This window comes from Caloenas nicobarica, chromosome Z (assembly GCF_036013445.1).
Source record: "Caloenas nicobarica isolate bCalNic1 chromosome Z, bCalNic1.hap1, whole genome shotgun sequence".
Classification (NCBI taxonomy): domain Eukaryota; kingdom Metazoa; phylum Chordata; class Aves; order Columbiformes; family Columbidae; genus Caloenas; species Caloenas nicobarica.
This window is the reverse complement of record NC_088284.1, coordinates 7,432,874-8,586,306: the sequence shown is the minus strand read 5'-3', so window position 1 is coordinate 8,586,306 and position 1,153,433 is coordinate 7,432,874. Positions and strand designations below refer to the sequence as shown.

General features: G+C 41.7%; 6 protein-coding genes across 57 annotated transcripts; 4 read left to right on the top strand and 2 right to left on the bottom strand.

The window, feature by feature from the left end:
* The first annotated feature begins 27,236 nt into the window (after positions 1–27,236).
* LOC136001876 (aquaporin-3) lies at positions 27,237–43,212 on the top strand. Its single transcript, XM_065656582.1, has 6 exons — positions 27,237–27,396; positions 37,909–38,035; positions 38,206–38,343; positions 39,875–39,993; positions 40,721–40,938; positions 41,648–43,212. The coding sequence occupies exons 1-6, from the start codon at positions 27,289–27,291 to the stop codon at positions 41,814–41,816; spliced, it is 879 nt and encodes a 292-aa protein (XP_065512654.1). The 5' UTR covers positions 27,237–27,288; the 3' UTR covers positions 41,817–43,212.
* A 32,626-nt stretch (positions 43,213–75,838) lies between these two features.
* LOC136002381 (phospholipase A2 inhibitor gamma subunit B-like) lies at positions 75,839–80,720 on the top strand. Its single transcript, XM_065657344.1, has 5 exons — positions 75,839–75,972; positions 77,202–77,318; positions 78,483–78,632; positions 78,774–78,914; positions 80,355–80,720. The coding sequence occupies exons 1-5, from the start codon at positions 75,924–75,926 to the stop codon at positions 80,576–80,578; spliced, it is 681 nt and encodes a 226-aa protein (XP_065513416.1). The 5' UTR covers positions 75,839–75,923; the 3' UTR covers positions 80,579–80,720.
* Positions 80,721–106,486: 25,766 nt separating this feature from the next.
* Positions 106,487–120,842, top strand: LOC136002041 (aquaporin-7-like). 2 transcript variants are annotated; one of them, XM_065656864.1, is made up of 7 exons: positions 106,487–106,593; positions 110,989–111,115; positions 114,272–114,398; positions 116,671–116,808; positions 117,978–118,096; positions 119,435–119,652; positions 120,683–120,842. In XM_065656864.1, the coding sequence occupies exons 1-7, from the start codon at positions 106,487–106,489 to the stop codon at positions 120,840–120,842; spliced, it is 996 nt and encodes a 331-aa protein (XP_065512936.1). The 2 variants fall into 2 exon arrangements, with proteins under 2 accessions (XP_065512936.1, XP_065512937.1); XM_065656865.1 differs by lacking the exon at positions 106,487–106,593 and adding an exon at positions 107,350–107,445 and having other exon boundaries at positions 111,007–111,115.
* A 1,726-nt stretch (positions 120,843–122,568) lies between these two features.
* On the bottom strand, positions 122,569–146,364 carry TPGS2 (tubulin polyglutamylase complex subunit 2). 5 transcript variants are annotated; one of them, XR_010607855.1, is made up of 9 exons: positions 146,189–146,364; positions 137,855–137,934; positions 130,895–130,982; positions 129,054–129,185; positions 127,330–127,443; positions 125,648–125,808; positions 123,097–124,086; positions 122,924–122,985; positions 122,569–122,822 (listed from the first exon to the last, which is right to left on the bottom strand). XR_010607855.1 is itself a non-coding variant. In XM_065656560.1 (7 exons), the coding sequence occupies exons 1-7, from the start codon at positions 146,259–146,261 to the stop codon at positions 123,859–123,861; spliced, it is 876 nt and encodes a 291-aa protein (XP_065512632.1). In that variant the 5' UTR covers positions 146,262–146,364; the 3' UTR covers positions 122,569–123,858. The 5 variants fall into 5 exon arrangements, 1 of the variants encoding a protein (XP_065512632.1); XR_010607854.1 differs by having other exon boundaries at positions 122,912–124,086; XR_010607853.1 differs by having other exon boundaries at positions 122,924–124,086.
* Positions 146,365–146,429: 65 nt separating this feature from the next.
* Positions 146,430–326,687, top strand: KIAA1328 (KIAA1328 ortholog). Its single transcript, XM_065656410.1, has 11 exons — positions 146,430–146,712; positions 150,325–150,360; positions 152,027–152,166; positions 156,266–156,360; positions 164,896–165,011; positions 216,145–216,272; positions 263,996–264,681; positions 267,492–267,587; positions 285,863–286,047; positions 295,672–295,780; positions 323,463–326,687. The coding sequence occupies exons 1-11, from the start codon at positions 146,430–146,432 to the stop codon at positions 323,674–323,676; spliced, it is 2,088 nt and encodes a 695-aa protein (XP_065512482.1). The 3' UTR covers positions 323,677–326,687.
* A 72,847-nt stretch (positions 326,688–399,534) lies between these two features.
* Positions 399,535–1,091,096, bottom strand: CELF4 (CUGBP Elav-like family member 4). Of its 47 annotated transcripts, none has more exons than XM_065657475.1 (15): positions 1,089,168–1,089,447; positions 997,631–997,713; positions 685,674–685,725; positions 587,671–587,682; positions 531,518–531,532; positions 478,721–478,846; positions 473,859–473,938; positions 457,671–457,814; positions 446,517–446,664; positions 441,192–441,341; positions 428,862–428,924; positions 428,582–428,587; positions 427,137–427,217; positions 421,047–421,130; positions 399,535–399,662 (listed from the first exon to the last, which is right to left on the bottom strand). In XM_065657475.1, exons 1-15 carry the CDS (start codon positions 1,089,445–1,089,447, stop codon positions 399,535–399,537), a joined length of 1,452 nt encoding a protein of 483 aa, XP_065513547.1. The 47 variants fall into 47 exon arrangements, with proteins under 47 accessions (XP_065513547.1, XP_065513552.1, XP_065513538.1 ...); XM_065657480.1 differs by having other exon boundaries at positions 457,674–457,814; XM_065657466.1 differs by lacking the exon at positions 428,582–428,587 and having other exon boundaries at positions 420,987–421,130; positions 428,859–428,924.
* Positions 1,091,097–1,153,433: the final 62,337 nt, after the last annotated feature.

Below are 1,153,433 nucleotides of genomic sequence, written 5' to 3'. Positions count from 1 at the left end.
ATTTAGGCTCCTACACTGACGTGAGACACAGCAAAACACTGCTGCTGCACAGAGAAGGCTGAAAGAGGCCCAGTGCCAATTTTCAAATGCGTGAAAAAATAATATTGAAGGAAGAAGCCGTTCCCTCAGTTGGAGGGGCAGGAAGTTAGTAGAGTGTGTTGTAGCAACGGTGATGGAGGGATTGAAATCTCACAGACAGCAGGATTGCCAGGTGCTGGAATGTGTCATCTGAAGAGGCCTGAGACTCCTGGCAGGTAATCTCAAAGAACAGGCTAGATAAACATCTCTCTGTAATCACAAGAGTGGGACTGACCCCTTCTTGGCTCTCTCAAGGTCACTTTGCATCCCAATATGCTACGATTGTGTAACCGACTAGTGCTAACTCATGGTCACTGTTATTTAATATATTTATAAACACAGTTGAGAAGGGAGGGAGCAATGAACCACTTGTCACCTAATGGCTCACTTCCCTTTCTGGATTAGTAGAAGTATATTGAGCAATACTAAGCCACCAATCCAGCTGCAGGAATCAATGAATTGCTAGGCAAACCTCCCCCAGTCTATTTTTCTATTATTTTTCTACATCATAAGACTGGCATGTTGATTCTGGGAGGTAAATGCAGTGACCTCAGGTAGACTTTCTTTACAGCATCTGATTTGATCCTAACTTTTCAAAGTGCTGATGAACAAACCTTCCTGAACATTATCCACTTCCCCCATAATCAGCACTGTCTTGAATTTTACCTGGTAGCAGTGAGACAAAATTTGATTCCAGGAACAGCAGTCAGAAACTTTGGCTGTGATGCTACTGCTGTTGCTTGACAAGGATCCAGTTCTTCTGAAAACGCTTGCTGTGGCTTGAAAGCCAGAGCTGCAGGCATTCACCACAATACCTCTATTTGCTTCAGAGAAGAGAGGTTTGAAGCCAGTCAGAGCTGTGTTGTATATATAGCTTTTTTACAGAGGCAGAGTGTCTTGCAGAGGACCTCACTAAGAGGTGGCAGGAAGAGTGGAAGAGCTGATGGACTTGCAAAGTGGTCTGAGGACAGGGTATTTAATGAGGATGAGCCACTTGCATTCCACCTGGGCAGATTCAGGACCTCTGTAATTGCAGTGCAAGGGCAGGTGCCTGCTCTTTTTCTTTCTTCTTTTTCTTTTTATCTTCTTTTTTTTTTTTTTTTTGTTTTGTTTTTAGTTTTTTGTTTTATTTTTATTTTTCTTCCCCTTCTTCTTCTCCTTTCCTTTTTTTTTCCCCTTTTCCCCCTTTTCCCTCTTCCCCTTCCTCTTCTCCTTTCTCTTTCCCTTTCACTTTCTTTTTTTCTATTTTGATTCTATTCCAGTTACATTCACTGCAGTTTATTTACAGTGTTAAAAGATTCTTGTCTCTCACATCCTTGACTGACATGTCTAAAAGGCTTTGGTAAATTGAGGCACATTTTATAAGTGGGGCAGTCATTATGTCTCTAGCATGCAATAACTCATTGCCCCACATTAGCTTCATGGCTTTGATGAAAATGCATCTCACCTCACTGCAGACAACACTCAGGGCACTTACATGTGCCATCTGATTATTCTTAATAGATTATATTTTAATCCTGGTTCGTGGAGAGGAGTTTTCCACTCGGGAGGATTTCCTGGGTGTCTTTGCCCAGGACTTACAAGACAGCAGAAGCAAAGGCAAAGTTATTTCATAGGGCGATTTGTTGCTAAAGTAAGCAGAGAGCAAACAGTGTTTCAAGCTAGCTGCAACCCCTTTGCAGAAAGGCCTCGCAGGGATTACAGATCTAAGCGAGCTCACCCTTTTGCCCAAATTAGTAGAAGAGCTGCTGCAAGTGTCATCAGTAGCTAAGAGGCTTCACAGGCAGCAGTACCATTTCCTTGTCAGAAAATACTTACGGGCATGTCAAGAATAAACTCTAAGGTTGAAAGGACAAACACAAGTGCTATTAATAAGTCCTATAAAATCAAAGAAATCCTCTAAGCCTATTACTCAGAAGTCATCTAAAGACTTGTCTTGAGATAGCAAATTCCAGTAACTAGCCAAAGCTCACTCAAATCCTACTGATTTTCTTTCCCATTGAAATTTTGTTTGTGTTTCACCTCCAGGAAAACCTGTTCCAATCATAAGATTAACAAGGATATACTGAATTAACCAGAATGTTTAAAAAGATCCATTAACATCTATAAAGGTGTTGGTCTGATTCACGGGCAGTGGTTTAAATGCTTTGCCCCACCCAGAGCACAGAAGTTTCTGATATGTCAATTTGCTGAAACTTTGCTAAGTCTGACAATTGTGCTATGTGATTGGTAAACTCTTTTATTTCTGTTGTTGCTCTTGCTGAGTTTGTTTGCAGAGAGGGTGTGATGGGTGCTGAGAGATGAGGATAGAGGACACATTTACATGTTCATTTCAGAGGCTTTTTTTCATGATCACTTCTTTCCAAAGGCCCAAAGAAGAAAAAAAACACAAATCTTTTATACTTGTCCGGATTTGAAGCAAGATGTTGTGTTACCTCCATGTCCTTGTGATTAGTCACTGTCCTCTTGGGGTTAACTTGTTGAAATTTTCAGCTTATGGCTTTGTGGTCTCTTTCATTCTTACAGAAAATATTTTTGTTTCTTTCTTTTCTTGAGTAGAAAAATTATCTGAATGGATTTCAGTTTGGTGAGATGCCATTCTAGGGTCTTACAGGAGTGGAGATTTTGTTCCAGATAAACTAGGCAAACTTTACTATTTGTATGAAAGTCTTCCAGCATGCAAGTTGTGTTTTTAATTCTATTAATTCTTGAAGAAATTCTCGACACTAAATTTCTTTTTAAAAATCCCACCATCTTTTCTTCTTTACATCCTTCAGATCTTTCTGAATATTCTAAGGAATATGTCTCTGTGCTGCCAGACAAATAATTTCCTGATTCTTATAGGTACTCTGTATTTTGGTGGTGATCATGCAAAAAAATTTTTTTAGGGAGTTTACCACATGCAATATAAAGCCTTTCAGATTTACATAAAAAAGCAATGAAGGGCTAATTACACAAAGGTTTGTATAAGGTGGAAAAAAATTCAAACTAAACTTCTTCAAAGAGCTTTTTCATTACAATCAGTTAAGGAATAACCAAGGCTAGTTAGAGTCTTAAATTGGAAAGATAGCCAACACCTGTAGAAACTTTCCCAGCTAATTATTGGTTTGAGATATCTAGGGGATAGGAACTGCCTCTACAAGAACATACTTTTCATAGAAAATCTTCAGTCCCTTTTGCCCATACTTAAACTAGTACTTTCTCAAAGTAGCATCTTTCTCAAGCAGAATGTAGGCTTGTGTTTTTCTGACATAGCTAATGGCTGTAATGGCTCTAACAACACCCTCCTACATATTTGCTCCCAGCCAACTTGCTAGATAATATTTCTTGCACAATAATGCCTCATTAAAAAACATAACTTACAAAGCTTGCTTTCCTCATGTATATGTTGGGTCTACACTAAACCTGGTGTCTTGTATGTGTAGGAGTTGTCTTCCCATAAGAAGACATTATTTCTTCACCTTTCAGACCAAAGGATCCCTGTTTTTATAACCTGCTATGAAAAGCAGGGTCTTAAGTTGCATGTAAAGGCTTTTTTCTGGCTTGTGATCGAGTTCAGGTGAACATCTTGATCTGCTGTTTTGCATCTAAATACTATGCACGCCAGCACCACATTTCAGCTGGGAGGTGGCAATTAACTCAGAGCTTCCTAAACCACATCTCAAGCTCCCTGTAGTTGTCTGGGTTTCCTTGTCTACCCTGGTACAAAGTAGCATGAATTCCTTATGATTTCCAAAATAGCCCACCAACATGAGAGCACTGGGTTTTTAACCCTCTCCCAGCAGTGCCCCAGTTAGTATATATCTCTGAGCTGGGACAAAGGCTGGTCTCAAGAGGTTCAGCAAGGGCAGGTCTTAGCACTGGAGACCCAGGGAGTGCCTTGTCCTGGTGGGCCCAATGCTGCAGAGGTGAGAGGTCTTGAGGAACCTCATGGAGCCGTGCATGGTTGGATGGAGCTGGAGATGAGGCTCTGTGGTTGCCCTGGGAAGCATGAGCAATGGAGGAGTCTCTCTGCAACAGGAATAGATTTGGGAGGCATTTTCTTTAAGCAGCTTTCTAGAGACTTTGGGGCTGGCGGTGCTAATTCCTCCCCCTGCATGGGATGGGGAGAGATATGTTGGATTGAACATGGGGAACATGAAAAATGTTGGAGGTAGGCCTGATTAGCTTGTCACTGAAAGAAATGTCAGCAGCCATGCTAGCTGGGTGGTTAGGGATGAATTGTCTCTTCTGCGTTAATGACAAAAACTCTACTTTTAGACAACGTGAGGAGGAAAGGTACAAACTCAGGAGCAGTTAGCTGTGGAGCAAATGGTGAAGGGTGTCTCACATGCCTGCAAATTAGGGGAAGTCTGGGAAATAATCTGGATTAGGTTGTAATTCCTTCCATCTCATAAGCAGAGGCTCAGCAAACCATCTATCTTTGTGCTGAGTAGCCTGTGGTGGCTGAGGGTTTTTTCTGAAAGACAGACCCATCTCTGAAGGACTCTGCTCCAGCAATGAGGTGCATGGGAGGGCGGCTTGGGTGCAGGCTATGTAAAGTAAATGGAGAAGTGAGGGGTGGCTCAGGTTGGGGGCAAATGACACGAGGCTTGGCCCTAAATGTTGGTATGAACCTATTCCTTGAGTGCATGCCCACCATTTGGGTAGGTCTCCTTCCTTTCCTTTTTGGGTTGTGAAGCACTGGAACAAGCTGCCCCGGGAACTGGTGGAGTCACCATCCCTGGAGGTGTTTAAAAGACGTGTAGATGAGGCTCTCAGGGACATGGTTTAGTGCTAGATTTGGGCTATGTTTGGAGTCGATGATCTTAAAGGTCTCTTCCAATCAAAATGATTTTATGAACCCCTTTAATCTATGATTCTATGAACCCCTTTAGTCTATTGCAGCAACAGCCTGATGTGACTGGTGAGCATCCCTAGCCTAGGAAAACATCTTTCGGCCCCACAAAGATGGGAATCTTTGCTTGACGGTCTTGGCTTATCCTACTCAATGCCAGCTGTGGAGGCAGTCCCTAGGGGAGGGAATGGCATAAAAAATTTAAAATCACTGTGAAAGTAAAACACAACTTCCCTTTCTCCCATCTGCCAATGAATAACTCTGTTGCATCATGAGTTGGCCGGGTCCCTTCAGTGCAGGTTGTCTGAGGACAGCTGAGGCAGCACTGTGCTGGGGAGGGGATGGGTGTGTGGAGGCAGCCTGGTCCTGGGCGTCCTGTGTCTCAGCCCAGCTGGGGCTGGCAGAAGAACCGGGGGTGGCAAGGGAGACAGGGACCTCGTGGGGAGCTCAGCCAGAGGTGTGTTGACTCTGTCCCTCCTCGCTGAATCACCTGCATCGTGTCAGCTGGAGACATTAGCCAGGGAACTGGACTGATGGGGTGACAGCGACTCCTTGCTTCTTCCCTTCACCCTGCTTGCCTTGCTCTTATGGGCTTTCCATCAGCCCCTGTTATTAATAGATGCCTGCTGCTCAACACGTGCATCCCTCTGGTTCCCAGCCAAGGCCTCACATCCTCGGGTTTATTCTGGTCAAGCACTGGGAGAAAGATCTGTGCTATAAATGGGTGATTACTGGAAACAAAGAAGCCCATGTCTATGTGAGCAAAAGCGATATCTCTCCCATGCAAAGCCCTTGCATGCTCAGTGCTGTTTCGCCCTAAACTCAGCAGCAACTTGCAAAGCCTCTGGGGAATGGAGCTACTCTGGCACGAAACCTTGGGGAGGTCTTGTGAAAGGGGGTCAGTGGTATCAGCACATGGAGGCCACAAATACTGGCACCAGCACCCTGGTTATGCCTGCAGGACCCTCATTATCCCCCGCTCTAGTGGGTGCCCCAAGCCTGCCATGTGCAATGCTTGTGGTCCTCATGGTGGGCTTCTGGCAGCTGGGAGCTGTGCTCCAGGCAGCTTGCAACTCACACCAAACCTCTCCATTTGAAACCTACAACCCTTCTCGCTGATCTGTCCTGACTACCTCTGGCTTGTCTGTGCTGTTTCAGAGGTGCAGTGCCTGTAGTTGGACACTGGACTCCAGCTCCGGCTCCATCAGCACTGGAAAAAGCAAAATAATTACTTCCCATCCCCCAGTTCTGGCTCTCCTGTTCTTACCACCCACACAATAGCCACCCTTTTTTGCCCTGGGCACTACAGCCTTTTAGTTTGGTTTATTAAAGTAATTTATACTCTACCTGAGTCAGTTTTCCAAAGCCCTCCCAGACCCACTTGTAAGTGTTCCCTTTTTCTGTCTGGGACCCAATAAAAACACAGAATAAAAGTATGCACAAGGCTGGCCTCTCTGAGCATCCTTTTGAGATGTTCCCAGATTTGAGAGCATGCTTTGCACAAAAAAGTGTGTGAGCGCAGACTATTTTCAACCAGAACTGCAGCCACTCTCTGTTGATTTTGTATTAGGATTTAATGCAGGACAGTGCCAACAGTGCTATCTCATCTCCTGATTCCTCCCAGACCCCGAAGTAATCTGCCAGGAAACAGGTTTGCTTTGACGTGGTTTCTTCTCAACAAACCCATCTTGGCTGCACCTCATTACGTTCCCAGCACTTACAACTGGACCAGTTAATAGGGCAGGTGGGGATTTTCCGGGTACAGAAGGTGGCTTGACAGAGCTGTGATTCCCGCCGTCTTCCTGGGCCTGCTTTTTAAAGGTAGATATTGTGTTTACCCTGCACCAGTCCTATGGGAACACCAAGAGATCTCGCAGATAATTACTAATGGGTCCGAAGTGTCTCTAGCTGCTTCCTTAAGAACCCCTGGTTTATTAGACTCTGCCCACTGGGCTTCAACCTGTGTTTTTCCTATTCTGAACTTCTCTCGCACCTCTTTTTAACACTTTCCATTGTTGGTACCTCGTCCCAGTTAACCTTTTCCTACTTTTGAAGCATGACACAGGACATACCAGTGTTCACTTACTCGCTATTTGTTTTATTTTCCTGTAAATAGCAGCTCTGCATTTCTTCATCTTCCGCTTCCAATGTAATTCAAGAACCTTTTCTACAGGGCCCTCTATATATTTTCTTAGCTTCTAGTCCTTTTGAGGTTCTTCAGCCTGAGTTTATCCTTGCCTTTCCATCCTGCTCATCATTACTTGTATGACAGTATTTGCATTTGTTGTACAATTCCTTTCTGATTCCCAGGTCACAAGCCAGCGCTTGATGCTGTCACTGTCATCTCTTGCTGTGCTTCCTCTCTCCCCTGCACATCAAGACAGTTTGCTTCTGTGTGCCTAATTAAGGGCATGTTCATGTAACTGCAAGAGAATTAAGTCAACACATCATAAGAAATTATTACCTGTCAGATGAAACATAGTAACTGACTCTCTCCTTCTGTTTGAGCCTGTCCTGGTTGTGAAATTAAATGGGTTAGTTTAAACACCTTCATGGATGGATTAAGCAAACCCTTTTTATCGCATTTGCAATGGACTAGTCTTTTGTATACGGTCAATTATCACATCAGTTAATTGGCAGTAATACCTTCCGATGCACTAATTGATCTCCTATAATGAGTAAACACATCCAGAGTCTCTTTTTGTAGCACACAGGCTTTCTTTCACGTGTGTTATTATTTTAGATTTTTTTTTCCTGATGTCAATTCCCCAAGTTTGATGACGACTCCCTTTTTTGAAACCCATTATCCACATTTGAAACTCCCTCTTTTGGACCCACTGTCCTTATTCTGCTATTGCCACAGAAGATCCAATAATACAAGTGCTGTGGGAAGGCTGGTGGAGGACAGTTCAGTTTGAACTGAGGTATGTATAGGGAACAAAAAGCCCACCTTGTCTTTTCTTCTATGGCCTCCACCAACCTGCAGAACACAGGGGAGAGTTCCTACCTGACACCATGAGGGCAACAGTCAGTCCTGTCCCTTTTGACACAAAGGCATCTTCCAATGTGAAGTCGTTTGTCAGATCCAGTAGAAATCTCATAGAGGAGGAAGTCGTGAGATCTCATAGATGGCAGAAGATGGGGATTAAGTGGCCTCACCTTTACAAGGCCTCTTGTGTTTCCTTTCTTCTCCTTTCTTCATCTTGGTGCACATTCACCTTACAACTTTCCCTGGGGCAGGGAACTCAGAGGAGAAATTCATGTCATGAGTAGTTCAGACATTTGAACAATCTCAACTTATCCAAGGGTCTAGGGCAATTTGCAGATGTTATTTGATAAAATGTGACTACCTCTGGTCCTCCCTCATAAGCAGATCTGTGTTGGGGAACACAGGAACACTAAAAGTAAGTCTACTATTAGGACTGAATCTGTAGCACTGATGAGTCCTTGTTTCTGATGAGGTTCCCTTGCAAGGGTGATTAGGGGGCGTAGCTTCTCTGCAATGAAGTGAGGCCAGCCATTCAGCAAATGTAGAAATGGGGAAGGAGATACAATGCTGTAGGGGGGTGTGATGTAGTATAAAAGTAGTGAGCTAAGACAAACAATACAATAGATGCAGATGAGGTGGAGTTGCTCAGATGGAAATCTACCTCCTCTTAGCTACAGAAGCATAAACAGGAAGATGCTGTGACTCATCATTTATTTGTTTTTGTTTCTCGTTGGACAGTAAGAGACAGATTGTCTGTCTGCAATTTATTTTTTTGATTTTGCATTCATTGGGGTACCAGAAAAGGTCCCTCTGTAATGATCCCTGCCGTAATCCCAAGTTCTCCACCCTGGAGATAGTAATGTTTATAGCCACTGCTATGTCTCTTCTCAGGACCTCCAAACAGAAGAACAGAAAAGAATCAGATTCCAGACTAGAGTGGGGCACAAACTCTACCTTTTAATAAATTTATTTCTGTTTAGCACAGTTTAGTCTGATTTATACAGAAGCCATTAGATCTGTTGGTTTAGGTTTTATGATTGAGTTAGTGTTATAATGTGGACATGACCCAGATTTATTCATGGCTACAAAACAGATCTTGCAAGAGGCTGTAAGAATAAATTCTGCTTGTTAAGACCTAGATTTTCAGTCAAAACTGGTAAAAGCACTCAACATGAAGGTATGCCGCTTGTTTTTGTAAGAAGGCAACCAAAAAAAAGTGGGTTCCTTTGGAAATCTGGGCCCAGACATGATTGGCAAGGCTTTAAATGTTGGTTCTTTGAGATGTTTTGGAAATATGTGGTTCCAGGATCTTGAGAGATGTGAACAAAAAGGGTTGTAGCTGTATAAAATAATACCCCTGAAAAATCAGTCCATACTCTGAATGGTTAAGCTCATCCCAAATGCACAATGGGATCCTGACGGTTCAAAGGACTCAATAGAATCTCAACGGATGATGGAAAGTAATAAGGAATAATATTACTCCTGAAAGCGATGTTGCAACCAAGAGAAAACAGTGTTCCTGAAAACACCACAGCCACCAGCAAAACACATCGCCGAACTTCTGTGATGTTCAGGCTGCACAAACTGACTCCACCATAGCCAGGAGTCACTGGGGAGCAATTTATGAAGAGGAGAATGGACATGATAGACACATGAGGTGTCAGTGTGGTGGTTCAGGTGTAAGACAAAGGCATTTTAGTACCTGACTCTTTGAATAGCTTTGGGCAAATATTCTGACTCTGAACTTTCATCTGCAATATAAGAAGGAGACTTTTCCATTAGACTGGGGCCTTCCAGACTGATCATATCTCAGAGACACCCTGAAGCTTAAGTGTATTTCCTTGGGCTAGACCTCTTTGTTAGAGATGGGGATAGAAACAGGAGCTATATCCCAACAACAGGATCTTAGAGGAGACATCAGCATGTCTCTGTGTCTCAGAGAACAGCAATGATTTTCTGACGGAAGATGCTTGTTTGCTGTACATCTCTCCTGGGGAGTTAGGCGGAAGTCATGAAGCAGGAGAAAAAAAATAGTATTTGATGGTTGCTTTGACATTGGTTGTCTATCATGGTGAATGGCAATAAGAGTCATGCACTGAGAGCTGCATCACCATTTTCAGGCCACAATATATGGGCTCTAGGGAGTCCTCTGGCTTTGTTCTGTAGTGTGTGGAGGACATAATATCACTGCACGTTTTAGATTAGGCCTGGTTGTTTTGGGGCTCTGGGTGGAAGAGACGAAACCGCTTGAGCTCCCCATGGGCCCCCAGCCATAAGCCAGCTTGGATCCTGCTGATACTTTTCCTCATGAAGAGAGTTGTTGGCTGTTGCTGTTGACTTGAGCACATTCTTGCTCTGCATCTGGTTTCATGGCACATCAGCTGCCCCATTCATGTTACTGAGTAGAATCAACACGCATGACTCCCTTGAACTAGTATGTTATAGTCACTAAAGACCCCTGAAAGCAAATAGATTGGACTTGTGGATCCTGCTTTTGTAGGTCAGAACCATTCCTGTTCTCCTGAAGACCTACTTAGGGGAGTTCATCCAGCTTCCCTGTGTGTATTTCCCTGGGTGTGTGCATAGAAGAGCTGCTCAGGCTGCTGACAGTATTTGTACCTGGCTCTGAACCGACCTGCAGAGAACATCACCATGGCTTAGAGGCACCTGGTGCTCTGCAAGCAGCCAAGCAGGAGACACAGCCAGAGCCTTCCAGGTCACTCCTTCAAGCCCTCATAGGGAAGATAATTTTATATGTCAGTGTAAATGTTAGAGTGCAATTTGAAGTGTTTAAGGATGCTAGAATGCCTAGGGGATTTGGTAGGTCCTCTGAGGTCAGGTGGTAATTTGGAGACACCTGTAAATGCCTGAAAACCTTTGTAATGTAAAGCTCCTCATCATCCATGGCATAGATTTCCCAAACCCAGCCTCTGCTTTCCTTCATGAATCTGTAAGACACAGTCCACCCTTTTCCCATACCTCCTATGTTCCTCTGTGTTTTCTCCTCCTCCCTTCCCTGGTGCTCCTTGAAAAGCAGAACTCCTCTTGATCCAGCAGTGTGAGCCCTGCACCCCTCAACAGGCCTCAACAAGCTGCAACAAGCTCAGTATCCCTCATCTCTCTTCAGGGTGTTTCCTAAACCTGTCTACCAGAGTTTTCCTAGAATCGTCCCTTTTCCAGTAGAGTCAGTCTCTCTTGCTCCATCAACATGGTCAGCCTTAAACATCTATTAATCAGAGGGTGTCACCTATGTGGTCCTTGTTTTTGGAATACCCACTCTACTCCAGTCCTCTGATCCACAGCTGGCTTGAAGTAGAACCCAAAACTAATTGCTATTATCCTGCAAGAATCTGACAAAATACTAAGGTCAGTTTCTTCTCCATCTGTCTGTTAAGTTCTCCATTCCCAGATGTTGTTCTCCCTGTTTCTTTCTCTCCCACCTGTCACGTATGGTCTGTTATCTTTGACAATGAGGTTTTCAAACACACTCTGAGAATAGTCTGTTATAGCTTTGTAGTTATTCACAGTAATTTATTACAGCTTCTACTATTCGAATTCTCTGTGGCACATGAACATGATTTTCAAACATGTAAATCATCGTTAGATATCCGTTTTCCCAACTAGATCTTTGGCAAGATGAGTTTTTTCTCATCGCCATAGACTTTCAATTTGCATGGCTTTGACATGAGTAGGGACTAATTTGGCCTTGCTGTGTTGGGTGCCTTTGCACATGCACACACACACATACACGTGTGTCACTGTACAGGATTAACTGGACTCAACACCTCTGTCTTTATCAGTCATCATCCTTATTCTGTGTCACGGCTGAGGAAGATGAGCACATGGTTTTGCTATTGACTTCATGATAATAAGTAAACAGTAATTAATATTTTGCAATGCTATAACTCCTTGAATTGGATGATCTGAAAGCACTTACTTAACATTAATTAGTCATCATTGCATAGCCCACATGAGGTAGATAAGGTCTCATTGTGCAGAATGGGAAACTGAGGCAGAGAGGAATACCAGGATCAGGCAGGTCAAACTTCTGTCAGAAGGGTTTGCAGTGCCTTGATGCTTCTCAAAACCTGCTGTAGCCCCATTTTGAAGACACCAAATGCAAAGTTGGGGCTAAAACCCAGAGGGCAAAATCCTACCTCCTTGATGTTCAGAACAGAGCCCCATGGAATTATTGAGACCTTGATTCCTGCCAGGTTGTGCCTGTTCTCTGCCTCGGATCTTCCTACTTCTGCTGCTGTTCGATACTTTGTGAATCACTGAGACCCCAGTGCAACAGGTCAGATGGGCATCTAACAGAGCCAAAACAGTGAGGTGGGTCTAGACCTTGGCTGGATCTGGCCTGATATCTTAGAGATATCTTTTCAGTTGCCCAGAGATAACATTTGCCAAACCATCCGAATAACTTAGGAATCAAGGTCCTTGCAAAAGTGCATAACGGCCAGCAGAAGGACCAGATATAGATCAAAGTATTTGGGTAAAGGAATATGTGTCTAGACATCATGTAGAGTTTACAAACTCACACCAATGTCTCACATCTGGGCCTTGATTCAGTTGCCTAAATGTAGATGTTCAGCGCTCTTTGAGATGACCTGATGTCTTTCCTGACCTCCAGCTGCTCTTTGGAAGGACAAGACTCTCCTGAAGGTCTTATGTCAGATCTGGTAATCGGTTTAGGTACCCCAGGGCCCCTCAGAGACAGCTAGTTTTGGATAACTGAATTGTGTCCTGGATGTCCAGCTTAATGGCATATGTTGTTAGTGCACATCCAGCACGTGTTTCACAATATCGAAGTCTGTTTCTCTAGGGACATAACCCTACCTCAGACACTGGACAGGGTGATGTGAACACTCTGAAAAGTCTTTGAATTTCTCTGGGTGAGAAGCCTAAAGACTTTGTTGGACCCAGTTCCTCCCACTTCTGGACCCAAGTCATTTAGGAGATTTGGAGAAGATCTCTATCTGCCTGCTGATGCTACACCTGTGCAGTAGGAACAAGGTCACTGCAGGACCTACTGTTCCTCTCAGAGCCCTCAGACCCCCTGTTATTATCATAAGGCTTATAACACACACGGTGTCTTCCCTCCAGTATCCTTCTCACTCTAATGTTTGCTCTATTGAAATCAGTATCACCAGGAGGATTTAACACCAACAAGTTGGATTTAACAACCTCAAGACTGTCATTTGTGGTCCTGGTTTCCTTTAATGCCAACTGACTTCACTACTTGCTTGTGTATATGCCTTGCCCAGTTAGAGGAGGTCTGCAGGACAGTGTTAACCTTGCTCACCAGTGACTTCAGTGATTGACCTCCTCCAAGAGGGTTGAATTGACAACTCTTTATCTTGATGGTCTCACTGAGAGTGTACAAGGCTGGATGGCAATGTGAGCTGGGCTGGAATGTACATCACTGGGTGCTCTCACACAATGGACCTGGGGAGCACCAAATGTGGGACCTACAAGATTTTATTCTGTGTCTAGCTGAAGAAGGGATAATGCCTCCCTCCATGCTCCCATCCCAAGGAGTGAAGGGATCTAAATGAACTGCTCCAGCTGGAGAGTAGTGAATGACCCAAGAAAACTGGGGTCATGATGGCCCTTTGGAGCAGAGTTAAGCAGTCTAAAGGCAAATGAAGAGCAGCAAGAGCAAAACAGAAGATGCACGTTCCCCTCATCAGTTGAGCACTGATTGTTGCACACCCCAAAGGAAGGAAACATAGAATCATAGAATGTCCTGAGCTGGAAGGGACCCACAAGGATCATCGAGTCCAACTCCTGTCCCTGCACAGGACAACCCCACAGTTCACACCATGTGTCTGAGGGTGTTGTCCAGTCTCTTCTTGAACACTGTCAGGCTTGGGGCCGTGACATCTCCCTGGGGAGCCTGTTCCAGTGTCCAGCACCCTCTGGGGGAAGAACCTTCTCCTAACGTCCAACCTGAACCAGCCCTGGCACATCTTCCTGCCATTCCCTTGGGTTCTGCCATTGGTCACTAAAGAGGAGAGTTCGGCACCTGCCCTTCCTCCTCCCCTTGTGAGGAAGCTGTAGACCACGGTGAGGTCTCCTCTATCGTGGACTATATCTTCATGTGTAAACTCAAAGGGTATTTTTTAAACCAAGACTGTGTGGGTGAACTTCAGGCTGGCGGTTCTTAGCAGAGGGCTGGACTTTAAAGCCTTAACAACCTTCTTTTAATGCATGCATCTGGAGCAGTTCTCTGTGGTCAAAAATACCCACCCAGCTGATCAAAACCCAGGTCTTACTCAGTCCTCCTGACTCATTACACCCCCTGCCCTTCCACTGGCATGGAGAGAGCCCAGGACAACCGGTTGTTGGGAGGCCCTGGTCTCTTTCTGAAGTGGGGGGTTGAAACATACTTTGCCTGAAGGTTTTTGCCTGAGTATTTGCTGACAGCAGAGGACAGGGTGAGACTCATGGCTCTCTTGAGGCTCAGCAGCAGAGCGTGTTGCGGTTGATACATACTCGTTTCCCTGGATTAATTCCTTTTTGATATCTCCTCCTGGCTGATTCAGTCTTTTTGCCCTCCTCCACATCGCTTTACCCAGTTGAAGGCTCTCAGCCCCTCAAGCCCTAAATTAGTGCCTATTCCTTTCTTTGTCTCTCTGTGAAGACACTTTCCACTCTCCCTTTCTTAACCTCAGACCCTTTATCTGCCAAGTCTCAACTCCCAGTTTAAGCTAATGGTTTAAAATACCTCTGTGCACATTGTGCTGCTTCCAGACCCTCTGCTGTGTCTCCTGAGCCCCTTATCAGCTGCACACATGCCTCCTCCCTGCCCTGTGTCACAAATGCTGCATCTCCAATGCCAGGTCTCCTCAGAGCCATCCCACCCACCTCACATCCCTTCCTATGACCTCCACAGCCTGTCAGTCCCTGTCACCTGGTCCAGCCGGCCCTGGGTCCCGCTGCTTCCTCATTTGCCTAGGTTTCTCTCTGAGGAAGCATGAGGTGGCCTCTCCAAGAAAGCTCTTACCTGGCATCGCATCACAATCCCCATCTCAATGCTCATGCATTCTCTTTCCATCTCCTTGCCTTGTCACCCTCTCTAAGTACCAGACATTCTCTCCACCTTTCCGGTCCTGTTGTCACTAGTGTTCATTTCACAGTGTACTTGCCCCTCTGCCCCAACATAGGGCCTCAGATAAAGTCTCTCAGATAAACTTCCTTCCTTGGAGACACCATCTCATGTAGAAAAGCACGGTCAGGGAAGGTTATCATTCCCTGGTTTTCATCCTTGCTGCCCACCTTCTGCCCTAGAGCCCACAGGAGCTGCCAGATTCATTTTCTTTTTGGGGACAGTGTGGTGAGTGCTCTTGTCCTCCCTAGGAGCTGCAGAAATTTTCAGAAAAGAGGTGGATGAATGCCAAAATTTCAGAGGAGTCTTGTCAGCAAAAACCTGCCAAGTCCTTGCTGAGGCCACCTGAGCTGCGCCTGACCACACTGGGGTGGATTTTCACCAGTGGGCAAAAGCACTTACCTGCATCTCTGCCTCCTAATCACATCTCAAGTCCCAGATCCAAGACAAGGTCACCAAGGCTTTTACAAATATTATTTTAAGACGGGCAAAAGCATAGCTTTGTTACTAACCTACTTTTGGAAAGTGCTTGAGATTGCCTCTAGCACAAAAAGGTTTATATATACATGCTTGAGGCAAACAAACAAGGTAGAAAACATTCAGCCCCCAGCAGTGCCTGTTTGGCAACGCTACAGGCAAGCTTGGGAGCAGAGCAACAGGCTGTGCTGGCAGCCGTGCCAATAAGGCACAGCAGAAGCGCTTGCGTGGGCAGATCTCTGGGCCTCACAGGCAAAAGCACCCCCATCTCCTTTACCCAGAAGTTCTTGCTCTGCGGCAGGTGCCTCCAGTGCCCGTGCCATCCAGGCTGCCCCCCACGGCACACGAGCACCCCGCGCATCCCACTCCCACCCTGAGGATGCAGGCACAGTTCGGCTCCCACCGCCACGGGCAGGACACCCACCTGCCCCTGCCCTGCCCTGGGCATCACTCCTGTCCCACTCCTGCCCGATTTGGGCAGGGGGACAAGTGGCCCTGCGATGTGTGTGCCCAGCCGGTGAAGGAGGAGGGCAGCGCCCGGTGCAGTGCGTGCACCCGGTGCGTGGATGCGACACTGGGCACCGGCTGTGCCCTGGGAACCGTGGGGACGTGTTTGCCCGTCTGCATCCTCCTGATGTGGATAGTCCGGCCGTGTCTGATGGCACACAGCGTGGCATGAAGGGGGGATGAGTGGAAAATGACTGTAGGAGGCTGCAATGGAGGGTATAAGGAGAGAAATCAGCTAGACCTGTTGGGTTGGTTGAAGTTCTGGTTTTGGGTTTGGATGGGGTGTTTAAGCACATTTCTCATTCCCTTGTGGGAGCAGAGAAGTGTCTCTTCTCTCGAGACATGGCCCTGCAAATGCATCCCATCCTTCATGCAGGGGAACTGGGGGGCATCCGTGCCCCGTGCTGGGGCAGTGCCTGTCCCCTGGCTCGGGAGGCTGCTCCATTCTGTGCAGATCCACAGTCGGCAAGAGATGACTGGCCCCCAGGCACTGCCATTATATAAGAGAGGGGAGGCAGGTTTCCCAGTCATAAAAGTGTTGCACAATTAATTATTCTGGCTCAGCTCCAGATCCCTGGAGCTCAAGGATGCCACACAACGTGACTAGAGCAGCACAGGCTCAGCCCGGCTGAGCCTCAGGCTAGCAAATAGCTTCTGTTTGCGTCTCTCTCTCTTTCCACTGAGGTGTACGCTCCTTTCGAAGGGGGACACGATGGAGCATGCTCTGGAGCAGCAGCACCCACGGTCAATGAGCAGCTGGAAGAATCTTCCAGCTGTTTACACTGGCGACTTCTCTCTCCCTCAAGAGTCCCCCCACTGATGAACCCACCAGTCCACTTGCACCAGGATGGCCAGCAAGGCACTGGGAAGTGAGAATCTCCATGCCTGGGCTTCTCATTTGTATTTGTCTGGCTCAAGGCTGAAAGCCATTTGGCCTGACATGCCTTTGTCCTGGAAATTAAAGACCTTGTATTTTTCTCCCCACAGTGGTATTTATACCCTGTAATCAAACTGCCTCTCCTTCTTCTCTCTGAAAGGTTAAACATACTGAACTCTCAGCTTTTCTCTGCAATGGGTATTTGCTTTAGCCCTCAGGTGAATTTCCTGGTGCTGTCTTCACTGTCTTTAACTTTTTAACATCTTTCAAAAAGACAAAACCACCTGAAACCTCACAGCCCTGCACTTGTCAAGGCTGGATGCAGATACTCCCACCTTGTTGATCTGCTGTCATGCGAGGTTTCCTTCCCCTTCCCTCTACACTCTCCAGCTATCCTCCAACTTGTGGATATCTACTACATAAGCAATTAAATTTCGTGGCCAGCGAAACTCAGCTTTGGTACACAGATCGTGTCTCTGCTTTCCTCCACCTTCTTTCCCATGAAAGGAGGCAATAGCTGAAGCATAATCCCCGGCAGTGACCAGGGCTCTTACACATGCTAGGGCAGAGCTCAAACATGTCTTAAACCACCTGTAGTGTGCTCACAGGCCAACGGTGGAGAGCACAAACAGGGGAGCATCCCGGGCCCCAGGGCAACTAAGTTTTAGGGGCCAAAATCTCTGCTGCTGAAAGCCAAAGACGCTCTGGTTTACACACACAGAGGATTTAGCCCAGCATTTCTTGTTATATAAGTTAACAATAACCTTAAGGTGTTGGTTTGGAGCACATCCATTGCATGATGCATTGTCCCAGAAACAAGGATGGAAAGTTACCTGTTTACCAAGCCGCAAAAACAATACTGATGAAAGACAGAGCAGCGACCCAAGTTCAACAGCTCCAGCGGCTGGAGGTAATAATGACAGATGCGATCATTTACCATCCAAGTCCATGAGCTTGCTTAGGGTTTCATGGCCCAGAGTCATCCTCAGGGCACTGCAGATTGCAGAAGTGTCTTCAAAGCACCTTACGGTAAATGGCAATGAGCAGAAAACAATCAGGGCTGGTGTCAAGGGAGCCCTCCACGGCCTCTGATGAAACTCCATTTCAGTGAGTAAAAATTAGTTTATTTCTAGATATGGAGCCTTGGGAAGAGTTACCAGCAATGGGTTCCTGGCTCACTTTCAGCAGGGTTTGCTGTGGTCCAACTTGAAGTAACCCGCCAGGCTGTTTACACTGAGAGCATGTCTGCAGCTCCCTCCTGGGACACCACTCGAGTACAGGCATGGCGCCTCCTCCAGGACATGGGTCTTTACCCCCCATTTGATGTCCTCTGAAAGGTACATCTCAGCTGAGGGGTACCTCGCCTCTCCATCATGGGTGGCATGGGTTGTACATGGGTACAGACTGCTGCAGACTTCTTGTCTCTCGACTGAAGCTAACAATGAGTCTTGGCCCATTTCCGAAGGAGCCAGGACAGGCTGTTGCTGCCACTCCTGGGGACAATACAAGACACAGAAGCAAAGGGCTGCAGTCCCAGAAGCAGGTCCCACCACCACCATCAAGGCAAATCCTTCTGCTGCAGCTTCTCCGTCCTGCATGCCCTGGGTCTGGATGCTTGTGGGCTGCTCAGAGCCCACTACCCTTGGCTGAAATCCCAGCAGTGTTTGCTGGGTCTCTGCATGAGCTGACTCCAGACAACTTGTGCTCAGAGGCCTGCTGAGCTCAGCCACCACCCTTACGCCAGGCTGCTGTGTCCACAGGGCATCAGGGATGGCCGCTGGCAGAGCTGCAGGGTGCTCTGCTCCATGCTGCAAAGCTGTGCAGCGGTGGCCTTGTGGGTGTCACATATCCGGCCTCTCAGGTGTCTCAGACATGCTGGGATGGAAAACCCCACCTGAGGAAGACTTCCACCTCTCCTCCCCCTCACACCCACCTTTGCTCTTCTAGAGGAGAAGCAAGGCAAGAAGTTTCCTATATAGGTTAATAATAGCCTTGAGCTCAGGTTTCTCGTGATTTCTTTGGCAGCTGCTGGGACCAAATCTTCCTGGCACATCCTTTAGGGAAAACTCCCACAAAACACAAACATATCTTATTTATCCCCAGTGGTCCACACTGGGGTGTCCCACCACGTTTTCTCTGACTCTCCACCCTTCTCTTGTCATTGTCGACTCAGTGTGCCAGGTGGAGGGATGAATGAATGGCGTGATGGCCGTGCCAAGCCCCACATCCTCCTTCCGTGCATCGTCATTTCTGCCAGCTGAGTGTGTTCATTGTGGGAGGGGTGGGAGAGCAGGTGTGGAGCCAGGGCTGATGCCTCTTCACAAGGGGTTTTGCAAGGCGGAGCGGATGCCCCAGGTGGGTGCCTGCAATAGATACTCCCCCAGCCACAAGCGGGATGAGTGTAAATGATCTTATCTCACCGTTCAGTAATAGGTATCCAATTTGCTGACTCCAGTTGCCAAACTCAACTCTGATTCAGGACTCTGTGGGCTTCCTGCAGGATGTGGCGGCAGGAAGGGTGGGTTCAATGTCTGAGTGGTGGGCTCAGGAAACGGGTGCGCATCAAAGACCCATCACCTGTGCCTCCCAGGAGGGGCTGAGGGGTTTGACATTCCCAGCCTGGAGCTGGGAATGGGTACATTGGCCTGTAGGTTAACAGGCAAAGCAAAAGAGATCCTGCCTGTCCCCAGAGGATGGAGAGCTCCTGCAGGGATAGCCCCAGCCACTCACAACAGACTTTCATTGACAAATTTTACTGGGAAATGGTTTTCCAAGCAGGGTGTGTGGCAAGAGATGTTGCTACAGGGTGGGAATTTTGGTACCTTGGCAGTATTGCCTTGTTCCTTCCACCGCACAAAACACACGGTGCGGCAAAGTGTCTGTGATGGGGAGACCTGGAGCTGCTGCCCGCCTGGGGAGGGGTAACCTCTCTTCTTCTCTGTTTTTTGAGGTCCCTGGACCACTGCTGCTATTGTCACCTTCCCATTGCTCCTTCTCCATCCTGGAATTGAACAGGAGCTGTGGTGGGGATGGGATTCCACTATTGAGATTTGCTGGGAGGGCTGGAGCTGGGAGATGTGAGGCTGCAAAGATGGTGGGATCCATCCCCTCGGCATCCGAAGGGGAGGGAGATGCAAGGGTTCTCTGTGTGTGGAAGGAGTGGATCGCTTGTTCATCCCTTAGGTACGCTCCATGCTTTCCTCTACCTGGTCCTGCTTTCAGGTCTCATCCTGCCCTCCCCAAGTGCTGGCAGCCAGCAGAGCTGGGGGTTTCCTTGCCCAAGGGAAAATGGATGTCCAGCTCCAGGAGGACACGATTGGAGCCGGGAGCTGCTGCTAGTGCTGGCTATGAATGCCCTGGTAACTAACCACAAAGTGCCTGCTCCTGTCTGCCAATTTGTGATCCCCAGACCCATGGTCCTGTGCCAGGGCAGGCAACTCCTGTGGCTTCTGGGCTGTCTGTTCTCAACATCCAGCCCTGCCCTCAAATGTAAGGGGTATGGGGAGATCAGGCATGTCTGAGGAGGGATTCCCCTGCCATGTCCTCTCTTCTGCTTCCATAAACCATTTTGATTTGACAGTGGATTTCTTACAATAAAATCCATTCATGCCTTGGGTCATGAAGCAAACTAGGACTTGTACTTCTGGGCATAGTATTAGCCCTGTTTCACTGTTCCTAGTTTAGGACTGAAATTCTGAATATCTCCTACATCCTATTTTGTTATCTACTTGGGCTGACTTTCCTTAGGGCTTTCAGTGTGTGAATTCCCACTTTTCTTTCTCCTGGGCAGGCCAAGAAGAAAAGGTCAGGGCATTTTTCTACGCAAATTTTGGCTTTTTACTCTTGCGACATTCCAGGTAAGCCATAGGATCAGTCAACCAACATGACTCCACCCAAGGGGAAGGAGGGGAAGATAGTGGCTCTCATCACAACAGCGTTCAAGTTCTTTGCTCTTCCCTACCCACGAGATCAAGCCTTCATTGAAGCCTCCAGATCCAGTTTAAAAGCCAAGGCCCCAAACCAGCTCATGTCCCTTGCCTGCTGGTGTGTATCTGTGCAGGATCTTTCAGGGAAAGGACATTTTCCCTCTCTTTGGGAGAGGGATTCTCCGGGTGGATTGTGGGGTGGGTGCTTATACCTCTTCAGACTTTGGGTGTTGCATCCACTGAACTGCCCAGCCCTTCTGTTTACAGCCCTGTTATCTGCACAGCCGCAGGCCCTCGTCTCAGGTGGCTTGTCCATGCCAAATCCTGTTGCATTATGGAATCTCAGAAATGCCCATTACAATGCAGTTCCTTAATGCCTGTTTGCTTAAGTCTGATGTTTAATACATAAACTACCGGGGGGAAAAAAAAAAAAGCCGCCAGTATGGAAATCCCCCTGGGATTCAGGCTGATTTAAAACTAGCTGAGGGAATGGATGTCCCAAAGAGGACAGCAGACTTTGTTCTCACTTGCACCAAGAGCAAGCAAGCTCACTTTACATTTATAGAGCGTCCAAGTGAACTGGTAGTTAAAATCCTTTGATGGCCCTGAAGCCCTAAGAGACAGAGAGTGTAGTTTGCTCCAAAGATGTTTTTACAGTTCAGGAGCCCAATTCTCTCCTCTGAGGGTGCAGGTTAGCAGCAATTCCCTTGCAGAGACTATATGAGGGTAAGCAAGACTTGGGATGTAGAGTTGGGCCAGAGTACAGAAATCAGGGAAAAAGAGTTAATTACTTCAGGGAACCCCATGGATCCTTCAAGATTTAACCATCTTGTACTTTCTATCCTTGCATCTCCTGGGAAAGGAAAATATCGTCCTGGAAATAGAAAATATCTACAGAACATCCATGCTCTTATGTTTCATCTCTCTAGCCTAAAATTATCCATGTCTGGTTCATCCCTAGTTGCACTTGTGCCAACACAAACAGTTCTTTTGCCTCCTCATGTACTTACTGACTGTGGTATGTCCCAACTTGGCCTTGGCTTTGGCCCATTAACTTATTTGAGCACTTTTGGCCCATACTGGAATGGAGAGCCTCCATTCACCTGCTTGTCCTTCTGATATTTCTTTGCAGTTCTTCCACTTTCAGTTTGTCTTTCTTGAGCATGGGTGATGTGAAATTCATGTGGTAATGCAGAGAGAGCCCCTGCTGTGAATTGTATTCAGACTTCCCTGCTCCTACTGCAAATACCTCACCTCATCTATGGTACAAATACCCTTGCATTTCGCAGGTCCGTACTTCCTTAGAGACTGAGGATGGGTTACACTGACTATGTGTAGCTGTTCCCATCTGGGATAGTTGTTTCAGGATTCCTTTATAGCCGATAAAGAGATGCTTCTTAAATGATCCCATGGTATAGACACCTAAAATGACATCTAGGTGTTTTTTCTCTTAAAGGGATTGTTTCTGTGCCCAGGGACATCTGTGCTGGGAGTACCTGTGTTTAGGTTGGAGAGTGGGCTCACTCTCCATTCCTGGACATGTCCTCACCTGGTAGGGAAAGTTCTTGTCATTTCTCTTGACTCACACTTTGGGCTGGTGGAGTTTCACCCCATTTATGTGTCTGTACCTTCAGGGTCTTCTAACTCTCCTGTTGCGGTGCGTAACAGCAGCAGTGTCTCCAAGTCAGGACTGGCTCTGCAACTTTCAGAAGAACGACTGTCTACACAGAGCAGTTTATGGGAGAAGCTCCTGCCAAAACTATATTTCAGGAGAGCTGTTTGTAATAGCTTTCCTTTCAGATGTGTTATTAAAAGGCTTTCTTCTGGAGCAATTGGTGCTTTTCCACTGTACAATAGTTATTCTGGTATGCAACTGCTTATACTGGAATATGGCTTCTTTGCAGGAATGGCATGTGATGAATGCTGTTTATTCCTGTAAATTGGGACCAGCTTTAAGATTGAGGAGGAAATAACGCATGACAAGGAACCGCCAGTGGGAACAGGCTTTGGGGCCATGCTCCAACACAACTTTGGGGGATACATCCCTATGGGACATTTCTGAACAAGAGTTATAGACTCAACGCAGGGTCACCTTATGCTCCACTTTGTCCTAAGCAGTGGACTTAATGAAGAGCTGTTTTCAGGGATTTGAAGTATTATTTCAATTACTAAATTGCAATGCAAAGTCTAAAACCAGTTTGCCAACTTCTGGGCCTCTTTTAGATGTCTGAGGAGTCTGAATTAGGATCGCAGCTTCACCTTAGAGTTTTTCCAGGCACAGATGCCATCAACAATGCTCAGCTGTGCAGACTACCCCTTTCCCTGGAGAAATTTCTCCAGTTTTCTAACTCAAGGTGGAGGGCTAAGCAGACCCAGACATGAAACGAGCACCTGACTCTGCAAATCTGGAGATTTGAGGCGGGATGTTGAAATCACTGCACTCGCCCTGCAGCTAAAATCATTTAGAAGGCTTATAAACTTCCTACCCACTCACTTCCTACTCTACCTTGCTAGGCAAGCTATAATTTTGATTTTTAATGAAATCTTTTGAACATGTCACCATATTGCTCTGTCAAGTAGATCATGGGAAGGACATGATCAGAGGTATCTTCCAAAGGGAGATTTCACAAGGATGAATCCTATCATGCTTTCACCCAGTGACCTCTCAGCATAACGGCTTCTGCACCAGGTGACCCAGCAATGAGTGTGTCATTACAGATTTGCGTGATTCACACCTTTCTCTTTATTGTATTGCACCATCCATCCCAGATGAGTGAATCAGTTTGGCTTGGACAAGATATGGAACCCATCAGTCCAGATTTATCTATTCAGCTGCTTAAGGAAAAGTCTGGTTACTTTGTTAAACTTGTTTTTTAATAGGAAAAATTACATTGCTGGAGGCTGATTCAGCATTCTGCAGAAGCCAAGGAGTTCATGAGCCTGGGCTTATTTTGTGTCACTTGAGCCAGTAGGAAAACAGCTGAAGGGGAGCAGCCAAGGATCGGTTCTTCCTCTGAAATTTCACCTGTGTCTTTGCCCTGGAGTGGAGTGTTGAGGGAGGGAGCCAAGCTGCAAGGCTGAAATGCAAACAGCAAACTTGGAACCTGGGTGTTGGTTTTGGATCATGTCTAGAAATAACAGCCTGAGCATAGCGAGTTTCTTGTGGCGTGTTGCACAGTTCTGCAGGAGAGAAAGGAAAGGAATAAGAAAGTCACAAAAATTAACAGACAAGTGCTCTGTTGGACCAGGCTCAGAGGGCATAGGTTCAAATCTTGGTTTATCCCCAGCTATTCCCGTATTTGTGGGTCCAGGAGATACTGGAAGAAAAGAGTGAGATTTGTGGAAGGAGCAGATCAGAACAGTGTTGTCTCTGATTTCCCTTTTGAGCTGAGCTTCCTTTTTCTCTCTGAGTATTCCTCTGGGCAATCAGCAGTTTCTATATATTAAAGTTTTACTTTTCCCCCTCCTTGCTTCCTTGCCTTGATTTTTTGGCACTGTACAGATTGATAGGGGTAGTTCACTCTAGGCACTTTAACACCCGATGTTTGAATCAGGACATGATGGACAACAGAAGTTCCTTGACTGCGTTTCCATAGCTTTGGCACAACCACCAGGATGTCAGGCATGATTTTTTGTGATAGAAGTTTGGAAATTTCCTTTTTTTCAATCTTTTGTGCTGTGAAATAGCATCTTTGAATGTCCACACAAGGCAATACTAAAGGCATGAACATCTTACTGTGTCCACACAACACCAGGAAAGCCCAGCATCTCTCAGGTCCTACCTTGAGGTCCTACCTTGCTAGTCTTGCTGCTAAATCCTTCCTTGTTTACTTCTACTGATCTGGGGCCTTCTTCTAACAATCAGGATGGGCACTAGTACCCTACAGACCAGTTACTGCAGGAGATGGGCTTGTTTGGAAACCTATTGCTGCTGACACATGTCTTTAACTATTTTGTGCTTAGATCATGTGTCCCTGGAGTCCAGCTGAATGGTGTGGCAGGGCAATTCCTACCTTGGCACAAAGAAGCTCCAGAAGTGGGGTCTTTCAGCCCTTACCCAGACTTTGATTGATTATTGCTTCTGAAAAGATCTTCTGCTTCTTCCAGCATTGCATCACTGTCCCTTCCCCAAGATCCTTCCTAGATAATAACACGGCTGTCTGTCAGGAAAGCAATTGCATAAGTCCCTGTTGCTCATTTTAAGTCATAGGATCTCAAGCTTCAGTGATTCACCCTCACAACACCTCGGGAAGGGAATTCGATGCCACTCTCTCTAACACACTGATGGAGAAGCTGAGGTGTGGAAAGGTGAAGAATTTCCTCAGGGTCAGGTAGTGAGTCAGCAGCAGAGATGGTGTCAGTGTGCCCACCCCACCCCGGCTCCTTGGGCTTGCGTCTGTCTAGACTTTTCCAAGCACCAGCTTTGATGCAGGTGTTACCACCATCTTCTATCATCAACCTGGGAGCCTAGACATCTCCCCTCACTTTACCAGCCATGAGGAAATTTCTGTATCCTCAACTCATAGCCAGAAGGGCTCCGGTGCTGCAATCAGGAGACATGTGCTTAGCTACCTGGAGAACATCACACCTCCCCATGCCTCTTGCTCCTCACCTGTCTCTCTCTGGTTTTTTAGTGCTGTTCCCATCACCAGGGAAGGAATAGGACCCAGGACCTTGTCTAAACACACCTCAATAAACCTACACTACAGAACACCGTATCTGCACATTGGTGGTTCAACAAATCATAGAATAGTTTGGGTTGGAAGGGACCTTCAAAGGTCGTCTAGTCCAACCCCCCTGCCATGAGCAGGGACATCTTCAACCAGATCAAGTTGCTCAGAGCCCCGTCCAGCCTGGCCTTGAATGTCTCCAGGGATGGGGCATTTACCACCTCTCTGGGCAACCTGGGCCAGTGTTCCACCACACTCATTGTAAAAAATTTCTTTCTCATATCTAGGCAAAACAGCCCACAAGCCTTAGCTTAGGAACTACCAAAAGGGAAAAAAACCCAACACACATCTTGATTTCTGACTGTGACCACTTTGATGCAGAGTCAGGATGAAAAGGGCAGAGTGGAGTAGGAAGGAGAAGGTAGTGCAGGAGGAAGAGGAGCAGTGATACCAGACCAGGTCTGAGCACAAAGTAATGAGGAAATTTTCCTGCCCCTGTAATTAAGTTAGGACCCGAGTGTTTCCCTGCATTTGATTCCTCACACATTGTTGCTTTCTTAACCAGATTCCTGACTCTGCTCCTCAGGCTGGCTGCCCTTTCTGTACAAAATAAAGGCCCATTCACCACTGCATTGAAAAGCTCTGCTTTTCCAACAGGGAGGTTGATGGTTAAATAAGGGGAAGAGTAAAGCCGGGCATCTGTGGCTTTGCAGAGGAGGCGGGGGAACAAATCCAGGAAAGGGGTCCCTTTCAGTCCTGCAAATTCGGCTCTGCTGCTCTGCGTCAAGCCCCAGTGAGTCAAAGAGCCCGGGGAATTTTTACTGCTCACTTAACAGAAACCAGATGCCACTAGTGGCAAGCGTCCTGCTAGCAGCCCTTACCCCAGATGGTACGGACTTGGACAGCTTTTGTTCTGGCTTTCCCGTAGAACCAGCCAGAGTGACATGGGATGTTACTGAAGACAAAAAGACAGCAAAGGTTGGTTCCTGTAAAGCTCAGTGAGTCAGTGGTCCCCTTGTCAAGGTCCTATGACAGGGGACTGGTCCTGCACTGAGGATCTCTCCTGGATTTTCTTTACAGCTTTCAGGGAAGTGGGGTGCAAAAGCTCTCCCAAAGCCCTGGGATGGTGAGACAAGCTGTAACGATACACAAGAGTTTGGACGCAAATGCAGATTTTCATGCAGAGAGGTCTGGACTTGCTTCTTGATACCAGCTTCAGCTGGGTAATTGCTGGAGTCAGGAGGTGCCTTGTCCTCAGCCCGCAGCTCAGGTGTGGGGGATCAAGCCCTCCTGCCCCACAATTTTGCTGCAAAAGCACCGGAGTGCTCACCACTTTGCCATCCTGCAGGAGCTTAAAAGGGAAAGAAAGAAGAAAGCAGGCTACTGTAGTCACATAAATGCCTTAAGACACTGTTCGGTTCGTACATTTAACTCTTAGGACCTTAGATGAAGTTGGAGAGGAGCAGATATGGTCGCATGTTTTAGATAATAAGTGATGAAAACAGCAGGGGTTTGAGCAGGACATATTTGCCACATTTAATTCCTCCTTTTTATGAAACTCCTGAATCTTTTGCTCACAGATGCAAGCAATAAAGAAAATGAAGAAAACCACCCACTCTGTCTTACGCTGAAAAGGAAGAAAAAAAAAAGCTGAGTTTGAAGTGAGGGTGGAAGGGGTGTGGTTATCCAGGAGGTGTGTCAGGCATCGCTAAACTTATTTATAAGCAAAGGCAGCTCTGCTGGGCAAGAAACCTTGCTGAAGCTTTGTCAGCTGCTGCTTTTTCCCTGACACTGCTTGAAGGGCTCCTCGACTGCGATGGGGAGGCAGAAGGATGTTCTTGCTACTATTGAAGAGCACCTGAGGATCAGGAACAAATTAGTGCGGCAAGCGCTGGCCGAGTGCCTGGGGACACTGATCCTGGTGGTGAGTCTGTGGTGTGAGGATGTTCTCTAACTCCTGGGTGAAGGGGGAGATTGTCCTGGTGAAGGGGCTGTGCTGCTGCCAGGGTTTGCATGGGCATGAGCCTAGCTCCAGTGCAACCTGCCCTGCGAGGACTAGAGAAGTCCTTATCCACAGGGAAAAATGAAAGCAAGTTGTCATAGGATGAGATTTGGTACTGCTGGCAAAGGGTGAGCTCTGCAGAGCTCAGTGGGTGTTTGGGGGCTTTTATGTGTCTACATAGTGCAGGGAGCAAGAGACCCTCTGTTGAAGCAACAAATATTTTGATAGAGATCCTGTGAAACTTCCTTTCTGTCTGCCCTGGAATATTTTCTTGGCACTGAAATACTTCAAGTGTTATCACCCAGGGAAACAAAAGCTTTTTCCTCACCTCACTTTGTTTTCTTTATGTTTCCTATGGAGAAGAATTAGCTAGAATTTAAACTGCTCTCCATGATCTTTGCCAAGTCTTGGGAAACGGGAGAGGTGCCTGAGGGCTGGAGGAAAGCAAATGTCACTCTAGTCTTCAAAAAGGGCAAGAAGGAGGACCCGGGTAACTATAGACCGGTCAGCCTCACCTCCATCCCTGGGAAAGTGATGGAACACCTTATCCTTGGTGCCATCTTAAGGCATATCAAGGATAAGAGGGTCATTAGGGGCAGTCAATGTGGCTTCATCAAGGGGAAGTCGTGCTTGACCAACCTCATAGCCTTCTATGAGGACATAACCAGGTGGATAGATGATGGCAGAGCAGTGGACGTGGTCTACCTTGACTTCAGTAAAGCATTTGACACAGTGTCCCACAGCATCCTCACGGCAAAACTGAGGAAGTGTGGACTGGACGATCGGGTAGTGAGGTGGACTGTGAACTGGCTGAAGGAAAGAAGCCAGAGAGTCGTGGTCAATGGGACAGAGTCTGGTTGGAGGCCTGTATCTAGTGGAGTGCCTCAAGGGTCAGTTCTGGGACCAATACTGTTCAATATATTCATCAATGACTTGGATGAGGGAATTGAGTGTACTATCAGCAAGTTTGCTGCTGACACCAAACTGGGAGGAGTGGCTGACATGCCAGAAGGCTGTGCTGCCATCCAGCGAGATCTGGACAGGCTGGAGAGTTGGGCAGGGAAAAAAATAATGAAATATAATAAGGGAAAATGTAGAGTCTTGCATCTGGGCAGGAACAACCCCAGGTTCCAGTATAGGGTGGGGAATGACCTATTAGAGAGCAGTGTAGGGGAAAGGGACCTGGGGGTCCTGGTGGACAGCAGGATGACCATGAGCCAGCACTGTGCCCTTGTGGCCAGGAAGGCCAATGGCATCCTGGGGTGTATTAGAAGGGGGGTGGTTAGTAGGTCGAGAGAGGTTCTCCTTCCCCTCTACTCTGCCCTGGTGAGACCTCATCTGGAATATTGTGTCCAGTTCTGGGCCACTCAGTTCCAGAAGGACAGGGAACTGCTGGAGAGAGTCCAGCGCAAGGCAACAAAGATGCTGAAGGGAGGAGCATCTCCCTTATGAGGAAAGGCTGAGGGAGCTGGGGCTCTTTAGCTTGGAGAAGAGGAGACTGAGGGGTGACCTCATCAATGTTTATAAATATATAAAGGGTGGGTGTCACGAGGATGGAGTCAGGCTCTTCTTGGTGACAACCAATGGTAGGACAAGGGGTAATGGGTTCAAGCTGGAACACAGGAGGTTCCACTTAAATTTGAGAAGAAACTTCTTTGCAGTGAGGGTGACAGACACTGGAACAGGCTGCCCAGGGAGGTTGTGGAGTCTCCTTCTCTGGAGACATTCAAACTCGCCTGGACGCCTTCCTGTGTAACCTCATCTGGGTGTTCCTGCTCTGGCAGGGGGATTGGACTGGATGATCTTTCGAGGTCCCTTCCAATCACTAGCATTCTGTGATTCTGTGATTTTTTTTTTTTTTTGCTGTTGGTTGCTGTTCCCCAGGGTCTTATCAGCGGGGCTGCACGACACCGCGGTGGCCCATGCCAGGAGCTGATGGGGAGCTTGCGCTCACCATGTGTGTGATAGTGCTGCATTGTCAGCTGACATGTTTTTAAGTGGTGAATGGCAAAAATCCCCTCTCCTGCCTCTTTTAGTGCTCATTTTCCAAAGGGATGGGATAGAAGGAATGAAGTGGGGTGGATATCTGCATAAGTGACTTAGTTTGAAGATGCTTTGAGCAGCCCTGGCTTGCTTTGAAGTCAAAGGCAGATGCAAGCAGCTCAGACAGTTGTGTATGATGAGTGGGGAATAAATACTGGTATAGCAAAACTGGCACAGCGATATCTGGCTTTGGGAATCTGCATCCACAAACGCAGGACTGTCCAGCAGGCCATGGGTCTGGTGCTTTGATATTGCAGAAGAAAGGAGTTGATGTTCACCCAGTGAGTATCTGCAGGTGAAAGTCCCTCTGAAGTGGTGTAAATCCAGAGAAATCCTGTAGGTTTCAGTGGAGTCACTACAGGTTTATGTCTCTCTGTAACTGATGGCAGGACTCTTCGGGGAGAAATCTAACAGTTGAAGGAGCTGAAAGCAAAGGAAGGCTAGATGAAGACGCATGTGGTCTTGGGGACAACACAAAGGGATCAACACATTGTCTTACACTTTAAAAAATAAGATCATTTACAAATGAAGAAAAAGGAGGTACTGGGTTTTTTGTGGGAGGACAGGGGGATCAGCTGAGTTCCCATAAAATGCTACCACTCTTAAAAGAAAGCAGCTTCGCACAGTGCAATGGCTTTATCTTCAGGGTGACCCAGCTTTGGTGAGTTGCAAACAAGTCCTGTTGATTTTTCAGGGAAGGGTTATTTGGGATTAAGGCGGGTGGAGGCCGATAGGAAAGTGTTTAACAGGTAGAAAGTTCTTGCCTATGAATAACTGACCTTGCTGCAGTCAGTTTCAGGATAGAAACAAGGTAAGACTTGTAAGGAGGAATAATGTCTCCCGCTAGCAAACTTAGTATTACTGGAGAATCAAGTCAAGCCTTTAGCCATGTTGATCTGAGCTTTCAGAAGGGCTCATGATCCAAAAAACATTATCTCTTTTTCCAATTATAGTAGCCATTACAACAGAGATTACTTTTCCCTACAACCTTGCCTTTCCGGGGCAGAGAAGACCTGGGCTGGGCTCAGAAACTGAGGAAGCATTTGGGCCAAAAGCATAACCACCCTCCAAAATGAGCGTGGTAATAAGCGCCCATCAACCAGGCTGGCTGCTGCACTGGTGAAAGTGGTGACCCTTGGGAGCACAACACCTGCTGTATTTTAAACTGTGTGTAAGTGTGCAAGCAGATCCCTCACCTTGTTCAGGATGTCCTGAGCTAGCGTCTAGGGGCAAAGAATATGCTGGGTTTAGTGGCACACTCAACTCCATCTCATAGGTCTTGTAAAATTCACCTCGGATCTCCCGCAGCAATTCTGCAGGGGATGGAGGGCTGTGGGTGCTCTGTGTCCATGTGGGAGAAGATGGGGTGGGCTGGTGGGAGAAACAGGAAAGTCCCAAACATGATTAATTCTCCTGGGTTATCAGCAGAGAAAACCAGAATACACAGAGAGGAAAATGAGTTCCAGAGTAGGAAGCCTGAATATGGCTTTGCTGGGCGTCAGTCCCTTGGAGCTGCCCCAGTCTATTCTTCTGTTAATGAAGTGGTGCTTACAGACTTCATTTTGCTAAAAAAAAAAAATTTTCTTTGCTCCCTACCACGCGGATTCCTTTGCATTTTTGATTATATGGTCTCCCTGAAACACAGCTTAGAAGTCAACTTTCTAGCCCTTTCAGATGATCTGGGTAGTAGTCCGAACTGGAGAATCCCAGGAGAGATTCTATACCTTGCAAAAGTCCCTGCTGCTCACCCTGCCAGCAGGCTGAACTGGGTGTGAATGCATTTAGCTGCCTTCGAGCCTGGTAAATAGCTGTCATGGGCTTCAGGCAACAAAATACTTGAGGAAAGACCTAGAATCCATAAAACTGTCTTCATGGGAGATGGGGTTTACTGAACACAAATACGTCTAGAAGAGGACAATATTAGGGATGGATTTAAGGTTTGATATCATTCACACTGAAATCAATTTCCTGAGCCGAAGGGAGTGAGACTGTTTAAAGTTTGCAGCTTACTTTACATTTCACTGTGTAATGTAAAACTTGTCCCACTGTGGATATTGGCACAGTTTCAGCTTCTTCCCTCCTCCCTTTCACTTGCATAATGACTGCAGCTCTCTCAAACTCTTCTTGAGCAGGCTGTTTCAGACCCCTGCGAAGTGTCTTTGCCTGTAAGAATTAACCTAATGCTTGATTTTATTTTTTTGTGTGTTTTTTTCTTTTTTTTTTTTTAAAGGCGGTCATAAATGTAGCAGAATGTTAAACAAAACAGTGCCTCTTTTAAGATAAGATAAGAAAAATAATCCAACTAAGGGAGCTAAGCTCTGAATAGCGCAAAGGCGAGGTGCTCTCTGCTTGCAAACTGCGTTCGCTGCAACCAGCACCTCATACAATGTGCTTTTAGTCCGTGGGTAATGTCCTTACTGTTAAAAGAACAGTAATGCTGATTCTACCTTTGCTCTGATAATTAAGATGACTTTCTTTTTTTTTTTTTTTCCTTTCAAAATGCGCTTTCTGAGTGGTACTTTAGGTTTCAACTTTATACCTATGTCGGAGGCACCACTTGCTGGCAATAGTTAAGCAACGCAGACGCTGAAGGCATTTTCCAAGTCACTTGCTGTTTGTGTTATTACTGTAGCAACTCTCTAAAGCCAGTTTTCAGCAGCCTCTGTGCCTCCCTTAAAGGCTTGATCTGTTTGCCTTCCTCTACTGGCTGTAAATACCAAAGCTGGGCTCTGTTTGGTTTTTACATTCGCAGGAGAAGTAACTTACTGTTTATAGTTGATTTCCAAGTTGGACTAACTGTGATTCACTGCTCTTGAGGCACAAAGAAGGAACAAAACAATTCCTAATTGCTTTTCAATCAGGGCTGCCTTGACTTTGTGGCCAGGTGGGAGCTTTTTGGTGTACAAGTGTGCTGCAGACCACAGAAACCAAAACAGCGAAGTGGTTGGTATGATCAAAGAGCTTCATTTAACTGTTGGCAGTGCAGAACTTGCAGTTGTCACTCATCCCACAGCCATCCAGGGTGGCACAGCAGTTCCCACAGTTGCTGTTTGATTTTTTTGCTGATTTTCTTGAACCCAGCTGGTTGCATTTGAAAAATGTGATTTGTTTTTTCCCCAATTGTTTTAACTTTTTTTCTTTGTTAATGCTTTGCTAGGATTTAAAAGGGGCTGGAAATCTTTGCTGTAAGCATATTGAGTGCTGTTCATCCTTCTCTGCCACGGCTCTTGTGCTGCTGGGTGTGGAGGTGTGGGCAATAGCACTGCTGCTACTTTCCCTTGGTTCGTCCATCAGAAGAGCTCGAAGCTCCTCATTAACTGTTCAGAACTGTTTCTCCTTGTTGCCCCTGTGCAGGAGCAAGGAGGTTTCCCCTTTCTACAAACATGACAGTTCAGGCACCAAGACTTGCCCTCAGGGGGAAGGCAGCTTTTCCTCAGCAGTGCCCAATCCTGTGACCAAAACCCCACCAGAAGCACAGGTCTTTCTAAGAGCTAGACTCCTCATCTGAGGGATACCAGGGGTATGAGAACAAGCATTTTCGCTTCTGTGTGTGGGAACAAGCTAAAATAGTGAATTTCCTCTCTATGCCCAGCTCCTCTGCTGATGGTTACTCAGGTTTCTTGCACTGCATGCCACTTGTCTCTCCAGCTTTGCACAGCGCTGTTGTAGCACGTGGTGTTTGTGCGACAGAACTTTCCTCAGACCCTCTTATGTCTTGTGTCCTGCAGCCCTGCCTGGCTCTGGGGCAGTGTGTGATGCAGAAAGAGCCATAACATGACAGGCCATCTGCTGCTGCCCTTCCCCATAGGTCTGCTTCTGTCTAGGCTGGTTCCAGCCATGCTGGACAAGAAACCTGCCTCTAGGTTCTAGTGCTTCTCCTTACTTTGCAAATTGTAAATGATTACCAGCCTGCTTGTTCGAGACATGCTTTGAGGAAAGGCAAAAATGATGGCGCTCCTTGCCCTGCTTTTGTGGCTGGCGGAGGCTGTCTTGGCCACACGGGCCATGGAGTTGAGGAAGATCTCCACATGCTGCTTGAGCAGAAACAGGAATGGGGATGGGTCTGTCTTCAGGTCTACCCAGCTGGGTTCCACTCCTTAGGGAGGGCAGAAAGAGACCATGGGGGAGACGTGCAGTGCCGCTAACCACTCCTTGCTCTGAGCAACAGAGGGGTTGGGAGGTTGTTTTGAACTGCCTGTAAAGCGATAGTTCTCTGTTCCCTCCCTTCAGCCTTCCTCCTTGAAGGGCCTGTAGGATAGTCCTAAGTTCCACTCTGATATGAAAAGAGGTGTCCCTTTGTGTGTTTAATGCTTAAAACCTTCCATTAGTCTCTCAGGGTCTCTTCCTCCAGAGTAGACCCCTGGTTTGACTGCCCTTCTGGCATCTTCCCCACTAAGCAGAGGGCAGCGAGGGCTGAGCAGCCTTTCCCATCCACCGAGGTGATTAGGGTAGGTTTACAGCAGGCTCCTTGCCTAATCCCTGCTTTATTTGCTGGTTGAGCAGGAAAGTTGTAACTCAGGTAATAACACTCCTGGGCTATGCCAGCAAAACTTTCCCATCTTGATTTAGAGATCAGTCTGCCTGAAGTCCAAGAGCAAATGCATCCAGGCCTTTTGTGTTGCACCTGAAGGTGTGGAAAAGCGCTGGCAAAGAAAAGTGGAGGCAAGCGAGGGAGGAAACCTGGCTGTTGTGCAGGGGAGCGCTGAGCAATGCCTTCCTCCAAGGTTCATGTGCGGAGCTGCTCTTCACTACATGTGCCTAAAACCTTAGGTAGCCTAATTTCTTCATTAGGTTTTTCAACTTCTTTTATCCTCCAGGGCCCTTTCCTACCAGCCTTGACTAGCTCTGGAGCTTCTTGTCTCCAGACATTGAGACAGGGTGTTTTTACCTTGGGTGATAAAGCCACATGGCTGGTCTCCAAACACACCCTGGAGTTTAAGGTTTCCCTGAGTGTGAAGTTTCAGCCAGCAACTTGCTGCTTTTTCCTGGAGTGGCTGCTGCTTCTGGCTGTCCCCTTCCTTGTCCAGACTTCGGAGTTTGTCAACACCTCCACGCTTGAACCAGTTCAACTTATGGCTCCTGCAGAACATCGATTTTGTTATTTTTTTCCACCGGGCAAGGATTTGGATCAGCTTGTGAGGGAAGAGCAGTGAGAAGCCTCCTTGTTGGCAGGGAAAACCATTAGATCTGCTAGAGTCAGTAAGATGACATTAAGGAGCACGCTTCCATTAACCTGGTTAATGGGTGCCTTGACCTCAGTTCCTAGGAGAATAGCTTTAATGCATCAGAATAATGCTTTGCTGCAGTCACTTTGAGAGCACTTTAAAACTGCTTTTGGACTTGGCTAGTGGATCATGGGATTATAAAAACTGACTGCTGCACATGCTGCCGTGTGAGGTGCTAACCTGGCTTTCTGTTGGCTGGGATGTTCTTACAGTAATGTTTCTGTGTGTTGGAGTCAGGTTTCTAAAACTGAGAGTGAGTCCATTGCATGAACTTAAAAGCCACCGAGATAAATGCTGAATTGCTCTTCTTTGAACTTCCTTGCCTTTCAACTCAAAGATAGCTGCTCCTAAAAGCTTCTCTGTGAGCATTGGAAAAAAGAGACTCAAAAAAATGTATGCTGAGGGTCTCTTGTCTCATATGGCCTGGGAAAAGCAACTGGAAGGAAAACTAGCAAATAGCAGAAGTGGAAATGGTGTGATTAAAAACCGTAACAGCCACTACCACAACAAAACTGTATAACGTCAAGCCGCTTGCCACAAAACCATGGGTGAGCATGATTTGAACTGGTTCCTGCAGGTCAAATGCCATGGATGGATGTCATGCATAAGAATATCTGTTCATGCTTAGTGGACTTTACTGGTGCAGGATGGAATTGCACACATGCATATCAAAGTTCAAACCTGTCCCTAAATATCACGTTACTCTTTTTATCTGCTGCGAGTCAAATTTTCTACTGTTACGCTGAATTAAGCCAAGTAGTGCTCCGGGCTCATCTGATAAATAATTGTAATGGTGCTGTGGAGTGGCTCCAGGATGTTTTTGCATGGCCCATAGACTCTATTCTGAGGAAAAGCTGGAGAGGTATTGCTAGGTATAGGATGGGGGGAGAGGAGGATGGGGAACAACCTCTTGAGAAACGGCAGATCTGGCCTTCCTCCAGGTTAAGGGAAGACCTTTGTGGGTGGAGGGGGGAAGCTTTACTCTGTGGTTTCTGCAACCAAAAGGCATGTGGCTAGCAAGCCAACCACCATCCACTTGCAGAACTGCCAGTTCTTTCAGAGTGAATAACACAAATACCTTCATCAATTGGAGGAACCTGGGGCCAACCCTGTCAAACTCAGATGCCCATTGCAGCTTTTTGTGGGCTCACCCCCTCCCTGGTCAGACTGATGTGTGGTGTGGCATTAGAGAGGTGAACACCATGGCCAAGGACTCTCTACAGACCTCTGTTAGAGCATGTGGGGGCTCTTGTGGGGTAAGGGAAGGAACAGCTGTCACCCTGGTCTTTAGCCAGTATTTATTTGCTCAGCTGGAGCTACATTTCCCTCAGTGGTTTGGGTGTAGCTGGGAATGATGGCTCTGTCTATTGCACAATAAAGAAGACTCATCTTTTCTGCCTTTGCCTGATGGCTTCTCTGCCATGGTTTCCCAGCTAAGCAGCTCACGGTTAGGACATTGAAGGGACTCTTCTGACTGCACCTGGTAGAGACCTGTGCTGGACATCTCCTCTCATCAACTAACAAGTTCTGCAGGTTCCTTTGTTCTTTCTACACAAGGTCTTGTGTTGGGGACCTGGCTCCTTGTCAAGTGGCACCTGTGTACAGAGTGTCCACCTCATTAGTTAGCCTGCAGCCTACCTGGCTTCTTCTTTCCCAGCAGACTGAGTGCCATGTTTGCTTTATTAGTAATTCATCAGTTGTCAAGGGGATGGGAGGGGATGAGCTGGGTACATTTTGGCTTTGCCCCAATGTGGTTTGTGCTTTGTTCAATGGGCATGTCCAGCATCGGCAGGAGACGTGAAAAGAGCCACCCCTACTACCCTGGTGTCTACTTGATGGCAGTTGAGTAATTCTGGGATGATGGAGATCACAGAAGCAGAAAGTCTTGATGAGTGTGTAAATATAGGCTTGGGGTCAGGAGAAGCAAGGCAAGCCTTGATCCCTAGATTTGAGGATGTCAGGAGCAAACTGTAATCCCTGTCCTAGTTTAAGGATGGTCTCAGTACCTGCTCATGTGATAATCTCTGGTATACACAAAGAATCAATTCAGGTGGAGTCAGTGGAAGATAAAAACATACAGAAGACGAAGATTAGGGTTCCTTAAATTACATAGTGGGTAGTGGAGAGACTTGGCCAGGCAGAAAGTCTCCAATTGGATGAGTGATGAACTGAACTACCAGGGGAAACTGGTCTGAGCTGTTAAGGGTGAGCATAGGAAGGACGGCATTTGAATGTGGTTGGGAAGAGAAGAATCACCCGTTTGTAGCAAACAACTATGAGCAAGAGCACATGCCTCTCTTAGCTACTAGGAAACACCCCGTATCACCCATCAGAAACAACTTTCGTCCTGCAAAGTGCTCAGTGCACCCCTGATCCTGGACAGAAGGCCAAGCCTCTGGCTGTGCTGGTGGCAGGCTGTCTGTAGAGCACGGGCTTTTCAATTGATGGTGCCTGTGCGATGTCGGTGCTGCAGAAGCAGGACAGCTGTGTTGCTCTGATCCTTTCTCACATGATTTTGGCATAAGAGGGATATGGTTGGTTTGGGATGGTGTGGGCTGTGCTCACAGTGCCCACAGCAGGTGCTGTAGCTTGGGGCTGAGACAAATACACGTACCTTAGCCCAAGAGAGCAGCCCCAATCCCTTGCTGTCAGCCAGAGCCACCTGAAAGAGGACTCCATGAAAGTCAGGCTGTATACAACCTTCATGTCTGTATTTCCAGGCATTAGAAAAATTTTCCATGGCCAATCCATGTGTTAGTCTGTCAAACAATTAACCTTTTTAGCAACAAGGTACTCACATCCCTCATCTGAACAGTTTCACTGTAAATATCTCAGTCCAAGGTGCTGTCTGGCTGATTCTTCTCACCTACCACCTGAAAATTAGATGATTGGATAAAGACCTCCAGTGTCCTGGAGAAGTGAACTGTGGCCCTGGTTTTGTTTCCTCCTGCCAGGAGACAGGCTTGTCCTGTGTCCTTTCTCCTCCCTTGCTGACCCTGGAGACATCTAGATACTTCAACTGAAGGTTGAAGCTTTCAAGGCTTTGACTCATGGGTGGGCTCTGGTGGTGCACGCAAGTGTAAGTGGAGCAGTTGCAGGCCCTGGTCAGCAGCTGGCCATGATGTGAAGCAGAGAGGGTAATTTAAATCTCTTTTTCTCCTCCTAGCTGTTTGGCTGCGGCTCCGTTGCACAGATCGTGCTCAGCAGAGGGACTCATGGAGGTTTCCTGACTGTTAACCTGGCCTTTGGCTTCGCTGTGACGCTCGGCATTTTGATTGCGGGACAGGTATCAGGTATGTTGTGGCTCCATGTGGGCTGGATTTCGCTTGTGACAATGGTTGTGTAGGCTTAGATGGCTGCGCTTGTCCTGTGCGGCACTGGTATTGAAACTGGTGTTACTTGGCACATCCCTAGGACCACATCTCTGCCCATGAAAGTGCAATAACCATCAGCCTCTCTGCAGGTGGACATCTGAACCCAGCTGTCACTTTTGCCATGTGCTTCTTGGCCCGAGAGCCTTGGATCAAGCTACCAATTTATGCCCTGGCCCAAACCTTGGGGGCTTTCCTGGGAGCTGGCATAGTCTTTGGGTTGTACTATGGTAAGTGCAGAAACTTTCTGTGTTTTTTGGGGTGAGATGGATGCTCTTCATGACTCAGCACAGGGAGGCTGGTTCCTAAATCAGAAAGAAGCATTTTCTTGCAGAGCAGAGATGTGAGATATTTCCTTACTGTGTTCCTGGGAAGGCTTTCCTGTTCTTTCGATGGCAATGGGTTCAAGTCAATCTGAAGGCCAATCAGCATTATCTATGTGCGCAAGTTTTTGTCCTTGAGTAATGATCACTTTAAATGGACCACTGGATGGCCTCTCTTGTAGGTACTATTTGGATTAGAGCAGATCTTTCAGGAATGCTGATGAAACACTAGTAGTAATAGAGATTTTATATCAGTGTATTGTTCCAGATCTGTTTTATCTGCCTTGTCTTCTGCATTCTCTTGTGTTAGCTTCCAGACAACAGGAGTTCTATCAGCTTTTGCTGCCCTTATCAGAGTTATTCTGTACCGTGGAAAGCATCCTAGAAACCCAGTTCCTCATGCCTCTGTTCTTCCCGAGTGGTGTTTCCCATCATAGGGCAGTATTCAGTGGGCAAGAACTGACTCTTTGTGCTGGAAATTGCTCTTCCTCAAATATCAAGGGTGACATTTTGACTCGGAGTTTGCCTCCTGGTGTCCATTTTTGGCAATAAGAGCAATGTTCCCTGTAGCTGAGCAGAACATCTGAGTCACTGTAGCTTGCACCTGAAATGAAGAAACTGCCATCCTAAGCACTAGCACCAACTGCTTTTCACTTTAGAAAGAAGAAAGGGCACCTACCTTCATCTCTGTAAACATCAGGACTCCAGTTCAACACCTGTTACCTTTCTATTTGATGGGCTGAAGTCCCCTCTTCAGAAGAGTTAATCCCATCTTAGCTGTCTAAACCATGGAAGAGCTACCTTTGGAAAGTGTCTGTTTTTCTCACTAACCTAACTTCCCTCTTACTAACCATGGAGGGAATCTAGACAGCTCACCCATGTTAGTTATTCCACTTCTACACAGTGGTAGACAAGGGGCAGATTGCTCTACAAGGCAGCCTTGAGAGGTAAAGCTAATTGTGTATTGGCTTAGAGAGAACTGCAAGATCAGCCCAAATTGTGTTTGCTGCAGATCAGATCCATAGCAATATCTCATGTTTTGACACCAAGAGCGATACCACAGGCATTTGGGTACCTTTTGGGAGAGATTTGGAGTCAGCTTATTGTTTACTTTTTGGCTCTGACTTTTTCTTGGTGCCTGGCAAACAAGAAATGTTAGGAACAGGGATTTGGACCATCTGCATCTGAGCCTGACTGGTAAAACGCTGTGGTAGATCACACCCTAAGTTTTCCAAATGGGTGCTTTATAGCAGGTGGTTTTGCAACACATAGCAATGGCACGCTCAGGGAATTCTATCTCAATATTCATGGCTCTTTGGAGACTGCCTTTTAGACATCTTCCAAGCAGAGTTCTCTCTCTGCATGCTGGAAAATGACTGACCTCTCTACCTTTCTCATTTTCTTTTTCCTCTCCACCCCACCTCCCCCTCACCTCTAGATGCCATCTGGGCTTTTGGCAACAACCAGTTGTATGTAACAGGAGACAATGCCACTGCTGGTATCTTTGCCACCTACCCATCTCAACATCTGAACGTTGTGAACGGATTCTTTGACCAGGTAAGAGGGTGCTGGGAGGATGAAGGTGCCTTTGAAAAGGAATCTTTTGGGGTGGTTCTGGGCCACTCCTTTCATTAGAGAACGGATTAAAATTTAAAGAGAAGATATCCAGAGCTGACACAGGTATCTCACTAGCCCATAGGAAGAGCAAAGCCAGAGAGTACCCTTCAGCAAGAAGGCTTGTGTTAAGGGGGTTTACCAGCCTCACAAGACTGGCCAACAGTGAAAAGGACTCCACTTGGTCTCAGCCCCAAAGAGTGATAGCATGAGGAGGGACAATTCTTCCTCACGCCCACTCTACTACTGTGGCTGTGGCACAGCCCAGAGGTCAACTGGCTGTGGGGTGGTGTCGGTGTTGGAGGTGACTGTCTCCTCCTTAAAGTTCCCATCAACCACAAAGGCACAACAGCCACCCAGCTTTGGCGGGTTGGAAGCACATTCAGGAAGATGTCTTCAGCCCTTCTGGCTGCTGAAACAGTTATTCACAGCTCTCCTGTGGGTAGGGAAAAAGGTGTGGGCTTGATGTGTAAGGAGGAGCACGTTCCAGTCCTCTATTTCCATGGGTGCTCAGTCTGTTGTGGTCTGATAATGCCATAGGATGACTTTGTGCAGGTCTTTCAGTTCAGAGAAGGAGTCCTAAATGCACAGGACTTCAGAGGAGTTAAATAATTTGGTTCAAAGATTAATCTGGATTAAATTCTTCTTCTTCTTCTGTCTCTCTCCCCAGTTCATTGGCACAGCCTCCCTGATTGTTTGTGTCCTGGCTATTGTCGATCCGTACAACAACCCTGTCCCCACGGGGCTGGAGGCTTTCACAGTTGGCTTTGTTGTCCTCGTTATTGGAACCTCCATGGGCTTCAACTCTGGCTACGCTGTCAACCCCGCCAGGGACTTTGGGCCTCGTCTCTTCACAGCCATTGCTGGCTGGGGCACTGAAGTGTTCTCGTAAGTTCTTGCCAATGAAATCCTTGTGCATCAAGGGTAAAAAACATTACAAGTCCAAGTAGGTGGCATCTCTGGCATCATAAAGAGCCTTAGAACCCATATCTTGGCACTAAGGTATCTTTTAGATTTTATAAACGTTTTTAAAAGACACTGTTTGCTCTGATTTCTTAAAAATCATAGAAACTCCACAGTTTCCAGCAGTGAGATCAAATGACCTAACTTTGCTATCAGGGAGGAAATCTAGGAGCATCCATGAGAAGTTCAGGTGCACCTTAAACTTGAGTATATAGTAATTTTTTTTTAGCAGTAGAAAATGTGGGGCATTTGTCATATTCGGATTTTGGTTTTGCTGGAGAAAATTAAGAGAGCCATGAGCAGTACAGACTATGTGCTGTCAAGTGATGCTTTCATGCAAGCAATCGGAGGAATGTGAAAGTGCCTAGTCCAGGCACTCCAACTGCTTCTCTCCTTTGGAAGTCCTGGAACTACCTGTTCTGAATTGCTCATCACCAGAACTTGCAGTGTGGGGGGGGTAATATCCACCTTGGAAATTGCTGTGGACATGCGGGTACTGCTGTCTTTTGTAAGTGAATGGTGTAAGTGAATGGTTTGGAGATGACCAGATCTTGCATTATTCTAGATCTGAATATGAATATCCTAATGCATAGGCTGTAGTTCTTATCTTGTATCTTTTATTTTTGTTTTCCAGGACTGGTAGACAGTGGTGGTGGGTTCCAATCGTTGCTCCTTTCCTTGGGGCCATTGCGGGAGTAATAGTCTATCAGCTGATGATTGGATGCCATGATGAGCCTTCTCCACCTGCCTCTGAGCAGGAAACAGTCAAGCTGGCTAACGTGAAGCACAAGGAAAGGGTCTGAGGAAGCTGCCACCCAGATCTGGCAGACATTCATTGCTCAGGACTGCAGTTGGCAAAGAGGAGGAAGGAGTTAAGAAGAGCTTCAAGAAGAACAGGAAGAATTTTTTTTCCTGTCTTGAGATATCCTAGCTTTTTTAAATTTTTTTTTTAATGTATCCCTCATGCATTTGCTTTAGGCATTTTTCTGTGAGCTGCAGTATCATGTAATCTTTCCCTAGTAGAAGGAGGTTGAGGACTCTAGAAGTCAGAAGATAATTATGCGTTGCTGTCCAACACCTCCATCATGGGCCAGTTATTCAGGAATCTGGAAGCCTTTCGGGCTGTGTTGCTGGCCTTGCCTGTGACCTTGGCAAACTGTTTCCCTCCAAACCCGTGTCCCCATCCGCAGAGTGGGGATCATGCAAAACTTAAAATATTTTGCTAGCATGGAATGAATACTCCTACATCCCAGAAAAAAAAAAAAAAAGCCTGTGATTGTTCTATGGATCAAATTTATGCTTGGTGTTGCTCTAAAATCAATGACTTGGCACCAGGAATGAACTTGTCTAAAGGATTTTTATTGGCCAAACTTTTACATCTCCCATGAATTCCCAGAACACCATTTGAATCAGTTGATCCATAATGTCAGATAGAAAGTGAGAATGCACTGGATTTTAATCTAATATTAAGAAAAAAATGTTTACAAACCACTGTACCCTGGTGTTCTAATAACAATTTTTAATATTGCCAGCTCCTAGATGATAACACACAAGAAATCCTTGTGCTAGCCAGGGGCTAACCTAGAAAGAAATCTTGGCTCCCTGTAGCAGCCTTTCTAATTAATCAGCTTTGTATATAAACTGCAAGAAGCTAATAGCCAAGTTCCACTGGAAACATGGTGTTGCTAAAGTTGTGTGTGTTCATGTAAATTTCACAATAGTTTTTTTTTTTTTTTTTTTTTAGCGTAGGTTTATATATAAATATGTTCTTTAAAGCTGTTACTAAATGCCAGGGTTGGGATGAGTTAATTTAAAGATGTGTGGCAACTGACTAGTCTCTGACAGTTTTGAAGTACTGTTGGATTTTCCTGGGGTGGCCTTAGACTATGGCCTTGCGTTGTTGAAGCATCTCCTTTCCTACCTTGCAGAATTACTAGGATACCCCAGGTATTCATGGCACCTCCTGTACTAGCAGTGCTGCCATCACAGGGGATCTTTGGCTCGCCCAATACCATATTATCACAGAATATTTGAAATAAGCAGTATCGGTTGTGAAAGAATTTGTAGGTCCCATGCCACTGCATTAGACAAACTCTTTCAAAGCCTGTTTCTTTAATGTGTGAATGCCTTGAAATATGTTACTTTATATACATTTCCAGTCACTAAGATGATGTATGCTTTTTTTTTCTTTTTAAAAAATAAAATGTCAATACTCGCACTCTAAAATGCTAGTGTTCGTTGTATTTTTAAGCAGCTGTCGTAAACCTTGCTATGGAAAGGAAGTGATCCATAGCAATAGCATCCTCAAGATCTTTTCCTCTTCAGCCTGTAAAAGCAAAATGGAATTAACCTTTTCAGGCAATTCATCTACAAGGTCCGTTTGTGCTTTATTTCTCTCACTTTGGGGCTGGGCTTTTGGGGCAGGTGGGAGGAGATGGGGTTCCTGCGCTCAGTACAAAGGTCAGGGTATTGGCTATCAGGTGGGGGTGTCCTGCTGTCAGGCATCTTATTCTTCAGGAAAAAGGAACAAGAGGTGAGCATTTCTCCCTTGCTCTTCGTACCATTTAACTTCTCTTACTATTCTTTCAATTAATGTAGTTCTGAGTATGCAAACCTACTCCACATTCCGCATACTGCCCCGCATCGCCCAGCACGTTTCACTTGTCACTTTGTGTTATCCATAACATGCAACAAAAACTATCACAGACCTGAACCCAGTGCTCGCAGAATTACACAAACTTCTTTCTTTCAGTCTGTGTCCCCTGTAAATACAATTACTGTTGTTCTTTGGCTGATTTGTGTCCTGCTGTATTTTTCCTGTATTAATTGTACTGCCTTAAAATAACTCATAATTTCCCATATGGTGCCATACTGAACAATTCAGTGAAGTCTGGATGAATGTGGTTTCCTCCAATTCACCAACTAGGAATCAGATGTCTTTTAGCAAGATAGTTGCCAAATTTATTTGGTGTGCTCTATCTGCAGTCAGCATGCTGCTTTATTCCATGTCTGTACTGAATGCTTATGTCTCAAAATCTGTGTAGAAGTCTTGACCTCTTGTAGAGGCCAATTCTCATGTTCCTTCAGGACTGCTAGTCCTTTTTCTACTCTTCTACCACATGGTATGTTCAACTGACTTGGCTAAAGTATTAAAATTCCTACTACAGACCTTGTGACTTTTGATTCAAGGTGTGGTGGGGGTTTTTTGTTTGTTTTGTTTGTTTGTTGTGGGTTGGTTTGTTTGTTTGTTTTGCATTCCCTCCTGCTTCCACCTGGCATGTACCCTTGCCTTACTTGTGCCTCAGTGGTTATATGTTACTATCCTTATTGAAACTGCAACAAAATACCAGTTTCAGGTCAGAATTTTTGTCTTAACCATATCTCCACTGTGTAAAACTTCAGCCTTTCTGGCTTCTTTTGGAAAAGCACCAAGCACTGCTAACTATATCCATTACCATGAGGAAAGGAGCAGGCTCAGCCTGCAGTCAGGGGAGCAGGAGCAGTGGAGAACTTAGCATCACCTTCCAGAAGACTATGGCCCATATGAGACGTGATTAGGGCAGCTCTTTGCCAAATGTGTAAGGAGGGCAGTGCACAGGACAGTCTGATATGCCAGATTTCAAGAGCTCTAAAAGTGCTATTAAAGTGCGGGAAGGGAAAGATGGAGTTAACTGCAGATGGCATTTTCCCTGGCAGCAGGCACCCTTCAATTGCTGCAACTTGTGGTTCTGTTTGTTTTCAACATAGCTGCCTTGAGTGAGCTTCTGGGCGTTATTCATCTGGCAGGCCCATGCAAACTAAATATTTTTTTTACTTTTTCTTTTTTCTCCATACCTAAATTTCAAAGGCAATGAATCATCTCGTAGTTAATGCCTTGCTTTTGGAGTCACCAGAGAGGTAAGTCTCATCTGGCCAAATACAGTCATCCGGGTTTTAGGTCAGATGAACTCCAGCTGTCAAGTTATTTAAATAGACTTACTTTGTAGGAAGAAATAAATCTACAATTTAAGCTATTCATGCTTGACAGGGAGAGTAATTTGTTGCTGGAACAAAATGTTAAAAGATGTTGTGGATTCTCTATTGTGTGAGATTTTCAAATTAAGGCTTGCAAAAAGGTTTCTCATTTAAACTGCAACCCATTTTCTTAACTGCAAGTCCGGTTAGAGGAAGTTCCCAGACCTCTATATTACCGAATGTCAAGTTGACAGGAATTGTCCCTTCTGACTTCAAAACCTACAAAATTTATAAGGCAGGCTGAAAGTGGCCAAGTATTCAGTTCCTCTGGGTTCTCAGCTGGTCTAAGCTCTTCGCTGCAGGTGTCGTAACATGGTGGCACATTAGCTGGGACCTGAGGAAACCTGCTTTTGGTTCCCTGTTCTCCCAGTGCCTTGAGACGCATGCCTCAGGAGGCTTTTCCAGCTCTGTTTGCTTTGTCTGTCCATGCAGCGTCAGCAGTAGTACTGAGCTCCTCCAGATCCTGTTCTGCTTCTCCTTGTGGGAGCAAGGTGGCATCATGAATCAAAAGGCCGAGGCTGCTGGGCACTGCAGTGCAGATGGGAGAATAGTACAGCCTCCCTTTGTGCACTTCTATCACAAAGTGAGTTTCAGCTCTCTGTCTGCCAGTGGTGGGTGATGGGGCTGCAGGAGCAGGTTGGCACTTGCTTGACTGCCTCTAGCTGAGGACAGCTTCCTTGATCGCCCTCCTAGAAAGAGGATGAAGGACTAGACTCTCTTGAGGGACAACATTGGCATAGACCAGGCCATGAAGGCTGTTATATTCCCCGCTGTCTCCTGTAAGTCCTTGGTAGTTCTGCATGCTCAGGTTGTGCTTGAACTCCCAGCTCTTCTGTGCGGCCAAGGATTTTGCCCTTATCCTATATCTCAAGGCAGAAAGTCCTGGTGTCTGCAGGGCCTCTGGTTTGTGGGTATTCAAGTCTTTAGGAGCCTCGTTAATCTTGTAGGATCCTTGGATACATGTGTTTTGGACTCTATGATCTTAAAGTTCTTTTCCAACCTAAATGATTCTATGGTTCTAATTAAACTACCTCATTTATTATTTACTGTGTAAAGAGCAATAAAAATCCTTCCTGGTGCCACAAACTCCTTGTTGAGCAGGAGGTTCCTCTTCACTCTTCCCCATTCAAGCTCCAGTTCAGGAACCCACATGACGGTTTCTCTGGGTACAGAGTGTGCACGTGAGGAGGACATCAAGGAACTCCAGGCGAATGTGGCTGCTGTCATGTGGCTTGTCACTACTGCAAAGGATTAATTTGGCTGGAGAAGTGAGCACAACCATCTCACTCGAGGAGGCTGGAGAATGTTTATACAGCCAAATGAGCTTATCAGATAGAAAATATTTTCATATCTAGCCATGTATTAATAACAAAAAAGCCCCACTGAAAAAGAAAAGGTCAATGGCATAGTTGTGAAAGACACAGACAGACAGAAAGACTCAATCATTTTAAAGGGCAACACTTTTATTTACGAAGTAGCTGAAATATTCTGCCAGAAAAGTTTTGTGATGTGGCTTTTATTTATCATTATCAATTATAGTGTGGAGGTGAATTCAAACTTAAGTCAAGAAAGATTTCAAGTTTGTTTGTTTTGGTTTTGTTTTTTTCTTTTTTTTTTTTTACTCTCAAAACGGAGTTGACTAAGGTTTTTCTCCAGTCCTCTAATAGCAGTCTAAAGAGGGAATGAAAATGGGAATTCCCTTGTTAAACTGTGTAACAAGCTCAGGGCTAAACAGTTGGTTTTGATGTATTGTTCCTAAAATTTCTAAGGAACTTAAAAAAAATCAGTGTCTCGTCTCGGTAAACACATCTTGACATCCAACTGTCCTGGCTGCTTAAAGCAGCACATCTCCACTAGCATCAGAGCCCTCCCCCTGCAAGTAAGACTTCATGGGCTGCATGAACATCTCGAAGTCCACATTCACATTTGGATGGGTCTGTGCAGATACTCTACTGAAACACATCTAAGCCAAGAGCTGCTGCACCACTGAATGAAGCTCTTGATCTCATTTGCCGCAGTTTCAGGCAACCCTGCAGTACCTGTATCCCTTGGGTTTGGGGTATTTGTTTGTTTGTTTGAGTTCTTTTTAACGAATGGTAGGTGTACAGAGGTGTCTGATATTTTGGAAGTAAAACCAGCTGCACAGAGTGGTTATTGAGCAAGATATACAGATACCTGAGAAACTTTATGACATTGAATTAGGCAGGTTATGAAATCCAAAATAAACAGCACTTATTAAAAAGAAACATCAACATGAATGAGAAGACAGAGTCAATTTTGGATCCTTTCCCTTACCAGGAAAAGGTACGCAGTTGTACGTCAGCTATACCTATGGGGAAGCAAGTGGAAAATAACATGATTTCTGCACCTATGGAGCCCATGGGTATGTGGCCCTGTGCCTGTAGATGTGTTTGCAAATCCCACTGAGTGGGTACTTGCACTTGTGCGAAGTGCCTTGGTAAACCTGGGTGCAAATTACGTGAAAGTCTAAGTTGTTTTGGGGTTTCCTCTAATTCTGCCATCACTCATTAGTTGCACTGGGAATTTTGAGATGTCTTCTTAAAACAGTCCTTCTTTCAGGGGAGCCTGTCTTGGAGACCAGTCTCCTCCTCATCCCCATTCCTATGTGGGAGGATGCAGGTGCCCTTCACCTGCTGCAGGTTCTCTCATGCTCAGCTTTGCCCCTCAGTGCCTGAGCTGTCTGTCCCTGCTGCCTGCAGCTCTGGCTTGCCAACCTCCACATCACGGTCTGCGGGTTTGGAGGATGCTGCCGGGACACAACATCTCCCCCTCCAGCTCCTGCAGCCCGGTGCTGTGGTGGAAAAGCCTAAGACGTAGGACAAGTGTGTTGTGATGTCTCCTTGGGGTCTCTACATCTGGTGAACCGCATGTCAGACCCTTTCTTAGCAGGAGGTTGTGTCAAGAGTATGGAAATTAGTAGCCGCTCCTGAATACATTTGCCCTAAGGTCTTTTTTTGATCCATTCTTAATGTTGGCTCTGGGGACATCCTGTGGCAATGGGCATTAGCGTTTTGTAGGGGTTCACTACTTGAATTGCTCCTTTCAGTGAGAAGAGCCAGTCCTCTCTCCGTCCTACCAGTGCTCTCTTCCATACTTTCTCCAGACACTCAGTCCCTTCTCAGGCTGGGAAACTGCTAAATGCCCTGCGAGAGTGTCAGGGAAGGGCGATGGAGACTTCATCCTGTACAGCAACAAATTCTACTCTCTTATCTACTTTCTTAATTGCTGAGTGGCATTTATAGTCGACGAAGGAAAAACTTCCCTGACACCTGTGTTGGGGGACTGAGTGGTTGAGCTCTTGCCCTGCCAGCTGCAGCACCTCCCTCCTTTGCCCAGAGAGATAATAGGGAGTGGCAGAGGACATAAAAATAGTCTTGCAGCCTTTACATTGAACTGCTCCAGAAAATAAAGCTTAGTTAAGCCTGAGTTAGTTGTTCTTCGATGTCTATCTTCCGGCTGATCAGAGGAGAAACAGCTATTAACAAGGCATTTCCCCAGCGGAACCTGTCCAGCTGGGGCTGAGAATCTGGCAAAGGAGGTGAATGAAAGAGAACTAAATAAATGGGAGGAGGATAACAAGGAGAACAAGCTTGCAGGCTAAAGATTGCCAATTAGAATACACCTCTGAAAACATAACGAGAAATGTGCTACCTGAGATGGTGGTTTTAGTGGTTGCAGGATCACAAATTACCTTAACTCTTTGTAGGGAATTTGCACAGTTCCCACCTATGTCTTCTTCTACTCCCCCAGCCTGGGATATACTCTTACTTTCTTCTCATTTCTTCTGCTGGCATGCAACTGGCTGAAACATCTTCCTTGGGATCTGGGAAACATTCTCTAAAATGTCCCCCGCTCCCCTGACCTTTGATTGTCTCAAATTAAAGTGTCTTCGACTTCTTTTTCTTGCTGCATGAAATGTTTTAATTTAAGCGGTGAGACACAGCTCATCTGTGTCTAAGTCCAGGAGTTCAGCCCAGGCCAGCTGCCTCAGGGGACCTGTGTGGCTAAGTGACACCAGACTTCGTAGCTGGTGGCACATGAGGGAACAGGTGCCCTTTGAATGCAGCTAACCATCCTGACCCATCCTGAGCAGAGGAGGAGAGTTCTTGCCTGGAGACTGGGGTGCGACCTTCCTCTAGACGCCAGGGCAGATAAGGACACCTTACCCGCTGCCTCTGCTTGCCCATCAGTCAGTGCCATGGGTGCCCACATCAGTTAACTGGGTGTTGTGGGGTGACTCGGTGCCCCTCTTGTCTTATGCTGTTTGGTGGCTGCTGAAGAGCTGCAGTCCAGATATAAGACGTGAGACCCAAATGTAAGCCATGAGACTAAAGAACTTAGAGTGTGCTCCCACCTAACCACCTCCAGGAGGAAAAATGTGTCTCTGAGTGCTCTGGCCCTTGCTCTATGTAATGTGGTTGTAATGCACAAGAATGGAATGGGGTAGAGAGACAGCTGGGGGACAGGTCAGGTCTTGTTGTCCTAAAAACTCTTTTGCTCCAGGAAAAGTACTGGGTGCAGGTTAGGTATTTCTCTGTTGACAGGATTTACACTCTTTTAATGTGTCAGGTCTTGTCGTCCTAAAAACTATTTTGCTCCAGGAAAAGTACTGAGTGCAGGTTAGGTATTTCTCTGTTGACAGGACTTACATACTTTTAATGTGGGACATTCAGCATTTACCCACTTTTCAGTGCCTGGAACACCACTAACTCTTTAAATTAATTACTCTGTCACTGGTGAAAATGCAAGATAACTGAGTCTCCTCTATCTCTGAACAACAGGACACGAAGTGACATCTTGCCAAACCTGCCACTCGTGTTTGCTACCTCTTAGTCCAGATGCTCCAAGTACTGAGCAGACATCAGGCACTGCAGCCCAGCCCTGTGCCTACCCAGGTGAACAGCTGAGCTTGAAAAACACATTACGGTGACGAATGCTCCTGATACTGGGATGGTGTTTGTCCCTCCAGACAGGTGACGAAGACTCCAGGCGCAAAAGTGAAACACTGGGAAGACCTCTGTGCTGCCTCCAGGGAGTAGAGGGTGGAGGGACACGTGAGCAAGAGTGCAGGAAGACCTAGAATAGGGGATGTGTACAGGCGATGATCGTATCTGAGCTCTGTAGCCCATGACTGTGAGATAAGCATAGTGCAAGACGGATGAATAGCAGCTGAGGGAACTCTGGGAGCCCGTGACTTGGCTCAGTCTGGCAGGTGACAGCATGAACTTTCACTGAGTACATCTGCAAAGGGGAGCTGAACGGCTTAGCTGCCTACGCTGACTATGGGCTCAATTTAGATGCCTAAATGTAGGGGTCTGGAGACATTTAAGATGCCCTGAGGAGTATCTGGTGACATTTGAGATATCCTGGCTCCAGCTGGCAGTCCAGAAGGGCTCAGGTCTCCTGCAGGCCCTTTGGGTCTCCCGTGTGTGTGCAACCGGGTCAAGTTCTCGAGATTATCAAACTGGAGCTGAATTCCTTTCCAGGAAGCTATGGCCTGGACAGAGGCAGAAGCTCATCAAATTTCCGTATTTCTATTTCCTTTGTGGTAGGATGCCCGTTGCCATAGAGGCTTAAGAACTGCAGAGACAAGATGAAAGGTCTGTGTTCCTCTGCACCCTGTCTCCAACAACAGCAACTTGCACCTCCATGCCTTCTTTAGGAATGTTGCAACAGGAAGCAATGAAAACCACATGGATGAGGTGACTCCCAGAGCTCCCAGATATTCTTGTTTTGGTCTGAGTTGTGACAGACTTGGTTGAAACCAGCTTTCTCGAGGAGCCAGAGTAACACTGCATTTACATAGTAATTGGAAGGAGTTTGTTGGTTTATACTGGGAGGAACAAGCTTACTGTCCCAAAGAGAAACACTGATTTCTCATAATTAGCGCTTTTCCTTCTCTAGTTTTCTCATTGGGAGAGACCTTCTCTGCCAGACAGGCTTTGCTTGTCTGAGGGGATCTTCCCCTGTTCTAAGTTGTACTTGAGAGTACAGCAATGCCCTTCTGGACAACCTTGCAGGGAACTCCCCAGGTGCTCAGGTTTCTGGCTCCTGTTGCTGGGAAATGGCCCCAGGTGGTCCTTCCCTGCCTGATGCAGCAGGTAAGGCTCAGACAGGGCTGTTGGAGCTGAGAGAGATGTAGTTTGAGTCAAAGAGGCGGGATGGCTGGTGAGGGCTGTACCCGGCTTCCCATTCCTTCCCGAACAGACCACACTCAGGCATCAACCACATAAACATGTCATTTCAGATATTGGGCTCTTAATAGGACTATGCCCTGTCTCTGGCCAGGAGATGCAAACCCAGAGCATGGATTCGAATGGCTAAAAGCTAGTAACACTCACCTCTCAGGTATGAGTCATTGGCACAACTTGTAATAGTTGAATTTTGTGTCTTGGCTGGTGTCAGCTCAGTCCCTGAAACAATTACATTTTCACTTAAACCTCCTGGGCTCACTTGCAACCTCTGAACTCCACCCAGCACAGAAGTGCAGAGTTTCTGTTGCCCTTTAACTTTGCTTAAGCAGTCTCCAGCCAAATGGTTGCATGTCTCAGTCCTTTCCTCTCATTTACCTTGTGCCCACTCAGGAAATGTTTGCAGCTGTATTGGCCCTTCAGGAAGAAAGAAGCCGATGGGAGAGGAGAAGCCATGATGACAAAGCTCCACTAAGCCAGAGGAACCGAAGAACTAGACATGGGAGAGCCACAGCCAAATAAATCCCAGCTGAGCTGCTCCAGCACGTCTGGAGGATCCCGGTCCAGAAGAACCTGGCTCTTGTACCAGCCCTGCTGAGCTTCATAAGTTAAGTGGTCCTGTGAAGGGCTGCAGGATTCCCACTTGCCTCAAGTGCAAGGTGCTCGCCTGGGTGATGCAGTCTCCCACCTTCCCTTCTTTTGAACCTGGGCTTACTGGGAAGAAAACCCACGGGAAAGAGAGCATGAAAGCAAGGGAGACCCTGACCCTGAAGGGGTGAGAACAGCAATAGTTCTACTTGATTTTACTTCAATGACTTTAAAGTCTTGAATCGCACTCCCAGAAAGAATGGCTGAGTTTAAACAACAACAAAAAACAGGGCTCAGGGGGGTCTATGCTGAACTGTAGAACTGAGGAAAATATGTTACATTTTGTGTGTATAACCAAGAGGGGGTTAACACAGGACGGAAAGTCTTGGGAGATGGGAGCTGACTTTGGGAGGGGTGGCTCTGTCGCTGTATTTGTGCTATAGGGCACTGGTGTCTCTCCTGCAGTGTGCACGCCAGGTGCCTGGAAGTGTGGGGTGGTGATGCAGAGCTTTCCCACGCCAGAGACCCTTTGCTGGTCTGGGCACGAGCCTTTGTGTGTCTTTAAACCAGAGAGATCAACACCACCCTGCCCCTGGGCAGGAGGGGAAAACGTGTACTCCAAAGAGAGTTTCGAGTGTCGTGCACCGGTGGAGACAACCTGTACCCAACATTTGGTATTCAGTCATTTCGGTTAAGTGGCTCAGTGTTTTCCCTTCCCATGACCTCTTGTCCACTCAGCCCTTTTATACGCCTCTTCCTTGTTTCAGCATCGCTGAGATTAATTTGTCTTCCAGGTTTTGTCTTCCTCCTATCTTTCATTAAGGCACTCTTTCTCTTCTCCTCTTCAGTGTTTTTCCCTTTCCTTCCCACTTGATCCTAGCAGAGCCCCACAGCCCCATTGGTACTTGTGGGTCATGGATACAGGGAGAAGAGGACCGGCACCGATGAAGCAAGCCGGGAATCTGGGGGTGCAGGAGATCTGGGAGCTTTTGCTCCAGGCTAGCAGCCAGCCGCATTTCTCTGAGGAGCTCTTGTAAAATATTCCCAGCATTTTATCAAAGAGGTGATGCTGTCACAGGTTTGTTTATTATTTCCCCTCAGGGCTTGGTCTCTTCACAGCTTCTTCCTTTCATTTTTGAGGAGGAAATGTTTGCAGCTCTGTCAGCCCCTGGGAGGAAAGTCAGCTACAAAGGGAGCAGGGGTAATGAGAGCCTTTTCCTGAGCCAAGGTAACACAGCTTTATGGTCACTTATGCCCTAAAAATGTGGGAACTGAGCTCAGCTCTCAAGGACACTGAGCTGGAAGGTGGTCACTGGAGGAAAGAGCCATGGCAGAGGATCAGGGACACAGCTGTCCCGTGGACTCTTTGGGCTCTGTTCCTCCACTTGCTCCTCTCCATCCTTCCATCTCCTTCCAAGATCCCTGACCTTGACCAGGCTTCTCCTCCTACCATACCCAAACCTTCCCCACTGAGAGGGTCGTCACTGTCTCTTCACGTCCCACTCAGTGCAATTAGTTTCAGCTATTTTAGCTGATCTTTGAACTAATCCATCCAAATTCTTCCCTCCTCCTTCCTCTTCCTCTCCTGTTGAAGCCTACATCAATGTGGATTTCAGTGGCCAGGGGTGCACAAGAGACTTCTGTGTGGTGGAGGCAGATAAAGGGACAGGGGCAGGTGAGTTCCCATCCCCTGGTGTCTGCCTGTCCCTGCCTTTGCTCCACACGTGTACCATGCCATGGCCTTGCCTGGGGCACCACGTGAGCCTAAGACCATACCTCCTTCACCTGATGCCCTTGGGCTGTTTTTTCTCCACCCTTGGTGTGCAGCTCGGTCACTTTGCACTCTCCCAGTGTTTTTGAAGGAGCTTCTGCTTCTGTGTTAGTATCTCTATTTCCTAACACACTTCCCACATTCCCTCAGCCTCCAGGCCCCTTTCTGAATCATGTATTCCTGCTGAAGATCTGTCTCCCTGTCACCATGCCTGGAAGTATTGCACATGTATAAGAACAGCAGCAGGAGGCTCTCAGGGTCCTTTGAGAGGACTTGCAGTTTGGAAACTCTCTGCTATTTTCTCCTGTATCATCTTTTTTTCCTTCCTTGCCTTCTTTCCCTTGTGCAAATTTGTGAGCACCACGAAGCACATCGCTGAGAAACTCTGCTTCAAAGCCAGGAGAAAGCATGAACTAGGAAACGAATAAAAAGAGGATGAGGATCTTCTTTCACAGTGTGTGCTCTTGCTAGTAGCTTTGCTTTCCTATTTTGTTCCCTTCTATAATCACCGATGTCCCATTTCAAAGTGGGCAGGGAGGTGTCTCTGGGGGAAGGTTTGTGTTGCAGGTGAGCTCTTGGCTATACCTTGCAGTATCAGCTGTAGACTAGGTAGATAAGCAGGCAATTCTCAGTAATTTTTCCTATGAGATTTGGTTTAGCTTCTTCAAAGGAAGTCCAGGAAAATATTCTAGTGTGATACGTGTGCAAACAAGCTATCAGCTTCAAAACAAGCTTCATCTCTGCCTTGGATCCGAAGCTCACACAGTACTTTTCATCTCATGTTTTTAGCGTTTGGGCACTCCGCAGGCAGGGAAATCTACCCACACAAGGAGTGATCTCTCCTGCAGGGGATAATTTTACTCTTAAAGTTATACAATGAGGACATGATTACCTGCTACTGTCAGGCTTCCCTGGGAGACCAGGACTATGTGATCACACAGTCTGGATGTGTGAGCAGGTGAGTGTGTGTGTCTGCCTGTTCCCCTGACACCGCTGAACCACTTGGCCCATTGCAGGCAAACGTGGAAGAGTGGCAGACACAGCAGAAATGATGAATTCTACAAATTTCATAAAAGTCTCTGCCTGTATTAAGTATTGAAATGGTGTTATTGACCCCACTGAGGGGGATATTAGTAAGCATTTAAATTAATGGATGACAGAGACTATGTATGCATGCAAGCCATCAGAAAACACATCTCTGCCGTGCACAGAAAAGCTCATTTTCAGTCAGGGACACTGGATCTCCTCAAGTCATGGAGAACTGGTAAGACCAAGTAGTCACATCATGCTTGTGTAAGTCCCCATGGCTGGTACTGGGAGGCAGTCACCTGTGATAACAGGATCCTAGAGTCGTGAAAGATATATATATGTATATATATACACATATATATATATAGTTTTTGGAAACGATATTGTTTTTAAAAGTTTCTCCTGTTTAAAATGGAATTGGTGAAAATGGATGAAAAAATGGCTGGGCTTTTCAGAGGGGAAAACCTGCTTTCACTATGCAGGCTCCTGTGGCCCAGGGCTCTGATCTGGTTAGACATGTCTGGTTAGACACAATCCTCTCCATATTACACTGCTGACTGAAGAAGCTCAGTTCTTGCTTGTTTTCCCCTATGTGTAAATACACCTATTTAAAAAAAAAAAAAGAAAAAAAAGAGAAAAAAGAGGCAATAGCAAAGGTGGAAAAAAAAAATTATGGTAGCTTCTCAGTAGCTCTGCAAATTAAAAGTGCTGGCTGACTTCTATTCATTTTATTATTTAAGGACTTTATTTTACTTTTAGCTGCAAAAGCAATGTTCTGTGCTGATCAGCCTGCCCCTCTGCTCTGCACCAAATCCTTCCAGTCCCCAGACACTTTTGACTGTTTCAGGGTGTCATTTTACCCCTTGGGCAAACCAGGCCCAAACACCGAGCCTTGACTCACTGCTGTAAGTCAGCTCAGAAATATCTGTGATCCTGTGCTGTTACTCATCTCTGGGAAGGAGAAGACAATTACGTTGGTCTTTCTGGTTTCAAAGGAAAATGTGTGCTGTTCCAGGGAGTAGAGTTGGCTCGTGGAAGATGCTGCTGTAAGATTCAGGAACAGCATTGCGCCCGCCTGCCCGACACGCAGTGCTGTTAGCTGCCCAAGCCTGTATCCTTGGCACCTGGTGGCAATGGAGCAGGTTACTCCTCTTGCATGTTTGTCAGTCATCTTTGTTATTTTCTCTCTTGTGAGAAAACAAAAATGAGCAATGAAGACAAGGATCAAAGCTTCAAGGCCCTGGAGGAACCGTGGGTGAACCACACAGATCCTCTCCAGATCATGTCATCAGGGCGCTGCAGAGATCACGACAGTAAGGGGGCGACTCTCTGGGGAGGCCGAAGTTAAATGAAACTCTAGTGTGGGGAAGGAAAGTGACTTTCTTGCTGCTGCTTCCTCATCAAATCCCTGTTGTGATACTTGTCTGAGGAACGCGGAGCTGTGGACTTGATGGGTCACCCTAATGGACCCGTTGTCCAAGGTGTTTGAGTGCAGCTGGGTGATGCAAACCTTTAAATTACATGGCCTTTATGCTAAGGTATGGTTAGTGTTGGAGCACAGCAGTCTCCAAGGTATGAAAGTCATGAGTATAAACCACATCTATTTCTCAGCTAAATTTATAGCAGAAAAATAGTTTTGTTGGGGGGTGGTGTGTGGTTATTGCACATTTCCCATTACGGGATGCCTCGGTCCACGGCCTGCAGAGCTGCAGCTCCAGGGTGTTCAATCTTTCTGTCCAAGGTACAAAACCTGTGGCATCCTGCTCCAGGTGTTTGGGCAACACCCTCAGGTATGTCCCCCAGCTCTCAGCTCAAAGGGAGATTGGGCCAAAAGACCTTTTTAGATCTGTAACAAGACACATGTATGGTCTAGAAGTGGAAATACAGTGATGTCTACAGTTAGTTACTGGCCGACAGCTGTGGCCATGGTTCAGTGAGGATAGGGAGATCTGGTAACAGCTGTTCTTTTGTGCTCCCCTTCACCCTCTGTTTTTTATTTTCTTACCTGATCTCCCTTCTTATTCTTTGCCTTCGGGGCTGGACAGGCTTTCTATTGGAGCAGGTCTGTCTCTGGCTTTTGACTATCTTTTATCTATCAGCTGCTATGGTTCCAGTGTCTTGTAGAAAATGAATATGACGTATAGAGCCTGGAGCAGAGGCAGCTATGGGATGACTCACACTGTGTCTTCCAGCCTTGTCTGTGTCCAAGGCAGCACTTCTCCTCCCAGCAGGGCTTGGTAGGATGCTATATGGGCCAGACCTGCAAGCTAAGAGGAGCTGGTGGTTTACCTAACGTGACTGTTCTTGGGGAGCATCACCCCGGCTCCCTCTGCACTGAGATCCAGAGGTGTGGGTGTAGTTAATCTTTTTGCAGAACTTTCCCATTTCCTAAGAAAACCACATCTGGCTGAAAAATGATTTGGATAAAAACATCGACTGACTCAACTCTTAGATGTTGACTCTACAATCAGGGAGGCTTTGGGATTCTTCCAGAGTCCATTTCCCTAGATGATTGCTATAATGTTTGTGCATTCTTCCTCACCTCCTCCTCTCTGTTGCCACAATAGAGAAAAAGTGACCTAAATATGGACGTGGACTCCCCTGTGCCTTGCGGTGCTTAAGGACACATCTCTGTTTTATTGTGCTTGCAGCAAATACCAGAAAAGAACTGACAGATGGATGAAGACCCACAGGGCAGAAGAAACGAGTGGGACCCTAAGGATCAGAATGACAAACGGTGGTTTTAATACAGAGGGATGCCAGACGGTGAGGGGCAGGGGTTGTGAGGTTTCTCGAGATTGTATTGGAGGAAATCCCCCCAGGAATGAGGACTATACCATAAAAGATAACGGCATATGTTTGAAAACCAGCAGGTGATGGCACAGGCTGCCTGGACTACCCAGGGTAGGGAGCCAAAGCCCTGTGGTGACCACTGATGGCTTCCTACATGGGGTTTGACCAGCTGGAGGAAATGAACACACATCCTGGTAACTGCTATCACTTCCTGTCACCCCAATGTCTGATAGATCCTTCCAACTCTGTGCTCAGTTCTTGGCATGGTGCTTGTGAAGGTCCTTGAAAGTGCAGCCAGAATGGGTGCTACCATACAAAGGCTTTGGTGAGCTCATTCGTCACTGACTTTTGCTCTTCCAGCCTTGCTCTGACACTTATTCCTTGGAAATCTAGATTGGAAAAATATTTCTGGAGCAGTTATTCACACTGTATAGTGCAGCATTTGTTGTTGTTGTCTTATGCTTTTGGTCTTGTAGTGGACTTGAGATGTGATGAGAATTCAGATTTCCTGATTCTTTCTCCTTTCCCTTTTGGTACATCCTGGTCTACGGGCACGTGAACAGTAGCAACTAAGATACTGCAGCTTAATGAGTTATGGTGAGCTGGAATAACTGTCTGGCCCTGGTCTCTTCCATCTGTCATGACATCATTTGTCACCCTCTCTTTGGCTGTGAACTCATAACATCTACAAATGATCCACTATTCCTGGGCTAGGCAATGCTATTATTCAAAACGAGGGGAAAAGAAGAGCAGTTGGCTTAAACTGAGGAAGGATGTCAGACCAGAAACCCACATTTTGTACCTTGATGCTGTTCTAGATGAAGCCAGAACCACTGCAGGTCACAGGCACTATAAGACTCAAGTAAAGCCTCCCTGGGCCTCTCAGGGGCTCTCTCCACTGTCCTGATGAATTGAGAAAAACTTTCCCAGATAACATGTCTTTTCACATGCACTCTCCATTACCTATGCCTTATGTGGTCCATTCCGGTGGGTGAAGTACAGCCCATAACCCTTTAGTTTCCTGGATTACCATAATATCATGGGCAGGAGAGAGTGTTATCACACCCGTTGGTGTTGTCTTCTTGGAGTGGCAATTAATTTGACAAGAACTGCAATACCAGCTAAGCTAAAATAAACGAAGAATTTGTCTATGAAAGCAAAACACACAGAAGAGTTGAAATGCTGGAAGAAGGGATGAATGAGAGAAAACACTTTGTACTGGTCGTCCTAAGCCTGGCCTGCATGGCCTCTCTTGCTGTGCATCACACAGCTGGCCCAGGACACATTTCTCTACCTGTCCTGTTGCACTTTTCTTATGCAAACTCTGCAGCGTTCTGTTGCCCTTCATAGGACCAAACACACATTTCAATATTTATCTTCCTTTTATACCCAAACTCAATGTGAAGTTTTGTTCAGATTCAGCTCTTGCTCCCTCTCCCCGTAAATGACCTCTTTGATTACTGATGATTACGAGTCAGTCTTTTACCTGTGAAATAACTTATGCTGAATTGCTAATGTACGGTGAGACAGGACTCTTGTTCTCCCACACAGATCCACATACATGGCTCATTACAAGCACTGGATTGAGACTGACAAGCAGTAAGTCAAGGATGATTTGGCTGAGGGAGACTGATCTCTAAGCTAGGGTTTGAGGGCTGCAGCCTTTCATTTGTATTCTGCAAGGACATGAGACTGCCTCAGTTAGGAAGCCACAAAGCTTTGTTAAGCCCAAAAGATAAACCTCTCTGAGACAGATTGTGTCTTAGATTACTAGTGGTCCTGTATGTTTTGTTGGTAGTGGTGGCAACCTGGCCAACATCTGCCAGAGACCACTCATCTGTGTTCCTAGTCTGGTAAGGGAACTCTTATAATGGATCTGCCTGAAACAAATCATTCTTTTTTAACTAAAGCAGTTTTCTGACCCCTTGTGTGTCCCCACGGAAAGCTGGCAAAGCTGATGGGAGGACTCTACCATAGAAGCTTTGGTCCTGAGAGGTGTCTAGAGACCTGTCCTCCAACCTCCTGCTCTGACTAGCTGGGCTATCCCAAATACTTGATCAGATTGTCTGTGGCTTTGTTTACTTGTGTCTTGAAAAGCTCCAAGGATGGAGAAATCTCTGGTGACCTGGCCCAGGGCTGGTCTTCCCTCCCACCTATAAAGCTTTTCCTGATGTCCACCCTGAACTTCCCAAACTTCGCTTTGTTGCCCCTTGTTATGTCACCTGTGGGGGCCCAACAGTGGAGACAGTAACTCCTTTGGTCTGCTTGCCACAACTGTCCTAACGTCGACCAGTATGTGGTTTATGTAATTTGTGCTGAGAGCACATTGTTGGCTCATATTCAACCTGGCATTGACAATATTGTAAGATATCATGGTAAGGTCAGGGTAGGAGAGGAACGTCCTTCACCAGCACCTGCGCTGATGGTGGACCCTTCCCCACAGACTCAGCAGTGTGGTGACATGGGTGCTCAGTTTGCACACCAAACATGGATTATGCCAAAAGACTCTTTTCCAGCTGTGAAAAAAAAGCCACAGCAGCAACCTGCACTCAAAGAGATCTCAAAGAAAATCCTACTTGCTTTGTGAAGAGAGATGTGATTTAACTCTTCATTCAGACAGCACAGTGTCCCAAAAGAATTTTAAGGAGTAGTGTGGGAAGAACCATAATTTTAAATAATGCCTATGTTGCTTGTGGTCTGTAAAGATCTCATCAGATATTGCTGAGGATGTTAGCTCTGATACCCTGGGAAAGTTCCAGCACAGATAATTGCCTCCTGCCTAACTCAATTGACATTTAACAGAGTGGCAACATTCAAGTGAATGCCCCCAGGGTAGATGAGTGGTGGGAATCAAGAGTGCACAGAAAGAAGATTAAGAAATAGAGATGGAAATCCACTGAGAATCAATGTTTGGGGAAAATTCCTCCTCCCCTGCCCCAGGAAGTCCTGAGCCAATTTCCCGCTCCGAGCTTTGCCAGCCTGAATGTATGGAAAGAAACCTTGGGTTGTTCTTCTTCTAGAAGGGTGATGTAATGAAGGATTACATCCTGGACGGTGCCAGCAGGGATGCCACAATTCTTTCATCAAAACTCTTCTTCACAAACCTCATGAGATCTTGTTGTAGGTGTTATATGGACCATGGACTTTTGTTTCCATGTCCTTGCTGAACCTCCTAGGGAAAAAGGAAGGTGTGCAGCTTGCCACCATATGTGGGAGAGCAGCAATAATGTGAGCACACAGCACTTTTGTAATGTGGCTATGGGTGCTGGCTCTCTGCATTGCAGAACTGACACCATTTACATCCTGTGTCGATCTTAATATATTCAAACACGTTACCTGCAGAGGAAAAGCAGAAATACTGCTAGAATAGCTGGAGATAGGCATATCAGAGGGACATGGCTAAGCTGATAGTTGCTCCTGTGTTGCACATTCCTGTACAGTCCTTCCACCCCACACGTTAAGCAAACTGAGAGAGGTTGGTTTTACTAAAGATCTCCCCTGAAATGCAGAAGAAAAGGTCCCTGCCCTGGCAGAGGCTTGCTCTCTCGGCTCTGCATTCTTTGAGATTATATCTATTATGTTTATTATTTTTTCTCGGCAGCCTTGCCAGGCTCCAGATTCCTCAGGTGTTGCACATACATTTAGTGAAATATTTGTGAGAGATCCTACAGCCCCAGATAGGTCAAGGCAGGACAAGAGGACAGTGATAGCTGCTTCATACTGGCTTCCCATCTTTGCTTTTAGCTACTCTGGGTGCTAAATGGAGGCAGAGAGGGATGCAGGTTACTTTCCCTTATCTTTGGTGTGAAGAATTATACCACTGCAATTCCTGTCCTGAATGAAAAATCGGAGATCTCCTCAACTTTCTTGTTGCTGACATCATCCTGTTTTGTCCCCTGGGAGGTACCTGGCTCCCTGCTGGCAATCCCTTTCCCCAGTTGACAGGAACCCAGTCTCCTTTCCAAAAGCCATGTCTAAGCTGTACCTTGCGGTTATTCCCAACTTTACAGCTTACAGTTAAGTCTTAAAAGTCTAAGCGTCATCCCACTGCAAAACAGCACTTCAGAAAAGCCCACAAGCAGAAGAATTGCCTCTTTTCCATCCATCCAGCCAGCCCTGGGGTTCCCTCTCCCAGATTTAAGAGAACAGCTGCTTGTGAATCCCAAGTGGTGACCCTGAGCCAGTCAACCTCTGTGAAAGAGTTAGCCCAGAGTATTCAACTTGTCTCTGAGCCTGGAGAGCAGACCTGCTGTATCCTGTGCAGGTTCAGGAGGAGAAAACAGAGGGTAGGACCCAACTAGATTTTTCCATTTCAATCCAAATTGTATCAATTACTCATCCAACCATGCTTTCCTTGTTATGCACTTAAGGGATATTCTCACTTAAGTGATTTCTGAGCCAGAATCTTATTTAGAGGGTGTGTTATAATTCAGCTAGCATGCTGGGGCAGCTCTCCCTGGCAAGCTGGAGGTATTGAAAGGATCTTGGCTTCAACAGATGAAAATAATTGGAGATTGGAGGAAGGAGAAAGAAGAGAGGGGAGAGAGCTTGTTTTATCCAGTTATGCATACAGAATGTTATGTAATCACATAAGTTGGTAGCAATGAATCATCTTGGTGATGCCTTGGTAAAGTTCTGGGCTAGTTGAGTCTTGCACCCATGCTCTAGGCTGCAACGGGGACAAAAACATCTCTGGCTTTGAGGGCTTGTTAAATATTGCATAAAGGGACTCAGCTCCCTTTTCTAGTGGATGCAGAGGCTAACTCTGGAGGGGTTAGTGTGCCTGGGCCATGGCTCTTGACATGGCAGGAGCTGCCTGCTGGTGGTGGAAGGTGTCTCTGAAATGGGGAGAGGCACGTTCTCCTAGGCTGTGGAAACATGGGCCTTTGCCAGCAGGCTGCTCTTGGCAAAGTGTGCTCTTGCCAGCTGTAACCTTTGTAGACAGCACATATGAGCCAGGCACATGCCTTCCTTCTAGTGACATTAATTGGATGGCCATTTCCTTAGGGCCAAAGGAATTTTGAATCTGCAAGCGCTGGCCTATTGTCCAGAAGCCAATCCTAACCATTCTGTGATTACTATGTTTTAACCCTGGCTTTGGTTTTACACAGTTTTTCACCCTCCTTCATGGAAAGCAGTTCCTCTGTCTGCAGCCTGTAAGAGGAAAAAGCAGCTTTCTTTGGCCGTGACGCTATGGATACACAGTGGGGAGCAAAAGGAGAAGGAAAAGTCACCTCTTGGTGTGAATGTCAGCCCAGCCAGAACAGCACAGGAGGGGATCTCACGTTATATGCACATTTGTGCTACTGGTGATAAGCTTAAGTATCATCTTCTCAAGTTTTAATGTATAGAAGACCAAACCCTGGACAGTCTGGGTCACAGAAAAATCTAGGAAATCGGCATCACCAGTTCATTACTGGAATGGGGGTGTAATGAGAGGCTTATGACATATTTGAGTGACATATGTTGAGTGACCTCAGTTCAGCCCCATGTGATGAGGAATTCGTTTCTTAGCTTCCCTTGCAGGAGGGCCACTGAGTTGTTCTGTCCATGATGGAGGTGTGCTCACATCTCTAAAGATGAACCAAGAGGTCTCAGCAAAAATGCCAGGAACAGCGTAAACGATGGAAATGGGGGTTGTGCTTCTGTAACCCTCATTACCAGGTCTGTATGCTGCTGTGTCATGTCACAACATGGCTACAAACTAAAATAGGTTTGAATCCTGAATAAATATAAATTCAATTAGACAGGATGCATAGAATCACAGAATAGTTTGGGTTGGAAGGGACCTTCAAAGCTCATCTAGTCCAACCCCCTGCAGGGACACCTTCACCCAGATCAGGTTGCTTAGAGCCCCGTCCAGCCTGGCCTGGGATGTCTCCAGGGATGGGGCATCCACCACCTCTCTGGGCAACCTGGGCCAGTGTGTCACCAGCCCCATGGTAAAAAATTTCTTCCTTGTCTGAATCTTCCCTCTTTGAGTTTAAAACCGTCACCCCTTGTCCTATTGCTACAGGCCCTGCTAAAAAAATCTGTCCCCATCTTTCTTCTAAGACCCACTTAAGTATGGAAAGGCCACAATAAGGTCTCCCCAGAGCCTTCTCTTCCCCAGGCTGAGCAACCCCAACTCTCTCAGCCTGTCCTCACAGCAGAGCTGTTCCATCATTTTTGTGGCCTCCTCTGGACCCTCTCCAACAGGTCCGTGTCTTTCTATAATACAAACTTCAGTCAATGGGCATGTTTTTTGTAAATGCCTGACCCAGCACACACACTGTGTTGAGACAGAGTTAGTCTATGACTCCCTGTCAGTGTCAACCAAGCCAGACTTGGGCTCCTTCTACTTTGTCCTCTTGGTCCTCACCTGCTTGGGCATGTGGCCTGACCATATTGCCCTCTGCATTGCTGGGTGAGTGTCTGATGGATCTGCTCCCTGAACTGCCTTGCTGGGGCAGGATGACGCCACTGGCAGTGGTGCAAGAGCGAAGAAGGAGGAGGAAACAGAAGGAGGAGGAGGAGGACACACAGAGCAGACAGTGTGGGAGAAGGAAGTGGTGATCTTGGCTTAACTGCCATGGTGTGATACTATATGGGCCTAGTGCAGTCAGATGACATCTGATTTGCTCTAGAGACAGAGTAGTACAGACCATGCTGGGTCTGACCAAGAACAAGACCTGCCAGGTCAGACGTGATCCTCAGGATACATTTCTGCCAACAGTGTCAACTTCTGCTGCACTAGAACTTTGCTTCACATGAGTATGGCTTCTTTTTCTGGTACTAGGAACCCTCTTGAACCCTTGGATGCACAGAGAGGGCACAGGCTTTCTGCTTGCCCAGCTCCATCCTCAAGATCAACTCATCTCTGACAGGACAGTATCACAGGAAAAATCTATTCTTTGGCACAGACTAAAGGCAGGTCAAGACCTGTATTCCCACAGCTGTTTTCCACCTGGTTCATAAATAACAGGTCTTGATGGGTACAAACCCCTGAGAAACACAAAAGCTATTCCCTTAGCAACAGGTGGTATAACGAGAGACGTGTTTAGATCGGGGTAGCTGGAGCAACTCTAGTGTCTTGGCTCATCTATGCATTGCTTTCTGAGCAGGAGACTTCTTGCCACGGGAGGCTGTCACAGCAATGATGCTGTCATGGGGACTGAGAGATGTAAGTACAGGCAGCAGGGCCTTTGCAGCATCGCTTTTGGCAGAGCACTTGTGCTGTCTGCGAGACCATGAGCAAGTCACTCAGCTCTCTGTGTTCAGGTCTCTTCACTAAAGCGTTTAGAACCTGGTGTTGCCTCTTTCTATGCAAGCACACAGTGCTGGCCTAACTGGATCTTCTTGCAGTTATATTTCCCTAGGGACTGTATAAAGCAAAACACTATCAGAGCATCTTGTGAATCCATGGTTTTGACAACTTTGCGTCACTTAATGTGGGGAACATTGTAGAGCCTCCAGGCACAATGCAATACATAGGCTGCTCAGATGGGATTCAGCGTGCAGGACAAGACCGATGCATTTAGGTGCCATTTGAAATGCCCTGCAGTATCTGAAAAATCTTCTTGTCTCTACCAGAGCTGGCACAGGCACTACAGCAAACCAGTAACAGCTGCTTAGCATAGCGTCTTGAAGGGAGCGTGCAGCAGATTTGAGCCCTGACTAAACAACTCTGTTCGGGTTCCCATACTATCTCTGTGATGCTCCCAAACTGAGCACCTCTCTTGATCTTCAGCCACAAAACTGACAGAGAAGGCTGGATCCCATTGCTGGGGTGTGCAGAGTCTGTGCTTCATTTGTTTCTCCATTAGGTCTTGAGATGTCTGGTAGGCAGAGTGTGTGTAAGTCTTTCTCAAAGACCCAGCTTCATCTTTGCTTTCATGTTTGTTTGCATCCTCTTTTGCCTCTGCACATTGAGCTGCATGTGTGAATTTTTCACCACTGGTGGCACACTCTTTTCTCAGGATGTGACTGTATTCAGACAACTCCTTCAAAGTGCAGATGTGTCCATAACTGACAGATCACGAAGTGGTGGTGCTTCATGTCAGCATTTTCTGAGCTTTTTGCCCACCTATATTAAGCCGAACTCCCATGTCTGAGTCAGGCAGGCAAGTGGGAATGAGCGAAGCAGCATTTCTCAGTGTTCAGTCTGATCAGAAACAATTCCTCAGAAATTGGTCCTGATGACCTGAGCTGTGCCCTGCAACACAAGCTGAATTACTGAACTACCAGATCTGAGTATTGGGCCACTCACTGTCCTGTCTTTGGTTGGCTGGTCTTCTCCAATCCTATTCCTGATCTGGCTGGCAAGAGGATCATGATGATAATTTCCAACACTCTCTCCATGGCCACAGCTCCCTAAGTGCTGTCATCCCGTGAGACAGTGTGTGACTGTCCTGTTGAAGCTCATCTTTTCCTTCACTGGACATCTCCTTTTGCAAGAGAAAAGGGATAATGCACCAATCCCCTTTGCCCACCACATGTAATTACTTTCTCTTAATTGTCTGCTGGAGGAGACAGAAGTGGAACACCTTTCATTACGTTTTTCCTTGTTTGCCTTCACTCTACACAGTTCTAGGGTTTGGTTACATGTCACTCTGCCTTTCCACTGAGAGGGCCCAGAGGGCTTCTTCAGGAGCTACAGAAATCCAAATATATTCTGCTTTTCAGAGCACTTTCTCGGAGCTTGGTGCAGACTTTCCAGTACCTGAGTTGTCGTGGGCATCGGGTAAAAGTCCCAGGGGACAAATGTGTTTTACATTCATGAAGAAATGCAGAGCTGGTGTATGCTGGCATGGCATTGGACAGGACAGCTGAGAAGGTAATGGTTTGGAGACTATTTTAAGAAATAATTGTTTCACTTCACAATTGGCCAAAACTATAAAAAGGAGAAAGTGTAAAAATACTCTTTTGAAGTGAAACGGAATCTCTCTCTAGATCCAAAAGGCATTGCTTCCTACTTTCATCCGTTTGGTCGATGAAGTGGAAGAATAGAAAGAACAGTCTTTCCACTAGTTTCATTATTGGCTTGTTCTGATCCAGACACAGCTCAAGAGATGTCAGGTATCTGCATGTTGTCCGCAGGTCTTCCTTGGGATCATGACTTTAAGAAGGTCCTGTCATGGAGAGGAGGAATATTGCTCCCATGGTCTCACCAAGGTGCTTTCTGGCAATATGTCCCCTCTCGTAGACCACAGATCTGCCCTAGAGCCTTTCTGAGGAGGCAGCACTACCGTGCTATAGTTTTTGTTTTGTGTCACCCTCACACTAAGGTTTTCCATGTAATGAGCGAATATGATTTTGGCTTTTCTTAATCTGACATAAAAGGTGAGGATTCTGTTTGATATATCTTTATATAGATATTTTAAAGACCTCATTAAGACAGTGTAGAGACATGGGTCCCAGTTGTATTCCTCAATCTTTCACTCTGTGTTCATGCAAAAGTTGAAATATGAAGATGACAAAAACTTTCCTGAAAAATGTTATGTTTGGGAGAACTTTTTGCTCTAATAGAGAACTGCCTTAGTCTTTTAATGATTTTATAATCCCTGTTTTACATATCTGTCTTTCTTCTTTCACATTTGTTTTTATTTTCATTCTGTAGCCACCTAATTAAAATTACCATACATTTCATATCACTAGCGCTGGAATTTCCCATGTCTTATCTGTGTGGCATTATTTTTTATTTACTCATTATATTGCATGATTAAGTTGTTAAGCAAAATTCTTTTAATCTGTTCCCATAAAACCTAATGTCTCTGGGGCAGACTCATTAAAATCTTGTGGTTTCCCAGATGATTCCTTAAGGCCTAAAAGACACACAAACCCCAACCATTTATCAGTATATCACCCCTATCTGGTGTATTTGCAATATCCCATGTTTGAAGATGTGGGGTAGACCAATTAAAGACCAGATTTATGGGATGTTTTTTTGCACCCATATCACTGATATGTTAAGAAAATTTTTATTGGGGTATATTCTTGTTGTAAAACTTTGATTTCACATAAACAAACAGTTTGCAAAGGACCCCAAGACATCTTGCAGCTTAGTTGTCTGACTTGCTGAAACTAGTTGCTTTTTGGTTGGTGTAGCAGAGTGAGTGCCTGTATGTGAAAATGTATTTATTATCATATATTATACTGGAGAAAGCTCCTTGCCAGAATGTTTTTTATCCCCACAACCAGGGTGTTTGTTAGGGAGTGAGAAACTCTGGTTCACATTCTTTTGGGCTGAATAGGTAGGAGCAAGGCATCCATGGAAGAGTTTGATTGTCCCTTGCAAGGTCACTCATCCTTTTCTGCTCTTCGCTTCTGCCTGGCTCTTTCCTATCTGCCCAGCTGAGGGCAAACAATGACAAAGTCACTTGCCTTGTTTCGTGCACAGCTCTGTACACTGGCCACCGGCAGCTGCCACTGGTTGCTGACCCCCCCGTCAGTGAGGCTGCTGCATGAGCATCTCCATGGGGCACAGGGCAGCATGCTTTGCACCGGATCCTGGAGGTCAGCACGGCACCTCCACACCCAACCTGTTTGCAGGGCCTGAGATGATGTTCCCACGTGGTGCTGTGCCACAGGCTGTACCAGCTCCTGCTGAGCTACCACAGGTGTGTCCACACTGGGTACTGTGGAGGTTTGCTTGGATCTCTCACCCTGATATTCATTGTTTGCTGGTTTTGAGTATTCATCTGATGTTTGCTGTAATATTTGAACATCCCACAGTATTAGAACTTGTTGAGTGGTTGTTTTGCCTGGAGGGCCACCCTACCTTGTGTAATGGATGCATTTCCTCATGAATGTGTAAGAAAACACAAGAACAAAGAACATGTTTTATTTAGGTCTTAAAAACAACCAGGCAAACACAACAACAGCTTTTGCTTTCTGAAAGTGACTGTTGACTAGAAAATCTGCCCAGACCAATGCAGGTTTTGAGCAAATGTGTTCTTCTTAGTCCTGTGCGACAGGCTTGTCTGGGAATATCTTTATTTTATTATGCTTATCACACAATGAATAATGTTGAATTAGAAAGTGATGGGAAAGATGAAAATCATTCGGAAAGCTGGAAGCATGTCTCTCAGTGCTGCAGGGCATGGCTTTCCAGGCTCTTCCTTATGCAATGTGTCACGCTTCACAATAAGGGACTGGAAGGAGGAGGCAGAACCTGACACGACACCTGGAATAATTAGAAATGACATATGCTTTGTACACACAGGAAAAATCCCACAACAGAAATGAACAGCATTGATGAAATGAAGTCACGTCTCACAGATGGGATGCCAAAAATTGTAATGAGGGTTCAATCAGCTCCAGATCACTCTGGAGATTTAAGAAAAAGTGGTAAATGAGTTTGTCTGAATCTTCAGACTTCAAAGACCTCTGATATAAAGAAAGCCTCTGCATCTGTGTGATGGTTCGAAGAAATACCTGAATGCAAATATTTCCAACTGTGGAGAGAGTTTGTAGCCACAGCTTACCCTTTTGTCTTGAACCTATTGGTAACACATTTATTTTTCGTTTTTCTGAATTGGCTGCATCTGCCCATTTCTAATGCAGATCTTACTACTTCTTAATGCAGACTACTACTTTTCATGATAAGAGCTTATTTCTTGCTGGTGGGACTTACTTAGTAATTGAATGACTGGGAAGAGACGATGGGAAAGTAATAAAGTCACATTTTTAAGAATAAATGCAATTAAGGGCAAAAATTAATAGCTTTACTCATTACACATCTCCTGTTTCCAAATACCTTGTTCTAAGGAGGCTTCCCATGCCAGAGGTGCTCAAAAGGGAACAGTGGATAGCCAGAGGGAAGGAGTGGATGAATAAAGGTCTGAATGAATCTTTGTCCTCCAAAACCCCCAGACCAGCCTAGCATCTGCAGTCCATGAAAGCCTCATCTCCGGGTTGGCTTTAGCTGGATCCTTTTTTAGCCCACAAAATTAGGCTTTTAAGGGAAGTTTATAAATTCCCATTCTCTTTGTTGCTTCCTTCACAAATTCCAGCATGATGCAAAAGGTGGCTGCTCGTGCTTCCCTGGACTTGCTTGTGCTTCCCAGCTGCTGTTCTATTGATTTCTTGAAGATGACATTGCTGATCATTCATGCCAGAAAAGAAAGCTTGTTCAACATGCTAATGTGCATGCAAATATCTTCATTCCAGGATGCCTGAAAAGCAGCTGGATTTCCTTACAATTATTTAAATTGAAAATGTAATTGCTGGCCAGGCTACCAAAAATTCAGCAGTATTAATGCCACCGTTGCCATAACTGGTATAGATTCAAAGGTAAAATAAAATGTCCCTTGTACTCTTTTAAACGTCTTGAACTTTTGAAAAATGAAACTACATGATTTGATAATATTCAGTAATTTGAGTGTCTGTGTTTTCACTAACGTGTTGTTGAGCATATGCAATAACATGTTAAATATCATCTTTTTTAGCCATGAAAGAAAACATTTAAGCAGTCGTCTTAGATTTTTACATTCGTATTATTTCCAGCCTTCTACTTCCCTGATTCCCAAATCCTTTGCTGACAGGAACTCTCACCTTAAGGGACTGACCTTGGTGGAAACCTGAGGGTGTTTTCAGGTAGGGCAGGTCAGGTGCTGGCTGGATGAAGTCCACGGCTGAGGATGGGAGAAATGACAGGTCTCAGTGCAGCCACCTTGGAGCGGGTGGTGCCATGATGCTGTTGGAGAACACCTTCACCCTGGGGGGATCCCATTGCTGTCACAGCCCCCTGCAGTTCTCTGCCTGAGCTCCATTTTGGGGTGCATTCTCCCCTTGTCAGGTTGCTGGTGCTCCGTTAGTAACAGCAACATCACTTGCAAAGTGAATACATGGCTGTGCATGCAGGAGTCTTCATGGGAAATTAATGTGTGACGATTAGCACCCTACTACAGCCACACTGGTCTTCCAGCCATGGACTAACTCCCTCACCGACAAACCTTTTGGACTGTGAGGTCTCCTGTAGGCAGCAGGGATGGCTTTGCTCCTTGGAAGCATCTGGGTGCCACCAACCCTTCCTCCCCAGCTCCTGCTCCTGCTCCAAGCACTGAGCCCAGATCAACAATAGGTGGGGAGTGGCAGTAACTTCCCTCCTCCCTGGTCTGGGGTGAGGTGGTGATGCACTGCAGGGAAAAAACGGCTCAGGACTGGCAGTTAGATTTATACTGACCTCCCACCACCTGGCTCGTTTATTAATTTGTGCAATCACAGTTGAAGCGAACAACTGTCAAAAGCTTCTTTAGCCTGTAGCCAGTGAGCAAACAGTGAGATTCCTCCTGTTCTCATCCTTTGGGGCAGGCGCACTAATCCCTGTGTGTTGTGGTTAGGGTTGCTGCCTTGTGTTTCCTTGCCTGGTTAACCAGATTGGCAGGTTTTGACAATCTCTTATCTGGAAAACAAGGAATCAGCTCAGAAAATGGGTGGGTTTGATTCTTCCTCTACAGGTGTTTTATGGGCTGTAGATGACTTCACTGTTGAAATGTCCCAACATGTTGTGGCTCTGTCATCTTCACTATGGGTGAAGACAGGTAAGGGAAATATCTTTGTTCTATTGCTCCCACAGAAGCTACACCTTGGATTTTTGGACTTGTTCTCTCTTATTGGTAGTGTTAGAGCTGTTAGGGGTGTGCACGGTCCTGTGATCACTGGCAGCCCCGTGTCAGCACAGCAGAGATGTTAGCCTAGTGAGGCTTAAGAGTCAGGACTGCACTCTAACCGAAAAAGAGGCACATTGTAGTTAAAAATGGATATTATGGGCATGATAGCCCATCCAGCTGCTACTCAAGCTGTGTCCTGGTAATGTCAAGACACTGGGGACAGTAATGCTGTGGCTGTCACCAGCATGGGTGACCCTGTGGACCGAGCTGAGCATCCAGGCCATGCAAGGTCCTGTCTACAGGGCTTCAACTTGACATGGTGACATGCATCTGACCACATCATCCACGACCTGCAGCATGTGCCTGACCGTATTCTTCCTCAGGTCTCTGCTTTGATTTGAGCCTCACCTGCTCCTCGTCTCTGCTCAGCTACAAGCAGTGGCAGCAGGTGTGATGGGGGCTGCTCGGCTCCTCTGGAGTCACCCCAAACCTGTCCAGCTGCTGCTGCAGCTATTGAGTGGCTGACTCTTACCCAAGTGGTGCTCCTCCCTAGAGCTGGCTGCAGGATGCAGTACCTGTGGTCTGCTGGGGATAGAAACTTGAAAAAAAATGACAAACCAAAAAGCTATTGGACATAAGCAATGCCCTGAGGAAGAACAGAGCAAACATGCTAAAAGGCATTTAAACAAGGTTCTTAGGGACATGATTTAGTGCTAGAGCTAGGTTAGGTTATGGCTGAACTTGATGATCCTGAGGGTCTCTTCCAACTGTTATGGTTCTATGTATGTTACTCCTGTCTCTGCACTACTCTGCCAGCCTCAGCTACTTCAGCGTTGGGACTTCCTGAGCCAGATGTGGTTTCACAGAGTTAGTGATCCCCAGTGAACTTCAAATAAATACAGCCATTTCCCCAAAGGGTGTCTGCAGACCAGGGTATCTGCAAATGGGACACATCAGTTGGAGTTAGATTGCCAGTGCGAGCTGCATCTCCAAGCTCAGTAGTTGCCTTGCAAAAGCCTCTGCCCAGGTTCTTGTTTTTGTTTGCAGTTGCAGAAAGTGCTTTGCTGGCTTCCCAGTGGCTGGGAGGGGACCCTCTGACATGGTGCTGCTGTCCATTGGAGTGAGAGTGACTGCGAGGGAGCAGAGCTGGCAGCCGAGCATGCGTGCCTGGTCCCAGGGCTGTGTTGGCTTCACCCTCAACCCAGGAAAACGCTGTGCTTCTGGCTTGATCTCAACTGTTTCAACACAGGAACAGGGTGCCCCTCCTGGCGCCAGCTGATCCCGCCATTGGAGGGTTTATCCTTAGCTCTGATCTCATTTCTTCTTTCTTAAAGCCACCTCTGTCATTTTCCCTTGTCATCTTCTTCTGTTTCAACCTCACTTAGGTAGGTATAAGGCTTTTCTCTGGCATCTCCTACGCAAGCTGTACACCCTTAGCCCTTTCTATTTTCCTTTCTTTGTCACACCGTTGCCACTTCCCTTACTTTTCCCAGAGCTTTCTGACCTGGGTTCTTCAGCTGTGATGTAAACCTGATTCATTACTTCATGATTTGTTGACATATCTTTATGGCTGGGCTCTTAGGACAAGGAGAAAAGGCCTCAAGTTGTGCCAGGGAAGGTTTAGATTGGATATTAGGAAAAAATTATTTACGGAAAGTTTTGTCAGGCATTGGAACAGGCTGTCCATGGAAGTGGCTGAGTCACCATCCCTGGGGCTGTTTAAAAGATTTGTAGATATGGTGCTTAGGGACATGGTTTAGTGAGAGCCTTGGTAGTGGTAGTTTAAGGGTTGGACTTGATGACTTAAGGGTCTTTTCCAATCTAAATGATTCTATGACACCCACTGGTATTTTCTGCCACAAACCTGCATGAGAAATTCACGTACAACTTTTGTCCATGTTCTAGCCTAGATGGGTGTCTTTCTTCTGTTGAACATCTTTCTTTTGAACTTATCCCTTTCTTCTCACCTTCCTGCCAATGCTGTTTCCAGGTTTGGATTTCTAACTTTTCTCACCTCACAAATTTCTGTGACCTCCCCAGCCTCTGCATCACCTCCTCTTGGAGTGTGACTATGGTATTATCACCCTCCTCTGCTTTTGGAAACGTGGACGTGCTGCAGAAACCAGGTGCTTTGTGCACTCCCATGAAATTAAATAATAGCAACCAATTTAGAAAGAATCTTGAGAGAAGGCATCTAATCCACCTCTCAGCCCTGGAGCAGGATCCTATCAACTCAAATAATTCCCTAGTAAGTATTTGTCTAGCCTGTTTTTCTAAGCCACCCAGGATGGAGGATGCACACCTTCCTACGCAATCAACTTCACTATTGTCACTGTTAGAAAATTCCCCAATGCCTAATGTAAACATCCATGATAGTTTTTCCTATCCACCTCTTGTTTTTGCAGATATAAGTGATATGACTGTGTGTCCCCTGAGCACTTTAATTGTTTCCATCTTCTCTCATAAGTCTTATTTTCCAAGTCTCTTATTGCTGCAGATTGTGGCTCCTCCTTGTTACGCTTGTTTTCATCTCTAAAAAAGCACAAGAAAAGTCTGCAGCTTCACGCTCTCTCTCCATAAGAGGGTGGAAACAGGTAAGTACAATATAATTCACTGAGGCTAGTGCAGTCATGTCATTCGGGGAAAACCCCCCAGGCACTTCAGTAATCATCTCACATGAAAGGGCATGAAATTAAAATCACCAGAGACAGTCACATCCACCCATCTCCGTCCCTATCTGTATCTGCAGACCCACATGTAGTTAAATGGCAGGATCACCCTGATCTGAGTACCCCAGCCTGCCTGGGGACAGGTTTTCGTTCAGTCTGAGGTTTAACATCAATGAGGTATGAATATTAATCCTGGACTGGCTGCAGTCAGAAGTTTGACTTCATCATAACGTACCTACTGTGGCATGAGCTAAAAAAGAACCTACTTTCTGAGCTAAAAAAGAAGTTCAAGGTGGTGATATAAGCCCCATCCCCAGAAACATTCAAGGCCAGGCTGGACGGGGCTCTGAGCAACCTGATCTGGTTGAAGATGTCCCTGCTTATGGCAGGGGGGTTGCTCTAGATTGGCTTCCAACCCAAACTATTCTATGATTGTGTGATTCTGTGATACCATTCTCTCTTGTCTTCTTGTGATACCAGCTTTGTGGGCATTGGAGGATCTAGGCTTTTATGCATTGTAATTGTACTAATTTCTGTTCTCATACTGCTGTGGGCTTAGCTAAGAAGAGATCACACTGGACGACTCAAAGTATTTGGAAATGTCACAAGACCACTTTTCCTCTGAAGAGCTTAGTCACAAATTGGAAAAGCAGATAGTAAGATAGGAGAGAGAAACAGAAAAAGAAAGCAAAAGAGTGAGTGGAAACATCAGCAAGATCTGTGATTTTTCTCTGTGGATTTGCAGGAAGTTTTTGGTAGAGCCAAGAACAGCACTTAGCTTATTTGCACATCAGCAGGAAACCTCAGCAGTGAAACCTCAGCAGTGAAACCCTCTCTGTTTTTTCCCAAACACCCAGCCCTACCAGGTTCAAGGAGAAACTCCCTCCACATCATATTGGATTTCCCTGCTATAATACATGATACATCTCCACAGGCAGCCCCGGTCCTGTGCTAGAGGTGTCCCAGGCAGCAGGAAGGACTGGGTGAGCCTCAGAAGGTCTTTGCACCTCATATTTGTGATTCATTACCCCTCTGTATTTGTGGTCTGCATGCCCCTGCTGAGGAACACTCATTGTTTGTGTTGTCCTTGTGTCTGGAGGCCAGATGAGCCCAGCACCCCTGCTGTGCTACACAGCAAAAAGTCTACCTGGAGCAATGTCTCACCCAAGGAACTGAAACGGCAATTGAGAGGGGCCACAAGGGCATTTCAGTTCTTCTTGGCTGTTCATGCAAATAGTCCCAGAGGACCACAAACTAACTGTCTGTGTCTGATCTGGTGTAGGACAACAGTATAGAGGATATCTTCAGAGTGGGGAACAGTTTCAGTGAGGCAGCACATGCTGATAACACGTGCACAAGGGGCAGGGGACTTTTGGGCTGATGACAGGTTGGTCCATGCTGCTTAGCTTCAGCTCATCATGAGATCTCAGTGCATGGAAAACTTGCTGTAACATTACCTGAGCTGTGACCAGGCTGTCTCATAGCCAGGCTGATGCTTTCTCCCTGCTGTCTGGTTTGATTTAAAGCCCGGTGATAGAATAGAAGGCTTCCTTATCAACCTCCAAGTGTTTCGTATCAAAACCCGCACCCTGAAGGTCCTGTTTGCAGCTCTGACATATTCAACCCCAGGAGCCCTTGACTGAGCCTGCTCCAAGGTGTGCATTGGCAGTTGTTTCGCAAACAGGAGCTTCATGCCAGCTTGGAGAGGAAGCTCCCTGGTTTGCCGCTGTACTCAGGGTATGAGAGCTCCTGACTGTCTGATGTGAAGGGAGATGGGAAACCAGCCAGCAAAAACTCAGCCATGAGGAAAATTCCCAGCTGGCCCTTGCTACACTTCTCTTCTTTGGGCCTAATAGTGGGAGCACAACAGGGCTGTTCAAATGGTTTCTTCTCCATCATTCATATGTATGGTGGAGGCTGAAAGTTGTTCAAACAAAGTCTGCGCCGGAGACATACCTGATAGACCCCAGGCAAGCCAGTTTTGCCCCACAGGCTGCGTAGTCTAGACTAGGGAAAGGCAAACAGCATTCCTTGTGCAGAGGAAAAGGCAGAACTTGTGCTTTAAATGAAAAAAAACCAAACACTCGTGCTAGTGCTCTGCAGTATCTATATTCTTCAGAGCACTTCCCCAACCATCACTTCCCCAAAATACCCTGTTTCCCTCCAGTTTATAAAGCTCTTGTGGCACACAGTGCTGTGTTCAGCAAGACTTGGCAGCTCCCTGTGCTTACACCTTGTCGACATGAAAGTGTCCCTCGGCCTCAGCTTCTTCTTGGCTTTCCTGGACCCAGGTGAGTTTTCAGTGGGACCTGAGGGTCTGCGAGATGTGGATGTGTTCTGGGAATTGGTGCTCCGCATATGGGGATGTTCCTGCTGTCTGAGCCATAGGAGCCCTTCGTCCAGGGGGATTTATACTGCAAGGGGGGTGGCTGGTCGTGAAGGATCTTTGGTGCTATGAGCCAATGTGCAGATGAAGGTTTAGGCATTTACAATTTGAACCAACTGCCTAAGCTCCCACAGTGGTCACTGGTGATATATCTGGGACAGTCACAGGAGTGATTCAGGTTACTCTGAGGCAGACAGACCTTTGGTCAGCTGAATTGATCTCCAGCCACCATTTACCACAAACTTAGGGGCTCATTTATTTTGCTCATGCCCATGGCTGTGTGAGATTTTGGACATTATATGTCATCTTAGATGTCCTTCGGCTGTGCTCCAGAAGAGTACTGGTGCCTTGGAGGTCTTGTGTCATACCTGCCACCTTAGCAGATGTCCCAGCCACCACGAGGTGCCTTAGATAGCACCTGGGTTAGGGAACTAACACATGCCCTGGACCTCTTAATCTATATGCTGGACCCTAGGGTCCCCAAGATTGTGTGTCAAGGAGGAAATGCTGTTTGTGCTCTGTTGATAAATGCTTTATTATTTTCTAATGGTTTCCTGCTGACTACTTGATATTCTGGTCTGCTTGGGATGTTCCAGCAGGCAGTTGGTAAAGTGATTTCCCCTAATGCCTACAAAGAAATATACCATTCACCAGTTTGTACATAGCACAGTCAATACCCGCTGGCAGACTTTTCATCCCCAGATCTTGGTTGTCCCTGCTCACTGCAAAGAGAGAATTTGGGGCCTGGGAATCCAGGGACACCTGAATTCCTGCCAGGCCAAAGGGATTTGTGGGGACGCTTTCCTTAGCAACCTCAGGAAAACCAAGCAAACATCATCGTATAGGAGACGAGAGAAGCTGGGTGGGTATTGGTGGTTAAAATGTAAAATGCTATCCCAAAATCGCTTCTTCTCACTTGCCCAAATCCAAGTTCATACTAGAATAAATAATCATAGAAATAATAAGTAAAAAAAAAAAAACAAAACAGCTCACAGATTGAGCAACGAAAAAGGGAAAATAAAGGAAGAAGAATGTGAAAAGTGCTGATCAAATGCTGAATCAAAATATCGAGGAAAGGGGAAGTGAGATCCCTCATGACTGCTGCCCAGGAAAGTGTCCTCCTTCTTTCCCCAGGGACCTCCCTTCAGTGTGAGGTTTGTCACAGCATAGGAAAAAGCTGCTCTGGCCCCATGAAAACCTGTAGTGGTGGTGAAGATACCTGCGGCATCATTCTGCATGAGGTCATGATAGGTAAGTGAGACACCCACCATGGCTGTGTGCCAGCACATCTTTCGGAGTGGGGCCAGGGGATGGGTCTCTCTCTCCACACCTGTCACTGGTGTTAGGGAGGGTCCTTGGATAAGCTGTCCATTTTGCTTTTCATTGACTGAGCACTCAGAGATCAGGGTGTCCCAGGATGAGGAAAGCTCTCTATTCCTCTATCTTGAGGAGCAGTTTCCTACTTGGTTCTTAGTTGTGGAGGGGAGGACCTAGGCAGCAGGAGGAGACATTGGCTTTTAATTCTGGCTAAGGTGAGTAGATGGGTTGAGAGTCTGGACTGCGAGGGACACAAGGCTGCTGGCATCTAGCACTGAAGATGCACTGGCCACAGGTGGAGGAGAAACTGGCCTGCACCTGACATCCTTCTTCAGGCAGGGAAGGAGATACCAGGGGGCCTGGTGGCACCACCAAGGCTGAGCTTCTGCCCTGTCCCACAACTGATAAGCCAAAGATGAGTGCTCAGTCCTGACACAACTGCACGCTTTGTTGTGTTCGTGGCATGGCCTCAGTCATCGCCCACCTTCAGTAATGTGATCATTGGCTTTTAGGCTGGGGGTTATCTCATACCCTACCAGCTTTGGTGCTGGCAGCTCCAGTGCATGTCTTCCCTCCACTTGTGCAAAGCCACATTTCCTCCTCACAGCATTGGTGGGGCCTCAGTAGACTGCAATGTAACTGATCTGCCCATGTTACACATTTTGAGTTTGGTTCATGAGAAAGACTAGATTGTCCTGTATCAGGATGCTTGTGGCTGTGATAGACTCTGTGCCCTGAGGGTGGCATGAAGAAATGTGGGCTGTGGGTCACCTCATAAGCTCTGTGGCTGGGGGATTCTGGCCAAGGCGAATATCTGCAACAAGGCCAGCTGGCTGCGAGGAGTCGTGCTTTTCCCCTGCCTTTAAGCATAACGTAGAGAAGGAGAGATCCCTCACTGGTGTCTCAGATGTGATGGCACCCTTGCTCCTCTGAGAGGATTACCAGGGTCACCAGTGCTGTTCCCAGGGGAGTTCTGCTGTCCCCAGACCTCTCTCACGCCCCAGGACGGCTGCTTAGTAGCTGCAGTAGGACCTAGTGGGACGGGAAGTGGGTTACCTTGTGGTTAACGACTTGGTGCTGCCTTCCACTTTGTTACAGGAGGGATGACAATTCCTTCATCCATCAAGGCCTGCCTGTCATCCAACATTTGCCACCTTGGCCCTATCACCATGAATTATGGGAAGGTAAAAGCAAGGAGCCACTTGGCTTGCTGCACGGGTGACGACTGTCAAACAGTCTCTGTGTCTTGTAAGTGCCCTTTGTCCTTATACCACATCCCCTCTCTGTCTGCCCCGACCTGAGGTGAGGCTTTCTAGGCTAAGCCATCACCTGGCTTGTCCCTCTTCTTCCTTCCTTAAAACCAATTATGTCCTATCTCTTTCTTTCTAGTGCCACCAGAGGACAACGTGCCCAATGGATACCAGTGTCCTGCCTGCTACAGCGTAGACTCCTTCCAGTGTGGTAACGAAATTGTAAACTGCACTGGATCCGAAACCCAGTGTGTTGACCTTGCTGGGTTAATGAATTCTGGTAACTGCCTTTTGTTTGGGTCTATCTTTCATCTTTTTGGTTAAATGGGTGAAATCAGTCTAAGACGAAGCATCATGAAGAAATAAAAATGGGCAAACAGTGTGAAGGAAAAAAAGAGGAAGAGACAGGAAATGAAAGAGAACATGCTTGAAGCTGATAAAAGAGCAGGTGAAAAACTTCCAAGTTTCATGGCAGTCCCATCCTGTGCTCCAGCAGGCAGAAAAGATAAGGTGGAAATTAAGGGCAGTGGCACTTGCTGTAGCAGCAGACTGGAAAAAAAATACCTATGTATGGTTATGGATAAAGTTTTTCTGAGTTGATAATATTGCCAGGTGATGATGTGATGCCTGAAGGTCTTTCCTATACACTTCATAGTTGTGTTGACCAAACCCTGCATTAGAAGCTGTTTTGCAGAGTAAACATGAAGGAAAACAAGCATTTTCTTAATCACCACAATGGAAATAGAGTGGTGCAATTAATTCAATATACCACTGGAATAAAAAATGCTCCAAACTTATCTTGACTTGATTGATCACCCACTGCAAATAGAGGAGACCTGCGCAGCGTGATGAGCTGTGCAGAGGTAGCAGCAGTGTAGAGGAGCAAAGGAAGGTGAGGAACTAATGACGCACCCTTGTATGTTATTTGAATTTGAGACAAAAGCATGCAGCAGAATATTCTAGGCTCCATAGCCTATGCAGCAGAGAAACATGAGCAGTGTGAGCAAACGCAAGTTATGGGAGCAAGAATATCTGGAAGGGGATTTAGGCACCCAGCACCTTCTCAAGTTTCCTTCTTAGGCAGATGTTCCAACATTGGTAAAGGAGAAGCTCAGGTTTCAGGTTTTCCCTCAGTAGGCATTTGAGGGGGGTTTCTCTGTTGGTTTGGCTAGACCCATTAAGGCCTTAGATAATGGATGTACCTGAGTAAATGGCTTATCTGTAATGTCTTTGAGACTTCTCATCGTCATGTCAAATTTGGCTGGGAAAAAGTCATCCAGTTCACATGTCATGAGAAGGTCAGAGAGAGGAGATAATGAACAGCTGGAGTATTGCCACACAGCCCTGGTTTCTTTAGGAAGATGGGCAAAGTTTGAACAGAAGAATATTTAAATAAGAGAAAGAGAACCATTTAAAACCTTTACAATTTTAAAATTTGAAACGTTTAGATTTTTAAAAAAATCATCTTTATTCAGAAGAAAGAAAGAAAACACAAACCCTAGGCCCTTTTTATTTCAAGTTAACCAAAGTGACCTTACTGCTTTTTCAAATACATTCAGGGGATGGAAACAAACAGGACTGGGCTGGTGGGTTCGCAGCAAACTGGACATAAGGAATGGGCAGTTCTTGGAGTGGAGATGGGGACCTCATTGGCCAGGGAGGGAATAGATATGGAGACTGGCTCCCCTGATCCATGGCATCTACTTCTTCTCCTGTGTAGGTGGACTGTCTCTGAAAGCTGCCATGAAGGGTTGCACCACCATTTCTGAATGCAGTATTGTAGGAGATGGAAAAAACAATCTGGGGGTGATGGACATAAAGTTAAGACGGTTCCAATGCAGATCAGCTTCTGCTTTGACCAGAGTCTCTTCTGGGTCTGCCTCTCCAGACACCCTTTTCCTCCCTGTCCTGTCAGGATTCATCTTGGAGAAGATACTTTTCTAACTCTTTAGTACTGGGTTAAGCAAAGCCCACAACAAACTCCAGCACTGGTTTGCATGGAGTCTTGTTTGCTGTGGCTTCTCCTGTGTGGGGATCTTGTTTTCAGATTAGCTCTTCGTCTTTTATAATTTCACAGAATAAAAACAGTACTTGCACTTATTTTGTTTCCTCATTGATTTGATCTGATTTAAAGCTTCATCTGTTCACTGTGGTTGGTTTTGTGTTTCACTGAGTGCTTTGTCCACACTGGGGCCAGGGGAGACTGCAAGAGGTGCCTAGACACTGCATAGGCAGCAGGAGCTCTCAAGACAGCCTTAGAGTCTACATCCACCATGTCAGGACAAGTGATGAGTTTCAAAGACACTTTTCCAGGCTCTGAAAAGGACTGAAGGTGAGTTGCTGAGAGGTTCACTCTAATCAGAGAGGTAGCTTGCACCTTTTCCCCTCCCTTGTATCCTCTTTGTCCACGGCAGGAGGAGTCCCTGAGCTCAGCGGGCTTCTTGTGGCCTCTGGCAGCCCTGAAGTAGTCTCCATTTCAGAGAAGAGTCAGTAACACTTTGCTACAAGGAAAATGCTACTGGCAAGAGCCTTTCTCCTTATGGTTGTTCTTCTCGCCTTACCAGACCCTGTCCCATTCTATCTTTGGCTTCATGATTTTCTGGAATAAATGTTTACCTTAGGAAGGTTTAATTTAATAAAATAGGCAGTTTTCTATGGTGGCATATTGTTGGGACCCCAAGTAATGGAAAGCTGTAGCCCAATGCTTATTTCCCTTTGGTTGGCCCAATTATGTTCATAGCTGGTGTAGCCTCCCCTCTTCTACACTGACCACCACCTGGCTGTTCTGCTCCAGCCACTGGCTGCTGTGATGTGTCTCCTTGGATTGGTCCCACACAAAGACACTGAAGAAACCCAGCACATCAGGCAGCAGCACTGTACTTGGGAGGTAGTATGGGCTGTGGGCAAAAGGATAAAGCAATGGGAGCTCCAGGAGACGCTGGGGTGCACAGGAGGGGTGTTGGCAAGCATCAACAATTCACTATCCATCTGTCCCTGGATGAGAGGCCCATTTTTTGAGCAGACTACAGGATTACTAAGTCAAGTGCATGATTGTGTCTGTCCTTAATAGACCTGACTCACAATGCAAGAGTGCAGTGTTTTGGACATGAAATTACAGTGATCAAGCAATGTAATTTTATCTCCCAGTTCAATGCTGTGGCAGAAAGCACTACAGAAATCCTTGGCTGCTGAAACCAGACCTTAATGTGTGGCAGTAGTGAGATGACTATGCCTACGTATGTACACATGAATATATACGTGATTAGCTTTTAATTTGCAGCATGAGGACTGAATGTTCTTGTATTTTCTATCTCCCCGCAGACTGCCTCTTCTTCCCAAACAGGCTGAAACTTCTTTCTTCCTAATATTCCCACCAAATTATTAGGGAGGGAATTTCACATTATCTATTATCATACAGGGGTGTGGGTCTGACAGTGAAAATTAGTTTTTGGGGTGGGAAGTGAACTGATAATACAGCTTTAGTGCAGGGAAAAGAGTCTGTTTAGTCTCAGTTAATTATTTGCAGCAATCACAGTGTTGATGTCAGAGAAAGAATACAGCTCCCCCTTCACAGTGTAGCAATAGTCTGATACTGCATCGACGCACTCGTTCAGCATTTTTCCAGATCTGATAACACCCTGGAATTAAAAAAATTCTCTATCTATGCAAGTACATTATCCCTGAACACATCTCCTGCACGTTCATGCAGAACATTACATTACTGTCCGTGGCAACTCCATGGCAGATCTTGATCCACTTCGACAGCTCAACCCTTCACTTTCTGTTTGTTCCACTTCGACCTGTGATGTTATCAGGATGTAAAACCTAAACGGGTTTGTTCAGCCTGGTCAAGACTTCGGTGAGACATGTCCAGGGAACCACAGTGCTGGAGTGATATTTAGGGGAGAACAAGGAGAAGGAGAGCAGACAGCAGTGTTTCTGACAAAGGTTTGTGGTGCAGAGAGGAGAAGCAGCTCAGTTTTGACCTCCAACTTAATGCTGTGGTAAATAAAGCTGTTGCATTTGTGGCTGTATAAATGGGAAGGGACGAGTGGAAATAACCCTGCATCTTTATGACTTACGCACCAATGTTTTGCCCTGTTTCAGCACCCACATTTTTAAAGGCTGTTAAAAATGAAGCTCTGATATAAAATGCCTTACGGTGAAAGTCTTCAGGAGCAAAAACCTGTGATCTTACTGAAAAGAAGATAAACAGGTGGCTCATTTACAGGCTACAAGCACACATATGGAAATGATAAGATCTTAAAGGGCTCTTTTGTAGATGACAACAGAGCAGAAACCTGACAAATGCAAAGGAGAAAATGTCTCACCATCATTGTGCACAGACTGCGGCCCTTAGAGCAAAAGGGTCATCAACTTTTGATGTCTGCAAATCCAGGATGAAGGCCTTTCAGAAGTGGATGCTTTAGTTGCAGACGGGTTATAGGCAGTTTAGGCAGAGCTGGTAGAACTGTGTGAGACTGGGGTATGAAGGAACGCGATGAGATGATGAACCCGTCTGATCTGACTCCTGGGGAGGGACATGATGCTGGAGTGTGTTCAGATAAAAGCAACACAAAGGACATAAAAACCCCTGGTGGCACCAATTTACAAAACCAAAACAAACAATGGAGTCTTAGTATCTTGAGCAAGGAGTGATGAATGAGCAGCATTTGCCTCTAAGTATCTGCAGGCTGTGAACACCAGAAAAGGGGACTTCTCCAGATTTTCACTGTAAAAGAGCCACGGTAGTGAACATGGAAATTCCTCTTGCTGGCAGAGTTTAACTGAGAGTATGAAGCAGGGAGCAGCCCTGAGCTCACAGAGATGTTTGGGATGGGCAAGGAGAGATGCGGTGAAAACCCATCACGGTAAATGGAATTACTTCTGCTGATTTTAATGGGCTTTGAACCAGGTCTTAGACACCAGACTGGAATTGTTTCCATCTGCAGTTTCTCCTTATGATATACACAAACCCTACTCCCACACAGACGCACACATGCAGGTATGTAAATACCAGATCTTTCCTTAGATCTTGCAGACACTTCAGCTACTGGGCATGTGAGATATGGATGTTCACAGACCTGGATGGCTGGATGCTGCCTTCCTTACCTGTAATACTGACCATGTCAACAATATCTTTGATCTTTCCCTTTGCATAGAGGACTCAGGTCATTGTCTTCTCTCCCTGGCCAGTAGAAAAATAGCCATCTCCTGCCATTCCCGCTCTCTCCTCTGAAGTTTAAACTCTTTCCCAGAGAGCTGAACCATCCAGAAAGACTAGAGGCAGCCAGAAAAACAGTTGGTGACTGGAGATAGGGAGATGGATGTGCAAGAATTTTGCCCAACAGACTGGTGACTTTGTAGGGTGAGGGAAGGTGAGGATTTGAGCTGTGATTTGGTGGACACAGCCCTGAGCTCTGTGGGTGGACTGGCGAGGAGCAGGGCAGGAGAATATGGGGAGAAGGGGCTCTGTCTCTGTCCAGCCACACACCATGCAAAGCAGTTCTTATCAGATACTAAAACCCCTTGGCTCCTTCCCAGCATGTCTGGAGCTGGGAATGGTTTTCCTTCCACTTTTTGAGAAGCATTCCTGCCTCCAGCAATTTCACACCAGGAGCTTGGGACACCAAGGCACAGTTTATCTGGCCAGAGCGTGGCCTGGAGTTGTACTTACAAAGGAATGCAAAGTTGTTGCTGTGTTTCTTTTATATAATGACCAGACCTCTTATAAGGAAGTTTGTCCAGTGCTGTGGGCCAGCAGGTCCATTAGGTATTTTGCGGATTACACTTCTTCAAAGGCAAAATAAAGACAAACAGTGAGTGAACAAGCAATCTTTCTGGCAGACAGGAAGAACACGTGCCCTGTTGCATACCAGAAACTAAACGATTTAGGTCGAGAGAGGTTCTCCTTCCCCTCTACTCTGCCCTGGTGAGACCTCATCTGGAATATTGTGTCCAGTTCTGGGCCCCTCAGTTCAGGAAGGACAGGGAACTGCTGGAGAGAGTCCAGCGCAGCCACGAAGATGCTGAAGGGAGTGGAGCATCTCCCGTGTGAGGAAAGGCTGAGGAGCTGGGGCTCTTTGGCTTGGAGAAGAGGAGACTGAGGGGTGACCTCGTTAATGTTTATAAATATATAAAGGGTGGGTGTCATGAGGATGGAGCCAGGCTCTTCTCGGTGACTACAAATGGTAAGACAAGGAGTAATGGGTGCAAATTGGAACACAAGAGGTTCCACTTAAATTTGAGAAGAAACTTCTTCTCAGTGAGGGTGACAGACACTGGAACAGGCTGCCCAGGGAGGTTGTGGAGTCTCCTTCTCTGGACACATTCAAACCCGCCTGGACACCTTCCTGTGTAACCTCATCTGGGTGTTCCTGCTCCATCGGGGGATTGGACTGGATGATCTTTTGAGGTCTCTTCCAATCCTTAACATTCTGTGATTCTGTGATTTTTCCTGCCTCTTTCAAGAAAGGACAGAAGGACTAGGGCCATCTGACTAAATGTGGGTTCCTACAGTGGGTAGGTGTCTCCATCCGAGCATGTCATCAGAATCCTGGGGTTATTTGGAGATCAAGTTCTCCAGTTCTAACCACAGTGCAGGTTCCCATTTTTACTGAGAGGCCCAACACAGACAGAGATACCTCCATTGTAGACACACGAGTTTAGGTGAAGAAGATCCCATCCCCAGGGTCTGTCTTTTCCTTGGAGAACATATTTTACCTTAGAATCACAGAACTGTTTAGGCTGGAAAAGACCTTTAAGATCATCAAGTCCAGTCATAAACTAGCACTGCCAAGTCCACCTAACCATGTCTCTAAGCACCACAGTCTACACATCTTCTAAATACTTCCAGGGATGGTGTCTCCACCACTTCCCTGGGCAGCCTGTTCCAATGCCTGACAGCCCTTTCTGTTAAGAATTTTTTCCTCACATCCAATCTAAACCTCTCCTGGCACAACTTGAGGCCATTTCCTCTTGTCTTATCACTTGCTACTTGGGAAAAGAGACCAACCCCCTCCACGCTCCAACCTCCTTTCAGGCAGTTGCAGACAGCGATAAGGTCTCCCCTCAGCCTCCTGTTCTCCAGGCTGAACAGCCCCAGTTCCCTCAGCTGCTCCTCATCAGTCTTGTGCTCCAGGCCCTTCACCAGGTCTATCGCCCTTCTCTGAACTCTCTCCAGCACCTCAATGTCTTTCTTGTAGTGAGGGGCCCAAAACTGAACACAGGATTTGAGGTGCAGCCTCACCAGTGCCTAGTGCATGGGACGATCACTGCCCTGGTCCTGCTGGCCACACTATTCCTGATACGAGCCAGGATGCTGTTGGCCTTTTTGGCCACCCGGGCACACGCTGGCTCGTGTTCAGCCACTGTCACCAACACCCCCAGACCCTTTTCCCCCAGGCACTTTCCAGCCGCTCTTCCCCGAGCCTGTAGCACTGCCTGGGGTTGTTGTGACCCAAGTGCGGGACCCGGCACTTGGCCTTGTTGAACCTCATACAATTGGCCTCAGCCCAACAATCCATCTGGTCCAGATCCCTCTGTAGATCTTTCCTATCCTCAAACAGATCAACACTCCCACCCAACTTGGTGTCCTCTGCAAATTTACTGAGGGTGCACGTGATCCCCTCGTGCAGTTCATTGATAAAGAGATTAAACAGAACTGGTCCCAGAACTGAGGCCTGGGGAACACCACTCGTGACTTGTTGCCAGCTGGATTTGGCTCCGTTCACCAGAACTCTTTAGGCCCAGCCATCCAGACAGTTCTTTACCCAGCAAATAGTACGCCCATCCAAACCATGAGCTGCCAGCTTCTCCAGGAGAATGCTGTGGGAAACAGTGTCAAAGGCTTTACTGAAGTCCAGGTACACAACATCCACAGCCTTTCCCTCATCCACTAAGTGGGTCACCTTGTCATAGAAGGAGATCAGGCTAGTCAAGCCTTTCATAAACCCATACTGATTGGGCTTGATCACTTGGTTGTCCTGTACGTGCTGTTTGATGCCAGTCAGGATGATCTTCTCCATAACTTTCCCTGGCACTGAGGTCAGACTGACAGGCCTGTAATTCCCTTGGTTCTACTTCCAGACCTTCTTGTAGGTAGATGTCACATTTGCCAACTTCCAGTCAGCTGGGACCTCTCCGGTTAGCCAAGACTGCTGATAATTGACAGTGGCTTGGTGAGCACCTCTGTCAGCAATCTGAGAACCTTTGTGTGGATCCCATCTGGCCAGATAGACTTGTGTGTGTCTAAGTGGTGTAGCAGGTCACTAACCATTTCCCCTTGGATTATGGGGACTTCATTCTGCTCCCTACCTCTGTCTTCCAGCTCGGGGGTCCTTGGTACCACAAGAACAACTGGTCTTACCATTAAAGACTTAAAGCTGTGGAGCACAGAGAGCAAATGCTCCACAGCCCACTGCACAAACTAATAGCCTAATCTTTTGTCAAAAGCTTCATTTTTTCATCTTCTAACTCCTTGGAGACCTAAACTGGATGAAAACCTGCTGTTCCCAAACCTTCAGACATATTTGCTCTTCTCTGAACTGCATATTGTGAAGAACATTTCCTACACATCTCTATTTCTGTTATATAGAAGAAGCATTTTTCCCTCCCTATACATAGCTGAAGTGTGCTACACCATCTTGTTCAGACTCGCTGGAGCTGTTGTGCAGTTAAGTTAAAGAAAATAAATTTCACCTCTGCACCTATCTTGGAGTCACCTAACAAATCACTCCGAGCAATCATACCTCTAAGACTTACCAGTTACTAGGATGAGTGCTGATGTGAAAGTCAGTGCTGGGACTGGTCTGGTTGCTGCCACTGGAGACACAGTTGTTCTGGTTTAGGTTGTTGCAGATCATGTGAAGGGAAAGTTTCCTTCCACAGTTCATTGCCTCCCAGAGCCACATCTCATGTCTCATTTAATCTCCAGGGAACAAGCTCTTGGCCTCCTGCCTAGAAACCTGTGTAGTTGCAGCGACAAATTCAGATTTTCTGCTCCAGAAGAAACAGGTAGGGAATATCAGATCATAGTACACATTTTCCAAGCAGGTTTCTGCTGAAGACCTCCTGGGATGGTGTGGCTTGCCAGAGAAAAATTGAAAATTATTGGCAGCTGATTTCCAAAGGAGTAGCTGGGTGCAGGTTGAAGGGAGCTGTGAGGTTACAACTGTAGGAAACTACAAGCCCTGTTGCAGCCTCTAGATGGAGACCCATTTAGTAGAGTGTGTTGGATCCAAAGGGCTTGATGCAGCTTGGGAAGTATCTTGTCTCTACAAAATGTCTGGCTGGAAGACTGGATTCAGTGGAGGAGCTTGTTCAAGCTGTAGGAGCTGATTCCACTCTGGAGAGGTGGGAGCTTTACCAGGCAGTGTTGGAGGATGCTAATCTATAGCATCAGTGTAAGGCTCAGGCTTTTGATATGTGTCTGTAATGTGCCTTGCAATGTGTCTGTAAAATGATGGACTTTAGATGTTTTAATTAGCTGTTTCTCCCCTGCTTTTTCTTTGCTCTGTTACTGAGTCCATGGCCTTGTACTCACATATGGTGACAGTGGTTTGACACACAGCACTTCTGATCAGAAGTTTTTGAGAAGTGTGACTCATTCTCCTCAGTCTAAGACTGCAGCTGTGGCTTGATTTATCTGCCTTGTTGTCTCAAATCGTTATGGTTTACTTGGGAAATTTGCAGTCATAAGCATGGGAAAGTCTTTTTTCCTAAAATGGGAGCTGAGATCCTCAATTTTCACATGGTGGGAAAAGGGGTGCTGTAAGAAATTAGTTATAGAATTGCAAGATTCATCAGATTACAAGAATGGACCGTAATGCAAGTTATGCACCAGAGTTGCTATAAGCTGGAAAACTGCTAATAAGTACCATGTGCCATGAATGGCCCCAGACTGAAAGCACATGGTGCTTAGGACATGACTTGCACGAAATATAAAAGCAATGTACAGCAGAAATAGACCTGGTCATTAACAAATGGCATTGAAATGTCATTAACCAATGGCATTAACTGACGTCATTCCCCTTTCTAGCTTCTCTTCCCTCCAGTTTGGTGTAGAAACTCCTGCCTGTGGGCTCTGTTCACATCGCCTGGTGGGAGAGGTTAAAGAGTGAACCACGACAGATAGTTGTGGAAACTCCTGGTTACATCCAGATGGTTGGAGTTCAGTCCCTGCAGAAAACCAGCCAATCTGGACCAGACCCAAATTGTGTGTTTTGCATATGTCTTTCCCCTTCATCTTTCATGAAAAACTGTTCTTGCTCCTGGTGTTTCATGGCTGGTTAAGCAACAAGGATGATGACCCAGGGTACTCAGAAGGAGACTCGTGCGCTCTTCAGGATAGCCCTGAGCAGGAGAATGGGAATGACTGACGGGAATCAGAAGTTACTGGGCTCTGTGATGCACATTCCCAGTTACAGATCCATCCTCTCCCCAACCTCCACCCACCCTGACACCATGGTCATGACAGTTCCTCTCTCCGCAGCCCATCTGGGGCACATGAGGAACTGTTCAATGCTCCCTTTTCTGTCATTTACAGGAAGATGGTGTCTGCCTGTTGGGCTGCGGGTGGGTGTGGGGGCTGCTTGAACACCGCAGCTATTTCTGGTACAGGCTCTTCCTTCCCCTGCATCTAGAGATCCTGCTGTCCTGGTCCCAGCTCTGGAGCAAACCCTCTGTGGCTGAGCTGCACTGCCACAACACCTCAGCTCAGCATTTCAGCTCTCCGATGCCTCAACATGACCCACGGGAAAGAGTCGGAGTGAAAAGGGCAGGTTTAAAATCCAGACAGCTACGCTAGCGTAGAGTTTCAATCTGAAATGAGAGCTGACTGCCAGTTCAACATGGGGAAATAATGGACATGATAACTCCAAGAGAAACAAGGAAGAGAAAAATAGATTTTCTTTTTTTCCTGAAAAGATGCTTTTCTGTTATTATTGTTGGCAACTCCATGGGAGGTTTCATCCCTCTGTTTTTCGGCCTGTTTTGTGTCAGCACCTCCATACCCATGTGGTTTTTAGCTGACTGCAACAAGGAATTCAGCTTTCTCAAGGAGGATTCTTTAGGAGATGTAAGTTGGCACCAGATTCATCTCTTCCCTCTGCATTTTGACTTCGGGTTTCAATAACTGTTGGAGTCCTTCACTGAGACAGGAGGTCCATGAAGAAATGAAAAAACTGAAACTGAGATTTTGGTGCCATGAACTGGACTGTTCACATCCTATCTATTATGTAGACAGGTCTCGGTGACAGAAACGAAAATGAGTAAAATAACTGGAATAAAATTCATTAGCAGGGGCAAATATATGGCATAAATCTCAAAAAAAAAGTTCAAAATTTCAAGAAAAAAACCATCCCGACAGACAGAATATTGTCTGATGTGGACTAGGCAGTTGGCAGATCTTGATGCCATGTGCTAAGTGTGCTAAAGGTCCCTTCCCCATTCTTATTCTCCTTTTTCTTATTGTGCCCTGCATCAGAGCAGCAAAAGACTGTAACGGTAACTGCAGCAGATGTGGAGGGTGGAGCTTTCTAACATACTAGAGATGGAAGAACCTCAGGAATCATCAGAAATCACACCCTTTTTCAGTGCTACAGGTTGAAATTCCTCTGTATCCATTGTTTTTCTCTGGAGCTTCTTGAGAAAGTTGTCAGCCAGGGAAACCAGAGCTCCCAGGGGACCAGGTGGGCTCTCGAATGGGGTCACACTACATCTCCAGTGAGGCTGGAATCTCTTGGCCTCTCTTGGAGATAAATTCCCCAACTCAGTGCCCATTCCGTTACTCATGAGCAAGGGGATTTCCATTTCTCTCAGCCATGTATTTTTCCTGCTTAGGAATATACAAAATTAAGGAGCCAGTTAAAATCTGTCTTTCAGCATAGATTTCATTTTGCATTTCTTTTTTCCTTCTCATCTCTCTTTGGCCTTTCTGCTAATTACTCACACTTGCTTGAAATTAGCTTGCAAGGTACTTTAAATGGGCCCAGCAGATCTGTTACAGGTTGCAGCAAGCATGACCACACAGTTCCACTGTACCCCTAATGGATTTTTGTTGAAATCTGTAGGCTATACGGTGCTAAATTAGTGTATAAAGTTCATGGTAGTGCCATTTGTCAGTATTTTTATCCCAATTTCCTGGTGAAATGAAGCTTTATGTTCAGTCTTTCCCCTCTATTTTTTTCCCCTTCCCCCACTATGCCTCAATAAGTCTTTTGAAACCATAGTATATTTCCTGCCTTATTTGTCATCTCGTAATACATCTCCAAGTTTGGAATTTACTCAGTTTTGTGAAAACTGGCAGCTGGATAGAGCAGAAAGATCCACGTTATTGCTGCTCCCTGCCCCCTTCCCGCAGGCTGATGGCAGAGTTCAGCACAATATACACAAAATCTATACCCTGCGGTGCTGTCTTCTTTGGCTGGGGAGCACTGGTATCCAGGCTAACGAAGCAATGCAAGTATAGCTCCAAGCCGGCCAGCTGTAGCACAGGACCCAGATCTCCTGCCAAACTAGTAGCAGAATCTGAAAGGAGCTAGGAGTATTCCGGTGGAGGAGATTGGTGGGGGAACTATAAGAAAGCACACTTTATTAACTCCATTGGACACAGAACATTTTTTTAATAGTTTTGTTTGTTTGTTTGTTTGCTTGCTTGTTTTTCCCCAGAAGGCTCGAAAGAGTTTCCTTTTGTTCGGCCTTCTAGATATAACTACCATGGATACCATAACTACTCTGGATTCTTGGATGCTGCATTTGTTGCATGCAGCACAGTGCCAAAAGTGGTCACAGGTCACAGAGAAAAGTCATAAAAGTTGAGAAGCTGCTGCTTGGCGGGGGCTGTAATGAACTTCTAGGAGGAGTGGAGGCAGAGGAAGATGCTGGCTTCCACAGAGGTGCTGTAAACGGCCCCTTCACTTTTGGAGCTGATCTCCACACCTTTTGCTGTTGTTGTCTCTGACTCCTGTTGGAATCCCTGCGTACATACATGCACTTCAAACTGGGAGATGGGCAGAAAATCAGAGGATCAGGACAGTGGACATATTTAGAAAGACTAACATTGTGACCCTTCTTGGCATCAGATGCTGAGCTACTTCAAACATCTGGCTGCTTCTTTTGTGCCTGAGTGGCAATTGATCAGTTTGAGAAATCTGCTCCAGCTCTGCATACTGGGCAGCTAGGAAATTATTTTCCTCTATTTGCTTAATTTGGGCCTATCCAGATGTTGCTGCACACCCTTGAGATATTTCACCTCGTTCCTGTTGAGGGCAGGGTGCAGTGTTTCAGCAGAAGGCACGCAGCTGCGTTCCCTGTCTGGCAGCAGGTGAATTTTTTTCCTTGGGTCTGTTGGTCACTGTGGATCAGACTGGTGCAAGTCATGGCCAGGACATAAAGGTAAAAGGACAATGCTAGGAGAGCAATGTACATCCAGTGGAGAGGAGTCATTTTGCTCTCTGTTGTAGCAAGTAAAGCAGAAGATGAGTCATCTTTTCCTGCTGAAAGTCTTGCTGTCCTGCTTGCTGCTTTGCACAACCTTCAGCTTAAGCAAATAAAAAAGGTTTTGATGCAGCTGCTGACCAAAAGACACCCTTCCTCTGGGGCTGCTTGTTGGAATGTGCTATGGGGTTAAGGGAGTATTTCCAGAAAACATTCGGAGGCTTATCTCAAGTCGCAATGTACTATTGTGGCTGGGAGGGACTTTGGAAACTGCCAAAGCCAAATTGATTTGTTGGGGGCAGAGTATTTTTTGACCAAGTCTTAATGTTTTATTGCAAGTTTAGTTTTTTAAAAATCTGTTTTTTTTTTTTTTAGATCTCATTTGTGGAAATAGGTAGAAACATGTAAGCCTTTATGTCTTTCTTGACTTAAAATGGTTGCTTACTCCTACATCAAAGATGAGTGAAACCAGCAGGATGCCTCTATCTCCTTGCAGTCTATCTGTGCGGTCTGTGGGGGGCCTCTAACAATGACACCTCTCCTACTTTTCCTTCTCCATTTTCCCATTCCCCCTGTGCCTATTTTAGAAAGGAGAGGCTGGAATTGTTTTCTTTTTGTCCTTGGGAAGTGTGGAATATTCTTTGGAGGATGGGGTGAATAGAGTTAAAACCAGCTGGCAGGCAGTCGCAAGTGGTGCTCCCCGGGGCTCAGTATTGAGGCCAGTTCTGTTTAATCTTTTTATCAAGGATCTGGATGAGGGGATTGAATGCACCCTCAGTAAGTTTCCAGATGACACCAAATTGGGTGGGAGTGTTGATCTCTACCACTTCCCTGGGCAGCCTGTTCCAATGCCTGACAACCCTTTCCAGGAATAATGTTTCCTAATATCCAATCTAAACCTCCCCTGGTGCAACTTGAGGCAGTTTTCTCTCTTCCTATCTTGTTACCTGGGAGAAGACAGCAACCCCCTCCACGCTCCAACCTCCTTTCAGGCAGTTGCAGACAGCGATAAGGTCTCCCCTCAGCCTCCTGTTCTCCAGGCTGAACAGCCCCAGTTCCCTCAGCTGCTCCTCATCAGACTTGTGCTCCAGCCCCTCACCAGCTTCATTGCCCTTCTCTGAACTCTCTCCAGCACCTCAATGTCTTTCTTGTAGTAAGGGGCCAGGACCCATCACTTGGCCTTATTGAACCTTTGAAGAGCTTCACCTCTTACTGCCTGTGCTGAGTCCACCAAAATTTTGGCTCCTCATGCAAGAAGTACGTGGAGATGGGTAGCTGTTTTAAGAGTAAAATTAGTCCTATCCACCCTCAAACAGGTATACTGGGCAGGATAGACTTCGAGGGGAAGGATTTGTGTAGGGTTCACTCATGTTTTTGAAGTAACTGCATGGAGAGGCTCTCCCATCTCTGAAAGTGTCTGGCAATTAATATTGGGTTTCTGACAGTTTCTTTCATTCTATGCTTAAAGTATTATTATGGGCAAAGAGGAACATACTATATTAATGTACATTTGAGAGCTTAATTAAAGTATTAATCTACTCAAATCATAACAATTATTATTAGTCTGGTTGCAATAATACTAGCACTTGTAATCCAGATTAATACAGAAAAGCCTCATTAATAACAATACTCTTTAAACTGTTATAAAATAAAACTTACTACTATTGAATTCTGTTCTCCAATTCTGTCCTCATCTTCTGATGTCCCTCTGAGTCTTGTGGTTTGTGGCACTAGCATTCTTCAGCAGAGAAGTGGTGGGCTCTCTTTATGAGTCTTTGGTGCCCTGGGTTGTTCACTGGGAGAAGCACGATGTTCATGGTGGAGTTCCCATCCTCCTCAGTCTTGAAGTCTGCTTGGGGCTATTTTTATGTGTTTTTTCATCACATTCTTTCTCCTTCTCAGTGGTTTTCAAGTAAAGTTTGAAAGTTGCTCAACAGCTTCCCTAAACCTCAATTAACATAAAGGACTATTTCTTGTTATGCAGTGACTACTTATGTTCGTCAGACATTTTACCAGATATGGGATCACAGAGGTAAAGTTGGAACAGGTTATACAGAAGGTACTTGACCACTAGTTACTGTTAAAGTAAACTAACACCAGTCCTAGTCAAGTCTGGAGACATCCTGGTATGCCAAAGATTTTCTCTTTCACTAACAATTTCAAAAATTGTACATACTGGGTTACATCCGTACCTTCACAGATATAGACCTTCAAATATTGTTGTGTCTTATGTCTGCGAGGGGAGGTCCCCAAACATGAGAAGCTGTCATGCATAGGGACCACAGGACCCTGTCTGCTGAATCCATAGATCTGTGTTCATACTATTGCTCCTGCGCACCCATTCCAGCAGTGTAATGGAGTCACCAACCCTGTCACTCATGGCTTTCAAATCATTGCTAATTTTCTCAGCTGAAAGTCTCACCACTATGAGGTTGTACTGAGAAATGGTGGGATGTTTTTTGTCCCAGGACGCAAGGAGATTTTGTCTATTCCTCGTTCACTTAATTTGTTTTTTTCTCATCCCATGTTTGGCCTGTTGAGGTCGTATTGTCTTTGAGACAAGGATTATATTTGTTTCTCATTTCTTTTTTGACATATGCTTTCAACTTTGTCTTTTAGTCTCAGAGATGTCTGAAGAGAATCATTGCAGCAGATATTTCTGCAAAGGTGTTTGTAATGAGCAAACCTCTGCTGATGAGCAGAGACTCAAGGCTCTTTTCAATCCCAGAGGGAGTTTCCCCCCTCCCATTAACATGAAAAACTAAGCCAGATGCAAATAATTTTTTATTATTATTATTTTTAATACACCTTCCTTGTGCATTCTGCTATGCTTGACTACAGTGCTAGGCCCGCTGCAACAGGTGGGTCAGCTCAGAGATGCTGAGGGTGTCTGAGTGGGTCAGTGTACACTTGCTTTTCCCTGGCGTGCCATTGCTTCTCCCATTCCCAGGGCAAGAGAGGGTGTCAGTCCCACACAGGAGCAGTTTCCCAAAGGCAGGAGTGCTGCTGCCACCTCTTGGAGCGGGGAATAAGGGACGAGGCCAGCGTGGGAAGCATTGTCACAGCGCACTGGGAGAGGCCAGCCTGTGGGATGCTTGGGGTGATCACCTCTTCGTTTTGCTCATGCCTTTCCCCTGGCAAGCTGTGCTCTGGAAAAAGCCCAAGATCTGAAACAGGTGTGATTTGTACAGTCTCATCCAGACTCTCAGCCAGCACAGGATCCATACCAACATTTGATTTTCAAAGGGTATTTTTTCAAGTCAAGTTTTAAAGGGTGCATGGGACATAGCTCCCTCCAGTTTCCAGGGAAGGATGTACAGCAGTGCAATGAATGTCATGTTTCTGAAGCTTTTACTGCCTCTGAAATGCTATTTAAATGCTTCACTACCATATGTATTAGTGTAAATGCTCCAATAAATGGAGGGTTGTTTCAAAGTCACACTAAGATCTGACCTGGTCTCTGCGTAACTAAGATCAGTACTTCCCTTCCTCTTCGCTATCTCGGTTCTTAAGTGGTGCTTATCAGCATGATATCTGTGTGCTATCTAGGAATGCATTAGACAACAGCTGTTACATGTTTAGTTCCCATCCTGCTCATGGGGGGAAAATATGTGTAATTAAATTCTTTTGTTTGAAATCCTCACTGCACAGTCAGTCTCTCCCTTGCTTTTTCACAGAAATGCACACGTGGACACACCCGTAGAGCTCTCCTTTTACGCTTGTGGAGGTAGACCAGAAGGTAGAGAGGTTTATGATGGCTTTTAGCTCTGGGGAAATTTTGCTCCACAGCATGTGCCTCACCCCACACAGACTCTTCCTCCCACACAGAGGGACAAAGTTCATTACAGCTCGAAGGAGCCAAGGAGAGACACTGTCAAGAGCAGCCTTGATCCTGATGCCATAGGCTCTTTTAGACAGTTTTGGCTTCTGCTACCAAGACCTTTGAAAACAGGGAGCGAAGGTGATTTGCTGCTCTCTGGGAACATGGCGGCAGCTGGTGCTGTTGCCCTCTCCATGTCCATCTAAGCACTGAGTTATTTTGGGAGTAATGGGTCAGAGTGGTACATTTGAGGCAGAGACGAGAAGGCTCCTTGCCTCACTAGTACATTGTCTGCTCCAGGTAGAGAGCAGGAGCAAATGTTAGTGGCAGTTTCGGAATTGGGAAGAGCAAAATTCAGGTTTGGGGGCGCTTGGCTCAGAGTCTATCAGGAGTGTAGGTGACCTTCTTTCTGCTCAAGTCAATACTTGATTCTCTGTGATCTGTTCAGCAAGAGGAGGTGACAGTTCATTGCAATACGTAGCAGTAAGTGATAGGGTCTGACAACACTAGGACTGACAAAAACAGCAAACCACGCTGGAGAGCTCCTGAAGACACCTCAGAATTGGCAGGAACATGTTTGATAGGCAAGAGATCTCCAGAATCTCCTGCTCTCCTGGTTGTTAAAAGAAGCATCTGACGGACCCAGATGGGATTCAGGAGCTGGTTTCCAAACCTCTCTCCAGCACCTTCTGTACTGAGGGTGTCTCCTTGGCTGGCCAGAGGAGGCTGCTGATCTTTCCTGTTCAGGACAACACCGACTGTGAAGGTCAAGGATCCGTCCATGAGTTTGCTCATCCACTCTCTTCTGAACTATTTCCTCCCATTCCAACCAGATAAATCTCATAAACTCAGGAACACCTCATGAATCTCAGGAATGGCCTGAGAACATGCGCAGCTGGGAAACTTATTTGAGGGAAATGCTGCTGAATAAGGAGTAGAGGATCTGACTTTTGTTGGGACAGAACAGGACTGAAGTTGGGCAACATTGGGTCTCGCTCAGTTTGTGAGTCCTGTCTGTATGGCACTCAGTGGCGCTGGACAGATGGAGAAGGTCCTGGTACATCTGGGCCTCCAAGTGCTCCAAGGATTAAAGCATGGAGACTTAGTGACAAGGCAGAGAGTGCTGCAGGAGCCCAGCGTTGATTCGTTTCTTGAACAACCTCATGTGGCATGTAGGGCTGATCTGCCTTTCTTAATCATAAACAAAAGCTGGTGCAAACACAAAACAAGGCAAGTGGCACTCTTCACAGGCTGTGCAAGGCTTGGAGCTGGAGATGCACATGGCATGCTCAGACTCACAAGTGCCCAAAACTGGTGTGAGATTCGGTATTTCAGGAAGGCTCTTACAAGTTCAGTCTCTGACTATCATTATTCCTGGGGAGTGAGATTCACACCAGAAGCCCAGATTGCAGACACATATTGGCGGGGAGAAATAAACTGTACCCTGAAAGCATCTAACCACTGTGATTTTGACATCTGTTTTAGAACAATATTACTTTGACTCAAGTTTTTCCTGTCTGTATTGCCAAGACCTTCACTGATAATAAATGGACCCTATGGCTGCCCACCATAGGGGGCCACCAACACCTGGTCAGAAGAAGCCCATCCCAGGGTCCTGAAGACAAGACCAAGGAGTGTGTCCTCCCTTTCCACGCAACTCTTACAGATCGGACTTGCCTCTCAGATTACAAGCTCCTTGCTACTGTTGTTAGGGACTTGTCCACCAATTTTGTTGCAACAGAGAGTATCTTTCAAGAATCAGATAAAGAAACCTTTTTTATACCTAACAAATGTACTAAGAGTGGATGCAGACCCTGCAAGGAACCAGGTGCTTTCTGACATCCCAAAAGCCTGAACCTACATTTGGATGAGACAAGAGAGTTTTCCTTCAGAACAGGAGGGTGTTAATGAACTATTTTTCTTTTTTTAGGGAGAATAAAGCCTTACCAACTTCTCCTCCTCCAACTTCTTGAAGCACCTAGTGTGGAGCAAGAGCACAGAAGATTTACTTTTCACATAGCTAGTTTATTCTAAAAGCATGTCTGACTGTAAAAAGAAATAATATTAAAATCATTTAGTAACCATCATGTCCTGGCAGCAAGGGAGAGCTTTCCGTCTCTTAAAATGCTAGCATAGTAAAAAAATCAATATGGGCTCAGTGGGAGCTGGGCTGACACTTGGCTAGAGCCTGGAGACCACACTCGATGGGCATCACCTTATGGCATCACGCAGCAGCACTTTGAGTGGAAAATACATGACAGCAGAGAGAGCCCGTGGGGGTCTTCCTCCAGCAGCCAAAGCCACAACAGCAAAACATGTTTCCTGGAGTGTGTGGTGGCTCCTCCAGTGTGCTAACATGCATAGGTGATGGGGCGTATGCTCGCCTGTTTGTAATAGGTGCACAGATCTCTTTGTACATCCTCTTCACTACAATTCGTGTTGGCACAGATGGTTATTACAGCAATAACCCTAGCCTCTGCCTGGCTGTGCCAGACATACACAAATGAGAGCCGGTCCTTGTTCCAGAGAGCTTATTACAACCAATTTGAAAACAGTAATATAGAGATAGAAAGCAGATCCTCTGCCCAGATATGAGCTTTCCATCAACTGCCTTTATAGAAGGAGACAGAACGAAGGAAGTATTTATTATTCAGGCATGTAAAAGTATCACAGTCATAGAGTGATTGCTCCTTCACCGTACTGTGTTTGTGTGTGCAAACACATCTACATTGTGTATTTCTTGTTGTGATTTGGACTCAAACACAAAATATGCAGGAAATCTGTGCAAATAAAACCAAGGTACTTTCCAGTCAAACTTGTCTGAATGTTTCCTAGTGTCAGCAGATCGGTTCTGCCTCACAAAGGGCAACGTGTTCTTTGCAGCTGATTTGTATATGTGAAATACTCACCCCATCTTTTCTTCTGGATGTGGTCTGGTTTCCCAGTCAGTGTCAGACATACATGATGCTGGGAGGCTGCCATGGCACAAGGTGAACAAGATGTGATCTGGCCAGTGAAGCATGGATGGTCAGGGTGACTGAGTGAGTGGCCAAGTCCCCAAGGTACAAGGGTGTTTTAATTTCAGGGCTAGAGAAGTTGGCATTTAGATTGCCCACATCCACATTTGCACGGGAAAATGGCTGTCACACGGTCATTTAAAACCATCCAAGCAGATGCCTGGTAAATAAATAGATCGTGAAGGCACACTGACATCAAACACTCCTCCCTGGAGTCATGAGGAGGGTCCTGGAGCCAGGAGCTTGGCCAGGAGCTGGTCTTCCCTGCTACATTGGCCAGAAGACTCTGTGTGCTGATGGAGGAGTGCACCTCTAGTTTTTGAGATGTCGCTGCATGCAGCCTGGGAGAACAGACCTGCCCTTGCTGCCTCTCCCACAATGGGGTGCAGGTGTGGGGAAGGCTATCTAGCCCAGCACCTGTTGGAGGGCGGGCTCTGTCCTAGACCTCTCCAAACGCATGTTGTAAGTGGTGAAAGCCGTAATTCTGGGCTCTGAGGAGCAGCATAGCAGGCATCACCACACCTACACCACCCAAAGCCCAACAGTGGCAGGCAGCACCTCTCCCTGTTGATCCTCCCATGAGACTCAAAGCAAAAGCATCTGGTGTGACTCACTGCTCCCAGGGCAGAGCAGAGGGTCTGGGAGCCATCAAGTGTTGTCCTGTTGTTTTTGCCTCCCATTGCCCTGAGGAACAAGCCATATCACAGTGAGTCTGGGCACAGTGGCCTCCTGCTTCCCAGCCTTTCCCCCTTAGCTCCCCTTTTTTTGTCCTAGCTTCCTTTTTGTTTGTTGTGTGTGTGGGGGGGGGGGGTTTGTTTGTTTTTGGTTTTTTTGGTTGTTGTTTTGTTGGGGTTTTTTTTGTTTTGTTTGGGGTTTTTTGGGGTTTTTTACCCCTGCAAATTTGGAGTGGTTGAAATGGGAACTGAGCCAAAAGTTGCCCTGCTGTGAAGGTCCTTGCCTATCTGAGGCCAGCTCAGGGCAGAGCTCAGAGCAGGGACCCATCCTGCAGTCAAGACATGGGCAGCCAAGACCCATGTGCTGAGCTGTTGCACATGTAATGGATGATAGCAGTGCAGTGGGATCTCTGCAATCCAGCTCTTGGCTTCTAGAATGTCCTGAGTTGGAAGGGACCCACAAGGATCATCGAGTTCAACTCCTGTCCCTGCACATGACAACCCCACAGTTCACACCATGTGTCTGAGGGTGTTGTCCAAGTCTCTTCTTGAGCACTGTCAGGCTTGGGGCTGTGACATGTCCCTGGGGAGCCTGTTCCAGTGCTCCAGCACCCTCTGGGGGAAGAACCTTTTCCTAATGTCCAACCTAAACCTCCCCTGGCACATCTTCCTGCCATTCCCTTGGGTTCTGTCATTGGTTGCCAGAGACAGGAGATCAGCACCTGCCCCTCTTTATCCCCTTGTGAAGAAACTGTAGACTGCAATGAGGTCTCTTCTGAATCTTCTCCAGGCTGAACAAACCAAGTGACTTTAGCCACTCATCATACGACTTCTCCTCAAAACCCTTCTCCAACTTCGTAGCCTCTTCTGGACACTCTCCAGTAGCTTTATACCTTTCTTGTCCTGTGCTGCCCAGACCTGCACACAGTGCTCCAGGTGAGGCTGCACCAGTGCGGAGCAGAGCGGGACAATCACCTCCCTGCCCGGCTGGCCATGCTGTGCTTCATGCACCCAGGACACGTTTGCCCTCCTGGCTGCCAGGAAACACTGTTGGCTCATGTTCAACTTGCCATTGACCAGAATCCTCAGACCCCTCTCCACAGGGCTGCTTTCCAGCATCTCATTCCTCAGTCTGTAGGTACAGCCAGGATTGCCATGTCCCAGGTGCAAAATCCGGCACTTGCCCTTGTTGAACTTCATGCGGTTGATGATTGACCAGTTCTCCAATTTGTCCAGGTCCCTCTGTAGGGCCTCTCTGGTCTCGAGAGTGTTGACAGATCCCCTCAATTTTGTGTCATCAGCAGACTTGCTAAGCAACCCCTCAAGTCCTGAGTCTAAGTTATTTATAAAGACATTGAAGAGTGCTGGCCCTCAGCTAGGGTTGAAGGCACCACCTGTGATTTGAAAGTCTTCTGTGCCCCAGGACCTGTTGCTGGCAGCAGGACTCCTGTCCTTATCTGCAGCTCCCTAGCGTTTAATTGTGTGGGTCCTAAATGCTGAGATGCTGAGGTATTCTGCTTCAGCTCCTGGAGGAACGGGGCATTTCTAAACTTGCTGGATCAGTCACATTTGGTGTCCCTCCTCGGCATCAGGCTACCCTACAACAGTGCCAGAAGCTTAGTTGGAGGGCAGCTGTAGAAGGAATATGCAGAACAGTTTTCAAAGGGCCTTCATTTGCTCTCCAGTGATGATCTGAAAAAGATGTTTTATTAAAGCAAGTTTTATTAAAGGGGAGAAGGGTGTGAGTAGAGATCGGACTGGAACAGGCTATTGGGGCAGATAACTATAAGGCAAGAAAGTGGCCTGTGGTACATTTTAGTCACTCATTTATGGAAAACATGAACTGATACTGTTCAAGTGCTGGAGACAGAATACAACAGCCAATTTTGTGGCATTTTCTGTACACAGCCATTGACTGATGCTCCAGTGACTCATTCACATGGCATTTTTCCAGATCTGATAATATCCTGGACTCTGAGCAATTCTCCTAGCTATGCAGATCTTTTTTTATTTCTTCTCAAACATATTTCACGCACCTTTGTGCATAACATAACATTACTGTATGTGTAACTGCCTATTCTAGATCTCTATCCACTGTTTCTATCCTTTGCTTATGATTGCCTCAGCTTATGATCCTATCGGGTGCTGAAAGCTGAGCAGGACTGATCCAGCAGGACGGGTCAGTGCTTGAAAGGGAAACCTCTGATTAAAGCTGAGTGCTACAGCACATGGTGAGAGCATCTGGGGAGGAGTGTGCTCCTTGAGGACAGAGAGCTGGTTGGGTGGGACACTGGGCATGGGAGCAACATCTTTGTTCTATATATGACTTGTGGTCATCCAAGTCAAAGTCCAGCTGACGCTGTAGAACTCTTCCATGGAATCTGCAGTTTTCTTCCAGGTTGTGGGTTGTCAGCAGGCAAAGGGAAATACACAGGCATTGGGTCTGCCTTCTCCAAAGAGTATGCCTTCATTCCAAGAAACAGATGTGTATTGAGTTAGCTAATATCCTAGAATCATAGAATGGTTTGGGTTGGATGGGACCTTCAAATGTCATCTAGTCCAAGCCCCTTGCCATGAGCAGGAACATCTTAAATGAGATCAGGTTGCTCAGAGCCCCGTCCTGCCTGGCCTTGAATGTCTCCAGGGATGGGGCATCCACCACCTCTCTGGGCAACCTGGGCCAGTGTGACACCATCCTCATGGTAAAAAATTTCTTCCTTGTATGCAGTCTGAATCTCCCCTCTTTGAATTTAAAACCACCACCCCTTGTCCTATTGCTACAGGCCCTGCTAAAAAGTCTGTCCCCATCTTTCTTACACACCCCTTTTAAGTACTGAATAGCTGCAATAAGGTCTCCCCAGAGCCTTCTCTTCTCCAGGCTGAACGACCTCAACTCGCTCAGCCTGTCCTCATAGCAGAGCTGTTCCAGCCTTCTGATCATTTTTGTGGCCTCCTCTGGACCTCCTCCAACAGGTCCATATCTTCACTGTGCTAAAATAGACATGTAGACAGAATACTTTAGACTTTGACCCTGAATTACAGATTAGGGTCAGTCTGTTGAGTACTTAAAGATGATTACAACTTATTAACCTCTCTTTCTCTGTCTCGATCGATCTTGTTGCCCTGTTAGCCAGTGTGAATCAACAAATGCATATTCGGAACATGTTTTTTCCTTGGTGTCAACAACCTAGAACAAGACATGTTTTTGTCACTGCTAGCTCATATCTTGTTCTGCGCAGAAGCTGATCAGGGCAGGATATCTTCCATCAGGCTGTTGCCTATGGCTACAAAGCACTTGTGATGGATTATTTTGGCAATGCTTCCAAACAGGTCAAAGTCCAATGCAACAGATCTCCCCTTCCAAAGCTTTTGCTGTATCTAAAATGCCACTGAATTGCTGCACTGTTGTGGGCATCACAGTCAGTGCTCCAGTGAGCAGGTGGAACTGTTCCAATGGCTTGACCTGTTGTGCATGTGAAGGACACTGTTACCTGCTCTTCTGACCAATGCCCTCACCGGTGGTGAAGTGGAAGCTGAGACATGCATGTCCTTGGCTGTCCTGGGACAGGGAGAGGTCACTATCTGGATTGTACACAGGAGGAGAGAGCAACAAGGAAGTGGATGATTCAGGATGACCCAGGAGCTGATGGCACTTCCAGCACTAAGCTGCGGCTGGTGTTTTAGTAAGGATCACGCAGCATGCTGTGAGCAGTTCCAAATGTATCCTCTGCCCACCCCAAGCTGCTTCTGAATGGGGTGTCTTGGTCATCCCCTGTTGATGGGGAACTGGGCAGGGAGGAGAAGTGGATGATCAGGACTCGCAATGGTGAGCAGCAGAGCTAGGAATATATTTTGAGTATTCTCATGTCATCTCAGGACAAGAGAGAAATTCTACAACATGCTAGTGAAGGCTGCTAGTCTTCTGTTCATGTAACTGAAATGGTGGACAAACCTATTCCGCTGGATACCACAGCCAGCCAGGCAGTGGTCACCAAGAGGGGTTGGGCCCATGGAGAAGATCCTAGGTGTGATGGGAGAAGAGTGTGTGAACAGAACAAATGTATTTCCCCAGAGTTATTTTACAATCTCCAACAACTCACAGGTCAGGGATCACTTGTGATAGAGAGGTGTCCATGTTTAATGTGGTGGATTTTTACCTTCATGAATTTGTATAACTATCTTTAGATCCCTTTTTAGCACTGGCAGCATCCTGTGTCAAGGACTTCTAGAGATGCACTGCACAGCTCAGTGCATATAAAGCAGTTTGAGCTTATTGTGAGGCTGAGCAGTCAAAGCCATGTGAGCAAAGCAACGCATTTCTCGGTAGACTTTATGAACTGGATTGGCTGCTCCTGCAGGTGAGATCACCAGCCAGGCACTTGCTGTGCCTAATGCTGTAGTTTTACACATGTATAAACATTTCAGGTGCAAACATAAATAATCTGTAGCTTCACGGACCTGTTGTGATTTGTGTATATGTTGCTTTTGTGGCAGAGCCTTGAGGCTGTGTTGCAATCAGGGGCCTACTGTGTCAGGTCCTGTGCACATATCCCATGGGATAGTTCCAGAGAGCTCTGTTTAACATTGGGAGCAAGGAATAGATGCTCTGCTATTCTCATGAGATTATAAATTGATATATTGACCTCAAGGAGGTTCTTACGAAGTCAAAATTGAGAAGGTGGTATGCAACAGTTACTTCTACACTAGGAAATGGCTGATATGGATGTGTGCATTTTTCTGTCTATGTAAAAACATAGAGACAGTAAAGGCCAGTGACAATATTTAGTATTTGCCATGGCTTAGGAACACGTGCAGTGCCATTAATGATTGATATGTAGTTCCCTGTGCTTAAGGAAGTAGGCTGCATGTTGGTGCTCTGCTTAAAATGGGCCAATTTGTGAAGCTGCCACTTCTCTCATGCAGGACTTGTGCCAAGAAACCGCATGAGCAAAGAAAACTGAATCTTGTTCAGGTGGCACAAACTGTTGCATTTCCAGCTTCTACAGGTTTCTCTGGGTCAATGGCTTTTCACGTAGGAACTGATAAGATGGGAATGACCAAAGAGCCATCCAGATGCACCACACCTGGTCCCTCTTTCTCCCAAAACAGCATAAGAGGCCAATCACCATGAGGGTGTTGGGGTCTGGTTGATGCTGGAGCAAACTTTCACCACCACTTGAAATGCCTGTGGGGCTCCTTGGGGCCCCAAGAAAGGCTGGGTAGCCTCCAAGGGGATTTGCGCACTTGTCTGCAAGGAATCTGTGGCATCTTCTCCCCACCGTGATAGCGGGAGCTTATCGGGGGTTTCCTTTGGATGCCTTCACGTCCACACCAGAGGCAGCCCTCTGGGCTAGGGTGGGTTGTGTCTGAGAAAGCCAAGGCAGCTGCCTGCATCCTGGCCTTTCCCTCCCCTGTGGAGACAGCACGGACAAATCCCATGCAGCTGGCATTGCTCACCACCGGTATGAGTCATGCCAGCCCCTGGATGGCCTTTGGACACCCCGTGGCAGGTGAGATGTAGGAGAACACGATTGTGCGACTGACAGCTGGGGTTTGGGTAATTCACTGATTATACATATGGGCGCTGGTTGATTCCTCACCCCACAAAATATCCACGTCAGAGCTGGCAATGAAGGTGGTCTGCCTATTGGTTTAGCATTACCTTTTGAAGGGTTAACAGGTGTAGTTTATGTGAGTGGCACCCTCAAACATCGTGTGGTTGCGGAGGAGGACTGCAATGACTATTGGCTCAGCATAACTCCAGTGGCACAGAGGAAACAAGCACGGTTGTGTTCATGTCATTGTCCCCTGCTCTGGTTTTGCTCTTTGGGACTGTTAACACAGGCTCACGCTTTTTTATTGCTGCTTAGGGGGATGCTGGGCTGGCGGGTCCCACAGACTGTCCTGGACTGGAGCATCTGTAGGGGGTATGAGGCAGAGGCACCCTCTATACAAGTGAACTCATAGCCTGAGGTGAGGACATAGCCACACTGTGCTGTCTCTGGGGCATGGTCAGAGGAAGGGAAACATTCACATTAGTGTGTTGGCTGCATCAGACTCTGCAACTTCAGGGCTTCATCCAGCTCACCCAGTGTCTTCCCCTCAGCCTGCACTTTTTCCCCTTTAATCTCTCCTTTCAGAGTGCGGGTGTTCACAATCCTCCAGGATAAAGCCTGTCTCCTCTTATCACCAGGGTGACGATGTCCTTTGAGCCCTGTGGTTTTCCCCGCTTTCGCCTTATCTGTGGATTGAAAGCAGACCCAAGCAGGTGGCTCAAAGCTCGGTGGGGCTGTTTACATCCGCGGTACCCACATGGGGTCCTGGGGAGGGCAGGGGGATGCTCCCACACAGAGGGCTGTGGTGGGAACCCGGTCCCGAGCAGTTCAGGAGAATAAGATACTCAGGTGCCCATGAGCCAGGGATGGGGCAGGGAATGGGAGGATGACAGCAAGTGGGGAGCTGGCAGGACCTGAGTGGGAATCCCACAGGCACCCCAAGTCTCCTGTGAGACCTGAGGTGCCCTGTGTCTTGGTATCTCTCTAGTTAAATGCCCCATACCTGCACATGGAAGACACTTCCCAGGGCTCTGCCAGTGAGGTCCCTCAAAACCCATCATACTTTGCTGCATGTAAGACCAATCCAATTCTGGCTGGAAAGACAGAGAAGGGCAGGAGGGGAGGGTGGCCCAGCATGGGTTGGGTAGGTCGCTGGGCAGGGTAGACCAGGCACCTTCTGCTCTGTTGCCCAACAATGGGGCCAGCGTTGCCCCAGGTGACCCCTGCCTGGACAGGCCTGTTCTCCCCCTAATGACCAAGAGCCATGTAATTCCTCTCCTGCTGACACCACCGCCTCACGGATTACCTCCGGCTGAGCAAGATTTAGCAGTCTGGGGCAGGAAGGCACCATGTCCCTGGGGAGCAAAGTGGAGGGCTGTGGACCAGAGCAGGACCTCACCACTGTGCTGCCACAGTCCTGCGGCGCTCCTTCCTGCTCCCACTCCTGCCCAGCACGGTAAGAGCTAATAGCTTCAGGAGAAGGGATGATGGTGGGAAGGGTTGACCTGAAATGCTGTTGTGGATGGTGTCTTGTGAACAGAGAGTTGGGTAACAGTGTGGAGAGCAAAGCTGCCTGCTGACAGGGCTGTCCACGACGTGCTCAGTGCCTGCCATTTGTAAAGGAGAAGAGAAGGTAGCCCGTGAGCATTAGATGTGAGACCATGTGGTGTGGGTGCTCTAGGTATGTCAAGTGGGGTCTGTCCTAGACAGCTAAGGTCGTACCGGTGGTGTGCTGGTCTCTCTGACCTGGCCTTGCTTCCCCTGAAGGGGCCTGGGAATGTCTCCGTGCCATGTTCATTTGGTCTGATGGAGGAGCAAGCTGTTCTCATCCACGGTGAGGAGCTCCTCTGCTCATGCTCCTCTCAGCCTCGGGGGAGAAGTTAATGCTCCAACAGCAGGGCTGCAGCTAATGGAGTGGTGACATTGCAGCTGTTGATTAGTGCAATTAGGAGATAAATGAGCTCTTGGGTGCAGAGGAAACGTGTGCACTGTCCAGCTGAGTCAGAAGTGTGACTGTCCTGGAGTCCCTGGGCACTCATCCTTCCCAGGGCTGCTTTAGCAGGACCCAGGAGGGTTGTTCCCCCAGCTCTTCAGTGCCATGGGCATCAACACGAGCACAGTGAGCCTTGACTGTGCCAGAATTTTCCTCTTCAAACTGAGGCCTTTCTCACCAGTGCGGAAAGTGCACTTGCCTTAGGGAAGAGATGGGTTTGGTTTAGCAGGTGGTGTCTTAATGTGCAGTAGAAAATATGGTAAAATCATTGCAGAGTCAATGTTGAGTGAAGTTTCAACCTGTGAGCAAGTCAGGGTACACATCAGGAGGCAATGCAAAGCTAAATGTGAGAAGCTAATCCTCTAACAAAACTTAAAGTAAAACTTAATAGCACCTGTAAGAAATGAATTAACTCATGAATAAACAAACAGCTTTGAGAATGTGGCTGGAAATTAGAAGAAAGTCTCTAATCTACAGAGCAGCAAGTTCTGGTAACAGGCTTCCAGCAGGAGGAGTTGGGGCAAAAAGCACTTACCCCTGAATTGGAGAGAGGCCTGGTCACGAAAGGGATGTGGTTGGCTGCCTATGCCAGTAAGGGACTGTATTTGGTGACCCCGGGGATCTTCGTCAGCCCTACAGGTAAGTGAAACCATGCAAGTATGAACAGGTCACATTGGGCAACTGGCAGATCTTTGTGCTCCAGCCCTTGTCTGACTCACGTTGTTTGTGCTTGCTCGGGATCACCACATCTGGGTGCAAGGAGGAAGGGCAGCCCAGCTCACCTGGCGCAGGTACCTCCGCGTGGGTGTGCAGGATGGACCCGATCTCTCCCTGTCCTGCTGCAGACACTGGAGGAAACAGCATCCAGTGTGACTCACAGGTCCGGCCTCAGATGCTTATTTTAGGTCAGGATGAACCGCACTTTGGGGCTGCCTGGTTTTCTCTGCTGATTACAAAGCGGGGGGGTAACAGGCTCAGGCTCACACATTTCGGGTTTGTGTGCTGTCAGAGCAGTGGTGCTCTGCCCCATGGGACTTACAGAAATATGTTTTTAGTTGTTGTTACACTTCTTGAACGTTGGCAGATCAGCTTTCTTTAATGTATAAGAATGCCTGGAGGAACTCTGAAAGGAAAAGGTTCTCACATTTTCAGCAACCAAGAGAGGAACATATCTGAACACTTCTAAGCAGGAAACTGGTGTCTCAGTGCCATCTTGTGGAATGATCTGTGTGAAAATGATGAACAATGGCAAGAGGCATATGCAGTGATCCCTGATGCCATCCTGCAAGCATGCAGGAGTTTTAGGGAATTTGATGGTATCAGGGATTATTCTGCAAATATTATCACCAAATCAAGGATTTCTATTGCAAACTGGGATAGCCTTATTCCCAAGAAGATTGCAAGTCCATGGGAGACCAGTGTTCCCAGAAATTACGTTTTTCAGCCCAGATTAGAATATGAGGTGCTTATAGTTAATACTTGAACACAGGACTCAAAGTCTTTTGGAGACACAGCAGCTTTCTTGTTTGCCCACAGAGGAGGAATCAACTTGAAAGGCTCCCTGACATCTAGGAGTGAAAAACAAAGTTGTAGGTCCCGTTGTGGGGAATACTGACCCACTCGCACCTCATCCATCTGAGAAAGGCTGTGAGATCTCTAATATGCGCTGATGCCAGGACCTCAGCTTTACATGTCAGCTGGGAGCTACGACGTGTAGAAGAAACTTGAAGATCTTGTCAGCACCCCAACCTGGTGCTCTAGGACCCATGTTTTTGTACTCCATCAATAAACATTTGCACGGCAGAGAATGAAGTGACCTGGAAAAATTTATCGGTCACTTTTTCAGTGCCACAGCGTGGCTCGCAGACTCATAGGACAAAAATCCTTCCAACCTAGAAATATACTATTAGAACACCCTTGCCAGCAGCTTGGGTATCATACAGCATGGTGAGATGGTCCTTAGTATCAGAGACAAACTAGTAAATTATCGCATATTTAACCAGGTGTTCATTGAATGAAGTTGATAGTGAATCTGTTGCTGGAGGAGGGCTTAGCTGAGTCTGTAAAACCCTTCCCTGCCACAACACAGACATCCCTTGAGCAGAGAGAAGAATTGGCTTCCCAGGTTGTTCCATACAGCTGCTGAGTGTCCCATAGGTGAAAGAAAAGCTTGTGAACTTTTGCAACGCAGTAGTGCCAGAGGGATGCAACAGCAGGGCAGCGTGAGCAGAGTGTCACGTCCCCATTGGGGAGGCTGCTGGTGACACCCCCCAGGGCTGGGCACTGTGTCCCTCCCACAGTCATGCTGAGAAGCTGCAGCTGGCTGAGAGAAAGGTGAAGAAAACTAGCAAAGAATCAGACAAGGCTTGCAGAAAAAGGTCTTGAGTGTTCAGTAGGTTTAAGTTTTTTAGTGATTAAGCAAAAGTATTAAAACCTTTTCACATTGGAGAGGTAAGAAAAGCTGGTGATGAGGGAGATAAGCAGAGGCAATAGAATCATAGAAACATAGGATCATTTTGGTTGGAAGAGACCTTTAAGATAAAAGAGTCCAACCGTTAACCTAACACTGCCAGGTCCACCACTAAACCACGTCCCTAAGAACCTCATCTATGTGTCTTTTAAGCTTCTCCAGGGATGGTGACTCCACCACTTCCCTGGGCAGCCTGTTCCAATGCCTGTCAACCCTTTCTGTTAAGAAATTTTTCCTAATATTCAATCTAAACCTCCCCTGGCACAACTTGAGTTCTTCCTATCTCTTGTTAATTGGGAGAAGCCACCAACCCTCTCCACACTCCAACCTCCTTTCAGGCAGTTGCAGACAGCGATCAGGTCTCCCCTCAGCCTCCTTTTCTCCAGGCTGAACAGCCCCAGTTCCCTCAGCTGCTCCTCATCAGACTTGTGCTCCAGGCCCTTCACCAGCTCCGTTCCCTTCTCTGAACTCTCTCCAGCACCTCAATGTCTTTCTTGTAGTGAGGGACCCAAAACTGAACACAGGATTCGAGGTGCAGCCTCACCAGTGCCCAGTACAGGGGACGATCACTGCGCTGGTCCTGCTGGCCACACTATTCCTGATACAAGCCAGAATGTCGTTGGCTTTCTTGGCCACCTGGGCACACTGCTGGCTCATGTTCAGCTGAAATGAGCAGGTGAAGAAGGAATCAGGACAGTGAGGGCTCTGCTCTGGCAGTCAGATGAGATTGAAGGTCAATGGGAACTGTTGCCAAGAGTGGTCTTTCCTTGCCCCACAGGAGAGGACAGCCTGGGGGCTGGTGGGGGGGCTCTACACTCATGTAATGGAGCTCTGGGCACGGCTGGAGCAAATATTCAACCTGAAGCAATGCTCAAGGCGTTGTGCACTTCCCAGCTTCAGACAGCAGTGCACACCAGTTCCAGGCAGAGCATCCTCACCTCAAACTGGGCATCGAATAGTCCTGCAAAGCACAGGCAAGTGGTCCTAATCCCACCTGTTAAAAAACCAATGGCACCACACCACCAGCCAGTGGGTTACAATGCAGAGCACAGCCAAAACTCCTGTTCAGTGCCTCTGGAAAAGGTTATGTTGAACGACAGAGGCTTTAGGAGCACACCGAGACTATTTACAGCTGCACTGCCCTGGAGAAAGGCTGTTACTGGGCGAAGGCACAGAGTTCGCAATGCTGCAGTAGCAGACATATTGAATCCTCACCATACAATTTTAAAAGGATGGCATGTGTGTGTGGGAAGACTTCGAAGCTAGCTGCTACTTTATTGGTTTGTTCATCGTTAACCAAATGAATGAAGGTGTCTGGGGGTGAAGGGAGGGTGCCAAGTTTCAAAGGGTAACTTAGCTCAGCGCAATGAAGTGTGCTGTCACAACAGGAGCTCCTGTAGCTGCAGGCTGGAGCCGGAGAGCATAATGCTGGAGAAGATTCAGAAGGCGCTCACGATTCGTAGCGTCACCATCAGGCAGCTGCTGGCAGAAGCGCTGGGGATGTTCATCCTCATGGTAAGGAGGACATGGGCTTAGATGTGTGTGTGTGTGTGTGTGTGCGGGGCGAGTGAGAAGGTGTTTGCAGCAGCAGCCTGTAATGTCAGTGGTTTCTTAGCATGCACATCCTCGGGGTTGCTCTGGAGCTAGTTGCTACTGCTCACCCCTCTGCTCTGGTGGTGTGGCAGTTTCCCATCGGTAGACCATCTGTCAAAACCCTTCTGGAAGAAAAAAGCAATGTGGAGGGTGGGAGGAGGGCGCTAGGGGAGGGACCAGCAGGTGGGGCTGAGCCGCTGTTTCAGTTCTCTTCTAGGAGAAAGCCGAGGAAGAGTCTGGGAATGAAACTAAAGAGTGTTGTCTGGTCAGATGGGGTGACACAATGCTTGTGCCAACCCCCTGAGAGATCCTGTGCAGTGAATTGAGGCTTTTCTTCCCAACGTGCCAGAGGCGATGGTGCGGTTTGGGGTCCTACACAGTTTGGGGAGCAGACCCTGACTCCTCTACCACTGACAGTCTCTGTCACATGAGAACAGTATTCATCCATCTTCCGCTTGGGGTTGCCAGGGTAATGAACGCCAGTGAAACTCTCTGGAGCCACAACCCACCATTAGGAGACGTTATTACTGAGTGTAAAGTATGTCAAGATTTTACTTTTGTTTTTCTTATGCTGCCAAATGAATAGCGCTTATCCAAATCATACAGAAACCCACTCCTTTTCTGAGCATAAACAGATCATTTAATGCAGAAAAAGTGAGGTGATTTTGAGCTCTTGGGCTGCTTCATAAGTGTTTGGGGAGAGGGTGAGGAAATCTTTGCCGTCAGAATTGATGCCTGGTGGGGGTCAGGTGCCCACCAGGGCCAGAGCCTTCATATGTTGGATCAAAATAGCAAAAAGGTCCAGCAAGTGTCCGTGCCAACTTACTACACCAGGGCTTCGCTTGCAAGTGCTTCTGGGCTGAGGGAGACACTTTGGACTAGACAGAGGCTGGCACGGAAAGGCTGGGGATAATCCAAATAACTCGTACTTGGAGATATGCACAAAAGAAAGATTGTGTAAGGATGGGGACCTTTTGACACAGCTGTCGGTACAGAAAAATGTGCTTATTTACAAGGGCAATACCTGCATGTGTAAAGGATGCTTGTTTTTTATCACACCTGGTTGCACACCTAGGTCCTTGAATTTCACTCATACTACACAGTTTTGCACTGACTGGAAGTCAGAGTACATACAGCTGTGACTTCAGCAGGAGCTGAGCAAACCATTTTCCTTTTCCATTCCCTTTGCGTTTTGGTGGTGGAAGTTCCCAGATGATAAAGAACAAGTTCAGGGTTGTCCTGCCAGGGCTGTCTCTGGGATGCAGCATGGGGAGGAGACTTTTCTTTGTACTCTGACAATCTAAGGCAGATTTTGGAGCCTGCAGCTCATGTTGGCTCTTCCCTCACTGATCCCTGTGAAGGAATCGAGTAGGAGGAGGGACACTGGGCATGGACCCCCACCAAGGGCTGGCTACAAACAGCATCCAGCATCCAAATGTAGCATCCAGCTCTGCAGCAGCCCTATGGCCCTCAGTGCAACTGGGAATGTGCTGGATGCATCTCCAGGACACCTGGATGGTAGCGCTCAGCCAGGGCCTCTTGCTTTAGTGGGCAAGCAATGTTCATAAAGGCAGCAGGAGCAAACAGCAAAAGGAGCAGGGAGATAGGAAAAAACAACCAAACAACCAAACAACAAACACCACAACTATTTTAGGGCTCTGAGAATAGAGCAAAAGACCAGAGGTTTGGATCTGTGCTAAAAAATAGTCACTCTGGCCTGTTTTGGTTTTTTTTCAGGATAATGCTGTTCAGCTGTAACAGCCATGTCCCCTGACCTGCACCCCTCTGTGCTTGCTGCTGTTCTGCAAGACCTGTGCTTTATGTGTTTAGCTTCTCCTGGATGTGGCTTTGGAAAAGCTCAGAGATGAGTAGTCAGAGTTTCTTAAGAGCTTAGCAGATGCTGGGGGACATCCCAGACACCGGGTTTTGGGGCTTTTTCTGTGGCAGATGGACAGAAGGTTCCACACTGTGGAGGCTGTAGCTCCGGGCAGAGCACAGCGCGTGTTCTGTATATGTCAGAGATAAGAACAGTGTCTCTGGGCAACAGGGGATTTTGGTGATGTCTGAAAGGGAAGAGGGAGAGCAGACACGAGATAAAGTTGGATCCAGGCAGAGCAGCCAGTAAAGATCTGAGTCAAAACAGGACAGGCCAGAGCCTACTTAGTTGCTGGAGAACATACTGACTTTCTTGTCTTGGAGAGGCATGTCACTCTGGATAAACATCACCATAGTCCAAGGAGCAGGATCCACTCTCCAAGCCCTAAGCAGTTTGCAAGGCAGAGACCTCAAGAGAAGGTTTGTCCTTCTCCAGATTTCAGCGCAAGAGCTGTGCAAAGAACTGATTTTTCCACCCTCTGACCACATTAAAAGAGTGAAATAGAATTTACTTTCAGACCAGAGCAATTTCTTGGATATGTCTTTTCCTGATGGAGAATATTTACTTTCCTTTTTATCTTTTTTTCCCAGTTCCCCTTTAGTCACTAAAAAAATATTGACACTTTGGCTGTTTTCAAACTGAAAGTGTATGTTTTGAAAGGAAAAGTCAAACCAGAGTTTCCTTCCTTGTTTTTCACTGGAATAAGTTACCAAAATTAGAGTGCAGTTTGCCAAATAGCTGTGTGCTGCCCAAACTATGTTTTCAGTCGAAAAATTGTACACCAGGAAAGGAAAGATGGCAAGAATTTGCCCACTCTCCTTCTACGCAGCTCGGGCACCATCTCCAGAGGGTCTGTCGTGATGCTCCCCTGGCTCACGTCCCTGTCCCCAGACACAGACACTGTGGCTGTGTAAGTGATCCTAATCGAGCCTGGGACCTCAATGTGGGTGTCTGGGGTTTGTATCCTCATACTCAACCGTGAGTAGAGCACCTGGTTTGGTGTGATGGGCACCGAGGAGGAATAAACCAGGTACTGCTTCAGTTTTTGCAGGGGAGGGTGATTCTTTCTTCATCTCCTGACCATGGGAAACTGTCTTCAGGAGTTTATTATTATTGCATAAAAAGTGGCAAGGATGCTCCGTCCATCACAGCAATAACACTACTTTAACACTCCTTTCTCTCTTTCTTTTTCCATGCACTAGGTCTTTGGCTTGTCTTCTGTGGCACAAGTGGTATTAGGAAAAGGAAACTTTGGGCAGCAACTGAGCATCAATTTGGGATTTGGCATCGGTGTTACTCTGGGCATCCATGCGGCCGGAGGAATCTCCGGTGAGCAGGACACGCGAGCACAGGACATCTCTCTGTCACATAAAGGACACGTGTGTTGGGGGCAGCAGGAGTGGGTGGTGGAGGGGCAGGTGATAGGATGGCAAGGAATGGCAGTGCCCTCACTGGAAGAAGAGGCAGTCCTTGGGTCCTTGTGCAAGAAGAGCAGAGCAGATCTGGTGACTGTAACCAGGGGTCAGCCTTTTGACTCACTGATCACAGCCAAGTTTGTAGGGGGGAGACAGGTCTGAGGTCAAATCAAGGAGTTATGTTGGCACGGCAAGGTCAGGAGAAGCAGGGGACAAGTGAGGCACAGCGTACCTACAGTATGCTCACCCCCAAAGCATTTTCTGAGCTGGGAAAGGGGCAAGCAGGACAGGGAGAGTGGTGGAGGTTCATCCATGCCCTCTTGTTGCAGAGCCAGGTTTTAGCAGTGTCTCCGTTAGGTACTTGGCTTATGTCATCATGGCCCAAGGAGACAAGCAGCTCTGAAAACACACTGCCGAGATGACCCACAGGGAAGTAAATAATTTATTGTAAATGAGAGCTTACTGCTGATGTTGCAACAAGGAATGGTATGCAAATTTTCTCCTTATGATCCGCACCCATGTACACACGCCCCATGTGAACTCAGGAGGTGGCGTCTCAAGGCCATGGGGTGGTATCGCATGACAGAGCATTACCTTTGCCTTGTGCAATTTCTGCATTCATTTGCACCAGGAGACGAGATTAAGGGCTCTAGTGGGCAGAAAATTAAGGCAAGAGGTTGCTCTTGAGTTGTTGGAGCAAGGAGATGTCAAAGGCTGGCTTGCAAAGGAAAAATTCTCCATGCAAGCAGTCTGCTTTTGGTCTCCCTTTCCTTTTGGAGATGGTAGAGACAGCCAGAGGAAAGTGGGCTGAAGAAAGTCCTCAGTCCCTGCAGTCCCGGTTGACATTTGAGATGGAGCTGATCTGCTGAGGGCTGCGAGGTGGGAGGAAGGGTCTCAGCTCAGCCAGCCGCAGGCTGGCTCTGGAGCCAGCTTCAGGGCCTTTTGGCATTTTGATTTGGCCTAATTTGTGTCACAATATATTTCTTGTGATCTCTGAAATGGCTGGTCATGCCTGCAAAGGATCAAATGATTGAAGAAAAAAGCATCTTCCTCCATTTCAGTTGTGGTTATGGAACTGTAGCAGGCGGTACATGCACTTTGAGTTCACCCTGTGCTGTACTTCGATGAGGTGGTGTGTGCCTGGCTCTTACTCCTTTCTGAGTCTGGAGTAGGAGAAGTCCACTAAGGCTGGAGCATTTACCAGCTCCCCAAGTTTACACCTACTGGGCAGGAAAAAGCAAACTTTTCCCTTGTACTTGTGGGGAGATGAGGCTTGGAGAACAAACATAGTTTGCAACGAGGGCACCAAAACTGGATCCACTTAGTCTTTCTCCAAAAGCACCAACCTCCTCCACAGAAAGCGCCCCCTCAAAACAGGGAAAACTGGCCTTCCACTCTATGGAAGGCACATACTAAAAGATGTAAGGAAACAGTCTAAGATTACAAACTCTGCAAGGGAAGGACAGGGTCTGTTTCACACTAGTGGGAGCAACCATGTTCTGGGATGGATTGACCATCCCAGTAATGCCTTGTCAGCGCTGTGACATCAAAGAGCTAATCCGAGTCAGTGCTGACAGCCCTGTGTAGGATTTGCTTTGCAGACATGAAGATACGGGGCATTAGTGATTGATTTTGCAGTTTGTTTCCCCAGCATCTCCCTTCCAGGTGTACTAAGAGCCTACAGCTCCCACGAGCTGGGGCACTCAGCTGTGCCAGGATCAGGCCTACCTTCTCTATCATATGTTTTCAGAAGGCTTTGAGATTGTTTGGGATAAGATCTGCCTCATCTGCCTGTAGCCGTATGAAAGGTGGGTGATGAGTGTAAGTTCTGGGCTCCCTTTAAGCCGGGTAGAGAAAAGCTCCACAGAGGGACGCTCATGCTGTGCCAAGAGAGGTGTCTCAGACAGGCAAGATGACCCACTCTCTGGAGGCAGCCTGTGGTCCACAGAGACTAAAGCAGAGGTTGTGTAATTTTTGAAGGACTAAAGCTAGGAGCTCTCTGGCCTGCATTATTCAGCTGCCCAGGGAGAAGGGGTCAGCTTTGAGTCTGTACAGGAGGGAGACCCTGACCTGGGAGAGTCTTGATGTTCTGGAGCAAGGTCTGGCTGGTCACTGTGGGGCGTGGGGCATGCTTCAAAACAGCTGGATCCAGGCTGAGGCCACTTTCCTTTGCTGTGATTTTGCAGGAGCTCATCTGAATGCTGCCATCACCCTCACACACTGCATTTTAGGAAACCTCCCCTGGAGAAAGCTCCCAGCTTACCTGATCGGCCAGTTCCTGGGCTCCTTTGTGGCATCAGCCACTGTCTTTGCCATGTACTACGGTATGGTTGTGTCTTTATCATGGTCTTTGCTGTGGGCACCATTTCAGTCTTAACTTACAGTACTGCAGAAATGTTTCGTTTTACAGTATCCAGCATGATGTCTGGGTGAGGAGGGCGAGCTCCTGGTTTGTGGGACAGGCCTTCATAGCTCAAGGCCAGAGCAGGGCGCAGATATCTGTGGGAAGGAGGTGCAGTTCCTGGAAAACATACCTCCTTTGCTCAGGCCATTCCCACTGCCACAACCTGTCCTCAGCTCAAAGCCAGTGGCTGCGTTTTGTCAGCATTTTGCTTCCAGGGTCTGCAAGGGCTTGAGTAAGATGGACTACCATGTATTAGGTACAGCTGGAGCTCTGGAGGACTCTGCTGGTCCGTGGGAAGCAGGACAGCAGTTATTTTTTCAGCTGTGGTTTTGACTTGTGATCAGAGGACCCACCACCCGTTGGCTCCAGCACGTCTCAGCCCCTGAAGGGCAGAGGGGGGAGGCCTCCAGTGCACACAGTGCATCCAGCTTGCCCCCAGCAGGGACAGGGAGCTGGCAGGCACAAATAAGCAACTGCAGACCAAAGTCTGCAGGTAACAGATATCGGTGAGATCATGCCCTGTGAGGGGTGTGTCACCTCCCTCATATCTCCCGTTGCTTCTTTTCCCCTTGGAGTCCATGCTGGCTGCTATGGGTGGACTTGTGTACAGGCCATGTGGGATGAACTCTGTGCTAAGGGCAACGAAGCTGGTGAAGGGCCTGGAGCACGAGTCTGATGAAGAGTGGCTCAGGGGCTGTTGAGCCTGGAGAACAGGAGGCTGAGGGGAGACCTTATCGCTGTCTGCAACTGCCTGAAAGGAGGGTGTAGCATGGAGGGTGTTGGTCTCTTTTCCCAAGTAACAAGTGATTGGACAAAAGGAAATGGCCTCAAGCTGTACCAGAGGAGGTTTAGATTCGATATTAGGTAAAACTTCTTCATGGAGAGGGCTGTCAGGCATTGGAACAGGCTGCCCAGGGAAGTGGTGGAGTCACCATCCCTGGAGGTGTTTAAAACACCTCTACGTGGTGCTTAGGGACATAGTTTAGAAGTGGACTTGGCAGTGTTGGGTTAATGATTAGACTCAATAATCTTAAAGTTCTTTTCCCAACCAAAATGGTTCTGTGATCCTATAATTCCCATTTCTCCTAGATGCTCTGTATGACTATACCAAGGGGAACTTTACAGTGACAGGACCAACTGCCACGGCGTCGATCTTCTCCACTTACCCTGCTCCCTATATGTCCTTGCTTGGAGGCTTCTTCTCAGAGGTCAGTGGGGACATCTGTGGAGAAGGTGGGTGGTAACAGGCGCTGGTGCTGGTCTGCTGCAGGGCACTCAGCACTACATGTGCAGACAGAATCACAACCCCTCCTTCAAGGAGCCCACTGCCCAGGCAGGTGCCTGATAGGTAGGATCCAAGGCACCTTGGTGGCTGAGCAAGCCCAAAGGCTAACGCCTGCAGGCTGCTTCACAGCTCACTCCAAGTGCCCTCCAGGCACCTTCCCTTGCACACAGCTAACGCAGCAGGCAGTGAGAAGCTGAGCTATGTCATGAACCATCTCCTCTGGGTTCTGGACACTTCTCCGAGCTGTTATTCCCCTTTTTGGATCCTACACCCCCTCCACACTCCCAGGCAGCTCTGCTGGCTGCTCCTCACTGGCACAGAGGGCCTGCAAGTACCTTCACATGAACACAGCCTGTGTGGATTGAACCTCTGGGGTTTGAACGATTCAATTTAGACTGTGCACTGTTGATTCCCAAAATATAACAAATGTCCAGATGCCCAGAAATAGGAAAGGGATGCCTCAGGGGATGTGGAGCACTAGGACACTGGAGAAGGAGGGTTCACTGTCAATTCAAATCAGAGGAAGCCCATGCTTTTGTTTCCGACCTGACAAAACTCTTGCCTGGGCATGATGACTTGGCCTCCTGTGGAGCATGCAAAGACCTTGCTGCACAAGAAAGCAAATGACAATTACAGCACATTGCCAAGAGCCGCAGAGTTTCTGCTTTTGCTGCCACCTCTGCAAGCAGCTCAAGGCTCTACAGCTGCATTTTCTGAAGCAGAAAGAGACATTAGTCATCATCTTTGTTCAAACCGCTGTTCCTGATGTCGTGGGCATTGCCGATCTACAAACGCCAGCTACTTACTGTCACAGATTGGAGATGCAGCTTCCCAGATGAGCATCAGATATCTGCTTTGAGTCCTGAAAGGGCTTATGCAACGAAGGGCTATATAAAACATCACTCCCTCTAGGGAGGCTCAGATTTGTCTCCTTAGCAGTTTGTTACGGCTCTGCCTCTGTTAGACAAAATGTACTTAAAATAACCCATGTCCCCATCTTAAAGGTTCAGGGAAATGACAGTGCTGAGAAGTTCACATCAGTTCCAGAGCATTTTCAGTGATGAGGTGGAGAGATTTATGCTGGGAAATGAGTTAAGACTTTTCTTCAGTCCACCTGTGAGGAGGGAATAACATTGGGGTCCTCCCTGACTTGATCAGACTATAAATCTCACCTGCTTTCCCATTCTGGGAAGTGTCTTTCCTCTCTGCTGAGTGAGACCCTTCAGTCTCCTGACCTGTTCTCCCTTTCCTGCTCCTGCAGTTTGTGGCGACAGCGATGCTGCTCCTGGGCATTCTGGTCATCCATGATGAGAAGAACAACGAAGCCTTGAAAGGCACACAGGCCTTGCTCACGGGTCTCCTGGTCGTGGGCATTGGCTTGGGGATGGGGCTGAACACCGGCTACGCCATAAACCCCTCCCGGGACCTGCCCCCCAGGCTCTTCACGGCAATTTCTGGCTGGGGAATGGAAGTCTTCACGTGAGTGAGCTGTTTTGGTTTTACACTTCCATGCTCACAAGGATAGGCGATAAACCCAGGATAAAATGGTCATGAAGCCTTTTTCATTTGACCTAGTAATGCTATTGTCACAGAGCGCATTCTCCATTTTCATAGAGCAAGGGCTGTGCATTGAGGAGCCTCATGCACTGTGTAGTCATAATTTGGGGTGCACTAATTCTCCAGCATGGGATTTGGTCTTGACATTCTGATACCTCAATTTGGGCACCAAATTGGCTACCTGTTAGCTGGAGGTTATTGAGGTGACCAGAGCAATTCAGCTCAGCTGAAAGCAGGTACTTACAGCTGGATTGCTGAATAGCTCTCCTAAATTTGGATGTTTGAACCTGGAGGTGAAACCTACCCTCCCCTATCTGGTAAGATGGCCCCTGCTACAGGTTTTCCCATTGGATATTAGGAAAAAATTCTCTACGGAAAGGGTTGTCAGGCATTGGAACAGGCTGCCCAGGGAAGTGGTGGAGTCACCATCCCTGGAGGGGTTTAAAAGGCATTTAGATGAGGTTCTTAGGGACATGGTTTAGTGCTAGAGTTATATTACGGTTGGACTTGATGATCCTGAGGGTCACTTCCAACTGAAATGATTCTATGGTGAGTGCACTAACAGAGCCTCCTGTCCCAGCTGCTGATTTTAATTAAATTTCCAGAAAATACCTTTGAGCGCTTGATAAAGGAGGTGCAGACGTTATTGGAAATGGGGGGGGAAGAGAGGGGTGTGTGTGTGTCTGACACTCAGGCTCATCAGGATCGCACAATTTCTGTATAACATGAAACAAGCAGGCAGTGCTGAGCCGCTTCCCCAGGGCGATGGGGAAAGCAACCCTCCCTCCAGCAGTTATCCTGGTGGGTAGAGAATTTATCTAAGCCCAGTATTTGAAGCGGGACTAGACACCTCTGCTCACACAGATCACTCCTGCCCCAGTAGACTTGCCGTGTACCAGCAGGGCAGCGGTTCATCTGCCTCACCGGCTGCCTCTCTCATGTTTCATTTTAGGGCTGGACATCACTGGTGGTGGGTCCCAATCACAGCTCCGTTAATAGGAAGTCTCGCTGGTGTTTTCATCCACAAAATCTTCATTGATTTTCACAACCAACCTGTCCTGGAAAGTGGAAATGAGAAAGGACAGCAAGTCATGGAGTCTTCCACACTGTGACAGGCACGTGCTCCAAGGAAAAGGCCTGACAGCAAAGTCTACATGGACATATGGATTGACAGCCAAAGGGTACCCAAGGGGATAAGGACATGTGCAATGGTGGTGCTGGAGAACACTGTTTTTCCACCATGCAGGTGGAGAAATGAGAGACTTGTTTTCAATAAACCTGCTCTGCTTAACCAGACAAACCGGGTCTCGGAGACACTGGGCAGACCTGGGTAGGGCTACACCTCTCTGTGACCCAAAGAAATCATTCAATCTCCTTGTGTAAAAATCTACCAAAAAATATAGTCACTCTGGAGAAAAGCAAAGTACAGCTGCAGGACTCCAGATACCTGTCCATTCTTTGCAATCAAAATACAAGGTCCAATAGGGCTGAAATAAGACTTAGTCAGGAGAACATCAGTGAAAACCAGGGAACACTTACACAGAGGCAGAAATAATTAATGAAACAAATTTTGACCTGGAATATTGTTTGTTAAAAGGCAGGTATGACAGTGATGGAGGAGGGGCCTAGACTTGCTTCCATTTGCTAATCTGCTACCTTAACAAACACCCAGTTTGGCAGAGCACAGAGAAGAGTAAGGACAGTCTGAAATAGAAACCTGAACTTGATTTTTTGTGTGTCCCCTTGGTTTTGATTTTTTTTTTTTAATTTTTATTTTGCTCTGGACATCTGGGAAGCACCAGCAAATTACTAAACTGAATTACCAGGTCTCCTGAATCCTGGTACTGATGTGAAAGGATTCAGACAACTTCTATGGTGGGACCTACAAATACTTAAACAAAAACACCTGCACCCTTTTCTCCACTCTGAATGCACGAGAAACGTGGGAAGAGGCTTCCATGCTCCGCAGTAATCCTTCCACCTCCAGCTGAATGAGAAAGTGGGTCTGCAACAGATTTACAAGTTTGAGGCATCATCAAAGTAAAATAGTATCAGAAGCTGCCTGTCCCCAGGGTGGGTGACAAGAATCTTAACTCTCCTAGAAAGTGCTGAAGGAAGTACGGTGTGTATGTTAAGCACGTGATTGCAGTCCCAGGGGTGGGCACCATGAACACACAACACAGATCTTGAAGGGTAGGACATGACAGCACATCACTACTACACAAAATTCCAGAAAATGGCATTTATTTGCTTTAATGATCATTCATGTCTTCTATTAAAAGGATTACTAATGTATTACTGTGGCATGGGGCGGTGGGTACTGACATCTCTGCTTCCTCATGAGAGCTGACCTGAAATTAGTAGAGAAACTTCAGCAGATCTTCACATGGCACAAGACACACATCAGCTTAAGAGGGCCGAAGAGTATTAGAGGATTTTCTCTTGCTTGGGGTGGCAGAGGGCAGCTGCCAAGCAATGCTTGGCAGGGCTCCTGAGCAACTAGACTTGAATGTGGGCCCTGGCCAGTGCTAGAAAGCCAGCAAAGCATGGCAGAGCTGGGGCTGATGGCTGCAGAGGTTCTGAACAGTGTGCACGGGACAGAAGTGCAACAGTTGTCACACAGCTGAGTCTTTTCCTCTATGTAAACTAAACTGGGAACATCAGAGCAGCTCAAGATGGGACTAGCTGAAAGATACTGTAGCCCATCCCTTCTCAGTGAGAGATTCTCCACCGCATTAAAAAAATACCCCAAACAGTACAGCCCGCATCCTTCTCTCACCATATACCCTTGTGCCTCTGCTCCCAAAATCATCTTCAAATACTCAATCACTCTGGAGGAAAATATTAAAATCTTTATTAAAATACTATTAAACACTTACAGGGTGGCTTCATCTTCCTGAAGGCCATACAAACACTCATGAAAGCCTCACAACATCCCTGTGAGGTAGGTTTGTCTTATGTAATTATGTGACTGTTTCATAAATAAAAAGATTATGTTGTTTAAATAATCAATGCTTATTTGAAGATTGTGACTTTGACTTCCCTGCTCAGGCACAAAATGTATTGGTTGCTACCATGTGTTTCCAGCACACCTAAAAAGAGAGAATGACACAGAAAAGTAATGGAATCAATCAGTTGTAACTGAAAACCAGCAGTGAATGGGTTAAAGTGCAGTTCTAACCTGAAAACTTACAGTACAGAACAGCATCAGGGGCTTCTAAGGCTTCTGAGGATTCAGTGTCCCCCGGTCAGATCCTGCCCAATTGAAAAGTGACAAAGGCTGTTCGAATGGTAAACTTTGCAAATGAAAGTGTGACAAACCAAGGGGTCCTCCTGGCTTAGGGACTCTAAACATCACTGACCTACCTGCAGCTGCCCTGGCTTCACATTTCCCACAACAGGAGAAAGCAGAGGCAAATGAGGGATCTTGCAGCTTCTGGTTGGTTTCAGACTTATTGGGAAGGACATCAGACCAATGTCGCTATCCCATAAGATATGGCACAAAGGCCAAGGAGTTGTCTGGGCTGTAGAGCAAGCAGCTGGGCCAGCACAGAGACATGGAAGCCCCAGGTTCTGTTGTACTGTGAATCTCAGAGCAGAAGTTGGAAGGAGCACAGGGAAGTGAGAAGTTGGATTCTGTCTGAAGCGGAAGACATTTCTTTGTTCAGTGGGTTCCAGCCTGCTCCCACAGCATGCAAAGTCAGGACAGGTTTCTTTCAAAGGAGATGGCAAAAATATCTTTATACACTGTATTCCAGCATGGGTCTATTAAAGTAACAGCAACTTATATTTGCTTTCATTTCACTGCTGTAGTTGCACAGGAATAAAAGCTTCTTTATAGAGCAGTGACATCAAGGGCTTCCTCACGCCCTCTGAGACGTACATACTGCAAGTAGCAGAAGGGAATAAAATCAACGTCTGAAGCTTTTTTCTCAGAATCTCCAGGAATTACATCCCTCCCATGTCAAAGTACATCGTGGCTGTATTTCATGCAAATGCTGCGATGTGTTTTAGATGGGCAGTATCTATTCATGCAGAAGGAACTTGGTCTGAACCACTGAGACTCTGTGTCAGAGACCATCGAAGTGTGTTGCAAATGCTGTCCAGGGTCAGATCGTGGCAGGGGTCTCATTTCCTTGAAGAATTCCCAGCTAGTGAGGATGTCTTGGAGGAGGTCACGCTTGTGTGGCTTTTTTGGGAGCCTGCTGGCTGGGAAGATGGTTTCTTTTTGATCACTGGAGTTTTGTTCTTGCTTTTAAATACCTTATTGGGGTCCAGCTTGTTCACAAAGGAATCAGCTTCTTCAGAGAGGAGAGCTGTGTTGATGGTTATGGGTTTATACATGTTAAACCATTGCTGAAAATCAGGGTGTTGGAGAAAAAAGAGGTTAAACTCAAACTTCAATTAGACTTTTCCACACTGTTTCCCCTCACCCCTGAGACCTGACTTTAATCATACACCACTTTTTAGTCTGCAGCTTACAGGACTGTGCAGAAGGCCTTCTGATAAGGATATACAAGGCTCAGCTACAGCTACAGTCCTGGAACTGCCCCACATTCCAGACAGAAGAGGAGAACCAGACACAAACCTAACACTACCTTTCCTGCATGTAAGGAACAACTCCAGCCTTTTTAACTCTTTACACAAAGGATTTTGTGTTTGTTTCTCTTCAGCCAAATTTTACATCTAGAAGTGACCACAACAATTATTTTTGTTCCCAGATTCCACCATAATGTTATGCCCCGCAGTTCTCATCTCTTAGTGTTTTTTTTTCTATCAGTTTTCGATTGGTGAACTTTGGAGATAAAACTGCAGGGGTTATGCTATTACAAATCACACCGAAACCACCATCAGCAGTGTGGAACAAGACAAACAGAAGATCAATGCCAAAATGTAGCTGGCAATCTATTCATGTACTGCTTAACAGAAAATGGCTTTGATATACCACCCTTGAAGACCTTTAAAAATGATAATGGTTAACATACTAGGAGGATTTTAACTAACACAGGCTGCAAATGATTAGGGAATACATGATTTCACTAAGGTTTGTGAATATGCTGAACATAATAAAATATTCTAGCAGGAAAGCTACAGAAAGGCAGAGCACAGGCATATGCCAGAGTACCACGTACACAGCCTTGACTGATAAATAGAGCACAGTACAACAGGGAGGCATCCCTTCATGACTGTGGAGGATGCAAAGGAATTAATATTCTTGGTAAGGCTCAAGCTCGTCCTCCTCTGGGCTTCTGCTTCAAGTCTACCTGAACTTTCCTCTCCACGTAGAGAGCAGCAGCCTCTTGTTCGGCACCATAAAAGAAGGGTTAACACAATGTTAGTGAATTTTCTAACATAAACACGTGACTGTTAACACACTATGGTGTTAACACACTATATGAGGAGAGACAGAGAGAGCTGGGTCTGTTCAGCCTGGAGAAGAGAAGCTGAGAGGGGATCTCATCAATGTTTATAAACATCTCAAGGGTGGGTGTCAAGAGAATGGACCAGACTCCTTTCAGTGGTGCTCAATGATAGGATGAGGGGCAACGGGCACAGATTGAAGTACAGGAGGCTCCATCTGAATATGAGGAGAAACTTCTTTACTCTGAGGGTGACAGAGCCCTGGAACAGGCTGCCCAGAGAGGTTGTGGAGTCTCTTTCTCTGGAGACATTCAGACTCACCTGGACACATTGCTGTGTGATCTGCTCTGGTGAACCTGCTTTAGCAGGTGGGTTGGACTAGATGATCTCCAGAGGTCACTTCAAACCCCAACCATTCTGTGATTCTGTGACTCACAGCCCCTTCCATGGCTCTCACTAGGGAGGCCCACTTCAGCCTACAGACTGCTTGTCAAAAGGTGGGAAGAAGATGTTTTTCCAGTCTGTACTTATATGAAATACCAATGAGCTGTCCTACCTTGGCCTGGGGGCTGACCCCGTAGCTGGTGAAGGCATACTGCCACTGTGGGAGACCCAGGTGGGTGATCAGCAGGCGGTAGTAGGCTGTGAAGGTTTTGGTGAGGAAATGCCAATACAGAGCTCTGTCCAGGAACCATATCTCTGTCTCTGGGGAGACATCTAGAACAAAATAAACACAAATTACACTGCTGCTTTGCAGTGATAAGATCAACCCCTGGCCATTGTCAAGTGGGAGACAAAATACACTTATTGGAAAGGTTGCAGCTTCTAAAATGCAGCATCCCTGACTAACATAGATGATTATCCAGTGGCAATGAAGTTTAATGGCCAGATGACAGGGACTGAAAAGGACTTGGTTCTGCTCCCAGCCTTACTAAAAATACTCATGCAACAGCCATTATACTCACTTTCCCCACTGTACAATGGATGCAACACCACTCCTTCCCAACCTGGGACTGATGCGCTACGTGGAATATGCTTGGACTTGAGCAACTTTGTAGTCTAAGTTCAAAGTACAATTATGGCAAACATTTATCTACCCCACCAAGTAAAAAGCAACTAACTCAATTGTCAGTCATCTAGATTACTGAATAGAGTCCAGTCTGGAAGTCATGGGAGTGTGTGCTGCCAACAAAAACACGTTTTGCAAAATCTTTCCACGGTGATCAAATATTTGTCCGGTGGTGACATTCTTTAGAGCACAAAGAAAAGTGATTTTACCTGGGAAACTGAGATGCTGAACATTGTCAATTAAACACACTGCCTGCCCCCTGTGCTGACATCAACACCTGTAAACAATGCTCCCTCCCCTTGCCTAGGTTATCCACTGCATGTGCTGAAATCACCAACACTGGAAGGTAAGAGGACAAGTAAGAAGTTTCTGCCTTGGGAGTTGTAGTTACACACAATTAAAAAGATAATATCCAAAGGTTTTTCTTAAGAACAGATATATCAGAATCATACACCCCCACACAGCAAACATACACGTATACACATACACCTAGTGACCTGTGCACTGTGTTAGATATGTTATTAATAGATGACAACTACTTTTCAAATGACTCAGTTGTTTCACTAACCACTGACTGATAACAGTTTTCTGTGTAGCTGTCAGAAGAAACAGCTCAGTTCACATTCTCACTCTCCTGTTCAACTCTCCCTGCCAAATTTTCACCTAGTTACCATCTGGAGGCTCTGCATCCATGCACAAGGAGTAAGAACCAGTCTAAGTCTACCTCAATCAGCTAAGGACCTTTTTAAGCATCTACCTTTTGCTTCTAAGCAGTGTTACACTCTTTCTCATAAAAACGTAAGGTAATTGTTCTGAGACATGCAAGTAACCAGAGATATATTAGTGGGTGAACTCTAGCCTTCTGCTTTATTTCAGCATTATTGTCTGTAGGTCATATGTGAATGCTTTCCTGTTTCAGTATGCAAGTATGCTATGCATGCAGAAATCATAAGTTATAGCTCAGATTCAGACGTTAAAAGGAGAGAAAATATTATGTCCAATTAAGCCTCTGTAAGGCTTAGGCCCTGACTTCAGCAGAGACAGGACGTCCCAGTAAATATTCATCTACAATTGCAAAGAAGATCAGGAATGTATGATGATTCCATGCATGCCGCCTTCAGATACAATCCACAATAAAAGATGGCTAACTTTGCTCCTTTCAGTCTTACCTGGTTTAGCGTGCTTATAAACAAGACAAACTTTCCCATTCCCATTGCATGGGTCTAATTCAAAGATAAGACTACGGGAATCAAAGTGTGGCTTCTCTGGTTTGTCTCCGTTACCTGAAAGTAGAAAAAAATGTTCATGAAACATGTTTGGAAAATTGACTGTGACTCAGCTGCAAAGAGTCAATCTATTTGATACTTATTAATAAATAAGCTGAGGAAGAACTTAATCAAACTGTTTATACTTCTTGGAAAGGATTAAGTTCCTTGTGTTTAAAAAAAAAGTGAGAAAAATTTTAATCTCTGGTAGGAAAACAAACCAGAGTCAAAATCTGAAGGCTGAAAAGAGACATCAAACTGCCCTCTAGTCCTTCTCTGGCATAAAGCAACATAAAGCAACTTCAGCTTTGCAGCTGAGAGGTGTTTGTACAGTCTTTTCCTAACGTCTTCCAGTGTTGTAGGTGTCACAATCCCCAGGCAGTCAACCCAAATCCATTATTATCACTTAGAAGTTTCCCTCATGTGGATCCTAAATCTTCCTTGGTGCAATTAAAGCCCATTACTTCTGTTCTATCCATCTCTTTTTTTTTTCCCCTACTTTCTTTTTTATGCTAAGGAGGATAGGGAGAACAGTTTATTCTTTTTGTCTTTACAGAAGACTTTGATGAACTTGGAGACACACACAGTTCTTCATACATTCCAGTGTGGTATCAGTGTCCTTCTCAACAGCCACATGTTCTGACTCATACTGAACTTCTGACCCACAGTCACCACATAGCCTTCCTACAGGACCATTTTGGGATTGTGTAGCTGCAAGTTCTTGCAGAATAAAATTTTGAATTCTAATGCTGCTCAGGAAGAAGGAGGACACAAGAACTGTACTCTTCAGAAGACCTTTACATGAAAGTCAGGATGAGAACACTGATGAGGATGTAACTTTTTCTCAGTGTACATTATAAGTGCCTTGGTGGAGGTCTGAGTGGTCGAATAATCTGGCCCGTTTCATTATTGTGGCTAGAAGATCACTGGAATGTGGAAAAAGAAACTTTCAGCCACATTTAGAAGCTATAAGAGCTACAGAGATTCAGAGATAAACCTGAAATAAAATTGCAATTTTTAAGGAGTCAGCATGACACCTGGCTCTGTTCTTCTTACGTTTTCCAGCCTTGTTAGACTGTAAGAGCTCTGAGAAAAAGTGGGCTTTTTTTCTTCTTTTTCTTTACAAACTGCAGGGTGCCCAGGATTTTTAAGTAGTCTGGACACACATATTTTCCAGTGCCACCTCACACTCACAAGTATTTTTGCGAGTTATTTTTCCAATTCCAAAGAGCATATCCAGATGTATTTTCATTACCAAAACAAAAACTGTTATGTTTTGTTCACATAACATCATAAGCACACAAAGAGTCTAGAGGCTGAATCACTGGAGGTAGCCTCAGTTAAAAATTTAAGTAGGGAAAAGGCAGAACAGGAGGGTTGCCAGGCTGATAAAAAGAGTATGCAAATAATATTAGCAACCAGCACCATTAACAATCCCCATGAGATTCACAGCACACTGGTCCTCTCAAGGCTGTAGGGGACTAGTAGGACACCTAGTAGATGCAGCCTAGGAGACATTGAAAACCTCATCCACTTGGGGTAACCTTTTCTGTTGCTACATCCATGTGCTGTATCGTAACATTAACAGAGCAAAAGGGATGAGACAGAGCCTGTTAATAGGACCTTACCTTCCTCGTCTGTGTCATCTTCCAGGTCAGCGAGACCAGGTGCATTAGGCAGAGTGTACATAGAGGAACCCCCAAGCCGACACAGCTTCGAGACACCATTAATCACCATGGAGCCCAGAGGCATTGTGGTATCTGCAATAAGACTGATCATTAATCACATCCAGTGTCAGGAAAGCACAGGAGGTATTTCTTTTTCCTCCACACGTCAACTCAAACTCTTCCAAAACACAGAGTGGGGGAAGAGATGGGTATATGCAGTGGGCCTGGACACTTAACCAAGTCAGGCTCCACAGGAGCAAAAATTAGGCTTTTTGAAACACAGAATCACACCTACAGGTGATAAGACACCATCTCGGAGCTGTGCAGCATTAGAGAACTACACTGCTGACTAAGTCTGTGCTGCAGCTGTTAGCCAAGTCCCATGAAACTGGCTATTAAAAATCCTGGCTAGCTACAGACACCTCCTCAAAAGCATTTTATCTGCTGCTGTCCTTCCTACCAGAATAACCCCACCCATTCACAGCTTATTGGGTAGCTTGTCCTCTTCCAACCTATGTACCTGCTCAGGGTGCATCCTCTTGGTTCGCACTGCAACACTGAATTTTATCACTGTATCAGCATGTGGGCATCCCAGAATGAATGCTTGAGGATCTGTCATTTGTCTCTCCGAGGACTAGTACTGTTACCAGACATCAAGTCAATAAGCACTCTGTTCAGACATATGCCAGCATGAAGGGCCTCAGAGGGCACTACTGGGTGCTTGCTCAAACAACAGTTAACTGAGCTGCCTCAGGGCCTGTGCTCTTGTGTTCCCTGAATAAAATTTTGCAGAATAAACAAACAGTTTGCAGGTCACAACACACTAAGTGCCATTGAAACAATGGGACTCAGTGCAGGTGCTAGAGCCCTGATGTTTACCACCTCTGAAATGAAATTCCACTTCCTAAAGAAAACCCTGTATTGACACCCACCTCCAGAAGTGAGCAGCATCCACAGCTCAATTTGGAAACCTTGCCTGAAGGCAATGAAAGCCAGGATAACAGTTGCAAGGCTCCCACGCAGAGTGAATGGACCACCTGATTCTTGCCAAACAAGTATGGACAATAAAGCTCAGTCCTGTTCTCAGTTGCACCACTGACTCCAGAAATAACTGCAGTGAATGAACTTTAGGTGGTGGAAAGCAGAATCAGGTTCCGGCATGTACATATACTTTTTAATGATAAAGAGGCACTATCAGAGGGTGACTCTTCCTATTGCTTCATGACAGGATAACGTGCTAGAGCTGCCCCTCTCTCCATAAACTATAGAGGAAGTCTAGGTACAAGATTTAAACCACACATCCAAATGTGAGTGTCAACAGATGGCCAGTGTATTACAGAAAGGTATCTATGTCATGAAAACTTGTTTGGGTTCTAGCCAGTATTCAGCTTACACATCTTTTCTGTGGGAGTCCAGCACGTGCAAGCAATAAGCTTTACCCTGTTCCATCAGGAAGGGACGACTGACGTGCACTCACATTTTGTTCCTCATCAGGACATCTCTAAAAAAGTCTATGATCCCAGGCAGAAACCCACTCACTTATTAAATCAGACGTCAGTTTTCTGTAGTCACGGGTCAAACTGCCTAACAGAAACAAACTACTTTGTTTTTTCGTGAGTTAAGGAATGGTGCTATTCTTTCATTCAAAGTGACCTGGTGCACGTGGTTTTAGACTAATGCAGGATGCTGATAGATGTGTATTGACTGTGCAGAAAGTAAGTTTGAAGTTAAAGAGATTCTGCAAAGGAAGGACTGGCTGCAATGAAATGAGGGTATTGGTGGAAAGGAATACATGGACTCACCATCGGTCTTCACACTCCAGGTCATCTGGAAGCCATCAGTCATCAGATAGAAGTTCTTTAAATCCTCTGGTAATATGCAGGAGTTTTTCTGCAAATCACAATCACAAGTGTCATGGGAAAACGCAGAATGTCCCTTAAACACAAAGAACAACTGAATATTGGTACAGAAATATTTGCCACCAAATGTTTTGCTCAACTCCAAGATGACTCAAATCAGCTCAAATATCTCGTCCTAAAACCTTAAGAGAAAACTGCATATTTCTTGGGTCTGTGCTACTGTATTGACAAAGATCACTTGGGAAAATTTCACAATGAGCAGTCAGTCATCATAAGATTATTACAGGATTGTTCCTCAGCTGAGATGATGTATCATCCTTTGACACTTACAGCCACTCCAAGATCACATATGAAAGACCAATTAGCTTTTATATATATATATATATGGCTTACAAAAGCAGAGTTTGCTTTAAGTGAAATCAGACTAAACCTAACTGTTCCACTAAAGTATGGATATTAGCACAAGGACTGTCTTCTTCTGAGTGATTTCAGTTCCAAGCAGGTGAGAGAAGCAAAGACTCAATAGTTGCACATACTCAAGCAGGTTTGATGTTTCACTAAACAAACAGTATATCTGCAAATACGTATAGAGTCAGTCTCACGAACATGCTGGTCTGGCTTCATCCCACCAAAATTCAGCGCTTGGCTGGGGCTCCTAAGCCTCCTTCCTTCTGAGCCAACAGTAAAAGAAGCAACTCCAGTGAGCTGTTGAGACTGCATCTAAGAACCAGGACCCTTCTCCTACACCTATCTTGGTTGTGGAAGGGGCCTTTCTTTACTTAAGACTCTACAGCTAAGCAACAAACCTGAAGAAAGGAGGATAAAGTCTTAATCCTGAGAACGAGAAGCCCAAAGAGCTTTAGGCAACTGCAGGCCTGGTGACAGGACTGACCCTCCGTTCCTGTTGATGTGTCAAGCACACAAAACGAAACAGTACAGAAGCCTGTCAATTTTAAAAAGACAAGTGACATGTATGACTAAAGGAGTTATCTGTTGTTTTCTTTGTAACTGTTTTAGAGAAAAAAACGACTGAGAAAGACCGAAGTGAGTTTGCGTTTAAAATATTGTCAAATTCAAGACTCCAAAAGAATCAGACCCCAAAACTCAGGATAGTCTCTGATGGTGCAGGTTCCACAACCTCTGCATTGACTTGTCTCCCGGGGCCGTGCCACTCTCCTTGTGAAAGTTCTCCTAACTGCAGTCTCAATCTCCAAGTTGCAACTTGTGTCTATGGTACTGAAAAGGGAGAATGACCACAAATAAGCCCCTTGAGGGTCAAACTTTGTAATTAAATCAGGAGGATAGACAACTTCTTTAAAATGTTGATCGGAGACCTCTTTATAATCACATGACTCTGGGAGCTACATTTTACACAGGAAATGGACAAATAATGTGAGATTCGCAGTATAGCATGTCTGATCATTCAAGTACTTTTGTGACAAGATTTTCAGCCTTTTCTAAAAACATGCATTTCTTTCATTCAGCCAGTTTTAAAGACATGCTGTTGGACATGGTCTGCTCTTTGTGCAGTATGACACTCAGAGCAAGAAAAGACAGAATTGCAAAATTTAAGAACACTTATAGGTCAGTAGTGCTGTTCCTCACATAGGCTTACCCTGCTGCAGATCCAGATGTTTTTCCAGCCTGGCCTCAGAGGCCTGGGTGGGTTTTGGAGCAGTTACAGAATTGCTTTGGGGACAGAAGGGACGTAAGATGTTAATACCTTTCCAATATTGTGCCTCAGCTGGGAATACTTCCCTACAGCTACCAGAAAATGTAACATTCGAAGTCTCATAAAATAAAGGAAGAATATTCTGGTAGCCAGTAGCTAAGGAAAAGAAACATGCACATAGAGTTCATGTTGCTGTGCTTCTCTTGGGTCACAAATCTGTGACATCTCATGAGATGGTGAGCAGATTCATCCCCATGCCTGCAACTTGTGCGTACCCAGTTATCTGCCCTGACGTTGCCTCAATGCATCTATCGAGCAGGAGCTACCTGCCACCTGTGCATCCACCTGCAGCACTGGCCTCTGGACATCAGTGACTGGCACAAGCAAGAGAAGGTGCTGGCCCCCTCCTGTCCACGTCCTCTCCTTCCCCCAGGATCAGGGCAGCCCTTCACCTATTAAAGCCTTACTCACAGTCACTTTCTCTGAGCTGCTTCAGTCTCTGTTCTCTAAACCATGGTGTACACGCTGTGCAGGACACTCCAACCTACCCATAACCTTTGCTCCTGTGTGTGAACTCACTTTCTAAGCATAACCGTTCATATTGACAGACTGCTACTGACAAGTCCCAGATATTAATGGCTTTGCAGATTGTAGCAGGGCAGGTCCCTTTACTTGCCCCGTCAGCAGCCTAGTCGCTAGCACTGTGCTTTCCTAACCCAGGCAGGGAAAGTCTGCAAAGGCAACGGGTGTTAATCTGACAGGAGAATCTGATACTGTAGAAACTTTGTTTTGAGAAGAATTTATCATCCTTTGATAAGAGTACACTGATGGCTGAGGCCCTGGTAAGTTTCAGGGGACTACTAAACCACATGGACATATTTGAAGTTCTTCAAATGCCTTCAACAAACACACCTTCTTTTGCGGGTTCTTCTCAGTCCTAAATATTTATCATTTCATGCTGCACTGTCACCACTTCCAATTTCAAGCTGTAGCTGTAGGCATAGTGACGAGGTTTAAAACTATGAAGAAAGAGAATATGACAGACCTGCTACAAAGCCACAGAAGAGTACAAATGTTTACACAGCACTTTCGGCCCATTACAAACTCCTCAATTTCAAGTAATCTAGCCCAGTAGTAAAAATACATGGGCAAACAGCTCTCTTGACTTCAGTGGGTGTCCTCCTCTAAGCAGGAGAACAACATCCATTGGGATGACACAATCTAAGATTTTAAAACTTCCACCATAGTATCCAGTTAAATACTACTACGAACCAGGCGCAGCTCAATTTAACAAACATATCTGAATAAGACAAGGAAAACAAATCACATCAGGATAGGCCTTACGCTCTCAGTCCGCCTTTTCTGGATGGAAAGATTAACATGTACGTGTTTCCCCAAATAGCGCCAACAGCCCTCCCCACTGTGTTTTATGATTCTCCTAACCATGTCCCTTTGCGTGACTTTCCAAACGATGCTGCAGAACACACAGGTGAAAATGCTGCACCAGAGCAGATCTGGCGTCTACAGGAAAAGCCCTCTATATAGAAAGCTCCACTAACACCTATCTCTCCCACCTGACAGAAAGGATTGATTGATCTGACATACTATGCTCAGCCACATGACCCTATGATGTCAAAACAATAGTCTTCTGACATCGGAGTCAGAGAAACAAGCCACTACTATTAATATATATTAAAAATGGCTTCTCAAGCTCTGTACTCCTCTTGCTCAACTGGTAGTTCCCAGGGTTGTGATCTCCAGCCCCATAAAACACAATATTCCTAATAACATGCCAGAAGTGGCTTAACCACAGCCCTGGCAAGCAGCTGTTTTCACTCCAGTCATCTGGTTACACTCATCAGCTCATAAAACAAAATATCCCAAGGGCCCAATATGGTGTGTGAGGTCTACTTCTTTTGTTTATTGTCCATAATATCCCGAAATAGTCTCCCAAGAAAGCACAGTCTGTTGAGGATAGAGAAGAATATTAAAACCAGGGTAGTTTTGCTGCCAAGACCTGATCAGCTCTGAATCCAGAGCTAAAACACTGACATATGGCAATTCACTTAAAGCACTGTTGAAGCGATGCCTCCCAAGCAAATATCCTTAAGAAATGGACAGCAATCAAAACATAAAGCTCTAGAGAGACTTCTCGAGAAAACTGAATGAGTATAATCCAACTTCCAGGGAGAGAAGGATGGGATTTATGTCACTTCTCAGGCCTTCCAAGTAGCAAAGGACATCAAGCAGCCACCTTTCTCCCTAATGTCATGCTGTTTCACAACTGGTCTGCCCTAGCTGCCAGTGAACACAGATGTCAATTTATGTAACACACTGAGACCTTCTTGCTGTACCTTTTATAAATCTGACGGGCAAGGGGGCTCCCAGGAGCCCCATGATTTCCTGCCCTGAAAGGCACAGGGCTGGGGCAGACCTGATCCCCCGCTGCAGAGAACAGAATTTGGCAATTATCTTGAAGACAGTGTTGTGTAGCCAGTTTTTAAATCATAACATAAGGCTCCACAGAGGGGAACACTGTGTCAGAAACACTACCCACCTCCCAAAAGTCCTTCAGCCTCTTCCCCATTATGCAGCTTGAAGAAACAGACCTTTCCTCATGCCCTGGTTCTGCTGGATCCACCTCTCTGCGTCTCCCATGGTCAGGGCCACAAGACAGGTTCAAGATGGGCAGATCCTGTGCTCCTGGGGATCAGGGATGGCAGGCTTGCCTAACGCTGAGGGAGGACATTATGAGGAGGGTGGCAAAAAGGTCCCTTGTGGATGCGAATGCCTGCACTGTCTCCTGTCACGAACCTCACCTTCCCCTGCAAAGCCTCACAGCAGTTAATGACATTCAACAAGCTGACCTAAGATTTTAAAACTTCCATCGTAGTATCCAGTTAAATACTAGCACAAACAGAGCACAGACAAGTTTACCAAACACATCTGATGCTGTGCTGGAGACAAATAAATGGATGTTGCAAATATTACTAGAATATAATTTTAATAATTCATAATTTAAAAATATTGACTTTTTTTAAGAGTTTCTGAATACCATAGATTTTCTCTCAGGAGAAATACCTTTCCACTGCAAAACTTAAACAGAACTGGAAAAATTGCTTCTAGAAAAAAAGGTAAAGAAAACACTTAAGAATAGAGCTTTTATTTGCTGAGCCTCAATGAAAAGAGGTTTTCGGAAAAATAATGTAATTTTGGGAATAGCATGACCAGTTTTCTCTACACCACACAAAAAGCCCTGCAAATACTAAAGACTTAGAAGGGAGTTAAAAATACAGACTGTGACAAGATCTTGTTAAAATCTCAACGATGGAGAAATGGTTATGTGCATTAGTATTGCCACCTAGTGGCTACGAAAAAAACCACACAGTGATAAAAGTGAACATCACGTACACATAAACCTGTGCTCAAATTCAAGCAGGATGAGTTTGAGGAAAAGTGAGGTACAAGTTAATCCTGCAAGGGCCTTGTGCGGTGCTGAGTGCTTTGCACCTCATCATTGCTGCAGGACACGCTGCAGTTGTGTCGAATGTGTTAGATACCAGACCTCATCCCTAAAGCTCAGGAAAAAAAGGAAAAAAAAAACCAAACCACTTATCTTTTCACTTGAGAAGGGAGATTTCACATTTTGTTAATGCAACTGGAGCCAAAAGCAAAGAAATAGATACTGATGTCCTTCACAATTAGCAATCCAGCTCAATTGTATCTACTTAATTTTCAGCATTTACTTCCACAATTAGCTTAGTCCATCACTGGTGGGAGACCGTTGAGCTGAAGTTTTGATTCGACGTCTTTGGAGCAAAGCGCTTTGCCTACAGCACTGCGGAGTTTGGCTTTATGAGAACAGCTCAATTTTGAAACAAATGCAGTCTAGTTCGGAGGAATGGCAGCACCCGAAAATGAGAGCAATACCGTGTTCAGGAGAAACGGTCCTCTCCACTTAACAGAAGAACGAGTTAATGTCACTTTGCTGCTCCCAGACCTAAGCTGGCTGACAGTCAAGGTGCCTCAGACTTCTCAGCCCAGTTAATCTGACACCTGAACAACAGCTACAGGAAACCAAGAATCAGTTCACACAAACCAGAAAAACTGGACATTTCAGCCTGACCGCATTTGTTGGCTACTGTACAAGTTTCAGTAAATAATGCAGGTTTACATCACATACATTCTGTCCTGGATTTATAAATTCTTGATAAACATCACTAATTGGGATAGGGCGTTACCAAAACTAGCACAAGACTTTTCCCTGCTGCTCAGGAAAAACTGTAAATGGCAAGGTGCCATCAAAGGGGTAGTTATTTTCTGTAGTGGTAACAAGTTCCGTCTCTGGGAGCATGTGCAGTAGGGCATAGCCAGGGCTGGAGCAGGGGAGGATGATTCACTCAACTTTATCCTCTGCCGTGCCCCTTTCCAAAGGCCGGTCAGCTTCTACTATCCCTTTCCTACATGTGAGCGATACCTAGAAAGCAGTGATTCCCCCATGGCCATGGGACAGAAAACCACATGTATATTCAAGAAGGGAATCAAAAATGCCATCTCTGCCCATCAGCATCACACAACAGTATTCAGGAGCCCTCTGGTTACACACTCTGATGCAGCAAGGTCAGTGGAGTCGATATAGGACATGCCCTTCATAGTCTCCTACAACAGGCAATGGGACATACCTTGGCCAAAAGATTGAGTCGCTTAGGCAAAAAGAAGGTGGAAGGAGGGGTTATGAGAAATAGAAGTGAATAGCTGAGACTGAAGAGATAAATAGATAACCAGAACAAATTATGTGGCTCAGTGCTATTTTCTAGCTTGAGGTCTTTACCTTTAATGGCCATAAATTATAAAGAGTTGCTTCATTTTGTTTGAAAGGGAGTTGGAAAATGGTTTCCAAACTGAGTCACAACAATCTTTGTTCTCCACTGAGTCACCGCTGTTGCTGCCTACTACAGTTATGTGATTTCTTCTTAGAGTCCTCATTCTGAATATATCCACACTGATTAATTTTCCCTAACAGATCAGGTACATGTGATAGCCTAAAAGACAGAGTAACATCTGATTAAAAAGAAGAAAAAAAAAAAATCTGTTTAGGCTCCGCTGTGCATCAAACTTGGTAACGGGCTGTCTCGCAAACACACACAAGGCAGCCATTGCATTTGACATTCTCCACGAGCTGGGGCACATTCAGACTGACGGCACTGCAGTATTATCACAAAAATACTCACTTGCTCCCATGAAATGATGGCATGGCGTTCAGCTGGCTCCTTTTCCACAAATGTCACCTCAGCAACTCCTGGAGAAGTCTCTAAAAGGAAAAGAGGAGCATGTTTGCAGCTGGCACGGGAGACACCAACACTGTGAGCCAGACAATTATGCAAGTTAACCTGACTGACAACTGAGGAAAGGCATTAATGACCGCATGCATCGTGCTGGTAACTGAGCAGTTGCTTAGTTTTTTGTGTGTAACTACTCAGCATATCTTGGCATGAGGATGCCTAGCGCTGCACATGATGGCATCCTTTGATGGCTTTTATAGATATATACACACACACAGACATTTTTGTGTTCAAGATGTGATCTTTTGCAGATGATTCATGGAAAAAAAAAAATCAACCATGGGTTCCTTGGCAAACTCTAAAAGAGAGATGAATCTTTCTCTGTAAGCATGCACTGTGGTTTCAGTTAGGTAGGATATTCTCAGCTTGACACAAGCCACTGTGCAGTGTTGCTGTAAATTGCTAACAACTGTATTCCACTGAGAAGGGAACACTTCAGCTCCGGATTCAGTGGGTTTGACCAGCCGCAGAATCTGATCCTGCAGAAGAGACCTGCACGAGCAAATATCGGTTCCCTGGAATCCCGGCTGGACACATGCAAATCCGTTATGAGCAACGAGCTCATAATTTATAAAAATAATCAGAATATTTTATGGGAAAGAATGCTATATAAACACAAGATATTAATCTGCACAGTGCTATTCTTGCAGGTGTGTGATGGCAGAACAGTCTCACTTGCACTAATTATTTTATGATGTTTTACTTCATCTACAGCCAACTGAAATAGTTCCCACTGACTTTGTTCACTCTGGAATGTGTCCAGAAAAGCTACTAACTTCTTGTTGTGGGAACTGCAGGCCCAGCAGACAGGGCTGCGGAGTAGAACTGATCACTATGCAGGACTTCCAAGACCGGCTCTGCTGTGAAAGTATTGGCTCTCAAAGCAGTCATACACATTATAATTGCTTTCTGGGAAAACATACACAGTGCACTAGACAGGAAAGGCAGGCACCAGAGAGCTTTGGTTTGGTTTTTGTCTCCAGTGCCGGGCTTATAATTATAGCAATCGCATTGCCCTTTTCTGTCCTGCTGGTGGAAAAGCAGCACTCAGTTTCAGGAAGTGTAAACTTGACTTTAACTGGAAGCATTGATTGTTACATTGTCAGAAAATTTGAAACACAAAACGTAGCACCAGAAAACCAAACTCCAAGTTAAAGACAGAAAAAAATGAAAAAAAATCACAGTAGGTCACTTAGGTAATCTTTCTGACCCCAACATACAAAAGACACTGATGTTTTGCCAAGTCGCACTTCAAATAGGTGGGTGCAAGGCAGGAGGATTTGTCTCTTGCTCAAATATAAGCCGTCCACATGTATTCTTCTAAATAAGTGTGTGGAGTCAATGACCTAACCGGTCTTTTCCATCTAAGCTATGCTAGCCTTATGACAAGTTAAGAGAGTATAATAACAGAGTAATTGTTATTTCTGTGATCAAAGAAAACCTCAGGGATGTTTAATTCATCATGCACAACGGCTTGGCTGGGATGACGGAAGATTAAATATCATGTCAGTTAAAGAAGATGTCTAGGAACGAGAGAACTGCAGCTTCTGAAGAGGTCTGAAGCAAATCCAAGATCAAAAGAAAGAAAAATATCCTGCGGGTAAACTGAAGACCATGTTTAACAGATGTGCATAGGTATGGACAGGAGCCCCATTAAATATTAATGAGGAAAAGAAGTAGTCTGCTATGGGTTGCTTTTTCTTTTAGATGTAAGAAATAAAGTAGCCACCTAGGTTAGACAAAAGGTATAGGATAAAGCTTAACTAGTTCAGGAGGCTCCTCCCTATTAACTATTCTGTATCAAGATCACAGTAAACTCTGTCCTATTTTAGGACATTTCATCTGAAAGCTTCCAAAAGCACCACACAGCCACTCACTCATTCCTCCCTTGTGGGATGGGGCGGAGACTTGAAAAAAACCTAAAACTTGTGGGTTGAGATAAAAGACGGTTTAATAGAACAGTAATGGAATACTAAAATACTCCTCGTCCTCCTCCTACTACATAAAATGAGTGATGCACAGTGCAATTGCTGACCACCCATTGATGGATGCTCAGCTGTTGCAGATGAGTGATTTAGGGTCCTGCTTGCTGCAGAGCAATGTTTAGATCACTTAAAGACAAGCACAACTCATTTGATGGCAACGTTCCTTCTGTTACTTACTGCATGGAGGAAATATGCCAAATAGAATTGAGGGAGAATTGTTTTAGAGTGATTTCTATGAGGAAAGGAGATGCAAAAAGGTAGGGGGAGGCCCTCGCATTGAGTCAGGACGTTCTGAATGTACCCCCTTGCTTTCTAAACTTCTCAGAGAGGAGTCTTGGTGTGGCTGGTGTCGTCCAAGAGTGGTCAGCGGTTCACATCTAAGAAACATGCAGGGTAAGGGAAAACAGGTAAAGGATTGTATGTATTTATGGCCAAAGGATTATATGTGCACACCTGATTCTTTACATCGCTTGGCTAGGATTTCAAAGTTCTGTCATTCTGCATCTCAGCCTGCTTAGCTCCCCTCTAGGGGCCTGGTGTCAAGTTGCTCAGAAGCTGATGGGACCCTAAGTCTCTCCAAGTGAACTCTCAGATATCAAAGTTCACAGGAATAAATAAGTTAATGGAGTAGTACAAAAGCATGGTCGGCTCCAGCTGGGTGCCTTCGCAGAGGTCACACCCAAGCACAGAAATCCCTGGGTAATTACACCTTTACAATTTACCCACCCCCTCACACCATGATTCAGTCCAACAGCGATATCTGAGTCTGGGGTCTTCTTGCTTCTCATTGGATTCTTTCACTGACCTCAGGCAGGCCCTTGTTTTATTTAGCTGTGCATATTGTTTATAGCCCGTAGCTGCTTTATGCCAGCCTTAAAGGTCTTGTTTTATCTGAATGAATCCTGTTTGTTCAGCAAAGTGCAAAACAGGCCTTATCTCGCAGGTGTCCATTATGGTCTGTAGCTGCTTTTGTTTTCATTAAGTAGATACAAGTTTGGTGAATATGAGCAGAACTTTACAATATACAGCTTAAGATTCCAGCAAATTTAGTAATGTGAAGCAGACAGCATATTAAAAATCACATGACTGTATAATTCTAAGTGATTAATTCTATTTAATATGCATTTACTTAAGCTAAATGATTAATACAAAACTTAAACTGGGCTCATCCGACGATCTGTGAGTATTAAACGATCATTGCCGTACAGCCAGCTTGTTTAGGAGAGCTCGCTCAAAGTGGGCTCATCCAGGCATCATATTTATGGAATAAAGTGGCTGGCTCATAGTCGAATTTCATACAGTGGGAAAGGTCTGCATGAGACTCCTTGCACCCACAACTTATCAGTCTTCAGTGTGCCGTTCTGCTTCCTCATGGGTTTCCTAACAGGAGTTGTTGGCCCAGCTGCAGCTCAGGCTTTTACCTCCTTCGGAGCCTGTACCAAACTGCTGCTGGTTTGGCAGGAGGGTCGAGTGCATCTGTCACACCAGCCCACCCCTGAGCAGTGATCCCAGGCCCCCGGCCAACTCCTCCCAATTTATATATTGAGCATGATGTCATATGGTATGGAATACCCCTTTGGCCAGCTAGAATCAGCTGTCCTGGATGTGCCGCCTCCCAGGTGCTTGTGCACATCCTCACTGGCAGGGCATGGGAAGCTGAACAGTCCTTGACTTAGTGTAAGCACTACTTAGCAAAAACTAAAACATCAGTATGTAATAAACATTATTCTCATACTAAATCCAAACCACAGTGCTATACTATCTACTAGGAAGAAAATTAACTCTTTCCCAGCTGAAACCAGGACAAATGGTCTGACAAAAAGCTGAAGCAGGAAATCACAGCATTTTCAGTTCTTACGGTACTGCTAAAACTGCCTGCAAGTCAGAAAAATTCTCAGCATATTTTTAAAATGTCTGAATAGTTATATTCTTATCTAATAAAGACTGTAAATAGTGAAGTACGGTCCTGTTCTGGGAAGTCCAGAGTAGCTAATGCCTCCCATTCAGATTCACTTGTGAGCCATCAGCCTTTCTGGAATTTGCTACTAGTCATGTAACTAAATGAACTAAAATGAGCCATACTGGCAATGGGAAAGATGCCTCTCTTCTTTCCTCAAATTATAACCTTCATAATGCTGTGAGAAGTCTCCCAGCTTGTAGGGACTTCTACAGAGACTACAAGTTGGAAAAAAAACAAAACAACCCCCTCAACCCCCAACGTCATATATAGAATTTGTTTAAAGGAGGGTTTTCGAAATGGTGCGATGAACATTTAGAATCATAGAATCATTTTGGTTGGAAGAGACCCTAAAGATCATTGAGTCCAGCCACAACCTAACTCTAGCACTAAACCATGTCCCTAAGAGCCTCATCTACACATCTTTTAAACATCTGGAGGGCTGGTGATTCAACCACTTCCCTGGGCAGCCTGTTCCAATGCCTGACAACCCCTTCTGCAAAGAAATTTTTCCTAATATTCAATCTAAATCTCCCCGGCGCAACTTGAGGCCATTTCCTCTTGTCTTATCACTTGTTAATTGGGAGACCAACCCCCTCCATGCTACAATCTCCTTTCAGGTAGTTGTAGACAGCGGTAAGAACTCCCCTCAGCCTCCTTTTCTCCAGGCTGAACAGCTGCAGTTCCCTCAGCCGCTCCTCATCAGACTTGTGCTCCAGATCCCTCACCAGCTCCGTTGCCTTGTCTGAACTCTCTCCAGCACCTCAAGGTTTTTCCTGTAATGAGGGACCCAAAACTGAACATAGGATTTGTGGTGCAGCTTCACCAGTGCTCAGTACAGGGGGACGATCACTGCGCTGGTCCTGCTGGCCACACCATTTCTGATACAAGTCAGGATGCTGTTGGCCTTTTTGGCCACCTGGGCACACTTCATAAAGGTATTGGAAAATTTGGCCTCAAGCTCCCACACACTGTACATGCTGAATTTTCTTGCTTAAAAGGAGTATGTTGAGTGTTGAGTTTCATTACACAATCCTTTCTATATCCTGAAAAAAAAAATGCTTCACAAACGCAACAGAGTTAAAAATCTACTATAGCTTTAATGTCATGGCAGGCAGGAAAGTACCTACTCGTTTCACGAGACTTCCCAAAAGAAGATGTGAAATAAGATAGTTTATAGTGCTGCAAACTACCCAGTAAGGCGTCTTTCTGAATGAGATACCTTTTGTTATTTGAAAGAAACAAACACTGAGCAGATTGGTAATGGTTCCCAATTAGTTCAACAATTCTTATTAGTATGGTGGCACAATTTACATGCTTTGGATTACTTCACTGGGGAAAAAAAAAATGCATTAAATTCCCAGAAGGAGTGGAGAGACAGAGAAAAGAACCAGAGTAAAACATCACAGCAATGGACTGGGGTGTGCATTGCTATATTGCACAATATAAGTCATCAGAGATACATAGAGAAAAACGAAAAAACCCAAACACAAACCAGGAAACACCTTCCATGTGAAAGGGATGCTACAGGACTTTCAGAGCCAAGCCTGCACTGCTGTGTCTTGCTGGTGTAAATAACACACCCACCAAAACAGTTTATATGGCAACATTACTTTTGGACATAGTTACTGTCATGCAGATCTCATATATCTGACCCTGGGTGGTGAGAATGCTGGTAGGGCTAACAATTTTTTAAATAGAGCTACTTTAAAGAAGCATTTGCCATGATAGTTTATCATTAGTAGTTTCACCTTTTTTGTGCTCTTGCAGAGTAGAATGATGTTATCCTGAACTCACAACTGGAAAACCAAAAAAAACCAACAAAAAACCCCACAACCAACCCAAAAAACCTAAAAAAAAAAAAAAATCTGAAAAAACCTCCAAGAAGTCCAGTAAGAGAACACTCACTGAACAGAGATTGAAGATGAAGTTCTGTCCTCACTGAAGTCCCTAGCAAGAATTCTGGCCTGATCTTTTAATCTCATTTGTCTGAGCAGCTATCTGAAATGTGCAGCTAGGGATACACTTAGGTTACCAGATGAAACTCACTGTTCTGCAATACAGTGGCTGGGTGAGGTGATTACAGTGGTTACCTTGGGCTTTAAAAACTATAGGAAGAAGTTCTGAAACTGCAATTTGTAATGTTGTCATATGCAAGGCTTGTGACAGATATATTGCTTTCCAGCCATATAAATATGACAGTCCTGTGCCCCGAGCTGCTGACAGATGAAAGGTTTGATGCTAAAATCCTTTATATATGCAAATACTTTCACCAATTCTTGTGAATTTACTGCCACAAGTGAAGTTTTGTCTGAGGAGGCTTTTAAATGTTGAATGCCTTGCACTCCTGCTGAACTTCAAAGGGAACTGCAGGGATGCAGGAAAGCTCAAGAACTGAGCAAAAAAAATGGAGATGACAAGCAAGGCAGGTGGTGGAAGCGGTCACAAGGAGCGGAATAAGCTGCAGGGTGACTTCATGTGGAGCTGATCCTGAGCACATTCACAGATTAGTCCTCTGACAGAATACAGAACTTATAGAGTCATTCCAGTTGGAAGAGACCCTCAAGATCATCAAGTCCAACCATAACCTAACTCTAGCACTAAACCGTGTCCCTTAGAGCCTCATCTAAATGCCTTTTAAACCCCTCCAGAGATGGTGACTCCACCACGTCCCTGGGCAGCCCGTTCCAATGCCCAACAACCCTTTCTGTAGAGAATTTTTTCCTAATATCCAATCTAAACCTCCCCTGGCACAACTTGAGGCCATTTCCTCTTCTTCACAGAATCACAGAATGTCAGGGATTGGAAGGGACCTCAAAAGATCATCTAGTCCAATCCCCCTGCCAGGGCAGGAACACCTAGGTGAGGTAACACAGGAAGGCGTCCAGGCGGGTTTTGAATGTCTCCAGAGAAGGAGAATCCACAACCCCCCTGGGCAGCCTGTTCCAGTGTTCCGTCACCCTCACTGAGAAGAAGTTTCTTCTCAAATTTAAGTGGAACCTCCTGTGTTCCAGCTCAAACCCATTACCCCTTGTCTTACTGTTGGTTGTCATCGAGAAGAGCCTGGCTCCATCCTTGTGACACCCACCCTTTATATATTTATAAACATTGATGAGGTCACCCCTCAGTCTCCTCTTCTCCAAGCTAAAGAGACCCAGCTCCCTCAGCCTTTCCTCATAAGGGAGATGCTCCACTCCCTTCAGCATTTTTGTGGCCCTGCGCTGGACTCTCTCCAGCAGTTCCCTGTCCTTCTTGAACTGAGGGGCCCAGAACTGGACACAATATTCCAGATGAGGTCTCACCAGGGCAGAGTAGAGGGGGAGGAGAACCTCTCTCAACCTACTAACCACCCCCCTTCTAATACACCCCAGGATGCCATTGGCCTTCCTGGCCACAAGGGCACAGTGCTGGCTCATGGTCACCCTGCTGCCCACCAGGACCCCCAGGTCCCTTTCCTCTACACTGCTCTCTAATAGGTCATTCCCCAACCTGTACTGGAACCTGGGGTTGTTCCTGCCCAGATGCAAGACTCTACATTTTCCCTTGTTATATTTCATTAAATTTTTCCCTGCCCAACTCTCTAGCCTGTCCAGATCTCACTGGATGGCAGCACAGCCTTCTGGCGTGTCAGCCACTCCTCCCAGTTTGGTGTCAGCAGCAAACTTGCTGATAGTACACTCAATTCCCTCATCCAAGTCATTGATGAATATATTGAACAGTACTGGTCCCAGAACTGACCCTTGAGGCACTCCACTAGATACAGGCCTCCAACCAGACTCCGCCCCATTGACCACGACTTCTTTCCACTGGGTGTGCTACCTGCTGACCCTGTGTTACCGCAGGGGATAAAAATTTCATGTGGTTTTGAATAAAACACCGCCTTTTCTTTTCTTTTTTTTTGAACCGTTAGGGCTTTCTTAAGTCTAGAGATTCAGGGGTTTTGCTGTTGACTCAAACACTAGAGACAGGGGTGCTTGTGCGTGTGAGCAACCTGTAGTCCCAGAGGAGGGGCCTTGACAAAATTCGTTGCACAAACGCCGTGTGAGCCCAAGGCCGCAGGTGCCGGGGCGTCGCACCAGGCCCTGGGCCAAGGGCCCTGCCCCGCCCGGCCCGGCCGCAGCGCCTCGGGGAGGCCCCCTCGGGGAGGCCCACTCGGGGCCACGGCCCGGGCGGCCCCGGGACCCGAACCGTCAACGCAGGGAGAGGCGCTCCCTTCCCGCCCCCGGGCGGTTCCCATGGCAACCGCTCCCCCTACCCCAGGCTCCAGGGGCTGTTACTCACCCAGTATCCGTGTGACCCCCAGGGTGAGCTTGTCCAGGTAGGGCTTGATGCTGGCGGAGGGCTTCTCCTCCATCCTCCGCAGGGCCCTGCCCGGCTCCCCTCAGCGCCAACACCCCGCCGCACAGGCGAGAGCGCTGGGGGCGTGTGCGAGGCGGGGGGAGTGACCCGTATTGTCCTTCCTCCCACCCTGTAGCGGCGGCTGCGCCGACAGGTGCGCCGGGAGTAGTAGTTCCCCCGGCCGATGCCGCGGTCAGCCTATGGCGGGCGGGCAGCGCCAGGCGGCCTGACGGGAGTGGTAGTTCTGCCGGAGCGCAGTACTCTCGCCAGCCTGCATGGGGAGGACTACAACTCCCAGCATGCCCCGCTCTTCCGCGTGCCGGCGGCGGCAGGGAGATGCCGGCGCGGGCAGCCAATGGGCGGCGAGCGCTGGGGGGGCGGCGGGGGGCACTCTGGGAGTGGCGGTTGTTTCAAGATGGCGGAGATGGCCGCTGGGCCGGGCGGAGGTGTTTACTGGAGCCGGGACAGTATCCTTCTGCAGGGCGGGGGCAGCGCCGCCGGCGGGGTTTCCGCCCCAGGGCTGTGCCGTGGCGGGGGGCCGTAGGCGGGCAGCCCCTCGGCGGGGTGGCCGGGGCGGGGGTCGATGCCCGGGGGGCGGTGTGGGGCGCCCGGGAGGGCGCTGGCGGGGGAGGCTGCGAGCTGCGGGGAAACCGAGGCGGGAGCTTGGCCTGTCAGGGCAGGTGGCGGGGTCTCCTTCCTTGGGGTTTTGGTGTGGAGAAGGCTGGAGGCAGTGGGGGCCGTGGGGTGGGTGACGTTTTGTGGCCGTGGCACAGGAGGTTTGGCGGCTCCACTCGCGAGTGTGGGGGAGCTGGGCCTAGGGAGAGAGCCTGGGCATGTGCCAGTGTGCAGGGAGTGGAGAGGTACGTGGGATTTGAAAACGAAGTTGGCCTGCCGGAGGGGGAAGGGTTGGGTGTCCACCTTTGGTGTGACTTAACTATGAAGTCCTGTGGAAGGCAAATGTGTGGGAAATGAGGGAACGGGGTTCAGCTTATGTAAACTTGCAAAGGAATCAACAGAGTGAAACTGAGGCTAGAGTTTCAAGCAGCAAGAAAAAGATGTGTCCTTCCTAACTAGTGTCTAAGCTTGACTGCAACCGTAACATTTAGGGTGGGGCCGTGGGGGACCTGGAGGCTGGAGGACTCTATCCGTGAGGGACAGGTGGGAGGCTGTGGTGGCTCTGTCTGTTTCTGCAAGCTCCAGTTGTAGGCGACTGTGTGGGGCTGGATCTGTAGATGGATTAGGTGGTGATTGTGGTGCTGGGGATTCAGCCTGTAAAAGCTTGGCTAAAGAGACATGCACTTGCATGGTTCAGAGAACCAGAAGGAGTTGACATTGATGTCTGGGCTCACACAATTGTGTTAGAGGCTCAGCTGCTTGAAAACATTAGGGTGGAACTGGCGGTTTGGCCTGGCAGAAATTCAGGAGCTGACAATTTAGCTAGGATTCCAGCATCAGGTAGAAGTTACTGAAGAGTGTATGTGTATACTCTTGTTTTTATGTTTGATTGCACACTCAGTACAAAACAACGCACAAATGAAATGGGCCAGCCATCCAATGCCCTGCTCGGAAGGCACATTGCATTTACAATTACAGTACATTTTTATCAATTAACCACTGGAATGACAGGTTGTTTCCCATGGCTAAATATAGTCTCTGTCCCAGCAGCGGCCTCACGTGTCATGATATTCCAAGGAATGAGGGTCTTCCTGATAAGCATTTCCTTTTACATGTTTTTGCAAGTAGGTGGTGTTGCTTCTGATCTTGAAAAAGTTTAAATACCCTGGAAGTGCATGTGGCACAAAAGCAAATAATAGGGGATGTTTTACAAAAAAGGGGAATGGGAGATTTGGTAATGTTGCTTTAATAGCTTTGGAAAACAGCTTCTCTCTAATCGCTGGACAGATGCAGCATGGCGAGGCAGACTCCAACATGCTGCACTGTTGTGTATCTCTAGCTTGCTGTAGGGGAGCCATACGTCATCATAAGATGTTCAGTTTCTCTGATGCCTGTGATGACTCTCTCTGTTGTTGCCTTGAATGTCAGCTGTGGTGGTACAAGGTTTGTAATGTGTACTGTCACCACTTCAGGAATCTTGAGAGGCATATGGCAGTGGACTAATGTTAAATGGTTGATACTAGTTTTGTCCTCAGTCTTTGAGACTTTTAGACAAGGATGTTGGACTTGTTTATGAATCAGCTCCTGAGTCACTGCAATTTTCAGTCCAGCTGATTGAGGTAACCTGATCTGGCTTTCATTTATTCAAATACACTAAGCTGCAAACTTTCATGGGAGAGTGGCCCGAATAGCTGGGGGGAGAAGCAGCAACAGCTTTGACTGATTTTTTTCATCTTGATATTCAGTATCTATCCACAACAGTGCCAATGCTTGAGGCAAACTTGAAAAGCCAAATGTTGTTTAGGCAAATATTTTATTTCCTATAGCCGTGTGTTGACACACAGATTAACCACATGTCAGTTGTAAAGCAATCGCCTGTGCTGAAGTTTGTTGTTTCCTGTAGCAGTCTGAGTTGAAGATGCTGTCCTCCGTATCCTGCAGGTTGCTGTCATGGTTGTGCTGACACAGCTGTTTGGGCTGCGCTGTGATCCAGACTTGGACTTTTGATCTGCCTTGGTGCTTTTAGGAAAGAGGGGACATGGTGCTTTACAGTTCACTTTAGAGTTTATTCAGCTTCCTCACCTGATTTATAGCATGACCTAATGGTTGTGGCAGCTAGAGGTAGGAGGCTGCAGCTTACAGGTGAGAACAGAAGTGCTTTCAGCATTTGTAGAGATGACTTTGACAGCAGTACTGAGTGAACATATTCTCAGACTGGTGCAAGACCGGTGCGTGATAATCGCTTACAAGTGATAAAGTGGATCCACAAGATCACAAGCGAGCCCTTCCAAGTGTACCAGGTTCCATTTGTGTTATGGATAGTGCGTATTGATTGAGTTTGAAGTTGCTGTCCACAGGGGAAAGGTTTTAGGCTGTTACTAATTTTCTGAACTGTGTGGCAATTTGTTAAATTGAGTTTTTGAGATGGTATTATCAAAATAAAATTTTAGCAAAAAATATAATTTTGAGAAATAGTTTATACAGGTTGACGTATTTTCATAATTTGACTTTATTGTATGAAGACAACTGCAAAACCTGAAAGGCATTTATCTGTAAGCAGTACATAAATTAAGTAATCGAGTTAATTTGCCAGCCTTAGGAGGCGGAGGAAAATAAAGAGGTATGAACAAAAGATAGTGGAACAGAAATTTATGCCCTGTGCTTTTGTTTTTCACTTTAGTATAATGCTAGTTACTTACGTGGGAATAAAAATCAGCTAAATGAAACTGTTACTTTAAGGAAGACACTATAGTTTACACCTTTCCCTGGATTGAGTTTAGACATATTTTTAGTGACTTCTAACAGCACAAATAATATGGTGCTCATGCCTTTGTGATTTTTAAGTGTTTTCTGCAGTCAAGTAATTTAATAGTTAAAGCCCAAGGTTATTTGAAGGTTTATTTTTGGAACTGCTTCAGAACAAATCTTGACCTTCTTAAAGAAAATCAGTCCTCTGGCTTTCATCTGTTACTCATCATCTGATGATCAGATGAGAATGACCAACTTCCTTTGAAACCACATTTATGTTTCTTAGAATATAATGTATAAAATTTATTTCATTGCAGTTAGAATATACATTATTTCAGAATTTGTCTTTCCTACGTATCAAGGGATTCCTTATATAAAAATCTGCTCTAGTTTAAATAAATATTATTACTTCATTATCTTAGTAATTGCACTTGTAACTGGGGCTGGTCCCTGGGATCTTTTGTGGAGGTGACCTTTCAGATAATCTTTACAAGCTGAAAATTGATGCACAGTGAAGGATTAACACTTTTTGCTTTAGCAATCTGTGCTTTTTTTTTATAGTCAAGTTTTTTTTACTTTTGGTGCTCCCAAAGTGTTGGCAGTTTGTTTTCTTATCAACAGTCTTTTAAGAGCTAGAATACTTATTTGTATAATTCTGTTGAAAGGGCCAAGCACGTTTCTTTTTTGTTTATTACCTTTAACAAAGCCACATGTAGTTTCTGATGAAGAACAGCCCATGGTATCTGTTTCAGGTATGACCTTCTAATAGCTGTAGACAAAATTTTTCCTGTGAATGCTAAATCTTGCAATGTCTTTTCAGGTATGTGGTTTGTGTACTTAAGTGTTTAAGGTACAGAGTCATCACAAGTTGTAATGGGACATACAGGATTATAGCAGAGTATTTATGCTCTGCTGTTTAGATAAGCATATAGTATAAGGTGAACAGTTTCAGGGGAGTGGTTTCTATGGCAAGTATAGCAATAGAAATGTAGTTTTATCCAATCTGTGAGGTAAACTGTATTTTTAATGTGATCTCCAAAGAATGTTGAAGCATTAGGGATGTTCAGGTCTTTTGCAGATTTTGAAGAGAACAATTAAAATGAAGATTCATTGTGTAAAGAAAAAAAAATCATTAGTTCTCTTGACCTTGTTTTACTGAGTGTGTGCTTGTATTCTTACCTGGGGAAAAGATGGTTATTCTTACTCCCCCTTCAGAATGCTCTATTTTTTTTTTAAACACAACTTTTACAATGATACCAGGTCCTGAAAACGTATCTGGGTATGATTAACTCTAGTAAAATTATGCACATATCCAGAGCATGGCCAGCAGTTATTAATTTTGGGGAATCCTACTCTCTAGGTCTGGAATAGTATGGTTACCATTCAAAACTAATGGCCAAAAAGCTCTATTAAAAGTCTCCATGTGTGTTCTGTAGCTAGCATAGTTCAAGCCAAGTGATGTCAGATTGTTATACTTTGTGCTCCAGAAAGAAAGCATGATCCTAAGTGATGGAAATAGATTTACTCTGGGAAATATTTTTCCACTTCTTTGGAAAAGAATTTCAGAAACATTGTTTCCCTTGTGTATGAGCACAGAAATTTTAAGGCTTATAATGTAGTTCTTTAACTTGAATTGCTGGCATGCCTCTGAAATTCATTACCCAAATAAATTCAATCTGTCTGTTTTAGAAACTCAGTATTTTTTATTCAAAACTTCTTGCACTTCTGAACAGTCAAAACTCAAACCTTGAGGCAGTACTAAGAAGCTATTTACTTTCATCTGACCCTGGGACGTTTTAGTGTCAGTGTTGGCACTTTATAATTGCAGCACCAGGGCTTTCAGTGCTTTAATGTTACTGTTGGTAGGGATGAAATAATTCTAATTATGGCAGGAATCTTTTTACAGGTGGTCTATGGAGTGTGCACTGCAGTGTTGCCTCACTCAGAGGAACAAACAATTAGTCTGAGTAATCAGTAGGTTGGCTGTATAACATAAAAAAGTTATGTTTTGTCATGTGAGTGGTACTTCTAACAGCATTACTGCTGTGTGGTTCCTCATTGTCTTTGAGTGTCAAAGCAGAAGCTCAATTTTATGCTTTTGCATCTTAAACACAAGTTTTTTCATTGAACTTCAATCAGAAGACAACATGTGCATTTCAGAATTTAATCTGCTGTTCGTTGTGGCTGTGTGCACTTCAGTGCTGTGCACCTCTTTTTATGCTGATATGTTCATCTTAATAAAATTTTGTGTGGAGTGAGAGGCTGGGAGAACTGCAAACCATGTACCTGAAACGCTCATTATTTTCAAAAAGAGCTGCTAAGGCAACGATGCTTTTGTGGAAATCCTGTTGTGGGAAGCAGGAGAAAGGTGCCTTTTAACTTTATAATCTGTATGTTCTGCTTGTCTTTCATCTACAGGAGCATCTACAAAAGGAAATTTAAGAACAAGATATTTGCCAAAATATCAAAAAAATGAAACTGAGCTAAAAGCGCCTGTAGCCCTTGCTCCTGTTTCCGTGAATCCTGTTAGAAGCGTGGGAGATCTGACAGGGCAGCAGGTCAGTAAAAGCGAATTTTTCTTGCTCTTAAGAGTGCACATAGGAGAAAAATGGCAGAAAATCTTTTGATTGAAAACTTTTAAATGGTTTTAGAGTACTATTTTTTTTACAATCTCTTACACTTTCTGCCCACTTACATGGTGGCTTGCTGGCAAAAGTTACTTTTTCACTGAGATCACTGCCCACCTTAAGAAAATAAAGGCTGAATGTGCCAATGTGTGTAAGTGGTATGTAACTGGAGCTACGTAAAACAGCTTGTACGTGTTTCTGTGTGTGTGTGTGGGTACAGAGAGAGTGTGAGCGCAGCTTTGAGTAGTCCCTAACCTATATGTTACTAGCCAAACATAAAAGTAGTTGTTTCAGGCTATTCAGTTTCATTGCTTTAGTCATATCACTTAGGAACAAGACTTGTAAAATTCTATTTAGAGACCTTCTTGCTGTAGCTGCTTGTGTTAGTAGGGTAAAATCACTGTCTGTTTTTGATAGTAAGACTTAAAAATCTTAAAAATGTGTCTGAGTAGTAGGAGTAGCTTTGCCAGTTGACAATATCTTTGACTCTGCTTTGAATTGTCTGGTCTACTGCTGTGACAATAGGTGACACTTTTCTTACACTTTATTTCATTAGAAATTTCAAAGCAGGTGGGTTTCCTTTGGAAGGTTATTCTGTATTATGATAGGTATTGTGATATTCAGAAATCTGTTGAGAGATCACATTTTTCTGGCAGAATTTGTATACTACAGTGATTATGTAAGTAATTTGAGTACTGGTAAGTCTAGTAGTCATCTTGGGTGAGTCTGTAAGTCACTAGGGTTTGGTATCCTCCCACTTATACTTTAGACTGCTTCTGAATCACAGTTGTATTATCAAGCAGTTAAATCTTGTTCATCTGGACTAAGTTGTCCTTCTCTGTGTCTTCTGTGTGCTGAGTAAATGCTCTGTGCCTCACATGCACATTCAAAACTGATGTGAAGACAGATCAGGTAATTCTCATTGCTTTGACAGTTGTCATTGCCCTTCGAATCCTTCAGCATGACACTAAGTACTAGTATTCATTTTTAGGCCCTCTCCTGGACTTGTCCCTTTCCACTTCTCTGTTTATCAGTATTAGCTTTTAGGAAATGGGTCTGCACCTCCACTTTGCAAATGATGCTGTTAGGTGACATACAGAGAGGTTTCACTAATAACCCTGATTATGCAGAATCTTTGTGTAGAAGCATCTCTTCATAAGTGTCTACAAGCCTCCTATCTCATAGATGCCTTAGTATGTTGTGTTAAAATCTGTGTATCTGTGTGTTTTGTGGTTTTTGTGGTGGGTGGGTTTTTTTTTTTTTTGGTATTGTGTTTTGTTTGCATTACTTATTGTTTAGAGGATTTTTACTCCTTTTTCCCTGTGAGAGCTGCTGGGGTAGAAATGGTCTTCATTATTTTTATATAATGCCTAACACTCAAGATCTTAATTTGCGACTCAGATGTGCTTTTATAACATTGGCAATAAAATGTGTAGCTTTTTCTCTTTTCTGTCTTTTTTAACCTGTTTTTCTCTTACCTTGCCAAATCCTCATGCATACTTTGTACTCTTAACTTAGAAGAGAAGCTCTGTATTACTTGAAACAAATAGAACAAATACATTTACTTGTTAGGGAAGAGGAAGGTTTCACAAAGTCTTTTTGCCAGGAGTTTTCATCATCAACACAACTCATTTTCTTCAAGGTGTTGTATGCATGTCTAGGGAGAGCTGAGTGCTTTACTTTAACATACTTTACACTGTTGTCCTGGGGCGTAGCTTGCCATTACGGAATCCTCTTTTGAAGAGAATGGATTTAATTTTGCTCTAATATACATTTTGGTAGAACTGATTTACCTTATCTTTGTTCAGATAGGCTTGTGTACCCCAGAGGAGGATGAGGGTTTTGGAGAAGACTTCAAAAAGGTCTTGTTAGCTCTGGAGCTTTTCTAGTACTTTCAATAAATCAGTGGTTTGCTATACTGGTCTTGACCAAAATTTCCCATCTTCATACTTCCTGTTGGACGGAAGTCGTCTGCTTCTCTCATGCAAATTGTCATCTTCCAAGGTGTGGTTTATGGAGTGGTAGAATCTTCCATTTATGTAGTACATTTTATCCGGGAAATACTGAGTTACAAAACTGTTGTACCCTGAGCTATGTAGAAAGGACAGAAATCCAGAAAAAGGAGACAACACAGTCTTGGCCTCTGTCTCATTTGTCATCTTGTTTTGATGGTGGAGCTGTTGCTGCGCATAGTTCAACAGCTTCATTTTGACATGTTTTATGGTACAAGCCTGTCTTTTTGTGTGCCATCTATCCATACCTGTGGGTGATATAAAAAATCACAGACTAAATTTTCAGATTTTCCTCTTCATGCCACAAATATTTGTCTACCAGTATGTACATAGTTTTGGGTAATAGCTTGAGATACCTTCTGTTAAAATCTCCTTCACTAATGTGATCAAGCTTCTGCCTCTCTTTTGAGTGAAAAATGTCCTATAAGTTTTTATTTTTTTTAAAGAAGTTCCATTATCTAGCTGCTACAAAAAAAATCAGATTTTTTAGCATGGGAAATGGAAATCCTTCAACCATATGTTTAGTTGAAGTTAAATTCAGCTAATTTTAAGACATTCTCTCTTCATGTGCATGACTGTAAATAGCATATGTTTGCAAAGGAAACTGTGAAATGAAATGTCCCCTTAAGTAGCCCTGAATTCTGATTTGCCTTGTGAAACTCCTTTTTTCTTTTTTTTTTTTTTTTTCCCCCAAGGGAAATACATTAAAGTTAGAATAAGACTCTACTGAAGGGTCAGGTGGGCATAACCTGAGTCCTTATAAGTCCGAACCCGAGTCCGTATAAAATCATCACCTCTTTCAAAAGCAACATAGTCCTTTAATTGTTTCAAGCCACTGTTGAAGAAGCAATTAGCTAAGAATGGAAGGGGTCACTTTCTTTGTGTAGATCAGCTGCCATTTCTGCTAATGAGGGGAGAGAAGCCCAGTGTTTGCTTTCTGTGTGGAGAGGTTGTTCTGTGCTGTATTGCATTAACTTGGCCAAACTGCAAGGCATTTGGTAGCATTCTTGTCTTTAATGTTAAGCACTGTATGCACTCGTGGTCGTTTGTAATATTTGTAGGTTTGTAAGAGTCTAAACTGGAAATAAGTAAGTTGGATTTAGTGAAAGTATGCAAAGTTGCCGAAATCTTGGACAGAATAGTGTAGCTCTTATTGCTGCTTTCATCTTGGGATTCTTAGTTTGTGCTTGTTGCTAGCACTGGAGAACTGAGTCACCAATGAAAGAAGTTTTTGATAAATTAAAACAATATAAAACTTAGAACTATTTCCTATTTGGAAGCACCCGAAATAGGTAAAGCCATCAATAAGCAAGGGACTGTTGCAGCAATATGCCCTCTGGTGGACATTGATAAAAATACTGCAGTTCTCTTTGTGATAAAGGCTGCATTAAAGAGCTGAAGTACTGGAGTATGTTAAAGGTTTGTTTTCAGAAGGAATAGAAGTATAAAAGTAGCAAATAAGTGATTAAAACCAAGTGATAGTGATGTGTGAAAGGGTGTGTACTTTTCTGTGTATTAAAAAAAAAATCCTTTGAAATAAGGACTTACCATCTACTAACGATATATTGTATAATTTCTTGCTGTTTTGTATGCTTTGGTTATAAATCTGTTAAGGCGGATTTTTTTTTTCTTACTCTTTTGTTTTAGGATCCTAACGTAATAAAGTTTGAACTTGGGTTTGGATATCGCTGAACTAGATTTCTAAGTTGTGAGAACCTACTGCCCTTTATCTAGTATGAATCAATGAATAGTGTATGTCTTAAAACTTTACCCAACATGAGTAGTATTGAAACTAACAGCTTGCATTTGAATTGCAAGTCTCTTAAAATATTCTCTGCAATTTGGTAATTTGTTTCACTGAGCCGTACTTACATTTTAAAAAATACGTATTTTATTTCCAGTTGGAATTTGTCTGCTTTCAACTTATAATTATTAGGTCTTGAAATGCTATTAATAACTTATGAAATATTCGCTCTCCTTTAAAGAGTACATTCTAAAATGTTACTTTACATTTTCAGGTCAGTAATGAAGGAGGAATGAAGAGTGCTTCTTTAAAGGATTTGTGTCCTGAGGACAAGAGACGCATTGCAAACTTAATTAAAGAACTTGCCAGGTAAGAATAAGCATCAACTGAAAATGCATTATGTTTAAGGAGAATCATTGCTCTAATTAACATCAAGCAACCTAGAACTGCATTATGGAACTGAATATTTGCATAAGGTAATTTTTCTTGCTGGAAGAAGTATGAAAATGAAGCAGCCTGATAGGTTTTTCCCTGCTGCTTTTTCATCCAAAATCCCCTAAAAGTACTGAAAACAAGAGCCAGAGTTTTGTGACCTGAAGTAGTGCATCCATACAAACCTAGTCATAGGGCTGGGGTTTTGTCTCCTGCTTGTATTATGCTTTAAATACACGTTGTCTTTCAGGAACGAAACTTTATTGATATGAAACTTTGTGAAGCTTATTTGTCAGGGTTAAGCTTTTATATGGAATGCCACGTTAAAGTTCAATTGGTGATCTTGTTGCTGAAACATGTTAATCAATATTTGCCAATGTTTGGACACATCCAGCAATAAAGAGTCCAGTGTAAATTTAACTTATCTAGCCAAACTTTCTTTCGATTTGATTAATTTCTTCAAGTTGTCCCCATTCTTTGAAAGGAGAGACAGAAATAGTGCAGATTTCTCAGCTTTAGCAAAAGGTTTTCTCTAAGTTTCATTACGCTGCTAGTTGCATTGATGAAGACAAATGGAAAAAATACATTGAATCTGAGCGAGGAGATTTTTCTCCCCCTCTGTATCCCTAACACTTCAGAATCTCTGGGTGTGTGCTGTAAAATTGTGAAGGAGCACATGGGACTTTGGCAGGCTTTGTACAACATCAGAGGGGAAAGTCTCGTGAGGTCATCTGAGGTCCTTTGCACTAAAAGTTAGTATCCATACTAAGAATTTATAAAGGCAAAGTTTTTTTTAGAACAAAATGCAAGTTCTCAGGTATTAATGAAGTGCTTTTTGCCATAGATTTTATATGTCTGTGCAATAACTGGCAAGCATTACCATCCTTTTTCTTTTTATATAGGAAAGTTTGGGCAGAGAAATTAAGTTACTTGCTCAAGGTCATGCAATAAGTCTCTGGTGCAACTAGGAATATTTTCTTTCTGATTATCCTCATCCAGTGAACCATTTTGCCTGCTAATAATTTGTATCAATATAGGATTTCCTGCTATACAGTATTTCAGTAATTTCTGAAGTTCTTCATGCTTGCAACTGTATTTTATCCTAGCTCGTGTTAGAAAATGTCTAGTTAAGGCTGTCATAAAGGGTAGATTGCTAGGAAGCCTGGTTACAAATTGTCAGATGTTGGAGCTATTCGGACACTGTTGCCACTGTTGATATATAGTGGTATATTCTAATATTAAAAAAAGCCTTTTATTACATTGTTCCTCATAATACACTGCTCCCTCATGAATAGTAGTACACTAACTCATTTGAGCATGGGATTCTTCTTAAATCTCAGATGCTGTGATTTTTCCCTGAGGACAGTTTGATATTTCTGCCTGACATTTCTTTGAAGAAAAATAGAACGTGCAGCAACATTAATTTTGAAAAGTAAAATTAGTGGAACAGTATTATTTTATACTTAGTTCTCTTTTATTTTTAAACCTAATCATATTTTTATTGGATGTAATTAAAAGTCCTTTGCAGAGTAATAGGGAAGTTGAACTTTAATTCCGCTCACCTTGTCACTTTTTTAAAACTCTCCATAATTTTCATCCCTAGTTGTGTGATAATGGAGGGTTTTTACATGCAGTAGAACATCCTTTGCTATTTCAGAGGAGAAAAAGAACTGGCAGAAAGATGAAAGTTTTCCAGGAAGACTGTCCTGCAGTAAATAATTGGAATAGTGGAGATGTCACTTGACCAGAGCTGTACTTCACTGTTCTTTATTTTGCTCCTATTTATGAATGAAAATGATAATAGTTTGGGCTAATTCTTGTATATTTATTGCGGGATGGTGGACAGAAATAGATTGGTCAACAGCTATCTGCATGAAGACAGTTTTAAATTGGTTAAATTCTGTCTGTGTGGAAACCAGTATCAAGAGTATGATTTAACTCCTAGGGCTTGTATTTCAACCAAGTCTTGTGTGAGCAGTTCAGGATATTGGTCTTTCCCCTGACTTTTGCAACTGCTAAAGGAGAGGCACCGTACTTTTCTTTCTCTTCCTATTCTTAATTCTCTTCCTCCAACTCTCATTCCCAATGCCCTTTTGAACAATGGGAAGGTGCGTGCCTATGCATTAGCTAATATGCTGCAGGGAGAGACTTGGTGTGAGTAAATTCTAGCACTGGCGATATTATTTTCCTTTTCTTTGAGAAAATCTAACGCCCTGCTGCTGGGAATTCCAGTGACTGACATCATGTTAGCTGTTAGGGACTTTATGAAATTGAATTTTGTGACAGGGTCAAAAGAAAGCACTCAGCTGTATCCTTTCTAATCATTCTTTCTAGGCTAAATAATCTTAGCTTTTGCTTTACGCTGCTACCTGTAAATCCAGCGATTATTTTGTCTTTGAACATATCCCGTCTGTCTTCGACTTTGAGGTGAAAAGAGAGAGGTGAACTAGATCCGAAGTTTAAAAGACTTGAATATTATAAATTTGAACTTTTTTCTTGTGTCATCAGATTCTTTTCAAATTTTTCTTGTAGGGGAATTTTTGAGTAGAATGAGTCATGTCTCTGAATGCCAAAGCGCTTTGTAAGTAAATGGGAAATTCTGAAGTGTCATCAGCCGTTATTTTCAAAAGCAATCAACATGGCACCTCCGTGTTTTCAGCAAAGTGCTGCTGGCATGGTGGTGAAAGTGACAGGCACAGTAAGAGCAAATTTTAGCCCTCCCTACAAGTAGAGTCCTTTTACAAGGCAAAAAAGGCCTTTCTCTGAGCTTTCATTACTGCAGGCTGCTCCTGAAGGAGTGATCAGCTTATGTAGTGAAATGAGCAGTGACATGGTGAAGACACTGGAAGATGCTCGTGCTCTGTGCCAACATCAGGAGACATCAGCCTCTGCCAAGAGGGAGCAATGCAAGGTCCTCTGAGAACTACCCAGTTGACTGTTGAGTATTAATGATTGGCTGGACACCATACTGAGAATGGTTAAAAAGTATTCTGTAGTGAAATATTTTAAGTGATATGCAGATTTTGAAAGCTCTCTCTGTCTCAGCATTTGGCTAAATGGAGAGGGTCATAGCTTCCTTTGTAGAGACTGTGTGTGCTCGCAAGCATTCACCTCGCTCCTAACTAATGTATAGCTATAGTTCTGTAATTTTCTGTCTTCTACTAGGACATGTACATCATAAATACTTCTTCCCTGCCTGCACAGTTTGTCTATGCCTGTGTATCTCACATTCACAATTTGCTTTTGGATGAGCAGAGGCATTGACTAAGTGATGTAGCATGGTTCATGAAAGTTTAATTTTTGCTTTTAGTGGTGAGAATTGCTATTTAACTACTTCGTATTCTTTCTTTCTTCAGATAAGATAAACATGGAGAAAGCTGGCTCCCTGTTGTCTTTGCAAACAAATCTTCAAAAGCAATTTAGGTAGAAAGGTATCATAATGCCCTTATGCACCCAAGGGAGGGAGTGATCGCCCTTTTCGAATGAGATACAAGATGTTTTTTGCTATCAAATTAGTGTCTTTCTTGCAAGGACCACTGACATGCCAAAAATGACTTGTACCCAGCAGCCAGTAAAACAGCCTTGAGACAGCACTTTGTCCCTTGTTGGGAAAATGCTTCCTCCTTGCCAAGACCTTGGATTCCTAAACCCTTTGTAGGGTATTGACAGTCTGGGATGCTAGTCTTTTCCAGTGGCATTGCTTTATGTGGATTTTTTTGCCTGATGTGAAGGTGAAATTGACCAACTAAAATTGAAATTTTCCAACAAAAAGTGAAAATGGGAATCAAAACAGAAGGTTAATTTGGTTACAGAGCTGGAAACCATTACTAAGGAGGACAGTAAAACTATTGTAGCGTATATGTGCTGTTTAAGTGTTTTTTCTTCCAGCTCTTAGGATCTTTGAAGGACAACTTGCCTGTGGAAGCCCATATTACAAGTATGCAGTGTTTGGCCTCCTGGGTTGCCTTCTTTCCTGGGTTACTCTGCCTCATATTTAACCAAATTTTTACCTGGCTTTAACTTCAATGTCAAAATATTTTTTTTTTTTCTTTTTATGTGCTACTTTAGGAGCCAATATTGTGCTGCAGTTCTCTTAATTGGTCAGGCAATGAGACTGCAAATGAGAGATCCCTAAGCTTATCTGGAAATTACTTTTTGTTGATAGGTAAAGCATGCCTAGGATTATTGTATCACCAATCACACTTACCTTTTGTGCTTAAAAAGTCGTTTGTAGCTATGAATCCATGCTGTGAGATCTAGTTTTGTATTATTTTGCAAGTTGCATATCATAAAATTTATCCATTATGCAGCAATTTCAATTATGTTTTGGGATTGTTTGGGTTGTTTGTTATTTATTTTAATTTATACAAACTGCCCATGATACTTGAGTAAAATGTATCAGATTTGTGAGCAATGTCCTTAGACAAAAAATGCTGCCATTCTCTCTTCCTGCAGTGCCAGTATTAAAAGTCGTTTTGCAGCTCAGTTCTGGCAGAGGCATGTTGTGATCAACTCCGGCATGAAAACTTCTTCTTTCGTCTTTTTGGAGCGCATCTTCCCCTTGGAATACCTGATTTCATTCCGTGGATCATCTGTGTGCTGGGCTGTGCATGCTGCCCTTATTTTGGTCCTTGCTCCAATTTCCATCCCGCTGTGGTCTTGCCTGTTTCAGATGCCATTCTTTGCTTGGGATATAAAACTTGTGGTTTTCGGGAATGGACAGCAAAATGTTTTCATCTTTGCTAGCTAGTTGACAGACTAATATCAAGGGAGTGTTCCCTACAAGATAAATATTCCCTATGAGTATAGGACTGACCAATGAAGTTTCCAGTGTTTGCTTTTCGCTTATTTTATCTTCTGACTTAACTTGCTCAGCCACAGTTCTTAATGCATTCAGTTTTCTGTTGGTAAAACCTCAATTTTTCCTAACATTTAAAAAAAATAGGAAATACTATTTAAAATTTGCTTTTTGAGTTCTACTTTTAATTTCTGAAGACCGTAAGTGCTTTCGGTCAGGAAGAGTTACTTTTGAGCTTTGTCCCTAGTAGAGTGTTGATGTGTAATCACAGCTCTTTCTTGTGCATGCCAGTTTTTAATTTGACAAATAAAGCTTCAAGTGCCCTTGAACTGTGCAGTACTTCAAAAATTCCTCCTGGAGAGCATCAATCCTGCTTAGTCAGTGGAATAAGTCAGTGTCATCAGCAAACTTGTTGATCAATACCTTCTTCAGATCAGTCAGAACTATTATACTAGTATCAGCAGTGGACTTGGGAGCGTACCATAATCATTGGAACTGCTGAATTAGGAATTAATTTTAACCCTAAGGCTGATGTTCTAGGAGGGTTTTTTGTCAATATATCTACATTATGAATTTTTCTTTTCCTGTAGAGGCTCCTGTAAAATAACACTAAAATCTTTATTTAGATGCATATAGAATTACATCAGCTTTGAAGTGCTGAATTGAAAACAAATCTTGAACAAAGGTGGTATATATCCTATGGCACAAGATAGGTGAATTTAAATTGTATGCAAGGAAATGTTGCAGACGCTTAACAGCAGGAATAGTTCTACTGATTTGTCATATTCGCTCAGGGCTGTCAGTCCTCTCTTTGTTCCTGGAAACAATGGAAATGGAGCTGGACACCAGTGTGTTGCCCAATGGAGCAGCTGTGCCCTTTGTCATTGTGGTGCCTTTATTCTTTCACTACTCTTTTCTGACCATGAGCAGATGAAAAGCGGGTGAAAATCCTTTTAAGGAGCATTATGAGCCTTGTAATGTGTCTGTTTGGCATCAGTCCCTCCTAGTTCTGCTAAGAATAATCTGTTCTTTACTGCCATAAGGCAAAGAACTAAGTATATAAAAAAATCTTTCTGAGCTATATATAGGATGTGACATAAACTAGGCATAATCTGATGACATTCTTGTATTCCTGTACTCTAACTTCCTTTTACCACCTCCTGTGAGGAACTGTCTTCTATATCTCGCCTGCCCTTTATGGGCTGTCTCCTGCTTTGTGATACATAAACACATACTGCCACGTTTCTTCTAAGATCACTTACTGTTCTCAGTCATTTACTGCATAAGATGTGTGGCACAATATATTCATGTGTCTGGGGCTATGACAGCTTGCTGTGATCTGTGTTAAATACAAACACAGCATGTGAATGTGATGCAGACTGATACAAGCAGCAAATCACAGAATCTAGAGATGGGTAGAACCTCCTTGGTTTAGTCTCATTTCTCCAGTGCTCTGGTCTGTCTTACCCTGTCTTATTTTCTTATACAGTTATTTATTTTAATATTCTTAAGTGCCATCATGGGCCAGTGTTTCAGTTGTCCCGAAATTTTTTCTAATGCAGCATCACTCCTGCAGTTTGTAAACAAACTTCCTTCCTTATATAGTGCCCTGGAGATGATACTTGTCCTCCCTTTCCTTTATGATTTTTTTTTTTTCCCCTGTTCTTGTTTCCTTCTTGTCTTTCATCTACATGGTCACTGCTGTCTTCATTGTCTTTTTCTAACTGATGCTTTTGATTCTCTGTTCTTTTTTTTTTTTTTTATTTAAACCCTAAGAAACAGGATGCGTTTTTGCATCTTTCATTGATTACATGAAGCAAGGTCATACATGGCTTACGTGAAGGGAGGTTCATCTATGGTATAGTCACTTATCTGATTGCTCTTGATTCAAGGAAAAAAACCTGCTTGTGGTTAAATACCAAGGCCTGGTCTGCCACCTGTGGCATATGTACCATAGTTGTAACTGTGTTGGAAGCAAGGGTGTATGGTAGATGATTTTCAAAAGTTTGTTGCCTGCTTAACTAAGGAGTACGTAGATGTTGGGATGGATCCAGACTTAATTCAACTGGTTCCCTTTTCACTGTTTATTTTCTGATGTGTGCACACCCTTTCTGACTGCCTTTGAGTGGAGAAAAAGGTGCTCAGGAAGGAGCTGATGAACACTGCTGGGGACAGGACTGTAAATGAGACCATGGGCATATGAATAATAGAATGCTTTTACGCTAAATCTGTGTATTTTTTGTGTAATTTAGAAACTTTCCAGTTAATAGCTTGTTCCAAGCTTTCAAGCTGCTCCAATTTATAGACTTCGATTATATGCTATATGTTATTTTTCTCCCTCCAGATTTGTAGAGAAAAGGTGTGAGCTTCAGTATTATTAAGTATTTCCAACTTCATGCAGTCTGCTTGTGCTGCCATGGGAAGGGCTGTGAGTTGATCTTAAAATGGGGGATACTGCCTGTCTATAGTTCAACCCAGAGAGGTTACCCAGTTGTGATATTTATGATTTTTCTACTGGAATATCAAAACAAATCCTTGCTCTCTTAAGGGAAATGTCCTGATGTCAAATGGATGGCTCACTCCCTGAATGGTGGTCTTTATTAAGAATGTCAATGAGTCTGATGGGATGAGTGAAAGGCTTAGTTCAGTGCTGGGATATATGTTTTATATTTCCACCCCTCCCCTCCCTCTTCCTGTAGGATTGTTCCACTTGATGGAAGTTAAAATGGAAGTCTTCTGAAAGTTGTACTGCTTTGTTCTCCTCTCACCTGTGTTGTGGCAGCTGTTCATCATCATAAAAGACTGAACTTTAAGAGCCTTCAGCAACAGAAATTGCCTAAGTGCAGAGCAATGATATTTATTAGTCTAAGCTCATTCATTAAAATTTTTGTAGAGCTTTTATAGAACCATGATTTCTGAGCCATGTTTTTTAGCAGAGTTACAGGATCATCTGTGCATAATGGTCATCTTGTGTACGTGATACCAGAATAATTGTTTTTACAGCCTGTTCTTGAGGTGCAGAATAAATGATCACTGTAAACATTTCTTGCATTGTCATCTTTTAATCTTGATCCAGTTATTTACACTGAGCAGCAAGATACAGGCTGCCATGGCCCAGACAGACAGGAAGATTTACTTCTGCAGCTTGATATTTTAAAATCCCCAGAAGAGGACAAGCTGTTTTGTTTGGAGAAAACAAGAAAAATTATTCCTTTCCTGGACTTATATTTGACCAGTAAATGTGAAGGAAGGGTTGGTTTATAGATTAAGAAACAGAAAAGTTTTTTAATTTCCTGCCTGTCTCCGCAGCTAAACTCTCCCATTTGAGTTGTCTGTCTACATGCCCTGGGCTTGTAAGAATCCCGGTGTGTCTTCATTATGGCTGCAGGGGATCAGACTGCACAAATCTAATTGTGGGTTTAGGTCCTTACTCTGTTTTCCATGCCATCCATTAATATGCATGTACTCTAGTGAGACCAGTGTCTTTGAAAAAATAATGTATTGCATAAAGTCATATGCATCTTCCAGTGTAATATAATAAAATAAACATTATGAGGAACTAACCTGTTTTAAAGGTGGAGAGGGTGATATCCATTTAACTGGAAAATGGAGGAGTTGGAAGTCAGGCACTGTGGGTATGGATATCTGTCTTATTTTTCTCAAATTCTTTTCAGGGTAAGTGAAGAAAAGGAGGTGACAGAAGAACGTCTGAAAGCTGAACAGGAGTCATTTGAGAAGAAGATCAGACAGCTAGAGGAACAGAATGAACTTATCATCAAAGAAAGGGAAGATATCCTTTAAAAATACATGCAGGGGCTCACGGTCTGAAATAAAAAGTGAACTACAGAGAAATAATTGTTCTAATTTATGGCAGAGAATAAATCTGCATGTGCTGCCATTCAAAAACAATCAGAGAGATGACTTGTCAGCATGTGATGCTGGTTCATTTGAGCTTAAAACTGCCATCCAGCTGTTCTATGATGTTGTTTTGCTATGAAATAGATATTTGTCAACTAAAAACGACAATAAGGAATTTATGCATTAGAATATGGTTATAGTGCTTTTTGTTTGGTTTGGTTTGGGTTTTGTTTTTTGTGTGTTTTTTTTTTTTCTTAATCCTGTTAGGTTTTTATAATTGAGGTCTAAAACTTGCATGGTATTCCAGTGCTCTCTGTTTCCAGAGAAAGACAACTTACAGCGAAGGCATTTAAATGGTATCCATGTACTAGGAGGTTTAGCCCAGTTCAAACTTCTTTTGGTGTAGCCTTTGTTTCGTTTTATATGAAGTTAGCCATTTGTCTCTTTTTGCAGGCTGTGACTTTTATTTTTCTTAAGCTGTATATGCTTAGTCTCAGTCCTGGAATATTACCTGCAAAGTTGATGTCACAGGAATTACAATTTTCCTTCAGTGTGGTGTCACAGACCTTTACAAAATTCTCTTGTTCATTTCTCTTCCAAATTTTCGACGTTGATGCTTTCGTGTTTAATTCCTCAGAAGGCTAACGATTGACCACAGTGGGATATGGAACAACCAGTGCTGCAACTATGGCAAAAGCAAATAGTATGTGATTCATCAGGAGCTGTAGTTCAAGTAGGGAGAATACTAATACTATTTTTAAAAGCATTGATGAAACCTGTTGTGCAATACTATTTTCAGTCCTGGGTCATTCCTTGCTTGAGTAAAAAATTAAGTTAGAGGCAGATGTTGTGGAGAAGGTCTACTTAAAATTGGGGGCACGGAGAACTTATTTTCTGAGAAGAGACTAAAGTGTGTGTGCGTATGCTTACGAATAGTGACTGACCATATAGAAGCAGGTCAAGGTGATGGTGAATAGGGGGATAGACAAAGCTGAGACAAAAAGGGACTCTTCAAGCCATTGGCCAGTGTTGGAACAGAAATAAAAGAAGATAAACAGTTCACAAACTTAAGCATGAAGTGAAAGTAGGGTTCTTGAAAATTTGAGAAATCATATTTCACAGTTTAGCACTGGAAGACTTAACAAAAAAAAAAGCTTTTTATGATAGAGCTTGGTTGGCTTATGAAAGGAATTCGGTGATATGTTCGCTCTGTCAGCAAGGGATTGCCCTTGATGACCCAGAAGATCCCTTGTAGCACAGCAGCACTTACATTGACAGAAAGAATTTAGTATGTTTGTACTAAATAATATACACATCGACAAGCTTAGCCAGATGTGGAAAAGTTCCTGGAAAATATTAAATCTGATGTATTTAAGAGCCATTAGATGTGACTACAACTCTTTTACACTGATTTCACTGAAGTAATTTTTTTGTATATTACGTCTTGTGTATTCAGTCAGCTCATGAATGTGGATAGGATGTATGTTCCTGATTAATATTTTTCAATTTATGCACATAAAGCTTTCACTAATTCATCTGAGGTTTATTTGGCTACTGGGAAGCAGGCATGCTTGCTTGAGGTTTTTTTGGTGTTTCTTTTTTTGTTGTTTTTTGGAGGGGAGAGAGTGGTGTTGTGTTTGTGGTGTGTGTGTGGTTTATTTTTTTCTTTTTTTTCCCTTTACTAGAAACAGATTATACATGCATTAATACTTTTTCAGAAGTCTGGTAGACGTGGCAGAAGGGTTAATGCATGCAATTTTACACTTCATAAAACTCTGTAAAACCTAGAAATATAAAACAAGGTTATAATTTAAAACAATATAATTTTAACTACTGCAATACTTGCCTATCATACATGAATGATTCAATATCTTCAATGTATCCTCAGTTAATTTTTTATCTTAACGCTTGTTGCAGAGACAAGAAACGGTAGAAATGACTTGCCGAAGTTGAATACAGATTCTGGCTGTTTTAAAGTACAGCAACTTGAAATTATTCAATTCTTCTGAAATGTACAGAGTTCACTTGCAAATAAGATACCAGGGGTATAATAGCATAAGCAAACACCTTCAAGACTGATAAAATAAAATTTACTTACTCTTTCTTTTTTGTTCCCCAGAGCTAATTTATTCTCTATAAAATTACTTTATCTAGCCCAGTATTTAAAATTACCCTACAATAATATATCAATGCTTCTGATATAACTGCACCTATCTAGTGAAGTGTAATTTCAACTTGGTAAAAGTTTAATTTGGGTAGCAAGGGGAGTGTGTTGTGATGTGTGTGTTTTTTTTTTTCAGCAACGTGTCGTTGCTTGTGGTTTTTTGTTACTAAGACTCTTGCAGCAAAGATATGCTTTGTGTGCTTGAAATCCCTTCTGTAAAGGCAGATTTTCCTCATTTTGCTGTGGTTGCTTTTTTATCTTAATTTTTTTTTCTTTTGAGAAGCTATGGTGGACCCTTATGTTGCTTTGGGGGGTAAGGGAGTAGGTGATATGTAGTGATCTCACTGCAAAACTTTAGAGTAACTGACAAGTATTGAAAAAACAATATTTATCTGCAGCCCAAGCTTATATTTGCTTTGGAACTGGTCAGTGCTGTCTGGGTAGGGACCAACAACTAAACTTTCATGCAAACTTAAAAGTCAATTCTATCCTTCCACTGCAGTTGAAACTTTGACAGTTGAGTGGTTCTTACTAGGGCATGCAACTAATGGAGGACAACCCTGATGAGCACACTGTGAATCATAAACAAGCCAGCTTGTCGTCAGGGCTGCCAGATCTTATCACAGATTTAAGGAAAATTAGGGATTTCAGGTAGTCGTCCAGTCTACTGCTTTTCCCTAAAGCTGTATCATTAGACCTGTCTTATGTTATGATTTGGTCAAAAGTAGATATTTTGGCTTAGTTTTTCAAAGGCAATTCCTGCTTGAAGCCAAATTCTTTCAAAAGAAACTTGATCTGAAGTGTTTCAACCAGTTCCAAAACCAAAAGAGGATTCAAATCTTTATTTTATCCATAACAAACTCTTTTAGCCTTTTTTCTAAAAGGCTCTAGTGCTGCTGTTGTTTGGACATGTGCTGCTTGGTGGTGAAATGCATGCATGCTGTGATGACATCTTTTGCAGTTTTTACTAAAATCTACTGAGTTGGGCCAAACTGAAAAAATCTAGTAACATGTGCTCCCATTCTTTTATTGCCCTCCACAATGAAAGCATCTTATAGCTATGAGGATGGGAAAGTGGTGGAAAAAATTGGCCTTCTGAAAGGGAAGATAAAGCAGGAGGTGCAAAAGAAAGCGCAAGTGGAGACTGCAGTGGGGAAGTGAGAAGTAGAATGTGGCTGGCTGGAAGGAAGGACTTGGAGAATGGGCTGGGCATGGCTGATGTGAGAGAAGTAAAGCTTGTGACTAACAAGTTCGAAAGTGTTTGGGATAAGCAACTGAGGTTAAGGAAGAGTCAGGATGGAGGCAGTTGTGAGACAGCAGATGAAAGCAAGGATGTGTCTGTTTAGTGTAATCTAGCACCCTCCAAACTTTGAAACAGAATTTGGGACTAAGCTCATGTGAGAGTCTCATCATGTGTAATCTGCCTCTGTGTCTTCCTCAGCATCTGCTCTTAGAATTTGTCCTCTCTGTTTCTGTGTTCCCAGGTCATGACGGATACATACTGGGTGACTGAAGGGTGCTTCTGGCGGCAGTCTAAATTCTGGCATTGCCTTTGGAGTGTTTGGCTTGCAACTTCAATGTTTTGGTTTTGTTGTTTCATTTGCATTATCAGTGCACACCATGTTATGCTCTTAGGCTACTTGTGCTGCCCCTTGTTCCACTTCTGCTTGGAGCTGTTAAGAGAAAAGCTTCCAGCTTTCCTTTTTTTCCTGGCATATTTTCAAGCACCTGTTATTAATTGAGTTCCCAAATATATTTTCCTGTTTCATAAATTAAATCGTCTTTTGTAAGATGCCCCAGTACTGTCATGATAAATGTTTTAGGGAAAAAATGATAATAATGAGATTATTAAGAAACAAATACTACTGTTAGTTCAAAGCCCAAAGAACTTATGTTATGGTCTTTAGCTTTTCCTGTTATCATCATTAAGGATTTTTTTCATCTAAATTGGATGGTGTTGCATAAATGAAGAAGCAAAAACAGCCTTAACGTTTCTGAAGAGTTATTAATTGGGGAAGAGGAAACTTCTTAAAAGAAAAATTGGTTATTGATTTCTCAGCTATGCTGAAATTATAATTTTGGAGATAAAGAATAGGGAGGGAAAGGGAAAAAGATTGTTTATTACCAACTTATTTATTTCTTTTTGTAAAAGTAAAATCATCAGCCCTACTGAACTGCTGATTTTGTTTATGTTTAGAATGTACCTGGATTACTTAAACCTTTTGTTGGAATTATTTTCTGACTGCACATGATCTGTTGATTTGAAGACCCAGCCAAGTTCATACAACAAATCCCATATGATTTACTTGGCTAGTCTTAAAATGATCACAGACTCTGTTTACATATGTCCTTAATATTGTAACTTAGGACTACTTAATTAGTTGATTTTGCATGCAGTTAACATGAATATTAATTTAACTAAAACAGTTCATTTGCTGATATTGTTAGTGAGACACAGAATATTAATTTACTGGAAGAATAATGAGCTCTTTATAAGCATTATCTAGAGTCTTCAGTAAAATGCTTTTAGTTGTGCCATAGTACTGTTCATTACATTACTCTTGCATATTCTCATAAATGGGTGCTACTCACATATTTTGTCCTTTTCCTATCTTTCTGTGTTAATGCAGGATTAGTATGATTTTTCAGAAGAAAAATAGTTGCTGACTTGCATAATGCCAAAGAACCTAACAATAGAAAAGCAGGTATCAAGAGTACAGAATTTACTTGTTCATTCTGTCATGATTACTTCTCTCTATAGTGTTGAATTTGCGTTTCTGAAAATGGAGAGAGAAGTAGGCACTTCTGTTTCCTTTCCTTTTTTAATCCGATCCACCAAGTTGCCATCACAGGAGAAGAAACGAAACAAAAGGTCTCAACCAGAAAGCCTTTGGCAATGTACTTGGTTCAATGTGTGGTCCTTGTGTCCTGCTTAACAGACGTGTGTGCATGTTTACCTCCCCAGGGCTGCCCTTTGCAAAAGGACAGTCAGTCTGAACCCACAATGACAACAGTGTCATAGAGAAATGGGGTAGGGAAATCAACAGTACAGTTAAGTACCTATAAATGAAAGTTGAATCCCTGCCTTGTCGCCTGCCAACCCCTCCCTCCAATAATAAGATAAGAAGAAAATTTCTATATAGACAACGATTTGCTGTTTGCAGGAAACTTGTGCCTTGTGCTTTTGAAAGTCAGGCTGTTTATTTAAAACTCTAACAATTTTAGAGTTTAACTTCGACTAAGTCTTAACTTTGACTAAGTCTAAGGGTGAGTTTTACTTTTGTTAGAGTTTCTGTAGTACAGTTTCTGACAGTATAGTTTCTGATAAGTTATAAACTGAGGGATTGGAGTGACCATCATAGTTTTTCTTTTATTTATCAACTTGGCTCCCTCAACTTTTAGTTTTAAATTTTTTCCTTCCCATTTTTCATATGCGAATGCATACTATATTTCTTTTTGTGCATCATAATTTGCTTGAAGGCACATGAGGAAAATGAAAAAATTAGTATTTTCTTCCTTTCTTCTATTTTATCTAACTGCTTCCCTCTTCGAAGGTGTTTCCCTTACTGTTATTATAGGTCTCCTACTAGTAAATGTTTCTAAGCAACCATTATGGTCTATTGAATAAAAGCTGAAGTTATTAAAAAGTCCCTGTATATTTATATGCTATTCTGTAATGGCAGTATTGGCTAAATAATGTATGTATTTAAGAAGTTCTTAAATGTAGAAGAATCAGTCAAGGACTATTGGGTAAATAAGATATTTTGAATTTTTCATGAACTTCTAAACTAAAACAAGGTGAAACATATTGTAATGTTGAGTGTTCAAATGGATCAATGACTGGAGATTCATTTAAAGCTCAGCTTTGCATGTTTAATCCTTGCTAGTGCCTTAGAGCACAAGTTAGCCACGTTGTCCATGTTATGAAGTTATCCAGCATCAACAAGCAACATCTAAACAGTCAAAATCAGCCTCTGTAGAATATGAAGTAGACAGGCCTTTTGCCCTAAAACTTCACAGTCAGTGGTGCAGGATGGTTAGTGAAGTGGTGCTGCCAATACAGAAGCATAACTGTGGGATAACAGAAGCAGAGTTGCTGTGTAATTTACATGGTGAAGTGTGGGATGGCACTGTTCTGTGTGTGACTGCCTGAAGAGTAGAAGACTTTCCCACCCTGCAGCTCTGGCATAATGTTTTGGAAGCCCACTGGCGTGGATGTTAAGGGCTAGTAGCATTCTTGCGTCTCCTCTCTTTCGTGACATTTTTATACTGTAGTGGTCTGTTTCCAGTACTGGAGTCTTGATATTGCTGACCTGCAGTCTTACTGGCCAAAGAGCCAGAGTTTCCCCCTGCCAGGTTGTTGGTAGCCACTGGTAGGTATATGCTTCATAGATGACTTGTCTTCTAGCTTGAGAGGATGAGTGGTATCTTAAGCACAGTCATAATATTATCCCTACTATCTTGTGTGGATCTCAGAACTGGATATGATGATGAGGTGCCCCCGTCTGAAATTAATGGGAGAGACCTGTCAGTAGAAATGCAGCTTCAGACATGGCGATCTCATATATCGACGTCAGTTGCCATAATGAAAAAAACCTGTAGGCCAGGTGGAAAGTCTTTCTCTGTAGAAGTCAGGTTGGTGAGAAGGGCTCTGTCTCAGGTGAAAGGCAGATCTTTCTTTTTTCAGGCACTTAGACTGACCAGGGTACTTACCTGGCCAAATTTGCCCCCTGCTTTTGTGGCTATTGCTGAAACATTTGGTTTTAAGCATGTGAGCTTTAAACTGATGTTTTTTTGAGTTAAATTTTCCTTTATGACATTTGGCTCATTTGGAAACAAAGACTGAGATCCCTTAAAAGGAGGCACAAATGGGAAAATGAGATCATTAATTGTTGAAGCTGGTACTGTAACAAATTGACTAGAAATGTGGATTCGGAGAAATTGATGTACTTTATCCTTCCAAAGTAAATGAATTCTCCATCTGCTTCGGCTTCTCAACTATAATGAGAACGTTGGGCTGACTCTGCTATTGGTTCCTCTGTCTTCCTGAACTATTTTGGAAAGTTTAAACATTTCTTGCATGATTAAATACACTTTCAATAAATCAATCTCATAATAATTGTTGTTCAGGAGAGTTCATTATTCAGTTTAGTCTTTTAAATTACTGTTCTTCTTTAAAGGATTCTTCTGACGTAATGGCTTCTGCTAAATCTATTTGCCATGCTCTGGCTTGTAATTACTTTAGATTTGAAGAATAAAATGAATGGCTTTATTATTAATCAGTAGCAAATTTGTCTTACTGTTTTTAACCTTAGAGTGGCCTTCACTCATGAAATAGTTTTAATGGTCTAGATAGCAAAAGACTTCATACCTCTCTTTCAGCAGAGATTTAGTGAAAGCAATCAGATATTTTTGTATTTTTTTTCTTCCACCATCCCCTCATCAAATATTTGTCACATTGACTGTCATTGTGTGTGTGTTTACGGTTGTATGCCATCAGATGCTGGCCCTCTGAAAGGCTGGTTTTGCTACCTGCTTTTAGATCGTAAATCTTTCAGGCTGAGGTAGCCTTTATTTTTGCCCCATTCTGGTGCAGAGTCCATTGAACTTAAACAAAGGATTAGTTTGACACTGGCTATTATACTGGACATTGGCGTATATGAGCTTTTGTCACTGTTCATTTATGATGAAAACTTTTTTTTTCCTCCTCCTTTCTATTGTTATGGGGTTTCATAGCTCTTATTGACAATGCTTTGGTTGTAAGATGAATTGTGAGTCTTTCCCGTCACTTTTAGTAGCAGAATGCCATCTTGAACTGAAATGTTACAGCAGCTGAGACTGGACAGATAACTGTCCTCTGTGAATCTTCTCTGTTTGGCATTAGTTCTTTGTCCACAGTCCCTTGTAAGGTTGTTTGGACCCATCCTTAGTTTTAAACTGCCAGTCAATGCAAACTAATATAAAAGCATTTTCAGTCTTGCTGAACTTCTTAGGATCTAAGTTGATGTTACATAAATATCTCCTTTTCAGAGACTACTTAGAAAATGAAAGTGGGTTAGTTGTAGAGTTAGAAACATTCAATCAATCCCAGCTTTTATTTTCTGTGGGGATTCACTGCTATAACAATAGTCTGTTGGTTTTGTTCCCTCTGTCAATTGTGATGTTTAACCAGGGCTAAGGATTTTCAAGTATTACTGAGGAATTGGACAAAACATCCAAAGATGCATGAATAGTGTCCTTGAAGTCTTAATTCTGTGGCTCTATGAGGCCATTAAAAGTGTAAGTGTAAAACTGGATGGAATTTATCCAGATACAAGAACGTCATAGAAGACTTCCATCTGTATCTTTTATCCTTAATTCTATTTGCGTTATTCCTCCTTCCTCTAGTTTCAGGAATTGTAGGTTTCAGGAATTGTGGTTTTTCACTTCACATCTACAGTTTTCAGTTCTTGTACCAGTGTGTATCTGTTTATTTAAATGCATTTTAAAGTGTGAAAATGGTAAGATTTACTGATGGCAGAATGGTCACTTTCATTGTATACATGTCAAGAGTTTTAACATAAAGGTTAGCCCTGTCTCCGGACAAAGATACCCCAGGGTTATAACACAGGGAGTACTGTTGTAGTAATAAAGATTATGTTGCTGATAAGTTCCCCTCAAGGCCCCATGATGGTAATACCCCTATATTTTGTCTTTAAAGAAAACTGCTGAGAGGCAATAATTTTTTTTGTATGTGTCCCATTTTCATTAATGCATGGTAATTGATGGAGTTGCAGTGACTTGTAACAGTAATGAGTTCTAAACATAAGAATGCACTCCTTTCTAATAAGTGAGCACTGCTGGGGTTTAAAAGCGTACTAAATCAGTTGCTTTAGTATGAATTTATTAGTTTTTTTCAGCATTAGCTTTAATAGTAGTTATTTACATAAGCGTACATCCCATTAACCGCCATCAGGGCTGGAAAACATGCTGAACTGTTCATATTTTCATATAATTATTGAACATAATGGTTTCATTTGCATTTCTAAACAGTGATGTTTCTGTCAGGCTTGGAAATAGTGTCTTTACGCAGTCCCTATTTCACATCCACTTATTTGACATCGTTAAATTTTATGCTAATGTGCTTCCCTAGAATATCATCAGTAGGACAGATGCTTGTGCTTTAATATACAAATCAGAGATGCTTTTCCCTCCCCCCTCCCCTGAACTGCAAAAGAAATAAAAAAGCATATCTGCACTTTTTAGATATAGTTTGTTTCATTCTAAAGAATCTGTAAGAAATGAAACTTAGCTCTTCTAGTTACTTCCAAATGTTGTAACAGATACCTTCTTTATGAAGGGTGGGAGACTGTTCTCCGCATGAAGGAGGAAGAGTCTTCGAGGTAATGATGTGTTAAAATAAAGGTTGTAACCTTGAGATAGCCTCATGTGTGAGGCATGGAGCTGCACATAGCAAGTTGCCTAACTAGGCAATGGTCCGTGGACTGGCTTTCCTGGTAGCAGACCATCGTTGTAGAGAAGGTTCACGAAGGGAGAAGTTTCAGCTGCTGGACTTAGTGCTTCTCAGCAGAAGTGAATTTTGAGATTGTGCATTGTCAGGTTTTTAGTTTTACATTTAGAATAGATTTTGTTTTGTTTTGTAATTCTGCAGACAGGCAGAGGTCTATGAGCTCTCTTTAACTAAGTGAGGATGGTGGTTGATGTGTGATCAGTGTTGCTTTGATTCTTTATATGTATGTAGGAGGTTTGATACTTGTACCGAAGTTAACAGTGGAAGCAGAGCATCAAAAACCTAGGAGATAGTGCCAGTAATTGCAGATCTGAATGTGGAAATCTCAGAATAAAAATAAATAAATACATATATAAAATCAACACCACCATTGCATTACTTTTCTTCCATTAAAAAATGAAATTAATATATCATGTCTCGTTCTGTCTGAACTTTATCTTAGGATGTGTTGCTTACAGTTGTAAGTACAGTGCCAAAGGTAAAGTAGATGAGTGCAACCTGCAGTTTACAGTTGTGGTCACAGGAAAAAGTGAGGATCAAGATGTATAGTGTGTTGCTTACAAGCCAGACATGACACATATGAATGCGCGTGGCAACCCAGTGAACTTCCAGCTCAGTTCTGTGCTTTTACTGACTTACTGTATGTAGCATTCGGCAGCTCTGCTGTCTTCTACTTACCTATTTAAAAATTTGGGGTACTGCTTGCTGGCCTTCATGTGACATGAAGTGTTAAAAGTATGCACATTGCTTACAGAATCACAGAATGACTGGGGTTGGAAGGGATCTCTGGAGATCATCTAGTCCAACCCACCTGCTAAAGCAGGTTCACCAGAGCAGATCACACAGGAATGTGTCCAGGTGGGTTTGAATGTCTCCAGAGAAGGAGACTCCACAGCCTCTCTGGGCAGCCTGTTCCAGGGCTCTGGCACCCTCAGAGTAAAGAAGTTTCTCCTCATATTCAGATGGAGCCTCCTGTGTTTCAGTCTGTGCCCATTGCCCCTCATCCTATCGTTGGGCACCACTGAAAGGAGTCTGGTCCCATCCTCTTGACACCCACCCTTGAGATATTTATAAACATTGATGAGATCCCCTCTCAGCTTCTCTTCTCCAGGCTGAACAGACCCAGATCTCTGTCTTTCTTCATAGTTATGGCATTTCATGGACACCCTCAACCGTGAGCAATACAAATATTGTATTTCTCTGAAAATCTAAAACAAAACCAAAAATGATAGGGTCAAGGAAAAGACTGAGTGGAGCGTGTCACACAGATTTGTCACTTCCATTGTGTTTTATACATAAAAATGTTAAAAAATGCCTCTCTTCTTGGGCATGTCATAGAAGAATGTTTGAAGGAGGCACCCAAATGGAAAAGGGTACTGGGCTGAAATGAAAAGGCATATTTTATTCATAAAGGGCCATGTGAGCAAACTGGAGATGTACTCTGATGGGATCTGGTCTTAAGGTGTCTTTAATTATAGATGATTAACAATTTGCTAGTTGCTTTGCAGACAAGTATAGAGACAAAAATCCCTGCTGGGAAATGCTTGCAGTCTAAGACGTCATTCTAGTGGCCTGTGTAGAGCTATTTTTTAAGTCACAAGAAGTAGCAATATTAAAACAACAACAAAAAATTTGCTTTCATTATCTCGGAGAGAACCGCTGCCTTTTTGAAGTATTCCTGTTACAGTTTTGAGCTTGCAATAGTGCTTGCAACCAGCTTATAGGAAACAGTTTGGACCAAGGTGCTTTTTGGTAAACCTCAGGATTTGAAATAAAATTCAAAAAACTCAGGATTCAAACAGGACACACAAAAGTTGGGTAGCAATTGGTGAGATGTGTGAATTTCAGCTGTGAAATACTGGGAAATTTAAAGAGAGCAGCTCTGGCATGCAGAGCAGGCTTGTACTGCAGAGATTCTGAGCTGACCTCTGGTCAACTCCAAATTCGAATCCTGAGAAGAAAGCTCTAGGTAATTGGCAAGTATCCTTATTTTAATATGCGGCCATAAAAAGGTAAAGTATGATGATTTTTAACATCAGAAGATTAACATTTTACCTTTAAATAAAATATGATTAACTGGTACAGTATTAAAAGTAATAGAACTGAAATATTCAAACTATGACTCTGTGGTGTCAGATTATGCATCAAGTGTGACAGTTTAAGTGCTGAAGTGATTTAAAAATGATCCAGCTGAAGGATGTATATCCCAAGTATCAAGAATAAAACGGAAAAAACCAATCACGGCTATCAAAACTTCCTCAAACCTTCCTGGCTGAAGGCACCAGAAAATCAAAAAGTAGCATTGTTTACAGTGACCGTGTCTTGCCTGGTGCCAATGCAGGTGCAGCGAGGGAATAGTCAGCATGCTGTGATGGCATCCTAAACTATGATTTTAAGCTTGCCAGATAATGATTATGTTTAAATTTGATTGCCAGGCCAAGGCTATTGCTTCTGGCTTCATCTAGCCCCAGCAAGGTTCAAATGTGGTTGATCTAGCAATGTGTCTTTTCTTTCGGCAGTTTAGAGTCAGCCAGGCTTCTTATTATCCCTGTACAGTTTCATTTATGGTAGACTGACACGTGTTGATAAATGAAACCACATATTTACCATCTGAACTGCTTATTGTTTGGAAATCTGGAAATGCCATTGTGAAGGTTTGTTATTTGACTTCTGCATATTTTAAGTCCTTGTTAGTAAAAATAATTTTTTTTCCCCCATCTAGTAGTTCTGTAAACTCATGTTGAAATTTTACAGTAAAGTGGCACCTTGTTGTGTTCTGAAGTCCTGTAAATGAAGTTTTGGAGTGCAATTTGGGCATTTAGTAATCCTCTTGTAGACGTTGTTTTTCAGCAGGTTTGTTCACATTAAGCTATGACACCTTGAAATTGTTTATGAAGCATCAAGAGGAGGAGTGGAATATGGCTCACGTTCCAAAATGCAAAAGTAAAAGAAGTGGTAAAAAAAATGTACCATGGTCACAATAATTGGCAGATCTAATTTTGTTTACATCCAGGGAACAGGATACTGAAGTAAGAGGGTGTTGCTTTCATTTAGTTTCTTCAGAGAGTAGAACTTTAGCAATTATGTAAAAATGCGAGCAAAGCACTTAATAGCCTTCATAGTACATAAACTCTTCCAGTTACACTGCTCAGGTGCTTGCGTGGACTTCTTATTTCATTATCTTCAGGGAGAACTTTTTGATTGCTATAGATATGATTAGCCACATCGATGAAAGATCCTTAGATGCTTTTAAAGATGTTGCTCATCTTCTCTTAACAGTGAAGAGTAAGACTCAAGTTAGCATAGCTCTTAACATCCAGCTGTCACGTCAGGTAACTGGACAAGTCCTGCGAGGCTTTACTGCTCTGTTTCAGTGCAAATAACCACATTTAACTTGCCAATGTTCTTTGCTTTAACCTGCCAATAAATCTTCTGAATACATTTGTCCCATGAATAGAGGGAAATTAAAAATTAGAGTATGTTTCTAATTATCTGCCGAGAGAAGTCATGGGAACAAGTAATAATAAGCTTACCTTCAGGACAGTGTTTGATTGTGGAATGGATTGCATGGTATTATCTCTGGTAGTGTGAGACTTGATTTGGTTACCCTGAAAAGCCTCTTGGTTTCCCCAGGAAGCCATCATGGTGCACTGCCTCAGGTACATCAGCTGTGATGTCTGGGGACCCCTGTGCGGCCTGTGAATCCTAGCTGATTTTAATGAACTGTTTATAACAAACTCTTCTCACATTGGCAAGGTTCATGTTGTATATTACACTCCTCTTTCTGGAAACAGCCACAGGACAGTTTGAAGAATTTAACAACAATATAATTGCATTGTCCTGACTGAACAGTGAATGCATAGGAGATTCTCCTGACTCATCTATAGGAGACAGATGACCATCAGGAACTTTCTGGCTCTCCTGACAATCCTCATAAAGCCGTAAATATCTGCCTCGGTTCACTTGTTACTTCTATTCACTGTGCCAGTTTTTGAAGGATCAGTGTTTTAAAAATCTAATTTTTTTTTGACACTTCTAAATTTCCCAGCTAGACACAGTCACATCTAGCTTAAACATGCTTGTTCTTGTGCCAGTGTTTTGATTATATAGATATTCCTTCTATTTAATGTTTATGGAGAAGGGATTAGAGCAATGGACGTTCTCTGTCTCGAAGGGAGAAGAAAGGACAAGGTGAGAGAAGTTTCTTTCACTTGGATGCATGTTATATGGATGATGGGAACTGCTTTTACTTCTGGATTAGAACAGGCTAGAAATCTTGGTGAAATAGTACAAAGTTGAGAAGAATTATATGACTGTAAGGTCAGGGAGCTTAGCAAAGTCAGAACAATAATATGTACTAATTGGGATTTATTTGTTTTTTCTTGCATATGGAAGTTGTCTTGGTAAAGTTCATCTTTGCAGGGCCACATAGTGAAATGCTTGGTTAGTGTTATAGAAAGTCCCCAAAGGTCAAACTTAAATGCATATATATGCTACGATTAAAGGTTGATGCTTCTGGGTAACTGAGGTGACTGAGCAGACAAATTATGGTGTGTCTTTAAATGGAACTCTTGACTTCCACCATGGCAAAGGTGTCTTGTCAATTTTCGTTAGGAATCCTGTTCAGTCTTGCTTTATCATCAGCCAGGGAGCATGTGGGACACCACTTCAGGTGTTCTTTTGGGAGCTGTTGAAGGACATCAAGCTATTGTGAATGGTTTAAATTTAGAGAGAAAAAGCATCATGTAGCTGGATCTGCATCTTCATTAGCTGTGTAGCTACTGATGTCTCAAAACTGTTAATGGTGCTGCCCACAACAAAGTCTGGATTTACTCCCTAGCATCACAATTTTTTGCTTTTAAATGCCAATAATAATTTAGTCAGAAGTTTGGGATCTTGATGTACAACAGATTTGTAGTTCCTGTAATGCATCTAGTGAGTTATGTATTTACTTTTAATGTTGTGAGTTTTCTTCACTATGTATGAGGAAATAAACATGCATCTGAAGCATTCTGGAAGGAAATCTAGGAAACTGGCTATTTATTCAATGTTGCTAACTGCTGTCCTTGGGTATTTAGGTGGGCTAAGTCTTTGCCTGCAACTGTTCCTCTTGGGGATGATTTCCAGCCCTTTTCCATTGGCATGTCTGTTTCTCTTTGCAGACACTAAGATAGATTCTAAGCTAATATTTAATGAAAAGCATATTAAAAAAAAGTTCTGCAATTTACATTGTATTGAAAGAGTCACTATTTTCTGTTGCTGCTTGAAAATAGGTAAAGTATGGGTAATGCTTGCGTTGCAGGAACTTTGCTTTGTAGTTCACAGTTTTGGCATAAAATTATTGCAGGCATGCTGAATCAGTAGTATTTTGTCTCCAGTAAATCTTTTGGCCTCAAGAGCAACCCAAAATGTATTTGTGAACTGTAATAAAGGGTGGCTCATTCTCTTCATTTTATAATACTTCGTTGCTTAAGGTGTTCTTCTACTTTCTTTTTCTTTCAATATCAAGAATTTTATTTTAATAGGACTTGTGAAATCTGGAGACTTACGGAAGTTTAGTAAATCTGTCAGAAGTTTATATTTATAACACTCATGAAGAATATATGAGATTATACATGAACTTTTCTTTACTCTTTGAATCTGCTTGCAGGATGATGTGAAACTTCATTCTCTAGGAGAGGGGTTTTCTGTTCAGAAAGAAAGTATGGTAGGCATATTCTTTGAATTTTCCTGGGAGATAGTTAGTCTAACCATCTTTGAAGTGTGTTGCCTAATGTGGATCTATGTTTCAATGCTAGATGTTTGTTTGAAAGTGTTCTGTATTTGCTATAGGTTGATTCAGTAAGATGAATGTGCAAATGACTATATTTTTGTCATTTTCTATATTTTGTATATTTTGGAATTTGACATCTAGTTTATTAAAGTTGACTGCTTGTCATTGGAGTGAGGAGGGTTTTTAGTCAGCAGAAGTGTGAGTGTGGGAGGGGGCAAGAAGTTTTAAGAGACTTTTTTTTGAAATCACATAATGGTTTTACTTGTCATCTCTTTTAGTGAAGCCTAGGCGGGGAGTTGTGCACAAGACCTAGAGTTTGTTAGGGCAACTGCATGGATGAGGATAAACAGTCCTCCCCCTTGTGGACTGAAGATATGGTGTTATATCACATGAAGAGAACTCTTGGAGTTTCTGCTCCAGATATTCTGTGAACATCTTACCTCTGGACATATATCATGGAATGGTTTGGGTTGGAAGGGACCTTAAAGAGCATCTAGTTCCAACCCGCCTGCCATGGGCAGGGACACCTTCCTCTAGACCAGGTTGCTCAGAGCCCCATCCAGTCTGGCCTGGAACACTTCCAGGGGTGGGGCATCTACAGCTTCTCTGGGCAGCCTGTTTGAGTGCCTTACCATGTCTTTGGGGTTTTCTGATATCCCTGCTAATCATAAAGATAAGCCATGACCCATTTACTGTCTCTGCAGTTCAGCTCCAGCTGAACTCATTGGAGCTATGGATGGGCCTGCAGTCGATGTGTTCAGAGAATGCCTTCTGTGCTTATAATGTAGAGATGTCCAGAAGTAGTGCAGTAACCAGTGACAACGCAAATCATGAGTGGAGCCTATGGAATCATTCTTCTCTACTGAGGAGACTCACCTATAAATTTAAGTGAATACACAGAGTATTTGTTTTTTCCTGCTCATGTCCCCCTTTTTGTCAGTCAGGGAGTATGGAATACATGAAGAACTGAGAAACTATGAGTTAGTACTAGTCTACTAGTATTAGATATATTTCTCCTAGAATTTGTTGAAGTTTGTTATTCCCCTTTGAGATTTGGGCTCTTGGATCTCAATTTTATATCAAGCACAGTGAGGCTTCTAGAATTTGTCTGGATTTGTGGGTAATGGGCTGTAGTTCTTCCATGCTTGCAATCTTTAATATCAGAACTATCATCATCAAAACTCTTTTTTTTTTTTAAGGGCTATGAGCATAAGAGTTTCATGTTTACAAAGTGAATTTGAGAATTGATTGTAATATCAATCCTAGTGCCAAGATAAGTCTGTGATAACAGGACAGTAATTCACTCTAACACTTCCATACGTTAAGTTGCACTGGATGCACATTAATAAAACATACATAGAGGGGATGGTGTCATGCTGCAAAATGTTTGTCTGGTTGTTTTCATTGGCCTGACAGAACTCCAGTATGAAAGGCAGAGAGTGTGGATGGACTCGGTAATGCACTTGCATACCGAATCATCTGTCAGAACCCTCGTCAGCTGGGAACAGTCTAGCTGACAGACACGAGACTTCTAGTATGACCATGTGGTGCTTTATCTTTTATTTAAAACTCAGTTGACTCGTGTTCTTTAAATTTAATAGTGATGTAGTCTCCATTGACGCAATGTCAACTTTTCCATGGTTTTGTCATGCGGAGTGTTGAATGCCGTATGCCTCTCTCTGTCAAAAGGATGCATCAGGAGTCTTGGAAAACTCAGCAATGCTAGAAAACAAATTTTGATTGAGATTCATTTAAAAGGAGCTTCCTACAGTTTTTACAATGTTTTGGTGAAATAAACTATTACGTGCAAAAATTATAACAGAATTTATAGTGGTTTGACCATGTCCATGCAGTGCTATGAAGCTGTTGTTAATTGATCCTAACATCATATTATGATGTGTCTTGAGTAGAAAGGAAAACAACTTCTAATGTCTTATAGGTGGTATTCTTTGACTTTCAGTTATTCTGTAGATCAGGAATAGAAAACTTAAACATAAGCCTTTTTGCTTATGTAATATAACTTCTTGAGCAGCCAATGAAAACAAAGGTAAGCAACTACTATTTCATATAGAGCTGGTCAAAATTTTAAATTTCTATTCTGCACAGATTGTTAATACTTGGAAATTCAATTTTATTCCACTAAAATGTATTTTAAACAAAGTCAGACATTTTGTGAACGCCATGTTTTGGTTTTATGTTCTTTCATGACATAGTGAGAAATCCATGTTGTGATCCTGCAATTCTGATGATCGTGATCTGACAAAATGGAAGTGCTCTATTTATTTTTTTTTTAAAAAGCATGTCAGTCTTTCATTGCAACATACACGGTATGTCAATACTGAGTGTCAGTCATCCTTTTAGACTTTCAGCTACTGCCATATCATTATGACTTTTATAATGAGCAAAACATGACAATTTCATTATGTGATGATACAAAATCTCAGCAAGCAAGTGAACACCTGATGCAAAATTAAAATATCAGCTTTGAAATAGTGAGATTTTTCTTACGTTTCAGCAGTTTTTTTTCCCCTGGTGGAAAAGTGGTTTTGACAAGAAGTCAGTGTAATGTTAGAAGCGTATGTTAAAAAAAAGGCCTTAAAGAGATTTTTAGGCATCCTGTTCTTTCCCAACAAAGGATTCTAGTTCTTTGCCCAGATAACCTGAATTTGATGTTTAGATTTTCAGTCCAATGTAGATGCTTTGCCATAGCTGTAAGCCTTTCTGTAGGCTACAATTTTAATTGTTTCTCACTTAACAAATAAAGCTCTGCAGCGTCTACTGCTGATAAGCCTTCCAAGCTATCACAGGTTTGCTCGGTCCTCAGTTGTGCTTTGTGAAAGGCATTGCAGTCTGGGTACCCATCCCACTGATTTCTGTTAGCGTTGTCAGAAATGGTGAAATTGGGCAGATTTCAAAGGGCTAGGTAGGCTGTTTGATCAGCGTGAACTACAATGCCAGTAAACCTTTAACTTAGCTGGCATTAATACAGCCCGACTGAAATAGCATTTATAGTTAATGAAACTAGTTTAATGGTATCTGCAATGCTTTCTGTGTGTGAATGTGTGACATTTTACAAGTGCAGTGCAAAGCCTAAATTGATTCTTAGAAGAATACATTTCTCTGGTTCAGACAAGACCTAATAGATCTTTTTCTTAGATAGCAGACTTAACTTTTTCTTAATTTTCTCTCTTGATTAAAATCCTTAATGGTGTGAGATTTCTACTAAATGTCTACTCAAAACAAGCTCAGAGAAAATGGAATGTCAGCCTTAAAAATGTTACTTTAATATGGTTTGACATGATAAGGTCCTGAAAGTCTCCTAACGATATATGTGTGAGTATGGAGTATGTATGCTTGCTGTATTTGGAATCAGTGTGTGCAGGAACGTATATTCACAAAATATTGATGACACTACGCTGGGGAGTGTGCTTGGAATAAGGAGCACTGGCAAAGAAAAGGAGAACTGACTGGCAAACCCAAGATACTCAGGTGCATGAAAGGCAACTGAATATTCAATACAGGAGGTTAAAAAAAAAAAGTATCAGACTGCCAGGACAAAGAACTATATGCCCTATTAAAGGGGAAAAAATGGATTTCTTATAAACAATTTTCTTATTAATATTTAGATTTTATAAGGGAGATAGTGCAATTTTAAAAGATATTTATGCTTTTAGATGTGAAATGGAAACAATTTCCTTTGTGTCTCTGTGTTTGTGCACAAGCACTTACATTATTCTAACCTTTTTTCATAGTGCTGACTATGTATTTTGTACAGAAGATATTCTAGTTTTGCTAAGTTGATTTTTGTCTATCCATAAAATTCTGCTGACTTCTCTTTTGTGTCTAAATACTTGACTGATTATTGAATTCCATGCATTTATGAGCACATCAAAAGTCTTATTTAACAATTAGTGTCTGGAAAATCAGGGAAAGGCACATGTCATGCATGTGCCACATATTTAAATCACACTTTTAAAAAGCCATCTGTTCAACACTTTGTTTTTAGGATGTTCTTTATTCTACAGAGAAGTGTGCCCATTAATAAGGAGGGTTCGAAACCAATTCGTGTATCTATTAGGCATGGTGTTAATTTTATTTATATATATGTGTGTGTCTGTATATGTATTACTAGCTGCCTGAAATTTCAAAACACTAACAATTTAACATAAGCTCCTGAGAGTAACATTTTGCAGCTAGGAGGCGAACTAGAGTCTGGACAAAGACAGCAGACCTTCACAATGAGCTGTGGACAGTAGCCATTCATAAAACTTAAAATTTTTATCTGTGATTGTTTTTCTGCTCCTATATAATTTGAAATTGGGTACCAGTTCTTTGGAGTAACCTGTGACCTCCTACGTGTTTTAGTAGTATGGGTTTTTGCAATATTATCTTACAGGTTTTGATTTTTTTTTTTCTTTTGGTTCAGAGCAGGCACATTACAGTTATACTTTGCTTGTCGAAACGGTTATCTAAAACAAGATTATGGCAACCACTTATTCTGTGTTTAACATTGGTGAGCAAATTCCCCAGACCATCTAAACTTGTTTGATATCCCCTTGCATTGTTTGGACAATGGACTAATGTTATTAGAAACTATGAATCAAAGTTAAATTGAAGGTATAAATAGCGTTTAAGCCACAGAACAAATTCATGTTGATGTGGAAGCTCAAGTAAGTAAAGGAAACCACAGGATAAAATAATTGCAGATTCTTGGTTAAAGTAGGTACAGACTAGTGAAACCTTTCATGATGAAGGTGAGGCTTTCCCAGGTGATGCCTGCCATATGTTTCCTCACAGGTAAAGGTACCTCTTTTCTATGTGCTCTGCATTGACGTGGTGAAGCTTGGGCTCCATGACTCCGTATTCTCAATGCCTCTGATGGGCATCTTGACAGTCAGCTGAACCAGCTGTCCTCTGTTCTTGCTTCACATCTGAAAGAGAGGAAAAGATATTGGGAACAGTCAACATATTTGTACCAGCAGGTGAATTCTTGAGATGCAGTCTAGTGCTGTGGGCCCTTCTGCTGGTTTATGGTATCTCCTGACACACTTTTCCCACCAGAAGACACTTGAGAGGATGGTATGGGTACGTTCTAGGGTTCTGCAGGAGAAGCAGTCACTTCTGTTTATTAGATCAAGAGGCAAGAAAAGTTTAATGAAAATAAATGAATGCTACTAAGACTTCTGTGAATTTGGTCAGTGGAGCATAGGTTAAAAGAACTGAAATCATTCTTGCTCAAGGGTTAGAAATTTCCATGTTTTCTTTCCTTCCAAGGTAGTGTAGATAGTGTGGAAGCATTTCTGAATGAGCCCAAAGTTAGTTTTTCCTGAAACATGCTTTTTGTGTTTTCTGCAGCTGTGGAAGTTGGTTTTGTTTTCTCTTAGCTACTAATAAGTGATGTCTGAGTTCCTGTTTATACCAGACTCTGAGTCTTTATTTCTAGTGTTCCACCATCTTGTTTGAGACAGTGTTTAGGTAAGAGTTGGTTTGAGCCTAGCTAAACTTGAAAATGTGCACGTATTTGAATGTGCACAGGTTCCTATTCAAACACCTGGCTACCAGTCCCAGAGCAGTGGGATATATGTATCTCTGCATCCTCTTGGATATATCTATCTCTGCATCCAGTTATGGATGTCCAAAGTAGACGCATGTTGGTGTAATGAGGATTTTTCTGAACGGCACAAGTCAGGTCCAAAGTTACCAGTTTGTTGTATCTGACTGCCACTAAACAGTGTGGGAAATGTTTAATGCAAACGCATGAAAGTCTGCCTGGTAAAATATTAAATCCAAGAAGTGCAAGAGAGAGCAATGAGAAATTTAAGATAAGAAGGCTAAGTGTAATTCATAGCCAGACATCTCTTAAAACAATAAAATTTCCCTCACACAATCTATGTGTTATCAGATTTTGTGATTTCCAGTTGAACTCTTGTTGCATGTGTGCTGACCTCTATGCAGAATCTTTTCAGTAATACATATTGTTATCACTGCATTGATTTAAAAATCTTAACTCTCTGCACACTCTGAACAACTGGATGGTAAACAAGCCTTGTTACTTATCTTTACCTTAGACTTTATGTACAAACTTTAATACCTTATTCATATAAGGTCTGACCTTTTCTACAGTTGCAAACAAGCCACCAAATAAACCTTGAATTATTAATCTACCCTTTATGTGAATGTAATGCAGTTCTCATACTGTTTTATATTTCTCTAGCTTCCATTCCTGTTTTACAGAAATGCATCCAAATGGCAAATCTATCCTTCATAAGCAAAGTACCTTTATCTTTTCCTAATTAGGCAAAAATATTCAGTCTAAAGCTTTTGTTTGAACAGAACTGAGATCCTGTAATAAACATTATGGACATAGAAGAAACTTCCATTCGCTTGTTAATAGGCATCTAAGGATCTGTTTCATGTCATATTACAGGACTACCACTATAATAAAAATTGAGGATTGTCTTCTAAAATTATAACATCAATCTTGTGACAGAAGCTCATGTTCTAGTAACTCTGCTGTTTCTGTTTAATTGTGTGCATGTGCGAACAAAATATTGTCGGGTTGCAGCAGCGTGTGTATTTTTATTTGCATTATGTTAGAAATTCATGATAGTAAGGTAAAACCAACAATCATAGGCTGAGGATGTGTTATGCCAAGCATAACTTTGTCTTTCTTTAAAGACATCCGTTCTCTGGGCTGGTAGTCAGCCTCATGAATTCCCAAACTTGAATTGCTGCGGATCAGAAATGGGAGTTTGGGTTTTGCAGGGGGAAGGAGAGGAGCTGTCAAGATCAGTAAGTGGGAGCAAATGTGTGAGGATGGGCACACACATTCTCTCTCAAAAGGTAAACTTGCTGGAGTTTTTTTTAAAAAAACCTTTGGTTACGGAAAAAGAAAAGCCACGTTTCAACTTGTCATTTTAAGTTTTCCCTTAATTGCCAGTGTGAAGCATATTTGCAGCTGTTTCTGTTGAATAGTGCAAAGGTTTGATTTGTACCATTTTCAATGGCTTTCAAAAGATTTCTGTGCTCTCTGAAAGTGTGCTGTATTCACTTATGGTGATGGCATATGTACAGGAGTGGAAATGGCCTTGATTTATATACTACTTCACTGTGCTCATCTCCTTGCTTAAGTTGAGGTTCCAAATTTAAGAATTCAGCCAATCTCCTGAATACAAAGGCACGTAGGGCGGCAGAAAAATTGTGGTTAATGATTCCCAGGTTTTTCTTAGAGTCTACAGGAGTTGAGACGTTCAATTCCTTTTAAGGGAACTTTTGAAAGTTTGGGACAGGATACATGAAGTATGGAGATGTTAACTACAGCTAGTGACAGATGTGGGATTGAACCTGAGTAATTGGTTATTTAATATGCAGTAACATGAACCAAAATGCCCCAAGTGTGTGTGGGGGGTTTGTTAGTGGAATGATTCAAGGAATTTTACATCTGTTTCCAGTGAACTTTTTTTTGTTTGCAGTGCTAATACATTTATTGTATATTTTTGATTTGTTTCCTTTTTTCAGTTATACGTGAATTTATTTTATCGTTTATAGTGAACTGTATGTTGTAAAACATACAGAATATGCAGCATGATTGGAGTAATGTTTGTACTGAAATCCGAATTTTTGCATGCCTCACTGCTTGTTACTTTCTTATTGTGAACCTTAACGGTGGATTAAATTTTTTCCATTTATTTTGCTGTAGGTTTTGATGTATTTCAGTGAAGTTGACAACCCTTACGTTATTGCCATAAGAGCCACAGAAAAAGTATTCAATGTCTTGAAAGAGACCACTTTAGTGTATCTCACTGAAATGCTTGAGAATATACAAGAATTTATATTCTAAAACTATAATTCTAGGCTTGTCATTATTGCTTGTCTAGGCTATAATTCTAAGCTTGTCATCACAGAAAGGCACCTTCACACATCTTTAATTTCTGTAACTAGTTTTAATAATTTCCCTGGGAGCATCCTGAAAATAGACCTTTTCTCAGTTATATCCTGGTTATGCAGGTCAAATTGATTTATTTTTTGCTATCACTTTTTTTTGTGATCTGGATAAGCATACATAAACATGAAATTGTGGATATTAAACTGTACCTAGGATTTTATGTTCTTTCCCATGCTACTTTTTCTTTTTTCAGAGGACAAACTATAAAAACAACCTGATGCATAACCTTACTTTCTGGACATAGCACTATGCAATTTAGCTTGTGCGTATATAAACTTTGGTAACTCTAAGAATTGTTCAGCTTGTAGTGATGTTGTACAGAACAGGAAGAGGGATAGTATTGTCAAAGGAAAAGGGAAATCTTGTGGCTTTTTTGTATTTTGGAATAAATGAAAAAAGTATGAAACTTTGATTTGTATAGGTCATGGTTTTTCCCTTCAGATTATAAAATTAGAATGGTGATGTGTATGTGTGTCTCTATATAAATGTTTAATGCTTTATGAGAACATACAGGCTTACTGAATTAAAATAATGTAGTTGAAGCTTCACTGAATGGTCAGCTTCTTTTGAAATATAATTAGGAGATGTGGTAACTTTCATTTAGTGTGTGCAAACAGAAAATGTCTATATGGAGCCAACAGACATGTATCTGTACCAAACTCTATATACTGTCTTTACTCAACCTTTCGACTGTATTTGAATCATCTTTCTAATTTCTACTTTCTTGTAACTAATTTACATAATGGTGCTGCTCACTTAAAATCAGCTCATTCTAAGGACTGATATAATGTGTTGTGCTAATCTAGGTCCTTTTTTTCAAGGAGATCAGAGTGGTTTGCAAATGCTCATAATTCTGTCCTCATCCTGTGAGTTAAAATGTATTGCTGCCATCTCATCTTCATAAAAATTAAGAAAATGAAGTAGAAATTTAAGAATTTGTTCAACATATTAAAGAAAGACTATAGCAGAACTATGTTTAAAACTTGGATATCTTTATTCTGGCACTCGTGTCTTCCTTTGTTTTTTTTGTCTACTTTCTGAACTTTTGCAATAAGGACGCTCGGTGAAAACTGACTTTACTGAAGGCAAAAGGGCTAGGACTTCATTTAAAAACATTGGAAGATGAGTTTTATTGCCAATTATGGCAAGCTGCAGTAGCCTGTAAAAAATATATTTTTGCTCTCAGAAAGAGTGAACTTTACCCATTCTATATTTTTTCAAGTCCCTATGTTCCAAAGATGCTTTGGTTGTACTAAACCTGCTTGTGTCAAACAGTATATATTTGCAAGTTGCAAGAACCTATCTGACAATGGTTCTTGCAAGTTACTGCTGCTTTTGTCTTCCCGTATTTTCATTTCAGACTTGGCCTTAATCTCCTTGTGGAACACTTAGGCATTTTCTCTTTGTCTGCACCGGGACATTAATTCCTTAGACAGCTTTAGGGTTTCTACAAAATCAAATGGCGAAAATTGAAGCAGTGTCTTTTGCTATTTCCATGTTAAGTATCTGTTTGGATGTGTGGATGCTGATATTTTATCTTGTTTTTGAACAACTTGATATTGCAAACTTGATTTGTTGTCTAGCTGAGATGCAGTAAGTGCAATGTGGTATCTGTCACCTTTGGCAACATGGCCTTTCTGAATAGGTGTGGGAATTTACATCAGAGAAAACATCTTAATACCTGTATATGAAACTTTCCTTTTGCGGGAGGAAAGTAATTTTAAAGCACAGGGGAAGCTGAGGGACACATTTTCTTGTTTCTGCTTAGCAATCCTTGGTAACTTTCCTTAAATGAAGTTGCTTCAGAGTATCTAAGAACATGTGAGCAAGAGTCAGACTTCTTTTTGCTTTAATCATCACATTTTTTGTTCCCTCTTTTAAGCCTTTGTTGTTGTCATTGTTGATTGGTTGCGGTCTGTATGTTGAAGCTGCATACGAGCTGTGTCCAAAGACTTGTTTTGAACTGTATAGCTGTCCTTAAAATTTTGATCAACGAAGAAAAAAAACTAGTTTTCTCTTGCCTTTTTTTTAAGATGGAATTCTGACCTCAGTAGGAAAATTATCTATGTAGAATGGTTAACTTGCTGCTAATGATTATGGCTGCTCTGTTGAGTTGCCCCTCCACCTTCCATCTTCCAAATATTTGGAGTATGCTTTTCGAATTTTTCTTTGTATTCACAATTTTGTATTCCTGCAATGATGAAGCAGCATTGCCTTCCTTCCCTTCTGCCAAGAGAAGGGAAGAAAAGACTTGCTTACCAACAGAGGAGTTTATCACCCGGCCTGCTTGGTTGGTGGGAGGTGCACAGTTTTCTGTTTGAGCTGTAATTATGTAGTGGGAGAACTGACCAAGTGGATAATGCAAGGGCACTTTTCCTTACTTACCTCTCAGGGGGGAGTTGCTCTTAGCAGGCAGATTTGGGTGAGATCCAGGCCTAACAGAAGACCTAAATTGTAGGGATTCAATGAAGCACTTACAAAATGCAAAAGTCCCTGTTTGACAAATGCAGAGATGTAGTTGTTTGGGGGTATGTAGACAGTGAAAGGTATGAAAAATGTGAATTGTCTTTTAAAATTGGAAACAAGTTCTTAGCAGGATTTCTTTACAATAGCAAAACTTAAGAATGATAATGTTGGCCTGGCCCTCACACGAGCAGGCAGCCAGTTGTGGATAAAATGTGATCTAAACATAGTCCTCTTTCCTTGACGTCAGGGAAGGGCCGCCTTTTCTTGTGGTTGTTAAAGCTTGTTTGTATGGAGAATGCAAATGAATTCCTCTTTGTGTTCGCTTAAACACATGAGGATGGAATTTCTGGCACAGAATTGGAGCTTTTGGGGATATTTTAGAGTTTGAATTAAAATATGCCTGAATTCTTTTGTTAGCAGTTCATCTGTGCAAATGCTGGGGACAATGACATCCAACAGACTCCTTTCAAGTAATGGCATCCCTGTATTTTTAATGCCAAAGCTGTATCTAGCTGCTGAAGGGTTTGAAGTTGCTGAAGTTGCCACCAATCTTGTTTTGGAAGTGAGAGTGACGCCTGAATGTAGATATAGTGAAAATCGTGGGGATGAAAGGGTGTTCTATGGACAGTGAGAGATGCCGGAGACTAGATAGTCCCTGTGCCCTCAGCCTTTCGGTGTGAGACATTCTTATAGGAACTATAAAGCACCAGAAGTGAGAGATTGCTTAGGAAAAATGCTGCTCTTACCCTGGTTAAAAGTATAGTTCTTTCCTCAAGAGTACAATCTGCACTGGTTGAACAAGAATGCTGTATTGTATGCTAGAGGCAGGGTGTTCTGTTCAAAGGAGCTGCTTTTTTGTTTTGTTTAAAGTAGTCAGTTATGCTGAAGTAGTAGTTTTGATACGGGAAGATAGAAGCTGTCTTGTGGTAGATGCTGAGAATAAGCACCATCTGAGGGGTATCTTATCCCTCTTAAGAAAGACATTCTGTACTTTCCCACCTTGCCTTCCCTTTGCAGATGGCTGCTAAGAAAATAAGTGAAGATAGGATATTTGATACTTTTTCCTCCTATAATTTTCAAGACAGTTATTTACCAGAGAATGATCTTTATCCTTATTTGTCTCATCATTAAAGATGACAGTAATAGTTCAGGACCTTCTAGTAAACTCCAGCCTGTTATACTTTCATTTGCATCCGTCCTTACTTTGAACCAAATATCTATTATTTACTGAAGCCTAATTTCCCGTGTTGCATGTCCTGATATTTGAATGTTACAGATTCTTTTCTGAATGAACAACTTCCATGTTATCTCTTTTTTTCAAAAAGCAAAAAGAAAGCTCTGCTGTTCTTCCTGCCCCAAAGTTGGGTCCTGTGTGTACTTCACTCAAAGATACTGTCTTCAGATGGAGTTAAGCTCTCTCCTGCAGTAATCCCAACACAGATGTGTAAGGCTTTCTTTTGCAGGTGTCTCGTCAGCTACACTTAATTGAGATTATCCATGTCTTTCTACATCAAATAATACAAACATTACTTCCATGAAACATTACTTTTATGAAACGGAGTTCCTCTTTTAAGGACCAAGAGTACAGAAATAGTAGTATTAAATTTGGAAAAAAAGACACAGATTAATACAGTTGGGAAAATAATCTAAGTTGTACAGTAGGTATGCATTAGTGGTATCAAAGATGTTAGACACTTCAGACTGGCAATAACCCTGAAGGGTTTAGGATTTAAATAGATACTGGAGGTAAAATTCGGAGGCTGAAATGTGACAAAATACCTCAAACCTGGTAATGATGTTTATGATAGATCTTGTTAGTTCTGAGTTTGAATGAACACCTCTGGTGGTGCTTATCTTCCTGGCTAAGTTAAATGTCGCAGGACTCTCGGGGGAAAACTGTATTTTAGGAGTAACTTGAAACGGGATGACTGTGCTTTAAAAAAAGAGATGTGCTTAACAGAATGCATGAAGATACTCAGTTGAAATGGAGTGCAGCCTACAAAGAAGTCATACTGGAATACGTGGGATACATTAGTCATTAATCTTGATTATTGACTAAGCTGAGAGTGTGAAATGTGTTACTGCAGGAAAAAGCAGATTTTGGGGGCATCCAAAGAAGTACCCTGTTTGTGCAGTGAGAATGTGCTCTCTGCTCTGTGACAACATTTGGAAAAGGCTCTTCATTTTTATAGCCCTGGAGTTCACATTTGTGGTGAACAAACATAAAATAAACAAGCAGAAGAAAAGGGTAGAGAAGAGATGGCCTGACAAAAACAATAGGACAAGTAGGCGTTTTTATCCTGTCAGGATAGCAATTACAGCTCTATGGGCTGTTCTTGGTTTGCAATTTATTGTATGCATTGAAGGAGAAGAGAATTTCTGATCTTTATAATTTAGAATCATGATGGTGATTAGCCACAGAAGAAATCAATATGTTTCATGTTCAAATCGAGTTTACCAAGTTGATTATTACACCCCCTATTTGAGATTTATTTTGAAAGCCAATTGGAATATTCTGCTAGAGCACTGCTTGCTGCTTATTGTAGCAATGTGAGCTATATTGAGCATGGCACACTGGAGATCTCTGATCTACTGCCTTGTTTCATCCAGAATTTAATTCAAAGTATTGGTGTTTTACTTCTGCAGTCTTATATTTTCTGGTTCAGATGTGACTTGCTTGGAAGTATATTTCTGCTTTTGTGTTAATCATGTGTATTTACAGTGTTTAGCAAGTACATTTACTGCCCAAAGATCTTGCAGATCAAGATAATTAAAAATGGCAACTTAATAGATGAGATTGTAGGGTAGCCATTAGCGAAGAGGGCAAGCTGATGTTAATTCCTACACAAAACGTCTTTGAAAGCAGATGTAGGTTTTCTTTGAAGTCTAGAAAGCAATGGAAGTAAAGGCTGAAAACAGGATGGATAGCAAGGTAGAAAAGCAAAGTACTGAAGGGATAGCAAGAGGTGGAGAAGCCAAGATGTGACAGCTGAGATACAGACACAATCAAGACTGAGCATTAGATTGAACTAAGACAATGGATTCCTTTAAATGACTTAATACAGGGTAGGATTGGGGAGTCTTGTTCAGAGAAGATGCAGACTTCAGCAGTTGTCTTTATCATCCTGATGAGGAGAGAAACAAGGTGGAGAGCTTACTGCAAAGCTTCCGTTCAAGTGTAAATTATTTGGAGCAAGCACCATCTTCCCATTTTGTGTCTGAATTTCTAAGGCAGTAGGTACTTAGGCAGAGTGATACGGTCAGTGAACACTGATAGAAGTTTGCTTGAGTCTGACTAGTAAAAGAGTGGATAGGATGTTAGAAATCTGAGTTTAGTGATTGTGACGAAAAAAACCCCACAAACAGGGATGAACACAGTTGCATCAAACTGGCAAACCCTACGGAATAAAATGCTGAATAATAAGACCATAGCGGTACAGAGTCCCCAAGAGTTACGGAAATGGGAGAACAATGAGAGAACAAATGCTTGTCTTGTGGTTCCAATTAAAAACTTAGACATTGAAGAGGACATTACAGGTTTAAAACAGTGGAAAACACAGCAAGCTGAATGTGCTGTGGAGACCTGCTGAGAGAAGAGTGATTTGATTTTGATTGTCCTCCTGACTTGTGACATTTTTGGAAATGAAGGGGCACCAGAATGAGGATACAGGGATTGCGTGCTGTATTGAAGGATGCAGAGAATTCGTAAGGAAAAAGTGTTCTGTTTCACTTAACCAAAGGAATGATTTTAGTGACCAAGGTCAGCTTATTTTTGGAGAATTAGAAGAAGAAATAACTAAAATCTGCTCGATGATACTTCCTAGTCATAAGAAACAGAAATCGAAATTAGAAAGGCCTGTATTGTACCAGTATGGCCTTTCATATCTGCAGTATTTAAATGACTTAGAAAAATCTGCATATGCTTTACGAAGTCCTTCCCTCCTTACAGTTAAAAGAATAAGCCTGGGATAAATAATTTTATTTGTATTTTTTTGAAGCTGGAGCTAAATCATAGGATCTCAAATTTTATTATTTTTTTATTTATTTTTTTATTCAAAGTGCTTCAGGCTTGCCAGGGCCTTTTGCTTAAAATTGCAGTACAGAATAGTTGAAACTTAAAAGTGATAGTTGCTTGGAGCCAAGCTTCGAAGAGGATTTTGTGGCTTCAAAGCTTTGTCATTCCTGACAATCTTTGTGGCACCACTGCTGTAAAACTGACTACATCAGTAATTTTAAAAAATTTGATACTTCAGCTATGGTATAGTTCTTACTACTTTCTTCTGATTTTTGTTCTACAGTTTTACTCTCTGTTGGCCAAAAGGATTTTTAAACAACTTTCTTATGACTGTGTTGTATTTGACATGAAAAGGTGCTGTGCAGGAAGTGGGAAGCTGGATCTAAGCATCATCTAGAGAATAGGCCTGGGATGCTGCTTAGCTGCCTTTTAACTAAGTCCTTATTTCCTATCAAACCTGTAATACATTTTCCTAAAACTTTAACAAGCTGTGGGTTTTGTAAGGCTTTTGTTTCTCACTTGGGTGAACAGGAAGTGTACGGATGCTGTGAATCTGGGAAGGTTGCATGCCTGAATTGTGGGATCAGGATAAGTGCTCCAGGTTTTCAGAAACGCCTCTGCATGGAGAAGGGGATCCTGCTGGTGTCTGGGGAGATGTGGTGAGGAGCAAGTACGTTGGTTATTCAGGTTAGGAACACAAGAGCATGTGGTGGGAAAAGATGGTTCCTTTGGGAGGCTGATGAAATGCAGAATAGTGTGACATTCAGCGAGGTGTGATGCAGCTAAATAATACACCTCCGAACTCGTCCTTAAACTAAGACTCTTCCAAGTAGGAGCAGGGCTGTGGGGGTTACGAGTGGATAGAATGGCAGTGTATAGCCTTTCCTATAGGCAGCTTGAGAGCTGCTGTTCTTATGTTTGAAGATTAAAAGCTGGAACCTGGCTATCAACCTCTCTCCAGTCTGGTTCAGAAGTGGCATTCTGACATACACAGCTCTCTGTTCTTCATGTACAATTCTCCTTGGGTCCCCTCTGCCCTGTCCCCAAAGAAGTGTCTGTTTCCCCAGCTTATTTTACGCAGCAGAATTTGTTAAGATACGAAGGCCGTTCTGTTGATTCAAATGGTTGTTTCATCTTGCTAAATTTCATGTGACTCTGTAGGTGAGGCTTGTGTGTTCATGTATTTTCTCTTAAAATAGGTAGAAATTATACCTAAATTCCTTGGTACGTATTTGGTTAAGCTTCTCTTTGTTCAGTGGTATTACCTGTGACTTTGATGCACCTTCATTAATTAATTGTGAAACAAGCTCAGTGGCTTTACCTTGACTTAATTTTAAAATTGATTTTTATGTACTCCCTAAAAATCACATGTGCAGCATTTTATTCTGTTGTACTCTGGTACATCTCTGTGTAAGGATTGTGGAAAGCCATAAATATAAATTGAAAATGAACTGGAGAGGGGTTTTTTTGTTTTGTTTTTTCCAAATGGTGATCCAGGAGATACTAGTTGCGGAAGGGAACAGTCTGGATAATACTCCTGAAAATTGTTTTTTTACATCCAGAGCTGCATTGCCGTTCTGTCTAGACAGCAGATGGCAGCATTAGACAACGTATGCCTCGTCCAGGTAGCCAGAAATCAAATGGTTGCTTTTTGGGTTTCTTTTGTTCTCCCCCTTTCCCTTTTTTCTTTTATTTCTTTGTTATACAAAGTAACCAGGAGCTCCAAATCTAACAAACTACAGGTTTCATCCCTCTGTTAAAAAATTAATTTGTGGTAGGATCTGTGTTTGTGCATGGTGCGATGTGCTAAGAAATCATTCTCTGGAGTGAAAATGAAATTTCTTTGCAGGAGGGAGCAGAGTGAGGGGAGACACTGCTATTTCACTTGACTCAGGAGGTTCTGTCTTATCCCAAATCACATATATCTGTCCTTCCTCTACCTACTTACAGTACAAAATGTCATCAGGAAAAAAAAAAAATTAGTCATAATGTAGCGGCAAAACTGTTGCCTGGAGAGTGTGCCTGCTGAGAGCCAGACGCAATTTGGAAACAGTAATAAGTTTCCCTTGATATGATTATTTTCACTCTGCTTTAAGGGGGAGAGAGGATGGAGAAGTGTTTGTTCCTAATGGGAATGCCCTTGAAAGAACAAGTAGGCGCAATCAAGGGAAAAATATACATATTGTGCAGTTAAGATTGCAGTTCTTCTACAGACTAGAATAGATTCTAGTTAAATTAGAAAGGAGGTGGATTATGTGCCGAAGTTCAGTGCAGCAGTACTAGCCCTGCAGCAAATGTCAGCATCTCAGCTGTGGTGAGTGGTGTTTGTGGCATGAGATTATTTTAGCATGGTTAGTCAACATCTTTATTAATGTAGCAAGAAATGCAAGACGCTAGTACCAAATGTATGCTATACTTAATGCAAAGATTACATTAAGCACCTTTCTTTCACTACTGCTGCTTATGAGTAACGCCCCATGATTTTTATTGTTTTTTTCAGGAGCAAAAAGAAAAGCGCACGTGTGTAATATTACCTACATTGGATGGTGAAAGTCGTAGTTTGGTTTTGCTGTCTCCCCTGGCAGTGTCCCATCCATCCTGCCTTAAGGAAACTGAAGAAAATACTATTGTCCTCTGTGGCAGTCTAGAAATAAGGTTGCTGCAAAGTATGAGAAAATTCTTTTGATGTCCTAAATTGTGTAACTATATTTTTTTAGCATGTAAAGGGTAGGTGGGGTAGTTCCTTTTGTACTTTGGAAATATATCAGGACCAAAGTGGTAGGCTTTGAAAATGGTTTAGAAGCTGTGAAATATCAACTTCTCCTTTCAAAGAAAGTCCAGTTAGATTTGAAGGGGGGTAAAACTGCAGGTGTGGATTATCCTTCCCCAAGCCAGTGAAAGAAAACAAAAAAGTGGAGATAGATGATTGATTTTTTTTTTTAAATGTTTATTACTTGTTCACAGTGTAAATTCCCAATGCTGCAGCGATAACGCTGTCTATTATACTTGGCCTGGTGGTAATGAATATTGTAACATTTATCTTTGCTATTTTGTCACTTATTTTATACCTTTTTTTACTTTAAATAATTCCTGATGAAAGAATCTTTGGTAAATCAAGGTTTTGTATTCCCAGTTGCCTATTACATTAGTGTGAGTCTGTATTATTCAAGCAAATAGGTAGTAAAAGATTTAAGGCTTTGTTGGTTAGCTGTAATGACTTCTAGCCAGATTTGTACCTGTAGTTCACCCAATGACGTGCTGATCTGTTTTGTCCCTTCCTCTAATATATGAAAGGGTTTTCCTATGAAAATAAAACAAGAGCAATGTCTTCCCTGAGCTGTTGGGAAGGTGGAATCTGAGTGGGTTTGTACTGGTTATTATAGTCCAAAAGAAAAGCAAGTTGCGGTTTTCAGACTTCTTTGAAATTGTGGCATAAGGCGTTAGGTAGTCATGACTGATCCATTCTAGTCTTGATTAGCTGAGGTAGGTAAATCTGCTTCTGCTTTGGGTCCCTGCTGCAGAACTGCCAGGCTCCATGCGTTTTCTGTGGAGTCCCCCTGTCACTTTCCTGCCAAACACCAGATCAGGACGTGCTGTAAACAGCTGATTCTGATAAATCCCTGTTTGACACCGAGTTTCTGCCCTGAAAAACATTTACTTTATGTCTGCCATGAATTTTCTTTTAATTGTTAGTTTTCCCAACTCTTACTTGTTAGATGTGACCACTTCGAGTTCTGTCATTTCCTGTCTATGTTTCTGAGTGATTTTTAGCATTTGTACATTAAAAACAGTGCGAGAGCATATTACTCAATATCAGTGTAAGGCTGAACAAATTAGCACAGGTTAAATTGTCTATTGCCTGTATATACTGGACTTGTAAGAGTATGATTTTTTGTGACGTTTTCTTTCAATTTCAATACAGGCTACAAGAAACAAAGAATAAGTTTAAAAAATTTTTCAACTAAGGTCAATATTTGGTCAGTCAGGATGTTCTTTTATGGGTTTTTTTTCTGTGTTTATGGCTATATTGTTTGTGAATCTGTTATCTTGACTCTTGCTAGGAAAGAAAATATTATTGCTAGTTCTTCACTCCTGCTAGGAAAGAAAAGATTATTGCTAGTTCTGTGTTTGGACTCAGACTCTTCCAAAAATGTGATCATCTTTTTTTTGCAGGGGCAGGGGATTTATGAAGAAGTGTGAGGAGAATTTCATACTTCAGATAGCCAAAAAAAAAACCCTTTTCATTTGAATGAGAACATAAAAATCTGTTGGATTTGAGCATGGTTTGATGAATTTGGCTTCTGGGTTGTATGTTACATGAGAAAAGCTGCAAGGACTGACATACTATTGACATCAGAAAAGCTGGGCAAACTTATATTAAAAAAAAAAAAAGCCTAAAACCCCCCAAATACTAATACTTGCCTGGTGCAGCAGTATACAGACTTACCAGTGTCAATGAATATTGTTCTGCTAGTATATTTCTTATTTCATGCTTCATTTTCTCTTCTCCCAGAGCTAGAAGTGTCATAAAGTGTTTTGCATTATAAGTACTAGGGATATTGTGTAGAGACAGTATTTGCCATGTTCTAAGAAATAGGAGGTGCACAGTAAAATCTAAGAAATTGAATAGACGGTTCCACCTCTACCATTTCCAAAAGAAATATGCAAGAAGTAAATGTGTGGGTATTGGGAAGAAACTATGTCTGTATGTTGATGCCCTTTTTTTTTTATCCCTCCTTTTTTTTTTTTTTCTTTTTCCCCATGCAACAAAACTGATAGATGCATTTGCTATAGATAGGTCTGTACATAGGCTTTGTATATTAGTGTTTACAGCAGTTAATGTTCAGCGTAGCTATCAAGAGGCAGGGAATGGAAAAAACACAGTGAAGTAGTAGTGGCTCAGCTTCTCTCAAATGGGTTTTAATTGAGCTTTTTGTGATGAAAAGCTAATGCTGTTTCCTAGAGATGCCTAATTCTGTGTTCCAGTTGTAAACCAAGGAGATAGGACTGTAGTCAGAGAAGGCTTGTAGCAAAATATGGGAGCAGACGTTCGTTGACTAAATATTCTAAATACATTGGGTAATGCTGGGGGAGGAAAAAAGCTACCTGTTTTTGTTACAGGTTGTACACTTAAGAGTAACAAATAGGAACACTATAGCTGGCGCTAGACAAATATTTTTAACAGGGCTGTTTCCTGCTGTAGTTCTTGGAACAGGAAGAGAGGATTTGCTGTTACCACTGATAATTACAATGATTCTCTTCTATGAAAGCTACTTAACTCCAACAACATATTTAACTACATATTTTAACGTATTTGTATGGCATGCATACAAATAAGGTCTATTTTCAGTAGCATTCTATACCTCTTTTCTGCATTGATCAGCTGTAATACATTCTGAGTACTTCTGGATATCATTGAAATGAAAGATTTTACCACATCTTAAGAAAGAATGTTTATGCTTCCAGCTTCTTACATTTTTTTTCCAAAGTTTCTTTGATCTGTATATGGCAAAGTGGAGAAAAAGGATAGTCCCAGAGACCAATGGTGTTCAAAATAACCACTGTCTGAAAATGCTGCCTCAGATCGGTAAGCTTGTTCAAGCAGAACAAATGAGAACCAAAAATGCAGATTCTATCAATGTCTGCACTTCATGTCTCGCTGAAGCAGGAAACGTTAATGGATCTCCTCATGTTACTCTGTCTGATAAGCTATATCTGGAAAAAACGAGCCTTTTCTGCTGGTGAATTAGAGGAATGTGCTTTAACGGTCACAAAGGAAATGTAAAGAAGTTGGGCAGTGTTTTCTAACTATTTCTGTTTATGTTCTTATTTGAGTGCATTTAAAAAGGGTCATAATGTTTATTTGTGAATACCTTGTACTTAGGGCTGGTGAATTTCTCTTTGTGCAAGGGTTTCAGGGTAGGAAGTGGTAGTAGTATTGGCAATTGCTCAATTTGTTCTCATTCTCCAAGCTGGAATATGTTTACCTCCCACAGCACCACTTGTGTGTTTTCCCCTTTGCCCCGCCCCACAACTCCACTCCATTTTACAACCTTGGAAACTCTGGCAAAACGGTCACAAAAGAATGGATCTTACTCGGTGTGGTGTAAGTGGAAGCAACTCTGCTAGTGAAAAAGCAAAACACAAGAAAATCTTTGTATCAGTTCCTACATGGCTGAGTCTGTAGTGAGCTTCAAAGGTCTTGCATCTGAGGAAAGTGATGACACGAAGAAAGTATTCAGTGTGGAAGATCACGTAGAGATCAAGAGAATTGGAAACGAAGTCAGCAAAGTAATATTTCTAAAGAAAGCCTTGTGTAAGAGAGAAAGCAGGAGATAAGTTGGAAACTGTGTCTAATATTAAAGATTTTAGGAACAGAGGGCATGAAGGTGAGAGCTCAAGGAGGAACCAAAAGGAACAGTTAAGACCATAAATATGTGATGGTGACTGTAGCAGGATATGAAGTAAAAGAGAAGCTGGACTTTGTGAGACTGAGTGAAGAGCAGATCGTGAATTTCTGCATAAGGTACTGGGGAGAGAAGCATTACATTACTGACAAAGGCTACATCTAGCACTTACGTTACGAAATCCGAGGGCATGTATACTGAGGGCAGTTCTGCTGTTAGATTTAACACTTCTCTCAGCAGTGTGTGCGCAGGCTTTTTGATTTGGTGCCGATTTCAGTAGAGGCTGCTTTTCTAAGTGAAACTCAGCATCATCAGTCTTGCCATAAGAGCCATGCCTCACTAATAGATCTATTTCTAGCTCTTCTGGTTGTGAAGAAGGTGGCCCTTCCTCTCTCAATCAGTATGCTGCTGAGCTGCATGGCCTATGGCTATGCAGACTGAAAAAATATTGAAGAAGTCTCAACTTCAGCATTCATCTTTGTGAGGTGACTAAACTTCCTTGCCTCTGTCCATCTATTTCAGCACTAAAACTTCCACTGAAAACAAAAACTTGTCTTAAACATAATTCAGAGCCTCATAATAAAATGTGTCATATAGTTAACCTTTAATACAATGTAACATTTAAAGAATAGTTTGCATCTTTTGCTGGTAAATTACTACATAAATATTTAGATTAGGTGCAAGTAGGAATGTGGCATTATTTATGGATCCATATTTCTCTGGCATTTCAGATGCATGGTTGTTTTGCTGCCTAATAAATGCAGACATTAAAAGAACAAGCACACACAAACTGCTAATTTTAAAGCTTTGCAGCTCAGGGGAGAAAAATCTCCACATGTTTTGTTAGAACTGCTTGTCGTCTCCTGTTGCATGATAGAGAAAAATCATTTAAAACATTTGCAATTGCATTAAGCTCCTTTATTTCTGATACTTGTCATGGAATGACATGTCTCACCTGCTAGTGCAGATTGGTAGCAGAACAACCTGTCACATTTGGAGATGTTTTGGTGCTGTCTGTTCCTCTCACTTCAGAGGCAGATGTGTTATGGTACAGTTACTGCTTTAATTTTTGCCCCTATCTTGCTTCAGTTCTCTCTCACCTTATTCCTTGGAAGGGGGAGGCAAGAATATATAAAATGTTTTATTAGTGAAAACTGTCTAAAGGAGAGGAAAGCACAGGTTCCTTTTTTTTTTTCTTTTTTTCTGGTTTAGCTAGAGATCAGAATATTAGGGAGACTGACCAACACCAGTATAGGGCACAACAGATCAGAAAATGGTCCTGACATTAGTGCATTGCAAGCTGTTGTGGAAGCACTCTGACATCTAAACACGTGAAATTCTCTTGTGCTGCACAGATTTCTGTGAAGTTGTTTAAAACATGTACCTTCTCTGAAGCTCACCTTCCACTTCGTGAAATGTGTCCTTCCTTGTAGAGTGAACATACAAGGATAACGACAATAAGTGCATTGAAACCTATAAGCTGCTCAGATACTGCAGTGATCATGCTTCCTAGCTATTGGCACAGGAGCAAGTTTCCATTTGAGATGGAAAAGGAATCGGTATTACCTTGATCTGTTGAAATTAAGGAGAGATAGTGAGCAGCTCTGCTGCAGCATTGGCTTCTAAATTAATCCTGCACTTCCAAAGTTAATTCTTTGGGTGCTATCACTCCTCCATGGTCTCCACAGTGTTTATCAATGAGAACACCTCACTGAATGTTCATGCTTTTGTGCCTGGGGCTTGGCAGAAGTATCACTTGAGACCTGTAGGATCTTGTGTTCTGGTTCACTGAACAGTTTCCTGTCTTATGTTTCGAACTTCTGCAAGGCAAGTAGCTCTCTAGATGTATTCCTGTTCATTTTATGGACCTCTTTTTGAAAGCCAGTCACTTCTAATCTAGGGCCTGTGCAATGTGTTCACATTTACTAATATTCCTTTCCTACTTGTTAGCCAGAAACAGGCATTCCCATACAGCTTGGTGTGTAGGTTACATTGATGACCTCTTGGTCTGGAAAATACACGTAATTTCTCTGATTTGTATCCCCTATTGTATAAAATATTCTAGTGTTGAATATTTTTTCCCATTTCCTTATAATGTCTTTGGCTTGATGGCCCAGAAACTTCTTATAATCATGGGAATATATTTTACAAGAAGGCCTTTTCAGTACCCAACTTGACTAAGCTCTTCCAAGCATCTGTGGTGAGCCCCGCATTATCTGCAGACCCACTGGCTCACAGATTTTTCTGGTTTTGTTTTTATGGAGAGTGACTGTATGCATGGAGGCATCTGATTGTGATTCTGACTGTATTCCAATAAGTAAAGAATTTGCCAAAGAGCTATTTGCTTATTCAAACATTAATCATGTGAGAAGAGGATATCTGAAAGTATCGTTTTCTTGCTGCCAGTAACTGTCTTTATGCAAACGCTTTTCAGCTATTTTTTCTTCTGATGAGCACTTCTGAGTTTGTATTTCAGAACTCCTGTCTTCTGGAGTAACAGCCCTCCAGCACTGAAATCCTCAAGCCTAACACTTACCAGTCTTTCTCTAAAAGGAATGGGGAACTGTTATGGGGGTAAGAAAGTGCTAGCTATGGAGAAAAGGTTTTCTCTCTTCTTCACCAAAACATTAGATTTCTTTGGCTGACGTGTCCAGCTGGATATCTTGGCATGCTCCATCTAAGAAGCTGAGAAGACCTCCAGTATACCAGTTATTCTGCTGTGGTAATAAATGTGAGGCTGTAGGGATGAGCATTTTTTCTTCCAGAAGATTGTACTTCCAGAGTCTCATGGAACTTCTTTTTACCTGAAGTCATGTAAACTTCCAAAAAGACAACAGTAAATGTGAATGAATCAGTGTCACTCTGGGAACAGGCCTTTCCTGGCAAGACCCTTTTCCTAATACAAAACTAATCAGCCAGAGTGAGCATCTTGGTCTCTAAGAACAGTAGAAAATCCCAGAAGCTGTACATTTGACTTATGGAAGTTAAGTCTTTGCAATCAATACCCCCCCAGTTGAGTCATTCCAGGTGATTTGTTTCTTCCTCTTCAATAAATATTAACCATTTGATTTAGAAGCCTTTTTGTTGGATAGGGTAGCTGCAGAACATCAAGAGTGAGGGAATTTTGTTAACCTGTTTTCTGACAGTTCATGAATGGTAGCAATTCTCTTCAAATGGTTGTAAAAGGAGTATCTTCAATATACTTAGCAAGTTGTAATATATTTTACCTGTTAATTGTATTATGATTACAACATAAAACATCTGTACTGGGTCAAACCACCAAATTTAGGCTTTCAGCTCTGACAGTGGCCGTAACCATGTGGTGGAATATAAGGATAGGATAAGCAAGTAGCAATACTTGCAGCAGAGAGTCTCCCTGTGTCCACAAAACTGTGATTGAAAGATGGAGCCAGAATGTGTCTCTGTATTTGGTAGCACTGGGTGGACTTTTTCTTATTTTTATTTATTTGTTTAGCTGAGTCCCTGTAAACTTTAAACCTTCACAGCCTCCTGTAGAGGGCAGTTTCACAGCTTAGGAGAACTCGGAAAATCTCGTCCTTTTATTTGTCTGGAACTTGGTGGGTAGAAGTATGGAAAAGTTTGTAAACACCTGAATCCATTTGTTCAGTTGCTGGACAAATGCATATTCTTTGTCCTGAAATACTTCCAATATAAATTTTCTGTCTTGCCGAGTCCTGTGTTTATCTGGCTCATAACAGTTCTTCTGTTTGTACAAGAATAAGGGCCAACCTGGTCCCTTTGGTCTACTGAGAACGTAAAAATGTGTATTTTTCCTTATGTGATTTCGTCTCCTTCAAATAATATTAAGGTACATTGTTCTGGTCTGTCCTAGTGTATCTATAGACACAAATGTATGTAATCTGGGACAGTGTTGTACTATTTGTACATACAGCTTCCTTTTCTTCTTTGATGATCCAGATCTGAAGAATTTTTAAATGCCTGATAATTTGAGGAGCTGTGGTTCACTTTATTTACTTCTAAATCTCAAATTGTCAGTAGGAAAAATATAATTATTCACTAGGTTGGGAAGGTAGAAGTTTCCCTTTTTTATGATACGTAGATATGTTACCTTTTGGGCTGGATGTGAGGAACTGAAGTCAAAAAAATGAAATCTGGAGTGTTGGCAAAGTGAATGATTTTTACTTTTCGTTTCTTTCTGTTTTAAACAACTCTATTTACTTTACCTAGGCATGTCTTCCATTTTGAGCTGTAAGGCTTATTTTTGAGTACTGTTACTGCAAAAATAGCCCACCACCAGGAAGAGCAGCAGAACACACCCTGTTTCAGACAATACTATTTCAGACTTTAGTGCTGTAAATGATGTAGAAACGTGCATGTATTAATGAGGGGTATAATAGGTTTCAGTCAAAGTGGGAGATAAGATGTGTTAATCTTGTATATTAAATAGTCCTACAACAATGAACCTTATAATGAGGCTGTTATTAAATCTTTTCTTCAGTGACTTCAGTTTGGTGAAACCAGTGCTTTTTAGTTTGGCATGTTTAAGGCCATTTTTTTTTTTTTACAAGAAAGTACCAACTTTCTGAGGCCTTCGTCATTCTGAAATACTTATTTAATTAGAGATTTGTACAGCACGTGATGGAAAAGAAAGCCTTTGGAGCACTCTGACATGGAATACTTTCCTTTTTTGGGTGTGGGGACACCTCCTTTAAAATTAGTATTAGTGTGCTTGTATGGAGTTTGATTTGACCTCAGCTGCCTTTTTAGGAAAAGGAGTGTTGTGTTTCTCTCATCAACAGCATGCAAACAGATTGTGTACTCACAAGGTTAGAAAGACTGTCAAAATAGCAATAGTTTTAAAATAAAAAATGAAATTATCTAGAATGATCAGCAGTTTTTACATTCTGTGCTGCTCTAGCTATAACACTGAAGGCAGTTCCACAAGGAGGGAAGATTTCTTGGCTCACTGGTATATTTTTTTTTTTTTTTCTATTTCGGTCCAGCAACATTTACAGATTTTTCATCTCTCCACTTGCACCATTTGCAGATGGTCACATTAAAATCTACGTGTTCCTGAGTATGTTCCAGTTTAAAAGGTGGCGGGGAGGGAAAGGAAGTTGAAATACTCAAGCCTGATGCAAACTGATACAGAGAAGCAACCATGTGAGGAAGCAGCAAACAAAAGAATTCCCTGTAGCAGCCAGGTTTCCTTTCCTGTACAGACCCGAACGAGGAATCTCATTCGAGACTGGTGGGAGCTTGGCTGAAGGAGAGTCTGCTTTTCTCTGTCAGCGTTATTCCCATTTGAGGGCTGTAAGGAAAAGGTTCAGTGAGAGACATGGAGTATATAACATTAAGAGTGATGATTGATTGTTTCCTACGAGGAAGCAACAAGACAGACACCACTGTGTATTCTCAGGTGATCTCCATTCTGGTAGTAACGGAGACCAAACCTGATTAGCTTCATTATAAAATGAGCTGATGTTTTGTGATCTTACATCCTCATTCCCTGCAAAGCAGACACCTTTTTGATTTACTATGCGTGTTCTTTAATTGAGATGGAGGTGCTGTGGCTCTGCTCTCAGTAATTTCGGGTTTTACATTCCATTTCTCTTTTGCCTCTCTGTCCCATTTCCTCCATGCATCCAACTCTGAGCTCACATTTATCCTGCTAAATAAGTCCTCTTACTGTGTCCAAATGTAACAGGCTGAGCATCCTTTCTCAGATACCTCAATTCCCATATAGGCTAAAAGCACCTTATCTCTCTTCAGGCTTCTGCCAGGAGCTCCGTTGTCAAATTAGAGTAAAGAACATGGCTGTTTTAATATTGAGTAGTACTGATACGACAAATGGCTTTGTGTAAACATTTAATGGTGGCTACTGTGAAAGGTTTTTTAATTCTCACAAAGGCCTGCAAATAAAAACAGCAAGTATTTCCAGTGATGGGTGTTTTATGTAAAGCTGTGGCTGCCTCTGTGGATGGAGGGGAGTGTAATTTGAGGAAGAGGGGTAGCAGGCGCATTTTCATGTTTTAAAGTGATGTGTTGGATCCCTCTCTGTAACAGAATTAACCTCAAAATTTGACAAGCGCTCTGTGCAGTTAGAGGAGCGGTAATATCCAGCAAGGTCACTAGATGGAGCGGCAGGTCCATTTTTCTTGTCGCAGGGGCTGACCAGTGCTTTTGTCGTCTTTGCAGATGCACATATGGTAGAATATTATCATTTTATGGTTACAATTATGAGCAATTTGATAGAAAATGAAAGCTAAATTATGCAGTGTTCTTTTTATTTGTTTAATTTTGCACTCTAAATATGTAAAAGGAAAAAATAGCACTCTTTTTTGTGTGGTTGGTGATAGGTGCAATACCTTCTTTTGGCTTCATATTCTTACACAGTACAGATTGATATTATTTTCTGTTGTACATGATGAAATGTGTGGTGTTATTCTCAGATGCTGGGACTGTTTTGTACAGAAATTGTATACGGCTGAATCTCCAGGCTCCTTTTTTCCATAAAAAAGGATCATGCATTTACAGGCTGATAGACAAATACATAAGTAACGAGTTCCTTAACAGTTTCCAGTGGAAGAGGCTGAGTAGCTGTGCCGTCTAAGCAAATGCCAAAGGAAATCTTTAAATCCTGAAAGTCGCTATAGGTGTTGGCAGAGCTCCCCTGAAAGGAGTGAATATGTTCTGAACAAACTCTTTCCTGCCAGTGAAGGAAAATCTCAGGCCATCGCAGTTTTTAAGCCAAAATCGAAAAATGTTTATGGCCTATGCCAGGGCAAGTAGCTTGTTATGATGATCTATGGGAGCTGTATTATGTGTATTCATTTTCTTAATTTTTCTTTCATCAGATTCCTTATGTTTGTTATTATGAAAATCTGTGTTTTCACCAGTGTGTGTAGTGGCATAATTTGCCTTTTGTGTGTTGCATTCTTCCTTCCTTTTCACTAGATGAAAGTTGTTGTTAGCACAGCCAGGCAGTAGAATAAAGTGGTTTTTTTTTTTTTCTTTGCTTGTAAGTATCCTTTTGTTTGTATTAATGAAGATAAGGCTGGAGATGTGTTTTCCACTTGGAATGGAAAGTGCAAGCTCTGAGATGGTATTTGCATTTATTGATTCAGGCACATCTGCTGGCCTATGATGGCATGTGGTATTTTTGTCCTTACCCACCTTTGAACCAGAGAACATGGCAGATAAGCTGTCCAGTTTGATTGGCATATCCCATGGAAAGGATTTTCAATACATAGGATCAAATCTGGTACCCTAAACAGCTTTTGCATTTTGAAAGTGTGAGACTTCTCTGAGTTCATGTGCTGTCTTGGGAATTAGTTTTAGGTTTAAATGCTTTCCTTGCTCTCTTTAAATCATACTGGCCATCTTTTGGTTTGGCCAATTTTAGATGCACTGTATATATGTTGTACATTTCAATATTTTTCAGTATCTTTAAAGTGAACTTGGGGAATTTAATCATCTGGGTGGAAAAGAGGATCTTGGTAGATGATGTAAAGCTCAGGCTGTCTATAAAATAAATTTAAAAAATTACAAGTACTAGGAATAAATCACACTGGTAAATTAAACCAGGGTAGGAGATCTTGTATCTTTTATTGTTTTTTTTAGGTTCAATGTTAACAGTTGGCCTACAGGTGGCATGTGTGGAGATGGAAAGATTATCTTTTGAAAACAAATGAGTTGTTTAGGGAACTGTGGTTTTTATTTCTGTTCACACCTGACATCACTAAGTCCAGAGACTAGATTTGAATTTGATGTTTTGCATGTGCATCCTGAAAGCTCCGAGGGACTGCCATGGCTTTGTCCCTAACTTTGTTCTTAATTCTGTAGCTTTTCTTTAGGCAGGTAACCATAACTTGACTAATTTGTATGCACTATATGCAGCCCTGGCTCACTTCAAAGTGTAATCAAGTCATGAACTAATTACAATACCATATTCCCAAAGAATGTGAATTTAATTTCCCTTCAAACAGAATGGGAATGTATTAAGCAATTCCTTTATATAAGAGCTGTGGCATTCAACAACATAATGCTGATGCTTCAAACAGAAGTGAAGTTCTTAACTTTTGTGGACCTTCTGACCTTTTTCCCTATGCATCTTGTCTTTTTATTCTTGCATCTTGAGTTAATTTACTGAATGGATAACAACATTAAAATATTCAAGTGTAAATTAAAATGTAACTGTTGAGCTTTAGACTGGAGATCACTATCTTATTGTATGTGACTTGCTTCTGCATAGTGTTTTCAGAAATGTGCTTCCTGAGGGTTTTGGATCAGAAGAGATTGTGTTTTGAATTGAAGGCTCATAAGGTTCAGACCCACACCGGATGATTTCTTTAATACATTGAAAAGTGGATGTGCAGAAAGTTCCCTACAGGTTCCTAGCACCACTGTGCCAAGGTGTCCACATAAACTCAGTTATATAAGAACGAGCAAAGTGAAGTTGTTCATAAAACATTTTATTACCTTCAGTCTTTGCAGCATCTTCACAGTTTAGATAATAAACCTTCATAGAAGTTACTAGTCTTTATCCTTTCACAGAACAATGATTCACATAGGTTCAAGCCACTTATTTTATTTCTCTTAATTTTAAAGGTAGAAAAAATTTGTTAGGGTTGACTTTGATGTGTGCCTGGATAGTTTGATTTCCAAAATGCAGTCCTGTTGTTGCATTTCTGAGATGAGATTGTTGAAGTGCAGGACTGTATATGTATTAAACACAAGTTGTATTTTAAAATTAAATGTGGGTCAGCTTCCAATGAAGTATGTAATTGTTTATGATAAAGGAAAGAGCTTAGAATATCTTAGTTTATATTTTAAAGTGTTCCTTTTAGATGTTAATTCATTAATACCAGCAGTTTATTTTTATTCATATGACTTCTCATATGTAAGTAGTTGAAGCTGCATTATTTTAATTCTTTCTTTGGTTAGGAAGAAGAGAGCCTGCAGGTGGAAATCAGAACGACACACATATTGCTTCTTTCCCAAAAGGCATGATATCTTTCTCCTATTGATATGCAAAATATTAAAGGTAGAAAATAAGCCTCATTGCCTCTTGTGTCAAAATACTGAAAAATAAATGCTTGGGTGATGCATGGGAAAATATGGGTGCACTTCAAACTGAGCACACTTGTAGTGGAGTTTGCCACGAGGCTGTCGTGGGCCCTTGGGGCTCTGCAGACTCTGCAAATTCTGTTCCCTTGTATTATGAGCATTTAAATATATCCTGAGCCTTAGCTGTATTTACAGGTATAGCATTATTTGGAGACCAAGCTATGTTGGGTCTTAGCCTTTGCCAGAATTTGGTGAAATGCTTTCTTACTCTTGCCACAGCATTTTATGGCATTTTGGGGCTACTGAGTAACAGTGCAGTGGGATGCTGTAGTAGTACAAGGTGCCAAAGTTGTAGATGCAGAGCTGTGTCCATTAAACAGATGTGAGCTTATGTTGACATAGTTCCAGTTGCCAGACACAGTCCAGCCTCATTCTGGAAATGATGTAGTGTTGATGTTTCAGACAAAGTAAAACCAACCAAACAAAAAGCACAAACCAAAAAACCAACACAAAATCATCAAAGCAAGGTAAATCAGATCAGGCCTGAAGTGCTTGCTGCCATGTACTGTGGCTGTGCACAGCTCCTTGAATACATCTGGGTTACACACATCTAGTTGGAGACAGGCAGACAAGCTCAGGTCTGCTTGCAACTTATCCAAATGTATTTTTCCTTGGAGACTGAAGACCTCTCTTCCAGTGCTCAGCCTAGTTTTGGCAACCTGGTGTCAGTGGTGCTTCCTCAGCGTCTCCTCAGTCTAGTTTTTTCACAGCCTTTATCTTGAAGGGACTACCTGAGGCAGTGAAGAGAGTTCTTTCTTTGCTGAAACTGCAATATGATGATAACCAGTCAGCTTTCCAGATTCATGTCCTTAAGTAGGGATTAAAAAAAAAAAAAGTGTTTTGTGGCTACTAGATCATGATTGCAGATGTCAAAAAGCTTTCTTCATCACGTACTGAAATCATATCCCAGAAGGCTTCTTGTATCTCTGCTGCAAAGTTATTGCTGTCTTATTTAAAGTCAAATCTAACTCGTGCCTGTTTGACTTTTTCCTTTCTTTGCTTGTTTGTTTCTTCTTTGCATATATCTGTAGTAGCTCTGAGTCTCTAGGCAATATTCCATTGGATATAGGGGCTGATGGAACTGGATGATGGAGGTTTAGCTATTGTGTTCTCTTTTGGACATGGATCAAAGCATGCAGCCTTGAAAGAAGGAACGGTCCAAATCAGAGCTACAGTCTCTGGAATAGGAATCGGTTGTCCCTGGGCATCTTGTTTGATGCTTGGGAAGTCTGTCAGGGCTTTTCAGCATGGGTGAATGCAGGCAAACTTGCACGCTAAGCTGACCGGGTGCGAGATGAACCTGGTCTCTTAGTGCTGTACCTGAGCCGTGCTGACTTACCCTAGAGCTGCAAGACGAGTGTCCTGGGGATGGCCTGTGGAGTGTTGGGCTGCCCCTGTGTGCAGACGTTCCCAAAGACACCCTGTGACACAATTTTTCCATGTCTAAAAAGGAACACTAGAGCTCATGCCTGTCCCAGAAATGCTTGTGATAAGCCATTGAGGGAAGGAGTCACTAGGTGAGGAGTTCTCACAACACTGAAAATACAGAAGGGCCTTTTTATTAGATTGATTTGCCAAGAAGATCTCATTATTAGTGTTCTCTAACACTGCTGTTCATTAGTAGTTTTTCCAGCCTCAGATTCCTGTGATTGTAGACTGCCGTATTTTTTTTTTCTTTGAAATAAAGTGAGGTAAACCAAAATATTTCTTCTTGAATGATACAGCCTAAAACCCCCCTTTTTTTGTAAAGAGAAGGTCTGCTACCTTTTCTTTTTTCTTTTTTTCTTTCCCCTCTTACAGGAAGTCATTTAAGAAAGGCAGAACTTCAGCAAATAACCCTTGTGGACTATCCAGGTGTTGGCTTCATTTGAAAACCTTGACTGTAGATAAAGAGACCGGTGGGTGTTTGAGCTGCTGGAGCGTGAACATGGCTCACAGAAGGATGTGAGGTCTGATGTGTAGAATTCAGAAGCTTTCTAGGAAGTTGCTTAATGCTCTCGACCAAAACACGTCACATTTTAAGCTGGGACTCATTTATAGTCAGAGGCAGTGGAAAGATTGTATTAGGAACAGCATAGGAGGTCAGTGAATGTGATAGAGATTGGCACTTTTTCTCCAACCTCTTCCTTCCCTCTCCCCAGTTTCTGGAGAAGCAAGGAACTACAGCTGTCCATCCTACTTTGCCTTCTGAGAGCGCTAAAAGTATTTCACTCAGGAGCAACCTGAGAGCAGTTGATGTAGTCACAGAGCAGACTCAAAAGCCTGAGGTTTAAGAGAGGAACTGGAGAAAGAGGAAGGTTGAGACTTTGCAAGGCGGATGGGACCCTACCAGGCAGGTTGCTGCTGCTGGAAGAGGTGTCCCCCTCTCCCAGCTGTCTGTTCTCTCTGCTTGCTTTTGCCAGCTTTTGTGCTTGACGGACCCTTTGCTTTGCTGGGTGGGTTTGCTGAGCCCTTGGAGCCAGTGAAGGGTCTGGCAGGGCTGTAGAGCTGGTGTGGATGGAGGGAGTGAGACTCGAGGGGTGAGCGGGAGTGTGTCTGTGGCAGCCGTTCAACGTTAGGTTAGCTGTGCCTACTTGTGAAGCTTCACCCCTTCTCCCTGGAAATCTGTTCCTGGCCTCTGTAAATATGTCACCGCTGCATGCCATCAGTCCCTCTTCTCAAAGCCAACTCTGTTTCCACTGAGGTTATTATCTCTTAAGAGCCATAAATGACCTCTTAATTCTGTGACTTACATTCAGTGATGAAATCTACTAATTTATTCAATAAAATATATAGTACTTGCAGGATGACATGCAGATGTGGCTGTTGAAATCTTAAAACCGTTGCATTTCTGATTTTGATTGAAACCCCCTCGCCTCCCCACGATGTGCAACCTTAATACTTCACTAACAAACTGCATAAAATGTATCACTTGGATACATTCAAATGCATATTTCTTGGACATAAAACCGGTGTTCAGTGACATGCCAAGTACCATTTCTCTCAGGTAACTAACATCTTGTCAATGCTATATTTGTGCTTCTGAACACATGAAGAAATATCTGATGTGAGCATTTAGGCATATTACTTCTTCCGTGGAATGCAAATCTGTGGGATTTGTTATTCCATAGGTTTTTTTCACCCTTAAAACTTTTTTTTTAAAGCAGACTAATGAAAATGTTTATCATTACTTATGTATTTGTATAGAGACTGTATTGCCATAGTATATGTGTGCCCTTGTTATATCTGAATGGCTTAAATATTTTTGTGGCAGTGTTGTATATTGCCTGGGTAATTTATAGGGGAAAAAAAGATATAATCTTGCTGCTTTTAGCAAAAATTCAGTAGAATGGAAGAGTAAGACGTAATATTAAGGCATTTTTTTTCTTATTAACATATTCTGCAGTAAATGTACCAGCACATTATGGAGAATTATCATACTTAGAGCTTTTCTGCATGTGTCTTAAACAAATGAACATTTTTTTTTCCTATTTGAAGCTTTGTGTTTACTTTGTAAGCAAAACAGGACTTTGGACTCTTAGGCTATGGTGACTGTAACAATATGTTACTTAATGTAGAGTGATTGCATGAATGAAGAAGGTTTTAATCTTCTAATACAGTAAGTTTGAACAGTTGCAGTGCTGACCAAATCATAGGAAAATTTCAGGGATATCTCGGCTGCCATTCAAGCTCATGTTAGCTATCACCCTTCCCATTCATGATTGCATGACTGGCCCTTGGACAATCGGAATTTGCTTTCATGCTTTACTAATGTTAATTTTTCATGTCATGTTTTAAGCTGTATTTTAAATAAATTTGGCAGCTGCAAGCAAGAGGTGGTGGCATCACGGGCACAGCAGGGGCTCTGCAGTCTGTAAAGCACAATTCAGGCATCTGTTTTCTGGTGCACTTGCGCCGGGTACGTGCTAAGCTTGGGAGTGAGGGCATCTTGCTTAACTTTCCAGCAGGACTGATATTAATGCCGTGGCAAGAGCGAGGGTAGGTGCGTGGCCATCGGTCATGTGCCCCAGGGCCATTCAAGGTACTCATTCCTTGTGCCAGCTGGAGGGAGAAGAGGGTAAAATCTGTTTTGTGGGGAAGGGGTGGCTGGAAGCAAAGTGAATTAAGAGGGCTGTAAAAAAATTGGTAAAGATAGGACTGTCTGTTTTTATATTCCACCACATAACATGGGTTTAAATGAATTTCCCTATAATTTGTCTTCAAATACCAACATTTAACTCTTAGGCTGTATAAATGAACTGGCTTTTTCTAGAGTAAAATTCATGCCCTGCGTCCAGGCTAATATGTTCACCTACTATAAACATTACAGCTATGGTTACAACCGGAATAAAAAATTCCTTTTATATACATCATAGCTGGCAGAGACTCCTGAGACCACCACAAATCACTTCAGCCTTTTGGTGCTCTCTGACAAAATGAACTGAAATGTAAAACAGCTCAGGCTTTAGGCAGGCTGGCTCTGGAAAGCAATTAGCTTGTTTAGGCCATTGTTGTACCCTCCCATATTTCCACGTGCTGAGCAAAGGTGTTCTAGGAGCTCTCCCAATTGATTTAAACATTGGGGTTTAATAATCTCTCATTCCTTCCTAAAATGTTTTGCTTATTCTCTGTGTAGCCTTTTATTTAAAGGCAAGAAAAAACAAACAAACCAACCGCTGGCAAGGCCCCGCCTTCCCCAAAAGAGCAAGAAGAAGGAAAAAAAAAAAAACCACCTCAGGGTCGTAACAGGGAATAACAAAGCAGTGAGTTATTTATGCAGCCATGATTGGCAAAAATGATTGCAACATGAATTTGCCCAGAAGCAATGATTAGATCATAAAAATGTTAAGGAAATCTGTAACTCAACACCATTTTATAGATTGAAGAAGTTTTTGTTCCCTACCTTAATTGCAGTGACTTGTTATTAAAGTATTTATTCAGAGTAATCTCTTTGGACAGCGAGCCCTTATCCCATCTGCATGCATAATTAAAAGTGAGGGGGGAGAGAGGGGAGCATAAATGGTTTACCATGCTACATGAGCAAGGGAGGGAATTACACAATGACAGGTGAAGAGCAGATTTATCTCCTGTTGGAATTTCAATGCTGCAAGCAAGGCAGGACACTGTTGCTTGCTAATATCCTTGCAAACACTACACTTGCTGCTTCTCCAGATTACTGTCCAAAAATCATCGCTAGTCTCTGAAAGGCCTGTAATGCTGGCATCTGTGGCTGTGGGTTTTGGAGCTGTTGGTGCTCAAGCAAAGAGATTGGATTTGGGTGTATGGGCTTGTGAATCCACGTCTGTGCTTAAAAATGGACTATTTACTTACTTGGCTGGCTATTTATTTATTTATAAATAAACACTGGTAGTGTCTGGCTTTGCTGAATACAAATCAGAAGTTTGTAATTGTTCCAGCTGAAACAATGTCATCACCTGCCTCCTGCTGCTGTCCCTTTTCCAATGATAAAATAATTTGGTGCAATTCTTCTTTTTCCACTCCCTGAGTAGGAAGAAAGTTGTACTTGAACATTCATCTCTAGGCAGATTTATCATCATTAGGCAGTACTCAAACACACAGTATCTGTTTTTAAATTGAACTATTATGGATCTAAATCACACAGAATAAGTTGGTGTATATTTCACTCTAACTATTCGCTAAGGAGTACTTTTTTCCTTAACTTCTGATGTCTCACCTCTGCAGCAGCAGTACAGAGAATGCCAGGAACTTTTGAGCCTTTATCAGAAGTACCTCGCTGAGCAGCAGGAAAAACTATCGCTCTCCCTTTCTGAACTCAGTGCTGCCAAGGAAAAGGAGCACAAGGTAAGCTGTTTTTTCACATCTCATTCTTAATGACATCATCAAAATATCTTTTCTCTTTTACTAGAACTGCAAATTTAAGTGTGTTGTCTTGCATTATACAATGTTGAATGTTGCTTTGTGATTTGCTTCCCCATGAGTCCTTGCCTTAATACATGGATTGCAGGAAAACAATAAAATTCCCAAGTTTTGAATGAATAAAATGGGTGATGTTCATTGACCATATTGTAATGGAGCTTATGTCATAGGAATCATAGGAACCCATGCCTTTGCTAAGGAAAAAGTTAAGATGTTCTTCCCTTTTCTGTCCTGTTTCTTAAACAGCAAAATAATTGCAGTCACTATAGATACAACCTTTCAAATTTTCACTGTGGCTTTTGATGATTGAAAAGGACGTTACAGATGATGTACTTGGTCAATAAGTGCTTTTTCAAGTCTGTAAGGCAGCCCATCTGATTGGAGCTGTTTATAGAAGACCTATAATTACATACGCAGTTTAAAACCAGAAAATGTAGACTAGCGATACAATGTGTTAAATTAAGTGGTAAAATGTTTCTCAGATGCATGCGCCCAAAGACTTGAAAACATGGTTGCAGAGGATTTTTTTTCTGATAGCTAGGTACTTGATTTGCATCCCTGCTGATAGCAGATTATACCCTGGAAATGAAGGCTACTTAAGCAAGTGCTCTACCTGATGTTCTTACCTACTGTTCTCTTTCAGTAGCTTCCATGTGCAGATTTCCAGACTCTGTGGTGCTTTAGACTATGCCTTTTTTATATATGTTGGGCCCTTGATCCTTTCTTTTGCTGGAAGACTCTTAAAGCTTTATAATAGGGCTGGAAGTAAAGTCATCAGCACAGAGTATCCAGAAGGTGGCCTGGTTCTGGCTTCTCTCTGGTTCCCTACTAACAGAATTGCACAGTCAGATCCTGCTTCTCAGAAGCCTGTAAAGGAAGGGATGCATTTTTAATTCTGTTCAGGAAGCAGGTAGCAATACTTCTCTGACTTCATCGGCATCAGGTATCATTTTTTATCCTACTGATGTTTTTCTTTTGTGAAATATGTTGTCGGACATTGAGCTGTTTGTCAGGCTTTTGGCCTTTATAAACATTTCATTTCCATTCTTTTGTGTTTTTATCTGCCATCCATTTTGTGATGGCATTGAGTTCAGAACAAGAACCTTTTTCTCTGAAAATGGATGATGCCTGTGTTCTTGGCTGTGATATGCAACCTGCTGGGGATCTCTATGGAAGACAGTCCAGGGGAGCTCATGTAATCCAACAGCACCGTGGTAGCTGTGTTTGGGATGATGCCAATACTTCTCTCAGGTTTTGCTGTGTTTAACCATTTACATTTAGCCTTTCAATGTAAGATACACATATCTTGTGCTAGGTTAGCACCTAGTATAAAGGTATCCACTGTAATCACATCTAAAGTATAGAAGCAGATAATAGGAAATCTTCAGCCTATTAACTGTCAAATCAGCATCTGATGGTACAGCAATCTATGTCCATCTCTTGTTCTTCTGTCTTATCACTCTGTCGGTGTATAAACACAGAATTTTCTGAACTTGTTTTCTGATTTTATGTGCGAAGTCCTATCAAGCTTATATTTGATCTCATTCTTTTCTCTATACTTACAGGTACTTTTGTCCACAAATGCAAATTCAGGTATTATATTGAGGTTTGCCTTGACATTTCATTGATGGTTACCTAGTCTACAGCTCCAGCCTAGCAGGTCTGAAATTACCCAAGCCCTCTTGCCCTGTGCAAAGCTTTGCAGGCATAGATAAAACCTGTCAAAGCATGTTTCAACTGGTTTTTTTTATAGTTTGCAAAATATTTCTAATATTTATAGCCTTTCTCTTCAATTTTCTCTTCCTATGCAGCCCTGGTAGGCATAGAGCTGCTTATATCTTGAATGCATTTGGCTTCATTAATTGTTATGTTTTTTCAAACAAGCTCTTCATGATACATTTCACCTCGTGGCTCAGAAGCTGCAGAGATTTTTAGGACTGCCTCATTGCGTCGGTTCTTTCCCTAACACACTCCTTCATGCGATATCTATCGCAACTGAAGAAAAGTCATGGGGTTGCTTCTTCTTGGACTATCATGTTAATTATTACACACTTTTATTTTTGTTGCTTTTTGTCTTTTGTCTTAATACCTGAACTGCCAGCTCATTGGGTCACGATCGGGTCGCGATCGCTCTCTCTTTTTTTTTTGTTCTGTATGAGCATTTTCTTAGCACAGTAGTTCAGGCAGGCACAGGGCTGGCATTCTGCTGTCTGCCTCGACAGGGAATGCCACAGGGGACCACAGCAGTGAGAGATTTTGGGAGGTAAAAACTGGGAGGTGGACAGGCCCAAAAATCTTTCCTCCCGCTCTGACTGCTGCCCACACCAGCTCTCTCTGCCCTGCTGAAGCTCTTACGCTCTCCCTCTTTTTGTTTTAAGCTGGACTTTGAAAAAATGTCATCTTGCTTAAATATTAGGCTAAAAGAAGTCTTCCTGAGTTTTGTTTGAATCCTGATCCATTGGCAATCTTTGCCCTATTGTTTGTTTTTGACTGGGCTAAGGAAATCCTGGATACGTCTGGCTTTAAATCAATAGATACTAGCTTGCTACCTAGTTTTCAGTTCTTTGAACTGTCTGGGGGAGGTAACCAGCATCTCGTGTTTTGGGTGACTGCTGATGTTACTGGGGCGTCTGTGCTTCCATGTAAGATGCTCTTCTGATTTTCCTGTGTCTTGCAAAACATGGGATTGCACCGTTATACTCTGTACCAAAGCACTTCTTTGTTCTGCCTGTTACGAGCTGTTCGTTCTAGTTTCTGTTCAGTTTCCCCTTTTTCCTACTTGTTTGTTTTGGTTCGTTTCTAATGCTACACTTACATCTTTAGCATCACCTGTTTTGCCTGTCTGGCTCCCTCATTCTTACTGTACAAAATGCTGACCATGAGCTGTCACTTTCCCCTGGGCTTAGATAGGTATTTGAAAGCATCTCCTTTCAGTATTTAAATGCTGGGCGTTGTGTTAGAATGAGACAATTAAGAGGTCAACAGAATATCAGCTTTACCAAACTGTCTCTGGCATTATTGCATAAAGAGGTGGAGTTCTATGGGAGACAAACGGCTGCAGCTACTTTGGTATTAACTTTTATTTTTGTCTGTTTTAGCATCACATAATGGTAGCAATAATTCGGAAATCACTTTTTTCTCTTACTTACTATTGCTTCTTGGTAACGGAAGTCAGCCCTCAAAATTTAGAGAAGCGTTCTGGTAGTAGTGAAATAAAATTGCTGGGAAGATGGTGGTGAGATGATTTAAGGCAGAACTCTCTTGGAGTCAATAATCAGTAACTGGAACATGGAGCTTCCCTTTTTCGCGAGATAAAGTTAATTCCATTTGAAAAGATACTTAAGGTGACATGAATTGAATTATTCAAACTGGCCTTCTCAGCATTAACTCTAGGTTAATATCTCATGATGCCTCTGGTTTCATTATGGGAGTTTTAAGTACATAACTTTTTATAATAAATTCAATACCTAGAAGCTGAACTGAAATTGGTTTACCTTCTACCAACCCATAAAAAGAAGCATTAATTGTAAAGTGAATATTAAAGTGGTCACTAAAGTTGACTCAGACAGATTCAAAGAGATAGCTCTTGTGTAAAGTCAGTGCTGTACTGAACAATAGGCTTCTGCCCTGATTTTAATAGAAAATACCATCCATATTAAAATGTAGTTACACCTTTTCTATCAAAAAAGATTTTTGGATGTTCTTTCTGCAGCTCCCAAGTGTTCAGTCTTTGCCATTTTCAGAAGCTTTACACAGAAATGTAAAGAAAATTGCCCTTGTTCTAGGTAATTAGGTCTGACCTAGTTATATAGTTGCTGCTTCACTGCCATCTCAAACAGTGGCAAGAATCCAGTTTACTTTGGCAAGTCTCTGACTGATGAATCTGTTGATGTTCTGCAGTGTAGGGTAGGACTTAAGTCACAGAAGTTGGACAGGCAGCTGAATTTCTGCAGGACTGGGATTCTTGAAATACTTCACCTAAAACAAAGATAATACCTGTAGTCTCAGCATCACCTGTTAATGTTAATCTTTGAATTTACAAGTACAGCTGGCAGCTTCTGTTTTTTATTTGTGGAAGATTAACAACACATCTGCTAATTCCCTTGATTTACATAGATTCTTGTTGTGTATGTGTTTTAAGCTTCTGTTCTGCCCCACTTTGTAGAAATGGCACAGATATGGGGTGTGATTGTAGACAGAAAGGAGTACCAAGAATTTATTTTCAACTGGATATCTGTTCTCCCCTCTTCTTTTGTATTACATCGTCTGCCTCCTGTTTGGCATTAATATTTCAGTAATGCCATAGGTTCTCATCAGGAATGAGATACTGTTGTGTACTAAGCACTGTGCAAGCATACTGAAATACACGGTCTGCTTTGGGAAGACTGTAAGATCTTAAGAAGTTTAAATTTTGGGGGGAGGTTAATTTTTTTACCTTTTTTTTAATTATACCATTTGTCTTGAATGACTTGTTCATCTTAAAAATTGTTCAGACAGTTGTGGTGTCATTTCACAGTCAAGTCCAAAGGAAGCCTTTTCTTGCAAAGACTAGAAAGCCTTGCATTCTTTTCATGTCAGTGACTAAAATTCTTGTCCATATTATTGCCATTTTTTGCCTTAATAAGGGTGATTACATATACTAAAGCTTCAGACATCGGTTATTTGATTGAATATTGTTTTCCTTTGAAAAAGATACTGAAACAAGTCACACTTCAGAAGCCCTTCTTTTCTTGTTGTCTCCAAACTTCCCCATTCCTCTTTTTTAAAACACAAGTCACCTTTAAACACATTCTTAACTTGCTTAAAGGAAAAAAAAATCCCACATATGCAAAGGGTTTTGAATGCTATAAGGTAAATCTGCATGATAGAATTGACTTTGTCTGTTTACTCAGCTGTACAGGAACAATGGATGAGCCCATCTGAAAGATACTTGAGAACTGGGATAATAAATAAAGAACTAATTTGACTGTAGACCCAAGGGTATTGAAATCATTTTACGAGGCCAGACAGAGACAGAGTTTTAGCATGAATAAATATCGGGAATAGCCTTGCCTTACCTGTGTTACTTTCGGCAAATCCTCTGATCTCTTTCTGTGCCTCTCTTATCTGTAAAAGGGAGATGATATTTTTGTTCTCATTCTTTCTGTTTTCTACTGAGAATGTCAGGTTTTGGATGCTTCTTCATGTGTGTTCAAAGTGAATAGTGATTGTATTTCAAACTTAGTGTGGTCTGGAGTAGTAACAGGATGAAGAAAAATCCTGTTTTTTCCTTTCACCTCTAGGTTACTAAGTCATAGTTAATTTACCTGTCTTTTCTAAAAAATGCTAACAGCAAACAGCAGTGCAGATGGACATAAATATTTAAACGACAAGGAAACATCAGTATTGAAATATCTGCATATTGCTAACATTCACAACAGAACTCCACCTGCACTCAGTCCCCTGGAAATGTGTGCCATAGTGGAACCGTTTGGCTCACATGAAAGCCCTGTCTGCCTGCATGCTGTGAGTGATGCTGTATTCGTGGTGATAAGCACTTCCCTCTCAGCTCACTGCTTAAGCGAGGTCTGAGCATTTCATTGCTTAACTGAGATCTATGCCAGTTCACCGTCTCTTTGTTCTATTGTCTTTAATCAGCCTTGTCTCTACACTTTTTAGGGTCTTTTTATTTTCGTAGTTTTATTTATTTATTTATTTAAGACACTTCTTTAGGTTTCATCCACTTGACTTTAAAAACTGTCCCTCCTGTGGAAGTATTTTCCTTAGGTGGACACTCATCTCTGGTATGTATTTCTCTGCCAGTGGATAAATCTGAAAAGATGATGCCTTCCATTCCAGTGAAACATTCTTTTGGCCTTGTAGACTTCTGATTAGATTATTAGTGTTGTAAAATGATATCTCTGGGTTTTGAGAACTTGAGAAATTAGTAGCAGAACCACCTGTCCTTGAGAAGCACTTTACAACTCTTAGATCAAACACTGCAGTTTCTTCAGTGTAGCCCTCGTGGTGGCTCTTGGGAGACAGCATTGTGACCATACCAGCGTCTTCTCAATCCTCCCTTGAAGTGAGAGTAATGCTTCTTCAGTGAATGCAAAGCTTCATATGACTGCACTTACAGTCAAATATTTTATATTACACTACAGGCCTCGAGGAAGAAAACTTCGGTTTTACTCTTCACTTTGTGGAGTTACCTGTTTACCTGACAGCCATATGGAGGGCAAACATCCCAGCTCCCTACCCATATGCTGGCATTTTGGGATGTATAGTCCATTTGACCTATGCATATACCCTTTGGTTTTGCTGTCCGTGGCCTTTTTCAAAAGCTGAGACTCTTGAAAATCGACTTCATATGTATTTCCAACCACTGTGATTCACCAGTTCTTGTTAAAAGAACTGTTGGGTTCCTCTTAGGTGTTACAGGTCCTGTATGCTGTGATCAAGATTACATTCCTGAAGTTCCTCTTGAAAACCAGTGCTGGTGACTTCCAGACCGAATAAGCAACTTTTAACATAATCTTGAAGGTGGCCTTGTTTTGGTGAGGGTTGGACCAGATGACTAGCAGAGTTCTCTTCTAATGTGAATTCTTTTGTGACTTTATTCTGTATTATCTCTTCACTAACCATATTCAAGAAAGAGTTGATCATGTGAGAATCTGTTTCAGTAAAAAGCAAAAAAGCTTCTGGGCCAGGAGCGATAGTCCAACAACTGGACCCTTTCTTAAAGTGGAAGCGACTGAAGTTGCTATTTCTTGTTATTGAAATGAATAGAAGCTGTCGACTAATCTAGGACTTCATAAGATAAATACCTTTATTCATCAGTTTAAATTCCACATAGCATATTAGTGATTATTATATTGAAAGATATTAATAAATGGTTTACCATCTCTTGCCTGCAAAGCACACCCTTCTGTGTGTTGCTCAGGTTGTTTAATTAGAAGTGTCTTTATTTAATGAAAGACATGTGATTATCAGTTCAGGGCAGTATAGGTTGGTTTTTGTATGGAGAAAAGACTTTTCAGGAGAGTCAGGGCTGTAATTTTCTGTCAGCTAAGAAGGTGGGAATTCGTTATCTGTCTGTACCAGGATGATTGCCTGCAGAAATATCTCTTAGAGTTAGTTCTGAATACCCTAAGATTTAGCTTGAGTTTTTCATTTTGAGCTGTAAAAATTTCAAACTTGAAGCCTTCCTGATGCACAGTTTGCCATTTGAAGTTTATAAGGACTCTCCTCTGGGGATTTTAACCACCACAGGACAAATTTGTAAAGTTCTTGAGACAGCTGGACTCTTCCCTGTATAAGCAGAATACGTCTGGTCAGGTGGCATCAGCACAGACTATGCATCTGTGGCATTTATTGCAAGACTAGATACACATTGCATGTGATTATGGTTTAGAACAGCCTGGTTACCTGCCTCTGATCCAGTTTATGCATTAAATATCACTGCATAACAATTTTGGGTTGCCATCTATTTATGGGATATGTTAGAAAATGTCTGAAATGTCCCACTTTCAGATGGATAGCAATACACATCTCTCTTCATTTTGGAAATTCGCTCTTATAATTTCAGAGCTTGCGATGTGGGTAGAAACAGATCGTGCAGACATGCAGGACCGTCATGTGCTAGTGATGATTCATAGTGCCATCAACACAAACAGGGATACATGAGCTTCTCCTGTCTATGCAAGAAAACTGTCAGTCTGAAAGCAAAGTAGTCAAAACAAACTACACAGATACCTGGTTTCTCAGACTGGCTGAGCTGCTTCGTAAGATTCAGAGTAGGGAAAGCAAATGATGTCCTCAGACCTGTCTCAGAGGTCTAGGTTACCTGAGGTTGGTCTCTGCCTTGCCATAAAGTCCTTTCTAGTCAATCTGTAATAGGCATGTTTGATTCCATATTATGTCTTTCCCCATCTGTTCTCTGTAAGCAGCAGCAGCAACACCACCAAACAAATTTTCAGGATGTCTTCTGTTTTCTGGTGTCTAATTTAAAAAACTCCTCTTAGTCTGTAGATTTGAATAATGAACATCAGTACCTGAGTTGAAGACTGTCGGTTTACAGTGCATCTGATGAATGTCTCTGGTCTAAAACTTCAGGCAGAGGACCCTTCACAAAGTAAGGACCTTGATGCCTTCTATGGCTAGGTTGAGGACCCACTCTTGCAGGTTAATGTCACTTTTAAACCTCAGCAGAAAAACTTTTACCCACAGTCATATGGAGAACATCATTTGAGTTAGGAACCATTTATGTTCATGGTTACAGAAAATTAAAATGAGAATTTTAATAGAGAACTTTTCTCATTAAATGAGCTCATAAGACTGCAAAGGTAGAACAGCCTGTGAGCAACTGAGGTTGCTCTTCTGGATTTCAAGTGACAGCTGTGGAGACCACTTATTTTCCTGAGATCCATCCATTCATCACATAACGCACAACACTCCACTGCTAATGCAACTTCCTGGCACAATTCTTCCTTTCGGATACTCGTCCTTCAGTGCTCATTCAGTTAAGCACTGTGGAACTCCTGGCAATTTGTGGTTTTGGAGTATTTGTTAGTCCCTTGTGGTGAGTGTGTACATTTAGGCATGGGTTTGAACGGGACAGAACTGTTATTTTGATCTGTAACTTTTGCCCTGAGTGTGACTACACTGCCTTGGAGTCCCTAGAGGTTTTAAGGCTGAGAGGAACAGAGGACCTGCGATGCACGATATTGTTCAGGTAGCAGTATGTGTGTCCATGTGTGTGGGAAGGACTTGCTTCTGACCAGTGCTGCTAATGCCAAAATCCTCCTGTTCTGTGTGCCTGGGAGCATATGCAACCATCACGTGAAAGTATAGACAGACTGACTTGTAAGCAACTTCTTGTTTTTCAAACCAATATGTAGTACCTGGTGAACACACAAACCTATGGCTGAAACACCAGTACAAGTTCAGCATTCACACTTGAATTGATATACTTGTAAGCAAGCTTTGAATATAATTTTGTCTCTGGTTGTGAAACTGTAGTATTTTCTACTTTTTCTAAATCTTAACACAGAAAGAAGTGTCAGTTTGACACTTTTTTTCCAGTTTATTTATTTTTAACGTCAACATTCTGATTAATCAACAGATGTAAGCCTTTTGATAGATTTTTTTTTTTGGTATAGATTTGTATAGATTCTGAAGCTTAAGGTAAAATTAGAGCCAGTGGTATGTCTGGAGGAAGTCCTTTTTACTTGAGGAAATAAGAGTTCAGACACACACGCAGAAAGGTCTTTAAATATTTAGGCCTTTGTTTTTCATTTTACCTACGGGAATGTCATTAAAGGGACAGGTGAAGTTTTGATTAATATTTTTCATTACTTGTGCTGACTGTGAGAATTCAGAATACAAGCGTGCTACTGTGACTGCTGCTGTGGTCTACCAGGTAAGCGAGGGCTAGCAAGCAGATGCATTGGGATCTTAATCTTGTCTGTTACTGTCTTGCAATCCAGTTATTTAATTGCTTTCTGGCTTAGTTTCTTGCTCTTTAAATAGAAGGTGATGCCCCCTGTTTGTTAGAGCATGTAAGCTCAGTGAACTTAAAATGCTGCGTAAATGCAAAGATGAATTGTTGGTCTAGTTATGAGTTTAAGATACTATAAGAAGAGCTCAGTTAGAATCATAGAATCGTTTTGGTTGGAAGAGACCCTCAAGATCATTGAGTCCAAACACAACCTAACTCTAGCACTAAACCATGTCCCTAAGAACCTCATCTACATGTCTTTTAAACACCTTGAGGGATGGTGACTCCACCACTGCCCTGGGCAGCCTCTTCGAGTGCCTGACAACCCTTTCTGTGAAGAAACTCTTCCCAATATCCAATCTGCACTGCCCTGGGCGTGACTTGAGGCCGTTTCCTCTCATCCTGTTGCTTGTCACTTGGGAGAAGAGACCAACACTCTCCAGTTGGTCTGGGACTTCTGTGTACATAAATTAACTCTTGTAAAAACATGGTCTTTTTTCCTGTGCCGGGTTAGAAAAAAACAAGTACTCAATATGGGGAAAACTCCGCTGATGCTGTATGGTTCTTTTCACGGGTATGTTTATTCAATAGAGGTAAAAAGGATCACATAATCTGACATGAAGATTCTGCCCTTCTGTAAGTAAAACATGAGAAGAAAACACTTGAGTCATCTGTCAGCTAGACACACACTTATGCATTCTTATTATCTGTCTCTTTAAGTATTAATTCTATTATGATGGTTTACCCAAAGTACTGTATTGTAACAATATGCTTATTTATAGCTATATATATATGTATGTATAGCTATATATATACAGTACTACTGATTTTCATTTAAAAAAGTATTTCAAAACTTGTATTTTTTTTCTGTGCTTTGTCAGTGAGGCTCAGTGACTCAGTGAACACTAGCATATTAGAAAGTTACTCCCTGATTCCTTCTTCCTAATGTTGTGTGTGATTGGAGCCTCAGTCACTCTTGAGTTCCTCTGTATAAAGCAAGAGTGAAAGTACGAGGTATCTCCAGAAGGTGACTCAAATCTCAAATCTACTTCATAAGAATCTCGGCCTTTTTTTTTTTTTTTTTTTTTTTCTGAAATAGTCATCATTTTATCAAATATCAAGATATTCCTTTTAGTTTTTCATGAATGATTAGATGACATTATCACTAAGATGATCAACACTGAACACAAAATATACAATCTTAAATAGGTAAGGCCATGTTTTTATTGGTGTGGCTTGCTGATTTTCAGACATATCATTAAAGCCGTTTACATGTTGAACTAATCTCTTATGTTAAAATTAGTAAATATTGTAAGTATTCTTTTTAATTTCTTTAACCTTTTGGACTCATGAGTCTAAACTTCTGTATTGGAGTATATTCCAGGTAGCAGGCTGCCAAATGGACCTGGCAAAAATGGAAATGTTCATTATGCCATTTTAACTTTTTCCTAATAGGAGAAAGTTAATAGATTGAAATGAGATACGACTAGTTCTGTTATAATAAAATAGTAAGAGTTTAAGGATATGTTTTGAAGCATCAGAAAGACTGTAAAATGGGGAGACTATTGTTTTTTAAACAAACAAAAGCCCAGGAAAAATTTCTCCTTATCCAGTGAAGGTGCTGGCAAAATCACCAAGTTTTTCTTTCCTCTGTGTTAGTGAAGGAATCTTTCTGTATCACGGTTCAGTGGACAGGGTGACTTGAGGCACTTGAGTGTGAGCTGAAGTGAGACTTCTCAGCCACCATGGTAGATAAGCTATTTTGCAGTAGTAGGGTCAGAAAAAACTTGCATCCTACTGTCTTCTGGGAGCAAATGAGGTTCAGTTTTTTGGGTGGCCGATGCTGACTGGAGCAGGAAACATCTCACTGTCTGCGCTAGCAAATGTGAGCCAGTGTAAGACAAGAAATTTGCTGGAACATGGGGCCAGAGGCCACTGTCCTCTTGGTGCCTGCACAAAGCCTGGCACAGACCTGGGAGGTGCTGCCACCAGCACAACCATCACCGCTGTGGGACGAGAAAATTTCCTTTCTGCGATGGTGACATTCAAGCAATGAAGATTTAGACACCCCTAACAGAAAGCTGTTCCTCCCAGAAACTGGTCCTCACAGTTATGGTTTTTACATATATTTATCCCTTTTCACAAAGGGGCAATTAAACTCTCATAAGTCTGCCAAATTTATTACATTTTGTCTACCTAAATATTTCCTGTCATTTCACTGAATGTGGCATTTTCTGGTTCTTTTTATCTTGGCTCTGCTTAACTGTCACACATTCTCTCTGAGCTGGCTAAATGTCAAGGGTGGAATAAATTATTACTCACATACTGTTATTTGTACAACTGTAGTTTTTGGGTTGGGGAGCAATATCCTCTTGTACTTGGTAGGCATCTGAATCTGAATGATGGTCGCTGTTCCAAAGAAGTCACAATATCTATGTGTTGAAGCATTTTTTAAAAATCAGTTGGAGATGAAAGCTGCTTTAAAGATAAATGTAGGATGATTATATTGCTCATTACTTACTAATATATGTTTCTTGCATAAATTTGATTTTCTATTTACACTACTTCCTGAAAATGCCATTGTTAATAGAGTTCTGACATTTTATTTCCCTTATTGCTGTCTCAGTAGCATTTTATTTCTGATGCTTTAATAACTCAATGTAGACTGAAAGGATAAAACTGAGGGAATTGACTGAACTAATTAGACCCTGATTTGTCTGGCTGTCCAGTGCCTGACAAACATGTCTTTGACATAAACAGAATAAAACATTTTTGCCATTAGCCATTTACAAATAGCTATTTTGGCAGAGCTTTGAAACTATTCAATTCTCAGGGCATATTGTGCTGGGTAAGGCACCAATTCAGGGTTTTTCTTTTGGCATTGTGACTCCCCCTTCCTGTCTGTGTTGAAGTAGAGTCATATTTAGTAGCTTCACAAAAACTCAAAAGCAGTTAGTGTGGTTATCACCCTAACAAACTGAGTATTTCTGAGAAAGTGGAAATGTTCCCATTTCAATTTCTGGTTAATGACATACTTGAGTATGGGATCTGAAATGTCAGTCTTTGTATTTTCAAACCTGTAGAAACTTGAATAAAGCTTATACATAAGAGCAATCAACTCTGATAGCAGTAGGCTAAATATCAGTTTCTGAAAATAAATTTTATATGAATCTGTTCTCCAGACAATTTGACTTTTAAATGTTTTAAAATGTGACATCTTTATATAAGTGAATACGGATTGAGGCAGGAGTTATAAAAACTTGAAGTTTCCATGCATCACCTACTTTTCACTATCACCTGTTAAACAGCACAACTAGATACAATGCAGGCTTTACTACTTTCCATTGCAATAATTTATTGCCCTTCTGACCTATAAACAGATAACCGTTAGCGTGACTTGATACTGTTAGATGTTTGGATACTTTCTTGAAGGTAATTCACAGTTTTAAATATTGTATGTGTGAAAGGTTTTATAACCCAGCATTTGGAAAATGGCAGCATTACGTTTCCTTGAGCAGTGTTCTGGGAGTAATGATTTGTCACTGCAGCCCGGCTACAAGGCTTCCTGAGCAAGCGTCCTCTCCTCTCACCTCCTCCTGGAATGTTCTGTCCTTATGTAAGGACCACTGAAAAATTCATTAAGCACCTTCATTTTTGCTTTCCTAGAGGGTGACTTCACAGCAGTCTGCATGCAGAAAGTTTTCAGTGACCTCCATTATTGATTTACACTTAAAACTTCATTGCAGTAAGGGAGGAATGCTCCATTAGAGAATTTGGGAGTGAATATAAGTGGCTTCTTATCCCACATCTACTACTGAGTTTCTCTGTGACCTCTGGATAATTACTTCAGCTTTCTGTGCCTAAGCTTACTGTTTGTGCAGTGAGGTTAACAGTGCTTCCCACCAATGCTTATAAAGCTTTTCAAGTTCTGTGCATGAAAACCACAAGTACAAAGCATTGTCATGATCCATAATGGCATTACTCCTCTGCACCAAAGCCCTTATTGAAATAAGCACAGTTGTGCCGGAGTAAGAGTGGTGAATCAAGTCTGTTAATTTTTTTTTTCTACTTACGAGAGATAAAATAACCATAAGAAACCCTCATGCAAAATGGCAAACCATTTAAATGCCAATGGGGTCGTTAGTCTCCTGAGACTGCTGCTTTTGAATGCTGCTTTTCCTTTTGGTCAGAAATAAGCCCAAGAACCTCAGGTGAGAACCTGAGTTTTCACATATCAGCAAATTGATGGTGCAATAATGTGCCTGAATTGTGCATGTTCATGGAAACTGAAGTGTAAGCACCAGTTAGTGGTGCTGGCTGCGTGGTGAGCTAATGACCAGTGAGTGCTTGGGGAAGTAATCCTGAAGCATGCCAGCTGAAAGGGTATCTCCCTTAAAGAAGAGTGCATGGAAAAATCTTGAGTGACTTGCTAAATACTCATTATGTTAGTGAGACCTGATGAGCTTAAGCCTCACTTTTTTTATTAACTTATTTTTTTAAAGCTTGTTTTAGGACATAAGTGAGAAGAAGGCTAATAATAGTCAGTGAATCATTTGCTTGATAAGCCACTATAGACAGAGAATGATTGAAGATAAGCAGAAGACCTCTGACATTTACATAATGTTTACCTAGAGCACTCATTGTAACTTGTTTGTTACAGAAGTCATTATCTGGAGATTAACAGTAAATGAGGGAAATGGGAATATAAGACTAGAATGAAAAAAAGACAGAGGGTAGAAACAAGCAATGTGTTCAAGCAGAGGAATGGGGAGGTGATGTAGGCATGGTCTGTTGATGATGTTTATGGACTATGATAATACTATCCCAGTAGGAACTCCCGGGAGAAGAAGAATTCATCCAGGTTATTGTTTCATGAGAGGGTAATCTGTTCTTATAAGCATTGTGAAGATTATCTATAAGTGCATGTAATGTTTGGTAAGAGGGCTTTGCGGAGATCCAGAGTTGATATTTCTCTCAAACTTGGAAGAAACTGACAAGCACATGCCTTTCCTACACAGTGAGTGTCCTGAGTTTGCCAACCGAAGATAAGAGCATTTAATAAGAAAAAAAAAAAAAAAGTCTTTTATGCTTTTGTGGTAGGCTGTAAAGGGGATGTGGGTAGGGCATAAAATCATTGGAAGAACAGGTCAGGTCAGGTCAATGAGAGGTCCTTCATAACGGCAATAATTTTTGGGAACATTTTAAAAGACACTTTATCAGTATTTGGATTATAAAGATTTAATATCTGACAGGTGGAGATTTCGACATAGCTGTAATTAGAGAGCTTGTTTAGGCAGTGGAAGATCTCCGTTGGAGTAGTGAAGGTTGGGTTGGAGTTTGAGCATGGCCTGTTTTTATGTCTTTAAGATTTTGGAGACATGTTGTTATTTGAGGATGTGGTTATGCTGGATTACTGAGTTGAAATGAGTTTTTCTTACATCAGAAGCAACTGCTCCACACTCATAGTTTTACTGAAATATTAATAAAAAGAAGTCCCTTCATTCCTCAAACACTCTTAAAATGCTCTAAGAAGATAATAACTGTAACCTAAAAATTTTATATGCATAACCTTTTGTAGGCCATACAATGTCTGCAAGCAGAAATGGCAGGTTGTAAAAAGTTATTGTAGTTGTTTGTGTTGTCATAGCGCTTAGAAGCTCAAGCTCCATTCCTTCAGGTCTAACATGAATATTAAAGGAAGATGGAGACTTCTGGCCCACGCTGTGATTTTTTTCAGAATCACAGCTTGATGCTTGCACCAGCATATCAGGTCTGTACTAGGCAAGCAGGCAGTGACATCTTGCACTTTGGCAAAGGACCTGGTGATGTTCTTGCTGCTGAACATGGTGACATTCTGGGCAACAGGATCCTGAGCCTGGTAATAAGTACAACCTACTGAGAGAACTGCCAGGGTTTGTGAAATGCTGTAGTAAGCTAGAAACAAAATTCCGAGATTTTCTGGTTTATTTGTGTCACTGCAGAGGTGCTGGGAAATGAAGAGACCACGATCGTCAGTCTTGGGGTCACTTAGGCAGATGCTGCACATGTAAATAAAATACATTTCCTGTCCTGTAAAGCTTACAGTGGGGTGTACAGGCAACAGAGAAAGGAAAGAAAATATGCAGTGATGATCGCAGAGATTGAAAGACAGGCTGACCACAAAAGCATATTGCCATACGTACTTGCTGAGTGCACAGTGGTGCTCTGTGCCTGCCTCGCGGTTATCTTCTAGCAGTAGTAACCAGCAGTTGTTGTTAGCTCTAGCAGGGCTTGCTATTCTGATTACAATCTTGCTTTTTTTCCCTCAGCTTGGATTCCCATGTAATTTTAGCAGTATTGTTATGGAGAACTGTTAGAGCAAGATAGGAAGCAAATGTTTTATGGCAGCTGAAATCCGTGCTGGAAAATGGCTTAAAGCATTCTCTGTTAACCTGAGCACTTAGTATGATATTTGTGGCAATCAAAAACACAGGAAATGAGGATGCTTTTTTGCAGAGTTAATGAAGAAGATTTCGGTGTGTGCAAACCCTCGGTTGCAGTTATGCTAGCAATCAGACGGCGCTTATTTTCCTGTTTTTCAGTAAGCCCTTCCCTGCTCGTGCGCTTTGGCGAGAGTGTTTTCTGTATGTGGCAGATGAGGCGTGAGGAGGGGGCCTGTGGGTGGTCACATGCTGGGTCACTGCTGAAAAAACAGAGTCTGTCTTTGTTGTTTGATACCATAAATGAATAACTGAAGGGCATGCTTGTGCCCTGCTTTGGTCAGGTATCTGAGCCTGCTCCAAATGGGCTGATATGTTGTACCGCATAGTGGTATTAGCTCGGCTCCCAGAAGCAGTAGAGCTGCATTAGTAATTAGTTCTTCTCAGCAAGCTTAATTAGCAGGCTCAAGCAGATACTGCACTGACATGGATACTTAGCTCCTGGTTCCTGAGCCAGCCTAAGTATGCATGCAAGAGCCAAGCACTGTGCAGTGTGGACTTAAAGTTCTGCCATCTCTGCTTTATTTCATTTGCAAAACACAGCTTGAATCTGTTTTTAAACTTCTTTCCTCAAACTGTTCCTACAACCAGTGCCTTTAGAGGTCCCTTGTCCCTGTGAGAGTAAGTACTGCTTTAAACAAGGCCCAAACATATCTGATTAGAGAATGCTCTTTTTGATTAAAATCCATTGTTTAATTTTTCAAACGAGTTTTCATTGTTTTTATTACTTTTTTAAAAAAATCAAATCCCATTTCAGTCATCTTTTTAGGCAGGAGATGATTTATAGAAAATGGTCTTAGTGTTTATTTGAACATCCAAATGCAATAAATCTGCTCAGTATTTCAATAACATGCTTATTAATAGAACACATTATTCTGTTCAATATTGCATTGTCTTTAAAATTTAGCAGAGCATTAGTAGTAATGAAACTAGTTTAAATCAATATATCCCTGTTATGAAACCATCTACGTGAGGAAGAAAATTCAAAAATTTGCCCGTAGCACAATAGCTAGATGATAATTGCATAAAAAGATCTAAAAGGAAGACTTTCAGGGAAGTTTTAGTTTCTAATTTAGGATGTGTGCGGATCACAATGTATTAACATTAATTTTAATAGAAGTATTTTCAGGACTAAAAAAATTTATGAGAAAGTACTTTGATTGCTGAGCATGAAATTTTGGACTCACTGACAATAATGAAAAAGCTCCACTTCATTGGAGTAGGCTTTAAAACTACACAAAATACAAAGACTAAAATGAGTATTGTGAATACAGTCCAGAAAATACCAGAGATATTTTTTCTATTCATTTGCAGAAATTGTGTGAAAAAACAAGTACGCAAAGAAAAACTAAAATTAGATTCAACATTCTCAGCTTGGCAATCGCACGCTTCCATTAAACGTACGAGCCAGAATTTTTATACTTACGTGTCTAAAATTAACCCCCTGAATAAAAGACCTGATTGTAGAAAATGCTTAAGCACAATGTTTATGGAGAGATGCGTGTCCTAGTTCTGATAGTTTAATTTCAGTTTTCTTGGGTTACTGTCAGTTCGTTTAGTGAGTGTTGCCACAAGACATCTAATTCTCTTGACTTAAGCGTGTTGAGCGCTACTGAAGTGGGTGTGAGAACGTGCCCTGCGTGATGTGTCCTCCCAGCACGGCCAGCGAGGTTGGTGGGATCTACACGATGAGTGTGGACCTTGGTCTCACCACTGACTGTTTCGAAGTAAGGCAGCAGAGAAAGACCTTTTTGAAGTTAGACCACTAGCACCATCTGAAAAGCCCGTAAAATGTGAAGTAACCCAGTATTGCTCTGAAAGGTTGTGGGGAGGGCTGCCTGCTTTCCGCTCTTGAGAACCAGTCTGTGCTTGTACTCAACTCGGCTCTCCAGTTTCAGAAAGGCATCTCCAGTTTGCATCTTATTAGAGTGATTGCTAAGAATGCTCTCGTTGGAGACCCAGTGGCTTTTTAATGTGTGGGTTTTTTTTTTTAGGGTGTATTTATCACAATTTTCTGCACTGATTTCAGCTTGCTTAAAATCTGGAAAAATACTGACTCACCCTCTCAAAAAAACCAAATCAAAACATAAAACCCCACACCAAAAAACCCAACCCCAATCAAAACCTCCAAACCCCGTCTCCTGAAACTTCAAACAAACTGTGAAGCAGAGGAAGTAATTTGCTCCTTTGTTGTCTATCATCCTCCTGAAGCTCTTCAGAAAACATTGTCTCACAGTGCTTTCACGTGATGGGTAAGTAGTAAACTGTCGCAAATGGGTATCTTGAGTCATGGATAGGTTGAGTGATTTATTGTTGAGATACCAGTGGAAGAGACAGATGAGTGACAGCACTCCTGCTCTTGAACTTGCTAGCTCTTTCCCCTTCTTAAGATGTTGAAATGTAATGAAACTTAAACATTTTTAAACAACTTCTAGATTAAATTTTAATAGGAATGAAAAATGAAAAATATTCTTACAAGTAAGAAATGGTCTTCATTATTTTTTAAAGTCCGTATCATAAGGAACAGCACCATTAATAAGAGCCCTGAGTTTTTTTATATTATGTACACTGTTCAGATAGAAATTTAACAGAGAATTTTAATGAAATGATGGCAGAAATCACATTTTTATTACATCCCTTTGCAGAATATTTCCTGTGAGACCAAGATAGAGAGAGGCCAAAATTAATGGCTTTTCATAGGAACTGAGTGATAAGTTATGGAAAGCTTATAGAGATAATAATTTTAGGCTGCTGTTTGGATAGCTAAACAGCCGTATGGAGAATTGCTGCTTAATAGACATATCATGGGATTTAAAGACATTTGGATGTTAATTTGTATACATATTTTTGGTATAGGACCGTGAAGAGAAATTCATTTTACAGATACTTTGTTTGCTGCTCTGTGGAGGAAGGGAAAGTATTCACTTACTGGATAGTTCCTGTCATTCGACCACTTAAGAGAACATGGAGAGTTATCAGGGGGCTGCCTCTATTTTCCTTTTTTTCCCCCTCTTGTGGTTTTTAATCTGAACATAAGAGAGCACGATAAGATCTTACCATGGTTTTGTTCTCATTAAAAATTAAATAAATTGTTATTTTGGGAAATGAGAGTTATGTTTAGGGAAAATAAGCACCAAAAATATTTATGAAAATCTAAGCAATCTAGCATATTATGTTGACTTAGAGTTGAGCTTGTATTGCCCACTTGGCAAATATATTTTACCATATTGCCATACAACTATAATAATAAATGAACATATACTAAAGCCCCCTATCTACTATGGCAACTGGCATTTTAAAAGCACTTCACGTGCTTGGTTTCTTGTATTTTAAATGCAGATGTTCATCCAACTTTTAATACCAGTGGGAGGCCCTGTTCAAAACCTGCATTAGAGTGAAGCACAAGGTGGCAATAAACTTAATTCGGGCTTTTATCTTTCTTGGTTCCACCTCAAAGCTTTTAAATATTGCCGTTCTGAAGTGCGAATTTCTTTTGTGTTAGTCATTTCTGCGAACACCTGTGAGCGGCTGGGTTTAATTGGCCTACAGCTGGCACTGATTGTGTGTGCAGGGGCTGGGGGAGGCACTGCCTGATCGGCTGCCTTCGTGGCGGGCATCATTATCTCCTCTCCTTCCTTTTCAGCTCCTTTTTTTTTTTTTTTTTTTTTTTTTGTTATATGCAGGTTAGAAAGGTTTAGGGATTAGGGACTGAAAATAGAAGGGGCTCTGGTGAGATTTGATGCCTCTCAGATGGAGTAATTTCGGCAAATATATCTGCATGCATCAACACCTTATTGAACAAGTCAAGCGCAGGTTTGCTAATCTTGTTAGTCAATTTGCAATACTTCTGTAGCTTTCATAGAGGTGCCTGTGCCAAGACCCAGGGAGGCTGCAGCGCACAGCAGTGACACCAGCACAGAAGAAGAGAGTAAAGATTTTAAAAGTCTCCTCTCTGTGTCAACTGTTAGCAGTTTAATGGAAGGTGTCACCCTATGTATGGTCGAAATGAAATGAGTATGGGTTTGTGTATAGACATTTTTGATGGGATGACTTTGCTTTAGTAACTGATGGTCTCATTTGCATCCAGACCTGCTTGATCTCAATAACTCAGTTTAAATCAGCGGACTTTTTGTTTCCTTGAGTGCCTTGTGCACATCCTTCTATGTTGGAATAACTGTTGATTTTTTAAAGTTTATTCCTGATTTAGGTCATGGAACTACAGACCCTTATTTCCTACAAGAAACTACTGCAGACCACTTGTTTAAAAAATATGAATTTAACAGGAAATATATAGTTCTTTACCCTTTGTTGCTTTAGTACACTGTTTTCTACCTGTAGGCTTCCCTAGGCTTTGCAGGTGGAGATGAATTGTATAACCTTCAATTGAAAAGGAATGAGGGAAGGGAGAAATGCAGCCAACTCACTTGAGCTAAGCCAGAATGTCCTAAAGGTCATACTTTCTAGTACTAAGGAGAAGAAAATATTCTCTATATGGAATATTTTATTCACAACAGGAGTGAAACTGAAACTTTCTAAATCTAAATTGAAAGCTGTGAACAGCCTCAAGCCTATAAATATGTCTTTTCTATTATAATAGGCCTTTGTAGCCTTCGTGCATCCCTTACAAATGGATTGTAATTTGCAGAATTGTGTAATTTGTGAATCCAGTGAGTTTGCTGCATGCTCTGTTGCCAGGTATATTTCCATTAGGCATTCATTGTATGTGGCCTGGAGGGGCCCTTCATGCCACTGCATTGAGAATCCTTTGTGCTTTGGGGCTTCATGGTCTTCTGTCCGTGAGACTTAGCCTAAAACAAAGAGACTACTTAAGAGGTCATGAAAAGTAACGAAATGTGTTTTCATTTTCATATCAAAACAGCTCAGGTCTGACTCTAGCTAAATTTCTCCTTTTACATGGGCCACAGTCTGGTTGATGACTGACTTTGTTCCAGCAAGAAGTATGCAAGTCTTTATTTTGATTTCAATAAATAAATGCATGCTGGGTGCAAAGTGAATTCTGGAGAAGTAAGGTAATGTAATAACCTCTCCCAGCTTTAATCATTAATTTTTTTTCCCTTGCTAGTGTTTGTCTGGTATCTCATTCTACTGTTCATGTCAAGCTTGTTGCTTCCCTCTAAAATGCTTTTCTCTGCAGCTTTAGTAAAGTATCATGCTACAGAAAGCAGCATTACTAAACATAAAAATGATGTGCAATGGAAGAAATGCTAACTGCTTTGAGTCAGAGTCTGGGTACTCTGTTCGAATACCTGGTCAATGTTGGTGAGGTAACGTAGGTTGGGAGAGCTTAGTATGGATTTGAGTTTTAGTCTGACTTCTGTATAATGTCTTTCATTCTTCAAGTTTTCTGTCAAACACAGTCGATGTGACTGACTGCATTCCCAAGAAAGTGTAGCAGCAGCCCCCTAACTTCAGTACAACTCGTTCAAGTTTCCTATTTGTGTTACCCAATTTTGTTTAATTGGAATACATTAATATAGCAGACACCTTGCCTTCCTCTAACCAGATTTAGGGCTGAAAATGAGTAGAAAGGTCTTATCTTAATGAAAATGAATTTTCTTCTGTCTGAACAATAATGCAATAAAATGATCAACTTTTTTTTTTTTTTTTTTTTTTTTAGGCTGTTAATTGTCTGCGTGTGCAATGCTACCTAATAATGTTTCTTGCAGAGCTGTGCAGGGGCCCTGCTGTTGGTCAGAGATTTTCGGAGAGTGCCAGAAGATAACATTATTAGTAACAATTAAGACAAATGCTTCTTTTGTGGCTTGAAGAAGGCTCATTTAGCAAAAGCTCTCAAAGGCACAGCACTGAGCATTTACATTGTTTTACTTATTTTGTAGGAAAGTAAATAGTTTCAGAGAGAGGAGGAACTGGAGTGTACGTTAGACCGTGTATAGCAGGAGTCAGAGGCTTCCCAGTAATGGTACCAGTGCGGGCTGCAGTGCAGAGCACTGGGATCTGGGTGTAAAGGGTGAGAAGCAGCTACCTCAAATATTCTCCTTACAGTAACTGAAAGCTCCCGTTCCTGAATTAATTAATCAAAGGCCCTAGACTGCAATGTCGTTATGAATAGTCAGAACATTTTCAGCTTGGTGCTTGGCTCATCCGTCTGGCAGGCACTGAACTCTGTCAATCCCTATTGAAGTTGTGCCAGTCTTCTTAGATGAAGCTGATTGATGTGAGCCCTTTCCTCACCATTCATTTGGACAGCCAGACTGTGTGTGACTAAATTTTTGGCCATCGCGGACATTCACATGAATTCATTTTTATTAGTACTAGTTGGGACTTTGGGGAAACATGAAAACTGAATTGCTGTTCTTTTCCTCCCTCCCCCCATGTCCTTCTTAAGCTCTTCCCATGTCCGTCCACAATGCTTATGCTTCGCATACGTGCATGTGAATACACATGCAGACATTTCTGTTGCTAGGCATCAATCCATGGGTCCAGGCAGAGTTCAAGAGCTTTTTAATACTAATTGTCTTCTACCAAACTATTTCTTTACTACACAATATTGGAATATGGTGCTATTTTCTCAGTCGCAGCATTTTAGTGCTTGCTCTGTCTTCAGTGAGTTGCTTTGCTTTTTCTGCTATCTGGTACAAATTTAGTGTAAATTAAATGACCAGTTCATTTTTTGCGCTCCATAGGCTGCAGCAAGTAATAAACAGCTTATGTAATCTTCTAATCATGAACTCAGCCAAAAAATGTCATAAAACTCTGCAGTATACAGCACCTCGCAATGATTTCTGTAGCCTGCAGAAACTGTATATTATGAATATTGTTTGCTATGGTTTTTTTCATTTGAATCATCATCATCCCCCATTTGCAGGAAAGAGAAGGACTTTATTTTCTTATTAGACTTTTCCACTTTAAAACCCTATTTATTGCCTGTGTGGTTGTTAATTCTACTTGGAAATTTTTGCTTTCTTTCACTGAATTGGAGAAATAATATAAAAATCAGAAACATCAGAGACAAGGACTTCTCTACCCTTTTCCTTCTCTGCCCCCCTTCCCAATTTTCTGTGCTTCTCTCAAATTTCCAGTTTTATTTTTGGTAATTCATCTATTCCTTGCATTTTCAATCTATGTGTGTGACAACACTTTTTTTTTTTCCCTCTCCTTGCTCCCACTGCAGGATTTTTCTCCTCTCAGATCTCTTTTTAAATGTTTTAGTCCAGCCTAAATAGCACAAAAGTTGGCTTCCATTGCTTCCTATGAAAGACTTCTTTTGTGGTTTGCTATCACAAGGCATTTTTATAGCCCTCGTTTCCTGTTTCATCATATTACACCCATTTTTAGTATCCTGTGTAACTGTTGCCTATTATTTGGTGTTAAACTCTTAGTGCATACTATGATGTTTTGCTTCTTGTTTGTCTTTTAACTGGCTCACTAGTGTTGTAAATTACTGTCTATCATTAATACATCCTAATTTCTGTTTGAATGGTAGTACTTTGAAAGAGCATTATAGAACAGCATGTAGTGTTTCAGGCTCAGTGATATGAAATACAGTGTTGAGCAGCTTCTTCTCAAACCCTTTTAGAAGTAATTTTTCAGTTTTCATGGTGCTGTCATTGACGCCAGCCATACCTCAGCCAGTCTTCCTTAGTGCAATGCATTGAAGAGAATTGATTTTAACAGAATGATAGATAGTAGACTAAAAGTTACTTTGGGAAAACTTCTTAGTGTGATCTTACAGTATAAGAAGAGAGAAAGGTTTATGTGCCTTCATGTGTAAGGGGATGCTGGCTTGGGATCCTTCTGAAGGACTTCTTGGTTAGCCCTTGGAAGGGTGGTTTGCAACTCCCTTGCAGGTGATCCTCCGCCTTGGGAAACTGGACTTCTTAATTCTGTTTACTCATGTTGCTGTTTTCAGTTATATTTGTATGTTTAAAATACATATTCAGATAAAGTGATTTGTCATGGGCTTGAACTAATACTGCTGATGCTGAGTGTTCTGGACTCTTTGAAACTGGTGAAAGCTGAGAGCACCCAGCTCCTCAGCACCTTTCAGAAGTACTAAGTTTCTTTAATGTCAGACATCTATTTTATATGGCCTGCAGAAGCTGTCTCTTGGTGAGCCTTCTTTCTTTATAATTTTAGCCAAGCAATTAATTGCTCAGTGCCATTTGATCAAATTGTAGTGAATTATGATATTTTTAAGTGTCAACTGTATTTTCAGGCACAACCATTTCATGAAGAAAAACAAGCTTTTAAAATGAGCTGGTAGGAGTGTGAGATGCAGTACAAGATAGCTGGGATTCATCCAAGAGAAGTAATGCAACGTGCATTGAGAAGGAAGTGTAATAGGAGTAGTTTCTGAAAAGAAATTGCAAATTCCTGCATGTGAAAAGAGGGAGGAGAGAATCCTGGCCTCTCGTGGTGCTGATCCTGACAGAGAAATCCACGTGCCAGTTTCTGGATCATCATTTCCTATGGTGCTCTTGCTAAGTACCTCGATGGAACAGTGTTTTTAAAAGGATACAATTTTAAATGCTTTGGTAATCTAGAGAGAAAGACTGAAAAGGGGGAAAATGTGGGTGTTATTACCTACAGTTTTGGCACCTTGTCTACTTGTTTAATTGCCGTAACACATTTGACACAGTTGAAGACTTTTGAGTTGAAATCTTTGTGTGTATTTGATATGGAATGATGTCTTTTATATTTTCTCCTCTGGATTGATTAGTCACTTTTATTTAGGCTTGATTGCTGTAGTACAGCTGTTGGTTATTTTTCTTCTTAATGCTTAGCCCTTGCCCAAGGTGCTTTAAGGGGAGGAGGAATAGATCAAAATCATAATTTTTCTTCTCCTAACATTAAGATATGAGTTTTTAAATTACTCAAGCCAATTTATTGCAGGGTAGATTGATTGTGGATACACTCAAAATCTATCGGATTGATTCATGATGCTGTTCTATTGACATGTCTGTTCCAAAAGAGAATGTGGGATAATAGGTTGAAGATTTGATTAATACCATTTTATTTAGAGAAAATTATGTTTTGATGCATTTAGTGTATTTGTAATATAGGAAAGACTTTGAAAGTTACCTTCAAAAGATGACTGTAGGAAGGTTTCCATTGCTGAGATCAAGCCTTGTGGCAACTGAGGGTTTTGGCACCACTCGACATCCAGGGAGATTCCACTGCTGGAAAAATACAAGCAAAATGCATCTCTTTGGGTTTTGCAGTCTGAAGGTATTTAAAAAAACCCTCCAAACAATAACAAAAAAAACCCCTCAAAATGAAACAAACCCAAAACTTTAATTTTGGCTTGTATACAAGCTGTATGTGCTCCTTTCAAATGTAAGTGAATTAACGTCTTCTTTCTAAAAATGTTTATAATTTTTAGATCTCTCTTTTATAATCAGGCAGCCTGGCTCACTCGTTTCCGTTATGAAGTGGAAGGTGATACCTGTTTTCAAATTCTTCCAATTTATGTAGTTATTTTTGTTGCTTTTATTTAATAAGATATTTTAAAATTAGTGGAATTCCCAAAAATCAGGTGGTATAATTCCTAACAATGCATGCGTACTCCTAAAATTCACAGGAAAATAAACTAATAGATTCTCCTCATCACTGTTTTTTTAGATCAGTTCCTCTGTCTCTACTTGGAAGGAAAAAACCTTTTATGTTAAATAGCATGTTGAATCTTTTCAAATCAAATCACATTTGATCTTTTCCACATTAATTTTACTTTCTGAAGCATAACGGCCCCAAATTTAAATCTGAATTTCGAGCAGAGGAGTATTCTGAGTACAGCAAGTAAGACACGGAAGAAGGAAAACCTTAATTCCAGTTCTATGTCCTTTATGGTTAATGTGTGGCAAAAAACAAAATTAGGTTTATTTTAGAGGTGTTTGATTCATCTGTTTTTTGAGACAGCTTGCTGATTTTGGGATCAAGCCTTTCCGTCCCTGAGTCTTCTGTGGCCTGGCCTGGTTAAACTGGCTCTAGGCTCTCCCATCTGTACTGCAGTGGACTGTATGAGATATTTAAGGGAATGGGAGAGGAGCAGGAAACGACAGCTGTTTCAAAGCTCTTTCCTTGGCCTTCTGATGGGCCACTTCCACTGTAGCCTGAATTTTAGGGGATTCCGAAGCTGTGGCTCACTGCAACTTTCAGACCTCGGTGACTCAGTGGACTGGGGTGGGAAAGACAAAGCTACAGCAGCTGTGAGCTTATGTTAGCAAGCAGAGAGCAAAACTCTTGCCCTATTTCTTATGCAGCTTCAACAACTGTTCAGTAATAGCCACAGTTTTGAGTACAGTAAACTGACCAGATGAGACTAAGTGACTTGTGTAAGATCCCATGTGCAGTCTGTCATCTGGGCATGAAATGTTGCTAGTTCTCCAAAGTCCCAAGCCCCAGTGAGTTGGGGGTTTTCTATTTTTAATCTTCACAGAATCACAGAATGGTTGGGGTTGGAAGGGACCTCTGGAGATCATCTAGTCCAGCCCACCTGCTAAAGCAGGTTCACCAGAGCAGATTGCACAGGAATGTGTCCAGGTGGGTTTGAATGTCTCCAGAGAAGGAGACTCCACAACCTCTCTGGACAGCCTGTTCCAGGGCTCTGGCATCCTCAGAGTAGTTTCTCCTCATATTCAGATGGAGCCTCCTGTGTTTCAGTCTGTGCCCGTTGCCCCTCATCCTATCGTTGGGCACCACTGAAGAGAGTCTGGTCCCATCCTCTTGACACCCCCCCTTGAGATATTTATCAGCATTGATGAGATCCCCTCTCAGCTTCTCTTCTTCAGGCTGAACAGACCCAACTCTCAGCCTTTCCTCATAAGAAAGATGCTCCAGACCCCTAATCATCTTCACAGCCCGCCGCTGGACTCCCTCCAGTAATTCCTTGTCCTTCTTAAACTGGGGAGCCCAGAACTGCACACAGAACTCCAGATGTGGCTTCACGAGGGCAGAGTAGAGGGGGAGGACAACCTTCCTCGACCTGCTGGTCACTTTTCTTAATGCACCCCAGGTACCATTGGCCTTCTTGGCCACAAGAGCACATTGTTGACTCATGGTCAACCTGTTGTCAACCAGAACTCCAAAGTCCTTCTCTGCAGTGCTGCTTTCCAGCAGGTTCCCACCTAACCTGTACTGGTGCCTGGGGTTATTCCTCCCCAGGTGCAGGACCCTACACTTGCCCTTGTTGAACTTTATTAGGTTCAATTCTTCAATTATATAAACCAGATAGTATTTCCAAGGCCCCATGATTCATCCCAGCAGCACTCTTCTGGGGTTGCTGGCAGGTCATACAGGAACTGCAGGCAGTCCCCTGGGTGGTGGCATCTCTACACCAAGAGCAGTTCCTCCTCATTGTCATCGCTGGGACCACTGAGAGGCACCAGGCTGGAGATGAGCTGCTCAGCTTGGCTATGCTTTCTGTGACCTAGTACAGCAGTTTTATATTCCTGAACAAACAGGTTATCCTTGGCTTGTCCAAAGGTTCTTGTCACAAACAGCTACTGATCTGCACCTGTTTTGAAGGAATTGGTGACAGGTGTAGACCTTGTGATGTTAGATGTAGCGACTCCAGAGAAACTAATGTGTTTCAGAGGCTTTTAAAAAGGAAGAATAACGTTGAGTAATACTGGGTGATGTTGAAAGACTAATGAAAAAAAGACCTTTCTTTCAGCGAAGTCAGGCAGGATTAATTGTGAAATATAAACCAAAAGCCTAGAACAAATGTCATTTGAGAGGTAGAATAGCTCCAGACAACAGCAGGAATCTATGTGTAAAGATTAGGTAATCAATAGATGTGCATGTGCATCCCCGTAGGTAGCCAGATAGTAAATATGTAGCACTGTCTGTCAGAACATACACTGGATAAAACACAGGGCTAAATGCTGAAATCTAGTTGCTAAAATGGCCCTGTGTTTCAAGCTTAGATAAAACTTGCCTATTTTATGCTGTTTTGCTGTTCATCAGAGAAGGGGTAAAACTAACCGGAGGGATGATTCTGGTAGCAAGCTAAGGTAAGGCAAGAGCAATCAAGGGGCCTCAAAGGCAAACTTTGAAGGAAAAGCTCAATTCCAATGATCTGTTCTGTGTTCCCTCTTCAGGTGGCCTGAGAAAATTCTGCAAACCTCCTTAGTCTCCAGGAGAAAAGTGTTTCCATTCCATGTACATGGCAGAATGGAGATTTCGGGTTGAAATGGAGCTTTCCAAGAGAAAACAGCTTCAAAGCATTATTTAGCCCTTGCGCCTCCCTACTAGCAATTATCGTAACCTCATTTATTTTCCATCCAAGTCTGATATGGGGACTGTAGTTTTCTTTCTAAAAGAAATTATAACTATTACTTTGATTATTCTTCTTGGGTACTGCCATGAGTACAGTACACGCAGGTGCCGATTTTTTCAGGCAGACAATTGAATTCAGAGGTTGATATTGATGCAGTTGAACACATACAAATTTCGGTACAAAATACAAGACTCCTAGAGTTCTAGTTAGTTGCTTTTGATGAATTGAAATAAATTCATATTCTCTTATTAAAAGCCCAGAGAAGGAACTGAAATGCAACTCTTTATGCATGATTCTTTTTTAAAATGAAGGCTAAGAAAATCCCAATTGATACATATAAGGCATAGCTTTTTAATTTATTGCTCAAGCATATGCAAAAAAGGCATTAATTTTCAGTAATATAAAATTCTCGATGTGTAGTGCCTGGAGCTATGGTTTTGAACCCAAATTGCATGTATTTACTAAGCCATATAGCTCTGAAACGTGGAAAATGGAAGTGCATTTCAAATGGGTGCGGGGATTGCTATTACTAAAACCAGTTGTAATTTATAAGTGAGAAAAATAAAGTTTCAGATGGCAGATGAAGAGACACCTTTATTGACTCCATATGCTTGACTGCATGAGGTGCTTTCCTGAAAATGGGAAGCAAGTGCTGTATTTTAAGGAATTTCAGAAGTCAAGCATCAAGGGGTAATAGAGTTGACCTCTAATTTCAGAAATCACAGCTTAACATTTGAGAGCATTTCACTTCCAAACTTTATTTAAAGCTCTGCTTAGCAATCAGTTTTCTAATAGTAAGGGTTTTGGCTGGAAGACACATTGGTTATACTGTTACCTAGCAGACTTTTTCCCTTTAACAGCAGACACCAATGGCCTCGAGGAATGAAATGCTGATACTTCAGACTACGTACAGGTATGGTTGGACTGGCCTCCTGCCCTTGGTTTCACAAGTGTGTTTTTGCATCCTCTGTTCTTTTTATCTTGAGCAAAGGGCAGTGTAGGTGGTAGCTTATATTTCCAACAGGAGACTTTTTCATTCTTAAAGGTTTACTGTCTCCTTGGTGTTGAAATATTTTAACTGGCGTTTTTCTATCAGCCTCTTCCCAGAGTATCCATTATCCGTCGCTGCAGTATGTTATCTAGAGGCTGTGTCTTGGTATTCTCAGTGGGTAATTCTCAGCATGGGTGCTTCTCACCTTACAAAGGTGTTAAGGAAATACAGGCTTTGAATGTATATTTAGTGTAGAATTGATTCCACCCTGTGTTCCTTCCACCTGAAAGTAAAGATTCAATATGAACACAACGGTGCTTTTTCCAGAATGACAGAACTTTTGCTTTCAGTACAGATTTGTAAATTCTTAGAAAAGTGAAAGTTGAAAGTGTCAGTGTTTTCCCATTATATGAGAAGCTTCAGCACAGGTGAGTTAAAACTATGACTTCCACACTACTTGCTACCTGCTCTTAACTTGACCATGTTCTTGTATGCCTGTCGCTTTTGGTATGAACAGAAAAAGTTTTGTAAGTGTAATAACTGCCACCAATAAGACACATGGACGCAATTAAACATCATGTTGCACATTCAGAGTGGTTAATAGCATAACAAACTGCCTGTCATACTTCATAAGAAATGAAGGGAGGGATTTAAATATATTTTCTGTAAAGCAATTTTCTTTAGGTTATTCATAAATATCCATACCTGCTTTCTGAATATAGATTTTCAGCCTTATTAACACCTAATAAGTAAATTTGTACAAGAGCAAAGCGTTCCTTTACCGGCTGTACTCTGAAAGTGACAGGTTTAAAGAAGATGCTCAGAAACACATTGTGGATGAGTAAGGCTTCTATTTCAAAAAATACAGCATAGGTATAAAAGCAAATGCAGGACAAGATTTTTCTAGGCAGACATAATATCTTTAATTAAACTGGACTGGTATGCCTGGGAAAATTAATAAGGTCCTGGGCAGCCAAACCTTTTTTGAGGTCTGAAATGGAAACAGCAGATTTCAAAGCTAAATAGAACTTGAGAGCAATTACAGTTTGCTTAATATCTAGTTAGGATATTTAGGTGTTTGTCCATCAAGTGTAAAATCCTAGGTTAGCCTTGAGTTATTCAGCAACTCATTTACTTGAAGTCATGAATAAATGTCATATATAGTACTTAGGTTTTTTTCAGTTGTGTTGTACAGATATCCAGACTATTATGTGTTGTTAGCAGTCTGCTCTCATGCCTGTTAGTGTTTGAAAGCTAGAATGGTGTTTATAACTCTGCTTGTGTTTGTTTTAGGTTTGGAGGAAAGCGGGGTGGGGGCGTGGGGTTGCTTTCACAATACAAAGTGATTATTGGCAAAGCAAAGAAGTTTTTTCTACTGAATTAACTCCTTTGTTGAACGGCACATTTATTTACAGGGAGGCTGTTTGGACAATTCAAATGAACTTGAAATATTCCGGATACTTCAGCGTCATAAATAAGAGAAGGGAAAATAAGAGGACAGAAGGCACGGTTTTCATGCTAAAGTTCCTCCTCTGCTTTACTGCTGAGGAAATGAGCTGCCACATCTGCTGTGCTGTGACAGGATCTGGACAGGATATGTCCAGAAGACTGTATGGGAACTAGAATACAGACAGATGATGGAATTGTTTGAGCTGTAAGCTATCTATGCTGTCACATTTAATGGCATATGTTCAGCATTATCACAGGCAATAGTGAGGCAGAACACAAGTATGTGAGGCACCACGGTGTTTTAGTCTTTCAAGAGATTAATTTCTTATGTTTATTAATTATATTGGTGCAGAAACACCAGTTTTGCTGATGTGTGGGTACAGCATGGCAATTTAACCAGTTTACAATTTAGCACTGCTCACCCAAATCTGAATTAGAAAAGAGACTATAAATGGAACCAGAAGAATTTCTGGTAGGTGTTTTTTTGCAGCAACCTTATAATATGAGTGATATCAGTGTAGCTGTTTGGATTTCTCTTTACATATATTCTATTGTTTTGAGTCTGGATTGCAGTTTTGATTTTTTTTTTTAATTACTTTTTTTTTCAGTGACTGCATATTGGCATTCAGATTGATAACTAGAATCAATTTCAGACAGATTAATTTATGAATGATTTTTTAAAATATAAAAATTGTTCGTAATTCTCTTAACCCTTTGGAACTGCTAACCCAGAGCAGCCCTTCTCTAACAGCCTTCTGTAGCACTGTAACCCAGAGCTACGTGTTTTCTGTTCCTCCAAAATTTGGGCCACTTCAGCTTTGTATTTTTTAGTATCTATGTCTTGAGCAATCTGATTGTGACTAAGATTCAGAGAGGTCCTGTGTATTCCTTGACCTCATTGTCTTCATCTGTAGAACAAGGATAGCAGTGCTTAGTTGCTGCCAGGAATATTCAGGCATAATGTATATAAATACCTCTAAAGGTTACAAGTTCTTTCAGAGTACCTAGTATTTCTGCTGATTTCATATTAAGTAGAAAACTGTGTGTATGTGTGGTAGTGGTGGTGGGGGCGAGGGGGTTCAATCATCAGATGTCAAGTTTTGATTTATTTTTGTAATGATTTATGCAGTTGTTAATCAGCACTTGACTCCTCAGAGGAAACTTCAGGGAGATCATGTATTTAGAAACAATCTGGCTTCTAGTATTTTCTCTCCATTGTATTTTTCTTCCTTTGTTCTTTTGTTCTCTATTATGAAGGACATTTGCATGAAAACAAGATTCTTGTTTCTTAAGAGTTCATCTGCTCCTGCTGCTTATTCCCCACCTGGCCATAATCCTCTGTTTGTGACATCTCAATTGGTGGCTGTGCAAATGATTATGATGTCAAAGACAGGATTATGACTTCAGGTGAGAAACAAACAGCAGGAACTGGTGAACTCAGGAGAAATACACATCTAGATTTTTCTCTAACCATTTTTATGCTAAAAGCACAAGAGAAATGAAGACAATGCATTATGTATGCATATATAAAATAACTGATGTATAAGCAAATTGTATTGTACTAGTGAGTAACATGGCAAATCTATTCTTTAAATTGTTTTCAACTGTTCTTATTCTCTAGCTTCATCTACAGGAAATTACAATAGTAGGATAATATCCAATGACAGTGTGATTAGGACATAGTTATTTGGATTTTACCATGCTATAGCTCTTGTAAGAGACTTCTCGTGTATCCCTCTGCTGTAACACAATGTCTTCAGTTTGATTATAATAACGTTTGATTAAAAACAGACTCAGACCCAAACTGTGGACTGTTAATGAGTTAACTGGGGTCCCCAGAGAGAGCGTAGTTTTCGACCAGATCAAGCTGCTTTGTGATACAATGGGAGATTCTTGAAATCGCCCCAGTTCTCCTGCTTGGTTTTTGTTTTTTATTTGTGTTTTTTTTTTTTTTTTGGTTGTTTTTTTTAGTTTGTTTTTGTTTGTTTCTTTTTGTTGTTGTTTGTTTGTTTGTTTTTCTCCTATTTAATGTTGCACTTCCTTTTTGTTTCTGAGGAGCCCCATCCCCTACTGCCCCTGAAAACTCTTTCCCCAAAGGGTTTTTGCACAATATCTCCTTTTGAAATTTCTTGTCTGCAGCTGGAGTCCTATGGTAATAAATAGCTTGTATGGCTCTGCAGTCATTTGCTACTGTGAATTGAACAGTGGGAGAAAGATATTTGCTAAAAAAGTTTTACAGGTATGAGAATTATAATGGAAGGAGAGTGTGTATGTGTTATAACTCTAGCTGATGCAACCAACACCTGCGATTATTTCTTTAGTAAGTTGGTGGTGGGTTCTGAAGAGGTTGCTCAACAGAAACCAAATCCGGGGAAAGAGCTTGTAGGCTTCTGCTGTTGATGTTACAGTGGTGGTTTCCACTTCTAGCTAATCCTAAGGTCATTATGTTAAGAATTTTGGGTAGGGAAATATTTTTTCCCCTTCTGCATTATTTCGAGAATACCTACTTATAGATGCATTGTGGATTTCTTTTGAGGTATTAAACATTTCTTGGTGTAGTTTGTGAAATAAAATGGAAGAAATTGTATTATCCAATGTGCATATAATACTGTCCTGTGTCAGGATGACTAGGTGAAAATGGCAGAAAGGAGTTAATAATCACAGAATTAAAGACATTGAAAGCATCCAGTCCACAAGTCTGATATTTGAAGTACTCGGAGATTCAGAGAAACCATGGAGAATGGAGTTGTTTGTTTGTTTGTTTGTTTGTTTTTTAAATGGAATTGAAGTAGTTATCTTCAGGAATCCAGTAATTAAAATTAGAATGTTGGTAACATTTTTATTGCAGGCAATTCTAGTGGTGAGATTAACCCTAGATAATCTTATAATAAAATAACCAGGCACCCTACGAGGATCTGACACATGAGAGGCTGCACAGAGCTTCTGGTCCCCCAAGGACTGTGATTGTTTTATGGTTTTATCTAATAATAACTGTGCTTTGGTTTTGCCTTTTTTTAAGAGTTTTCATACAGTACACATTCCCCCTGCCCCCCGTAAATTTGTAATTTAACATCACTCTAGGAAATGGCAAATCAGCATGCACTATTAATCTTATCTTGTATCATGAAACAGACACTGATCCAAGAGATCTGATTACTTTGCTTCTGGTCATTATCCAGACTGAAAGCTGGGCATTTGTATCATCAACAGTTCTGTCATCAGAAAGCAAAAGACTTCAAAAACAAAGTGACATTCTACAATCAATCTTGTTTAACATTTCGTGCCAAAAATACGGTTAGGCACCAAACTCCTTTTACTGGTCACTTAGCGATCAGCTGCGGTATTAAAGCCCTCATTTCTGCCCTATGTCTACAGCTTCTTTTCCTAGGCATTTAAAGCATAATAAAAGACCTAAATGTCAGGCATGAGGGTTTTAAATAATCTGTAGTGATTTTAATGAGTTCAGTCACAATTGCCACAGGTTTGTCTTGCTTCATAAGTATTTCTGAGATGGAGCTTGCAGTCAGACTCTCTGCTGCCAAGTTGCTTTTCGGTCTTTTGAGAAGGATGGAAACTGGCTCCTGTTCAGTCCTGCAGAACTGAGTCTGTTTTAGCTTGAACTGCTCTGGAAATAGCCAGCTGCATCCCCTCCCCTCCAATGAATATATTGTGAACAAGAAACTCAGTTTTAATTTGTATTACAGTTCAGCTAATTAAAGAAAACCCATTTTAAATACCTGACTGAACCAATGTGATTTGACTTTCTTATTTTCTTTACTCTTGGCCCTTCTTCCTTTTTTTTTTTCATTGAGTTATTTGAATGTGGCACTTGAAAAGATGCAGTTATTTAATATGTAACTGTGAGGGAGGCTCGGTCTTGTTTTTTTGCTTCTCCAGTAGGATAGAGCTTTCTGCTCTACAACAATATGTGGAAATAATTTATATTTTTTCCCTACTATTTACAAATCCCAAGGGACTTCACAGATATGGAAACGTGGTAAGAATTTCTTCTGTGCTCAACTGGATGGTTCAAGTCTGTTCCTGGAGGAAGTGATTTTACTGTTGACCTAATTCTGCTCTGGCTAAAGTTGGCACCGGGTGGTTTTAGAGATTTTCAGCCTCAAAGCATTACTATTCTTTGTTGAATCCAGAGTTTAAGGAGAGCTGAAGTGCAGCTCTTTCAGATGGAATAAGGAAGGCTTAAGCCTGGTACTCAGAATACATTTATTAACTAACTCTATCCGAAGAAGTGGCCTGGCAACCCAGATAGAGGAACCTTCCACTCTGCATTAGAATTTTGTCAGAACTTCCAAAATTCATACCTTTTGGCATCGTGGGCGGTTTCTGCTTTCTGCATCATGGGCTGTTTCTGCTTTCTGCATTTGTGCATACTTATCATACAGATTGAGTTCACAAATTGGGGAATAATAACCAGAGCAAAGATTAAACAAAAAAATTGAAACTTCTACACTTTTCCATTGTAAAAACAAACAAACAAACAAAAACTTCCATTTAAAAATTGGTTGCCTACTTGAGAAAAATTAATATTGAATTTTGGATGTCATATATGTGTTACATTAACTATTATCAGGTGGGGAGCAGTTTTTTTTTTTTCAATGACAGCTGTTAGGTCACTGTTTAGAAAGACAGCAAAAGAAGTTTGTAAAGTTTGTTCATAGCTATATAGCCAGTGCTCTTAGATTGGCCCAGCACAGTAAAATGGTGGTTCTACACTGGAAGGAAGGTCCACATCTCCATTGTAACTTGGAGAGACTGTACTGTAGGGATTTATAGTTGGAAACTGTCCCTTCTCATCCCCTGTCCTTCAGCTTGTAAGCAGGGCACCGTGTTTTGCTAACTATTAATGTAAGACTGTAAACAAATATTTAATTTTTTTTGTACTTTTGTGTGCTTATGACAAAGGCCTGGCTTTGTGCAAGGATTTCCTTTCAGGTTATTGCAAATGCTGACACTCGTGAGCTTTTCTAAACTGAACTCTCTTTAATGAACCTGTGGGTGAGTTTTACTTGGTCTGTCTGTCCAGACTGCAGTGTCTCAGGGGAAGGCGATTGCCTCACAAGGTCACTGCTGCCCTGGAGTAGTGGAGGGCCTTTCAACTTATGCTTGGTCATGCCCTTTTAACTTAATGTTCTCCTTCACACAAGCTGGTAGTGATGGATGTCCATTCAGACAACCTAATGGCCTATGGTAACTATAGAAGAGCCTTTATATCAATATTCTGCAGCTGACACCCCTCAGGATGGACCGTCAAACTGCTCTACACCACATCTAGGACCATTTTATGCAAATAATGGCTGTGATACCATTGCTATACTTTATTGTGTCAAGCAGGGCTATAAAAGATCGTTTTTATGGGTCAAGAGGAAGTTGATCTTTGTAGCTTGATATATCAGAGGTCATTTGCCTCTCTCAGCTCTTGCTACCTTTAACAGTACTAAACTGCAGAATGACCTCAGCTCTTCAGGAATCTCAGCCATAGGCGAAAGGTCTGCTGGAACATCCTCAATGACATTTCAGGTACGGTGAGAGAATTCTGAAATCAGCATCTTCATGGTGAACTTCAAAAGGAAACAGCTGGTTTAACCCAGGGAATGAGAGATTGCTATTTGCTCCATGCCTTCTCCTATTCCTTGATTCAACTTCTCTTGCCATCTTTCATTAGTTAATTTTTGCACCTGTTTGAAATAGTGCAAGCCTGTGAAATAGAAAACTGAAATCACAGCCTGTTTGCCAAGAGGACCTTGGATTTTTATGTTCAGGGAGCCAAGTCTTCCAGACTCAAGTGAGATATTTTGCCTCTGTTGCTCAGAGGTCTTAGAGGACATCTGTACAATGTGGAGACTGTCAAATTAGGTAATGGATTATGAGATATCATACTGTAAATCTGCTTAGGTGGAACTTCTTCAGGGGTGATTGTATTTTGCACAAAGCTTCCGACTTCGTCAAAAATGTTCACATCTTTTCAATTTGCAGAGCGCCATTTGCACTTTCGTGGACTTCCTATGTAACTGCAAACTAAGATGTTGACTTCCGATAAAAAATGAAGGGCTTGCTAATGCAAGACAATGCCAAAAATCTCATTAAACAGATATATGAACTAAGTGTTGAAAGACAGAAGCAGGACCTGGAAGCAAAATATATTTTTAATATCTGCCTATGGTGGAGTTCTGCCACCATTCAGAGAATGCTCGGCCTTTCAAGCACCTTGGGAGCAACTCCAGTGCTGCCTACCAGTTCATCCGTCTATATGCTACATTGTACCCTTCAGTGCATTGGGAGTATACATGTTATTTCAGTATTACTGTAAAATAGAAATAGTCTGTGCTCCCATTTCTATGTACTTGAACAGGTTATTTTGCAGTTTCCTCACTGCCTTATTTAAAGAAGTTGTTCCTGGTAATTTAGTCACCTTGGCATGACAGCAAGTTTCAGTGTGTCAGCTGCTCTGGACTGGCCATTTTAGCTTCATTCCTAGTGACAGAGACATAAGCTACCCCCTCTATGCCATTTTGTATTTACTATAGGTTAGTGCAGGGTAAAAGCATGCAAGGTGTAATCTCAAAGCTGATGAGACTGTGAGCAGTCAATGTCTAAGCCTTTAGACAACAGCTTTCTAATAAATGACGTATATCGTTTTTTGAAATGTGGAGAGATCAAGTATCATTATTCTGACTTGTTTCTTCTAGAGGGTTTTCTAAATTTTCTGCTTCCAAGACTATTTAACACATAATCATGGGGCTGCGTGTTCTGCCTTGCACTAGCATTTTGCCAGTTGATGTAAAGCTATGTACCAGTCAGGCGTTGGTGTGTTAGTCTTGTTCCAGTCTTTGTTCTGAAGAACAGCATCTTTACAAAATAAAAGAGTCCTTCTAAAAAGCTTTTATTTCTTACGTGAAACTTCTGCTTTGACAAGATGAAGTGAGTCAGCCTGTCTTTAATGGGATTGCATTGAAACGTCTGCTTACATGCAACTCTTGTTGTCATTCCTTGGCATGATCGTTACTTGAGGGGCAGATTAGAGGTCAATCAGCCAGAGCCACGGGGGCACCCACAGCTAGCCTCAGGATACTCCCTACAAATGTAAGATCAAAAGGGCAGGCACATGAAAATTACTGTTTACTTTTTATGAATTATTTCCCAGAGATGGGATCATTAGCAGAATCTGAATGCCAGCTGGCTTTTATTGCAAGGACACTCCTGAGAGAACACACTCACTTGGGCATGCCTTTCCGCTCTTTTAAAGTCAAAAGATTCTCTGTTTTTTCTTTTGTGGGATTTCTGTATTATTTAAATGACTTTCTGCTTGTATATTTTTCTGCCCCTACTTCTGCACGTGATTTTAATTCTTAAATGTTGTCCATTTTATTTATTGGTTTGTGCAGCAAAGGTATTTCATACTCTACATCCATACGCCAGGGACTCTGCAGGAGACACCTTCTGAAGGGAGTAAAACTTTCTGGTAATTTTTCTGAGTGAACAGTGGCTGTTACTTAAAATTCATTGCTGGCCAATGGGTACTGCAGGTATCCCTACTGTAAATGCAGGGGAAAGGTGATATTGGCTGTCTTGGTGTGGTACATGTTGGCAAATGCTGATTCAGTGTCTACTCCTGCAGTAATCTTCACACATCAAACTCTACACGTTCTTATCCACATAAGTATCTGGCTTTTGTTTGATCACAGTACTCGGGGCTATTTAGAAGGGTCATGGTATATCTGCCCTTTTGTCTTGTGTCTGGAACTATGAAATCATGACTTTGGAGCAAATGTTGATTGAATTCTAAAGACAGTGGCAGTAGCTGGTAACGTGTGCAGCCCCTCATATGCTAAACTGGTGATCCCAAGTAGAGAACTGTTTGCTTTTTAAAATAACTTTGGAAAAGTTACCTTGAAGGACCAAATATGTGGTGGATATTACTCTTTAATGAAAACCAATATTAACTTCTCTCTTATCATCCAATATCTTACTACCTCTAATGTGAACTAATCAAATGCTGCCCAACATAGGAATGAAACTAAATCTGGCTGGTAACCAAAATAAAATCCCTTACAGCTATTTTTGTATGTTCTTAAAATGTGTGCTGTGAGATTAGGCAGTTGTCTTTTTTCACCCCTCAGGAAAAAAAAAAAAAAAGCTCTTTTGCAGCCCCCTCCTATGATAAGGTGGAGGGGCAGAAAATCCAAAGTTATGTTCGTTTATCTAAAATCCTGTTCTTCCTGATCTGGCTAGGCATTTTGGATAGATGTGTTTTTACTTATTTGGCATGATATTTTCTCAACATCACTGGTTTTTTGGCATTCATCTTGACAGCAGTAGCTAGAGAATTCTTGCTAGTTTTTTAAAAGGATAAACTGAACATGTCTGTTTCCATCTTTTCCTCTTGCTGTTGGACAGAGCTCAGGAAATTTTTGAATCCTTGCAAAGTGGTGAGAGTGCAAAGGAAATGTGGTGGTTTTGGGTCCTCCACGATAGGAATTTGCAAGTGACCATCAGCGTGAGTGGGCCTGGGGTTAGTAGAGCAACATTCAGAAATTCAGCATATTAGTTGGTGCTAGGCATGGTTTAAGCTTATACTGAATCACAGAATCACAGAATGGTTGGGGTTGGAAGGGACCTCTGGAGATCATCTAGTCCAACCCACCTGCTAAAGCAGGTTCACCAGAGCAGATCACACAGCAATGTGTCCAGGTGGGTTTGAATGTCTCCAGAGAAGGAGACTCTACAACCTCTCTGGACAGCCTGTTCCAGGGCTCTGGCACCCTCGAAGTAAAGAAGTTTCTCCTCATATTCAGATGGAGCCTCCTGTGTTTCAGTCTGTGCCTGTTGCCCCTCATCCTATCATTGGGCACCACTGAAAGGAGTCTGGTCCATTCTCTTGACACCCACCCTTGAGATGTTTATAAACATTGATGAGATCCCCTCTCAGCTTCTCTTCTCCAGGCTGAACAGACCCAGCTCTCTCAGTCTCTCCTCATAAGAAAGGTGCTCTAGGCCCCTAATCATCTTCACAGCCCGCCGCTGGACTCCCTCCAGTAATTCCTTGTCCTTCTTAAACTGGGGAGCCCAGAACTGCACACAGAACTCCAGATGCGGCCTCACGAGGGCAGAATAGAGGGGGAGGATAACCTCCCTCGACCTGCTGGCTGCACTCTTCTTAATGCACCCCAGGTACCATTGGCCTTCTTGGCCACAAGGGCACATTGTTGACTCATGGTCAACCTGTTGTCAACCAGAACTCCAAAGTCCTTCTCCGCAGTGCTGCTTTCCAGCAGGTCCACCTCCAACCTGTAGTCGTGCCTGGGGTTATTCCTCCCCAGGTGCAGGACCTTGCACTTGCCCTTGTTGAATTTCATTAGTTTCTTCTCTGCCTAGTCCTCCAGCCTGTCCAGATCCTGCTGGATGGCAGCACAGGCTTCTGGTGTGTCAGCCCTTCCCTTGTGCTATCATTAGCAAACTTGCTGAGGGTGCACTCTGTCCCTTCATCCAGGTCATTGATGAATAAATTGAACAAAACTGGACCCGGTACTGACTGCTGGGGAACCCCACTAAGTACAGGCCTCCAACCAGAATCCGCACTATTGATCACAACCCTCTGAGCTCTGCCATCCAGCCAGTTTTTGATCCATGTCACTGTGCATTTATCCAGCCCGCACTTCCTGAGCTTAACAATGAGAATGTTATGGGAGACAGTGTCAAAAGCCTTGCTGAAGTCAAGGTAGATAACATCCACTTCTCTGCTGTCATCTACCCAGTCAGTCATGCCATCATAGAAGGTTATCAGATTGGTCAAGCATAACTTCTCCTTGACGAATCCATGTTGACTACTCCTGGTGACCTTTTTCCTCCACATGCTTGGAGATGACGTCCAGAATGAGCTGTTCCACCACCTTTCCAGGGATGGAGGTGAGGCTGACTGGTGTGTAGTTTCCTGGGTCCTCCTTCTTGCCCTTTCTGAAAGCTTGAGTGACATTGGCTTTTCTCAGGTCCTCAAGCACCTCTTCTGTTTTCCATGACCTTTCAAAGATGATGGAGAGTGTCTTAGCAATAACATCTTCCAGGGCACGTGGATTTGTAGGTGTCTGGTTTGTATAAAAGATCTCTGACCCAATCCTCCTCAACCAAGAGAAGGTCTTCCTTTCTCCAGACTTCCTCTCTTACCTCCAGGGTCTGGGATTCCTGAGGACTGGCCTTAGCAGTGAAGACTGAAGCAGAGATGGCTTTCAGTAACTCCACATTCTCTGTATACTGCGTCACCTGCCCTGCACCTAGTCTCAAAATGTTTTCTACCATACTTCTTGGACTTCTTAGGCTAGATCAGCAGTAAACAGGGGTCTGTACGCCTGCCTTCAGTCACAAAGCCATGCTCATGGGTTCAGAAGGAGTCAGAAGGTAACTGATTTGGAGCCAAAGTGTGGAATGCTTGCTGTGTGTTTCTTGCATACTTTACATGGACACAGATATCTAATTGTGCTGTTCATCTCAGTTACCTTTTCTGCTGATATCTTCTTGTCTTTCTTGTAGTCATCATGGAAAACAATGGGTTTAAGATGTCTTTTATTGCATTTGTGCTTCACAGACTGTTACATTCCCGTCTTTTTCTTTTCATAATGTGCCACAGAGGTCCTTAAACCTCTCCTATGGAGTGGCACATTTTGAAGCTGATACCCAAATCTGGATGGGTTTCTAGAGCACTGGTCTCCCCGGTGCTCTTAGGATAGAATAATGATGGAGGACCCTTCTCCACCCAATCGCAAAGGAGTGTGAGGTACACCTTCCAACGGATAGCTGTTAAATTAACATTTCCATTTCCCTGTGCGTAGCCTTATCTTTACAGACAGGTGCATATGTGTTGGGAGAGGGGCTATTTTTGGCTGTACTGTAGGAGAGCCTGAAGGTAATGAGTTGTGCATAGTAAATCTTGCTTACTCCATAATTTCCACTACATTTCAAATTAAGGGCCTAAATTAGGGTTAGTGTCAGACTTGCTCTTTTGCTATGTCCTAATTTTGTTTTAAAAGCACATAGCTAAGGACTTTAATATGTTTTAGATTCAGTGCTTGTAAGTTATACTAAAATCCCTAAGGGAGCCAAAATAACTTATTAAAACCGTGCAAATGTTTTTGACTGCTGCATTCTATTATTTTCTATTCCAGTGGTAGCATACAGCCTCTGCTGCTGATGGGCGGAGGAACCCAAACCTCCAGGGCCCATTAGACTTAACTTGTTTACTGCATTGATATCTATATGTTAAATGACAAGAGAGTTCAGGTTATTGAATAATTTAAAATTCAGCTCTAATTGGTGTCATATGACCTGGAAAAGGCCATGGATGACGCCAGGAGCATGCTGTGAAATTCTTATAAATAATTCATAAATTAGATCATTCATTTGCCTGGATGTCTTGTTAAATGCAGAAGTTTGTAAGTAATAACTGATGATATAACACCTGTAAGTATTTAGTTCATATGCTGGAAGGTAATCTACCTTGATGATCTTCTAGCAAAACCTGCCAGAGTATGAGAGTTAATTGCACTAGGGAGAATGCACTACATTTATTTGGGATGGGCTTTGGCAAGGCGTACCGTGCAGATGTTGCATTACGCATTCTCTATCAGCTAGACAACTATTCTGTGTATGCCCATGTTAAAAATGCAGCTCATCACTCTCCTGCCCTTATTTCGCATGAACTCCAAATGCACTGGGAAATGGTAGTGACCTGCTCTGCTCACAAATAGTATAGTTTTGAAATATTTATCTAGGTCTTGAACTACTGATTCTTCAGTAAAATAAAGGGCAGAAGTAAAAAATTGAAGTCAGAAGATTGTGATTTTTCGTTTTTATAACGTTGGCAGCACATTGAATGTTAATAGTTAGACCTGGTGCTGTTAAGATTGGTATAGTGGTGTTTTTCTATAGTGCAAACAGGCCTGATACAGTTTTGTTTCGGAAAGCAAATATGTTTGCTTAATTTTAGTGGTCAGGTATTGCATTGCCATATGTAGGTACTGTTTGGACTTAATGGGCATTCTGCTCACAGTGACTTCCAAGACTCAACGTACAGGCGCCTCACTTAAGTTTTCTTGGAGTGCTGTATTATTAATGACTGCCTTATCAGCCAGCGTAAAACCCGTTTGCTGATCTGAAATGGAAGTATTTGTTAGAGATTATCTACAATATTTGTGTAGCTGGAGAAGAAGGGTGGCATGTTTTTGAATGCAAAATATGCACTTAAAGCTGAGTGCCAGCAAATGCTCATGTGCCACTTTGAATGCAGGTTTTTATGCACCTGGCATCCAAGCTCAAACCCTCTTAACAAAGAAGAGGAAAAAAATTGAAGGCGACACAAACATAGGAGGTGTTCCTCTGCTGTCAGCTACCAGATATAGATTCACTCTTTTGTGATGTGATCCTGTTTTGTTGTGGTTTTTTGTTTTGTTTTGTTTTTTTCTAGCTACACCTGTTCAGTATATTGAGTTCAGTAGATTTTACAGGAAAACACAGGCTTGTGACTGTCATTCACATAGTTTCTTTGATTTGAGACCACTTGTTTTATTCGGTGCAATATAGCAATCATAGCTATACATAATTACTACGCAAAATGGTGCTTTGTTTCTTGCTTGAAAAATAGTCAGCTTACCTTCTGAGTTATCTACTGTATTTATCTTAGATACTGACAGAGACAGTTGCTGAACTATTATCTGGGCACTTTGTAATGACTGAAATTAGTTTACTTATGGTACAGATTTTAATAAAGGATTATATGAGTTAAAGAAAAAAAATTATAACTTCAGTAGATCCTACTAATTTACTTCAAATCTTTACCTTTTTACATTCTCCTTGATAAATTCTTATAGACGCTTGGAACGAATAGCTCCTTAATCACTAGTAATGCACTTCAAATAGCTCTATCATTTGAAATAATTGTTCCTAAAACAGCATTTCTGTTGCCCCGTTATCCTACCTGAGCTTATTTATTATAATATATTCTCCTCATTCTACTGAAAAGAATGAGTGCTTGTACTGTTGATAGACCTGCAAACCCAAAGCCAAGCTTTGTTCAGCTGAGACCCATGTATCAACAACATGTAGTGGTGACTGCATTCAGGTTTAGGACATAAACCTTAGTGAGTGCATCATATGTGCCCTTGGTCTCTTTAAGGTCTTCTGTGTATGGTGGCCTCTCATTTGTCCATTTAGAAATTTTTGCATCATCTTTAAATATCTTTAAATCACTGCATTTCCCTTGTGATTCCTGCTCTGTTCATTCTTGGCTCCCTCCAGGGTCCTCTCTGTGTTACTCCCCCACACCAGAGCTGAAAATCCAGATTAGGGAAATCTTCTCTAGATAAAATTGAGAACAATTTTACTTCCTTTTCTCTTTTTCTATATTCAAATATGTTTCAGCTACAAACTACAGAGCCAGGTGCTATGGGTTAAACTCTGTTAGATCTACAGGAATTTTGCTGTTCACCGTAACAGCACTGTGTTTTGCCCACTGTATGAAGGACCCTAACTTTTGTCCTCAGCATGCAGGACTTATTGAGGCAATTATTTTGGGCCGTTTCTTAAATGTGTTTTGTACACACAGAGCAACCAGCAAAATCTGTCAGGACCTTGCCTGTGTTGAGATTGTAAAATCTGGTCTGTTTTAGTTAATCCCTTGCAGTACAAAGCCCAGTGTGCTGGAGTCAGTCTGTATGTGTCTCCTTTGCCAGCGCTGTGAATTAACACAGCAGAGCACACAACTTGCATTTAAGAAGAATTTGCAGAGATCATAATGCTGCATGCATAAAACTCATGCACTGTTTGTCTGTTTGTAGGAAGTTTTAAGGACTGGGTGTTTGTTTAAGCTCTGCTTGGAATCCCTGAGCAAAAATTATAGGGATTGCAGTAAAGATTTCATAGAGCTCCCCATGTCTTCCTCTTTAAACTCTTCTAAAGATTGTTTGAACTATTTTTTAACATCTCCTTGTTTCCGTGCAAGACTTTCACATCTGATCAAGTCTTATTAACTCCATATGTTTCAAGGAGCAGTCTGAGTTTGTTTGTTTGTTTAAGCCTCAGTTAAAGAAAGTTGTGTCTTTAAAAACCATACAGCAAGCCTGGAAGAGCTCCACAGAGGGGAAAGCACAGCTGTTCCATCATGGTCCGTCATGGTTTTCATGTGTCCCATAGGCAATATCTTTCTTAAACTCATCTTGTAAAATTACCAAATTCCTTATGCTTGCGAGTCGTTCGGCTCACAGTAGTAGGTGAGTCTGAAGGATTTTTTTTTTTTCAGTTCTCCTTTTCACCGGTCTGTATCTTACAGACCTGTCATGGCATGCTCTGGTCTCTTCTAACCAGATGAGTGTAAATGTCCATCCATTTTCTCTGTAGCCTCTACCATCCAGCTGTAGTTTTCAGTTAAAGAATTAAGAGAAAAACATGAGGTGCTAACAAAGTTCTTGACTGGCTTCTGAGTCCCAATAGTTAATTCTTCTTTGGGGTTAGACCCTGCAAGGTACTGAGTAGCTGTCAAAGGCATGTGAAATTGGAACTTCTGCCTAATGTGACCTCCTTCTTCTAAAGGAATAAAAAACCCCCTACTCACATTCAATGACATTAATGAGAATTTTCCCCCCTGCAAACATATTGTAACTGTGAAATAACATTAAAGTTTCTCTGCCTTGTTATGAAGTCTTTAAATGTCAATGCCATTTCTGAGACCATCAGGGCAGATTTAATGGCAGCCAAGGTCAACAAATGCTAACTGGTACCTCTCTTTTAGGGCCTTCAGGGACTCTTAATAGAGTCTCAGCCATGAAGTTAATTTGCAATGTGGGCCTTTATTCTTTAGCCTGGTCCTGATGATTATTTTGTACCATCTTCATTTGTGTGCTTAGATTTCTTAACATTTTCTTGTCTCTTCAGTCAATAAAACAAACTGCTAAAATAAAGAAATTCTCAGTCATTCCATCTTTTGGGTCTTCTTTTTTCTATTCCTTTTTAATTCTGTTTATGGGCTACAGAAGGGTAGGTGTATGCTTTCTGTAGACCATCCTAACTAACCTACCAGCTCTGATCCTCTAAGATCCTCTAGGATCCTCTAAGAATACCTCAGGTCTGCCACCATCTGCTGTCCCAGGGGGCTGGGAAACTGGCCACCTTTAAAGCTTCTTTCTGCTGATACCCTAGATGCTCTGCTAGCAGAAGCAGATGAGCTGGGAAAGAAGAGATAGCGTGTAACCACAGGATTCTCTACTTTCGCTTTTCTGTATTTGTTCCTGTTGCTGGTCATCCCTTTATGTATTGTCTAATTTAGATTAAAAGGGCTTTGTAGCCTTTATTTGTCTAGAAAATATTGCAGACAAGGGTGGCACACTACAAATAATAAATAACAAAACTCCATCTTTTTGGCAGCATGTTGCATTTCTGCTCAGTTGCCCTGCCAGCCCCTCTGACTTTAAAATATTTTAATGTCCTGCACTTTTCACCCAGTCCAAGCACCAGACTTTCCTCAGACATTTAGCACTGACATTAATGCAAATGCCTCCAACTCACTGGGCCCTTTGGGGCAAATCGTGACATCCTTGGCTTTCAATCACATGTCAGAGAGGATATATTTGTATCCACAAAAGTGGAAATAATAAAACATCAGTATTCAGGTGCTAATCCATGTTAATTTACATTCTGTGAAGTCTACAAGAAACTTGTAATTGGTTGTCTTGAAGGGCAGCAGAGTATATTTGGTATTTTGTTTATTTATAAAAAAGAATTTAAATTATACATATAAACATTGCATAGATTTGGATTATATCTTTCTTCTAATCATCACTAGACGCTTGCTTGCACTCCTAAATTCAAGTGTTTTCAGGCTTGCCGACTGTTTTGCACTCTATGTGGACAATACCCGTCTATTTTAAGCATTGCCAGAGTGCAAATAATACTTTTCTTTCTATCAGTGGATACCAAATTTCCCTGCCAGACCACTTTCACTGCAGTAGTTTCATTATCTTTAACAAACCTGGCTTCTGTAATTAAAAAAAATCAGGTCTTTGTGAAAGGTCCAAAAGGCTGGTCCAAAAGCTTAAATTCAGTATATTATTGAAATTAATGCACAGGTCTAGCAAAAGAAATGTGAGTGCCTGATTCACGGCTGTTCTGATGTGCATAAAAACTCAAATGCTTAACTGCCTAGATGAACCATAGTTCAAAGATACTCCAGGATGTAAGTAGGATTTTGATGTCTGTTACATAATATTCACAAGTATAACAAAACCACTAGAATTTACTTGCACTGGGCTGACAAACGTGAATTACAGTTGCTTTCTTTCTTTAGAGTTTTATCAGTGTATAATCACTTGCCCAGCTTAATTGAAAAATCGCTTAGGTTTATAGCTGATTTTAAACATGTTTTGTATTTAAATGACAGCTTTTGATGTACAACTATTTTTTACAGAAAGTAGTTGGGTTTTATCTGTGTTTCTGTAAAGATATTTCAAAAACTCTCATCAAATTTCCAGCGGTAAGTAATATCCCATTCAGTGCAAGGTGAAATGTTTTACATCAAGTCTCCTGCTGTGTAATGGCCAATCAAAGAGTATTTATAGTGGCTGAATGGATTTTTTGGCTCGGTATTCAAAATTAAACATTTTCAAACATTAACATTTAATGTTTTTTGCCACTCTTCAAGTTGATTTTATGTAACCCTAGATGCTCACAACTACTTGATACTCTGAAGCGACTCATTTTATGCTGAGGATCCTGCAGGCAGTAGTTTTACATTTATTACAGTTGTGTAGATGGAATGAAATGTAGATTTGATAGCAGATTTGTGTCTGTCTTCTGATAAACATTTTCTCGGGTTTGGCTGTATGTCCATCAGCATGATGCAGAAAGTCTATTTCTGAGAGAACACATTTACCAAGTGAAATTAATGAGCAAAGATGAATTTTGGTAATTCACAGGAAATTGTTTTTCTTATTGCAGGCATCCAGTAAGAAGAGCTCATGCCAGCAACCATCTTTGGAGCTAGACGGTTCCTACTTGTGTATTGGGGGACCACAAACTTTTTATAAGAACAGTAGAGCATCAAAAGCTGGAAGCCCAGCCCGTGTTGCATTGTCTCAGTCTTGCAGGAATAATCAGGATTACAGGACTGAAATCCATTGCAACCATCAGGAGTGTCTGAAGGAATATCCAGTAGAAAATGGCTTTCACAGAAAGTATAACAATATGATTTCCCCACCCAAGCAGAGCAGCCCTCACCGTGTAAAACCGGCTCAGGAGATGGACCAGAAAGCCAATGAATTTCAGAGCCTGTGCCCTCAGCAAGTGAGTCACAGTTGTGCCTGCAGGCATGCAGGGAGCTCAGGCAGCAGGCAGGAGAGCCACCATGTCAGCCAGGTACAGAGAAGACACTCTGGTCCTGTTCACAAAACCTGTGATTATTCCAGGCACTCTCAAGTTTCTGGGCTGAATGACAGCGCGGAATCAGGGCATAAAGAAACAGAGCAGGCTAAAAGGTTGTATGAAGAAAGAAGGCACAAGCTGCTTCTTCAGAAGATGGAGCTGGAAATTGAAAAGGAACGACTCCAACATTTGTTGGCTAAGCAAGAGGCAAACCTGCTCCTAAAACAAGAGCAACTACACCAATCCCGTATGGATTATAACAGGTGATTTTGAGACTTATAGTTTAAAAAAAAATCTAGAATTTCTAATGAAGACATGGGAAATAGTTAAAGCAGGAGAATGGAACTGATAAAATAAGATAGGCAATACCTGTGGCACAAATTCTCTCTGACAGTGATTTAGAGGAGAGGAGACTTTACTATATTAGTATATACTGTTGGGAAACAGCATGAGGAAAACAGCATGTGGTAGAAAGAAAGGCAAAGAAAAGCAGTGCTGAAAGACTAAGTAGGGAAAGAGGAGCAGTAGAAGAAAATGAGAGGTTGATCTTAGTGCAAGCACTTCAAGGAATTCAGACGTTTGGCAAGACAGCAGTGTGAGTGTGGATGACATTTGGCATTTACCCTTCTTTCCTTGGAGAGGTCAGTTTTGAAGTCTTGCACCTTACTGGGTAGCGACTGGAAAAAGTGTCTTTTACAGAAAAGATGGAGATCATTTTATATATATATGGAATATATATATTTTTTATATATATATATATATATGGAAAAATAAGGGAGCTCTGTGTACCAAGGACAATTTCCTTCCAGTGATGTTTGCGGAAGGGAGACTGGGACTCAATACATGCTTAAAACTAGAGGAAGAAAAAGGCAATAAGTATAGAAATGTGGGATGTGGCTTGAAAGGCCCGTGAGCTTGTTGCAGAAGGTAATACCTTCCTGAAAATCTAAATGGAGTCTCTGGGAAAGCGGGAGAAACTGGTTTATTGGTATCACGTTACTAGAGTGGAGAGGCACAGGGAAAGAGAGTGAGCTAAAGCAGGTTGAATTATCCAGTGTACATCACTTGAGTACTAGCATTTCATTATTTGGGAAGGGAAAGCAATGAGCAAAAATCTAGCAGTCTTTTAGAAGAAGCAATAAGAGGGTTTCACAAGGATGCTTATTTTGATACTGTTTTAATATGGCAACTGCTGACAGCATCCCATGAGAGTCTGCGTTATATGACCCACTTCCCACATTCACATATTATAACCACCATGAAGGAATAAATCACTTTCTCTTCTTAATCCCAGCCCCCTGGTTACTTTTCAAACTCCGAAAGAGTCTGCAATAATTTAGGTGGTCTGTTGTTTGTTGTCTTGGCTTGTGGCTTACACTGAAAATTACGTGTTTATATGACTTTATATGACTTTAAAAATGCCTGTCTTAAAGGCAATCACAATTGTGTGTCTTGAAAATGACTGAGGTCACAAACAAAGGATTATGACTTCAGGTGAGAATTAAGTAGGAACAGATGGATTCTTAATCATCAAATACTTTAATTCTATGCATGCATCTCTCTGATGAAAAACAAGTAGAATATGAAGGACATAACAGACTGAGTCTTTGGTGATTTTGTTTCTAATGGGTATTTTTCAGCGTTTGAGGCATCATAAGCCCAGAAAAAAATGAACCTTAAATAATGATGTGCTTGTTAATGCCATTAGGCCTACTTTAGCCGTTTTTTTTCTAGAAAAAAAAATGTCACGGTTCACAGAGCTCTCGTTATCTAAAAGAATTCTATGAAATAAAATCATGTATGATCAGTTTGAGCACCCAGTATTTTTGTGGTCTCTTTTCTGAGGTGGAGGTGAAAGCACATTTGCTATATTCTCTCTAAGAAAAGCAACTAGGATATAGTGTGCTTACTCTTAAAAAATATTCAGTCTCTTTAGAATTAAGTGTTTGATATTTACAGATAAATCTCTTAGGAATCATAGTTCTGTTTCATTTCTAGGTATGTAATTCACTTTTGCACTTGATAACAGGATGATTTTGTATACTACAAGCAATAAAAATTTGTTTAGCTAAGCTCAAATACCCCTTGCTTCATTGTCAGGAGGCTCTAACCTAGTTCGTCTCTTAACATCATGACAGTTTAAAAAAACCACAATACAACAAAAATCCATTTCCAGATAGTGTTTATTTTTGTCTGTCCTTCTGCATGAGTGGAGTGCTGGTTAAGGTCCATTCTGAGCTGCTGAAAGTATTGACATTGAATGACAAGTAAAAGGTCTGACCATTTGTAATTATTGGCTATTAACTCTTCTGCTCTTTTAGCGAAAGTATGAATTGATCCTTTTTTTTGTCCATACTGCATCATAACTGCATTTCAATTTCCCACGTTTCCCTATTTAGTGTTAAGTGAGCATAGTACTCTCAGTTTGCAGTTTTTCTCTGTGAAATAGTTGCTCAGCTGTCACAAATGCTGTGTGTGCAGGTAAAGGGACCAGTTCTGTGACTCCTCCTGGTGCCAGCCACACCAGGGCACACAAATATGGGTAAATCCTGGAAACAGGAATTTTATTCAAATAAAAAGGGAAAGTATCTCTATTATTGGCTTTTCTATCTTCATTAAAGAAGAAGGAGGAGTAATCTGTTAAAAATAGAGCATCATCTGTGGGTCTACAGTTTCAGGAGATGCAACCATCTCATGCAAATTCTATGTTTAATGCAGCTTATGGAGGACAATGCCTTAGAGCTCTGGTGCTGCTGGAGCTGTAACCTGAGTGCAACTGGCATGTTTGTCATTGGATACTGTGACCATTTTCTTAAGGGAGCAGGTCCTCGGAAATCAGTAAATTAAATTTTCTAATCTTTTAATAAATTGAAACCCTTAGAAGCAAAGGCACTGGACATAAGTCAGCCTTCCAATACAAAAGTGTATTTGAAAGTGTGAAAACAGTTGTGAAAGCTTCTGCATTTAACGTGATTAAGTGCCCTGTTTGTAGACACACAACTCACCTTTTTGTGGTAATTTCCTGATGTGATGTTTTGACCAGCTGCAAAACCAGCTAACTCTGCTTTTTCAGATTTAGAGGCCACGTGCCTGGTTCAGAAGATGTGCCCATTGATGAAGCACCTGGAGAAGTTGCTCTGATGATGAACGGCAACAGCATGGGGCTAAGGTAATTTCTCTCTTCACTTCTAAGTACTTCACAGTGTCAGTATATCTTCTTGACAGTGTGCTGTTGGCTGCTCAGTGTATTTGTTCATGTGTTTGTTTCAGATTAAGAGCTTTTTTTCTGCAGGAAAGCTAAATTCATTGGCTATTGCATTTTATGAGTCAACTCAATGGTTATGCTGACCTGTCAAGGTCTAGGGGTTGACTTTCTGTAGAGGTCTCAGGTTTTGTGTGTCATCTCTTAAGGACACTAACCTAGCCTAGTGCAAAATGGAGTTTTCACAAAATCTTTTTATTCTTTATTCTAGGTACTGCTTGTTATCTTTTCAATTAAGATCATCTCTTCAGTCTTGATTTGGACCTGATGTAAAAAATATGTTATCCTTTAAGTCCCAGATAGAAATGATCTTTTACAATTGGTGACAGTTACTTGTTTTTCAAGCAATGCTGTGTTGCACCCCTGCTTCAGTATGATCAGAACAAACTACCACTGAAATAACTGGAAGCAGAGTTAAGCCAGTATTTAGCTTTTTATCTCAATTTTGCATGCTATTTAAAACTTTAATCAATACGCTATTGTGTATTCTCTCTGTCCCGCCATGTCACATTTCCTGTTACCACTAGAAGAAGATTCAGGCTTATTAGAAAAGCAACAAATAAAAACTGTGGTTTACAGGGTTTTTCTCCCTTTCTCAAGATGTAACAACTTCTTGTTCTGTGCTTTAACTGTATGTATTCTTTTGACCCAAGTATCCCCTCTTTGGTGGACAAGACAAGCAGCTGCCCTTTGAATGGGCCCTTCTTAGTGGCAAGAGAAGACTTTAAAATAATAAGCTTTTCTCTCATTATGAGAATACTGGAAGAACTGTTAACTTGTTTATAAAGTAAGGGTCCAATACTTTCATTTATTTATTTTTCTTTAACCTCAAGTGATATGGATTTTATTTTATTTTTTTGAGATCTGTTTTCATTGAAAAGGGGTAAGAGTTCTTTCTCCAGAACAACAGAAGTTACTCATTTCTTTGGAATGCTTCATTGTTTAACCAGGTGTTTGGCTGCCGTGAGTTACTGGCATATCCTCATTGTATTCTGATGCTTTTTTGTTTCATTTTCACACAGACTGAAGTGATCAAAGTGTGATCATTGTAAGAAAATAGACAGTCATTTTATGTTTAAGAAGCAGTAGCACTAAGCCCCTTGGAGGAAAAATGCAACCTAGAACATCTGTAGGGCTGTTTGGCAACAGCTTACCAAAAACCTGCAAAAATCTACGTAGCCTAAGAGGGAAAATGAGGAAAACCTGTGCCATTAACAAAATGAGAGTTCCAGATTTCAAAAGGTTCCCTGCCCGCTCTTCATTCCCCTTGTTTAATTTACTGTAATTTTTCAAAGTTAGTGTGTGTTTGTGCAGTCTCAAGTTGCCATGCCAGCTGGTTCCGAAGTTTGGCAGCAAAACACTTGGAAGTTTTTCTTCCTATATGCCATCTTCCGTTTCGCAAAGGTTACCAGATGAATGGTCCCTAAATAATTTACTCTAATGTAGGGCTGAAAGAGGCTACGGAAGACAAGTCCATTTGTCTCTTTTATGCATTTGAATATGTAAGTGATGTTTTCTTCAGTATCGAGGGAGAGCGTGCAAGTGTGTGGCTAGAGCTTAGAAAGGAGGAAGAGCTGGTAGGAATATATCCTTTCTTTTAACAGTCTCTTTTTTCTTTTATTTTGGGGGGGAGGGTGCGTTCGTTGTGTTGTTATTTGCTTTTTAATTGACCTGCCAAACAGTTCGTGTTACAGCTGATACTACCAGAACCCTAATGGAAAACAAACCCACTTGGACTTCCAGTTCATACATGAGAGCTCCTCTAGCAAACCTCACAGCATGAAACTTGATTTTAGTCTTCAAATAAGCAAAACTCAGCTTAAAAACATCCTGCTATTTTAAAGGAAATCGTGGAAGTCCTTTAAAATACTAAATTTGCTGAAGTGAGATATTGGAGTTTAGAAGTAAAATAAATAATATAATCAAGAACTGAAAAACATAGGGTTTTTTATAATTAACAGCTCATTTTGAGTTAATTATCTACAATTACGAAAATCTAATTGCAATTTATTCTCCACTATCTGTGGGAAGAATCGTAGGCAAGGGAATGTGCATGACTGCCAGGCATAAGTGCTATAGGATGGGTACAAATAATAGAGGAGCCCTTAATGAAAAACAAAAAGCAAATAGGAGCGTGCAGCTGTGCCAGGCTATTGAAAGGTAATTGTAGTCAGAAATGAGATATGTACTTTAAAAGGCATCTTGTCATCTCCTGTAGGGATTAATTTTTTTCCCTTCTTGAAAAAGAAAAATAAGATTCCATGAGCAAATACAGTACAGAGTTTGATTTCTGAACCAGACATTGGTCGCAGTCTGTCTGTAAAAAGGCAAACTTTTGTCTCGGGAACTGCCACAAACTATAGCCAAATTTTCTAATAGATGCCTGTTTTGTTTCCTCTTCTAAATGCGCCATTATGGTTTTTTTCATTATCAAAGTCAGCAAGCATTGTCCATCTCAGCCTCTTTGGATGGTCATGGTGTGAATTTGCGGGGTTGAATTTGTCATTTCCCCATTGGATGTCTCGAGGAGCTGTTGGGAAGAAAAGTGTCTTGTCTCTTTGCCTGCTTGCAGCTGGGCTGTCGTGTGGGACCTGAAGAGTCTTCAGATGCAGGATCTCCAGTTCTCTAAGGTGCAGCAGTCAGAGCAGGTTTTATTGAGGATGGTTTCCAGTAGCTTGGAGTTCTCCTAAGTGAGCCCACAGCCAATTTTCAGCTATGGAGATAGTAACTTTACAATTAATGGCAAGTTGTCTGTATAATTTCAAGTCTGCCCCAGTGTGCAAGATGCTTTAAAATATTCAAAATAAAAACATAACCTGATGCATTTGTTTAGCATAAAACAGCCTTTTACAAAGCACTTTCCATCTCCCAGACGCAGATGCTTGGTACATGCTCAAGTACCCACTCCATGTGTATTCAGCAGGATCAATACACCAGCACCTGCTTTTGTGTGTGCTCCTGATGTCTGCATCTGGGAGAGGAATTTTAAAACAATCCACTCTTTGCTCTTTTATTTAATCTTAACTTTAGATCTGAATGTCATGGTAATGAGACCTATTTAATAGCACCAACTAGAGAAAGTAAGGTTTGCTACTTTGCAGGTACCCCTCCCCAGAGTTGTGCTGTGTGCCTAAATCTTAACATACAAGGTTCCCTGATTTTTCCGATTCCTAGATTTCCTGTATAGCTTCGCCAGTACAGCTTTCTACTGTCTTCTCTCTAACATGCGTCTTTTCCTCAGATTTCACACAATGCTGCCACTGCACCTCTGCACTGACCTGTGCAAAATGTTATGAATAGGAATTGTTGGGTACAGCAGCTATCAGATGGGTTTACAGTTATTTGCAGGCACCCTCTCAATGTATGCTGCCTGGTTAAAGGATTTCTCTACTGGAGTAGTAAAGATTTGCAGGTGGAATTTGCCACCTTTAATTTCGTTGAAGGCTTTTTATATTTGAGTGCTTCATTCTATGTTACCGGTGTGTATTTTTTCCAGTTTGTATTTTTAGTTAGTTGAAAATATCAAACACAGAATTCAGCAGTATTTTCCCCCTATTTGAATGCTCATTGCTATGGTGATAGTTCCAGGAGGGAATACTGTCAGGGGTCTTTTAAAAGATTTTTATGTTTATGGTGTAACTATTTTTATTGTCTTGTGAGAGGAGGTGACAATTATCTCTTGCTCCTTGTTTAACGCTTTGTTATGAACTCGATTTTTTTTGTGGCTTGTTAGACATGCGGGCATCCTTCTATGGTGATGTGCAAGCATACTTCTGTGGGTTTTGTCTAAATATTCAATGCAATTAACTAGATGTACAGAGGAACACAGACTCGCAGCTCCCCCTGCTGTCACAGGCATATTCAGGTTTGTTCGCACAGTTCCCCCATCCAAGTAATTTTAAAATAAAATAAAAAATACACGCAATCACATGGCTCTTCCACCTCTGACCTGACTTGCGCTGGCCTCATTATTCCTGTTTTTGGTAGAAACTGGTATTTAAAAACGGATGGCAGTAGTAGCACCCATTTTTTTTTTTTTTACCTATTTGGAGTTTTCTTGTCAGTTCTTTTTCATGTCAGTGTGTGTCACCTCTTGTTACTCTTGCCCTGAACCTCTGGAGGAGAAACCATCACCAGTGTTACAACTGGCTTGTTCTCCAAGACCTCCCGGGCTCCAGTTCATCTATGAGTTGTCCTTGGTCTCTTGAGGTGCATCTGTGTAGTACTTGGCCAACTGTTAGGAATGTATCCGATACAGTTTGTTGGGATTTTTTTTTCATCTATTTGCTGTTTTGGCAGACTGGCACATTAAATTGGGCTGAAATCAACTGTGCTTGCAAATGGCCCATAAAATCTGTGTGTCTGGAAGCTTCTTACACACTTTTCAGTGCTCCTTTTAACGCCCGTCTCATACTTTCTTGTTCCAGATAATTTTATATTGAAGTTTGTATCATTTTTAGATAGGATACTTGTGGATCGAGCACTTGTTTGGCCGGTAAAAAAAGTGCTTGCAGATCTGCCAGTAGTGCAGATGCTGAATTAGGTGCAGATATGAGTTTTTCTTTCTCTCGTGGCATTGTCTGGCTATATATAGGCACAGCATCCCTTCAACAGATGGCTGCTGGAGCCTGTTGTGACGTAACGGGGGAGTATAGTCAGAGTTACGTATACATTTTTGGTTCATTAATGTGCAGACTCTGAAGGTAGTCGGTTTTCATGTGCAGAGTGAAGGCTTTTGTTCTGGTGTTGTTGCTAAAAGCTTATTGCTGAATGGGGAGGAGCGGCAATATTTTACATACGCATGCATGTTTTAAATTTTTTTTTCTTTTAGAGTAGGCAGTGATCCTTATCGGACTGGGGAGCGAGTTCATTTCTGCTGACCTGATTGCTTAACTAATCTCATTTTCAGGTTTACTTTAAACTGCAGCAGGGTTTTGAAGCTGCCTGTCGTACATTTACCTGAATTATGCTGATTCTGGTCTCATGATCACGTATGCTGCACACAGCAGTATTGCATCATTTCCATTACAATCCCACGTAACCTTGAGCAGGAGGTTTACTGATAGACCTGAGGTGTTAGATGTAAATAGGAGATACCATAAGTAGTTTCTGTAGGTAGATGGAGCTAACCTGTAGGTGAGCTCTTCAAAAAGCACAGGAACTCTGGTATTAGAAACACCACTAAACATAGGATGGCAATCAGTGAAAATAGGCTTGCCATAACTCCAGTCCTTTGGTATTTTCACAAAACTTGCATTTCCTGCCAGTCATCTTCATGCGTATAGTTCTGTAATATCACATATCAGAACTGAAAATGCTCAGAGATTTTTTTTCTTTGGGATGAAATATTTAAAATTTATGCATCTCCTGAAGGAGTTTGTTCCTTGCCAACACTTGCAGACAGCGAGAGACATTTTCGCAAGTCATTTGCATATGCCTTCTTTACAGAAAAATGTAGACACTGTTAGTTTACTGCCTGAATTGAATTTCGAAAGCTGAATTCTATTTTTATAAATTGGAGTGGAATACTTTTTCAGACATATAATTTTGTTACTTTTTATTTTTGTATGTAGTCTTGTATGAAGAAAAAATGATGTTTAATCCAGATATTTGCGTGTCCCAGAAATCTGTGAGTTCGGAAACTTAAGAAAAAATCTTATAAAACAAAATGTTCTGGAAGGTGGTTTTAAATTAGGAGATTTTAAACCCACGCACACAACTTGCATGCCATTTAAAAGCTTATATCAGAACTGAAGGGGCAGGACTAAGAACAAAAGCTATTGGTATTACAAAGTTAAGCAAGAAATGCTCTGTACCCTGCTGTTCTGGCCATGATTACAGCTGCTCTAAGCTAAAACCCACTCTCCCACCCCTTTTGTGACCTTGGCTGCACTTCAGCACACAGAGAATTGAAGCAAAAGGCAAACTCCAGTAAATATTAGATTCTGCCACTTGCAGATATACAGGCTACATATAAAGATAACGGCACATGTGCTCTCTCTCGCTTCTCGGCTCTCACTTTCTGTGAAGTGGACTTTGTGTATTTGCCACTGAATTATTCTGACATAAAACTTTCCAGACCGCACTGGTGTGTTGAGCTGAACTCTGTGGCTTTGCATGGGTGCCGAGGCTTTGCAGAACTACCCATTACATTTATAACAGTGCTAATTTTTGAGAGCCACGCAGAGAAAATTTCAGATTCAGCCCAGCTGATTTGTTTCTCACACTGCTCCTGCCGTGAAGAGGATTGATTTTTGTGTTTCTTTTGATATTTGGCTCCCTTTCCTCTGGTACTCAGTGCTTCAGGCCTTAATCCTTTAACCTTGAATCTGAGCATCAAGGCTTCAGGAGAGATCAGGCCTTTTGATGGAGGGAGAACATCTTTTGTTGTACCAAATGGTTGGGAGTGGTATAAGGCAAGACAGCTCTCCAGACAGTATGTATTTCTCTGTTGTGTTAAAAGACTATAAACAGAGGGTGGGTTTAGTGGGGATTATAGATAATCTAGAGGAAGGTGGGGTGTCAGAAGCAATGGGAAAGAGTTAATGACTTTTTCTTTAACATTTCACCAGTAACCAGTCTATCATGACAGATGTGTACTGGATTGCCAAATGCTGTAGTCTGATTTGGGTAACGGTTCAAAGCTCAGCATGTCATGGAAATGGCAGTGTGGTCCCCGATGGAGCAGGGGAAAAAAGGCTTTTCAGCTTCTCAAAGGGCAGTATTTGTGGAAACAGATGCTTGCCTGCCCTACCCAGCATAAAGAACAGTTCTGCGGGCAGCCGGGAGAGTTCGTACTGCCGGATTTTTATAGGATCATTAATTATATGTTATAAGGCAGCTAAGCATGGCATTCCTAACTCGATGAATACCATTATGAATGGCCTTTTCATATTCTTCATCTCATTATATTAAATGCATGTGACCTGAAGTTTAGCTAAAGTTATTGTTCAGGTTAACTTTCATTTAGTGGTTGCCCTAATTTTAGAAACAGTATGATCTTTAGATTTTATGGAGAGACAGGTTTTTTTATGCATGTTTTTGCAGCACTATTTTAGATAATTTCTTCTGGAACTAGGTAGGAACCTCTGTGAGGTGGCAGGGAAGGGATTTAGTCAGTCCTTGATTTGCCTGGAGATTTCTATATCCACGTCCCTGGATGACAACATCCAGTTACACGGATTTGGCTATCATCTCTCTGCCAATAACTCTTAAACCCTCTGCTCTGTTCTGTCTAGTCTTGCATATCTGACTGCCTCCCTGACACATAAGCCTGGTTGTTTTGCCTTCAGATCATTCCTAATCTGGCCAAAACAGAACTCCTTACTTTTTCTTCTGAATCTCTCTTCACTTCTGATTTTGATAATGCCACATCCTCCCTGTCACTCAGACTCGTAACCTTGGGGTCACTCTCCTTCTCCACACACATCTGGGCTGCTGACAGCTATTGCAGCTTCCTTCTTGGCAGCAAAAACCTGCCTTCAGTGTGTCCACAGTTAAACACCACTCCTTGCTCTAGTCCTTCATTTTGCACCTGGACTGTAAAGTCTTCTTCGCTCAATATTCATTCCCCTCATTCAAAATAACTTTTGCAAATGGGTATCTTGGCTGCTTATTGAGATCTTGTCACTGTTGCTTCTCTGAAACGCTCCTTCAAAGACCAGTTGTCTACTGCATTAGTCTACAGGGCTCTGCAGAAATTCACAAAGATGCTTCTTTTTTATTTTATCTGCCACCTTCTCTTCCTTACTCCTTCATTTACATGAGACTTAATGTTGTTTTGGGTGTTGCGTGAACAACCAGCCACATGCTCCTACCATGTTCCTTAACTCTTTCTGACTTTTGCTACCACTAAATTACATCATGGTGACTCCTGCCTCCATCTGTCTGTTCTGACTACATCTTTCCTTTATCATGTCTTATGCCTTTGAGATGTTTTTAGCATTCAGCCTTTTTTCAGAGGTTTTTTACAGATTTTCAGAGTGCTTTTTTTCCTTCTCACCCCCAATCCTAATTTGATGAGTTTCAAACTAATCCATCTCATTCCACTGACCATTAGGATAGTCTCTGCCCAGTAAATCCACCTAAAATCTTAATCATACTCAAAACATATCACCAGTGACCTAGGGAGAGAAGTATTGTAACTCTCCTGTAGTGACAAATCATCAGCTCTTCGGTATAGAAAAGTTTACATATATCTTCTAGCACACACAAAAGTTTCAAACAAAACAGTATGCAAGTATAATGTCTTCAGTCTTCTGTCAATCGTGCCAGATTTCACCTCTTTGTGTAATACATGCCTTTCTGTCTGATCGATGTGTAGTTAATCCTTTTTCCTTTTTAACTTCGTACTGCTTTAATCTCCATCTACATCTTGCATCCTTTTTGACATGTCTCTGAGAGATGGGCTAAATTTATGTACTGGCTGTAGACTCAGTAGGACCGAGGTGGTTTCACAACACAAATAATGAAAACCCCTAAACCCACACACCGCCTCAGAGTGGCACTGCTGGCAACAGCTCTGGACAGACATTTCCAAACAGGCTATAACAAACTTGTGCAAAGGCAGGCTTCCAAGACCAAAGCTTGATAGCAGTAGCTGTAAGATGGCAAGAGATGCCCATATGAGGGCTAACAAAAGTACAGGGTGTATTTGTCATGTTCGGTTTCTAGAGGCAGGGAACCAGCAGCCCAGGGTCTGAGCAGAGCCCACGGTTTCACTGCATACAACCTTGTGCCAGGATCTCTTTTCCCTTCTTTCCTTCCCTGGTACTGGACATCAGAGCATGCCTCACTGATAATGTGCCTCTTTGTGAACCAATAGTTTGTGTCTGATTTCAGTTCTATTATGGCTCTTTATTTCCTGAATATAAGAGTACAAAAAATGTTACATCTGTTCCGTAAATATCCTGGTTGAGTCAATATTCACTAGTGCTGTCACATTCGCATAAAATCCATGCACTGAACAGAAATCTTCATTGTGGTGTTTTTGTGGGGCCCAGACTGTGGTTTTTAGAGTTGTATGTCATCAGTTAGGTATCTAAACCTGTATCGTACTCGCAATATATACCCTATTTTTCAGTCACTAGCCATCACTCTCTATGAAATGCTTAACTTCAGTAGATTCAAGACAACTGAAGTGGCCAGAAGTGGTATTTTAAACCTTTATGAATAGCTACCTTGTCAAATCTACATCTGTTGGGCATGGTAATCCAGTAATCTGAGTGAATTCCAAAGCCTAACTTCTCTATTTACTACTTTTTGGGCTATAGGATTTTTTTAAAGCGGATCAATAAACAATCTCAGTGTTTTCATTTTAGTAAGCAATATAATATAGATGAGTACTAGTGTAGTAGTAAATCATTAATATACTCCTTAATCATAGGGTGACCATGTCCAACAGATGTGATTTATTAATGGAAAAAAGGCAGATGTGGTGTAAAAATGCATCAGGAGGGGTGTTTCCAACAGAAGTGGTGTAGTATATGACACCATTTTAAAGACCTAGTATGAGAGCATTTGGGATGCCATGGATATTTATAGTTGCAGAACTGGCTATATTGTAACATGTCGGTTTTGATCACTCTACAAAATTCAGCATCAAAAACCACATCAGGTTTGTATCTGACATGGGAGGGCTGCTGTGGTGCTTGGAGACACGTCGGCATCACGTTAGAGCTGTACCTTGTACCTGGACTGATCCCATGCCAACACGCTGACCCTCTGATGGCTTTTTGGAATAAGGAAAGCATTACAGTCTCCAAATTCATCGGTCCCAAGATTTATAAGACTTTGACACTATAAGACTTCTATAACCCTAAAACTCAATAGTAATCTGTGCTGAAAATGCTTGATTTGGTCACCATGTGATACAGATAAAGATGATCAGAATAAGAGGGCAGAATTTTTGTGGAAAAAGATGCGTCCTGTAAGGTTGCTCCCATGTTGTTTTCAGTGGTAATGGTTACTAATCATTAGAGAAATCAGATTCAAGGACAGCAGCCTCAGAAGAACAAGAAAAACATCTAATCATGTCTATTATGGAATTTGATGCACTTATGAAAGGTTTTCTGTGCAATGTGTTCCCTGATACTAGGGGAGCTGTCGGTGACGTGGAAGGTCACTTCAGGATTCTTAGAAGTGTATTTGTCCAGTTTAGTGCTGATTGATTTTCATTGCTATCAGTGTGAGAAGTTTTTAACTTTGTTCCTTCATTTCCTCACTTAGAAACCAGGAACAATCATTTATCATGCCAGCATCCTGAGTATTGAAAGTTTTCATCTATCAAGTGCAAATTTGTCAATGAACAGAAGCAACTGTAGATGTTATGTCTTTTATAACTCCTCTGTCCACAAATAGGCACTACAGGATCCTCCAAAACTCTTATTTTCTGTGCATATGTAACTGTTCATAATAGGTGCACACAAGAGTGCAATCTTAAATATCTGTTGCTTTAATTAGGCATCCCTTCAAAATGTCTTGTTAGTAGGGCACACTGGAAAACCTATGAGTACCTACTTTCCAACTCTTATTGTGTCCCTCCTCTGCTATATCGTCACTTATCCTTAGCAAATAATTGTTCCGTGATGTGATCCATGATTAGAAAAAGGGCTTTTGCAGTTGCTGCTCATTTACTGAAAGCTCCTGTTACCAACACCTATCAACCTGTCTGGAAACTTCTACGGAGGAGTGGGCGCTTATGTACCAGTAGTCTTAGTGAAGGAAAACATAAGGACACTTGCACAAGCAGGTGGTTACGTGCACACCCAGACCCAACTCTGCAGCAAGAGCTCAGCCTCAGCCTGTTTTGTAAAGTCTTTATGCTGGGTGAGCCAAGTTGAGAGGGGATGATGCATTGTTCTTCTACGCCTTTATCACAACCACATTGCAATCTAATTTGGGGGATGTTTGTTCAGGAGATAGCTTGCATATGGCATTTCCATGGGCACCTTGTGAATGGGGCTGGCTCTCAGCCAGACAATAGCGCAGCTGGATAAGGCACTAAGACGGGCATTCACTTTGCTGAAGAGCATGTGATTCTCCTTCTGAAGGAGAGAGACGTGGCTTGATCTACTGCGGAAGTTTGGATTTAGTTCAAAAACTTTGTCCTAAACAGGCTTTTGCATCATTCCTTGTGGTACTTTCAATGGTGACAGCTAGGCAGGCTTTTCAGATATACAGATGCTGTTTTGAAGGATTGTTTTTATACCTATGACTTGACATTTACATGACTTTCTTTTGTGAAGGCTGACAGCACTGCTTGCTGGAACGACAGCTGCTCTGCTCTGCTCTGTAAGAAAGGCCAAACACACAATCACAGCATTTTGTCCTGCTAAAGCTTTGCCAATATGTTTTCTGTGGCCATTTCTCTGTGACTGTCTGAAAGCCTTTATGCTGGAATTTTCTTTGGATTCAGAAGAGAAGAGAGAAAAGTAATCAGAGCTCATTTTGCTGTTTATTAGGAAAACTAAGATATGTGGGAAAGGCTCTGTTAAGGAGTTGAAATATAGCTAACAAAGCAGAATGAGGACAGGGCTTCAAAGGGAAGGCATGAATATAATTTTAGGTGAAATTTAGCTCAGTACTTGCTACAAATGGACCTCTAACTGTGTATATTAAGTGAAGTCCTGACTTCATTGAAGATAAAGGCAGTATTCTGATTGATTCAATGAGGCCAGGCTTTCACCTATGGCTAGTATGATCTAATAGGTCATTGCTAATTAAGAGCCTATGTGGTATCAGTTCTTGCTGGTGGAATTAAATATCTGAGCACCAGTTACTGAGGGAATTGGGAACAAACTGGTCTTTGAAAGAGTGGTCTGGAGAAGCTGTGCTATGGATTAATGTACCCAGGTACAGCTTGATATATGGAAAAGTTTTTAGCATAGTTGCTGGTATAAATCCTCCAAAATGAGAGAAAATGAAACCAAATGCGGTAGATCCAGTGGAGTTGTTTCAACAGAAAAAACAAGAACAAAAAACCAAAACCAAACAAAACACACACACACAAACCCCAAACCAAACCAACCAACCAAACAAAAAACTAACACAAAACCAAACAAAACCCCCCAGAGAAACCTGATATAACCACAGGCATTACTGGATTCCACAGTGCTGAGACTGAAGAGGACTCTAAAAGGTGAAAGCTCTGCATCACTCCCCTGCACTGTACTCTGTGCATACTGTTTTCTGTGATGAAAAATCCTTCGATTACAAGCAATTTGACAATATAAAATGGCTGCCGAGGTGTTCCCCTACCTGTTCCTGCATTCCTGCCTTTTGCCTAGAAAAATATGTGAGAAGGGAGATGGACATGGCCCCAAAGATCATGGACCTGCTGGAACTGGTCCAGAGAGATGGAATGTTTCTCCCACGGGGACAGGCTGAGAGAGTTGGGGTTGTTCTGCCTGCAGAAGAGAAGGCTCCAGGGACACCTTATTGCGGCCTTTCAGTACTTAAAAGGGACATGTAAGAAAGATGGGGACAGACTTTTTAGCAGGGCCTGTAGTGATAGGACAAGGGATGATGATTTTAAACTAAAGGAGGGGAGATTCAGGCTGGACATGAGGAAGGAATTTTTTACACTGACGGTGGTGTCACACTGGCCCAGGTTGCCCAGAGAGGTGGTGGATGCCCCATCCCTGGAGACATCCCAGGCCAGGCTGGACGGGGCTCTGAGCAACCTGATCTGGTTGAAGATGTTCCTGCTCATGGCAGGGAGTTGGACTGGATGAGCTTTGAAGGTCCCTTCCAACCCAAACTGTTCTATGATTCTGTGATCTCAAAACTATAAATGAACATGGTCTCTAGAAAGAAAAGCAGCTGTTTCTTATTAACATGCACTGGATCCCAGCAGTGTCATTAACATGCTGATGCATCTAACATAAGCCTCAAACTGCCAGGTTTCATAATTGGGCCACAATATCTCACTTTAGGCTTTAATATGGCCTTCAAGGTCTGCAGTATTTAGAACAGGATGTTTTTCCTGCTTTTTAAAGGAGAGGAAAAATGTTAAGCTTAGATTTTTTTCAAGCACTCTGTGTTTCATATTATAGGCTTTAGATTTGCAACTGTGTGTTTTTAAGGTTGTTGATCTGCTGACATGAGCAGATTGGTTTTGTGGCAAGGAACACAAGGGTGTTCAGGGATGAGATAGCCCTGAAGTTCATGCTGTTGTTCTCCTCCTCACCTGCAACACTCTTACCCCTCTTCCAGCTCTTCTCAGCCATCCTGTGGTGTCGCGCACCCTACACAAAGCACTTTTCCATGTGCTGCTTCTCTGGTGGCTTGTTCATCTTGACACGTTTCTCCCAGCTCCATTGGAAAGAGGAGGCAGGATGTGTCCATTTAGAAGAGGACTCTACGTTGCAGATGGTGATGTACTAAGGAGGGATGTAAGCTCCGCCTCTGTCGTCAGGGTTTTCCTTGTGATTATCTCTAAGCAAACACCCATGGTATATGCACTAATTTCAGAGGTCTCCTTTTTTCGGTGAGTTGAGTGTTTGGGAGTTCGTTCCAGTTCTCTTCCACCTCTGTTGACCTGCTTGCTGTCCAGAGGCTAAGCTTCTTTACTGCATCAGTTTCTTATCTTCTTTGCCTTGTGGATTAGGGTAATCACACTGCCCTACCTGACATGTTGGGGGAAAAAAAAAAAATCTGAGCCACTTGGTAGTTGTGAAAGTAGAGACTTACAGAGATTAACACAGTACACTTGAGAAGACAGAAAAAATTGGGTTGTTCAGGAGTACAATGTTATTGCTTGTTAGATCCACTTGTCTGAAGTCTGCAGTCCTTTTCTTCCCACGAATGTGTGTTTATTTGCTATGGAGACAACCAACTTCCCAAGCTGTCCCACTTTGGAACTGGTGGTTTTCAAAGGTGTCGTTTGATAACTTGGTTTAAACTGCCCTAAATTCAGACCCCTGCTGAAAAGAAGGTCCTGTGGTGTATTGACAGCTTCATCATTGTGGTTCTGCTGCTTCAGAGCTGACTCTGGAAACTGCCATGACTAAAACTATACCAGCTGAAGGGTGGGGGAAAGCAATTTTCAGCCTGTTTGTCAAACTGCTTCTGAAATGGCAATACAGGTTCCAGCTACAAAAACGTATTGCTTGGGTTGTCTACTTATTACCAGTTTTGCATCATTAAGTGTTATGCATTCTTGGCCTGATATAATTGCAGCAGATTGCACACATGAACTGTTAATTATTTTATTTTTAAAACAGAAATTGCGGAACAGGAAAATAACATTCCAACATGTTTGCTTTTGGAGCTAACCTACCACGGCAATCTGTTACTTTGATAATGGTTAAACTCGCAAGCCCTTGCCTCAACAGGGTGCAGCAGGGTACCATTAAGGCAGCCATCTGTTGAACATATATACTGGAGGCATGAATTGCCTCGTATTTTGGGTTTCTGGCTAGTTATTGTGTAGTCGTGTTCCCTGGCTGCCACTGATCTGCGCTGAAAAATGCACGGAAAGATCAGAGTTCAGTGCAAGGTGAGTATCCCAATTTGGGATTGATGGCTGAGAACCCGTCAGATGAACTCTACATATTGAGCAGAGAAGAGATGGAAACCTCGTGGGTGTGCACATGCTGGTAGTAAACGCTACTCTGTGGCAAGAGTCTTTGCTGCTTGAGTTGCTTAGTGATTCAATAGATCTGTAAAACTCCATTTGCAGACCAAGGCTCCCATTATGTTGGATTGATTCATCAAGATGAGCAGCTAAACCAAGTTAAATTCTATCAGAGTTTTCCTGCATTAATTTAAAAATGAATTTAGTTGGCTCTAAATGGACATTTGTTTTAGTATCTTGAAGAACTGACTTTTCCCTATTAAAGCAGAATAATGTATCTATATGGTGCCCTAACTTGAGCAGTACATAAAGATTAGTAAATAAGACCCCATTAAAAATACTTATAATGTAAGTAACATGGTTCCCAATAGCCTTTCTAATGTCCATTAATGCTTATTCTGAGGATCAGAGCTCATTTTACTGAGCCATTTAGTCAAACCGTGTGATTATTTAGAAAGTTAATTCATGCATACTAAAATCTAGCTTAAGTAATGCAGAGGGTAGGAGGTAAAACTCTATGGAGACGATAGTCCTTTTTGTTATTTAATGATCAGCCATAATTAACTTGCAAATTTGAAATAATTAGAACAAATTAAAGGTATTTAACTTTGCCTCCCTAAAGAAAAATTCAAATTGCACCAAATGCAGCTTTAAATTATTCAAGTCTCAGAGGTCTGTGCTGGGTTTTTTTACAATGCCTTTTCTATGATGAGAATACCAATCTGCTTTTTGTCAGAAAGCATCCTATCAAGTAATTGTTCTTTATGTCTAATAAATGACAGCTATTCTTCTTTGTAAAAGTATTTCAGTCTCCGAAGACTACATCAGCATTTCCATGGCATTTTAATTCAATAAAACAAAAGGTTAATGTTTTTCTACTTTTTAAGGAATGCAAATACTAGCAGTATTCAATGGGTCCTGAATGACATTTAAAATTTGCCATTCACGCTCAGCAGGGATATCGCGATATGAGGCACAGACGAAATGGAAAAAAGGTGTGTTTTCTTTTGTTGGTGTTGTACTTGGATATTCATAAGGAGGCAGCAGTGCTGAGACTCACTTTTCTGGCAATGCTACTCTACAACTCCTGCCTTAATATGTAGGTTAGGTAGGTTAATAAGGTCTTTATTTAGACAGTCTTCTTCGTTGTGCAGTTTCAGGGAATAGCATGAAAATTCGTTGTATATTGCGGTGCCCTGCAGGAAGTTCTACTAACCATGCTGCATTTGAGTGATATGATGCATTGTGGGATTTGAAAAGAAGCAAGGACCTGATTTGTCACTTAATCTCTCTAGCTGTACATAACTCATCCATTTGGACCATATGTTAGTTTCGAATTTTCCAGGTTGCAATAGTCACCGCATTCATTTTACTAATTATTCTGTAGGTGAATGAGTAACTGTGTTCTGAAATATATATATATAATATGTTTATTTTTTTACTTATGATTCCTTTGTCTAATTTTAGTATGTTGTTAATTATTCCATTTTTGTATCTCTCTGCATTATCCTTTTCTCTCCTTGATGTGCACACCTCTTAGATTAAGTGTTTGTCATTTTAAGATTTGACTCTCCTTACTTGAGCAAAAGTTTAGTGTGAGCTTTCTTTTGTTAAATACCAAAGAACCAGGCTCTAATTAATTGTTTAGTGAGCTATAAATACAAATACGCTTGCTTTTGTTATTTCCTCATAAATTAGCTTCTGCAGCTTCTTCTTGGTGTATGTTTGTTTGAATTGCCTCTGCCATAGCATTATTTAAACTGGAACTTGGTATTCTAGAGGTTACTGCACCATGTGGAAGGGGTATTGCAGTGAACCAGCAGAGTGATCGTCTCCTTGTCTACAAGCCAAAGGTCACTGTCTTCACAGAAGATCTGTAGGTTGTAATTAAATGTACTTCAAAACCTCAGAAAGCATCCAAATAATGACAACTTCGATGTTTATAATTGCTCTTAATCATTCAAGTACAGGCAAATGGAATATCAAGTCCTGTATTATCAGTGAAATCTGGTCAAGTATCACACCTTTAAGCCTCTTTGAACAGCTATTAGGCCCTAAATCCACCTCTTGCTGTACTATGGGTTGCAAGAATTAGGAGGTTAAAAGTTTCATATAATTCAAATAAGATACTAGTTTAGTCCACCATACATTTTAATAACACTTTGAAATATTACTAGTGGCCATAGTTCGAAGCCCTAAAGTAAACAGAGGTTATTCAGAGAAGTTTTTTCCAACACTTCAGCCAGTTATTATAGGTCATAAGCCATTATATAATGTTCTGCATTAATAATACAGGAGTAATACTAATTGTCCAACAGACGCAGTGGGCCCTATTAAACAATGGCTTATACAGCACATTGATTTGAAACTTTTAATTTAGCTATCATTTGCTGATGGGAACATCAAATATCTGCTTTTTCCTCAGATGTACAGTAACTTCAGTAGTGTAAGCTTTTAGGTAAAAGATTCTTGTGAATCAGCCTCCACAAAGCTGTGTCCCAAATAATACAAACTCAGTGCTAGTCTTGGGGTTGCTCATGTAAAATGGTGCTTGTACAGGAAAACAAATTTTATAATCTTCTGTTAATTTGGGAAAGCTGTATGTCACTCCCATGCTTTCAAGTACAGCACTATAATCTTGGAATGCATTGTATTCCTTCATGTGGGTAATCCAAAGATTTTTTCATGCTTTCAATTACTTTTTTATAACGATGGTGGGGCTAATGGGAATCCTCATTTGAAGCAGTAGTTGTTGCCCAGAGAGCTGTATTTGCAAGAGGTGAGTTGTCTTTACTGAAAGAAAGATGAGTCTCCACAACCTCTTGTCTGCCCAAAATGTTTTGTGATTGCCTGTGTCTGCAGAGACCGAATTCATGCTTGCCCTACCTCACAAAATTCGCATCCTGGTGCTATTGATGCATTATTTCTGATCTTGTGCAGAAGTTCATCTTGAACCATACTAGTTCAGGTTAGCTTTCTTTTTTCTTACTCTAACCAAGCTGCTGCACTTACTGCACGAGATATTCTCCCACCAGTTTGCTCATACTTTCTCTCTCCTGCTTAGAAGTTACTTTGTTCATTCATCTCACCTCTTTTTGTCTCATTTCTTCCCATCCCTTTTCTTCTTGAGTCGATGTATCATCTGCTTCTCTTTTGCAAATGATGACTCCAGTTTTCTCCTCTTGTATTCTTCTCTGTTTCTGCTTTATCCTAGCAAAGTGAGTATTTTTTAAACTACTCTTCCAGCCTTGCTCCACTGTGCTGGGCAAAGTACTTTCTGTTTCTTCAGCCCACTTGTCCTTTCCTAACCACTCAGGAAATCCACGACCTTATGCTTGAGGGAATGTGCCAAATACTACAAAACTCCAAATATAATTGTCAGAGTGCTGCCAGCTGCAGATAACCAAAGACTCCTGCTAAAGTAGGTTAGTAACTCTTCGATCTTTAGGCATCCCGCTTTCAGACATTGCAAATGAATTCAGCAAGAACTCAACTGGCACCGTGACAGTTACGCTTCTGGAGGGTGAAAGCGGGAGAGAGGGCTGGGTGTGTGTTAAAAGGGCTGAATGCATCACATAATAGCATGATCTTTCTTTCCTCCCAGTGTACCCGTGTTGAAACGTGAAGATTATTTTCCGAGGACACCTCTAGTAAGCAAAACCTCCAGAACACCAGGGAGCAGTGGTGGCAGCAGTTCAGGGAAGAAAATGGCCGGTTTTGGTGCAAATGTGGAAGACAGGCGAAGCCTTCTGATGCAAACCAAGAGGGAAGGTACCAAATCAAGGAAAGGTAAGGGGGAGCATACTGTATTGCAGGGCCATGAGTGTGCTAATGGCATTTAGAAATTGTATATACGTGTTCAAGAGTGTATCAGTAAAATGCATCATTAGAAGGAGATGATTGCAAGTTATTTAAACTAAGAGAAAGTAGCTACATTTAAAGTGATAAAATCATAGAAAGCCTTGTAAATAAAAAGTGATCTTCTTGGCTAGTGTTCTTGATGGAAGGGAAAAAAATTAGACCTTTAATCTCAAAAAAGCTACTTCAACAATTATTTTTGCTTTCCCAGCAAGCAGAGAATAAGTGCAGTGGGGCTTGCTCTTTGTCGTGGTTTGATCGTGGGGAGACAATCAAAAACTGCAGCAGATGTATTTTCCTTAACCCTCTTCCTCGCTCCTGTTTTCCACCCCCCCTCTCCTCCCCCTTTTTCACTAAGGACAGGCAATTTTGAGAGGAAAGGAAAAGAAGAACAGAGAGAAGAAAGCTGGAAAATTTGGAAACGTTTTACTAACGCTACTAAATAAACATAGAGAAAAATAAAGCAGAACCAATATTATAGAACCAGTCTTGCAATTCCCAGCAGCTGCTTCAGCAGGATCCTTCAGCCAACCAGAGCTAGTTTCTTGGAATGGCGCCTGACAACTTCTTCGAAGTTGATGTCTTTAACTCACAAAGACTGGTCATGAGATGTACTAGATGTGTGATAAGTAAACTTAAATGAGTTTTTCCAAAGGATGGTCCATGGACTAAGAGAATGATGAGCGTTAGTAAAACGTTTTCAAATTTTCCAGCTTTCTTCTCTCTGTTCTTCTTTTCCTTTCCTCTCAAAATCGCCTGTCCTTAGTGAAAAAGGGGGAGGAGAGGGGGGGTGGAAAACGGGAGTAGGGAAGAGGGTTAAGGAAAATACATCTGCCGCGGTTTTTGATTGTCTCCCCACGATCAAACCATGACAGATAATTGGTGGAGAATGCAGGCAAAACTGGGGCTCAAGAAATAGTTAATATTTTGGCACTAAAAAGGGGTGGTACCGCCTGTGCCTGGCGCGTTTCTCTTTGTCTGGCGGCCACGTGTTTGTGCTCAGCGTTGCGCGGCGCGGCCACGAGGTTGCGCTGCCTGCCATTTCTTTGTGTGCGCCTCGTCTCCGCTCAGCCACGTGGTGCGGCTCAGCTCGACACAACCACGTGTTGGGGCTTGGCTTGGCGCGAAATTTGGAGATCTTTTGGCTCTTAAAAGTGGTCAGACGTACCTTTCAATTTTCTTGGCATGGTGCCAACTCACAGAGTTATAAAACTTGCGGGTCTGGGTGCTTAGGATATTATTTAGTGGTATTAAGGCAGAAGTGAATTACATTGGTTTGAAAATGCAGTGGTATAATTTGTATCAGTTATTTTCTGTTTTATGGACTGCAATACCCTATTTATGTTGGCTGTTTCTTGGGAATAGAATCTTACATTATATCACAACAAAGAACTGGACAATGCTTATGATTGTACGGTGTGGTTTGGCATTGGCTTACTTTATGATATTGCAACCGATAATGAGTTTCTATTCATTTCTGCTTTACTTTGAGAAACCTCTGAGAGAGATAAAATCCAGCTATGTGTTTGCTAAATGGGCTAGCGAATCTTTAGAAAGGTTGACTAACCATACTTTCGCCTTCTCGTTTGAGCAGATTACCAACATTTTTGAGTGCTTTGAATATCCGTGGAGTTTTGATAGAACTATAGCAGTGTTCTCTGCCATGATGAATGCGCTAGTATTAATACTAGTGTTAAGAGAAATTAGATTAAATAGGAGGTTTATGTCCCTTTTGAGCAAAGAGAGTTGCACGGTGTCTGTTGAAGCTGGAAGGGCAGCTGAAGCTGCAGCTGCAGCCACCGCACCCCCAGTCACAGACACCACGGCTACACAGGCTCAAGCTTCTTTCTCGACTGTGGATGATGTTGCTTGTCCAAAGGCTAACAGGGCCCCTCCTTCCTCAAGCACGGGGCATGGCTGCTGTTGCAACAATAACAACCCCTGTGATAATGGTGAGCCCATATCAGCATTAGTTGCCAGTTGTAAGAAAGTCACTAGAAAGGCTACTCGTGCTGCAGATGATGGCAACAGGCCAGACTCATCCCAAGGGGCATCATCATCAAGGGAGGAAGTGCCCACTACTCAGTCTTTTTCTCCAAGTGAGCTGAGAGATCTGCAAAAAGACTATAGTCGTCGTGATGGCAAGAATATTGTAACCTGGATGCTCCAGTGCTGGCATAATGGGGCTGAAACGATAGAACTGGAGGGCGGAGAAGCAAAACAGCTGGGATCTCTATCAAAGGATTCCACCCTTGATAGGGCAATTGCAAGTGAGCACAACTCCACTACCCTCTGGACCCGACTCCTGACAGCTATGAAAACAAGATTTCATCACAAGGACGATTATCAGTGCACATCAGGGAAATGGAATACTATGGAGAGAGGTATCGAGTTCCTGAGAGAATTAGCTGTGTGAGAGATCATCTATTTTGGGCCAAACAGCCAAGAGGGGATAGACCCAGATAGAATCAAGTGTACATGATCTATGTGGCGCAGATTAGTACAAAGTGCACCACCTTCATATGCTAAGTCATTGGGAGGAATGGTCTTGTCAACTGGTGGTAGACAAAGTGTTTCTGACATGATCGAGCAGCTCCGGGAATTTGAGGACAGCCTTGCTGGTTCTCTACAGGCTTGTGTCTCTGCTGTGGAGAAACTGTGTGAAAAATCTGATGACCGGTTTGAAAAGCTGTTGCAAGAAATCAAAGTACTCAGAGAAGACACACATGCTTCACGAACCAATGTTGCAGCTATTAGGAGAAGGCGTTTCCAATCTCCCCGCGATCAAACCACGACACTCTTGAAATGTAATCTTCTTCACATTCGTTTCCTCCCCAAGTAATGGCTCCACCATCGTAACCTGATATTTTGCCACACAGGGATGTCTGTACAGCTAGAATCTATCTTGCTCTTAGCTTAGTACCTCCATTTAAGGGGCAGAGAAGCAGTCTTTCTTAGGAAGAGAAAGGGTTGGGAACAAAAGCAGCTTGGATGTTTCACTGCTGAGCCTTGAACATAATCCTTGGTTCAATTATGAGCTTGCTTTTTTTTTTTTTATTTTAACTTGTCAGCCAGTTTGCCATATATGTCAGCATAAAAATAAAGAAAATGGCAAAATGAGAAGAAATGTGGTGCAGTTCTCAAAGGAACAAATAACTTATGTTATTGGTTAAGACCGTACCAACATTAAAAAGCAGTCCCTGTGAAGAAACTTTCAAAAGGGTATCATCAGCCTGGACCCAAACAGTGTCTGAGGTTAATCTCTTCCAAGGCACAGCTACAAAAGTTGGAAGCCTGTAAAGGGCTTGTGTCCAAAAAAATCAATTTCTAATTTGAAACAAAATCATTTTTGACTAACAGGGGTTCAGGACCCATTACTTTTGCTGTATAGTCTGCTGACATTTCACACTTTCTGTTGTGCACAATGAATCCTAATAGTCATTTTATAACATTGCTACACCAATCAATTTAAGCAAGAGAAAGCCGTTACAATTCTGCAAAGTTTCAGGGGCAATTTTCACTGATGGTTTTCTTTTATATTTTTTTCAGCTATCATTATTTTTTTCTTCTCTTTTCCTCTTCCTTCTCCCCCCTCTTTCTCAACACTGTAGTGATGAAATTGAGATTTTTCACAGTTGGATGATGGGTTTTGTTCCTTGGATAGGGATAGTCCTCAAAAAGTAATTTATTTTCCATAGATTCAGGGGGAAAAAAAATCAACCTAGCCTCTCCTTCATTCATTCATTTCATTTTTAGCACTTAGAAGTTACAAGCTGCACCTGGCTATTATACATAGCAACTGAGCTGCACCTATGCTGATTTAGTGATTGTAATGGTCAGCATAATCTCTGAAGATGGTGAGTATCTTTTGCAAATGTTTACCAGGATTGCTGGCTTTGAAGATGTAGAGCTGCATGGCAAAATTTAACTTATAAACATTGGCACTTGCTGTGATACCAGATAAAGTTCAGAGAAATGCTTTCAAGCTGTGGAACAACCTCAGGTCTATTACTGATTTGAATGGCTTGTTTATCACAAGGCAAATTACCTAGCACTAATCACTGAAGTTGAAGTCTTCTGTATTTAGTACCTTTTTAATTGGCTTCCCTCTGTTATATGTTTGGACTCCTTTAACAAGCATACACACATACTTGTGAAGTGGTTTTTTCCATCTTTGGGGATTACCAGGGCACAATGTCAAGTTTCTTAATTCTAGTTAGCCCTGGACTTAGCTTCGTCTGTCCTTGCTTCTGCTGGATCTTCCCATCCGTTGCTGACCTAGTGTTTCTGCCTCAGAATTTTTATTATTTTTTTTTTATAGGAAGCAATTATGTAGCATCTCACAAAAATAAAACGGTAGATGCTAACACTGTTTTCTGTGGTGAATTCTATAAAAATGTGGTATTTGCTTTACTGTGTCAGAGCGCTGCGCCGGCAAGCCTGGAGGTCTGTCTTCGACAGTGGCCCGTACCTGCTGTGTCAACAGAAAGTCATCCCTCTACTGCAGCACTTTTAGCTGAGCTCTAACTAAGCCACACTATGTGGGGAAGAGGAAATAAGTCAACATGGTGACATCTAGAGACATGAAATTTGATATTATTTAGCTGTGTACCTTAGGGTGGCCTTTTGGTCAGAAAACAGCAGTGCTGGATACTGTGTACAGAAACATGTCCACTAAAAACTTCTTGGCAGTCAGATATTAACGTATTGCTACAAATGTTTATTTTTCTCGTCCTTGATCTGTCTTGTGTGTTCAAATTGTAAACTCTTCAGGATGGAGATGTCTCCAGGCACACCTTATTGCAGTGCTAGTGCTGACATGGGCCTTTGGGTTCACTGTATAATCTCCTTGTACCACTGGGAATGGTGGGTGTATGTGAGGGACCGAGCAACTCATGACAGTGTCCCTCGAAGCAACAGGGGCATTTGCACCGGATTTTGGTGTTATCTTCAACTACCTTTGTTTTCTTAGATTTTTTTTTTTTGAGAAGATAAAATGTTTAATCAGGAAACTATTCCCGTGTTGGAAGGCTTTACTGCCCGCGGGACTGCTCACTTACTGTGAGTTCAGTGAGTTTGGAAAATGTGGTTTTTGTAATAAACCCACTTTCCCTTTCTCCCTGCAAATGTTTAGTAATGGGAAGAAGAGCATTGTTAACCTGGTCTTCTCACCTCGTGGAGTGAAAGGGGCATTTCTCTCTTTTCAGAGTAGAAGCTTACAAGATCAGCTTAAGCAATCAGCTTTTATTCTTTCTTTGATGCTATTTGTCTCCTATTTCTGTTTGCTCCTTAATTTTTATTCCTTTGCTTTAGCAGGTGTTTGTGTCTTGTAGACAAACTTTTTTAGTTTTACCAGCAAAACTTTAAGCAGACAAAGCAATCCTCAAGTCTTAGATCTTTTCAGCAGTAAATTGTTTTTATTGGTGTCACCAGCAGCTGTGTCTATTTGTACTAAAATCTAACAACTTGTCTAGTTAAAAAGCACTGGAGTAGTGTTTCTCATCCTTTCTGCCCTGGAAAAAAATTTGCTTTTGGGCTGGGAAACTAAACTATATTCTATCCATTACATTCTGCAATACTGGACACTTCTCTACATCTCTGTTTAAAGTCTTCCTCTTTACCACCTTCCTGATACAAAGAAAGAATTATTTTTCCCTCCGTATCAATTTGGGGGGAATAGCATCTGCATTATATTGTATAGTGTGCATAGCTTCCTTTCCATATATAAAAGAAAAAGCTAGAGAAGGAAAATTATTTTAGGTCATAGAATCTGTACTTTTCCAGGGGCTGATTTTTCTGTATAGTGTTTGTTTTTCAGTAGGTTTTCTAACGTAGCTGCTTAGGGATTCAGGATCTGGAACTTCTTCCCTTGAGGGAAGACTCTTCCCTACAATTGAATAGAGCAATTAGTTAATATTAGTGAAGCACTTTGAAGATATGAAGTACTATATAAATGTTAAGTATTATGAGTATTAGTATTATTCAATTCATAAAGATTTCTTTCATGATCATCAGCCTAGATTTTCCTTAGCTTACTTTCATCCCATTACTGCTTGAACCAGCCTCAACTGTATTTCTTCATTCTTAGTGTTTACACTTTCAAAACGTAGACTGATGTACTTCCCTGCTTTCTTCATGTTTTAGTTGTCTGTTTCTCAAGCAGAAATATACTGCTGTTTGAATTTTCTCAAATGAGACTTTAATCTACTTTAAACCATTCTTATGCCAAGCTAAACAAATTGAAAATGGTATTCTTAACATTACCATTTAGAAGACATCTGTAATTGCTTTTGGGTACCTTGCCTTGCGAGCTTACATCTAGTTTGTTTTTTTGCTATTCTTTGCTACTCCAGGTTCTCTTCATTGGTGTCAGAATTTAGATTATCACACCATATATGAGCTTTTTAAAAATTATTATTTCAAGGATGAATGTGTCTATTCTTTTTCCATGTTTCTTGCTTCTCTAGATCATCTGCAAGGTCTCCAGTCTCATACTGTCTTCCAACACCTGCAAATCTAATTAATTTGCTGTCATTTGTATCACCCCAGTTCTCTATGACTTTTCATAAATAATTACCAGTCCCTTCATAAATTCATTAACTAATTCCCTTTAGCCCTGAAACATATATCCTTCAGACTAAAGAATTTCCGTCTTTTTTTTTTCTTTCTCCCTGATAATTTCTTTTCATCAACTTTATATAGGCAGGTGTTATACATCAACATGGTCTTCGTTATCTCCTACTTGCCAATATTCCTTTTCTCTATTTTTTCTCATAGTATATTTTAAAATTATTAGTAGCTTAGCCATATTAGCATCATTATTTATTTAATCTTCTTTGTATATTCATAGAACCTGTTTGCTCTTTGGTGTTTCTTTTCCCCTCAATTGACTTCCATGCCTTTTTCAAGATGTATTTTGGAACATTTTTTTATTTAGATGTGCATTTATTCAGGATTTCTTGCTACCCCTGTTTTATGTCTGTGCAGCCTAACAGCATCAGTATATTCCTGCTTAGTTCCTTTTCTTGTTTTCCATTTCTAGCCCTGGTAATATTTTCAAACTTGGGTCTTTGAATAGTCCCCTTGAGGCTATATTGGCCACTTCCATGTCCATATATTTTCTTTTTCAGAGAAATACATCTACTTTGCTATGAATGTAGTATGTTGACAGTGTGCTAGTCTTTTCTTCTGTTAGGAATTGAATATATTCTCCCATGCTCACCAGGTTTTTATTACTTTGGTATTAGTTTCTTAAAATCTAGCTGCCTCATTCCACTGTCAAGTGAAATGATTTTTAAATATCTCTTATTCAATCATAAAGCCAAAAGTCTAAGCAAGAGGCTTCCAGTCTTTATATACATACCCACTATTTTCGTCATGGATTGGCAAACTATCAAGTTACCAGGGACACATAATCAACATATATCCCCCTGATATTTCTTCCTTCACTGATAATTAACTCTTTGTTAGGTGAGATTTTTTTCACTGCATGGTGCTGAAGCACAATGCATTATAGCAGGACAATAAGAACCCTTTTTTTTTTTGTTAGCCTCCCTAGCATACACGTTAAAACATGTGGTTTTACTATATTGTATATGTTTGTATACCCCTTAAATCAATGCAATATTTTAAATAATCTTAATCCCATGGATGTGTGTAAATTTTGCGCTGAAGTTGGAATTACAACCTTGTTGTGTGGCTTCATGTTCCAGCCTGGATGGTAGATACTATTGCTGTTCACAGAGCTGAGAAATTCTTACACATGACAGAATTACTTGAAGAGCTGAACACTGATTTGACTTAAATTTTTGCTGAGACCTGTAGTTTTCCCTCTACTTACTGTTTAGTTAAGAGATGTTGTTTGGGCAGAGCTAATTAGGCTAGATTTAAAAAAGCCCAAACCCTTAGGCTTTTGTGTAGTAGATCAGATTATTCCACTTACCTCTGACTGCCTGTGTGCAAGCTGTCTGACTAAATCCCATCTATAAAAACAAATTCTAAGGAGAGTGGGTAAAAGGTGGAAGATGGGTGGAAAATTGGCTGGACCAGTGGCCTCAAAGGGTTGTCATCAGTCCAGCTGACAGCCAGTTGCTAGTTGGCCAACAACAATCTGGCAGGATGCATGTTCTGCTAGTTTGCAGGCAACACCAGCTGGGGAAGTGGTCAGCATGCTGGTGGGTAGGGCCCAGTGATCAGGGGAACTTAACAGGCTGGGAAAGTGGTTTGACAGAAACCTGTTGAGGTTCAATGAAGGAAATGCCAGTTCTTTCAGCTGTGTTAGACTGATCTCATACAAGAAGACCGACTGGGTGCTGACGGACAGGCGTGTGGATGAGGTTCTTAGGGACATGGGTTAGTGCCAGTGTTGGGTTAACAGTTGGACTTGATGATCTTGAGAGTCTCTTCCAGCCAAAATGGTCTATGATTCTATGAACCTAGAAAGCAGTTTTGCCAGGAAAGAACTGAGTGTCCTGCTAAACAGCAAATTGAACACATGTCAGCAATGTGCCTGTGTGATGGAGTAACGAAACCTCATACTGGGCTATAACAGCAAAATTGTGGTCGCCACGTTGATGGAGTGACACTTCTGCTTCGATCAGCCCTGGTGAGGCTGTATCTGTAGAGTGCTGTGTCCAGTTTGGGGCTCCACAGTGCAAGGAGAATATTGGCAAACTGTAGGAAGACTAGCAGGGGCAACCAGGGCGGTCAGAGGGCTGGAGGAGATGCCATCCTGGGAGAAGCTGAGAAAGCTGGGTGTGTTCAGCCTTAAGAAGAGATGATTCAGCGCAGATCTTCCTGCTTTCTTCAGCTACTCAAGGAGAGGTTGTAGAGAAGAGGGAATGAAACTGTTCTTGGAAGTCATCAGCAACAGAGCTAGAGACAATGGGAAAAAATTACAATTCAGGAAATTCAGATTAGTTATACAGAAAACATTTTCACTCTGTGGGTGGTCAAACACCAGAGAAGTTTCCCAGAGAGGTTGGTTTTCTGTCAGTGGAGACATTAAAACCGAACTGGAAAAGTGCCTTAAACCTGATCTTGTTGTCCCCACTTTGAACGGAGGATTGAACTACATGACCTGTGGGCTTCACCTTTCAACCTAGATTATTTTGTGATTCAAGGGTTACTGGGAGAGAGGAAGAAGGAATGGACTAACACTTCTGTTTTATTGAAAGCAAAATACAATTATAGTGATATTTACACTCAGGAAACTAAGAACTTGTAGCATGTCATGAAAACTGCATCTGTGAAACAAGCTGAATCCTCTAGACCACTCTAAGAAATGATAACAGTGCAAGTCTGTCAAACTTTGGGTAGTAAGATGGACGCTGTAGTGTGTGACTTATTCTACAGATTTGATTCTACGTGATCCTGAAATGCATGCTGTGCACAGAACTGTCAGCTGATGAGTTCTTTGATTGCCATTTCACTGTATACATGGCACTCCAAAAATGTTGCGTTTTTCAGTCCCAATGTTCTGTAATAATGCAGAATCACAAAACATCTGTCCAAAACTTACAGGCTTCTGATGTCTGGCTTGTCTTCATTCCGCAGGGACGACTTCAGGCCCTAGGAATTATGCAGCCACATCCTCTGTGCTGATAGGCAGCAGCAAAGAGCTTGCAACCACAGCCACATCACCAATCCAGCATGACACTTTACGGTAAGCCGCTAGGTAATCTCTGGTTTAAGATTCTGCAAACACAACCTTCAAATTCTCTTAGGTGCAGGGAAGTGACTGAATTTCTATGATATTTCATGTTAGCATGAGCTGGAAAATATAAACCAAAAACTGCCATATCCTTTTGACATTTATAGTAAGTTTTAAATTGCTTGTTAGAATAAGAAAAGCAGTAATATGCCAAGTTCTAACATTTTAATTTTACTTAGATTTTGAACAGAAAGTTTTTATGTTCCAAGTCTTGACATATTAAATACATTTGTAAATAATTTGAATGAATTGTGTTAACCCCTGTTAGGTTTTAAATCCAGCAGAAGATTTGAATCCCCCTGTATTTGCCCTCTCCCTCCATATTTTATCAAATGGCATTTATTTTAAAATGTTTTGTACCAGAGTTATTTTATGTTTAATGACAAGCAACAAAATCACATTAAGTCAGCAATTCCTGATTATACTGTATATCTGCACTAAATGCACTGGAAAAGCAGCAATATCACTTCTGCTCCAATGAAGAAACAGAAAGCAGCATTGTTGTTACACTTAGAGTCTAAAAAAACTTGCTTTCTTTAGGCAGGATTACAATTCTTGTGGTAAGTGCCTTGAAAAACAGTATACAATCCTTCTATTTCTTTATCATATCCCACATTTTTTCATAAGAAAATAAAAAAAAATCTTTAGTTAAGCAACAAAGTAAATGCAGATTAAAGTATGAATTTGCTGTATTTTGCACCACTAGCTAGATGACTTTGTGCAGTTGGATGACAAGAATGTACAACCGTTCATAAGAAGAGTTAAATGTTTCTTGGAGGATGAGGGGGCTTGAATCAGATTTAATCCTTTATTGGCCCAGTGAACTAGGAAAATGTATGCTTGATATCATCCCTGTATTTTTGGCAGCAGCTGGCATTTTATTTCTATCTTCTAAGAGAACTTGCGATATATAATAGGTGAAAACCCACTATCAATATTGACAAATTTGCACTTACTTGCTATGGAAACACTTTTTTTTTTTTTTTTTCTTCTGAAGGAAGGGATGATAATTCTGGGAGGATTTAAGAACTGAGAGAAATTGGGCTCTGTTTCCCAGAAGTAACTGTTTGTTTAAACAAACAGAAACCACAAGATTGCCTAAGCATTTCTCTTAGAAGCAAGGGTTACTTTTACAAGCTAGTAATATCAGAGTGTGTAAAGATACTGCTTGATACTGTCTAATAGTGATAAGTTGAGATTCCGTTCAAGCACTGAGGAGTAGATATAATTATTCACATCATACAACAACTGCTCAGAAAAAGGAATTTTATTCAGGAGGATTGATGGTCCATTCTTTCACGCAGAGCGGAGTAAAATATTTGTTGAAATATGCTGTTAGAAATCATATCAGATAAAGTGATCAGTAAAAGGAATCTGATTAGCTGTCATCTTTAAAAGCTTATTTTACCAGTCGATGACAAATTGTGAAAAATCCTGTATTTCTGGGGTGCTCGCTCCCACGCTTCGTCACTTTCTTTCTCTGCGCTGGTGCTGTAAGTGTAATTGACCAGTTTAAGCAGCCATGTTGTGCTTTCCCTTACTCATGGCCTTCGCTAATTGAAAATGGTAAATGGACAAGTATTTCTGTGGAGACCTAAAGCTGATCCTATCCTTCATCAAAAAACCTGCTTGGGCAGCAGGTCAGTCTCAATTTATCACTGAATGGTTATAAGCTTAGACTGCAGGTTTAACTAACTAAATTAATCAATATTGAGAATTATTGCTGCTTTTGTGCCACTAAAGTTGGGGCTTGTCAGCATGTTTGTTATAATCTGTAATCGGAGAGGGGGTTAACAGCTTAACCACAACAGTTGGCACAGGCCCGAAACTTGCAGCACAAAGCCCTAGCCTAAGAGCAAGTTTATTTATTCGGCAGTACGCGCAAACCTAATTACTTTTGACTATTTAAATTTATAGGACTAGATTCAACTCGTGTTTGTGCCAGCTTCAACTAGCACAAACCCTGGCACCTGGCAGTCACAGCGATGGAAAGCCTGCCAAGGAGAAGGTGTTGGAAAGCGACAGAAGCTCCCTGCCAGCGCGAGGCATCGGGGTGCGGGCGCAGCTTTTGGGGAGGGCTGGCTGGATAAGCAGGCATGGCAGGTAGAGGATGCGTTGGCTCGATAGCCGGTCTTGGCAGGGCTCAGCTGGAGGCTTCAGAGCGCTACAGCTCTCTCTTGCTTGAGAAAGCATCGCTGCAGTCCTACTTTCTTCTCTCCCTTGGGACGAGTCACATCTGGGACAAGAAACAGCATCCCTAGAAGTTAGAGGTGTATGGTTTGAGAGCCTTAGAGCTGTGGAAGGTCCAGACTTGTAAGAATGAATGTGCACAAGGTGGTTTCAGTGATATATCTGAAAGAAAAATAGCATTTCTTTATTTGGCATCCCGAGTCGGGCTAATAGTGGATTTATTTGCCCATCATGCTTCCATGCATACCTGTCGCTGCTTTTCGTAATACAGCCAAGCGTTGCATGTTTGCTTACCAGTGTTCTTAAGCCAAGTGTCTACACCTGCATGAGCCCCTTGAAATTCTGTTCACAGCAGGTCTGGAACGCTTTTCTACTCCATGTACTTATTTATCTAGACCAAAGCGATATATTTGAAAAAAAAAAAAAAAAAAGGAAAAAAATCACAGGAAGGGTTGGGGCTGGGCAAATTTGGAAGAATAAGTTTGTTTCTTACCCCTAAAGCATAGTTCTTCTGGCTGTCTTAAAAATTACCTTTTTGGTGACCCGGGACATCTTTCTCATAACTGCTGTTTGCCTAAAAGAAAGACTCTGGGTTTCGGCTGTGAGCTGGAAGGGAGCTGGAAGGAGGAGGCAGTAGCACTGGTATGCTTCCCTTTAGTAATGAAGGACTTTTTACATAAACTAGATGTCACCTTAGGTATAATCAGGCACTGATTTCAGCAAAATAAGTGTTGTGTTGCAAAGCAGAAGTGAAACTGCTCTAAATCAAAGTATTAAGCTATTCTTTAAAAAAAAAAAAAAAAGTTTTAAATTGTGCCTTGTGAAAGACCATTTAATTTGATTACAGCCCTGGTGCAATTGTCAGGTTCTCCCCACGCAGAAACAGTTGTAGTGTTGAGTTTGGCACAGTAAGTCCTATAACACTGCGGATAATCAAGCACTTAAAAAGACACAGGCAAAGGTTGTTCTGCTCACCATGGAAACAGATAATTCTGCTGTAACATTTTTCATTTTGGGCACCTAAGAAGTGAATTTAAGAACAGTTAGGTAAATTAAGGGATTGAGTGATAGTCTGGGATTTCAGCATTAAGCCTATGTTTTCTTGCTGCAGTTTTAAATCAGAGCTTTAATGCTAGCTGAATGCATTGTCTTGGAGTGAAGTTTCTTGTAGCCATTAAAATAAGTGATTTAGAAGTTCCTGCACTATGAATACTGTATCTGAGCTATATTATTATCTGTTTGACTACAGTGGCCTGTTGGAGTTTTTATAAACAGATTGTATTGTATAAATTTGTGTTTAGGGACATTTTAAAAACAAAACTGTTTACCCAATTGCCCAGCACATCTCAGGTGAATGTGTATTCAGGGACTTTTAAGCAAATTAATATCCGATGTAAAATATAATGTGCAGAGTTGTATACTTAATAATGCACACTGGAATAGTCTAGAGTAGATCTGTTATGCTGAGTGTTAGGAAATACGACAGTGATGAGATTTAAGCTTTTGCCTTGTGCAATAGTTGCCTTTTAGATGTGTGCACGTTGGATGCTTAAATACGGTTCTGCTCTTAAGACAGTACTATGAAGTTCCTTCTACTGCAGAGTCTTGAGGAAACACTGCCAAAGAAATAGATTATTTTTTTCCCCTTTAGGATCAGACACCATTCAAGGTTCAAAAGGAGGATGAGGAGGAGAAAGCTTTCATTCCAGATCTAACTTAAGAACATTTAAAGGGATTAGAAGTGTGTTTGGAGTGGGGTGTTGAGTTAGGTGCTGAATGTGGTAGGAGACACAAGTTTTGCCTACTCCCGGAGAAAGCCAGCAGCACAAAAAAGTCCAATATAGTTCCATATGCAAGTGATAAAACCAGACGTTGGCAAATTAATCTCTCTTATTCACAGTGTAGGTTGTTAATTGTTCTCTCTGCTGGCTGTCGATATAATGTGAAATTTTCATTCCCCATTCAAGATGGAAAAAGTTGTGGCTGAAAATGTTAACATTTGCATTTTTATTTGTTGATTTATTTAAAGGACAGCCTCTCTTACAGCAATCCATCACTCAGTGACACCCCAAATATGAATAATGTATTGTAGACTTGCGGTTACAATGTGTAATAAGTGCCAGAGACAGTAGAAGAATGTTAACTATGTTGCAAATGTAATATTTATCGACTCGTAGTTTATTGCTTTCGAGGTTCAATAATACTGACCATAGGACATTAATATCACTTATCTTGATTTTAGTTGGGCACCTCTGTATGTAGAAATAACCCATCTATCTCATACTTGCAAAATAAATGTGAATAAATGTGAATTTTACAGTGCTTTGTAAGAAGTGCATTATAGGTTTCTTTGCTTAGCGCTCACAATTCTCCTTTTCTCCCTTCTCATTTACTTATATCTGACATTGATCCCACTCCAATTGCCTGACCCAGATGATGAGCACCTCAGCGCGCTTCTAGAGGCTTTATTCACGGGTTGCATTATGATCTTGTGCCTCTGATGGTGTCTGGACCAAGTCTCTCTTCGTGTTAAAGACCAGTATGAAAAGAGACTGTCAGATAGTTTTCTAGTGCTTCGGTCTGAAAAGACGATGGCTGAGAGGCTAAAACAAGAGTTCTCTTTTGGAAAGACATGCGTAGCAAATCTAAATCATCTCTCTTAGAGGATCGTGGCTATCAGAAATAGAAGCGTTTAATTAGGTCAGCAGTTGTTATGACTTGGCATTTATTTTACAGAGATTTTTAATCAATGAATAGAAATACATTTGAGCAATTTTTGGAGGTTAGGATTTAAAATTCAGTGTTTTTGAGAACCAACATTTTCTTGACACTCTGCGTAAGAAAAAAAGTTTGCAATAAGGCTACAGTATGGTAGGAAATCAGTCAGTAGTAATCATTCCCATCTTCAGTACTTGCTCCAGAGTTTTGCTTCAGAAACTGATACAGACTGGGCAAACACTACCCCTTATCTATGCTGTTTGGTTACGACCACTAAAAGCTTTGAAGTCTCAAGGGTGAAATGCAGATGTGAACCCAGGACTGGGATCAAAACCAAATTTAACAGTGGGAGATTTCAAGCTTCTGTTGAAATCAGATTTCACTTGTGAAGCCTGGCTCTTGGGAAACTTGGAATTGGGTTCAGCCATGAAAATGATAAGCCTTGATTATATTTCGTGTTGTCGACATCAAGCAAATTTTGGAATGACATTCTGTATTTACATCTGAGGTTATCAAATTTAACTCATCGGCAGCTTCCTTTTCTTTACTGTGTGTCACAGGAACACCTATTTGTGTCAAAGCAGCCTACCTAATAGCTGCTTTGCGATAACAGTTTTGGTGTGTCCGTTGCTGACAATGAAAATCATATTGGGAAATTCTGACTTGCAGTGCAAAAGGATTAATGTTAATTAGCAACTGTTGGCTGTAATTGTCACCCTCATTAAAATGCAGAATTATGTATTTCTTAGTTATAAATAACCTTCCTAATTGTACTTGATGTATGCCAGTTTAATCAAAAAGTACGCTTGCAAACAGGCAGATATTTGCATTAATCTAGCACTGGATCTTTGAGTCTTTTTTGATCGTCTTTTATTCCAAAGTTGACTAGTTGGGGGAGGTCTGTTACAGCTACATATCCTTTACACATTTTTTTATTCAGCTCTGTGGATCTGACAGGATTTTGTATTAAAATGAGGGGAAATGTCTTCTGGGAATGTTCAGTGCAACAGAAAACGTGTCAGTTTTGAAGTAGTTGGCAAGGTTTCCATCATTCAGTGGTATGACAATTTGAAAGTAATAATAAGCAAAGCAAAATAGCGTACAAATCACATTATGAAGCTGACTTAACTCTTTCAGTCTGCTTCTTACCATAATTTTCATTGTTATCTTAATTACCTTTTTTTTTACTTTTTTTTTTACCCACTGCTTTTGCACGTTCTTAAATACCACATTAAATCTTAAGTGAGTGTTGGTTCATTGGATGTTGTTCCCTTTTGCAGTTGTAATCACAGCAATAATATTTTTTTAAAAAATATATTTTTAGCTTCCTTCTGGTTGTTGCTTTACCTCTTTGTCAAAAAAACCTGATCTGACTGCCTTTTCTTCTTCCAGTGACTCTGTGCTCTGCATTGTAGCTTTTAAGCATTTTCTTGGAATTACTATGATGGCAATTTCTATAGAACTTGACAAATTACGACCAGTCTTGGTTCCTCTTGTCATGGTTCTTTAAGGGATTGTTTTGTGTGGTTATGTTCCCAGCACTGTAGTCACTTCTCTGCTACTTCTCCTTCAGAGGAGTCTCCTCTTGGGTTTTTCTTTTTAGAGATGGGAGGAATTGAGTAACAGTATATAGAGAATAATTACATCTCACTCTAAGAAGCCATTCTCCCAAAATATGGCTCTGTCATCGTTCCACCACATTGCTTATGTGTTGCTTTTTCTCTCTCCTTCACCTGCCTGGACTTTTCAGGCTGTAAACTCTTCTGGGCAGGATCCTGGCACAGTGAATCTCCGTGCTTGGTTGGTCCATGTAATAACGATGATTAATTGTGATGCTAGTATAGTTAGGGTGGAATTCATCTTGCTTATCTTGAGACAACTGAGCTAGTTACCCTCAGCTCCTTTTAGAGTCGATGACTTATTTTAGGACCAGCTAAATCACCTTTTGGTGATACCTGTCATCCCGTGGACTGTAAAATAAGCCCAGAGTAACGTGCGCTGACACCTTATCCCTCTTACAGCTGAATATGTGGAACTAAAAATAAGTTGTTTGTCATTTGTATTTTGTTTATGGATTGGAAGCAATTGCGGGGTTAACCTATGTGCTACATGGTCAGCGCCTTGGTTATTAACACAGTCTTAATGCTCGCATTATAAATCAAGGGGCTTATGTACGGAACACTCTGGGGGAGGGATTGGGTTTATATGATTGTGAACGTACAGCATCTTCTCGGTGGAATATGAGCTTGTGTTGTGGCAACCTGTTTTAATAAAACTGTGGTGATGGAAAGTCGGGAGTTGTCACTGCTTTGGAGAATCCTTTTTAGAAGTGACATGAAAGGGTAATGCCCTGTAACTCAAACACGAGTGACCAGGATACTGCGGTGTTTCTGAGGTCTGAGCAGGACTTTGCAACCCGTCCGTTCGTTCCCACCTCTGCTACTCAAACATAGTGTTTGTTGGGAGAGGGTCTCACCAGACCGGCACAGCTCTGTCTTCTCCTTTATATCTGGCTGATGCGTTGCCTACTTATAAAAGAAACTGTTGGCTTTCTGTCACTTCAGGACGTTAACCAGCACTTTATACTATTTGATTTGCCCTATTTCCAGTTATATATGTACTTTTTATTTCCTTTGTGATATTCTGGTTCTCTGTCTCAATAAAGCCATCCAGCTTTTGTTTTTACTACCAGGCATAGCATAGTATCATCAGTGAATGTCGTCTCATTATTTGTCCTCTCTCTAGGCCGCTTATGAATGCATTGAAGAGTTCAGGCCCTAACCGATTTCTATGAGGCTCAACCGATGACCTCCCTGGCCAGTTTGCAGCAGACCAATTTTAATGTTTTCTCTTTATTTCCTGTCTTTTAAACAGTTATCTATCCATTAATGGATTTTCCTTTTAGTTTATGGCAACTGTTAAGTCTTTGGTGATAGATTTTCTGGAAAGCTTTTGGAACTCCAGGTAGACTATATAAACTGTATTTTCCTTTTTTGGATGCATAATAATTCTACAAATCTAGTAGAGGTCCCCAGTGAATTATGACTTAATAAAAAGGCTCTTCATCAATATGTCAAGTTTATTGAATCTTTTTTGTAATTTCTATCAGTCTGCTTGTTCTAAACATCAGACCTCTTCATTTATAGAGTTTGGCATCGCTCTGGATCCCTTTTTTTTAAAAAAAAAAAGCTACATTTGCCAACTTTTAGTGCCCCAGAACTGAGGCAGTTTTAGGCAATTAGTTATGTGCTATAGTTAATAGTTCAGCTATTTCATACTTGAGCTCCCTCAGAAGTTTGAGAGAGTACCAGTTGATCCCAGCAATTTATTATTGTTCATTCTGTTGATTTGTTCTGTAATGTATTTATATGGCACTTCAACTTGAGACAGGTCTTCCACCATGTCCTCTGTGGCTTCAGAAACTTCCTAAGTTCCTGCATAGTGAATATCTGTCAGCTCATTGAGTTTTTCTGCTATGGCCTTATCAGAGTTAGGTGCTCCTTTTTAACTTTATCTCCTCTTGGCTTTCACAAATATTCAATCTTCCTGTTTTTTATATACTTACAGTGGGATTTGTTATTAGACCTTATGCTTTTAGCACAATGACCCTTAATCTTTGGCTGGGATTTCTTGTGTTGTTTTTGGTTTGTTTTGTTTTCTTGATCTATCGGTTTGCTGTTTTCTTTATTTAAACATGACGGGATGTAACTGTCCCCTTTACTGTTCCACTTAACTGGTCTGACTCTAATCTCTCAGAAGTCTTTCTCCATAGGTTGTGTCATTTTTGAAGCCGTGGTATAAATATTAGACAAATGTGTGCCATTTGCAAACATTTTACCCCTTTTAACTGCTCCTTTTCTTTTTAACAAACTTTCTCATTTTTATATTGTTTCCACTTCTGAAGTGAAGGACTGCTGTAGTGAATTTTGCTTCACAGACACGTTGAATCGAAGTATATAATGTATGTTGTTACTCTTTTGTGGTCACTTCCGAGCAATGCTGCCAGATGAGAGAGAGATTTTGTGGAACAAACAACCCAACAGACTTTTCAGCCTGGAAAAGAGGTGGCTGAGTTTAGGATACTATCAAAAGCTCATAAAATCAAAGGTGGCATGCAGAAAATGAATAGGGAGCAATTCTTTATTGTCTTGTCTACTGGCCATCAGGCAGAATTGTGAGATGGCACATTTCAAGTGTACAACATTTTGGGACGGCAGATCCAGTTACCTGGTAGCCTGACTTCTCGTCGTTATTGTGTTCTCATACTCCAAGACTGTAGGTGTAGGGTTTTTTCTAACTTATACAGCTTTTTAGATAAAGTCATCCATAATATATGGGTTATAATAATGGTTTTTGAGTAGCTACATGTTCATCTCTTAATGTCTTGGTCGAGATATTTCTGGTGTGGAAATACCCAATATCTGGGTTTAAGTCTCAATTTCATAATGTTACATATCTGGAATTAATTCAATAGGACATAATAACAGAAGATTCAGGCCCTGATTTTTTTGTGGGTAAGGTAATGAAATAACCAAGCTGTTTTCCACAGTGTTTCGGTGTAAAGAATATTGAATCGTTAAATACATTTTTGTTTTGTGGGCTTTCCAGAATTACTTTTGGGAACCCTGAGTCATGTAATATACTTTCCAGTTTTCTAATACAGATTTGAAGGAAATAAAGAGTCAATGGTGTAGTCCCTGCTTACAGATCGTTGTTCAAGCTGAGTGCACCAATTTGTACTGTAGATGTGACTTCTCTTCTTAGACCACATTTCCTTTTCAAAAACACATGCTATTGAACATTGTTAAGTTTGGCTCTGTGGTGGGCTGTGACTAGAGCACTGAAGTTATCTCCTCAACATTAGGATAATCTTAAAAGAAAACAGTATCTTGAGGGTTTTTTTGCCATTTATTTAGTTGTAGATACTGATTATATGTAGCATTTAAGTTTCTCAGTGGAGCATGCTTCGAGCTGCCAGGTCATTTGGGGTAATGTGTGATAATTTTCATCTATTCTGTGTTGTTTATGAGGTTGTACTTCATTTATGGAAGGAAGGAAGAAAGAAAGAAAAGAAAAAAGAAAGAAAGGAAGATTATTTCATTTAGTCTGAATGTGCTGGGAGGGAAATAATTTGAAAACTTGATGGAAAACTAAACCTCTTACTGAAAATAATATTGTGTCTTCGTTTTCTACCCCATATGAAGTTTACTCTGTTTGTTTTAATAGTGGTGCCTTAAGTGTTGTTTTTCTCCTTTGGTTCTTCCCACAGATAAGTTTTAAAGGATTTTGTTTTGATACATAAAGCTGGACAATATAGTAAAATTGAACTAGTTGAAAATGTCCCTGCTCATTGCAGGGGGTTGGATGAGATGACCTTAAAGGTCCCTTCCCAACCAAACTTGAACAAAATGAAAAAATGAAATGAAAAAACTACTTCTGAAGTTCTATTTTTTTCTGTAAAAAACAAACATAGACATTCTAGAGTAGTAATATATAATTTATGTATTTAAACTCTTTTAAAGGAGATTCGCAAAGCCTCTAATGCCATTGTACTTTTAACTTTCATTTTTGCTTCATCTGCATTGAATCATCTTTTACAACTTAAAACAGAAATTGGGTTTATTGAAACATTTCAGTTCTGATTATTTTTTAATAAAGATGAAGAAGCCTAACCTAATGAAATCACTGGAATGAAATGAGAAAAATTCAAAAAATTAATAAGCTGAAGACTTGAAGATTTTATTGAGTCACCTTTGGCTGTATATTCTCTGTGTGTACTGTCTTGGATCAGCAAGGTGAGAAACACGCCTCGTAAGGAACAACCTTTGCACTGTGAGACTGACTTTTTCTGTTATGTTTCCAGAAGTGTTACTAGAAACAAATTACCAATAGTTCTTGTGTGTGTAACTTCTGTGCCTCTAATCATGGAATTGGGGTTTGATATGAGCAGAAATACTGAATTCAGAGTTTCCCCCTCCCCGCATAGTTCAGACCTATAAATATATTTTGCAGAATGTGTGCATGTCTGTCAGTCTATCTGTGAAACATCATAATGCACAGGCAGCTTTATGATTTATGAGTTTGCGGGCTTTTCGTACTCTTAGAAATAAAATGCATCCTGATAATTCAGTGTTGCACTGCGTGGGTATATTTGCAGTATAAAGAGTGCAGTTTGTACCCAGCTGTGCAAGCCTTGAGTCTGAGGTGGCAGGTTCTTGTAATTGTGACTATTCCCCTGCATGTGGATCTGCCGGGAGTTTTTTGAGCTCTGTTTCTGTTCCGATGACCTTGTCCTTGCCTGTGTTGTTCCATGGCTGCCTTCCCTTTTCCCTGTAACAGGTGAAGCAATTCCTAGAAGGACTTTAACAGCGCTCCAGCTGCTGCTCATCCCAGCTTCTGCTTGACTCTGTTAATTGCTCTGTGCATCCCCATTCTTACCCATATGCTTGGAATTTGGAAACTGTATATCTACCCCTTCCGTAGGCAGCAAAACAACCTAGTAAGAGAGATGTCCTCTCCCTCCTCCTTCCTTGCCAAGTTCAAATCTCTTTCAATCTTCTTTTTCCTATCTCCTAATGACATCTCAGCTCCTAGATTTCTAGGCGTGAAAGAAAAGTGTGCTTTCTTAACTCAGCCTGCAGTGACAGCTGGCTACTACTGTGATGAGCATCTTAAAGAACATCTAGATCACTAGAATGTATAAGCTTATTGTAATTACCCGTACAATTTTCTCGCTTTCACTCCTCCTGTTATGAACTTTTTAGCAGCAGACCGTTTCTACCAGTTCACAAACCGTAACATCACATGACATTGACTTTACTCAAACCAGAAGATTTTTGTGCCAAGGTTGTAACATTGTATCATTACTTCATTGTATCTGTGTGAAAATTTTAATTTCACGCCCTGCGGACTTCACTGTCTCTGTGCACTCTGCTTGTGTTGTTGCATAGAAGGGTAAGTCCCTGGGTCACATTCATTTTGTAGTCTGGCTTTTTTGTGGGGTTTTTTTTGTGTGTGTTTTTTTTTAAATAAGACTTCTGTTTCCTTTTAGAGGTCTTGCTGTAAAGTTAACTGGGGATTTCTGCCAGAAAAATATTTGCAAGCTTAAACTTAGGATACTAAAAATGTTTTTACTAAGCTTCTTAAAGTGTGAGTATGACCTTATTCAAAAAGAAAAAGTGTGTGTGGGGTTGTGCGCTACACTATAATGTTTTTGTATGTGAACTGATGCCAGTGATCTGCTGAAGTATTTGTGGAAGCGAGAGAAAACCCTTGTTTAAGTATGTCATCAGGTTTCCCATACATCCAATCTGGTTTTAATGAGTCATAAACCATCCTGGGCAGAAGCCCTTGGTTAATATTTGGATTCATTTATGGGACTTCCTGGTTTGCAGGCACTGGTATTTTAAGTTTCCCTGGTTCCACCATGCTTGTACTGTATGAGTAAGTCAGTCAGGTCCTTGCTAGTCACTTCTTGCCTTTTGTCACATGCCATCGATGAAGTTTAATGTGTTTGTGAAGAAAAATACCTGACTACAACATCACAGAAGAGCTGAGCTTGAGAGCACTTCTGGACCTCATCTACTCCAAGCTCCTGCTTTGAGCAGGCTCAACTAGAGCAGGCTACTCAGGACTGCATCCATCAGGTTTTGAATATCTCCAAGGATGGAGACTTCACAACCTGTCTGGGCAACCTGTGCCAGTGTTCAACTGCCTACATGGTAAGGAAGCTTTTTTTCCTTCCATTTGAATGGGATTTCTTGTATTTCAATTTGTGCCCATTACCTCTTGTTCTTTCAGTGGGCACAACCAAGAAGAGCCTGACTTCATCTTCTTTCCTCCCCTAACCAAGTATCTGTACACATTGGTAAGATTGCCATGAGCTGCCCTTACTTACAGTCCCACCTCCCTCAGAAATTCCTTGTGTGTCAGATACTTTAGTTCCATAGTCATCTTCATCTCCCTTCACTGGACCTGCTCTAGTGTGTCCGTATCTCTCTTGTACTGGAGAGTCCAGCACTGGATGATGCAGCACTCCAGCTGTTTCCCACCCAGGCTGAGTTGAGAGGAAGAGCCACCTTCTTCGACCTGCTGACAGTGATGGCCTTTACTGGCTTATGTTCAGTTTTTTGTCTGTCAGGACAGCAAGTGTCCAGGTCCTTCTCTGCAAAGCTGCTTTTCACCCCGTCAAGCCTGGTGTGTACTGGTACCTGCGATTTTTCCTCCCGAAGTGTGGGATTTCACATCTCCTGTTGTTTGGTGGTGTGAAATTCTTGTTGGGACCATTTCTCCTGCCTGTTGAGGTCCCTCTCTGTACACTTTCTGTCCCCTCTCAGCCTAGAATATATGCAGAAGAATATGGGAGTGACATATCATCAGTCCCTTGAGCCATTAAATGTCCTGCCTTATTTTGTAGCGTATCAACGACCTTATGTAGTTTCTGACAGAAACGTGGACTATCTGCAGGTGTATGGTTATCGAAAAGTAATTCTGCAGAGCCCGAGATCGTCTTCGCTAGTTACTGCTGGGAATGAACAAACTAAAATTTCTCTTCCCTGCCCATCTGTTCAGCAATCGAAAGTAGGTAATTTATCTCAGTGGGACAGCTACCACCTGCGTAAAGTTTTTGAAAGAGGTTGTTAGTGTGTGATGACTACAGCCGAGGGACACCAGGCCTGAGCGCCTTGTACTCCGTGCTTTACTGCTGTTTTTTTTCCTGTGGATAGCCTTCTAACTTGGTACTTGCGCAGTGTCAAGCCTGTTCAGAGCCTGTGTCCCAGTGAAGCTCAGGATGTCACAACCCGCTTTGCCACACAACATGCTCCTGTGCCAGCTGCCTGCGCCTCCTGGCCAGCAGTTGCCCCTCTTTGACATGCTAAACCAGGCGCCGCCAGCACGCTGCATTTCTCACAGCTACTGTTTTATCTCAGTGGCTTCCTCTGAATTATGTATCCTCATCTTTGATGTATGAAATCTCAGCTGATTTAAAGATTACCCGGGAGAGTTCAGCACACCTGGAGATGAATGGAGCGGCAGAAAGTCCCAGCCCTTCCACGCCGAGCGCCGAATGGGAAGTTTTACAGAAATTGGGTGCTGGAATATGGTTTTTATGGTAGCGTTGTTTGGTCACGTATGGTCTGCACCCAAGCAATCAATAGCTTGGCATGCCAAGTATTTGAGCTCAGTTGCAACATTTGCTCTCAGGCAAAATGGAGGCAAAATTCAAATAAAGAGCTAGTGAACAGAGAGATGGTGGATGGTTCTCTTAAGGCTACACACCAAGGGTTTCACTAGATAATGTATCTGAAACTATGCATGCTTCTGTCTGGGAGGTGAGTAGAACAGAGCGAGTGGATGCAAATCTGGCTGAAAAGCAGTTGCTATCTGATGTGAGGCTTCTGAGTACATTTTGAAGGACAAAGAAGCAACTGAGCATAAACTACATATATAATGTTGGAAAGATACAGAATCACAAGGCATATAAAGCTTAAGCGCTCTAGCCTATGAAGCATACTTCAGTTTCTTCAGTGGGCATTGTGGTCACTGCTCCCTGCAGAAATTAAACTTTAGATGAATTGCAAGGTCTTATTCACCTCTCTTACGCTACCATAACTGGTGTAAAAGATGATGTCAGTTACTATGTCATTAGCATTAATGAAGTGATGCCAATTAGAAGCTAAGAGCAATAAGCAGAGCTCATCTTTGTGATGCAGTCTGGGCTTTTTGCAAGGCACAGTATGTCCACTCTGTCTTTTAACTATTACTATAGTTAAAATTTAAATTCCTCTGGATCTCTAGATATTTTCAACCCAAATAGCTCCCCACCACACCATACTGTGAGACATCCTTTTCTCTCCCATCTCTCCTGCTACACACCCAGCTCGTGAACGGAGAGCAGCAAGGCATTGTTTTTTTCTAATAAAAGTTGTTTTAAGGTCACTTGTGCCCTTTCTCTTTTCCTCCCTGTTCCCTGCCAAGGGACTGTGAGCACAGGCGCAGGGGCTATTGCCATGGCCTTGCTGTTCCAGGGATCAGGAGCGGGAAGATGTTTGCATTTACCTCTGGAGTGTAATTCTGACTGATGGGTTCTTATCAGGTTTGCCAAGTCCATCCATCCAATTGTCTATTTCTGTTTTGAAGACCAAGCAACCATAAAGTTGAAAACTGTGGTGTATTTTTGGAACCTGAATTTTCAGACAATGCGTTTATGAATTATTTATGGAGAATGTGTTTTCAGTAATGTGCGGCATAAAACGGAATGAATGCGTATCCATACTTGCCCTGAACTCTCCAAAGTGCATGCTAATAAACAGAATGATAACCTACCATCACTTTTGCCCTGTAAGATTTACAGTGCAAGCACTTTCTTGTGTGGTTCAATTCTAGTCAGTATGTCAACTTAAAGCTCTAGTGTTTTGTTTTAAAGTACAACTTGGTGAGTGATTTTCTATTACTTAAAGAAATCTTACTGCTTTTTCCCCCCTATTTCAACCGGAGTTAGTGTCTGTAAATTTTTCTAGTCATTTTGGCATAGAGCCACGACAAATTATGCTTTAATTTGCAATTAGAAGGAAGCGGCAACTGTGCAGAGCTGCAAACCTTTCATTTACAATGGCCGTTACACAAGATCATGATTCTACAGAATGATTAAGATATTGAAGAATAATTAAGATATCTTTAGGTTTTTGGCCATTTAGAAGTGCTGTGCTTATTTAATTTTTTCAAACCTCCCTGAAACAGCTTTTTCCGTAATGACAGTAATACAGGACTCTATATTATCACAACTTGGTGTTTACTGGTATCTGAATTGTCTAATGGTAACTTGTTTCCACTGATACAGCTGACAGGGCAGAGATAATTAAGAAACAGAAGAATCTGAGTGCTGGATTTTGCTATTAAACACTCCATGCCACAGCAGCAGAAATTAAGCTGACAAGCAGGAGAGAAAGGATCATCCAGTTCCACAGGAAGAGCTGGTGTTTAGGTGTAGCTATTGACTGTATGTAAAATATTTCACCAGAGTAGAAGGAAAGAAAAAGGTAAAATAAATAATTTCCAAGCATACACTGAGGCATCTCATTTCCAGGGTGTAATATAAGAGAGCTTGCAGTACCTATTCACCCTGACAAAACAAATGGCAACAGGCAGGGAAGAAACCCAGCCCCAGTGAGCCGGTGGCAGAACTTCCATTGGCTTCCGTAGGGTCACGATTCTATCCCAATATATACTTAAAACTACTGCAGTCCGATTTTGCTCCTCTGCTTGATGAGGTTTTAAATCTTGCACAGCTAGTAGCAGTTCTTGCCACAATGGTTAGAAAGTCAATGAAAGCTCACAGTTCAGTAACTAAATGGCAAGGTACAAAACTTTAGAATCATAAAATGGTTATAAGTGCTTGACCTAAAACTATGCAGATCTCCCAGTGACTCCACAACTGAAGCGAAAAGTTGATTTATTATCAGGCAGGCTGGGAATTTGGACTGAGGTTGTGAAAAAAGACAGATTGCTGATCTATGTAAATGAGGATGGACTTTGCAAGCTGTATGTGGTGTTTTTTTTTCTCCTCTAAGCCATGCCCCTTAAAATTGTTTTGAAATTATTTAGTACCCACAAAGTTCTAGGCAGCATACAGGATGTAAGATAGTCCCAGCTTTGCCTGAACTACAGTTGGAAAAATGGAGATGAAATGTGAAAAAGAAATAAAACTAAGGGGCAGCACTGAGACTGGCAGAGAGGAGGTGCAGAATTGCACTGTGATTTACATATGCAACCCATTGTCAGAGGCTTTAGTACATTATAAAAGCACAATTTTAAAGATGATTTACTGAATTAGAATTTGCTTTGAGGGGAAAGATGCTTGGGGACAAACTTGTAAAAACAAAAAAATGAGAAGCTGTTAAGGCAGGAGAAGTAGGGGGATGAGGTATGGCAGAAAAGATGATGACAGCTTAGTTTTGGTCCAGAACAATAAAGGGTGAAGATTTTGCTGAAGATATGCTGTGATAACAGAGTGCTTAAAGGGAAAAAAAGCTAAGCATGCTCAGAAGTGCGAAGTTATTATGTAATATCACAGCAGAATCAGGGCCTCAGGTGCTGTACATATACTGAGGTTCATTTTCTGATCTGAAGAGCTTTCAGACTTGATGAGACAAAAACGGGTGCGTGAAAGGGGAGAGAAGGACAATACAAACAGAGTGATTGCAGAGGTGGTTATTAAACTCCACGGTAGTTCCGTGGTTCTGTAATTTCTTTCTTTTTGTACTAAAACTTCATTCTAAATTATTCTTCTGTCAATGGCAGATCTGATTTAAAAGGTTTCTTTACTTCCCAGCACCCATGTCTTTGTTCACCCGCCCCCTTCCAGAATTATTACAACCTCAGTTATGCCAATTCAGCTGCCTGCAGCCATGCCTTACAAGAAACAATCTGCGGTTTTTTGTTGTTATTTTTTTAGCTACTAAAAGCACATGGAGATAAAAACAATAAAGAAGCCCTTTCAGTTGCATTTGACAGGTTGGTAACGTGGCAGCAGGGGCTGAGCAAAAGTCCAATGAGGAAATAATAGAAAAGGCTGAGTTACCAGAAGCAAAGGGGTCAGGTAACTGAGCATTAGGAGCATTGAGACGGGTGTGCGAAAAGGTGAGGAAAGCAGGTGTTGGTCTCTGACTACTGGGCAAGTGAAAATGTCCTGTTTGTGTAGCAAGGAGGAATAAAAGCAGCAGTAACTCTTATTTCAGTTATGACAGATGGTTGGATACTATTGTAGGTGAAGCTAGGGTGAAAAATGGGGAAGAATAATCTCTTATCAGCCCTGCCTTAGGGCACAAGCTTTTTGAGATGCTGTTGCTGGATTGGGTGTCCTTTAGTGCACTGGTACTGCCTGCTATGCAAAAGGCTGGAGGTAAACCAGCAGTGTTCAGTCCCTTTCAAGACCAAGTCCTCTTTGCTCTATACTGCCTTTTATCCCACCGGGGAGGGAGGGTTGTCCCGTAACACTGCCAAGCACAGCTCATTTTGGTTAGCAAAGGTGTGATGATGTTACTCAATTCGGCCGCTTCTCCTCAGATTCTCCTGTGCAAAGGCTGTAATCTCTGATTCCATTTTCAGCAAGATTTGGTGGTAGTTGTTAGCAACCCTACAAGAGGAGGCATTGTGTTCGTTGGCACTGCAGGTCGTGCTGCAGACAGGTGTGTGTTGCAGTGCGGTGTATCGATACATACGCACAAGAGAGGGACCTGTGGAGCAAGGAAGCAGCAGACAAAATTACCTGAGTCCACACAGACAAGTGTTGTGTGAGTGCTGAAGGGAGCTGATCTCCCCTCTGTTTCTGTGCAGCCCAACCAGGGGAATATGGTGCTAATTTTGGGGTGATCACTTGCTAGAAAGTTATTGTCAAAGAGCGGAGGGAAAGTGGCAAAATCTGTTGCTGTGCTAGAGGTATTGATTTATGAGAGAAGATTAAAATACGTGTGGCTCAGATAAATGTTCGCTGAGACTGGAGCAGAAGCAAGAAATGTAATATAGTTCCAATACTTAAGGAACATTTGCACTAAAAAAGGAGATGGATTTCTCAGTACTGTGCCAGATCTTTAGCTATAACTAATAGTGTGAAGCTGTGAGGAAGAAAATCCTCTTTGTTTATCTCTACCTGACTATCAGGAACATGTTTTTGTTTGCAACACATACATTTTCCTCCTACCAAACTTGGAAGCAAAAAATTCATGGAACAGTGGCACTTTCCATGCTGTTCTGATCTTGTGCATTATACCTTTACCCCTGGACTCTGACTTGTCTATTTAGACCATGTGTTCTTTTGAAGAAAGGATCGCCTTTACAAGTGGTTGTAGAGCGGGTCCCCCGATCCTGATCAAGGCCTTTAGGCTATACCATAGTCTATAAATAAGTAATAATGGTAATGATAGCGTGAGATGTATTTGGAAGTGGAATGACTTCCAAAGGAGGATAGCGAGAGGCTGATTGTAAGCAACAAATGTGAGGAAGCACACTGTAGGGCTTGGTTCTCTGTCAGCAGGGAGATGGCTGGATGATCTAATAAGTCTTTTCCTTCTCTAGGTTATGTTTCTGTGAATACTGCCTTGGAGAGTTCTCTAAAAGTCTCTGATACTGTAAGCTCTCTATTATGTGGGTGTGGGTTTTACAGCACTCCGGGAGGCTCTTGCTGAGGACACTGTGTAAATATATTCTGTTTTACATTGTATGATGTATTTTAAATAAAAGGCTCAGATCTTTTTTTAATTACCTTGAAATATTCTGCAGTCTGATCTTTTTCTTTAAGAATTAAGAAACTTTGAGATGCCTTTGGAAAATACAGACCTGTTACAGGCAAGAAATACATCCCAACCCGGAGTGTTGAACTTGCCTCCTCCTGTATCCCACAGTGAAATGTCTGCTCTGAGTCCCAACCTGCATGAAAGTAAAATGTGAATCTCAGGCTAACTGGCACAGTCTATTTGTCTCTGATTCTTGATTTAATCTTGTTCATTCTCTTGATGTTTCAGCCTCAAGAATTGCACTTATCTGCTGTCTTTTCTTGGTTTCGGCATCTTCAGAGTTAGTACATGGGAATATTCCTGGAGGGTGGTTTTTGGTCACTGAAGTCACAGTACACATGTGAAAGGCAAGGTCCCCTATCCCAACTCGTGGCCTTTCAGGGAATGGCTGCAAAGTCAGCTTCTCTTTCTCAGCTTTCATTTTCTATCCAACTGGTCTCTAGTGTTCATTGACACGTTCATCTCAGGCTTGCTGGGCATAATAGCATGCTGGTTAAAACCTGGCATATACTCATAGAGCTGGGAAGGAGAAAAGAAAGAATCTGAAACATCATCTCAGACTTATGGATCCTGAAGCCAGAAATCTGGTGACACAAAGGATCCAGTGGACATAATGCATTTGGATTTTCAAAAGGCTTTTGCCAAGATTCCACACCAAATGTTGATAAAGAAATCAAGTTTCTGCAGGACTGGAGGAAAAGTCCTTCTGTGAATTTACTGCTGATTAAATGATGGCGGACAAAGGGATTTAATAGTTGTTTTTCACAAGTGTTTACTTTTCACAATGTTCTTTTGAGAAGAATCATCATTGAGGTCTTCTAGGAACCCACTGGGCTGGTTCTTCATCAGTGACCTGGAGCTAGAAGTGAACAGCAAAATCTCCTGGGTGACCTAATAAGTTTGTGGATGTTACTAAGTTCTTTCAGATAATCAAATGCCATGTCAATAGCAAGAAACTCCAAAAAGGCATAAAAATGAGTGGACAAAAAGGTAATTTATGTAGGGAAGATTCATCAACACCATGCCTACATGATACTGAACTCAGAGAAGGTGGTGACAATTTGTGAAGTCAAAAGCCCCCCAGGTCTTCACAAAAGCTTATAGATGCACAAGCCTTGGTGTACTCACATTTTGATTCCTATGTCTACTTTTGGTCTCAACCCCTCAAGAGAGACATAGTGGAAGCTTGAAAAGATGCACAGGACAATTAAAATGATCAAGGAGATTACGCAGCAGCCATAGAACAAGACGAGAAAAAGCTATGACTTTGGATAGGAAAAGGCTAAATGAGAAATTGAACAGGATTTGCAAAGTTGTGAAGGTGGTAGATAAGTTGAGAATGGACCTGTTGTTTGCTAGATCCCACCACGTGAGACAGACTAACTGCAGTCAATCCTTAAAAAGCACTTGGTGACACTAGCAGAATTTCAGATTAAAACAGATAGAAATATGTTTTTCAATAGCAATGAACTTCTGAGCTCGCTGTCACCGGATATTGTGGAAGCAGCAGGTTGAAAAAATAAATTAGGCAAGTTTGTGGACAATGGATTGGTACATGGATCTTGACAGGACATGCCAGGCACACACCTGTAGCATCCCTAATGCAACAATTGTGAATGCAGGAATAAAGATGGCAAAAAAGTGACTAGGACTCTTTAATTTGGGTATAGTTCTGCCCTTCATCTATAGAGCCTGGGTTAACTTGGGGGTGGATGATCAGTTGTCACAGCCAGTTTTTCCAGGTAACCTCCAGGTGTATCACTACTGTGGTGTCTTCAAGTTTGAGGCAGTTTGACTGCTTAGTCCACTTCTTATCTGTATCTGTTTTTTCCTCTGCTTCCGTTTGCCCTGTTTGTTCTACTCAAATAGGGATTTGGTATTTGCTTTATAATAATAATAAGCTCAGTTTCCTTTTCTGTAAAACGGGTCTATTCCTTACCTCTTGAATGTGTTTTTAGCCGTATTTAGCATTTGTAAAGTGCTTGAAGGCAAGCGGTGTTTTATGAATACAAAGTAGTGTTAGGCTTTGTACTTAGGCACAATACTGTACCGTAATTCAAAGGCAATTCATGTAACATTAGTAAATCACTTTGAACTTTATGTTGAAAATATAAGCAGTAGTATAAAAATAAACCTTTTTATTTCCTCTGGTATATACAGTTAAATAAAGTAAGCCTATACAGCTACTAATCTCCAAATCCATATTGTGAGTATGCTTTGTTGAAATGCCATCACCTTGCAGAAGAGACATTCTATGTGTTTTGTACACATTTATGGTTGAAGAATAAATTTTCAGAGACTGTAAATGAAAAGATATCTCTGAACATACTGATCAAATAATATCTGACACTGCTGTTTTAAATAAATATACATATATCTTACTGCCAGAGTATTTATGACTCTAATAAGTTTAGTTATTTTGCCTTATGGGGAAATTCCTGTTCCTCCAAATATCAAACTTGTTTGGAGTTGCGCTGTTTTTTCAGGAAGGAACAAATGATATTATTACTTAAATGGGACTGCACAATATGAAAATACAATAGTGTAGTTTAAAAATGGAACAGCTTGTAAGAAATATTTTACCAGCAAAGGGAAATAGATGAACACTAAAAATTCAGTGACATATCCCAAATGTCTAAATAAATAAGTAAACAAACATCACTCTTCAGCCAGTTGATGCAAGGATGCTCTGTGGTTACCTTCAAGAGCACCGATCAGTAATGAATTCTGCATCACTTTGGCATAATCTGACCATTTCTTAGGTACTATACATTGTGGGGCTGTCTGAACTCTGATTGCCCAGCAGGTTTTGTTAGACAGAATACCAAGTGGTTTCAGGTGATTTCTCAGCAACCATCCTGGGGATAAGTGGTCTTATGGTTCCCAGAGCAACAGCCACATTTCTGTGTTTGTCATAAAAATGCAAGAACCTGCCTTCTCATTCAATTTGGAAACACAGTGCAAAGTAAGATGCCCCTGTAGATGTTCAGAGAGTTATGTTCCTGCTGCATGGGCAGTGAAGCAGAAATACAAGTGGAAGGGAGGATTTGGCTCTGTGCCAACCTATGTTTATTTTTGTGCTGTTTTCTTCTTTAAAATGTGAACATTTAATGAGCTGTTCTGAATCGTAATGCTTTATGATGTTTTCTGTTACCTTAGTGATGGACTGCAAAACTCTTCTACATGAAGAGTTTATAAACTCTACTAGATACTTATTTAGTTAGGAGCCAGCACTGAAAGTTTCTAACGAAATTTCCAAAATCACTAGTGGCTGAGGAGCCAAATTTCCAGCAACTTGTGGTAATTGTACGGAGGAGACTGAAGGAGTGCAGCAGTCACAGCACTGTGCAGTGCCTGACCAGGATGGATTTCAGAATCATAGAATTGTTTCAGTTGGAAGAGACCCTCAGGATCACCAAGTCCAACCATAAGCTAACCTAACTCTAGCACTAAACCATGTCCCTGCGAACCTCATCTAAACACCTTTTAAACACGTCCAGGGATGGTGACTCTACCACTGCCCTGGGCAGCCTGTTCCAGTGCCTGACAACCCTTTCTGTGAAGAAATGTTTCTTAATATCACCTCCCCTGGTACATCTTGAGGCCATTTCCTCTTGTTCTATCACTTGTTACTTGGGAGAAGAGACCAACCCCCTCCACGCTCCAACCTCCTTTCAGGCAGTTGCAGACAGCGATAAGGTCTCCCCTCAGCCTCCTTTTCTCCAGGCTGAACAGCCCCAGTTCCCTCAGCTGCTCCTCATCAGACTTGTGCTCCAGACCCTTCATCAGCTTCATCGCCCTTCTCTGAACTCTCTCCAGCACCTCAATGTCCTTCTTATGATGAGGGGCCCAAAACTGAACACAGGATTCAAGGCGGTGCCTCACCAGTGGTGAATACAGGGGGACGATCACCGCCCTGGTCCTGCTGGCCACACTATTCCTGACACAAGCCAGGACGCTGTTGGCCTTTTTGGCCACCCGGGCACACGCTGGCTCATGTTCAGCCGCTGTCACCAACACCCCCAGACCCTTTTCCCCCAGGCACTTTCCAGCCACTCTTCCCCGAGCCTGTAGCGCTGCCTGGGGTTGTTGTGACCCAAGTGCGGGACCCGGCACTTGGCCTTGTTGAACCTCATACAATTGGCCTCAGCCCAGCAATCCATCTAGTCCAGATCCCTCTGTATGGCCTCCCTATCCTTCAGAAGATCATCACTACCACCCAATTTGATGTCATCTGCAAACTTACTAAGGGTGCACTCGATCCCCTCATCCAGATCATTGATGAAGAGACTAAACAGATTTAGCCACCCAGGCCACAGTTCTGCACTGACCCAGCTGCACTGGTTTGATCCCTCTGGTACCTGCCTCTCAGACAGTTTAGGCACCTCCATGCTACTCTCTGAGCCATATTTGGAGTTTTACCTTTTACATTAAAAGCAAAGGCAAAATTTCTTTATCGAAAGAAGAGCTTCCAAGCTTACCTTGGTCTGTTTTCTCTGCTCCCATCTCTGTCCTCTTGTGCACGGCGCTGCGTTCCTCAGGCTTTGCACACTAATTCTCTGTGTTCCCTCTTCTGATGGAAGTTTTGGAGATTTTACGATAAGATTACTCTCGCCAAACTTTAGCCATCTAAATGGCTAGACTTCTAATCCAAACTTGCAGACTTTACAGATTTTCTTCTCCCATGATGAAACATGGAGACTTTCAGACTTATGACATTTAGGTGAAAAAATATACATGGGAAAAGTGTCAAAACCAGGCTTAGAAAAGTGATTGTTTTCCAGTCTGTTGCGGAGGTGCTCATTGACTTTTCAGCACACTGGGAAATGTACCAAAAAGGTGAAGATGGACTGAACTACCACCATCCTTAAAGGGACAGTTGCCCACCTCATTTTCCTTCTGTTGAGAGGGCAAAACCCATCCAAGAAAATTTGTGCAAGAATCTAGTACTGATGGAACGTTTGGTTGCTTGGTTGAACACCTATATGTGAGGAATTTCTGTATGTGGCTTAATGTACAGTGCTAGTACTTCTACAGAATGTTTGGGAATTTTTTTCTCCTTGGGAAGCATGAACAATACGAGGGTACTCCTGTCTGTTAATTTGCATTAAAAGAGCATTCAGTATTCACAAGCAGCATTTGCAGGATCAGTTTTCCTATTTGAAATATTCTGACTCTTGGGTGCCAGATCCTGCAGCTTGAACTTCACTTTAACTTAAGTGGCATATTATTATTATTATTATTGTTGTTATTATTATTATTATGATTAGTACTACTACTACTACTAATAATAATAATAATGAAGCCTGTTTTTACTTATGCATTTATTCAGACCATGCAAGGAATTGGTATTCTGGTTTCAGATAAAGTTACATTTCAGGATCTGAGCATTCTGACTGTGTCTCTTTAAATATTTGGGTATAAATAAATGGTGAGAAAATTGTCTGTGTGAGCTTCAAACCATTCTAAGTCTACTCTGTTGCCTCCAGCTAGATGCTGTCTGATGTTGCCTAGACACACCAGGGCAAACTATTATCATGGGATTAAACACTAAATACCTGCAAGGAACATTCTCTTTATCAGATAGCGTTCTGTTAGCAGAGTTCATTCAATTTATTGCATATATAACTGTGGTGTCAAATAGACTGATGTACAACACCTGGTCTTTTACATAATCTTTGCTATTTGCTGCGCTTGTAATCTGCCAAATCATTTAGCCTTCCTGATAGCAGAAATGCTGTATAACTTAGATAAACTTGCAGAAGAAATGAACTCGAAGGTACTGCTGAAATCTAGGGCCTGCACGTTTGCTATAAATGCACTGGCTGGTTTGGTTTCCCCCCACCTAATCTGTGATTGAATGTGGCTGCTGGAGAAATTGAAATTTTATGATAGCACTACAGTCAGAGGAGATAAGCATTTGTATGCTAGAGTAGATTAATCTAAAGAGAAATTTTAGGTGTGGCTAATGAAACCTGTGTATGTGTGAACTGAGTTTCTTTGGGGTTCAAAGCATCTGTGTATATCTATATGGAGTCTAGTCCAAAACTTTCTCTAAATGAAAAGTCTAATATAGCTATGTCCTAGTTCTCACTGTCAGCAGCTTATTCAGTTTTACATTGGAGATATCTTTAAGGAGCCTCAGGTTTTGGAGGGTACTTTCTCAATGCTAATATAAACAACAGACCCCTTTAAAACGCTCTTGTTTGCCTACCCAAAACCCCCATGTCCTTGTGAAATTTTGGTTGGGATAAAGGTACCACATTTCAGTAGGTTTAGCCACTTATATGGTCCAATTGAGACAACGCTGAAGCTGTATTTTTTTCATTTTGAGTCTGTCATTTCTGGCTATTAGGGGTGATTTAAACAGACAGATAGTAGAAAGATATGTAGGCAAGTCTAAAATGTGAAAAAGAAATTTTAAAAATGGGTTTCTGATTGGGTGGAAATGCAAGCTAGACATTGAAAGGAAAATAAAACAATCTGTAGATAGTCAAAAAGAAGAGAGAGCTCTGTGAGGCATTAATGTCAAGTCGGACTGTGTTAGAAACTATGGGAACTGTCAGATTGGAAGAAACAATAAAAATTGCAGGAAATAGTAGAGCAGATGTTTCCAAGCAATCATAGCGTAACTCCAGTGGTTGCCATTAACATCAGTATTAACCTGTCAGTACCACAGTTAACTCCTTAGAGCTGAGGAGGTATTTCTGTATCTCATCCGTAACTACAAGTTACTTTGTCGTGGTCGGTTTTCTGGTGATGGCTGGAACATAACACTCACTCGTACAGTTAATGAGGGATACTTTGCATGGCTTTGCTAGTTAAGGGAAGGAAATTGCTTCACCTGGTGCTGCTTGCTGCTGCATGATGCTGTTGGGCGGCACAAGTGGCAGTCTGCCTCTGGGATGCATTGGCTGCTGCTAATCTTTCACACCAATAAAGTGTTGTGAATATTTGTACTTAAGAATTGTTTTCTCTATTTGAGTTGAGGAACCTACTCCAGCTGTCTGGCTTAGTTGCTTAGTCTTCCTAGTCTCCCACTGTCCTGAAAAATAGAAGCTTTTCTCAAAGCAGGAAACAGCCTGAGATGTTTTCACACTATGGATGAGCTCTCTCTGCTTTTAAGATAGGGACCCTATGGAAACCAACCAGCTACGCTTTGATTGGATGCTTTGAATAATGTTCTGTGCATGTAAGTCATGAAATACGTGAAGTATTTCAGCAATGGGGACAGACTTTTTAGCAGGGCCTGTTGTGATGGGACAAGAGATAATGATTTTAAATTAAAAGAGGGGAGATTGAGGCTAGACATGAGGAAAAATTGTTTTGCAGATCATAGTGACACACTGGCCCAGGTTGCCCAGAGAGGTGGTTGATGCCCCATTGCTGGAAACATTCAGGGCCAGGCTGGACAGGGCTCTGAGCAACCTGATCTGGGTGAAGATGTCCCTGCTCATGGCAGGGGTGGGACTGGGTGAGCTTTGAAGGTCCCTTCCAACCCAAACTATTCTATGATTCTGTGACCAGGAACATTCCTGCTAAAACCAAAATGGAACAAAGGGGATTTTTACCTAAAACTTTTGAGTGATAACTCTTAGACTGGAGAACAGCCTCCCTGAGGAATCCCTGGAAACGGCCTTGTTTAAGACATTTAAAATTGGACAGGAGAAAATATATTGTAATGATCAATCCTGTGCTGGTATTTAGATCAGGTCTTGTCTTGTGTGAATATTAATAGGAAGTCTCTGTCTGAAGTAACTGCCATTATTCAGTGTGCATTACTACCTAACTAAGACTGGCTTGCAACCTTCCCCCACATCTGTACTTACACTCAAAGAAAAGCCTGAGGAACGTTTAGGACCTTTACCTTCTCTCTCGGTGCCTGAAGTGTTGATTTGGTATTGCCTTGCTTAGATTATATTCCTTCAGTGCTTCCACAGGACAGACTCCATATAGTGCACAGAGATTTACAGGAAGCACGTGTAGTTTGTGGCAATAATAATAAAGTCTCCTGCTGTTTTCAAATCCCTGGGAAACTAAATCAAGTGTAGAGGTCTATTCAAAAAAGTGCAGCATGTGTATAAGCTGCTTTACTGAAACCTATACGGGTCTGCCTTGTACCCATTCGGTGTATTTGGCTGTCATATCTCTTGAAGGTCTGTCCTCAGTCTCTGGAGTGTGACTAAGACATTACGCACCTCAAATGGAAAAGCTGATGAAACAGCTTAAAATAACCTGGAGCAGTCATGCTTTGCCCACCTCTTTTTCACTACTTTTGACATTCTTTATAGGAACCCATACAGCAGAATTCTTTCTGTGCTGGTGGCCCCCATCAGACAAATCTGGATCTAATCTGAATTATGAAGACAGGAAGACTGGATTCAATTCCTGTGTGATGCTTAACAGAGCTCTATTTTCTTGTTGTGTTTCTGTAGGTATGAAGCCTGCCTTCTTGACCTGGTTGAAGCTATGAGTCCGATATCTGCCTCAGGAAATCTCTGCAGAGAATTTTACGACAGGAACAAAATGCACACACCTCGTCGTGTGAGCCACAGGCCATCGTCCTTGTACCAGAGCCCCCACAGCTCCAGAAGCAGAGCAGATGAGCTGGAGGAGAGCCGGCTACTCGACGAGATTTTCTTCATTTGACACACCTCATTGGCCTACAGCCCTTTTGTAGAATTTTTAGGACCTTTTCACTGCTGATTTGTTTGCGTTAAAGTACTGTTTTTAAATTATTTGAGTGACAAGTGATTGTCTTCCCTCTTCTAAAACATATCTAATTAGCATCCTGTTTCATTTTGGATTTAGTAATCATGGTGCAAGAATGTTGTTGGGATAGACCAATCAGAAAGCATTTTTTTTCTAAATCTTTCATGTGCCAAGTAATCAATCTAAAATAGAATTTTTTTTTAATCTGCAACATTTTCTAATAGATTGAAGTCGCAGTTTTGCCAGCCTCATATCGGAAGTGTATTTCATTATCGATTTTTAGCTCTAAAGCAGTTTGCAAGAACTGCCTAACATTCAAGAACCACCGCGTTCAAAGTAGATTATTTTCTAATTACACAAGTCTGTTTAAAACCTGGCATATTATAAAAGTACAAGCACTTTAGCACTTCTTCTCAGTGATTTTATGATCTACTTTTTCCTTCAACATGCTGATATTTAAAACGCTGGGTTTTAGGGGGTATATCATAAACTCAACTACACAGTGTCTAATAACGTTAATAGATGATGTTTCAGGTTGATATACTAGGCATAGGTTTGAGATATATTCCTCTTTAAATCAGTGCTATTTGACAGAGTTTATGTGCTGGGTAACCTAACCCTGAAATAGCAGAACACAGCCAGACACTGTGGTGGTCCAAAACCTATTTGATGTACTTTTCAAGATTAAATATATATAGTAGTGGTAGTGTAAGAACAGTCTTAAGACATTTTCACTAACTTGCACTGTTTTGATAGTGTATCCAGGCTCCATTGTAAATAAGACAAATCAGTAACTATTTCCACTAGCAGCTCACAATGCACATTTCCCTGCCGGCTTTAATTATTCATGCTGTATCTATTTCAGTTTATTTAAATGCACTTCCATCTACTGCATGTACTTGGTTATTTAAAGAAATGTGCCGAACTGGTAAAAATGACTGCAGATTACAGGATTAATGGTCATTTTCTCCACAATGCGGTGTTCATATTTTATTGTAACAGTAGCCACCGGCATGTGTTCCTAGACACACGAGGCTAAAATACTCATTTTGCACAGTAAAATTGCAGTGAGAGAAAGGCAGAACTGAGCCAGTACGGGCGAGTTCTAGGCCATTTGCTCCAAAATGCCACTTTGTGGGCCAGTACGGCTTTTCTGACGGTCTCTTTAGGCAACCCTGCTTATCTTAATGGCGCTGAGTTGCTGTGCTGATCCTTGGGGTACCCCGCTGCCTCCCGTCAGTGTGGGATTTCTGGCACGTGCCCCCGGCAGCACTGCGCTCTTGCAGCAACAAAACAAAAGGAGGAGGAAGGGGAAGGTGAGCCTCGGGTTGCTCTGAGCCATTTCATTCAGGCTCAGTCTTAATCACTAATTAGGTGATAACCCTCTCTTGCATCCCAGCTGAATTTTAAAAGCTGCTCGGAGGAGTTTAGAGGAGGGAAGCGGCATTAGTGGAACAGAAAATGACTACTGTGGAAAGGCCCTGCTTGGTCTGTCCTGCTGTCAGTGGAGTATTATAGTTCTTTCCAATATGTCCATCTGCTGTTGAATGCCCTTCTTGTTCTACTCCCTGAGCCTGCAAAGGCACAGGTTTCTGCTTAAAGCCCCGAAGACATATTTGGTGACCTGACCCTGAGGCTGAGTAGTCTGCTTCTTTAACAGTGCAGAGAAAGGGAGAGGAAAGAAGAGAAAAATGTACAAGCAGCAGCAGGAAAACCCTGGAAAACCATGAAGAGATGACCGTCATGTAGATCTTAGGGGTTTGGGTTGGTTTTTGGTGGTTTTTAGTTTTGGAGTTTTTTTTTGTTGTTAACGTTTGGCATTTATAAAGAAACAGTTCTCTGATTTGAGTCCAATTGCTTCTCTTCTCATTTCCAATTTGACTGAAACGTTAATTGCCTTTTCTAATAAGTCCTAACTGACCTTTTGAAACGGCAAAAAAATACATGCATGTCTCTTGAAAGGTGCCTTTGTGTACCCAATTGAGAACACTGCGTGGGTGCATTCTGTTCTTTGGTTCTTTATGGGTGCCAATATTTAACTGCTTCAGAATTCCTTATGATCCATTTTGTTCATTAACGATTCTAATGATGATTTTTGACTTGAATCTGTATTTTGGTAGTAGTTCTTTTTAAAAGGACAATGTCAGGCTTGTGGGCTCGGTGTTCAAGGTTCTGTCCGTCATTCAGAGCTGCTTGGGAAGGCAAACCTTTACAAAGCAAAGAATTCTAGAACTAAAGTGGTTGAAATGTCTGATGGCTAAAGACCTGCCTGTTTTAACTGTCTGTGAGATGTGGACAAAGAAACAAAAGCTATTAAGTTGGTAGACCCTGTGAAAAATCATTATTTATAATGCTGGCTCTTGCTCTAGTTATCGGCAGTACATTAGGAATAGTGTTTAGCAGTCAGTGCAAGCAAAGATATTTTGCCATGAGGCACTACAAAGTTGAAGTTATTAAAACATTTATAGCCTTAGGAAAAAAAAATCAATGATTGTCAAATAGCAAAGGACAAAATCAGTAGCTGGGACTGGGAAGGGAATTGTTCCCATCTGCTAAAACAGTAGAGAAAATCGCTTGACAGTGTCCTTTTAAGTTTAAGCTCCTATATTAGGAAGCTGCTGCTGGGGAGTTTGTCCAGCCATAGATTGTTTGTCCAGAGTGTTCCCAGTTAATATGCTTCAGCTACACATCGGGCCATGTTTCACGTGGGGCTTTGTGGAATAACATGACATCTGCTGAGGCTTCCACTCGTGCCTTCGCTTTGTGTCCTTCCCAAGTGGCTCGTACACACTCACTTACCGAGGTTTGTGTAACCATTGCTTTTGTGCACCTCGCATGCCGTGACGTGTAGCAATCACACCCTTTCCACTTGTAGTGTCTCCAGTCTGGCTGTTGAATCCCATCTCGAGCATATATTTATATACGTATGTGATGTCTTAATCTAATAAATTATCTGGGGATTTCGTTTATTCTTCCAGGCTTTTATTTGACTTATCTTCTGGTTTGTTTTGTCCAGCTCAGATGTAAATTCTGCCGTTGACAATATGTTCCACTTTCCACATCATGTTATATATATTGTGAATCTCCAGTTTGCTAAGGTAGATGAGGAACTCATTGTAAGCCTTCTCTTCCTCTCCAGGACATGGGTTTTGCTGTGAGAAGAAGCAAGACCGCTTCTGGAGCTTGAGGCAGGAGAGAGAGGTCTCAGAATGCAAAAGAGAAGAGAATGGGAGAGCCAGCACCATGCTTTGAGGCAAAATAGTGGAATTAAAGAGTAAGAAAGAAAGGTTGGAGGCAAAAGCAAGGAAGGACAAGTTTGCAAGGCAGAGAACTGTACCAAAGGATGACAGAAGGTATAGGTTGAATGGAGCTGAGCCAGATGGTGGAGACAAGTTGTTAAAATATAGTAAGTTGATGAAGTAGAATTTTGTGCTTATATCCTGGAGTGTGAAATGTCTTCAAGCACCCGTTCCAATAAGAGGTTTATGATTTCCCACTCCTTTTCTACATCATGTTCCCGCGTTTGGGGAGTTACTGTCTGAAGGACACCTGGCAAATGAGGAAAAGAAGTAAACGACCAAACTTCAGCTGCTCCCCTTTACGTTGGCTAGACAGGGAGGGCAGAGCACAAGGAGGGTAATAGGGTGGAACCCAGGTATAACTCAGGCATGGACTAAATTTAATTGCTAGTCAGGGATGGTGGTGTGGACTTAGATGACAGAAGAATAATGAGACTGAATAGAGCAAGAATCTGAATGAGCTAGAAACAAGCAAAACAAAATTTGTAGTGATCCAATGAGCTGTGGAGGGTTGGTGTTAAGGAAGGAGAGGAAAGGGCTTAGCTCTGCTTGAGAGGGATTGAGCCTGAAATATCTAAAACATATCCCTTGAAAGAGCACTTGAGCCCAGGGTTAAACTCTAAAAGTTGCAGCAGAGATTTTCTGAAATACAACCTCCAGGCGGTATTTGAATTTGTATCATCTGAAGGGGAGAGAGCACAGCCTGGTTAGTTAGAATCCTCCTTTTCCACTCTAACTAATTTTATGAAATTGTGTGCTAATTAGTCCATGATTTATAAATTTACATAACTGCATGCTACATAAGACAACATAGAATATTGAATGAGGTGATTTAAACTGGCAGAAGCAGAAAAGTCTGCTCTCACTGGGTGGCTCTCCTCTGGAAAATGCCTCTCCCAATCTGTAGCTGCTCCCTGCATCTCTCAAAGGCTCATTTGCTCGCGATGACAATAAATGTTTTACTGTATCGCAGCTCCATGCAGCTGTGAGAGAACAGGCTACCTTGAGCATCTTCGGCATGGCTGTAGTGGAGCTTTCACCATGATTTTTGGGGTTGGTGTTTGGGAGCAAAGTCAGCAGATGTCAGCTAAAAAAGATCAAGAAACCAAACCTGGTTTGGTCAGTGTTGGCAGTTGACGACTCCCACAGTTGTTTGCGGGGGATGCTGGTTGGACTTGATGATCTTAATGGTCTCTTCTGACCAAAATGATTCTATGATTCTATGAAAATGATTCAACACTGCTTCCCAAAGGGATCCCTGCAAGAGGATGGCGGCGTGGGGGAGCTGGATTTGATTCCCAGCTCTGGGGGAAGCCACTTTGCCTTCCTCTGCATTGTGCTTTGGGTTCTGCAGGTGAGGCACGTTTACTACCACACCTCTGAGGGGCTGTGACTTGCACCCGCAGCAGAAGGCTCTGGACGTATCCACCAGCAATTTGTCTGTGAACCGTAAGCCATTAGAGCAGAAGCATATCAGCCAGTTGTTCCCATCTAACGGAAGCCAAAGCTCTCAGACTTCGCGTATTTTGAGGCTTTAAGGGGTCATTTCAGGCACTGGGGAACTAAACTGGAGAAAATCAGATGTCACTGACAGGTGAGGCCCTGACATACACGAGGTGAGAGATGCCCAGATGGTCCCAGCAGACAATCCACAAGCTGCAGTGAGAGCCATAAATTCCTAGTTTCCATAATTAAGGAGTAATTCTGAGTATTCGAAAGACAAACAAACAAACACTTTATTTTCTCATAGCATTCAGTAACCAGTCTTAGAGTGTAAGTTTTTCTTTCTGGTCTCCTGTCTACAGACGGGAGGAAAGTGAAAAATTGGAAAAAAGTTGTCTTTCCTGGTTGCTTACTGGCAACTACCTTAAAAGTTTGAAGGGCGAATTTGATTAAGCAAACTGAAAGTGTCTTGTGTCGTGAGCACCAAGGACAATGTGAGAACTCATCTGTTAGACCTGGTAAGGAAGGAAAGGACAAGATGTATTCACAGACACAAAAATCTGGTTCTTTCTCAAATTAGAGTTGCCTGCAAGGAATTGGCATTGAAATTTTAAAAGCATCTTGTGAAAATATTCCAGTGTTTAACTGTCTTTCCTGCTATGAAACTGCCTTATTTTGAGGTTGAGATTGTCTAATTTCTAGTTGCTGCACTTAGTTGTGCCTTCAGAAGCAAGATTGCAAAGTTCCCCTGTTGTTGGACAGTAAGTACCCAAAACATAGCAATGAACTCCTGGTTCAGCTTCTCTCTGATGAGACAGGCTCCTTTAAATCATGTGTCCTCATGTTTCCCAGCCCCTGGATGATCTGGGGTCCCTGTTTTTGAATTTTCTCCAGCATTTATGCGTCTTGAAGGGTTTACACTGGAGTAGGTGCTGTTGCTGTGAATGATGACAGTGTGAGTTCATCTGCACAGTGTAGGGAGGTGTTGGGCTGGGCACCTGGTCTCATTGCACTTCAGATCATGGCTCTGCTTCTTGGAAGCAGAAAGTCTGTGAGTGAAACCAGGAGACCCTGCTAAATTTAGAAGAGTTGAGGAGGAAGGAATAATGTGAAGTAGAAATACCAAGCAGAAAAAAAAAAAAAGATCTCGGGATTCGATTTGGGATGGAGCATGAACCTGGAGGTGCAGCATCTGTGAACTCAGTCACCTTGAAAACAGCCTGGAAGACACGTGCTTGACAGGATGGGGGAGACCCAGGCAGCAGAAACCTGCAGAAGGGGAAGAGTGAACAAAGCATGAGGCGATGATAACTGATAGCAACAAAAACAGACGAGAAGACTTTTGAGCTGCAGGTGAGGAGGCGATGACACCTCCAAATCGCAGAGGAAATGGCTCCTTTTCAGTGGGTCTGGTGCCCCTCTATTTGCACTAGCGCCCGCAGCACAGGGATCTCATTACCAGAGAGTTTACTGGCAGATTGGAGGGATTTCAGTGAGGAGTAATAAAAATGATCAGAGGCTGCTAGAATTGACATAATGAGGAAACAAGATGAGAAGAGTCAGATATTTATAGTTTGGGTGAGAGAGACAATTAAAAGGTGGGGTGGGAGATGGACTGGGTGACCTGAAAGCCTTGTCTGTATCTAATAACTTCTCATCACCTGCTCTGCAGAGGACCTGAATTTACCAAGGCTGTCAATCTGACCCTTAACAGCCCCAGCTTACCATGTTGAAAAGCTCAGGTGGGCGGACTCTGGCTGGATTGACATTGTCAGAATGTCACTGGTATGGTACTTTGTTTAAAAAAACAGTCATCAGCCATGTTGTGGAAAAAAAAATTGACACACTGACAGTAAAGGGAAAAAAAATTAGACCTTCATAAAATAAAAAGCCACTGAAGACTTTGCTGAGAGCAGGGCTGATTGGGAAGGGCTCCCTGGTTGGTGAACCAGTGATGCTGAGCTCTTCTTGCTGCCTGCATGGTGACCTGTCAAGCAGGAAGGTCCATGCAGAGGGAGCAGGTGGGAGACATTTTCTCTGCAAGGTGGGTGCTGGTGGCACCAGCTGTGCCTGCGGGCAAGCAAAACTGCTTCTCTCCAGTGCACGCAGATGAGCGCAGGCTGTTGTCCCCGAGAGCTGAGCTCCATGGATGGCTCCTGGGATGAGTTCTGTGCCGGCCAAAAGCCCGATGGTCCCACCAATGGCTACAGCCAAGTGTGGGTTTTCTCTTTGCTTCTTCCAGAGGAGGCCGCCAAGATGATCAGAGGGCTGGAACATCTCTCCTGTGAGGACAGGCTGAGAGAGTTGGGGTTGTTCAGCCTGGAGAAGAGAAGGCTCCAGGAAGACCTTATTGCAGCCTTTCAGTACTTAAATGGGGCCTATGAGAAAGATGGGGACAGACTTTTTAGCAGGGCCTGTTGCAACAGGACAAGGAGTGATGGTTTTAAACTACAGGAGGGGAGATTCAGGCTAGACATGAGGAAGAAATTTTTGACACTGAGTGTGGTGGAACACTGGCCCAGGTTGCCCAGAGAGGTGGTGGATGAACCATCCCTGGAGACATCCCAGGCCAGGCTGGACGGGGCTCTGAGCAACCTGATCTGGGTGAAGATGTCCCTGCTCATGGCAGGGGGGTTGGACTAGGTGAGCTTTGAAGGTCCCTTCCAACCCAAACTGTTCTTTGATTCTATGATTCCTACTGCTCCTTTGCAGCAGGGTCCAGCCCTGGGGGACAGGTGGGCTGTCCCCTTGACATGGCCTGACTCTCTGTCTCACCTCTGGGCATTCCTGCCCCTGGGAGTAGGTAGGTGTTCATGCACACAGGTTTTTTGTGCATATAATTCCCTTATAGTTTTGCACAAACCCACTAAATATGTATTTTAGCACATATCCTACCATACAGGAGCTGTCGTTGCATTCTGGTTTTCCTGAGTTGGAGACCCATGGGAAGAGGGAAGGTGGACGTGCTGGCCCATCTGAATAATCACACAGCAGCCTTACAGCAGGCGTTATTTAAAACCTTGACTGAGACCAGGGCTGTCTCAGGTGCTCCCCAGTGCTGCAGAGGCGACAGCCCAGGACTTGAGAGGCCACAGCAGAGTTGGAGGCAGCCAAACTGGAGACATCTCTGTGCCTGGGTTTTCAGTCAAATTAAAACGGTGCTACCAAAAGCAGCGGGGCCGTGCGTGTTAGAGATGCTTTGGGGAAATATCAGAGCGACGTTTGTTGAGTCCAATGGTGGAGTAGCTGCTCTGTTTTAATGATACCTGTGTGCAAAGGCCACAGCTGCTTTCATCCATTTCACATTAGTCTGACTTTCACAGAACAGACATAGCCTAGGGTGGTGAAAGGGAGAGAAAGGTGACCAAAAAAAAAAAGAGCCCATCCATTTTTTAATACTTTTTCCATCTTTCCGAGCTGCGACACCAGGCTCTGGGCTGGGCAACAGTAATCTTATCCAGCATACTGTTGATTTAAGCCTCTTGAATTTATATAACTTTGGAAATGGTAAACTATATTAATTTGCTGTGTTTTCAAGGGAAAGTTATTTATTGAGAGACATTTTTAACTCAAGTGCCAGGAGCCTTAAATCATTATAATAAATTCATGCTATTCAGGGTTTCTTACATTGTAATAAATTTGTTTTAAACATGAATGAGGAGATCCATGATTTCTTTAATATACTGTTATGTATTTCCTTTCAAAATGACACAGCTTACTATATCAAGTAGGAGAATAATAGTGAGAGATTTACAGTACTTAAGAATAACACAGACTGGGAATGTGACATGTGAACCAACACCGGGCAAGGGGATGGCAAATACGGGGAGCCCACCATCGCTCCACGGGCATGGCCGAGAGTTAAACGAGTGACAATGGGTCAACATCAGTAAGCAAACCCCACGGCTGGGTGAAAAGCTCCCTGCAGGGTGGGAATCACGGCCGTATGTTCACCTCTGTTTTACTGTGTGACGTGCAATGGAAACACCCACAAGTTGACCTGAGACACCTGCCGTGACTTGGGAGGGCAGCTGCTGAACCGCTGCAGGACCTGAACCAGAAGTTTCCTTCCCAGCCCGAGTCCCCCTCGCTTCCTGACCTCGGGCACCTGCATCTCCCTCTTCCCAGGGACCTCGTCCACCCAGGCCGCGATGGTGCGCGGCGAGCAGATCCCTCAGCGTCTGCTCCTGAAGAGCGGCGAGGAGGCACCAGCTAAGCATTTAGATAAACTTTGGTCACTGTTTTTAATCCTTGACCCCTCGTTAAACCCCTGCTGGCCCTGCCACTCTCCATTACGCACATGGATGGCTGTGAATGCAAGACGGTAAAACCCGCAGCTGGCTTTACATCGAGTCCTTCTGTCTTCACAGGGCCCTTATAGGCGGGTGGAGGAGGAGCTGGGCACAGAGACAGCCTTGGAGACGCCGGCAGTGGAGGTCTGAGACAAATCCGCTTTGACAGTGTGGTTGTGGCTTTCTTGGAAAGCGGAGCCCCTCTGCACCATTTAAATGTCTGCTGGGCACTTTTGCCCCAGCCCGCTTCATCACTTAAGAGAGTGCTGCAGGAATGGGGTATCACGTCTATGGTGATCCTGAGATCAGGGTTGAGGGAGGCAAAGCATCATAGTGCCCAAAATGGCAAAGGCCAGTTGGTTCTGTAGCATCTAATGAGAGTGATTACCCTTTGAAGATGCCTAAAAGCCTTCCAGCTCCCCAGTGCAGAGCCTTGCTGTAGAGAAATGAGGAGCTGTGCAGAGCCATTCCTGCTGTGATGTGAGAATCTTCGCCCCAGGATGCCTGTGCCCAGAGAGAAGAGCGTTTCCCTGGCTCTAAAGAGTTAATAGTCTTTGGTGGATGTGGCTGCAGCAGGGGGTAATTAGATGTTGTTGGTTCTCTGGGGCTGAGGTGGGGGGATAGCCCTGCTGCTGCCCCTCACCTGGCTGCAGGTGAGATGTGGGACACTCAGGGACTTCAGCTGCCCAGGGATGGGGCTGGCAAAACACAGAAGATGGCCAAGGTCTGCCCACACCACGAGGATGGACGGCTCGGGAGAGGGGAGGAGGGGATGCAAGAGGGCCCCGTGTGCTCACAGAAGTGATGGCAGGACCTCATCTGTCAGCACAGAAAAACGTCTGACCAATAAACTTGCCAAACGTCCCTAATAAAGGGCTGGATGTGTTATCATGTAGAATGGTTTTATAGGGAACGGCCATAAAACGTGCACATTGCCCTTTAAAATGCCAGGACGAGGATTGATTCTAGCAGGGCGGAAGGAGGGGAGGAGGGGGAACGAGGCTAATCAGAAAAGGGGGATAAATCCAGGGGCTCGTTTCTCTGTCGTGGGTCCCTAGGGTGTCAAGGAGCCATAACAAAGCAGGAGTCACTTCCTTGTGAGCTGTGCCTGGACCTGGGGTTCTCTGCTCTGTCCCCTCCACCCTGTGCAATGCTGGGTGTCCTTTCTGGCATCTGCTTCTGCTGCTGGCTCAGTCCAGACCTGCTCTTGCTCCTGACACCCAGCCGGGGGAAAGCTGTGGAGATACCTCCATCAGCCTCTCCACTGGTTCCTCCTCATCTGTGCTTCTTCTTTTAGTCCCAGGGGTCTAATACCCATTGTCTCCTCCTTGCCACTTCCAGGAGAAGTGTCTGCCTGCCCAGTGGCCTCATCAGCAGCTCATCTCTCCCTCTCCTGCCTTGTGACTCCATCTGCCAAGTTCCTGTCTGTGAAGTCCACTATTGCTGAGACATGAAACACAAGAGGTCTGGGGAGAAGTTTTGGGTCTCCTGCTCCACGGACAGGAGAGTGGGAGTGCAGGTGTCTGCGTACGCTCTGGTCTCTGCCCGAATAAACAGGAGAGGGTGAGCTGGAGAAAGGTCCAGGGTGTGTTTAGCCGCAATTAACAAATGTATTTTGCTGCAGCTTACTTTTAACGCCGCAGAAAGCAGGCAGTGATTTTACTTAATAAATGTAGATGGTCTTGCAGAGCTACAAGACCATCTATTCCACTAGACAACATCTGTATAACAGAATCGCATGTGACCCAGAGCCCGGTGTTATCTGCAGCTGAGGCTCATCAGCTGCCATGGGTGAGGGGTCTGCCTCTGCTTTTTCATTTTCTAGTTTTGATTTCCCTGAGCAGAGATATTGGGCAGCTGAAACCCCATGAGATCTGGTAGAGGGAGAAAGAAAAAAAAAAAGGAGTTTCCTTAAAGTCACCAAGGGCTGTGTGGATTTGGCCACTGGGTGGGAGGCAGGAACATAATGAAGAGATGGAGAAAGAAAGAGCCAGAAAAAGTCAGATTTTTGGCTAGCAGGGACTGATTCAAAAATGTTTGTCAGTGTGGATTTGTTGGTAGGTGCCAGATCTCACTTGTCCGCCTACTCTGTACTGCCGAATTTCAAGTTTGCAGGGGCCCTGGCAATGCCCATGGGAGCTGCGGGGGCACTGGGGGGAAGGAAGGGGTGCGGACAGCACCCCTGCGCTTGCGGTGGGTCCCTCAGCTCTGAAAACGCTCTTTGGCCACCCTTAGCGACCAAACACAGGCAAAGCTGGGACTCCAACAGAGCAGGCGCCTGTTTGCCTCCATTGGGCATACAAAGAACTTTACCCATCAGAGGTGAGTCAATATTTTATGGTATGGACTTGCATCGAGACGCGCGATGAATGGATTTGATGTATCGTGAATTTGGGTGAAAGAATAGTTGTTGGTGTTTAACTGTCTCTTCTGGAAAGCAGACAGATGACGTGAAATGCAACCAGAGCTGATGGGTCTCATCTGACTTTCTCACAGGATGGCCCCACTTCATGGGAAAGCAAGTCAGGTTTATTCAGCCGAGGAGCTTTAAGACTGGCAGATTTTAGGTTCTCCAAACCAGACGGTGCTCAGTTCTGGGTGTTTGAGTCTTGTTGCACAGGTGTGAATTTCAGAGCAATGTCCAGGCTCTCAGCCCGAGACACATTTCTGAGGTCTGGGTTTGCAGTTTTGCTACCTTTTGGCTCAGGCCCATCTCTACTATACCCACCACAGTGAAATTTTCATTGAACACAGTTTTAGTTCTGGATTTGTAATTAAATTTAAGGGCTGGTAAATTTTGCTATGAACATTTTTCTGGGTCTCTTTCTAGGCATTAGTTCTAGTCAGCTGGTACTTAGTGTATTGCAGATGCTGTTGTGTGTTATATTGCCAATAAGAAGTATGAAAAAAATGCGTGATTTAGAAAAATCCTAATATATTTGAGGTATTTTTTTTTCTTTTATGACCACAATTTGAAGCTTTTTTTCAATGTTTGTTAGAACTATAAACTTACAGGGCAGGTGGGAATATCATCCTGCCACTTGACTCCAAGAACTGTGACCTTTCCTCTTCATCATCAAGCTTATGATCAAACCATGAGCATGACAGTACTACCCATAAATGCTCTCTAAATTAAAACATTTCCTCCAGCATCGAGCAATAATGAAAATGAAATCTTCAAGTAGGATTTTTTAGCTCACCTTGAAAGAATTTCATCTCGTGCTAAACATTAAGCCATGCAGTGATGTCTGGGCACATGTACACTTTGAGACCCATAGGGGAGTTAACTCAAATTCACTTTTTAAAGGAGATTAATTAAACTGCATCAAGACCCTGTTTCAACACTCAGAATTAAGATGAGCTGAAGTAAGACCCCTTTAATTTACATTTTAGGGAATGAACTGAAAGAGATGAGAGACCTCTTTGACATCGAATGAAGGTCTGTGAGGAGCTGCTGGTGTGGTTTAACTAATCTGTTTTACATTATACCTTATTTAAATCAGACTGAATGACCTAGTGTAGACGAGCCCTGAGATGTTGAGACTGGGTGTGATCATACTGCAAATATTTGCCTTTCCAGCTGTTTTGTGGAGGGACAGAAGGGGTGTGGGAAGCAGGATGCTCTATAAAATGAGACAGTCAATCTTGGTCTGTATGGAGCCACAGTGATGCCAGGGAGCTTTCACAGAATGAGCAGATAGCTGGACGTACTCTTAAAAAATGGAAATTGCAGGCCTTTCATCAGGAATGCGAAATCTCGATGGAGAAGACAAACTGGAGATAACAACTCCAAAATGTTTGCTCTTCTGACCAAGTATTGTCCCAGATCACTTTGACTGAGTTCTCTTCTTTGTTAATTTTCTTTTTTTTTTTTAGAGTTTAATCAGGTTTTTTGAACATTGGGAAAAGTGTACTTTTGAGTGAAGACTCAGAATCATTTACCTAATTAGAAACCAAGGTGATGTGCACACTATATACACTTCTGACAGATTCTTATCCCTGCCATCAGTTACTTGGCTGTGAAGTCTGATGTCTGAAATCTTGCCAAGATTTCTGAACAGAGTTGGTGGTGTGGGATTTCTCCGCCTTTTGGTTCCCATTTCAAGATACAAGAAGTTTTCTGTTTACTTTTATTTTTTTCTTTCCCCCTTTCTGTTTTCTTCTGGAAATCAGATGCCTTCAAATATGAGATATGACGCAAGTGACTCTCAAGGTCATGGAGACAATCTGTAAATATCCATGGATGCTTCTTTTTAAGAGGAGAACTGGCCAACCCGCCTTTCTAGGGCAGAAGTGTTCAGGGTGTAGTGAGGGTAGGAGGAGATTGTTCCTTCAAGCATTGTGCCAATGCATATTCACAGAATCACAGGAAGGTTAGGGTTGGAAGGAACCTCAGGAGATCATCTAGTCCAAGCCATTCATGTAAGATTTTCCTAATTTCCAAACAAAGCTGCTAAGTTCATGAGTTCGAGTGCATTTGAGGTGTCTGAGGAATGGAGCTCAAGATCCGTGAACTTGCCAGCAGGCCTTTGGAACCTCAGTGTGAAGTCCAGCTGGGAAAGGACAGATTCCACAAAGCACCACGTCACCCCAAAACCCACTCAGACTTCTCCTGTCCAGAAGCCAGTGTGAGGCACCAGATGAAGTCCCTTGTGGAAGACCTGCCCAGGCGCCTGACGAGGCACCTGCGGAATCGCAGGAGCAGGTCTGGGCTGGCCTTTGTGGTCTTTTCGGGAGCTTGGGCGCCTGTGGTGGGCTGCAGCAAGGCCCCTGGCAACCATACGGGTTGTGGGGGCAGGACGGGTCTCTGACAGCCCGGAGGGGGTGTGCTGAGCTGACAAGTTCTGTGAGGGGCTGGAGGTGCTGAGGTCATCGGCGTGATGTGGGAATCAGTGGTTTTGCTGGTCCTGGGCAGGGAGGCCATTCCTATCTCTTCCCTAAAGGAACAGCACAGAGTTTTCTGAGCTGGAAAATTAAACTCTTTACATCAGACGAATCCAAAGCCAGGAATTAATTTTGGAAGAAGGGTTCCCCATTTCACAGACTCCAGCTGCATCCAAACAGGTTCAGTGTGGCTTTGCTAAATGCTTTTCTGAGCCCTCACAATCTTTGGAAGGGAACTCAGTCCTCCCCGCCAGCTCCCCAAGAAGGTGGGCATGGGCATGGGATGCGATTTCTACAACTACTGCACAAAGCAGCTTAGCAATGGGCTCACTGGCTGGTGCAAAAAGCTCCTGGTGCTCCACTTTGTTGCTCTTTCCTGAATGTCGTCCACAGCTTTGCAGAGAATTGTTTGCGAAAAGACAAATGGGTCCAAAGAGAACATAGTAAACGTAGCCTTTTTTTATACTGGGGATTTTCAGGGTGAATGTACTCCCCTCCCCCTTGTGCAGAGTGTGCTTTCGGCCATATGCTTTAGGAGCATCCTTGTAATTTTCTCCCCATCACCAGGCACATCTACCCCTGGATGGGATACAACTGCTTGATACATGGGACTGTACCGAGATAAAGCATGAAATCTCATACCTCAGTGCCAGATAAATGTTCTCACAAATTAAACTGGAGCCAAAGTCTGTTGGTTTTGCTTTTAAAAGCTAATGCTATTTTACTTTCCTCATAGAAGCAGTTGATTGACCAAAGGCTGCTCACACAGAGTTTGCTTTGAGAGAAGAATGAAAAAAGAGAAGGCCTGGACAGGGGAAGGAGTTGAGAAGCAAGAAGAAATTTTTGAGCTTCTGCAGGTTGGTACATATATTGCTAAAGATTTAAGGGGACTATGCAAACAAGGGGCTAATCTGGAGATGTTTCATTTTGACACAGAACAGGAGGAGCATACAGGCTCATTATGGCCTCCTTCCCAGTTTTGGATGTCACAAGAGGATTCCTCGGTAGGAAAGAGCCATTCCTGGGAGCATCAGGATGTTGGAGTGGACAGAGATGCCATGGCTGAGCAAGGGTGGTGAAGCTGCCTGTGTGACCCAGAGAGGGGAGGCGACAGCATCTGATCAGGATCACAGGATAATTTAGGTTAGGAGTGACCTCAGGATGTGTCTAGTCCCACCTCCTGCTAGAAGCAGGATCAGCTCTGAGATTGGACCAGGTTTCTCAGGGCCTTGTCCAGTTGAATCTTGTAAACTTTGAGGGATGGAGATGACATAGACTCTGGGATGGAAAGGCTGGCTGGGCAGCCTTCTCCAATGCTTGACTGTCTTCGTAGTGAAGAAGTTTCTCCTTATATCCAGCCTGAATCTGGCATCATCTGCAAAGTCTTTCGCCTCCTCCAAATGGGACAGGATAGGTCCCAGAATACACCACTTCAGTACTCCATTTATCACTGGCTTCCACATACAACATGACCCATTCACTGCGACATTCTAAGCCCAGCTGTTCCACCATCTTTTTAGCTGTCTGCTTGTGCACCCATCCAGACTGTAAGTCCTAGCTTGTATCCAAGAGTATTGACCTAAATGGCATCTGCTGCTCTTTGGCTCGTGGAGCTTAGTGTTGATAAGGAGAGATACACTGAGTCTTGAGCTCACCTGCTTTCCAGGCGGGCAGATCTGGTCTTGTGCAGAACCACCTGCAAGGCCTCCAAAGCAATCTTAGAGATCTGCTGGAGAAACTAGTTTTTCCTCTCCCTCTGTGTCACGTGCCATGGGCTGTGGGACAATACAGATCTTTATCATGGGCTGGGCTTATCCAGCCAAGAATTAGAAGATTTTTTTTTAAAAAACAGTTAGCATGCTTAAAAGCCAGCTAATGCTGATGGTTGTTTTCACCAAATATTTTCCTCCCCTCCCTCACCTCAATTGCCTCTTCTCTCCCACCAGCAAATAAAGGGAGAAGAAATGCTCATAGGAGTGGTGGCTGGGGAAAGCTGGACTGAGCCGTAACTGTATGAGGCAGCATTTATGGGGAACAGAGGGTTATGGAAAGCAGAGTGCAGGAATGCTAAGAGGGAATTACCATTATTCTCTTCCCTTTTAATTTTTTTTTTCTTCCTCTGCTGTCACTGGTTTTTCCTCTTAGGTGTTGGGGTCTTTTCAGAGGCAATCGTTACTGTTAATGATTTTAGCTTGTTGGCTATTATCACATTTGTGCCTGGGGACTGCAGCCAGCTATCTGGGCTCTGGCAGGCTTTGACAGCAATCAGCTCCTTCCTGCTTCCCACTAAGTTTCTCGGGGGAAGCTCAAAAGAAAATACTTTTTCATTCATTTTCCTCTTCTCTCTGTATGTTTTTCCTTTCCCTCTGCTGCACATCTGGCTTCCCATCTCTGCGAGCTCTGCCCCAGGAAGGGCCCATGTTGGGGAGGCTGGTGGAAAAACCCACAGCGAGGTGTGGGGCGCTCGGATGTAACTGGGAGAGGAAACATCTCCTGGGAAGAGGCACCCTGGCTTTCGTTATTCGTTTTGTGTTTGGACCCAGCTCTGCATTGCTGCTGATGCCCCAGCTGTTGCAGAGAAAAGAAGGGATCATTGTGGTTATTTTATGAAAAGTGTACGTTCATCTTTTTCAGTGGCTGAAGCTGAGTGCAGAGCTTTTACAGCCTGGAGTTTAGTATTCTCTTTTTCCCCTCCATCATCATTTTGTATTATTCAAAGCAAATCAGACAGCCTTTGAAGAACAGCTCAAAGCCTTTTTTTCTTTCTTTTTTTTTTTTTTTTAAGGGTGGGAAAGAGTGAGAGCCACCTGGTATATTTCCTTTCTCAATTCAGTGATTTTATTCATTGGGGAAGAGATCACTTTGCATCTCACCACCTCACTCTTTAAAGGAGTGTAAAAGGCAGGTAAGATCTGTATTTCTAAAAGCCCCCAAAGAGAGTGCTTTTTCTGGAACGGTGATCAGCACCTTCACTGCACTGGAGCAGCCTGGCCGGTGGAAATGAGATTCCTCGTGTGTGGAAGGGCTCTGGCCTGGAACCACTGCTGTACTTTGAGCTGCTGATCAAAATCATTGCTCTGAGACAGTGTGGTGACCATCCAGACTAATCTTGAAGGCTGGGAGGCTCCAAAGACTGCTGAATCAGGTGAGGTGACCATCAGGAAACAGGTTTCGCAGCTCTAAGTTGCCTTCTGAAGGGTTTTCATCTTCGGCAAGGTGAGCTTTTCCAGGGGACAGTGTCTTTCCCTCTGGAGGAGAAGTGGCCTGGAAGCAGAGATCCCAGGTTGCAGCTTGGAAATGGTCAAGGTGTCAACTTCCACGCTTGTCCTAGCACCCACGAGGGTGCTTGGTGAAACCACCATACAGTTCTTCGTCCTGCTGAAACCTGGACTCGTGAAGGCTGATAGACCCTATGACGACATTTTACCCAGCTCTCCAGTTCTCAGGTAGGCATTAGTGCTCTGTTGTTATTTTGTCAAAAGAACAGATTTCAGCTCAGTCAGAGTTAAAACACCCTCCTTGCTCACAGCCTGCGGGAGCCTGCTACCCTCACATGTGTCCAGGAGGAAATGTGGAGTTTTACTAGTTTTACAAATGCCATGCTGTCACATCACTCCCCACCTGTTACAGGTGATAAGAGCACAGTGTGCCATTGCTAGAGGATGTCCTATATTCTTCTCTTTAGCTGCCACCCTCCTCTTCCCCCAGTTTTGGGGAGCAGAGAAATCCCTGACAAATAGCAGCACTGTCTCCCAGCTCTTCTTCACGCCTGCTGTCCCCCACTTGAAAACACACCTGCCTGGGTCTTTCCCAGGGCACGTGATGGCTCTGCATGGTGGTGAGCGAAAGCACCATCCTGCCCGTGCATTAAAAATGTGAACATGTAGAGATGTGGAGCTTCCCCTGCATCTTCTCCCCACAACTCAGGACATTCCAGACCTCGCCATCTCAGCTGCTCTCACCATTCTGAGAGAAGCATAAAACAAGTCATCAACCCCAAAGGTAATGGCCTCCCTTGGGCAGGTTGCCAGTAATTTAATGTCTTCGCTAATCATCTAGAAGTAAAAGTAAACAGCATATTATATGAAATGTGTGGGTGAAGCTAAACCAGGAGGAGCTAGAGGGACTGGTTTGGACAGAGGAAATAAAAGATTTGGGGACACTGGGAAGGCAAGCAGGGAATTACAGCTTGATGTTTGGCTTGGTAACAATTTGCCGGAACACAAGTAGGCAGGGCAGCAGAGATAAAAGGCCACGCTAGAACATCAGGTGCTCCGGGGGTGGATGTGAAGAGCAAACCCAACTTCTATCTGTCATATGGTTCAGCCAACAAACTGCTGGAAGTAGGGTTGCAGCAGTCTGTGTGCATAGAGCACACATCTGGAATAGTGCATGATACCTTGGGCCACAAGATGTTGCGAAGGCTGGTAGCAAGGTGGAGGAGAAGAAAAATCACAGGTAGTGCCAAAAAACACTGCAAAAAAGGCCTGTGCCCCACATGACTGGCTTTTGATGGAAGGCCTTTGAGTGAAAACCACCGCCAAACTTATTTGAAATTGCAGCGCCTCAGGGGGAGAATTACTTGAATAGAACAGGGACATGTAGAAGCAGCCACACAAAGTTAGGAAAGAGGCATTTTACTTAAATGAACCAGATTGGTTCCTAGTGGCAGGATCTGCTGAACTGTGGGCTGTTAGGAATGTCACGGTACTTCAGGTAGAGAGAGTTTGGTTTGCTTAATTTAGCTAATCTGGTCCTAAAATGGGAGCCAGTGGTTCCCCATAAGTACCCCTGTGGGCAGAGGGGAGGAGAAAATGTTGATGGTGATGCTAGGGCAGAAACAAGCTGGTGTAAACGGGTCTTCAGTTGAGTGAGGAACACAGGTGTATTTTTCCAACCCTTTTGTGGTGATGGCTGGCAACAGCCTCATCTTGAAAAGAGAAGGAGTGAAGAAGGAGCATGTTCTGAAGGTGGCTAAGAATTAGCATTTGAAATTATTATGGTGATAACAGGGGCTGAATGGGTTCAAGAACCAGGTCCCTGCAAGTCATATGTGGATAATACTTTTAGTCTAGGTGTGCAAAGGGAAGATGGCCGACAACCTAAGTAGCCACTGTGGCAGCACTGGAAATATCATGATCAGAGATGGTTAAAATCATCTGAATTAGAATTTTCCAGTGGCTTTTCTGTTGACATTTTTGCCAGATGTTGGAATATTCTGAATGTGTCAGTTTCCACTCACTCCTCCTTCCCTCCAGCTTTTCCTGGCTGAACCCCCTCCCAAAACAAACAAACAAACAAAATCCACAAAACCAAAACAAACCAGCCAACCAAACAAGCAAACAATCAAAAATACATATTAGAAAGAAAAGGGATGAGTATTTAACGAAAATGTGCAGCTGGTTCTTTGTTCACAACAGAAGAGCCCCATGGCAGGGCAGCAAGGCCCCTCACCCTTGTCTGAGCTTCATTCTCACTCCACAGATTGCCTGGTCTTCATTTCATATTCGATCTGAGCTGCTAAAGAGATTTTCTGACTTCATGAGTTGAATCTGAGCTTTTGCTGCATCTCATCCTGAGGGAGGGGTGTGAAAAACCTCAAGAGTCTGAGTCGTGGAGGTGGGTTTTCCTGCAAGGAGTTAAATTTTTGAGCCAGAGCATGTTAGACGATGGGCTGAAATTAGTCAATAAGTTTGTTGCCTCAGCTTTTAGCTGGAAAGCAGGAGGGATTTGTGGAACGAGGAGCCTGGAAGTTGATCCCTCTAAAACTCAGTCTTAGATATGTCCTCATTGACTCCAAACCAAGGGATTTTAAGGGGCTGAAGGGGTGGCAGGGGCTTATTTCAAGTGAAAGGTCCACATGGAGGTGTCAGAACCATGTCGATGAGAGGAAGACCTGAGTAAGGAGTTTGAAGACAAAGCAGAGTGGGAAATTTGTGAGTAAAGGCAAGCAAGCTGCCTCTCTCATCTCTGCTCGTGGCTCAAGCCTTTCCACTTTCCACCCATCTCTGCTGCTTCTGCTGCTCTCTCAGGGAGGGAAAATAAAACAAGTCATCAACCCCAGAGATAGCAGCCTCCTAGGCAAATTGCCAGTTGTTTAATATTGTTGCTAATGATCTACAAGCAGAAGTAAACAGCATGTTAATGAAATGAGTGGAGGAGGCTAAACTGGGGAAAGCTGCTAGAGCTGGTTTAGAAAGGAAATAGAATACAAAGGCTGGGGTGGGCGGGCAGGGCAGAAACACACCAGGGAGGATCAGGACAGAATTGTTTTTGGGATAATTCAAGGGGATATAGTGGTGGCGGGGGTGAGGGAAGGAGGTTAAACAGTGCCAGACTTTGCACTGCATGAGTGGCTGGTGAAGTCCCCATCAGTAGGAACGAAGAGACAGCTCTTGGTAGAGAGAGATCAGGTGTGGAGGCTGCTTGTGACAAATGTAGCCCAGTCTGTTGTCTCTTCTCCATTATGGTGACTGCCCATAAATTTACCTCTGGCTCGGGGAAAAAAGCCTAAATCTCAGCAGTGTATAGCATTGCTCTAGCCTGGTGATGAGAGCAGCAGCATAAATCACTGCCCAAAGCTCTTTTCAGTAATAACTAACCAAAAGGAAAAGTACTTGCCCAACATTGTTGCCTGGGATTGAATCAGGGACTCTTGAGTTCAGCCCTGTGAAGACAGCTGTGAAGACAGCAAGATTTCTGCTGGCACGGCAGATCTGGGACTAGCTGGGTTTGCGGGTCCTGCTTGCGTTGAGTATTCATAGTGGGAGATGGAAGCATTTGCTGGTACCACTAGTCTGAGCCAGCAGTGGGGCGAGTTTGTTAGCATCCAGCGCTTGTATGGCCTGCAGGGAGGCAGAAGCCACTTTGGATAAATGTTCCCCCCAAACATTTCATTTCTCTTGGTTTTCCTCCCTCCCTCACTCCCCCTCATTTGAAATTCATTGGCTCTAATTGCAGAGGTAGTCAAACTTTGGCTGCAGCTGAACTGCAGGTCTTCGAGGGGACTCGCACGCTAGACAGCGAGATGAATGATTTATTATTATATTATTATTTATTCATTTAAATTCATGAATGCTTATCCAAATCCAAAATTGCCCAATTTCATCCAGATCTGAATTTATAGATTTTCAGGCCAGATGGGACTGTTCTGATCAGCAGCCTGACCTCCGCCATCATGCAGGCCAGAGAATGCCACCCGGCAATTCCTGTGGTGGAGGGAAGATTTACCGCTATGTAAATCAACGTTATCAAGCCCGGTGACTTGTCTGAAATGGTCTCTAGTGGAATCTGTGAAACTGCCCTGTGGTTTGCAGCTCTGCCTCTCAGCATGCGGCTGTGCATCAGAGAAAATGCATCTTCAGCTCTTCTCCTCTGTCCGCAAGACAACTGTGGAGAGGGCTACCACCAGCAGGTGAGGGACAGGGGATCAGCCACCCTTCCCTACAGCTGTGGGATCCAGGCTTGTTCTCATATAAATACTTGTGCAGGAAAAATACACGAGTCTAATATAAACTCCCATTATATAATGCTGACATGAAAAACATTTATTTGGTTGTGGAAACTGTTCCAGGACCCTGTGGGAAATGAACCCCCCAAGCCAAGGTGAGTCCTGCCAAGCCAAGCTTTGGTGGCAGGTTGCTCAGGAGACCTCTGCATGGATATCTGATTTGAGGATAGATAACTGTGGGCTATACTGTTACCATTTCCTCCATCTCTTCTGGAAAATCCTTTTGATTTTCCTGCCTGGTTTGACTGCCTGTATTGGGGTCCCTGAACAGTGACACACCACTGAAACCTCAAATGGCAGTCAGCAATTTCTGTGGGACGCCAGGGTTCTGAAGGAGTTTAGGGCTTGGGGTGTGTTTGGGAAAGAAGTTGGGAAGTCATACAGGAAACCAGTGAATAATTAGAGGCAGATGAACCTAATAGCAGGCAAGTGCAGAATGCGATGCAGACTGCCCTAAAGAGTGGGGTAAGCACCCTGTCTCCCAAAGGCTCATTAATTTGTGTCTGTGCATATCTCAAGGAGGGGTTAGAAATGAGGAAATTACCTCTGGCAGCAAAGACATGATAAAGGAAACCCCAAAGAGATTATCTGATTCTGTTTCCAAAGACTTTGTTCTTTTGCTGTAAACCAGTTACTTGGAAGAATTTCCCCCCTCTCCAGTCACTGAAACACATCGGTTTCCTTCTCTTTTCGAAGGGCTGTGGGATGAGTTTGTGCCTGTTCGCGTTTAGTGGCACAGGTCCTGCAGCTCTGGACAGCAAGTGCAGGCTGTGGACTGGGTAGACAGGAGGCTTGAGCATTGAGACCTGTTCTGCATTCAGGCAATGGTCCCATGCCACCCCCACCCTCGTTTGTTGGGCTTTTGGTGAGAAGCAGCCCAAAGCTGGAGAGCTGAGTTTGCACACCGAAGACAGCACTTGTAAGAAGACCATATTTATCCTCACAAGTCCATCAGGTTTTTTTCCATCCATCCAAGTTGTGTTCTTATAAATCATAAACTGGAAATAGATCTGTGCTGCCATTACACCAGTTTGTAGGTTGTTCTTGTATCTCCAGCTTGGATAAGATTTGTTATCTGCCAAATGACAATAATGATTCTGATTGCTGATTCTCTGCCGTCTTCTGGTGACTAGAGCTGGCTTGGTGGGCTCAGCAAGAAAGACATGCCAGTCTTGCAAAATGAAGTACTGTTTTGAATATTTTAGCACACATGAAACAAAAAGAAGATAGAAAGAAAAGAGACCCAAGTGATTTTTGCTGCAATCATATCTCCTGTGACCCTTCAAAGGAACCCCAAACACTTCATACACTCAGTAACTTGCAGAAATTCAAAGATTGCCTTATCCAGGATCAAAAGACAGAAACATTCCAACAGTACACAGCAGCAATTAAAGATTAGAAGCATTGTGGCTTTGTTTTGCATTTCAGGTTGGTGGAACTGAAAGGAAGAGGATGCAATCATCAGCTGGATGTTGTCCAGGACTCTGAGGCTGCGTCTATACCTGTAAATTAACTGTAGCTGGGTCTGCTCTCTTGCGCAGAGGCCAGCTGGCACAGGATATCCTGCATCTGTACTATTAAATTCCTCACTCTCCAAAAAAGGGAGGTTGCATCCAAATTGCCTCCTGAGAATGGGCACTAGTCTGTGCTAATTCCCAGGCTGTGTCTAGCCATCATTTGGGAAAATGCTAGCTAGATTGTGCCAAAACCATGCCAGGTAGTGTTTTAACAACTTACAGAAGATCAAGTTCTAATGTCAAGGGATGTTTTTGCAACTATTCATTGTGGTGGTAAAGGTGTAGTCTGGGAGTTCATGTTATAGTTCTAGCAAGAATACCTCTGGGTCCTTTGCTGATCAGTCTCCTGTCTTCAGGGCCCCTCTGAAGGTCAGTGCACTGCTGAGATTCTTCCAATTGCCCAAGGCCAACAGGCTTCCTCTAATCTCCTGATGGCAGTCACATGCATGGTTTTGCCATGGTGTGGGTGAAGCAGGGGCAAAAAGGGTTACAGGAAAGACTCTGGCATTGCAAAGTGCTTCACAGTAGCATTGAGGCCATGGAAGTTGTCAGAAGTTGGTCATGAAGGCATTCAGTGTCTTTGCAGGCTGGTTTATGGAGAGACCTGTGGAATGCTGAACATAATCCTGGGGCACAGGGGCTGCACTGTGGTTAGATACACTAGCGATATCAAACAGAAACTTGTACAGGCTATGGCCAAAGTTAATACCATGAAGCTGTTCCTTGTGCAGATTTGATGTTTGCACTTTTATGTGCAATCTCAGAAGTCTCCCATCCAATAGTGTTTCCTGTGCAGGGCAACAAAGATGCTGAAGGGAGTGGAGCATCTCCCTTATGAGGAAAGGCTGAGGAAGCTGGGTCTCTCTAGCTTGGAGAAGAGGAGACTGAGGGGTGACCTCATTAATGTTTATAAATACATAAAGAGTGGGTGTCACGAGGATGGAGCCAGGCTCTTCTCAGTGACAACCAATGATAGGACAAGGGGTAATGGGTTCAAGCTGGAACACAAGAGGTTCCGCTTAAATTTGAGAAGAAACTTCTTCTCAGTGAGGGTGACAGACACTGGAACAGGCTGCCCAGGGGAGTTGTGGAGTCTCCTTCTCTGGAGACATTCAAACCCGCCTGGACACCTTCCTGTGTAACCTCATCTGGGTGTTCCTGCTCTGGCAGGGGGATTGGACTGGATGAGCTTTCAAGGTCCCTTCCAATCCCTAACATCCTGTGATTCTGTGATTCTGTGAAAAGATGGCATTGTGGCGAAGGATCTGGACTGCAGTGTGCTGTAGGCTGATGACATCTCCCTGGTCCAGAGCTGGGGTGAAACGAGGGAAGGGTCACAAGCTTGACTGTGAAATTTGTGATGCTAGCTGTTAAAGGCTTTTTGGGAAGGAGCTGGGGGTGAGCTGACCCCTAGCATCCTCCCTGACATTCCCGCACCCTGCTAATGGCAGCTGAGATGACTTTCTGCTAATGCAAATGTTCACAGCTGTATGCTGGATGTTGCTGAGTGGATAATGGCTGATGAGGTTGCCTGTAGACAGTCACTCCACTACCAGTGTGTAATTAATTGCTATGTAAAGTGCTCTGAGATGTGGTGCTGCTGAAAAGCCGGGTGTATAAATGCCATCCCCACACAAAAGGGAGCAACATGCAAATTCTCTCAATATATTTTTAAATACGAGCATTTTTCAGCTGTTTGCTCTTTTGTAAAATTTATTAGGTCTCCTCCTGGGAACTGGAAGGCTGCAAGGGCAGCACGCACGGATGAGCTGACTTCCAGGGGCTCCTACTGTTCGTTCTGCTCAGCCCCAGACTCCGGGGGGTCATCTGTTTTTCTTCTCCTATTCCTTTAACCTCTGTTTAACTTTTGTTTCCCCTTTAGCTTGCTTGCTCACATGGTGAGGTGCTGCCTGCCTGAAGAATGCTTTTCTGCAAAGGGCAGAAGCTTGTGAGGGCTCCAGCTCCTCTTTCTTTGTGAACCAGGGAAGTTCCTTGTCCCATGTCCAAAGGAAGTGTCCTGTCCCAACTGGGTAAGTCTTTTCAGTCCAGTTGGAGCTGGAAAAGCACTGGGGTGGGGTGGCAGCCCTGGCTGCGAAGGACAGAGCCCTGCTTGTCTAACTGCAGAGGTCTAATGCCAGCTCTGAGGAACCAGTGGGAAGGACAGACTGTCTTCGCTGGGAACGAGTCTATCACAAGTTGATAGGGTTAGGGTTAGTCTCAGCAAGGTGGTCTGAATGGAAGGCTATGAAATCTTGAGTGCTAGAGATTACTTGAAGAAGGCAAGATTACTCTGCTTCTCATACCACAGAGAGAAGAGGACATCCAGCAAAAATATCACACAAGATTAAAACAAAAGATGGGAAGTAGTTTTCCTCAGGGCATACAATCCTATTAGAGAAATCATCATGGCAGTGAACAACTAAAGAGCAAACAGGCTAAAAAAGAAAGACTAATTCAGGTCCACTGCTGACCATAGGACACAATGGTTTGGTTGCTACCACTGCTACGAGGACTCCTAAACCTCCAGCTGTGAGATGCCTGGAGAATTCGTGAGGGGTGGGTGGATGTGTCACAGTTCTTGTAGCCATTTTCTAGGTGTCTGTTACTGTTAATGGGTAGGAAAAGCACATAGATACTATATGGACTGGAAATCTATGGGGTTTTTTATGTGCTAATATTCAACAGATTAAGCAACGGGTAGTTGACAGATCTTGGACAGAAATTATGAGCAGGAAATCTGTTTAATGAGCACTTTTCTGTGGCATTCCTGAGAAGGCAGTCATAGCTTAGATGCAATTTAATGTTTACATCAATTGTCTGGAAATAAATAAAAACAGCACTGCTGGCTAAAATGTACAAGTAACCTAAAGTCTGGAGGAGTGCTTAATATGGCTTTAGAATATAGGGAAAGGACTCTGGGTCCATCTCTAGTCTGGGCACGTAGAACATATATTTTCACAGCGTCAAAATGGGAGACAGAATAGGAACCAGGAGGGAAGGTTGAACTTACAGAGTGGTGAATAACAGAATCACAGAATAGTTGAAGCTGGAAGGCACTTCTGGAGATCATCTAGTGCAACCCCTCCTGCTCAGAGTAGGGTCATCTAAAGCAGGTGTCTTGGGACCATGTCCATCTGAGTTTTGAATATCTCAAAGGATGGAAAGTTTATAACTACTCTGGGCAACTTGTTACAGTTTTACCAGCCTCACAGTAAACAAAATACTTTTCCTTACATTTATATGGAATTTCCTGTATTTCAGTTTGCACCTGCTATAAAAGGACTCTTTAAAAGAGAAAGAAAGGCACAGGACAAACCAGTGCCTGCAATCTGAACATAAGGAGATGTGAGCAGGAATCAGGTGCCTGCTTTGCTGATCATTGTCTCTGGGAACAAACTGCCAAAAATCTTAGCAGAAATTTCGTCTCCTGATGTCTTTAAATCAAGGCTAACTGTAGTTGAACCCAACTTGTCAGGTGCCACACTGCAGTGTTGTGACCTGTGATGTCCAAAACTGCAGGCTGAGCAATTCTTGCTGTATTCTTTAGCTCTGACTAGAGGGGTCCATGAAGCGATCGTGAGCACAACACATGATGCATGGTATTTGCCTGCTCTCTGTGGAGCTGCCAGGCTAGGATTTGAGATAGGTCAGTGGGTGGGGTAACAGGAGTGACTGCTGTAGAAGGTGAATATGGCAGTTGTTACTTGGGGATTGAAGAGGTGCCTTCACTCACAGGAAAGCAGGAACCCCACAGAAGGCTTCTGGAGCACCCAAGGGAACAGCTGGCTGGCTGTAGTCCTTCTGTCCCAGGGGACAGGAGAGACCAGTAGCAAGAGTCCGTCATTATCTTTGGTCATTGATCTGGCTGCTGAATTTAAAAGGAAAAATCTTTGCATATCATAAGGGTCACTACATGGCAATCTTGATGGATTTCTCAGCTCTACCATGGATCTTTTGCCTGCGTTTTCCTTGGGATCTCAGCTACTGCTCACAACACAAGTACCCATGGCTAGTAGCAGGCGTCCTCTGTAAGAAAGGCCATTCACCCATTGATGACCAGACCCCAGATTTTCAGCCAAGTGCCTCTTTAAGCCAGCAAGGACCACTACTCCTTGGTATTGCTGTGGCTTCCTGCAAATGAAGAGAAACAGAGCTGCAGGTCTATGATGGGAAGAAATCTATAGGTACAAATGTATATTCCCTTTTCTTTGCTTTTGCCCATCATCCACAACAGCTTCTCTTTCTAGCTCTGTGTTTAACAAACAAACAAACAAACAAAAAACCCCACCAAAGCAAAGCAAAACAAATGAACAAACAAAACCCAAAAAATCCCCCAAATCCCTGAAAGTCAATATTTATTTTTCAGCCTCCCTCTCCCCTGCTGTTCATCTCTGAATTTAATGCTTTTGAAAGGTGAATGATTGACGATTTACTGAAAACGAAGTTAAAATATAAATAATTCCACGATTCAGCTGCTGTATTAAGCAGGCATATGAGAAAAGCCCAGAAGACCAAGGTTGGCTTTTATTATTAACAAGGAAAAAAATTAAATTTAAATAAATGTAATATTTATTAAAATTTCCTTTCACGCTGTTACCTGAGGTTCATAAAACTTTTGAGCTGTGTCAGCTTTGCACTCCCCAGTACATTGAACTCCAGGGAAAACTATAAGCAAATTCTTAAGATCAATGCAAACTACTTCTCCATTACTCAAAAAGGGGAATTTTAACTATTTTTGAAGGCCCCAGGACTCCACTAATCCAGATATAAAGACTTTTTTCACCTTCAAACTTCACAGTTCCAACTCCCCTTTCACCTTCTCCCCTCCCATCACCACCCCAACACGCACATCTTTAAATTCATTTTCCAAGTTTCTCATGGCCAATTGTTCTGGACCAATTACTCCTAGATACAATTAAATCTCATGTTGTGCACTTCTCCCAAAATACGACATCAGGTGGTCTGAAGATACAGAGTTTGGAACCAGCAGTGCCAGTGCCAAGGAGAGGAGACATAAGGCTCTGCTGGGTGAGGAAGAGAAACCTGTTTTCCTGGGATGATGACTCTACAGTGAAAAACTCAAGCCATGTGCAGTGAGCAGGACAGTGGAGAAGGGTTTGGGGATGAAGTTGCTCTTACCACCCAGTTGAGCTCCAGGTTCAGACTTTAAAGACAGTGAAAAGATCCTGTAGGTCTTGCCTTGGTGTTTTTAACAACACACCAGTAAAACAGACCTGTATGAAGCAGTTTTGTCTAGAACATGATTGCAGATGAGTGACTGGGCTTCAGAAAGTTTCCTGCCTATGCCATTCAAACACACTCACACTTTAAAGCTTGATGGAGCATGGCTGAGCAATTCCTTAAGATGGAAGAAATCAGGGAGAAAAAGGCAGCGTAGTTTTAGAAGCAGAGACTCAGCATTGAGGGCGTGGGAATAAAGGCTTAGGCCTGCCCTGGGCTTTCAAGCTACCTTCACATCAGGCTGTGCAGACTAGAGTGACTGTCACCCAAGGAAACCTGAGGACCACATGGGAAGGAAAAATATGGTAACGACGCCTTCAGCACACACTCAGCCATGTCCTGGCATGTGGATGGGCTGTGTGTGCTGTGCTTGGTCACAAATCTGGTCTGGAAGGACTTAAGCATTGCTTGCCATTACGGCAGAGGGGACCCACAGGTTATCCAAGCTCAAGCTGCCTATAGGGCAGTGTGGTGGCCATAGGACCAAGCCTTAGGCATCTTTTCGGTGATAACAGCACAGAGCTAGAGCACTTATTTGTTTGAACATTCTGAATGCAGCCTACAAATATGATCTTGTGTCCACCTCTGACGTGGTTGGTCAGGGAGAAAAATATGCGTGCAGTGGACAGCCACCAAAATTCAGCCTAGGCACAGCTGAGTCTGCAGGAGTATAAAAATTAAATGCACTGGCTCAAAGACATTCACCTAAAGGTAAAGGATCTTGGTCCCTACATTAAGATGTTGCTACTGCCCAGACTTTGAAGGCGATTTCATGCACAGAAGTAAGTTTTGCTCCCGGTGAAGTTTCTGGGTGTGGAGAGTACTAGGAGGTTTGGACTTTGCAGGAGTGGATTCAGTGGAAAAAACTGAGCTGTATGAGAATGTGCTTTGATGTTGATAAACGTGCCTTGTGGAGGCGTTAGAAAAAAGAAAAAGCAGGAGGAAGAAGGATGTTGAAAAGGATGATAAAGCAAGAAAAAGATGCATAGGATTTGGAAGCATTTGAAGAAACCTTTTTATAAAGCTGTGCTAGGCACGTCCTGTCAAATCTCTCCTGCTGTGAGGAATTTTCATGTTACTTTGCAGATAAACTTGTTGAGAGCGTGCTGTCTGCCTCCATGGTGACAGAACAGCGTCTTGAAGGAAACGGCCCTGCATCATCATTTCTCCTTCAGTTCCAGGCAGCATCTGTCACTGCAGAGCTGGGCTGTGAGCTGCAAATTAGACCCATGTCCTCCCTGGCCTGGGGAAGCTGAGCAAAGCTGCATTTATTTCAATGCAGGCTGACTTTGTCAGAGTTTCCTTTGGTCTTTTTTGGGCAGAGTATCACTTGTTCATGAGGAACTTGTTGCTGAGGTCTCTCTTCCAGAAACAGTCTCCCGATATTATTTTCAACTGCGGTTTTCTGTCTCAGATGGCTTTTGGAGGGGTAAAGAGTAAGGGAGGAAGAGGTGAGGCTGACAGAGGATATAAGATAACTCAGGTCTGGAAGAATCCAGGCAAGACACATGAGCTGATTATCAGGCAGATGGAGGAAGGGATGTGTGTCACCAAGGTCTGGCTTCTTAAGGATGGAAGTGTTAATGTGATTGTAGTGCATGTGCCAGTCTGCTGCTTGGTGCTTCTCTCATTTTAACCCTTAACCTCCTTGAAGAAGTTTTAAGTAGAGGAGAAAGAAGTGTCAAAATTATTAGTCTTCTGCAGGTTTTGTGAATATAGGCATCTGCATAGAGGGAAGGTCTCTTCTAAACTGCTACTGATGTTCACAAGTATTATTGGCTTTGTCTTGTCCTGACCATGGTAGGCGCAGAATACAGAATCACAGAATCACAGAATGTCAGGGATTGGAAGGGACCTCGAAAGATCATCCAGTCCAATCCCCCTGCCGGAGCAGCAACACCCAGATGAGGTTACACAGGAAGGCGTCCAGGCGGGTTTGAATGTCTCCAGAGAAGGAGACTCCACAAATCCCCTGGGCAGCCTGTTCCAGTGTTCCGTCACCCTCACTGAGAAGAAGTTTCTTCTCAAATTTAAGTGGAACCTCTTGTGTTCCAGCTTGAAACCATCACCCCTTGTCTTACTGTTGGTTGTCACTGAGAAGAGCCTGGCTCCATCCTCCTGACGCTCAACCTTTATATATTTATAAACATTAATGCGATCTCCCCTCAGTCTCCTCTTCTCCAAGCTAAAGAGCCCCAGCTCCCTCAGCCTTTCCTCATAAGGGAGATGCTCCACTCCCTTAGTCATCTTCGTTGCCCTGATACCTGTAACACAATGAAAGACACACACATGCACAAATACACACACACACACAAGGACTTTGCCTTGACTCATGGGGAATAAGTCTTGGTTCTTCAGTTCACAGAAAATCTCATTTTGAGTGACGCAGATGAAAATGAGAGGGAGACACACGAATAGGGAAAAATGAAAGAGAGAAGGAAGAAATGTGTATCTGCATCAGAAACAGATCCAAGTGAGCAGAATATGATATTTTGGAATGTTTTTCCTTGGGAGGGACTGAGAGCTGTGGGCTTTTCCTTCTTGTTCTAAGTTCATACAGAGATACATTCACCTTTTCCTAATGACATTAGCAATCGTAGCAGTTCTCCATGGCCTTGCATTACAGGGGATGAGGATGCTTGGCTCTAGCAAGGAGCAGTGCAAGTCAACTGGATGCGTGTTTGGGAGGAGGCAATTCACATCTCCCATATCTGCCTGTTTCCTGCTGCATCCGTATCTGCATCACTGGTGCTGACACAGCCTTGAAAGGTCACAGACCCTTTCTTGGTTCAGTCTTTTCTTAAGATCCCCTTGAAGACTGTGCCAGACATCTTTGATTTACCTGCACGGAGTCAGCCAAAGCATAGCTGGCTGGGAGGCAGCTATTTATTTCCAAACAGTGCTCTACCCTTGGGTTATTCTCTCATGTTGGCTGCTGTATCCGTGAGATCTTCTAATTGCACCTCCGTTCCATGAATTGTTATGCTTAGCCCTTCCCAAAATGAGGCCCCCAGCTTTGTAAGCCAAAGGTTGCTTATCGTGTTTTTGCACAGCATCTAGCATGGGAGATGTTAGCTGGGGCATCAGTTGGTGATTGAAAGCTGAGAAACAGCTGACAGTCCTGACTGAAATGTACCCCCTGGAAATATTTCTCAGCAGAAAATGGACTTTTTCATTAAATGGAATATTTCTGTAAGACATTGTCAGTTCTGTAGAATTTTTCCGTTTTTTATTGAATGAAAAGTTGTTCACCTTTTTGATTTTGTTTCTTCCTTTGGTATTTTGATGTTTTCTGGTTTAAACCAGGAAAAAAACCTACAGAAATCTGTAGCTGATGGAAGTTTTTCTCTCTTTTCTTACTTTGGGTTGGAAAATTGTGAATAGTTCTCAGTTGCTTCCAATATAACACTGGACACGAGAAGATGAACTCATCATCTAGTGAATGTCATGTGCTCAAAGCAGATGGATGATGTCATCAGTTCAATAGAGCTCTGTGTGATTTTGAGGGGATTGCTTTTGAATTGGTGGGTTCAGATCTTCCCTTGACTGCAAGACATTTGAGCTTTTTATTTCTTCTGGGTTTAAATCACTACCTTGAAAAGTGGGGATGGGAGAGGAGAAGAAGAAGAAAGTTAGGAAAAAAAAAATCCATTGTCGTTCTCATGATTCCTCCGGCTTCTTGACTTTTAAGGGATCAAGTCTTCCAATTCTTGTAGGATAGTCCCTGAGGCCATGTTAAGTCACCCTTGTAATTAGTGTCTTTAAAAAGAAAATTTGGAGTGCTTTAAAAGCAGATTCCCTTGTATTAAGAGACGGCACGGGTATGAAGCAGTGTGCTCCAGTGAGCTGGAGTTAACTCCCCATTTTTCCACCTCCGTGCCTCTGGTACCAATCTCTGGTAATTTTACTTTAGCGGCTTGGTTGTGGAGTGTTAACTTCTGCTCTGTGTGGTGCGAATACGAGCGATATCACCACGGACCATTGTGCTGCGCTCTCTTGCAGATATGCCTGGCTGGGAGGGACTGCAACTCTCCCTGCATGTCACACAGGAGTATTTCAGGCAAAGCCTTTATGATAAATTAGGGAATGTGGTCAGCCAGAAACAGCCGGAGTGCTGTTTTATTAATCTGCGGGTGGATAACAATAAAAATGATGAAAGATCTAATCAGCTACATTATTAGCCAGAGGCTGGTGAGGCCAGGAGGGAAAAGGGGTGTGTGGGTGATGTGGGTGCTGGGGAGGGTTCAAAGACAGGGAGAAACAAGAGTAGTGTCTAAAAGCACTGTCAGCCAACAAAATTGAGAGGTGGAAATATTGCTGGAGATGATACCTTCAAAATTTCAATCTTCAGCACCCCTTTCTCATTTGCCGTTTCCTTTGGCAGCTTGTTAAGTCTCAGAGCACCTACATTTTCACCAGCCAACTTGCCCATCAGTGCCTGATGCTCCCTGTCTCAGCTGCACCTTCCTCCAGCCCTCAGCACGCCCTGGGGCAAGGCCATGCCAGGACACCAACAAGATGTTCCCTTTGTGTCTTGCAGAAGGTGGGGAGATGCCTCCTTTGTGGGCTGCATTGGGAAGTGAGATGTCGTGCTTTCTGTTAGCTTACCTTTGACTTTTCCGTCAATACTTAAGAGACTTTGCTGACAGGAATGAGAGAGGTGGGCAACTCAGGCCCCTTTGGCACTCAGTGTTGGCTGGTGGGGTGTTGTATGTGGTGGGTGGGAGGCTTATGGTGGTAGATAAAGGCTTCTGTGTATTCCCTGTGCCCTGTTGCAATTTGGGTCCTTTTCTCTTTCTTTTGGGGTAGTAAAGTAAGTAAATATGATACAGGAGAGCTGTGTCTAAATAACTGGAAACTGAAGAACTGGAAGGCTCTAAGTCTCCATTAAAGCTTTGATTTGGCAACATCACAAAGTCCTGCAGTCAACACACCTGTATGCAAATGCATTATGGACAGCTAAAGAGCCTCTGTTCTTTGCTTCCTCTGTCATATTTTGCAATGCATATTATTTGCTTACAATTCAGGTCTGTCTCATAGTCTCTGTGGTAAGAGCACGTTGAGGAAAGTCGTCTCCTTTCCCAGCAATTTTCTCAGCTTCTCTTGATCATTAACATGCTGGAAATCACTTGAAAGAAACACTGCAATTTTTTAAGGGATTTTATTCATTTATTCATCAAGGTTAAGGACCTTGAAAAACTGCTGTCTACATCTTTTAGCACTTACTTCTTTCAAATCTCATATACATTATAGTCCTCAATCTGGAGTTTTCTTTTGCTATGAGGTTTTCTCTGCCTGTATCTTTTGTTGCAGTCTTAATGCACAATAACCCCCTTTAAAATTAGTTATACTGCTAGAGTTGTCAGGAGAACTCAAGTGATCTGATGAATTTAGTAAGAATTCCAGACTGTGAAACAGACACAATGAAATTCTCTCCTTCAGCCTACTTGCCTCATTATTAAACCTCCAGTTTATAGTGTGCGGACAGTTGTGCACTATAATTGAGGTTGAATTGCCATTCTCATTATAAATCCCCTTTTCTCATGTGCTCATAACTTCAGCCAACATGTGGGCAGAAACTGTGCACACTCTAAGCCCACAGTAGAATATTTAACTCCATGATGGCTTTGGCTCTGCTGCCGTGCTCTGTTGCCCAATATATTTCACCATAACTGGAGTTTCTGGTGAGGTTAAAATACAAAAGCTGAGTATTAACAGGTCTGCCTAGCTTAGACACCAGGCTTGCATCTGTATTTTAGGTAGCTAGTGAAGCTATTGCCCTGGCGAAGGCATTGACATTTGCTAGCCAGCCATCTTAGAGGTTGTTTTTTCAAGATCCTGTCTGACAGCTTAAGTAACAGAAAACTCTCCGAAGTCTTGAAAAACACTTGTCCCTCCCAAAGACTAGAGAGGAAATTTAGGTATTTCCTTCATTCACTGCCCAGCACTTAGGTACAGATGAGTCCCTTCCTCTGCTTCCTTCCTCTGTGCCCATGACGTCTGTAAGTTCAGTCCGAATTTGTGTAGGGTATTTGAAACTGTCGGCTGGATCCCCTTGACCCTCAAATAAATCTGTTGAGGCCCTGATGCCAGGGGCAAGGACCTCCTTTCCTCTGTCTGTGTGCTGTACTTGTTCTGCCTTCCCTCTATTACCAAGAATAGCACGTCAAATCCTTCGAGAAAGGGTCAGTTCAGATGGACAGTTCAATGCTGTATCTTGGCCTGCAGCCGAGAAGAGCAGAAAAGAGCAGCTTCATGACTGCAGCACTCAATGCAAAGGTTTAAGATTTGAAACTCAGTTCTGCTCTTTGCCACGGGTTTTGTGTGTGCCATCAGATGAGGCAGGAAGGTCCATTGACTAGACCTCTGCTGACCCAAATAATGGTGTAGACTTCAGGCTCAGATGTAGGCATTAGAAGCTCAATGGGGCTGTTCCCACCATAACTGTGCTTGGAGGGACGTATGCACTAAAGGAAAGCAAAATACGTGCAGCGTATGCAGCAGTGTCCTGGGTAGATGTCCACAGGCAGAGGAAGCCTTCTCCTGCCCTAGCTTCAGCATAGTGAATTTTGCTGAGGTGCTTTGTGAAGAGGATTTGAGAACTGAGAGTTTGCAGGAATTCTTACTGAGAATTTGTGGAGAGAAGTGTGAAGGATAAAGAAAAACTAGCACATATTTGTCAAGAAATCCAAGCCAAAAGTATTTACGTCAAGAGATTTATATGTTTTTTGGCAGTTATGAGAGATCACATTAAAAAAAAAAAAAAAAGAAACACACATACTCATATATTTGTAATGGGGAGAAGGAGGTGGAAGAAAGAGACTCATGCTAAAAGGAAATTGTCGAGTTGGGAAGTATGCGGTTGAGAATAAATGACATTCTGCAGTCCGACAAACTGCGGACCAAGACCAGTCCTGTCTGGAGAATGTTGGGGCAGGAGAGTGAGTGTTTTTGATGCATGCTCTCAGGGAGGCCATAGCTGTTCACTAAATCCCTCTCTCTGCCCTTGCTGTCACGGTCCAACAGCTGCTCATGGAGTAGACAGCAGTGATGATGGAAGGTGCTGCCATTTATCCCCAGTGGTTTATTACAAACCCTTCATCCCTGCAGTGGAGAGGGAAACCTCCGCCTGCTCCTGGCAGTCCGGCATCTTATCGATTTGCCTTGGTCAGCACTCCAGGACCCTCCTTCACTGACCTTGACGTGTGAGGGAGACCGTGGTGGGCTCTGAGGACACAGGAGCATGTGGGAGGACCTGAGGACACTGTGGCAATGTTTTCAGAGCTCATGTGCCAGTGCCCCACATCCCGGCTCTTCTCCAGGCACACGGCTCAGCTTTCTCACACTTCTCCCCCACTTCCTTTGCTCTCCAAGTGTTACTTGTGGGAGTTGAAAGTGAAGTGATGGAGCCTGAGGGAAAGGGGAATATACAGTCTCTGTCTCTGGAAATGTAAAAGAGACCCTCCTGCATACTTTGTTCTTCTCCTGATACTCGCCTCTATCCCTGGCTGAACTGCTGTGACCAATCGTGCTGAGAATTTTGCTCCACAAGTGCAGTGCTGGTGAGAAAAAAACTAAAGAGAGGGAAGGAAAGTGACTCTAATACTGTTAGCACGGGGGATTTTGTCTGACATAACCTTTATTTTGGGTGACAAGGCTTAATATCTTCCTTGATGTTGTTTTCTGCATTTTGGGTCCACCCATCAGACCTGCACCCTCTGGAAGTTTGGGTTATTTCCCTGCATGTTTGTCCATGTTTTGAGAATGCGTCAGGCGTCCTGGAACCAAGGCAAAACACTTTCTAGTACTATTTTCCTCCATTGTAATGGCAGGAGGGCCTGAGCATGAGTCTTCATGCTGCCCTGTATCAGTAACCTTAATAGCTCCTTTCAAATCCTCTTCCTAAGAAGTACTTCTGTCAATCACTGTCCACATGTGCATGGACTGGACAGAGTTTTAAGAAGCAGGTTGGCTGGAATAAGGTAGCTCTGAATGTTCCTTAGGAACCCTCTGAAGAGTTCCTGCAGCTATCAAAGCTGTTCTGAATTTGTAATTAATTCGAAAATCATCCCTCAAGTTTGGTCTGCTCTAGAGACAGTTGACAAAGCTTCAACTGCAGCTAACACCAGGGCCAGAAAATGAATATAGGGCATTTTTGGGAAGTCCAAGTTCTCCTCTGTTTAAACATTGTCTCTAAGAAAATTCTGCTGCTCTCCAGTTTTGATCATCTGCTAGAAGGCTGCACCCAAGACAACTAAGGACACACATTATAAGCTGTGTGTTTGTTCTGTTCCCGGAGATTGACTGGATGCTGGATTCATGCGTAAGTTTATAGGTGCAGGAATATAAGAAATGCAAGAAGATAACGTATGGACCTAGGAAGACAAGTTTCTTGGAATTTTGCTCTTCCATCTCCACCTCATAATTCTGTTCCTCTAATTCATTCTTCCTCTAAGAAACTAACTATCCTCTGTAGAAATGTTGTAGCAAATAGGCTGGCAGCATGTTATATCTATTTGTTGGGAACTGTCACAGAGTTTTTCTCTGTTGACCTGAATAGTTGCCACTTATTGTTTTTGTTCTTGTTGTCGTTCCTCAAACAAATTTTAAGCTTTGTGGGTCAGGCACCATCATTTGGTCTGTGTTCCTGCAATGAAGGCTTTTAGGCAACCACACAGTGTGACAAATCAGATTATGGCCACTGGAGAAGGACAAATCTTTCTTACTGAAATATTTTTGACAAAGAAATGTCAGTCTTGAGTCCTCCTCCATCTTTCACCTCCTTAGTAATTACTAAGAAAAAAAAAAGATAATTTTGAGCTCGATGAACTTAAATTACTTCAATGTTGGTTGCATGTGTCAGGGTCCACATGAGTTGCTGCAGTACTTGACAAGACCCTCAGTGTGTGTAAGCAATGCTTCCATCCTCTGCCACTGGTCCTTGTTCTTCACTGAACATTATTTCCCGTGAAATACTGAAATAGCTTGTTACTTGGCAACTTTTCTGGAAAATTTTACTGCTTGTGGATTAACACTTTTCTCCATTATAAGTTTCTGTATTTTGAACATTTTGGCCCCATCTGGGTGAAGAAATGTATGTTTGCAGGCTAGAATTATTTTTTTTTTTCCCAGTGATGTCTGCTAGGGAGACATGTAGGAGATTTGGCTTCTTCTTTCCTCACAAAGTTCAAGTAGGTCAAATGCTACTGTCGATGATCTAACTTTAGCTTTACTCCTTCAAATCCCTACCAGTCTGCTGGACTTGACTTTACAAGTCCTTTCATGTCACTTCACACTGTAGTGGGAGGAAGTGAAAATTACGGGCCACAGGCAGGGTTCCAAAAAGTGCTCTCTCTTTCTCAGAAAAGGGCTGGCATCTTTCCATGGGCCTTCATTGTATTTTATAGCCATACTACAGTATTTAACAGCATAATTTAGTAAGTGTCGGTACTCTATCCCGGAGTGTGGAGAAACCATCTTATTCAACCTCTGGCAATGTGTACTGATTCAAAAAATGCACTGTGAGGTAACATTAATGTTTTCTGGAAATGAATTTGGAGTTAGAAATGCCCTTATCGGCCATCAGCATAAATACTGGTGTCATCCTGATCAGCAAGCAAAATTCAAGACCTTTTGCCCTTAAAAGGTGACTCTCTCTCATGTTTTAATTCATTTCCCACCAAATTAGCTACCACAAAGTGCAGACACACATTCCACTGGTTTATACCTGAGAAAAAGATGGCTGTTTTTGTGCTGGTCTTTATGTCACACCTTTCCCAGCTTTTGAGCACTGGAAGATCATTTATTCACTATTGTTGCATATGGCTGTACCTAAATTAGTATTTTCCCATTTACAAAATATATGAAATGGTTAAAGAAAGTCAAAATCCCTGCCATGGATTAAAAAATATATCCTAAGGGTGTCTGCAGAAGACCTGCTGCAACACAAAATCTGAGTGAAACTGTTTCTCATCCTTCCAACTATGATGCCTCTTCATTCCATGCGTGCTTTAAATGCTTGAGGGGAATATAGGTCTGGCTGAGATCCTAGACTGCCATCTGATTTAGGGAGTTCTAAGCATGGAGGGATGGGGAAACAGTGACTCTTCTGGGCTGTCAGAGACCATTTTGTGTGTACCTCAGCTGTGCAGCCACCATCTGTGTCTTACTGGATTATCAGAGAGGTCAGCTGTCAAATGGAGTAGGAGGAGGCAACGGTTGCATCAAAACTTGGTCAGATATCATTTACTGAAGAGATTTTAATGTGTTCTTTAGCCCAGAAGGCTGCAATAGTATATCATAATTTCTAGAAGCTGTACCAGACTTTGTACTCAGCATAAAAAACCCTCATTGAATCCATGTAATATCATTCTTCATGCTTGAAGTCACAATGTCAGGCCCTTCCTGCAGGACTTGTACAGTTTGGTTTATGCTGTACTGATTTTTGACCTGTTGCCAGGTCTAAGTTGAAGCTCTGTGTATCAGCTGAGGGGAAGCAAACGTTCCTCAAATCACCCTTCTCTCAGCTTAGAGATGAGTTCTAGCATCAGGGCTGTGCAGGCAACATGTCCTGGCTTCAATTCACAGGTAGTATGGCTGGACTTGGCCTGATGAGGGCAGGTGATGATAAGCTATCTGTTGTGCATGTGGGAAACCTCTCCTCTTCCACTGGGTGGAAAGGCAGAGTAGTTTCCCACAGTGTGCACTGAAGTCCTTGTCCCTCTGTTTGCCCCAATATTTCTTTGGATAAATGCCTTTGTGCTCACCGGCCTCCTTACCCACACTGGTTTTCCTTGACAAGAAACCCAATCCAGAAATGACATGCAGTAAATCCTGGTAGATCTACCAGGCTGGACAATGATGAGGAGAGAGCTGCATTGGATGCCTGTCACTCAATATAGATAGAGTTGCAGTTGTGCAAATCTACCTGTATAGCCTTTCATATTTTTTTTTAACGTGAGATAATGAAGGACATGGCTGATAGGCAGACAAGCTTTCCATAGAAGTCCGAATGAGAAAACCACTGAGGTCCCTTCCGTTCAGCATTGCTGTGATTTGGGTTCTGTACTTGCCCTGTTGGGGAAATTCATAGGAGTAGTGTCTATAGCAGTAACATACCCATAGATCTCTGCACTTCTACGGCAATCATAGAATCATAGCATAAAGGAACATTCCACATTGGAAGGGACCTCAAAAGATCAACTGGTGCAACCTTTCATGGGAAAAGGAACCTAGATGAAATTATCTAACACCCTGTCCAATTAAAAAACCTTGAAAGCCTTCAGTGATAGGGACTTCACCACATCCTTGGGGAGGTTCTTCCAGTGACTGATTGTTCTCACTATAAAAAAATTCTTTCTTGTATCGAAATGAAACATCTAGAGCAAATTGTATTCATCCCCTGTCTTCTCCATGTGGCTCCTTGTGAAGAGAGACCACTTTAAATCGACAACATATTTCCTCTATAGCCTTCACCTGAAGTTACCAAAGCAGGCAACGTCGTATTTTAACAAAAATGAGCTAGTTGGGCAATGCACTTATTATTGCATTTCTTAAAATCTTCTTTGTAAACCTCAAAAACAATATGAGGCAAAGGCATATGTCATTTCATGAATGGGTAAAGGGAAGTGATGTAATCTAGAAACAGTGATGAGTAGCACTGCCATAGGCTAAGCACTGGTCCATACACTTCTCTCAAGATGGCATGTGGCTTGGTAACTGTCCAGCTCCAGCATCTGCAGAGACTGAAACTCAATTGCTGTTAACGAGAATGAAATTATGGTGGTATTAGCATAATTAAAATGAGAAGAATCCTAGTTCAAGGATGATTGATGCCCATGGAAAACTTTGGATGGAGGCAGAAAAGGCAGGTCCAAGACTGTTGGCTCAGGCTTTATTTACCTGCACAATTTCCCCAGATACAGGAGGAAGTGTCCTCAAAAAAAAAAAAAAAAAAAGAGGTTTAATGTGGCTACTGACTGGTATTAAATAAATGATGCATGTTGGCAGAGCGATAGATGGGAATAGCAGAAAACACATTGTGAAAGGAACCGGAAGAATTACTGTCATAAATCTCCCTAAACTATTCTAGTCAGAGAGAGGCTAGAAACTAAGCAGGTTACTAAGAACATAAGGAAGGGGGCTTTAGAAGAAATCCATGGTTCTGTAGGTTCATTGACACAAATTTTGCCCATGTGTCCACCCTTTTATAAGGGGAGAAACGGAGAACCAGGGAAAGGAAATGGTTGTGAAGGTATGTGACATTGCAACTTGGGTTGTTTGGCTTTTGGGCTTTATTTTTTATTTGAGGCAGGTTAAAAGAGCTCCAGGTGTTCTTTCTAGAAAAAAAAAAAAAGAAGAGATTAGAAGACAACATTAATCAAGTTTACAACATATTCAAACTAGTAGATAAAGAGGAGAGAAAAAAATACCCTGAAATGTTTTTCTAATGAATGCATATTTTAGCTGAAGAATTCACAGGGGTCGACATGGAAAAAAGACATGTATATATGCAAAACCAGGGTGAGAAGACAAAGTGGGATTATTTTCAAAGCTCGTAAATAATTTAACTCTTCGAAGAAAAATGCAGAGGTTTCTGTTGATCTTATTGCCAAAGGAATGACTTCAGACCTGATAAAGTAAGGGACTAAATGTTTTTTTCACACAGAAGAATGGCAAAGCATAGCTGTTTGTCTATTACAACTTGTCACACTAATAATGATTTTTCTTGGGTAAAAGATGGGCATGTTGGGACAGGATATTCTTTTGACACACTAAAATGACTGTATCCAATGCTAAATGACCTTTATGTTGGAATGAAATTGCAGTTTCATGTTGACTTTTGTAAGGTGTTCACTGAAAGCAGTTGTAAATGTTCCTATTAAATTTTTTCTGCAGAAAGATGTCATTGCTGGACACCTTTGATGACACCACTTTCAAAAGTCTGGGTGGAGCTTCACATCAGCTACTGGAAAAATTTGAAGAGCAGAGTGCCTCCTTCATTTACATTTCTAGTTACCATGAAAATGGTGCAACTTCACAGTGACCAGGACAGGTCACACAAGAGCTTCGTTAGCTATTTGACATGCCCAGTTATCCATGCCACTGTCACACCTGCTCTGTCTCCACATCAGTCACTTTGTACAGTTTAGTCATGCAGTCAAATGGCTGAAACTCTCAGAGTCTCTGTTCCATATAATTTCTGTTCCTGCCAGGTGAGAACGAGCAATAACTGCCCCTCTGGCTCATATTCCAGTTTTGTTTTATTGAACTGGTCTATATTTGTCTTTGTCTTCGAAGTAACTTTTCTGGACAGGGAGCGAAGCCAGACTAACAGCCCTGAAACCTGTTTTCTGTGAACATGTGGTCTCCTTGTCTTAAAGCACCTCAACCTTCTTGGCTGGAAATTGCTACAGCTCAGCTCGGGGAAGAGGGGCACAGAAACTCCAGCACTTCTCTTCAGTATACAGAATCTGACCACGTGTGGATTCTCGGAGGCCATTTCAAATGGTAGGTACAAACCATGGCCAATCTGGTTTTCTTTCCACTGCACTTGGCTTCTCTCAGTTGTTACCTCCCAGCTGAGACTTAGTGGTTTCCATCCCCACCAAAGCGAAGTGTTTCCTAATTCAGCCAGGTGTAGCGCGTGGTCATGACTCTGATCATCTTCGTGGCCCTCCTCTGGACTTGCTCCAGCATGTCCATGTTGTTTTTATATTGGAGGCCTCAGTGCTGAATCATTGACACATTCCAGGAACCTTCTGGATTGCTTATGCCCCAATGTGTTATCTCTCCAACAGATATTGGGGTGGTTGAAGTCCCCCATGAGGACTAGGGCTTGTGAATGCAAAGCTGCTCCTATTTGGCTATGGAGGGCCTCATCTACTCAGTCTTCCTTGTTGGGTGGCCTATAGCAGACCCCCACTATAATGTCACCTCTCTCTGCCCTCCCTTTAATCCTGTCCCATAAGCTCTTGATCGGCTCGTCCATCCCCAGGTGGAGCTCCATGTGCTCCATCTGGTCACTGAGACAGAGGGCAACACATGCCCTTATCTCCCCTGCCTGTCCTTCCCAAAGAACGTGTATCCATCCCTTCCAACACTCCAGTCACAGGAGCCGTCCCACCATGTCTCCACGATGCCAACAAGGTCACAGCCATGCCGGCATGTGCACATCTCTAACTCCTCTGGTTTATTCCCCATGCTGTGTGTGTTTGCACAGAGGCATTTAAGTTGGGTCCCTGAAGAAGCTGACTTACTGGCTGGAGTGGCTGGAATTACTTTGTGCTGCTCCTCATGTGCTCTCCCGCTGACCTCTGATCCTTCTCCAGGCCCTGGACATCTGTTGCTGGCACTGGCATCAAACTGGTAGGAGTGGGATGGATTGAGGTTCCCCTCCCCCGGCAACTTTAGCTTAAAACCCTCTTCACCAGCTTGGCAAGCCTATGACTGAAGATGCTTTTCCCCTTCTCTTGCAGATGGACCCCATCAGCCCCCAGTAGACCAGGATTCTCAAAGTGAATCCCATGGTATAAGTAGCTGAACCCGTGGCTGTGGCACCAGTGCTGTAATCATTCGGTAATTCTCCACATTTAACTGGCCCTTTCAAACCCCTTCCCTTTGACCAGAAGGACTGATGAAAAATACCTACACTCCAGAATCCCTTACCACTGCTCCCAGGGCTCTGTAGTGCTGCTTGATACTCCCCAGACTGCTCCTGGCTGTATCACAGGTGCCCATGTGAAACAACAGCAGTGGAGAATAGTCAGTGGGCTGTATGAGTCTTGGTAGTCTTTTGGTGACAACCCTGATATAAGCCCCCAGTGAGCCCCACACATCTCTAGAGAGTGTGTCAGTATGTCAGCTTGTCAAATGGTGCTTCTAAACCTCTCAGAAGAGAGTCACCTACCACCAACACCCATTGCATTTTCCTATTTGTTCTGGTTGTTACACAGGGAGAAGGTCAGAGGCCTTACTCAGCTCCAGCATCTCTCCTGATGTGACAGGCCTTTCCTCTTGAGTCTGCAGAGCAATGAAGCGGCTCTGCAAGGACACCTCAGGCTTCAGGAGAAGTCTTATCCTCCTGCTGGTCCTTGCTGTTGCAAGCTTCCATTCTTCTGCATCATTGGCCCCCCTCCTTTCTGTGTGTGCCAGTGGGGGAGCTTTCAGCTGTTTGGCTACGGACTGTGGGTCCACTGTGGGATGCACTTGGAACAAGCTAGCTAACTCCTTCTCAGCCTCCCTGATGTCAGAGGTCTCACTCTTTTCTTGGCTTCTATGCTAAAAATGCAACAAAAGCACCAGTGGGGCTAATGAGCACTGATATAGACCTCTCTGATCCAGGACCATCAAAAGATTTAACGTAGGAAGGCTTTCTGACCAGCTGGAGGGCAAGCAGCTACCACTGGTGACCTGGTATAGTGGCAAAGCAAGGTCCAGTTGGGCCAAGTTTGTCCTTTCGCCTTAGCTACACAGACACCTACCCATGTTTCTTCACCATTTACAGTTAGTGAGGAGGGAGGGCTTCTTTAAGTCTGATGGATGAAAACCCTTCCTAAAATTCAGCATTTGATGGTATCAGCCCCTTTATGGAAGGAAAAATTCCCTAGTCTCCAATTAAACTGGATCTGGCCTGTAAGTCTTGCAGGCAAGTGTGTTGCTCCACGTGGATTCCCTACCTCTAGGAGAATAAAACACCTTAAATGTCCAGTATTTCACCCAAACTCAGCTCTCTCCTGGCACTGCAAAAGCTTGGTAGTCAAGGAGAGAAAATATTTACTTAGTAAAGCTTTAAGATCAGGCTTTTGGGCTGGAAACTGGAAGGTATAAATAAGCCACGTATAGGACAACTTCTGCTTAAACTGCAGAGCTTAATCTGCAGAGCCAGGTAGCTCTCTGGGTCTTTATCCTTTTTTGGCTTGGACTGCTCTGTGCAACACGATCATCAGAACAGGGGTTTTTTACATCGATCCACTCCTGACTGGGGACCTCAAACTGGACAGACAAGGTTAATAACTAGTCCCACACATAGGGCCAGCCTGGTCTTCTCAGGTTGCTGTATGTCCCAGTCTAATCTCATGTTTCTTCTCATATCCTAAACTTGACTGCTTGCTGCTTTTTAGCAGAGGGACTCAGATCCCCTTTGTTTTTGGCATTTGTGCTGTGGGACACTAATGCAGACGTTCTGAATACCTGGCCCTTGGGGTTGGGAGAGTTGGGTACAGAAGGACAAGTGTCTGTCATCAGTCCCCTGGTTGTCTGCCCTCAGACTGAACCAGGCTACTACCCAGAGCCAACTCCAGTGCATTTGTGTGAAATGTGATGCAAAGCGTTATTTTGATGATTATTGTGTGACACTCATGTGCTCTGGTATGCTACAGAAAGCAGCAATAAAAGAACAGACCAAGCGAAAGGACATAAACAAAGAAAAAACTGGGCTGACACTTTTCATCATTGCTTAAATGCCATTGTAACCATGGCTGGGGGCTTCCGTTGGCTTGGCTTAAAAAAGATATTGCTAATGTCTAACATGTGACGGCAGATGGTTCACCAATACTGCCTAGGCCTATTGTCTCATTTAATGGCTCTTTGTTCTAGCTGAAAGAAGGTAATCTTTTCTTGTAGGAGCTGGTAGGAGGATCTGTGTGCAATGTGCCTTCTGACAACTGTTCTGGTTTTGGAGTCTGTTCTGTAGCTACTGAAGCGGAATCATCTCCCTTACCCTCCAGAGGAGGGACTCACAAAGGAGGAATCACAGTCATGATGACTAATTTGTGGGTGCTTTGATATCTGGTAGGACTCACAATACCAGATTAGGCAATTGTGTTTTCTTGCTCTGTATGGAAAACGCAAAACATGTGATCTGATCTGCCTCAAAAGGTGAGAAGCTTCAGTCCGCTGTCTCTCTGAGGAGGAGAGGCACCCATTTTTGGGATGTCATGCTGTGGCTCCGCACTGGGGAGGGTTAACCCACCCACTCACCAGCTGCCAGCAAACTTGTGTGTTTGTATCTCTTCTTTTTAAGAGCTGAAAGCAATAGCTGCAACTCAGCAATGCCTATGCCCCAGGAGAGTGCCCAGAGCAGCAGACTAAGGTGTACCAAGAGGGGACTCTGTGCCCCCTTCTCCCATCGAGGTGTCCTCTGTGCTATACAATGCATGTCACATTCATGGGAGCAGTGTTAGGAGCCTGGGTCTCCTAGTAGAGGTAATGGAGTCATTCACTCTTTGTTTCCCTTCCTGTTTTCACCTTTTAAACAAAATGAGGCAGATCAATGAGAGGAGTTGTGAATACCTCCCTGGACTGCTCAATGATTGTATAATCAGGGCCATCTTCTGTCTCACGGGAGGCTCAGGGTACAAATCCCAGCTTTCAGCTGGACAGACAAGGACTCTGAACCAGTGCTTATTGTATCTCATGTGAATATACTGTGCAGCTCAAGGCTGCTGCTTCCAGGAGAAGTGCACTCTTTACCTCTATGTGTGCTAGTAACCTCCTTCTCCAGTTTGAGCTCACTTGAGGTGGTCCATGCCAAGTTCAGAACTTACCAGATCAAGACCCAGAACTCAGGATGGTTTATGAATGCCATGGTGACAGGACGTGTGCTACCAAGGTGTTTCTTGCCACCAGAACCTGTTGTGTGTTTACTAGTAATAGTGCTATACTGGTTCCTCAGCAGCAATGTGAGAACGTTTAAGGTTGGGTGGACACTAAAAAAAGCTTGTACAATACCAGTGGCGAGTGCAAGTGTGCAAAGAGACGGGTGCCGAACAACCTGATCTAGTTGAAGATGTCCCTGTTCACTGCAGAGGGAGTTGGACTAGATGACCTTTAAAGGTCCCTTCCAACTCAAACTATTCTATGATTCTACGTGAAACCAGAGTGACTTAATTCCCTTAATAGATGGAGAACAAAGGCTCTGATTTGGTACATTGTGAATGTTTTTTGGGGATGTGTTTGCTCTATTGTGAGTCCTTACTGTAGTGAGAAGGAAGCTATGGGATTGCACTCTGTTCTAAGGGTGGGTTTCCTCAATAATTAGGACAGCAGTGCCATTCCAAAATGCATTTTCAGACTGCACAGCTGGCTAACTTGAGACTGTGGCCTTCTCCTGTTTCATTGGTTCGAAAGTGGTAGGATAAGTCAGGTAGTTTCAAAAGACTAAGGGACCTTGTTAGGCAACGGCATCAGCAACTTCCTTCTCCAAGCGGTGGTGTGAACAGGCTTCTGCAAGCAGCTTGGGCAGCATTTGCACCTTGCACTGAAGCAACCAGTGACAAGTATTTCCCCATCTGCCAGACCCTGTGATGTGTGAGTTCTTCCTGGGACCACAAATGAAAACACCTTGCCTGCTTCTAGACCCATGCGGGGGGTCACTGCCCTGGTGTATTCAGGACCAAGAGAGACGTGCTGTTGGAAACTGGAATATTCAAGGTGGTAGAGCCCTCACTTTGCTTCACAAGGACATTTCCAAGTTGTGTTAAAATGTTATTAATAGTTACATGAAGAGGAAACAGGCAGAGCTCTGTAGTCTTATTCAAAGCCCAGAACATCTCTTAATGATAGAAAATTGTCTAATGGACATCTGCCTGGAGTAAAGATGAAGCGGAAATGGGGAGAGGAATTGTTTCCTCTTGTGTCTGCAAGGAAGGTGGCTTTGTGGCTATGTCAGGAAATGCTGATATGGAAAAACCACTCCAGGAAGAGATTTGCTGCTTTCTTAAAGACACAGAAATGTGATTAGTGGTTGAGGTGTCTCTGTGGGACTTCAGAAAAAAAGACTGCAAACCATGCCTGGTACTTGTACCAGAGGTTGCCCCTGGCTATTCATAGGGATGGGATTGCAGTTACTGTAATCGCGCTGGTGTCATGGAGCACCTTGGCGAAGGATGGATGTTTGACCTTTAATAAACCTTTAGTTTCATGTGATGTGATTTAGCAGCTACATATAAGAGACAGGAGTCAGCATCAAACAGCCAGTGGCTTTTTGACTCTCTGTAATAGAGTGTTCCTGGTCTGCTGAACCCTAGTGCAGGTGGGCAGGCAGCTGCAGGCTTTTGAGTTGACTTGGCCTCTTCAGTTTCATTGGTTTATACCAGAATTGTTCTTTGGCTATTTGCCTGCCCAAGAATACCGTCCCATAGTGAAACAGGCCCATGCTACAAAGCTTTATTTGTTTTTCTTTATAACACCTACAACGTAAAGGGGTGAACTTCCTTTGGAAAGAAGCATGGAGTCTCTGTATGACAAGCAGTTAAACCTTACAACAAGACTGGTATGTTTGGACAGGCCAGGGTAGAGTGTTTAAATCAACCATAAGGCCATATATACATTGTGTTTCAGCCCATCCTACTTCAGTCTGTGCCTCCACCATAACCAGAGGGTTGAGCATGGCAAACAAACGTCACTTAGTTCAGGCAGCATTGCGGTCACAGCAGTGCTTTATTCCCCAGCACACCAGTTTAAGTGAACCTCTAGTGGGCTCTTAGTGTTGCGGTGCCTCCTTCATTTTTGGGGACTGTGCTTGGAAAATTGCCCACTTTTACTGCTTGCATTATGAACGCATGGGGAAGTTCTGAGAGAAAGGTGAGGACCATGCATGGTCCCTCTTGTTTCACTGGTTGTCCCTGCTGGTCCTCCCAGCCAGATTCCCAAATTTAGTAACCCCAATGGTGTCTCTGTGAAGTCAAATATTTTTAGGGGTACTGACCTGGGCCATAGAGGCAGCTTTAATAGTGTTTTCTGTCCTCCCCTTGGGAGGCGGTTGTTTCCCAGCACTGCTTATAATATCTTCTGTGTGTTGCAGGGTACCTGAAACCAGACTCTGAAATCTTGTCTCACAATCATCAGCCAACAGCCCCCAGCTCTGTCCCAGTGGCCAGAAGTGTCCCTAGCTGGACACCCCAAGGATGTAGCCTGTCCTACCCAGACTCTGAGGTGATCTCCTTGCAGATACACCAAGGTGCACCTCACAATTCCAAATCCACTGCAAGGACAGAGTGAAAAGGAAGGGCTCTGGGGAGCTTGGGGGTCACAAGTGAGAATGGGGAGGGCAGCCTGAGAAATGGGGAGACCATCAGACAACACCTTTTAGTGCTGCCTTTGCTGTGACACTGTGGGAATCTGAGCCTATTTGTTGTGGGGTTTTCCTTCATTTTTTAGCTCCATGACCTTTAAGGCATCCTACATCTTTAGACTACTCAGCCCTCTACAGAACATCTTCTCTGCTGAAGGCAGAGATGGAGTTGATTTATGTGCTCTTCTGTATTTACCTGTACCTTCAGATGAAAAGAAAATACTGACCATATTCCTTCCTTGTATTCATCACCTGATTTACATTTCATTTATTTCTATAGCCCTGAACAGACATTAGTAACTCATAATAATAATAATAGGAGTTTCTACTAATCGAACTCCTGCCATCTGTGGAGTTCAAATCATGGACAAGCACCATTAGTCCCATTTAGAGATGGATTTAGCTGGTGTGACTTGTTCAAATGCAGATGTAAGAATCAGGAAGAAAATGCAAAGGCTCCTGATTTCAGTCCCAGACTCAGCTCAGCTGATCTGGTACAGCCATTACGGCAGGATGGGGAGGGTGGGAAACATAATCATTCAAAGGACAAGATGTGAGGGATGCTCAGGAAGAAATTAAACCTCATCTCTGGAGACTGATGAATTTCACAAGGTTGTCCCAATGCAACAAAAGGAGCAACGTCCTGAGCTTTGGCCTCTATACTTATCAGCATGAAAAAACCATGAGCGTGAAGTCAAACAACAGGCTTCAAATGGGAGCTACAGTGACTCTAATTTATATGTACCATTATTTGATCTTCTAACCTACTAGGTTTAAGGTAAACCACAGTGGAATATCAAGCAGACATTAAATGAAACAGTGTCATTAATTCAATCCAATGAGATATGTTTTATATAACAAAGGGATTTGTTCTGATACTCAAACAATGTATATTAATGAAAGAGTCGAAATAGATTCATTTTGTTCTCAAAGCAAACACATTAAGGAAAGCCATCAAGAAGTAAAGAACACGGCTTTTTTTTTTTTTTTTTTTTAAACTGTGCTTTATTTAGGGCTAAGCTGGAAAGCGTCATTCAATAATTACAGAAGATTACAAGGAGTTTTAGGGAATTGAGAGTGAAAGAGCAGTTGTATGGAACTGCAGCTGCGTTACACATCTGTACTTACTAGCTGTGGGCTCAGTCTGGCTGTCCTTACGCCAGCAAAATACCCACTATATCCCTGTGGGAGTTTTGATGGAGTAAGGACTGTAAGATCAGGCCCAGTGGGTAATTAAAATTAAAATAAAATTTAAAAAGAACAAGAAAGAAGAAAGAAGAAAGTTCAAGATCGAGATAAAAAATGCTAAGAACAAACAAGAACATTAAAACAGAGTAAAACCAAATAAAGAATCAGAAACAATTATCACACTGCTCAATCAATGCAAACAAGTGTGAGAATGATGTAAATCAAGTTTTAAGACTGTGAAAATAAATTATAATAAATATGATATACTTTAAAATATATGTGTTCTTAAATAATTCATTGTTTTTTCTGAGTCAGATTTTTTAAAGCAATGTCTTATTTTTTAACTGCTCTAAAGTCATTTAGCAAAGATAAATATCGTGCTTTCATTAAATAGTTTTCCTTGTTTTTCTCTATCATTACAATTAAAAGTCCTACAAAATATGCAAATTTATTTACAGAAGAACAGAGCCAGCATCTTTTTTTTTTTTTTTTAAACATCCCCCTGTTTTTCAAAATTCCTTGTAAACAGTTTCAGAAATTCTTCAAAGAGATTGTGTTTTTATCTTATTTTCTTGTTTGGTTTCTTTTTCTTTGTGTTACTTTTTTATTATTATTATTTTTCTCTTTTTTTCTTTTTTTTTCTCTTTTTTTTTTTTTTAAATTTATTTTTAAGTTTAAGGTTCTAGGCTAACACCTTGCCCTGAAGGTTTCTAGAGCAAATATGGAAGCTACTGAAGCATAGGATGATGGGAAGTTTGCAGACAGCAGATCATGAAGACATGAAGCGTTTAGCTGTGTTTTGTTGTTCAAGTTAGAACTAACATCTGATAAAAAGACAGCTGTTTTGTTGCATTGTCTACAGAATGAAGTTTTGTTTTGTTTATTTTTTAAATAGATGGAATGCTTGCAGTTAAAAAAGCTGGCAAAATAGCCATTTATCTCCTTTATCTCCTTGATAAATAACAGCATTCAACAGCAATTGGCAGAGTAGGAATTTATGCTCAATCTAAACTCTACAAAAATTACAGTTCTACAACATCTTTGTTTTTAGCATTAACGCTAACTTCTATGTAATATTTTTTTGTTTTGTTTTATTTTTTTATATTTTTTTTCTTTTTTTATTTTTTATGTTGTCTAATTTTTTCTATTATATAGGTAATTTAAACTTTTTTTTTTTTTTTTAAATTCTGTACAACTATTAGGATTTTAAATGGGGAGAGTTAGAAGCATTTACAAACCTTTTTTGCTTTCCATTCGATATCTACCATCTTTCCTTTCTCTTCTCTAAGCCTTTTAATGTATTTATTTATTTATTTATTTTATTTTTTTTTGCTTTTCATAGATATCCATCTTACTTGCCTTTAACAGCGCGATCCTTACGTATTATACAGAAAACCATATGAAAGCTTCATAGACTCTAATTAATGTATAACCAAAGAACCTCCCAAAGTATCAAAGAACTATTATCTTGCCGTTTTAAAAGCATTTAAGCATTTTTTTTTAATTTTTACATATTTCATATAATCGCTCTCAAAAACTGTTTTAGGAACAGCTCAGAGAAAAGGAAAGAACTTCCGTATTTTACATACAGCTACAAGTCTGCGGTAAAAAGTTTTGTCCTTTGGTCCCTATATAGCTAAGGAATGACAGATAAAGATGCTCAGTGACTGTTACCATGGGTCACGCATGGTAACCGCATCCTTGGTGGCAAACAGGCACTCCTTTGTCAGCATCCAGGTTTGCATCTCCTGTTTGAAGAAAAGCCGCTGTGGTGATATCAGTGTCTCTTCAGAAATCCTGGTTGATCTTGCTCCTGTTCTGATTTTACTTATGTGTTTGTTTGTTTGTTTTCAAGCGCATGTCCTTCGAAGTCAGCAGATGTGATACTTTTCTTGAAGAAATGTTACAGTCTAAACAATCAAAGAGAGAATAAGTCTGAAGTCTTCAGCTTGACTGATATTTGCTGATATGTCAAAGGTGTAATCCAACAGTTCCCGTTTTTTTTTTTTTTTTTTTTTTTTTAGTATATATACTTTTTTTTTTTCCTAAATGTGGCCCATTCAGCTGCTGCCCTAAAAAAATGAAGAAGATCATTGCAAATTAAATCATAAAGGGGAGGGGGAAGTAGGGAAGGTGGGGGAGTATTTGGGACAGGGTAGGGCAAAGACCTAAAAAAAAAATGAAAATGAAATTTGAAACAAGCCTGTCCTTTTGGGCCCAATCCTGCTCCTGTTGAAAGTAATGGGTGTTTTCTTCTCCCTTCAATTGGGACAGGATGGGGCTTCTGGTTCGGTGTTTTGCTTTTGGAGGCATTGGCTCTGATTCTGCTCCCACTCAACGTCAACAGAAAGATTCCCCTTGACTTCAGTGAGAACCGGATCAAACCCAAAGTGAGCAAGGTAGTCACGATCATGATAGAGAAAAATACAATTGTTCCTAATACTACTAATAGTAATAATAATAACAATAATAATGAATCAAAATAATATTAGGGCATGTCTACGTAAATCTGTATCACTATGCATGTGCAGATAGCTGCATTTTAATTATTTTTAAGTGCCACTTTACAATGCCAGATCACAATCTTGCTTGGCGGGTTTTCATGGTGTGAAAGGCATTGAGAAAGAATTGTTCTACATTTTAATGAGGTGCCATCTATGACAGTGTATGAGCTTTCTGTGGAGTCATAGCTGCCAATAATGTCTACTCCTTTGTGAATGTCAGAAAGTAGGACTTTGAATGGGCAATTTACAGGAAGTTAAATAAAAAAAAGAAAGACTGTTGGAATAAGCTTTTTTTTTTTTTTAAAAAAAATGTAAAGCTAACATTTCTTAAAAAAAAGTTATTTAAAAATGTAATCATGATCCGACTAGGCTTGACATTTAAGTAGGATGCTTAATCATTAAGGATTAGCTCTTATCTCTTTCTAGCAAGCAGGTTCTTCTTATACACTTGGTGATTTATTACATCAAGAAACTTAGAAACTGCAAAAGGTCCACTCTGGTGGAAAAGTGTCATGCGGAATATCAATCCATGCTGGCAGGTTTTCACACTGTTGGTTCAACAAACAGCAAACCGTACACAGCAGTCTAAACAATTACAACACCAAAAATAATAATAGAATAAAAAAATAAAAAACACTCGTCAAGGACCCTTTTTCAGTTGTAAACAAAAAGATGCATTTTGCTTTTTGATCTGGATGGGTTTTTTTCCCACTCAAAACAATCCCTCCCTCCCCCTGAACAATTAATTTTGGCTGGAGTTGCTGTAATATGGAACCTTAGAATTAGGAATTCTTGAAAAGGCATACAATGACGTTTTTCTTGGGTTTGCTTTTTTTGGATTGCTATAGTTTTCAAACTACTGTTACTATCATTACTCTTTTTTTTTTTTTTTTTTAATTACTTTTAAATTTTTAGAGAGTGATTTGAAATATCCTAAGGGGAAAAAAAGGTGTCAATTGAAAAAGGCCCCCAATTCTCCAGAAAAAAAAAAATAAAATCACAAGATTTTCAGTGCAAAAAATTAACCACATATTTTTTTCCCTCTTTTTTTTCCCCCAATTTATCTGTAATTATAACAATCCCCCTTTTTTTCTAAAGAATTAGGAATCCATCTTTTTTTTTTCCTTCTATGTGACATCTAAAGAAGCATAAAACGCTGACGAGAAATCAAACAACAAATAAAGAAACCACTGCAAGCACCAAAACGAAACGAAAATGAGCACAGCAAAAATTGTGGCAGCACAAAGTCAAAAAAGGCACATGTGATCATGACTGGCCAATCATCAACTGATACAACATCCAAGAAAAATGCTTCAATCACGGCACCTGCACGAAACTTGACGGCATGTCATGCAACCAATTCTTAGCTTGTTACATGACGCCATCATGTCACACTTTCAACTTTGAGTTGATTTGAACTTACGGCCTGGGGGACTGTATTCTCCACTTTCATGTCATTACGTGAACTTTTTTCCTAGCTCAGCGCGAGACTGTGGTGGATTTGACTGGCTCTTGGTTGGTTTTGTTGGAATTTGATTGAATGACAAAAGAAGAAAAGATTTTTTTTATATATATATATATATATTTATATATAGTGTGGAAAAAGGGAAAGGTGGGGAAAGAAGATATATATAAAAATAATAATAAAAAAAAGTTACAAACACAGCATCAATCAAAAAGATCTAATGGAAATACTTGCCTTTAAACTATAGAAAATGAAACAAGAAGGAGAGCAAAACAAACTAACCGAATGGAAAGAAAAGAAAGAAAAGAAGAAGAAAAGAAAGAAAAGAAGAAGAAAAGAAAGAAAGGAAGAAAAAAAAAAATAATGGAGTAGGCCTAGGCAGAAACACACACGTAAAACACACACTTAAATGTAGACACACAGTCAACAGCGAACAGTAACAGAACGTTATGCAGCGGCTGTTGAGAGGAGCATGCACTGAATGAATGAGCGCAGACACAGATCAGTTTGCAAAGTCCAGAAAATAAATACATTTGCTGCCAACCAGAATGCTTTTGTTAGCACCAGCCTTTCCCACACCACCCCCAGCATCCTGGGCTTCACTTCAGCCAAAGTCCTCCGGGAGCCTTCCCATTCCCTCGGATGGACTCCGGAGCAGGTACCAGTCTAATTCGATTACATCCCAAATTTAAAATCATGGGGGAGTAATAGAACAAGAGCTGCTTTGGCTACTGAGAATAAAACAAACAAACAAACAAACCAACCAAACAAACCAAAACAAAACAAAAAGAAAAATAAAAGCAACTACTGCTGTTTGCTGCATGTCCGTTTAGCAGTTCACAGGATGGTGGGCTCCAAAACACAGCAATGCTGGTATGGCGTGGTAAGCAGACTTGTAGGAGGACTCAGATGATACGATGGTCCCTAAATCAGCATCATTAAAAGAAGGATATTTACTCCTTTGGTGTTTGGCTCTGCGCTGAATTTAAAAAAAAAATAATGGAAGAAAAAGGAGAGAAGAGAAAGAAGAGGAGGAAGAAGAGGGAAATAAAAAAGGGAAAGGGAAAGGGAAAGGGAAAGGGAAAGAGAAAGGGAAAGAGAAAGAGAAAGAGAAAGAGAAAGAAAGAGAAAGAAAAGGAAAAAGAAAAGGAAAAAGAAAAGGAAAAAGAAAAATAGAAAGAAAAAGAAAAACAAAAACACAAAGAAAAAGAAAAAGAAAAAGAAAAACACAAAGAAAAAGAAAAAGAAAACCAAAAACACAAAGAAAAAGAAAAAGAAAAACAAAACCACAAAGAAAAATAAAAAGAAAAACAAAAACAAAAAGAAAAACAAAACCAAAAAGAGAGTAGAAAAAAAGGAAAAGGAAAAGGAAAAGGAAAAGGAAAAGAAAAAAAGAAACTGCCAGGGGCTGGTTGCTACTATCTCCAGAACCACTCTGTTTCTTTCTACAATGCAAAATGTCTCTTTATTGGCCCAGGGAGTTTAGCCTCAGTAAACACCAAAAATGACTGCACACAGTGATACACTTGTCTCGGCCAGCAGCTCTGCACCCTGTTCTTCAGGTATTGCCTTTCTATCCCCTTGGCAAGGCTCATATCTCTCCTCCCAGCCTATTTCTGAAAACTCACTGCACACGACTGAAATTTCACCTTGTGTTTTGGTGTCACAAGAATATTGTTGGCAGTTCTCATCATGAAGTCATTCATGCTGGCTAGAGAAAATATTTTCAATTCTTCCACTGGCTTTTTAAAAAATTTTTTTACTGTTTCTGTATTTTTCTCTGAGCTGAAACATGCTTTCTGACTAGAGCAGTTATGCGTAGCTGACAAGAGATGATGCTGAACTAAGCCCCTGGTCTGAGCAGCGGTTTCAGCTCCACACTTTTCCCAAAGTTGGCTTCTGTCTTGGCTGGAGCTGGCTCTTTCTTGATGGCCTGACCCCAGTGCACAGTCCTTTAATGAGATGGAAGTGTCACCTTGAACTTCTTGGAGTTTGAGTGAAGGCAATAGACTGGTACCAACCCCCAGGCAGACGCAAGATCGGGGTCTACAATAATTTCACAAGCCAAGAGGAAGGAAACTGTCTTTTTGAAGATGGACCAGCTTAGAGCTGTTGTCACTTGTGTCCCTGGGTACCCAAGGACAAGTAGCATCAGCTGTGCAGGTCCAGACTGTGCATGAGGAAGAGGAAAAGGCCTCTAGCATCCCTCATACCGCTCAAGGCTTTCTTGCTATGGCATATCACATGAAAAAGCACAGGTGAGGGAGGAAGGACAGCTGGCAGTACCATCATAGCAAGACCTGACTCTTTCCTCACCTCAGTTGTGCCACCAGCATGGGTTAGGCTTTACCAGGAAAAGAGCTAGCAGGCTTTGCTCCCCTGAATGGGGCAAGGAGGCCACAGGAAGGGGGAGAGATGTGATGGGACAAATAATATCCTGCTATATCCCTGGGAAGTGGCAGCAACACATGTCTCTACTCCGGGGTTGGAGTATGGGACAGCACCGACTGCAAAGTCAAGGGTGGCAGAACCGAGGGCAATGTGTATGCGTGTGGCTGACTATAGGCACTGGCACACCCCTAGTAGGCTAGTCCCAGGCAACCCTGAACCTGAGGAGAGGTTCTTGGACATAACCTTGATGGTAGCAAACATTTTGCCTTATGGGTGGAGCAGGAAGGACCAAGTTGATCTGCCAGTGAACACTGGCTTTGGAGTGGGTTCTACCATCCCTCTGCCTGTCCTCCACACAAATCTTTAGACACTGTGGATGTGACACACACACGTACACACAAACATATATATGTACAGGTGAAGGATTAGGACTCGTTGAGGCTAAAAGACCAAAAAACCTCTAGAAAATGTACTCTCACATGGAAGTCACAAGTGATCATCCTGTCTACCTGACTTGGGTCTATATTTCAAGCACCAAATTAAGCTGTCCTTCTAAAGCAGGGGTCTACAGCACCTACCCAGTCAGTGGAAAGGACAAGACCGTTTGATAGCCTCTAGGGACATATCCTGCCCACACAGCTGGTGTACCTGAGTGTAGGCAAGGTTTGTAATAAGTACCAACATGTTGAAATCAATTGAGTGAGCTAGATGAAACAGACTTTCAAGTGCACAGCCCCTTTTTCAAGTCTTAAACTTGGGCAGACAGATTTTCCCTCTGGGGTTCTACAGAGGCAAATGCCTTTCTCTGTTGAGAAGGCAGAGGGGTTAGATACCTATCTTATGAGAACTGCTTCAGCAGCAGCCTGAAATTGAGAGGCAAGTTAGGTATCTGGGTTAGATAGGCTGGACATCAGCCAAATATATTTCTTTAAGAAAATTAATTCACTTTGCTGGGAGCAGGTATGAATTTGGGTATTGCTGAAGTAAATTTGTGAGTGAAAGTATTAAGGTTATGAAGACAAGTATGTACAGCCTAGTTCAGAAGTGGTGCCTTGAAGACAAAGAAGGAGCATAATTCCTGAGCAGTTAGGGTCTGTGCACAAAGACAGATTACACAAAGTATCTTTGCTGCAGGTAATAGTGACCAAGAACTTGCTCCACTGACCAAAACACAGCCAAATTAATCTGGTAAATGCCAATATTCCTCCAACTCAGCTTCTACTTTGGAGTATCTAAACAGAACCTGAGACTCTTTTCTTTGAATATTGAACAGTCGTTGATGATGTCTTCAGGTCCTAATGATAGGATTGAAGATGCAGACATCCCCATATGAGCAAGTGATTCCATGCCAGTTTTAGTGGAGACAGATAGGGCTTGTAGGCCCCTGTTCACTTGTCCTGAAGGACCACTCAGGATGAGACTGTGAACCATGGCCAGAAGGAGCCTATATTTTCCTGGTGGTCTAGCTGTGAAGGAGATAGTTACTCTGTGGCTTTGTAACATGGGGGGAAATGAACCTCAGTCAATGCCTCAGTTAGAGCAAATGTAGCTTTAGTCATGTCCTTGCAACCTGTGCTGTCTGTACGCTAGTCCTCGGTGTCCTGACACTTCTGTCACAGGAAAGCTTTTAACAGCAGCTTCTGACCAGAGTGTAGGGATCAGCTCTGCATTGTAGGAGACTCGACCTGGGGTCCATTTACCCTAAACTCTACAAAATCTGTGGGGGTGAAAAGGAACCATGACTCCCCTTAGCTGTGGTATGAATGGGACTTGAAGGTGTCTCTTTTACTCTCCAAAGAGTAGAAAGGAAATCTAGGACCACTCAGTCACTTAGGCTAAGTGAGCAAACCACGGAAAGCTTCTCTCTGGCTGCTTTCTTTCACTGTTTCTACATGAGTAACTGCATGAGTGGTTGCCCCAAAAGACGACTGAGGCATTTAATGGGCCATTTGTTTACACCTTCCAGCCCCACTTTCTATGCACAGAGTCCTGCTGAAGACCAGTGATGTCCCTCGCAACTGATTCTAAGTTTTCAGCTCTTCATGTATATTTGTTTTGCTCCACATAGGGCTAAGTCATTTCTGAGACCTATGGCCCTGGAGATAGACTTGACTGTATTACCAAGACCACTGGATCATTTTCCAAGGGCAGATTTACCATAGGACCAAGAAGAGGATGCTGAGGGAGCTTGGATCCCATGTACACCACCAGACTGGTGGTTAGTTATGGCCTGAATCCAGGTATGCGCATAGCAGGAAGGATTCTGCCGTGTCTCCTGCTGGTGCTAATGGCAAGCTACCCCAGCTTCAGTTGGAGAAGGATCACTACTGTTGCTAGTGAATATTTCTGTGACAAAGTCAGCCTGTTACCTGGAGCAAGGTACAACAAACTGTTGAAAGCAAGAGAAGGACAGGCCTTTCCCAAAGACTTTGTGAACCAAGAAAGTGCAGATGATCTTCTTTAAAAGTACACAGCTCCTGTGCTCTGTGACATTCACTGTATAGTATAGGAATGGCTATGCTTGTGCAGCACGTTGCACACACCTCTCAAGGCATCCGCCTGCTGTCAGGGTATGAATGTATCTGCTAAGCTTGCAAATGCAACCAGCTACAAGGGCAAGATTGCTCTGTGTCTTCACAGGACCACCAAATTTGCCCAACACTACCTTCCATCATGGTGTGCTACCAACCTGAAGTTCTTCGTCCACTGCATAAATCTACCGTCTCCTATTCCTTATTATTTTTGCTGTGTCCTTCCCCCTAGTCCTTCCTACCCTAGTCTCCATGGATCACCTTCTCTACCCCTTTTTCTCTGATGTCTGAGAGGCAAGAAACACCTCTTCGAAGAAACTCAAAGGCCATCACTTCTTTCAGCACCAATGTGGCAGCCTCCTGTGCTCGTACCTAGGACTCTGGGCATGGCTGAACATTGCTCATGTGCCCACCACATACGTAGGTTTCTTTACCTTTATGCAATGCACATTAGTCTCTCTTTACACACATACATGTGTATTTGTGAGCCCATCCAAAAGCGCAGTCAGGATCCTGTCCTTCCATCTGCTGGAACCTGTGCCTGAGCACACCTATAGCAAGGCAGTGGAGATATTTTTCCTACGGGTGACAGATCTTTAGAGCTATTGCCTTTGAGCCTGATCAATATTATTAAAATTCCAACCCCTGTTTTCTCCCTTGCCTTTCTTCTTGTTTCTATAGCAATTTCTCTTTCTGTTTTATGCCTCTGCACCAACTTTTTTCTGATGCTGGATGGCTCTACTTTCCCTCCCAGCCCTTTTCTTCACCATACCCTGATACCAACCCACAAAGACTTCCCCTTTCCCAACTCCCACCTGGTGGAGGGGGAGGAAAGAGGAAGGAGTCTCCAAAATGGGCTCCATCCCTGCGACAAAGATGTTGTTGGGGAGTCCAAGATTAGAAGACCAAGTATCTTAGAGTAAGAAGAGCAGAGTGGTGAAGGGGACTTTGCATCTGTGCTGGGATTAAATGAAGCCAGATCATTTACACTAGAAATCAGTGCATTTACCTGGACTCTTGGGGTACTATTTTTAGGAACAAAAAAAAAAAAAAAAAGAAAGAAATGAAAAGAGAAAAAAAAGGATGTTTTTGTCAGATGCTTTGTCAGATGCTTCAGTTCTAACATCTGAAGGTTAAGAAGGAGACAGTTTATATGAATCTTTATATACATGAATATGCACACATACATATCATACGTATGTATATGTACAAAGGTACTATATATACATACATATCATCATAGACAATTGCACATATAGAGACAGAGAAGCTAATGTGATCTAACAGGGAGATGGGAGTCCAGCATTTCAAATGCTAATGTTTTCTGTGGTGTGTTTTTTTTTTCTCCTAAGATGCTTGATGGCCCTGCCTCATTTTTCCCATTTATAAATTAAAGGTGACGATAAAAATTAGCTCTTAAATTGTAATGCCCTTCTTTCAAATAATTGTATGACTTACTTGCTGTGCAGTGTTGTTACTAGGATTGTTCTCATTTAACTATGTTACATTAAGAGCTGGTTGAAAAATGACAATTATTTTCCAGGGGAAAATTGTCATTATTTTGGCTTTCTTTCCTGTGAATATTTTAGTTAAAAAACAAAACAAATCTGGGGTGGGGGAGGTGGTCGGGGGAACAGATTAATTTTTGTCTTTTTTTAATCAATCTGAAAACCAGTTCACTCTTAACAGGAATTTAGTGTTCTGAAGGCCAACATTTTTAATCAAGACAGTTTTGTTTTTGTGCTGTTGGCATTTCTTTTTTAATCTACTAGAATGAAAATTTGCTGCGGAAACATCCTGTTTGGTCAAAATGTCACTTTTTTTGTCACCCCCTCCTCCCCCAGCCGATTTGATGAAAAAATGTCAAGCAGCAATAGCTGTGTCACCTCTGATTTATCTATTTTTCTAGAGCCATTAGGCTCAAGCAGCAGATGAAAAAGCACTGCAATGGAGCGGCCGCTCCTGGAAAAGCCAGCCTGGATGGTCAGAAAATGTCACTGTTTCCCCATGTGGTGTTGCCTTTTCTCATCTTCTCCCCAGGTGTTGACACCTCCCGTTGCCAAGTGGTGACATCTCCTGTCCCCAGGTGGTGACATCTCCCATCCCCAGAGCTGACATCTCCTGTGCCCAAGCAGTGACATCTTGGTGGGCACAGCATGAGGGGGATCACAGGTTGGTGGAGACACCCCAAAGAAGACGTGGGGGTGTGTGGTGGGAGGATGAACGGGGCTGGGGTGGTACAGAGAGGGGGTGCAGGGTGGGCTGTTGTTGTCTGCAGGGCACTGGCGTTGTGGTGGGAGCAACAGGTAAGTGCTGGACAGTCACAGCCCTGGTCACCCTCCTCAGCAACATCCAGAATTAACTTGCTCATGCAAACATAGCTGTGGCTCCCAAGTCCTGTCTCAGCTGTGTCTCACCAACCAAGAGCTCGGCAGGCAAAAGTCTGTATAATAAACTCAGGCCATTTTGGGAAGCAGGGTGCTAGTAACGGTAAAGGTGAAATATATGTTGATGTGGCTACTTTTCCAGCAAAGCCTCTTCCACTCTTGTTGGCCAGCTCAGTGGGTCCTGTGCCCTGAGGAGCATTCATCCGGCCTCATACGGAGCACTCATTCCTGCTTTTGCTGCTTGTGAACATTAGGTGGGAGAGGAAATTAAGCTGTGTGGTAGCTACATTTTTGCACATAATGAAAGGTTCTTTATTACAAGGGGGCCTCAAGGAGTTTGCTATCTCCTGAGCATTGTACCAACAGTTTAATTAAAAAAATGTGCATGGTTGAGAACCAAGTCTAATTGGGAAGCTGTGATTGAGCCTCTGTGCCCAGTCTCCCCTGGTTCTGCTTTTTTTCCCTCTGTTGACTATAGCTTACTGAAATGCTGATTAACCTGATACTTCACTCTTCTGTTCTTGTTGAGGGTTAGATAGAGCTGCTATGCCCACTGCCTACTTCTTTTTCCCCACCAGAAAAAGGCATCTCCTAGGATGATCTCAAGAGGCCTAATCAGGCCCAACTTCTGGATCTTAGCAGGTAGGGTTATGCTGCCTGCGACCTCCAAATAGGTTGCTTGATAGACTCTACCCAGGGCTGAAGTGCCTGCCAGGAGACACGATAGCCCGCAGCTGTCTGCCAGAACGGAGATGAGGAGTTTTGTCTGTAATTGCTCACCGGGAGCTGGAAGGAACTGTTGTGGTGTTGCTTGTGTGGTGTTGTGTCCAGCAACAGAGGAGATCCTCTCTGCCCAGCTGAAACCCCTGACAGGGGACTCCAGTGACTCCCCCAAGCCTGGTCCTATTCCAGTGGCAGGAGACAGGGCTGGACTTGGGAGCTACCAGACCTACCCATAGTTGGGGCGACAGGGGCACCCTATGCCCCAGAATTATGCAAAGACTTCCCGAGCACACAAATACTCATCCATGTGCCTCGTGGCCCTTTATGTCAGGACTTGTACCTTGCAGCATCCTCATGTGAAGCCTTGCACTTGTGGGTCTGCTTCCCTGCAATATATGATGGGACCATTCTCCATGGATGAGTCTTCACCCCTCTTCTGCCAAGCCTGTTCAGCACCTTGCCTAGACTCTGTATCCCTCTAAATCAGAATGCAGCCAGGAACACATAGTCCCAGCTTGCAACACTCAGTTACTCCTTCTGATATTTTATTTTTTTTGCCTGCAGCTTCAAATTACCTTCAAGGTGCACAGTGCAATTAGCTAAAAATATTTCCTGCTTCTTTTTAATTGCACTAAAACTCTAATGTACCTCCAGCGAGGAGCAGTAAGGTGGAAATTGGTGCCCCAAATATTTCAAATTGATTAAAGCCCAGGATGACTCAATAAGCTTACATAGTTCTATTAATTATTAAATGTTATTAATTTTTTGTTAGGAAAAAACCTTCCTGAAGCCATATTCTGTATGATGTTTCTGAAACAAGATACTTTTGCTAAGGAGATGATAACTCTTTCTGAGTTTGAGTAAGATAAGACGAGAATTACTCCATATAGTTGGAGCAGTTTCCATCTGAAGAATTCACAGCTCTTGGCAAATTTTAGTATCTCAGAATCTGATTCAGAAAACACTTATGTATGTGACTTATGTATGTGACTCATTTCACTGCCATAGCTGAAGTATTTATATGGTTCTAATTTAGAGCTGGATCACATTTTTGTTCAAAGCCTTTCTTGGTGGAAAATGCAGGTGATCAGTCAAATGTTATGATTGCTTGAAAAATAGTCAAAACTTTTTGTCTGAGAGTTTAAAAAGAAATCCAAAACAAAACAATTTTTTTTGAAAGCACTGAAAACCAATGTGCTGATTTCTTCATTCCCATGATGGTTGGTTCATAAGATTACTTGAATGTCCTTTGAAAAAATTTTGAAAATATATGCCGAATTCCATTCAAACTCAGTGAAGAGTCTGATCAGCCTCAGTCCTTTGGGATTCTGGTTCATTGTCACCTCAGGCAGCCTGTGCTTACAAAGCCTGTCCCCTTGTGCCTGCAGCTCTGCTGGCTGGGGGTGCTGTCATCCCCTGATCCCACAGGGATCTGAACCCCAAGTCTGGACATCTTTAGTTTTGCCTCTGAGCTTTCCTTTTTAACCCGTTTTATTCTAGAACAACCTGTACACCTTAAAGGACTGAGGCAGCAGGTCATTTCTGGTCTAGCTGACTTTAGACATGCCAGGAAGCCAACACACGAGCTGTGCAGCTGGCAGAAGTGAGGTGATGGGGGATACACTGAGCATCTGGAAATGGAAACCTTGTCAGGTGATCCTGCTGCAGCTTAAAGCTGAAGTGTGGCTACGATCGTGAGCTGTAAAGGGGTGTCTCCTGTTCCAGCCTCATATCTTAGCTCCATAAATTCATTCTCCAGTGCGAATATTAATGATGTCATTGATCTGAGATTTAGAAAAATACTGCTGTCATCAGAGGTCCTAAAATTTTGTCAAAGGGCCTCAAAATAACTGCAGAGAGGATTAATGCCTATACTTGTTATTTTTAAGACTATAATATATAAATAAAATATTGTTTTGTTTTATTTTATTTTGTTTTACATTTTTAGTACCAACATGACAAAGACATTGTGAAAGGCGACCACAAACAGACTTCAGCAGCGAGAGTTTTCACTGGTCAATGTGTCTGGAGAGGCTACCTGCAGGGGTGCAGCAGGTTTCTCAGCTTTTTTCCCCTTCTAGTCCTTAGCTCTCAAATTCACTTGCCAACTTGGGTGAAAATCAGGGCTTGCTTGTTACAGAGACGTCTTTAGGAGGAACCAAGGTGAGACCCACAAGCTCATTTCACAGGGGCCATCAGTGAGATGCCAGCTGAGGCTTTCTGTGCTGCAATGAATTCAGCGAGTTTCTCGTCAGTCTGGTACAAATGCCAGGCTTGTGTTAGCCTAAGCATTTATGCTGTGTCTAAGGACTAGGGATTTACCTGAATGGGGAATGGTGGTGGAGTAAAGGTGGGATTGAGTGCACGTCTCACCCCCTTCCATGGCTGTCAATGAAGCCTGATAGGGATGGTGGAGTCCATGGCAGATGTCAAAAGGATGCTGCCCATCTCTGCAGTCTCCTTCTCCTGCACTCTCCAGGGCAAGAACAGTCTCTGACCATTTCTGGAGCAGCTCATGTCTGCAACTGATTCTTACACAATTTCACAGGAAACTAAAGGTGCTCAGGCTCTTGCCAAAGAGCACATTGAGAAGAGAAGTTTCTAAAAAAAAAAAAAACCAAACAACCCAGCTGCTAGCTGCTGGTGTGCAAGTCCATTCAATTGCTTCCTCTGAAACAGAACTCCAGGAATGTAGGTACTGGCTCCTCCTTCCCCATGGGAATACAGGAGACAGATTAAAGGGAAAGGGGAAAAAAAAATCATTTCACAGCTAGTGTGCCCCGAACAAGAAAAGGTTCCTGACACCAACAAACTAATCAACGCTGAAAGCTTATGAGGTCAATGTTTCCCTTCTCCACTATTATTCTTTTGATTTTTTCTGACTGTCTGGGACTTGAGCACTGCCCTAGCAAGTCTATAAATATAAAAGTCTTTCCTTCCTTCCCCTGGAGAACACCAAAACCACTTGAATACCTGTGGGGAGAAGTTAAAACTAAAGCAAACCAAAGTAACTTAAGAAAAATAACTTGCCCAGCCAGTCTTCAAGTGCTGACCACAAATTGCTGTAAGTCAGGCCCAAGAAGCTTGTCTCTGCTCAGTGTGAAATGGGAAAGGCAGCTCTCCCTCCTGAGAGCAAGCCCTCTGGACTCAGTGTTTCACGTGAAGACTTGCAGCCGAGAATGTTAATGCCAAGCAACTGGCAGAGTTGGCAGCCTGCAAAAGGCATCCTGGGATCATCAGGGTTGATTTCTGAATGTGTGGGCTGCCTGGAGCTCCTCAGTGCCTGTGCCTCCTCCGATGTGCTCCATGAAATGCTGTTAAGCTGTCTTGGGCAGCCATCAGTGCATGGCTGCCAGGAGTTGCCCTGACCTGGCCACCAAGAAGACCCCTGCCTTTTCCGAGTCCTTTCTGCTGGCACCTGTAGAGTGTAAAATGCTCCTGAAGCCAAATGAGGAGTATTTATAACCCTGCTTGGTATTGAGAGAAAATGGCAGAGGATCTGGAAATAGCTACAACTGGTGCTGCATTGGAAATTCTGAGGGTCTCTGTCCTAAGGTGTTCCCCATACTCTCTGCACTGCAGCAAAAGGAACTTTACTCAACAGTCTTCTCATGGCAAAGACAAGGCCGCTCCCTCAATCTTTTATGTCCTTCGCCTCTCTGTTGGGCTCTGTGCTCCTTCAGTGTAAACACTTGCTCTGTTTGGTGGGAAAGGGGAAAAGAAAAATACCCCATTCCCTACCAAGGTCTGACAAACAGGAATCATAGCTGCAGCACAAACTTGTCTGATGGATTCTGCCTCAGCAAAATGAAATTAAGATTTCAGCAAACAAGCCCCAATTCCATGGTACCAGTAGAACAAATGACATCTGATAATTGCTAACTTCTTTTGCTTATTCTTTGCTCTGTTCACCCCATCAGTCTCTCCAGATTATATTTTCAGCTAAGTTTAATGAACGCCATTTATTAAACTAACACCAGGGTTCTGCTCTGGCCTCAGACAGATGTGCCTGCTAATATGAATCATTTTATTCAATTGGATTATTCTGATGGAGAGCGGATCCCCGCCACTCCGAGGAGCACAAACAAATGGGGAACAGCTCGTCTCCAGTTCTGACCAGCCACGTTCATTAGGAGGCAGCTCCAGGCTCCGCAGGCAGCTTGGCAGGGTGGTGTCCCCACTGCTCCCACCCGGGGGCTTCGGCTCCTTTCCATTTCTCCCCTCATGTAAAGAGAGAGACTAGATCTCAGTGTGGCCCTGAGCCTGGCTTGGTGGTGGGACATGAGCATCACTATCTCCTTTCCCGTGTTTACCAGTTGTTCAGGCAAGAGGATTCACCTTCTCCCATGTCACGACGAATGGTCCTTATCTGAATGCAGAAGGGACCCCCCCGAGTGTGTACTTTGTCCTCTCAGTGTGCCACGTCTGACCCTCTTTAAATTGACACCTGAGAAAATGTAGACTACTTATTTGCTATTGATCTTTCTTTACTCTGATCTTCTCCAATTATTTGGGCAAAGAGACAGGGATGAAATGCTTTTAAAGGTTTGTATTAATCAGAGAAAAGAGATAAAATCCATCTAAAATCTCCCAGACAGAGATCCCCTCAGTCTATCATTTGGGATTTTAGTGCTGAAAATTTTGGGTCAATCTCTGTAATACGTTGCGTTCAGGCACCAGACATCCATCTATCTGTCTGTCTCAATACAAATCCTACCTTCTGTGAATCATAAAACTCCTGGCAGAGTGACATTACCACTTCTCACATCGACAGAACACACTGAGCACACATAACTTGGGGAAAAATTACAGAGGCAATTTGAAAGATCAGAAGAGAAAAAGCAGGAGATTTCTGCTCCCTGAGTGTAAGTGGCCAAATCCCACAATAAGTCTTTAGCTGGCACAAATCATCATCGCTTCATTAAAGGCTACTTTTTTTTCCAGGTGAAGGGCAGGCTCAGCATTTCTCCAGCTACCTGTGATCCTCAGGACAACTCATTCTAGAGAGTTTCTGAAGGAAGAAATGATTTTCATTTTAATCCTAAGCAGCACCCTGGAGTTACTTCCAAGAATCACTGGTGAGTACCAGGAATCAGATTGTCAGACAGTGGGGCTGTGCTGAAAGAGACAGCACCCCAAAGCCAGCCATGGTGCTGGTCCACGTGCCTTTACTAACAGCCCCTGAGCACACTCCTCAACAAAGGTATTTACCGAGAAGTTAATTCCCACGTTCAGGTTTAAGTTTAGGAATGTTTCTCAGGGAGCAAGGTATTCCTTTACTCATGATGAGGATCTGTGCACCTTTCTCTAAATTGCATTGCTCTGGTGTTCATGGAGAACAGGAAGAAGACCCATAGAAATTCCTGATAGGATTTTTCCTAACAAGGTTGATATGATCTGTACAAAATAATGCCCTTGCAAACTAAGAGCAGAAGCCAGAAAACCCTTAAATATACCCCTTCTGAAAGCACCAAATCTCTTAAGAATTGACATGTAAGGGCCCAGTTTCCCAGAGCAGTTGCTGGGCTGCCTGCCTGGTTCTTTTTGCCAGCGCTCAGTCTGCCATGGTGGAGCAATATGTGCCATGCAAGGAGAATGCACAGGAGAAAATAAAGAGCACGGGAGACATTCACTTGTCATATGTCACAGGAGATGGGATGCAGCCTCTACTGATGAGTGGAGATGCTTCAAGAGGGGAGAAAAAAGACAATCTTTTCCAGCAAATACAAATTTGTAGCTGACTGCATAACCCGTGGGTTTCATTGCCTAGTCCTTTCCAAATTCTTAGAAATTAAGCTAATGAAAACCTATTTTCTTTTGGAACAACCTACTTTTAAGACAGAGACTGTATTACAGCATTCTACCATGACGACCAGGACCCTTGTCCACAGCACACCCAAACCAACCAAAGTCTGTTGGCTTCAAGGACTGGGCCTCATATAGCCAGAATCTCAAAGGTAGACAACTCATTCCTGTGGGTGTTTTAGAGAGCTACCTTTGCTCTGCATAGAATGGGTGCTTCAGACAGACCAGCTCTTAGATCTGTCCTGAACAGGAAAAATGGGACATCTGAAGAGACAAGGAGGGAGAATATCTCTCCCAATAATGGAGGAAATCCGCTTTCTAAAGAGCGTCATTTGAGTGTTCAACTGCAGCTTTCCAGGGATGCAAGAAAATTTCTTCCATTTGTAAGTCATTGTTGTATAAAAGGATTTTTAAAATAAGCCATAGGGATGTGTTTGGAGAAAGGCAAGTTCGTTCCCTAGTCACTCTGCTCAGAGGAGACCAGAGCAGCCAGAACGGTGACATAACATCTCCCTCTAGAATTGCAAATAATTGAAACATCTCTGCTAGGAGAACATTTAGAATTAAATAAGTAATAGTGGGCCTGAATCCTTGGCTGCTGTAGATCAGTGTCACTCCACTGGCTTCAGAGGAGCTGGTGACTGATGCTGCCTGAGAACTTCACCCCATCATGGTTGTGGTTAGTACCTTTGCAGGCTGAGAACTGAGTTTTCATTCACTGTGCTGCTTGGTTGGGAAATGACTTAACTACTGTTCTCCTTTCCCCTCCAGCTCAGCCTTCCAGCCAGTGTTTCAAAAAGGTTGGATGAAGCTCAGCTAAGTGGAAAAATGACCCATTTGAAATAAATGTTGTCTTTTCTCTAACTGCAGTCACAAGGCAGGAGGAAAGACATCTAAGAAACAGGGTTTTCACCGTAAACCTTTAATTCTCTGCTACAGCTGAATCAAACACTTCAGAGACTGGAGTTTTGATATTCACTTGTATCTGGCCAAAGTTAAGGTACACATGAATTATTCAAATATGCAATTATTGCATTTGATGTATCACTGGGTATAACGGTGGGAATGAGAAACAGTGTTCTAGTGCAGCTGATTGTATATGCCTTCCAAACCATAAGGACATCAATTTAAGGTGCTCACATTGATGGAGCACTCTGCAACCCCTTATTAAGATTCTTGCCAACTCCTGTAGCAGTTTTCCCCTGCAGAGTAAATTTCATGGAGTTTTTTAGCCTCCCTTTTCTTTATACCTACAGTGTAAGTGCCAAACACTACCCCATACAGCTTCAATTCATGGTTCTGCAGTAGCTCACAGAGGTCAGTGGCAAAAAGATCAGACTATTCGCAGCCTGCTGATCAATGCTACACAAGTGACCTGAGTCCCATGAACCATGTGTTGGAACTGACTTGTAACTTTATTGGGAATTTGCAGTTTCCCATGTTAACCTTTTCTGCTAATTCGCTTTTCCCTGGGGCCAGAAGACTCTGCTCTGCCTTTGACCTGTACCGTCCATCTTGGCCTCTGCCTGGACATGAAAGCATGTTTGTCATGCTGATGTTTTCTTTTTCCTAAACACACTAGAGCCAGATCTATCAGTCTTCAAGCACATGACACATAGGGCCATCTAAGAGGAACATCTCTTGCCTGAAGTCCTAGACCTTTATAGTCTCATATATTGAGCTGCAAATGACTTGCCCTTTGCTCTCTCCCCATGTATTTGCATTTTCAGATTGACAGCATGCTCCTTTCCTGTCCACTCATTAGTGGGTACTACTCTCCCCAGTGCCCCAGTATCAAAAGATTTCGCTGAGTTGTCACTTATTTGAAGGCCCTGTAATGAAATGACCACATTTGTTTTTAAACCTCATCCTGGATTTTCACAAGCCTCTTTCATTGTGGGTTTCTCATTCTCTTTCTCTTTAAACCTATTTTGCTTCTGCTGGAACAAGCATTTTGGCTATGGGTGTCTCCTGGGTTTTTCCATCTCTTTAGCTCTTGTTTCAAATCGCTGCTGCTTAAAACATCTATCCTTTCCTTTGCCTACATTTTCTGGTTTTTCTTCAAGTTGCTGTCCATTGTGCCTTGGTCGAGCAAATCTCTGTGCTGGATGAATTTAATAAAAAATTTTCCTTCAAATGTTATTGCCTTCAGATTACTGCAGCTGCCCATTAACTTAAGAAATCAAAGCTCACACTGTTTAGCTCAGAAAGGCTCTAAACCTGACCTACTCAGTTAATTTGCATGACACGGTCCATATAAGATCCCATAGTAATCTCGTGGTCAAGTGGCTGAATATAACACCACCACCCTCCAGTCAAACCTGGGGCTTTGGGGGTTTTGCTGTTGAAAGCCCCCTTTGAAGGTGGAATAACCATACCAAGCTCTTGGCTTTCCACAGTAGGGACAACTCAGCAGGTTCTTTGCTGGCTGAGTCATTGGTAAAAGTTCTCATAAGCCTCCAGAAGTTTACTTTAGAGCAGCAGGACCAACTGCATCATGGCGGCACGAGAAATGAGAGGCTGCTTTCATATCTATTATTTAATTCTGAAATAATTGCATTATCTAACATTAAAGGAAAAAAAGAAAAAGGATACATGGGTTTTAATGAAGAATTCATGCTCCAAACTGAAGGAAAGTGATGTGGCATTGCATTGCGCTGCTCTATCACTCCCATGACAAATAGTGCCGATCTGTTAGTGACCTACATGGACTCATTTAGATGCAAACATAGCAATACTCCTGAAAAGCTGTCCTGCTTTGAGGAAGAACAAGCTCCAAATATTGCTGAATGGAATTCAGTCTCAGAGCAGTAATTACTGATTGTAATTTTGGAGTAAATGCAGTAATTAATTATTGTCGTTTTCCATCAGTGCATTATATTGCGTGCCAGTCTTAGAATAACTACAATAATTAGCAAATGGGATTTTGCATGCTCTGGTATCGAAACTGTGGTTTATAGAACCGACATGAGAATTTTATCAGAAAAAAGTTATTAGTAATTTTAATGGGCAGACAGGTTAAAAATGATCAGTCAGAAAAGAAAAGGGTTTCCTTGTCAGTTTTGCAGACATCTTCAGTAGTTCTGTTTCAGCCTCCCCAGTAACATTCACTTCCATTCTCTCATGTATGAGCACTACAATGCAAAGTTTAGGTTGCAAACACAGTGAGGGACGTTTAATTTAATTGCAATTGTCAGTGGAAATTAAAAGCAAAACTAATCCAAATGAAAAAAAAAAATATTGGCTGAGCTGATGTTTTTCCAGTACCTAAACAGACTTTCCCAAATGAAGCTGGCCTGATTTTGTTCTCACTTCATTCATTCATATTAAAGCTTGTGCTGGAGTACTGTTTTGCTTTAATTACAATAGTGCAAATTTCCATAATGTAAGCAAGTCCTAAATGATCAAAGTCATGACTAAAGGGGGGAAATGACAATAATCTGTGCAGGAGAAGGAGGAATTGGTTAGCTGATTGTAGGAGGCATAACTACAAAAATGAGATTAGATCTTGATAAAGGATATTTAGTCCAAATCTCAAGATGAACAGATTAATAGACAACAGTGAGATCAATGCAACTGCAGAATAGTCTCTCACTGGAGGTGATACAATTCTATCTGAGAGGGGTAAGCAACCCAAAATTCAGTAAAAAAATCCACTTTCATTAGATTTTGCATTGAAGTGATCTGAAATGACAAGAGACAGCCAGCAATTTTCCATTCACATCCTTTTGTTTGTGGGCATTTGGAATTTTGCTTGCTTGTTTTGGTTTTGACTGATAATGTCTGCTTACTTTCAAATGAGTTTGTTTGTTTGTTTGTTTTTTCTCCTATCAGAGCACAGAAAAAGGAAAATGTAAAGTTTTACAGTTCGATACTCTATATATTCAAATTAAAAAAAAAAAAAAGCTTTCTCTGGGAAAAAAATCACCTATTCCAGCCAGCTGCAAAAACAAGCATCTCACATCTTCTACAATAAACCACACATCAGCACATGTTCTAGAAACTGTGAAGGAGGACCAGAACAACTTTTTTTTTATATTTGAACTTTGGCCTGTATTATTTCCCCTGGCATTTTTGAGAAGCAGATTTCCTGGACAATGCATTCTTTTAATGTTTTGCCACTACTCTTAGAAGCACGGCTAAAAAAAAAAAAAATAATCCTACCGTTGATAATTTTTTTCCTCCTCTGCTTCACTTTTGCCTCACTCAGTTTTTCTCACTCACACTTACTTTGTCTCCCTTAGTTTCATGCCAGTCAGTGCTCCAGGTCAGTCCCACCCAAATGTCTCTCTATCTTTACCTTTAAATAAAACTTCAACAACTGGCTATTTATCTGAGGTGGTAAATAACACTTTGCTAATGATCAGTCATAGCAATGAAGCCACAGAAGAGGAATGGACAGGATTTTCACTGCTCTCCTCTGCAATGCCTTTTATCGATCTATCAGCTCGATGCTTCTGTGCTGCTCTGTCAAGTCCTTAATACTGGAAAAGACATTATGGGGTTTTGTAGGCAATATTGTCCTATCTTGGGTATTACAGGCTTAGCATGGATGGGACACTGGGGAAGTAGCTTTGAGATTCAGCACAGAGAGCTGGAATCTCACTGATCACTTCTGCTCCTACGAGGAGGATTGGAGGAGCTCCTCTTTCTGTCTGTCCCAGTAGGTCAGTCCTGGTGGTGTTGGCTGTGCAGAGGGCTCACGTGCACCCCCAGGCTCTGCAGGTGGAACCTCAACTTTGCCATATCTCAGAGTACTTAAGGGTTCCTAGGAATGACCACCCAAGGGAGCTGTGGGTTTCAGGGTGTTTTTTGTCTCCGTGATTTTATGCATTTACTATCTGAAAGACTCATGAGGTGCCTCTGAATCCTTGCTTCCTAGACCTGAGGGGAGATTTTTAATAGAATATATTGATTTTGGCAGAGTTGCCTCAAATGATCCTCCTCTCTTGCTTTCTCTCTACCCACCCTCCTTTTTTTTTTTCTTTTCTTTTTTTTTTTTTTTTTCCTACAACCACCTCTTTAATTATAAAGAAAAAAGGGAAGAGAGGCAGCCATTTTGGAAATATTTTGCCATCTGAATTCTTCAGGGCTTTGCTTGCCACAGCTTGTGGGCTTATCTGCCACATCACAGAGACCCTTTCAGTTTTTGACAGCAATGTTAGAGCACTTGCAAGGAAAACAAAGGACTTCAAATCACTGTGGCCTAGGCGGCTTGTGTCCCAAAAGGGAGATTTATAAGTTAAAAAAAGTGTATTCAGAATTAAAATTGAGTGAATTGAGTTCTTTCTTGCTTAGGAAAAAACACTCTGGTGGATTACATCAAACTGGGTGCTGCTTGTGTTCTTTTGTTGGCAGCTTCTTATTTTTGGAAAGGAGTTCAATAAAACAAAGCTCTTCCTTAGAAAAATCCCAATTAAGAAGTTTCTTGAGCATCCTCTTGAAGCACATGAGTAATTGCCCTGATGTCAATATGGTTATGCACATGCTTCAAATTGGAATTGAGAACCCTGAAGAGCTGTGACCAAAGTAAAACTAGATAAAAAACATACAGGAGTTATAAAGTTTCTGCCAGTTAAGAGAGCTGCCTGCTCTCAAGCTTTGCAATAGCTATCTGTGCTGTACCCAGGGGTCCAGTTGGCTTCTGTCATAGAGTTTTTAGGAAACTTCTTTTTGTAGTAATGACACTGTCAACTGGGTGGGCAAGCCAGAGACTTCCAGTGGTGTTTTGGAGGCTGACTGGAAGTTTCACATCAGACCAGCCATGGGGGTACAGTAACACTCTGCTGAGCCAAGAACAAGTGACCTATCTCTAAGTAAGGCTTATTACTGAGGGCTTAAGCCCTGTGCTGGCTCCTATTGCACAGCCCTGGCTGGAAGCTGACTTGTGGCTGTCATGACTAAAAATCCTTTGTCTGCTTCTAGGGTGCTGGTGTGGATGTTCCCAAGCACTGGAAAGAAGATGAAGTGAAGAAAGAGCTGGGTCTAAGCCTTCTGAGCTTCTGGGCACCCTTGCTGTCACCAAGTGTCCTTTCCAGTCTAAATAAGATCCTTTGCTGGGCATAGTCCTTCAGTGTCCTTCTGGGGCCATATGCGCTCAGCCAATTCCTTTTGTTTGATGCAAAAAAACCCCCATGTGCGAAACCTTTTTCCTAGAAAACTCTCTCCTGCTAAAAGACAAGTACACCTTCATCTCCTTCAGTGAGCTCGCCAAGGTGGGAGTCTACAAGAAAATAACAGCCTTGATCTATATTTACTCCATGTTAATAGGGACTGTCTGTACCTCCAATAAAGGCTTCTATAAGCAGAGGATGGAAGTGATCTGATGGTAACGACTGACCTGATTTTGCTGGACAGCAGAACATTAAAATCAAATTAAAAGCTGCAAAGGCTAAAGGATTTCCTACTTAGAGGTGACAATCCAAGACTGTTCTCCTGCTTTGCAGAAGCAAAGCAAAGAAAAAAATGGTCTAAGAGAGAGATATGGAATTTTAATGCCATTTTACCAGCTGATTCCTTTTTACATAATTTATTGGGAAAACAAAAACAAACCAAAAAAACAACCAAACAACAAATATTAGTCCTACAACTGGACAACCTTTTTACAAGAAACAAGCTGAGACCTCAACAATCAACCTGATCACGAGGCAGAGCACTTCATAATGATCCATGATAATGAAAACACCATAGACTCAAATCAGTGAATCTTTAACAACAGCTGCAGCCCTGCCCCTTCTTACAGGACCACAAGAAACAAGCATATCCTCAGTGAGCACAGCTATGCTATGACATATAGCTATTACTCGGTGCCAAACCAGGGACACACTTGTGTTCTTTGATCCCGTTGCAGATGTTATTGAAAATCTCCCCAACGGACAGTCCCTGCTTTGGCAAAATTGCATGCATGCATCTCCTGCTTTCCCCCAACAAAACCTGCCATTAAAAGCCAGTGTGATGAAGCAAAAAGCATTTGGATATGGAAAAATATTTTGGTTTCTAGCTTCCAAGAGGCCTCGTCATAAGTAAGGAAAAGAAAAGAGGTGTTTGAAGAGGGAAAATACGTTAACTGCTATCTTCATACAGTCACATATAAAGGAGAGTCTAAACTATGGAGGCTGTATCTTGCATGTACACCTAACTTATTTATTGAAAGGTTTCTTAATACACTTCATGTTGTCTTCAGTGCAGCACCTCTTTCAAAGACATTTTGATCCCATTCCTTAATTCTCAGTGGAAAGGATACTGCTCTGAAGGCCAGAAGAATAAATTTTTCAAAGATATTAGAGATACCAGTGAAAAATTAGAACACTTCATAGTTCTTCAGGAAGGCTGAAGATTTCCTGCCTGTACCTTAGACGGGGCAAAAAAGTCCTGAATCAAAATCACTGAATCTTAGACATTATCACTATAATGGCCTAGAAAGGTGACCTACCCCATCTCTTTGTCACTCATTCAGGAGTGCAAACCGCTTGTTACAGCTTAGGGCCACCCTGGGTTTTGGGTTTATTGGGAAATCTCTGGTGTGAAGCAGTTTTAACAACAGGGACACTTCTTGTCTCTGTAACAAACACATATAGTTTTATATTTCTGTTTCTCAAAGAACTATCTAACGGAAAATCCAGCCACTAGTGGAAAATATTTCCATTTTTAGAAATATCTCCATTTTTGTTATTGGTAATAGGCTGGGATTCCAATGAAACAAGCTGCTGCTTCTGATATTTTTGAGACTGTTACATGTATGAGAACTTCCCTTGGAGCATCAAGCTGGCTTCTTTCCAAAAACACAAAGTACATGAGTCTAACAATGAGACCCTCATTCAGATTTGTCTAGGTCCTCACTCAAGCAAAGCTTCCTTGGCTTTGGTTGGGTTTTATCTACACAGAGAAGTTAACTGTAACTGAGCAAGAAGTGAGCGTGAATCCTTCTATTAATTTCTTGGGCTTCAGAAGAAAGAAATTGGTGGTTATTTAGTTGTCAAGGAGACATATTTACATAAAGTTATTATGCTGGGATGAAATTAGATACAGACTAATACTGCATGAAGAACGAAGAATGCTTTGAAACTTTGCAACACAGAGCTATTGAGACAGACACTGTCCCAGTCCAGTCACCTGGGATTAAACTGCAGCCCAGTCCCATCTGTTAATTGTGGATTTTCTTCAGCCACCAGAAATGGTCTCTTTGACTGAGCAAGGGGGATCAGGGCAGCTGCTGGCTCTCCCCTAGTGACCAGGAAGACTTTCTAGAGATGCAGGATGCCCTTGGGGTGGGGAACTTGGCTTATCCTTGTTAAGCATCCTTCCACCTCTTTTTCTGAAGAGACGCACACAGAAATGGTTCCTGGTTTATGTGTGGGTGTATATCTGTGCAGTGTGGCTCTAGCCAGAGGCCTAAGTGAAAAAGGCAGAAGCTAGAGAGTTGCAGAGCTGAATCTTTTTGAGGGTCTACAACACAAAAAGAGGCTACCATCACAGCTGACATTTCCTTCCCCATGCAGTTACCTGTGCTAGTGCTTTGTATCCAGTGGTTCTCATAAGTCCTCAGTAGGGACGATTAGCATCCTTTGGCCTCTTCAGCTGCACCTTCAGCCTCTTCATGCCAATCTGGAATCCATTCATAGCCTGGATAGCAGCTTGGGCACTGGCTGGATTGTCAAAACTCACAAAACCTGTCAAAACATGAGGCAAGGTGGGGGATTTAATGAGCTGAAGGGGGCCAAGGCACGTACATGCAACGACCACTGAGAATGAACATGGGGAAGAGGGTGAGGGCAGTGGTTGGTGCGTAGTTAGCAGATAGGAGGGTGGGCAGGCAAGCAGGAGAGTGAGGAGAGGATGGTTGCCAATGAGGGACAAAGGGTAGGAAGGGTTGTTACAGATCAGTGTCCCAGGATACAGTGCCTGGTCTGAGTGTCAGTTTGGACACAAGACTATGTGAAGCACAGGGATCCAAACGCTGGTGCCACAGTACCAGCACATACAAAATTTGGGCCACCTTTGAGCTGGGCGTCAGAAAATGTGATGCATGGTCTCAAGGCACACTGTCTTGCTCTTTTTCCCTTCACCCTGACTGGAGTAAATCTCTAGGCCCTCCTTCCCTCACCGACATAACCTTTCCTTTGCCTTCCAACATTCAGGATGAAGGGAACCTGATATACCTGCTGCTACTTCCTTTTTATGAGAATATAAGTAAAATATGAATTTAATAAGTTCTCCATTATGGTGTTCACTGGCATGAATAGTTTACTGTTTGCCACTTAGGCAGTTTGAGGAGCTTTATTAACTGGCAATTACTGTAGACTTTATGTTGACTCTGCAGTCGAGAAAGATGAACACTACTGCTCTCCTAACATGATTTCTGTAAGTAGTTTCATACTTTGCCAACAAATCATCCAATCAGCCATGGAACACATCCAGAAGTAGAAATACCTATACTGACTGTGTCTACAGGGCACCTAAAATGACATTCTTTGTCTCAATGGAAGACTTGGTCTCTGGGGAGCAGAAGGGCCAAGAAAGGTCAGGACCACGCAGGGTGCAAGGCATCTAACACATTCAGCTTTGTGGAGGGTTTTTGGTGTGGGTTTATTTTTTATTCTTCTCTCCCTCTCTTTTAATTTTTTTTTAATGTTAGCTCTAGAAAAAGGCTTAATTTGCCCAGGCTGTATATGACTTTAGCTGGAGTGACTATGGGTCTGAGACATTAGTGAGGTAGGGGGCCATCACATCGTATAAGAATTACCTCCTCTACCTTTGTCAGAAACGTCCCTGTGTGCCAACAACATTTCTGAGCACAAACCCTGAGTAAGACTTGCCTGGACCAGCCTGCACTCCAGACAAAGCCATCTGTTTTTCCACTTCTGCAAAGCTGTGGCAGCAAAAATCAGCCCTAGGAACCCAGTGTCTCTCAAGAGACAGGCTGAAATGAAGACACAGTTTGAGAACCCCTCAAAAAGCTAAGGCTCAGCGTTTGCTGCCAGGTATGGCTTACTGCATTCAGCAGTACCTCCTCTCTGTTCTAGTTCGTCCTTGAAACCAGGTCTCACAGATGACACTGAGCGGCTTATATTTGAAAAAGACATGCATACACATTCATATATATGCAAGCACACCTTGTCACTCTTGCATTAAAGCTGTACTCCCTGCCTTTGGCTAATAACATAAGTTTATGAGAGGTTGGAAAACCTATGGTCTTAGTCTCAAAGTAAGACAACAGGTTTACTGAGTATGGCAGGTGTGGTTTTAAGAGACGGGCCAATGGAATAAAGAGGCATCCTCCTTCTTCTTCTCCTCTTGAAGCCAAGGCTACAATTAGCTGGCTGTCCATGCAGTTTTCCTGCCAACCACTTGGATAAGGAGGTACCAACACTGCAGCTCTGAACATGTGAGCAAAAGTCTTGCTCACGCCTCACAGCAGTCATCAATCTCTAGACAGAAAACTGGAGAGTTGTGGTGAGTAACGAGCTGCGGTATTATTCAATGGCAATGGATTTGCCTTTGCAATCACTTATTAGCCAGTGAGCATGTGGTAACATTCCCAGTTTACATTTGGCTAGCTGAATAATCTATCAGTCAACAAGGTCCTATGATCTGATCTCAGCAAAGGAACAAATTAAACACCTCCTGATTTCATCTGAGTTGATTCAGTCTTTAAATACTGCTGCAAGCTCCCTTGAGCATCAACTTGGAATTTGCTGCCTAGCTACTTCACATCTTTGAACACAGGATGTAGTGAGAGACTGTTCTTTTTAAAATCACCTCTGGATTGCTAATGCTCCCATCCAAGACCCATCAGCTACAACTATAACAGTAAACTAAACCTGTGCCAAAGAAATTCAGAGAAACTGGAAACCAATCATCTGTACCACTGAATTTTCAGAAAGGTACTTGACACAGTTTTGGCTTGTGCTTAACTCCAACAATTGCTGGATAAAGTCTGAGTATTAGCACAGAACAGAGGCTGTTTTCAGTAGTTAGCTTGGATGTGGCCATGATATTCTGAAAAGTAAGAGAATTTAATAGTCTGGGTGTAGGCCATTCTGTGCCAGCTGGTCCCAGTGCTAGGGGCAAGTGCCAGGTATGTTTACTTTACTAATGTATACACAGCTACCAAATATCAAACCTGGCTTGGCTGCAGCTGGATAATTGCTTGTATCATGTCTTTAGAGAACCTAGCTTGCCTGTGAACTTTGATTTCTACTCTTGTAACTGGTCCTGTTGCAATGTACCTACTGACTAAACGTGCACATCTAGAGTGTGTCTAGACATGCACCCATTTGTGAGCAAACCTCCTTGGGATCATAAAATAATCAGTGGAGGTCTAGCTGATGTGGTGGAGTGCAGGACATGATATCTCTCTTTTTTTTCAGGACACTCCAAGATGTGCTATAATAAATCAAGTCCTGCTGGCTGTTCAGCGGGGACCAGTGCTGACTGCAATGAAGGTAGGCACCTACCTAGTTCCACAGTTGGGGCTCACATCTCAAGGTAAGATGTTGTTAACTGGCTAGTGCTTGGGTGAGTCAGTCCCCGAAACGATGTTAATTGTTGAATGAAACTCCTAATGCATACGAACCCCACTGGAAATGTTGCCAAGTATGATGGCAGTGTACTATTTGTCTATTTTTGCCAAGCCCAGACCTTTATTTGGGTGATAAGACCTGGTGCTGGGATGCTGATATAGTGCACCTCTGCAAGAACCTTGCCTTCAGATAAGCTCACAAAGCTACACTACTTTTTATCATCAATTTGTTTTTGAGATAGAATTCTTAGGCCATTTCCTCATTCTGTGCAAAGCTGTATATAATACAGCATTTTAACAAATGGGACTAATAAGAGAGATCAGAAGTGCATTTGCTCACTATATTTCATTTAGACCAGATAATGGAGCTGGGAGTTGTACTCTGATGCTATTGGTATTAGTTGTCTACAGATTTGGACCAGATTTGGATTGTTTATTCTTTTCCTTTCCTCCTGCTGTAATATAAAAATCTCCAATGGCTAGATGTGCGGCAGGAGGTCTGGAGAGAGGGAAGGAGGAGGGCAAATGCAAATAATTGTGCGTTTTCCTTGTGAGTACATCCTAGGGACAGAGCAGCTGATTCCTCTGGCTTCATTTCATTGTTTTAGTTTCAGGAGGCTTGATAAGCTCTGAAGTTGTCAGTGCATCCATCTCTTCTCCTTCCTGTTATTTACGTGGAGTTGTATTTCATATTGTTGAAGGTATTTGGACGGGCTTCAAAAAAGAAGAAAAGCTATGTCTTATCCTGAAAGTTGAGATGTCACAGTGATAAGGGATATGTGGATAGACAGACAGACAAACTGTGCTGACGATATCGTGTTCCTTTTTCTTTTCAGGTCGAATACCTAGTGGTAGATTATGTGACTTTTTTGTTGTTGCTACGTGCACTATTGGCAGTTGACAGTCTTTGTTTCTCCGTGTCAATGTCAGCAGCGTTAATGGCACTATGTCAGATTTAAACATGTATGACTAGGAACAGAATGTATATGCTGGGAAAATAGCTTAAATACTTGCTTTCTGAATGTCTGTAATGTTTGAGCCCATGACTATAGGGCTCAAAGCATGATGGTAGTACTATAGTTGCTCAAGAAGCTATCTGTGTTTTGAACACTGCCCCTGCATTGTCATCTACACTCTTGAAGGACAAAAGAGAAAGGGAGAGGTTAAAAAGCTTGAAGCTGTTTCTGTGCATCAGTTAATTAATAATCAGAGAAATATATGTTCTGGTCTGAAGATGGTTGGTAGGAGGACAGGATTTTGTGATAAATCTATTTTATGGGGGGGATTTTTTTTTTTTCTTCCCAGGGATTATGTAAAAAAGCTGTTCTAATACATGATTTATCAAAGCAGCAAGGAATGAAGAAATCTGCTAGGACTGCATTTCAGGGCATCTAATCTTCCTGATTCTGCACAGCATCTTCCAGGAAGGTACTGACATTGAAGCCCATGAGTTCTCCTGACCTGCTTTTTTCCTGTGAGACTGTGTAAATGGTTATTGGGCAGAAACTGTGGCAGCAATTTGGAGGTGCTTTGGTTTCTCCCCATCTCTTCCACAGGAAGTCTTGGTACTGGGTCATGCTGAGGGATCTTCATGCCCTCTCATGGCACCAACATGATCACCAATGGCTTTATGTAACTGATATTACTCGAGGGCTGTCTTTCTGTTTTAATCACTTGAGATGATAAAGAAGGAAATTAGCAATATATTCTAGACCGTTTCGCAACTGCAAACTTTTCATTCACAGTGAGGAGAGTCTCTGTGTGGCCATGAATTAGTTTGAGCAGTAAGTGCAGTCCTGAATGAGCACATCGTTAGGTTCCTGTGGATCCCTAATTGGTCTTTCTGAGTTTTCCATTTCTCTTTGCATGCTGCAAGGAGAATTAGCGGTTAATGTGCAAAACAGCCTTTTGGTGATCTGCTACCAGGTTGGAACAACATGTTGCCTCTCTTCAGCAGAAGCTTTCCTCTGGATGAAGCCCAATGCTTGGTGACTACACCGAGCATCCCTTAAATCAGAAGTCAGGACCACAGTGAATTACAGGTCCAGATGCAAGCTTTTGATCCAGACTCCTGAACTGGGGCAGATGGTCCTACAGCAGGTCCACACATGTAACTAGGCTGGTCTCAGCCAATGGAAAGGAAGAGAGGAACCTCAAAGAAACAAATATTAAACTTGTTTTATAACTAAGAAGACTTTCTATGTTCCAGATACTTGCTGCACAAAACTGCAATCTCAGAGATGCACTTTGCAGGAGATCACAAAAGAAACAAATAGACGTTGATGCTTATTAGCTTTTTTTAGTCCAGAGATACATTTTTGTGGTTCTGATTGTCAGTGTATTTGTCTGGTTGCCATGAAGGATCTTTCTTGGCACTTCTTGTTCCTCCTTGAAAGTCACTAAGGAGAGGACTTCATTCTTCTGAACTTTTTCTTCTTGTCATTCAACCCATGTTCATCTCACTAGAGGGTAATGAGAATAACAAAAGAGCAAGGATTCGCCCCTCAGCCTGTGGAAGGCAAATTCCCATGGGGTGAAAAAGAAGAAACGCCGTGCACATGGGCTGGGTACTGGTGCAGAAGAAGTCCATGCTCCTTGCTTCCTTTGCGTCCAAAGTGCTGGTACCCAGGACACAAGAGGGGGGCTCAATCAGACTACTAAGGCAGAGGAAGCTGCAGGAAGCACTGGCAATGGGTTAGACCAGAGGCCCAGCTCCTTTCCTTCTCCCAAGCATTTGAGTTAGTAGTTAAGGAATTAGTTCTTAATATAATTGGTTATTAATATAACTGTCCCCTTAGTACATGGCTTCCTTGCTTTTGTTACTAACAAGTGAAGGATGAGATCTAGTAATGTCAGGGAGGCATGTTCTGCTGGGAAGGCAATGATGAGGTGTTCAAATCACGGGAGTCTTCTGTGCGGGAAGGGTGATGGGAGGAGCTTCCACCCTTCTCTCATTAGGACCTGAGTGTCTACACCTCAGCACTTCCCTGCTTCTTCAGTCCATTTCTTTCCTCAGACTGCTCAGTTTCTCTTTCTCCACATTTATTAGCCTTATCAGAGAATGGAGGTTTTCCTTTAATTCTCTTGCAAGGTCTTTACCTTGCTATGTTCTTTACACGATGTACTAGCTGCTGTCTCACAATTTTTAGTACTGTAAAGAATTTCAGGATACAATCTGTATGTAAGTAGCTCTGTAATGTATATGTGCATTGGAAGCTATTGTATTGTAAGGCGATTTACGGGTGCTTGAATACTCAATAAAGGACTGCGTTAACCGATCAAGGGCATAGCACTTCAGCTTTTCCTGGTGTCTAATAGGGTTGGATGACTTTTTTGAATATTTAACCTTCCTTTGATGTTTAATCATGTCCAAGTGTGAAATGTCTACCCATTCCATCCATCCATCCATCCATCCATCCATCCATCCAAGCATCCATCCACCCCTGCACCCATTTTTTTAATGTATGAACAGTCAGTAACAGACTACTATGCTAAACAACTACTATTCAATATTTCGTATCTGTGGGACGAGATAATTGGAAACTCAAAATTTCCAAAGAATTGGCTCAGAAATTTGCTGAACCATTAATGTTCATTTTAGAAATTTATGGAATATTAGAAAACCTTCAAAATGTTTCAGAAAAAAACCCTATTATTAATTTTTAAGAATGTTAACAAGATGATCTGGTAAACTTAGTTAATCTTTCATAAGTCTATGAAAAACTACGAAAATTTTGATATGAGGCAATATGGCAAAGAATTAAAGGGATTACAATTAATACCAATAATCATGGTTTCATGGAAAACAGCAACTATCTAATGAACCTGATTTCAATAAATTGCAAGTTTGTTTCATAATCAAAGTTTTCATAGAGTATACCTAAACTTTTCTAGAGCATTTGAAAGAGCCCTTCTTTATAGAAAATGAAATCAGTCCACATCAAACTTTTTAAAAATTAGGTAATATGTAAACCACCAAAAAAATTGTAAATTGTGACTTACAATATTGAAGCATTTCTAGTAGGCTCCTCATGGAGCGTGCTGAAAGCTCTGTGCTATTCAGTTTCTCTAACATTACCTGAAAGACATCTGAAGTAATTACTGCTAAAATTTGCCAATCATATAAAAATGGTGAAGTGGTAAGTAATGACAGAAGTAAGTCATGTTGACCTGGGTCACTGTGTAAGTTGGTCTCAGTTAAAGAGTGTCCATTTTAATCCAACCAAATTCAAATTTAAGCATCCACAGGAAAAAACAAATGAGTCACTCAAAAAGGGGAAATCTTCACTAGAAAACAGTGTTTATAACAAGAACATGTGTGCCATGATAACAGATAAATACATGAGGTCTTAGGATTATGCTGAAATACTCAAAGTCCCAAGACTCAGTACAGGCTCGGGATGAAGCCAGTCTCTGGGGAATATCCTCTAGAAGTGGCAAGGTGATGTTATCTCTGAGTATGACTCAGGAAGGATCCTTACTGGAATTCTGCATCTAGTTCTAATTATTCCTCTACAGAAAACAAGTTTTAAGAATTATTCAGAAGTGCAAGAATAACTCTATGTCTGAAAATGTGATGAGAGTTGCCACAGTTTATCAAAGAGATGGTTAAACTGTCTTCTGACCATAGTCTATAAATAATTTCTAATAGAATGTGGGGTTTTTTAATATAGAAAAAAAATAGAGCTTGATGATTTTTTTCTGGATGGAAGTAGATGTGTGAGAAATTTAACATGGAAATAAGACACTGAGTCTGCATTTTTTAGATAGTGAAGGTAATTAACTATTTTGGAACATTGTGTTTAGCAATAGGGGTGGAGCACCTGTCACATGAAATCTTGACTAGGATATTTTCTAAAAGGGATGCTATGACTCAAGCAAGAGTATTGAACATGTCACATGAGCTGAGGTGTCTGGCAAATGTTACTTCAGAGTTCAGTCCAAAGGATCAGAACAGTCCCTTCTGATACTACCTATCTGTCCATCTCTCTGTCTCTCTATTGTTCATTTCACATTTCAGATATTTAGGAAATCATTCTTGCCTACTGATCTGTCATGAACTGCGGTAACAGTCATGATAAAGGTGACAATTGATGTTAATGCCTTATAATAAATGGTCCCAAAGTGTGGGCTGTGGACCACTGAGACAGCTGACTGGTACTCCTTCTTCATCTTGCTTCCAGCTGAGAGAAACTGAACAGATGGGAAGGGGAGATTAAATGAAGAGTGAAAGTAGATGGCATGATTAACTTTCTCTAAAGGTCAGAACACCCAGTGCAGAAGGTAGCTTGATATACATGAGCATCTTCCTTATGTCACCTTCCCATCTTCCTGTGCATGAAACTACTTCCATACATTGTGGCAGCGTGAGCTGGAATGTACAGAGAAGTGGTCCCTGTTATAGTGCATTGTCAGTTGGATGGTCTCCACATAATGCCTCAAAGAAGCAGTACCATCTCTGAAGGAAGTTGAGAGATGTAGATGCTGACCCTGAATGTGGTGATTCAAATCAAGAAGGACTTTTCTTCCCATTCTTCCCATGATTCTTCTCTTTCACAATCTGGGGTTTTTTTTGTTTTGTTTTGTGTTTTGTTTTGTTTTGGTTTGGTTTGGTTTGGTTTTTTTACTACAGAAATTACTATCTTGACTCACACTGAAAGCACACATTTAAGATTCAGGATTAGACTAGAATTTGAAGAGTTCAACATGTTACATAGGCAGATCTGGGTTTTTGACCTATATGTATATCTAGATCCAGGGCACTAGATCGGGACCAACTTTTTCTAAAAAGAAAAAAAGTAGAAGTAAAAATCTCATCTAGAAAACTACAACGGATTTCTCATCCTAAGAATGGAGCCAACATTAAAAACTTGTATTTTTTTTCCCCCTGTCAACAGAGCTTGTCTAAAGGATGAGCAACGGTTTGTCTGATGCTGTAGAACTGTGATTCTACCTGTTCTGCTAAGTAGGAGCTGAAATTATCCAATGAATGGATGGAAAAGGTGCAGGATTCAGGCTTCAGATGGTCTTTGGAGACCCCATGAATCAAATATTGGACCAGTATACACACACATCTTCTGTGAACAAGGACCATTATGGTTTTTCTAAAAGAAGCATGATGTCCCAACCCAGGTGATGATGATCTTCCTCACAAGCGAAAAACTAGGCAGTGAGGAATCACCCATAGATAAGTCAATGGTATTTGGTCCTTTTTTGAATTATGATTAAAGCTGAAGAAATTTCCTAACTGCTTTCAGAAATGGAAGCAACTCTTCTTGACTTGGTTTCTGAGCCTTCCTTGTAAATGTTTGATGTCATGATGTGTCAATGTAAGGTTTATGGGGAAACTACATGGTTTGAAAAAGCAGATGGACTTTTAAGGAGACAAATTATTCTGCCAGTGTAAAACCAGAAGGAAAGAATAAGCTTAGTGTAGGTTTTACGTAAGTTATGAGTAGAATCTAAGTAGGTGCTTAGTTAAGGATGCACCAAGAGTGTTGCTGAACGAAGATGAAGGCTATTTTTATATTTGTTTTGTTGTAGTTTTACAATATAAACAAGACAAAAATAACTACTGAAGCCATGCCACAATCCATTTCTTATCTTAATCTTAATTTCTTTGCTCCCAGATTGTCTCTTGGGTCCCACTCAATTTGTGGGTTCTTGATAAAGAAGCAATTTCTGAAGACTGCAGCTACTGAAATCACCAGTTGTCCTTAGTCTATAGGATACACACATCAAAAAAGGTGACCTTCTTTTTGATAATGTTTCATAGTGGGCAAGTAAATTCCTTCCTGGGCTAATCAAGAAAAAAGCCCCTGCAAACCTGAAAAAAACCAACAGACCAAAACAAACCAAACCAAAACCACACAAACAGAACAAACCAATAAACAAATGACAAAAAACAAAATCCAAAACAAAACAGGAAAACCAAGCAGGAAGGTGCACTGTGAATTGTACTAGTGACTATTTTTTATCAGTTCTCTCATGATCCAGGGAGTCTCAGAATAGATCCATTCTTGGTGTGGCAATTTACAGAACGTCCCCACCTTGCTCCTGTAGATCATTTATTAGATGGACAACTAACAGTCTCTCCCCTTAGCGTCACTGCACACCTGATATCTCATTATGGATAGGTTGAGGCAACCCAATAGATATAGGAAGACCTGAAGCTTCTCTTGTGGCACAGTCTGGAAGTTTCCCTTCAGAAGCCAGAAGCAGTGATCCGTAATCGTTTGCCCATCCTTTCCAAACCAATACTTTACTTTCTATGGAGGCCACTGTGTGAAAAACAGCTGACAAAACTAAAAGGGAAATCAACTGAAAAACCTTCTCACACACAGTGAGCCACTTGAGAGAGAAAAAAAAAGACAAAGTCACTTAGTATCTTGACAACAAGGTTGTGAACTGGAACAAAACTATGCTGGGTACCAAGAGGAGATAGGAAAGGGTTATATAATTGCATTTTAAGCTGAAAGATGACACACGGTTCCAGGTCCAGCCAGCTGTTACATTTGTGGTCTTTTCAGTGCAAATGTAGGACCTCTGTGTTTCAACTCCCACAATGGACAGGGAGATGATCAGCTGACTTCTTTTGCTATCAACATCAATGAGAATAAAACATGTTCCTATTATAGTGTAGATGCTGATAAATTGCTGCGGGTCTGCCAGCAGAGCATTCACCATTAATGGCCTTCAAAAAAATATCCCGAATCCTGAAGATCTCTGTGAAAAGCCTTCTGCAGTCCCTCAGAAGAGTAATATTCAGTCTGTGGGAACTGAATCATATCGTAGATTGCCTAAAGCATGATATAATTCTGGCTTCCAGGGCTCCTGCAAAGTGACCTCTCTGAACTCTGGATCCACCCTTGAGTGGGAGATGGCAAAATATGCTTGTGTTTTAATTACTGATATAAGGACAGTAAAAATATTGCTGAAATACACATTTATGAAAATGCATTTGATTAGAAAAACTGAAGACCTGAGAAAGGAGGGTTTTGATAATTTGGAGAGGGATCTTAGTTTGAAGGGGTGGGGTAAAATATGAGTCACCCCTAAAAAAGTGACTCTTGCATTGATCCCTAAAACCAAGTAGCAAAAATTCTTCTCTCACAAGCATTTTTAAAAGCCCAATAACACAATAATTCTTCTGGAGCCTGTTCAGCCATGTCAGGAAATGCACAATGACCAGGCTACATACTTAACATTTACTGGAGACCCTTCTAGAGAAGGATTTTGAAGGGTCATTAGAGACGCATCTTTAGAACAAACATATAATTTCACCTTTAAATGGTCAGAACACAATCAGATTTGTAGGTCATGTTGCCAAAAAGGGAGAGAACCCATTGTCTGTGAAGCAGCCAAAGACAGCAGCTGCTGTTAGATGTTAGACGTATCTCCTCCCTTTTATAACAATAAAATATTTATAGCTAAATATCAAGCAGACTGAAGCTCAGCTAGTGAAAGGGGCACAGTCCCATTGTCTCTGTTTTTTTCGATGGGTTACATCACTGAAACTCTCATTAGAGATGTGCCCTGGCCTGCCAGGAAGCCCAACAGCGTCCTGAGCTCTACTAACATGAGCACAGCCAGTCAACTAGAGAAGTGATTACCCTTCTCTACTCAGCACTGACTAGGCCACACCTGGACATCTAGGTTTGGGCACCCGCTCTCATAATGCAGGAAAGACAGCAACAAAGTGAAGTGAGTTCAACATATGGGCATCAGAATGGACAAGGACTGGAGGACTTGCCCGCGAGAGCAAGATGACAGTGGTGCATGGTGGCATAAAGAGAGACATAAATTGAAATAAAAGAGATCCAGACTGGGTGTAAGGAAAAGCTTTTTTTACCCTGAAGGCCAGAAAGTATTGGAGCAGGTTGCCCAAATCCAAACCATTTGTTCAGTGGTTTTCATTTTTTTAAATAATTTGCAGATATATTTGCTACTGCAGACATATACATGTATAAATGCATACATAATGCACATACCTATACACATGTGATATATTACAGACCAAGACTGGGGACAGTGGAGGTGAGGTTGAATTTGTTTGGAGGTTTGAGTTAGATGAAACCAGATATGGTCAAGAAAAGTATACCTGTTTTTACATAGACCTGAAAGTTTTTACCCTGATGGGAACATTTGAAGATGTTCATCTCATCTGAGAAATTTTTTTTGTTTGTTTTGGTTTGCTTATTTGAAAAGGGAAGATATCACATGCAACAATACAGTAAAACCATGATAAGGTTGCAAAATTAAGCTCTTGAGTTAGAAATGCGAGAAATGATGTTACCTATAAAATTTTAATTTTGTATTGTTTTGTATATGCATTAAGGCATTGCTTCTAACTACACATTTCTGTATTTTTCTTTTTCATGGCATTCTTCTTTTAATTACTGTAGAGAATGAATAACACAACAGGGTGAGGAAAATGGCAATGTATCAGACACATTATTGCAAGTGTTGGAATGTAGGCAGTAAATAAGGCAGGGAAAGGATGGTTTTGTAGTTGAACAACCAAATGCTGCCTTGGAGAAATGGGAATCAATCCCTGTTTCTGCCACGACGTCCTAGCTATTCTGGGTAATTCATATATCAAAAAATTCCTTAATAATATCTCCTAGGCTGCTTTTTTACTATAATAGTAAATAAAACAAGGCAGGCTCTGAGTGCAACTGGCACGTCATGGCTTGTATCTACATGACTAAACTCTCCTACCCTTCAAGAAAGGGCGGCCTTGTCTATACTGCTGTCTAGGGACAGTCTCTGGTCCTTTTCACTGCTGAGCCATGTCCAAGCAGTGTCCAGCCATGAGTTAATTTTCATGGCTCAAACAGAGCCAATGGCACACAAACGTTAAAAGGATATGGATAGTAATGGCACAGTGTTTGACCTGATGCACAAGGGCTCTTTGCCAGTGAAGATGAAGGTTTAGATGTGTTCCTCTTCCCTTGGTGCTCAGTGTGTGACCTGACGTTTCACTGGTAGAAGGACTGCTGCCTGTACCTGCATCTGAAGTGAACATAAATATAGCACGCCCTGCACTGAGCTGAATGGGAAACACTGAGCTTTGGGAAAACAAGCAAACAGACTGATCAGGCTCATGGCATCTCAGATTAGGCATTCAAGATTAATAAACAGTTTTGAATGTCTTTCTATGCCTCATCATCCCCTTGGTGAAATGAGGACACCATGAGCACTGTGAAAATACCATTACTTAGCTCTGTGAGACTCTCAAATGCTCTGCTGGGAAGGGCCTTGGAAAACAGATGAGGAAGTAATAATAAATTCATATTCATAGCAGGGTTTGAATATTGTGCAGGAAGGAAGGCCTGAGGCCAAGCACAGAGATGTGAAGATCTCTTGAACAGCTGCTCAGTAACTAGCTAGCTGACAGACTTCAAAATGCTAGAAGAGCGGTCCTGTGCAGTGAATGAGACAGGGGAGACAAAAATAAAGAAATTGAAGATAGATATACAGGGGATCGGATGGGTGGTTGGATGGATGAATTGATAGAGACTCATCCATTTTACATCTCAAATTTACCTTGCATGAGAGAGATCTTGGGAAAACAAAACCAGATGTAATGGGTAGCCAAAATGCTGTGATGGGTCTGCAGTCCCACAAGAGAGGAGGGATGTGGTTTGTGCTCTGCAGATATATCACCTTGAGTTCAAAAATGGGCCTGCCTGTTGGGAGGGGTCATTACTTCTGACTTCTGAACAGAAACTCATGGACTGAGCAAAAGCAGCACTGGAGACCCTACTCTGGCATTTCTACACACCAGGGTGTTCACGTTTGAGACTATAATGTCCTTGGAGCACATGTAGGACCAGTCATATACATTTCGAGTTCATCTACTCTGTCTAATGTCAAAGGGTTTTTAGAGGAGGTGGCAGTAGATAGCACACTGCACAGGCACACCAGAGCCCGGCCAGGTTCTTCTCTTGGGTCCCAGTGCTGATGGATTGATTTGAAGCCCAGACCACTAAGTTTTTAATCTCCCTAAAAACTCTGGTTTTTTCTCTCTTCTTTCTTATGGCATTAACTCTTTACTTCAGTCATTTCTTAGTCCCATAAATGTCCGTTCCCCCCTTGAAGGTCATTAAATGAGCAGGCACAAATACCCTGCAGTAATGAGTTCCTCCATTTAATTACACTTTGAGTAGAAACACTTATAATGATTGTGTAAGTGTACATGTGAGTACATATGTACAAATATATCCATAACCTTTAAACATATTCTGGATGGACTATGTCTACCACTTTTGTGGAGAGATAGAATAGTGATAGACACATGAACAGACAGATATATAGAAGATAGATTCTGCTAACATATTCTTGTCTAATAAATTGTTAAGCTACAAAAGAAAGCAGAAATATCTGTGTATAATATATAGATTTTCTTTAATGTAAGTTATTGGGAAAAGACAGAGCTGTTCCTTTAACTGGAGAGCTGCAAACAGCTGTTCCTTATGCATACATGCTTGCTTGGTCTGAAAGTTTTGGTAAGTCAGTGCATAACTGACAGTTAGATTTATCTCCCCAATAAGCAATCAACATTATAATAAAGGAAAAATGCTTTCAGTGCACCTTTGAGAGTGCATCAGAAATTAATCTAAACATCAAATTAATTATAGTTTGTAAATGAATAGTGGCTCACAGCCCTAATACTTCTCCTGCTCCTCCTCCTCCCCCTAAAGCCTCCCCCAACCAACTGCAATGGCTGGAGGTGCTGTGCTGTGAGTTTCATGAACAGCTTCTTCTCTTTCCTAGTCACACAACTCTTTCCTTATCAGCTGGAAAAGCATCCCATCCATACTCTGTGGACCTGAAGTCTCAGAGCCTGGCAGCTTTGGGATATAACAGAGAATAGCTAGAAAATAATAAACTTTTGTTTCTCCTTCCCCTCTTCTCTGGGAGCCCTAAACACTCCTCTACAGTGTCTTCCTCCCCTTGACTTACTTTCCAACTAAGCTGGACCCCTCATGAATCTCTTCTTGGCTGTCTGTCTGTGCCAGGTCCTTCAGAGTGGGGAGGACCTCAACGAACTAGTGTTGATCTGAAACATCTCACAGGTCATGCATGCTTAACCCGTCTGGAAGGTCATTCCCATATTGTCTCAACTCAGACACTCAAATTAGTGGCTTCTTCCATTACCCTCTGAGCTTTGGTCTGTAGCCTGTAGCTATGTGGGAATGACAATCTGATATTGTTCGGGGATCTGAAACAGAATGTATTGACACTAGATCGCGCAAAGTAAAGGACATAGCCTAATTCCACAGACTACAGGAAGAAAGGCTTGGGTTGAGACTTCTCTCATGGCATTTGAAATCTGGTTAAAAGTGAAAAGAAAAAAAATCAGATTTAATCATAGTACTGGTAACAGCATCAAGCAGAGTTGCAACTCTCTCTCAAGTGCTTTCTAATAGTTCCTCTATCTGGTGAGAATCTTCCTGTTTACCAAAAGAAGTATCAGAAAAGAACCCCGCCAAAACCTTTGAGCTGATAAATAAATCTTCTCATCAATAGATCCTAAAGCCCCGTGCAAAGGTCTCAGTGTCCTGATACAAGAAGGGGAACTCAAAGCACACAGCTAGGTTGATCCATGATTGCCCATATGGGGCAGGAACACACAACTGGTATTTCATACCATTGCACCACCTCACTTCTGGACCCGCTCTTTTCCCTGGATGAACTTAAGGAGTGTTGACTTTTTTTTTCAGTTAAATAAGAAGCTGCCAGATTTGGCAGGGTGTGCTGGAGACACATTTTGAGAAGGTGCTGAACAATATTTTTCTGATGTACCTCAGGCTCCATTGTTCCACTCCTATGCCTTATGGAACGTTGCCGATGCACTTCAGACCCGATCCGCAATGCCCCTGGTCCCAGGGCCCTGCATAGCTTTGCCAGTGCCCTGGTCCCTTGATGCTTCTTTCTATTTCAGCTATCAAGTTGAAACTCTGTAGACCATCACTACCTGCCTGCTGCCTTGCATCTCCCACCCCACTTTCCTGCCACCACGCTGCAGACTTGAATGGCCACAATGTGTTTTTAATAACATGATAAAAGTTCTACCCAACACTCAGCCCTTCTCTTGAGCTTCACCCGCTCCTGTGTCCAGTATTCATTGCTTGTCTCACCTTTAATCTCTCTCCTTTGGCTCCCCTGTTTATTTTCATAAGCTAAGATCCAGAAGATGTTTAGTAGGGAAGACAAATATTTAACAGTGAACGTAATTAAACTACTATGCCCCTCAACAAGGGATATTACTTTCTCTCTTTTTCTCAACTTCAGAGAAGACTGAGTTTTCCAAATGGGGGTGCCCACTAGCAACTTTCAAGTGGACTTCCTGCAGGAATCTGGAATGAAACTCAATGTCCATATTGTACCAGGAGTCAAACAAGGTATTTCCTTCAGGCCATATAAATTTATGGTCCGAAGAAGCCCTCACAGTTTGTAGTCAAAGCTAGATTGCTCCTTGCTATGTTTAATGTAGGACATTTCTAAAAGGGTTGGGATATCCCTTCTGCCAGTGTGAAAGTCCATCTGGAACGCACAGAAAAGGAGAAAAATATCCAGCAGTTGTGGTTGCTTACACCTGTGGTGTCAGACCATGTCAGGCTGAGTGGTGTCTCTGTGGGCACAGGAGAGGTTCTTCGCAGCATCCTGGAGTCACTGTCCCATGGGGAGAAAACAAAGCTGCCACACAAGCAGATATGGGGAGCAAGCATATGCCAAGGAGACACATGTGGGGGTTAGGGGGATGCATAGAGCAGAGCTGGCCTGACACTGTCCTCTGCTCAGTGGTGCGCAAAGAGCTGGTAGATCCACGTGCCCAGTGCTCTCAGAAAGAGGTGACTGGAGGAGTGAATTTTCAAGTGCACCAGTAAAGCAATTCCTCCAGCTTTAATTTATCTACATCTTATTTGACACCTTGGGGTAATCATTTGGCCTCCGCTGCTCCAACCACGTCCTCGTTTTTCTAATTTCTGTCATGTCTTCCTAATTAATATTGCCCAAACCTAGCCTTTTTTCTCTCTTCTCTGTTAAAACATTTTCCTAGAACATGTCTGTCTCTGCATTTGACTCGTTTAACATCTTCAAATGCCTTCTTAAAATGTGTCTTCTTTGACAACAGTGAGTGCTTCTGAAATTAGGACTATATAGTAGTGTCACCCTACAACAGAAGCAGAGTTAGCCCTGTGTGGGCAGTGTGAAAAATGGCTCTTCTCACATTGTCTCCTTGCCTTAGTGGCCTTAACAGTGTCATTTTACTAGAGTTTTCTTTTTGTCTTATACACAAACGGGTTACATATAAATTATCTGTGTAACTGAGACGGGAATTATCACCAGAACCACTGAGACCAGCACATACACATATTTCATGTCCTCTGACATTTAGGATATCTACACACAGAAGAACTTACACACATGCAGTGTGAATGTGAGAAACTCAGTGCAGTCTCTGCCTTGCACAAACACAAGCTACAGCATCCTGCAGAAGCTGATGTTCAGACTTTGGCACACTGTGCCTCTGTGCAACACTCCCGAGACCAGCCTGCCATGAGAATGGAAGTCACTGTCTTCAGGGAGTGTCTGACTAAATGTAGTTTTTCCCCAAGTGAGGTAATGATTCCTGCTGTGGCCCTGCCACTTCACTGGGAATGAACAGCATGGCCCAGTAGGAGAAATGTGCTGGTTGTAAAAGAACTGTGTGGGAAGATGCTACAGGTATCAGCTGGGCATTGAGGGAAGGACTAGTGAGAGGAGAGAGAAGGGCAGGACGGTGAAGAGCTCTGAAGGTGAAATCAGTAAGTCTGAATGTGAGAGGGTGGACAAGTAGCACCTGAGGGGAAACCCAAGGAGACACTGATATGGTTAGTGTGACGAAGGCTCAGGCCATGGGGATAAACAGGGTGTTGGTGAATGGGAGGGAGAAGTATGGTCTGAAATTGGCCATGTTACAACTGCATAGGGATAGGAGGAAAATAAAAGCCAGAGGTATGAAAAATTGTGAGAGAAAATGGAAGATTTGGGTCTAGCCTGGATGTGTGCAGCAGAAGAAAAGTTGAAGGTAAAGAAATGTCCCATATAAATGACTTTTTTTTTCCAGTGAGGAGTCAGGGTTGTTTCTCAGGCAGTCTTACACACTACAGCAAGCAGTCCTGCTATGGAAAACAATAGACATATTTTGAGCACTTTCACATCTTGTCCATGAGATTGGTCTTTGTTGTAGCATCCATTCCTTGCTGCTTCTTGTCAGACAGGAGGCAGCAGACTCTGAGCTAGGAAATTCAAAAGTTTCATGACCACAGTGTGGTTTCTTCAGCATGTGCAGGTGATAGTGGTTCTCTCCAGGGTCATGGACTCCAGAGACCAGAAGAAAGGCTTGTGGCTGACTTCGCTTTCTTCTTAACCCTCCAGTGGCTGCTCCTACACTATCCATGCAGTAGCTGCCAAGGGAGATACCTTTGTGCTGGAAATGCAGGGCAGGATTAAGATTCAAATGGGAAGGAATAAAAATCCTGTTTTGAGATGCTCTTCTACTGACTCACTCACTTTGGGCCAGCATACAGGTAGTTCAACAGTCAGACAAGAGCAGCAAATGAAGTATTTTCTGTTCCCATGGAAAAAAACGTGGTGACATTTTTCTCCATAGAATTTTTTAAGTTTGTCTAAAGCAGGACTTTTTGACAATTTCTCGACAACCTGGGGCTAGACTGTTACAGCAATTTACTTGGGATCTGCATAGCAGATACATTTTGAAAGGTCATATAATGGTGGAATATCTTTCTGGGGCCAGACAGGATTGTCCTCCCAGGCTACCAGTTGGAGAGTTCTAGCTGGGTTAAAAAAAAGCAAAACAGAATGTAAACGCTATGTTTTTACATGTCAAGTTTTGGGTAATATTTAAGCAGAAAAGGAAAGAGTTTTCTTTCAAAGTTAACAAAATACTTTCTTTTCCTTTAGGAAAAAGGGTTTTTTTAAATTGACTTTCTGAACAAAAAAAATTATAATCAGCGTCAGCTTCAGTGGACTTAGCAAAACAAAAGAAAGGCCTGATTTAAAATTGGAGGTCAGCAGGGTATGAGGCTTTGAAGAGCAGCGTGACATACTTGTGATAATTAGCTACCTGTACTTTTGCCGTTTCTGTCCTTTTGGAGCTGATGCACATGGCAGCATAGTCAACATGTTTGCCCGAGACCGAAAGTCACAGCAGGAACTCAGCTCCATGGAAAAGTAAGTTAAAGCCAGACAAAACTGGGACTTAACCCCCAGGACCCAAAACTGACTGGACTTGGATATTTGTGTCTCAGAAGCTACTATAAGGTGGCTAAGATCCATTAGCAACGTCTAATTCCTGCTTTTGCTTGCTTGTGTGCTTGAGTTGACACGTTCAAAGGCCACCTTCTTCCTTTCAGGCTGGCGTACTCCACCAGTAGTTTTGGAGGTTACTTCATCAAACAAGCTGATGTTTTTTTTCTTCCAGTAAGGCTCAATGTTAAGAAAAGTTTCTGCTAAGATCCTTCAGTTCCTGCTCAGCTATCAATGACAATTTCATGGTACCTTGGAAGCAGCAATAAAGCCAGTCCACAACCCTGCCCCACAAGCTAGGTGTGTGCTACTATCCTCATGAAGCCTTGTAGCCAGAAAACCTTTGAGCTAAGAGGACAAAAGGTGAATACCTGCCCAGAAGATACTCTCCCTTATTGGACTTGGCTCTCACCTTAATTCTCCATTTACCTTTGGCTTCCCACTTGTCAATATGTGGAGAACCAGGCTCAGTAGTCTGCTATATATTTATGCTAGGAATGGCAATTTCATTGCCAAAGGTCCATTTCTAACATGTGGATATCCTTGAAGCACTAGTTTTCAATGTCACCTAGAGCTATGTTGGTCTGCTCATCTTCTTAAGAGCTTTTATATGGTTAATGCTCTAAAAAGCAGGTGGGCTCTGGAGACAATGGGGCTAATTCATAATTTCTCATTTAAATTTCCCAACTGCCTCTTCACACCAAACTCTTTTGTCCTTCATTCCTCTAGGGCTTGAGAGTGCAGAAACCCAATGGGTACTGGCAAAGGGGAACGCTGTATCCTTTTACATCAGGGGACAAGTCTCCTTCAATCAAAGCAGAAAATATCCCATTCAGACCCTCTGCGGATGGGCAGGAGGAGCTGTGTACAGAGAAAGGGCATGAAACTCTTGGAAGTACTGTCTGACATGCACCATAGCTAACAAGGGATGAGGTAAGAGTTTTGAGAGGTGGGCTGTCCAGGAGGGGGAAGAGGAAGGCAACATGGAAGGGAAGCATAGTGTGGAGACTGAGAGTGGCTTTAAATCAAATGAAACTCCAGAAAGTCTTAGCTCTGGAGGTTTGCCTGAGAGACAGTCCACAACAGCTGCAAGTAACAGGAAAAGAAAAGCAATAGTTTGTCCTGTTGCATTTCTCAGGAAAGGTCTACAAAGCGCACAGGATAGTGGAGAACCAGAAATTGCACATCCCAGTGGTGGGCACATGTATGGAGGAGATCTCCTGTCTACCAGCTGCGGTGGGGTCAAGCATGGCAGGCTCCCCATACTGCCTCACTGCCAGAAGCGATCCTTTACCTCAACACCTTTGCGAGCAGCAGGATCCCACTGAGGCACCATGCACACATCACCACATGCCTGTAGGTTGGCTGAGTCCTCCATTTGTGGGTGCAGCTCAGGGTGTCCGGCTGGCTGGTGGCTCATGGTCTGTGCTCTTTCCATGCTCCAGCTGGTGGGGCTGAGCCCCCATCGAGGCCAGAGCTGGGTGACTGTGGTGCAGCTTTGAAACCCAGCCTCTTAGCATGGCCTGGCAGCTGAGGCACAGGGTTATCTCGGTCTATCTGCACCTGCTCTGGGGCTGGCTCATGTTCAGAGGGCTCAGAGCACGGCTGCCTGTGGTGGTTGAGCAGCCATCCCCCCAGGAGACCAGGCTTTCAGCTGATAATCAGCCCTTGTCCCCTTGCAGTTTAATGCACCACAGCTGCTGGCAACCTGTCCCCACAACTGTCTTCCCTTTGACTCCATGACTTGGTTTTCCTTTTCTTTAGGTACAGAAATTCCCCTTCTGCCACATGCTCCCACTGCTGACCCCGTCAGCATTTCACCTTCCCCCTGGCCCCTTCCATTTAGCTCCAAGTGCTTTAGTGTTTTCTGTGCCCTCCCCACCTCCCCTTCCAAGGGGGGCTATTTTCCATTCCACCACCACCAGCCACAGCACCCTGCTGCTGGTGAGATGCCAAACCTTCACCTCTAAGCAGTGCACACAACTCTGAGCATGAGACAATTAGGAGAGAAAGAGGGAAGGGGGAAAGTATTGACAGGAGTAAGTTGAGAGAAATCATAAAGCTTAAGCAGAAAGAAAGCAGTTTGAAAGGTAAAGTATTCAGAGAAAGCCCTCTCCTGGATGAATCTAATTGTTTTGTTATCTTTACCCACCAAAGCATTTACTTTGGTTTGTCGCCCGATCCACAAACACTTTCGAGGAGATGACATTACCGAAAGGCAGGAACATCTGCATCAGCTCAGCATCCCCAAACTCCTGGGGCAGATGGTAGATAAACAGGTTACAGCCCTCTGGTCCTATCAAGAGAAAAAGAAGACTCATGAATGGAGAGAAATAGGATATGAAAAAGCACATGGTGGAGATTTACTTTGGCATCCCCTCTCTCTGAATGGTGAGCAGTCACCTTTAGGGAATAGTCTGTAGACTCTCAGAGGAACAGACAAAGCATAAGACCCGGAACTCTGAGAGTCACCTAGAGGCTATGCTAACTTCATTAACCTTCCCAGGACAGACACCAGGATAAAATCTACAGACATAGGAATGTAGCAGCACATGTGGCCATGGAAAGACAGAATGGAAGAACAAGAACAACAAGAATGAAAGAATGCAGTTCATAGCTTTTCTTTGCTCCTCATTATCTCATTTAAACTGTAGAGTTTTGGGTGACCCGTGCTAATCCTTGCCTCTTCTCAGTGTCTGCATGCAGAAGTTTCATTACTCTTCTGGTATCTCAGTGAGGACTGTGACAAGCATGCACAAACCCACGGGCTCTGTTTTGTTTTGTAAAAATTTGCATTCAACGCCCCAGGTCAACTCAGCCTGAAGACTCCCCCTGATTTGGACAGTTTGGCCACGTGCCTCATTCCAGAGGATTCTGCAAGAGAGATTACAGATGGATTTAAATCCAAATTACTAGACCAGAGGAATTGTCTGGGTTTTTTTTGGTTTTGCCTCAGTGCTATAACACATACTCTTACAGACTTCAGAGCGTGTCTGGAAAAATATCCAGAGAAGAATCTGTAGTTGGAATATGCAGTTTTGTTAAAGTAGAGACCCTCAGAAATATTTCTGTTGAAACTGTATTTTGGGGCAGAAGAGGGAGAATCTGCCTCTAGTCATATAGCCTAGAATGAAACTTTAAAATGTGACTTTTATTTCTAAGCATGCTGCACTTGAGCAAAAGTCAAAAGGGAACAGGTAAGCCCAACTGGTTTTGTTGAAAAAAATAAACATTTAAACCCCTTGCAGTGTTCAGTAGCAGGAAACTATAGTTTGAGGAGGCAGGGATTGTTTTTTTTCATGGTCTTATTTCCAAAGGTACCTCCAGCTATTGCTCAGCTCTTCACCAACCCCGACAGGTAACTCCAGCTCTACTTTGCTCAGGGGGGTCGAGATAAAGGGGATACAGTATGAGCTCCTTGCCACACGAGTAAGAGGACAGAGGGGAGGAAAGTTTCCTCCTTTCCCTGGCCTATGTGCCTACAACCTTTTGACCTGATTCAGGCAACTTTCCCCCATTTATGTCTGGGGCACAGTATGGGTAAGGAAAGGGTTTTTTAATACCCTCATTTTGTTCATCAGGGCATAATTACAGTGTCATAACACAGCAAATTACAACTTTGCCTTTCCTGTTAGGGAGAGGAGTTCGCCTAGATGCTCCCATATTTTATTAGCCATTACTCATCCCCCCGGCTGGCAGGAGAAGTACGGCAAAGTCAGGATTCTGACAGATGCCCATTTAAAGCTCATTAAAATTCCTGGGCCTCAGCGTGATTGAAGTCACAGGCTCTCCACATTTCCTTTTGGATTAATGGAAAATGAAACCCTAATGAATATTTGCTAAGCACAATTTTCCCCACTAATTTGCTAAAAGGACTGTCACGAAGGAACAGCTGATCCTTTGCATCTTGTGCATTTCCTAGAGGTCATGAGGATGGTAACAGGGTTTCTTCCAAATGGGGGGGATAGTGGTACAGTGGGATAATTAACTAATTATACACCCGGTCATCTGCTTAGCTAAATTACTTTTGAACCTCAGTGGCCCATAATCAGGCTCCTCTGTTTCATGCAAAGCTTTTCCATCTTCCCCCCACCTCCTGTCTGCCTCTTCCTTAGTTTTCTCACTGAGCAACCATCCCCACTCCAGTCCTTGCTGCGGTTCATTTCCACACAATGTGGAGTTATTGGCATGATAAACTAAATATGAAACAGTTTGAAAGTGTTAAACAAATGCCGACCCCCTTAGGTGTCTGTTAGAATTGAGAAAATTCTGCCCAGGAGAAGATCATGGTCCAGAATAGCAGACAAAAATTCATTCCTTCATCTGAACATGCCCCAGAGCACCACTACTGTGGGATTTGAGATCCACATTATAATAGAATGAGTAAAATCTTGGCTTTGCTGCAATTAGTGGCAAAATTCCTACTGAAATAACCAAAGCCAGCAGTTCGTTCTGTAAAACTGGCAGATTCTTTCAAAAATACCAGCTGCATTTCCTGGGGTCTTGGATGTGTTGTGCATGAGTAGGGGTTCTGCCTGTGTGTGCTGAGAAACATCTACTAAGGCATAAGGTGGACCAGGAGGCACACAACTTCATCTACACCAGGTTTAGAGGTTGGGCTCAAGAAGAGAACAGCCCTTATTTCACCTTGAAATCAATTTTGGCTCACACAGCTCAGAGACCAAGAGAAGGAGACCAGGGAGGATGTGAAAAAGCAGAGACCATCCTCAAAGCCCAGTCCAGCTCTGAAATGTGTCTGAGAAACCCATGCTGTGGCTTTCCATACCAACTCAGGCATTCAAGGCCAAACTTGCTCCATTCCCAGCTACAGAGAGTTTTTGATACATTCCAATTCTGAAAGATCCACCTGCTACCTGGGGTAGTTTGATTTGTTTTACCATCCTCACATATGAAAATCCTGCCATTAGAATTTAACAACCAATTTCTTGTTAAATCCATCCATCCGTAAGTTACCTGTCACAGACTCCTCAGTAAATACTTCACAAACATGATCTGCCTGCCCCTGCCTTTCGATCTTGTTGGTTTTTTTTTTGCCTGGGCACTCCACGGAAGAGTACATGTTTGTGTATATGGCCACCTCTTTGTATATATGTGTATATTTTTAAGAAACCAAAGGCATGAGTTGTCCAGCTCAAAAGGCTATGAACAGCTAAGTTAGTTCTCAGTGCACACATGCAATGAGTTTTAATAGACTCAGGATCACTGGAGCAAGAGGAAGATCACAGCAGGTATGGCAAAACCTTAGTTAAGACTCCAACTATCCTGCTGGAGAGAAAGGTCTTGTATCGGACTGAGTTAGTGGATTAATGGAGATCAGTATACTGGGAAGTTCAGGGCTGAATACAGTACTAATATTATCTACCACACACTTTACCTTGGTTTCCAAAAGGGTTGTGAGTCATCATGAAATCTAACCCTCATGACACATTAAGAGAATCAAGGTTCATTTCTGCCCTGACATTCAACATGGCTCTTGGTTTTACAGCTTTAAGTTATAGATATTTCTGTTTATTAATACACAAGAAGCACGGATAGCCTTGATTTGGACAAAAAAGAAAGAAAAGTTTTAAGGAATGCACAGTTTATGAATGTACTGTAAATTATAGGCAAATTATGCTGGATAATGGAAAAACTCATTATTTATTGCACAGAAGTACATGGTAGACAACCCTCTGGTGGGCCCATGTTTATTTGGCTTGGTTGGACCTGAGCTGGTAAGCCATTGCTCTGTCCATGCTCCTCACCCTCCAGCTCACTGTTAGTTTTTTAGCATGGGGACAGCTGCAGACCCAATCTATCCCTGGGTGTCCATTGTCAATGTGAGTAAATTCTATATATCTGTGCTGACGTCGCCTATCTATCATTGCATCCCCAATATGGGGAATCAGTGTCATAAGGAAAGGCTATGACTAGACTGCTCTTCCAACTGATTAAAAATGGGCTGTCCCTTAAGGATGTATGAAGTTAGCCTGCAGCCCCTTGGTCAGCTGTGCACCTCACCTCTACAGCATATACTCAGAGGCTGGAATTTCATTGCCTCTTCTTCATCTGATTGCAATTCAGTCCCCAGCATATTTGACCACAGGGCAGATGAGAGTCACAAGCCTGCGCCACTTAATTTTTATATTTAAGTGTACTTCTGAGTTTCAGAAACTACGTCAAGATGAGTAATACCATATAAATTTTAAATCACCCCCAAGTTTAGCCTGGTTGACATGGCCTGAATCAAGACTTTATCTCTGGCTTTGATTGTTTTGGGTTTGTTCCACCCTATGCACCCTGTCAGCTGCTGGCAGGCTTAGCACTCATGTGGAAGTAATAAGTAATCTCTATAAGAACATTGCAGCAGCCAAGCAGCTCTAGACTAGTTATCCAACTGGGATCCAAGAGCAGAGAGTCAACATTGTTATTAAAAACATGATTATCGATGTTATTGTGGTAGGGCTGGTTCATTAATGAATCAATGTGCACATCCTTGCTAACATAAAGTACTCTTCTCAACACTGAGCATTATTATTATTAGAGTTCCCTCTTGCTGTGTTTTCCTGTATAAAGGTTAGGGATGCTTAAAGGTCTTGACCCTCTGCTGAAAGGGAGTGTTGTGCCTTAGAGATTCTCCCTCTAACAAACAGCAGAGAGAGACACAACATCTAAAAACTGAAAGAAAACAGAGGACACTGGGAATGTCAAGCTGCATCAGACTGGTGGTTCATCTCATACATCTGACCCCCAATCACCCTTAATACCAGCTGCTTACAGGAAGGAGTGAGGAGTTATGAGATAAGTTGTTCACTGGGTGATGTTCACCCTCAACCCACAGGTACACACCGAGCCTTGGAAACACAGGGCACTGGGTCTTCAAAGAGAGTACAACAGCTACCCCTTGCTTCTGATGGTTCCTGGCACAACGCTGTGCTGAGCAATAATCTGCTCGCCATTTTGTCCTGTGCTTAATCTAGCCCCAGTAAGTAATAAAAAGCAAAGTCCTTCAGCATGGGGGAAACATCTCTGTAATGATACGTTAGGTCTGTGCATCTGTTCTCACAGCAGGGACATGTACTAGAGCTAATCAGGAGCTGAAAGTTGTGTTCCCCAGGAAATTCTGACATTGGAAAAAATTAATTCCAAATTAGATTGAAATGCCGACATTTCTAATTTTCTTACAAAATGAGATTTCTTCCCAAAGTAGTTCTAGGCCATCAGAATGTTTTAGTTTGATAGTGTAATCTTGATTCATTTCATTCTGACTGTTACACTAGATTAAAATATTAAATGTCATTATATATATGTAATAACAGGTATAACATAGAATATATCTGAATTAGTGATCTAATAGAGGACAAAAGTTGAAATGTAATTATTTAAAATGAGGGTCTCCTCCCTAAGCTGGAGCACCTGACATGAACGTGTCACTCAGGCAAGCAGTCTCCTCTTCTAGTCAAAAGAGACCAGCGGACTCCCTGGATGATGGTTGGGACTACCTGAGTCGGTTGTCTCTGAGGATCCCACTGCTCCCCAATGACTCTAAAGGGAACATAAGAGACTTGCCTCTTCATTCAGGCAAGTCTTTGGGTCCAAAACACTACGTGTCAAGGATACCTCCCAAAGTATTTACATGCGATAGTGGGAGATCCACCTCTCTTTATTTTTCATGTTTCCAGTGCAGCCATCCTGTCCTGTGAAGTCCAGTTACCTCTCAAAGACATTGTGAAAAAATATGTAGTTTTACTATATGATTCATCTCATCCTGATGTAGAGATTTTGCTCTAAAAGGGCTGATTTCTGTTTCCAGATTATCGAAGGAACCTGAAAGGACTTGATCAGCTCCTCTAAACATCAGGTCCCCATTCTCTAAATAGTGGATGTCTGAAATCACATTACTGGCTTCTAATGAAGGCCCACCAGTGCTTTGTTTCCTATTACATTCTTTATTCCAATGCAAATGCATTTTATCCACATTCTTGTTGCTTGTCTCTAACACAGACCCCCATTGGACCTTATTGCCTCTGTTGCTAGCAGGTCTTTCCATGGCCCATGCACATCAGTGTGCTCTCTTCCCTGGGGACTGAGATCTCAGCAGCGATTCCCCACAAGGGTGTTCCTGCATATTCCTGTTAGTGCCAGTGATGTCGTAGCACATATGGTAATTGAGAAAGGAGTCAGTGGACCAAGGATTCAAGGCAATTGGGCATTTAATGTATACTCTCTAGGTGTATGAGGAGGGGAACCAATGTGGTGGGGATGGCGTGCTGGGGCCAGAACGGACAGCCTCTTTACTCACCTTCTCGCTGTTGCTGTGGGATCATGGGAGGTGGCTGTGGGAACGCTTGGCTAATCTGGCCATAAGCAGCAGGATAAGCAGCTATAGGGGAGAGAAGAAAGAGGGACAGACTTCAGTGCTGGGAAGCAAGGAGCTTTCACTCCATACCATCACACCAAGCTAGAGGTGGGCTTTCCCCCTGCAGTTTGGCTCTGCAAAGGGCCATCTCACACAGTCTGAGATGTGGCAGGAGCACCACAGTAGTGCTCCAGGTAGCACTACATGGCCCTGAGCACCCATCCTCCCTTCAGCTTTGTCAGCAATAATGCTGGGAGCAGTTATTTGGTGCAAATGGGGCGTCTTTGCTGAGATCTCTCCCAGCAGAGATGCGTAATGATCCCAGATGGCACCACACATTTATTCACCAGCCCAGCGTGCTGATGCCCATGCTGACAGCCACGTGCAGAGTGCATGCATGCATTTCCCTTTGAAATCTCTTTTGCACTCTGATTTATTCACATGCTCATAAAAACAGTTCACACGTCTATTTCTTCCCTGTATATGCACAGTTGTTCATACAGTCTCGGATATACTTTTTCTTTAATGGCTGTAGAGACTTCCTATTTCTCACACAAACACAGCGGAAAGAGTGTGCAGCAATTAAACAATTTTCCCCACCTCAGCTTCCCCATCAAGCAGACAAGGGGAGTCATTCAGTACCACAGATGGTAGATGATGTGCCTTGCTGCTAAAAATACAGAGTACGGGTCGCCTGCGAGCCCAGAGAGAGGGGGATAGGGGTCATGTGTGTGCAGAGGGGTTAATTAACAGCTCAAAGGGTTGAGCTGCTTCCCATCTATCAAACCTCACGAGCAATAAATGACAATAACTAAAACACTGGCAAATGAAGCCCTACATGAAGAATTAAATTAAGTTTCCAGATACAGTGCTGACATGAGATAATAGCCATTCCTCAGCGGGAGCCCATGATTGCTCCAGTTACCACAGGAAATAATGACTTTGGGGTGGCAGCTTCCTCACAGCGTTGGCCATGGACACCTCGGGAGGGGAGGCTGAACACGGTGGGGTCGTGGTCTGCACCAGGTCACTTTGGCTGGTGTCAGTCCATCAACTGCAAAGGAGCTGCTCAGCATGCAGGGCGAGGCGAGTGGAGGCTGACCCGTTGGGAGCCATGGAGAAAGCTGCTGGGGAGACAGGAGTATGTCTGCATAGCTCCTAAGCAAGCCTCAAACTAACTAGCTGGGGTATGGCCAGTGTAGACATACCCTAAAATATAGGTAGGTGCTGACACACCATACCCTGCCAGTCACAGCAGCAGTGGCTCTGCTGGGTCTGGTTGCTCATCTCCTCTCCTCACTGCAGCACTCAGGAGACCTGTTACAGAAACTGGCCTCCAAATCCATGGCCCGATTTTGCCCTTGTGCACTGTGATAAGCAGAATGGACCAGGTCCTACAATGAAGCTGCATCGAGGTACAGGTGAGTGGAAGACTTTCCCTGGGGAAAGGGAGGAGGATTCCTCCTTAGGGAGAGAGGGGAGAGAAGACCCTGTGCTTTATATTTTGTTTTCACAAGAAATGCAAATTTAATCTGAGAGTCTGTGGCCCCCAGCTCACCCTACTATCAGCAAACACCTCCCTTTCCCCAGCCCCCTTAGGTGTATTCAGAGATTAAAGGCTTTAGAGAAGAGAAAGGTTTATTGGGAGAAAGTGTTAATACTAACGACCTGCGTACTGCTGCACTCCAGCGTAGGCTTGCTGCAAAGGGTCTGCTGCAGTGGGGCTTTGTGCTGTGGAGACACAAGAGAGAGAGGGAATCAAGGGGTTAAAACATGACAGGCAGTCTTCCTTGCTCTTCCCTCATCAATATGTGGTGTGAGACAGACAGACCCACAGGCTGAAGGTCCCCGAAGAGAAGCGGCTCGCTCACCCCATGAACAGGACTGCACAGAGCCCCCCATGATGGCCAGGAGGGCTTTGTCCTCCAGCCATCACGCTGTGGGACTTTTGAGCAAAGGGAAAGCAAACCTCTCCCCTCCTTTCCCGAGCTCACCTCTGATTATGCAGATTTTTGGCACTGCTGTAATCAATCCCAAAGAGGCCTCATCCTAAGCCAGGACTGACACTGTGCTAGGTGCTGTGCAAACTCAGATCTTGGTGACAGCTACAGTCGCATGAAACTTTCAATCAGAGCAGAAAACAACGGGCGCATAGCAGGAGTAAGGAGAAGAGAACAAAGAAGTGGCTCTTGCCATCCTGACATCTCTTCGAAGGACTGTGATGCTGCCAGGCAGCCCCCTGTGAGAGAGGAGATGCTGCTTGGAGGGGAGGGGGACATCACTTGTCTGCTCCAGGGAGGATGCTGTGAATCTCTGCGTAAGGCATGCAGTCCCTTGCTGGCTTCAAAGTGCGTTTTCTCTCTTTACAAGTGTGCATTCCTCCCCCCTAAAACTGTTTATTTTTGTGAAACTTTGAAGTCTAGCTCAAATACAACCAAAGCTAGTTAAGATGTTTTTTTTCTTTTTCCCCTTCGGTTGGTAGAGAGAGAAAAAAAGAGAGCGAGTGAGAGAGGAGCGTGTTGGATAAGCTCTTTCTTTATCTGCAGCAATAAAATATTTAAAGCAAAGCTTGGCTGAACCTCCAGTCCAAATGTCACCTTGGCCCTAATATTTCACTTCTTGTTATGAGTTTAATTTGTATTTATTGGTTCTGCACAGTTCTACATTTACGCGGTCTCTGCAGCTTCTTACTTATAGGATGATCCCTTAGGGAGCTGCCACTTTCCTGACTCCATCCCACCTTCTTCCTTCCTACAAGCACAGAGGTGTGGCTGGAGGCGAGGGCTAGGAGCATGCAAAGGTATGGGCCTCTTGGAAGGAAATCTGGTGTTATTGACCTATCCAAGGAGAGACACTGACTGTAGGCCAAAGTGTGGGGGAGCTTGGCAAACGTGTTACAAAGCCAAGGAATATGGGCAAAGTGTTTTCTTACAGGTGCAAATACCAGCTTGAACCTTAATTTCAAAGATCACCGTTGATCATGATGGAAGCTTGCAAGGTCTTGCACTTTTCTCCCCAAACTACAAGGAGGAATGCTGAGAAGACAAAACTTAGAAGGGACAAAACCAATTAGCTGGCTAAGGCTTGGAAGCTTCTGTTCTTTGTCGCCATTACTGGATCACAAGGACTTTGAGTATGGGGTAGTAAGAAGAAGAAATAAGTGGGATCTCAGTCTTAAGGTTGGAATTTGTCTGTCTGATTTACTAGCTGACTTTTGGCAGGTCCCTCAATATGTGTGTATGTGAAATGGAAAGCACTGCCCTACTGTAAGGATTTTCACCCCCTTAAAAACGGTGTGAGGACAATACCTTAAAACCTGTGAGAGATCAGTGGAAAGCATGGTAGAGATGCAAAGCTGTATTTTTAAAGAGTAGATGTTCCAGGAAACTGGAAAAAGTGTTTGGAAAATATAAAAAGTGTTTCCACTCATTTCTGCCTTGCTGAAGAAGGAAGCAACTAAATATTCTTTTTAACCTCTGCTCAAAACTGGTTTCATCTAAAATCAGAAAGTTAGGCATATTGCTCCAAAAGAAAACTGAATGGCTATGAAACGTTGAGTGATACACCAGTTCCCACACCCCATTGGGAAAATGGATCATAATAACCTTGAAATAGGTCCTCCTGCCCCTCTACTCTGCCCTGGTGAGACTGCATCTCGAATATTGTGTCCAGTTCTCACCCCTCAGTTCAAGAAGGACAGGGAACTGCTGGAGAGAGTCCAGTACAGGGCAACAAAGATGATTAAGGGAGTGGAGCATCTCCCTTATGAGGAAAAGTTGAGGGAGCTGGGTCTCTTGAGCTTGGAGAAGAGGAGACTGAGGGGTGACCTCATTAATGTTTATAAATATATAAAGGGTGAGTGTCATGAGGATGGAGCCAGGCTCTTCTCGGTGACAACCAACAGTAAGACAAGGGGTAATGGGTTCAAACTGGAACACAAGAGGTTCCACTTTGAGAAGAAACTTCTTCTCAGTGAGGGTGCCAGAGCCTGGAACAGGCTGGCCAGGGGGGTTGTGGAGTCTCTCTCTCTGGAGACATTCAAATCCTCCTGGACACCTTCCTGTGTAACCTCACCTGGGTGTTCCTGCTCCAGCAGGGGGATTGGACTGGATGATCTTTTGAGGTCCCTTCCAATCCCTGACATTCTGTGATTCTGTGATTCTGTGAACTTGGACCCGCCCAAAATGACCAGGTCCTGTCAGGTAGAAAATATCTCCTGGGGAAGGTGAGGGGACATGTGATAAAGGGAGTAAATCTTTATAAGACAGCTATGGTTTTGCAGTCTACAATAAAGGGGATGATCTACCTTGTCTGCCACAAAGGCAACTGCCCTTCCTTGGTTACACTCATCTGTTTACAGAGCTAGAAAAAGAAATTGTCTCTGCTGCTCAGGAGCTACATTCACAGCATTTCCTTCCTCTCCAGTTGAGGCTGCACTCAGGTATGCTCATTCTCTCTCTGTCATGCTGACAATTAGCAATGACTGCCTCTTTGTTGGTATGAGAGAAGTCACTGAGCAGTATCTGACTCTGGTCCTCTCTTTATTCCTTGCCTTAAGTGGGCACATGTGGGAACTGGCCACTCTCCCAGCTATATCTGAGTCTATGTCCTGAGCCAGACCACCTGGACCGCTGCAGAGCTGTTCTTCTTATCCCAGCTGTGGATATCTCGCCTGCCTTTGAAGCCATACTCTGGCCATCATAACTAAGCTATTCTGCTTAGAAAAATATACATTGAAAATCATGGTTCACCTTTAAGAGTAAATATTAAAACTGGGCAAATGTTTTATTTAAAGGATTTGGGACAACCAGCCTCTAAATGCAGCCTTTTTCCCTCCCACACAAAGCTTTCAGAGTTCATTATTTTCCTGAGTCATAACAACTTGTCAACAAGGGTAGTGCCTAACCATGTGTTTCTTTCTTGGGAGGCTGCCTTATGCCGTAGATCACACAGGGAATTTCCTCCCGACTCACAGAACATGCAAACCCATGGGAAGACTGTCCCCTGGTTCCAGTCAGCTTTGCTCCAAGCTGGGAATCATTTACTCAGAGGTAAAGAAGATACAAGGTGGCTGGTCTAACACACAGGACCCTAATCCTAATCCGACTGTCACTGGATGTTCTTCAAATAGAGTGAGTTGAAAGCATCTCTGAGCTGAAAGACTAGACAGCATGGGGAGGGAGCAACCCTCAGCTTGGGGCTCTGTGTTTTACTTGTAGTCTCATACCCTCCATTGGTTGTTTGGGAAAAGCAGTTGTGGCGAGTCACCACCTGCAGGAATTTAACTTGGCACCTCTTAAAACCAAAAGTGATGACCTTTGCTTACTGAAGAACTCATCTTCCTTAGCTCGAAGATTGTTTTTACTCAGCAAATGAAGACGTGACTTCAGAACAGTGGATGTGTCCCTGCTGGCCAAGACAGCCTATAAAGATGGAGGGACACAGACTCTAAGGCCGGTTGGGTGCCTCGGCATGAAGCCAAGGTAGCTTGGGCAGCCACGAGCCTATCTTCAGGCTGCTGCTCACTCTGCCAGATGAATTAAACCTAGCAAAGGGCATAACTGCCTGAGCTCCCAGCTGTAGTATGGATGAAGCCAATGGCTGGTATCTATCCAGAAATCTCAAGAAACAGATTGGACATTTGAGGAAGTCATGGCCATGCTGTGACCAGTAAAGTGACAGCCCTCCTACATACTAATGACCCCTGAGAAGTTCAGCAAGGGCTCAGATGCAGGAAGGGCTCACAATACAGAGCCAGCCTGCCCCAGGGGCTACATGTAACTGTAGGCTAGAGCACACCATGTGCTAAAATTCAAAGTGATGGGGAGACATTAATCATTTCTGTGTCTCAGCACAGGGAGACCTCAGCTCCTCAGCATACAGTCTGTGCCAAGGCAGAAGCCCACTGTGGCTGATTAAGGGCTGGTAAGAGCTCTAGGGACATAGGAGGCACTAGAGGAGGGACATGGATACCATAAAGAACCTTACAGGGGCTTCTGGACCAGAACTAGCGTGTCTCTAAGTTGTAACATCATCAAAAGACCTTGGATGTACAAGTGACTATCTGTCCAAATGTGTTCATAGATAACATTTCAAATAGCTTTCCTTGTGGTCAGACTCATAGAAACTGTACATCCAATGTACAGATATTTAAGAGATTAAATGTGATGTAATGTACACACTGAGGATCAGCTGGTGAAGTGAAAGAAGTAGAGAGTCTCCTTACAAGCCAGAGGAAAACTGTCAACCATGTCAGCCCTGCTGAAGTCCATGTAGCCTTGCTGCTTTGCAGAAGCTGAGTATCTGGCCTTGCCAGGGTAAACTAAAGGTGTACTGTGAAAAGAGATGCTAATATTAACTTCATTTGGCAGCTCAGGGCAAGAGTCTTATCCCTGGACATCACCTTTATATTAATTTGATCATTTCTGTATCTCCATGGGAAAAATCCTGCTCAGATACAATTGTGTCTTTACAAGACAATCCTGGCCAAGATGCCACAAGGTGACCATGGCAGATAACCTTCCATAAACCTGGAGACATAAAACAAGCCAATGACCTACTATATAGCCATAAATATAAATTTAACGAAGGCAGCACTTACTCATTAGGCAGAAGTCAAGAAATGACTCCCAAGACCTTCAAAGAAAGTAGATCTGTTAATGTCACATTCTAAATCCTCTGCCTGATGCCAAAAACCAAGGATGATTTCTCAAGTCAGCATGAAATACCAGTGCTTTAAAATTAACACCAGGAAGCTTTCTTACTACTGATATCTAGATTGAAATCCAACTTTTTAAAGGGGCATTCCATTAAAGTTAGGCCCGACATTTAACTTTTGTCAGACAATGAAAGGATAGAGGTGGCAGAATGAAGCACATTGTTAAAAATAAACAAAATCGATTTGAGTGATGCTCTGTAAAGATTCTCTCCTGAGATGCCAGTAACCCGGCTACAGTCTCTGGCCAAGATGAGCTGTTATATGAGTGCCCCAGGGGAAAACAGTTGTAGGAGACAGAGGGCTGGAGTCTGCTGTGATGGTCAAGGGTGTAAATCAGGAGGAGCTGCACTGAAGCCAGTGGAGGTGGTGAGGAAAAAGGATGATGGTCACTGTTTGAGCCATCAAAAGGGATCAAAACACATACCCTTGGTGGGGCATGGATTAAGACTCTGTCTACAGTGTGCCTGTCCCTGTCCCAGCTCAGTGTAAGATAAAGTCCCTGGTCCCAGAGGTATTTTACACCTCTCTCAAGAGCTGCAGCTTGGCCACTGTTACCTCTGGGAGAGTGGATGGGAGAGAAGAGTAATCAAAAACAGGCAGCACTGGTCAGTTGTTTGTGGGGGAAGGAGGGCATAAAGTGATGATAACAACAACAACAAAAATCTATGTGAAGGCCAGGATTAAAATAAATAAATAAATAAATAAATGAGTGGGAGGGCTCTATTCACCTTCTCCTTAAATCCAATTTAAATCACTCTCTACAGCCCTAATCTATATCCATAATTATATCATTTCGTACAACAAGCTTGCTAGAGGTCTTAAGAAATTTATGTAGATTAAAATTCATGGGTGCCATAGTACAGATTCCATATTATTAAGATTGATTAGGACAGCTGATGCTGTGATTAAAGAAGCCAGCGTTTACTGTTGTAATTAATTAGGTATTCAGACACAACAATAACTGCAATAACAGAAAGAATGTGCTGATCCAGCATAAACCAGAGACCTATCCTGTGTTTTGTAGTCTCATTTTGCCATTTAGGGGCTGGACACCACTCAATCAAAGACATGTTGTCCCACTGTCTCTTCTCTTACACATCAAAGGAGCCAAAAAATCCAGGGCGTTTGTGCCCCCTGCACCACCCTGTTAATTGGAAAAGGCCTTTTGGTAGCACCCCCAGGTATCGTAGATACTCGTTTGGGACAACAAATGAGCCTACTATGAAATTCACATAGTTTATCACTGGAAATCAAGGCTATCTTTATTTTTTTCTTAGTAGTTCCACCTCCAAGATCCATCCCGAACAGCAGCCCAGCTGAGATGAATGCTCTGCAAACACACAATAGCAAACTTGCTGGCCATGAAGAGCTTCCAGTGGACAAAGCAAGACAGAGGCAGAAGACTCAGAAATGCAGAGAGGTGGAGGCGGCTGGCCAAGGTGAGATATTAATTCAACAACAGAGTCATGACCAGATTTCTCTCCCTTTGCCTAAGACCATGAACACATAGGTCTGGGTCAAGTTTTAAAAGCTATTAAGGCACTTAACTCCATATTTTTGGGGAGCTTAGTTTAAGCCACCTTTAAAAATAAAGCTCAGGGTCTTAACTCACTCAGATGTCTCTGAAAACATCAGCACAAAGCCTGATTTACATATACACTTTCTTCCGGATCAGAAAATACTTTGACTCTGGAAAGGCTCCCACAACTGTCTTAAAAAACCTCCTTCATTATGGCTGCAGCATGATTGTTAGAAGTACATGGCATCGTTAAAGTAGCTTAGACTACAATCGAAGATGGCAACTTGTTATTATATTTTTAATGAGTGCATTCCTCCACTTACTTATTTTACCAGTAAAGTGTTGTTTATGGCATGTGGCAGATTGTTACAAATGGGTCAAATAAATGCGTCCTAGTTGTAAGGATGTTTCACGTGCTCACTGTTGCATTTTTTGGAAGTGCTGATACAAAATATGAACAGGAAAGTTCTCACTCAGAGATTTAGGGTGGACAAACAAATGCATCCAAAGATTTCCTGCAGTAAGTAACTTAGCCTCAGGGCCGCTGAGCCAGGTACGTTTCTAGGGCATGGCGTATGTCTGGACCGAACGCTGTGTGGCTTTGTTGTCATCCTGGACTTTCTACAGGTGCATGCAAGTCATTCTTTTTCTGTTCTCCTGATTCATCTCCTCCTAAACTCTTCTTGTCTGACACCTTTCAGGGCCAAAATGTCAGGTGTGGCGTAAGTCAGTCCCTTTCTCTGCCAGAACAAGTGAAGCCCTGATCATGCCCAATGTCCCTGGATGGTGTCTGTCATGATCGAGACTGATCCTGGGACCGGCTGTCCTGGAGCAGCAGTCTGCCCATCATCAGTGCTGCTAGCTAATTGACAAGCTAATAGATAAGGCTGTCATATTAACATGCCAGCAACTCCTCCCCTACAAAATTAGCTTGGGTAATGATAATAATTACAGATGGAGTTTGAATTCTGTCTCTGCTGGCAATGGGCAAAATTCGTTACTGCCTGATAGTTCTTTGTTGAGCCAGAGAAAATGAATTGATGGTCTCGGTTCAGTTCGTAAGACATGAGTTTCTACAGCACAGGAATTCACCTGTGGGGGACACCTCTACGGCCAATCTCAGCAGTGGCTTGGAAACACGTAGGGATAAAGGCTTGGCTACCCGTTGGTACTGACAGCTAGTCCTCTCCAGGGAGGGCTAGAGCCCAAAGAAGGTCTAAAGTGGAGCTTGCTGCCCTGCTAGCCCAGACATACCCACAATGTAACAAAAGGGAAGTGGGGAGACATCTGCAGTGTCTGCAGGGGGGGGAGGTAGAGCTAGTCCTGGCAGTGGTGGGCAGGCAGAAGCAGAACCACTGTGTGCCTGAGAACAGCAAAGGAGGCAGCACGTTTGTAAGGTATTATGAGCTACTGGGGCAACTTTGGTTTTGTTTTCCTCAGTGACCTAAACCCAGACCAAATGCACTGAAGAACTCATCATCCTGGAAAGCATTCCCCATCTAAGGCTCCACAAAGCTGCTGTATCACTGGATCGATCCCTGGCTTTGGTCAGGCTGGACATCCCTTGGCGCAGGAGCAAGAAGTTTGTTTGGGAGCCGTTGGATGCCGTGGGGTATATTTCTGTTTCTTCCTGGGCACATCACTGAGCAGAAGACTACAAAGCAGTCCTCGCTCCTTCCTGGTGGCTCTGCTCTGTGCCTCATCCAGTTCCCCCATTTTACTGATCTTTGACAGACAATCCTTTGTCTCTCTGGTTTGCTGCCCTTTTCTCTCCCCACTTTCTTGTCTCTCCCTCCCTTTCTCTTCCCAAGGAGGCTTTATTTTTGGAGTGAGCATTTTTTACAGCCCCTCAGAATGGAATCCAGTAGGGCAGGACCTGTTACCAGAGAGCAGAGTGCTGATGGCCGTGAGACACAGCAGAAACTGGTGCAGATGGTCTCCAACGTTATTTTACATCACATGCTGTTACAAGAGAGGCACTGGGCTCTGGGTGTCTAAGAAGCTTTGGCTGAAGAGTGTAATCCCTGTTACTATGGCTGTAGTGGAAATGGCAAATGCTCGTGTGCTGCTGCAGTGACTCACAAGATCATAGCACAACAAATTATGCTCTTTGTCCCCACTATGTGTTGTGACACATTGCCATGTTCAATAGCTCTGCAAGCCGAAAGACTAAAGGGCAGGCTTTAACACACAAAAAGACCAAATCTCCAAAGGGGCCCAGACTAGTGGAAAAATTTACTCCCTTGTTATTCTGTCGATGCCAAGAAGTGCACTGTGAGGCATTATGTGCTGGCCGAGCTTGGAGAAGGTGAAAGCATGGTTTGTAAAGAGTATGCCTGCAAGGAACGGTTTTCTAGTGCAACTGCATGGATCCAGAGCCTGGCCAGAGCCACAGAAAAAGTGAATTCCTGCAGGGACTGGGGATGTGATCAGAGATCCGGTGAGCAGGGACATTAGACCTACTCTTGCCTTTGCCCCAAAGCTGTGGATGGTTCAGTAGTCTGACTCGAATGATACCCTGTGTGTCCCTGCTCCAGACAAAGAGAATCTTAAAAAAAAGATCAATGGGAAGACAGAAAAAAAAAAAAAAGGGTGAAACTACAGAGTAAATACAGTTACATGATATGGACCAGTTTTTATAGTGCAAAGACTGTCAAGTTCTGGAGTCCTTAAGATGCAGCATCAAAAATATTATAGCTAGACACAAATGTGGACATGTAGAGAAACTGCACAATTAATGGGATTTATTTGGGTCTGAATGATGTGGATGTCATGCCTGTACAGATTCTGATTGTCTTGTTTTGCTATTTTCAGGCAACAAAGAACATTCTGCTGCAGGATATAATGGTGTGAACCCACATTTGAGTTTTTTGTGGAGTACGAAAGAGCATCTGAGAGCAAAATTCAGGCTTTAAACAATATATGGCAAGTCATAACCATAGCAAGCCTATGGTTATGTACATAATACTGCAGCACTCTTGGCCACTTTCAGAATGAGAGATATTCCATAAAAGAAAGTTGTTTGGAAGCTGCTGACTTTGGATGGGGACTAGCATGTTCTTTTCGTCTCTATAATGTAAGTGCACTTGCATGCTCAGCTTTAATATTTTATTTCTGCCTTGCATTTAGAAATGCAGACATGCAGAACCACAGGGCAGTGCCAGTAACATGCTACAGAGGAAAGTGAAAAAAATCCCATAATGAACAATGATGAAATAAGCTGTCCAGTGATGAAAATTTCTTTCTAGCCCCAAGCAATTAGTGGCTGCCTTATATCATAAAGCATGAAGATTTGTGTCCTTCTTTCATTTTTATCCAGTCTAATGTAACTGTGGATGCTCTCATACAGATGTCTAATACTTTTTATTTTTTTTAATGTTGTTAAGTTTTAGGCCTCAATAAAGCCCGTGGCAAGGTGTAAAGTTTTGGAGAGTGCATAAATGCTCATTAGAAGGAAAAGAACAATATGGAGCAAACACATGATGTGTCCTACACTCAAACTGCCACAAAGGAACTTACTTTCAGGCTTTCCTCGTTAGTGGGGATAGGCAGAATTACAATGAGAAGTGGGGGTTTGGTCTGCCACTGTTCCCTTTAAACCTTTGCTATAATTTATGGGGAAGCTGAGCACTGAGAAAGACCAATGTATTGCTGAAGACACATGGACATAAATCCAAACTTTACATAAAGCAGACGGTTTGGATATCAGCTTTACCAGCAGAAAGGAGCCTCCCTGCCTGCAGTGAAGTGGAGGAGGGATGATTGTAACTTTTCAGGGTGTCAGGCTGTTGGTGTTTGTTCAGGGACTTAAGGTGAATTTGTGACTGAGCAAGCCTCTCCAGAACTCAGAGAGAATCAGATTAAGACCATTGACTTTTATATAATCATGGATGAAATACCTAACTGAAAGCTTTCTTTAATTATGGGGATATTTGGAGATAGTAACAAAAGCTCAAGTCATTAAGATTCACCTAGAAAGAACATATTTTCTCTGATATCTGCAGTAATGGATCATGGAAGATTAACTAAAAGGAGCTAGATAAACCAGAAAAAAGATAGATATAGAAATGGATGAATAAACAGAGATAATAGACTGGCAAACAGGTAGATACTTAGATGGATAGTGGAACAGATGGCTATATTTATATAACCTTAAAAGCAGGGTGCCTTCTTGCTGCTGTGGCTGAGCTCACTGAGTACACTGAGGGCACTCTCCAATCTTTGGATGCCTCTGTAACACTCCAAGACCTCCCCATCCCTCTAAGCTGCTACAAACATGTATACACATGCCTAACTTTTAGCACAGTAAGACCCTTGATTTCAACTGATCTTGAAGTTGAACTCATGGCTAAATGCAAGGTGAGGAAGTGGGAAATAAAATTATTTTTTCAATACTCTTGATATTTCTGGGCTTTCCTTTGCTACATTCACAGGGTTGTTTGTTTGTTTCTTTGTTTGTTTCTTTGTTTGTTGCTTTGTTTGTTTTGGTGACATTGTCTGAGCAGTAACTAGGTAAGACTTTTGTATTTCTACATTATCTGGTATTTTTCTTACGGATCATAAAGTCCACTGTGATGTTGAGTCTTCTGAGTTTTGAGGACTGGCTGAGATTGAAAGAATTTTTTTCTTAGGGCTTTCATGACCTTTTGGCTGGAGCATCTCACTCAATGTTTGATTTCCTAACTGACTAGACAAACCTATGAGTCCCCCAGAGTAAAATACTCCTTTGACAGCTGGTGGCTAGGATCAATTAGCAACATTTACTTAAGTTTTTATTTTTATGACTGTTATTATGAGTATGTGTCCAGCAATGGTAAGGAATGTCTTCCTAGCAGAAGTACAGCTTGCAGGAGAAGTCCTGAGGATGCTGAAAAAATGCAGGTGTACAGTTAAGGACTTGTAAATTCCTGAGTCCTTGATGATTACACTCTCAGAGTGTCTATACTTCCGCTCATGCAGGTATAGAGGCAGGTAGGTATCCTTTAACTTCATTCATTCCTGACTACTAGTGCTTGCAAAATCACTTCTTCAGTGCTGACATCTTTCAAGCTAGTAACAGTCTATGAATCTCGGCGGCAGCAGTTCTCCAGTGCTGTGCCACAAAAGGTTGAAGCTGAGCCTGTTCTGTGGCTATATTAAAGGAGCTTCTGTCTCCATGCCTGGTAAGGCAACAGGATTTGGATGCAGTGAGAGATCTGGAGACCAGTGCCTGCTGCCTGTGGACATAGTCTGAGACATGGAGAAGTCTGGGTCACCAGCCAAGTGGACCCTCTGGACTTGTGCTCCTAGAGCCATCCATCTGCAAAGGAATCCCAGCCAGTAGATACCTACAGCATGTGTTAGGAGAAGCAAACAGGCTTAGCACAGCTGCCTCAAGGATAGGCAGGAGCAAGACCCTTGGAAGTGCTGCTAGGAGATATGCCAGCACAAATTGGTCAGGCCTCAGATCAAATTTTATCGAAATCAAATCATGCTGGATGTCCTTATTGTATTCACCAGACAAGTCGTCCAGCAGACGAGGACTCAATTCTTCAGCATAAAAATTTACCACCTCTGACATGCTCTTTATATCCACCATCCAGATTTAATTGTGTAACAACCGTAGCTGTGTGAGACCTAACTACAGCAATGCTACAGCCACCCCTGATGCCGTGGGGCATAATCCTTCTGGGGTGGCTCTTGCTAGACAAAACCTGTGGATGTGTACAACCTCCCTAAGACTGGGGGAGCAGGTTGTGGGCACAGTATTGGCCTGGCTTACCTGGGTAAGGGTGGATGCCATTAGCAAACACGGCTTCTGCGGCGGGCTGCCCATTAGCCTGCGGCGGGAGGCCAGTGAAACCATTCACCCCGATTGGAGATGGGATGCTAGGCACAGCTGGTGCAGTTATGCCAGGAGGCGTGCTTCCACCTGCAAGTGGGGAGGACACAAAATCAGAGCTGGTGAGTACTGGAAGCAATAACTACACAGAGAAAACTGCTGGCATGACAGCTGTGACCACCACACAGAAACTGTCTGGAAATCCAAGAAATGAAAAATCTCCCAAGGTGTCAGGCAAAGAAAGGGATGGGCTACCATTGGTCCTTTGTTTGGAAAGCACTGAACAAAGGCTTACAAAGCTTTCTTCAACAGAAGGAAGCTTTTGCTTGGTCATCATGATCACTAGACTAGATCCACAGCTAACATCAAGCAGGTGAATACTATAGAAATATCACCCTTCTCAGATTTCTCCCTGGGGTATTACCTGTTTAAATTGCTAAATAAGAAGACATGTCTTTCCTAGATATCATTTAGAGACAGAATTAAATTTTCAGTGCCACCTTCCTACAGCAATTCCTCTCAGTTTCTCTTTGGAGATGTCAGCTTTGTGGGCATACTGATTTCCAGGACTACTCTGTCTGCACTCTCTTGTGAATATATACTTTGTGTACAAACTCATTTTGAACTTTTGCAGCGCCAGGGGTCCCTAAAAGGTTTGGCAAGTTGATTTGCAGCCTAAATGTAGCCAGTGGTACTTTCTTTTTAGTGTCAGTGTTTAGCCCAAACTTGGCTTCATAGAGTTTTAGCAGAGATCTCCCACTCAACAGGGGGGAAATTTGGGTTAGATTTGTTTCTTTCAAGGAATCATATTCCTCCACTTCTTCCCGGATGCATCCTGTGGGGCATTGTAATGCTGCTATTTCAGAAGACCAGTTTAGTCTTTACATTTTGGATGGGATCCTGTCACACATTGACAGAATTCTTAAATTTCTGAGAGGACAATTAAATCCTTCTGCTACCTCATTGTCTGCTCCTTATATGCTTAAAAGGACTGGGAAGTCTGTGCTTCTTGCAACATATTCAGGATGTTTTTGGGGAGCAAAAATGAGTTTTCAGTGAGTATGAAATAATATTTTTCTCTTGCCAGCTGCAAGTGGGAAGTTAAACTATCTTATATTCAGCAATATCTTTCTGTGTCAGGGTGTACTACTGATTGAAAACACCATTTTTGCAGCAACCTCTTTTTTAAACCAATTGCAGAAATTTTCTTCACCATAGCAGCATTTCATGATGGGCTCGTCCAACAACACATTTTAACAACTACTGAAATCTGTGTTGGTGCTTTAAGAAAGTCAATACAGATGCATGAGGTATTCTAATATGTTCTGATTTGAGTCGCCCAAAAAGCAGGCAATATTTCATCTCTTTTCTTATACCCTGAGCAGAGAAGCGTCTGCTTCCCCTTTGCTTATTTAAATGGTGTTGGCCTTTAAAAATGTCCTCTGTGGAGGTACAGGAGCCAGCAGTGGCAACTGAAGTCCAAAGGCAATGCTCTTAGCATATGCCATCATCTTGCAAATCACAAAGGCTAGTTAAAATTTCAGTTGATTTTCTGTATCTCTCCTTTATTTGCATAGACAGTGTAAGTATTTTTTTCTAAAACTTCAACAAGGGATTTGCGTTTGCTATTTTGTCCATGTCTGAGGAAGTTTAGGCATATTCATTGCAATTCTTTAATTTTATTCTCATGAAGAATCCCTCTGGAGAGGTTAGATCTGTAGTTGGAGTAAAACTGGCATAACGCCACCGCAGGCAACAAAAGGTGGTGGTGCATGCCAGTTGTGGATTTCATCCCTGGTTTGAGACTTCTTGCTGCAGCTGCACCACATAAAGAAAGAGAAGAGAAGGAAGAAAACTTAAATGAAATTTCATTTCTAGCTCCTCTGTGTGGTTAACAGAGTGGCAGACCCACTGCAGACTCACTTTTCACCCAGACTATACCAATGGAGACAGAAATGCAAAACTTGAACGAGACTTTCGGAGATGTTTATTTAACTGCCTCGCAATTATGGATTGTTGTGTGAGATCAACCTGACTCTTGATGGTGAACCATCAACATGGCGTCAAACAGAATAAAATTTTTGTGGTCTGTATTACCCACTGGAACTGCCATTGGCTGCAGGCAATCCAGGTGACTAGTTTAAAGTGGATGTCTAACTTTTGTATCATTAAAACCAGGTGAGATGGATTCTGCCTCTAGTCTGTTGGATTTTCCAGGATTCAAAACTCTCTAATTTCCTAGGTCTCATGGGAACCTGTGAGCCTGAATGAACTCACAGCCATGTCCCAAGAAGCCCGCTCTCCTGAAGGCAAGATGTACAGAAAACCAGCAGGATTGGGAGGTCTGAAGATACCAGCACAGAGGCACTGTGCTCAGCCAATGCATCCAAAGGCTATAGGACTCCTGGGTTACCGCAGCTCTTTTTCTAGCACAATTTTTCTCCTGCTTAGAAAAGATCAAAACATTTTTTTTTTCAATGTTCCAAACACTTTTTCTAGTTCCTGTTTTTCAGAGAACTTTGAAATGTTTCATTTTCATTCCAAGTCAGAACAAAGATATACTTCAATGACTGGAAATCCTGCTATGAAGCAGAATGATCATTTTCCATTTGGCTTTCTGAATGCTAACAAAAGCCAGCAGGAGAATTCATGTTAGGCTTCAGATATCTCCTGTCTACTCAGAAATCACTGTTAGTGTTGTAGCCCTGCTTCTCAGACGTTATGTGAAACATTTCCCATGCATCTTATCACAAGCTTTGTGGCTGTTGTAGTAATACAAGGAGTCATTTCAAAGTCTAAACATTTCGCCCAATGAATAATTGTCAATGGACATTTCCACAACCCATTATGGAAGTTTTTCATAAAGGAAGCTACCCATTCAAGGTAAATCTGCAATAGTGCCAAAGTGCATTGGCGCCATGATTGAAAATATATTGTAAGGCAAATGCAAAATCTGCCACCATGAAAGAGATCAAAGGATCATCTAAACTGGCATCTTATTTTCAATAATGACCAGTCATGGGTGCTCTGGAAAGCATGTAAAAAACATGAGCTTTCCTCACCTGTATTCTCACAATAAGAGTTTACCAGTCCCCAAAAGGCACCAGGCACACCAGAAGAGGAGCAGAGCTCACACTGAAGAAGCACTGTGATATTATCCATGTGCTGGATATCATGGCAGGCACAGAATTTGGCTGATGTACTGGTATTTACACACCTATGTCAGAGAACTTGCTCCTTCTCAAGGCTAATTTATATGCAAAAGAGGCTGTGCTCTTTTGTGGTGGGGCCATCACAAACTACAGCCTGGATTCAGCTTTCCAGGCCCTGAGAACATTTGAATTCCAGGCAGTCTTTGTTTGACGTTCTCTCTGCTCCCACCAACACAAAACAAATCTAGCTAATGCAAATATGATAATCTTTCCAGCAGTGGGTTTAAAGGGTCCACATATAATTAAGCCACTTTTCTATTTGGATTTGCAGTAGCTCCATCGACTTGTTGTTTATACATTTATCGTTAGGTAAACATCTATTTCGAAATGTGTGGTATAAGATTTTTGACTCAAGCACTTTTCCTTGAGTGTCCATAAGTTCATGTAGAATGGGATCTGTCTTTGTCTCCCTTTTTTTCCCCCCTCATGTTCCAGTGCAAGCAAAGAAAAAGATAGGTACCTGATCCAGTAGCCACTGACATTGTTCCCAGCTACAAACTGCAAAGAGACACTAAACTGTGAATGGGGAGGTTTTCTTTGGCAGAACTCAGTTCACTAGGAACAGCCTCCAAGTCTGCACTGCTACAGTCCCTTATCTCCCTGACATCCAGCATTCTTCAGCCATGAGGCATCTTTCCTGGCTGCTTTGTCAGCTCCAAGGCTGGTGCAGACCTCTACGTGTCTGGCAATGAAAGCTGCCCCTTTTGTACCTTACCATTCTGTTCTAGAGTCCCAGATCCAGCTCTGCCCAGCACTGTCTGCATTACAGTTGGCTCTGGCATAGCTCACTCCTCTCATCTTGCATCCCAAACCTTTGTCAAGTTGGTAATTTGGTCCCCTTCAGGACAGGTTGATGCTTCAAGATTCAGACAAGGCACACGTTTTTCTGAACATAGTCCCATCGCCAGTGCCTCCGACAGGAACCATCTGCATCACCCTAGGGACCCTTTTGTCCCAACCTGTATGTTAGAAATGGTCCTCTGAAGATGTACCTTTGAGTACTCTTCTCCTCTACCAGACCCAGTGGTATATTACAAAGCTCTCCAAATTCTTGTTTCTTTTGTGATTTGGTCCCACTTTCCCTGCTGCACCACTTCCTCACTGTTAGGCCACATGCTATTTTGTGACTATCAGTCCCACTGAATCCTTGACCTGTTCTTCGACCTGTTCCTGCCCGAATTATTTCCTTGCACTTCAAGTCCCAGGGGACAGACTTTTCAGCAGGGCCTGTAGCAACAGGACAAGGGATGATGGTTTTAAACTAAAAGAGGAGAGATTCACAGTAGACATGAGGAAGAAAATTTTTACAATGAGTGTGGTGACACACTGGCGCAGGTTGCCCAGAGAGGTGGTAGATGCCCCATCCCTGGAGACATTCAAGGCCAGGCTGGACGGGGCTCTGAGCAACCTGATCTGGGTGAAGATGTCCCTGCTCATGGGCCACCTTGGCTGTGGTGACACCAGCGCTCAGCCCTTGGACCTCTATATGCACCACCAATGAACAAGTGTAGGTCACTAGGGGATGTTTTGTACCATTTGTGCTCAGAGCTAAAGGAAAGTTATGTAAGGGATATGGCTGAGGGGGAAGGGTCATGGCTGAGAGCCCTTTCCAGTGCCTTCCATGCCAGCAGCCTTCCTCCTCACCAACAAGTCCGTTGCATCCCAGCTCTGGTGGGTCTCAACCCTCTTGGTCTCCTCACCCACCAGTGTGTGCCACTTGGTGTGGGGCACAAGTAGCCCAACAGCACACTGCTGACAAACACTTTAACTTTGCCCTTACAGCTATTTAATGATACAGAAGTTGACCTTCAACCAGCCTTAGCTCTGGAAGAGGTGGTAACACGCTTTCTTTGCCCCTTCCCCCTTTTCCCAGGACACGGAAAGATCTGGCTGACTCCACTCGTCCCTTCTGGTGGCCTTCACCAGCAAGACCAGCATTTCAGTAAACCCCTGCTGAGGGAGAGCCGGTCAGCTAACATGTCGCGCAAAGTCTCCTCTGAGATGTGGCCGAATTCTCCTGCCCTCCACCCTCTCCACCCCTGCAGCCCCTTACCTGAGGTTGGTGTCATGGGGGCGGCTGCCAGGCCGTTCATATTCAGAGCCGCCATCTGCTGCATCTGGGCCGCGGCAAAGGCTGCCATGGGGTTCAGGTAGCCGCCCTGCGCCACCGACGCCATGATTGCGGCTTGCTGCTGCATCAGCTGGAACAAAGAGAGCAGGGAAAAAATATCACGCAGTCAATGGTAAGGCAGCCCCTGGCACCAGCACCTGGATGGGGACCCAGTAAGGGTGTGAGGTACCCATCTGTTTGGAGACATCTGCTTGCCATGCCTGTGGTACCTCCCAGCCTTGACCTTCCTTCTCGCTACAGAGGCCAGAGGCAAAATGCATCTTTGCATCTTGGGGTCCTTATGGTGCCCACCCCCATCATGTGTCCTTCCTCATTGTGGAGGTCTCCCATGAGCTGGACTCTACCCTTTGATTCTCTGGCCCTCTCTTGATGAATAAGGCAGAAAAAAGGCTTTATACATTCCTGAGCAGAGAGGTTTCATGGCTTGGGTTGCTTATATCAAAGGTCTGGGAAAGCACCAGTGGCTGCTGATGGGAGATCAGTGTATGTGGAGTGGCAAGGAGAGGGGATCCCCTCTCCAGAGCAGCAAGCTTAGCTAGTTCTCTAGAGGATAGACTGATTTGTTTCCATCTGTCAGTGACAAAAATATTTTTTTCTTGTGCTGCTAGGAGGCCTGTGGTGGGGACTGAGCAAATGACCGAACCTCCTAACCAGACAAACACAATCAAGCAGACACTCCCAGAAGAGTTGTACATGGGAGAGAAGCTCCCCTACTTTAGCAAGATTCATGCAGTGCAGTGAGAAAAACCCTTCCCTGTAGTTCTGATCTGAGATGTTTTCTTTAATTTTACTTTTTTTTTTTTTTTTTTCCCCCAGAAAGTGATCAAAGTACTGCTTCTTTCAGTGCACCTACAAAACTCATAAATGAGAAAGACAGGCTATATTTTCAGGCATTCGGGAGTAAAAAATTTAGATCAGAAGTGTGATGAACGTTTATGTATGCTGGAAATGCTTCTTACATTAAAACTAGACTTTCCTATAATTATTTTACACTCTGAACCTAGCACACAGTTGTTGCAGTTCCTATGCACAGTATTGCTGCAGTGGGCTTGTAAGGTGCTCCTGGTGTGAAGGAGAAGGCAGCTTGGATGAAGCTGCCTCTTGTCCCTTTCCCTGGAGCTGTAGGAAGAGCCAGATGAGGTACATCTGACTCCATATCCAACCCCCACGAGTGACCAGTGGTGGATGTTTAGAGAACTTGTGGGGGAAAGAGGATGAGCCGAGAGCGAAACCTCACTGTGTTCACTCCTCGGCCTCTGGTAATGTGTGACTTGAGGATAATAGTGGAGAAGGAAACTTTTTCTGTAGCGATTTTAGAAGTGACTCACGTCTTTGCTGTCTCCAGAGTTAGAGTACCTCTGTTTTGTTGCTTTTTGTGATTTCACTCTCTCCCACCAGGAAATCACCCTCTGATGCTGTTGTTTAAGCAGACGGGACACGCTTCTCAGCATTAAACAGACCTCAAAGGCCATGGCAGGGAACAGCCTGTTCCCTACTGTTCAGTTTAATATTGAAATATTGGCTAAATTAGCTGTTTATACACACTAAACCAAAACCTTGAAATCACCGCTCTCATTCAAAGGTTGAAACTTGTCACCATCTGTGAAGAGACAAAAGTAAAAATGCTCTGCTGCTGATCTGCAGCATAACCATGGACAAGTTGTGTGAACTTGTCTTGGTTTCTCCAGTAATAAAATGGGGCACAGGATATTTGCCTCCCCAGCTAGGAGTGCCTGCAGATCTACAGATAAAAAATGCTGTACTAGAGTTGAATACTATTATTTTTTGTAGCCTAATGCAGATTGGTGGCAAGGTGATGGTTTTCCCTTTGATTGTTAATTACCCTTTTTTTATTATACCCCGCATAAGGCAGTTTCACATTTTAACTAGTGATATCCTGTTCTTTGTAACTATTGATGGAGTGATTAGACAATCTTTTCTATTATAGCACAGTGCTAATTCCCCTTTAAGGAGTATATTTTTTTCTAGGCATTGTTTCGGTTTGTTCTCCAGAGGAGGCACTGAGCATGTGATTTTAGTAAGTATGCCAATGAATTGAATGAGGAAGGGGGAATCCATCCATCTTTAATGTTGGATTGACTCCAGTGCTGCGTGTGCTGACCCGTATCTCATTTTCTGTGCTGGATATTTTCACCTGGGGACAGCTGAAGATTTAACTGGCCAGTTGCAGAAATGATGACCATGATGTGTGCCTATAGGATCTGTTTAGTGCTGCTGATCAAAATAGTGTTTCACTGAGATGGACACAGGTGCAAGGGCTGGGGACAGCCCCAGTTTGGCCTTTGCTAACTTTCTTCCGTGTTTCTCCAAAGCTGACCAGACCTTCATGAACAAGCTCACCCAAAACACAGAGTGACATTTGGCTGGTCATGTGTGTGCCATGGTCACTCTGACTGGCAGATAAGAGCCTGGTATTTGTACCAGAGACATTCTAAGGCAGGCAGGGGACTATGCTTTGGGTATTTCCCTTTGTCAGATTCAGTGAACGAAATACAGATAGGCTTTCTTCTGAGCTATGCGATAAAAGGCAGAGGAGCCTAGGCCAAGATTCATCTCCCTCTTCTGTAGCTGAGTGCCTCTGGGCAGATGAATTACACCTTTGTTTCTCCCCATTGACTGTATCTGGAACCCCAGGTGACCAGATCAGCTGCACATAGCAACAGTCAGCTGAAATCATTCCCACTGCTTACTTGGCCATCAGTGAATATTTTTGGACCTTGTTTCCCAATCATTTAAAGGAAAAGTGTTAATTTTTTTTTTCCCTTTCCTTTGTGTTTCACCTATACTGCAAGAGAAACAAGGCTCTGTCTAAAAGATACATCATTGCCAGTGGTAGTACAAATGATTTTGCTTCTCCAAAGAAAATCTCCATTTTGCACTCAGCAGAGCTAGATAATCACTTGCCACATTATGTCTTACACAACTTCTTCTGCTTGTGGATGTTTCTAAGCTGTTCAGAGTTAACTTCACAATGACGGGTGCTCCTCCTGGTTTGCAAACAGAGTGACTTGAATATGCAGCTTCTTGTTTATTCAGAGAGCTTATAATTTTGCACTGCAAGGTGCATGTTTGTAGAAAGTGCCTTGGCTACATACATCTTTTTGCAGTGTAATGTCATTCACTCATTTCTGTCATAGATCTTCAGAAAGAAGCTATTTTCTTTTCTATGAGAACAGTAAGATGATTCTAATCTATTAATTAGTATTGAAGGTGCAGGATCTGCAGCCTAAAGCTTGGTGGGTTTCAGTGAAACAGTTGCTTAAAACTGGCCATACTCTCAGAGAGACTTAATTAGGAACTTGAGGAGCAAAGAGGTTAAATTAACCTTAGGGTTAAAAAGCTCATGCAGTAAAAATAGGGCCCTAACCTGTGATTTGGGAAACTAGGTTCAGATGCTTCTGCTACAGCAGGCATCCTGCAGAGAATCGTCACCTCTCTTCTGGTATGCTCAGTTCCTCTGCGGATGCTCAGGATGTCCTGCAGAACTGGAAACCTCACTGGCATGGTGAATTGAGGAGGAGCACTGTATCTCATGACCCAGAGGATGTACATGGGGCTACAGCCTTTCAAGCCAACCCATGAGGCCGGAAGAAGCATAGCATTCCATATCTGAAAACAGCCACATACCCCAACTTTGATTCCTTGGCTAGAAAGGGGATTCCAGCCATATCCAACCGTGTCAGGACATTTCTACCCTTGATAACACTCCTGCCACCCTTCTGAGGTCTGTTTCCCATTCATGCCCTTCCCTCCCTGGTCAGAGGTGCTCAGAGGTAAAGGTCAAGGGGGAGGAGAAGATGGGTCCTTCCCAGCCCAGCAGCTGGTGGTCACAGCCTGGCTGAGTGCAGTGGTATCACAGGGCTGGGAGAATGGAAACTCAGTCACCTTGAAAGAATCTGACAGCATAGGCCTACCTCCTTCCTTCCAGGGTGGCTTCAGGGAAACCCACAAAAGAAGGGCAAGTCCTGAAAGGGTCACCAGTCTCCCCCACAGAACCTCTGGGGCGTTCCCAATAAAAGTCACCCCACTACTTCCCCAGTTCCCCCTGAAGACAAGTGTCCCATCCACTCCCCTTTCACTTTGAAAGAGGCCCAGTGTATGGTCCCAGTTAATAAAGCTATAGAAAGTGAGGCAGTGACCCCACCAGAGGCAAATCAATAGCAGCTGGGCCCCTGGGTACTGTGTACTTTAAAATATGCCATTTGAAATGCAGATTTTTCCTGCCTGGGTTGGGGCCACAGAGCACTAATCAGAAAGGCAGCAGCCTTGTTATCTCAGACTGATCCAAGGGGACAGAGAGGAGCTTTTCCCTTCCTCAGCTGAAAGGATGTATTTCTTTTTACTTTATCTACTTCCTTGGCATGATCTTTGCCTCAGCATTTAGAGCTTTTTCCCATCCAATTTTATAGATTCATTCCCTCCTTCCTCCAACCTGGCTCAAATATTTGTATTCTGATGAGACCAGGAGATGCTATGAAACTGCTTCATACTCATGGACAACACCTCAACAGCTATGAGCCTGCAGTCCCCCATGCCAGGGCCTGAGAACCAACAGAGCAGCTGGAGAGGCACTGGCGAGGCCATCCGAAGCATGGTAAAGGTGGTAGTGATGGCTGGTCAACAGAGAGATGGAAAGATTTATCTCACACACTTTTTTGCTACTCAAGTCGAGGTGGCTAAACTTCAGCCAGCTTTGTCATCAATGGATGGATGGGCGCTTCCACAGGCTTATCCATCCTACCCTAGCATGGGAGATTAAGAGAAAAAGTGGCAAAAGGTGAAGTTGTGCAGCCCAGCTGCACCAAAACAAGTGCTTGCTGATGAACAGCTCCCTCTCCATGACTTGCCTCTACCTTCACACCAGGGCAGATTCATGCCCCATACGGCCAAGCACCGGGTCAGGAACACCACCAGCATAGTGTTAACCATAAAGCAAAAAACATGGCAATTACTGCCAGTTTTTCTCCCAGAAGTGGGTCCCTGTGTGGTCACTGTCAAACTAGTGGTGTGGAGTAAGGACAGGTGGCCAGAAGTGGGGTTGGGAACGGGACAGCCAGCTCTGGTATCAGGTGGCTGTTAGATGGCAGGGTTGTGCAACTGCGCTCAACAAAAGGAAATATTGTCCTTTTCTTACAGGAGGAACAGATGCATGGAGACATGAAGTGACTTTCTCAAGGCCAAAAACTCCTGCTAGAAATAAGATGAGGATGCTACAGCCTGCCTTCCCCAGCCCCCAAAAGAAATGCACGTGAAACTGAAGAAGGGGAAGAGGAGAGAGGATTATTTCTCATGCACGCTTTTTGAAATAATGTGATCATTGTCCTTGCAAAAAGGCTTACTCTGAACGATCTGATGACCTTCTCATTTTTTTCAATGTTATTTTCTATCCTTGTCTCTGAACCACATGATATTTTGTTTGACTTTTCAAATTCTTCATTCAGTAATAATAATAAAAGTAATAACAGCATCCCACGCTTCCCACCTCTAACGATCTACACAAACACTTAGCTAATTAATCCTCATGGTATCTCTGTGATAGAAAGAGGTAAGTAAAGTGGTCAATCAAGCAGTAAGAAGACTCATATTTGGTAAAATCATGGAATTGACAAATTTGTGTCTGTATTACTTAAATGGCCAGTGGGAAATAAAACAAAATATATCTCATAAGCATTCAAACAAGCAGAAGATATTTTGTAAAAAAAAAATCAGAATGGTCCTTCAGACATTTTTAATGTCTTCTTGGAAACAGAAATTTCTACTTTGAAAATAAAATTTAAATTTATTTAAGATTTTAAGAAACTAAACAAATGTGCAACACCTGAATTCATGTTTGTTAGTGTCTTTCAGAAGCCTGGTACACCATAGTTTGGATTTCTAACTTCCTGAGAACTGTGGAAAAAAACCCCAAACTTAAAAAAAAATATGTACATAGAGCCCAAATCTGAGTGTTCATTATTTCTGAATTACCAGGTAGCTGACAATCAGAAATATAGTATTAGCCCTACTGCAAAGCATTATGTCTTCAAAATAGCTTCCTCTTCTGGAACAGATCAGAACAAGTGATTTGCATAACAGGTAGTATTTACCAAATATATTGTCCCATTTTGGTCATTTAAATACAATGATTATATGCAGAAGATACTCCATATTCAGTAAATTTTCCCTGCTTTCATAGGGCTAGCTGAATTCTTTTAAATATCTTTCCAAAATAATTTCACAGTACGAATTGAATAAATATCAGAAGAAGCGATTCTTCAGCACTACCTCAGATCATTTAGCAGAAATAGCCTTTCATCTCTACTGGCGCTGGGGCTGGGATGCAGAGGGGGGCACCTAGGCTCTTTGTGGTCAGCAGGGTAGTCATTGTTGCCCTAGCTTCTCAAGGTGACCACTTATGGTGACAGCTGAGAGCTTTGCTGTGCTTGATGTTCCTAGATTCGTTGTGGTTATTGTCTGCAGTTCAAGAGCTGCAGACATTTGTACTTTGAATTTCAGAGTAGGGGAGAAGGGATTTACTGATGGAAAAGGACTTGCTCCAGGCCGGGGAGCAAATGTTACCACTGCTGATGTTGCCCCAGTCCCCATCTGTCTGTTTTTACTCACTACCTCTATGTCTGTCCTCTGCTGCAGGATGCAATCAGTTCAATGGCTGGAATTTGGCCAGGAGACCGTGGCTAACACTCCCACTCCATTTTTTATGCAAACTTGATTTATGACTTTGATCTTATTTTAAATAATTTAAAAATTAAATAATTTATACAGTATCTGTCACTTTGCAAGGCTCCTTCCTTTGTTCTTGCTCTTCTCTTCTGCATTTTCCCATCTCTCCAACCCTTTTCAATCTGTGCACATTTCCTTTTCTGCATGGTGGAGCAGCAGTGACATGAGACAGCTGCTAACTACTTGCCTCTTTCTTTGTAGAAAGAAGACCTGCAGGAACTTTTGCCACTGTTGCTTATTTGGGCCAGGAGTATACTACCACCGTTCACAGTCTGTTTTGATTTTTACTGCTTACAATTTTGGACTTGGCCACTCCATTGACTACGAGGGACTAAGAAGGTGTGCTGTGCTGCTCTGAGCTGGAGTGTGTGCCTTCAGGTTTGTTCTCAACTGGCAGCAAATCAAAGGTGGTGCCACCTAGCATCAGTCTCCTTCTCTCCAGGCTGAGTTGAGATCTGTACCTCAAACTGGCCTTAACTGAGCTATCAATACCCAGCTGTTGTAGATCCACAGTAACCTGACAACAAACAGGGCTGGAGCCCTATACATGAGTGAACTAAAATAAGTAATTGCCCCATAAAAGGTGAAGTTAAATGAGTATGGGAAGATATTGCTGAAAAGAAAAAACCTAAAACAAGCCAAAAAACCTGAAATAAATTAGTACAGGGGCTCTGGGAGCTTTAGGGAGCCATGAAACCTGACTTGCTTTGAGCTGCATACAAAAGAGGTGAGGTGGGTCTGACGTGGCTTTCTCTGTCACTGAAACAGCACACAGAGTTAGTGCCAAGCTTTGTCTGGTCTGCTTGCAGGTGGCCTGAAAGGAGTAGAGACAAAAAACACAAACAGAGAACCTCCTTTGCTTCCTGACTTTTTTGCCTCCAGAGCTGAGGCCATGTGGCTGCTGAACCCAGGGACTAGTTGCTTAGCTGATGTGAAGCTGTTGCTGCGATCAAGGTTAAAGTTGCTTAAGCTGAGGTTGAGTGGCTTGGCAGTGAGCAGCAGCAGTGAGTGAACTGTGACATGGCCATTTGCTCAGCTGCAAAGAAAGTAACTTAAAGAGGAGCTGAGACCCAAAGTGGTCCTGGTGGCAACACTAATGACTATCGGTCAAACTGATGGACTGAGACCCTTAGTGCCCCTCCTCAGTGGTTCTGCTGGGTTTGCAAAGCCATGGCTGCCCACCAATCTCTCAAACAGCTGCACTGTGTGGATTTTGGCTGCACTGGCCACCTTGATGCAGGGAGGCCCTTTTGTAGGAGCTAATCAAGTCCTGTGCCTGGTGCCCCACTAGGGGAGATTCATCAAGAAACCACTGTGTAGGGGACTTGGCAGCCTCCTCCATGGGGACATACCGTTAGGAACTATTGATTAACCACCTCTCATGGGATTGCTTGGGAATTCTCATGTGGAGACATCAGTCAAGCTTGGACTGCGGGGCAGCTGTGAGGACAGGTTATGAGTACAAATCAGAGAGGCTAGTGTCTCATGCCAGTCCTGGCCTTACTACTAAGCACCGAGGCAGTTCTTAAACTTATGTTACCATCATAACCCTGTGTGAAAACCCATGGAGAGACAGCACAAGAGAGAGCCATATCCCTGAGGGAGAAAGGAAAATAAATAACTCTGATGATCAGCTTTCTTTGTACATGGGGAATTGAGACCAGGGGATCAAACGATTCACCCAAGGTCACATGAGTTGCTGGTGGCAGTGGCATCAGCTGTCACTGTCGTCCTGCTCTTGTATTTTCACTATTTCACCTTCCCTCCTCTTGACTTGCCTTAGCTCTTCAACCTCAGTTTGAGCTGAATAAAACTGCCCCCCCTTTCTTTCTCCCCCTATCAATCCCTCCATCTCCCGCTGGCATTTACGAGATGCCAATCACTCCGATATCTAAGAGCCAGCAGTCCGAGGTGTATTAATCAGGACCGAGGGAACGTCACAGAGCCTCAGTGCTCCCTTCCTTCCCTTTTGTGTGAGACTGTGAGATGAAGCAGATAGGGAGAGACACAGATAGGGAGGCTGATTGAGAGACAGCATCTGAGCACGCTCTGGGTGTACAGGCGCCACATAGAAATGCGATCCCATCATTTAGACATCTCTGAAGTCCCCAGGGTAATTGGTGTCACCAGCTTGTCATATCCAATGGGTCAAGATCTAAAACGTATTCTTCCCCCCCTTATTAGCATATTTACCAGAAAAAAAAAATAGGATGGGTCCAATTCTGCTTAAACAGAAATCAATAGGAAATATGTTTATTGGTTTCAAGTGGAGTAGAAGCAGACTCAGAAATTGTTTTCACTCTTTCTTCAATGATAAATCCTCACTTGATCACCTACCTTCATAATGTGCTGTATTATCTGGTGAGAAATAGATGAAGGGAACTTTTGTGATGTAAAGGTGCAGACTGCATCCTCTTTGATATCAGTAAAAGCCTCAGCTGGCAATTAGAAGAATTACTCTAGATAAACCAAGACGCGAGAACAGTTTTTGGACCAGAGCATGGGGACGGTGGTGTCTTCACCACCACTCCAGCTGCCTGATCAGTGCCTGTAGCGTAACACTGGAGTCACATCTCCTGCCTGACAACCTCTGCAGATGTTTGGCCCCAGCTGCCCATGGGTTGCCTCCTGTTCACTCCTCTGCTCCGTGGGGGCACAGGCGCTGCATCTCCCTGCCAGCCTGCTGGCCACTGGCCCGGGCTCAGCTGTGATTTACTGTCATTTTCTCCTTCCTGCAGCCGTCCCTGGCCAGAAGGACAGCTAAACACAGACTGGCTGGGGAGGGCATAGCTCTTTAGTTGTGTGAGAACAGGAACAGGGGACAAAGGAAGAGGCAAAGATTGTTTTTGCCTGGGAATAAAAATGAAGAGGGCAGAATGGAGTGAAGAATGGAATTTATTTAGTGGGAAGAGCATTTTAAAAGTTTAGAATAGCACCAGTGAGTGTATCTATGATGAAAGAGAGAAATTCTGTGGAGCTCTGCAGAGAGTCCTACATGGTCCACACGAGGGGTAGGCTTGGTTGTACCAAGTGTCCAGTTAGGCAGATGACACTTAGTGGAGGACAGAAATTTCTAGCCCCTCAAGTTAAAAAAAAATAACATGTGGATGTGATGGGAAATCCATGGTGCCAATGCATGAGAAGGAAACAAACAGGGAAGAAAGCAGAGCCTTGTAGTCAGTGTGCTGGGGAGAGTACAGGTCTACTGGAGTGGAACTCCTGAGCTAACCCTATATTACCCAAAGCAAGACATTCAGTCTCTCATTCAGCAAGATGTTACTCTGGAAAATGGGATTAATAGTGCTTCCCTCCTATACGTGAATCTAGCACAGGGTACACAAGGACGACATTTTACCACCAAATGGATGAAGCATCACCACCTGCAAATCTGCTCCAGAAGGCAGCCAAAGTCACCTGGCAGTATTTCGTCTGCCTGCTGCAGGGATCACCTCTACCTTCCTCTGAAATATCTGGCAGAGAGTCCAAGTTACCTGAACTTGATCTTGTCCTGCAGGTCCTTGTTAATTGTAGCCTAAGGAAAGGTAGTTATGCCAGAGGCATCAATTTCAGGGCTTTGTCAGGGGCCCAGCTCCCTGTACAGTCACATTTTCTCCAGGTCCCAGGGTCCATGTTTGCTATGCAAGTAGGGTACCTGAAGTTAAGACAGTGCAACTCTGCTTTAAATAGCTGATGCGTTTTCCCAGTGTGCTTAAATCATACTGTTTTTAGGAGCCAGGACTCTACGTCTGCTTGTTCATTTTAATATTACCTAGCATGCTAGATAACAAAAAACCCACTTCTGTCAACAGCTGCTGTTTTATCTTGTGGCCACTCCAAAGACACCCACAATGATGCGTGGTGCAGCAGGGTCCTGGCCAAATGGAGCAGAGAGCCATCTACCCCATTCAGCTCATTCTGTGTGACCTGGTAACAGAGGAGGGCCAGAAAAGTATTTGTGCCATTACAAGACTTCTTTGGCACCAGATGGTGCTGGCATGGGACAGAGAACTAGGACAAGCTGAATTTAAGTCTGTTTTATCCAAATCCTCACAAGCTAGGTGTGTTTGGATTTGACAGTAATGGTTTTGACCCCATAGGACGTGTCTTGCATGGGTGCACACCTGATCATGGTTTGGTTACTGCTAGAAGTAGGTATTGCACCTCTGAGGCTTGCCTAGGAGACGCCCTCACCTACCCTGGTTGGCATGGCTCAGGTTGCTCCCATCGTGTAAATGATTTAACAGAGAAACCACTAGTTCCTCCACTGCTTTTGTGTCATTCTGGGTGCTACTCCTGTACCTGTGAACATGGCATAGAGCAAATGTCTATACTTACTGCCTGTGCATAGGCGCCATATGCTCCGAACTGGATGGCCATGGGGTTGAACATGCCCATTTGTCCTGCCATTTGCTGCATGCGTCTCATTGTACGCTCCTTGTCGGTATCTGCAAACTTCACCACCAGGCTGGAAGAGGCTCCCTGCAGGACAAGAAATAAAAGGACACACATGAGGGAATGAACCAGTAAACAGTGGCTCATGCAATCCATACATCTAACACAGATTTGGTAGCATGGGATTCAGCTGATGGTGATTTTTTCACGCAATCTCTCAGGCCTTTTGAACTGGACCTTTGCAAGAGGCTGAGGGTATCAGGAGGGCAGGAAAGGACCCTGGAGGGTGAATGACTGCAGTCACCAGCATGGTTCCCAGTTTCACCCAAAATTCAAACTTCCAGGATGTCATTAATGTTCTTTCTGCAAAAGCTGTTGCCTTATTCTTTAAACATATAGAAGACCTTCTGGAGTAGCAGGTTGTCCTTATCAGAGGACAAAGATCTGGACTCAGTGTGGTAATGTGTAGGAGCTTTTGCTGGATGAATATGGTAGGGTTTGTGAACTGATTTGTTTTGATGGAATGTGTTATCTCTGTGCATGCCAAGCACCCTGAGCTGGATTACCCTAACACACTGCCATGTCTTGTAACTCCCATGTCCAGTGAGAAATCCCTGCACAGCCTTGGAGACAGGGCTCAGTAGAGTGTATGTTTTATCACAAAGAAGCATCTCTTTAGCACTGTTAAACTAAGAGAGCAAAAATAGTACCTAATGGACCTGAGTTTCCTGTCCATGAGTAGTAAGAAATGGAGGCTACCACAAAAAAAGCCCACATTTAATGTTACACTTTTCCGGGAAAACTTTACAATGTTTGGGTTATGTCTGCAGTCAATGCTGGTACAGAAGTACAGATGATCGTCGGAGCTGGCTGCAGCGGTCTGTGAAAAATGTAGAGCTTTTGGGAATGAAAGGAATACTTCTCCTCCCCAAAATGAGATGAAAGGTCAGTAACTGTCATTCTTAAATTTCTGACAGGAGGCAGGGATGGGAAGAAATATACCTACTTAGGAAGGCAGGCACTGATAGATTTTTGGCTGGCTCCAAGGATGCCCTAACTTCATGGGCTGGTGGATTCCCCGCAGCGCTGTCTCCCGGGGGAAGAGGGCGCAGGGGAAGGGGGATCAGCAGCAGCCCCAGTAGAATAAAGAGAATTGCCTCAGGAGCTGGGCTGCCACCCAGTCTGGGAAGATGGGCAGATGAGCTGTCAGGAGGCAGACAAAGAGCAGCTGAAATCATTGCAGTCTCATGGTGCGCTTCCCTTCTGACACACTGGTATTTTCAGATGGAAATACTATCAGTGGGGAAATCGCCAGCTCAACCTCTGGCCACAGCGACAGGGGAAAGCACGCTCCGTGTCAGGGGAGCTGTGCTGCTGTGGGGCCCTTGTTTTTCTGGCAGATTTAGGATTGCCTGGGATTGCAAAGGGGGAGTGTCATTAACTGGCTTACACACACCCTCACGTAACTGTAACCTGGAAAAATGTCATCTCGGCGAAAGAAGAGTTACTCTGCTACAAATTGGGAATAGCGGAGTAAACCACAGCTATGGATGTACATATATATAAGTCCAAGCTATGTATATTCAACAGCCTCTCCTGATCCTCAGTTATGAATAAAGACTTGAGGAATTAATTTGCTAAAAATAAAACAAAACAAAACAATCTAAGGCCACACAATGAGTGATGTTCCCCTGGATTAGCAACCTGTTCTGGGGGAAGTGATATCCATTGGCAAAGAATATTTCTTTTTGACCTGTTAGTCTCTCTCTAATAAATCTATAACACACTCAAACAACGTGGTGAAGAGCAAGGGGTTGAAAGAAGTGCTTCAGGAAAACAAAGGACTGGAGAGATGAATGCTCTATTCAAGGGCGGAGAGCAGTCTTCAGAAGTTATTATAAGAGCAAAACTGAAAGCTCGCAGGAGGGGTGGAATTAAAAAAAAAACTAGCCAAAATTCTCATGCATTTCTGCTCAAGGCTGGGTGACTTTTCATTTTTTTTAAATCACATGATGTAGTTATTGATCCTTCCCCAAATCACACTCTTAATTGCACCTCATCGACAAATGAATATTTTAATGCATACATTTCCTGCTAATTATCACCTGGGCCAGTCCTTAATTAGATTTCAACATTCATTTAATTAACCCTGATCCAAGAGACTGTTTGGTAACCTGAATCTAATGATTTAAACCTATTTGCAGCTGTATTGGAGGGAGGCACTGGTCCACAGCAGATTGGGCTGCTCAGAGCTGCTGTTGTGATTTGCAGAGCAGAGGCTGCAGCGTGGTGGGTACAATGCAGCATGGAGGAATGAAGTGAATAAGTATTCATCTCTGCAAATGGATTTTGGAGATGTGACCTGCTCTAGTTAGCAGGACAGAGAACTGTAAATAAGTTGATGTCTTCTTCCTTCCTCTTTTCTTTCTATCTGTTTGCCCTGGAAGTCTTAGGGCCAGAGAACCGCCTCAGGAAATTGCTGATGCCTCACACTGCTGAAAACCAAGCTATTATTGTAGATGGCATCATGAAAACATGGGTAACCTCCACACGAAGTTCTTGCCCCTGGAGCGTTCTTCTCTCCTGATGTGAGTCGTAGTGACTGCACAGCAGCCATTTGACCCAATGGAATCTAAAGCTGCCTCTTATGAGATGTTTTTCTGGGTTGCCTGTCACAGCAGGACTTCGGGCCTCTTTGAGCATCAGTATCATAAACACAGGGCAGAAAGGCCATTGGCAAATAGAAACAAGTTAGAGCACACACTGCAAAGAAAGAGGAGGAAAAATTTTTATTTCTTGGGGTTTTTTTATTATTTTTTTAAGAGCGCTCTGCAATGAGATGCGCCTGTAAGCAGTTAAAGATAAGTAGCCAGTAAAGATGCTGCATTTCTCTTGAATATGAAGATTGACCTTAGAATTGATGCTTTCTACACATGGCTCCTCATGTGCAGCCCTTCCACATGGCCCAAAGAAAATCAGGGAGTAAACTCTATTAGATCACCCGCTGCAGGACTTTTAACAAAGGACCCAAACAGTGCAGCTCATCTACAGCAGGATAAGACTACTTTCTATTCCAGTGACTCCTACTAATCCACTGGATGACATTAGAAATGCCCCATAATGAGCCAGAATTTCCATGGGGTAAAAACGGCAGAGCGCCTCATCTGGACTATTTATTGCTTCCGCAAGCAGTTAAACCATGGTGTAAATCAGCTGTTGTCTGCTGACAGAGGCAATAGGTCCTGTCTGCTCAGTCATTTATTAGTAATACATAGTCTCCCTCTTGCTCTCCCTGGTTGTCGGACTGGACCTTATATTTCCCCAGCCCCCAAGAAAGTTACAGTGGGTAAGTCAATAATATTTGAAAAGTACTTTGAGATCTGTGTGTTAATTCTGCATTTTACTGAGGGAAGGACCTGTTTCTCTACCTTGCAAATCCACAGTCAAATGAGACTATCACGAAAGTGAGCATTCCTGCTGGTGCCTCTGCAATAGGCTACTTGGAATTGGCATTTATCTCCTTTCCCATCAAATCAACCTCCTTTTTCAAGTGCTTTGATATCCACTGATGAAAAGAATAATATAAGGGCTAAGTATTATTATGCCTTTCCTATTCTCTCTTGGGCCAGCAACTCTACTTAACATGACTGTCTCACTTCCCATCCCCCTTCCCATGTGCAATATGAATTGCTCCCCTTAGTCAGCAGAGTCAGATGCTCCCTAGGCTGGCAGGGCGAGGGAAAAGATGGAGGAAAAATCACCCTGTGCCGCACTCACTTTGTAATCCCTAATCAGAGTCCTCTGTGGGAAAAACTAATTTCCCAGCCTGTCTTGACGTGTGAAATAAAGCCATTCTTGAAAAGAGGAGCTTGACAGGTCACTTGTGAAATTTCATATCCAACTAAAAATAAAATATCCATCCATTGATATTTCACTTAAAGGCAAAGGAAAACAAATCTTTTGCCTGGTTGATGGGACTGTTTCCCATTAGTTATGGCCTTCCAAATGGAGTCTATACACAATTTAAGCAAAAGCTTTTCAGGAGAGCAAATAATATTCTACAGCATCAGGGAAAGCTGCTTCTCCCTAGAACAACATTCATAGGAAAAGTTTTGTGAAGACATTTCTTTGCAGAATATATACTTGAATTTATTTTCCTGTCAACCCTGTAAGTCTTCCCTGACCCAGTAGGTTACCAGTCTCTACAGATGGTTAAACATCTTTTTCTTGAAAAACTGATGAGTTCGGGCCTGATTTGCCAAAGCCATTAAATCATGTGCCACTTTAAGCTTAGTGAAGGTACCATGGGAGGTAAGCATTTACTTAAGTACTTTACTGCAAGGGTGTCTCTGCCATACAGGTGGAATTTTACATCTTGGTTAGCTCAAATGGAGCCAGTTAGAATTTCTAGGCCAAACAGTATTTTTAAAAAGGCTTGTTACATGAAACTTCCAGTAACAAATGCTTATGAGTATAAGAGACCTGAAGGTGCAGATCCTATTAAGTACCTTCGAAAATGTCAGCCATGCGCACCATCCAAGATGCTTAAAAGAATAGGCGCTGCTGGATACTTCTCATTTGGGCAATCGGACTACTTTCCTAAGTGTCACCGTGTCAATGGGGTTGCCTGTGTTGAAAATTTTGCCTGGGCACTTCCTTTGCAGCTGCAAAGCAGAGCTGGGGGGATGCTGATCCTCAGCAATCCACTCAGGGCAGTATTTCCACAGAAGCATCCTTGACGTTAGGGCCTGAAAGCCAAAGGAGAATTTCTTTGGGCTTTGCCTGATCAGGCCAAATATTATGATGGCTCCTAATTTCGAAAACAAAACCAGATTTTTTTTTTTTTTTTTTTTTAAATGCATGTATAACTCTACTGAAAATAGGGCTGATGAATTAGCCGGCGGGGGTGTGACCCCAACCTGAGATTTTAGACAAGCAAGTAAGAAACTACCGTCCAATTAAAACTGTAGACCAGAGGGAATTTTAGTTGGGTAGAAATGTAATTAACCATGCTGGAAGATGGCCAGAAGATGAGAACTAACATCGCTCCCCTCTTGTGAAGTACGTTATGTTTTTCTGTACTCAGGGCTTCGATTTCATGTCTCATCTGGAAGATGAGCAGGATGGCAGTTACTAGGAGCGATTTCCACTGTACAGTCCTGAGAGCTGGTTTAGACACGCTTGAGATGAGAGTGACAGAGAGAGAGCAGGGACAGAAGGCATTCATCCAGGGCTGGAGTGACAGACCCTTTGATGATGCTGCTCCCTCAGTAGAGGGGGTTCTTCATGCCGTGTCTAAGCAGAAGGTGCTGCTGCAGGTACTTCCCTTCACAGGTCTCTGGAGCTGTAATTTATTTGGAGTGGAAACTTGATTCAGGTTTTACTTGCCATACAACACTTTGTAGGTGTCTCTCTGAGCTGAAGTTATTGCTTTCTGCATGGCAACAGAGTCATTGACTCCTGGTGGCATTGTACCCGATTCTAATTAGAAAGAACTTGATATACAATCTGGGTATTAGTATGCCCCTCAAATCAAAGCCAGATATCTAAACAACCTAAACTTCAAAGCAGAGTTCTTCAAGCAGCTCTGCAGTTTCTAGCTCAGCCTATGGATGATAAAAGTCCTCTCAGAATCTTTCACCTTTCTTAATGCATTATGAAGTGGAAAGTGTTGTTATACTGGTAGACTGGAAATTCTTACCTGCTATTTAGGAATGTGAAAAAAAAAATAATTATTTTTTGTCTATTAGAAGAAAAACTTAAAGTCCAGAATTCAAGAGAAAATGTTATAGATTTCCCTTTCCGAGTAAGAGGAACATACTTTGGAAGACAAAGTATGTTTAGTTCTTTATTTACTAAAAATACACTTTTCAAGAAGATATTCTTAAAGCAACAAATGATGACTTGATGTCATATTTTTATAAATTATTATTACTATTAAGAGAATGTTTGGTAGCTGCATCATAGAGCCCCATGAAAGCTGATATCTGAATAATCTCTCCTTATAGTTAGGTAGACAAGTATGAAAATAAGAGAAGTGGAATAATTCCAGAGCCATAAAATGAATTGTCTGTTGTCACAGCAAGGCAGCACCACAATCAGGTATGGAGCTCCTGCTGCTTCAGGACTCTGCTCATATGAGCTCCACTGTTCCTTGGCTCTTCAGGAAGAGGACATGAACAACCTGAGATGACTCATAAAGAAACAGATGTTGAGGAAGGACTGGCAAGCTGGGGAAATACATTTCAACTGTGCATGTAACATAAAAGAACATTTCCGCAGCACTGAGTTGCAAACATGCTGCACATGACTGGGCATCCCAGATCACTGTCATGCTGTATGACTCTAGGCTATCATGGTCTAAAGCACATTGCTTGACTGTGATAGTAAGAAGCATCTGCATTTTTGCAGCATATGTAAATTAAAGACCTCCAAGCAGTGTACAACTGCAGGGTCATTAATTGATTACAGAATCATAGAATCACAGAATAGCATGTAGGAAGTGACCTCAAGGATCATCTGGTCCAACCTGATGCTGACATCTTCGTTCTTCTCTGCAGTGGGAAGAGTACTTCCCAACCCTAACCCTAACCTTCATGAGGTTCAACAAGGCCAAGTGCAAGGTCCTGCACCTGGGTTGGGGCAACCCCTGATATCAGTACAGGCTGGGAGATTAAGGGATTGAGAGCAGCCCTGTGGAGAAGGACTTGGGGGTACTGGTGGATGAAAGATTGGACATGAGCCAGCAACGTGCACTTGCAGCCCAGAAGGCCAATTGTATCTTGGGGTCCACCAAAAGGAGTATGGCCAGGAGGCCAAGGGAGGTGATTCTGCCCCTCTGCTCTGCTCTGGTGACACCCCACCTGGAGTCCTGTGTCCAGCTCTGGAGCCCTGAGTACAGGAAAGGCATGGACCTGTTGGAGAGGGTACAGAAGAGGGCCATAACAACAATCAGAGGGACGGAACACTCCTCATATGAGGACAGGCTGAGAGAGTTGGGGTTGTTCAACCTGGAGAAGAGAAGGCTTCTTACTGTGGCCTTTCAGTACTTAAAAAGGACCTATGGGAAGGATGGGGACAGACATTTTAGCAGGGTCTGTTCCACTAGGATAAGGCATAATGGTTTCAAACTAAAAAAGGGTAGATTCAGGCGAGACGTGAAGAAAAAATTTTTTGCAATAAGGGTGCTAAAATATGGACACAGGTTGCCCATAGAGGTGAGGGATGCTGCATCCCTGGAGACATTCAAGGCCAGGGTGGCTGGGGCTCTGAGCAACCTGATCTAGGTGAAGATGTTCCTGCTTGATGCAGGGCGGGGTTGGACTAGATGACTTTTTAAGGTCTCTTCCACCAAAACAATTATATGATTCTACAGTTCTATGATTATTAGAGGAAGGTGGTGATGCCCAGTGGAGCTTTTTCCAGTAGGCTTGGAACTGCCCTGCTAGGCACAGAGGATTTTATGCCTCCTGGGCTAGAGGCTGATCCATGTGTCTGATATCCCGGAAAGATCAGTGCTTGTGAATTATTTCAGGCCATGCAAGTCCTAATCTCACTCAGATGGGATAAGTTTTGAGTGCAATGAACCTCACAGGGGCTGCTGTCAGCCCCAGGACTTGGGCAATGCTCAGCAGTGGCACGGTTCCACTCTCACTTTACCCTAGCCACCCCACAGCTGTTGATTTAGTTCCCAGGTCCCCTTGGACCTGTAAAGAGACATTATGGTACCAATAGATCCATTTTTGTCTAGAGGGAGTCTGTGTGGCTCATGAGCAGTTACCCATCTTATCCCATTTGGAGACAATGAATGCCATGGTTTGGAGGGAGCGAGGGAGCCTGTGGGAGACAGCAAGTAAAGCTGGTCACATCCCCTGGGTCTCTTTTGCTGTCCTGCCAGATGCCTGTGTGGCTACGGAGATTTTTTTCTTTTTAATAGAAAGAATTAATGGAAATTATGGTAATACTGGGAAACTGCTGGCCCAAAGGCTGTAGAATCAGATGTCTTTGAGGCAGCAGCAGAGTAGGATGGTCTGTGGACTTTAGTTCCCCTCCAGTCCAAACACCCTGCCCAAAGGAAAGCGGATCTGAGTTATCAAGAGGTGTTAGATTTTGATGGAAGAAGTGACTGCAAATTAACAGCTAAGTGTTACAAATCCATTGCTTCTTTCATCCCAAAGAACAACACGTGACTTTATAGATGGCGTAGCATATTCAGAAAAAATCTTTCATTATTGGAAGGAGGGCCAGGCCTGCTGCTGGTGAATTATGAAGGGGTTCCTAATATATTATTGTATTTTAATAGATGAAATGGATGTGCTATGTGTTGCCTGAGTTAAACAAGCCAGTTTATGTGTTGTAGAAAGACATGGCACAGAGTACGTGTTCTTAAGAGAGCAGAAGATCAATAGCGAAGAGGAAAAAAATGAGTCTGAGCTGGCATCTCCGTTGTCTTCTATCAGCTTCTCAACATCAAACAATGTAAAATGAGGCCTCAGCCTTCTGCATTAATATGAGCAGGTAGACTTCCACTGATGATACCCCACTTCACCCTAGTCTTTGTGACTTTGGGCAAGTAACTTCAGGGCAAACTCATCTGTGAGACATGAAGGGCACTTAGATGCTGCACTTTCATCAACTTTCACCTTTTACCTTTGAAAAATTCCCCCTTTATGTTTCTATGTTCATGTAATACTAAAGTCTAATGACTTTCCCATTTCCTATTTGCCCTGACAGCCTGAGGGGGTCAGCGACTCTCTAGCTCTCTACTGACTGTCACAAGGCAGCTTTTATTAACTGAGGACTTGAGCCCACGTTGGAATTTAAATGAGAGTAAATTTTGTGAGTTAATTGATACTCTGAATCACGGTCTGTTTAATTGTTATCTATTTGTACTACAGGTTTGTCTAAGGTCCTGTTTATGTTACCTGGATATTTTGAAGACACCCTTGGGAAGAGAGGTGGTGGACCGATGGCTTCAAGTGTGACCTTCTTAGTTCTATGTTTTCCAGACTTAAATAAAAGTTATGATTTAGATGCTCAAGTATCTACTGGTTGTTACTTCTCTGCTGGGACCAGGAACAAGAATTGCTGTGACTTTGTGTATGAACTGGCTAAATATACTGATTGTGTATAAGACCAGTTCGTTCCCAGACATCGTATTGCTGCTTCTTTTGCTTACCTCTTGTGTCTTGTCCCTTAGAGGGACGTTCAAATGACCTAACTGCAGCATTTTGGGTATCTGTTCTAAACCATCAATTACTTAGGACAGATAGATGTCTCTCTGAGGAGGCTGGTCTCTCTCCATCAACTGTAAGAGAAGTGTAGATGATAAGATTACAGATGACCATGAAATTTTGTATTTTGTCAAACACTTTGACGTAATTCAGCCAGGTCAGCCCTGACCTTTAGTTGGCAAGCTGCTGAGTGTGGGAACTGTCCTGTAAGAGATTTGCATGGTGCTTAACACACAGCAATTCCATGGAAGACCAGCCATAACCGCATTTCCAACAGTAGGAGTCTGAGAGGGAAGCTGTTCCTAAGAGAGTGAAGAGCATGTTCCCATTGAGGTGAGACCAGCAAAGGTGAAGCTGTGGATCCACACACCCAGCTCACAGATCTGGTTCACTTCCTGAAGCTGAGCCTTGCTGGAAGTGGAGTACACTACCAGTTTTGAACTGCAGTCGAACTCCCTCAACTTTGTGGAAATGACAAACCCTTCTTTGGAGCTGCCATGAGTCTGAAGGGAGAAGGGGAATGTGCAGCTGGATGTGTGTGCGTATTTCCGAAGAAGGGAGAAGAGATGAGGAAAGTTTCTCCTATGAAAGAAATGATCCAATTTGAAGCAAGTCCCTCATGGGAAGGGCTGTGACAGAGGCTGCTCTGTTCCTGTTAATTTTCACAGTGCAGCTGTCAGCGGGTCTGTAAATAGTACTCTGCGAAGCCAACACTTCCTATCCACACATCAACCATTCAATTAACAGAAGAACAGAAGAAGGAAATAAAGTGCACCACAGCCTTCTATCACGGCTTTGATGTTTCCCAGCAATTTATGAAAGTGTACACAAATCTAATTACAAGCCCCACTGCTTCCCATTTACACAGAGCTCCTCAAGTTCAGAGCTGTTTATATCAAAATAATTGTTAAAAATACCTCAGCTGATCTACGGCATTGTGGCCCCCCACTCACTGGAGCCGCCACGCTGCTCCTCCCAGGGAGTTTCTGCCGACTCAGCGCTTTGGTGCCAGCGTGCACACATAATAACCACCGCTTCCCCGCCGCTCCGTGAGCGAGGCACCCGGGCTACAACTTCATCATTCCCTCGAAGACCTATTTTCCTTCTTCCCTCCACCTGCTCAGAACTCCTTCTGCAGACTCTCACTGCTTTCCCTTCCATCCCTAATTCACCTAAATATTCCTCTGCTGTGTTGACAGGGGGTGAGAACAGCTGCTCGGCCGGTTTCCGTAATGGGATTGTGTCTGAAGGCAACTTTACAGTGCTTTGCAAAGTCGTAACTGCGCCGTAGGAATGCACAGCAATAATAATAGCAGTCATAAACACAAGCTGGGGTTGGTTTCTTTGATGGGGTGCATGAGCAACCAAAGCCAGGAAGATGAGAACCAGTGCCTCATTTGCCCTGAATTTGAAAGAGGGCCACTGCACATGATGTATTGACAATGAAACTTGTTTCTCAGGGCAATTTTTTATAATCTCATATTTAAGTCACTTTCACTCAGCAAACTAAGTAAAAAAATCCTCTAGCTTAATTAATGACAATCTCTTACAGTATGAGAGGGTAGATAGCACATTGTGTAAGGCAAGGAAAGAATCCCTTCATCTGACGACTAATTGTGTTTGGTTGGGAACTTTGGTGCTGTGGGTGGAATTCCAAGGAACATGGTAGATGGAGGCTGAAAGTCAACCTTGTTTAAGGTGTTGTATCATTCATATTTTCTTGATTAATTAAAAAAATGGTAAATACAACAATCAGAGAACTAATCGGTCTGTCACCTAATGACATGGATCAATAATTGCATACTTTGATATAGGTGGCTCCTAAGCAGAGATTTGAAGCTGGTTTTGTCATTTGTGTAGACAAGAGCTGCACAGAAATTGTTAAAATGAAAATTCTGAAGTTAACAAAGTTTTGGGTTGCAGTACTATTTTTTTTTTGAAGTTCAACTACATTGAATCTTTCTCTGAAAGACAGACATCTGTTCAGTGCTTGTATCCAAGTCTCACATTTTCTTTTCTTTTCACAAAACCAAGGATTCCACCCAAAAAAGTAATTTTGAAGGAAGTTGTTCAGCCAGGCATAGATAGACTTAGGATGCTATTGCCTGGATGCAGAAGAAATGCTGTGGTTTGACCAAGCTGATGCAGACTTCTATAGTAAAACAAAAGAGGACTTGGCCCACATGATGGGGAAGCTAACTTAGAGCCTTCTGGAGGTCTTAATGGCCTTAAATGTCATTAATTAATGAAAGATATACAGTGAACAAAGTGCTGACGATCACTCTGTTAGGCAAATTCGTGTTACATGTAATGGACTAGGAGTCAGTGGTTCCTGAATGCTAAGTTGCTTTAGTCGGACAGCAAACACAAGAATAGGATCGAGCTCCCCTTGTGTTGGACATGAAGCTAGATGTCCACTCTAATGAGCACACTCAGTGCAGCTCCTTGCATGCTCAGCAGGAAGGCAGATGCCTCCATGGCTCAGTCAAGCAATCTTAAAATACATGTCTGAGTTCTGTGGGAGGAATTGCCATCAGACAAAAGGCCAAGCGAACACTTTTAATACCTGACTTATAGATGGCTAGCATCAGCTGGGGTAGAGTCACCCTGGATCTTTAGTTTCAGCGAGATTACTGTGGCAGCGACAAGTGCAGCTGAAGGATGTCGGTGTCAAGGGTGTATCACTGGTGAGCAAAGGCAATTGCAGATTCTGAGACATCTGCAGGCAGCAAGCATTTTTACCTTTTATTTTTGAGTGATATGGGTCCTTTTTCATTATAAATTGAACTTCAGGTGAAGAACCACTATTTTGGAACTGGCAGACCATAAGAATCTGACACCTAAAATTAGCTAAAAGGCACACTTCTATTCGGGTTTTGGTTTGACAGGTTTCAAAATCTATTTGTGTAAAATAAAGTTCCTCCAGAAGTATCTGTTTCTCTCTGTTGATTATAATAGAAACTTAGATGACAAACTCTTAGATGACAACCTCAGACCTAGTTCCTTAGCTTCTGGATGTCCCAAATTAGGTGAGACGAGTCCCACCTCAGGTATTCAGTCTAATATTGTTATGGAGATCTCCATTATAATTAATGAAAGGGACAGACATGCCCAGGAGGTGATTTTGCCCATTCTAGCACAGATAGATAAAGAGAAGAATGCACAAATCTCTAGAAATGTCTCTCTCTCCTTTTTGTAGGAATTCTAGATGTTTAGAATAGATTACAAAAGTTTAGACTGTTAGAGCTAGATCAAATTAGTTACACTCTCACTTCTTCTCACCCCTGCACAGAAGATGTAGATAACAGTACTGTGCTACCCCTTCCATACTAGAAGAACTTCTGAGGTGCCACAGTGGGTGAGATGGTGAAAAATGTGCAACAGTAGTATAGATTTTAACCCTGTGTACTTTCTGGGTAGGATAGAGGCTGCAGTGATTTAGGTATGTGTGATAAAGTGGGGAGGAGAGTTCATTCTGCATGGCTGGGTGGACATGGCTGTATCTTAGATATGTTAGATGTGTTGTGCAGAATGACTCCCCAACATTTGGCAGTCGCCTGGATATGAAGACATGGAGAGAAGAAGACAACCAAGCTGAAGATGATCCCTAGGTAGGAGCATGACTGACAGGTAGGATGATAATGTTTTCCACAGTGACTGAGAACAGAGATGGAGGAAAGAGGAGACAGAGTTTGGGAGGAAAAGTTCAAGAGCTCTATTTTATACATGATGAGCTTGATCTGGCAGCTAGACATCCACCAGGAGATGCTGGAAAGACAGGCCACGATTTTTTAGTTTGGACAGGAGTCAGTCCTGCAGTGGAGAAGTTAGATCTGCAAGCTATCACTATAGCAATAGTAGCTGAATTTGTGTTGGTGGGTAGGGCTGCTAGGGACAAGGCTTGGTTGAGGAAGAGAAGAGAAACCAGGGAAGAGACCTGTTTTTGTCTCCATATGCATGTGAAAGAGAGACAGGAGAGGACAGAATAATCAAAGCTGAAGGAGTAGGGCATATAATCATTATAAATACATGTAAAAGTACATGAAAGTTATGATCTCTCATAAACGAGGACATGAAGGTCAAGTAAAACACTACCCTAAAGCTGATGAAGTGATAGGAAAGGAGATTTTAAAAGACTCAAAAAAGCTCTCTTGGCAGGTAGATACAGAAAGAACTTTTGGCCTGCTCAAAAGTAAGGGATTTTGGGAAAGTTATTTCTCAAAGCAATTGATTGTGTGAAAACTGGAAAGTTGTAGACCTGTTTGATGGACCCTTAGGAGAAGCAAGGGGCCTTGCATAGAGAAGTGGGCTTGTGACGAGTGACGGTCAGGCACCTGTCCAAGGAAAGGTTAATAAAAAGATCTAAGAAAAAAAGGACAAAAACTTTCATAAAAGAAAGTTGCCTTTTGAAACTATTAGGCAACATATGTTGTGTGAACAGGAAGTCACAGTAGAGCAATAATCCTGACAGCTGTGGAGAAACAGGAGTCTGCTGCAGGAACGAATGGCTCGAGACCTGACAAGAATGATGATGGATGCCCCGTTGGTAGTACACGAGGACAAGGCAAGAGACGTTTAAATTGGCTGAACCACAGGAACAACTTTGAGTTGGCATCGCAGCCGGACAAATGAGGCCAGTCCTAATGGTGAGAGAAATGGGAGGGGGGACTGAAGGAAGATGGCAGCAGTACACTCCTCCTTTCCAAGGACGAGGGCTACATCACCGTCTCACCACGAGGTGGCTGCATTTCTCTGTAAACATCCAAGCCCTGAAAGAAGCTGCACACCTTGAAGCACCATGAAAACAAGAACAGGAACAAGGATCACTTGCAGGATTTGGCCCATCTCATTAAAAGCGCATTAAGCATTTTGAGGCCAATGTCTTGATCAAGTGGTAGTCACTTGAGTGGTCCTTGCTAGTCTGCTGAACTATGGTAGCCCATGTACCTGCTCATAGCTCATGGGAGATGCAAGGAAATGTTATGTAACTTAGCTTATAACGAAAAGGATGAAATTCATTATTTTCCACTTGCTTTTCCTGTGAGCTAAGAGTAGGTACATGGACTGCTGCTGAGATTCAGCCAGTTCATGGAAACTAGTCAAGCCATGGAAACGCAATTGTGAATCTGGGATGAACATCTAGGAAGAGTTAAAATGTGACACTTTCTCAGGTGCCCAGATTTGGTTATTCAAGAACATTTCTAGAACAGGTATTTGAGTCAAACAAGTCAACAGGAAGAATAAAAAACTGACTGATGAAACAGCCAAATTCTTCATTCTTTGCACATCTTAAGTTCAGTTGATATGAGCAGGATGGAACAGAAGTTTGCTCCCAAGTGGTCAAGACATGAGTATTTTTTTCTTATCTAAATTGTGCTGAAAATAGGAAGGATAAGGGCTGGGGAAGGATAAGGATATTTTGGGTATAGTAGATCTAGATAAAAACCTCAACTCTCTTTTGGTTTTGTCTGTTTTCTCCCACTTCTCTCTCACCTCTGTCACCTGAGTTTGCAAGCTTTTTTGGGACAGGAACTGGCTTTCTGTTACATATTTTTGTGGTATCACACCCTGTGGAACTGCAATTCCTGATCTCAGTTTATGCACATTGTCACTTTGGGTCAAAATATGAAAGAAAATCATTAAAAGTACCACTTTAACAAGTCTCAGGAAACGATCAGTACAGGATGCCAGCATCAAGCCCAGCATCTGGTTTTATTAGAAGGAGTCTTTTAGGAAGAGACTCCTAAAAGTACTGTAACACTACAAAAAGTTGAGACCCTCATCTGTAAGGAGATTTTATTCAATAGCATCACTGGTAAATATGCACTATTTTTAGCCTTATTTTTTGAAGATAGGGTTCCAAAAATGAGATCTTGATGATTTACTACTTTACAAAACCTTTTCCCCTGTAAAGAATTTTCCATTTTCATCCCTGCAAAGACCTAGAGACAATCTGCCAGTCCTACTTTAAACTTATTCAGATAAATTCATGAATTTACATTAGAATCTCTCACTGAAAGGAAGATTTTACACTCTTAAATATTTTTATTGAGCTTTCTTGTATCCTTTCCAAGTTGTTGGCATGCTTCTTAGCCTTTCATGATTTACACAGTGAATAATTAGTAATAAAAATAATATACTATTATAATATACCAAAACATGCTGGACCAGACTGTCTTTCCTTTCTGGCAGTGGAACGCCTTACCTTCCTCTGTGTCTGTGTGATGGTTTATAAATATCATTTTGCATAGCAAACACATTTCAATTTCTACTTTCCTGAACTATCGGGCTTGAAACCCCATATTACTAGATATTTGTCCAAGTGGAACGATCCCTCCAGTGTTTCCTAGAAGATCCAGTAGTTGGTCTGTCTTTCAAAAGTTGGATGTAGGAGATCATATTTATGCTCCTCACTGTGTGATTTGTCTCTAGCTTCTAGTGCCATCACATGAACATACTGCTCTCTGCTGAATGCTGACAAAAAGTTCTTTATCCTTAATCTAGAGGCAGAGACTCTTTGGGGAGGAAAAACAAAGAAGCCCTTAAACACAAATTTCTACTTGGTTTATGTCTCTGAAACTTGAAAGGTTACTCTCATGGTGAGTTTGACCCAATGTTTTTGGCTCCTGTGAACTGTATGTCTTTTTTTTTTTCAAGTCATCTAAGCTGCTGGTGACAGAACACAGAACCCCTTGGGGCTCTGCACCTGGATGCAAAGACAGTGTCATCCTGGCCTTTCCACTGATGAGTTAAGCACACCCAGGGCCCTGCATGCATGAGCTGTTATCCATCCTTCCTGGAAGATGAGTTGCAGAGCACAGATAAATTATCCCATCAGCCCACAGGGCAGCAGAAGGCTGGGCTGATCCTGACCTGCCTGTGTCACAGAGCTACTTACCGGCATTGTCTGGCTGCCATGCAGGGCATTGATGGCTGCTTGGGCCTCCGCGTGTGAAGAGTATTTCACAAATGCACACCCTGAAAGAGGAAAAAGAAGAACATAAGAAAGGTTGCATAGGTACTATGAAAGTCCATCTAGCTGGGTACTGTGTCCTCAGAATTGGAAAATAAAGATGCTTGAAGAGAAAGTACAAAAACGTGCTCCTGGTTATTCTTTCACAAAGTCCAGTCCTCATCAGCCTGAGCACCTCTGAAGGTGAAGTTGCATCCAGAATTCCCACACTGCTTGTAACGGGCACTGGTGAACCCAAACTTAGCAACTACGTTTTGAGTCCTCTTATATTTTGACTTCCACAGCTTCCCATGGCAGAATGGTTCACAGTTTTACAATTTATTGGGTGAAAATTAATTTCCTTTTCTTTGTGTTTTGAGAAACATAAGGAAGTCTCTAAGAAAGCTACACATGCTTGTTACAAGCAGCCACAGGTCAACTGCACAGAGATTATTCAGGTTACTTCAAAGCACAGGTACCTTATCATATCACTGTCCAACAGAGCTCCATGACATACTGCTCAGAGCTTGTCTTGGCTCCAAGCAGCCCTGGTCTAAGAAAGCATAAGACAGCTTCTGATGAAGAAGCTAGGATGAAAAAGATCTGCTTGTGTTGATTGCCATCTTGCCTTCACCAAAATATGAATCTCAGTCTTCCAGAGCTGTAGGGTCAGTGACTTTACAGGTGTTCTCCTCCGGACATCAGGGAAATGTAGGCAGTGTTTCCCTGGCCTGCATTGCCATGTGAAAAATCTCACACTGAACTCTTACATAAGGGTTTAGGGCAGAAAAGTGTATTTATGAATATGTGATGGAGTGCAGAAATGATCAACACTTCAAAGGGTCACATGCACCACCAGAGTAGGGGAAAACATTGTGAACACTCTTAGCTACAAGCACACTGACTCAGAGAGAGGAAGAGTAATTTCCATATGCTAAGGCGGTTTTTGGAACAGATTGGGAGAGATCTGAGAAGTTCTGGCTTCCATCCCCTTCTATTACTACCAAGTACTTTTGAGGTTTTAATCAATTTGCAAAGCCCTAGCTGTTTCCTTAAAGGGGTGCAGATCACTACACACGGGATGCCAGTCCTGACAATGGGACGGCTTGCCTTTATTCCCTTTGCAGAATCTTTATAAGGTCCACACACCCTCATGAACCATGCAGTGCAGGCTGAAAACTGCATCATTAGAACACCCCACTTGCAAGGTAGAAGAATGAGCCCCAAAGGTCCTCAGAATCATTCCTGCAGACTGACAGAAGTGAGATTGAAGAAAGCAGTGATAGCCCATTCTAAAAATAATACACACATATGAAATTAGAGTACAGTTAGGAGCCTTCACTTTATATTACCCCCTCAGCACTATGCTCAGACTGTATTTCAGGAAAAAAAACATAACAATTGTTGCTAATAGTTGGATCTAATTTATAAGGAGCTGAGAGGAGACAATCATGAGAAAATGAGATAGATAAACTTCAGCTGGAAACAATAGGGATCAATTATGACATAATCGCAGCCCAGCATTCCCAGGCTCCTGAGATACTGCGCCTTCCTCTTCATTAATCAGAGATAATCCAGAATTAGGGTGTTTAATTATTTGCAGAGATTCTTTTGTACTTTCTGCCTCTAAAAAGAAGACACTGATTAGCAAATATACAAAAGCTTTCCAGCTCCAGTCAACCATTGCATTTAGAGCAGGATTTTTGGCTGCAGTGTTGCTGTCATGTTGAAGGCTTCACTCTCTTCAGGTGAAATTCACCCCTGTGATGAGGAACCTGATGGATCAGTGGAGCTGGGTAAAGGTGGGAATGAAGGGAGCAGCAGGTATTTATCTTGTTTAATGCCTAAGATGCTAATGGGATCCCTCCTACTGCTTCCAGTAGGTTTTGAGGTAGTCAGACAAGTGACAACTCAGCTTTTACTGGTATATGGTGGTAAGGTGATAGCAGAGATCCTAATATTTTGGCCCTTCTGTTTGTGTGTTCAAAAGGATGGCTTCTGTACACAATAACAAATGTGAATATAGTCTTCTTCCCTACTATTTTCAACAGAGCTGACTTCAGGACCTCATGAGCTGAGGATACAACTCATGCCACCCTTCTCAGAACAATGGTGTCCCTTTGACAGGAGCAGATCTGGATTTTGAAGGGATTTTGACACACAGAGAGATATATAACCTGTGCTGAACAGGGAGATACATGTGCTCAAATGTTTTTTCTTTCCTTATGTCCGGATTACAGAGCTGAAAGTGCTGCTCCGACTGTCTTGTCAGCTTAGAGGAGAATGCAGAGTCAGGGCCTGAGGTTATAATTGCAGAGAGTGTTAAGACTCCTCTTGTGGAACTTCAGGTGCTGTGGGAAATCTTTCTGAGTTACTGAAGTAGACAACTGCTGAACGGAGAAAATATAAAGTTGGGGGGGAGGGGGGAGAAAAGAGGCTGTCCAGAGAGCATCAGTGCAGACCCTGTGGGTCCTGCTGGTTTGCTGACCTCGATCTACTTCAGCTTCTTCACCTGAGGATTCCTGCACTCCTGACTGCACACAGGTCAGCTTCTACCTACAGGGGTATGGGAAGGCTCCTTCCCCTCCCACCTTATCCTACATTCAGCTTCAGACAGTTAAATATCTCAGTCCCAGCTCTTCTGCTACCTGGTTGCATGGTCCAGCCACTGTGTCTACCCCTGCGTGACTCACGTAGGAGGCATTTCTGCAGCCCCATGGCTCAGGACATCACCTGTGGCTTCCAGCAAGGCTCAGGCAGCTCTCTGTCTGTGGCTGGACTGTGGTGGCATTCAGGTTGGAGGCTGGGACTTACCTTCTCAGAGCAGTGCTTGCACTGAAGTACCCAGAGGACTCACCACAGGGATGCCTGGTGGGACTTCATGTAATAGGTTGGGTAGGATTGCAGTGTATGGGATCTGGTTGTTATCTGGCACTTAGACAATCTGCTTAAATCTCATTTTAGGTGGAATTTAAGCCTTATGGGTTTTACCCAAAATAAGTAGCTCACAAGCAATGTGTGTCACATATTGGTTTCTGGCAGATGGAAAACATTGCAGACTGGGAATAACTTTGTGGGAGTTGTGGCTCGCCTGACTGTCTCCTAAGATAAGGGCACCAGCCTTAAGTTTTCTGTTGGATTGACTGTTCTGTGTGCGTGTATGTAGCTGTGTGTGTGTAAATTAGGAGCTTCACATTCTGAGTAAATAGCAGCAGCAAATGGAAGCTGGTAATATTAACTCTGTCAAGGCTCAGTATTGATCCTGAACAGCTCAGTGAAATGCAAGCCTGAGACTGCAGCCCACTAGCTCTAATAATTAAACTGGTTAGCAATATGGAGCTGCCACTCAGACTCAGACTTATAATGAAAATGTTTAAAGTAAAAAAAATTTTAAAAAAAGATAAAAAGATAGAGAAAGTATGAATACAAGTCTGTGGGTTGGATCTCCTTTGGAACCTGTTTCTTACAGATGTCAGACCTTATTGCTTCTAATATTACTCTATTTAAATCCTTTGTCATTAGATTTTGTTCAGTACAATTCCAGGTGGAGGCAGACAGACTTTTTTTTCCCCCAATTTACTGATTTTTTCAGTGAACGGAGTCCTTAACTGCCTACCATTATGGTGGCTGGACCTCTTCTAGGCTAAGCTAGCCTACTGCTTTCTAGTAGGGCAGCCCCTACCTTTGGGTGTCATGATACTAAAGTAGCCATACAAATGAAGAAAGGCACCCACAGTTTATTTTCAACCATTTATATCACGAGGGCTGAGCTTTACTGACTTATATCAAACAGCAGTCCTTTAATGCTGTTGTGATGCCTTTTTTGGCCACCAGTGATTTTATGGAATAACAATATCTTTCTCCAGTGTATCGCTGTGATTTGAATTTTTTGCCTCCCTGTTGTAAAAATATGCTGGTTGATATTGTCACATGTCAAAATATCCAGTGAGATATGAACTGTATCAGTAAGACTGGTTTCTTGTCTGGTGCTGCACATTCCAGCACGGTTTATGATATATTATACGCAGATCAATATTTAATGGACACATTATACTGTCAAGAGAAGAGGGTTTCCTATTGAAATTGAAGTTACTTTATCTAGAGACTGACGGGGAAAAAAATGACCCTCCGATTCAAGAGACAAACCTCATTCTTGCACCTGAGCTGTAGCAAAGGATCTTAGTCCTATCCAGGTAACAAGTGATGCCAAAAAGTGGCAGAAGGAGGTAAGGCAACTAGTTTTGCAATGAAGCATTTGCATGTTTCAGACAGTAGATATCTGCTGAGTGTAATATTTAAATCAGCACCTGTACCCTTGCAATTATGATCATTGTCTGGTGTGTATCTATGCAAAGACCAGCCAAAGAAGTGGAAAACCTGAGGCTGTTGGGTGATAAATAAGTGGAACCAGTGGACCTGGTAAGTCAAGATGTAAAGTAGCAATCTTGGCTCTGCTTAAATAAAGAATTGACTTGTTCAAAGGGTTGGGGAGAGCACACCCTGAGTGAATGTGAAGGCCTTGTTTTTGTAGGGGAGGCTCTGCCTTGTAAGCAAACAGCATTAGACATCAGTTTGTACTCAACGAGACTTAACTCATCAAGGGGCATGTGATGTTAAGCGCGATCATCTTTTTCCTCTCATGCACAAGCAGACAGTGACCAGCAAATAAATGGCCTCCCTTGGCAAATGTAAGAGGTGCTGTCCTGGAGGCTACCTGGTGACTTTGTTACACCGGGAAATTATACGTACACTGAGACTGGGTCTAGTCTGACACTAAAGACAGAGTGTGCCACTAGCCATCACCTTACCTTTGCTGTTGCCATCGGGTCCCCGAAGGATTGTGCACTCCTCGATGTTGCCAAAGGCCTCGAATAGCCTGCGCACGTCATCTTCTGACTGCTGCTTATTGAGCATGCCCACAAAGAGTTTTCTGTCTTCTGGAACAAAATAAAGAGATGCTTACCATATTTCAGGAGGGATGTGAAAGCCAAGATGGTTCAGTATCACATGCAAAACAAATGGTGATTTCATTGAGGTGACATATTTCAGAAGCTGTTAGTCATTTCAGGTGGCTGGCCCGAAAAACCTTAATAGCATCTGACTTTCAAGGAGTACTTGAAAATAATTTGGCATTTTTTTTTTTTTTAAAAAAAGGTCCAAACCCACAGAAATATCAAAACCTTCAACTGCTTCTCAAAATCTAGGCACTAAAGTCTTCCAAATCAGCTTTTTCTGATCAATTTTTGCAGTCAGCTTGCAGTAACTGAAATGACAACAGTGCTCAAACTGTGATCCAAGAGGAATGTAGATAAAGATAGCTTATAGAAATAAAGTCCATATGAAAAATAACATAAGTTAGTAGCCATTGCAATACTAAATAAGTTGCAGGAAAAAAAATGTTTAACAAAAGCTGTTTTAAACCAGGATATAACAGAAGCCACAGCCTGTAAATGGAGATTTGTCATTCATACCCACTCACAGACACATACTTAAAGTTTGGATGAGTTTTTTAATATATTTTTAAGGTTCATGTGAAATAATCCCAAAGTTTTTGAAATATATATTGTTTTTTGAAACATATATTGTATTTTGAAACATAAAGTTAACTTATTTGATTACTATTATGTGAGACAGCTCAAGCAGGTGGCATTTCATGTCAAAGAAGGACATGGTCTGCTAATAGATAATTGTATTTTGAATGAGGGAGACTATTTATACTTGGATTTGTAACAAGTATGGAGATCTTCAGTCTAGAACAAAACACCTTCAGACAATTTTGGTGAAAACAGACCAAACTAATGCTTGCTGAGTTGGCAGAAAGATTTCAGAGGGCACTGAGTGATACCTTTAGATTAGGTTTGTGTTCAGAGACTAATACCACTACACCAGGAAAAAAAAAAAAAAGAAATTTACATAGTTTACTTCGTGTATGTAAACAGGCCATTTGCACATGATTCATAAATGTCTTATTTATCATTCATTAAACACTATGTAAATGTGCGAACCAAGTTTTTTTTCAGAGCAGTTTACAGAGCAGATGTAACCAATTTGAATAAACGCATGTAAATAAATAAATAAATAGTTTGATTTTTTTTTTTTTTTTTTTAATGCACATGTTAACCTAAAGCTGAACAAAACATTGGTTTGCAACAACCCTTTTCTGGCTGACTAATTGGGCAATTTATGTCACTTTTGTTCACCAAGAAATCATCAGTGTAGGCAATCTGTTCTGCTTCAACCTGTGTTTGATCAAAATTTCCCTCTCCAAGATGCACCTGCAAATTGGCAAATTACTTTACAGCCTTGGATGAGGATAATTTTTCATGCAGCGGATATCGAGCGAGGATATTAGGAGCTTTCAGTCCTGCAGTGGAGTTATCCACATGTACTGTCCACAGAAAATGAGGACTTATGTTGCCTTCAGTTAGGCGGCTGAAATGGTAGGAAAAATGAGTTGAGGAGGGTACATATGCATTTCTGATAAGGGGGACAAAACAGGGACAGCCTTCTGATAGACATGTTAAAAGAAATATGTCTACTTTATGTTGGACTTGACCAAACAACGGGACTTTTCGGGGTCTTTGCTGGCAACACAAAGTTCAGGTTTTAATGATGCGCAAAGCCCTAACACTGTGTGTGTTGTCCCCACCTCAAGGGTAGCTGCTTTGGACATCTGAAAGCTTTGTTTTCTTGATGGCCAAACCGATGTGCAAAAGAGACTCTCAGAGGTGAGGTATAAGCCTTAGAGAAACAGTTGATTGTGTGCTCTCTGGGGCATCTTTCAGTCTAGGGCCAGACAAGCCTTGGAGAAAGAGTCCAGCCTAAGCTCCAACAGCTGTATGGACATTGGAGCAAAACCCACCCAGTGAATGAGACCAGCTGTCCTGGTAGATGGGAGGTATTTTAGGAAGGGAGCAGAGAAGTGGGACAAACTGAGAACACCACCAGCAAAAGCCTTTGCCAAGGAAGTTTGTGTCTAGTAAATACTTCCAGCACAGAAGTGTCTGTTAAATTGTACTTTATACAGTTTCCCCTGTTTCAAATAAGCTGCATCAGCAAAAGCACTCCTATAGCTGTGTAACTGTATGTTCACGAGGCTTTTTGCTAATATGAACGTATCATTAAAAAAAAATCACATCCCTCCACTGTCAGCAAAACTCCGTAGTGTGGAACTGGCCTGAAACTGCCTTATCTGGTTGAGTTTATGCAAAGCTTAAACCAGGTGTTTTAGGAAGCACTTAATTTTTTTTTCACTTTGTTTTTTAATTATTTTTATTTTTTTGTTTTTTAATTATTTTTATTTTAGCCCCCTTTTCTGCATCTCTGCAGGACAACAGGAGTCATGATGCCTGTCCCCAGAACTGGCTGGTAGAAGACGTGGTGCTTTTGTGAGCTGCCCACAAGGTGGCCATCAGCCCACCAGGAAAAGGCTCTGCCTAGAGTGAGAACCACCCTCCCCAGGGTCTGCTGGTTCAGCTGCTCCAGGGCAAGTGGCACGAAGGGGCCCTCCATGGCCAGCCAGGGTCCAGCACTGCCTGGACATCACCTCCAGCCCTGTCTCCAAGTCAGTGCCCTATCTGTCTCCCCTGGAAATCTGTGCCTTGGGTTGCCAGGGGAATCATTTGTCACATCTGCTGTCTCAGAAATCTACACAAATCACACACTCGGCAGATAAAAAATGAGTCAGTTTAACAAGCTTTTTTCTTGGAGAGGTTCTTCTAACAAAGTGCTGCATTTACCTTTCACATCCCAGCTCTGCCAGGGACCTTGGTACTGTGTTCTAACAATGCCCTTCACACATCTCAGGTGGGAAGAAAGAGGGAGAGGTCCAGCAGCTGAGACTATTCAGCACGTTCCTGGTCTTGGCTAATGATTTTATTCTCTAATGGGCTTGTATATGACTCTTACATGCTGAGTGCCCCCACATGATGCTCTTCCAGGTTCCAAACTAAAAGCCAACATGCCATGCAGTGGGGCAAGTCCTTTGTAAGTATGTCCAGACAAGTCCGTGAGACTTGCCAGAATAAAACGAAGAGAGGACATGCTGGCATCAGTGGGATGTATCTGCGCATGTGTGCACACCAGAGGTGCTCCCCACCAGACTTCTCCAGCGTCTTCTAATGAGAACGGAGGGCAGTACCTTGCTATACATCACTCAGGCCACTCTACATCCTATAAAAACCAGAGGTTTAGTCTACCTGGGGCAGTCCCCAGATCAAGATGTCCCTGATCTCTGCCTGTCTGTAGGGTGCAGGGTCTTCCCCTGCCACTTATGTTCCACCCATCCTACCCTGCTGAGTCCCATGCTTCCTTTTCTTTCAGTGAGGGACCATGCTAAATCTGTGTGTCTCAGGACCCACATCTGAACTTCAGAGCACTGGGCAGACTAAAAGCCTATGCCCTGCCTCAACGGCCAACCTCGATGCTATCATTCCCATTTCAGATTGTGTAAAAAACCTTCAGACTATGTCTCCCAAGACCTCAGTCCCAGGGCAAAGTGAACACACTGTCAAGGAGAACAGAAATACCATTGTTCAGGGGCAGAAGAGAAGGACAAAAAGAGGCCAGGCAAAAGCACACGGTCTGGAATGTCCTCAAGGTGAGCACTGAATATGACCACCCTGGAGGAGACTGAAAGGAGACTTCATCATGGCTACAGCTTCCTCACAAGGGGAGGAGGAAGAGCAGGCACTGAACTCTTCTGTTTAGTGACCAGTGACAGAACCCGAGGGAATCACAGGAAGATGTGCCAGAGGAGGTTTAGGTTGGACATTAGGAAAAGGTTCTTCCCCCAGAGGGTGGTGGAGCACTGGAACAGGCTCCCCAGGGAGGTGTCACAGCCCCAACCTGACAGTGCTCAAGAAGAGACTGGACAACACCCTCAGGCACATGGTGTGAACTGTGGGGTTGTCATATGCAGGGACAGGAGTTGGACTCGATGATCCTTGTGTGTCCCTTCCAACTCAGGGCATTCTATGATTCTATGATACTATGACTATGTGTTCCAGCCTTAGCCGGCCCATGGCCAAGGGAGGGGGAGTGGGACCTCACGGTGCCATCCTGTCTTAGATAACAGAGGTGGGCAGGCATGAGGAGCAGCCGTTATATCCTCCCTATGAGGGAAAATGAGATAATGATTAAATGAGACAATGATTATGTGGCATGTCCAAAGACAGATACGATGCAAACATGTTCTATGGAGCTTCCTCAATGCCACACACAGCCACGTGTCAGGCAACAATGCACATCTGAGCATATCCCCTTTGCTTTTTTCAGGAAAGGGCCTGTTCAAATTTCTGTCTATTACACACACCAAAGTGACAGTTTTGGTTTTTATCTCATGCCCATATCTTACATGTTAGTGAAGAAATCTCACTAGCCTTGCTGTAGAGGCAGCCCTCAACAACAGCAATCTGAGCAGTGACACTGTCCTGCAGTTTGGGGGTTGAGTGTGGTGGCCATGTAAGCCCCTTTTCCATGCTTTTTTTTTCCTCTCATTAGTATTCACCCCATTATTAGTCTTTCCTCACAACCTGAGTCCACCACGCCTGCTTGGCTGATAGAAATAACCATGGATGGGTATTTCTCTGTGTTGTGGTGCCTAGAAGAGCCAAGGAGGTTTTTCACTGGTGTACCAGGAGTGACTTGAGGCATTCCCTTAGTATTGAAAATTAGGTCCATCCCGAGTCTACCCTGTTTTGCCATAAACAAACCACAGCAACAACAAGAGCCCGCACTCCGTGTTCCTCCGAGGAGGACAGATGGATAAAGGCCATAGCAATGGCAAAACAGAGTTCCCAGAGGTGTCCCCTTAGTGACATTTCCAATATCCCCAGGAAACCAGGTTTCCCATTTGACCACTCAGCCAGTGATGGAGGCTTGAGCCTGTCAGGAAAAGCTGGCTGCAGGGTACAGCAGTGAAGAAATGTAACTTGTCAGATAAATATACAGTGTCTATAAATCTCCCTGGCTGTGTTTATATGGAGCCTTGGCACCTTCCCCAGTGCAAATAGGGGTTAAATTATTCCCTGTTCTATTTGTATTTAAATGTTATGTTTCTATGATAAGCATAAGGCAGAGGTGTCAGACGGGCCCAGGCGAAGGAGACAGAATGCGTGAAAGGTGAAATAATAGAGCATTGCAAACCAAACGCTGAGAGGAGATGGGAAGGGGGGACATGGGAGTGGAGGGGGAGGACGGGCACTAATTAAGGAGACAGAAGGCACAATGAGATGCAGGATGTCTGACCCTCTGCAGAGCAAGAGGACAAGAACAAGAATCACAGCAATTGTGGAGGGACTGGGGGAAAATTAGGGTCACTCCCAGAGAGACATGACACAGGTTTGTGTTTATCCAGATAGCTCTCGCTAATGTATGTGTGTGCATGGGGCTACATTTAGATAAGAGTACATAAATACACTTGTGTTCTCGTATTCCTCATGCAAAACAAAGAAGTTGAATCTTGTATCAGGAAAGTGTAAACCAGCTTTATCATCTAGAAGATTGCATCCAAAGCCTTGGAAATAAAGAGGGACAGATCTACCACCTTCATGACCCAGGCTAGTCAGGAGGGCGAACCAGAAGATCGTTATAGTCCCTTCTAGCCGCAAAACCCCTTATTCTAAAACCTATGAGCCTCCCTATTTCATCCTTAAGGTCATTGCCAGGGCATCATACATGGATAGTTTGTCTGCTTCCTTGTATGTGAACAAAACTGGCATTTGTGTATTTCTGCATGGGAGCAAACATCTTCTGTATGCGCATGGTATTCACCAGAACAGCTCTCTGATGTTAGTCGAAGCTGTTGGCTTTCTGAGCATCAGGACCAGGTTGCTGTATGGCTTCATTTCAGAAACCAGATGCTAATTAATTCCATTGTTTATATAGCTAATAATTATTTGTCCTTGCTGCTATTCCCCTCCTCCCCAAACATTGCTTGTACACACAGTGAGGGAGCAGCTGCAGAGCCTTGGTCCAGGCACTAGGAAGGCCTTTAAGCTTATCTCCCTGGCACCGTGACAGAAAAAACAAGCAGCCTCAAGAAGTTTTCTGGGCAGATGTGGGTAAGGAGAAAATGATAGTGCATAAGACCAAGTGGCACATCTACCAGAGAGGATGCAAGAGGCAGAGCAGATATTCCTTGACTACTCTCCTGACTGGTCCTTGGTGGAGAGGGGAAAGGAGGCAGATCTGAGGTTGTGCATCATAGAAGTGTTTTGGTGGAAAAAGGTCCTCTAGTCCAAGCCCTCTGCAATGCGCAGGGACATCTTCAACCAGATTGGGTTGCTCAGAGCTCTGTCCAGCCTGGCTTTGAATGTCTCCAGGGATGGGGCATCCACCACCTCTCTCTTCCTTAAATCCAATCTGAATCTACTTTCTTGCAGTTTAGAACCATTACTCCTTCTATCATTACAGGTCCTTCTAAAAAGTCTGTCTCCATCTTTCTCATAGGCCCCTTTTAACTACTGAAAGGCAGCAATAATGTCTCTCTGGAGTCTGAACAACCCCAACTCTCTCAGCCTGTCCTCATGGCAGAAGTGTTCCATCCCTCTGATCATTGTCATGGCCCTCTTCTGTACTCTCTCCAACAGGTCCATGTCTGTCCTGTGCTGAGGGCTCCAGAGCTGGACACAGGACTGCAGGTGGAGAGGGGCAGAGGGGCAGAATCACCTCCCTCCACCTGCTGGACACACTCCTTTCAATGCTGCCCAAGATACGATTGGCCTCTGGAAACAAGAATCTGTCAAAGTCACTGTGGTAAAAAAGAGCTATAAAATGGATTTTTTTCGGTTGTGGACAAGGTATGCCCCTCAGGCCAAAGACTAAAGGAGAATCTATAGAGCAGAGTGCTGAGCCACAGGTGTTCTGAATATTATGGAAGTTTGGGCCGAGCTCTGAACTCAAATCTGCAAGCTGAAACCGGCTCCCTTCTCGAGCCAGAGTGCCCCGTCGCTCCCTCAGCCCCTCCTAATCAGGCGGATCAATAGGCTAAAGGCAGGGCATTTCCTGGGGCCCAGGCTGCACACTCCAATTGCCATTTTCACAGTGGTCCTACAGCTCTGTGATGATGATTACAGCCCTTTCCACAGGGAAAGCGATTACGAATTCTGTTGTAGCTAATTGTAAATTAGCTAATTATCTTCTCCATGGTACCTTGCTGGAAAATACATGAACCTTGTAAAATGAAGGTGTTTTAAAAATTAGGACAGAGGGAAAAAAAAACCGACAACCACCAAAACCCAAACACATTCTGGAAACAACAGAATCCTACTGCTACCTAAGTCCAAAGAATAGCAACCAAATCCTCCTTCCACCTGCATGGGCTCCTATTTCCCCTCTTCACTCCCCCTTCCCATATCAAACAACACTCACTAGGGGCTAATTTTGCTGCAGGCTTTAAAATGTTTGCTGAGTTCACCTGTTCCTTGCAGCTGGGTGTTGTGGGGCATCCCTAATCACATCTTAGCAGGAGAGATTTCTTTGTGCTGATCTCTTCCCCTCCTCCCTCCCTGGTTTGGTTTTACTTAACAGATTCTTTATATCCCATACGTTAGCAGATATGATTGCACAGCTGCCAGTCTCCAACTGCTGGAGACAGAGGCTTTGAGACACCCAGGCTAGAGAGAATAACAGCTAATCTGAACAGCTGTGTGATGGGGACAAACGCAACTGAATATAAACCCAGGTGTGGGAGCATAATTCTCCCACATGAAGAAGAAAGCTTCATCCCACAGGTGCATTAATCTCCACTGTTGCATCTGAAAAACTTAGTTTGAAGGATTTCTCTTGTTTAATTACTTGGCTGTACTCTAAACCTGGACTTGGACATGGATCCTATACGGAGATTGAAAGAACAGCTGTAAGAGAGACAGTGGGTCTGTCTGACTAGCCTGCTGCCTCTGGCAATAGCCAGTTGTGGATATCTATGAAAGAGTACAAGAACAGGCATAGCAATTTCGTCAGTCTCCCCACATATTCTCCTAGACTGCAGTGCTCTGCAATTTAGGGAACTCTGAAGTCTGTAATAGGTTTTTACATATGTAATAGTTTTTGAAGTGTCTATCACATAATCGTTCAGTGGGTTTTTGAACCCATGTGAACTGCAGACATGGACCACATCCTGCAGCGAGATGTTCTGCAGCTTAATCATGTATTGGGATAGGAACCTATTCCTTTTGTTTATTTTGAGCATGCCACAAACTATTTTCAATAGGCAGGCCCTAGATCTTATTTTGGAAGAGTGGAAATCACTCCTGATCCAGTTATGGAAGAGTGGACCCAGGAGGTTGTGCAAGAGCTCCAACAAAACTCCTGTCTGTACATTTCAGACTGGTATTTGGGACTCCTGGGTCCCATCTCAAGCTGCGCTCTGGATATTGTGGAAGGAAAAATCACTTTTCCCTTTCCTGGTATTCCTGGTATCAGAGAGATGATTACCACCTAGTTACTGTTTCCAAATACTTACAATATATGCCTGTGAAGGACAGCTGCATCAGTGATAATATGAGCTACATGAATTACTCAACGCAAAAGGCAGCCTCAGTTTCCCTATCTGCAAAAAGAATAAGTTGTGCTAACGCCAGGCAAAACTAGGCATTGCTGAGGTTCCTCAGTCGGTGTTTGCCAAAGCCAGGAAAACAGGGAGCTCTGACAGTAATAATGAAAGGCACCTGGCAGGCTGCTGGTCAGAGCTGGCTTAACCCTCTGATGGTTTCTATCACATTTAAGTGACTGGAGCTTCCTCAACTCCTTTTTCGTGTAAAAGGGGTCCATGGTGGGGGTAAGTAAAGGTAGGGTTTAGTTCTGAACGGAAAGCCTTGCTTTTGCAAATGACAGCTGTAGATCTTGGGGTCATCTTCCAGGGAGAGATTTTCATGTCCTGCAGTGGTGTGGTCTTTAAAGGTCGTGCTACAGTGATCTAGGCGCATGTGTCCAAGAGAACACAGATGTTGGCTGCTGTTGGCCCTATGAGCAACCGGAAAGAAACGTAACATGTCGCCAATGGGTCAACCCCGAAGTCTAAGATTATGTTTTTATATTAGATGTGTCTGGTTCTATTTTCTACCTGTGGGGTCCTCATCCATACGACAGTCCTGTCCTCCTGAGCAGAGAGACCTGCTTGACAGGAAACTGGAAGAGGTCCTAGGTCTGTGTCAGCTGCTAAACCATGTCCAGAAGTTGTTTGGAAGAGCAAGCATATAAGCAGGATGGATAAAGTGCAGAACTAGGAGAAAAAATAGAAGGAGATGGAGAAGATAGTTCAGACCAGGGGGATGAATGCAATTTGAGCGTGGCTGGCCTGTGTTCCTGTGGCAGCACCTGTTGTTTACCTGCACGGAAGTGAAATCCAACCTTAAACCTACAGCACCACTTGGACATTTCATATGAAAGCACACTCAGGCTTCCTCTGTGCAGATAGGTTATGGACAAGACTTGGGCAACAGGCCAAGCAAACCCTGCCATGAAGACATAGCCTGAATGATTCTTTTAACAGCAGACTGTTTTTGTACAGCTGAGAATATTATAACCCCAAGACAAATATCAGTAGTTCTGACTTGCTGAACAGCACCATCACAACTGTCCATTGCCAAGAGATGCTATTCCCTGTGCAGATCTTAAATGACAGGTTTTATGGTGTTTGATATTGAGCTGGGAAAACATCTCGCAATGACCCACTTTATTAGCAGCCCTTGCTTAGGAAAGCTAGTGGTGAGAGCAGTCGAAAACCTGGTGTCATGCAAAGCACAAACACTCTGCATGATTTGTGCCTGGCAGATCATCATTCTTCCAAGTTTGTTCATTATCTGAAACACCCAACTGAAATATTTCTGAGAACAGTTCATGAGGTGATGTTTTTTAGAAAAAGACTCAGGAGTCAAAATCTGATCTTTCTAAACTCAATGCATAGCCCAAACACCCACTTTCTCTTCACCATCCCTTCACAACAGGAATAATATCTGAATTCAAATCACCCTTCCAGTCATGAAAAAAAAATCATGCCTCTTTCCCTAGATATTAGCAGTCTGTGCTTAGAGTTCCTGTTTCCTGGGAAAAACCCTGGAAATGTTCATGGGAGAAAAACACCCAAGGAGACCCAGCATCGAAGTGCGGAGGTGTGCAGTTTTGCTGTAACTAAACTTTGCAGGATTTTCCATGACTGTTTGTACTTATTCCTTCGGCAAATCTATGGGTGTCTCCATGGCCCAGCTTGATGGATTTACTGAAGAAGAAGGACATGAAGCAGAAGACTATCTTGTACTATCACATGACACCTCAAACGAACACTGAATCATGCTTTTACACTCATCTTTCAGAGGCAGCTCAGATTTGAATACAACTCCTACAGCCTTTGGTTCTGGGGAATTTAACACATCTTAATTCCTATGTGTAACATCCCCTTTTCACTCTGTGGACACACAAGGATGAGGCTGAGCCTGAAGGGCCGTTTGGTTTTCACACTCCTTCAGAGCAAAGCTTAGAAGCTTCTTGACAAACTCCGCAGGGTCAGTGGTGTCAAGGCTGGTGTGTCAGAAAAATAAGTTTCAGTTCCTAAACTCATCTCACTGGTGACCTGTCGGGGCTTTGAAACCCTTTCTAGAAGCCTAGAAGGCCAGGACATTAATCCGTGGTAGCACTCCAGCCTTGAGCATTGGGGACTGTTGGAACAGCAAAGACATGGGCAGGAAGGGGGCTGGGAAAGACATATTTTCTCTTGCAGGAGCTGTGACGACATTTCAGATCAAATTAAACTTCAGTTTTTAAAGACTTCAGTGGAGGTAATTGAAACACTTCCTCACAATTGCCTGAACCTGAGTGTTATCTCTCTTTTCCTCTGTATATCATCCCTTTTCCCCCAAGCCTGAGACAGCCCTGCACAGCCACAGCCTCCTTAATATTAAAGACGGTGATTAAATGGGATTCGCCAAAAGACAAAGGGCTGAAAACCTGCCAATTGTTAATCCCTCTTTCGCTGTGCTTAAAAATTCCATTTCCTTCATTTGAAGAAAGGAGGGGGGAGAAAAGAGAATTATACGCCTATGTCTAATTTAAATTCTGGCGTCGCGGGTCCTGTTCCCTTCTCCCTCTCTTGACGTCTGAATATATTCCTTTATTACCATTATTACAGCTTTCTGATTGCATTAAAATTCATCCACACGCTTCTCTCCACATTCCACTTTTCTTTTGCCAGTTTTTTTGCTAATTCCCTTTTTCTCTCCCCCCTTTCCTCCCCACTTTCAAATTATACAGAGTGTCATTAAAGATCTCCACAAAATGCCTCAACTCCTTTCTCTCTTGCTTTTATAAACTTGCTGGCTTTCTTCCTCTCCATCCCCTCGTCTACAAACAAAGAAAACGAAGCAGAGGCAAAAGAATACAATAATAATAAAGGAATCCAAGCAGTATGTCTCACAGGTCTCAATAACACCTTTCCTGCATCACACAGCTCTGGGCCTAATGTTCATTTTGGTTATGAAGCCGTATTTCACACAGAAGTTCTGTGTATTATTTGTTTGACACTTGTACCTGGGATATGCAGCTAAAATCAAAAGTAGAGTGTGCCACACTGGGTATGTTAGCATGGAAAGAGACAGTCCTGCCTGTGACTATAAGGAGAAAAATAAAGAGGTTGGAAATCAAAGTATAATTTGACTCTGCTTTATGGAGCAAGAGTTAAAGTTCTGTAAGGATTTGCCAAGGGATGTGAGCAGCTGAGCTGGGCATGTAGTACAAATGCCCATTTTCAGGTGATTAGTTCAAGATCTGAACTTAAATTGGATCCACCCATTTAATGCTTCAGACATCTCACTGACTGCAAGACGACCTTAAAAGTGATGGGTTTTTCCCCACAAGGAAGATCACTTAAAAAGAAAGTGTATCTTTCTTTAAACCAGTCCTTCTTTTTCTAGGTGGAAGTCCCAGTCTGGGGATTTTATAGATAAAAAGGAAGGTGAGAACTGGATTCCTCTCCTCTATGGGATACCATCTGCCTTATAGGAATTTAAACTACATGGTGGGGGCATGACATAGTGCCAGTGTGATGAAGTTGGGGTGACTGATCCCCTTTACTTCTCTTTGTGACTCTCCTAGCCCAGCTGGGAGGAAGAAGCTACTGTTGTGAAACTTTCATTCATTCTCTCCAATTCTTACCAGGGTGATTTTTTGGTTGTTTTTATTATAATTTTTTTTCTGTTGCTGTCACCCTCAATTACACTGATATAAGGAAATAGCTGAAGCTGGATGAAAAATGGAATTTTCTTTCTATAGGAAATACTGATATCTCAAAAAATGTGTTTCCACTTTGAATTGGAGAGGCCAAAGTTCTTGTGAAATGGAAATTCTTCAGTTGTGAAATGTTACAGGGTATTGTCTCAGAAGAATAAAAAGACTTTGTCTTAATAACCTCAAAACATAAAATATATAAAGCAGAATGGCTGTGGTTTTCAGACAGACAAAAGAGAGTACATTTTCACACACTATATGAATAAATGAAAGATGTTTCTGCCATGTGATGTTGCTGAATGCAAAAGTCATAAATTAGCTCCAAGGAGAATGAGACACATTAGTGGCGGTTGTGTCCACTCACTGCTATTAAACATGATGATCCAGATGCAAAATCTTAGTCACTAAACCTCTGTTTGCTGGAAGCCGAAGGATAGTAAGGGAAGGGTGACTCTTTATAAAAGTCCTGTTCTCTTTCTAATGAGTACTGCTGGAGCAGAGGATGCTGGACTAGACAAACCTTTGGTCTAACGCAAAATGGAAGCTCTTATGTTCTTAGTGGTCTAATACAATACAGACAAAATTAATTAAAAAGATCCTGTTTAAATGACAGGTTTGTACCTACTAAAATGAGAATTTGAAACATTAATTAAAAAAAAAAAGTCGCCTTGCAAAAATCTCGTTGAAATAGACCTGTTCAAACGGAATGCTTTGCCTTTTACAAAACTACACATTTGGCTAGATAACCATTCCTTTGAAATACTTTGGCTAGCTCAACAAATGACCCAGGAAAGGAATGGGTCTGCTCCAGGATGCCACCTGTCAGGATCTCGCTTGACTTATCCACACACTCATTTAGACCATTACCCCAAGGTGCATATGTGAAGGGGTATTATATTCCAGTGATGCTACACCAGTGCTTGAAATAAACACTGGGGATTCAGGGTTAGAGCTGAAGCTTATTGAAGTTAATGAAAGAGAGTGCCATGGAGCCTCACAGGTGTTGGATCAGACTCCTGATTTGCTGAACGGCTGCTCAGTGTGTCCCTACTGCTGCTGGGTATTGCAGACTCTCCCTGATGCAAAACAGCCTATTACACCCGTGCCAGGGGAGGTCTGGTGAGGACAGAGCAGGACAGCAGAGCCTGAGCAATGCAGATGACACCTTTCGTGTGTTAGGGTTTGGGGGTCTGTTTGTATTTCCCTGGTTCGGCCTCTTTTCTCACCCTTCTTTCACAACTTTCTTGCAATAAGAAAAAAAAACAAAACCAAAAACAAAACCAAAACAAAACCCTGTGAAATCTCCAGCACAGGCAAAACTCATCCTTCCTCTGAGTGGAAGACTTTACTGCAAGCCTGACCCCAGGTTTTAAAACAGAAGTGCAGAGCAGTGAGGAAACTCAGAAAAGCTGTGACCACATGCTGTGGCCTGAATATTTGGCAGGTAAGGCAGCATGTGAGGCAGGGTCACAATAAAATTTATAACCAACACGCTCACAGAGGAATTTTCCTTTAGTGAAAGCAATATTCAGCACACATTCAACCTGAAAGCAAGGCCTGCTGGACCCGGCAAGAAGTTACTCATACATGTCTACATTCAGGCTGGACATGAGGAAGGAATTTTTTACAATGAGGCTGGTGACACACTGGCCCAGGTTGCCCAGAGAGGTGGTCAATGCCCCGTCCCTGGAGACATCCCAGGCCAGGCTGGATGGGGCTCTGAGCAACCTGATCTAGTTGAAAATGTTCCTGATCATTGCAGGGGGTTGGACTAGATGAGCTTGGAAGGTCCCTTCCCACTCAAGCTATTCTATGATTCTGCAATGTAGGATGTCCCATGCCTTGGTCTGGAGCCCCCCAGGCACTTTCTCTCCCTGGTTTCAAACTCAGGGGACACCCATCCCACTCAGCAGACTGAACCGAGGATCTATCCTCTTGCTGTGGAAAATGGGACTCCTTTGATGTCACTTAGCATACCCCTGCAAACGTTTTATTGAAGATTATTTCTTCCACCCACCCTGCCACCCCCCCAACTCTCAGCTCCGCCTGGCTCTAAATGCCACTGTCATTTCCATCCGCTGACAGAGCTCTTTAACTGCCGCGCTGAATGGCATTCGCTAAAACCAACTAATAGAGGGAAATGAGGTTAACCTTTAAGAAAGGTGAAAATGAGCCGGCTGCTATGCCAGCAGTAAAGAATAGTTCATAAACAGCCTCCTGCTGCAGAGGCAGTTTACTCCCGGGGCTGGCATTGCTGGTAACTCCATTCACCAGTGGGTTTCAGGGGTGAGCTTGGCTAGGAGAAGGCACGGGACTTCTCCGCTCACACAGTTTAGTCAGCCTTTGTTGGCAGGTCTGTGGGGATGGTCTCAGAGCTCTGATCTTGGCTGCTGTCATCTGAACTCACAGCAAACGTGCGTTGGCTGTAGTATGACACATCGGTGGCTTGCACCCACAGAGATTTTCTCCACTGTTTTCTTCTCTGGCATGCGGGGAGATGGGAGTGCTCAGGGCCAAATCCTGCTTCACCCATCTCCTTGCTAAGTTCCTTCTTTTCACTGGTCTTTTTAAATCTTTCACAGCTCAGCCCAGTACTACCAATTAACTTACTGACTGACCTAGGGCTCTGCTTCTATAAAAACGGTATTCCTGGGTGGCCTTGCTCTCTCTGAAGGACTATTACTGTCCTTCTGTTTTGCTTCAGGCTTGATGAACTCATCTCCGTTCTCATCCAAGAGTTAGGTAAAATCTTGGCTTTAAACCACAGCTTGATCCTACATGTGCTGTTCCCAATCTCATACCTGAGACCCTGTGCTATGCAACTCATGAAGGAAAGAGAACTGGAAGGGCTGGCAACCACAGACTGTGCACTTCCATACAACAACTGCATGAGGAGAGGCACCTCTCAGTCTACACAGAATATTAACAGCAGGTGAGTCTTACAGGAGGGGACTCAATACCTTACCAGTTCAGGTAGCAGAAAAAGGAGATGCTGCATAATGCCATGATGGGAACAAGACACATATTTGTTAAGTAATATTCTGTTGTCAGTGTTCTGCTTCATATAATTTTAATTAGACTAGAGAGGCCGAAGGATGTGAATACTACCAACTATATTAACAACTGGCAGTGTAAGACTGAGTCTGTGTGAAGATGGGATGTTGGTCTGTTTTTAGTACATTTTCTTCACTCACTTTATACAGATGCATCTCTGTTTCTATAGGACTAGACTGAGGCTTGTCCTTTGTTTTACCCCCACACAGTGCTGACCATACTGTTGTCTTTCTCTTGCCATAATATATTATCCTTGCCAAAAGTTCTTGAAACAGAAAATTATACACCTGGACCAAACGATCAGTAAACACAAATCTACAAATCTTCCTGAAACAAGGTCCTTAGTTGGTATAAATCATCAATACAGACTTACACCACGCAATTATAGAATTATGTCTCCCACCAACACAGCTGCGGCCAGATCACCAAATATAAAAATTAGTTATACCATTCCTATCCAAGGTTAGTACCTGGTGAAATTCTTTCCCTGATTCAGGGTAAAATCTGAGTCTCATAAAGGCAAATTTCCAGCTACTAGAGCTTCAATGTCCATGTGAAAAAACATAACCCTCAGTAGGCTCTTTCCACCTCAGATTTTATCACGACTAATAATGCTTTTTGGCTAACAATGCTTCTTGGGGTGTGTAGAGAAAGCAGGGCTGTGCAAGCCAGATCTGAGCCTGGCTCCGATCCCTATTACTGCAACAGTACTGTAACTGTGCTAAGGGGAGTCATCTCTTCCCTTCATCAGTAGCCAGGACTCAGAGACCAAGAGAGACAGAGAACGAAGGTGCTGTTTTATAGTTAGACTTTTCTGAGCTTGAGAACTCACTGTGCTATTATTTCCCCATTTTTCCCTCATTTCAGACCTTTTTTTTGTGTTTCACGTTTGGCCCTCGGCAGGCTGAGAGACGTGCTGACAAGTTGTAACTCTCACTCGGCTCCATGAGGGCTTTGTTCTCTGCGTGCGTTGCACAGACTTGCTTCCTCTTTCGAAATATGACAGCAAGTGATAACATTGACACAGAGAGCCAGCCCCTGGTCTCAGCATCCTCCCTATGCTAAAGACCCTCTCCAGTGACCTGCAGCATCAGTCAGGAAGCAAAGATGGGCATCGTGCAGGAAAAAAAACTATTAGTGACAACCCCTTCTTCCTTTCAAAACCCCCTTAACCCCAGGCTAGTCAGAGGCTCACAGGGCTTATTGTTAAAAAGGGATTTTCAGTGATCTGGTCTCTCCCTCTATGTACTGGAGATGCCCACAGAGCTGCCCCAGGTGCCTCCCATCCCATGGCTGAACGACCATGACTAAGTCATTCTGCTGCTGCCCCCAGCTATCCCTATAGGTTGTGTTTTTGGATAAAATGTGTGTCCTGGAGAGGGGTCAAGCCTTACTATGAGGACACCAGTCAGAGCAATTGTCAGCGTCATAGTCTGCTTTGATGCGTATTCTCCTGTGACAAGAGCCTGTCTTTGATTTCCCACTTTAACGTGTTTGGCATCATGTTCAAATTAGAAAAGTTTTGGAGAAAAGTTTGGTGTCTCTCTAGCTGATTAAAGTGCTCTCTAGTACACAGGCTTTTTCCCAGAAAAGATACTGCCATAAAGGCACAAGTGTCTTGGAGCTCTCTCAGGCGAGGATGTGCACAACTCTTTCAACCTGACACTTTGAGGCATCGGTTTCATTTATACAGGTCTTTTCAAAATCTTGTACAGCTTTTAAAAGGTGAATGTCAGGCTGGGATCAGTTTGCCAAAGAGCAACCCCAATTATGCTACCTACTAGAAAATCATCTTTGTCCTCCAGTTTCCTTGTTTATACAGCAAGAGGTCCCATTAGATGGTTGTGTCCACCGCCATGCTGGGAGATAATGTTGACTTCCTCAGCCGTGCTAACCGCTTTTCTAGGTCATTGCCTAGGTAGTTTTCTAGGTCACTGTCTTATGAAATACAACCCCTCATTCTTTAGGTCTGGCTTTTAGCTTTATTCCTCCATGAGTCAGCTTAGATTTGGTTCTGCAGAAACACGCACATAATGCCTCTGCCAACCAAAGCTCATTCAGAGTGACCTACGTGACTCAGATGACTCTGTATCAGAGTCCTGTCTGTCCTTACAATTTTCCATTTTGTGTTATCCATGGATTTAATCAGCTGGGATATTTAATTCCACATCATTCACGACAATGCTGACTAGCTGGTACTGATCTGTGCAGAACCCTGCTACAAATACCCTCACTCTATCATGCCTTCTCTTTGACAACTGCATTTTGAGATTTGTCCATTACCCACTTCTTAATTCATTTAATGTCTGCCCTTTTGAACACTGTACTAAGCAGGAACTACAAGGAAGTTCCAATTCTAGAGAGCCAACCTTTGCAGCTCACAATAGCATCTACTGATAAGGAAAACTCAATCAGTCAGTTTTGCTAAGGGGAAGATAGGATCTCAAATACACATAGCCTCTCTTCTCCCTTCCCTTGCCTCTGGCATTGTTCCTTTTCCTGACTTGAACAGCAAGCCTTCACCTCTGTTGCAGCACAGTTCTCTAACACTGGCATTTAAGGAATATTGTATTTTCCTAAGTATGGGCTGTGCTCTCCACGTATTGTCACAAAAGCTGGTCATGGTTCTCAGGTAAATCTGTTATTCTCTCTCAGTTATTACAGGTTATTGTTAATGGCTGTTTTGTTTACAGGTTGTGTTTGCTATGCAGGTGCAGACATAATGTTTGCAAATACAGTGACTCAACTACCACAAGAAGAACCCTATTTTTCTTTGTAATGTCCTTACCATGATGTCTGCAGGACCCTGGCATGAAATAGCCCCTATAAGCCAGTCCCACAGAGTGTATGAGAGCTGGAGAGACCAGCAACTAAGGGAAAACAAAGTCACAATTCTGAAGAGTTTGTCATTCAAGGGGAAATACAGGACAAATTTTACTTTCCCCACCTCGACATTTTTTTTTCCTGGGAGCAGAAGTAATTGTATTGAATGCACTCAGAGATTTCTCTGCACAGTGAAGCAATGTAAGTCGATAGGATTCTTATCATTCAGCTTCCCTGAACATTTCTCTGAGCTAGAAACAAAGCCCAGCTCCCAGTTGGGATGACATTTATTTAGCATAGGTAAAGTTAACCAAAGGAAACTCAGGGAACATGCGCTCAACCCTACTTTGACTCTTTCACTGTTTAACTATTGGGTTGCCTTGACTCATTTTTGGCCAGTTCCAGCCACTGTGTCCCAGACGGAGGAAGATCTGTCCCTGGGTGTTAGGTGGTGCCTGGTCTTACAGGCAGCTACTGGCCCTGTCTTTCGGGCAGCAGCGTGCACCTTGTCTGAGTGGAAGCTAGGACCCAGAGAACAGGGGCTTGAGGAATTTGGTGAACGCTTCCATGAATTTTAACAAAAACACTGGAAGTTTGCCTGTTGATAAACCACTCATGAGAAAGATACATCAGTTTGTACCCAGGTCCCTAGGTAGTGGTCTTTCATTCAAGAGAAGACATTTATCTCCCTGTTTCTGCTGCTAAATGTGAGACTAATTCTGGGCAAATCTCTTTGCTTCCATTTTTTCATCTCTTCATCCAGGGGAATTTTGGCCTTCGTTGTTTTGATATCCAGTTCTGAAAGAACATGCTGTCACAGTGATGATAGCAGAGCTGTAATGCTGCTCTGACATATTCATTCAAATATTGCTTAAGTAATATTAGATGATGGTGTTGGCCCCAATTCAGGTTTGAGGAAACTAAGGTCCTATGAAATTAAAGACGAACATAGCCTGGATTAGTCTTTGGGAGTTGTGACTGTTTGCCTTGCAGCACAATCCAGCAGAAAGCACGATCCTTTTCTCTGGGTCCATACTTTTCTATGGCACTTTCAGAACACTAATCTACAATCCTGACTCCAGAGAGCTCTTCACAGGCTGCCTAAATTATATTAAAGCACCAGATTTGGAGATCGGTTCTCTCAGAAAACTCGTGTGTATGTCTCTGTGTTTGCATATGGATGCGTGCAGCGTGTGGGTGTGATTCCCTAAATACAAGGCGAAGTGCCTATCACAGAGAATAGACCTTAAAAGGGGTTTCTGAGCTTTAAGTGAGAAATCAAAGCTGGGAAGAAAAAAATAAACCAAAAGGCAACCTTCCCACCACCAGCAGCAACTCAAATTAAAAAGCAATTGTGTGTGTGAGAAAAAGAAATCTTTGGAAATACAGGGATGAATGACATTTGTTGCAAAATGCCTCCCCCGCTCTTGTCCCCAGGTGGTAAGAAAATGAGCTAAATGCCAGAGGAACTTCAGGTTGGATTCAGGCAACAGAAACATTTTCGGGTCAAGCTTTATTTGGTGTTAGCTTGAGTTGCCCCATTAACTTGTGCTCTCATAACAGCTCAAGGAGGATGTGGGCAGGCACCCATGGACAGGTAGCCCCTTCACAGTTTCCTCTCCAGCAAATACTACCACCAAAATGTCACCCCACCTTCTGCTTTACGTGAGGTCCTGGTGTGTGATGGCATCTCCATCCCAAAATCCTGTCACTGCTCTCCAGGGAGAAAACCCCCAGGAGGGCTTGAGAAAGAGGAGAAAGTGCTCTTCCCCAGGAGAGCACTGGTGACCCAGGATCCTGCCAGGATTCTCCAACGCTCTGGTTGACTTTATGGAGGAGCAGGCAGCCAGGCAGGCAGTGCTGCCAACATCTGATGATCTGAGGTGGCTGGCAGTTGACAATCAACATTAATACAAGTGAGAGAGACGCAACTGAAAGGTGCACCAGTGAAAGTGGTGGTGGCCGAGCATGGGCAGAGGGAAACCAACTGTAGTATTTAAAATGCCAGGAAGTGTGTGACACGGTATTTTTTCCTTGTCTTTGGTGGAGTTGGGGTCACTGCCTCATCTCCATTCCCATCACCCAGTGAGTCCTCAGAGATGTCTGCACGGTGCCGGATCCAGGCCGGCACTGAGCAGTGCCTTGGAGGTGCTGAAGGGCTGGCAGGATGGGGACAGCTGCTGATTTACTGCCTCACTACTGTTTGGGTGAGCGGCAAGGTAGGAAAGGAGGGATGATTGAAAGGAGTAGGGAGAGAAGAAGAAAAGGGGAAGAAAAGATAATAAGAAAGCCCCCACTGCCCTCTGCCATTGTGCTGTTCACTAGAAGGCTCCCTACAGAATTACGCTGTCGTCTTGCAGGAAAGCATGTAATAACTGAAAATACAGTGTCAAAAGGAATTTTTCAGGCTTTGACAGCTCATAAATTACAGTTCGTTGACTTCTTCCTGGGTCTAGATTCAAATTAATAGGCAGGCAGATATATATTTCTTTTGCTCCTTTCTCCTGAGCAGTAGCAGTTGTGGAAGTGACGCAGTTTCTCGCATCTTCATCTCCCCTTTCCCTCCCTCCTTTCCTCCTTTACAAACAGTCTCAACCTGATGCACATCAGCTCAACTGACTCTCAAACCCCAGGGTGTGGCAGAGTGGTCCTCCTGACACCGCCTCTCCCTAGCACACAAGCAGAGAAAACAAAGGCGAAGAAATTCACTGTTGCCTGTAGCTGATGGTGTCTTTACAAAACGAAGCCCTTCCAGAGAAGGTATTTGGCAGAAAATGGTCATAGGCAAGTAAAAGTCAGAGATGCTCAGGTAAGTTGGTGGTGGCTGAGGCATCCAAAGTGAAAGCAAGCAAAAAGAATAGCCTTGCCTTCTAAGTAAATCAAAATAGGATGAGATGGCCGCTGATTAACAAAAGTGTGTTGCCCTTTCCATGGAACTGGAACTGCAGGTGCCCACCTATAGTGAAAATAAAGGTGACTATGTGAATGAAGGGATTTGTAGGTGGATAGACAGTTGTATACAATGGCAAGCAGACTGGAGAGGGGATGGACTCCAGAAGGTAGTCAAGGATTTCACTCTGCCTGCTGAAATCTCTTGCAGATACTTCCATTCTTATGCAACGTTAGCCTGCATGATGAGTGTGCCAGCCTCAGCTGAACAGCTACCAGTATTTTGCTGCTAGGAGGAAGGATCCGAGAAGAAGGAAGTTTGCACACCATGTGAACAGGAGTGCTCTGCACTACACTGTCTGCATGGATCTGGAGTTGTTTGGTGGTGCATCAAAGCATGGTAGGTAGCTGGGGTGCTGGAGAAGACCTGTTGTTCTTTTGTATGGTGACGCACTTATGAGTGTGGGGCAGGACCACCTGAGGTCTGTCTGTGCTGCTGCTCTACAGTTATGAGGAGCTCAGCCTGTACCAGTGATGGCTGCGAAATTCCTAGGAGACTGTGGATTTGCAACACGTAGGTAGTAAAATGCGTCAAGTGCTTTTGGGTCCTGCAGTTTGAAAAGGTCTCATGTAAAAAGGGGTTATTAATAGCATTAATAGTTCCTGCTACAAGTTATAGTCTCTATCTGCCTAAGAAGCTAGGCTGAGTATTGGGTTGCGTGCTCGGCAGCTTCTGTGAAAGAGCAGTCCAGGACATGTTTGTTTTTGGGAGGGAGGCAATGACTCAGAGCTAGGAGCTGAACGTTTCTCTTGTTTGCCATAGTAACACAGTGAAAGGGAGTGAAAAGCGCAGAGCCAGAAGGAACACGGGTCCTGGCTGCCCTTACGGAGGTGTGTGAAGGGATGAGTGCGACAATCACACATTTGAATCATCAGAAAGGTCTTTGCGCTCTCACTAGCGGCTGCATTAGCGCTGGCGATGAAGGACGGTCATGTCCCTCCGAGAAAGTGGCTCCTTGTGAAATGCCATGGGCTGTGGACTTAGTCACGTCTCAGCTCAGCAGCCCTTGTGAGACGCCCTTCGCCATGGGGCTTATAAAGCTCAGGAAGTGAAGAGGATAGAGGGGTTCTTGGAGTGTTGCTCAAGTTGAGCATGGGAGCGGCAGGAGAGCCAGCAGGCCCAGGTGTTTTCCCTGCAGGGAGGCATCCCGCATGGTGAAACAGGGATGTTTCCCATCCACCAGGTCTACTGTGGAACGAGCAGCTTCTGTGGCATTCATCTCCGGGTGGTCCCGGTGTGGGCTCGGGTGCAAAGACTGCATTGATGCAGGAGGGATGGAAACCCAATTTCAGCTCATCCAGAAGGAAAATAAACTGTTTAGTGCTTAAGGCTTCTCACTAAGCCCTGAGTTTGACTGTTTAGAGGCAGCTACAGTTTAGGTATGCTGGTGCCTTGAATGGGAAAGTATTGAGAGAATCAGGGAGATTTCCTGGATGAGGGAGAAGGAACAGTGTGTGGATGAAGCCGTGACAGCTCTGGCGAAGGGCAAAACCCTCCTGGCAGCTGCTCCGAGGGGTGCAGCACCCACATATCTTCAGGCTACACTGGTTTTATCCAGGGCTGGTAGAAACCTACATCTCCCAAAACAGGACTCTGTTGACTTGGTGTGTAGAGTTAAGGGCTCTAGGTGTTTAAATCTATTAGCTGTGACTCATTTAATGAAAACATGTTCTGGGGAAGGCATTTACTTGCAATGCACCATTCAAAGAAGTCCTGAATACCCCAGAAATGGTGATCCTATCCTGAGGGGGTGTGAGTTGTCATTTGCATTTTAGATGGCAATTTGTGCAGCGATGGATAACTATCAGCCTCTTTCACAGCCTTGCACGTACCTGTATCAGCAGACTTTCTGTTGGAGTTACTATAAAAACAGTGGAAGTGAGTTCCAAATAAGTAAATTAATTCTTCAGCAGTTTTACAAGCCCACTGAAGGTCCTCTTCCATGGCTTCCAGCCTACCATAGACTACAGCAGTGGAAAAATGTTTTCGGCTTATAGATACCACCTCCAAAAAGACTGCACTGATATCCTGCCTATGTCCTTTTGTCTTAATTTTAGCTCACAAGTATTTCCCATCAGCTCTTGCTCCTGGCCCCTCACTGGGTCTATCTAATCTGTTATGCCCCTACAGACCTCTGTGCCTTACTCTGATGAATACTTACTGCAATCCCCAGCTTTATGATTTGCAAAACATTTTGCAGAGGATGCAAAGGCAGAAGTGACAGAGAAATAAGGCAACCTTTCAATCCCTTTATCAAAGTCCTTGAGGTTCCCATTTCAAGGAAACAATCAGAAACATGGAGCATAAAAATTGAATATGAAATCCAGGGCATTTTAAATAAATGGAAAGGTTAACAACAAAGCTGACTCTCCTTGATGATAATAACACAAAATCAGTCCTGAGACCTGTTGATCCTGGATAGATCTTGTTTATTAGGAGGAGCCAACTGATTTAACTGACAGAAGAAAATGACAGAAATTTAATGTTTATTCATTTCTTTTTTCTGGTGTGTTGGTTTGGGTGGGTTTTTTTGTTTGTTTTGTTGTTTCGTTTGTTTGTCTTTTTTGTTTGTTTGTCTGTTTGTTTTTTAATTGAATGTTTTGCTTTGCAAAGTGAAAAAAAATGGGTCTAATATTATGCTGTAGCCAAGTGAGACCCATTTAATCACTCACACTCAATGGGTCAGAGTCTACATTAAGCCATGCGCTGTTAAACTGCAGCTGTATTCCCCTGGCAAAGGCATCATTAGCTGGCAAAGCTCATCCTGATGTTGCTGAAGACTACGCAGCATGTATGAGCCACTCCACCCTTGCCCGGAAATGGCAATAGTTAGAGAAACAACTAGGCAGGAACCTTACAACTAGACTTTGGAGCTAAGAAGTCACGGCTGCTAATTTACTGCTGTCCATTAGATTTTTTCCTTGCTAAGGAGAAATTGGTTTCCTGATAGTAGTCTGGTGTAATTATTTTCAAGCATAGAAACATTTAAATAATGAAGCTCAGAAGGCGTGATTTTTGAGCTGAGATCTCATCTGTTTAGGTGTTTGCAGCACATGTGTCATGACGATGTCTCAATTTCAGGCTCAATGAATCAATGAGACCTTTAAGAGGTCATAGTCTCACATGTTTGTGAAATCTGCGACATTTCCTGCATCTTCTTCTAGAAAGTTTGATGCAGTCTCCTCTAGGGAAAGTGGTGCTTTGGACCACAGGACCATAGGTCCCAACTTCTGCTCCGTTACAGCTCCATGCTAAAATGAGGAATGGATGGATCAAGCTCACAACTCTTCTGGAAAAGGAAATGGTTAAATGTGAAGCAAACAATTTATTTCCCCCTGGGGGATTTGCAAAAGAGCCTATAGGAAATGTGGGCTGTTTCAGGAATTGCTGAGTACCAAACTCTCTCAGGCTGTGTGGAAAACCTCAGGTACTTTCTATTATTATTTTTGTGTAATATTGATCACAGTCTCAGAGCCGAATGCCACCACTTTTTCATCACCTCCAATGGTGATCTTCAGAAGAGCCACAGCCACCTAGAATCGTGCTTCTTTTTCTTTTTTGTTTGGAAATCCTTCTCCTAATTTCCCTTGGTAACCTGGCCCATTAGTGTATTTTCCCCTTGTGTTGGCAACATTTGAGGTCATGATTGCTGTGCTTCTTGCACACCAGTGTGCACAGACACTTGGAGTGTCACAGCTGACCATGTGCACCAGTGACGGCCCCAGCCAAGCAGCTGGAAAGTGAAAGAGTGAAGAAGCCTGAGCTCCTTTTCACCCTTTGGTTTGAGGTCCTCTGGGTCAGGCTCACAGGAGACTGGGGGGTAGATTACACTGACCGTCTTGTGACTAAGCAGAGGATGGTTATGTCCAAGGTGCTCAGTCTGACATCTCTCACCATCATGAAATGTATTAATTGGGTTTTTGTGTGTGTATTTTTTCATGTAATGGTCCTCTAGGACGCTGAACCTGCATTATGATCAGAGGCTGATGAGTTAAGGATATGGGGAATTAGGCTCAGCTGGGCATCTCTGCCAAGGGCTACAATAGCTTGTTATAGTCTGTACAGTATTTCCAGAAAAATGCTTTGAAATCATAGAACACCTTCTGTGTGAGGGACAGGGAACTCTTTACCATCAAGGAGGCAATGTGGAAAAGAAAGCAGGAAGCTTTTAACCCCTGTCAGTCAGCTGTCTGCTTCTCAAACCAAGACCCAGAAAATCTCCCCCTCTAGCTGATAGGATGCCTTTGCCATGACATAGTCCTGACAGCTCCTCACTCCCCCAGCACTGAAGCACTGGATTTTATGTGTTCGTCTGTGTACGTGAGTGTGCGTTTAAACCCAAGCAGTTCAAGCAAAATCTGGCACCACCTACTCAACCTCCCTTTGATAACTAGATAAAAAACCCAACAACACCCCCCAGCTTGTATTAAGGTCCTACTAAACCCCTAACTCCTCACTCTGCATTGCAGAACATGTTATTGGCCTTGGTATGCGGTAGAAAGGATTTTTCTCTGCTAGATTTTGTTCCATGAGGACTAGATGTTTCTGAGACTTGGGAAGAGACAAAATATCTATCACACAGGATGGAAGCCAACATCTAATTCAGGAAAACTGGCAAGGAACTGGTTTGGTGTAAGGCTATCTTAAAACTGCCTTCTGCTTCTTCTAGAGCTCCTGGTGCTTCTGAAAAGCTTGATCGAAAACAGGCTGCCAGATTCAATTGCTATCTTCTTTATCCAGTATTGCTTTAACTGTTTCATGTAATGTGCCCACCTTCATTTCTCCTCTGAGATGTTTCTGCAACCTATCTAAGCACATGAGATCTGAAAGGGGGTCTGGTTCTGTTGGAGATGATGACCCCATGGTTTTGGCTCAGCGAAGGGCAAGGTAGCAATATCTTAATGTAAGTGAAACCTAAAGTCGCAAACCTGTGCACATCATTTGGCATCAGGTGCACACAAACACAGAGTTTAGTGAGGTGTGATTAAAGCAGGAAAAGGACTACTGGAAAGAAGGAAAGAGAGAGAGAGGGAAGAAAAACCCAAAAGAATGAATGTGATGGGAGAAAGCTTGTGGTGCTCAGTCCTGCATTTCTCTTTTAGCACAGTGACAAGCAGCATGGAGGTGTCTGATAAAGTGGATGCACATTGCCAGGTCAGAGAACAACTGATTCTTTAATTCCCTTGCTGGTCTGCTGGTCCACCAATTCAGGGTCAGGCTCTGTGCAGGCTGAGGCCAGGTCCTGGGCAAGAGCAGGAACTCCTGGGTCTCCCTACATTTAGTATTCTGCTGGCTGTGCAGAATAGGCAATACCTTCTAGCAAATTAGAAAACCTCTCTTCTTTCAAGAAAGTAAAGAATAGGCAGAGTATTTTGAAATGTGTTTTTCATAGTGAGCCCCATTGACTCCTGGGTTCCCCGGGGAGCAGAAGGGAGCCTGCAAAGAAGCCGTGCTTTTCCAGGAGGCCTTGAAGAGATCAGAGGCAACAGCTATGCAGCAAGGTCCTAGCACATGTTTTTCTGACCCCACAGCCAGGCTGAGAAATGTTCCAGTGCTGTACGTTGGAAGATGCTCTTATATTTATTGACAATAAATTCTGTCGAGCTGCTCATATATCTTTTGCACTGTATCATCTCGTCACACACACAGACATGATGTCCTGACATCTTGTAAAGGCACTGGAAGGGTCCATGTGCACTGCAGCACCCTGGTTTCTATTGAACAGATCTGGCACATTGCACCAGATGAAAACAATTTCCCCCCCTTGATTTGGAGGTTCAGAACCAATTAGCATAGTCCTTCCTGCCTTCCCTGAGGCCAGGAGAGGGTGTAATGTAGCCAAGGACTGATCTTGCCATGCCGTATCATTGGGGGCGACACAGCTGAGCCCCTGATGAGATGTTTGCTGACATGTGTCAGGAAGGATCATGGCATGCTTCCTTACATGCTCAAGTGGATTGTGGGTAAGCCAAAGGACGCGGTGGGCTTGTAACATTTTCTAATATGGCATTTAAGACAAAAAGGAGTGAGCTGAGGCAGAACAAGACAAATTAATGTAGGATGACAACTGCCTTAAGGAACATCAGATGTCCAGAGAAAATCAAAAGAATTTTCCTAGTGTAAATTTATATATATCTATCTATATCTAAACATACGTAGATACATCTGTGTGTGCATGTGAATACAGAGGCAGATTGTCAGCTGGTACTCAATGGTAAAATTCCACTGAAGTAGGAAAGGTGTATGAAGATGCTTGAACATACTTTACCTGTTTGCTTCCTGCATGTGTGGGTTGGAGACACTGACTACAAGTCCTCTGTTCATATAGGTGTGTGCATGTGAAAGATTCTTTTCACTTTCCCATTGATCTTGGATACAGAAATTTTTCAAAGGCGACTAAAATGGGCAAAGGTTAGGAAGAAAGCTTGTGTGTATGTATGTGACAGCTATCTGGAGACGTATCCATAAGCATCAAGAGATAGAAGAATTGAATGATGTGATTCACAGGGCTTTGATTGCATGTAGGAGAGAGAAATTAAGGAAGAAAACTTCAAATTAATCTCTTCTTGGCATCGAATTTCTAAAGCCGAAGAGTTGTTGTAAAAGAAAGAGGATGGAAATACCACAGTTTGAGAACTTTAGACAAAATACAACTAAAATGCACTATTAGGGAATGGCTAAAATAGGCTGAGGTAAGAACTGGTAAATGTAAATGGGTTTCATATTATCAAATCCCACTGTTCTTTGAACTCAATTTACAAACACAGAGATACTTAAAGATTACTCAGTGCTGCAGAGGCCATCATTGTTTAGCTGCAAGAAGTGCAGCACCCTCAGCATATCTGCCTGAATCAAATGACTCAGTATTCACTCTCTTAATGAAGCCATGCTTCTGGATCAAGATTTAAATTGCAGGTTAAAATACCCACCTTTTGTTCCTACAGATAAACTGGCCATTTAGATTGCCGTAGGCAGCAGAGAGATAGTTGTACACTTTGAGTAGCTCAGTATGCTATTCCACTTGTGCTGTGGGAGACACCTGCATTTGGTTAGGTGCATCGATCTCTAGACCCCATGCTGCACTGTCAAGATCTCCATTGACTGCAGTGGGAGCACTGACTCCTCACCCTCACGTAGGGAGACACCCACGTTTGCAAACCTAAATGTAGGTGTCTAAATCTGGAGTTGTGTTATCACCCAAACAAGCTACTCTCTATTTCGATGTAATGCTGCTTCTTCTGCCAGGGCAAAGAATGTCACTAGGGTCTGCAGAACAGAATTCAGCCTTTTAATATCACATCAGACATCTAAATCTGAGTACATCACTCCTACGTCCCTTCACAGTCAACAGAGGCATTTGTGCCTCCAAAGGCTGATTCATCCTATCAACACTGTTATCTAAAGAAAGGTTTGGCAAACTGCTCTGAGCAAGTGCCCCTCTCTTTCAACTAAGTGTGAAGTAAGTTCAAACAACTACTTTAGACTTAATGGTTAGTATTCAGATGGCTAAATTTAGGCGAGATCAATCCTGCCCATAGCACATCAATTAAACACACGTAATCTTCGGTCCCTAACTGTGCCTCCAGGTATGTTCTTGCTGGAAGTGGTACAGATATATATCATAGCTTATCTGACCGATCATAACCAGCCAACACAGCTGGAATAGCCAATATCAAATAAACACAGGGATTTTCTTTGTGATAAAATTTATAGAGGCAAAAAAAGAGCTCAAAATATGTGTCTTAATCACGCTCTAAAATTACTGTTTGTTGAAACCATAATCTGCCTGCACATAGTGCATGAGGAGAAAAACAAGTCAAAAGGAATCAGGAAAAACTATTATTTGCAAAGTATTCCACTGTTAACACAATATATAACTGTCACCTGCAAAATAACTTGCTTAAAGAAAGAATAAAACCATTCAAAAATGTGGTGATAGCTGGTAGGACACTGCAGCTCCCAAGATTTCAAGATATTTTAGAGGAATAATATTTTGCACATATGCAGCAGGTTTCATCTGAAGATCTCAAAGCACTTTGTAAATATATATGCGTTAATTAATCTTCACAGCAGCTCTATGAGGTAAGCACTGTAAATATAATTATCTTGATTTTACAGATGGTGAACCTGAGACTCAGAGCACTGAAATAACTCCCTCAAGTTAACACTGTGAATCAGCAGCACCATAGCGACTGGAATCCAGTGGTTTTGCTGTCACTTCTCTTTGCTAACCCAGGTGACAAAGTCCCTTTGCTTACTGTAACGATAGGCTCAACAGGGAGAAAAGAGCTGCTCTGGGACTTTGCATCTTCTTGCTGGTAAACATTTTCCACCCTTTGAACAGGGGACATGACAAATGTGCATGGTGTTATTTATTATTAATATGCTCATTAGCATCTGCATCATTACCACTGGGGGAATGCTATCAATATATGGTGTTGGTCAGCAGGTCAGATCCTATCCCCAGTATTGACTGTGGCCAATTCTGGTGGCTGTTTGCTGCTTAAAAGGACGATTTCCTTAATAAGCAGTTCTTAAGAAGGCTCAGACAGCAATCACGCTTCCTGCACAGCTTTCGTCTTCATTTAGTGTGACATTCTTCTTGTATCTTGCAAATAATCTGTAGTTGTCCCCACTGGGGAGAAACAGAGTTTGATATAATGTCAACCTGAGCTGAAACTGAGAAAGCTGAGCTTGCTGTGGAGGGGAGGGTCTCTCATATGCCCACATCTGCAGTCTTCAACCTGCTCTTACCTTAATAAAAAGTCAACCTGCCAGCATGTAAATGGCAGTGAACAAGAAGGGATGACACATGGCAAACCTGGGCAGCAGTCAGTGGTAATACTTGCGTATGGTGGAGGCACTTGGGCTGTCACAGCCGAGGGCCTTCTGCAGGTTGCCTGGTGGCTTCCTCTTTCCTTAAAGTAATAAAGGTACTTCACAGGGTGAGTGATGTATTTTGAAAGCATTTAAAGGGGAACTGATTCAATGTTTTAATCTAAACTAAATTCCTTTATATTACTCCATGGGCTACCTTTGTTTACAGCAATCTGTACTCCGTTTTTATTTTTGGTGAAAATGATCTATATTTATATATTATAACATTATGCTCTACTGCCTTGGGATTTGGAAAAGTATTTTCAGCAGGTAAGATCCCAGCTGTGTCCCTGCAGAGCTGTGCTGGATCTGGGTGTCTCTCTGGGAATCCTGAGGGTTCATATACTTTCAGACTATTTCCAGTATATTCATGTCAAATGTTACTAGACTTCACCCATTTCCCTCACTTCCCTCAACATCCATAAGAATGGTTTACTATTCTCCTCTCTGACATGGCAGAGAAAAAGAAAAAAATAAAAGCATTCCCCCAAGCCACTTTGGGCTGACATCAAAGGCCACAGTTAGTTCCCACTTCACGCCAGGAAGGCATCTCCCCTGCAGCTCAGAGATGGCTGGACTCCAGATGTTCTCCAAGGCCACATCTGTAGGAGTCTGTGATGATCCACTCACCCTCACCCCCATGCAGACACTTGGCCCTTATTGTGGGGAGTTAGTGGGGAAGAACCTGTCTGCCTGCTTTTCCTCCTGGACACCTAAGTCTAACTGAGGAGACGGTTTTGCTGTGAAGGTTAGGATATTTCCTCCTTCCTTGTAAATTCTTGGCAGAGGAAATTGGTTATGTGGGTGGCAAGCCTTGAGGGCAGAAGGTTGTGAGAGTCATTCAAAGCCAAATCACGCCTTGAGCTCTGCACTTTGCAGCCCTCTGGAATTAGTGCAGTCCTGGGCTCTCTATCTTCCCAAAGATGTCACGTTTCCTTTTTTATTTTAATATAGTTTTAGTTTCAAATCCACCTTTCAGCTGTGCCTGCAGGGATTTCCCAGCTGAGGCCAGTAGCAGATGTGTGGGCACATTTGAAAGCAGGACATGTCCCTGAGGTCCCTCCCATACACCATCTCTCAAGGGATGGACCTCAACTGCTGGGCATCACACAGGCTCCCTAAAGACAGCACATGCCATTTTTACTCACTTATCTTTCTGGAAGTATATTTAGGGGACAAGGTAAGACAGAAGACAGAAAGAAACAGCAAAAGCAAGAGAAGCCTTCAAAGTCAGGTGAGAGATGTCTGCAAGCTCTGTCTGAAGCATTGTGTTATTCCTTCCATGCCATTTCTTCCCCAAATATGAAAGATGCCCTGATGTAGGTTGCCGTATTTGCATGGATTTACTTGTAAAGGGAAAATTCTGCTACTGTTCATATCCCTGTTGATTGCGACATTGTTATGGATACCTGGGGAGTCCATAAAGGAAAGCAAAGAATAATAATATTTTTTTAAAAAATAAAAAAAATTGCAAACAACAAAATCCATGTTGCATTTCCCAGGAAACCCTGAAATAAAAATGCCTTTGAGAGAAGGCACAGGAGTAAAGCTGACACACAAACACAGATCTTGATGTAACAGACAACCCCAGGCCTGCATCCTCTTCTAATTACCATCTTTGTTTACAAGTGTATCTGCTTATGCATCTCCTTCCAACTGCCTCAGCATAGCTTCATTTTAGTGCAAGCACCAATCATCTAAATCAGCTTGAAAACTGAACAAGGGAAGAGAAACAGGGAAAAAAATGACCTCGTCTCCCAGGAAAACATGACAACTATGCACCCCTTCTTAAGAGCAGAGCAATTTCCTCAGTGTGATCTGGCACATTGTTCAGGAGCCACAGGCACAGTCTGCAATCCGTATAACCAGCATTGCTCACCAGGTGTTAGAAAATGCTGCTTCTGGATTGCTTGCACATGGCAAAGGTGGCACACGACCTTCTCAAACCTTTGTGCTCTTTGTCTTGTGGCTCTCACTTGTGACTGGAAGTGACTTTAACTCTGGAAGATGAAACCAGTTCATCTGTACATCCACCCAGCCTTGCCTAGAAGGTTCCCTCCTGCTGCAAGGCTGTTACACTGGTTCATGCAACAACAGCTGCTGAACTGCGATTTACAGCTTGCTCTCAGTTTAAACCACCACTGATTTGGGATTCTACCTTGGGTAATGACACCTGGTAAGCATCATCACCCTGTTCAGCCAGGATCCATGGCTCTTCTCTCTGGAACTGCCATGCTATACATCTATGCTTTAGCTGCCAGCATTTTGAAAACTGAAAGGAGAATTCAGTGCATTATTTTATGATTGTACAAGTTGCCAGTCTTGAGGTTCTTTGACTCAGTCCTGCCTTCTCCAGGGACAAACTGTCCAGCTTAAACAATGAGAAATGCCAGTGATGCAAAACCAGCATCCAAAACATCCCCATGAACTCAAAAACAACCGTACGACTCATGGAAGAAAAATCCATTGAAAACTACTGATACAAAGAAAGTATCTCTGGCTCAGGAAATCCCTGAGCTGCCAATTGCAGGAAGCTAGGAAAGTATTGGTCTTGTAATTTTCCCTCTGCTTTATGACTGACTGCTTTAGGAGATGGGACATGTGTGAGAATGATTCTTGGTCTGACCAGCTATAATTATTCTTATGTTCTTATATTATATTCCTGCGTTCCCTGGGAAAAGTGAATCAGCACTGCTGGGAATGGGGAATTACTGCAGTACCCCATGGATAACTGTCCCCAGCAGAGTGCTTCACCATGGCAAATTTGTAACCTCCTCCTCCAACTGTAATTTCTCACGTTGCCAGGAAGAAGGAATGGGAGTGAGCCATCCACTTTTTGGGCTAAGTCAGGTGCAGGTCCCCAGGATGAGACTATGGAGCTGGGGGAAGGGGGAAAGAAATGGAAGAAAACGGTGGTTTCTTCCTGACCTTCTCCTCCCAACAGCTGCTCAAAAAGTTTCCAGTAATAATATTTGCAGAAGAAGTACCAGGCATGTAGACTAGCACACAGTATGTCACAGAAGTGTCTGCTTCCCAGAAAGTATCTGGAGGTTTACTTGGTTTTAAAAAATGAAAACTCAAAAGCCAAAGCTCTTTTCAGCTGGAAGTGGAAAACAACTAATTTTACAGGAATTCTTTGGGTACACAGGAAAAAATATGTCATTTTACAAACTGGTTTATTTGCAGCATGTGTCTGTGAACAGGAAAGGTTCCTGAAAGTTTGGAAAAGCACTTTATTGAATTATTAGAGTGTCAGCGTGCTAATCTGGATTTGTAACAGAATGTGCTCGGAAACCATCAGACAGAAATTTCTCCGTATGATCATTGAACACTACATTTTTATTAGTAAATGAAAATATTATTAGAGCTAGTTAATACCACTCCCCCAAACCTACAACAGCACTGCTCGCTTTAAAAACCCTCAGAATATTCTCCAAGTTTTCAAGCACCAGCTCACAAGGAATTTTTTAGACACACTGGATAAAAGGATGCTACCAGAAACAGGGAACTAGCCTGTTCCCTCCTCTAGCCCCAAAATCCAGTGTCGATTGATTACAAAAAGCTGAAACCCAGCATTTGCAGAGAGGAAGGTGGTTTAACTCAGAAAGGTGAGCCAAAAGATGAACAGATAGAGCTGAAGGTGGCTGGACTGATGTTGGATCAGGGAACTGCATAGATGAAACCTGACTTTGAAGTCAATAACTAGGTACAGACTTAGCATTGTAGACAATTACTAAGATAAGATGCAGTTTTACCCGTTCTACATCTGTATGTCAAGCAGAACAAATGAAATCCTTGACAGTCTCTTATAGGATACCAATCCAATTTAAAGTGCATGGTACAGGGATGAGAGCAGTAGACACAGGTTAAGATAAATCTTGCCATTTTGCTGTGCTTTCCTGGATAATTTATTCAGTCTTTTTATTTATTTTTTCATTCTATGGAAATTTCTGTGCATGCTCCTTCAATAACAAATTTGGGCAAGCAGTCGACATAAGAATGGGGATTGACAGATTGATTCTGCTTTGTGTGATGAGCTTTTTTTACTCTAAGGAACAACATGCAATTCACTGGTAGTATGAAGCATTGCTAATTTGATATTAATTTATACTAATTTGATATTAATTTACACTGAGGATATACTCCCCTGAAAGATGCAACTGTTAGAGTAAAAGGTTAACCTCACTGCACAGCTCGAGAAACTAAAGCACAGGCTCAAAGCACAGAGAAGGTCCATGGCCTAAATGCATAGGGATATTGGAGACAATGGGTTTGTTTCAAACCTCTTTTTGTTTCAAACCTTGCTTTTCTGCTGACTTGAAGAGGAGAGAGTTGGGAAAGAACTGCTAGGCTTATTATCGATAGAATCAATTCAAATTTGATGTGGGAGAAAGGAGCTGTTTCCTGGCTTTGAGTTCACTCTGACACATGACGTGGTCTAAATGCAATATCATAACTGCTAGCTGTCACTCCAAAGTCTTCGTTAAGAAGAAACTTGGCCAACTTTGTCAAAACTTTAAATTAATTAGCTGAACTCCTGCCTCCACTGGTGTAAAGTAGCATGCATTTTTTCAAAATCAGGAGGTCTACACGAATTCCTACCACCACAGACATGACCACATGTGACTGGTGAGTGACAGTTGCTCTGCTCTACCCCAAACGCGTAGTATTTGAAGAGTAATTAGGTGTTATTTTGCATTTTTTGTCTCCTGTGGAAGAATGACCATTACCTACATCTGCGGACTTGCTGTTTCGTTATGGTAGTTTCTACTCCTCCTTCAATGGTGCTTTGGAAAAACCTCTGAAACTTTTCTTCTTCCTCTTCTTCTTGGGAGAAAGTTACAGTTACAAAATATTTCAACAGGGACACATGACTGCCTTCCTCTTGGATGAAAAACGACTCCCATTTCCGTTCTTCCAAATGAAAACACCTTTCCTTAGGGTTTCCACTTCCCTCTCAACAGCCATTACACTCCCATTGTCATGGAAAGCTGAATGGGTGGAAGGGGAGGTTGGGTGGAACAATAAGTTCCAAATCAGCTACCCTACAGCAGCTGTGGTCATTCGTGTAACACCAAAGCCTAGTTCTAGCATCCTCCTCAAGAAGTTGTCCTAAGTGAAAGTAAGAGGGTAGACTCTGCTCATTGCAACCATCAGCTGTGGGTTGAAAACAGTGTCCCAAGTGCCAAATGTTGGAACCTCACTTTAATGTTTAATTTCGTGTTTAATTTTTAAAATTTGATTTGATCATTACCATAAACATTAAACAATATTTCCTTTTTAAATATGAATAGGCTGCATTATTTGATTGAAATGAGTGTTCAGATGGCTAATGCGTTTTATTATGGCCATAGAATTTTACTGTTATTTCCCCTCCAGCTGCTGCTGTTCCGGGGAACTCGAAGGGATTCAGTTTTCAATAGGACGGCTCTATCCGATGGCATGATGTGGTACACAAGCTTGCCAAGAAGACTGTTTCCCAGCCTGGGGATACTGCTTCTGGTAGTTTTATAACACCGATGAGTGTCTGTTATGGTTCAATATCCACACAGGGACCTCTGAAAGGCTCTACCCCCTACCTAACATCTCTCATTTGCTATTGAAATGCCAGCTCCTGTCTTTGGTTATCCTGTGATAACATCCTCTGTCAGTCAGTAATTGAAGTTTTTAGATGAGTATTTAGCTGCTTTCTTCTGATGCTGCCCCTTCATTCATGGTAGGATCTCCTTAAAGAGAGCTGCAATCCCGTTTCAGGACATTCCCTGAAATTTCTCCAGAGCCTGTCCTCTTTGCTTTGACAACATTGAGACCATGAGCGTGTTTAAACCAATCCTCATCTTGCTGTGAAACCTCTCTCACTGTTTTCTCTACTCTATTTTCTGGTTTTGTCTCTATTTTCTCTCTTACTACCCCAATGTTATAGAAAGTTTGGAGTTGGGTGTGCTTTTTACTGGTCTCTGTAAAGGCACTAGGAGGGTTCAGTCCTCCTCCCAGACAAGCATTACTCAGCATTATCTTAAATGGAGTGAGGTGGGAAACAAGAATTCCATTTAGCAGAAAATGTCAAGTTTTCATAAATAATTTTTGTTCTGGACTATAATCTTTCAGAAATGCTTGGGTTGACATCATCACCCTTCCTTCTCAAACAGCAATAAACATAGATATTAGGATAACTCAGAAGCACAGGTGTCTCCCACAACATCAGAGTACGACTTATACGTTGGAGTACTTGCTCCCAGAAGAAGTCCATCCTGGACCTCAGAAACTTGCCTAATAAAAGCTTTTTCAAATCCGCTATTTTTGTCCCCAAAGTGTGGATCATGAAAAATTAACACTTTTATCTGAAAAGTTATCTCCCTTAGCACTAATTATCATATGAATAATAAGTATTTAAGAAAGCAACTTTTTAGTAGGTTGTTTCAACACATTTAGGCCAAATTTTACTGGTGGAGAATAGTGGGTAATGGAACAGTAGATCAGTAACTACTCTTTCTTATTAATATAAAAGCATTTCCAAGTTTGTTAAGAAGAAGGTATAGTCCAGTTAACTCTTAAGAAGCACTATAATAAAGGAACAAATCCTTACCGTAAGGTCATTATGAAACTGCTTCAGAAGAGGACCTACATGTTGTGGCAGGAAGAATAATTCTAAACATTCACAGATGAGAAAAAAGCTGGTTATAGGTCTTCAAATGCAGCCTTTCTGTTAAAGGGAATTTCTCTGTTTCTTCAACATGGAGTGGATATAGGTATTAATGGAGGTATTCTTCTCCTCTAACTTTTGTCATCTGGGAATTTACTTAAAACTAGCTGCCCAGGCTCTACAAGAAATGTAGAGAGATCCAGATGAACTTCTATAAAGTGATTGATCCTCACCTGTCTGAGGAGTGAATGAATGAGCATATGGGAATACCTCTTTGCTTCTTAGTTGACTGTTGAAGCATCTCAGATCACCAGCTAGGAATAACAACCCAATCTTTAGAAGACAGAAGTTATGGAAGATGAATGCCCTTCCAATGACTTGCTGCAAACCATACAGCAAGAATAAGTCCAGAATTCTGCTCTTCTTATTTCCAGACCTATGTTCTGCTGCCTGACCAGTGGTGACCTCTGCAATGGCAATATTTCATTGAGAAAAAATCCAGAGCCCGTAAGATTTTCAATCACATATTTTACAGCATCTTCTTTTCAGTTCCATCACCATTTCTGATTGCTTTGAGGTCTTAAAAATAAGTGTATTTTACTACATCCATATCTGTTTTGTCCAGAGACAGAAACAAATTCAAAGTGAGCATGTTGAGGACAGTAGCATCACACAGCAGTATGAAGATGATTTAAAATAATTAGAAATGGTTATGCGACCCTCTGATGACATGGGATATTTTCCCATTAATATTCAAAAATGTTTTACCTATCCTCATTTTAAGTAGTTTTAATAAAAAGTAACATCTGCCCTTGGGGCCCTCATCCACAGTCTAAGAAAATTCACCTTGTAGAAATTCCCTTTCCTGGTACCCTGTAGAAATTCCCCTTTTCTTGAATTTTATGCACACAATGTAGCCTCTACTGCTTCCTGGGAGAGATTAATTACACAGACCTCTAAATTGTCTTATTGCAGAAGTTGGAGTGCACACACACATCCCATCCAATCTTGTGTTTGCCAGCCATGAAAACCACATATGTCCTTAAGCAACAGAAAATGCTTGTAGTAAAAACGGTATACCTTGCTGAGTTTCTGAAGGTACTATGTACTACTAATAAATAGATACGATCTATCACACAAAGGCAGACATAAGATATCTTAGAGCTGTGACCCTTTAAAGGTTTAAAACAGGCATGTACCCATGAACCTATGTGCTCCTTGAACAAGATGTGGTTTCTGCAATAGTTTTTATTAAAGTGCTGAGATGGTTGCCTTACTGTGGGAGGCTGAACCAGAGAAAATCACTGCAGGTCCTCTCCAGCAGCAAGACAGAGTACGCAGCCCATGATTGTGCCGTTGCTGTCTTCTAGACAGATATTTACAATATGCACTTACATGGTACTCCACTTCAACAATAACAGGCCTTAATTGTATTTGATAATCAAATCTGCTGCTCCACTCAGGTACTGTACAGCTGGCAATTCAGAATGAATATAACAAATAGGTTTATTTTTTTTTAGCACTCTCCTTGATTTTTCCCTAAACCCAATGTGAAATACAGTAAGTATATATGATCTGGGAGGCATTCCCAGAGCCAAGATGTTTATATTAATAAAATAATACTAGAAATGGGATTATGTTAATGGAAATCAGTCCCACTTGCATTCTGAAAATATCTTCTCTACCATCTTATGATATTTGAAAAAGAACTGATTTCTCTCTCTCTCTTTCTCTCTCCCCCTCCTCCCTGCTTTCTCCTTGTGTCTATTACAAGGATTTTAATAGAAAGACATTCAAATTGTAACACTCAGCAGCCCATGAGAATCAATTATTATTTTTTTCAGTTGCTGGTTACCATATTATTTTGTATAATTGTTGATGTCTGTCGTCTAAATTATCTCACCCAAAAAGCGATCACGCACATGTCGAAAAATAAGAATAACAATAATAATTAAAAAAAAGTCTAACAACCCTTCACAACCCAGACACAACCTTGAAGGAAAGAAAACACAAAACAAAAGAGAAAATAATAATAATAATAATAATAACAATTAAAAAAGAGAACAGCCCATCTAGCTATTTCATCTGCCCAGTAAGTGCTGGTGTGTGGTGGATCAGATAGGCTTGACGGCAGGTGATGGGGGTCGGGGCTTTGCACACACTCTGAAAGGGTTTTGATGATTGCAATTACTCGCCCACGCTTTGACATAGCACACAATGAAAGACTACAATTAGACAACTATTATTCCTAACTGCTGATACCAATGATGTCCATACAAATGCATCTCACTTTGTGATTGCATTATTCATACTTGAGGTGCATTTGTGTAATATGAGTTTGTGAAGGGAGAGGTTTGGCAGTTGTTGTTTGTATTTGTGGCACTGTATAAATTATCTAGATTTATGCACACTGCCTCTGTAAATCTATATTCAAGCACAGTCATGTACATTGTTTTTCTGCTGTATCTGCAGACTTGCAGTCATGGATGTGTGGCAGCATCCTTGGGATGGCACAGTGCATTTCCCCTGGTCTGCACTCAGAGCTCAAAGAAGGGCTTATATCATCATTTCTGGGTTTTGGATGAAGCCCTGGATGGGTATGTGAGAAACAGGGATGTGGCTTTCTGTCCTTAGCATGTGTCTTTTCAGGCTCTCTGATGCTTTGCACCACATTTCCCCTGCACTGCTCTGTGCTGAGCAGTGGATTCTGGATAATGCCTTAGAATCATAGAATCATTTTGGTTGGGAGAGACCCTCAAGATCATTGAGTTTAACCATAACCTAATTCTAGCACCAAACCATGTCCCTAAGAACCTCGTCTGTGTGCCTTTTAAACACCTCCAGGGATGGTCACTCCACTACTTCCCTGGGCAGCCTGTTCCAATGCCTGACAACTCTTTCCAGGAAGAATTTTTTCCTAATATCCAATCTAAACCTCTCCTGGTGCAACTTGAGGCCATTTCCTCTCGTCTATCACTTACTACTTGGGAGAAGAGACCAACATCCTGCATGCTACAACCTCCTTTCAGGTAGCTGTCTTGTTCAAAAGAGATTTACTTTAACTACAGGAGGCTTTTAAACTGACAGAAGATTAAGACAAATTATTTTAAAACTGAAATTATTACCTCTTCTCAGCAGACACAAACTGGTGCTGTTGGTAACCTCTTTAAACTGGGTGTGTGGGGGCTTCTGCCCACCCACAGGTGCTGAGGGAGCTGGCTGAAGTCATCGCTAGACCGCTCTCCATCATCTTTGCTAAGTCGTGGGAAATGGGAGAGGTGCCTGAGGGCTGGAGGAAAGCAAATGTCACTCCAGTCTTCAAAAAGGGCAAGAAGGAGGACCTGGGCGACTATAGATGGGTCAGCCTCACCTCCATCCCTGGGAAAGTGATGGAACAACTTATCCTTGGTGCCATCTCAAGGCATTTCAAGGATAAGAGGGTCATTAGGGGCGTCAACATGGCTTCACCAAGGGGAAGTTGTGCTTGACCAACCTCATAGCCTTTTATGAGTACATAACCAGGTGGATAGATGATGGCAAAGCAGTGGATGCGGTCTATCTTGATTTCAGTAAAGCATTTGACGCAGTCTCCCACATCATCCTCACAGCTAAACTGAGGAACTGTGGACTGGATAATCAGGTAGTGAGATGGACTGTGACCTGGCTGAAGGAAAGAAGCCAGAGAGTCATGGTCAATGGGGCAGAGTCTAGTTGGAGGCCTGTGAAGTGCCTCAAGGGTCGGTACTGGGACCAGTACTATTCAATATATTCATCAATGACTTGGATGAGGGAATAGAGTACACTGTCAGCAAGTTTGCTGATGACACCAAGCTGGGAGGAGTGGCTGACATGCCAGAGGGCTGTGCTGCCATCCAGCGAGACCTGGACAGGCTGGAGAGTTGGGCAGGGAAAAATTTAATGAAATATAACAAGGGAAAATGTAGAGTCTTGCATCTGGGCAGGAACAACCCCTGGTTCCAGTATAGGTTGGAGAATGACCTGTTAGAGAGCAGTGTAGGGGAAAGGGACCTGGGGGTCCTGGTGGACAGCAGGATGACCATGAGCCAGCACTGTGCCCTTGTGGCCAGGAAGGCCAATGGCATCCTGGGGTGTATTAGAAGGGGGGTGGTTAGTAGGTCGAGAGAGGTTCTCCTCCCCCTCTACTCTGCCCTGGTGAGACCTCATCTGGAATATTGTGTCCAGTTCTGGGCCCCTCAGTTCAAGAAGGACAGGGAACTGCTGGAGAGAGTCCAGCGCAGGGCCACAAAGATGCTGAAGGGAGTGGAGCATCTCCCATGTGAGGAAAGGCTAAGGGAGCTGGGGCTCTTTGGCTTGGAGAAGAGGAGACTGAGGGGTAACCTCATTAATGTTTATAAATATATAAAGGGTGAGTGTCAGGAGGATGGAGCCAGGCTCTTGTCGGTGACAACCAATGATAAGACAAGGAGCAATGGGTACAAAGTGGAACACAGGAGATTCCATTTAAATATGAGAAGGAACTTCTTCTCAGTGAAGGTGACAGACACTGGAACAGGCTGCCCAGAGAGGTTGTGGAGTCTCCTTCTCTGGAGACATTCAAACCCGCCTGGACGCCTTCCTATGTAACCTCATCTGGGTGTTCCTGCTCTGTCAGGGGGATTGGACTAGATGATCTTCTGAGGTCCCTTCCAATCCCTGACATTCTGTGATTCTGTCATTCCACTGAAGTCAGAGCACACTGGCCATCATATGCCACTGGAGACTTTGACGTGTAGCTAAATGTTGGGAGTTATTCTGGAATCATTCATTTCTCATAACTAATATTAATAGTGCTTAATAATAAGAGAAAGTCATAGCAAGAATATCCAAAGTCGATTAATCTAATTTGGGCTGCAGCAGTCTGACTGAAAAAAAAGAACATTCAGACAGGGAATTAATTAAGAAAAGCTATTCCATGTTCACTGTACACTATGCCTTAATCTGAATGAACGTATCTGTGTAGAGAGCCCTTTCGATTTATTTTATCCTCTAGTAAAGGGAATTCTAGTCAAATGTTGCCAAAAGGAGTTAAATCACCAGTGGGACAAGGGCTCTGTGCTCTGCGTGGGAGGAGAGTTGCAGGATACGCTGGTGCCTGGGTTAGCCCTTGCTCTTGCCTTAGCTGTGTGCATAGCAGTTCTCACTGCAGATACCAGCAAGACAACCATGGCATGAGTAATATATTGTTAGATTTATACAGCCTAACTTAAGTAATGTGAGATCCAGAGGCAAAAGGAAATTTGACCCAATTTTACAACCAATCATGATTTTAATTGATTTATCCCTGCATCATCAGGATGAAAACATCCACACAGCCCTGCAACACATTCACATCTCCTGCTAGTAAACATTTTTTTATTAATATTTTTTGACCGCATTAGAGAATTCCTCTCAGGAAAGTCAGTCACAATGAAATGAAATGCAAGCGTACCCATTAATGACCAAATCATAAGGCACAAAATAATACAAAACAAGAGTAATAAACCTCTCTAGGGAACTGCATCATTGTTAATGAAGCAAGTAATCAATAGCCCATTCTTTGAAAGTGTTGCTTGTTGCATGACTGCTTAGATGGAGACTTGAGTAACGGCAGTAGCCTGAAAATGTTGCGTCTTGAAAGAAGTTACTCTGTGAGAATTGTTTGGGAATCATGAAATCTAGGAGATTTAGGAGGCCCTTTTGCTGATGGAAAAGGTTTGCAAATCTACAGGTTTGCTTTCTTAGAGAAGGCAACACCTTCTCTAGCCCCTGAATTCCAGTTTGTGATTTATCAGCAGGAAATAGTGATTTGGGTAACCAAGAACAATGCAGTTAAATGCTTTTTAAAAGGCATATATGACATGTTCTTGGGTAACCAAGAACAATGCATATATGACCAAGAATCCCTGCAGGCTGGGACCCGAGGGAGATGCTCAGATGATCCACTTATGCTGATGCCTGTGCTTCCACAGGTCCTCATGGTTAGAGGAGATGGGCCAGCGGAAAGCAGGAGAAGCAGCACAAAGGGAACCACGGTCAGGGATGGTGCAAGGAATTGCATCACCTCATGCTGCTACCAGTGTTGAAGGTTTCTGAGTGAGGAGTTTCTCCTCTCATAGGAAGAAAAGGGAGAAGGAGAGCTGGGATGGGAAACCAGCACCCTCTGTCTTTCCCCTTTGTGTGTCTGAGTGCCTTTCTGCTTTCCTTTCATCAGGCTGTTCCACCCAGGGAGACAGCTGTAGAGGTTTTCCTAACATGAATGTGTTTGGCCTGAGTCACAGCAGTTCCCTGTCTTAAGTCTCTGGGGTTTTCTTTTGGGAAGCTGGAGTTGTTAATAGCACATCTGGCTTTCCTGGCTTTCAGAGTGGTCGCATGGGGTGGCAGGTGACGGGGCTTGTCACTGTTTGTAAATGTCAAGCAGGGAGCAGGGAGGCCACGCGTCAGAGTTCAGGGCCAGGTAGATGTACTTTGCCTCCTGCCGTCTCGTAAACCGTCCAGGCTTCCTTCATCTCCCCAGCGGGATTTCCAGCTGCAGATGTCCCTGAGACCTGACAAAGTGGTGACAGCCCTGCCGCAGGGTGGGTGGATGCACGGCGGAGTGGAGAGTGGGTTTGCACGGATGTTTTTGTAGCAGGACAGGATGGAAACAGGGGATTGAGGGTGCTGGCATGGGCTTACTTTGGCAAAGCAGATGGCACCCCATACAGCAACACCCTGGACCACTGTTCCTGCTTCCTACACTGATTGTTCTCCAGCAGTGTTTTGCTTTTATAGTGCCAGGAGCACAGCTCTGTAAAATAACCTGTCTATCCATCTAAAAAGTAATGCACTGTGCGTTCAGTGCTGATGTCTAACTACATGTGAAACATGTGCTGTGAGTGCCTGCTCCATGAGAAGGAAACTTTCAAGCTAAAATGCCCAGCACTCAAGAAATGAGCCTTTGCTGGGTGAAACTTCATCAGCAAAAGGCTCATCACAAGAACCTGGATCCTGGGTTGGATCTGCATCTGGAAGCTACATGTCAGCAAGGGCACCCATGCCCCAAACTGACTATCTGGGACAGATGTTTTCCTGTCTCAGGGAACTCTTTTGGCTTTTCAAGACCTGAGCACAGGAGCCCTGCACAGGGGAAAGGAACTGCTGCAGCAGATCGTACCTGGGACCTGGAGCAGTGTACGGGCATCACAGTCAGTACCCCAGCATTATACACCTTCTTTTACACACTAAGGTCCCAGCTCTTAAGCCAGGTGTGTTAACCTTAAATATAATACAAGAGCAACTCCATTGGCTTGGGGAAAACTGCACAGGATTTAAACTACGCATGTGTTTAAGCACCTGGCATACAAGTCTTTCTCTCCAGTGCTCTTTTTACTCCCCTGGGCTTAATTTCAACTCCTTCCACTTTATAGTATGTGGCCTCTGCTGTAAATTCAGAGAGCCAGGGAACTGATTTTTAAAAAATACTTTCTGCTTGAAATATTGCAAGTAAAGAACAGATGAGAATATATATCAGTTAAATGCTTTTTAAAAGGCATATATGACATGACACGACACACTGGATTCTAAATTCAAGTACAGTAGCAAGGAACCCCCAGCTGGAATTTCCTAAAATATGGCTTTCCTTGTCTGAAACCACTTTTAATTTTAAGTGCTGACTTTCCTGACCCAGAATAAAGTTACAGGCAATGTTTACTAGCCAGCATAGAAGGGAATTGCTCCCTTATTGCATTCCAAGCGTGCAAGCCACTGAAAATCAATATAACGAAGTAGGAAAGAAAGAATAAGAGCATATCCACTCATCTCCCCCCTCTGCACACACAGACAGACACATCCATAGACCTGTCTCACTCCTCCCTACCATGACAGCTAATGGCCCTCTCTAACCTTAGAGGTTGACAGTGAAGAAAGATGAAGTTTGTCACGTTGTTCCCGAGCAGTAAGTTGTACAGATAGGTCACCTCTGGTTTTTAGCTAGTCAGTCAAGGCTACCTTTCCACAAGCAGTGCACAGCTGCCATTCCCCAACAAATAGTGAAATGATGAGTGTATGTCACGGTGGAGGACACCATCTAACCTCCTGGTATCCCCTTCAGTTCGGTAACATGATGGGAGATGACAGGGATGTGAGATGGGACTGATGTGAGGCAGGAATCTCCACAACAGGTCTCCTTGCGGGGCCAGCAAGGGGCTGACCTCTGGACGTTTCAGAGACATGGGGAGCTGTGAAGAGGTGGAAGGTTGTGCCTAAAAACTGCTCCTCCAGGGCAGGGGGCTGGAAGAAGGAGGATGATCACTACTTGACACCAGAGCCTGAAGGCAGACAAGGTGCTGCAGGAACAGCAGTGATCCAGAAGATGTCTCCCAGACGTCTTGCTTCCTCAATGCATTTTGGTGCCAAGGAAGGAGGAAGAAAGAAAAAGGAGGAGAGGAGGAATGGCTTGCTTGTCAGTTCTTCATCAGTTGCTAAACTTTCTGCAGAAAGGCTGCACTGCTCTTAAAAGAGGATAGATCTTGTCTTTGGTAACAAGAACACTTTGGATTTCTGTGTGGCTTGCAGACTTGTTTGCTGGAGAAACACATGATCTTGTCTGCTGTTTTGGGATTTATTTAAGTGCTGCTCTTTCAACATCGAAGTAGAGGTCCAGTGCAAAAGCAATACTCCCTTCTGTGTTCTTTAAGAAAAACATTTGTTTACTGGAGGGAGTCTGAAAGTGGCTTTGGCCCATGGTGGCATGCATGGCAGATGTCTTGTGAACTGACATCAGCTGCAGGGTTAGCAGCAATCACTGAGTGCCAAAATCTGTCAGGTGTAGGAAGTTAATGTAAGTGGCTCTGCCATCTCAAAAGTCTTTGTGCCACATAGAGATTTTCTTCCTCTGCTAATGCGGATGAAGGATAAGAGAAATGTAGATCCCTGACTATCTGGCACTATGGGCTGAAGCTGACCCAAGATGAAGTTTCTGCAAGATGAGCAAATCTGCCTTATCCTGAGTGGCTCAGATCTGCCCTTAAAATACAACCCAGGACATGTCTCTAAACAACACAGTCCGTGTCAGACCTCAGTGGCCGCAGCCTCGCCTGCAGCCTGACAACTTTATCACCTCCCTCCCTCCTGCTCCTCTCACTCCTCCTTTGGCGCATGGGGTATTCAGGGCGATGGCTAGTGCCAGTGTTAATGGGAATAACACTTGGAGGCTGCTGTAGGGAATCAAGGCCTCTTGTCTTCCCAGGCCATTGCTGCTTTGCGAGCTCTGGTTCTCACCTTTAATGTGGAGTCAGCTTTCTTGGCACATGGAGGATTCACCCTGCGGGATACTTTGCTGACTTTTCTCTTCATGTCAACTCAGACATGCACAACAGAAATAGCAGCTGTGGACTCCTATGGTTTCAGACCCTGCCCTGTTTCAATTAGAGAGACACATGGGTTTGCAGAGGAGGCTTTCAAGGAGGATTTGTGGGTTTCCTTTTGAGTCTTAACAGACAGAAAAAAGAGTTGCACTAAGCTGCCTGCTCCTCCTGAGCACCTCCAAGCACCTGGCAAGTGATCAGTGGTTGTGCTGTCCTCCTTTGTCTAATGGAGGAGCACAGAGTGTGCTCAAAGTGCATCACTACCCCTTCACACTGGTCATACTGACACAAACTGGTTGCATACTAGCAAAATACATCCTGACATCTTTGCAGTGAGTTCTCCCAGGAAAAGGACTTGGGGATGGCACCGAGGGGTGAAGGATGTTGCTGAGAGGAAACAATGTTGGAAAGGCAAAGTGTTTCTTGCCTCTGTGTTACCCAATTCTGGAAACTCTGGATAACTCAGTTCAGGCTGGAGCATGGCTGTTGCAATGACAAGGTCACCTCTGTGAGCAGTTCAGTCCTGGGGCTGAGGATGAGGTGACCCTGTGGAAGTGAAGAACATTCCTACAAGGTCTGCAGGAGAGAAGCATCTCCCAATTATTCTGCTCCAGACCCTAGGCAATGCTTTCCCAGCCCACATTCATCAGGCTAAAGATGTGGAGGTGGGCAGAAGCTAATTTGGACCCCCAGCACCTTCTGCCGCTGCAGAGAAGATGGGAAGTAGCTGGGAGGGCAGAAGATGACACCTAAGAGCTGAGCACCTCTTGATAGGCATGATTATTCCAGGGAATACTTAGCCTTAGGATATCCTTGTGTCCTGGAAGTTCTCTTAGAAGCACACAGCACAACACGAGAAGCACACCATCACCTAAAAAGTGAAACCACTTCCACAGTTATCCATAGGTGCTCTTGTTACTGAAACAAGAGTCTTCTCCCTGCCCTACTCCTCCGTCTCTTTCACTAGGCTGAGGGAAGGTAGTGTAGATCACCTTCCACGATAAGAACCATCCTCTCCCAGGAGGTAAAGGAAGAGGAGGAGATGCTAGCTGCAGAAATGAGGAGCTGGTGTAAACTCTGAAATTATTTGAAAATTAGAATTACTTTTGTACTTAGTTGTTTTTCTTTATTTCTTTTGGTCTTTAAAGAATTTATATGAAATTGTTCTAAAAAAAAATTCGAGCTAGAATCTTCCCTGAGACACTCGCCACTTGGTCCTGGAGAAAGGCTGTGTGCTCTGCAGCCTCCCATGAGGAACATAACCGGCTATGAGGAGTAGTGCCTGCTAGAGAGTTGTGGCAATGACAGGGCTTAGAAACCAGTCAGGATTTTCACAGTAATCTCAAGCTGTTTGAGGCCTTGCCCTCTGCTGTCATGTGCACACTTGAGATCCTTTTTTTCTTTCTTGTTCGATAAATCCCTGGTTTTCTAGACCTCAGGAGTGTATCAAAGTTTGAAAGTGACCCACGTTCAAGCTAAAGGCTCAGCAGGAGACAAATAAAGGAACCTCAAATCTATTATTAAATAAGTAAAACCTCACGACATCTTTAGGTTTGACTTACATTTTCTGAGTCCTTGAAGTTGCTAATAAACACCAAGAAAATGGCTGGAGCTTTGATCCTCATCTGTGATTATACTTGGGAAAATGTTCAGAATCATACTTGTCAACATTTGGAGAATCTGGAAAATTCTCCACATTTTCGAGTTTGGGCAAGCTTGTATACAGGGGTTTCCAAAGTCAGGCTGCATTGATTTTGTGTGGCCAGGTCTTGGTAGTGGAGGGGCTACAGGGGTGGCTTCTGTAAGAAGAGGCCAGAAACTTCCCCCAGTGCCTGCTGGCTCCAAGATGGACCTGCTGCTGGCCAAGGCCGAGCCCATCAGCGACGGTGGTAACACCTCTGTGATAACATATGTAAGAAGGGGAAAAAACCTGCTCTTCAACAGCAGCCAGGGGAGAGGAATGAGAATATGTGAGAGAAAGAGCCCTGCAGACACCAAGGTCAGTGAAGAAGGAGGGAAAGAGGTGCCCAGGTGCCGGAGCAGAGATTCCCTGGCAGCTTGTGGTGCAGACCATGGTGAGGCCAGCTGTGCCCCTGCCGCCATGGAGGTCCATGGTGGAATCAGATCTCCACATGCAGCCTGAGCAGATGGATGTGCCTGAAGGAGGCTGTGACCCCACAGGGGAGCCAGGCTGGAGCAGTCAGTTCCTGAAGGGCTGCACCCTGTGGAAGAAGCACACACTGGAGCAGTTCATAAGGAACTGCAGCCCGTGGGAAGGACCCATGTTGCAGAAGTTAGTGGAGGGCTATCTCCTGTGGGAAGGATCCCAAGCTGGAGCAGGAGAAGAGGGTGAGGAGGAAGGAGCAGCAGAGATGTTTGATGAACTGACCGCAATCCCCACACCTTGTCAGTCTGTGCTGCTCAGAGGGAGGAGTTAGAGAAAACCAAGAGCGCAATTGAGCTTGGGAAGAAGGGAGAGGGAAAGTCCTTCTAAGATTTGTTTTTATTATCCTACTCTGATTTGATCGGTAATAAATTAAGGTAATTTCCCCAAGTTGAGTCTGTTTTGCCCATGGCAGTAATTGGTGAGTGATCTCTCCGTGTCCTTACCTCAACCCATGAGCCTTTCATCATATTTTTTCTCCCCACCTGTCCAATTGAGAAGGGGAGTGATAGAGCAGCTTGGCGGACACCAATCAGGCAGCCAGGATCAACCCACCACATAGGCTTAGATGCACGTGTTGTTTTTCATATCTCTAACATTGAGTCAGAAAGAGAAACAGGGGAGCCTTAGGTGGAAAGTTCTCATTGATGCAAGAGAATAGCTTTTCCCCAAAACACAGCTCTCTTTCTTTTCACTTCAGCTGTTGACCAATGATTTAAAAAAATATTACTTCTCACAGTTTTCAACACTTCTTTACCTTGTAATCCACTTTTTGAAATGGCTTAAACAAAATGCATAGTCATGGTCATATATGACCTTGCCCAACAGATATTCAAAATGTAGCTCCTAGTCAGAATCTACTCCCTGAAGGGTAGAATAAATTTAACCAAATAGTCCTCCTGACCAAATCTCAACACAGACCAACATCTTATGATATCTGTAGTTTCATTACAGATATCATAGGGATCATGTTGTAAAGTAATCATAGCCAAATGCAAACTCTGAAAGTCCATGAAATGACTTTCAGCTTGTTGAAGTATTTTGCACATATTAATTAAACTTTAGATCACCTGGCTTAAATCAGAATAACAGAACTACTTCAAAACTAACTTTGAAGTTTACCTGCTGTGAGCAGAAGGCTGGACTGCATGTCCTCCAGAGGTCTATTCCAAACAAAATTACACAATTTCGTGAAAATGGCACAAAACTATCGTAACCTGGGAAGCTGGCTGCAGAGAGGAAGAGACATTGGAATTTTCTAACCGCAGGCCACATCATTCCTCAAGAGCTAGAGGCTGAGCTCCATAGTCCTGCCTCACTGTCGGCCATGCCCGTCGTTCAAATGCCAGACAGTGCCCCTGACATGAGCCTGGGGACACGGGCTGTCTCTCTGTTGAACAATTGCATTACTTTCAGAGGAAGTAAAAGCATGAAGTGTTTGAAGGTCTCTCTGTCTGGGCAGATTTGCATGACCAGTTCTGTTAGCAATTGCGCATCTCTGGCACGCCTGGGTAGTTAGATGCTCTTCAAAGATTTGCAGTGGGCAGTTTTAGCCATGCATCTTTTCATCTTTTATAGCTACACTCCTTATGTCGGAGCCATTAGCAATATCTCTAAACTCCCTTTCAATCATGTTTTACGGTGCCTGTTCAGTGCATTGAGGTACCTTTTATGGTTGAGATGACACTTTCATTACAAGCTGCTGTTTCAGTGGTTTATAACTTTCCCCCCAAATTACCTTTGGGGGTTAAAATTTTCTCACGCTTTCTTATTCACAGACCAGCAGTGAATTTATTTAGAAAGTTGGAAGATAATCTCCATAGCTACTTTGGAGTTATCAGAACTTAGGGAAAAAAAAGCAAAACAAAACAAAACAAACAAAAAACAAAAAAACCGAAACAAACCAGAAAACCACAGCACAATAAAAAAAACACCACCAAAAACATTTCATATTTTTGACCATTAACAAGAAAAAGTAGGTGTGTATTTTCCACTTTCTATAACACAAAAAAACCTATAGTGAATGCAGGCTCCACAAGATACCTGTTTATAGTGATTAAAATTGAGCAAAGAAAAAAATCAAACACAATCATAAATTGTATAACACTCATATACAGTCCAATCCTAATAGAAAGAGATGTAAAATGTACTTATGGCTATTGGATGTCGAAGGACCTGTTTTGCTGGCTTCAGCATTTTGACTTTCCTGAGCTTTGTGCAATGGGCCCTTACTACAGCATCAATAAATTCATTTGAATTCATAAGCCAAACAGTTGTAGCTACTCAACAAATATAGAGGCAAATGCAACTAAGGTATTTATCAACTGTTCTGAAGGCATTCTCTCACCTTCCAGTACATGTGTGTTCCAGCTGGTTCTTGATGCTAATTATTTTCAGACTTCATTTTGGCTGAAGAACAGTAGTCACGGTTTGGGCATATGCTGGTTACAGTTGTATCTACTTTCCGTTTCAGGGAAAGAAAATGCATATTGTCTTGTTTCCTTCTCAGTGCTTCAATCTGTTCTTTGGATATGTTTGCTTGTTTGTGTGACAGAGGCTTTCATCTGAAGACCTAAACACTATCAGAGTGAGGCAGCTGGGTGAGATGGACATCTGCTTTGATGTAAAGTAAAATAATCTTCATAACAAACAGGTAGATCTTGTTATGGCTACCGCAAATCTATCTGGGCTTCTTTTAGGTATATGTCAAGAGGAAAATAAATATGGATACAGATTCAGTTTAGATTATCCTCTGTGGATCTGCTCCAATGTTGGCTCAAGCCAGTGGGTCCCTTTTCATCGGCTTTAATTGTTTTCCAATCAGGCTCTAGGGTCTGATTTTATGTTCAATGACCCAGTTCTTCATGATGAGGTTTCAGCTATTTCAAAGTAACTGGAGTTGCCAAAGAATTTTATATCTAAATGGTTCACTTCCCTCATAAATTTTACAAGAGCAGTTCTACCTACAGGATCCCCAAAATTAACGGGAGTTAAGCAGCTCCTACAAAAGGGGCTATGAATATTTGCTTGAGCTTTTAAAATTTACATTAGCCTTCTGTTTGGATTCCTCTGCACATTTTAACCTGTGCAGGACTGTCTTAAACAGCATCCTCTGCAGACTTGCAATAGTATCTCTCTAATACAACTAAAACCAGAAATCACCACTTCGAGTCTAATATTTTAATTCAGGGAACTCTTAACTATACCTCTTTTGAGCAAAATACCTAACTACCTCATTTTAGCTTTCAATGCAAGGAAACCTGAGCAAACACACTTGCTTAAATATTAGGTAGAGTTGAATGGTCTCAGCAGCCAGATCCAAACTTAATGAAGTAAAAATCTTTCCCAACACATTAGAGGTCACAAATAAGATGATGGTTTCTCTTTAAAAGGCGAGTTACTTCATCCTGCAGTATGATATGCTGTATTTAACACTTTATTTTAAGCTGCCTTGAGCTCGAATGAATATAAATACCCAATGGTCATTCTCTTTATTAAACTGGAGCTACACAAAGGACTAATAATCTGGTTGTCTTGTTGTTCAGTCTAATTATAGTAGGGAGTGTGAGGAATCCCATGTGCCTCCTAACTTTGGATGAAAACAATTAGTCTGCAGGTTTCTTTTTTTGGCTTTTATTATTATCATCATTGCAATTAATAAACTTCACCTTTCCCTACTACAGTCTACCAAAGTGCATATTTCAAAACCAGGAGAGAAAAGGGAAATGAGGCATTCTGTCTTTTTCACATGACTTCTGTCTTACTCTTTGGGTAAGATTTGTTTTGTATATCAGGGGAGTGAGCTCAAAGGCTGGATCCTGGAGGAGGATATTAGAACAAAATGCTCAAAAATGTTTTGGTAATGGAGGCTGCTGTCAACATTTCTCAAGAATAGGCCAAGCGCAAACCTTGAAGAGGGGCCCCAGGGAGTGATTTATAGTACGGACTGATACAGTACATGCAATTTGTTTTAATTAAGACGATGGCTTATTGCATAATTCACATTGCACTGGCTGAAATGACCGCACCAGGCAGTTCTGGAGAATTACAAGTCATTCTCATAAATTCCATTAACTGTAATGCAGCAAATGTTGCAGGAAACAGTTTCATCAAGAAACATAAATGCAACATTGCTACTTCTCGCAATTTTGCACCAAAACGAGTTCTGCAGTATGTCTTCAGGTTTTAGCTGCTATATATTATGAAGTATAGTTTTTTACTCTCCCCGATACACTTAACAGACCTGCAAATATGAGCAGCATTCAAAACACCCAGCCAAATCCTTAAGTAGCAACAAACAGCCTGGTGCAAAGGAGGCAAACAGATCCCCAAGCCCATCAGCTGATCATGGTCCCTAGGCCTGCAGAGGTTGTTACGCTGATGTATTGCAGCCTACAAGGCACAAATAATAGTGTAATTTTCAAAAGTGATCACTGTTTTTATTCAGGAGAGGGTGTCCAGCAAAACCTGGGATGCCTGTGACATTCAGAATAAGCACAACTAGGGAGGAATAAAACCAGGCACCAGTACAGGTTGGGGGTTGACCTGCTGGAAAGCAGTACTGCAGAGAGGGACCTGGGAGTTCTGGTGGACAACAAGTTGACAATGAGCCAGCAATGTGCCCTTGTGGCCAAGAAGGCAAATGGTACCTGGGGCGCACTAGGAAAAGTGTGACCAATTGGTAGAGGGAGGTTGTCCTCCCCCTCTACTCTGCCCCGGTGAGGCCGCATCTGGAGTTCTGTGTGCAGTTCTGGGCTCCCCAGTTTAAGAAGGACAAGGAATTACTGGAGGGAGTCCAGCAGAGGGCCATGAAGATGATTAGGGGTCTGGAGCATCTTTCTTATGAGGAAAAGCTGAGACAACTGGGTCTTTTCAGCCTGAAGAAGAGAAGGCTGAGAGGCGATCTCATCAATGCTGATAAATATCTCAAGGGTGTCAAGGTATCAAGAGGATGGGACCAGACTCTTTTCAGTGGTGCCCAATGATAGGATGAGTGGCAACGGGGAGAGACTGAAACACAGGAGGTTCCATCTGAATACGATTAGAAAATGCTTTACTTTGATGGTGTCAGAGCACTGGAACAGGCTGCCCAGAGAGGTTGTGGAGTCTCCTTCTCTGGAGATATTCAGGACCCATCTGGACACATTCCTATGTGATCTGCTTTTGACATTGGCATTGTCAAAAGTCTTCAGAGACAATTTTGTAGTATTTACCTTATTTTAATATCAATTGTACTTCAAGACAAATATGAACAAATAAACTGTCCAGCATATATATGGTATAGTATATACATAGAGACACCATAGTATTATATGCAGTAGAAATACAGCTAGAAAGAACCTAGGGATCTGGAAAGAAAGGGTGCCATTTAGTTTTAAAATATTTACTATTTCAGATGAATCACTTATTTCACTTCAGTTACTCCAGTTCCAGAAAACTGCAAAAATCATACACATGAAAGAAAAAAACAACAAACATCTTACCATGTTAGTGAGGTAATTAAAGAGAGAACGGAAGGAAGGAAAGAAGGAAGATCTTGTATTATCACTGGAATTCATGATGAGACATAACCATTGTATATATTGCCTCAGTAAAACAATGATAAACCAAAGAGATGTGAGAATCTGATTCCTAATACCTTGTCATGGATTTAGCTCACCTAACACCAGCTACCTAAAACTTACATGTCTATTCTGTCTATAGGCAATAACTGTAGGTTTCCAGAAATCTATTTACAATCTGAGGACAGAGTTTTAAAACAAACAGGGTGAGCCACCCAGGCTAGCCAGCAGAGAAGTGAATTTAGATGTGACCTTTTTGTGCAAAGAAGCAAAGCATAGCTAATGTCGTAAGAAAGCTGCTTTTCTAAGGTAGGTAGCTGCGGCAACCTGCTGTGAACATTTTAAAATGTCACAGCCCTGAATGCATGGCTGCTGATGTCAACAGAAAAGCTTTCAAAGTCTCTGGTGAACTTGGGTGATCCCTAGACCATGGTGGCCAACTGTTTGGTCTTGAGCTACAAAGAGCTGGCAGAGCTCCTGCTCCCAGTCTGCTGGATGGAGTTTATGGCAGGAAAAAGCAGCGAGGTACATGTTGGACTACCTGAATAGCTCTCTGTGAAACAAACCAACGGAGCTTGCTGAAGCTGAAATTTCCACCTTGTGCAGTCCAGTGGCTTTGCCAGCCCAGCACCATCTGCCAGTGGTGCTCTATGGGCACAGTCAGCATTTGCCTTTTGCCAGGGGTAACTGGGTCACCCCAGAGCCAGCCCTGGGACTCTCCAGCAGGCCGACAGCACTGACAGATGGAGAACTTGACTTAGCGCACCTTTGAGTCTACATCTGTGTAAACAAAAATGTTTCGAACAAAAACGATAGGCTTGGTCATGTTCAACTTCAATTTTCCCTTCCAACTGGCTAACGAAACAACCCTCTTTACTGTGTTGCTTCTTCAGTGATTGCCTTATCTATTCATTTTGTCCTGTGCTGGAAGACATGGACCTCTTTGCTGTATTTGGGCAATGCTATGATTGCAATTTGAGGAGGGAGAAGAGGCAGATTTAGGTACTGCCCAGCTACGGAGGAATGTCAAATTATAATAAGTTGGTGGCTATGCTCCTTCCTTCCCGTCCCATTCTGCTGCCTGTGATGTGGTGTTATCAGTTTGCCTCCTGTTCTTTCTTTTGGAGCATCGTAAATATAACAGCAAGCTGGAGCTGCTTTTGAGCAAAGTTCCTCACTGCATTATACATGAGTTTGGAAACAAGAGGAGTTTGTTCTGAATCCCACTTAGCCTTGTGAACTTTCACAGGTGAATTTAAGGCCTATTTGGCTGGCTAAAGCTGAAGTTTGAATTATTGAAACAACAGGGGGGCACTTTGGATCTCTTCTGCCAGGAAAGCTGAGGGAGACAGCATTTTATTTCCAGCCTTATTAAAACTTCTCTATAGAGAAGAAGTCGATCTTTTCAATCGCTCTTAATCTCCAGAGAAATCTCCTACTGATCCCTAAAATGCCGAACTTGCAATCCTGGAGCAGTTTTTAACCTGCAGCACTGGAATGTTTCTAATGTTTCCAATACTGCTTAAACGCATCTCCCTTTGCCGATTACCCTGCTGTGGCTGAATGCTGCCAAAACCTACTATGGTGTTAATTTGCACATGGACAATACTTGCTGTCCACAGACTTCAGGGACCACCTGTGGCAACATATGCTAAGTGCTGGACCTTGAGATCCTGGATATTTGATAGGGATGATTAAGTATGGACCTGCAACACGATTTCAGGTCTTTGGCTCACAGAAATAAGACTTGTCTCACCTAACTCTGGGAATGGGACTCAGCGCCAGCCTGTGCACATCTACTTTGGACAAATGTCTCCTATGTCCAGGTTTTGACAGACAGATTAGCCATATGTCCTACAGTAAAGTGTCATGTTTATCTGCAAACCACTGTCTGGACAGCACCCCCTGAGCACAGGCGGAGGATGCGGTGGCAAAGGGAAGGGGCAGAAAAAAAGACAAAGAAGCAGCACTCCTAGGAGAGGCTGGGAGATGTGAGAAAACTTCCCATGATGTGGGCAGGATTTATCTCTGCCCTGAGTCGGGGAGCGGGGCTGAGGCAGAGGCTCCGCTGGGATGAGATGTTCTGCCTGAGGGGATGGAAGTCGGGGGAGGAAAGAGGAGGGGTGACTTGTCAGCATCTGAATCAAAATGAGTTTTGTGAAGACAAAAGACAACATCCCGTCCGGTAATCTGAAGGCATCGGCTGAGATTTACCTGCACTTTTAACGTGTGCTGTTTAAAGATGATGAGCGTGAGATTAACAGTCTTTGTTTTCAGATCTTAGCTGCCTTCATTCCCTGGCCTGGAGTGATTCTTTATCTCAATTGCCAGCTTTGCATGTCATTCAGTTCAACTTAATCGCAAGGATCCACAAATCAAGCGATTTCAGGCTGGGGGCTCTGCCTTACAAAGCCTTTGCACGTCAGCAAATAGGATTTTCTTGCACTTCCTCATGGACTTAACAAAGACATTTGCTCTCAGTTTACAGAATTTACATAGTGCAATTTGGGCATTTCACAGTCCTGTTTGCATGAGATTCCTTTTGAAGTCAGAGAGCTCAGATGGCCTATGTGGGTGAATAGGGATTACTACTGCATATACAAGTTGCATCCCGGTTGGAAAGCTCATAATTTAATGACCAAGCAGTTAAACCAGATTCAAAGTCAAGATCCTCAGCTGATTTGAATCTGTGGAAATCTTGCACACTTAAAGGTTACACCAACAAAAAGTGACACCCTGATCTTAGGTTATGAAACTGATTTTCTGTGAAGCATTCACAATGACTGCTGTATGTATCCTCAGATCTTCATGCAAAATATCCAGCGCACCTCAGTGCACAGAGTTTACCAGAACATTCAAATATGGGAGAAAACCTGGGTCTGAGAACATTTTGAAGCTGGACTCGATTGCTGCTCAGTACTCATTGTACTGAACACTTTAATGATATGCAAACCTAAGGTTACATGGAAGACAGCTGGTTGAAAGTTTGTGGAGTTTTTTGTCAGTTAGTATATTCAATAGAAAGGAGAACTTCGTATGAGAATTTAAATTATGTGTGAATTTGGATCAAGGAACACTGACTAGTCTTAGCTAAAAATATAGCTCTTTTCGGAGCAAATGTTTGATCCTGGGTCAAAGTGTAATAGCTGGTGAATTCTTGTTTCAAAGCAGTATTTACATTTTTATCTAAAGCTTGACCTGATTTCTAAAAGGACATAAAAGAGTTTAATAACCCCTACATTACGCAAATGTATATCTCGTGTAAAAAGTACATTTGGGGTTGACCCAAAATTAAAAAAAAAAAAAAGAAAAAAAAAGAAAAAGACAGACTCGCTCTAGAGAGCACTCTCTAATGTTCAGGTGATTCATATCATTTTAGCAGAAGTAAGCAGAGAAATGTAAACCACAAAGACTTTCAGGTCTTCTGATCCAGCATTATTATGTATCCAACAGAGATCAATGCCTCAAAGTGTAAAATCCCCTGAAATGCCCCATTAAAGACTATACGTTTGATAGTGATTAGTATATGGTTGTCTGAGGTCCCACCTCTTCTTCTCATTATTTGCTCCATCTAGTGTGATGTTCTCCATACAGGCTGCTGGGGATCACATGGATTCGTGCAGAATTGCACTGGAGGAAAGCAGAGGAGACACCTATATCACAAAAAGCTGCAGGTCACTTTGCTACCTGTACAGTGGATGGCCTATTCTTTCAGGATTAATTGCTCTTGCCTAAAAACTTGGTTCCTTCTCGGGGAGTTGTGGCAGTGCTTTGCACCAGCATAACTAAGTGTCTAGGGTAAGATGCAAAGTCTGATGTTGGATGCTGTGATTTTGTGGTGATGAATGGGTATGCAGATAGGCATAATGGACTCTTCAAATTGGAATTTGGCTCTGGAAAAAGGTGTTAAGTATTGCAGCCTTCCCCAAAGTGCCATGTTATCTATAATGGCCACACGTTTATGGTTATAGGCTGTAGGTTGTGCCAAGGAATCAGGCACTGAGCTGTTTCACTGGAGCTATGAAGAATGTTTTCTACCAAGTTGGAAGCCTCATTGTAACCATCTGAGATAAAAGACAGAGAAGATTTGAGTTTGTCCTTGCTTCTTGGTTTCTTGGAGAGTCCTGGCGTTTTATTCAGATAGGCTGATTTGTCTGTCTCTGCTGATGTGTAAATAGCCCATCAGAACTGGTACCACACTGTGGAATGATACAGGGGATTTCTGTCAGGATGAGAAAGGCCAGTGTGTCTGAATATCACTATGCCAGCCCCAGCACCTCTCACAGATAGTGGACTGGGGATGGAAGAGGAGATACAACACTTGTTCACATGGATCCACGGGAATCAAAACCTCCCTGTTCCAACCAAAGCTTTTAAAAACCAGCTGATCCCAGATCTTTAAGGAAGAACTTAGTTGTTGGGAGAAGCTGTGAGGGTCCCAGGACTCGTTTCCCCAGGACCTATACAAACATGAGGAAGACAATCTCACTCCAATCTGACTAACTCTTCAAAACAGAAGTAGGCATGGGGAAAGGTGGGCGCAGAGATTCTTTGCAATAGCCTCACTTCTGAGGGCACATCCCACATTCCCTGAGAGAAGGATGTGAGCCCTTTTCTTCTCCTTTTCCCTTAGCGAGTGATAATTTCCCTCCTAGTGCAATAAATGTGGATGCAATCACCTTTCATAACCGATCAAGTCTACAGGCTTCATTTCATGGCTGCTGAAGTAAAAACAGTGGCATTGCTCTGCCCCTCTCTCCCTACAGACAGCTGAATCCTCGGTAGTCCCATTGCACCATCAGGCTTGTCAGCACAAAACCACATCCCTCAGTGGTTTCTGCTCACTCTATAACTGAAACGAGCTGAGAAAACCTCATGTTTCCCAGTTCAGAGTGGTTCACCAGATGATCTGAGAGTATTTGGTATGACCTGTCCTGAAAACAACATGTCCTGTTCTAAGCACACAGGTGCATTCACGGCCACTACAGGAGAGGCTGCCAGCAGCTATATCAAAGTGTTAGCATGAAAGAGACATCCCACCCTCTAAGCTGCAGAGCAGTCTGTTATGCAACTTTGATGCATGTTTGCTTTTCCACATCATATTTAAGGAAAAGCAGAATTAAACATTACACAAGCTGCAAACATGAAGGCATGCTCAAACACACACACGCTGCATGCAAAAATAGCTGCACATACATACATGTATGCTGTCCACCTTGGCAAAGCTGGTAGCAAAGACCATTTACCGAGGAGTTTGCATACCTCTTACTGAGAAGCCTGTTTTGTCTTTGTGAAAAGTTGCTTTTCTTTTACAAATAAGGGCTATTCATTTAAGCTGTTTTTTGAGGTGCCAAACATAAAAATTAGATGAGACGTCAATCAGGACCCACGAGGACAGGGAGGCGAAGACAGAGAGCCTGAAAAATGCTTCCAGTGCAGGCAGCTTGTTTAAGCACAGACCGTGTTGCAGCTAGCTGGATCTTAGGAGAAAAAGATGAATTTCTACACATTTAAACATGAATAAGGTGAGATGAAGGGAGGGGAAAAATCCATGAAGGTGAAGAGCCTTTTTTTTCCTCTTTCCCCAGTTGTGATGGATGATTTCAGCCTGAAGTACTGAGCCTCACAGTAAAGAAAATATCTACAGTGATTTTGATAAATAAATGCTTAGACCTTGCAGTTGCCACCTTGATGTTGGAGAGAAAGAAGTTTACACTTCACAGTGTCATTTATTTTTTTTTTTTTTGCACAGGGCTCAGAAGGAGCAAGGGTGGGACAATCTGCCACTCTTGCATTAAGAAGAGGGACTTACTCTTGGGCATCATTTTCCACTGTTTCCTTCACTGCACAAGAAAAACTGGAGCACCCACAGAGGCTGGTCTCAGGATAGTTATGGGAAACTTAGGATGGCATATGAGGTTGCCAAGTCCAGAGAAAAGTGAAGGAAATGGGCCACTTTGTCCTGCTGACCTCAAGTGCTGGCTTCTCTCTTTCCCTGTGTTTGTAGCATGGTGTTATGGCCTCGGTGGAGTGCAGGCTGCCTGCACAGAGCTCTGAGCAAATATCTTTGGAACAGAAATAAACTTCCAAACCTCAAAATGTGTGTTACTGGAGACAGACACGTGCACACTCCTGACATGGATCCAACTTGCAGCGTTGCTGAGGTGCAAGAGTTCCTCGTGGCTGCACTCATGTATTACATGGGGCAAGGCAGCCTCCAAACTATTTCTTTCCTTCAGACTGTAGCCCTTCACTCAGAGGAGGTGTTTTACCACCCTTGCAAAATGTGGCTGCTTCTGTGGCAAGGCATTAGGAGATGCACTAAGCAGCATTGCAGTTCTGTATGGTTTTGCAGGAAAGTAAAGAAAAATTTTCAATCCCATTGCACTTACGATCGACAAAACACAACAGTCCAATCTGGAATATAGCTCAGATCATAAAGAATGGCCTGTACATGTGAAAAGAGAAGCCTTTGAAGAACTGCCCTAGACTTCTGTTCTACACCCTGGCAGTGTTCCCAGCACTGCACTGGAGAAGTGTGCAGGGAAGTGGTGTACAGTCATGCACCAACTCCCGTTCTCCCCTTGGAGCTCTCCCAGTCCTGCCTTGGCCAGATTTAACACTGCTTTGCTGACGAGATGTGAACAGATCAGAAGTGTCAAGCTATGTCTTGGAGGAACTTAAATGGGCGCTTCTGTTGGGCCCTGAATTAGAAACAAGCATTGCTGGATTCCCAACTCAACTGTCATTTCAAAAAAAAAGAAAAAAATAAAAAAATGCGTTCTTTAGCTTTCAGTGTGCTGGGCATCTGCTCGCATCACTTGTCGCCTGACTCCTGTTTCCAAAGCCCATCGAGACAGTACCACATCAGCACATGGGAAAGGGCAAATGAGGGCAAAGACATAAGCAAGTGGAGCATATACCCTGGTCCTTTCATTTGCTTCCCAAGCATCGGGATTCCTGATGAGGACAGCCAAGCTCCTACAAAAAGCAGTCGTAATTCCTCTCCCCAACTCCTGCCCAACAATGACGGGTTTGAGCCTGCTCAGCGTGAGTGCGGAGCTACAGAAGAGCAGATAAAAAAGACTGAGCTAAATGGAGAACACAAACACATCTCTGAGCTACACTAATGAGAACATAACTAATATGTTACATATTCCCAGCAGCACAAAGGAAACCTAAGGGAAGCACAGGCAGTCAGAGGTATTATTTCAGTAGCTGTAAGCTAGTTTTATTTGCACATGGGTCTATCTGTCTGTGTATTTAAGTTCCTCTACTGGTTTCTTATACCCTCAGAAACGCCCTAAACTTTGAATCTGAGACTAAATTGCTTGGCTGCCTGTGCAAAGCTTCATCAAAACCCAAGATCCAATGTACAGTGGGAGGGGTGAGCTTTGGTTCAGCGAAGATATGGAGAAACTCTTGAAATCCTGCATGGCCCCTCTTATTCCCTCTGAAGTTTGCTCCGTTCAGTTAGTAACCAGAGAGCTTCTGAGAAGCTCCAGATTCACCCAAGCTGCAAGATGAAAGGAGGGTTAGAAGGAGGGCTATAAACAAGATATATATCTATTTTTTTTCCCCTCTGCAGCGAACTGTGGCAGAGGAGGTAGCAGACAAGAATGCAGATGTCTGTGTCATTTGCTCCCCAGTATATCAGGGGAATGACAGGCCAGCACTTTGGTTTGCAGTGATTTGCATTTCTGAGCTGAGCAGGGTGACAATTTGAGGTGACAAGACAGCAGGAAATGTTTGTAGCTGTATTGGCCCTTAAGAAACCAGGGACAGGACAGACAATGTGACACCTCTTATTGGGCCGATGGACAGGCCCATTCGGGGGGATATTTCCAGGAGAGGATGCCCATCCTAACACCTGAAAAAAATGCAGGGAAGCTTTTCTACTGCACCTGCCACAGGGTTTCCTTGTTGTCTATTAGAGTGAGGATAACAAGAGGAAGACAAGAAACAGAATTTTATTTTGTTCTTCCACCCACGGTGTCACATCCTCGTCCGCTCACTGTGCAGATGTGGGTACAGCATAGCCTGCCCTCCTTTCCAAGCTGGTGCAGGTCCTTGGTGCAACAGGGATGTGCCAAAAAGCTGCTGTCCCAGGGACTTGCTGGCAGACACCATATCAGATCACTCTTACAAAGCTGTTATTTTTTTATTCACTTTCCATCCCATGGATGCTGATTTGCACATTGGGGTCAACTAACTGTCTCCTTCAGTGCTTTCTGCCGTAGCAATTAATTTGTGCTAGAAAAGAGGTTTTACTGAGAGATGGGTGAAAGCTGGAGGGAGAGGAGTGAGACATGGGAATGAGACAGAGAGCAGGCTTCTCTTGGCACTGCTCTTCCCTGTTCTCCCTTGCAGATCCTATTGATGCCTGATGTTGTTCTGCAAACAGCCACATACTGCTCGTTAGTCTTATTGGGCTTTGCACTCTCTCCTTGGAGGACACTTGCCCTTTAACAAAGGGTCTTAAGCTGACTGAAGGAGAGGGAAAGACTGAGTGATACTGTTTCTCAGGCTGTAAGCAGGGAGATGAAAAAACAAGCCAAGTTTATGCTTGCAAAAACTTCTGTGAGAATGTTTCTACAGTTTCTAATCAGAACAGAAGCTTTTGAGAGGGGAAAAAAACCTAATCAAAATTGTGAAAGTTTTCCTGTCAGCTCTAGCCAAGGAGGGAGATACTGTCCAATTTGAATCGCATAAATCCCCTCAGGCCTCTTGGCTGGTCTGCTAGGCAGGTGGCTCTTTGGCCAGGAAAAAACAAAAATCCAAACAGCTAACATGAAAATGCCTTTACTATGCAAAGGCTTCCATGCTTTGCTCTTCACATCATGTTTAAGGGATCCCTTTTCTTCCCAGTGGAGCATTTCCATTGACTCATAGCAGCTGGAGAGCAGACCCCTGGGCAGATATGTGACTTTCCCTTGCTGAAACAGCTGATGTATTTCATCCCAGATGAAATTGCCTCTGAGCACCTTACAAAGCAAAACCAGAGTGTACATAGGAGTATGGTTTGAAGTCCTAACTCAAGCAAAACCCCATGGCAGGGAAGAAAGATTTAGTTTGATAGGAATAAAGAATCTGTGCTTTGGAGGTTGACAAGACATTCGGGATATGCTATACAGAATGGTGGAGTGGAAATGACTAGGTAAATGTAGGGTATCGAAACTATTATTTGAAAAATTCTTTATCTAGAAACCCCAGCTCTGCCATTAACTGAAACATGATCGCATTTGAGTTTCACAGGGCTTAACACTGTCAGAGTTTAGGAAGACATGGTCTAGCTCTTTCTTAAGCAGTCTTAGGCACATTTATTTAGTCATTTTAAATGGCACTAGAAATGAAGCTAATTTACCAAGTCTCCAAATCATTTATAATATCTATTACAGAAAATAACATTAAAGATAGAAGAAAGCCAAAGCAAAGAGCCCAACTGAGACAGGGTTTGCCTATTAATCTACACACATGGAAAACAGACCTACACCAGAAGGACTACAGTGATGGGTAATGGGTTGTAACTGGTTAACGGCAAAGCTCCATCACAGAGAAGTGCTCCTCTTTTGAGCCTACTGAAACCCAAATGGGCAAGGAGGGGATTAGAATACATTTTTAGGTCATTTTAGGTTTAGGTGACTAAGAAGTCTCACTTTATGCTGAAAACAGAGACTTCAAGTTGAACTGCTGCCTGCACAGCAAAGCACTAGGCAGCTTTGCAGCTTTCACTATGGTTTCTCATGGGTTTCATACTATGTGATTTTGGGACAAGGGAAAAAATGAGTATCATGCTGGAGCTGACCTCCTGTGGGTTAGAGTCTGACTGCAGCACAGGTAGTCTCTTGCAAGCCGGGACTTCTTGAACCAGAAGAGTGGTTCACAGGAGCAAACCGTGGAATGGTCTCACCATTCAAAGGTTTATCCTACCCCTGCACCTAACTTTCATGCTGCCCCAAAGTCACCTGTCTCCACTACTTTTACTCATAAATATATAGAACTGTTCGGCCCGTCAGGGAATTACAGAAAACGTGGTAGTGAAGTTAATCCTACAGCTTCCCTCTGAAATGCATTTGTTGTCTAGGTGTCACAGGTAAGGTGCATGTGCAAACAAAACTGTCAGCCTGGTCCCACCCATCCTTTTCAAGGCTTCCTAGTTTACCCATACGCTATTCGAAACCCATCCTGAATTTACTTTCCCGTGACAGGATCAAGTGGTGCTGGGAGTTACACTGTTTTAAATCTGAAACAACACAGTTGATTTCAGAATAGCTTGGCTGGATCTATAACAGCCTAAAACAAAGTGTTCAAGGAAGAACGTAGCTTTCAGAGGCACTTCATGCTATCTGAAATAGAATTTTTCCATCATATTTCCTAGTCATTTAGATGAGTGATGCTTATTCAGGGTAGATGGATCTGCCAGGTTCTCAGGCTGCCTTGATGTGAGGCAGCTCAAGGACCAAGAATGCACAGCTCTGTTCTTTGGAAGGGCACCCACTGCTTGGACTCGGTGGCACAAAGTGCCAGCCTGATGGAGAACTTGTGTTAACCCAAAGATGGCACTAAGCTTGCACACCTATAACCCCAAGCATTTAACTTTCAGATGAATAGTACTCCTAGAATTTCCCACCACATTATCATCCTTTTTGTCAGTCCCAACAAAGAGGCCAAGAGCTAAGATTTGGCTTTGTCCATGTCTCTTATTCCTCTGCACCACCAAGAAGGTCAGGTAAATTTGTGGGAAATAGTGTAAAGGAGTCACTCTGTCACTGCTCATTCAGTGTATTGATGGAGGACACCAGTGTTCACAGCCTGGCTGTTCCCCACACAGGGAAGGGCAATTGGAAGCCTGTTTGTTTCTGCTTTGGGAAATTAAATGGCATCTGTGCACACATGCACACGTGTACGCATCTTCTGTATGCAAATGCATGCAGAAACACCTCCAGTGCCTAGTTTGGCAGAGTCCAAAGGTGTGCAGCTATTTCTGTATGGCTTTTTTCCTCCACAATGGGGGCTTTTTCTGTGTATATCCGACAGCTATCTTTTGGTCCTTTCCAGAGAGAGATGAGGGAAATACGAAGACCTGAGTGCCAGAGGCTGCCGTTCAGAGATTTCTTTCGGCTTTCCCTTTCCAAGAAAACCAGAGTGAAAGAGTGTGCCAGTGCTGGGTGTCAGATTCCCCTGGCATGGAAGGGCTGGCTGCTTGGGAAAGATGTCTAGTAATGCCATGAACATCTACATAGCTCATCTAGTATCCAGGGAAATGTATTGATCTAGAGTGATCAGAACACAACTTTCTTCCTACACCTTCCTCCTAGGCTATGGCAAACTGGGACTTCTGGACACACTTGGTGTCGGTCACGGTCAAACAGCATGGTCCTTTCTTTTGCATAATTTGTGCCTTCCAGCAGTTATGGCAATATTTTGGGATTTGGGAGGTCTGGAATTAGTCTCTGCCTCTGCCATAAATTTCTGTGGCCTGGGGCAAGTGACTTTTTTCTTCAGCAATAAAATTTTTGTGACGAGCTTTGCTTTCTTTTCCTTAAATCAACAGGATTTACATCAGCCCTGAAGAGGAGCACATGTGTACATGCTTGGTTAGGCCAGGGGAGATTGTTTCAGCATCCTGTAGTGATGAAGCTGAGCTAGAAGCAGATGATTTTGGAGTAGGTCCCATTTGGATGTAACTGTTTCAGATGGAAGTTGTGCTGAAGTGGGTGCACAAAAGCATCTCCTTCACACCTTGCAACACCTTTCCTCCCCATTTTGGTATCACTAAACATGCCAAGATTAACAAAACTGTCTCCTAAAGACCACAGCGAAACTTGGACCCAAACGGTCATGCTCTTCACAGATACATAAAATCTATATGAAAGTTGCTTTCTACTGTAAAGTCAAGCAGTGTGGTGTGCTTCGTCATACCCGTGAGCTAGACATCCAAAAAGCACTTCTGAATTGCAGATAAAATGTTTGTCTCTATATACTTGCCTCTATCCCAGAAAGAGGAAAGAGGGTAGAGAAGAGAGAGAGTGTAGTTCTTGAAGATTACCCAGTTCTTGGAGAGGGCAAACACAGAGAGGATCTGGACTAGGAAGCTGGGTAACAGAGGGCTATCTCAGAGCTGGCAAACAAGCAGGACTTACAGTATCGATGTGGACAAGTGCTGAAGGTCAAGCTGAGGGATTTCTAACATAGTTACTTGGTAGATATGGATGGTGAGTGGCCTCAAAGACAACATTAACCACTGAAGAAGTCATCGTCTTGGACCTGAGAGATGCAGATGCTGCTTCCCCATACTTCTTTCAAACTCCAAACACTACTTTTCATCAAGTGTAAAAAATCTTTGGAACAGTCAGACTGGCAGACAGATAAAACTTTCTACTCTACTTGATTTTGTAGATTGCATTTTATAAATACATAGTGAGACAATTCATGTCTGTAATACCTGTATTAGGACACATTTTTGCTTTTGCAAATATTATACACACACTGAGCCTTATCATATATGCGTATCTGTATGTAAGAACATATACAAAGTACATAACAATGTTCACATATGTTACATATATATATGCTCACATATATATATGCACACACACTCATCTATCTATCCATACATCTATCTATTTATCTATCTATCTGTCTGTCTGTCTGTCTATCTATCTATCTATCTATCTATCTATCTATCTATCTATCTATCCTCATCTCCCTGAAACACTTGTATTGCAAGCATAATTTTCTTCCTCACCCCTGATGCAAGGCCTTATTTTAACCTCCTCTGAAAACACCTCTAGTGCCTCATTCTAGTGCCTAATTGGCCTTATCATTAAGATTTTTTTTAACTAATGTCTAAGCTAAATGTTTCCTTTTTAGGATTCAAGCCATTGCTTCTTGTTATGCCTCTCTCAATGGTGTCTACATAATATAGATTGATACGCTAGTCAGGGATGGTTTCAAAAGAAGCAAATAGCATCCATTAAGGAATGGCAATGCAGGAATGAGTCATATAAAAATGTTCATCTATCTGTATATGTATTTCTCTCTGTGTAGATGGACACACAATCCATTTCAAGTACGCATACACACACACACACACATATCAGGCTGCCTCATTTCAAGGATTTGCAACATTTAAAATCTGTAGACTCATAAGAGCCTATTCTCCCATTCCCTGCGTACCCCAAACTGCATGCATGTGTTCTTGCAAGAGACCAGTAAGTTGTGTCTGACTGAAACACAGCTTGTCTGCCTCTAACTATGCTGGGGATCGTCCTTTTACAACCTTATGAACCCTGCTTTCAGATAGTGAAAGTTAGGTGAGATAAATCCCACCCAAATCCTGTAAAGATGTAGGTCTGAAACTAGTCATTGTTTTAATTATTCGGGTTTGTGGGATCTAGTGAAAGAGGCCTCCAGACTTTGATTAAGATCTCTGTTTGCTGCTCTAATTCAAAACAATATTATTAATAGTGTTAGTAATAAGCAGTTCAGAATGTAAATCCTAGGAACATGTTATCAAAGCCTGTGCAGGCTTTAATAGCTGGATGTTCATAAAGTATTTTTTGATCTAAAAAAAAAATGTGCAAGGGAATTGGCACTATTATTATGGCTTCAACTCCACTAACCATGTGTTTTTCTCTCACTTTCCTCATTATTTACACAGTAAGTGAAGGGCTGGTGCTGGCACCAGACTTTATCAGGCAGTGTATGACTGTGTAAAATCCAAGAGTGAGCAGTAAGGGCTAATTTTAAGGTGGATAATGTAGCTATTGAGATCAGAGTTCACTTGCCTTTGTAGGTGGTCGGAGTGTAAAATGCAAAGGACAGAGGTAAGTAAATGCTGTTAGCAAGAATTTTTCTTGTTGGTGCTCAGAAATGTTTAAGTATAATCATAAGACAGAAGTTGTTACTGTTTTAATGAACAATTTGTTTCACAGTGATGCCCAAAGTAAAACTCTTTGATCATCACAGTAAAGTCTACTCTCTTTCTGTTCCCAAAGCCCATTAGAATAATTTAACTCACCTCAAGTTTCAGCACAGCTTGTTGTTAACTAGAAATGATCTACTTTGTCCCATCCAATTTCAAATTAGACAGCATAATCAGAAGAGCTTCTGCCACTTCACTGGAAGGACTATACTTCCACCATCAAAAAACCTCATCATTCTTATACTCTCTCTGAGGTTTTCTTCATTTTAAGCCTTCTCTTAATTGCAATTTGTTTGGACCTCACATGAACACCACAGCTTCAATTTGCCCCTCACATTCATGTAGAGTTATCATGTCTTCAGTGCTTGAAGTAATAAGTACCTCTCCTTGAATATTTTTGTTATGCTTTTTTCTGACCCATCTGTTCAGTTACACTTTTTTTTTTTTTCACCCCCAAGAGAGCACAATCTTCTACACACAGTACTATCACAACTACATGGAGCTGGACCTTTATTCTACATATACCACATATTTACTATGGCAATGCTGAAATGTGAGAGCAGCTTTTTCAAAACTGTTTCATTGCTCCATGGTTCACAGCTGATGTGTTTCTGGAACGACAGGAGACAAACTGACCTCAAAGGCTGGACCACATGAAAATGAAATATGAGAAGTACTTTTCCTTCTAATCTTAGACTCTTACAGAAGTGGAAACAAGGTGCTTCATCTCCTTCTTGCATCTGACATAAGAGGGATACAAAATGAACCTTCAACAAATTTCATTTCTGAAGATTACCTCCCACAAATCGGAATATGAGATCTTAACTTTGCTGCTGTAAATTGATAAAAAAGCCCTGTAAGATCAAGCTATATCTTTTATAATCCTCTGGTAACCACAGCTGTGATGTGCAAAAAAACACCCCAAATGGAAAGTGTGACAAAGGAACAGAACCCCAGCATGAGCTTAACTCAGTTTGGGCCAGAGAAATACAAACGTTGTCAGGAAAATAATCTCTTGAAAAAAAAACCATGCCAGAAACAAATAAATTTACAAGTGTCTGGAAAAGCCTGTAGAGTTGATATGCTGTAAAACAGCATTGCTTTCATCAAGAATTTCCCATCCCGTTGGTTAGGCTACTGTTAAACATTGCATTTGAATGCTATTGGGTAAATTGTGTGGTTTCTTTTGTTTCTTTGTTTCTGAATGGAGACTTAGTTATCTAATATTGGAAAAAGGGGAAAGAAAAATAACCTGTTTCTACAGTAGATCATATCGACATATTGGGATTTCATCTTGCATAGCTGCATCATTTGTATCTGACAGGTACAACTAAATGGAAGATGTTAGACTTCACAGATAAATTAATTTTAAGAAATGTTTATAAATCTAGAGAGCTGCACTCATTGACTTCTGCTCCAAGCTGAGGCAGATTAACCACATTTTCAGAAAATGGCTTTCCTGTTGCTGTGACAGAAGAGGTTTTGGTGGAAGTCATTCACTTTTTATTGCTTGAAGAAGACAGTGCCAGGGTGAAAAATTTCACTGTAATGTTCATGATGTTAATGAATATAAATCACAGGGCAATTTGGCCAACTGTAGTGTCTCTGAGAGGGCTTCACTTAGCTAAAGGGATGTGTTGTGCTTTTGGAATCATTTGGTTCAGAGGAGACAGAAACAGGAATCAACCTTCTGAATGGGGAATGTGCTGAGCTGAGGAGCAAGGGTAGCAGGGACATGGGAAAGAACAGGAAGAAGACAAGCGGTAATAAGAGAGTTAAGAACTGTCTTTGACTTTGGGAGCTTTGGATGCATGGATTTCAGTCTGTTTTAGCCAGTGTGAGCTGTACTGCCTCTAGCACAGTCATGGTCTTCTACCTAAAAATTGCCTAACTGAGCCATTGGATGAAGACTTCCTCGGTCTTCATTCTATGGCTTATATTAAATAACAATGGAAATGTAATCAATGAACTGATGTCTTTGTTCACCAGTCTGTGGATCTTGAAAATTGTTCAAAAGTAAACTACTTCTTCGAAGTAAGTATGAGAAAATAGGAAAAGGGGGTATTAGTACCATTAAACCATGTTATACACAACATGTGTGTTTGCTAAATGACATAAAATTGTTCTTTTTCCTGGTAGGTTGGGACTGCAACAGGATGTTTCTGATGTTTTTGTTTCCGAGTTATGTCAACTACATTAGTACATATGTGCATGCACACATACACACTCCCTTTTTTTCTACAGCCAACCATTCCTTCACTGTGTGCATAATCACTTCTGTTCTACATCTACAAGATTTTCATGGCCTGAAAATGGTTAAAACAAAGTTGTTTTGTTTTGTTTTGTTTTGTTTTAAATTAGAACCCATGGCTGAGAGAATCATGCTGAGTATGAAGAAAGGGAATGAAAAAACTTTTAAACCACCTTTTATGGTCTACTAGCTCAACTACACTGTCCCTCCAGCATTCTGGCAAAACCAATGCACAAATCAGCTCTTTTCTTATTTAACTCACTGATGCGTGTGAAGGTGCTACTGTGGTCACTGGCAGTTCTCCTATGACTACTAAGTTCTCTGAATAGGTCCCGTAGAGGCAGAGAACCACCTCAGTATGCCACAGTGTCAGGCTCAGTTTATGAACATAAACTAGAGGCAGCGAACAAGGTCAGAAGGCGGAGAGAGGTAAATAAATTGTCAGTTCTGCTCTTGGTATATTAGAATACAAATATGAAGAAATGACATCTTTCTCTATGGCCATTCCAATGTTAATCTCTCTCCTGAGACAGGAACAAATATCAGCGCATAATGTTCTCCAAGTTGTGGACCTCATCTGATTCTTCCATTGCCTGAACCTCATCAAACTCGTTTCTCAAGCAGATCTGTTCTGCATGCTGCAGTGTCCTGAGAAGGACACTTCCAGCTGGTTGGCACTGATGTTGGAGTCTAGGCTGTGGGTTAAGGTGGCAGGTTGAGATTTTATGCAGATGAGGCTTGACCTATGCCTAGGATGGGTCTGTGTGAGGTTGACCATTAATTTCAACGGACTTTGCTTCATATGCTGTGGTGCTGGAGATGAAAAACAGGAGACATTTGTCCAGTGCAGAAGATACTCTGACAAGTTGTCTTGAAGGTGTCTTTTCCTGTCCCAAACAAGTTGAGCAGAAAAGCCAAGTCAAATGGCATGACAGAGTTTACCCAGATGCCAACATAGTGTGAAGTATGACACTGTGTGACAGATCAGCAAGGGACTGCAGGGCAACATATTCAAAGTGATCAAAGACCATCTTCTCAGATTAAAGGCAGGTTCCAGTATGGAAATACCAGAATTTTTGAATGTAGTCACAAGTCATTGCAGGGGTAATGTTCACTTCTACCTGGCAGACAAACAACTGAGAAGTTCTGCATGTTCCTGTGGTAAATCCTTATGTATCTGGACAGAGTAGGAGAGGGATTGTTTCCCAGAAAGAGGAGCAGAACTTTTATAATATCTTCCTCTCCCTATTCCCAGGCTCTCCATTCAGCCCAGAAGATCTCACTCTTAGTGGATACTCTCTACAAGGAGAAACAGTTATCAGGGTGTTGCTAGGAGGTTTCCCTGAGGTGAAGAATAGGGGAAGAAGGGACAAAAAGTGAAGAATAGATAAGAAAAATTATTCTCTTACAAGGTATAGAGTTACTTTCTCAGAAAAGAGAGCAGTGAGTAACATTCAGGAAATGTGACTGCAGGTGCCTCAGGTGCATCCTGAGCTGGTGGGCTTTATTGAGTGCCAAGTTCTCTCTGGCTAGACAGTCGCCTACAGGAAGCTCTTGGCTACGACAGCATTTCTGCTGGGCAGACAGAAATCAGCAATGCTGAGAGGATGGTCCCACAGACTGGTAATGAAATGTCTTGCTAATGAGAGATGAGTTGGGCTGGGTACAAAGATCATTGCAAGGTGCTGCTGCATATAAGGACATCTGTCAAGTGCAGTTCACCTGCCAGAAACAAGCCATTTTAGTTGGATGTGACTCAAACTTCCTCTGTCTCTACATGATATTTGTATGCTTTATGGAATAAATGCTTCTTGTTACCTTTGTTAGCATGTGTCATTGAATATATAATGTCCTGTCACTCTCACTGGTATGTTCTATTGACTATATTGCTGCTTGCAAAACTCATGTCGAGTTAATGTACCCGATTTATTTATACAATTCATTTTGCTTTATTTCCAGAGACATGCTGTGACCATACTCTGATGCAGATCCTGTGAGAGTGACTGTAATAAATAAACCCAGTGAACAATTATCTCCCAAATAAAGCTTCACTGACACAAATCAGCGAAGAATAGTTCTTCACTTATATTTAAGAGCTGGTGGTCGCATACCAAATGTGGAGTTTGACCAACAGGGATTACAAGCAATGCATTTGTGATCAGAACTAGAAGGGCAGAAGGAAAAACAAACAAACAAACAAACAGCTTCACTAGTAATTCGGAGGAGAAAATCAGTTTTGTGCTGTGGGTGTACTGATAAAAGCAACCTTTCTGAATGTCTATATTTTTTTTCTCAAAATTTCTGGTGCGTTGATAGATAGACTTTTTTTTTAAATGGGATTTTTGTCTTATGATGCTTGCATTTGGAATTAAAAACCAGCTTGTCCTTTGGTAAGAAAAGTACACTTTTTTTCCTTCTGTCTGCAAATCTTTTCTATTTTGATTGGGTAACAATTCCTTCTCTGTACATTCTCTTTAGACTACTCTTTCAGTGAAACTGCTTTATAAACTGGCTGAGATGGTATCATTCTGCTATTGAAGAAAACAGGTAAGTTCTCTGGAAACTGGAAGAGATTTCAAATTTCCAAGATCAGCATGCCACAGAACCAAAAGAATCCCACAATCACCAACTTGCTCTCTCTGTAATCTGAAATAACTCTGAGAGTTCTTAAAACTAGATGCTCCAGATGTAAGACAATCATGAAATGGATGCCAGCTGACAGTAAATTTTACAGCTGCAGTGTGAATGTTTGTGCCAGATGTCCAAATGAAACTGAGATCTCATCAATATAGTCAGTATTATCTAGGATATAATTCTTGTGACCAAAAGATGGAATCTACGTCAAGCTGGAATGAATCTTGCTCAGACTCCACTGACCATATTGCCTAACTCATTGTTGACTACAGAGGCAGCCAAGAGAAATTTACTCTGATATAAACACAGACACTGTGGATACACATATTCGGACGAATGAATCACCACCCTGATTTTGAGTTTAAAAAAAATGAGGAAGATGAAAGCTTACTATGTGGTAATTGTTCTTGTTGTTACTGTTGTTGTTAGTATTATTAAATAAACAGCATATTGGGGAGTCTTATTCCATGACTTAGCAGTTACTTCTCACTGTCTGCATCAGTGTTTGTGATTCCTCTAGGCCTCATGGTGACAACACGGCATCGATGAGAAGACAGCAGCTTTGATTACAAGACTGCTCCAAAGCCCTGAAAAACTAACAAAAGTCTTATCCACTGTCATCCTTGTCGCTTTGAGCTTTGAGATAGTTAACTCCCACTATGCTGTTCTGCCTTTGCAGAAGATCTTCTAGGAGACTGACAATATCTTCACATGGGCAATGGCTGCTGCCTGTGTGAGACCCACACCATCATAAAGTGGATGAAATTTCTCTCCTCAGGTGTGACTCCATTCATTAAGTCATGTCATGGTAGAGGAAAAGAAGAAAAGTAGAAGTCATATGAAAGGTGGGGAACCACCATACTAGGAGGAGTTTCATTTAAGTTGGGCTTGACTCTGACCACAGACACCTAGTGAGAGGATCATAGCTCAGTCTGTCCATCGGCATCAGAGTATTTAGGGTCATGGTGCTAAAGGTCATAGTACAACCTCATAAACACGTGATGTAGGGCCTGGCTTCCACCTGACTGGAAAGAGTGGACAGTGAATAGCAGAGAAGTCTAAAGCTCTGTCCCCCAAGCTCCTGTTAGCAGCCATACCATGCCTTGCTGATGCTTGAGCTGCTGGCCGGAACAAAAAGACTGCTTTGCCACAACAGTTGTGTGTAGCATCTCCTGAAAAGCCAATGCACAGCAGCACGAAGGGAGGGTAGGATTTCAACCTTCGCTCTAAGTTGCCTCGCTTTCCTGGGTTTATGTCAGGCCCTTAGCGTTATTTGAACATAGTTTTTGTGGTTTAATTTGCATAATTGATGAGATGGAAAATTATCTCAATGATTGATGGATGTTTTGCATGCACCAGAGTTTGTCACAAAATATAATGCATCTGTAGGATGAGCCTGCTGCTCCTGCCATGTTATTTCCCAAAAGGACTATAAAATTCTAACTTAACCCTGCAGGTTTTTAGGTTTCTTTTGTTTTTAATCTTTTACAGTATAATGTACAACACGGTAAATAAACACAAAGACACAGCATCAACTAAAGTTACCATCTTTCTTCATTGTACTCCAAGGACACAGAGTAGTAAACGAAAAAAATGGTACTACACTTGTGGAATTGATCCAAGACTTTCCTAGACGAGGTGTTCTTACTCTCAGTGGACTAGCACTATATCTATACATTTCCACCTGGTTTGGGTATGGTGTATCTCTTTCAGAAGTCTGTATTAACAAAATTTTGTTTTGATTTACAATTGGTCAACAGTGTGTACCATAACTCATGTGCTGAGTGGACTATATTTTGATAATTGCTTGTTATAGAACTTCTTATAACCAAAAGATAATGCCAAGTGCAAAAAAACTCTTTCATAATTAACAGTGTTTCTTTCCACAGGAAGCCTGACTTGGTCTTTCTTTTTCAACAAAGCAGTGAGACACAATGAGTGACTTGAAGTCTGTCTTAAAGCTGAGTGTGAAGTAGCATATACTTATGTCCAAGTGTTCAAGTTGTCTGTGGAACCGAGATGGTCTTAGGGACATGTGCATCTTCTTTGCTGAACAGTGAATTTGGAGAGCTGAAGTCTCCCCTGTCCTGTCTGCAAATCTGTGGCCAGGCACAGCTGGCAGTTAAGCAGTTTACATACACCAGAATTAGATGGTAGATGGACGTTAATTGTCTCAGCTTTCAGGACAAGGCAGCTGATGAGCTCCTACCTACATGAAATTTGGACCAGTCCCTCTAGGCAGTATGAGATGGCAGTTTGGGACTGGCCCAGACACTCCAGGACACAGTCCTCTAGGGAGGGGGGAAGGCGAGGCACCTTGTAGTCCTACATGGGTCATATTCAGAGAAGACTTATAAGGAAAGAATGGAGAGAAGGAGGTAAGAAAAGTATTCTTGATTCTCAAATTGACCATACCCAGAGGCGATGAACAACATTTCTACGGCATTTTCAAATAATTTCAACAGACTAAACGCATAGGCTAAACCTAGGATTATCACAGAACTTGAAGGACAGTTTTGCTGTGTCAGGTGAGTTTTCTAAACAGCTCTAGTTTTGGTATAAGAAGGACACAACTGCACTGATATCAATGAGGCTGGGGAAGATGAACAACACTGGCAGTCATCCAACCACTTAAGAAAATGTACCAGAATAAAGGATTTACCAGAGAAACTCTTTACTGTGACAACCTATTGCACTGAACGAAAATTCGCTCAACAAGGATGTTTTCTCTGAGCTACATACAGATTCCTCCAAATTTTGAATAGGCCTTATCTGCTTTTCTTAGTGATTTTATTTAATAAAATTTGTCTCATGTTTACAAGATGACAAAAACATATATGGGGTATTAAGCCTGTATGCGGTACTATGCACTTTTTCGATAATCTAGAATTCATCATTAGTATTCCCTGTAGAAAAAAGGATAAATCAAACCAAGAAAGAAAAAACTAAATTAAGATCTAGGGGAAGGCACCGGCAATATTGTTTCTATGCCCCTAGAAAATTACTCCAAACCTGAAACTATTCAGCTTCTGAGCACCGAGGTAGAAAAATCATACAATGATGGCCACGGTTCTTTTCCAACAAGGAACTTTCCTACCAAGTAAAATGAAAGACATTCTTTCCGTCCCCAGTCCACACATGACGCTGCTCCAGTTTGAAGTGACAAAGGGTTGATTAGTTATGATCTGCTGCTACAGCTGAGACGATACAGAACTCCAATCAATTCACCAGCAATCAATTTGTTACACCGAACTCTCCCTCCGTCTGCGGCTGCCTGACATCCATCAGGGTCCCCTTCTCGTACCTGCAAGTCCTGGTGAGCATCTGAAGATAGCTCAGTAGGCTGAAATGGAGATGACTTGCTTGCAGTGCTATTGGGCAGATTGGCTGGCGGCATTAACCCTCTGGAGCTGAGCAGCTCGGCTGCGCACTTCAAGTTTCCACTGTGATATTATATTTGACATTTAATTTGAAACCCTAAACTCCTTTAATGCAATATCTCAGCACAATGGTAGTAATAAGGCAGTACCACTTGCTTTCGATTTAACTACCAAAGGCAAAGCGGAGAGGGGCAAAAACCAGCCGCAATTACCTTAACCCTTTTGCTACTAGCTCAGTTGGTGACTCACTTTATAGGTACAAATTCTGTATTAAAATAAACTGAGAAGAAGGGCAGGAGAGTGCTTTTTCAACTAGCAGCTAAAATGCTTTTTGTTTTTGTTGTTGTGTTTTGCTCCCTGAAGGGCCCAGATGCTGCCATTTTGCTCTGAAAATTTCAGCAAAACTGCTGTCATCTTGAATATGTAGTGGGATATAAACAGTTAAAATCTTACTTTTCTAAATGCGGGCTCATGGTGTGCCTTGATGGGGCCCTCACCAAGGTCCCTGTGATGCTTCAGAAATGTACCTCCTTGATTTTGTCATCATTCCACAACAACTGAGATGAAAGCAGTGGTTTGAAGTACTCTGAGGTCTTCTCCATCCAGAAGAATGGGTGGTAAGTCAGTGCACCAGCTCTCAATATCTCTATTTTACAAATGGGGAAACCTGTCAAAACTGAGGTCTAATTTTGATGGGAGATGGAAAATTTGTTCCCTGTTCAAGATGAAATACTGACCGTATTTCCTCTAGGGAAACCTCTAGGGTTTCTCAAGGCTCAGATCTGGGGCTGTCAGTTCCAGAGAGCTTTGAAACACCATTTCTAGCCCAAATTTGCCTCTAATCCTAAGGCACAGTAGGACTGTCACCCAGATTTTTGTCAGCTTTCCAGCCTGAGAAAATATGTCTGGCTGTGTTATACCAAGTTTTTCTCAGCTCTTCTACTGGCATTCACCATCCATTAGACTCAACAAATCTGAGCTAGTGTGAGTCAAATCAGGGATCAGAGTGGGATGAAGGGGACATAGACCTAATTAATCAAGTTTAAAGGTAGTTAATATTTCTACTAAGTATAGGCTTGTAAAGGTAAGGTTTTTTACTTCTAGTAACTTCATTTCTTTATCTTCTAGTCTTTTCTCACCTGTTTTTTTCTTTCCCTCCAAGTATAAAGCAGTACTTTATACACTACCTCTTTGACTGTGTTTCTAAATATATGACCTGTACCATGGTGGATGGTATAAGACTTGCATGGCTGCCTCTTCTTGACTTGTCCTTAGATAACAAGTGAATGTCAGAGATCTAGACTCAAACTATTTAAAAGCATTTAGCCAGCTTTACACAGCAACTCTTCTGTCAAACTTTCTCTGCTTTAGGAAAGGACATGTCGCCCCTCTTGGCAAATCAATTATTCAGACGCTGTGATAGTCCGAGGCATCGTATCAGTAATAAAGTAGTGAATTATTAATCACGGCTTGTGCCATTTCGATTAGATTTGGGAAATTCAGGATTAAATTTCTGGCACCCTGTGTCTCGGATTGAACACAGCCCAGCTGGCCTGACAGGCATGAGCTGGCTTTGTACTTCAGAGGAGGCTGGTGGATAAAAATTACTTGAAAAGCCTCAGAACTTCAATTATTATTATTAGTATTTTGGAAGGAACTGGAATGACTGAAAATAGATTTCCAATCTGCAGGGCAGTTTTAGTTTTGCACAAAAGTTACGCTGTAATAGCTCGGTCTCTTTTTCCCAGTTCCTCTGAGCTCATCTTCTTGCTGCAAGAAAGACTAACTCGGCTTGAAAGACGAGGCAGTCTGGTGAGTCTGTGTGTCTGTGTACAGTATTTACACTTTCCACATTTTATCAGGGCTCTGAGGACACTCTGGGAGACTGAAATCATATTAATTAGAAGCACAGGACCAGCACTCCTACTGCTCTGGCACTATTTGTGGAGGGAGGGAGAGCATTAATGCAGGAAGCACGAGCCTTGGCATCCAGGAGACTTTGCTTGCAGCCTGCTTAGGGCCAGTGTAAAAAGGGTTTTGGCTTTATCTGCCCTGTCCCCAGCAGACGGCCATCCCCTACAGTGGCCTGCCACATTAATTCAGCCTGGCTTCACTCAAATTATATTCTTTAGCTCTTGCTTTTGCTTGGTGCCTGCTGCAGAAAGCCAGCTCTGGGGTGCTGGTGAGCGCTCCCTTCACCAGAGAAGGGCTTTCTGCAAAGGTGTCAGCTGTGGAGTGGAATGGAAGAGGCAGCCAGGAGAGGAGAGGTTGTTGGGAACACGTGGGGAGTGACAGGTCCCCCATGTGTGGCTGGGGGACATGTGGAGAAATGTTGAGAGGTAATGCCAGGGCATCAAGATTGAAGTGGCACCTCTGAGCGTGGTGTGCGTGAGAGTTTGGTACTGCAGGGTGTTGGGGGATGTGAGCTAAGAGGGACCCCAGACCTCAGACCACCTGGGAGAACCAAGGGAAAATTCTGAGGTGCTCCCAAACAGAACAGGAAATACACCACAGAGCTGTGAAGAAAGAGCATTTCCTCTCAAGTGACTTTCATCCATGGATGAAATTTAATTTTTCCTTGCTGCCTATAGGCATAGCAGATTTGTAGAAGTTAGTAACTTCTTCAGCAGTTAGGCTGGGAAGTTAAATAACTTTGTCCAAGCCTTAAGGAAATCAAAGGAAAAACCCAGGTGACCTGACCCTACGCTCACATCCTTGTCAATGCGAACTGATAGCACAGGTCTGAAATGAAGCCTGCCGGGTTTCTCTCTGTGAAGTTGGCCTTTTGCTAGACATACAACTGAGGGAACAGCTTTTGCCACAATTGTAGTACGATTCAAACCCTGAACAGGACTCAAAAGTGACCGAGTTGAAAACCCTTGACATGAAGGAAATAACATTTCACTTGGTGCAGTTTTAATTTCATCCCTTTGCCCTGGAGTCAGAGGTTTCTGAGCAGAAGAGAGACTGTGGAGTGCATGTGCATTGTGGGGAGGAAAGTGTGTGGGGAGATGCTGCATGTAGTTAGTTTCTTACTCTTAGAAGCCTTCGTGACTTTGGGGGAAAGGAAAAGAAAAAAAAAAGGTTTTAAAAGAAGTTTTTGAAAGAGAAGCTGAAAAAGACATCAAAACAGATCAAAGAAATTCATGGAAGTGGGAAAAAACACAGAGAGAGGAAAAAAAAAAAGAGAAGGAAAAGCTCCTGCAGTAACATTGGATGAAAATTAAGCTTCTCAGATCTGTTTAAAAGATATTCTGTTTGATCTTTTATATCTTCTGCTCTGATTATCCAGGTTTCTTTTGATGTTACTGAGCCCTATAGAACTGATATGTAAAAATACACATACATATGTATTAATATAGTGGGTACACATGCACATACTCTCTCATGCTGTCCTTGCTGCCTGTGAGTGGGAGATGTGGAGCCAATGGAGATGAAGCCACTTGGGAGTAAGCTCTGGTGCTCTGGCCCTGTGTTGTGTGTCCCTTGATATGGTGTCCCTCGGGAAAGAAAAGCCTCCCTGCTATTTTCCTGGGCAGGAACCACAAGAAAAACCTGTGTTATGCGATGCAGAGATTAAGGGTGGTGTTGGTTGGCATTTTGAGTTAGGGAGCTGCATTTGATATGGTATCTCTCAGAAGGTGTTCAAAAACCACCCACAGCCAAAGGGCCACAAGACATCTACCCATGGGGATCTTGGAGGATCTTATTCCACCCCAGAGTTCCCAGCAGAAACATCTTTCTTGGGCATCTCCCACTTCCCTACATCTCCCCATGCCTTCCCAGGCCAGCTTCAGATTCCTCAGCCCTGTAGGGCAAACTAATTTTTTTCTGTCCCCTCCATAAGGCAAGGGAGTGGCCACAGCCCCAAGATGGGTCACTAACGCTATCAGGAGGATGGGGAATGGTTTTGCACAGAGAAGCAGAGACAACCCCAGCGTGTCAAGCCAGCTGCTATTGCTGGGGAAGGAGGAAGGACATAGATGGAGGCTGCATTAAAATCCCCTCCTTGGCCAGGCAACAAGCCTACTTTGCCTCAGTGCCACCACCTGCAAAGCGCTTCTCAACGCTGATGTGAAACCGGCCACTTTGGAGGCAGCAGGACTCAACCCGCATGGCTGGAATAAGCTCCGTGTCCCCCTGAGCCCAGGCTGTGCTGCACTGGCCTCTGGTCCCCACTGCCACAGTGCCCACACACTTCCAAACCTTTAATCTCCTTACCTTCAGGAGGCCCTGGGAGGCAGGCAAAGTGGTGTTAAGCTCATTTTACAGCAGGAAACACAAGTGATTTCCATACAAATACCGAGCAAGTTGGCAGTAGAGGTGGGACTCTGCATTGCATCTACCAAGGCTCTTGCTCTGGGCAGGAGGGCAGCTCTCTACCTCCCACCTCCATCTCTGCGTGCTCAGCTTTGCATTGCCAGGTGTCAGCCCCTGCGAGAAAAACTCTGTCCTCCCTGACCCCACCTCCTCAGGGACCAGCAATTTCCACACCGCCTCCCTCATCCGCTGGTCCTCCTGTGAGGATGGGCACGAAGAAGCACTCCACCTGAATTTGAGCTCAAACGCAGGTTTTCCTGCAATTTTAATACACCAACATACTCCTAATTGTTACAAATGTTTGGAGAGGAATGTACACAGCTGGGAGTAGTAGGCACAGTATTTTAAATTTTCTTCATTGGGGCTGGTAGACTTGCCCCTGAGCATTGACTGCTAGCTGCAATACTGCGTATTTATTCTCATTTCTCCTCTCCCTGGTCTCTCCCCCGCCCTCGTTCAGATGTTTCCCAAGTAGATATGTCTACTGCCACTCCCTTCCTAAAATTCCCAATTTAAAGAAAAAAAAAAAGAAAATACACAGCAAAATTATTTTAGTTTTACAGACAGCAATAAAATGATCAAAGGCTTATTTGTAGGTAACAGCGGACATGCACCATTCATTGAACTGAGATGGTGGAGGGGAAGCATTTTCTTCATCTTCCTACAAATGTGTTCCTTTTAAAAAAAATCAATAGAGGCAGAGTTTTTAATTAAAGTAGATGCTGATCCTTCCTGCTCCTGACGCTGCTACATGTTTTGTTGTTGTTGTGGCTGCTGTTATCTAATCTAGGCTTTTATTTATTTATTTATTTATTAGCCCATGACAATAGGAGATTGTAGCTCTGATTTCCCTGCTAGACATGGAGGAACAGAAGGGAGGTGGGCCTGCCAGACAAAAATGCTTTTTGTTCTGTCTTCTAGTCTCTGTGCTACCCAGGTGAGGGTCAAACACCCCCTTCTCCGGGCTTGCCCCTCCTCAAGTGATACAGAGGCTAAGCCTTGCTGTCTCCTTCTCTTCGTCCTTTTTACGGATGTAAATCCCCTCTGCTCAAGCTCAAGAGTGTTTCCGGGAATAAAATGTGCTCTGTGGAAATGCCTTCATTTGAAAGTGTTATGGAGGTCTGGAGCTGAACTGCTGAATGGATGGATTTTTCTTTTTTGTTTTTTCATAAGAAAACACCAATTTAGGGCTCTGATAAAATGACCAAGAAATCCAACTCCTAAAACATCTGTCCATCTTCCCCACCCAGCAGATCTGAATCTCCAGTTTCCTTCCTCTGTCCTTCAAACTCTCCTTCAATGGATCCTGTTACACATGAGATCAAAGGGTTCCCAATGAGGCTTTCTTAATGAATGTCCAAGATAAACATGTTTGCTCCCAGTGTGCTGCAGTTGGACCTAGCACCGGACATTGTGGGGCTGGGCAGGATCGAGCACATGGTGCATCTCCTCTCCCTCACTGTTGCTCTGCCTGATGTCTACAAGGATCCCTGGCGTTTTGCTCTTCAAATTCAGGGAAGTGCACAGAAGTAGGACTACATTTGCTGAAAACAACTGGCAGTGGCTGGCTGTTTTAATCATCCTAAAATCTAAACAGAGTGATGAAGTCTCAGAGAACCTTAATCAAGGATAAGTTTGTCCTCCATTTCAAGAGCTCTTGCTATAAGCTATGATCAGGCCATGATGGAAGGACATGTCCTGGGCCTGGGCTGTCCTCTGCTGCAGGGCCTTCCTGAAGGCCATACTTCAGTCCCCACAGATGCCTCCTGCCTATGGGACTCCCTGCCTGTGTTCATGCATTAGGCCTAGATATAACCTAAGGGGCTCCTTTGGCACTTCAGGTGCAAAGATGACCTGCAGCAGCTGAAGATTTGGCCAGAACACTTGCCTTTATGTGTGTCAATAGGACATAAGATCAGCACTGCAGGGCCTCGGGACAAATTTGTCTTTTTTGTCCCCCACCGTGATGTTGGCCAGGTGCTGACAAGAGGGAGGGCTTCACACACACCAAGCACAGACCACTGCTGGAGGCATGGTACCTGACTGGATGGATCGCTGGTCCCATCTGTTATGGCAAACTACACTTTTGCATGTGCAAGGAAACTGATAGTTAAAACTGCCCAGAGAATGCTTTTTCTTTTCATCTTTTCATCTATGTATCCACATAGCACCTATATGTCTGTTTGAGCCTGACTTCCTAGGCTCTGCACAATGCTGACCTTCACTGGTTTTAAAGGCTAGCCTGGGCATGCAACTCTTCCTCAGGTTTGAGCACAGACACTGGCAGCCGTACACATGGATTGAGAGATGTTTGAATACCTAAGTGTTTACTTCACTGTCCAAAATGCACATCAAGAAAACATTAAAAAAAAAACCCCTGACAGTGACAGTCCTGACCCAAAATGGAACTTTTTTTCATTTTGTTGTTTTGTTCTCTTTTCATTAATAGCAAGCAGGTTAATAAAGGAAACTGAAAAAGGGAAAAGAAAAAGCTTTCTTTTTAAAAAAAAGCCTCATCAGCAAAATGAAAGTTTCATATTTTCACTCAAGTGAATTGATTGTGGTATCTTATTATTTGATAGGAACATGCATATATTTCCATTCAATTCTTAACTGTTTTTTTCCACAGTTAATAAAATATTTGACCAAAAACCTTCCTCTTTTCTTTCTCTCTTGTAATCTGCAATAGCATCTCATGTTAAATCTATGAAGTAAATTAAATATTGACTTCAAGAATCTATAGATTTAGATATTTGCTTATGAAAGGGTGAGATCCATTTGGAGGAACATGTTTACAAGAAGACATGCCTGCATCTGAGATAATCACCCTCAGCTTTCTTCTGTAGTCAACACGGATCTTGTCTGAAAAGTCAAGGGCACAACTCTTATCCTAAGATAGATATCTACTTTCAGCCAAATCACACTTTCCCTTAAAAAAGCACTTGTTGTGTTGTGTATTGCAAGTCTCAACCGACTTGTTCAGATTGAATGATCTACATTTTAATTGGATGTCTTAAATGTGGTTAAATTTAGGGAACATTATACCTGCCCAAGTGCTTTGAAAGTGAGTTCCTTCTTTAAAGCTGTTCAGGACACTAACAGGATTATGCAGAATCTAACAGGGCTATGGTTTCCCTAAAGCTGGATGTGCAATAGCACATGGAAGTAAATGCTTCTAATTTCAGATTGAGTGCCTATGGGCAGAGACACCAAATGCGCACAACAGTGCACAATTTGTTATTTCCAAGTGCAAATATTCACTCTGTAGAGGAAATACTATAAGCTTCTCTACTGAACGCTTTTTCTCTTTCTTAATATTATCAAGACCTTAAAATGCATAGAAAAATTAGAAGAAGAGAGATATAAACAGCTCCCCTTCCCCCACCACCCACACTTATATAAGCACACACATTCAAAAGCAGTAAATTATATATATACCTGCAAAAGATAAAATCCACTTAAAAATGCAATCTATAACCCTGTTCCAGCTTTTGCCTTTATCAGGTAGTAAGTAAAGACTTTCACACCAGCGGAGTGTAAATTCTGTTAATAAATTCTGTTACAGTATCTTTAAAAAGTGTGAGCCAATCAAATGTTATAGCTGAAGGTTAAATTACATCCAGCCTTGATGAAACAGCAGTGACATCTTTTTGGTGGACCTGGATTGGGGTAATGAGTTTTTAAGCATCTCTCTGTACCTTCCAAAGGGAGCTGAAGAAAGACACTTTATTCACAGTATCTTGGCATAGACATATCTTTCACTACAACCCCTTGTAACTATCCATGTTGGGGTGTTATCATGGGAGTAGCTGCCATGCTATAGGCATCTTTTCTCTATTGCATGATATCGATTAATGGTGTAACAAAGTTTTCGAGTGATAGCTCCACAATGGAGAAGTTTCAGAGTCCCTCTCTCTCTTCCTCTGTCAGTGGAGAGGAAAATGTCTTATCTTCAGCATTAATTAAACTCTGCAAAACCTGACCCTGCTATGGAAGATCCGTGTGTAGATTCAGATTCTCTAACAATATCTTAAATTCACTCACTGGCATTTACTAAGTAAATAAATAAGAGGACCAACACACCACTACTATAGAAAGGTCAAGCAAAATCTTCAGTCTGTGAAATACATGGATCAAGTAATCTCCTCTTGAAAACAACCAAAGTTATACTGAAGCTTACTGATTTATACCATGAAAGGATAAGTTTCTGTAAAGGATTTGCAGCTAAGAAAAACTCTGAGTCAGGGAGTGACTACTATTGAGATAAACAGAGGGACCTTCTGTCTGGGGACCAGAAGCCTCTGGCTTATACCTTCTTTTGGAAGACATGGACTGTTCCCTATGAGTCCTAGGTCTATTATGTTCTCTGCACCTTTTTCTTTACATATTCTGCCTTCCTGTGGCAGTGTTTACTATGCACTGGATGGTGTACAATGCTACATGCCTAAATCTGCTTTCAAGTCAGACATTCAGAGACTTTACCCTCAAATTTCCAGTTCTCAGCCTGTCTCCTTGGTGCTGCTTAAAGGTCTGGTTTTGCCTATGTGGATTTCCTAGGGATGAGAATGGAGGTCTCACGGTAACTAAGAGGAGAACTACCTATATGATTATCTAGGTTACCTCTGTCATAAATTGGGCCACAAAATGGACTGAGGTAATGTCTCATGATTGTCAAAAATCTGTTGTTGCTAGCACAGTGTTGGCCACTACCCTTTTGAACCTCATTCAGGTATGGTTCAGGAGACAGCACAAGCCAGAAACTCTGCCCAGGTTGCATTATGGATATGGGCACCCTTTGTTGTGATGAAGGAGAGCTTAGCACTGCAAGTGTGAGGATACAACTGTTTGTCCTTATGTACAGGGAATGCACCTACAGTGACGTGAATGTAGTTCTTGCCTACACTGATATATATTAGCTGGGCACTCAAACTTTCTCTGTTGTATGAATGCACTATCCATACTAAAAACTCCCTAAGCAGAGAAGACATACCTCAGAACAGTCATTATATTTTCCCTGATTGTTATGTATTTTTGCCAAACAGCTGGTGCTGGCCACTGCTTGAGAAAGGGAACTGGACTACCTTTCTCTTTGATCAGAGGCACTATAACAACATTTATATCCTAAGCTGCCTTTGTTGTCTTTAAAGATAAAGCATTCCTGAGTTATTTCTTCTCACTCTCTTGTCCCCATACATATGTTCCCATTTAATCAGCCCATTCTAACCACTGCATTTTCACCCCCTTGAAAATCAAGGGTGACTTTCAGCTCCCAGCATGACTGGAAGAAAAGTCTGGCAGAGAATAAAGCAAAGAGTTGCTTTTCCCTTCCAGAATCTGTGTGGGAGGATGAGATTGGCACAAGTTATTGGCCAAAATATCACGTATGAGTGGCAAAGCTCTTCCTAGGACAGTCTCTTTCACATCCCACTTACAGTAACAACAATAGCCTTGGTATCATTTTAAAGGAGAGAGCAGAGAAGGTGTGGGGGTGGGAAGGGCAGGAATTACAGCCCTTATATTAATCAGATAGAAAAGCTCTGTCTCCCACAATTCTTTCATTAGCTGGCAAGACAGGTGCCCTTCGACCTCCAGCATCACTTACTTCCTTGGTAACAACTACTGCTGGCAGATGATCCCTCTTGTAGACTTCATCCATATTCAAAGAGTTGTCACATCCAACTGATGCTAAGAAGCTAATCAAGTGGAATTTTCTTTTCCTTTTTTCTCTCTTTTTGTTCCTCACTTTACTCCTTCTCTCATGCTAGAAGGATAGTTCCCCACCATGCAGTCAAATTCTTTTGAACCCTGGGAAAGGGCCAGATCCATTGGGAAAGGATTCTTCTTCTGTTCACACATGAAGTGTCTGACGATTTTTCCCTTTTTACACGTCAATAATATGACTGTTTTGCATTCCCATTAACAGCGTTTAAGAATGACCAAGCACAACCAGAGGCTTGACTAAGACAACTGTTGCATCACACTTGCTGTTTCAGGGCAGGTTTAAAATTTCCAGTTAAAACTTTTTTGAGATAGAAAATTAAATTTCCAGTTGTGTCTAGGTTTTGGAAGAAAGTGGCTTTCTTAAGGCAGTTGGTTTTACAACAAATATAAGATGATGGGAGCTGAGTAAAAATTACATTTTCTGCAGAGAAGGGTAATGTTTTCACTGATGTTTTAATTTTCTTTCCTTTTTTCCCCATGGTAAGCCCATCAGCTATACTGTACTTCCTTCATGTGTTCAGAACCCGACTTGCCAATGTGGTTCTAAAGTACCTAGCAATAGCTTATATGGGAATATTTTATGTACATTTGATGTGTTTTGAACAAAAATAGTTTCTAATAGAGATTTTATGGTCATCTCTTCCAACCATGTGCAAAGACTAAAGTGACATAATTTCAAACGCTGAGGATGAGAATGCTGAATCTGAAACAGCAGCTACGTAGGAAAATCTGACATTTATATCCTTGATGAGAAAAAAGTACCAGAATAATGAAGATGCCATTTCTCCACTTTTACATTCTGAGATTTATAAATTTCTGATCATTTGAATATTCATCTAGAGGAAAATCTGAGGTGATTGAGTTCAGATAGACAGTGAATCTTCATTCATAACTGTATGTCAATGCCTGTCAGTCAAACATGAGGAAAAGGGAATCAAAGTCAATAATTTTTACTCCAGAAAATACAGTGTTTTATTTCAGTGAGAAACTCTAGAACACCTGAAATATCTTATTTCCAACTTTTGAAAATGATGCCTCATTAGACAGAGAGAATTTCCAAATTGGTCTCAGATCTTTGTGAAAAATATTTGTGAGTAATTTATCTGAAGAATCTCTAATAAAAGAGCATCAGCTATAAACAATAACACTTACAATGCCACTTATTTGTACAATTCAGAGGAAATGCTGACATCCTCCATTCAAGCACTAGTTTCAAGCTACTGAAAATATTGTTTTAAATCCTGATGGCATCTGTTTCTTTTCCATGAGTTAATTCAAGGGGAATAAATGTGCAAAACAAAGGAAAGAAGGAAGGCAAAGGCACACTGCTAGTAGACAAACACGGCTCCCACAAATCTCCCTTATTTCCACCATCCGCTGCCAGGTTTCTTGTTAGAATGTGCAATGCATAATTTACTCCTCATGTCTTTCCTTTCATCATCCTGTGAGTACAGATTCTTCCATAGGCATCCTTGATGCTACTGCCGTTCCTGTCACTGGTGCAAACTGAAGCTGGCTGGTGGGTTTACGTATACGAGTGTGCACTCTGCGGGACTGCTGCTGCAACTTCTCAGCAGCCTCTGTCTTCATGACACTATTTTTGGACCTCCCTCTCATTCTCTCTTGTCTAGCAATGTCTTGTCTCATGGAGACTGAAGAGCTAAGTTCATTAAAATGGAATTTGGTGGGTTATTGCACAAAATTACCTCTATTTACATCTGCTGCCTGTCACTTTCAATGCTCTATGCCTTTTATCACTTAATACTTCCACTACCAGTCCATGCCAACTTTCAGTGGGCAGCAGTTGTAAACTCAAGTTAGCATTGCTTGCTGTGTGCACTCCTTCCTGCAGAAGCTGCCTTTAATGGGCTGTGTGAGCTGGTGTCTTGGCCAAGAATATTTGTTCATTGGTAAGGGAGAGCTACAGCTGTGCTGACATCCAGAAATGCCAAGAATATCCATAAATGATTTTCCTAGGCTGAATTATAGTTCCTACACTGTTATTAACTCTTTGGCTACTGCAAAATGTCTTTGTTGAGATGAACTGGGAAGAAAAGAATAAAACTGAAAGTAAGCTTTTGGCTGGAGTGAGTACTGAACCTGCACCTTTCATATCTCAGCTGGGCTGAGCTGATATATTTCAGCTACAAGAGAAGTTCTGAATTTTTGCTTATAGAAGACAACTTAGCAGTGAGTGACTGCCTAACAAAATTCCTGCCTATAAGACATTCGAGAGGTGGAGAGCCATTGAGACCCCAGTGCTTTGAGTTAAAAGACTGGTTAGGCACATGGCAGACTGTGTTGTCTAGTGGGCGAGTCAGAGCCTACAGAGCAGTGTGTTACTCCAGTCTAGCATACACTCCTGGTTGTGCAGCACTGCCCCATGTACTAGAAAATCTTGGAAACCAACCCATTTTCCCATTTGACATGCCACATCCATCACCTTCACCTCTGTTTACTTGTGCGAGCAGCTCAGCAGAGATGTTGAAAGGGTGAAAAGCAGCAGAGTGCATTATTTCCACAGACCTCAGCAGGCACTGGCTAGTGTCCCACACCTGCAGAAACTCAAGCAATAACATTTTTCTCCTTGCTTGCTGCTTGCATGACACCCAGACACCTAACTACCACAGCAAAGCCAAGAAACCTGCCCCTGTGAAAACCAGGCACATCCCACCACGGGACAGCTCAAATCTGCATCAGAAACAATGGCTTTAAAGACTTCCTTACACTTTCTTCCTGCCCTTTTGTCAGTGAATTAACATGGCATCAAAGTGTCTGCCACCTTGATCTCTGACCATGAGCCTATTAAAATTGCATTGGAAGATAACAATGAGGACAGAAAACAAAGATCAAATGAATAATGCATAAACAAAGTGCTTCAATTAGAAATTGAAGAAAATAATATAAATATATTAGATAGTAAAATATCTTGAATTATAAATTAGATTAGGACTTTTTTTTCCCCCACTGGGCAGAAAAAATAAAAGGAAATAAAGAGATACATAGTCTTTGATTCGCTGATGAGAATAAACTGTAGGGGTATTTATACTTCTTTGCTGTTCAAGCTTAATAATTTTGTGTGTTTTTGCAAGATAACACTTAGGTCATGTGATTTCATCAACCAATCAAGCTGCCAGGCTCTTCGCTGACACTCAGTAATGAAGTGATATCGTAGGGTAGGACACAGTCACCTTATCTTTTTATAAATGCATTGAGTGGCATTTGGGATGCCTTCCTACCTTTCTGGTTCATTTGCATTACACAAGAACCCTCTAAATGTTAAAGCTTTCACTCGCAGCAAAAGTTTGACGCTTCCAACGGCATTCAAGGGTATCTGTCGCGGAGTGGCACAAAAATAATGATGTGCAGTTGTGTGTGTGTGGGGACGGGGCTGCACACGCCTGTGCGCAACAGCTGGCTGAGAGGCTCTGGAGCTGTCTCCGGCACCAAAGCAACGCGTGGTGTCCATCTGAGTTGACAGGCCTACCCAACCTGAAATCATCTGAGTGCGGTTTCTGAAAATCGTTTGAAAGTGGAGTGTCAGGAAGATGTTTGCATGGCGGTTGACATCTCCTCCCGGCGTGGTTTAATGACATCCCTCCCTTGTCATGGCTCTTCCTCACGCTTCACAAATAATAACAGTGGCAGGAGGACTTGGCAAGAAGGAGTTGGGGGCAGGAACAGGAATGTGGGGAAGGGCTGGGAGGAAGGAAAGGGCAAATCCCTGGGGACAAAACCACTTGAAAGGGCTTGAATCAGCCTGAGCATTTGTACTTGGGAGAGTTGTGGGTGTTTCTTGCTTTCCTCGTCATTCTCACATCTTGTTAAACAAAGGATTTGGATTTACCTGCCTTTACCAGCAGTCCAATCTAGAGCAGCAGGCAAGGAAGAAACACATCTTAGTATGGACGCTGATCTATAAAGGTGCTAATTATCTCTGTGTATTTATTACAATAAGTTTGGCGGGTGCAAGAGGGGAGAGGGCAGTGAACATGCTACCTGCGAGAGTTTCCTTCTGCCTCCACAGGGCTTCTGGTTGTGGTGGGGCTGGCAGGTGGGTTGCATCTGGAGAGAAATTAAAAGAAACATCCCAAAGAGAGAGCTGGGTGGACCAAAATGCTTGACCAAGTTCAGGCATTTGATCTGAGTTTAAAACTAGCTCTGCCACCTTTCTGCTGTCTCAGCCTGGGCAAGATGCCTCATGCTTCTGCGCCTCAGTTTCCCCCTTTGTAAGACTGAGAGGAGAAGGCAATGCTTGGCTTGAGGAATGAAGATTAATCCCAGAACAGACTAAATGCATCAAGATGACATGAAACATGTTACAGCACTGTCACATAGGGGATGAAAATGCTTCTTTTAAAATGCCCTATCAGCACTACATACTCTCAATTAAATGCAATTATAACCAGGAAAAATGATCAAGAGCTAACTGACAGAGTTTATGCTGATTTGATATTTCCCCCACTTCCAAAGAAAGAAGCATATTTTATAAGTGTTTGCTAATTAGTGTTTCCCATTTGTCAGTCTGGGAAACAAGACTTCTGGGTTCCTTTTTTGTCAGTTCAGTGCATGCGGGAAAGGTGCTGCCTCTGTGTTTCTGGAGGGGGATGCACCCAGCAGAACAGGCAATGTCACCTGCGAGTCTGTGTGCTGCCAGGCAGAGGAAAGACTTGTTTCTGTCAGGCGTGAAGACAGAGAGAGAGCTGAGGAGCTGGAGAACCAGGTACGCTTCTTCCTGCATCTCCGGATGGCTGTCTCAGCTGTCTCTGCAGCCGTAAGAGGCAGTTTAGGAACTGAAAGCCTGAAACTGCTGCTGAAAGAAACATGATTTTGTAGGTGCTCGGTGTCTGAGAATTTCAATGTGCAATAAAAAGGTAATTTATAGTAATCATAACAATCACGGGTGAAACCTTGAGGCCTTTAACTGTCTTTTGTGGGGCAGAACGACCACATAAGCTGGTGACAAGTTTGCTGTCTCAAGGACTGAGTAAATGACTGAACTGCAGCCCAAGGACTGTCTCAGTAATAATACAGCAAAGGGAATGCAAAGACCCTCGTTGCTTTAGGTAATACACCTGACGAAAGGCTTTTATATATTTTTTGTCTTCTCTTCTCCCTCTATACTTAGCAAACCTTAGGATGCAGCTTGATAAGAGGGGATGTGTTTTATTTCTTTTTTTTTTTCTTACTAACTTTTTCTAAAACACAGATGTGACTGTGCTTTATAGAAAACATAAAAGCTTGTCACCCAAATATGCCTCTGATGTAATGCATTTGTCCACAGTAGAGATCCATTTTAGCCACTGTGTCCAGCTATGCAAGGGATATCCGAGGCATTCGTGCAGCTGCCCACTGCTCCCTGGCCACCTCTACACATCAAGTATGTGCAGAAATTTCCCAAGCTCCTTTTAACAGGTCTTTCTGGCAGATATACAATGGGCAGGGTCCTGCGAGGATGGAGGACAACTCCTGGAGGACAGGAGCCTGCATTCCTGCCTTTGGTAGTGGTGACTGACACTGTGGTAGCCTCTCAGGCTTGCATGTGCTCTGCCAGCCCTTCGGGAGTGTGTTTACAAATTAAATGAAAGAGACAACAGATGCTTTCACATTACTTCACAAGGAACTGAATGACAAGGTCAAGGAAAAGGAAAGGAAGAAAAGAGCTTTGTCGAAAGCAGTGTGTACCTCAGCGGCCAGGGTTATCTTATATAGGCTCATAGTTATGGCACTGGAGGAGTCCTTGTGCACTGAGAAAGCCTGTCCTTTGGATGAGTTGTTCAGCTAGCATCCTTTTTCTTGCTTCTCTAGGCTTTCCTAACAGAGGATTTAAGATCCCACTGCATTTTCCTTGTCCAAATGACTTAGTCCTACCACTATGCCATCATTCCCTAGTTCCACACAGCAGGTTTGACTCTCCAGTGCTATGTGTGGGCAGCTACACGGCACACAGAAACTAGCATTTGTCCCAATCTACACACTGCTCTTCCAGGTTTCAGAGTTTGCAAGAAACACATGGGCATGCCAGTGAAAAGAGCTGCAAACCAAGGGATCCTCTCTTCTCTTAGAGTAGGTGCCTGTGCTTGCTTCTGGTACAAATGTGTTCCCTGAAAACACTGGGACTGGATATGACACGAGGTTGCTTTTCTGTGCCATGAACATGGTTCAGGTTTGAGAAGGTGTTTGTGAGGACGGATGTGAGGAAGGTGTTTGTGACGGACAACTTGGAAAAGGAAACCAAATCTTGAATTTGCTGAGGGTTTAGATCGAAGTCTGATGTAGTTAATAGATACTTTCCCTCATCCTCACTGGTTTTAAAGAAATTTTCAAACTTTTTAGATGAGAATCTCTGAACCTTATTTCACCTGGCACCAAATATCTGAAAATTTGGAGTAAAGGCAAATTGAACCATGCAAGCTCTCTCTATTACCAACAGAAAGATCTAGACTCCTCACTCCAGAGGGTGACTCCTCTCCCAGATATGGAGGTATAACATGAACTTCATGCCAGAAATCTATTCAGGTTATTGGAGGAAATGCACAAAACCGAACATCAGCGTGAGTCTACCAGAAACAGCACCAACAGATTCCAGAATATTCAGGTAAACCTTGAGGAGAGTTGAATAGATGTAATGCAGGAAGTCTGCTAAATTGTAAGTATTACTGTTAAGTGCAGGATGAAATCTAAAAGCAAGGCCTCTCAGGCGGAGATCTCTGTGAATTTCTAACATTTGATATGGCTTGGCTTCCTTACGTCTCCACCACCCTAAGTAATGTTTCCTCTGCTATTCACCACACAACAGCAATGGGAAGAGTAGAGTTCAACTGTTGCTGCCAAGGGTCATTGAAGGGAAATACTGTGCAATTCCACATATTTAACTAAGCAGCTGAGGAAGGATAACACATCTATTTTTACCAATATTTTTAAGAGAGAGTATACCTAATTCCATTAGAGAAATTTAGGATAAAATGCTTAAGTGATTTAAACAGATAAGTATTGGGTGAGTTTTGGTGGGATGTGTGCTCTCTCTTTCTGTTTTTGGTTTGTTCCATTTCTTTCTAGTATAAAATCCACATAACCAAAGGGAGATGGCAAACAACATAAAAATAAAAAAAATCTTATAAACAAACCAAGGGTGCATATATTTAAATCAGAGTTATTTCTGAAAGGCTTGTCCCTGATTTTTAACAATACTGAATCCCCACCTATTTTAAAAGAAATCCCTGGAAACTGATGGGTGGTTGCCACACTCTGAAAATTTGTTGATTTCTTTTGGCCCTTAACACAAGTAGAGAATAGTAGGTACTTCTTTTTGAATATTTTGTCCGTAACGGCACTTATTCATAAGCATCCTTACACTTGTTTTACAGGTCTCTAATGAATCCAGAACAGTTGGGATGTCTGTTCATGTTCAAGCTGAAAGACAGCAAGAAAGAGAGGGGCTGTGAAGGGCAGTCAGTAGTGAAGACAAGTTTTCTGTCTTTGAGCTCCTGAGCTTTTCTTCCTTGAGATGAAGGCAGGGAAGGGGCTATTCCCCGGCATGGGAATGAGCCCAGCGAAATGGAAGAGAACGATTGCTCACAAGCTCTTCTGATGCAGGCAGGCCCATTGGGAGACCTCCTCCTGCACAAAAGATCTGTGCTGGCACTAATGAATTTCTTAGCGATTGATTACGGAATCAAAGCTCATTGTCTGTCCTCAATGGGCCTCAATGTAATTTCTGCATGTGTTAAAGAAGCGACTCATCTTTGTTGATACAGATTAGGATTAAAACACACAAGGGGAGGTGGGTAAAAGGATAGAGCTCAAAGCTTCCACCTGTACCTTCTCATCTTTGGAGCTTAGTTTAATAGAAACAGAAAACATATGCAGGTGGCTGGTTCAGAAATACTTTGCCAGCCTAGCAGCTGCTTAAAGGCTTCCAAATGCTCAAGATGTTTATGAACTGGGATCTATCTCTTGTCAGCCTCCACCCTCCACACTCCTGCACACCTCCTCTAATTACAAAAAAATGAAACAATGAATAGCCAGTGCACTCAGATGAAGCTGGGGGTCTGCATTTGTCCCTCCTCACCTCCTGCTATGCTATCAAATCTGTTGACATGAGAGAGCAGTTTGGGCTGACAGAGTCTGGGGTCTCCTTCTGTGCTGCCCATGTGTACTTTATGGCAACTTTTATGTTTTAGAAGGTGATTTAAAGGGGAAATTGAGGCAGTATGAGTATATAACTCTAGTGCTGGGGCTATAGCCCAAAGTACAAGAACTAGAAAACAACAGAAGATGACAGAGCAGCTCTGCATCACAGGCATTGCACAGGAACTAGACGTACAGTTCATGTAGTGATGCTCTCTTCCTCTCATTCCCCCATATCCAGAGGACACTGCAGTCAATGCTCTGCATGGGCACACAGAGACTCAGCTCGACCTACACCTTTGTTTGTACCAGAGGCGTCTCTTAAGGCTTTAGAGAAGAAGCCATATGACGAGCGGCTAAAGTCACTTGGTTTGTTCAACTTGGAGAAGAGAAGACTAAGAGGAGACCTCATCACAGTCTACAGCTTCCTCACAAGGGGAGAAGGAAGGGTAGGCATTGAACTCTTCTCTTTAGTGACCAGTGACAGAGACCGAGGGTATGGCAGGAAGATGTGCCAGGGAAAGTTCATGTTGGACATTTGGAAAAGATTCTTCACCCAGAGGTTGCTGGAGCACTGTAACAGGCTCCCCAGGGAGGTGTCACAGCCCCAAGCCTGACAGTGTTCAAGAAGAGACTGGACAACACCCTCAGGTACATAGCGTGAACTGTGGGGTTGTCATATGCAGGGGCAGGAGGTGGACTCGGTGATTCTTGTGGGTCCCTTCCAACTCAGGACATTCTATGATTCTTGGTTTTTGAAACAACCTTACTTGCCTGCAGGAGGACTTTGGGAAGCACTGACCCAGGAGTCTTCCTTCTGCGGCCAGACCTGCTGCAGTCCAGACACACTGGGCCTTGTTGTGGGCTCAGTGAATCTTCTCCACAGCCAGGTGAGGGAGCAATTCTTCCCACTATCTCACTGTAACATGAACTATGGGATATTTCTTCTATCTTTTTTTCCCCACCCCCTGCCCTGCCACCTGTGAAATTTCTAAAACTTTTTTCATTTACGAGGAAAATTAAATAAACAAATAAATAAAACCCCAGAACTCAAAGATTTCTTATTAAAGTTCTGAACATATGCTACTTAGGAAAAAAAAAAATCTAAGTGAAATTGGCTGATAAAGTAAGAATCCCACAAAGGGCTGTTCTTCCAATCATCCGGTATTTCTCCTGTAATTTCCTCAGAGATTGTGGAATGATTTTCCAGATGTCTCTGTTCCTTCCAGGTGGTGTGTTCAACATGATTTGGAACAAGGCCAATCTTATGCTTCTTCCTATACAGGGGAGATGATACTGCGCAGGGTACATATATGTACATAATTCCATGTTTTTGGAAACATAAATAGAATATTTCCTTAAGCGTGTATGTAAGTAAAGCACAACTCAGAGGAATAGTGGTTTTCTTGAGAGGCTGATAAAATTGCCCTGTCAGAGAAAGGTACCACCTTTTCTGATCAGTAAGAAGAAAACCAAGGGCAGTTTTTTGCTATAGGAGCATTCGTAAGGGGTCAGGAGGTGGCACAGTTTCCTACTGCTCTTTAATTCAACTCACATAAATCCTCTTTATCCTCAAAGCTACTTTGGTTCCCTCCCAAGTGCTACACCTCCTTGCTTGCCTGTTGAATGTAGGCTGGCAGCAGAAATATGCAACCACAGAGCTAGGGCTGTAGGGAGTGGGGCTTATTCTGGGGCAAGCAGCCTCTGGCAAATGAAAATAGCAACAGTAAGTTTGTGTCAGTATATTGGATCAGGCCAAAAACCATTGCATGTTCTGCTTACATTCAATATCTTCGCACATCTGATGACAAACTAGATGCTTCCTCAATGGAGAAGTCTGCTCTGCTTTTCACTCAGTCCACTTTTCACCCAGCAAGTTTAACAGTTTCTCTGTAAATGAGAACCATCTTTATTTTTGGTACCGCCTCACAGCTCTGCTCTGCATTATCAGGGAGATTAAGCCAATCAGTACTATCAATGGCCTTACGGTACTGTAAATGCCATGGGTACATTTAAATACTTGTGATTTTTAAATGACGAGGAGGATCCTCACTGGCAGGACAGACAGAGCTGGACTTTGGCTGTGGGAGAGACACCTGAGCAGTGCCCTTGAGCAGGGATTTCATTCTGCCTCCTCCCAGGACTAATGCCAGCAGGAGCAATAACGACCTGTTGGTTTTTAAAATGAAAGAAGGGAAGGTGGGAAGGCATTTATATTGGATCCATATTAGCTCCTGTGATATATTTAAATACCTGCAGCATGCCAGCATCGCAAGCTAAGTGTAAGTCATGGACCTTGAGTCTACATTGCTTCAGCTCTACAGTTTGCCATTGCAATTCCCTCTGCTCACAATCTATGTACATGTTTTTGCTATATTCACTCATGTTTTTTCAATCGAAGCCCATCTTTTAATGGGCAAGTTTTTCCAGAAAGGTACCCGAATGTGACTGTTATTGAAGAGACATTTCCCTTCCTTCAGAAAATAAGTATGTTTTTCGGAAAAAGACTCCTTAATCTCATGCTGTCAAAAAGACCTTGATTTAATTGAAAATTGGTCACCAATGGAAAGCATAATACTCATCTTCTATCTGTAATGCCCAACTAAGCTATGTATCCAGAAATGTTCTATAAGGCAGTGAGTTTGCTACCCTGTGTGAATATTGGTAACTTTCAAAGAAAATCAGGAAAATTAGGAATGACGTGAATTCTAGAAATGTCAAAACTCTTTCCTTTTTCTGAATTGGAGTCAAAGTTGCAATGTTTTTGTTAAACTGCTCCTCTAAGAACAGAACTGAGGAACAAGAAAGAACTCTTTCTCAGGCTCACTGAGAACTTCCATCTCCATAACTATGTGAATACCAGAATGCTGTGCTGTGATTTTAACTGTTTAAATATTTTACCTTTTTTATGGTAACCCTTTCTTCCCTGCAACTTTTCTTGCATTTCACACATTCCTAGTATGTTTCTAGAGAAATAGCCTGTGCTTTCTTCAACAACCGAGGCCAATTCAAACATAAATAGACATATATATAAACGTTGAATCAAGAAACTAGCGTTTCCAACTATGTGAGGAATCCATCTTTTCCAAGTGAGGATGTTTAAAAGTTAGATGTCCAAGCTGGTTATCCTAGGGTTTCTTTATTGTAATTTTGGACATATAAGCACTTCCTGAGGCAATTCATCTGGCTTTTCTTACACACTTGTCTTTGGTTGCAAGGAAATGATCTCTGGAGTCGCCTGTTCTTCTGTATTGATTATAAGGAAAGCCTGGCATGACTAACCTAGCTTAGACATTAGGCTTTTAGGAAACCTAAATCAGGGAAGATGAGCCCTGCCCCAAGTGGATGGGCAGAAAATGCCCCCAAGCCCTGTTATTGGCACACCTATGATCATCCCTGTGTCAGACACCCTGGTATCTGCTGACTCCTGGACATTGTTGATGGGCAAATGTGACCATGTCTTTATATCTAATAGCAGTGGGGAGAAAACCATAGGATGTCACCTGCAGTGCATAACTTGCTTAGAAGCACTGCTGAAGGGCCATAAACTTTGGAGACTGATTTCTACCAAGTCATCAAAGAAAGCATTGGAAACAGACTATATTTGTCTCTTAAAACCTCTTTTTCATTTGCACCTCAGGTTTATTTCCCCAGAGTTTGCAACAGCCGGGTTCTAATTTTGGATACGTGACTATCTTTTACTGAGACGGTCACCAAGAACATGAGATTGACAATAAGTTTTTGGATGTGGGAATCAGCAACAAATTACTTTTTGAAAGTAATTTGAGCAACTCTGAGTAGATGATAGATTCAGGCCACAAACACTTTCACCTGAATCAAGACAACCTCCAAAACAAATACACCAGCCTGGAAGAAAAGAGCCTTCTTCTGCTGGAGGGATCACTGGGTCACTGAGCATAGCAGTACTCATTATAGATAGAAAAACATAAGAGGAAGGATAACAAGGGAAATCTTACATGCCTTAGGGAGAAGAAGGGTGTAGAGGGAAGTTCTGAGGACACTTGAGTTATTCTAGCCTGTTGAGATCTTAAATGAAAACTAAACGGGAGTCCAGAAAGATGAGGGAGGAGAGCAAAAAACGCAGTGAGTTTGGGACCTCTGATCTCAGCTCAGTCCACAGTGAGTCTGAAAGACTTCAGGCTGGAGATCTCCAGCTGAGACCCTGGCACGGATGGTCCCTCTTGCTGTCAGTGGAGAAAGGACAAAAAGAACAATGGCTGGTATTTCCACCCCTGCATTTACTCCTCAAACAAAACCCAAAAAACCCAACAAAACAACACTTCTGCCCCAAGACGACAATAAAATATGCTATTTCCCTCCTCCTTCTGCAGAAAGCGGGGAGTGACCTTGTGTAAACAGACCCCTGAAGGAAAAGATCTCATGCTTTGAGACTTACAGGGCTATTTTCTTTCCCAAAAGAACCCTGTGCTGACCTGACCCTGCTCCCAGCAAGACGGCTGGTAACAATCCCTCCTGAGCGGAGCGAGGACAGGCTGGCCAGCACACAAGCATTTTTGGAAAGCGCTGCTGATCTTATGCACAGCTGCCCAGCAGGAGAGGGCTGTCTCAGCAGGACCTCTGTGGCTACATCTACATTACTCTGAAAGGGCACCATCTGGAGCAGCAGGACACATGGCGTACCCCACCTCCCGCGGACTGCCTGCCTGCGGAGGGTTTGTTTGGACCTGCCTGGTATCGCACTAACCCTCCAGGTATCCCTGGGCATGGGAGGTCTCATGCAGTGCGAGCGGAGTCTGCTTGACACACCTTAGGCCATTCTTGCAGGCTCATTATCTGCACAGAGGGTGATTTCCTGGTCTTGAGCTCTCAGGGCTACTCTTAACAGCCAGTGTAGATGTCTAACATCAAGCGTTATTCAATTCCACCTGTTCAGAAGCAGTTCTTTCCCTCTTTTGGACAAGAAAACATTTTACATCTATGCCCACCTGGGTCATTCCTCCCTCCTTCCGTCCATCTGACTACACAAAACCACATACAACATCAGAGAAGGAAAAGCTGATTTACCCTAACAGATCAGAGTGTGGGTACATTGCATAAAATATGCTGTTTGCAATAGAGGGAGCCATCCGGTCAATTTGATAGCTCTGCTGCTGGGGGATTAAAATACCTCCTTCATCTCAGTAGAGAGCCCGTGTAAGGAAAGAACCTGAATTAAAATCTACCTTTTGCTTCGGTGCCTTCAAAACACTGCTGCCTCTCATGGGCAAAGCCAGACATAATCCTGGATTCAGTGTTCCCTCTCAGTACTGTTCAGTTTGTTATCTCGCCTTGTTTGTTTGTTCCACTTACTTGGTGTGTAGCCCTGACACGAGGATAATAAAAATCTCTGGAGGAGGGAAGCATCCTCCCTGCTGTAATGAGTAGAACTCTGCATGCACCCTGGTGCTCCCAGGCAGTCATCAGTCTCATCTGGCTAATGGGTTCATGGTGGTCTCCAAACCACAGCATCTGAACACCTCCCCATCTTCAGCTAGCCAGCTGGCTCACACTGACCTCTGCCTTTTAAATAGCTCATGTTAGGTAAGGTAAATAAATCTCATCCTTATTGACTGGATCAAGGTAACTCAGGTAGTCTGGGATAGAATTGAACACAGAATTTACACCAGAGTCCAATGTCCTCCCCAGCCTCAGGTTCATGCTTTTAATGTGAAATAAAAATACATCAAGGGCTACCAAATAGAAAGACACCACCTTTGGCTCAGAGATCTTTTGAACTACAAATCATGGGAGGCAGGATGACTATTTTAGGTAAGAATCACTGCCTGCTTGCCCTGATTTTATTTTTTTTTCTACACATATACTCTTGGCCATAATCAAAGACAGGCTACCGGGCAAGGCAGATGTTTGGACTGCCCCAGCCTTGACATTCTTGTCTTACTTCCTGTCTCAGACTTTGGATTAGTCACTTAGGGACAACTTTTCAGTGGCAACGTTGTACCCAACTTCCTTGACCAAGGTCACGTTAGAAATCTGCAAAAGGTCTGAGAATTATTTCCAAATTACTCAAGTGAAATTTCTACACATTGGACTATTCACCTCCTGATTCATGGCAGCTACAACTAATTTCAACTGCAGACTATCAGACTTTTTCAGGAGCTGTCTCTGATCAGTTGATAGTGTTTTAAAGTTAAAAAAAAAGAAAAAAAAAAGAAGTGGGGAACACATCAAATAAATTCAAACAATAAATAAGCCAGCTGAAATTGAGGTCTGCTCATGGATATTCAGTAAGCTGCAAAAGAATCAAAATCTGTTGGATAAATTATTAATTGCAAATTATTTGTTCATCTTGACAACCATAAAATTATACAACCCATTAAAAAAGAAAAAAAGTCCAGTCACAGTATTTGACTCCAGCCCTGTGCTGCAGAGAAAACCCCACTAGGTTGGTATTTGGGATGAATGACACACCTGTGCCCCCACTGATGGGATCTCGGGGTGTCCAGCACTTCCTAATTCAGCCTGGGAGATGAAGTATCATAGAGGTAGCAACTCATTGCCTTTGGAAGAAATGGGTTTGTTTACTTTTAGGGGACCTGAGGGTATTCCTTGACATTCCTCTCCTTACCCCAGCAGAAAACACAGGATGTGGAGACGACCACTCTCATGTATCTCAAACAGTTTAAATCACTGAAATCCACTTCAGCTTTGTGCCAATGGGCTTTGTTTAAAGTAGGTTGTGTTGCAACAACTCCTGCTTGGCCATGTCTGTGGTCCTTTATGCCACCCTAATTCAGGCACTAAAGAAAGACTGTTGTGCATCACTGTCACCTCACAGTGGTCCTGTTTTACAGGTGGATCTTTGGGTTTATTCCAGCAGACAAAATGGAGAGCAGGAGCATGCCGTTTGACTTCCTCCTGTCTCTATTCTCTCTCAGATGCACACCTGGGACCTTTTCCCTGAACAACACGATAAATCTGCCTCTACGCAAGGGAGTGGCATTGAGCTATGCTGATATCTCATGGCTGGGGACACTCTTTGTGCTCACTTTGCATTGCCAAGTGTAGAGAGGTTGGACTCAGGTTGATAAGCACAGAGGCTATGTCAGCCGCCACTTTGCTGTGATTCATCCTACTTCTTACAGCCCAAATCACCAAAAATACCCTTTATTTTCGAAACAACGAATACGGAAGAGCTCTTATCAACATATAGCAAAGTCTACCAGAGGAGCACACACCTCAGTGCAGTGTGTCCCATACCAGGCTTCTATATTCCACTCATGGGTTGAAGCAAATGGTGATGCCTTTTATTACTTTTACACACATAAACACATACACATGTTCACATGCACATATGTATATTTGTGTGTGTGTGTGTACATAGACCAGTACAACCTGATTAATAGTAGAAAAAAGTTGCAGACCTCAGAGAATAAAAATCCCTGTTATAAAAGCAAAGAGAAAATAGGTGCTTCAACTCTGTTCTTCCAGCATCTTACACACTACCTTAATCACCGTGGCATTTATTTCTCTCTCTCATTTTTTCTTGTTTTTAAGGTTTGATCTGGGGCCAGGTTTTCTAATGAGTTTAGTGAAAGGATCAAAGGATGAGAATCACCATCTGCTTAAAGAAAACAATAGTATTTCCAATTGCATGATGGTATCTGGCAGGGAAGGCAGATTGTTGGGCTCCTTAGCTACATCATAGAAGAGACATGGGAAGAGCAACAGAGAAGGAAACCTCATCAATCAGATGCCAGCAAAATTTCAAGTCTTCCCAAATCCCTGGCATTTTTTTTATTTTGGTGGTAACAAAGAGGGAAAACAGAAAAGAAAAGAAAGCAGAGAGGAGAGGAGGGGAGAGGAGAGGAGAGGAGAGGAGAGGAGAGGAGAGGAGAGGAGAGGAGAGGAAAGGAAAGAAGAGAAAAGAAAAGAAGAGAAAAGAAGAGAAAAGAAGAGAAAAGAAGAGAAAAGAAGAGAAAAGAAGCGAAAAGAAAAGAAAGAAAACAAAAGAAAAGAAAAGAAAAGAGAAATAAGAAAAGAAAAGAGAAATAAGAAAAGAAAAGAAGGAGCAGTGTCATGTAGAGAAGCCCCAGTGGTGTGGGGGGACAGGCAGGCAGCACTCAGACAGACAGAGCTTCTTGTAATGAACTTTTGCACGTCCAAGGCAGCTCCTCTCCTGCCCCATTTGTTCCATCTCTTGACAGATCCCATTAAGCTGAACAGTGAGCTAACTGTTTTTCAGAGGCCTGTGGGCTGTTGCAAGGGATTGGATGCTTACACAGCTGTGCTTTCCTGTGTTCCCTTCTTAGGGGGGTGGGAGGGGAGGGAGGAGCTGTTGAAAAAATTTAGTTTTTGTAAGGACTTAGCAGGTGGAAATTTAAAGGAGGGAGAAAAATTTCACATTTGCAGCTTTAGACCCTGGCAATGGTTTTAGACTTCCAGAAGCCACAAAGCATGCTCCCCAAATAGTGACGCCACTTTAACATGTCTGAGAACCAAAAGGACTAAGAAGCTACTGACCACTTCTGTAAAACTTGGCAGGTAAATGTGTATTCGGTAAACCACTAGTCCTAAGTTTGGAAGAGGAGTTTCAAAGAAATTTAGACTACTGAAGAGATCACTGTTCCCCTGTCATGGATTACTGGACAATCATGGGGCTTAAGTGTTAACTTCAGGGTTGATATACAGGGGAAATTGGTGTGACCATATAACTACACGTCCATAAAACCAAACACCTGGAAATCTCAGACGAATGTCCAGCAGCCTCCAATTCTATTTCCACACAGGAATAAAGGCGATTTCAAAGGGAAAATGTGGATGTATGGTAATCCTGCCTAAAGAGGGATGATGATGTTTCTGCTTTCTCCTTTTTGGCTGCTTTTGAAAAGACCATCAGACATTTATGCTCCTTGTTAGGAGCTTCACTCTCTTTGGAAATTCAGACCTGAGTGGTCTGTGTGTGAGGTGGCATCTGAGCCCATTCTCCATAAGACACAGTGAAACACAAGAGGTTGTGTCCCCAGCCCTAGGCGCTGGAGATGTTACCTTTGCAACCATCTCACTTTGAGAGGACAACACTCCACTCTAGCTGAAGGTTTGTGTTTTTTTAATGTTGTTGTCAGCCTCTTCCTCCTAGACAAGTTACAAGTACAGAAAGGTAAATGATCTAAGCAGTGCTGGAGAAAACAGGGAGACACCAAATTCACAGCCCTAGAGAACAAGATAAGCGAAGAGACACTCACTTAGGCCTTTAGCACAGCATCCTCTTCGCGATCAGCTACTTGGCATTCCAACAGGGTGAGCTAATCCTTTGCCTTTGATGAATCTTTAATCTTGGCACTTGTGGCTGAAGCTGGCACTAACTAGCAGATCCTGGCGATCAAAGTCATGCACTTAAATATTTCATTTATAAATAAAAAATAATAAAATAAAAAATAAAGACTTGGATTCATAATAGCAATAAGGCAACTCCAGGGGGGTTGTTATTGCCAATTAATCACACTCTTGGGACTGAAGAGGAGCTCCTCTGCTCCTTGTAACTCTAATTGCCCTATGGGTGCAATTATCCATACCCCCCTCTTCCCATCCTTGTCCAGCTAGACTTTATGGCTTAATTCCAGAGTAAGATTTCTAGATTTTAACCTCTATTGCTCTAAGCCACCTTCTCTGTGATCCAGGCTGGGGATGGATAATGATAAGACTAATTCTTGTCCTCTTGTGCATGTTCACTCTGGCCAACTGCAAAGCAGGTGTATTCACACCCGCATCCACATGCACAGATCCAGGCTGCCAGTGAGGAAACTAAGGGGAAACTCCATGCTGCAGAAGACAATCCGTGAGTACCATCTCTTTGGATAGTCTCTACAGCTCATGTCCACAAAAGCACATAATTCTCACCTTCTACTCAGGACCTCAAACTTCCCTCTGAAGCTGCAGCCTCTGCTCAGATATCAGGGACTGGACCTGAGCCATGAAATTTTGAGCATGGAAAGAAGCTTCCTCATAGCTGTTTGTGCTACTTTGAATGTTTGGCAAATACTAGAACTAAATCTCTTAAAAACATATATCCTTTTCTTCCTTATCTATTATTGAAACATTTCCCAATTCAAAGCTTGGACCTAATCCACAAAATATCTAAACCTACAGATAAATGGAGGCACATGTGACAGGAAGAGATACTTGGGGAAACGGAAGAAAACAGGGCAAGGAGAACACATCTAATGACCTTTTGACTCTATTTATGTGTTCTGCAGAAAGGTGTTTCACCATCTGACTGGGTCCCATTAAAAATGGGATCGATTTTAAGTGTGCTGCCTGACAATTTTGTTTGATGGCTGCTGGTTGTTACACTGGCAGAAGCAGTGAATGACTATTCTTTGTTCATCTTCACTGAGCCACTCAGTTTTACATACGTCTGTCATATGCCAGTTTTATCATGAGAGACCAGAGGTATCAGTTAGCTTCTCAAAGAGAAAATTATGAGTTGATTTAATCACTTTCTGTTGAACAGAAGTGTGAGAATACAGGGCTTATTATTTTAGCAGATGGGGCTATAGAAAGAACTGAATCCTAGAAGAAGAAGCCTGACATGCAAAGAGGAAATAACATGCCTTTTTTTAAGAATAATTAACTATCAGAAGTCTTTACCAAGGACTATAGAAGATACCCTGTCTTTACTTACTTTAAAATGGATCAGAAGTTTTTCTGAAATATATATTTTACTTTGACAATAGCTCTTGGACTTGAAATGAGAAATAATTTAGAGAAGTCTGAAGACCTGTTTTACGTAGCAGGCTAACTTAGATTGTCACACCAGTCTCTTCTGGGTTGAAAATGCATGAATTATTGAGGTCTGATACTAAGTCTCCATAGCAAAGCTTGCTTCCTCTGAAAGGCTCAAGCCTTTAAAGGTTCACTTGCAGCTACTTGTAATGTTCATCATCTGCTGTAGTGGAAGCCCAAAGCTTTGAATTCAGGTCTTCAAGTAAAAAATAAAAAATAAAAAAAATCAAGGACTGGATTCAGACTGTACGTGTTTTGTGGCTGATCTGAAGTTGGTCACCCTATTACGCCTAACCATGTGAATTGAAGGCTGAAAAAAAGCTGGCACACTGCAAGTTCAGAGCTTCTATTTCCTTAAAGAAACCTGGTCTGTAACAATAAAGTTTTCCTCATATTTTTATTCTCTAATATATCCTCAGCTGTTACAAAGGAACAGAACTCCCTTAACTTCAGTCGAGCTGTAGCAATTTACCACGTCTGAGAATAAGTCTCATTTCACCTCTCCATTCACTGATGGCATCACCTCTTGAGAGAAGGAGAAGGCAAATTTCATTCCTATCACTGATTCATTCCTTGCTTTCACTGGTAAGGCAACTAACAATTATTGCTGATCACACACATATACACACAGAGCTTTGCAGAAAATTGTTGCAGTTCTCCTGCAAAAAAAATGCTCTAGCTTTCATAAAAATCAGAGATCAAACTGTTCCTATGCCTTGTCCTTTCCTCCAGCATTTAAGGCCTGGAAAACTTGCTGTTTGTGTTGTAATCTTACCCAGCTACAGGATATGTGACTGTGTTGCTTATTCCTCCCCTGTGTAATGTAGACCTCCATGCCTCACATGAACCAGAGCCTTGTATGAGTTATATGGCTATTATGTTATAAGTAGGACTGATGTATTACCAAATGCTGCCATAGATCCTATTAATGGCACTCAGGCTCCATTTTTTTCTCCCTGTAGTAAATTCTGCACTTTTTTTGAAATGGACAGCTTCACAAAGATGCAAAGATCCAGCACCTGGGAGGAGCTTAGGCAAAGTTTGGGGCTTGCAGGATTAGGCAGCAGCAGAGCACCTCACTTCTCTGCGGCAGCAGGATTCACGTTGACATGACCAGCCCCTGCTGATGAACTGGTGTCTTGTCCAGCCTTGAGCAGTATCTCTGCCAAGAGGTTGCCCCATTCCCACATACTTCATTCCATTGCCTGAATTGCTTTTACTATAGTAATGTTTTCCCTCGTTCTGGATTTAGAGTTACCTCAACCCCTCGCTACCATTCATACTTTCCTGCCCACTGACAGATTAATGGTTATCTGCCCTTTTTCTAGCACTCTTCTCACTCTTCTGCTCAGCAGTGAGATGTAGACTGATATTCACATACAGGTTTTTTTTGTTGTTGCTTTTTTGTTGTTGTTTTGGTTTGCTGTTTTGTTTTTGTTTTTGTGTTTTTTTTTTTTTCTTTTAATACAGGGTAATCTCCATAAGAGATGAACCTGGAGCCATTTTTCCTGCTCAAATGACACTAATATTTCCTAGATATGCGTATTTCTGGGCTGCAGCCCCACTCTGCACTTAGTTCTTTTTAAGAGCAAAAGCCATAAAGGCCAGGATACTCATATGTAGGGACTTCTACCTGGGTATGACTTAGGGTCCACTCTCATTTAGGTAATCAGGATTCAAGGACAATACGAATCCTTTCCTTCCATGACAATCTCATCCTCTTGGAAATGTCTTTGGATTTTTCTTGAATTTACAGCTAGGCACTGGAGAATAAGTTGCAGGGGATTTCGCAGATATGAAACGTAGTTGGATGGGCTTTTCCTCCTTCCCCATATTTTGAAATGGGGACAAAGGCTTAACACTGTGGCTTTCTCTATATCTATCAGCTAAACCAAGTCAAGGCATGGACCCAGGCACTGTGTCATGGCCATGCAGATTTTTATGGGCCAGACATCCTTTCCAGGAAGAAATTTAGATTCGCTTACCCTCTGCTGGGTGGAAGAGATTTTAGGTAGGTGGAAAAAAGCTGTACTGTGTCACTTGTTCCTTGGGCCAGAAAATAGGCCTTGGCTGGTTTAATTTACTAGTGTAGATATATGGTTTAAGATTGCATCATGTGGTAATGATAACAGGACAGCAAGACATGAAAGTTTAAAGATAACAGTATCTTCCTCAGTCCTGCTAACAGCTCACTGTGACTCTTCTGTATCTTACAGTTCATTTTCTTAGTTCTTTGCCCTGTCTTCCCCCCTTCCCAAAACCCAGTCAACATGCACTATCTAATTTCTTGCTGGATGCCTGGAAATGAGTTTGAAAAGAGCGAGGTTCTCTGCTTAGAGGAACTGTGGGACTTAGATATATTCAGCACTGCCTCTGCTCCAACCTAATACAGCACAGCGAGTGAACAAGCGGTTGTAAAAGCATGATGCAATCCCTGCCTGTCACATCTGATTTAGCAAACAAAGTCAGATGGTCTTACAAAAAAAGAAAAATAAGCATAATAGTGCTTCTGTGTTGGAACTGAAACATTAACAATCAGAGGACAGTATTGAAGCAGTGCAGCCAGCGCATTCATCTTGGGCACATCAAATCAAATGGAAATCCATGGCCGATAGATACAAGAAGCCTAAATACCTTGATGTCAGTGAGATAGACTCAGCCTGATTACAGGGAAGCTGGTGAGGTATGGACAGAACTGGGATCATAAATCCAGTGTATAAAGGGTGACAAACATAGCGCTGACCAAGCCTGGGATTCAGGACTGGCTTAGCTGAGTGAGGCGCAAAGGATTAGGACATGCAGATCTTCTTGAACATACACTGAATTTACTAGTAAATGAATCATAGAATCATAGATTCATAGAATGGGGCTCTGAGCAACCTGATCTAGTTGAAGATGTCCCTGCTCATTGCAAGGAGGCTGGACTAGGTGACCTTTGAAGGACCATTTCAATCCAAACTATGCTATGATTCTATGATTACTGCTAATGAAATTAACTATAATAACATATGGGGAGGGTTCGCTAAAGGAAGAGGAAGAAGAAGGAAATGAAACTGAAAAGTATTTCTCTTTATACATCTCAAAGTGACGCACCCTGGTGGTTGGGATAAAGAAACACTCCAAGTCCATTATGAGTGTTAAAAATATGTGGCCTGAAATCAGAGATGTGCAAAGGAGCAATGGTCTGTTGATTTGTATCCTCTTGACCCATATCAGGCAAAAATCTCACCAAAAATCTTAAACTCATCTGTTTGCCAGCATGATGTTGGGAAGTTTCTGTCACTTTAGAGCCTGATTTATAAGATTTTGGTAGTGGAGTGTCCTTCTTAGGAGCATATTTGCTAAGTTTAGGCTCAGCTTTGACCCTAGAGTCATAGAATGTCCTGGGCTGGAAGGGACTCAAAAGGATCATCGAGAGACATTGATTGTCGAGTGACAACCCCACAGTTCACACCATGTATCTGAGGAGGTTGTCCAGTTTCTTCTTGAACACTGTCAGGCTTGGGGCTGTGACACATCCCTGGGGAGCCTGTTCGAGTGCTCCACCAACCTCTGGCTGAAGAACCTTTTCTGAATGTCCAACCTAAACCTCCCCGGCACATCTTCCTGCCATAAAGGACCCTGAGTCCTTCTGAATCTGGATGTGGTTTAATTCCTAGCTGGTGTCTATTTTACTTATGTTTTACCCTGAACACAATAACCTCTTTTTAATAAAGCGAGAAAAAGACAGATTTAACAGGGGAATTGATACTTCTGTGTTTGTCCTATGGAGTCCAGAAGGTAAAAGGTGTATGGTGGAGTAGAGAGAGGGTGGAAAAAAAGTGGGAAATCACAGCCAATGTGTTAAACTAGCCTATTTCTTCAACATTCACAGATTTATCTTTTGCTCTCTTTTTTCTTTATTACTAGTGACATTAAGATGAAAGCGGTGTCCTTTCTGAGTTGCACTCCTATGGCTCCTGCTTGCCGAGCATCTCTGAATGTCCCACTGATACGACTGCACGAAGCTTCACAGCACCCTTGTGAGAGGAGTCAATATCATTACAGATGATTGTATGTTACGATACATTTTCTAAAGCTCCATCTACGTTACAATTAATCTCCAGTTCCAATCCAGTATTTGGCCTTCCAAGGTAAACATTTACTTTCCATCGCACGTAGTAACGATTTTCTGTCCCTAGTCCCAAATTTCCACTGGTGTAAATCTATACAGAGCCTACTCCAACTCATTTTACACCAGCCCATCATCTCAGACTCTCTGATATTTGTTGTCTGGTGGTGTTGCGGGTCATTAAGATAGATGCTTGTGGCTACCTCGGGACGGGCGGATGTCAGTGTGGGAAAGATGTGTTTCCTTATATATGGTTTGCTGCACTCTGTGGGATCTTTCAAGGTGGGAAAGACTATCTGAATGCAAAGTGGAATTGAGTGCACAGACTATCACAACTGTTGGGCTAGAAGGCACCTAGAAAGAGCTCATTTTTCTCATGCGAAGACAGGGTCACAGTGTTCTGGACAAAAGTTTGTCTATCCTGCTTTTGCAGGTCTGTAGTCATGGAGAGGCTGTGCTGCGCGTGAACAAAGGATTTCAGGTTTTCATTGACTTTCCCATTACACAGTGTGTCATTTGCAGTAGTAAATTTTATCTTATAAATTTTATAATTTTTATTGAAATTTTATAAAACTAGCACCTGCAGTCCTGTAATGAAGTGAATATTATAGGCTTATTTTTACAGTTTAAAAGCATCATAATCACTGGACTTCCTTCTCCCCCTATTCCTCAGCTCTTGGAGGAATTAAAATATGACAAATAAAGAATAAACGTGATATAGACTCAAAGCATGCCATACTTATCTGTTAAAAAATACCTCAAGAATTTAAGCAGCTTTTATGCTTCTGTAAAGCTTGACTCCTGCTTTTAAATGTTTGAGATTTCAGAATATTACAGTGGGAACCTGCAAAGAAGAGCATGAGCCAATTTACCTGCGTGATGCACATGGTAACTGAGTGTTACTCTGCCCAAATAGGAAGTGGACAAGCTGCACGAAGCATCAGATGATGACAGGAGAATGTAGCTGTCACTTGGTTAAGCAGGCACAGACTGGGGAGGTGACACAAATATTCTCCTCCAGCTTCTGGCTAAGTCTGTGATTCACCCATCTTGGATCACATCTTCACTTTCTGGAGGAACATCCATAGCTCATATCAAGATGGTGGGGAGCACTTCAATTGTGTCTGAGGGGAGAATTGGGCTCTTAATTGCCTAGCATGGCTGCATGAGAAAGTTGTATCCTAATAATAATGCAGTAAATGAAAAAGATGGCTATTTGAATATGACATCCTTTGTCAGCTTTATTTCACTTAATAATGTGACGTGGCTTGGGGAGGGAAAAAAATTATTAACCTTGCCATTTTTAAGCCTGAATTGCTGTGAGTTTTTCTGCTGAAATTAGTGGCCTTAGCGTTCTTTGATATTTAACAAATTCCTAGTTTTATCTCCATGGAAGCCTGTTTCAGAAGGGATAAGAGCTAAATGTCTGTGTGTGTGTGTGTGTGTGGTAGGGGGAGAACATAGAGCAAGCCACCATTTGGGTGTAAAGTAGCCTGGCGTTGATTAACGTTGTTAAAAGAAAGTGGGAGGGGAAGTATACTGAAAACGAGTGAAAGAACGGTATTGTAATCTGCTTTATTGCATTCCCGAGATGCTTGACTTAGCCTCATTGTCATAGCAAGATGATGTGTACCCTACGAGTGTATAAAAATATATGAACTCCTGGGACAATATAGTTCAATCTGCTCTGCTATTACCCATCATGCTCATCTGAGCACACTACAGCTATTAGATCTGTTTGTGAAACAGCTGAGCCCATGGATGGTTCTCCTGCAAACGGAGCCTGAATGTACAGTTGAGACAGGGTCTGAATGTACAATATATGGAAGTAGAAACAATGGATATGAATGTACAATGGGGACAACTGCACAATAAGAGGTGCAAGAGGAATGAATCTGCTCCAACTGTGGATGTATAATGGTAAAACAGACAGACTGGCATCTATAATTCATGGTATTTTCTTCCCCCTTCCCCTTGTCAGATAGCTCTCAATCAGTTTGAGTTGTGGAAGCTATCCTTCACTACTGAAAGTTGCTAAAAAGCTGCCATGTTTAACCCCAGAGGTAGCTGCATTTAAAACACGAGAACTGAGCTATGTGTGTACAGAAAGCCGTGTTCCATGCTTTTTCCTTTTCAAAAGGGACCAAAGTAGGGCTGCTTCTGGGTGAAGAACAGCAACAGCAAAGCAGCTCACTGCAACGTGCATACAAAGGCAAAACAGAACAGCATCCAAGAAAAAAAGTTCCCTATTAAAATGATATTAAGGGTAAAGAATATATAACAGAAACTTAATATTAATGTTCTCAAAGGGGTTCCTTCATAATCCTAATAGTAATTCATTTTTAAGGCACAACTAGTATACCATACTCACCACTAACAGTTCTAACACTGCTGCTTGGTTATCAGTAGCACCATGAAGTAACTAAGTCACGTTCTTCTAATCCACACTATGACAGTTTTTACAGATACATGTTTTTTTTCTAATGATGGCATTGCTGAAGAGATTGAAAAATACTGAAGTGTCACACATCTGCATCTTTCTAATGCTGTCTGTAAGAAAATTTCCTTCATTCTTACTGCTTCAGTTTGGAAGAATTCTAAAATGATTCAAATGGTTTTCTTGTCTATTCCTGGGATACTACGCTCCACCAGGGGCCGAAAAGAAAAATGAAAAAAAAAAAAAAGGGCAAATAAAAAAAGATTGTCTTGTTATTTCCTTCTCTGGGTAATTGCATTTTCCATACCTCCCCCCTTCAGAGGCATTTACAGTGCATTCTGCCTTCCAATGCTTCTATTGATTTGCAGCTCTGCAGGGTGAAAGCCAGACCCTGGCAAAGCCAAAGGGAGTTTTGACTTCATTCTTTAAGATCAAATCCACTGGTGTGCTGGATCAATGCAAAGAGTCAGGGCGCTGGCCTGTTAAACTGGATTTGTAACTGCTGCTCAGAGCTACAACCTTGCAAGCAGCCAAACTGTACTGCTGAATTTAGCTTTTACTTTTCAACCGCCTTTTTAGTGGCTGGATAATGTGGTTTAGTGGCCGATGAAGGTCTGGGGCATCCCCTTCCACTCATACAGTTGGTTTATGCAATGAGTTGCCCACTTGGGCAAGTAGAGACCTGATTCAGAGCCACCCAAAGGGCTGTAGGACAAATATCCTGCTGTGGATAGAGGCGAAAAGCTGCTATAGCACTGCCCAGTGGTGTGAGGTGCAAGGCCATACAAAGTTTCTCAAACACAGATGCCCAATCTGGCATCCTATGCTGGACTTCGTATTGTATAAGGTATATTTGGCCCAAAAAAAGTGATATAACTCCCAGTACAGCCAGCAGAACTCCAGCGAGAAAATTCATGATCTCAGAGATCACATCAAGTGTAAGAGCTGAATAAGCTGTTGACCTTGACCTGTCTGTTGGCTACACCATCAGATCAATCAGATACAATTGTTAATAGCACAGTCTAATTACTTCTTAATTTCTTCAAGAATACACCAAGCATAAGAATTCAATTAACTGCAACTATACAGAAAGTTTGAAGTCTGAGCTATTCTCTTATTGACATCATTGGGATGAAGAGAATGTGTGCACAGATGTTGCATTTCTTAAAGAATTCAATTTTTAATTAATTTTAACTTATAAGCTAATGAATAGGTTTCTCTTGTATTGAAAATCTTGAAAATTACTTCCATCCTCCAAAAATAACAATTCTCAGTTTGAGGAGGATAAACTGGCTGTTTGCTTGCAAAACAAAGAAACAGGACCCCAGCCTTCACAGCAAAGCAGATTTTTTTAAAGTACCAAGTAAAGAACATATTCCTGATTTTATAAGAGTTCCTTATGATGGATGCCTTCATCCCAAATTAAAAACATAAGGCTGTCAGAAGCTTCTAGGAAGTGTATGGAATTGTGATATTAGGCAACGATTTGCCAGAGTTCCCTTTTTTCCTCTTAGTCTTGCTCCATTTCCAAATGGCTTCCTGATGCAGCTCAGTGTGTATGATCTCTAAAACACTCTGAGAACTGCTGAAATGCATGACACTATATTAAGATACCAGGGAAGGGATCTCATCCAGTGTGTGCAACAGAGTACATACTGTACCTCCTGCAGTAACTGCTGCAGTGAGGGTCGAAGGTGTATAGTTAGCTCCCTATAAGCCCTGGGACACTAAAAACCAGCTGTGTCCTCCCCTTTTTACAGTTTCATACTTGGACAGCTATTTGGGGATAGTTCTGATTTTGTTAGAACTGCAGTAATAGCAGTGTAACACAGAGGTACTGACTCAAAACCCTTCCATACTCTTGCCCCAGCAGGAAGTTGCACTACTTGAGCATGCTGGGAAGTGCAGGCAAAACAACTTTAACGCAAAGAGAAGGATCTGAGGTGACAGGACACATCACCACAGATCATAAATAAAAAACTCCAAAAGACGAGTCTACATAGCTCTAAACTCCCCAAGTTGGGTGTGAGCTGTACAATTGCAGCAGCATAGGTGGCAGTGGCAAGTTGCAAAAAGTCCCACTGAACTGCTGAAGAGGTCACCAGCCCTTAGTCTGTCCTGAGCTCAGTGTTGCTGCAGATCTCAGCTGCCAGTGGCACCTGTGTGAGGTTGTGGAGGGATAGCTCAGGTGTGTCCACACAGGCTGCACTCCTGCCTTGCAGGCAATGTCTCAGCTTACGTCCGGTCTGTGATGCTTTGAGCATGGCTTCATGGCATGACCCTAAGGCTGGAGATGCCCTGGGCCCTGTGAACAGACACTCTCCCCATTTCCAGCTTGCCAATAGAGGCAAGAGGAAGAGGTGCCAGGTACCTGACCTTACTGTAATTCTGTAAGACCCTCAGGAACTCTGTAAATCATATCCGTCTGCTCTTGAGACACACACAGCTAGACCAAAGTACTGCTAAGCTGACCATATATGGGTGGCAGCCCTGCTTTGAAGGAGAGGCTGGAACACAAACCTCTGGAGGTCCCTTCTCGCCAACATCCCAGTGATTTCACTACGGTATTTTAACTGATATCTCCTTGTCCTGCAAAATGGTGGATAGATCTACTCCAGCTTGCCTCCATGAGCTGGCCATTCTGATGCACTGACATCCTCCAGAGAGGAGCCGGGTGCTGCACTTGAGCATCATGCTGACACACCAAAGCACATCTCGGTTCCTCAGCAGTGTTCAGCGCCTGGCACAACTGAGTTTCATATCTGAAGGTACGTAAATCCATATTTATCTACTTTCTCCTGTTTTGTTAGAGTTCGAGCATAATCCCTTCAGCCATTTTTTACTTTAGGGAGGAGTGAGAAAAGGACACTTCTGCTATTTGGAAAACTGTGAATCGTGTTTGCTGTTAAGCTTTGCTACAGAAAGAGAAAGCCAGCTGACCTTTGAACCCTGACACAGAGGCAATTCTCACTGAAGACGGGTTGGTATCTTCAGTAGATTGCAGAAAAAGGAGGAGGGTGGGACAGAGGCAAGCATTTCAAGATGTGGTAATGAAAATGCTCACAGGAAATGTGTTAGATCAGTAAATACATTCTAATATCCTTGGCACTTATTTAACATCCCTTTTACACATCTAGTACGGATTAAAGGAGCCTTGATATAAATGTGAATTGGGCTCATAGAGAGAGAAACAGACACAAGGAAATGCACACAAACTCACAGAGATGCTCTAAACTGGGATGCATTAGTGTAACTCCTAATCTATGTAAGGTAAAGATTTGGCCATACAGTATATTCCCGCACAGAGATGCAGACGCATGCAGATGCATGCGCTTTTCCTTACAAATAGTAAGCTTTCACTGGGTCCCACTTCCCATTAAAGAGGACTTACATCCTATGAAAATTCATAAACTCTGCAGGCGTTTCCACGGCGATTTGACGGAGTAATCTCCCGTCATCTCAGCTTCTTGGTGACAATGACAAGAGGAAGATGGATTTATCAAATACACAGTGACATGTTTATGACCCTGTTTTGCATAAGCAGGAGCCTGAGCCAAAGGCTGTGCAGCTTGAGATAGCAAGAGGGTTTTTATAAATATTGTGACAAGCAGAAGTGATATTTGGAAGAACATGAAAAAAAAAATCTTTCAGTTTTTTTTGAGACAAGACCACATTGTGGTGGGGTGGGGAAAGAAAGCCTTTTTCCCCACTTCTTAGTTCAATTTCCCCAAGAGTAGGAGGGCTTAGCTCTCCCTATCACCTTGAAAAGTTTTTCTGTTAACCCTTCTCCTTCCTCCGTGCAGAACACAATTTTTATAAACATGTTGTTAGGAAGGGGGCAGGGGAAATGTTCTCCATCTTTCAGTGATGCAAAAATAACATGGAAAATCTATAGCAACACAGTTGGCACCAGTAACTCCATTTATAACACACATGCAAACATGCCAGGTCCAGCTCCAGATGCACTGCTACCTTCACCAGAATGGCTTTTAAATGAGAAGAACCACCAAAGGGCCCACACACCATGTAAAGGGGTTTTACCCTATTCTTGCATACAAAAGCTTTATAGTATGGTTATTACTATAGTTCCTAAATAGTGGTCTGGATATCTCACAGGGTACTGCACAGGATACTCTCTCAGGTTTTTTGTGTTTACAGAAAGTTTTTGTCTCTTTGAGGCAGGACTAGACCTACAGTGGTGTGAAAAGGCTTTAGTGCGCAGCCTAAGCAGAGTCTTGCAGAGATTCCAGGTCTTTATCACCAAACTCGGCTGTTCAGTGTCCCAGGCTGGGCACAGAGAGACGGGCATATTCTCCCCTGCTCAAACTTAGGGCCAGATGAACTTTTTTCCTGCATGTCCCCTTAGCAGCCCTGCCTGCATCAGAAATAGAGCTGTCAAGAGATGTAGAGACAGCTCCAGCCCGAGGTCCCTCTACCAGAGGCCCTGGAGATGCTCTGGCCTCCGAACGTCTGTGTTGCGCTGAGGATTGCACAGCTGTGCCCTGCCTCGGGGGATGCATGGCAAAGGCAGGAACGGGGAGCAGGGATGAGTGACGTTGCAGAGACGAGGACTGAGCCCCACAGTTTTACATTGACAAGTCCCACGGCAGGGGATAATCCTGAACACTGCCAGATACTCTTCTGGAGGCTGGCAGCACAATAACAAAAGGTTTGCACTGTCTTTCAACTTCTCATAAAACCAGAGGGCTGGCTGAGAATGCAGCAAATGAATCACAGAGAGCTAAAGAAGGAAAACATGAGTAAAAAATGTGCTTGGATGTGTTTTCCTTCTCTGGATTCCATTGTTCTTGTGATAATTTACACACTAAATTAAAGGATGAGGTAAGAGAGCAACTGTGTAGAAGGAAGGGTTCTGTGCACCCAGAGAGCTCATGTGTTAGAAAGATTCAACCAGGACCTGCAATGCTCAATGCGAAATAAAATCTTTATTTTAAGTTTGTTTTCCTCCCCCCTTGCACTTCTTTTTTCTTTCTCTGAATAAATATATTAATTAAATGACCCTTCTTTAGAATTACACAGAAAAGAGAGTTCAAGAACCTTTATTGAACCGACCTGTAAAACTAGAGCAAAATCAGCTTCTCTGTTGTTCTCTCTAAATGATTTTTCCATTGCATTTCACATGTTATCAGGGACTTGTTTGGGCTTGAAGCTCTGAAGCTTTTTCTGTAGGTCAGTTCAATAAGGCACTCAAAGCTGCTTTTCTCTCCATTGATTGGGATGTTGGGTATGTTTGGGGTTTTTTAGTTCTTTTTTTAAAGTAAAATAATAATCCATTTTTCTGTCTTTTACTTCTTTCATCTTTAAAGGAAAATAGACATATTCTCATTCTTGGTCCGTCACAAAAATATCCCCTTTCTTAAAATGAGCTCTTCCCATCTCATTACTTGCTATCCAGAAAGGACTCTAGCTCCTCCATTTGCACTGCAATGTCAAAAAATTTGGCTCACAGTTTTGGTTTTAAGCAGTTATTTCACCAGACATGAGATAGGAATGAAACAGCAGCTTCGTCAGTCATTCCACGCCAAGGTAAATGGACTCTCTCTGTATCAACAACCTATAGCCTGTTGCATAAAATAGTTTATCTGTCCCAACTTCTATTCTTGGTGTCATCATATCTAAGAAAGAAATGGGTACATAGGCTGGATCGGGTGGAAGGGAGTGCATGTGAAGATTTTACGCATCCTGAATTAAATAATAGTCAGAGGACAGATAATATAAGCATGACAGACCCAGCACTGGTAGATGAGGATGACTGCATGTCTGCCTCATGGCCCACAAGTCCCCGTGATCTTCTCAGTTGCTGGCTAGTGGTGAGTCTTTAGAAAATTGTGGGGCAGCAAGTATGAAATGACCCTTCTTCTGTGCCCCTCCAGCCATCTGACTTCATGAACAATAATCCATGCCACAAGGTCAGAAACATCTCCCTGACTCCCACTTGCCCCTTGCAGCCATTTTCCTCTGAAAGAGACCTTCTTAATTTCCCCTTCTAATTATTCCTGCTCCCAGAGAAAAGCCAAAAGACCGTGCCATGGCTTCAGACAGCCCCTGGCATAGCCTCAACCAGCCCCCTGGGTCTGCAGCAATGAGCAGGGCTACCTGTCGCCCTGAGGAACCTCTGTGGCTCCCACAGGGAATTATCTGAGAGGATAAAATCGAAGAGCCTTTCAAATAACCACACTGGATGCAACACAGTCCATGTTCCAGCTTGAGGCAGCATTACAATATCCCAGGTGGCCATATTCGAAATTGCTATAGCTCTATACAGAAGTCACCTTTCTTTTTAGGCATTAGTAAAAATTTCCTACCTCCAGTTGACTGATTATACATTTTATCTGTTATATTTCTTCCTTCTTCCCCCTCCAGTCTCCCCCCCACCTCACAGCAAATAGTTTCATGCAAACCTTCTAAGATTTCTGTGGGGAGTGGTAGGCAATAGAACTCTGTTGTCTAATGGGACTTCTACCGGCATTTGGCATCCTTCCTGGCATTTCACCCTTCATATTATAATTTATAGTGTAATGTATTTTTTTTTTCATATCACACTGTAACATAAATTATTGCAAGTTTGTCCTTAACATTCAAGGAGACAGTCTAGGGCTTTCCGAACCAGGAAAAAGAATAAGAGAAAGAAAGAGAGAGAGGGTGAAAGAGAAATAGAAGGAGGGAAGGGAGGGATGAAGAAAGGAAGGAAGGATGGAGGGAGGAAGGACATTTATTTACAGGAGCAAAGGCCCCCAAAATGAAACCAGTTTTTCTAACGGCAAACTTACTGAATAAAAGAAAATAAAGAGGACAAGCTTTTGTCCCGATATCTTATTAAAATGCTCTGCTTCAGCCTGGGAAATATCAATGTGTCCTCAGTGGATCAGACATGAGAGAGTCTGAGGAAGAGACCGTCAGGCTGAAAAATAATGTATTTTAAAGTTTCCTTATCTTTCTCACTAGTATGTCCCTTAAATTATTAAAAGTGAAAGACATTTTAATATCACTTGGAGGCTGTTTGTTCATTTTTGGCATCTCATTTAGCCTGGAGAATAACATTATAGAAGACAGTTTTACTGTCTATTTACTTTATTACTATATGTTATTTCTATTATGGTTGCAGTTAGAAGCCCCATTGGGTTAGGTGCTGCACAGATGCATCCCAAGGCGTGAACAGCCTGTTTAGCTAAAGGGACCGCAGGGATGTGTTGATGTCCTCTCCTCTCTGAGCTGGCACTGCTCCATGGGCAAAACCATGCCCTGCATACAGCAATGCTGGCAGAAGACTTCTACATTCTTCATTTGCATCACTTGCAGAAATCATCACGCTTCACCAGCTAAAAAATGCCCTGCTCACACATCCCGTGTCTCCTTTTGGAAGCTCCACCAAAGCAGACAGAGAGAGCAGCAGAGATGCCCTGGTGTGGTCAAGCATTTGGAGACACTCTACAAGCAAGTCCCAAGCTCCAAAATGAAAAGACAGATTTCTGCTCTCTTCCATCATTAGTTGGTCTCAATAGAGAGAAATAAAAAAAAAATAAAGGAAAATGGAAATAAAATATTTCTAAACATGCATAGGGTAGTTTGGGGTTTTATGGAGGCTTGAACTATCATGTTAAAAAGGATCATTTGACCCCTGAATGTGACCTCCTCTATCTGACAAACTGTTCCATCTCCCTGAGCAAACTCCTCATGGGGGCCCTAAGGCAGATCACCAAAATACATGGTAAGGCACAAGCTGGTCTCAGCCTTGCCTGTGGCTGCTGTGCTATGTGCCAGGTGGACCTGCTTGCCTGCTAGGACAACTGGAGTTAAAAATGGTAGCCAGCTCCTGCTCACAGCAGCCTGGGCCATTACACCAGCTTTGGGTGTTGGATCAAAGGGGGACATCATGAGAGGGAAGGAGTTTTGGAGGAAGCCAGTGCCTCTTTGCCCCTTAGTCTGGACATCACTCATGAAGCACCAAAAGCTCAAATCTTTGGGCTTTTGGATCAGGATTTTTACCCAAGGCCATCTCTCTCTCCTTCTCTTCCTTTTCTTCCCTCCCCTCCTGGTTTTCAGCAGCTGAAGCAGAACAGAGAGGTTACAAAACCACCCAGAGCCCTCCAGCTGCAACAATTTCTAGGGCTTGTGCAGGATTTACACTCTGCAGTTGTAGAAGGACACCTATAAACGGTTCTAAGAAAATAAAATTTAAAGAAAAAATACTTCACCATTTCCTCATTCCTTTCCTTTCTTCATGTCCTGAGTTCCACACCTCCCTGGCCTGGGACCTGTGACCACTCATCTCTGCTGCAGTCCCAGTGACTTCCCTTCCTCATTCCACCCTGTCCTTTTCCCACAGCCTTGCTCAGCTACTTAAGCACAGTCTTTTAGGGCAGCACCTAACATAGGACTGCTCTTGGGACAGGGTGTGTATTCGCCTTTTCCCCTCCAGGTGCAAATTGTGCAGCATGCCTACGGTTTAGTAAAGCCAAACACTTCACCATGCGACAGTCAAGAGTTTTCCACCTTTCTTTCTGATGGGCTGCTCCAAGGTCTATATACCTTTTTCAGGGTCCATTTTTTAAACATCATTGCAAAATTGCAAGATCCTAGGAGCTGTGTTAAAAAAGTACATCCCCACTGCTTTTTAGAGGGGGTATTATCAACACCTGTGTTGGAAATAAGAAGCAATGAAGGTACAGAAGGGTCCTATAACATCAGCCTGAAGTTATCTGGTGAAAGAAGCCAAAATAATTACCCCACTGCAGAAAGCCCCTCTGCTTCCTGGGAATTTCTCACCAACTTTATCCTGTTGCTTTCTGCGCAGCAATTTAGAAATTTCACCCTTATTTCAAATTTAAAAAAAGAATGCACTAAATCTGTCTCTCACTTTTTCCAAGTGCCATTTTCCTGGCCACATCTGGTCTTCAGGCTTTGCTTGGGACAGATCCAAGCCCTTCCCCTGTTTCACAAGGAGGGAATACAGGTAGGCTCCTGTTCTCATTCTACTGCTTAAGCTAAGGATTTATCCGGGTTTCGTTTTCTGCCTGATTGTAAAAAAAGTTTGTCTGTCCTAATCTTCTCTGGGGGCCACTCACGAGAACCACAGATGTTTTCTTAGCCTGTAGAGATTTTCAGAGGAAGGATTGCAAACTGGACTTGCACTCTCGAGATAGACTCTATAGAAATAGACACATCTGTATTAATTACTCTGCTGAAACCACACACATGCCTCAGCTGAGGCTGACTGTATGGACCCAAAGAGCACTCTCTTACATTCTTCCAACTCCTTACTCCTTGGTCATTTTTTTTTTTTTTTACTTTATAAGGTTATGTCTGAGATCATTTCCTTTGCTCTGCTCTATTTCAGATCCTGAGCAGAATTTAACTCAATGTATTTCCTTAGACATTCTTTGTCAGCCAGCTGAGTAGAACCACTATATCACAGGGATGCATGTTGACCCCTCTTGGATTTACCCCACTCCCTGTGTTTTTGACTTGATGGTTTTGAATTCGATCAATTGGTAAATGGCTAAATAGTGAGAGAAATTGCTTTCCCTCATTACTCTGCATGGCTGTGTCATTACCCTTTAATATTGCATTATTATTGACTGATGCAGCCTGTCAAGACATGGCCAGCAGGATGTAATGCAGTGGTAGAGATGTGCAAAATATTTCATTCAAAGTTTACTCCTCTAATGGGAGGAATGTGTGTGTGGTTGAGAGATGGAGAGGAGGAGAGGTGTGAAACCCCAGCAGCCAAAATGGACAAGCCTGTTCTTCATCTTGGTCTGGACTTCAATCTGTGGTAAACACTTTGGTGGAGAAATGCCCCCATTTTTTATCATAAGGACTGGATCATATCTAAACCATGTCACTATGAGTGATATGCCCCAAGCTCATCCTGGCCCTGATAAGCCTGTTTCTCAATGTAAGAACTCAGTGACTTCTCCCTTTAAATATTATTATGGCTTGATGCAACCAGTTAGGTGCAGCCCAAGAGACATAAGGCAGAAAAAAAAGATAGTTTTCTGTGCTTGCTGAGCTTCCCAGCTCCTAGAAATTAAAAAAAAATAATAATTTCTTCATTTTCTTCCTCTCTCTCTTTCTTTCTCTCTTTCTCTCTCTCTTTCTCTCTCTCTTTCTCTTTCTCTCTTTCTTTCTCTCTGTCTTCCTCTCTTTCTCTCCTTCTCTCTTTCTCTCTTTCTTTCTTTCTTTTGTAAGATTTTTATTTAAACAAGTGTTCTGAAGTTGCTTGCTACCTGGGATGGACTGGCCAGCTCTGGGCTTCTTGCCTTCCTCACACACAAGAACATGACTTTGGGCACTGTATAAAATCTTCGTGATATGCTTTCTTAATTTCATTTGATGTTTGAAGACTTCTGCTAAATAATCCCTTCCCATTTAAGGCTCCGATCTGCTGCTTCCGTGTCTGAGCAACGCACAGGAAATATGAGAGGTCAAACACAAATAGAAACAAGGGACGAGTGAAAAAACCAAGCCCAAACAACCCTAACAAGAAAAGATTAAACAATAGAAAGTTACAATATGACATAAAAATAGTTATAAATTCATCTCTCCATACCCAAAACATATCTGTGATTGCTCGTTGCCTAGTAACTGTAGTCATCTCCACATTAACCCTCAAATGGCTGGTGGCATGTGGACATACTAATTAACACCTGGAAAAAATAGAGTGTTATTGATCCACGGAACTTCTTGCTGAAGGGAATCGCAAACACGACAAGTTTACATGAGTGCAAAAAAATAACTGGACAAATTAATGGGTGAAAAATCCACCCTGGGAAACTAACTGCAAGGAAATCCTGAGCTTACATCACAGGGAAAGTAGCATATGTCTTTCTCACTCTTACACTTCTAACTGCTGTTGGTTTGTGTGGATAGATGGTGTTGGGCTAGATAGTCTGGCTTGATGCAGCTGTTCTTACTTCCCTGTGTTCATGTAAAACACATATTTTGAAAAAAATAATGAAATATTAGCAAAGGAACAGAGGAAAGTGTGAGAAAGAGATTTTTAGCGGTGAAGGCAGAAAGAAACAAAGAAAAAAAGAAGTGTTGTCAGAGGGCTGGCTCTTTGCCCTACTATTCTGTTTCCCCTCCCCCTTGCCATCTTAGCCCTCATTTGGGAAAGAAGACCCATCAAATTAAAGATGGATAAAAACTCATTAAGAAACAACAGGCCTAGATGAAATTGCCACTGGGATTACGCTGATGGGATGGTCTCCCTCCACTCTTTCTTTCGTTCAAAGATTACAAACCGTTTTTCTCCTCCAGGGCTCTTGCCTCCATCCTGGTTCTAGCTAACTCCACTCCTGCATGAGCCCCTGGGTTTGAAGGGTCCATGTGGGTAGAGATGAGGAGAGAGTGGGGGATGTTTGTTATGCTTCCTTTTGTTTTTAATTAACCTCCGGTGTTTTCTTTGCCTAGAGAGCAAATCCTCTCACCCTGATCTTTTACACATGCTTGCATTCAGACTGCAGAAAAGTTAGATCTAGAGAGAGAAAAATTGAGAAAGTTAGAGGGGAAAAAATGCTTCTGCATCCAAAGGAAGAGCATTATATGAAGAGGGAATAGCAAACTGTGTAAACTTTACAGGCCAATTTTTGTTTATTAATCCTAGTGTGAAGCAAGCACAAGAGGAAAAAAAAAACTCTCAGAGATTGATAGTGAAGATACCAGGCTTCTGCAGCTCAGCATTCCTGCAGAAAACTCTGATTTCAGGGGCTTGCACAGGAATATCCAGGCCAGGCTTTAAGACACTGGTGTGCAACATCACCTGATACCCGCTGTCCACTCCCTTTTCCCTCTGCCCACAGGTTTTTCTTGCTCTTTGGCCTGTACACTTCTTAGAGATAGTGATGGTTCAACAAATACCAACATTGAAACAGCTGTGAACCAATACAACAGATCTATCATTATATCTGAAGCATAGGGGTACTTTTGTCCATCTGTGCTCATGCCCTGGGACAAGACAGCATGAGAAGATATCCAGAATTTCATGAGAGGTCCTAAGGTAGCAGGAGGGTCAAGATATTTCACAGGGTAGTGGCAGTGGAGAAGCAGCACATTATTGCAAAGAATAGTTTAGAAAAAGGAGAGTCACTGTCTTTGCTGAACTGTCTAGACAGGAGTACCTGGGATTGCTGGGGAAGTGAAGCACAATTACATTTTAGATTTCATAAGCCTTAACCCCCAAGAGTGAGCTGAGCTCTAGATTTCCAGTCATGAATACACCAGTGGAGTTACTTTCTGAATATGGGAAAAATCCAAGTGCCAGTTTGTGGATGAACCAACTAGAGGTCAAGGAAAAGTGTAAAATGTCCAACATGCCACTTTAACAAGGAAGACAATCGACTAACTCCTAGTTTGACTGTCATTACAATAGAAAATGAATATTTCAGAGATGTATTGAAACAGAAATATGGGTTTGAGGCAGGACAGGGAGATTTTTGCTAGGCATATTAACACAGGCATATTCAAAGTCTGGAGTAATAATTCACATTTCAAATTTAATTCCACACAAATTTAGATGGAAGATATTTACAGAAACCCTAAGAACTCATTATTTCTGTGGACTTGTTCAACAACAGCACAATATCATGCTGCAGAGAGGTTGCTCACTTCAGCACCCTGAGCCTTTCCACGTATATTAGCGTCCTCATCTTTTTTGGTGTCTCTGCTTTGCTAACAGTGCTGTTACGTAAGAGAACATACCAAACAACAACTTTCCTGTGAAAAGCATCATCCTTCCAAGGGACAGACAGCCCAGCAAAAAGCTTTCTGTCACTTTCAATAGGGACTTTGGGCTAAATTTTCGGCTAATGTGAATCAGTGTAGCTTCACTGAACCTCAAGTTAATGAAGCAGCTTGAAACCACCTGATTTTCATATTGGAGAATCCACAGGAGGTGTTGACATACAGGCTATGTATTAAAATAATAATGGTAATAATGACAATGACACAAATGGAATTTGCTATTGGGCTGCTGGAACACCAGCAGCAAGTTGAAAATGCAGACACTATAAACATTTGAGAGTAAACTTCCTGTTCTGCAGACAAAACATGGAAATTCAATGCTTTGTGTATCTTAACTGAGTAAAAATCATTCCACTGTTGTTTTAAAAGCAGAGAAATTTGGAAGTAAGATGACCTAGATGATACTGTGAAAATAAGACCATTTTAAATGTTGTACAGTTGAGTCCCAAACATATTCCCCATATCTGCTATAACAAATGCAAGTTGAGGAGTCATATATATAAAATGTCACTCATGCATATACATCATACTGAATGCCCATACAAAACAATGATGAAGTGGTTGGATTTTCACTTCTCCAGACCTAGATTTCTCCCCCTCACTCTAAGAGGGGAAACCAGTCACTGTTCATGATAGCAGGGTCTTTACTGCGAAGGAAGGATAGCCACCACAGAACAAGGTTGCTCACACCCAAGGCAATGCAGTACAAGTAGGCTGTATGAAGCATGTAGATGGTTACGGTAGCATTAAATCTTGTGAAATTGAGCACATTTCCCAGTCTTATGAAGCACTTGTAAACTGTTCCTCGTATTCTCCACTTCCTTTAAGAATAATTTCATGCTATCCCAACTCTTTGCTCTTTAGATACAAAATAAATCCTGAGAGCTATGAGGTTAAGAAACTCTTCACAAATCCTGGGATCTGTTACATATGAAAAGAGGGTCAGAACCATAGCAAAGGGTTGGCAGGACCCTGGAGAAGCTGTCTAGCTCAACTAACACAATGCAGGACCAGCTTCGACTATGCTATTACTGACAGTTGCATTTCTCTCATTTTTAATTTACCTCTAGTGACGGAGAGCCTCGGTCTCCCCAGACAACCACTTCTATATCTTTTCTTTCCTCACCATTAGGAAGGATTTCCTTTAGTCGGAATCTTTCTCCATTCAATTTCCTGCCTCTTTCCAGTGGCAATAAGGAAGTGAATAGATCTTCAGACAAACAACAGAAACCCCGTTCTTTCACTAAAGACATCTGTTGTAATAGCCATTAAATGACTGGTGCCACCAGATGCAGACATTGATACAGAGCAGCAAGTTATTCTGACAGGGATGAGGGGAAGGACATGTCCTTCCACTTTATTTTCCCAAACTTTATCCAAGCCAGCCTTTGAAAATTCAATATTCATTCTGAGCTTCTGCTTAATAAACTTGGCAAACCTGACATTTTTAAAACAAAACAAAACCATGCTGTTCACTTTCCCTTTTCGTTCTTAATTGGCCCATCTAAAAGCAATCAAGTGAACATTTAGCTGTGGTAGAAAGAACTGCAGGAGACCTCTCCTCCAAATGCCATTATTCAGGAGTGCACGGGAGTGTGGATATGTTTATGGAGAGTGGGAGGGACTCTGCAAATTCTCTCTCAACGGTGACAGAAAAGCAGGAGGATGCCCAGGGCTGAGACCTATGGAGGCTTAGTCTCCCTCGATGGTGTCAGGGGAAATCAGGCACTAAAGAATAAACTGTATAAACAGCACACTGAATAGGGAGATGTCTAAACATTTCCAAAATGAAGAACTACAGAGAAAGACATCTCTTAAACTCCATGCCTCAACAGGTCTCAGACATCACCCTTCATTAAAGGATTGACTTGCCAGGATTTAGGTGCATGAGACCCTTCTTGTGCAACATGCCCACCCAGACGAGGGCCCCCTCTCAACCAGCTGCTCTGTGAAAGGAAAGGTAAATACCAGGCTCTAAAGCAAGAAGGAAAGAGGTGTGCATAAAATATGGCTGTAAGCCTGTGTCTCCCACAGCTGAAATGCAGACTTGCTAAAGCACTTAATCTGTTTCACATGGTGATGGTATTGGAGTTGTGGAAATCCTGGCTAGGCTGCTTGGTGAGTGTGATGAAATACATCAGGTGTAGATCAAGTTAACTTTTCACAGCAGGTAATACAATTTCTAGAAATACACACACAAGTATGTCTAGGGCAAGAATCAGATTTCAACAGTGGAGCCATACAGAATGTATAATTACATTTTGCATTTTTAATAGACTTATTAACATAATAATACATTAGTCTAATAGAATATTAATGTGATGCAGAAATATTAGCATATTACAGATCCTTATTCATTAATATATTAGACCCTTATTGTATTAGTGGCACAATCTACCAGAGAAAATATTGCTTTGTGTCTGATATTGCAATTGAAGACAAAATTGAGATGGCTAATAGAGAGCCTGTCTGTGCCACAAGCATGCCTGAGTCTAGGTGTTAATGCAAGGGCTGAGAAGAAAATGCTTTTGCAGGCAGAAAGCAGCTGATATTTGAGTGGTTTTCCCACTTTCTCTGAATTCAACCTAAAAACTTTTCAGGCTGTTTCCATTAAAATATACAAAATTTCAGAACTTTAAATCCTAAACCCTCAAGAATCTCAGAACAGGAGGAAACAGAATCCCTCTTCTGGCATTCAGATGCTCTCCTAAAATGTAGGGAACTGAGTTGAGAGCATTTCTCTCCCACTTTTTCACAGTTTGAAGAACGTCCGCTCTGGGTACCTGGTGGCGTCTCTGGTGACCAGCACCTCCTTGCAGAGCTTCCCTGCGTTGGACACTACCAAAAAGTTCATCTCAGCAGCTTGTACTCCGATATCCCACAATGTGAACGAGCAGCCTAACTACACGTTTACCTATTTTTCTGGCACTGGCCCACTTTCTATACTTCCCACAAGAATTGAGAAGGCTGTCCTGATAAAAGCTTAAATGGTAGAGTCCTATTAAACGACCTGAAAAATCCTATTATATCAAGGATCCCAAAATTCCTCTGTATCTTTGTCAGTCATTGCCTGATTGACATCAGTACTGGAGTCCCATCACTGACCCGTTCTCCCCAGTCACCCTTTATTAGGGAGCGAGACCTCTTAGAACATATGCTGCTATCTCTGCATTCATACTGGTGAAACAGACTCCAAGGGCGCTTTTAAAGCAGGCTGCTAGGACAATCAGAATGTCAAAACAGGATTCCTTTCTGTGATAGGGACTCAACGTCCCCAGGAATGGGACCATATAATGCTTGGGTCTATTGTCTGCTCAGGCTACGTACTGGACTGCATGACCCTCATGTCCTTATGGCAACTGAATAAACATTCTGTATAAGCTACAGAAAACAAATATCATCCAGTGACTTAATCCCACGTCTCTCATTCATAGACAGACTGACAAACAGGACTAATTCCCCTTATTAATACTTTGTGTATAGACAGCAATGCTGACCACGATGACTCATAGGTTGGATTATGTGCTTTTAGCAGAAAAGGAAAATGTGTGAAACAGAAAAATGAAGAATGTCAGTAAGGATGCAGAGCTTTGAAGTTTGTTGCTTCCTTTTTTTTTTTTTTTGAGGAAATGTAGTACAGACCTTTCCAGAAGTAGATATTCTCCAAGCTCCAGGTAACCCTCCCAAGCAAGAACAACAAAGAGAAGGTGAAAATAATAATGCTTACTCTCTAGAAAGCATTTGCATCTACCTGGCATCTCTGTGGTGTGAGGATTGTTTGAAATTCCTTCTAGGGAGCTCAGCAAAGAAGGTATTTTGCTTTTAGAAATAATATACTGGATTTCAAAAAAAAACCCCATTGAATTGAACTGAATGGAGCGCAAATTTTTCTTAATGTTACATTAGAGCCAATGGGCTATTTTCTTGAGCTTTTTTTTTTTTCTTTTTTTTTGCCTTTTTTTTTGTTCTTGATGCATTTAAACAGCAGCTTTTCTTTCCTCCTTGTGATCATGTTAAATGTTTAATTGCTCTTTGGATTTGCTGATGGCACAACATAAGCCTATGCAATAAAAGAGATTTGTGTTAAAACTCAAGTGCTTAAGAAATAAGGAAAGGGGTTATATTTTGAGTCAGTTCAATTATCTCTATTTTTTTGGAATTGTATATTAATTTTAATATAAGCTACAGTATAGAAGTGCAATTAGCATTCTGGGAATATGAGAAAGTCTTGCCTGAAGTTAAATGATGTGTACAATCCATGTAAGGGATTCAGGGAGGTTAGACAGTGTAGATCACTGCCATAACACAGCTCAGCCAGGTCCTCAAATGGTGTAAATCAGCATAGCCAATAGAACCACTCTGATTTACACTGGATAATTATGTCCCCTCACTGTTATTTGAGATGGGCTCAAGATTACAGCATTGGGATCATCACTAGAATAAAGACATTTTTGAAGTTCCAAATTACATTAAAGCCATCCAGTTAGACTGAGAGCTGGAGACCCAAGCAAGCCTTTTATTAACAGGTATCAAGCTATTCAAAACCAATGTCAAACACTGCAAACGGGTCTGATTTAAGTAATAAGGAGAAAGCCTTGCCTCCAACTTTCCCATCAGTTCAAGGCAAATGTTTTTTTATCCCCTTTTGAGTTAAAATACTGGACTTTCTAACCAGCATACAAGGAGCATTGAGCACAGGAGAGTCAGACTACTCTCTGGTGAGACTCATCTCCTTCCAAATTAAAGCTTCAGGTAGCACTTGGTAGATATTCACCCATCTACCATGTCTGGCTCCTCACGTCTGGATCTACTATAAACTCTTAGCAGGGCTGACCTAAGCTTTTTGTCAAGTTAAGACCCTTGTCTGGTAAAAAAAAAACCAAGCAAGCAAACTCCCTTTGTTTCTAGCTGCAAAACTCCCAACCAGTTCGAGCTGGGAGGTGTTGGCTCAGCGGTTTTGTGAAAGAGACTTGACTGACAGAACCTGCCTAAACTCAGAGAATTAATGAGCTTGTGTTCTGCAATGGGCTGGGAAAGGAAACCAGCCGGAGAGACCCTTGATACGACCATTAACGCTGCTTTGATACCGTCCTTTGTTCAGCACTTGTATAGTGCCCAGTAGACAGGGGCTCTGCTGCCTGGTGGAGAGGGGGCCCAGGTGATCCTGACATGCAATTAATGCATAACAGCTTCAACCAATCCATCTAATTTATCGCCTGTATTTCTCCTGGGCTTGCTTTCCCCTTTATTTTTTTCCTTTCACCATGAAGGATAGCTACTTATTTTTAAAAACAAAAACAAACAAACAAAAAAAGAAAAAAAAAAGGAAAAAAGGAAAGAATACACAAGAAACAACTTTTCTTTTTTTTTTTTTTCTGGATTCACTCTGCTTTTTCCATCCTGGACACTGTGTATGGAGTCTTTTCTTTAACAAAACAAGGTCAGCTCATCAGCTCAAAAGCTGAAAGTTTCACAGGGTCCAAGATTGGTTCCATCTACAGAATTACTTTTTAACACATTCTGAGTTAAAATTATGCCCTCTGAGCCAAATGCAGATTGACAGCCAAACACCAAACAATCACATTTCGTTAATCCATTTACAGAGGTGCAAATGGCTAATCCAACACTGGTTTGCTCCAACCCCACAGCAGTGTTGTGGGGTTTTCTCTCTTTTTTTTTTTTTTTTTAAACAGAGATTTTGCAAGAGAGATTCTTGTAACTATTTAAGGGAGAACAGAGGGATCCTAGGAACCCTTGGGTCTGTGGGATTGCTCACCACCATCTCAAGCCTCTTTCACTTGTTTATAGTTCAGAGTGCAGCTTTTGTGTCAAAAACTGAAGCCTTTAACATTTTCAAAACTTGTCTTCTTCTCAGCTGTGGTGCACATGCTGATGGAGCAAAACAAGGGCACCCAGAGTTCAGTAGCTCTCATAATTGGACCTAAACTGATTTCAGTCTAAGGTCAATTTGAAGAGGAGGCTTCAGGTGCCATTCAGAAATGACAGGAGAGCCTGGTGTAAGCCCTAATATTGCAGGAATAATATAGCACTGATCAGTTAGAAATCATTGCTGGAAAGTTACTGTCGGGATTGTCTCGCGCATAAGCTATAGATCTAGATAATTTAGACAGACAGATAGACAGACAGACAGATATGGGTAAGGAGGTGAGATTCCATCCTTGTCACTCAGCAATCCAGCTTAACCTGGTTTTCTTCTATTTCATTTTGTGTGCCTTACTACAAAGGTGTCTGTAACCTTGTTATCTAAGCATGGAAAACGTGAAATTGGACTAATCGGTAATAGAGATAAATAGTTACACTATTCAAGAGGTGTACTTATTAGTGCATGCCTAACTCCCCTTACCTATTCTTCTAGTAAGACATGCATCTTTCAGATTTTGGTGCTGCTGGAAAGGGAAACATTCAAGGCTCAATATTTGTCTGCATTTTTTTTTTTAAGTGGTCGATACAGACACACAGACTCACAGCTCTGCAGCAAACTCTGATCTCTTGAAAATGGTTCATTGAGCACCTCTGAAACATCAGTGTGAAGGCATTAGATCACACATGGGATACTCAAAAGCTGTGCCTTATGTTGGAAACCCACCTACCCTATTTCCTTCTGCCTTGTTGTGCATGTAGAAAAGCTACCACCCCATTAGCTAACCTTTAGAGAATAACTGGTTCCCACTGTAGTTTGAAAATACAAGTAGGGGATATTGCTTTTGAGGATAAATAGCAAGGCTGGAAAAAAAGAGGGAAGGTGTATGACATGGCCCTTTTTGCGATCTAACATGTAACTGGGTTGACATCAGGCAGGGTTTGAGTGATGGAGCTGAGAATGGTGCCCCTATCTCAGCTCCTAAACAGAACAGATTCCCCCTTTCCACCTCATCTATCTTCAAGGAAGAAAAGGCTCAAAGGGATCTGCTGGCCACCCACTGTCCCAAAGACTCAGAGGCTGAGTTAATCCCATCACACTAACAGAACATAACTATGTGTTGAGAGTACTTACCACATTCCTTGAAACTGAAGAAAGTTGCTGTGGTTATTAGTAGTTCCTAATGATATTTGCATAGATTAACAGACTTTAATGCAATCATGAATGCTACAATCCCGGGGAAAATAATGAAGAAATCCATTATGAGGTAATAAAGTAACTAAGTCAATACAGTAATAATTTGATCCCATATTAGTAATAATTTCATCTCCTGCTGCAAGGCAATTCTAATGCACATACCATTTCTGGACAGTTTTATAAATATCACCTTTGTTTGAGATAATTAATTAGCAAAATCAAAAAATATATTGCTGGTATTTTATACGATAAATTAGTCATTAGGTTTAAACTGGCAGGCTGTAATAAAACTTATTAAGATAAATGTGCTGGGATTCTTAACACTTCAGAGAAGCTGTTCTCCTCTGTCTTAAGGCTCTGCTGGTGCAAAACTATTATCGCTGCTGGGTGGTTTCTATGTATGTTAAAACCCAATTATGAAAATCATGTTTATAACCCTGACTTGCTTAGCAATAGGAGCCGAATGCATTAGCCCGTACCTGCCCAGTGGATGAGGCTGAGGTGAGGGTGAGTTGCTGAGGGCCCTATTATCTCACTTCCCATCGTCAGTCAGAGCCCAGAGCCTCCTGCAAGAGTGAACCAAACCAACTTCACTTCTGAGGAACTCAGGTCCAGGTCATCCTGCCGATACACCAGAGTTTTTTTCTCATTCAGAGGCAGAGGAGAAGGAGAATATTAATCATTAGGGGGGTGGTTAGCAATTTTAGTTTTCTACTTCTGCTCTTATTTTGTGATTACTGAATCATTCTGTGCTTTCCAGAAGTGCCTGGAAATCACAATGGACCTCAACAACATCTGTAACAAAGTGGCCACCAGAGCCAAAAGCTGCAACACTTGACTCTGACCACTGTTTCCAGCCCTCTAAAATATTCCCTCCATGTGTCTGGAGCTCTGAGAAAAGCTTTGCTGTGTGTTGGGGGAGATGTCCCAGCCAGATGGCACAGGCTTGCTGAGACTGTCAGAGCTGGATGGGGACCAGCTTCTTGCAAGGAGTGCAAATCTTGCCATCCAATGAACTGGTCTTGGTTCCCTGGAAGACTGTGAGTGTGGCCAAAGAAAGAATTGCTTTTCTGGGCTTCGTGACACTACTATCCAGCAACGAGTATTAAATTATTAGATCACCTTTTCAAAGGGCATTGTTTGGGTCTTGCTTAGACATGCCCTGAGCCTGTTTGCTGTCGTCTTCCCAAGGCATTACATTTCCCACTCTGGACAAACTCGACTCTTTCTCCACAGTTCCCCATCTAGCTGAGGTTTCCAAATCCATGTCACTTTTCATTTGGAATGGTAGTACATGACACAAATTGATGATCCATCAAAATCTAGTTTTCCATATGGGCCAGTTCTCAATGTAAAATAAGAATGTCCCCAAAGCCTCAATCTCATTTATAAAAAACTCAACAGAGAGTTCAATATTTAGCTGAGAGCAGGCCATGAGTGCTGCTGGAATCTACTATAAGCCAATATTGTAGTCAAGTAAACCATCAAAAGACAGAGAGAGTGGCAAAACCCATTTCTCCCCCCATTCAGAAAACCACCTCTGGTGTAATATCATTAGGGCAGCACAATACATTATAGAGCTAAGAAACTCACTGTACTGTAGAAATGCTTCCTTTCGTAATACACCATGGGCATCACTCTTGAAATAAAATGATAGAATCAATACTTTTTCATAGTTGTTTAGCTTCTTTGGGGAGAACAAATGTTTTTACCCACCAAGTGGCAATGCCTTCACTTTATGGATACTTTCTCATTGATGTACAAAGTGCTTTATGTACAAGTTTGGTTTAGGAATCCCGCAAGCTCTAGAGTGCTGAAAGCTGGAAGAGGAACTGGGGTACTGCAAGTCTAGGCAAGGCCTCAGAGATTATTCCACTTGCCATTATTTGTGGACACATGTCAATTGCACTGTATTTTCAGTTCTATCATCTCTGATTTGGTGCTTTTGAATATACAACATTTGTTGTGACTGCTCAAAAGGGAAGGAATGATTTTTCAGGACCAGCTTTTTGGGTTTAAGTTTCCTCGAAGTGGTCCATTGGAGCTATTCCTTTGGCTGATCTCCATTGTGCCTCCTGTGTGATGGATGCATGTGGTACAAGTTGTTCTCAATGTAAGTGACCCACAAGAGATCTGGAACCTCCAAAATGGTGTTTTGGTGATGTCTATTGAGTGGATTGTCGGTTGGCTATTACACTTCTTTCTCCTGCATGAACTGCCATATGGAAACACAGAATAAAAAGGGACCATTTTTTAATTACCATATGAAAGCACTGAACTATTTGAAAGAATTGTGGCTTATTGGTAGCCCCCATCCCATGCCTCTCACTAAGGCCTCCCAGTTACACAGGATGAGGTGACAAAGCATTTAAGGACCACTCAATCCTGGAGGGTCTACCTCATTTGGCCAAGCTGGAAAAGCTCCCATATGGTTGACCATTTTGGACTTAGCTGGTTCATGAGAGTTTTGGGGACACTTGCTGCTCAGCCCTGTTTGGACCAGGGATCTTCATCACCATGGTCACACATAGGACCATTAAATCAGGTGACATCAGGGGTGAGGGTAGGGAGGAAAAGGCCTTGGCATCATCTCTTCAGCATCTCCTGTGGAAAAGTGACTTTGGCGACAAGCGTCTCACAACTGCCATTCCCACAATCGTTCCCCTTGTTGATACGATGACCTTTCAGAGGCAGAAGCTCTTTTTTATTACTCTGTGCACTGGGGTAAACCAGGCCACGCTTTGTTATCTACCCAATTTATCAACACTATTTACAGCAGGTCCATTCCACTGTCTGACTTAACTCAGTGCCCAGAGACCCGGCATTGAGAGAGGAGGCAGTTGCTGAAGAGAAAGAAATGTCAATTCCAGCCTAGTCCCCTAAAGTGAAATAAAAGAAACAAAGTAAATAAGGAAGGGGAAGTAAATACAGTATCTCCAGGGTGATCACGTCTATCTAGTCCAATACAGGCAAGCATGAAACCAATAGAAACACCGTCTTATCCTCTTAGTTATCACCACACGCAGAATGTCATCTCTTGGTGGCCTAAAAAGAAAGAAGCATGCCACATCCATATTTAATGAATATGACATATCTCTCACCCGCTTGTATTGCAGCAACCCCAAACTGCTGAAAAATGAGATAGGAGAGTTTGTTCTCCCAGTTTGCCCTGAATTATTAGGATAGATTAAAATGTTTTATATTCTGCTTTGTTTTTTTCTAAGGGTTACTTTGGGTAATTTTGTTTTCTTTCTGCTCTTCTGTGCTTTAAGGGTTCAGATTTACCAGCCATACTCTGCAACTCTGTGATCAAGTTGTAATTTTTTACTTTTTAAATGAAGAAAAGCAGGCTTTTATATGTGCAAATTGGAAAACACCAAGTATCATGAGACTCACTGTGAAATCACAAGGGTGGCAGGCTGGTTCCTTCGTCACGCTCAAATCATTTGAGCCTCAGACCTTCCTTTCTGGCAGGTGCAAATTCACTGAAGTGGCAAAAGAGGCCACACCACTTCCACTGCAGTACCGCTGTCTGGTCTATAGGATGCTTTGAGCCATGCGATGAAGGGGATGCTGCTATGAGACTTCACAACATGTCTTAGCAGGTCTCTCTTATCTTCATGTCGTCCTGCTATATGATCTGTACTCCCCTCTCCCTTCAACAAAGATCATGCCCTGGCCATCCATATATTCTTCAAATGAGTTACTATATTCATTATATATTTCTCTGTACCCTGGCCTGGTATCAGTCCTTGATTTCTACACTAACTCAACACTAAACCGGTAGCCCTCAATATATTGGATTTTGTCCTGTATAGTTTAGACCAGTGTTGAACCACCACACGGATGGTCCATGGGGACTGTGAAAACCAAAATAATTTATTTGTTTCCCTACAGCTGAAATACGGCCTCCTGCAAACCCCACAGCTGTGATGTATCACAATGTCTGGACATAGTCAGAAATCTAACTCAACCATGTCCTCACAGATTTACAAATCAATCAGAGTAAAGTAAGGAGCCCTGGCAGAGGCTGCTTTCTTAAATCATATTTGAAATGTGAAATTAAGAGAACAGCAAGAATAAAACATGTAAGAAAAGATCTGTGTATAAAGAATAATTCAGACAGGCTCCATTGAAACCAAGGGCCCTGTTCAGGTTTCCTACTGTAATTATACTTTGTTACTGCTTCTCTCTGATGACTGCTTTGGAACAAGACTTTGACAGCCCTCCCTCTAAAGCAGGCTCTCTAGTTTATTGCTCTCTTGGAGTTTGGAGCCATACCTGTCTAATCCAGGCATCTCAACCAGATGTCTGGCTGAGGCCCTAAAGAAACAACCTGCTTGCACATGCCTTCAAGCCAGAGCTTCATTCTAGGCACTGTGGACTTCAGCTACGAAGCTGATACAGCAGATGAAAGGAAAGGAGAAGACAGTAGAGATCAAGATCACATTCTTATTCATCCTTGTAAGTACTGCACCAGGAGAGAGGGGATCCAGGTCAGGATGATGCCTCATAAGGCGAGAGTCCCTTGACACTGCACTAGGCTTGCTCACAGCATGGCTGTTGACCACCTCACTTTCTCCATAGCAGGACCAACAAGTCCTGGGTGCATCCAAAAGCAAAACAGAAAGCATTTAACAGGATTATCTTGTACTGATTCCAGAACAAACACCCCTTTTGTAACTCCCTCCTTGTTTACCCTGGGAAGCAGAATAAAGCCCATCACTGGTGATGAACGTTACAGTGTCACTATCACTCATCTTTCGGTAGCTGCCTTTTAAGAGACTCATGGTCATTTGGGCACTGCCAATGCTGTGAGATACCTTTAGCACTCCTACCTGATTGGCGATAGAGTCTGACACCACTAGCACTGGACTTTCTGCAGTGTCTGTTAAAGATTGGGGGTGGGGGGGACGGGCAGAACTTGAATAATTTATGTAGTTAGTTAAATTTAAATAATTTATATGCTAAGCATTGCAAACAGAGCTGGAGTTGATAATGAGTCTGAGAAGCACATTTTGAACTCAGTTGCAGATCCTACTGCATTGTAATTCTGGCAGGACACAGGATTTCCTAGCAGTATAAAGGCCGGGGAGTGTAAACAAGGTAGTCACTTGAAGAAGAGTCTGTACAGACTCCTTCTTTACCAATTACCACCAGATCGTCTTACATTCTCTACAGCTTGTTCAGTTTGAACCTCCTGAAATTATCAAGAGCTGCATGCATTTCTCCAAGCCACAGAGAGAAGCCTTTCTCCATTGTTTGACAAATAGCAGTTTGTAACTGCTGTAATCTGTAATCACGAATCAATTAAAGAGATATCAACAGGAAAAGAAAGATAAGGGAAAACCAGGAGAAAATCAATGAACAACATAAGGGAATTGATCATTCAAAGGGTCTTTCTTAAGCCTCTGGGTCCTCTCAAGGGACTCTCAGCTGCATGCCTCATATGCTTTGTCTTTTCTTCTTCAACTGTTTTTTGGCCCTTTTACATGAGGAAGCCCTTCTCTTTAGCAGTGGGGGGCAGAAAAAACAATATATATATATATATATATATATGTCTCCAAGCCCCTCTGCCCTCCAGGTTCATTGAGTGGCCACTGCCTTTTACATTTGCAATGCAAGTGAAATCTATCTGAGAGGCTGCTTAGAGATAAAGAAAATTGATGCTAAACTTCGTGAATTTTTGCATGAATTCACAGTGAATACACTTTAAAGGATGTACATATTCTCCTCAGGGATGCAAGCATCAAAGAGATCACTACCACATACCTCATAAAAAGTAATTTCCCACAAGTTCTTACACAGTTTAAGAACCATCTTTGTCATAGTGGACCAGTTATTTGTTACTGGCTTCTTTTATCAAGATTTTTTTTCTGTTTGGATTTCTAACATCCTTAAAAGCATACTTACTGGTTTCAAAGAAGCCACTGAACAGCAGTAATGAATCCATATTATCAACTCCAGCAATTGCTTTGAGTGTCAGGATATTTTGTGTGGATCCATGACTCCTCACAGAGTTCTGCTGTTATGTGTGCAAATCACAGCTTTCAGTTAAAAAATAAATAACTTTCCAGACATGAATTGCTGTGAACAACGAAACCTTGAAAATGCGAACCAAGTCCTGAGCCTGCACACTTGAAAACAACAAGAGAAATGAAAAAAAGCCACTAATTTAAGCACTGAAAAAAAAAAGGTAATGGTTTTTAAGTTGATCAGTGTTATGATTTTTAGGGGGTCTTATTCGCCACTTTTGAACATCTGGAGGTTGTCACAGTTGTGAAACTGTGAAAGGCTTTGGAACTTTTTCTTATAAAATGCCAAGTTTTGTGTTGTTTCCTCCTGTCACTTGTACGACAGCTAGGGAATTCACATACCCAGTGAAAAAATACTGATGGTGGAGAGCAGAACTTGTTTCATGGGCTTTCTGGAGTCCCTAGGGTGTTAAAGACAAAAATTTAATATGAGGGAGTCCAGAAGTCACCCTCCTCCTCAGACTGCCAAGGAAGACAAAGGGACCTCAGGCTCTCTTTGTGCCCCACAAGTGGATTTGGGAAAGATCCTACAAGTACAGAAGACATGACTGTGGGAATAGCTACCTCAGGTGTAGGACTTAACTGCATTCCTAAAAGTAGAAAAGGCTTTGGAAATCTGTGCTCATTGTCTCAGGGACCAGTTTTGCTAACTGTGAAGATGTGCATCTTCTCTCATCTCAGTCAATACTCTGCTTAAGCAAAGCCAAAATGGAAAGCGTGTACTCAGAGACGAGCTCCTGCAGTCCACACCTAATCATTCTCATTGAACCCTCTACCCTTTGCTTGAAATAGCATGTACTCAGTATCTGAAGCAATCATTCCACCTCTATCTGCCACTGAGATTTGGAATCCCACATTTATCAGGAATAAGGAAGAAATTTTATTTTGGCAAAGGTAGCATTTTTCTTTTCTAAATGAAGTGTGGGATATGTGACAAGCCAACCTGCTCTTTACTAAACACAAACAAAAGCAGCAAAGTGTAGCTGGCTACCGCCTCCTTAGTTCTCATAGTTTATCTTTTACATCAAAAATAGCTCCAGCCCCTCCTGATACTGAACTAGGCGATCTCCAGAGATCATTTCCGACCTCAACTATTCTGTGATAAACTGAATTTAGCTGAACTATCTTTAGAAACTAATGGGGGAGAGGAAGAACTAGCAACTGGCTATGCTAGTTATGTTTCACAGCATTTCAGCATGTAAAGGTGGCTAGAAATAAAACTTATTCCACTGAGTTTATTCCTTCTCCAATTTGTCAAGACAGAGGTTCTGGATTTACACTACTGATCAGATTTCAGCTTAGCCAAGGATGATATAAAGCCTGGAAAAGAACGGTAGACTTACCTACAATAGTATTAAACATTTTTGTTTTGGTCGATGTCTCTGCAGGTGAAATATTGTGGATATTAAAAGAGACAACAGAATTCGCTGTACTGAGAGTACAGTGTTGGTCCTTGTCTTCTGCCCAGATGGTTCTCGCTGCCTTGGAAGATGGTGATCTCCCCATTTCACCCCATAATTCACAGGGTCAATTATGCAAAGCTAGACAGAGAGAGCAGGAGAATTATTTCCTGACCCCATGCACTGCCAGTTGAGAGATTCTTTTATCTTTAGTTGGTGATGCTGTGATATCAACAGGAAGTTCTTGCCACTGCTGGTAAATAAAGGCATTTAAAATCCATTACAGCAAGATATGTAATGGGTTTCCTCTCCATCAAAGTCTCCTTGTCTTGTTCAAAACACAAGCAGGCATAAGCCTTTCTCCCAGTGGTTGGTGGTAACGGTTAGAGCTCCTTTGACCTCCTTGCATCTGACAGCCCTTTACCTCTGCTCTTTAAGGAGGGAAAGGTTAAACGTCGCCTCTGCCTTTCTTATTTCCTTCCCTGTTGCTGTCTGAGATGGAAAGGCCTGAAATTCATATCAGTGACATCAAGTACAGGGTCTGCTGTGCTATTGCACTTTTAAATTAACAAAACAGCTAAGATTGTCCCTCCTCCTCCCTCTCCTCCTCTCTCTGCCTCTTGGCTCCTTTCTTTCTCATTCAAAGCTAAGCTGACCAAACATTCTTTGTGCCTGATTTCTATCTCAGGCTGGGCATCCCTGCTCTGCCTTCCCAACAGCAGGGATCCTTCCCCGTTCCTCACTGATGATGGGACTTCAGCAAGACAGTGGAAACAGAAGATGGAGGTGAAGTTGATCATATGCATCTCTCTGTTGAAAATTCACATGGCACCTTACAATGTACCTCTCATTTTATTTTGCAAATCTGTGTTTCCACACATCCTTAAAATGTTTTCCAGCCCACCCAGCCCTTCATCTTCTTGCCTTTCCCATTTGCTTAAAATCCCTTCACACAGTCTTTTTTCCCTTGCTTGCTCTGTGGGACTAGGGGAATGTGGTTGAGTTCAACAAGTTATACATTTAATTCTTTTCCTTCCTTCTTACCATATTTCCCACCACGACTAGCACCCCTAATCTGGCTGTGTGGTTTTAAAATCTTGTCTGAGCCAGCATGGAGAAGGTAGAAGAGGACAATGCACAGCTCAAAGCCACAGAGGTAGCTTTTTGTTTTTTACTTTGTTTCCAATATTAGAAATAGCAGATGAAAAAGAAATAGAGAAGGAATTAAAAGAAGGCATAGAGAAAGGTTCCTCTGTAAAGAAGCCAGACGTTTAGACAGGTGTTTAGCTGGTGTAATCCACTTCCAGTTACTGCTCTTTTGTTAGATTCAAGAACCTCACAGACACGAAATACAGCTCTTTTCCTTCTCCTGGGCTAATGTATTCAAGACATATAATTGTGTATGATGTACATCTGCAACTGTGAAACTCCTCACTTTGTAAAGAATATTCATCACTTTCCTTTCCTGGACTACTGCTGCCCAGTTTACTGGTGAGATGTAACTCAAAACACTTTGGAAAAAAAAATCTGTGAAACATCATGGTATTGTTGTTTTTTGGTTTTTTTTTTTTTTAAGATGAAGACTTACATGAGAAATCTAAACAAAGCAACCTGAACTGCTCAAGTCACTGAGTACTCACGCCTGAGGACTGCATTCATTAATATTATTACATTTAATTAGTAATAACACATCATCATAAATTATGCAATAGAAAATACATGGCGTTCCATGCCATTAATGTCTCAAAATCTAGTAGACAAGATGCTTTATGGAAGACCACTGGTTAAACTGTTTGAAAACACAAGCACCTCATCCAATATAGCAAAGTGTTGTGGGGTTTTTTTTGGTGGTTTGTTTGTTTTTTCCTGCTTCAAAAGTATGCAAAAACACTTAATTCTACCTTTCAAGAATGTGTTTTAGGTCAAATGTCCCTTTTTCTCTGCTAAACCCATAGACCATTTGCTCCTTTAAATGCGAGATAATTTTCTATAGTTTGAAAAAAGATAATCGAAGGACTTCTGATGAAAGTGGAATCTTCCCACAATTCAAATAACAGTGCTGAGAGCCATTTCTTGTGAGAGCAATAGTTTAGCTGTCTCACATCCCCATCCTTCACAGGGCTGGGCTCCCCTGCCAGGCTACAAATCCCTCGGTGCCCCCCATCCACAGCATTTGCCTGAGGCACTGCGACAGCTCAGGTCTGGCCGCCTGGAAACTGAATTTCAATTTGAGAAAAGTCTAAATGTTCTTCTTCAATCAAAGATGTCAGACTAAAAAGTTTCAGTGTTTCTGGAACTCTTTGTACCAAAACAGGTTTTGACATTCCGCGTTTTCATTCCAATTCAGGACAAAACCAAATGTTGACAGAACTGTAATTGCTTAAGTCAGCTTTCCTATTTAGGCTCATTTTGTTAGAGCAAGGCAGAAGACTGTGAGGACATTTCTACTTCTGCTTAGTTCATTTAGGAAGTTTTATAACAAGGTGGAATCAGTTGTCCTTTTAAAGGAAAATAGTTTAACTCTTTTAAGTAAGGCCCTGGTTAAATGGTACAGTAATCCAGGTATACAGAAACAGATAAAGCATTACAAAAGCATCAAGCACATGAAACAAAGTGCTGATCTTATATACCGCTGGTTCAAATGTCTTTGATGTTTTTATGCTTTAACAGTGTTTCAAAAAGTTTCAGATTGAACCTGAGGTTCAGATAGAATTTGGGATTAATGCCCAGTTGTAGAAAATCTGTTTTCTATTCTTCTACATAAAATCAACTTTAAAACTTGAAGTTTGTAGCAGTTCTAGCTAGCTCACTGATGTAAATGTGATTGTGTGCTCACACCTGATCTAGATAAATTAACATTGTAGTGCTTAGTGCCTAACTCCTGTGTTAGAGATTTTGGTGCCGTACATAATCAATTACCCTCTGTCATCTGACCTAACTCATCAAATAAGAGTCCTTAGCTCTGCCACCCCTGCATGTGAAAAATCCCATGAGAAGGCCAAATGGTGGATGGCAACTCATAGGTACCGGTAACTCAATAACTGTAGACCATGCGGCCACACTTCAATCCAGTGCAGTTACACTGGTACGAACCAGTTGCAGATGAAAATTGAGGTTCATTCCTGAATTTAGAGCCTTGGACAAAAGCAACTGCAATACAATATACCTGTGAGATGGCACTGGCAATGCTTAGTCACCTCGAAGTTAAATATAGATTTTCTTAACTTCTAACCCTGCCCAATCCAATTGTGAACGCAACACTGAAGTACCCAGCTCAGCTTTTGAGATAACTGTAAAGAAATAAAGATGCCAGACTTCATAAGCTGCAAATGGCTGCACAGGGAGAGACCACAGACCCAGACTAGCATATTCTACCTCTGATAGGGGCCAGCAGTAGATGTGTGGAAAAGCTCTGTAAAAGCAGGTGCTGGTACTGCCTGAGGATGTCTTCCTTGCCTTGAAACTTAATTGATAAATGTATTGACAAGGTGCATGATGCAGAATACCATTGTCATGCGCTTTCTTACAGGGAGACTGACGAAATGAAACTATCACCCTTCCACCAGTGATGGACTTCGCAACACTCATCTGGTGACTGACAGCCAGTCATAGGGCTTTCACATTGCAACAAGGGAAGGAAAGGCATTTCAAAACATGTTTGTGAGACAACAGAAAGCAGCAAAGGATACTCAAGGGCAAACACAGGACCTGAAGCTACTTGTAATTCACACTTTGTTCCTGAGGAGGCAGCGCGTGTTGGCAGTGTCCCTTTAACTGCATTCACAATGCAGAGCCAGCAGCAGCAACAGATACTCCCTGCCAGTAACCAAGTCGGTGGCAATGCAAAGACACATCAGACTACCACAAATGTAAGCATGATGCTTTCGGTGCCTCTACTGAAATAGCTTACTATTTAATAATATTCCTCTTCAGTCACCTGTTTCTCAGGACACTTTGTAAGTGGACTTTGTCTGGCTTAACAACAGCCGATGGCTAACCCATTTCCATGCAGAGGAATGAAAGCCGAAGGAGATCAAAAGCCTGTCCTGAATGCACCTGAGACCCAGCAGCAGCAGGTGTACACCTCTCAGATAACATGGGCTTGAATGGCAGATACATCCTTTTTTTAACCACTTAAGAATAACCCCAGTTATAATTTAAATAATTCTGCCATGCAATATCATCACTCAGTTAATCCTGACACATGACAGCTGCTAACTAAACAAGTAACATGGGCAATAACACAATGTATTTTAAAACCAATCTAGGAATTAAACATTTGAAGCAACCTCGTTTTGTATGGATGATTACACTGAGACAGAGTGAATCAGGTAGGAGCAGCCTGAACTGTCCAAAAGATCCACTGACCTGTGCTCTCAATCACAACTCTTCAGTGATTCTTCTGAATACCTAGACTTGATGAGGCTAGTGTTCACTTAGAGTTATACTCTGACTCACATGGAGAAACCAGCTCATGTTCCCAAATTGTAACAAAAACCAGGGCAGTCAAAATAAACTTTCCCATTTACTGCAGTGCCTTTGGAAGATGTTCAGCAACAACAGAAATGACCTTTGCAGAACTACACAAAATGACTTCCTGAAGTTCTCCTTTCACACCTCACTGAAAGTAATTCTTGATTTTGTGTCTCATGTCCTCTGCTGTCTGCAGACCACCCCTAAAATCAGCTGAACCCATGCACAGGGAAGAAGACATTGAGACAGTGCTACCTCCAGTCTTCAGTGCAGAGAGTGACAAAGCAAGGCGTTCTCCTGCCCCCAACCCAGGACACTTCACCCCAAGAATAACTGTGCACTGAACCCTAGTAAAGAGTTCTCTTCTGATCCAGAATTAACATTAAGATGAAGAGCTTAGCTATGTGTTAGCACCAAGGAGATTTTAGGGCAGTTTTACCTATCTGTGGAGACTTTTGGCTACTCCTTCCTAGAAATACTGAGTACTGCTTAGCTTCATTACCTCTCAAAGCTAAAGAAAACAATAGAGACAGTAATGCAGAAGTGAGAAATGGCTTTGTACTGGCACCAGTTTAAAGGAAACCATGCTGTTGTTGGAGAAGTATTTTAAATACTGTCTTTCCTGCAATAATGCACCACAGCTTGACTAAGTTCACTCTGCCTATGGCCAACAGTCACGGTTGACCTAAACCTCCTCTACATGGGTGCTCTGGGTGCTGAGAAGCTGGACTATGTTTGCAGGAACAGTTGCCAAAACAGCTGCCCTGATGAAGGCGGGCATGGTGTTCAAGGGCACCTTCACCAGGGCACTCTCATCAGGATGGCTAAACAGCCATGTGGTGTGGTCCTCAGTGGAGAATGGGACCTTCACAGTCCAGTCTTGGTAAGTGTCATGACAGAGGAAGATGTTAATCCCAAAATAAGTCGCTGCAGTCCTAACAGTGGCCAAATTTCCTTCTTCTCCATGCCAAAGTGCAGAGTGGCTTGTGAGCAGTATATTGCTTTCATTAGGAATATCAGTTTTCCAACAACATTTAAGAAAAAAGATCTGAAACAAACAAATAAACAAACAAAAAGAACATGAAGGCAGCAGGGAAAAAACCAGGGTGAACAGGTTTAAATGTGATGGTAAAACGTATGTCTCTCTCCCTAGACACATAAACACCCAACACTATCTTCTGAACCAAAACCCTGATGTTGGAAGGCATGCAGGCTCAGAGGAAAATAACTGTAATTTGTGTGAAGAAGGCATTTGCAGCAATTCATTATAATTCCTTGCTTGCTGTCACCCATCTCTAAAGTCAGTGGCAATGCAGTACTTGTGTGAAGTTATTAAGGCCAAACTCTCTTTAGATTCATAGCAAGTGCCGAATGACAAGGCGAGAGCCCAGGCAGTGATAAAGGGAAGTGACATGCCATACCTCCTTTGTCTCCCCCACCCCATCACCACCATGCCAAGGATGAAAACACCATGGATTTTGCAAATGAGAGCCACTTCTCCTCTCCCTGCCCTGTGCTGGGCTCTGCCTGCCACATACACATCTCTTTCAAATGCACCCAGAGGAGGGGGCAGGCGGGAGTGGAGGAAGGTAAAGGAAATGTGCTTTTCCTCACTTTCCTTCCACAAAGATCACACAGATTTCTTTCAGAGGTTCCCAGACAGATGGCATGTATGTGAGAGACAGAGATAGGGAGGCTGGGCAGAGGAGAGATCCAGGTGGGAACTTTTCCGCTGAGCTAGAGACACCTCTTAAAAAAAAAAAAAATCTATCCATCTATTTAAATCGATTACTAACTTATCTAGATCTAGGTTTATCCCTCTCTCTGTGTTTCACTGTTCATTCCAGTAACCCCCAAGACCAGATAGAGCAAAGATGAACCTCTTACAGCTGTACAGACTTGCAGCAAAAAAAAAGTCTAAGTAAAAGGTGATCACTCTAGAGATCAGGGCTCCTTTCAGACTGCATTTCTCTGTCCCCTCCTGCTTTTTCTTGCATCCTTGGCCTCTATGTTTTTTTCCTTCCTCTCCCTGTCCCTTCATTTCTAAGCTGGGCAGAAAAATCAGCTTAAAGGATAATACTGCTCAGCTTTCAGTAGGATAACACAGTCAGTCCACAGGGAAGAGAAAACCTCAAACCCAACCAGAACGATGAAAACAAGTGGGTTACTAAAGGTCCTCCTAAAGCGACAGCTAAACTCATGTTTGCAGATACTCACAGGCTGTTGCTCAGCAGTGAGAATCTCTGGTTCAAATCCAAGTGCTTGCCAACAGCAGCATTCTCGTAGGAAAAAAATGCTGTCCTCTCTCCTAGACCCTTACTCTGGAAAAAAACATATGCTATTTTAGCAGTGTAGGGTTGCTCATGGGTTCTGAGAATTATCTGTTAGAAGCCAAAGAGGGATCACCTTGCCCAAAATGTTTCTACAAGTTAAATTAACCCGCCGTCAGCTTCTGTCCATGTTAGGCTTAAAACTGCAGTAAAACCTATATTGCCCAAACTTCAAATAGGTGAGCAAGGTCATTAAGATGCAGCTGATGGAACTAGATATCTAACCACAGTCTGCTGTGCTGTCATGCACTGGGTCATGGCCATTTTTTAAGCTGTCTTTCACACTATGGTACTAATGACCCATCTCACCTCCCTCTAGGCCAGGGATAGCACATATGCCTTTTGAAGTGTGTCTGAAAATTCAACATGTTCAAAATCTCAGAAGAGCAGGCTTGCAGTCTTCTGTAATCAGTGCCTGCAGTCAGGAAAGGTCTATCAGCATCCACCTCTCGCTGTTCTGCCAGGAGGAAACACCAGTGCTGTTGACATTTCTGATCTTAGCATGGGGAGAGAGGTTTTGGCCTCCACACATCTGAAGCCTTCAGGTGAAGCCAACCTCTTAACTGAATCGGAGAAGCCCACAGGGCATGGATGTACCACGATGAGAAAGGAGATGGGCCTTGACTCCCAGAGGGAGGAGGGCACTCTTACTCTACCAAAGGCAACAGAAGTTAGGTCCTGAAATGTATTGGGGAACCCATGAGTGAGTTAACTCTGAGCAAAGATCTAAGGCTAGGGCACAACATAAATGCACCCACTTGTTTAAATTAAAATTGCCCATAACCCTTTTATTTCCTTGCATCTGATTCTTCCCTGGCAGATGACAAGAAATTGTTGGTCGTTTGCATTTTTTTCTTGCAGTGAAAAGCCACAATCAATCATGCTTTCTTTTTACCCTGCAGTTACAGGGAAACAGAATGACTCTGAGCTATATTTTCAGACTCCACAGGTTGCTCTGACTCTGTGTTTGGTGCCCCCTCATTCCTCTCTGCCTCCATGTTACAAAAGATCAGGACTCTCTTTTATAAAATAGTTCTGGCACTTCTATTATCGCACATGCCTGAGAACAGGGATGCGATTGCACTGAATAGTGTGGGAAAAAAAAAAAAAGGAAAGAAAGGGGAAAAAAAAAAGAAGAAAAATCAAAGCACAGCCGAGTTGATTATTTAAAGAGCTGGGTGAAATTTGCCATCCTTTTAAGGCATCCTGGGCTCTGGAATATCACTGTGTCACTTAATGTTTGCAGTTAAGTATTTACAGATCTGTTTCCATGGTAACCGATTCTTCAAAGTTACTTTTACAATTCTGTTTTCTAAAATGTGTTTCTTTGGTTGATTGCACAGGGATATTTGGAAAGCAGCCAGGTCTAAATCATGATTTTTTTCCCATTAAGGAGAGGTCCTTTCTAATCATGTTTAGTTAGTTCTTTGATGGCTTTATCTTGATTCGAAAATGTATTTTGTTTTTTGTTAGCGGGTGGGAGAGGGAAGGGGGGAGAACATGAACAAGCACCGTGAGGCTTTAGTAAAAAAAAAAGGTGTTGGAAATTAGGAATGTGAAATAACCTTGTCTGAGTTGATTTTATTTATCCTTCCATTGTTTAGAAGAGTAGGCCTTTAACCACAACTAAATAAATATATAAATGCCCCACTGACAGTTCGAATGCATTTCTAGGCCACAGGAGAAGATGACTCACTTATTAATTAGTCAGGGAGATGGCAGCACAGGGAGAGATGATGAACACTAGAAACAACGCAGAAACTGAGAGAAGCGGGTCCAGTATGTGAGCGGGTTGGTGCCCCGAGCTGTACGGAGGTATCTGCATGGGATGGTGGAAGTTGGTCCCACTGGTAAGGAGACACCTCATGAAATGATACCAGAGGAACAGTCATGAGCTCTGCCACAGCTTCCTTTGCAACTGTGGACATGGTAATTTGAAACATGTCTATATGAAGAGGTGAAAAACACATGCAAGTGTCCTGAGTCCACTGATCTGTGCTCTTCCCAAGCACCATCTCCCCAGCCCTCTAACTGGCACCCAGTCTATCTGGAGCACACTAAAAGAAGCACAGGAGCTAAATCCAGACACCAGCATGTTAGGGCTCATACAAGTGTGTGGGATAGATGGGCAAGGGATGTACATGTTCCCTATCACAAGGTATTGTTCCTAGCTGGTGTCACAACCTTGATCAAGTGTTGGAGGAAAAATTAGCTCAGATGTGCTTGTCCACCTCACCACAAACAAGGAGTCCTGCAATGCTCAACAAACTGCCTCCCAGGCAAACATGTCCCTGTTGGTGAATAACTTCAAATGAGGGAAAGGCACACTATTGAGTTACCTGGCTGGACCTGCTGGTTGGGGTAGCTGAAGGTGAGCCTTTAATAATAATCCATAACACACTCTTGTTTTCTACCTCACTACAGCAGTCAGAGGTGTACATCTCAAAGGAAAGGATAGGACCAGAAGACAGAGAATTACAGAGCAATCAGAGTAACAAAGAGTACTAGGTGGAAAAGATAGGTGGGGTATCTGGCGTTGATTAAGTAGATTAAATATATATGGATAATTACGATGAGATGAAGTGAGATATGAAGAGGGATAGCTTGATCCATATTTTCCTGCTGTTTTTGTGAGACAACATCACATGGTCAAATCAAGGATTGTGGAGTCAGGACTCCCAGGCTCTCTCCCTAGCTCTTCCACTAATTAAATATGTGACCATTCAGGCATTCTGTGCCACCACTAACCCAAATTTCCAGGTTTGTTGTCAGGTTTGGTTAATTATTATCTGCAAAGAGCTTAGAATCATACACAAGAAAGAGGCTAGACGAGTACCCTGGTTTTAATGTTAAAGTTCAAAATGCTATAACTGGAGAGCTGAAAAGGAGTGCTGAAGCTATAGAATTACAGGAAAGATTATAAAGTGAAGGAAAGCTAAGGAAAAAAAAACACACAAAAAAAGCTTGAGCAAAGAAAACAAAATGAAGACTACTAGGCAGGTGACGGGCAAGGCAAATTTTGGATGTTGAGATAAAAAGCCACTCTTTCGAAACTTTTTCACTTTTTCCTCTTGCTATAGAAATGCTCCATTAACTCTCAGGAAGATAATTTACCATTTGGCCTTTATAGACAAAGCTGAAATAGTAGGAACATCGCAGCAAAACATATGACCCAGCTTTTGGCACACCCTGTGGCTCCAAACCTTTAATGTACAACACAGTGTCTTGGAATCTAAAGGGAAATGATAAAGAGACACTGCCTTGCTACAACGTTTATTAAATGGACAGCAGCTACTAAGAGGACCAGGAGAAATTGCAGGGGGCAGATTCCTTACTTGAAGGGAATGAAGGGACTTGATTTCACCTGATTTATTTACCCTTCAGTCTATTGGGTGAAAAGAAATCTTCACGATACATGACCTTGAGGACAAAGAAATAACAAGGGGTGGCCATATTCATCTCAAAGGAAACTCAGAAAGCAGAGGAAAAGAAGAGGAAAAGAAAATAAAAGATAAACATAATCACAACGGGGTTTGGCAGTCATCTGTTATATTATGGATGTCTGCATCCAGAGGGTAGTGGTCAATGGCTCAAGGTCCAGATGGAGATCAGTGACAAATGGTGTTCCTCAGGGATCTGTATTGGAACATGTTCTTTTAATATCTTTATCAATGACATGCACAATGGAATTGGGTGTATCCTTGGCAAGTTTGTGGATGACACTGGGATGAGTGGTGCAGTTGACACGCCTGAGGGACGGGATGCCATCCAGAGGGACCTGGACAAGGTTGAGAAATGGGCCCATGCGAACCTCATGACGTCCAAAAATGCCAAGTGCAAGGTCTTGCAGCGGGGTTGGGGCAACCCCTGGTATCAGTACAGGCTGGGGGATGAAGGGATGGAGAGCAGCCCTGCAGAGAAGGCCTCGGGGATGCTGATGGATGAAAAGCTGGACATGAGCCGGCAATGTGCACTTGCAGCCCAGAAGGCCAATTGTATCTTGGGCTGCATCAAAAGGAACATGGCCAGCAGATCAAGGGAGGTGATTCTGCCCCTCTGCTCTGCTCTGGTGAGACGCCCCTGCAGTGCTGGTCCAGCTCTGGGGTCCTCAGCACAGGACAGACATGGACCTGTTGGAGAGGGGCCAGGGGAGTCACAAGAATGATTAGAGGGATGGAACAGCTCTGCTATAAGGACAGGCTGAAAGAGTTGAGGTTGTTTGGAGAGGACAAGAAGAGGAGGAGAGGGGGAGGAGAGGAAGATAGGAGAAGAGTAAGAGAGGAGGAGAGAAGAGGGAGAGGGAGAGGGAGAGGGAGAGGGAGAAGGAGAGGTGAGGAGAGGAGAGGAGAGGAGAGGAGAGGAGAGGAGAGGAGAGGAGAGGAGAGGAGAGGAGAGGAGAGGAGAGGAGAGGAGAGGAGAGGAGAGGAGAGGAGAGGAGAGGAGAGGAGAGGAGGCTCCAGGGAGACCTTATTGCCACATTTCAGTACTTAAAGGGAGTTTATAAGAAATACATGGACAGAATTCTTAGCAGAGCCTGTTGCAATAGGACAGAAGGTAATGGTTTCAAACTAGAAGAGGGTAGATTTAGACTAGATACAAGGAAGAAATTTTTTATGGTGAGGTCAGTGAAACACTGGAACTGGTTGCTGAGAGGGGTGGTAGATGTCCCATCCCTGCAAACATTCAAGGCCAGGCTGGATGGGGCTCTGAGCAACCTGATCTGGTTGAAGATGTCCCTGCTCATTGCAGAGGTTGTTGGATTAAATGACACTTAAAAGTCCCTTCCAACTCAAGCTATTCTATGATTATTGATTTTGATTGGCTAGTGGGTCTTTATAGCCTTATAAAATGGTATCCAAACCACAAAAAGAACTGGTAATAATAACTGCTCTTACCACCTCCTCATTCTCTCCCCAGTCATTTGTTGGCTTGTCCAGCTGACTGGCCCAGGAGTAAATCACTGCTGTATGAGAAGAGAATGATCTAACCATCTCTGGGTAACCAGCTCTTGAGCCTCCAGGCTCAAGATCATGGTTGGAGAAGGAATGGAGAAGATTCCCTGTGCTCAAAGGTACAGATATTCAACTGCTGGAAACTAGCCTTTCCTCCTTGCAAGCAGCAAAGTCACTGGGTATGTATGCACTGCTAAATAAAACAGGGTTAGGGACCATTCTCTAGCCCTAAGGCTAACTCAGTCTGACAACAGTCACGGTAAACAGGCGTGTTACTTCATGAGGGCTCTGCTCGGAATAATGAGAGAGAAGCCCCATATAAAGGGAAGGAGATAAACCTGTGAGAAATTCATTCACACTACATTTGGGAATGGTCCTTGGCAAGATGTTTGCTCTTATCTATGGTCTGGTGAGCAAAACTGCCAGGGGGTGTGCTAATGGTTCAGTAGTGTGGGAATCTATAGGGCAGGGCTCAAGCTAATATCCTGGACTCTTTTATTTACAGGTAGAAATGTAGGTGTTGTAGCCCATAAAGGCAGCAACCTGTTGGCCTTCTATCCTGCAGTTGCTCTTTCCTTTACGCTCTTGTTGAGAGTCCCAGCCTCAAATGATATTAAGATGTAGGTTTCCTGGAGCTCTCTTTAACATCGTTTATTGTTATTTCATTAGGATACAAGTAAGGATTTTTCTTCTTGTTTATCTGGGAAATACGTCAGAGAGGAGTCAAGACAAACTGGATTTTCTCTCATAAGCTATACTCTATAGCACATTCATTAGTGTTATGCAGACATCTCGGAAAGAAACTTTTCTAAGCCAGTAAGTGTTTAAGACTCTCATATACAGTGTAATAAGTCTTTGTCCAGTCCTTCTGGAATGAAACAAGCTGACTTCACTAATAGTCTAGTGAGTTCTCACATCTCTATTATAAATAATTTTAGTTGCAGACATTTAATTAATGTTATAAATATACTATGTATGATGGGCTTTGGGAAATTACTAGTTCTCTCAGTATACATCATATTTTGGTTTATTGTTTTACTTTGCCTTGCTGCAGTGGCCAAGTGCCTTGCAGGATACTAAGCAATCGCAGTTTGTGCAATGGGGGCTCTGCCTTCATATTCACTTATTTGCTGGGGAGATGGGAGCTCACCATCTTCTTGGAGTCTTCAGGAATCTAACTTAAATGCAAATGGGAGCATCTGCAGTGAGGAGCATACAGATGAAATTCATCTAAGGACTAAGTGTCTGAGAGTTAGATGCCTACTCTGAGCTTGACACTTTATCTCCTTATGTAGTCGGGGGAGAGCAACAAAAATCTGGATACCTGCCCAGACCACCCGGGTAATCCACACCCTTTGCCTGTCCATTTTTCTCTGCTGGCCCTAAAAGAAAATGAGCTCAGGCTTCTTCACCTGACTTCTAAATGTTAAAAATGAAGGAGATAAATCCCACTCCCATATAACGAGGAGAGACATACAAGGGCTTCCAGATTTTGCAAGATTTGCTTCAGATAGCTACAGCTAGACAATATTAACACTCCCCTCTGTGCTCGGGCTCTGATCCACCCCTGTGGCTGTTTCCATCTTAGAAATATGCTGTCAGGCTTGGATTTCCAAAAAGAAGCCAGAAGACTAAGAAACTTTGGTGGGATGAAAGTGGCCCAATAAAAAGCCTAGACTGAGTTTTCAGAATAACACCATTCATGGAGTGGTAGGATTGCCCCCAACAGTGCATTTTTTGTAAGAAAAAAAGTTTGTTGGTTACTTCGAGCAAGTTCTCACCATTCTTTATGCAGTGACTTCCATCAGAGGACCTGAAACATGCTACACAACTCATTCTAGAAGAGCTCAAAACTCGTATGATGTGAAATTGTCATGACTTGGGTTATTATTTTTTTCGCTTGAGTAACATGAGGCACTTGAAGTTATCAGACAACAAGGAGCGCACAGTGAGCCAATAACTCATCTGTCAAAATATAAAGTCACGTAGATAGTCCTGTGCTTAGAGAACCCATCCAAGAATTAAGAAAGAATGAAATACATTTGCTTTTTAGACACACACATTATAAATCAGAGTATTTCATTTGATCTAATCTCATCTTTAGTTCTCCTCAAAAGGCATGTAAAGGCTCACTTTGTCTTGACTAAGTAAAAGTGCACAAGTAGTTTTATGGGGTTTATTATCTGACCATACAGCACCTTGCACACTGGACTCTCGGTTCTGGTGAGGATCAGATGATGCTACTGTTGCCATTAACTGGAATAGCAAATTTATAATAAGGCAACCCTTCTTGGGGCTAAAAATATGAGCCTGTGTTCAGTGCAAGTGTCCTTGATATCAGGGGAAGTTCTATACATTTGCAAAGTGTATCAGTGTTCCTTAAATTTGTGAAAGCTGTTCTGAGGTATTGGTGGAGCCCATGAGCTCCAACACATGCAACATATGCACAGACACACGTATTCACTCACTCACACACACACAAGATAGAGTCTTCTGCCACTTTCTATCTGGCAATATATTAATCTTGTGTTTCACATTCTCTAAAAGCTTCACCATTATAACATAATTACTGCTGAAATTGACCTTTAAAATATATACCAAATTTCAAATGTCTTTAAACCCCTCAGTGAGCACCATTTTTCAATTTCGCATATTGTTTTCTTTTTTAGGAGAGGTGGGACAAAAGATGGGAAAGAGGATTAGCAAATGAATGTCAGCATGTAACACATGCATGTAGTGATAAAATCTTGAGAAAATTTACCTGCTCATTTTTAATATCCAGTCTTCAAGCAGTTACAATTTCCCTTAAGGTAAATGAAAATGTAATACGACTAACTAAAATGTTGCATTTGTGTCTCACTCTTCCCTAAAGTAATTCAGTGAATCAGTTTAGCTTCACTAATATTCAAATGTATATCTGATACTGGCAATATAAAAGTTCAAGTACTCCTCAGCTTCTAAATATATTTAAACTACCTTTATTAGAACATGTACTTTCCTAAATTTGTATTAGTACCTAAAATTGGTTGTGTTTCTAACTATCCTTAAAGGAAAACATAACCTTGCCTACAAATCAGATGCTAAAACTGTGTTTGGAGGCAGATTTCTGTAACACATCTAAGACTGAAAAAGTGCATATTACAATGCACAAATGAACTTGCATATACTTACATTATTGTGCAAATAAGAAGGTGTAAAAGTACATGATACAAATTCCATCCAGCATCACTTACATCCAGCTTCATTCCTTTCATCTCACTACCCCCAGGAAAGGGAGGGCAGAGGACTTGGAGGAGAAGGAAAGAAACTCCTGTCCTCCACGGCTGCTCTCCACTGCCGTGGTGTGTCCCTGCCGTGGTTTGGGGCATCCAGAGGAAGGATTGCTGAGGAAGCGTGTTGTCTCTTTGACTGGTGAAAAGCTGTCATGATTATCCACATGGGCTATTCTAGGCAAATCCCAACTGGAGAAAAATGTTTCATGGACCTCTCTATCTTCTACACAGGCAAGTATATGGTCTGCATGCAGGGAATGCTTATGCATGTATGACTTGACTCACCCTTGGAAGTATATGCTCAAAGGACGCTTTGAAATCTCACACTAACACCACCCACTTAGGCTGTGTCGGGAGGGAGAAGAATAAAAAGTGAGAAGCAATGGTACCTGTGAAGCACACGCTGCTCTTCAGAGGTTGCTCTGGGCACCCACCAGTGCTGTGTGTCTGAAACCAGGTGTAACTCTGGCTTTACACAACTTCTCAGGCCACTTACGGAGTCTCAGCTCTTTCTTATCAGCATAGCTGCCTGCATCTCTGAGCAAAGTGGTGGCCTGAACAACACCTGGCAGATGAGGTGAAGTGTTGCCCGCATGCTCTACAAATCTTCCCTCATGTTTGGTTCAGACCCTTTCCTAACTGCCCAAGAGGGTGCTGACACCCCAAAGGGATGCAGCTTTGGAGAACCAGCACCAGCTCTGGGAAGCACACATGCACCAACAGGCAGGCAATCACACCACCAAAGCATGGGCTGGGCAGCTCCCTGATGGAGGTAAAAGGGGACAGCTTTGCTGAAAAAAATGCTTTTGTGTCCGTTTACTCCAGCTGAGGATCCAGTCCATTATTTCCAATTAGGTTTGATGGAGGATTAATCCAATCTCAAGTGTCAGTTTTCTGCCCCCTGACAGCTGCTTACGGCACGAGGCTCATGCTGTAACCTGCTGGCCCACCTTACCTTTCCCTTTGCGAAAAAATGCCACACAGAGTCAACCTTGCCAGAAATGAAGACAAATGAAAATCATTGGAAATCTCATTAGTGACCATCCAACAGCTTCACTGAAAGGTAAAAGGTTTTTGCTTTCCCTTGAACACACTTGTTTTAGGTTGTGGGGTTTTGTTGTGCGTGTCATGCACACGTGCATACACACGCCTCCTTCTTCCCTTCTGTGGGGCGGTGAGATAATGCAAATAAATTGCTATGCCTACCTTGCACAAAAGTTTACATATTGTCCTGTTGATAATGGTTTTGGTATGCTTAATAGGTGTAACTGGGAAATATCTGCCTGTACCACTTCTAAAGTTTGTGTATTATCTAACTAGCTCACACTGTTTTGGAGGTTTTAAGCCCTCCACAAGAAGTTCTTTTGCCTGTGAATCTTTTATGTTACACCTAGGTGTCCTCATTATAAGGGCTCTACTATTTGACAAGCAACGCTTGTCTCTACGGTCGGTGATGAACACAGCATGACAGGCAATGTGTGCCTCTGTCCAAGGCACTGAATCACAATAAAATGGTAAATTACTGTCTGTCATAGTAGAAACTGCAGTGACTAATATCCAATTCCCTATTCTACATAAGATGAGGTGGGGTGGGGGGAGGGTGCACTCGTTTGGTGGTGGTGGTAAAAGATATTGTTACATTTCTTTTTATTGAATCCTTGCGATTGAAAATGTACCCGGACACTGAGAAAGAAAGCAAAAGAGAGGTTTTAGCAGGAGGGAAAGGATGAATTACTAGCAAATGGCATTATCACTAGTGCATTTTTGGACAGTTCAGAATTTGTTATTGTTTGAGGACCATCAGGATAGAGATATTTGCAAATGGGATTCACTCTTCTCACTCCTTGGCAGAAGTACGGAATTCAGTTTCAATTAAAATGCAGTAATAATTGTGAGTTGGACTGTGTGTCACTGCTGCTCAGAAAGGCCCCCATTAGAGAAGCCTCTATTTTAAAACAAGCCATTCATCATCAGAGTATAATTTCCAGTAAATATATTGTTTGTTCAACTGTAATGCTAGAGATAATGTTTAAAATTCTCCCCTCATATCTCATTATGAAATAATTGATAGCAACATGGCCATTTCTTTTAATTTGTGAGGGTTTTTTGTTGTTTTTGTCCCCCTCTTGCTTTAAGGCAAGCTCTTGAAACAATCAATATCAGCAGTTTCAAAAGTGTGATACAATAAATAAATCTCTCAGACAATGACAGAGAACATCCTTATTATAATAAATTTACCATAAATAAAACTGTATATGATATTCCGAAGAGCCATTTTACATGAATGCCTTCAAATTTTGTGCAAAGAGAGAGGAAAAGGGCGGGAGGCAGAAGAGGACAAAGATGTGTATTCAACAAATTGCTTCATTCTCAAAATATATTAAATTTGTCTTGCTGTATGGAACATGTAGGGTAGACTCCTCCACTTTGCAAAAAGACACGGTATTGTTTGGAGTAGTTTAATTAATATTGGCCTTGATATTAATAAATGACTGGATTATATGCATCCTTTTTTAATAAGACACATTGCTACTAGCAGAGTTTGTAACTCATCTGCTGTCTCACAAAACACTTTCGTAGCCTTTCTGTTGAAATACTGTAATAGACCCAAATCAATAAGGATCAGTTGCTTTTGCCACTGAGGTCCAGCTTTGAAGTGACCCAGCAAGAAGACACCAAATGGGTTTAAATATCATCACAGGTCTGAAATGTAGTTTATACTCTGCTTGGTACAGTACTAAAATTACTGTTTTGCAATCTTTTCCTCTCACTTATATGCCGCTATCCTACGCTTCTTGTGAGCCTGAATATTTAGAGAAAATTCTTCCTTTCCCTCTCCTTCCCATCCCTGCTGGCTTTCAGTAAAACTGGGGCTCCACTGAGAATTTGGCACCCAGTGTTCTCAAGCCTAAAGCATGTTCTTTAATTTAAGTACATGCATAAGTGATTTGCTAAAGAGGAATCAAGCATATGGTTAACCTTACAGAAATGTCTTTGACTTTGAACAGAGATGCTTCAGGTGCCTCCACAAAAGACCAGAAGAAGGAAGAGCAGATTTTTATGCAAGGCTTGCAGTCTGTTAGGATTTGATGTTGATATTGGGACATTGTGATATAGAAGGAGTAAAATACAGGCAGACATTGAGAAAACAGGCTTCCCTGAAATTTTGGATTGCTTTGATCGAAATACTACTTTGCTGGAAGTCTCATGCTTTCCTACTGACTTGTGCTGGTATTATATGAACTTCAGAACTATATTATTTAGAGAAAAAAAGGGAGAAATAATACCTGGTAGGTAGTATATATTTTGTTATTAATAGTAATACTTGGCACTCAGATGTCAGTTTTCATCTCCAAAGCACTTTACATAATTAACTAATTCATCTTCCCCATCCCTGCATGAGATGGAGCTTTCCACTGTGGCAGCACAGGAGCTCATACATTCAGGACTGACACTGTTCATAGAGCAATCAGGCTACCCAGGGACCACTTCTGGTTGAAAAACAGCTGACCTGTCCTAAGGACAGGGCTGCCTTAGGACATTTTGCAGAGATATGTGCTAAAGGAGTATTTACTTTGAAAATGTTGGCATGCGGTTCCCCGTTACTCACCCCAAAGTTCTGCGTAGCCGTGCAGAGAGGGATGCTGTGCATTGCCTGTTCTAGTGACGCCCCTCTCCAGGACTGTCCCTGTGTCCTGGTGACTCCCTGGCCCTCTGGGTACTTGAAGGGCACTGGGGATGGGTTGCCAGTCTCATCAGTGTCTTCAGACCTACAGGACCTATATATCCATTCAGAAACATCCTCTGTCTTCAGAGGGAGCTGGTGGACACAGGGTGCTGCTTGGTCCAGGTTTGTTGGCAGAACTCACGTGCGAGGAGGTCTCTAGTGGAATCTGCCTTTCCTCCAGTTTAAATTGGCACCAACATTTCTAAAAAAATCACAGCAGTGACAAAGTGCACCCTGTGGACTTGGCTTGAGGCTCCTTCCTCAGCAAATATATTTGCTGACATGATTATATTACTTTTATCTATATTTCTTTTCCCTATAGGAGGACAGAACTTTTGCATCAGGACCTAATCCAAAGCATCTAGAAATCTGCTTTTCTGCCTTTTTCTCTATGGTCTGCTTATATCTGTGGGTCAAATAGAGATACTTCCACCCTATCTGTAAATGGCTTGTGCCAGAGAAAGTTAGACATTAGGAAAAGGTTCTTCCCCCAGAGGGTGCTGGACACTGGAACAGGCTCCCCAGGGAGGTGGTCAAGGCCCCAGGCCTGACAGTGCTCAAGAAGAGACTGGACAGTGTGCTCAGACACATGGTGTGAATTTTGGGGTGGTCATATGCAGGGACAGGAGTTGGACTCGATAATCCTTGTGGGTCCCTTCCAACTCAGGACATTCTATGATTCTACGAACTGTTTTAATTCTGCCAAAGGCCCAGATATGCAATGATGACTTCAGTGGCACAGGTCCTGACCCTGCACTAGAGACCATAACAGTCATATCCCAGCGCCAAGCTCTGGGGAATAAACAGAAAAAATCAGCAGAAGATAGTCTGAGGAAGCAACACAGAGCAGAAAGCCCATGCAGGCACCCCGCTTCTTTCTGCTTATTCCCCATTGATATAGAAAGCTCAGAGATAAACGACTTTTGTCACAGGCTCCCTAGTGTGTCACCAAAAATTAGGCTGCATGATCTTCCCACGGGTTTAGGCACGTGCTGTGCTGGATGTGGGAAGCAATTAGCTTCTTTCTTGGTGCGTGGCCATTCGCACGTGCATGGGAGGGGCTCTCCGCCAGAAGGTGATTTGTCAGAACTTGCAATGAAAGTCAAACCCTGCAATTAGAGGGAGCGGCTGTACTTAAAAGAGAGATGTAGAACATCCCAGTGAACGCTTGGATTTATCATATTGAAAGAACATAGTCCTCTTTCTACGCAGTTGCAGTTTTTGATAAACGGCCTACATTAGGACACCTCAAAGGTGCACTGCATCATTAATTACCAGGGTATATGCTGAAAAGGAAGTTAATAAAACTTGTCTCCCGCATGGAAGTGAGAAATCTTACTACCTGACGATTCCTGATGGAAGAAGATGTTTCTGAAGCCACATGTGCAACCTTGTAAAGGTAATAATAGCAAAACACTCAGGGGAGTCTTTTACGTTTGAGGATGGCATTTTTCTTTGTGATTTATAGGATACTAATGGCTTTTCTCTTTTTTTTTTATTTTTGAGCCATGAGCCATGGTAAAAATCAACTGATGATGTTCAGATTCAGAGCAAAAAACAGAAAAGAAAAGAAAACAGAACAAAATTAAATGGGACAAATATGAGTCTCTCTGGGAGGAATGCCAGCCACTAGCTCTGCTATTATTTTACTGGAGAATCTTATAAAACTCTAGCCATTAATAACAGGCTGCTGCCAGATATTGATAATTTATTCAAATTGTAGGTCTGGATTTGAGGGAGCAGGTGTTCCTCATGCAGACACTTTCAGAACATGAATTCCAAAGAAACAAAATAACATTCGGTGCCATCAGTAGAGAGGAAAGACAGTATTTTAATGTGCAGTCAACATCTGGACTGCGTTCTATTTTTATTGTCCCTCTCTCCCCTGGTTATCTCCTACCCGTCCACCACCACCACTGGATGATTCTGCTGCTCTTTTTCTTTGGTGTCAAGTAAATACATAAATAAAGTTTCATCTCCTGCTTATGTTAAAATATATCACAACTGATTTCACTGGGAGTAATGGGATCTGACCAACTTCAAATAATTTTGAGCAGGAGAAAAACCTCCAAACAAGCTACCTATTAGGAAGAATAGAAATTAATTTTGATCCAGAACAATTCCCCTAATTATTTCAATGCTTTGAGGCTGCTCTACCCAATATGGGACTCAATTTTACCATCCAGCAAATTCACAGACGTTCTCTCTCTCTCTGTCTCTAAGTCTTGCTGGGCTGGAGGAAGACAGGGTATTCATAACCCCAAAATCTCACAGGCACAAATGCTCCAAATTGAAGCAAGCTGTTCTATCACCTTCTCCAGTTGTTGGCCACTCCGTTTGAAACCATCCTAGAGACGGTGTAACAGAATGTGGTGTGTGTCCAAAAACTGTTAAACATATTTCCTTGGGCACAGTGACAACTGTTGATGAACACTAAATTGCAATGCTTGCTACCAGTGGACATCGTCTCTCCAAAAAATAAGCCAACATCTAGGATCAAATCCAGAGCTCATAGTGAGATTGTGTTGTCCAGATCTTATCCCTGGGAGGCCACTTTGCTTTCTACAGATCTGTGTAGCTCTGCGCTGCTTGGAAAGGTGGGTAGGTCCAAGACTGCCAAGGTAGCTGGGGTGTTGGTCTAATTTTCAGCACTACTGACTGTACAGACTAACATTCCCAATCAGTCCCATTTTACAGTTCCCAGCCCTTCCCAGCTAATCTCATGCAATAACTTCTCTTCCAACCAGTCGTATATTGCCATCTGTCTCTGCTCCTGCCTGATCCCAAGATGCCATCTGTCCCTGGACATCTTTTTTTAGCTATACCCGATTTTGAGAGGTACATAAACACTGATGCTCAGGGGTCAGTCCTTCAGACTGCCTAGTCCAAGCCTCTGACTGACATCCAGATTTCACAGGATTCAGAGACTGAGGGACACATTCTTGATCCAGCCCCCTAAAGCACTCACACATGCAGCCTTTCCCTTTGCACTAAGTGCTACAAAAGATTCTTTGCAAGCAAAGGCAACCAAAGATGGATTAGTCCAGGATGTGGGAAGTACTAGAGAAGGGAAAGAATACTCACAAGAAATTTATTTGCAAAGGGTGTGTGAATGCAGTTGTGGGTCACTGCACAAGTGGAATAAGCCTAAGACTAGTTAAGAGTCCATCTGTTTGCTCCCTACTGCCCTTCATCCGTTGTCTATAGTGAGAGGTATCCAGGGAAGGCTCTTGTATGATAGGAGGCTAAAAGTGATTGCATCTAGTTTCCCCCAAAAGCTTAAAGTATCGGTTTTGAGACCTCTTCATGAAGAACTCCCACTGCTTCTGAGACTGTCTTTCTTGCAGGCCTATTCCCTTTGTGGGAGAAACAGAGTATAGCTCTCACAGCATTCCTCTGGGGCAAATTGTCTCTCCCTTTTGTCTTCCCTGTGTTTAGGTGAGAGCAAAAACCTCCAGGTTTCTCTCTGATGTTGACAGCACTTTACAGCTGAATAGTAGAAGGGGAATGGAGTCCTTAGCTCATTTTCCATCCTTTGCAATGCTGCCTTGGCCTCCGATGTTGCACTTCTCATGCATGACATTTTCAAAAGAGTGGAAGGACCAGGGCCTAAAAAGTGTCTCCTAATTTTTCCTGTGCCCAGTTACCAGCTGCCACTAACTTTGTAAACTTTATTGACTGCTGCTGTGCTAAGTATCTTCAGACATCATTCCAAGCAATGGGAAAAAAAACTGAGGGGCAATCAGCTAGTTCCATGATGAATGAAGCCCATGTCACTCAGAGAAAATGAATATTTCTTTGCAATAATGACCAGATGGTAGCAAGACTCAGATCCAAATTAAAACATGCATGATAAATGCCAAGAAAACACAGAAAGACAAAAACCCAACCTGGAGTGAAATCTCTCTATAAATCTTTCCCCCCCCTACAACACAGGCACTTCTAATGGGAATTAAATTATTAAGAGATGTTGCAAGGAGAATACAAATGTGAGAGTCTTCCTCCTTCCTGGAACTTTTTGAAAGAGTATTTCAGCTCTGCCAGCTGGCTTTTCTTCTCCATATGAGACAGCACTGGGCTGAATGGGATCTTTTCATGTAGAATCACAGGCAAAATACTAATCCAGAAAATAAATTATACATTGGAGTTGGCATAGAAATAGAATATATTTTGCCTCCTGCAGAGCTGACCTATGGAACTCCTTGCTGCAAGAAATTATTGCAGCTGAAGTTTTTTAAGGAGTTAGAAAGGGGGTAGTATTTGCAGATTGTAATACCATTCAAAATAGTACTAAAGAGAACAAATGTGGATAGTGGTTTTATGATATCTTAGTTCCAGGTGGATACTAAAAATACATTGATGGCGTTAGAAACGCTCTTATGAAAACTGTAGAGTTCATAATTTTTCTGATTTTTTTTACAAGGTATGTGATATTTGAAAATGGTATGAACATGACAAAGGACAACAAGAACTGCTGGATCTGATCTAACATGGCAGTCACAGTGATATTTGAAGGAAGTCTGTGTTTTGGCACCCTCTTGGAAGGCTGCTGGGCAAGCCATACCTAGCCCTTGACTGTCCAACCAAGCAATACCCTCAAAAACCTTATTTTAAACTGTCTGTTTCTGATCCTACGTGATCGTTATGTGCTCTTCCTTCTATTTGCAAATCTCATGGTGATAAAAAATGGATGGTGTCTAAGGGGGCTGGCTGGCTCCTCCCTGTCAGCACTGACACCTTTCCCCAGCACTAAGTTAATGAGAAATATTAAATTACAGAGGCCTACACACACATCAGAAAGAAACACGGTGTTTGATCCCCCCAAACTGCCAAGCTCTACTTAAAACCGATAACAAATGTTCTTCCACAGCAAGATGTGATTAGCTTTTATACCTGTGCAGATTGTACAAACACACAGGAGGGAGCTTTTAAATATCATTGATTTGCCTATTTGAAATTATTAATTTCAAATTCGGCTGGAACAACCTTTGCTAAATTACACTGTGCCAGTGGGAGTTAGACGACCCACAAGTCTAAACTTAACTTAAGAGTGGGAGGAGAAAGGGCTAAAGAAGAAGAAAAAAAACCCTGAGAAAACTAAAAGTCCATTTAAACTCAGTAGGTTTCCAGTTAATTACATTTTCACACCTATCCCAGTAGTTACAGATGTATCTATAATGTATGCCTGCCTTGGTGGTTACAGAATGCTGCATTCTCCACGGAGTCTATGAGCCAGAGTTTCTTTCCTATATCTAAAAGACCTTCCGTTTTAATTACAGTCACATCCAAATACTGTCTTGGTTCAATTGTAATGGTTCAAACTAATTTCCTTCCCGCCCATATCTCACCTTCTTTCCCCTTCTATTCTCTCCTAAATAAAGGGAACAACTGGATGTCATGCATGGATGTCAAGCTTCTGGAGAAGCTTGTTTGAGGACGTACCCATCATGCGGCTGAGCAGTGGAACAGATCCATGGGACTACTTTTCACCACAGCATTCCCACTCCATCCTCACAACATACGCCATTTCTCTTGAATATTAACGCACCAAGTCCTCCCCTCCACAGCTTCTTCCCAGGATGGGAATGCACTTCCTCTCTAAAGGATTTATTCTCCTTAACCCTGTGTGAGGTAGGAGTCTCTGACCTGCTCTCCATGTTGTATGTCGCACAAGAAGGTCCACAGCTGAGATTCAGCCCTTCATCATCGAGTCAGAGCTGGTGTCCCATGGCTCTGTCAATTGAAACAGGCTCCTCTAGAAGTCAATTTCTCTGGTATTGTTTTTCGGTTGTGGGTTGTTTGGTTTTTTTTTTTGGTCTGTTTGTTTTGTTGTGGTTTTTGTTTGTTGTTTTGGGGTTTGGTTTTGGTTTTGTTTTGTTTTTTTTTCCTTATGAGGAGATGAATTACCATCTGGAATTGCCTTTTCCTCTCTGCTGGCTCTACAGGGAGACACAGGTGACTAACTCAGTCACAGATGAACTTTGCAGATGCCTAAATTGAATCGGATGAACTCCACCCTGAAAGACCTGCTAGTGCCATTTGAGGAGGCCATTGCAGAGAGGACTGAATGTGGGTACACCTCTGGGAGTGAAACCCATGCTATTGAGCCCACTCTCTATCTCCAAAAAGTTCCTGCACCTTTGACATGGAGGAATAAGGAGTGGAGACAGAGTTATTCTGCATATCCCATCCATTCTGCTATCCTTTCCTGTGGAATGACCAACTTTTATGAGCTTGACTCCTTGGGCCAGAAGTCCCCAAGTCTTCTGAGTAGCACTGGAGAAGTGACCCATTATTCTACTCTTTAGCTTGTAAGCATTTGGCCTCTCTAAATATTCCCCATATTCTCCTGGATCCATATGAACAACTTCCTGTGAGAGTTAGAGGTTCTGAATGACAGTGTCAGCCCTGAAACACCAAGGCTTGCAGCAGAGTCAGAGGTTTCTCAAGGACTCCCACAGAAACTACAGCCATCACAAACTGTGTCCATCTTTCGGCTGCCAAACTAGAGATGCTTCCTTGGCTTGTCTTCTCTGCTGCACACCTCAAATGTTGTCATTGAGACAGATTTCAAAACCAAAACCGACAAAAATAAAAATGACCACGTACCTAAGTTTGCCACCCATGAGCAGAAAATGAGAGAAGAGGCTGCACTGGACAGAAACTGGTCATATTGCTTAATGCATGACTGGAAGACACTCTACTATGCTAGTGCTGAGGATGGGATGAAAACCTATGAGGAACAGAACAGCATTCAAGAGATTATTCACAGCCACAGCATAAACAGTGAAAATTTACTGAAGTATATAGACCACCCAACTGTGCAGCCAAATGAGCTTCATAGTAATGGAATTGCCATATCCCCCTGAATTGTATCTCAGTAAGGTTATCCTGCTGTTTCAAAAACAAATTCAGACTAGATGGTAGGAGCCTAGGTGATTAGAATACAAGCCATAGGGAGAAGATAAACCATCTGAGTTGATAAAGATAGTATGGATTGCTCTGACAGAGCAAAAACATGAGCATTCACGAAGACAAACACATTGTGGAAATGTGGCAGTGTTACAGCTAAGGCTGCAGAAACACCCACCTAAAGCAATATCATACTATCTGAAAAACCAACCTGTGATTGCTGGAAAAGGCAGCTATTCATCTCGTGTCAATCAGCATAGCTCCATTGATGTCAGACTCTCTTCTCGGTAGTGTAATGGGCTGTTTTTGCTAATATAATGCAATATAATTTCACACTTTTTTAAACTTCAATGGAGTTACGCAGGCTTCCACCAAGTGAGGGTTTGGTTGACAACCTTATTATGATGCACATTCAAAAAAAGGCAGAGTTAAGATTACAGAAGCAACATTAACCTCCTTTCCTGATGTCTGAGTGCTCGATTGCAGAGCCACAGCATTGCTGCAGTGTGGTTTCCTCCCAAAACACATCAGCCCCTTCTAAGTACTTCCATTTCCATTGCTTTCCCTGCATATCTTGAAGAGCCTTATGAATGCAACTGAATGCAGTTTCCCTACCCAGTTATCACTGCTGATCTACAGGTGACAAAACCCATGCCGTAAGGTGTTGGCTGGTTCAGAGAGGTCACACTGGTCTCTTTTTCATACTGATTTTTCGCTTTCTACCTGATTACACTTTTGTCAGCAGCAGTCAAGAGGAAGCCACAGCCAGCACCTTATTCTTTCTAGAGGCTGTTCTATGAGCTGGGAAGGGTCATTTCATTGTCCAAGGAGGGGGCTTGGGCTCAGGTCTTACGCTCTGGCCATGCCTATTGTTTTGCTACTAGTGTACAGACTGGCATGGTGTTATCTCTGGCCAGCCAGCACTCTCGTAAGCAATAGCTGAGCACAGTTGGGGAAGTACCACAAGCCAGGGACCTTTCCCAGTAGGGAGAATGGATGGTGCCATCTGGTTTTAGGGAGAAGTGTATTTCTAGATGCATGGGCATGAGTTATGCTAGTCCACTTGACTGCAGAACAAGAGGAAGTCTGGGGCTAGAGCAGAGGTAGCTGCTCAGAGATCCCTCTCCTGGCACTAACATCTGCACAGTGACTTCACCTTTTTCCACCCAGAGCTGTTTAAGTGAGGCACCTCTACTAAGACACAGGGACAAAGTCCTACACAGAGCACTTTGCAAGGGGTAGGTGCCTCTGGATGCTGAGAACATCCTGCTCTGAGACGCTGGTCAACTGAGGATTGATTCTGGTGTCCCCGATGTCAGCTCATAGCTCCTGGGTGCTGAGGCAAAGAGCAGCTGAGCAGGAGGGGTTCTCCTTTGGAGGACAGGGCTCAGCCACCCTCCCTGGCTCTGAGTGCTTGCTCAGCAAAGTGGGGGAATGCGAGGTGGGGGAAGACAAGGAGGAGGGGAAGAAAAATAAACCCTACCAAACCAAATGAAAATGTTTTCAGCTCCTGTCAGGAAAAGAAATATTGGAAATGACATCAAGTCAACACTCATTGATTTTCTTTTGTTATGACCATTATATAGAGCCTTCCAATCCCTTACATTTTCCTGACTGGCAAATGCTGTCTGAGCACCTTAACCCAGAGTCTCTGGGCCACCCTCTCCCATTTTCTCTTTTAAAATTATTATTATTATTTTTCTCCTCACTGTTTTTAAATCATTCTTTATATAACAGTTGTTTTTCACATTAAATAGCATCAGATGAGAGCTTGCCATAGTCAGAAGAATGAAACTGTCATCTCTAATTTGCCTGGCAGAAGACGCGTTGACAGGAAGTTGTCTGTGGTTGTTTAGAAATAAAATAATGCTCTGAGGAGAAGTGCAGAAACTTAATAGGACTTTAAAAACAACAGGAGCCATGGGGACTGCAGATGGTTCCTAGGCCTAAGGACTAAATAAACAATGATTTTATAGGCAAGAATGTAGCCTAGGGGAGATGGCCTCTAAAGAGATGTTCACACATATTGTGTCCAACATCATTAGACTGCCCGGTGGGAGCAAACGTTCAGCAGTTAAAGACGTTTTGAAAAGGAAAAATCAGCCTCAAAAGATGCTTTAAATGAACAGGAGGTGGAAGAGCAAACTGTCTGAAGAACTTCGTGCAGCTAAATGACTCACCAAACATCTGTCTCAGGGACCAATAATTTGAAACTGATTGACTTACTGGGTGTAAAATATATAGATAAATGTAGAGGAAAAAAATAAATAAAAAATATCCAAAAGGGAAGGCGGGATTTGCTCCGGGAAAACTAGAGATGGGGCTTGGTGAGCAAGGGGGGTTAGGAGGGAGAGATTCATAAATAAGTAGTGATAAAGGCAAAGGGGATGAGCTCATTCAAAGGTCCAGACCACAGCTCATATTCCCTCTCTCTCTCTCTCTCTCTCTCGGAGGTTTCATTTAAACCTGGCACATTTGAGTGCAGAGATTAGGAAAAACAAACAAACAAACAAACAAACAAAACAAACAAAAAAGAAAAAACCCCACAACCTGATATTCACTGATTGAAAAAGTAAACCCAGGGACCAGCTTCAAAAGGGTTCCAGTGTTGCGATTTTGAAAATAAGGGCCTTGGAACACCAAGTGCAATCTTCTATCCAGGACTGCTAAACCCTTTCTGCCAAGACATTTACATTTATAAGGCCTTCAATCATGTGAGTTTTCTATTTTTCTTTCTTTTCCCCTTTCCCACCCCTCCCCCACCTCCTCCCTCCCTCTCCTTTCTGCAGAGTGCTCATTTCACACTTGCTCTTTTGTTACACCTGTTTGCAAGAGGGTATTTTGCAGTTAACTTCAGCTGGCCTCTTCATATTTATGGATTTTGAGATAGGCAGAAGGTGGGGTGAGGGGAAGAGCCAAGCCAGGCTTTTTGTAAAGAGGTGTGCTAAATTTTGCATCTAGCATTTTTTGGCTGTAGAGTTAGCTACGAAGAAGGAAATGTTGATGTTGCAGCTGCTTCTGGAGAGACCTTTTTCTGCTACAGATTGAGAAGAATGGTGAAATGCCTATTGCGTTAATGCCAAATCCTTATTTTTGTATCTTGATAGCTATGTATATAGCGAGAGATGTTAGAGTCCAAACATTTTCTTATGTTAATTACCTGAGAATAAGCTTGCATTTCTAAAATAACAAATTATTTTTTAACTGGAAATATCAGAATTTTTTTTGTTGGCAGAAATATCAGAATACAACATTTTGACAATTTCTTGAGATTTCTCTCTGGATTTTTTTTTTTTCCAGTTGAAAGGCACTATTTTCAATGATCTTGCTTTTCATAACAAACTTAGCAACAAAAGAAGCCATCCAAGCCAAGCGAAATACAGTTTATTGGAAAATTCCTGACCCTCTCGCTGGACAAGGTCTGCTTTTGTTATCCAATCTTACTTTTTAGCCTTCCCCTGGAGTTGGCAGTTTAATTGATACGAACCAGGTTGACCTTTTTTTTGCTCTTTTGAGGGTACTTGGATCATATTCTGTGTCCCTTGAAGCAGTAGAAAAATAGCACCAGTGCTCTTGAAACTAACAGGATGCTCATCACCTTGGGTTTGTAAGACGAACACCAGATAAAGAGAATCAATAATCTATCTCAGAGCAGCAAAAACATTAGAGCAAGCCCTTCCACACAACCCTCAAAGGCTCACAGTGAGTCACCATCAGCAAATGCGGATCTTGTTTATGCCTCTCATGCTATCAAGATAACACACTAGAAATAACACCGTTATTTAGATCTCACGTAGCATTTGTAGGAGGGAAACAAGCCTCTCAAAGCTCTTGGCAAAAGCAGTGGAGGCATCACTATCCCCATTTTGCAGACTGGGCAAAGGAGGAGCCCTCAAGAAGGGTCTGGGAGTCAAGCTGGAGACACTTAATGAGCATCTCAGTGCCCCAACACTGGCCCGTGAGCCTCCCTATTGTCCATCTCTACAGAGGCATCAGTGGGGAAACCAGCTTTGGCTGCAGCAGTTGAGGTGGACAGCTATTTCAAACACCCTTGTGGAAGTACCTGACCTGTTTCTACAGAAACTCTGTCCCTAGGAGCCAGCATTAGCCATGGCAGGGCAGAAAGGGTAATTCCTAATTCCAAAGGTCCAACACATCTCTAAAGAGGGAGCAGGTGGGTGCTGCTGGTTTGAATGGGCATTGAGGACCAAGATTGATTCTACCCCTACTGCTCAGTCTCCATCTCTGTGTGCAACCTTCATCTACTTTCCTATGCCAGTGTTTTTAAATGTAGGTCCCTGAAATTAAATGCTTGAATCCTTACTCGGACACCAAAGTATTTGGCCTTCATCTCAAAGTTGCCAAGCAACCATTGCTCACACTGGAGCCAATGGGATCTGCAGACACACAGCAGTACCATCTCCAAGAAGCAGGTCACTCCTCTGGTCCCCAAAAGCTGAACAAGGTTGATATGTTTATGCACCTGATTATTAAATTTTTGACCCAAATTTCTTCATGTCTCAGTGGTCCCTTCTGTGAAACGGTTATTGCACCACACCTCAGACTCCCTGGGTGAAAGAAATTGCAATAAGGAAAGTGACAAAGCAGAGAAAAGCAGGTGAAAACCCTGACACAAAATGATATGGCATTGAGGTGGTGCAGGTTTTAATTTTTCTGCAGCTGCACTGTACAATTAAATCTTCATATTAATAAATGACGTCTCACAGACAGAGCCTTGCTAACTGCGTACGACCATGCAGAGTCCTATAATAGGCATTTGGAAAGCCATGCATGGGGGCTGGGGTAGGGAGGTGGGGACTTGCAAGCAATTAGGAGGTTCAAAGAGGCTCCAAAAAACCACCTAGTGTAAGGATGGACAGTCTGATCCTGGGGTCTGGCTAACAGTCAGGTTTATTTGCAGCTGTGCAGGGACAGGTTGTGTCTGAGGAGGGAGCATGGCCCATATCCTGCTCCTGTGGGATGTACCAGGTCAAGTCAAGGGCTGTACAAATGTGAACGCCTTGGTCTGGCAGCCTGAATGCCTGACTTGGGATCAAAGTGGTCCCGGTCTATTGCAGTATATTAAATAGTGACCAGGAATTGTCCCTGCCAATGGAACCTGGTAATTCTTGTGCTTATACTTTTACACTCTCCCATGAGGTGTATTTTTGTCAACATATGTATTATGTAACTAAACAATCTCCTGGATGGTTCGGGAATTAAGATGGGCCAGGGACCGTCCCTAATATGTAGTGTGTATGGGAACACCCTGTTTTAGAAGCTAAGAGACTTTGATAACACAAGACACTCTGTCTTGGTTGACCTCAATGACTGGGAGAGGTCCCAACCACATTTACCAGTCACCACAAAACCAAGAATCTGGACATCTTTCATGTAGTCCAATTTCCTGAATACACCAAACTGACGTATTTCACCCATCAGCTTCTGCGTGCTACTTGTTTGAACCAGAGTCTCGCTTTATAAGAACATTCAACAGCAGATTTTGTCCAAGGTTTCTTCTGTCCCACGCACTGCATTAATAGATATTATAGATATTAGTCAACTGAGTCTCATAAAAGACCTATGACATCACATCTTGTCTTCATAAGCGTTTCATAGGGTTAGGAAAGTGAAAATACCCCATGGACCAAGTGCCCCTTGACCAAGCAGAACCTTAGCAGAACTAGGAGCAATGCTGAGATGTAGGGACTGTAGTTTGCTCCACAGCACATCTCTGATGGGTGAAACTCAGTTGTGCAGAGATGAGGAGGGTACTGTCTGATATGGAGCATAGCGTGGGAAACAGAAGATGCTGTGGTGTACCATGGTCAGTAGCTGACAACAGCTGAGGAGAGTGAGAACAGAAAGCTTTGTAGCAAGACATGAAAGGGGATGAGGGACATTCCTAGGGATGGTATTATGGTTGTGTTCAAAGAAAAATCATAACACTTGAAATTTGGTCCATGAACCACCACCCAGATGCTGCATGGAGTGGTGCTTGATGACAGCGGTGGCAGTGGGGAGGGTTATCTCTGCAGAGCACCTAAACCAAGGGAACAATCTGGCCCTGCATAGTTAAACTCTGGAAGTCATCATGCACCCAGCTCACACATGGCTCTCGTGTTACTAGGAGAGGGAAACATCGGCAAAGACATCGAGGTGATCTCTCTTCTAGGAAAGTCAAACTGAGATCTTTTTAAGCTCATTTTGGACAGCAGCCACTAGAGGTGGGCAGGACAAGAAAGCTCTGGTGACCAGCTTTTCTAAAGGACACAACTCCTGAGCATGCAGACCTGCATTCTGGGGCAGCCCAGGGCTGGGTGATGGGAACAGACACCTCAGAGCCATGTTAACTGCAGCCTTTGTAAATCTGAGCCTCAAATCTTTATTCGTTCCCAATATGCTATGTAATGTGAGTTCTTTGCATGGCAATCAATGACAGAGTTTCCAAGGGTAGCATTTACTCTTGCCAGTAAAAGATGGCAGGATCAGACCCTGATGGTGGGAGACGAAAGAGCCAAGAAATGCATGCTGGAGTTGAAAGCTACAAAAATAGCAACTAGCCTGGACTTCTCCCAAATCCAATAGTAAATGAAATCCAATGAGACTTTCCTTTCATTTCATATTGCAAATGTTTCTCTGCCTCTCTCCCATGACAACTCTACAAGACAGATCTATACATATCTCTGGTGCTTTGTATAGATGAGGAAACTAAGGCATAGGCAGGAAGGAGAGGGACACAACTTCTTCTGGAGAGCTTGGATTCACACTGGTGTCTTAAGCTCAGCCTTGTCTCAGGAAGGTGCCAGATGAACTGACTGAAGTGTCAAGAGTTGGTCAATGTCAGCTGAAAACAGGACTGACTATGGGATGAGACAGATGCATTGCAGAAACTTGGTGTAGGGTGAGCTGTGAGAGCTGTATACGTGTACCTTTACCTAGCTATACGCAACATCAGCTGTAACAGCAGATCTTCCAACACCCCTCAGCAAATCCTGTTTGAAAACTGTAGTCCATTCCTGTCTATGTGAATGATTAATGCTATGGCCTTGCACATACAGACAAGGACTCATCACTTTCTTTAAATGGTGATGGCTCTCGAATGCTTCACCTAATTTCAATGAATTTGCAAACCCTATTTCGCTTTACTCAAGCCTGTCCCCCAGGGGCCTACGTTGTGCAGTTTCTCTGAAAATGTGTATTACTTTAGATCTGTGCTTTGTAATCAGTTAACCACCTACTTAGCAGTGCTTGTCATTTGGGATTTTGTTTTTTTAAATAGTCTTAAATCTTATCAAAACAGGACTCCTGAATAAAATTCCTTTTGATAACTACCAGTCATGGAGTAATTATTGGAAAGGGCAGCTGGTTGAGGACAGCAAAGCTGAGCTCAGTGCTGCTATTTGAAACAGACAGCTTTGTACTTAATAATGAAAAAAGCCACTGAATGTGGAAACTCTGTTTTCCTACACCTCTTAGTATGCAGCCTGATTAGAGTTTGACTCTCCTCTAGAGTGAAGGAGCTGATTCAAACCCAAAGTATCCTTCTTTGGTGTAATAGTAATAACAATGAAAAAAAAAAAAAAGAAGCAGCATTCATGGTCATCTTAAAAAAAGGAAGAACCTAATTTCATGCAGGAGCTATTACATGCCTTTAAACCAACACCTTCTTAAGCAGGCTATGAATAAAAAAAACCCCAAGCAATAAAGTAGAACAGACTTGTCATATATTTTAACTTTTAATTGTCCTATCAAGCTGATTAAATAAACAAAGAAAGTGGAGTTTATTTGACTGAGGAAGGAAGATCACAAGGAAACTTTGAATCACAGAATCACAGAATCACAGAATGTTAGGGATTGGAAGGGACCTCAAAAGATCATCTAGTCCAATTCCCCTGCCAGGGCAGGAACACCCAGATGAGGTTACACAGGAAGGCGTCCAGGCGGGTTTTGAATGTCTCCAGAGAAGGAGAATCCACAACCTCCCTGGGCAGCCTGTTCCAGTGTCTGTCACCCTCACTGAGAAGAAGTTTCTTCTCAAATTTAAGTGGAACCTCTTGTGTTCCAGCTTGAACCCATTACCCCTTGTCCTATCATTGGTTGGAGCCTGGCTCCATCCTCGTGACACCCACCCTTTATATATTTATAAACATTGATGAGGTCACCTCTCAGTCTCCTCTTCTCCAAGCTAAAGAGACCCAGCTCCCTCAGCCTTTCCTCACACGGGAGATGCTCCACTCCCTTAATCATCTTCGTGGCCCTGCGCTGGACTCTCTCCAGCAGTTCCCTGTCCTTCTTGAACTGAGGGGCCCAGAACTGGACACAATATTCCAGATGAGGTCTCACCAGGGCAGAGTAGAAGGGAAGGAGAACCTCTCTCGACCTACTAACCACCCCCCTTCTAATACACCCCAGGATGCCATTGGCCTTCTTGGCCACATGGGCACAGTGCTGGCTCATGGTCATCCTGCTGTCCACCAGGACCCCCAGGTCCCTTTCCCCTACACGACTCTCTAATAGGTCATTCCCCAACCTATACTGGAACCTGGGGTTGTTCCTGCCCAGATGCAAGACTCTACGTTTTCCCTTGTTATATTTCATTAAATTTTTCCCCACCCAACTCTCTAGCCTGTCCAGATCTCGCTGGATGGCAGCACAGCCCTCTGGCGTGTCAGCCACTCCTCCCAGCTTGGTGTCATCAGCAAACTTGCTGATAGTACACTCAATTCCCTCATCCAAGTCATTGATGAATATATTGAATAGTATTGGTCCCAGAACTGACCCTTGAGGCACTCCACTAGATACAGGCCTCCAACCAGACTCCGCCCCATTGATCACGTCTCTCTGGCTTCTTTCCTTCAGCCAGTTTGCGGTCCACCTCACTACCCGATCATCCAGTCCACACTTCCTCAGTTTTGCCGTGAGGATGCTGTGGGAGACGGTGTCAAATGCTTTGCTGAAGTCAAGGTAGACCACATCCACTGCTCTGCCAGTGTTAGTCCACCTTGTTACGTCTTCATAAAAGGCTATGAGGTTGGTCAAACACGACTTCCCCTTGGTGAAGCCATGCTGACTGTCCCTGATGACCCTCTTATCCTTGATATGTCTTAAGATGGCACCAGGGATAAGGTGTTCCATCACTTTCCCAGGGATGGAGGTGAGGCTGACTGGTCTATAGTTACCCGGGTCCTTCTTCTTGCCCTTTTGAAGACTGGAGTGACATTTGCTTTCCTCCAGTCCTCAGGCACCTCTCCCGTTTCCCAAGACTTGGCAAAGATGATGGAGAGCGGTCCAGCAATTACTTCAGCCTTGAATATATTCAAGGATCAATTATGGTGCCAAAGCAGAAGTCAGGTAGAGAAGGAGGTACAGCTCTAAGACAAACTTTCCTTTGGACTACCTGGTTCTCAGCTCACCTGTAGCCCATGATTGCGAATAGACACCAAATCTGCAAATGAAACAAGGTTTAACTCACAGTGTAAATGAACCATCTGCCTCCTATCCTAACACAATACCACACCAAGAGAGATTGGCCCTGGAAAAAAACACTGGATACAAACCCAGCAAAAAAAGTTCAGATCAAAGTTCTCATTTCATTTTTTTTGCTATTTTTGGGCCAAATCTAACCATCCTAAACTATGGAATAACTTGGTACAAGATCCTGGAACAACCTCTGCTCGTCATATTATTAAATCTCCATCTGCTGTCAGATATCACTCTTTAATTTTGTTTTTACCCCTTGCACTTGAGAGTTACAGTTCAAGTAACAAAGGCTGTACAAAACACAGATGAATCATGCCGGCAGGTTGGGGTGAACAGCTCTTGTATTACTCACAAAAGCCTGAAGAACGAGATAAATTATGTGCATGCCAGTCGTTGAGAGAAGATTCATTAGACTACTGGGCCTTGAGCTTGGTTAAAATCACACCCTTCTAAATCACCCTGGAGAGGTTTTGTGGTGCAGGGGATAACTCACTAGAGAGAAACTGAGAGCTGGGGTCTAGGCAGGCTCTGACATGGACAGCAATATGACCTTGTAAAAGTAATTTTCACCTCTGTGTCTTTGTTTCCCCTCTTATCTTCCCTGTATGGCCTTGCAAAGTCTGCAGGTCAAGAACTACTGCATCTTATTAGGTGTAAATATGTCACTCAGGACCCTCAAACCACTTGCAGAGGACACCTGAAGTTGCTACCAGAAAGCAAAAGGTGATGCTGAGCCCACACATGCATGTGCAGTCAGAGAAGCCACAATATCAAGGCACGCTTCTCATGGGAAGGTATTGTACAATGACGATGAAGTGAGGGAACACCAGGATTTACTTCATCAAGCAAAAGCCAAAAACAACTGGAAAGAGGGAGAAAGAGCAACTTAGAAGATCCAAGCTCTCACCTACCATTTGAAAATCGAGGCTGGCCCAACAGCTGCAGAAATTATACACAACTTTCAAAGAGCAACGAATACAGAGGCCAGGGGCTGTGTGTACCAGCAAGCAAGATGTGAGAAGCCTATTAAGCATTAACTATAAACAAATACAAAAATGAAATTAAAAAGAAAAAAGATCTGAGATCAATACTCTCTCAAATGCCTGTCTTATCAAGTCTGGCACGTTGATTGCAGCCCAATCAAAGTGACCTGCTGTAAATGATTCCAAATCCTTTTCTCCTTCATTTTTATTTTTTCATTCCTGCACTCAGATAATCTTTTATTGATATGATACATGCTTGTAAGAACAATGCTGCAGAGATTGTGGGCTTGCATCATTTCACAGCCAATGTCATGTTCAGGACTTTTGCATCCCACCAAAAGTACAGAGGGACACGAGCAGGATTTTCAAAGGAATCTAACCCCAAACCACATAGATTTAAGTAGGAGTTGGAAAACCCCACGTGGCAATTAAATTCACTGTGCAAAGGCTGTCCAGAAGAAGGTAAGAAAAGAGTTTTTCTGCTCGATAGTGTTAATTTACATGGGTGGATGATCTGGCTCTTTGTTTATTACTGCCATTTTAACGAAGGTAAAACTGAGGCCCAGATAAACTAAATTTAGTAGGAAAAAACCTATAGCTGTCTTGTTACAACTGAAGGAAATTATTGAGCATAATTAACCAGTGAGGGTAATTAACCATTGAGACTAGGGATGTGGCAATCTCTCTATTACTCTGAGGATTTTCAAGGCAATTAGATATCTCTCGCTGAGCAAGAGGCTGTGGTACAGATGCAAGAGTTGCTGAAATTGTGCAGTGTGTGTGAGGCCAGGCAGAAGTGTCAAAGGCTACTCCTGGCCTTCAATCCTCCACTGAAGAAGTGCAAAAGTTGAAAGTGCTGTCATTATTTGTACCAGCCCTTTGCCTTATACTTCCCATAAGAGAATCCAGAGCTTAGCCATGCAATTGCAACTCCATCTTTTCTCTAAGGGCTTGCAGCTTCTACACAAATCTGAAATTTCTGAGTTTTCCATCCAAAATGCCTCCCCTAAAATAGAAAAAAACCCAAATAACTCCACTCTGCTTGCCTCACATTTGACTCTCCATCTCAAAGGAATTCACAAAGGAATATCAAAGACCCATATTTAAATGGCATTATTTGGACATGGTAGCCAATTTGATTAAATAATTGCACGAACACTTTGCATGTATCCAACAACTCATGGGCCATTACACCCTCTAATTGTATGAGCTTGGCATGCTGGATGTTATGAAGCAACATCAGTGAAAACTCATGGAGCTGAACAAGGCATCTAGAGGATGTTTTGATTTGATTCAAAATCATGCATACCAGTCAACTTCAGAGAAAGCCTTGTTCATCCCTTGGTCACATGGATGAAGGTGCTTTTGTGCTGTTGAAGCAGCAGTCCATGGTCATTAGTGATGTTTGATTTCAGTCAACGTCTTCCACTTCTGCTGCTTGTAAGGCGACAGAACAAATCTCCCCACTGGCTCTCGTCCGTCCCATCTTTAGACACCATGCTCCAAATCCTCATTATCTTGTCAGTCCCTCATGTAGTCTCTTTTCCTATGAACCCTTCCTTCTCTTTAACTTCACTATCAACCTGCTTTCCCTCATCTTGAAACTTCCCTTTAGCTCCTCATCTCTGTCCATGTTTTTCTGCAGTCTCCAAAATCTCCTTCAATCTTTTCGTAAGAGGCATTTTTCCTCTTATCAGCAGCTGCTCAAAGTTTACTCCAGAGCACGTACATATTAGGTTTTTTAGAAGAGATTGTGAAACAACAGATGCATTTGATAGCACCCATTCTGCAAGCACCTCAGCTCATTTGGCAGCACGTTATTTGTCAAATGAGATGTGCGGGCTCCCACACATCATTTGCTGTTCTTAAGGGAAGCACCTTAGGCTTGCAGGTCTAAAGTCTCATTCATAGTTTTCTCAAAACGTGCTGAGAAGAGACAATGGATAAACCAGTTGTCCTTTCTGAGAGGGCTGCTGGTCCAAGGGGAACACATTTCTCTTTCCAGTCCTTTTCCAACTATTAAAATCTTTCTATCCTTTTCCACTTAAGATGACAAAAGGAAGTGAGAAAATCCACAAAAGTACCAGAGAAACTTGGAAATTTCCCAGGGAAAGGACCTCTAAGAAGAGGCTGATAAGGATGGCGGGTGTAGTCTAGAAAACCACGTAAAGTAAGGGCTAAATTTGGTCAAGAGACAGAGGGATCTGTGCCAGAAAAGATACCAGTAATTTCTGTAACACCAATGCATGTTTTGTGTAAGAAAAGCAAATGCAGAGAGCTTGTAATCGTACCTGAACCTATTGCAGGGAGTTATAAATGTCCCTGCCACTGAACAAAGTTAAGATGGGATTACCAGTTTACGTTACCATCATTGACCAGTGACTGGATAAGCTACCCAGGAGTAGGCCAACTTCAGACAAACGTGACAGGGACCAGAAACACCACCCAGCTCTCAAGTACATGCATAAAAGGTAGGACATGAGCACCAGCCTTTGAATCATTGCAGACTGAGATCGTATCATCCTGCAGCCGTCATCCTTCCAAATATAGAAGGGGATTCACTGACAACCTCAACTTCTTATCTTTGCTGCTGACCTTTCGTGAGTTACACAATTGGTTTCCTGCACTGAAGAGGGCTCAGATTCACAGTTTACTGACTGTCTCCACTTTTATGGTTTGCACTTTTACTTTATTATCTTTAATTTTCTTCTTCCAACTCTTGAGTGGGTATTAGAAAGTCAATACAAAACCTATTCCGGCCTTTTATTCTAAAATAACAGCACTAAGCTTGTTTATTTACACTGAGACAAGATGATATTTGTGACAGCCTTGTCAATAGTTCAGTGGCATGACGCTGATTTTTTTCTTTAAACTCAAATGCACTTTATTTTTGTGTGTTTGACTGTCTCTCCAGATTAACTCTTGTTTTCCAGAATCAGTATTAATATTCTCCAAAGAATTGAAAAATTGGTCAAACAGCTGGTGAGCAAGGCACATGGCCTTTGAATGTCTCACCCTAGGGTAGAAGTGTGCTGATTACCATAAGTGAAGGGTCAGCTACTCATGCACTAATTTACAGTTCTCAGCTTGTTTAGTTGAACTGGACTATTTGGCAGAATTCACTTTTACCAGCTAACAGGGAGTATTTGCGAAATCAGAAAATATTCTGTAAAGGAGCCCCACTGTGACCTTCGCTCTGCAAATTCAGACACTTTTTGGCTCCTACCACAACTTTCTGGTCACCCCACCGCTGTTGACTGATATCTCTGTTCCTGGGAGCAGCTGAGAAAGCAAGGATGAGCAGGAAATATTGCTCAGTACTACTTTTGGGAAAAGGTGAATCATTCATCCCCTCCTTTATGTAGCTTGATGCCCCACAGCCACATGAGAAGAAAACCTTGGTCAATTCTGATAGTGTTATTTTTCAGTCCTACTACAGCAGAACATCTGAGGTCAGGTCCTATGCCTTTCTGTGCCGTGGTTTCCTTCTTGTAAAATAAGGTGTGTGTAAAACAATGCACTGTTTTGTTATAGATATTAGTTGATAAAACCATATATATATTCAAATTTTCAGTCTCAGAATGAATGGTATGATTTTCAGAGGGTCTGCACAACCACTTTTCCCAAGAGATCAAAGGGAAGTATCTTCTAGTATTAGCAAACCCTCAAAGCACTAAATGTATGTAATAGCTTCTCTACAAAATTTAGTGTTGGGGTTGAAGCTCTCAGCACCAGAGCAGTGCTTCAGCTAGGGGAGTTACCACTGCATTGTAGCCACTGCTGGAGGCTTTTGCTGCTCTCTGTTGGCGTTGGTTGAAGGTGTTTGGCTTGTCTAGGAACACTGAACAGAGAGAGGCAAGCCCCCAGGAAAGGCTGTTTTTCTCCTGAGAAGTTTAACATGGCTGAGATGCAGAGCACCTCTCTGTCTCCAAACACTATTAAAGCAGGTCCCCCCAGTTAGGTTAGGGGAGCTATTCCCTCCTTCACTCCTGCCAGGGGAAGCTGGAGGCTCCTGCAAGCCCACTCAGCCTGGGGCTGTTTCTAACAATGCTCTGGGAACGAAAAGTGGGCAGGACAGCCTGACCAGAGAGGGATTGATTCAGATCAAAATGTTTGACTTCGATCAAAAACCAGGAGTGAGGTTACTCATCTGAACTGCGCAAAACCCTCAAGCCTGAGGAACAGGTGTGTGAATTGAGAATGCCCTGTCAGCCCCTCTCTTCTCAGCTGATATAAAAGAAGTTCCCAGCATATTTTGTCTCAGAGCCCTGGGCAGCTGTGATGAATAGTGGGACACTTCCTTTTGCTCTCCTTATCATTTCCTATATGAACATTATCTACACCTCACAAATCCAAACCAAGTAGGCTCTTTGCATTTGATTTTTACCTGACTACTTTTTGAGTCACCAGCTATAGTGCATTTCGTTGCCACTTTCTGCAGAAAGACCACAATCCAAGTGTGCGTCCACCTAACAAGATGTCAGACAGACAAAAGTGCCGACTTCACAAACACACAAAACTGAGGGCTCTGCCCTCAAGGTTTTACCAGATGTGGTCCCTACCACCTGGTCTTTCAGATCACTCTCAACAACTTTGAGATGAAATAAAAAAGTGAGCTTTTGTAACCTTATTGTGGAGATCTTCGCCATTGGAAATACGTTAGGTGCAATTCTGCAAGCATGTTCGTCCTGTAAGGCCTGGGGTGGACATGTACATTAATGATAAATCAGGCAGAAACTAATCCATCCACTTCTAGTTGCAAGATCTGCAGTGCAAGACTCATCGGAAAGTCCCAGCGTGATAGGCAAGGTTATAGCCCTCCCAGTGAAACTCCTAAAGCTGAAGAAGTTTGTGCTTGCACTGCCCCAACTTAACTTACCTCTTCCCAGTGAAGTGTTTGCCATCATAAAGTGCTATCTGCATTTGGAGAACCTGGAGCCTTGTGATTCTTTAAAGCACAACTGTGAGAAGAGTTTAACCACCTTTCAAAGGAAAATAAGATGTTGCCTAAATCCAATCCATTTTCATTCCGCATGGAGTCTGGGGAGCAAATGAACCCTATAACTCAAGACAACACTTGCTCTAAGTCCGTAAAAACACCCGATGTCTGGTTTGAACACAAGTTAGAACTTCCTAATTATGCTTGTTCTTGAACATTTTTTCAAGCTCTACCTAGCACACACAGGGTTTTTGTCTCGTCTGCTATTCCAAGGCACCATTTTGCCTGAAGCTTGTCTCAAACCATGGACCTGCTCTCAAAATTTACTGGGTTTCCTGTCCTTCAGCAGATGTTTTGCATTGTTGCTGTGACCTACTCCAGAAGTACCTGCCTTTTCGTACTGGCTACAAAAAGCAATTTGACAGCTTCTGTGAGGACAGTGTGGAGAGAAGGCATACAAGAAGGGCAGAGGTGGGTCATGAATTATTTTTTAGCGGTAAACTGTGGAATTCAGATGTGGCTGGATGATTACGTCCCATCTTCTGTTGACCCTAAAAGTCGGTAAAGCTCCCATACTGCCCTTTGAGATTCCCCTTTCCTTCATATAACAGTGTGATTAAAATACCCTAGTTTGGATCTGACTTATTTTGATGGTGCCATATGCCTCTTCCCCATGGATTTCTTCATTCTGGCTGTCAGACAATCAAGGCTTCAGCAATCTGATCAGCTGCATGATTTAATGACCCTTTTTTTGTGGGGAAGGGCACATCTCTTTATAAAAACTGGTGAGATATCACATTTCACAGGATGACCTCTACTTTTGTAAGATGATGGGAGAAAATTGGTTTTGGAAATCGAGGAAGATTGCATCTTGTGAAACAGAATCCAGAGACTGACATAGAGACCACCTTTCCATTCCAGTCCATTTAATTCTCAGGTGTTGGTTCTGATAGGGAGCTAAAAATAGTTTGGGTCACTAGACCAGAAGCACAAATAATTATCAATGAAAGAAAACCCTCTCCTACTCCACTTCTTTACTCCAGGAAACTCTCATAGAAAATCTGCTATGCTCAAAGCTGAATAAAGAAATACAACTGTTCTTCCATGCCACTGCAGCAATCTTTGGGAGGAGAAGTATGCTTTTATTAATAATAACCTGCAATATTGTTCTGCTGCTATTTTTCTGTTCAAAAGGTGGATTTGAAGAGGCAGAATACAATGGTACAGAATTAAGCGTGTCATCTGGGGCCCAAAGTCCTACTTAAACCTAAAGAGTTTAGTGACTACATAATTTTCAGGGTTCTATCATGAATTCTTAACGAAAATAGCAAAAAAATAGTTAATGTTTAGAACAAGTGGAGATTAACTTTGAGAGTTGTTTAGAGAACTTAAGAATGATTCTCTTTCATAAGGTCATAAACTTGATGCTCTAGGCTAAATAGAGTCTGACAGGCATGTTTGTTCAGGATACATTTATTACTGAGCTACCCAGGGAGATCCACAATTACTGTCATGAGTTGTCTGATGATTAAAGAGCAGAATGAGCAAAACGGAAGATTAAAGGCATAGAACTAAGAGCAAAGATGTCTGTCTTCACTGAGAGTACTCAACTGATAAGAAATTTTGAGCCATTCAGGAATTTGCATCTACGTGTGTGTGTGTAAGCTGAAACATGCTGTTCATTTCTTAGGCAGTGACTGCCATGCTTCCATCATCTTTCACACATATAACAGACCATCAAAGAACACAGACCTTATGATCTTCACCCTTAGCTCTTCAGAGAAGCCATCATGCAGAATTTGGACACTAACAGGGAGGTACCAGTGTTACTGAAGTGTGTGCTTCTCTGTGGCCCTTCTGTGATGCCTTGTCATCCCTGGTACCTACAAAATGCCTTTCATGCTCTTTCCACTTTCAGTGTTCCTTGCAGAAAACTGGAAGTGTCAGGAGTATCATCAGTTTCCACAGCCTGATTTCTTTTCCCAATATTTTCTGGCTTTCAGTTTACCCTATACTAGGGTAATTTTTTTACTGGAGGTGAAAGCCTTTGCACATGTTTTGTGGTAATACCTTCCTTAGAGTGGAAGTGCAGTGACTGATCCCAGCGGTGTATGGAGTGGGAAGAAACTACCAAATTCCACCTGAAATGAAGGACAAAAGGTTTTTCTTGTGTTCCCTTGTGTCACATATTCATTCACTCTTCCTGTTGATTCAGACCTACCTGGACTTGCTTCCCCTGGTGAGCTCTCTGGAAATAACTAACAATGATAAAAACACCTCCACTGTCTCTGCCCTGTGCTTTCATTTAAGATGTGATTTGATCTAAATGTGTATAAGGGCTGGCAAGTGTGCCAATCCCTATAAAATCACTAAGATCCATTTTGAAAAGTAAAAAAGAGAGGAAAAGGTGTATATGAAGAAAGAATGTTCAGTCAGTAAATTGTGAAGAGGGAGGGGAGTATCCTAAAAGTTTTATCTCTAGAAATGCTGAGATGGCATAGAAGAGGGACTTTTTATGGGATAGTCTGCAGTTGGGACAAGTCAGCATAGCTTCATCTGTTCCTTCAGAATTCCTTTTCTACATCAATACAGTGGTCCACATAGATATGCCCTAGAAAAGGAATGGGAACACCCATGAAATGTCTAATTCAGGACACAGTATATAAGGGTCCAGATTATATAGTCATCTACTACTACCTACCTATTCGTTTCTTCATTCCTCAAAGAATATTCTCCCTTTGTCCTTATCTATAACGAGACTGGAGAGCACCCTGCCTGGAAATGGGATTGAAACAAACAGAAAAATAAAGAAAAAAATAATCCCTGTCCCCGGAGTCTCTTCACCTGCAAACACTTTCATTTCTGCGTGTGCATGGCTACATGTACTGCAACTTTATGACTGAGCTGGGTTCCCCTGGGGAGCTTCAAACTCTCTTAATGCTTATGACCGCCAGTCAATTTCCATCCAGAAATATCCTCCATAGAAAAGATGTGAAATAGGCAAGGAGAAAACAAATATTCATTACTCCAGGAGTTAAAGTAACATCCATTTGGATTGCACATCTGTAAAAGGCCAATAAATTGAAGGCAATGCTCATAATTACATTGCAGGGCAGGCTGAAAAAATGGTGCATTCCTCTAGAGCAATTTGCTATTGTTGGGGTTTAGAAAACTTCTCCCTCCCTGCTGCTGCCAAAAGGAAAAAAATTAAAAAAGAGGGAGAAAAAAAGATTCTTCTTTTTTTGGATGTTGATGATTAAATAAAAGAAAGCTGAATGGCAATAGTCATTAGACCAGCAGGAGGAATAAATAAAGAACATCATTGGTAGTTGTAAATAACGGATGTCGTTTTGAGCACAAAGCAACACATCTGGTAATTATTCTCAATTCCACTCCAATTGCTTTGATTTGGCGGCATAAGGTGCCACAATGAATTCTGCCTTTATTTATTTATTTATTTGCAAATCAGTGTTTAATTGTAAATTGCCTTGGAGGAATCAATGAGATTTATTGCTTCTACCATGTGAGGTGTGAAATGTTTGCCATAAATGAACAATGGATTATTTTTTAATAATCTCTGCCTAATGTCCTTTTCATTTGTAATAGGGCTGTTTTGGAATGGGAAGAAGTTGCTTTTGATGCTCCCCTTCCTCACATACTTAAACTTTTTTTCTTCCTGCTTATACTTTTTTTGATGGCTGCTCATTTGATATCTTGTTAACATTACTTCCTTTATTAAAATAGAGCTTAAACCAGACTATTCTGCTAAAGCCTCTTTCTGTGACCTTGTGACAATTACTTTTAGGCAGATGTTTTGGAGAGGCATGTTTGGACCTGACCAACACATATAGTTCATTAACAAAAAATGTGAATTATTTTTTGGTCTTTTCTTAGCCCTCAGTATTTTTCCATTGTGATTTGTGTTTGTCTTCAGAAAGAATCCTTCCTATCCATTTTCACTGTCTTATGACATCCAAGACTAAGTCCCTCCTCTCCAAAACAAAGGATAAATGAAGAAGGTAGAGCTTTTCTCTTCAGTTTTCCTTTTAATTGATTTTTAGATTTTTTTAAAAAAAACAGAAAAGTAATTTTGAAAAAATCTGCATTTATAAAAATTCTGTAGCTTTAATTTATAGCATTTGCAGATGTCCATTTCTTGTCAAGAATTTCAATTAACTCTTGCACATAGTATGTCCAAACGGTAACTTGGCTCATCATTTATGACACAGTAATAATGGACCCTTTTCTCTGAATTGTCTGCTGAGATTATAACCGTGCCTCAACTTCACTTTTATTACAGTGCATACAGTACTTAGCAGAACAGGGACACAGTCACAGTTGCTTTCTCCAGATGATTCTGTAATTACCACATTAATTTGTATAACAACCTTCAATCCTCTGGCTGGGGCACTCCTTCCCCTGAGCCACACTTATTCCTGTCCTAGACTGACATATCCTTACTCCTTAGGACAGGACTTAGTTTGGTTGAATCTCAGATGCTTTTTCTGGAAAAGCAGTGAGGGGATATTTTTTTTTCCTTTATTAAAATGAATGAGTGAACACTTACTTTCATGAAATTGTCTTTACTTAAAAACTAACTAAATAAACAACCCCCATTCTCCAGGTCACTGGCACATCAGTTTGAAGCTGTTGTCGGTGTCTCTGGGGAAGCAGAGCACTGGTGTTGAAGGGCCAAGTTCCCAGACTGGACTGCAGCTCTCTAGACTTCAGTGGAGCTCAGCAAGCCCCAGGAGTAGCCCCAGAAAAGCAGATGGAAGGGGAGGACCCTCCTGTTTGCCAGCCATGAAGACTCTGCTCCCCTGGGGATGACTAGAAACCTGCCTCTTTGAAAATCACTCTTCTGCAGAACAGCAAAGTCACTGGAGCTGGGCACAAAGTCCCCTCTCTCTCCCTCCAGTGACAACCACTGTGCATTTAGCTCCACCGTGGAACGGAGCAGGCGAACTAATTAACACAATAAGTCATAAAGAGATGGTGCCAATGGGGAAAATGGAGCTGTGTGAGCTGCTTGTGTTCCTACCCTTCTCAGTCCTCCTGTCACGAGATGCTAACTATATGATTAAGAATGACAAGTGCTAACCCCTCCAGTCCAAGGGTCTCCCAGCTCTCCTGCTGCAGTGGTTTCATCCCATTTTCTTTCTCAGAATTACAGTAATTAGTAACAGAAAAGACATATTAGTTCATCTATCCCACATGCTTGCTCTTCTTGGACAAAGGGAAATGAATTCCCATATTCGTGCAGTTCATTGCCTAGCCAAGTTTTAGACTCTTACAATGAAAATTCTTACAGAAAGCTGTTTCATTGACTAATGTCTCTGTCTCAGATTGATTACTTCCCATAAATAAAAGAATAAAATTCATTTGGGAAAGAGGTGAAACTTAAACATTCCACTTGCAGAGCATTCACCAGACTGCTCCCTTGGGCATGGGTTAACTCTCTAGTCAGAAATCATATCTTGGCCAGCAGTCTCTGTTTTGCTCATGGTGCATGTTTTATGTCCAGCCAACACTTCTAGATCTGGGATGCAACTTCTGGTGAACCACAGAGATAAAACTGTCATTCATATTGTTGGAAAACTGTTCACTCGCAGCTATTTTGTTTAAAACAAAAAGAAATTTGAGTTGGGGGTGCAGAGGTGGAAAAGTCTGCAGAAAATGGAAATACTTATTTCTGATGATGTTCCTTCCTATGAACAGCTGAGTCAGAATACGATCCTTGTTATTTTTTTTTTCTTGGAACAAATGACCCTGTTTAAATTCTACAAAATAATAATAATTGAAGACATACAGAAAAGCTAGATAAATTCCAAGAACCGCAGTCCATTGGGAATGAATGTCGTTTTCAAGTTATATTTGGTTTTGCATTTGTTTTCTTTCTTTTTAGCCAACAGTGCCTCGTACTTAAATATCCCCTGAAGGGAAAAAAAATATTAAAACCCACAGAACAGCTGACATAAAGAAAAGGACTGAAAAGAGCACCTGACTAAAGTGGTTATTATTATTCACCTTGATCTACACTCACACACACACATAGGCATTAATCCTTAGCAACCTCTTTACTAACAACTTCTCTGACAGCTGAGAGGGTTCAAATTCAGTAATAAGAATTTATTGCATTTTATCGATAACAGGATCAAAATTTCCCAGGATTATCCCTTCAACTTCAACAAGCATGTGTCCAGCCAGTCATTTTGTAAAACTTTTGGGGCTTGATACAGAGCTCACAGATACCTACAGTGGTGTTAATGTGAACTGTACTGAGTGTTGAGTGAGATCTTCAGGTTAGTTTTGACGTCCTCACTTATAAAAAAAAAAAACCAAAAAAATAATATTAAACATTGGAGTCTGCTTCTGGCAAGTGGGAAAAATTCTCAGCCTACAAAAGGAATCTGTTCAGTTTGAGGGAGGGAAGGAAGTATGTTTTTTACATTCAAAAATAAGAAATTAAAGCTCATCCTTAGGATGCCTCACTCCATAAATTTCCGTGTCTGCTTAACTCATGGTTTAAATCTCCAGAAGTTAAAAACCAAATGAGCCATCATAGTCAGGAAATGTTCCCTATCCCAGACTCAAAGTTCTCAGTGGCTCCAGACCTTACTAGTGTGTGTGAGAAAACCTAACGAAAGTCAAGTGAGAGATAGAATCACTTCCAAATCACAGCTGAATTCCATCCTTAATGAAGCAAGAAACCTGGAGATGGACATAGTATTGAAGTACAAAGATGCCTGGCACAGGTCACTATGGAGGAGCATAAGGGCTCTGGGACTGCAAGCCAGGACTTCTACCACTCCAGTTAAGAACAAACTACTTCTGCAAGGCTGCTACCAGGAGTGAAAAATAATAACTATGTGAAGTTGTTCAAGCCATCTCAAGAATAGTTCTTGGAGATTAAGACCATGTTTGAGTTAAAGTCTGACCTGTAGATATCTAGTCTGGGCAATCAATCTTGCGAAATATGTATTCCCATTAGATGATGATGTCCTTGATCCATTTTCACAATAGGTATAGTCAAGCGTGGCCTAAGGGAATTTGGTTGCTGGAGTATTGCTCTTGGTTTCCTAGCTCAGTGGTGCTCTCAAAAGCTCACTGTAAGTTTGGGAACTGGGAAGGGGAACTTGCACGAAATGTGGAGAGAAGCCCCACAAAACTCTCCCAAGTGTCCAGCCATTTTTTTTTCCCTGTTATTTCAGAGAGCTCTGCTGGGTACTGGACAGCATAGATTATATCTGCTGTATGGGTCCAGGTGCCTTTATGATTCTGTCCCTTTACCACAGAACATCTCCCAGGGGTTGCTGGACATTATCCTTGCAGCATATTGAAGCACAAGACAAGTAATATTACTGTTTTAACATCAATTGAGTGGAAAGGTCATTCTCCCTTGTGTTGACTGTGCTGCTAGATGGCAAAGGCTATAATCCAGTCCTGCTGGGCTGGTGTGTTGCTCTGAGGTTGTTTGCTGTCCAGTGGGGCTAAGCTAAAACTGTAACCATAAGGTTAGGTAACTAGAGGTAATTCTGCAAACCTCTCTCCTCTTCCTGACTCATTGCTTCTCACAGTCAGGAAGAACTAGAGATACTTGAGACAGGCATTCCTCACCTAATTCCTAGCTTGCGGTTTCAAGTGAAGACAAAGAGATTATCTGGACCAAATAATCTAATTGTGAGAGCAGGGGTGATTGATGGCCAGAGAAAGTTGCTTACCTTCAGCAAATAAACCTCAGTTTCTGCAAAAGGCCACGTTGGCAACACCTCCCGCTGCCAAAATGCCTGTTCTTGTCTGGTTCATCACTTTGCACATATCCAGCTGTAAAAAGGGTGGTCCATGGTATGCAAGAGCACTCTTGCCACAAGAAATGCCCTCCTTGACACCGGTTGGAATTGCCTCGCTTCTGCTTCCTTGTCTCCTTGCTTCACTCGTTTTCTGTTTCCATTAATTGAGAAGGGATAGAAACCAGCTTTTTTTTTTTTTTTTTTTTTTCTGGTCTCATTCTGTTGGTCTTCCATACACATAAACAACTTCTCTGGCAGGATAATGTATTCCAAAGCCTGCTCTAATGTATCCCACAGTAAATCAAACTGACTTTTAAGAACTTTTGTGGAGTTACTGCTTAGTCACCACCATTTAGAAAGAAGAAAATGTGGTCTTATTCTTTCAGTTGCTTGTTCTAGCTTTTAGAAATTACAGTGACATTACTTAAGAAAGAGGCAGGTAGGCAGGTGGAAGAAAGGAAGAAAAAAAAAAAAGGAAATAAATGAAGAAGGTAAAAAAGAAAGAAATAAAACAAGACATTCTTACTTCCAGTAAAAAGAATATAGGAATGAATTATAAAAAAAATACTTTGACAAACTGAAAAGAAAATTAACATTTTTTTTCTGTTAAATTGCTACTGACTTTTAAAAAATCTAAAAGGACATAGGATTTTAACAATCTGTGTGCACACACAGCCCACATAGTACCTAGTTATGTGCAAATCCACATACTCAAATTAGAGTGATTTTCTTTGAAAGGAGGAATCAAACTGATTTTTAAATTTTTTTACCTAGAGTGTTACAATGAGAACAAACAATATAAGTATACATTTAAAAATCTCAATCTAAAGAAATAAAAGGAAGGAGAACTTTTTGATGCTCACAAAACCCAGTAACTCTGACATGACATCGATTTCAAGTAACCTTTCTTTGAAATACAGGTTGCCATATGACTGGTACCAGCTGGGGATATATTCTCGTTCTTGTTTGATGTTGTCCTTGCAATAAAAGTTTTATATACACATATATATATATATGTTTTTAATTCCCCTGATTCCTTGCACTTTGTAGCCAAGGTGTATCAACTCTGCTTCAAAAGTCTTTGCTGGAGAGTTTTGCCTATAAGTTGCCTGTAGTACAGTAAACGATATACAGTGAAAGCCTCCACCTGTGTACCTGTGTCTAAAGGTATGCTTGGGTAATGCACAGAGATTTTACTTCAATCCAGGAAAGTACAGGGATTTCAGAACCAAAGCTGAAGCACCATCACTATGGTAGCTAGATACACTGTCACACATCTGGGGCTTTGGAGGTCGGCTTCAGGCTGTGCTTTGCTGCACTTTGTGATGAACAGAGACGCTTTGAGCACCAGCTCAGATTTGTTTATTCCACATGACAAACTGACAAAATTCAACACTACTAATGCAGAAGGGTTTGGGAGAAGAATTATTAAAGCCTGGGACGTGTCAAAAGAAAATAAGATTTGTTCATACAAATCTTCTTAACCCAGAAGTCCATCTAGACAACCTGAAGATGTGATTGAATAACAGATACCAGATACACCAGAACCATTTTGTAAGCCTGTGCTGTTTTTCCTGCTATCTCTAGGTACTCCTCACTTGAAAAGCAGCCACCTCTGATGTTGTGCTGGTTGTTAAACAATGTGCAGGAACTATCCCCCGTGGCTTTGGCTGGGGAGGGAAGGGAAATGCAACAAGCAGGTGGACTTTTCTGCTGTGGGAAGCACTGTTGAAATGAGCAGAAAGGAGCTAAGAAATCTGTCTGACATCCTGTTAAAACCAAGAAGCTGTTACTACAGGAGGCCTCTTGACAGGGTATCAGAGTGCACACACTGAAACAAGTTGCTTCATGGGCAGTCAAATGTGGAAACCCTCTTCCAATGTCCCTACCCCCATGAGTTCATTGATGTCTAATAAAATATGGGCTTATGAGCACTAATGAGAACTCTCTGCTCTGCCTGGCTGCCTATTTTCATGACATTTATAGGAACACAATAGCTTTGGGATCTCTTCCACCCCATCAGCAATAGGTTAAATTATCCAGTGGCTTCAAAGCTCAAAGGAGGACCCCTTGACAGATTGACTGATAGATGGGCCCAGGCACACGCTTAGAAACAGCTTGATTGTACAAGTCTGATTTCCTTCAGAAAGAAGCAAAAATCTTATTGGCACCAGCCAATAGATGGGATAACTAATGGCGAATTGCCTCATATTGCCTTCTTAAGATATTGCTTTAATGATGACTCAATGAAAAAGCACCTTCTGGATTTTGAAGATGTCACTTTAATGTGACACCCTGGGCCAAGTGTCCTTGCTGAGCTTGAGCAGCTGTAATACCATCACTGGTGAAGGTGTTACACCTGCAAGTGTGCTGAAAGCAAAAGTCTAGAAGAGAAAGAGAGCTTTTCAGAAGCTTGCCCTTCTTTTTAAAGGACAAGGCTGTGGCTTTGAGAAACCGAACGATTTCTCTGAAGCATGATTTTGTTTGTGCTGCAGGGGTATTTACTCTTCTAAGATCTCGTAGCATTCGACTGGTGTAGGTAGAAGAGATTTACATAAAAAGTGGTGGGGAAAAAAAAAAAATCAAACCTTCAAAGGAGCTTTAAAAGGACAATATCTTAACCCACTGTCTGTTTGGGGGATTTTATCTGGGCAGAGCTGTTGCTGAGCCTTTTGTGACCAAGCATTTGTACGTGTTTTACTGCATGTTTGCACGGCTGCACGCAGGAGATAATATAACTGACAGCCTAGGGATGACGGATTCCTGCAGCACAGAGCATGCAGGGAGGTCAGAAGTGGGGCTACATGCTCACAAGTATGCCAGCACCGGCTTTTGCGTTTTCTCCTGGAATTCCAGCAGCAAGGTGTCCCCATCCACAGATGCACATGGGTGGGTGCTAAGGTCCTGACAGGCTGGGTCCAGAGGGAGCTCCCCTCAGATGCATCCCTGTGCTCTCTGATGCACTTTCTAGGACATTTACAGAAGGCAGAAGACTCATGCAAAGCTGAGGTGGGGAAAGAGGACAAAAAGAATAAAGAAGGCGGCCGAATTTAAGTAAGGCACTGAAAAGAATTTAGAAGAGGTGACTTCTGCTCCAAGCTGTGCAGTGAGGTGCTGATCCCAAACCACAGCAACTCACTGTTCCTCAGTTTCCTTGTCCATACACCAAGCAAGGCAAAAAAGCTGATTTAATCTGAAAGAGGCTCTGAAAGCCACTAACAGAGCTGCAGAAGGGCTAAATATTATCTACATCACCCAGCAGAGCAGCATCCGTCTTGAAAACATCTTTCTGCCCTTCTTCACTTTGTGGGTAAAGGTGAGGAGCTTGACATTCTGGTTCAGCAATGGGGACTGCATTTTCACTTCACGACCAACTCTGTTCTTGTCTATGGTCGGGACGGAGGTGTGCACAACTGGCTTAATATTTGAGGCATGGCTATAGGAAGCAATGCCTAACTGTGGAAAGCTACAAGAAGTAAAACACAGAAAAAATAAAAGGAGATAAATAAAATGAACAAAAAAAACCAGTCAGGAACATATGCATATAGGGAGAAATCCTTCTGCAAAATTTCTGTGCCAGTTTCTAAAACCCTCAGCCTATTCTTTTCAACACTAACTTGCCAAAATAAACTGTAGTTCGTGTTTTCAGTGGTTGCTTCTTTGGCTGTAATTTTTCTTATGTTCACATCTCGGCTCTAAATACTTTTGCAGGAGGGGAAATGAATGCGTGCCCTTCCTGGTAGCAAATCCACTGTCTCTGCACTTCATCAGGCTGTGAAAGGCAGACTTTGCACTGTGAGAAACAGCCCAGGATAAATCAGTCAATTCACTCTCTTCATTCATCTTTTGAATGTCTTTTGCATGTGTTCAGATTGTATCATGGTGTAAACAATGTCGAAAGACTCTTCAATATTTGCTTTTAATTGTTGTCTGTCACTATGTTCAGCTTTCAGAGAGGGAACGTGATCGCTGAAGAAAATCGAAATAAATACCAAATTGATGATAAGAGGATCTTTAAGGCTAAGGTACTTGGACTCTTCTTGAAGAAACCTTCCATGGAGGCCATGATCCAAAGGCCACTGGAGACTGAGTAGGTTTTGGACCAAATCTTAAATAGTTTTGTGTGTACACACTGGTTTCAGACCTTATCTCTGTACCTCTAGAGACCAACTAATTTTCATAGAGAGAAAACCTTACCCATTTAGGACCAGACTGCCTTCCCTGGCTGTAGAAAGTCCAGCTGACAGTGAAAGCAGTTGCTTACATGGAGAAGATACCATTAAGAGACTAGATCATGCATTTTACCTGTTCTTTAATGGGTAGAAAAAGAGCCAGACACTGTCACAGAAGAGAGCACTGTCAATTACACCCTGTCAATAAACCCTACCAAGTCTAAGCATTTATGACATGGTTCTGCAGGGGTAATTGAACATTTAGATTGTGGATACCCGAACAAGGGTTTTCCAAGGACATCAACCAATGAATGTGGGGATTTCCCTGGATTTCCATCTTTACTCTGAAGGCAAAACTTAACGCAGTCTACGAGCTCTCCTGGTTCACGTGGTTGCAGTGGGTTCAGCCAAGGGCCATGTGTTTATGATCTACCCGGGGCTGATGAAGAACTACTTCTTCATATAAACCCAGTGGAAATGTGTCCTGGATAACATCTTTCTCTTTTTCAACAGTGCAGGAGAGTACAGTTTTATAGCAATATGCTTGTCCCAACCATCATGTCTGGTAGAGCAGCCCACAGGTTTTCAGGAGTCACTGTGAGGGGGAATCAGAGTCCTGCAGTCTGATCCGTGGCAGGGTCTCGGAAACAGCTACTAGGAATAATGGAAACCTCAGGGTCAGATTGGCTTTAGGACTTTCCTTTGAACACTTTGCAAGGAGGAGAACCAGCTTATCAAAACAAGAGTCATGTGAAGTTTAGTCTTACACCCTAGCACTGCTAAATGACAACACTTGTTATAGTTCTTTCTCCTTCTGCCTATTGAAATAGCAGCACCAGGTACATATATGTCCACTAATATAATACTCTCTCCTGTAAGCAATGGAAAAGGTCTCACACAGTGTATTGCCTTGTACACTTAGTCTTCACAGCACCCTGACCTACAGGTAGGTACAGATCTCCCTTTCTTCAAAGCATACAGTGATGTTCCAAAGAAGTGAAGAGACATGGCCAAGGTAACCCAGTCTGTCAGTGACAGAGCAGACACTTCAATAAAAGGTTCTTGTTGGCCCTTTAACTTATGGGCTTTCTTTTTCTGCTCATAACAGAAGCAAGTGACAGAAGGAGTCCAGCAACATCCACCAGCTTAATAACAATCATTACTATGCTAGGAGACCGGATGGATAATGCGGTCCCAAAGCACGGACATGAACTAATGTCATCAGCATTGGTATAAATAGGGTGTCTGCATTTAATTAATAAATAATAGGCTGCAATGCTAATCTCCTTCTGCTAACTCTTTTCTAAAGGTGCAATCTATTAATCACATGTCACTGCCAGCCTGGTCACTTCTTTTTTTAGATTCAAGACAGAAAAAAAATAGCTAGAAATAAATGGATCCTAAATACAGCAGGGCAATTGAATAGCACAGCCAGCGTTATGATACACTGCTGATTTCAATCCTTAGCTACAAGTTTTTCCCCCTAAGGACCGATGTAATACTTTAAAGAGAGAGTGAAGGTTTGCGATATTGTTAAAGGTCAGCATGTTACAAACATCTGCAAAATGGAGGGTTTTTTTCCCCTGATTATTTGCCCATGGAAGTTCTATTGCTCTACAAAATCTGTTGACATGCAGTAACACTCACTTCTGTGGGCACTGGCTAAGGCAGGTGAGATATGCCTATGGAGATGGGAACAGCATAACTTTCTGAAAAGCACTGGAAATATCTCATCGGTTTGGCACATAGTGAGACTAGGAAGCTAGAAACTCAAGGAGAAGAAACATTTTTGTTGTTATGGAAATGTGGTGTGGGGAAAATGACAGCACTGCTCATCTGGGGCCATATAGAAGGTGTCATGCAAATTGCTTCTTTTGCATGTGAATATCCACTTTCCAGGAGCTTCCCTCTCAGTGCTCTGAATGAACTTCATTGTGTTCATAGACACAATGAAGATTTTCACCTGTTCGGTTTCAGGATTATCACCCTGCTGTGCTTTTCTGGGGTGTCTTTAGAAAAATCCGGAAAACTTTGCCCCAGGAAAACATTGCCCCTCCTGGTTTTGTGTGCAGGAGACAGGGTGGAGGAAGTATGTGTATTTAGGTCAAAAATAAACTTTCTATCCAAATTATTTTGATTGGAAAATATATCTTACTGTCTCTAGTTGTTACACATAATTTATTGCAAAAATGTATCCTTACTAATTGGACTGGTTTTCAAAATGATTAAAAGCTTTTCAGAAAGTTCATCTAAGCAATTCCAACCTGTTTGATATCAAAATTGTGCTGAAGCCTCAAAAGAGTCATTCTCTGGCTCAATTTCCTTATTCTTCAGTCAAATGCAGGTCAGAAGTCTCAGCACAGAATGTCTGGGTGAAATTTTACAGTCAGTTTATGCAAGAGGTTAAATGAGATCTAACGATTCCTTCTAGATCTAAAACCTATTCATTTCCTTTTAATCTAGCCAGAAACACCGGAAGAATGGCTAGTGCTCCAGTGTTTCGGCCTTTCCTCTCGAAGTCCAAACTTCAATAAGGGAACATTACAGGCTCTAATAAAAACCACATTGCCTGTAATAGCAGGAAAGAGTGCTGGATCACACGCTGAGATCAAGGAGAGACAAATTCAGCCCATTGCAAACACTGGAGAATTACTTGCATCAAGATTTGAATTTCTGTTGTGAGACATGATCTTTGACCCTTGCTTTGTTCTAGGTGGCTCTGGTCTCTTTGAAGAGTTGCCTGTACAGAGACAGTTGGTATTCAGGGGCCACTATATCCCAAGTTTTCTCCTGCATCCTTGTTTCTCTGACAGTACCCATGGACCTACCTCCCCTATAGTGAGTGGCACAGTGGAATGGACTCCCTGTCAGTGTGGCGTGTCCCTCAGCAACCTGCTGAACTTCAGTTTATTTTCCACCAGTAAACTTGTACACCTAAGACAGGTGCTTGGCCTTAGCTGTGACCAAATATGCCAACCAGGACCATGTGGCATGAGTGTGCAGGAGGAAGGTCCTTGTCAAGAAGCAGGCCATGCTATTAGCTTAAGGTCTTGAGCATGTTATTCAGGATCTCACTTGCTTTGTCTCAGAGGATGTGTCCCCAAAAGGAGCTTTGCTTGAAGGCCATCCTTAATGTCTCCTTTCCCCAGGTAGACCCTAACTCCACAGCCTCTGTCCTGATATATTAGTTTAACTCCCAGTTGTGCAACCCAGCACAATGCTTTTTCTCACATCTGGGAAGACGCTATATAACAGGTCTGCATTCAGACATTGTAGCCCATCTTATCTTTAGAGAGTAAGCTCTTAAGGAAAAGAGGGTCTCCATCTGTTCTGTATTGTACAATGAACCTGGTGTCATGGATCATAACTGGTCTCCTAGGCACTGCCACAAGATAGATAGTAAATAATTAGATTTCTGATCTAGGGAGTGGAGAGACTGCTTTGGTTCAGTCCAATCTCTAAAGTCATTAAACTCATACTATCTTCATTCCCTCTTGCCTGAGGTTCTGGCCCATTCTCCCACATCTCTTCTTCATTAGCTATTTGTAATAATAATAGTCATAGTCATTTTGGAAAAAAAAAAAAAAGCAAAAAAAAGCAACTCATCCAATATACCTTACTTTGTGGCAACATAATTTCACGTTAATTGGATGACTCCTTGGAAGTGTTGGTGTTTCGTGGTTTATAATCAATACATCTGGCCATTTATCAGTGACTAAAGAGATGGATAAAATAAATATTTGAGGGAATCAATTTCTATTCATATGGCAGTACATAGGCAGGAAGTATTTTACTAGGTACGAATTCCTGCCTACTAGGTTTGATGCTACAAGAAAGCAACCCTCCACTAAGGCCAGTCCTAATACATTTGAGTCACTTAGACTTTACTTTTAACACTCCTCTAGTCCTGTTCACTGGGGAATTTCAACTTGTGTTATGAAACAAATCTGCTCTGGCATGGGACAGGTCCTGCTGTAGTTCCTACAATCATGAGCAGATAGTGTCTCCTACAGGAACAAGTCTGACTTGACTCCACTGCAAAACTGAGAAGAATCAGCCCCACAAAGTTGGCTCCAACTATTTGGAAGAACATTATTATTTGGGGAGATTTTCAAATGGAATATTTAGATACCCAAGGCCCATTGACTTTATGTGAGATTTGAGCAGTGAAACACATTTGACACTTTTGAACATCTCTATTTATCTAACCAAGTTACTTCTGTGGAACTAATGATTACAGAACCTGAGCACCTAATAATCTTTAATGCATGTATCCTTGCAGAACAAACACTATTTTATAGAAGGAAACTGGAATCAGAGCAAGATGTTAGGCCAATTTTACGTGTATATTCAGACAGTCAAAGATAGTATTAGTCACCAGATATGGAGTGAGGATAATAGCCTGACACTTAAGTAACCTCTTCAAGGTCAAGGAGAAAATCTGTGGCAGGGCACAGAGTTAAACCTCAGTCTTCTGTGCTGCAGCCTATTGCCCTGTATAGAGCTTTCTGTTCCTCTGTGCAGGATGAGGCTGCAAGACTGCCCTTAAAATTGAAAAGAAAGGAAACAGTCCCTCACTAATTGAAGCCAACTGTTTATCCTCCCTGAGGGAAAACGTTTCAGTGCAGTGCTGCCTTGAAAATTACCTCTCTACAAATGATATTACAAGGGGCCATATTCATTTTCCATCACAGATTCCAAAACAAGCTGGTTTTAAAGATAAAACTATTTTTTTCTTAATTATGAAAACACATTTTAAAGACGTAAATGTTGCACACTGCTTTTAATTTGAAGGGTGGGGTTTTTTTTCCTTTTTTTATTTTTTATTTTTTTTTTATTTCACTCTATCACATGAGAATGGGAGTGGTAGCAAACCCAAATACAAAAATGAGAATGGAAATTGACTTTAAAGAGGGATTAAAATTGATCAGATTATCTCCATTGCTCAGGCTGATTGGGATGCAACCCCTCCTATTCTTCCCCTGACATTATGAAGCAAACACATTAATGGAGAAAGACGTCTTCCCTTCTTAGAAAAAAAATCCCAGTATGTCCTACAATCCATAGGTTTTATATAGCAATTTTTATTCATAGATCTTAACTAGGGTTTCAGAAAAGTCAAGTATCATCATTCATACGATACAGATGGAAAACTGTGGCATGCAAAGGTGAAAGTTGCGATTTATCTTACCTCTCTTCAGGTGTCTAAAAGTGAGATATCTAGATCTGAGTTAATTGCTATAGATTCATTCCAGATTCAGTAGAGAGAGAGAGAAACTTCTGAGCACCATTTAACCCATTTGTCTTAGGATGTGGTGAAGCACAGATTGGAACTGTTTTTTCCTCCACTGTCCATAGGAGGTGTCTAGATGACTAACTTAAACTATATGCCTAATATTTAGGCATTTAAGATACACAAAGTGAATCCTGTCTGAAATAAAATTTTAAGGACAGTGGCACAGAAGCCCTGTTTAAAATTTCTTCTGTCCCTAAGTCCAAGGTTCCTAAGAGGCCCAATTTCTGGGTAAAAGCACTAGATACAGTTTACTCAGAGACCTAAATTATTTACATAAGGATTTTCTACCTCCCAAACTGATTTCACATACACACTGCAAAATATAAATATATAGTAATAGGAAAATGCTTTGTATGCCATGGAGGAAAGTTTTATTGACCTCCAGTATCTCCTGAGTCTCAAAACTTCTTGCAAACTGTGATACTGTAATCTGGGATCTCAACAGGCAAGGGGTAAAACCCTCTCACTGAAATTCCCACTCAGGGAAAATAGAGTTCAGATTGTATAGAAACTGCAGGGTTGAGCCAGTCTTATTTTAAATTGCTCAGCTATAACCTTTGTGTACCAACAGCTGAGAGTACTGACTATAGTCCAGACATTTCTTAGCTCCTACATCACACTAAAATTTACTTTCCAGAAAGATCCTGGATTACTCTAGAGTCAAAGGTCTCTGTAAGCATGCAAGAAACTAGTGGCAGTCATGAATCAACAGGCACACAGCATTATGTGCCAACTACTGGACTCAGACTATACCTTGGAAATATTTTAGGCAGCAATGTGACTGTATGAACTGTACCAGATATGGAAACAACATACTTATTTATCTAGATCCAGGAGTTTAAGTGTTAGCTGCTTGATTAACATTGATTACAATTGGGGTTAAATGAATAAACAAATACACATCAACTACATATGTATGTCAGATGCATGCAACACTAAGTTACCAGAAAGAACTGAAATTCAGACATGGACTAATGATGTCAGGCAGGGGAATAACTTTGGATACTTATTCTTCCAGATGCCTCAGTTTCCTTTATACTAATTCTTCTCTTTGTCATTCCTCCTCACATCACATTTTGTACCAGGCCTCTTCTAAGACCTCTGCCTTCCTGCTACAGCAGTCAGCAGCAACGGGATACTTGATGTTATGCATTACAGGCCTTGCCCAGGGATTGTTTGTGAATTTTCCTTAAAATACCTTTTGGTAAAATGCAGAAAAAAACCCCCACAGAACAGAAGCATGGACAACACCAAGCCCCTCACAGTTAACTCATTGCTGACTGTATAGGGGATATTGGTGCATCACCATTCCAGGAGTTGGACTTGGACTCAGTGTGAGAACATTTTGATCCTTTGTGGATGCCAGACCAAACGCACAAGGAAGAAACTTGGAAAATTTCAACAAGCAAATGAAATCTGTAATGTGTCAGCATCAGTCACCCTTACGTTAGTCAACATGCAGCAGAAAAATGGCCTATATGTTCCCTTTCCCCCAAATGCTTCTCTGAAAGAACAGCAAAACATGTCTTCTGCCTTCCATTTTTTAAAGAAATGCCCATGTAACCATAACTACAAGTTCGTCAATAGAAAAATACATCATAAATGGCTTGTTATTTCGACTCTTTTGTGAGACAGTTCATTAGAAACTTCATTTGTCTACATGGATTGCACTTATTCAGCTATATTCTAATAAAATGCACATTGCTTCCAATAAAGGGAATGCATTTGCTATTGATGTGCTATAAACTACTATACAGAGAGGTGTTATTATATCCTTGTGTAATAACAAGCCAATTATAATGATCAGCAAAACCTTTACAATAAAGTCAATGCATGAGGAGTGATTATCATAATGCATTCTAACTGTTCAGTGCCATAAATGCTTTACAATTAATTGTGGAGCGTATCTATAAATGTATTATTAATGCTGTATAAAAACCCATTGACAAGCAACCTTTACATTAAAAAAAGATACTAGGATTGTAATGTGTCCCTGAGTTCACCTAGGAGGTTGAGCTGTATTTACAAGGCAGAATTTTTTATAGGATTACATTTTTTATTTTCTCCACTCTCCTCCTCCCACCACTTCTTCCTTTTTTTGCCCTGTTGTTGAAAAACCTCCAAATATCACTCTGCAGTGTGAAGGCCCTAGATCATCCACCATACTTGATCTTTGGTCCTGTACACACCATTTTGGGCACAGCTACAGGCTTTCACTGGTGTCTTAACCCTGTGACACTGACAGCCTGACATACATGAATGCCAAAGGCACTAGCTGCAAGAAACAAGCAAATAAAAGCATATTAAAACCTAAGCAGGCGATGCAGGAAGGGTGAGAAGGAGAAAGGAATTGAAGTTACGTAAATGACCAAAAGTCACGTGGTAGCAGAGAAAAGAACTGATATCAAAACCTCAAGGTGATGAGCTCCTCAGCCTCTCCCCAGGCTCTGCTCTAGGTTCTCTTCCTTCTTGTCAGTATACTATCAGGTTGCAGATGCTTTATGAAAAGTGTGTAATATGTTTTCTTTTTTCCTTTTATTCCCTTAATGTTTGATTTTACAAGGTTGTCCTCAGGACATGTGCTAGAACACAATTTCCTGTGGATCCTTTCCAGTTCCTATTGATGGGCACACTTCCATCGATTTCAATCACGATGGAAAGGGCAGACGTGAACGAAAGTTTGATGTCCCTTATATTCTTTCAGCAGGTGAGCATGGGATGGAACACATCAGCCTTCAATGTTCATCAGATATAAAACACTACACATGAGGATCTGCCAGAGCCTTTTTTCTCGTCCAGGATTAAGTTTTACCAGACAGTGGAGGGCACGAATGAGGTCATCCAGGGCCACTTTGAGTTAACTGAACCATCTGCATGTTGGTACATTCTGTCTGCTAGAAAATACCACCCTGTGAGGACAACAAGGTGTCAGTTGTCAGTAGGGTCATGCAATCCTGAATTTCCACAATAAACTAGGAGATTTGCCTTTCTCATTGACTGTAATCAGTCCCACAACAAGACAGAGCTAGAAAGAGAAGATTTCCATGAGTACCAGAATGTTCTTTCAAGATCAGGTTTATTTTAGAGCTAAAGGAAAAACACTACAGATTTTAACCAATATTCAGACCTGGAATAAAATCCAACAGACAAGTTCCCTTTGAAGGCAGTGGCTTTGAGCGTTGCTATAGAAGGCTCCATCACACATAATGGGGTCTAAAGCTCGACTTTGCTTTTCAAAGGCTGTGGATTCACCTGACCTGAGAGAAAGTAAGAATGCCCAAATCTGGGTGATTTTCTTGATTCTGCCCTAGACTTGATGCATCCGTGTTCACATGGGCAGAAAAACAGGACACATGGGCCAGAAGGGTCCAGAGCAGTGTTCAGTACTGTGGGATATCTAAGGTAGCCTTTGTGGTCCTAGGCCTAGATCCTCCCCCAGCCCATGACTAGGTAGATAGAGAGCTGAACACACTACAAGGCACTGGCATCTGTCCCTCCCAATACTACAACATCTCTGACTGCCTTTCCTCATGAGCCCACCCTGTCAATGACACCAAGTTTTCTGTTGGTCCTGACACTTCCCCAACTTCTGAGGTAAGAAAGCTGACTCATGGTTTAATGTTAAGATCTTTTGTTTAGGTTCTTGATTTTTCTCTTTTTCCTTGACTCTTCATATCCTCTCCCACTGGATTTTTAACAGAATATTAGGTTATTTTTAAGCAGTCATTCCTTCTCTTTACCCTTCACACACAGATATTGCAACTCAGCACCAGCGTGCTGTTTAATATTGGATATGTAGTTAAAAGAGAGAAGATATTTAGATTTGGGTGTGGAGGTATTTTTATTTATTTATTTATAATTCTGCCTACAAGAAGAGTCAAAACCAGCTGATTATTCACATTTGGGACGAATCTCAGGAAGATGAGATGTATGAGACTTAGGAGGAGGATTTGTCATGGATTTGGAAATATTCTTTCAAACCACAAGGTAAGATAAAGAGGAAGAGAGATGTTTTTTAAACTGTTGTGGGCACCAAAAGAAGAGGGAAGAAGAGGCCCTGGGTGTGGTAAATCGTTTATCCAGAGGTCTTCGGTTCAGGCCTCAGAAAATGTGCAGACAGGACCCATTACTGTCCAGCTAGTCGTCTTAGCCTTGCAGTGCAATGGTCACAGCAAAGGCTGGCAAATCTGTGTTGTGTGGTCCTTGTGGGTCCTTCTCTGTGCCTTGCCTACTCAAGCTACAGAAGGTTACGGTGAGTCATACCGGGCTCATGGTGGTGCTGAAAATGTTAATCGGTATGTACTCATGGAGAAGTAAGCTTGGAGCTTTTCTCCCAACTGTGAGAAGGGAGAACATTATCTGTCTCTCTGGGGTGTCTGCCAGTGCCATCTGCCTGTTCCTGCTGAATGTGAGGACCATGAAAGAAAAAGAGATGAGCAGCTGAAGAAAAAGCTATGTCAGGCCACGTAGAGGTAGATAGTATGGATCAACACCTGGAAACAGAACATTTCTTCAGCCTGCTCTCCAGCTTCTGGGGTAGGAATTCTTTTAAAGAAGCCCACAAAGCATACAAGACAGGAATTACTGGTGAAATGGTTTCCACAGAGCTTGATGTGTCAAGCAATACATATTGCTCACAGATAAGGAAGATACAGGAATTACAAAGGTACAACCCTGATGTGTGCAGAGTCCTAGACTTCACGACTTCTTGCACAACGGCAAAGCCTAACCTTCAGCAGCACAGGAGAGGAGATGCTGAGCTTTCTCAAGATATCCGTGTCCTTAGTTATCCTTAACGCTCTTCTTCAGAGCCTTCAGGTCTGAAGGCCCGAGCAACCAAACCTACTACTTGTAAAGAACTTCCAAGAAAGAAGGAAATCATCCCATGTGGCATTGTTATAACAGTGTGAAGCCAAGCCAAGATGAAGGCAACCAGTCTTGCTTGATTTCAACATCTAAACAGGCTCGGATCCAGCTAGGACCTGGATGGGAAGCTTCTTGCTAGGTTTTGGCCATCATCACAAGCCACAGAATTCTGATCACCTAAATGGAAAACAGCTAAATGCCAAATGGCTACTGGGACCGTGGGTTGTGTTTGTCACACATAAATCCTACCAGCTGTAGCAGAGAGCTAGTCAGAGTCAGAAATGTCCTGGATTAAATGAAAAATAGGTCCAGACTTTTGTCCCAAAGGAATATAGTGCTTAGAAACTGTGGAAAGGCCATTCTGCCCCCGTCGTCACCGCTGAGCTGATGGAAGGGAATAAAAAGAAACAGACCATAGTGCACAATCGAGGCACCACTGATTTGGTGTTTACTGTAAATGAGTGCTTGGATATTTTGCTCTGAAGCTGGAATAAAGCATAACCAAGCAGATAAATTCAGAGCCTGCACACTGAGTAACAGGTAGAGAAATGATGCAAGTCAGTTGAAATATGAAGTCCAAACTTTACAGCTGCTGCTATCACATCACCCCAAACAACAAACAAAAAAAGACACACTCGACATGCCTCCCCCAAACACAAACAAATTAATTTGCTTAAAAACGCAAACATAGGGAGAAGCTTTAGTAGATTTGTGAAGTCTTGCTTGCAGGAAACAATGCAATGTGATGAACTGCAGACTCTCCTGTAAATCTCTCAACACCCACTCTACAGAGCATTGCAGCCTTTCAACTCTAAACCACTTCGTACTTTGCCTTTTTGTTTTCTTTAGTCCAGGAATCTCCCGCATCTCTTTCATAAAAAGTAAGAGAACCCCAAAACCATCAAGTGTTTCTCGGTAGAGACATTAACACTGGGCCTGAGTAGCACACTGTGTGCATCTTTGCATGCCTTCCTTCACAGACCTTCCTCTGTCCTTTGAGAGGAATGTGGGAGCAATGAAGCATCTAAGCATCACTAACAGAGTGCAAATACAGTAGCAGGAGAGCCCTTTCCTTTTAAAAAATGTTACTCCCCGTACAACCTAGTGGGACCTCGGGGCTGCGTTTATCATAGGTTAACCCTGCCAGCAGCAGCGAGAGTTGTCTAGTGAGAACTAGAGTTATTGTGGATGAAATAAGAAATGGCTCCAAACTTTTGCCCCAAACCACAAAACAGATTTGAAATCTTTCCCTAAGTTTGCAAAACTTTAAGTCACTGATATCTGCAGACTATTTTTAGACCTGAATATGAGACAAGGAACCAAGAAAAATCATCAACAACAGGATGAAAAAACAGAAAATTCTATCAGTTTAATTGGGATTTGTCACATTCAGAATTTAATGTGGAGTTATAGCTTACATCCCTAAAAACATATTGTACTACCTAATTGATGGCAAATTAGTTTCTGTATAGTCAAGCTAAAATTTGGACAACACAAAGGCCAATGAGAGTTTTTAAGATACCCTTAACAGAGCTAGAGTTACAGCGTGACTTTTTCAGAATGAAATGCAGAATTGTTGTCTTTTTATCACATTCTAACAAATCCACCACTGCTAAAGTCTCTATAAAATGTCAATGGACTCTGACCTTCCGATCAGGTATTTGAAGCTTCATGAGCTTTTTATAGAAGGAGCACCCCTATATAACATTTTGTAGCTTGACTATACACACACCTGCATGCACAAACGGGCAGAAATGCAAAATGCAAAATTTTCCCATTAATTTAGACTGTTTCCCTAGGGAAAAGTACTGAGGATACATTCATTTCTAGTTCCTGTGAGATTCAGCAAACGTAAATAATGCCAGTTTTTATTGAAAAGGATTACACTCTTTGTCTTGTTCCCAGTCCAATATGAGGATTAACAAACAAAATAATAAAATCAGCAAAACTAATAATGGGCACTCAGGATTTCCATTTTGTTGGGTTTAGGTAATTTGTGCCAGGCAACATTTTGAATTCTTCCCCAAGCCTAGATGGTCTGACAATCTAAATTCTCACTCACACACACTAAAAGCTAACACACACTTTCAGTTCAGCTGAGAACAAAGACACATGAAGGGTTAAAGACCAAAAAAATCCAGACCCCAGAACAACAGGGAAAAATGAAGAGCAGGATCTGTTTGGGGGAAGAGTTAATTTCGGACTCCTATTAGCTTTGGGTTGTGGGACAACTTAATGGAAAAGTCAAAGGTTTGTGTTTTAGCAAAATGCAGGTATTTGGCCATATGTAAAACACAATCTCACTTCCTCAAGAATACTGCTCACCATTTCCAGTAAAAGTCTCCCTGCAAACTACAGTTTCAAAGAGTGCTGCATCTTTCTTTAATACCATGACCTGACACCAAAATTCCCCATAAGCCAGATGGTAGAGGTATATTCAGAGCATGGGCTTGGGGCAGACCAAAGGCTTGTGCTGTGCAGAAGAGCTGCTTCATCTTCCAAGCCCTCCTCTTCCCTCACGTCCTATCCCAATACACCAATGGGATATAATAAGCTGCAACTTAAGTTTCTTTGTTGTTGAAGTTGACCTTTATCTTGCAGTCCTAATGAAGTCCTTTGATGTGCTCCTAAGATACACAGCCTCCTTTTCAGCATTCTGTTTGCCGTGCTGGCTTTAACCAGTGGGATTGAGAAGAACGTGTTTTCATGCAATACCTCCCTTAGGTGCTAATTTTTCTTTTCTCCCATAGTTGCCCTTGAGTCATGTCATCCTGAAACATCACCAGCCCAGAAGCAGCTTATCGGTGGGGAATTAGGACAATGTGTCTTTCATGCCAATGATGAGTGCACCAGCTTGGCCCCTGCATTATGATCACCTCCGATAGGAGCAATATGGGAGCAGAGAGGGTGAGAAAAGTTGAGGTTTGTGTGTGTTGGGGAGATAATTAGCTAAAATACAATGGGGAGGGAACCGCTAGTGTGATGCATAATGTGGAATTAAACTGCCACTGGAACACTTGGCAGTTCAAACCATCCCCCTGAAAGCAGCTGCTCTTAGCAAAAGAGTTTCAAAACCCTTCCCAGAAAGTCAGGCATGTGTTCTCCATTAGTGATTTGCATTAAAAAAAAAATAAAATAAAAAAAAGAATGATTGGGAGCTATATACCCTGTAGGCGCACTAAGCAAATTGGCCAGCCTAATTATTTTTTGGTATGTCTAATTAAATAGACAAAAGGCCCTCCCTTCACTCTTGCTGTCAGCACGAGCTCTGTTGGAATGTGCATAATGTCCCCTCATTTGCCCATGCAGCTGAGCCTTTCCCTTCTCCCCTGGGAGATCAGCGTTGACAACTGCCCGTGGCTTACCCACTCCTGCTCAGACAGGGAGCCAGATCGTTAGACGGGAAGGGAAACTGAGTAAATTGACCTGGTTCTGTTAAAAACCACTGGACAATGCTGTATGATTTGACATGCCTTTGTTGCAGGTTAGAAACGTACCATGACCCTTGATAGCAGAACTTGCCATTGCAGAGCCCATCAAATACTTTCTGCCTAGTGTTGGCCAAATTCCTGTGAATTTACTTTAGAGGGACTCTGAAAGTGCAATATTTATCCCCGAGCTCTGTGGCATTTTCCAGCGCTCAGCTCTTCTCTTGCTCTGCAATTACACTGCACCACAGCCGTTCCTTACAGAGCCTCTATCGACCCGCCGGTTTCACCACTCTGTAACAGCAGCCCTACAACTACAAGCTACACACAGAGTCTTCCAATGACTTGAGTCACTGGAGAGTTTCAGCCTCACACTGACGCAGTCAAAGCCTCTGGAATCCAAAGCTTTTAACTGAAAAAAAAGAACAAAATTTCAGTGTCTTTTGTCTGTGAGGCATTTTACTTCTAAGCAGTTGCTGCTGGGGATTCCCACTAATGCCAGCACAAAGATAGTTGTCTCATAAATGAGAAAGAGTTTATGTCCATGGTGGAAATTAGAGAGTTTTCACACGTCTCAGAGTCACATCATTACGAAATGACAAAATCTATTCCCATGTTCATACGATACATAAGCACTAGTGTTTTTATGCATATATGGGCAAAAGAATATCCTTTTTTTCCCCACAAAGAGATAGAGATGAAGGAAGCAGCATGGCATTATATATACACAAATATATATATAAATGTACAGACATAAGAAAAAAAAGTAGAATGGTAATTTGTCTGCATAACAGACCCTCTCACAGTTTCTCAGTGAGCTCTGCTGTTTGATCTGACAAACAGGCCCCTGTTAGGACAGAACGGTGAAGTATCACTACATCAGTTCTAGTAAAAAACCTTTTACAAGAAACACCTTATCACTGGTATCTATTGAACGGTCACTTAGCAAAGCCTTCCAAATCCACTGTGCAGCCTGGAAAAGCAAAAGACCACGTCCTGATTTCAGCTACACCTGTGCAAATCCTGAATAACTCCCTTGGACTGAGAGAAGGCTTCAGTTCCCACAACAGGTTTATCCAGATAAGCTGATACAGGTGCAGAAAACTCTGCTATCTCAGAGTTTGCTTTTTCCAAAAGCAGAGTTGCTTCACTCCATGCAGAAACAAGATGGTCAGAGAAAACATAAAATATCCGCTTTATCCTAACCAAATTAAACAACTCTGCAGCTCAGCCTAACATATATCTGAAAAACCTACATTGCCGTCACCACTGATAAACGTTGTTAAGTCAGCGCCTGATGCTTCACTTCTTAACGAGGCAGTTATTTGTTTCCCAGGCAATTGCTGGCACCTGCCTGCCTTTTAAAATCAAATAATAATTGAATATGAGGAAAGCGAGACGAAGTAAAGGAGATTTAATAAAGAGAATCTTTGCTGCAGAGGGAATTTCTTTGGCAGTGATTACGTTACTAATTGATCAGCACATTGCCTGAGAGAAGCCAGAGACAACAATTATACTTAGCACTGTGGCTGAAAGCAATGCAGTCAACTACCTCCTCGGCTTTCGCTGTCCGCTGGTTTCACCTGGATCGGTCTATTCATCTGTAAGAAAGAACAAAGAGAGACGCATAATTAATGGTGGAATCAAACATTCATATACAGAGGCTTGCTTTGTTTTTTAACCATGCATCATAGTTAGCACCAGAATTTGCTCCACAGAGAGGGGGGAAAAAAGCAATTAGTAAACAAAGAAGTAACTGCAAAGTACAGGCTGCTTCTTAGTCGGAGGTAAATCAGTGTCATGATATTTACCTGACAGGTGCTCTGTTGGATTGCTTTGGGAAAGGGATCTGACTCATTTCACATAGGCCATAAAATTTTAAACAGAACTTTTAAAATTTCTAATAGTTTCCTCAAGAAACACTGTGTCAGAGCAGAAATGCTCAGAATCAGTGAAACTTTAATTGTGAAGATTCCTTGAGATTGACATGATGAAAAGAGGATGGAAAACTGAATTCCACCTCCACTGTCAGCTGAGTAGGACAGTCCCTTGCAACATAGCAGACTTCATTTCATACATGTGGAATGGGATTTGGATCTGATTTGTCCACATGGTAGATGAATGCTGGCTATTGAGAGTTTTTTATGCAGCACTGGGTAGAAAATGAGTCAAAACCTCTTCCTCTGTTGCTTTTTCAAGTATCTTTTAACATCAGAACATAAACAAATATAAAAACCTTGTCATTACACTGTGACTAGGATTTCTGTTCTCAAACTTCTCTTTCTCTTAACAAAGACCATCACTATTCCTAGAGTTGCTCACCCTCAGGAGAGAGGACAACAGATGTCCATTATCATCTTCACTGGTGGTGACCAACATAATGCAGGTGTCTGATAAGCAGGGGTAAGAATACACCCCTCCCATTAATAGCTGGAGATGCAGATTGGATCAGAACCAGCTGAGATTTTTATCTGAAAGCCTTTCCCTGCCTGTTGCCCCATGTCATTTAAAGCAATCCATGCACTATGCAGATGGATTAGTCAAAATATTTTTCTGTGTGTGTCTACCCCCAAGTGGAACAAAATTATCCTTTATATTTGGCAACTGTAGAAAGTGCAAGTTCAAACAGGCACCACAAGGAGCAGAAAATCAGGAGCAAATGGGAATGTCCCAATACATTGCTTCCCCAATAAAGTCAGACCACAAATTGGCTGATGAGTGTCACAAGATGCCTTCAGGTGATACTGTCCCTCCCTTATTTGTTACTAATCACAGTTAGGCAATAAAGCTGCTAGTTTTCTTTTTTTTTTCTTTTGGTTAATTCCCTTTTTTCCTTTTTTTTTTTTCCCCTGAAAGTAGTTCATAATAATTTAGATTTATTCTAATTGCTCTGCACACATATTTAGCAATAAAAAGTTATCAAGCTGGCTGACAAGTAGGTTAAGATGATGGAGAGCCTAGCAGATCGTGCTGCATTGTTGTCTCAAGAGGAAAATGTACTTAGCCATAAACTGACTACAGTTAGACTTGCACTCAGGAAGAAAAGGATCAATGGCTCCAGAGGCTCCTGAGCAATTCCTGTTCTCTCATATGCCTGTATCATCCAACAAACTCCAGACAGTTGAAGTGTTAAAACCAGAAAGAAATCTGTTAACTGGATAAACCTTGTATCAACACCTGATTCTGCAATTGTAAAGACCTGTCACACACATATCACAAGATACTAGCAGGACCAGACGTGATATATTTAGCAGCAGCAGGATGGACAGCCTGCCGTAGATCTCCTGTAACCACCTGTGAGCAGTTAGCTGTTACACTCAGAGATCTGACATCACACAGGTGAGAAAGGTAGTTTATGTCATGTAATTCCAAATGTCTAAAAAGTGTAATTTCAAGCCACTCTTAAAATTGGTGTCTGAGATGAAAAGGATAAATGATCTTCTGCAGTGCCTGTTTCTCTTCACTGAACTTAAAGGTAGTCTATGCAGTTAAAGTTAGGTGGGATGAACCCCAACTTGGTTCTCATGCAAAGGATGATGAAGCCAAACTATTCAGTTACTGTGCTTTAACTTCCCCCAGCTGCTCAACCACTGAGACTGATTTGTGCTTACAACAGGTTGGTGTTAAGATTATTCATGTACCAAGGTCTGACTTGAGAGCTGTTAACTTTTGACAGTTGCACTCACGCAACTGGGTTCCTCATGTGGACACAATGACTAATATAACTCCAATGGTTAAAGGAGTGTGGTCAGAGGTCCCTGGTGCTCAGTCCAAGATAGGCAGGACCTGCATCCCAGGCTATCAGTAAGAGAAACAGTCACAGTAGCCAGGAATTTATAGGAGGTGTGCTACATACAGCCCTGAGAAGCAATGTCTGGACTCTAAAAATGGACACAGCCTTGAAGTGCAGAACCCTCCACAAATCTACCAACATAGGTGCTGATCTGAAGCCTGCTAATGGCCATGAAAATCCCCACTGAACTTGAGTAAGCTTTGGGTTAAATTTTTAGAAAAAACAGAGAGAATTCTTCCTAGTTATTTTTTAGTTCAATGTGGCCAGTTTGCAAAAGGCAGGAGAGATCATCAGACCCTTTAGCAAAAATGAGAGACTAATATTTGTTTGTGGGTTTGGTTGTTGATTCTTTTTTTTTTTTGAGAAAAAGAAGACAATCCCCAAGAAAGGGAAGAAAAAAAAAAAAAGAGTGAGGGAATGAGCGTCCAACAGAGGAAGAAAAAAGTGGGGAAATTAATAAGTAAAAGGCTAGTGTAATTTAATGTACACTATGATTTATACACTTGACAATTTCTTTATAGACCAAAGAGAAAGCGCTGCCTGCACGGAGCCCCTAATACAAATTGAGATCATCTTGACATGAAAGACACCAATTACAGGGAGAAACACTGAGAGGAAAGTAATTAAGTTTCCTCTCTCCATCTATGTAACTTTTTTTTTTCTTTTTCAGAGACATTATGGGAGCAAGGAGCTGGCCTGGGGACCAGAAAAGGGCTAATGAAATGGCAGAAAGGTGTACCTTCCCTGCTTTGGGGAAATGCCTTCTCAGAGAGAAGGGAATTCAGAGGCTCAAGTGCTCTTCTTATTCTTCAGCTGGAAATTGTCACGGGTTTAATGCCAAGAAAGCAAAGTTTGTACTCCAAACTGCAGTCTTCAGGATAGTGGTTGGGGGGATATTGGTACAGACGTTTAGTATCTGTCCTGGCTTAGTAGACCCTGACAGTGTGACAGGAGAAACAAGATTTACCAGTCAGTAAATACCATTGATATCCAGATGAGATCATAGGAACTACAGATGTGGCTGTGAGGTTTTATTTGTCTCTGTCACCAGAAGTCTTCAAAGGAGCTTTGGCAGCACTGTAAAAGACCTAGAAGTGCTGATCCAGAATTTGAACTGACAAATGGACTGAATGGACTCTGTTAGGCTCTCCTCTAGGATGTGCTATAATTCCATCCATTGCAATGGTCCTTCTTTGCCCGTGGAAGCTCCTTGTGCTCTCCTTTGAAACATGATCATGGTTCTTTATTCTAGATTATTCCTGTTGGGCTGCCACAGAGAAAGAAGTATACTGTTTCACCATGACTTAACCCAGAAAGGTTTGTCTCCTCTTTAGCCTCCTTCCTATCAGAGAATCACAGAATCATTGAATGGTTGGTTTTGGAAGGGACCTCTGGAGGTAATCTAGTCCAACCTACATGAAGGACCTGACAAAATTTTTATTCTCTGTGTAAATTGTGAAGATTCCTGACAATACAATACCAGAATGCCTAATAGTCATAACACCATTGTAAATTAGGACAATATATTTATCCTCATTCACAATCCAGAGTCCAGTTCAGACACAAACTTACTTTGAAGTGCCTCACTCAACAGCAATGCCATAACAGGTGTGCTGAATGATATTGAGGCACGAAGTGCTTTAGGCAAGAGCTAAAAAATTATGTTTCTGGTTACATAGCACAGACCTAATTTTCAAACAGGTGGCAAGAGGATGACAAGCCGGAGTTTTATTGACAACTGTGTTCCCAATGTGGCCTTAAGCAAAGTTTGTGTCTCAGCTTCCCTGTCTGAATCACAAACTGTGGACACTGGGTACCACTACAGCTGGAATTGGCCCCATGTTGGCAAGAGGGGTTGCATGTCCTTTTCCACAAATGTCATAAGCACTTGGGTTGATAGAGGACTTAGAACTCCAGTTGCACCACACTTCTGATTTTCCTTTGATCCTTTGCACGTTCATCTCTGCTGAAAATCACATTTACTATCACCTTTGCACACTTTGGACAAGATGATCGTACTTGTAGCACTTCATACCCTTCATTTTGGATTTTTCTTCCTTTTGCCTAAAACCGACCCATTCAAATAATGCCAGATGTCATCCTCTCACACCAGCTTGCCACTTGCCCCACCTACCCCCACCCCAATTTGGCCGTGCAAGTAGAAACACGACATCATTTTTCATGTCCAATTACAGCCACCGTGGTGCCACTGTTAAAAAACAGCGCAGGTACTGCTGTCAAAAAGGGTTTGAGTTACAAGAAGCGATGAATTACAGCAAGCCCTTTTTCAATTCTCTGCAGAAATGAAATGTCAGAGCTTGGTGCTGTATTTTTCTCAGCACCATCAGCTACAGGCCGCTGCAGGAATTAGACAGGGGACAGACGCTTTTCTGCATCATGATTTTTTTTTTCCTGAGGTTGTCGATTTCTCCCCCACCAACCTTTTTCTGTTCCCTCTGGCTTTTATATTAATTTAGAGCAGGTGGAAGGATCACCTGGGAAAGAAGACTAGGAAGCAGAGAGAGCTGATTTCTCACTGTCTCCATCTTTCTTTCTCTCGCCGTTCCTACTACCCTTTCCTTTATTGTCTCACTCTTTCATTAGTCATTAATATACCTGGGGCTTCTAGCCAGGACTAAGTCTCTACCAGGCTTGAGGATCTACAAATGCAAATGTGAAAAGAAGAAAAAATGGAGGAGAAAAAACAGACCAAAAAAAAGAACCAAAAAATCATGTAGACACCTTGAATAGCTTCAAACACAATCTGAGACAGAAAGGAAAATTGAGAAGAGGAAGAGACTGCTGAAGATCACAGAAATGCTGCCAGTGGTTAGGAAGATGATGTCCAAGGCAGAAGAGACCTGTGTTGGAGATAATCTGATGGTTGTGCTTAAGGAAGAAGTCACTTCAGGAGGCAAAACATGATTCTAAAGCTCGTATGATCTATGAGACCCTGGAAATTTACAACAGCAACCATCTATTTAATAATAATTTTTCTACCCCTCTTTAAATGGCTTAAGAAATTTGAATACTCCCTGAGAACAGACTGGAGAATTTGATTAAAACTTTCTATCAAAAATTGTGAGGAAAGTTATTCTGTTGTCCAAGTTTCCTGATGTTCCCAAAGATCCAGTCTGGCACAGTGTAGAGAACAGATGTGTTAACCTCTGACAAATCCTGTTTCCAGTTCTACACTGGCCTTCTAGGTTAATTTGGTCATATCATTACATCTATCTCTTTCTCAACTTTCTCATCTGTGTCTTTCTCAGCTTTCTCTTCTGTAATATGAAGATAAAGATATCTTAATGTTCCATTAAGGTGTATGATGAAAAAAATATGCCTAAACTGGTGTTAAATAAACAAACCAAAGTCTAGTTATTTCTGTACCTGAATCATGTGCACAGATATAATGACAAATAAGAAATGCTTCTTGCCCAGTCATGTTCTCTTGTGTTTGGTGTTGTTCAGACATCAGCCCTCTAAACCAATGATAAAATACTGCTGTGACCTAATCACAAAGGATAGGATGCTGATGTAAGCTAGCAGGTCTTAGCAAATCCTTATTGGGCACTGCTGCATCTCTGTAGTTGCTGGCTAGCCTCATGGAAGAAAATCCCATCCCAGAACATCTTACTTCCTAAAGATGCCGGGTAGTTCTTGGTGATATTATGACAGACCTCAGAAGTTAGTTGGGGGGATGAATAGTTTAGTAACTGTCCTGAAATTTCCAGAAAATATTGTTACTCCTTATTTCTTCAGTGGAAAAGGTTTCTCTGTTCAAAATCTCCCCACAAAACACTAAAACTAATTTCATTTTACCACTTCTGCCAACTTTTTGGGGTTCTGCTGTGTACACAATAGTAATGTCTCTGAAGTCAACACAGCTATTTGCGTGAGTAAAGGTATTGGCAGGAATGTGTTTGTAGGAGTGGGCCATAAATTTTAAAGCTTTGAGCAAAATCTGCAGTGACCGAAGGCCCTAAGGAAATGCAAAGTATATTAGTGTTGAAGTTGGAAAGGCCAAGAAAATCACCTACAATTGAATTGTGTGTGTGTGTAATTGCAAAGTTCAAGTAAATCACTCTGTATCTGGTTCTGAGTGACATAATTGAATTACAGTGATCTTAACTAGATAGCCATAAGAGTGAATCCAAAGCAATCTCCTCTCTCTGAAGAAAAAAACCACAAATTCAGGGCCTGGGTCCTCAGCTCTGTGAGTGTCAGAGAATCAGGAAAGCTGCTTCTACATAAGTCAGCTGCACAGTCAGCCTTCTGTATTTGTGTATTGCAGCTATAAGGCATAGAGTAAAACCTGCCCTGATGGGAATAGAGGTAAGTGCTGTGGTTGCATGAGTTGCTGCATGACTACACATTAAGTGTACTTTTGTGTGGGCAGTGCACACTGATACAATGTTGGATTAATGAAAGAGTTAGGAGAGAAAATGTTTTAGAAAGTTTGGTGAAAAAAATCACATTGGCTTGCCCAGTGGGAAGCACTCACTAGTAATGCATTGCATCTGAAATGACTCTATCCCAAACCTTATCTGGATAGCAGACTCTTAATTCCTCCCTACCACCCTCCTCCCCGCCTGATGAGATATGTGTCATAGACGTGTACACAAATAGATGAAAAGACCTGAAATGGGAATGTATGAGATATGAAAAAAAAATCTTGAAGGGTCTGACCTTTACAAATCAGTCAATGCTCTGGTGCCTACCCCTGAGAATGATTGCTACCGGCCATCGCTGCACTCTGAGAATATTTTCTATATATCATATAAAATACATTATAATCCATCCGTCTAACTATCGATTCATCTTTCCACTTGTCTAGTGTATATAGATGAACCTAGATGGGGTTTAAGTTCAGATCAGGTTAATGTGTAGAAGCCTATGGCCTCAAATCCAAAACTTTCCACCCACAAAATGGTTTGGACTGAATTTGAGGAAACTGCTGATCTTATTAATAGCAAAATCGAACATTTCTCATACGGAAAATCCTTTGGTTTGTAGTTGGGGAAGTTGAGCATGTAGTGCTCAATCTCAGGGTGTCTGTGGTTTTCAATGAGGTGCAGAGGGACAAAAGGTAACTCAGTCCTCCATAGTGTTGAGGACAATAAGAGGAACAAAACACAGGATGCTTGAAATAACAAAGCCAAAACAAGAGAGACAGCACTAGGTTTGTTTTTGACTATTTATTTCTTAGAAGTACTGTTTCACATGCAACTCTGTGTGTGAAAGAGACAGCAGGAGATCCTTTCAAAGCTTTGGTTAGTCACACAGTAAAAATGGTGTTCGATAGGTCTATAATCACCTGCTGGACTGTGCCATCACACTCACAATGTGCCCCAGGTACTGGTGCCCTTATCATCCAGATGGGTGTTTATTTATTTGCACTCATGGATCTTGCCTGGTTTGTGCACTTGACCTTTCTTTCCTGGGAAAGAAGGGGGCCTGGTGGATGTTGACTTCAGCCTGAGAAATGTGGCCGTAGTCCCAGACTCCTTGCATATGTGAGAAGTCTCTGGACTCAAGCATGTAAAGAATCCCAGGATCAGCCCACTGGTAATATGAAGGTATGGAAAGGGTTTATTTGTCTGTGTATCTTGACAGCAGAGGTATAAGTTTTTAAGGGATACCCTACTCATTAAATCTACTTCACTGTTGCTACCATGAGCAATCACAATTTGATATTCTATTCATAAACACACCAAATTCTAATAGAAAACTAAGTAAGTCTTTTATTGTCCTTTCCTCCCTTCTTCCCTAATATCAGTAGGGATAAGTGTCATGGTTTGATTGCGGGTTGACAATAAAACCGTGGCAGGTGTATTGTTAACCCTCTCTCCCCTCTCTTCCCCCTTCAGCCCCTCCCTCTCCCCGCCTCCCACTAAGGACAGGTGATTGGAAGGGAAAGAAGGACAGAGAGAAGAGAGTTGGGAAAATTAAAAATGTTTTCCTAATACTACTAATAGAAATAAAGAAAATAATACAAAATATACAAAACCAATCTTGAAAGTCCAGGCAGCGGCTCCGGCAGATGTGGGGCCAGCACCCAAAGTCCTGGGCTGGACTCTGCAGCCAACTGGAGCTGGATTCAGTCTTTCACTGGGCCTCAGTTCGCAGGGACAACTCGCAAGGTCCTCTCCCAATGTTGGCCATAAGGAAAAGGGACGAGGTCCTCATGATCTCCCACTTTTATAAGAAGTATGACGTGAATGGGATGGAATACTTTAGTTGGTCAATTTACAGTTCACCTCCTGCTTGCACATCTCGCGGGATGCATTATTATCAATGACCTTGCATTCCATTGCTATGTCTACCAAAACATGTACCTAACTTTCAGGAAAACTGCAGTTAGTAAGAAGACTTTAGCTGACAGGGAAAAATTCACTAAAAGAGAAACTTGTTTTTAACAAAACCAGGACAATAAGCTTTTCCCAAAACTCAACCCTTTTCTAATTTCCTAGTTGAGTTTATTTCAAGATAATTTACATCCAATTTTAAAATGTGCACAAAACACATTTTATCTGAATTAGTTCTTCTCTATCACTGGCATTTTCTATTAGCCAACTCTGCATGCTTTTAGTAAAAGGCAAATACATTCTCTTTAGCCTAGACATTGTGATGCCAAACACTTTCAGGGCAGAACAACAGCACAATCCACACATATGAAGGTAGTCCATGTAACTACAACCACAATAACCTTAAACTACCCAGCATGCCTAATGAATGACTGTATCCAGGTGACAACACAGAACTTAAATGTGTGATCTGACCATGTGCCAAAGGTCCTAGATCAGGTTTGTAATGTGTACTCAGCTCGGGTGTTTGCGGTTTTATGTTTATCTGTGCCTGCACTGTCTAGGTCTGAGAGCAATCTAGTATTTAGGTTATCTCACAGATGCTCTCTGTGTTGGATGCTCTGAGTTTGCCCAGCACTGCCCACAGCTGATGCTCATCCAGGCAGAAGCACAGTTTGGAGTGTGCTTGGGAGCTGCCTTGGTGGGGAAGTGCAGATAAGGGGGAAGGTAGGGTGTTCTCTCCATATGAGAAATGTCATGATTTTGTGCATGTTGAGCACGCTCCACAGAGGCCAGAGGCCTCTTCAGCATGGACGTGAGCAGGTCAGGTGAGCAGGCCAAAGAGACAGATGTACTACTCCAGGCATTATAGACATAACCCCTGCCCCTCACTTAGAGATGAACATCTGTTGTCGTCTTTTCCATATCCTGAGCCCAAGACCTCTGGCTGTTGGCACTTCCCTGCTGTGCTCTTCCCTCTCTAAGCTTTATCTCTTCTTCTGAAGCAAGACCCAAATGCTGCCTTTGTCACTAATGGTTGCTTGGCTTGACTCTGCAGACTTTAGGCAAGGCCAAGCTCCCATTGACTTCAGTGTTTTGAGTGCAAAAGGAGCTTGGACACCATCCATCCAAGAAGATTAGACCTTCTGTGCTTGTGGCTTTGTGTATCTGGCCACAAAGATAAGAACCACAGCCAACCCTTCTGCCCATGGAGAAAGGCTTTCCACAGCACTGCCATTTAACAAACAACTAAGCAGTGTAAATTAACTAGCTGCTTTCACTTACTGCCAGAAACATGAAATAAAGGCTCTCTCACTAATACAAATGTGCAGGTAGCCTCAGGGCCTGAATTAAAGCATAACCTCCCCAGGAATTGGAAGAGGCTATTTCAGGGTTAAGGTTGCAAGCAAGGTTTTCCTTGGTACTGGATTAGCTCCGCTGTGAGGCAGAAAGTGATTTTGCCCCAACACTGGTCCTGCTTTCAAGGATGATGTGTTCACTCTCTTCCCCCAACCCTAATATCCCTTCTCCCAAGGGTTAAGGTAATCCGTGGGGTAAGGATATGCTGCAGGATAACAGAGAGCAGTCCCTTACCTCAGTCCTGCACCCCAGGAGGACCAGACCTGAACCTAATTGGAGTAGGATGCTGTGGCATTTCTGAAGCACAGGGGCTTCCATCTCAGGGCATTTTCCTATCATGGTACAAGTGGTACAGTTGTGCTCTACTTTCAGTTCTATTAATAAACAAATACAGTCTAATTATTTTAAGACACACTGAAATAAGCCGTGTTAGAGCAGGAGAAAACAAAACAAAACAAAACAAAACAAAACAAACAACAAACGGCAGCCATGCCACCTTCTACATCGGTTTGTCTAAACTTATTTGAAATCACACCTCAAATTAGATGTGTGAAAACCTTGCCTAAAGATAAGCCCCTTAGCTATACACTGGATCAGGGCTGCAGCTCCTGAAGGAGATGTCAAATGGATTTTTTTTTTCTTTAAACCAAAAAAACCCAAGCAAACAACCCAAAAACTAACCAACCAAACAAACAGAAAAGGAAAGAGTCAGAGAAAGAATAAGATTATCTTAATCTTGGCAGTGCCCCTGTAAAGAAAATCCTCTGTGAGAGGACTTAGAGAATTAACTTTTTCTTCAGCCCTCTTTCACAGCTAGGAAATGCATATTAGGGGGGATTTTAAGGCTATCCAGCCACCCAAATTAGTCCTCTGTTCCTAACAGCAAATGAATAAGTACAAGCAGGAAACTTGGAAATATTAGTACAGCATTCAAAATGAGGAGAAAACAAAAATCTTTACCTTTCCAAGTATTTCCTGAATTGGGAAAAGCATAGAAGGTTTTAAAAACAAAACCAAACCCCACAATCTTTCCAGATTCCAGATCCTCAGAGGAAATCCAATTCCCTTTGCTGGTTTGAGCCTGTACAGAATTGGGCTCTTCAGTGCAAAGGGAGCTACCACTCACCCCCATCTATATATAACTGGTATCATCTGGTCCTATGTTTTGACAATTATCTTTAACATAATTACGAGACTGATGAGTATCACTGATTAATTATGCCATCCTTCAAAGTTGATCTGGGTACTTACAATAAACAAACACCCTGGTTGGGTAACAAAGGTGATTTTCTGTGTTTGTTGCAGTCAGCATAGGCTGGCAGTCTCATTCTACCATGTAGGGATGTCATTGGAGACTCGAGGCATTCTATGATTTTATTTGTTTTTGATCTGCCATCCATGTGAGGCTGCTTCTTTTCTTTTCTCTGAGTGTACCTTGGTTTCCTCCCTCCCAAATGATAAATATTTCGTCTCCACTGAGAGCTATCCAACAAGAGCAATGTCTGATACTTTCCTCTTCTAATTATGCCTAAACATTGCCTTTCTTTCTTTTCCTTCCTGAACAACCACTTTTTTTTTTTTTTTTCCGCATCAACATGTACCAAAGCATTAAACAAGACATTCCATTAATTTCTTCATCATCATAACTTAAGCCTGGGACATACCCTTTAAATATTCATTCAGCTATGAAAACTGGGCATTAAAATTTTAATAATGTCAAGCTCATTTGAACTGAGCTCCTGGGGGACTATTACGATACAATTAGAATAAATATGATGATTGATTTGGTGTAAAAGTTCACCTGTCCACATCTGTTAGTGGCCAGAAGCAGCATGCCACCTCTGGCATCACAGCTGATAACTCCAAGTTATTTACTCCCTTCCTCTTCATCCTCATTTGCTTTTTGATTGCTTGAGAGTTTGAACCGCTTGCTTGCTTGCATAGCCTGTGCAGGTTGGATGAAGTTGGAAGAGGCAAACCAGAGCAGCCTCATTGAGAAAAAAACACTCATCCAAGTGCATTTTCCTCCCTTCTTCCTCTTCTTGTGCTGTGGCATTTGATTAAAGACAGAGCCTTGTTCAGAGTGACTAGAAGTTCAGCTATAAACTTTCTGGTGGTATTAGCCATTAACCTTTTTACAATATGTTTCTGAACTCCTGGGGTCTGATTCTTCTGTGTAGATCAGTAGCAGGCCCAAGCAGCATTGACTTGTTTGAACCAGTGTGGAGTAGAGCAAGTCTTGCTGCTTTCTACCAGCATCCTTCCAAAATCACAGCAGAGAAATATTTCCAAGATATTATGCTGGGCGTAAAAAAAACAGAGGGAAACTGAGCAAGAAATCACACTACTTAAGGAAACTTCTGTTTCAAACTCAGGATGTCCTCAAAGACACAGACAGATAATTAAAGCATTTTGGCTCACTGGGTGCTGAGCATATTTGAAAATCTGGGCCATATTGTACTTTCTCTGCAGTATGAATGGAGTGCTACATGGTGTAAATATGAAATTAAATAAATTGGACCATGACCACTGAGAACAAACTTTGCTTTGTATTTTTCTTTATCATCTACTTTAAATAAACTACTCATTGAGTCATTGAATGAGAGTATAATGCAAACCTCTCTGTATTTAAAGATGACCCTGATCTAGGCCTGCTTACAAGCACCTCCAATATTTCTAGCTTTTGAGGATTTAGCATCAGTGTCCTGACATACAGCACTTTCCTTAAATCGACTTCTGGATCTGAGCAACTTTTAAAGGAGAATTTTAATTCCAAAATAAAAGAAAATTCTTAACGCTCAAAATATGGCTCAAAGAAAATGAATATGTGAAAAAAATGAATATTTTTTATTTGTATTATCATATCATGCATGATTGCTTGAGATAATTTATGGTTGATGCATCTTTACAATAGGCAATGTTAATTACTAGAAGCATTATTTGCTTTTCACTCTTTTAAGCGGTTTCTTTCCTCTCTGTACTTTGCTAAAAGCAGATACTGATCGTAAATCTGCCACTTTCTTTTTCAAATTGAAATCAAATCCAGTTTGTGTTCCTATTCATTGTGTCTATTTCTGTGTTGTTTACTTTTCCAAACCTAGTAAAAATACATAACACTGTCCCAAACAACTTTTTCTGCTGAAAATGAAAGAAAATAATATTTTCACTCAATTTTATAGAATTAAAATGTACATACATAAATCTTTAGACAAAATCTTACTTTTAGGACCTGTTCTTATTGTCAGCAGCTCACTGTGGTTTCTGTGTGATGGACCTGGCACTTAATTTAGTTTACTTAGCAAGGAAATATAATACCCCATGGTAACAATCATTTGAGATCAACATGTCTGTTTTTAGAGTTGGATATTGCTCTCCAAGAAGATCTTTGCAATTTATTTTGTTACCAAGGTACTTCTAACCATAATTCTTGTACCCTGTATACAATGATTTTGCCCATCTGAGCCGTTTCATCCTTACAGTCTCTTCATGGAGGATGATGAGACCCAGGTCTAGTTGAGCTCCTGTGAGCATTTTTGTTATTTGGTGTCAGATCGCATAAGTGAAGTGACACAGGTGAACTTGTGGGTGTTTCTAAGTAAAATTTCTTAAGCTAACACAGTTTTGGAAAATGATGGCAATGAATTGGTGCTGACTTTCAAAACTATGCCTATTTTATTTCCAAAAGCACCCAGAAGCACAAGACAACCACAGTAAATACTAAAGGCGGTTACCAAAGATGCTTTTGTGTAATGGGCATAACCTACTTCTGTAAGTTTTCTATGCCCCTTTGGAGTCTCCCTCGCTGTTCCTCCCACCTCCCAAAAAGGAACAAATGTTTTAAGATGAAGTCAGCCCATTACGCATTACAATACAGAGACAGGAAAGGGAGATAACATTCACTTGATGTTGATTTTCTCAGAAGGAAAGGATCAATTTGGAAAGTCTGCAGTCGAGTTACTGTGAATGCAGAGTGTGGAAAGATATGGCCTTGAAGTCTTTTACGAAGTCTATTACCTATCGTCTTCTTCCCCAGTCAGTTTCCTCCATGGAAAAAGGGGTTAGACAGTAATCTTTACCTTCAGGGCCCATTGTGAGGATTAATTAAATATTATTCCTACAAAATTGTAAATTTCTAAAATGCTATATAAGCTCTCAGTGTTATTATAATGTGCCATACTCTGCATAATGTATACTGTTTCAGTAGTACCCCTTGGTTGTTCAAGACTACAGAACTGCTGCTTCTAATCGAGTTAATGGCTTCATGGGTTGGTAATTTAATAAAAAAGACTGCTTAAACCAGCAAGGTTTTGATTAAATGGGGTGTGTGCAAAGGGGAATTTATATTTGTTAGAGGCTTTGTAAGTCCAAGGTATCAAGATATCAGATAATGCCAGTATAATAGTCAATTATACAGAGAGGAAGGAAGGACAGATCTGGAAGCCATCTTGGACATCGGTGTCATGTACCGCTGTAGTCAGATATTTCGGGCTGGTCTCAGGAGTATGCACGTTTAAGCAATGATGTGCACATACAGATGAGACACTGAGCTTCCCTCACTGCTCCTAGTGATTTTTTTAGAGACATCGAAGTTATATCCTAAGTTGTCATGGCCCTTACCTGACTTTAGAGAGAAAGTCAATTATTTTTTTTCCAGCTGGCCTTACCCCCTAGTTTAGCTCTAATGCTGGAAGGAAAATTGGAAATTTCAAGAGAGGTCCTATTTGCTTAAAGAAAAGGCTTAGCTTGTACTTAAATCACAGATATCTCATGAAGTGCCTTCCTGAAGTAAGCACCTGGCCTTGCCCACGCAGAGAAACTGAATGCTTGGAGACCTCCAGAGGGAGCTCTTGGCTGCCTAAATTTAGACAACTAAATTATGCAGACCCAATTTCCTCAATGGAGAAATTAAGGATTTACTTCGGGAGGCCTGCTTCATTAGGTACTTAAAATGTACTCAGAAGTTAGTTACTTCAGTACACAGGCTGTATCGCACCTTTGACTCCAGTGATTGCCTGTCTGCTGTGATTTGGGACTGCAGGAGCAGCTCCGGGCTCTTCTACTGCCTGCTGGAATTAGTAGGAAAAATCTACTGTGAACCTGGAAAATCAACGAAATTAATCCCTCCATATTGACATTTTTCAATGTTGTAAATGCTAATTCATAGCTGCTTCTGTATCATAGGTCAGCACCACTGGGGGTTAAAATTTTTGTTCTTGCATTATCTCTCCAAGTCAGGTAAATCTGAAACTAAAGTGATCATTTATTTTGTCCAACTGACCCTCAAAAATGAAGTAAGCCAGACACAGCTAGCCTGGCTACTTTGTATATAAAGAACAGCACCCACAAACATAATAAGAAGCTTTTACGGCTGTTTGTTGAGCACTGATAGATAACCAGGAACACATCCAAGCTGCAAAGTTTCATCTGTCGAAAACTGGGCAGAAACTTTCCATAACAGGAGCCAGCCACAAAATTCAGATCCTGACATAAACACAGCCAGTTTAGGAAGGCATATGGCAGTTGTGCTAGTGGCTGGGATTGTATCTCATTCAGCAATCTGGCCCAATTAAACAGTTACTTGCTCACATCTTTATTTGACCCAGCCAAGCTCAGCAGCCCAGACATCTGCACTTCTACAAGGCTCTGTTCAGACACGGGAAGCTGTTGGGGTTTCATGCGGAGATGGAGATGCCTGACCCCCCAGATCCAGCCAGACGATGGAGACCTGAAGCCAGACATAAGCCCTGAGCAGGCTTTCCAGCATGGCAACCAGCATTTTGTGGCTCCAAAGAAGCTGATGTCAGCACTTCCACTTTGGAGGGGAAGAGCTGGCTCAGCAGAAATGAAAAATAACAGGAGAGTGGGAAGTCTGACATCAAAACTGGATGTTTTTTCTTCTCCCTAAATGTTGTGCTCCAGTTAGATGACAGGTTATTGGTCCTGGTATTTGTTAGTTTCTGGTCTACCTTACAGCATGAGTCGGGCTGCTTGATGAAAATTGTCCTTCTCAGCCTTAAAATCTGTGAAGTTTGCTGATGTTCAGGAAAGTTTTGTGAGTAAAGACTCAGAACAATTTCCTTGTGGCTCCAGGTGCTGTGCTCATTACCCACAAGAATGCTATTAGAACATCATCAGAAATGTTGTTTTGATTAGCATTGATTTCATGCTGGGGCAAAATGCCCCTCTCCCCCCTGTGACAAGCTCCATTGAGCCACTGTTGTACAAAGGGAATTCAAAATACAGCTCCTTCACGTGAGATGGTGTGTGTGGGTGTGCTTTAACTAAATAATTTATGGTCAATAATGCCAGGTTATTATAGGTCAATAACTTTCAATTATTCACTAGCCTTGCTGTGCTCCCACTGTCAGGCAGCACACCGGCATGTCGGCTCTTGAGAAGCAAAAAGCTCATGATGGGAGCTTTGGAAAAGCAAGCAAGAGCACAGCTTGAGCAGAGAAAAAGAAATCAGAGGAGGGAAAGAGTATGAAAAGTTCTAGTTGCTCTCGAGAGTATCTTAGGGAATATGTGTGTGACATACTCTATCCCATGCATGCATGCACACTCAGCCTCAAAATTCATTATTCCTGTGCTTCCAGCTGGTCAGATGTGAGACAGTGCAGATCCCAGGGCTGCATGACCACAGAACTGGTCCTGAGTGAGCGTTATGTCTCATTAAGGTCTACAAGCTTGGGCTTGATGTCACACTGCCCTGCATGTTGTCCAAGCTTTGTATGTGGACAGTTAATTCTCACAGCTGCCTGCTGTGTATTGGGTACCCAAAAGGAGACGACCATCATGATTTTCTTTTTTTTTTCCAAATCAGGGTATAAATATAGATAAAGAAACAAAACTGAAGAAATCAAAAATTGCAGTACAACATGAAAATTGTATTTGCCCCTGTCACTACTCCACTGGCACTAAGGCTCTGTCCTATGTCTCATGAGAAAGTGGTCAGAAGCCTCAAACAGCAGGAACGTGTATATGAGAGTTTGTCCCAGTTGAGACTGCAAGAGGCAAAGACATTCCTGTGATTCAGGAGTGACTTGTTTTGCTCCTGTGGAAGGTCTGAGCATGTGGCTTCCAACCAAATATTTTGACATGAAAAGACAGGATGCGGGAGTTGTGGGATGGACTCATCTCATATAAAGGGCAATCACTGGAAAATGAGCTTCTGTGTGGAAATCGGAAGTAGAAAATCAGAAAAAGCCTGGGAGGTGAGACATGGAAAAATTATTCTGCTTTTTCATTGAAAATTGGGCAAATAAGCTATCTGCCTAGAAGCCTTTTTAGCTCTTCACTTGGTTGACGCTACTTCCATCTGGCACTGGGAAGGTGCCTTCTCTATGAAACAGCTCAGCACTGATCACTCTCTGTACATAGAGAGGGACTCAGCTTGGGGGAAAAGTGTTGCCTTTTCCTGACATCTCAGGCAGTGGCCGCTGCTACAGGTAGCATCCCTGGCAGCCTTGGATTTGTTGACTCCCTGGTCTGTACAGCTGCCATGGGCAATGAGGAGTTAACAGGAGCTCTGAAGAGTTGGTCTGTTTTGAATGTGAATAATGGGAATACTCTCCTTCAATCGAGTATTCAGCGCAGGGATGTACAGAGGTATAAAGTTAATCACTAGCTGGGCCACCCCTATTTCCAGAAAAAGAACTTTAATACCTCCTTTATCCAATGAAGTACCATTGTTATACCTGCATATTATGAAGGGTTTATTAAACCGGTGATAATCTATTCAAGATAAAGTGATCTGTATGGCCAACTGAGCACAGATCAGACAGAATGATGGGAGGTTATTGTTAAAATATGCAAATTCACATCCTATTGAAATGCAAACCCTCCAGATAAGATTTTTTAATAAATCTGGTCTTTTTTCACTGCATGAAGGTAACCTAATGTTTATTGACTTCAAGACCATATAATGGAACGTAATATCTATTAGTCAGATCCTTGCGTCTCTTTCGATTACTGGAGGTACATGTTCTGGCTCCCAAAGAATTTTTGTTTTATGGTTTGGTACAAAAGAAAAGAGATTAAAAACCCTGAAATTAATTAACTTCCTTCTACCAACACCCCCCTTCCTCCTCAACCACTGTCATTAGTTACCCAAGTAAAAGGAAGCCGTACCCATCAGCTGAGAAACTGTCCACTATTTTCAGTGTCAGGAAAAAGAGCCAAAGGAGAAATGCTGTTAATGCAGAACAACTCTGTACAGCATAAGATAGAAATTAAGACTCTTGGATGCCTTTCTTGGGTTTACTATTACCACGCCAGACAAAGTTGAGTAAAGTTTCATTTCACCCTTCTGTAAAACTGGGCTGTAAAATAGCTTGACTTGACTTCTGTGTATGTGTGTTTCTGGGAGTATAACTTGCTTAATGCATATATTCAGTGTGCTTTTACGAACTGTGGGGGACAGGTGGTTACAGAACCAGACAGTTTCACATACCAAAGCAGCAGCTGAAATAAAGGCTTTTATTTCAGTGAAATGCCAGTACTGCAACAGCAAAAGCTGAGAACCTATTTCTGTTTAAAGGTCGCTTCATTTCAAACATTGTAAAATCTACATGGTCGTGTAGATTGATCCAAGACTTGGTGCGTCTAGTGGTGGAGGTGGAAGGTTTGTTTCTCATTCTAAAGTGAAGGTCAGCGGAGTGACAGCATCCTGAAATACAGCTTCCTAGCTCCTTGGAAAAGCCCTGCCCATCTCAAAGAGGCCCTTTCATATTGCTGATAGGCTCTCCCAGTTGTTTTGTGGTCAAATCAGGACTGTGATCACATCTAAAATAGTCTCATCCACTCAACGTCTACCCCTGCTGGTTCTTGGTGGTTGCAGAGTAGTAGCAGCGAGATGAAGGGAAGGTCTGGGCTGGTGTCACTGCAGGGGATGGAGTAGGCAGCTCAGCTATGGACATGTAAAGGAGGGATTCAATGCAAGACTGAAGCTGTGCAAGCTTGGACATGTAAACAGCTGCCATACACTTGGTTATCTGAAGCAGCTACATCTTTTATGATCCATGCTGTTCTGCAGACTGAGCTATACAGCAGAGCAGGGGTAGACTTCTCAAGTATGGCCAAAATCCTTTATAAGTGTGGTCCTCCCTCTCACAGTAGACCCCTGGCTTCCATTGCAGCTGAAGAATAACCCAACCTAAACCTTTTTGGACTCTTCACCTATTAGGCTGATGGAGATGTGCACAAAGTGTGCTGTCTGCCTGTGTGTCTGCGGTGGGGACAGCAGTTCCCATCCCCAGCCTGCACTGCTGCGAAAACACAGCCTCTCTGCCCAGGCACCCTTCTCATCAGTCACTTCACTGGGTATACCACCAGTTACAAATTAGCACTTAATCAAGATAAATCCCATAGGAAGGATATGGATAATATGCAATGCATTAAGCCTGCAAATTAAGATGGTCTGATTTAGCCCTGGCTTTAAAACTCCCAAGCTTGCATTAGAACTAATGATGAATGGATGTATGTCCCTGGTTGGACAGGAGCTCTGTCAGGGCAAGGCTGCCCAGCAGTGACAAAGCGAGTGCAGAGCAAGTGCTCTGCTCAATGTTCATTAGGCCTTCCACACACTCCCTGCCTGGGAATGTGCTTTCCCTTGCCGTGGATGGTTGTAATAGTGACACTTCTCCAGGATGTATTGACTTGATGGTCCCACAGTTCATTAATAAAACCTAACTGAATGCAGTGGCTGCTGGCATCATTTGCCCACTCGTCGGAGTGGGGAAACTGAGGCACAGAAGTTTGGAAAGTCTGACCTACACTGTGCCAAGGGCACATTCACTGGCATTAAACAGGACCCTGTACGTGACCTTGCTTAGGCACTCCCAATCACACTTGGGAGTCTCTTGTTCTTTCACTAACTAGCTGCAGGGATGTAGGTGACATTTCAATTCTCTCAGTGTGGCCCAAGGTATTTACAACTCAGTGGCCTGAATTCTCCTAGTAGGTTAGTGGAGAGGCAGAGAAAATAAATTCTTTCCCTTTCTATCTCCTGGGCTGCAACATGGATGATGCAATAAGATGGTCGTCAGTACTCTGCTCCAGGTACAAATACAGCTTTTTCTAATGGATGTCCTGCTCCATGGTGCAGCACGATTTGCAAATACATGATTGGAGATTGTTTCTGTCCCTGTGCGACTAAGCAGTCACAGAGCTCTGGTCAGCCTCCCTTCCTGCCTCAGCTCTTGCCAGACCTGCAAAAAAGATTGTTATCAGGCCTCCCATCTGCTATATATAGTCCAGAAAGTAATCTCTGCATGAGATCAGGGAGGAAGAAAACCCCTCAACAGCTTATTTACCCATCAAGGTCAGGGTCCACCTGGGTTGGAGTACACCGGGGAGCTGATGTTTCAGCAGAGGTTCTCTGTGATGAAGATTTCCAGAGAAAACAGTCTAAGATTCACAGCTGGGGAACGTAAGGAACCAGCTATAGTCTGCCAAGGGTTAAGGGGTTTTGTAGAAGTAATTTAGGGAAATAAAATTCTTTAAAATAACAAGTATGGCAAAATGAGTGGTTTTAAATGTACTTTTCTTCAGATTTGCACTAGTGTGCAAGCTTATCACAACAGAGATTCTTTCCTGGATGTCATACTGCACTTATTACTGGGAATAACTACTTTCTTCAGTGCCTCTCTACTTTCTGGCTTTTTAAGATAGGGATGCTGTCACTATGCTCCTCAGAGATGTGTTCTGGTTCATGGAGGGGCTGTTTTGTATAATCTTCCATGAAAGATTAAAACCACAGCAGTACGAACAACAATAATGCAACAAACTACTTCCTGAGAAAAACAATGAAGTGGTGGCACAGGCGACAAAGTCTCATCACCCACTGAAAACTGGCAGACTTAATTCATGTGGCCACACTTCTCATTCAGCAGGAAGGCTGAATCACATTCATCCCCAAGAGGACAAACCCTATCACCCTGTCCTGGGAAAAAGCCAATATATACTACTTTATCAAATGACATTGCAGTTTTTCACAAGATCCAGGAGATTGGGATAGGGCACAGAAGTTGTGACTGCACTTCTATGTGATAAAAACGAGGCTCCAGCATGGGTTGATGCCATCTGGGTGTTGTGATCCACCACACCCATCTTCTGGTGCTCTGGGCTATTTGTCAGTTGTCCTCACCTCTTCCCAATCCACCCCACGGGAACAAGGGCTTGGGTTTGCTCAAAGACACCAAACACAGTTGAGTGAACAGTAGCAAGCACAATACTGATGTGGAGTAGAGCCTGAACAGTAATGAGCATGTGAGTATATGCAAACAATGGAAAGCCTGTCCCCACCAAAACATGTCATCTCTCCACTGCTTTCCGCCCCTCTAGTATTACCCACCTGTCCTGCATTGCCTCCTCCCTGATGTGCCTCCATCCAGCAGCTCAGAACAGGTACCAGCAAGTGGAACTCCCTGCCAGCCAGTGCAGCTCCTAATGACATTCTTCGTTTCTTGGCCAGAAAATGTCAAATCTCACGGTTTATTCTTCCTTACGCCTCCCTCTCCTCCTTGTGGAGCAAATCCCAGTCAAAGCAGAGGTGATTGCAGGAGATAAAGTGGGGGAGAAGGCCCAGGATTAATTCATAAAACACTAACAGTGAGGGCAAGGGATTATTACTCTGGGGTACCTCACTCTGTGATCCAGGGTGTCAGCATGCCCCAGCCTGAGCAAAAAGAGAGAAAAGCTGTGTCCATCCAGAGATGCACAATAATTTGGCAGGAATTGCCAAAGCCAGAGGTTATCTTATTATCACTGTGACTTTTTCACTGCCAGACAGCGCTGTAAGCCACATATCAACAACAAGAAGGTTGGTATGCAGCTTTTGCAGTGGGGAAAGGTGTCTTTTTTTTCCTTTTCCTTTCTTTTATTTACTTCTCCTCTAAGATAAGAGGCCAGTAACTGCAGATCCACAGGAAAGAAGAGGGCTTAGTGATGAGGGAGCAGGATTAAGGTGGCTTCTTGTTAATTTTGACAGTGCAGATGATACTTATTGAGCTGATGGAACAGGATATGGCTGTGCCCTCCAGAGGTGTGTATTTGTGTGTATGTGTCTCCAGCTCTGAGGCTGGAGAAAAAGAGGTCAAGAAGGAGAAATCTGTGTGTGTGTGCTCACACTTGAGTATAACATGCTTCTGGCTTCAAATACAGATTAACACTGTGGATTTGAAAGTCTGACCATCCACATGTGAGTAAATATGTAAGGAAAACTGTTTAAGGCAGACAAACAAATTGAAGTGCAAAACTGCTGATGGAGGATGATGGAAGTGAGGTAAAAACTGGAAGTGATGAACAGTAAAAACTAAAGACATGCTACATAAAGGAGCTGAAAGCGAGACATGGAAAAAGTCTGATTAAAAAGAAGTATAACAAGTGCTGTCATGGATGATTATAGGGGTTTGAACCTGTCACCTACAGCAACAAGAACACTGGCCTTTCTCACTTGACCTGCGGAGATAATGCTGTTAGCTGAGGTTAGGGAGGGCAGGTTATGAGTCTCTGTCCAAATACAAAGCAAGGATGTCCTTCTGCTCCACATAATTAAACCAGAAACATAAGCAAACAGGGCCTGAAGTTCTCAAATTGCCTGGTAAAGTCCCTGAAATCCCCTAAGAAATGCTGCTAGACCTCCTCATCTCGACAGCATACCCCCATCCTTGTGAAATACTGGTACCTTGGGGATATTCTGTTCCTCGGTGTGTGTTTAAAAAATACCAGTCTAGACACAACCACACTACACCCACAGCCACATCCCAAAATGTCCTGTGGTACTTTACAGTACACTGAATTAATGCAGAAATTCGTGCATGACATTGCTGAAATGAAGCCATTTCTAGAAGGTAAAATAGACACTGTTTAACCATGCACCACTCAACTGTGCAAGATAGTAAAAGTGATGGGAGAAGGCAAATTCCCTCTTCCAAGGACAGGAGTAAATTACTTATAATTTGTTCTGTACCTATTTTGTGTACTTCCTATAAGCATTCAAACAGTTATGTTTTATAGCAATGTATATTCAACCCCCCCATCCCCATTTCTAGGACATATATACAAATACTAAAGGATGTTGAATGCTCCATTTTCACAGAGATTAGTGCCTTCTTATTCAATCAAGAATATGAAACAACACCATATGATTTTGCTGATCAATCACAACTCACCAACAGAGCATGAAGGCTGAATATGCATAGATAATAATCCAAATATGCAAAAAGGGAGAGAAAATGCAACTTAGAGTTAAGAATATTACAAAGGATGAATTATCAATTAGCCAGTCATTAATATATAAATCATTTGGCATGAGAAACTACATCAACCAGCTATGAATACCTTTAGCTTGGAAATTAAGAAACTATCACCTCCCATCAACAGTGTAAAGTCCTAGACCTGTAGTATAGCAGGAAAATTGGGAAACAAGCTACAAGAATAAGTTTAAGATGGGCCTTGACAAGTTCATGCAGTGGCAAGGGATCAGACATGGTGATCCAAGAATGTCTTTCACTATCATGTAGTTTGTCCTTTTTATTTTAGTTGTGATTTTATGCCAGTGTTATAAAAGCAAGGGTGCTTCCTGTGATACTGTTATCAGCTCTGAGGCTTGGCTTAGAAAATACTCAGATTTTGAATTTTTCTTCCTTTGAAAGTAAATGTTGTTCAAGCTTTTCTACAAACACTGTTAGATACAAACTTAAATGATATTTAATTATTATTAAGGTGAATCAGTACCAATTCACATGCTTCCAAAGGCAGGAGATTTAGGAAACAGATTAGCAAATGTTGTTGTTGTTGTTGTTGTTTTTTAATGATAAAAATATTGTGAGAACTGGCAGAACTGCTCAGGAGTTTCAGTTTTCAAAACCAGTTTCCAAAAACCTGGACAAAGATGTTTTGATTATCTCTTCATCTGTTCACGATACTTAGTTTTCTCATTTGAAAGTCAAATAAGCCAATGTCATTTGAAATGAGAGACACTGCCTGATGCATGTGAATGGGAGTCAAGGATTTCTGTGCAGAGTAGCTCAGAAAACTGCCAATTTGTGCGCCTGTAAAAGTAGTCATCACTCTCTTGACAAAGCCACTGAGTTTGAATCAGGGACCTCTGGAGCAGTGGGCTTGAGATCCACAGCTTGTCTTGAAAAGCTGGCAGATGCCAGCTGGAGGCTTTAAAAACTTCTATCTTCTCAGAGCCAGAAAGCATGGGGCCCGTCAGACATGAGTTTCTGATGTTTTTAATTTCTTGGACACATTTTGGGAAGGGACAGGGAGGAGACGGAGGAGGAGAAGGATTCAACAAAAAACTAAAATGTGCAAAATTTTTTTTTTCCAGTGTCTGGTAAACAACTAGATTATTATTATCTATAAAGAATTATAGCATTTGAAAATGCAAAGCCATTATTCTTTTAGTTGAAAGCTGATTTTCTTTCCTGAACTTCTCTTCACTGATATTTCATCAACACCCAGACAACTTCAACTTAAATAAAACAGCAACAACAAAGGCATGCATTTCATAACATTTATTTTGCCTGAAAAGCCAGATTTCATACCTGCACATGCACAACTTCAATCAATATTTTTGCCAGTGCTGCTCCTGTGTTTGTATCTCAGCTCCAGTATTTTCTTTCATACCTCAGTTTCCCTACAATGAACACCTTAATCACCTTCCCTCTTCACAGGTATTAAATTTGTCATTTTATACTGCTTTAAAGATGAAGAACAGCGAGACAACCTTGAGCCCTGAGTATTTACTTCCATTAATTTTGGGGTCTGGATATCAGTTTTGAAGCATGGGGATTACATCAACTATCGTAAGTAACATTTTGAATCCAGGCATGGAGATTTGTGGTGGAGAAATAACTTAATGATCAATACTGTACAAAAAAATATGGATAGATTGAGAGGTAATTCCTAGTCTAAGGATCCATCGCACCTGAAAAGAAAAGAAAAGAAAAGAAAAGAAAAGAAAAGAAAAGAAAAGAAAAGAAAAGAAAAGAAAAGAAAAGAAAAGAAAAGAAAAGAAAAGAAAAGAAAAGAAAAGGAGAGACATTAAAAAGGAAAAAAAGAAATACCACTCACAAGTGCAATAGAACTGCCTCCAAGCAGAAGGCTGCCCCAAGACTTCTCTGCAGGCTTGATTATTTCTGGCTGGGAGAAAAGTCCCATTAAAAAGCATTTCTGCTCCTTCCTCTGGTTATGGGACACCATCCTGAAGAGAAATCATTGACAAGTCTGCCTTTTTCTAAAAGGGTTAGCCAAATAAATTGTCTTTCTTGCCACAGCTCCTCTCCTCACTTCTGCCCTTTTGTCTTTCTCTTTTCTTGTTATAGTCAGGAGTGAACATTTTGGCACGTTAATTAAAAATAGTAATAGCTGTAACAGAAGAAAGAGGAGGAGGGGTAAGGTGAGGGAAGCTGAAGAGGGAGGGTAACTGCAGCTCTAATTAATAGAATTACTCTCTGTTGAAAACCAGTCTGATGAGGACTCTTGTCCTTGAATAAATACTCTGTGCATCTGCATATATATGTATATGTGCATATATATAGATAAATGTACATGTAAACACAGCTACTCTGTTGCTTAGCAGCCAGTAGGGTCTTTTCATGAGACAACAGAATATATGTGACAAACTGTCTCAAAAACACGAAGTTCCCTAAGCATATTTCTTTTCTTGTAGCTATTCAGACAAGGTGGAGAGTGGCCCTGAAATTAATGTCTCATCCAACGGACAAAGGCAGAACTAAGCTAATTGGATTCCCATCTGTTCCAAACATAGTCTCAACATCACACAATAATAATAAATAATATGGTAATCATGGCTAACAATTAATCTTTTAGTTTAGATTTTTTACAGGATGCTGGATGGATTCTAATTTCAGACAAATATAGCTTGGTGTCTGGACATATCCTCTGGACAAAAAAGGAAAAAAAAATCATGATCTGACCACACACAGTCATTTGGTGTATTTCAGGAGAGCAGGAGCTGTCTAATCTAAATGCCTCCTACAGCGAAATACAAACTGGAGCTTAACAGATTCTAATTTTGATCTAAACCCAAAACAAATGTGAACTGAACCATCAAATTACTGTTTAAAGTGACACGTGCTTTTTGTTTAAAAAATTCCTGGGATGAGGAATTTCCATTTCACCTGGGGAGAGGAGCAGTATGTCCATCCCCTGGGGCTCACAGCATGTCCCTGGACACCTCCTTGTCCCTCAGGCATGTCTTTATCTTTGCTAGTCCCTGTTTAGGTATTTTAACTGCAAACGGGTTGGCCCAACTACTGCCTACTGATTCTGTGCCACTACAAGTGTAACTTCATCTCAGGACTTTACAGCAGTGCAGGTAGACAATTTTTTGACCTGATTCTTCAGCAGCTTTTTTCAATGCTCCCTACATTTAATCCATGCCAAAGTCAACAGAGCTATGGAAGGGAAGCAGGGCTAAACCATGAAGTTGTTAACTCCACATTCATATGAGCTCTTAAACATCTGTTACATCCTAAATCCGAAATAGCCACACTTTCTTTAGTGGTGAGAGAAATGCTTTCTGTATGGCTATAACTGTAAACAGATGGATAGATATAAGGTGATGTGTGGAGCTGGAACAACCAGTTAGTAAAGTTTATAAAGTACTTTGTGAGTCCATCTGGATGGATGGTACTTTATAAATGTAAGGCTGTTATCAGTGCCTAACAGCACCCAACTATCACTCAGCACATTTTGGATGGACAATTAAAGAAAACACATAAAATATATTCCTCGGTAGATATTTCACCCAGACTCTTTTACTTGCAATAGCAGAGATCTGGGCTTTCATTTGTTCAGACCATTCCCATTTGCAGTCACGGGGAAAAATCCGCAATAGCTCAACTCATGAAGTTGCTGGATTTGTTATGTTTGAACAATGAAGCTTCACAGCACAGCCCTGGAAATCAATGAGTGGTTTGAGAATTTGCTAGTGGCAGGTCTCTTGCTGCAGTAGGGGACAGGATAACTAAATGGATAATGTTGGGAGAGGTATAGGAGTTGTTTGTTGTTCTGGTTTGGGTGGTGTTTTGTTTCATTTAATTTTGTTTTGTTTTGTTTTGTTTTACCCTCCCCTCAGAGGCACTGCCCAGAATTAAATTCAAATTGGTAATGATTGAAAAGATAGATCACATTTCTGATGATAAAGGGAATGTGGTGACAAAAGGGACTCTGGTGACATGTGAATTTTGGGCATCAGCAGAAGTTGTACAAAATGCTCACTTTCCCTATGATCTCCCTGACAGTCCTTGGGAATATGGCTGGGGAAGCAACTGGGAAGATATTGCTGCTGGATATGACTTGGAGACCAACAGAAGGATCCCAGGGTTCTCACTGAGACTCCTCCATAAGGTTGAGACCATCATCCCCCACAGCACTTCTTTGGTTAAAGAAATCTGGGGGGAGGAGGGCTGGCAGCACTCCGGAGGAAGCCTGTCCTCTTGGGTCTTAATCACCATTTAGTTTGAAAGTAGGCAGTATTTTCAGAAAAAAAAAAATAGGGTTTAAGCTCTATGTTTTTTTTCATGAAACAAATGAAGTGTCTATGGAGAATTTTTTTTTTTTCCTTCAAATTCTGAACACCCTATAGATTTCAGTCTGGGGATGTTTCCAGAGGAAGTGTGTTTTAATTTGCTATGCTGCCACCATTCTGTGCTGTGAAATGGCTTCCCCAGATGTACCCAACCTCTCAGGATACTTTGTAGGCAAAAGTTCTCATGGCAAACTATCTTTTTCCATTAAAAGTAGAGACTGTTTTATGAACCATACCCATCTCTAATTTAGGATTATGGTTTATGGAAGACGATGTAAGCATGAGTTACCAAAATTGCTATTCACAGCATAATGGCCTTTTAAAAAATAAATATATATTTATGCATTCACTTATTATTTGTCCATGGAATAAAAATATTCCAGGGACAATTTTAAGGACCTCATGTAATTGTTTTGTCTATTTTTTTTTTTTTAATGAGGAGAACAGCATAAATGGAATTGTTTACATTTTTACCACAGGCCAAATTTCTCTCTATTTTTGCTGCTATTGACATGGTATTTAAACATTGGACATAAGATTGGGCATTGGACAACATTGGAATAAGATTTCTTTTACATGAGTCTAATTTCCAGTTACTGTAGATTGCAAGACTGATGAAAGAATTGGTCCCTGCTTACAAAAAAACGATATTTTTTTTCCTTGGGGATCAGCTCACAAAAATCTTCCTATCTTTTACAAAACTTTGACACTATCACTAACTGTCCAGATGATGGTCAACCAAGAGGAAGATGTTAACTTCTCAGGAAGGTCTGACGTAAGAGACCAGCATGAACTTGTATTCTGAATTCTAAAAACCTGCCCATCTGCCTTTCATTAGTCCCAATTTAGGAATGGAAAGGAGGAAAGCAGACATCTTCTGATAACAGGAGAGCTACTCATTCCTGTTGGAGTAATCCAGACATTTCTGAAGGTCTTTACATTTGACAAGTAGGAGACTGGATTGCAAGCAAGTAGTTGGGTGAGAAGACAGATTTTAATTGTTATTAGTCATGTGCTAACAAAGACATATATAGTCAAGGTAATAAAGCATGAAGGAGGTAATACAGATGATGGCCCAATGCTCACTGATGTAGAGCCATGGTAGGAACCACCATCATGTAAGCATTTACAAAGCACCCATGACAACATCAGCATTTACAGGCTGAGTAAAATTACTAGTCAGTGCAGCATAAAGGAGTTTGTGCACCCAGGAAAATTACACTGATCCCACAATAAATGCAGGACGAAGAGTGACAGACAATATACAGGATATATGCCGTATGAATAATTGCCTCCAAAGAGGACTAGGACAAAGAGATGGAAGAGGATGTCAGGGTCAAATTATTATTATTTTTTTGACTACAGCAGCCAGACAGCTCTCAAACGGTTGATTTGAACAGCTCTAATAGAACAATGTCATTAAAACCCAACAGTCAGTGCTCAGGAAACGACATTGCTGAGTCCCTACCAATGTCTTGGCAGGTGAATATGAAGGTTCACGCTGTTAATGACTAGCATTTGTAATGACTGCTTTATTCCATTTCAGCAAATACTCCATTCCGAAAGGACGCCCAAGATAAGGATGGGGAATTGAATCAACATGCATTTTGGGCTCAAACAAGCCAGCAGCCTTTAGCTTGGTCACAGGAAGATCAAGCAGAGACCTCTCCATTGTCACCAGCCAGCTCTCAGCATTGCTATTTCAATGACTTTCACACCTGTGTCTATTAGTCTCATTAATGCTCAGCATTTGCATTGTGAAATGGATTCTGGTCCCCACTTGTAAAGAGGCAATTGCCTGTACATCATCAATGTCACACCCTAGGTCCCAGATTCAGCAGAGAGCTTCAGCATGTGCTTAATTTCAAACACAGGCATACAACCTATTCAACTCAGCATGACAGGAGTGTGTATTCAACCTGCAGCATGGGGCAAGGAGGCAGAAGATGGGAAATTGGCACAGCAGGGACTGATGCAGCATGGTTAGCTACGTATTTTTTTTTGTTATTTATACCTATAGGGATGAGTGAGGAAGGAAGGAGAGAGAAAGGGGGAAACAGGCATGGAAACGGCAGGAGGAAGAAAGGAATGAAATCAACACACCACATCACATGTCAAGGCAGAAGACTGGGAAATACTCCCTAAAGAGACAGATTCCCCAATAAGGTTTGAGTCTTTTTTTTTCTTTTTTTTTTTTTTTTTTCCCAGAGGGTATCATTCAAGTAGCACAATGGGATGCTAAGGCTGTTTGCTAATAGGTACAAGGAAGTTTAGTCACTGGAGGAAGACATCAATGAATAGGAAATATGGAGTGAATGTCTTATGTGCATGACAGTGTTCTAGCAAAGCTAACTAAACTGTGTGGAATAAGCCCTGTTTTCCAACAAGTACTTCCTTGTGACAAGTGAGCTACTCAAACTAGTATGTGAATGTCTCCCAGAGAGTGGAGTGTACCCTACTGTGCACGGAACAGCTAGTGTCACACTCACGACCACTGGTGTTACCTGATTAAAGCACATTTGTTAGCAAAACAGAACAGGAGCTGCAATTGTCAGCTTCGTGATTCCACTCTGATCAGCCTTTTGCACAGTTTTCCTAGGTCCAGGATACAAGCAAAGCTTTCAGTGTCCTGTCTTTCCAAGACTAGCTACTTACTTCAGGTGACTTGGGAAGGGTTGCAGACCTTGTGCCATGTGTAGGTTTGATCCCTATTCAAGGTAGTGTAGGCTGACTGTTGATATCATTCATAGTTCACCTGGTTTCAGAATTGAAAGGCGCTTCTTGGTCTCCCCCATGTAAAGCGGGGATTTGTAGTGCAGAAGTTAACTGAGACAGATAGGGGAGACTTCTCAGAATTAAGAAAGCAAGGAATATCCCACTGAGCTAGCCTATAGCCCTCTGGCTCCTGGCAGATGCTAAGCACTGTCTTATGTAGGGTCTTTCTGGTGGAACTGACCCATGCCGGAGGTAAGACCATAGCCTACCTCTGCATTATGCTTGTGCCCCAAGAAAAAACTCCCTCCAAGACAGTGCCTTCTCAATGCCAAGACCTGTGTGCCAAACACAATGAGGGACAAGTATTGATGCAAAGAGTCTGTAACCTACATAGGCAATGGGTGGGAGAAGGGGGACAAGCATGGGGAATATAACAGACCCCTTCATAGTTGTATCACTCATCAGGGTGAAGAAAGGAACTGAACCAAGGACACCAATCTGCAAGCTAACATTTTCTTTGCTAGATCAAGATGGGCCTCTTTGAGACACTCACATCAGGAGCTTGTTTGCAAGGTACTTCACCACTGACCCCAGAAGCCCTTGGGAGCATTCTGGGTACACTTCAGAGAGCCCTGCTGATGCCTAATCTCTGCGTGAAACCAGCTCTGATAAAGAGCAACTCTGGTGGCCAAAAATGCTGCAGCAATTTTTGAGCGGACTACAAGTTAATCCCCAGGATCATGATTAACATGTTTATTTTGCTCAGTTAAACAGATTCTAATGTCCAGGGCTGGGTGTAAGCATTGCTAAGAACACAGTCAATAAGCTGCCAGCTTTGGGTTGCTTTTGGTGATCTAGATGGCCACCTCAGACTCTGTAATAACCCTGAACTTCTAGACAGTGGGGAAGTGAGGGGTTTTACTTTAAAAAAAAAAAAAAATTATTTCATTTTCCAGACTTAAATCTGCTCTGGTCAGCCATTGAGCAGTCTTCCCAAATATAAGACCATTGTTCATTTTTATTAGTCACTTATAGTCTTAGATTTAGGCAATATATTTTCCCTTTTGTTGCCCATCTAAACAAATTTTCATAGCCCTGGGAAAAGAAAACTTTCTTGTTCTCAGTAAGTAGTAGAAGAAAGAGAATTGAGAGAGACAGGGAAAATAACTCTCCTCTACTCATCCAGATGCTGCCAGGTTCTGTAGTTAAGGTTTCCCGTAAGATGGGAAATGAAAGGAGCTTGTTCTCTTGGACATTTTTTTGCTTTTTGCTCTCAGAAGAAAAATTAGGTCATATGATTCTGAAATAATGAATGGTTCACTTAACAGACAATAATAAGAGACCAGTCTTGAACCCACACTAAACCTTTCCTGACTGAGAGCCATGGTATTTGCTCTTGTATGACTTCATTTATGTGTCAGCTTTCATGATTAGTAGAGGGTCCTTTACACTTCCCTTTCTCCCCAAGCATGTGATAGAAGAAGAGGGGATAAAGCAAGAATCAATTTTCAGGAAAACCATAGAACAGAGTGATATCAGGAAAACCAGACCTCAGCTTGAGATCATGAAGTGCAGAACAGGAAATTTTCTTGTGTGTTTTCTGCAAAACACCATCCTGCTGCTGACATCAGCTAGATACCTCAGTTCTGTGCCCCTTGGTTACCTTCCCACAACCAACCATCAGGGTGTGCTGTGCACGCAGTCACTAATTGCATCAGAGAAAAATCTGAGCTTAGTTCAAATTTCTCCTACAATCCCAAGTCATTTCTTTTCATCTTCAGAGATCTCTGCAAGCCAGTATCTGCGCCTTCTCATGGCATCTGCTAGTCACTGTCATCCTCCATGTTCCCTGGTGCTACACTTTGAATTGTCCTCTCTTGTGCTGTACCTTCCATGCTGTCCACTCATTATTCTCCTCTGGGCTTTTATATATTTATCCAGCCCCATCACATCAATAGCTGAGTGACTCAAGGGTTACAGGCTCAAGGAACAACATAGGCAGAACTAATCTTGCCTTGAGGCTTGAAGATAGGTTAGACACCCTCTGGGTGGCTCCACATTTTATGATTTCATGCCTTATCCTCCCAAACAGAAATGAAGGAATATGTTCTCAATAAACAGAAAAGTCAATTGAAATCTAAGTTTTAAGGAGATCTGAAAAAGTCAGAAAGTTGGTCAATATCCAGAATATTTTCTGTGAAATTAAGAGAGAAAAGAGCTTTTGAAATACAGAAAATTAATGGAATTTTTCCTTATTTCAAAATGGCTTTTTTTTTTTAAATTTTTAAACCGAAAGAAAATGACTGGATTAACCCCTGAAGAACATTACACTGAAATTCAGGAAAACTTCTGCCTCTGCTTATCCATTGGTATATTTTTTTTCTTCGAAAAGAAAGAAAAAAAAAAAATAAAAATAAAGTTCTTTATCCTGTATTTCTTCTGTTTCTCCAGACCATCATTGCTTGTTAGATAACAGGTTTCTGGAGTAGGGAGCACACTGTCTGCTCACACCATCGTCAGCATTTTTTAACCCAAGAGTCACTGAAATACCTATTTTGGGATAAGACTCTGTGGTGGTGTAAACACAGGAATTGCACAAGAAGGCAGGTCCAATGAGATTCATGGCTTGAGTCCCTGCTCTACACAGACTTTTTCTTTTATCACGGACAGAAACTGAGCTTGAGTCTACCAGGGCACACAGTACTATGGCTCTTCAGCACATCCAGGGATGTCCATGCTGTCTGCCAGTTATCCTGTATGTTGGGTATGATCTGGGGCACGCCAAATGTCTTTCCAGGCAGAGAAACTCATGCATGGACCAGAAGACAGGTCTATAGCTGTGGTCTGCTTACTTGGATACAACCGGCTGAAGCTTATACTCTGAAATTTTGAGCCCAAACTCAAGTGCTCCAAGTGCCTCTGCTCAGCAAGGGCAACAGTCCTGTAGCAGGCAATGTCACTAAGGGGCTATATGCATTCAAACTGCAGGTGTTGACCCCATGGCAATAAATCAGTTAAATGAATATCTGTGTAGATAGGTTTTCATTAATCAAATATATGACTTGGAGAACAAACAGTCATTGAAAACATCTAGACAGGCCTGGAAGACTGCAGCTGTTAGCATTGCATACTACATTATCACCACATATTTAGATTGTTATTAAGTGAATTGTAAGTAAGGCATTCTCCATTTGTCATTTTCCCCTTGGTGAATTCAGCTGCCAGCATTGATTTTTTTTTTTTTTTTTTTAATCTGAAAACTTGGCTATTAACTTTTCAAAACTTATTAATCTGTTTTCACTCTATTGGTAGAAGCTTACCCCCACCTTCTACTTAGCTTGTTAAAACTTAGAGTTGATTAAATATGACACAACAGTAAAATATTACATAAGCGCACAAGAAAATTTTTATTTCATTATCGGCACAAAGTGAGTCATCTTCAGCATGACACTGGCTTTGGCTCCATTTTCTCTCACATTTTTGCCTTGGTTTTATATTTAATCACATCTTTTTTCTCCTTTTCTTTGCGCATATGATTTGGTTTTTCAAATCCACAGCAGAATGATCCAACTTTGTTCTTATGCTATTAATTAACACCATGCTTTAGTTTCCAACATACTTAAATGATGAATAAGGTTAAATCCCAGACAATGTTCTGTACATTGCCATCAATTAACAATTTTCAAGGCAGCGCTTCATTAATAAACATTGATCAGCAGAGCCCTTGTGTGGAGTGCATTGGAGCTGAGAATTTGTATCAGAGCTTCCTTAATATATGTGCTGGAGTGTGTGGTGTGGGTAAGTGTGTGCACGAGCGTGTGTGTGTACGTGTGTGAAAAAAATCAATGCAATATCCTAGGAAACTCATCAGCACATCATCTTCGTAAAGGTTAATTAAGAATTTGAGGAAGAACAGAGGGGCTGAAGCAGAGGTGATGGACATCCGTGTCTCTCCAGATCATTAAGTACTAATTAGGTTTGGAAAGTCTATTGAGTTTCCTTGGTCTCATCAAGCCATGTGATGGTCTCTGGATACCTCAGTGTGAAATGCCATCAGCACTATATCTCCCTTTATGAACAGGATGCACTTCAGTCTCAGGTGTGCCTGCTGTCTCTCGCTCTGTGCGTATATGCCTCATTCGGTATGTGTCTGATTAACCTATTTTATATATTGCGTAAAAAATGTGTGGAGAACATAGACTGTTTCAGAATCATGTGTAATGCAGCATATTTGCTGGATGGCTAGCGAGGCCAAAAAGGAAGTAAGTTATACATTCAGAAGCAGCAGGAGGGAAACTTAAAAGTCTATGTGAACCCTTTAACTGTGCTAGAAGTTCACTTAGGGAGGACTTCCAAACTGGTTTCCTGTTACTTATGTTTCCTGAGCTCAAGATGGAGATGGGGCAAGACAGGAGCTCCACAGCAAAAGTTATCAAAGACCCCATCATGCAGCTTCAAAAATACCATGATATGTGTTTAGCTAATTACGTCTTTTAAAACTCTTAGCAAGAAGTGTTGCACAGTTGAATCCCAGAAATGGTGATAGTTTTTTTCAGAAATGTCTTCTATGGAAGGTGAGATGCTGCTTATAACTTCATTTCCTGGCTTTTTGGTATTTCCCAGCCTACGGGTCTTACAGCGATGGACTTTTCTCAGGATGTTTTATTTAAATTGAATCAGAAAACCAAATTTAGATGTTCATCTATGGACAATGACCTAGCAAGCAATCCAATCTGTGCCTGAAAGAAACCTTTGAGTTGCTCAGGGACTGAGTCAGCTCTCAGTGCTAATGTGCAAAGTAATTCAAACCAGATACCAATGACCAGATAGGTTCCTCTGGCAACCAGCCTTGATGGTGCTATTAGAAGAAAAGTGCAGCTGTCTCTGTTATGAGGGTTCCCTGAACTTGGTAACTCAATAATATTTGTTAACATTAGCTTTTTGTCAGCCTTAAGCTAGTGGGGTGGCATAAAGATTCTGGAAGTTAAAAGAAGAATGGGCTTGGTAGCACTTTGGCATTTGTCAATCCAAAGAGATCCTTATTCAGGAATATACAAGAAATGTCTTTTTATGTATAAAGAGCTAAGCCACACTCGGTTACACATCTACTCGCTTTCTCAGGACAGAGAGAAGAATAATGTACCTAAAGATGTTAGCACTCATTTAAAAACTGACAGGGGAGGGTTCTCTTCTGAGCTGGCTTTTTCAAGGAGCATCCAGTATAATTGAGGATGTTGACACTGGGGATGGTTGCCATTGCCCTTTTGAGTCCCATTGAACTTTGTCTTTAACTGCACCCCATGAATGGAAGTTAATGGTTCATTGGGTCAAACTGTTGTCCTGCCGATACTGTGCTATTAACATTTTGACTATTAAGACTAAGTCCAGTTGCAATATCAGTGTTGCAGGGGTGAAGAAAAGAGTCAGGGAACCACTAGGATGTGGGTTCCTTAGGATGTTTCTGGAATTAAAATCATCCGCCTCTCACTCCCACCACTACTGCCACCCAATTTTCAGCAGGAGATGGCTGAACTGAAAAGCTACTGATAATGTTGTAGCCTGCGCGTCTGCTCTGGAATATCAAGGGCCCCTTGATAAACCCGTTGCAATGCCTGGAGCACTTCATCTGCAGGCGACTTGCTCTCTGCAATATGGAGAGGATTGCCACTAATCCTGGTGCATTACTGTTCACTTGACAGAAGTCGCCTGAAACAACTTGCGTCTGTTCTTGTTCTGATTTGCCGTCGGTATTTATTAAGAGCACTGTGTTTAAAATGGCACACAATGTAGCCTGCAGATAAAATCTTAAGCTTCCTATCTATACCAACAAAAAACCAAACACCCCCTCCAAAGAAAACCTCCTCCAAACATTGTCACTCTCCACTTTGCTCAGCCATGTCACCTCTGCTGCTTCCTCCCCAAGACATCCCTCTGAGAGCAGTGGTGGTAGCAAGAGGCATCTTATCTCTGGTTTTACTGATAACCATTCCTGAGCTGCTGTAAAATGATTTTAAATACTGAAGTTTAAAGCCACATGGTAATATAAACCAAAATATTAACCATTCAAATCTGCTCTATTTTCATGACTTCAGTAGAGAAAGATGTTAGAATGACAATATCTGTGGTTTTCTATTGACCAATAAGACCTTCACGTTTCTTCCCTTTCTGGCATAACTGAACATGAGCTTCCAAGGATATAAAGATATAACAGATTCTACGAGTATTCGGTCTTAACCTTTGTGCTTAGATGTAAACAAGACTTGCTGTTGCAGGCTGAATATAGTGATGGTTATATGATATGGCCATTTCTTTACCACCAAAGAGTGTGGTTTGACTGAACGAATTTTCCAGCTTCCAGTAAGAGCCCGATGGTATTTCCAGCTGGGTTTATTACAACTGTGTCTCCTAGCTTTTGATATCTCTTGGTTTCCATATCGTCATACACCAAGAAACATTACCAGTTGGAGTAGAATGAGACATTTCTCAAGCACATGGGTAAAGATAGTCTGCTTTTCTGTGTCTCCTACACAAAAAACTGTGGTTCTTCTCTCAATTTAATTCAAAACTATCATACAGCAAAATAAGTCTGGGAGGACACGGATAATGTTTTGGTTTTGTTATTTTGTTTGTTTGTTTTTTAATAAGGAAGGTATTAGCCTAAATGAAATCCCTTTGTGCTTCCTTTACTGCCCCTTGAATATTTTATCTTGCTAAGCTGATATTTCATTGTTAGTGGAGGAAATTTTCAGACCTTTCAGGTCCTTAAAGACCCATTTCTTCCGCTCTTGGATGGATAGTATGGTTATGAATTCAGCATCAAACAAGCTTTTTCTTGTTATTTTTTGGTTCTAGTACATTGGCATCATGAAAAATTTCATCACTTATGCATGTGAAGGATGTGTGTGCATGTGTGAGGGTATGCATATGTATCAGTCTAGCATATTTTAAGTCATTTTATATACATATGTATATATACGTATTTGTAGAGAGGACATGTATGTGTGAAGAGGGAGTACTGTCATTTCTGGTCTGGATGTTTGTGTACTTTAGGCAGTGTGCAGATAGAGAATGGCGTGAGTTAAAGGAGAAGGTTTATGTTGTGGTAACTGTGCGAGGCAGCAAAAGGAGTCACTGTATGGTATAAGTCTTCTGATCTCAGTAATGTACTGGAAGACTAATCTGTGCAATATCTTTATGATTTTAAAATAAAGGTTTGCAAAGCAAGGCCCCGTACATCAACCTAGTCCATGCACCACCCTCTCATTTGTCTGGGATGAGCTACATTAGGTATGGCAGACAGTAACGGTGCTTTCAAATGAGGGACAGATGGCTGCCCAACACTGACACCACAGCTGTCCAAGACTTTTAATTTGTTTTCATTCAGTGGACCTTTTGCTCTCCAGTCCCTTGCTACCACTGTCAAACTTTTGTAGAAGTAAGAAAGAATGTGGGGACAATGTGATAGAATTAGAGAAGGCGGTTTAGTCAATCCCTCAAGGAAATTAGTCCATCAGACAATAACCCTTCTTCACAAACTAGCTCTCTGGGAAATAGGTGTGTACTGGAAGTGTGCGTGTGCACATGTGGGGTCGCGGTGGAAAGCTGTGGATACAGGGGAGAGGGCATAGAAGAAGAATAGCTAGCAAGCTTTAGGGTGAGAGGAGAGGAATATGACAGCCATATCCTGAGGGGGTACAACAGGGTGTCCAAAAGAGTAAGACACAATGTTTGACATAAAACAGCCTCTTATCAGTGTCATTTGAAAATCCTCAGCTCAGAGAGGGACACAAATTCTTTGGCACCACAGAGCCTCATCTGTCAATGTCCTTGTAGGGATGAGTGGGATGAGGTGGAGATGTACTTTTATTTCTTTATCTATTCCGCCGAAGAATGCAGTGTTTGGAGGCTTTAAGCATTTCAAGTTATAGATAGGGATATCCCCACCAGCACCAGGCAAAGTCCTTGGTAAACTTAGCACTGGCCCTGGGAATGGAAAATATACCATATTTCTTTTGTGCGTTGCTCACATTTCATTACTATGATCCTGTTGAGAATGTAAACCTGCCTGTATATTAATATTTTGGGAGCCCTCTGTGACAATAGCTACACTTCAGCTTGCTTGAAGGAAGTTCAGGAATGGAGTCATCCAAGCAACATTTCCTCTCAGCTGGCTCTTGGTTACAAATATAGGTAGGTATTGTGTAACTCTCATGGAGTTACTCAAACTCGGAAAAGGACAGGTAGACTGTCTTATCTGACCACCCATAGTGTTTACAGAAAAATAAAAACCTTTCTGTGAGCTCTGAAGCCAATGAAACCTGGCTTCCTAAGGGTTTGTACCACAAGCTCTGATCTCATTTGGATTTTCTGGTGTCTAGTTAGGGTATGCTCCAGCATGTCCCCTCTTTTTTTTTCTGAACACATGTGGTGCACAGAACTGCACATTACAACGTGTTCCTCTGTGTCAGCCTTCAGCATCATCATCTTTGGGAAACAGGGTAGCTGGGCTAACAGAAAGAAGGAGATTGCTTGGTGTATCTGCTCACTTTTCAGTGGATATCAGCATTGTGGGGTACAATTTTGCAGCTCAGGCCTGATGTAGTCAAAATCTGTCATGTTACGGGTTCATAATCTGCATTAGCTATAGATCTAAATCACTGTGTGTATCTGCTCTCCCTGAGGAGAGTGAAAAGAAGAGGGTAAGAGTCATAAAGCTGATATCTGGAAATTTTGATTATTTTTAAGGAGGAATCCACAGAAAGTAGTTGTCCAGCTTTTAAACACTGAACTTTCTCCAGAAATCAGGACATATCAAAAGAATTTCAAAAACATCTTACTGAAGATGGGTTTGTTTGGAAAGATATTTTCCAGTAAAAAAATCAAAAAAAAAAAAGAGAACATTTTAAATGTTCATTTTTGACCATGTGTTGGACACAGTTTAAATTGAATTGCAAGTCCTAGGTATCAAGTACTTCACCTTTGATGGAATGATATGAATAAATAAGCAGTTTCTATTTTTTCCCTAAGAATAACTGTATTTCCTTATCCTGGCTGCTGGGGATGCTGAGCTGTCCTGCTTCTCCAGACACAGGCAATGCTGCAGGGGTAAGTTCCCACCCAAACAACCAAAGTGCAAAACACCCTTCAAGCATTGTTAAGGGAAATTGCATATAGCATTTTGACAAGGCATGTTCTTTACACTCCAGATGAACTAACTCAACTTTACATCAGCAGTGTGTTCATGATCTCTGCATTTTTTTGTTTTATTTACTGAATGAAAAGAATCATGATTTAGTCAAATTTGAAAGTTCAGGTGCTTTCTAGTTTTCTGCATTACAAGCAAACCTCCCAAGCCTTATCACTTTCATCTGTCTTTAGCTGAGGTGAATAGCCTGATTCGAATTTTTGTAAATATACTTGAGCTGGTCTCTGAGAGGTACTCCGCACTGCAGAGGAATGAGTCACGTTGTTGCTTTCAGTTTTACACTGGGGATACTGCTCCTGCCAGGATTTTGCCATTTACTCAGAGAACTAGTCAGTGCTCCTTTCGTATTCCGGATTGTCATCCTTACTTTCCCTTTCCCCCTTCCTCCACCCTCTGGGAGCTGCAGGAGAGCACCTTTCTATCATCCTATGGAGACAGACCTTGGGTGTTTGATGTTGCTTGATCCCTTTAGAAAGAAGGAAAACAAAACACCAGAAAAACACAACCTTTTCTCATTCACACCCCAAAACCTTAATATGGTCCTTTTGTTCCAGCTGCACCATCATACTGCTGCGCTCTCTCTTGCCATGATTTTTTTGGTGAAAGCTGCCTATGCAATCCATGAGCACTGTTGGAACAGCCCAATTTTACAAGCATAAAGTATTATGATTGCATTGATTTCCATCATAAATCATATTTTCCATCCTCTGTCTCTTTTTCCTTGCACTGACTGAATTAAGCCTTGGTGTCTTCCTTAGCTGCTGCCAGAGCTGAGGCTTGAGATGATATTAGGGTAATGATGATAAATTTTACCCTCAAGCCAAACCATCTCCACATTACAGATAATGTTTTTTTCCAAATAAGTTCTGTTATTGGAATCCAGGACCCACCACATCTGCAGGCTCAGAGGCTTCCTTAACACAGTCTCTCTGCTGTAATGGGTTTATAGATCTGAAAATTTGCTCTAAACAAATAAATGAGAGAGTAAAGAATGAATGAAGGAATGGAGAGGGAGGATCAACCAGAAGGAGGAGAAAAAGCAGAGAAGGAAAGGGGGGTAGAAAAAGGAGAAAGGAAGAAGATTAAAAAAAAAAAAGGAAAGAAGAAATAGAACAATAGGGGCAAAGCAAGTAAGGAGAAAAATGAGGTAACGCACACAGCAAAGTACTAGCAAGCCTGCTGTTAGCTGTGTCTGTGTCTCTGGGAAGGAGCAAAGCTGGCCCTACAGACAAGCATGAGTGCCACACAAGCATGCAGATCCACAACTATGTGTTTCAGGCTTCACCCCTGCCTTCTTGAAAGACCATTCTCTGGCATCTCATCTCAGAAAGGCCTCAGACAGACTAACGTAATATTCCTGCAAAATCCCAGCTGTTCTCATAATGGACTAGAATGAAACTGAGCTAAGACTGACCTTATATTAGTATCTGTACTATGGCCTCAGTCTCAGGTGGTGTCTTACTGATCTAAGGTTATTCTCGTTTTTCTGAAGCTCCTGCAAAGCAAGTCATCTTCCAGTTTTCATCTGAGGGGAATTCGGTCTCTGTAATCAGGCCTGAAGGACAGTGCCCCATGCTCAGTAACGTACAGATTCTGGGCATGGTGACCTTCAGTACAGCAGCTGAGGGAGGCCAAATCCATTACTTGTTCTTCAGCCACTACAAAGGATGGGAATTCACCATGTCACTGTGATACCTTACAGGGGCGACCCTGCATAACCATGTAGCCCTCACTGGTGCTCCACTCCCAATTTGGAGCATGGCTCAATAAGTCATGTGCTCCCTGTGTGGCTCGTAAGCACCTAAGTCCCTCTCTGCTCTGCTCCTCACATTCACCAGACCACAGCTGCTTGAGTGTGTTCAGTTTGTTACTCTACTGAATGAGTGAAGTACCCCATGGGGGAGCACAGGCAGCATGTCTGCTTCAGCAGCAGGCAGCCCTTGGAAATCAGGCTGGCTCAGAGCAACACAGGAGTTCTGAGGAGCTCTGGTTGGGGAAATCACCTACACAGAGACACTCCCATGGAAAAAAAGCACACCTTGATTTCTACTCTATTTTTCCCATGTTTTGTCCTACCAGGTGAAACTTTCTGAGGAAGCTGCTTAGCATCTGCCACCATTTGTGCATGCAGACAAAGAAGAGTTTCAGAACTTTTGTTCATCTTGAACTATAAAATAGCATCTCATTAGCTCACACTGTGACAGTGGGATTCATCTGAATTAAAGCAAGTACCTGTGACAAGGACATCTCCATCAGAGAGAGCCACTCCAGACTCTCTTTAGAGTCAATGGAGGCAAACACACAGTCTTAGCGCGAGATTTTCTCATCTTATGGTGGACATTAAGTAAGTCAGATGAATCCCCAACTAGCTTAAAGGAATCTGGAGTGACTTGCTTAGATATAGCAGCCCACATCTGAGATCAGATGAGTTGCTTGCAGTTGTACAAAGAGGCAAATGACTCTTGCTGTATTTGTGTGTCTTACATAAGCATCCCAAGTGTGATTAGAGCTGGCAAATAATACTGCTACACGATGAAATAGGTATACTGCATAGAAGAAGCAAAGAGGTGTCTATCATAAGAAAACTAGTCTAATCACAGTGCCAGAATAAGAAATGAAGGTGGAGAAAAAGTGAATCCAATGTGGTTTGCTAAAGATATTCCTTGTTGTGCTCTAAAAGAACGCATGATCTCACAAAGGCTGACTTCGCGTGACAAGTCTCTGGGTTAAATTCTCCTGAAAGGGGCAGAGTAGACTGCACGGTTTCAAGCTCCAGAGAGGTGTGGAGTCACAGATCCCTGCTGACTTTTCCTCTCAGTCTTGGACAAGTTGATGAGTCTTCAAATTTTACCCCAACAGCTCTTTGCTCTGAGCCCACACAAACATTTCAAAACAATCTAATGAGCTAAGTGGAAAGGTTAGACTCATAAGATTTTTGTTGTGGCATTCTAGGTCTGCACAGACATCAAGGTAATCTGGACTTTAGTCTTCATTGAACAGAAGCAAAGTTGGTCATGTTGGTCCTAAGACAAAGTCTCTCTTGAGGTTTCTGGTATCCAACACCACAGCTCTAGTAGTAGACTAAATAAGCCTGGGCACGGGTTTAGGCAATACACTGAGAGCACCCAACCAGTTTTATTGTTAGCATGATCCTTTGCCCGATTTTATTTGATGCCAACTATTTCTCTCCCACAGAATGCTTTGATATGGGGGATAGCTCAGACGGGAAATGGTTCCAGATGAAGTCTGGATGAGGCCGCTCTGTTTTAGGAAGCAGAGAGTTTAGCCGCACGAGTGAGTTTTGTTCTGTGCCACTTGCCCTTGGGTGCAGAGAACAGGTCCTGGCCTGTTTGATTTAGCTGTGTAGCTGTTGCTTTACTAATCCTGTCCAGTTAAGCCACCTACCTCCTGCAAACATTTTTCTTCTTACCCCAGGTTCCAGAAAAGCAGAGGAATATCTGATATCCTCCTTCATGTTTCTTCCTCTGAAGCTCAGAATTATTGTTCTTCTGAGCCTTAAGTCAGAAGCACTCGCTGCAACAAGCCTTGGCAATGCTGAAATACAACCTGATGCAGATGGTAGGGGCCAGCTCTGGTTCTGGCCAACAAATTTACAGCAGAGAGAAGGGGAAAAAATGGACCTGCAGATAGGTAGGCAGGTGGCAGGCAGTTTATTTCATTGGCAGTACTGGAGTACCTACTTCATGGGATGCTAAATGCAGTAAGTGGGGAGGAGAACAAATTTAAGAGGGAAGAAGGAGGGGGTGAAGTAATCAGTGCTCTTCAGGGTATGAAAGGAACACCGTGCACTCCCAGGGCAGTCTCAAAAAAGGAAAATACATTCAGGATGTTGCATTCTCAGGGTCCAGGTCTTTATGATTCATATCAGCCCCTAAAGAGGTGCTCTCCGAGGACATGAGTCATCCAGGAAAGCCAGCAGCCCCACCATGTCCCTTCAGCAAGTCCAGGTTGGCACAAACAGCATGTCCTGGGCTAAGAGTGCTAGATGAGATGTCCTTAAAATTGGGCTTAACTGTTTTACTTGCTCACCTGGATGAATCACATTGGGATCAGTCTGACTCAATCAGATTGTCTGGCCATCCTACTAGCACCCTACCATAAAAACCTACCTAATACCATGCTGCTGCAACCAGACCCATCAGAAATCTGTGATGTCTTCCATCATTCCTCAAGGCTAAATGTTGCCTAGTAGTGCTGACTACCAAGTTAGACCTCCACTTTCAATCTATATTTCTAGAACTAACTCCAAAACTCTCTAAGAATGCAGCAGGATTACAATACATAGGGCAGGACTATGTGATGCATTTTCCTCTATCCCTTTCTGTCCCACATTTTAAGAAATCAGCAAAGGCTTTATGTACGCCCTTTCGCCTGTGGAGTGACCCTTTTTCCACCATGCTCAATCACGAAAAGAGGAACCACAACTGAAATGTGGAATTTAAGTGCAGTAATGCACAGGTTACAATGCAGGAGTCCTTTCAATGAATGCAGTGACCACATAGGAGATCAGCAAGGTGGACAATGCAGCCAGGGAACTGCATAGCAGCTGATGCTGTAGCTGTGCAAACTGAAGCAGCTGTAAAGGCGAGCAGCACTTAGATTCCAGGGCATAAAACAATGCACCTGCAGATACCAGGAGCAACCACCCCAAAGCAGTCAAAAGTCTGGAGACAAGTATCCAGAAACTTCATGTGCCAAGAAGGGCTTCTGCACAGTTCTCCTTCTGCCTCCACATATTGGCCAAAAATCAAGGCACCATTTTTGCATTGCCTGACAACTCTGCAGTAGCAAAAGCAGGAGTTTGATAGCCATTCCTAGGCTCTCACAGACAAGGTACCTAAGAGGACAAAGTCACTCTCACATTTACTAACAACCAGTATTGCTACTGGCAGGCACACCACAGGGAGAAGGATTAGATAAAGCACAGAGAACAACCCCGTCTTCCACCCTGTAAAGGTGCATTTATAACGTGGTGCAATGGAACATTTATAGTTACTGTGGCTGTACCAGACAGCTTCAGTCTGATAGGCTGTGATGCTAGACCTGGTTTGAATGAAAAGAAATTCTAAACTAGATTTGGACTATTTCATGGCTGGTATTTTATTTTATTTTATTTTATTCCGTTTGAACAGTGTTTTGGTTTATCTTGCATTGAATTTGAAGGATTGAGCAGTTTCCCAATAAATCCCATAGTAAAATCTACATGAGAAATACACTTAAAAAACCCCAACCCAGCAACAACAACAACAACAACAACAAAACCCTTTCTTCTGCTGCTGCTGATAACAAGGCCTATTACTTTGCAGCCTGTGTTTGGTTTCAACACCATATAATCTCTCAGCTGCAAACAAGAGACCAAACCAGCTCTGACTAGAGCTACCCTATAAATGATTTTGTCCTTGACGTTTGCTCTCATTGGAGAGGTGCCAAACTCTCTGCCACATGTTTAGGTACTCGTGGTAAATAGGCTTTTCGGTCAGTTCATAGGTAGTTCACAGGTAAGGAAAGCCAGGTTTACACCCAATGAGACAACAGAACTGTTTTTAAAAAAATAAAATGTGTCCTGATCTTAACACTTTGGTATGACCCCCATCACATTGTTCCCCATTTAGACACAGTGGATGACATCCCTCATCTCATGGTATTTTTTTCAGCAGAGCACCTAACCTGGGCAATAAAGCACTGCATGAGGTTATGTTGACATGTAGCACACAAGGAACCACACCTATCCTTTACCATTGCCTCTTCCAAGCACTTGACAACATTTCTCTCTTGACCTGCCCCCAAAGCTGACAAAGGGTGACAGCAGCCTGGAGCTCCTTGGCTGCCCAGAAACACTGAGAGTGTTTCTGCTTAAACTAACAGGTGTGGACTGGGCACGGCTAAATTTAGTCTAGAAATGAAGACAGGAGACAGAGATGTGGAGGGGCCTTCCTTTTGGAAGAACTAACAATCGGAGTGATCTGAGCAAACACAGATGTCTATAGCTGAGCCAGGGCCCTTCTACTCAATGGAGAGAATTAAGCATCATATCCGAATCATCTCACCCTAACGAGGCATCCAAAATAGACCAGATGCATCACAGTCCAAAATCACCTATTTTTCTCCCCTCACTGTAAAAGCCCAAGTCTCTGTCTGAGACAGAGACACACTGTAGAGGGTTAAAGTTAAATTAATTAAAACATATATATGAATAAAAAAATAATTGACAACAAAACCCTAAATGTCTTTAGGTTCAACAGGACACTTGTATGAAGATGGTCTGACACAAATGGATATGGCTGGATGAGATGAGGCAAGGAGTCTACTGCAGGTCAAACAGAACAATTCTTTCAACAATCAGTTAATAAAATTACCTTCATGGAAACTGCTTACAACCACTGACATAAAAATCTAGATACATTAATTCGAAAATAATGCAGCACTTCTTGGTTCATGTCAGGATAGTGAAGAACTAAGTCTTCCCTGTTAATTAGAATTTAAGACCTAAAGACTACAGCATTTCTCTTCTCTCTAATTAATCTATTTTCATCCAATACTCTGTAGTTAACAGACATGAATCAAGGGGTTGGTTTAAATAAGGAAGAAGCAGAGACTTATTCAGAAGGGTTCTCTTGATACACTTTTCATGAAATTTGTCTCAAATGTCACCTTTCAAGACTCCTTTTCCCTTGAATAAAGCCAACTTTCCACATCGTTATTTCTGCTAACCATTGCTGCCTCAAACCTCATAAAAAAAAGCATTGCTTAAGTGAGGTTTCACTTGCCAGAACTAATGGGAAATGTTGGTAGGTGGTGGAGAGGAAGGACGGAGAAGTTTTTGTGTTCTGGATACCTCTCTTTAACAAAAGCACAGGGAAGGTTTTTACAAACACCCACGTGTGCCTCTGGCACAGGGTGGGTTCATGCATCCCAGCACGCACAGAAGTTAACTGAGCCATAAAATGAGCCAGCACACATCGTCCCAAAGTTATCAATACCTTCTCCAATGCAGGATAAAGTCCTGCCTTCCTGCTTATGCTAGGACTTAGCAGGATTAAATCACACTTCTGACATTAGAGAGATATTTTTTTAGAATACAGAAGCATCTCAAATCTGATGAGCATATTCTTTTCTTGGTGTCTTTGTGCTGAATCTGATAACAACAGACTCTGGCTCTTGCTTTTGGTTTGGAAGTGAGGAGTGAATTTTTGAAACAGCATGAGAAATGTAATTCTGGGGTCACTTTACCTTGATTCACAAAACACACCACAGTCACACGCAGAGGACTCTCAGCCCAAACCTCCCCAGGAAACAAGGTTTGAACCTACAGGTAAGTGGGTTTTTTTCAGTTTGGCCTCATCACTTCAGCAAGCAGATCCTGAAGTCAATGACTGGAGTGATGTGGGTTTTGACTGGAGCGATGTGGTTTTCTGCCATGTTTATTTCATTACTTGGGTTCTTTCAGAATTCAAGTTATTGTACGGGGAGAAAACCACCACCCACAGCCATTCTTGCCCCTGACACAAGTGTCGATGCTCAGAACTCATTCCTTTTCCTTTTCCCTTTCCCTCTTTCTCTCCCCATCCCCGTTTTTACAGGGTAATTACCTCATTTGAGGAACAGTGGAACAAACAACCGAGTTTGTGAGTCAAAAAGCCACAAGATGGCATTATAGAGCAATTAAACAGAAAATCTGTGCTGGAATCTGTTTTTCCCCTCTGGTGGAGGAGGAATTTCGAGCATCCGAACGGCGCTCACTGTAAGAGGGGACAGGTGTTTCGGAGCAACTTCCAACACAGCTACTGTCCCTTCTGTTGATGGTCTCACCTGGTTAACTCTTATTAACATTTCCAAGATTTCAGATGAAAGCCCTTCAGGAAGCAGAGTACATGCCTCTTCATCTAGCCTTTGTTAGTATTATTTTACTCTTAATGTACTGCTCTTTTTTTTTTTTCTTGTGCTTGTGCTTGTTTTGGTTTTGGGGAGAGAGATGGTACATCAGTGCATTGTCCCTTGAGGGTGTGGATATGATATAAAGTCCCCGTTTGACTACAGTATGTGCTGCAGATGTAAGTATGTGTCGGCACATTGTGGATTAGCATGGGGCATGAAGGAAAGGGTAAGAGAGCCGGTGTATAGGGTGTGCATGCATGTACATGCTGTGTGAACAGTGTGCACACATGTAGGTTACGTGAACATCTCGAGGTCACCCAGTTGAACTACAAGTGTGCATGGCACGGTGGTATGTCCGTAGTGTGGAAGACTGTCTGTGAAATAGCAAACATTTTCAGTGGAAAGTTGTCTTGGGAAACGGCTGTGGGTGTGGTGTGTATTATTTTTGTTGTGCTGTGGCAAGCTACATAGCTACCAAAGTGCATTGCAAGTGTGCGGACATCTCGCGGGGTCCGTGGCACAAAGCAGGAGTGTGTGTTGCAGTGGGGTGTGAATTATTCTGGCACAGGATGGCTGCACGGCCAGCCTGGGCACAGCCCTGCTGGCAGGACACTGGATGCAGTGGGCAATGTCTGTGCTTCGCCCTCCCATATCTCATTTTTCCATGGAGCGTGTGATTTACACATGCACGAATGCTGTGGGGGCATGTACAGCTGGGTTTGGACGGTCACAGTGGTGAAAGTGGGGAGGGGGAACCGACAACATTCGGCTTCATCCTGTAGCACTCGTCAGCACTGAGGGGAGAAAATAAGGGTGAAAAAAATCTAACTCCATTGCTGACTTCCCCTGCAGATCAGTAGAGAATGCAGCACTCGCAGAAACAACTGAGCTGCTCACCAATACCTGACACAGACTGGCTTATTTTTGTAAATAATATAAGTCCCCTTTATTTCACATGGTGCATTGTTACCAGCCAGGCCAAGAAATGCACTAAGGCTGATTCCTCAGAGCATCCTGCAAATGAGACAGAGCTCAGGCTGAACACGCTTCAGAAATCAGCCATTTGAAATAAAAGCTGGGATCACCAGACCTCTCCAGCATCTTCTTTCTCTTTCTTATGGCCAGTGAGGGCAGGTACTTTTCTTAGTGGCTGCTAGTGAACAAAGAGATGCAAAGGTACAAATGTTGCTTTTTGTGTGCAGTGCTGTTTGAAGGAGCGTGTAAAGAAACTATTTCCCTTTTTATTAGAAGTCGTCTTAGTATTTTTATTTTTATTATTCCTACCACAATGTTTATAATTGTTGCTATTATTCAATTATTGCTTAGTCAAATTGGCTAAAGAAATCTTTGATTTTTTTCCTTTCATTTCATTTTCTTTTTTTTTTTTTTTTTTAGCTATAAAAGATCTAATAAGTTGCCGCATTAGGGCTCCAAGGAACTGATGCGAGATTATTCTCTCTTGGATTATTTTCTCGGTGCTTTGTCCAGCTTCATTTTAATATTAGTCATCATTGTTTCATATTTGCATTTTGCTTCAGTCAGGGATGATTTCTGTGCTGCATTTCCTTAAACATAAAGCTCCCAAAAGCTTAAAGAGCACAGGGGTGAGTCTCTCTGTGCACTGAAGTGCTATTTGTCATGGCAGACTGTGCCACAGTGTTGTTCCTTCGCTTTCCTTCTCATGCCTGAACCTCTCTATTTCAGATTACACTTGCATGATGGGACTCAGCCCATCCCTGTCCCCTGTCAGCCTCCTGGTGACCACGGAATCACATAATAGTTTGGGTTGGAAGGGGCCTTCAAAGCTCATCCAGTCCAATGCCCCTGCAATGAGTAGGGACATCTTCACCCAGATCGGGTTGCTCAGAGTCCCATCCAGCCTGGCCTTGTGGTCCTGCCACTCTCCCCTAAACCAGTTTGGGTGCTTGTAAGATACAGATATGGTTAAAAAAAAAAAAAAAGCTATCCCTCTTTTTTTTTTTTTTTTTTTTTTTTCAGTTGTCCTGTTAATTTTTGACAATTCCGCGAACTGACTATTTTGCCCAGATGAACAGCAGGGATAATGCCATGGAGGCGACACTGTATGTGCCCCCATAGAGGACCCAGCCTTTGCAGCTTTCAACTGCACTACACTATTGTGCTCAAGCAGTAACACAGAGTTTTGCCCGTACAGGAAATATGTAGCCACTCTAGGGTGAGGTTATCCTTAATCCATACAGAAAAGCAGAATTTTCTGCCTATCTGCTCTGTGAGCGAGCGTGCCCTGCTCTCTCGTATTCCCCTCAGTCTGCCTCAAACCTCCTGCCCAAACTCAACCAGATGCAGCAGAGTGGCACCAGCTTCCAAGACATCAGTTCCTGATATGGGACATGAGAAAAGGTGGCGGAGGCTGAGCAAGGGAGTGTGACAATGCCCCTACCAAGGAAAAGGTGCTGAGATCTCACGCCTTCAGCACGAGGGCATTAGGGCACAAGAGAGTCAACACAGGATGGGCAAGAGAAGGCAAATACTCAAATACAGGGAAAACATACTGCAGAACACCAGAAAACCAAGCCGCAATGCACAAAACCATAGGGAACTACTGCAGATGGAGTGGTTTGCTTAGTCTGTGACCCCCCCATCCAAATGCAGGAAGATCCAGGTCCTTATGTGGAATGCCTGACCCTGTGCTACTACTGCTATTGCTACAGTATTGCTACTGCTGCTGCAAAACATAGATGTGAGGCAGAGAAACAGAGCAAAAGGGAGATGTCTGGGGAGCTGAGATCCCAGTAAAATGATTCCTCGGCATAACTAAAAGAGGAAGGCATCTCTAACACTAAGAGCCCAATATCACGGTTATTCATGTGATACGAAGAGACAGCTCTGCACAACGCCTTAGAGAAGAAATCCCCTCCCAGGAACACTCTGAGGTCCTGATTTAGCACAGACTTAAAAATGCATTTGAGTCTCACTGTCTCAAGTGGCGCTTACTTCTGTGTGTACACCACAGCTTTCAGAAACTGCACCAGGGCACATAACAGCTTACACCCGAAGAGAAAGCAGACACAGGAACAACACAATTACTGAGGCTGCGGATTCAGGCTGTGGGAGAGACTTCTCTTTAGTGGCTATCCCTTTGCTGCACACAACATGGGGAGGCTTTTCTGGCAGAGTATCATCTGCTTCAGGCTGAAACAGCTTAGCCATTACAAGGATGAGATGATCACCCTTGTATGGGAGATTTTTGCTGAGTCCCTTTCTTAGCTCAAAGGGACTCAAACTCTACTCTTAGGAAAAGTTCCTTTCCACCAGCTCATAAGCTACACTACAAGAAAGGGGAGAGAATTTCACCCTCTATTCCCTAACACTGCGAAACTGGTGAGAAAGATAGAAAGAATATATAGAGCAGAAGAAAGGGGAGCGACAGGGTTATATCTCCGCAGCTCAGAGATTAGAGAGCACACTTTTGAGTGGGAAAGTTAATGTGTTGCCTTTTATCCAATGCTGATTTCATGTAAAATAGATTCAGAGTTTTATTCTTTTAAAAAAGAGTGAAAGAGAGGCTGGACTATTCTTCAAGAATATACACTATGTATATGGTTACAATAATAAGAAAGAAATGTTTTATGCAATTATTATAGAAGACAGTATGATTAGACAGGCAGAGAAAGATAGAAAGGAGCAGACGGGCAGAAATATGAAAGAAAAAGCCAGAGAGCTAGCTAGCTGTTAGGAAAGATGAGTATTACGAGAAATTATTGTGTAAGGTAGGAGCTGTGTAGAACAATAGATTAGGGGGAAAGAGCCCTTATCCTGTCATTGGGAAGGAAAAGCAGCACAAGTTTAGGATGCAGCGAAGCATCCAAAGGATGGTTGAGTGGGTTAATAATGTCACAGTGACATAATCGAATTAGTAATGCTATCTTGGTGATGTGGTCTAGTCTATCAAGGCATTTACCTGGTTACATTGTTCAAAACAATACCACTTGAGAGGCAGAGGAGTCCAGATGTCCTCCCATCCTGCGCAGGCACGCGCCATCCCGTCTTACGCAAACCCTCACCATAGGGAAAGGGGAGTTAATGGGGCAGAAATCACCACCCGGCTCTCTCCTCCCAGCCTCTGAGTCCTGTGCCCTGGCCAGCAGCTCCCAGCAGTCTCGCTGGGCCAGAGTTTTGGGGTGACTGGTCCCTCTGGCAGAGCAGTACAATGCCGTCCCCGAGACAGCTCTGAGAAAACGGTGCTGGCTGCGGGGAAGTGGCATCAGCCCCCAGGCATGGGTAAAGCCACGGTGAGATGAATGAGTGTCCCTGAAGTCCTTCCTAGAGGAAAAGACATCTGCTTGGGGAAGGATGAAAAGTTTCGTTATGTATCGCCTCCGCCCTGATTCGTTCCAAGCAGCAGAGCCTCACTAGGGCTGCAAGCCCCCTTTTCTTTCCCTGTCATCCTCTCTGATTCTCCGATTATCTACTACTGTAGGGCTTCCAGCCTGAAAGCAAGGCAGTCTGATGGGAAGAGACCTGAGCTAAGATGAATCCAGCTAGCCAGGGGAATAAGATAGAAATAATGATATAAGGCTTGGTCCTGAATGGTATGTCAGACTTGGGACACCCAAAAGATGAAGCAGAAGAAAATGCATAGGGACGGATGGGAGGCATACGCATAGAAGGATTAACTCGTTTCTCAAGATTTGGTATCTGCAGGCTAGAAATTTATATAGGGAAGGGAGAAGGGAAGAGAGATCTTACAAGGACAGTGATATGTGAGAGGAGCATAGGAATATTTTTACAGCTTGAAAGAACTTATTTGGGCTGCTGCTTTCTATTGTGGTTTAACCCCAGCCGGCAAATAAGTACCATGCAGCCGCTTGATACTCCCCACCAGTAAGATGGGGAGGAGAATCAGAAGGCTGAAATTGAAAAAACGCATAGTTTGGGACAAAGACAGTTTAATAAGTAAATCAAAAGCCATGCATGCAAGCAAGGCAAAATAAGGTATTAATTCACTACTTTCTATCGGCAGCCAGGTGTTCAGCCATCTCCAGGAAAGCCGGGCTCCTTCAGGCCTAACGGTTACGTGGGAAGACAAACACCATCACTCCAAACCTCCCCTGCTTCCTTCTCCTTCCCCCAGCTTTTATATTATATTATATATATTTATATCCTTTTAGTCAGTTAGGGTCCTGGCTGTACCCCCTCTCAGCATTTTGTGCACCCTCAGCCTACTCACTGGTAGGGTGGTGTGAGGAGCAGGAAAGGCCTTGACTCTGCGTAAGCTCTGCTCAGCAGTAACCAAAACTTCCCTGTATTATCAACACTGTTTCCAGCAGAAATCCAAAATATAGCCACATATAGCTGCTATGAAGAAAATTAACTTTGTCCCAGGCGAAAAACAGCACACTTTGTAAGAAGGAATTCCCATGCCTCACTTTATCAGGCTGACTTTAAAATGTGCTTATATTTATATAGTTATCGTTTGTAGAAGTACTTCATTTAAATGCATATATGCAGCGTATATGTGTATGTATACAGGAAAAAGAGAATTGAAAGGTATAAGGCTATTTTCTTCGTATTACCGCAACCTAGAAAGGACCGTAAAAGCTTCTGATATTTGTGTGAGAAAAGGCCTGTCCCCACACCCCCATTTGCTCTTCTCTTCCAGGACAGCAGGAGGAAAAGCAAAGAAATGCAATTCTCCCCGTTCCACCTCAGTGAGGAAGAAGCAGCACAAAGAGTCCCCGTGTCCATCGACATGACTCGGAGACGGGCACAGGGCTCTCAGGGAAGGAAATAGAAAATAAAATCAAATGAGGCTTAATCCGAAAAGCAAACGTTTGCAGGGACAAAGCCACCGCAGGGATTGTCATTTCACAAATTGTATTAATCTGGGCAAATAGTGCTTCAGAAACAGTAACCATAGTGTTTATGCTCAGTTCCCCCTCCTGACCTTATCTTGCCTTCTTTGCTCCCCTCAATATGGGCCAAACCCTTATCACTTTGCACCAAAGGTCTCTTCCCAACACTGCAATCACAAACCTGGAATTTATTTATGAATCCGATAAGGAAAAGAAATGACTGAAATGTGACTTTTTCCCTTCAGTTTGACAAATAGTAGGAGAGATTAGTGGTGCAAGACGACAAAGCAAATGAGCACCCAGATCCCCACAGAGCAGTTCCTGCACTTTCTAGGGGCCATGTGTTTATAAGTAGAATTGTGTTGTCAGCTCTGCATCTCAGGTCCAAATAACTGTACAGGGCTGAGCAGGTAGATGGAGGGTTGGAGAATTAAACCGTACATAAGTGAAAGAGTGTAAATAGGAAACAGCAGGGAAATAACTATAAGCAGATTTGCAACAATTCCTATGCTTCTTTTTAGTCCAGCCAACACATTGGCCACCTGTTTGCCTTGTGAGATTCTTTGCTATAGCTGCAGTGCTTCCTTTCAGAAAGGAGGCGCGAGGACGGGGTATTTTCTGGAAGCTAATGGAATCTCTCTCCATTTGCCTATCACAGAATTTCTCCTGATCACTCTGCATCTGGACACCTACAAAACCAAGAGTTCTCTACATACAACATTCACTGTGAGAAGAAGGAAAGGATAACAGAATCTCAGTCTCATGGGTGGAGTCAAACAGACAAAATAAAAGAAAAGCAACATTTTTCCTTATAAATATTGACTCAAAATGATGCTGGGAAAAGAGCTTTTTGGCTTGTTATGCTATGAAATCTACCAAACCTGCTCATGAGCTGGAGAGGTGGAGGCAATTTTTTTTTTGCTTAATTTCAAAGCCACTAAAACATCATGGGTTTGAACATTTCAGTTCAATCTCCAAAGCTATTGAGTTCATGTTCTGATTAAGAGAGGCAGTGAACAAAGGAGTAGAGAGCATATGAAGGAAGGAGGTAAAAGAGTGAAAACTAGCACAGTGAAAAATGAGACAGAGTGAAAAATATATTTTAAATGTGAAAAAAAAGGCGTTAGAAATGAAGAAAGAGAAAAAAGTTACAGAAAAAGAAAAGGTATCTACTGTATCTACCTAACAGTTCCCCCTAATCTTATCTGTCATGCTAATTACCAGATTTAGGTGTTTGTACATTATGTAAAGATGAGGGTGTGTGTGAGCGCATGTGCATGACTTCTGACAATTCACACATACAACCCGCTGATTTCCCCCTTTAGCTAGAGGAAAGAATTTTTTTTTTTTCCAATTGAATAACCACAGAATGAGCTGAATTACAGGAAAGACGAGGTTAGGCAGCTCATGTAGCTTTTGAGAAATCCAATAAAAAAATCCAAAGGATTCCCCAAACCCCAGAACTCCAGGAAATGTGCTAGTTCCTGTGTATTACATTGTTTCCTTCCTATCCTATTAATGTCCAATACGCAGCAATACGCAGTGGCATGCTCTGGTTTACCTTTTCTTACTAAGGCTTTCATTCTGCCTGTAGTCTTCTGTACAGTCTTCTGCACGCATCTAAGGCTGCACTGAGTTTTGCATCCACATTCATGTCCCCTGCACCCTAAAAAAATCACTAAGTTTAGCTAAATAGTGCTTTAAGATGCAAACGGAGCTCAAGCAGGGGAAGGTGTGCAGAGGGCAGTTGATGTTGCTTTAGCAATGCGGTGAGGGATGCAGCAGCTCAAGTGACAAGTACTCATTAGCAGCTAATCCAATCGCTCCTGCTAATCTAATCAACCTGAGTAGATGGAGTCGTTACTTTGCAAGTGTGGTCATTTTGCCCTCTCAAATACCCCAGGAAGTTAAGCGAGGACTAAAGTCAAGCCGAGCTGGCCCGGTGCACCCAGCAGGTTCAGCCCTGGGGCCAGGGGCATCGTCTGCAAACTGGCCTTAGATCCACATGGAAAAAAACCCGACAAGCCGAAAGTCAAGGCACCCCTTACAGTCTCTTTGCAATATCACAAACAAGCTTCTCACTAGCTCGTTTTGCGTGCTGGGGACTGGAGGCTGGCTGGGGTGAGGAGAGGAAGAAGAACAATTTTAACCCACCGTTATCCCCCCGCGCAGGGCCCCCACTCCAGCAAATTGTAATCCAGCACTGAAATTTTTCAGCAGCTCCATCAATATAATTCCACTGCACCTTCATTACATCCTGATCTCTAAATAAGGGCCAGTTGGGCTAAGAAAACATTATGTGGTGCTGTTACGATGGATATAAACCACCAAAGTGGCATTTGGTGGATGAGAAGAACGAGCAAAAGCCCTGCAAAATCCTCTGCAGTTGGGTTTAAACGAGGGCTGTAACTTCTCACACATGTCCTGCTCCCAGTCTACAGGAAGAGGCTGATTAATCCTGCATGTGTTAGGCTGGAATATTGCATTACTGGAAGCAAAGAAACCCCTTAATCATATTGCTGGTTATGCCAGAGGTCTGTTTTCTCTCAAGTGTGCACATTAAGAGCCATCCGTGGGCTACAGCACTGTCCTAGGCTATTTTTCAGGTTGCAGCACTACACACAGGCTTTTTCATTCTGGTTTTGTTTTAGTGGCTGACTGGCTGGGCTGTGGTTAACCTTCAGATAACCACGAGCAGCGGGGAAGTTTTTGAGGGGAGAGGAAGATGGGATTTTATCACCTCCAATCTCCAAGAGAAATATTGATCTGCAAAGAAGAGCCTTGCTCCTAATCTCTCTTTGCTGCTTGCTCCAAAACCAGGACAGTGGAAGAGCTAAGGCCACATGCAGGATGGGAAGCGATGTTCTGTCTCTCTCCTCCTCTGCTCTTCCACCCTGACCTGAAGAAAGATAAGAATTTCACAAAGAAGTCTGCTATCTGCACCTTCAGCCCTTTTCGAGGGCACAGTTCAATCCTGATTACGTGTGCTAGTTGACAGAGCATCCTCTCAACCACATTCCCTCCCAGTGCAGCGAGGCTGGTCATTAAGGAGAGGAAAACAAACTCTCTGAGACCATGCTCACTTGGGAGACTTTGGAAGTCTGTAATTCCTCCCTAGGGCCATGATGGGAGTGGATAGGAAAAGAAAAAACACTGTCTTGTTGACATAGACCCTGTGTAGGAAGCCCAAGGGAGTGTGTGAGAAGTGCAGATGTCTTCTGGGATGACACACCATGCACCTGATCTCAGTTTCCTCTCCCAGAACACCCACAGAGAGACAGTTCCCTGTACCAAGGAAAAAGGATTTCCTTCTGATACCACTGGAAAGCTTTTATTCTCTGTTTAGCCCATAGCTGAGGTTTGAATTTGCACCCATGACTGATCTCCTGTAAGACCAGAAGAAACCCCTCACTTAAAAAATCCTGCCCTTCCCCAACTAGGACATTTTCAGAGATCCAACAACCAAATATAAAAAACCCACAACCATCATGGGAAGTCCTGGCAGCAGCTTCAACAATTACAAACACATAGACAAGACCCGTGACAATAAATGATGTCCCACAAAGCATGAAACTAAGCAGAAATGTCTTTGGGGATGGCTGATTATTGCACTCAACCCCAGGATGGAGGAGATGACAGAAGGAAAAGAGCCTCTGTTTGTACAAGCCACTTTGGACTTTTCCTTTGAACAGGGCACAGGGGCACTGAGTCGTACGGCCTTTTTAATAGGAGCATCTGCTCTTGTTCCCATCCCAGCTGGATGGAATCTATGTGTGTTTGCTGTTAGCAAGATGTGCCATGTGTCACAAGGAGGAGTGTATCCTAGACAGGGAGCACATGCACAATTCAGAGGCCTTTACACCACAGTAGCAGGTCCATTTGTTTGGCCTGGGCACTTGCTTGGGGGCAGCAGCTGCATTCTCCATCTACTGTGGAATTTCCAAATGGTAGAGCCCCCAAGGGTGGATGTCATTATCAGGATAATGTGTGTGCAATTGAGGGTACGGAGGGAGGGAGGGGGCTTCATGGGTGACTTCCACTTTATCTCATTTTATTTTACTTTATTTTATTTCAATTTATTTTATCTTATTTATTTCATGGACATCTGGAAATGAAAGTCATGTCACTCCTACAGACCCTCTGAACTCAGGCCATCTGTGGGACCATCTTTTCCTCCCCCTCAGTGATGACCTGCCCTTCAGGAGACTGATGGTGATTGAGGGAGGGTGTAGGAAATGTAACAGGGATGCCCACATGGTCAATAGCAAATTTGCCAAAATGGTATGTCTGTCTAGTTCAGAGGCTTGTTACACAGCTCTTAACACTTTGATAGGTGTTCACAGAGATGGAAATGCCAAAAGAACCCTATTTATTTGCCCTGTGTTCTCCTTATTGCATTTGTGCCCTTTCCCTGGGGAAATGTTCACCAGCAATTTTTAAAAGGCTCACATTTGTACGGTAGGTGGGGGCAGATGGAGAAGTTCATCCCATTCTACCCCTTGTAAAAGGCTTCAGGGGCCCCATGGAAACCAACAGCAGCCTCTCTCCTCTGCCCATCAGCAGCAAATTTAACTGCCACCTCAGCCTTCCAACAGAACATAAACCAGCCCAGCCCTTAAAACTAAAGGCCAGATCATACACAAACTACCATATGCAGTGGCTTTTATAGGGTTTAGTCGAAATAACTTGCATGCAAGAGTAGTCCTACCATGGTCAGTTCGCAAATTTGAAGTAACAGCTGTCAGAGGATGGGGAATAGTTTCTGCTTTGTAAAGAAATATTTGCCTGAGAAAGCTTACTCTGAGGTTTGTAAGAGGAACCTGCATCGATTCGAGCTGGGTGTTAATAACAAATCCAAAGAGCTACAGCACTGGCTCCCCGCCACCCACCTTGGCGAACCCAGCAGAACCTAGCAGACGCAAATACAAGTCAAACTCTGTAGGCTGGATACACAACAAGATACTGTTGTCCCATCTGTAGCAGTATACATGCCAGTGGATATCAGTCTCACACAAGGCAAGGAGATACAGAGGGAAGCGTTTGCTTTCCTCCTTTCTTCCCACTTACTTTTTTTTTTTTTTTTCCCTGTTCTGGGCTGGGAAGGGAGCCTGGAACTTGGTGCCATATCTGTGGTGCTCCCAATAAACTGGCTTTGATACGCAAACAGAAGAGGATGCTCAACATATGCTCTGTTTGTGCCATGACACAGAGACATACGTTGTGGGACCGATGGAAAGGCTACCTGTGATGCTGGCACCCCAAATTGTTCACCGGGCCTTAAGACACTGTTTAAATGGCAGCAGTGCCCCCAGTAGCCCCCAGCACCCACACCAAGATCAACGTCCCTGCTATGGCTGGTGGGAAATTTGCTGGACATGACCTGGTTAGTGTCTCTGAGGCCTAATTGGCATCCTCTGCAATCGGTCTGGCTTCGACTGCCAGAAGAGAGTAAATCGTCTCCTCCTTTCACAGATGGGATGGGGGAAGGGGTGACCACCGCGTGTCTGTGTGTCAGTGTCAGGGGATGGCAACAAAGGATGTCAAGAACATGGCACTGCCAAGGCACTTGCATATTTGGCTTATAACCTGATGAGTGCAAGGCAGGTGGCAGAGTCTATGTCATGCCCCGTGGGGAGTGGGGAGGGAAGGGAAAGAAAAGGATGAAAAACATAAGACTGGTGTAGATGGGAAGTGCCAGTGCTTCTCACTGGAACAGAGCTGTTCAGTTTGGAAACTCAGCCAGAGAAACTTTAAAGGACCAGGAGGGAAACAGCAGAGCTGGTCTGTGTCAGAAAGCATCGCTTGATTCTTCCCTATGGCCTGCTTCATTGCTATTTTAAAGATCTAATTTCAATAGGAAAATAAATAAAAATGGAAAATTATGAAAATCTCAGAGATTTCAAATAAGTATGTGACATGGGTGTGTGTAAGAGCAAGAGAGCAAGAGAGAGACAGAGATACAAAAACCAACCAAACAAAAAAACCACAAAAATCCCCAAAAAAACAAACCAAAGCAAAACAAACCCAAACCATAAAAGAACACAAAAAATCCCAAACAACAACAACAACAAAAACCCCAAACCAACCAACCAAAAAAACTCCACAAAAAACTTCTTGGAACAAAACACACATGAGGCAATGCCAAAAACTTGAGAAGGAGAGTGGTTACACACTAATTTAATTCTCTAATCCCCCTACTCCTGTCACTGTTTACTCACTGATAAATGTGCAGTAGCTTCAGCAAGACAGCCACATTTGCAGAAACTGACAGCCTGACTCAGAGACTATTTACCTAAAAGGCCATGAATATTAAAACAGGTTTCCAAAAGGGCCCCATCTTGAAGGAGAAGATTAGCATGGGGCCTCTTGCTGACAGACTCTTCCCTCTCCACCCCTCCTTCTCCCACTCTGTGATGCATCTCTTGTGCAAACACTTGAGAAGTATCACCTAGTTGAAGAACTGAAATATTGGAGCAATGCCCTGAAGCCGTGCATTCAGCTTTAGCCTGACAGCAAAAACACCTATCCATCCAAGGCAGAAGTTTTAGTTAGATTTTGGGTATTTTTTTCTTTTAAAAAATTAATTAAAAACAAAAAGCAAATAATTTTTTTCCCTCGTTCTGGAATGTGAACTATGAGCACAGAGTCCTTTAATAGAATTTAAAAGGCAACAAAATTATATTCCAAAGTCCTGATCCTTAAATGAATTTGGCTTTGTCTCCTATGATGGCTCATGGAATTCACCAGAAAGCTGGAGAAAGAGTAAAGTAGAATTAGAAAAGGCAGGGCAAAGGATGGCTGTAAAGATCAGAGGGATTTAATGATTTCCATAAGATGGGAAAGATGAAGGTGTCTGGACACCCCAGCTGAAATGAGACAGCAGAGTGGAAATCACATTTACATATATAAAAAACATGAATGAAAGGAATTTTTGAACCGACAGTTTACAATCATTTATTGTGATTAAAAAAAAAAAAGTTTAACTACCTAGGAACACGTCTGAAATCAAAGTAAGAATTCTGTTTGGTTTTTTATGTAATGTATATTTTACTGAAGAAACTCTTTGCCATAGACCAAAATTGTAAATAGGTCCAAGAAAACCTAAAGAAATTTATGAAAACAGTGTAAAAAGTGCTTTTAAGGGCAATAATGTGGGAGCAAAAAATTGCAGATTGCTAGAAGAAGAGAGGCAGATTAAGCCTGTCCTGTAGCCATTTCACAATGGAGTTAGAAGTATAATTGATTTACAAAGGACTTGATTTCTCTTATTATTACCCCTCCTTTCTACTGGGTATGAGGACTACCCCATTTTCAGAGAGAAAGTCTCCACACACACAGATCGGGGGTGTGCATGTATAGGCCATGTGCGCATTGAGTATGACTCCCATCATGTAGCCTGGAATACTAACACATAGCTGTCTGTCTAGCTTACCTTGGTTAAAGCAAGAAGATCCCTGTCTCTTACAATGGATGACAACGTTACAGTGTGATGATGCATTTGTCCTGATACAGACAGTACTGCTTATCCTTGGAAATGAGTAAATATCCTGACCCTGAAGGCAAAGACATCCAGCCTCCCTCTTGGTCAGTGAACTCTTCAGGCAGAATTAGAGCTTGTGATTTTCCAGCCTCTCAAGGTACTCTAAGATGCCTTGATGCAGATGGTCCCTTGGTGTAAAATGGCACAGCTCCGTTGAAGTCAGTGGAGTTACTCTGTTGTTTGTTTTTGTCCCCAGCTGAGGATCAGGTGTTTTCAATGCAAGTCTTTGGGAGCTTTACTGCCAACTGTGTGATAGACAAGGCTGGCATAAGGATGAACTTACTTGACTTCCAGGGGAAAGGGCTAATAGTCATCTTAGTTACACTCCCACAGCACCTCTGGACACCTTCCCAACTGCAACCAGGCTGCCCATGTTTAAAAAACTACTGTCAGTGAGGCTGCCCCTCAGCTTTGCCTCTAGCAGAAAAAAAGAGCAGTGCCAGAGGCCACTTGGTCTGAAAGACTTTGCGAACACTTCGTGATTGAGCATGTGGAAAGGTTAAACCATGAGACTGCTGGACACACAGCTCTTCTCTGGCCAACATCAGGCTTCTTCCTCAACATCAGTCCCAGAACAACCCTAGCCCCTTCAATCTTCATGGTTCCCAGCTGCTGTGAGGATAAAAGTACATCTAGGCAGAGGAAGATGAAATGTCCTCATGAATACACTGAAGACTACTGAAAGACACCTTTTGTCCAGAGGGAAAGGGGTGAGGCAGGAGTCAAAGTGAATGGAAATATCTCATAACACAGATGGAAAACCTTGATGAACATTTCTTGCAGGCTGGATTTGGTATCTCATTAAAGGAAGAGTTTAATTATAACCAGAGCTACCATACTGAACAAGTGAAGGTGGAACACCAGGCAAGTCTCCTGGAAGCAGAAATGCACCATCAAAGTGCAGATGAAGTGAGGGTAACTCCAGCCTCGGAATCTGGCCTCGGGATAGAGTGGTTTCTTCCACATTCTCTTTAAAGCACTTCCCTCTGCAAAACCTCTTTCTACCACTTTAATGATCTTCACTTTCTTTGCCCACCATAGGCTTTTAGTAGAAGCCAAGAAGCTCTGTCATGACCCTGAGTATACGCTAGCATGGACAAATCACGCCTATTTCACGTCCAATTTTAAATGCAAGCTTTAGTCCATGCTCAAAGGTTAAAGAATGAATGCTATGAAGCTCAAAAGGTGTTTGCAGTTTTTCTTGGTGGTCTCACAAGAAGCGTTTTGCTTTCTGGGACACCCTACACAGAACAGGTTTTGGAAGCCCTTTGGCTTAGTGATTGGCAGAACCTTTGAGTTGTTAATGAAGGCAAGTATCACTTCATGCTACATTTGTTTCTTAAATGCTTCTTCTAGGCATTCCCTTTTAGATCATTGAACAGGCAGTTCCTGGGTATGTCTCTCCCAAGGAAGTTGAACAGGTATGTTTTTCTGTATTAGGTAATAACTTATTGTGGACTTAATTATTTGTGAAGCTTCTATCTGTGTGCTGTTTTCTCTCCATTAGATATACATGTCTACACACATGGAATTACAGCATCCCTGGTGCACAGGCAACAACCCCTTGATTTAGGAGGGTCCTGCAGTCTTAATGAAGCAGAGCCACGCCCAGACTCCCAAAGGGTAGACAAATCTATTCTCAATCACTTCCCAAGTAACTTATCCATGTCACTCGCAATGAGTGCCCTGTTGTTGCATGTGACATTGTGCAGGTACAATGAAGTGCCACAAACACTTTTCTGCTCAGTGTGCCCATGTGCTCTGTGGTAAACTGACCTCAGGTGGATCCTGGGGCATGTGTTTTTGTCTGTGTTACATGCCACAGAACCACTGCAAGATGGTGTACCTCCTCACCTGACTCCTTGCTTGGAGCTCTTGTGATAGGCATGTTGCCCAGTAGTCATAGAATCATTATGTTTGGAAGAGACCCTCAAAATCATCAAGTCCAACAGTTAACCTAACACTGTCACTAAAGCATATCCCTAAGAGCCTCATCTACATGTCTTTTAAACACCTCCAGGGTGTAATGATGCTCTGCACAGGCTATTGCTCTTGTGAGGTGCCTTAGCAGAACAATGACATGTCCCTCTGCACTTTTGTGTGTTTCTCAAGCAGCTCTGCACCCCTCACCCATGATAAGACTCCATGTATAAAAATTAATGCACTGGGAATAGAGAAACTTGAGTGATCTGCAAAAACACCAAGGTACCTAACTCCTGTTTAGATGTTTTATGTCCAATATAAGAAAGGAAGATCAAGGTTCTAAAGAAGCATTCAAACACGTAAACATTTTCATGGGTGTAGGAGTCTGTCAAGGAACATACCTCCAAGACTCTGAGAAAATCGTTTCTGCTTTAACACCACCAACCACACATTCATCACCCAGTAGACATGTAGACAGTCTTCCTCTTCCCTCTCCCTTCCTTCATCTACAGCAAAACCACACTATTCAAGCTTTTCTGCTATCAGTAAGAGAAGCTGCCATTTACACTTTTACAGAGCAGTAGACACAACACCAGTTTAATGATATAAGGAGGGAAAGAAATAAGGAGTGATCTGTGTATAATGTGTATACATATATTTTAAAGACAGCAGGAGAGACTCTGCTGTCATTTTAGTTTATTGAGAAATAGCTAAATATTAAAGAGGGCCCGGGCTGATCGAATTGGGTGGAAAGTTATATCTCTGTCTCTATTTGTAATCACCTGTGTCTCTGCTTCTTTTCTCGTAATACCTGCAGAGGCATGACACACTGCTAGCTACCCCCAGAGCATCTTATAAAGAATGCAAGGGTTTTCCAGTGTCTGATATTCAGCTGGTGTTGGACTGGAGCATGTGTCAGCCCTGATAAGGCAGGAGGGAAGAGATCAGATCAGACCAGGTGCTTGCAGCATTTACCCAGAGAGGGAACGTGTGATGGCTGCTCCATGGGAGGGATCACAGTGTCAGCATCCCTAGTTGGACTGAGCTGGGTGACTGTACAAGACCTCTAAATCTCCAGCTCTAGTCTCATCACCCACACTTGCTCTTTGCAGCTCCTGCAACGAGACAAACCCCAGTCTCATGTAGCTTCCAAGCTCTCCACGTGTATGTGCCACGTGGATTTCTTTATCTCTGCTCACCCGCTCTTTCCTCATCCTTTCATGACAGCTCCAGATGGGTGTGATTAACAGCACATAGGCCTTACACACCTTCCGTGGCAAGTAGTTTTCAGCAAATTTCCCCAAATTGCCTTAATTTTACAGGTAGGCAGAGGGAAAATGAATAACCCAAGTCATGCAGCACAACCAACAGAAAAAATATGAGAACAGAATCCAGATTTCTTTTTCCTTAGATTTTTCCTCTACTCTCTAGGCAACACCATGTTCTATAACACTGGTGTTTTGAAAATCAGTCACAACTGTGGGGTTGAGAAAAGGACTGAGAGGCTTTTTGAGATTTTTTTTTTTTTCTGTCTGATATATACGCTCTTGAAAATAATTTTTGACTAGCTACTGGCTCTGTTTTTTTAAAAAAAGTTATTCATCAGGGTGCATGGGAGAGACATGTCTTGCACTACAGCTGGATTACATTTGTTCAGCAGCAAAGCAAGACACTCAATGCTCAGTTGTAGTGGATGGTTTTGATCAGACAAGGAGTTTAGCTGGAAGGGTGGATACTCGATTTCAGGCCATGGTTCAATTCCAAGCTCAGACAGGTTGCTTGTCTTGTCTCTAATTCCCCTCATCTAGGCCACTGAGTTACTGTTTTTCTGCTTTTCCAAAGTTTTTGAGATATTAAGTCAAGTAATGATCGAGAGGCATTCCACAGCCCGACACAGAGAGTGCAAGAACTTACGCAGGCAGAAAAGCGGTTTATGTTCTCTGCCTGGAAGAGCATAACTTTTGCAGTTGTGTGTTTCCAGTAGGAGCATTCATAATTATGAATTCAGCAAGTCACTGTGCTGTGCATAGTCCACAGCTGCTCATGAAGAAATCATTGTCTGTGAGAAATGCTTCTGGTTAACATGTGTGCTGCAACAGGCATAAAAATTGAGTGCAAACTGGCCATGAACAAGCAGAACAAATTCAATTTGGGAGTCACAGGGCTATTGTGTCCTGCACAATGGTCTGTTGTCACAGAGCTCTGCACAGGGTCCAGAGACAGATGTAGGAAACTTTGACTCAATTTTCAAATAATTTTTAGTTTGAGTTCCTAAAGAAATGAGTGATTTTGTGATTATTCTGTATCTTAATGTCTATTTACATAACTCTCTCTTTTCCTCCCCTCTCAATAACTGAACCAATTGGCACAGGAGGCTTCATTTGCAGCTTCAGAGGTATGAGAGAAAGTAATCACGAAATGAAACGCTGTAGAGAAATAGTCTCTGTTATTTTTTCACTCTCCAAGGAATACATGTTTCTGAAAAACTTTCCTACGAAAGTGGAGGTGTTTTGGAATATTGTCCTTCCTCACCATTAACAATGTCGTGAATAAATTGACAACCTTATTTGAAGTAATTTCTAAGCTTAGACAGCAACTATCTATGTTTTACCTTGTTTACATAAGACAGAGTAGAGATCACCCAGCCTTTTGCTGACGAGAAAACCAAAGCATTGAGCAAGTGTTGTCTCCAGTACTTGATCTTAACAGGTTATTCCTTTAATCTTCCATTGCTCAGACTGATGTTGAGGGGTCTTAAAGGCAACAAACTGAGCTCAGGCCTAGGGACCAATGGCCTAAACTCATCTGAAAATCACCAGTTCGGCAGTTGTGTCTACTGCTCTATTGCCAGTCAGTGAAAAAACGAGACTGGGTCCAGAAATTAATTCTGTGATTTAGGGCCAGTTTTGCAGCTATCCTCATAACTTCCTTAGGCTTCACTGTCTTGTCAGTCCTTAAGGCTAATATAAATAACAGTTACCTTCATGCTGTTCTGACTTTTATGGAGGAACAGATTCAGCCAAAAGCCCAGTGTAAAGGATCTACACACCCCATCTCCTCCCTGCCTTTGTATATAGTTCACAGACAGGTCAAGCCTGAACTTGCAACAGAAAGACCCAGTGGGTAAAGAACCAGCATGAGACTGAGCTGTGAGCAAGTAATTAACCATTTTCAGCTGCAAGCTCATTAATTTCCATAGGTACCTAAAAAATTTCCAAGATCCGGACTTCTGTACATCTCTGCCTTAGTTTGCCACCTCCCAGACAGAAGGAAAAAACACTGGTCTGTTTCACAGGTGAACAGATTTTGGTAATGAATCCCCATCCTGTAGTGCCCAGACATTACAGAAATGACAGTGGTATTTAGCACTAGTGGCACTACATATGCATGCTTGTAGATTTTTCTCTTTGCTCCATAGGACAAAATTCAGCAAGGATGGAGCAGGCTAGGCTCAATCCTTAGCTAGAGTATATTGAGGTGGTCTGATGAACTACCGTTTTGCATGAGCCAGCATGCCACCTGCCTGGCTCTGGAGTAATGTGATGAGCTGTGTAAGCCGAGTGCTCCTCCACACTCCTAGGAAAACCCGTCAAGCAAGAATTCAGATTAAAAGGAGTGTGCACAAATGTTTTCTTAATAATAATTAATACATGATTAATAGGAACAAATTCTGAAAATAAATGATTATAAGATGTCTCTATAGCATGCCACTAGGATGATGGGGATAAATGATGCTGAGGCACCTGAAAGTTGAGAGCCCATTACTAAGCATTTATAAACAGGAATGCATAAAAATATTTATCTACGTCTTTCTGAAACATGCTCTAATGTGTCTTCAAGCAATTTATCAGCTAAAAAGTAATTTTCATTAATCAGTTATTAATTATTAATAAAGTGTTTGTAAGTGTCACCTTAATTTAAAGTGCTCTGACTCAAGGTGCACTTCCAGACTTTCGTTGTTGAAGGAGAACTTGACTCCCAGACCCGAGTCCTTCAGGCTCAAGTGACCTTGGTACATCCTTCCTCACTGAACCCACTCTAGGCCTCCCCAACTGTTGGGTTTGCAAATGGGACTAAGTCATGTTTCTGGAAATCACAATTTGTCATTTCAGAAGGAAACTTGATCAGATCCTCTCTCCCCACTCACAGAGCTAGATGCTCAGACCTGGGAACACAGCATTCAAATGTTTCAATTTATCATTACAGTGGAACCCTGAAGAGATCACATCTGCTAAGGCCATAAATTGGACAAGATCCCACTTCAGAAGGAGCAGGCTCAGCTCGATATTCCAATTCTTGAACAAGGGACCAATTAGGCAGGCTTATTTACCTGCCATAAAATGAGATGTTAGCCAGTGGGAGAAGTCACTTAAGGACAACAACAAAATAAAGTCTTTCGGATCTTTCTGTTAGAAATGGCTAGCTTAAGAAAGAGCAACTCTTCCTTCTGTTCCTCCTGTTTCTTTATTCCTCCTTTCAAGTCAGTCTCTGCTCTCTGCCTTTCCCTCTTCATTTTACACATTTTATCTTCTTCCCTGTCCCTTCTCTCTCTTTTTTTCTCTTGACTCTTCTTTTACTTAATTTGTCCTCCTCCTCTTTTGCTGTCATTTTTCACACATACACACATCCAGATAATATTTAATTTTGAGCTTTACTACTGAACAAGCAATCAAAAAGGTCTTATATTTCAGAACAGAACCTGGGCTACAAAATGAACAAATTGCTCACACCATCTTCCCTTCATAAGATTTTACAGTGAGGATTGGATCTTCCATTTGCCAAAAACTGGATTCAGGCCTCAAGAGACAGTAAGGGGAGATCTTCAGGCTTAAAAAGTGATATTTTCTGCATCTCCTCATAACCTCAATTCAGCTTCCCCACTAGATGGATAATCATGTGAGAACATCAGAGTGGAAGCAGAGAGAAGCAGCCACACATCTGTCAGGGATGGTCTGTGTACATTTATCCTGCCTCCGTGCTGGGGGATGGACGAGATGACCTCTTGAGGTCCCTTCCAGATGTACTCATCCATGACTCCATGATTAATTGCCTTCATGATCTGCAGTTTATCTATCTAAAGAAATAAGCCTCAAAATCTCCTGCAAATACAAATCCTGTGGGCTGCCTGAGGATATTGCCCCTCCGTCCCTGGAGTGCTGCACCCTAATTTAGACTCCACAGAGGGGTTGTCTCCTTGCTGATCCCTGCAGAAATATAGTCCAATTCACATCCTCTAATAGCAAAGGAATTAAAAAATAAAGCTGATTTATCTCAGTAGAGAAAAGAAAGAAAATCCAGGCTCTAAATGAGAAAGAACATTTCTATACTCAGCTTCCCCTGAAGACAGAGACAGGGAACTGAATCTTGGTGAGGGCTGCTGATGGCATATTCTGGTTTTCCAGTACTGCTTCCCCACCAGTACAAGCAAGATTAATTTGTGGCTGCCTTCCTGGGGTAATGAGATGTGGTGTGGCACAGAGCACTGCCATCCCAGCCAAAAGGGAGCCCCAGGAAAGAAGCGCATGACCCCTTCTGTCTTCAGTCAGAGAGGGTCCTTTGCTCACACTGAAGCAAATTTCAGCCAGGTAAGGATGAACATGGAAAAGGGACAAAGGGAGGAAAAGTGAAAAGAGTGAAAAGGAAAGGAAAGACAACAACAAAGGAGGGAGTTGGACAGAAATATCTTCTGAAAAACAAGTATGAAGGGTGGGAACCTATCTGAAGAGATACAGTTGTGGACATCTCCACTTGAATTCTTAGGCATCTCCAGCTGATTTGTTCCATGTATTTATTTAACAGGTACATTTAACTCTACAGTAAACTTTTTCTCTTCACAGGTTATTGTGGATCAAATGGACATTGCTGTAGTATGGACTGTAGTATGGTCAGATATAACCTATCCAAATAGAATTTAAACTGAGTCTTTGCTATGGCTTGTAAGTGGAAGAGCATGTCTTCCTGGAGAATCTGGTCACGCAACACTAATTTACCGAAAAGTTGCCTGGTTAATAAACACAATACATAATAAAAATACTGAAAACTTAATCCTGCTTTATTAGGCTGGCCAGATCTAGGCTATGAGGAGTTTATATTAGCCTACCCTTTCAATAGTCATGACAAAAATAATAGAGGAAATTAGTTTGGTATCACACTTCCTGTCTCATCTGAATCATTAGAATTCAAAATGAGTTAAGAATTCATGGGGGTGAGATTCAACTCATTAAACATAGTTACCTACAGTAGCTGCATACATGTGAGTTAGTCACCCTTGACTCACTTGTTAATCAAAAGAGAGAGTTAGACGATTCCATGCACTTCACCGATTTATTTCTTCCTAAGGTACATATATAAACCAGAGATCAGAGGTTTTTATTAAAAAACAACAACAACAACAAAAACAAACCAACAACTTATTTCCATCCACTGACCATAATGGGAACTTACAGTAAACAGTGCAGATGCAGATTTCTAAAGATAGATGGGATTTCTAATTTGTAAATTCCAAACTAAAAAAAAATATATAGACAGTATTCTCCCTTTCTGCAGAGTTTAGCAGGAAAATAGTGTCATCTCTATGGTTCCCTTTCTTTAAGATCTGTAAAGCAGTTATGATTTCAAACTGAGTTTTCCCTGGTAATAGGAAAAAACTCACAATTTTAGCTTTTTTTTTTTTAATTCAACTCTCCTGACCAATTTTTCATTACTTTTCTTATTTCTTTCATTTTCCCTGTCTCTTTCCAACAATCTGACCACTTGTTTCTTTACTTCCTTTTCATCTTGAATACAAAGAGCAGGTTGATCCCAGCTCTGGCCCTGGAAATGTCAGGCTGAAAATGTTACTCTTGGAGTGATTTGCATGCATTACAAAGTGACAGGTGACAGGAGCACACAACCTCGGCTAATAGATGATTAACGATGTGATGTTGGCCAGCTCTGTTGACTCGTTTTCCTCCTCTTCATGAAACTTCAAAGGCAGCTGGCATTTCTGTTGCCTTATGACAGGCTCATAGGTGAGTGTAATTGTTTAGTCCGTATGTGCATAGCATAGAAGTAGCCATGAGCATGTTCATGGAACACATTTATTCGTATGTGTGTATAGGAGGCAATGTGCAGAATCATATCCATGAGCTCCTGCATGTTTCTGTGCGCATGCAGGCTCCTCATATACAAACTGCCTGGTTTCTGTGGATGGTTAGAGCATCATTATTCAGCTACTATATTCTGAATAAAATACTATGGCCCATTTGGGTTTACAGTCTAAAGGAATGAAAGAAACTCACCAGAATTTTAAACTGGATGGAGAAAAATCAGCCCTAAAGTAAACAGTATGTTTGGAAAGGAGCCCAGTATCTAGCAATCAGAACAGGGTTAGAAATAGGTCAAGGCTGTAAAGTTGGATCTTTTCTTCACACCCCCTTTTTTCTCAGCAAAATTTGGGAGGATTTAGGTCATTATAGAGATGAAAGACAATGGCAGTGAGTTTAGATTTCAACCCCACCCAGAATTTGAGGTGTATGCTCACTTCTGATGCATGCATTATCAGTCTGGAGTCCAGTTAAAGAGGTATTTTGAGTTTTCTGGGATAATATTCTTAGGCAGGATCCCCTCAACACGTATAGATGCCAACCTCTGGATTTAAAATTCTTGTACTTGGTAAAAGTGAAGGAAAGCTAATTTCCTTCTCCACACATAAACACCTCTGCCTTCTGCCTGGGGTTTCCTATCATCAGCACTCTCTATTTTAAAGTTGCTCAGCATTAGTGGAAAAGGAAGCAAACTGGAATTGTAGATGAGGGTTTGGGTTTGCAGTTGTGAACAAGGATCAGCCAAATAGTTGGGGTTTTTTGTTTTTTTGTTTTGTTGGTTTTTTTAACAGAGATTAGTAGATTTCTGAATCAAATTTCTGCACCAAAAGTATGTGTGTTCCTTTTTCTTTAGACAGAAAAGTGTGAAATTTGGTTTCTCTTTGAAACAACAAATTGCTCAAGAGCCAATACTCCATAAAGTTGCTGTAGCATAAAGGATGCATGTCTTTAAGGAGAGCTTGAAACATTTTGTTTTTGTTCTTCTGATAGTTCTAATTTGGAAAAGCACAATGCAGATGTCTAAAGCTGAAAATAGATGTTCCTAAAACCAGAGACAAATGGCCAGAGGAGGCCTTGAAAGATTTGTATCTTCTGTTGATTAAAAGGTGAACACAGGAGAGTCACTGACCACTCACTGAGATAAATCTTCGCACAGAATCATGTAAAATTGGATTTGAAAGGTCGTTGAGAAATCAGCTGGGTTCTGGGCAAGAAACCTCTCCTAAGCAATTGAAGCCTGTGTCTGAGTTCTGAGTAAGCCCCAGTACAGGACTTACTTGACAAATCAGCTGGACCTGGGACAGATTTTGACCCTGTGTCTGTCTTCCTGAGCCCTATCAAATGGTGGTTTCTCATCTCTTTAGCTTGGACATGGAGGGGATATAGGCTTTCTAGTGGCTCACGACATGAGGCAGAGGCTGTGTTGCTTCTGAAACTTTCAATTCTTTGGCTTTCTTTGCTTCACAGATCGTTCATTTTGTTAACTCCATCTAAAGACTTGCCATGTTCACTTCACCTTTCCCAGCACTCACTAACCCTTCAATTTATGGGACATCACCCACTCCAACTCAGACGCTGCTCAAAGGAGGGCAAGGGACTAAGTGTCAGGACACCAGAAAGCAGAGAGAGAGAAAAGTGCTGGGAGCACTTTGATCTATTTCAGACCTGTCGGATTAAGCAGGTCTGGAAGTTTGGGTGATGGCACTTGTGCTTCATGCTTGCTTAAGCTGAATTGCCTTGGAAAAAGTTGAGCTTTCTCTGTGGTTGATGGAAAGAATTTGGTGGGACCAAGTTAGATCAGCCTTTCTGAATCTTTCCCCCTCCTCAATTATTAGTACTGTTTACAAGTCATACAACAGAGATTTTCAGACCACCTGGTCTGCCGTGAGCTAGCTGACAGCTGGAGACATCCCTTTGCTACTTAGCACAGAAGTCAGATATAGGCTTACCGAGGCAGTCTCTTTTACCAAAGGGAAAGTCTATTTCTACTTCTGTCCTTACCATGCTTGGCTTTTCCTTCATGGTGATGTCTGTGCCACCTGAGCTCCTCCTATAAGCAGCAGCAAAAAATGTCTCGGCACTTTGGACTTGTGACAATACCAGCTCCTAATTTGTCACATCCATGCCAGACTTTCAAGCTAACCTGAGTACATGCTAGAAGTGGGTATTGTTTCTAGTACTCCTGGAACTGCAGTTCATTATGTAGATTTTCTTCAAAGTCTATTGAATAACATACATGTGCATGACTTTGTGTGTGAATGTGTCAAAGGAAGATCTCAGAGTGAACGAAGAAAGAAACGTAAAAGTCAACTCACAGAAACAAAGGTTTTAACCTGTTGGTATTGTTATGGAACATGAAAATATAAGTAATTATCATGGTAGAGACATAGGTGCCTATAAACATATAGACTAAGAAAAAGACTAGATATAGAGATGTGGCCATTGACCAGTAGTGCTGACATTTTTAAGTGATACATTAACTGGTACCTTTCTTGCTTCCAAGCACTTTGAAAGGCTGCTTTGAACATTTTCCCTAGGTTTTTGATAATTATTAACTTCAGGTATCTGTACTATGCTGCTACCTTTAAATGTTTGAAAATTTTAAATTAGAAAAATATGTTTTCTTCCAAATGATCTTTGTGAAGTCTAGTAAGTTCCAAAAAAGGCAAACTAGAAAGAAATCAAGGTTAAAATTTCTGGCTTACACCTGGTCTTACAGAAGTTAGCATCAACAGCAATGGAAATACTTTTACTCATCATATTTAAGAATGTGCCCTTATTTCACCATATGGTTTTAAGGAAAATTTGGATGGCAACATTCAGGAAGAGTGACTGATTTGTTAAATTTATTTCCCTTCCAAAGCTTGTATCGAGCAAATGAGGCAGGTTTGATTCCACATGATCTTTCTGGCTGACATTAAGAATGGAAATTTGCAGAAAAAGGGAAATTGTTTTGAGGAAATTTTTAGCAAGCATAAAAGGGAGATTTTCAGAGGGAAGCTGGTAACTGGTGATGGCTACTGACACTTGCTATATTAGTAGAGTCATTGCTCACCTGCTACAGAATTGCAACCACCTTGAGGTGGAATGCACTAGCAGCTGTAATTCCCAGTCCTTTTGTTTAGGACAACAGGAGTTTTGGCATGTCCTCAGTGCAATCAAGATTAGCTACTTATCACAGAATCACAGAATCACAGAATCACAGAATGTTAGGGATTGGAAGGGACCTTGAAAGATCATCTAGTCCAATCCCCCTGCCAGAGCAGGAACACCTAGGTGAGGTTACACAGGAAGGTGTCCAGGCGGGTTTTGAATGTCTCCAGAGAAGGAGAATCCACAACCTCCCTGGGCAGCCTGTTCCAGTGTTCCGTCACCCTCACTGAGAAGAAGTTTCTTCTCAAATTTAAGTGGAACCTCTTGTGTTCCAGCTTGAACCCATTACCCCTTGTCTTACTGTTGGTTGTCACCGAGAAGAGCCTGGCTCCATCCTCGTGACAGCCACCCTTTATATATTTATAAACATTGATGAGGTCACCCCTCAGTCTCCTCTTCTCCAAGCTAAAGAGACCCAGCTCCCTTAGCCTTTCCTCATAAGGAAGATGCTCCACCCCCTTCAGCATCTTTGTGGCCCTGCGCTGGACTCTCTCCAGCAGTTCCCTGTCCTTCTTGAACTGAGGGGCCCAGAACTGGACACAATATTCCAGATGAGGTCTCACCAGGGCAGAGTAGAGGGGAAGGAGAACCTCTCTCGACCTACTAACCACCCCCCTTCTAATACACCCCAGGATGCCATTGGCCTTCTTGGCCACAAGGGCACAGTGCTGGCTCATGGTCATCCTGCTGTCCACCAGGACCCCCAGGTCCCTTTCCCCTACACTGCTCTCTAATAGGTCGTTCCCCAACCTGTACTGGAACCTGGGGTTGTTCCTGCCCAGATGCAAGACTCTACATTTTCCCTTGTTATATTTCATTAAATTTTTCCCTGCTCAACTCTCTAGCCTGTCCAGATCTCGCTGGATGGCAGCACAGCCCTCTGGCGTGTCAGCCACTCCTCCCAGCTTGATGTCATCAGCAAACTTGCTGATAGTACACTCAATTCCCTCATCCAAGTCATTGATGAATATATTGAACAGTATTGGTCCCAGAACTGACCCTTGAGGCACTCCACTAGATACAGGCCTCCAACCAGACTCTGCCCCATTGACCACGACTCTCTGGCTTCTCTCCTTCAGCCAGTTTGCAGTCCACCTCACTACCCGATCATCCAGTCCACACTTCCTCAGTTTAGCCGTAAGGATGCTGTGGGAGACGGTGTCAAATGCTTTGCTGAAGTCAAGGTAGACCACATCCACTGCTCTGCCATCGTCAATCCACCTTGTTACGTCTTCATAAAAGGCTATGAGGTTGGTCAAACATGACTTCCCCTTGGTGAAGCCATGTTGACTGTCCCTGATGACCCTCTTATCCTTGATATGTCTTAAAATGGCACCAGGGATAAGGTGTTCCATTACTTTCCCAGGGATGGAGGTGAGGCTGACCGGTCTATAGTTGCCCGGGTCCTCCTTCTTGCCCTTTTTGAAGACCGGAGTGACATTTGCTTTCCTCCAGTCCTCAGGCACCTCTCCCGTTTCCCAAGACTTGGCAAAGATGATGGAGAGCGGTCCAGCAATGACTTCAGCCAGCTCCCTCAGCACCCGCGGGTGCATCCCATCTGGACCCATGGATTTATGGATGTCCAGATTGCTTAACTGGTCCCTAACCCAGTCCTCATCAACTGAGGCAAACTCCTCCATTGCCCTGCCTTCCTCTGGGGCCTCAGGGGTACGGGGCTCCTCAGGACAGCCTCCGGCAGAGTAGACAGAGACAAAGAAGGCATTCAGTAATTCTGCCTTCTCTGTATCTTCTGTCACCAGGGCACTCACCCCATTCATCAGTGGGCCTACATTGCCTCTGGTGTTATACTACACAATAGCTGAGTACAGGAGGAACAGCAATTTCTTTTAAAGTATTTCTAAGTCCGTTAGACTTAGAAGGTTCCTGGAATGCTCTAAGACCAGAAGGCTTCCACTCCAAAAGCCTTCTGCTACTGTGCTGGATAGTCCCAAGACCAAGCTCACCCCCCGCCTTGCTGGCACGATTTCAGGAGTGAAAGTGGCAGCACTGTGAAGCAATTGAATTAATTACAAGCTCTCTAAACTATTACTAAAAGAGATATGTAACATCCTGAAGTTTCTCCTGTGATCTCAGTGATAACTTCACACCATTACATCTTCTACAAACCCGCTCCAAAGGGCTTGCCAAAAATGCTGCGCATGTCTTCTAGGCACTCAGCATGTGTATCCGATCAATCCATTTGATTTGTAGGTTAGGACTAAGTCTTACAGGCAGACCCAATGATCTCATTGCTGCCAGTGTGAATGCAAAATACTTTGAGTGAAAACAAGGGGATTGATCTAAAAGGACACAGGTAATTTAGAGCAAAAGTTGGGCTTTTGTGTATTAATTAAAAAGTTTGCTGTAACCTATGGGACACATCAACTCTCTTGTAAAGGTTGTCATCTCTGCACAGGCAGCCATTTGTTTTTCTTTCTTCCAAGAGAAACTTGATTTTCATGAAGGGCTATGCCTTTTGCTACTATATCCTCTGGGACAGAGGTCTGGTCAGATGATTAACATTATCTTCTTTCTTAAATATTACATTATTAAAATCGGGCAGGGGTTTTTATGGCAGCTGACTAATTAGCCCCACATCTCATTTCAGCTGTCAAAAATCTCTATTCATTGACAGTTTGCTTTAAGTGGCTCAATTAGCATAACAAATGACTCACCAAAAGTTCTGTAGGCATCCTGTTGATTAATGTCATTTATCTTGCAAACCAGCAGTAGATGCCTGAGTTGCTCTTAACAATTATTATATACGTTTACATATATCTATGTGTCACTCTCAGAGAAGCAATACAACTTAAGAGTTGTTTGCAGATGTTTAGTAACAAAAAAGAGCTTTCACCATCTGCAACAAGATGCATGATTTCTCAGTTAGAAACCAGGTAGAGGACAAGTTCCCTTGCACATCAACCTGCGTGCATCCAAGTGATATAATGTACAGAAATTTCTAAAAACGTGTGATAAGACTGAGGAGGAAAGAGCCTGATCAGAAGCCTTAAAGTCTGTCTTTTTGACTTTTGCCTACTGTCTGCATATGCCTTTCAGTACATTGATCTGGTATGTAGTACTTGTGCTCATGCTTTACATGCTCCAGGGGTAATGCAGAGAAAAAAATGGCTGGGTTCTTCAGTTTCAGCTTCAAAGACTTGCCTTTGGATTTATGCTTCTAAAAGTCTCATGTGATTTGGAACACCCCGTGTCCTAAGCCCTGGTGGCCAGACCTGATAGCATATCAAAGGACACAGTACAGCAGCAGGGCAGCTAATTTCTTATTAAAACAGGACCCTTGATGAGTGACAGTGCAGCAGTACTGGGCAAGGAGTGGAGAGGTGAGAGCATTTTTTTCCCTCAGCCCTGCCACTCACCTTTGGCGTGGCCTTACTTAACCTCCTCTCTGCTTTTTTTCCATCCACTTTGATTGTATCCACACTGCTCATGAGGTCTATGCGGTCCTTGCCACAAGGACAGTTCTTCCCTCAATGTTTACGCAGTGTTTTACCCGGCCTAAGGTCAGAGCCTCAGAAACCCCTGTTATATAAAAATATGTTTCACCACAGAGCAAATACCAGGTATTCACCACTGTGGTGGAAAATGGGCTTATCATCAGCTCCCACCAGATAGTATCTCTGATCAGATGACAATGAAATTTCTGCAGACAGAGGTTTTCTCCACTAAAATCAGAGATGGCCATATCTTATGCTGAAAGGCACAGTTTCCACCCTCCATAATCATTATGAGACAGTATGTGTGGGTTTCAGTTGTTTCAAAGTAATTCTCCTAGAGGAAGAAGCTTTTATCACTGAACTCTTTAATAAGGTCTCTTCCCCCCAGCCCCAGGAGGGACCGTGCAAGCTTTAAAGAAAGTACAGCAAGTGCTCTCACTACTGAAGCCACTAGGAGTATATTTTATAAAGCAATATTAAAGAAATACTGAGAGCAGAATAATTTAATCAGATCCATGAAATCAAATACCCCCAAGGCAGCAATGAAGATGCAACTCAACAAGTGCTGGCATTTCATTCCATAGGAAGAGGAAAATTCATCAGCTCCATTTTTTTTTTCTTTTCTTTTTCTTCTTTTCTCCTTATAGCAGTAAAACTTGATACTAAATACAACTAAAGTCAAATAACCTTAGGACATGAGGATTAGTGCAACGGCACCTTGGACCTCCACTTAGTCACACTTTGTTCTGTCTCTTCTTGTTTGGAAGCTGGAAAGTATTCACTACTAAGGAACTGAAGAGAAGCTTTTCAAGAGTTTCTTTCAATTACAGGGTTTTTTCCTGATTACATAATCAGTCACTGGCAAAATATTTAATCATCTTTTCTCTGCCTACTTCCATCATGTTGCCATGACCGTATTCTCTTTTGGTAAAGAGCAGCACAACAGACCTTGATACAAACCCAGGGTCTCCTCATGATGTGGAGAAATGTAACAATAATAAATGAAAATTGGATTGAAAAATTAGCAGAGGGAGAACCCTCTAAATCTTGAAACTTAAGGTGCCCATGTGTCATAAGTGTCAAAAATGTCTTGCAAGGAAAGAGCTTATAATTTTTGTTCCTTTATGCCATTAATCGCACATTCAGCTGATGGCTGAGGGCCTTCCTGGGGTTGATTCAGGAGCAGTGTTTCTGTAATTACGTCAGTGTAGGCTAAGAAACTAAGGAGTAAGCTGACTTTGATGGCAACTTCCACTGCTAACTAGGAGGCCTTGGGAAAAGATCTTAGAGAAAAAAAAGGTATGATTCCTCAGCATCTTCTATGGCCCCATTGAAATAACAACTGAGCAACAACTTCAAGTTTACCTATCCTTGAAAGACCTCTGCAGAACTCAACTTGTTCTCATTTGCCAGGTACATAACTGAAGCCGAGAGATAAATTCACCTCACTTAAATTTAACCATGCAAAGTTGGACATCAGGTTCATTCCAGGCATCTCCACTTGCTGCATTGTCAACAAGGACTCAGGTGCCCCATGCAGTGAATCATCCTGTGCTGCAAGAGGTGGCAACTATTGCCTTACAAAGCTGCCTGTCTCTCCCTACTGACTATAGAGAGAGTTCAGAATAGTAGCCTAGGCTGAATACTTTTGTAGAGCTAAAATTAGCTGAGAAGATTCCCATCTAGCTGTCTTCTCCCAAGAAACACAAGGGAAAGTGGATAGCAGAGTAAATTATGCCTCAGTTCGCCAGGCATAAATACTGTGCAGGGGGTTACCCTTCCTTTTTATATGGCCATCAAACCATCTCTGCAGTGAGGAGATGGAGCTGAAACACCAGATCTATGCACTCGAGATCTGGGTGAAAGCAGTACACAAGCACTAAGGTAATCTGGAAAAGCTGAATAAGTGCAGAGGAACAAAACATTTAGGCAGCACATGATCCTGACAAGTGGCAACAATGTCCCTGAGACAGAATTTGAAGAGTATGGAGAGAAGAGCCTTCGGTTTATGATGCATATTTAACAGCTGAAATATAGCAGCAGTACTGTCCTGTCCTGCCTCACATCTTCTTTTTCCAGCAAGACCATCATAAATTTTGCCTTGAGCAAAGCAGAACTGATTAGACTCAATTTATTCTTCTTTAAAACACACACACACACACACACAAACACATTCACCAGGGAAGGATATAGAAGTTCCAGGAAAGAGCCGTAACTCAATTGCCATTATAGAACAGAAAGATAATTAAGTAAATGTTGGCAGGGGATAGCATTGAATAACTTTAGCAGAATGAGTTCTTTGCTTTGCCCTTTGCAGAAAGTATACCACATTCTCTAGAGACCCCACCCTAAATTGCTTTGGATAGTTTCCTTTTCCTGAAGGAAATCAGAGAGAATAAGGCTGGAAGGAAACTCTAAAAGTCACAGTTTCCTCCACTACAAGGCAGGATCAACTCAAGATAAAGTGGTAAATATATATGTTTTGCATGAGGAGATTGGTATGTATGCTGTATTTGTATGCAGGTAACTCTTCCCATATTAGATACCTGGAACTTAGGAGCATCCACGTAACATCTGAATCACTTTGATCTACAGTTTGGAGCAAAGAGAAGCTTTTTAAAAAGAAATTAATAATAAGTGAGACATAAGTAGACATTGTGAAATGTAACTGGCTTCTGATTGTGCCTGAGTACCTGGAGTACAAGGGAGCCATGAGCTGCAGTTACTGATTATTTCCAAGGGCAGATAAATAACAGCTCTGCTTTTTATTTGTCCCATGTGGTGATCCACTGGGTTTGTAGACTTTGGCACATTTTATGTCTTGAATTTATCACGAGTTTATAGCCAGCCAATAACTTAACAGAAGAAGAAACAAAAACCCCATCATTGTAAATCCTATAAGACTGTACTGGTTTTAACTAGAATATGAGAGAGAAAGAGCACATATGAGACAAAAGAAAAAAGAACAGTTAAATGTTAAACTGGTAAGTCTGAATTCATCCTCATTGAGGCAGGTAGGCTTCAAGTAAGATGGTTTCTTTTAATGTCAGTGGGTTTTGGACAACACATTTCGTGTTCTTTCTGAGTTCATTGAAAGAATTGTATAAAAAATGATGTATGTGTATATATATATGCAGCCATGTTTAAAATATAGTTATTTGAAATTAAAATCTTAGAAATAATTTATCTTACTTTCTATCATGGAAGGTTATTTAAGCTTCTAGGTAATGAATCTTTGTCTAAAACATATTCTGCAATCTTTGCATAATCATGTCACTATATTTCACAGACTACACCTTCAAGAATCACCACATGATGTGTGAAATGAAGCAAAAATAGCAGATATCGTTAGACTGACTTAAGTACAGCAGTGCTAATTTCTCAGCCTTCAGAATGATCAATGTAACCTTAAAGTTTCAAATACATAAAAAGAAATCTTCGAGGGGGAAACAGAGATGTACAAGTGGCCCATTTTCATTTAATAGAAAAGTTTGCACAAAGAAATTTTGGGCTTTCACCACACCTGGAATGTATGGTAGGCTCAGGATGAGAAGAAATGTTTCATGATTGCACAATCACAGGCAGTTCCACCCTTACATGACACCTTTAATGCTGCATTTTATATCTTAGGGTTTGTTCTCACAATACCTGTACAGAGGTTCTCATTTTTAAAATGATACTTCCAACAATGCTGTCCTGTGATTGTATGGGAAAGAGAAGATGATCAATACAAAAAATACGTCCTACTAAACTGAAAAAAAAAAAAAAAAAGCAGCAGTATCATGCTTACACAAGGCACTGGAAAAAAGTAAAAAGAATGCACAATATATGAACTAAGAAGTATATGTGTTTAGCATATGATTAATTTCATCTCAATCAATCCTGAATTTAACAGTATAGCACTGACATAATCATTCCAGCTCATTCCATGATCAAATAAAGAGAAGCATATACCTCCAAAGAGAGATTTATTTTGTGTTTAGGCATATCTCGAGGATACAGGGAATAAACTTACTTTTGCAATGGTCCTCTTCCTCCATTGACTATAGAAAGGGTCTAGATGACCAGATTAGCCACAGTACCTGACTTTCAGACATCTGAAGGTTGTGTGTGTTGAATCCAACCCAGTGAGATCTCTCATTTCACCCTGAAGTGGCTAACAGTGGTTGAGAAGCTGCTGGAAAACCATACATGTTTTTGTTTAAATGCAATATTAGAGAACACAGATGACCTGATTATAATTTATGATTTGTATTTTAGTGCTACCAGGAAGCTTAAGCTGCCTAAAGACTTTACAGTGTAAGCAGAGATGATGGATAGGAAAGGATGGAAATTTACAGGAACTCTAGCACAGAGATTACGTGACTTCCTGAAGGTCATAACAGCCATCTTGTCTATGGAAAAGATGGGAACTGGAGCTGTATTTCTTGAAACTCAGCTCAGAGACCTCACTGCAAAAGTCTTCCTCCCTCTTAAAACCATACTAAACTACTTAAGGTAGAAAGACAGATCTTCATGTATGAATTGTGAATGAGCGGCATCAAAACAGTTATAAGCATGATCTAGAGCCTAAAAAGTATAAATCAGATTGTGGCTGAGACCCACAGTGAACCCACAAGGCTGAAAGTGAAATCAGAACAAGAAAATCTCCTCAAATGGGAAAGGCATCAGCTCCTAAGTCAGAAACACATGTTCCTTCAAATATGGACTTCTTCCACCTTGGTACTATGAAGGTATAGACAGAGGCAGTACAGCAACGAGAAGCTGGAGAGGAAATGAAGAATTTTGGACACAGTCTTGTGTTTCCATAAGGATTTGAATTTAATCCCAGTTTTCATTGGGCAAGGCATCTAAGTTAGTTGTATCAGGTTCCCTCTGTAGTCATCTGAAAAAATAACAGCACCTCTTGAGAACAAGTAAAATTGTCAAGAGACTGAATTGCCACCTGGAGTGCCCTTTCTGTGCATGGACTGTAAGGAAACCTAATATTGAACCCACAGAGAAATACAGTGTCTCAAATTTGGTGCGGGAAAAAAAAAAAGTACCCGTGAAGATCAGATGAATGGATGAAAAAATCAAGTAACATGGATCTGGATAATTTGGGCATCATATCGTGGATGAGCAGAGTTTGACATTGGGCATGAAGTTTTGCCACAGCTTTGCCACTGCTTTCGACAGAGCGTGGTTTTTACCCATATTGCAGAAGGCCAGAGGAGGAGCTCAGTTTACAGATAGGACTGCCACAGGTTGTCTGAGCTTGGGACAGGCATCCAAAGGATGAATAGCACACCTACAGGTGTTCTGGGCTTCAAATAATCCTCTAGGAGATGATTACTAGCAGCAGATCTCTGTATCTGAGGCTCATCTGTCATAATTTCTTACTGAAGAAGAAATTAGGGAAAAGATCTGCCAAAAATATATATGATGGATCAGCCAAATTGTTTCTAAATGGTACCTTAGTCAGAGATCTCCACAGGGGACCAGCAGCCAGCTGCAGTACGCTATAGAGTAAATGCTACTGCTTTGGAAAAGAATAAGTGGCAAGTGATTTGCATTAAACACTCTTTTTTTTTTTTTTTTTTCTTTCTGTTGTTGTTTTTGTTGCTATTTTTAGCTAACACAGAACTGCATCAGCATGTGAAATTCATAGAGAAAATGCCCATTTGCTGATTTCTAGTATATTTTCTGTCTCCATGTTTAGAAATTTTACTCCCAACAAGGGAAGGAAGGGAGGAGTAGCAGGGTGGAGGTGGTGATAGTGGATTCCAGAAAAACGAGCAACCAGAAAGACCATCCGGAGCCAGAGACAGCTTTTGTTTTCCAACATTTTCTTTCAAGCTCATGCATAAACATAAATCTGTGAATTCGGAACACCTGCAGTTAGCTAGCCTTGGGAAGGAGAATGGAAGAGGGAGAACTAGACCTATACTAAAAGCCACCAAACTCATGAGTACGAACAGGGGGCATGGAAGTAAATGAAGCCCAGGGATTCATGGGTCTCGCCATGGGCTAGAGATGCTTTCAGCATATGGCCAGTACGCAGCAGGCTCTGGCTATTTTCCTGCTATTTAGGCTGCTTTTGGGACTGCTTCTCTCTTGCACATGTTTGTCCTGGGGGTTTGTTCTCACTGATATAGTGTGTTGAAATTCATACCTAAACACTTGCAGGTATATGTAGGGATGGCTTCAGCTATAACCTGGTCGCTTGCCCAGAGCAGCACATTGCTCGAGGCAGCAAAATGGCTCCAGCTTGCCTGGTCTCATTTTGGGAGGTGCTGGGTGTGTTGAGGAGGTGTCACACTCATCCTGCAGACACCACTCTCTCTCTGCTGACTATAAAGGTAAAGATCAGGGCTCTGCCTTCAGCTCCATTCCTTCCCTCACGTGACAGAAGCACCTTGGTCAAACCCAGCCATTCATCCTAGGAATGGAAAACAGATGCTTCAAAGTGTTGTCTCTAGATGTTTTTCATATACCTAGACACACAGAGATTTATGTGTAAATACTATCACATAAATATCTGTAATGATTGCTATAAGTACAAGCATACAGGCAAGTGTGTACATTAACATGCATCATATAGGTGGACATGTATGGGTTAGAAAGGCAAGTAAATACATTAAAAGATTCAAGAACTTTAAGACCAGAAAAGACCACTGGAACTATTCAAGAGGTTCTGCCTTGCATTAACCCATATTTATTATCTAAAGCAAGCACTGTTAGGCTATGGAACACACTAAAATCTTACAGTACGATGAGAAAAGCAACAAAACCAAACAATAAAATATTTAATATCCTGTAGTGGCAATGACAGAGTCTTTAAGCACAGGGCAGTGCATTAACACTATTCCCTATGCTTCTTAACTCAATTGGCTAGAAGTCTACTATGGGAGATAAAGAGTGGAGAACAGTTTTTGCAGCCCTTTTGCACTGAAAAAGTCTCAGCTGAACCAAGGTTTGGGCAGTGTACTTGAAGAAATATGTGGATTGTTCAGTGAGTTTAGAAGAAGGGTTAGAGGCTGAGAGAACACCAGCCATGAGAAAGTCAAAAGAATTGTGTCAGCTTAGAGTGCAGAAGAATGAGTAAGGATATGAAAACCATAGTAGAATATGTAAATCACTTTTCTAAGAAAACAGTTGTGAAGAGGTTTCAATTAAAGTATGAGATGCTTTTGCCTGGAAAAGTTACATATCTTAGGGTAAGATAGCTCCTGTCTCCCTGAGATGTCACTTTTTCTTCACTGCATGTGGAACAAGCCCAGCCAACATGCCTAATTTTTGTGTGTGATGATGAAAACCCTTTCCAGGTGTGACTGCACTGTCTGAAACACAGACATTTCCTAAATCAGTGCCATCACTGGCAGGCTACTCTTTCTTTTTGATATTTTTTTTCTGAGTGTGAGCCATTTGCCACAGTTAGAGAGGACACTAATCTGTGAATCCTTAATTCAACTCAACAGGATAGTACATATGTTCTTACATAAAAAATCCCTGCAAGAATTCCAGTGAATTTACTTCGGACTGATGCGCGCAGCATGAACATAACATTATATTTCATTTGAGATCCCTTGCCCTACAGACAATATGTAAGAATGGAAATCATATCCAAGAATCAACAGCCACATTTCAAATACCCTGCACATTTCATCAAATTAATGAAAAGTGTGACTTCTTGCATAAGCTGACAGTGCCCAAGTCTGACAAGAAGTCACTTCCTACTTTTTAAAATTTTCCTAGGATCATCCATAGACTTTGATGCCTTACAGAGGGAACTCTCTTGGAAGGAATTGGTTGCATTGGTTGCATTTTATGAATATTTTTTTTTCCCCATGAAAGCTCCTAACCCCCACTTCTCAGTGAGAATATTTTGTTTACCTCTTTTTCCTTGCTTCATGGGAAACACATTCACAAGTCATTAAAATCAACTAAAGCTCTAGCAAAGTACTGGTTTCCTTGGCCTGCCTGAAACATTTTGCTTGTGTGCATGAAAAGGACACACGTACAGTGATTACCAGATCTTCTGTTCAAGCAGACCTTTTCTCTCTAGGTCTGCTTTTCCTGGATGAGGGTAGTTTGTTTTTAATTCCACCTGAGGCAGACCCAGAAGACTCTGACATTCACTGTAGCACAGGAATCAACTTAAAATTCAAACACCCTAACTCTCAGCTGACTGAGGACTTTTCCCTCCTCGACACTCTCTTGACCACCCAGACACATCTCCAAGGCACATACCTCAAAGGCTGGCAGGGGCTGCCACACAATCACAGCAGATTTGGTAAATAAGATCTAGTGCCCAGGCTGCAGGTGAGCTAATTCAGTGCCATTAGCTGCAGCCAGGCCTTCATCTCCTCATTAGGAAAGAGATAAATTATGCAAAGTGTACTCTCAGTACAAGCAGCAATAACTGATAAAACCATAGAAAAGAGAGATACAGAAAGAAAAAAAAGACTTTGAAGCAGGGCAGAGTAAATGCAACATGGCATTGGGAGTCGTAGGAGGGTACCCTTATCCTGGGTCAGCATCTGGCTGGGAGCAAAAGATGTAAAACTCTAGAGCCCAAGATGAGAAACTTTTTTTTCTTATATCCCAAGCAGACCCTCCAAAAGGCAGCCTCTTCCTTGACACCAATTTGCAAAGCCTGATATTTTCCTGATGGCTGTCCCTCAAAGCAAGGTATCAACGTGAGCTCTTCTCTGGGATTGTGCTTGTTTTCTTTCTAGAAAAAAATACAGTAGGAAAGAAAGTGACTGTGTGAAATATTCTGCAACCACCTGAGCAAGATAAAATATCCAAGGTGTGGGCATGAAAAAACTGGTTGACTTTAGCTTAGATATCAGACCACTCTCAATCCTGGCCCCTGCAGGACTGTCAACATGGTGACCAATCATTCTGGCACCCTTCTGTGGAAGGGAAATCCTGCCAGGAGCTGGGCTGGACTCACATTAATTTTCTCTTGGCCAACAGAGATGGACCAGATTGCAAAGACTGTGAACTCCTGACCTTGATTTGTTTCCCTTCCAACAGCTCCTTGGAATGTTTTGTTTCTCAGCCTCCTCTCTGCTTCCTCCTCTTTGCTCAGGACCCATCATGGGGGCAGATACAGCCCTGACTACGCACCCCATGGCAAACCTACCCCACAGGGGTTCAGGAAAAGCACAGGATGCTGCTGTGGCTGGAGTCCCTCGTTCATCCCCCCAGCACAGGTAAGACTGAGCTGGAAGGATGGCACATGAAAGACAGACTACATTTAGCTGGATACTTTCTCTCAATCACTGCATTAGCTTGTCCTGATCCTATAGTTAAAAACAGCTATTTATTCTATCACTACGTGTTGGCAAAGATATATTGCACTAAGTCAGCACCTACAATTATTATAGTACAGAAAACCTTTGCTGTAGCACGTTTAGTGCTGCTATTTATCAGACACAAGGCTATTACAACCTGGCTCCCAACAAGGCTATACAATTCTGGCACCCAGGAAGACAGCAGGTGCTCTGAATTAAACCAGAACCCAAAGACTTTCTCTTCACCTTCCCTTGGCTTTCCCGAATAGTCTAGCAAGGATTGGGAGATATCAGGAAAGAAAAGGGTTGCAAGAAACCTCTCTGCTTATCTGACACTACGTCTTGGCATCAAGAAATATCATGTGTAGGGGGAAAAAGTTTGTGGTGTTGTGAGGGAGGTTACAAGGTCTCTAGAAATTAGAGAAATTCGAATCCAAGTAGGTCATATAGTTAGTCAAGGTGCCAAAGACACAGTAGTTAATTATAGTAGAGATTTCCTTGTGAAATACTTATCCAATACTTTCTGATACCCTAAAATGTTATGTATCAAACCTGCCTATCCAGCCATCAAAAAGTGTTCTGATATAACTTCAGCTCCATTCATATGCAAGCCCAGGGCTCTGGACATCTGTGTGGTATCTTTGTTATATCACCAGACTAGGTGATATCACCAGCCTAGGTATGGCAGGGGCTCAAGTGCATCCGCCGCACAGAGGTGGTTCATGGGATTTCGTGTGATTTTGTGTGATTGATTTATTTCGGTTTGATGCTCCAAGACAGCAGTGTCATTTTGGTAGAAGAAATAAGCAGATCAGATTGTGTGACAGAAGAAAGAAGAGAAAAGGAAACTAAAATATTCTAAATAGTAATAGTAATATTAAGAACTAAAGAAAAAGGATAATTTTGCTTCTGACCATCATTGCAGATGTCCAAGACACACACAGTGAGTGGATCTATTGACCTGATTTTCCTGCTCACTGTGCAAGTGTTACTAATGTTAGGATGACTACATTTAAGAGACAGCAGCCCTTAAGAGGCATCTGCTGATGGAGCTGCAGACACCACCAAAGATTCATGCTACTAGCTATGGGAGGGACCCAGACAGTGGAAATAATTTGCTTAAAAGCATGTTGATTTGGACATCACTAATCTCGGCATTGATCTCTGCCGGCATTAACTTTGCTGTTAATGCAAATAACTGAACATAAGGATGCCATTAATTGTATTGATATAATGGAAGGCATTGCCCTTGACTTCAAGGCCCCACTCCTTGATTTAGTGCTTGCCAACAACTCGACCTTTTTGTCTTCTCTCCCTCTTTCTGCTTGTCCAAAATGATGTTTCATTCCTTTTTATGTCCCTGTTATGTTCGGAACATCCTGTTTCCACATTCTGCTCCTTCAAATCCTCTTTTCTTCCTGAAGGTCCTGCATTCACCTTTTCTCCCTTCCCCAAGTGCAATCTCATAATTAGAAAGAAAGCAAGACTATATATTCAGACTGCAAGAGCAGCAACACATCTGAAGAATTCAAGTTGTACTTCCAGTATGACAAATTCTCTCTGTGATTCTCCAGACCAAGAGGATTGTGACCTGCAGAAGTGAAGGCTTAATGAGGAAAAAACAACAAATGTGACTTATCCATGTGGCTTTACTGAGGATATTACTTCAAAACAGTGTCTTTTCCTACTGCCCAGTTTCTAGACTGAATACTGATAAAAAGTGATGGCTCTAGATGAGTTGAGGACTTGAAATCCTTATTTCAGGAATGGATTTAGGCATTCTACATATGTACTTCTACAAAGGAAGGTTAGGAAAAGTCTGCTGCCCTTTACTATTATTTATTAGACAACAAACATTCTGATTGCAGAAGTCATTTTAGTTTAGGAGGTAAAGACACCACAAAATATTACACTAGACAAACTAAGTCTAAAATTACAGTACAGTTTACTTTAACTGTGAGTCAAATTTCTAAGTCATAAAAGCTTTACATCAACTTTAGTTTTCTACGAAGCCTGTTCAAGATACGAAGAAAAAAAAGAATTATGTACAAGGGGGAAAGCTCTTGCTTTCCCAACAGAAGTGTTAACTTAGACCAGAGACTTACCAAACACATATGAGAATCACTTTATTTGGCCCAAAGATATTGCAGTGCCAAACGGGAAGACGCAGGAACAGAAATACTATTGCAGATCTATCATAAGCAACTACAGTTTTCATTGAATAATAAAACAAACATCAATTCGCTTTGCATTTTTCTCAACCATTATTAACTGTTTGATTTTCCGAGGGCAATACTGTAGCAGAAACTGATATTGCATGGATCTGAAGAACTGAGGGTACGTGTAAGATGTTATATGTGTAAGTGGATCAGGAGGCCTTCAGGCTGTCTGTTTTAACCAACCACCTCAGCTTAGTTTAAAACAGGGTTGCTGACTGTTTGAAATGCTGTCAACTTTGAGATAATCAGAGGCACAGCCTCTGGAAACTAGCACATTGTGGGACAGTAAAAGGAAGCCCCTACAGGGCAGAGTGGGAATAGTCTACGTAGCAGCATTAAATTGGCACCTATTTGTCAAAAACATCTATTGACACCTCTTTTCCCCAGCAAAAAATTCAACTGCAAAACCCCCCACACCCATCCTCCAATTCCAGAATTAACATCTGAGTTGTAATCAACAACTTTGCTGTCTAAGAGTCTTTGAAGAGATGGGAAAACAAGTGGTTTTTTAAGCTGAACATGAAAATACAGTGATGATAGCAGGATTATATTGAAAATATGTGGTCAATAGGAACCTTGGAGAGCCTTGATCCATTCCAAATCCAGATCTTTTTTGTTCACTTAATTAATAAATCTTACTAAAGAAGTATGCTATTGCTAAACAGTTGCATTTAGGATTTGCAGCTGGATTTTCCTCTACAGTAATCTATCATCATACATCTGTAAATGCATCTTCAGTAATTGCTTTGCACTTGCAACGGCCTTTTCTCTTTACATAGTGGTACAAATATTAATTTTGAATAGCAGTTCTGTAAGTGGGAGATATTTATTAGCTCTGTCTTACAGATTGGAAAACTAAGGGACAGAGGGTTAATTAAGCCCAGTTAAAAAAAAATCTGAATTATTTTTATCAAAAGAACACATAGAGCTCCAGACATGAAGCAACTCCCCTTTATAATTAGCACTGTAAAGAAAACAAAGAAAAGAGAATTCCTGCCTCAAGTGGCTTTCACCCTAGTGTGTGGACAGGTGGATTAATGCAAAAAATAACAAGAATAAAAGTTACTTTGTTCTTTCCCTCTCTTTTAACTGTATGGTAACCATGTGGGTCTTAATCTTTCCTGGGCAGGAATTTCCTGGTAAACTGAGGAAATGGGTGTATGCCCTACGTTTAGCCTTGATTTGCTTCAATGTGTTTAATGCGACAGGCACCACGCACCCCAAATTGTCTTCCTTTAGAGTAGGCTATGAAGAGTGTAGTCTGGGATGCTCTTGCCCAGCAAAGCAGCAGGATCTTGGTAGCATCTGCCTTCTTATTAGCACATAGAATATAACATGAGCTGTCTCTCCTTTGAACTAAGAAACAAGCCAAGTCACTCAGAAGGGCCAAATTTCACGCCGATTTAGCTCCACTGACTTCAAAATCCAAGATGTAACTGGAGACCCCAAATATTCCACAGATCAGTCAAATTTCAGTGGTTCCACAGTTCCTGAGGAGGAGGAACAGATGGACAGGAACACAAAGAGTTTGATTGCATAAATCTTGTTTATGAAGAAACTAGACTAAAATTAGATGTTGCAAAATCCAGATCGAGGGTTAATTTTGTTTGGAAGTAGATGCCTGAATACTGATGCATGTGGGTAGGACAGTAGCTCTTTCTGTTACTGTTGTCAAAACCAGGTTCTGATAGACCAAATTCAGTTCCTGTGTTTCATTACAGACTGATATGTCATAAAATGAGCCCTAGACCCATGCATATCGAGGTAGGTAGGTAAGTAAGCTCAGTGGACATTTCCACTTCAGCCATGCAACCTCCAAACAAGAACTTCTGGTTTCAGCCAATTACTTTATAATTCTGTATTAAAATATCATGTCTGATTTGAGCCAAACACTTAGCTTTTAACCTTGCCAAGAGAAAGAAAGACTGTGGCATGGAATTGCAATATTATAAGCAAAAACTGTGCCATCTATAGAGGTGCTCACAATTTAAGGCTGCATTTCTATGCATAACTTGATGCATGGTTCCACAACAGATATACTTCCATCAGAGAGCCCTCATAAAAGGTTTCAACCTGACTGTGAAATGATACATTGGCAAAATAATAATTATTAAAAAACCCCAACCAATCACACCAAACCCCCCCCCCCCCACCTCTAAAACCTCCAATCCTAAATAAGAATGTCACTAGCTATGGATTTGGTTTAAAGTTCATCCAAACAATTTTGTCATTACAGAAGAGAAGGGCGGTAACCCCTTGTACAACAGTGGTGAGGACAGGAGACTAACACAAAAGATTGGTAATGTAAAATGATGATGTATATAACCTCTTTCTGGGAGGCCAGCAAATGATTGTCTATTCTGACACATACCCTATCTCTCAAAATGCCAGAGAGATGACTTCTTGATTTCCTTTTCTCACCTACCCAGAGGAAAGGTTTTGCCCTGTGATGAATTTGTACAGTATTATGTAGAAGGTGATCATATCCAGTGTTATTCTGTAATATGCATGCCATGCAACAGGGTCAAAAGCTGCTGCAAATCCTTATGTAGCTGCAGCCTTCTAGGGTTTCCACAAATCTTCCTGCCATCACTTCCCTCAGCATTCCCCACCACATGACCTCATATGAATCATCCTTCGCAGTAGGAAAGGAAAATGTTGAAATTATCTGGCAGTACCTAAGTACGGTAGTTTAAGGACTGAGTTGCAGTTCTGAAAGTACCCTTCCTTTGCACAAGGCCAAAGCACTCGGTAATGAGCATTCCAACAGGACTGCCACTACCTGTGTATTCATGGCACTCATATGCTGCTCAGATCCCCATTGTGGCTTTGAAAAATCTACCCCAGTGTTATTCTAATGCAGCTGTTTGTCTCCTTGTGAACTTATAATGATAATAATGATAGTAATAATGACTGACAATTATATAGTACCTTTCATCCAGAAGAATCCCAAAGTGCTTTGCAAAGCGATTTGCAAATGACCGCATACCCATATTAAACACCCCATCCCTATGTTAATGCAATGTTAATGTTGCAAATGTGAAGCGGCAAAAAGACAGGAAATGCAAAGGTTACATCTTCAGGAACAATATGCCGTGCATCTTGCCTATGAAGGTCTCCCATTCATGACATGACCTGGCAAATACTGTGTAGCAAATAATACTTCCCGAACTGAAGGAAAGGTGCTCAAAACCTTGTGCAGCTAGGCATGAAGGTAATTTGGTGAGTGAGATGGAAATTTCACTCAGTCCCCTCCTCAGGTGCTGATGTGGAAAGCTGAGTTATCTAATTTTCTATTTTTATTTGCTGCAATTGAGAGGGAAATACTAGATGTAGATGCCCAACAGTTAGAAGTAATGTGGCTAATGATGCTGCAATTGGACAAGGGAGGGACTGGAAAGAATCCTGCTGACTTCAGTGAATGCTGGATCAAACATTTGTTGAATTATCTGAACAGAAGCAAAATTTCATTCTCTCCCTTTCTTCAACTTATTATTGATATTGTGAGTTGCTCTACGTTTTCACAAAGGGGAAACCATTCTTTTCTTTTTCGCCCCTTTATTCTTCAAACTACGGGGAGGATAATCTATTTTGGAACCAGATCTCACATGGCAAGTTTCAGCCAAAAGGCGTTTTATATCCATTTGAGCTATGTTCCTCTGTTGAGGAACAGATGAGCCCAATGTTAATGGTGCAAACGGTGCTGTTTTCAATGCACAATTAACCAGGTCAACACCGTGATGAATAAAAAATAAAGCTGACATCAGGGAGGACCTCATGGAAGTTGAAATCAGTTGCTTAGGTGCTTATGACTCCCAAAATATCCTTATCTCTCAACAGACAATTTCCATGTAAGATCAAATTGCCTGCATCAAAAGACTGAAGCAGAAGAGTTTGAAAGAGAAGAATCAATGTTTGAAAGTGAATGGTTTAACAAAAACAACACACCCAACCCTTTTGACTACAACCAGCTGTGAGTTGTGTTTTGGACCATCTGGACAGAGAGAAATTTTTTAGTTTTCCTTTTTTCTCGATTGCAAGACAGCCTGGTGAACAGCACGAAAGTGCATACGCAAACACAATAGAAACTGACTGTATGCACAAGGCAAATACCCTCTATCTCATTGCTATAGCTTCTTAAAAGCAAATATTAAAGGTAAGTTATCTGTTACAGCAGTCATTTCTCACAAAATAGGAAGTAGATACTGACTGTGCAGATCACTTTGCTATTCTAGTAGGAGTTTGGCATTAGTTTGGACTTGGTCTGAGCTCCTGCCATACCTATTATTGCAGGGTAAACCTCTCAGCAGATTGGGGAAAACTAAGTACAATTTTATCTATCAAGTTCCTCAAGGATTTTCTTGCCCTGTTTTTAGAGAATATTTCCTGCCAACTCGGTGTAACTTCACACAGTGAGGACACCCAGAGGAGAAAAAAAAAAAAAAAAAGAGCATCTGCAATATATAGAATACAGATGATTTACTTTGAGAAGGACTTCAACCTGTGTTTGTCTCAACATCCATATCACCTCACAAAGGATAACATTCACTCCTCTGTAAGTACTGTTGTCAAGGTAGGTGGTAGAGTGGCTCCTCAAATCTCTTGTAATTACCCTGGGGGTGACTTTAGCTTATGATTTTTGCACCATGAAGGCTTTCATCCCACCTGGGCTAAGATTCTGTAATGGTTGGCTTTGCTCAGCTCTGGGAGAAGAGTGGTTAATAGTGTCATTTTGGAATTTCTTATTAACAGGCCAGCAAAACTGCAAGGTTGACAGCACTATTCAATATGACAAAGTTGTCTTTAAAACACTGACTGACTGGTGAGAAAAAAAAAAAAAAATCATGGCATGATTTATACGCAGCTGCGCGAGTCACAGACTCTCTATATCTTGTGTCCAAAGAATGATCACTCAAGTACAGTCTGCAGTGTCCTCAAACAGCTCATCACAGATGGCTCATCTTGCCTCTATAACATTGAAACATGCTTCTGTGTCACCTTGCACCTTTCATTGATAAACCACCTCCTTGTGGCCCCCAGCCACCAGAGAGTTTTCTCCCAAATTGAAGTGTTTGTAATTGATCCCTACATTGGACAGCCACAATTCTGAATGGAAATGTCATGCCTGTAATGGATGACATCACTGTTCAGGGTGAAGATTTATAGCTGGATTGATACAGTAGAAGGGTGTCTCAATCCAGAAGGCCACTTTCAAATGGGATTGAGGAGTTTATTAAGAAAAGATTTCATGTGCATACCTGCGAGTTTTTGATGCACACAGGAAAAATGCACTAGGATGAGACGAGATGAGATGAGATGAGATGAGATGAGATTAATAAAGCAGAGACATAGTGGACCAGATCAAGTCAGTCTTAGTTCAATAGCCTGTCTCAGGCAGTGGTCAATACCATCTTCTCCTCTGTAACAGGCAGAGCACCTTTCAGTAGGCAGCTGTGAGGATAACATACTCATAAGGACAATGTCTTCCTAAACCCCATTAATTAGAAGTTGGTTTAGGCACTGAAGCAAGAAAGCTTTTATCCACTCTAAAGCTCTGGGATTTTATTTTTTTAAATACTCACAATTGTAAATCTGGATGTTTTTGCTACCTAATAGAAGTCTAATCCCATTCTCCTCATTTCCCCTCCTCCTCATAAACTGTCAAAATTTTGGTTTCATAGACAATATTAAAAAAAAAATCAAACCACACAGAACAAAGCAAAACAAACAAACAAACAAACAAACCAACCAACCAAACCAAACAAACAAAATCAGCTTTTGCTTAGGCAGGACTGAGAACCTATGTAATAGCTTGCAGCAACTCTGCCCAGACTTGAAGAAACAAGAGAGAAGGATGACTTTAGTCACTGGAATCAGAGATATCAGAGATGACCGATTTTGTGTTATCTGGTTGTAATCATTAAGGCAGCCTGAAAAATACCCTTCCACATATTTTCACTTTTCACATTTAGCACCTATTTCCTTTACGAAACAAATCTAGTAACTAAACCTGCTTGGAAGGGATCCAGGGTACATGGTTAGCATCTTGTATTTTAGACATGTTAAGTGCATGTTTCTTGGCTGGGCCACTGTCTTTACACCCCACTTAAATAATGCAAGATTTTACTGAGAGGAAGTATAGTTCAAGAGAATAAGGAGAAATATCAGCTTTGCTTTATTTCATGTGCCAGCCCAGTGTTTTGTTTTACTGGATGAGTTGTGAAATGTCAAGAATACAACCACAGGGCTCAGAGAGAGAGGATACTGGTAGTATGTTTCTGTATGAAGCTTCAAAAAGGTTTAAAAACACAATGAAACGTTTTTTAGGCAATATCTTATAACTGCCAGACACTGGAGGTTTTGTTAGTTTGGCCAATGTTGCCTGTTTGCATTTCTCAAAATCTTTAAAGTGTGTGTGTAGGTCTGATTCTTAGTGCAGGGATCTCTAAAGAAATAATATGAGGTTCACTCTGTTACTGTGTTATGTGCTTTAACTTGTCCAGCCATTAATTTGGCCATCTATAGAACCTTGTGAACAACAATTTCTCTCCTAAGGAAAACATTATTTTATTTTTGAACCCCAGAATTTTTACAGAAGAACCCAAATATTGCGATAAAGGCCTGTTCCCATGTGGCCCCTATGGGCTAGCAGGCAATTGCCAGAGGTCTTCTTTCTCCTCTGTGGGCAGTGATCCCCGGAAGACTTCACATCTGGTGATGAACTTCTCCTTTTAAAGAAGAGGAGATGAGATGCAACGTGAAGACAGTTGAGCCTACTGAGGTAAATGAGAGTCTGAGTCATTCCAACGCCCACCAGGTGTTGCTCCAATATTCTTTAATAAAAAATTGCAGCTTTCAGATGAAATACCTTAATTTTAAATTTTACTTACACAAGAAATGTTATATTTTTTCCAGGTGAAAGGGTAACATATTTTGAGCAGATGTGATTTTAGTATTTGCCTGCTCAGTCCCATCTTTGAAAAGCAGGACTTCCTGTCCTGTGATCCAATCATCAGGAAGTAGACAGGATTTAACAGTTCAAATCCAAAGTGATATAGAAGTCCTGTGAGATAGCTCAAAAAAAAAAATCTATATCCAGAAAGAGTTTGAAGAATACATCTTTTCTTATCTATGCTTGCATGTATATATGGGGTTTTGTTTTATTTTACAACAAGATGTATTGACTAACTGGGAGCCTTTTATTAAAGAGAAAAGTCTGGGTAAAGCCAGCAAACTATTCACTGCCAAAATTTACCCAGAAGTACCTGTGTAATTGAATTTGGCTGGCTCTAGCAAGATATTTGATTTTCTATAATTGGATTGGCTAATGGGGGGAAGAGGGTGGGGAGAAGGAGGAACTGGAAAGTTATCTGTCTCCCTTGACAAAATGATCCAGTGACTTGGAAAATTTCTCTGCCTTTAAGGAAAGAAGGGCCAGATGAAAACATGAAAACAAAGCAAGTGATGGACAGAGGCAAGAGGCAGGGCTGGAAAGCAGAGGTTAGTCCATGGCTCTGCTACAGACTCCTGGGATGCTTGTGGGCAAGACACTTAATCTTCCTGTGCTTAAATTCTCCATTCTGTGCCTGTCTTATTTCATATTCTCAGTGATTTGGGGTGGAAGTATGTTGTGTGTTATACTGGCATTGGATAAGAGCTGGACCTTGCTGCATCACATAGCAAAAACACACCCTTTTCATTGAATAAGTAAAAGCCAGTAAATAAATGGTGAGGTGGATAGGTGGTTTTGAAGGGCTATCGCATCTTCAGCATACAACTGTTTCTACCATGTTATTGTAGATACATTGGATTAGAGGATGTGGGCTATTTATTTTGGGGCATTCAGCAATCCTGAACATATGAACTGCACACAACCTTACTGTATGTGTGTGTTTGGCATGAAGCATCCTGTTTTCCCCTCAGCTCATTTCCTGTGGTAATGGATGCCATTCTCCCATCACAGGAGCCTCATGATACCAAATGTTACTAGATATTTTTAAGGAATTAGAACAGCTCTACTGGATCAGAGAACAGGTCCATCCAGCTCAAGTTCCTCTCATCAGTCCTCTCCAACAATTGGTGTTTAGGGCAAATGTAAGTAACAAAAGTGAAGTTTACCCTGAATATTCTCCTGAATTTTGGTCATTTTCAGTTCAGGGGATTCTTGACAGGTGATATCTGTATAGTGAGTAACATTCACTGCATTATGATATCCATCCTGCATGCTGGACCCATTTGAAAAAAAAAAAAAAAAAAAAAAGAAAGATAATGCTATCTTGTGCTATAGCCATGTGATTGCCAAAAATCTAATTTTTAATAATACAGAGCATACTCTTGTCACCACAGCAAGATCAGATGGGAGAGGAACCAGGCTTTAACAAGGGGGATAAAGATAGAGAATGACAGTTTAGCTAATCCCTCCCCACTTTCATATACAAGTAAAACTTTTATCCTGGTTGTATGAATATATTATGTTTGGCAGTATTGTGACACTTTTTGATAATAGTATCAAGAAATACTCTAATGCTATCTCTGTTCTTCATTAAAAATGCAACATTTTCATTTTAAAGGATTTTAAAATGTCTAATCAATCTTCCCTAAAACATGAGACAGATTTAAAGCCAAGACAGAATAAAATCTTTGGTTCTTGGACTCGACTGTAGTTTGAAATGAGTGCTAAAGTCCTTTTTTAGTAAGTAGAGTTTGGTTTTCTAAAGAAATGAAGCTGTTGTGATCAAGTTGTGTGTGTGTTAGGCTATGACTCTTTCCTGATTGCATTATATCATGGTTCAGCTGCATGTACATTAGAATAGAAAAAAATAAAGCCTGAAACAACAAAACACAAGTTAGTACTGTCATGGCAGGGAAGAATTATATTAGTAGCTTGCTCTTATTAGACACCAGAGAATCCACAATGGTTAAAGTCATCATCAACATCTTGGCCACATGCAAAGATTCAGCCCCTACATGCACTGTTTTAGACATCTGAAAATCTAATCATCAGACACAGAGCCAGAGCAATTCCAGGTTCACACGTGCATGGCTTACAGAATAAATTCTATTTTATTTTGCAGATAGATGAGCTATTACACAGAGGATTGTAAAACTTTTTGGAATTAAAATAGATAGAGGAGGAAGAAAGAAAAAGAACACATACCTAAATCTTTCTTTAAGATTTAATGACAGTCTACTTCTAAGAACAACCTGTTGGGAGGGTTGGTTTTATAGCCTCACAAAACTAGTCTGGGTTACCCTTGCTATACTCTTCCTTGCCTGCCTGTTCTTTGTAGGAAAATGTGCTGTCTACTATCCATATACATGAATTCAACTTCCTTAATCAGTTTAAAAGCCTTTTGAAAATTTATTTTGTGGGTGTCTCACAAGCTGAATCTTTTATTTATGGGCTTGTACTGGGATGGTCATTTGAATTTTTGTTGTGAGTCCATATTTTATTATGCATTTTATTTGTTTTTTATTGAAAGCTTTCTGAAGCAGTAAGAAAAATGCTGGGCAAGTGATTGAATAAAAGCAAACTTATTTCAAAACCCTTCCATGATCTTTCTACCTCTTCCTACTGCAGATATGTGCACACCCAGACTTCTGCTCTCTATTTCATGGCACACACCATTACTTTCTTTTATTTTCCTCTTCTATGAAAACCTAAACAATTTGTGCTATTTCTCAGAACAACCAGCATCAGAACGATAATAGATGTGATAGAAACTGCAGTAAGTTTATTTATTTTTAAATAAAACTTCACAAACAGAGAAGCCTACTTTTTCATTCCTAAAAGCTCAAGATTTTATTTTTCCATCAGGTTTCTGCTTCTGAAAAACATTTTGTGAAAAATAAAGTTAAATACCAAGTAAAGATTTTTTGGAAACTCGTTAATTTTAAAGAACATAATTTTGAGGTCCTTCTTTCTCCCTTCTATTTTAAATAGGAATCCTTAATATCGTTACCATTATTTTGTGTGTGTGAAAAATACATTCTTCTTGAAAAGAGAATGAAAGAACAGTATGTGCTGTTTTCTGATTTGCTTTGTATTTCCTGTGCTGTTTCGCATATACTGGCAATCCTTCAAAATGGGCTATTCCACAGACAGATGAAGTCACAGCATCCCAGTCCATAAAGATATTTCCCGTTCAGACTTCTGGCCAGCTCTCACCTTCCTTTGGAAACTGATGAAAGATAAAATCATAAAGGAAGCCAGTGATCTGTTCAAGAGCTTTTTACTACTGGCTGACCATGTTGCAGGAGGAAAACGCTGCCCCAGGTTCCAAAATGCCATCATTTTTGAACAGAACATCTTCTGATAGAGTTACACACTAATATAGAAAGATGAGTAACAAGGAGAATTTTCTTAAATGAAAAGTATATTAGATTGTAACCACCATGGGAAATAAAGAAAGCCCTTTTATTTGGGATCTTGAATACTCAATCAGACAGATCAAGAGGAAATACATAACAGAAAATAACCGGCAAAATCACAACCTATATCATCTAATCTGTCCTCCTTTTACAGGAATGTTGAGATTGCTGATATTTCCTGAATGTAGCTGCCTACAGCCATGTTATTGGATGTTTACTCCTGATGAGCACTCCCACATGACTCCTCTTTTATTTTGTTTAAAAGGCTAAATCAGCATCCCTTAGCATGATATCTATATAATGTATATACAGCTTATGAAAAGCCAGCTTTATAGGAACACCTCTTTTAGGTTTCTGTTACCTGCATTTAGTGAGCCTTTAGCATCAATAGCATGCATGTTTGTCAATAGATTTACAGCAGTGATCTTATAAACTCCATAACCATATGATGAAGAGCAGAACAGGTGATTAACTGCATAAACCACACACCTTTGACCAGGTCACCTGCACTCTGTCCCCTGATTTATCACATCTGTGTGAGAAAACCAAACTCAAGATTTCAACAAAACAGTAGAACTCCTAACAGGTCAGCCCCCAAAGTACTCAGATATTACTATTTTCTTCAGCACTTGTGAATAAGAAGTCAGGCAGATGAACTCTTATTGCACTTTGACATCACGTGGTCCAGCTGGACACGGATCAACACACACACAGTTCACACTTTTTTTCTTGTTTCTTTTTTTCTCTTTTCTTTTTTCATTTTTTCTTTTTTTCTTTTTTCTCTTCTCTTTTTTCTCTTTTATTTTTTTTACTTTTTTCTTTTTTCTTTTTCTTGTTTCTTTTTTCTTTTTTTTTCTTTTTCTTTTTTTCTTTTTTTTTTTCTTTAACATGGATAAAAATCTGAGACAGCTTGAAAGACTGAACACCTGTAAAGCTGTAATGCTTATTTTGTACAAAAATAAATGTTTCACCCTGACTGAGCTAGAAATCTTGTAAGAACATATTTACCCTAAGTATTTTACATAACGCTCAGGTCAGGAGGAGTTTTTCATCACACTACCACTCAAAGGTACGAACAATATAGCTGGAGATTAAATATTCTTTGGAGCAAGTATCCTTGACCTGGCAGGGGATAGAGGGCTGAACACTGAAATGATGATCACACTGTCACCACACAGTCCGATTTATATCTTTCCAAGAGGAGACTGCTCTCAAACAAAACATCTTCAACCCCTTTTGGTAAAGCTGAAGCCAGAGAAGTATCTAGGACATGTCTACATGATTTTTCATATGCAGATGCAACCGCACCATCGTTAACCTCTAAGCACACAAGAACCTTTAACACCATGGATACCACAGTGCTGCGGTGAGTTAGATAGTCCTGCTGAGGAGTAGAAGATAATAGTCTGGGTTTGCTGCCTCTAGGACATTTCTCCTCCAGGAGACCAGTGCGAGTTTAAGTTTACTCAGCCAGATGTTGTTGAACACAGATGACTCCACCTGAGCTAACAACTTCTGATTTTCTATATATAAACAAAGAGAAATAGGTGCTTTTGGGACACAATTAATTTGGCTGATTTTAAATTTCAGCATTAGGATGAGAGGAATTACATCATAAAATGGTGTTCTTCTCTCTACTGACTGTAACAGAAGCCCATGTTGATTAGCTCAAATGTATATAACCTAAAAATCTCTGCAGTTACAGTTGAAGTGTAGCATGCTTGTATAGATAGATTGTAGTGGGAGTTCTAGTAAGACGAGGTGGGATAAGGGACTAATTAAATAAAATCTCATCTTTTCTTATTCAAAATTTAAATATAGAATATGGTAAAGTGGCTGAACAACAATTAACTGACAGAGTTAATGAGATGGGAGGAAAAACACTCCAAACAGAATGAGCATCAGGACTGGTGTGTCAGGATTCCCGCCAGTACCTTACAAATTTACAATGTCAAATTGACATAATTTGAAGGAGATGGCAGGCATTATCCTCGAGGAAAAAAAAAAAAATGCAGCCCATTTGTAATTTGCATATGCATATTTATTTATTCAATTTAGCAGCAAATTCTGCTGTTCTCTGAGCGGCACCTTTGCATCTTACAAATTTCTCCCCATTTGCGCAATTAGTGCTGGTAGATAAATGTACTGGCTGGTGAAACATCCTCTTCTATCCTCTCCCCTGCCAGGTGTGCTGGCCCTCAGATGTCTTGTTGAAACGCAAAGCACTGATAGGCTAACCTGTAAACTCTGGATCATAATTCAGTGTGAAACTACTCTCTGTGGGTCACATAGAGTGGGGTACCTCCAATGTGTACTCATCAATAGGTGGATATATAAACTATAGCCTATATGAGCTACAAAGAGACGTGTGAGGTCTGGGAAACACTATTTAGGGTAGTGCCCAGGGATGCAAACTGTTCATCTCCTACAACATCAATGACTCAGTCATATCTTCTGAGATCTGCTTCCAGCTTTGACGTGTTCTGTTTATCTGCGTGAAAGACCTGAATTTCTCAATAGCTCTGTTTATTTGCTAGTAAGGCAGTTGTGTACTGTACTACAGGCTGTAAAGCTTCATGGTCATAAATTGTTCCTTACTGTGCATTCCTAGAAGAATCAAACACAAAATATGTATATTTCTTCATCTAAGACAAGTTTTCCCCTGTTTTCCTCTTCCTTCCACTGCAGAGTATGCCCAGAAACACAAATAAAAGAAGAACAGGCTAACTGGGATATCACCTGTAGCGGTCAAGAGGTATCCCTTGGCTACTTTCCCAAGAGCCCATAGAACTCTCCGGAATAAGGAAGGGATTTTCAATTAGACATCAAATTAATAAGGCACTTCTGATGCTCTATTCCTGCAGGAAGACATTAGTAATTTGTTTGTTCCAAAGGCACCACTCATATTCACACAAAATGGCATTTAAATGTTAATCGAGTCAGGGGATGGGGAGTGCTTGCCAATCACTATGCAACTTAAGGTCAAGGTTTTTGTCTTAAAGGAGGACTCAATGTTAATTTTAAATTTAAAATTCTTGACAGATAGCAAGTTTTCAAATGCCTTCTACAATCTGGCTTGTTTGATTCATTTTAATGAGTAAGTAACTCCTGGCAAAATGAAGGTTTCCCCATGTCTTCAAGGAAATGGAAGGGCAAAGAGGCACAGTGGACTAATCCTGCATCCACTACAGGGGACAGGAAGCAAAACCAATTTAGACTCCCATTCATCTCCTTGCTCCCCACATAGAGACCTAAAAGAGTAATTTACATTCCTATGAACACTAGGCAATTATTGGAGGTTTCAGTTTAAAAGGAAAAAAAAAAGTTCTCAATATTAAATTCAGCTTTGACTCTCTGCTGGAAGAACATTTTGTGTGCACATCTGTGCACATGTTTGGTTTTGTTCTTCTGTGCTTTATGTTCTTTGATAGATTTGGCGTTTTTTGGTTTTGGTGTGGCTTGGTTTTTAACCTTCAGAGTGTAATTTTTAAATACTATAAAGAACTTACGATTTCTCCCTCTCTTTTCCAGATATGTCGGCCCCCAAAATGAGTTAAACGACTTCACTGTATGTACCCCTGGCTGTTGCAAGCTGTGGCTGGGACTGGTGCCCCTTTCATACAGTTCTTACCACCACTGCACAGGTAATTGACAGACTGTCAAATAAGCCAGGCAACCTTGCAGAGATGGTGATAGATTCAGATTGGCACAAACTCAAACTTGTAACCTGAGCCAGCTAAGAAGAGAGAAACGCTATTTCTTCTGATTTCCTTGCTGAGAGGTGCAAAACTGGAACGGAATGAGAAGGGTGATCAGTGCAATCACTGAGACACCAAATGTTTTGCAGACATCCTACAGAAAGGGGGTGAAGCTCAACTCTGTGTTGAGGAGAGAAATAGAGTTCCTGGGGTACAGTGCATGCAGTGGTAGACATAGAAGGACACATGGATCTCATAAATGAAAGAGTTCATACAAACATGACTCAAAATTACTTATTTCTCTCTGTTGACAAGATCTTCCATATAACTAACTCAAACACGTAGACTGACAAGTTAGCCAAAATGAATTCCATACTAACTATTGATAGGAATAGCAGGAAGGAAATTACTTTGATCTCTTCTTACATCAGTAAAACTAACTTCTACTCCTTCCTGTGGTTAGACTGGAGAGTCTTGTCTGCTCTGCTGGAATGTATGTTGTTAATGTATGGCTACATATCTGCAGAACTCAAAAATCTGGATATCTACTGCTGTCTAAACCTTTGTGGACCAGTCTCTGTCGACTTCATTCCTTCCCCCATATTTATAAAACAGATGAAGAGCATTTCCACGACTTATCAGAACATTTAGTTATGTTCAGATGCTTCTATTAAGCAACCACAACATTGTTTTATACAGACATTATTTGACAACTGAAGGGTTTTGACAGGTTTTGCCCCACCTAATCAAAAAGGACAAGTCTCCACCAGTTGACTTTATAGAAAATGGAGAGAAATGGGTGAGAGATAGGCCTCTTCAGGGAGCTATTCAGTCTAGGGTCTGAACAGACTTCTAAAAGTGTTGAGACTCCTTGTTAGTTGGAATGAATCCGGTAATTAAAAAATGTTATAGTGTTGGAACTATCTGTCCATTATATACATATATAGTCTTCAACAAAGATCTTGACCTCTACACGTTTTGATAACTGTAGTGTCTATTTCACAACCCCATGGCTGGTTCATTCTTATGCCATCACCATAGACACATGCCCTTTTGTGATTACACTGGAAAATGTACTTTCTCTCACTGAATTGGCATGCAATTGTATTGAATTGAGTTGCTGACAATCTCCCAGGTCTCTTAAAATCTGCAGGGCAGGAGAATGCTAAAAGCATATAAAACTAAACAAGGTTGAGTGAGAATTAATTTCAAGAAAAAGAAATAGATCCACCTTATGAAGTCACATAGTCCAATCTTCAGCTAATGTACTATTGTTCCCCAAAACTTCACTGCTTAATTTGCTGTTATTTCAAAGCAACCAAAAAGCTAAGAGTCTCAGCTTTGACAGCTCCTGGCCTGTGTGATAGTGCTTAGAGAGAACTTTCTATGGATATGTAGTCCTAATTATTGGGATTTATTTTTTTATTTATTACTATTAGTTTTATTTTTTCTTACTGTGTAATTAATTCTGAAGTCCTTATGCAATTTTTCCTTCTTATACTGTCACTTCTCTTTAAGGAGTTACCTAAACTCTTATAGTTAATCAGGAAAGAGATTGATGAAATGAGTTATCTTTGCATTTGTTCATAGAATGAGTAAGTTCAAACACACAGATATAAATTCCTTACTGGTCCTGAATATTTTCATTTATAAGTGACAGGTCACTTACTTATTCTGCAGCGTAAATACCAGTATGATGGCAGGATACAGAAATATGTCACTAGTAAGTGTCACCAGTGCTATATTTTTTTCCATTTCTCATTTAAGGAAACTAAAATAATATCCCAGGAGTCCAAGTTCCAAATAATAATATAAAACTCATTGTTTAAGGCAGTAGTAGAACAACTGTTTGGAATAAAATGAGATCAATCTATGATTTTCCAGTCCAAGGAAATGGAAATCTATAGGGTCCATCAGATTTGGTTAGTTACAGAAGCAGTTAAGTCATGTCAAGCTATTCGCATAATCTGCAACCTAAGCACTGAGAGTTACCTATGAGGATTTCCAATTGGCACCTTCTCCAGATAAGTGTTCACATCATTATCATGTCTTTGAACAAGTCTATGTCAAGACTAGAACTAGGCTTACAACTAGACTGGTAATCAGGAGAACTAAGTTCCTGCCCAGTTTATCAGTTATCAGCAGTAATCCTGGGAAACTAATTTCATTTCTGCCAGCTTCTGCTTTTATTCCCTCTCTTAATCCTTGTTAGTTTTAGTTACAGTAGGACAGTCTTTTCAGTGGGGACTATACTTGAATGAGTGCATGCACAGGACTTGGAACAGTGGGATCTTGATCTTCATGGTGACCACTGGTTGCTACTGAAATGTAGATCAATTGTAACAGTCAAGGCATCTACCCTCCCTCCCTCGTTCCACATTCTCCTCCACCAGAAACAAACAAACGAACATACATCAAACCAGGCTAAATCAATATATACATAAAAAAAGAAACTTCATTCCTTCTTCACATTATTATATCAAGAAAAGGATCAAAAAAACTATTATGGGAGCTCTTCAGATACTAAGGTTGGAGAACATAAAATTCAAAGAGAGACATTAGCCACCAAATTACTCTGAGAGAAGAAATTCCGTATCTTGACCTATTAAGTTCTTCTCTGGAGTTGGTTTTCTGACTTCTTTTAGATGCCCATTTCTTATACATAGAAAGATTGCTTTGTGTGGCAAAAATCTTCCCTGGTGTTTTTTGGGTATCCTAATGTATATAGTGTCTTGTAGCCTGAAATATTATAATATTACTTCTTGGGAAAAGCAAAACCTCAGACATTTCAGTAAGTGTGGAAAAAAATTACTTTGTCTAGAGAAGCAAGAGAAGGAGTTAAAGTTAAGATGAACCTAACACATGAATGCACTGTGCCTGCTGGGGTCTGGCTGTATATTCATTATACAAGGTCAGGGTCTCACTTCCATTCCTCCTAGTGTAATTTAGGTAAAGCCACCACACAATGCCTGACCTTTCCATGGGACAAGCTCCCTGCCTCCCTCCTGACATGCTGCGGTAAATTTGTACGTAATTAAACACAGTGTTCTGACACACCGGGCCTCTGTGGCCGCCTGGCCTCCCCTCTCCGGTTGACCTTTCATATTGAATCCGGCACAGACCACCAAGGCTGGGAAATGGTTAGTATTGGAGTGTGGCACAATAAAGCAAGGCATGTCTGCTGAAATTAAAACACACTCCCTGCTTCCCCCTCCTCTTGGACTGGCAGAGTCTACATTACATTGCATGTTCCATGTTGAATCAGGAGCAGAAGTCATGGCAGAAGAGTAGGAAGGCAGCTTTGTTCCTCAGTAATGCTTCAGCTACCCCTTGGGCACAAGATACATCCAGGTCCCAGCCATGTTGAGGATCCAATGGGCAAAACACTATATATGTGGGAAGAGCAGGTCCTTCTCTAAGGAGTTCCTGATCTGAAAAACTGTCTTTGGAAAGATAAAGGCTCTTCACAGTAGGGCCCGCACAAGGTTACACCTGTTGTTGCTGCCCTGGGCTGATCTAGTCATCTATCAGAGAGCATAACTCTGGATCATGAAGGTGGGAGAATACAGGGAATGACCAAATTAAGAGTCTCAGAATTAACTACGGGAATCTCCTCTAGTCTATAGGAGTTTGCTTATAAAGCAGGACTTCCACTTGCAGGAAGCTGTTGGAAAATATAATTTTATGGTGCCAAAAGGGTTATGTGTAGAAACACAGCTGCTTTGAAAAGATTACACTATATGGCAATGCTGGGCATCTAAAGTCATTCTTTGGGGGCTGCAGATACCATTCTGGAAGGATTATAGGAGCATGTAGCTGTTGCATGGGACTTGGTTACAAGACTGTGAGTCAACTCACCTATCTCAATTCATCTGTATCTACATTTGAACAAGTTTTCTAGTTTTACTTTATAGTCAAAGAAGGGAAACTGAAAATTCCACACATTAACCAGCCTGGAAAGCTACTCTAGGTAGAGGTTTCAGCATTTAGATTTAGAAAGATCAGCCAGAGAAATCCCACCCTAACTTCTTAATTTACACACTGACCAGTGAGCACCACTGCAGTGAAATAAGGGGATCTCAAAGGTCCTTTCAGGCCCTGAAAGTCAGACTGTCTGTTCCCAGATAAATCAACATCAGTATATCCAAGTAAAATGACCTCTTTGTGCTTCACTTTTTCTAATAAAAAAAGAAGACAGTGTAACAATTATATGAAAAACTATGTTCCTCTAAATTACAGTGGTATATTACCACCAGCTATGACTAGCACTGTCTAGAATAATCAAAAGTGTGAGAATCTTGAAAATGAACAATTTTGAAATAACATTCCTTCAAGAAAATGCTACTGCAAATCTGGGTACATCCCTTAGAAACATTTCTTTGCCATGACAGGCATTTAGGACTAAGATTAACTTCTTCTTAGTTGGAAACATCATCATGTTGGTTCTTTTCTGCATCAGGAATGAAGACACCACAAGGGAAAATGCCCTGCAACATACTTTCAGAGCAGTCTACATCACTAGAAACCCTGCTATTTATCATCACCTACCTTCAGACAGTCCTAACAAGGAAGTGGTGGTATCTTAGGCATCTAAATGACCTTTGGGGTCCAAGATTTTCAGATGCACCATATCAAATTTATTACTAAAATCTTATCACAAAATATTCCCCCTGGTTTATCTTTATAGTCTGATGTAAATTATTTTCAACCCCATCTTGCTCACTGCTCACGATCCCATTGTCCTCTAGAAGTTTCATGATATTTTCTCTGTCTTTACATTCCATTATTTTAATGGTGAGAGAAGTTAGATTTATAGGATGGTAATTGCCAGGATCAGAAGTAAGAAACAGAAAAAGACCTATTTTTTTGTAGGTCATCCAGCCATTTTCCTTGCCAGTGTCTGAATGTTCCTTCCTGCATATGTTCCTCTGGTTTACCCAATGTGTCTGTTAAGTCTCCTCAGCAATGGATTTTGCACCCTTTCCTTTGGGAGAGCATGGCTTGATATACTTCACTGCCAGTAAGTGTTTTATTCCTGATATTTATTGTGAGTTTTTCTTTGCCTAATTGTATCCCATTACTCTTAGTTATATCCCCATGGACCATCTTAAATAATTCCTTCCATCACTGGCATCTTTCACCTTCAAGTTTGTGTATGTATTTCTCATCCTGTTAATCACCCTTTAAGTAAAACACAACCTTCCAGCACATTCATCCATGAGATACAGAGGAGATGTCTCTACCTCAACCGGTTAAGGTGATTTTTTCCTGTTCTGAAAATCAGAGAGATATCTAGGTAATTTCCTCTGCCTACAAATGCAAAAGATAGTTAAGAGAAAACAGATAAGCTTTGCCAAATAGTGGAAGGGTAAGAGTGTTAAAAGAAAAACCTGAAAGAAAAAGATTTACATTAAAGTGATCAAATCCATGTGGTAATCTTCAATCTAAAACCAAGGGAGTTCTCTGCTACTGTTCACTTGTATGATCTTAGGAAAAGTGACCCACATTGAATTTGCCTCCTTAGTTATCTTTACTTTATCCTGCATGGTAAATGATATGCTGCAACACAATAAAAACAAAAACCTGAAAAGAAAATGCAGCATTTCAGGACTATCAAAGCAAAACACCTAGACTAAATCAACTGGTTTAGCTTTCCGTGTCGTCCCTCTCCTGCACATTAGCAGTTCATAAGTTTCTCTTATATAGATTCAGAAAGAAACAAAGTTCTTGATGGATAAAAACATCTGTTTCCTGCCTACTTTGAGTTTTAAGTCTATGTTTTGCAATTTCTAACATTCTAAAATACAGGATTTCAATTGAATTATATGGTGAAGATATGGTTTCAAAGTGCATGTTAGTGCCAGACTTCAGTATCGATACCACCATCAAACTTCTTATATCACCAGGGTGCAATGAGGATTACTTACTTAATGTCTGTAAATGGCTAGGAAGTGCTGTTTAAATGTTATTCTTATGAGCTCTCTGGGTTTTGGGGCTGGTTTAATTTCTGTTGAAACTGTCACTAATACTTCCTTGACCTTTTGATTCAGCTGCAGCACCTTTGGCAAGAGAACTTCCTTTCGAGGCTGCTGGTAATTCATCCATTTGATTTACCTCTGTGCCTGAAGCACATTTATTTACAATCAGAATTAAAGCATGGGACAAGGGCTGCTGAGTTAGTTCTTCAGCCCTGCTCAAAAATCTGCAACACAAAAATTATCAACAGAGGAGGTGTAAAACAGAGCCCAAGTGTGTTTGTGTTTAGACTGTCTTGCCAACATCCTCCTTTTGCAGCTTTTGGAAAGGGAGGAAGAGATGTAAATCAAATCCATTGGAGTGTTAGGTAGAGTAGAACTGACATTTGAAGCTGCAATACCTTAAAGTCAATATCATTAACTCTGATATTTACTGTAGCATACAATGCTCGGATGAAATGGTAAAGTTCATCTATTCTTCCCATACACACTACATTGTCATAGGTGCTGTTATACACACACTCTCACACACACACACACAGAGAAATTAGAATTAGCTTCACCTAAACATCCAGTGTGAACTTCCTTCCAAGGACATCTGCTGCTCAGACTCCTCAAAAGTGCTGTGTTGGTGGGTGAGACACTTTTAAAATATGGTTCATCTTATATATAGATTTTCTCACTCAAATGCTTTTTCCAAGCAAAAATGCTGATACTATTTGGGATGGGTGGTTGGTGGTAAAGATTAAAATTACTAAAAAGATACAGTGTCTGAAAAGGTCAAGTTTTGGGATTTCTAAAGCAGGTGCAAGATAACGAGAATCTCACTTGCATTTAGGTATCTGCAATGGGGCTGTGAGGACTTTTTGTTTGTGGTCAATGGAAAGAAACGTGCAAGCCCTGGAAATATGCTGTTGAGTTGTCTGAGATGTGTATCTCAGGACGTGATGAATTATTCTCAGGAGAGGACTATTTCTCTCTGCTGACCATAAAGAGAGTCTAGCATAACTAGTCCAGACTTACATGTCTCTATTTTGGCCTTCATGATTAGGACAAATATATCTCACCCCAGGTTATATTTTTTCTTTAGTAGGGAAAGATTATAGATGTTTAGTATAGGGTAAAAAGGAGAGTATGGGACAAAAGGCTCCTGCAATTTCTTCCTAGTCCTTTTAATGAAGCTCTGGAATGGTCTTCTGTAAACTTATCAGAATGATATGGAACCTTGTTCACTCAACTTAGGCACTGAAATCATTGAGTTATTTCGAAATATATCCATCAATTTCCTACTTTACCAGTGGGGCCTGCTGAAAGCCACTGAAGACTTCCAGTGGAAAAGCTTCATTAATTTAACCACTGGACCACTGCTGCTCAGGTCACTATATTATTAGTGGAGGAATAGAGTCTAATATCCTTTAAACCATATATTGGATACTATTTTATACTTTTGAACTACCTTTCATGATCTGACATACATTCCTTGAGCAAAGCGAGAACAGATGTCCAAATTCCACGTAAACTCTGTCTGAGTCCTCTTTTCAGTGAATGATATTCCCATTTACTTTTAACGTCTTTAAACAGCATACTATACACTGTCATCTCATACTATATACTGTCATCTCTCTTAATGTAATTCTCACCTTGACACCACTCATACCAAGCCAAGCTGCCCTACACTGAAATCTAAACCTCCTTCTGTAGACACACAGGGCACAGACTGAGATCTCAGTGTCTGGTGTCTCAGACGCACACATCCTACTATTGCTACAATATTGTCTTGGAAAGGACACAATGGCATGGAATAGTCTACAACAGAGTTACCCAAACTTTTAGTGGTATATATGACTACTGCTGCTGGCAGTGAGTAAAGGCTATGTGGAAACACTTGGACCATAGCAGGGATATGGTTATAACCTCGTGCCTGTTCACTTAAAAGAAAGAGTGTTGTAGGCTGAGAGCAAATTATCCTGGTGATTACAGCAAATGACCGGGACATTAATTTATTTGAGCAAATACGAATTCTAGGGCTATTTCAAGGGATGCCAGTGCTTCTAGATGTCAGAATACTCCATAGTCTGAATGACTTAGGTTGTTTGTCCTAAGAAATGAAAAACAAAAACATAAAAAAACCCCAAAACAAAAAACCCAAAACAAAACAAACAACAACAACCAAAACCAAAACCAAAACAACAAAAAATTACAAAATCACCCTTCCTCCCAGTTGTCAGTTTCATTATTAATAAACCCAGAGTTGCCTCCGTGAGAAATGACCACCAAGATCACACCAACTGTCTTGACTTCAAAAGGAATCCTGCTCATTTTCATGCCTTTGTAATTTTACATGAATTGAACACTTTAATGTGATCAAGAGATGCATTCATCATATATAGCATTATCTTGGGAGATGAAGGTAGTTCCTTTTTTCCCGTTTTCTTGATGGAAATATTCTTTCCACTACTTTGCTATTATTTAAAAGTTTGGTCTTCAAGAATAATAATTCCTATTACTACAGCACTAGCCAAAGCAGAAACAGCAAAACACAGAGAAACAAAAACAACACTGGAATGAACAAAAACATTCTGCAATGCCCCTTCAAATTTTTAGTGGGAATTTGAAAAGCTGTCAATTTTCTGCTGCTAGCTGACTAGTTCTCTGTACCTCTAGCCACCATAAGCAATAATAATGATGCTTTCTGCTTCTTATTTCTTTACCTGAACTTCTCAAAACTCTTGACTAAATCTGAACTTGGCAGCCTGGCATCTGGGAAAGCTAGGTAGGCTTTGATAGGAATTCTTTCTTGGCTGCTCACAGGATTCATTATTCAAAGACGTGTTTGGATGGCAGGAGTTGACTTTTTATAGGACAGAGGCCCAGTTCTGATGTAGATTTGTTTTTCATGACAGGAAACATAACAAACACTAGTAGGAAATGGTGTTTCTTGTCTTAGACACACCACCTCCAATGAAAAGAAAATTATGGCATCTCCTTTTCTTTTTTGGTGATACTAGTGCTTACTCAGATGCTTTTTCCCCACAGTCTGTGGACCTCGGATTCCCTTTAAAGAGCTTTGCTTACTTTAATTATGTACCAATGTCTGGGCCCTAGTTTACTCCCTCCTTTATTTTCTTTTCACTTGTCTATTAATCAAACATGAACTGGTATTCAATACTGGTCAGGGAGCTTTTCTCACATTGGCTTTTGTTCTCTGAACAGCAGAGTTTCCCTTACTTTCTGCCTCATGGATTACCTTCAGATTGCACTTGAATTCCTGTTTTTCCCTACAATAATGGGACTACATCTGGAGGTACTGAAACTTAGTTTATGCTTAACCTCTTAAGGATGCCACACTTTCTCACTACTCCCATCTTGAGGGAGCTGATATTTCATTCACCTGATGTGTGACAATTTTTAGCTATTCTAGGACACTCATTGCATGGAGGCTGTTCTGCAAAGTGTTTTGTATTTTGAAGTGCAGATTAATATTTCTCTTGTAAGAGCATCAGGCCACTAAATGTGATCATTCTACTCATAAGAACAGCAGTCTCATTTTACTGCAGTAAGTCTATTGGCTCCAGCTCTTGCTGATCCTATCGAACTACTCTGTCAGCCTGAAATAACTTCACAATCGGTGGAAATCCTTGCTGGAGAAATCCCTCAGCCCTCTTACAAAAGGAGGAATATAGTGTGGCCATGCAGCTCTTCTTCATGTAGCTCCTGATGGAGGTATGAGAAGTAGAACCCAAGTTGGAAGCAATAGGAAGTATTTTTAGACTTGTCCGGGCATGCTCCAACCTAGTCCCAAGCAGCTGGACACAGAAAGATAGATAGATTTTATCCTATACTCCTTCTCTATGACATGTCTTCTTAACATGGAAATAGGGAAAAAACAAGAACCAGGGCCTTCAGTTTGTGTGGCTGGTTTAGTTGGTAGTATTCTAGGTGACCTTTTCATTTTGTGACTCAGTTACCCTACCTAAAAAAAAAATCAAAGCAAAGATAAACTGAGATGTTTTTGCTGCTTCAATTAAAAATAATATTGACCTCCCTTGGAGCCTACAGTTTGAAACTTGCTTACTGGACAACATAACTGCTTCAAACCATATGCTAGTCTTGAGGTGTATATTATCAGTTCAATAGCTTCCAATACTATGAGGCCTTGACCTCAATTAAACCCATATCCTATGGAATTTAGTGGGAATATCATGGGTGTTTAATAAATAAAGCTGGTGAAAAGGGGCTAATAAATAAGAAAATTACTGAAAGAACAAGCTGCCTTTCACAGCCAGAAAAGGGCCTTAAAACGATCCAGAATTTTAGTTATGATAGCCACAAAAAAGGTTTTTCTTTTTTCAGGTAAAAGACAAAAATACACCTTTGGCAGCATTTTATTTACTCGTTTAATTGATATGCACTCTCCAAGCTGATGCATTTTAGTCTCAGAATGGGATGATCTATTACTTAGCAAGCAGAATGATCTAAAGCAGAGATGGAAGAGATCTACCGGGACAGATTTTCAAGCAATTTAAATGCGTTCTTATATATACAAAATATGAGCACTGTTGCACACATAACTATATATGCAAGTCTGCATCAATGCATATGTAAATCAGGCTATTGTGCAGGGTATTATACCAAATCATTTATTCAATTGTTGCAATTAAACAATTTATACACAGAACTCTTGTAACTGGGCATGCAAATTAATACAACTGCATGGAAAGCTTACACCAACATTTGTGTACCTAAATGTTCTGTGTATCTAGCCCATTAAATCAGGGTCTGTTTTAATTAGACTGTGTAATTCAAGCCAGACCAGATCACAATGTACTTGGGAGTCCAGTAAATAGAAACAAAAGCATATTTTCTGGTATTCTATCTTGTTCAAAGGCACCATGATCCCCACACTACTTCCCTTGGATTGTGAAATCACAATCAGCCTATCAAACCTTAACATGGGAAAAACATTTCTCCTGATGTTCAGCCTAATTTTTTTCTCATTTAATCTTACTTTCTTTACTCATCCTCCCACTCTAAACATCATCTCCCACAGAATCATAAAGTGGCTGTTGTGTTTGCTAAACTCTTTTACAATATTTCTGGGAAATGAATTATGTTTGTATGAAGAAAAGAGATCAATGGACATAGAAGGAGGATCCTCTTCTATGGGTCTCATTGATGACAATATCTTATTTTGACAAGTATTGACAGTGTCCCGTTCTAGTAAAAGTAAACACTGAATAGTACTCACTAGACCTTGTATAATAATGCCCTATGCCTTTCTTCAGTTCATCTCAAAGCCAGGCTAAGGTAAGCCCTTTCTATGGATTGAGAAACTAAAGCAGAGAGAACGAAGCATTTTCCATGAGGTCTCACTCTAAATCAGTAGCAAAGCAAACACAAAGTCTAGATATTCTGAGACAAAAGTCAGCAACAAAATCCAGTGAGTGGAAGACTTTTCAAAAAATCATATCCAAAAGCCAGGTTCTTCAACTAGACATACCCTGGTACGTCATCACAAGCTTAGGCTGTGTTCAGAAACAGTGGACTGATCTCCAAATTCAGTGCAGGAGTCCTTAAAATAGTGCAATTCAGCCCTCAGGGTTGCAAAATCACAGAGGCATTTAGCTTGGAAGGGGGTCATCTGGTCCAAGCTCCACATGAAATAGTGCCAGCTTAGATCAGGGTCCCTCAATACATACATATTTATATAACACAAATATGGTTTTATATAGTTTCGATCCCTTGATAAATGTGTTTTCTGTAAGTATGGAATGCTTATTTTTCTTACGCAATGATTCCATGACGAAAAAGGAAAAAATAAAGCCTGCAAAAGTAAAAATCTTGTCTAGCTACAAAGATGAAGTTTATCTATGGTTTTTCCTTGTATGAGTGATGATGCTAAACCAGTATAAACTAATGGTATACCAAGTTAAACCGCTGTTGTTACAAAACCCACTTTTTCTAATAGCTTAAAAACATTCTGCTTTATCAGACTTATGTAATATTATGCTTTGCAGATCACATATCTTACAGCACCAGAAGCTATGTTCAAGGTCCCCTTTCCTATATTTCAAACATCACAATAATGAAGAATTATACTGAGTTGCTAAAATATTAGAAAGAGAAAAGAAGGGAGAAATACATTTTTGCAATGTTTTGAACCTAGTGTCACTGGGATTTTTCAATGCATAAGAAGCAGAGTAATTTTGCTCTAGTTCCACATTAATTCCTGCACAATATGCATTGGGGATATTATTTTTTTACAAGACGTTTTAAAACCAGGGCCGAAAACAAGCAAAATCCATTACTGACTTACAGTAAATTCCTAAAGGATTCTCTGAACTTCTGTTTCTACTTCAAAATGGCTATACACACACATACAAATAGATTCAGCAAACATGGCAGTATATTTTAAGATTCACTACCCTAAAGAAAATAAGACAAGAAACAGTAGATCCCATTCAGCAAATTTATTGTACTGCCTTAATATCCAAACCTCAAAAGCACAATGGGCACTTACAGTACATGATCATTTTTAATTCCTAGAAAGTGATTTAAGTTGGGAACATTCCTAATGATGACTTCCAACAAACAGTTCAAACATGGCCCTGTTCCTAGGTTTGAACACTCTGGTAAGGGTTATAGCCTTATTGATGCTTCATACTTAATATGAAGTAGAATTAAACTTTTAAAGCTATTCTTTGCTATGAAGTCAGGAAAAGTTAGTCACAGAACTGTAAATCTATGACCACATATATGCATATATATATATATACACACATATGCTGTAAAATACTGGAGTAATGAAAAAGGCAAGTGATGAATGTTGTTTCCCTTAAATAAAAAAGGGAGAAATGAAAGAAGAAATAACGGTGTTATAGTTTCTAATGTTATACAGATAAGGAAGAAAAACTGGAGAGCTTACTTAGATGTTTGGATAAGCGTGTACCAACTATGTCTCCTGAAGCTATTCCTTGGGATTAAAGGGTTTTTGGATCAGTTCCTGAGGAAAGCTATGGCTGCAGAACTGGGAAACAAGCTGGAAGACTGATGAATGAACCTCAGACTTTCAAAAGACTGAGAGTGAGGAGTTAACTTTGGATACCTGAAGGCCTGGATGATAAAAAGAGAAAAAAAAAAAGGGCAAGTTAAATATTTCACAGAAGTTTTTATTATCTGGCAACAACAGTTTCGCCCGTGACTTTTGGAAGTGGTGTAACATCTGCAGAGATACATGCCCGTGAGAATGAAATGGCACAAATATTTAATGTCAGCATGGTCCAGCTCTTACCCTGTATGATTTGGTTTAGGTTGAGGATTAGACAGGTAATCGAACTTGCAGTCAGACTGCCATGGCTCTTTGTCTGTTGTCACTAGTCAGGGTAGTGAGTAGCACATTTTACCAGCACTGCTCATGCTCACAGAATGAAAGCAATGGCAGATATGAGCATTTCAGAAATCTGCTTTTGAGATTGAAGATGGGAAGATGAGGCCCAGATAGTTTTCCAGGTTTTCTTCTGCAAAGAGGTTGCAGTTTTTGCCACTGGTTGTCCTGACTTCTCCCTTAGCTCAGATTCCTGTTGCTTCTCAGAATATCACATTGTCTTCACTCTACGGTGGTTTATGTTCTGTTCCTTTTGCCTCAGCCATCCCACTTTAAAGCACACAAAATTAGAGCCCACCTGACAGATATTGCTTGAAGTCTTGAGTCTGTCATAAAAACAGGGAAAAAGCTCCAGGACTGGGATTTGAATTAGGAACTTGTCAACTTGCAGTGCTCTGCTCTCCACAGCTACCTAGACATGACAGTCGCGGCAAGATGAGACCTGATGTAAGTACAGGCTCTCCTGAATCCTTCGTCACATCACTCATGCATGCAAGGGACTGGGAGACACAACACATACCCTATATGTGCACATATACAACCACTCCCTTTGTTGCACATTCCTCACTAAGCCAAAGTTTTGGAGATTAGAAGAAGCAAGAGTGAATTCAACTGGAAATTGCAGAACAGAAAGGCATTTTGTTGTCACAGGAAAGATTTTTGGTCTCTCTCCTACTCCTTGTAATGTTTTATTAATGTAAAAGAAAATCTAAACAGCCACTGAGATTTTCCCATCAAAAGCAGGGGAGGAGAAAGACTTCATCTCAATTCTATTTTTAAAGCAAGAGAAGGAGGAAAAACATTACTTTATATTTAGACTTTCAGACAAAGAAAGGAAAGATGGAGTTAGTAAAATAGTACCTTCAGAGTATGTTTTGGGTTAATGGGATACTGATAACACAAGTCCTTAGCCTTACAAAAGTAAAAGATCCCTGGCTTCTCCTATAGATTGCTGTGTCATTTACATATAAATGACTCCCCTCTATTTACCCCTTTCCTCTTTTTTTTTCCTTTGGACTTCGTATCATCTCCATCTATTCTACTAGACAATAAAACAGCTGAACTCATCACCAGAATTTATAGGCTAAGGATTTGCTCTGGTCACCAGCCTAGGGCAATGCAACAAAAGCAGTTCAGTTAGGTCTAAAGGGAAGAAGTAGCATGTGTACATGAGCATGTGACAGAAAAAATAGAGGATTATTTCCAGTGATAATTCTTCTATAGTCATTAGAAGATATATGGCTTGTATGTGTATGGTGATGTATATACAGCTGAATTTGGGTTTGTTGAGTAGGAGATTCTTTCATGTCCTATACCCAACTTTCTTGTGCAGTAACAAATGTGCCTGCATGTAAAAGTCAGGTTTAAGTATATAAACTTCACACAGTTCCTGTAGGAGGTGTGTTCCCATGCTGTCTTGTCCAGCAATCTACAAGGGGTAGGAGGTTTTGTTCTAGCATCTGAAGAGCGTATGGATGTGTATTACAGCTACACATATGTTAGCATGTTCTGACTTGCTGTAAAGTCATTGAATACTGTCTGTGAATACAAAGGCTACACGCTTGTCAGAAAGACTGTATGATCATCAGTGTGCCTACCTGTGTATTCAGGCATGTATTGATACACGCTGACTTGTATATGGTTATGTCACATTGTGAGAGTACATTTTGCCTTGTTTGAAAGTCTCTGTGAGAGTGTATACATCTGCCTTTAAAAATTGCATTGCCGCAGCATATAAATATTTATATATGTAACTGTCATAAATCTGTCAGCTTGGCAAACGTATGAGTCGCCAAGGTAACTTTGGGAGATTTTTATTGAAGAACTCATGAGCTGGAGTTGAGGAATAGCTGAAAGAAATGAGAATTAATGGCTACTCAACATCACTGTCATCAAGTTAGTTATCCCAAGTTTCAGAAAATGAAACAGACAGCATGTTGGTGACCACAGACACAGTTTAAGTATGCCAGATTTACTAAAAACTTAAAATTTTGCCTAAAACTAAATCAGGGTACTAGGTCAGTGTGCTGTGTACTGCTGGGAAATCCTAGGCAGTCATACTTGAAACCAAAGGCTGTTGTCCTCCTGTGCTACACTAGGATCTGTTTTGGAAGAGCCAACAGGAGTTTCAGTTGGCACTTGAATGTGTGACAACTTACAAAAATATGCTTCAAACAGAAATGTTTTTTTAGTTGAAACTTCACATATATATAGGAAAGTAATATTTTATAATCGTGCAGTTATTTAGAGGCACTCAGCTATGCAGTTTCCCAGTGTAGACAAACCCTTTTGCCATGGCCTTGCACAAGGTAGTTTGTCATTATAGGCTGAGCTCATGTTACAACTTTGGCATAAGTGTTGGATTTGATCAAGGAAGCAGAGATCCAAGCTCTAGTTTGGTGTCCCTGGCTGCTGCTACCTCCAAGACACACAGGTGATTACTGGTTAGTACTTTGAAAGCATGGAGTTAGAAGCCATACGGTTCATTAATTTGGGGGTAGACAGTAGTTTCTTAAATGTGGGAATGCTCATAAGCCTTAGTCTTCCACTGATTATTGGCTTGATAAAAAATAATAAAAATCCTTGTGCATAGGTGAATTTTTATAATTAAAAAAAAAAAAAAGATGTGTTAACACTTCTAGTTCATTATTCTGAGAAGCACGCCTTTAAAATTTGCCAACACAGCTGGTGCTGGGTTGTTTTATGGCACTTGGTTCAACAGCAACCACACAGAGCCACAGGCCTTATTTGGATAAAAGATAGGTTGGCAAAAATTTGGTTCATATCCTTCATATCCTTTAGCATTTGCAAATTAGCACCGAGGTGTGCACCCTGAGAAACAGTGCAGGGACTCACCTCTCCAGAGATACTCCTGTGTCTTGGGGAGACTTCTTCAATGCTGCAGACACAGCTGTCATAATATTTAAATACAATAGGCAACATTTCATTTTCATCTAGTTAATAATTTCCCTTCTATTATTATTACTACTTTTATTAGGCATTGACTAGGACTCCTGTTTCATGTCTCAGCTTCTGACTAAGATCCACTGTGTCTCACCGACAGCTCCTGCTTTTTCTTTCAAGCACTACATCAATTTATTTATATTAAGTACATATTCTTCTTAATGTCTTGTCTTTGGGTAGTGAAAGAGAAATCATTAAACTGAGTTGTTATCTTTCAACGTGTTTACACATATTTCTATAGGCAAATGTATGGAACTGTATCTGTATATGCATCCATATTCATCCACTCATATACATATACACTCAAACACAGAAAGAAGCACATTTCTACAGTTTTATATTTCATGAGAAGGCTTTGGTGATTTGGAGAATTGTTGGTAGATAGTGAGAGCCTTCCCTGTGGTAGTTGGCAGGATAGTAAAAAATGATAAACTCAAGGATGTGGGAAATTCCCACACTTTTCTCCCAGCACTTCCCTGAGTTGTGCACAGGTTCACACCCCAAGCAGTACGTTTGCACACAAAATGTTCCTGTTTGGTGGGGGAAAAAAAAAATCAAACCCTAAGCCCCACACCCCTCTCCAGAAAAACAAGCCAAGGATGCAAGTTTTCAGACAGCAGCTGAGCAGCGCAGCGCTGTATCAAGCTGGATTTACAATGTCCCAGAGTGCAGAACAATTCCTTAAAACACACTTGCAGTCAGGAAAGTGACTCTGTATAAAATGCCATCTGGGTTTTCTATATTTTATTATCTCTCTTATAATGTTTTCAGGTTGAGTTTGTTAAGTCAAAAATATTTTTTTTTCTTCCACCTCTCAGCTCTGGCACACTCCCCTAAGGATGGGTCATGTGTTGTCTAGCTCTTACGTCACCTGGGAGGAGAAAGATTCTGCCAAAAAAATGCAGTTCGATAATTTTCATCCTTACACCTTGCCTGTCACCTTGCAAACCTGTGGAATTTCTTTCAGAGAACATTGGGAGGCTAAATACACCAATACTCCTTTGAACCTACTAAAAGGTACACAATGAAACTAAAAAGGCAGACAATGAAACAGAAGAACTGGAACTTTTTTGCAGATGTTTTACAGTTGAGTCATGGAAACTTGCCTTTTTTATTTTCATTATAAACAACTCTCTAATACAGTATCTAAAAATATTTAAATCTGAAAACTATACGGATATATCACAGGTAAACGGAAATGCTTATTTTATTGTGCTGAAAGAACATACAGCTGTCATGCTAACATCGCTAAAAGATGTAATTTGTGTCATTTAAAAAAACCACCACCAACAACATATTTTCTTAGAAAAACTAAGACCAAGAAATAATAACTAATTGTTCCCTGCTACTTGTAGTGATCGAGTTGGGAATCATATGAGGAATAAGAAGGAATCAACATCGCAGCTCAGTGGGGGGAAAAAAAAAAGTAATTACTTAATTAAAAATTATGGATGTAACTTTTGTTATGTAGAATTCCCTACAGAGTAGCTCAGATCTTCCTCACTGTGACTTCCAATAGCTACTTAGAAAACTGGTCTCAACATCAGTACAGTTATGATCTTGCTGGTTAGCTGAAGTGAAGCAAGAGGCATCTCTTTGTGCATTGAGCCTTTAATTAAGCAATAACAAACGAGATCTACCCATAATTCTGTGTGTCAGGCTTTGGCTTAGGAAATATAAAGACTGAGGAGCTGTGATTCATGTTCAAATATAATGCATGGTTAGGTAACACCCAAACTGATGAGAGAGGGGAGCCAAGGTCCTGATATAACCCTACCATTCATCACTTATCAGCTCTAACCTCTTGACTATAAGGGCACCCCTCCCTTCTTTGGTAATAGGTTAATTAATTACCAATTTAGAAGTAATCTTACAAATCAGCTGTTGCCCTTGATAAGAATTAATTGCAAATACGTTTTGAGGAGGAACATATTAAATGGACCTTTCTTTAAAGGAAAATATCATCAGAAAGCAGACGAGGAACAAGACTGCTAGAGTGGTTCCAGAGATAGGAGAATTGTCTGAATCCTCTTCAGTGGTGATGTGGATGACAACAGAACTCATTAATTTTCTTTATTGAGGAATTACTATGATAGTGATAAAACTGTTCTAACCTCATTTACAATCCTTCTTAGCCCACCTATGTTCAAATTCCTCTGAAAGAGAAACTTCACCCACTGCTTTTTCTGGTGGGGGATTTAAATGCAACCTAGGTCACTTTCTGCTGAAATTAGCTAAGCTTTTGAATTATCTTAGGTATGATTCGTATCACTTCAGGTATCTGGAAGGTAGATGTCTAGGCTTTTCCTGTAATCAGTGGAAATCTCTGCAGTCTATTCATGTAATGAAATGAGAGTGTCTACTTTGGGGTGAGATGAACTGTGGTCTAAACTTCAGTAACTGTCCTGTTTACCTACCCATTGAGCCCAAAAGCAACCTTGGGTCACTTGTTCAGATGATGACACGCATATTCTAGGCAGACCACTCTTTCCGAATACCATTCAACTTGACCCTTTTACCATATTGTCCAGCAGAACTAGGGCAGTGATCATCCCCTTGTGTTTGGCACTGATAGGCCTCACCTCAAATACTGTGTACAGTTTTGGGAGCCTCCCTACAAGACAGACCTTGAGGTGCTGGAGTGAGTTCAGAGGAGGACAATGAAGCTGGTGAAGGGTTTGGAGCACAAGTCTGATGACAAGCAGCTGAGGGAACTGGGGGTGTTTAGCCTGGAGAAAAGGAAGCTGAGGGGAGACCTTATCACTGCCTGCAACTACCTGAAAGGAAGTTGTCTCAATTCCCAAGTAGGAAGTAATAAGACAAGAGGAGATGGCGTCAAGTTGTGCCAGGAGAGGTTTAGATTGTATATTAGGAAACAATTTCTTAATGAAAAGAGTTGTCAGACACTGGAACAGGCTGCCCAGGGAAGTCTTTGAGTCACCATTCCTGGAGGTCTTTAAAAGACAAGTACACGGGATTCTTAGGGACATGCTTTAAAGATGGACTTTGCAGTGCTGGGTTAATGGTTGGACCTGATGATCTTAAAGGTATTTTCTAACCAAAATGATTATATTATTCCATATCTAAACTTTTTTTTCTGCTGTGCTGCTAACATTAGACTTCCTTTAGAGGCAATAGAGGAAAACAGACACCTTCCAGGATTGGAAGGGTACCAGCTTTTAGATGGCTGCTTTAGTATGAGAATCATCTTGCAATTGCTAACTCTTCTCCATGGACCACTGAGGTTATTTAGAGATATAGGTGGTTATACCCTATGATATCTGTGTATGCTCAGATGAACGCCAGCCTAGATAGTCTGGCTACCATTTGCCCCAAAGTCACAGTTTCACTGTGCTGAGACTTGAGTTCTCATCATGAATGACAACAGGCTTAGGCTGGTCTTAGCAAAATATCTGAAATATAAGGGAATCATGACAGTAGCTGATGTCAGACTGCAGTATTGAGTTCCAGAGGCTTTGAAATCTGAGATCCAACCCATCAGAAAAACAGGTACCAGTTATAAAGAGTTCAGTAAATCTAGATCTAAACTCCTCCAGAGTTGGAAGGGCTTTTCACAAGTAGAGTAGTCTTCTCTGATAAGAATTCAAACTCCCTGGACCTCCTGATGCTTATCCATTACTAGAAAAATATATGCTTCATTTCCCATTCCCATTAACATGGATAGCTGTGGCAAAGGTACATGAGAACCAGCAGGTTTATCGATCTGTAGCCGTATGAATTATCAGCAAGATGCTTCAAAGCTACTGGAGTCCGATACTTACATCTCCTGCACAGGGCCATCATGAAGTCTATGTATCACTTGAGTCCTACCTAAGCACTCAGGTGGGCTCTGCTTTCCCACATCCTGTGCTGCAATGAGATCACCCAAACTATTGTAACCATCAGTGATATGTGGCTTAAATTTTCAGTAAGAATTTGAAGATTGGTTCTTATTTTTTGGTTGAGAGTTTGCTTGTTTCTTATGATAACTAAGCAAATAAAGGGGGTGGCATATAGCAGAGTCTAATACCTCAACACTGTATTCTCTCATTGGATAAATATTAGATTCTTCCTCCCATCATTTTTTTGGGTTTTGTTGGTCAGAAAGGACTGAAAATAATTGCAAGAAAAATTTGGTAAAAAAAGAAAAATATCCTAAGCTGAGCAGAGAAAACTGCAAAGAGAAGGAGAAGGAGAAGGAGAAGGAGAGAAAAGAAGGGAAGAGAAGGGAAGAGAAGAGAAGAGAAGAGGAAAGGAAAGGAAAGGAAAGGAAAGGAAAGGAAAGGAAAAGAAAGGAGAGGAAAGGAAAGGAAAGGAAAGGAAAGGAAGGTAATAAACTACACACACGTCTATAATTTTAGAATAATCATGATTCAATAATTTTAAGACAGGAATTGTTGGGTAAATGTCACTAGAAAATTACTTTTTACTTTGAAATTGCAGATTACACCTAAAGGACTCATAAACATAGTAAGCTAAAAAGGAAATTAAACAGTTTAAAAGAATGATCTTAAAACATATTCACCTGATCTAATCTGATTTTCTAAAATGTCTATTTCCACATTTTCCCCAATTTTATTTTCCATCAGAACTGGAACAGAAAATATTATGTAAAGAGCAACCTCGAAAACTCTTCTCCAATGGGAAGAAGCAATTTCTGTCCAGCACTGGTGTGCCACTGTCCCGTGTTTCATATATAGTTAGAATAACGTTATTTAGGCATTCCACTGCTAATGAAGATTCTCCTTGAACTCAGTGGTAGGGGCTCACACTTGTGCAGCATGAGGACCTGTTTTACAAGCCTCCCTGTCATAATGAAGTTCCAAGTGGCCACAGAAAGAAGCATAAAAAATGCTACAAAGTCCCGGACACCAATGGGTCTGTTACAAAAGCATTTGCTGCTAGGAATGTGAACAGCATTGTTTCTATTTCTAGGTGCAGCACAGTTCCTAAAATGTTTTCCCTGGAGCTATGCAAACCTGTTGTTGCAAGAAAATGAGTGGAAACTAGGTTTCTTATGTGGCTTTTGTTGTTGTTGTTTGTTTGTTTTTGTATTTTTTCCGCTCTGATCGACACGTGGGACTGAAATTTGGCTCCTCTATGTTCAGAATCTTCTGAGTTTGATTCAAAAAAAAAGCAAAACCCCAAAAAATCCACAAACTGGTCTCAGATCCAAGCAAACTGTTTATTAGTTCTTGAGCAAGATTCAGAGTTTTGTTTCAAATTAGGACAACTCTGTCAGTGAAAACCAACATCTTTATGAGTCTCAGAATAAACAGGGATGTGACATTCAAAAAGAATTTTTTTTTTTTTTAATCTATGAAACTGTCCGAAACGGGAACATAGTCTCCTCTGAATAGAATCCCTAAAGATTCACAGTCCCTGCTAACCCTTCAGCCTTGTGTTCCTCATCATATAGCTGCCATACATCATTTCTGAAACTCAGACTGCAAATGGGAGTTGAGAATGTGCATTTCCTAGAGGCAGGAGTAAATGATTCCCCTGACATCTCTTTCTCATATATGGCATTCCACCACCTATTGTCCACTCCGTATACTTCTGTCTCCCTGGTAATACCCCCAAGAGATGGCTGATGTCCTGCAAAATAACCAGAGAATGCATCTTTAATTGGGTCCAGAAGAAACTTTATTACCCTGTAGCTAGCTTCTTTGGTTTTTTCTATAACAAATTATCCTAATGATCTGACCCAGGACCAGATGTTAATTGCAACGGAAAGTAATCAATTTCCTTTACTGAGCGTGAACTCATTTGCAAGGTTAGTCAGTGAGCAGATATGGAGTTCTTAATGAGGCAAGAACCTAGCAGACCTTCTGGGTTCCTTGTGTCAATTCCAGGTTTACTGCATTGCACCCATTTTCTCTCTACCCATCTTTAGCCAGGACACCCTATTAAAAAAATAGCAACAAAAACCACTGCAATCTGTCTCTAATCACTTGGTAAAGGATGGAAAAAAAATAAGAATGCAACAACCACAGATGTCTGAGAGCGGTAGATTCTGAGAGACAAAATCACCCTCTGCACATATATAAAAATAAAAATAATAAATATGTAAATCACACAGGAAATTATGGCTAACGGCATGTTGTTCAATAGAGGGTATTATGATAAATATGGGAGATGCTCAAACAACAAATTAAGCCTGCAGTATTCTGAAAAAGAGCTCAGAGGACACAACCTAAATTCTAACTTGGCTGCTGTCTTCGGTGCTTCTGTGCTTGCGTCTGGGTTTTATATTACCACTGAGCACAGCTTTAAGAGGGAAAGGTTGGGCCATCCAGAGTGATAAAAATATAAAGAGGGGAGGAGGGTGGGAGCAGAAGGAGGTACTTAATCTTCCAGTGAACTTCTCAGAAGATAGTTTTGTAAGAAAAAGGGCTTTCAGTGTGGTTGGATGTGAAGAGTATTTTCCATCCTAGGGAGGACAGGGGAAGGAAGGTTATCTGTTCAGGAGCCACCAGGATAGCTGTAGCAGTGCAACCTCAAGTGTATTTGCACCAGTGGAGCTGAAAATTGGAGTAGACACTGCTGGTGTGAAGAGCAGTTTAGCCTGCCTACCTAGGGGCTGCAGTGGGGCAATTACACCTCACTGCTGCTTATGGTAAGTCTCTAGTCTACCATGGCTCCATGAAACAAATTTTTTTTCTTCTTTTTTAAAGAGGGGATAGCATTCTCCTCCAGATCACTCTCAGTTCCTAATTCTAAAGAAAGCCCTGCTGCTTTTCAGCCCAGTTTTTTAACGTACAAAATCCCATATCCACCATCTTATGTGTGAAAGGAGACCACAAAATTTAAATCAAGGCCTCTTACAACCAAACTTGGTTTTAAAATATTTAAGAATTAGCCCCAATGCATCAAGATTGAACCTCATATCTCTGTTAGTTGGGAAATTTTAGATTTGAAATCAAATAGTAGTTTCTCATGGGGTGATCTTTACCAAAATCCTCCAAGGTATACCAGTTGTCAGAACGATGTCTATCCCAAGGATGTATCTGGACAAGAAAAAGAAATGCATGCTACCAGGTGTATGATAATAGTGCCTAGGACCATCATTCCCTTTCAGAAGAAGGTGTTTCACATCTACAGGCTCAGTAAATGATTCTGGAAATTCACATTTTTTGGGACTGGTAGTACCACTTCTGGGAGGTGCACAGCACAGGTGAGCCCAGATACAAGGGAAATGTGCTATGGAAGCAGTAGAGGCAGGTGAGCAAGAGAAATCTAAGGGAACTTGGATTAATTAAAGAGGAGGAGGGAAAAAAAAAATCCATCACCATAATATATTTTTATTTGTATATATTATAGTAGCTAATTGCATAACTGAAATCTCAGTGGCCCCCAATGGAGTTACATAAAGCATTAGTAAATTTCAATGCATTCAGCTAGAAAGGGGTATTGGAAGGTGCATTCTGCATCTGTCTACATTAATAAATAGCAGTTCAGTAAGAGACTTTTTCAGTGACGAGGTCACCCCCATGTTGTGCCTTTATTAGAGACCCTTTCAAAGTGCACATGACAGGTTGTACTACTATGTCAAGGACAAGGTTCAACGAAGCCTGGCAGCTTCCCAATTTGTTTGAGGTGAATACGAATCCTGGAGGTGAGGGGGGTGTGCCCATGGCTGAAGAGGAGAATGTGCTTCTCACTTTCATCCATTGGGTACTTTCAGGGGCAAAATCTGAGTGAGGGATTTAGTGTGGGGTGGTTTCTCCACCAAATTGAGTTAATTGAGAAGGATGCTTAAGGAAAAAAATATATCATCATGGTTCTGGCTGAGGAGAATGAGTGTGTATCAGCTCTGCTCACAGCTCTGTGTATGCCCTGGAGCTATCTCAACTCAGGCAACAGGAGAAAATGTACTTTATAAAAGTCCTTTCCTAGCAGTCTTTCAAGTTCTCATCTGAATTGTTTATACATTTAAATTGGAAATCAGAGGATTAAGTGACTGTCGCTGAATTTATGAGAAGATGGGCTTGATAACTACTTGTGGTGTTGGGTAGCTGAAGACTCTGGACCATTGTGCTACAGAGGCCACAGACTCGAGTCCTTCACACCCCTCTCTTCTGCAACAGGGAAGGAAGAGCTGCCCTTGGGGCTCTTAGGCACCGAGCTGCTTTGGCAAAATTGATGACAGAGAAGTGAAGACCTCAGACCTCTTCACCTGAAGTTTGATCTTATCTGCTCACAGCTCTACAAGCCCAAAGCCTGTTCATCTGCCTGTCAGACAACAGCCCAGATATCTGCATGAGTAATCACTGCAGATCCAAAACACTGCATGTGACTGAGATGCTACTTTCTCCCTCACTTCTCCTTTCCCCATTTCACCCAAAATAACAATGGCATGACTGTTATTTTCACCTGTTCCACAGAAGAAACATCAAAAAATACTTCCCTGTCTACTTACCACCTCTCCGTTCTCCTCAGAATCTCTCTATGCACCAAGAAAGAAATGCTTCATACTGGACATTCAGTGAATCTGCCCTCTCTTTTGTGAGGATGCTTATGAAAAACTTTTTAGCAGAGGATGCTGAATGTTACCAGGGAATGCACTAAGTCATTAAAATAGAACTGCAAAGAAACTGCAGGAAATATCATGGGTTCACAACCTGCACCATGAACCCCAGACCCCACAAAAACACATTTTCTTGCTCCATGAGAGTCATCTTTGGACAGACTCAGACAAATTTAGCCAGGCTTATCAGCCTGGTCTCCCAGCCAGCATGTTGGAGCTTGTGGCAGGGTGCAGAGGCAAGGTGTGGGTGATGCGGGAGGTGGGGAAGTGCAGATAGCATGGGAAGAGGGAGGTAGAGGCAGTGACAGGAACCTGGGGTGGAGGGTGAGGATGCAAAGGATGCTCAGGGAACAAGGAGGAGAGGTGCACCAGGAGATGGGGTCAGCACCAGGGCAGCAGGGGCACATAGAAGAAGAAGAGATGGCAGCAAGGCAACACTGGGAGACTGCCATGATGCTGGGCTTAGTCACCCACTCCAGCAGTAGCTGATGCGCTGGTGTCCCAGCCAAGGCAACCCCCCTGCTCACGGCACTTAGCCAATTGTGCAGTGCTGCATGTGGGGAAAAAGAAACTTCTTCCTGACCCCTGCAGGCAATCAGTTTACGCCCTGAAGCATGAGATTTGATTAGCCTCATTATCTCAGCTTACATAACTGTAAACGTTATTAATGGTAATAAAATTAGCTAGCCTGTTTTAATAATACAGCCACAGTATTTGTCTCGATGACCTCCTGTGGCTGTAAATCCCATAGGGGACTGGCACATGGCATAGTGCTTCTTATATTTATTCTAAATTTACCAGCCATTAATTTCGCCAAGTCATCCCTTGTTCTCCCATTATGGGATGGAACGAGAAGAAGCTGATTAGGTGTCGGTGCATCTTTCCTAATGTCAAACACAAGTAACTCCAAGTCTGATTAATAAGTTTGGGAGTAGACATCACCATGACTTCAAGCTTTTGGATTAATCCTCTCTCCCTAGCTGTCAACCAATGCATTCCCATGACATCATGGAACATGTCTTGGACTGTCTAAAAGCCACCACACAGTTAAGGAGATTTAGTATGCTAGATGTGAAATCATCAATTACTTGAAGCCTCAGCTACAGTTTTGGGTTCTAGGTATCCAAAAGCAATACACCTGCCCTGATGTCTATGGAGAAATCTTGCCAAGAGAGATGCAACTGTGTCACTTTAGATTTCAGACATAACATCTTACTCCATCTCTGATGTTCTGCTTTCTGTCTCTGCTGAAGCAACCAAGCAACAGTGCAAATCTTCCTCCTGCCAATGGATGATGTTTCCTCCAAAGGTCTTGCCCAGCATGTACTCAGAGAGTGTTCAAGAGAGAAAAAGCTGGAAATGACCACAAACTCTTCTTTACGCAATGCATGCTTGCTCCATACTATGAGAGGCGAAAAAAACCCGCCTGCCTTATCTCATTTTATGCAGAGAAGTAGCTGGGCAAATCAGATAAAGAATGAGAGAACAACCTGTTCCTTGTCTTGCCTGCAGCAGATTGTACCTGCCTATACAATTTTTATGGAAATGCAGAGATTCTACTCCTGTACCCACACTTTCAAATATAAGGAATGGTATTATGGAACAAAGTTACAGATAATTTGGAGAGTAGAGGAGTAATAAAGAGACTACTTTACTGTGCTTCTGCATACAGTGTTGTACTGTGTTCTCGCATAGGATGTGAGGAAGCATAACTTCAGCTTTTTTTTTAAGAATAAAGATACAATGATATAATTCATATTCTTTGGGCTTTTTAAAAACAAAATAAAACAAAACAAACCACAAAAACCAACAACAACAACAACAAAACAAAACCAAAACCAAAACCACAAGTTTTTCCCTGCTTGTCAAAAATACCCTATGTAAACATTTGCTTATTGTCACAAATGAGGCTGTCCTTAAGTGACTAAATCAAAATGAAAATAGTTGAAAATAAACAATAAGGTCAAGATGGAGGTTACATTGTTGGTTGGCCTAACGTAATTCACACTTTAGATTAAACCCTTCCATTTCTTGTTTCTCCATTTGAAGACACCATTTGTAGAATCATTCTGATCCAAAAGAGAAATTGGGGTAAAGAATTGCAGTTCTTCAGTGACCATGTCAGAGGCAGGGAACGAGCAGTGGAATGAAGGATGAATTTACTCTCTGCATCACGATTACAATATTTGTCCACCTATAGCACGCACACAGGGTACTATCACAGAAGCCATGGTGTGCCATTACTTCCTGAGGACACCACAGGTTTTCAGCAACAAAAACTGTGCAAGATCACATCTATCATAACAGGACCCCTGATACTTCCATCTACACACCCTCAGTAATTTTGGGAAAAGGGAGTGTAGGCACCTGCCCAGGGCACAGCTGCTAATATTGCTATTGGCCTGCTTTGCTTTCACCTGTTTAACCAACAGCTTTTTAATGTTAGAGCTGAATCCAGCCAGTCTCCTCAGGTCATGAAGGAGAGTCCCTCGTTTAGGGCAAGAGCAGTTCCCCAGTAAAAGCAGCATGAGGCAGAGTGGTTCCCACAAACCTTATCAGCTTTCAGAAAGAAAGGCAGGTCCCAGTAAGCCTTATGAAGAACCAGCAATCTCCAGGCCTTCTCCATACAAATTCTACTCCTTGGTGCCACCACAACAGCATAAATCTGTGCAGATAAACTCTCCACATTGAAGGCAGAACTGAATTCCCAGGCCACAGCATTGACCTACTAGTTAAGCACTGCAGTGCCATTTGCTGGATTCCCAGGGCAAACACATGCTTTCAAACACAAATTGGGATTCTTTTAGCAGAATGAAGCTGTTTTCCTTCCCTGGAAAACAGACTATGAGGAAGAGAGCTAAAGGCTCGGCTGCCTCGCCATGCTCTCTGGCTCAAGAGGGTTTAATATTCAAGTCGCTCCTCTTCCATCCCTCCCCACTCCCTTTTTCCCTTCCCCCCGCCACCCCCTGCAGACCAACTCCATGTCTCGTGCCTTCCTCCTACCGATTTCCCTCAGGTCAGAAGAACTCTGTCATCAGTCTCCCACTGAGACTTATTTCCAAAGATCAGCACTGACCCAGAAGTCACTTGGCACCGCACCATCAGAACAGCGTGTGCCGGCGCTGCTGAGAGGAGAATCTCACAGAGACCGGATTCAGGATGTCGGACCGTCTGCTAAGCACTTGTCAGGCTCCCATATTTCAGAGAGAAGGCTTTCTGTGGCTGACCTGGTGACTGGAGGATGTATTTATAAAACAGCACACAAGGGCCAGGCTGGTTGACCCTGTTGTAACACTTTGCATTGCTGAGCAGAAGGGCTTGTGCTGGATTCCTGGTTCTCAGTGCTCTCACCCAAAGACAGCAGTGGGGCAAGACGAGGCTGCTGCAGATCTTGGAGTTGGGGCTGAAAAGGGGGCAGACACTCAGTGTCGTGGATTTGCTGTGGGATGAAAGTCTACAAGGAGAATGGTAAAAAATGCATGTGAGGTACCCATCGAATTCTGCACCTGGTTGTTGGCAGAAGGCATCCCTGGGTTCACACAAGAGGAAGGACCTCTGTCTCAGGGCTGGTGTGAGGTAGGGACCAGGTAAAAAGTATTCTTCAGCTTAAGAGCCCTCACTAGAAACCCTGCCCAACACCATGTCAAGTTTCCTGCTCTGAGACCACAGTTGCTGCTCAGTGGATCACATGCTCATCAGATACCTCCATCTAATGGAGAAAGTCCAAAGACGAGGGAGAAGCAACTGCACCGTCTTGCAGATATACTAGGTCAAGGAAGCAGGAGAGCAGTATATACATGAAAGACTGTTTGTAAGCGTGAGCTAAGAGGTAACTTAGACCTGGTGAAAGACAGAACAATAGAGCCTTATGCTACAGATTAAAGAGGACTTTACCCCGAAATAGACAAAGGAAGGAGATACCTTGGCACTGAGGAGTTAATCCTCCTACCCAAAGGTTTCCATCTCATTGGGATTTTATCTGTGGCCTGCAGCAAGTGATGCCCCACCCAGCTCTTCATCTCTCAAGACATATGTCCCTGCAAAGAAAGGAGTGTTCTCCACATGAACATGAAGTACAATTTGCAAATATCCCTCACACTATCTCTGTGGTCAGAGCCTGAACAAACTGATACATTTTCCATCACAGCCAAAATCCATCCTTTGATGCCTGACAGCTCAGAAGACACAGAGGTTTCCCAAATCTGGGGCCACTGGATTGCATCCTGCACGCAGATGTGAGACAGCTGATCCCACAATCAGAGTAGGACAGACGGAGAACAATGTCTTGCTTTTGATACATAGATGCCACTCAGAAATAAACATCATGATGAAAAACGATTGCACTGAGGGTGTTCAGAAGCTATCTGGGACCATACCTGTTCGCTGCATAAAGGGGCCCCATGCCAGGGAGCATCAGTGCTGACTTCACCAGTGTTAGCTGATCTTTCTGGGCAGGCAAGCACCAGACAACAGTGATGTTTATACAAACAGTTTTAAAGGTGCAGATCTGAAACTTGAACCACAGCTTTTCACCATGGTTGATCAGAATATGGCACATGCTATTATGGTTCTGTCTTCTGGGGTGAATAAAACACATTTTTGTGGCGATATTTCAAGTTGTCATGCTCACAGCTTTGAATTTTGCATTTTCTGAATACTGGTAAATCCTCAAGGGCTTTAGCATTCAGAAGAAGGGAAAAGGCCACTAATGGGAGATGGAGAAAGAATTAAAAGGAGCCACAACATAATGCATAGCTAAACACAAGCACATGCAAACACACAAACACAATCAACTCAGTCCTAGTTTGAAAGGAATTACTCCAGAAGAACAATTCCTTTCACTCCAGGAATTACTAGGTGAATTTCTCCAGCCCATGTTATGTAGGTCAAAGCAGATTATTGCAGTAGTCCTCAGGGCTTTAACATCTATGAATATATCCAGCTGATTGCTGAACAGGCCTTTGGCGTGGTTTGATGTAATATGTGCTGATACTGTTCAGATGCAGAGGGTGGGTGCATGCCTCAGCTAAGAGGACTATATTTTTTAGTTATAACTCACAATTTTCAGTGCACAGATGCTGGATTCATATCCAAGCTCATTTACTTTCCCAGGCTTCACTTTGGTTTCTGTGTGGTATAGTAAAGGGATATGGGACTTCAGCTGTCATTGCAGATCCATAAGACAGATTTTCTTGACAGGAGGAGTTAAAATCCCTTTTGCTACCTTTTTCTCAGGATGGCACTGGTGCTTGCCTGGCTCCACATGGGTCCTACACCAGGCCTGGACAGACCAGCTGCATGAGCTGCTTCATCTCAAGCCTAATGAATGCTACGCTGGTGCAGTAGAGAGAGCATAAACACAGAGCTAAGGGCAAGAGACGACACTGCCCCTTTTTGTGGCAGCTTGCCATAGGAGCTTTTTATTTATATCATCAAAACACATCCTCTGCTGTCCTGATTTAGGAGCTGTGGTGATTTATTCGGGGCTGACTTCAGACATCATTCCCTCTAACCCAGCTAAGTGTCTCAATAGCAGCAGCAGCAGAACCGAAACCACCTCCTTCCCCAGTGTCTCGGCAGAGGACGGCTCCAGCAGGAACCAGACCTGGCATCTGTTGCACATTGCGTTAGGACCCCAGGCTGTGAGCTGTAGCAGCATGGAGCAGACGTGCCTTCTGCTCTGCCGCCGTGTCTGTGGGGAGCAGCAGACACTGGGGAGAGAGGGAAACAGGCACTGCCACACATTCCTTATCATAAAACACCGGGAGCCCTGAGTCGGAGCAGGGGCCAGGTCTTGAGGCGTTTTAATCTGCACTCTTCCAAGCACCGGTCCAGCTAATTTCAGGTTCCTCTTGTCGCTCCTCCCCCTCCACATAAAGACTGAGTTATCAGGATGTTAGTATTAAACCCACGATACAGGTAAAACCAACATTAAATCTTTGCTCTTCTATCCTACCATTTTTATTTCAGGAGCTCTTGGTACCTTGGGATGCAGCCCTTACACTCTGAGTTTAGTCCACAGGTAAATCCTCAGAGGTGGCAGTACCTACTCTTTCTATGTCCATTGCTTAAAAAAAAAAACATAATAAAAATACACCCACATTAGTATGCAGAGAAAGCCAATTTATACAGGGCATTAGGCATGCAGTACAAATGAGGCTACAGGAAGAGTAGAGTGGATAGTGAATGTTTATGGAATAAGTTAACAACTGGGAATGATGTTGCATTTTCCATGCAAGCAGACAGACAGATATAACATGGTCCCAACAGGAAAGAATAAATCCCTGTAGTTTGTGGCCTACTTTCAGCTTCATTAATGGAATAAAGGCCAGAAGGCATGATGTCATGAAATTAGCTTCCTAATTAAACATTGCCTTTGCCTCTCTTCCCCTCCCCTCTCTGGATGAAGTCAGTGACTTTGCTGGCTCAGAGTGCTTGCCATTTGTCAAGGGTTGAAACTCCTTCTGAGCAGGGTGTTTAGATGTTTTTTCAAGCATCTCACAACACTGTGATCTGCAGTTTGAAGCCCAGAGACTGGCACTGCGGCTTCTCTTTTCAGGACACCTTGAAATACAAAGGGCTCTTCGGTTCTCAGACATATCCATCTCCTTTCAAACACCTGTCTGTGCAATGTTCTCCAAGAACCTCTGAAGAAATGTGCTGTGTGACCCATTAAGGATCCTGCAGCAAACTTGCTCACTGGGACATTTCAATGGTATAGTACTTGATCTGAATTTGTCCTTTCAACCCACCTTTTCACATAAAGAAGAGTCAGAAAACCCAGCTATAACTGTGGACTGTACAATCCGGACTGAGTGATAAGCCTGCCTTGCTAGGTAGCAGGAGATTAGCTCTTCATTGTCATGTCCACTCCATGTTGCTCAGTGCCCATCACTACTGGAGAACCAGTCTGATTGCCTGAAGGGATTTTTTCCCATTATATAATACTTAGTTTAAAATAGTAGTTCCAGAAAGGGACCAAAAATTCAGTACTATCATAAAAAAAAATGTTTACAGGCTTTCAAACTAATCGAAAGTTTGTGGCAGCCTGGTATGCTCTTGTAATGCAATATACATAGGTCAGATTCTTAGCGTAGTTATAAACATAAGCAAGCTAGACCTCTCCCAAGTTTCTGCACATCTATCACTGGCATGAACATGTTTGTTATTCTTTTCTGAATCTACAATATGGGGAGCACACTGACCTTTCTCCCAGAAAATGTCCATGGCTTTACTTTGTCCATTCAGCTAAAAATGCTGCAAATACAGTATGGCCATGAATAATAGAGAGCCCAAAAGTTGATGTTGCCAAGAGTGGGTGACTCGGGAAGTGGTTCAGACATATGCATGAGAACATTTAGCCCTGCAATTCATCAAATGTGGATGCCTTGCTCATGTTTATCATTTTTATTCCAATACCAAAGCAGAATCTACTGTATTTATTAAAAAAGTAACAGCCGCTGCAGCAAAATATTTCCCTGAAGATGAGCACACCCCCATGAGAGGCCAAGATCCCACTCTCCTTGCCTTCCTCACTCAGGTTGTACGATACACATCCTGATACAACTCTGTGCTAGGGCTCATGGTGTGATGCAGGAATATTCTGTGGAGGTTTGGATGGGAAGAGGTTCTAGTTTGCTCATATTAATCTGCATATATAGACCCCACAGCACTGGCACCACTCCAGCTTCTAATTTATCATCGATGGGCACCCTACATCTCCTTAAATCCCATTTGTAACAATTTGGGGATTCAGAAATGCGCTGAACTGCTCTGTAAAGGTGAATGCACCATTGGAGTGCGGCTGATATTCAGGGACACAAACTCCCTTTGCTCAGCTGTTTATCCTCACTTAATGAACCACACTGATACTGGCGAACTGAGGCACAAAGTGAGATGCACAAGGTCATGAAAGGAAGTGGTAATGGTGCTGTGTGCCAGTGCTCCAAAACATGATCTGCAGCCTTAACCCCAAATCAAACATCCTATCCACCCTGCACTGTTTCTCCCCTCTCCCTTCTTGCTCTGCCATACAACTCCCAGTGTGATACTACTGTGGGCATCCCTGTAATGTATGTTAAGTAAGTGTGTGTCTCTGGGTGTGCTCGTCTCCCATCGAGATGGAGCTATTTTCTCTCACTCGGCATCTTTTGTGCAGGTGTGTGCTTTACAAACAGAAAAATCAGCACTCTGCAAAAGTGTTTCTGTTAACATTTATCACCCCTTCCCTTAGTCATCACCACAGCAGACCTCCCTGGGGAATGGGAATGCTAATTCAAGGGAAGATGTAATGCTGGCCCGTTGGGACCCCTGGATTAGAATAACACCACAAAAGAGAGAAGGAGGGGAAAAAAAGAGAGACAGAAGGGGAGAAAGAGTCCTAAAGACAGAGACAGAGAAAGAGTTGAAGTCTCATTCCTTTTTATTGCAGCCCCATGCTTTTTAATTGTTCTGCCTGAGTAAATCCTTCCTCTGTGATCGTGTTGTTAATGAAAAAGTCCATGTGGTCATTCTGCGGGCTTTAAGCTTATGCTTGTCCAATGGTTTCTTGAATCCCAGAGCTGTTAATATATCTGGAGTGGAGCAGCTGCAGGGCAACCTATTTCTATGATAATGTGTATACAGAGCTTTTATCTTTTTTTCAAGGGGGATTGGGGGAGTGAGAGAGGAAAGAGGAAAGTGATGCTTAACTGTTATCCCCTTTGCTCTCCTTCACCTCTGATCTTTCTCCTAAATATTTCCAGAGGGTCTACCCAGAGCCCCAGGTGTTACTATACAACTTCAATTTTGATAGGCCACTGTTATGGGCTGAGACTTTATCTATATCTGACTTGTATAGAGCTCAGTGTTGCTACTGCAAAATCATGAGTGCACAATGGTTAATCTCTATAAAGAACCAGGCTGGTAAAATGAAAATCCCAAGCTATTCCAAAGTGCTTTCAAACTGCAGCAAAACTTCTGGTTCTGAATTCCGAGAGTAAAATGATTTCACCCTCCAAGAGTTCCCATAGATACACAGTGATTGAAATAGAAATCTAGAGTTTCACCCTGTAAAATTGTGAAATGTTACAACATGAAACCAAATCATTTTGCAGACTCCATCCAAAACTGCCAGCGTTTGTGTTTGAGGCATCTATGTGTTGTAATATCGCATGGAAACCTATGATAATCATAGATTAATTTAGTGCTCATTTTCTTGCCATACAGGTTGGTCATCTTTCTGATGAAAGTTTTAAAAATTAAGATGAAACAAGGACCTGACATCTTCCAAAATGTCTCAGGTGCCTCTCAAAAGACAACAAACTGCCAGCTCCATCCCTCAATTTCCCCCTTTAAGAGGCAAAACACATTTTTGGTTGGAAAAAAGAAAAAATACATTAGCTACAGTTTTCTAGTACACAATATTCCTATTTTTAGCAAGAATTGTAGTAGAGTGAGGATTGCCCTACAAAGCTAAACATGACATGTAAAAATAATCAGCACATCAAGACACAGAACCTTTCCCATAGTATGTGGATCTCATTTGTATAAGAAAGGAGAGAATTCCTTTGGTTATATGCATCAAAAGCACATGCAATTTGAAGACTGTAGCACATAATATTTTCCTTAAAACTCTGCTAAAACCAGAGAGACCTGTACAGGCAATGAAGAAGCACTCAACTCTTCCTCTTTTACTTTTTAATATTGCCTAAAGCCAAATCATCCAAACCACAAACTTTTTTGTTTTGGCATCACAGTCTTAAACTTCGTGAAGGGTGTGGCCAGAGCATAGTGAAAAATCAAGCTGTTTCTTTTTTTTTCTCCAACGTGTTATAAAAGGGAAGATTGCTCTACCTTCTCCCCACCCCCGAGTGTTTATTTAGATGATGTTGTCACAGAAGGGTCAGATAACAGAAAAGTTGACTCAAGTCTCTCACAAGCGCATTTGGTCTAAAAAGGACGATGGCAATTCACTTATGTTCACTGAAGAACAGTTTGGAGATCTTACTCAAATGCTTTTGAGTTACAAGGAAAGTTATATTCACCGTTACAACACAACCACGTAGCAATGTATATTTTTACTATATATTTTTTTCCCCTGTAGTTCTGTATTTTAAAGCAAATATTGTTCAGGTAAACCCAGAAAAATGAGAAATTGAATGACCAGTATCCTGCAGCTTGGTATTTTTCTCAATCTAAAGACAACATTGTGTCAGTGAAAGGTCGTGTTTGAGCAGCTGGAGACTTGAAGATTTACATTTTTAGACAGTGTAGAATAGTTTTCCAATGAAAACAACTCTAAAGGTGAAAGGAAATTTCAATCTCAAGCTTATTCAAATCCTCGGCCTCCATTTAACTTCAACCCAGCTAATGATCCTTAAGAGCACTCTACCTGTCTGGTTGTTGCAGGTTATATTCTACTAATCCTTCACCATATTGAACTAAATTAACACTATATCTGCAATTAAAAATGAATGGGAGAGAGCAAGGAAACAGGGGAAACCTATTCAACAACAACAACAGTGAAAGATTCACTTGTAATCTCATATATCAGACACTACCTTTAGAGTAGTGAAAGGTGCTTCTCAAGCTTCTGTTGCCATGTTTTGACAAAATTCCTTTCTTCACATAGTTTGCTTGATCCTAGAGTCCACAAGATCAGAGCCCTGCTGTTTCATACATTGTACAAGCTCCTAATAAGGAACAGAGTCTGGTCCCTAGAGGACTTAAATTAAAACAGACATGACAGGAAATAGGAACTGTAATAAAAGCAAAGACAAAAGTTGAAGGGCATTATTTTCAGAGAAAGCTCAGATACCAGAAGCTTTCAAAGCCCAGTTCTTTTGATTGTCAGGCAGAGTATAGTGGAGCCTGGAGCCTGATGAGGGAACAGGACAGCTGCATTTGCTGCTGCGTGGACACGTCTCTTGGCTCCAAATGTGCTCAGGCATTTGTACCTCAGAGCTCCACTCTGATGCAGACATTGCTTGGAAATCACTCTGAAGCTCTGAGGTCACTTCATTGCTTTTGAAAGCCTTATCAAAAACTTAATGACAACAAGATTGGCTGTCAAAATCCCACCAGAACCAGGATCTGAATGGAGGCTTCCAGCATGATAAGCTAAGGCCCACATCAGAGGAGAGAGAAGGGTGAAAATCCCTCTAACATCATTGTGGTTTCTTTAGATGTATTTTTTGTCGCTAAAACTACGGATGGTGAATGTTAGGTAGGGCTGAACTGCAACATGCACTGCAATTCTGGAGCTATATTTGTAGCTCAGACAGATTTCTCTAGGGGTTGAGTTTTTCTCTTGTCTAGAAAAGGTACAAATTCACATCTAGAGTCACCACTGGAGACCAAAGACTTCTGATTTTAAATAACAGAATCAAAACAAATATCTGTCATGGATTCAACTGAGAATAATATCTTTGGCTAGTTTACGGACCAGATCCTGGCATCTTAGCTGGATCAGATGGCTTGGACAAAAGTATTTGTACTGTTTGCCCACTCCTGTGTGTGCCTTGAGTTGGAATGATAGTGCTTCCAGAAAAGCTGCAGCTGTGTGCAAGGGGAGGAATCACTAACTCATGCCCAGGATGGTGATATGCAATGAACTGTTCTGGTCTGTTTCCTCCTCCAGAAAAAAATGTGTTGACTAGATAATTCAGAGAGAAAAATTTAAAAAAAAGTAAAAGGAAGCTCGACCCACAGCAGCTCAGCCTTTGCAAAACCCAGGCTTGTCCTCAGCCTTGCTGCAAGACAGAGGTGAAGAGAACAGTTCCCTCTCCAGGAGTCTCTACCAACATGTATCACAGTGGTACCAGCTGAACTGCAGATGCTTTGTAGCAGGCAGCCTTTAAGGACCTGGGAAGCCAGCCCACTGTCTTATTGAGCTGTTTCCTCCTATACAAACATGACATTTACTAGCCACATACCTACCAGAGGCATTGTGGTTTCATCCTGGCTTCCCAGGCACAAAGGCTGCTGCTCCCCTCTCAGTCCTTTTCCTTTTTTTGTTTTCCTGCTTCATTGTCTTTGCTGTCCTCAGAAAGGAGGGAATCTGGGACATTGATGCTTCAAAGCCCACTGCTGTCTACTGATCAGCACAAAGCTATAGACATGTGTTTCCATTTGACCCTTTTTGTCTGCTCTGGATGAGCAAAACAAGATTAGCTTTACTCCTACCAGAAATGGCAGACCTTGAGAAAGAAAAGCATTCCCACCTTCAGTCTAAAATTACAGCAAGTATAACTTTACACACTCATGGCAAAGCTACACTAAAGCATCATATCTTTTTAGCTGCTGGAAGGAACACCAAATAATAATGCAACTTGCAAATTATAATTTTCAATACAGTAGTTGCTGGCTCAGGCAAAGCAAGTAAGGGAGGGGAGGCAGAAAACCCAAAAGAATTCTGGGTATTTTTTTTTCCTTTTACCTCATTAAGCTTTGCTTCCAATTACATTTTAATGATGCTTGATGTCTTCTGTATGCTAGCATTTACTGCAGTCTCTTTAAATTTAATCGTCTTGATAATGGGTTACTCTGACACTGCAAATTAGGGGCTGAAAGAAACCTTTTGCCACATCCAGAAAAAGCTGTATGTCCACTCCCCAGCCTGTTGCTACTCAGCAGGAAATAGCAGACTTGCATCGTAGTGTTTCTTCTGCCTCATGGCTTTCTGCTTCCTAAATGATGAGTTAAGGATGAAGATATCACACATGATAAAAACAACAGAGGCGTTTCTGGAAAGTTGTTTTCTACAAGCGTGTTGAAACCACTTTGGGGCATTGGCCATCATTTCAAGAAGCTCATTTCCTCCAGTTTTCACGACCCTCATAGGAGCTCTGACAGTTGGTTTCTTGCTATAACTAGCAGCTAAGGGGAATTTAAGGAATTATTTTTGAAGTTAGTCTTACATTCTTCCATCACGTCTTATCCTCATACAACAGGCATCTAGATAGTGTCTGTGCAAGCTGTAAACTCAGAGCCTCATGTGGAAAGATGAAGAGAATAAAATTAGAGGCTCATCACCCACATATTTTCACACCTGCTTGTGCTGTATTTTGGATACTGCTTTTCCTATCCGTTTATGTGATTTCCCATCATTAAAACATCAAATCACCTAGCAACCACTGGGTCAAAACCCTTTCTAGGAGTTGAACATTTTTTCACCCCTTCTTGTTCTAGGAGCGCAATAAATGTAAAAAAATCTTCAGGAAAATAGAAGAACACAAATAACAAGGTAGAACACTTGGAGAGAGGGAAAAGCCAAATGCCACAAGTCTTAAGTCAGTTGAGAGGTGTACTGAGATTTAGGTCAGGTCTAGGTTCTGTTGATATCTAGAGTCTCCCTTTCCTTAAAGTTTAAAATATTTATTGAAAAAGCAATTTTGAGCAAAAAATATTTCAAAGGAGCTTTACGGATTTATCTCTTGATTCAGAAGTTCGTTATATTTCCCAGCTTCCTTTTGGTAATATTTTACTCTGCTGCATTACTATTTCACTAGAAAGTGATAGCACCTCCAAACAACATGAGCATTTTTGGCAGTTCAGCGGAATAGGTTCCTCTTCAGCCACAGGGACAAGCAGGGAAGAGCACTTCGTTTACACATCTGGTTTGCTGTTATAAAAATGAACCTACAACTTCAGCTTGCTCCCAACCTTTCAAGTGTTCCTCAGTGCAGAACCCACAAATTGCACCGACAGTGGTGCCAGTAAGCTCATAAAGAGGGAAAAGTTGGGCAAAGACAGCGTTTTCTTTCCAGCTGTTATCTCTCACTGATAAAAACGCACAGTAGTGGAACAGATAGTAGTGGTGGAATCATCCCCCTCGACCTCATAATAGCACCTGTTCTGCAAAGAGAGGAACATCACTGACATGGGTACATGATTTTGGTTCAGAGGGTGGCAGGCTGGTGCAAACAATGTATATCCTTCTCATCATGTTTACATATAGTAACTAGTTCACTTAATGGCTGTCCCATTAAAGACAATAATTAAATAGATTATGGAAGCTGAACTAATCTAACAGCCTCTGTGACAGACAAACATTTGTTCTCTAAGTCTGATGGATTTTTTTTATTATATTTTTTTTCCCCCCAAAGGGACTGTTCTGGTATAGCAAAGATGATAATTTCAGACATCTATGAAGGTCATGGTTGAGGTCTTGCACCTCTGGAGGAGTAGAAGGGGTTACTCCAGGTGACCCTGTAGAAACAGCTCTTGTGGCTACAACCTGGAAAGGACTACCTAGTTTATATTTACATTATGATTCTCAAGTGATAACTGATTTTTCTAATTGTGAGTTTCGTAAGCTCTAATCTCTACAAAATTAAGCAGATTTACCTTATTTTTCTCAAACTGAGACAAGGTCTCTGATCCACCATTCCCCCACCCGCTGGCCTCACTTCCTTGGAGGGCCATAAAAGCACAAAGGGATGACTGTGGATAAAAATATATTCATGCAAGTATTTGAAATTTCTAAAATGGGTATGAATTTGTTTCTGAAAGGTGGCAATTTTTCAAGTAGCTACCTCCCTAAACTTTTCCAACATGTAATTTTTACCTCTATTGTTTTCTTTCCAACTGATCTCTTTTGTGCTAAAACAAATTTAGAAAGTAGAAAAAAAAAAGGCAAAACTCACAGACCTGATTTTAACCTTATAAATGAACTTGAAAGAAAATAATATCCATTACTGCCAAGATGTCTCTCTTACAAGCAAGCACTACTATTTTGGGGAAGCGGAATGTGTGGAAGGAAAATCCTGGCTGTTATTCTTAGTCCTAAAATAACCCTTTATATATTTTTATTTGGATTTTTTTTTTGAGGAGTTGGTTTTGTTTGTTTTTAAGGATCTGATTTAGGTTAAGTACGGTATAAAAAAAACAATCAATATCTCAAGGAAAATGTCTCACTTCAAACAATGCTCAGCCTAACACATCTCCATTTGTTCAGCTTCCTTTCCATTTCAGTGCTATTTTAATGGGGTCTCCTCCCTTCTGCTCTAAAATAATCCCCTTACATCTTTAGAATCAATTTCTCAAAGGGCCCAAATGCTATCCTGTTTCTTCTCCAAACCCCTCAGAAATGGACTGGAAACCAGAAAGGGTCAGGCTCTGTCTCCAGAGGTTTCAAACGCCGACTGATTCAAGCAGGTATTGCTTTATTGAGGAAGGCTGTTCTCCTCAGCACATTCATATTTCTGCTTAAGTGCTACCCCAAGAAGTTGCAGGAAGGCATAAAATATAATACTTCTGGCTCCAACTCTTAAAAATAGGTTACTTTTCTTCCTTTGGATGAGCGTGACTCTAATGAATGCAGCTTTCACCTGGGCCAGGATCGACACTGATATATATGAGAAAAGTTTAGCTGAATCCAAGGAAGTTTTGCTTTTACATCGGCTACAGAATTTATGCTTACTTGTGCTATCCATTGCTATTTTACAAAAAGCAGCCACATCCTCCTATTCACCAGTGGGAAAGTTAAAGAATTTGCCAAAGTGCATTAAATAAATCTGTGGCAAAATTAGGACTTAACCTCCATCTTCTGTTATTGTCTTTTTTCTCTGAGCCTTGCTAGGTGATAAACTGATCTCCTACCACCAACAGATCTAGGGTCTGCATTCTCTTAATTAACAGCTGAGCTCATATTCCAGTCTAAAATAAATAACTAATGAGGAAAAAGGATTCTTTCTTCAGATTCCCACTACCTTTAGTTTGCTTTCTGTCTCCACCTGCCCATTTATCATTCAGGGAACATAAATAATTGAAAAGAATAGTACATAAAATTAGTTGTAGAAAATGCATGCTTTTAAATTCTTATCTGCATTAAAAAATAAAACAGTAATGCTTGAGCACTCCATTTTGTAAAGTCACTTCCAGAAGACTTTCTGCATCTGCATAGAATTAACCGCAAGACTTAGCAGCACCATTCATCCTGTGAAGATGTTCTTATCTGACACCCTAGATCTTTATCATAGGAAAACATTAATTGAATATTTATTGACAAACACCAGAGAGAGGTGAGAAAGAGAGGCTGACTGAGTGGGGATGGAACAAGGCAAAAAGAAGTGAAAGTGTGATTGATTGGGAGTGGAAAGATTATACAGATGTTCCTTTTATAGATGGCCCTGACTGGTCTCCCTCATGCTATAGTGAGGCACTATATGATGTCAACGGAACAAAGGGAGGGCAGCAAACACCTGTTCCTTACCAAGACCTTACTCGAGGCAGGACAACTGAAATGCTCTGACTTTAAAAAAGGACCTGAAGAGAATATCTACAATGTTCTGTGCTGTTGCCTTCAGCACATCCAGACAGAATGAACCTATCCAGGACATACAGTCACCATGATGACTTCCAAGGAAAACCTCTGCCATCTGCGCTCCACGCAAGGGATCAGCAGAGGCAGTGAAGAAGCCTACCACATGACCAGGTTGAATTCTGAGCTTCCTGGTCTACCCAGTTTTCCTAAGGAAACAAGGCTTACAAAACCATGCTATGTTTGTTACCTATCTCCTCATCGCATTCTTTGTCTGTCAATATTTCTTATAGCAATTGGGCAATTTTAACCAAATTTGACAGTGAGAATAAGAATTCTTCAAGACAAAAAAAGATGTTGCTTTCCATAGACGTTTATGAGACTAGACAACGGAGTGAAGGAAAGCTTTTAAACCTCTTTTGGGAGAAAGTTGAAGTATGTTCATGTCTTTATATTAGACATTGGAGAAGCCACCAAAAAAAAGGGATGTGATAAGAGAAAGGAAGGAGATTGGATAACACTGGAAACTGGGCTCCATTCCTTCTGCTGCACAAAGATAAGTTATTTTTGTCACCAGCACTTAACTGCCTTCCAACCATAAATAAAGTGACATAACTCATGTCTGTCAAAAATGTTTTGTGCCCTCTCTCTTCTACCTCCCCCACCCGAGGGAGAAGCATGTGTCAAGAGCAAAGACTTCACCCTGAAGATTTTATGGTAAATGTTTTTTTGTGACTTGCTGTTGAAGAAGACGGGCTGATGAAGGGCAGCTGGAATAAAACACTCTAAGATGCTCTGGAAAGATGAAAAGTAGAAAGGAAAGTAGAAGTGAGGGTAAAGCAAGAAACAGGCAATAGGGAAGTGATTAGTTGGCAAGGTTTTCAAGGGAATTCTGTGTGGGTCAAATAAATGGACTGCTGGATCAGTGAAATCAGGGCTGACATTAGGACACCTGAACCTGCAGTTCTGTCATAAGTTTACTATGGAATGTTGTGTCCAATTTCCTCATCTCTCAAGAGCTGGGGATGTGGAAACAACATGTAACTGTCAGATAGGTGGAGAGAAATTTTGAACTGGAGGAGAGAAGCACTGGGGTGGTAGAGCACAGCCACGCAAACATCACTCAGAAAGAGATCTAGAACCAGGATGTTCTTAAGTCATTTATGACATTGATAGATTATTGCAAGGAATAATGGGGTGGCATTAAAAAATGGAAAATGCAGGCTGAATACCTGGGGGAAGAATCATGGCAATGACATGATGCAGTAGGCTCCTGAATGAAGCGATGCAGGCTACTCAAGATGTTAAAAGACAGGCTAAATAAAACACTAGGAAATATACATCAGGAGATACTCTCACATTGTCCTCACTTGACTGTGACTGTCCTATCAACTTTCTAACTGTAGGTGTAGAAACAGTGCTTCCTTTCCCCCCCTTTTATTTTCTGGAAGAGCTCCCAAACTTTCTTTCAGAGACATTGAGATTCTCAGCTCACACTCTGCTATTGACAGAAGACCTCAGGTTTGTTTGCACCTTGACTGGGAGTCAGATAATCCTGACAAAAACATTGCACAGACACGGCGGCTTTGCTCTCGCCAGCAAACTCATTGATGTGTGGCCCAAGGTTGTGTGTGCCACCGTTGTGCTTCTCTTAAATCTTTGGTTTTTTAGTGGAGGCATATCAAAAAGACAGATGATGCCAACTCCAGCACATGGGTAGCTGCCTGCCCCTCTCCCCTCTGCAAATCATGAGTGCTCTCCGCTCATAAGCCTCTGACAAAAGGACATCCCTCTCCATGTTGTTGTCCATGTGTTCAATTTTGCTCAAAAACTCCTAAAGGTTGCTAGGAGGACAAATGGTCCAGTGGTTAAGAGCTAACCAAAGGCTCAAGAGATGTGGTTATAATTCCCTCTGTGGTTTCAGGCAAGAAACTTAGCCCAACATCCACACAGGAAAATGTCAAAACACTGCATTTCAACCCAGTCAGAGACAAAGTGTTTCATGGTGGAAATGCCAAAGGAAAAACAACCCCAAAACAAACCCTTGTGTTTGGAAATAGGGTTTTTCTTTTCAAAAAAAAGAAAAAAAAAAGGAAAAAAAAGAACATTTTAAATGGTGGGCAAAACTGGGGGCATTTAGAAAAAACCCACAATAATTACATAAATTTCATCTGCCCCATATGAAGCAAGGCAAAAACAAAGCATTTCAGGCTTCCACTGAAAAATGTTATAGTTTTTAATTTGTTTCAGACAAAAAAAGTACATTTTGATCCAACTCAGACTGAAAGTGGGTTTCTCCCCAGTCCAAACTGTAATTCTACTTTGACCATCCTACACAAAATTAAAGCTCCAACTGGCAATGTATAAAGCAAATTGAGGAGAACAAAGGAAAGAGTTGACAATGAGGTAATTTCAAGTTGCTTCTTGTTTTGTAGTTGCTTTTTAAATCCTAGATTTAAAAAAAGTAAGCCAGGAAGACAAATCTAATAGGGGTGAGACTCTCTTTGAACATATGTTCTTGACAGAGATTTCTGAAATAAAATAGTCTGGCTATCAGACAGTTTCTCTGCTTAAGACTAATGTGACAAGTAATTAACTGAGATGGGGAATATATCTTTAATGCACCAGTTACATATAAGTTGCTCTGTTTATATATCTGTTCTTCTTCTCTCTGCTCTTTTTCTGACCACCAGGCTACTTGCATGAGACACTTAGAAAGCCCATTGCTTGGTAAGATTTTGATCGCAACTTTCCTGCAGTGGTGGAAGAACTTTGGGAGGGCATTCAGCATTTCATCCTCAAAGTGTTTAAAGGAAGAGAGAGAGAAAGACAGAAAGGAGGACAGAAAGAGAGAACTAAGGAATTGAGAGGGATGCATTATTCAGCATGCTTGGAAATAACCCTTTTCACTGGCTACACTAAGCCCAAATGCCCTGGAGGTTTTCACTATCTATCTTTTTCCAATGCAGCTCGCAAAAAAAAGCTCACATCTGTCAAGATCACAGTTTCAAGAGTCGAAATTTATTCAGCTGAACGGGATAAAAGCGCTTGTTGGAAAAAGATTTGAAAGAGGGGTGGAGGAGGGAGACTGTCCGGTTCCTACATCTATCTGTCTTTCTGACTCTGTGTATGTGTGTGCGTATAAAACACACTTACTCAAACACACACACAAGCAAAGCTGTCCACACTCCTACCAGCACAGAACTGTTTGTCTGTCTTCACGTAGGGCAGTTCTGCAAATCTCACATTTGTCAAGAGCTGGGCAGATTATATGCAATGACCTATAGATAAGCAACCTAAGCACATATGGATGTGGTATAAGGAGATACATACGGGAGATCGGGAGTGTGAGGTGAAGGAAATATAAGGGAAAGCTTAAAAATCTTGTTGACTTTTTAAAATCTCTGCCCTTTTTGATCTACTAAATGCTGTCACAAAAACATTTATTAATATGCAAATTCTAAGTAGCAATCTGGAGCCAGTCAGGTTGCGCTAATTTGCACATTAATATCCCTCTTCTGGTTTGCCTTTGCTCTCCAATGGAGGAGAAGAGACAGAGGAATCTCGTGCTGTATCCTTTTAAAAGGCTGCCACGGTGGTGGTCCAAAGTTTCATTTGAAATGCTGATGCACATTTGAAGAGGAGAAATACAAACAGCATCTAACTCAGATGCAGAATACAGGGCAGAGAGAGAGAATGGTGTGGGTATGAAAGAAAGCACTGCCAGATGCTTTCCCCCCAAATCCCATAATTGCACCATAATTGCAGGCTGCAAAGAAGGCAGCACCATAATGAAACTGGTCTCAGAAACTGGCTTTAGAGTTCTGATTGTTTTTTCTTGTGGACTGATTTGTGTTTTCTATGGCCTGTTTGCTTCCTGGGTCCGAATTCCCTGTAGCTCACAGATTGGGGGTGGGGCGGGGAAGAGGAAAGAATGAAAAGGATGAAAGGATGAAATACAGCCATCTCTCTAAGGACAAAAAACGGGGAGAGGAGAGGAGAGGAGAGGAGAGGAGAGGAGAGGAGGGGAGGGGAGGGGAGGGGAGGGAAGGGGAAGGGGAAGGGGAAGGGGAAGGGGAAGGGAAATCTTTCTTTAAAAAATTAGCTTTCTCTTTAAAATTTGATCATAACAGAATGGTCCTCTCTTCATCCTGGAAGAGAAGTAGCTGAGGCAAGAGGTAATAGAGGTCCATAAAAGTCTTGGTAGCATGAAGAAACTGAATAATATACAGCACATGATCAGTGAATGACTGGTTGATGTCCTTGCAGCATAGGAATCAAAGACTACCACATGAAATTAGCCCGTAGTGGGTTCAAAATACAGAAAGGGAGATGATTCTTCACACTGTACTTAATTTATGAAATAACTTGCTTCTAGATATAGGTACAAAGTCCAAAACCTGCTCCAGAATTCAAGAAAGGTCTACTTAATGCTCCTAATTGAAACTAGTCCACCTCAGAAAATGCTTTAGCCTGAATTTGCTGAAAGAGTGGTCAGGACCTAGCAAAATGCTTTTGCCTTCCTCTTATACCTTTATTTGAACACCTCTTTACAGCCAATTTGGAGAAGAAGCTACTAGATGAGATGGATTTTTAGTTTGAGTCAGTAAACCTCTTCTTAGTAAAGCTAGGCTTTCGTTTAGGTGAATAAATATGAGACAAAACCTGTAAGTAATCATGAGAACTGAATACTAGAGTAATAAAGGGGCTGACCCTGTAATTATGGGCACATTCCTGCAACTTGCTTAGATAAATCCTGCTCCTACATATGGTGTATTTGGTCTTGGGGAAGGTGAAGCTGGGGAATAGCCTTGAATTAGGTACTATATTAAGGCAGCTGAATGCTCTAGACCATCAGGGTTGGGGAATGTTTCATTAAAAAACGTTTTTGTTTTTTACAGGGAAACTGAAACTTTGAAGCAAGAGACTGTCAGATTCTCTAATGGTCTTTCAGAATTTTCCCTTCTGATCTTATGTCAGACCAGGAGACAAAATTATTGTATTGTTATATATTCAGTCCTAAAACCAAGAGAAGGGTGTTTTTGTGATGTGAACCTAGCCAGCTACCCATAGTGTAACTTAAATTGATTGAGATCTCCATACCCTGGACTTCTTTCTCTAGAGACTAGGTTGAGACCTTCAACTTGCTCTTATCATTTGATAACAGCCACTTTTGCTCCTGACTGCCCTAAGTCAAATGGAGTCCAGTGACCCTGAGGTGAAAGGATCATCTCCAGCCAACTTGATCTATAGCCTAAGTCTGTTTAGCAAAATTGTCAGGCAGATTTACCAGCTAGGTCACCAAGTGTACTTACCCAGACTTTCACTCATGATGTTGATTGTAAAGCTAATGATATTTAATTCACACACTGCAAAAAGAAAGAGTTCTGTTACAGGCTCAAGCCATGAAATCCTTATGGTATAGATTCTTCAGTCCCCACAAAAAATTGTAATTTCCTGGTAAACTGATGCAACATTTTCTACCTTTGTTTTACACATATGCATAAAGATATAAATGAGAGGCAGAAAAATGGATCTACTCATTTCTAAGTGCAAAGCAGAGTTAATGAAGATGAAACACGTTTTACCTATTTTTAGCTACCTTGAACATGAAATGCCTACTTTAACCTATTTGTTCATACAGCTGCTACCTTAAATAAGGAGAGACATGTCTCCTGGAGATTTATGCCTTTCTGATACAGTTACCTGTAGTGGGTGTGAGAGTGGATACACCTTTCTTATAATTGTCTGCAGAAGAACTAGAACAGCTAGCTTGGATTACATGTGTAATTTTGAGCAGTCTGAAATCCAATTATATTATCAACTCTCCATCCAGGAGATAAAGTGGCTGTGATCTTAATTCTATCCTTTCACCCATTCTAGGCCCACGTCTATGGGAACCTACACTTTGTGCCAATACTTATCCTAATGCAAAATCAGTATAAATATGCTAACAAAAAAGAAGAATGGTGCTCGCGTTTTTTATATTTAGCACTATGAAGACAAGCATGTGGAGGAAAAGTGTAGGATCCAGTATTGCTATCACAGGGGCTGACGAAGAGATGGTTACAGAGGGAGATGCCTTTGGTGAAAGCTGGACCCACTGACAACAATCCCAGACAGGCAAGGGAAGGTACAAGGTCAACCTGTAGATCACTGGAAAATAAGCACTTCCAAACCATTAATTAATTACACAGCTGGAAATAGGGGACTGTAAAAAAAAGTGAATACAATGACATTGCTGACAACAGGAGCCCTGTGTTTATCAGTCATAATGAGCTTCTTCCATCCCCCTACATCCTTCCTCCCCCAGAGCTGCAGCTGCACTGGTGAGACTGAACACTTGGGCTTCCCTCTCCACCCTCCAGTCAGTCACCTCCTTCCCCATCTGAAGATGATTCACAGAATCACAGAATGTTAGGGATTGGAAGAGACCTCAAAAGATCATCTAGTCCAATCCCCCTGCCGGAGCAGGAACACCTAGGTGAGGTTACACAGGAAGGTGTCCAAGCGGGTTTTGAATGTCTCCAGAGAAGGAGACTCCACAGCCCCCCTGGGCAGCCTGTTCCAGTGTCTGTCACCCTCACTGAGAAGAAGTTTCTTCTCAAATTTAAGTGGAGCCCCTGGTTGGAATTGAAGGGCTGAAGACAAAAGTGCCACCACCTGTTCTGAATACTTGAAGCTAATGAAGAGAGCAGACAAGAATGTTGAAAATAAGGAAAGTAAGGGTGGGGGCTTTTTGTGTTGTTTGTTTGTTTGTTTTGTTGTTTTGTTTGTTTGTTTGTTTTTGGTGGTTGTGTTTGTTTTGATGTTTTGTTTGTTTGTTTGTTTTTGGTGGTGGTGTTTGTTTGGTGTGGTTTTTTTGTTTTGGTTTGATTTAGTGTTTGGTTTTTTTTGTTGTTCATTTGTTTTTATCAAGTAGTATAGAATTAAATCACTTGTTGAGGTAACCAACAACGAAATAAACTTCAGAAAGACAGATGGAACAAATTCACAGGTCTGCTAGGCACAATGACTTTAAAGCAGGAAGTCCTTACAACATTAATCTCAGGGAAGAAAATCATTGTCTATTCTTATATTATGTCCCCAGTCACCCACAACTAGCTGTTTTAAAAATGGAATACTAAGATAGATAGACCTCTGATCTCACCTAAATAAGACCTACTCTTAAGCTAGCATGGAACAGACCAACACCCATAGCGTGCAAGCTATAATTTAGGCCTGAGACAACACCATCATTTGTTCTGCCCCTAAAGGTTCCTTCAGGACTTGCCTAGCAGAATCCTCCACTGTGCCCTATTGCTGGAGAACAGCCCTACTGTACATAGGGAAACTGAGACAGAGTTAAATGATACACAAAGATGGGAAAACCTACTTTTTTCAAGGCAGGAGTGAGAGCACATTACTTTCTGAAAAGTGTGAGCCTTTTAGTTAACACAATCTCTTTCTTCCAGTGCCAGCTTCATTAGGTAGCTCAGAGTTCATGTTGGAGAGAACAAGTGTGCACCGTATCAAATATTACTGCATATTTCTAGGAGGGGAGCTGCAAACTCAAGGGTGTTATCCCTTATGAACAGAAGAGTAGAAAGGTGTGAACTTGTCATTTGGGAGAACGGAGCTGAGGTGCAGATAGTAAAACTTTAATAGTCTTCTCTCATTTGCAAAGGCTAAGAAAAGGAACAATGCCTATTACTGTCTCCTGCTTTACTCTACACTAACGGATGCCTCTGAACTAGCAGAAGTCATTCTGATTACATGCCTGCATTATCAGGCCATTACTTGACAGGGCAAAGATTAATCGCAAACTTTCCGGGGACCATTTATTCCATTTGCCAATCTATCTCTCCCCGTTACGCTGCTTTGGTTGTGTTGTCAATTTTTCAAGTGCCAAGGAGTTTGGACCGATCCAGTTTTCTGTCCATCCATCTGTCACACACCTGTCAATCTGGTTCGATCTGAATGCGCTATTTGCTTCGGGAAAGTCAGAGGAGGATGGGAGGTGGGTGGGATGCTGAATGGTGCAGGAGACAGAAGGACCGTGTTTGAAAAAGAAACAGAAAAGAGATTAGCAGGCCGTATTATATAGAGAATGGAGGATTTAGAGAAGCCATAGAGGTAAGACTGAAAATGTAACAACATAAATTTAACATCTCCCCTGGTGCTGCAGGCAGACTCAAATCATTAGTCTGAGAAACTATGAATGGGATACCTTAGAACACCCATGGATTTATGGTTATGCTTCATTTTATTGTACTGCTTGGTGCAGGGCAGTGTCTGAAATGGATTGAATGGGAGAACAGATCTTTTAAGAAAATAAAGTTTTAACTCAGTGGTGTAAGTCATTATTCAACATCTTCAGAGCTTAGCACCAAGAGTGCTCAGGAAATGTAGCAGAGGGAAAGTGAATTGTACAAACACTTAAGAGATGAGTTAATTACACATCCCGATTTCCTTTTAATCGGTATGCATTAAGGCAGTGGGGTTGTTTGCCATTAGTTTGGTTTTGAAGACGACAACCTTTCCTTTCTAAGCCGTTCTACTTCACCACCAGTGTATTTGTCCTGTGACTAAGAGGTATTTTCACCTCAGTTATAGATATCATAGAAGATTCTGCTGTTCAGCTCAGCTCATGAATAACACTCCATGCTTTGCCATGCAGTTCATACAGATTTGTGATTTGGAAATGGTTTTGATTCTGAATTACAATCAGTGTAAAATCCATCTAGGTTCAAGAGGGATTTAATTGGACACAGTGGTTCAGCTCCTTCTATGTAACTTCAGGTATTTAACTGAGATACTAAGGCTCAGAGTTCAGCCATCCTAAGCTCTCACTGTAGTCAGTGAAGAAAAATATAAGCAATTCAAATATTAAGTGGTTATATTCCCTGTGGAAAATACCTCCTCCTACCTTTAACAGACTACAGTTATTAGAAAAACAGTGTAAATTTCTCAGGTAATTGTCTAAAGCTAGGGGGGTTGAATCTAAGTCATCCATCTGCGATCCTTCTTGAGCTCAAATGATCCTGATCTCCAGAAAACAGGAAATGCTAGAGTTCAAAGGCTGCAGCGCCAGTTTTAGTATTCAGGACTCTCTTGACACTATGGTTCATTCACTCCTCTTTCAGATCAAATTTGCTAGGAACCACACGACAATGATTACCTTGCTCCTCCCTCCCCATGATAATTAACCAGACTTTGTAAATATATTGACTCCAGTCCAAATCGGTCTTACTCATACTTTCCTTAGAGCCCTTGTGCTAGAAAAGTGGAGACAGCTCCCTCAACAGGGATATCCTTGTGGATCACCTATTGGTTAGGACCTTTAGCAAAACAAAATATTAAGAGCTAAACTTTGCAGAAGCATTAAACAACTGACAGCCTCAAAGAAAAGGTGAGAAAAAAACTACAGCTGACAAAAGTTTGTTTCAAAATGTTTCATAGCAAGTTCCCATGAATGATGCTGAAATCAAAGATCTGCATCTGCAATCAAATATCTGACAGATATGCTGATCCCAAACCCAGATGAGCTAGAACAGGTAAATACCTCTCCTTTCACAGAGCCATGGTATGATGACTGTCACAAGCACCAGGGGTGAGGAACATTGATTTTTTTTTTTTTCCTTTTTAAGATTTCCTCTTTCTTGATCTGCATGCAACTGTGTAGAAGATAAATTTCAATTTTTTAACTTGCCTAGCAGTAAAAGACCTCCACAGAGTTTATGCATGTGAATATCACTGTTGCAGAATTAGCACTCAAGTATCTTTAAGCCTTCTTTTTTGCCTTTTCCCCATCTTTGAAACTGAAGGTTAAAAATGAGATAAAGTTGAATGATGTTCTCAGACAAGTTTGAAAAATCAGACCTGCCAGCTTTATCCCATCGCTGTGGAGTGCCAGCTCCACTTTCATCAGCCCACACTAGAAGTTTCTCACCTTCAGTCCATTCAATCGAGGGAAAAGTGTGCAGGCAGATGGAATAGGACAGCTGATGTAGCATCTACAGTGTCAGATTGGAACAATCCTTCCAGAAAAGCCTCATTGGAGATGGAGAATAAAATAAAAAAGAGCTCTTTCTTCATTCTCACTAATAACCCTCCCTCTCACCTTTCATCATCACCTTTGCATGAAGTATCAGAGAACTGTGTCTCCATTTCTGTCTTCTTGCATTAGAAAACTTCTTTGTAAAATGGAGGAAAGTGCAGGCAATCTTAGAATACTTCACACTTCTTATGAAGCTTACAATCACGCATTACTTGTTTGAATCCAGCTTCAAGTGACCAAGAGAGCCTAGAGGAATGTTTGAGGTGACCCATATGGAGTAAAGTGGGAAGAAGTTTCTAATGGAGAGCTCTTGATTCACCTCTACTCCTAACAATACACCTCACTTTGCACTCTTGTTAGAGCTGCATGAGGACTGTGAGACAGAAGACAACAAGATAATCACAATTTTAAAGATAGGTCCTTCAGGATGGGACTCAGATGTCCTGAATGAGGCTGACTGAAGAAATCCAGCCTGGTTAGAACACCAGCCTCCAAGGCTGATGATCTCATACCATTCATCATCAAGGACATGCTCAGGTAGGATATTTGTGAAAGCAAATGTGGGATTATAACAAAATTCCCCCAGCAATTCTCATAGTATCAAATGCAGGTGAAGTCTGTATAGCTACCTCCTCTCAGACCCTCCTCCCCTGAGTCCACGTTGACACCATGAAATATCCTGGAAAGGACTGTCTGAATGCACCATCACATCAGGGCTACCTGTCACTCTCTACTTCTCTTCAACCCTTTACTCCAACTACAGGTCCCTCCTCTCTTGTACCTTAAAGGTGTTGGGTTTATTTATTTTTTGTTGTTGTTGTTTCTCTTTGTTTTGTGTGTGTGTGCTTGTTTGGTTTTGTGTGCTTTTGCTTGTACTTTTTGGTTGGTTGGTTAGCTTTTGTTCCGGGAGGCTTGTTGTTGCCATTGTTGTTTGGTTTGTTTTTCAAAAATGAAACATATTTCTGATCTCCCCTTAACACCCACTTCTCCCTTCCACAAAAAAAAAGACATATTGTCCAAGCTGCTTGCTACCTTTATTTCTAAAGCAGACTTTTTTCTCCATTTATGAATCAACGTTTATTGTTGTTATTTTAAGTATTTTTTTCAGCAGAATGTCAAAACTTTAAAACAATGCAATGGGGGAAGCTGTACGTTTCTCCATGCTTAATAGAGGAAAAGACTATGAGATAACCACAATATTCATCAGAAATTTAGAACAGGACAGGTATTTGACTCTTCTATCCCAATTTTAGCAAAAAGATGGGGTGGAAAAGCCCACCACACAGCTGAAACAGCAAATGGTGCATTACTATTGCATGCACAGGAACAGTTAGGGGCAAAAAGTGTGTAGTCACATACTCTCATACCCAAAGCTGCCTTACAGCATGTTTACATGCCAAGAGCAAACTAGATTTCTGAGGCACTGGATATCCACACAAAGAGCATCCCAGTATGTAGTAAGACCTTATTTGCTTAGATCAGCTAGAAAAAAAGTGCTGCACACTCAAACCCTCTGTATAGCTGCACTATTTAGGCTTTACTTGTGCAGCATTTCAGGTAGTTAAGAGACAGCATCTTAAACTGTCTCTCAGTCATACCTCACCATCTCTCCCGCTTTATTTCAGTGCCAAGCCAGTGTCACTGAAAACAAAGGTCAACAACTGATTGTGCAGGTGCCAAAGATGGCATGGAGTAAGCCAGAAGAATGATGAGATGTAGCTTTTTGAAAGACACATTTGTGAGTGACAGGTGCCTAACACAGAAGCAAGATAACACTGATCAGCTGTGTGTGTCTTTCAGTGGCAGTCTCCTGGCTCCTGTTGAGTTTCTCTCTGTACATGTAACCTCTAATTTTGGAAATGAAATGTTTTGCCCTGAAAAAAAAAAAAGAAAAAGGAAAAAAACACAAATGTGTCTCTATTTAATGGTTGTTCATTCCATAGTTTAATTCATTATTGAAGTATCACCTTGCTCTGAAACACTAAGGAGCATTCATATGATCAGTCATCAAGTCTCAGATGAGAGGTAACAATTTGTGGCTGAGAAGCTTGAGGTGGCAACTTCTGAAAGTGCCTTTTGATTGTGTCTCCCCTCAGTTGTGATAAATGTATGTAATGATTTAATCACATATTTAGGAAAAAAAAATTAAAAAAGAGTGATGTTACACAACAAGTATCCACCAACAGAGTATGCTGATGTACAATAGTGTGTGCTGTATTATGTGCGGCATGATAGAGTGAAATAATTGCATATGTTCTCAGGGAAAAAAGGACCCATGAACAAACCTAAATTAAGTCAGATTGTCTATTTGAAGATGTATGATACAATGTAAAGTCTTTTGTAAACTGACCATTACTACAGACTTGTATGAGGTACTGAAGAAAGCTACCCCATGAATACCAAAAAACAGTGAGAAAGAGGTGAGCAACCAAACTAACAAGTGCAATAACATGAACACATGCTTCCCCCATCATTTTAGCTCAGAGGAGAGTTAAATGTGCTTCAGGATGCTACCAATAACCTTGCCCAACCGTTCCTGTGAGCTGTGCTCCCACTGGAAACATTAAAATAGGTTCCAGCAGGGTGGGGATGAGCAAAGGGGGAGCAGGTTGCTAGTCTTCAGCGATATGCTCTTTATCCAGCTTAGCCATAAAGCAACGTAAATCAAGCATGTCATCCTACCTAATTGCATGTTCATATAGGACTTAATTGGTAATATTCCTGCAACCCAGCTCCTCAACCTTCATGTTGCATTGAGTTCCTCTCAGAGACTAATGAGCTTTATACAACAACAAACATTTAGGTCTGTTGTTCTAATTCATTAACATAATGGGCAATACAATGAGCAGTTATGATAATAAACACTAATAAGAGGTACTAGCGACACTTATTCCTAGCAATACCAGGGCTGTGCAGTGTGCTTGTACAGTGCCAATGGTGTGACAAAAAAGGGGTACAGTCCTTCCAGGTCCTCTCTCAGTACCAACCCAGAGTATAAGTTACATGTCTGACAGCTGAAAGTGACAACACCCTACAAATAATTGCTATCACAGATGATGGAACAGGACTAAAACATTACAAATGTCCTTTTTTTTTTTTTTTTATTCAGTGAAAGAATTTGAGAAAGGAACGTGGAAGACAAGGGGAATAATGTAATTAAGTAATTTTGTGAAACACACTGGCCCATCCCAATAGCTATGGACTTGGTTGCTGCCTGAAAAAATTTAAACTGTGCTGTTTGTAAATGCACTTGTATGTGCAAGTATGTGCAAGAAAGGAAAACACTAGCAGAGTTGGTTTTCTTTTTTTTTTTTTAAATTTTGTTTTGGTTTTGTTTTCTTGCCACTCAGGTCAGCCATCTTTGACTACAATAAATTTTCCATGACCAGTTGATACTGTAACTGGCCACTGGGACTATCTGGTCCCAAAATGCACATTTGCAAAAGTTTTTTTTGAGACTTCACTGAACATAACTGTGGTTCACTGCAGCTTAGTCCACTCTTACAACAATCTCTACTAGACTTCAGATTATGTGTAGAACACCACAGTGCCATCAGAAAAGCTCATTCCTCTTTTTATTTCTCAGCTGAAACCTGGTAATAATGGGGACCGTGCTGAAAAGTGTACTATATGATACTGGTAACCTTCCACGCAAACCCATACCCACTGCTTTATTAAACTCTAAGCAGTGATCTAAGCAAGTTCAGATCCTACACTATCTAGTCCCTTCCAAATTTGTTAATCTGTGGCTTCTTCCTCATTTTTGGATTATGGGAGAAAATGCTTTAATCTTGTTAGGGTGGTGTGGATGCCATGCAGGTAGGACAGATCTGTAGAATTATGCTTTGTTCTTTATCATGTCAAAATAACCACCTTGACTTAACAGTCACATATTTGGGAAGTAATGTATCGTTTACCTTTTAACATGGTCACTAAAAATAGTATCCCATTTACAAGACAGGTTTTTTTTTTTCCTCCCTTTACTCTTCTATGAACAGAGACCTTTCATTTCTACAGTTATATTCAGGTCCTCAGTGACAGATATTCCACAAGCAAAGAAATATAAGGCTACAAAACTGTATGATTTCTGAAATTTATGGCTATAACTTTATTACAATGGAAATATTTTTTTCTAATTGAAATTTACACTGCTTTTATGACTCTAATACAATTATTCCTTGTCTTTCATCCATCATAATTTTATCTTCTTGTAAAACTAAAGTCCCTGTTTCCCTGACATAGGTAGAGTTGACTAAAGAAGGAAGGGGTGAATCTGCACTCTAACAACATGTTTTTGCATATAAGTGTAAGGGCAATATTAAAGTGAAATCATAGGATCATAGAATCATTTGGGTTGGAAAAGACCCTTAGGATCATTGAGTCCAACCATTAACAATAAAAAAAACTCAAATAAAACCATATGCAATAAATGTTAAATATCCCAAAGGCTTATAAGAAAAGATCGTGCAAAAAGCCCCCTGACAGTTTAATGTCATATTCCTGAAAAGCTGGATACCTCTTTGGAACATTTTAGAACAAAAATGTATCAGAGTTTAAAGAAGGGTGAAAAACTTTTTTGCTGCAGTAAGTGAGAAACCCTTTCAAAAAAACCACAAATCACCATCAAAGACTTCTGGATGGTGCTGAGAACCTGTGATATGCAATGCATGATATAAAAAATGTCTCGTGCTGGAGGTGCATCATCTTTTATAACTGTGCCATCCCTCATGGACCCTACATATGTTGGGAGTCTGTACAATGACTCAGATTTTCCATATGCTTCCTGCCAATAAACAGTGTTTCTGTAGAGACAATGATTTTAACTATGGTTGGAGTTAATATCTGTAAGGACACAAAATGACCACACTGTTGACACTCGCAGATGTTTATCTTCTACACATGACTCATGCATGGTGGCAATTTCACCCATATGTTTGGCTATGAAATTTCCCCATTGAGTAACAAAATACCATAGGTACAGTTATTTTTCGCATAAAATCATCAATGACTCTCTTGCTATGAAGTTCTCTGGGGGAAAATAAACTGAGGCAGTTGTTTTTTTCTCTTACAAGATTCAGAGAAGACAGAGAAGAATGTCTCGTCTAAGCTACCTGGATTTTAAGCCTAGCTTCTAAGCTAGTAATTTAAGCCAATACTGTAATCAATAAAGAGTGATCTGTACCTCCACGAAGGACACTCATTCCATCCTAAAATTGATGGTATTTTAGAAATATAGGTAATATTAGGTATACAACTTTCAAATGGCTCGAGGCAGCATGAATCTGGCAGTCCAATGTTCAAAGTTTCAACTATTCAATGTTCCTCTGAACTCAAATGTTGCATAGACCATAGCATTTATGTTAGGCATCTACAGTACATAATCTGAATGTTATCATCTTGGCCTCCTTAGTGAGAAGAAAACCTAGCTTAGTTCCCATCCACAAACAGAAAGATACCTTCAGTAACACTTTCCCTGACTTTCTTTTATTCCACTATGTGTCTTGTAGGAAACAACCTTTTCAGGGTCGGAGATAGCTTTTAATGTGATTTGCACAACATCAAGCACACAATTTGCATGAAAACTCTCTAATAGCCATTGTCGTCATACTACGCCATCACAAATGTGGAGATTTGTCAGTTCGTGTACCATCCACTCACAAAATCTGCTCATCTTTCTCACTTGGACTGTGATCCACAGCAGCTGCAGAGAGGTGAGTGTATGACACACTTCATTTGGAAAGTTTTGATTTTTTTTTTTCCAACCCTCTGTCAATGTTTTTTTACTGACTTGCAGCAGAAGCAAGCCTCTGATTCAAGGAGAGACTCTATTTCGATTAATGGGGTATGAGGATGGGGAAAGACATGTTCATTTGTAACCTGGGAATTCTGAGGGGTACCTTTGCCTCAGGATCAATATTGCTGGTATCACAAACATCTCTGCCATCCTGCCCTCCCCTCTACAAGAACACACATCATTTTTCTTCCTTTCAGGTCTCCTTCCTGCTCAACCCAGAAGCTTTTACAAAACTTACCCCTCCCTATCAAAGCCAACTCCTAATGGAGTTTGGTCTTGGAAAAAAAGAGGATGGGTAGAGGAGTTAATTGTTTTAGAGAGAAAAATTGTCCTCTGCTTTCTCCCATCATAGCATTTTATTTTCCACCTGGAAAATATACATCAGATTTAAAAGAAATAGTATTATTTTCCAAAAAATAAGAAGATGAGTATAAGAATCATTGGTAAATTTGAACCCCATCTTTGACAATCTTACCATCCATTTATCTACAGCTTGACTGTGAAAGATGTATTGGTGGTAGCTCACTTAATGATTTTAGAACTACTACTGCTGGTGCCCCAAGACAGTTTGCCATTAAGCAGCAGAGACTTGGAGCTTTTCCACTGTACAGTCTAATTTCTGGAGGGAAAGGAGATGGGAATTGTTTTCTCTGTGTGTGATGAAAAGTTGATTCTCACCAGTAAAGATTAGAAAACAGATCTGCAGTTTTCTGATGTATATTTTAAAGGCATTTGATGTTATTCAGAGTGCAAATCTACAACGCACAGAAATGGAAAGCAAAATCTAGCCAAGAAGTGTTAGCTGTCACAAAAGCTAGTGAACATTTTTTCTTTATTTATTCAGGAAAGAGGAACCTCAGAGTTACCCCACGATTCTGGCTGTAGCTAGAAATGAATCTTTCTAGGCAGTTGTGGAGCAGACACATAAATATAGCTTAAACCTTCAGATGGGATGTCTCCTCTCTAATTGTAAATTAATTGGGTTTGGATGTATGGTCTACAAGTTGTTTCCAGAAAGTAAGTGCATTCATTCAGAAATTCTGAAGACTTGTAGATCTTTCAACTGCAACCGCAAATCTTTCAGACTCTTCTTGCCAAATTTACTTAAAACATGGCAGCACAGACCAGTTGGTGTCAGCCCAGGTCTCCATTAGTGCCAGGCATAGCACCCGTGCCAACAGTTCTCCATCACTGCTTTTCCCTGACCCCCTACATAGCACAGGGCACTGAATTTTCCCAATAGGTCTTTATTAAACACGAGGACTTTCTAAGTTGAAATTTGTCTTCCAAAAGAAGCCTGTATTTTTTTTAAGAAATAATAGAAAATACGCACTTGTTTTCCAACAGCCAGCTATACTCACTGCTTAAAAAATAATAAAAAAAATAATTAAAAAAAAGTCCATTTGTCTAATTTTAACTTCTGATCTTTGTTTCTTGCAATGTTAACTCCCTTAGATTGAAGAGTCTTTTATTACCTGGTGTTTTTTTCTTTCTGACGGCTGGCCACATGGTTGTGAGCTAACACATCAGAGTATCATGTATCAAGCCATGACTGGTTTGTGCACGTGCCTTCAGCTCAGACCTTCTACTTGATGACTGCTGTGCAATAATAGCATGGTTGGCTGGCTGCTGCGTCTCACCAGGGTGGTGCTAACTTCACCAGTGGTAACAATATTGTTTGTGATCATGTAATTGTGCTCAACTCCTTCCACTCTGTCTCTGCTCCCACTCCCACTCCTCATCTGTTTGTGCATTTGGATTTGTGTTCCCCACTTTCTTCTTTCTGAGTTGGACCTCCCTGCCACTGTCTTCTCTTCCTCCTCCTCCTTTCCCTTACTCCCTGACTTCTTGCTGCTCCCAAAACCTGCTTGCCTTGCAACACCACCTCCTCAACTCCTGCTGGTGGGGCTGGCAGTTCTGTTTCCTTGAGGACTCAGTGTTAATAATGGCAGAAAATCCCATTAGCTTAGGTTCTGTAACTTCATTTTGATGCCAGAGAGCTACATTTCAACATAGGAGCCAGTGATTTAGACTGCAAGCTCTGTGGGACAGGGTCTTTACTCTGGTTATGCACAGTAATGACATCTCATTGATGACAGTTCTTTTGACTTCTGGAGGCCTAGTAACAATTATAACAGATTTAAGTGACTTCTCTGTAAGTAATTAGGCAGCTGTCTCTTCTCCCTGCCTTCCTGGGACCTCTCTGCACATGATCTCTGTAGTCTTTGATTATCAAAATTGTCAGGACCTTTCTTGACTGTCTGTGAACCTGGATTACTTCAGTCTGTGTCTGCCTGAGTTTCTCGTGGGTTGAACAATAATAATAGTTCATGTTTCAAGGCTATGAGGACTAAAGTTGTAGTGTTTACATCATGCTTTAGGATCCTTCAGGAAAAAGTCTCAGGATAAATGCAATGTTGTGTTGTTACAGAATCAGAATATTGTACGACCTCAGTATTTTAATTTCATTTGTTTCTGACATTAGTGGATTTTTTTACATCTAGAAGCATATTTTCAATGGCTCCAAGTAAAGATAGAGAGGGGCCTGCCACTGAGATTCACTGGAAGATGGGAAGTCGATCACCTTTTTTCTTTTGGAAAGCTATTAAATATTACAAAAGGACTGGTAAATCAGATAAAACTTTCTGGCAATAAATAAGTGATTCTTCTTTCAGGTCAAAGAAGGGACAAAATCCTAACATCAAGTATCATAACCCTCTGTGAAATGAGGCAGCTGAATTTCACAAAATTTCCTTCACTACCATTTAAACATGACCATATTAAGGAATTCACTGGTTTCTCCAATCACAAGGAATTATTTAAGTGGCAGGATGCAAACAGTGGCTCAGGCATTTTTAGAGCAGTGGTACTCATTCCTGATTAATTTCTGACATGTTGTGACTAAAACCCACTCAGATTCCCAGGCTAATAACTTGTTCTTAAACCAAGCAGAAGTTGCCAAGGATCTATTCTAGGTAGGAGTCGTGGTTGGGAAAATCAGAAAGTTCTGTGTGATACTGAAAAGAAAATCCGTGGATCTGTGCTATTCTAACAGATTCTAGCTGAAAGGCTTTATTTGCTTTTCAATTCTCTCAAGATCTCCCCATTCCTTTTTTAATATAATATTGCTTTAGGAGAAAATTAACCCTTAAAAATAAGTAAAGGATTTATAATTAGATTGCGGTGTAAATTCTGTGTGTATCTGATGTTTACTTGAAGCCTTTGGCAGTTCTTGTCTAGTTTCTGGGATAATGAGACAAATACAATTTTTACATTGCTATTGCAATAATAATTATTATTATCTTAATAAACTTATATTCTGCTCATGGTGTAATCCTATTAGATTCATCAAACTGTTTTGCAAAGATCATTCTGTCTTTCTGGTGCTGGTCTGTTTTAATATCTGGGAAATATGCATTACATCTCGCACCTAGTTTTAGGACTGATAGATCACAAAAATCTGGAAATGGCCGCCATAGTCCAAAAACTTGACATATACTCTCAAAGAAAATTATGACGCATACCTTCGAGTTTAAATGGTGGCTGAATGTTATTATTAAACAGCCAAACAGGCAGAAATATTGTCTTTAGGAGAGATCTGAACAGGTCTGGGAGTTGCTAGAGGGTAATTTGGTCATCTTTCTACTCCTAGCTCAATTCTAGTACCAGAGATAGAACAGTCCAGCAGTTTTAAAATTTATGCAAGATACTCAAGAAATGTATATGTTTCTTACCAGCATGACTATCCAGTTTCCCTTCACTATCCATATTTGAATTCAAATATTTTAGATATTTTCCAGAGGAACAAAAACATTTCTCCTCCATCTAGTCTTTCACCAAAACACAATTATGTCTTTTTTGCTTGAGTAAGTGGTGTTTTTTGTTTGAGCAGCAGATGCTGGAAGGCAGAGAGGGCTGATATATCATTGAACCAAGACAATTAAATGAATTTCATTTAGTAGGTCATAAAGTTAATGTGCCTGATTGGAACATAAGGATAGAAGAAAGGGAAAAAGAAACCCTTGTGTTATCCTTTCCACTTCTTCTCTCTTTCTTTTTAAGGATAGCCTATCATTAGTCATCATGAAAGCTCTCGGTGACCACTGAAACAGAGGAGAGACCTTTGACACAGCTTGATCAATCCTAATTGAATAGACCAGAGGGACAGTAGCCAAAAGGAGGGGACCCATTCTTTGCGTTTGACAGCCTCGTCCTTTTTATTTTGTCAGCTGTCAGAAAACATTGGGGCATTCTCCGGGTGTGTGTGGATGCTTTAACTTACCATACAATTTTTTGCTACACGAAGAAGATTGTTTTAAGACTTGAAAGGTGTCTGGTCTTCATAGAAGATCTAAGATTCAAATACGGGGAGGTACCTGCTGGAGTCAGTGAAGCAAATGGGAACTTTGCCAGGTGAGGCCCTAAAATTTTTCCTCAAATTAACAGAAGGTTCAGTTCCATGCCCCAGCTCATATGTCCCAATCCAAGCTGGTCATCATTACCCTTATATTATTTACTCTATGTTTTGCACAAGACGAGGAAAGGAGGCCAAGAAGTGTGAGAGTCAGTATTTCCTGTAACAAGCAGTAAGAAGGAGCAGAGTAGACAGATCTGGGGTTGGATTAAGAAGGAAGGAGTCTTAGACTAAAGAACATTAGTGAAGACCTTTACTTCACACTCACAACAAGCACTTTCCACTTTCATACTCAGTTCTGAGGCCCCTTTACTAGCACTGACTTCTCAACTACTCCTTTTGTCTTCTATTACATGTTATTTTTTGGGGGATCAGCCTTTCCTCTCCTAAATATTCTTGGCATCCAAGCACCAGACCACCAACGGAACTCACTGCTTTCACATTGCTTTCAGCTTGATGATGAGTTTTAAAATATGGAAAATCTCCTCAGAAACTTTGTCCTAACTGTGTCTCCATTCCAATTGTAAAAAAAAAAAAATTAATAAAAAATAAAAGAATGCTTGGAGGTGCTACCGTCTTCTCCTCCTGTGTTCGTCAAGGCTCAGCCATAACTGCATCTCATCTCTTCTCCAACATTTTGAGACGTCGAACAGGAACTTAAGAAAGGTCCACACTCCTGTCGCTTCACAATCACCTCCCTTACTGCTTTTGTTATAATATACACAGAGGTTGTTTTTGCTATAAGGACTGTCTTTCTCCATGTATTTGGCAGAGAAAATGCGCACAAAGATCACAGTTCCTCTAGCCATCAACTGCATCAAGAAGACACCTTCTTCATGAATTTTAGGGGAAGTGAAAATTGTCACATTGACAATTTCTCTGGGCAAAGTTTGGAATTATGGCTCTATTTCTACCATGAAAGATTTGCTACACACTCTTGTTCCTGTATTGTTCTCAAAAGGATCTGTCTCTATAGAACCAGTCCAGCAAACTGGAAAAAAAGGAATTCTGAAAGAAAAAATGAATAACTTAAGAAAGGTCAAAATGGTCATCAACACTGTCATGACTGCAGAGGTCTCAAATGTAGCCTACATGGTCATGCAGGGATACAACAGACATACACAGAGAAGGTCTGAAGCTGGAGTGTGATGGTGGAAGTTCCTCTCATATTCTGGAAAGTGTCTCAGCATGGAAAACCAGGTGAACTCAGCTGCACTGGAAGTACCATCTGAGCTCTGACAGGTCATACTTAACTCTTAATTTAAACAATTCACAGGAATCTGGTCTTTCATGATTCAAATTATGCTGAGAAATATCAATTTCACAACATTGCATTGGTTACTTCTATGACAGCTGAGTGGAGCTTTGTGTGCAGGAACAGTAAAATGCTGTAATCTTATACTGTGTTTCTACTGACAAATATCTCCCACTGTGGCAGCTTCAAAGGATTTTAATTTCTGCCTAGAGCAAAACCTGTACTGATGTTGGCCACCAAGTTCCTTTTAGTCCCAGAAAGAAGAGAGGCCATGAGGGAGGTAAACTATTTCCAAACATGTCTCGGGCTGTAATTTAGAGAACTCAGGTCTCTGCTGAATTTAGTCCTCCAATAAATAAACAAAAATGATGTGAAACTCAGGTTTCTTTGCCTTGGTGTTTCCAACAGAGACTTTTGATTCTCCAGCTGCCCATGATTCACAGAGAAGTGTTGAAAACCAATTTAAGACCCAGCATAACTGAATAGGGCACCACACTCAGCCAGCTGTGGAGATTCATGCCAGTGCTTCTGGCAAAGGACAGATGATGAATGACTAGTGGTGTTTGGGAAGATTCTGCAGTGCAGAGCATATTGCCTTGATCTTGAATGTCAGAGAACAGGTCATCACACCACTAACAATAATGAGAATGCCTGGTTCTTATACCTCTTCTTTTTATCATAGCAAAGAGAGTTTTAATACTGGGGCAAGCAGAAGGGAAGTGTACGGTTTGAAGGTGGGTGGCTATGAAAAATTACAAGCATAAGGTTCCAGGCTTGCTAGCAATTTTCTCTTCCTATAAACAGGAAATTCAAAGGTGCAAGACAACTCTGCCTATAACTAACACATCTCACACTTTTGCTTAAAGAAAAAACTTTTTACTCAGGATAGAGATACCTTCTGGAGAGAGGAGAAAAAGTAATCTGTGACTGTTACCATTGATGGTCATCAGTATAATGAAGAAACAGTTCCTAAATGTATGGACTGCTCCATGTGGATTGTCCACCTGCTGCAGGAACCAGGAAATCAATCTTTACAGCTTCTCATGTACAGAAATCTTACTAGATAATATCAGTTGTCTCTACTGACCTTTTTGTGAATCAAGGACATGTATGTCTTTTCACATACAATGATATTTTCTTTCTGGTCTATGACCATATAGCATTTCCTCCCATCTTCCCTCACATACACATTTCTCAAGTATCTGAGCACAAAAGTGTTGGCTCATATGCAAGCATCTCATGGTGCTTTAAAGTCTTCTTTGTCCCTCAGCAAGAAAAAAGTTCCCAGTCCAGATTCTCAAAAAGCACAAGAAAGAGAGAAAATATAGGAATAAACTTCTGTCCTTCATACATATGGAAATATCACAGCAGGGTGTTGAGGACAGAACAGAGAGAAATTTAGAAACCAGAATGAGCTCGATGGAAAAGATGTGGACAGACAGAGAGGGGCTAAGAAAAAGAGAGACCCAAAAAAGCTGCTTTAGAAAGCACACAAATTGCAGGAAAAATGAAAGAAGAAAAAAAGTTAACATTTGGCAATGAAGTAGTTCCTATTTCAGCATTCATCTCCTTGGACCTCCCAGTTCCTACTATTGATCTAGTTAAGTCCCAGGATACATGCACCACTTGCCAGTTACAGCATACTTTCCAAGCTATATATTAACAAAGATGCATCAGAAAGAGCAGCTTATAAAACAGAACTTACATATATGCAGCAATCACCACCTTACCATTGTGTGCAATTTGGGTTTCATTGCCACAGGTCTATGTTCTAGAAACAACTCTAGGAATTTGGTAGAAAGTATTCCTTCCTCAAGTATTCCTTAAGTAAATTGATACTGGATGTTTTATGAAACTGGTGAAGAATTACTGAAGAATTTATTGTGAGAAGAACCTTTGATAATATTGAAGTTGCCATGCCTTTAAACTTCAACTGAGGAGCAGTAAAATTTGGCGTAATTGAGAAACAGTTGCTTAGCTCATTACAAAATCAGATGTGCTTTTTTGTGGAAATTAATGTGAAGACAAGAGGGAGAGAAAAGGAAAAGACAAGACAAGAGAATCACTATATGGCTCATTACAAGTAAATTTGATTCTGTTCAAACAACCCTGACTACACAGACATTTGAATCAGCAAAATAAGACACTTAGCAAGGGGCTGGTACATCTCAGTCTTGCTGGACTGTCCTAACTCTTCATTCCTGTAGTAATAATCAATTGAAAGAACTGATTCATATTTTGCATCTGCTTATTACAGAGATTGTTTTTGTTTTAAGAGTCTGGAAGTCCTAGATATGTTATTTCTAAAGCAGAAACAAAACAAGGAATGACACCGTTATTCTACAAAGCCAAAAAAAAAAACCCAACCAAAATATCAAACCTGGGAGAAAATGCTTGGATGATATTCTACAGTAACAAGAGAGGGAAATTTTTTGCACATTTTTTGTGGTGTCCCCCACTCCATGCCTTTTGCATGGCACAAAGCTACATTTGTTTCACTCTATATGAAAGATAACATTATTGCTAGTAAACTATTTCACTCATTCAGAAAAACTGGGGAAGAGTGAAATGTCAGTTTTCTCCAAATGCAAGCATGTTTCTCTCACTCTACTTCTGTTGCTAACTGTGCAAGAAAGTCCATGGGAGGAGATTCCTAACCTGGCCATCAAAACCAATACTGACAGGCTATAACTTGTAATCAAAGACTGACCTCATTCAGATTGTATAGGAGTCTAGGGAGAACACTGGGAACTACAGACTGGTCAGTCTGACTTCCGTCACTGTTAAGATGACAGAGTCTATAATAAACAACAAAATAATGCAGTACATTAATTGTACTTTCTGTTGGGAAACATTTAGTATGAATCCTGCAAAGGGAAACACTACCTTAGTAACCTCCTGGAGCTCTAGCAGGGTGGCAGTAAACACGTGGACAAAAGGAAAGCAAGATTCAAGAGAGGAGGCTTTTCAAGAGGAAAGTCAATAGGAGTTGGTCCTGGAAGCAATTCTATTGAATGTTTTTGTCCATGACCTGGAGAAGAAACAGGCAGAGGAATAACCAACTTTGTACATATGATTTTCACTTCTAGAAACTCAAAATGCTTTCTTGTTGGCAAGGAATAGATAACAGATCTCATAAAACTGTACAAATGATCAGCAATGTAACTCCAATGTGGATAAACCTAAGCTAATACAATCAAGAAAAAAAAATACCTAAACCATCACTGATGGTTCACAATACGGAACACCAAACTGGCAGCTGTAGTTCAGGTAAGAAATCTCACGTTGATGTTGACAGGTGTCTGAAATCTTTGGTTCAATGTGCAGTGGCAGCTGAAAAAGCCAATGAGATAATGGGGGCCATCATGAAGTTGTTGATAATGAGACAGGATACATCATTTTTCCTCTCCCTAAAAGGTGTGATGCACCCACATTGTGAGCACTGTGTACTTTTCTGGATCTACACCTCGAGACAGACACCAAAGTTAGGTAAAGCACAATGAAAGGCAAATATAATGATCAAGGTGATGGGGCAGCTGCATTCTGAGGGGAAACTGAAAGACCGGGACAATTCAGGAATCTGAGGAGAGATATCACTGAGATTTACCAAAGGTGAAAGCACTGGATGAGCTGAATGTGGAAAATTTGCTCAATGCATCATGAAATAAAAGAAGGGATCAAGGAAAGTAGCAGCAGGTCAGTTTAAAAGAGACAAAAGAAAAAGTTGTTTATGCAATAAGTGTTGAACCTCTGGAACTTGCTACCATGGAAGATTGTGTGGAAGGACAATATGATCTGGTTTATAAAAGGACTGAACATTCATAGACAGTATGTCTGTAAAATGGAGACCAATTGGATGAGAGATGGGAATACAAAATTAATAGTCTGCAGAAAGTGGCTGGTTTTACATGTTCTCCCTCCCTGAACAGCATCTCTAACTGCTTCTGCTGCAGACCAAACACTGGAACAGATGAGCAATTGGTGTAATTAAAGGGGCATTTCTTGTTCTCTTACATCTTTGTGCTGCTTTTATGGCAGACAAGATTTCCATGCCCCTATTCTAAAGCAGGGCCTACAAGTCAGTTCTGAATCAAAAGCCATGTAGCAATGGTTGATGAGGAGTTTACTCCAAGCTAAATAGCTATACTGAAAATTAGGGAATATGTGGCTAAACTCAGAACCATGCTAATGTAACTGAATGACCCAGCCTAGAGATGACTTCCTCTTGGTCAGCTGAAAGTGGATCTATATGGAAAATATTTCATGGATATATTTCATTACAATCTGATATCTTGAGGGTCAGATGTCTACCAACTATCTTCTGATACACTGAGTCAAGTCCCCTGGTCCTGTAAACACCACGTTATCCATGGCAGGAGGACACTTAAAGGAGTTATTTTTCTTGGACTTTGTAAGAAATCACTATGATCCATACTGGCTTCTGACTGGGATATTATTTGTGAAACATTCGTTCATTATTTATCTGCTGGTTATTTTATACCCCAGGTGGGCCAGTGGCATGAATATTTCAAAAGAGGCTTTGTTTATCAGTCTGAACATAATATAAGAAAAAAAATGGCCCTTCTCAGATGCAGCTGCTTCTTCTGATCCAAGAGTCTGGGATGACCTGTAGCTGTCATTTTTATAAACCTAGTCAGCAAGGGCACTGGAGTCTAAACGATACTGACTGATGCTATGGAAGTAACTTGTCCTTTGTGAAGACATTTTATCACGGCACTCATAATTGGAAGAGTGAGTGTGCAGATCCAAAGCAGGGATACACAAAGGAAGTCCTGGTTATGCTGTTAGAAAAATCCTCTTTCTGAAAATAGGGTAGCAGTTATGATCTATTTTTGGTAACCAGCACATGAGTGGGAATGAGGAATGGGTAAAATCTTGATCTCGTCTACTCCTTCATGAGTCCTGGAAATAGTGAACCCCATCCTTGTTCCGTTGGCAGGGCTTGGGTCATCAGAGTGATGGACACAGTAAGTTAGGACCCATTCAAGCTTTGCACTTGGGTGAAAGTCATTCTTGGCATGATACCAGTGAAAGACATTCAGCAGACAACAGAATTATACATTCAGACCATTTGGCTGTATGTAGTAACTCTACTTTCCTTTTAAATCCAGAAAGGGGGCAGACTCTGCCATCTGTTACTGTTAATGAAAAGCTGAGTGGCCTAACACACCTGTCCTTCAAGCAAAAGCCTGACCACAGCTGCAGCCTTGTAATCCACTGGAAAAAAGAACTGCTCTGAGCTTGTGCTAGCCAAACTATAGGTGGGCTCCTCGTTACCCTCTTTTTATGAGACAACTTCATTATGAGTTTCCCTCAAGGATTTAGACTGGCCACTGATGCTCCTTCTGTGCCATTCATTTTTCTCTCCAGAAGCACAAGCTTTTCACTGGGTCCAGGAACCATTACTAAACCTACAGAATGAGAATACCTCAAAGCCCCTTGTGGTCCACATTCACAGCCCTGGCATTTCTATATGGAAAGATACAGGTCAGGCTTTGAATTCTATCATCTCTTCCCAAGCATAGTAAAAAAAAAAAAAAATCCACTTTAAACAAAGGCATTAAAGGGCATGAGTGAAACAGATCATTTGTTTCCCTATAGACTTTGTTGCTCACTTCTAAGAATAAAACACAAATAGGATGGTGCAATAAGCAGTAAATAGCACAAGAATACCTGACTGCTCACATAATAGTTCCATATGCAGCTTTACACTAGTTTCTAAGAAGTGCCTGAAATGTAGAGAGTTTGAAAGGAATTCAGGGGACTAGCTTAATAAATGCTTCTACTCTACATATTTAAGATTAGAAGACAGACCAGATTATTATGTATGCCAACTGAATACACCACAGTTACACCAAGAAACCTATTTCAACTCCAGCATAGCATGTTGCTCAGTCTGTAGTGAGGATAAAGCTTGCTATGCACACTACAATGCTCATCAGTAGCAGTACTAATACTTACAGCAGAAGATATTTTTAAACTGGCCACGTTCTGATGCATCCTCTCTCACATTCATTCCTCAGAACCTCAGTAATGATCTGTGAGAACTCCTTTAAAACCTATCAGGCATAACATCATTTGCAACATATTTTGTCAGCAAAAAAAGTATTCTGTAATAAATAGATAAATTCTCAGTCCCATTTTTGATGTACAATCTGTAAGATTGCCTCTGCATGCACTCATAATAGCATCAGAGTAAAAGACATCAGGTCATGGGAAAAATTTGGGTTAATACTTTAGCCCTTTAGGCATATAGGTTATTTTATGCATACTTTACACACATTCTGATTGTTATGATAGTGTAAATCCAGAGTCATTCATTTATCTGAAGACTTTTAGATTTATTCCAGTGAGATCAAAAGAAAGACAAATTAAACTGGCATCCAACAAATAGTCTTCCAAATATGTAAATCAAGAGATATGAATCTGCAGTTATTGAAAGGTAAAAATTACCAGTAATTGGCCAGACAAGGTAAGAATTTTTTCCTGTTCCACTAATTCTTTCTCAAAATATAGAGGAAAGAAATGCAAAGAACAGAAAAAACCAGAAAACACCTAACTACTCATACATTTCTTTCATTTATCCTAAGCATTATTACAGACAAGTTTTACCAGTGTTATTGTTCCCTTTGATCAAACAAAAAACCTAAACAAAACATGTTGCACCATTAAGTTTGGCTGAAAATGGATAAGAACCAAAACTGTAAATAATCTGGTTTTGACCAGTTTCCACCTCAGCTGTACAGACTAGTAAGTTTTGAATAATTCAGTCACAGAAGCGTTCAACTTCCTGAGTGATTTAGACTTGTGAGTGAACCAGTAGAAGTTTGCTTATGTGATCAAACAAAGATTTCTTCTTCTTGATTTCAAGTATTGCTTTTCTTCGCAAAGGGTGAAATATAGGATGCATAGGGGAAGATGGACCATAATGAAAGCCAGAGAGATACGGTATCTTAAAGCCCTGGAGAAGTCCTCATTTGAATTCTATTCTGAGTGGCCCGGCTTAGGCCTCTGTCTACATTCTTCTGCTTTTATTCTCTCTAGTTGTGCACTAACAACTTTAAGGCTCGTGAAGAATGTAAGCTGATTGCTTTGAATATAAATGGGTAGACTATTAAAAGCAGAATTTAGGCTTCTAGACTCATAAATCATAAAAGGAAGCATAAATTCTGTGTTTTAGTGGAGATTTAAATTCCTAAATGGGTTTTATAGGAGCCACATAAGACCTATTGACAATACCCCTTTATGATAAAAAGTAAATAGAATTGACAAAGTCAGAATTCAAAATGCCACTGCTTAGCTCCCACTAGCCTGAAGAAGACCAAAACATGGCTGGAGGAAATCTCAGAGGGAAACAAATGACAACATGAAATTAAATGTGTAATATTCCTTTTTATGCTGTGTGGGGGAAAAAACACTCAGAGAATGAGCTGGTATATTTGCATAACAAAGGAAATCAACAACAACAACAAATTGCCATCGTGTTCAAAGCTGATAATTGCACAGATGACAACAAGAAAGAGCCTTTCTTCTCAGCTCTCTAGGGGATGAGCCTTGTTGAGATGAGGAAAAAAGGTGGAAAGTGACCCCACTTGCTTTCATGAAAATTAGCAAGCTCAGAAAATGTCTTTGGTGCAAGGGGGTGGCCAGTGAATGGTGTAAATGCTAATGAACACAATGAGGGCAGAGGCTCAGCCAGTGTCCCTATCAGCTCCATCAGATGATCAACAACTGGCAGCACACTCTTCTTCAAATCACCCTCTTCTGGTCTACTAACCTCCAGCTCACCTTGTCAACGAAGTCTTACTGGAGAACTGATGATGTTTGAGCAGGTTCTGCTTTTTGTTTGTTTTGTTTTGTTTCAAATTTTTATTCATTTGTCTGTTGGCATTTTCTTTCAGAGTCACACTGAATTTGATTCTTCAAGACCTGCAAAATGTGGGAATCTCTCCTGTTTCTGCATAGCATAGCCCCAAGTAATGATCCTCAATTTTCCCAAGCCAGTTATGGGGACATCTCACTTTACTGGGATCAAGGGCAAAGTATTTGCAATCACTATCTCCTCCGAGGTTTCCCAAGCCCTGGAAGAGTTCTAACTCTGGAGAAAGAGGTACTTCTTAGGGCACCAGCAGATCACGAATTGTAACTGGTCTTGTCAGCATAAAAATATGTATTTGCTTCGTCTGCAAGAAGAAACATAATTCAATTTATCCAATGACTTCCTAGAAGTACCATGAATCCAGAAGTCTACTAAAAGTGCTGAATAGTGGTAGTATTTTTTTTTTTAAATTATCTACTGTTAGGTTGTCCTTGAAAAGAGCACTGAAACCCTTTGAAAGTATGTGTCTGATGCGGAAAGTCCTAGGCAGAAAGACAGAATGTGAGAGACCAGGATCAATTGATATATCCCTATTTAACTACCCACTTCTTCCTTATTATTTCCCTTCCCTGCAACAATAATACAGCAGGCAAAGAAAATGAATGAAGTTGCAGAGTCTTATTCTAGTCCTTCTTATTCTAGAACATGCTCTAGTAGCAAAAGAGTAGCTGCCATTGGCAAGTCTCTGTAGACTTGAGAGGTTTAAACTCCTGAATTCTGTCCTTTAACCTTATGGAAAATATCTATACAATTTAACAGTTTCAACCATTTGATTTAAGAAAAAAGTCCTTTCAGAGTTTCAAGAGTTTAACACAAATATAAAGCAATTCTAGAGACATGAATTATTAAAGTCAGTGTGTATTATATGAGGCAAGATATATGCATGTATTTTAAATTCTTCGTTACAGAATTCAGCAGCAGTTTTAATTTTCTGTCATGATCAATACGATTGATTAAAAAGCAAACAACTCCTCCTTCCACCCCCCTCAATAACATAGAGAAGAAAAACACCAATGTCTAAAACCAGTCAGGTATTGTTTTGGTTTTAAATCCTCTGGGATATTTGTATTTGGTCTACTTTGCTTTTATTCATTCCAGAATAAATGGATGGCAGTCAGAGAGACTTTGAATAGACACACAGTTGAGATACTCACATGAGATCCCTGGGTTCAAGCCTCAATAGCAGACAAAACAGAAACTTTTGCCTGAGGCTTTAACATCCTATGTACCTTAACCTGTCAGTCCTTATAGTTGGAAGAGTTTCATCTTGTATAAATAATAAAACATTTGTAGAGAAAGGGGGTGCAGGCATGAAAGCTCTGTCATTGGGGGACTCATTTAGGAAGAGTGAAGGCACAGATTCAAATCCTTCTTAAACAAACAAAGAGCAGGTAAAAGGCTTTCCTATCACCCAGACAAATGTGATAAGCCACTGGGCTACATTCAGAGTCTTTCATGTGGGTGGATTTGTCTTCCCCCTCCAGCTCTCATAGCCATTAAATATGAGAGATCATAGCATTATTCTAAATGATACTTAAAAGATGTGGAATCCTCAAAAATCTGTCAGAGGGTAGAACTCTTTCTTTACAGTCAAAATTAGGATGTAAGAAACAACTCTGAACTGCTAAAGGAATACAGGATTAGCTGACCAAGATAGAAATAAACAGCTGTATGTGACTGCTAATGGATCCTCTAGCTATCCGCAGACTCCTGTTTAAAAGGCCTCTTGTTTTACTTCCTGAAAACACTTAATTTGAAAGCAACGGTACGAGGTCATTATAAGACAAATGAAAATTTTACAGCCAACTGCTACTTTAACAAGCTCAGATGTTTGCAACCCAGGACCATCACACTCATGCTACAAAACACAGGCAGATTTGCTTTTGTCTCTGCTCCATCTCCAACAATCAAATGAAAATGATGTAGAGACCAGTTTCTCATGGGACCTGGGGAGCAGTCTGAGATACTCACTGGTTCTACTTTTGTGGCAAAACAAAAATATGAATCTGAATTATCTCAGTGGAACCCAGGACACAAAACCATTTGTGTATGTGTATGTGTGTGTGAACACTTCGTCCACGTTGTTTTGGATGGGTTACAAGAGCAAGGTTTTCTTGTCTGAAGCATGTAGAGCAGCTCATGAAGACTTAATCAGACAAGTGAGTTCTTTCTCTGCTGGTTTCCCTGCTTGGCTGTTGGAGTTCAAAACCCATAGCCAAAGGAGGAAGCACCAGTTGCCACCTCTCTGGGTGCAGGTTCCACTGGTGCATCTTTAATGGTTTACTCCTGCCAGGTTTCAGTTGAAGCAGCAAGTCTAGAGTCTGCAGATAGATGGGTTTTTGCAACTGAGAATAGCAGTTGCACAGACCGGACCATGAAAACAAGAGGGAAACGGGATTGGCTTGCATTGATGCTGGCTGGCCACAGCAATCTGAACCAGGGACATCTCACTTTAATGGGCTGTGGGAGTTGTATCAAGGGTGATGAAGAGTGCAGTAGGCAAAGGAGAGGTTGGAAATGCTTTGAAGTGAGAGTCTTCAGCCTAAATCCATCACAACACATAATCAAATATATATGCAAAGCCAATCTTGAGGTTCTGCTTAGAGGCCCATAAAATCATTTGTCTGCAGTGCTGGTCATTAGAAAAGACTGACTGTTAATGTTGTCAATTTTCTGTAGTGTTCTTCGGTTTACTCATATGACAGGCAGCGATGGAAGCCCCTTCCTCAATATTTTAATTTAACTCCTAAGCAAGGGCAAGTAATTTCAGACTTCATGAAATCCATAGGGCCTGTTTGCCAATGACTTTCTCATGACTGGATTCTCTGATGTCTAACAAAGGACAAGACCAATGACCTGTTCCTTCAATGAAACACCAGACAGTGCCTTTCCCTCACCATTCTACCTGTTTCCAAAATTAATGTTACAAGAGAATATATTTGTACCTTTTTAGCCCCACTGCTTAATTTATCAGAAATCAGCTCAGACTTCAAACGCTGAAGGACAGACACAGTGATCATATAGTGTTCCTTCCCTTTGGAGCCAGATGTATCATTTTAGATTGTCAGAGTTGCATATGGATCTCCATGGCAGTACAATAGCATTTGTCCAGTGAGCATATTGAGATAGAATTATCACAACTGCTCCTCAGCTAAGCTGATTAGCCTGTGCCTTACCCACAACTGCCTCTCTCCAAGGATCTGATCTCACCACGCAGGCAGACCTTGCCCATATGTATTATAGAAGGGAATAGTCCCCTATCATGTTTGAAATTGTCTGGCAAACATTAAGAAATTTCACAGTCTGACCAGGGAAGGAAAAGGAATTAACCCCAATTAGGAAATAGTGAACTAAGGGAAAAGGGAAAAATGGGTTACATGAGTTGTCCGAGGAATGGAGAAAAGTTGTGGCATAAAACTACCTGTGTCCCAGCTTAGTACTTTCAATGATATCCCATCTTTTGAAAACTGGGGATTTAGTATTTTGTACAATCCTCCAGTGCTTGGATGGTTGTGTCTAGCATTTGCTGTGGTTTTGTTGCCCTTGAACCAAATCAGGATCATTCAAGCAATGGTTTATAACAGGAGCAGGGCTATAATTTTTCTCTCATTAACTCACCCAAGTGATAGGACCACTTTGACCATGTGATAAAAATTTCAATTCCTGCCCTGTGCCCTCCAGACAAAAAAAAAAAAAAAAAAAAAAAAAAAATCCCAACTCCATGAAGTCACCGGATCAATCTTCAGCAGAAGAGAGAATGCAAACTTCCTAAATCCCATGTCCCTGTTCCTACTGGACATTGGTTCTCTCTCTCTATCTCCTTTATTTATTTCATTTCCTCTACTCAGTGTGCAATGAACCTCTCCAGGTTCATTCATTCATTTCACTTTGGCAGCATATCACTATGTGGACAATCTATCGAGGATGAGATGGAAATAATATTACAATACTGAGATGATAATACTTGACTTTAATATCTCTTTGCAGCATCTCCATTGTGCTATGTCAGTGAAACAGATCAGAGAGTGTAGGTCTCTAGTGTAAGCCCAGAAGGTGGGGTGGGGGAATACTTCTGCTCTGAAAATTAAGCTTCGAATACAGTAACAGAAGCCAAAGGGGCAGAAGAACTGCAAAGGGACAGATCAGCTGTCTTTCAAGTAGTACCTCTGAGCAGGTAGCTAATAAACAGCACTTTTCCTCCTTCTCTTTTCCCCATCTCCTTGTCTTGTCTGCTGCCACTAATACACTAGGTTGGTTATATATAGCTCATTTTAGTGACATCATAACCATTCCATTGGTCATTATCATGTTACTTAAACAGATTTACGGTCTGTGCGTTTGAATAAAAAAAAGGACAAAGGGGGAATGTTCAAGGAGCCATGAGAAAAGATATGCAAGAAATGTAGTTAAGACAACCCTAAGAAGCTCTGCGAGTGGCTTTGCTCTCTATATCAAGTCAGTAAGTCTGTGTTGTGGGTAATACACAGGGAAGGGAATATTGTTCATCCTCCTTCCAATTTTGGCTATCTGACCGTCAGGGATTATTTAGCTTTTCAGTATCTGTATCTACATCTCCAGCTTGTGTGTGAGAGAGCATCTTCCGTGCTTTAATAGCTAGATGGACGTGCACATGCTAAACATATCTATTCATTTGATTCAATTGGTATAGCAGCAGTGGAGAACTTGGTTCAACAGTTGGCTCTAATAGACCCTGATCATGGATGGGATTTGGTCCTGAATGCCAATCATTTCATCTGAGGATGAGGATGGAGTTGGACAGAGGGATATTTCTAATTCTTTAAATATCTTCTGTTGCCTCAGCAAGCAGCTCATCAAGGGAATCATTAACAGTGTGAAATTTTTAAATGTGTGTTTACAAATGATTCTGCAAAGAAGATGCCTGGAAGAGCCTTTCAGCTCTTCCATGTGAATTTCAATGTCCATATCAGCTATGGATAAAATGCAGAAGGTTGAAGAGGTCAAACTTGAAATGAGTGGATCTCTGTTTAATTCTTCGTGACCTACTGATGCTGGCTGACTTTCTTCTGCCTCACCACCACTCCCCAACATAGCTCTCTGGTATTCCTTTTTATGTGCTGATAACCACGACTAAGCCCTCCCGCCACCTATTGCTGGCTGGTGTACCACTACCGTCTATACCTAGGATTGTGAGCTATAAGTGTGAAATCAGAGTTCAAAGAAGAATTAAAATCCTGCATCTGTGTCCCTACCATTGCCTCATACTTATTTCTAGAGCAGCCAGAAATGAGGTGGTCCTGTTTGCTGTATTACAAGCTTGGAGAAAAGTGTGAATGAGAGCTGTGTTAAGGCAGAATAATTTACCAGAGAGGAAAAGTCAAAGGAAGGAAAATGAAAAATAAAGTTTTTAATGGGTTTCTGAACTTTCTGAGAGGCTGCAGACACAGCATCCTAGTTTTTGAGATCTATGCTCTGATGAGTTTTCTCCTTTTTCTTTTGCTGCTAAACTTCCTCATGCAGCCAAAATACAAGTGGTCCCTCGGCACTGATTTATATTATTTTTAGCGATATGCAGGCAGCAACAGTTTTAGGCTCTCAAAGCCTAATAATATTTTTTCTTTAAAGAAGAAAGTGAGAGAGAGCAAGAGAAGTGATCCTCCACAGCAGATCGGAGCAGGAGGAGGTGACTGATAAAAGTTGGGACTGGCAGATTCAGCACCATACCCTAATTAGATGGGAGCTTGGCATTTGCAGAATGACTTCTGCCCTGCTTCTTCTCTGACTGGAGAAGGGAATAAATTCAGCACCTCTTAAAGCCATTATGGTCTAAAATCTGTCCAGCTCTGTGAACAGCCTCAAATTTAAATGATCCAGAATTCAAACTCCTAAAATAACATATTCTGAACTGTAGAAAACAGTCTTAAGGGTAAGGTAGTGGAGTAAGATTCAGGACACTTCAGTCTTATTACCAATTCTGTACAGAAATTTCAAAGTCACAGTGGACAAGGCATATAACCTAATCCACATTTGTTGAATGGGCATGTTCTTTTGCTTGTCTTGTTACTTCAGACAAAAACAACCTTGGGAAGGGGGTGGTTCTTCTGACATGTGAGTCCTTGATCTCAGGCTCTTCTAAAGCATAAATAGCCAGAAGCAATTCCGTACTGGCATATCTTCATCAGAACACTGGGAGTAGATTCATCAGTACGGATTTAGTCATCTACAGTATTGGCATTTACATCTGAGATAGTCATCTAGGTCACCTTCACAGCCCACAAGAAAGAGTCAATTCTAGAGCACGATCCATTTAATTCAAATGTAGATGTAGGAGAATCACTCTCTGGAATTGCCTGTTTCTCTCCACTGACTGTATATAGAGTTTAAACAATTAGGTCAGATGCGTATACATTATATACATTTATGAATGAATCCCAATTTGTGACCCCCTGCAGAAGACACCCTTCTCAGAATATCTAGACTTTCCCCGGCTGAGCTTGTGGTTAGTTCTCGGCTGTGGGATCCTTACTGACCTATGGAGACTCCCCTGAGAGCCCAGTTTTTGCCATGATCTGCTAGAGCTGAGGGGTTAGAATAGGAATAAATGAGTGCTGACGAATCAAGGAGTAGATTTAAGGAGGCTTTTAGGCAACAACTTTAAATATCTTCTGTAGGTTAAAGACAAGCAACACCTACTGACCCTGAAATGTGAGTAATTCTGTCTGCAAGGGAAGCAATGCACTTTGACTTCTTATGAAATCTTGTGTGAGTGACAGTGGGCATTCTCCACTCCACTCTACTAGGGCATCCCTTTCACAAAGAAACACCATTTCCTCTACTCGGGAGCCTGGTTTCACAAAGCTTGTCAGAACTTCATATTTAATTGAAACTGTCCAACAAGTTCAAAGGTTACAGCTGGGGACAAGACAGAAAGGAAGACTTACAGACACTGAGAGAAAAATTTCTTAAGAAGATGAACTGGAGAGAAGAAAAAAAAAAAAAGAAGGAACAGAACATAAAGAAAATCAACAACGCAGCCTGGAAACCACCCCACTGGCACAAAGGAAGCCATTCATTTACATTCGCAAGGAACTCAACAGCAGCTGGAGGTGTCTGGGCACTGCCATTCCACAGATGATGTCAGGTCTGCGGAAGATTTTTCAATTAATCTCTCTTGACCCTATGCCTTGAATGCTCATTCCTATTTTTAACAACCTCATTCTGTTAGATGACCTTGGGACCCAGTGACCAATAATGCCCATTTAAGTAACTGCGGGGGTGTTGGTAAGTATTCAAGGAGAATTTGCAAGGGGCTTATTATATAGAGAGTTAGTTGCCACAAAGAAGGACTCTCTCTCTCACACATTCTTGCCTGTAGGCTGGTGGTTGGGGACCTTAAGCAGAGACTCAATCATGCTAAACACAGAAAAAAATACTTTAAAAAATCCATTCTGCATGTAGACAGTTATAGAACTTGGAGAAAAGAAGAAAAGTCATATGGACATATACCAATCTAACTCATCAACATCATGAAGAAAACCATTGAAAACTTCATATTCCTTCTTTCTACTCAAATATTAGATAGAGAAGAATTGCAACTAAGACAAACAAAAGAATCCCAGTATTGTTTTACAGCACAGCATGGAACCTAGGCAGTTCCTGTTCATCATTTTGAAAGACTAGCACAGGAAGGATTGGGCTTCAAGTGCATGCATATATGTCAAATGTAGAGAACAATTTTTTTTTTGAATCACAAGAGACAAAAATACAGTAAACTGCTTTGCCTCACCAATTTTACAGAACAGTTTTATGCCCACAAGACATGTGCTTCAAAACATCCTAATAGAGACTCAGAAATAAGCCTTGGATGTAAACTTATCTTTTATTCCCGTATGAAAATACGTTTTGTACCCATGTAAGCATTGTAAGGTTATGAATGTGTTCTCTTTCCTGTCTTCAGTACATGTGTTTGGCAGGCTGAAGAATAATATATTTCTCTGTTTCCATTAAAAAGAAAATAAAAAGGAAAAAAATACCTTCTGTTGAACAGCACTATGATGACAACATGGGCATGAAAACACTGTGTGTTGTGATGTTATGCTGGCGTCTCTGTACTCCTCTGTTGAATCAGTGACAAAGATCTTGGCCCTCACTCTAGATTTCAACCAGCTATCCTTCCAGCAAAATTCTCTGGATCAGAAAGAGGGAATGACAATGGACAGGGCTAAGCTTAAAGGAGAATGAATGAGAAACCTGGTAGACTGAGTTGAATTTGTAGATACCCATTGCAAGTGAAAGAAGAATTTTGTGGTTCTGGTAGGTAAGAGCTGAACAGGTGGGATGATTTATAGGAGCTGTGTGGGTGATGTTGGATTAATTCTATTAATCAGAATGTAAAAACTGTCATCCTGGGTCAGACTAAAGGTCTGTAACAAAGTAACCTGTTTCTGACAATGACCTGTAACAGATGTTTGGGGAAAGTGTATACAAACCATGGCAATTACAGAGTGATCTTTCCCCTTGCTGTACTCCTGTTTCTGCAATCAGCAGTTTAGAAACTTCCTGGGTTTTTGTTTCTGAAGCTTTCAGAAGGTTAGCATGTAAAAAGTTAAAATAAAATCCATTGGTAAAGTCAGACATTTCTGATGTGTGCAGGTGAAAACCATTCTCTGTCACAAGAATGACTGAACAGTGGACAGCTTGATAATATTACTCCAAAGACACTTAGGTCCTTGTCTAAAACTGTCTGGCATATAGGGAGAGAAAGTAGTTTTTCTATGGGATGCCATTCAGACTCCATATCCACCAGATCATACCAAAATACATGAACTTAATACCTTACATCATGAAAGGCTGGTTACAGTCCTGGAGCAGGAAGATTTCAAAAGTTCATAAATTATGATAAACCTGTTCATCCAGCATCTCCTGAAAACCTCTTGTCTATGTAATTGTCCTTGTACCGCTCTTGCTAGGTCATCGACCAGCATGCTGGCCAGTGCTCTCTGCCCTAGTAGCACTACACAAAACTGATCTTAAGCAGTGATCAAAGGAAAGCGGAAGGGCAAAGTGCCAGTGGAAGAAAGAAGATAAGGCCCACAGAAATCCATCAAATTTTAAAATGCATTGGATGCACTAACATCGCAGAGGAGACTCAGATAAGGACACAAGTAACTCTTCTGACATATTTCTTTGAGGCTGAACTTTGATGCACACCCTCAGCAATTCTCCATCAGATCTGCTCACCTCTTCCTTCGTTCAAGAGTCTGTCTCTTCTAATGGAGAGATTTAATTCTGCTGAGCTCCATTGATTATTAAAAAATAAGAACTAAAAATTTAAATTCTGCTGTGTGTATTTCTCTACCAATCATACGAATCTCACTTGCCTCTGTTTTTTCTTATGACTCTAGTATTAACCAGGACAGACCTTTTGTGTGTGTTTCCAAAACGATCTTGCCACTGCTATGTTCAGACCTTGTCTCTATATTCTTGTTGTGGTTTAACTCCAAACCACAATTAGGACCATAAGAGCTGCTTGCTCACTCTTCCCCCTTCCCAAGTGAGATGGGGAAGAGAATCAAAAAGGAAGAGAGAAACTCATGAGTTGATATAAGAACAGTTTAGAAAGAAAAAATAGTACCAATATTAATACTAATACCCTTCTACTAGTACTACTTATATAAAAATATAAATAAGTGATACTCAGTGCAATCGCTTACAAACTCTGGTGGTGGTGAACGGTCAGCCTTGGAAAGGAGAGAGCTCTCGATCCCAAACAGCTGATCCCAGAGACAGAGAAAAAAGACAAACAGACCAAAGGCTAACTGCAAAACGGCAGAACAGTAAAAAGCTGAATTCCAATGGAATGGAACTGAACTCAGCGAATGGACCTGAACAGAACTAACAAGCTGGAAAAGCTGACTCTATTTATATATGGAGCATGACGCTAATGGTAGGAAATATTTCATTGTCCAACCTGGATGTCAGTATAGGTTCTGTCCTATCTGTGCTCCCCTCCTAGCTGCTATGCACCTGCAGCTGGAAAGTTAAAAATGTCCTTGGTCTCCCTGGCAACAGCCAAAATATCAGTGAGTCCTTACATTCTTGTCATACCAACTCAAAAACATAGCCTATCTATTGGAAAGAAAACATTAACTCTATCCCAGCTTGCTATCATATTATTCTCACACTAAATCCAAAACAAAAAGACTGTACTAGCTACTAAAAAGAAAAGTTTCTAACTGCATGAAGAAAATTAATTCAATTTCAGCTAACCCAGCACAATTCTATATTTCCTGACATCAGAAAAAACCTCCCTTTTTTCCTGTGTACTCCAATTAGTTTCTATTATAGTTTTTTTTTCTTTCTTTTCCTTATACCTTTTAATTCCCTTTCTCTTTAATTCACTTGTTCTGTACTGGTGTCACTTAACTCTCAGGAAGTATTTTGGGATATACTTGATTAAAAAAGATAGAGGAGATTAAATCCAAGCAGTTCTGTACTTTTATTTTAGTACTTCCACGTTCCCCCATTAGTATAATATATATAACACTTGAAGTATTTATATATTTAGAAATTTAACAATATTTATTTCAGTCTAAATATTATAACTTTACCATTTTAAAACTAAGAGATAGAGACTTATATGATGGATCTAAAAAGAGTTCTCTCTTTTTTTAAATTTGATTATTATTTATACAACAGTTCTCATGTTTTCTGGAAATTTATGGTAAGTTCATGTGAAAGTTACAAGATTTCTTTGATCTTATGTGGAATGCCCAAAGTATTTTGGATTAGTATCTCTTTCTTTTCAAAAGGAGTTTGAGAGATTAATGCAATCAGCTGCTTTAGAGATAGAAGTTTCTTGGGAAAAAAATTAGATATATTATGAGGCATTGGTCATTACAAGTTTAACCTTCAGATAATCCTTATTCTTCTTAACTGAAAAAAAAACCCAAATTGAATGGATTTTATTTGCATTTCATGCTGCATATGGAAAGGTTAGGTTTTTTGGTTTTGTTTTTGTTTTTGTTTTTTCCATCCTTAAAAAGCAGTATAGTTCTTTAAACACAACTCTAAGACCACAACTCTGGACCGCAAACTGGCTGAAGGAAAGAAGCCAGAGAGTCGTGGTCAATGGGGCAGAGTCTAGTTGGAGGCCTGTATCTAGTGGAGTCCCTCAAGGGTCAGTACTGGGACCAGTATTATTCAATACATTCATCAACAACTTGGATGAGGGAATTGAGTGTACTATCAGCAAGTTTGCTGATGACACCAAACTGGGAGGAGTGGCTGACATGCCAGAAGGCTGTGCTGCCATCCAGCAAGATCTGGACAGGCTGAAGAGTTGGGCAGGGCAATATTTAATGAAATATAACAAGAGAAAATGCAGAGTCTTACATCTGGGCAGGAACAAGCCCAGGTTCCAGTATAGGTTGGAGAATGACCTATTAGAGAGCAGTGTAGGGGAAAGGGACCTGGGAGTCCTGGTGGACAGCAGGATGACCATGAGCCAGCACTGTGCCCTTGTGGCCAGGAAGGCCAATGGCATCCTGGGGTGTATTAGAAGGGGGGTGGTTAGTAGGTTGAGAGATGTTCTCCTTCCCTTCTACTCTGCCCTGGTGAGACCACATCTGGAATATTGTGTCCACTTCTGGGCCCCTCAGTTCAAGAAGGACAGGGAACTGCTGGAGAGAGTCCAGCGCAGGGCCACGAAGATGATTAAGGGAGTGGAGCATCTCCCTTATGAGGAAAGGCTGAGGGAGCCGGGTCTCTTTAGCTTGGAGAAGAGGAGACTGAGGGGTGACCTCATTAATGTTTATAAATATATAAAGAGTGAGTGTCATGAGGATGAAGCCAGGCTCTTCTCAGTGGCAACCAACAGTAAGACAAGGGGTAATGGGTTCAAGCTGGAATACAAGGGGTTCCACTTAAATTTGAGAAGAAACTTCTTCACAGTAAGGGTGACGGAACACTGGAACAGGCTGCCCAGGGAGGTTGTAGAGTCTTCTTCTCTGGAGACATTCAAAACCCGCCTGGACACCTTCCTGTGTAACCTCACCTAGGTGTTCCTGCTCTGGCAGGGGGATTGGACTAGATGATCTTTTGAGGTCCCTTCTAATCCCTAACATTCTGTGATTCTGTGAAAAAAAAAATCAGCCTTCCACCTGGAGTTTTGACTCATATTATCTTTCTTTCAAGTCATATGCCTGACTTATTTGTAAAAACTTCCGATAAACATGAATCTGACAGTCAGCCTAATATGCTGGAATCAAAAGTTATTATTGACTTTGCCATATTGATCAATGGTGGCCCAAGCCTCGTAATAGATTACGGTGTTTCTCTCTAAATGCAGCTCCTCAGCTGTTCCCTCTCTGCATTAAATTAGTGTTCTTCTGTCAGGAAGTGTTAAAATGACCCGATTCAGAGCCTCCTGCTCCAGGCCTTGCCCTCCCATAGATTAGGCACACGATGCACTTCCAGAGCCATGTAAAACGCTGAAGTCATTACTTCTGTTTGGATTTCACGTGTTTCTTTGCCACTCACCCCTGTTTTACTTGCTCTTAGCAATGCATCCATCCCATTTCCCATGGCACATCTCACCAGCATTCATGTACTTTTGCTTCACCTGGCTGCTCTGTGTGCTATATCCTCATCACATAGACTGAGAATGAAGCCATGGGCAGGGTAATTGATTTGTTCACACAGAAAGATCATGAATAAGAGGGAGTTTGAAGCCACTTCTTTCATGTCAACAGCAGGTATATGAAATGCTCATTAGCTCCTCTCTTGTGTTCCTCAAACCAACCTTCTCTCAGCTCTAAATTCCAAGACGGTCACTAGGTGAAAAAGATCTCTTCATCTTTTAAAAAAGTATGGCAGGATAGCTTTTCCACGATATCAGTTTAAACTCATAGCAACCCTGAGAAGGACTATCTTATCCCTGGAGGTAACTGACACTTAGCAGACTGCATAGTCATGGTCTTTTCTGAGCTGGAGGTGTTAACTGCAATAGCTCTGTGAACCACACTGAGCCCCTCCAATAAGCAACAGCAATAGACAATTAGAAGGCAGCACCTATGCTTTGCACTGCTCTGGTCTGGGATTTTGGTCAATGATCAGCCCAGCTAAGTTTCTAGCAGAAGCAGCCTTTCATGAGGAGTGCAAGGATTCAAAAAACACAGGAAATTCTCCTATTTCTATGCCTTTCTCTTGAAGCCAAAAAAAAAAAAAAAAAAAAAAAAAAAGAAGCAGCAACTCATGTCTTGTGGAAATATGCAATTCAGAAATATTTAAATGCAGAAATTCTAAGGAAAATTGTACTTTTCTTCTGCACAAAAAGATGTAATCTGTACCGAACAGCCAGTTGCAAGAAGTGTTTCAATGTTATCTTTTCACGGGAAAAAGATTATATGTAATATTGAACAAAAGTTAAATGAACACATAAATGCTGTTTACGGTGAAATCTTATATTTTTTTGCAGGTTGTTTTTGTAAGTTAGAATGTTTCCACTCGGTTTAATCAGAAAGAAGCAAATGAGCAAAGAAAGGCAGAGAGATTCAGTGATCCACTCAAGACAGGTCACAATTCGTAAGAGAGACCCAAGCAGGTTAAGAGCAAGGTGTGTACAGGAGCTACTCAGAGGAAAGCTAGCAATGCTCTTCCCTGAGAGGAAGTCCACATCCAGGAATTCCAGATCTATTAATCAGCAGCCTATTATTCAAACTGGGAGAAAACTAAACTGTGCTGCGAAGCAAGCAATGGACATCAGTATTGAAATGAAAAGGATATAGAGAACATAAGAGTTTTGGAGCAGGTGGCATCAAACTCTTCCTGAGCAAGTCAAGGGCTCAGTGTCCCCAAAGCAACTCAGCAGAGAGGTCCCCAAAGCAATCCCTTACACAGTCTTCTGTAGTATGTAAATTTATTGAAATACAGTCCCTTTTGCCTACTGGGAGACGAGTGTGCTGTGATCCATCCTCTCAGCCCACAGTGACACAGGCAGCTGACATTGTGGTTTTGAAGATTTCCCTTTTGTTTTTGCTGCCAGCTCATGGGAGGGGGAGAGAAGGAGGAAGAGGAAAGAGGAAGGCGTAATGTGCCCGCGAGTGTGTGTAGGCAGGCCAAGAGAATCTGTGCCACCGAACACCCAGATGGCAGGAAAAAGTCACCTTTTACTAGCTGGATCTGAGGCAGATTTTTATAGTGTGTGGGTGTGAGAGAGTGCAGGGGCTGTGAGGAGGATGAAGGAAAGCAAAGCATCTAAATGCACATATGTTTGCCCCAAAAAGAGGGAGAGAAGGGCACACAGTGGGTAAACATGCACTATCTCCACGTATAGAATGACAAAGTTGCACAGTGGAGAGAAGCTGATTTATGGAGACACCCTTCAGGAGCAGAAATCTAAGCACAGGATAAACCTCTCCTTTGCCCTTCTCTTTGTAGAGGCACACAGGAAGTCTCCAGCTTCCTACTGCCCTTGCAAGGTATGTTACAGGACAATTTCTTTTTCTCCAGATCCCCTGAAATGGGCTTTAGCACTGGTGAAAAGCTATCTGTCTTGAGTTGAGTTTCTCTACATCCCTCGAGATGACACAGGCCACGTACAATCCAAGGGCCACATTATGTGACTTCATGCTCCTGACCTTGAGGCTGTGCCCTGACCTGTACCTCTTTGCAATCTGAATTCCTGGCTTTGGGAAGAAATGAGCCAGCAGAAACCATTCAAATCTATTTTCTGGGCTCCCGTATACTTATGTTAATAAACTAAACAAGGCCATGGCCTGTTCTTTGAACCTGTGGGCATGAAAGCCTTGCACATGTGTAGTTGAATTCTTTACCTTCTCAAAACTGGGTGGGTTGAGTCCCAGTTGCTTGAAACAGTCTGTGCTATTCCCTAGACTGTACCTGGGGACTGTCTCAGTGTGCTAATTAACACAGGCCCAAAACTTGGCAGGAAGTGTGCTACCAGCAAAATAGTATGGACAGAGACTCTTGTCACATAATCATAGAAGTCTTGAGGTTGGAAGTTTCCCCTGGAGGCCATCTTGTTCCAACCCTCTGCTGAAGCAGGTTCACCTGTTCGTCAGTGTGCAAGCCTGTGCCCATAATTTACCAGTGTACAGAGATCCTTGCGAAGGCCCTGTCTCTTCCATCTCCAAAGGCTGAAAAACACTTGTAGCTTCATTCACCTGAACTATCTGAGATGCTAGATGGCTTGTGGCTCTTGGCACAAGAACACAGCTCAGAGGAACTAGAAGGCTGGCTGAAGCTGGTGAGTCCTGATTTATCCAGGAGTATATGGGATATGCATAGACAGTTCTCCAAAGATCCAATTAAATAACCCTAAATATTGCACATTAATTGCATGCCTGAATCAGTACTGATGCTTATCCTAAAGGTATCTAAAGAGTCTTGTAATTCTCTCCATAGTAGGAGGTGTAACGAAATTCATGCAAGATAGCTTAAGGCAATGACCATCTCACTTTGGGTGGAGAGGGCGGAGCTTCTTAAAGTTTTGTAATTAAGTCAGATCTGTTAAAAGACTGACAAGTATTTCCAGTGAGACCTGACCACACTGGGGAAAGTGTAAGACTTTTGTTGACTGAAAAGAGAAGGGGTGGAGGGATCATTTCAACCTCAGTTACAGTAAAAATGCAAAACTGCACAAAGAAAATCTGATGAAGAATGATCTTAAGAGCCTTGCATAGAGTGTATGCTGTGATCTTATATCTCTAATGTCCACTAGCTCTGGATCCTGGGTGTTGTGTTTCAAGCCAGAATTGACTCCCCGATTGCAGAATTTAAGTCAGTAATTCCCAGACTGAATAAATGTGCTTTGTATCCCTCAGTCAGTAGAACAGGCCAAGCATTGCCCAATGCCTCTGCAGATATTTTGCCCACCATCCTTTTTTCTGATAACTACGCAGGAAAAAAATGGACTCCTTATTCTTGATTTAGCCTCAGCCACCGAAGAGATGCCCTGCATTGGGCTAATAGGGAGATATGTAAAATCACCTCACATGCTGGCATATGCCATGGGGGAAATCCACTGGGAAAGCCTTGACAGTGAGTATCAAGGCAAATCTTTTTCATTGCCTTCGAGAGAAACCAAAAAACAAATTAAAATGGGGAAAAATAATCCCCTCACATCTCCCTTTCCAAAGGCAGCAGATGCTTTAAAATTCACCAGGCAAGCTCAGCCATGTAGCAGACAGTGGGGCAGACAGGGTGGCTGCTTCATATGGCTTCCTCTGCTCCCAAGGCCTGCTCCCAGGGCCTGCACATCTGCATGTGCAATTCTGGCATTTCCATATATCTGGATGATTGTTATGCAGATCTTTGGTACAGGGAGCTGGGTTTGTTCTCTGGCCCTCCTCAGCCCTCCCTCTGCAAGGGAGGGAGCCTTATGCGTGGTAAACAGCATGCCGCCCAGCTATTAGTAATCCACCAACTGGTCAGTGACCAGGAACTGCTGCAAGCAGCATTTCCAGCTGACTCCAACGCTTGTTCACTCTGTGTTAAACAGAAATGCATTTCTCTGTCTATAGATTACAAACGTGAAGCTTGCCTCTCCACCCTCCCTTCCAGCATTTTTTCCTTGACCTGGGAGAGGTTATTCTCCCTGAGAGGAGACACCCTGTTGCAGAGTTAGCTGTGACAGCAGAAGCGGACGCCAGATCATCAGTGTTAGTAATCAAGAGCAGGAACCCCAACCCTTGACACAGTCTCCCACCATACACATGCTCCTGCTCATGTTAAGTGAGAACAGATCCTGGCTGGGTATTTCCAGCTTCGCTTATCATGAGCTGCACCTTAAGGAGGGCCTGATTCAAAGCCCACTGAAGATGACAGAGAGACTCTGTCTGTCTTCAGGAACTTTAGATCAGGCCCATAAGGAGTCATCTTCAGCACAGCCAGTAGACGGGATCATTAAATGGTATTGATGATCCTTATGGATCATCTATGAATCAGTGCAACAGCACCAACTCGCACAAAGCGAGGCCAAAGTATGTTAATGGAGACCTATTTCGGAGCTTCACTAATGGAGGAAAACAGGATTCCCTGTAACAACACAACAAAACTGAAGTGCCTGGACTGCAAGTTGTGTTGAGCCATTGCTGTATCTCCCAATACCTTCCAGGAAAGCAGGAAGATCTTTGTGCAGTTTTGATCTCAGAAGGTATCACTGAAAACTTACATGAACTTCACTTCACTTGCAGAGTGCCTACTTCTATGCTTCTGGGAAAAAAAAGAAAAAAAAAAAAGGAAAGCAGATTGATAAACTTGGATGGTCTTCTCTACACATGTTGATATGTAAAAGCCACGCCTCTAAACATTTATTTTAAGGAAATATACATACAATTAACTGTCTTAAACTTTTACAGCACTGATTCTAGGTGCTGCAAGTAGAAGTTACTAGGTGAGTTACTCTGGGGTCTGAGACCCAAGTCCCCCGTAGGGTTCCCTGTGGGGTCCCTTATATCAGGTTGCTATCCTTCCTCAGCACTTAAGGTGTTGTCACAGACTTGCTAAATGGACCATCGAGAAAACTGAATTCTGAGCAGGCCTGTTCCTCCACTCTGTCATGCAGGAACACATGCTATTTTATCAGCTCATGCTGTCAAGCGAGAATGGATCATGGATCACATAATGCCAAATTCTGGCAATATAGGGCAGATTTCATGAAAAATGCATTTTACACTTTCCATTTTGTCCTGAACCAAAAGGCAAAAGACACTTTGTTCCTAAATACAAGTAATGGGCACCTCTGAGATACTCTGCTGTAAACATCTAAACCTTCGCCATCTGAATTTGAGATAGTCACTCCATTACAGACAATTCATTTTGAATGAATTGTTATTGGTCTCAAACATTTAAGATTATTATTTTAAGGACAAACAGGTCATTCACTCTGCTCATTGACAACGGAAGGTGTATGGTCAGATCAGCTCAAATTTAAACATCTGTTTTTTAGACGGTTAGATAAATTCCATCCCTGAAACTCGAACTGATGGGGGACCCATACACTGCAAGTGGAAAAGGCTTGGTTTTTGCTGGAGACTTCCATGATCAACACTACTGATAGATTTCTGATCCTCACTGTGATGCAGATGAAGCTGCTCCAGCCAGCTTGAGAGCACGCTGTGCTCATGGAGAGAGTCTTTGGATGTCCCTGCACCACAAACAGATTTACTGTTGCATCTATGTCTGCACCAGGAAAACTTATCCTAGTTTCTGAGATGTGTAACGGCTCCTATCATGGATGCAACTGGACTGGCATTCATGGATTGGAAGAAAATAAGTTATCACCAGAATGTTTTCATCTCTCTCTCTACACACTGGCTTTGAGTCCAGGTCAAGCCAGGTTTTCCAGCATCTAAGCTGAGCCACACAATGCAGGATAGGTTTGAGAGAAAACTGCATTCAGTTTCATGTGAAACTAACCAGAAGAAAAAAAAATCAGAAAAACAATGAACAAAGAAAACAAATATAAAAAAAAGAACTGACTTAAAAAACTAGGAAGGAAAAATATCAAACAAAGCAAAACAGCTGTGCTGCAAATAACACCATGTTTTTTGTTTTCATGCAGAAACTTTCACTAAAATAAAAACAAGAAAAAAAGTATTTGTCTGTATCCTTACTCAAGACAAATTCTCAGCTAGAGCCACAAAGAGTATCTTGTCATGGAAAACAACAGTGAGTTAGAGATTGTGTAGTGCAAAACCAACCTGGAGTCCCACCTTACAGCTTTACAACCCAGCTGGTTTCCCCAGGCACTGATGCAAACATCTGGGTGTTTGTGTGCATGTTGACATTTATTTCTTTATTTTTTAATGCCATGAAGAACTGAGAATTAGGTTTGTTACTTCCACTAACCAGGTATTAAAACACCTTGAGCCCATTACCCTCTTAGTGAGTTTCAGCTGGAAACCACTAGGCAGAAAGAGGATCACACGGCCCTAGAATAGTAAGAGAGATTAATGCTAACCACAGCGGCAGCACAAACAGCATCCAGATATAACGCACCGAGTAAACTTTTTTTCCCTTCCTTTCACACTGTGGCAGATGAGCCACCAGAGGGAGTCCAAGAGACCCCCAAGAACTGCAGGAAAAACAGATCAGCTTTTGGCAAAGTAAAGGTAATTAAACATTTTCTACCAGTGGCTGCAGAGTTCAAACACATGTGAGCTGCTTTAGGTCACTGCAAGATCTGCATCACGGCAAGATTTCCCAGAAAAGCTAAATCAGACTTAATTTACAGTTAAACTTCTCCAAGAAAACAAAGGGAATGAAGAAGCAAGTTGATATTGTTAGTATTATTGTTGATTCTGAAAACGTTCTTTTCCCTGTGTATCTCTAATTAAATAATATTATGTGTTAAATAGGTCAATGGAATGGAAAAGAAGGTCAGGAGACCAGAATCCAAAGGGCAAACGGTGCCTCATCTGTCTCACTATACGCTTGCTCACGTGTATTGAAATATACACAGATATTTACACACAAATACGTTATACACTGTTCAGTCTTACTGTTTGGTAGCAGAAGATGAGACATGAGATTTCACACTGCCTTGCATCTCCCAGTCTGACCTCAGCGATGGAGAGAGTAGCCAGCTCTCCCAGGGGACTTGGAAGAGGTGAAGGATGTCACAGGCTGCTGTTTATGGTCATGTCAGGTTAGAGAGACACTACCACACACAAACTTAAATCATCTCCCTCCTTGTAAGGCAGGGCAAGAAGAAACACTGATGGGCCACAAGTATTGGCATGCCGAAAAACCTGGGTTGTGCTCTACCATAGAGATTTTCTGGCAAAAATTAGCAACATAAATGTCAGGAAGGACATCTTCCCCAGAAAATTATACTGCTCTCGTCTGGCCTAAGTTTGTACTATCAACTTAATGACCAAAAGCTGAGAATTTGTTTTCAATGCTGAGCTACAAAATCCCCACTCCTAATTTCCTTCTAGAGCTTGTTGGCTGGTGAGTCAAAAGATTCCTTTTCCCCCCTCTCTTTTGTCCTACAGTGATGAAATCATGCAAGACTGGTCTGAAAACAGATGGGTTTCTGCAGAATATTGACATTTTAAGCAGGAAATGCATACATATGTGGAGGAGGAAGGGACTCATACTATTTCTGGGTAATACGGGGCAGACCATGTTTTCAGTATCATGCTGGTAGTGGTAGCTGAGCTTTGCTGTCCAAGAACATATAGCTGAAATAGATGAGGCAAGGGAAAGGTGAAACAGGATCTGAGAGATGTGACTACGGCAGTAGGGTGGATTGGTGGCAGCATAGACCCTCATCCACTCTACTAAACAGACTGTTCCTACATTGTATTTGAATTTTCCACCTGTTAACACGTCACCTGTGGTTGCATTGGGTTGAATATCATGTATCTACAGGTCTTTGTATAAGATTTAAAAGCTGAGGTATAAAAAAAAGACCCATGATACTCAGGACAGTGATTTGGGAGCAGTTTGTCAAGGAGATCAGGCTGTGGCTGGAGACAAATGGTTCAGGCAACACCTCCTGGACCAAAATCCATCCAAAGTCTGTGAGGTGAGACTTGAAAAAGAAGCCTGACCTCTTCCTCCTACACATGAGGAGTGTGAGATAACATTCCCTGGCAAGCTGTCTGTTCTCTGGATCAGCAGATCAGTTGGAGTGATTACAAGAAAAGAAAGGATATTTTCCACTCAGTTATTTACAAATTATACCTAATGAATTATTGATCAGATGAGTAGCCCTCTGCATAGTTCTCTAGGAATCTGTCCTTTTCAAGTCACGTTCATGGCCCCCAGCCCAGCAGGGCCAGTGGAGATGTTTCAGCCCTTACACTAAGGGGGTACCTGGCTGCTGAGGCCACTGTTGTTTTTCTATTGCTTTCTCAGTGCCTGCCTGTAAATTAAACCTCATTAATTTAGGTGGAAAACAACAGAAATGGGGAAAAAAGCCAAAGCTATGCATCTGTATAGGATAAATGTTATATCCACTGCTCTAAACCAGAAAAATGTTGTCTCTGTTGTCGAAGTTGGCGAAGGATAAACACAAGACTCAAATTCAGGCAACTTGAGCTCCTTCCTTTCTCTGCCACTGAAACACTGAACAGGTCACTGATTGTATTAACCAATGTAATTAACTGTTCAGCAATGAGAGTGTACAGCCTGTGCAGGTCTCATCCATGGCTCTCTTCACAGCCATTAGGGATGGACCAAGAACTCCAGTGTGATTCATCCAACTAAACAGAAGTATCTGCTCAAGACAAACCTGAGTCATGCTCTAAAACTCACCATCTGTCTTTTCTACCTCTCCGTTAACTACGAAGAGAGCTGAGAAGTGGAAGGCTACACTGTATGGATGCAAAGGCAGATCAAACAAATATCACCACACTGATCTGTGTCACACTTCTTCAAACGCAAATGGTAACCAGTCTTTAATGTCTTTCTCTATTTTGTCTTTCTGGCTCTATGTAAATCTTCAGGCCTTATTGCCACATCCATGCAGGTTAACACAAAACAATTTTACCTGCTTCCTTTGTTTCAGTGCTTCTTTAAGAAAGAAGATGAACTAAAATTACAGGCATCAGATTCTGGACTCTGGATAGAAATGTGTTCTTTCCTTCCACTGTACAAAACACAGTGAGATCCCAGTGTCCATAGCTGTCCCTTAGCCTACACACTCAGATGATAACAGCTTGAGATGTTCCGTGCCAGACCTTTTACCAGCACAAAGTGGTGTCATGGCACGGAAGTCAATGTCACTACTTTAAATTATATGGTTGAATACCTGTTTACAATCTATACAGCAAACATTTATGCTTCATCTAACTTCAACTTTACTTTTTTCCAAGAGAAAATAATAAATTTTTATTTATTATTAGTCCTTTATTTTTTCCATAGCTGGCAAGAAGGTTAGTCAGCCTCTTTCTCCTTCTCTCTGAGTACAAGCTGTTCTTCATGGGGGAATATATGAGCAGTTTTATATAGTTTTAATACCTATCAGAAATTACATCTCATTGCCTTTAGGGACTGAACCTTTAAAATTCAGTTTCAAATAAATATAATTGTAAAATAAGGCAGGAAAAAAAAAGGGCAAGAGAAGGAAGGAGAGTATCAGAATTCATTTCCTCGCTATAAGAGCTTCGGGGAACAGCCAGTGGGGTTGTGTTCTTTAGGAACAGTAGGAAAAATGGCCTGGGGCTCTGATATTAGCATGTTGATGTTTTGGTCACCACTGTCTGTATGAAGCCAGAAATGACAGAATCCCATACTGCAAAGGAGGAAGGGTAACAGGAGGCCTGAAGAGGAAGTTTTTGTATCTTCCCAAAATCTGTCATAATTGGAGAAACACTGGAAAAGGAAAGAAGGAAAACACAATGTGAAACAGAGCTGAAAGAAAGGAAGGGCTGCTAAAGTATCATCTCAGGTTTCTTACCCCAGAAAAGAAACCTAGCTCCAAATGAAGTAGGGTCTCAGAGAGCACAGCTGTAATTCTGGCAGGAAACAAACAAACAAACACAACACCAAACATAAACAAGTATCTTAAGGCCAAAAGCTTCACACCTTGTTAATTTCCCTCAAAAATGACATGGAGGGAATGATCTTGTTAAAATGTAAGACTAGTGTAACTGTGGTTATGGTGCAGACATGCTGGTCCTCAGAGAGGCATCGAAATCTTACTTGCATGTGCAGTGTTTCTAACAAGTAAGCATTTTTAACATAAAATTGAGAAAGTCATTGCTTACAAATCCAAACCATCCTGAGCTGATAAGTGTTCCTTCTGCTCAGTGAAGCTAAGGGAAACAAAGCATATTTCACATTTTGTAGCAGTGATCTGCCATTTATTGCTAGTATAGGTAACACTGTGGTGTAACACCTGTTGAAACCACCATGTATTCATATCCTGAGCATAACAGCATTGCTAGAAGGAGAAACAGATGCACAGAAAATGCAGGTAGGGGAGGCTGAGGTTGTAGAGTAGGTCACTCACAGGGTTTTGTGCCCTGTCCCTCAGATCACACTGCATCCAGGGAGTACAAACATACTGGAAGACTTATTTGAGTGCTGAGGATGGATTGGTTATAATTATGGCTCATCAGTCTGGTTGGAAATAGAACTGGTACTATTTGTTGAATCTTCAAGGAAATCCTTGATCATTGTGAAAATCTTTGTATCAAATTAGTACAAAGAAATGACTTTAAGACCTGAGAAGCTACCTGCACACTCCATGCTGGCATCAGATGCTCAGGGTGCTCAGCAACTTGCAAGACAATTTTTGCACGTAGGTGCCCCATTCTGTGCCCAGTACTTCCCATGTGTACCCTTTCTGCCTTACTTCCCAGGAGGAATCTGTTTTATCCAAAAGCTGACATTAATGCTTTAGAAAAGATGCACATAGGGGAAGGCATATGGCCAAACTGGACCATGCGTAAGCTGGGCTCCAACAGCTTACTTCTGTTTTTCTGAGCTAAATATGAGAGTGTATGTTCTCTGGAAATCAAGGTAAAGAACATTTTATGAGAAGAAATGATCTTTTCCTTTCATTGAAAATTCTAAAATTTTAGGTCAACTAAATGAGCTAGCTGTGAAAGACTGAGCATCCCAGAGAATTTCTGAGAACCCCAAAATCACATTAAAAGAGGGAAACAGAATTCATGGGCAAAAATGGAATTACTAAATCAGGGAATAGGTTGAAAAGGCCAAACACCTCCTTGAGTCAGATATCTCACGAAGTGTCTTAAAGGCCCAGGTCTTGCCAGGAGCAGATTTTGTTATAAGATCTTGTTTTGGGTCCCAATGGTCCCAGGAAACCTTTCTGCTATACTCTAACAATTTTTCCAGTCACTCTTGGGACGTTGGGGGAAATACTTGGAAGTAGATTTTCTCTACAGCCTTTCAACATCACACTCCAATGACCAACTTCACTCAGTCCCACTTGCCCAGCTGCAGCAGGACACAGTCAAAAATCAGTCAGCACTTAAGGAGTCCCTGCTCTTTTATCTCACCTTGCTCTGTATCTGCTCCTTTCCCAGGCCTTGTCCTTTCTTACACAACTTCTGTATCATCAGATAACCAAGTAAATATCATTCCTGCCCTCTTTTGCCATGCATCTGAATAAGCACTGGATTTGAGGTTATTTGTTTAGCCACTGAGCTGAGCAAATTAGATTAACACAACACATGCAGAGAGGGGAGGAGGACACGAGGAGGGGGGGCCCTTCTAACAGAGAAAGAAAAGATGCTGGGGAAGTGCTGTCGTCATGGCAATTAACCCTGCCTTGACAACGGTGTCCTTTGTTCCCCCAGAAAATCTGCTAGGTAATTCCCCTTTCCTCTCCTTCATGTGCGTTGCAGAACTGGGGCAGAGCTGCACAGGATCAAAGCTGTACTTCAGAGCTCAGGAGGTTGTGACAGTTGCATTTGCACGAGGGGAGTTGTGTGGGAGAAGCTTCTTTCTGCTAAATTCAGTGACACACTGTTAACAAGACAATACAACAGCCAGGGTTGGTTGCTGTTTTCTCTCCCTCTCTCTCTCTCTCTCTCTCACAGCCCAATGAGACCTTTCATTATATTTCAAACATATTTCCTTTAAAGCTGTTGTGAAGATTCCCTCCTACTGCTTCCACTGCTCTTCCTCTTCTTTCACTGAAGCTGATAAGCATCTCGCTCCATCAGGTCCTGTTTTATAAACGAGACACACCACATGGGGTTGTGGCAAAAAAGCTTGCTCTTCTCCCTTAGGGATGGGCATCCCACAAGAAGTCCACTTGTACCAAGCCAACTAGTCACTCTTATCTTCAATTTCAGGGAAACTTAGCATGTTCTTCACCCACAGAGTTGGAGAACAGGTTAATAACATATCCAAAGCAGACTTTCTGTTGATGTAAAATAGTATATCTCCTCTGAAGTCAAACAATTTACTGTCAAGAGGGACCAGATTAAAGCATGGAAACTTTGGAGAAGTTGTTATCCATATTTTATAGATGGCACAACAGAGTCAGAAAAGAGTGATTCACATGAAATCTCTGTCCTGGGACCAGGCAGAAATCTCCTGCATTGTAAACCAGTGAGTCAAACACAGAATCTCTCTGGTATAAAGCAACAGTTACCATCTTGCAAATAGTGTTCAGGAAAGGCCAGAGCCTGGTCTGTTTTTGCAGAATAAATTACCAAAAAGACCATAGGTAAATTTCCCTGCAAAAAACATCTTCAAACTACATGCCATAGTAACAAACCCACCCAAGATAAGGACCAGCTTTGCCAGGGTAACTTGATCCGATTTATCAAAAGATTACTTTGACCGTGTTCTACAACTTCAACTTGAAGCCGGTACTTTTTTCAGCTCCCTGCCCCTCTAATTGAAAGGTCTGGAAGTGGTGACCTCTCACTGTTGGAGACACAGCACTGAATTGTGGTTTTCTATTTCTGAAATAAACTCCTTTGCAAAGTCCCCCCCAGCACATGAGAACATCTCAGTGATTCCTTTTCCACCACAGAAAAGACTGGCCAAGTGCTTAGGCAATTTGAAAGGGGATAAATCTAATTGCAAGAAGAGCTTTACTAGATTAATCAATTTAATGTCACCTCTGATAATTCTTGAAGCAATTCTATGTAAATAATCAGGATGTGTTGATAATCCAAACTAATCAAGAGGTGTGGAGAGATAGAAAAGCCTTTTTCCTCAGTGTAGTATTGTTACACAATACAGTTTTGAAAGAATCAAACAAGATTTTTCCTCCTTTTTTTTTTGTTTTATTGAATGAAATCTGTCTCCAGAAAATTTTAGTGTGACAGAGAATGATTAAAAGATCTTTGTTTATCTAATCAAACTGGAACGGTCCTGTTTTTCTTCCAGAACTTTCTCAGATTCTGTAGTATTTTCCAGTGGTCTTCAAACTGAAATAGGGACCTGCAGCCAGAAGTTAATTAACTAGCCTATTGACCTTAACAGTAAATAAGATTAACAGCAGGAATTATCTGTTTTTCAGTGGAAACTTACGGGATGAATTAGTGGATATACTCGCAGAAGGGTGACCTCGGAGGTAGATAAAATCTGTAAGGTGTAGTCAGGTGAGAAGCATTGAATCTGCACCTGTATGGGGCAATAACACCAGAATGAATTTTCCCTAAGGTCAGCAAAATGACCAGTCTTGGAGAATGCTATGAGGTTCTGGACACTGTGACTAAGTTATGGTTCACACCAGATTTAGGAGGGATTATGCGTTTATGAGCAATGGCCAGAAAAAAGAAGGGTGAAAGTAGCCATTTCTCAGTGCTTTCACTGCTGCAGGTGCAAAGAAGGATGTAAAATGGGATGCCTGTGAATACAAACCAAAGAGTTAATTAGTTTGTCTGATGCTTGCAGTCTGAATGGTCTTCAGAGGCACTGGTATTTAAAGGTGCTTCCAGTTCCTAAGTGCCACTGCAGAGGCAGGTTCCTGAACCGCTATGTTTATATGTAGTAAAGTATACTCCCTCCTCCCCAGAAAGATGCTGCATGGTTTCCGCTTCTGCAAGAGAAAAGAGTTGGCAATGAGAGAGGAGATGCACACTCTATATAGAGCAGAGTATAGTATAGAGGCTGACGTCTCCCTGCTTTTAACATTACCCAGCTGAGCTCACTTCACAGATCCCCCAGAGAAGGGGGAAACACAGATGATGTGGACATTTCAGTGACAGATTTTCTTATTTAAAAATATTTCTGGAGCAAAGTCTTCAGACTTTCAATTTTCTCCTTTTTTTTTTTTCACTGTCCCATCTTGACATTCAAAGGAACCAGTTTCCCTGGAAAAAAATACCAATTTGGGGTGGAGGGAGGGGGTATGTTAGTAGATATCATGAACTTTAAAACAGGATGAAAAGACCTACTTCATATATTGGATTTTCCAAGGTGTAATTCCTCTTAGTCAAATTCAGCAGAAATCCCTGCATTTTTCCATAACCCTGTAGGGTGCCATACTCTGCTATACTACAGAAGAGGGAATGTAACTGATGTTTAAGAAAGGCATCTGGAGATCCAGACTTCCAGATTTTGTGTCTGCTTCCATCATCAACATGGCAACACCAGCTTTGTCAAATCTCTTAGGACAAAACTTCCAAAACCAGAGTGCTTAAACTCAGATACCTCCATAGGTCTTCTGAGGTCTGAAATCATCAAATGTAAGGCCTTTAGGTGCCCTGTGGGTGTCAAACCATGAATAAAGGCATTTATGCCATGTCTCTCGTATCACCTCTAAGCAGCTCTGTCTTCACCAGTTCTAAAAGAAGGATAAAAGTACATACCCCCAAAGGGCTACTGCATGGAGCTGAGATGCTTGTGAGGGGCTTTGCAGGAAGTGCCAAGATGTCTGAGAAGTCAACTTCCCTCCCTGCCTTTGCACTCCCTGGAAGTAAAATTCACTCCTGCAAATAAGGGTCCATAGCAAAGTTTTTACAGGCCTTGATTTGTGCTGGATGCTCCTCGTCAAATGCTATTCCAGGTGCCAAAGGCCAGCTTCGAACTCCACAGCAAGAGCTGAAATCAATTTGCAGCCAAAGTAAAAAGGTCTGGATATCTGTCCCTGGCTCTTTTGATTTCCAGTGAAGCCATGAAATGAGCTGCTGCCTTTGGTTACATGCTTAATTTCAGAAATGAAAAGACCAGTAGCAATAACAGCATTGCTGCCTGCATGGTGTGGAGCTCGGGAAAGAAGATGCCAGTAGCCTTTGCAATCCAAGTTGCCATGTAGCCTCTCAGAAACAATTTCCTTTCAGTTTTTTTTTTAGAAAATAGAACAGAGGTAGTTCTGGCGAAGAAATTCAATCTTTAAAAAATTTATTCAGGGAGCAAGGAAGGCCTTTGATAAACAATAGTGAATATGGCTAAGGGCCAAAGAAAAGGGCCAGAGATTACAAAAACAATGTCAAAATTTGAGGCACTCAGAAAGGGGAAAAGAGAAGTAATTTTAAGTGTCTGGGGAAGAGGAAAAGTCATTTTTGTTGTTTTTTTTCTGCAAGATGAAAAATATTTCCTATTATGATATAAGTAAAACCACCCTTGAGTGCATCTGGAAGATGGGCATTTTATTTTCCTCTTTCTCTCAGATTCAGAACAAAACAAAACAAACAAAAAAGAAAGTTTGTTTTCACAGTTGACTAGGACAGTCCAAATGCTCTAACTGTGCTAAATCCAACAAAAGTAAAGCCCGATCACCAGTGCCACATCTGCCATTTAATGCAGGCTTCTCAGAGACTTCAAACACCAAGAGCCTGCTCTCCTGCTAAGTGAACTGTTACATTTCATGATCACTGCTCATGCCATTCCTCTGTCAGTTTAGATTGAAAAGGGCCGGACTTTAAGGAAGAATGTTAAACTTTGGAGGATGATTTGTTGTGGTTTTGTTTGTTTGTTTGTTTTTTTGTTTGTTTGATTTTTGCTGAACCAGAACTTTCTGGGTGGCAGGATAAAAAAAGGTAAAGAATCTATATGCCTGGCATCTAGGAAGATACTACACTTGAGCATCTAATATTCCTCCAAGCTGAGCGCATCCCTGTGCTGGGCACCAGAAACAGGCCTGTATGTTGAGGACATTTCCCACCAATTAGGTTGTGAGTCAGGCATGGCAGGTGGATTGCATCAGAGAAGGGTTTCTGCACTAAGGCTGTATGTATCCACACTGCATCTCACCAGGAACAATAACACCCACTGTGTTCCCCTGGTATGTTTCATAGCCTGAAAATTGACTGCTTTCCAATGCCATTATGATTCTTTAAAAAATAAAGGAATGTTTTTCCCCACATGGTTTTCTGGAGGCTATAGTTTGACTCGGTGTTGCTTAACCATATTTTTCCTTTCATGACTCTTTCTTGATGTCCCCGCAGGTAATTACACTTCAGTTGGTACTTTGTACCTCAACAGCTTTGGAGACCTGAAATCCTACCTGCCCAACATAGAGACAAGATGAAACACAAAATAGAGAAGCTGCCTGAGCTGACTGTATGGGCTTGCTGTGTCTGAGCAAATCTTGCTCTTCAGTGTATTAACATCAAAACATGTCTGTGGTGAAATATGTCATTTTATAAATAAGAACCAAGCACGAAGGTGAAGTGGGACTAGATCCGTCAAATCTCGGGTTGATGCCTTAACCATAAAATAGCCGCCATAGGAGTTTTGGCATTTATACAGAGGAAAGCTCTTGAAACTTGATTTAGAACAGTAAAACCCTAAGTTAAGTCAGCAGTGATAGAAACACATGGCACAACAGAGACAGGAGCTCACCCAACCATGTCCTCCATCACTAGCAGAAATACAGATTCAGGTGAAGACAAAAAAACCCTATTTGTATATCTCACCACTGCCTCAGTCATCCATGGTAAATCTGAATATATAGAGAGGCTGCATGGATCCTCTGTTATTAATACTTCTCGGACTGGCAGAGGAAATACTGTAACTCTTTAAAGGCTAACCTGGTGAGGGGACAGTGCTGACACTCCACTATATTTAAAATACTGATGTTTAAATCAAACTCTGGTATGAATTACACTGCATCTTTTTGGTTGAGGTTAAGCTGATTCATAATGTTTTGTGCCTCTCTGCTGCCTAGTAACATTTCATTAGACACACAGATGTCTTAGTTACATTTTGGTTTGGCTTTAGATTCTCTTCTAACCAACCTCACTCCGAATATTTGTGCTAGTGGATGGGGATGGCTAAGAGATTTATTTATTTCTGTTGCATGTGGAAGGTGTTAGCTAACAAAGACTTCTTTGCTGTCACACCAAGCTCACTTGCACTCTTAGTTCCCACTGTATAATTCATTAACTACAGCTTCTTCTTAAAGGAGTATGATAACTGTGTATCTCATATTGGGTTACATCTCCTTTTCCCCACTGAAATAGCAAGCAATTGCCCCCAACCCCAAGTGGGCTACGTTGTCAGCATCATAGCAAGAAAACTTACACATGACTAGAGGAGCTTAAAACCCTACATGCAAAAAATACTACTCCAATTCCTACCCCATTCATCCTTAGGATCATTAACTACCTGTTTGGAAATGTGATCAGAAATGAAACTGAATGAGATGGTTTTCCAAAAGTCCAGAGACTCAAGTGTCCCAAAGAATCAGCTGAGTTGGACTGTGGTTTACACTGATATCTGAAGCTCTTCAGATAGTTACAACCATGCTGTGCATTGGCCATGTTTAGGATGGTCAGTGCGATCCGTGCTGCAAGTATCAACACTTGATCAGATGTGTCAGCCATTGTGCCTCAACTTTCCACCTGGAAACAAAGCTTTTCCAGTCTTCATCATTGAATCTGAAAGCTCGTTAGAGCAGTTCCCAGCTTACTGTACTGGGGCACTGATTATTGGAATGTTCTCTGCAAATCACCCCGTCATAATTATGAATCAGGAAATTGTCAAACATATACACATGTACTTGAAACAAACAGAAATAAATCCTCCTTTTTGGTATGATTTTTACCATATTATGAAATTGCGAACAAAGAAAAAACATCTCACGCTGACAGTTCTGAAGTGTTTTGAAGGAAAACACAAGGTGTGGGAGAAGAAAAACACACCCTTGCTCTCTTGCATTATTAGTTTCTAGAGCTACTCGTTTCCTTTTTGTGTTTCTACTGCAGGAGTAGGAGGGCGGACAAAGAGAAGAGAAAAGAAGTATTATAAAGTGAGAGTTTAACCCCATCAGGACCTCTTTATAATGCTTGTACAGCAAAGTCTGTGGCAGCAGCAATAAAAATAATGAAAGGCTTTGTCTCTCTGTTGAAATGATACACCATGTTTTATAAGCATTTTGAACATTTTCATTGAAAAATTGTATTTCAGCAAAAGAAAAGCAAGACACCTCAACAAGGTTCACAACACTTCTATCCCAAACACTTTCCTTTTTTTAACAAAAAGTAACTTTTAAAAAGTTGTCATGCGGCACTTTTTCAATCCTTTCTTGTAGTGATGGGGATAATATTTAATTTTTCTTCACTCTGCCACTTTCTGGATAAGTCCTCCCAATCTGTTCCCCAACCGAGAGTGAAGGCATTGCCTTTGACATAAAGACTCTGGATTGGGACCAGCTTTTGTGAGGCCTGAATGTGATTCAATAAATTTTCAAGTCCTTTAAACTTGATGACAGTATCTCACCTTGGCTAACATTTCTGAGTTTTTTCACTCTTCCCTCCTCCCCTCTCCCTTTCCTTTTAATACAGCTAATCTGTTCCTGGGTTTTGCTACAATAAACTCTCTAGATTAGTATTATTAATAAAACCCTACCGTCCACCCACTCATTCAATTAATCTATGCAATCTTTTTTTTGTGTGTGTGAAGGTGTCTGATGTCAACTTGGATGATTTAGTGGCCATAAAAAATAAAAATAAAATAATAAAATCACCCAATAAACCCCTAAAAATAAGGGGGGGGGGGGGGGGGAGAGGGAGGCCCTGTGGTTACAAAACTATAAAAGGTTAGATTAGACTTTAGCAGAAAAGTCTCCATGATAATTACTGTTATCTGCTGATCCATAAACTCTTCACACAAACTGCAACAGTAAACCAAAAAACTGACACTTTAATAGCAATGTGCTTTGTAGCGCAGGGACATCTCTCCTCCTCCTTCCCACATCTCTGTGCCTCCAAACGCTTCATTTCCTTGCAGCGCTCTGACAGGCAGAGCTGACAACCCAGATTCCTGGCAAGCAGTGAGCAGCTAGAGGTCAGCACTAATTATTGCTAAACTTTTGCAGACTCACAGCATGATCTAGTTGGGAAAGGAAGACTAGGAGGACGGGGCAAGATGGACCATCACTCTGGTAGTCTGGGATACTTTTTTTTTGGTAAGGGAGAAGGAAATAAGAGGATGCCAAGAAAGTATGGGAGAAAAGACCTGATTCTGTCCAAAGTGCAAATCCCATCAAAAGTCCACCATCCCCTGCTGAGCCGCAACAGGCATAAATTGGCAGGGCTCCACCAGCTTGAGCTGATTTACATCACAGAACAGAATCACAGGATCGAACCATAGAATCGTAGAATCATTTTGGTTGGAAGAGACCCTCAAGATCATCTAGCCTAGCCATTAACATGACACTGGCACTAAACCATGTCCCTAAGAACCTCATCTACCTCTTAAACACCTCCAGGCATGGTGATTCAATCACTTCCCTGGGCAGCCTGTTCCAGTGCTTGAAGACCCTTTCTGTGAATAATTTTTTCCTAATATCCAATCTAAACTTCCCCTGGCACAACTTGAGGCCTTTTTCTCTCATCATTTCACTCAACCTGGGAGAAGAAACCAACACTCTCCACACTACAATCTCCTTTCAGGTGGTTGTAGAGAGTGATAAGGTGTCCCCTGAGACCTTATCACCAGCTATGTGCCAGACCTCAGCATCTGCAGCACAGCCCTTTCATGGTTCATGGCATGAAGGGATCTGGCCACCATGCAGATGGAAAGGGAGAGGCCCAGAAGCACCAGGTAATCTTTCCAGTCTTGGCTTTTGTGACACCAAATAAAGAGCAGATTTATCAATTCCAGCTTAAGGATGCGGCTCTGGACAGGGAAAGTGAATGTTCTGTTTCTCATGTTTGAAAATCGTTTTATGTGTGGCAACTTGGTGCTGTTCCTGTAGATTCACACAATGTTAGCCCCTTGCAGATACCAAGGAAGAAACCGGGTAGAGGAAAAATATATCTAAGGAAGAGCAAATTTTAAAAAGAGGATTTAAGTCTGAGAACTGCCCTATATGCAGACATACAAGAGGTATTCTGTAGTTAAAGATTCTATAAAACAATTATGAGAAAATTGCAAATTTTAATTAGAGTTAAAGACACTAGACCAAAACATCAGCTAGTATAAATCACCATGGGCAACAGACCTTCACTTCCTTCCACGGACCACATCTTTATCTCGTTTCTCAGCCCATTAGAATTTAACAGGAAACTATCAGCCATCCCTAAATATTTTGAACCATGTAGGAAAATTCAAGACAGATTCACTCACAGTTTCTCATGTCCTGTAAGAATGGCAAAAACTCCTCCCGAAAATATCTTACTTTCTATTTTATGGCATCAGGTTTATTGACTCATTTTCTATAGAACACTTAAAATTCAATAATATCCTACTCAGTTCAAAGGGAATTTATTCTGAACAACAACTTCTGCAACACTTTCATTTAAAATATCATTATATGAACCAAAAAAACCAACCAATAAATTTCTGAGCTAGTAACAACTGGGACAAAATGAACCCAACAACTTGGAACAAGAGATAAACATACAATTGGTCTAACAAAATTAATTAACAACATTAACAAAGTTATTTCACCATTTCTTCTAGATTCACAGACCCTAGGAATATAAGGAAATACTGTGATTTTTAGTCTGACCTTGTATGAAAAACATTCTCATAGAATCTCATACAGCATTTTCTTTAGTAGGTCTTTCTATTTTGCCTAGGATACAGCACATCTTAAAAAAAAAAAAAATCCCATGTTCATTTGAAGATCTCCTACTGACGGAAGATCCATCATGTTCCCAGATACACTGGCCAGCAGCATCCCTTTCAGTATTTTCTTTCAAACACATTTTTTTTGGTCTAATTACAACCTGCAACTCTGGAATCATGTTACATAAATGGGAAGTGTACCCAAATCTATTTTTTTCATGTGGTAGCAATACTCAGCCAGCCACATATGCTCAAAATTTGCAGAAACAGGTGCCCAGAAAGAAAGTCTTGAGATCAGAAAGCACAGTCCTAGTTCTTCCAGGAAACCATTATCCTGATCAGCAGGCTTTCTGTGAAAATCCTGCACGAAATACATATGAATATATTACCATTTTGAGGGACAGTCTCAGTAAACTGAAAGGGAGAATGCATTCAAAACAGACAAAAGATTTTTACTTATTTTTTAACTACACCACATAATTGCCCTGTGCAACAAATTGCCACAAGGTCCCATGAAAGCCAAGACCTTCCTGTAGTTCTGAACAGGATTAGATATTTATATGCATAATGAGAATATTCACAGTTACACTGCCTTCGATAAGAAATGCTAGAGAAATAACCGTCATGCTTCTAGGCATAAGTCAACCACATAGGAATAAAGTTGAGAAGAAACTCAGTTAATTCTGTACTTATGCTTATGTGGATTTTAGCTCTTGTTCTGTAACAACCAAGGCTGAGCATCATCTGGAGGTAGAAACAGACCGTTGGTTCAGTCAAGCAGTTCTAGCAAGCTTCAGATATACAAGTATAATTTTCAAGTCACTGGTGAACGCACAAGGTCCCCTCCTCACTTGGATTAATCTTTTTCACTTAGATATATATACGTATCTTGTGTATGACATATCCATACCATCTACAGCTATATGAGAGAAGAAACTTTGATGTACACACATCTATAGGATTGAAGCAAGTACGATCTTAGAAAAATCTTTAGCATGCATCAAAATATTCATAGTTATCCAACCATGAGATCAAAACATTATCAAATAGATTATATATGCCCTCTCAGAGGTGTTTCTATAAAATTCTGGTGATTTCATTTCTGTCGAGTTTTGTAGGACTTTGCCATAAGAAACTGATGTGTTAAGAGTACCATTGAATTGGTCTCATTATGCCTGTGGTAGGTAAAGGGTATATTTTCAACAATGGTTGATAATTCAATTAACAGATTATTCTGAAAAATTAAGCAATGTGTAGATTTGAAGACTGCAATATGCTAAGAACCATCTAAGACTGCTCTGGTCTTCCCTGATGATCCAATCACCTTCTTTTCTTTGAGGACCAGCCACTAAGCTTATAAATCCACTTCTGATTCTGTTAACAAAATAAATCTTCCACTGTAATCAAGCAAGATTTATGCTTTTAGACAGGGAGATCCTGGGTTACATACCAAGAGATTACAAGACTTCTGACAGATACATGTCCTTTGTGTGGGACAATAAACCACATCTATCCCTGTCCTAAGTGTTGCTCTCTGCTCTCTGCTATGTTGCTTTAAAGAGTTCTGGCAGAATACTCCCGCAGCAATGTCTTTTCTATCCATACTGAATATCATGCTAGTCTTTGGTATATATATTCCTGTCTTTTCTCCTTGGGTATTCTAAGACTGACATGGTTTCTGCTTTATGGATTTAGGCAGGGCCCGGTATTGTGGGTGTGTGTCTTCCCTGAGCTCAGTGTGCATCGTAAATAAGTGAATCATAGCAGACAAAGTGAGAAAAAGCGACACAAAACAGTTTGCCATTTGACCAGCTCAGTTTTGTGTGGCCCCCAAGGCTACGTTTAAACACTCTCATTATCAGTATGCTGCTCGATTATTTCTAAATTGTGGGGGTGTAACAAAACTGGCCTTTAAAATCATCCTCCCTTGCCCAGCTGGTACCCTAAGATGCACACAAGGCCTGAATGCAACAGCCAAATCCACCTCTGCCCTCACTTTCCATCATGGTAAAGTCTCATTAGTCCAGATGGAGATGCACACAACAGCACCCAGCAGATCCTGCTCAGAGATGAAGCAAAACAAAATCAGGGGAGGGAGGTGTGGGGGGTTAAAAATATCTCAGAACCTCAGCCTCTCTCCCAGGCAACTTTCAATCCCATTTATTTATTTATTAATTAAAATCATTTAAGCCACGGAAACAATCTCTGGAGATGTGGAGTCTCAGTTAGACTTTTTTTTTTTTTTTTCTCCTCCCTGCTTGCTTGGAGCATCCTGGAATGAGCTCTGCATGCCTCCTGAGGGGAGACGTGGCACTAGCAAAGTCAGAGGCAATTTTCAGGCTCATGTTCAGCCACAAAAGATCTACACAAGAAAACCTATTCTTTTAAACTTTTCTATCTGACCACAGCAAATGAAATAAGCTCTGAAGTTCTCTCTCTGCTGAAGACAATGGCAAAACAGCTACAGCTTCCCTGAAAACAAAATTATAGTCAGGGCTCCTCAGTTTCAATGATGGCCTCAGAAGAAAGAGATAAACTCTGTCCACCTTCTGCTGCCCCTTGAAAAACAATTTTAAGGCATATCAGCATTAGAGTAGTGGAACTAGGTCTTGGCTGAGAAATAAAATAGAAAATATAACATCCGGCTTAAACTACAGTGCGACTTCTTTAGATAGAGTTGGCCCAGCAGCTACTGCCAGGAGAAACAAAGGGGCCAATAAAAAGCCAAAGACCCAAGAACTAGTGCAGTAAACGGCTTCATACATTTAGTTTGCAGATTCCTAGTTCAAAGATATGACCCTTCTCCACACCAGCAGATGGAGCAGGAAAACACTGAAATAATAGGTCTTGATTTCAATGTTACAGTTACCTGCCCCAAAAGTGCATCTAGCTCTACCTCAAGTTACCAGCTAGTCTCCAAGTCTCTTATCTCAGGGAAAGTGTGAGGTCTGTTAAGGCTGAGAGAAAAACTGTCTCAGTGTAAAGCCCCTGAATTCAGGAGGGCAGAGGAGGAGGAGCAGTGGGTCCCAAATCCACTCATGATGTATTCTTATAGGGAAACTGAGGCATGGAAATACTTGAAGCTGTTGGCCTGAAATCACTGAGAAACACGAAACACCACCAGGAACCTAACTTCTCTCTCCAACTCTTTGTTCAGTGCCTGGAATCCAAGACCCTCCCCTGTCTTCAACCAAGACAGATCTTTATCCCTTCCTAAAAGCTATTTTTTCCAGTTCAGTTCCATTCAGCTACGTTGAGTCCTACTCCAGCCACAGAGATCACTGCACTCCTCCAGCAAAAAGCTTTGCAATGTCAAAGTGCTCTATAAAGTCTTCCTTCTGTCTCCATTTCTTTCTTGTTTTTCCCGTTCTCTGTCTTTTTTTTTTTTCCCTTCCACAGCCCCTCACATTATTCATCATAATCATAAAACATTCATTTGTGCTTCTGACCAATTGGAAGGCCCTCACGGGAGGCCATAAAGGGGGGGTGTCAGGGTTATAATGAATGTAAATGCCAGGTGTTTAAGCTGGATAATGTGCAATTTGCAACTCAAGCAATCTGCACAATAAGCAAACCTAACGTTATGGTACCTGATAGGGGCACGATGGCCATTCAGAGAGAATGAAACATTTTACGACCTCTATGTTGCCCTGATCTCATGATCTAATAATAGTCCAGACAAAATTAGTTCCTGCTATAATGTCTTCAAATGTTTGGGGGGAGGCGAATGGGGAGGAGGGATTGCAAGGAGCTGGAGAGGAGGATAAAAATTATATCAGGTGGCTGAGCTGAAGTTTCAGAAGATCAAAGGGAATTGTGAGCTGGATGTGCTATTTAAGACAATAACCTTCTGCTGAAAATGAGGAGGTCAAAGACGGGTCTTTCATAACTATCTTGTACACACGTATATATGCACACACAGACCTGCTTCCCAGGATCTGGCTGCTGATGAAATAAAAATAGGTTGATGCTTGCAAAAGGGATGATTTTCTGGCAGTGCGGGGCTGGACAGCCCAATTCCCCAATGCTTAATGGAGAGTCATCGCTCAGAAATTTGCTCATCACGGGCTGGAAATAACTGTGAAGAGGAGTTATTCCCATCTCACTACCCTGATCCCAAAAGCAAGTTTCATTTTTTTTTTCTTTCTTCCCTGCAAGACCAGGCCAGGCTTGGCAAGGGAAGGGGAAAGTCAGGTCTCCAGCCACTACTCTCAACCCATTTAAGAGATCAGCACAGTGGCTGCCCTGCTGTGGTGAAAGGGGCACCCTAAGCAAAAACTCTCCTCTTTTCTCTGCAGTCTGTGCAATGCTCTTTAAAATGCTGTTCAGATTGTGAAGAACATTGGAAGTAAAAAGAAAGAAAAAAAGAAAAAGAATCTTACAAACAGAGGATTGAAAGCCTTCAAAAAGCACGATTACCTTTGGGGAATTCGGTCAGGTTTGTTGCTCTAACCCACATAATACAAACACTTTCCTCTCATGGTACAACAGCTCCAGACAGAGCTCGTGGTACCTCCACAAAGCAGAAGGGGAGTGCAGAGGTAACCTGCCAGTGAGGGAGAGCTGTCAAGCTGCAGGACTGGCTGAACTCCACCACAAACCCTGCTTATCCTCCCTATTTCCACTTCTTGGCTTCACTGCATCCACCTCAGCCCTGACATTGCTGCTGTGGGTGAGCCTCATGACATGTGCATGTGCTCAGTCACAACCACTTTACTCCATCTAACCACAGCAGCCTTGGAAATGCTGCCTGGCCTTTGGCCATCACAGCTTGTGTCCATGCTGTACTGGAAAGACCACTTCATAAAGGCATCCAATGCCTATCAAAAATGGTAACGTGATTTTTTTTTTTTTAATCTTTTTTCTCTGAAGTAATTTCACAGCTTAGCATGGTCTTGTAAGCAGTGTCCAGTAAGCCACGTATACTCCAAGAATATGCATCTATTTTATTATATACTGTGGCTATGTTTTGGTTTTGAATCCAGAAGAGAAACACCTTAGTGTTGTGTTTGGGTTTCTTTTTCCTAAATGCTTTATGATAAATTCTTCCTCTACAACTTTTTTGTTTACTGTCGAGTAGAAACACGTATATGTGTGACAGCGAGATAGATGTCCTAGCTGGATTTGATTCAGATGTTGCAAAACTGTGTTCGTCACTGTAACTGCTGAAGGAAAATTGCCATTCTTCTCTCATGAGTTTTTTGGTTTGTTTTTCAGAAGGGCTTAACTTTCAGAAAATTTCCATTGGACTAATCTAATGTTAACGTTACATAAAAAAAAGGTTTTGCACCAACCTTCACTAATATTTTTAGAGTTTTAGGAGGGAAGTGATAACAATTTATCCACAAACTCTCCCTGAGAAGTTTCCAACAGAAATTTCAAACATACATAAACACAACCATTACCAAACCAGCTATGATCAAATTTGGATTTCTGCCCCCACCCCCCTCCGCCCCGAACCTCTGTGAAATCAAAGAAGCTAAATGCAAAGAAGCATCTGCTATGGGTCTAATGTGCTTACAAACATCACACTACATTTTCTACCCAAGATCTCTCAGAGTTCCGTTAACCATTTTTTTCTTGCTGTATTTTGCTAAGTTTTGGATCAACTCTCCCTTCCTAGCAACTTTCCTGTCCTTCTGAAATCTATAAAATTAGGTCTGAACACTATTTCCTAGACCACACACAAAGTTCTACAGCCTAGCACACCTTCCAGTCTCAACTCAGTTTCCCACAGGCATTTCCAAGGGCATTTAACCACCCTTGAGCATGTAAAACTCTTTAAACCTTGAGAAGCCAGCTGCATGTCACTGCCCTCCCACTTCTACTTCAGATGCAGAAGACAGAAGATGAGACTTTAGCTATTTCATGGTCATAAACTGACCTATGGTGAGTTCCCATTTCACCTGAACCTCAGGCTGTCCTAATCCACAGCCCTTTACTACCTGACACCTCCATCTCATAAACTTCTCAGGCCTGCAGCTAGCCTCTTTGAATCCATTGATTTCAGGTGAACATATACTTGCACCCAGGCATCTCTCTACAGTTCTGAAGACTAAATCCACAGAAATGACTGGAATTGCCAAAACTATTAATCATAAGGTTTTTAAATTTGAAAGAGTTGGCCATTCTATGCAACGCAGGGTACAGACCAAAGTGGCGTTACTTCTCCTTCTAAAATCACCGTCACAACCCTTGATGATGGAGACTCCTTCCTGGGTCAGTATCAGGTATCTGAAATTTGCTGCCAAAAGGATTTAGGCACTGAACGTCACAACCTTGCAAAACTCCTTTCCTGTCAACCTGTGTTTCAACAGCACAGCCCTAAGTGGCTGAAATTTTACCAAAAACAGGGACAAAAGGTAGCTTGCCTGATTTTCTGTTATAATTTCCTGGTTGGGCTTTTTAATTGTGTGCATGTGGGGAAAAATATATCAGATCTTAGAAGGGAAAAAAAGCCCCTTCAGAACCTAAATTCTGCAGATTTTATTTTCTGGAGCAGATGATGGTCTCTGTTTATAAGGAAAATTAGGCCAAATCCAACATTTTCGCAGATGGAGGAGCCTGAATTATTTACCAGAGGTTCATGATTTTTCTCTCTCTTTTTTTTTTTTTTCTTTTTTTCCCCCCTAACTGGTAAATAATCAAGTACAAAAAGGTTGATACTCATTATAAGACTGGGATCAACTCCACACCAGCAAAGCTAAAATAATATATCTCCATTTTATTCCCTTCTTCCTTCTCTCCCTCTCTTCTCTTGGAGATATTCCACTTGTATAAATAATTAAACATTCATTGGGCCAAGAAAGAAGGAGGAGAGAAAGAGAGACTGACTTTTTGGTGTTGCAGTTGAAACATACACAGCAAAAAGTTTCATAAAATGAAAAACAAATAAAATAACGTAATTAATCTAGTTCCAGTTGTTTCAATTGAGGACACAAGGAACACTGAAGTAGAGACTGATGAGATAATATGTTCCCATGGAAACTTTCCTCCTAATGCCTAATCATTAAAAGGTTGGTTTAAGTCGTGCAGTTGGAAGCTTTGCATTACTCTCTCTTAAAATTTTTCTTTATTTTATTTACTAGTTTCTTCATGCAGTTTCTTCATGCTCTTCTGTGTTTAAAGCCTGTAAACTTATTATCAACTGTACTCGTATGGCAATGAGTTTGACTGGATTAGAGTCTGGAGACACACAAATAACCCTGGAACAAGAATGGTGAATGTTTAGGCTAGGTCTCAAATTAATTATATATTTTTTTATTTTCTTTAGTCTATACCTTGTCCTAAAACCATGGGAGCTGCAGACTACATCAGGACACTGGAAAGAGATGCAACAATAGAAGGAACAAGGCAGAATAAACAAAAAACAAAAAACCCCCCACCAATAACCAGGAGCTCTTATGAACTGAAAACAGTGTGGATTAACAAGTAGTTTGCACTGAAACCTTACACTGCCATGGAGATCTAGGTTAGGATACACTCAGGTTACTCATGAGGAATGCTGATCATAAACCCATAGGAAAATACAATGCTTATCTGCTCTGTCTGTCCATATTATACTAGCCTGGAGGTTCCCAAACCTTCTTTGTGGTTCCTCATCTAAGTATTTAACTCTGTTCTACCAAAAAAATGAACAAGCCTGCCAGCTTCCCCAACATACTACTGCAGCTCTTGCAGTAGACAAGACCGGATTCCATTAGCAAAGATAATTTTCAGAAAGAAGCAGAAGTATGTGGTACTAGCTGAAAAAAAAATAGTTACTGCATGTGAAATATTTTATTTAACTCCAAACTCACTCTGTGATGGAAATGAATTATATATCTAGAAGACAATAGTTTGAGAAAATTGTGGTATTTCAGCTCAGTAATGCCTCTTTGACACTTGAAAACAAATGCGAGACTTTCAGCAGGTTGAAGAAAGGATAGATCCCTTATCTGTACCACAAAAGGGCGACATGATAGTCCTCATGCATACACATAACTCCAGGCTTTGACAGCACCTCCTGTGAAAAACCCAGTAACATATTCTTAGCACAAAGAACCAGTAGCAAAGGGACAGTTGTGAGAGATCATTACTTGAAGTTTAGTAAAGGCTTGGCACAACAACCAGAAAAAAACCCATCTGATCGGTCTGCTCAAAGTCCTGCAGATGTACTCCTGTCAAAGCAGCTGAAACTAAATTGGTTTTCTCTTTGACGGCCATTAAACCTGGGTTATGCTCCACTGATCAGTTGATCTAATGGAGAGGTCAATTTTCATGAGATGCAGTGGATAGGGGAGCTAAGGAGAGCGGTCATTTTTCATTCAAGTATCTGGCTTTGGCTTTAAAAGAAATTGTCTTGCAAGAAGAGTGAGATAAATACAGAAAAGTTTAATGAATGTTCTAACCTCTTTCCCTATAAACTTCAACTCCATCACACTATTATGCTTTGCTTAATCTCAAGGAAATAACCTCAGAAAAAAAAAAAAACAGGTTGATGTCTGGACTAATCACAATCATGGTACAACAAATAATATGCTCACTAGTAATTTATCAAACATCCCACTTGCTCTTCAGAAACTTTCTTCCACACTCATCTACTTGCCTATTTCTATTCACTTCCCTGCAGAACACGAAAGGGATGGCTCACTTGGGAATGGGAGACATAGACATCCATGCAGCAGGAGTCTTTGCTTCCCAGCTCAGAACATTTTCAAACCAAAGGAAGAGATACAGACCTGAAAAGAATAAAAGTACCAGCAAGTCAAAACATCTGTTAAGTGGGAATTGCGTGCACTGGGATTGTAAGCCAGTCTTACAAAATGTTGAACAGACACAACTGTCCTAACAGAGGAGGGGAGAAGAGTGATGCCCAGCGATATATGGTGAGGGTTCTTTTCCACCTAGATAATTGTGAGTTCTACCATCCAGGGACGGGGTACAAGCTTTGCACACTGTCATAGAAAAAGGAATTTGGCTGTTCAAATGGATTTGATGACACACTTAAGAAATCATTATTGCATGTCATTTTCATCAGTTTCTTTTTTAAAGTTACAAACAAGAATATTTCATTTAACAAAAAAGCTAGATGGATATTCTGAGTTCCAAATAAGTAACAATTCCAAGTTACATTTGCTTACCTTAAATGAATTTAAGCAGCTTTAAAAAAAAGGTTCATAGGTCTTTGAATTATCCAAATACATTAAAAGAAAATATTATAATTAAACATGTATCTTGTCAAGGATACCGTGTCAGAAATGACTGAGTAGCACTCTTCTGCAAGCATTTCTGGTCTAGCTGGCTATATCTACAAAACCAAAACTTTATGAGATTTATTCTTTGAACAAAATGTCAGTGATAAACTAGGATAAAACTCAGTATGTAGCTGAGGCTCTTATTACATACCATTTAACTGTCACCACTCAGTAATTGCAATTACAAATTACTGTAGCTTTGCAGTCACCAATCTAAGATTAAGTACTTGGGAAAAGTACTGAATAGACACCCCAAAGTAAATGATGTCTGCCCTAGTTTGCTAATAATTTAGGCAATGAAATGCCTGGATAAAACAGACTGATGGGGTGGGCTGGGAAGACTGGTGCAATGAAAGAAAACGAGTTTGCTAGGCAGCCTCAGATCACAGATTGTCACTTAATCATCAAAGTACACATGGGAAACACCTCAAAGACATTGACTATGCACGTGGAAGAGACCTAATGCTGTACATTATGGACTGTATTTGACAAGCTATGAAAACCCGACAGACTTTTTCTCCGTATGGGTAAGTTAACAGGGAACCATAATTTTCAAGACAAATATAGTATTTTGGAACAAATGCAGGAACAAAGGAGCATTCTGGACACAGTAATTTCATGTTGCCAATTTAAGCTCCTGCCTCAAATTCTCAAACAGAGCAGCACATGGATTGCAAAGGCAGAAACAAAACAAACCCTATCAAAACACAAGCCCACTCACTCTGCTGAGGAGATGATGATAAAGAAAATTAGCTACAGGTGACATAACAGCCCAGCTGGTTAGGACACTATTGGAAAGTGTTCAGATACAGCAATGAGGAGATAAGAAAGCTAGAATTGACAAGAACGGTGTAGAGGGTAAAAGTATACTTAAGGAGGAATTTGTGAGATGAATAAATTAGCAGCTTTGGAAAAGGTGATACCAAAATAATCCCGCTTGTAGAGCTCAGACTCCAATCTGGCTCAGCATCCTCAGCATTCAAGGGACACTCCTGTTCCTGCCTACAGCTCCGCCAGTGCATGGAAAGAGCAGACATTGCCACCAGTCCCATGGAGCTCTGATTTCCAAAAAAAAACCCACCAAAGTAAAATCAGCATTTGGATTTGAAACCCCAATCCCAAAGCACCAGAAATATTTATCTGCAATTTTAATTGTCTGAGAGGCCCTTAAATGAAGGGAGCTAAGCACAGCCTGCAGGTACACAATGCCTGACAGCCAGTGTTAACAAGGACATACTTAGCTTGCCTGAAGAAACAAACAAGCACAGAATTAATAACTATTTCATGAATGAGCTGTAACATGTTGTTTTAAAAAGATGCTGTCAGAAGAAAGATACAAACAAAACAACACATGTTATTGAAGGGCAGTTGCTATTATCTGGGCTATTAGCAAATGGAAAAAACTATTAAACCAGAAACAGTGTTAGAAATCTAATTCACTTTTCAGCATTAACACTATTTACTGCTTCACTCTTCTCTTAAGTTGGAACAGAGAAAACGGACTGATCAATTTTCTGTCCTAGTTCCAGAACAATTTCTTAGCAGTGCCTGAAACAATGTGGTTTTGGACTAGGTGCTCAGAGCTTACAAACTAGACAGACATGATCTCAACAGAGAAAAGAGGTTGTAATGGATGAGGAAGTTTAGAAGAATGTTGACAACATCAGTCCCAGTTAATTCCATCATTTCTGGGGATAATTTAAGCTTTCCTATGATTTGTAGTTATTTTTTATTTTCCAGTTCCATTTAAAGTGTCTAAAAATGATGAGGAATGTGCTGCACTCAACACTGCTCCCAGGAGAAAACATGTTCTCCTATTCATATGCATGTAGATAGACAAGATAGCTAATGAATTTGTGAAACCAAATACCACCCCTCTCCCTAGCTCCTCCTTTTCATAAATTTCTCATGTCCTGCTCAGGGCTCCCAAAACAACTCTGTGGCACAGACAAAACCCAGCTCCTGAGTTCTCTTCATTTAGCTAAAGCTATTGCTTATGCTCCCAGCCAACTGTGACAACAGTGGAATCTTTGAGTGTAGTGGACTATATAAGGAAAATCAAAGACGAATAGATAACATGGCTTTTTAAACACAATGAGGAAACAACAACAATAACAAACTGAAAAAAACCCACACACCATAAATTAAAATAAGGATTTAGAATTTTACTGACCTTTTATTTTTAAAGTTTGGAAATGCTTCTGCTGAACCTAAGTTTGTGTAAAATGATGAGCATTTGAAGCATAGCATAAGCACTTGAAATGCAATCCAAAGGAAAGCAATATAGCCTTAGTACTATTTCCATTTAAACTGCTTAGCTACACACTTGCAGACATGAAATCATTGTGCTGAGGTCCTTCTGCACTCAGGAAATTCTTCCTGGGTCACTGACCATCATTTAAAGGGCACATCTCAGCCTAGTGTCCAGTGTGAATTTTTAAAATTAGCCTTCAGATGCTGCCTCTGCAGTACACATGATTGTGCTCAAAAACCCTGAGCTTTTTAGAAAGGCCGTTATACCCATTTTAACAATCAAAAAGCAACACAAGAATATATGCTTACTATATTTCATGTGCTGCGCAACCATGTACACAGGGCCTATAAAAGTGAGACACCAGGTCCTCTGAAGACTCTTTATTAGGCTTTGCATGCTTTTCTGAGAGCTGCTGGGATTCAGCCCAAGTGATGGGGGCCTGGTGCAGGAATCACTGTAATCCCATGGCTTCTATTATATCCAGAAGGTCAGGAGAAATGATGCCTTCTGCCCTCAAAAGCCTCCGAGTCCTTAATATTGAGGTAGGCATGGGAGAGACTTTTGCGACTGTTGGTTCAGATAAACATCCTAACAGCACCGTGGTGTTGGCTTAACCCCAGAGCTATGTCAGCTGTTTCTACTGTCCAGAGACCTTTGTGTAGCAGGAATGTGAAAGTCCTGCCAACATCAGAAGCTTCTACTGCAGAGTCCGCCTCGCCATCCCTCCTTGAAACTCACCTTTGCAGTGACACTTCCAAAACACTCAACACCCACGAGGCAGCTGGTCTGCTATCACTGCAACTTCCCAACCAAATCATAATCTGCTCTATATTACCTTGCTCTCCCCTCCATCTGTTTGCTGTGGCCTCTCTCCGGCGTTCACATCTCTGAGCAGTTTGGGTCAAGGACCATCTTTTCATTTTGCCTGTGGTAAGCACTAAGTGCTCCAGGTCTTTTACTTTCAAACAGGACCTCCTCCTCCCGTGGCAATGCATGCTATAATAAATCACCAGCAACAACAGTCCCCAGGACTGGCCCAACTGTGGAGTAGAACTGGAGTAGCCCATGTCAGCCTCAAACCTCTTGATGTTGTCCACTCCTGACTTGTTGCTGACAGCACAGCAGAGATGCTGCAGTCACACCAGGGCAGCTTCATGGACAGCCCCTGACCAGAAGCATGACACATGCCTTACAAACCCGGGCAGAAAACCCTCTCTACTGCACCATGCCCTCGTCCTTGGTCCTTTTGGACTCTGCTGCCATCCACTCAGTGCAGTCATGACTGGGATCCTCAGGCTTGCGCCAGGAGCGAGTGGAAAAATCCATCACGTTACTAATGTGGATTTAAAAATAACTTTACACATATTTCCTGTTCCCCCAAAAACTAAACAAAACCAACAGAAGCAATAAACCCCCCTACTTTCTTATTTCACTGCCAGATATCTGATAACCTGCAGCACTAGGTTAAGTCCCCATTTTTCTTCTTTGTTTAATTAAAACAAAACAAGACAACCCTCTTTGGTCATCCATGATTTTTTTTTAAAGAAAAACAGAAGAAAACAAAACACAAAAGTTGGGAAATTACATTTGGAATGTTTTTTCATCCTGTTTCAGTATACTTAAAACTCCATTTTCTCCAGAGAAATAAATTAAATAAGAAATAATTTTTCGGTTTGCTTTAAAAAGATGAAGCAATGGCTTTAATTAGACTTTAAGAGGGCACCATCTTCCCCCAAAGTGCTTTAACTCATATCCTCTTCCCTGCCCTATATCAGGTCAGGTCTGCTTGTCCACTGCAGAACAGATAATACTTTTCTTCACTACTTCACTTACCTGCCTTGATCTTAACGTCTACCAGGCAGGATCCACCTCCTACATATTTGTACTGTAACTACCTCAGCAGATCTACTTCCACAAAAAAATTTGGTGTTCCCAGACTTTTGCTGGTGTCCTATGCAGTGGTTTTCCATTGTTAAACTCCAGGCATATTAATGGTGGGGTTTTTTTGTGGCATTGTGAGATACTGAAACAATGGGTTGCAAAAGGATTGAATTTGATCCTCTGGGAAGCTCTGTCCACTTACTGCTTTAGGGACCCCAAGAAGTTGGCCTTGAGTATTGTGCACACAGAGGCCCAGATTTAGGCAAAGGAGGTAAGTACATGAGTAAATCCTTCCCTCTTCAGGACAGCATTTAAGCACATCCTTAGCTAGATGTACTGCACATGTTTCAAGTATTTTCTGAAACAGGGTTGATTGCCCAAACCGGTGCTGCAAGTTTTAGGCAGGACCTTTGCTGCCAGCGTAATTTTGATTTTCTTTTTTCTCCTAAATCCTTTCTTTTACTGTCACTGCATGCACAAAGAAAGGCTTGCTTACCGACCTTAAAATATATATAGTCTCCATCTTGTACATCCCAGTTTCAGTCTCATGATTTTTAAACCAGCCTGGTGATTTTGAGTTCCCTGACACTATTTTTGCTTTCCAGGCCTGGGCTTCAAAAATGGTGCCTGACAAACAAAGCGACAGCCCAAGTTTTGTGGCAGAGCTGCCAGTGAGCTGTTTGGTAGCTCATCACTTAAATCAACCACAAAACAGCTGTCCCAGACTGCAAGGGACCTCACTGGGCTGCTGAAATGCTTCTCCTGAGTGGGCATAAAATTGAGTCGTGTCCACCGGAGGGTAGGAATACTGCAGGGTCTTTTCCACAAGCATGCCCCAGTGATCGGGAACAAATTCTTTCCTTTCAGTCTATCCCCCTGGTTTCTATGCACAGGGTTATGTCTGTATAAATATTCTAGGGACTTGGGATTTTGAGTCTGAGGTAAGGAGGAGGAAGCCAAAGAAAATGCATTTTAACTAGCAAGGACAGTCGCTTCTCCTCTTTCTGTCACCTTGTGGGCTTTTGCAATAGAAGAGATATTTTATTTGTATTTAATAAAGCCCAGCGGTAGAGCTGCTTATGAATCAAGCCGCATCATGCATGGAGCTAGAAAATATATATATTGGGATTTTCTAGCTCGCTAGAGTTATTAATCTGGCTCAAAGCCTGCAGTAGGATTTAATATATTAAGTGAAATTGCAGGCCTTTGCCCCCGTCTTTTTGCTAAGACAACAACATACATACGCCATATTAGATTCCATTTTTTGTACATTTCAGATAAGGAGTGAATTAAATAATGAATGAGATTCCCATTAGCTTGAAATTTTGCTTATTTCAGGCAACCTCCTCCCCCTCCACCTCTTTTTTTTTTAATCAAAATGACTCCATGGTGGAATATTTTTGCATTGATTTGAAGGGATTTTTTTAAGTGCTCATTAAATTTGCATTTACACATCTGACAATACTTTCTTTCTTTTTTTTTCTTTTTTTTTTTTTTGTCCCAGACACTGAACAGTGCATTAAAAAAAAAAAAAAAAGATAAAGAGAAACCCACCCTGCTTTTGTCTTGAGTTGTGTGAAATATTTCTCTGGCAGAGTTCATAAAGATCAGAAGACCTTTGGGATTCCCCATGACTTGACAAAGTCAAGTGAAAGACTCCAGTGTGGCTTTGGTGGGCATCAGATGAGGGTCACTGTAATTGATATGAGAGACAGAAGACACTAGTGCTTCTTGTCCTACTTAATCCCATCAGATTTGTATGAGATTGCCCCTTACAAAGCACCTTCTGGTATTGTCACCAGAACAGTGGCATTCCTACCTCAGGCCTCCAGCTCCTCAACCACTGGCTTTCCACCACCCAGGTAAGAAGAAATCTTTCCTTGGGCTGCTCTTGGAAAATTCCTGTTAAGTTCAGTGAGCACTAATCCAGAGCCATGTAGTGAATTGATTCCAGGCTGGAAAGCACAGACACTGGTTTCACATACCAACTAAATGGCGAGTTTTACAATCCCTGCCATGAGAAGACATACACATCTTGTGCTTGAGTTGCCTAAGACAAGGCTCCACCAATCTGTTTCTCTTTAGAAATATCAGCAATAGGTGACAAACAACTGACTTAGGGAGCACTTGACCAGGCAACATGGTCAAGGCCTAGTTGTGCTACTGCTAGAGAACTAAGGCCACTTATGCTTAGACAAGGATTTTTACCCATCTCTACTTCACATATTGGAAGGAGAACTTTCCCTTATCTATACTAAGCTTTTTCTCAAATAGCAAGACAAGGTAGAAAGCAATCCTTTCCTATTGCCTGGAAACACTAGATGCAGGAGTCAGCTTGGTACAATTTGCCCCTTCTTGCTATCAAAATGCTATATTAATATTTATCCTCATTATCTTACCCTTAAAAAAATTCTCCTGACATTCAGCTGAAAATTGCATTTGCTTAATTTCCTACTACAACTTCTAGCAAATCTCCCTTTGTACCATCATAAGCAGTTCGTCTCCTGCCTAGGAATTTACATCCTTGCAAATATAAGGAGATAAATATCACCTTCCTTTCCTCGTCCTCCCCTCAGTCATCCCTTAGCCAAGATACACGTATTTGGTTCTTTTAATCTGTCCTCATAAGTCAACTTTCCACAGCCCTCCATCATTTTTGCGGCCCTTGTCTGAACTCCCTCCAATTTGTGTACATCTCAATGGTGAGAAGATTCCAAAAGAGAAAAAAATGGGGTGAGACACTTTCTGCTATATGTATCGTAAACTTGCTACTGATACTGTGTAAGGATCCCTCCATACCCCATGGGATGGGTATCCTGGAGGTTGGTTCCTCCATCATGATATTCAGCTGACAGGAAGTGGTACTCTGAAACTTCATATGAAAATAAAGATATCCTAGCTTCATACCAGTTACAGAAATTTGATTTTTCCCCTCTCATTATTTTTTCCTGTTTTCAGCCACAAAAAGAAGCTGCGGGGGGGAGGGGGCGGACAGGGAAATGTAACAGAGAACATACTATTTTTATCAATATCTGACTCAATTAAAAAAAAAAAAGTGATTTAATGTTAGGAAGAGGAACTACTGAGCATGCTATCCTAGGAAACAACCGGACCTAGGCTCTGTTCCTCCCTTCTACCCTTAAATTCCCTTCTGGTCCAGGACCATGCAACTCAGTGACAAAGAAAAAAGTCCTGAGTGACTGCATTTCTCTATATTTTAGGGAGTTGGAGGCTTGGTTCACTAGAGCAGATAAAGCACTGAGATCCCCAGCCAGGCGTGCAAATCCTTTCTTAGCTATTGGGATATACTGGCTTCTCTCCGGCTGCTTAAAGAACAAATACAGTCGGCACAGTAATGACCTACCACCCAACACATAATTGCATATTTTTACCATTACAACATCCTCAAAATGTTCCTTTTGAATTAGAAAATCTCTGTGTTGGGTGCCATACAGGCAAGGCACAAAGCAAAAAGCCAGCTTCCACCCCACACACTCTGTTTTAGTGCAGTGCCAATAAATGGCTGAGTTCTGCAAAAGGACAGTTTTGATCAAAATCAGTGATTTCTGTATGGTGGCAGCTGACTATGGTTACTGGAGTTTTATTTACAGCAGTATGAGAGCTTTTTAATTGTGCAGGAAATAAACCACCAAATGACTCCTCCCCTCTATCCCTTTTTTTTTCAGAAGAAAGATTTAATTTACAAATCTATCCTGTAGCAGATCCTTTGCACTTTTATTTTTTTCCACTAAAAGATATACTGGTTGTTTACAAACACAATTAAATGTGGAGAGGAGGGACTGTAAATTGCAGGGACTCAAGAGGAAGGTATACCAGGCAGCCCCAAATTTAAAAGCTGGATTCAGTGAGCATAAAGTGTTGCAGTTCCCATGCACATTAGTGCACAACTACTTTGCAGAAATGGAGAGAACAGGGTGAAAAGCATGAAAAGTTGGGGAAAGTCGGGACACATGGGTTCTTTCTATGTCTCACTCACTGTATGATACTAAGTGATTTATCATCTTTGGGACCCAGCTTTTCTGCACCTAAAAAGCCTCCACAGAAACCTTGGGAGGTAAATCATACGTATTAGAGAGGGTGGGCTGAAAGGAAAATGGAATACCTGTGTTTCCCTCCCTCTTTCTGTTCCTTCTTGGCTCAAATGGGAGCCTTACAGGGCTTCAGATGCATTCAGAAACACACACCACAACACAAGGAGAGGGTTTATTTCTGCAGCAAGGTTAAATTTCTCACTGATAGGGATGGCCAGGTCCCTTTTGGGGTCTGCAAGTTTCTGGTCTCTCCCAGGATGCCATTGTGGGCTTAAGACCACAGTTCATGCTACTCTTCAGATCAGAAGTTCCCACACATTTCCACTGATGTACTCCTTAGCTGCAGTTCCCAAAACTGTCCTTCGGGATCTGCTGCTCCAGCATTTGTGCCAGGGTAGATAAAAGCCTCCATACCACAACAGCCAGTGGAGAAACCCACTGTGCTCTGTGCTGTGTTGAGTCCCAGGGCTCTCTCCACTAATGGGCACTGCCTGGTCCTCTTGGGGCAGGCCAACTGTCAACAACAAATGTAGCATTATTTGGAAATAAAACCCAGAGCAACTGGGTTAACATCTATTAGCCTGAGCCAGAGAGACTGTGGGTCTGGGCAAGGCATTCCTGAGGCGGCAGCTGCGGTAGCTGAACCCATTCCATCTTAAGGACAGTGTCATCAGCAGCAGTCTGGAAATCCAAGTCTTCTGATGGATCTACTCATAGACTGCTGGATTCTAATTATCCATCAACTAGATACGCTTGGTCCTGCTGTACAGCTGAACAGATGCTCTTTCAAGACCCCTTCCAACTTAGGCACTGTACTAGGATCTTCTCAATAATGATTATCTGTAATGTAAAGCTGATATATAGAGCAAGAAGGGATGGACAGACAGAAAGAAATATTTGAATTTGAATGAGAGCTGGGAAAAAGGTCCATGAAAGCAACAAGGTGAGGGGAAGCTCTTTCCTCTTCCAGATTTTGAGCAAACAGCTTTCCTGTGTTTTTTCTTCCTTTTCTTGCAGAAAAGATAGACCCCTCTCTAAAACTCAAAGGCAGCAGAACTCTTTTGTAAGAAATCAGGAAACGAGTGATAAATATGGCTCAAAAGCAAAAGAGCTGAGCTGGCAGCTACAAAGAGATTGTTCAAAAACTGCTATTCACCCAAAAGAAAAGGATGGGAGGAGGGTGGGAGTGGGTGAAGGGGGAATCCACTGAAATGAAGACAAATAGATAAAAGTAACTGTCATCTGCTTTCATTTTGTGTTCATGATAAGCTCCTGTTTCAAACTCCAGTGTCCCACACTACCGGCTTGTTTTTTGCTTTAACCCCAGAAAAAAAGTATTGTTGTCAAAATCCCCTCTTTCTGGAATGCAAGATTTGTCAAAATCCATCCTTGCTGGAACATCCCACTTGCTGTGGATGAGCTGTGTTTGAATCTAAGGCAAGAAAAGACATGGCTCCTCTGACATGCTCTGGGGGTGCTCTGGGCAACCCTGTCTGTGCCTGGAGCCCTCACTGTCCCTCTGCAAGTGTTCCAGTAGCTACATGGAGGTGCCTCAGATGGCATCTGGGGAAAGCAAGGAAAGGAAAGGGAGCTGGAAGACACCTACTCTCTGCTGTCCTTCCCTCTTTCCCCACTACCTCTGCTGGCAGTTGTGGATGAAAAGAATATCCCATCGATTGTTTTGCCATCACAGGGTAAAGCAATAATTTAGACTCCAGAATCTTAATGGGGAAAATAATCTCTCCTGCTCCTGCCTGCAAGGGTAGAGTGCAATTTTTGTGCCCTGGATGCTGAAACCAGACAGAACACTCTGTCCATTGCAGTCAAGCAGAAGTTGCTGCTCAGAAGAGCCATGGAGATGAGTCAGTCTCTTTTCTTCCTATTAGATATCTGACCAACACAGACACTCATAGCAGGTACATCTATCTATCCTAGAAGAAGGGAAAAACTGTTCATATTAGGTCATACAATCTATGTTGTCTGGCAAAGGGTTTACCATCCTTCCTTGATCTTGGCCAGGCAATAGCTGCACTTTTTACACCAGCTTTGTGTTCTGCAGTGTAGGATGAAGTATGCTGCACTACAGGAACAAAGGTAATCCTGACTACAAACAATACCTGGAAAAGCTGTGGGCTGGGGCCACTAGATTACAAGGGAGGCATCAGGTCAAAGCTTGTAGGGAACTGTGACCAGCATCTGGCATGAAGGTGACAAAATGGGCAGAACCTTTCCTGTGAGCAATGCAAAACCTCTCAGGATACCACTGATGAGTTACTCGGTAGGTCCTTGTCATTGTGCACTGCAAGTGGTAAGTCTTTCCCACTGTTCTTATCAAAATAACTTCATCTCAAATTTGGAAAGAAAAATATATTTAACCACAACAGGGAGAGAGGAGACTCTAAACACAGTGAAATACTGTTTCTTTTCTATTTTTTTCCTTTTTTTCCTTGTTTATTTTTTTTAATTACGGAAAAACAAAACAAAAACAAAACCAAAAAAAGGAAAAGAATCAAAAGACAAGACAAACTTAGAAGTTCATAAAAAACTTCTTCCAGGAGGTCGTTTAAACTTTACTTGCCTCAGTTTCCCCATTCACACACTAATGAAGTAACAATTTCCACTCTCTCCTTAAAATCTCAGCAGCTTTTGTACATAAAAGACTACAATTGCCATCAGACCCTAAGGAAATCTGTCACTGTTCTCATCAAGTTACTTATTTTTGCCTTTCTTAAACAAACCACTCCAGATTTTCCAAATAATTTGAGATTTTCAGATAGCTTTGCAGTACTGAAATATTTTATGGTGTGAGAATACCTTATTATTAAGTTTTTCTTGTTTCCACAAAGAAAAAAATTGGCTGGACCCACAGGCAGAATAAATCAGTGAAACTCTTCTGATGTCACTGTTGCAATAACCAGATTATTATACACAAGGAACACCTGGCCCCTTGGATGTAATCACTGCAGTTTTCTCTTAACCTGCCTCACTTGTTTTAAACACACCTCTGCAGGTCCTGCAGGGACCCACTTGCTGGCTCCCTAGTGGAAAGTTGTCCTGCTTTTTTGAAGTGTGAAAGTACCTTCTTTCCCTGCACATTTCTCTGTTATTTGAAGCTTAACCCCTGGGAGAATGCACAGTTTTCAGATCAGACCCAAAAGACAGCATGTCACCAGAAGGAAATTTTCTGCATACTTCAAAATACCCTATTTTTATTCTCTGCAAAAGGGTTAAAGGCTTCCCCCTTGAATATAAGGTTTCAATGTCTGTTTAGAAAGGTCATACTAAATTAGCTACAATTATTGGTTTCTCATCCCACAGCAGCTTTGTCAATCTCTCCATGATTTCTTCCCAATGAATCCTGGTTCAAGCTTCACTCCTTGCCTCAGTAGCACTCAGAATACCCAACAAATGAGGATGAAATAATGAAAACAGCAGTGCCAGACCAAACTAATGATTCCTCTAGCCCAGCACATATTTCAGACAGTAATCAGGTGATCTTTATGGATGAAGGATAAGAAAGAACACAAGTCAATCCCTCCTAGCCAGAGCCTCTTATCCTCTGGATATCAGCAATTATGGAAATTTCTCAGAAATAGTTTATGTGGGTAATCATATCTGAGGGTCATCATAGATTCCTTCTATGGAAATATGCCTAGTACAAATTTGCCTCGTACTTTTATTTATTTATTTATGCATCCCACTCCAGGAATACTTTTTGATCTTCACAATGTCCTGCAACAACTGGTTCCATATTTTGATATTGTTTGGAGAAGATTTCTTCTCCTCATTGGAGCAACTTACGCTTTATATTTAGATGTTAATGTGTTTACTCCAAACTATCCCAAAGTTGCTGCTTTAGTGGAGCCTGGCTAACTTTTCTTCTGTTTGCCTCCATGCGCTCAGGACTGACTGTACATATCCTGTGTCTTTCAGTGATACTGGTGTTTTTCAGGGACATGGCATTTTTCTAAGCTAAGTGGCACATCTTCCCTATACTGTGAAAGCTTTGGAAATAACAATCGCTTTCTCAAAGTGTGAAGCCAAACTAATGAAGCTCGACTTGCTACGGGTTTGTATCCTAGGTCTCCCATGCTTTCCCATCTCGATAATCCAGCCTCTTCCATGAGTTCCACTGTGTCCAAAAGCCTGTGAGCTCTGTGGCTAAAGCGGGGCACTGTGAACGCCAGTTGCATTGGCCAGTATGTGGGTGCAGATTTGACAGCTGCTGCCGTGGTTGAACTCTGCCCACCGTCTCGTCAGCAGGGAAATACATTTGTATCCTTTTTCTCTGCCAATTTTTGTACAACTAGTGGAACTGCAATTATCGTTAAAAAATGCAGGGTTTTTTTAAAGTGTGGTTGAAACCAATCGATAGGTTAAAAAATATCACAGACAGGCATAGATGGAAACGGGGTTAGTACGGAAGCAGGTGAACAAACAGATGTGGGTGGACTGTGTGACTGAATAAGCTGTGTTTTCTTTTGAAACAAGACCAAAAACATTGCTCAAATCCAAGCAAAATGAAGGTTTGCCTCACTTCATTCCTCCCACCAGACTATTCCAACTGGAGCCAGCCTGGGTGTTTACTGAATGCACTCACACATGCTACAGGCTACAGCAGTTGGGCAAGTGAGAGCAAGAGGGAGCAGACCCTCGAGTCTCTTCTGCAGTCTGGGGTGAGTCCCTCACGCATGGCCTTGCTGAGGAGCAAATTATTCCTCCCCCTTATGCCTCTGGTGTGTAAGATGTCTCCTTTACACCCACTGATGTTTCCTACTGAAGAAGAAGAACGGAGATGAAAATCCAATGACAGCATATTTCCTTATCACAAAGGTCCATCTAGAGTGGGCAGTTAAAGGACAAATCCTCTTCCAACACTTCCAACTATAGAGGATTCCCTCTCAGTGTATTTCTATCTTTAATTCTTTGAGTGGCTCGATATTTGGGTGGGTCAGTAGGAAAAAGAAGGGGTGTGAAGCACTTAATCCTGTCTGTTTGCCAAAAAGCAACACAAAATCTGCTCCAAACAGAAATAGACTCATCTGAAAGAAAAATGAGAGAGAAGGAATGTAAAGACTTGGGGAGGGATCTTCTTTGTAGCTACCGTTAATGTTCAAGTTAAAAGGACTGCAAGAAAAAAAAAGAAATCACAGTCAAGAATGGGGATTTCAAGCTAAGATATTGAGTGGTTTCAGCTCCCACCATGCCCAATGGTAAGATCACACAACTTGTCCCTCTCTGAGGTTCTGCTGTGTGAGACATTGCTTCGGGGTCTAAATATGAAAGCACTAAAAGCAGTCAATTATGGTGGCAATGAAGAATCAGGAGGATCCTTTCCTCTAACACTGAGCTTGACTGTAGCAAGTGTTATCTCAACGGTGGTTCTGTTTGTACCCCAAATCTTCTTGCCTCATTTCACACTACAGGTTTAAAGCAGCAGCTTGCGTCCTTTACAGGTCTTTCTCTGCCTCTCCCACTTGGCAAAATTGCCACCAGAATCAGCAGATCTGATTTCAGAAAATCTCTATTTCTGCCCTCCTTCCTCTCACTCTTTCTTATCCCCTCTATCAGAAAGTGTAAAACAATGGCCCTTTAGGTCAAAATCTTTTGTTTAAATCTCTGAAAGATGAGACTCAAAATGGATTTTAAAAAGGTCAGAGATCTAAGCTTCCAATTCTCTGTGAACATGAAAAGCCTGAATCCGCTCCAAGACTCCACTGAGAAGAAAAATATGAGGATGGGAAAAAATTTACATGGAACTGCTGTTCCTGAATCTGCTTTATCATTTTCCCCCTCTTCCCCAGCTACAGCCTCCATATAGAGGCCACAGGAGCTTCCCTCTGCATCTCACAAAAATCAATAGTGAACAGGTAAATTTGTATTCTTCCTCTCCGTGCTGCACTCTCTATTCTCTTTTTCTGCAGTGGCAATGCAAAATACCCCACTGAGGTACCTGTCCTTAAAGGCAGCTAAAGCTAGAGAGGAGGGGAGCAGAAAAGAAGAAAAAAAAAGAAAAAAAAAAAAAAAGAAAAAAAAAAGATAGGAAAAAAACTGGAATCATCCAACAGGGAACATATTTCATGGGCTTTAAAGTGTTCGAATCACAACTGTACCTGATTACCAAGAAGTACATCACTCACTTTAGAACCAAATTTACCCACACAAACTTGGTGTTCTTTTCCTGTTTATTACTGTAAGTTATTGCCCTCTGAAATGCTGACTCATGAAACTCAGCTTATGGAAAACGTTCTATATGTTAAGGCAGCAAATCCTCACACCATCTCTGCTGCTGCGGTTCTTGTCTCTTCTACTACAAGTGTCAGCCAGGACATAAAGCAAGGGATTTGGTACTCCGGGTTCTTATTCTTGCTCCTAACACTGATGATTTATGTGATATTGGGCACAATACTCTAAATTAGACTTCCCCTTTATCTATCCAGTTGTCTATAAAATGAGAATTGAGGGCCCAGTATTCTCAAAAACAAACATTAAGACATACTGAATTGCTTCCCTCAAAAACATAGGATTTTTATAAATTATTTTTTTTCTTAAAGACTGTACAGGTTAGAAATTTATTTCTAGAAAAGATGTGAGATGGAAACCCAGCTTCTTGTATAATCATGTTTCTAGCAGGTGAAGCTTTATGGAAGGTTGAAGTATCATCATTCAGGTGAAAAATATATACAGAATCAGAGAGGAGGAGAAGGAGAAATGGCAAATTTGAAAGCCTGTCCTCAGCAAAGGAGTTGTCAGGTCTCTACAGTTACTGTTGTCAAAAGTCTTTTGGAAGAATCACTGGAGAAAAGTGTAAAAAAGTGTACAATGGTTGTTATTTGCTTTCTGAAAAGTAAATATCACATTTTAAAGGCCAGAAATGCAAGAGTCCAGAAGGGTTTAGGCACCAAGAGGGTATCTCTTCCAGCCAAGCCCAGATAGACTAGAATAGGGATGACTTACTATTTACATCTACTTTACAATTAGGCAACAGTACAAACATAATACTGCAGCTTCCCTTAACTCAGTGCTAAAGCTCCTGGTCCCAATCCTGCATGGGCCTCCTGCACATACTTAACTTGGGTTTCGTTGAGTTCAAAGGATTACTCATGCATGTAATGTTATTCATACGAGTGAGTGCTCACTGGATCCAGGGGGGAAAAAAGCAACCCTTTTCAAAGATTCAGAATATTCAGCAGCCTTTATTATTAATTATCACTCTGATTTACTTTTCATTTAATATCATGCTGCATTTCTTCTTCATATTTTATAAACATGCACACAGAGATCAGCATCTACCATTATGGATTTCAGCAGCAGCAAACCCAATAAACTATCATGAGACTCTACTCAATTTTAATCCTGCATCAACAAAACCCAGGAAGCCCTACAAATCACACCTGAGAGAGACCTTCTGAGTGACTTTTAGTCATCAGGGGTCTGGATTAGGCCTGGCTAGAAAATGGATTTTCCTGTATACTCAGATAAAGAAGAAAGAAAGAGTGAAAAAATAATATTTTAGTTGGATTCAGTCTAGGGGAAACATCAATTCTTGATTGAAAATCAAACTAATTTTTTGGCAAAAACTTCATTTTCTTCTCCATTTTCTCCTTTTAATTTATCAATGCTAAATCACTATTTTCAGGGGGGGGCGGGGGAAAAATATCTTTTTATAAAAACCTTGCTAGGTCAAATACTTAGTTACTCCCAAACACAGCTTTGATAGAACGTTTTTACTGATCCTTATTTTGACAAAACATACAAGTATTTCTCCAGGTTCCTTTTGGAGGTCCTCTTCTCACCCTTTCCAAGTGATGCCTTTTCTGGTAGGAAGCTGGAAAAATCAGACCTACCTCGTTTACTTTGCATAGGTGCTCACCATTTTCTCAAGTTTCCCTTGTTGCTCTGCTGCAGCTGATCTATGGTTTTACAATGCTTAGAAATAATAGAACACCTTTTTGGGGGGAGGTTGGGGTAAAGGATACTGTCTGTAATGGATATTCTCAAATGAGCCTTCTTTCAGAAATATGGGAAAATGTCATTTTCAGGGACAAACATGCCTGCTGCCACAGCCAGGCTGAAGATCCTACACTCCTCATGCTGTTGAGATGGGCCGTCTATAATCAACAAGGAGTGCGTCTTCTCTGTGGACCAACAGTTGGGGTTCCTGCCTCTTCCCTGTGTGCAATATGGACAGATACTCCCACACACACGCTTTATACAAACTCCGTTGGATGAACTGTGTTCTCAACAGGAAAGATCATCAAGTTTCTGCACTGAAAGCTTTCCCCTAAAACAGCTTCTTTCTCTCCACTGACCATACAGGGAAAGGAGAGACATGGAAACATTCAAGGCCAGGCTGAATGGGGCTCTGATCAACATGATCTATTTGAAGATGTCCCTGCTCATTGGAGGGGTGTTGAGCGAGATGACCTTCGGACATCCCTTGCAATCCAAACTATTCTATGATTCCATGATTCTAACACCAGGCTATGCAAACACTCCTTCCTGATCCTCCCCTGAAAGGTGAAGCGACCTGCCTGGGTCACACCGTAAGTCAGTGGAAACCTACATCTTCTGAGTCTCATCGCAGTGCCTTCTCCACAGCTTTATGCTCTTCCCTTTGTTTTAGCTGCTGCCCTCTAAACTGACAAGCCCAGCTTCCAGAGCCCTCCTGGCCCCGTCTGTCATCCCAGCTGAAAGAAACTCCATTCAGGCTGTCCAACTTGGGCCAGCCCGAGCAAGCAGAGCTCACAGATGGTTAAATGCATTTGACATTTCACTGCAGGGCCTGCAGCAGAAATCCTTGCCTGCTGTAGCTGGAGCCCCGGATAGTAGCAAATCAAGGCTCGTGGCTCCAATGCTGTGTGTGCACACTCTGCTGTGAGTTAATATTATTGGCTCGCCCCTCAATCATGCCTTTTCCAGCTAGCTGCTCCTGTCAAAGCACATCTCATTAGGCCTGAAGGCTCAATGAAATGGAAATTCATGTTTAAATTTAAAAACAACATATTGACCCTGGGAGCCAGTGATGTCTACATTTTTAATAACTTACTGAGAATAAAAGGAGTGTATGTGCATGGAGGAAGGGGGAGGGCTGGGTGGCAGAAGAAAGAAGGAACGTAGAAGTACATGGAGGACAAGTGCATAGGGCAAATAGCCAGCCAAGGACTCTAGTCCTTTCCACTTTCCTCCAGCTCAACTCTCACTTTATTTGTCTTTCTTGCTGCATGGATAAGAGCTCAGGCTTTGCTTAAAGGGACCTCATAGCCTCAGCAGCAGAGCATGTCCATTATATGATACTAAAACAGTGAGAGAGGCAGAAAAGCATTGTCTAATGCAGCCTGTACGTATCCATATATACCCATCCACAGGCACATGCACACACACTTGTGAACCCTGGTCCCTGAGCCCCAAGCATCTCAACGAGATGTGTTTTACTTGTACAGAGAAGCAGTGTGCTCAAGAGCGTGAGTAAACACAGAGCCTTTTGGAGGAGGATGTGAAGACAGCCATGCTGCATGTGATTTGCCATGTGGCACCATCCCCAGCCCCCCACACCTCGCTTTGACATTATTCCCAGTCAGAGAGGCACATACAGCTCCCTTGCTCCTTCCACCATGCTGGCTACATAACCCAGGGGGGAGGCAGAGAGAGCATGTCTTCTCCTCTGTGATTACAGATGGAGAGATGCTCATTCTGCGGGGCTTCACTGTTCCCTACTAGCACCCAGGGAGACAGGGAAGGGGAGGTGAAGGTGGGAGGTCCTCTTATTGTGTGATCACTGTGGACCCCATGGCAGTGGTATTTTTTTTTTTGAAAGCAAGCAATCTGAAAATGTCATCTTGGCTGGCATCCAGCTGGGGAAATCACATGCTGCACAGATAAATCCACTCCGGCCGCTGCATCTCCAGATGGAGACGGGTTGCCGCGCTGCTGCACGGTAGCAAGAGGCTCCTGGTGCAAACTACATCTCAGCAGGAGGTGAAAATCAAGACTAGCCATTTTTGGTGGGAGCAGAGAAAGATAAATTTATAACAAGCTTTGAGATCTTTGGATTAACTGCTACAGAGCAGCAAAGTATGCTTCTCTAACAAGGGAGAGCTGAAATCAGTTTCAAAAGAGCTCAGTTGTTTCTCCTGTGTTCCTTTCACTTTCTCAGCACAGTGTTCCTAGAGTACTTAGCAGTCCTCTGGTGATGTCTCTGGTCTGTTGCTCAGCCCTAGTCATCTGCCTGGCTCAGAGGGACATGCTTGTCTGTGTGCCAAGAACCTCAACAAAACAGGACCGAAGACTTCCTGACCTACATTGCTGTTCAAAGATGTCCACTGCAGTTCTAACTGAGATCTAAACATTGTAGGCACGTGGATTCCTCAGGTTTTCCTCATTGTGACAGGAGATCTCCTATGTTTTATAACTTATCCCTCTGTTGTCCTGAAAACTCTTATCCTATCTTACGTTCTAGACTGCTTACATTAGCACTCAGTTCTGCACTGCCTTTCCTGTCTTCCCTTTTTGCAGTCTTTGACCACGTTGATAATTTCCCCAGTATTTTTCAGTCTGACACTGATGGGTTTTGTTTTGTACTGTTGTAATTTTCAAGACGCATTCAAAGATTGTGTTCAAGGAGTTGAAGGCTAGATTTCTCTATCTTGCCTCCTTGATATCACATACCACAATTTCCACCCACTTACTGAACACCTTGCTCTTGGCTAAAGTATCTTTTCTAGGAAGACATCCAAATCTTGATTTGAAAACTTCAAGCAATGAAAAATTCACCAATTTGAAGTTATGACAAAGTTCAATTACACTCCTTGATTACCAAAAAAAAAAAAAAAAAAAAAAAAAAGCCTTATTTATCATTTTTCTCTGGCTTCCTTTCACAGGTGTTAGTTCTTGGTGTCACTTTCCCTGCTAAGCTAGAGAAATTTTGTTCACATCATCTAAGTTATGACACTCTCCAGTACTTTTCTGCAGGCCTGTTCTATACACTTCACCTTCTCCTTTATGGCTCACTGAGTGATTCTCCATCTCTAACACCTTTTTTTCTGATGTCCCAGACACCACCACAAGCCTTCACTTGCTGTCCCCCATCACCCAGGTGCCCTGGTACAGTGTTGTTTACATACATGAGGACCTATGGTGGCTTTTTAGACTGGTGTGCAGGGGCTGTGAATCCTCTCTGCTGGCCAGACACAAGATACCTCAGAGCCTCATCAGACAGGAGCCTACATATCTTAGGAAAAGGCTACAGAAGTCCATGGAGCTCCTTCCATATCCCACCCAACTCTGAGGCCTCATGTGCAAACAGGACAAGAAGAAGGAGGCTGAAAATCTACAGGGGTCACATGTGAATGCTATTAAATAGCCTTTAGGGTTCTATTTTATTTATTTATTAAGCTAGATGAGGAGTGCAAAAAGGGATGGAGGTACTTTGTTTCTCAATTTGTGTCTATTATCTATTGAAATTTGACATAATGTCTTCACAGTTCCCCTTAATATTCCACTGTATATAGAACGTGACTAGCTCCACCATCTAATGTGACAGCTTAGGAAGATTAAAAAGAAAAGCTAAACTAGCAGTAGTTGGAGATGAGGAAAAGTAGCACATTTATGAATAATTTCAGCTGAATTCTAACAACATTGCATTCCCTGGACAGGACATATTTATTATCTTATTCACCATGACTACTGCAACATTAGTGATTTGTTACTGAATCAATTATTAATTCATATGAGTGAATAAGGCTCTGTCACTTAACTCTTCAGCTGGCCGTGGCCGTTATATACTGATTGTGATTTTTAACTGTTTTCTCTCCCCTTTGACCATCCCCCTTGTCTTTACCCTCCCTGCACATCCATAGTCAAACAAGATAATGGTTTGCATTTCAGAAATCCACTTGGGAAAAGCCACATGTTTTCCTTCTAGTTGTGAGTATCTCTCCTGCAAAGGTCGTTTTTTAACACCCCAGCTTTGCACCCAAATGGCCAAGGGGGCAGACTCAGATACTGGTTGGGTAAGACTTGATCTGTGAAAGCAACGGGTTAAAAAGGTCAATCAAATTAAGACATCTTCCCTCAAAAGCTTCTTAGGTTCCCGCCACTTAAGTTGCAGGAGCAAGACTTTTAAACAGCTGGAGGTGTTTGGTCCTAGGACATAGAGCGTGGTACAGTAAAACAGGCAGATGACAGGTTTTATTCTCCAGTTGTGGGATGCAGAAGCAGATGATCTCATGGACTCAATCAGGGCCAACAACCAAAGCAGAAGTCAAGATACAAGTAATACCCACACCATCTCATCTCACACTTGCAGCTAATACAGCTCTGTCTGTCAGATAGGTAGAGAACCAGGCAACGAATTTGATGAGCTGGATTGTAATCAAGGCTGCATCACTGATTTACTGCCATAGGCAGTGATGGTCACATCTGAATTTCGTCACCTCCACTGCCTTTGGGAATAAAACAAACAAACCCCAAACAAATAACAAAAAAAATCATAGTAGAAAGAAAAGGGATCATACTAAAATCTTCACAACAGCCATTACAAGCAGTTGAAAAGACAGTCATTACTTACTCCTTGCCACGTGCATAGCACAGCCTACCTATCAATGGTCATTAAGCAGAAGGTAAAAGCAATCATTTTAACTACTGTCAATGAAATATGTTCTGATTAAGCTCTAAGCTGTGCTTAAACTCTATGTGTATGGTGATAGAAGAATGCAAGCTATGTAGCTCCAGGCCAGGACTAGCTGTTATGTGAATTTCTCCTGTAGTCCACTGGAGTAAGCTATAAGCAGCTCATCTCTGCCTGTCTGTGTCAAGACAAGGAAAAATTATTTGGTGTAAAACATAAGCCAAGATCTCTCAAAGGGACTTGTGTGTGTTTATTAGAACTTGGTTCTCAGAAGGCAGAAAAATGGTAGCTTCCATATCATGCCTTTGAAGCACATGTGCATAAGGCCATCCTCCGCCAGTGGTGACCGAAAATAGAGGACCTTACAATATCTTTCAAAGAGAGACTCTGTCTCTGGTTAGTAAAAATTTTGACTGGCATCCTTTGGATTAGCAGAATTACCTGGTAACATAGATCAGTCTAAAGCTAGAGTGACAGCACTAAAATAAACAGAGATCTTCCAATTTGCGGCATTTACCACAAATGAAGATTTCAGGGCATATGACACATCCTTACTATCAAATAGTGTTTCTCTCATAATATGATGTACATCAAGGGTCAGTATGAAACCTTATCCACCAGGTTTGCAAGGATAGTACTGAAGTGGAAAATTTCCTCAAATTATGCTTTATAGTTCTTTAATGAGAGACTGGAGAAACAAGATAACATTTTTAGGGAGGTGATTCTATGTTATGCTTACTCACGGCTGGTACCTGATGGTGTCGAGTTGTTCCTTTCAGTGCCATCGTCTGATAAAAAGGTTTCTACTCCCATCAAAGAACTAAAGGTATCTAACTTCTGAACAAAGTCTCTCTTCCCCCATCCTCCTTCTGACTACACCATCCAAGCTAGGAGCACTACAAGAACTAAAGCAAATATCCTAAATGATGACAGGTCAATTAAAGGATTGAAATCATGTCTGATTTCATAATCTGAAGTGTTATAAGTAACACAGAAAGGATTTGTCTACATGAGCAAGAGTAAATATTTGATTTTTATCTTGACATTGTCCTTTCAAGGAAAGTCAAAGAGGGGAACAGACAGAGATTATGAAGAGGGTACTAATGTATCGAAAAGCAAATTGTTTGTGGTTAATGTGTAGATAGAACAGGGAAGATGCCATCTAGTCCCTATAGTGGGCAGAGAAAGGGACGAGTCATGACAAAATGACCCATTCTATCTACTAAGAGGGGTTAAAATGGGCCTTGATTTATTACTCTATGTGGCATAAACCTTATAAGGCAGTCACAACCAATGACTGTTGCCTCACATGTCCTGAAGTCACACAGGGTGATACCAATTAAAATTCACATGCAAACATAGATACACATTGCATTGCCTGCCTCACTTGGAAAAAGATGTATTTGCTACAGTCACATGAGGAAGTCAATGGTAAAAGAAAAAATGCTCAGCTGTCTACAGTCCTATACCAGCCAAAACTGATCTGGATGCTTATTTTGTCATTTTTTTGGTCAAAGTTTTGTCTCACACTTGGTCTCCCAACACCTGCCTCAATATTATCCAGTATTGTAGTTCACTCTCATTTTGACAAAGAAAAGGAGATGCAAGTCTTCAAAGTAATATGCAAGAGTTTTATTCCATGTTTCAAAAACTGAAATTCACCTCTCGGTTTTACACAATTCTCATTATAATTAAAGTGGCTGTGAAAGACAGGCAAGGTCTCCACATCAGCTGAGCTGGCTTAACATGAAGCTCAGGAATACAATGCTACTCATGGAAAATGTTTGTTTATAAAAGTCTAAAAGGACAAAAACTAAAAGAAAAAAAAAGACAACAACAAACAAAAAAAACCCTCTATCATTTAAACCTACCCATAAATCTCAGTAAGACTGCAAAGTTGCAGCTTGCTTGGTATATTTTATAGACAGAGATCTTGCTGACTTGGCTGACACTAGCTAGGAGGCGGGGAAGGCAGGAAAGTTGAGATTTGGGGTGGGTAAACATTCCCATCCATCAAGTGATTGGATTTGCAACTAAAGCTGTGAAAGCCACATCAGATTAATGTTGCCAGGGCAGGAATGATGCAAAAATCATCTGTCTTTAATGCAAGTGACGGTAGACACAAGGAATACATATGTAGGGCCAGGGTAGTTCTGGTTCCTCTGTAAACTCAGGTCAAGGTGCAGGAAAAAAGTCTCCCACAAAGATTTGTGCCATCTCTGCTGCTGGAGCATCTCCTCATCTCTCTAAACTTGGTGGAGAGGAGGGAGGAGACAATGGAGGACAGGGTCTAACAGCCAACCGTGCAATTTCCCCTCAGCCTCACATCTCTTTTGTTCAGAGCAAGATGCCCCAATTGTGCTGAACCATGTGAAAAAAAAAACAAAACCAAAAACCACACTACAGAGGCTTTTGGCCTCCCGAGTCTCTCATGGAAGGAAAAAGCAGAGAACAAGCAATTTAATTCACTTAGGACTTTTGTGTCTTAATCCATGGAGCAAGGTTTTCAATCAGCTGTGGGGGGACAGGGGAAGGCGGCTGTGTGCAGGCTCCACAGGGCACAGGCGTGTGGGTGCTGGGCAGATAGGGAGGTGAGGAGCTGAGCTGCAGTCACCGAGCTCCCACCCAGCCCAAGAGGAGCTGACCAGACATTACTGCACTCCAGCCTTCACGAATGCAAAGCAGCTTTTGCGTGTAGGTCATTTCAGGACAATAACAATAATTAAAAAGAACACTAAAACACACTCGCACACTAAATGATGAGGGGAAATGGAGTCTGTGGGTGAAGAGGGAATAGGTACAACTGCTCCCTATGGGGGCAGACAGAGGATGTGCAGGAAAAACATTATATTTAAAAAACCGCATATGAGGAATGTCTATGAAACAGAGGAGGCTAAGAGGGGAAAAAAAATAAAATAGGAGAAAAAAGGGGGGAATAAAAAAAATAAAGGAAGAGGGACAGCATGCGTTTGGACTGAGAGAATAAAGAAACAAAAAAAACTGGCTGAAAAACAGCCCACGTTGCATGACTCAGGCACTACCTCAGTGTATCTAGGAGCCACCTGCTTTCCATCATCAGTCCCTTCACACTTACGTAGACTTGCTAGGGCAGGGACCAGGTTAGACCCTGGCTTTGAAACAGGCAGAAGTTGATGGGGGTGTGGGAACATTAAATGACCTCCAGTTTCATGCAGAACCAGACATGCTTCACCCCACTCCTCACCCACACCATGACTCTCAATGCTTCTAGCTATTCAAGTGACATTACTTTCCCTCACTGCTTGCAACTTGGTTCTGCAGAAAAAGGACCAGAGACCAAGATCTGTGTGGTACTCGGAAATCAGAAGCTGGCTAAGGAAACAGAGAAAAACTTTGTTTATATGTATGGCACCTATACATACACATAAACCCATCCACATACATACAAACCCTTTCCCTTCCACCTCTGTCTTTACAAAAGGTTTGCTTCAACTTTAAGGACACGGTTCAGGAAGGGCAGCTGTTGAATCACATTTCTCTACAGAGCACACTGCTCTGAAACAAAATGTTATCATGAAAATCCCTGTGGGCTGAAGCTGGAAAGGAAAAACAGACTCCTGACCTGCAGTTGTTAAAAATGGCTTTTTGCAGATGAATGGTGATGCGAAGTGCAGTCTTACAGAGGGTAAAAACATAACACTGGGAACTCAAATTGCATGTACTTTTAGCACCTTAAAAAATAAAGCAAAACAAAAAAACCAAGCACAGCCTGTAATCACTATCAGAAAGTAACATTGGCAGAGGTCTGTGGTGTGCTGAGAGCCATGTGTCTGCTCTTCAGATAACCTGACAGTGATACCATGGTTAGAAGTTGTGTATCTCTGCCCAGACCAAGATGGACCTCTACTGCATTGTGCACACACTGTGTGGTGGTCAGGCCCGTAAGAAGACAGTGAAAGAGAGAAGTTTGAGGAAGAAAGAGAAGGACCTGGATCTGGCTCCTCCTGAGCTCCGAGTGCCAGCAAGGACACAAGAGCCACAAGAGCCACAAGCCTTGAAAGGTCCAGGTGGTTCATTGTGATGGTTTTGAAGCAGCCAGCCTCATGGATCTAACAAGTGACATCAAGATCTGGCAGCAGCTGGGCAGCATGTTTGAAGATCATGGGTCTAGATGCTGACACGAATTCTGCTGTAGTGATTTCTCTGCCGCCTACCCCTAGATATCAAACACCAGTATCTTTCCTCCTTCTTTGTTGGCCTTCTCTACCAACAAGCTAAGACTTCTGTTATATCTACGGACAGATCCTGTTCACTCAAGATCCTGACAGAAAACTCCGTAAATTATTAAATGTAAGCAGCACTTTCTATAAAAAGTGAAAGCCAGCTCATTGTTACTGTAATCATTAGAAATGAGTTGAAGTCAAACGTTAGCAACTACCTCTACGGTTGTGAGGTAGAAACAGAACTGCTGCTTACATCAGCTGCACTGTGCCTCTGAAAGTCATATCAACTCTTCTTGACAACTTGGGGAAGAGAACTGACTATCACCCATGGTTTTCAAAAGGAAATAAAGACCCCTGTGAGCCCAGACAGCTACTGAGAGTCTGATCTGAATTTACTGCTGCAGACGGAGGGAGAAGTAAATGACACTTTATAAACTCCATCATTTATTGACTCACCAACATTGTTTACTTTTGGGGAGGCTGTTGATGCTTTTAAAACCCATTTTTCTTCACACTGTAAAGGAAGTTGCTTTTGTTTGTCTGGCTGCGCTGAGCTGATGCAGCCAACATCATCACCTCATGTGTCCATGCATGCTCCTTCTCCCTTGTCCTGGTACTGAAAATTCTCCCTTTTTCACAGCTGTTTTACATGAAGCCTTCTGACATTGCCTATAAAGCCTCCTAAAAACCCTGTGGTTCTGCTGGTCCAGGAGCAGACCATTGCACATTAAACAATGCAACCTAGGAACACACAGAGGTCTTGGCAGCCTTCAGAGAGTAGACAGTGTCCCCCCTCCTGTCTGTCCTGCTGAGCACAGCCACAGAAAGCTGCAGCAGATATCTACTAAGCTCTTCCTACCTCAAACACTGGTCTAGCAGAGTGACAGAGTGACTACCAGCTTAAGATCCTTGTATGACCTCAGGCAAACTGACTCACATGGGAATCACCTTCCCTAACTGCAGCCAGCTAGAAGTTAGGCTTTGCTCTAAGGCAGTCATCTAACTGTTTTCAGAAGTTAATAGAGACAGACAGCCACCTCAAGAGATGTTTTGCCCCACTTCTGGATAGGATGGACTGCACTCCAAGTGTTTCTCCCCATAGACAACAGAACAGACTAGATGGTTAACTTAGACTTGATATCATCTCAGCTTTTAGGGGATTAGAGCTCAAGGACATGAACCTTGCATGCCTGGTCTCTGTGCCTCAATTCTCCACTCACAGAGCTGTTATTTCCACAATCCTGCTTCAGTTAAGTTAACGTAGTGAAAATATAGCCCTGAAACTAAGATCTTTCAAGGTTAGAAAATAAAGGTGGCTCGGTGTCTATAGCAGACACAAGAAATTACTGCTAGAGCTAAAGGATGAGGTGAAAACACCTCCCAAAAACCTTGTAAAGCTGCCTGTGGACATATAGGAGTAAGGTGAAAGATAAATTAATACAGAAACTCTGGACATCACACCCAGGTCACTCCTCCAACTCAACGTCTACATAAGGCCAAAGGACAACAGGGTGAAGATCTTGGATTTGTCTTCATTGCTGTCATAACTTAAAACAAGACTATTCACAAACATCTAGGCCCCAAATCTGGCCTCATTTCCATTAGGTCACTAACCACTCTCTGACCAGTGCATCTTGCATGGTTCTGACCATGCAGCACAGCTTGGACTCTCCGTGGCTCAAATGCAAGCCCAAAAGAGTTAGTCTTTGCATGATGGCCTTGGCGTACAAACAAATATCTCTGTCATATTTGAACTAAGAAATCCTGATTACTGGAACCTGAGTATTTAGTCACTGGATTTCTTATGTCTATCAAAGATAAAGCAGTAACCAAAGCTCCAGGAGCTGGACAATGTAAAAAGTTTCTTTCTTATATGTCTGAAACAATGTCAGGCTGGGGCTTGACTTTTCCTGCAGGAAGCTAACTGATGGTCCTTTTCTCATACCAAGATGAAATGTGTATAAACTAAAAATCTTTTAAACCAATTAAGCAAGTGCTGTTAAAATCATTTTAAACCCAGCAGCAAGTTCAAAAGCTATTGCATGAGAAGGGGAGATGGGAAGAGATGGAAGGAGAGGAGAGGCAAAGAAAGAGATAAGGACTGCTGCAAAATGAGGTGTTTATTAAGGATCATTTCTTCACAACTGTTAAGTTAGCCCGGAAAGAGCCAGGGCTCAAAGAATCACTGGAAGATGAAAACCTCAGTGAGAAGAGGAAATACAGTCTCAAAGCCCCCAGGCAATCCCTGTTCCCCCCATGTGCACCATGAGGAAAGTGTGGGAGCAATCTCACCAGGTCAGGGCTGAGGGACATGTCTCCTGCTCAGCTCTTCATGTCCACTTGCACTTAAGCTTTCAGAAAATAACCTTGTGCTCCCCGCTGTGCCACTGTGCAAGGGCTGGCAGGGGAAGGGGCTCAGGGATAATGAATGAAGCTCTATATTAGCCACAGAAGCACAGGACAGTCAAATGAAAGGGTAAAAGTATGGTCATGAAAGACAAGCAGTCACTCCGACTGTGTGCTGGAGGTAATTACTGCTATATAAATAAACCAGAGGAAAAAAAAAATCTTTTAAAAATCTAATTACCATGCAGCACTGTGGGTTTCAACCTTGGTCAAGTACAGGCAGACCTGATTTACGCTCCATCATAAAATCCTAAGCACGAGGCTGGTCTCTCTTTCTCTTTACAATATGAGTCAGGGAATCTGCACAGGACACTTCTCACAGAGGAGCTGCCTGATAGATAGATGTGCCCATGTCTAGGTGGATCAGCATCTCCAGCAAGCCCGGGACTACACAAGTACACCACCTGCACGTATATTTATCACAGTTTTCCCTCTGAAAGTAATGGCAACATTTTTTTTGAAAAAAAAAAAGAAAAATAAAGAAAAAGGTGCTACCAAACCTCTGTTTCACTGGACTTTTAGTATTTCTCATTATTAGTATTTCTTTTGACACTTAGTAAAGGACATTTCCCTTTTGTACAGAGCTGTCTTCTTTCTTTCAATAATGCCATGAAGGTATTTCTATGAAAATCTTCTAATTGTGCAGGAAAGGGAAACTGAGGTAGAGTCTTAATTTATCACTGAGACTTTGGGGCCCTTCTACTCAAGTGAGAGTTTTGTGCTCTAGTTTTCTGAAAACCTCAATGTAAATGTTTTACCCATCATCCCAAGACAAATAATGATCTTTATTTTCAGTGCCTTTGCTTGTTGCAAGACATGTTTCATCCAAGAAGAACAGCAGGTGAGTAAAATGTAGCAGCGAACTTTAAATGTATCATCATTTTGAACTTGCAGAATTGAGGCGCATTCAAGAGCAAAGTAAATCCTAAAGCACATCTGATTCTCCTCATGTGGAACTGAGTGCTACGCTGCAGCTTCTTAGCTGCAGAAACACTTCTGACAGCAATCAAGTTCAGGCTGGATTTGCAGTTCAAAGCTGTTGATATAAGTGGACAGGTAGCAGATTTCCCACCATAAGTGAACAGAAGACACTCTTTCACCTTCCCAAATTGAGAGAGAGATATCAGAATCTATTAAGTCAATAATTTATATGTCAGTAGAAGTGCATAATACAAACACATACATGTAATGACAAAGGTCAGTGAAACAAAATCTCCCACATAAATTTCAAAACATATATTGTGTTTAAAACCCTTCAACTTTACTCATTTAACAGGTTTCAAATCGCAATGTTGTTTAAAACCTGAAAGCCAAGCATGTTGCTTAAAGCCATATCAAAATGATATGCTTCAATAATTTCTAAAGATAAGCACAAATCTGAAAGTGGTGGGACACCCTAGGGCAAAAATGGCTCATTGTATCATCTGTTTCCAGTACTTTTGGAAAACAAACAGTAAAACCAGAACAACTATTAAACAGCAACAAAAGTTAGGAAAAAAATACTGTCAGAGTTCAAAAATAAGATGATTTCCTTATCATCGTTAATGAGATTTATTACCCAGCATCTGTTATCCTAAAAGTCAAACCCCACTTTTAATAATTGCCTCTTGCTTTTATACAGTATCTGGCACTCGCACAGATTCCTTGATTAAACCTCAAAGCAGGTAAGCACTGTGATACTGAGGAAGAAAGATTCAGAGGTAAAACAAATTGCTTATAGTTTCAGAGAAATCAGTGCCAGAGCAAAGAATCAGAGGTCCAAGCTCACTTCCTGTATAATAAACCATTCTGCGGCTAAAGTTTTGGCTACTATTCCCCACCATTACAGTATTATTCCCCACCACTAGTGTGCATTTTGCAATCCTGATGGCAGGAAAACCTCTGTAGCTTGAGTAGTTATGCACAAACATAAATAACCTCATCAGAAGAGACCCTGACTGTTTAAAAGGACACAGTAAAGAAGGTGCTTGCTGCTGTTCATGGTTGGTCATGCATAGTACCATCACAAAAAACCCCAAAACTAATAGGTGCAAATGGGTTGTGACCTGCAGAGAAATAAAATTATAAAGAGTATGAGGGCATTAATACACAGCTTTACCAAGGGCTGTGATGTGGCAGCAGGACCAGGGGAAGAGGAGCGATTAACTGAGATGCCCACCTGGTCTCATGTTGAAGATGTTATAGAAGAGTGTGCGGGGTGGTGAAATAACCTATCTTGTACCCACTTCTGAAGATAATATTTTTTTGCTTGTTTTTAAATTAAGATCTTACTCTGTTTTGATTAATTTCGTATTGGAGCAAGCAGACAAAAACATTTGAGCTGAAATTTTACTGGCTGTGAAAATCTCAGCTGTAACAGATAGCATTCCTGTAGCAGCAACTTTTGAAGCATGTTTATCAAAATCATGTCCCATGCCTCTAAATTTTATCCTATCTTCCTGCAACCTTTTCAATCAGGAAAAATGTAAGCAGAGGGTTCAAACTGTCTATAGTTCCCCTTGCATGATATTTGAAAGTAAAAAGAAGGGGACAACTATTAAAATGCTTCCATACAAATAAAAAGATAGAGCTCTAAAAGCAACTGGAATAACTCTTGGGAACAGCTCTTGTCTCTTGAATAAGTACTTTGCAGTTTACAGCTTTCTATAAAAAAATATATTTTCTTTTCCACGTCTTTCTTTGAGCTACATACAAGCTTTATGTTGTAAAACAACAAGGAGTTTGTTAAGCCTGACAATGTGCTGCCTGTATGTGTGTCTGAATATGTGCATTTTAGACAAGGTTTTAGAAAAATGCATGCACAGCATGTGCCACATACTGAGATCGTCCCTCCTCTAAACACTTTCGTACGTGGTCGAAATTCAAGGAGAGCACGAGAGGCACAAGTTGAAGCTTCATAGATGAAAGACACCAGTGGAAGGCAGAACTGCAGGGACATCAAGAGAAACTCAGATCTTTCTCATCAAACTGAAGTACCCACTTTTTCTTCCTCTGTTCTCCACTCTCACCTTCCTCTTTCTTCCCCATCTGTCTGTGCCCTCCACACTAGATCATCTCTAGTATTTGCAGCATTAACACTTTACTGGACTTCTCCCAGACAATCCTTCTTGCATGCTAACAAGCATTTCATTTAAAAAAAAAAAAAAAAAAAGCTATTCATGCTAGCACTGCAGAAAATGTTACTATTGCTTAGTGTATATATATATATATCTACACACACAAGCTGATTTTGAGGAAGACAGGCAGTTGTCAACTCAGAACAGAACAACCCAGTGGTCACACACATCTAACACACCCTCTTCTTGGGTTGATATCTCTACATAGACTAGCCAATGAATAGTTCTGCTTACTTTTGTCTGATTCAGTTGACCTCAGGCAACCTTCCCCTGACTTGTCACAGTATAGGATTCATCAAGAAAAGAAAACATAGCATGAAATTTAGAAAAGTTCAAGAGCACAAGAGATTTCTTTTTTTTTTTTAAGAAATAGCATGTGCCGCACTTATAATTGGTCCTTTAGGTTCCCAGAGTACCTGACCCGTACATAAACAGAACAAACATTTTAAGTGTTTAGTTCCTACTTTACTATCTAGAGTAAGCGACAATAAGTTGAATTGTATTGAAGGCAGAATATTCATGTGAACAATAGGAGTTGCTCAGTAAGAGGCAATCTCTAAAAAGAGATGTACAGAGACCTTATCTAGAGCAAACTAGACTATGTATTTAATATCCAGGTTATTACTGTTATTCTGTTATGTCATCTAATTTATCCTGTGATGCAGTTTTCCCATCCTGGAAACAGGACTAATATTTTTGATTTAATCTCAAAGCAAAATTACGTGGACACGATCCGCTAGAATTTGCTGGAAATTGTGGTTGAATTTCTAAAAAAAAACAAAAACAAAAAACCAAACAGCTTTTATTCTGATTCTTAAGTACCTTTAAATGTGTTGAACTCTAAAAATGAAGACTACTTTTATTGTTTCTTCTGTTACCATAATAATGTATATTTTAAAAGGAAAATTGAATTTTGTATAGTACTTCCTGCAAATGTCTCCAATGTTGCACAGAATTAATAACGGAAGTTCTGAACTGCAAAACAGAAATAAATTCTAAATAAAGGCATAATTAAAAATGTAAAAGGACAGAATTTGGCAATAATAATTCTACTCCAAGAGCAGGAGAAAAAGTGAGTCCAAATCTCAGATGGAAACCTGACCACTGAACCACAAAGCAAAACTCAGGTTTATCAAACCATGAAATGAGTATATTTATTCCAAACTTTAGAGCCCACAACAAGGGTGAGGACAAAAAGTGCACTTCTAAGCCTGCTCTCTTTCCCTAACAAAGGATATTAAGAATGATTAGGAACTGGTTCCCTTGAACAGTAGCAGAGAAAGGTACCAAGCTACATTGCTAACTTCATGAGGGAACTATACTTATATGTTTACTGGGATGCAGGAAGATCAGGCAATATAATAACAGTGTCTTGGGGGGCTAATGCCTCCATCACTCCATAACACAGTTTAAACGAACCTTGCTCTGAAAACTGGTAGAGCTTAGCTAGGTAACACAGGCTTTATATCTGCCCCCAGGATTCTGTCCCCTCTTTCTGGCAAGGGACCTCCAACCACCATTATGGCATCACAGTGTTGCATCAGCAAGACACCCAGTTCATCATGACAGATTTACAGCTGTGTCAGACTAAAGGAGGCTGGGTGAGGGCAGCCGCACAGCAGAATATTTATTGTGCATCACTTAGGAGATGCAGTATATTGCTTGGACACTTAAATAGATGCATCGGTGTTAACTGATTTGCTCTGAGGCACCATATGCTAATCAAATGGGATGCGATGCATAATGTCACATTAATGTCATAATAAAGGAAATCTCGATGTGTTCAGTAATGTCTTTATGATTACCTTTAATTTTAGATAACTAGTGAAGGAATGTGTGTTCAATATCTGGATCTGCTGTCTAATTACCTAGGATATAACAAGAACCTAATGTACGATAAAAGGCCAAGGTTTTTATTTGAGATCACTGGTGACAACATAAACCATAAATAAGTCTTACAATCTGTACAAGCCTGAAACATAAGTCTGATCGGCACCTGAGATAGTTTTAGGCAAATTTTGATTTCTTTTCATCTTTAGTCACCAACCTGGAAAAAGGAAATATGTAGACACAGAGGGATATAGCTTCAAAGCTGCTCCCAGGAGGATTAAATACACAGGTCCAACAGATGTTTTACATTTACTTCTACAAATAAGCATACTCACAGTTCTGTCATTCAATTCAAGCCACCCCTTATGCTTACGACAGCCTTTCAGGTAAAGTCACCTTAAGCCTGCTCATCTTTTTCATCTATGTTCTTACTACTTCTTTTCTCAAAACACACACACAAAATCCACCTATTACTTCAGCTTCTGAGAGTTTGAAGCATTACACAGAGTAAACTCTTATTAACGGCATTTGGGTTTCAGGGTTTTTGTTTTATGTAATTTGCCTAATCCTCAATACCTCAATACCATTTTACATAGAAAAATGGTAACTATTCCCCTTTTATAACCAGTGAAACTGAGGCACAGAGTTCAAATAACCTGATTCAGGTGATAGAACTTGGGAGGTGGGATTAGACTGCAGGTCTTACAACTTCTAAATCATCATTTGAGCAAAGTGCTTGGGATGGAGTTCCTCACATCAGATGGCATGTGCTGGTAGAAAAAGTTTGGCTCTGAAGTGTCAAGTAAGAGACGGATTAAGAATCTTGTTCAAAAGAGGGATTGATTTTAAATGATGTTCCTATAATCATAATTCTCACCCAAAATTTGGTGCGAACAGGCACAATTCATTCTTTTACCCTTCTTTTGTAGTAGATTCTTTTAAACCAGCACCTCAGAGCAAAGGTTTCAAAGCTGAGGTGGTGAAATTGAAAGCAGAATGCAACTGAAAATTTAGGTAGGAGTTCTCCTAGTTGGACCTGCTTGAGGGTGAATGTCTAAGCCCCTTCACACAGACAGGCTCCAAGGTGGCTTCTCTCCAAGTATATTCAACAGGTGTACATGAACAAAGTTATTTCAGACTTGTATTGATGAAACTAAGATCAGGATCTGGCCATTATGACTGAAACAGAGAGGAAGGATGGGAAAGAGTGAATTCTGAACCTCTGAGTTACCTAAAATCTGTTACACCAGTTTGAATCAGAGAAAAGGTTCCGCAGGTCAGTGGAGTCACACCAGGGTAGAAGCAGTATAAAACTAGATGAAAACCAGGCCCAGGAATTAGAGCAGCAGTGCTGCCTGGGCTCTCAGAGACAGCCAGAAACCCTTTGATAGAGTAAAATCCTGATACACTGCAAGAAACAACCTGCAAGTGAGTTCCCTATCGGCATCATTAATGCATTCCCAACGCAGAAATCAGAGGGCTCTTTCCAGAGGAGCAAAGCTGTAGAAAGAGGCTCCCTGTTTAATGACACCAGTGAATGTTTCTCCTGATGTGGAGAAAAAGAAATCGGCTCCTGTTGACTTGGTATCAACACAGGTTGGGGCTAGCCAAAAATACCTGGTCAGAACAGGAGTAAGGAAGAGCTAGAAGGGGAAAGGAGCCACCACTTAAGTAGTGGAGCAACTAGAGGGTGGTTTTGCAATTTATGGTCCCTCTACTCTTCTGGCTTTTTGGAACATGGGACGCAAATTCATTACAATCTCTTCTTCTGCCTTCTGGATTTATGGAAAATGTGGCAGATGTGCTCAGGATCAAACAGAACAAAGTCAAACACCCCTGGGGACAATCTCAGCCTCAGACAAGCAACAGATTTGAACTCTGCACCTAGGCTAAGGGTCAAGTTTTCAGCTGTTACAGGATTTTAAGTCCAGACTTTGTTTCCAGCCCAGCTCAAAAAGCATAATACTGTTACTAGGTACAGAAGATTTCCTTCTCCCTGCTCTTTTCTTCAAAGTTGAAATGCCAAATCAGTGTTGTTGTTTCTAAAGCTAGTAAACAGAGCTGTGAGGAACCCTAAATAATCAGCTGATCCAAAAAGAGAGATTAACATCCAGTCCCTCTTCACAGATTCTTGTCTAATATCATCTTCACAGCCTCTGCGGACTGAGACAGCACAACAACCCTAAACAACAGACTTGTTCTTAACACCTCTGCTGCCCAGCTCTACATCATGACAGCTTTCTGCAGTTTTTCCATATATTGAAACTGTTCACAGTGGCAGCCGTAGACTGTTGAAACTCAGAAGTTAACCAGCTCCTCAGAACTGATCTGCCTGACTTCTATGTTACAGGAGCCAACAGTCCATTTCTCTGTCACTCTCATTTTTGTCTAGTCCTTAACTTTAGCTTTATATTTAATGACTCCATTTCCCCTCATCTGACTAATGTAACTGATAAAATTTCTACTGTCACTTTCTGTGTTTATGTAAAGTCTAATTTGCATGGGGATGTCTCATTTCCTGACTTCTGTGCACAACCTCACTGCTGGATACATCCATCTAAGTCAGACGGATGTTCAAGAAGGAATTTGTCACTCTGGTACATCTGGAATTCTTATTGTCAATTCTGGCCAGTGGGCAATCATAAAATAACCTGCAGACAATCAACACCAAAAAGAGACAGTAGAAAGGAAAGATCTTGGAATAAACTAGAAAAAAACAAAACAAAACAAACAAAAAAAAACAGGCAAGGAAGGACGATTACAAAAGTATTCAGTCTCACAACTAGCTTAAATTTGAAAAACATTGGCAGATGTAGATAACGCAGTGTCTGTTTATCGTACAAATATTGCTGCACCAAAGTCAAAAATTAAACACAAGTTTCAGCTGAAGCTGGGCTAAAGTGCTAAGTTGAACCTGAATATTTCTGGGTTTGCCTAACCTGTATTTCTAATGCTGTTTGTTCTAAGTCAGCAAGCTCTAGTTTCCACCGGGAATGTTTGAACTTATCTCTTAATCCGTATGAACAATGACAAGAACACATAAGAGCAAGAATCATAAATATAAAGCCTTTTATTTTATTTTATTTTTCATTGCCTGATCGTTCCATAGCTCTAAGCATTGTGGTATCCACAGGGGGTAGCAGTGCCTTGCCAGCAGCATACCTAATTAATTCCTCCTTGCCTGTTCCATGTGGCTTACTCAACCCCTACCCAACTGACCTACTGCTTCCCTCCATGATAGGCTAAATTAATGATGACAAAACTAAGGAAAAAGTGAATTCTTTAATTCCAGAAAGTATCAAAGTTTACATGAGGCCAACATCGACTAGGCTAGAAAGATCAGTCCATGCCCTTGGGATTGTTTTTCTGGGCTCCTCCCTTTCTTCCCATCAAAATCAAATGGAATCAAGCCTGGTCTTCAGTGAGTGACCTTTTGATTCTCAAGATGTGTATAACAGTTGGCATTTACTCTGTGTAGTGTCTTTCATGAGAAGGGCTCAAAATATCTCTCTACATCAAGTCTCACAATATCCTCAAGGGGAAAATAAGCATTATCCTCATTTAATTAATGCATTGTCAAAGGTTAAAATACAAACTAAAAGAGACTGATCCTTCAAGGTACACAGCTTGCCCAGATTCTGATGAGGCTGGTGGGGAGATGAACATACTCAGCACCAAACAGGATGAGCCTCCAAGACCAAGGTCAGTTTTCAGAGCAGTAATTCTGGTCCAACACTCTTAATCTAGTGTTTTAATCAATGTCTTCATACACTCCTGGGTCAAGACCCAAGTGATTAAAATAACAAGATATATTTTAAATTAATTTTTTTGTCTGAGTGAGTATATGTACATCTTGAAGTGAGTTTCAGAAGCATAAAAACTGATATGTCCCCTTTCTCCTGCCAGTCAGCAAGTGGAAAGGTTCACAAAGAAGACACCAACCTTCACATGACTGGGACTGTATTCCTGTCCTGGCTAAGCCTTGTCATGTGGTCCTGGGTAAGTTACCATTTCCAGAATCTGTGTGTAACTCCTATCCATTTCCATCACAATGACGCTGATGCTGAGCATTTTACTATGAGCAATGTGCGGCCTAAATGCAAATAAGAAGCAAGGGGAACTGAAGCAGAGAGACGCTACATAAATTCTTGAGTCGTGGAGTATGTAGCCAGGGAATTCAACAGAGCTGACACAAGTCTTTGTGGATTTAAAATTCTGCCTATTGGACTCCAAGGAAAGTAGGAAGATGTAAACTTCTCTCCACCTATTTTTATCTGCCATCCAACCCTTTCCTGCTCCTCTGTGGTCACAAAGCTGTTTATTTTCATTACATTCTAAATAGTTCCAGGCTTTCTGTACAGCTGAAGCAGACTTGATGTCTTGATTGAGACTCATAATAAACATGTAAGCAGACAGATCCCTAAATTAGCTAAAGAATCCTGTTAGATGCACCGTTACAAGAAAAGGAGGCTGCAATAGGGGAAAAGAAAACTTCACCATGGTGCAGAGGAAAAGCCAAATGTCCAGAGTTGCACTGAAACACAGCATGATTTTTTTCTACATTGCAGCTGTAAAACAGAATTAAGTTAACATGTCACTGAAAATAAGATCTCACCTGTGGAGGGTAATGCCTACCATCATCTCAGAGCAATTTGCTGCTCTATATTCAAAGAACTCCTGAGTTTCTACAATAGGCAGTCTAATTGCAAACATTTGGTGTTAATGTTTGATGACTAGATGTACAGAAAGCCAAGGTGTATTTCAGAACAGTATGTACAATTTCTTTGCTTCAGCGGCAGGATAAAACATCCATTAGAAGGCGATGAGCTAACTGCAATCTTCCTGGAAGGTTTTATGACTGCACCAGGATTTAAAGAGATGCTACTAAATGCACCTCAAATAGGTCCAGGTGGGAGACCAAGTCACATATAAGTACTTTGACAGAGTCACTTTGAACTGTGGAAAAAGGACTTTGGGATCTGAAGCCAAATAAACAAGGCAAGGAAGAGGAGAGACAACCTGGTAAGTCAACCACCAATCACAACACTACCAAGCATGGCGCAGTGTATGCTGTAGGTGATCACTATTGACCAGTTTTACTGAACTAGCCTGTGCCTCCAGCACAGTCTTGAGAACATTAGTAGTGGAGAAGGCATATGAAAAAATTCTAAAGATGTCAGCTTGATTAATGCTAAAAAGTTTCTTCAAACCCTGATTCTCCAGTTGCGTGTGTTCTCTTTGGCCACAACTTCTGTTGCCAATAAAATGCAAGTTCTGCTACAACAGAATTGTTTTTAAACAGAGAAGGACTCAGGGGAAACATGTCAGCTGGAGGTCACCTTGGGCACAGTTATCATAAAATGGTTGAGTTTCGTATCCTTGGGGAAGTTAGAAGAGTGGTTAGCAGAACAGCTACTTTGGACTTCCGAAGGGCAGACTTTGTCCTGTTCAGAAGGCTTGTTGGCAGAGTCCCTTGGGAAGCAGTCCTGAAGGACAAAGGAGTCCAGCAAGGCTGGTCTCTCTTCAGGAAGGTAATCTTAGACACACAGGAGCAGGCTGTCCCCGTGTGCCGGAAGGCGAGCCAGTGGGGAAGAAGGCCAGCCTGGGTGAATAGAGAGCTGAGGCTGGAACTTAGGAATAAAAAGAGAACTTATAACCTTTGTAAGGAGGGGCAGGCTACTCAAGAGGAATACAAGAATTCCGTGAAGTTATACAGGGAGAAAATTAGAAGGGCCAAAGCCCAGCTAGGCCTGGAGCCTGGCTACCAGTGTACAAGGCAAGAAGAAATTTTCCTATAAATATATTAACAACAAGAGAAGGGCTAAGGAGAATCTCCATCCTCTGATGGATGAGAGGTAAACACAGTGACAGAAGATGAGGGAAAGGCTGAGCTACTAAATGCCTTCTTTGCCTCCATCTTTAATAGTCAGAACATTGTGCTCCAGCTACCCAGTGCCCTGAGCCAGAAGACAAGGATGAGGAGCAGAATGAAGCCCCAATAATCCAAGGGGAAATGGTTAGCAACCATTAGGGACACGTTTAGTGCTAGAGTTAGCTAAAGGTTTTACTCAATGATCCTGAGGGTGTCTTCCAACTGAAATGATTCTATGATTCTATAACAAAGTTCAGCTGTGAGAACTTGCATGTTCTGCAAAATAATCCTGAAAATTTAAAATTCAAAGCTTCTGGAATGTTTGGGTTTTTATTAGAACAATTATCTCAAATCTTTGTATAACTTGGTAATGAATGCTATTTAAAACAAATACAAATAACATATATCTATATTTTGACAAAACTCTTTTTTTAAAAAAACTTGAAATTCCCTGAGCAGGCTACCATATTAGTACATGCTTAATACACAGAGTTTAAGAAATAAAAGGACTCATGCAAATCTTCTGACAGAGTACTTTCCTTAAGTGTTAGTTAGGTATTCCTTAGTGCGTGCTCCAACCAAGTGCCACTGTTATAAACCTATAAACAACCTGACCCATAAAAATTCAACACTAGCTTCTAGTTGTATATTGTTACTTACTATTTACTTTATTATATTAGACATCTCCCATGCTCCAGGTGTTTTACAGCTCTTAGGATAGTTAATGCAATTTAAATATATATAGTGACTGTACTGAGTTCTCATTTGGGAAAGGAACTGTAATCTATCAGAAAAAAAGCTAATTACAGTTTATACCATTGATTTACTTCTCCCCAAGCCTCCCCTCCCAATTTTTTGTAAGTACTACAAACCTTGGGTTGTAATTTTGATATATGTTGCTAGATAGATTAAATACCAACTAATTCTCATATAAAACTGCTAGTTTGATCAATACAGCTAAAAGCTTCATTCCTCACATATGTATTTCTCAGTGCTAAAACTATCAATTTTAACCTCACATGTCGGGATTAGATAATAATCAGGCCAGAAATTCAGTTCCACAGAATTCAGCAAAATCTCCTTTTCAGTCTTTAGTCAGAAAAGAACAGTTGATCCCTCTTTGGCACAAGCAAGTTGGACTGGAAAAACCTCAGCAGGTTCTGTCCAGGGCTACCTCTTACTCTTCTATCATCTCCCCCTTGCCTTCCTTCCTTCTTCTGTCTTTGCTCCCTGTCTAGAAAGTAACCTTCTAGAAACAGATATGACGAAACACACCCAAAAAGAATTAGAAAAGGCAGTTTCTGAGATTATATGTTTCACAGGTTAGAAATACAAGAAAAGACAGTGGAAAACCACCAAGAAGGTTTACCCTCACGTTCTCTGAGGAACTGAGCAAATCTGTTTTGCCCTTCCTGTGCAATACAAATGGATTTCTTGCTGAGTGAGTCATTTCATTTCCCAGATAGCCTCTACGTCCTTCTTATGAAGGAGGGCACAAGACAGAAGGGAAAAAACAATAAATAAAAATCGCTTGGATTCAACAGTGATGGGTGTGATGTGGGAACCTGATTAGAATGTCATAATGTAGCCCTGATCTAGGAAGCTAAACAGAATAGAGTAAGCAGCATATAAAGCCTTTGCTTTCAAATAATATTTATTGTCATCCTAAAAAAAAAAAAAAAAAAAAAAAAAAAAAGGAGAGAGAGAGAGAGAAAAGCAGCCAAGCAACAGAGCTGGTACTCAATCTCCAAAAGGTTTCCTACGATAACTTTGGAGAAGGTCATGTGAAGAAGAGAGGAAACTGGAGCCCTTTGCCTCCACAGAGGAAAATAAATGGGTGACACTATGCTAATGAAGACGATTCACTCTCAGGATGAGTCATTCAGCAGCAGCAAGGTCTCTGTCCTGCCTGTTGATTCATTTTCTGTTCCCCCTAGCATCAAGAAGTCATCTGAAAAGGGTTGGCTGGGTGACCTACCCACTAACAAGTTTGGGTTTGATTTTGTTATTTATTTGGTATTAGCATAGTGTCAGCCCCAGGAGATTTTCCCTTCAGTGATGGAATATCCTCTGGGTTACCTTCTGTGGGGTGGGATGGAGCAAAGCTTGAAGCAAGACATGATGCCGGAAGAACTAGAGCAGAAACAAGAAACGAGCAGGCAGCATGTCTGTTGGCAGGAAGGTCAGTTTGGCCTCTGCCTCGCAGTACAAAAATTAAGATAGAATTTTTTTTCGCCTTGAAGTCTCATTGTCACTGCATGAATAATTCTTAACAGTTCTATTTCTTTCCTCTGCTTTGACACACAGGAGCTTTTAAACAGATCAGCTCCTCGGATGTGAGAGCCCAGGTCTGAACTAGCACAGTGATGGGATGTAGGTCTAATTATGCAAAGCTTCCCTGAGCAAAATTGTTTAAAAATCAAAATTAAATGAAGATGTCCATAATGCTTGTTGTAATAAGAGTATCAGCTGCACAAGGACTATACATCTGACCCAATTCACTACAGTGGAAAAAACGATAAATGTTGTCCTTCAGGACTAGAGCACTTTATTTTCATTTAATGATAACTATGATAGTCTTTTTAAGAAGGAAGCAAAAATAAAAATACTACTTTTAAGTGTGTATTTTTTTAAATATATCATTTTATGGATATTTAACCAGATAGCTGGTGAAAACTGTCATATTTCTAGTGAATGAAAGCAGATGAATCAACACTTCAAACTAGGTTCTATATTTGAATGCAGCAGTAAGAAAGGTGGTGTAATCCACTCTCATGGATTAGATGACATGTGAATTCTAAATTGCACTTTACCCAAGAAGCTTTAGGTAGAGAGACTTTTCCTCTAAAGATAGTTGTTTTTTTCTGAATGGCAAATATTCTTTGTACTAAGTCATTTAATCCAAGTATTCCCTGCTGTCGTACAATGCAGAATTTGTCTCCTGCATCTATCACATTGCCAATAACACTCAATAAAACATCAAATTAATTATCAAGAAGTATTTAAGATCAAAATCTTTGATTGCCTGTAATGAGATGTCCAATGATGCTAATCAGAGAAAAAGTATCTGTTTAGAACTGATCATCAGAAACACACTTCAATGTGAAATAAGCAATGATTAGTATGACAAGAATAATAAAAAAAGAATCAATTGCACATACGTTAAGTAAGGGCTCTTGTACATTAAATATTCATTTTATGCTTCACATTAACACCTATAACTTAGTAAAAAAATTTTAATGTCTATTGGGGATTTCTTAACTTTCAGTAATTATCTTTTGAAAGGAAAACACAAATCTGCTTAGAGAACTCTTTGAAAAGGTGACTTTTGGTTCCATAATTCAGGCCAATACTTTTTATCCAGGTTGTAAGAACACTACTAAAAAGAAATCCCTCTTCACATTTTACTCCTTTTTGTTTAAAAGGCCAGTTTTCTATCAAACAGTGCCCTGATTCTATTCTCCATGACAGGCAAAACTCCTATCCTCTTCAACAGGAGAACAAAAGGGACTCAAATTCATGATCTACTCTCCCTCTCAAACAGTCACAAAATCCTGCACCATCTTTTCCCTGTCCAGATAGGTTGATGATACATTTCTTGGACAGAGAGCTGAAGGACAAAGAGGCATCCAGACTAACGTGAGACAGTTTCCCACCTTTTTCTACACCAGTGAGAGTCCCAAGTAACTAAACAAAAGCTGAGATGTGCTACACCAGTTTTACTAAGTCTCGTTGGCTGTAGTACCTGGCTCTGAAGCCACAGTAGGAGACAGATCACTCGTGATGGGCAAAAACTAGGTGAGCTTTGGAAAATTCCCTCCTCCCTCCTGTTTGAATAGCAGAGGCCGTGGTTGCCTGGACCTGCTGCAGTGGTAACCCACAGATCATACTCCCTTATATCATCATTAGCCTGAAAAAAGCTGTGATCCATGCTCCGGTTTACCAGTAAGGATTGGATAGATGGCTCTGTTGAAGGCAGCTATATCCTTGAAGCCCTGCTGCAGCAGCAATGAAGGGTGTCTTGTACTCAGGTTGGATCAGCAGATCAGCTTTCTGTGAAGGTTTGGGATGCAAGAGGGCCAAGCAGTTCCCACAGAAAAGCTATTTTTTTGTTTAGATGGGGATTGTCTGACAAGGCTACATTGGTTGCATGGAACCTCACTGAACTGCGTTTGCATTATATATAAGTTGTCTACTTTATGGATAGGTGCATCGTGTCTCCACAAGTTCCCTCACCCACAGCTTTGGGTGGGTTCCTGGGCCTCTGTCCTACACTTCTGTGAAGAATTACCAGGTGCTGGTCTCACAGCTGCCACACCACTGCAGAGTCAGCTCCTCTTGGAAACACTATGGAAACAACTCTCAAGTCAGTGACAGAGCCCCCATTTGTTTAAATTGGAAGAAAACATTTCATATGGAGTTCTAGTGGTATTTTTCTGTACCAGTAAATTGTTTGCCCCTGCTCTCCATCTCATTGAGCCCCAGAGAGTTTTGAAGAACGGTGTTGTGACCTACCAAAAGTCCTGGTTTAAAACCTGCACAAAGTCCTGGTTTAAAACCACTTTCGCCAAACCAAACTGGACATCCAGCTGAAAAGTGTGAGGTTTTGTCTATAGTCAGCATACGGTTCTTTTACTCATCTTTCTTCTTGGTATTGGCTTTTAAATTTATTATTTATTTAAATAATAACAACTCTCTAAAGTAGCAGATTGCTAGCAATTCTGCAAGTGTGTTCACAAATGGTAGAACTAATGGACATTCATTTTGCCAGTCTTCCCTCTAGTTTGGATTCTCTAGTATCAAAATAATATGCTTAATCTCAACTGAGGCTTTTCACTCAGTAGAAATTAGGCTTTCCCTCTTCTATCCACAGTCTTATTTTCATTAAATTTTTAGGAACTGAATACCTTTGAGAGGGCTTGTTCCAGACAACAACAACAACAGAGAGAAAGAGAAGAACTTGGCCATTCAGTTCAAAAGTTTGAAAAAAAGTCAAGAATGGAAAATAGAGCTACAATAAAAAGAAGTTTAAAACTTATGTTCTCAGAAATCCAGACTTAAGAAAGAATCAAAAAGTATTCTGGTGATTTCAGAGATGTAGCTTTTTGGCCTAGTTACTACTAATACTGGCTCCCATTTTATTAACTTGATTAAAAAATAAACAATAGAGAAAACAAATAGATTAAAACCATGGGCAAGAAAAATGGATGACAAGTTCGAACAAAAAAATCTGGTTATACTGGTTAGCTGGTTAAACTGCATGCACTGCCAGCTCCCAAATCCTGGCGCTGAAGTCTTCTGTATCCTATACCCTCTCTTGTGTATTTGTCCACCTCTTTCATTATGCTACACACTGATCTTCTAGGTCTGGCACGCTTTCTAAACACCTTCGAAGTTCTCTGAGCCTTGGTTGCAACCACTGGTGGTATTTTAGGTAACCATGGTTGTTCCTGCCCTGGATTGTGAAACATTCAGGAGTGAAGACACAGATCAACAGGAAAAGTTAAGGTACCATTAAAGCAATGAGGTCTGAGTCCTGCCTAGGATGAAAGAGTCTCTGTATGCCTAGGATGGAAATCCAGCTCCTTTCAAGACAGAAGAGCCTCTGGCCACACGCAAGAAGTTCAAAGCACCATGTACAGACTTGCCATGCCAAACGGGGTTTAACTTGTGGAGGACAGCTTAATTCCCAGTTTTAGTGGGGAGATGTTAGGGAAAAGATTGAGCCTGTATATGTTTCACACCAAATCAGAAGCTAAAAACACTGTTTCTAATGCAGCGTGTGGAGAAAAAAAAATTCTGTACCTGTCATCTCTCAGTAAATCTCTTCAAAAGTAAAACACTGTTTTCCTGTGCAGCATAAAAAAAATGACAGCTGCCTCAAAAGTTGTGTTTTGTCACTTTTTGTGACATCTCCTGTCTGCTCAATTATTCAGTGGCCCAAGGGACCAAGCTTAGTCTGGTCTTGTTCAAAAGCTCAAGGTCTGAGCTGCTGATCTCGAGAAGACTCTCTTATTCACAGGTAGCTGAAGAACAAAGTTTCTATTGAGACAGAGGCCACCTAGTGCCAAAAAAGTATGATATTCTGTAAGATGGGCACCCTAGCACCAGGCTGAGGGCTCCCAGGTAGTGTGGGAAGAAAAGTAGATTACGAAAAAAGAAAAAAGAAAAAGTAAAAATATTATTTTAGACCCTTCTGTAGAAATGAAATTACTCATTTTAATTCAGCCAGAAATATAGAGTATTGACTTATTTTCAGGTTATCCTGTAATTTTAACCTTTTTTTTAATGAAAAGGTACCTTTCTGAAAATAAAATTATAAACTTAATTTCTAAAAGGGGAGAAGACAGTCGTTTTGTCGCCTTCCAAGTGCAGCCTTTTACCACATCTCATATAGTGTTATCATATAAAATTGTTCAATTCTTCCTTTAAATCACTGGGACATGAGAAAATAAAGTTCACAATCTTGGCTTTATAACAAGTTTTCTGTAAATAATGTGAAGAAATGTATTGTTCATCATATGTTAGCTTGTCCAGTTCTTTGGCTCATTCTGGAAACCCACTATGAAAACACACTTGTAATCCCTGAACAGTTTACAGTTTGAGTCCAAGATACAAAACCAGGAGAAGATAAGCAGGAAGAAAAAAACAATGAGACAATGCCAGAAGAGCTCATTTCCCTTCCCATGCTGCTGGAGATTCTATCTACACATTAAAAAAAAGGCTTCAGAGAAGACATTATCTTATACTGAATGCTTACAGAGCCACAAGCACAACAGATCACAACACCAAAGCAAAACAAATAGTTTCAACTTTCACCAATGAGGTCTTTGAAAATATGTATCTGTTTCTAGATTTTGCAAATTTTGTAAAACACATAAAGCATTGTGCATCGTAAGAGCAAAGGTACAAGCTTTAAACACACCAGTCAGTCTTCTTACTCTGTCATCTTTTATATGCTGCAAAAAGCGTACTCCTTCTGTGTTGGATATCGAGTTCTTGTGTTCTGCAGATGCTGCAGGAAACTTTAGTTCTTCGTCTCAGTTCTCTGTCACTTCTGAGTCATGTTCCTGCACTAGACAGTATGAAACACTAAATATGCACTTTAGTGTAAAAAAGACGTTCCTCTTTAAGGGAAAACTAAGCTACTTTACACTTTGCCAGAATGACCATATTGCTAGGTGGGGCAAAAGAGATGAAGGTCAAAAATTTGCTCAGGGCTAGGACAGCTAATGTATCTAAGCATCTGTAGCCAGCAGCACAGTAGGCAGTGGCTACCACAATGTCCAGGCACAGGATAGACACAGAACATGTGAGTTCATATACTTGGTTTTTACAGGTTAAATAACTTCTCTAGACAACTTATTAACTCATTTCTTTACTTCTTAGTCATGCTGTATTCTTGTAAGCAATTGACAGAAATGTACTTAAAGATCTTCTTAAAAGGTAGCTTTTTTCACCTATGCCTCCTTTTTTTTTGATCCATGCAACTGCTACCGGACATGAGCAGCAAATTTCTAATCAACACATTTAATCACAATGTCTCTTCAGAGGGGCCACTGTAGTGCTCACATAATCTCATTTGTCTGGGTTCCTGGAAATTACTTGGAAAAACAATGGTGTGCAGCTGCAGAAGTGCTGCAGGGTGAATAGGGAAAAGAGGTGCTCCAGACTCTTCTTCAGCTCCAGCATTTCTGCCTCAATTTAGGAAATGCAGAGGATCCAGTTACCAGTATCGAGCAGGGTTTCCAGAGCTATTGATGAGGCTCTGCATGGAGCACTTCACCCAGCTAGAGAAATATCATATCTAACCCAAAACACAACCCATAGAACTAACACATTTATATTATATTGGCTAACTGGTATTGGAGAGACTAAAGTCATCATCACCATTACTTAGGATTTGTCATGTGGGAACATCAAATACATGTTGGAGATTTCAGCAGGCAAAATTCACAGCAACTTAGAGGAGTACCAAGGCTCTTAAGTAACTTGTCCGTCAGAAACACTTCAAAAGATTTCATTGACTGCAGAGTGGAGGAGAAGAGCTCCTAAATTGACACCTCTGCTGGAGTGAATCAGAGACCTGTAGTCAAAGACATAAGAGTGAATCACCCATTCTCTTCACTGCTGTACTGCTGGCTACTTGTGAGCAAACCTTCCTTTGCGTCACTTTGCCATGCCTTTCTGCTTCTTCCCTAAACTGGAAAGCTCCCAAAGGCATAGGACATCTTTATACATTTGTGAGACACTAAACCCTGTAGGGTCCTGACTTTCACTGGAACCTACAGCAACTATTGATGTATAACTTTACAATCTGAATTACTACATCACCAGCAGAATTCATTTTAACAAGGCAACAGTACATGTTAAAAGAACACCCTCTGAATTAGATGATTCTAATGGAAGTACAATCTTCTACATATGAGTAGAATATTAATGTAGAATTGGAAGCAACACCTTAATATTAACAGCCTAGTCCCTAAGTTCACTATATATTGAATGAACAGAGATTGGCATAGCCAGATGGCAATTCAGATCCTAGGTAGGATGAACTGACCCCTGGAAGTGTCTGTGAATATTAAAAGTTCCCCTTAATGATTTGGAAAGCACGTCTTAATTTACACTGAAGCCTCTAGTGTATTTCTTGCCTTTCCCACCCACTCCACATAATGTTGACATGGAAGACACCAAAGCAGAAAATGTCCCCAAAAAATTCTTAAAGATTTCCTTTCATCTTATTTTGGAGCTGCCTACAAAAGAGATAGTTTTAACCCATTTAGTTGCACTTTCTCAACTAAAACACCATTGCAATCTAAAATTTTATAGTTCTAGATTTCAAGTAATAGATCAAAAAGCATTTAGGTCCTATATAGTACAACAAAAGGGCAAATTCTCTGTCCATTGACACAGATGTCAAAGGTCTCATCCTTTTGCAGCTTTTGCCTTTAAATAGTAGGGCCATGACAGCCGTATCATCAGATTTGGGACCACTGTAAAAGATGAGGGAGAAAAAAAAGAACATGAAGTTGCCCTTGCACCGATATATCATTTTTGCTGTTTCCACAGAGCATGACAGTTGAAGACAGGAAACCTGAACATAGGCCTATTCATATGAACCGCTGCTCCTGCTAATTACCTGTCAGTTTCTAAACTCCTTATCAGAAGACAAGGGAACAACATTCCTACCACTGGAACTATTAAAAGATCACATGTTTCTATCATCAGACCAGAAATGGAGAAACATCTCACCAGGATGCTTAGTAAGGAAATTCAGGGACAAATGTACTGGATAAGGATTCATTCTGCACTGTGTCTCTACCCAAAGCCTTTTCTACTACCACGTGCTACCATGACAGATTCTGCTCTTAGAGTATCATGACCAAGTTTCTATAAGGAGCAGCACATTCATGGGTAGCATAGGAAGGCAACAAGGCTGGATTATACATGGATGACCAAAGACATGAAAAAGATGAGAGTAACTTCCTCTAAGAGAGGAACACTGTCCTCAATTGGGAACTCACTCTGAGATATTTTTTGCTAGGTCCTTCATGTGAGTTTCAGGCTGGGAAGGAAAATCCCAGTCAACTTGTTTACATGGGCCATTCACAGTTATTTGAAGCCTCTGCTGTAACTATTTGTAGATTCCAGGTATCCAGGGAGATAAGAGAGGAAGCGGAAGGCAAAATACAACTCACAAGGCCAGTAATATTTCAAAAACTTTAGGAAGAAAATCTGTTGGTGTAATCAAACCATGAAGGAAGCTGTCCAGATCCTCCAAAAACATCTTTGGGAGGAACAAATGTCAGATCTTGATCCAAACCTACTGAAGGTAATAGAAAGATTTCTGCTAATATCAGTGAGGTTTGGATCAGGCTGGCAGCTGCTCATTAAACATTTGCACCAATGACTTATTTAGACCCTATGTTAGGAAAAAAAATTAATGCATCCACAAAAGTCAGAGGGTTTTAAGAGATACTTCCGTCATCTTCTGGCTCAGACTTGAGAATATATCCAGTTCCATCCAGTTTATGCAAAGAGCAGACATCATGAAAAATGTAATCAGCTTGGTAAAAGTTTAGTATTAGGCACTGTTAAAAGCCCACAACACTTTTTGCATTATCAATATGAGATATCAAATCCAACAGAGGAAAGGATTGGTGGATACTATATACAGTATGGATTTTTAATGCAGCAAACAACTAATTTCTCCCACAAATGAAACATCTTTCGTATTATTTTGTCAGGAAAATACCAACTTGCCATCAATAGGGTCTTTTGGACTTGTAATTTATACATACTTTTTACCAATCTGTTAGCATTAACACGTTCTCTCGTTTCAGTGGACTTTTTTTTTTTAACATATCCTCTTCCAATTCTCCTTGAAAACTGAAAGGGATTAGGTTAGGATTAGGCTAGTGTTTTAAGTGAAAAGACACAAAAATGGATGAAGATACTTTCGAAGAGATAATACACTGGATATTCCTCACTAACAATTGTCCCTAGATGGGAGGATTTACCATAATTTTTTTAAACCTCTATATAATTTATAATCACTTTTTGCTTCTTCTGTCAAAGCAAACTGGCTGAGGTATCACTTAGCATCATAACCTGAGACCTGACCAAGGGTCAACAATTACCTTGAACTGATGCCTGACATTAGCAAATAGACAATTTCCTCTTGTTTCCCTCTTGGTGAATCAGCAGTCCCCATGCTAATCGCGTCGACAGATTTTGCTAAAGCAGAAGAAGGGGAATTCCAGGTTGACAAATAGGTCCCCGGAGAAATGCACCTGTCAGTTACAGGAGAGCCTACATGGCACGGCAGAGGCAAAAGCAACAGGACAGATCTGTGTCACTGAAAGTGATATTCACAGGGTCATGGCGAAAGCGAGCTGCGCTGATGCACGCAAGTTACCGGGGCAGCACTCAACCAATAGGTATTATCCACCACAGACCCCAGAAACAAAAACCAAGGCAATGCATCATTTAAAAGCACAGCAGTGCAGAAACGAGAGATGCACTAGTCAACTGACCTTTTACTCCTTTTGTTGTTTCTTGCTGTGTTGCTATCCAACACCTATACATTATCAACATCCTAATAGTCTCTGGCTCCCTGTTACCCAAAAACGTTTCCCCAAACCGTTGTCCCAGAGAAAGATACTAAACCTTCTGAAACTTGCTACCCTTCCAAAAGATTTCTTTTAGAAACTTATCAGAAAAAGGCCCTATTTTTTCCCCCCACTTTTATCTTCAAATAGAGTCACTATTTCCTCTCTCGTAGCGAACACCAGCCAACTCTTGGCCCAGATCCTGATCCAGAACCAACTACAGCATTTGAGGTTTTAGTTTTGGAAGTAGGAAATCTGGAACTGCCACACTGTTCAACATAGTAATAAAAATATAGATACAAAGACCACTTTTGTGACCTGTTGTGGGAAAGGTAATTTTAAAAGCAGTAGGACAGATAGAAACAAAGTTGGGAGATTGGGGATAGGAAGGAAGTAGCTGGGCCATGGGCTGTGATGTCTCATTTTTCTTCATCCCTGCTCTCTGTAACCACTTTTCTCTCTGTCACACCAAGGTAAGATGGGGATCTGGCTGCAGTCTGAGACAATTTCATCCCGCATTGCGAGCTGCAGCACTGAAGGTACAAAATGCCTCCCTCGACTCAGAAATCTCCGTTAACTCCCCGCTTCTGTTGCAGCTCTGCTCACTGCGGCACTTTGCTAGGGAAAATGAGAATGACCATCAGCTGGGGAGAGCATCTCGCTGTTGTCTCCTTCTCCCCACAGAGCAGGAGCCAAGTCTGTACACGCCTACAACATGGCAGGACAAGGCAGAGTGAAACACAAAATTAATAGCACCGATACCGCTACTATCACGTTACCACAGGCTCCAAATCCTTTTGAATTACAAGACTAGCCTGGGATCAGCCTTCTCAAAAAGTTGTGGAAAAGCAGGGAATATACTTCTCCCTAGCTGTCAAGTTGTGCTCTTCTCTCAAGAAAAATGTAATTTTTGCTTTCAAAGAAGTGAAAGACAAATTTCATGGGAAGCTGGCATTTCTGTTTTAATAACGAAATGTACATCATTTCAATTTTACTCATCAAGAACAGAGAAGTTTTAAGAGTGCCCTGAATTTCCAGTATTCAGGTGGCCACAGATGCCCAAATTAGCTCTGTTTCACAGCTGTTATTAGTAGTGCTTTGTGCCTGCTTCACAACTAACAAAACAGTTTTATACTAACACAGGGACCTAAATAGATTTGTCCATTAAACGCTAGTACATTAGACCCAAGGTGTCCCTTACAAGTATCCCACTGGAGTTTACTAAACAGTCTTGGCTAGAGCAACATTGGGAGGCAAGTTTACTAAGAAACATTGCTATTAATAATAACCCTTCTAGGGCTAAATCTAGGGTCTAGCACAGAGCCGTTCTGGAAGTGTGACTAAAGCTGTACCATCCTAGTGGGAAGAGGGAAAAAATAAACTGTTAGAAGTAACATTAAAAAAAAATCCCAGCAGAGAATTATGTGATCAAAGATTTAGATTAAAAATCCATTACATTAAGTAGGGTCTTCCCTCCCCCCCCCAGCATTGCAAATGATATTGCAAGAGCAACAGAAGTATATTCCTGACAGATGAAAATAAGATTTTTATCTCTAGAGGGGAAAAGACTTGTTAATTTCTTGGTGGGCTGGGCAAAGCAAAGAGATTCACATTGTTGTAATTATTAATTTCTTCAGTAAAGTGTTAAATCTCGAGATACCTTACCTATTGGCTACTTTTTTTTTTTTTTTTGGTATTTCCAGCAAAGCTATTTAATGTCTCATTTTCTCAGAGGAAAGAAATCTGAATTGAATTAAGGATGCATGATCACAGCTAGCAATATAAGCAGAGACAGAGAGAAAAAATTAAAGCTCTGATAGTTTAGACTGCCCAGGAACACCAGGGTAGAAATGTTCTCTGCAATGTTAATTTGTTCTTATTTAGGTAAATTTTCTATCCTGATCAAAGCCATTTTTCATCACTTTGGTTGTGCCAATGAGTAGATACTGGTTCTATCAGACCAAAGATATTCTCCAGAAAGGGATACTATTTCAAGAAGGTATAGATCTAGAAGTAGCGCATGCACGCAAACATACCCAATCCGAATACAGACACACACGTATATAATTTCTACTTATAATTATTTTCAGAAAAACAGCCACCAGTAGCTTTGATTCCTGCCACATTGCACTAGGATCAACGACTTTGTGACAGCACATCTGCCCTCAGTTCTCCTTCTTCCTGAGAAAGCTGTTCTGTTACAACCAGGGAGTCAGGGCTGGACAGAGAAAGGAAAGCTGGACAGAAGATCGCTTGCTGGAAGTCACCATCACTGTCTTTCTCTTCATTCCAGGGAACAAGCCTGATCCAGGTCCCTTTTACCCTGACTGTGACCTATTGTGGCCCATTATGGAAGGTTTGAGATCAGTAGAACCAGTACTTCAGGGAGCCTGCTGGGCAAGGGGACTGCACTGCAACAATGCCTGTGCCCCATTATTTATTTCCTCGACATGTGCAAGAGAGAAGCCAGCAGGGAGGTGAATCCAGACTCCATCCAAAGCCAGTACCAGACTAGAGATTATAAAAATATCACATTAGGTGATGCACTCAACAGCAGTCTGATGCCTTTAACAAATGTCTGAAAAAAATCTTTACATTCCAATAAAGCAATGTTTTCTGCGCCAAATTATTTTATTTTTTTTAATTATTGAAAATGCCAAGATGATTGTGCTGGGGCACAAGACAAAAGGTTTTCCTTTTATTTTACTTTTAATTCCTTTTTTTTTTTTTTCTCCTTTCCTTTTCTTCTTTTTGCTTGCTCAGTACTATTCATAAAGCATTACCACCTAGGGACAGGTTGTGAGGGGTCCAAATGTGATGATAGTTTCCGTATCACTACTTCATACTTGGAGAGGCCAAGGGGGAACGTACTTCTTACGAAGCTTAATATTTTCAAGGAACAATGCCCATTACAAACCCACAGTGCCCCTGGGCCCCAAATTCTCCTTTTATTAAGAATCAGTCAATGCAGCTCCACCTAAGGAAAAATTAGTCTCCAAGCCTCAGCCACGAGTCTTTCTCAGAAAAAAGGGGTTCTTGTCGTGCCTTTCTCGTTCCCTGCTTTGGCCTCATTGCAACAGACCAGGATGCTAATTGGAAAAGCAAGGCTAATTAAAACCAGAGAGGCAAAAGAAACTGTGGGGGGAGTGGTGGGAAAAAAAGAAAAAAAAAACCACCAAACTTAAAGTCAGGTACATAATAAAGAACATTTCTGCCCTGCTGTTCCTAGGAGGGATCTTGTAACAGTGGTGTAACAGCCCAGAGGCTACAAAGAAAAAAATTAAGCTACTGTGTATAACAATGAAAACATCAAACCCTTTGTGTACCATCAAAACAGAAACCAAGAAAAAAAGTTAAGATGCTAAACATGTGTTTGAGGAGCACTGAAGCATGCGGCATGTATTTGATTTCCACCTTCTGGGGAGTTCAGGAAGGCATGACTGAGATCCATTAAATTCAGGGTTGGTCAAACACTCCACAGGTGCACGCAGCTCCAGTCAGGGCACAGACCCTGAAGTCCAGACACAGATTCTGAAGGGTCGTCCCACCAGGCAAGCACACTGCCTCTCTTTCCTCTGGAGAGAAGTATCTGTCATCTCTTGGGAGAAGGTGTCATAACCTTTCTCAGTGAGGATGCTTAGAGATGCTACATGTCCTCATCCTTTGACCGGATGCTTTTGTTTCTCTCACTCTGTGACCAGCCCAGGTCCCATCCACCACAGTGTGCCTTTGCATGCAAAGAAGACGCATAAGACCTGAAGTTTGTAAGAAATCTCTCCTCACCAATGTGACATATGAATTCCTCATAACCTCTAATGCGCTGGTGCATACAGCGGCTTGCTGATGGAGAAATGCAATCAGTGAGGCTCAGAGAAAGTGAGTTTCAGGATTTAAAAACTAAGAATAGAGATGCTTTTTCTCTTCTGTACTTAAAGACCTTTTTTGTTTGACTTCTCTAAGAATGATAAGACCAGGTGAAATTTCAGGTTACGTAGAAACTTCTTTTTTTTTTTTCGTCCAGCAAGTCAAAGGGGCAGAAAGATGCAATGAGAGGGCCAAGACTGACTCTCTCATTTCCCTCCCAGCGCACCCCCTCATCCCTTTATTGCAGAGGAGTTTTACATCTTTTGCAAAGTCTCCAAGTGCCCTCAATGCTGTTAACCTCTTCGCTGGCTCCCAGCAGAGCTCACTGTCCTTCTGCAGGTCACTGGAATCGACATGTCCCAACCTGTACACTCAAAGGAAAAGCTTGTGGCAACAAATACGGACAAGATCATATTCTGGAGCAGTCTGATTTCAGCAAGATGGAGGTGACTGCTTTCTTCAATAATACAGTTTGAGACTCATTTTAATTCCATTCAGACACAAGGAAATCTAAAAATCCCAAGTAAATCCAAAGTCTATAAGAATTTATTCAAGTCTCTCAAAAAACAGGTAGGAAAGACTGATTTTTTCCCTACAAGACCACTTTCATTTCAGCTGAGAAAGAGATCTGAATATTTGAAACACACACAAAATGCCAAAAGGACAACTCAATGTACAATTTACCTTTTTTTCCTCCTCTCAAGCTAACTTTTGTTGTTAGCTTAAAAAATCACCTCATTAATTGGCTGCAAGGAGGAGCACCATTTACGAGATATTTAGCAGCTAGGGGTAGGGGAAAAAAAAAAAGATAAAGCAATATGTACTCAGAGCTTGAATACTGTTTTGTACCACAAGAGGCTTGCAGGTGAAAGGGTACATTAATTTCAGCGTTTCTGTCCTCCCATAGTCAAACCACCCTTCCCCAAATTGTTCCATAAGCTTAGAAAGAGTTCCTGTTTCTAAGGGATTTTGACCTCACTCTCTTTGCTTCCTCACTAGGATCATCGTAAGTGTGTGATAGGACCTTATGGACAAGGGGAGGAAAATAAATAAATAAAAGCAGGCAAGGACAATTGCAGAGTAGCCAGTGTTAATATCACCATATAAAGGGTCTGTCAGCATTTCCATTAGAATCTCCTATTTTCAAAGGTTTATAACTTGGCCATAAAAATTCACTCTGAGCAGCAGCTGGAAACTTGGCAAACATAATCTTGTTCAGTTTCAATTGATTTTTCTTTTTCTTTCTTTCCCCCTGTTCCCCATCCACCTTCATCCTTTATCTTCCTCTACTCACCCCCAGAACCCACTCACACACACCCCTTCTTTCTCCTCTTTCTAGATCTTAACTTTGGGTGGATTTAACCAAAGGAGTGCAAGAATGGGCATCCTGCCACACACATTGTCAAATGCGGTAACACTGCTCACATTTTGTTTTTTCTGATTCCCAGTGCTTTGTTTATAGGGCCTGCAATCTTTTGGAGTTTTTCCTTTGCTTCCAGATATTTTGTGTAACTCATTCTCCAAAATTTTCAGGACAGAATTCTACTTTAGGCTGACTGCAAGTACCATGTGTCAATATACCCAAACCCCACAACTTCTTTGAAGAGAAATAATTCATTAAAAGGAGAAAGACACTTATCATGAAAGCACATGTTGCAGTCAGTCCTTTGTGACATGTGAAGCCCAGTCAGAAATGTCAGGATAGCTCAGTTAGAAATAGGAAATGTTGTGTCTCCTGGTCTGTGCTGGTTTCCACCCACCAAATCCCTTCTCCTGTCATACGGAGGGCTCATCTACATAGGTTGTTTAAGTGAATATGACAGTAGCCATCTTGGCTGACACTTGAGACTAAACTGGAGACTCTAAGCATGACACTGTGCAACTTGAATTAAATTGCCAAGGCGGACAAACCAGGCACAGAGAGGGGATGCTTAACATATGCTGAACAGCAGGAAGGCAGCCCTGTAGGTGTAAGGAGTGACTTGAATTAAATGCAGTTTGCCCTGGTACAAGTCACTCCCCCAACAGCAGCTCTGAGTATTTGCAAATGAAGACAAGGTGAGGAATGAGGAAAGGAAAATAGGTGCATCAGTATCACAGCACAGAGAGATTTAAAAAGAAATTTCACTGAAGGAAGGTTTCAAGGTGATGTCAAGCAAACATTGTGGAAGCAAAGCAAGGAGACTGAAAAGGGAGGCAAAAAAGGGCTGAGAGTACAGGTTCAGAAACATCCCAGTGCTTGAGATGCTCCTCTGAACTGCCTGAGTCAGCCAAAAGGAGATGATGATGAGGAGGCAGTGGCCTCTATCATGAGATTTTCCATCCTGGTTTGCATTGCCAAGAACATAAACTCATATATGAAAATAAAAACAGAAGAGAGATTAAATGAGGAGGGAAAAAAGGACAAAATATTGACAGTGTGAATTTTAGGTCATCACATACCGGGGTGTGTGAGGGATTATATTCATGACTGCACACTGGGTGCTGCATCCCACTAAAGGATTTTGGTTTTTTCTGCCGCATGACACAATATAATCCAAACTGGACAAAATGAGGTGATGACCAAAATAGCCATGGTGTGTATTACAGATTACCTGAAATATTAAGTACAGTCTATTTTAGCATTAATCTAAGAAAAATATGCAATTATATTAGAAGGGTATAAGGAAATTACATCAGTATGGAAGTAGCCTCTTTATATCATGATCTCATTTTTCAGACTCTGCGCACAGAATTATCTTTAGAGTGAGACGTCTTCCTCTGCTTTCTATTTTGCACATACTAAACTGCCTAAGAAGAAATTTAGGGCAGTGTATCTGTCTTCCTCCAAGTATTTTATATTTCCGCATCAGTTAAACATGAAAAGTGAGTTTAGATATACACAGTTCAAAACTGAATCCAAACTCTGTCAAAATTCATATTCAGGGCTTTTTATCCAGATTCCATAGAATCATGTTTTGTCAATGACCAAAGATGTAAACCTACTTGCTCAGTGGCTTAGGGTTTATCCAATAGAACACATAAGCTCATCTAACTCAAGCTCATATATCTCAATTACCCCACATGCAACTGAGAAAACAATACTTATCTATCCTTTGGAAGAAATGCTGCAAAAATCAGTACTTTAGAGAAAATAAAAGAAGTCAGCATTGGAATAAACAAGGAGATAAATTTAGTTAAAAATCATACTCTTATATTTCTGTCAGAATACGTAAGCTCAGCAAATGCTTGTTTTCCCCTATTAGAGTAGCAGTGTCCCCTAGCAGTGAAAGAAAGGGCAAGCAAACAAAACGTCGTAAGAGAATTAGGGCTGCAAGGAAGCTCAGAGAGAAAAGAAGAAACACAGTAATTAGGAGAAGGACTTAGGGAAACAGTTACACCAGCCCATGGAGTAAAAGATCAAGTGGAAAGGAGAGGAACCAGGAGAGACTTCGTTTTTGATGTTTTTAATTGATGCAATGCATGGCTGATGCCTGAAGATTTGCTGCCAGTTTTGTTATTCTAATTAGCAAAGTGTACAGACAGGCAAACCAACATCAAAACCCTGATCCATCGCGGCACACCTCAGGCAGCTTCAGCAGCAACTGAAGAGATGCGTAAAACATCATGACACCAAACACCTGCACACTATAAAAAAAAAAAAAATAAAAGGAAGAGATTTATGGGCTAGCATGCAAGACTGGCAGTGAGACTGTCCCTTATTGTGGGACGGAGGCACCTTTGGTGAGCTATAGCTGCAGCAGGAGAAGTAAGGCTGAGCATTGAAAGTACAGACACAGGGCTACTAGCTTAAGCCTATACTTGAGGGGGGTGGAGGTGTTTGCCTTTTGATTTTTTTTCTTTGACAGACATTAATTAATATGTTTGATATGTAGATATAGATTTATATCAGTTAAGACAGGCTAAGTAAAGATACTGGATAAGAGAGGCTAAGGAAGTGTATGGTTAGGGATTAGAGTGCAATGATAAATGATAATTTAGTTTTGTAATTAAAGCAAATCTTATGTTAAAAAGGACTCAAGTCTGTTTGACTGGTGGATAGGTTTTGGGGTCTGTTTACAGTCCAAAGGCACATTTAAACTGCTGAATCTCCTAGTTCAAAGTAGATCCTTTGGCTGTGTGATGAGAATGTTTTTCATTTTCTTACTAACTCTTCCTTATTCAGGGCACATCCCAGTTTCTGAAGGAATACGTTTTTTCTTTGTGATTACTATCTAGAAGTTGAGCTTGGAAAAACTGACCTAGTTCTGTAAATGTTTGACCTCCCTATCCCTTGCACATCCTACCCTTACCTGCCTCCATTTCTCCACAAAAACTACCAGCAAAGAAATTTCCTGATGAAGTCATCTCTCGCAGGGTAGAAAGGCAGCACAAAACCAAAAACTGCACACAAAAAGTAGCAGTGTTGATTTTTTTCCTCTGAGGGTATTCACTTTACAGTTCACAAAATGGCTACCCAGCTATCAAAACATCAGTGAGGAATTTAAGTGCACATACATATATATATATCAAGACAAAATAATCTTGGCTATAACTGGCTATATCACAGTCCCAAGTAAATGACTCGAGGCATCGCAGGTATGTAGGAAGCTAATCTTGGTATCATATCATCCCAATTACTGGTTTATTATTTCTTCTGCTTCTATTCAGAGTTGGATTTTCCAGTCTGGTAAAGCATACACCAATTTGAAATTAGGAACTGGAGCTATTCATGTGTGAGAGCTGGACCTGAAAATTATTCTTTGACATGTTGAGTCTGGAATTATTTCAACAAAAATGTTTCCATAATGTTTTTTTGGTTGATTGGGGTTTGTTTGTTTGTTTGTTGTTGTTGTTTTTGAGGAGGGTGGGAGGAGTATGTTTTGGTCATTCACAGAGCTCTTAAAACATAAACAAAATTAATCTCCCTAAGAGCAAGCTCCACCTTCTACAAAGATTTCCTATTCCCTGTCATCCTATCTTCACACAATCATGCCTTTTTTTTACTTTTTCTTAAATTACTCAAGGAAATTCTATTTATTCTTTTCAAAACCTTCATCTCACCTGTCTCCCCGACTAGTACTTCCCTCACATAAATACCATGAAGTACTGAGCATATTTTTCTCCAAGGAATCCTTCAGACCATTGCTAAAGGTACAGCATGGCATTTGGGTGGTTTTAGTTTCTATGGATTCAGGCTAACTGAAGGCACGCCCTTCCCAAATTTACCTCATGGCTTTAGCTAGACTTCCATCAGTGTTCAATGTAGAATACCAGCACCCAGGATGTACACAGTACCATATACAAGCCTGAACAAGTACCAAGTTATATATGCCTGTGGGTGTATGTGCATGCGCACACACATACAAAACATGTTCTCAGTAGACTATTTAAAATCTTTTAATTAAAGTCCCCAACTTATTCTATGCATTCTTATTATCACCCCAAAATATCTTGCTGTGGAAAGAGTGGAGTGCCCTGACAAGATCGCTTACAGTGGGAACAGGAACGCTATGACCAAGGAGGCTAGTAGAGAGCACAGGATTGAAATAATGAATTTCAGGCAAAGTGATGCCTTTCAGCAGGCAGGCAGGCAGAAAAAAAGAGCTGCAGAGAGTGTTCTGACTCTGAGAGCCATGCCTTAGACATGGGACCTTGTGGACATAATCACATACTGCTGGTTGCTCTGCCTGCAGCCTCCATCTACCCTGTCCCTCAGGCAAAAGGAGCTCAAAGATGTAACCCCACTCAGTTACTCAGGAGAAATTTTGAACTCCCAAAAATGCAGATCACAATGAGATTCCTTCCCAAAACAGAAAGTTCACAGGGTCCCCTGGCACCTATAATTTTACAGACACAAAAGGAAAGAGCAGGAGAACACAGCTGTATTTAACAGTGCAGACTATTATAATTTCAAATTTAAAAAAAAAAAAAAAGCTAGCCAAACATTCTCTGGACATCCACATTTGTATAGTTTATTGCAGGTGCAAACCCAGAGGCAATTAAAAAAAAAAAAAAAAAAAAGAAAAAAAGAAATCTAGCTTTTGGACAGCATGTCCACAGCTTAGTATCTTTTTCAGAACAACATCACCTTCTTTAGACTGCATTTATTTTGTGGATCATCTTTCCCAAGAGCAGTTCTTCATTTTTCCCACGTCATCACTCTTCTTTTTTTCCACAGGCATTGGTTTCCCCCCAAACTACTATTATCTATGGCACTTTATACAGATATCAGATAAGAACTATATTAATGATGATGTATTCCATGCTTCACAGCATTACTACAGGCTCTGTGAAGAGTTAAACTCCTTTTCTATAAATGACATGTAGCTAAACCCGTGTAGGAATCTAGTATAGTCACAGCTTCAGACAAGTTACTTGTGGTATCTCAAAAAAACCTCAGATTCTTTAAGAGCTAAACTTACAGCAAACATACTTATTTTCAGCACAACCAACTAAACCAAAGCATTGTTTATTAACAGATAATTCTGTAACCCACAAGGACACAATGAAAGGTCTTCACATCACCCAAGTAGATCAAATGCAACTGCTTGCACGGGCAGAGAAAACCACTTAGCTCAACAGGGTGATTTCAAAGCTGACAGCAAGCATATCTACTCTGAACCACTCTCAAAAGGGTCCTGTCCCTGTTGACTACCAAGGGACATTCACAATGGCTCATCAACATACATGAGTGGTCTGAGTATCCATTCACCCAGCTCCCATTCCCTCTCCAGTGAGCTATCTGCAGCAATTTATGGGCTCTCTTGTCCACTGCACCAAGGACCCTGGTTCTTTACTGAACAGAGCAGCACTGACTTTGCTCCGATATGCAGAAGGCCCACGTTGAGCCTGAAGAGGTGACACTCCAAGAAGCACTGTGTCAAGACCCACTATAGTGCACACTTATTGCTCTGAGTCCAGGAAAAAAGTGCGTGTGAGGATGGCTGTGTGCAGGGTAACAGAAAGAGTTAACTAAAGGGTAAGTGACTTATTTCAGAACTTGACAAATTTGAAGAGACATTTAATGCTAGGAATCAACTCCTATTACCTCCTTACTAAGGAGGAAAACTACAGTCTCTAACAGTAACCAAAAAAACATGCTGGAAGCTCTAACCTTGGAGCAGGGGTTCTTTTTCTGGCTATAGATGTTTTTTTCCACACTTCTTTAGAAAGGATGGTTGTGAAAGAAAAGGCAGTAGAGAAGCTCTGGTGCTTCAGCATTCTTCAGAACAGCAAGGGCTTTGCAAATCACTATATCCAACTCAGTCAATATGGATGTACATCGGGGCAGTAAGGTGTGGGTTTGATTTATGTATGGCTTGATGGATGCAGAATTCCTCACAGTATGCTCTCATATAGAAATATATTTATCTATGTATGTATATATATAAAATCTTAAAGACAGATAAAATGCACACAGCTGTTAGCAGCTGAAGTGGGCCTTAATTACACTCAGGTTGTCATGGTAACGTCTGACAAGCTTTGCCTTCCTGGATGGGAACGTGTGCCCTCTTGGAGTTTCAGCATACCAAGAGAGGTGTTCTAGGGAAAATTAGAATAAATCACACAACTTTCCCTGGCCTTTGTGTCTTCCTGCCAAGACAAAAGGGCTGCAAAACAGTATTGCTCCACAGGCCTGACACATCAGAACAAGGCAAGAGTGAAATGGTACAGGAATTTAAAGGACATTGGCACTTAAAATACTTTGTTTTGCTGAGAACTATCATCCAGCCTAAGATCTCAAAGCACTATCATCTTTATTTTTTAACATATATAAGGAATCATTAATGTCAATCAGTCTGGCAGATGAAATCATCAGTGGTAAGATCTGAAGTTTTACTGCTATTATTCAAGTAAGAACACTGATGGGAAAAGGACATTACCCATTTCACCCATTATCTCATATCAAACCAGTGACACAGCCAGGAGGGGATCTTAGGTCTATTCTAACTACAAGTCCATACTCTGCTTGAGAGCAGCTGGTTTAATATGCATTCCTTGATGTCTCACAGCACTTCTGAATAAATTCTGCCTTTCAGTGGAATAGCATTAGAAAACATTCAAAACTAGAGAAACAAAAAACAAATAAACAAAATTACTTGGACTGTTGATTTCAGTAGTAGCTTGCTGAGAAAATACTAAATAGTAAGGACAAAACCTTTTGGAGCAGCAACCTGGGAAAGAGGTGGCAAAGCAAAACTCTTTCCTTTCTCTGTCAGAATCAACTAATTCTTGGCTTTCCCTTCAAATGCTTTTGCAAAAGTAATTCTTCATACGAATAAGATGTTTGAAAAGCTTCCCCACCTCCTTCCTTCCCATGTCTTAAACATGAAAAAAAACCCAACCCAAACAGGAGAAAATATCATATACTTAAAGCACCACACATGAAGACTGCTTTAATTCATCTGGCTCACATGCACGTTTTCATGAATAGTTGACAAAAAGCAGCACCATGATGTGCTACTTCAGCAGTAAGTGTCCAGCTGGTGAGAATGTTTTCAACAGGTTCAGGAAGCCCGGAGTGGGAATCAATGATCTGAACATTGACTTCTAAAGATAAGAGGACTTCAAGTTAGTCAAGCTAAACCTCCTTTATAGGCAATGCAGACCAATAGACACAGGGGAATGTGTCTCTGAAGGTGCCTGTCCCTTTCCTGGCTCTAAAATGAGTCCAGGACAGCCCACTCAGGAATGAACAGCTGACTTTCAGAAATTGGAGAGTGGGTAAAATGAATTTCCTTCAACACCTCTACAAATGCCAACAAACATACAAGTGGACATGTCAGTGGCAGCTCTGCTTAACTCACAGATGTGGCTCAACAGCCTGATTTTGCTCTTGCAAAGGATGTTAGCAATGCAGAATTCATGTGTTTGTACAGCAGGCCCCCCAGCACTACTGTAATACATCTAAAAAAGAACTGAAAGTCCTAATGAAAGCAAATTTGCATACAAATGAAAGTTATTTTTGCATTTACTGTTCTCCCACCTTCAGTTTCATTCTCTTCCCAGAACCTCAAGGATGAATAAGCCACGAGGAATTACTGCTGGACAGAAACCTTGTTTCCATTTCCCACAAAGAGACAAAATGGCAAAATTTCTCACAAAACATACTTGGCTATTTCTATGCATTGATGCATTTAAGTAAAAGAGGGATTAAAAGTTTTATCTTTTTTTGTAACTTAAAAAAAGGGGAAGAATAATGTTTCAAAGTGGAAAGTCAAAATGCTTCATTTCAGAAAACTGAAACAGAAATGAGAAAAGGGATAATCCCTCTGGGCCTCCCCCAAAATTTCCAAGGGCACAATGCTCCAAAAGGTTTTGTTACAGGGTGACATTTTTACATTAAAACCTCTCTTTAAAACCAAAAAAATATTTTGAGAAAAAAGATATTATTCCTTTTTTCACTGAGCAGAGAAACTGTGTTATTCTGTCTCTGAAGGCTTCTCACATATTAACCAAGAGCTTTTTGCATCATCTTTTCCTAGGAACCTATGTTTCTAACTTCCACTCCTCTGTCTCCTCCTCCTCCTTTAATTTTATTATTATTTTTTTCTTTCATTTCATAAGCTCTCAGCTTTTTAATATGAGAGCCTTTTATTTCTATAAAACTGCAGCTGCTTTCATTTAGTTTTATGGATTTAATGTATTTAGAGGTTCCAACAGAAGCTTGGAGCTGGCAGTATTATCCAGACGTTTGCTGCTTAGTGCCTTTTCTAATGACAAGACTTATCTGATTCAAAACATTTCATATCTGTAGAAAAATTAATTCTCTCTCCCTTTGTCTTTAGGCCTCAAGATTTAATTTGTTCAGGAGATTCTTTCAAGTACTTCTTTTTTTTTCGTTTTGCAGATACCCTGATGACTTACTTCCCATGCTGAGGTTGTTCTCCCTGCTGGCCTTTTGAGTCTAAACCATTTGCAACCTGGTACTTACATGCCTTCCCATGGCATTTGAGCTCCTTTCACTATTTAAAGTATTTTGTCCTCCTACTCTGATGTCGAGGTTGCTATTCTCACCATTTTACACACACCAAAATGAAGCAAGGAGGGAACTAGAGCTCATATCTACAATTGATGTGTGTTGATTTCAATATGGGCTAGCATATCTATATAGTCTCCTGAATTTAACCTTAAGTGATTTACTCAAGATCAAAAAGAAAGTTAGCTGAAGGAGTGGAAATGAACTTAGGCATGGTATTTAAGGTCACCATCCTTTCTACCAAAATACATCCAAGTCTGTGGTATGGTGACCACAGAAGCGTTGTCTGTGGCAAGACTAAGAAACATGTCCATCAAAGAAAATTGGTCAATCAACAGTTGAAACTGTTTTGGATGTCAACCTCAATACTGCTATCCTGGCATACATCAAAAATAGTGTGGCCAGCAGGACTAGTGATTGTGCCACTGTACTCAGCACTGGTGAGGCCACACCTTGAATCCTCATGACAAGAAAGACCTTGAGGTGCTGGAGCGAGTTCAGAGGAGGATCATGAGGCTGGTGAGGGGCCTGGAGCACAAGTCTGATGATGAGCAGCTGAGGGAACTGGGGCTGTTTAGCCTGGAGAAAAGGAGGCTGAGGGGAGACATTATAGTTGTCTACAACTACCTGAAAGGAGGTGGTAGCATGGAGGGGGTTGGTCTCATCTCCCAAGTAACAAGTGATAGGACAAGAAGAAATGGCCTAAAGTTGTGCCAAGGAAGGTGCAGATTGGATATTAGGAAACATTTCTTCATGGAAAGGGTTGTAAAGCACTTGAACAGGCTGCCCAGGGAAGTGGTGGAGTCACCATCCCTGGGGTGTTTAAAAGGCATATAGATAAGATTCTTAGGGACATGGTGTAGTGCCAGACTTAGTTTATGGTTGGACTCAATGATCTTGAGGGTCTCTTCCAAACAAAATGATTCTATGCTTCTAAGTAAGAAGAGTTGCATAACTTAAGACACCTCCAGAGATGGAACTAGTTGAGCTAAAACAGTCCTGTGCTGGTTGCAGGTAGACAGCACATGAGGCATTCTATCAACACTGAAAAAATCCGGGTTCTTTTCCTGAGTTTCATTGTTAGACAAGTATATTCATTTAAGACTACTTTGTCCTCTCATCAGAGTAACCCAAGGACAGCAGCGGGATGCTAAGACATGGACCAAGACTTTGCAATTACTGAAACACCAATTTAGTTATCACTTGCTATTACTCTGTCACCTCTGTAGCACAGGAGAAAACTGCACCTGTTCAGAAGCACAGTTATTATCCATATCTATTTTCTCTATTTCATCTTTCTACTTTTTGTCCTCTGCAGTAATTCCTGAGGACCTTTAGAAGGCCTCATACTAGCCTTCTTCTTCACCCCATCTATTAACCTGATCAGCAATGAAAAAGTTCATTGCAATATTCATACATCATTTTTAGGCTTTATGGTTAATATCCTTTAATACATTTATGGGGAATTCACACCTTGCAGAAGCACCATTTCTAATTACTTAGGACAGTTCACTGTCTTTCTTGGTTAAACTCTCTCTGCATTTTTCTTGCAATATTAAGAACTAGACCTGAGATAGTAGAGATTCCTTATGAGCAGTTTTGTGATATTTGTTTCGCCCACCCTGTAAAAAAAAAAAAAGTCATAATACATATATTTAAACCTTCTTCATTTTGTAATCTAAGCCTCAAAGTATGCAGTTGTAATTAGATCTGAATTTAAATTTCTGAAGTTGTGAAGTGTTTGAAAAAACAATATTGAGGAAAAAAGAAACCAAACCTAGGATCAGACAATAAACTTACTCCAAAACCATCAAAACTTTTCTTGTCTGTCTTTCAAGTAAGATACCTGTGTCTTCTTCATTTCAGAAAACAGAAACCATACAGAGATTTGAATTTGGGGGTGTCTGTGACAGGCACTGAGTCTAGAGGTCAGGAGATAGAAAGCAATAGAAACAGCAAAATGCATTTCTGTGGCTTCTCCCTCCATTAAGTCTTCTGGAAAGCTAAACCTTTAAATACTAAGAACAGAGGTCTGACTGAGAAGGAAATGCATTCACATGTTTTTGTTTCCATTTGTTTAAAGATCTGGGGGAAAACCTCCAAGCTCCTTATATATCAGAAACTTCCCATCCCTACCCCTTTAAAAGCTCCTGTTTGTGAGGCACTTTAATAAAACCAAGAGGGAAAGTTTTGATACTTTGCTGAAGAACAAAACCACAAAAAATACCTACAGGTATGTATGCCATAAGGAAGCTAAAAGGTACCCCTCAAACCCCATTACATGCATCTCTACGTGTCTACTTTCAAGATTTTTGATGGAAAAACTTATTAAAATGTTGCATGGTGAGAGGTGGCAGTTATAACTGCATGTGTCACCATCCCTCAAACAAGAAAAAGGACAAGGGATAGGCATGAGGTTGGCTCTGTATTTCTCATCTGAGTCCCCCAGGATTATTAAATGTGTATTAAATGCCTCACTGACCACTGGAGAAAGATTGTGCTAGGTGCTGCACAGAGGCAGACAGCATCTTTAAGAGCTTACAACTCAAAGAGGTAAGACAGCAAAAGAAGGTGACAGCAAGTGGCTTTTCAAGGATCACAGCCAGAAAGTCAAGCAAAAGATTAAATGGAAGCAAAAGCCAACTCTTCAGCCTAAGGTAGCCCTTGAGTAAGGTGTAGAGGGACATTGTCTAGCTGCTACCTCTACATATGGGCACCTTCCCTGAACATGCAGGTTTGGGGAGAACCTGCAGAGGGAAGTGCTGCCCTGGGTAATCTGGAGGCATGAGCAGCGGAGGACTGTTCTCCATCTTGAAGATGACACCCACAGGCATCCTCCCTGGAAACCCACCTGACTGACACAACTGTCACCCTTCAGGGCAATGCTTTGCAGTTCCCTTGTGAAGGGTCTGGAGATTGGAGAGGTTTTTTTCTCACATGGAGGTGATACAGCTGGGATGGGGGTATCATAGTGGTGGGCATTCCTGTGCATTGCAGCTCTCTGGGCTCCTCTGGAAACACATTCTCCCATGTTTAACTCCCCAACAGAGCTGCAGATGGAGCTGAACTCCATATGCTCCATTTCATATCCCTTCCCTTATAAACCTTTATTAAGGCTTTATGTTACACAACTATCACCGATACAAAAGTATTGCGTTTAAGCTTCCAGGCGACCGAGTGTATTAAAACTCCTTGCGTGGAATGGCAGGAACCAATTCCTCATTTTTACTGGCTGGGAACTGAACCTTAATAGGCCACAGAGCACAAAACTCATAAACTACCAGAGTAAGGGGAGGGGGAAGGGGGAATAAGAAGGGAAGAAGGGGAGAAGTTTGCTGCTGAGGTTATGAAATTATAACAGAAAAAACAAAAGATGTGAAGCAGGGCACGGTGAGGAATTCTTTCCATGCATGGTAGAGTTAACCTTGCCACTGCTGCCCAGCAGTTGTACAGGAAACAGATAAAGCAGAACCATGCTCCTAACAAAAGAAAGCATTGCTCCTTGACACAGCACCCTTCACCTCCAGCCCTCGTGCTCCTCAGGAGAAGCTGGGGACTGCTGGCTCAGGCACAAGTTGCCTTTGCCTAGCAACTGGCACAAAGTCCGTCTGTCAGCTTGGCCTCGAGTTGCTTCATCTCACCTTCCCCCCTTCTCCATGCATGGTTCAGGGTCTCCAAGAGCGTTTGTCAGACTTCAGCTCCATCCCCCTCAAAGCACATCCAAAGTACCTGCTGCTCCTTTATCAACTGCAGGCAGCATGATGGTTTGCAGCTTTGAGTAGTTCATCCCATCTCCATCTTATTCTGCCTTTGCAGCCCCTCATTGGGAAGCTCTTGGAGGAGGAACCACCTGCTTTGAGAAGACGCTTAACCTAACAGATTCACCTAGGAGGCAGCGCCAGACACTCCTGTAAGCACATGCATCCCTTTTTGCCTGACTGTGATGTTAAAATGTCCATTTCTCCTACTGAAGACACATTCTGGGTACAAGGATGTTAAAGCAGGATGTGGGACAAAGAAAAAAAAAAAATAGTTGGAAGATAATTTCTAAGGACTGCTCTTCCTGGTATACATCAGGTGCTGCAAATGCAAAAATGATTCTGCAGATTGGAGAGGAAAAGTCAAATACGCAACTCAGAACACTTCATGGTTAAATTAAATTCTGCAGCCATTTATTTTGATGCTGAAAGTTACTGCTGGGATCCTGCCATGCTGTGTCACTCTGACCTGAACCACAATGGGTTGGGAATGGTACTGCTTCCTGGAATAGCAAGAAGTCATTTCACCCCCTCGCCCAAGAAAGGAACTTATTAGGAAATTAAACAAGCTAAAATGCACAAGACAAGCCCAGTAAACACAATTGTGCTCCAGTCAGCATCAGAAGATCTGGCTGATCTCCAAAATTTGAAGCAAGTTAGTCCCTGCGTCAGAGTTGCTTCAAATCAGAATGGAAGATAATCGCCCATTTCAGGCACCAGAGGGATATTTACTTAGTGTGTTCTGACTTCAAAAATGGAAAATTACGAGATACATGGCAGCAGCTACCTTCCTTCCAGATCTTAAAGTTATCATAATGCCATTCTTCTAATTACAAATCAGACTTTTAAGAGCAAGGACCAAAAGGAGCCAGATTCCAGAGGTAAGAGCTGTATTTGACAGGTAAGCTTACCTTGGGAGCTACCTGTACCACATCCCAGACCACCATCAGGAATCCTCTACCTTACCATCAGACTCCTCTTTCAAAGTATAAAATACTTTTTCAAGTTGTAAAACTTAAAAATAATTTTCAGTGACAAATTCTATGTGGACAGAGGAAGAATAGCTGAAACCAAAGAGAGATTATTTCCCTCTCCACCCACATCTCCCCCTTCCCCACCCTCCTACTTCTAGAAATATTTTTGATTTGAAAATAAAATGTCTTTTCTTCTGAGATTGAAATTTGAGCAATACAGGGAGGCTGCTATATAGATCAGTGCTTGGGACATACCAGATCCTGTGAAATTACACCAACAACCCAGCCTGATGGCCAGCTTAAACACAGTGCTACAAGATGCTGAATTCAGCCACGTTAACCCTAGACCAACCTTGGCAGGAGTGAGACAGACGGTTGTACTCATCCTGCTGGGTTGCTAGGGCAGCACCAAATATTCTCATCAAAGAGCTTTTCTCTATAAGAAGGTAAGAGAAACAACATTTTTTTAACATTTTTAATGATATCAAATTCAATTGAAATGATCTGCTTTGTCATCACAGCTCGTTATCAATTGCAAGCTGAACATTCTTGGCAAAACTGGGACGAGCAAGAGTAAATCTTACATAAAAAGCATGGTTCTCTTGATCACAGCAGCCGCCACTAGCCCTCCACTGAAGCAACAACCAGCTACTTTAATAAAAATGTAATCCTCCAGTAGAGAGGAACCCATCTGCCTTCCAATCCACTCTGCATTAAACTCTTCCAAATGCTCTTGAGAGAGAAAGCAGACCAGTCCATCCCCCTGATAAAACACTATTACTATGCAGTGACACCATTGCACTTGATTTAAGTACATCTGGCATTTTCAGGTGTAATGCCTGAAGCAATAATACTAAAAAACCAGAACAACACTAGTTACGCCCTCTGGGAGTTGCATGTGTGTGAACTAAGTAACTTATAGAGTTCCTATTTCCCTAGTATCAAGCTCTTTACATTCTGGAATGTATTTATCCTCCTACTACACAGGGGAAGGAGAGGTCAGTGCTGCTCCCCTTACTTTCCCAGTGCTTACTTAGATCTTAATTTTCTATTACATGGGCGTTGGAGACCTGAACCTCGGTGTGGGCTTGAGGCTAAGGGCCTTGGTCATGGTCATGTGGGAAGACATTGCTGTGGCTAAGAGCTGGCTTTGACACCAGTCACAGGTCAGACTCCAGGCTCTGCTGAAAGCCATTTGGTCAAACTGAGTTTGATAATTACAGCAGGTCTCCCTAAGGATGTATCGGGACTTCTATCTCCATTTCTACCGCTAGGAAATGACACCCAGCTCTCCACAGACATGGCTGCACACATCTCCTTTACCAACACCCCCGGTGAAACATCAGCATGCACTTTTAGGCTAAATACGGGGAAAAGAAGGTCCAGAGCCCCCTGCCCTCATGCTGAACCCCATGAAAAGTCCCTTGCCCTGTCATTCTCCTCCTCTTCCAGTGTTTAGGCTTAGACCTAGGAGTCTCTGCCTCCAAAAGGTGCCTGGGGAGGAACCTTGGTGACTCCCTCCTATTGCCTATCCTTCTCACATTCTCTGTAGACCTGCCTTTATGCTCACAGGGCATGTTTCAAAGCAAGGACCAGAACAGAAGGCACAGATACAAATTCAAGCTTGCTTTTTTGAACAGTACTGGGCTGTTCAGATTCAGTAAGCAGAAGAGGTTCAGGAGGTGGTTGGGGGTGCATGGAAACTAAGAGCCAGATTTTGATCTCACACAGTGCAATCGACTGGTGGAAGCCTGTAGGGATATGCAATTCTGCAAGGAGATGGGTGGAACAAGGGAGCCATTCAGCCTTAAATAACAACTTCAAAACAAGCCTGATTCCCTTCTTGTGCCACAACCCAGGAGTAATTGTTGCCAAATGGGTGGAGTCATCACTCCATGGGAAAAAGGATGAGGAAAAGGAACAGAAGCTGGTGGGGGTGGTCCAATTCTCCTCAGTCACAAGCTGGACCATGGCACAATAAAGGACATATGTATCTCTTGTGTGGCCACGTGATGCTGGGGACTACAGGGCCTGTGCTCAGCAAGCTGAGGAGTTAATAGAAGCAAAATAAATCCCCTTTATTTGCCTCAGGGTCAAGGGTCAGTGTAAGTAAATCATTAATTAACACACTGGCGTCTCAGTGTTATTGACAGGGTTTTGTGTACACAGTGGGACTGTGGCACCCCCTGCGATTAAGCAGGCAGTGAACTTTCCTCCTCCTGCTGTCTCCCGCTCGGCTCAAGCGGGCTCGCTTACTCCCCGTCCTCATCGGAGACTTCTCTCTTTTCTTCCTCTCAGCATGCGGTACCAGCCACCCCCATGCTCACACTTCTTGGCTGCCCAGCAGAGCTATCTTCAAAAACTAAGCCTCCTCATTTTATTGCTTTCCAACTTCATGCACCACCTGGCTCCTTTAAAAAAAAAAACAAAACACCTCACTGGCTATGCATCCACCAACATATGCATTTATTTTACCTCCCTACTCAGGTAAAGCTCCACCTACAGCCTCTAAGGAGCTCACACATGCTTGGTGATAACTCCTCAGACTTCAGACACTACACTGGCTCAGAGGGAGGAAAAAATCTTCACCTCAGCCCCTAGATTTTAATAAAAAAGCAGGATCCTAATACCTTACTAATAGCACCTGGATTGCTTTTTTTTTTTCTTCGAATCAAAACAGGTCCGTTGACAGCCTGATTTCTATGCTAGCTGGGAAATTACCGTGTAAAGAGCAGTCATTTCAGAGACTCCGCAGTCACAGATCCTCACAACAATCAGGCCTACAGCTTCAGAGGAGCTTCTAAGAAACTTGTTTTATACTTTTCTTTGTAGAGGAGTCTGCTTTCTTTCAGATGCTTTGGGTTTTAGAAAGGTCTTGTCCTGCTCTCTGAAGGTCTGATAACAAAGACCAGCTGCCTCAGAGCTGCATCACACTGAGATCAACACTGGTTTCAAGCTGAACTTTGAGTCCCAGGGAACTTCAGCTGGAAACCGAAGATCAGGATTCATTATTCCCACACCGAGAATTAAACATCCCATCAGTGTTACATGATGGGGCAGCCCACAGTCTGCCAGTTCTCAAACTACAAGTCTGAGACTGTCCTGGCAAAATCCTAATGTATATTTGTGTGGCTACTAATTCATAACAATTACAGACACTCTGATCTACTTAAACACTTTTGAAATAAAAGCATCTGGACAGCCACCTTCCTCTACTCATGTAGCATCACGGTAGTTCGATGTCATCTTAAAATCTATGAAGTACATTTCATGTAAGATAGGTATGGCATGATAAACATGATCTTAACACAGTAGGACCTCTGACAATCCACCACTCTAAAAACCTATAAATTACTGTCATAATAATCTGATTCCCAGCACATTTTACTGCTTCTGCCTGTCCCTCTCCCCTTTTTTTTTTTTAAGTTTAGGAAATACAGGTAGGTGCTCAATCATCTCTTTATTATATCATTCAGAAATTGCTACTTTGGGAAACAGTACAGTAAAGGTCCTCTAGTACAAAGTTGATTAGCTTTCCACAGCACTTTCTAGAGGGAGAACAAAATCACAGTCTGTGCAAAGCCCCTTTTATCCCTGCCAGTCGCAGGCACTGGATGGTCTGATGAAAACTGGGAGGGGAAATAACAAGGCTGCGCATCTCCAGAAGCTGTGCAAGGGCTTTGCTTAGATTTTGAGGCACTTTCACTATAACAGACTAGTACTTCCTCAAGAATTTAAATAACTCACCAGCCAGCCTCATTTCAAAGCCTAAATGCCAAGAAATCAGTAATGCATCTCCAATGCATTAGAGGGAACTGAAATTTAAAGTATCCTGATGGGACTAGCCTGTCCCAACCTATGCCTTCCTGCTCCTGGCTTATGCCCAGGTACTCATTTCTTGCACTTACACTTTGTTCCCAGAAATGGCAATCTTCACTTGTATACTCTATATACATGAAGAGAACGTCTACATGCTTGCAAAATTTCTCTGTGCAGCACACTTGTAGATTATGCATCCTGGTATTTCTAGTCACCAGAACAAAGGTTGAGGGCATCAACACTTTCCTTCTCTTTCAGAGTATTCCACTGGTATTTGCTGTCTTTGTCTTTTAGTATCCAGTTCACAGCCCTTGCACTAGTTACATGAAAATGCCACCCTGTACATTTCCCGAATCCAATGGATGTTAAAAGCAGAAAGCTGCTAGCAGCCAAATTAACAGCACATAATTAGTCTCATGCATAAACCTCTTAAAAAAGTACAGGGCACTTGGTGTCAAGATTAGACAATTAACTTTGTCAGAGCACAGGAGAATGCGCTGAAACGCTTACATTTGCAACGTAGTATTAAGTCTGCAATTCTCACCGGGACTCATGTGAGTAAATACTCTAGGCCAAAGCCTTGACAGCCTTATTTAGATTTTGCTCACTTAGTGCAGGCTCTGCTCAAGCGAAGACCACTTATAATCCAAGTAAAGACTTCAGAGTTTGGCTCTGTGTTTTGACAGCCTATAGAACACCGGCTGGAGTGTAAGCAGGATCAGCAAAAGTAAGCCCTTCCAAATACACAACTATGTCTGAAACCAGTTCTGTTTTACATGCTAGCCAAAACATGACCATTCACTGCAGCATATTCTGCAGCGCCCAAGTCAGACAAGCTTTAAAAACACCTCAAATTGGGGAAAGGCTTGTACCAATTCCCTTTATGCTGAGATGTGCCATCAATAGAGTGATCCATCAGCAATTCATGTCTATGACTAAATGGGCTCTTTCCCTGGGGAGCGGCACACCCAGGGAGATTACCACCTGTCTCTCTTCTGTTTATCACTGGCAGGTGCTTAAGTGAAGCAAGATATCAGCTCTGCTAAAGCGTACAAAGCTCCCAAAAGATAAGATGGATGTGCTGAACCACTGAGCTAACGTTGGCTCAGGAAACACAGAAAATGAGTCCCTGTGTGTTTAGCAAATGTGGCTTTCTGAATTGATTGGAGGAACATGCTAATTCATTAATATGGTGGGTATTAAGATTTAGTGTACAGTTACTAGGAGAAAGCCTTTTGCAGCACAAACAAAATAAATTTACTGGCCCTGTAAAGTCTGGGGACCTGGGTGGCTCTTTAATGTCAGGAGCAGATAGGCAGAAGCAAGCTCTCTTCAAGGTAATCCTAGAGCTGAAAGATCAAGGGATCCCAAGGCAGAAGCGTGGATGCGACCCTGCTTTCATTTGGAGGCCATCTGGCTATGTTCACGCAGCACCTGAGCTAACAAGCCCCTTTCTCCCCAGATAGCACTCCATGTACCCTAGCTCCATCAGCTAGATAGCTGGATCACTCTATCATATTCTATTTTGCAACCATGTGGTGTAAATACCAGATAGTAAAACAGCTTTTGTAAGCAGAACATCTAGGTTAACTATTGTAGGAGAATCTTCAGCAATTAAGATCTCAGGTGTGTGAAAAGCAAGAAAACAAGAAGAGAACTTAGACACTAGGCTTGCACTTCTGTTAAACCATGTAAAAGCTAGAAGAGGACATTGCCATACCTAGCTGAGTAATGAATGGAGAAGAAAATACACGCCTCTTCTTTCAATTTTGCTTAAATGTTATCTAGACGTCTTGTTTCTTTTCTTCAAATAGCTAGGCATTTAGCAACAGAATAACACAAATCTTGCAGTCATTCAACTGGAAGAAGAAGTTGGGTACTGTGATGCAGCTTCTTGTACCACTGAAGTCTCCAAGTTTTCACAGTTCAGAGGCTTTGCAAAAATATCAGCTCACAAACACTAAAAAAACTTGCCTGACATGAGAACAGAAATATCTGTCAAAAGCTCTGACCCAACATCCTGATGTCTAACATATTTGTAGAATATGGACAATCTCTTAACATAGTAAAAGTAGATGTCATTTGGCCTTCTCAGTTTAAGGAAAAAATAGTTCCTCGTGAATTTGTTTAATGTAAATAAACCCTCTATTTATCTTTGTCTTTAATAAATTCATACATTATTAGAAAATCCTTTATACAAGAAGACCCACTGAGCTATATCATTTCATTTTAAGAGATTTCCTGTTGCTGGAATACAAAGCAGCCACCTGCAATTGCCTAGCGCTCAAAAGGATTTAAATAAACACACACAGATAATTAGATCAGTTAACCTTGCAAATTAAAACAAGCACATTGCATTATCTCCAGTTTATCCTAAAAGAAAATATGAAGTTGTCTCCAATAAATAGTTTAATAAAGACAGTGAAAAGCTTATACAAACTGCATAGTGCTAAATCTTCTAAGCATGTGAGCTAACAGGATGAAAACCTACTTTCTGACTACCTTCATTTTGGAGAACTGGCTACTGGTTTGCACAGGACTAGGGCATCAGATTTAATTCACAAGCCAGATTGACAGAGCAATTTCACCTAACATTGCTCAGGCAGCCTAAGCCATTGGTCTTGGGTCACTTTCTGTTCAATGGAAAATAATAGGTGGGATGACTGGCCATATTCAACAACTGCTCTCCAAAAGCTGTAGAAGAAAGCCAGACATTTAACCGTCATCAGTCTGAAGTTATGACAGGTGAACCATATCCATGGTCACAAAATGCAACTTTATGACTCAGGCATCCACATTCTTTTCATAAAGTAATAATTGCAGTTCGGATACACTTCCTTACGCAACCAGAAAGCTGGGCGCAGCTCATTAGTTACGCTACAGAGAAAAAAGTCCAGATTGAGAAATGCTTTAGCAGCTGGGTGACACCAATCGTCTGTGAGCATCGCTGTGCCAGCTTGGGTCATGATAGGTCACCTAGATACAGAGAAGTTTTCCTTGTGGTCAGCAGCTTAGCTGTGCAGCACACAAGCTCCACCAACAATTGCCTGCTGGTGTCAGTCTGCTAAACATCCTCTGTGTGACCACCCATGAACAGGGCCTGCCAGAAAAAAATCACTCCATTTAACAAACATTTCAAGGCTTTGAAGAGTATTTCTTTCCTGTGAAGAGACACACATTTTAAGAGAAGAAATATCACTGCACATTATCCAGTGCTCAGAAGTGATTTTAGAGGAGAGTTTTCTATCAGCTTCAGAGAGCAGGTTTACTTATTGGTTTTTAATCCCAGGTGTCATCAAAACAGGATAAACAGAACATCTTGGTCAAAATACTGTCCTGGATCTGAGACACCATCACAATAAGAAATACGCTGAAAGATATAATATTTCAGAAAACATTTCTGTGCTTTCAGGAGAAGAAAGAGTTTTGTTTGCTTATTTTTCCATCATCTCTGCTCATAAGATTTGGTTGCATCTTATGTTTTAAACGGGAAAGAAAATAGTCAAAATTTTAGTAGTGAACTGGACTGCACTACAGATCCTTCACAAAAGTACGTGCCATAGGCCGTTTTCTGCTCAGTTCTAGAAGGCAGTAGATGATTGGTTGTGTAGCCAGCAGCTGCTCTTATTTTGGCAGTTCTGCCACTGCTGCTAATGGCACCTGTTTTCATGACCAAAACTGCTAAATTTTCAAAAATGTTTTGTGGAAACCTGTTCTAAATGACAGATTTAATGCTCCTTTGTGTTTTGGTTTGGTTTGTTTTTTTGTCGTTTTTGCTTATTTTTTCGAATGTGTATATAGAAATATATTAATGAATTCCCTTACAGTTGAAGTGAATGTCATTCGAGCACCAAGGATGAAACAGGTCTGTTGACTACAACAGTGGCAACATTTTTGCCCCATTATCGACCCCAAAAGAAGTTTGTGGAAGATTCGGAAACACGATGATCCCATACTGAGTCTAGTTAGCAGACCCCCGAATAAAATAAATAAAGACGTTTAGAGTGAACACTTGCTGCTGTATCACCTAATCTGACTTATTGTGTCACATGGGCCACTGAGGTTGCTATAGGTATTACAAGCCCTAGCAAATATTGATACCAACACTGGCAGATTTCACCGAAGAAGACTGAAAACTGAATGAATCATGAGGGCTTAACTGTTTGTTTTTTTTTTTTTTTAGCTCAGGGTATATCTAGGTTGCACACTAAGCATATGCCAGAAAATCAGTTTGATCTTCAGGCTCGTTTCTATACACATAATGAAATTCCTAAGTCAAGGCCTGATTGCCCACTGCCCTTGGTTACCAAATTGTTCTGGTTAGTCTAGCAAACAAGCCCAAATTTGCATCTGCTTCTCTGCAGATAAATCCCCTGGGCTGGCACAGGAGAAGGTCACGGCATTGGGAGTGCATCCCTTAATGCCACAGGCTGTACTACGCAGCCCTGTAAGTAAACACAAGGGGCTTAGTTACCAAGGCTATCCCTTCTGTACCTCTTACTGGAACATGAACATTAAGAGGAAGAAAAAAAAAAATAAGGTGGAAAACAACAAAACACAACAGCAAGATAAAAAAAAAAAAAGAAAAAGAAAAAAACCAGAAAATAATCTGTCTGCTGCAGTGCTAAGGAACAGATCTCCCCTCATCTATTTTACAGTCCCTGCTTTCTGCTGAAGATCCAACACACTTGAGTTTCATTTCAGAAAGTAAAGCTGCTAAGCAGCCAGCAAATGACCTTTGCCTCTCAGATGAGTATTTATGGCAGGCAACACATACATCAACAACAACAAAAAGTTTCCCCAGTAACGAAAATGTTTCTGCCAGCAATGTATCTTTTACAAGCTTGCAAGATGTACCGGGAGCCTAATAATCAGATTAAAATCACATCAAACTATGTTGGGAAGTCAAGGTGAAGGCCTTTAGATTGTTCTCATGAATAGCCCTCTCCAGACCTACCAGGTGATGATAAATTCAGGTTTTTGCTTGGTTGGTGTTTTTTCAAATGCATTTTAAGGGCTTACAGTTTTTAAAAGCCAAGAGGTGGTAAAACAGTTGGTGTTTTAGTAATCCTTGCCAGCACCTGACAATAGTGAAAAGCTTAAGAAAAAACCCATTTCTCTTGTGCAGGGTAGAAGGGGACAGTGGACCTGGTAATAAATACTTAATCTTTCTATGCCTCTTTAAAAAGACTTCAAGAGCATTGTTTTCCTTTTACAGGTGGAAGCCCAAGCCTCAGGGAGGCAAAGTGATTTGCCCAATATTATTCATATTTCTAATAGTTAAACCTAGGAACAAACATGAAACATCAAGTCCCAGGATGGGGTTGTATTTCCTCCAGGGATCACTGGCTACTAAATTAGCAGGTGGGTTTATTACTTCTATTTATTACAGAAAAAGAATGTTAAGAGTATTAAGTTGCTAAGCACAAGGAGAAATGTTGAAGTCCCAGTGCTTTATTTCCTTCTCCAATGAAGTGCTTGCTGCAAAAGTCTGGCTTGAATCTTTCATTTCCATATAGCATAGAGCAGCCTGTGTATAGGTGCTTGAAATGGATACTACATCCACATTGCTCCCTACTTTTCCCTCCCTGCAGAAGGCCACCTGGGAAAATACAGACAAGCACAGACAAAAGAAACTCTGTCATCTGTCAACATGGACTATCAGGTGTGAGAACAGAGTTCAAAGTGTTAATACTTGCTTTGCAGATGTAAAGAATAATAAAAAGCCTACCCAGATGTCTGCAGTACCTGAGGTGAGGAGTATCCAGCCAGCCTAGCTACAGGTGAGCATCTAAACTACAAAGCCCTACCCAGCTTATGACGGCAATGCCACAGTCACCTGTATGTCTCTCTACAGTACAGGGAGGCAGTATTCTTGCTTTCAGGCTCGAATTAATCAGGTTTGTACAGATCAGCAATTCAAATAACTTCAACCACCCAGCTGATTGTGCACAAAGCCAGTTTGGGAGCATTCAGGTGACATTGCAAAACCAATTGGTAATAATCACATTCACCCTTTCCACTCACGTCCAACAGAGGACAACTGTCTATAGCCTGTAGGATCATGAATCAAGGCTCTCTACATTATAAAAGAGTCAGTCAACCAGAGAAAAAAGCCAATACCGAATACATTGCTGAATGTACCCAGGAAACTGTAGGATGGCCTTGGATGTTTGTAGGGATACCTGTAGTTTACTTTGCACTCTCTCTGGCTTTTGACAGCCAAACCAGCTAGCCAAGAGTTAAAGCACTAAATCCCAGGGAGAGAGGTTTTGAAAGAGGGAATGGTAATAGCTGGAGAAAGAGGCTGAGATCAGTGAGCTCACACAAAAATACTGCAATGCCAGAATATCACACCTGCTTTAGCTTCATCTAAAAGTCAAATCACATGATTTGAGTTTTCCAGTTTAACTTGTATGTCTGCCGCCACCAAGCCAGCTTCTGAGAATTGTATTCACCTACTCACTACACAGCTCCCACCAGCTTCCACATATAACAGCAGCAACTTCCTCAGAAATAGAAGAGCTCTATCATTATAGAGACTTGGAAAAAGCTCACTAAGCCCTGTTCCACTTTCTCCCACGCACACAGAGAATGGACACTAGAGATGGCTCACATAACAAGAGGGTTTTATCATGCCATTGACTTAGATCTACTTCCAGGGAAAGCAGATGAAGTTTTTTCACTGATTCCAATGAAAGCAGATCAAAACAGGTACTGCACATATGTTTAAGAAAAATCTACTCACCTATTGCCAAAAAATCCAATCTACTTCATCCCTCACTCAAGTATTAAGTTGGGTTGTCTACATAGCAGGGAGTCATTTGCAACTGACGAATCCAGAGATAGATAGCAAAACCAGTAAAATACAAAGCCCGAAGATCCTCCTTATTGTCTTTCCTCTGGAAAAGTAACATTGTGCTTCAATTCCAACTTCAGAAAGCCTCTAGTTTTTCTACACAACTGCATAATACCATGGATTCTTGAGTCGACATCAAAGAGACACCAGTTGGACTTCACCACATGGAGAGGTGACCTCTCTTAAACACATGAGTCTTGGTTGTGGAGGCATCAGTGAGTCAGCAGTGAGCAGATATACTACATGCATGCACAGGCCATATGCTATTGGATGTGTCATTTTTCTGTGGTAGATCTCACAGACTCCAGTATGTTCACAGAGCTCCCCACCTACCCCAGAGAGAAGCCGTACCTCACACTATTACAGCCATACCCAAGGCTGGTTTCACTACCAGACCAAGCAGAGTGATCTCAGCCCTGAATCACCTGAAGCCCAGGGACCAGTGCCAAATATTATTAAACAGTTCACCCAGCATCCTGAGTTTCAGCAAGAAAACTGGCAGCTAATGGGAAAGTTGCCTCAGCAACCTCAGTTGTGCAGAGCACTTTTAGGTCTGGCTGGAGGAAAGATTTGCCTGTGGTGATGAATAAGCACGTGGTGGAAAGTTGTCAGTGCTTCCTGTGCTAGCCTTTGAGGACTATACTGAGTTGGTCCACACAGTCCAGGTCATAATCTAGAAAGCTTAATATAACAGGATTTTATCAATCTCTTCCTGTTAGAGTCTTCCTTTTCCCCTCTGTAAGATGTTTCAGCTCTTCTTGACGCATTCCACTTTCACAAGGGTTGTCCTTATCTTTTAAATAATTCTTTTACTTATTTTTCATAAATTTAAATCTTAACCAAAACTAGGGGCAGTATTTTCATTTAAACGAAGCTGTTTTCATTACATGAAATTGCTTTAGTGTACTTTTGAAGGAAGCTTCTATAATGCTCATTTTCTTAGAGAATCTGAAAAACAATGACTGCATTTCTTTCAAAAAAGTAAAACTTATCTTAGTTGAACCATACCAGCTTTCATAATTCCTATAAAACTGTTTTTCTAGATTTCTTGTTGAATGTATTTCTTTGAAGGTAGGCAAGGAGGTGAGATTATGATCCAGAGGTGGATAGTCATCCATAGAATAAGTTCGAAAAATTTTTAAAATTTAGATAAACTTATTGGAGTTCACATCAAATCCCTCTGTGCCTTCCAAGTTTTACTCACATTTTCTCATATTAAAGTGCATATGTACACACTACTATTTGTTTTGTGTAATCATTTCATGCCTTGTTGTTTGAACTTTCAGTTGAGAATGTGAATTTATAATTATTTTAAAATGCTTTATCCTGTGTTGCTGTGCATCTGAGTTACCATATCAGCTATCTGTAATGACCAGTGGGGATTTTTTTTGTGAAAGAAACCTAGACCCTAGGAAAATTTACTTTGCAAGGTACATGAGGAAAGAATTTGATGGAATTAACTGTGGGAGAGAAAGGCACGCTGTCCTCTCACTTCTGTGGGCTCATTAGAGAACTTTGTCTCCTGAATGTCTCATCCAAACCAATAAACAAAACAACTCTTCAGAGGGGGACTAGCACCTCCTCACTTCACACAAGATAGAAAATACACTTTATGCTACAAAGAAACTAACAGTTGTTTACCCTGCCTGCACTCTAAACAAGAGGCCATTGAGGCAAACGAGGAAGTGTGTGATCCCTTAATGAGTAATCACAGACCAAAATGGGTTCGTGACTCTTACTTCCTGACAGTTTTTCAGAGTATATCATCTGCATTTTTTCTTATCTTTTGAGGACCTGTGTGCCAACTACTTGTACCCTAAGAAGAGTGGATGCTCAAAATTAGAGAAGAAATACCAGTTAGGAATGAAACTAACACTCTTCTGGCAAATAAACAGATCCTGATGAAGTGGGCATCAAGGGAGAATTTCTAATTTTCTTCTTGAAAGCAATATGTTTCATCTGTATGCCACTTACAAGTAAGTACTTCTTTCTACCTCTGTGTATCAGAATGAACCAGAATAGTACCCAACGCAGTAACACTATGAGTAAACAGTAACATCCCTGAACTTAATTATTAAAAAGAGCTTTTTATGGATAGATTTTTAATTATAGAATGTGAATTATGGGGTATGAGGACGATTTGTTCAGAAATATTAATAGGCAATTATTTTCCCTAGCAAAAATATGGATTTTTCTTGCATTATTGTGGAGAGGGGCATTACTTATTGTTTACACTTCTTACTTTCACATTTTCATGACTGTATAGGAAGTGGTAAAAAAAAAGTTGTTGTTTTGTTTTGTTTTGTTTTCCAAGGTTCAGGCAGAATTGTCTTTTGAAAATAATTTTAAAAGGATTTTTAGCTAATGTTCTGAAAAATACAACACACCAAAACCCCAAGTTGTGCAGCAAATAGTGTTTTCAGAGTACTGCAAACTCTACTAATGGGATTTGCAAAATTATTATTTGCATTCAATTTTCAGTATCTATGTCACTTAAATTTTCAGAAAGCTTTTCAGAAGCCCCAAGAGATAGAATACAAAAGATCCAAGTTAGTCAGAAAACTGTACATTAATACTTATATCTTCAACATATCTCCTTTGAAGGTTTGCTTGAAGATGTATGAAGAAAAGACTCATAGGAAATAGTTGCCCATAGTAATTAGTACCCTGTACTGAAAACCATTTATCTAACTTTCAAAACATATTCTGGACCCCCCTATCACTTCAAACAATGCAGGTTGTATTGAAGGGCTATTTAAACAGCAAGAATCTTATAGGGAAGTGGGGATCACAAGATATTAAAAAATAACATCAGAATGATGTAACAAATATTCAGGCAAGTTTGTCAGTCTTTCTTGTTTTCTACATTAGACACATTTATCTCCTGTTAAAGTTCTCCATCTCCTACTTGACATAACAAACGAAACTCACAGCATGGGTATATTAAATCTCTCTCCAAAGTTTCATGAAAATTCTTCTCCTTTTTCTTTCAGCCTTTTTTCCCCTCTCTCTTCTTCTGAAGAATTGGAGGAGAAGGGCAGAAGAGAGTTTCCTTGTGAAATCTAAAGTTACCCTTGAATCAAGCCTGATAGGCTGCTGAAAATGCAGCATAGAAACGTGTTTCTGTCAGTGAAAGACGTTGTTTGTAACCGTAAGGACTGCATGCAGCACGTTGTTTGATCCTGGGAGGACTTTGATCTATGCTAGCACCTCAAATATAGCAAAAGATGTCACTAGGCTTTGGAAAGAGAATGGAGGGAAGAGAAGTAAAAGGAAGGAAAGTGCAGGTGTGTGTCACCAGGCAGATGACGTTGAATCCTTGATGCATTGGTCAAGTGAAACCAGGCTTTGGACAAAGGAGAACAGGTGTCATACCTCTGGAGGGAACTTGATTTCACCATCTACCCCATGAAATACCATTCAGAAATAGAAATGATTCATCGAAAGCATCTCAGAGCACGGAGTTTGAAGCAAATAATTCCTCTGCCTACATGACTTGACTTCAAAGCCTTTTGTGAGACATGAATGAAACGAAATTCAGTAGTCTCTCCTCCTTGTTTCCGGTTATCTCACCAGAAGTGAATGAGGCTTGACTGAGGCTCAGTGCTGAAAGAATTCAAAGGGCTAGAAGCAAATGCTGATATACAAAAGGGTAGGCAAATCAGGACTCTTGGGTCACCACACATCTGTGGGTGCTGATCCAGAACTGGTAGGGCAAGATGTATGACGCAATCAATGCCAAGAGCCATCCCTAGATGTGAAGAGGTCAGAGGTATGTGCAGGTCTGGAATAATGCAATCTTTTCTGGTGTTGGGTGGACAGTACACAGCCACGGCATGGAATTTCAGTGCCGAGACAATACAAATAGGACCTCTTCTGCATAAAAGCAGTTGTCTAAAGTTTGTGCACCTGTGAGCAGCACTGAGGCCTTGAGCAGACAACACTAAAAGGAAGTTACCTAGGACCATCTCTTCTGTGTGCAAGTGTTTCATTCCCTCCTTTCTCCCCATGACACTTCATTCACAAAAAACCCAACATGCAACCTCCCCATGAAGGAGAAGCAAGAAAAAAACCATCAAAATTCCCCTTGACAAAAGCCCTCCTTCCCTCCTGAAATTCCCACCCAGATAGTGGGAGAGGACACACGTGGTCAAGCAAGACAATGCAAATGCTCCATGTTTTCCCTGTATTCATTGATGCTAGAGTAACTTTGAGGAGCCCTGGTCCCTGCTAAATAGTTTCCCTTTCTGTGCCCTTTGGTGAGATGTGGTCGAACACGATAGACATTTTGTATTGTGTTTTAGAGAGACGCAGAGAAGTGAGGAATACTTAATACAATGCAGAGGTTCAGTGTGGTGACAATAGTCTCTATTATACCTGACATGACCCTAATACAAACATGGGGCTGTTCGTAGGATGTCTCTTTTTATTGAAAAGTATATCTGACCCAAATTTTATTACAGAAGTCAAATAGAGTATGGACAAATACAGCATGTGTCTAAGAAAAATTCTCCTTTCTTTCTTCTTTAAAAAAAAAAAAAGCAATAGTAAGAATGTCACTCTTCTCTTATTTATTTTCAGGTCAATCATGAGAAAGAGGAAAGAGACAGTCCATTTCTGAAAGGCAAGAATCATCCTGAGCCATCACCTTATACTGGAAGAAAGCTTTTCCCTCCCAACAGTTATCATCCTTTGTCAGCGTCACAGGAATGTCTAGGGCACTGTAGTCAAAAGCAGGAGCTGTCACTGCTAAGTTGTACATAAACATAGATGCATATGAAAGGAAAAATCCTACTCTGGAGAATGCCTACTAATCAAAGAGGTAACAGCAGGAGAAGGTTCATGAGGTCCATTTTGTAGGAAGAGTATCAAGACAAAAGTGGATTCATTTACTTCTGTTACACAGGTAGGTATTGAATCTAGATTTCTTTAATGCTGGTTCTGTTTCGGCCCTCAAAGCCACACTTATCATAGGTATTTTCTCCCTGCACTTTCTCACGATTTCACTCTCCCACCTAAAAGAAGACAAAGGAGACTAGCTTTGAGATAGACAACTGAGGAGCTGCCAACATCTTAGTGAAATCTGAGGTCAGCTACAGTAAATCCCCAGTCTGTATTCCTAGTGTCCTCTCGTTATACCGTGCCAAGATCCTGTATATTCTACTTATAATCAACCAGATCTGGTATTGTGCCTCAGTGATCCATATAAAAAGCTTCATGCACTCAAAAAAATTCTTTAGTATTTCAGGTAAATTACTAAATAATTTATGTAAAAGTAAAAGAGAGGAGAACATAAAGAAAGCACATGTGCAAAAGTTTTCTTCAAATAGCCAAAAATCAGGAGAGCAGGAAGCTTAATTGGGGTGTGCAGAGGAAAGCCAGTGTCTGTTAACTTCTTAATTTGAATTAGGTAAGACAGGGATTTTTATCAGAGAAGCTCCATATGTCAAGCAAATGTCATGCCTGCTTGTTTGGGCTGATTTCTGCTTTTCTGGCACTTTCATTTGAACAAGAATTTTCTAACAGATCCAAAAACTCAGTCTCAAATAAATGCCCGACCAAAACCACCATGATGATTCAAATGGAAAAGTCTTGGATTGACATCTTCTAGAGAAAATATTTTCGTTGAGAAGAAAAAAAAAAAAAGAGAAATATAAGGCCTTAGCAAGAGTCTTATGCATTATCAAGCACACTGTCTAAGCTTGGAGAAATAAAAAAAAAAAAAAAAAAAAAAAAAAGAAGAAAGGAGGATCCAGATCACAAGATCACAGAGACTAGTAGACCTCCAAGCCAAAACAGCAAGGCTGATTTCCTCTAGATAGGCAAAATCAGTATCTAAGCACAGCATTTGGGATGCATAACCATTGCAAATTATGATCACTGCAAGTGTGAAGGAAACAGACCCACTTGTACTTAGGCTTCTTAAGCAGAAATCAGGGTTAAGAGTTTTATTTCCTACAGTCAAAGGAGAAATGGTATGAACTGCTCATTCTGTAAATGTGCCTTTCCTCACATGTTGAAAAGTAATTTCAGGATGGAAAAACTGACATAAATGGTAACTTACACTCCAGGTTCAAAAGAATGAATCTGTTTTTTAGCAGGAATGAATCCAGGTTTTAGTGATTTTAAGTTTGCATGATAGATACTATGGACTTACTGGCTTAGGATTTCTGTATATCACTGACCTGGCCCCTGCTTCAGAAGCTAAACCCACTTACAGAAAAGCAGTTTTCTTTAAGTGGAACATGAAGAAAATTGGAGCACATCTTCTATAAAGCTGATAGTGGACACAAAGAAAAGAAACCAGTGTTCAAGAAGATTAAAGTAGTTGCACGTTGATGTGGTCTGCAACTGGATGGTTGTGCAGTCACTATATGCTGAACGTAATTAGTTGCTAACTGTTGCTTTAACTGTAATTTTATTGAAGTAAATGCTCCATGACTAAAATCTTTCTGGGGAGAAAAGATTCCAGCTGTCTTCCCCAAGTACCTGGGTTTTGTTGAAGGTTTTCCAGGTAGATTTTGTGTGTGTGTGTGTGTGTGTGCGCGCACGCACGGGCTACCAGAAAGAGAATGACAGAAAACAGAATTATGCTTAGAGAAAAAGAAAAAAACAAAAAACAAAAACAACTAAAAAGATAATTTTATCTGATAGAATAAATGCTTCTGGTTTTAAACCTTTTTTTTTTTTTTTTTTAAAACACTGTTGAGTCCACCTGGTACAGATTTTATTTTTTCCCAGTTGATATAAGTGCCTTAAAAATGAGGGAAGTAAAAAAGGATCATTCACTTTGATTAAAAGGGCATTAGGGTAGATTTCAAAAAGCCACAGGGTAGCACATCGTCTTAGTCTACGTTCAAGGTTAGAGCTAGTATTAAAAGGCAAAGCAAGTGAAATCAAGAGGGTTGCTGTTAAATTTGGCTCTTATAATAGTGTCAGCTTCTGTTAAGAACTCTCTTGGCCTCTGGACAAGATACTGGAATTCAATAACAGCTAGCAGAGACTTTCTAGGACTCTCAAGGATGTATTCTGAGATATAAATGGAGAGACCTCCAGTGGCTCTGGTCTGCATCATCAAGCCACCACAGATAGGTGCAAGACTTGAAGCAACATCTCAGGAGCAGTTGTGGCTGACTGGATGGGCTATGAATAACCATAACAGCAATTATTAAGAGCTTTTGCACATCAGTGCAAAAGAATGAGGAGCAAAGAGGATAAATGTGACTCTTAATCTTCAGCTATCTGCATGGGAAAGTATGATTAATAACTACAGAGGCTTAACATAACCTCCTCAGATAACGAGTGAGGTGGCCTTCTCCGAGCCCTGATTATCCTCTTCTAATGGGCTTCATTTATTGTGTAAACTAATAACCAAGGCCTAAGCACTGCACACTCCAGGGTCTGCAGGAAAAACACTGGGCCCAAATGTGATTAAGTTGGTGAAGATTGCCCAGCAATGCAGTGTGTTGCTTGAGCCGGTGTGGGGGGGTACCAGGAGGAGGGAAAAAGAAGCACTGTATCTGCAAAGAAATGAAGCAGAAAGTAGCAGTGATCTGCCATTTAGCATAAATCTGCTGGTATAAATCCCCTGCCTTTCAACTGGGGTTGCTATGAGTTTTCAGCTGGAATTGGTGGAAAGCCAGAATACAGCCCCAAGGTGCTAATACTGAGAAAGAAAGGCATGGGTAATGAGGGGATCTGATTGCAATGCTATCCAGAAAGCCAGCAGCAATGCCAAATCTGGAGAGTAACTTGAGTTGTCAGTCAGAGTTTCAGTGCTGAAGAGCAAAGAGGTGCTCAAAGAAAGCTGGATTTCCTCAAAGTAAGCGAGTTCAACAACGCAACCCCGGTCCAGCAAAAAAAAAAAAAAAAAAAAAGATGACTTTCCAGCTCCCCTGGCTGTATCTCTAAAGTGCAAGCACAGCTGAAGGGAGGCAGCTTTACAGGGCATCTAAAGAAAGAGGATAAGATTCTCACTTGAGCTGCACTGATGTAAAGAAGCTTAAACTTTACAAGAATTCATGGAGTTACTCTGAATTTACACCCAGCAGCCAAGAGTAGAGAATGAGAGTCCCTCCTCACTGGGAAGCATATTTCTTAGCTGCACAATGAACATCACATTAGATTATCCAAAGTAAAATAATTGTAAATACCCAATTTATCTGGACCCATTTGTGCTGTCTGCTTAATTGTTGCACTTCACTCAATAAGGACAATGAAATTTGTTTGGACAGGCTCACTGCAGAAGCATTACCATTGTGCTACAGAAGTTTGGGTTCAGAGTATTGATGGAAAAGGTTTAAGGCTTAATAGAATAAAAATAAAAGAGAAACACATAACAATATAGATAAATTTGGGACCTCCACTGGGACATGAGATGCTGTCCGCAAAGGCTGTCATATCTGTATTTTACTTTTTGTAGTTTATCCACATTTGTAGAGCCTGTACTATAGTTTTCAAAAAGCATGTAGAGCCCACAACATTTTCTCAGGATACCCTCAGCAGCAAGCTGCTTCTTGGATGTTAGCAACATGTTTTGCCCAGCTTCCCCAGGAGTGCCTTAGCCTCCACCCTCCCAGGTGAAAATGTGTGTGGTATCAAGCAGTGTGAAGGTGTAATTGTAGAAAAAATAACAAGCTGGGAGCAGCAGGCTGCTCCCACCAAAACAGCTAGCCTGCAAACTCCTCCCCATCCCCCACCGCAGAAAACCCACCTCCCATTCCCTGTGCAGGGTAAGCTGGGGCACAGATATCTCTCCCTAGTCACTCCGCAGTTACTCTAAGGAAGAACAGGCAAGAGAACACAGCATGAACAACCCTCTCCTGGCTGCCTTGCTTCTCTTGGGCAACATGAACGTATACACTGAAAAGCTCACACACACCACGCCTCATGATTGCAAGAAACATCAGATTTACAACAAGCCAGCTCTGCTATCTTTATACATGTAAAGTCACAAAATGTGGAAAAGATCAGTAACCTAAGTCTCTCCCTTTGTCTGGATAAAAAATTGGTGATCTCCCAGGCAAAAGTAGTTGGGAAGCATGGTGTTCCTCCTCAGCAGCTGTAATCTCACCTCATTTCACCAGGCAGGCATTATGTGAACACAGCGTAATGTTTCCAGCAAATCTACAAAGGAGATAAGAGATGGCAAGGACAGACATGCAGGGTGAGATGGGATAGAGGAGAAAAGAAAGACAAAATGCTCTTCAGCCAGACACGAGGAACTAGTGCGACTTTATTGAGAAAGGACACCACAAAGTAATACATAAGACAGAAGCTATGTCTGATTTTTACCAAGGAAGATCTTGACAGTATGTCAGCAATAAATAAAAAGATCCAGAAAATCTGATTCTGAATTTACCACTCTGGCAACAAAATGCCACTCCATTAATCAAAGTTATAAATGAAATCAGAAATACATGCCAGAATATCTTATAAGTTACTTATTCACTACATGAAGTCCTTATAGTAGCACAGAAATGACTGAACCATTCACAGAACAAGAGAAAAATAAATTCACTCCATCTCTTTTAAGGAGTAACCTGAGCTTGGAATGAGTTAGTTATAGCTGGACAAGGCTTGCTCTGCCAAAACCTGCCTACAAAGCCAGTGATCAAAACAGTCATTTTCTGCAACATGCCAAAGGAAATATGCACTAGGAGGTAGCAGAGTCTTTGAGGATTGCAATTTACCATACCTAAGGGGAAAGGAAGGAAACAACTTCATTCTAGCACCATAGGATTCATTTGGTGCTGAAAATATATGAATATTGAGGTCAAAAGATACTACAGAACTCAAAGAAATTTGAAGACACATGTTTTTGAAAGGAATTGCATTTTTAAAAGATTATTTTTTAAAAAGGAGTGACATGGTGGGAATGCGAGGGAAGAAAAAGTATGGGAAACAAGATATAAGAAGCTCCCATTAAACAGAAAAAAAGGAAATGCACATTTCTTCTTTGAAAAATAGGTTAGGCTTAATTTTGTCCTTGTACTTACAGAAACTAATCAGAGAGATTTGACATTGCTGGGAACCTGCCAAGTGCAGCAACTTGTACATGCAGTGCCACTGTAAGTCTCTCACTGCAGCTACTCAACAGGGCAAAGTCAGTTCAGATATCTACTTGCCTGAACTGATAGTGCAATCTCATGGTCAGTCATTCCCCACCACTTTATTTCTGCCAAGGTAAGAGCACAGCAGAAGTGAAGCACAGAAGCTAAATGAGTTACATTATGTCAAGTCCTATCAAAAGTCATCTGTAAGTGGAAAGATTGGACAGTTTGTGACACTCCCCAAAGCATCCCAGCTCAGCTAGTTCTTTAAAAGGTATTCTTAACTTTAAGCATAGTTTTAAACCTAATGCATGAATCATGCTCTTAGACTACTTAACACAGGATACACAGCTTTTTAAAAGATCTGCAGCCAGTGGCTGGATTTCGCATGGCAAGACTTGCAGTCTGTCCACATTGCAACTTAATGTCTGTTTTCAATACCCATAGATGTTCCTACCTTACATAGCACAAGTAGCACTAAGAGAAACAATGTTTCAGGCAAGATTCAAGTCCTTAATGTAAAATCATCCAGGAATTACAGTTATGGACTGTAGTTGCTAGACAGCATCCAAGTCTGTGGTTTCATGTTTTCATTGCTATTACACATGCTATTTAAATTAAACTAGAGCAAGACACACCTCAATGATAATAATTTTGGTGGTAGACATATATAATTGATCTGTTACTCTTATGTGGTTTTCAACCTCTATACTGAAAAAAAAAAAAAAATTACTTTTGTCTCACTGAGTATATAAAGGATTTAAAAACATGTACTCTGCATGAAGAAACACATGGCAGACAGCTTGCACCAATGTAAGCTATGAGTAGTACAGCTGCCACTGGTAAACCTGCAGTATAGATGGGCATATTGCCACAGGTGGAAATCCAAATCACATAATTATACAGTATCTTCATCTAAGTGCTTTATTTGAAAGATTACTTTGGCCTTGCATTACAGATCACAGTCGGCACATGTTTCTCCATCACTCTATAGTGCAAGTACGGGAAGTGGGTGTTTATGGAAAGGTTAGCCTATGAACAATGACCTCTGGACTAGGTAATGTCACAAGATATCATCCATATGACTGAACAGATTAAAAATAAATTGACTGTTAAAGGGTGCCTGTTCTTCTTTTCCTCTCTCTCTCTGTGACTGAGAACATGGGATGGGAAGTGAAAGTTTACCGCTTGCAAGTTACTCCTGGGTATATCCCATCAAGGCTTGAATCAGTGGAGTGATGCAAATCGAAACCCCAGTGTTTAGCGTTCATTTGTATCTAATGGCTAACACAGTTGAAACACCAAGACACTAACCATCTTTAATTCCTGTAGTTTGGAGCTGGGATATCTCTCTAGTAAAAAGCCCATGGGAGCTACTGAATGGCCCAGCAGGTGTCAGAGATGCTCAGTGTTTTCTGAGATCAGATATTTGGATGCAAAGATTCTTGGTAGAAATATGTTTCCTCATTTAGAGCTATGGTACTGTTCACGATGACATCATTTCAGCAGTGACAAATATAGCTGAGTCTGCTTTTTCCTATGCCATATAAATCCCCTGACCTCAATCAGATCACTGCTGATTTACACTTGTGTAAATGAAGTCAGAATCAAACCCATGGCATTCACAAATGTAGGCCAGAGTAAGTATTACTCAGAGACAAGAGACAACCCTTCAGAGGAAGGAAAAAAGATCATTTTCATGCAAATATCCTTAATAATAAGGAACAAGAGATAGAAATAAGAGTATGAATGAAATGCAATCAAGAACTGCTCAGAGATCAGATTTGCTTCTAACTTTATGACACCGCATCAGCTGCTCTTAAAGTGGCTTAAGCCCAAAATTTGACCTACCTGAAACTCGTTATATATAATTTTTCATCAGGGATCTGTGAACTAACTCAGTACCTAGGCTTGGCTTTGAAGGTAGCTGAAGATTCTCAGCTACGTGCAAGATCTGAAGATTTGATTGCTGTGTTCCATGATAATGGAAACTTTTTTTTTTCTGAGATCCAGGTTTGCCCTCAAATCGTTACACATTATCTATTTATTTATGCATAAACAGTGGCATTATGGTTTGGAGAATAGGGACCTTTTGATGGGGGGTAAGCTTAACTAGCCTATGAGAGTTTACTGCTACGCATATAAATGAGGCCATACATACAAATATGCAGAACAGACAAGTGAAAATATACAGCATCTCTTTAAAATGAAATACTTTGATTGCTCCAATCACAAGAAGTTGTAAAACTACCCTGAAGAATTAACAGCCTCAGTACATGCTAACTACATCCATCATAAATTCGTCTTTAGTTTCTGTTATCATATCACTGTCTCCTGGGACCCCCAGTCCTGTCATCATTTGCCCTTTATAATTTATTCAGCTTGTACTTGCCTGAATCCTTTCTACTTATCATTCATCTTTACAGTTGTACATAAAATTAGATTGATCCTCCTATGGCAGACATGTCAGAGAGAAAAGTTGTCATTGAATAACACATAAAGCAAATGAAGGTCCAGAAAAAGCTTTTGTTGAATAACTTGGAAATCATCCTTTGAGAGCCAAAAGGTGTCGAATTAAAAAGTAAGACAATGATACCCTTAGAATTTATTTTTTGCATACTATTTTTCAATCACCACCAAATTTCAAACATAACTGAGAAGCCTTGCTCCCATTTTGCATATCAAGCTAAGCTTGGTTAGCCACCACAAATGTAATGAATACACCAGTCTCAGCTGAGATAACAGCATGTGTCCAACACACTGGTTCTGTCAGAACACTTGTACTGTGTCCTTTTCCTCCAAAGATCTTTGGACTGGGTGGCAGAGAGACAGTTTCCTTTGTATTGTAGAGGCTGTTGTGTAAGGATACAGAAGCCAATCTTTAACTAGTGAAATGGAACTTTAATGTTTACCAAGCAGATAGGACCCAGGTGTTTCATCTCATCTGGTGAACACAACAGCACAGTCAGACTACAGGGGTTTTTAGCAAATAGAAAGTGCATATGTTTTCTTCTCCCTCTCTTGTCCCCTCCTTTCCCCAAAGCAAGATCCAAAAGTCCTTTTACTGGCTGGTCAGTCAGAAGGAGGAAACGAGATAAAAGAACAAGAATAAATCTTTTTAACCATGACATTGACACTCAAAGATTTTAAGCACTAGAGAATTTCTACAGGACTGGTTTTCACAAGTCTCTTACCTCAAATCTGTTTTTATTCCTTTTCATCTTCATTTTTAACTTCAGAAAACAGACATGTTTCTCCCAAGGGAACAATTAAATGTGTTTTCTTTCAAAATCTAAAGGGCATGGTGAGCAGGCTGTGTGTTCAGCAGGCTACTTAAATCAATGGAACCTATCCAGTTTGCCACTGCTGACCAAATATGCAATTTACATTGGTAGAGAAAACTTTTGAAATGGGAAGGTGCGGGAATATAACGCCATTTTTGGCATAACTTAATATGCAGGGTGATATGTGGTTTAATTGTATTCTAACAAGCTTTTGGGAAAATCCCTGAAACATTTGCTTTTTACAAAAAACACTGTAAAATTACAGACTATGAGACTGTGAAATTACAGCGAAGTCTGCTTGAACAGTGGCATCCATGCTACAGAGAATCACAAAATGGTTTGGTTTGTAGGGGACCTTAACAATAATCTAGTTCTGGTCCCCCTGCCATGGACAAGGACACCTTCCAGTAGACCAGGCTGCTGGTCTGATGTGCGCAAGGACTTCTGGAGTCCACATTACATTTATATCTCTTTTAAGACTTATTAGAAGGATTTGATAGGGGCTAGATTTTGCGAGACATCCTTTCCTCCCCACTCCCCCATGCTCAGGTGTCTTTCCTCACATATACATAAGAATTTAAACCAGAGAAGACCAATAACATTGAAAAACTGAAAAAAAACCCCAAACGAAACCAAACCAAAAAAACAACGAACCAACAAACCAAAGAACAAAACAAAACCAAAAAACCCACCGCAAAAACCTAAGCACAACTTCAGTTTCATTAGAGAGGTTTTTCAGTTTGTTTGTTTAAAACTGGGTTTAATATGAGTTTTATGAGCTCACCTGTCTTCTAATGTTAAAGATGCATGTTATTGCATATAATGAATAAAGAAGAATACATTTTTTTTCTAGATAGCAGAAGAAACAAAGGATGTCAGAACATTTAGGAAGAAAACTAATTATGTTATGGACTGAGAAATTTAGCATACCAGTAGCACCACTCTCACTTTTAAGAGGAACAGATACAGTAAGAAAATCCAGTCTATTTCCCAGCTTGAATAAACCCTGCAGTTTGCTGAGGTTAACACTTTCTTAGGTACTTAATTTCATAGTTATTCTTTGTAAGTTTTACAAGGAGTTTTTAACATTATGCAAAGAGTCAGTGCCTCCAACCAGTATACATGGACTATTCACTCCCATTGCCTGAGAGAGTCACAAAGAATTAGAGGAAAAAAATGCTGCTGTGCTTATCATACATGAGCTCAGTTTATTTGTGCTATAAATAAAAGTAGATCTTGATAGCGTAATTACATTTTTCAGCATTATCCTCCACCATTCACTTCAGAGAGAAAAAAAGAAAGGGGAGAAAAAGTTGGCCTCGTTATAATTTGTAATCAAAATGACTACACTTAAAGCATAATTTTATTTCACTGATTTCATTTCCTGTGGAGCTTTGTGGGGCAAATAGATAATATTGTACCAAATTTGCAGGCAGATAATTCTCACATCGCCTGCACTGTCATTGTCTAGATCACTCTCCCTTCTCCCCATGCTTTTCCCAAGACCATGGGCTCTGGTTTTGATATGGCACTTTATCATTCAGAGATACATCAGCATCAGAAATACCAAAGGTGAATCAACTTGAACTTTCTCAACTTTCTTGCTTCCCCAATTTACTCCTTCCTTGCTTAATTTGCTTTTTACAATGTTGGAGAGGAAAGACAAAAAAAAAAAAAAAGAAAAAAGAAAAGAAAAAAAAAAGTGGTTTCCCACTATGAAGGATTAGCACAGATTATGGTGAAAAGTGTTAATTATAGGTAGGGAAAGAGAATAGTGCATCTCTCCAATCTGTTCTTGATTTCCCCCGTGTCTGCCTGGCTAGTAATAAGCCTCCTTTAATCTGGCAGTCCCCTTGGTGAAATCAGCACCACGGACAGCAATATTGATTGCTTCTGAGAAACCATCACAGCTGCTCAACCAAATTACCTTTGATATGTGACCTTTAATGTAATTACTGCAGCATCAAAGCATTTCTATAAATTATTAAAGAACTAATATACTTCATCATCCAGCTACTCTATTATATGTAAAATAAACAATCACAAGTAAACGCTAGAATTTGAATTGTCTAACACTTGCAAAGTGCTCTTTACATACACGCCCAGCTACGTTAACCTTCCTTTCTAGGCAAGACAATTTCGAACTGTCCAAAACAGCCTAACTCATTTAGATGAAGAGAATTCAACTAATAATTTTATGTTTTACATTCCATTCTAGTTGCTTCAAAATATCTACAATGATTCCTTCCCGCCCAAAAAGAAAGTGCCATAAACACTTTATTAATCAATACATACCTGCTTGGAAGTCTTTTGATTATTCCACAAGATGACTTTATGTCCCACATATAATACATAAATATGTGAAACATATTCCTGTCATCTTACAAAGCACATCCAGAAAGTAATTACTGTAAAATATGTGCATGTAGCCACTCCACTAAAAACAAAGTGATACATAGCTAAGAGGCAAGGCATTTGAATCTGGACACAAACTCCTCATGCCTCACCATTTACATACATTAGCATCCATGTGCATATTATTAAAAATGGCTCAGTTCTGTGTTTTATAGTAGAAAGTACCCAAAGAGCAATATTGCAAGAGCAGGCAAATACACAATTTGCTGGGGGATGGGAAAGAAATGTCTTGATTCAGTGGTCCAGTGTACAATTATTTTCTTTTTTCCTATACCAGGTTTGTTAATTATTTTTAATATCGCCCCAATAGTCCTGTTTGTGTCATAGACAGTAGATGGTCAAGAGAAGGTGTTATGTATGTGTCATTTGTGAACTCATGTGAATGAGGACTTAGACCCCTGACCTTACAAGTGCTTTTTATTTTATGGTGATGAACTATGCTTGATATTGTTGGTGCATGTTATCAAGAACAGTCAGGTAAGTCATAAATAATTCTCTGCTACTCACATCGGAACCATAAAACAGTATCCAGGCATGATAGTTTGTCAAGAGACAAAGCTGGTTTCTCTAAATAAACTACAGTGACATCATCCAGAAAATGAGTTCAGAAACTTGGCAGAAAGCTGTATGCAGAGAGTTTTCTGACGGAAAGTAAAACTTTATCCTGAGATAAACAGAACTGGAATCGAAAGGGACGGGAGAAGTCAGTGTTCAGAACTCTCAAAAATCTGCTTGTTATTTTATACAGAGGATTCACTGTTCCCAATTCAATCAGATCCTGATGTGTCACCTGAAAGTGTAAAACAAAACAAAAAAGCCTTCTGAAGTCAGTGTGGTCAGTATGGGCTACATGTGATAGAAATGACATAAACGAAGGAAGAAGTGTTTTGCGTGTAGTCTAGAATCAGTCAGTATAACCTCTGAAGGAAGTCTTGATTGTAACACTGGTTGAATTTTGCCACCATCCAAGACAACAGTTTTGAGTTGTTTTGTGATCAAAATCCCTAAAATGCAGACCAAGATTCACAACTACGCACATATGAAGTAGTAATTTAAAAGAAAAAAAAAACCAAACTGAATGATCAGTTGGCCTCTCTCCCCAACTCTGAGCCCTTAGTCTCACTGACCTACTGTCTTCTAGAAGATATTACCATTATAAAACTTCAGGGTAAGATTTTAAACTCATAGGGGAGATATGAGCTCCATATACAAAGGAGTGGTCTGGCTCCTCATAAGGAGAACAAACAGTTTCAGTGAAAACAATTGGAATTCCAGTTAGCATCTTTTACATACACAACAACCTATTAATCACAAGCATATCTCTATTTTTTATAAATACATATTTAATTTCAAGCATATTTCAGAAAATTTCAGGTAAAATGTTACCTGAAACATCCCTCTTCAAAATATTTTCATTTTCTGTACATTCAATTTTAACATTTAGAGGAGAAAGAAGTAAAAGGAAAACATCTGCAGCTAACAAGTTTCCAGAAAAAAAAAAAAATATAAATCAGAGGGAGTTGTCAGCTACCAGATATGTATTTTTAGAGAATGAAGTATGTATATATATTTACATAAGGTATGGCCTTTAAAGCAAAGATAGATGTAGATGAGCAAGTGTGTGGGCATCTCCATACCGGCAAGGTGTCATAGAGATAGGTAAATAGATCCAGGATGATGGAAACTAGCAGAAAAGAATCAAAACTTTCTTCAGGAACGTAAAGCAAAAGATGTGTTTCAAGTTTTTTGGAAAGGTAGGTTATGGGTACACAGGACTCAGTCATTCTACACCAACTAATAAAGACAGAATTTGTATCAATTTCCTCTTGGTTTATATGCAGCTTGGAGCCATCAGGATCTCACTATTAATTACTTGATCACTGACTTCTGTGTCATTGTAAAACCAACTCTATTCTGGCCACAGGAGTACTGCACTCTGCTGTTTCCAATCCACATACCCTGGCTGAACCTAATAGTATCTCAATCTTCATCCTGGTTATTGCTAAACTGGAAACCCATCCCAGCAGGGCAGGTCTTCCCCACATAATCCTGATTCTATTTTTAGTTCTGCTTGTGTTGCCTGAACCTTAGATCTTGCGCATGTGAATAATTTTCCTCATTATCTTGTGTTCGTCTCTTTCTCTTTTCTCCTTCTCACTGCCTTTCCAATCTGCTACATCTGCTTGAATACTAAAGTAATTGAGTCAAACCACTTTGTCATCAGTAATATGTTTTCATTCCATGATAACTCAATAATGTGATCTGTTTCTTGATTTCTTGCTGCCACACCCTGCTTCAAAGAAGAAAAATAGTAGAGGTAGCATCTACTGAGCATTTCTAATACTTCATTGTAGCGGTCAGAACCCTTCCTCAGCTGAGTAAGGTTGGTAGAATCCAGCCCACAATCAGTTAATCACTGTTTTCCTGACTCCTGGTAAGAGTAAAAAAGATTTTAGGGGTTTTTTTTGCATAGAACACATTTGGGTGGGTTGGTGGAATCTTGATTTTATTAATACAATGCAAATAGTGAATCATCCAAGCAACTGGATACATTATGCTTCCAAACCCAAGACAGAACTCTCATGTAAATCATTTATTAAAAAAAAAAAGTTATCAATCTGGACTCACCCCCGGCAGAGTCTTCTGTTCATGCAGTGCGCTCTGGGCCTTTAGGGCAGACTCCCTTTCGCAGTACGTTAGGAAGGCGCAGCCTGTAAACAAAAGGCAAAATCTCAGTAAAAGTAGTGCTTCAGAGTTTAAAATTGAGACAGCCCACCATCACCCCATGCCTAGTAAATCAGTCATTAAAATCTCTCCTTAGTAGGTCCGTAGTAAAGATACAAGAAATGAAGCTATCACCACTTCCTCTGAGCCTTGATGAAATGTGAGCAACAGTGTGGCTATGACTCCTTATTTTCATTTGAACACATGCTTAAGTGTCAGATACAGAGGACTGTACAAGATTAAGGATCTCAAAGAACCCACATGGTGTCACAGAAGGGCGTGAGATCCCACTCCTGCTACAGCAGCAGCACTGGGAACAAGGCCCTTACTGCCATATCAGACTGAAGGTCTCGTGCCCTTCTTTTGTATCAAGTACTTCAAGTAAAGGGCATCCAAGGACTTGGGACTTCCCACTGCAGAAGACTACGGCTATTGTTTAGCCTGACTTGCATCCACAAGTAGTCTCCCTGATTGCAACACACCAGAAAGCCACCACCCTGCACTTGCTGCTGCAAGAGCTCATTGGCTTCCAGCCATGCATACAAAGATAATCACAGCAAATATCAAACAATCAATCCAAAACATCCATGTTGCTTTGCAGATCATTAGAACTTCAGAGATGCTTCAATGGATCATGTCTTTGATTCTTCCAAAAAGTTGTCTTATCAACTACAAAGGCTAAAGCCCTGTCATGGTAGGGGAGAGCAAAAACCCTGCTCTGCCTTCTTTCTCTACTTTCATACTCACTTTTTGGTAAAATTTGCCGATGTTGCAAAGTCTTACACCAGTTGTGTGTGATGTGATCAGGTTATTCCTTCTTACTGCAGTATACTGAAAACCTGCCAGTTCCTGCAGCAAAAGAAGTGCTTGTTATGCAAAGGACATTTTCTCTGAAGTTACTACAGAATGTCTGCAACCTCATCAGCTCCTTGCAATTGAGGTATCTCATCTTTCAAGGTTCAGGCAGCATGTCCATTAAACTGGGGGTATCTTCCAAGAGCAGCACAACTACAGAGAGACCACCAAAGAAACAAACTTGTCCCATAACCTCATCTTGACCCACCCACCTTCTTCTCACGCATGTAAAAAAGTATACAACAGGTGAGTAAACAGCAGACTGTGAACGCTTTCTTCAGCTCTGATCACCACTATGATCTTTTTATCTACACAGTGTTCACTGTTCTATCCAAACTGGCTCTTTAGACAACATTACCGAAGAAATATGCACTAGTTCTTTTCTTCTTCACGACGTTTTAAATAGATTAATACACACAAGAGACTAGGGAGATTTTTTTTCTATAAACATATATATATATTTTCTTAGAGATTGTCTTGTGAAAGTCACCCCACTCCTTTCATGATGAAGCTACAAGCTAGATGAATACTTCAATTTGGCATGGAAAATAAAATATTTTTTGCTCTATTTCTTACCCTATATTGCTTCCTGAAGGTTTATTCAAGCCAATCATATTTATTATGTCCAATAACTGAGAATCAGAATCAGAAGTGAACAATCAAAGAAGGAGACTGAACGAGAACAAAAGTTTTCATGTTCTAATTGGAATTATTTGGATTAATTCCCCTCTAACTTTAAATGAAAGAGTTTTCCGTTAGTCTGCACCTACTAGAGAAGAGGAAGAAACTGTGGCAAGGAGTTTACAACTAGTAGAAGTAATGGATTGAAAAAGACCCTTAAAAGTCACCCATAGCTTGCTAATCAAATGGGAAACTATGCTTAAATTTAATTTCAGTGCTAAATCACAGGCTGAGAGCTCTCTGTTGACTAGACACAATAAGAACGTCTCCTTTTAGTAGCAGACATGGAGCAGCAGATACACTCTAATTAGGCACATCATAGTGCACTGTTCTGGAGATAAACTGCTCAGTGTAAAGCTCCCATAATGATAGCTATATTTTTCTCCTCATTCTGATGGCCATGACGACAGTTCAGGGTAACAATGTCCTGCAATTCCTATCGTATCATGACTGTAATTCAGACCAAATAGACAAAAGTTTACTTCTCTCTGAAGGAACAAATTTTCCTTCCAAGATCCATACAAAATGTGTGTGGAGGCAAGTTAAGTCCTCTCCGAACACATTTGTGAAAGTGATAGAAGCACCAGTCTCCCAGAAACAGTATTTAGTAGAATGCATCCAAACTCACCTGTCTCCCAAACAAGGTGTTAAGGACAGAAAGGCTTTGGAATGGAAAAGAAGAAATCTAGTCTCTCATATGGTCAAACAAAGAAAAAACATGTTATTCAGGGACAAAAAAGTGTTTTGTTGAGGTATTTCTTTTTCCATTTCTCCTTAAAAAATACATCATGCACGTGAATTACAGTCTATACCACTCTTATTGGGCAAAAAAACTAATTTATTTAGGAAAAATAATACCCTATTTACTTCAAGTAAATCCTGATTGCTTAGAGACAGTAAGAAGTTCCATCCTAGTAACAGCCAGCTGGAATAAACCAGAGTTCATAATAGGCCCCAAACCTGAACTTGAAATGTCTAGTGCATGGGGTTTTTTGTCTTAATTTTACTTATAACTGGATTTCTCTATAAGGCACAAACTCAGCATCAGCCATCAGCTAGAGCTGTATTTTTCCAAAAAATTAATATGTGGCGTGTGATAAAACAATACATACATATTATTCCATCCTGCAATTATTTCCATATTTCAGCTCCTTGTGAATTAGAATGAAAGGCAGAAAGATTTATTGCCCCATCCCTACTTAGAAACACTAAAATACTTAATCTGCCCTTTGTATTGTGATGCTTAATGGAATTATAACTGGAGCACCTCTTTCAGGTGTTATTTTTCCTAGGCTACTTCTTTCAATGTTCATTCATATGACCCCTCCAAAGGATTCTTAATTTTTTTCATTTCTAATGAATGCTGTTTAAAGAACAGCACACTGAACACTCAGGTTAGCACTACAGGATACAACACCCTGAACAGCTGAGTCTTGAAATAATGTCATGTGAAGCAGCTATACTAGGTTTCACAGAGAAAAGGCAAACTGATGAAAAAAGTTAGTTTTTAAAATGGAAAACAATTTCAGAACAACCAATTTTCCCCATTAAAACTTCTGATTGTATACAGAACTACTTATTCCACTGGAACAAAGGAAAAACAAACAAAGGAAAAAAAACCAAAAAAAACAAAACACATTTTGATAGCAAACGCTTAAGTAGCTCAGCTTAAGCTCAACTCAGTTGCTAATAGCTCTTTGGGCTGGATGTGAATCTGATTTCTGGGTGAAAAGCTCCATATTCCATTACAAATTATTTGCACCATGCAGCCTCCTGGAACAGCCTATGTTCATCAGTACAGTGAATATTTCTGAACACGTCTCACTTAAGGAAAGATGGAGTGAAGGCTATGCATTCTTTCTGTCATCTGTTTGTATGGGTGATTATGACTGAGTGAGTACAGTGCTTGAGAATTACATCTGAATTTAAACAAAAAAATCTAATTGACTAATTATTGATAATGAAGGACTTGCTCCTAACTGCTCCTAATTTAAATTCCATTTCTCTCAAAAATGCCAAGATTTCTAGACATGTGTCAATCAGCTAAGAGATGCTTTGTTTGGATTGTATCTTTCCAGCTGTTCATTTGCTACCAGTGGACAGGTCTTTGGGCTAGTGCATAAACATCTGGAAACTCCCAGCTGGCAATTAACTCTCAACCTGTTGAACTGCAGTCTCTTGGAAACATGAGGATGTATCAAGTGGTCTCCTGGGAAACAAGGTTGTTAAAGAGAAGGGGGAAACAAAAACAAGAGCTTGAGAAGGGGAAAAAAAAAAAAAGATAAAAAAAGCTCTATTTTAATTTTACCTCCAGGGAATTCAATAACGTAAATAATAATTGCACAGAATACAGATGGATAATGATTGCATTTATGGCAACTTCAACCCCACAGTAAGTCTCCTGAAGATTTTGCACAAGCCTGGGAGGCAAAACAGTCAGGGGACACATTCTGAGCTGAACAGAATAACTCTGGAAACCAAGAATTATTTCACCCCACCAGTACTCAGTTCATCCTGGGACAGACGAAAACAACCTTTTCACTTGACATCTCTGTGCTTATCACTTCAGTGAATCAGTTGACTCTCAGTTACTTTAAACCAGTTAAGTTGTTCTGGCCAGATAAAAGCACTGGTTACCTAACTCTAAATTTAGCTATTTAAAATTTGTTAATGACAAGACATTCATTTAATCTAGCATACAGGAGAGCAATAAACCTCTGGAGATGCCTACCTTCTACATGGGGTGTAAGAGCCATGCACAGCCACCTCAGGTGCAGGCTTTTAGCTTCAAGGTTGCACATTCACATCATCAGATTCTACCTGTCCCCTCTAACGTCCCAGTTACCTCAAGTATATGCCTTACCTGTACCATAATCAATCCTTGTTATCCATGGTGGAAGATGAAGATGATGCATACTGGAGATCTATTAATAAGTTTAAGGGGTTTTTGCCCCCTTTCTTGTTTTATTTTGGCAGACAGCCACAGGTATCATGGCAGTTTCTCCTCTTTGCCCATTGTTTAGATCAAAGATCTACATCTTGTGTGACATATTTTGGTGACATCCCCTGATTTTATTGGAATTACATAACCTCATAGAACACATGCATTTAGCTTTCCCATACATCTAGATCCAGAGATGTTGTCCAAGAGCTAGACTATAACCATGACCATTTCCAGGTATTTATTGTCTGTCTGAACAAGGCATTAAAGGTCCGATCTAAATCTAATGAAAAAATATTTATACACTTCAACAGATTATGGGGAAGGGACCCTTAATCTTTCTGGGCCTATATTTGCTCTTTGGCATTTTGAGGGAAAATTAAAAAGTTTGTTAGGTGCTTTAAGACTCTTGGATGAAAGCCATGAAGTAAAGCAGATTCTAAACTCAGGAGTGTAAATTCAGTCAAGAGGAAAGCTTGCCTGTAACTCAGCAGAACTATGCAATTACACCAACATAAAATTAGGTTCATTATTTGACCCATAATCTATTGCTTCTCTTGGAAGAATCCTTGGCTCAGACACTGACCTCAGCTAAATTGATGATAATCTAGAACAGTTAGGATAACCCTAAGTTTAGTGAAACTTTTCACAAGTGGTCTAAGTCAGTTTTTGGTTCACAAGTATTTGTGACTGTAGAGTATTTGTGACTGTAGAGTATGCATCAACCAGTTGCTGCAGTTCAGCTGACAGGTGATAAGTTCCAAAACTACAGCCCTTCTGATACCTGTAAGTGTAACTAAAATCAGAATCATTGCCAAAGAAAAGATGAAAATATTGCAATGCTGTCAGTTGTTTGCTTGTTTTTCCTGGAGTCAATTAGCTTCATGTTTTTAGTTAAAATAATAATCATTGACTTTAACAATGAGGTTTCCTAAATTGGCCTTCCCATGTTGTTTTATGTTAGACACCTGGATAGCGCATGAATGGGTGAACAAGATACCCTTCTGTTAACAGTTACACAAGAAAGAAGAAACCAATTCATAATATCTGCTACTGTGGAAACTTTTCACCTATAAGCTTCAGTGTATCAAACTCCCCCAAACCCCAAGGCAGAGAAACCAAGAGCTTTACTCCAGCAGAGCACAGTGGAGCTCAAGAAAGCAAACTGCAATTCAAGCACAGCTCTCCAAGACCTTCACGCTGTATACAGAAAATAGAGAAGAGTATTAATATTGCATACCTTAGACCACATGCTAGTGGTCATGCTCCAACTTCAGAACAGCTATAGACTTGTAGAGGAGCTGCTTTGCGAGCAAAAAACTTGCATCTCTGGGAAATAAGAACTCTCAACTAGTGACAGGTCTGAGCATCTTGCTTAGAGGTGCTTCAGTCTCTCTGTACCTTAATTGTCTTTGAAACATTCAGATCAAGGTGTACAAGTTATTTGTGGTGGACCAGAGATCTATCCCCCATCTTCCAAGCTCTAGGTTTGTGTTTGAGAGTGCTCTTCCCCTGAAAATAAAACAGTTCCTTGCTTCAAGATTCAGGGATCTCTTACACAGAGAAAGATTGTAACACCCAAGAAAACTCTTACCTTAAAGTCAACGTCTCGGATTACATCGCCCAGCTAGGATTTCAAAGTGAGAAAGAAATCTTTTTTCACTTTAACTATCCTAGCTCTACATGTCTGGTTTTGAAACAATTCTCATTTGCTCTGTCTACAGTGAACTGCCCAAGTTTTAATCACTTGAGGGTTTCAGAGATTGAGCTGAATTTTCTTGAGAGGGACACAATCAATAAAGACATTTGGAACTGGAAATGTTTTACCCAATTTCTTCATCTGTTGGTCTCTCAGTGATTAACTGCCTTCTGATGAAAGTTAACATCTTTGCTGGTAAAGAACACTCACTTTGCTAGAACTTTTTTTTTTTTCTTTTTTTTTCCCCATCATCTCCCCTGCTGCACAACTACTGAATGCTAACTGTTTAGAGAAAAAGATAGGAATAAAAATCTTCCCAGATATCAGCTTCCCTGTCAATTACTTTGCAAGGCAGATTAACATCCAAAAAGCCCTGCTGTGTGGAATGCTAATTTTCTTTTACCTCTTATGTTATTTTCATTAACTATTATGATGCTGTTGTTTTCCCACTATAGATAACTCGACCAGGATCTGTATGTAAAAGCATACATAAGGCACACTCATATACACCCACGAACAAATATTAAAAACAAAGAAACAACAACAACAAAAATAACAAGTTAAGAGTCCAAATCTAGAAATGCAGAAGTTAACCGTATTTCCAGAATATTAGCTCACTTAAAATGCAGTTATGATACTTCAGAATGAAACATGGATATATACAATCCAAATCAGAGCTGTTCCTCAGACTAAGCAGTGCTTAATTACATTTAGCTGTGTCCAGGCAGACAGCAGAGAGACTTGAGTAACTGTCAGTGTATAGAAGCATTTTAACAAAACACAGACAACAGTTTAATCTTGATTTTTGATAACAAATAGGTTTTTAATGAAAATACCAATTTTCAAAAGCAAAAATTTCTCATAGGAAGTTTCAATGAATATTTTATCAGTAAGTGTTTCTCAGCCCCATGACACAATTTCTGATCAAAGCCTACAGCAAGAGAATCTCATTCCAGGACAGTCAGTAGTCCAGGCTCTCAGTCTGAATCAGGCAAGCAGGGTCTTGAGCCCAGGACTTCTATACATCAGAACGGAGTGCACTGTCACTGGCAGACCCCTGAGAGTCCATCTTTTTTTCTTCTAAGTAACTCCACAGCTACCTCACCTCCACCCCACTGTGGAACTGGAAAGCTTTTGATGTCCTAATTTCTTTTTTTTTTTTCCCCCCAGGATGAGAAGAACAGTTTCTGGCTCTGATTCACACAAGGACAAGTTTCTCCTGGGGTCTTGAAGGTTCCTTGCAAGTTGCTTTGAACCATTGTTTGCTGACTGGCACACTCAAGGTAAGGTACAGAATGAACAATCGATTTGACATAGCATATACCCGTTCCTATTTTCCCATAACTGCCTAGGTTTTAGCTTTAAATTTCATAGTGAAACTTCTGAGATACTTTTGATCATCTGAGCCCATTTCAATCCAACATTCACTGCTCAAGTTTCTGCACGTGTAGCTATCCAGAACATTTTACTTCCTAGAACAAGTGTCTATTTTCCATACAGACAGCAAACCATCAATGAATGGACTCCCCATTAGAAAAATAAGAATGTACATTACTGATTAAGGTAGTTGTCTTCCAAAAAAGATTGCTGGTGTGCCTAACAGAGACTGAAAACATTAGATGTTTTGAATTACAGTAAAAAACTTCTTTTTAAATAGACTAGTCTCACCTCTGCGTCTCATTTGTTGCCTAATAACTGTGGACTCCGTGTTGTAAGGAGAGATGCATGATCTCAGGTCCTATTCATCAAACAATTAGGGCATGTTCTTGATCTTAAAGTATAAAAAGTCTGATGTTAAAGTGAAACTCATGATCAACTGGTATTCTGGACCAAGCACCATTACTTCTGGTATTTCAGAACTCAGACACTGATGAGAAAGCCATGGCCAAACTGTAGCGATCACTCAAGTGAGGGTGAATGAGTAGGTTCTAGATAATAGGTTCGTTACTTAGTAACGAATCATCAAGATAAGTTAAAATCCTGATCACCTCTCATCTTGGCTCACTATAACCTACCTATTACTTCAGTCATATTTATGTTACCATTTTACATGACAGCCTCAGAAAAAAAAAATAATAATTACAAAATTGTAATGAAATCTTCAAGATTTCATGTTTCCAGTGTAGTGATAAACAAAGGAAATACAGAAGGTGGGGGGTTTTTGCCTGTGATTCACTAGCGAAAGTCAGGAATACAAAAATCTTGTTGAAACAGTTATGGGTTAAACCTCCTTGAGTATGTGCATTAATTAGACTCCATACCTGCTGTTGTGGGTCCTGCCTTTCAAGTTATTTCTATTGTTAGCAGCATATGAATAACTCAGTGGATTTTCTGAAACACTTACCTGTTTCAAAAACTTTTCCTCTTCTTCTTAATTTTATTTTGACTTTTGGATCCACTTCTTTTGGGGACACTTCTTCAGGAATTCTCAACTATTATCCAGAGGTTAGGCTACTGTTCAACAACATTCACTTTCATACCTTGAATCTTAGCAAACATAAAGCAAAACCATCTCTAAACAAATTAGACTATTCAACCACCTATAACATTTTCCAAGACTTGCCTTTCTGCATCCATAGAGAGTTGATTTTGATTTTCTTTTTTTTTTTGCTTACTGCTCATTATCTTTCACCAGGGTGAGGAATAAAAATTTCTTGTAACATAACATCAACTCTGTGTGCAAGAAATGTGTTTGTACTTAAAAACATAAGAAAAGTTGATATTTTCACTCTTAAAAAAAATGTCAGGGCCATGCAATGAATGTCTTGTTGATCAAATGTTTAGTTATTTATAGTTTTGTCCAGGTACATGCAAGTAGCCTGTTCTAAATACTAACTTCCAGATGCTCCGAAGAGCCTCATGTTCTTTCTTCTCTGAGACAGGACACGTGTCAGCATAGACTTCTGACATTTCCAGTTCAAGGTTGAAAGCAAAAGTCATTAAAACAACTTCAGGAAAGAGCTATTGTTAGACAACTTCTAGCCCGTTTAGAAGCAGACTATTGTAATTATCTCTCTGGAGTTATTGTTCTTACCAAGTTTGCAAGCCCACGCTTTTCCAGTTGAAGAAGTTCAGATTCAGAATTGACTCTTTAAGACACATCTCAAAATCAACCTCAATACATTGCTGTTACTTATGATCAAGTTTTTCTCCTCACCTTGTATGCAACAACTGTAAACAGGACAACATTAGAATCTCTTTGCTAAGTTCTAGAGGGTTTTGTTTAGATTCAAGTAAGTGCATCTGAAGCCACTTTAGGACTTTTATATTACAAATCAAATCCAAATCCACAACGAATGTATTTTCTGATTCCAGCTGATATAGAAATTAAAATCTTTAAGCAGCAGCTGCTCCTGCAAGATTATCATCCTGAGACTGGAAGTCTCCAGAAACTTGTAAGAGTCACAATATGAGCCAGAGAAAACTCTACAATACCAGCTGGCTTCATAAGATTTCTGGAGACAAATTTCAGCTGTCAGAGCAATTAACATCCAGGCTCCCATAACCAGATGCTGTTTTCCATATGTTTTGACTTTGAATAGTTTCTTCTATCCTCTAAGTGATGTTAGGAGCAAACAAGTATTGTCTCTTATCTCCTATTTCTCCTTACCCTTCTTTCTCAATCTGACTTGTTCATTAACTATAGGCCATAGAATAGCATGAAGTAGGATCATCTTCTGCAAGCAGCCAGAGATGAAGTAATCTTCTTAATTAATGGACCTCTATCTGCTTAGAGCTGAGAACAACAAGACACATATTCTGTGTGCGCATGAGAGAGAAAGCAAGGTGAAATTAGTTGTTCTGAGAGTATGGCAGAAGAAAGACGGCAAAGGCTTCTCAAAGGTCGTATCTGGTATAGCACAGAGGAAGAGAGGTAGGTCCCAAGAACATGGGCTTCCACTGCTTCTCTGCCAAAAAGCTCTAAGTTCACCCATTGTTGCATTGCACGAGCTTACTTTAAGAGCCTGGCTCAAGCGTACATTTAGGAACATGACCAGGCATGTGCAGGCTGGAAGATTTAACCATCTGTCCAAAGCCATACAAATAGTTTGTACTGAAGATCAGCTTTGAACCAAAACCTTCCAAGACTCTACCCAGAGTTATGAACATTTATCAGGCTGCATTCCATAAACCTGGACGAATTCCTGCATAGACTCACTAAGACATTATGTCCCAAGTAGGTTGTCTCAAAACCAAAGTGGAAACATTACTGTCCCTTGCATTCCTGTGGATTTTCACATCCATTATTTTGGAAATGAGTTCCTGGTTAAGAAGTTAAAAACAAACAGTGTGTGAATTTAAGTCTAAAAGTTCCATTTTTTACAAAAGGTAAAAGGATATAATCTATGAGGTGAAAAAGAAACAATGCAATTAATTACAACAAGATCTGTGTAATTTTGAAAGGTTCAGTGCACAAGGTTTAAAAGAGCTCTTGTAAGTGTGAAGTGAAGGAAGTACAATTTCCTGATGAATAGAGAACACAAGGTGAATTGTGTAGTAATCACTACCAGACAGGTATTTTGATCACTTTTTTGTTGTTGTTGTTGATCAACTTAAAAAATAGTGAACAATAATTATAAAGTAGATTGTTTCAGTAAAAAATTTGATACAGCTTCTAACAGAAATTTTTGCTTTGAGAATGGAAATTAGATTGGATGAACAGTGTAGCTCCTAAAGCACTGAGGACGGGCAGGAGGAATATGTATGATAAATGTCAGTTTCATCAAGATGGAAGAGCTATCTAGCAAAGCAGAAGATCTGATCTTAAATTAAACACCACAGCAACGAAGATTTCACACAGGAAGAGGAATGGAGAATAAATCACAACAGATTCTAGAGAGTGCTGAGCCCGTTAATAGTGTGCCCAGTCACCTGAATGCTTGCTGGGGAGGATTAGCCATGCCTAGCATCCTGCATGATTCAGTTCTTAAAATACAGGCAGAGAATAGGTACAGAGGCAAATGTCTGAATGGTCAGCAGGACGTAGGAAGCTGAAATGCAGTAATGTCAAAAGACACTTTCAGATGCTAGCTGACAATATCACATACAATAATGTGTATATCACTTCCAGATCAAAGACACCTCCTTCCTTTGGCGTCAATAGAAAACCCACATCTACAATGATCCTGCCAGCTATAATCACCTGTAAGTATTCAAAAGGGAAGGGAAAAAATGGAAGGGAAAAAAAGAAAATAAACGATGGAATTCAGAGATGAGTAACAGAAATTCTTAACGGTCTGGAAAGACGGACTTTAAGAATGAAGATTAAGAGAACTACATTTGTACAACTTCAGTAAATGATGACTCAGGAGGATAAATGATAACCAACTACAAGCCCTGAAGGTGCAAGCACAAAGTATGGAGTAAGGTTGTTCAGGGCAGATACCAGAAAATAATAACACAAAATTCAACAACAGAATATTTAGGCTAAGCATCAGGAATGCTTCCTAACTGTTGGGAATATCAGTGTTCGCTACCCTTGCACAGCCTCCAAGGTGGCTTTTGCATCTAATTGATCTGTTAGTCAAGAATATGCAGGGTGTTTCAAAAAGATGGACCCAATTTGAAATCACTATCTCTGCATCCACAAGCCACTCATGAATTAAACTCTTACCACTTGAAAGGGCAGGGCATAGGGTTTCAAATCATTACCGCTAGATGACTCATTAAACCATGTGTAAATTTTGTGTAATTGTAACATGTTGCCATTGTGAAATATATTGTTTTGAAATTGCGTCCATCTTTGTGAAACATCTTGTATTTAATTTCATTTTTATTTAAGTTTACATGTATGAGTGCAGTGCATGACCACACAACCTGAGTATTTCCAGATCCTATAGGTTTAGAAACAATAGGGGAATAGTCCCTTAAACATGGTTAAGGAGTGTCTATAAGTGTGTGTGTATTGGAGGCGGGGGTGTAGAAAAGGGAGGCAGGAAAAAGAAAGAAAGAAGAGTTAAATCAACAGGGGGAGGGGGGAATTCCAAGTACAAACTCTTAACTCAGCGATTTTCCAACATCTATAATGTCACTGTTTATATGACAGTTCTGTAAGGTTTTTGTCCTCTTATCCCACTGTGAGAAATAAGGAGAGATGCTTGTGACCTTAGAACAGAATAATGACCACGGATTCTCACGCAATATAGGACAATTGCAAATTATAAGGTGGAAGTTTATGACCCTACAGAAGGTAAAAGTAAACATAACTAGATGTCTCTCCCAGCCATTAGAGTAAATCAGTCCTTCATGGAACTTTTATTACTCAAGTCACTTGAAACCATAAACAAAAGTTAATACTGATCCAAGAACAAATGCATTCAGAGGGTCTCCATTCCCCCTCCTCTCCCTATTCTAACTTCTGCAATTCTATCCAACAGCTTAACACTTTGTCTAACACAAGAGAAAGACAATTTCTTTTAAGAAAACAAATCGGAATGTCCACTGACTGACATGGAAAGTTATATTAAAATGCAATCCATCTGTGGTCAGCTGGGCAATTGCCTACAATTTTTAAGGTGTTGGACAGATCTGAGCAGCCAGCCACCCCCAAGTTTTTCTGAGTATATTTTTCTTATTTTATAAAGATCAATTTCAGGGGAAAAATGAGAGTCAGTTATAAAAGAGCAAGTATAATTCTACTAGGGTTTTTTGCTGCTGTTGTTTGTTTTGGTTTTTTTGGGTTTTTTTAGGTTTAATAGGACATGTTGCTTGATATTTATTTCTTTACTGATTTAATAGAGATGAAAGAATCTCTGACCAAGAATGAACACAAAGCCATGTCTGTACTAACACAGTAGCAGCAAATAGTTCCCAGTGGGAAAGTATTCAGACTGTAGAGCAGACTCCTCAAAAGAGACTAGTGGAATCCATTTTGCCCAAGACATTAAAAGACAGATGAAGGAAACTTTCTAGGATACCTTCTGAAGACAGTGGCCTACCAAAACTTTCCCTGTTACCAGTATATGAGTCACTGGCTAGTGGATGCCTGGAAACAAACACACATCAATGATGTGATTTCACTTAATTATTTTTTCCATCACGAATGCTAAAAATAGTGAGCCAGCTGCTGAGAATCTCTTGGAGGCTGAAACTCACTGGAGAATCCCTGCTGATGTCAGAAAGTAAGAGAGTAGAGTTTAATGAGTTTAAAAAAAAAAACCAAACAACAAATAGTGTTGTCTTTAAATTGAGTGGATTAGGACATTATGTAAGGATGATGGTACTAGGTCAGAGAAAGTCCATCTCATACAATATCCTGTCCCCAACAGTGGACAGAAGCAGATGCCCCAAGAAGAATATCACGAGAGGATGTGCATAATGCCTCCTCTGGCTATTCTTCTCAGTCTCCAGCCCTGTGGCTCAGGGACTTCTGGGCCAAACGCAATCTCTGTGTATATAGTAATCACTTGACAAAACTGAATCTTTCATTTTCCACAGCCATTCATTACATTTTAACATTTAATTTCTTGTTTTTCCTGTAAGCCGATTTAAGGGGGTTTGTTTGTCTGTTTTATGGCAGGTTTTTTATGATTTATTGTGAATAGGTTTTCCAGGAAAAGTAATATGCTCCTGACTAGCAAACGTGCACCATAAGAGCCTGCTTCCAGGATCACCTGTAATCTGATCTCACTGAGGAGTCCAAAGGGTGAATCAAGAGGTTACGGCTTTAGGAGAGTGACCCACAGAGCTCCCAGTATCTTACCATCCCATTTACAGAAGGACAGGGAAGCCTTCAAGATCCAAATAGATCAGATGGCAGAAGCTTTGAGTAGAACCATTTGTTAAATATTTTCGTTCCAGTAAATCAAAATTGCTCGATATGGAACTAATTAATCACAGGATTTCTTCTCTAGTTCTACCTCTGCTGATAAACCAGATTTCTTGTGATACCTTCTGCATGATAATAAGAGAATGCCAGTAGGAATACTAAATAATATTTCCCCAACCACAAGAAAAAGATTATATATACGCCCAACCTCCCAAGAGACTATAAAATCTGTGCATAGTGCTTACATTTTTAAGAATGAAAATACAAGATTTTCTGAGGTTTTTGTTTGATTGCATTTAGTTTTGGTTTTAATGCAGATGAGAATTCACAAAACATTAGAATTTAAATTGCCCCTATAGCAAAACTACCTTAATATGTATATGCTTTATAGGAGTTGTCAGTTATATCATTACACACTATTTCTCCACTGTCTGTACTCTGGCTTTTGTCACTGGACTGTCTTTGTTCTGTACTTGTACATCCTCATCAAAATAAATGCATGTAGTCCCTTTCTCCAGTATAAGTGAAGTAATTCACTGCCTGAATTCAAACGTGATATGATCACCATATGATTTAATTGCAACAGATTAGGTTTATCAGGATACATAGAATGTCATCCTATAGCTAAGAAGGCAGGATTCTTTACCTTGGGAAAGTGGTAAAATAGTGACAAGCAGAAACCTCTTGTCCCAGCTCTTATTAAACAGCCCTAACATTAGATGCCTCTGGAAGGCCCTTCTCTTCCTTTCAACCCCAGACATGCATCCGACCCTTCTTCACACCACTCAGACTCCACTCATGCAGTACTTTTTTTACTTTTTTTCCTCTCTTCTCTCTACAAAGAGATTTCAGTGATGCACTATCAAGGATGCATCCTGTAAGAATTTCATACCCTGAGATAAGGACATATTTTGTAGACAGTTGCTTCAGTTTTAAGTGTCTTCCTGAATGTAACTGATAATTGGACAAAATATGCATCTACAGCTTATGCAATATCAATTTATTCCTTTGATATCCATATATTATGATTTAACATGGCAGTGTGATAGCATGACATTTGATGATTCATGCTCAGGTCTGTCCAACTGAAAAGCATTCCTCAGTGACAGTCGACTGACATACTGGACTGGGGGCTTATCTTTATAGATAACGACTGTGTTACTCTACCTCTTGTCTTTGCCCTCCGTGGAATACAGTCAGATATCTATAAAGTCTCTCATCTGCTCTGCATTACCATGTCTAAGACTTTCACAGTTCTCGAGCAAATGCCCTGCAGTCATACCACCACCCCTTTGGCTACAATTCCTGCAGAACTCATGAAAATCTGTGTCCCCAAAAGGACTCTATTTGGAAAGGCTTTCCTCGCAGCTCACGTCCCGCACCAGTAAGGACTACATGATATCAGTCTTTCCCCTTACACATGATTTTGCATTGTATATTACTTTGTGAATGAGAGAGCAAGCCACAGCGACTTGCAGCTACTCTTCTGGTTTTGGTCAGCATTCAAGGTCCATGGAAGTCTTCGCGAGGTCAGAGAATGCCTGGAAAAGTAGCAAGTCAGTGGTCATTACTGAGCATTACATGACAGGACATGTTATGACACATTAAAATGCATGTCCATGGATGTCAGTATCCCAGACCAGTCATTAAAGATCTCATAACGTTTCTTCCTTCAAGTGCAAAAAGGAAAGGACAGTGGCTTCATCTCAGTGTGTTGCTCTAATGCTGCCTCCAGCAGTTAAAACAAAGCTCATGCCAAGAAGAATATTCAAGATCAGGGAAAAGAGTACCATTGCCATTAACAAGGCTGTTGTGAAGCCACAGCATGTACAGGGGGTACTGTTCCCCACACCTGTGTTCCACAAGGTGGAATACAAAACCTTGAGCCAAAGAGATATTACCAAGTTTGTGTTTTGTGAAAGAACTAAGAGCTTGCTCTGTCTGTTTAGCAAAATGGAAAAGAAGCTCAGCATAGATAAGGTTGCTAGCTACATCCCCACAGTAAATATCAAGGAGAAAAGAAGAAGCATTTAAAATAAAGGACAATATTGCACAAGGACAAATAAGTATAAATTGACCATGAATAAATTTGATTTGGGAATTAGAAAAAGGTTTCTAACCATCAGAGGAGCGATGCTCTGGAACCGCTTTCCAACAAGGATAGTGAGAGCAAACGACCTAATTAGTTTAAAGATGAGGCTCGATAAACTTATGAAAGGGATTATGTGATGTGGTTGCCTGCAATAGTAGGGAACAGATCCTGATGATCCAGGATTTCCCCCCAGTCCTGCATTCCAGAATACATCCTGTCAACCTAAATTCTCAGCTGCAGTGCAGTGATTTACCCCGCATCACAAGAGACCCTATTCTAAAACAGGACTGGCTTCCGTTTTCCAAAAAGTTTTCAACTTACATTGAAAGGGAATGTTTCCTACTAGGCTGAAAATGCAAGAAATACAGAGGGGAGAAAAAAACAAAACCAAAAAACCCCAAACAAACAAAAAAACCCAAACAAACAAACAAAAACAAACTAGAAAACTTACAGAAGGAGTGAAATGAGAAATTTCAAAATTTATCATCGAAATTAAGGAGAAGGAAGAAGGGAAAGATTATTTCTATTGAAAACTTGGGCAAAGTACTCCATTATTTTGAGAAATAATCATATAAGCTGAAAAATATTTTGATATTTGCTAAAAATAAGTATAACTTTTGTTGCAAGAGTTAGCATATGTAGATAAGCACATTAGTCATGTAAATTATATTTTCTGTTTAACTCTACAAATTGAGAGCAGCACTCTTGCCTGCATAGAAGTAGTAGGTGAACCACAGAACTGTCAATTCACACCAGTTACTCTGAAATGGAGCTTAGGAGGTCAGCCTATCCAACCAGCTATCAAAACACATGGCATACATAAGCCATTTAACATTTTTTGCCCAATCCTTCCCTAGAAACCTTCAGAAAAAAGAATCCACATTTTGCAATCATAACTCAGTGTACATTTGCTCAGTTTGAACCCTGTTGAGCATTACAGTGGCAGGTGACGGAGATTTAGAATATAAACATTTCTCCTTTTTCAGTAAAAAAACACACAACCCCCCCCAAAAATCCCTAAACAAAACAAACAAACAAAAACAACAAAAAACAACTTATGCTCTACTTCTGCAAATTTAAAGCTGTCCCGGGATTACCACAACAGTAGACTTGATATTAGCCTTTATTTTTTTCTTTAAGATAACTGATAAATTTACCAGGAAAGATAAGTCTTGATATGCAAAGCAGTGTCATACTGCGAGGGAAATTTTTTTCTGATAAGAATACAGAGCAAATACCTCTGGACTCTTGAGAGATCTTAAGTGTGTCTTAGATTCACCAAACAATTCACAGGGGAGTTTTGCCTGACCATTCCAACACTTAAATGTCTCCTGAATTAGATCACAGCAATCATGGCTATTAAGGCCACAAGGATAGACCTCCTCATTTCTATCATTAGCAGAAGGAGACCAGGCTGCATAGACACAGTCCAGTGTCAGTTCTCATCTCAGCCTTCATCTGACATAACTGTCCTCTATAAAGAAACACAATAGCTGATGAGCACAGCGTAGTAAACTTCCTAAACCACAGGGTTTTCTAGCCACGTTGCAAGAGACTTTTGCAATTTTGAATCTTCTTCTGAACCAGTGCTAGAAAAAAGGGAGAAATTGCTATCCTCATTTCACAGATGTTAAAAGAATGTTTAAAAATAAAGTATAAAAGGTCTTACTACCTTTCCCATCTATGCATACAGAGTACTTAGTAGGTCAGAGCTGTTTGTTCTAGATACCACATTAAAAACAGTATTTTACCTCTTTCAGCTTTTCCCAACTTGTTCATAGTGCATTTTACCTTCTCTCAACTTAGTCCATAAAGAGATTTGGGATCTTTTCTGGAATTGAAGATGTTCCACAGCTACAAGCTGTTATAGCAATCAGCCTGCCTACTGCTCTCCTGGGCACCTGCATTATGCAGAGCTTGGTGTTCTCACTCTTCGCTTCAGGATTTGGTGTGACACTTCTGAAACACAGCAGACTAGGGATAGGATAGCTGCTAGGAAGAGGGGTTTTGACACCAAAATAAATACAGATGTGCTGGAGAAAAGCACAGACAGTAGGAAGGATGTAAAGTAGCCAGAATGACCTAGTGGCAGATACTAACGTCTTCCCACCTTGTCTCCTCTGCTTTGGTGTTGCACATTAAGAGAATTGAGTTCCTCTCCAGCTCACTTTCAGGGTGCATGTTCACCCTTCATTCAGCACATCAGCCAGGTATCTCTGATTTTGGCCTGTGCAAAGGGCTGATACTTCCAAATACCTAAATGGTTCTTGAATGATTAAACCCCTTCTTGAGGGGCAAACAGCACCTTCCTTCCCTCCCACTGCAATGTCAACGTCTCTTTCTACCTTCCTCTTACTTCTGCCACACAATACTCCTGAGATTTGCTTTAAAGATGAGCTGGATCTGGAGTCACACACACTCTACCCCCTCCCACCATTCTCGCAGAAGTAGAATAACATATATTCTGAAACACACTTACAAAGATGCTTAAATGTATGTGTAATGGCTCATCATTCTGTATCTTTAAGAGATGAACAATAAATGTCAGAATCTTTTTTATATTCTCCTAAGTCACTTAGGAATCACTTTCTCAAATCATTCTGGAAACTTCACCCAATGTTTTATTCCTTCACTTATGCACTTTTAAAAGCTTCCAAGTCGCATCTTTAAAGCTTGGGCTTCATTCCACCAATTTTGTGAATACAAGCCATTTGTGAATCAATTCCCTTAGGCATGCAAGGGTCAAAGAATAAAAACATACAGTAACACAGACGATTTCAGGGAGGTTATTTGGGAATGGGGAAGAAAGGGGAAGAAGGTGAAAGGCCAAAACAATGACATTATTCCTGAAAGTCCCAATTTTGAAGTTTGTAAGGAGCTTTATTCTAAATCAAAAACTGTGATAAATCTTTTTGTCCAAGGCAGGAAGCAGAGGGACCAAAAACTCTAAATACAGTTTCAATTTAGCAAGAGTTGTTTTCTCTGTCTATGTCAGTAACCTACTGCTGCATCTGTAAGTCCACAATGGTGGGACAAAGAATAATTCCCATTTTCACCTCTGAGATGGATTCATGCTGAAATCTTAGTGTTAAGTTTACAGCAGCTGAAGGACCATTCCAACAAAGCTCTGGAAAAGGAATAAGTTGAGTCCAGCCCAACTCCAATCTTATGATTTTATGCCAATGACATGAAACGTCAAGTAAAGGCTCCCAAAATACTTGAGTCACTGTACAGTGGCATTCTGTGTAGTTCAACACTGTCTCTGTGAAAGGAGTTCATGCACTTAAATTTAGGATTTTCAGGAATCGGTGACATCAGTGAAGATACAAGGATCTTCTGTCACTGAAACTATGGGTTTGCCTCTATGTCTGGATCAGCAAAAAGTTTTATGTCCAGTTCCTTCCCTGCCCGCTCTCTACCATTCCATGTTCTTGCTTGGGGCTTTGACTCCTGATGTCCACTGACGGATTTGCTTTAGGACAGGTTGCTTACAGATCCCATCTGCTTTGCAGCAGCAGTGTCAGACTCTTTCAGGAAGGATTTGGCAGCATCTTGTCCACCATTTGGTGTTGATCAACTAGCATGGCTGCAGGAAACATTAAATAACAGAGAGGCCAGAAACAAGCACACCAATCCCTCTATGACACAGGTAAATATACACTTTGAATAGAAAGCCTTTATTCCCTCTCTTTTCCCTCTATCCCTTAGGTCAAGCACACCATGAGCTTGCATGTGACTTGTATTGATGGCCAGTAGGTTGGGACTTGAGTGCAGGCTTAGATTCAGATTCCTTACATAGTGCAGAGGTACTCTGAGGCACTTGAGGAAAACCTACAGTAAGAAAAATCCTCTTACTTCCAAAACAAAATATAGATAAAATGACAGGAGATCTGGATGGGGAGCAGTTGGCCTTGTTACAAAGTGTGGGGAGTGAGAACAAAACTAGGCTCTGGGCCTGCCCAAAGTTTGGCTCTAGTCCTCTGTGGCTTTATTCATGCTGCAGCTACAAACGTGTGAGTCTACGGTTTAGTAATAATATACTTCTTGACCGACCTTTCATGGCAAGTTAATGACAGGAGAGAGTAATAAGGGCATGCTTTTTAATCTAACATCAGTCAATAATAGTATACAACTAATAGATTTAGACATCATACATTCAATAATTGTTTTTACTTAAAGGCCTTACAGTTTGCCCACTGAGACATAGCATGTCAGCAGCAGTCGCTGCCTATTGATAGGCACTGGCAAGATATTTATTCATACCTTTATCCTAGTTTACCTTCTCCTGGAGCATTCATCACACCAGTATCTAAACACTGAGATATACATTCATTTATACACACACACATTTTGGCTGCCACAGAAGCTAGGATCAATATAAGTTTCTCAATAGAAAGCTAGCTCCCCTACAAGAACACCCATCTATTTCACTTCATTGCAAGAGGAATTAGTTATACCTTATAATACCTAGAAATCCCAACCAGACTCCTTACTTTCTTCAGGTTAAGAGGTGTATGCATAATTGGGACCACATTCAGATAGGCTGAACACAAAGCTTTTTTGTACATTAATGTGTGTGCCCATTGTTTTTCAGAGGACTAAATAAAATACTGAAGAGAGGAGACAGTGTATAAGGAACACTTGCAACTCCAGAAGGATCAAGTCAAGAAGGATATAAAATCAGATCATGGCCAAAGAGTTGAGAGATCCCTGCACCATGTCCTGCAATGCTACAAGAGAAACAGGATGCATCAGCCAAAATCACCCATCAGGGAACTGCACCCAAATTTTCTGCCACCCAGCAGTGATCCACAGTACCCCTCAGCTATTTTTTTTTTAATTATTTATATGCATTATTATTCTTCTTCCTTCTTATGGGGAGTAGGAGAGACACATTAATAGTTATTTAGATAGTAGCTGACCTAGGGTGAAATTGCTAAAAACACCCTTCTTGCTTGTTATCCTCATTTTGTTGGAAGGATTAGGTTCATCTCATTTTACATGGGAAAGATGAATGACCCAGTCCACTGGCAAGGTCTAAACTGCAGCCCTTCGCATGCTGAAGTCTTCCGCCACTTACTCTTGTCACAAACAGCACTCTGCAATCCATTTAGTTTCATTTACAGTGGATTAATTTCCCTCTGACCTTTGGCTCTGCTGTCAGGCCTGAGACAGACAAGAGCTTAGGAACAGCAAGTGCGTTTGATGATGTCAATCACTGGACCTCAGGGATATTCTTAACTTCTCATGTGCCAGAACACCACAAACAAAACCTGTCTTCTGTTTCTGGATGCCAGTGTCCACACCAACTGCTTTGTTACAAGCCCTACACAGTCCACACAACTGCCCATAAATGAAGACAGAAGGCAAATATTTTACTCATTTTAAACTTATTTTCAAATCTTATTCCAGTCCTCCTCTGACAGTTAGATTTATTTGCTTTGGGTTAAAGGCAGATTCCTTAATGTAAGAGTCATACTGCTCAAATTGCTAGTCCAGCAACTTTACTGTGTTATTGCTGTTTGCATACTATTACCCAGTGGGCCTTGCAGCATCATTACTTTGCTTTCAAGACGCCATCTCTAAGAAAAGGAGCAAGCCATAGTCACTTTGCATAAGGAAAAGAACAGCTAAATTAAACTACTGCCTGTCTTATTCTCCAACAGAAAAGTCTTCCGTTCACCTCTGTGAGGAGTAGATTCAACTGCATGCTCATCCAGAACTGAAATTTTGTCCACAAGAGACAGGAGACAATTCCAAGGCACAGAGATTGTTGGTGATTAGAAGTTAGGAATTACTCTTGTCCATCTTCCTTCTAAAAGGAGAATAAACTATTCATAACAAATGTCAGAGATCTACCCATTGTTAGACTTCCTCGAGACAGAAAGCAATGTTGAAAGGAAGGCAGTTAAATTACAAGACCTCGTTGAGCTCATCATCAAATACATCACTCCCAACTCAGCAGTGCTCAAGTGCATGATGGGAGTTGGATTCCTCGTTGTTTCCAGGGCACCACCTGGCAGAACCACAGGACTTCTCATGTCACCTAACCTTAGTGCCAGTCTCTTCCATCAGCACTACGCAGGTCTTTAGGCTTTCTTTCTCTCCTGCATAAATTTTTCATGGGAACTTCAAGGTTTACTGCAGCAAGTTAGACATTTCCATTAAAGAGAACACCCTGAGTGGAATCAGAAACATCTTTTCAGTCTCCACTCAGGAAGTCCTTCTGCAAAGCTGGCAATAGCTTGTGGAAAATTATTTTCCAGAACACACCCAGACTCTCTTCCTGTAACCATATGCTAAAAAATTACACTTCATACTCTGAAAAGCCCAGATTGATTTGAAGGTCTGTCATTTTTCCTTTCTTACAACTGTAAAAATTCTTAAAATAAGTTCCCATTACTAAAAGAACTTACATTTTTGAAAAGCAAGCAATAAAGGGGATTTTGCAGAACTGAGACATTTCTGCCAGCATATTTCTTGAAAATAATGATCTGCCTCCTCCATCAGATCCACTTCCTCTTCCAGGCAAAAAAAAAAGAAAAAAAAAAAGTATCCATGTAGATAATTCTCACCTTCATTTTTAACTATTGCTTATATTGCTATATAGCTGGGAGTAAACACAAACCTGCGGCAACAAGAGCAGTTTCTGACACAAATCTATTACAAAAAACACTCCTACATCACTTTACATTTTAAGCAAGGTCTCTGACCAGTCTTTCCTCACCTCTTCCACTTACACAACTATTTTAGAATCAATTTTGTTTAGTAGCTAGTGCGATGGGCCCACTGGTTTCAGACAGTACACTGACATCAAGTGATACCTTAAAACACTAAAAGAAAGCCAACATTAAAACATGCTTTCTCAAATCCTTTCCTATATTTTGTTGTGCTCAGAACACCTGATTGCATTTGGTTTCAAGAAACATTATCAGCTTTCATTGGAGATTATTTCCTTAAATTAAAAGAAACATTTCCAGATATGAAATCCAGTTATTTCAAACTCTGTCAATGCTTTTCTAACTTCCTATGTCAGGTTTCTATGTGAGTGAGAGAATCTTTAAGTGTTTTGGTCTCCTTAGACAAAAGAACCTGCATGAATCTGCATGATTATCATTAACACACCACTTACGTGATGCCTTTTAGTAAAAAAATTGGAAAAACTCTCCAAAGCTAAAGGAAGCCTCAGCGCACAAATATCACAGGTAGAAGGAGGAGCCAAAACTCCCACAGTCAGTGACAACTGCTAGGTTGTACTCAACCAAGTGATGGGTATGGTTGTGTCCACACTAGTCCACCAGCCACCTTCTTCTCTAACCAGGTGTTCTGTTTCTCGGGTACATGTGGGAAGAAGAGAACACACCAGGGTGAGTGCTTAAAGATTTCATCAAATCATGGAATCATAGAATAGTTTATTTTGGAAAGGATCTTCAAAGCTCATCTAGTCCAACCCCTCATCAATGACCAGGGACATCTTCAACTAGATCAGGTTGCTCAGAGCCCCATTCATCCTGTCCTTGGATGTCTCCAGGGATAGGGCATCAATCACCTCCCTGGGCAACCTGATCCAGTATTTTACCACCCTCATTGTAAAAAATTTCTTCCTCATGTCTAGCCTGAAACTTCCCTTTTTTAGTTTAAAACAATTACCCCTTTTCCTGTCAATACCTAACCATTTCACTGTCTTCTGACAGACAAAAATATCTTTTTTCCTTCATCTCTCACTTTATTCTTACATCCTCAACCTGTCCAATTCACTTGGAAGAGGTTTTACAAAACCAATCTAAAAAACTGAAGCATCATTTATGCACTGCTCCTTTTCCAAGACCATGAAGAAGTGAAAAAATAAATTAATTTGACATACTGATGTGTGGCTTCTTTCCATACTCCCCCCATTCCTTATACAGATCTTCCAAAAGCAGCAGATGCACAAGTGCCATAATGCGACATGGGGATCTGCTCTAGGAAAGTTGTTTTATTTTTAAATGACTGAATACATCGGAGGGTAAAAGCTTGCCTACGCCACCAACACACACCTCCCTCTTAGTGTTATCTTGGGGCTTTTGTAGCTTATTTTATAAAAAATATTTCAGTTTTTTGCCCGCCTGAGTTGGGCTTCCTCTCAGTGGCTGCTTTCCAGATATGAGCAGTCTTCCATGGTTCAGAGTCTAGAGGAAAATCATGGGAGCAGAACTGGAGAAGGCAAAAATTTAATTTCAAGTGGCCTGACAGAAGAGAGTTTAGAGCTTTCTCAGTTTGATTGCTTGCAAGATTGTCCCTTTTCTCTCCCCATCTCCAGCTGAAGAAACATGCTACAGAAGTTACCCATATCAAAGTTATAAGAACTGGCTATCAGATGTCAGAGACACTACCTATCCACAGCAAGAGGAGGTTGCCCAGCTCCTCCAACATTATCATGTACAGGTAAGAACTAAACAGTTATCATGAAGTTTTACTGTTCCCCAGATCTGGTAATGTGGAAGCTAAATTCAGGTCTCCCAATTCCTTCTCCACCCCCAAAAAAACCCAAACAAAACCAGAAACAAGTGTCCTAGTTTCCTCCTTGTAGTTGCATGATTCAGCTCTAACCTCTGAGGTGGCCACAAAGAGTTGGCTTGTTGTGTCTCATACAGGAGATTTGCAGAGAGCAAGGCAAGGATGACTCCTTAACTTCTCCAGGGGAAATCTAGAACCTCTCTACAGTTTATAAAATCGTTACCTGAAGCCTCTGGTATCACCATTGCTTTCAGGGGTACCCTCTTTGTCACTACAGGACCACTCCAGCTCTAGAGAAACAATAATCTCTGAGCCCCAGTGCATTTCCATGGCTGCCCAGATGGCAGGGTATCAAGTCCTAAATAATGGTAGTCTGCCTCACACCCAAATCTCTTCTGACTTATTTTCAAAGGACAAATTTTGGTTTCAGAACAAGGGCAGATTCTGTAATTATGTACATTTAAATATGAAGGAGGAATCGAGAGCAATTTTAAGTCCATGTAGATCTGGTCTTCTGCCAAAGTGCTTTATTCTATAATGAACTCTTCCTTTTAAGTCACTTTGCAGACACTTTGGTCTGAACCCAATATCAATAATATAGGTTAAATTTCACACGCTTAACAATATTTAACCCTGGGGCCTCTTCTTGGGCTGTTAAACACCAGCCAGTGCACCAGCCGGGGTACTGGGATAGGAAGTGAAAACTGGGAATACAGCCCATCGACGGGCAACCAAAAAGAGAAAAGAAAACTTTGACCTGTGCTGTACAAGTCAAGTATTGCAAACGGTAAAGCAGACCTTCTCTTTCAGGCTGTTTGTAGTCACATTTAAATAGTCAATAATTCATCTACTTACATTGAGAATGTTAAATGCAGAAAGCAGCAGAATGTAAATTGAAATGTCTAATCCTTTTTAGCATGACCCATTAACAACAAAATATTAAAGGTGAATGGGAGAATGAGAAGAGACTTCATGGGTGACTGCATTGGCCTTTTGCCTCTGAGGAAAGGTCTGTACTCAAAGCTTCATTAGGTTACAAGCATAAGTGGGTCACAGAGGCCTAACAGACACTTGTCCATATCACTAAACCAGTGACAGTTGGCAAGTACAACCTACAGCCTCAGATGAAGCTGAGGTTATGAGAGGACCCTGTTCAATTCTGTGCATCCCCAAGCTGCGTATGGTACTGAGTATGCGGTTTTGTTTCTTTAGCTCTGCCTCCCATTTGCAAGGGAGTAGTAACTCCTGTGCATCACCATAGTGCTGGAAAGATTAGCAAGTTAAACCAAATACTTGGGGGTTGTCATTATGGGGGAAGGGAGAAGATACTACAAGTGGAAAAGACACTATCTAAAATACTGATGTCACTGTGGGTGAAAACTGTGATGTAGCAGCTGAGCTGGAGAGCAAAGCAGCAAGAGAGGATAGAGCTTAGGATACAGTTTTACACTTCCATTCTGTTATCATTTTAAATGCTAACAGAAAACATTAAAACCTTAACAGCACAGTACACTGTCAGAGGCAAAGCAGCTTAACAAGTACTCCCTGGTGATTTGGGATGATGATCTCCGAACCCTTAAAACAAATTAAAAGATCAACTGTCCCATTTTAACCAGGATGCTGAAAGACTGAAGGACCAGCTCTGAAAGTAAGCATTATAACATTTTGGTTCTTAAGCTTAACCTATTCAAACTGAACACTGACATCACTACAGATGGTCTCATTAGAGGTGCTAGAATAACGTTTTCTATTGTTTGTTGAGATATGAAAGTTCTAAAGAAGCAGAGAGTACTATCAGAGCAATATATCAGAACAGGGTCTGAAGGTTTTTTGGGGGTTTAGGTGCATTCTTTTGGGATTCTGGTCATTCATCATCTCTCCAAGACAACTTATTTACTCAAAAATTTTGTTGGATGTTCATGATTTGGGTACCTTCCACCACACCACCACTTTTGCTTACAAAATCTGTGCTCTGAAGCCATTTCTTTCTAGGCAGTGCTCCAGAACATCGCATTTCTACTAGGAAATGACGACTGCAAACAAACAGCACCTACATAGCAACAGAAAGAAAAAGAAAGACAAGTGGGTTTTCTTTTAGTTTTCATAAAAGGCACAATAATCTCTCACCTGAAAAGTAGTATAAGAGCTTCTCATAAAACATCATAAAACAATACAGTCCTGTAAAACCAAACAACACATCAAAGCCCTATTTATTCCTTTCATTAACCTGATCTAATCCCAAGAAGTTTCTAATGGAACATGCATTGAATTGATGAGTCTTCCTCCAGCCCCTTAACTTACCCAAAAGAGATGGAACAGATATAAATATATCTACACTTTACACTCAGTCTTAATTTGTTCAAAGCTTGGAAGAGCTTAAAAACCCACCAGTGCCTCATGGAAAACTGACAAATATTCTATTTAGAGAGACTTTGCTTATGTCCTTGTTTTTCCTGTGGTGTTCCCTTCCTTCACAGCAAGGGCTCATTCACAATGGGGACACGAGAGTTTTATTGGAAGGGCCCTGCCATGCAACACAAACCACCACCCTGATAGTGGAGAACTGTGCCCCACAGTTCTCAACTGTGGTATGAATAGTCAAGTAAAATACATCTCCCCTTTTCAAGACCTCCCTCCCAACCGAAAAAAAAAACGAAACCAAAAAACTTACCTTTTTTTTTTTCTTAAGAGAAATATATTTGTCAGATTTAAATAGTATGTTCTTGACTTCTACAATGTTCATCACAGATTTCCCCCAGTTCTTTATGAACCTCAGATCAGAGGCTACCTCTCAGTAACCAGACTTTTTCAAAGGTTTTGCTGCATAAGGTTAGGCAGGAGGAAGTCAAGATGTGATCACTGGAAGAGAAGGGTCCATAGAGAGGAAAAGAACTCAAATTTTAAGCAAGGATCTTTGTGATGCCAATGACTGTTGGAAAATAAGTGGATGTATTTGATCCAGCTAAACCTGAGAAGAACAGGCAAACATGCTGCACTTCATAGCTTCATCTCTACCAGAAAGCAAACGTTAGCAAGGATACTGCTCTGTGAAAGGCAGCAAGAGTATATAAGCAGATGGTGTTTGAGCATTTAACCACCGTCATCCAAGCATGACTTGGCAATGAATATATCAGAGGCCTTGTTTACCCTAGAGCTTTGGACAGTGCAGCTGCTACTCCAGTTCTGGTAGAAATTTTCAAGCACAGGTATTCTTGGTGAGAGGCTAAGATCACTACTCTAGATGGGCAAGAGGCACTGTCTCAAATTCAGTAGTGCACTCTGCTCACAAGCTCTCCAGACATTCTCCACTGCTGATTTGAACTCTGAATCCTAACCAAGATAGCTGATATGTACATCAGCATCTGAGGAATAAGGAATATTTGGCCCATACAAGCTCTGTTAACCAGTACTTGAGGGGCTGACTATCTTCTCAGAAACTAGGAATGTGGTTGTGTTTTTACTGCCCAGCTGTAAATCTGCTTCCTACCTACATCATCCTCACACATTTCTTCTCCACTGCATGAGACTGAGAAGATGATCTTCAACAGAAACATGTCTTTTCTTCTGTCATTGATGAAAAGAGACACAGATGTTTGGAGATGCTACTTACACATATCTGAAGATGGGAAAAGAGAAGGATGGCCTATACAGGAATAGAAATTCAGGAAATAATCAATAACTCCACTTTCTCAGGCAAGAATATTCATCTTTGAATGAATTTCCAGTGATTTGGCCTAAGCCTATTTCAACAAACATTCTCCTTAGGCATAAAGACCAATAGGAACTGACAGAACTCTTCTGAAAAGCCCACACCCTGACCTCCAAAAATCAGATCTCAGATATCCCCTGTTTCTTAAGCAGCCAACCAAATATAAACAAGTACAAAAACAAATCCAAATTGCCTTAACATCATACTGCTTGCAATGCAATGGTGAGGTGATCCCTCGCCTCCCATTACCCACCCCAATAATTCTTTTATATGGAGTGTGAAATAATTAGGAACAGCAAAAATAATTTAGGAAACAAGAAGAAACTAATTGTATAAGCTTGTTTGGGGAAAACACAAAGGACAAAAGCAAACCTGGTAGAGATGCTGACAGATACAGTACCGGTATATTAAAGCCCACACATGTATTAATAATAAGCTAACTAATGGTCCCTTGCACAATACACAATGAATTTACTACACAGCAGCCTGCTGCTGTGGTGCACTGTGGCTCCATACCACAGAGAAGATCACGGTTTGTGAAGCAGGAGAGTTTAATATTGTGTCCAGTCCAATGACTTCCCACTGTGTTTAGGGAGAGACCAAGGTTTCAGAATGCAACTCTGGGAACTCAAAAATATCCAAGCCAGCAATGATGATTATATTCTTTGGATCCAGAGAAGTCACAATCCACCTCAGTGCCCACCTCCCCAAAGTGTTAGATCTACCTACCAATAAATGTCTTTACTTCGCACCAACACAGCTCAAGACTTTAACTAATGCTGTGGCTCAACCTTCAAGGATTAAACTCGTCTTTCTGCTTCAAAATGCAAACTTTCTCAACAGAGCTAAAGGGTGCTCCCTGTCAACAATACAAGTCAACGTAAACATTTGTTTATACCTAAGTTCTTTTTTCTTTCCTCAGAGCATGCTGGCAAGACAAGAAGTTATTTTAGCTTGCTAAATGGGAAACTAAGGTATGGTGTTAATCGGACAGCACATTGATTGTCACTCAAGAGGCTGAGGTTGTGGGGAAATGAATCTGTAACTATTGCATCCATGCCCTACCTTGACAGCTCAAAGGTCTTAAAAAACTAGGCAGAAACACACCTAGGGTCGGATAGTTTGTCTCTGACTGCTAGGCATGAAGCCTGCTTGACTGGACCAGCAAACCCTGACCGCTGGCAAAGCAAGCTCTTCTTGACAGAAGGTCCTCTGTAGGCCAGACCATATTTTGACTTCAAGACAGACATTTGCACTCTTTAACATTGTTTTCGACCATGCCTATATGTGGCCAGAACAAACAGATACAATATGTGAATTTGCAGATGAGAACAGGGGTCTAAACTGATCACAATCATTTTGGAAGCTGCTGTATTCCAAGGTAAACACTACCCCATGAGCAGGCTTTCTTTAGAGAGGTGAGCTGCCACAAAAAAAATTTAAAAAAATATTAAAAAACCAAAACCAAACCAAAACAAACAAAAAACCAAACAAACCACCACCACAACAACACACAAAAAAACCAAACAAAAAACAAAAACCAAAACCACAGAGACAGCAAGTGAGGGACTAGTCTCACAAAAAAAATCAACTTAAACAGCTAGCCTTTTAGGGGTCCAGTCCTATGCTCTTTAAACTGAGCCAGTGCTAAAGTTGATGACTGTCTATGCAGCCCAGCCTAGATCTGCTTGCAGACTGTTTTCTCCAGCATCTGAACTTCACTGGCTGAGCTTACACTATATCCTGAGCTTTAGCTGTTAAAACAGAGCCCTTTGTTCCTTGAGTCACCATCTCAAAGAAACTAGCCAAGTACACTTCATCCTCCAGAATTACCTTTCCTGATCGTAAGCTTCCTAGCTGAACACACTGGTTTAGAAACAACACACTGACATACTTTGAAAGCCTCTTCCAATTTTTCTGAAAGGCAGTCACTCAGGTATGCTACTCAAACTCACCTGAGCTGCCCACCCAAAACCCCTCCACCACTTCAGTGCACTGCTGCTCCTTTCTCCATCACCCACTGCAGCTGCTGGGCAGCACTGTTGTTTGCCTACCCACCTACTACACACCTTCCCAGCAGTGGCTGAATGTCAGTGCCAAGGCTAAAGGTTTCCTCTATGTGTATGCAGAGTTTTGCAAAGCACTTCAAGATCAAAGGTGCCAGTGGAATGTAAGGATATTATAAAAGCCTGGAGTTTCCTCACAGCCAGCTTGTCAACTAATTACAGTTGTATGCTTTGCTGAGAAGCTCTGAAAGGTATCAAGAGCAAAACCCCATGGCATCACCTGACACTGACAATGCTGAAGCCGAGAATGCTGCCATTTTTTATGCTTTCAGGACTGGCTTTGAACTGGGCATGAACTTGCACAGATATGCGCCTGATGCACAAGTCAAGTGCACCAGTGCAGTGATCCACCACACTTTCCATCACTTTACACTTAACTGCATGCCAAGCCTTCATAAATTACACTTGCTGCTTTCCAGTCTGCCCTTGATGAGAGTGCAGGTGACCTCAGTGTCACTCGTGCCAATGGCGCAGAGCACAGACAGCAGCTTGGATACAGGACTGCTCAGCAGAGCTTATCCTTCTGAAGGGCTCATCACGAACTCACTTCTTTCTGCCTTGTCCACCCTGAAATGGTACAGGTAAGCTGCAGCATGGATGGACTGACAGTGTAGACCTTGACAAGAGAACGATGTGTCTGGTGTTACTTAGGAAAAGTCCAGGACAAAGCCAGAAGCAGAACTTGATCACATGAATCTCAGTGCACTATATTAGACTGTAACATTGTCCTTCTCTTGCCAAAGGACTGGTATTTCAGTATTTCTTTGTTAGATCCTGCCTATTCTGACACACATGGATAACATCTCCAAGCAGGTGACTGCATGGGTTATTTGAGGAAAAAAAACCAACAAGATAGTCACATCTTCCAGCTTCTCTAACAACAGTACTCTAACAACACATCTCCGTTTCTTTGCAGTCTGTATAAGAAACATCAGGGGTTGAGGGCTTTTTTCCCTCCCCCACCTTCCTCACGATCACTTAAAAAGAGATTGTTCTGGTTTTTAACAGGTATTTTATGAAAGGAATTAAATAACATGGTCGCCTGTAATAGCAGGGAGACAGACTCAGTGACCCAGGGAGTCCTTTCTAGGGCTTTGTCAGCCTATGACTAATGTCAATAAAAATGATTTCATCCCAGCTTGTACATGTAGGCAGGAGAGCAAACATCAAATTAATGAGAACAAGAAGCTCAGAAAAACTGGAGGGAGGGGAATGGAAGAGAATGACAAAGTACACGTGCAATGTTTGGTGCAGGGAAAGCAAGCGTTCAACTTGGACTAAAATATGACTTACGAGGCTGTTCATTTCCACCATTACTCCCATGTACCTGAAGGGAATAGAATTTAAGTGTCCCAGCTCTGGCTTTCTAAGTGATTTGACAAATTGTTTTCTGTGCTGCCACCACAGTCACCCAAAATAGGTAAAATATTTCATTTCAGAAAGGAAAACATTTACATGAGGACTTGACCTTTAACTCAATGTCAGAAGCTCCCCAGGTGGGAGTCAAGACTGATGGGAGCTTCAGCAGAGTCTAGAAACCTCCTGGAGTAATTATTGTCTCCATGGCAACAAAACACTGACGTGAGAACACGGGGGGAAGGAAGGAGGCGGTTATGGACCTAAAACACACGAGTTCCCACCATTAAAACACATGAGTTCCAGCCATTAAGGAGGCCTGGGTCACTCTCCTGGAGTCACAAGAGCTTGAACAGCCCTTGGCTTCTCCTTTGGCTGAATGGGGGATCAGGCATGAGCGCACCTTCGGAGTACCACGTTGTGAGTCAGGATTCCAGGAGAGAAACAGGATGAGAGCACTCTCCACCCCTGCTCATTGCTCAGCTTTCTAAGGAAGCCTTCAAACAAAGGGGAAAGAGGGACAAATGCAGAGAAGATACTACCACATCTAGAAACATCAGTTCACCTGCAAGTGGAGCTATAAAGCAGCCAGAAGGCTGGAGACAAAGAAGTAGAAGTTTTTAATTAGAACTACTCAAAGCATTCAATTTAGAAGAGAGAGAGAGAAAAAAAAAAAAAAAGAAAAAAAAGAAAAAAAAAGAAAAAGAGTAGTGTTGGCCTGCTCTCAACACCACTTTAACAAGCTAGTGGACTGACCGATTTTTAGATGTTTCACCATAAAATTGGAGTTTCTGGCCAGGAATTTCCACAGAGTATAGGGGATTTAGCAAGTCACCAAGACAGGAAGCAAAACTAAACCCTCTCAAAACAAAAGTGCTCAGGTTGATGACCATGTCCATAGAATCACAGAATCCTTGAAGTGGGAAGGGACCTCTGGAAGTCATATTTTCCAGGATGAGCAAGATCTTTCGTCTCTTTTGCCTGTAACAGTTCATTCAAAAAGCAGACTGTTGATGCAGGGTCTACTCTAAGCCCAAAGACATCCTCCATTTAGGAAAATCCCATCCGCCACAGAAGCAGTGCTATGTTCAGTTCCTATGTGACACTTTGTACTCGGGTCGCTTAACCCAAATTCCTTGCTAATGGCTGGAAGTGCTTTGAGGGAGTAAGGAAAGTGGAGGGGAAGGAACAAGTATTTTTATTCCTGATTTTAGTACAGAGAAGCATCTTGGTGCTAAGCAACGAATGTTTCCTCCTCTTCCATTCAAGGTTTGTGTTTTAAGCCATTTTTTCCTCTTTACTCCCTTCTCTTCTTTCCCTCCCTCCCTCCCTCCATTTACTTACAAAAGCTGTTCCATTCAGTTTAATTGGAACAGATGGAAATACAGAAAGTTCCTTTTAAAAATATAAATAAATTATATACACACACTTATATTATGATCCAAAGAGGGGAAAAAACATCAAAATCTCTGAGAGCAGAGAATATGAAGAGCTAGTACTCATTGTTCTGATGCTGAACTCTAATTTTAGAAGTGTTTACAAATGTGTGCTTCAAAAAAAATACAGAAACTGCTGCTCCATTATGTATCTTTTTGCTTCTCTTGCAGCTAGGGCTTTTTGCTAGGAGCTAGCAGTTGAAATCTTCATGCAAAGCAATTCTATCCCTCAGAAATAGGGAAAAAGTGGTCTACAAAGTTCACCAAGCACTTCTCCCCACACACACCCTTTCCCTCTCCACATATAAAACTTCTCTCATTTTCCCACCACCTCCTTCTTTTGATCCTTGTACTTTTAACTTTTTCTGCAATTATAAATTTTGCATCTGAATTTAGTGCTTCTGACAAATGACAGCTACTGGATTGACAACCTGAGAGAATGACATCCTGTTTATCCAGAAAAGGAGCAGAGGAGACCACAGCTCTCTACCTACCATGTTAATCCTACTGTATTCCTGGAAAGGATTTTTACCAGGTAAATCTCAATGCACTGAAAAAGGTCTGTAGCTTTACTCCACTTGCCAAGGAGAAGACAGAGCCTTGAAAGAATATGAAATGACTTGCCCAAAGTCAACCAAGAGAGGTGTAGCAAAGCCGTATATGCAATCCACCTTCCTCAGGTTCAGCCCTCTATCCAACTCACCCCCCAACTCTCCATTATAGAAGGTAACACATTTCCTTCAGCTCTTACCCCAGCCAAAGTGCATTTTGAGGTCAGATGAGCACACCCTGGACCACGTAAACAGCAGAAACCACTGCAGCTGTCAAAGGCTTCTTCATGGTGTCCCTCTGTTCACCATAAATACTCCCACTCATTTCCCATAGGCTATTAAAGCAGTAATTAATATTATTACTGCCACTGTGAATAACCTCAATTTTATACATTGCCTCTTCTTCAGGCATGACGAAGATCAATTTTGCAGTCAAAATAAAAATCTGAAAAGTCTACTTGCATCTCTCCTCCCAGCACCACTGAAGACCTCTGAGCAGGAACATAACACTCGAGAGATGTTACCAGGCTGTCAAGGGACTGAAAACAAGAGCAGAAGGCTGTATTTCTTTCACATTGAGAAGTTCAGATGAGTTAAATTTAATTTACTGTTTAATTCAATGGTAAGAACATTACAATTAGCAATGTCCTCTATTTATCAGCCTTGTTGACTATCACAGCTCTTTGTTCATATCATATAACCATAGCTAAAACCTCACAGTACTGTCAAGAAAGCAGAAAGATGACAAATTGGTAGGAGAGGGGGGAAGTCAAGGTCTAGTCTTGTTTGGTATGTTTTGTTCACTTGAAGATACCTGATGACTTTTACCTGCACTGTACTAAAAAGGAACATTAGATTTCCCACAATCTGTAACTGAGTTAGAAGCTGCTAGAACTATACACTTAATACAGGTGAAAAGAAAGAAAAAGGGCTGAGCTTTCTTTTATTATTAACACTCAGTGAACATTTTTCCAACCACAAATCTCCAAAAAGAACAAGAGATTTGAGGTGTAGACTAGCTGAGAGAAATACCAACAGCTCAGGCTAGCAAGACTCATAGACTGAACCTTGAGTTTTCTACAGATGACCCAGACAGTGCCCAGATGGATTTCTGTCTCATCCTTGAATCTTACACTAAGACCATCACAGAAGGCCAAGATTTTTACTAGAACTTTGTTGATGATGGATCAGAAGTGCTCTGGATGAGCAAGGAAGCAGAGATGCATGGATCTTCTGAGGATGCGGAATGGAGAAAGACAGACAGTGAACAAGTACGTGTTGGATGCACCCAAGCAGAAAGGTCAGATTCCATCATTCCACTACACTACACACCACTCCGTGCCTCCCAAAGAAACAACTTTCTCCCCCTGCCTCTCAAGCAGGATGTTTCAGCGTCTGCTGTAGAAAACAGTACAAATAAGACAAAATACTCACAGTATAACTGATGTCTCCCCACCCTTCCAGTTCTTTATAAGAAAGTTTGAAATATTTGTACCAATTCTAGACCTCTTCTTTGGGCTTTCTGTCACTTTCTGTGAGCTTGCATCATTTGGTAATTTCCTAGTTAAGGGAGGTGAGAGGAAACAATATAAATTTGCATCCACTTGATGCTATCTTAAACCAACCCTCTTCATCCTCAAATCTGTGCCAATAAAACATCGCACAAGATCAACACTGTGCTGCCTGCTGATGTGGAAGATGTGGGTTCAATATCCATCTTCACCACAAGCATCCTAGGTGACAGGTTGGTTTTATTTTCCCTCTGTAAAACAAGCATTGCATTTCATCACCCTACAGGGACTTTGGAGGAATAAAACCCCAGTGATGTTTCAGCTGATAAAAATTTTCTATTAGAAATAGTTTGGAACTGGGAGAGGGAAGCTATTTTGCCCACCGAAGTCATAAAAAACCTCCACATGCTCATTTCTAAGGTTGCTGTGAAAGGGAAGTAAATGTTCCATCAGAAGTTTCGGGCAAAGAAACATTATCACCCAGCTGTCCCACTCCAAGCAAATTTATTCAACAAAAAAAGACCATGAGGCATTTGAAGAGATACATACTAGCACCTTTTCTTATAGAAAAACAGTACATTCTGGTCCATTCCCTAGGCCACCTTAAAGCCTCACTCTCTTCAGAGATATCTCAAGATAAGTATTCTTTTTCCAGTCTGATGACAAACAGCACTGAGGAATGGGTGAATATCGGAAAACTTTTCCTCTAAACAGGCAGGGCCCATGAAATCAGGAGTTACAAGGCACAAACTGAAAAACTAGAAGAGACAGAAAGTAATTTCATACAGAGACAGATCTTTCTAATCAGACGATTTAAAGATGTGTTTTGTCTTTTCTTCCCTATTGGTAATGAACATATATCACAAAGGTAACAAAATCCTCGGCATCCCCCTCCCCCTCAATTACCTGCCCATGAGCTCTAAGAGAACAGAAAGCATGAAAGAAATTTTGGCATGTTTTATTTTGGACCATCAGGCAGCAGTTTGTACTGATAGATGTATTTTTGAGAGCATACAGCTGCCTTATTCACTAATTAAGGCTTCTGAGAGTGTAATGAAAAACTGTGTGATTTCACTGCATGGCAAATGGCCAGCACAATTTGTTCCAGATACACAAAAGAGATTTGAGTTGCAGATTATCTGGGTATGGGTAGGGTTAGTTTCATGCAGGTGTGCAGCAAAGGCAAGGGAAAGAAGGCTGGTATCATATTCCCAGCACACTTGCAAATCCCACCATTGGAATTTCTTCCAGAGTCAAAACCTCACAAAGCATCGGTGACATTTATCACTCGTTCCAGTGTAACAACTCTTACCTGAGCGGCAGACAGTCTATGCCATATGTACCTGATAACACTAGAGGGAGCGTGTAGAAGTGGAGGAGGAAGAGCAGTTACATTTTTGTTGAAAGCAGTAAATTTGCAAGCTAGTGTAACTTCTATAATATGACAAAAAAACCATAAGGATGGGATTCCTGCTTTCCACTCCATCTCTTGATGTGTCTTAGTTGGTGTGGAAGTACCTACCTATTAAACATATTTTGTTCTTGCTACCAATAAGAAATGTCTCTTTCACATTGTGAAAGGGGACATCCATACAATAGTTCAGGCCTACTCAAAATTGAGCAACACTCATGCAACACAATTCAGACAAAACAGTCTCCAGACAACAGCTGGTGTATGAACACATCCCTGAACAAAGTTGGTACTTCAGCAGTCAAAATGCTGGAACCTAGGCAAGATGCCAAGACCAGGAACCCCAAGAATTGCTGACAGGCTAAAAAACCACCAACTTCACAATAGTATCTATCCCAGAACATCATTGCAGTATATCACCCTGACCACACTGGCAGCAGACCTGAGCTAGCAGAGAGTGTGAAAGATGCATGCTATCAAATTTACATACATCAAGCAGACAACAATATGACCAAAATTAAAAAGCTACTAATACATAGCAATCTGCCAAATTGAAATTCTGGACTTTTTGGATATCCGGCTCCATGTCTATATCTATTATGCTATGAACATGATCTCTATGACTATCAGCAGCTGGAATGCGCAAGGTTTGGTTTTGGAAGAAGGCTTCACTCTTTATCCCAGTGCTCCATAAATAGTACTTTTCCTGCCAGTTTCTCTGCACTATAATCCAGATTATATCCCAAACCTTCAGTCAGAAGCCATCAGCTTTCAGATATTAAGGAGAATACTGATCCACGGAGAGAAAACATGTCAGAGAACCAGATCCCTCTCACTGATGGAAATAAACACATTTTTGGAGATAAACCTCAGCTTCAGGCGCAGTTTTGACAGTCTGATCAGTACAAGGAAATGTCGTCACTAAGTACATGAAGGATCTTTAAGGGAAGGCATTCTCAATAGTAGAAGGAATAGTCAACTTCTTACAGATTCATTTAAGTTTAGCAAAGGCCTACAGGGCTGCCACAATCTACATTTGTAGTTATATAGTTTTAAAACTCTAAAATGGGAATCATTGGGGTTTTTAGAAATGATGTTGTACCTAGTAAAAATGAATTGTTAACAAGATTTTTTTTAAGGGAGTTTTGAAGACAATGGCATTGTCAAATATTAGACACCCCCATTTAAACATTTTAAGTTCCCTGTAAAGGCACCCTTCACCCTTAACGTAGCTGCAGGGGCTGACTAAGTTTCTTTGGTAAGTTCTTTTATTATTTCTAAAACATGGCATGATTTCTGTTTGGTTTCCAAAAATTTTGTTCTGTTTAGTTGCCTTTCAAAATAATTATTTGTTACTTAACAAAGAAAATCTCATTAGAACTTGCAATGAAATTGTCTCCTACTTTTTTTCCACTCAGAATAAAATTTACTATTTTTCTGCCTGCTCTAGCTCACAGTGAAATCAGTCAGCTGTCCTATGCCTCAGCAAATCATGGCAATTAGCACCAAACACCATCACAGCACAAAAATTTCTAAGGACTGTCCAGAAAACACATCCAGAGAAAATATTCAGAGCACATGTATCAAGAAGCTCTTAAAACACCAGTCATGGAAAACCTAATTAATCTGATTCAAAACAAACACTGTGGCCAAATGCTAAATGACATTAACCAGGCTGTAAAAGACTTCTACAAGAACAAAGTGAATCTTTGACGTGGTCAGTGAAGCAGTACTGCAATTCAGAGAGGGAGGCAGGTTTGGGGGATGGATTGGTGCAAACCATAGTGTGCTCAGAGCAAAACAAGCAGGAGAGAAGCTCCTCTTTAAAACACAGAGCTCCATACGGCCCTGGCCTAGGTATATCTTACCATGACACATTATGGGAACTAGAAATCAATGCTCCCACTAAAACATTGCCATGATTTTTCAGAAATGCTGAACACAGAGATGCCCCCATTGATTTCAGTGTGATCTGCTGTGTATTTGGTATCTCTGAAAGCCTGGCCACACACTTAAGTGCCTATATACAGCCTTAAAAGTCTAACTTTGGGTACCTATTGAAAAATAAGTTACAGAAGTCTCAACTTCCATTCCTGAAAGTACTGTCTTTGAGAAAAAAAGTGAAGCCCACAGAGGGGCCAAGCATTGCCTCTGGCATTCCAAGTCCTATTTCCCTCCCCAGAACAGTAGTATTCAATCTGTTGTTGTGGCTGTAAAAACCCTGCAGGAAGTTACCATAGGCCTACATGTGTTCAGGTTGAACCAATGCTTCATGGTTATGAAAGGATGTGGAAATAAAGACCTTTGCCTGGATTACTAAAAAAATATGTCAATATTGTGAGGATGGTTAACACAAGTCTTCAGTCCTTTATTCTGGTCAGGCCACATGACCTTAGCTACTAGCTAAGGAACAGTGCCCCAACATGGTTAAAAACCTGCTATGCTCCACTCCAGAACCGATAAATTTCCCTTCTTAAAAAAAAAAAAAAAAAAAAAAAAAAATTAAAATGACAGGTCACCTTAAAAACATCAGAAAAGAATACAGCACTGGCAGCTTTACATGATTTAGAGATGCTAACTAGTGATTTTACCAGCCTGCACAGCTTCTGTAGTATGTTAGGTGCTTCAAAAAGTTTATGACATTGCCTGTTTCTAAGCATGATAATATATGAGGATATTACCTCTGAACAACTACCGTGCTTCATTTGACAGAACAGGTCATAACGAGCCTTCACTTTACACCTTTGAAGCTTTGAATCAGGGATAGGATTTTTGTCCATTTCTGTACTCGAGCTGCTAAAATTGAGTTCTTTTTTTACTCCTCACCATAGAGCCTGCATTTTTTTTTTCACAGCCTTAAAAAAAGTGAATATTCTTAAATCAGGGACGTATGTTGTTCTAACACCTAATATTAAGTTGTTACAACACTGAAGCATGAAAGGATCGAATATACTGCTGTAGTTGCCACACTGATGAACTAAGGGTTTACACGAGTCCAGTTTTCTTCAGTAAATATTTTTTTCATTACCAAACCGGGTAAAGAAAAAGAGCACCAAACATACTGCATTGCCCAACATCACTTCTGGGTTTCGGAGAGCATTTGCCATTCACCAATATGGTTTTAGATTTTACTTGACTAGAACAGACCTGGAGACAGAGATTCCTCCCACTTCACTTCAGGTACATGGCTGAGGCTCTCAGAAAAGAGTGTGATGGCCCAAAGTCATTTATGCAGCCAGTGAATTCAGAGAGAGGGGGCTCAGGAGGGCTGTTTACAATCACAGTCTCCTGGATCAGGCCCAATGTCCATTTCTCTTAGTATCCTGTCTCTGGCAGTGGTCAGTAATGGCTATTAAGTGAAAAAGCATAAGAAGAGGACAAATATGTACTCTCTTTCCCTAGTATACTCTCTTAACATCTGCTAGCTGCATCTCAAATACTTGCTGAACTCAAGGTAGCAACCTTAGACTAAAAAACACTTGAATGGAGCTATCTGAACATTTGCCTAGTCACTCTGAGTTGGGGAACTTCTGCCAACCCCATCGTGCTGCAAATAGCTCATCAGTGCATAGGCAATGATGTAGAAACCACTGCTGTAATATCATTGCTTCAAAATCTTAGGAGGATGCTCTTATCCCATTGCAAGATAGAAGTAGGCATCAGTAAAAACATTCAGGGCAACTGCAGCATCTGGAAGCAGAGTTAGCGATGCCACAGAACCAAGATCAAATTACTTTTTGAGCATCCGGATAGCCCAATAAAGCAGAAGTGTTATGGTCACTTCTAGTAAGAGGAACCACCAGCATTAGTCTCGTTTTGCTGGAGGGGTGATGACAGAGTGTCTTTCTCTAAGTTGCAGAAGAGTTAGGAAACAATGAGACCCCTGACCCCCAGCTGAGCTCTGTAATTCCCAGTCCAGGCATTTTCTGTCAGATCTACAGCAACTATTTATCAAAAGGAGCAAAGACACTGTTGCACACTGGAAAGGTTTCTGTGGGGCTTCCTGGGAAAAACTGGGATATTGAAGTGCTATTTTCAAAGGGATTTTCTAGGCAATATATTTAGCTTTATAAACTCATAAAGTCAGCTTAAAAGCCCCAAAGTATTATAGGGAGTAAAAAACAAACAAACAAACAAACCACACCACATACACCATGGAAGACTTTCAGAAAAAGTTGTCTGACAAATCGTTTTTCCACAGGCTGTCTTTCAGCTAGCAGCAAGCACACAGTTGTACCACTCTTCAAAAAGCTTGTATTGAGTCAGCTGGATATCTCTATATCTCCATATCTCCATTTGCTGCCTACAGTTCCCACCACCCCATGTAAAACACTTCCAGATTCTACCGCTGTTTGCTGCCAAACTGATACACCGATCCAATAATCAGGTATCATGTTATCTGTTTAGCCTGTCCAGTCAATACTTTGCTATTTAAGTTGCATTATCACCAACATATATTTGGTACAACATCTGCAGGGATTGTATTGCAGAACACTTAATTGTTTGCTACCAAAATGCAGGGCTATTCAATCGGCTCCACACTAGTCAACAAGAGGCCTCAAAACAAGACCCAATCTCACCCCACATCTGAATTGCTTATCTGGACAGCTTTAGGGACAGTACCTGGTCTGAGTCTTCTGGATTGCAGCACTGGCTGCAACAGCAGTGTTCTGCAGAAAACCTAGTACTTGTACAATGGGGGTAGGAAATAGTGTTCTAAATTAGCTCTAAGTTAGCAGTGTCCAGATGAAAAAAGGGAAAATGCCTCAAGTCACAGGACTACCTCTGCATGGATCTGCTAGCCAGGCCCAGATTTGAGGGAAAACGTTATTATCTTCTGCTTTACTTGAGTTGCTTATTACCACGTTCCTTCAAAGCCTCCCAGACAGAGAGAAAATCATCTCCCACTATCAGGCTCCACCAAGGTTAGGTGGTTGCTGGGAGACTCACAGTTGCAGATACCTACTACAGAGAGGTAAAAAGACAAATCTATTCTGCATGTGCGACCGAGGTTTGTGCCTCAGCCACTTCCAGCTTGCTGCTGGCAGCCTGGATATTACCTCTAAGATAAATGAATAAGAGTTTAGGTCTTATTGGATTACTGTTTATTGAACTTTATAAATTCCAATTAACAGACCCCTGAGCAATAAGAGACATGTAGTGTACTCTTCATTTTATAGTGCAATTATTACTGAGTTTATCCTCAGCTGAACAAGAGATATTAACGGATAAAACACGGGAAAGAAGACATACTAATAGATAAAAGCAGATATTGGAGACAAGGAGATAAACAGATACAACTAGGAGAAAATGACCAAGGCACGAAAGAGCACACGTGCTTGGCTGATTAGGTTATTTCATTGCTTATACTACTATGCAGGAGGCCTACAGGAAATAGATGAGACAGTTACACAGATGAGTAAGTGTCCTAAATATGCAAGCAGGAGAAAAGAGGTAGGGAGGGGGAAGGGAAAAAGAAAGAAGACGTAAACAGCAGTCAAAATAGGACAGAATTTGGAATTTATTGTTTTCACAGTTGCTCTAGGGGCACGAACACATTGAGAAAAATCTCCCTATTCAGCATTTTGCTAACGTGCTTAGAAGATTGTACTAGTGAATCTTCGGTACTATTTAAAAGAAGTAAACATGCTCAGGGTGTTCATCCATCAACTGATTTATACAAACAAGATGCAATGTAATCCTTCAATTACCACCCCAATATCAGACAAAAACCAAGATGCTAACACAAGTTCTCTGGAAACTCAGCTCCATTAAAAGCCACGATGAAAGGAAGGTGTTTTTAAAGCCCTGCTGCTACAGTTCTTTCAGGCCATCCTTGCCCCCTCCTCATTCCCACCTGCCTTTTTTTGTTTGTTTTTGAGTTATTGAGCCTGTGCATGCTGTCTTTTTCAAAGTGTCATGGTTTAGCCCAAGTTAACAATCACAACCATGATGGCTGCTCAGTCACTTCCTGTCTTTCCCTCCCCCTCAAAGAGGAGAGAAAATCAAAAGGGAAGGGAGAAACTTGTGGCTTGAGATAAACACAGTTTAATAAAATAACAAAGTAACGCTAACATACCCCAATAATAATATATATAAAAATGGAAAATAGAATATAAGAGATACTCGAATGCAATTCCTCATGAAGGCTATTTGTGCCAAGCAGCCAGTCCCAGGAACAGGGAGAAGCGAAAAGGTTGAAAAGGCAGAAAGGCCCAGAGGCCAACTACAAAATGGCAGAACGGCAAACGGCTGAACTGAAAGAACTCCTGAACAGACCTCAACCAAAATGGAGCAGAACTGGAATGGGTCTCTGTCCTCTGTCCGTAGCCAGAAAATCCAGCTTCCCTTAAATGTGAAGCCTGACACTAATGATATGGAATATTCTTCCTGATCAGTCACTGTCTGTCCCATCCATGTCCCCTTTCCTAACTGCCTCACACCTGTGGGCAGAGTGTTCAGAAAGACTTTGGCGCTCAGACAAAAACTAGATAACAGTAAGTTCTAACATTCTGTTTGTTCCAACTCAAAGACACTGGAAAGTTACTTGAAGAAAAACATTAACGCTGTCCTGGGGTGTTACCTTCTTGTTCTCAAACTAAACCCAAACAATGACTGTGCTAACTATGAAAAATAAAGTTTTCTAACTGCATGAAGACAATTAACTCACTTTCAGCTAAACTAGCACACAGAGGTAAGAGGAAGATGTATGTGTATAAACTTCAGAAGTAACTAACTAACTTCATTGCAAGGGTTTCCTGGTACTTTCATGTGCTAAATTTAAGAGGTCCTCTACCTGTCTGCTGCAGGTATTATGAAGTGCAAAAAGGAAAGCAAATCACATTGTCTTCATTTCGTGCTTGAACTTTCCCATTATGATTCACCACTGGTGGGAATATTAGTGTGGTAGTTTCCAGTTCCTTCTCTGCAATTCAACCATGGTGTCATAGCCCAGATGTCCTCTACAAATTTAGATGCCCCTCAGGGAACTCACAGCTTACAAGGTAACGCAAAAGGTGGGTGGTGGGTGTTTTACTTCCTAAAGTCCCAAATGCTGTCAGTTACTTAATTAAAAACAAGGATACAAACAAAAGATAATTTCTAATGTTGGACAGTTTCTTCTCATCCCATAAAAAAAAAAGTCAACCCAGTAACACTAAAACAAGGTGAAAACATGGTTCCATTGGTAGGCTTAACACACTCCTCCCTGTGAACCGATGTCCATGAAGATGAGAGTCAGGGAGATGATCAGACATTCTATGCAATCACTAGCAAGTTAAAATAAGATCAAGAGGTTACACCTAAATGTCGTGCATACTTGCACAGATAGCTATGTCCCAGAACAGTTATAGTCTGAACACGAGGCTTGCAAAGAAAGGGCAGGATGGCAGAGCTGCACACAAGGAGGAACACCATTGTTACAGTATTTAACTTCTACCCCATCTGTGACGGAGCTTGAGACTGATGCTAGAACTGTTCACCCACAAATTATTTCTTCTAGTTATAAAAGAGTTGCAGGGGAGAGCTTGCAATGATTTTGTTCAGCCTCCCTGGTCAAAGGACAATAGATTTAGTTGTTGCAACCTGGTCCATGTTTTGTCTTCTCCTAAGAGTCCTGAATGTGAACTCTGCTGGAGCTGCTGGTGTCCACTGCAGTAGGTAACAGACCATAAGAAATACCTCACACACACTAGTAAGAGATCCAAACATTGGTTATACTCTTTGAATACTATCTAGCAACTTCTGTCCATGCAAAGGAGATGAAAGAAATTGATTTGATATTGCTTTGAATGAATGAGCCTTTTTTAACACGAGGAACAAGATATGAAAAAAAGACAAGGCCTATAACTTTTTAAAAGCTTTCCTCCAGCATCAGGACGATTTTTCGTAACAGAGCAATGATCAAATTGAAGAAACTCGGTGGCCTCAGCCCTCTTTTTTCAGCTCCCACCCCTGCAGCTACCTCTAGCCATACCGATCACAGTTGCTACTTACGCTTCTCAACTACTTTCCTGTGTTCTCTTCCCTTTAGAAACCTGGAAGATATAATGTCCATTCCCTTTAAAGCCATTAAGTAGCAAGTGGAAGCAAATTATTTCTCCATGAGTAAGTCTTTTTGATAAAATACAGTCTGCCTACGCAAACACAGACACAATACAACAGCATCAGCAAAGCTGCAAACTCTCCTTCAGGTTAGAGTTTGCACAACATCTCAACAGTTACATGAAAGACAACAAACAAGCCCCGGGTCAGTGAGAGTTAATCTTTTCCAGGAACTTAACATATCTAAGGAAGTATTTCAAACTAGTAATTTCCAGCCCCCTGCCTATACCCAGTACCACTTCCAAAGCCCCCCAATCCTGCAATAGATCATACATAACGGACTACATTAATTTTCTATTAACTATATCAACTTGAGTGACATGTCCTTAAGGGTTAGGTGATTGATATCCACAATGAAGTCTTATAATCTAAAATCATATTAATATTAAAGATTTTCTGTCCTTTATGTGCATCATTAAATTCTGAGTATAAGGTGAAATTGACAACATACATTTTGACAGCTTATCTATAATAAATATGCAAATCTTGATACCAGCATGTCATCACAGACTTTGCTGCTCCTTGAAATATCAGAGAGATCCTTTCTATGTGACATTTACAGTGAAAGATCAGATATAAAGCACTTTGTATGACTGAAATTTTCATTGGTTTAGTCTTCAAGCACAATGATAGGAGCTTCATATTCCATTGGCAACAGGAGCACCCCTCCTCCTCTTTCCCGTTCATGACATCATGGTGGGGAAAAAAATATCAAGTTTTTCCACTCTTTCTTTGCCCTTCTTGCAGCAAATGGATTTTAAAACAAACACACTATCTGAAGGCATCTCAGCAACGTCTTCACTTGGGGTCACATATATTACCAGAGGACATGGTTCAACACAGTAAGATCTGCTTTAGCCCAAGAGAATAATTCAATGAGTTAATAGACAGGATGCCAGGTATCTCTAACCCTGTGAGGGAACCTCAGTCCTGTACAGTTCCACCCCACTCAGACAGGCAGCACTGAGAGTTTAGAAGCCCAACCACATGGAAGCAGTATTTTAGAGCAGTACCTTGCCTGTTCCTGACCAACAGTCACACAATCCCAGTCCACGGATACCCAACTCCATCGTATAACTTGGTACACAGCATCTCATGCTTCTGTAGTCATAGAAGTTCAGAAGTCCAGCAATATCATCTTTCTTCATTTCCACTCTGTTGCTTGCTAGAACTCTGCACGTGCGGTGTGAGGCACTGCCAGTCCTGGGCTGCAAGAAAACACTTGCAGTGAAGAGATCCAACCCAACTGTCCTGTGCTGACTTTATTGCATTTTTCAGCCTTCAGCCCTTTTCTACCTCCACTCCCCTTATCAGAGGTTGCTGCCAAACAACAGTGTAAGGAAATGTGGGGGGGTTTTTTATGTGAAATTGTTGTGACTAGCACAACAAACATCTAATTTTGATTGGGAATTTGAAGCATAACTAATTCAAACAACTAATCGCAATTTTTACACTACCTTGAGAAAGAATGCATATATGTCTATGTGCACATACAACTGCTGTCATTATCTCCTTCTAAATTAGTCCTTGCATCTTCTTGACAGTAGAAAAGAGAATTGAAAGGAAATATAAAGAGATTTTCAATTAGGACAATAATTCATGAGAAAACAACCCAAGGCTATGAAATTTATTGTTTCAAGGTCTGTTATAACTGTTTATTCCTGACAAGGGCAGGGCACAGGTAGAACTGGAACAAAAAGATCAAGAAACACTGACCCATCTTTACTTCTGTTATCTTCTGGACAAAACCTGACACTGACCATGAAGTGTAGGATATAAACAGGGCAACATGAAAGCCTGAAGTGTCCAACAAGGGCTTCACCATAGAGTCCATATGTGTATATGAACAGTTGTGCTGAACAGGAGATAATAATGCAAGGTAGCTCACCCGACATGTATTGAAGGATTAAATGCTGAGCCTATACTATATAGCAAAAGCATGAACCCCATCAGTTTGCACAGTATAACCACCTTCATCCTCAGGGAAGACAAAACATTTTTTTATTTGTTCAGATGTTGAAACATTCAGGGACTTTTATTCCCTAAAAAAAAGGGGTAGAAGTTGTCCAGGGAAGACCAGTCCTTTTTTCCATAGATTTTTCAGTGCTGTTGCCTTGCAGCTACCACTACTTGACTTTCACTAAAGTCACAGGAACCTATATTTAAAAGACATGTAGGTTTACTCAACAGCATCTTCCCCTGACAGCCTTGCATGGAGAGTTTTAGTGCTTCAAAAACTCAATTTCCCAGTATGGCCAAATTGTTTGGAGCCTGTAAGGGAAATCCTGCTCCTGGAGAAAGAAATCTGTGTCAAATAAGGCATCTCCCAACTCATCCTGTCAGCAACCAGCATCTGCTCTCAGCCACACCGCACAGCAGCTGCACACCATGAGATGTGGTTGGGGGCTGCCACCTTGCCTGCCATCTAGGAACCAAAGCAGGAACTTCCTAGGCTGAGAGATGAAACTCCAAAACCTAAGCTATAAAGAAAGTGAGCTCTGTGAGAAGAGCTGCAATTTCTGCAAACTACAGAGGCACCTATCAACAGGACAGACCCCAAGACAGGCTGTGTCTTCAGAGAAGGAGGGGGCTAATAAAAGAGTTTTCTTTATTTCTTCTTCCCCTGCACCATTCTCACAATTAACACTCAGTCCTTGCATTGCACTCATCTCTGGCTGATCCTCCCCTGCTTTATTTTTTATTTGTGTTGACTTGACATGCCTTAATCCCTGAGTCAGCTCCTATTTCTTGTTAAACCAAAGGTAAATTATACCAAGCCTACCCAGCAATGTTAAAGCAAGCAGGATTTATAATGCAAAGCACCTGCTAAAAATACCCAAGTGAGCATATCAACTGCAAGAGCTCTCCACAGTGCTGGAGACAAACATGTCATACCCAGAAGATGCAAAGCAAGACAGGAGTAAAGCAATGCAGCTTACAAGAGACCATGGCCTCTATCTTGCACCCAGAGCCTAACGAAGGAGAAGACAGAGGCAGGAGGACTTCCCTCTTTGCCTCTGTTCATGAAATGATTTTTCACACTCCCTTCCCCTGGCACCATGGTTGTGCCACCTCTCACATCAGCATCCCCCACGTCACTCACTAGACCACGCCTGTGCAATCCCTTGGAGCAGGAGATGCGCTCGCTTGCTGTCACGCACGTACTCCTCCTCACTTGCAGGGACTCCGTACAGAAGCGTTTTGTCTCACCCAGGGCACTGCCTGTGTGTCCTTCCTCACCCTCAGCCCGCACACGCTCCATCGGTACCACACTTTCCTACTGTATTTTTGCCTCTCTCCCCATTTGTGTCACCGTCTTGGTGTCCAACACCCTGCCTGACTCTGCCAATCACACTTGCACATGCTGAGTCTATGTCCCCAAATCTGTGTGCAACGTGTGCATCCTCTCCCTTCCTCCTGCCTACTGACATCAACCTCTCTTCCAAGCTTACAAGAGCCAAGCAGGAAGACATTTGTTTTTTGGATTTTTTTATGTTTTGTGGTTTGTCTTGTTTTATTTTGCTTTGGTTTTGTTTTTTGTTTTTTTATTCATCCACATTATCAGCAAAGCACATCCAGATCTGAATAGCCCTGTCAGCTCTTGAGAAATGAAACAATATCAGGTATCTGGTGAATTTCATGGTTATCCACACTCCTAATCAGGCAGATGAACTGGAAAAAAAAAGCATTCATTACTTTGAACTAATGATTCCTTAACATCTTTGCTTTTTGAGACTTGACTCTCTTCAGTTTCTTATTTTTATTTTCAAATCAATTGAAAACCCAGCCTTTTTTGCCCAGGAATTTCTAAAATATCCCAGAGCCTGAGATCTCATTCCCTCCTTCAGCTTCTCTTTGTGGAGCATCATTATCATTATGTAATGATGTTTCTGTCGAGCTGGCAGAGTTGCATAGTAAAGCGCATTAACCTGACAATAACAGATCACTTACATTTTTTATCATGATCTATTGCCAAGTTAGCACACCAGGCCGCTTCCAATAGCACTGCACTCTCAATAAATTAGTGCGTTGGCCTAGAACCTGTGATGGAATATTGTTTGGATTTCTGGTGGCTCTGCAACTAATCGTATTTTTCCCCATCTGTTTACTCTGCTTTGACTCGGTGCTGTCAAGGGAAGGGAGTGTAGGGGATGAGAGAATAAGAGATCTGTCTGTGTAAGATTTATCCCTTGGCATTAATTGGCTCATCCACTCCTTCATTAGGACCTCTCCCATCAACTCTTTCCCAGTTGATAGACTCCAACTCTGCCCAACCCAGGCAAGGTGCTGTTCTCCCATGGCTGCTAGGAGTTTCTGTAATCAGATCAACCCTACATCTCTGAAGTTGTCTCAGATAAATCTGGAACAGAACTGGGCTCTCCAAAATTTTATCTTCCTACTATATTGGTCTCATTGAAACCCACATGCTTCAGGGAAAAAAATAAAAATCAAACCGCCAAAGCATGCCTCAAAGGCAAGGGAGAACTCCAACTGCTTTTGTGACCGACAGCAAATCCCATTTGACTTGCAAACTCTCACTCAAAGTAGAAATGATAATGTTTTTTGAACTCAGTAGGTTTTTGTGAGGATAACAACACTGGAGATTCTTTCCAACCTCAAGAGTCAAGACAAGGTACCTGCACAACAGTGGGAGGACCAAGAGATGGATGACTGCAGTCATCACAAAGGAACTTTCAGGCCAAAGAAAGGAGATATATATTGCTATATCCTCTTTGCTCATAGTTTCTGCAGTGGACACACCTACCACAGCTGACAGAGAGGGGTTTGTTTGCTTCCTTTTTCATGAAAGCCTTGCTTATTCTCCCTGCAATTCAACAGTCGGGGGCAAAAATAAATTGTATTGCCATTATTTACATAAGGCCTACAAAGCCAGATTATGGCATTAGGTATCTCTGCGCATAGTCCATTGAGAGCTACGCCATTATTACAGCGAGCTAAGCAGGTCACTAGAGAGACCTAGAGGTCCCAATTCTGGAAACTTATGCATGTAATCCTTATGCCACTGCTGACCACAACAAGTTTATTTGTGTACTTAAAAAACTTCATGAAGTGCTTGCAGGTTCAGAGTCCTATTTCCCTGGATGGTAGTTCTGCTGCTGGTAAATAAGTGCCAGGAAATAGAGCGGAGACATGCTGGTTTGTGCATCCCCAGGTATATGGAAGACCGAAGCAAACTCTAGTATTTACCAACCTGAACAAAACTGTAAAATCCTGGAGTTTCCAGCTTCTCTGACAGTACTAGCAGCAGAAGAGTGAAATAAATTAAATAATCATGCCATAAATACTAATTAATTGCCATTAAAAAGTACTCAAATCGTTTAAAAGAAAAATGCAACTATTAATCAGAATAGCTCAGGTACCTAAATAAATATTTACTATTATGCGTGCATATTTAATCTATCTACCCATCAAAGACTAATGCTCTGTTCCTTGCCAGTGAAGCTTATTAACATCCTAGAAGGATAAAACAGTGTCCCAGAACTGTTCAGGAATTGGGCATAGGGATTTAGGAATAAAACAGTTGCACAGGTAAAAGCATCAGCCTGGAAATGTGGTCCAATATATAGACTTATATATGGGAATAACCTCATCTTATTACTTGTGTTTAAACTAATAGCTCTAGGCCCTAATACACAAACTCATTGTCCAAGCAAGCCCTTCTTAACAGATAGATCCCATCCTGAAGAGCTCCTAAGCCCACACATCGAAGTCTTCTCAAGATCAGGATTTAACATACTGTATTAATGAGAATTACTTTCAAATGACTGTGCAAGAACAGGTCTATCTATACCTTTCAGCAAACAAAAAAAACCCCTCCATGTTTGAAGTCTGCTCAGAGATGATTTGTTCTTGTTAGGGAGGTGGGTTGTAACAATTTTCAGGAGGAAAAAAATCAGATAGGAAAGAAAAACAGAACTTCTAAGCTTTAAAGAGGAAAAAAAAAAGACATAACTGGCTTTGTTTGAGAACACACAATCCAACTCAAAGCTCGCAAACAAGAATTAAGGATACTTACCATCTGGAACAAAAAGATTCAGCAGTCTACTGCCTACTGCAAAATGGACCCTTTAAGGCCTTTCCAATGCTTCTGCTCCTTATTTTAAAGGGTCATCCCCTCAAAAAGCAGGCTAGAAATTGCTCTCATTGAAGAGAAACTTTAACAAGATACAGCTTGGGGGAAAGAAATTATAAAAAGAGAGGACATTGGGGGCTTGTTTAGATGCTATTATGTGATGCTTCTCGGGTTGTCCTGAACTTATGTGCTCCTGCTTTTCGAGCAAATTGCTTTTCCAAGTGTCTTTAGAGGAAATTAAATATAAACAATTAATAAGTATTAGGAAGATTATTTTTAAGTGTTCTCAGAAGGCGTTTGCTGTGATTGATATTATTTCTAATAAAAGGAATAAAGGGGATGGGTTTGAGGGTTTTTTTCCTAATTGAGGTTTGCTATTTTTTTTCCAATGAAACACAAATAGATACTTGTGTAGTGACAAAGCTAAAAAAGAGTCAAAGAACAAACAAGTCTGTTAAGCTTATAAGTGGGACTTACTGCAATAGCTTGTTTGGTATGGTTTTCTAAAGCTTTTGCTAACTTCTTACATAGAGAGAGGTTAAAGGGTTATAAGCAGGTTGGGGCTACTCTAGGAACCACACTTTTTAAACACTACTGCCAGTAAACCAGCAAATATGTTTCCCACTTGTGCAGTTTTCTGATGTCTTGTTTGTTTCTGTTGAAAGTGAATTTCAAAGCTTATGCATTCTTTAGCAGTTAAAAGAGTTACTACCTGATAGCTCTGACTTTTTAAGGGAAGTTCAAAGTTTTCCTGAAAGAAAGAAGTTAGAGTATTACATTCTAGGTAGCATGTTTAGGGTAAAAATCTTACATTTATAAGTAAAAACCAGGAAGTACTCACTTCTAAGTGACTAAGATCTAAATTCAAAACCAGAGTTAGGTACACATCTCCAAAGAGATTTCAGTAACAGATTTACTATGTACATCACTCTCATTGTGCATAGGTCATTCACTCACATAGAAAAGCACCCCAAAAAATAGAATGGCCTTACAACCCTCAGTTGTAGGAGGTCAGTGTAGCTTTATTGATTTTGGCAAAGTAATGCTAATTTACACCAGCTGGGAACCTGCATGACAAATGCAGTGAGTGAGAACCAGGCCTGATATTGCAAGGAGCTCCTGCCCCAGGTGAAACCACTTCAGCCTGGAGAGTCACCATGGAGACGAACAGAAGTTTGCAAAGGAGCCTGGCAAGGTCCACCTTCATTTCTCAGCAAAATAGGTGCATCCCGTCTCATAACCGTGTGAGAGAAAACCCATTTGTCCTAATCCTGTACTGCTGCCCTTCTTGTTGGTTTTTAGGAGAAAGAGTAAAAAGTGTTTGGGTAGCAAAGACAACAATTCCCTTCCCAGAAGTGAGATGAGGTTACCAGAACATTAAAAAAAAAAAAAAAAAAGTAGAAAAAGGAAAAAAAAAAAGAGGTGACTTTAAAAGTTGGGTCCACCTGGCTTGGTGCAGTTATCTGATGGGAGAGGCCTATGAAGGGATTTAGTGTTAAGGAGCATGTACATGAAACAACTGTTGACAACATTTGGACAATGTCTTCTAAACCTGGTGTTTACTCTGTGACGGCATAAAACTGGTATATCCTATTCTTCAGTTGCTGTGGTGGTAGTGGAGGGCATCAGTGCTGTTTCGGCACAGAGTGAAGGAAGAAGACTTTCTTGTCACTTACCTTTCAGTAGTGTTGAAGAATCTTCTGTTTTTCGTTGATGATGTGGTTTGTTGCTTTGTTTTCCAAACATCCTATGTACTTGTCTGCCCTGCCTCGTGGCTCTGAGTTGTGGCTGTACAGCCAAACAGGGGACCAGAACACTGAAGTGTCTCCATGTAGCTCAGATGCAGCCTGGGACTCATACGTGCAAAGATGGAGCGGTGTGACGTGTCACTATAACTGCCTGGGTGTCTTGCATGAGCATGTGTGTGTGTCTCAAATCTAAGTCAACCTTCCAGCTGTGATGCTTTCCAGAGATGTTTGCAGGAAGGGGATGAAATAACCTTGGTGACTCTGGAATTCTCCTGGGGAAAAAAGTCCTTGTAGACTGGTTCAGCTGGAGGACCTTAATGCCAGCAGTTAAGATTTACTGTTAAACTCTGTAAGTTTTAAGATGATGGGTGTGTTTTTTGCTGATTCCTTCTTAGGATTTATTGTCATTCTTTGTTTTGCTTTAAGTGTAAGGCAGGTTCAAATCAATGTTTTAGAAAATAGCACCTTGATTCTCTGTCCTTGACCCCAGTCTGTTTCTCTCTGCAAAGCAGCAATGTTTTTTCTGTCAACTGTTAAGAAACTACAAGCTTTGTGTTTCCACGACTTAGCCTGGTTTTTAATGCCAAGGAGATTTTAACAGGAAATCCTGAAAACTCCAATGCCCTAAAGGTTTCAGGTGAACATTTGTCTCGTGTGTATGTGGAGAGAAAGTGGTTTTGGTTGGGGATCTTAGGTACAGAGAAGGGTAGGCAGCTTACCTGGAGGCCCTAAGCATAGCTAGGCGATGTTGGTGCTGGAGATGGCTCTCTGGAAAGATACAGGTGAGTGAATACCCCACCAAGTACATGGCAGCGATTTGATGTGACAGCTACAACTGTTCCCAAAGCAAACGCTGTGCACCAAAAAGAATCAAGATGGTGCACTGGATGCTGCATTAGCAGGGGATAAAGATGTTTTGTTGCTTCTTGTATCTTAATTCTAGACCACAGAGAACTTAAGAGAACAATGCTCTGGTAAGGGAATCTATGTGGCTCAGAGGAGACCTCAGATCTGGGCCTTGTTCCAAAATATGGATTTGTTAGAGAAGGCATATTTATGCTGATGGAATAGGTGCTTTTGGGGTTCAGTAGAAACTGAGCAGGGCATTTGAGGTTGGGACATAAGCACCACAGATTATTATCTAGACACTTTGCTTTATTTATTTATTTGTTGGTGTAGCTCCAGCTTTTTCCTATATCTCAATTCCTGTTATGTAACTGGGAAAAGAAGCAGGGTTTGTGGTTTTTTTTACTTTCTAGGGGCAAGATAAGAATATAGGTTATGAGGTGTTCTTGCATCATGATGATGGAAAGCATATAAATATATAAAACTCTTGCAGACCTCACACGGCACAGCGCATGGTGCAGCATCAGGAACACTGAGCTGGTGGTCATAAAACTTAAGTTCATATTTTCCCTTGGCTGCTGTGTTGCTGCATGGCCACAAATGTATGACTTCTTCTCCTCTGTTTCTTTTGGTTTGCATTTTTGTTAAAGCGTGAACAGCACCTTGCACTGTGGGGCACTGATTGCAGCTGAGCTTTCCAAACACAACTATATCGTATAAGGCAAACTTATGAATTATTTCTATTGGTTGTCTGATAGAAAACAAATTTATTCTTACTCTTGTAGTGGAATGTCATTACTATTGCAAGGAAATGGAGATTCTCCCAGCTGTGCAAACCTGGTGACAGAAGCAGGGAGATTTTAACTTCCCGTGAATTTGCTAATGCACAAATCATCACTGTCTGGTGAGTAGAATTTTCCTTCATGCTTGTTTGTGGCTGACACTCATTCCTTTGTGTTTAGGCTTATATAGTTATTTAAGCAGAGGCTGATGTGGAGGGCTTAAGGATTGCACAGATGTGCAATTGCTCTCTACAGAGGAGTTCAAGCTTTTAATCTCCTCTCTGCTCTTAGCTTTCCTTTAAGATGGGCTGTATGTTGGCAATGTTGGAAGTCTTTTCAAATCATCTGGAGTTTGGAGTGAGAATTAGAGACGAAGAGTTAAACAACAGTGATTTCAGTGGAGCACCATCTATTTGCAGTAGTGTCCTGAATCAGGCACTGGTAATTTAGCTGTATGACTCAGTTTTACATTGGTTGACTGAAGTCTCATACTGTTTCTTGCCTGCTGTAAGGCCAGAAAGACCAAAAGATTGGCTTCCCTTTGCATATCAGCTTCTCTTCTAACTCTAGACAGAGACATTCATTTAGACCCAGAACTCACTAATCGTATCTCAGACCCAAAGGCTAGATTAACGTTGTGCTAGTGCAAAACTGAAAAAGATTTCTGCATTGCTCACAGGAAATTCAGGGTAATGTGTATCTTTGCAGACTACCAGAAAATATTCTATGGAAAGGGATCAACATAGCTTGAGTGGGCAGCCTGCCTGCCAGTTCGTGTTACTCATTTACCTTCTCTCCATGGACAGTGGGTATATTTTTAGTTTAGTTTTCAGAAGACAAGGTCTATGTAATGGTGATATCACTGGCTCTGACTCTCCACTCCTCCATTCCAATGATTTCTAAACCTATTACCCAACCTCAGATAACTTGACTAGCTCAAATGTCTGAGTAACTAAACTGGAAGAATTTTATAAAAATGAGTGTCTGGGTAGAGAAGAGACATTTAAATTAAAGATGCCCTAGAGAGAGACTACAGGGACTTCTCAACCATATTAGCTGAAGGAATTCAAGTTCTATTGGTCAAAAAACCTTTCAGGCTTTCTGCATTTCCTGTCACATTTATCTGTCTCAGATGGCACCTGTTGAAGGAATGATCTTAGTGAGGTATTTCATATCAAGAGCACTGAGGATTAAGATAGGAGACAGTTTGGTGCTCTTGGGTGACTCTAATGACAAGTCAGTGAAGCAAGCCCTGCTGTCCACCAGGCCCATAGCTCTCTATACTGCATACTCAAGGGTCAACTTAATCTCCAGGCATGGGTAGGGGTTGTCTACCTCATGGTCTTCTGTGTGCTCTTACATGGCTTCAGTTCATTCTGTTTCAAGTACCTCCTTACACAACAAGAGTCGTGGTCTCACTCTTAACTTAGGCTTTTCTGGGAAGGGCTGGGCTGGTGGCCAGATGAGGTCATATGTGAGCTTGGAGAGACCAGCATGGATTTAATCTACAGAAACAAAAAACATCCTGTGGCCTGTGGTCTCCTCCTGAGTGTATGAATGCTTCACTATTACCCCCTGCCTACCACAAGCCCCGCTTTCAGTTCCCTTACTCTCTCATGACAATTGTTTTAAATTCTTCCTCTGACTCTAAATTACTGCATGATGTTCCAGTGTCCATGGCAGAGCAGTTCATTTTGATGGACTCTCTAAAAAAGCAAAGGCAGCAGCCAGCGTACTCTACCTCTGCTCTGAGGTTCATAAAATCATTGTACCTAACTTGGTCCAAGCTCATGAAGTTCCTTGGGTGCTTGATGATTCAGCACCTTGCATACCCCACAAGGAAGTAAGCTCTGAACTTGTTAATAAAATGTACAAGATCTGGAATGTGCCTTCTTCATCAGGGATGCGTCTGTATGAAAACAGGAAAAAGATGCCTTGCAACAATTATGCCAGTGGCTATCTTTTAAGCTTATTTCTTAAGGATATGTGCTTTTTCAAGCACCTATGCTGTCTGCCTACCTAGGGGTGGCTCTGTCTGTCAGTCTGTCCTTCCTCGGTAACCCTGAAACTCACTGGGCAAATTCAGCACAATATGATAGAGAGGAGAGGTCTCAAAGACTGTTATAAACTTCATTAACAAAATGACTGATAGTGAAATCACTGAAGAAAAGGCTACTGAGCTCACCCTTTAGTAGACATTAGGGAATCTGCATGGAGAACGAGACATCAAAAGTGAAGCATCACCAGTTTTCTCTGCTATCCGAACAACTTGTTTTTAGCTCTGCTGGACCTGAGTGAGACAGGGGAAGGACAGCTTTAATTCCTCCGACCTGGCAAGGGAATATGCTTAGCCCCTGACATCATTATAGACAAATCCCGCCAGGGATATTAAAGATGGAGAGCATAGTTCAATCTTGGTGGCGTCATGTCCAGGGGACCAGTGGGAGAAATCCTCCCTGCCTAGTTAGGCTTAAAGGGAAACTTAACACGAGGAGGATGACTAAAGTGCATTTAGAGCGAGTGATTTATGTAAAACTATAACCTTTATAAAATAGGATTAAGTGCCAATGTGCTTACATTTGGATGGGGAACACTTGTTATTTGCCCTGTAAGAGTTATGGCCAATAGGTCTCTGCAAACGGAGACCGAGGAAGAGACAGAGAGTCTCAGCTGCTTTTTCTTTTTCCCTTTGCTTCTGCCCCCCTCCTTCTTTCATTAAAGCTGCACATCATACAAAGTGGCATCAGCCTCAGAGAGTCTCTGACAAAACCATTGCGTGGAGCCTCAGGACAGAACTTGCTGCAGTTCATGTTCTCTCCCACTACCCTTCCTCTCCCCCTTCGTTTGCTTTTTGAGTGTACATCCAATAAGCCAGACAAAACTTAATCTTGTTTGCTCTGTCTCTAATTCTGTCTTCCTTTCTCTGTTCTCCTTTTCTCTTGTTGCTCTGCTTCCTTGTCCCTCCTCTGCCCTCCAGCTTAAAGTTGTGTTTTATGTCACTCTAGAACAGCAGCGCTTTTCGGGCTTGCCTTTATTCTTTCCTGTTTCTGGCCTTCTCCCTTAGTTGTGGATCAATAAGTGCAAACAGTGGGCAAGGGAACATCAGTGGAATAAAAATGAACTGACACAGCTCAGTCCCTATTTTATGTCTCTTAAATTGTTGAATGGTCTGATTTTACAGCAGAGGTGTGCTTGGAGCGGAGGCAGCAATTCTGCTTTTTTGCTCTGAGGCCTGCAGATATTGGGTGCTCCTGCTCAGAGACCCAAATGCTGTCTTGAAGATGAATTCCTTGCCCAGGAGGTTCAGGCAATTGAGTGAAATGATGCACTGGTCTGTGATTAGTAGAGAGCTAATATCACAAGGCTCCAATTGCCACCACCTGTCTCTTCACATAGTGTAGTCCTGGGTACTTCAGGATCTGCTTTGGTTTTTGTTGGTTTTGTTTGTTTGTTTGGGGGGTTTTTTTGTGGTTTGTGAGGGGTTTTTTTGGTTGTTGTTTTTGTTTTTCAGATTCTGAGTATGTGTAAAAATCTACCAACAAGGGATGTGTTCCTGCAGCACGAATTTAGCTCTCTATGAAGATGAACTTGCATTTTTAATTGTTTGATTGTTTGTTTTGTTTGTTTGTTTCAAAAAACATTATTTAATTAGCACACAAGGTGTGCTATAATTACTGACCTAGGAAGACAGGCTTATACCTTTATTTCTATGCAAAAACTTTTTCCTTTTTAATGCCTTCCTCTGTGGAAAATGGGAAACATCATCCATCTGAAATTATGGGAGTGGGGAGCTCAAATGACTTATAAATAACCACTGTCCAAGGAAATCTGAGTCAAGTAATTTCTTGATTTTAAGAAAATCTTCCCCTTTGCATGCTGGTGGAAGAGCAGAATTATTGGTAGACTTTGTTTTTCACATCCGCTGCTGCTATCTCCGAAGGAAATTGTGAGTATAAATCAGTTGGGGGCTCTGATCCAGCTATTCTCTCCCCTTTTTGAGTAGATACTGCTATGTTTTCCTCCCTATGAAATGGGAATTAGACTCATGGAAATGCAAGGCATGTAAAGCTGATTCTTATCACACTCCAGTTTTCTGTTGGTGTTATTGCAATGACTTCCGCATTCTTTGCTCCTGGTATATATGGGGATTTACAAAGATAAAGGTTGGTGCAGTAAAGTTCCTCAATATTAGCAAGAATAATTAATTTCTAGTCTGAGCCCTAACATGACATATGCCAGTTATTGATGGATGAATAGTAAAAGGGACAGAGGCCTCGCTCGATTTGAATTCTCGCTCCTTGAAACCTCTTCAATATACTCTCAACTTTAGCCAGGAGCTGTAATGTTGCATTTCTGCAATAAGTCCTTTCTCGAATTTTTCATCTTGACTCAGTACGATCCCTCTCTCAAATGTTTACCTGCAGGTCTCAGGACTAGGAACACTGATCTCCTCTCTAGACAATACATGAAGATACTTTCATGACTTGGCTTTCTGAGATTTCCAGCTTTCCTTCTCTTGGCTAAGCTGGCCATGCTCTAGTAAGAACTTTTCTTCAAGTGACTCTGCTTTAGTGCTGGAGCTAAGAGCACCACATTGATCAGGGACCTGGGAGAGTATGGAGGCAACTCAACTCCCCCATCCTAATACCCAAGACATCTCAAATCAGTTTGATTACAGTTTTACTTGAAATATGCTGGATTCCTTTGAGCCTAAATGGTTGTGATGTTTTTCAGAGGGATTATTTCAAATCCTTAGGGAGGGGGAAAAAATTAACAAGGAGGGTAGAGTAGAAAACCACTGTAGCAACCATCACACCAGCTTCAGCTACTCGATGGCTGCTGTTGTGTAACGCAATCCTCATATATGGTGCATTACTGACTTCCAATATACAGTAATATTTACGTTAGCATTAGGACACCATCAAGCCTTTACTTATCCACATAGTTAAAACTGTTATCTGTATATGAACCCCAGAGATGATATATCTAGTTGTCAGCAGTGACCTGATGATAATAGCAGTACAATTTAGTTACAATATACAATATCATTAATCATCCAAATGTAGCATAAACAGAATGGACCATTTGCTAAGGTCTTGCCGGGGGTGGGAGGAAGGTCCCCCACTTATAACATCTGCATATGCCAGAGGCTTCCCTGAGGAAAGGGGCTGGCAGGGTGGGGGGCAGATTTTTCCATTGAAATCAGAATCACCTTCAAGGGTGGTACATGCCTCTATTTATTAGCATTATGCTACATATGCTAATGGCAGACTGTACACTATTTCTGAGCATTAACATCTGCTCTAAGCAACAGACTTTCACTTACAGAAACTGATTTAAACTCAGTGAAGCAGATAAACACAGAAATCTAAGCAGGTGGCTGTGACTGAAGGAAGAATTCTCAATTCCTGCACTCAGCTGATGAACTTCACTAAAACCATAATTAATATTCAGATAACTATATTCCGACACATAAAGTAAACAAGATCATTTGAAGGATGCAAATGTCTACCTGGGATGAGGGGAGGCAGGGGCTCAGGTCTGGAATACAGAGTGGTTTGAACAGAAATCCAAAGCACTCCTTAGTTTTGTGCTGCTGCTTTTGATGTTGGCCTGGGCCGAAAAACACAAATAGCAAGAGGATGTTATTGCATTGTTCATAGACACAAAGTGGGAATTAAACTTTTAAACAAGCAGTTTGTGGAAGGTAACGATAGAAATGGTTCTGTCTTTGTAGGATGCTGGTTGGTGTAAAGATCTTGTTATAGAAGTATTCGTAAATTTGGTCACTACTTTTAATACCCCAGCTTTTCATTGGGGAAATGTTGTGCAGGCATGATAAAAATATTAACAAAAGAAATCTTTTTCCTTTCTCTTCACTTACTCAAGTTTTGGTTTGAACATTGATAGCTCTTTCCAAGTGAAAGACTCACAAGTATTTCATCCAGAGGATAATGTTGCAAAAGCACAAGTCCTCCTGTTTCTCTCAAATTCCAGACTCATGTGAAAGGTTGGATGGACTTTAAATCTAATCTAGCCGAGCCTGAAGCTTAGAGTGAAACATTAAACTGGGGTGAATTTTACATGGATTCAGCTTTTATTGCAGGCATTTGATCTGGTCCAGATGTACCTTTCCTCCAAAGAATTATATGATGGTTCTTTTTCTTATACTAGGAGTATATATCCTTACAGTCAGTCCTATAAGACATATTCAAACCTTATATGTTCCACCTAGGTCTCCGGACTGGTATTTCGTTTTGGATGCTCTCAAATGACTCTTCTCAAGGTTTCATTGTGCCTTCCAAATTTATTTTCTTCTCTCTGTTGACAAGATGCACAGATTTATTTGGAAGGTGCACTGTGCATACGGTACTAAGCTTTTAAGAATTGTGGATCAAATCGCACAATGATGAAATTGCTCATTATATTTTATTAGATAAAGAAATGAAACCATATCAGGCTTTGGAAATCTCTTGAGTTGAAAATGGTGAGAGACTAGGAGAATGTTTGACGGAGGTATTTTATATACTTGCCCTGTTCTTACTGTTCTCTGGGCATCTGCTTATTGCCACTGCTGGGTGCAGAGCAGCCTGAATCAGTATGCCTGTACTTGTATTCTTAAGAACGTAACATTTTTCTTTCCTTTTTCTTTCTTTTTCTCTTTTCATCTTTCATGTTTAAAAGCTTTTCCAAGCAACCTTCAAAGACATAAGCTTTGTTTAAAAAGCTGGTACCTGTGTTCGCTAGGCGCCAGGAGAAGGCGAATGGGAATGAATAGCAAGTAAAGCAAAATTTAAAGGATAATTTCGAGACCTAAACATCAAAATAACTGAATGAACCATGTGCATACTCAAAGAACCATTTCGCCATTCTTTTTTTGGTATTGCTATCTCTTCCAGTTTCTACAAGCCTGGTGTGCTTTGCTGTGCATCCTCAAAACCAGCTCCAGAATGTGTGAGAATGTATGAGAATCTCAACTTTTTTTTTTTCTTTAGGTACATTTTCCAGCCTGTGTGTTAACTGAGAAAATCTGAATCTTAAAGACTGAAATATTGCAAAACAACAATTAGAAATCTCAAAATGTACTGTTTTGAGCCAAAATGATTGAATGTCTTTTGTCTCAAGATTTTTAATCCAACATTGTAATTTGGAGAGTCTTTTCCATTTTTATGAATGCATCAGAGCTGGGAATAAAGCTCTATTAACCTTTAAACTCCAATTTCTCATTTTCCTTGAAATTGAAAGTAGCAACTTCACTGCCTTCCAAACTCCAATAGCAACTCCCTCTTCTGTGTACACTGGGAATCACAGGGTCTAGCTGTGCTACCCCGATCTTTAGGGAGGAGTCCTCAGATATTGGACACGTAAGACACTTGTATTACTGCGAAGATTTGACGTTTACTCCTGCTGATCCACCCTGCTGCATTTTCACTCCTCAAGTACAGATCCCCCTGTTGTCCCTCTATGGATTCTGGATATTGGAGTCTGCTCAGTATTTTTTGTGTTACAAAACATTCAGAAATGCAGGGGCAAATTCTGCTATACCCACACAATCCATTTGACTTGAGCGAGGCTGTATCCCATTAAGTACTTCATCAAATGCTCAACACAGTGAATAATAAAGCTCTTACTGGCTTTAACTATGCAGAATTGGGGACGAACTGGGGGCAAAATGTGTAATGTTATTATCACTTTAAAATTATTAGCTTCCATATGTTCCCAAATTTGTGGGTATTTAAAATGAATGTTACAGGCATGCATGACTTTTTGAAATTCTGTTCAAAAGGATTTGTTACTTCAGAATATTAACAATCTGGAGGACTTTTCAGATGAAATTATTAAGCTGTTGTAGCTTTCCCCCCCTCCCCCACTTTGTGCTTAGTTGTATGCACGTGAATGGTTTCATTGACTGCTTTGGAGGGGTGCAAAAAGATCTGCCTGAAAAAGTGTTCTGTATAAAATCACAAGAGGGAAATGAAAAGAATGCCTACCAATCTGTTAAAAAAAAAATAAAACCGCCCAAGTGTGTGGTATCAATTTTCAGGGAAGAAAAAAGGGTGTTTTTAAGAGCACCTAATGCAGTCCTAAGTAAGTCTTCACTGCCAGTTTAAAAGAAGAATTTGTCTGAGGAAAAGCAAAGCAAAAGCAGCCACCAAAGAAGGAGAACAGTTGCAAAACCAAACTTTCTCTAAAAACCTTCCTTGCAGCGCATGCCAGACCACGCTGCAAAATGCAACATAGTTACAGCCATCTTTTCTCCCTTGAATTCTCCTGCCTTTTTCTGTGTGTGTATTAAATGCTTGGCTGTTATCCACTCAGCGCAGTAGGGTCACTAAATATCGGATGATATTCTTTTAGCCAGCCATGACTGAGTGAAATGCAGTATCTATGTTTGGAGACAGGGCCCCAGTTCTGCACCGTGTTATTTATCCAACCATCAGGAGACACAGACTCCTGTTGCCTTGAACGGTAAAAGCCATGGGGTTAAAGTGGAAGGTGTGGAGATGTTTTCAGGATGAGGCCTGCTGGTGTAGAGGGCAGGAAAATGTGTGCAATGGGTGGACGGACTCTGCAGCTAAGCCATCCTACTGCCCGAAATACGTGGGTTGCTCTGTGTTCCCGGATACCTGTTTGGGTACGGGGAATGCTGCTGCTTTCCTCCTCCCTGCAAGCGAAAGGGAGGTATAAGGTTTGCAAAGCAGTTAGAAATCTCTGTTTGAGTGGTAGGACAGCTGTACGAAGATGTATAGTTATTATAGACATATATATAGCAAATAAACCAGACTAGAATCAGGACATCAAAAGACTGATGCTCTCTCCTAAGTATTCATCTTTTAAGTACTGTGTCTTTCTTTCTTTCTTGTTTTGTTGACTGCCTATTAGTGTGCTAATCTCTTGGGGGAGATTACTGAACAAATAGCTGTTGGACAAAAATAATGACAGGGAAGGAAAGCGTGAAAAAAATGTAAGAAATGGAGGAGGGGGCAGTGATGGTAGAAGCAGACACATATGAAATCGCTCACCAACCTAAGAGTGCAGGAAGGCAAAGAGCCTAATTTCCTTACAGGTCAAAGGGAAAGGGAAACCAGCTCTGCCCAGAGGGGACTCAGCACCCTTGCAAGATCCATCCTTGCCTTCCCCGAAAGGTATAAACCCACATACTACATGGGAATGGTAGCAGGACATGCCCAATCCTCCTCTTCACTGTTCCTGCTGGGGCAATGGTTGCTGTCCCCATGAATGCTTCAGATTGAAACAAGGACTTCCCAGCTAAACAGCCTGAGTTGGAGGTGGGAGCTGTGACAGACTCACATCCTCCACAGATCTGGTGTGGACAGGACACATGCAGCATACCCCAAGCCATGGGTGATGCTGGCCACCTGTGGGAACCTCCACCAGCTCCCAGCTCAGCATCCACAGCCCCTGCTGCTGCCCAGCCCTGGCCTCACTGGAGGCACAGCTCAATGCGAGGCAGGGCTCTAACCGATTTTCCAGCTAACTCATTCAGAAAACAAATCTATCGTCTGCCTTATGTGTCGCACAAATATTGTCGCTTCCCAGGAGGAGCTATTTATCTGTATTTGCCTAGGATTGCTTTTGAACTGGACATTGAACCCGTTTCCATGCAATGATTAACACTGGTGGCGTAATGAACAAAGGGAAATAACTTGGAGTGAGCTGTGGGGATTTTTTTGGTTTTATTTTTAGGTGTTGTGTTTTGGTTTTTTGTTTTTGTTTTTAAATAAGAAAAATAAGAATAAAACCTCTGTGGTCTCATAATGTTACAGTCAACGGAAGGCATTCTGTAATCTGGGAACAGTCCTATATATAGCAATATGCCTGAGTGCCTCTGGGGAGATGAAGCACATATAAATCTCACGTATTAGATGGAGGCAGAGTACAGCACTCTCTCTGTTCATATGGAGGTGACAGTTTCTAGTGGTTCTTGTGCATCTTAGAGTAATATCCCCGTACTCTAGGCTGCTGCTTTAAGAGAAGAAGAAATCCTTTTTGCTTTTGTTTGGGCCTCTTTGGCCCTTTCCTAATTTCTCTTCTATTTTGTCTACTTTTCACTTAGTTTGGAGAGACTGAGAACAGACTGCTAGCTTGATGACTAGACTTGTATGATTTTTTTGTCAGCTGATATTTGTAGAGGAAAAATAGCTTAGCAGGAAGGAAAGCTGTTTGCAGATTTGGAGGAAATTTGGCAAGTTGTTTCAAGCAGGACATAAAAAGGATAAAGTCAAAACATTTTCTTTGATTATATAAAAAAAAGTATTTATATATCTATGGGAATAATTTATTTTCTTAAATAGCCAAGACTTGGATTTGTCAATATTTCTGAGAAAAGTATAGACGCAAGATGGCCCAACATGAAAGTGCTCAAAAGCAAAAGTTTTCCTTAGAAAAGAAAACAAATTAATTTTTTAGCTTAAACTTTTTTTTCTTCCCTCATTAGTAAAAAATATGCCAAAATTTCCAAGTCAGGTTCCATTAGCTGTTTTCAGGTCTGTAGTTCTGATTTCTCCCTGCAGCTGCAGTCCCCGACTTCCATTGCCACCTCTGTCACTGATGTGCCCTGTGTCCTTGGTCAAGTCATCAAATCTCTCACTAAAGATTTATTTCTCCACACACGCATGTGCAGCACCTTGCACAAAGGGGACTGGTTTTGGTAGTGACCTGAAGGTGTCACTACTACACAATGAATACTGGTACCCTCCACCTCCTATTCTTTCGCAGAAGGATGGCTGCACTGCAGTTACAATGAACATGCAGAAAATTGCAATAGGTATCACAAAGTACAGTTTTAGCACTTAAAAGACACCAATATTGACCCATTTGTGTCGATTTTTATTCCTTAGAAGCTGCACTATGTTGGCACATAAGCCCCTATCTAGCTTCCATTAGAATCGGTGACAAACTCCCATTGACTTAAATGGTGCAGGATAGAGCCTTAAATCTTTAATGTAGTCATGTGCATGTCTTTTTTTTTCTAGATAATGTAACCACTACAACATAATAATACATCTATTATGTGCACTTTGCTCGAATATCTGCAAATGTGACAGTAATCACCCTTTCATATTATATGCTGTATATCAACAAGTTATTTCTACTTAGTGAGAAATAAATTTTAAAAAAAGTTCTTAAAAAGTTCTTTTCCAAACATGCAAATGTACCTCTGTATAGAAGTTCCCACCTAAGACTGTCTATAAATATTAATCCTTCATAACATATACCAAGGCTGTCTCACACTAGGAATTTCACTTTGAAAGATTCAATCCTTCTGCAGTCACTGCATGCAAATATTCCTTGGTGCCTATACATCCACTCATTAACAGCAGCAACTGAGTTAAAATAAGGCTGGCACTTATACCGAATGCTGTCACGGGGGTTGCCAGATCCTTTTCAACCTCTCTGCAGCCTGATCCTGCAGTTAGGATCAGGTTATGGACAGTTTTACTTGCCATAATCAGCAGCTGCTCCTCAAGTGCTTTCCTCACTGCCACCCTGCAGCATTATTTCCACCCAGCAGCAGTGAGGTCTTCTGGGCTGGTGGGGAAAGGGTGTCGCACTGGTGCCTAAATGTCCCTTCTGGCCATCCTCACAGAGCTAAATCCTCAGTGAGTGAAAAATTGAGGTCATCACTCTCCTACCTTCTGAGAGTTTGGTCATCTTGAAGCAAAAAAATGGAGGAAAATGCTTTCCCAAGTTGTATTTGCAACCTTTCTCACACACTGCCAGCTCCTTCTTCTTCCCTGCCCCATCCCACAACTCCTGATTCCTTAAAAACAAGGGTGAAGGGCTGTAGAGAAATCCACTGTGTGAAAATACACAGGTAAAGCGGACCCTCCCAGGTCAGGTATATCCCCAGCACTTCTGTCTGAGTGGCCAGAGTGTCCTTGGGTGCAAGGACATCCCTCCCTCCTGCCTTTTCTCAAGCTGAGGTTAAAAAGTGTTGGAATGGCAAAAAAGGACCTGCAGAGGGCCATACGAGGGTGGCTGTCACAATGGCTGCGTTAATTAGCCAAAACCAAAAGCCATCCCCTCAGCTGCCACTGCATACCTCCTCCCTCCTGGCTGTTGCCCGGGCACCTGGAGTGGTTGGGGCACTGAGATGGCTGCCAGCCAGGTTGCCGAATAACGTCTCAGCATCTCCTCACACTTCCCCCATCTGCTGGTATCCATCTGCTATCTCCTGTCCCCTGCTCAGCATCACAGTGCCCTGAGGCAGGACGTGTCTTTTTGTCGCCCATCTGTGCAGCACCCAGCACAGGGGACTCCATCGGAGGTGACATGGGACACAGCTCTAAACCAGAGCCAAGGCAACCACAGGATGTGACCATGCTGTGCGAGGAAAGAAGATGCATTTAATGCAGAGAGAAGGCTGAACTGCCGTGCCTTTATTTGTTCTCTACACCATCATGTGGATTTTCTTTCACCCTAAGAGGAGTTGCAGGCTCATCTTGAGTATTGGGGTGCATCCAAGAATCTGGTTCTCTACACCCTGTGGGAAAGAAATAACCTCACAGAAAGTTCCCCCAGCAGTGGTGTCTTTAGGCCTGGTCTGCAGTAGGGTTTGGAAGGTGGGAATTAACATGCATTGATCCTGCAGCCTTGTTGAAGCAACATCTAAATAGCTTATACGTATTAAACACTCACAGCCTTTGCTGCCCAAGCCTTTCAGCTAACGCCTCTAGGGAAGGTCTTAACCAGACACTAAGACAGAAAACAAAACAAAACTTCAGACAGCCTGATCTTAAGCAGGGGTGCTTGGAGAGGGAGAGTTAGGGGCACAGATTACACCTCAAGTGACCCACATGCTCTTTTAACTGGCAGGTTTCCTATCATCTTGGTAGGTAAATGCACAGAAGACCGTAGCTATGGTATAGTGACTCATGCTCCTCTAGAAAACTTTTCCTGCCTGCTCCAAACCCTCACTTCAATCCTGCAGTATCAGAAAGGAGCCAGCAGCTTGTAGGAGATGACTGAACATGAATCAACATCTTCAGCATAATTTTTGGGGTAGGCTTTTAACCTGTTCCATGAATCGAAGGAGCTGTATCAGCATAAGGGCTCCCCCACCCTATCCCCCTATATAACTACATCTAAACTAGTTATCCATTAGTGCTGTGATCATTCTGGAGTGTATAATGCACATGTTCAGCTTCTGAAATGTTTTCTGGCCCTGGTGACTTCGCAGTGGCTTTTACAAGGTTTTGATTCGTCCCCTCTTGTTATTCTGTACATGTGTGTGTGATTATGTGAATGTTATTGTCTGGTGAAGGGAGATCAAAAAGGTCTCCATCTGTCCTAATTTTGAGACACTTGGGCCTGATCCTTCCCTTCCAGTCTCTCTGAGAAACACTGCCCTGCCAGCCCGTCCCAGGTAATAGGGGATTGCTTGCGAGGAGTAAAGGTGGAAGAGCAGGATGTCAGACAGCCCCTCCTGGAAAGATTTATAAATGCACCATAACTGACTTCACAGGCTTAGTACCTTGGAGAGTAATTGAAAGAGATGTTCCATATTGATCTTTTCAGAAAGTTCAGTTTGTCTAATCCATCCCTTCCCTAGAGTCAGGTGAAAAATGTTTGAACTTGTAGCACTGGGGTTGGATTCTGCTCTCTGTCACCTGGATGTAAATATAAGGAGGCAACCCTGAAGGCCATGCAGTTTCCATGGTGTAAGAGAAAGCAGAAGCCAACCCCAAGTGCAGACAAAGTGTACTGGTGTGTCTGTAGCTGGGCTTGATTTGAGAAAAACTATTTTTGTCATTTCAGGTTTCAGTGACTTTATGGGATTGGCATTATGTATCCATGTTGTGATGTGAATACCAGAGATTTATTGCATGAAATATGGAGAGGAAAGATGATTTTGTGATTAAGAAATCAGACTGGGACTTGTATAATCTGTCTTTAATTCCCAGTCCAGCTGTAGATTGCTGTTCTGCCCTTGGATAAGTCACTTATGCTCTGATCCATAAAGCTATTTAGGTATCTAACACCCATTGATTTCAATAGGACTTGGGCTCTAAGTGCCTTTAAGGATCTGAATCTTAATCTCAGTGCAACTGAGGCTTAGGAACCAAACCTATTAGATCATGATCTGGTTCTTCTTTTCTCCTACTGGATAGGTGCTTGTTTGTGTCCATCTGCAATATGGTAGATCTGTAAGTGCCTGTACAGCATCTAGCACAGTGGGGTCCTGATCTCAGCTGTTGCTGGAGAAATGTAATACAAATGTGATCACAATTACCAAAAAACCACCCCAAAACTAACAAAAAACAAAACAAACAAAAAAATCAAGACCTAAACTGTAAGAAAATAATCTAAGGACCTTAATATTACAGTCTATTTTAAAATGTCCTCTTGTACTTTAAAAAGTATTAGCAAAACTCATGTCTTTTGCTATGCATTGATTTCCTGTGGCCTTTTAAATTATTCAGCCCTTCTAGTGACCCTTCCTCAAAACAACTCAATTATTTTACAAATGTGAACTAGGCTTTGCATCCTACCGTTCCATACATGGGGTTATCATCTTGCTTACTTTGTGGTTCAGATAACTGAGTCACAGAACGTTGCCCCAAACGAAATGACATAAATAAGCATTTAGGTCTTGAAACAGCAAAACATCCCATTGAATGTTGCCCTGGAACACACCCACAATTCCCTTGTTTCAACCAGAGTTATAAGTATCCCAACTTTAACCAGGTCTCTGGGGATGGGAGTCCCAGCTCCACTCCTCTTGTTACTAAACTACTGTTTTCTGCCGCCTTCTCCTCACTAGGTTTGCTCTTCTAATAAGAGCATTCTTTACTCTAAGGTTGTCCCTCTCCTTCAGCAAGAGTGGGCAATGTGGTCCTTCATGTGATTTTATGCCAATAAGAACATAATACCAAGCAACCACAGAGAACACACAGTTTTCAGGTTTGTGGAGCCTTTCTAAATGAAAACTGTTTGAACCTTGTACCAGATACATCATCAGGTGTCTAGCAGGATTTGCACAGCATGAGGACTGTAGGTGTATCCTTTGCTAGTAGACACCAGGGAGAGATGGAGAAAGGAGAATTTTCTCCATTCTCATTCCCCCAGGCTACCCCACACTGCAGATGAGATGTGGGGAAATTCCCCTCCTGCAGTCAATGGTTGGGATTTGCAGGGACTCAGGCACAGCTGGATGTTATCTCACGTGAACATGAAAAGCCAACCTCAAAATCTAACCCTGCTTCCAGGAAGGATAAGACACTTCCACTGATGAGCACTAGATTCTTCTTGTCTGGGACACATTTTCCCACAAAATAATAACTATCCTTGATAGTCCTGTATTTTTTTAAAACGCAAATTCCTAGACTCATGGCAATGTCCTCCTGCTCTTTGGAGTTCAATATACCCAAGGGTCAGATCCTCTCTGAGGTTTCCCCTCGTGGAGGCAAACCATGCCATCTTGGGAGCACTGAGAATGAATGAGGAACCCGAGAGGTCCAGGGCTTCCTGGCTGTAATAGTTCATATCATCCTAAAAGAGCAAGAGGGATTTGAGGGGGATGTTATGGCTTTACTTTTAAACAACCTTTCAGTATAAAGCAATTAATTCATTTCCTGAATTAAAAGGAACCTTGGAATGCCTAATGGTGCTGCAGTACACCTAAGACTTGCCTCATCAGGATGAAATGGGGAGAATCACACCAGGAGGAGGCTATTATCCTTATCACATCCAGGAAAATGGGAGTAGTTCCACCTGGCATTTACATCATGTGAGTGTTATTGATGAGTTTAAAGCTCTTCTGGTTTCCTTGTGTGTGTGGGGAAAAAACAATAACCAATGACAGAGCTCTCCAAATAAATTAAAGGACAGGACTTTACTCAGTTGTCCTCTCTGTCGCATCCTGCACACTCGCTCTTTCCTTTTTCCAGTATAAAAATAATCAGTGCAAAATAAAAGAGTGAAAAGCTGACATCTTACCAAAGCATCTTAGTGGAAAAGTTTAATTTCCTGCCATGCCATGTTTTTGTGTGTGTGTGTTTTTCTTTTCCCCAAAGGATGAAAGGAAATAAAGAAAAAAGTAATGAGAGAAAAAATAAAGATAATCGAGAACTTGACAGGCAATAAAGAGAGGGATGTTTAGGAAAAGAGTGGCCTGATCCTGCTTGCATTTCCATAAGTATATCCTCCTTGCACCAAAATGATGACCCACCTCCATAAGGATCTGGAGAGGGGGCTAAAACCTAAAGCAAGGGTATCTATCAGATACATGAAGTTTGGCAGTCCTACACCTCCCCTTCTGTCTCAGAGCATCTTGTACAAAGCACCAGCAGCCATGCAAGACAAATTATGGGAGTGCACAAAGGACTTGTAATTTATGACCACTGGCAAGGGCATCTTTTTTTGGTGTCTGTGGAGGCAAGTGGAGCTGGGCAACACCCTCGATTGCACAGCATATGAGCCGAAGTGCCACGAGGCCTCCCCGGAGAGAAAACCAGGAATATCTCTTGCAAGATCTGAGTGCAGGGCGAGCATGTGAGGCAGAAGAGAACGGAAGGAGCCACATCGTGGCAGCATTGTATCTGGTGTGTTGAGGAGACAGCGAGAGTCAAGCTCAGCTGACCTTGGTCTTGCCTATATCAAATTCGAGCTGATTTATTAGAAGCGGGTCAGTGCTAAAGGAGACATACGAGGAGTCAAGTTTGTTCTCAGGTACTGGTGCCTGCATAACTACCTTTCCCTGAAGAAGAGGGAAAAGAATTAAAAAAAAAAAAAAACAAAAAAAAAACAAACCAAAAATGGAGTGGCTTGATTATTATTCACCAAAACAGGCTGGATTCCCTCGAGCAAGAATCTGGCAAAGCTCTGCCTGTTAGGAAATATCTGTTAACACAGTATGTGCAAGTCCAACAAGGTCTGATCCCTAATACTTCAAGTGAATGTCAATTTGTTAACTTTCTGGAAAATCTCAAAGTTCTCCATGAGGAAGTTTTATTAATCCAGTTTTATAGAGAAAGGATCAGAAACACAATGCTGACAAGTTAAATATCTTGAGTTTTTCAAATCAATCCGTAATTTACAGTGTTCATCTTGAAACACCAACTGCAGTATGGACCCCCCTCTCCAAAGCATGAACACAACAAGCATACAAAACAAGTCGGCACTAAAAAAAGTGACAGCCAGTTTTAATTTTTCTCTAGAAATGACTTGCTCAGCGTCTACGGTGTAAACCAACAGCTGAGCTAGGAAAAAAAAAAAAAAAAAGCCATCTTTCCTAACTCCCAGCTCTCAACAACATCATAATGGTGTGTTAAAAGTCTAGATAGGGCTGTGAATCAATGAGTGTCCTCCTGGCAAGACGTGGGCGAGATGGGCGGCTTTTCTCTCCTCACCCCAGCAGCTCATCTGAAACAGAGGGAATGAACCACCAAGACAGGCTTCTTGCTCACGAGGTTCATTTTGTCTGCAGCTCCTTGAAAGGATTTCTGTGCCTCTGTTTCTCCACCTCTTAGAAAGAGAACATCTCCCACCAGGTAAAAAAAAAAAAAAAGAAAAAAAGCATTTGAATTGTATAATTTGAGCACGAAGCTGACATAAAAATAAGGGCTTCAGCATCTGGGATTGGTGAGGGAGGGCAAGAGGGAAGAATTAGAGGGGGGAGTAAGGAAATAACAATTTGCTGTCACCTAAAGTATTGTTTATCGCTTTACTTAAAAACGCTGACAGCTTCTGCCCAGCTGTATCCACAATAGAAGCAGCATGCTGGCACATTGATAAAGTATTAAGACCAGCGCAGATCTGGGCACGATACAAACAGATGAGAGTTCCTTGCAGCTGAATTAAGGCAACACACACAAAGTAATGGTTACCTGGCAAAGGATCGTTTCAATGCCGAAGTCTTTTGTTTTGATTTTAGATCAAAGAGAGGCTAGATGGTTCAGGGCTGGTGCTCCAAGCTGTATGGCTAACTCATCTGTGCCATTCAAGCAAGGCATCACGTCTGCTTGTAAGGAGAGACAGATCTGAAACACATGAGGGAAGGATGGGAAGACAAGGGGGGAAAGCAACAACTCCATACTGGGGACCAGTGTAGCCTTGAGTCCTGCAGAACTGCATTTAAATACCCCTCTTCTTTACAAAGTCCAGGTGCAAAGTCCTCCTGCTATTCTCAGTCTGTACAGTCTGACTCCAGATCCAAATCTGAAGTTGTCTCCCCTCTCAGGAAGCTCTGGCTCCTGCATTAAGATATCGTCTGTGTCCACAGCCCTGAGCCAGCGTAACACACCTTGTTATGGAAAATATAGCAGTAGACTGTGGAGGGTGGGCACAGCCATACTGGTGTAAAAATGCCTAATACGACCATGCTTTTACTTTCTTTCTGCTATTTTTATCTGTGTATTTATATGTCACTGTAACCATTTCTATATAGGTATTGTAATGCCTCTAATAGAAAAGTTTTGTCATCTTGATCATGCTGTTGTAGTTAAAACAGTACAGTTTTTCTCCTTCAACAGACCTTAACAGAGTCCTGCAAAGTCTTAAGGTCTGTCAGTTCTTGCTGGCTTTGAGTGAACCTCAAAGCCTCTTTTGAGAGGGTCTCAGTAACTGTCTCTGCACCCCAAAGGAGAACTGAGCCCCAGGCTGACGAAAAGTAGGGCAGCCTTATACTGTCAGCTGTCTGAGAGGGTGCCTGGCATTTTGAGAAAGAGCGACAGAGAAAATTCAAGTTACCAAGGCAATGGGCTACCTCAACATAGTGAAGATAGATGTAAAAATACAGGCAGGAGCCAGACAGAGCTGCTCTGAGACAGGCTTACTACCTGCCCTGCCTCAGTTTCCCTTTGATTTTGAGGTGAAAGATGTTGCTAACTTGCCACAAGTCAACACGATGAAGATGTTGCAGTCATGTCTTCTGATGTGTTGTCAAATGGCTCACTCTCTCTAATATGCATATCTTGTTTTTGTTGCATCAGAGTCAAATAACTTTTCTGCTGCCCTTGCCAGAGCCTGCACAGAGATGGGTTGTGTGGCACATGATCCCAGCCCATGCATGCTGCAAAGGAAAAAAGAGAACTCCAACACTTTCTCTCATTTCTTCCTCCCACCAGACTGGGCCAAATCCTGATGTATTTTATATCACAGTAGTCCTGGAAGAAATTCACAGGAGTCAGTGCCTCTAGATTTACATGCGTATAACGGAGAGCAGAATTCATCACCACGTCTTCATAGATGGCTCCTAAGCAGGGAAAAATACTAAGGCCTCCTTTATCTTGACGGCACAAGATGGCTCAATAAATGTAAAGCACGTGTTATATAACAGCAGAATAATCTATGGTATTGAGGTCTCATGGATGCTGAAAGTATTTTCTGCTTGCAAGAGGGGGGAATTAAATAAGGAGAAAAATATATATTGAATAAAGTGCTTGTTGCAGAATATTTTTTTTAAATACTGAACTGTGAAACCTAAAGTAGGGCAATACCCTTCCTTTCAACAATACTTTGACTTCCTACAGTCAGCAGATGCAATATGCATAGGATTCAGAAAGATCCCATTAAAATTCATTAAACCATGTTCCCAGCTATTTAGTAAATTTTGAAGAAAAGAAACCTATTGCCTCTTCTGCTCCATACGATGGCCTCTTTGAATGTAATTAACCCTTCATTCATGGGTCTTTCTATCCAACTAATCTCCCACCCTGTGCCTTCCGATGCATTTTTAATACCACAGCTAATACCGCCACCTAAAATCCTTCAGCAGTCACCATGCAATAGAGCTCTTTGCACAGGCAAGGTACTGTAAATCTCCATAAACAGTGCTTGGATGAACAGCAAATTCAGATAAGTGATGTGTTCTTTTTCATGCCTTCCAGTTACAAACGGGGGATGCTCTTCATCCTTCAAGGTAGATTTTTATCCAGGAATGATGTTGGTTTCATACCTGCCCAGGGGATTTAGCTGCTAGGTTTGGGGAAGCTAGGCAAGAAGGGGTGTAAGGAGGGGGGAAAAGGGCATAAATAAATAGTGAAACAATAAAGAGAGGCCTAGCAATATGCATGCAAATAAACCTCCAAAATTAAACTGCAAAGGAATGACGGATCCAGAAAAATCAAGAGATGTTACACAAAGTGCCAACTTTATCTGTCCAAATTGTAAAACTCTGGTCTCTTTATTACATGGTTGACAGAGACTCAGGACCAAATCTGGTCTAGCCCTGAGTGCAATAAACTGTGACCAATTTCAGATCGGAGCTCCTATTTACAGAGGTGCTAAGTGAAGAGGGGGATTATATCATGCAAAACAGAAGTAACCAAAAATATTTCTGTTCCTCCCTTCCTCTTTTCTCATCTGATAAATTAGCCGGTTTGTCAAAACAGGGAGTGGAGCTGGAGGGGCCAGGGAGAAGGCTTTGGTATAAAAAAAGAAAACCAAAGACGAGAACTGAAAATATTCTGAGTTTCTCTTTGCTCAGAGCAAATTCCATTTCCTGGCCAAATCTAATCAGAATCTGTCCTTAAAAAAAATCAGGAAGGAAATATTTTGAAATATAGGAAGGATCTGAGCCTGATCCATGCTGCAAAGTGTACAAAGTACAAGGTGTTTCTTTCATTATTTCAGTGTTCTGCCACAGCTATGAAGGAGTGTTATTTCTGAGTCACAGAACTATGCTTTTCACCCCTACGCTTAATTATTTCATCTGAACTGCAGATTTCCATGGATCCAGCAAAGCATTTAAGCACCTGCTCAACTTTAAGAACCTATTGCGTTCTGGGAGGCTTTCCACAATATGAATTAAGTGCACATTTTACTGGATGCATGGCTCGATACCATAACTACCTTTCATCTGGAAGAGATACAAGCCCTTTCCTGGAGGGTTCACTGCTGTTTAGTACATTGGTCTAAAATTTGTCCGCCAGCGTATTTGCCTTTTATATTGAAGACTTTGTCATACCTGATTGAACTCTGGCATAGTATTTGTGACTGGTCTTGGGCAACTCAGAAAGGACTAACCCTGGCACTGCAGGACAGGACAGGAGCATTACAGTTTGTGTATTGGATGTGAGTCTCACCCTAAGCCCCTGGGAAGCCAATCTGAAATCTGCCTGCTTAACAGAGAGGCACTGCCATTACCTTGCTCTGCCAAATCAGGGTATTTTAAAGAGAAAGCAGAGCGATTCTGTTTAAAATGTACAAGACATATGTACAGAGGATGAGAATTTCGTAGTAAGGCACAAGTCTTAATTTATGGGGAAGTGTTATTTTCATTGTTTTTCCAGAGCTGAAAAGGGAGGATGGAAAACATCTAGGAGCTCAACTCTTCAAAATTTGTGGACCTGAGTGGCAGGCTAAGCGCTACACAGCAAGCTGTGGAAAAATATCAGCATTCAAAGGCCAAAAATCTGGTCTCTGAGCTTCCCAGTCAAAGTCATGCAACGTACTATCCTCCTGCCCAAGAAAGAGTAGCAAGTATGCACCAAAGATTTGGAGGTTAAGCACCTGTATAGGGGGGTATGTCAACTGCTCCACACTCCACTGGCACTGAGCATGTTGCCTGTAACACCATGGAAATGTGTGTAGAAGTTAACAGCAAAGTTCAGTTGCTGCGAGAAGATGCGTATGGATTTGTTCACTTTAATTTTTTCCATGATTTAAGCGTTAGGCACCAGGAAATTAATCTGGGCAACAGTCAAGACAACCTGCACAAAGCTGGGTCCAGTGTTGCTAAAACAAGCTGGCTGAAATGAAAAAGTGCAGCTGTGACTCTGCCTGATACCAACACACACACACAAACACACGCACGCACACAAAAACAGCCCCGATTTTTATTCTTATTATTTATGGACACAGATGAAAAGCCAAAGGGGACATGGTAATGCACACAGATGCTGATTAGCTGGAGATTATATTGATGATGTAATAAAAATTCACTTTGTCTCTTAAGCTGCACCAGGACAATCAAAGAGAGATTAGATAAAAATCAGAGAGAATGAATAATAGAAGGGAGACGTAACATCGTAAACCATAACTCCCTGCAAAATGTTCTGCCTTCAAGTGCCCTCGGTCAGAATAAGGGCTGGAGGGTGTAAATACAGCTCAAATGTAAATAGGAAGGAGGCAGATGTGGCTTTGCGTGTGTATTATTTATCAATAAACAGCTAGATGTGTGCATCTACCTGTGCGGGTTTGCAAATACACGCACATACACATCTACACGCACTCACCTTTTAATTCGAACAGATGATGAGAGGAAGAGAGAGGGAGAAAGCATTGTATTTGAAGAGGGACAGATGGACACAGAGAAGCATGTGGGGTAAACAATTAGAAGTGTATGGGAAATGATCTGAGCAAGAAAGATGTGAACTTGCAGGAAAAAAACAACTGAGTGTCTACTTGACGGAGTAACAGACACACATACAAACCCCTGCATGCACTTGTATTTACCTAAACATACACCAGTGTGGGTCCCTGTCTGAAAAAGTGATATCTCCAGCCACAAAAAATCCCAATCAGAGAGAGACAGGAGAAAACTTTCTTCTGTTAGGCTGCTTGCTTGAAAAGAAGCAGAACTCCTGCACATCCAACATTGGTTTAAGTTTACTGACCATGTTTAATATTTGATTAAACCTTTGACATAGCTGACTATCCTGATCTGAATAGATGATCCAATGTTCTCTCTGGTAGTAAAGCCGAACATAAGTAATAGCTGTCCTCTGACTACTGCTGCCTTATGCATACAACTAGGATTTTGCTGCGTTTGAAAACCTGCTACCTGCTTCTCGATTCTTTTCAGCTGCTTAGTATTTTCAGCTGTGTTTTATGAAATCAAACAAACAAAAAACCCCAGCAAAATGCTTCTCCCAGACATGGAGCAGGCTGTAATTTATTTGTAGCTGAGGGAAAAAATCCCTTCTTTCCAAAGTCTTCCCTGTCTTAAGTGTTTTACCTGTTCTCCTCACTCTACTTTTTGCCCGTGGTTTGCATTATTACTTGCTAAATAAATTAGAAAATGCCCATCAGCTTGCTCGGCAGCTTGGGGATGTTTGTGTGGTTGCTCACATACACACACGCACACACACATACATACAGCGATTTTATAAATAAATCACAGTCACAGAGGTGAGGAGAGGGCATGTGGTGCTTCGCGAGGGAGCAGAACAGCAAAAAGAAAGGACATCTCCAGGATCAGAAAATAGGAGCTGTCAGAGTTTCTCTATATCTCTTAACACCTGTGAGATGGCCACTGCTGCTGATCACAGAAAGAGAGAGAAGGGGACACCAACCCGGGCTGCTTTCCCTTGGCCACCTAGGTGAGGAAGCGTCTAATCCCTCAACACAGACAAAAAACAGGCCTAAATAATCAGCCTACATGCTTTACACCTCAAAGGAGACAAGGCTTGCTGGGAGAGGTAATATCTTTTATTAGGCCAACTGATATAGTTGAAAAAAAATAGACAAGCTTTCAGGCATGCGGGGAAGTCTTGTCATTTTTTCCCCAGCTATATCAGCTGGACTAATAAAAGATATTACCTCTCCTTACAAATGTTGTCTCATTTACAACCTTAGACCATCACCGCTAAAGCTACAGTACTAATTCTACCTTAAATACACACAAAGCTCTTTGCAAAGCTGGATATCACAAATTCTTCTTTACACATGGCAAACTGAGGAAGAGCAAGGTCTAGGAATAGGATCTGGTGGAACAGAGAAGGTTAGTAAGAGGGCTGGACTAGAAATAGGCTCCTAACCCCTGCCTACCTTTCTCTGACTGAAGAATACTCTGATGTAGCACTACATCAAAGCCTTATTTTGCCTTCTTGCTTGAATTTGAGGTTGGAAGAGAAGGGTCCTGGAGCTGAGGGGTAGTTATGTTTCAAAACAGCAGGGAAAAATATTTTTGCAAGAAGATGAACTGTAGTCCCAGGAGAGGCTGCCAGGAATAGTTAAGAATAAGATCACGATTTTGAGAATTCAAAGGAAAATGTGTGCAGGATTTTTGTTCAGGTGTGAGAAATCTGCTGCTGATTTAATGAAACAAGAAAAGTTAAAAAAAAAAGGTGCAATTGCACTGGTGAAATTATAGACTTACTGCACTGTTTTATTTTTTTAATCTTTGAAAGAGGACGTCAAGCTTTGAACCTCAAAGGAAAAAAAAAAAACCAGCAACTTTTCTCAGTAGCTTACATACAGAAATATATATGTTTGTGTATCCATGTGTGTGTACTTTGTGGGTCTTTCTCCTACTACCCATAGTTTTTTTCTTTTCAAAAATACTTGGTTGGTATAGCTCCCTTTTCCCAAACTGTGTTCAGGGAAGAGCTGAGAAAGGAGAGGAGAGATAGCTAACATGGTCTGAGAGAATCTGAGCGGTGACTTGCAACATGAACCGGTGAAGTGCTCTCTACAGGGGTGACAGCCAGCAACAGCGCAAGGGCAAAATGTCGGTGCAGAGCTGAAGCAAGGGAAGAGAAGTGTGAACAGTGATGGCGAGAGCCAAGGAAACCAGTCTGTGGCGGCAGAGATTGTCTATAGAAAACAAACGACTCGCAAGCACATTCTGGGAGACAGGCAGTGATACTGGAGCGGCACCTGGGGAAGGGATCTGACCCTGGGGACAGGTCTGAGCTTGTGGTCCACGCACCCACACTTGCCCTTGCAACCAGGTGAGGAAGCTTGGAGGGGAGGGAGGATGAGAAGTTGGTCTTAGATGCAAACCCAGCAAACACAAGTGCCATGAATGGAGAACCAAGCCTGGGGAGCGAGCTGCTGGCCTGGCAATCAGACCGATGTCTTTTGCCAGGTAAGACGGAGCAGGGTCATTGGCCTTGCTATGGCTCAGATATTTCTTTTTGGATTAAGACGCTGTTGCCGGAAGTCCTGTCCCTGGATCAGCGTAGGGGAGAAGACAGGGGAATGCCATACCTATTGTGCAATTCCTTTTATGAATAAACTTGTAAAATCTAATTCTACCAGCACCTCTCTGGCCTTTTTCAATGAGCCGGTCAGTAACAAATGATCATTTAACAGCACAAAGCAGCCGTTATATAGAGGAACAGATTGAGGCTAATACAACACAGGTTCCCCTCAAACGAGAACCAACATTCTTTCTTCCATTTTTTTTTCCCCCATCTGCAAACACAGTCAGTAAAGCTGAGTAAATATATAAATAATTAAACAAACAAATACTTTCCCTGCTGCCCCCGGGCCTTTGAAACTGAGACTTAGTTGGATTTCAGGCAATCAAACAGCATCACGTTCTCACACTCACACTGCATGCACGTTTCCTCTCCACCTTTGACAGAATATCATTGACTTGAGGGCACTGTGATGATTTCAAATAGACTAGGGGTTAGGTAATCAACTCCACACACACACGTACACACATGCACACTCCAGCTCCTCCGTTTATTTCATAAAAGACACAAGCACAGATGGGATGGAAGCACAAACACCCCCCCACACACACATTCATTGCTATTGATGAACTGACTAAAACCGCAACTGAAATAATAAAATAAAAAAAAACAAGGAGCGTGCTTCATTTGCTTGTCAGATCTTTGCTGTAGAAAGAAGCCTTTTCTAAATTAATTTTGCTGTGTCTAGATACTTGAGGTCACTGGAATCTTGTTTATTCCTCGCAATATGCTACTTCTTGGGTAGCAGCAGTGAAAACTCCCTTCTGGACTACCTTGCTCTGCCAAAGCCAGGAACGTTCACGTCCCTGCTTAAGGATTCACAGGGCGTCTGTCTGTTGTTTGTGAGGCTGGGTCAGAGTCTAACTATTGACTTCAGAGAGTGTTGGGTCTGTCCTCAGCAAATGGATGATGACTGCCAATTCCATCTGCCCATATCGAGGGCAAGAGTATGCTTGTCTAGAGGGAACTTGCTGATTTTACTGAGCCAGGGAAGGCAGATACCTTCAGCTTGGTCCAAACCATATTGCAAACCATAGATTTGGGTCAGGCTCTTAGAAAAGAAAGGTGGGATGCAACCTTTCATCAAATCCTTGAGTTTTGCAGCTCCCTCAGTTGCCATAACAATGAAGAGTATATATGTGAATCACTAAAAGAAGAAAAAAAATCAAGATCCTGAATCAGTGAATGATGATATTCATGTAGACAGAGAAATTACAATAGCCGAATCCTACTCATACAAAGAAAACTGGCAAAATTGCCATTGACCTTTTCTTGGCAAAGCAGGGACAAATATGTATTTACAAGTGAAGTGAGCAAAGATAATTTTCCACCTCCCCACCACATGTTTTTTGAAAGTATGTTTTCCTGATCTGCACTGAAAGGGCCTCTGAGGTAACACATTTGTCATCAGAGATGCATCAAAATCTTTGCTGAAAAAAAATAAATGTCAAATTTATGCCATTAACTTCTCTCTCCTAAAATAATTAAAATAAAGTAAATCTGACCAGCCTAATATTGCAGATGAGGAAACGAAAGATCAATAGCTCAGTGGAGCCAATGGGAATCTTTCCATTGACTCAACAGGTTTCAGATCAGGCCTGAAGGCACCGAGCTTAAGTGACTCCATCAGAGAGTGTTGGTAAGTAATTATCCAGGCAGTGATTAGAACCCAGGCATCCTCACTGACCCCTCCCCCACCAGATAATGCCCTTTGAATGAAGCTGCAGGCAGAGGCAGAAATTTAAAAGGGGCATCTCTGAAGTGTATTAGCCACTAGTAAATAATCCTGAAGGAAGGCAATGCTTGCTTATCCTATTTATTTATTTGTTTATTTAATTTGGTGTTAACTTTTATTAACACAATAGTAGAATGTAAAACCTAGCACCACTTTATCACCCTTATCTTCTGCAAGATCTTTATGTGCATTTCCTTCCAGTATGTCTATGGGTTGGTTTGCCTTATTTTGGTTTTTTTTTCTTTCCCTTCTCTGTCTATGACTAAACTTGGAGTTAAATAATTTGTAAGATACTCTTTTTATTTGGTATCAAAATTGGCTAGATCCAGATTCTTGCAAATAAATATGCAGCAACATTATGCTTTTAAAGACTTTGCCAAAGGATTTTTGTTGGTTGTCTTGCCCATTCCTCATTTCCACTCCTACTTTTCTCATTTATTGCCAGTATCTTGAATGAGATTTCTTTTTCTTAAAAGAAAAAAAAAATCCATAATCCAAAAAAAAAAAATAGGCAGAATGAAAACAAAGCAAAAATATGACCAGATACCCTTCGAATGCATGAAACAGAACAAAACCCACCAAACAGCATAACTGAATAACAATAGATCTTTATAAAAGAGGGCGAAAAGTTGCATCCTCATCCATATATTATTGAAGATGGAATACGATCAAATAAATTGCTTTTAAAAGCAATTAAATGCGCACAAAAGAAAAACATTTGCCCTGTAAACTGAGAGAATGCGTAATGAAATGCAAACTATCTTGAAACTACCATACGGAAACTGGAAGGAGACACTTCAAGCTGAATGATATAGCGGAAGGAGTGAACCAGTGTACCTAGATAAGGAAGCTTAAGAGGGAGTAGTTAGGAAATCCAGAAGCAAACAGGTCTGTGTATCTGGATTTAAACGAGTAACAACCTTAAGGCAGTCACGCTGCATATTATTATCATTCTTGCCTCAAGGAGCGGTATCTTGCAGAACTGCCCGCAACTTAGGGCCCAATCCAAACACTGCTGCAGGCAAGGCAAAGCTTTCCTGAAGACTTCAGCAGGCTTTGGAGTGGGTCTGTCGCTGGTCTGCAAAGTCCTTTCCTGTCAATTATAGATTACGCATATCATAGAATATACGTTATTTTCACACTCTTCTCCCCCCCCACACACCATTTCTTAAATGCTGCTAAAGGTGTGAAAAAACTAAAACAAATCAAGAACTTCCATTGCATTGCTGCGTTGAAAAAGGGCTTTCAGGGAGTAATCATGTTCTGACGGGATGAACTGGTTGACTAAAATGGTCCTGGCTGTTCCGAACTTTTCTGACCCCTGGCTTCTCAGCAGCTGCCAAGCAAAGATCCGATCCTAGAGAATGAACTATCCAATTTTGGTCTGAGTCAGGTGAAATAATGCACAAGAAACAGAGCCCTGCCTGTAAGAGTAAAGAAATAGAGTTTTCTCTGGGTTAGCATTCAAAGAGGTGCAAGCCAGCTCAGTCTACTCAGCAGAGGTACCTCCCTCTCTTCCTCCCCCCCCGCCCATGCACCATTTCAAAGAAGTGCATCTTTACCTTATTATATTATTAGAATCAATCAATATTATTAATATTACATGTGGGCAATTCTGTAAATTCTTCATAGTTCTCCTCCCTGCCTGTTAACAGCAGGTACATTATACAATCTCTGGTTAGATTGGTCAACCAGGCTATTGATAGTCTTAATAAGCAGTATCTATATTGTGACCTTTGCTCACAGAACTGAATCTCTCCTATAGGGCTGTCAGATTCTTTAAAGAAGTATTGTTAAGCTCATTACTGTATTGCTACATATAATTTTACGTGTGATTTTCACTCACCCTGAAGAATCTAGTAACTTAATACTATTTTTTTTTCTCCTAAAGCATTGGCCCTTTTACAATTGATCAAATAGTGAATTAGAGCATTATAGAGAGGAAACATAATCAGGGGATTTCTACAAGCACACTGTGATATATCTTTTGATCTTCTGACAACCTTCATCCCCCTGGATCCTAGGAAGGAAGCACTGTTTTATAGGGATATTATTAGGCTGATGCTGCTTTATACATCTACCTGCAAGAAGCTACTGAATCCGACAAAGATATTTGTGTGTGTTTGCAGAGAGTGATGCATATTATGTGAAGCGAATCTATCCTTAGGGACTGAAAAGGAGAGAAACTATGTGCAAATGTAAGTCTGCCCTTTCGATACATGTGTGCGTATGCAGTCTCTGTGTATTATACACACAAGTATTTGAATTAGAAACAGGCCAAATATGCAGTCAGACCCCATCAGACCCACTCTGTCTGCAAAGCTCCATTTTTATTCTGTTTGAAGAATCTTCCTGTCCAGAGTTATCTGCCCTAGTGCACTGGGAAGTCAGCTGGGTTGCCTCTAAGATATTTTGGAGACTCAGACACAATGTACAAATAAACCAGAGATGGATTAATTAAGTGTGACTGTATCATTAAATTAGTATAATGAACGAACCACTATGTATCATATTAAACTCTGCATATAATTCCAGGAATAGCCTGTTAAGTCACCTGCCACTTTCATGCAAGGAGTATGATCCCTGTACCGTCTTTTAGAAAGTAATTATTTAGAGACTTATATCAGCCTGTCTGTACTGAATGCATGTTTTCATTAATATGCATATATAATAAATGGTTGCATATGTGTCTGATATACAAATGTGGCAGACAGTCTTCTATCTCTCTGCATACACACTTCATGTAAAAGTTCATTCTCAGTTGCACCTTTCATGCAAACTATGTCTTTTCATTGTTTCCAGATTTAAATAAGGACATTAAAGACCTCAACCACAAACAGGGAAAAGAATATCCTGCATTGCAAACTGTGTCTGCACTGCACCTTGGTCTATCAAACTGTAAGCAACTTTCTGGTGCCAAAATACTTTGAGAGACTGAATAGTGAAGTCCTATATTACCGTCTTACCAGCAACTATATATCCCTGGGGGCATCAGCATTGCCAACAAAGCCGCCTATGAAGTAGTTAATGTTAAACAATGATTGTCCATGTTCAACAAAGGAGGGAGAAATAAACAGATAAGGGTGAGGTAGATCGAAATCTGCATGCCTCATTGGCTGAGCTGTCAGATATTTCTAATGCATCTGAAGGCTTTGTTACTAAGAACCTGTTAAGTATCTTTAAACCTTTGATCTGTAGCCAGTCTTAACAAAGGTGACAATTAATTAAAGGAGAGTGCATTGCAATAAAGTTACATCGTGGTCAGTTTAAATATACTGTCCTAAGTTGGTTCACAGATGTCACTGTCAATTAAAGTCTTCTTGGAGTCCAGTTCGTTATCAATTTTTCCCCCTTACCTTGATCAATATTTTTGGCTGCTTCTGCTAGACAAACTTAACACAATGTCTATATCTATATGTCTTGCCATTCATTTACATGGAATAGGTGGCTGTATATGATTTATTTTTAGCTACTACGTATGGTCAGGTACTTTATTTGAGAGGTTTAGAGCTCTCATCCATTTTTATTTTAAGGAGAGACAATAATAAGCCCTCTCTTCCTTCAAGGAGATGTCAGTTGGATATAATGAACGCACATTAAAAGCTGCCTTCACCTGTGTGTACATTCAGTCTGTGGCTCATGGTGACAAAAGCAAACAAATGCAATATCTCTGGTGACGTCCTGACTCCAGCCCACACCAACTGCTGCAGCACAAAAAGTGATTCAATAGACTGTGTGGTCCCCAAAATGTGACGATGTATCTCGAGGAGTTACAGAGAGACAGGGGCCTCTATAATATATACCCCAGTTCAGTCAGTGAAGCGATGGTGGAAGAAAGCCATAACTTTAACTTGCCATAGTTATTACTTTTCCCTTTTTCCTCTGCAGATTTTAATACACAAGGGTCAGTCCACCATGACAAACCTCGGCAACAGTCATACAGGCATCAGTGGAGCAGTTAAATGAGTGAGAAATGCGGCAGGGGTCAACTTTTCTCAGTTCCTCAGCTTTGTTTTAATTTTAATTTCACTTACAGAGGGAAAGCTAAGTTAAGGAACAAGTCAACAAGCCTAGAAGCTGGTAGCATTGACTGTAAATGTTGTGATTTGTTATGTAAATTCACAATCTAGAATTTTAAAGGGAATGTGAAACACCGAGTAAGTGCAAGCGTGCATCAGGATTTCCAAACATGAACCCACCAAAGTGATGGCAAAAATCTCACTGACTTCTGCCCAGCAAACAGGCAACCAGCCTTTGCTCCCTAAGTAAAGATTATGCTGGGATTAAAAAAACACCAGCCTATTTGTTAAGGCTGGGACCAAATTTAGCTCGCTCAGCACCTCACCTGCTTAGTACAAACTGTTACAGGGCAGAAACCAGACAGTGCTTGGTGGACAGGTCATGGTGAGCCCTGCAGCCACCTGCTTTTGTGGGATTTCATTGCAAAGCGATAGCCAACACTAATGTGAATCTTTGGGCATCTGATAATTTTTCTCTATTTTAAATGCAAGTAACTGGCCCAACAGCCTAGATCATCTCCCCCACTTTTGCGCCCTTGGAATCATTACTGCCTGTCGCATAAACCCGCCTCAGTTCACACTTGACTGACGGGAGGGATGGTAACAGCTCCTTTAGTGTCGTTATGGTCTGTCAGGTCAGTGTGGCTGGTATGCATACGCGCAGAGTATGCATGATGAAAAACACCTTGACGTCTTGCTGAAAAATGTAGCTGCCTATTTCCAGCTCTTAAGGTTCAGGGAGACTCTTCTTGGTCATCCAGCCTCTTCTGCCCCTTGCATTTGACCACTGTGCATAAAAGAGTCCTCTGCCTGCCCTCCTTGACAGGTACAATCCACTTTTTGGTTGAACACAAAACATTTTCTGCTATCTCACTCACTCTTTACCCAGATAAAATTTCCAGATACTCTCTGACAACTTCCTTCAAAAGACTATTCTATCAGCTGCCTGGCTTTTATTATACTATGCAATTTGAATTCTCTACTAAAGAAAAGCCTGTCTGTGACATGGGCCACTGGCCAATGTACAATATCGGACCAGATGAACCACACTTTTCACCCAAGGTGACAAGGATCCTCAATTTTTCCCCTTACTTCAGTGCTGACATTTCCAATTTCTTCTGGTTTAATACAGGAAAAAATAAAATAAAATGAAAACAAGCTATCCCCTGTTGCTGTTGTTATACTTCAGAAATTAGTAAGTTCCTGATTCACCCTTGAATTAAAACCTTATTTTGGCCAAGCAGATACTATGACATTTGGTTATTCTCGCTATTTTTTTTTAAAGAAAATAATAAGTACCTTTTTTTCCTTCCCTAAAATGCCTGAGGACACCAGTATATGTAGATATTGAGGGACAAAAGCAATCATAATCTATAAATGTGTAGGAAATATAAGTCTAACCTGGAGATAGGTAAGAGAAGAAACAAAAGCTCTAGAAACACAAACTTTAATTTCTTTCATCCACATTATGTAACTTTAAAACAAACCTATTCTTGTAAAGATGATTAGTTGATATGGTGGTGGGGCTAGCTGGAGAACAGCTTTCAGTGCAAAACTTAACAGCCAAGAGAGAGATCCCAGAAAACTGGAGTTTGTATTGGAAATGCTGACACAACCGTAACAACAGCTTCATAACTGGCTGCAGCTGCTTTTAGAAACCAGAATCCATGTCCAGACCCCTTGAAAAAGAGTTAACATGTATCCCTCTAATTTATGAAGTAATCTGAGCTATCTTTTTGACATTATCAAATACACATGCATGCTCATCTGTAGGGGAGATTATAATGTACAGGGGGTTGTTTTTTTTCCTCTCTCTTCGATCAAGCTATCGAATTGCATTTTGATTGTTTTAAGGGGTTGCTCTTTAGACCTAAGGCATAAAGCCGCCTCTGTTTTATTCCAGTTTATTTGTGCATTTACCTCCTTCAAACTTGTTTGGTTTACTACCATACTAAATGCTGTATGTGTTTCTTTCTGGACAAGCCTTATATTTCAATTATGGAGGAATTCATTCAGTACCTGTATTGCATTGTGCTTCTTTTCAACTAAATTTCCATTTCCCAAAGGCTATATGCATGAATGTGTGTACATTTCTTTCCTATATGTATTCACACACACAAATCTATACATTTATACATATACACAAATGTATCATCTTGATTGAATGATCATTTTCACTGCACCTTTGAATTTCTGAGACATCCAAAACCTTTATAAACATTCTTAGACTTAAAAAGATTTTCATTTTCCTATCATCTACCTTTGTAACCAAATGGAACAGAATATAATGAATCGAAGTGGTGTTTACCTACCCTCAAGGTGTCTTAAATTTAAAAATTATTTATACTCTTGAGAAGATATAGCAGCAAAAGAACTAAACTATTCTTTCCATGCTGCATTTTTCTAGCTGCATCGAATGCTTACTGAGTGAGGTTCGGGTCAGGTAGGTACATGATCTAAACCACAGGACTACAGTGGTGGATTTCAAGGAGTTTTAGTGAGTTTAGTGCTTTTTCCCCTCCCTACATGAGGGCTGAGAGAATGTTGTAGCTCTCACGTCTGTGGAAGACTTTTGCTTTCCCACTGCATGCTATCTCCACTCTTTAAGTGCACTCACCCGCGTGTGTTTCAGTAAATCTCAGTTAAGTGTGGAATGCTGATTTCTTCTGACTTCCTAAATAGAATATTATGGAGACCTGTGTGTTTTAAATTAAAACACATTCCAGGCCTTGGGTACAAGCATGCTTCAATAGAAAAGGCTGTTTAAACCTATGGGAACAGTCCTATATTTAGATTACATTAATTCATAAATATTATACTAAATACCACTTAAATTGGCCTTAAATGACTTCAAAGATAATGCATTATAATATGGCTGTCCTGAGAGCACTAACCTTTATGTCTCCCAGTAACTCAGCCTTTAAGCATACTCCACTGCTAGATAAGAAGTGGGGAAGTTATGAATGAATGGCTTGCTAAATTGTTCAAGTGTGATTAGTTAACTGCATGCATGTATGTGTGTATGTGTGAGCGTGTGGGTGGGTCAGCTCAGCCCCAGCAGGTTTCTACCCACGGATCTCAACACACAGCTTCTTCCCAACCCTAGAGCAAAGTACCATGGCAGGAGTGTGTTCCTGCCCCATGTGGAGAGAAGCGAGGACGGGGGAGAGATGCAGCAGCTACGCTCGTGCCACAAAAGCTTTTCTCAGGGATCTGGCAAGCCTTTCCCACCTTTTCTCACATGCTGCTACCCCCCTACCCTTTTCTCTCTTTGCGTGTCTGCAAAAGAATTGTACTCCCCTGCCTCTTCCCTGGTATCTGACCTGGTATCATCCAGGGCTGCTGGTGGGAGAACCTGGGACTTCTCTCTCCTTTGGTGATAGTTTTTCTGGGAGGGAGGCATAGTCATGTACTTTACCGTCAGGTTGCTAATTTTCAATTTCTTCCCGCTACAGAGGAGTGCCACAATAGATTATCTTAATAATATTTTCAGGTATATACATCCTGCACTCTCATTTCAACAGATTTACACCTGAAATTATTCTGACTGCTACATTTTTACTTTAAGCTAGTGCCTCTCTCTTCCCTCCTCCCAAAACAAACCTACCTTCTCCTTCTCCACACCCAAGGTTTGCTCTCCGTACACTTAAATAAACTACAGCCCACTATTAACCCTTCAGGGTATACTACTGTCACAGCCTCATCCCCTGGATTAGGAATGAAATCAACTGAGAGTGATGGATCAATTAATGTATAAGCATTATACATCACTTATGGAAAGCATCTTGGGGCTTCATATTGCCATCCTAACATAGAGAGCCAAGTTGGACTATCTTTGTGCAATTCTTCATCTATGCCTGCATAGCAGAGCCAAACTAAGGAGATCTGAGTGAATACTATGCTTCACATGACTGCATACAGAGAAGGGAAAGGAAAAAAAAAAAGACTGAAAATGAAATAAAATTAAATAAAATAATAAAAAAGCCAGATGCAATCCTCATCCTTCAGAGCCCCATCATGCTTTTTGACTTAATAGTAATTAATCACTACTGGCAAGAAAGTAATTTTTTTCCAAGTAGCCAGAGGCACATTTTTATCAGGATTAGCTAATAAATCAGCAGCATCGCTAGAAAGGAGTTCAAACTCTTCTCAGACGTACTAAATAAAACCGATCTCTGAAATGCTGGCAACTTGGTGTCTATTGAAGCTTCACTCAAACCCTCTCCTGCAAAATAACAATAATCATCATCATTTTTCCTTCCAAAGTCCAAAACTTCTAGGAGGCTTAAAATGACTGTTTCTTTCAAGATGAACTCATGCAATTTAGTTTGATGAGGTGACAAGATTTCCCATCTGGCTTTTTTCCTAGGTTGCAGCTTTAGAACCGAAATGAAATGAAGGGAAATGAAGTTAGTATCTTGCTTAATTCAGGAATATATGTTAAACACATCCAAGCAAGATAAATGATCTCTCTCTCTCTCTCTCTGCCTCCCTCCTCTCCTTCTTGAGTTTGTCTCTGTGAATACAGGCATACGGTAAAAACAAAACTGAACTGAAAGAGGATGGATTCACTTCTATGGAATAGAAGTTCAAGTTAGCGTATAGATTGATTAATTACAGGTTTGATAGAACATAACAAAAGAAAAAATCTCATCAACAAATCAAAATAACCTCCCTCCGCCACAAAAATCCTTTTGCAAGGTGTTAGCTCAAAGGTTTCCTCTACATTATGTTGAGTGATTCTCTTCAGTGTAGCTTTTACTGCTATTATTTTTATTTTACAGAAACCTTAGACAATTTTTGCAAACACATGTGCGCACACATGAGCTCAGTGGCTACTCTCACTATGCCTCATCTATTAGATGAAATCTCCCAGGACCTTTCTTTCCTTGTGCTTCTTACTATTATTTTTATTACTATTATTAACTATTACAGTATGAATGTCATATTTAAATGATGCCCATCAGACCTTGATGTGGCTTCTAGGAAGCTTGTCTGAAAAGAAAGCAAGATTCGAACGGGCTACACTGATCATTGTAAATATGAGAAGGGTGTTTGTAGTGACTGTCAAGAAAGGAAGGAAGAAATACCCTATAAGTTCGACTGAGTCCCTGGTCCCCAAGAGCTGAACATTTTGTCTAGCCTGTGTTGAAACTGATACTTTGCACTATCTGGGTACATTTTCATTTGCATTTCCTGAGGGTGGAAGAGAGGAGAGTGAGTGGGAAGGGGGAAGAAATGCCTGCTGAACATGACATTAAGTTTAAGATTTACAACTCGGCAAGGCATCTGGAAAGCTGGGAAGACAGTAATGCCATTACCAGTGACTCTCCTTGCCAGGAGTCCACCAAGCTGGAGTAGACACTGCTACTGAACCTCTCCTATAACACATGCAACTTCCACTCCCCCTGTGGCCCCTGCAAAACCCTTTCTTCTTCTGTACTAGATTTGGAGTCACACCCCAATCACTTCTGATGTGATTTTTGTTGTTGTTTTTAATAGCTACATATCTAATGAAATAAACACACACGTATATACAGAACCTGAGTTAATAAAGTGGCTCACTTTGCTCCTGGGTCTCATCTGCTCCTAAGCAGGGCTACCATGCAAATTATCTTCAACTTCTTTCCTGTGAGTCCTACTTTCCTACCCGAGGATCCGAGCATCTCTCCCCCACTACACACACCCTCCCCCACCTCCAAAATGTAGCATCGTCTAATCTGAAATGCACGTCTGGAGAGTCTAACCTAAGCAGGGAAAGGAGCAGGCAGAGATGGAGTGAGTGAGGCATCGCATGAGGAGTATGTCTCCACTGCCTTTAAAGAAAATCTAAAAAGTTCCCGGGATGGACTTTGGGCACATTAAAGTAGTGCTTAGAATATGCCTGCTCAGAGACTTCTCCGCTCTGGAACTAAACTGCAACCTGTCTCTCCTGGATCATCTTCTCCAAAACACTCATGCTGTGATTTTGTACAGCACACCCCTGTCCCCCCAGCCCCGCTTAAGATAGATAGGCTTTTTTATTGTTGTTTATATCCCTGTTCCCATGCTGAAGGAAAGGAAAATTAAATACCCCCGGAGCAACTCACTCTCCTCCACCTCTGGCTTTGGAGTAGGCTACAGATAATTATTGTAACAGCAGTTAAAAAAAAAAATTTAAAAAAAGGAAAGAAAAAGAAAAGGCGTCGGTGCCAGCTACACAACAGTTGTAAAATAGGGGCTCCCCAGCTCCGCGCAAGCACACGGACACACACCCCCGGGTGGAAAATGTGCGGCTCCCAAAGATAAATAAATAAATCCCAGTTTCAGCACCACCAGCGCGCGGACAGCTGCCTGCCAGCCCTGCCGCCCGCCCGGCGCTCCAAGTGGCTTCGTCGCACCCCCCGAAAAAAGGGGAGGAAAGAAATAAAAATACTAATGAATAAACCAAACGGAGCTGACCCCTTTCCTTCTCTCTCTTCTCTTTACAGGAGGTTCTATTATTCCTTTCCCTGCCCTCACAGCCAGCCACCTCCACCACCGGGCCAACTGAAAAGGAAATAAAATGAAATGAAATCAAAAGGAAAGAGAGAAAGAGAGACCCAGAGAGGGAGCAGGAGCCTGCCTTCCTCTCCCGATCTCTCCCGGGAAAGTTCAGGAGGTAACTCACCTTTGTGCATGCCAGTGAACCTGTCCTTCAGCACCGTCAGTTCATAGATCTTCCCGAACTCCTCGAAGAGCGGTTTGAGGTCTTTCTCGTCCAGGTTACGGGGGATCTGCCCAATAAAGAGCTTAATGGCATCGTGGTCCTTCATTGGGATGGTGGATGGGTTTCCGGGACTATGGTTTAATCCGTTCATATGTCCGTTGGTGCTGGGGTTGCTGTGATTGCTACTCAGGCTGGTATTGTCTGGTTGTCCGTTTGCTAACGTGGCCATCTTTATATACATAGAGAAAATCTTCTTTCCTTTTTTTCCCCCTCTTCTTTTCTCTCTCCCTCCCTCTCTCTCTCTCCCTCTCTCCCTCTCTCTCGCTCTCTCGCTCCCTCTCCCTCTTTCACACACACACACACTCACACACACACACTCCTCCCTCTCCGTCTCTCTCTCTCTCTCTCTCTCTCTGGGTCTGATCTGATTTTTTTTTTTTTTACATTGAAGATCTGTGTCCTTTCCGTTTAAACAGGCTGGATCGGTTCAAATTCCCAGCCAGACTAGGGGGTGGGGTGTGAGTGCGTGGATGTGTGTGCGTGCGGGGAAGGGAGGCTGGGGGTGGGGGATTGCTTGTGCCTCTACTCTGGCTAAACCCCCTCCTCCCATCCAACCACCCCCCTGTCTGTCTGCCTGGGAGAAGCTTAATGGTACCTTCCAACACAGCCCCTGGCTATAAATAGCACTAGGCGCATGGCTCTTTGAGACACAGTCAATTTCTATTGTGCCAAGTGAGCAAAGGGGAACGGTTGCGTTTTTAGGACCAATGATGATGATTTTTTTTTTCCTTTTCCTTTGCAAGCCCTCCGATCAATCGCTGTCGTTATAATTTCAGTGATCATCGGGAAATCTGCCTTTTTATTTGAGAGGGGAAAAAAAACCAAACCCAAGGTGTTCTTATTTCTTCCTTTTATGGTGTCTCTTATTTACTCTTATGATTTCGCAATTGATAATAAAAGCAGTTCAGATACGGACGAATCCTCGGGCTGAGAGGTTGCTTTTGTTGTTGTTGTTGTGGTCGTGATGTTACAAGCTCTCTTTACTATATATGTTCGTGTTGTATCTAAAAAAAATGCATGCTCTTTAAGCTCTTCTTTTAAAAACAAAAATTATGTTGCTGCTGAGCACATCAAGCTAGGAAAGGCACAAACTATATTATTGTAGCTCTTTGGAGGGAGACGAAAAATATCGAGATGACTGTTGTTAATGTTCATGCTGCCGATATTTATTTTACGTACGATCAGTGCGGGCGTTATCTCCTATACTAGCTGCATGTGGGTGTGTGTGTGTATTGGAAAGGGATTGATCAGATAAGATTTTCTTGCTTGACTTTCAAGCCATCAGGATATTCTGTCTCTCTCTGATGGAAACATAAATCGTATTTTGTAGTCATCAGGGATCGGGAGTTGCTTGTCCGAACAATGCTCTCTAGACAAAGTGTACTGTATGGTGGAAATGAAGTCAGCTCTCCTTTCACAGCATCTGGGGGTGGGGAGGGCAGGGAGGCTCGGATTAAGGACAAAACTCCCCCTTGTCCCCCAAATAATAATAACAACAGTCCGGACAGTAACAAAACAAGGCTGTGTGTGCGCTCAGAGTGATTTTTCTGATTTTTTTTCCTCCTTCCCCCCGGCTTCCGTGCGAGCTGTGCGGAGACGAACCTCGCAGAAGCTCCAGCAGGCGAGCTCGGAGCAGCCGGCGAGTTACCTGTTCGGAACCTTCCCCCGCTCCGGCCGGGCTGCAGCCACACGGCGCCCGAATACCTCCTCTACCCCGGGGGTACTCGCAGCTCCAGCCGACCCCCATGCCCGGCCTGGGCCGCCCCCAAGCACCGCGGGGTCTCCCAGCCATTGTTCCCGGCGCCACCGGCTGCTCCCCGAGGCGGAGGCGGCAGCAGACCCGCGGAGGGTGGGCTAGGAGCGGGACCCTCAGGCAGCCCGTCCCCCGGGAGCGCCTGGCAGGGCGCCGGGAACACGTGTGACGGTAAACGGAAGGGGCAGCCGTGGAGGAGGGAGATTATTAGTTTAAATTTGCAACGTTCCTGCATGTTTTATTGACCGGAATTTATTTCTGTTTTAAAAACAAACAGACAAATAAAAGAAACAAAACCACAAAACCTTTGTAGTAGTTTTCACTTTATTTGGCTTTTGTTTTAATAACAGAGCAGCAAGGCAGTGTCCTACCCCCGCTCTTTAAAAAAAAAAAATTAAAAATAATAACCCAATGCAGGTGTCTCAGCTATTACAACTACTGTGACTGCGAGTCCCTCCGAGCCTTAGACGGGCGCCCCTGCCAGGAGACGAGAGCGGAGGGGCCCGATCTTGGGGCGGGGGGGGCGGTCCTGGGCGGAAGGGGGGGCGGGGGTGCGGCAGGGCTGCGCCCCTCCCCTGCGCGACCGACGGTCCCCGCGGGGGGAGCGCTGCGGGCGGCGGGGCGGCGACGGGCCCGGCCCCTCCAGATCACCCCCCACACCCCGCTTCCCCCGGGGCCCGCACCTGGGGGGACACCCGAGTCCGGTCCCCGGCAGCCCTCAGTGCCTATTACGGCCTTTTAAGTATCTTTTTGCCGCTAATGGTGAGGCAGCTGCTGTCAGACGCCTAATGCCGGGATGGTGGCAGGCACCGCACATTGTCTGCTGTCTGACCAGGCAAGCTATTATTGGGGTCTAAGAGGGGGATCTGTCTGTCTTCCCTTCCCAGGCACACACTTACAACGTTTAAAGGCTAAAGACATGGAGATCTGACAGCGCAGGAGCTGCGGGTAGGTAAAACCCTCAGACAGCCCCTCTCACAAATTCCCAGCCCTGTTACTCACCTGCTTTCAAATCTTGCCTTGTGCCTTGGACTGTGATAAAAGAATGACAACAACAACAAAATCTGCGTGAAACGAAATCTTCTGGCACCCCCCACCCTGAACTAGGACATTAAAAATCTTAATATCCACTCCTTCTGAACCTTAAAATTGCACCCGTGCTAGAGCTGGAAGGCTCACTGAAAGAAGACTTGTTAAACCTTTTTTAGAGAAGTAATATCTACTCTAGTGAAAAGTGAAACAGCATCCGGCACTGATCCATCCTAGGGATAGCTCTGTTAACACCTTGTCCATGAGCAGGCCGCTCTGCCTGCAATCATGCTTTGTCCCAAATGAAAGCCAATTAGAAGAACAGGGCAGTGAAAAGAGTCATTTTGTTGCTGAGAGGGAGTCCTTTTTGTAATAATATATATTTTTTAAAAAAACTTTGAGCTGGTCCACGCCCCGTTTTCACAGTGCCGTTAAGTATAGTCATTTAGAAATGGATGCTGTTCAAGTACAGCCCCCTGGTGCACAGGCACAGCTGTGAGGGGTGGTAGGATGAAATAATATGGATAGAAATATCACTACAAGGGCTCTGAGATGAACACAGCTGCTGCAGTGGATGGAAATAAGCTGTACCCCGTAAGCACCTTTACACATGTACAAGGGGCTGTACTGGATTTTAAATGGATACAGGCAAAGGAGGGGTGAAATCAGTATCTATAAACCAGCCTTTGCCAAACAGTTCCCAAGTGAGAAATGTTCCCCGTGTAATCACAATGGGTCCAGTTCAGGAATCCTTAAGCGAGGGAGTCCACAGGAATTTTATAAGAATAAGGTCTTTTTTAACAGGCTTCGGTTTCTTCCAGACAGTGAAAATTATTTATCAGCTTGGAACGAAAATAAAGCACTTTAAATTTCTCTTCCCTACCTTTCCCTGCCCCCACTACATGTCTACTTGCAAAGCAAAAAAACCAAAACCAAAACACCCCCCTTCCAAGCCCTTTTACAGCCCCATTTGCTCCTGCTCCTCACTCTAGTTAGCATCTTTTTTTGGGAACACAAACAATATTTACTTTGGGGTAGATCACCAGTAATTCATATCTCCTCAGATGAAATGCTTCCCCAAATCAGCACAGCTGGAAAAATGCACTGACATTGCTGGGCCAGGAGCAGAGAGATGCAGCAGGACCAGCCCACAGGTATACACACACCTCATGTGAGAGAGGGTTTGCAGCACCAGGCTTTGGCTTTTAATGTGCCTTTCAAAGGGCTTGATTGATTGCTGTTAATCCTGTGAACAACTTCGGTGTTGTTAACAGGACTGCCCGCATTAGTAAAGGTACTTGCATGCATTAGTATGCTCCTCGTCCCCACAACGTCAATAGACAGCTTTCCAATGACTTCTAGGAGGGCTGGATCAGGCCCTTGCTAGCAGCAAGTTTTTAATGAACACCATTTGGTGCAGGGAAGGGAGGCATAGTGATACATCAGTCCTGAATATCTTCATTTTCCAGGAAACGAGCAAGTAAAGAAGAAAGGAAGGAATAGGCCGAAAGGCTGCTGGAGGGAGATTCTTCTGCTGAACTTCAAAACCCTGGACCTAGCACACAGAACCATCATTCACTGAATGATATGAAATAAATTGCGGGCAAGTTTTGTTCCAAATAAATAAACAGTACGTGTGAATTTTGTTTTTAAAAAGATAAAATAAATTGTAAGCTAGTTTTGTTCCAAAAAAGTAAACAGCATGTGTAAATTTGGGTTTTAAATAGTAATTTATCCTTCTTTAGACCTAGGTAGCCAAATCAGCCCATATACTCCCAGATTCTCTGCTAGCCAATTTTGCTGAGATTTTTCCAAATAAAACGTGAGATGTTTAATAGCAAAGATAACACTTTTTGGTCACAATTCAAAGACACAGTTCTCAGCTACTACTAAAGGGCGTGATCCAGCCAAGACTTCTAACTTGGCTGGGATTGTTTACTTCAGCTTGTTAGACTTTCCAGGGAGCGCTGACAGGATCAGGGCCTATTAGATATGTAATCAAATAAAATAATTGAGAGTTGCATATGGGCCTCTAATACATCTAACAAAAGGAGCGGGACCATCATCTACTAAACTTCGGGTGAGAATCCAAGCATCAGGGGATGGGCCCAATCCTGAAAATCTTAATCTGCATTGTTGTTAATCAGTCTGCTGTAGTCAGAAGGATTATTCATTTGAGGAAGGATTACTCATGTGAACATTTGAAAGATTGGTCCCTGAATTAACGTGTGAATCAGTGTGGGGATTTGTTTTGTTTTGTTCTTTTTTTTTTTTTTCCTTCCTCTATCTTAGTTAGAATCAGAAAGGTTGGCTGAGGAGAGAAATGAAAAACTATTTGCATCCAAAGGAGCTTAGTAGAGGATTATAGTTAGTGTAGGCAACAAAAGGTATCACTGTAATAAAAAAGAGTGCTTTGTTTATGGAGGCCTTTTGTTATTAAAGTAGCACTGGTGAGTTTCAGGTGGTCAAGTCAAGGCTGCATAGAAACTGGGGGTTAACAGAGGACAGAAAAATAGAAAAGAGTGTGTATGTGTGTGTTTGCATGTCTATTTAGACACAGAATTTGTGCAGACAAACACATACACATCATTACATTCCACCCAATGGCTTCTGCTATTTAAACAGAGGTCTCCAGAATATTCCTGTTGCCCGTGCTGTGAACACTGTAAACATGTTCTATTAGTCCTTTGAAAAGAATACCAAGTTTATTATCTCCTCATACCTTTTCCATAATATGTATGCCTCTGTACATAATGAGTAATGAAAGCAGGCAAGCTTGTATTGTAGGGACAATAATGCTTCATGTTAATGTGGTTCTTTTCATAATCAAATCATTGTACGATCATTAACAAATTAATGCTCACAGCGCCCCTGTGAGGAAGGGAGATTTCAGCTTAATAGAATCTGGTAGCACCGCCGATTACAAAGATTGCCTGAGACTCCCTATAATAAAATCCTGTTCAGCTTTGATAAACTGCACATGTTCTGGCTGAAATTCTCTAAGTTGGGTGCCTGCAATCAGTTAAAATTCTATATTTCTTGAAAATTTCAGCTGGAGCTATTTATCTGTCCACAAGAACAGCCCAGAGGAGAACTGGGCTAGTTTGAACTGAGTCAAATGAGACGCTTTGTAAAGCTCTCCTGTCCCGGTGCTTTACAGCATGATACTAAGAGCTGACAGGAGGTGAAGCTCTTTCTCAAGTCTTTTTGTTATCTTGGGGAAAATCTGCCCCAAAGTGGCCAATTAAAAGCCTGGGGAAAATGGTAGTTCTCACACACTCACTAGACATGCAGATTTCCAAAACCAGATTCCCCAGTGACTTGGCTCTCACTAGGTATGCTCCAGCAGAGACAAGGGTTATTCCTGTCATTGTAGCACTGCCCTGGGACAGACTAGGAAAAATTGGAGCCTGGATACCTGAGGCAAAAGTAGGGATTCTGCCTTTCCTGAGCTTTTGGGGACTGACAGGGAGATCCAACAGTGAGGCCAGAGCAGAAACTGAAAAGAGACAGCTGGGGAGAGTTTACAAGACCTGGAAAGACAAAGGAGGTCAGAGTAAACTGGGATGGATTGAGAAGAGACATGAATGGGGAACAGACTGGGATTCACAATCAAGTGTAGTGTCTTTACCAGCAATTGAACTGGATTCTGAACACAGGCTTAAGGTATTTATTAATTGCCTTAATCTTAGCACAGTCTTTGGCACGGATTTGGCTCACGGATTTGGCTCCCAGGTACCTTCTGTTTGCAGTTCGGAAGTTGCCACAGACCAGTTGGGTGTTTCCAGTAGGCACTACAGACAATAATGGTGTATCTTTTGGGAGAAGAGAGGTTGGCAATATAGCTATGTGATGCCATGTCATTTGGACCCAGGTTTAAAGGATTCCCCAGTTATTTATTTGCATTGACCCAGTTAGCTAGAGAGAACTTGGGAGGAAAGCTTGTGCTGAGACATAACAGTCTGCTTCTCAGTAGGAAGAATGTGGGAAAATGGTGAGAAATGGTAAGGGAGAGAAATCTGCGGGGAACTGTTTGTGGTAGAATAACGGGGAAAAGGGAGAAATTAATATAAGGAATGTAAGAAAACTTTGGAAAATAAACTGTGGAAAGCATAGTGGATCTGAGAGGTTGTGGGACTGGTGCTGAAAAGCTAAGGCAGAAAAAAGACTTTGAGAAAGAGACAAAAAAGGAAACTATATATGGGACTGGAACTGGGAGGGGGAATATAGAGTGAGAAGGGATGGATCTGAGATAGGAATGAGTTAAAAGAACAAGAGGTCATACCTGGAGGAGAATATTTGCCTCTCCCTTGTGCTTGAAATGGGAAGCAGAATCCTCCAGTCCTCTGCAGTCAACAAATGGCACTGCACATACCATCCTCACTGTGAGTGATCATGTAATTAAAAGCTGAATTAGAATGCATCTGTACAACAAAGGAAAATCCAGGTTGTGCACGTAACCTCAATTCTGGGGGCTCTTAATATTTAAGTGCCTGTCTTCACAACCAGAACAATTTCCTTTTAATTAGGGCTTGTGTGCATGTTTGTGTGTGTATGTGTGCTTGCATATATGTGTGTGCATGTGTGTGTTCACAATTATATTTGCTAATTATGATGATAAACATGATGCAAACAGCTGTAAGGAAAAAAAAATCTCTACTTTTTCTGTTTGTTCTGTCTCTCGAATTTGGCATTAGGGCTATTGAACTTAATTTACGTTAAAGATGTATTTTAAACCGGCTTTCTGGGGAGTGCTGTCCTCCCATAACTGTAGCCACAGTCAGTGCATATTCTTGAAAATCAGGCCTAATTCTGAAAATTACTTTAAGCAGCTAATTCACATTTGGGCACCCAGCTACTTGCTGAACTTCAGAGAGAACCAAGTGTAGAGGTTAGGTGTGTAACATTATCATCCCAAGTCAGTGGTCACTTTTCAAGTGGAAGTTTACAGCCTTAGAGGAAACAATGACAAAGTCAGTACTCAGATTCAGAACTCTCTGATATCCTGTGGCGTGTTTTATTTCTGAAGGTATGCCCAGTCTCACTTTGAACGATGTGTGTTGTGGGCACAGTCTCAATATTGGATTTGTTTGCATGAATGAATACTTGTTTTACAAAACCCATTCCTGCTCCTATTTTATTCTCCAAGTAGCCAGAGGGAATGTCAGTCAGGGTTCAGCATCAACACTGCTGATTTCATATACCTCATTCTAATATGGATGCATGGCAGATGACCGAGTGTTGGCAATGTATGTGTGTGTGCATGTGTATATGTGTGCATTCACACATATACATGTATGGAAATACTGTAGATGGAGAAGGAGGGGGCTTTACAGCCAAATTTGCCAAAAGGCTTCTCATCAGCTTTCTGTTAGAGTTTCACAGTATCCTTAAAGAAAACATATTTTTCTTATTTTGTATTACATCTCTTTGTCTATCTCTCTGCGTATTTCACTATATTTCTATCTGTCTATCTATATATCTACTAATCTATCAGTTCTCTGCTGTCTGATAGATGATATCTCTACATGCATTATTTGCTACTGGTGTTGCAAATATGCTCAGTTTCCTTAATGGCCAATTTTCTAAATCCATCCTAGAATTTATGAATGTAATAAGCTTCAGATCTGGTCTTATACCTTTAAAAATTTCTATTTCTTATTATTTTTGTCTATTTCTGCCCAGGCTAGTAAATCACCTATACTGTGGGCTGTCTTCTAAAGGCCAGATGTGCAGATGGGGCTGTAAAGGAAATACGCAAGGATAAACAAACAGTCCAGGGCTTTGACAGCAAAGGGAGAGACTATTCATGATTCCAGCTAACTGTTTAGCCAATGCAACATTAATAAGCTTATAGAACAAATACCAGAGCTCAGCTGGCTGCTGTGTGTGCACACAAGTGTATATTCTCTAGGAAAGCATAGGGTCTTGGTCACTTCAAAATTACTTTTCCACCTGGAAGCTGTTTTTGTCTCAGACACCCTTCCAGCATCTCAAGAAAACTGCACTTTGCATGTACCTTCCTGTGATCTTAAAGTAATAGTTATAGTACAAGGGACAGCATAATACAAAGATTCAGACTCCATTTGTTCTGTTGACTGCAGTAGAAGGGTGAAGAGGTCTTTTCCTGTATTTCCAGCTGGTAGGTTGTGCTGGCCCTGAAATTAGGACAGGCAATTTTTAATCCTTTATGCTTTCTGCATGTATCTACTCAATTTTGGAGCCACATTACCTCTGTGGGTGATGCTGAAAGACAGGTGTTATTGAGAGCTATTCATCCCTCCAGACCTTTAGCTAAAGAGGAAATGGTAGATTTGAATTTAGAAAGCAGAAGTGTCAGATCTCTAGGAGGCAGCAGATGAGGAAAAAAATGTATAGAGAAGGTCAAAAGAGAAACTGGAAAAGGGGGAGAGAGAGATTGAGAGGGAATTCAGAAATGAGGAGAAAACTGAGAACTGTGACTTACAGGGAAGGCAAGAGAGGTACAGAGTCCATCAAACACTAGAAATGTCTTGGTGAGGAAACGGGTTAGGATAAGAAATCCAGAAGTTATCAGGAAAGAACTAGGTAGGTAAGGAAACAGATCTTTCTGAGGAAGCTCTGAACATGCACTTAAGGAATCTGGATGCAATGGTTTGGAGGGGTAAAAACATAAAGTCAAAGGGGTCAAGTGTGTGGAGAAATGGCAAAATAAAAGTAAGGTCTTCCAGGGCCCATAGTGGAATAAGAGGTCTCTGAATCCTGCCATACGTCCACGGTTTTCAGATTCAGCTAGGAGATTGGCAAAATGTTCCAGCTCCATCCACAGTGGCTTCTTGTGGAGGCTGGAAACCTTCTATCACTATCAGCTATTGTATGGGGACAGGAAATAATGCAATGAGTGTAAAGATGTCATGACTTTTGTGAATTTATCTACACCAAAAGAAAAGTACATAAGATGAACAGAGAAATTTGTACATGCTTTTACATATGTATTTAAACACTGAAACTTAGCATACACCAGTATTAGTTTCACGTACAATTGGAAGACAGCTTTTTTGTGTGAAATCATGAGGCCAGTTTAAATATGAGTTTAAGCCTCCTTCCACTGGACTGACTAGAAGATGTCCCGTCAATGTAAATGACAAGTCACTTCAAGTACATGGAAGAAGCCAAACTAAATATTGGTATCCAAAGTAGGATCAGCTGAAGACTCAGAGTCAAAATGGGAGAGTTACTATACCATAGATCTGCTTCCATGCATTGGTTGATGCTATGCTTCTGCTCGTGCACAGCCAGAGAGGCACTAAGAAGAGGCCTAGGAGAGCCCTGCAAAGTCCCAGACTGACAGAATCAGACCTTGCTTTCCAGAGGCAGTTGATTTTGAACAGAAAAGGCATGTTCTTCTTCCTGGTCCGTGCAGAGGGAAGGAAATATAATATTATTTTTCTTCTTCATTTTAACCATTGGAAATGTCCAACTGGCTAATCAGAGGGCTGCATGGTATCTGTTTGCCCTTAACATAGCTTGAACAGAACCAAGACTGTACAGAGTGGGACATGAAGGTGAGGCTATACCGTCCTTTCATCACAGAGAAATGCACAGCAAATAACAGCCATGTTTGTTCTTACTATTGCCTATGAAATCAGTGAGAAGAGAGGCTTCCTTAGCAATGCACCTGAGATACAATTCTGCTCCTTTGAAAGAACCAGAATCAGGCCATTTGGAAATCAGCTAGCTTAAAGGTTTGACATGGCTGAAAAACCTTATGTAATGAGATTATACCCCTGCATATATCAACATATTCACGGTCTTTGGGGTTCAGTTGTCGTGAAATGAAACACTTTTAGCAAAAAGATGTCTGTCTCTAAGTGATCTTTTCTCCATCCACACAGCTAAGTCAGCTGAACTTCTATAACTCCACATGGCCTGTGAGCCTCAGGTGTGAGCAAACTTGCCTTACTGACATGTGATCCATGTGTAGGAGCCTGAAAGCTTGGTTGTCTTCCACAGTCATCTCAAGAGGTCAAATTAAGGCAAGAGCCTTGTTGGTGGCTTGTGAGTTTCCGCTACAGAAAGTGGACTGGTCTGGGTTTCAGAACACATAGGAGTTTGTGCTTAACTTACAGATGCAAGTACAATGTTTGGTGACTGTTTTCTGCAGGGAATTTTCTTCCCAAGGGAGCAAGTGCTACTGTCTGAAGGCCATCAGTTCCCTCTATATTCGACTCTTCTGAGCTTTACAGAAAACATACATCAGGTTTCACAGCCTGTCCCAGAAAACCTCAGCTTTTTAATCTGAAAGCAAGGGCTCTTTCAAGCAAATGTGAGTTCTGTCCCAATGATTGGTAGAAAATATCTTTGTCTATATTGGGTGACAACCTGCTTTTTCATGACAAACAATTCAACAAGAAAACTTGCTGATGTTCAACTCCTCTATTCTATTTTTTATGAAAATAAGAACTGTGTGAGGGGAAAACCTCTGCCTAAGTACATAAGACCCAAAGCCACCATAGCCCCCAGCATACTCCTTGGTTTCAAAACACTAAAATTAATTTCAAATATTTCTAAGCATTGAAGGTTGCAAGGAATTCTTTATTATTACCTCTCAAATATACACTTCAAATATACACTTCAAATATACACTTCAAATATAAGTATACATTTTTAAAGAACTCTTTTGGCTGTCATGTTCCCTTTCCCTTCTTTCAAAGCACTCAACTTGGCCAGCAGCAGATTATATACCAAATCATCCCCTGTTATCATATCTCATTGATTTTGCTATACTTGCCACAGAGCATATTGAAGGTTTGAAAATCAAAACTCAATAATGTCAGGTGAGCTCAGGAGGGCGATGTGCCTTCTGATAAACCAGTTCCTCAGCTGAATAATCTCAACAGGTATTTCTTGTACTTAAGCTTGTGTAAACTGGAAGACACTCTGTTATAAATGAATTTACATGCGAGTTGGGGCCAGGCTGAGCAGTATTAGTTCCCAAAGTTAACTGAGTACAGAAGGGCTTGTACACCCAACAGTGTTTCTGTGTCCCTGAGCTTATTTCAGGGTGAGATTCAGGATCATGTCAAGACTCTTGTGCCATGGTTTCCATTGAAAGAAAAGTGAGACATGCAGTCTGGATGGGAACTATTTTATGCTTTTTTCAGACCCCTCTCATTTGGACATTCAGGGGACTGGAACAACAATGATTTAACAAAAAAAAAATTAAAAAAGGAAAAAAAAGTATTTATTGGTCAGTTTGGATACAGTCTTTGTACACGTTAGCCTAATCTGAATGCTAACGCACTCAGTAGATTTTCCAAGGTTCCCCTTATTTGCGTTGTGCTGGAAGTGAGGAATGTCAATTATAAGAATGGAGTTTCTTTCCTGAGTCTAACACCGCTGTCAGTAGGGACATCATGTATCTGTGCTGACCTGCGGTTTCTCATTTATACTGAGTAATGGACTCAGTAACAAAGAATCATTCTGTGTTTTTCATATCGACAAATTTTGATTTTGGCTAACGCAAGATCCCAGAAAACAAGAGGTGAGCCTCCAGCTGAATCTCTGGATGACATTTTCATTCCTGACTAGTCAAAATTAACTGGTGGACATGCTTTTGTCTGTTCAACAAACACACAGTGTAACAGGATGAGACTCACAACAAACCACTAACTCAAGTGAACTCCTAAAACTAGGTGGGAAAGATTCAGTCTTAAGTTCATAAGTGGCCCATGAGTGCACAGAGAAAAGGTCACTGTGGTGCATAAATACCATACAACACATGGCAGTTTTCCTTGATGTAATAATTTCCTGGGAGATAATTTGTGTGATGATGGACTGAGGTGCCTGGGAATCTTAGCAGCAATTAAACGCTCTTCTGCAATACAACTCAGTCCTTGTAGTTGAAATGAATGCAAAGGACTGAATGTAATGCTGTCGTTGGCTCTTATCCCATTTTCTGACTGACAACAGTCTGGAATCCAGTAGATACTCAATTAGCTGAGGTCCAAGATAGAGGAAAAGAAAGGAAAGACCAACACAGTCAGAAATGAAGTGTGCAATATGAAGACTCGGGGATGAAAATAGCAGGGTTTTTTTCAAGAGGATGGAAGGTATGATGCTCTTGAAACCACCCTCAGAGGCTGTCCAGGGGGAGGTTCAGCACCCCTTGGCAACAAGGAAACAGATAAATATAGAGTTAATAATGTTCCCAAGGCCAGCATTCTCCTGCTGAAACAGATTCTAATATAGAAGGCTACATGTGAGCTATTTTTCTGCCTACGATGACTGCTGTGTTTGCCTCCACTCCCAGCATCACTCTCATTGTACTGTATGTAAAGCACTTTGGGACACATTTGCTATGAAAGGAAGTTCAATTTGTGAAACCAAATTCTATTCTACCCTCAGTCACTGCACACCGAGCTGGGTCAGCTCTGCATACATTTCACTTCTTTTTTCCAGGATTTACAGCGTCTGCCTGCCTTCAGAGTAACTGAGGAAGCACACACATGATTTTATATAAGTCATACAGATATTACGGTTTTTATATGTAAAAATATATACACACAGACTGTATAAATGACTCATAATGAAATGCAAGAGATGGGAAAAAATATCAGTTCATGCCTTTCTTTGCTTGAAATTTTATGTTGATTTTCTGATGAATGATGTTCCTGTACTATCTACATAATGAGTACCCTCTTTCTTCAGATAATTAAAGAGATGCTGTCCATATCCAGCTAAAATTATATATTTATACATGGCAACCTTCTATTAATAAATATGTGAGATTGTTACAACTGAACAAAACCTCACGATTCTTCATTATTTCCCTCCACTTAGGCTCTTTATTATCCTTCTCCTTATGCATTTAGCACTGGTGAGAGATGCCAGTGAAACAGTCTTAGGAAAAGGACAAGGTAATGCAGCCTGTTTTCTCACACCTGGAGTCTGATGGTTTGGACTAACTCCTCGGTTCTGATCTCTGGCGTGGCTGTGGGCCACTTTGTTTTGTGTTTCATTCTCTAAAATGGGAACAGTACTATTGCGCCTTTACCTTGCTCCTGCGCACAGCATCTTTGAAGGAAACTTAACAGGAAATCATTGTCTTTTTCAAGGCCAAATAGTTGCTCATACAATATTACTGATGGTCTCCAGACTGTGACTCTGTGCCCCACTCCCCAGGTATGAAAAATCTCCCACTGATTGTGTAGCTCATTCTGGATTTCAATTTTGAGGTCTTCTCTGTAACGTTAGAACCAGAGGAAGTCATGTTAGATCAACAGATGCAGCTGGAATAAAAACCACAAACCAAACGCCAAAACTTAAAACCAAAAAAATTAGTTGTGTGAGCCTGAAGAAGGCCTTGAAGAAATTTGCTGAGTGAGGAAGTATCTATTTTTAATGTTTTGTTTTGTTTTCCTTAGCAATATGGCTAATACTTCAACTCACCTGATTCCTATGCTTAAATCATCCTCGTTACAAAAACAGTACCACTGTTTTTGTATTACACCTCCGGAAAAAGAAGCCAGCAATCCTCAGCTCTGTATAACAGTCTATAAGAAAATGAACTTTTTTCAACCTACAAAACTACAAATGCAGACAAAGTATGTGTTGCAGCCTGCCATTTTCTGTCTGTGCTGAGGAAGCTGATATCAGCTGTTCTTTCTGGAGAAACAGTGGACCCAGATGACCTGCAAGGAAGAATCACTTGTGCAGAGCTGAAGAAAAAAGCTAGATTTTATTCATTATATGAATACATGAGTATTATTCTCATACACATCCCTTACTTTCAGCATGACCGTGGTCAAGAAAAAATGCAGATAATGAAACAAGACCTGTTCAAGTTTAAACAGTGTGGTGTTTATCTGCTTCTCATAGCCTGGCCCAAAACCCAAGTAAAAGGACTTGCTCCACTTCTTCCCTTCCTGCTCAGCATTCATCATTTCATCTCATCATTCTGCTCCCCTGCTAAGTTGTAGAGATTTTTTTCTTTTTATTTTTTGTTTTGTTTTGGTTTTTTTGGTTTTGGTTTTGTTTTACTAAGTCTGTTTACAATCATTCTGTCTTCTCTTTCTCCTCTCTTCTGTAATCTTTGGCCCAGGAGTTTGGTTTGGCATAGTTTTGTGTCCCTTGTTTTATCATTTTATCTCGTTTGGTAGCCTAAAAGCATTTCAACTCACGTTTGACTTTCCCGATAAATCCTGTTATCCCTGCCCAGTTGCCAGCCTTCTCACTTGCTGTCATTATCAGCTCTATCCTATTTGTTGTAAACTAGTTACCTAGTCTTTTTATCAGCTTATCTTCCCAATGTCCACCCAAGCAAAACTCCTTTGAATCCAGCAGCAGACAAAGACAAAGGTTCTCCTGTCCTCTTTGGAGGGAGTAATTAAAAAAATCAAAGCACGCGACAAGGCAGATCTAAAAGTAGACTTTACAAATACCCATGCGAAAAAGCTCCGGACAATGATTCCTCTCAGAGGTCAGGTAGGCTAAATGATGGACTGGGCAGAGAGAAACCAAATGAAATTAAACAAAAGCAAGTGTAGGGCCTTGCACCTAGGGAGGAATAAATCCAGGCACCAGTACAGGTTAGGGCTTGACCTTCTGGAAAGTAGCATTACAGAGAAAGACCTGGGAGTCCTGGTGGACAACAACTTGACCATGAGTCAGCAATGTGCCCCTGAGGCCAAAAATGCCAATGATACCTGGGGTGCATTAGGAAGAGTGTGACCAGCAAGCCAAAGAAGGTTTTACCCCCCATCTACTCTGCCCTGGTGAGGCCAGATCTGAAGTTCTTGTGTCCAGTTCTGGGCTCCCCAATTTAAGAAGGACAAGGAACTACTGGAGAGAGTCCAGGGGCGGGCTACAAGTCTGGAGCATCTTTCTTATGAGGAGAGACCGAGATAACTGGGTCTGTTCAGCCTGGAGAAGAGAAGGCTTAGAAATATCTCAAGGGTGGGTGTCAAAAGGATGAGACCAGGCTGTTTTCAGTGATGCCCAATGACAGGATGAGGGGCAGCAGGCACAGACTGAATCATAGGAGGTTCCATCTGAATATGAGGAGAAAATTCTTTACTTTGAGGGTGACAGAGCACTGGAACATGCTGCCCAGAAAGGCTGTGGAGTCTCCTTCTCTGGAGACATTCAAACCCATCTGGACACATTCCTGTGTGATCTGCTCTGGTGAACCTGCTTTAGCAGGTGGGTTGGACTAGATCATCTCCAGAGGTCCTTTCCAACCCTAACCAGGATGTGATTTCATCCAAGCTACGCAACAAGCAATCACCTGGGAGTAAGATCTTCAAGACTTGGCTCCGTAACAACACACTACAGAGCCAACAAAATCCTCCACTCCTCTCACAACTGGCAGCAGTGTATTTCTGTACTTGCCCACTGCCTAGTGTCTCCCAGACCCTTTCAGGTACTCACTGATGAAAAACACTCTCTTGGCAGAGAACATTCTGGCAAACTACACACTGTATCCCTATTTCCCATGAATCATATAATGTTTCTCATCCACCCTCATTCACTATTATGTCCATCTGAGTATGGACTAAAATCTTGTACTAAAATGTTTCTTCGGATTTTCTAAAAGGAACATCTTGAAATGTTTGAATTTTGTGTGTAAGACACCACCTTTCACATGCCAGGTCCTTTGGAAAATCTCCTCAGCAGTTGTCTGTGTTGAATCAATAGCCCAGAAAAGTGTTAGATGGCAGTATGTTTTTAGACGTGTCTTTCTCAGGTGAGATGTAAAACTGGTCTTAAGAGGCCAGAGATTGCTGAGAACCGTGTCTGCTTAACAACAGCTAGGAACCAGGTAGGGTTTTAGATCTGGAAGTGAAGGAAAAATCTCTCCTTTACTGATAATGCAACATGGATACATAGAATCATAGAATCATTTTGGTTGGAAGACACCCTTAAGATCATCAAGTCCAACCATAACCTAGATCTAGCACTAAACCATGGAGTGTCTGTGAGGTTATTGTGTTTGGACTTTGGGTACAGGCTGTGGGATCTTCAATAACTATCAGTAAGCATCACTGGATTTGATATTTTGTTTGAAGAAAGGCATCTGCAAGACCGCAATATCCTTCATGACCTCAGCAGAGCCCTGCTTGGTAACTGGCATGAAGTGGAAAAGGAAAGAGGTCTTTTACTGACTCATTCCCATTTCCTGAGTCACTCGGATTTCCCTTGCAGGTCTCCAACTAAGCATTATTCTAAGGTTACATTACTGGCAATGCCATAATTAAACCTGATTTATGATACCTTATAATGTAAATTTTTCCTTCATTACACTTTAGCGATTGAATTCTTTCTCCAGTTTTTGGCACAAATTCATCAAAAAGAAATACATTTTCTAACTTCTTTTTTTTCTCTTCCACATTAAAATATACTGATACATTTACTGAGAAAACCTTTATAGACAACTTATCTAAAAATGTGATTTTTTTTCTCCACATATTTTTTCAGCACCCTCATTAATTTAAGACAATCTCTCCACACTTCCTATTCCACCCTCTGACTCATCTTTAGGATTTCTCAGTCATCTGCTGTGTAGTGGGAGTTGAAAGAATCAGCAGAAAGGTTGGGCTCTTGTCTCTTTCTTTTTTTTTCTTCCTAATGTCATAACTGAATCAAGATATGCCAGGCAAAAACGAAGGACTTGATAAAGATGCATTTAAAAAAAAGTTACAAATAAGTTACAGTGTTAAATTAAATGAATGCAGCAGAATCAAATTAATAATAATGTTTTTAAACCTTTGGCTGTTGTGGAGGCAAGAGGGGACAATTCAACAGCTACGATCTAGGAGATGGAAAGCCAACTTCCTCCTCAAGCACAAACTCTCTGCATGACTGTTTCTGTTGCCCATATGTCAGGGAAGAATTACAGCAACTCTTTCCTTCACAGGAACATTGACAGGGTAAATACATTGAGGACTGGGAGGCACTCAGGTCCAGACTCATCCCACTTAACTCTGGCACCTGTCTGAGGAAAGCAAGAAGAAGTTTAGTTATTCAAAAATATATAAATTTGAGGCAGAAGGATGGACATCTGCAGAAGGCAATTCAGCCTGCTGGAGATGTGAGTCACCTTCAGGACCCACAGCAACTATGTACCTAGGGATAGGATGTAGTTGTCTGAACAAGGGTGTCCAGTGATGTCTCAAATACCCTACAGTAGCTAAGACATGTGCTTGGGGCAGATAGATATGACACAGGACTTCCAGGACAGAGTAGGATGTCCCACAGCTTTTCCCATGACAGTGGATGTGTATGCTGAAAAAACTGAATTTTGCACAAAGTATTTAACATAGGTAAATAACTTTGGCCCTAAGACAACTCTAGTGAAAGCCTTTTAGGAATTAAAAAGGGAAACTCTATTAGATATAGGAACACTCAGCTGAAGACTTCTGCTGAGAATATATTGTGGGTGCCTTGGAAAGTGTGTTGAGCCTCAAAGGTACCTTTCCTGTTCCATTTCTCCTCTTCTTTCACTTTTCAGTTTCACCTAAACTGTTTGTTAACTATAGGTTTTACTAGGAATAACAATAGGTAAAAGGTGTAATGGGTAATACTATGTTACATTACATGTGATTTTTTAATGGGGTGTTAGAGCAGTGATGTTTCCCAACTAACCTCCAAGGAAGTGTTTTCTATACCTCTGTTCTTAGACTGGAGGCTGCTCTGCATGTGGACAGGCATTGCTTTGTCCCTGAGGAGGTTTCACTGTGCTTGTGAAAGTATGAGTGCTCTTGCAGCTCTGTTAAGAGACAGCAGACACTGTGTAGAAAAATCTATCTCATCCCTGAAAATCACAGAAATATTTCAGTTGGAAGAGACCCTCAAGAACATCGAGTCCAACCATAACCTAACTCTGGCACTAAACCATGTCCCTAAGAATCTCATCTATACATCTTTTAAACACCTTCAGGGACGGTGAAGGGATGCCATGGAGGTGTTCCTTACCAACATTTCCTAAGCATGTCATTCATAATCATAGCCTTCCTGTGGGTTTACCCATGATCCTCATTGCTCTAGCTTCTGAACATCCCCCTCATCTCAGATGGTTGCAGGTCTTAAGAAATTCAAATTAATTGTTTAGTTGCCATAAGCTCCCTGTAAAGTCAATGGGGAGAGACAGAAAGCCTCAGTCATGATTCAGATCTAAGGTGGGCTGAATTCCTCTCCTGAGGTGCTGTCTCCATCAGCTTAGAACACCTCTACTCCCATCCTAGGTACCCCATCTAAGTTAGAGTAGTGCAGGCCACAGTGGCTTAAAAAAATATATCTATATAGAAATTCCAACAAATTCCTTCCTTACCAGTGGAGATACGACCCTGGTGTATAATGTCATTCCCTCTCCATCATTGGCTTCTTTCCCCATCTCTCAGCTCCAGAGCCATGCCTCTGTTTTGCTGTTTCTGAAAGATTATAAACTTTCTTCTCTGTCCTCTTGATTATTCTTTCCAACCTTGCTAATAGCTGACCAGCTTTCCACTGTACTGTAGCACAGTATATAATAACCTGCAATTATTGTCCATTTAGGCTTTCCCCTGGGTCTGCTTTATTCCTGCCATCAGTGGACCTGTACGCTACATTTCTGCTGATTTTACTACCAGATTCATTGCTGCGGAGAAAAAAAAAAAAAGCACTGATGATCTACAACCTGTTATATAATTTTCCCGTCTGTTGTTCTTTTTCTTTTTTTTTTTTTTTTTTCAGTTCCTTGGCCTACCATAAGGCCTTTACAAAAATTGCTTTATAATAGGCCTTACTCAACTGTTGCATCCTGTTCTGTACTGGATCACTCCTTAAGTATTTTGCTTCTGCCTTCTGTACTTCCATATACCAGTTATAGTTTACATGTTACCTGGAGGTCAGTGTGCACAATAGCTCTGCTGCATTTCACTCTCTTTGACTTGGCTTCTTCATCCTGTTTTCTCCTGTGGAAAGCCAAGGTAGCTAGAATCTTAGTTGAGATGTTGCAGTTTATTGCCTTTCATTTTCACTAGGAAGTAGAAAATTATTGCACTAGGTCTGACCTATTTCTTAAGCATCTGCATATTAAATTCATTCTATCTACAGAGCATCTGTCTCCTGTCTTTCTTCTCGGTCTTGGATTATGCTTCAGGTTTAGGTTAGGTAGGCTAGTAAAGCTTTCATCCAGATTGAGATGTAAAGAATTTCTCAAGGCAAAGTCAAGTGACAGTTATGTGAATTATAAGCCAAAATGTTATAGGTGGAAGTAAGGTTTCTGAAAAATTCAGAGGATCTAGGCTATTGTGCATCTGAATTTCTGAATTTACAAAAGCATGTCGTTGTTACAACTACCTCTTTCATGAGATTTTTTTTGTTATTTGTTGTTGTTTGTTTGTTTGTCTGTTTGTTTTCCCCAATATACCACTACTTAATTCCACAATCTTTGAATCTATCCAGAGTGTGTTCCTGTAAATATTACAATTGGTGTTCTATGCACTTTCTTGCAGGTCCACATGTGTGCTGCTCAAAAGGTTAAACAGGTTAAACATACACAGTTGCTTATTTAAACAAAACCAACCTCTCCTGCAGATCATTAATACGAATGCTTATGTACCCTTCTTCAGCTCCAGCAAGCCACACTCATACTTGGTTAATGGGCATGATCATCCATGTCTAGATGAAGTCAGTTCAGAGGTGGCTTCACTGCTGAGCTGAGCAGAGTCAAGAAGTGAACTTCGATCTTCTGTTCACAGCCCCCCACTGCTGCTTCACCACCCTGCTGTGTCTGTCCGTCCTCCGTAAGCGTCCTGGGGGTGCTTGGACCTTCTCTCCAGGAGGCTGTTTGTGCTACCCTCTAGTGGCCGAAGCACAAAGAATACAGCCAACTTAAGACCACATACCAATTTTTATGCAAACGGGATCATGGAATTTTTTTTGACAACATGAAATCAAAGCAAACCATTTTGGAAAGTAGAAAAACAAACAAACAAACAAACAAAACCAACAAGCAAAAACCCTGCCCAAATTAAATCTGTTTAAAGTTAAAGGTTGAGAATTAAATGGAACTTCTAAAATATGAGTGTCTTCTAAATATATGTAATTTGCATAGTACAAAACCTTGATGAAATGGAAGGTGGTTTTAGACTCTAGGCAGAGACTCAGAGTATTTTAAATATACCAGAGATTTCTTGTGTGAACAGAAGGCAATGGTTTGATGTTCCCACTCAACCTCAGCAAAATATGACAAAAATATTGTTTCCTCCACTATTGGTCTCTTGTTGCCTATAAACTTTTTCAGCATCAGAAACTCTCCTAAACTGTTCATACAGCTCAGTGAAGCTCTTCTCTTGGTTGAACCCCACCACAACAGTGAAAGGAATAAATAATATTTGATGAATTACAAGACTGTAGAAGATGAAATAAGATGGAACTCAGTGGTGGAGAGCTACTGACCCAAGACAGATATCTGAGAGTTGTGGGAGAGCACAAGGCAGGGTTTCCAAATTTTTTGAACCATCTGAGGTGCTGGATACTACTGTAGGGATCACTTAGGGCAAGTGAGAAAATTCAAGGAAAGAGTAAGAAACAACACAGCTAACTGGCCTCTGAAGAAACATGGGAAAAAGATGCAAGACTCTGAGTGCTGCAGAGTCCCAACTGACAGTGAGATTTAACATTTGTAAGAAAGTATCTAAATACCAATGTTCCTCTGCTTCCTAGTACTCACCAACAATTCTTTCAAACAATCATTTAGAAATGGGCTTATTCTGACTCTTGGAAAGTAATAGATTTTTGTATAGAAAATAGTCTCAACAGGAAACTTGCAAAATATTAGGAGTGCATAACCAGCAGAAACCATTTTCTTCCAGTCTTGCTTTTCAAACTAGTGGAAGCAACATTTGGCAGAAGACCTGTTTCTATCCCAAACTTGAAACAGGGATTCCATTGCTTCTTGTAATGTTGCTGGGAGCTATGGAAGAAATGTTCCCACACACTTACCGCTGGCCTGAAGTCCTCCCAAAAAGCTGAAGGACCTTTAACAAGAGTTTCAGAAATATCATAAGTCTTCTCTGTGCATCTACCATGAGGAAATTTAATTACTAGTTGTTCGAATATTCAGCTGTTTCTAATTGCTTGCAAAACACAAGGCTATTTACTTCCGGTGACTCTTTGTGTTCTCACTTGAGATAATATCAAAGTACAATTGAAATGAGAAAGGAACAAGTTAGGTGGAAGTTAAGACTATTAGTTTAAGATTAAAAAATCCCGCATTTTTTTAAACTGCCTTAGGTAGCATGAGGCATCATCTAATTTTATTACCTAGTGGTTCATAATAATCTTACAGTAATATGACCAGGAAACTATATTTCTTCAACTGGGCATACGGAGAGCATTGCCATTTTGATTGTGCTGTGCTACTGCAGACCTATCTCCTATGGGGCTATTTTAGACTTGTGAAATAGTAACCCTTAATTTGAGGGGCTTGATGCAGTAGGTAAAAATCGAAGTCAGACTTACATTCATAAAAAACTCATGAGTTTGGCAAATAGAAGATAAGACAGCAGCTGAGAGTTTTGAATTGAGAGCTTAGTGGTTAGATCATGGTTGCTTAGTGTTTGTCTTCAAAGCTGTACTCCCAGGAAGGAGGGCAGGCAACCTACATATTAAGTGGAAGATCAGATTAACCCTGACATTTCTAGGTCAAGGGAAGAACTGAGGTCATGCCTTTTCCGTGCCCACCAAAGTCACATCTGTACTGATCAGAAGTGCTCATGGAAGTACTGATACAAAATTCAAAAGGGCAAATGGTGCCACTACTATTTAAAATGCAACATGTCAACAATTACTTATGTTTTCACTCACTACATCACTGTATATGTTCTACCCTGTCTCTCTAAAGCAATCTTATAAATGATTGAAGAGAATGGTTCTATTTTTGCCTCAAATATCCTAGCCTTTAAATCACACAAATAGTTTCCAAATTAGGTCTTCAGTTTACTGGATAATTTTACTACTTGGAACTGGCTCTTTTATTCTTTTTGCTGGTCTTCACTTTGGAGAACAATAGTTTGGAGAACAATAGTTTGGAGACAGAACAAATAAGCAAGTTTGATGAAGTGCAGTCATCCTTTTTGGCTTATGGAATACATTTATTTCCTGGTTTTGTATGTTATGGAGAGTTTCTGTTTAGGAAGAAACAAAAAGTTGACTTTGCTTAGTAATGCACGAGACTAACTTAGGGTTACAGTGTAATGAATGTAGGTAGAATAATCAAATAAACTATTCCTTTGTCCTTCTAAAGCAGATTTTCTGCCTATTGAAGGTCTCATATAATACTTGTTGACTGTGTTTTAAAGAACTTCCAGAAATGGAGATGTTACACACTTTCCAAACAATTTACTCAGCTGCTTAACTATTCTTCATCATGAGAACATATTCCTGGTGTTTAATTCAAATCTTCCTTGCTGTGATTTAACTCCATGCCTTCTTTTCCTGTTCACAGTGACTCTGAAGAATAATTCTTCACACTTGTCTTGGCAGCTCTTGAACTGAAGAACAATTACCTTGCCTCCCACTAGTCTTCTCTCTTCTAGACAAATCGTACTAGTTCCTTCAGTCTTTCTCTTGGAGGCAAATAAAACTCGTATAACTTAATGATGTAGCAGTGTATTTATGTCCATGGACCTGATTTTAATATTCCATTCTGTTCTTTGCTCATTAGGATCATATTTTTATTAGTTCCTGTTTCGCATATCAATGTAAATAGGAATGGGAATGATTTTATATTTGACCTTGATTGCCTCTGTATGTCACCCTCTGCAATCTGACCATAGTTCAGAGAAAACGCTACTGCATATGGCATCTGTAGTGATGACTCTTTCTATAATTCCAGTACTAGCAGATGAGAGGACTTGAGGAACTTTTCCTGAGTTTGTGTGTAATAACTGCAGGTTTCAGCACAGTGACTGTAGCTTTTTCATAACAGAACTGCTATCTAATACCCCAAGCCATGTCACCCAGTAAGTGAGGACATCACTGTATCCCTGAAAAGCATAGAGCCGTGTCAGTGGGCAAACACTTCACTTTATTTCTAGGACTTACGGAGCAAAGAACAATTATTGTCCTCATTGCCATAGACAGAATACATGGAAAACCCTGTTCAGTTATCTTCTGTGCTACCTGAATTTGTATGGGTAAGTCATTAAGTTTTCTCTTTTCTAAATTTCCTCACTCTGGAACTTGGAAAAAAAAGTTTTCTTGACTTCATAAGGAGAAAAGAATTTAAAACTGTATAATAGTACCAAAAAAATCATAAGATGCATAAGTACCACTATGGCAAGAACAACCACTCTGTAACAAACTGTGAAGCAGTGACACCTTTCAGATTATGTACACAGTTCTTGACATATAAAAGCAAAGGAATACATTACAATGACTATCCTTTCTACTGTTTAACTCATTAAAAAACAGATTTGCTCCAGGAACACATCATTATATGTATAAAAAAAAATGTCAGTTTACCTTCAATGAGATTTCCCATAGATATTAATTTTACGATGAATTTACTCTGTACACATTTCTTATTTTGTAAAGACCAAGCTTAGGTATCAAAATCAGTATGAGAAATAAATTAAAAAATTGGATTCTTATTGTAGTAGGACTTTAAATGTCCTTTTCCTGATAGCTACTCTTATATTTGTCTATTCCGTGGACAATGTGGAAGTCACAGTGCTTTCAGTAGGTAGAATTTTTAAACTATGTGATTTGTAAACGATACAAACGATGGCAATTTTCAACTTTAAATGTTCCTTAAGTGGAGAGTTTGGCATTTTGTAAAGCAGATAATAGTCCCAGATAAAGGATTCATTAGACGTTGTGAGATCTTACCTCTTCTAAAAAGTAGGTAATTTCCTCACAGATAAGCAGCTCTGGTGGCTCTGTTTCCTCCTAAGGTTCATGACACTTCCCACTATAAGGCCTTTTAGGATTTTCTTACAGCTTTGACATCTTGGGTGCTTGCTTGTCTTTGTAGTAGAAAAAACAACAACAACCAAACAACAAAACCCCCAAACCGAAACAAACCAACCAAATAAATAAACAAAATACTAGCAAAACAACGCAAAACCCAGACCCCCTAAACCACTACCTTTTCTGGAGAACAAGACTAGAGAAAAATACATTGCTTCACCTATCTACAAATATCTGGTAATATTTTGTTAATTAAGCTCTAAAGCTCTGATAAGCTGCAGTAAAGATTTGAGATCTAGATGGTAGCCTTTGGTTTGGAGATGTACTCCTTGCTGTGACCAGGACTTCACTGAGCTCTCAGAGATATCTTGAATTTTGACCGTTAAATTCAATTTCAGCTCCATTTGCAGGTCAGCATTTTCGGCTGTGACACTTTCATCACTTTGGTACCCACATGCAATGTCTCTACTCTGCTTTGTCTGGTCTTCCCTCCTGCCTCCTCTCTTCAGACAAGTCTCCCTGGGGAAGATGAGGAAATTGCTTGGTACAAATGTGGGAAAGAGAAGATTCAGCTTGAGAATGATGGAAGCAGCCCAGGACAAAGAATTTTTAAGGAAGGAGGAAGAGAGCAAAAGAAGGAGTGAAAAAGGAAAAAGAAACTGCAATTAGGTGCTGTTGAGAGGGAGAGGAGGGAAGCAAAAACTCGGCTGGACTGGACAGCACAGCTGAAGGAAGTAGGAAGAAGGATCTAATTAAAAAAAAAAATGGGGTGTAGGACAAGAAGACAAGAAGGGTCTGAAGACGGATGCCATGCTGGGGGCAGAAACCACTGCGGGCAGAGAATATATGCAAGGAGAGCAATTATTTTCATTGACAAAAATGCTGAGTCTTCAGTGACAGATTAATTCGCTGTAGTTGGATTTTAAACATGCAAAACACAATATAAAGTGACCTACGTTGAAAGATCAGGTACTGGCCATTTTAGTACAGTACCTGCAGATTTAAACTTTAATATCTCAGTGCCTCAGTTTCTCACTGTATAGGACAAGCAATCAAAACATTGAAGAGTTACAAAGTGAATCCTGTTCTACTCACACACACTGAAAAGGGAGGAAAAATTCTTAAACAACTTTTTAAAAGTTTATTATTGGCCTCCCTCCCCCCTCTGACAAATTAAGGTATTTTATGAAAATAATGCCCTTTTAACTTTGTTATTAAAATATTTTTTTTAATATAGTGGTTTTATAAATTTCCTGGATGAAAAATATCTGACCAATTTAAAAACATACCTCTGTTCTTCACACAAGTATTTCATTATATAAAAGACTCTCGTTTTCAGTTCTACTCATATATACTGCCTGTTTTCCTTAGAGTCATGTGAGAAGAGCTAGGAATAAAATCTAAGTCTGTGAAGCTTTTCTGTTACAAGCCAGAAAGCTGCCAGCATGGTGCTTCTCGATGCAGTGGGAATGGTGTTTTTTCTGAGACGAACATTTGCAGCATCTAAACTCAGTTCCCCAAGCAACCATCAGATGGTAGCAATGCTTGTTTGCTGTCTACCGTGGACTAGATTCAAACTGGGATGCAGAAATCAAGGCCGTTGTCACCAGTCCCTGCAGCTACCCAGTCTCCTTTTGAGAGTGCTCTCATGCTAGCATTTCAGAGGACACAAAAGCCGCAGATCTGAGTTATGGTGCTGAGGTAGACACTATGTAAAGCAATCTGATCTTATATGCACAGAGTTGTAGCCAATAGCCACATGCATGAGGGAACAGATGAAACCCAAGGGAAATGCAGATGTCTTGTCCGTGGTTTTGTTCTCTATGTTTGGTTTGTTGCAAAGAAGGACTCTAAGGGGTGCAGGCATAAAAGTAGCAAGAAAATTGACTTGGGACCTTGAAACTCACTGTAGTAGAGAGTCTCAGGGAAATCGATCCAATCCCGTGGAAGGGTTATAGAGCAGACTCCTGTAGCATGTAGGAGTCCTTGGTGAAGTGATAAAAAGCTTTCTTATTGAAGATCTGGCCTAAGGTCACTGGAAACAGCCCTCTGCTATGGATACTGTTAGTCACGCGTCATCCTTGAAGCTGAGGAGAGGATATGGTGCCCCTGACTTTACACATCAAACAGTCAGACACCTAAGCTTGACTTCTCATCTGCATTCCCTGTATCTCTCGTGGGCAGACGGAGACCTTAAGAGAGAGAAAAAACTTTTCCCAGGCTTAGGTTCCTAACCTGAGGTGTGACCAAGCAGTCTGTGAAGGTGGCTGTTTCTCTCTGCTGACCAGAAAAAGATCTTTGACTTGCTTAGATTTTGACCTTAACTTTAGGCAACTAAGGTAGTTAACTCAATATTTGTAAATGCCATTGAAAGACATAGCTTCCAACACTCGTTCTGACTTCCCTTCCTGGCCAAACATAAGAATAACTTTGTAAAATATGCTCAAATACGCAGTCACAAAAATCCATGACCATCATTTTCAATACATAAACAATTTTAAATTAATTGATTCCTCTCTAGCTGCTGAATTACTGATTTTCTCCTGAGATATCAGTGCTTTTGGGACTCTCATCAGGAGTTAGAAATTATATTTGTTCACTAGTGCTATTTTTGCCAGTCTCCCATCATGTCTGAGACTGACTGTCTTAACAAGTATCATTGCTGCTAAAAGGTGTCTGACCCAGCTGCCCTGGGAGAGCTGCCTTTTTGGGTTCACATTGCCTTGCTGCTTCGTGCTCATGTGATGACTTCCTTGGCAAAATGTCCCTTTTATTTTTCCTCCAGTCCCTGTCCGCTTCATCTGCAAATGTCTCCTGCTCAGTCTTCCCAAGGCAGCAGCTTCATTAAACTACAGGATGGATGCTTGGGGCATCTTTACTGTTTGAGACAACTAATTCCCATCAGTAAATTACTAAACTGTAGCCCACTGTCAGACTGTATGATGGCAGGTGTACTATATTTAGCAAAAGTAGACTTGGCATGCTTGATTACCTGTTTATCCATAGTGTCTCCTAGTAAGCTCTCAGGGAAATGAGAATAATATTCTAGAACAAGTATGTTTTTTTTCCTGTCAGCATAATCAGACCTATGTAGGCTTTACTACAGAGCGCCTTTTTTTTGTTGTTTTTCTTAGATTTTTCAGTTCTTAACTGGCCTTAGTATATCTCCAGAATTAGTTGCAACCTCTAGGTGCAGCCTTGAACTGGGATGAATGGAAAGCAGCGTGGGCTGGGTACTCTTACCCTACGTGCTCGTCACCAGGTATCTCATCCACTTTGGTCATCTTGGTGATGGCTTCTCAAGACTGGGATATTACATTGTACCTCTCCAGACCTGCAAGTTCTCCTTCTGAGTTTTTGCTCTAAAAAGTACAGTATTAATTTAATGAGAAATTCGTTTGTGTTAAATCAAAGAATAAGCTCAGACAAAACCCATGCTCCTTTGCACTTCCAGGAGATGTTCCAGGGAGAGGGACTGAAATTTTTAGCTGTCTGCAGTTTGGTTTTAGCTTGCAAATGCTATGGTGGTGGGAGGCCATGAGATATTTATGTATGGTTTATAGTCAAGATGAAGAATAACCACCTCTTGCAAATAAGTAAATGTTATTTACTACATCTATACATAAAGACTAAAGCCTTGTTCTTCATATAAGTGCATCAGTATGATGAACTCTGCTGCTCACCTTTGGTTTTCATTTTGCTTCTGTAGCAGATTGTTAGTGGTGCCTTCCCTGAGCAAATGTCTTTTACACTTATTGTAACAGCACCTTATAGCTGGGCCCTTTTAAATCAAAGTGTTGTGACTGCATTTCTTTACTGAGATTTCCATGACATATCCAGGGGGGCATCTCTGTCTGGTACTGGTTTGTATAGTTAGACCAGTGGCTACTTTTCTGTATTGCTTATCTGTACATTTTCTCTTTCTTTTGCAACAGGGTGACTAGTGATGCCTTACGTGATTGACTTAAACACTATGTTGAATCAAATAATATGTTTGTCTTTGTGTTCACAATCTTTTAATGCTGCCCAAAGCCTTCAGTTTTACTATTCTAGTGTCCCAGCCCAGAGCTATGACTGCCAGGTGCGCAGACCTCTCTGCTGTCCAGAGCGTGGCTTGTTTGTAGTGAACCGGGTCAAGTGTTGGAACCAACCTAAATAGCTGAGTGTGGGAATGGTGCCTCCAAAAAATATACCGAATGTGCAGAAATGTATGGCATTTCTTGTACAGACACAGGCTACATTCTGATTTCTCAAGAAAAAAGTATTTAGCATTGATCCTAAGCACTGTTATTTTTCTCTTTAAGGCTCGTAGGAGGCATTTTCTTTTTGTGTCTCTGGTTCAGTTTGGAAGCACCTATAAACAGGAAAAATTCCATTCTCCCCAGTATCTCCATTTGGCATTGTACTCACCTGAGTAGTCTCATGGCAATAAGACTGCCTCAGCTTTTCTTTTAGCCTCTTCCATAACAAAAAGCTCTGTTTCCTGAAGGCTGTAGTGGCCATGAAGTTCAGCTGTGTCCTGAAAGCTTCTCTGTTCCTTCTTGCATTTCCAAAGTTTTTTCAGTCCCCTAGTTTTGTGCTGCATGTACTTTCCTGATGACTTTTAAATCTTGAATTTTAAGACAAATTATGAGTGTGCTTTTTTTTTTTCTTTCCTGGGGATATGTCAATTGCCATCTAACAGGGATTTTTGCTAAATGATAAATCTTTTGCTTGTATATATTCACGGAAAGCAGAAAACTTCTAAGAAAAAATGAACTAATACTTGCTTCATACTGCATTTTTTTTTCATTTTTGTTTGTTTGTTCATTTGTTTAGGGTTTTTTCATTTAGTTTTTGTTCCTGCTTAGTAGTTGTAAATGCTTACATGGTGAAAAACAAAAAGTGTAGTTCACAAGGTATATATCCATAATGCAAAGTAAAAACCTCGCAAGTGCTGTTGGTTAATGGCATTTAAGCCCAAGCTAATTCTTCCTTTTCAGCAGTACAGATTCAGAATTACTAATTTATATATATACAGTTAGCAAACTAAATTATGGCCATGTGGCCTTATTGTGTAAACTGAAGCTGGAGAGTTTCTCCCCATGATTGCTCTTCTTGGTTTAAACACCTACGGCTGAAGGACAACACTCCTTTCTGAAAGTGGAACCAGTTTTGATCTAGTTGCTGCATCTGAAGTGAGGGAAGCAGGAATACATGATGCAGGTGCTGATGATTCATGCTATGTTTCTTGTCTCATGGCAGTGATGGAGCTTCTGCCATGATGTGGCTTTGAAAACCCCAGCTGTACCTCTGAGCATGAGATGTTATAATGTTAGTCTGAGCAAACTTGTGGAAATGGAATTCTTTTGACTTGCAACAAGAATAACACCAGATGATGTATATCAAGACCTCTCTTTATTTTGGCCATTTTTTTCTGTTGTTGATATAGTGATGACTAACGTTTCTTTCTTGTTGGAGAGCAAAATAGAGTAGATAAAACATAGTGAAAAGTTAAATCAAAGGCATCTGTGTTTACTGAAAGACAGCATTCATGAGTAGGGAAATACATTGGGAAACTGGGAGCTCCTAGATTTTAATTTAAAAGTCAAACATCAATATGATGTTTTCCTGAATCTATAGAATTAGGTTCAGAGGCCTCTTTAAAAAAAAAAAAAGAAAAATTCTAAAACTTTCTGGTCTCTGGGTTAAGGGTGTCATTCAACTTTCACTCAGTTATCCAGTGTAAATGAGAGAATGTTCAATGATGTAAGTGGAGGGTCGATGCATGTGTGAACAGCAAGGCTTCTTCTCCCTTGAGACAATGTACTTGTCCAAGAAAAGCTGCAGAGACATTGGAAGAGGTGATTCATGTTTTGAAGAAGTTGAGAGCTGTTCAGATTTTTTTTTCAATTAATAATGAAAAGACTATAACATAGAAACTGAAAAGTTTATGAAAACGATGGACATCTGTTTCTCTTATGATTTAGCAACACCCAGAACATTCTTCCTTGAATATCATAGAATAACTCAGCTGTGAGCCAAGAAAGACAGATAGAGATCTCTCCCTCTTCACTCTTGGTAAGATTTATCTCCAGTTTCAAAAGATAATGTATTTGGAAGCAAAATAAGAAAAGGAAGTTGTAGGAAGAGAAAATACGATGGACAAAGAATATCCACTGGCATCTGTCAAACCAGGGCAGCTTGTTGTCAGTCCTTCCACCTTAGATTATATCAAATCAGATTTCTCCATTATGTTGCACACTTGAACTGATTCTGTGGTAAACATGAGCAAACCTAAATAGCTGCTTTATTATAGTTTATTGTGTAAGGGTTGGTTCATAATAAATCATTGTACTCTTTAGAAACAAGCTTGAAACAAGTGCATAAATATTAAATGGCCTCAGGTATAAAGACATTTTTAGCAGAATTATTGAATGTGGTTTTCTAAATCCTTTGGGTAATCCAAAATCCCCACAGTCGTTTAAGGACCAACATGTACTGCCATTTATAGTAATGTAAATCCAGTGCAACTGTGTTGAAGTCAATAGAGTTATTCTAAATTAGCATAAAAAATAAATAGAGTTTGACCTACGAAATATATAATACATAATTGCCTGAAATTCTGTCCATTAGGATAAAGGAGTAAAAATTCTATACCTCTGCAGAAATAAGACGCAAAGTGATCTGTAATGCGTGTGTAAATTTAGGCAAAAAAAAAATACTGATTTAATTTGTGTAATAAAGCTCTTATACCCTAACCAGAAACCTTCAAGTAGAAATTATTCAGTTAAAAAAATGCTATTCTACATTTTAATAATTCTAGCAGAAAAATGAAGGACCAGCTCTGTGTCTTTTGCAAAATAGACAAATTCAGACTAATTTTGTTGTTTTCAGGCCCCTCTTCTTTTAGGAGGAAGTGGTAGAAAAAATGAACAGTTCCTGTATCCTTAGTTGCTGATGCTCCATAGACTTTTCACATCACTAGGGATAGCTGTCCACGTTGAGTCTCAGTTACCCAAAGCCTAAATTACACTTTCACAGGTTGTCCTTCTCTCTACTGATGTGTACACTTGGAAGATATAGTTTTTCTATGCATCTGATGAGTAGGTATATATAGGAGACAGCTGAATCAATGAAAGTCACGTAACTTTGAGGCATCCATCTGCAATAACACCGGTCATTTTGTCAGCTAGTGTCCTGCTGGCATAGAACAAGGAACAAAAAGCTGAGGGTCCTCACTGTAGCCCACAAGGGTGCTTTTAGGGACTCCATAAAATGCAAAATATGTTTTTTTTCCACCCCTCAGAGCAGAGCTGACCACTGAGAGTGAGTAGACAGCGTGACCTGATCCAGAATGGAGTTAGTGCTGGAGGATTGTGGCAATGAAGAGGCAGCAAATGGGAGATCATTAATGCTCTTCTGCCGGGTTGTGGGCATGTTGTGACAAGCAACACATTGATGAATGAAAGAACTTAATCAATAGTGGTCTTGCAGTTCCTGCTGGAAAGTGGAGAGAAAGGAAAGAGATGCAGGTGGAGCAGTAGTGCCGCCTCCTTAGTGTATTTAGTTGTGTATTCTTAAGTAGCTAGGTCTCAGTTCAACGTAGTAGGTCTATGCCACACAATATAGGCTGCTTTTGTCCAGGATCATTGTTTGAGGTCCACACAGGGAACTAAGGTCCTGTGGTTGGCCTTACAGAGCACACTGGATACCATTACTGAAACCTCTCCTGTTAGGACACGACCGCTGACTTACTCTCTGCTCTGCTATCCATCAGCAACAGACTCAGTCACAACTACAGGGGACAGGGGACGACTTCAGGACATTGCGTTGTATATTTCAGTACTTGATTTATGAAACATAGCAAAGGGAAACCAAAGCTGGAACAAATTGTCCACAGGAAAACTCCCTGTGCTTCAGCTGGGAGACATGCCTTTAACTACAATCTCAAAACATTTATTATAAAACAGAACGATTTGTATTGTATTCAATAATGTTTTCAAAGGATTGTCAACCTCTGTCTGCAGGTACATTTTCTTACAACATGTAATCTATAGCACTCATTCCTGTCTGCCCCCCCCGCCCCCCCCCATAACCATGTAACAGAGAACAGCATTACAGAAAATGTGTATAGGTTTGCTTCAATTATAGTCATGATCAAAAGGCTGTGATATATTGAAATATTTGCTTTGTACAAATACATCTGTTATCAGAGAGTTCCTTAACATAAATGGTGTATTTTCTATAATGTGTTCCATCTAATGAATGGTTCGGTGAAGGCTTGAGAACAGAGCTATGTGGGGAGAATGCAGTAATTTCTCTTTAACATGCAGGAATTCTGAATACAAGTAAATGCATGCCAAATTTTATTGCTTCTAAATCTGAATAATTGTATTTCTGAGCTGTGCATCTGGGTAGATAATAAAGCCACAAAACAATTTAATGAAACATATAAAAAATCAAATGACATTACTAAATATTATAATATGCAGAAAATATATTTTGCATATTGTCACCCAATCTTTCATCCACATACTAACAAATAATGCAACAATAATTGAAAGTCTTATTATCCATCTACGTAAATTGAGACCAAATTTACCTTGTTTCCTTTTCTTTGTGTGTGTGAACATAAAAGTGAGATTGATATTATTGCTTTATGTTTATGGTACATTTTTTCCATAATAACTAAGGTGACCAACATAAGTCTTTTTTCCATTCAAATCAGTTCTCAACTCTTATTGTGGTTATGTTACCTAGCCAAGTACTTATGAGAGGTAAGATTTTTGATGCCTAATTCTGCAGGGACAAAAAGTGGAATATCATAAAGAAAGTGGGAGTCCTCATATATTAATTCAGTGACTAAAATTCACAGGTAGGAGGTACCCTCGCTATCCTTTACAGTCAAAGGACAGATATGGGTAATGAAGAGGGCAGTACTGCTGAGTCATTCCAGAAGACTATTCTAGGGCGAGGTGAACTGCCCTTTTGGAGGTATATGTTTCTTTCTGTTGACTCTTTAGGAATCCTAAATGGCTAGTTTAGACTTAGATGCCTAACTTTTAGAGGACTGTGTAAGGAAACAAGAATCTCACCTAAAGAGGTTAAAATACTCACATGTTCCAGGAGAGAGGGATTTCTTTTGTTCTTGCAACGATTCTAGCACTTTGTCACTGATTTATTCTACTCTGCCATGGAAGAGGTCACTGCAGACTTCCAGCTGGTTGTAATGTCTGGATTTAAAGGACAGTGATCTGAAGTGTCTGCCACAAAATGTCTTTTGCAAAGGTGAGCCTGTATCATCAAAGGCCACACAAACAGTAGGAAAAGGACTGATTTTCCCAAACACCAAAGCTTGGAAATGTTGTTCTGGCTTTACTGAAGACAGCTGACTCTCATTTTTTTCCTTCTGATGTGCTGGCCCAGATTCTGACATGCTGGCACAGAGCAGTGCCCCATACCACGAGATGCCCAGCTGAAGTCAGTGCAAGAAATTGTGCCAGATTACAGTGGGTAAGACTCTGCCTGGTTTCCAGAACATATAAGCAACTCCTTTTTGATAGTTACCACCCACACTGATAGAGAAGGCTTGCGACCACTACCCCATCTGTCTCTTTGCTGCTGGGAGGAAATCTGTTCTGTCCTCTCTCTTCACTCTGCATTCTTACACACATCAATTTGAGTTCAGAGTCTTGAACTTTACTTCCTAAATTCTGGAAAAGTAAAATGGGCACTAATAAATACCATAAGCCAATTAGCAAAAAAACATTTCTCCTTGTGAAAGAAGGAGCTGTCTTCAGTGAAGACAGAGACTTTGTACTGTGAGATGTTTATTGTACTGAAAACAAGACTTTTTTTTAGAAACCACACTATGATTATAGGAAAAATATCTGTAAGAAGAAAGAGCCATTGTGTAAATCACAACACTTTCCACTCTGGGTGTCAAGTGCACTTCGGGATTCCTGCTGCTGTTCTTAGAAACAACTCACACTGTCTTGATATGAGAATTATAAAAATTAGAATTTTCTTATCAGAAGTGACACTAAGAAAGACCCAGACATAACTAAACTTGGTGTCCACATTCCTTGAGGTGCTACTGGAATCAGCAAAAATGCTTTTGAGGAAATATAAGTATAAATTTATGGAAAAATAGAGATTAGGAATTGCCACATAGAGATTTGCTGCAGTGAAAAAGTGAGCAGAATAATCAATGCATATAAAAATATTCTGCTTCCTTGATTTAAGAATCAAATGCCTGTAGACAGGTTTTCCTCTCATTCATACTGGGGTAATTTATTGTACTTCACACAATGCAGAAGAAAACTTGGCGCTTAATCTGTGAAAGGAAGTTTTTAGAATGAGGAATTTGATTTGACTTCAAAGAATATGAATCAGTTCTTTCTATTCTGTAGACGATTATTCCCTTTCAATGCAAATCCCATTGGGACTAAAGCTTTCTCTGATGAGCTTTAGCCTTAAAGGCCACTGCAATCCCCAAGGATTCATTCAGTCTTGCCTCTGAAATGTTTCCTTTCTTTCTTTCTCTCTTTCTTTCTTTCTTTCTTTCTTTCTTCCTTTCTTTCTTCCTTTCTTTCTTCCTTTCTTTCTTCCTTTCTTTCTTCCTTTCTTCCTTTCTTTCTTCCTTTCTTTCTTCCTTCCTTTCTTCCTTCCTTTCTTCCTTTCTTCCTTCCTTTCTTCCTTCCTTTCTTCCTTCCTTTCCTTTCTTTCCTTTCTTTCCTTTCTTCCTTTCCTTTCTTCCTTCCTTCCTTCCTTCCTTCCTTTCTTCCTTCCTTTCTTCCTTTCTTTCTTCCTTTCTTTCTTCCTTTCTTTCTTTCTTTCTTCCTTTCTTCCTTTCTTCCTTTCTTTCTTCCTTCCTTTCTTCCTTCCTTTCTTCCTTCCTTTCCTTTTTTTCCTTTCTTTCCTTTCCTCCTTTCCTTTCTTCCTTCCTTCCTTCCTTCCTTCCTTCCTTCCTTCCTTCCTTCCTTCCTTCCTTCCTTCCTTCCTTCCTTCCTTCCTTCCTTCCTTCCTTCCTTCCTTCCTTCCTTTCACTCTTTCACTCTTTCTTTCTTTTGCTCTTTCTTTCGCTCTTTCTCTCTCTCTTTCTCTCTTTCTCCCTTTCTCTCTTTCTCCCTTTCTCTCTTTCTCCCTTTCTTTCTCTCTTTCTTTCTCTCTTTCTTTCTTTCTCTCTCTCTTTCTTTCTCCCTTTCTCCCTTTCTCTCTTTCTCCCTGTCTTTCTTCCTTTCTTCCTTTCTTTCTTTCTTTCTTCCTTTCTTTCTTGCTTTCTTGCTTGCTTGCTTGCTTGCTTGCTTTCTCTCTCTCTTTCTCTCTCTCTTTCTCTCTTTCTCCCTTTCTCTCTTTCTCCCTTTCTCTCTTTCTCCCTTTTTCTCTTTCTCCCTTTCTTTCTCTCTTTCTTTCTCTCTTTCTTTCTTTCTCTCTTTCTTTCCCACTTTCTTTCTCTCTCTCTTTCTCTCTTTCCTTCCTTCCTTCCTTCCTTCCTTCCTTCCTTCCTTCCTTCCTTCCTTCCTTCCTTCCTTCCTTCCTTCCTTCCCTCCTTCCCTCCTTCCTTCCTTCCTTCCTCTATGTCGCTCTTCCTTTTCTTCTTACCTTCCTTTAAACCCAGATTTCTCCAAAAATTGATCTAAGATTTATTTAGACAGCCACTACCTAAATCAGAACTAAAATTCTGGTAAAATACTATTGATTAGGTCTTTGAAGCTTATGTGAAGGAAGTTATGTTGTCCAGTATGTCTAACAGGAGATTTATGCTTCAGGTATTTGGTTTATATGTGATTTATGATGTCATATAATCTTGAAAAAAAAATAAAAAGCCAACAGATCAAGATCTGGGATTGAAAAGCTGTCTACTTGCTAAAAAAAAAAAAGAAAACACACTATTGTAACACATTAATTCTATATTGAAATTTTTAGTTGAATGAGTACTAATGGTCTCTAATTTTGTTAGAGTTTTAAAATATGAAAATGGTGTGTTCAAAATACAAGCAGATATAAATAATATACTTTACTTATTCTTTAGTCTCCTTCTCCTCTGCCTAGATGTGACAATTTGTAGGTGTTTAACTGGAAACAGATCAATTTATAAAACCTTTCTCATACTTGTAAAAATGGTGTTTGTAGCCCAAATAGACGGACACTGTAAATTTAATTCAGGATTAATATGTAGGTTTGATACACTTAGTATTTTTTGTAATTTAGCTAAATATATTCCATCCTTCTCTCAGTCTTAACATTTGACAAATATACTCTAGTGGAAATTAAGCAGCGACTATCAAAATGATCAGAACTTGTTAAGGAGATGTGTTGTTTCTGTTTCAAAGTGATGTATAAATGAAGTGTGGGGCAGAAAAGTGGAAAAAAAAACCCAGATTTTTTCCCCTAGTTTTTATGTATTTCTAAACTTTCATAAAAATGTCATTTAACCTACTAGATCCGAAGTGTTAAATATTTCTATATGATGTCTTAAATGCAAACAACAAAATATTCCAGAATTGTCACTGGAAATGAGGAAGTGAAATAGATTGTAAACCTGAACTGAAACTGATTTTCCAATTTCAGTGTCTCATTATGCAGAAGCATAAAACACAACAAAAAAAGAGATCAGATTCTTCATTAAAAAATTGAGAACCAAGTTACTCACAATGCAGTCTGGATCTGGAAAGGGAGAAAGTCACAGACAGCTTAGGGGATTCATATAGGGAGAAACTATTTTTGTCCCTTCCTCTTTATAGATGACCGAGAAGGCTTGGTATTTTTGCCCTTTCTACATAGCTTCATAATGTCGGAAAAAGGATGAGATTCTGTGATATAAGGTAGAATTTATCCAGACAAGGAAAAAGCTCTTTTTTAGATTCTCAGCTTTACTTTCATGTTCTTCCCCTTTAATGCTAAATGGGTTGCAGGATTTACAAACTACTCACCTTTTAAAACAATCCATGATTCCTTCTGCAGCCTGAAATAACCAGCAGTGATTAGAATTGCTTAATATTTCAGGCAGAGGAGTAGGGTGGAAATGCTATAGCTTATTGGTAAGCAAAGTAGGCAGCAGTGGTCTCACTGGTAGCAAAAAGATGAGTGGTTTAGTATCAGACATTATATACTTGGAAGAAATAAAAAAAATCAGGAAAAATATAAATAAAAAAGAGTGCAAAGTTTTATTGTCAAACGCGGCTGTCACTTCATGAAACCAGAGTCATATATAAGATATATGTGACATACTAATAGGAAGTAATTTACCCAAGGATGTTTTTGTGCCTTGAAGTGCCTTCAACATTTCTGCTTTGAAAACTTTGCAAGTGTGTATGCATCAGAGCAGTTACCGAGGTGCTGAAGTTCCCAAATTGTGCACAATGTGACTTTTATAATGCTATTAAACCCATCTCATAGAAAGCGGTGTGCACAAAACAATGATACATGGGATCTCAAGGAGGCTGCTGAGCAGGGGAGAAGGCTGGAGTGAGGAGAAAGCTTCTATAAAGTCACTTTGAGAACGCACCTCTGCTCCAGAAACCTTCTGTTTATTCACGTTGGAGATTACCTCCTGTGCTTTGGGCTGAGAGTCACGCTGCTTGCATTCCTCACCCCCTCTGGATAATAAATTACATACAACTTTTTTTTTCTGTCTCTCTCTTTAAAGTAAATTTAGTGTTGATGAGATGCAGCAGATTGACGGCCTTGGTAATTGAACTCATGTGTTTACCTCTAGCACAAGGCAGTGACAGCCCAAGATTCCCTTCTGTCCCATGAGCTCTAACTTGAAGGGATGGCCTCAGATGAGGACATAGTGTCTGTAACTCTACTGGCCATGCAATCAGCAATAAAGGCTTGACCATTTTCCAGCTAAGTTTGACCTTTTTCTCTGTTACCCTTGATCCTGCCTTGTCCACCTGCCCTGATCTTTTGTGCATCTAGACTATAAATTCAGGGGAATTTCTGTAATTTGTGTGAGCAGTGACATACCCACAGAGCTCAGTTCTTTGTACAGCGATTTCAAGGAGTTTATTGGAACACAGGTAAACTCCACAATTATACCATTGAAAACGCCACCTTTTCCTCATGGTTGCATGCTGAAACCGTTCTGAGCATTACTTTTGTTCCATGGGAGCCAAACTGAGGGCACCAGATTCATTTCCTGTAGAAAATCTGTCAGATGGTGATAGACTTGGGGAGAGGACACACAGATTTTCTTCTGTGATAAGAAAGTCTAAAACTGTGATTTTCATTCGTTCATTCGCAAAATATGAGTAAAACCTGAGAACACACAAATAAACCTCTTGCTGCAAAGCAAAATTTCCTAGAGGGAGAAAAAAATGAGGAAGGTGAAGGTCAGTCCAAATGTTTTGCTATGATAAATTCAGAACATTCATTCAGAGTAAAACTATATATGACTTTTTCTTAATGCACTAAACCAACGATTTTTTACATTTTCTTGAAATTTTTATAGGAGTATCCCATGTGGAAAGTATTGCTACGGAATACTTTGTCTTCATCATTTTGTTTCATTTGTTTCTCCTCCCTCACATGAAATTTGCTTGAAAACAATACATTTTTTTAGGCATTTTGAAAGATGTCCTTTTCATCACCAGGCAGGCAGTCTGACAGCATTGCTTTGAACAGCTTTAAATGGTGGTGATTCTGGCTCTAGAACGCTATACCTAATTTAAGACATCTAAAGTAGGAAGATAGTTATGGTGAACTTCTGTTGTCAGTGGAGAGAGAGAGAAAGAGGTGCCTCCAAAAATCAAGCTACACTAATACAAGCTTCAGTTATCACACATGCATCCATCAGATCGGGTAGACATGTGGAGCCCATATGAACTCCACAACTGTTTTGACCAGCCAGGTGAAGACCAACAAAGGTATGGATGCACAAGTCAGAGTGAAGACACTAGAGTACTCTGTCAGTATGTCCCTTTGCTTCATGAAGACTTAGGATAGATAGTCTTTAGTCGTGAGCTTAAATCTGTTGGATGTACTCAGGCTTGGATTCAATAGCTCGGAAAAAGTAAAACATGGTACAACTGGGTTTAGGTATAGGAATATCTGTTAGGAAAAGATATAGTCTTGGCTCTGTCCGTGTTCTTCACTGGTGTTCGGAGCTGATGTAGGTCAGCAGTAAATAAATGGTCTCACATTAAAGAGGAAAAAGCAGTGGAAGAAGGTGGGCCGTGATAGCTTAAAACCTCCTCCTGAGATGGTGCAATCAATACATTACCTTTTGTTCATGCCTCCTTCTTCCTAAATGCACGGCTTGGGTCTTTGTCCGTGATTTGGGCATGGAAATCTCTATATATCACCTCTACCCCTGCTTCTCTCCTCTCCCCTTCAATTTTCTTAATGGTATTCAGGCAGAATCAGGCTTTATTTTTCACATGACATCAAGGCACTGTATTAAATATAGGATTTGGGACTTGGCAAATCAACAAGGACATTGTATTAAGGAGACAAAGGGTGACTGAACAGTTTAGCTAACCAACATACAGGCAAAAGTAATGCTCCACGGTAAGAGGATTGCTGGCTCTATTGTTGGGTCCACCACAGGAACCAACTTATTGCAACATTAATTTCCCATCTCACATGGAAGTTACTTAAGGGAGAAGACTAACAAGCACACAGTGCCCACAGTTTAATCCTGTTGTCATCCTGATGGATTTATATTTGCTGCTGGGTTTTAGGGGTGGAATGAGGCTGCTTTGTTATTACTTCAATTGTATTCGTTGGGGGAAAAAAAACAACCCCAGGATTAGGAAAACATGGCTTCTGCTACCTTTAGATAGGCAGGAACTGATGTTCTTTTAGTGTAGGTATAAAATGACTAAAATTATGTCTTAGTAATGCAGAAATTCTTCACTCAGGGATGGTAGAAATATTTTTAACTGTAATTAAGGCTTGCAAAATGTCTTTTTTTGGCTACATCTGTTCTTACAACTTCATCTCATTTCTCATTTGCCTTTTTCTTAATATGTATAGCGACAGTCACATCAGTACATGAGGCCAAGTGGAAAGTGTAGTGCAGTTTCCTACTCTCTGCATCTTGGAAATATCAGTAGAAGTTCACCTATATGTGTAAATTTTATCTGCAATCCCAAGGTATGACATTAGTTAGTTTTATAGTTATAGGCAACTAACTTGCTGACATTGAACAATAACAGCAGACATGTCCAGTACACTAGCCACTCAAATATTTAGTTATCCAGGTTTGAACTAGGTTTCAGAGCTTATAGTGATCATTTTTAGCAGAAAGCTATTTAACTTCACATGCACAGAAAGGCAGTCAGATCTTTGGATTACCAAGCAGATAAACTATAGATTCAGTTTAGTTAAATCTTCAGCTGATGTTGATTGTCATAACTCCACTAAAGTCAGGAAATGTCACAGTGATTTACATAAGTAACAGAATTAGACCTGTAGCTTTTATAGCTTTTTTTAAAGTGGTTGTTGCTTTTCCAGGTGTTCATGGTCAGAGTGAACAACACAGGAATCAGGAGTTCTCATTGTCTGTATTGAAATCACAAGTCACCATTTGTTGTGCTTAGCAATTCCAGGCAAGTTTTGTTCAGGAAACAAAACCAAAACAAGATCAAAACCCACCACCACCAAAAAACATAAACCAAAACCAACCAAACGAAACCAAAACAAACAAAAAACCCCACCACAACCAACCAAAACACCCCACCACAACCAACCAAAACAACCCACCACAACCAACCAAAACAACCAAACCAAACATGAACAAACAAACAAAAAGCAAAACAGAAAACCAAAACCAACACCAAACAACACTCACAAATATTTTGGGGTGAAAATTGCCCCATTTTTTTTTCCATAAATGTTTTTTTCTTTTATTATTATTATTGTTTTTTAATTTGCTGAAACACTTTACCTGCACATGTACACTCAACATTTTTACCTTGATTATGCCTAAGGACAAAAAATCCCATTTTCAATTGCTTGTGAACAGTGCTTATTCATTTTTCAGCCAACTTTAACTGAAAAAAAAAATCTTCCCTAAGACACAACTTGCTTAAAGCTAAATCTTTCTTCTTTGAGGTACATACAAATTCTGTCTTTCTTTACTCTTTATTTGACTGCATCAGGCTAGTGTTCATGTTTCTTTCTAATGCTCCTCATTATGGCTTTTTATTATGTACAAGTTTTTTTCTCATGTATGTGCACTATATTTTTTACTGCTAAATACTTTATTCCATATGGATGGAACACATGCAAGGGTCTGTCAGCCTGACAGTCTTTCTCTGTCAGGCTTTGTTTAAAAATAACTCTTTAAGTATTTCTTGATCTAGATCTCTGCCTTATGCTCTTTGGAGTAAGGAACACATCTAATTTTTAAGTACAAAGAGTTCCTTTCTAGAATTAGTAAAAGCATTTTCAAGCGTGGAAATTTGATACACAGTTCTCAAAAAAGGAAAAAATATGCAAAATGTCAGCCAGTCCTGTTTGCATAATCCTGGTACTAGGATAAAGTTTTTCTATACCTGAAATACCTTCTGTCACATGGATTTGAAGCACGTCTATTGAAAGTGACTGCTTGTACCATTTTAAGTCCTAAGTGAGGTTCCCAATGTTCTCTTACAACTGGTTCCTGGACTTTAGCAGCCATCATCTTCCAAGACAACTCTGGAATCATTGATCAGAAATTACTGCACATCCTAGCTCAGTGGCTGATTTGCACTTAATATAATTACAGCTATTTAAAAACTATGAATTTGGGATTAATTTCACCTAATTTTAGTTATCTGCAGGGTGTCTACATACAAGCTTGTTTTCTGAGCCCTAGTTGCTAAGACTGTGGAACCCTACAGAGGGATTCCTCTGACCAAATGCTGTGCCTACTTCAGGCAGAGCTTGATTATTCTCCAGAATGCTTTGGCTGTTCCCAGAAAAGGATCCTAAGCACTAAGCTCCTATTGCAGGACAGAAGCCACTTGGAAATCCTATATCCTATCTGTCAGCCCAGTGTGGCTGTCTTTGATAGCCAGTTGTCAGTGCTTGTAACTGAGCTGAGCCCTAAATGTCGAGAAAAGAGAGAGTGGGGAAGAATTGTCTTTGAGAGGTAAGTATTGCTCGCTCTTCAGCATAAAGGAAACTTCCATGCCTAAATTTTAAGACAGATTAAGTGATCTTCTGTGAATCCCACCTTTGGTTGCATATGTGGGATGATGTCAATGTTTTAATAGTACTTTTAAAGAAACACATCCTTCTGTCATGCCTTGAAAATTAAGCTTAATCTGCTTTGGTTTCTTAGGTTGTTTCTGGCCCTTATTTGTAAAGAATCCTGAGGTGGTTGTCTATTTACTTGTTTCAGTGTTTCTTTACCTGAGCAGTGGATAATAATCTCACAGGGATTTTATTACTTATTATTAACACTGCTATAGAACTGATTATACACATATTTAGAATCATATTACGTTAGATGCTGTAAAAATAAATCAAATGGTACAGTTTCTATCCCACAGAATTTGCAGCCTGAAAGAAAGTATGTAACAAAACTGTTCTAATAAACATGTGAGGTTGATAAGGAGGAACAAAATTAATAATAGAAAATCTATAGCCAGTCAGCACTAGCAATTATAGACCACTACCTGATATTTTCCAGTGCTTTAACATGTCTGAATAACCATCTCTAGACATGTATTGTGGTTTAACTCCAGCTGGCAACCAAGTGCCAGACAGCCACTTGCTCACTCTCTACCTTCCCAAGTGGAGCGGGGAGAGAATTGAAAGGGAAGGGAGAAATTCACGTGTTGAGAAAATAATAGTTTAATAAGACAACAACATCAATAATAACAACAACAATAATAATAAAAAAATCTGTACAAATAAATAAATAAATAAATGATGCGTGATGCAATTGTTCACAAACACTAGTCCTTTAGAGTGGATTCTGGAAGAGAAGCAATCCAGAGAGCAGCTCATGCTCCAACACAATCAGGTCAAACAGCAAGTCCTGGAAAAGAGAGTGTCCTAGACCTGAACAGCCGATCCCAGAAAGAGAGCGAAAAGGCAAAAGGTCAAAATGGCAAAAGTCCAAAAACTAACAGGCTGGAAAAGCTGGCTGAAGCTATATACAGAGCATGATGTTAATGGTAGGGAATATCTCATTAACCAGCCTGTTTGTCAGTCTAGGTACTGTTCTGCCTGTGTCCCCTCCCAGGTGTGATATGTTCCCGCAACTGGAAAGTTGAAAAATCCTTGGTCTCCTTCACTACAGCCAAATCATCAGTGAGTTCTCATATTGTTTTTATACCAACTCCAAATCGCAGCCTAGCTACTGGAAAGAAAACATTAACTCTGTCCAAGGGAAGTCCAGTGTCTTATCACATTATTCTCCCTCTAAATCCAAAACAAAAGACATGCTAGCTACTAGAAAGAAAAAATTCTAACTACTATGGAGAAAATTATCTCAGTCTTAACAAAGCCAGCACAACAGGCCAATGCCAGGACAAGTTAATCATATAGGGACATACATGGAGTAGATCTCAGCCCAAAGATTTGATGCTGAAAACTCTAGACTGCTGCTTGAGTTTGTGCATCAAGAGCTGTTGTAAGTGATTTAATCAGATAATAAAATGTAATTTCTAATTTACATGTATACATTTGTACTCACCTATACAGGACTGTGGCCTAAGGCCACAACATAAGTAATAGACTCAAACATCTGTTTAAGAACAAGATCATAATTCCATGCTGTCCTAACCTGAACACAAAGTCCAACTGTCACAAGATCATCTGAACTATACAAACTCCAGTTTGTATCCTATCATCCATAAGTGAAGTATCCAACTAAATGAAAAACCTATATGGCTGATACGGGAACAAAACAAATTTGGGATAGGTACAGAGTACAGTCTGACTTTTCCAGCTTGATTGCTGAGCTGGTTCTCACAGGGAGCTCCTGCTGCATAAATATGCAGCCATTCCTCCATCTGGCTCGCTGTGCAAAGACAGCTGCACATACTATGAACAAAATGCATACTTGCTAAAAAGAAATAATACATTTTTTTGTACAACATGTATATATTAGCATAACCAATCACATTAAGTTCATATACTAACCCTACTTTATAGGAAAAAAAAGAATAGGCAAGTGGGATTTATTTCACTGAACTTGTACTATCTACACTATGGGCTTCTTCATCTGAACTACTTTTCTAAACAGGCTGTGTAGTCAATAGAGAGCAGTATGCTGAAGATGTGATTGCTTTGCCATAGTTTAGATCTTAGGAACACCCTATAGGTGCCTATATCTGTGCACTGACAGTGGAGAGAGGTCCAATGACCTACAGAGATGGAGGTATCTACCTGTCCATGGGAAAGTCCCACCTTCATTTCTATTAAATCTCTCTGCAATATGTAATATGTGACAAAGTCGTTGACTGAAAAAGTTTATATTTGTTTAATTATCATCACTGAATAAATATATTTGTCAACCAAAGTTGTTTCAAGAGGATTAGTTATGACAAAGGCTGCTGCTCTAAATGTTGCCTGGTGTGGATTCCTTGGTGTTTAAAGAGTGGTGGTGCTACTAAGTTTTCACTTGCAGTGCCTCCTTGTATTTGGGTCAAAAAATTATTTTTATGGGGAAACTTAGTATTTTTTTGTTATTTCTATCCCTCTGGCAAAATTGGTTAAAATTGGCTAATGGATTCAAAAACTCCTGAAACAGAGATTGAAAATCTGATGCTTATGCTTTGTGACTACAAGCATTGAATCTCCTTTGAAAATTTATGAAAAACTTCCACTGTCCCTCAAAATTATCCAAAAATGTAAGAATAGTTTGAAGTCTACAAATCATTATGTTGATTTCTTAACTTGTGTGTCATATGTATTCTTTTCCACTGCCCCCTAAACCTATTGCCAGCTTTGCTCATTTAAAATGAACCCTTTAATTAAGCAAAACTGGGAACAGGTAGTGTCTCAGTCTTACCTATCATAATGGAGTACCTCTCTTGGTTGTTCTTTAGGTGTTATCATACTGTATCTAATAAATAATAGTGACAAACTGCAAACACCATGGAAAGTTGCATTGATTATAATATTAATTCAAGAGCAAACAAGACAGATTTTTTTCTTTAATTCAGGGGGAACAAAACACAGCATAGAAATTGAACATAAACAGAGTTGGGATCTGCAATTCATTTGTCTTGTTTATTGTGAAATTGGGCCCAGTTGAGTTTCAAAAATACTAATGAGGAAATAAATTAGGTAGCAATTTTCCAAGGCTATATCTCATTGGATTTATATTTGTTTACTTTTATCTATATTTATCCTTGTTAACCCCTTTTTTCTTGGAAATTCCATTTCATTAATTTGAGGGTTTTTTCCCCCTCTTTCTGTATTTGCTTATTTATTTGGAATGATTGCATTTATGTGTTCCTAAAAAATGAATACTTACACTTTGTAGAAAAGAAAGAGGACAGGAGAGGGAAATAACCCTCTTTAAGGGTCCTGTACTCTATTCTTGTCTCACAGTCAGCTGAATCACTCAGACTGGATTTCCAAAAGCTCTTGACATTTGACTAGCTCTGTTCACACTAAAGTCAACAGTAGCTCATTGAAGCCAGTGAGATCGGACTCAGGCCAGCAGTAATCACTTTTGAAAATTCCGTCCTTAATCTCCAATAATTTCTATTGACCTTTGTGAGAAGCTTCTCTGGAAGGAAACTTTGACTGTAATGAAACTTGAAAACAAGAGGAAAATTCAGGTATTTTTTTCTTAAGGCCAAGCTATATACTTATAAGTTTAAATATAGCTCACCTGTATTTTTTTTTTTAGTGAGAACAATTTTCACCATCATAAGACGTTTAAGAGTAAATTATTGCATGACATGAAAGGTATATGACTTAATGTGATGTCATAGCACTATAATTTCCTTAAGTTTTGCTCTTGGAAATATACTTAGCACATGGGCGTCAGTCTGGGTAGAGGAAAGACAACACATTTACATCAGAAAATTCATCTGCCATGCATCCTTTCTGTTCCACAGGATTGTCACCATTAAGAAGTCAATTTTCAAACCCCATTTAGTGACTTTGAGAATCATACTCGAGGACCCGCTGATATAAAACCTATCATTATCAGGTCAATCATTTCCCAAAGCAGTGACAGATATTCAACATTATTTTCAGAGATAAATGAATAGTCTCCATTGCAGCTCCTCTCCTTGTTGGCAATTTCAGTAAAGAGGCCAAGAGGTGAATAGCCTGCAGAACTTGTTCTCTTTTCTTCATGCCTGGAGTTGACTTTTTTAAGTTAAAGACCTTTTGGAGAAAGTTTGCCCTCTCACAACCTTTTTGCAAAAAGTGGCCAGGTATGTGAATTTCGAGCAACAGGCAACACCCATTGTTAAAGGGCAGGAGCTAACCAGGGAAAGGTCATTCCAATTCACAAAGGGCTTTGATATTTCAGAATAGCTGACTTTGTTAGGAACTGAAGGAGAACCTCACATTTCAAATTCTTTGTGTAAAAGAAAAAATGTCATAGTCCTTGGGAAATCCACAAGAAGAGCCATCCTGAAGGTATGAATACTCTAAGCTCTTGGGAGGGTGGCTGTACAGAGGTTCCACAAGTTTTCTGTTTCTTTTAACCTATGCATTCAAATTGGAAACCACTTTGATGAGTAGCAAGATGAGGAGGGGCCAAGGTGTTTAGGAACAGAAGCTCTGACAGCTTCCAAGGTTTCATCTCCTTTTACTTATAAAGAAGCACAGTGGGATTCCAGCAATCCCCATAGCCAACTAAGGAGAAAATGGACAGAGTCACTGACCAATAAGAAGACAAGTTTTTTAATGGAACTCGGTCATAGATTCTAGCACAACTCTGTCAATATTCAACAGCTGTCATAAAACATTTGTATTTCTATGAATCATCACCTCCAGAGGAATAACATACCTCAGGGAGTTTCCAATGAACAATAATGAAGATACAGCACTTCTGGAGGTTAGACTTTTTTTTTTTAAATTTATTTCTGTTCCATGTAAGCTGCCTAAACAGAAATTTAGGGGCCACCTGAGGTACAGGGATCCATCTTTAGCGATACTTCTATGCTTATTTAGTCTTTGGTTTGTTTTTGACAGTATTTTACTATTGTGTACATTTGCTAACATACACATCTGATGTCAGATACAAGCTTGATTTAGACATTTTTTTTTTTTTTTTCAGAACTGGGAAGCTAGTTTCTACATTCTGTGCTAGATGTGTAACTGCAAATAGATAGATAAAAAGTTTTTGAAAATAAGGCTTTATGAAAGTTTCTTTGACAAAGTGATAGACCTCTAAGACATGGGAAGAAAAAAATAGAAAAAATACACCTACATGAGGAAAGATGAGTTTTAGTTGTTATTGTTTTTCTGTTTAGATTGTTCCCTCTTGCATGTCCATCAGCCAACACATCTATTAGATTTTTAAGCTGCCCCAGGCAGACTAATGCTTTTATTTTACTGTTTTATTTTACTTACCTTTATTTTCATTCCTTTAAAATGAAACAGGTCAGTGTAAGTTCCACATGTAAACTAGAACCATTCCCTGCCTGAAGCCTCCTGTGGAGGCCTCTCTGTAGCTCTCATACATCTCTGACAAAGCCCTGATATCCACAAATTGAAGATGGCCCTTTTTTCCACTCTGCTGAGGTTTTCCTCTACCAGCCCAAGACTTCCTGCCTTCCCTTCCGTACTCTTTAAATGCCTGCATCAAGACCTCATTCCTTGAAAGAAGAAAAGATGCTTGTTTCCTGCTAAGTACCTCTTTAACAAGCCTCATTCTAAATAAACATCATCCATCACCTAACTGTGTGATTTATACCTTTCATTCAGTTGTGCTGATCCAGGCACCAAATGCAGACTAAGCTCCCTTAGGGAATGAATTCACCCTTATGAAACTTGTTCTTCCAATGCCATTTCTCATTAGAATGTTTCCTTTTTCTCTTTCATTCTCTCCCACATTTTACTCTCTCACCTCTTCCTGCCATGCATCAAGTACTTCTCATTTACCCTTCCTACATTAGAAAAATGGTTTATTACAGGCAACCTTTCAATTAACTTTTCTGAACAAAATGACTGTATTAGGCAAAAGTTTGTGTAGCAGCCAATAAAATGTCAGATAATATTGAATGCAGGCTTCGACTAACCTTGCAACCCAATAAGTTATTATGTGCAAATGTTACAACTTGATTTTGAAAAGAATACACATGTATGATGAAGCCATTTTATGACTGAGTGATTGATTTGAGCATTCTGATCCATCTCAACAAGATAAACTCAGATAAAAGAATCTGCTGATACTTAAGACTTGACAATTTATTATCTGAAGACCACTGTAAAAATGATTTTAAAATTCTCTTCATTTAAGTGGAATTTTTTTTCAAAAATAATAAAACATATTTTCCAGAGTAACTGTCTATGATCAGAAACTCTTCATGCTAGCTAGCAGTAAATTCCACTGAGAAATAAAAATGAGACAAAAGAAACATTGCTGCTTGTCCTAGCTGCTTCTTGAAGCTATTGCATGAAAACTAGTCAAATAGGAACTTGCTTTTCTGTTAAAATTGCAAACCTTTTATTATATTTAAAATCCTGTTATAGGCTAAAAGGAAATGTAGTAAATACATGAAGTCAAGAATTTATTATTAATAAAATTGAAATCTTAACAGTATAACTAGACAAATATTATTAGTTCAGATTTATGTATTACAGAATAAGCAAATAAAGAATACTTTTAGCAGGAAAAAATGTCAGTATCATAGCAAAGCAGTTATAATTGTTCCACACACATTAGCACCTATCCTTTTCAAGACCATGATGCTCACCCTTCCACTGTCTCTCTGGATCATACAATAACAGTTTTCCTCAAGAAAAATAACATTTGGACCAGATTCCAAGTTCTCCAATGGGAAAAGCGTGATGTTAATGGGCTTTCTTCTTTCTTCCTTCTTCCTCCTTTTTGGGGGGGAATGGCATGGGTAATTTTTGTATTTTCTAACATACTTATACACCTTGTTCTTTCTTCCTTGTTTGCAGCTTCATATTACATCTCAGTTTACTATACATAGTATGTTCTACATATGTTAGATACTTGGTCTTTGCTGCCTTTGTTATCCATAAACCTAATTTCACTGAGCTCACAGTTTTCATTTCTTTCCCCATTGGTGACCTGTTGATAATCTTAGGATCCAGGACTAGACTGTAAAGTGAGATCCATTTCTCCTGCCTTAACTCATTAAAAGCTAAACCCAATCTTTGATTGAGGAGGGTGATACCGAGAGAGAGAAGCACTTCCAAAGGACTAAAATGGAGCCTAAATGGTATAGATTGAATTACATACTGGAGGCTCTTGCCTTTTTTACTTAATGAGAGTTATAACTCCTTCTTTCGGCACCAGCTACAGAGGGAGCTTATGCTTCTTACTTCAGTGCAATGCTTAACATACAATGGCCCTGTGCTTTCATTGTGGTAATATAGATGCCAGACTCTTAAGAAAATAAGAGAAGTTTTTTCTGAAAGCCGTTACTTCAGTTTAGTCTGTCTTTCCACCTCATCTTCCACATTGGCAATCCTCTTTCATTGCCCTCAGATTCAACCATGTCAATTTACTTGAAGAGAAAGCAAAACCAACAATCCTCCAACCTAAATAAATTGTCTGGAAAGCTCTCGTTGGCTTTGCTGAGAATTGACTTATTCTGCATTTATTGCTGTATTCAAGCTTTCTGGATTTCAGACAAGTATTACCTAAATCGACTGTGGTGATCTCGAAAAAGACCTATTTTGGTGACATGGCTGCAGGAGTAAGCTGAATTTCTACTAATAGGACTTTTTTTCTTCTGTGACTCTTAATTCTGTTTAGTTTCATTAATCCAGTGAAACATATTGCTCTAGCAACAATTAGAGCCAGAAGACTCTGTGTCTCTGCTCCAACTCATTTGCTGTCCCTAACCTTGGGCAAGATTTTAAATCATTCTTTCCTTTCATCTCTAAAACATGAAATGGGGAAACTGGTATAGCCTGATCTCAAAGATAGCAAAAGTCAAGATTCTGGAACCATCTGCCTACCATATGAGTAATAATCTACATATATTTCCTATACACATAAATAATGATAACAAATGTAATCAGTAATAATGCATTTGCTTGCTGTGCCTATTCTGTCAAATTGTGTACAAGCAGAAGAACAGCAATAATTGGTATGAGTAATCAACCACGACAACAATGAAAGTTTCAACTGAAAATGAGTGCCAGATGCTGAAAGAAAAATAGTGAATAAATGGATAACATTAACCTAAAGGTGCAAAAGAAAAAATTCAATTTTATGAACATTTCCTGAGAAGATGAACTTTGGGTTTTTTTCTCAACTGGATAAAATATACCAAAAATATTTATCAGGAAAAAAATAATATTTCACCTCAAAATACTTTCCTTTAACAAAATACTGAATTTCCATCTTTATTCAAGTCATTAAAAACTTGTCTATATATTAGAATCTAAACCAAAATGTTATAACAATGTAAGAAAACATATTACAAGACAAATATCAAGTTTTTGTTCCACAAATAATGAAAAGAGACATTACAATTCCGTCAGGATCCTTCCTGTATTACTTTAAATTGAACTGTAAATTAAATCAGTCTTGTTTCCTAAAACTTTTTGATTTCGATGAAACCCTGTACCCCCACTTTATAAGATTTGTCAACATATTTCTGACCAGATGCAGTTATAACACATACTCAATAAGTCCTGTTTCTACCAGCTACAGAAGCTAAGGTTTTACTTCATCTGACATTACTGCATATAAATGACGTCTCAGTTAGAGGCTCTGTCGCTCATGCCAGCTCTCTCACTGGACAGATTGAGACCACCATTCAGCAACTCACATGGCACAAGGTTAGATCACTCTCTGGAGAGGGTCAGACCTTTCTCTGCTGACTTTAGATGGAATTTAGACCATCTAATCTCCTAATTTGAAATCTCGTTAAGGCTTTAATCTTTGGTAAGAATAACATAAGGTCCTTATCTCATGTTTTAAAGATTTCTAGTGATTTATTTCAGTTTTGGATCAGTATTCAATGTCATCAATTTAGCTGCAGAAAGAGTTATCATGGAACTCCTGGGTTATCATGGAAGTTAGCAAGACTATACCACCATTCATAAAATAGATACATCCTGCTTTTGGAATTATTACCCAAGATAATTTAACTACCTGCTAGTGAAGGTTTATTTTTCTACCCATTGAGGATATTCAAGTATAGCTAAACTGAAGTTTTATTTTTTATGTTGCTGTTGAGTAGTCAGGTGAAACAAGGTGCAGCTTAAGGCACTCTTACCACCTTGAACAATTTCTAATGGTTTTTAAATAATTCCTATATAACATATCTGTTCTGTCGAAGTATATAGTCACATTTCACTACCATGTGGAAATACACAACTGTTTTGTCACACTTTCAGTTTATTTTGAGGCAAATCATCCTCCCAATCCCAGTTCACTGAATCTCTGTCTCTCCAGCTGTGAGTGAAGCTCAATATTAAAGCTTTAAATTATTGTCAGGAATATCGTCATCCTCAATTCATCTCATCTCAGGGCAGCAGTACCTTGAAGGAATACAATTTCCACTGCCTTATCTTGGGCCCTGATCTGGTAGAAGTGCATTGGGCTGAAAAAGATGCAGACATTTCTATCTGCAGTTTCTGGAAGAGGACACTGAATGCAGTGAAGACTAGAGTGGTTCTGTGCAGGTCAAGGCTTTTTGATCCTAGTGACTGTTAACAACAAAAGTGAAGGCACCTCTGCATTGTCCCAGCACCTGGGCACTGGCTGCCTGGGGAACAGCTTTGCAGGAAAGTACTTAGGGGGCCCTGGTAGATATTTAGTTGAACATGAGCCAGCAATACACCCTTTGTGAGAGGATGGCTAACCACATACTGGGCTACATTAGCAAGTGTATTGGCAGCAGGCTGGGGGAAGAGATTATTACATTCTATTCAAAACTAGTGAAAACAAATCTGGAATACTGAATTTCCTCTGTATGAGAAAGATATTGAAGAAAACTCAGGCTTGTCTGGCATAAAGCTATCAAGGTGCATGGGTGCCCAGGGCATAAGATGTACAATGAGAAACTGAGAGCTGAGTTTATTCAGTCTTAAGAAAAGCAGAATAAGTAAAGGTAATTAAATACATATTAGGTAGTTAAAAAGGTGGTAGAATCAGAGTCTTCTTGGAGGTAGACACAGAATGGACAGAAGGCAATGAACATAGGTTACAGAAAGTGAAATCCTGATCAGAAATTAGGAAGAAAATAATCTCACAATCAGGGTAGTTAAACATCAAAGCAGAGGCCTAGACAGGAGGTAAAATCTTCATTCCTGGAGATACTCAAAATTTGGCTGAAAAAGTACCTCAGTCAAATTATGTAACCTTTAAATTTGCCCAGCTTAGATCCATGCTGACCCTTCAGGAGTTCCTCAAAACTGAGATTACTGTATGATTCTCTGATCTTAAATGTGGGAAGCTGTTTGAAAATCAGGTTATCTGGCCTCACAGGTACTGACTCAAAGGTCTAATTGTAGATGTTCTACTGGAAACCATGACAACCATAAACCTCATATGGTTAAATTCTCTCCATATCAGAATAAAATTAAAGCAATAGTCAAATAATTAATATGAAAGAAAGAATCAAGAATGAAATAAATTTCATTTAAAAAAATCCTCTCAGGAAAAAGATTATAAATATTACATTAAATAAATAAATTTTTAAAATGCAATTTACAGTTTAAGCTTTAAATGAACTAATTTGTAAATAAACTAGTCAAGACTTAAAAAAATCCTAGAAAACTCAAGTTTAAAAAAAATAATTACAAAGCAAATATTTTTGAAATGTCTGGATGACATTTGAAAACAACACCAACAACAAAACCAAGCCCAAATAAAGTTTTTGACCTCCTTTGGAGCAAACCCAATAAGAGAATTGGTGTTTCTTGTCTGGGATCACATTCTTACTTCCTCCCCAGAAATTAATTTCTCTCTAATTTCTAGTTTTGCAGGAGTTCAGGGCAAGTCTCTCAACTTCTTCACAGTCATGCAGCCTGTATTGGTTGTTTTGGCTGATCATTTATCTCTCCAGGCAGACTATAAAACAAAAAAGGGCCCAAATGAGAAGAAAATTTTCTTTTATATTTTTTGAGTATGGAAAGGGGAAACTTCTGAAGATTTATGGGGCCAGGACCAGGAAAGAACAAAAAGGAATTGTGTTTTGCCTCAGAATTATGTGACTTCTGTCAGGTGACTTCAAATTTTTTCTCCATCTCCTAGGGGGCATTGTGTTGAGTGGGATGATTGCTAAGCTCTACTGCTTGTACAGCATTTGCTGACATGGATACATATTCCAGCAGTTCAAAAATGTTCTGAGATATCTGCACATATTTATGATAACAACCTGCAACTTGCAAAACAGAGTGTGACGTAAAGTGAATGAGAAACACTTCCACACAGTGATCATTAATCCCTAGGTCTCAGTGTCCAGAGTTTCCATTAAGAAGTTGTGAAATGCTATAATAGTCTCATTTGGACTCTCATTATGTCATTACAGCTTTTCCCCACTCATCTCTAGAGTATGACTTTGTGGCAAAGTTTTATACAGGAAGGGCAAGAGATGTCAACAACTGAGTCCTGCTTATCTTCTCAACTGTTCTTCTGTGTAGTATTCCAGAGCCAAAAGCATAGACAAGAGAACATACTGGAAAGCCTGTTCCTAATTCAGAGCACCCAGTTGTGTGAACAGATGTGAAGGTCAGTGCCTTCTGACGTGCTCTGGGTTTTATACGCAGATGAAGTAAGAACTAATATTTACATTATCCATACATTGCAGCCTAGAAAGGCTGAAAGACTAAGACTGTCAGGTGAACTTTGATCCCATGCAGAGTTTGAACCCTATTCATTTAAATTATGCTTTTCCCGGGGATAAGGACAGCCTTTTTATTCTTTTTCCTTTTTTTCTTTTTTTCTTTTTTCCTTTTTTTCTTTTTTTTCTTTTTTTCTTTTTTTTTTTTTTTTTCTTACGGTTTCAGGGGATAAGGTAAATCTCCTGGAGATACAGACTGTCCTTTGAGTTGCTGGGACCTGCTTTGTGTTCCTCCTAGGACCCATAAAAATCCACAAGTGCACCTCCCCTGCTATCATACTTGCTCACAGCCAGGGAACTGGTTTTGAGATGTAGTTTCCAGCCTCTCAGTTCTATCAGAACTGTACTGGACTTTCCTAATCTGATATGCAGAATCCCTTGGCACTTCTCAGATTCTCGTTAGGAAAGAGTGAACCTGTCATGTAACTTCACGGGCATTCGCCACATCCATACTTCAACTAATATTGTCTTCCCTCTGAATGATACCACTTTATCATGGCTGTCTGAAGACAGAACTTTTTACTTCCCAGAGAGGCAGTTATAAAGACAGGCTCTTAGTCTTTTCTGGCCTGGAAGGGGAAGGCCCAACAAATGCTGCATTTACTAGGAATATGAGACAGAATTTCTTCAAGGCAGTAGAGGCATTTAGCATGTCCATCTGTCACTAGAATTTGACTGTCACAACAGAGGCAAAATTTTAAGCCTAGGGATTTAAGGAAAGAGCTGACTGTGGAGAGGTTTAATAAATGTCCCAGACTGGGTAAAGAAAGATGTGTCAAGTTATTAGTTCTGATCAAAACAAAAAAAATGAATATAATACTAATTCTACCCTTTTGGCCACATAGCACACTGGAAAAGGGAAATGTAAGCTAAAAGGAAGGAACAAATTGCTCCAATGCATTTAGATGTCCTGTAGCAGAGAGCCCAGACAGTAGAAGATGACTGTCTCCAAAAGTATGGATTAATAGAAATACTTGTAACACCAGTTGTGAGCTTCCATAGTGCTAAGTAACATGAGGATTAAACAATGGGTAAGCATCTTTATCAGAATCTATCACCTTACAGAATCACAGAATAGTTCGGGTTGGAAAGGACCTCTGGAGATGATCTAGTCCAACCCACCTGCTAAAGCAGGTTCACCCAGAGCAGATCACACAGGAATGTGGGTTTTGAATGTCTCCAGAGAAGGAGACTCCACAATCTCTCTGGGCAGCCTGTTCCAGTGCTCTGGCACCCTCAAGGTAAAGACATTTTTCCTCATATTAAGATGGAACCTCCTGTGCTTCAGTCTGTGCTCGTTGCCCCTCAACCTATTGTTAGGCACCACTGAAAAGAGTCTGGTCCCATCCTCTTAACACCCACTCTTGAGATACTCATAAACATTGATGAAATCCCTTCTCAGCCTTCTCCAGGCTGAACAGACCCAGCTTTCTCTGTCTCTTCTCATAAGAACGATGCTCCAGCCCCCTAATCATCTTTGTAGCTCCCTGCTGGACTCCCTCCAGTAATTCCTTATCATTCTTAAAATGGGGAGCCCAGAACCGGACGCAGTACTCCTGATGCAGCCTCACCAGGGCAGAGTAGAGGGGGAGGACAACCTCCTTTGACCTGCTGGTCACATACTTCTTTATGCACCCCAGGATACCATTGGCCTTCTTGGGCACAAGGGCACATTGATGAGTCATGGTGAACCTGTTTTCAACCAGAACTCCCAAGTCCTTCTCTGCAGTGCTGCTTTCCAGCAGGTCCACCTCTAACCTGTACTGCTGCCTGGGGTTATTCCTACCCAGGTGCAGCACCCTACCCTTGCCCTTGTTGAACTTCATCAGGTTCGCCTCTGTCCAGTCCACCAGCCTCTCCAGGTCTCGTGAATGGCAACACAGCCTTCTGGTGTGTCAACCTTTCCTCTCAGTTTGGTATCATCAGCAAACTTGCTGAGGGTGCACTCAGCCTCTTCATCTAGGTCATTGATGAACAGGTTGAACAGGACTGGGCCTAACAATGACCCCTGGGGAACCCCACTAACTATAGGCCTCCAACCAGAATTTGCACCATTGATAACAACCCTCTGAGCTCTGCCATCCAGCCAGTTCATGATCCATCTCACTGTGCATTCATCCAGCCCACACTTCCTGAGCTTACCTATGAAGATGTTGTGAGAGATGGTCTCATAAGCCTTGCTGAATTCAAGGTAGACAACGTCCACTGCTCTTCCCTAGTACCCAGCTGGTCATACTATCATAAAAGGCTATCAGGTTGGTCAAACATGATTTCACTTTGGTGAACTCATGCTGACTACTCCTGATAAGCTTTTTTTCTTCCGCATGCTTGAAGATTATGTCCAGAATGAGCTGTTCCATTACCTCTCCAGGGATGGAGGTGAGACTGACTGGCCTGTAGTTTCCTGGGTCATCCTTCTTGCCCTTTTTGAAGACTGCAGTGACGTTGGCTTTCCTCCAGTCCTCAGGCACCTCTCCTTTTCTCTAAGACCTTTCAAAGATGGTATAGAGTGGCTTTGCAATAACATCTGACAACTTTCTCAGCACTCGTGGATGCATCCTGTCAGGGCTCATGGATTTGTGGGTGTTCAGTTCATGTAAATGATCTCTAACCTGGTCTTCCTCAACCAAGGGAAAGTCTTCCTTTTGCCAGACTTTCTCTCCTTTCTCTAGAGTCTGGGATGCCTGAGGGCCAGTTTTAGCAGTAAAGATGAAAGTGAAGAAGGCATTCAATAACTCTGCCTTCTCTGTATCATCCATCACCAAGGCACCCTCCTAATTCAGCAATGGACCTGCATTTTCCCTAACCTTCCTTTTGCTGCTGATATACTTGGAGAAACCCTTCTCTTTGTCCTTGACATCCATGGTCAGATTTGCTTCCAAGTGGAACTTGGCCTTACTCACCGTGTCGCTGCATAATCTAACAGCCCCCTTGTATTCCTCCCAGGCAGTCTGTCTCTTTTCCACATTGCATAAACATCCTTCTTCCACCTGAGTTTTGATTGGAGTTCCTTACTCGTCCATGCTGGCCTCTTCTTTTACTTGATTTCTTCCTCATAGAGCCTTCTGGTTCTCAGCTTGGAAGGCAGCTAAGAAATATTTGTCGCTGCTCTGGTTGGTCTGGCATATTTCCTATTTGACTGTGATTGCATCAGCATCACCACTTTGGACCCCACCCCCCAAGCTCATCATTTTAGAGCCTGCTTCACCTCACCCCGCTATGCTTGCTGTCTCATCCCACAGCATGTCACAAGTGAGCCCAATTATATCCCCATGCCTCATCATATTTATTTTAAAGCTCTGTCAATGAGCCCTGCTAGCTTTTGTGCAAAGACTCTCTTTCCCTTATGTGTAAGGTAAACTCTATCTGATACCAGTAAACCCGGTGCCATGTAGACCATCCCGTTATAAAAACAAAACAAATTGTGGTGATGACACCAGCCGTGGAGCCACGTATTAATAGAGTGCACCCATCTGTTTCTTCTAATGTTACTGCCCATGACTGGAAGACAAGAGGAGAAAATAACCTGAACACCTGATTCCCTCACCAACCAACCCAAGGCCATGAAGTCTTTTTTAATTGCCCTTGAGGGTCCTTTTACAATTAAGGGAAAGAGAGCTCAATATATCGAAAGGATGGTTCATCTTATCCAAAACCAGGTAGCTCAGGTAGATCAGCTGGATTGTCATAAGGACATGGCACCTTTCCTTCAATAACTGTGAGAGCCTAAACTGACCTATCCTTCTAAGTTCAGATGCCTAAATGTGAGCAATAAAAATCACACCAATGTGACTCTCACAATAATATCAATCATTTAACTTAACGATGGAGTGAAACAGTCAAAGAGTGTAATAGAACAACCATAATGCTGGTCATTTCATGAAATATCTGAAGATATCAGTTGTTTCACGAAATGACTGCTTTCACCATCTTGCTGTAACATACAGCTAGAATTAGAAATGAACAAGCTACAACCACATTCTTAGTTACTGCATTTGGATCTGAACACAGTTGTTCTCTCACTCTGGCTAAATCCTTATGTAGGTTCTTATCAGGAAACTTTACTATTGCAGTTCCCCTTTAGCAGATAAATTTTTTGCTATTCTCTTATTTTTCCCCCTATTGTTACCAAAATAATAATGATTATAAACATAACTTTAAAAGCATGCCATGCTAGAGATGGTTGTGCAGCAATATATCGTTCTGAACTCTACTGTATTCGTTTACGGTGAAGTTTTTATATTAATGTTTCCATTGCTTATCACAGACACTGGCATTATAAGTGCTTAAGTCAACTCAGCTCGGTTATTTATTGAGTTTCACTGTAATTTCCTTGAGTACAATCCTTCCTGTCTCCATTCAGGGAAGCTGGTTTATTCCTGTCAGTCACTGCTACTTGACTGTCTTTACCCATTACACAATTCAGTCCATCAGCATTAAATAAATTAATAATACATGAGATTCCTGGTAATTAATAATTATGTTTTTCAGAGAAAACAGGTTAAGAAAAATGGAAAATTTAGAATAATTAGAAAACCATCTAACACCTGAACATCCCGTCATGTGAAATTTCAGGTGTTAGCAACCTCGACCCTTGAGTTTTAAGTTCAACACTTCTCGGCTATTCTGATTTTTGGTACTCCATACAATTTCCTGAAATACATTTTCTGTTTAAGGACTTGACCTTTACTGATGAATATTAACTAGTCCAATGCAGTGTTCATAAGAAGCCGTGCTTCCATATCTTCCTTGGCAACTCTCCTGTGCACCAGTTTTTATTTTTTCCATAGTGAATGGCTCAGGTGGAAGCATTGATGTGATCTGCTTTTTATCTGAATATTTACCTGTAAGTTGTCTTCCTTAGGCTACTCTTGAACAGGATTTTTTTTCTCCCATTTGTTTTCTTGAGTGCCTCCCAACAGAGAAGATTTTACATCAGGGTCTTCACTGTTATCGACAGAAACTCTTATGCTGGACTCAGTGGACCAGGAGTAATTCATAGCAGCTGATGGTTTAGCCACATGTTATTATTTCTTCCCCTATCAGACACATGTATAACTAGGACTAATTGCTTGTTTAGGGGTTACTGGACTATATTGAAACTAGAATGCTTATCAGGCTGAAGCTTAGAAGTGTCCAAGAAAAGAAATGTGTTTTGAGAAGGGATTTGTAGCTATTATAAAAAAGGACAGAGAAAGATCATATATAATGCTTAGCCAAGCCCTGTTAGGAGACACTATGCTGTCCTTTGACCTCTAATTAGCTTCTTGCAGGGAAAAAAACAAAACAAACCAAAACAACCACAACAAAAACATAAGAACACCACCACCACCACCACCAAAAAACCAAGAAAAAAACAACAAACAAAGACAAACATAAAAACCCAGCCAACTTAGGTGTGAGCAGTTGAATTTGACAGTGGCCAAACAGGATTCCACTAAATGAGGAGGTCAAATGGAGTTTCACTTTGAGGTTTCATGTAAAAAGATCTCCTGGGTTTTGTGGATTATCTTTGCAGGATTATCTTTTTAATTTTTTTTTCCCAAAAATTGTACATGTATTCTTTAAATATAGATGGACTTGCTTCTCCTTTTTCTTCTCTTATATTTTCTTTTGTCAACACATTGAAGAATCATGCTAAAAATGTTACCTTGAGTGGAGAGGTGTAAACAAAAATCCAATGATATTATAGTCCGTGGTATGTCCTATTATAGGGAAAAATAACTACCAAATTGCATGCATTGTTTGATAGCTAATCCTAACAAATGGACAGACTTGTGTAACTAATTGATTTTTCACTTGGCTGGTAGACCCAAAAAGATTTTTCTTTTCCTCACTGAAAAAAATCCAGAAAACAACAACAAAAAAGCAAATAAAAGAAAAGAAAAAGCAACAAACAAACAAAACACACAAACAAATGAACCCTTAAAAAGAAGCAAAAGACCACTTTGTTTTGTTTTGTATCTCCTAACTTGTTTGAAATTACTGAAGGACCTCCTTAAAAAATGGAAGTTTCATTTTTGTTCGAAAATATAGAACAGTAATAATGTGACTTTGCCTGTTCTGGAGGCATGAAATTGGTTTTGTTTATTATGATCCGGTGTGAAAATAATTCTTTTACTGCAGCATCTTAGCCTGTGGGCTGACATCACATCCTGTCCTCAGGGTCCTGTCTGGCCATCCTAAGGCTGTGTCTGACACTTGCTACTCACTATGAGCCTGATCCTTCCCCCCACCTGTGAGCTCGGCCTTGCTCTGTCACCACAGACCAGAGAGATCATGGTGAAAAAAAAAAAATAATAAGAGGAGCTGTTATGTGATTCTATGATGGTATATATTTGGCTGATTGCAACATGGCAAAGACATCAAATTAAACTTCAGAAAGTGTCTACATATGTGTATAATACAAAGTCTGTGAGATCGTATTAATAGAAGTAGTAGTATTTATATGATTTAAGTTAAGTAAGTGCTTAAGAGCTTTGCTCGGTAAAAAATTTTAAGAAAACAAGTTTTGTGGATTTAAAAAAATCTAGTCGTCTAAATTAACAGTAATGAACACAATCTGATAGCAATTAATACTGACAGCTCAGCAGAAGAGGAAGTTTACGACATGTCAAAAGGCATGGTAGTTAAGCTTACTATTTCCTGGAGAAAGAAGTATTAAAAGAACAACTAAACACAGTTGTTCCATGAATGACTGCTTTCAGAGCACAAAAAGAACCACCAGTTCATAGGGCATGTGTCATTACTTGTCAAGATTAGCAGTAATTGGTTAAATTTTATCCAAGAAAAATACTTTGGAAAAGTAATTGAAAATATGGGGAGGTATCATAAAGGGGGAAAATGAGTATAATATTGATTTTCGAAAAGAAAAAATAAAAGGATGAGGATGGTAGTTATCATTTCCTAGGCTCAGCTGAAAACTACACTGAAATAATGGATCAAATACTACAAAATAATAATTAGAGAACTTCTAGATAATATTATGAGCACAATAATCTCTGTGGGCTTACAAAAGGAAAGTAGTGGAGAGACTCATAGCTTGGATCCTTACTGCACTGCACCTAATATAGCTTCCAGTATTTATGTAAAGATAAAGAAAAATAGATTTTTGCCACTAGTAAGTCAAGAGTTTTCTCTCAGTTGCCTATAGAGCCTTCCAGAGGAGGTGTCCTGAAGCTGTGGAGGAAGCTACGTAAAAATTCTTCTGCTTTGCATTTTGATAAAGCAGTTGAACATGCATTTTTCGAAACAGAAACATGTGACACGTTATCGGAGGTCTCTCATTGTTCAGATGCTAAGAAAAACATTTTTGGTTCCTGATATGGAAAGGGAGATGTTCTGAAATGCTGAAAACAGCCAGGATATGGTAAGAATGTTTCTCAGACTTTTTAATTTTTAACATAGTGGTGTTTTGTCCTTTCCAAGAAATTAATTTAGAGTGTATCCCTTGTTTGGGACAATGCCACAGCCCTTGTAATATTATTGCACACCACTACAATAAAGAATAACTAATATTGAATTTATCTGACTCTACAGGAGCTGTATTTTAGCAAAACTTTTGCTGTCCACCTTAGCTGAGAATGTCATCAGTCAATTTGAGTCTTTGCCTGAAGGTATAGCTATGTGCTGACATAAATGACATGTGTGCAATAAGTCCTTCCCCACTCCACCTACGAATGAAAAAATACCTAAAGCATAGGTAAGTTGTATAAATCTTTCACAGCCCTTCCATTCTCATAGACAGTGCTTAATTATTTGGTTTGGCAAGAAGCAGTTTGGGCTAAAATTACATCTTCATAAAGAAAAAAATATATTTTCACTTAAATACCACCTTAAACCTCAGGAATTGAAAAACTTTACAGATATTAAACAAGTCATCCTTAATCATGTAAATTTCTCAGCTGATTAAATCTACTGAGGTTGATAAAACTACTCTCAAGAGTAAGTGCTACTTGTTGAAGTAAAAGTGGTTGGGACTGGGTCCTCACTTTCACCATCCCACTCTGCACTATAAGTGTTATTAATATTTAGGGTTATTACTAATCAAAATCTCACAGATGGGGAAACTGACCATCAAGAAGTGATTTATCAAAGGTCATAGATTAAATCTTGCTGCAGAAGCTAGATGAAATTATTTCTAACCTCTTTTTTTAAACATAGGATTAGTATTTCCCATCATGAGAAACTTAGGCACATGCAAAGATTCTTAGAAATATAGTGGGAAGTAAATAATTAAATAGCTACATGTATGGACATGTGATATATTCCAAAGTAGAGACTTCTCTACTGCTTTAATTCCACCCAAGCTAACTGGCTAACACTAGGAATGTACTTAGTTGAAAAAAAAAACTTTTCTGGTCCTATGTGGTTTTGGGTATAGAAAGAAAAAGGTAATAATTTACTTTTCAATTAATTTTCAGGGTCATAAGAAACTGCACTTTGATGGTTACCTGCATTTCAGTGTGTGATGGGCCTATGGGGTGCAGGAAATGGATCATGAAGCTGGACAGAAAATGAATGATTGATAACAGTAAATAAACTGTTTTGTCTAAGACATTGAAAGCGAAAATTATTATTTAATGAAATAAATAGCCATTTAGCTAAAAGATCTGGAAACAAAGACCCCAAAGGAAAGAGCTCATGGAAAAGAGGAGATTTAATCTTTGAGTTACCAACCTTTAAAATCAAAGTAGGTAAAAAAAGAAAGAACTACAAAGACATCCAGTTAAATTACTTTCCCTTTTTCCAGGCATAAGTCAGCTATTATTCCTGTAAAGTATTCGAGATCTTTATGGTTTTGTAGAATAATAAATAAGAACAAATGTGTTTCAGAAGACTTGAACCAGAGGTGTGTTACCTTATATGATATGATATTATATGATATCATATTAATTATAATTTTAACTACAAACACATCCATTTCTTCTCCAGGAAAAAAATATAAACCAGGAAAGAAAACACAATGAAAAGAATCTCATTAACCAACTAACCAATGAAACTCTATCTTACTCCACTCAAAACAGGAAGAAAGCTTGAAAAATTTTAACAAAGGACTACTCTTCAGTGTAAGTTGCTAAATTTGCCAGTTTACGTTAGTTGAAAGACACAGTTTAATACAAAGAAGATTGAAGAAAATATAATGTCAATGAGCTTTTATATAGATCTCAAAGCTATTTCCTAAGCTTTATTATTTGGGAAGCACCTGGCACAGTGTGGGGGCTGCAATAATGTAAAAAAGAAATAAGAAAGGATCCGTTCTGTAGAGGCACAATGACTTGCCACATGTGTGGAAGATGAAGGAGCCCTAGTAGAAATGTTGATCACTGAGTGATTAGGAAAGAAAATCAATAACATATCCCTAAATCATATTACAGTGTCCAAATACTGATATGACAAATCAACGTGTAATACTGTAGCATTAAGTTTTAGCTTGTAGACTTCTTAAGGAAGCTTTAGGTTGTAAGCTCTTTGAGACTTAGGAGTAAGTTTCTTCTCCATTGTATGCATGAGCCAAAACATTGGAGTTTGCCAAAGGCCTGGGGCTTTTCT

Bases quoted from the DNA above. Each gene is read 5' to 3' on its own strand.
- LOC136001876 (XM_065656582.1), top strand. From the start codon at position 27,289: ATGGGGAGGCAGAAGGATGTTCTTGCTACTATTGAAGAGCACCTGAGG. The intron at 38,036-38,205 runs GTATGTTGTGGC...GCCTCTCTGCAG, and splicing joins GATTGCGGGACAGGTATCAG to GTGGACATCTGAACCCAGCT. The intron at 38,344-39,874 runs GTAAGTGCAGAA...CCTCACCTCTAG, and splicing joins AGTCTTTGGGTTGTACTATG to ATGCCATCTGGGCTTTTGGC.
- LOC136002381 (XM_065657344.1), top strand. From the start codon at position 75,924: ATGAAAGTGTCCCTCGGCCTCAGCTTCTTCTTGGCTTTCCTGGACCCA. The intron at 75,973-77,201 runs GTGAGTTTTCAG...TTCTTTCCCCAG, and splicing joins CTTGGCTTTCCTGGACCCAG to GGACCTCCCTTCAGTGTGAG. The intron at 78,915-80,354 runs GTAACTGCCTTT...TCTCCTGTGTAG, and splicing joins TGCTGGGTTAATGAATTCTG to GTGGACTGTCTCTGAAAGCT.
- LOC136002041 (XM_065656864.1), top strand. From the start codon at position 106,487: ATGTCCCTGGGGAGCAAAGTGGAGGGCTGTGGACCAGAGCAGGACCTC. The intron at 106,594-110,988 runs GTAAGAGCTAAT...CTGTCACAACAG, and splicing joins TCCCACTCCTGCCCAGCACG to GAGCTCCTGTAGCTGCAGGC. The intron at 114,399-116,670 runs GTGAGCAGGACA...GTGATTTTGCAG, and splicing joins TGCGGCCGGAGGAATCTCCG to GAGCTCATCTGAATGCTGCC.
- TPGS2 (XM_065656560.1), bottom strand. From the start codon at position 146,261: ATGGAGGAGAAGCCCTCCGCCAGCATCAAGCCCTACCTGGACAAGCTC. The intron at 127,444-129,053 runs GTAAGGTCCTAT...TTCTACTTTCAG, and splicing joins AGATGACACAGACGAGGAAG to GTAACGGAGACAAACCAGAG. The intron at 124,087-125,647 runs GTAGGACAGCTC...CCTGATTTTCAG, and splicing joins GGGTCAGCCCCCAGGCCAAG to CAATGGTTTAACATGTATAA.
- KIAA1328 (XM_065656410.1), top strand. From the start codon at position 146,430: ATGCCGCGGTCAGCCTATGGCGGGCGGGCAGCGCCAGGCGGCCTGACG. The intron at 152,167-156,265 runs GTCAGTAAAAGC...TTACATTTTCAG, and splicing joins GAGATCTGACAGGGCAGCAG to GTCAGTAATGAAGGAGGAAT. The intron at 286,048-295,671 runs GTAAGGGGGAGC...TTCATTCCGCAG, and splicing joins AGGTACCAAATCAAGGAAAG to GGACGACTTCAGGCCCTAGG.
- CELF4 (XM_065657466.1), bottom strand. From the start codon at position 1,089,447: ATGTATATAAAGATGGCCACGTTAGCAAACGGACAACCAGACAATACC. The intron at 685,726-997,630 runs GTGAGTCCAGAT...TCTTTCTTACAG, and splicing joins AACAGAAGACTCTGCCGGGG to ATGAATAGACCGATCCAGGT. The intron at 427,218-428,858 runs GTTAGTATTAAC...TCTCCCCTATAG, and splicing joins AGTGCAGCAGTACGCAGGTC to CTGCTTATCCTGCTGCTTAT.